Below are 1,048,445 nucleotides of genomic sequence, written 5' to 3'. Positions count from 1 at the left end.
CACCTGAGGTGGCAACGCCTCACGGTACCATGTAAGCCACATTGAGCCTGCAAAAAGGTGGGAAAATGTGGGGTATAAATGTAACAAATAAATAAATAAATACATACACACACACACACACACACACCGCAGGGGGTTACCGCCGGGGTAGCATGGGAGCCCTTACCGCCACCTCAGGCAGCAATAAGTGCTCCTCCCTTGCATGGCTAAGTGCAAGCTACCGCATGGCCATGTGTTTTTGTTTTTTTTTGGCTTTTTACCGCAGCTTCGTAAAAGGACCCCTTAGACTTACAAAGTTACATGGTAACCTATGGAATGTTGTAAGACTAAGTGCTTTTAAAATACACCTTTATGTAACTTTGTAAGTCTATGTGCTTTGAAAATGAGCACCAGTGACTACCAGAGTCTCATCAAAACTGCTGGCTTCTCTTACCCTCTAAGGAAGTTTAATTTTGTCTGTTTAAGAAAACAAACAAAGAACTTGGAAAAAAAAAGAAGTGGTGATTAAAGAAATATTTTAAACAAAGTGGCCAGCCCTAATAGAATTATAGGGCTTCTTTGCTAAGATATTAAAACAGCTCCAGGCTTGAAAGTTCTACTGCAGAGTGCAGGAGAGGCAAGACTACTAACACAACAGCAGTGCTTAAATCAGAAACAATGAGGCAGTAGAAAAGAACCCTCCAATAGGGCCTCACAAAAAAAGCACAACTTGGGGGAGATGTTGGAACATTATGGTTTACAGTTTGAGCATATGAACATGGAAGATTTCTTTCAATCTGTTAATATCTTTATGAACTACTGATGCTGTTGCTGGTATGCACCATCCTCTGGATTCTATAAATGGCACCAAACTTTGCATGCAATCCTGAAATCAGTGCACAAATAACTGCCACTGGCTTAACTAATTTATCAATGTTAATTGTCACTAATTTGGATTTGCATGCAGCAGATCTGGCTTTGCATGATTCTATACTGATCCGTCCCCAAATCCTCTCACCAGCAACCCAAAAGAAGGTGTGGCACAGGCGGGTTAAGAGTGTTCCAATTAATTAAATGCAGCATTATAGAATTTCTTTTTTTTTTTTTTTTGGGGGGGGGGGGGGGGGGGGGATGCATGCCCAAGTTGCGTGCCAATTTATACCAGGTTTCAGCTGGAGTAAGTCCTCGCACCCAACAGCATCCCCACTAGGTGCTATTCTGTAAAAAAGATGCTCATCCTGGAACGCACTATAGAATAATGCTTAAGCACTGATTTTTCAGTGCCATTTATTGAATCTGGCTCCAAGAGTCTGAAGTCCGTCTTTCATTTTATGTACTTATTTTTACTGAATGATTTTAGTACGTTCCTGCTATTTGAGTTATTTTGAGCTATCAAATCTCAAAATATGAATTTAACCAAATTGAGACATCTTAATATGAAAGAATTTGCTTAGAAGAGTAAAATGACTTTTAAAATACATGCAAGTTATGAGACTCCTTTCTAAAATAGGCATCCCGGCAAGCTGCTGCACACACAAATTTGCTCAGAGGCACAAGTTCTGTGAGCACATGTGTGCATGTATTTAATCCTGCCTCTGTTCTGCTTCTGGGAATGCCTACAGGTTTATCACAGAGAAGCAGGTGCTTTGTTTTCCAGTTTTATGTGTTTTATATAAGCACCTAAAGGAGCACATAGAACAGCCCATGTGTCATTCAGTTTTACTCACATATAAAGGAGACAATGAAGCTAGGAACAAAGTGCACATTTACCAGATGAGGATAAAACACATAGTGAAAGCAGTGCTGTAGACCTTGGGCTGCCCCCCTCCCCCAATGTGGGTTCGGGCCCCAAAGTCTGCTGCTTTGACTGGTGCAGGTCTCCAGGCCTTGCCAGCAGAAGCATTCCTGTGGCAATATTCACTGCCTGCCTGCCCCTCCTCTCCCTCACATGCATGCATGCCTGGTTTTAATGAAATGGAGCATGCGCGAGCTTCACACATGCTCAATTTTACTAAAACTGAGGTAAGCTAAGGCGGAAAAGCAGGGCAGGCAGACTGGCACTGAATATTGCCACATAAGGCTTCTGCTGGCGGGGCTTGGGGACCCCCGCTAGCCCAAGTATGTTGGGTTGTGGTGAGGGTGGAGAGCGGTGGGTAAGTGGGGCAAAATGTGCACCCCCCCCCCCCCCACACACACACACACACACTTTGGGTTCAGGCACCTCCCAAAATCAAGGTCTGGCTACGCATCTGAAAGCATAGAATATCATCACATACCTGCTCATCCCTAGCCATCTCACACTCTACCAAAGCTTTCTCCCGTCAATCCGGAACCTACCACTATGGTGTTTCGGAGTGGGTAAACTACAGGAAAATATGCACATCACGTCTCCCCAGTTGTAAGACATTATTGTATCAGTGGCATAGCTACGGGTAGGCACAGGCCCACCCAGCAGTGGAGCCTCACTCCCCCCCCTCCACTGGTGGCCTGGTAACTGCGCCTCTCTCTAAACTCTCTCCCTACCTTGAGATGTTCCTGGCGGCCACAGCGATTCATTTTTGCTGCCTGCGCTGATCCTGCAGACTTCCCTTTGTCATACGCTGTCTTTGCTGATATTACTTCCCGTTTCCTCAGTGGCTAGCTGGAGGGAAACCTGCGGGACTGGTGCAGGCAACAAAAATGAATTGCTGTGGCCCCCGGGGATGCTTCCGAGGTACACCAGGAAGCGGTTTGAGAGAGAGAGGGGCAGTTACCGGTCTGCGGGCCAACAAGGGAATTATAATGGATGCAGGTGGGCAGGGCTGAAGAGAAGGTTTAACCTCCTCCCCCCCAAACCCTGTATTTTATATATCTATGGTGGTGGTGGGGGGGCAACCAAGAGAACTCCGATACTATTGGTGTAGCCAGACCTGGTATTTTGGGAGGGCCCAGAGTTCTGTTATTTAAGGCATGGACTGTGATCCAGATGAGCATGCCAGTATTGGCTTAAACCTAGGATAAGACTAACAGTCAGTCACTGATGGCTAAAGGAGGCCTTACTGTCCCCTGTTGTGTCTCTCTGACTCTTTAATATAGGCTGTGTTGTAATTTTACAGACCGGACAATTAAAGGGATTAAAAAAGTAGAGAAGCTGCTACACTGCTATAAGCCTCTATGTACAAACCCCAAAAGGCAAAAAAGTTAGGAAGGCTTTCAAGTTAAACTGTACATTTGAATAAAGCAAATTTAAAGCCATTTTGGACAAAGAGCATACATTTAGCTGAAATTGTATAATATATGCATAGAAATGAGGCATGGGTGGCAAAGTACAAACTTCAGGATAACGATGGCATGAAGGTTCCAAAGAAAGGAACCAGCGGGGCTCACTTTTGCAGATTGTTCACCTGTCCATCCACCATTTTGCTTCAACTATCCAACCATACCACCTTTGGTAGGGCTCTAAGGGGAGTCTTTTACAAAGGCATGCTAGCAGTTTTAGAGTGCGATAAAAATGCTAGCGTGCCTTTGTAAAAGGCCCACTGAATTTGTTTTCTGAGGGACATGCAGGGAAATATATCACTCTATAGGACTAATTTAGGATTTGAGAAACTTCTCAAGCATGAATCAAGGAGACAAGTGGCAAGGAAAGAAATTTGCAGTACAAAATGTGGAACCAAGAAAAACCACCAATATCTGAAACATGCATGTTTAGACCTGCTCTTAGAATCTCCTTGCTTCTGGCATGTTTAAAATTTGTGGGGGGCTGTTTTGCTGCCCATTTTCCCCCTAGTACAGCTACCAGTTTTCTCTTCCTCTTCTCAGGAAAAGGATAGCACAGGTTGCCATAATTAAAGCAACTAGAAGAACTGGTTGGCTTAGTGAGCTGGATGGCGTATAAGGGCCAAGTCAGCATCATTCAAGTCTGAATTCACGCAAGCACAAAAAAATGATTTATAAAAATGTTTAAAAAGTTTTGTTTTCTGTTTTTACAAAGTTGAAAGTATTTAGAGTTTTCCTTTTTATTGAAAACAATATTAAAAATATTTGATGCAAACACTTGCATGCTTTCCACTGCAAGAGTGTGGACACCACACTGACAACATGGCTGAAAAAAAAACAGGGAAAAGAAAAAGTATTCCAGCATTTAACAATGCTATGCTGCAAATTAGAGATTTATACACATCTAAAAGGCCTTATTTTATTATAGGCACTGGATGGACAATGAGATCAGAGAAATGCATTACTTTTATGACTACATTAGATCAAGAAATACAGTAGAAAAGAAGCACTTGCTGAACAAATCTAACCTTTTAAAAAGAACTGATATAAATGGCTTTATTAATAAAATGCTTTCTGTATGCTTTTACAAAATTAAAAAAAAGTCATCTTGGCTGAAACCACACAAATATTTCAGCAAATAACAGGATGCTTCTTTTAAACTTCTTTCACATGAACATTTCTTTAAATAGCTGCAATAGTTACCAGAGCATGTGAATGCCATTACTGTTTTCTCATCCCTAATGACTGGTATCAAACTCCACATGTTCCAGTTCTATCTACAAACACCCAGAAGCAAATGTGGCAAAATGTTTGCTGTTCCACACTCTTGATTTAGGCATTGAAAAATGTTAAGAAACAAACAAAAACTGAGTATGTCACAAGTTGCTAAGCAGGGCTAGATGAAAGGTCCACCCAGCCCAGAATCCTGTCTGACAGTAAGGAGAGATTAAGAGGACACTGAGTTGTCCATCTGCTTGAAGCCTTCCCATTCCAGGGAGGCATTATTCAATTTAACAGTTAGAGGACACCTGGGTTTAGACCAATTGATCTGGCTACTATAATTGTTCTATTTGCCTCCACACCGTCCTGCAGCAACAAGTTTCACATGCTAAACTAATGCATACTGGGAAGTGATTCTTCTTCTTTGCTTTAAAACCTGCAGTCAGAGTATAATTTTTTTTGTACTAGAGCAAAACATTGCTAAAATGTGCCCCTCTGTATTTAAAAGTTGATATACATAAATTGATTTAAGTGCTTCCGGAGTGAAAGATTATTTCCTCCCTAACCTCGCTCTACTTCCTGTTTCCCATGATACCTTGCAGCATGTCTATAGGCAGAGGAAAGATAATGGTGGAGTTCTTTTCAGCAGCAATGGTGGTCAGCGTCTGGAGGTACCGCAATTGGAGTGCAGCAGGAGATTCTGTAATGACTATAGATGCCTCTTTAAGGGCTCTAGAGGCATTCATTTCACCTTCGGCAGCAATGACCTGGGAGGGAAGAAAAGATGTCAAGAACAGTTCTGTTCAACAGCTTCAAAATATGCAGATAAACACAATAGTGGAAACAGAGAGTCTAAAGAGTTTCCACTCTAAATCTCCCATAGTGTCCTAATCAAACCTCCTACACCAGTGTTTCCTGTCGGTCCTGGAGTACCCCCTTTACCAGCAAAGTTTTCAGGATATGCTTGAGATTCATTTGCATACACTGCCTCCCAGTGTATGCAAACCACTTTCATGCATATTCATTGTGGATATCCGAAAACCTGACTGGAAGGGGGTACTCCAGCATCGACTCGGGAAACACTGTCCTACACATTCAGTTCTTTCCCACATCCCTTCACTAAAATGTCTCCCAGCCATCTAAAGCACAACAATTTTAAATCCTTGCTTAAAACACTTCTGATCCACATAAAAAGTTTCAGACCTATATCCCAAGAGGTTTCTGAATTACGAAAGAGGGCATGCACCTGCATCACTGCTTATATGATCTCATAAACCCCTCATCCAGTAAAACAGAAGCTAAAAGGTAAGGCTTAGTGAGTATTAGCATGAGCAGTCCTCAAAAGAGGAAACCTGCACAGACGGACCATGCTTAAAGCCCAACATCCTTGGAAAATGAGGAGGCCAGATGTGTCTTTTGGGCTTTAGCTCACATCTTTCCAGTAGTAGTTCAAGACAAGTTACTTAAGAGTACACTAGGTATTTTCCTGTCCCTAGAGGACATACAATCTAAGTTTGTAGCTGAGGTAATTAAGGGTTAAGTGATTTATCCAAAGTTACAAGGAGCTGCAGTGAGATCTGAACCCTGGCTACTCTTTTGCTCCACTCAGGGTGCATTAATGTTTGTGGCTGTAGGATTACAGAACTTGATTTTAAGGGATCTGTGGAGGGAGAACAGAGTGAATGTTGGATAAAATGCTACTCTTAAAAGAATGAACAATGAAGACAACCTGGCCTACTAGAGGAGATAGTGAAGTCCAGCACATTTGATGTTTCATGTAGACTTTCCCAAGATTATTCACTTTTTATTTACATTCTATTCAGATTTTTCTCTGGTGTTCAACAGATAGTTGTTTATTAGTTTGTATTATTGTCTTATATTTTGTAACTGCTTTGGGACTAATTTGACGTGAATAGGAAACTTTGCATCTTTACTTTTAGTATGCAAAGGGCAGCAGAAGGGTTAAGAGATTAGGGAAAAAGACTTTGGAAGGAGAACCATTGTTTGTGTATATGATTTCATATGCTCCATCTACCCAGAGTGGAAGAACCTTAAGTGGGTACAGTGAACAGGCCATTTTGGTCTTTACCCACCATTATTTGTTAGGTTATGTTACTATGATTCGTTAGGTTTGTTGCAGCAGATAAAAATAGCTGAAACTGCTTAGCCATGGGAATCTTAACAACTCATTATCCTCCAATGCTGTAAAATTTCAGCTTGCTAATTGCAGGCTTGTTTCTGTGCCACTTTGGCTCCACATGGACTCACCACATACGTATGGCATTAACATTGTATATTCCAGCACACCATCTGAATGATGAGGTTTCTGCAGAGAAGGGTACCCTATCAGTTTATTGCAGCTGCTGGATTTATTGTCCAAGATGTGCTACAAGATGGAAAGATTTTGATATGCTTGTATAACCTGGTTGTTGATCAGGATACACATCAGCTGGCGAGGAGGACCAGTCAAGCACAACTGATTTAGTGATGGGAAAACAAAGCGAAGGCTGGGGGATCCAGTGCAGTCTGCAGTACTAGTCAGGCTCAGGGGCGTATCTGCATAGGGCCACAGGGTCCTGGGCCCCCGCAGATTTCGCCCTGGATCCCCTCCCGCCGTCGCCGTGGGCTACCTTTGCTGGCGGGGGACTGCCGCTGCCTTTAAAAATATTCCTTCAGCTGGTGGAGGACCCCAACCCCCGCCAGCCAAGCCGAGGTCTTTTAAGTTCTTCTTCGTCCTCCGTGCTGTTCAAAGCTGCTGAATCCAGTTTCGGAGTCTGACGTCGCTGCACGTTGTACGTGCAGGACATCAGACTCACAGACTCTGTTTCTGTGAGTCTGACGTCCTGCACGTACAACGAAGTCAGACTCTGAAACTGGATTCAGCAGCTTTGAACAGCATGGAGGACGAAGAAGAACTTAAAAGACCTTGGCTCGGCTGGCGGGGGATGGGGTCGCTGGCAGGGGTTGGGGTCCCCCGCCAGCTGAAGGAATATTTTTAAAGGCAGTGGCAGGAGGAAGCAGACCTCGGCTGGCGGGGGCTGGGGTTCCCCGCCAGCAAAGGTAGGTGACGGCGGCGGGGGGGGGGGGGGGGGGGGGGGGGGTCGGCAATGGCGGTGGGGGCTATAATGTGCCCCTCACTCTGGCTCTCCCTACCGCCAAAGTTCAGATACGCCTCTGGTCAGGCTGTGTAGATACTGACGTTTGTCAGCTGAACCATTTCAGCACAGGAAGGTGAAAACAAAAGCCATGAAAGATTAGCACAGCACAAGCGCAATCACTAAGACAGAAGGTGTCTACTCTAGAAATCCTCCTTCAAGGCTATGGTCACCTCTTCCCAATAGAAAGATTAGATGCTGAAATATATAGCAAGTAGTTCTTTAAGAAATGTGAACATGGGCATATACACTACACAGGATTGTTTGCTGCCTTCGATACCCTTGTCTTGAAGCAAAATAAAGTCACCCAAAAGCTGTTGTACATAAGCTTTGCTTGGGAAGGGGAGGGGGGACTTTTCAGTTATAGTCACAAGAGCTTATGTACCTTATTAAATGCTTCACCTTCTATAAAACTATTTTTACTTGCAGAATGATGGAAAGATACTCAAGTATAGCTACCAGTCGTTTGCCTTCAGGCGGTATGTAGGAAGCTGCCACATCCCCTCATTGCGCCCATTACAGTCCCTGGCAGTTTTTGCACCCAGGATTCGTGATTTTACCTTGGCTCTTGCCTCTCGAGAAGCCTCGGCTTCTGCAGCCATAGCTCTCTGCAGCTGTACGGGCAGTTTTACATCCTTGATCTCCACGCGCTCAACCTTTATGCCCCAATCATCCGTGGCTTCATCCAGTGTGGACTGCAGATTAAATGTTATTAAAATTTGTTATACTGCTTTACATAATGCAAGTATTAAAGCGGTTTACACACATGAAGTCAGCCAGATTCTGTTTATGGCGTCTAAAATGTAGGCACGCCGGAATAACGTGCTTAATGCTATTCTATAAATCACGTTTACAGTAAGATGCAGTTTATAGAATATCTTATAGGCCAGGGGATGGCGTGTACATTTACACCACTGAAAACCTGGTGTAAATGCCCGTGCCGAAATGTACGCGCATTCCCCTGAATTCTGTTAAAAACGCATGTAAACGTGATGGACACCCCCAACATGCCTACACTCCTCCCATGGTCACGCCCCCTTTTAGGTAAGTGTTTTGGAATTTACATGCGCCTTTTTATAGAATACGCCTAAAAGGAAGTGTGTGTAAATTCCAACTATTGCTAATTAGTGATAATTGGTTATTGGCCAATTATGACTAATTGGCTCATTACTCGATCAAGTAGTGTGTGTAAGTTGGCTGAGCACACAATTTAACACGTGCTACTTGCTGTGCCATACACAGAATCCAGCCATGTGCTTATTGCTACTGTAGTTTTTGCCTTTTTTCCTAGCAAAAAAATTTTTGCAATTTAAAAAAAGGACAATAAAAAATGTATTTGGAACAGTATAAATTTTATAACACCACGGGAGGAAGTTATCAAGGTGTGGTAATATGCGGGCTTCTAGTCGCCAACCTGTGGTATATCTTGGTACCACAGTTGATGATTCCCATGGTAAATGCATAACACAGATTGTGATTAACGTCCCATGCAGAGTTATGCCACAGTCTGGGAGCATGGGGGGGGGGGGGGGGGGGGGGGGGAGGGAGGGAGGAAGGAATCCCTTGGTAGCTTGGAAAGAAATCCCCGATGATGAATCTAATTCTAGTTTCACCTGAAGATCAAAAATGGGTAAAAGAAAACCGAGGTTAAGAAAAATTAATTGCTTTCTTCAAAAGTCCCTGTATTAACTCACATCATGAGTGCAACAAGGGCTGTGAGCTGGCAAAAATTAGGAAATGCTACTTTCTATAGACTAAAATGGCCATATTTTGCACTTGTGCAGAAAAACTGATGTTTTCTGCTCAGAACTCCCAACATATACAACTGCAGCCTCATTTTGTACATAAATAAAGAGGCAGGCACTGAGCTGTGTGTTTATGCCAGACATTTTCCTCTGGGCTTTTCTTTGAAAAACTTCCCCTCCCCACTCTCTAAGAGTTCACCACTTCCTTGTCAGAGAATCCTGGGTCCTCATTCAGTTGACGGTTACCATTCTTCTAGCTCAGATTGCAAAAAAACAGTTGACAAACCATCATCCTTCACATTTGTCAGAAAGAGGCTTTTGCAACAACATTCCACTGGCAGGAAACTAAAATGTGTTACTGCCCTTTTGAAGAAATTCACACAAGGCTGTGTATGGCAAGTATAACTGGACATAGATGTCCCGTTATGATATTATCACTAATAATGGGCTATATGAAAAGTCCATAAAAGGTGCCTATTTGTATGAAGACAACATAGGCGCTCATGCGCCTTTATAAAAGGTTGTACAAGGACCTTCATAAGCATAAATTCAGAACTGTATAAATGTGCAAATGCAGACACAGTATTTTTGTGCATATAAGCCACAAACTATAACCTGTACTCTAGTACGTGGACAGTAAGCAACAAACATGTGCGCGTGTCTGAACAAAACCAAAAGTGAAAGCACATATTTAGGTTTGACAAACCATTATAAAAGTAGAAGAGGGGGAAGGAGCATGTCTGGCATACGCAGGCAAAGGTTTTGCGGTAAGTGTGACTCGTGTACAAAACATACACGAGTCACACTTACTGCAAAACCTTTGTGTGCATATGCCAGACATGTTCCTCCCCCCACTTTTACTTTAATAATGCAGTTTAACCATGCATAAAATTTGCATATGATTGTTGCACTGCTGTTGCGTTGTGATAAAACTTCACTTTGCACGGTCCACTGCTCATTTACGTAACCAGGGCTGTGTATAAACCACATCCTTGTACCGCGATCCCTCTAGTCAAAATGTAAAAATGACTATTATTTGTTGCTTGTATATGTGAAAATACAGTATATAAAACTACAAGCAAACATTGGAACTCTACCCAAACAATGATCTCATGACTGCCTCCAGTTCCATCTATGCGAAGGATCTTACTTTGCAAGAGCAGAAGAATAGTTTGTATGCATTGCATTTTACCCATGTGTTTCTACTGAATGTGCCTCCCAGGCTGCAGTCCCAGTGGAACCTTCCGGTCATGTTTCATAAGAGCGGCACAATATGTTTAGCAGACAGGGGAACATTATAGGTACCTGCATGTTGTGAGCAATCTCTTCCCTGTCAGACAGAATCTGGGCAAGGTTCTTGGTCCCCAGCACATTCCTCAGTGTAGTCTGGGCCAGCAGCCGAGTTGCTGAGTCAGCATTTGTGATATTGGCCACTGCCAGAGTAGCATTTTGGACCCGGTAATACACAACTCCATCCACGCTGACTGTCACAGAATCCTTGGTAAGAACCTAGGCGTAAGAGCAATATATTTCAAGCTATTGGTGGTGAACTGGCAGCATTCAGTCACTTATCCACAAAGATGTACCTTTAAGACATCGCAGTGTGATTAAGGAAAGAGAAACGCAACTTCAAAGCACATAACAAGTGACCACAATCTTAAGTCTTCCTGAAAGCAGTTTCTGTTTGCACTTAAAACTAAAATCCAAACAAAAACAGAGCGTAACAGGGAAATTTCTTAAAACCTACAACGGCGCAAGTTCTACTTCTGCTTTTGAATGTGTTCCCCTACTTTTGTACCATCTGTAAGCAGCAGGTCCTGAGAAGTACTGACCCAGGATATTATCAATGTAAGAATCATGACAAATCTTCCTGTTAATCATAGTAGGCTGAGAGAGTTCTTTTCTCCTGTGAAAAATGGTATAAAACCATTACTTCTTAATAACATGCACCATCAATTTCAGCTGTGCTGAAGGGCTGTTTTGTGAGTGCCTGGCTGAGCTGTTTACAATAACCCTGGCCATATTTGAGAACAAAGAGGAAAAAAAAAAAAGGGACTTGCTTGCCAAGTTTCATCTTGCTATGCGGCTGGTTCCCTTCAGAGGGAAGGATCTCACACCACAGACAACAAGCCCCAGACTAGCAGACTATGAGAGCAGAAACTTATCAATTATCGTTCAAAGAAATCAGAATAAATGAAGACAAAATGCGTTTTTCTACTCTTTGTAAATTATGGGAGTCTTCAATATTTTCCCTTGTTAAAAAGGCTAAAAAGCTCCAGGACTCAGCCCTGAAAGGAATGGCACAGAATCCCCAGCAGGGCAAACTGCTCGAGATGAATCATGCCAGGTTTCTAAATCAATGGTAATTACATGTTATAATGTGTATTATTTTCTGAAAGTCATATGGTATTAGAAGCCTCAGCCCCTGAACACCTGGGATACATTTACAGAGTTTTAACAGCTTATGTTGGAAGCAGAGGGGTTTTCACTACCACTTTTAACCCCATATAAAGTGAAGCATTCCTGAGCGTCTACAATGTGGCAAGAGAGTCGGGCACAGTAACGGCTGCTCTTACCTCTTGTGGAGGTATATCAAACGAAATGGTTCTCATGTCCACTTTAATAAAGTTGTCCGTGCAGGGCAGGATGAAAAACAGACCTATAATATAAAGCATTGACAATAATGAAATCACCCCACCCTGAACTGTTCAGGAGCATCAAGTCTACAGTGCTGTCCTAGTACATTTCTTTTCCGGGCACTGTTACCAAACATCTCCAAGTATGCACAAACGGACCTCCGAGAGTGAAGAACCCTGATGGAAATAATGCCTGGAAGAATAACCCAACAGATATTGTACCTTGCAAGACCACTTACAATTGTTTATGTATTACAGGGCAAACAACTGGATAATAAAAAAAAAGGGGGGGGGGGGGGCGGTTAACAGTCATGGCAAATCTAAATACAAGAACGACTGTGATGGTTTTTTTGGCCAGAAGCAGGTGGCTGAAGCCAAGGGGCACAACCCTTCGTTCCATTTCCAGACTGACAGCCTGTACCGTGCATCTCAGGATAATTCACCATGCAGAGACCAGGATGGAGGCAGGAGAAGCAGCAGCAGCAGCTATTCAGTGAACACTAAACATGAGGCCCTGTTAAATATCATCCTCCTAGTTTATTAATTGTCCTTCACAGAGCCCCAGACTAATAACAAATTAGACTTTTCTCTGAAGCTCCAGCTCTGGGCAGACACACAATAGACTCTTAATGGACTGATAGGAAGCTATCAGTAGGTACAGACAACAGAGTGACATAGGTCTCTTAACCCTGTGGTGGTGCAGTTAGCAGAAATGGGAGTTACAGACTGAAAAGGAAAACACTGATGGACCCTCACTGGTGCTAATGCTTCCTGTTTGGTAACAAAAGGAAATTGGTTGGTTTGGGCAATTTGCAGTCAAACAAAAAGCTGAAACCGGTATCTAATGGCTTAAAAGGAAGAAGTCCAGCTGGCACCCATTTAATCTAAAAATCTCAGTCGTTTGTAAAGCTGGTATTTATCTTGCAAATTGCAGTTCACATGTGGATTAGTACAAGTTTAAAGCTGTGCTGCCGAGTTACACATTTCTGCCACTATCTTTCTGTTCACCAATAGATAAACATTCTGGAAGTAGTTCTGAGATTTACCTGTCATGGAAATTCAAAAGTTGCTCAAGACAGAATTAAAAATGTAATACCAGGATGAACTAACCTAGATGAGTCATGCGGGAAAAGGAAGTCATGCTTTAACCTGGGCAATTCCAAGTCCTCTGATTACTTCATTTATGGTTTCGTGTTTTGGATTACTACCATGAAGAGGCGCAACCGAGTGGGCAAGTTGAGACTGAATTGCTACTGTACATCGTCATTCTGATGTGTGGGCAAGCACAATTATGGGAATTTACCATGATAACAGTACTATGAAAATGACATCTTTTAATGCCCTGTACCGTCATTTGTTTTTATAGTTGTAAGCCACGTTTATAAACCACCTTTAGCAATTATCATTTTAAATTTGAGCAAACAAAAACATTATGGCTGCCGTGTTAAGTCTACTCGGATAGGTGAAAATAAGGGTCAAACAAGTTGTAGGCGAGACCTTATTGGACAAACTTAAAAGATCTGTGACTAGCTTTCAAAAGTTATCCTCTACATCACGTCAGTGAAAAAACACCCCAGAATAGTCACACTGGGTTTAAACAGTACAGACTCATGTCAGTCTGACTTTCTGCATGTTGTCATTAAAGCTGAGCAACCTGAAACAAACAATTATTTTTTTCTTTTTTTAATTGAAAATTTTTTGATAGAACAAGCAATCAATATTCTAACAAACTATAGAATAAACTAACAGTGGCATTGCTACCCTAATCCCTTCCCTCACTCACCCCCCCTCCTCACCCAAACACAAAACACAGACCAGAGGATGGCCCTCCCAAGTCTCTAAAGAGGTCTGCATTTCCATCTATAAAGTTAAACAGCAAGTGCGATCAGCCGCAGGGCATCGAGGTCCACTCCTAACTGGAGTCTCCAAGTGGTATAACTGTCCCATTGTTTGTGGAATCTCAAAATTTGACCAGTTCGTATGGCTGTTAATTTAGACACCTGGTAGAGGTGATCCATTTTAGGAACAACCTTCACCACCGGAGGTGGGAGGGGGCTCCTCCAAGCTGCTGCCAGTGCAATTTTTCCCACCACCAAGAAAGTGGAAGCTAGGCGGTGAACAACGGGTTGAACCCCCACAGGTCAAAAGTGTAGAAGACAGTTGTCCGCTGTAGCTGGATAGTCCACGGCCGTAAACTGTCAAAGTGTACGGAGCAATTCCGCCCAGTAATCATTTATTTTAGGGCAAGACAACCATATATGGAGTATATTCCCCACCTCTGTGCAACCCCTCCAACAATGGCCTGAGCCCTGGTTATACATTTTTGCTAGTCTATGGGGAGTATAATACCATCGATATAGTAATTTGTACCCATTATCCACCAGAGAGCTAGAGACAGATAACCTTAACAGATGCCCAAAAGCCCTCTCTCAACTTTTCAAATCATGGCCGACTCCCAAATCCCGTTCCCAAATAGGGGACTACTATAATAACAGTGTGACATACAAGCAGGAGATACAGCCCCTAGAATTCCCCCCTCAAAGTGCACATTCCAAAGCTGTGTCATCTAGGGCCAATTCCTCCCTAGCCCTGCGATAGATGTTGAAGCAAACACTCTTAACTAAACTCCAAACAGAATCACAAAGCAGAAGACAAGTCAGTACATATCACAGGACCCTATGGCTACCCACGTAGGAAAGATATTCAAAATAAAAGGGCTCAGACATGCCTCTGTATGAATGCAGTATATCATAGCTCAAAGCAAAAATTACCAAGCAAGGTGCTACATTGGTGAAGCAAGCCAAAAATGAAGGACACATTCCATAATATATTACAGAGAAAAACCTCTTGAAAAAATCATTCCCTCAAATGCCCTTACAATTAAGTACTTAAAGGGAAACCAGGAATACACCAGAAAATATTTCAAAGAAGAATGATCACAAGGACTGTGACAAAAACACACATTATCAGATACTAGCCATTAAGCCCGTTAAAACAGGCGAGATTTCCAGCAACCCTTCTCGCCGCCGCTCCCTCCCCCCTCCGTGCGGGGCCCCCTGCAAAGACCTGACAGCGCCTCTCACTTCTGTGTGAAAGTGCTGCAGGCAGCAGTAGATCGCTCTGCTGCTGCCTGCAGCGCTTCCACATGGAGGTGAGAGGCGCTGTCAGGTCAGTGCAGGGGGCCTGATACGGAGGGGGCGGGAGCGGCGGCAGGGATGGGGGGGGAGGGGGGAGGTTGGTGAGCACGATGTTCGTTTCCAGGCGGCAGCGTCCGACAGTCCGACTCCGTTTCCCTCTCTGTTCCGCCCTCTGTCATCACGTCTTGACGCGAGGGCGGGACAGAAAGGGAAGTCTCTACAACGCATTTGCAGGTGAGTTGGTCACTTGCCATTTATATGTTTGATAGGGTCTTTGAACTGTAAAGTATTACAATCTCATTGCCTCCATCTGTCCTCTGAGCTGTAAGGACACAGGCAAACAGCCTTAGACAGATGGTACCTGCAATTGGTACTGTTTAAATCCACTGTAAGTGCATTGTTTCTTCACTGACCTGATATGAAGAGGATAATGTTTCTGTGCCAAGCTTTCCAGAGTTAAGTTAATCCAATAAAAAGTCTCACCTACAACTTGTTTACAATACAGACCCTTATTTTCAACTGAAATTAAGATTGTCATTATTCCATGTCTGTGTCATAGGATCCCATTTTTTTGGAGCCTTGGCAATCTGAATAATCACTACCAAATTGATGTTTTCTGCTTAAACATGAATGTTACTTAAAAACTAACCCGGTCCTTTTGCACCTCCAGGCACGATGCGACCCAGTCTGAAGATGATGGCTCGTTCATACTCCTTTATTATCTGCAAAGAAAAGCTGGTCAGTTCATGCAGCGTCAGGAGCAGCGTTACTACTGATCTTTACAATAAAGATGGGATATTTACCAACATCTCTTCTCCAGGACTGAAATAAAAGGCAGAATTAAGTTTATTCCAACTCCCAGCTCAGTCGTTGTGAGGGAAAAACACTTTAGCTCTGCCTGGTTTGCCTTCTAGCCCAAGTCCGAACCTACCCAAACTATGCTCATAAAGGTGAGGTTGTAGAGAAGAGAACCAGTACTTTTGGGCTTTTACTTCTCTGGGGTTCCTCCCCCAAGATGTCTCAGCTTTCCTCCTCCCCCCCCCCCCCAATCATGGCTGCGACAGTCCTAGGTAAGAGGGCTACAGACCACAGTTCTTTTCACTGGGTGTGCCAACCTTCCAACTACTACTTGTAGATAAACCTTGTGTAATGGACTGGAATAAAATAGTTTTAATAAGAATAGATGAATAAGACAAACTATTTTTCTCAAAAGTGAAATTGCACCTAAACAATAAGGCCATTTTTAAAGCACATAGACTTACAAAGTTACACAGTAACCTATGTAACTTTGTAAGTCTATGTGCTTTGAAAATGAGCCTCAAAATATATGTCATTGGTGTCAGCCAAGGGATTAGCATGAATGCTGTGCACTGTCGTATGCAGAATCTACATTCAGTTCTTACGTCAAATTGTGTCTTCTGCTCCCTGGGCTTGCCATGGGGGTAGAATCTGTAGTCCCTGAGAGCCATGGGGGTAAAGGGAAGAGAGGGTAGATAGGTGTAGAGCGCCATTCTGTAATGCTGCCACCTAGTGGATTTAGAGCACAATTGCAGGGTTCCAGAAGCAGCCCTGGTTGTGTGGCCATATTCTAGGCGAGTCACTACAATTATTAAACTAAGAGTTGAGAAGGATACATGGTTGCGAATGAAGGTGTTGTATCCTCATTCTGACTGAGCTGGAAGACCAAAGGAGCAAGAGAAAAACTGCTCTACCTCCCTCCCCCCAACCCTTTCCCCAAAGACATTACCTTTATGCACATCCAGATTGAAATGGGAAATGTAATGATTGTAAAGAAAAATGATACAACCACCAAAATCCAGCCACATGCTCCAAGACCACCTCTGGAGTCATCTGAAACACAGAACACAGGAGGCTGAGTCAGAAGACGGAATGTCATCATCTAACATACTAAGGGGTAGATGCACTAAAACCATCGCTAAAGCCCTTCCCTTACCGATTCCTTAGCGAATCGGTAAGCAACGGGAATGCATTAAGGAAATCACATGCAAATGAGCTGATCGCTGCTAGCTCATTTATATGGGATTTCCTTCCAAGCCAGTCGGCCAGCTGAGCATACGCAGGGCAGCCAAGCGTTATGCTGGCTGCTCTGCGCATGCCAAGGACGTCCTTTAAGGACGTCCTTCACTGAGAGAAAAAAAAAAGTCGTCCCCATAATCGGGAGGGAGATGAAAGGGTTATGAGGAGGCTCCCGATGCTGTTGGCAGCTATCGGCAGTTTCTGCTTCGGCCGCCTTGCTCCTTTCTGTCTGCCCCGGGGTGTTAGCAGCACGTCCGATGCCCCTCCTCCAGGTCTCTCTCAGCCAATCGCAGTGCGTTTAGCTCTCAGATAAACGCGCTGTGATTGGCTGAGAGAGACCTGGAGGGGCATAATCGAAAGAGACGTCCAAATAGTTTTTTTGATTTGGACGTCCTCGGCACTAGGAGGACACCCATCACAAAAAAATCAGGGGGAAAAACGTCCAAGTGCTCGTCAGGGCCGTCCTTTATTTTTGTTTTGTTTTGTGAAGGACATCCATGTTAGGCACTTTTGAAGGATGGCCCTGACGAGCACTTGGACGTGGCTAGGCAGTGAAGGATGTCCATAAAGGCCGGCCCTGACGAGCACTTGGACGGTTTTTTTCCTAATTTTTTTTTTGTTAAAATTTATAGATGTTTTTAGAGGTGAATAAATCCCGTGCAGCCCCAATGAGAGGTACAGACCTCCCGTTAGATTTCCCACAGTTAGGCAATCGGAAACCGGTAGTGCATCTCATTACAATACAATTTATACACATTATAATACTAATTTGCTCATCTGCATTCCATTTTCGTTAGCTGCTACCGTGATAGGAAAATGCCCTTTTGTGCATGTCCTGGTTTACTACTTGCACGTTAAACTGGCTAGAACCAGTTTAAAACCCACGTTAATGGCTCGTTAAGTTTAGTGCATCTGGCCCTCAATGTGTCCCACTGTTCCACACAATACCAAGTTATCAAATGCAGGAATACATGAGACTGTGTATTGAGGTATGCATTCAATTTATAAATCATAAAGTTAGGGGGCTAATCTAAAACAAAATATCTTCTTCTCCTTCTTTTGCAAATCAGACTCCAAAACTAATAGCCAGAGTGGTTACACATGCTAAAACAATCTCTGCATCTTGTTTGAAAAGTTCTTGAGAAAAAGACTCAACAAATTGTTCAAAATAGTCACTGTGAATGCTCATAAGGGTTATGCGATTGTGGCAGGACTTTAAAAGATGCTATTTTTATGGTATCCTAGTAATCAGCTGTGCCATGACTTATTTTTTTGTTGTTGTGAGCTGCGCAAGCAAAAAACCAGCACAAAGGGCCTTTAAAAACAAAAGGGAACACAGTCTTTTCATATAAAAAACTTTTAATGGTGAACTTTGCTTGAAGAAAGACCCAACACGGGCCGTGTTTCAGTGCCACCGCACCTGCGTCAGGGGTCTGTGAAAAGGGGGAAAACGATGCCTCCGTCTGGTTTAGAAGATTCATGAATTCTATAACCTCAGCCACTTGATATATTTCTGCGTCACCAATGGCATCTCCAAATGTGTCTTCTGGAAAATTGATATCAGTGCGGTATAGGCCCCCCACTAGTTTGGTTTTTGTACTTAGTTCCCTCTCTTTGTTACATTATGTTGTTGTGAGCTGCAGCATTTTTATTAACCACCTTTTCGGCAATGAGTTATGGATTCTGTGTTACCACATCTAAAAAAAGGCAGCAGAATTAGTAAAAAAAACCCGAGTGAAGTGGAATGAATTGATTGTTTACACTTTCAAGAAGTACAAAGGCTAGGGGACATACCATGAAGTTACACAGTAAAATGTTTTCTCCTATTTGTTCACTCAAGGTACCAGTTACATAGTAACATAGTAAATGACGGCAGAAAAAGACCTGAACGGTCCATCCAGTCTGCCCAACCAGATAAACTCATTTTACATGGTATGTGATACTTTATATGTATACCAGATTTTGTTTTGTCCCTGCCTTTCTCAGGACACGGACCGTAAAAGTCTGCCCAGCACTGTTCATGTACTAAACGTTCTAAAGCTAACTGTCGAAGCCCCTTAAAATTTGCACTCCAGCCCATCCATATCTATTCAGCCACGATCAGGGCGCAGACTGTAGAAGTCCGCCCAGCATTGGTTTTACTCTCCAATTACCGGTGTCTGGAAATCATTGCCAGAAGGTATGGTAAAAGCAGCTGGGTTTAAAACAAGATTTGGACAAATTCCTGGGAAGAAGTCAATAAACCCTGACCACATCATTTAGGCAGACCTGGGAAAAGCCACTGTTTGGGATCCTGCAGGTACTTATGTCCTGGATTGGCCACTGTTGCAAACAGGATACCAGGCTAGATGGATCTTCAGTCTGACACATAAAAATTGTCTTACTGGATAAGTCCATACTTTCAGTATGTTAATTCACATCTTCTCTCTTTATAAAACGCACCTCCAACGTTCTAATGAAGCCTCACTTACCCAACGTTCTAAAAGTGAAGTGATCGAGATTGATTTTCCTCCATGAGTGTCTGCCCTGCCCATGCGTCAAACGTGATGACGTTGAGGGCGGAGCACTGACACTGAATGAATGGCATCGCTAACCCGTTGCTAGGAGGCTGAAGGAAAAAAGAAGTGGGGCACAGCCCGTTGCAGGCGCAGTATCCGCCCTTCGCCACGCCCCCCCAAAGTCAGCGCCCCTCACCCCTACACCCCAGCCCCAGGTTGCCAACGCTACCACCCTCCACCCCCCCCCCCCCAACGTCAACGCAGCCACTGCTCAATCAAAGAAGTGGGGCACAGCCTCTTCTTTCGCTTCAGTTTCGGCGGGACCACAGGAACAGCTGAAACACAAGCGAAAGAGAAAGCTGTGTGAAGCGGCGTCCCTGCGTGCAGGAGGTATAAACTTTTCAGCAACAGCCGGCTCTTACGAGGGGGAGGGCCAGAGAGGTGGGGAGGGGAGTCCTGAAACGACAGGGGAGGGAAGGGGGTCCTGGAACTGCAAAGGGAAGGGGGAGGGGAACAAGGAGGAGGGGGATCCTGCAACTCCGAGAGCGGGCGAGAGGTGGAGCGGGAAGGGGAGGGGGGGGGGGTCCTGCAAACTCGGTCTCATACACATACTCTCACACACAATGTATCTGTGTGAAACACGCTCTCTCTCTCTCACACACACTCTCTGACACACACACTCGCACCCAGTCTCATTCTCTCTCTGTCACACACACACACTCGCACAGTCACTCACACAGTCACTCTCACACACACACTCTCTCAAACATACACACTACGAGGAAAACCTTGCTAGCGCCCGTTTCATTTGAGTACGAAACGGGCCTTTTTTACTAGTATTCTGATAAAAAGGACAATATATGATTAAAAAGCAGTGTCAGTGTGACATTTCAGCTCTGCAGCCATTGAACTGTCTTCTTAGCAGCACAAAAATAACGTTGCTCCTTCCTCCGAGTAAACCGAAGGTAGGCATCATGCTAATAAGAATACTTAGGGAAATAAAGGGAAATAATTGTGTCCATGTTACTAAAAAAGTACCAGAACCAGGAAAAAATATTTTTTGGATAAATATAAAATATATATTTCTCAAAGATTACTACTCCAGAGAACAACTGTATGTTATTTTTTCACTAGAGTTAGGAGACACGAGCTGAGCCTAATCTATTTCTCTTCCCAACCTCCCTGCTCCCTCCAGTCACAAGCAGTTTCCCTGAAGACAAACCAGCTAAATTGAATTTTGAATCCTATGGTTTTAAGTAGAGTGAAGGTTGGAAACTGGTTCCCATTAATTCCCAGGCGCCCTATACTAGGGCAGCTCAGAGAAGAACCTGTAAAAATGCATAACAAGTCATGTGATCCTATGGACAACAAGAGTCTCTCTTGCCTCTGAGGCACATTCTAATGCTCAATGCATGAACACTCTCAAAAGGGGAAAAGAAAAAAAAAAAAAAAAAAAAAAAGAGAACTGCAAATTAAAAACAAGTTATTTTCCCAATTTCTCCTCCCTTCCCCCTCCCCTCCAGTACTAAACTGAATCAGAGGACATCTAAGAAGCCTTAGCTGTCTCACCATCTTCCTCTTAATTCTTGCAAATATATGTTCGAGTCACAAAAAAAGTGTGTTTTAGCAGTACAGACAGAACTTTAAGGGGCTGAAGCTATTGGGCATCAGTTGGGTGGGTAATTCTGAGAAACATAATGGGGATTTAAGGATGGGTAGTTTTGGCAGATGGAAAGGAAAACTCCCCTTTTAACAGCACACAGTTATTCACAGGAGGTGCAAGACCTCAATTTACTATCAAGCTAAGGGTGGGACCCCACCGTACACAGGTCAAAAAGATATCTAGGAAGAAATGAGAAAGATTCATTATCCAGTATGGTTTCAAACTACTTTAAGACTTGCTCAGTCTCTTAAAAATCACAGTTCTATAGTAAAGAAGATTTTTAGTTAAACTGATTTAGCGGTAGGGTCTGTGCTGAGCTGGTTCAACTCAACTGCTCTCAAGATCACGATTGCAGACCAGGACCCTGCTTTTCTTTTCAATTTCTCTGCTTGATTTTTGAAGCTAGCCAATGGCAAAAGCTTGCATTAAAGCCACACAGTAACACAGTAAATGATGGCAGATAAAGATCTGCGCGGTCCATCCAGTTTGCTCAACAAGGCTGCCAGAGCTGCATCTGCCACTCTGTGCAGGCCAATCATTCATCATTAAACACCGATTGGCAATTTGCCATCATGCCAGCCACATACAGCTAGTTAAATAAGAATGCAATCGTAGAATATATGATAAAACCAAAAGTATTGTTAACAGTATTCAACAGCAAGATTTCTTCTCTTCCCTTTTGAGATGAACAGCACCCTCACTTGTAGCATATGATAATAAAGTGCTATAACTATTTACTTCCTCTCCAGAAGTATCAACCCTACGTATGAATACAAAAATCAACTACCACACTCTAATAAGTGGTAATTTGCATCTTGAGAAATCCAAAGTGGAGGGGGAGCCAAGAAAAATAAATAAAAAAGACTGCACGCCTTACCCGTTTGACCTTTCCCATGAAAAGCACAACACACAAGACTATTACTATAGCTGCAGTAGGGATACAATTTAGGACAGTGCTGCTCTATGCCAGTTCCAACTCCATAGGAATGAAAAGCATGCTCATGTCCTTCTCTGTAATAAAAATAGACCGTTGCCAGCTTGCCATCCACATGCACACACTGGTGGCATACCAGCTCGGAGATTTAAGGGTGAATTAGCCCAGACAGTGAGATGATTCAGATGTGTCCAGAGTATCAGTCTAGGGAGATTTAAGTGTATTATTGTTGGCCAAAGAACAGAAATACTAAAGAAAAAGCAGACAGAGTAGAGGCAATGAGATGGTTTTCAAAGGAATTTGTTCAGTGGATGAAAGTTAAGTGCATAGGTTTCACTGCACAGGTACTTGTAACAGTAGAGGAAAGGGATGGGGAAGGGGGAGGTAAGTTACATAGGATGGTGCACATAGATTTATTTCCTCTTATTGGTTAGGCTATTTGGTTTCCTCTCACTGATGATCTGTGCAGTGGCAGAGAAAGGACTCAAAGGAGAGGGAGACTTCAAATGAGCGACACTCCTAACCCATGAAACTTGGCATCTGTGCAAGCTGCTTAAATCATAATCTCCAGCTCCTGGTATTAACTTCTTTCTTTGACGCTCTGGGTGCTTGTAACTGGGGCAACTTTTTAAAAATTGTGTGTAAAATGTTTGATGACCAAGTGTTTAAATATATTTTTCTGGATACTTTGCAGCTGCACCCTGTGTGACACGACCCTGGCACCCCTGCCCACTGCACGGCAGAGGAGATGAAGAACGGAGTGATTTTTGCATCTCTCCCTTGAGCTCTGTACGGCTACACCACCTGTCAGCCCTTGGGACAACCCTGATTAGGAATCCCATTTCTTTTAAAATTTCTCAGTTAAAAAAAAAAAATCACGTTTCAAATATATAAATTTCCATTAAGAAATTATATAGGAAAAAAGACCATATTAACAGAGATCAGTTATCCTAGTCCAAATATGTCAAAAGGAATAAGGATCTACACTGAAAACTAAACCTACTTCAACCGACCATAATATAAACTAAACCACTCCTAACTTCTCCTCTAAATATACTTCCTTATCTATAAGGAACATATTTGAGTTGGCTAGGATAGAAAAGTACATAGCAGACATCCCGAAACCTTTCAAGCACTTGCAAGGAAACTGGAACAAAAAACCCCCAAACATCAACAGGAAACCACACAACGAAACTCAAACAAGAACTGGACAACACTCAACCCTTCCTTGACTACCCAATGTACCCCATCACTTATTGATCCTTAATGCAAGTACCACTCTGTATTTCTCTTACCGGAATTGGCGATCGCCATCACGGTATCATGTAAGCCACATTGAGCCTGCAAATACGTGGGAAAATGTGGGATACAAATGCAACAAATAAAAAAAATAAAGTTATACTATGCTATACTAGATAGAGGCTTGTATCCCACCAAGTCCCTTGAAAAAGCAGGTAACAATCATATGCACCAATAACGAATAGTTGAGCTCTGGAGCTCTCTGCCAGAGGATGTGGTAACAGCAGTTGGCGTATCTGGGTTTAAAAAAAGGTTTGGATAAACTCCTGGAGGAAAAGTCCACACTCTGCTATTGAGACAGACATGGGAAGCAACTGCTTGCCCTGGGATTTGTAGTATGGAGTGTAGCCATGATTTGGGTTTCTGCCAGGTACTTGTGACCTGGCTTGGCCACTGTTTGGAAAACAGGATACTGGGCTAGATGGACCACTGGTCTGACCCAGTATGGTTACTCATGTTCTTATGTAAAGAAAAAGTATAACTATACAATTCCATCTCCTAAATTCGCAAAAAGGCAAGTTTTTAGCTTTCTCCAAAACAACAAATATGAGGAAGAAGAAGAACGAATATCCTGTAGAAGAAAGTTCCACATTCTTATGGCATGGAAAACTAAAGATCGACCATATAGCGATCTATATTTTACACCTTTCAAAGATGGTAGCTGCAAAATAAGATGATCCACACTTCGATCCTTAAAAGAAGTATCTGACAATGAAAATCATCTGGAGCACCACCATATGTTTTAAAAACTAAACAAAATTGAAAAACAATTCATGTTTCTATGGGAAGCCCATGAAGACCAGCAAATAAACCAGGTCACATGATCAAGGGACTCATTTTCGAAACAAAAAAAATGTCCAAATCACTATTTTTGAAATACATTTTAAAGATGTCTAAGTAGTTCGTCTGCAGTATGTCCAAATCACAAGGGGGTGTGTTGGGGGTGGATTTGGGCATTCCTAACACTTGGACATTTTTCTGCCATAATGGAACAAAACAAAATCACCCAGGGCTACCATTTACACATTTTGGTCTAGATCTGTTTTTATCACGACTAAGTGATAAAAGGTACCTCATGAAAGGCTACAGAGGAAATTGGAGGGCCATGGGATAGGAGGAAATGTCCTATTGTGGATTAAAAACTGGTTGAAGGATAGGAAACAGAGAGTAGGGTTAAATGAGCAGTATTCACAATGGAGAAGGGCAGTTAGTGGGGTTCCTCAGGGGTCTGTGCTAGGACCGCTGCTTTTTAATATATTTATAAATGATTTAGAGATGGGAGTAACTAGTGAGGTAATTAAATTTGCTGATGACACAAAGTTATTCAAAGTCGTTAACTCGCGACAGGATTGTGAAAAATTACAGAAGGACCTTACGAGACTGGGAGACTGGGCAGCTAAATGGCAGATGACGTTTAATGTGAGCAAGCGCAAGGTGATGCATGTGGGGAAAAAAGAACCCGAATAATAGCTACGTCAGGCAAGGTTCCACGTTAGGAGTTACGGACCAAGAAAGGGATCTGGGTGTCATCGTCGATAATACACTGAAACCTTCTGCGGCTCAGAAAGCGAATAGAATGTTGGATATTATTAGGAAAGGTATGGAAAACAGGTGTGAGGATGTTATAATACCGTTATATCGCTCCATGGTGCGACCGCACCTTGATTATTGTGTTCAATTCTAGTCGCCGTATCTCAAGAAAGATATAGTGGAATTGGAAAAGGTGCAGCGAAGGGTGACTAAAATGATAGCGGGAATGGGACGACTTCCCTATGAAGAAAGACTAAGGAGGCTAGGGCTTTTCAGCTTGGAGAAGAGACGGCTGAGGGGAGACATGATAGAGGTATATAAAATAATGAGTGGAGTGGAACAGGTGGATGTGAAGCGTCTGTTCACGCTTTCCAAAAATACTAGGACTAGGGGGCATGCGATGAAACTACATTTAAAACAAATCGGAGAAACTTTTTCTTCACCCAACGCGTAATTAAACTCTGGAATTCGTTGCCGGAGAACGTGGTGAAGGTGGTTAGCTTGGCAGAGTTTAAAAGGTGGTTAGACGGTTTCCTAAAGGACAAGTCCATAAACCAGTACTAAATGGACTTGGGAAAAATCCACAATTCCGGGAATAACATGTATGTTTGTACGTTTGGGAAGCTTGCCAGGTGCCCTGGCCTGGATTGGCCGCTGTCGTGGACAGGATGCTGGGCTTGATGGACCCTTGGTCTTTTCCCAGTGTGGCATTACTTATGTACTTAAGGCATAAACCCCGTTACTCCCACAGTGGTTACTGATACCCCCCTACCCCCCCCCAAAGGTGTGAAAGAAACGGTACATACCAGCCCCTTTGACAGCTTCAGATGTTATGGACAGTCCTATTAGGTCAGCAAGCAGGAGTAGCCTAGTGGTCAGTGCAGTGCACTATAGAGAAGGGAACCCATGTCCATATCCCACTCTAACTAGTACACTTGTGGTGGAACGTGTGAGCCCACAAAAACCTACTGTACCTACATAAAAGGTGACAGTTGTAGGCATAAGGGTTATTGCAGTGGTGTACAGTTGGGTACAGTAGGTTTTTGCTGCGTTGTGGAAGGTTCATCATACAATATAAGGGGGCAACAGTGAGATGTGGACCTGGGACCTTTTATGTGAAGCCCACTGCAGTGCCCTCTAGGGTGCCGCACAGCTCTGCTGGGATGTCTGTGTGGCCAGTCTACTAAGAATGCTGGTTCCTCCTACATCCCAATGGTGATTTTTGTTTTTCCACTTGGACTTTTTTTTTTCAAAACTGGTCCAAAAAGATAGATGCACTGAACACAGCATCTACCTTTTTCAGGTTTGAAAATGGCTTTGTTTGCTACAAAGTCAGATTTAGACATCATATCGAAAATACCCCTCCAAATCTACTTTTCCTAGAAATCAGCCTAGCAGCTGTGTTCTGAATCAGCCTTAGCTTCTTCAGTAACTTCTATGAAATAACAAAATAACAGCCTGAACCAATAATCTGAAATGTTGAGGAAAAATAAAAGTCAAATTAAATGTAATTGCTTCAATTTTAAACACAGATTTTTGTAACTACAGAATTGCTAAAGATGAGTCTAAAAGCACCTCCAAGACCCTGGACTTCTCATCCATTGAAAGACATCACCCCTGATCCAGTACAGAACTCTGATTAAAAGCAAATCACAGTAGTTATCAGTTGCAGCTATCCAGAAATTCCTTATGATGAGTTGCCCTTGCCACATTGGGAAAAATCAGAATGGAATGACCAAAAAAACAAAACAAAAACCCAACCCATTCATCTTTCTTAGAAAAGAAAGATAAGTATTTTAGTTTTTTTTCCCTATTCAGATAAGAGTAATCAAGAGAATGGTTGCAGAAGTAATGACATTTTGGGATGTTTCAAAAAAAAAAAAAAAAAAAAAAGGCAGTCAGATTCAAAGGGTCCCCGATACTTAAAGTGATTTAAACAGCCAGCAGAGGCTCCTGGCCATTTAAATGGCTTACCCAAGGAAATTCAGTGGCAATTAGCCAGTTAGTGCCACTGAACTTCCCCGGTAACTGATCAGTGAGGGGTGGGTGGAGGGTGGGATATAGGTAAGAGCATTAACTTACCCAGTTAGTGCCAATTTTCAGCCTGATAACTGGCTAAGTAATGAGAGATGAAAAGAGAGGGGGAGAGAGACCCTTAACTTTATGCAGTGAAGTTAACAGAGTGCTGGTCTGAATATTGGCTGGCAGCCAGCTAACTTCCGGGTGACCGCTAAGGGACAGTTCAGCCTGCAGCTCTGAGCATTCAGATGCCACTTTACTGCCATGGGCTGAAAGAATTAGGTTCATTGACAGCTACCTCTTGGCCTTCTTCATCTGCTCCAGCTTGAGGACTAACACAATTAGTAATATCAATTATAACAGCATTTTTGAAAAGCAATATTTCCTGCAAATATCTCTCTATATAAAACGCACCACCAACGTTCTGAAGCCTCACTTTTCCAACGTTCTAAATGTGAGGCGCCAGAGATCAATTTTTCATCCATGACTGTCTGCCCCGCCCACACGTCAAACGTGATGACCTCGTGGGCGGAGCAATGACACTCACAGACCGTGTAGCACGTCTGATTGGCTGAGTTGGGTGAAGCCAAGGATGACGTCGCCAGCACAGCTGCTCCACAAAAAAACAAGGAAAGGGGGAGGAGTAGGGAAAAACGCGTAGGTGTTTCCCTACTCCTCCCCCTGCCTAGGAATTCATGCAACTCAGCACCCCCCCTTCCGATACAAACACTAAACAAAACTCCCCCCCCCCAATGCATCGGCACCTTTTTTTGCCCGCCCCGCGTCCCCCCCCCCCGCGACACTCCGGCCGAGTCCTGCACTTTGTTTTTTTTTTTTTAACACTCACAACGCGCGAACGATGCAGCCGGCAGCGATTGAAAGAGGCTGTCTGGGCTGGCGTCTGCGTCGGAGCTTCCCTCACCCTCTGCGAGTCCCGCGAAACAGGAAGTTGTAACAACGAAGGCGGGACTCGCAGAGGGTGAGGGAAGCTCCGACGCAGACGCCAGCCCAGACAGCCTCTTTCAATCGCTGCTGGCTGCATCGTTCGCACGTTCTGAGTCTTAAAAAAAAAAACTACGTGCAGGACTCGCCCGGAGTGTCGCGGGGGGGGAGGGGGGAAGGATTGGGGAGAGAAAGAGGGAAACCAACAGAGGGAAGGAGGGAAACCAACAGAGGGAAGGATTGGGGCGAGAGAGGGAAACCAACAGAGGGAAGGATTGGGGCGAGAGAGGGAAACCAACAGATGGAAGGATTGGGGAGAGAGGGGAAAAACAGATGGAAGGATGGGGAGAGAGAGGGAAAAACACAGATGGAAGGATTAGGGAGAGAGGGAAAAACATGGAAGGATGGGGAGAGAGAGGGAAAACAGATGGAAGGATGGGGAGAGAGAGGGGGAAAAACAGATGGAAGGATGGGGAGAGAGAGGGGGAAAAACAGATGGAAGGATGGGGAGAGAGAGGGGGAAAAAACAGATGGAAGGATGGGGAGAGAGGGGGAAAAACAGATGGAAGGATGGGGAGAGAGAGAGAGGGAAAACGGAAGGATGGGGAGAGAAAGAGGGAAGACGCTGGATGGAAGAATGCAGAAAGAAATAGGGGAGACACTGGAAGGATGGAGAGAGAAAGCAGAGCTGCTGGAAGGAAAAGGGGAATAGAGAAAGACTGGAGAATAAGAGGAAGGGGCATGGGGAGAACAAGGGTGAGGAAAAGATGAAAAGCCATAGGTACATGAAGGAAATTAAAGAATGGATAGTAAGAATGAATTAAATCTGGGCAGAGAGAGAGCCTGAAAAATATTGAAGAAAGCAAAGAAAAACGAGACAAAAATGACAAATGGCACAGAAGAGTTAAGCGAAAACAAAGGAAAGCAGAATCACAGACTGGGACCAATATGCAAAGAAAAACAGTCACCAGACAACAAAGGTAGAAAAAAATCATTTTATTTTCATTTTAGTGTTTGTAATATGTCCAATTTGAGAATTTACATTGCCTATCTTATTTTGCACTGGGTATACTGGAGCTGTAAGAGCTTACAGAGATTATTTATCATGAAAAAAAAAACACGTTATTTTTTTCTCCTATAGTACTATAATATTTTCAATAATGTCTGTTTATATGCGCCATGGCTGGTATAGGGGGTGTGGTTAATGTGGGTGTGGCTATCATAGGGGTGGAGACATATGTGGTGACCCCGCCCATTATGAGTACCGGCACCTTTTTTTCTACAAAAAAAAGCACTGACTACAGGCAACGCGCAAACACGAAGATCAGCCTCCTTTCCTTTCCAGGGTCACAGTTCAAATTCCTCACCTCCACCCATGGATCTCATTTCTCATCTACAGGCAACACACGAGCACGAACATCCGCCTCCTTTCCATCCCAGTGTCAGAGTTCAAATTCCTACAGCTCACCCACAACCCCCCCCCCCTTCCGATACCACAACTACTACTTATTTCTATAGCGCTACTACACGTACGCAGCGCTGTACACTTGAAACCCCTCCCCCCCATGCATCTCACTTTACATCTACAGGCAACGCACGAGAACGAACATCCGCCTCCTTTAAGTTATGACAGCAAGGAATCACCCTGACAGCAACAAATCACCCACTCCTTTTCCTAGCAACCAGGAAGAGATTTTGCAACCAATCAACGATGGTCTTATTGTTGGTGCTCCTGCGCTTGGGGCTGACTACTACTCTGTGCTCTGAAGAATTGTTTTCGCGAGGCAGGGTTACAAATGACACAGCTTCCCCCTAGCAGATTGGGAAACACTTAACATGATCCCAAAAGAACCAACTCCTCCACCCCTCTTCCAACAGCAAGCAAACCAGCTGAGCAAGCTCGCTCCTGAAGTGTTAACGTTGATGTGGCAATAAAAGGGTTAAGGGCTGCAGTCGCTGACACGGTACCATTGTGCTTCTGAGGGGGAGACGGAACAGAAAACACAGATTTCTTTTACATTCAATGTGTATTTCCCATGTTAACATGAAAAATACTGAGGGTTTGGTTGGCTTTTTAGTTTTCCACTTTGCAATTCACTTTGCTGCGGTTCTGCTTCCTTGGGAAGTACTGTGCATGATAAAGCACTTTCAGCACTGCTTTTGCACTAAACCTGCAGTTCACAAAACAACATTTTTGAAAGCTTTCTTGCCTTTTACCTTATGCTTATAAACATTTAATTACTTGAAAGGAGTATTGACAATTCTTTTACCAGCATTTCATTCCTGAAATACCTCAGTCAGTAATCTCTTTTCTTCACACACACTCACTATCGGTCTCACACAGTCTGTGTCTCTGTCTTACACACACAAACACTCTGTCAAAAAGGACCGCACCTGTGGTCCTACACAGGGCCTCCTCCTTCCTCATTATACACCCTTCACTATTACTCCATCTCATTACAATACTTTAATGTTAAATATTTGGTTAACAAAAAACAACTAATCAATATAACCTTGCTAGCGCCCGTTTCATTTGTGTCAGAAACGGGCCTTTTTTACTAGTATTATTATATTTCTTTTTTTTTTTTTAATCATGTTTTTATTAAAGTTTTTGTCATACAGATAATTAAAGTTTTTGTCATCTATATTATATTTCTAGTGACAGTAGGTGGAAAAGTTTGAAAAGTAACGTTTTCAGTAGCTCTTCAGTTTTGGAAAAGAGATGGATGAGGGGAGATAAGACTGAGGCCTACAAAATCCTGAGTGGTGTAGAACAAGTCGAAGTGAATTGATTTTTTTATTCGCTCCAAAAGTACTAAGACTAGGGGACTCTCAAGGAAGTTACATGGAAATATTTTTTCACTCAATGAATAGTTATGCTCTGGAACTCTTGCTGCAGGGTGTAGTAACAGCAGTTAGCGTTATCTGGCTTGCCCTGGGATTGGTAGCATGGAATGTTACTACCAGTTGGTTTTCTGCCAGGTACTTGCAACCTGGCATGGCCACTGTTGGAAAATAGGATACTAACCCAGTATGGCTGTTCTTATGTTCTAACTCTAGTTTATGTATCACTAGACTCTTTAATAAAGGAAACCGATGTTTAGGGGTCCTTTTACTAAGCTGCAATAAAAAGCAGCCTAGCCTAGGCACAACCTTATGTGGCCCACCCCCCAGCCCCAAGCCATTTTCAGTGCAGCCAAAAAATGGCCGATTTTCTATTTTTCCTATTAATGGTCATGTGCTAGTGTTCCCATTAGCATGCAGCCACTAAAAACAATTATCGCATGAGCGCTTACCAACACCTATTTTGTATGTGGTATGGGCTCAAAGAGTAATCCGGAGCTAACCAGTTAGCACACGGTAATGCAAACATGCTGATTAGCACTGGAATGCCAATTTTCTGCCCCCAAGACATACTCCCTCCAACAAAAAATAAGAAATATTGCCAATTTCAAATTTACCACAGTATGCCCGAGCACTTTCCATAACTTAGTAAAAGGACCCCCTGGTTCCTAAAGCCTCACATTGAGACTGTCTGGATGAGTCCAATGACAAGATTTTTTCAGTATCTACAAAACATTGACATGATTGTACACTGATGTACACCACTTCCATACGTCATGTGGCAAAATTTGAGTTAGTTCAATATTTAAGTCTATAAAATTTGGATAAGCATTAGGACTACAGAAAACAGTTTCTCAAGAGGATGGCTTTGCACATGGAATGGAAGAGGAGGAGATACACCAATTTGGGAAGACCTTCCCACGATAAGAGGAGAAACTAAAAGAAGGATATGGGATGATCTCCTTCCCAGATACAAAGGAGATCTACTTCCAAACTAGGGGGAGGCACCATAGAAGTCAGATGTCTATTCATTGGGTCACTAACTTTAGGAGTGCTAGATGCATTCATTTTAGCTTTCCACTTTCCCCATTATCAAATAAACAAAAGTAACAGTACCTTAATGAGACTGTTAACAAGCAGAATCTCTGGCTTGTCTGGGGCTCCCAAGGGGCCTTGTGTGCCCTTAGGGCACATCCCTGCGACTGCAGTGTCAGCAGCACTCATTATGAGGTCTCCCGATGGCAGCAGAAGATGTCATTCGCTGCCGCTTGTTCCTCAGAGTCTCCCTGGTGGCAGCTTGCTCCAATAGGGTAACCCTAGCAAGATCTTACACTCCTCATTTTGATTTAGATTTACATTTTGTTGTTTCCCCCTTCCTTCACCAGGATACGGGCTGGATTGTTTAGGTTTTTGCTTATAGATTGTAAGCTCTGGCGAGCAGGGACTGTCTCTTCATGTTCAAGTGTACAGCACTGCTTACATCTAGTAGCGCTATAGAAATAATAAGTAGTAGTAGTAGTAGTAAGTAGTAGAGAGAGATTTAGGGTCCATATTTATATTTTCTGTTTGTATTTGCTTGATGTATAGTTTTGACAATTCAATTAATACCCCCCCCCCCCCCCCCCCCCCACCACCACCAAAAATACTTAATTATCTAGGCCTTGGACCAGTTTAAACTTTCTATTAGGAATACCATGGCTACCATTTGAAGTACCTTGTATGTGACACAAAACACGTCTAGGTGATTAAGTTTACATATTTTTAAAGAAAGCAATCTATATTTTCACAGAACTTCATAAATTCTTTTGCAAGTTTGCTGGACTACCAGCCAATGACCATCTTGCTTCCCAAAGTTTATGTTTATTCAGACTTTACTATACTGCTCTGACCAGTAGGACAGAGTGGTTTACAGATAGATACCAGAAACAGAAAAGGAACACCAAAGCTTTTGATTGGACAGAGTCCAGGCACTCACTGAAAGAAGAATGTTTTTTTTAATTTTACATACAAAAGAAAAAAAAACGGTAAGAGCAGAGATAAAACATCCCATCTCAGGATCCAGGCAGCTGGACACCAAATGCTAGTTCAAAATAAGTCTTCAGGCATTACATTTTGAGAAAGAGGGTTCAGCACATTAAGTATAGAGGCAGTGCATTCCACAGTCTTTTTCTTTCCAACCCCTAAACTAAGTGTTGCATAGATTCAAAGTAAACATGGCAGGGAGCTGGAATGACCAAACGATGTTCTTTAAGAGAATGAAGGACCCTCTCAGGAGTATACGGAACAGTATGTTTTTGGTGAGTTTTGGAGGGCTCACGTGTTCCACCACAAGTGTACTAGTTAGAGTAGGATATAGGCATGGGTCCCCTTTCCTACAGTGCACTGCACTGACCACTAGGCTACTCCAGGGACCTGTTTGCTGTTCTAATAGGACTGGCCATTACATCTGAAGCTGTCATAGAGGCTGATACTGTTTCTTTCACATCTTTGGGGGGTGAGAGGGGGTCATGCCTTAATCCATCCAGTGGTCAGCTGGTCATTTACATAAGAACATAGAACATAAGAGCAGCCATACTGGGTCAGACCAATGGTCCATCTAGCCCAGTATCCTGTTTTCCAAACAGTGGCCAAGCCAGGGTCACAAGTACCTGGCAGAAACCCAATTAGTAGCAACATTCCATGCTACCAATCCCGGGGCATTGCTTCCCCATGTCTATGTCAATAGAAGACTGGACTTTCCTCCAGGAATTTGTCCAAACCTTTTTTAAACCCAGATACGCTAATCGCTGTTACCACATCCTCCGGCAAAGGATTCCAGAGCTTAACTATTAGTTGAGTGAAAAAATATTTCCATGTAACTTCCTCGAGTGTCCCCTAGTCTTTGTTCTTTTGGAACGAGTGAAATTTTTTTTTACTTCTACTCGGTCTACACCACTCAGGATTTTATAGACTTCAATCATCTCCCCTCATCTGTCTCTTTTCCAAGCTGAAGAGCTCTAACCTCTTTAGCCTTTCCTTATATGAGAGGAGTTCCAACCCCTTATCATTTTGATTGCTCTTCCTCGAACCTTTCCTAATTCCGCTATATCTTTTTTGAGACACGGCAACCAGAACTGAATGCAATACTCAAGGTGCGGTTGCACCATGGAGCGATACAAAGGCATTATAGTATTTGCGGTCTTATTAGGAAAGAGATGGTGAATAATTCCTAGCATCCTGTTTGCTTTTTTGGCTACTGCCACACACTGAACAGAAGATTTCAGTGTATTATTTACATGGCACCTAGATCTTTTTCTCGAGTGCTGACCCCAAGGTGGACCCTAGCATCAGATAACTATGATTCGGATTATTCTTTCCAATGTTCATCACCTCGCATTTGTCCACATTAAATTTCATCTGCCATTTGGATACTCGAGTCTTCCAATTTCCTAAGGTTTTTCTGCAATATTTCATAGTCTGCACATTTTTTAACAACCTTGAATAGTTTTGTGTCATCTGCAAATTTAATCACCTCATTCGTCATTCCGATTTCCATACCATTTATAAATATGTTAAATAGCACCGGTCCCAATACAGATACCAGCGGCAATCCACTGTTCACCCTCCTCCATTGAGAGAAATGACCATTTAACTCTACCCTCTGTTTTCTGTCCAATAACCAATTCCTAATCCACATCAGAACCTTGCCTCCTATCCCATGACTCTAATTTCCATTCTTTGAAGGACAATTTTTTTTGGCTGTAATAGCCTCTTTTACTTCACCTTTTAACCACGCTGGCTGTCATTTTCTTTTCTTTCCACCTTTGCAAATACGTGGAATGCATTTGGACTGGGCTTCCAAGATGGTGCTTTTGAACAACATCACGCCTGATTTAGTGTCCTAACCTTAGCAATTGATCCTTTAGATTTCTTTTTAACCATTTTCCTCATTTTATTATAGTCACCCTTTCGAAACTTAAATGCAGCTACAGTAGATTTCCTTTGCGTGTTCATCCCAGATAGTAGCTCAAACTTGATCATGTTATGATCACTGTTTCCCAGGGAACCCAACACCTTCACCTCTCACACTATGCCCTGCACGCCACCAAGCACCAGATCCAAAATGGCTCCCCCTCTTGTCAGTTCCTGAACCAGCTGCTCCAAGAAGCAGTCATTTATTACATCTAGAAATTTTATCTCCCTGGCACTCCCTGATGTAACATTTATCCTGCCAATATTGGGGTAATTGACATCACCATTAAAGCGTTGCCGAATTTGCCAGCTTTCCTAATCTCTGTAAACATTTCTTCATCCGTCTGTTCGTTCTGTCCTGGCGGACAGTAGTACAGCCCTACAAGCATACGCCTTCCCTTCATACAAGGAATTTTGATCCATAATGATTCCACGCTGCTATGTTTCAAGTGGAATGTTTATTTTGACTCAATTCCCTCTAACATATAGCGCAAACCCCTCTCCCCTCCAATTTGATCCTATCATTGCGATACAATTTGTACCGTTAAACCAGTGTCCCACTTATTGGCCTCTTTCCACCAAGTCACTGAGATGCCTATTATATCTACCTCATCGTTTACTGCTATATACTCTTAACTCTCTCTTATTTTTTAGGCTTCTAGCATTTGTATAAAGGCACTTCAAATTGTGAATGGAATCATTTGCATCCTTTATCCTGCTCTCTCCTTAAGCCCGCCTGGCTTACTTTCAGCACTGCTGGAACCTCTCTGGGATTCCCTAAATGCCCTGTTTCAATACTATCCTTCAAGGATACTCCACACTGAACCATGCGCCCCTGGGTGACTGTTGGCTTTACCCCCCCCCCCCCCCCCATTCTAGTTTAAAAGCTGCTCTCCTTTTTGAAAGTTAGCGCCAGAAGTCTGGTTCCATCCTGGTTAAGGTGATGCCCATCCTTTTGGAACAGTCTCCCCCCCCTTTCCCAGAATGTCACCCAGTTCCTAACAAACCTAAATCCCTCATCCCTGCATGCACCATCATCTCAACCATGCATTGAGACTTCAGAGCTCTGCCTGCCTTTTGGGTCCTGCACGTGGACCGGGTACCTTTCTCTGACTTAGTCATGATAAAAAGAGGTCTAGATCAAAACGTCTAAAATTGTAGCCCTGGATGTTTTTGTTTTGTTCCATTATGGCAGAAAAACGTCCAAGTGTTAGGAACGCCCAAATCCCACCCCCAACATGCCTCCTTGTGAATTGGACATACTGCTGACAAACTACATAGAAAAACATCTTAAAAATGGGTTTCAAAAAATAGCAACTTGGACGTTTTGGCAAATAAAACATCCAAATGCCGCTTTTTAGACATTTTTATGTTTCAAAAATGAGCTACTTAATGTATCACCTGCAACGCAGTGGTTGACCCATTATTTCCTTAGTAAAGCATCTACATATTTCAATAGAGGAAATGAGAAGTGTCAAGAGTTTATAGTGTGTTTAGAGCTAAAGAGGCTGGATATTCCTCTATAGGCAGGGAGTGAAAGACACAGCACAATGTACAGTACACAATGGTACAAGGCTCTGCCATCACACACAACAGCAGGCTTCCTGTATCAAGCTAGCGAATCGGATTATTCTGATCTCTATCCATTAACTATCCCAGACAATGCACCGCCTCTAGTAATGGGGATTATTTTAATAAATTCCAGGTTTTCCAGCTGGGCTAGAGCTGTCCCATTTATGGGACAGATTCCATGCAGGGAAAGACCAAAAGGCTCACAAAGTCCAGCATTTTATTTCCAACCCTGGACAATCCACTATCAAGCTAGGTGACAGCAATATGCCTTTGTCTGTATGGCACTGGTTCCCAAACGTTTAATCAATACGACCTCAGATTTAAAAACAAAAAAAAAAACCCACTGCAAACTTCCCTGGCTCCTCTCTTCATTTATCCAAAGCATTAGGACATCTAAAATTGCCTAATTTCCAATTTAAAAAAAACAGACACACACAGTTTCTAAAAATGGTTTTTAAAATGTTAAGGGCTACAGAAGATTCTTCTAAAGCAAGTCACCTGTCTTTTCAGTTTAATATCTGAACTAACCCAACTTGGCCATGAGTGACATGCATGAAACAAAAGCTATAACCAGCTGAAACTGGCCTGCAATCAGTCATCCATCAATCCAACTGTCTCTAGTTCCAAACCAAACCTCTGTTGGATCTAAAACATATGATTTACTACTAGAAAACACTTTTTATTAAATGCAATATAAAAATTTACACTTTAGAACAATTTTACATAAAATCCCCCCCTCTCCCATTCCTCCCTTTTCCAAACTACAGCCACAAATCTCATTTCAATTGCTAACATTGGTAATATCAAGATGACATATATCCATTTAAGTTACCAAGCTATTAACATACTACAAAGCCTATGTGTTAATGAATCCAAGAACAGAGTCCAGAACTTGATAAGCTAGGCCAGTGTTTCCTATGTCCGGTCCTGGAGTACCCCCTGCCAGTCAGGTTTTCAGGATATCCACAATGACTATGCATGAACTTGATTTGCATACTCTGCCTCCATTATATACAAATCTCTTTTATGCATATAATGGTATGCCCTTCACACACAACTGGTCCAATGTATTTATCCCTTTATGCTCCCAATCCTAAAAGCCCCTACCCTGCAGGTCTGGAAAGTTGCCATTCTATAAAAATGGCAGGAAAGGAGAACTAAAGAATCTAAAGCACTTTATTTCCATGAGCAGCCCACAGATTATATGAGAGTATTATGCCACAAAATTAGGAGGCAAGGCCTCTTCACTAGTGTGAAGCACATTAGACAATGCATAAGGAGAGCATTTGTCACTCAAGCTCAATATTACAAAAACGAATGGTACCCTGAAGCCAGTCTTGAGTTTGTCACAGCAAGCAGATTATATTAATTCAATACAATTGGCACTTATATATGCCACATATATCAAAGTAAGATCAACGTGACTCACAAATCAAATAAAGAGGGTCAAACCCATGAATTACTAACTTAATACAATTAAGCTAACTACACTTAAATCAAAGATTTCTGAAAAAGCCAGGTTTATTCCTGAACAGCGAATAATTAGGTTCCCAACGAATCCTTGATGAGAGTAAATTCCACCATTTGGTTACTTGATAGTTAAAAGTCAATTCCAGTGAAGATTTACAAACCACCTTAGAAGGGGAAGAGAATTGGAACATCAAATAATGCCTCGATTCTGGGGCATAGTTTTTATTATGAACAGTGATTAATGGCATCATGTAGTAGGGAACAACACCATGCAGGATAGAATAGGCCAAGCAACAGAATTTGAAAATGGTTCGAGCCCCAATTGGCAACCAGTGTAATGTGTGCCAACAATGAAGTTGTGCTCACAAACTTAGATTCCCTGCAGCGGTGTTTTGCAGCATCTAACTTCAATGAATCATTGCACTGCAGCCAACATATATGACATTGCGATTACTGAATCTGTGCTCTGGGATGTTCATATAACAATTGGATCCATTGCAATGTAGTCCCAGTAAGTCAAAACTTAGATAAAAAGTTAATATTTCCCTCATAAATGGCAATGTGACTCTGTCAAATGCCTTTTCTATGTCCAGACTCACTAGGGCTTCATAAACCGCTGCAATTACACTTCTATTAGAGAATCCTGTTCTCGCTTACATGAATCCTACCTGTAATTGGCCTATGAGCTTTGGTAATACATTATTAATTCTATTTGCTATAATCTTAGCATACATTTTTATATCTGTATTAAGCAAGGATATAGGTCTATATGATTGCAAGCAGCCCAGTTCCTTCCCTGGCTTCAATATAGTGGTAATCAAAGCATTATTCATATTTGGCGAAAAGCTTCCCTTACTCAGGTAAACACATGATTTACTATTTACAAATCTTTCCATGCTCGGAAAGATCAGGGAAACTATCCCTTGCAACCAAAAATAGTTTTTGGTCCCATCCTTTGGCTGAACATGTAAAAGGTAGTGAAAATGTTACACAACAGTAAATAAATAACCCAGTTAGTATTTATATAATCTAAGCAGCACCTCCCAGTTTTCCTCTCATATGATTCAAATGTCAACATTTCCTGTTTTTCAATCAACCCACATACCCCCTCAATATTCCTGTAACATAGCAAGCATGAGAAATGCTCATCCTAGCCCTGACCACGATAAGTAATCTGCACTACAACATCCTGGAATTTCCAGATGCTGTAAGGGGGAATTCATTGGAGGACAGGCTTGCTGCTTTCTCTCCCTGACAAATAAGATCCCACAGCAAACCAACTGAATGCTAAACAGGATGTGAGGGGAAGCCATGGTCTGGCCAGGGGTTAAACTTCAATTTTTTGAATTCTTCATTTGACACTGACTCATGTAATCAGAAGAGGCTGTTGTACATTCATTATATCAGGACAAGATCTACATGGAGGGCTGCCAACTTTGGCTGAACCTATGCTCAGAGGCTTCACCACATTATGAACAGAAGGGAAAATTAAGGAGAGAGGACTTAACTACCATGAAAGCAAAAGAAACAAACAAGAAAAAAAAAATCAGCACTAGTTTTTCTGGGAGGTGTTTTGTATACACAATCACCTGGCACAAAACTACTGAAAACAAAAACAACCAAACCTACTAGGAATAGGCTTTCAAAAATGTTGCATGTTTAATCTAAATGCAACAAGGAGTAGAGGGTGACATATGACTCTGAAGATGGGAGTAGCAAAAGACAAGTCTTTATTAATGCACCAAAGTAAGACCTGACACGGGTCTGTGTTTCGGCGGACTGGCCGCCTGCTTCAGGGGTCACAAGACTGATTGTAGCAGTTGCAGTTCACATATAAGTTGTGGAGTAATATGCCATGGGGTATTGCTGCTTCCCTCTGAGCCTTCTTAATCTAGCTATGGACTTAGTTTATATACTTCCTGGACCACACCCTCCTGGATCCACCTCTCACCCTCTACTCCTTGTTGCATTTTGCTTCTTCGTAGAGGTTCCTGTTTTCCTTGTGGACTCGGATAAGATACCTACACTGACTTGGGGCATAAAAGTGAGACCTCTTAACAGTTGTTTTGGCATGATTCTAGTCTCCAGAAAATTCTTTAGAATAGTGTTCTTTAATGAAAGACCCCTGGTGACCTCCAAGGTGGCCCTCATCATCATCATTCTGGCTTGTTTTTTTCTGCTATGCTCTGCCTCTCTATCCAAACTCATGATAGAAAGGGGGAAGTGGATGGGAGGAACAGCCATATGCTTGAAGGACAAGGCATTTCTCAATAGTCAAAGAGAATGTATTTGGAAATGCCCATCTCCTAGAGGATACAAACAATAAAAAAAAGACTAAAGGCAGACTTGTGGGGTTGATGTCATCGACACACACTGGTCAGCAGTGTCAAGGCCTCACATAGTAAAGATATTCTGTGGCTCTCCTTCAGTTCATTTGGAACCAAAGTGGCCCCCTGCTTAATTAGTGAAAGCCACTGCTTTAGGACAATTTCTAGATTTACTCACCATGGGGTCCTATAGGTGGACTCTTAAAATTCCTAGCAGCTTCAGAACAATTCTGGAGGGTTGGAAACCTTTTGTTGTGATGTGAGGAAGAAGGAAGGGGGACTTTAATGGACTAGCCTCCACAAAACCAATGTCCTCTTAAATATCCTGGCATTTTAAGATTAAGACAGTACAGGAAAACCTGCTGCAGTTAAGCTGGCAGCCAATAGAGGGCAGCCTCATTCTTTGAGTAAAACGTTGCTAGGTGCCCAGGGAAGTAGGAAGGTGGCTCAGGAAAAATCCTTGTTACTTAGACCACTTGTGAGAGAACTGCCCATGAGGAGGGAGGGCTTTAAAACTCCAAGAACCTGGGAATTGGGGGTGAAGAGGGGAGGAGGCGCCCCACAGCCTAAGAAAAATTGCCCAAGGACAAAGGAGAAAAGCCAAGCTGGGAACTGGAAGGATTATTGCATTAATGCTGTGAAGAAGCCAGTTTCCCTAGAACCAAGGTAGTCATCTTGGAACTGATACAAAGTGGAAAGGGATATGGTTTTTCAAAGTTAAAAGCTGCACTGATGGGGGATGGCACTGTGTTTAATTTTTGTTTAAAAATGAAAGACTGAACCAAATAAACAGCCGGGGTGAGGAGGATAGGATGGAAGTCACTTTAAGAGTTGGTCCTACCTAGGATGAGGAGGCTGTTCATGCAATTGATCCAGTCTGGGGGGGGGGGGGGGGGGGGGTTGATAGTGATACAGCTCCTCCCCCCTCCATTTAAACTCAGCAGTTGGAGAGAACCTTAACAGCTGAGAGACTAACTTGCATTTACTTATCTCCTGCCTGAAAGAGAGGAGCTAATTTGAATACTGGACTGCATTTTGGGAAATGTTTTTGTCATTAGAAGCCGAGGATAAAGTTAATTCATGTCTAACTTACACACAGAGGAAGCCGGTGTGACTGGCTTTAAGGTACTATAGCAGTGAGAGATCCTGTAACTACTACTAAATGTATACTTTCTTATACAATTCTTATATATTTCTTAGATACTTCTTAATATGTTTGTTTGCTGAAACACTGTTATGTTTTGTCATTATCATACTACCCAAAATCCTGCAGTTATCACTACATGCATACTTTTTCATGTATTTCTGTTACTCATGATGTATTGTAAGCCACATTGAACCTGCAAAGAGATGGGAAAACGTGGGATACAAATGCAACAAAATAAAAAATTTGTTTTGTATTCACCCTAACTGAACAGGGGGCCAAGACAACACACACTTATAGCGTACTTCCTGGTTCAAGAAATTTCCACAATGGTAAAATGTGGCAGAGATCACTGGCTTCAGATTACACAGAGAAGCACTAGTTAGGACCTTTTCAGTGTTACCCATAGTTGCTGCCCATCACACCATACACATGGAGCCCTTGGTTTGCAGTATTTCACTGCACGCTGCAAAATCAGGACAAACAGGTTCCTGCCCCTCTCCAGTTCTAAGTGCTCACAGCCACCACTCCCACCTCTTCCTCAAGTATCTGACCACAGTGAAGCTGTTTCCCCTGGCTGTTACTAACATCATTCGTCATCCACTTTTACCATTGCCTATTCTGTAGCTCTTGGACATCGAATTACTGCAACTGCTGGTAGTCTCTTCCTCTGTCCACCGCCCCCCCCCCCCCCCCCACACACACACATATACACCTCCGTTCTTAGACATATCAGCTCTACAGCTGCTTGAGCAGACTTCTGTGTCGAGGTTAATATCATTAACAGGAACCAGCTTTTTAAAGCAACTATCATATTCCTGGAAATACTTTTCATGTTGCAGCATTCTAAATTTGAGTCAGGAGGTCCATGCCTTGTGGGGGGGGGGGGGGGGGGGGAGGAGAGAAAGAAGAATACTGCCAACGGATGCAGAAACTCCAGAATTAGGAACATGATGGATGTAGGGACGGGGGGGGGGGGGGGGGGAGAAAAAAAAAAGAAGGTATCACCTGGTCACAAGACAAAGGGAGGAACCGAGGAGAACACAAAAGGTGTGTTTGAGAAAGGGAAGTCAGGAGCAGGCAACAACAAGAGAAGAGAAAAGGTGATAACAGGAAAGGGAAATTAGAAGCAGCCAACAAGAAGAGAAGAGAAAAAGGTGATAAAAAGAATGGAAAGAGGGAGAAAGATACATAAAAAAAAATTTAGTATATCCACCTTTTTCTCTGTATAAATTATTTGCTTCCAGGTTCCAACACAGGATTGGCCCAGTCTGTGGAAGACATCATCTGTAAGCGATGGGCTAAACAAGCTATTAATCAACTCTACTGCTGCTTTGGGGAGCAGTCATTTAAGGTTAAGGTAGCAGAGCAGCATCCTGAGGGCAGCAGGATATGCTCCAGGCAGTGCCCAAAATCCCTTTTCTAAGCAAGCAGCTTACAAGCCACTTCTGTCCACAGTCGATTGTGACTGGTTTGGAGTCCAGAGCATATCTTATCCCATGTAAATGCCCCTATCAAACTTAAACTCGGAAAGAAACAATCCAGTGGAAAGATTTTTTTTTAAGCCAGAGTCCTCAAAATTAAGGGGCAACATTACTGGATATAACAAAAAAAATTTAAGTATCTCAAAATTTTAAACAATCCCAGCATGGTCATGTTTCTGTAAGAAATGCCCGCTTCAGGGAAGCCAGTTTAGAGCAAATGAAGGTCACATTTATGTAGACTAGACCTCTTTCAAAACATTATTTGTTTATTAGGATTTATTTACTGCCTATTTGAAGGAATTCACTCAAGGCAGTATATAGCAAGAATAAGTCAAAAACATAACCAACAGACAATTACAGCAGCAAAAATATTCAAACAATAATACAAAGTATGGCATATGATGCAACATTACAATGCCAAAATACACAATAAAACATTTTAATAGACAGAATAGGGTGCAAGTAAAGATGGAACATATAGATAAGGTAGAGTAAGAGTAAGAGGAGTAAAAAAAAAAAACCAAACAAGGTACTAATTTAAAGAAAGTTGGTGTGTGTGTGCCTGGTTGACGAGCACAACCCTCACCTGCTTCCTGAAGTAGAAATAGGCATTTATAATCCGCTTAATCATCAAGTTCAAAGTGGCACATTATAATCAGGCACTATCTCTGTCGCTAGAGGGCTCACAATCCCGGTCTCTGTACCTGAGGGAATGAGAGGGCCAAGTGACTTGCCCAGGGTCACAGGGAGTTGTAGTGCGAATCAAACCCAGGATGCCAGGATCAAAGCCCGCTGCCACTCCATTTCAAACTGTGGGTTTTTTCCTTGCATCTACAAGCTGCCCAGATGTAGAGGGGGGACAATTTGCATCTCCTACTCCTCCACCACCGCTGAAACCTCTCCATCGGGATTCCCCAAATGTCCACATTCAAAGGACACTCCACACCGAAACGTGCTCCTGAGTGACCGTAGGTCTTCTTCCCCTCCCCCATTTTAGTTTAAAAACTGTTCCATCTCCTTTCCAAATGCTAGTGCCAGCAGCCTGGTGCCACTAATAAATAGTTTGTGTACCATTCATATTATTATTAATGATGATAATAATACATTTGAAGCTGTGCTCCACAACCTGCTATCATGGGATGATAGAAAACCCTGAAAATGCCACAGCCACCACATTGCAACAGAAGCAAATGTGGGGCAGCATGACTATATTCCACAAACAGAAAACCCAAAGGTGAGACAAAAGCCACAAGCAAATATGAAAATGCAAATATGAGAGCTGGGTGTAGACCATAGCTGAAGCATCCGATCTACACAGGACCAGCTTGTAGTTCTACTGTGCTGCTCAATCCTTTTTCCAAAACACGGTTTGCTCAAGCACAGCTACGTTAGGATCTTTTTAAATATATTTCTAGTATTGTTCCAACTTTTTGGTATGTGTGTTTAATTAAAATGTTGTTTAGTATGGTTTTTATTACAGTTAGCTGGCCATTGAAATTAAAACTATCAGCTTATCAATTCAGGGACCTGGCAACCATGCATATAAAAAGGCAGAGAACCTATATTAACCACTGACAACTGGGAATGTGTCTCCCTGCACTGCGCCCTGCTCACCATCAGTAGAGTATTAGGTATTACAGGGCCAGATGCACAATACGTTCTGTGATTTTGACCAGCTCTAGCTGGTTTAGCTAACATGGAATTCAGCGAGAAATGGATCTGCATGCTGTTTACCATTCATGGTAAGAGACAATGGGAATCGTATGTAAATATATTAAAATGAGCTGATTATTATTCAAATGTGCATTCCAAGGGATGCACAGCCATTTCAGAGTGATGCACAGAATGCAGCCCCTAACTTTTACGAAGAAATTTTAACAGGAGGTCAGGAGCTGTCATAGCATAATTGTGGCTTCTCAGCGGAGCAGTCTGCTGTTAAGTATTTCCATTGGTATTTTGAAAGGCAGAGAATTATGACCTTCATGAACTCATCTAACACAAGTGATCTCTTTTTAAATGATGAGAGCAATGTGAACCACCCATTCTTGAAAATGAAAAAGTGAAAGTAACTGGTATAGCAAAAGCCAAAGCCAGGCAGCCACAATCAATATTCTCCCCCAAAGTTGTCTTTGGAATTAAAAAAACAAACAAATGTAGTTTTGAGGAAAAAAAAAAAAGCTACGCATGGCTTTCATACATGCACATTATTGCTCGTGTGTGTGCATGAAAGTCATGTGTAGCAGTGAAACGCGAAGGAAGCACCTTCATAGCACATACTACTGTTCTATGACTGACTGTCCTACGCATGCGCTGCTTAGTGGGTGGCTGTTCTACGTATGCGTTGGTGCTTTCCCTACCAAGATGCTTGTTGAAATTGCATGCAGCTCATCTGCATGTGATTTCCTTCCAGAAATCGCTCACTTTTTAGAGCTCGGTAACTTTTTCTGGGAATTGAAAATCCCACAGTTTTTTTTGCAAGGGCATTTGTGCATTTGGCCCACAGTGGTCTTCACTCCCAATCCTTGTGGGCCACAAACAGGTCAGGTTTTCAGGATATCCCTAACAAATAGACATGAAAAGTGATCTATACATAGTGGAGGTAGTATGCATGCAAACTCTCTCACAAGCCTATTCATTAGTTATATCCTCCGTTTGTGTCCCACAAGGACTGGGAGTGAGGATCGTGAGCAGCCGACCTCACAGGAGAGAATTTGAAAAAGAGCTGGACCATAACGCACACACATAGAGGCATATTTTTAAACTTTCTATGGAACTTTGGAAGGCTAAGTGCTTTGAAAATATGCCTCCTAGTATTCCAAGCATACAAAAGTTTTAAAATCCGACAAGTAATGGAGAACCGTGAGTAAGACCACCATGAAATGGACAGGTGAGAAAGAATGGATAGGGGAGGGGTGTATAGGGGGGATAATACAGCCATGTAAAAGCAGGGAATAGGGACCAGGTGCTCATTTTCAAAGTACATAGACTTACAAAATTAAATAATAGCCTATGTAATTTTGTAATTCTAAGTGCTTTGAAATTCAGTCAGATTTAATTCAAGTTCAGGCTTCATGGTTGGAGTTCTAATTCCAGTTATATATTGGGCTCTATGGGTGGAAAACCCTCAGCCGGAACTCCCAATATTTCTCCAAAATATCTTTTTAGCATTTCTATAGCAGGAATTAATGGCAATTTAGGAAAGTGTAGAAATCTCAAATTATTCCTCCTCTTGTGATTATCTAAATATTCAAGCTTCCTAGCTAGAATATCTCTCTCCTTAATGACTGTCATTGCAAAGCTCTGTAGTTTTTTAAAGTTCTCCTTCTAGTAATTCAGTTTTTTCCACTTGTGATTCAATTTTCCCAAAGTTTGCTGCGATTGTTTTAAATCAGAAACTTCTCCCCTAAAGGAGCTGGTTACCTGGAGAAGGAAAGAGTTCAATCCCTGTATAGCGTCCCACAGGGCATCCATAGTCATCACAGCAGGTTTTCTATTTCCCCCCCCCCCCCCCCCCCCCCGACACCAATGGAAGCAGCTCCCAGATAGAGGGAAAAAAGAGGGCTTACTTGCCCGCAGTCCCTTGTTGTTACCACTTCTGGGATCGAGGTGGCGGCGGGTCCTCCTCCAGCAGCTTGGGAGACCAACTCCACTTTGGGCATCTCACAACACTGTTCCCCAGCCAACACCAAGCTGCTTCCGGGTCGCGAGGGAGCTGTATTCGAGGGAGGGCTTAATGAAGCTCCCTCTATGCTGTGATCCGCCAACATCGCGGATCCAATTGCAGCAGGTGCCGGCACTTCGAGCGTCTGTTTGCCAAACCTTTCCAAAGTAGTCTGTGTCAGGGTAAGGTTTTCTCCAGGGTTAGAGGAGGACTGACCTCTGGTTTTCCCTTTCCTCTTCCCCATGAATGACACAGGGAAAAGCTCCAGTACGTCAGATGAATTCATAGAGGGTCAGGAGCTCAGAATCCTCAGAATTTCCTCACTTATAACCACGCCCCTTTCTGGCTGCATGCATTACAATTTAGGCCTTTGCATTACAGAGTTGTGTGTGTAAATTCTAATTATTACCAATTAGTGCTCATTATTGCTCGTTAAGTGCTGTTATCAATGCCGATTAACTTGCTAAGCCAATTAAGTTACGTGCATTGTTATAGAATATGCTTGGATTTCAGCACGGAAAACTAGGCACAACATATAGAATCTAGGGGTAAGTGTTTATTTCAGTAGGATTTAGCACAGTACTGCCCCAGATTATTCGTATTCGAATTTAAATCGCTATTCATCTGAATACAAATATTCAGTACAGACCTAACTTGTTAATCTGGTGTCAGAAAAGCAGCCCTGTCTTTGAAGGACCTTTGTGTTTTGCTTTACTCAGAACAAAACAGGTACTTTCTAATCTGTGTTTAAAGTAAGGCAGGTGAGCTGGACAGATTCACACATTCTGCGGGTTAACCCCTTACTGAAGTGTTCTAAAATGTTCTACCAAGAGTAAACTGCATGCATTGGTTTATGGCTCAGTAATATATTCAAAATGGAACCAAATTAAGTTTTTTGTCAAGGTGCACTAGTGAATTTAGCGCACACCAAATGATAACCCATAGGAATATAATGCACTTCTTAGCATTTAGCATAAGAATATAAGAATAGCCAAACTTGGTCAGACTAGTGGTCCATATAGCCCAGGATCCTGTTTCCAACAGTGGCCAAGTCAGGTCACAAGTACCTGGCAGAAAACCAAATAGTGGAAACATTCCATGCTACCAATCCCAGGGCAAGCAGTAGCTTCCACATGTCTGTCTCAATAGCAGGTTATGGACTTTTCCTCCAGGAACTTGTCCAAACCTTTTTTAAACCCAAATACACTAACCACTGTTACTACATCCTCCAGCAAAGAGTTCCAGAGCTTAACTATTCATTGAATAAAAAAATATTTCTTCTGTTTTAAAAAGAGTACCATGTAACTTCCTTGAGTGTCCCCTAGTCTTTGTAGTTTTGAAGTAAAAAAAAAAAAAAAAAAAAAAACCCAAAACAATTCACTTCTACTCATTCTACACCACTCAGGATTTTGTAGACAATCAATCATAACTCTCCTCACCCATCTCTTCTGTCTCTTTTCCAAGCTGGCCTTAGTAAAAGGAGCCTAAAACAATCATAATTTTCCAGGCCAATTGGTTAATTGCCCACTCGATGTTACAGGGAAATAAATGCACAATGATCAGATTTCTACAGTTATGAAGGTAATAAACAGAAATAAAACAAAATAAAAGGAGAATAAGGCAAGACCTTGTTTTGACGGGACTAACTTAGGAGTCCTTTAACTAAAGCTTAGCACATACCAATGGACATAAGACATGCAGCACATAGCAGTCATTAATTTCATACCCATAGGCCATGTGGCACCTACAGCAGCATATGCTAAGTTTTTGGACAAGCTTTTGATGGAAGTACCGTCTTCAGTACAGGTATGAATAAGCTATAAAGTGCCGATGTATAGAAGATTCAGATATCTTTTACAGCAGGATGTTGTGGCATGTTATTTCAGAAGAGTTTTACTGCTTACACAGAATGTCCAGTGTTCTCAGGTAGGGGTCTTCTTGGCACAGGTGGCACTCACGGTTAAGTGCCAGGGCTAGTTGCTCTTACTGTAGCTCTTAATGATTATGTTAAGTCTGGGTCCCAACTTGCTGGGGCAGTAACTGAGTACATAACAGATCAGAACCTTTGTCCCATCCCAGTCACACACACAAAAAAAAAAAACATAAAATTGAAAAAAAAAAAAAAAAACCACACTAAGGGTAGAATTCAGCAAAGTTAGGCACCTGGGTGATCCGTACTAAGCCAGTATTCTTTAAAATGGTGCTCCGCGCAGCGCGCTCTTCATTGAATACTAGCATAGCACAGATTTTGGTTCTAACTTGGAGTTTACGCCCAATTTACAGTATTCTGTAATATGCTTCTCTCATAGCCACACCCCTTTGGAGTTGTGTGTTATAAAACGTAGGCACAGATTGTTATAGAACAACACCTAGGGCAGATACACATGGAACATCAAATGTTGCCAATTAACATTACTGATTGTTAATGAGGCATCAATTACTTTGCCATAGGCACCCAAATTTGGGCAAACTATATAGAATCAGGAGGCTCCTGTCATAAGTACATAAGTATTGCCATACTGGGAAAGACCAAGGGTCTATCAAGCCCAGCATCCTCTTTCCAACAGTGGCCAATCCAGGTCACACATACCTGGCAAGATCCCCAAAAAGTACAAAAAACATTCTGTGCTGCTTATCCCAGAAATAGTGGATTTTCTCCCAAGTCCATTTAATAATGGTCTATGGACTTTTTCTTTAGGAAGCCATCCAAACCACCTCATAGCTCTTTCTGTCAAAATACATTCAAATGTTAAGTGTATTAATATTTATTTATTATCTCATTTGTACCCCACAGTTTCCCAACAATGTCAGGCTCAATGTGGCTTACAATGCACCACAGAGGCAAGTGCCAATGTAGCAAAATGAAACTAATACAGCAAATCTACAAGTGATAATGGGGAAGAATAGGAATGGATGGGGATAGAGGGCAAGCTGATAGGTAAGGGAATATGTCCAAATGTCTTTAGTTTGGTGTGCGTCCAGCAATGGAGTCACTGGGAGAGCCAGCAGGGTAGGCATTTCTGAATAACATGGCCTTCAGTGATTTCCGGAATGCTGGATGATCTGCAATGGTTCACTTTAATCAGTGGCACCATAAGAACTTGGTTCTGGGAGATTCTGTTGTCTCTCTCCCAATCCTTGAATCTACTCTCTCTGCTACAGATGGGCTGGTAGTAAACTGAACTATACATTCAGGAACTTTGATTGAAATAATCTTGTAAGAAACATTTTTTAGCATTGCAGTTCCTGGTCTATAGAACTCTTTACTGTTGGCCACTAGATTAAAATATTTTTGTTCCAAGTTTTCGTAAAAATGTTAAAACCTTGGCTTTTTTTTGTAAATACTTGAACTAGGTTGTTATCCCACTCTGTTCTTGCATCAAATAATATTTAAACTGTTTAATCTGTAATATTGGATCTGACTAGATTTTCACATTTTGAACTTTGTAAACTGTTCCGAGCCACCGGTTGTATAAAACCGTGTTATGTTATGCTTTGCTTGTGCCTGATCAAAGCCTCCCTTACCCCTGGGATCGAGGGTTTCATTTAGGTTTGCACATCATGTGCTCCTTAAAATACTTAAGTATCAGAGGCCCAAATATTAGACGCAGACGCTGCTCTGCCCATAATCTCCTCCTCAAAGCACTGCAAATTTGACCTACGTGTTGCTTCAGTGGTGTAGGCGAATAAAAAAAAAATCATTTGTGAGGTGAACCTTCCCTGAATCTGGTCCTCTTCAGATGGGACACTGAGGCATATTTTCAAAGCACTTAGCCTTCCAAAGTTCCATAGGTTTCTATGGAACTTTGGAAGACTAAGTGCTTTGAAAATATGCCTCAAACTGTGCTGAACCCTCAAAGCAGAAAAGCTTTCATCTAAAGATGTCGACATTCGTAGAATCACAGCAGTAGAGAAGGCACAAAATAATAGGACACCTGGGAAATCTGAGGGGTCCCTCCTGCTTAGTGAGATGTAGCTTTGGGACATTGTTATACATGTATTGTCATACCTATTCTATAGGGCCAGCCCTATGGACACCCCTCTCCATTTGGCAAGTGAAAGTAACCTTTCCTGCATTTGTTCTAAACACGTATATACGTGAAGAAACATTGCTCAGTAACGTGAAAATAGAGGTTTAATTTCACTAGAAAAAAACCCCAAAACAAACAAACAAAACACTTTCCATTACATGCCATACAGAATCAGTGCTACAGAATTTTGATCCAACACACTCAGTACCACGAGTCAAAAATAAGTATCCACTCCTGGTCACAGTGACCAGAAATGTCTGCTTATGATACATGAATCTTAGTTTTGGACAAAGCTGTCAGTTAGTCCCCTGAGGTCCCGTAGGCATCTGTTGTATGTCTAAAGTGGGCCAAAGAGGGCAGAGAAAAAGCTTGATGTCAACTAAGCATTAGTATTCTAGGAAGCATTCAATAGTTTACCCTAACATTTGAGCAGAAAAGCAAGAAAAGAGCATATTCAAAAGATGCTGCTTCAAGGACCCGTTCATTTTAAGCAGGCTGACAGGATCCATGCACAGGCATCTCCCATTAACTCTCACACAGGAATTCACCCAGGTAGGCAATTCCTGGAATTCACTACATACTCATATACAGAGAGGACCTGACCAGAATCTAAGGGCACCAAGAATTCTCTCATTGAAACCCATCAGCATTCCTAACCTTGGTACCATTCGCCATCGTAACAAGAAAAGTTAATCAGAGAACCCTAGCTGTAGAGCTAGATATGCCTTATTTTAGATAAATGAACTTGTTTTCGCATTCCCTGTAAGTATAATATTAAACAGCATAAGGGCCTGTCAAAAATGATAGGCTACAGGCCTACCCAGGTATGTCTTCACACCCCCGACCTTTGCCCACTTTTACAGTGACTGGAAGGTCGGACAGTACAAGCACTTTTCCCCAAGAGATGGATTTGTAAACACTGTGAGACAGCATGAACACCTCTCCTAGAGACAGAAGACTACATGTGCAGTTATGCAACATGCATTGGTTTTGTTGGGGGGGGGGGGGGGGGGACAGTGTTTCCAAGTGGGTCTTTTGTGCACACTATGGCAGCAACGAACCTCACTTCTAAGCCAGGGTATGTGGAGCCTGATCTCAGTCTCTCAAATTTACTGGTAATGCTTGCTGTGTACAGAAGCTGGGACTGTTCAAACAGTGTGTGTGTGTGTGTGTGTGTGATTTGCTGCACCCCCATGAGATTTGTATTTCATGTTCACTAAGATTAAAGGGACAATTTTATGGTTAATAAAATTTATATTCCACTTAAGCAGATCACACGTTATACATACACAGTCATAAAATACAATTATAAATAAAAACAACTAAAAATTTCACTTCAGGTAATATACATAATAAAAACATGCCTAAATCTCATCTTATGTTTTATCTAATAAACATCTGCTCAAAAACATCTGCCTCAGCCTTTACTCCACCTCTTCATGTGCCTTAATCAATGTATGTCTCTTACACATTTTTAAGCCTAGCAGTGATTGCTAATCTAAACTGCAGTGGAAGCTAATTGGTGGGATAAGGAGTGTAAATTCTAAACTTACATAATCAACATCTCAAAAGTCAGTGCAAACATGGTTTGGGGAGCATGACTGGAAGTAGCAAACATGCAGCAAGTTATACATGTACCCATTTAGAAAACTGTTTTAAAGACTAACCTTCTGAGTTTTAATTGCAGAGGACAGCAGGCAAGGAACATATCTATTTATTTGGGCAGAAAACATCCCCGCCTGCTTCAGCAATAAATTCCACTGATTTGGACCACATGATCTGTTTAATTTGACATCCTGTCTCCAACAGTGGCAAGGAACAGAAGCTGAGAGTAACAGTAGGGCATGTGTAGAGCTCCCCATTTCCTATCAAAACCTTCCAGTCTCAATTTAGAGATAAGAGATGTCACTTTGGATTCAAAGGCTATTAAGTTGCCTATAACTGCTTTAGCTTTCATGAAGTTTCTCTAGTTCTATAAGTCCAGTGATATTTGTTATTGCAGTGACCTATTGGTCCTCAGATTAATCATGGGTTGTGATGTCCTGTACATCTTCAAGTGACTTCTGGATTCTGCAGGCTCTCAATGAGCTTTGTGATTGTGATCTCTTGGCAAGATCTCTAAACCTGTCCATTTTGTCATGCCTGCTATCTCCTGCTGTACACTTACTACATGCCCTCTCCCAGCCACCTAGAATTTCTAAAAAGCTCTATCATTTGTAACACTTTTTGTGGTAGAGCAAGTGTGCCACCTGTCCCAACACTTTACTTGCAGCAATGCATCTTGCAGTACATCATTGAAAATCTAAGACGTTAACATTCGGTGAGGGTGTCCTGTTTATCATTGTGTTCAAATCTTCCTTCTGCTTTATTATTGGTTAGAATGACAATCTGAAATATGGAGCCCATCAGGGAATGGCAAGCCTGTCTTATAAGAAATTGTTCCCCAATGTATTTGCACTTTGGGAACGGACTATTAGTATACAAGCTAATCTTGCGTATATCTGTAACAATGCCCAGCCTGCATTAAAACCACATGAAAACAGAGCTTAAATTCCATGAACAAATCATAGGAGTACTGCAGACTAATCTATGGTTCAAATCCCCTGATGAAAATCCATTTTGATAGCCTAGAGGAGACACATTCATAATTGGTTGTTTTGTTTTGGTCATATTTGGAGGATACCTCTGCATTATCCTATTGGCACTTTGGTTTACTAAAAGATAGGACAACAAACTCCTATTTTATTAAAAGTGAATTTTTTTGCCCATACAACTGTGGAACACCAAGATAGCATGCCACTTGAGTAATCCTAACAGAGGTTACAAGGATGCAGCCCCAATGGCCATGGTATGGCTGGAATAATTTGCAAGCCCAGATCAGCAATGAACAAGAGGAAAGAGAAAGGATGCTTTTTGAACAACTGTGGAATAAAGCCTAGGACCACAATAATTAGAGGAAGATGGCAAAGCCTAGAATGGTCAAAGGAGGACAGCACTCATAACGGGATCTGGTCACACTTCGCTCAGGTATAGGAAGAAGTGTCAGGAATAGGGATGAGAGTCTGCACAATTCTGATGCAGGCTAGCCAGCTTGGAACAGGCCACAACTCATCAGAAAACAACAGACTACGCCAGTGGGTGCTGGTAGCCAGATATGGTCTGTTAAGGCTATGTGGTTGCCTAAGTCATAATATCTGGGCAACTATCTCACTTATTTCAATAGCCGCATGGATTGTTATAGGATTTGGGGGCAAGGTAGTAGGAGTAGGGGCTGATGAGCACTACCCAGAATAGTACAGACCCAGGGAAGATGACTAACGCTGGACTTCTTGGATAAAGCAGTGATGTCTTACAAGTCTGGCACATGTCACACTTTTCTTATTATCTGTTATTATGGCTCCTGTACACAGGATTACTGTACAATTGAAAGATTGTAACATCAGAAATTTATCCACCAGATCTACCCCACTCATTGCCACCTCCTTCCTTATTTTAGTCATCCAAGACACTGAACTCAGATTCAAGAAGAAAAAAAAAATCTAGCTCACAACTCCTGCAGCCACAATAGAATCAAAAACATTATTTATTCTAGCTGAGCAACAAGTGTGTATGTTGACTAAGTTATTTTCTGTATGAAGAAATAAATATGAGCAAACATGACAAACAAAGCATGCTCAGGGTGTGGCCTTGCTGCTAGGGAGGGGAAGGGAAAGGAAGAGAAAGATGGTTCAGGGGCTCTGGCATTGTCCAGACTGGCATCATGACACCAAGCAAATGACAGCAGATTCCACGAACGCCTCCTGCTAAATTCATTATCCTTGCACAAAAATCTCTTTATCACACCCCTGCCTAGGCAATACATTTCTATTGTATCCTGCTCCCAAGAATGCTTACCTCTTTCAAAGCCTGTAAAAAATATAAGGTGCGAGGCAGTGTTTGTGTCTCTGCATCAAACTGTCAAAATTCTGACACTAAACATTTCAGAACACATCACTAGATACCAGGGAGCAAACCACAATCCTGTCTAGTTTTCAGGAAATGCCTTGTGTATATGCAGGAGATGTTTGCATGCTTCAATGCTATGTAAATATAGCTCAAGCATATTAATGAAGAAAATTATGAAACAGGTTTGCAGGGAGGGATTTACATTCTAGGTTATATTTATAAGAAATGGACTGCACTAACATGGCAACCACGTTACTAAATTCAGAGTAATATTGTCAAGCATACCAGTAATCCCCCTCTGCTTCAACAAGAAAAGAAGTTAGAGAATATATTTAAAAAAAACTGACTCCCTTTATAACACTAGGTGAGTGATTGGGAATTAAGGAAAATTCAGTACATTGCCACAGTCTGCATTAGCATGGTTCCGAGAACAAGCTCTTTAGTGGCTTTAGAGATGTGCATCCCACAAGCTCTTCCTGGTGGCCATATGGTTTCTTAAAATACTCAGTTAACATTAGCCACCAGTAGCCCATAACATAGGGGCCAGCACTGTGGGTGCAGTGGATGCTGAGCTTGCCCAGCCAACTCCTCATTTTGTCCAAAGAGGCAAAAATTTGTGTTGTAATCAGCAGTCCCAATCATTTTAAAATGTTGGCACCTATGTGGCTACCTTTAAGAAATAATTGGCATACTCAAGAACAGGAGCAATGAGAGGGGGACTAAAGCCATTCCTTAATAATAACAATCCAGAGCATTCAGCAGATCTCAGCACTGCTGAGAGGAAATGTAAACTCAAACTGGGCGAAAGAAAGCGAATATAGTTTTTACAGCAACCTAAGGGAGAAGCCTCTAAGAGGTTTGGGAAGGAACTTGCTCTAAGGAAAGAACCTAAAGGAGAGAAAGAGAAGGTAAAAAATCCTTGATGGAACCACAGTGGAACTAAGAAAGGTCAGCTCTCAGAAAAGGAGTGGAGGAGTGGTCTAGTGGTTAGGGTGGTGGACTTTGGTCCTGAGGAACTGAGTTCGATTCCCACTTCAGGCACAGGCAGCTCCTTGTGACTCTGGGCAAGTCACTTAACCCTCCATTGCCCCATGTAAGCCGCATTGAGCCTGCCATGAGTGGGAAAGCGCGGGGTACAAATGTAACTAAAATAAAAAATAAAATAAAAGCTGTTGACACATGACATGCAAAGCAGATAGCCTCTCAGTCACATCCAGCCTGAGGGGCAAATAAAGAGGACTGGCCCTAGCTCAGAACCAGCAACCAATAGGAACAGGTTCACAAGGAGCCAATCAAAAGACACTGCATCTATAGACAAGGGGGAAGGGAATCCCCCACCAAACAGAGCTGTCCACACAAACAATATTCCCATTAAGTATATATAATGCCCTGCCCTCTACCCCCATAAATATGAGGGTGGCACATGGTCTGACAGGAGAGTGATTTCCCATTCCTCATAAAGACCTCATGACTTAAACCTTAAAGGAATGTAGGAATCCAATTCCTATCCCCGCAACTTTTTACTCTCTTCCCTGATCTCTGGTATTGAGATCATGACCTGCATTCCAGGGAAGCCCCAGACTCCTGAATACTAGGAGAAGCTCCCTGCCTCCTGCTGTTCTCCTCCCCAGTAGGAAGGTCCCTCCTCCACCCCCTAGAGAAAAGCCCCCTGCATTCTACAGCCCCACTACTTAAAGAGAAGTTCCTTGCCTCCTTATTTACCTTCTCTTTTCCTTTTCCCCCCACCTCACGTAGGGATATTACTATGCCAGACCTCCTCCTTTCTTACTTCTCTGTCTACTACTACTGCTGCTTATCATTTCTATACCGTAGCTCTACAGCCCCCCTCCTCCTACCCTTTGTTATGATCTACTACAGGACGACTTGACTATGGGGTTCTCTTGCTCCATCCTCTCCCTCTTTTTTTACCTTGCTCGGCGGTTCTCAGGCCCGACTCACGCCCCTGATGTTTATCAGCCATATCTGCCGCTTCCTCCAGACCCCGAGAATAAATCTCCCCGTGGCACGTCCTCCGAGAGTTATCTTCCAAAGCCCGCCCTGCAGCCTGTGCCCTACCCCTTTCACCTATACCCGTCAATAACGGACAACTCCCCGCCCCCAGCTCCATCACTGACTCTAACGCTAGCCAATAAGAACGCAGATCTTCAACTCTAGGCCAGGCCCCAGTCCTGGCATCAGCCAATAACAGCGCAGCTTCTGAACTGCTCGAGCTCTGTCCCGGATCACAAGCCCATCAGTAGCAGATAACTTACCGCCCTCAGCTCCGTCCCAGCTCTCACTCTTGGCACCAGCCAATACCAGCAGAGCTTATCGACTTCTCCAGCTCCGCCCCCGGCTGTCACACCAGTCAAGCAATAATGGACAATTTCCCACCCTCGGCTCTCACTCTAATAGTAACACCTTCTTTCAACCCCTGCTCCGCCTCAATTTATTTTAGCAGCCAATAGCAGTGAAATTTTGCAACATCCCTCTAGCTGTCCCTTTTACATCAGTCTATAACAGTGCCTGCTTACATTAGATTGGTATTTCTCCCTTCAGTTCCTTCCCAATCCCGCCCCGCTGTTGCAGCTGTGGAGCAAGGTTTCTCTCTGGCGACGAGGTGGGCGCGTTGCAGCTTTAGATGGTGTAGCTCCTGTAAGGGGGTGACTGAGCTCTGCACCGGCTGCCACTTATATTCCTACTGGTTTATGGAAGTCCTTTTTGGAGGTATTTTTCCCCGTACTTACCGGGTTTGTTTTCCTTCTGTATTGATTGTAGGATGCTTTTCACTTGGAGTTTATAGCTGGCACATGCTAGAATTTCATTTTGTCTAAATATTGATCCCCCCCCCCCCCCAAAAAAAAAAAAAAAAACCAAGATCAATTTTACAAAAAAAAAAAAAAAAAATCAGGACTAGAACTTCTCCCCTGCCCTCCATAGATGGTCTCTGAGTACAGGAGTTATTTAATCCTGAATTTCTAGCAAATGTATCCAGTTCTTTGGAATGATTATATTGATACAAATTTAAACCCAGATATTCATACAGTTACACTTTCAGAAAGAAATAAAGCTGTTCTAAGAGAAATTTACTTCTCTTTCAGTTCACAAAACAAATACTTGGAAATGGCAAAAACCTTCAGTCAGAAATCTATATTAATAAATCCCACCTTGAACGTTCTGAAGCTCACTCCAAGGCAGAGAAGCACAAAAATCCTGTAGCCTTCATAGGCTAGGACCAGTCATCCTCACTCATAGACCCGCCCTCAGCCACGCCCCATCTGTACATAAAACGCTACCTCAACATTCTGAAGACAACCTGCTGAAGCCATCTGCAAAATCCCTAAACAGTTCGTAAGTTCATGGTGGTGACGCCATCCAACTCACCATGTCTCCCTGCCCCGCCCCCGAGGGCGGAACACAGAGAGTAAAGGGATCCATAAAGGCACCCCTACCAACTGGCAACCCCTCCAACAAACAACGACCCAGGCAGGGAGAGTGTTTCCGTACTCCTCCCCCTGCCTAGGAATCGCTACAGACTGCTGGCAAACTCCCCAACCACACGACCACAAAAGCCACCCGCAACCCCCCCCACACACACACACACAAACACATACATACACATAAACAACACACATACATATACACACACACATATAAACACACACAAACACACACACACACACACAAACGCATACACACACATAAACACACATACATAAACACACACACACACAAACACACATAAACACACACACACACACAAACACACACACAAACACAGAAACACACATACAAACACATACACACACATAAACACACACACAAACACACACACAAATGCAAACACACACACACACAAACACACACACACATAAACACACACAAACACACACACACAAACATACACAAACGCAAACACACACACACACACACAAACACATAAACACACACACAAGCACACACACACACAAGCACACACACACACAAACATACACACACGCAAACACACAAACAAACAAACGCACACACACACATAAACACACACACAAACACACAAACAAATGCAAACACACACACAAATGCAAACACACACACACACACAAACACATACACACACAGAAACACAAACACACACAGAAACACACACACAAACACAAACAAACATACACACAAACAAACACACATACATACAAACACACACACACAAACACACACACACACAAACAGCCTCAACGGTGCACCTCTAAGTGCCCCCCCGCCGCATCACCACAACAACCCGTGCAACAGGGTATCAGAAAGCCCCTACCCCCCTTCCCTCCTCACCGCATCACCCAACCCCTCCCCCGCTGCTTCACCAAGCCCCTCCCCCCCACATCGACCGCCTCGCCACCCGCGACCGCTAATACAAACTCTGTCTGGCGGCTGCTGCTGCTTCTATTCAGCAGCAGTAGCCCGTACACAAAGAAAACAAACAAAAAACAACCTCCTAAAACGCACCTCCGTGGAGAACCATCTCACATTGGCTGACATCTCTGCAGCCACTCCTCCTCTCCCCTCAACGTCAGTGCCCCTGCCGGAAGACCCCGGAGAAACGCCGAGACGTCAGAGGGGAGAGGAGGAGCGCATGCTGAGACTTCAGCCAATGTGAGATGCTTCTCAACGGAGGTGCGTTTTAGGAGGATTTTTTTTGTTTGTTTTCTTTATGTACGGGCTGCTGCTGATGAATAGCAGAAGCAGCAGCCGCCGGACACAGTTTGTATTAGCAGTTGCGGATGGCGAGGGGGTTGATGAGGGGGGAGGGGCTTGGTGATGTGCCACGTTGGGGGGGGGTCGGGTGATGCGCTAAGGGGGGGGGGACAAAAGGCTTTCTTTAGGTGCTGAGCCGGCTGGGGGGGGGAAGTGGGGGTCTCGCTGGACATGGGTGGCTGGAAGGAAGCAGGGGGAGGGGAGGGAAGGGTCGCTGCACATGGGTGGCTGCAGGGGGGGCAGGGAACAGGGAGATAGGGATGGGGCTCCACGCACCACATGGGTGCCTGCAAGGGGGACAGGGGATACAGGACGGACACTGCAGGGCGGGCAGGGAGACAGAAGGGTTGGTGGTCATCAGGGGGGACAGGTGGGTCGATGGACATGGCTGGCCACAGGGGAGGAACAGGGAAAAAGGAGAGGAGTGTCCTCAGACATGGGTGGCTGCACAGGAGAGGAGGGTCGCTGGACATGGGTAGCTGCAGGGGGGGCAGGGGACAGAAGGGTTGTTGGACATGGCTGGCTGCAGGGGGGACAGGGGAGAGAGGAGGGACGCTGCACATGCGTGCCTGCAGGGGGACAGGAGGGATGCTGAGGGGGGGGGCCTGAGACCACATGGGTGGCTGCAGGGGGAGCAGGGGAGACAGGATGGACGCAGCAGGGGGAGAGGAGGGTTGATGGGCATGGGTGGCTGCAGGGGGATGCTGGACATGGGTGGCTGCAGGGGGAACACGTGGAGAGGAGGGTCGCTGCACATGCCTGGCTGCAAGGGGGCAGGGGAGAGGGAGGGGGTGAGGGGGTTTCTCACACCACAGACGCAGTCACTCATTCTCTGTCTGCCACATACACTCTCACACACTCACTGTCTTTGTCCCTCTCTCTCACACAGTGTCACACAGAAACACAAACACTGTCTCTCACACACTCTCTCGCACAAACATATACACTCTGTCTCTCTCTCTCTCACACATTCTCTCTCTGACACACACGCTCCATCTCTCACACACGCTCTTTCTGAAACATACGCTCCAAGGAAAACCTTGCTAGCGCCCGTTTCATTTCTAACAGAAACGGGCCTTTTTTACTAGTACTTCAATATTAGAATCTCAACATAAGACTACTACTAATCCATGTTTTGGTTCCAAGCGTAGGGCCCAAGAGACAGGCAGAGCTCTGGAGTCTCAATGAGTGGATGAGGTGACGGTGCAGGGAGAAGGGTTTTAGATTTGTAAGGAACTGGGCAACATTCAGGGGAAGGGGAAGCCTGTTCCAGAATGATGGGCTCCACCATAACCAGGGTAGGACCGGGCTGCTGGCATTTAAAAAGGAGATAGAGTTGCTTTTAAACTAGAAACTGGGGAAGGCCATCAGTTGTTCAAAACCAAAAGCACATGGTTTGGAACAAGTTACCTTTCAAAGATATCACCAAAACAGGGAACATAGTGAGGTTGCAATAGAGACCATAGTAGAACAGGTGTCTTCTTTTTAAATAAAAATCTTTAAATAAAAAGCAGACAGATTTTCAAGATTGTAAATTATCATTGTCAACTGCTGAGCAAGATGTAAATAGGAATAGCAAACATAGTTTCAAATGTCTATGTGCAAATGCCAGAAAGCCTAAGAAATAAAATGGTAGAGTTAGAATATATTGCACTAAATGAAAACTTAGATATACTAGTCATCTCTGAGACCAGATGGAAGGAAGATAACAGACACTGTCATACCAGGGTACAAATTATATTGTCATAGGGTGGATCGAATTGGAGGAGGGACAGCATTGTATGTTAAGGAGGGCCTTGAATCAAATAGACTAAACATTCTGCAGATTACAAAATACATCTTGGAATCCCAATGGATTGAAATTGCACGTGTAAAGGAGAAAAGGATAGTGATAGGAGTGTACTACCGTCCACCTGACCAGGATGAACAGACAGATGTAGAAATGTTATCAGAAATTAGGAAGGATAACAAACTGGGGAACACAATAATAATAATGGGTGATTTCAATTACCCCGATATTGACTAGATAAATGTAACATCAGGGCATGCTAGAGAGGTAAACTTCTTTGACAAAATCAAGGAATGCTTTATGGAGCAGCTGGTATGGGAACCAACAAGAGGAGGACAAATTCTAGACCTAGTCCTTAGTGATGCAGGAGGTAATGGTGCTGGGGCTGCTTGATAACAGTGATCATAATATGAACAGATTTGATATCAGTTCTGGAGTAAGTACACACAGGAAATCCAATATGTTACCATTTTAACTTTTAAAAAGGAGATTATGTTAAAATGAGAAGAACGGCGAAAAAAATAAACTTAGGAGGAACAGCTGCAAAGGTCAAAAAATTATCAGGCATGGAGCATAGGCCAGTTATATTCCATGTATTAAAAAAGGAGGAAGGAAGGCCAAACGACAGCCGGCATGATTAAAAGTGAGGTGAAGGAAGCTATTAGAGCTAAAAGAAAATCCTTCAGAAAATGGAAGAAGGATCCGACTGAAAATAATAAAAAGCAGCACAAGGAATGGCAAGTCAAATACAAAGCAATAAGGAAGGCACATTGTGTTGGAGGCAAAAACATATAGTAAAAACTTTTTTAGGTATATTAAAAGCATCAGTTGGACCGCTAGAAGACCGAGGGGTAAAAAGGGCACTCAGAGAAGACAAAGCCATAGTGGAGAGAGTAAATTAATTCTTTGCTTCAGTCTTCACTGAGGAAGATTTGGGAGTGATAATGGTGCCAGACAAGGTATTCAAAGCTGATGAGTCAAAGAAACTGAATGAAAATCTCTGTAAACCTGGAAAATGTGAGGGAGTCGCTGTAATGGAAAGAGCAGCATATTATAGACTTTCTCACATTGCCACTGAAGGTCTCGGCAGCCATCTTGGGATTGGAGACAATATAGGCAGGGGTGGGTCTGGAATGGAAAAAGGGAGGTTAGTGGTGGTGGTTTCTGTGGGGGTGGGGAGTGAGGGCGAAGAGAGGCTGTGTGTGTCTGAATTTTGGGTCGGTTTCGGTGCCAAAACCAAAGTTCAGTCGGCTTCTAATGACAAAAATGAATATAGTTGTCTGCGACTTTAGAGTAGTGTTTTCTGGGCCATAGGTGGCGTTTCATTTTACATGCATACTTCATAAAATACATGCAGGCACTTAAACCCGCTTCCGAGCAGGCATACACGTCTGTGGCTTTTCGTTAGAAACAATTTCTGCAGGATATTGCTCCTATTTTATAAGGATATATAAGGGGGCAATTTTCTAAAGGATGCCAAAATACAGTGCGTTGAGTGGGAATTCCATAATGTCATTGTCGCATTCTCGAGGGCCTTGGCATTCAGTCAGGTCCTCGAGGCAGGACTGGAGTTCGTGAGCCCTTGGGCCACTGCCGAGGAGCGGCAGGCAAGACCACCTCGGGACTGGAAACACAGAAGAGCAGTACTGGAACTCTGGACTGGAGTAGTACAAGGCAGGCAACTAGAACAGACGAAACAGGAACAGCTTCACCTGCACTTAGCCACCGTTCCTCCAGAGTTGAGCTCCGAAGTGCAGGTGGCTGGCTAAATTCTACAATGATTAAGGTATATACAATGATTAGTGATATAAACAATCATTACATCACTGGTCTCTACATCTAAGCAATGCTAAGAGTTCTTAGACCAGGAAAAGAAGCAAAAATACACTATACATACAATCGTCACTGGTCCTTACATCATCCAGGCTCTTATCATCAGCTGGGGGGGCCTGTTACAGCGAAAGCCAGGAGCTTTGTAGATCAGGAACAGATCCTCTGCGCAGTACGTACGTTACTCACAGATGAGCTCCCGATTTCACTGAAGGAAACTCCCCTTTTTATTAGGCTCAGAACTGATGTTCAGAGCTAGGGAAAATTACAGAATGCTTTTCTGTTTAGGTAAACAAGCCATACTGTGGGAATGTGGTCACATGTTTTCCCAAGTCCAGGTGGCCAGGCTGAACTTCCGAAAACAAGAGCCATCTTTCCCTTCACATAACAAATTAAATAGAGCTGTGTCTTATCTTCTGCATTCCAACTTATTTTCACACAATCAAAGTTAAACAATCATTTTTAAACAGAATTACTTCTAATCAATGATACAGACCCCGAGTGCACTGGTCGGTCAAGACAGAGTTGAAAAACAATCTTTAAAATTCACTTCCATTACAGATGGACATGGGGGAAGCCACTGCTTGCCTTGGGATTGGTAGCATGAAATATTGTTACTAATTAGGTTTCTGCCAAGTACTTGTAACCTGGATTGGCCACTGTTGGTAGCAGGATACTGGGCTAAATGGACCATTGGTTTTATCCAGTATGGCAATTCTTATGTTCTTATGCTGGCTGCCCTCAGATGCAAATAGCAGGGTTAAGTGAAGCGTTTGTTTGACACGCCCAAGCCTCTCCTCCAGTGAATACCCCCTTGCACTTACTTGCTAAGGACTAAATTCTATAAATGGTGCCGGAAAAAAAAACATTTAGCATTTATTCATATTTGGTCATGAATAATCTGGGACTCTATTGTGCTAAATCCTACTGTCTTAAACACTTGATTTCTGATTTCAAGTTGCTTCTTTTATTATTTGTTATGTTAAAGCTCGATGCCCATAATTTCTGTTCGGTATTCGGCCAAATAATAATTTTCTTTATTCATATTCGGCCTTATAGTAAAATATGCTATTTGGTACAGCTCTACTATTGTATAAATGGCGCTCAGTTAGACACTGTTTATAGAATAGCACCTACAGCTGGGATCCGCGAATACTTTTTGACGTGACCATTAACACCAACTCAACCCTGGTGTAAATCCACATGCCTAAATTAGACAGGGATCCCCCATATTCTCTGACAGGGTGCATAAATTGTGGGAATGTCCCCGATCCACTTGTGATCCTCCTATGGCTGCGCTCCCTGTTTAGAACCATGCTTAAAACTTACTCTTGTAAATCCAAATTAAAGCCAATTGTTGGCCCTAACTGGCTCATTATTCAGTGACATTATGCAAACAATTTATAGTGCTGTCACATCCGTCGCTCCCTCCGGCTGCTCCTCCGCTGGAAGCAGGAGCCGGTGTCCATTGCGGCGAGGGCCGGCCTTCTTGAGGCCGCGGCGGACAGCCGCCCAGTCTGGGGCCGTGGGCCGGCGATCGCGGCTGCCGGGCTCTCGATCGCCGGCTATGGGGTCTCCTTCACTTTCGGGCGCGGGAACCCGAAGCTCCGCTTCAGAGGAGTTAGATTGGGAGGCTGGTGCTGTAGTCCCGCCTGGGAGGTCGGACAGAGCCAATCAGAAGGATTCTGTCAGTAACCGGGTTCTGATTGGCCGGCCATATCGGCTGGGGCTGGGTGGTTGAATGCTGACAGTATTTAAGGAGCAGGCCTGAGATAGGACATTGCTTCAGGTTCTGTTTCCCAAGGCCAGTCTTCGTGAGTTCTTGTTCTCAGTTGGTTTCCTTGCTCTACTGGTTTTGACCCTTGGACTGTTTCTGGTTTACTCTGCAAGCTGGCTGCCTTGACCTTTTGCCTGTATCAGACTTCGCTGTGTGCTGCCTGCCCTGACCTGTTGCCGGTTTTGGACTCCTGTTTTTCACCTGTCCTCTTCGCTCCTGGTTCCAGCACTAGGTCAGTTCGTCAACCCCACGGTTCCGGAAGTCCTGTTGGCCGCCTGCAGCTGGGGGCTCAACCCTCGGTGAACGGCGGTCGCCGCGGGTGAAGACTTGGGGTTGCACGGCTGTCCTCTGAGGTCCTTCGGGGCCTTGTGGGACCTAAGGGCTCACCTCCTTTTCAGACAAGACAAGTGCCATGTGTACAATTTGGGGGTAAGTGACTTGTGCAGTCACATTATAGAGTACAGCCGTACACACACATAGCACGTGAATGTGGCATTCACATAAGTTCTAGTATTCCTTAATCTTAGTGAGTTAAGATTATAAAATTAAGAGAATAAGTGCCTAATTTTCTTTATTAGATATTCTACAAATAGGCAACTTCTTGCACTTTCAGTCTAGTCAACTTGTTACAAAATTATCCTGTAATTAGCTTTCCTATAAAGAGAGCAATATCCTATTGGAGAGAGAATGGTCTTGCAGAGAACCTCTCTCCTGAATGAAATGGCACATGCTGCAACTCATATAATTATTTTGCCTTAAGGAGCCTTAATCGATCATTGTTCAGATGTGAATATGATATGGGAAGTCTGTGGCTTTTATTGTGACATGCATTATGTTCCTCATACTCTGGTACTAAGCTCCTTGAGATTCAATCTGATTTTCATTTTTGTTTCCTCAGGCAGGGCAGTTTAATACCAAATACTTCCATTTCCAGCCCCCTGAATGATCACGACAAGACTGAAAAGAGCTTCATAAAGACAGATTGTGCGACATGTCACCAGAGAAGGTGAGACCTGCCTAACCTTTCCCACAGTTCATTAATGGTGACCTATTTAATGGAGAACTTTTCTCAGAAGTTTGAATCGCAGATATTGTTTTGCCACAACTTCCTTGCTGACCTTAGAAGGGGCCTTGTGATCCCCCCATGCAGAGTTCATTATAGCAATGTCACAAGTGATCCAGCTGAACTGAATGGTTTTGGAATATGATTATTTTGTTTGGGTCAGATGTTTCTTTCTATTTAAAAAGTCACCAGGTCTTTATATGATAGTTAATGAGTTTTGACAAGCGGAACACTAGTTATTATTAACTGTCTTTAATGATTTTGATAGAAAATTTGTGTATGTTAATTTATTCTTCCAGGGTCGGACTTTGTATCATTTTTGTCCCAGACAATAAACTTAGGGCCCTTTGTAAATTCTGTATTTCAATTTATTTAGCAGGATTGGATGTTAGAATTTTGAAATTTTAGGCCTTGTGGCTCTCTCTCCTTTCTGACTATCCATTAGATGGCAGTTACTTCCAGTTCCTCCTGCAGTCTGTGCTCTCTGAAGTGTGAAAGCTGTGTTTTGTCTATTCTCTGAACTGCAACTTAAAAGTAGCACCTGAGTGTGAAGACTCTTCCCTGGAGGACTGTGATAAATTTCTAGGTCTATGGAGCCTGGCAGGGTTTCAACCCAGTTTAATTGCTTCACAATGCATCAGGGCACCACAGTGTGCCTTCCTGTGCAGTGGCAGAAGGAACTTTCTGGGTCCCTGCTGTAGAAAAGTGTCAGTCAATCTGAGGAAGGAGTTGTTTATTCTGGAGGAAATTGTCCAATAGCAGTAGATCCTCAGAAATTGGAGGGAATTATAACTACAGGAGTATAGGGAAAGGCCTTGTTTTTCTTCCTCTAGAGGGGTCCAATATAGATGAAAATGTGAATAGGGGTAGGTTTTGTACCTTGGGGTCCATCAGGAACTTATTCTTCTATCTAAGAGACTAAGGAGAAGAAAAGGAGAGGGAAAGGTCAGGAGTGGATCCTGTTCCCATAAATAAAGACTGGAGAGAATTTAAGTCGAAAAACCAGCTGAACCCTGGGGCATAAGATGCCTTTTGTGACAGAACGCTGAACGCTGTTTTTTAAACCTGTAAAACTGCCTTTATTAATTCTTGAAGTGCATTTCTCTAGTTTGGCCAGCAGGTGGTGCACGTTATGTTATAAACTGTTACAAATAACGGACCTTTCTTTCTTTTAGGACTCCTTTTACTAAGGTAAGCCCAACGCTACACAGGAAGTACCGTCAAGCTACCGCAGCAGCCCAGCAGTACTTCCCACCCCTAGTGTGCCTTCATTTCTAGTGCTACAAAAATGTATTTATTTTTGTAGTGCCGGAGTGTACCAAGCGGTAATTGGGCAGTGCCATGCACTGCCCAGTTACCACCGGGTTAATGCAGGAGCCTGTACTGCCACCTCAGTGAATGGCGGTAAGGGCTCCCCCCCCCCAAATGGTCGCACGGCAAGTACTTTACTTGCCGCATGGCGATTTCCTGCAGGAAGGTGAGACTTCCCAGGCTTTTACCAGCTGCGGTAAAAGGGGGTCTCGGTGCACTGGCCACCTTTTGCTGCAGCTTGGTAAAACGGGCACTTAACACACAGATAAAGGAAATGCCTATAGTGATGTAACCAGCTTTCTTTTAAAAACATATAAGTACTGCCATACTGGGACAGCCTGAAAGTCCATCAAGCCCAGCGTTCTGTTTCTAACTCTGACCAATCCAGATCACAAGTACCTGCAAGATCCCAAAAAAGTACAATACATTTTATGCTGCTTATCCTAGAAATAAGTAGTGGATTTTCCCCAAGTCCATTTTAATAATGGTCTATGAACTTTTCCTTTAGGAAGTTATCTAAACCTTTTTTAAACCCCGCTAAGCTAACTGTTTTTACGACATTGTCTGGCAACGAGTTCCAGAGTTTAATTACACATTGAGCTTTTTTCATTTGGATTGTACTGGGGTTTTTTTTCTAGTTTCATCCTGGGAGAAGAGAGAGAGAAAGCTCTTTGCTGAAGCCCTGTAAAACTACTACTACTACTACTACTATTTAGCATTTCTATAGCGCTACAAGGCATATGCAGCGCTGCACAAACATAGAAGAAAGACAGTCCCTGCTCAAAGAGCTTACAATCTAATAGACAAAAAATAAATAAAGTAAGCAAATCAAATCAATTAATGTGAACGGGAAGGAAGAGAGGAGGGTAGGTGGAGGCGAGTGGTTGCAAGTGGTTACGAGTCAAAAGCAATGTTAAAGAGGTGGGCTTTCAGTCTAGATTTAAAGGTGGCCAAGGATGGGGCAAGACGTAGGGGCTCAGGAAGTTTATTCCAGGCGTAGGGTGCAGCGAGACAGAAGGCGCGAAGTCTGGAGTTGGCAGTAGTGGAGAAGGGAACAGATAAGAAGGATTTATCCATGGAGCGGAGTGCACGGGAAGGGGTGTAGGGAAGGACGAGTGTGGAGAGATACTGGGGAGCAGCAGAGTGAATACATTTATAGGTCAGTAGAAGAAGTTTGAACAGGATGCGAAAACGGATAGGGAGCCAGTGAAGGGTCTTGAGGAGAGAGGTAGTATGAGTAAAGCGACCCTGGCGGAAGATGAGACGGGCAGCAGAGTTTTGAACCGACTGGAGAGGGGAGAGGTGACTAAGTGGGAGGCCAGCAAGAAGCAGATTGCAGTAGTCTAAACGAGAGGTGACAAGGGTGTGGATGAGGGTTTTGGTAGAGTGCTCGGAAAGAAAGGGGTGGATTTTACGGATGTTGTAAAGAAAGAAACGACAGGTCTTGGCGGTCTGCTGGATATGAGCAGAGAAGGAGAGAGAAGAGTCAAAGATGACCCCAAGGTTTCGAGCTGAGGAGACAGGGAGAATGAGAGAGCCATCAACAGAAATAGAAAACGGGGGGAGCGGGGAGGTGGGTTTGGGGGGGAAAATGAGAAGCTTGGTTTTGGTCATATTTAATTTCAGGTGACGTTGAGACATCCAGGCAGCAATGTCAGACAAGCACGCTGAAACTTTGGTTTGGATGCAAGGTGAGATATCAGGGGTAGAAAGGTAGATTTGGGAGTCATCAGCATAGAGATGGTAGGAAAAGCCATGGGATGAGATTAATGAACCAAGGGAAGAAGTGTAGATAGAAAAGAGGAGGGGACCAAGAACAGAACCCTGAGGTACGCCGACAGGCAGAGGGATAGAAGTAGAAGAGGATCCACCAGAGTGAACACTAAAGGTGCGGAGGGAGAGGTAGGAAGAGAACCAGGAAAGGACAGAGCCCTGGAATCCAAGTGAGGACAGGGTATCGAGAAGTATGCTGTGATCGACAGTGTCAAAAGCAGCGGAAAGATCAAGAAGAATGAGGATGGAATATTGACCTCTGGATTTAGCCAGTAATAGGTCATTGGAGACTTTAGTAAGCGCAGTTTCGGTTGAGTGGAGAGGGCGAAAACCAGATTGTAATGGGTCAAGAATAGCATGTGAGGAGAGAAAATCAAGGCAGCAGCGGTGAACAGCACGCTCAAGTAATTTGGAGAGAAAAGGAAGGAGGGAGATGGGTCGGTAATTAGAGGGACAAGTAGGGTCAAGTGAAGGCTTCTTAAGGAGAGGTGTGACCACAGCATGTTTAAAGGCAGCAGGGACAGTCGCAGTGGAAAGTGAGAGGTTGAGAATGTGACAGATAAAAGGAATAAGAGTAGGAGAGATGGCATTAAGAAGGGGGGTGGGAATGGGATCAGAGGAACAGGTGGTACATTTTGAGGAAGAAAGGAGAAGTGTAGTTTCCTCAATAGTAACTTCAGGAAAGGAGGAAAGGGAATGAGGGGAAGGAGTTATATTTGATAACTGGTGAGCAGCTATATGTCCTGATCTCCCCAAGTACTATTTAGAAAAGTAAACAGATATAGTTAGTGTTATAATTGATCCATATTTCAGTTACCTGTTGTTTGCTGATTGCACATTTTTTTGTACACTCTTCAATTTTTAAAGACAATAAACAATTTAGTTTATTGCATCTTTGTCTGGACTGAAAGAATCCTGGTGGTTTGTGTGTTGGGGGTCTGTGAGTGCTTTCTGGGAACTGTGGGACCACTGGGAGTGTGTCCTCCAGTAACCTAGAAATCATTGGGGATAATTTGAGAGCGGGAGACTCGCCCAGCAGTGGTTGTGACCCAGTTGGTGGGAGGAAGGTGCTAGTGTAGAGCACGAGCAGCAGGTGCAGGAGGACCTGAGCTGTGCTTGGGATAGACCCTCTAAGTGGCCGCGGGGTAACCCCAGGTGGGTGGCTAGGTGTTTCATGACACCTTTTATAGAGGAGAAAGAAGGGGTCATCAGAGAGATCTGTCCTGTCCTCAAGAAGGACTAAGGGAAGTGAAGGGCTAGGATTGTTGATTTTTACATCTTGCTTCCCACTCTACAGCAAAGGTCAAGGATAAGCTATTGGAGTTTATTAGTAACTAAAATGGCTATCTGTGACTGTGAACATATGGTATTGGGTGATTTTAATATTCATTTTAAAGAATTCTTGCCAGCTGGGGGCCAAGGATTTCTCCAGTCTGTTTTAGAGTTGAATCCAAGAGTCTTTATACCCATTTATAGTAGAGAGCATACTTTTGGATCAAATTTTGTTCTTCAAAAATTTTAGAATTAGGAGTGATACTGTCTCATTGTACAATCATGTCTTATTTTGGAACCATTTACTCTGGAATTGTTCTATTTATAAATGCACATCCAAGAGTATTAATTGGAGAGACTGGAGAAATGTAACTGATGAGATGCTTAAAGAAGCTGTTAAATTACAAGTTGAGAATTTTCAGGGTCAGAATTTTACTTTAACAGTGGAATTATGGAATCAGCATTTTGGAAACAAAAGTTGATCAGGTGGCTGCTACTTGAACTGTAAAGAGTGAGGGCCCCTTTTACCAAGTTGCGGCAAAAGGGGGCCTGCGCTAGAGTCTGCGCGTGTTTTTGATGTGCACCGAGGCCCCATTTTACTGCAGCTGGTAAAAGTTTTTTTTTTCTGCAGGAAATGGCCATGCGGCACTTGCCGCACGACCATTTGGGGGGGGGGGGGGCGGCCTTACTGCCACTCATTGAGGTCACTGTCTCCCTCGCCTTTCTTGCCACCGGCACTTTTCAGTCACTGCTAGCAGTCAATGCAAGGCTTACCCAGCCCACCATCTCCAACTGCTTTGCCCAGTTCCTACTATATTACCTTCCAAGCCTTCCAGAACAACATGGCTTAGTTCTATGCCATAGACTTTTTCCCCTCAGTCATTAGCGTAATTGAATGCACACACGTCAGACTCAGACACTCCTGAGCACATGAGGAGACCTATAGGAGCAGAAAATCAAATTACTCCATGAACATGCAGGTCATGTGTGTTGCCCAGGGGGAGATTGTAGACTTGTGTGCTCACTACGCTGGGTCCACCTATGATGCATATATCATGCAGCATTCTAGAATATACCACAGGTTTGACTGAGGGGAGATCACCGGCTGCTGGCTCCCAGGTAAACCGTATTGGGATTCCTAACCCCCAGACCCACTTAAGACTTATAAACCTAAAAGCAAGTGAATTTTCAGATGAATTAGGCTACTAAAATCAGATGAAAATATCACTAAATGTGGGTGCCTAAAATTTAACCCTTGAACATTCTTAGAAAATTGATTCCATAGTATTCTAAGACTGCACTCCTGCAACTACACCATTAATATTATCAAATTAGTTTCCCTAGTTGTTTAGTTCTTCATAAGACTGACTGAAGTTAATGTTGGTGTTCATAGGAGCCAACTTTTCAAAATGATTGAGGGCACTAAACCTAATGGAAATTACCCCGCTGTTGACATAATTAAGGAATTTGTTCAATGTTGGGGGTGCTCAAGCACCCACAGAGCTGGCTTCTATGTTGGTATTATTATTAGCATTTGGATAGCGCTACCAGACGCACGCAGTGCTGAACACTTGATACAAAGAGACAGTCCCTGCTCAAAAGAGCTTACAATCTAAATAATACAGACAGACAAGACAGTTACGAGTGAGGGAATTAATGGGAGCTAAAAAGCAGCAGTAAAAAGGTGGGTTTTCAGCATAGATTTGAAAACAGGTAGAGATAGAGCTAGACGTATAGGTCCAGGAAGTCTATTCCAGGCATAAGGTGCCGCGAGAGAAAAGGAGCGAAGCCTGGAGTTAGCAGTGGAGGAGAAGGGGGACGACAAGAGAGATTTGTCCAGCGAGCGGAGTTTACGGGGAGGAATGTAGGGAGAGATGAGAGTGGAGAGGTAATGGAGGGGGGGCTGCAGAGTGAATGCATTTAAAGGTCAGTATGAGAAGTTTAAACTGAATGTGGAAGCGGACAGGGAGCCAGTGAAGTGACTTGAGGAGCAGGCTAGTGTGGGTATAACGATTCTGGCGGAAAATAAGTCGTGCCGCAGAATTGTGGACAGATTGGAGAGGAGAGAGATGGCTGAGTGGAAGACCAGTGAGAAGTAAATAGCAATAGTCCAAGCGAGAGGTGACAAGGGTGTGGATAAGGGTTCTGACAGCGCAGATTTTGACGATCTGTTGAATATGTGCAGAGAAGGAGAGAGAGGAATCAAAGATGACTCCAAGGTTATGAGCCGAGGAGACAGGGAGGATGTGAGAGCCATTAACAGAGATAGAGAAAGGGGGAAGAGGGGAGGTGGGTTTAGGGGGAAGAACGAGAAGTTCAGTTTTGGACATGTTGAGCTTTAGATGGCATTGAGACATCCAAGCAGCAATGTCGGACAAGCAGGCTGAGATTTTGTCCTGGATCAAGGTTGGTATTCATAGTAACCTCCATCATCATGTAGTATCTCAACCAGATTAAAACGGGTGTGGATTGTTCATTGAGGAGATCATGTACCTCAAACTATTTAACTCCTAAGTAAATTCTTGGAACCTTCTGATCTAGGAGGGTAACAGAATTTAAGCCTTTGGAAGTCAATGACATGGTATGTTATAAGATTTTCTTCAGAGGATTGATGTCCCCCTTTGTTGTGGGGAGAAGGAAACTTTATTCTAATCTCTGCTGGCAGGGGGAGGTGGGTGAAAGTTAATGCAATGAAGAAAATACCCTCCTGGAACCAAAATCAAGCATTTTTATCAAATTATATCCAGGAATTCCAGCAGGTGTGAAAAGACTTTGACATTCAGCTGATCTTGGGCTCTTTGCCTTTATGACTTAGAGAAGTACTTCCATATTATAATTACAGTGGTTTCTGGATCAGTCTGAGTAATTGTTGTCTCAACCAATAAAGTCACAAAGCTGAAGGAGGATAGAGGGAAAAGCTGTAAAATTAAAAACTTCTAGGTCTGTGTGGCCTAGTATAAACCACAAAAGTCTTCTTTTTGACTTTGTCCATACACCATTTAACGTTTTATATCACCTGCAGTAAACAGTGGGTTTGGTCACGTGGAGGGGTATAATCGAAAGGGACGTCCAAGTTTTGCTGAGGACGTCCTCACAAAACGTCTCGGTGGAGGGGCGGGGAAACCCATATTATTGAAACAAGATGGACTTCCATCTTTCGTTTCGATAATACGGTCGGGGACGCCCAAATCTTGACATTTAGGTCGTCCTTAGAGATGGTCGTCCCTAGACTTGGTTTCTGATTTTCAGCGATAATGGAAGCCCGTTGGTCATGGGAGGAGCCAGCATTCGTAGTGCACTGGTCCTCCTGACATGCCAGGACACCAACTGTGTACCCTAGGGGGCACTGCAGTGGACTTCAGAAATTGCTCCCAGGTACGTAGCTCCCTTACCTTGTGTGCTGAGCCCCCAAAACCCACTACCCACCACTGTACATCACTGCCATAGCCCTTACGGGTGAAGGGGGCACCTAGATGTGGGTACAGTGGGTTTGTGGTAGGTTTTGTAGGGCTCACATTTACCACCAGAAGTGTAACAGGTAGGGGGGGATGGGCCTGGGTCCACCCACTTGAAGTGCACTGCACCCACTAAAACTGCTCCAGGGACCTGCATACTGCTGTGATGGACCTGAGTATGACATTTAAGGCTGGCACAAAATATTTTTAAAGATGTTTTTTGAGGGTGGGAGGGGGTTAGTGACCACTGGGGAAGTAAGGGGAGGTGATCCCCAATTCTCTCCGGTAGTCATCTGGACAGTTCTGGAACCTTTTTGTGCCTTGGTCGTAAGAAAAACAGGACCAGGTAGTCGTCCAAGTGCTCGTCAGGGATGCCCTTTTTTTTCCATTATGGGTCGAGGATGCCCATGTGTTAGGCACGCCCAAGTCCCGCCTTCACTACGCCTCCAACACGCCCCTGTGAACTTTGGTCATCCCCGCGACAGAAAGCAGTTGGGGACGCCCAAAATCGGCTTTCGGTTATGCCGATTTGGGCGACCCTGTGAGAAGGACGCCCATCTTCCGATTTGTGTCGAAAAATGGGCATCCTTCTCCTTCAAAAATGAGCCTGATAGTAATCATCATTACTTATATTGAGCAGAACTATATTACTGTTGTCCACCAGAGGGACCCCTCTAACCATGACTAGGTTGACATTCAGTTGTAATGTCTGCACAGCCCTTCAGGCTTATTTTCCAGGAAGGTCTTGGCGCATCATTACTGCGGATGGTGAAAGGTGAACTGGCAGGAGAAACAGTTCCATCATTGGCATTTATTACACACTAGTTGGTTGTTCAGGCTGCTACTTACAATATTATCCCCATTGCACTCGGGGACTTGCAGCTTAAATTTCTTAAGAGGTACAGGACTGCAAGCACTTGTGTGTAGTGGGGAAAACCGGACTGGCTTAGCACCCTGCCATAAGGGGCATAATCTGTGTTCACTTTGCCTATAGGATATCTATAATCTGAGGAGATGCCAGAATATGCTGGGCTTCCCACACATGACAAGGAGGGGGGTCCTCTTATTGATCCACAGATTTTTCAGTCTGATTACAGTCCTGGTTTTCCATACTGCGCATGAGGGAGCTTGATGGCAGGAGAAAGCAAAGAGGAAGAGAGAATACTGTAAATGAAAACTGGTAGGGACTGTCTGTGATTTTGGAAATTACTTGTTTTTAATATGGTGTTTCACATAGTGGGACCCTTGTTTCACCAGACTCTGCTTCTCTCTCCCTCCCCCCCCCCCCCTCTCTGAAATGATTTTAACTTATCTTGCAAACCACAGTTACTTCTATAATGATAAATAAAAATAAAACAAAAATGATGCATTTTCTATTGGACTAACTTAATACATTTTTTGACTGGTTTTCAAAGACAGAACCTTCCTCTGCGCAGAAATGAGCAAAAGATTAACACAGCAACCAGACTGAGACATCAAGTGAACATTTTGAGTAAAATGTACTAAGGTGTGCTGACGGGAGTTCCAATGTAGGGAACGCCTCCTCTTGACTTCAGGGCCTTACCAAGGGCTAGGTGTCACACTCAAGGGTAAATGAGCCCTTAAGCCGCAGTCAGATTGGCACCGTCTACATAACCCTAAGGCTAGGCAGGCCTCAACTGGCGGCAGGCGAGTTAGCCCCAGCTGGGGTATGCTGAAACAGGATTCTGGAAGGGGTGCAAAAGCTGGAAGCAAAGCTGGGAGCTGAAGCTAGCCACAGGAACACTAGCTGACCTGTTGCAGAGACAAAGTGAAAGCGTTCCCTAGTTTTCAAAAAGGCCCTTGATGACACTCCAGGAAGTGCTGGCTCTAAAAACAGCAGACCCTGTTTGCACATACAGGAGTTCCTGGTCAGCAGGGGCTGAAGATTCTCCATCCAAGGTGGCTCTCCGAGTTCCAAGAATGGTGGTGCAAGTGAGTTTCTCCCCCCCCCCCCCCACACACACAGCTGAAGACGCAACCGGACAGCCTGGAGTCTGATGCCGAGGTGAGCTGTGTTGTGGAGGGGTATGACAGCGACCGTGACAGTACCTCCCCTCCCAAAGACAACCCCCACTGCTTCATCTGGGTTTGGGTCTATGGGGAAACATAAGATGATATCTCTTGATCAACAAGGGGGCATGGACATGGGTTGCCGGCTCCCAAGAGTTCTCTTCAGAGCCATAGCCATTCCAGGCAAAGAGGTATTCAAGTCTGCCGTACATCGTCTTTAGTCTAGAATATCCAGGCCATGATACAGAACTGGATGGCGCAACGCCCTAACATTTGTGATCCCTGTTTTCAACCACAGTAGTTTGGAAGCTATGGAGGTAGCCTTCCCTGGTTCTTCAAAGACTTTTCAGAATTGCTCAAGGAAGCTGTTAAGGCTATTGAGCACAGGATTGCTCCATTTCCAAAGTGGAGAGGTCCACACAAAGGCTTGACCAGTTAGCAGGGAGATAATGTAGGCCACCTGGGCCCTATCCAAAGGAAAGTCTCTGGCTTAGAGATCGAAAATTATTAGACATTTATTGATGATTCCCCTACAAGTCCTAGAATACCATCCTACCTAGGAGGAGGCACCAGGCAGATACCAGAGGAGGCTGAGATGCTTGTCGGACTAGTCAATTCTGGTGTGGAGGCATCTGCACCCTGAAGCAACGCAGGCCCTGTAACTGATCCATAAGGGTAGATTAGTCCTGGCTGGATTCAGATAATCGCTGCAGTTGGAGGGCCAGCTGTTGAAGCAACTGTAAGGCAGGAGACTCACCCAAGCTCATGGCCTCTGCAACCTGTCATATCCAAGGGTAAGTGAGCCCTTAAGCCGCAGTCAGATTGGCACCCCCTATCTAACCTTAAGGTCAAGCAGGCCCCGACAGGCAGCAGGTGAGTCAGCCCCAGCTGGAGTAAGCTGAAACAGAATTCTGGAAGGGGTGCAGAAGCTGGAAGCGAAGCAAGATATTGAAGTTGGAGCTGGAAGCTGAAGCTAGAAGCATAGCTGGTAGCTGAAGTTGGAGGCAGCGCTGGAAGCTGAAGCTGATGCTGCAGCTTGGTAGCTGAAGCTTAGCCACAGGAACACGTTGACTGTTGCAGATGCAAAGTGAAAGTGTTCTCCAGAGCTCTAAAAGGCCCCTGAACTCTGACGTCATCGAGGGATGTTCCAGGACGTGCTGGCTCCATGAATAGCAGGCCCCATGCATGCATGCGCCTAGGAGAGCCAGTGACAGCAGGCAGGGGCTGAAGATTCTCCATCCGCAGCAGCTCCCCATGTACCCAAAATGATGGGGTGAGTGAGCGCCCCTCCCCCCTGCTCCCTGCTGAGAGCACAGCCAGAGAGCCTGATGCCGAAATGAGCCGGGTTGCAGAGGGGCATGGCAGGAACCATGACACTATGTAAGTGATTCTGCTGCACAGGGTGCAATGGAAACAGGGGTGCCAAAATTGCTCCATGTCTATTGTCTTCTTTTCTGCAGTGAAGTGGGCAAGACAGGGGCTTGGGGAGGGGGGGTCACACATGGCACAATTGCTGCTCGGGAAGGTCCTGCCTGACTCCCTCTCCCCCTGTAACAGCACTTTTCCCCTGTGAAATCAGTGTAACGTTCTTGCAATCGTCACTTACACATTGTATTTTCTAGCATCAGTACTGCTGGCGTAATCACGCTCGTGATTATCTTGAGAGCAGGGAATCTCTCTTTTATACACACTGCCTCATTCATCTGTTGCTCTGGATCATTTTTTAAGATTAATCTTGTCTTATCTCATCATTGGAGCACTTTCAAAACAGGAAAATGGACCCGGGTTACCGGGACAAAACATATTTTTCTGAAATGCTCAATTCTTTTCTCACCATTTAGTCACAGATTCCACCATTTGACCTTGGGAGTGGGTCAATGGTCTGGAATAGAGATCCGGGATATTGGGAATCTAAAAGTCTCAGGGTGTCACTTTGCTCAGTCCTGGAACACTCTCCTCAGCTTGGAGAAAAGGCAGCTGAGGGGAGATATGATAGAGGTCTATAAGATGAGTGGAATGGAACGGGTCGATGTGGAGCGTCTGTTTACGCTTTCCAAAAATACTAGGACAAGGGGGCATGCGATGAAGCTGCAGTGTGGTAAATTTAAAATGAATCAGAGGAAAAGTTTCTTCACTCAACGCGTAGTTAAACTCTGGAATTCGCTGCCGGAAAAGGTGGTTAAGGCGGTTAACTTAGTGGACTTCAAAAAAGGGTTGGACTGCTTCCTGGAGAAAAAAGCCATAGAATGTTATTGAATGGACGAGGGAATACAGTATTTCTAGGATGGGCGGGACAAATTGCTTGTTCTTTTGGCCGCTGTCGGTGACAGGGTGCTGGGCTTGATGAACCCTTGGTCTGTCCCAGCATGGCGATGCTTATGTACTTATCACGCTGCACTCCCGAGTTTAATAGGATGAAGCACAACTTTAACTTCTGCAACTAGCAGACAAATATGTTGAATTTTTCTAATATATTCAGCTCCAGTCAAGATCATAGATGGTAGAAAACAAATTAAAAAAACAAACAAACAAACAAACCCTTAAATGGCTGCAGGGGGTGGATGTGTGAGTGGCACTTGGGACAACTACTCTGGCTCTGAAGAACTAAGGCCGGTGCCAGGTAGACTTTGTAGGTCTCTGTTTGTATATGGAAATACAGTTTAGGATGGGCTGGAAAGGGCTTTAATGGAGTGGAGGAGTGGCCTAGTGGTTAGGGTGGTGGACTTTGGTCCTGGGGAACTGAGAAACTGAGTTAGATTTCCACTTCAGGCACAGGCAGCTCCTTGTGACTCTGGGCAAGTCACTTAACCCTCCATTGCCCCAGGTACAAATAAGTACCTGTATACAATATGTAAGCCACATTTGAGCCTGCCATGAGTGGGAAAGCGCGGGGTACAAATGTAATAAAATAAAAAAAAATAAAAATAAAATAAACTTCAGTAGCTGGAACCGAGGACAATGCAGGGCAGACCTTTACGGTCTGGTACCCACAAATGACAAGATAGATTTGATAGGCTGGAGTGAAACATAAGGACAGAGCTGGGCGGACTTCTACAGTCTATGGGCTAGAAACGCCAAAGAAACACTTGTGATAAAGTATATAATATCACATTCATTGTTGATGTAATCATGAATTGATAACGAGTGTGACTGTTGGGCAGCCTGGATGGACCGCTCAGGTCTATCTGCTGTCATCACTTACAGTGTTACATAGCATATATGGAGGCATATTTTCAAAGCATTTAGGGGGGTCTTTTTACTAAGCTGGGGTAGTGTTTTTATCTTGCAGTAGAAATCAGCTGGCGGTAAACGCCGAGACATCCGTTATATTCCTATGGGCATCTCGGCGTTTACTGCCAGCTGATTTCTACTGTGAGCTAAAATTGCTACCACGGCTTAGTAAAAGACCCCCTTTGACTTACACAGTTACATTGTAACCTATGGAACTTTGTAAGTCTAAGTGTTTTGAAAACTAGCCCCCAAAGTGACATGACATAATCATTTAGTCTCAATAGAATTAAACACATTTTCTAAAAAGTACAGTCTTAGTTGTTTCCTGATATGCAAATAATCTGTCGTCATATCCAAACCTGTCTTACATTTTTCCAAAGTTTAGGAGCTTGGAAACCCAACAGTCTTTGAAAAAGATTTAAATCTTTTCACTCTCTTAGGGGATGGTAATGAAAATGGTTGATAGTTATGTAACCTTATATATCTACTACGAGTAGTAAAAACCAAATGCGCCAAGAGTTTTCTCGGACATTCTCCATTTAAAGTGTTATATAATAGGAAAATTTAAACAACACCCTGGCCTCAATAGGCAACCAGTGAAGCTCTTCATAATATTTTGAAATTATTGGTTAAATTTATGTAAAGAGAAAATTAACCTTACTGCAGTATTCTGAACAGATCGCAGCTTTCGAAAAGTTTGTTTAGAAGCTCCTAAAAATAGAAGATTACTGTAATCTAATTTGGGTAATAGTAATGATTGTACCAAAAATCTAAGTTAAACAGGTTAAAAAATTCTTCTGATTTTTCTTAAGATTCCTCTGCATCAAAAAAGAACTCTTAACACATTAATATAAGCATCCAAAGATAAAGACTGGTCAACCAAAAACTCCTATTTTTGATGACAGGAAGTAGTGGATATTCTGTTTATAACCTCTTCTGGAACTCTTTCAGGCATCCACCATCCTCTCAATAAAAAAATATTTTTTCTCATCTTTTTTTGTTTTCCACTTTTCAGTTTCATATGATGACCTTTTGTTCTTCTTTGTACCCTCTATGTAAAATGACTCCTTATCGAAACACACCAGCCAAATGTTACTGTATAAAAACAACAGTGAGGGTAGGGATATGAAGATATTCAGCAAGAGTCCAGTTAAGGGATATTTATTTGTCTATATTGAACACAAAAAATGTAGGGACAGGCTTATGAACCTCAACATGTATACAGTGGGAGAGAGGAGATATGATAGAGACATTTAAATATCTCAAGGGCATTAATGTACGGGAAGTGAGCCTTTTTGAACTGAAGAAAAACTCTGGAACGAGGGAGCATATGATGAAGATAAGAGGGAGTAGCTTAGGAGTATTTATTTCATGGAAAGGGTGATGGAAGCGTGGAATGGCTTCCCTGTAGAGGTTGTGGAGTCAAGAATTGTGTCAGAATTTAAGAAGGCACGGGATAAGCATGTGGGATTGCTTAGGAAAAGGAAGAGTTAGGGGTTACATTGGATGGGCCTTTTGGTCTTTATCTGCCATCATGTTTCTATGTTTCTGTTTAAATATTCAGTGAGAGATCTGAATGTTTCAGCTCTACCAAATGTAGCAGCTTAAAATGTCTGGATAAGTTTATCTGGATTTATCTGCAGCTGTGCTATCTTGCCAGCTTTAGCTGGATAGAGGCTGAATGTCTTGTTGTAAGATCAACATGTGGGGCTAGACAGATTACCCCGCCTCCATTAGTGGGCGGGGCAGTTGGGAACTAGAATTTTATTGTAATTTATGATTTAGCACTTTGGTACCAATCTTATGTTCCTTTATGGGACCAAGTCCACAGCCCAGTTACACTAACAAGTAACTGACACAAGGCCCAAATTTTATAAAAATATAAATATATTTCTCAGCAAGGTTGCTATTCCTGGAACTTCCTAGTCATGTAGGTTACTGTGGCCTTCACTGTCTGTCCACCGTCGCAATGTCTGGGTTAGCGGAGACAAAAAAAAGACACAAAAAATAAAATGCTGCCCCTCCCCATCCCCCGCCATGCCACACCTAGCCGTATAGTCACCTTGATTCCCCCCACCCAAGAGCAGGATGTCCCACTTTCCTTTTCCTCCCATCCATGAGCAGCATGTCCCCCTCTCCTCTCTATCCTCTTCTATCCATGTGCTGTATTTCCCCCTTTTCCTCCCCCCTCCACGTATGTCCCTATCATCGCCAATATTTTTTTCCAGCCCCCCTCCCTGCACCCACACTCCATCCACCTTTAAAACAGCCCCCTCCTTCCATCCATCCATCCACCCACCTGCCCTCCCGCTTTGAGTCAAGTTAGGGTGCCCTCCCTGAACTCACTGTAACGTGGTCTGGTGGTCTGTTCAGGGCCAAAAAGAACCCCACTCTTTTCTGCCACCGCTTCTTCAAAATGGCTGATAGGACATGCCAACCTGCAAGTGTTAAAACTATCTGCAATACAGGCACTAGAGATAGGCAGCTCCCACATTTATGTTTCATTTCATTTCCTGTTTGCAGCATTGTTTATTTTTGTTAGTCTTCATTTTTGTTTTGGAGGCAGTGTTGTTAAGAGTGTGCCTTCTTTGCAAACAGTCCTGCTTATAATCGAATGAGAAAAACGCCCAAGTTCCGACCTAAATCGGGAGATGGACGTTTATCTCACAAAAACGAATAAAGCGGTATAATGGAAAGCCGATATTTGGACGTTTTCAACTGCAATCCGTCGCGGATGCGGACAAAGTTGATGGGGGCGTGTCAGAGGTGTGGCGAAGGCGGAACTGGGGCGTGGTTATCTGCCGAACAGAGATGGGCGCATTTCACCGATAATGGGAAGAAAGTATGCGTTTTTAGCTAGAATTTAGGACACTTTTCCTGGACCCTGTTTTTTCACGAATAAGGCCCCAAAAAGTGCCCTAAATGACCAGATGACCACTGGAGGGAATCGGGGATGACCTCCCCTGACTCCCCCAGTGGTCACTAACCCCCTCCCACCACAAAAAATGAAGTTTCTCAACTTTTTATTTTCACCCTCAAATGTCATACCCAGCTCCCTGACAGCAGTATGCAGGTCACTAGAGGAGTTGTTAGGGGGTGCAGTGGACTTCAGGCAGGTGGACCCAGGCCCATCCCCCCTACCTGTTACAATTGTGCTGCTTAATGCTTATTAGTCGTCCAACCCCCCTAAACCCACTGTACCCACATGTAGGTGCCCCCCTTCACCCCTTAGGGCTATAGTAATGGTGTAGACTTGTGGGCAGTGGGTTTTGAGGGGGATTTGGGGGGCTCAACACACAAGGGAAGGATGCTATGCACCTGGGAGCTCTTTTACCTTTTTGTTTGGTTTTGTAAAAGTGCCCCCTAGGGTGCCCGGTTGGTGTCCTGGCATGTAAGGGGGACCAGTGCACTACGAATCCTGGCCCCTCCCACGAACAAATGCCTTGGATTTATTCGTTTTTGAGCTGGGCGCTTTCATTTTCCGTTATCGCTGAAAAACAAAAACGCCCAGCTCACACATTGTTGAATAAAACATGGGCGTCTATTTTTTCCCAAAATACGGTTCGGTCCGCCCCTTCACGGACCCGTTCTTGGAGATAAACGCCCATGGAGATAGGTGTTTTCGTTCAATTATGCCCCTCAGTGTGTACCATTTTCAGCAAATGAAAAAAAAACCCCACAACTGTCTTTTTTTCTGCTAATTTTTGTTTAACATGCTATATGCAATGTCGTTTACATTTTCTGTGTCATTGCAAATAACACACACACACAAAAAGAACAAGTCTCCACAGGAAATACAAGCAACACCAAACAGTGAAGGCAACCAATACAACAAAACCATATAAAGTAAAGAAAATATAATTAAAAAGCTCTTTTATTGGAATCAGTGAAGTCCTTCATATTAACTGAATAGCATTGGTTCCAATAAAGGCTCTTTTAATTACAATTTCTGTACTTTGTATGGTTTTGTTTTGTTGGTTGCAAATGATACCCCATCCCTAGCCTACGCTGCTCTTCTTAAATTTAAAAAGAAAACTTGTGCAGAATTCCCCCAGGAGCACAATTTGTAATATGCATGTGGTCACAGAATCCTGTTGTATCTGAACCTTGCAAGGCTTTTTAATTACGTACAAAAGTGGGTTCCTGTCAGTTGACCATGGAAAGTCTGGTTTGAAATGTAGTATTTATATTCTGCCAAGAAAAGATTCAAAGCGGATTATAAAAAAAACAAAAATATTGAGAAAACAAAATCTATTCTAGTAAATGTATCCTTAACAAATGTTGTAATTTAATTTGAAAAACAGAATGAGAAGATGTGGGATTTTTTTAAACTCATTTGGGGCTTCGTTTACAAAGCCAAGCTAGCAATTCCTGTTCAATTAAATGGGCTTCCTCTCATTTTCTTTGTAAAAGAAGCCCTGAACTGCTTGATTAGAGAGAGATTTATTCAGTAATCTCTTATACTGAACTCTTGAAAATGAAGGAAGGAAGAAAAAGTAATCGGGATATACCTGCATGAGAAATATTAGGATAACATGGAAGATAAATCAAACCTATCAAATACCGTGGACTAGTTCTATCAAAAAGTTTAAATATCAAGTAGGCTAACTTGAAAGTAATGCGGGCCTGAAGGGGCAGCCAATACAAGTAAATCAATGAAGGTTTTGCCATATTGAATTTTTGAGATAGAAAATCATTTTGGATGTGACATTAGGGTTTGAAGCTTAGAGAGTAATTGGGCAGAGAGGACAATACAAACCATTACAATAGTCTAAGGGTCCTTTTACTAAGGTGTGCTAAATGATAACATGCCAATAGGAATATAATGAACTTCTTATTTAGTGTGCACTAAATCCATTAGCACACCTTGGTAAAGGACCCCTAAATGTGACAAAATTAATGCCTGAACCAAAATTTAGAAATAACTTTTCTAAAAACAAAGGCGTATGCTCCAAAGCTGTCACAATTTTTTTTAAATTGTCCTAATTAATGCATTGAACTTGAGATTCCAAGGAAAGAGTCATGACTAAATAGATGACTAGAACCTTTGAAATTCACTTTGAGTGGATTTAAATTTTTTTTTTTTGGTGTAAAATGTGCAACTGAAGCAAAGTCCATCATTAAGTGTGATCAACCAATCGCTGAAGGCCTATTCAGATGGAGCTAGAACTCTGATACAAATATTGTGTGTCCATGCTGATGATTAGTATTGGGGATGGAGAGTGGTTTTGCCTTGGTCATTCAGAGGAGCATGTGTGAGTTATTATCAGTCATTAGTTCTGTAAAAAAAAATGTATTGAAAGAATTTCACAGTGTAAGCATTCTTTATTATAAAAATAGAGGGCACCCAACAGCCTTTTCTGTTTATCCTAAGTAGAGAGGTGGTAGCTGTGTTAGTCCACTCTTAAAGGTTATCAATAAAAATCAAACAAAATAAAACATGGAAAAGAAAATAAGACAGTGGCGTAGCAAGGGAGGGGCGGTCCACCCCGGGTGTCAGCTCGGGGGGGGGGGGGGGTGCTCCCTGCCAGCTCCCCCCCCCCTCGGCGAATCGACACCCCCCCACCTTTAAAAAGAATATTGGGAGTCGCGCCTGCTCTGCACGTACAAGAAATGTGGACCGTCGGCTCTTCCCTCGCTCTCTGTCCCGCCCTCCGCTGACGCAACTTCCTATTTCCGCAAGGGCGGGACAGATAGAGCGAGAAAAGGCCCGACGGTCCACATTTCTTGTATGTGCAGGGCAGGCGCGACTCCCAATATTCTTTTTAAAGGTAGGGTGCAGGAGCTGGTCGTCGGGGGGGGGGGGGGGAGTGTCATCGTGCTGCACCCGGGGGGGGGGGGGTGCAACGGCGAAACGGCCCGGGTGGCAGCCCCCCCTGCTACGCCACTGAAATAAGATGATACCTTTTTTATTGGACATAACTTAATACATTTCTTGATTAGCTTTCGAAGGTTGCCCTTCTTCGTCCTAGGAAGCTCTAGTATCCAGTCTGCACTGGAACACTTGGCCAGTTTGTCAAAAGCTGGTTTACTAGACACAAAGGAAATGGAGAAGAGGGCCAGAAATGGTATAAATTAGATGCTGACAGGAGCTTTCATAAACAGTTGCAGGCTTAATGATACCTTTTCAAATCTCTGTTCTTGAAGAGATTCTACATTTCTTCTGTATAATTGTGCTTTTCAGGCCTCTGTTGCTGTCAGATGGGTTCTGTTCTTTTCATTTGCCCTTTTTACATCTCCTCATTTTACCATACATCATGGCTCCGCTGTGGCAGGTACCTTGAAATAATTACTGTGTCCGGTATCTTGACATTTACCTTGAAGTTTTGTGGGAACAAACATTGCATTGGTTTGGCGGCTTTGGTTCTTTATATTTTACTTTAATCTCTATTTGAATACATTTGTGCAGGTGCAAAACAGTCCCTGGGGACAGACAAAGCTGACATTAGAAAAAGGCTGAGTTCATATGTTTGTTTGTTTTTTGCATGACTACTGGCAGGGTTAACACAGTGAATAGAAAAAAAGGCAGTAAAACAATCATAAAACTGTGTGGTAATGTCACCAATAAATTATTTAATTTATTAGTATCCAGAATTAGAGGTATCATAACTGACTTTGCTTCAATGGAATTTCAAATGAGTTAGCTGCATCAAGAGTATATATAATCCCTTTAATAATGCAATCAAAATGTGGTATTAAAAATTGCAAAAATTTACATTGGAAAATTGTGATAACTAATCTGTGCATTAAAGACAGCAGCTGTAAAAGGTATCAATGCTTAGAAAGGGAAAACTTCAAAGACTCAACCCCAGCTTTTAAATAGCTGTAGATAATTGGATTATATCTGCCCTTAGTGTTGTGTTTTCAGTTGTGGAGACATGTCTTGTTGTGAGATGGACATGTGGGGCTAGACAGATTACCCCGCCTCCATTAGTGGGCGGGGCAGTTCAGAACTAGAATTTTATTGTAATTTATGATTTAGCACTTTGGTACCAATCTTATGTACCTTTATGGGACCAAGTCCACAGCCCAGTTACACTAACAAGTAACTGACACAAGGCCCGAATTTTATAAAAATTTAAATATATTTCTCAGCAAGGTTGCTATTCCTGGAACTTCCTAGTCATGTAGGTTACTATGGCCTTCACTGTCTGTCCACCGTCGCAATGTCTGGGTTAGCAGAGACAAAAAAAAAAGACACAAAAAATAAAATGCTGCCCCACCCCCATCCCCCGCCATGCCACACCTAGCCGTACAGTCACCTTGATTCCCCCCACCCAAGAGCAGGATGTCCCCCTTTCCCTTTCCTCCCATCCATGAGCAGACTAACCAATCTTGGTGGATCTTCTGTTTTTGTGCAGTTTTATTTTCCCACTCATAGCAGATTTTAACTATTTTTGCAAGTAGAAACATACACAATTGCATGACCAAGGGGTATGTTTATTAAGGTGCGTTAGCGTTTTTAATGGGCCTTTAAAGTTAAGGCATGTTAAACGCTAATGCGACAATAAATTCCTATGGGCGCATTAGTGTTTAATGTGCGTCAAACATTAACGTGCATTAAAAGCACTAATGTGCCTATAACGCGCCTTAGTAAATATACTCCCCAAGTTTGACACATTCTAGTTTTTTTTTCCAGTGATTATATAAACTTTCTATTTATAGCTGCTAAGAGTTCTGTTGTTGGGAGAGCTAAGGTGCATTCTGTTGTTTCCAGAAGGGTAGCGTCGGCCTTTCTCACCATGCAGAGGCATATTGAATGCCCCACTTTTGCTATGAGGGGAAGGTTAGAGTGTTTTAGAGGTTTTTTTTTTTTGTTCATTTTTCCCTGTTAATAGAAATGTAAAACAAGTATTTTAAATAATAGATTATCATCAAAATATTGTATAGCTCCACTGGAAAGCTGCTTAAGCTGCAGAAATTGAATGCCGGAACTGCAATGTACAAATAAGCATGAATAATAAAAATACCTCAGATTCATAAGCGTTCATTTTATACCCTATTAAAGTAAAAATCTTCTTTGTGTTTTTCTTTTCTAGGTGTCATTTTGTAACTGATGCCCACCTCCAGGGCATACACTTCTAGACCCATTAGAATTAACCTAGCTCCACTCATGGCTTTTTTTGACAGGGATAGGGAGGGGTATGGAGATGTGGCTTCCTGTATGTTTCTACCTGCTACCTGGACAATTTCCCTTTTGAAAATTGCTGGTGTATACTGTTACACCTCTTATTTCTATAGATAGAGGAACAAGATTAATGATTTTCACGGTATCTGAATGTAACTCGCCTAGAGCTTCAACTGGAAAAAAAAGTTGTGAGCAAAATCCAAAATCCCTTCACTTTTCCCCTTAAAAGATTGTGTGCTATGAAAGCCAATACTGAGTTGCTGTGGGGAGAGCATGTTCTCATCCAGGAGAGTCTGGCCGGACAACTCTGGAGTTACCTGGCTAAGGGGCCCTTTTACTAAGCCACATAAGCGTCTACACGTGCCCAAAGTGCGCCAAAATGGAGTTACTGCACGACTACCATGTGGATCTTGCGGGAATTTCATTTTTGGCGCGTGCGTCCAATACGCACATCTGAAAAATATTTTTTATTTTTGGGCACGTGTAACAGATGTGCGCCAAGTGGAATTTGGTGCGCGTAGGTCATTATGGCCCAGATACTGCATGAGTCTTTACTGCTAGGTCAGTGGCTGGCAGTAAGGTATCAGACCCAAAATGGACACAAGGCCGCACATCCATTTTCGGCAAAAATTTTAAAAAGACTTTTTTTACAGGTGCGCTAAAAAAATGGATTGACGTGCGCCCAAAACCTGTGCCTACACTACTGCAAGCCATTTTTCAGCGTGCCTTTGTAAAAGGACCCCTAAATCCCCTGAATGTTATCCTCCCCGTGTGTGAGAAGAAATATTTGATAGTCATGTCTTTCTAGTGTATGGTTGGAATAGACGTGGGACTGCTGAAAGGATGAAGTAGAATGCTGTTAGTGAGATACATGGGTTTTGTGGTGGCAGGTTAGGCTTGTGGCACTGAATAATATATAATACAGTACATTTATTACTTTCCTCAATTTCTCATCACAAAGAAGCCAGATAATGGGAGATTTTGAAATAGATAACTCAAAAGGATAAAACTGAATTAGATTTCCAAAGTTTTATAGACCAAAAAAGTTAATTTCTTCCAAAATATATATAAAATATACATATCTTTATAGTTACAGAGCATTTCCAACAGAGCTACATCAGAAATTACATCCTAAGAACTCCCAAAAGGAATTTGTCTCTTTGGTACAATGCAAGTATTAACATGAGCAAGAGAAGTAAACTTTGAGAGACAGAGATCAGACCCAACATCACCCTGGAGTGATGTTCGTTACTGTCAAGCTATGTGCAGAGCAAACCCATTTGAACTGTTCCCAAGCGAAGCTCCCAAGAGAAGTTGAAAATAAGGCTGTGAACAAACAAAAGATTAATTAAAGGAAGGAAATGGACCAAAATGAGGAAAACCATCAGTGTCACTATGGGGCTCATTTTCAAAGCACTTAGCCTTCCAAAGTTCCATAGGTTTCAATGGAACTTTGGAAGGCTAAGTGCTTTGTGAAAGCCAAACGCAGTTCATGTAACAGTGAGTTAAATTTTTATTTTTGAATTGTGAACCACCATGATCACTTACAGATTTGGCGGTCTAGAAAATTTTTAATAAATGAAGATAATCTGCTTAACTGGGATTCAGATAAACTAAGATGTATAAGGGTCTGGTGGTCCCTTTCAGGTTGAGCTTCTATTAGAAACAGAAAGCACCATTAGGAAAGATGTCACACTGGAATATAAAGCCAGTATGATGGGTAGCACAGTAATCTTTTCCTGCAGTCAGGTTGAAAAGGAGATTGGAACACACACTGAAGCTTGGAAGAGGCTAGGACTCCTTATCTTCGATGCCCTTTCAGTCTTGCGGGGTAGAGGTGTAGTGAGTTGTGGCTGCAGCGGCAGCATGTTCTTTTGCTTTCTTCTTTCTGTCCTGTTTTAATTGCATTTATCTTGGTTATTCTTCTCTATACTATTTAATAGATGGTCCAGACTTCTTAGATGGTTTGTCTTTGAGCGGTATAACAAATAAAGAGAAACTTGGTATTCACTCCGTCCTTGAAGAAAGCCAGAGGGTCAAATTTTCAGGATATCCTAAATGCATATGTAGGAAGCAGACTTGCATGCATACTGGACCTAATTCTAGAACAGTGGTCCTAATATGTAGGTGCCTATTCTATAAAAGAAAGTAGAATACTAGTGTAATTGAGTATGTATGTATCTAAATGGTATGTTAGGTGCAAGCACTTAAACCATCAACCATAGAACAAGCTATTGGAGATGTGCGCATGCTTACAGAACAGTGTTTAGATGCCATACCAGTATATACATGCATATTTGCACACATATGCAAATCTGTGCTGGTATGCCAATCATTTATGTGCATATTTGGTATGTAAATTTTAGTGCTCATTTTAATGCATTACCCTGACTAGCTCCATTTTATGCAGATATCTTCTGTATATATTCATTGGAGATATTGTGAAAACTAACTGGTTGGTAGCCTTTGAAGTCTGAGAGTGAATTCCATTGGGCTGGGACATGGACCTTGGGGAGTTTTAGCTGCTAGGGAGTGACTAACAGGCAGATGATCAAAAGCAAATGCCGGCGCTAGAGGCTGTTAGCGCCATACTAGCGCCGGTGTTTGCTACTGCCCCATGATCAGAGCCCTCGAGCGGCTCTTAGTGGAAGTAGCATGCAAATGCATGCTAAATAGGGCTCTTAGCGCAAGTAGGTTGCAAATGCATGCTAATCAGCGCGTAACGCATTCATCCCCAATGATCAGCGTCCAGCGCACCAAAGATTGGGTCGCTGGCCGCAACAATCCCTATGTCAGCTCCGAGCTGGCATTAGGGTTTGCAGATCATTGAGGAGGAATGGTGAGCCCTGTCCAACATGCATTTGCATGCTGGCAGGCCCCCATTCCCCCTCTACAGCAAACCTGCCAGCAAGGGCAGTTGAGGGCGTCCAAAATTTGGACGTTTCTTTGACGGGGCAGTTGAGGACGTCCATCTTCTGATTTAAAGATGGGCATCCTTCTCTTCATTGGTCTCCAGCCCAGACAAGTCAAACAAGCGCATGCTCAGGCACAATCTTCCCGCACTTCTACCCCATGAGCAGAGATAATTGCGCTGCTTAAATTTGCATGCATTATCTCTGATCATAGGTCTAATAGGACCCAGCGCTGTTCCAGCGCTATTTTAGAGCGCTGTTTGGAACAGCGCGGGGCTTTTGATCTTCCTGTGAGGGAGGGCTGTAGGATTCTTTTCCTTGCAGGCAGAGTAACAGAATCAAGTGATATGTACATAGTCTTTGCAAATTCTGAACTGATTGTGCTAATTAAGTTAAAGACAAATAATCCTCAACTACATTAAATTGAAGAGCTTCCTGTTCTCTAAAGTGCATGGGAAGATGGTGGAATATCCCATATGTCAGATGAATTTTCAGCTGCTTGAGCTTGACCTAGCTCTGCAGATTGAGTATTAGACACCAAGGCAATTTGCACCAAACTTGTCTGTGACATTAATTCTGCAGAACTTGTGAGCTATGTAAATACCCTGTGTATTGGGAACTATAAAGCCTAATGCTTAATGATTCTGCAGGAAAGTCGGAGGTATACAGGAGGAATAATGAACTTTTTCTTTCAGAGATACGTTTCTGTCTGTATATACAGTTTTATAATTCTTACAATTTTTATTAATATGCCATCCTGTTTGCTGAGCAATACATATTAGAAATGCACATTCATTAGCACATGGTTCATCAGTACACCTTAAAAAATTTAATGTGTGCTAAGTTCATTTCGTGGTCCTTTATCTAAGCTGCATTAGGTGCTAACGCGTGCCTAATGCAGCTTAAATTGGTGTACCATGGGACACATTCGGTCATCCCGCAATAACTGCCAAATGTGCATGTGCTAAAAAATATATTTTTTTTGAGGAGGTATGTCAGAGGCAGAGAGTGGATGCTCTACACTAAACGGCACATCTACATTAGTGCACACTAACTGATTAGTATAGGAATTCTGTGCAAGCCCTTACTGCCTGCAAAATGAGTGCCATAAAAGCTCCCGTAGTAATTTTTTAATGGCCGCACGCTAATGGTAACAGCACAGGACCGTTAATACAAAAAATAGAAAATCGTCCATTTTTTGGCTGCAGTAAAAATGGCCTTAGTGAGCAGGAAAAACCCGCGTAAGGACACTTTTTTACTGCAGCTTAGTAGAGGGACCCCCCTTAATCATACTAACAACTCCATGCATGTTAAGTTGATGAGTGTTAGAAAGCTATAGTACAAGTCAAAAAGTTTCTATATGTGACACAAACCAAAAAAACTGCCAAACTGAAATTTTTGCCCATTGCAGATTCCAGATTTCCTGGCTATAAGGAAGAGGCTTGTTGGAAGGCAAACAAAACAACAAGAGGAGGAGAGGAACCTCACGAAACCGTGAAAAACAAAACAAACCAGTGAGGTAAGTCCAAGGAGGATAAAAGATGCTTTATTGTAAAAGGTAATGACGACCCGACATGGCTGTGTTTCGGCCCGAAGGCCTGCCTCAGGGGTCTTGATCAATCTTTGATGTTGTAAAGTAGGGCTTGATAACTGGATAAATTGTTGTGAGGATCTAGTACTGAAGTTCTTCAGAAATCTTCTATTATTCGGATGCGCTGCAAAAAATAGCCGTGTAGTCGGCCAATGTAAATAATGCAACTATGGCTGGTAGAGGAACTTAATTCTAACACTAAGTACATAAGTAATGCCATACTGGGAAAAGACCAAGGGTCCATCGAGCCCAGCATGCTGTCCACGACAGCGGCCAATCCAGGGCAAGGGCACCTGGCAAGCTTCCCAAACGTACAAACATTCTATACATGTTATTCCTGGAATTGTGGATTTTTCCCAAGTCCATTTAGTAGCGGTTTATGGACTTGTCCTTTAGGAAACCATCCAACCCCTTTTTAAACTCTGCTAACCGCCTTCACCACTTTCTCCGGCAACGAATTCCAGAGTTTAATTATACGTTGGGTGAAGAAACATTTTCTCCGATTTGTTTTAAATTTACTACACTGTAGTTTCATCGCATGTTCCCTAGTCCTAGTATTTTTGGAAAGCGTGAACAGACGCTTCACATCCACCTGTTCCACTCCACTCATTATTTTATATACCTCTATCATGTCTCCCCTCAGCCGTCTCTTCTCCAAGCTGAATAGCCCTAGCCTCCTTAATCTTTCTTCATAGGGAAGTCGTCCCATCCCCGCTATCATTTTAGTCGCCCTTCTCTGCACCTTTTCCAATTCTACTATATCTTTCTTGAGATGCGGCGACCAGAATTGAACACAATAATCAAGGTGCGGTCGCACCATGGAGCGATACAACGGCATTATAACATCCTCACACATGTTTTCCATACCTTTCCTAATAATACCCAACATTCTATTCGCTTTCCTAGCCGCAGCAGCACACTGAGCAGAAGGTTTCAGCGTATTATCGACAACGACACCCAGATCCCTTTCTTGGTCCATAACTCCTAACGTGGAACCTTGCATGACGTAGCTATTTGTTACATTAACCCTACATTTTTCACCAGGTCAACTTAATATCAGGTTTCTTTACAATTCTGTGCTTTAAAAAGGGTAAATATTCAAATTACCTCCATTGTTATAAATCCTGTCAGTAGACTTTATCTGTAGGGTCTGTACTAATAAAGGAAAACTGCATAGACCCTCAAAAAATGACTTGCAGAGATTTGAGACTGCTTTCACTGCAGGTAATTTTTCTAATAGAAATTGAATGTAATTTTGATTATACAAAATAGAGTATATTGTTTTCACCCCCAACAAGACTCTGCCTTTAGAAATGGCTCAAAACAATACATGTAAAACAGTACATGTACCGGCTCACCTTTATCGACAATCATGGACTTGGATTTATTCACTTTATACCACAGTAAAGCATTAAAGTGGTTGACAATAAAAATAGACAGTCACATTACAAACATAACCATAATATTAAAACTTACAAAAATAAAATAAATCATATTTACTTTCCTGCGCACTGGCACTTTTTCAGTTAGTGTGGATGCACTTAGGGCTTCTGTGTGTCTGTGAATACATTGTTAGCTCCAGTTATTAAATTAGTTGTGCAAAGCTGACCTAATTTTATAAAATTGGGCACTCAACATTTCGCTTACCATGCAAAGTTGGGCACCCACTTTACAGAATAAGGTCAGTTGTGTGCAACTTAATTTAATAATTGGCTGATAATTGGAGTTAACAGTATTGGCTTAAATTGGTGTTAATTGGCACCAATTGGCAGTTGTGTGTGTATAACTGACCTTAGTTGCTATTGTAGAAGCTATGCGTGCAATTTTTGTTGTACATGACTTCTAGGGGGTTTGGCTGTGTGAGGGGCATGGGTGGATCAGGGGCATGCCTACGAGTTACGTGCGCAGGTTATAGAATCCTACAGATTATGTACCTAATTGTCAACAGGCATGAACGCTTACACCAGTCTTTGCGGTCACAGTGGGGGCTGTTTTTCCCGTGTGCCAGGGCCATTTTTACTGCAGCAGTTAAGCCCTCCCCCCCCCCCCCCCCCCCCCAAAATGGCCATGCAGTAAGGTTACTCCTACTGTGTGGCCCTGCTGCAGGGAGCATGTGGCGCTGCCTGATTACCGCCAAGTTAGCATGCAGTAAAAATTCTAAAAATATTTTCTGACATGCCAGAACTACCGCCAGCAGCTGTGTTGGGTTGGCGGTATTTCTGGGTTGCCGCACAGCAACCTTTTCATAAAAGGGCCCCTTAGGTCCATTCAGAACTGCCTTTCTAGAATTCACACTCGGCTGCATCATCCTAGCACCTACATTTCAGTGCCATTTATTGAATTTACCCCTTAATATTCAGTAAAGAACATTTGATAGAGACGTTTAAATACCTTGGTGGCGTCAATATACAGGAGGCGAGCCTTTTTCAACTGAAGGAAAACTCTGGAATGAGGGGGCATACGATGAAGTTAAGAGGAAATAGACTTAGGAGGAATCTAAGAAAATACTCCTTCACAGAAAGGGTGGTGGATGCGTGGAATGGCCTGGGCGAGGTCATGGAGACAAGGAATGTGTCAAAATTTAAGAAAGCGTGGGACAGGCATGTGAGATCCCTTAGGAAAGGAAGAGTTAGGGTTACTGATGATGGGCAGACTGGATGGGCCATTTGGCCCTTATCTGCCGTCATGTTCTATGTTTTCTGTGTGGTAACTGCATAGGAATATGCTGTGAACACCCCTAGCAGTTAACGTACAGTAAGTGCAAATCCTGTGCTAACTTTTTGTATCTAATGCACGGTAAGTGCAACATTTTACCACATTTTAGTAGACAGATCCATTATATAGTGGAATTTGCCTTGAACCTTTTGGGATAAGCAGAATATAGAAGTTGAATTAATTTTAAATTTAAAGCACAAAATGAAAAAAATGGTTTCTCTAGGTGTACCCATTAGAGACTGCCTGACAAATTTTCACCTCCTGCTCCCAGTCTTTTTTTGCTGTTGTTGCTACCAGAAACCTTTTCAGAAGCAGGCTGCTCTTGTTAATTTTTAGGCTCAAGGGGTAAAAATAAATAAATAAATCTGCTGCCAGCATGGTATAAAGAGAAGAGGCAACTTTTTTTAAATGAGTGGCCATCTTCTGCTGGCCTCTTCCCAGCATTTGTGGTGTAGCACAATAGAACTGGCATTGACTACGTGGCCAAGGTTAGAGAGTTTTTCTGCTTTGCATATGCTTTCTGTATGCATCTCGGAACTGGAGCTGAGTAGCGTAGCAATGAATGGTCACTGTGTTCTCGGAACACTTTCCTGCAAGCTACCAGGTGTCCAGTGCACAATGCTCAAGGAAATGCAACAACAGAAGCCTTAGAAAGAGGTTGGTCAATATTTAAAAAGTACTTATATAGTTACTGGTGGCAACGCTGACCAAAAAGGAGCTTTATTTTTTTTTTTTTAAATTGGAGATGGTTATATGTATAACTTGGCCATTTAAACTGCTAAGCAGCCAAGGTTATGCATTTTAAAATAGGAGCATGCCTAGAGTTTTCCTGGGGCTGAGTGAAAATTTTTACATTCAAATGGTGACATTCAGCTGCTAAATAAGCTTAGTGTGCACTAGTGGACATTAGGATGCACTAGGTGGCATGTGGCCCATAGGTATACAGCTTATAGCACATGCTAATGTCCATTAGTGTGCACTATGCTTTAGTAAATGGGCCCCTAAAGAACTTATTTGTCCAAGAGGTGCTTTACAAATAGCAGATATAACTTCAAATGAATTTATTTATTTATTTGGAACACGATATAGTGCCCAATGGCCTACACATAGGCTTCTAAGCAGTTAACAATAAAAACAAAACAAAATGGAGCAAAACGAAAGGAAGAAAAAAAAGAGAAATAGGATATAGTAGAGGTTGAGAGTAGAGAGAAGTCAGGTGGTTGTGCTGGGGGAGTTACTGAAATTAAGAAAAGGCAGCTTGAACCCGTTGATTTTCAGGGATCTGACAGGAGAACATTCAGATTAAGAGAAAAAAAAAAGGCCACAGAAAGATCACTTGTATGGCTTCAGAGATGGGAGGTCATGGTTGATTGTTTGCCTTCAAAACTTTTTGACAGAGAGAGAATAAAGCCTGCAGAAAAAAGATACTGGAATCTATGCTAAGGAATATTTAACAAATGTTTTGCATGTGGCTTGGAAACTTTAATGTAAGTGGTACATATTGGCAATGTGTCACTGAGGGGGAAAAGGTACACCATCCATATTTTAGGGAATCAGGCAGATGTGGATTAACTAAAAATTTAGAATGTTTGTTGCTTTTTTTATGACCATGAAAACTGGAGAGAACATGCATGAAGTGAGTGAAGGGGTGTGCAAGTTCATATATATCTAGGTGAGTGAGAAACCCAAAACTAAATCAGGGCTTTCATCTGTGCATGGATGTACTGTGTTTGGGGCCCAGGTCTGCCACATTTACAAACCTACAAGGAAAGAAGTCTGTGTCAAGAGCATGGGAAGGGAACTTTTAATTTAAAAGTTCCAAAATTATTAGGGCTGTACATTGATTTTTTTTTAATTGTGTAATTAATGGCACGATCAAAATCACACCATGTCCTTCCATCTCCCTCCCCTGCATGGGCACACCATCTCCTTCCATCTCCCTCCCCTGCATGGGCACAATCTTCTCCCCTCCCTTCCCCTCCATCCATGATAATCATTTCCCTTCTCTTTCCTCCTCTCCCATCTCCCTTCTTTGATCCTTCCATCCCTTATTTCCAGCATCTGTCCCTTTAACACTCCCATCCCCGCATCTCTTTGTTTCCTCTTTCTCCTGACCCCCCTCCCCCGTGGTCTCCATCTTTCTTCCTTCTTTTTTTTCTGCCTCCTCTTTCTGCTGCAGCTCCCGCCCCTGCTGTGGTCCATAGCTTTCCCTCTTTTTTTTTTTTTCTGCTTCCTATTTCTCCCGTGCCCCCCCCCCCCCCCACAAGCTATGATCCATACCTTTCTCTCTCTGTCTTCCTTCTTTTTTTCTGTAAGCACCTTTCAGCCTCTCCCTGCATGGCACTCCATCTCCCCTCTCCTCTGCGACTCCTTCTCCCTGCTCCTCACCACTGCAGTGAATGGTGTTGCTTCCCACTGGCCCAAAACATCTCTGTAACAGGAAGTTCTGAAGCGGAACTTCCTGTTACAGAGAGTCACTTTGGGCTGAGTGAGAAGCAGCATTGTTTTCACTGTAGCGGTGAAGGGCAGGAAAGAAGGAGCATGCAGAGGAGAGTGGGGGGGGGGGGGGGGGGGCTGCTGGAGTGCCAGGAGAGGTAAGAAGAGGTGCTGGCTGGTGGGAGGGAGATGATGGCGTTAACGCATTAAAAGTTTTAATGCGAGTTAAAAATTAAGCGCCCTGTATACTAAGCCATGTTTTAGACACACTAGCATTTTTAGCGCTAGAGACACCCATTTATTCCTATGGGTGTCTCTAGCGTTAATGCATGCTAACAATGTTAGCGCACCTTAGTAAACAGGGCCCTTAACGTGTTAAATGTGCAGCCCTAAAAATTATATTTTCACTTTGAACAATATTGCAGCTGAAGAAAATGTCACATGCCAGCCTCTTTGACTTGTGTTCTTTCTTTCTTTTTTTTTTTTTTTTAACAGCATTGTTCGTCCTTGCCTCTCTTGCTAGCTAATGCTACAGTACTTTCTCCAGAGTAAGATGAAACTTCTTCAGGGGATCCAGTGGGATATTTGTTATGCCTATGGTTTTCCATACTCATAACAGCCTCTCTCCTCTGCTGCCATCTGTTTTCAGTAGTGGAAGTTGGCAGCATTGAGAGGATGGGACCTGTGTCAAATATTTCATTGAGGTTAATGTTACATCTTGTGGCAGTCTTGCATCCTTGGACTTGACTTGCATTACTAAAATTTCACTTTTTCACTTTGATTTTCTTTTTTGTGATATTCTTGTCTGCTGTTTGCCTACAGACACATTTACAGAAACATAACTGAGGACTGATGTCAGATGTGACTCTGCCCTATAGTATATAATATTGCAGCCAATTACTTTTGAACCTGATAGGGGCAGATTGGGGGTGGGGGAACTGTCTCTCCATGGATTTAATCTTACTATGATCCAGATCAGGGATGGTAGAGGGTTAAAATTTCATCTTCCATCTCCAGAAACCTTGCCAAGGCTAGCAAATGTTCACTAAATAGGTGTAAACTTTGATGCCATTAATGTTCATTACTAATACTTACTAATAGTTCTCAAAGCCTGAATTAGATTGTGGGGTAATGGTGAAAAAACAGATTAGATGTAGGTGACTTGACTTGACATGGCTAAGACAACCCTCCCCCCCCCCCCCCCCCAATTATTATAAGTAGAATAATTCAGGTTCTCTTAAATTCAGAAGTACATGTGTATTTCCAAATGTTGTTCCAAACCTGCCCACAGGAAAACCTCCCTCACAGTGGGTAAACCTATATGTGAAATGGCACTGCATGCTAAATTTTACTCATACTGGGTGGGCAATTTTCAAAAATCATATGTTTGCATGTAAAGCACCATTCTATCAGTGGAAATAGCTGAGTAATTTTCAAAGTGGAGAACTCTAAGGGCCCTGTTTGCTAAGGTGCACTAGCATTTTTAGCGCACGTAAACTGTAGAGACACTCAAAAGAATATATAGGTGTCTTTAGCATTAACACATTCTAAAAATGCTAGCGTGGATACAGTGTGGCTCAGCAAATGGGGCCCTAAGCCTGAAAACCAAACAAAATCAGAAAGTTTCCCTCTGGGCATAGGCATGTTAGACGTTGTTGGCAGATAAAGATTTGTCCAGTTTGACCTGTTGCCACTTCTCCTGTCCTTACCTCCATTGCTGTATCTGTTCATGGAGGTCTGCAGGGGGGAAATGGTGATTTTGTTTTTCATTTTCTTTCTTTTTTTCCAGCCATTTCATTTAAAATTTGTTTTCATTTTAACGAGCACCTTCTTGTCTGTATCTCTGTGATAGAAACAGAAGCATTCTCTCTTCCCATCAGTTTGTCCCCTGCCAGTGGAGCCTGTTTGGAGACTACCAAAGTACCACCATCCATTCACTCTCTCTTTCTCTTTTCACTGTGAGAGTTCTGGTTGTCTTTGCTCTTTGGCCACAGTTAGGATTCGATTTGCCAGGGGGCTGGACCATTTCCATGCCTTTCACAGCTTGTGGGATAGATTCTGCCAACAGAATAGGTGCCAACTTTCTGGGTGCTGTGGGTGCTTGAGTATCCCAGATACTGAGCAAATGCTTTTTGTGCAAGGAGGGCTTACTATTCGTAATTATTCTAACTACTACTTACCATTTCTATAGCGCTACTAGACGTACACAGCTCTGTGCATTAGAACCTGAAGAGACAGTCCCTGCTCGACAGAGCTTACAATCTAATGAGGACAGACAAACAGGACAAATGAGATAAGGGAATTACTAAGGTGGGAATGATAAAATATGGGTACTGAGCAAGAGAGTAAGGGTTAGGAGTTAAAAGCTGCATCAAAAAGGTGGGCTTTTAGCTTAGATTTGAAGATGGCCAGAGATGGAGCTTGACGTACCGGCTCAGGAAGTCTATTCCAGGCAGATGGTGCTACAAGATAAAAGGAACAGTCTGGAGTTAGCGATGGAAGAGAAGGGTGCAGATAAGAGAGATTTACCCAGTGAACAGAGTTTCCGGGGAGGAGTGTAGGGAGAGATGAGAGTGGAGAGTTACTGAGGAGCTGCAGAGTGAATGCACTTGTAAGTCAGTAAGAGGAGTTTGAAATGTATGCGGAAATGGATAGGGAGCCAGTGAAGTGACTTGAGAGGGCTAATATGAGCATAGCGATACTGGTGGAATATAAGTCGTGCAGCAGAATTTTGAACAGATTCTCTAAGTGGGAGACCTGTGAGAAACAAGTTGCAATAGTCTAAGCGAGAGGTGATAAGAGTGTGGATAAGGGTTCTGGTAGTGTGCTCAGAAAGATGCATTCTAAAAGGTTGGCTCCTATGGCTAGAAGTTTATGCCTCATCCCCTCCTCTTTGGCTGCTGTTGGCTAAGGACACCTCCTAAATGCAGAACAAAATTTAAAACAAACTTTCACTAACATTTCATTTTCAAATAAATCCAAATAAAATAACTTATTTCACTGGTGTTTTTATGTCCTTTGAAAATGAAAACGTATCCCTATTTGCTCAGATTCTGTTGCTGTTTTGGTTAGTTACTTCTGCTGGTGGATGATTCAGAGCCATCATTACCTGCTAAATAAAGTATTTCTCCTGAGCCTCCTTCCTCAGAACTCATGATGTTGTAGAAAATGTCAACTTCATGTACATTATTGAATTCTGCTAGATATTTGAACATTTCTGTCACTCACCTTCCCTCTTTTTTTTCTTAAGAGAAAATGCATCTTGAGTTTATTAAAAATCTCAGACCCAAGTCTTATATTCCAGGTTCTGGACCACTTTCGTAAACCCCCGTACTGCTTCCATCCTCTCACTGTCTCTACTACTTAGACCTACCTCTGGGTTCTCTCCTTGTTGACTACAAACCCAGCCATGGACTTAAAGAAGAGGCTGATTGGATCAGGAACGGGGGGGGGGGGGGGGGGGGTATGGTGTGGTGTAGACAAAACTCCACAGAGTTCCTTTCAGTAAGGTTGACAACTGGAGTTAGTACAAACATGTAGATCCCAGATTATAGGAAGAATTGGAGCCAATTGTAATAGTGTACCCATGCATACTGGAACTTGTAGTTCAAGTTTCTCAAGAAAACCAGGCCTGTGTCAATGTCTCTCTAATCTTGTGGGCACATGAGTACTGAAAATGTACATCAGTCTGCATGGTCTGGCCAGCTTGATTTGGCCTGTTATTGTGAAATAGACAGGAATACAAAGTGTGTATTCCCATTAGTTGTACACCGAATGGCTTTTTTAAGTAAACTAAACATAAGATCAAGAGAAACAGAATTTTGATTCTTCTCTGTATACTGGTTTCGAATATCAAATATAATCCAAATCCCTGTTGCTGTTTTCCTGCTGATGTTAGGTGATGGAAACACAGACACAACTTCCTCATGCATTCTTTTCTACTTTATAAAATTAGTTTATATAATGACTGAGTATGAGATGGCAGGAAAACAAACAATCAATTAATCTATCTATCCAGGCTTCCCAGTTATTCCTGTGTACATTGCTAAGGATGTATCTTAGCTGCCACATATATAGAATGACCGCTTGAAGGATATGGCTCCATATCTAGGATCATGTTTCTTCCCGGGCTTATAAGATTTCTCTGCTTCATTCACATCCAGCTCCCCTTCATGTCCATCTCTGTCCACAAAGTTTGTGATAATCTCAATAAATAACAGTACTAGCATGGGTCTCTGTGGCTTTTCCACTGACAACTAAAATTACTTTTTAAATTCCTTTTGAAGGCTTCTCCCCCTTGCTCAGGTGCTGCTGTGAGAGTCTTCTTCTGAATCCCATGCAGACAGTGCAAGGATATACACAAAGCACAGCAGCTGTTGAAACCACTGTTGTGCATGCAGAGCACCTTATGCAGGCATTAACATCCTTTGGCACACATTATGGGGTATTAGTGCTTCTGTGCTCTATTACTGCCAGGTATGTCCCCTTGTTCTCTAGATTGTTGTACAAGGTTCAAAACTGACATTGTTATCCTTGTAATAATACAGGAAGGAAAATCATTAATAACCCCTTGGCTCCTTTTGCTGGCAAGACACAAAATCAATGACTCCTGATATTATAGTCTTCTTGTTTTATTGAGTCATGTCCTGCCATTTTTTTCCCTCTTCCTTTTTTTTTCTTTTACTTTAATAACAGATTTGAATTCAAAATCCTTGCTCTGGGTTGCTCTGCATATATCTTGAAAGACGCTTTTTTAAACCATACCACAAATTTTGGATGTAGGAATAGAAAATACCTAGTAAACCTGAATGCAACACACCATGAGCTACTACTGAAAAAAATGTGAGCTAAATTCAAATGAATGAATAAAATGTAAGCTTCATTAACATCCCTGCTCAAGTGCGATTGGAGTCTTCTGCATGATTTTTTTGCAAGATGCTCTGGTTCTCTTCACTGGTAAACCACCAGCAAATCTAAGGGAGCCTTTTATTAAAGTATGGTAATTGCTAGGCCTCTGTATTAATATCTGGGGCAGTTCCCAGCATCTTCTAATACAGTTAATACAGAGAAAATTCCATTTATCCCCGGGTTCTATATAGTCCGACTTAAGTTGCTCTTGCAAATCCAGTCATATTCTGGAGTTGTATGCACAACCTAATTACTTAACAAGTCAATCAGTGCTGATAATTGCCACTTAAGCAATTGGCAATAATTGGCATTAATTAGAATTTACGCACAGAACTTTCTAAGTGTGTTCTATAATATGATGCACGTAAATTCTAAGTCACATAGTTGAAAAGAGAGCATGGCCATGGGCGTGGAATGGGTGGGTTGTGGGCATTCCTAAAATCTATGTGCGTTGTTATAGAATACACCCAGTCTGCATGTAATTTAGGCATCGGCATTTACGCCAAGTTGGCATTACTGACCTTGATTACATTTAGTCACACGGACAGGCATTCAGCACAATCTATAAACCGTTCAGAAATTTAGATTCATTCTATAAAGTACACCTACATTTAGGCATACTTAAATATGCCTAGGCGTATTTGGTTGCGGCACTGATTTTTTTAGGCGTGCTAGACAGAATCTAGTCCATAGTGCGTATGAATTGCATTGCAAATAATGGAGATGAATTTAGTAACCTATTGAGGCAGTGTTAAATGTTATAGATTATCTGCTGTGATAACATTTTAATATGCGGTAAGGTACCATGCATTAACTGAACACAGTACACATCCACTCCCCAACCCATTCCACACTATGGACTAGATTCTATATGTGGTGCCTGAAAATTTGGTGCCAAAGGTATATCCAACTAGGCTATTCTGTAAGTAGTGCCTAGGTTTAAGTGTGGTTTATACAATATGCCTAATGGGTTTATAGAATACGGTTAGCGGCCATGCCTGCACCTAACTCTAGGTGCGTCCATTTACGCCAAGCAGTGGCGATCCTAGGTCGGCTGCCACCCGAGGCGGATTGCCGCGGCGTCCGTCCCCCCAGGGTGCAGCACGACACCCCCCTCGGTGCAATGACCCCCCCCCCAGGTGCATTCTTGGCTGCTGCAGGGTGCAGAGAGCAGCCACGTGCCTGTCGGCTCCACTGGCTCCCTGCTCCCTCGGCCCCAGAACAGGAAGTAACCTGTTCCGGGGCAGAGGGAGCAGGGAACCAGCGGAGCCGACAGGCGCGCGGCTGCTCTCTGCATCCTCCAGCAGCATGCACCCGGGGCGGACTGCCCCCACCGCCTTGCCTTTTCTACGCCACTGGTAAAACGTGGCGTAAATACTGGCACGTAGGTGTGGAGCAGGTGTGTTCTATAACCCTGTGCATAGTTTTTCGGAATGCCTATAGCCCGTCCATGGCCACTCTCCCTTTCTGGCCGCACACGCTAGAATTCATGTGCACCACTTTACGGAATACATCTGGCAAGTTGTGTGCGTAAATTCTAATTCTGTGTCAATTGCTTGTTAAGTGGCAATTATTGGTACTGATAGACTTGTTAAGTAATTAAATTGCACACACAATTCCAGAATGCGACCAGATTTGTACACACAATTCCAGTTGCGCTATGTAGAAACCAGGGGTATGCGTGCTGTCAAGCTGCTATGTTAGTATGTGCTAATTACTATGTCAACTATTTAACAAACTTCAGTAAAAGCCCCTTAAGTTTTATAAATACAGAATTTTGTGGTACCGGATTCTTCAAAAGAAAATGTTTGAAGAAGCTGATATTCAAAAGATTGTGCAGGTATCTTCAGAAGTTATCGAGACAAAATTTTGCTGTTGAAAATACCTGCTTTTCTACCCCAGGTGACTGTGTATAAATTTTGACCAAGCACTTCAGATAGCCCTAAAAGGTCCCACATAACCGTCTACTTTGTCTTTCTAGAACTCCTTAAGGGACATTGGTCTAGATTCTAGGATTATACAAATTTAGGGGCTCTCTTACTAAGCCACGGTAGGGCTACCACATGCCAAATCGACCCTACTGCCGGGGTAGCATGGGTGCGCGGCAGTAGTTCCGAAGTTGGTGTACATAGTTTCCCATAGTAGAAAATAATTGCCGCATGCTGCCTGATTACCACACGAGTAGAGTGTGAGCCCTTTCTAAATAGGTGGCGGTAAGGGCTCAGGTAGTAAATAGCCGCACACTAATTTTAATATTGACATACAGTATGTCCATTTACTGCCCCATTTTTTTTAAAGGCCTTTTTCCTGCTGTGGTAAAAAATGGCCTAGCACATGCCAATTTCAAATGCCAAAACTAGTGCAGTATTTAATCTTATCTCAAACAGTCTTTCTTATTGTATTCACAGATAGTCAATGCTACCACCATTCTAACTAAGATATACATTATATGATGAACGGGGATCCTCAGATTTTTATTTGACAACATGCACCTTCTAGGAAACTTGTTCGAACATTTAGTGGTGTTGTTCACATCGTCATCGATCCACCCGTTTACTTTTTTTCTATAACGATCTATTTTTTTCAAGAATTTCTATTTCACTTTTTCATAAAGCTCTCTTCATAAATCAACATCTTCCAATAAGTCTTCCTCAAATCTTAACATCAAAATGCTCATAGCACTTAACTTTAGGCGGCTTTCAGCAGCGATTTTTCTCCCGAGTCAAACCCCTGCCAACATTTTTTTCTATATGCGGAAGCAAGCATTCAGATGCAAACCTCTTCCCTGATGAAGAATTCCGAAACCTGGCCATGTTGGCAGGGGTTTGACTCAGGAGAAAAATCACTGCTGAAAGCCGCCTAAAGTTAAGTGCTATGAACATTATGTATTTTGATGTTAAGATTTGAGGAAGACTTATTGGAAGATGTTGATTTATGAAGAGAGCTTTATGAAAAAGTGAAATAGAAATTCTTGAAAAAAATAGATCGTTATACAAAAAAAGTAAATGGGTGGATCGATGACGATGTGAACAACACCACTAAATGTTCGAACAAGTTTCCTAGAAGGTGCATGTTGTCAAATAAAAATCTGAGGATCCCCGTTCATCATATAATGTTGAACTATGAATGTATATCTTAGTTAGAATGGTGGTAGCATTGACTATCTGTGAATACAATAAGAAAGACTGTTTGAGATAAGATTAAAATATGGTATATGAATAATCTCCTCACTAGTTAAAACTAGTGCAGGCCACTTTTTTTTACCGTGGCTTAGTAAAAGGGCCCTTAGAGAAGCATAGACTGTGATGACATATGAGGGCCATACGGCCTGCCTAGTCTATTAAATTTACTTCTGGTTCAGTGTCGTAGATGATATTTGTTTGGATTGTACTTTCTTGCAACTAGGGATCTTCTGTGCTTATCCCTTCCAGAAAGAGACACGAAGGCAGTTGTGGGGGTAACACAGATCACACCTTGTATGGTGTAAACAGGAACATAATAACTCTTACTGTAAATTAATATAAGGTAGCACTCTGGTGTTTAGAAATATATAACTTTGGAAAATCAATAATATGTTCCTTTATCTCAGGATCCAAATCCAAACCCCAATTACCCTGATAAGGAATGGACACAGGGCTCAAATATTATTTTTAAAAAACGCTTGTTTATTTACTGTAATTAGCAGCAGGTGGAATAATACAAATGGGAGAGCAGTGCACAAATGTTACATCACCCAAAGAAAAGCAATGGGTACCTTTCAGATAATCAAAAAGAGAATGTACACCTTATATCCTGGACCCAGCACTTTTGGGTCACCTAACCTCCCTAGCACTACAGAAATAATGATGACTACAACCTGGCCAGTGGAGAACAGTCCTCTCTCGGATGCTGAAGTTGAACAGATGATGAAGACTGTCAGGGAGCTGTGCAGTGCTGTCTCTCGGGACTTGGAACCTTGTCTGAAGCAGGCCACAGGGGCAGGCAGGCTAGCACTCAGTGAAGGGTCCTCAGGGAAGAAGCTGGGCAGCTGTGATTTTACGAGCGTTGTCAGTCTTTGAGACACAGTAGCTTGGACCTAGAAGTTTAGTTGTTGTCTGGTCTCTGTATCAACAGATCTTCGGAGAGCCTCTCCAGATAAATATCAGTTCTTGGGGAAAGTGACCCTGAAGTGTTTATCATAACAATCTTTGTTTAAGATTTTTATGATTTGAGGAGTCACACCATTGTCCCTTTTTTCGTCATCCTGGATGGTCACGCTGGCCAAGAATCATTGTTTTGATAAACAATATGCAGATGCTGGCACAATTACCTAGATGTGCTGTCAGCCAGGTTGGCAGAGGACTTTTCTGCAAACCTTGACAGCCTTGCTGAGCCACTCTTGACTGCCTTCCAAGTCTGTAGCCTTTAGGGCAACAGCCCTTTGCAGGAAAGTTTTAACTTAGCCAGGTTCTGTCTTGTAGTGCCATATTTGTAACGTTCACATGTCATAGTGTGATGTAGGGCCTGTTGCTCCTACACAGTGACTTCGTCTCCATTTGATGAAGTTTGAGGACTGGAAGAGATTCATTCTCTAAGGCTGACTCTTCCTTACCCTGTCTTTTGCCAGCAGGTCTCACCCCTTGCTCTCTTTGTTAGCATCACCCCTGCAGTGCTGTCCTTATGCACAGCTGACCTGAATCCTTATTTTCAGTATAGGAAGATGGATTATTTATTAATTCATTCCATATTGATAGATCGCTCTTTATTCATATTTATCAAAGCATTTTTCAATCTCTGGGAAAGAGAACAGAAGACAACAGAATAACCACTAGTGATTATAGGCATAGTTGAGAAGTGCAAAAGAAAAGAAGAGAAATAAAGAAAAGCCACCTGCCGATGAAAGTTCGGACAAAGAGCCATGTCTTGAGGGAAGCTTTAAACCTTCCAAAGGAAGGTTCCTTATGAAGATCTAATGTTAGGGAGTTCATGAGAATGCTGCAACACAAGTGAAGGCTGTGTTTTGAGAAGATTTTAATTCAATCTTGACAGCAGAAAGAATAACCATAAGGTTGGCTTGGGAGGATGGAAGAGTATGGCCCTGATGATAAGGAATGAGAAAAGGGATTAAAAAATAGGAATTTTTGGAAAATAAATTATTATTATTATTTTTTTATTATTTATTACATTTGTACCCCGTGCTTTCCCACACAAAGCGGGTTCAATGCGACTTACATTGTAACTAGAATAACAATGTCTTATGAAGGGAAGACAGGAGGGAATCCAAGATGGCCGCCGAGCTAGACGTGTGAGCGTGAGCTCTGAAGTTCTTCAGGTTTGCGGCTGTTTGTCACGGAGTGCTCCCTGGGAGAAATGGGGAAGAGAAAAGGAAAAGTGGCGGCTCTTACCTCCTCGAGCGCTGCTGGTGGTCCCGCCATGACGCAGCCCACACTTGAGGCCTTTGGAGTCTGCCCACCGGGACCGAGGGATCCTGCTACTGGAATCTCTGAATTGACACGCACGGAGCACAGTGCAGAGGGCGCTAATTTGAGCCCGTTAGCAGGCTTGACCCCACCACAACCTGGAAGGAGTAGCGGATCAGAGGAAGCGCTGTTCGAACAGGCGTCCGAAGTGGGCGGACTATCGTCAGCGATAGGAGGTCCAGTTCTAGCTTCAACTCCAGGTACTGTTACAGCGGGAAGGGGATATTTGCCCCTAACCTTAACCCAAGAAATAGATTTTCTTGGATTAGGAGGTGGTATGGAAAAACCTGCAATAATCACTATGGATGTGATTTGGGAGGCCATTCAAGGGGTGAACGTGAACCTCCAGCGTATCTTTAATTCTTCACAGACTGAAATAAGACAATTAAAGGAGCAATCTAATCAGCTTACCACTATAGTTGAATTACATCAGGAAAAAATTCAGACTTTTGATTCTGATTTGAAATCTATGCAAACTACAGTGGTAGCTGTTATAAAAGATAACAAAATCCAGGCAAAGAAATTGGAATACATGGAAAATCAATCCAGAAGGAATAATCTCAGAGTACTTAATTTTCCGATATCATCGTTTATTCCTCCAGTTGAATTATTGAAAAAGTACTTTCTGGAAGTTCTGGATATTCCTCTTGAAAATCACCCTATGGTGTTTAAAATGCAATACATAAAGAAATCTACACCCATAGACTCAGAGCCTCCTCAAGATAATTTGACTGATTTTCTAGAACGTTCTGAGATTTCAGAACGAGCAACTTTACTTGTAATGTTTGCTCTGGAGTCAGATAAGAGTTTAATTCTACGTTCTTATTTCAGGAAAATGAATGTTAATTTTATGGGCGGGAAAATAAGTATCTTTCCAGATCTAGCTAGAGAAACCCAGGCCAGGAGAAGGGAGTTGTTGGCATTTAGACCAAGAATCCTTTCCCTGGGAGGAACTTTTACCCTTTAGATATCCATCTAGATGTATGATTTCTCTAAATGGGGTAAATTACCTTTTTCTCTGTCCTATTAAATTAAAAGACTTTGTCTTAGCTCAAGAGGTAAAACATGACCCGCCTGTGATGTCCGTTCCAACATAGCTGTACTGTCTAGGCTGCAGGATCCCAATGTCCTTCTAGTTCAGTTTAGTGACAAATGTCACATTGTGAGTTTTTTTATTTTTTTTATTTTTAGAATTTCCTAATATTGGATCCTCCTTTTGTGGACTAATATGATAAGATTTTGCTTGTAATATAAATACTTGTAGTTATGTTCCAAATCTATACATTTCAATGTATGAACATCGTTATGTAATGAAGTTGAAAATATAAATAAAAAAAAACAAAACAGTCTTATGAAGAGAAATAATACAAGCTGAATGAACATAATAGTAGTGAGATATTAAATAAATGAATTGGATATGGTACAAAGTCCAGGACCAGGATTTTTAGCTGTATCATGTGAATGGGTAACCAGTGTTTTAAGAGGAGCAGCATCACATGATCCGATCTTTTAGCATTGTAAATAAGCTTCATGGACCTAAGCACTAGGGTGAAGCCTTCATTATAGCTGTACCACCCTATACCTTGGAGCACTAAACATTTTGAAAATTTTGTAAATAGTTTTATGTCCAAAATTAATTTAAGAAAATGACATGCCTTGGTTTGATACAAGATTCCACACAACCATTTTTTTTAAAAACTATCTATGGATAGAGCTAGTATGAATTGTCCTTTCTGCAAAACTAGAAAAGAGAACTGAGCACAACATGCTCACTCATTTTCTCTCAGCATGAACTCTGCCCTCTCCTAAACAGCTGTTGATGATGCCATCCTTGCTCTTCATCCAGAGTCTAATCAATAATGGTGGGGAGGAGGAGTGGGTGAAGGGGGAATAAGGGCTATTCTTGAGTATCATGGAGGCCACTATTATGTGTTCTGTATCACCTGGGGTATGCATTGGTGTGGTTGCATCCATACTTTGGGGCAGGGGATGGGGAGCAAAGGGGTAAGGAAGTCAAATTGATAGTGGAGGGTGGGGGGGGGGGGGACCAATTTAGTATTAGTGCCTGCAATATATAAGAAAAGGCCCCATCCCACTGTGCCAATGGTGTTTGCCCTCCTTTTCAATTATATTTTCTTGTAAGAATTTCTCTCATACTGTTTTATCTCTCCAGCCTAAATGGTTTGAGATCCAGTGCCATGGACCTTCATTTACAGTACCTGGAGAGTTTTCCTCTATTTTCTAGTTCCCACGCTACCTTCCCCCCCCCCCCCCCCCCAAACACTCAGTTGGGTCATTGCAACAACTGTCCTGGACCAGAGGCCAGGCAACCTGGTTCACTCCAAAACCTTAGAACCATTGCCCCTGACTCATCTATCTAAGGATCACTCCTAAGCAATAATCGCATCCCTCTCCCCCTAAGAATAGTGAATATTGCTTTTGTAGCATCCCTAGCCCTGACTTGACTCAGAAATAGAAGTGGAGATCTTCCACATGGTAGAGCATACTGATCACTATTTGAGTCACTGGGCCAGCTCCTGCTCTTCCATGTTTGAAAGTCTGATGCCTGTGGATCATGTTAGCAGACCAGATGTTCATATAGCTGTCAATTCTCCTCTCATTTCCACTATCCATGATATATTGTAAGCTACATTGAGCCTGCAAAAAGGTGGGATAATGTGGGATACAAATGCAATAAATAAATAATAAAATATTTTCACAAAGCTTAGTGGTAAAACATTCGAATAGGGAGGCAGCAGTGTCATGAATTAAGTTTCAAAGTCTTTTTAGTAAGCTTGATATATTGTTCAAGGGAAGTATGTGAATATGTATGCGTATCTACCCAAGATAGTAGAGAAACAAATAAGAAAACTGAAATTGACAAAGATAAGTAAGAATATACCAGCTATCAAGCAACTGAGATCCATCCATAGCAGTGTGGACAGGAATAACTGGGCAGACTGGATTGGCCAAGTGGTCTTTATCTGCCATCATGTACTATGTTAGAAAAGTTAGAGTATCCAGACAAAAGCAAGCCAGGAGCCTTTAAGGGGAGTGCAGAGTAAAGATTGCAAATTATCCTCTTCAACTACTAAACAGCTCATAGATGCAAACAAAAGACACAAGTTATAATGTCTGTCTACAAGTGCTAGAAGCCTAAAAAATAAGATGGGAGAGTTAGAATATATAGCTCTAAATGAAGAGGTAGATGTAGTAGGCATATCAGAGACCAGGTGGAAGGATGACTACTAATGGGACACTTACCAGGGTACAAATTTTGTCACAATGATAGGGTGAATCAAATTGGAAGGGGGTGGCATTAGGGGGAATTGAGGCTAATAGAATACATTTTAGCAAAAAAAACAGCAATTGCGAATTTCTGTACCACAATTCAACTGAACAATTAATTTAATTGTTAATTTGTTCTTAATTGTGTAAAATGTCAATTTGAAACTTTACATGTAAGCCACATTGAACCTCAGCTTGCTTTGGGATAATGTAGGATAAAAATGTCATAATAAATCCATGTGTGAAGGGAAAGAGAATACTGGCAGGGCTGCTATTACTGTCCTTGAGCCTGAACAAACAGATTCTGAAATATTAACAAAAATTAGGGCAGCTAGCAAATTTGGCAACATTATAATAATGGATGATTTCAATTACTCCAATATTGACTGGATAAATAACACATCAGAAAAGGTAGGGAGGTAAAATTCTTAGATGAAATAATTGAATGCTTCATGGTGCAGCTGGTCCAGGAACTGACAAGGTGGAAGGGGAGGAGATTATTTTAGATCTGGTCCTTAGTTGAATGCTGAATTTTGTGTGAGGAAAAGATGTTGTATCTGCTGAGCCACAGTGATCATATGATCAAATTTGAGTTGTTAACTGGAATGATGACATTAAGGACATCTACTGTGATGACATATAACTTTCAGAAGGGTGAATATGATAAAGTAAGGAAAATGTTTAAAAAAACGCTAAAAGGAGTATTTTTTTGAAAGGTTAAAAGTTTAAATCGGACATTGATGCTGTTAAACTATACCATCTTGGAAACCCAGACCAAGTGTATTCAATGCATTAAAAAAAGGTGGAAAGAAGGGCAAACAGACACATGGTTAAAAGGTGAGGTAAAAGAGACTATTAGAACCAAAAGAACAGCTTTCAAAAAATGAAAAAAGGATCCAAATAAAGAAAACAGGAAGCAGCATAAGCACTAGCAAATTAGATGCAAAGCAGGATGGTTAAAAGGAAGGTTAAAAGAAAATTTGAAAACTAGCTTGCCATAGAGGCAAAAATTCATAGCAAAAGCTTTTACAGGTATATTAGAAGCAGAAAACCTAAGAGGAATTGGTGGGATTGTTAGATCATGAAGTGCTAACAGGGGCACTCAGGGAGGACAAGGCCATAGTGGATAGACTTATCCCCCCTGTTTACTAAGCTGCACTAGCGGCTGTCGTGTGCTAATACCAACACAGCCCAATAAACAAGTTAAAGAGTAGTAAATCTCCTGGACTGGATGGTATACACTCCAAGGTACTGAAAGAACTCAAAAATTAAATTGGTGATCTGTAACCTGTCATTGAAATTGTCTGTGGTACCTGAAGATTGGAAGGTATCCTATGTAATGCCAAATTTAAAAATGGTTCTAGTGGCGATCTGAGAAATTACAGATTAGTATGCTTAATATCAATGCCATACAAAATTATAGAAACTATTATAAAGCACAAAAATGACTGAACACACAAACATGGTTTAATGGGACAGAGTCAACATAGATTCAGCCAAGGGAAATCTTGTCTCACCAATTTGCTGCATTTATTTTTAAAGTTGTGGATAAAGGAGAACCAATTGATGTAGTGTATCTAGATTTTCAGAAAGCTTTTAATAAAGGCTGTCAGACCTCTGAGAACATTAAAAAGCCATCTGTTGTGGATTGGGAGCTGGTTCAAAGATAGAAAAAAAAAGAGTAGGGGTGGGCATATCTTTCAATGGAGGAAGGTGAACAGTGGAGTGCAACAGGGTTCTGGGACCAGTATTTTTTTAAACATATTTATAAATGATCGAATGAGTGAGGTAATTCAATTTTACAGATGCCACAAAACTATTCCATATGGACTGTGACAAATTGTAGGAAGACCTTAAGAGATAGGCCCAGTTTTCCAATCATGCCTTGTTTACCTTTTCCATGTTCAATTCACTTATTCTTAAAACCTTGCTATTACTATGTTTATTACTGTTTGTAATATTCTCCTTACAAAACTTTGTAATTCTATTTACTATGTAAGCGGCATTGAACCTGCTGTGTGTGGGAAAGCATGGGGTACAAATGTAATAAATAAATAAATGCAAAGTGATGCACATAGGAAAGAGCAATCCAAATCATAGCTACATGATGCTAGGTTTCACATTAGGAGTCACCACCCAAGAAAAAGATCTAGGTGTCATCATGGACAATACAGTGACATCTTCTGCTCAGTGTTCAGTGGTGGCCAAAAAAGGAAACAGAATATTAGGAAAGGAATAGAAAATGAAGTATGGTACAACTCATCCTGAGTAATGTGTGCAGTTCTGGTTGCTGCATCTCAAAAAAGATATAGCCAAATTAGAAAAGGTACAAAGAAGTGCAACCACAATGATTAGGGGAATGGAATATGAGGAAAGGCTTAAGCCAGTAGTTTCCATACCTGGTCCTGGAGGCACCCCAGCCAGTCAGATTTTCAGTATATCCACAATGAATATTGATGAGAGGTTTGCATCCAGTACCTTCACTGCATGCAAATTTATCATTAATATTCATTATGGATATCCTGAAAACCTGACTGGCCTGGGTACCTCCAGGACCAGGTTTGGGAACCACTTTAAGTGGTTAGGATTTTTTCTGTGTGGAGAAGAAACTGCTGAGGTGAGATGCAATAGAGATCTACAAAATTCTGAGTGGAGTAGAACAGGTAAAAATTAATTGATGTTTCTCTTTCAAAACATACAAAGACTATGCGACACTCCATGAAGTTACATGCTAATACTTTTAAAACAAATGAAAAAACATTTTTCACCCAAGAAATAGTTAAGCTCTGGAACTCATTGCTGGAGGATGTGGTGGAAAGCAGTTAGCATATCTGGGATTTAAAAAGGTTTTGGCAAGTTCCTGGTGTAAAAGCCCATAATCTGCTATTAAGATAGACATGGGGAAGGTCACTACTTATCCCTGGGATCAGTAGCGTGGAATCTGGCTACTTTGGGGGATTCTGCCAGGTACTTGTGACCTCTATTGAAAGCAGGAACATTGGGCTAGATGGACCTTCGGTCTAACCCAGTGTGGGAGTTCTTTTATGTTCTTAATTTTATACAAGCAAATTGATAATGGGAAATCAAGTTTCACAAGACAGATTAACCTGATTCAGTCTATGAAATAACCTCACCAGTTCCCTCTGCAAGCATGGATCTTAGCGATTTTAAAATGTTCAACTCTCCTCCTACATTCATTTTTTTAATGCAAAGCTTTCCTCATTAGTCCTAGTATACTGCATAAACTCCAGCTTCTGACTGAGAAAAAGGTTACTGCTACTTTAAATGTGATGCATGGAGTGAATGCTGGAGAGGGGCCCTGCCTGCATGCTGTAATAACCCAGTCATCTAGTCGGAAAAGCAGCCAGATGTAATAGGGAGGCAGGATCGCGGGCTCTTATGGATGCAGCACTAATACATAAATCAGGTGAATCAGCTTAGGCAACGGCTGTTTTTTGTGCCTTGGTTGCATGCAGAGTGTTTTCCTGAATGCTTTTATACGAGGGAATGGAACCCAATAACCTAGACCTGGAAAACTCCAACGGTAAGAAGTAGAAGCCATGCAGAAGAATGAGGAAAAACGTACTCCCCAAGTCAGTGATCCTACTGGATGTGTGTGTCTGTCTGTCTGTGCATGTGTCGATTACTGCTGGATTCTTCATGGATCGACAGGGTTGTATATGGAAGCATAACTCACTGGTCTTACAAACTGCCAGGAATGAATGGCTGAAACAAATCTTGCACAATGAGATGAAATTTCCAAGGTAACAAGAAAGCTGTTTTACTAGTGTGAGAGCTGGTTTTTAAGTGCCCATCTCCTGCACTGTATGCAGAAGGAATGAGAACCTGGGCTCGGGCCATAAAAGATATCTCCAGGTTTTGGTGGCAGCCAGAGAAAGTAACTTTTTGCCTGAAATGTCTTGTTCCTGATGTTAGATAGAGACGCAGCCTCTTCAGTTGCAGGGTCCATGCTAGGCAGTGCATAATATGGGATATTTCAGTGATGTGGAGAGAGGTATGCATGGATCTGAGTGGGTTGAACAGCTTTTTGGGCACACAGAAAAAACAGTGCAAAAAGAAAACTGTTACTCATAGCTGTCTGCAGCTAGCACAGACGAATAACCTTTCTTTTGGTAAATGTTGGAAATGAAAATGGCAGGAAAAATATTAACTGATTTAAGAATAAGTTCCATCCATGGGTACTGATTTGCTCCGTGGTGCTCCCCCGTTTCATTTTGTGATTCAGTTTACTAAAAAAAAAAAAAAACAGTTAAAAAGTATGTGACGAAAACTAATTAGGAGGACATGGGTTTTATGGCCTTTTGTTATTAAAATGCTGATAGTGTGATCCAAGCTATAGTCACTCCAGCCTTTATGGAAGGAATGTGATTATGAGAACAATGCAGTGCCCACAGTAGGTTGGAGTGCTGTAACATGGGAACAGACAGCCTGCCAGAGTTAGAGGGTAATGGGGTTATGTCCATAGAATGTAATGCAGCATTTTGAAATAACAGCTTCAAATAAAACTTCACTATTATGCATCTGGGCTATAATTCTATAAGTGTAAAGCAAAAAAAAAATTTATTAAAGACTGGTAATGATTGAGAGAGTTCTTGCTTAAATTTAAAGTTACTCCATTAATTCTGTATTCTATTTAGAGCTTCAACTGAGCTGATTCTTAAGCATCCTGGACTGAAATGTCTGCTGCTGAAGTACATAATGCTATATGCTTTTGGAAGGTCCTGATAGTTACCTCCCTGGTGATGTCATCTCTCTCCTTAACCAATCAGGAACATCGTTCGCCTGCAGCAGCTCTCTTATAGGTTAAATGGGATCCAACATGGGAGACTTCCAGTTGAAAGCCCCTAGCGTTACTCACCTAAGATGGTACAGCTCAGACTGAGTATCACAGGGCTGTCTCCTGTCTGTGATAAAATAGTACAACTAAATTGTAATTTATAAAGGCACAATGCAGCAGTTTTCCTCCAGTGGGGATCTAGTGTCATGATGCTTCATTCGCAACCACCTGGGGATTATCCCTTACCCTAGTTTCCCACCCTGGGGCTATGAATTCTGTCTTTGTAGCTTCCCAGCCCCACTTGATCCAGGAAGCAGAGATCCTGAGCCAGGACTCGTCAACGTGCAACTTTATCAATGAACCACTAGGTCAGCCCGACATGATTCTTCAGTTAGTTTATTTATTAGGACTTATGCCACCTTTTTGAAGAAATATACCTGAGGCAGTCTTTGTAAAACAATTTTTAGGGAGCATGGATTTGACAATGATACTAATTTTTAAAAAAAGTTTTAAAATAAACATCAAAGAGGCCTGCAAGTCAACCCCTGTGGGGTTTCTCTTTGAAAATCTGGCTCAGCATGGGTGTTTGGGTTTTCTGCATCCCTGCACAATGCATTTGCTTCAAAGTTCAAAGTAAGTACATATAGGAATTTCAAAATGAAATCCCCACATGCATTTTCTTTTCCTGATTTAACCTACCCCATATTTACTTGTATTAAAAGTTTTGAAAATTACCTCCTAAATCAGGGATGCATAATACTAGTCTTTGAAGGCCACATGCTGGTCAAGTTTGTAGGATGATCCCCAGGGCTTAACTGGTGGTCAAAATGGAATTTTAACTTTTGTTGCTGGGAGAGAGGGTGGGTGGTCAAGGTGTAGAAGCAACAGCAAAAGAGGGGCTGGTTAGGGAATGCTGTTCTCTGCCCTATTCCAGGCTTATTCCCTCTCCTTCTTCACCTGGTAGTCTTTCTGGAAGGGATGGGCTGGAGCAGAACACTTCTGCTACTTTGGAGTCTGAAAACACATGGTGGAACTGTGTAACAGGCTGTTCCCTAGAAATTAAGCCCTGGCAATACTAATGAATATACATGAGAGAGCTGAGCTTTACATACATTGAAGGCAGTGTATAAACATCTCTCTCATGTATATTTATTAGGATTATACAGGAAACCTGATTAGTTGGGTGACCTTCAGGATCTGGAGTTGCTCACTCCTGTCCTAAAAGCAGACTACTTCAGGATCTTATGTACTATGCACCTCTCAAACTGTAAGGATTTTTGTGTCTGGAGATATTGGAGTATATCTGAAAGGGGGGGGGGTGTGAAATAGACCCAAGCAGTTTACAATGATCTAGAAGTCACTATTCATCAATTGTACTCTAGATTTACCCAAAATATTTTTGGCCTTTGGAGAGGGAATAGTGACAATCATTATTGTCTTAAATATCAACTGCTATAAAAGGAGATATTAAAGAAATATTCAGAAAAATAAAAATTCATAACAGCCTAAATGAAGAGATATGCCACAATAGATGTTCTGTTTATACTCACTCCATTTGCAGACTTGCTCATCAATGCTGTTTAGCCACCATAGCGTACGTTTCCTTTTATTCACCTCAAGCAGTCCTTGGATTCTTAATATATTTACTCCACCACTAGCCTTGTATAGATCTGGGCCAGAGCACAGGCCTTGTTGCTTTGTGGGAGAGAAAATTTGACACAGTTGAATTATTGCTCTGATAAAGAAGAGAACAGGAAGAAACAATTTCATTGGATAACATCATCCCCTCTCCCCTCAAATGTTAAACAGTGTCACCCTATTTTAAAACTTTGGCTAAAATTTTACCATGCAAAAGCTGCTTTTAAAAGACATGTCATGGCCAGTTCCACTCACAAGACTACCATGGACCAGTGATGTGCTGTTTAATCTTTAACAGCCCCCTTTCCTTTTGGGCTGAGTGCTCCAGTCAAAGAGGTTTGATAATAGGAGACAGCATGAGACTATCTGGCCCATTATGTGGGCTGAAGCCAGTAGGCGGAGCTTGTCACCCTGTCAGTGTCATTGTTTTGGGTGTACTAAGATGGTGGCAGCTCCATTGGGGAGAATTAAAACTTCCTTGGATGGAGTGGGTGAAGAACGGCTTTAGCCTTGTGACATCATGCCATCTCCTGTTATCAAACCTCCTTGGTTCCAGTACTCAGAGGCTGCCAGAACTTAAGGCACAGGCCCTACATGCTCTCAGCACGGAGGATTAGATACCAGACAGCTGGGAGACTGAGAAGGCAGGAAAAGTTCTAGATGAGGAACCAGATCCAAAGCAGCAGGTAAATGTCTGGGAAGGTAGAACAGGTTCAATACTGAAGACTAACAGAAGTCGAACATCAAGAAGCAACAAAGAACAGGGCATTCAGAGACTCACAGGAGACATATCTGAGGACTGGGTGAGTTGGAAGTACCAGGGTTACATAGGCACAGGAGGCCAATCAGCAGCAAGGCATACTACAAGAACCACTTAGAATCGGGGATTCATAGGGGACCAATTGGGGCTCATCAGATCATCAGTGACAGCATAAAGGGCAGGAAAAGGCTGGGCTCATATCCTATATGGGCCCATCCTTCAGGGAAGTAAGTGCATGACAAGGCAAGTACTAACGTTTCTTGGAGAGAATCACAGTCCTTACCTTCCTGAAAATACTGCTTTCTCCTACCCTAATGTCTAAATGTTCATATTTATTTTAAAAAATGCATGCTATACTGACATTTCCATGTACTATGTCAAAGCAGTTTTCTTTTTTATGCTGTTTGAATTATGTAAAGAACTCCATAAAATATATAGGATAGAACACATTCATTCATAAGATGCAGAGAAAGAATGATGCAATTCACGCCAGTCGTCCAGGCAGCCAAATTTCCCTGTGCTGTCTGTGAGTGGACTGAATTAAAAACCAGTTCAAAAAATATGTCTGGGAATGATAATTCAGAACCAGATATAAGACAGAAGGGCATTCCACTGCTTTGGGTGAGAAAGAAAGAAAAATCTGCATGTTACCCATCTCTCGTGCTATTATTGAGTCTAGTTTTTATTTTACATTGGCAGTATTATTTTCTCTTCTGTTACATTTTGCACACCCTCGTTTTTTGTATGCCACACACACCTTACATATACTGCATGCCTGCAAAGGCTTTTCATCTAATAAAATGCATGGCACACATCCGTAGGACTTAGGATCCCTGGGACTGCAGGGACATAGAGTGCTGGCATTCTGTACTAGTACATTGTCAAGCAGGGCTGATTCATGCTGACTAATGATCTAGTTAGCACTAATATATATACAGTTATACTTCATACACAACACTTGGTGGTGATTATCATGGTCAGGTTTCTTTTGGTGATGTCCATGCATATTAAGATAATGCTCAGTATGAGGCAGGGACAGGCTGACAGTGGTCAGGGGCCCTCCTGTCTACTGCCAGCTGCGCCACCACCACCCTTTCTTGACCTACCTTGAAGGGACTGGTGGTCTAGTGGCTTCGGGGGCAGGAAAGAACCCCACTCTCTCCTGCCTGCTATTGCTACTGTGCCCTGTGGTGGCGGTACAGCTATGTTTTTCAAAATAGCTGCTAAGAGACTTAACACGGTAGTCTCGCAGGTCTCTGCAGTCTCAGCAGCCATTTTTAAAAGATGTCAGTGCCAGCGCTGCCATGCAGAGTAGTGGCAGCGGTCAGGAAAGAGTGGGATTCTTTCCTGCCCCGCAGAGGCCACTAGACCACCAGGCCGTTCATGGTAGGTCCAGGAAGGGCTGCAGTGTGATGCAGCGGCAGGCAACTGAGCAGAGCCTCTAGGTCTTCAGACACTGCCCAGTTGCCCAAATGGTCAGTCGGCCCCTGTATGAGGGTAATTTTTAGAATTGGATGTCTAGACTGTGGAAGTACATATGTTGTGCCTTTTTTTATAAAGATGATATATATTCAGAAATATTGGTCCATATTCCTTCTTGAACTTGTAAGTGATACTGTGAGTCAATTCTGTATTAAGGCATTTTTCTAATAGGGCCTCAGCGGTGACACTCGAGCCGACAATTTAATCAGATGAGTACTTTTAAAGTATAAAATTAAAAGGTATGATAAAGTTTAAAGAGATAATTGTGTGGAAGGACCAATGAAGATATGGGTATTCAAACCTTGGTGAAAGAGAAATGCACCTCACCAAGTGTCACCGCTGAGGCCCTATTTAATATGGAATTGTTTGACTCTAGGTATTGCTTACAAGTTCAGGAATGACTATGGACTGATATTTTTAATATATATTGTTGTGAGTTTTAGGTCCAGTTGTAATTTAAATTTGCCATAAAAACAGTTATTTTATAAAGACAATACATAGCTCCTTGGGGCATGTGCAAATGATTTGTGCAGATATGGACATATTTTATAAAAACACATAGGGTGGGGGGTAGTTATCTAACTGCATTAGGGCAATAACTCATATGGTTAGCCCTTTAACGTGACTTAAAGGGTTCTAATGCACGTTGCCTTGCCCTAACACCGTGATATTTAGGTCACTGCAGGCTACATGGTAATGAGATGCAAAACATGCAAATGCATGTAAAACAGTTCATTAATATGTAAAAGCCAGAACATGACCTGCAGTGGATATTGGGTGCAAGTTGGATTATGCCATAAAATGACAGTAAAATAACCCCAACTAAAAGCTGGGGTTATTTAACATGCTGGGAGCATTGGGCATCAAAGCTCTGATCTGGTGCTCCCAAGCTAGAGCTTAAATGGGCTGTGGTGCCCCATAATTCCATCCCCCCTCACACATACCCCCAAAAGATAATCATTTGGGGCCCATTGGCCCTTTACAACCTGATGAGTCCTCTGGTCCAAGGGCAGGAGTGATTCCCAGTTGCTCCTGCCTTGCCAGTGCCGTCTACAAAATGGTGCTACTGGCAGTAGTTTTGTGCTGTTTGTGCTGCTATCACTAGGAGTCATTGTGTCTGTATAAAGGGGGTGGGAGGATGGGATCATGGTGTGGGGGGGGGGGGGGGGGGGGACAGCACTTGCTCTGGCTGGGAATATCTTGCCTCAGCTGTGAGGCTTGATACTCCTGGGCTGTTGGAATTTTGCTTGCGAAGTGGCTGACAAGCAGTGCTATTCATTTACCATGGGAGTCGGCAACCTACGGTAAATCATAGTGTGGTAAAAGTAGGCCTTTTACTGCCCTTGATAACTTCCCCCCCCCCCCCCCCACGATGTCTTACAACTCTGCCCAAACTCCATCTCTAGCAACACTTATACTCATTCAGTGTAAAAGAACATGAACAATTTTATAGGTGCTCATTTCTATGGGTAAAATGCTGTTTTACTAACAGAAAGGCTTTCTAAGAGTACTGTATAGGAGTACTCAGCTACGATTCTGAAGAGAGAAAGTGACTATCTGGCTCTCAATCATAAGGAGATCAGTCCACCCTGGAGACTGGCTTCTATTTTAAAAGGTTCCCTATTGAGAAATTGTTAGACTGCTATCAAATGGAAAAAAACTGAACTAATTTTCAATTTCCTAATGATTAGTTGGATCCAGACACTAGTCTAATGCCCACTGATGGGACTACTCCTGACGGTTAGAGTAACTATCTTCATGCTGTTCCATCTTTGAGTTCTCTGACATATGACTTACAACTATTAGTAATGTACAGAAAAATTTAGGGTTATTTTCATGTCAGTTTTGTATTTTTTCCATGATTTTTGGACAGTTTTTTTTGTTTGTTTCACATATTCATTTTAATACAAAATTTTAATGTGCGTTAATAGACTTCACACTAATTTGTTGAGCCAGCATGTAATAAATTTTTATGGTGCATTAATGAACTGAATGTGCACTAAGGAATGAACCAGTTGTAATAGTGTTTTGTGTGAGATGGGTCTCCCTGATTTTCTGAGCTTAGCAACCTGCAGAAAGGGCACTGATGTAAGGTATTTTGACCTATGCAGAGCATTTGAATCACTCTTGAAGATGAAAGCCCCCTAGTACTACATTACTGAAGCATCCATCCTCCCCTGTTTAAACTCTTTCTATTGGTTGTAAAGTTTGCATCTTTTGGTCTATGGTTGAAACATTTGAGAAGGAAAGCCAGCAATTTGTTTATTAATAATGCAAACGTTTGGAGTTTCCTTCATAAATCCACATTCAACTACTTACATTTTTAGAGCAGGGGTTCTCAGTCCAGTCCTCGGGACATATTTAGCCAGTAAGACTTTCAGGATATTTGCAACGAATATGCATATAAAATATATCACAACAGCTATGATACTCTCCAAACACTTTATATACTCAAAAGAATAATGCTAAAAATTGTTCTCAAAACATTCAAACGCCTGCTAATGCTGTAAATATAGCAGAAAAGACATTACATATAGATACATCAGATTTAACAAATACTTCCTGACCCACAACTGTTTCACAAGAACCTATGTTCCTAAATAGTGTCCAACCCAGTCTCTATAGAACAAAATGTACTTATCTCAACAGTCTCACGGTAGTCTGTCCCCAACAGGAGGTCCTTGTTGTTCCAAATCGCTGCAGTTGTGTTGTAAATTTTTACAGATCAAAAAATGTACATCTTGTAGTGCCTTCCTCAGGTAAACAACTATCCAAAGGCGTAAAAAGTCCGAGGTTCTGTGCACAGTCAGGCACTAATGCACTATATTACACCATACAACTGTAAAATGAGAAATTAAAACTTGAATCTATGCCAAATACATTGCCGAACCCAACACGGTCCGTGTTTCACTCCAAATGGCATCATCAAGGTTTGGGATTCCTAAGTACAAAACAACAATTACCATAAAACCACATCCATGCCCCACATATACCTACCAAATACACAAAAGAAAATTATTTACAAAACCTACCTTATAATAATTCATGGACTAATGGATATGCGTGAGATAAATTTGCATGTTCTACCTCCATTGTATGCAAATATATCTAATGCATATTTATTATGGGTATCCTGAAAACCTGACTGGCTAGTTTTGTCATGAAGACTGAAGATCAAAAAAACCTACCTGGGACACCCATTTCATAGTCTCATTGGCCCTGATGCTCAGAAGCAAACGTGGGCACTATAGGCCATTAGCACTGGACTAGCACCTGCATTTGCTGGTGCACCATACTTAAAAGGCCCCCACCACGGGGAATAGCAATATAACACAAAAAACTTCTCCACCATAACCACACCATACTGTTCTCTTCCTGTCTCACAAAACTTGAAAATTCTTGGAGTCACCATTGATCGAAACCTCACTCTTGATGCCCACGTGAAAAACACGTGAAAAAGATGTTCTACTCCATGTGGAAACTAAAAAGAGTAAAACCTTTCTTCCCGAGATACATCTTCCGTACCTTGGTACAGTCAATGGTAATAAGTCATCTGGACTACTGCAATGCACTGTACGCTGGCTGCAAAGAACAGACTATTAAAAAACTCCAGACTGCCCAGAATATGGCTGGCAGACTCATATATGGAAAAACTAAATATGAAAGTGCAAAACCCTTAAGAGAGAAACTTCACTGGCTCCCACTTAAGGAATGCACGATTGTACACAAAATCATTCACGCAGACGCCCCAACCTACATGCTAAATCTCGTGGACCTACCTCCCAGAAACGCCACAAGATCATCTCGCAAATTTCTCAACCTACACTTCCCCAGCTGTAAAGGACTAAAATACAAGCTGATGCACGCCACCACCTTCTCTTACATGAGCACGCAGTTATGGAATGCATTACCCGCAGAACTGAAAACAATCGACGAAACAACTACCTTTCGCAAATCTGTGAAGACATATTTCTTCAACAAAGTCTACAATGAGAACCTACAGCCCCACTAATCCACTTCACCAACCCATTCAGTTATGAAAGCCCACCTTCTATAAATACCCTAATAAATCCCTTCCTTCTCTTTCTTCCCTTAATTAATCTCTACACAATACTAACAATACTTGATACACTGGAAAAACCATGTTGATAATACTATGTAAGCCACTTTGAGCCTGCAAATAGGTGGGATAAGGTGGGATACAAATGCAATAAATAAATAGCGAGCGTGCCAAGAGAGAGCGAAACAGGTATGCAAATGCATGCTGATGAACTAATTGCCTATTCCTCAGCAATACTCAGTGGCAAGCATGCCAAACAAGGGTGTTCTTGCCACTGAAAACCCCAAGCAGGCGTTAGGGTGTCTCAGGAAGGAGAAGCCATGCATCCAAACACACATAGGAAGGTCCTTTGAAACATGCCATCAAGGGGGCGCCTTGCACGCCATGTGCACACTATTAGATTGTAAGCTCTTTGAGCAGGGACTGTCTTTCTTCTATGTTTGTGCAGCGCTGCATATGCCTTGTAGCGCTATAGAAATGCTAAATAGTAGTAGTAGTAGTACCTTAACGTGAGAAGAGATTGCATGATAGCACCAGGGCCAGATCCTGTTGGATGTAAGAGAAAGGACAAGAGGTTGATATAGGTTAAGCACTGCAGTGCCCATGTAGAGTGGCTGCAGGGCTTCGGCCTGTCTGAAGGAGTTGATAGGGTAGCTTTTACTCCTCCTTCACTCCTCCCCTGGGAGGAGCTTAAGAGCTGTGATTGACACACAACTCTAGATTGCATGCGCCAGGCATCATCCTCCCCCTTCACTCTCCAAAAGCTCCCTCATGCTCAATGTTATTAGCACAGCTGAATTTGCATATCATTAGTGTTGAGCATGAGGGAGCTGCTCAGACAAGTTGATTGGGCAGTATTTTTCCTGCACACAGTTCTGAACAGCACCGGAATGTTGATATCTGCCCTACAGCGCACAAGCAACAAGCTGAAAGAAAATATCTACCGATAGCCAATACAGGATGAAAGCAAGTTATGATCAATTAAATATATATGTGTCACTGTCATTATCCCATACCATCCAGTGAGGCTGCAGTCTGCTTTTTCCTTCCTACTACTCTTTAAAATTCAGTACTCTTAATGGTCCTTGGTCTGCCTTTCTTTCATTAAAGAAGAAAAATGCTGGAACATAGAGAACTCCAAAAATGTGCTGATGCTTAAGCTATAACCCTAAATTGCCCATTTGAAAGATTTGGCATTTTGGAATGGCAGTTTCCTCTTGACAGATTTTCCTGATTAGCAGTTTGTGTTTACAGGAATGGATGGCGGCTTTGTAGCTGTCTGTAAAATGTGCTGAATGCTTTCAACGCAGCTTAACATCTGCAAGAACTTCTCTAAATGTTCATTCAACACAACTCCATCATTTGGAGGTGACAGAATAACTTTGGCCCGAAATGATAGCAGTAGATTAATGCTGGTTTTGTTTATCATTTTCCAGTTTATTTTTTCTGAATGTTGTCTGAAAAAAATTGCTGTCTTTTCATATCAGTTTTTTCAAATTTATCATGGTGATACTCTGAAATTCAATGTTTCTTTGTGTGCTTATAAGTTCAATAACAAAGCAATATTTTTATAGTACAGTACAATACAATTGATACATTGTACTTTGTTAGTAAATGGTCTTCATTGCCTTCCTGATATTAGTTTTGTCTGCTCTCTAGTGTGCTAGTGTGTGTGTGTGTGTGTGTGTGTGTGTGTGTGTGTGTGTGTGTGTGTGTGGCGGGAGGGGGGGTATTATACATTGTGATGAATTTGTTCCTTCGACTGACATGGCAGCACAGGTGAACAGCTCCAAGGTTTCCTGCTATTGATAAGCCTTCATGGACAAAATAGGCTGTATGCTGGAAAACTAATGCAATAAGAATCACTCTTTAGTTGTCAGCCAAAGTATGCCATTAGTGCTCTCATCCGTGTAAGTTTTCTGCTCCCTTTTGAGGGGAGCTAAGAACAAAAAATCCAGACCGCCCAAAATACAGCAGCCAGATTGATATTCAGCAAAACACGCTTCGACAGTGCCAAACCTCTCTGAGAAAAACTGCATTGGCTCCCAATTAAAGAACGGATCATCTTCAAAATTTGCACTCTGGTCCACAAAATCATATACGGTATAGTTCCAGGATACATGATAGACCTCATAAATCTACCAACAAGAAGCAGAGTCAGTTCTGCTAGATCATACCTAAACCTACACTACCCAAATTGCAAAGGCTTGAAATACAAAACAGCTTACACATCTGGCTTCTCCTACATAAGTGCACAACTATGGAATGGCCTCCCAAAAGCTGTGAAAACAATCCATGACCACCTTAACTTCCGGAAATCACTAAAGACCATTTTATTCCAAAAGGCTTACCCCACTGACCCAACTTAAATGCTTGAATCCAGCAACACAATGAAACCAAATCCCGTAATGAACACTATATAACTCTTCTTTTCAATGACTCTCCTAATGTATCTGTAACACATGAACCTCTTTGATAATAACATCACGTTGTATATGTTTTCCATTGAAGGCAACTAACACCTCACGGTATTATGTAAGCCACATTGAGCCTGCAAATAGGTGGGAAAATGTGGGGTACAAATGCAATAAATTAAATAAATAAAATAAAATAAACAAGGAAGTCATATTGGTAGTGAAGAGAAGGAACCAATCAGCATTAGCACCTGCAACATTTGGGGTGGGGTGCAATGTTGTCATCCCCCATGCACACCCCAAATTATGCCTATGATTGGTCTCCTGGTTCAGATAAGAGCAGGGCTGGATTTAGTTTGGTTTCATTCAAGATCCACTGTATCCATTAATTCTTGATCCATTTCAGAAACAAACTTTAATTTCTAAAGTCCAAACTGCTGCAGTCAAAGGTGCAGTTTCTTTTGGTTTTATGTTGAAATGCTATCCCTTCTTGTTTTAATAGGAAGGGTGGATCTGTATTCTCTCAAACTCATGCACTTCATTATTATTGGATAATTCTTGTATTGGCCTAGTATTATATGTTGCATTCTGGAAAGGGTAAAAGTTTGCAAAGAAATAATAAAAAACAAATTCTTGACATTATGGGCCCTTTTACTTAGCTGTGCTAGTAAATGGACTTAGCATGTCCTACCACGGGACTTTCTCATGTGCTAAGCCCATTTCTAGCACAGCACAAATTTGGCCTTTCAATTATTTCTTTTTTCCGGGCATATGCTGATGTTAGCATTAGTGCATGGCCACTGAGTGCTCCTGCGTTGTCAGTGTTATTCAGTTAGCACATGCTGTCAGCATGTGAACTGGATAGCGCTTCCATGCCCACTCAACAGGTGGCAGTAAGTGTTTCCCTCTCCCCTGCAATGGCCATATGGCAAGTGTGAACTTACTATATGGCCATTTTCATTTTTGGCTATTTTCACCCACTGCAGTCAAAGGGACCCTGGTGCATGGTAAAAACACTAGTGCAGGACCCCTTATTGATGTTTTATTAACTGTTGAAGTAAATGTAATATTGATATCACACATTCAAATACTGAACAAATTCTTGCAATTGAGCATCATCTATAAAGTGTTTCCACATTATGACCTTAGGGGAAAATACATTGATTTATAGATATATCGTTGTTCAAAATTTTCCATATTTAAGCTATAGTTGGAGCTACAATAGCTCCCATTGCAACCCCTTGGATCTACAAAAATACTTATTTTGGAAAACAAAAAATAATTTTTATAACTGACATATTTCAACAAACTCTCTAATTGAATTTTCTGTATAGGCCAATCAGATTTATGCAGATAAGTATTAGCTAAATAAACTGTTCTCCGTTGAGGTAGAGTAGTATACAAGGCAGTGATATCCAGAGTGACTAGACTAACATTGATGTGTGGTGCCAATTGAGGATCATCCAAAAATCGTACTGTATGCATTGAGTCCCTAACAAATGAATGTTTCTTCATAACAAATGGTTGAAAATAATAATCCAAATATTGTGAGAGAGGTTCAAATAACTCACAACCTGAAACTATGGGACGTCCTAGTGGTTGATGTATTGTTTTGTTACTCTTAGGAAAGAACTATATCACTGGCGTCACTGGATGTTTTTTTTAAATAAAGGTATTTATACTCTTTATTGGTAAACCCTTCCCGTTTAGCATGAGAAAATCTGCTTAATCTCTTGTTGGTATATACTTGTTGGATCTGTTAATAATTCTTAATAACATTGGGGATCTGTTCATTGTCTGTAAGCCTCAGTTAAATAATCACTCTCCTAATATCATCAGACTTCAATGATTTAAGAACTGATAGTTGATTTTTGCTGAAATTATTAATCCCAGTAGCAAATTTAGATTCTACTTCTTCTAAAATAATCTCTTTATTTTTGAAAAGTTGTTGTTACAAGGTCTGGAGGTATCCACAAACTTTTAAGTCAATGTGTAGAAAAAAAAATCCCTCATCATGACCTGTTTGCAAATCTTGAAAATGTAACTTCATCTTCAATTGTCTGAAAAATGTTTGCCAATAAGTTCTAACCAGAAAGGGATCATATTGAGTAGATGGTACAAAGGACATTCCCAACTGTAAAACAGATATTTCTGCTGATGTCAAAGATCTTGTAGATTAAACACATTTAAGCGTGTGATCGAGTCAGTTTCTTGGACTTATCTGGTTTGACAGTAGTTGTAACCCATACTGGATTTTTAGATTGTACTTGTAAAAAAAGTTAGGTAATAGGAGCAGATACCACTATATTATTCTCTGCTCTTGATGTGCCAGTTTCAGCTCCTGAAGAATCACAAGAAGACATGATGAGCCTGACCTTCTTACCATACTTTTTATTTTGTCTAGACCATGTGTTCTTATTCATCCATGGATAAACATATCTTTTATTATAATTTAATGTATCTCTATGATATTTACTCATTTTTTGTGCTGTAATCTCTTATTGGTAATTGTCCATTGCTTATGTATTTCAAATTAATTTTTATCCTCCTTATCCTTAAGAATACCCAGCTTGGCATTTAGTTTACATCTGTGGACAATATTATTAAATCTAAGGATCCAGGTGATCACTCCATTCCATTTTTGTACATATTCCAGATAGTCCAAAAGCCTGGGTTCTTTGTACAATCTCAAACCAGGTGGTATTCTTTGTACATGACAACATTCCATTAATGCTGCCGAATGTAATTCTGTTCTAATAAGTTTATTCAATGATTGTATCTCAGACCATTCAAGTGCAATTTTTTTTATTGCCATTACTAAACAATCGATTTCCAGACAATATAGCAGCAATTTGCTCTTCTGATAGACCAGATGTTTATTTTATTTCTATGCCTTTCAGCCTAGAATCAAAGCGGTTTACAATCAAATTAAAAATATAAAGAGAGAGAAACAGATGAAAAGGAACTACAATTCAATTGATAGGGCAGGTAGAAAATGATAGAGATAAAACAGAAATGAAAGTCAGAGAAGAGATCAAACTGTGGGACTGGACCATCAGATGACCAGATCCACCCACTTACCTCAGCCAAGGGCCTGCTTAGAAAGTTAAATCTTCTAAAGGGACTTAAAATGAGGGGGTGGGGGGTGGCAAGAGAATCTTGCTTTGATTTCTAAAGGGAGGGAGTTCAGAAGAATGGAACAGTGTGGAAAGAAATAGAGTAATGGGTTGATTCTAAATGAGAAAAGACTGGGGAAACAGATAATTGATATTCCAATGTGTAATGCAGGGCATGCATAGGTCTGTAGGGAGTAATAAGGGAAGAGAGGTATGGTAGATCACCTATATGATGGGATTTTTTGTGCTACTGTAAGGATCTTGTACTGTTTTACAAAAACTGCTTCAGGTATTTTTTTTTTTTCAAGAAGATGGCGAATAAATTCCTTGATTTAATGATGTAAATTTATAAATTAAAAAAATCTGGGCTATTAAGAAATGTAAAAGCTAAATGCAGATAAAACCAAGATCTTGTAGTTTAATAATTCCATTAATCTAATTCCATCTGTGATTCCATTGGAGCAGTCTCAATCAATTCCTGTAGTTCAGACATCATGAGTTTTGGGTATTCTTCTTGATTCTACTTTATCACTTGAGCCTCAAATATTGGTACTTTTAATGAAAAAGGTATTTTTAAAATTGCGACAGTTAAGATTGATTCAATCTTATTTTTATGATAAACATTATGCCCTTTTGATGCAATCTTTTATATTATCACAGCTGGATTACTGCAGTTGTTTATATTGGGTTACCAAAGAAACAAATGGATAGATTGTAGTTACTGCAAAGCACTAGTGCTAACATTATTTTTTTGTTGTAGTAAATTTGAAAGGTCTACCCCTTTATTGGTTAAGCTACACTGGCTGAGGGATCTTGGGGTGATAGTATCTGAGGATTTGAAGGCGACGAAACAGTGTGACAAGGCGGTGGCCGTAGCTAGAAGGTTGCTAGGCTGTATAGAGAGAGGTGTGACCAGCAGAAGAAAGGGGGTGTTGATGCCCCTGTATAAGTCATTGGTGAGGCCCCACCTAGAGTATTGTGTTCAGTTTTGGAGGCCGTATCTTGCTAAGGATGTAAAAAGAATTGAAGCGGTGCAAAGAAAAGCTACGAGAATGGTATGGGATTTGCGTTACAAGATGTATGAGGAGAGACTTGCTGAACTAAACATGTATACTCTGGAGGAAAGAGAAACAGGGGGTGATATGATACAGACGTTCAAATATTTGAAAGGTATTAATCCGCAAACGAACCTTTTCAGGAGATGCGAAGGCGGTAGAACGAGAGGACATGAAATGAGATTGAAGGGGGACAGACTCAAGAAAAATGTCAGGAAGTATTTTTTCACAGAGAGAGTGGTGGATGCTTGGAATGCCCTCCCGCGGGAGGTGATGGAGATGAAAATGAAAATGGTAACGGAATTCAAAAATGTGTGGGATAAACATAAAGGAATCCTGTTTGGAAGGAAGGGATCCTCAGAAACTTAGCGGAGATTGGGTGGCAGAACCGGGGGGGGGGGGGGGGGGGGGGGGAGGGGGGGATGGTGGTTGGGAGGTGGGCCTTGTTCTGGGCAGACTTCTACGGTCTGTGCCCTGAAAATGGCAGAAACAAATCAAGGTCAGGTATACCCATAAAGTAGCACATATGAGTTTAAATTGTTGGGCAGACTAGATGGACCGTGCAGGTCTTTTTCTGCCGTCATCTACTATGTTACTATGTTACTATATGATGGGATTTTTTTGTGCTACTGTAAGGATCTTGTACTGTTTTACAAAAACTGCTTCAGGGATTTTTTTTTTCAAGAAGATGGCAAATAAATTCAAGTAAATAATAATAACAACAAAATACATGTTGGGCTGACCCAGTGGTTCATTGGTAAAGTTGCACATTGACATGAAGAGAAATCTAAGTTAAATTCCTGGCTGAGGTTCTCTGCTTCCTGGATCAAATGGGGTTGGAAAGAATTCACAGCCCCAGGGTGGGAAAGTAGGGTGAGGGAAAATCCCTACATGACACCAGATCTCCACTGGAGGAAAATTGCTGAGTTGTGCCTTTATAAATGACAATTTAGCTGTAGTATATCACAAGCAGGAGAGAGCTCTAATCATCTAACATTTTTAGACTACTAAATTTCCACAAAGGGTCCAAAGTAGTTTACAATTTAAAAAAAGTATACAATACAATAAAGTATTATTGGTAACCAGTGTAAGTCCACCAACAGCGGGGTAACTATCATACTTACTGTGTCAAAAGATCATTTTAGCAGCTGTACTGTATCTAGTTGTTTTTTAGGACGACCAATGTACAGTGACTTGCAATAATCAAGCTGTGACAATATATAAGTTTGATACTCAAAACTCTGAGCTGTAACGCATGGGTATTCTACTGGAAGTCTCCAGGGAACCAATGATGTTGAACGAACAGGGGAGTGACATGGTCAGTTTGTGTATGAGAGTAAATGGATAGATGTGGTTATTTAAGTAGAATTTTTGGAAGGCTGGCATAGATGATATTGCAGTAATCCATCTTTGATGCCATGAGGTTCTAGAGTAGAGTGGCTAAGGCCACCTTGCTCCCAGTAAGGGCGGAGGGAACAGATGAGACATAGGGAAGCAAAGCATGATTTGGCATCATGTCTCTAAGTCTCATTTGTCTTTTAGGTGCATATTATGCACATCACATTTGAAAAGTAACGAAGGATATTTACTGCTTTACTTTGCATACTATCAAGGCTGGCATACCACTAGGCATACAAGGTAGCTGCTGAGGGTGTAGCTTCTGGGGGGCAGAATAGTTCTTCAGCATGTACCTTACCCACAGAGTGGGTGGGCAATTTTCAAATAGCCCATTTGCCCAGATAAATAGGCAATAACCAAGGTAAATGCCCTTTGAAAATCATTCCCATCTCTCTATATAAAAGGCACCACCAACGTTCTAAATGAAGCCTCCAGCCGGAAGTGTGAAGGGGGAGAGATATCCGGTTTCCCCATGAGTGTCTGCCCCGTCCTCGCTCTCTCTGTAACACAAACTGAAGGAAAACACAGCAAAGCACGAAATCAAATCGCTCTCTCTTAACAGTGAAGGACTCAGAGGGGGGAGAGGAGAGAGGGCAGAAGCCCTCACTATCTCTGTAACACAAACACAGCACAGCAGGAAACTTAACACTGAAGGACTCTACTCCCAGGGGGGGAGGGGACAGAGAGGACAGACAGCACAGGGGAAGGGAGAGAGGGCAGAGGGCATCAGAAACGGGGCTTTTTTTTTTACTAGTTATGTATATAAAACATGAAATAAAAAGATTAATATTTAAAAATATGATGTCCAATTATGTGTGTGTGTGTGTGTGTGGGGGGGGGGGGGTTCACAAGATTGTTCTGGTAGGGATGCTGTTGGGGAAAACATAATCCCCCCCCTCCCGATATTCAAAACCATTTAACTGGCCAGGAATGGCACCAGGTCAGTTAAATGGTACTTGGCCGGCTAAGTGCTAATATTCATCACGAGATAGCTGGCTATCTCGGCTGAATATTAGCGCTTAGCGGCTAGCTGGATGACCGGCTGTGTTGCATTAACATAGCTGGTCAGCACTGGTATTCAGCATTTGACAGCCTATGTTTGCCAGTCAATATGGCCACGTCAATAGGTGATATATCTTTGGCTGGTTCTAATTTAACCAGCCAGCACTATCTCGGCTTAATATTAGCGCTTAGCAGCTAGCCAGATGACCGGCTATGTTGTGTTTGGCCGGCAATGTTTGCTGGCCAAATATGGCCACGTCATTAGGTGGTATATCTTTGGCTGGTTCCAACTTAACTGGCCAGTGCTGAATATCAGCTTGACTGATTAAGTACAAGCCAACCAAAAATAAAGTGGAGTGTAAAAGATAATTGAGGGGATGTAGAAGGCTGAAGATTTGCCTAGGGTGCCTTGTACACTTGCATCAGCCCTGCATACTATTATGAAAACTTAGAATGTTTGATGGGATTAAGTAGTTATTCCACATTGACACATTCTAGGCCTGGAGAGGAATGTCCCTGTGGTCTACACTTCATTGTCATCTGTGATTTCCCTGCAGGTTGACACATTTACTCATGGATCAAGTAATGTTAAACAATCCTGTTATGAAAGTAAAATGTGTTCTGTAACATCCATCTTGTCCATCTACACTGTTGTCTGCTCAGTTTTGTACTGCATTTATAGGTGTTGTATGTTCTCACAGTAAACGTTTAGCGCCTAATGAAACCAAATATACTATTTATTCATCCAGTATTTGTTGTAAAAATGCCTGCATACACTAGAAGCTTATTTTTTTCCCTAAATTTTACTTTTTATTTTTGTACTTTTTACTTGACTGGTGGGATGATCACAGCCTTTGTTTTGAATGGAGTAGAAAAATCAGTATTCAGTAGCCACAAGGTGGAGGAGGGCCATTTGGTGCTTCTATTAATTTACTACACCACAGACTGGCCTTGCTGTCATCAATCAAGTCATTGTGAAGACAGATGAGTGCTGTCTGCCGTCCTGTCTGACATTCATTGATAATGAAAAGGTGTTTATCAGGGTGGAGACACAAGCTTTCATCAGAACCTTGGCAAATCAGGACATTTAAATGGTCTACACAGGGCTGGGCTAGTATATTCCTGACTGAGGAATACTGCTTTTCAGCTTCATGGTTGAAGGCAGCAAGGTGATAAGAAGAGAAGATGTACATCTGTTCTACCAAATTAGTATGATGGCAACCTCCTTTACATTCAAAATGTTCCCTTTTTTATATGCAGAAAGAATGCATTCAGGCAACCTTGTTGGATAGTTGGAAGGGGAGCTTTTAGCATGTACAAAAACACTCAGAAATTAAGGGGCCCTTTTACTAAGCCGTGTAAGCGTCTACACGTGCTCAACATGCACCAAAATGGAGTTACCACCTGGCTACCGCGTGGCTCTTGGCGGTAATTTCATTTTTGGCACGCATCTGATACGTGTTTTTTAAAAATAATTATTTTCAGACGTCATTTGATGCATGTAGGTCATTAGCGCCCGGTTACCATGTGAGACTTTACCGCTAGGTCAGTGGCTGGTGGTAAGGTCTCGGACCCAAAATGGAAGTGCACCAATTTTGATTTTGTCGCACATCCATTTTTGGCAAAAAATTTGAAAAGGCATTTTTTTGCAGGCGTGCTGAAGAATGGATCTGCGCACGCCCAAAACACGCGCCTACACTAGCATCTGGATCCAGTAGCCTGAGAACCAAGGAAGCCAGTTTCAAATCTCACTGCTGCTCCTTGTGATCATGTGCAAGTTACTTAACCCTCTGTTGCTTCAAGCACAAACTTAGACTGTAAGCCCTGTGAGGACATGACAGGAAAATACCTAATGTACCTGAATGGTTTGTGGCTTATTGAGATTTGGTATACCACCTTTTATTTATTTAGATTTTGCTCACACCTTTTTCAGTAGTAGCTCAAGGTGAGTTACATTCAGGTACTCTGGATATTTCTCTGTCCCAGGAGGGCTCACAATGTAAGTTTGTACTTGAGGCAATGGAGGGTTAAGTGACTTGCCCAAGATCACAAGGAGTAGCAGGGGGATTTCAACCGGCCACCTCTGGATTGCAAGACTGGTGCTCTAACCACTAGGCCACTCCTCCACTCCTTTGCTAGTGAACTTGAATGTAACTTGTCTACAGGTACAGCTGAAAAAAAATCATAAACTAAATTTAGATAAGCCAGGCATCCATATGTTCTGTCCCCACCCTCCTGTACACTTCAATAATCACACAACACAAGATCTGGCCTACAAGATCGCAGCTTTATTGGATGTAGACACAACGAGCAAAAACCTGTCCTGAGCCAGGTACAGTCCATAGTTCTCATACATGCACATAGCCCTTGGCCTATCCTCACCGGCCCATACCCTTTCCTGTTGTGCCTCCACCTGTGCCCTTGGACAGAGTTGTCCACCTGTCCCTGGTTGTACCATGTCCTCTGCAGTACAGCCCCTCAGGCATCTAGTTCACTGGCTTGGGAACCACCTCTGAGCTACAGTGCCAGCTTTCTTCCCAGCTCCTACATCATCATCCATGCCAGAAGGAGGATGGAAGCAAGAAATAGAAAAGAGGCTGAGCCAACTGGGTCATCCCCTTCTAACCCTCACCTGCACATCAGTCAGATTCCATGCTTGACCTTCCCCTCGATCCCAGACACTCAGTGGCGAGTGACTGCCACCCATTCCTGAGGAAGAGAAAGGAGGAAGTTCCCCCTCCTTTCCTCCTAGGGAAAGGCTACATGGTCGGGTAACCCTTTGCTTCCTAGAAGCTCCTGCCCTGAGGATTAATGTTCCTTCCTTTGATTCCCCTTTCCCTATTGAGCCCATCTCCATGTCATGTATAAAGTGCAAGGCTACAAGGGACAATTAGTAGCATTTCACCCTTCTCATGAATGGAGGTTTTTCTGTTTTTATAACTAATTTTATTGTGTACTAATATCATTTGCTTACTTCTGACCACTTAAGTACATGCCATATATTCATTTGATATATCTTTTGATGCATAGCAATAAAGCAGGGTAAACATGCAATCTTTCTTTAGCTGGCGTTATTTATTTGGCATTCCATTTCAGTTCATCTACCCACAGCACCCAGGCTTTGCATGATCTTCATGGGCAGACAACTAGTAGGTAAGGAGCACTTCTATGCATGATAACTAGGGGGGAGGGGGATGGAAGGGTTCTCTGTTTTCCCAAGATACAGCAAGGAGCAATGTCAGAAGGAAGGATAGTATAGATAAAGCCACACTAAAAGACACTGAGAACCTACAAAATCAGCAGTCTATTATTAGCTGGTTATATTCACTTGTAAAGCAGTACGGGAGACTAATGCTTTTTAATTCATTTCACATCTTCACCTTTCATCACAGGCCAATCTATTTCTATACACAGACTACAAAATTTTAAAGTCTGCTTGAAATGCATCTTTATGTCTTTTCACAATGGTAACTATTAAAAACTGGATGGGTTATTTATTTTTTTTTCAAGAATTCAGGAGACCACATTTAATGGCCTGAACAATAAACAAATTAGTGATATTTGAAGCAGTTCTGTATTCTGTCTTCTTCATTTTTATTGAAGAAGCTCCCCTAGTTATTTTAGCCTAGCTACAGAAACTAGGGGGGCTCCTTTTACTAAGTTGCGCTAATGGATTTAGCGTGCAAAGATTAGCACACGCTAAATGCTAAGAAGCTCATTTTATTTCTATGAGTTTTTTAGTGTGCGCTAAATGCTAAGACCATTATTGCACCTTTAGTAAAAGGAGCCCTAGATTTTGGGGTATGGCTTGTCACATTTTTTGTACATTAAGATATGCTGCTGGTTTATCGAAACATTAGGAATGGAGTTGGACATATATTACCCATTACAAAAAATGACCATGGGCCCAATTTATGGACATTTGGGACTTAGTTTGAGTTTTGTGAATAAGAATATGCAAATTCTCTAAAATGTGGCTCTGGGTGTTTGTGTAACACAGGTTGTTTCCCTGAGCTTCGTGGAAAATGTTAACAAGATCTTTCTTGATACCACCAGGGTAATTGTTCTTAAGCTGGTATTAATAAGGGTTTTTTGTTTTTTTATATGCTTATATGCAGAACAATTTTCAAAAATATTTACATGTATAAACAGGCTGCCTGAAAATTGTCCTCTTTTTGGATATGGCTAAACATCATTGTGGGGTTCTACAACTCATATCCTTTTCACCTGCATTTAGGGAAGATGTTCTTGGAGGCACATGTAGGTCAGAGGAGGAAAACAGAATATGTAAAACTTTGCACTTTCAAATCTATTTCCCATGAGAAAAAAATAATTACACAAAATGTAGGCATAAACATCCTTTGTATAGCGGCGAGTATCAAAGTTCAAATATGTGTGCACTTTTCTTTTTCTAAATTGGTGCTAAATCCTCAGGTTAGTAAAAGGACCCCTTGGACTTTGCCTCATTATGAACAGTTTCACTATTGCTTCCAGAATGCTTTAAATGGAATTGTGGAAATTCCGGGATGGATTGTGTCACATTTGTGGTAGTTACATCAGGACTGAATTCATAGGGAGTGTTATGTGACCAAACTTATAGGAAAGTACTGAGCCTCCTTAGACTTACAGTATGCAGTTGATATGGAGTTCAGAAGTGTTTTGGAGGGCTTTGCACATCTTTTCTTTTCCGGATTGTCCTGAATGTGACTGTTTCTAATTTTTTGTTTGTTTGTTTTAAATAGATGAGGTGTGAGGTTTTTAACCTTCAAATTCAAAGCATGAACCTAAATGCTAAACTTTTATTAAGCTTTCCTCCTCCAGTTCTTTTCCATTCTCTGAGGTATGAAAGTCAAATTCAGCTCACGGTAAAATAGTTTCATTTCTATATTGTAACTGACCAAGGATGGACGCTTTTCCTACATTAGAAATCAATTTTACAAGGAGGCAGAGATGAGTAATTAACTAGTGCCCTTGAAACTGCTGTTGGTTATTTTACGAGTTAGATAAGTTTAAGCAGATTAAGCAACAAGGACTGGAAAAAATCTAGCAAATATTTTCATGAACTCTGGTAATGTCACAGAAGAAGTCCTAACAAACTGGTGATGGATGGTATTTTTAAGATTTATGCTGAGAGAGAGAGAGTTATCACACACCTTATTTGAGACCTGTGCTATATGCAGCAACTTGCTTGGCATTGCCTTAGAAATAGACTTATTCAGAAAGGACTATTCCCCATCCTGGGGACAATTCCATAATTTAGGCACCTATTGTAAAGGAAAGTACAACGCTAGTTCCCTTTATTGTCTACCATCAAAGGTCTTTGTCAAGACCTCATTTATCTGGAAGTACTTCACATAAAAAAGTTTTTTTTTTTTTAAATTAAGACTCCTGAAGAAGGCCTTGTGGCCGAAACACAGCGTTGTGTTGAGTCTTTTATCAATAATTTTTTTCAATTTAAGATTGTCTCTCTTGTCTCTGAAATCCATGGTCCATCACCCACTTTTTCTTGCTGTTTGCTGTTTTACTTTAACCATAGTCACTGCTACTGCTGAATATTGACCCCATATAGACAAATGCCTAAAATCAAAGAACAAAAGTAGTTGCTTCAAATTGTCTGGCAAAAGGCATGCAGGTTGTTTACCTCATTTCAATAGATTGCTGTCATTTTCCTGATTAATTAGTCCAATGTAAACTTGTACATGTTAAAGGCAATTCTATAAACTAAGCACATGCAAGTGCACAGAAAAGCAGCACTTACACATGTAAAGGCACCACACACTATTCTATAAGGTAGTGTGTGTACACATAGGCGATGGGAGGGACATGAGTGTAAAATACTGTAAGTTGTGCACATTGCATGGTGCTCATAGGTATGTCTATTTATAAAGGGGAAATGGGACTTGATATACCGCCTTTCTGAGGTTTTTTTGCAACTACATTCAAAGCGGTTTACATATATTCAGGTACTTATTTTGTACCAGGGGCAATGGAGGGTTAGGTGACTTGCCCAGAGTCACAAGGAGCTACAGTGGGAATCAAACTCCATTCCCCACGCTCAAAGTCCACTGCACTAACCACTAGGCTACTCCTCAACTAGCAACATTCCATGTAGAAGCCTGCCCTTGCAGATCAGCAACGCGGCCGCGCAGGCTTCTGTTTCTGTGAGTCTGACGTCCTGCACGTACGTGCAGGACGTCAGACTCACAGAAACAGAAGCCTGCGCGGCCGCATTGCTGATCTGCAAGGGCAGGCTTCTACATGGAATGTTGCTAGTGGAATAGCAACATTCCATGTAGAATCTCAAATAGTAGCAACAGAATCTCAATAGTCAGGGCCGGTCTTAAGGGGAGGCGGCCGCATAGGGCCCCGCGCGGCGCGCCTCAGTCAGCCTCCTCCGCTCCCGATTCCCGGCGCTATTTAAATTTATCTTCCTTTTAAATTTACCTCTGTCTGGCAGCGCAGCGTCAGTGAAGGAGGCGGCGCTACCGAGTCCCGACGTCTCTAGCCTTCCCCCTTTCCTTCGCTCAGTGTTCCGCCTTCTTCTGACATCAAGGAAATGACATCAGAAGAAGGTGGGCCCCTGAGTGAAGGGAAGGCTAGAGACGTCGGGACTCGGTAGCGGCGCCTCCTTCACTGACGCTGTGCTGCCGGACAGAGGTAAATTTAAAAGAAACAAAAAAGGAAAGGGATCTAGGGGGGGAGAAGAGGGCAGGCGGGCAGTTGGGACATGGGAGCGGGAGGGCAGGGGAGAGAGGAGCATGGATGGGAGGGCAGGGTTCATGGAAGGGAGAGAGAGGAATTGCTGGATAGGGATGAATGGAGGGGGCAGGGGACAGATGGGCATGGATGGATGGGAGGGTAGGGCTCAGGGAGAGAGGGGCATTGCTGGATAGGGATGAATGGAGGGGGCAGGGGCCGGATGGGCATGGATGGATATGGATGGGACTGGGCAGGACTCAGGGAGAGAGGGAAATTGCTGGATAGGGATGAATGGAGGGGGCAGGGGACAGATGAGCATGGATGGATGGGAGGGTAGGACTCAGGGAGAGAGGGGCATTGCTGGATAGGGATGAATGGAGGGGGTCAGGGCCAGATGGGCATGGATGGATATGGATGGGACTGGGCAGGGCCCAGGGAGAGAGGATTAATTGCTGGATATGGAGGGGAGGGAGGAGAATTGCTGGATATGGACAGATGGAGGAGGAAAGGGGAGAGAGGAACAAGGATGGACATGGATGGGAGGGCAGGGCCCAGGGAGAGAGGATTTACAGATGGTAGACAGAACACATAAGGACACAGGAGGATGGTGGACATGGTGAGAGAAAAAATATCAAATGGAAAGAAGACACTGCATAAAACAGAAGACACTGGGACCAAAGCGAATAGAAAAACTAAATGATCAGACAACAAAGGTAGAAAAAAGTATTTTATTCAGAATTTATTAATTGGAATATGTCAGATTTTGGAAATGTGCATCTGTGGTATTTTGCATGTAAGTTTCAATTTTTCTAGTATTGCTGCATGCTGAGTCTGACTTCTTGAGGTAACTTTCCAGTTCAGTATTTTGCCTTCATATCTGTTGTGTCATGTGTTTTTCATGTGTGATCAAGGTGCAGTATCCTGCTAGTGTGTAGTATATTTGCAGCCCTTTTTGTTTTGCTTTTTTTCACGAGGTAGTATATTGTTATTTTAGAGCCTGGTGTAATTACAGTTCTGCCTTTCCACACATAAGGTTGTAGCTTGTCCTGTCCTTGGATTTAGTGCTGTTATGGTTTGGTAAGGTTATGAGTGTGTTTTTGCACAAGTTTGTGTATAGTGTTTTGCAGTGGAGAGATTGTGTGTCCGCACCTCTGACCCCCTGGGGTTATGAGAATTGGAACTACTAATTGTAGTGGACTTGAATTGAATAATTTCTGGTGAGGGGGGGGTTTCATGATAGCATTGTGCTTATTATTTCAATCAGTTTTTCTGTACAAATTTAGCTTCATTTGTCTTTATTTGAAATTTCATAAATAAAAAATGTTCTTAAAATGTAATAATCAACGGGGTGGAGCAGGGGTGGGGGCGGGGCTAGGATGGGGCCCCACCAAATTGGTCTGCATAGGGCCCCGCACTTGCTAAGACCGGCCCTGTCAATAGTAGCAACATTCCATCTAGAAGCTCCAATAGTAGCAACATTCCATCTAGAATCTCAAAAAGGGAAAGGGGACTTGATATACCGCCTTTCTGAGGTTTTTGCAACTACATTCAAAGCGGTTTACATATATTCAAGTACTTATTTTGTACCAGGGGCAATGGAGGGTTAAGTGACTTGCCCAAAGTCACAAGGAGCTGCAGTGGGAAACAAACTCAGTTCCCCGGTATCAAAGTCCACTGCACTAACCACTAGGCTACTCCTCCATAATAGCCATAGACCTGGTATAAAAAATGTAGGCACACCAATGTAGGTTTACACTAGTATTCTGTGATGGAACTGGGGTGTCCAGATGCTGTTACAAAAGAGGATCTCCCCACGCAACATTGGAGCATTTAATGGAGGTGCCCTGTTGCAGAATTGCCCCCATTATCTTAACGTTGCTGCAAATGGTCACTTTTTTTTCACGTTCTTGACCTGGCAGGATCTTAATGACACTTCTGTGCACATCCTAGAGACTGAAAATCCCATTAATTTCAGTTCCTACCTTTTGTCAACCTGGAATAAATTTAAGAAATGAACAGATCAAGTGTATGTGCTGAATGGAAAGAGGAAGTCCACCCTCTGGATGGGGTCTGGATATTCTGTCCTAGCTCTATTTTAATATATTTCTGGGCTTACTTCCCACTCTTACTTAAAGTTGAATCTTATATTTGAATTGACATCCAATTATTAATTGCACATGACTCCTGGGACCCATAGTTTCAGTCAAACTGTAACCAGTCCCTTAATATAATTGGTGACTAGATCAGGTCTGATAAAGTGCTGCTTAATCCAGTTAATTCAAAAGGAGTAGGATGACCTCTTCTTTTCAAACTCTTATAACTAGATCATTAAAAGAACAAAAAGACTCTGTGACCTCCTTGGGCCTGATATGTGATAATTTTCTCAACTTTGCACCCTATACTTCTTCCCTTATAAGAAAGTCTTTCTACTTCCTTAGGAAGATTAGATCCCTGAAACCCTTCTTTGACAAGGCCTTAAAGATGCTACTTCATGCACCAGTAATCAACAGACTGGATTACTGTAATTCGCTTCTGGCAGGTATACCCCTCTGTAGTTTAAAACGTATCCAGATGCTTCAAAACATAGTGGCATGACTTCTTTATAATGTAAAGCATTTTGACTATATCACATCACTATATGGAACAAAATTGGCTCCTTTTTCATGTAGGATCAAAATTAAAATATTCATATTAGCCCACCATATTCTTTACCCAGGTCTCCTTCTTTACTGTCTGCAATATGTTTTGCGCTCTTCTCAAACTAACCTGCTGGTTATTCTCACCCCTCACACACACATTGGAATTTAAGGCAGGCCTTTTCTTAAAGTGATGCTTTTTGTTTTCTAGTTCCCTCTTAAATTCTCTGCCAGTTGAAATTCATCTTGAAAGCTTCTATCAAAAGTGTTAAAAAGCTGCAAAGACCTGGACTTTCCCCTCAGTTTAAATGGTTTGCTGCAGAGGTTGGTCCACTTACCCCTATCCTAGTGTTGTTAGATTTGCTTCTCGTGTCTCTCCGGTTGAAATTGTTGTTCTAAGCATCCCCTTCCTTATATTTCTTCCCTTATAGTGTGGTTAGATTTGCTTCTCGTGTCTTTCTGGTTGAAATTGTTGTTCTAAGTATCCCCTTCCTTATATTTTGTATATGAAGAAAATTTCTCATTTGTTTATCGATCTTTGCTGACTACTTAACCTGTGCTGTGAAATACTTATGCTGTCTATGGTTTGCACGAATGATGGTGTACCAGTACCTCAAAAAAATTAAAGATTACAACCGTGTTATGGAGTTTTTCTATTTCTGATGTCATATTTTTTTTTCTTAATGCCTCATTTTTGGTAATTTTTTCAAAATAGTGTAAATTCAGTTGAAAGCTAGCACTTCTGTTTCCAAAGCAACCTCAAGCACAAGCCGGTCTTGTCATATTCCTGGGGACTCCTGGGAGTTGATCTTTCCCTCTAACTATCTTATGTTTCTTTTAGATTGTAAGATTTCTGAATCTGAAATATCTTAACAGATAAAATGAACTAGTCTTAAAGAACAAGGTAGCTCAGTACAGTTTTCACCTCACATCCCATTCCCCCATACAAAACTATATATCAGGGAGATGGTCGTTTTTATCATTGATGATAGCTTAGGATACTGTTAGGATGATCTGTGAAGCTTAAAAATGGGGAAGAACATTAGAGGCCGACCATATTTCAGCATTTTTGGCTAAAATTAAAATGTCCCCTCCCCTGAATGAAAGTGGACCCCATTCCTGAAACCCCTGAACAAAATCCCCCCTGTTGACTGGGTGATCCCTGAATATTTAGCAGCATAAGTAGCTAATGCTACTGAAACCCAGGGAGACTGCTGTGTGGCACTGTTTGGTTAGTGAAAGGGTGGTCTGTGGTGGAATTGGGAGTTACCTGGGCACTGCTGATATTCAGTGGTGGTACCTACATTAACTATTCAGTTAGGACAGCAAAAAGTTAACCAGTTAACTATTTGTGTACTATTGTTGAATATTGGGGTGTGAGACTGTGAGCGAGGTTTGAGGGTAGGTCTCCAATTAACAGTTGGAGAAGGTTGTGTTAATAAGGTAATACTTTCACAGAGTTAGGAACAAAAGGCAGCCCCTCTTCAGAGGGAAACGTCTTGACATGGGCTTATGGCTGATATGACCCCAAACAGTCCATGGCCTGTGATTGCCATGTCCCTAACACAGCATCTCTGGGCCAGCCAGGCCTCAGAACCAGGTTAACAAATATCCAAATGTTAAGGCTGGCTTACCCCAGCCAGGTCACAGTAGCTAGACATATGTAGTTGTCAGGCTTCTTCCCTGGAAGCACTGGGTTTGTGAGCCCTTGGACCACTACCGTGGAGCGGCAGTGGCAGGCAAGGTCACCTTCAAAGCAGAGACGAGGCAAGGCTGGACTGGAACCCCGGACTGGAGTTCTGCACTGGAACACACCGGACAGGTGCGCACTGGACTGGAACCCAGTGGACTGGTACACACTGGCGTGGAGCCCACTGGACTGGAACAGACGGGACCGGAACCCGCTGGACAGGAACACACTGGACCTAGGCTTCACCTATGCTTAGCCACTGTTCCCCGAGGGTTGAGCCCTCAGGTTCAGGCAGCCGCCAGGGCTTACAGGAAAACTGGAACCAGCAAGCAGGAACAACAGGAATCAGGATACAGAAGTGCCCCCAGGCACCTAGGTGAAAGCAAGGCAGACAGGCAGAGAATGTCCGGGTTCCGGCAATAGTCAGGTCTGGCCACAGGCAGAGAATAGTCAGATTCAGGCAATGGTCAGGACACGTAGCAAGACTAAGGCTGGAGCTCCAGTAGCAAGGAGTACTGGCAGCGGACAGGACTAGGGCTGAAGCTCCAGAAGCAAAGGAAAACACACACGGGAAACCAGAAAGCTAAACACAAGAAAACTAGTAAAGCTGTACACAAACTAACAAGAAAACTATGCCCAAGCTAACTAGTCACAAGCTAGAAACTCACACTAAGCAAAACACTGGAGAACTAGTAAAGCTGTACACAAGCTAACAAGCAAAGCTATGCCCAAGCTAACTAGAAACACGCTAGGAACTCACACAACACAACACACAGGAGAACTAGTAAAGCTGTACACAAGCCAACAAGAAAGGCTATGCTCGAGCTACTAGTAACAAGCTAGAAACTCACACTGAACTGGACAAGTAGCAGTGCACAGAGCACTCTAACATACCAGGGACTTTAGACGATGCAAAGGCTGCAGTCTCTAAGTGATTAATAAAGCCCTTCAACACCTGAGGAGCAGCTGCAGCCATCAGTAAGCAACTACGGAGGCTGTCCAGGCACAAACAAGAGAGACAAGTCCGGCAGCCTGGAAGAACTGGACCGGACTGGGCTAAAGTCTGGAACGGGTAGGAACAGCAAGACAAACTATGGCAGCCACTGGCTCTGGCCACCAGCGGGTGAGAGGAGCACAAACCAAGGAGCAGGCAGAGGGCACACAGAACATAGAAAGACTTAGAATACCTAGGTGCAGCACAGAGGAGCAAACAGAGCCAGGCTGGAGACGGAGGTAGAGCTAACTCAGGCAGCACCCCCAGGTGCAGTAGAGTGGAGTAATTAACTACTCCAGAAAGGATAGGCAGAAGCCAGCTTAGAAGCTGACCCCTAGAAATAAGGTAAGTCTGAGGGTGGTCACGGCCACAGACGTGACAGTAATGAAGGCATATGCTGGAGATCACTTCTACCCTGGGCCCTCTTAACCCCACCCTGGGCCCTCTTAACCCCACTCTGGGCTTGTCATTATAGTTCCTTGTTCTTATCCTTTTGGCACTACCCCTCCGGTCTCACTTCCTCTCTGGTCAGGACTAGGGGTTTTAAGGTGTTTTGAACTACCTGAGGGACTATTCTTAAGGATGAGGGGCAGTGTTCTCTATACCCCCTCACATGGTGGTGCCCAGGAACTTCTGTCAGGCTGCCAACTGCCTGGATATTCAGTGCTGATATCTGAATAGGTGTAAACATTGAATAGCCAGGCACAATTCAGCTGGCAGTAATTGCCACCAGTTTAATATTATCCCCAATGTAGCCAGCTGCAGATAAACAATTATGAGTACCTCGCTTAGTAGTGACTTATAAATGAAAAATAGCTGGACTATGAGCACATAAATCAAATCATAAATAAAGATTCTTGGATTTATAATAATGTTCAGAAAGGAAACATTGTGTTTTTCAAACAGCTATGTACAGTTGACATTAAGAAATATGATTGAAAGAATATAATGGCCTGACAAACAAGGGGTGCTACTGCACTTTATCACAGGTCGTATTAGTATTTACTTAGGCTATGGCATAATACGCAAGTGTCAGTACAGTTGGTAGGCAGTGTTCTTTGTGTGGATGGAGTTAGTCAGAAATCCGAGCAAATGAAGTCCTTGTAACCTGAGGATAGGTGTAGACTTCCAGAGACCTTCCCAGAATTGCATGTTATGTCAGCAAGGGAACAGTGAAATCCTAAGGCTTATTCTACGCTCAGTCACGGATTGTTCTCTTCCTGGACCAATGAGAGTATAATCCCTCATCTAGAACCAGAGAGATTTTTTTTTTTAATTAGACTGCTTCTCGTATCTTTCAGAGCCACTATAATTCTCCTGATAAACATCTTGCTCCAGTGCCACATGTTCAAGACTGCCCACACCTGACACCAAGATTAGTTATAAAGACCCATCCTGGTGCTGCAGCGTAAGAAACCTATGTCTTTGGTAGTGGCAATAGCACCTGTTGAAGAGGTGCACGAAAGTCATATGAAGGAGCACATTTCTCATTGCAGGTAATCATCCTTTTGAAAGGCAGGAGGACAAGAAAATGGAAACAATGACCCCAGAAGCTGATGTGAACAGGTAGGGCTGCACACCACTCCACAAAAGATCCTAATCAAGATCTTTAATTTACTGATAGCATTAGAATTTGGTACAGAGGCATGATACAATTGAAAGTTGGTGGGAGGGAGTTTAGTTCCTAAAATAGGAGCTTACCATAAGAACATTGAATAATTTGACCTTAATTCTAATCTTCAACCAGCAAGAAAATCTGAAGCATTTAACAGTTACAATGGAGAAGAGAGGAGGAGAAGATTAGTGGTAGAAGTGAAGAGCATAGAATTATACAAATTCTGTTTTTGTTATGATGTGAGATCGGCAAGAAAAGAAATACAATTGATGTATTGAGTAGATATGCCAGTGATAAGATGATCTTAAGGACTAGGAAAAATGATCAAACGTACAAGCTTTAAATCCAAGATAGTAGTAAAAATCATGTTGGAATACAGACATCCAAAGGCCACACACCTTCCCAGAGGTGAAGAAACAGCAGTCTGCTTTGAGGAGAGAGACCTGAGGGGTCATATCTGTACTCAAGGTAGAACTCAAGGGAGTCATCTCTGAACTCAAGCTAGAACTCAAGGTGAGTGAGGGTTGAGGGTAGGCCTCTAATTAACAGTTGGACAAGGTTGTGTTATAAGGTAATACTTTATTCACTAAACTTGAGCCCTGTTACTTCACAGGGTTAGGAACAATAGGCAGTCTGTTTAGTTCAGAGGGAAAAGTCTTGACATGGGCTTTTGGGTGATAGGACCCCAACCACAGTCCAAGGCCTGTGATTGCCACGCCCCAAACACAGCATCTCTGGTGCAGAGGATTAGAAGGCCTATGTGAACATTCACACCTTGCACCCTCCCCTCCCACATTCTCTGCCAATTATTTTTCATGTCCCTAGATCCCACCTGAGATTTTCATAGTTAAACTCAGCAATCATGATTATCCCAACATCAGGCATCCCAGTCTAATTATGTAAAAATGCATATCAACCTTAAACCTGAGTAGAATCATAAAATTATATGTAAAAAAAAATATACAGAAGTAAACTACTGTTATTTAGTCCACCATATTTAGGGGTCAAAGAAGAAAAATAATGAAAGGAATTCTTAGGTTGAAAGAAAATACATGTGTCTCCCAAAGCCAATACTCTTGGTCTTGTGACAAATCAGGACATATACGGATATTTGAACTCAAAATCTGCTCATTTAATTGTCAAAAATATAACTTCAAGACATAATCCCTATCATGTTCCAAGGCAAATGTCATTAGGAGAGTTGTTCTAGCTGTTATAGCCTCCAAGGAGCTTTCCAGAAAGGCTGTTAAGTCTAATTCTTCTGGTCTCTCACCCTTTGCACCAACAGGAGTAGAACTACCAGGTTTTCCTCTCATTACTCCTCTCATTACTAATGTAGGCATATTTTCAGATGGTGTTTGCATAACCTCTTGAAAGTATCTCCACACAACTTCCATAGGTGAAATAACCGGAGATCTAGGAAAATGTAAAAACCTCAAATTGTTTCCTTAATTGGTTTTCCATGTACTCTATTTTTCTTGCTATTAAGATTCTTTCCTTTATTAATGTTAGATCTAGTTGTTTCACTTCAGCCAATTGTTCTGCCTGGTTCTTCAATTGTTCTCCTGTGAGGTTAACAAATCTCCTTATTTTTCCACCCTGGAAGAGGTAGTCCCATAATCCAATTTAATCACAGACATTGCTTGTTTTAGGTTGGTTTCCATGGTTTTAATAGCCTGCCAAAGAGTATCCAAAGTCACTACGGATGGTTTCTTAATCTCCTCCAGCTCCACTTTGTTACCTCCTGAAGGATCCTCCTTCACTCCAACTTCTCACGGACCAGATCTCTCCACTGCCAAACAGGTTCTATCAGGGTCCAACTTGGCAATCCCTCATTGAGGAGCATTCCCTGAAACCGCTTGTGAAGGGGAACCTTCTCCCAAAGGTACTGCGAGCTCACTTTTGGATTGCGGGGGAGGGGGTTGGCCTCTGTTCTGGGCTCAATGATACCCAATCCAAGCTAAGGTCCGCTGAATCTCTTGGCAGTTGACCCGTAGCAGGAGTTGCTGTTTCAGCATGGCGCATCACTGTTCCTGACAAAGTATTCTAAATTAGATGCCGCGGAGCTACCGAGGCTGGAGGGAAAACCCTCGGCGCTCCTTTCCGCTTTCCTATACTGGAAATCAGCTGGGTCTGATGAAAGCTCCCACCAGTTTCAATGGTAAGGAAGGAGCAACGTGTTCATGTGTCTGCTTCCAACGCCATCTTGACCACCAAGTCCAAATTTTTACAATTTAAAATTTGTTTTGTATTTACATACCTAATGAAGCAGTTTTGAAAAGTAATTTACCTAGGTAAATGACTATGTACTTATCTATATAGTTACATTTACTTATCTACCTAACATCATCATATCTAGGTGGAGTACATTATAAAAAGAATTCATAACACAAGAAAATTAAATATAATAATAACTCGACCATTGATATGTTCTTCTATATTAATTCTTACTGAAAACCAGGTAAATGGGTTATTTGCAATTTACCAAACCCTCCCTACAGGTAAAAGTTCATGCTGATGGTTCTTTGAGTTGTCTGGCTATTAGGATCGATTGTTATGCTTTGATTGCAACTGCTCTTTATCACCCCCCCCCCCCCCCACAAGAAGCTTCCACCTTTGTGACCATCTAATCTACCTAATTGTTAATTTGGCCTTGTGGGTCAGCTTTGGCAAAAATGTTTGATGTAGCCTTAAAGTGGGGGGAAAAGTCTTAGTAATAGTGATATCCTTGGTTATATGTTACATGTACATTCTTGATTAGCATACACAGTGTAAGGGGGTTATGAAATCTGGATACTCTTGCTACAGGAACACAAACCATAAAACCCATAGGAACTTTATTTTGGGTCCTTACCTGCCCATTTTGGGCATTACCCTGACATGGTGCCCTTATGGGAGGAGAGAGAGAGAGCAAAATGTACATCAATACACCTAAAGTTAAATCAATACACCTAAATGTCGAGGACTATTTATTTCTACTAAATACATATGTTCTGCCACAGCCACATTTCCTAGTGATATTAACATTTCAAGTTAATTTATGCGACAAACAAATTGTTAAGTGAAAAATGAAAGCTATGCTGCAGGCATTGTTTAGAATTAAAGTAGAAGTGCATTTTGATGGCAGACATGGCTTACTAAATTTAGGTCAACAGATATTGACCGTTTTATTGTGAGAGCAGTGCATTGCTGTTGTCTGTAATTTTGTAGGAGATCTAAGTCCCTGATCCACAATATTACTGTAGCTGCTGTTGGTGATCTTGTATGGTTATAGGAGAAAATCCATTAAGAGAGACGTCAAGACCCTGTCAATGTATAATTTGAAATGCCTAACTTAGTATTTTGCATTATATGTATTCATTGTGGTTATTCTGAGAACCAGACTGATTGTGGGGTAACAGAAAGATCCAAAGAAGATGGAATTCAGATTTTAGAATGTCCATTGTTAAGCATTTGTTAGAGCTGAAACAACTCTAGGAGTTCAAATAATATGTATTTTTAAAAAATGGTGTTCAGGCTAGATTTTGGGAGACCATATGCAAATTTATTCTCAGACAAGATGTTAACCTGCATGACATGGATGCAGGACGGTAGACCTAACAGAAGGGCCCCAATAAAGATTTCTGATTGGTTACAGTAGCAAGCATTAATGTTTAGGAGTGATGGTTATTATCAGTCTCCATGGCAACATGTTTGTAGTGTTCAGAATTACTAAGGGCACTGCAGCAGTCATCTGTTTTTTGTTTATTTGTGTTTTAAATAAAAATGATGAGAAAGGAGTACTTTATGTACTGAGCAGCTTCTGCAATGAGCACCTGTAAAGGGACTGTGTTTAGTATGTGCTGCCTGTGTATCAACTCCATAAATTTTGAGGAGATTTAAGGTTGCAGCACACTTTGTTTCTCCCCAGTTTTCAGAGCCATTTAATTGTGTTGAAAATTGATGTATACTTGAAAGATACACCTGTGTTTTTTCAGTGTCCATGTTGCCAGTGACAATACTTGAATATATGAATTTGCATATACCCTTTGTAATTCCAGTTCATTGGAAGCCAGAGCATCATGGACTTTCATTTACAATTACATGGGGAATTTACCCCTTTTTTCAAATATTACCTCACACTTTACTTTTAAATCCAATCATTGCTGTGACGGGCCTTGACAAGGGAACATGCACCATGACTGCTGCTGGATGCCTGCTATCATAGGCCCTAAATCTAGCCACCAGGTGTCACCATTGCATGATAACTGTGACTCCCTCACCCACTTCTCTCCAGAGACTGTGAACACTGTCTCCACAACATCCACAGATTGTACCAATCCAGGGAGAAGACTGTCTGTGGGAACTATGCATATTATTCAACCACAAAATGGAAATAATGTGTACTTCTGACATGTCTACACATCACTATTTTAACCTTAATTGATTGTAAGTATATTTGCAATTTAAATTTGCAATTTAAACAGATGTTAAGGTAGACGTAAAGTTGACATGCTATTGGATACAATAGTCTAGCAAGAATTTTTTTGGGGAAGTCTTGCTTTTTAATGCAGCTGGCAAGTGGCTTCCTGTTCTGAGACAGGATATGTAATCAGCGGGCAAGAAAGCATTTGATTTAAATTATGGCAATGGTTCATGTCTAGGTCTAGTGCCTCCTGCTGGAGGAGCAGTTCTGTACTGTAGATATGGATTTTTGCAGGTTATTTTTTTGTTGGTGGGGTAATGCAAGAATAATCCAGAGATGATGTAGCCATGGGCTAACATCCAGGTCTTGTCGTCTAATGAGATGTGGTCTTGCATATGGCTAATTCTTATGATGGTCCAGGGGTGGACTGACCATACGGGCAACCAGGCAGTGCCTGAGGGTCCAGAGACTCTGGGGGGCCCAGTGCTGCTTTCTCCCTCCCCCTGCACACTACAGCCCTCACAAGCCTCAGTGGACCCCCCCCCTCCCGGGCCTACCTTGAAGGATCCTGGTGGTCTAGTGGCCTCTTTCAGGGGGCAGAAAAGAACCCCACGCTTTCTTGCCCACTGCTGCTACTCTTCCCATTGGCTAATGAGACCTGTGAGAATACTGCAGGAAGTCTCAGCAGCCATTAAGAAGCAGCGGCGGCATAGGATAGAGCAGTGGCAATGGGAAGGAAAGAGTAGGGTTCTTTCCTGCCCCCAAAGAGTCCACTACCATCAGGGCCCCTCAAGGTAGGACCGGAGAGGCTGTATTGTGCATGGGGGTGCTGGAAACAAAGGCAGGGCGATGGGGAGGAGCCGGGCAGCAGTAGAGGTGAGGGCGCCCAATTATCTTTATTGCCTGGGGGTCAAACCACTTTCAATCTGTCCCTGTGATGGTCCAATAAAAATTAGCCATGAAAGATTACAGTTCTCTCAAGCCACAAGACAATGTCCAGAACTTTACAAATGGGATTGATGTGAAGGGAAGCAATCTTGTAGTTTCTATTAGGCTTAGTGAAACTTAAGCAAAATAGCGATGACTTAATGCAAATCATATTCCCCCACTAAAATTAGAATATAGGAACATAAGAATTGCCATACTGGCTCAACCAAAGTTCATCTAGCACAGTATCCTGTTTCCAAAGGTTGCCAATCCAAGTCACAAGTACATTGCAGGATCCCAAAACGTAGCACTATTCCATACTTCTTACTCTCAGTAATAAGCAGTGACTTTCCCCAAGTCTACCTCAATAACAGTGTATGGACTCTTCCAGGAATTTGTCCAAACATTTTTTTAAACCCAGCTATGTTAATTGCTTTTACAACATCTTCTGGTAATGAGTTCCAGACCTTAACTAAGCACTGAGGAAAATATATATTTTCTCCAATTTAATATACTACAGAGTAACTTCATGGCATGTCCCCTAGTCTTTGTATTTTTTTTGCAACAGTAAAAATTGATTTGCGTTTACCCACTCCACTTATGTTTTTGTAGACCCCCCTATCATATCTGGCATCATGTAAACTAACTAGAGCTGATACGATGCTTGGAGAGAGCAGTTCCCAGTTTATGTGTAATGATTTGTATTAATTTTATTCAGCCAGTGATGGTAACAGCATAATGAGGTTTGATCCTTGTTGGTGATAGCTTCCCATTGTATTCTTTTGACATCTTTTTTGTGGCTGTCATTTCATTTGTCCAGGAGTGAGAAAGCAACAAGGCAAGTGGTTCACCAAATTCAACATGGAAGATAGGGCATCCCGATAGTGAGGTTGCAATAGAGAACATAGTAGACCATGGAGCTCATTTTCAAAAGAAAAAAAACGTCCAAAAAGTGGCATAAATATTCATTTGGACATTTTTTTTAAACAAAAACATCCAAATTGGTATTTTCAAAACCAATTTTTAGATGTTTTTCTATGAAGCCCGGCAGAAGTGTGTTCAAAACACAAGGAGACATATCAGGGTCATGTTAAGGGTGGGAGCTGGACGTTCCTAACACTTGGAGTTTTTCAGCCATAATGGAGCAAAACAAAACAGTCTAGGACTAAAACTAAGATGTTTTTGAGTTAGACCTGTTTTTATAACGAATAAGGAACAAAAAGGTCCTTAAATGACCAGATGACCACTAGAGGGAATGAAAGATTACCTCTCCTTTCTCCCCTAGTGGTTACTAACCCCCTCCCACCCCCACCCCCACCCCCAAAATGTGATTTAAAACATTACTTTCCAGCCTCTATGACAGCCTCAGATATTATACTCAGGTCCATTAGAACAGCGTGCAGGTCCCTGGAGTAGTCTAGTGGTGGGTGCAGTGCACTGCAGACAGGTGGACCCAGGCACATACCTTCCCCTACCTGTTACACTTGTGGAGGAAACTGAGCCCTCCAAAACTCCCCAGAAACCCACTGTACCCACATATAGGTGCCCCCTTCACCCATAAGGGCTATAGTAGTGGTGTACAGTTGGGGAAGTGGGCTTTTGGGGGCTCAGCAGACAAGATAAAGAAGCAATGGTGTACCTGGGAGCGTTTTATGAAGTCCACTGCAGGGCCCCTAGGGTACCCTATTGCTTTCCTGGGATGTCTGGGGGACCAGTCTAGTTAAAAATGCTGGCTCCTCCTACATCCCAGTGGCTTGATTTTGTGCATTTTGCACTTGGATTTCTTTTTTTTTTTTTTTTCCGGTTATCAATAGAAATCAAACCAAATAAAACATGGAAAAGAAAATAAGATGATACCTTTTTTATTGGACATAACTTAATACATTTCTTGATTAGCTTTCGAAGGTTGCCCTTCTTCGTCAGATCGGAAATAAGCAAATGTGTTAGTTGATATTATATATAAGTGAAGCATCAAAGCATTTCAATGACAGTCTAGCAAGGTGGGGGTGGGTAGGAGGTATGCATGGGTACATCAAAGCATTTCATTTCATTGATAGACTAACAGGATGGGTGTGGGTAAGTGAGAGGAGAGTGATAAACAGAGAAATACAACTTTATGGTTTATAATGGGCTAGAAAACCCAGGTCCGAAAATGGACCAAGAAACTAAACGTGCAAATCACAAAACCTTGCTCAAGACGGTATTTAAAAAAAAAAAGAAAGACATTTTTCTTTTTCGAAAAAAATGACCTTCTTTCCTATTCAGATTTTGCTTTCAAAGTTAGACTTAAGCCGTCATATCGAAAATGTCCCTCCAGGTGTCTTTAAATAAAAATCAGACAGATTTTCAAGATTGCACATTATCACTGTCAAATGCTGAGCAAGATGTAAATAGGAACAATAAACATAGTTTGAAATGTCTATAGGCGAATGCCAGAAGCCTAAGAAATAAAATGGGAGAGTTAGAATATATTGTAGTAAATGGAAAAATAGATATAATAGGCATTTCTGAAACCTGGTGGAAGGAGGATAACCAGTGGGATACTGTTATACCAGGATACAGATTATATTGCAGTGATAGGGTTGATTGAATTGGTGGAGAGGTAACATTTTATGTTAAGGAGGGCCTTGAATTGAATAGACTAAAAATTCTACAGAACATGAAACACATCTTGGAATCCGTATGGATTGAAATTGCATATGTAAAGGGGAAAAGGAGAGTGATAGGAGTGTACTACTGTCCACCTGGCCAGGATGAAGAGACAGATATAGAAATGTTATCAGAAATAAGGGAGGCTAACAAACTGGGGAACACGATAATCAGTGGCGTAGCAAGGGCGGGGGGGTGGGGGGGTCCGCCCCGGGTGCATGCCGCTGGGGGGGGGGTGTCAGCTCCGCTGGTTCCCTGCTCCCTCTCACCGGAACAGGTTACTTCCTGTTCCGGGGCAGAGGGAGCAGGGAACCAGTGGAACCGACACCCCCCCCTCCAGTGGCGTGCACACGGCAGGCAATAATGTACTCAGGGGGGGCTTGGGTGATGCACTGAGGGGGGGGTTGATGCTGCACCCGGGGGGGGGGTGCAGCGGCGAACTGCCCCGGGTGGCAGCCACCCTCGCTACGCCACTGACGATAATAATGGGTGATTTCAATTTCCCCGATATTGACTGGATAAATGTAACATCAGTGCATGCTAAAGAGGTGAAATTCCTTGTTGGAATCAAGGACTGCTTCATGGAGCAGCTGGTTCCGGAGCCAACAAGAGGAGGAAGAATTCTAGACCTAGTTCTTAGTGGAGCGCATGATCTGGCGCAGGAGGTAATAGTGCTGGAGCCACTTGACAACAGTGATCATAACATGATCAGATTTGATATAAGCTCTGGAGTAAGTTCATACAGGAAATCCAATACATTAGCATTTAACTTACAAAAAGGAGACTATAATAAAATGAGAACAATGATGAAATAAACTTAGAGGAGCAGCAGTGAAGGTTAAAAATTTTACATCAGGCGTGGATGCTGTTCAACAATACCATCCTGGAAGCGCAGGCCAAATATATTCCGTGTATTAAAAAAGAGGAAGAAACATGAAACGACAGCTGGCATGGTTAAAGGAAGACAAAGAGAGACTTTGAAAAGAAGATTTCATTGGAGGCAAAAACGCATAGTAAAAACTTTTTTAGGTATACTAAAAGCAAGAAGCTGGCAAAAGAATCGGTTAGACCACTAAATGACCAAGGGGGTAAAGGAGCACTCAGGGAAGACAAGGCCATAGTGGAGAGATTAAATTCATTCTTTGCTTCAGTCTTCACCAAGGAAGATGTGGGAGAGATACCCGTGCCAGAAATGGTATTCAATGCTGATGAGTCAGAGAAACTGAATCAAATCTCCGTAAACCTGGAAGATGTAATGGCACAATCTGATAAATTGAAGAGTAGCAAATCGCCAGGACCGAATTGTATACATGCCAGATTATAATAGAATTGAAAAATTAACTTGCAGACCTATTGTTAGTAATTTGTAATTTATCTTTAAAATCAAGCATGGTACGAGAAGATTAGAGGTTGGCCAATGTAACACTGATTTTTTTAAAAAGGGTTCCAGAGGTGATCCAGGAAATGGGCGCTCAGCGTATTTTATAAAGTATGCCTAAATTTCCTGCTGCCTCTGCTCACAGCTGAAAACAGAGATTTGTCCTGATCTTGTTTTCCTAGTGAATGACATCGTGGAAACAAACACAATGCTTATCTAATATCATTTCATTGGGCATACACAGAGCCAATCATGGAGGAGCAAGATTCTTTCTGATAATTGCCCTCCTGTCCTAATGCTTCACTCATATAATGTTTTAGAGTTAGATTGTAACTTCTTAGGGGCTGAGACCTATAAGCATGAGATCTCTTTTGAGAAGAACTCTACTACAGACTGAAAAAGTGCTTTACAACCAGGGCTGGGTGAAATTTTTAAATATCTAGTTTGCCAACCTGAACTCAGAAGCTGGACACATTTTGTTTAGTTTCTGTAAATTCATCCATAGGAACAAGGAGGTAAAAGATTGTAGGCTTGCTTGTAGACATGTGGTATGGGTAAACTCATTTGAGGTCATCCAATAAAAGAAATGCAGGAAAGTGTCATCTTGTGACATCAACTCAGGTAAGAATCACCCAAGGGATCTGAATCTTAAGCAGATCTTCAACCATGTGCCACCTGCATCTCCCCCCCCCCCCCCAGGTAACTGGCATCTTCCCTTCCCCTTTTATCTCCATAAATGGCCAGCATCTCCCCTTTCCTACCTCAGTTTTATATCCAGCATCTCTCCCTTCTTCCCTCCCCCCTGCTGCCACCCTACCTCTTCCTGGCTGAAGCTCCAAAAGGAATTTGCACTGACCCAGAGCCTTAAAGTAGGACACTGTTCAAGTCCTGCCCATGCCCTGAAGCAGGACTTTCTATTGGGGGAGACTAGGCTTGTGCCAGTTTCCATGCCAGTGTAGAATCCATTTTGGGCTTTGGACTGAGAAGAGGTAGGATGGTGGCAGGGGGGGAAATGCTGGATATGGAAGAAGAGATGAGATAGTGCTCTCCTGCTGTGCTGCTAGTCCCCAAATGCTGCTTCCCTAAGCACAGTGATTCCCAAACCTGGTTCTGGAGGCACCCCAGCCAGTCAGGTTTTCAGGATATCCAAAATGAATATTCAAGATATTCACATGTACTGCCTCCACTGTATGCAAATTTCTCTCATGAATATTCATTGTGGATATCCTGAAAACCTGACTGGCTGGGGTGCCTCCAGGACCAGGTTTGGGAACCAATGCCTAAGTGGATGACTAGTCTGCATAGTGGCAGGGCCGACCTTGGTCCTTAGCATTTTCACTGTGAATTAACTGAATGTGTTAAGAACAAAATATGTCAATTGAGTAGATGTGACCTGTATGAGAACTATGGAAGCTAGGGTTGAAATCCACTAACACTACTTGTGATTTTGAACAAGCTACTCATTGCCTCAAGTGCAAATTCCTATCTGGGACAAAAAAATCTCTACTGCACCTGAATGTAATACACCTTGAACTTCTGAGAAAGATGTGAGCTAAATCGAAATCCCTTTCCCTAAGTCAGTGAAGAACTACTCATAGACTGGGGACCGTTGTTTGTTTTTAAGTGATTTCCTCCCAATTCCCCTCAAATCTGTCCTATTAAAGGGGGTTCTGCCTGGGTGCTTTTTTCTCTACTAGGTAATCTTTGGGCAAAACATTTGCTTTAAATTAGGATCATCACTGCTAACCAATTTTTTTGGCATTTTGCAATGCAAAAAAAAAAAGGAGTGAAGCAGAATTGCAAGTTAAGATATGCACTTTATTCATTGTATTTTGTCTCTATTATGTTTTTATGGAAAGCAAAAAATGAAGAAAACAGTGTCGGCTTGCATCTGTTACAATGTTTTTAATGAAAACCACTTTAGTGTGAGAGGGTTTGATTATATATAGCAGGTCTTATGAATGTGCTTTGTCATTTGTTAGCTAATTTCTCTGGAAGACACTTGTGGATATTCAAGGACATGCGTTCCATCAGATACCTGTGGTCCTGATAGGCCTGATGTAATTTTGATTTCTCCTTTTTCTGGCTCTGAGGAAACTGTTTAGTGTATCTGGTACTTTTGTAATGAGGCAAAGCTCCCCTACCCCCCTCTAGTCTTGAAATAAAGTTATGTTGTAGAACTAAGGGCTATTTAAAACAGGATAAAGCAAGTTTGTATTGGTGTAGAGGAGGGATGTGTAGAGTTTCTCTTTCTCTGCCTCTGTAACCTTCCCTGGAGTAAGAATTCAGAGAATTTTAGCAATGTTTGGGAGGGTTGAGAGGTCTGTATTGTCTGGGAGGTTTTAAACATTCAGGAAGGCTGTTCCAGTGAGTAACTTGTCTTTTGTGTGGACTCTGCAGCTGTCCCTGCTAGCCCAGAATCTATAGTTCTACTAGAAAACTAGGGTGGTTGCCCTGTTCCAGTCATTTGAGTACCTGGAAACAAGTCAATGAACAATACAAGTTATAAAACGTCATATATTAAGCTATCCACAAAATGTATGATCTAACTGAAAGTTGTTTATTGTGCCGAAGGAAACCCTTAATTCCAGCAACCCACTGAGTACTTTTTGTCTCTTGTCTGGCTGTTTGCAGGGAACTCACGCTCTTTAAGAAACCTGGAACTATTTCTTCTACTATAAGAGAGATTTTCTCCAGTGAAACTTGATTTTTCATTACCTTGACTGGATAATAAAGGAAAAAAAAAAAACATCACGTGCCTGATATTCAGCCTGTGGTGATCAGCATTTTGCTGCCTGCTGCTGGCATTGTCCCCAGAAACTCAGTATAGAGCTGTGTCTGGGGCTCCAGCATTCAATTTCCAGGTATATGGGACCAATGAAAACATAGCCAGTTAAATATGATATTCAGCACTTAACTGGCTATGGTGAACCACATAAAGATAGGACTGACCTTTATGTGGTCCTATTTATGTGGCTACCTTGGCTATTCAGCACTTAACCATTTATTGACACTTAACTGGCCAAGTGTTGACTCTGCCTCCGAACCCCCTCCCCCAAATAGCCGGATTCAGGTTGGACACTAACCAGTCATTTTCAGCAGTACTATCCAGCTAAGCGCCACTGAATGTGCCTGGTTAGCTCCAGATTTAAATGGCCAGAAGCCTTCTTGGCTATTTAAATAGTTTTAAATAACAAGCTCTCTGTGTTTTGTTGTAACTAGTGGTTGTTAATGGATGGGACAACCTTTAGAATTGCATGCATGATTGCAAAGGACCGTGGGTACTTCTATATACCCACTGACCTTGCTAGAAGTATAAGCATACTTTCCTCTTTGAAAATTGCCCAGTGGAAAAGTCTCTACATAATGTTTGGCCCTGCATTTCCTCTATGTGCTTTTTTTTTTTGTCTGTGGTATTTACCCTGCTGTTTTCTCCCCTGCCCTTGAGCAGATCTCCTTTTGGCGCTAGCACTTTGTTGTTGTTGATCCCTGTGGCTTCTTTTACCAGAAAAAAGGGTGGCAGTTTTCATATAGCCAGTTTAGACAGGTAAAGGGTTTTTTTTTTAAATTACCTAATCTGTGTCTTGGTGTAAAATGAAGTATTGAATAACCTTTGCACATTCTTTTGCAGTAAATACAATTTTGGGGTGAGCCTAAATTTGCCCAGTTTTACAGCCTCTTTCCTAGTTTTGAAATTCCGTCAGTTTTTAATTCCTAAAAGCTTTGCAGATCTTCATTGTTTTGGCTTTCAGTTAAAGTTAGGATGCAGGAGTCAGATAAAATGTGTATTGTGGACACGCTCACTGTCACAAGCTGCTATTTTTTTTGCATTGTTAAACTGACTTGTGTCTGTCTGACTGCGGGTGGGGGGGGGGGGGGGAGTTAGGGGTTACACCTCTTCCTATGTTTATTCATGAACTGCAGTCATTCATCTTGTGCTGAAGCCTGGGAAGAGCGGGTCTCTGGAGTAGAAGGCAGGAATACCATCTGCTCAGCAGAGTTTGCAGCTCCCTGAATGAAGGCTGCATGCAAGGAGCTCCTTTTAAGAAGTCTCAAGCTCGCTCTTTTGGATTTGTGGTTTTCTGTGCCCTTTCTCCTGACTCTGAGAAGAAACTAGGCTGTTTCTCTCCTAAGAGCCACCGGAGCCGTTTTGCATTGGATTAACAAGTCTGTGTAAGAGGAGCAGGAAAAGCGAAAAGCCAAAAAAGAAACGCAATTCTCAAGCGGAGGAGCCATTGTAGATCCTTACAACTTGTTGATCTGGGTGTCTGCCATGACCATAGAGTCGTGCAGGTTTTGTAGGGCTTTAGTCCTTATGAATCCAAACTACTTTTAAAGGTAAGATGCAAGTTTTATCTACATATATTTTTTTTTTTTTTTTTTTAGCTCAGATGGGTAAGAAAGCTTTTTAAAGCAACTTCTTTCCGGTTTTTTTTAATAAGAAACTTCTTTGTGAGAAGCAAAACAGAGATCTGACTGTGCATTTATGTGTGTATATTTTAGAGCCACGTGTATCTGTATCGTTGCTAAGCTTACAGAGATGTTCAATGTGAATTAAATTTACTTAATTTTTGTAAGTGTTCAGTTTTTAATGGTTGCTGTTCAATTTCTATCAAGGGATCAGTTTCTTTCTAGAAATTTTGGATCTTTAGGGCTCCATATTTTTAAACAAAGAAAAATATTCCTTCACCAACATGCCTCCCTCTCTAATGAGAGATGAAGGTTTTTTTTTTTTTTTTTAATGGAGGTTACATCCACACAGGTGTGTAAAGTTTTATAGTAATCTCCCGTTCCCCCCAGGTGGGAGGAGACATACTGTAATCCCTCCCCTTGCTGTCTCAGACCTTCTCAGATTCTTAAGTGCTGGTTTTGTGGTGTGATTTGTGGTTATTGAAAGTCAGCTGAGTATACCACACTAGGGGGCGCTTTTTATTAAGCTGCGTAGGCGCCTACATGTGCCCCAATGTGAGCCAATTCAGAACTACCATGTGGCCTGGGCGGTAATTTCATTTTTTACGTGCGTCCAATACGTGCGCTGGAGAATACATTTTATTTTAGGGCACGCGGCACTAACCGGGTTGTAATCAACATTGTACGCGCACTGACTTTTACCGCCTGGTTAATGCTTGAGACCTTACTGCTAAGTGAATGGGTGGCGGTAAGGTCTCGGGCCCAAAATGGACAGGTGCCAATTTTCATTTTGCTGCATGTCCATTTTCGGTAAAAAAAAAAAAAAGGCCTCTTTGCAGGCGCTCTGAAAAATGGTCCTGCGTGTGTCCAATACATGCGTCTACAACAGCACAGGCCGTTTTTCGGCACACCTTAGTAAAAGGACTTCTAAGAAATCTATGCAGAAATCCATGTGATAGAGTTGTGGTTTCTATCAGTAAACTAGTAAGATGCAACTTCAAAGCGTGCAGAACTTTCACGTTAATTGGGAAACGTCTGCCAGACATGTGCAACACAGGTTCTGTGGTATGATTGGCTTCATTGTGCACATGTCTAAAGAAAACGAAGGTACCAACAAACATATACAGAATGATGTTCTGTGCATGTATAAATATTAGTGTAAAAAAATTTCTTGCACACAAAATTTTTGCAAGTCTAATATTTATGTGCAGAATAACATTTGGTTCATGCACATGAAGTGGAGGAGTAGCCTTTAAACTGGTTCTAGCCAGTTTAGCGCGCAAGGAGTAAACCAGGACATGCACAAAAGGGTTCTCCGAGCCATTTTCCTGTCACGGTAGCAGCTAATGAAAACGTAATGCAAATGAGCTAATTACTATTATAATGTGAATGCGATGCACTATCGTTTCCGACCCCATGCACCGTGGAAAACCTAACGGGAGGTCTGCACCTCTCGGGGCTGCTGTGAGCGGGACCCATTAATAGAAGGACGCCCATCGCAAAAATCGGAAGAAAAAAAAAACATCCAAGTGCTCGTCAGAGACGTCCTTTCAAGTCCAAGTGTTCAACACTTGGACATTTTTTTTCTTCAGATTTTGTGATGGGCGTCCTTTTTGGACGTGTTTTTCTTACATGCCCGAAATGACCACCGCCGGAGAGAATCGGGGATCGGGACGTGTGAGGAAACCCAAATCAAAACTATTTGGACGTCCCTTTCCATTATGCCCCTCCAGATCTCTCTCGGCCAATCACAGCGCGTTTAGCTGTCACTGGCTGTTGCCTCCTATTCTGTCCTTTAAAGTTGCAGATTCTTGCTATGGTCATAGAAAAAAAGATAACTCTGGCAGCAAATCCTAAAAACTGTTATTAAATCCTCTCGTCTAATCGTTCTATGCTGCCTTGGACCTGGTGGTGAATTTCTTGCATGTGCGTGCATTAAAATTCCCTGTTTACTTCTGTGTATTGCTGAGGAAGGCCAAATGGCCTTGTTATCGTTCACTTTAATATACTGTGTGCTCATATGCACCTTGTGAGTTAACTTCTGTGCTGAACACTTTTGTGATTGTGCATCCAGTAACACGCATGTACACCTCTCAGTAACCTTACGCTTCTGCTTGAGTGGCTTTCTGCATCAGCGCCTGATTTTAGTGAAGAATTCAATAGGGTAAGATTTCATCTCTGCCTAGGCTTTTTTAGAGAGAAAGTATGCTTTTGAGGAAGGGAGATTGGTAGAGTGAAAAAGTATAAAAGTGGTAGAGGTTGTTTTTTGGGGGGAGGAAGGGGGGACAGTCCTCCACCCAGGTTGCTGTCACTCTTCTTGCAGGAGGCAAAGTCTACCTCGGCTACTGTCTGGGGAAACTAGATGCAAAAGAAGCTACATTACCTCCACTTCCTGATTCCTATCAGTCAATTGAAGTAGCACAAAACTAAGGAGAAAGATCTAGGATGCCATGAAATCTTGCATCTTTAATCACAGTTCATTTGAAATTGAAGACCTTCTTTTCTTGACACTGTGTCCTGTTGATCTTCAGAGAACAAAATGTGACTAGGTTGTTGTGTTCCTCTCATGATTTTATTATAGCATTAAAATACTTTATGTGGCAGTAGAGCACTGTGAAGTTTAGCTTTTATAGGAGAAATCTTTTTTTTGTTTTTGTTTCTGCTAATAACACCTTGGCATAGATCAGGAGGTCCCTTTCTGGACCAGCTTAACCATTAGGCAAGACTAGGTGGTTGCCTAGGGTAGTAGCTTCTGTGGGGCAGCATAGAGTAGCTGCAAACAGAACAAAACAATGGGTCCTTACAATCATACACACTGTCATCAGCAGTACTTTTACCTACGGAAGGATGGGCAATTTTTAAGCAGCTCGTTTACTTGTCTAAATGACTTTTGGAAATATCCCTTGTTCTGATGTTTTTATAGGATTAAGTGGGATGATCATGATTGTTGGGTTTAATCACCTAAATCTTAGAGGGAGGTATGAGCTGTGGGCTGGAAATTAATTGAGGGGAGGGGGGTAGGGTTGAAGGTTTGCCTAGGCTTTCCTGTACTCTTGCTCCACCCTTGCTCTCTCCTTGCTAGCAGGCTGTTTGTCAGAGCGCCAGGTAGTCCAGCACAAGGAAGCAAATCTCTAATTGCAGAGAGAGTAACGGGTAATTTAAGTTTTCCTCTTTTCAAGAGTATATGCTGCTGAGCGCCTTTGGAAAGAATTTTGGCCAGGCTGAGCTGCCCAATCATCATTTGAATGCAAAGTGGCACTCAAAAGGGGCATAATTATCTGGCTAAATCAAGGGGGGTGGGGTGGAATTATATTTCTACCCTCTGTTTGTATTTTAGAAGGAAGGTGAAAGGTCTCCAACCGCCTGTGCGCTACCACCCAGAGCAGGACAGAGTGATTCACAAAACACATAATGCCTCATTTTTTGTTACATGAAAGCTTCAAATTTGGAGGTGGAGATCCACCTCCCTCCCTCCAACAGACCATACCAAATCTAATCAGAAAATCTTGTAAACTAAGTGGTATTTAGCATGCTGCCAGTCCTTCAGAGTCAAAAATCTTGGTAAAGTTCCAGAACCTGTGGTTGTGTTTTGTTTTTTTTCTTTTTGCTGTATATTTTGAATTATTTTAACTCTCTCTCTCACTCTCTCACACCCACACATATTATATGGGGGCAACAGGGATTTTGACCAGTGTTCATTCTACCTTGCCTAATATCAAGATGAACCATCCCTTTTCGTAACACCTGGGAATGCGAGAGTTTCGTCAAGTGTAGTCTGGCCATTGTAATATTAGGTGAGGCAAAGCTGCAAGTATTCAAATGAGATGATTTATAGTAGTGATTTACACGGCACGTTTCATACTCTTGATTGAGAACATATGTGCTCCGTGTGTACTTTCTTGTTTTATAGTCTACAGGGTCTTTGGTTTATTTGAAAAGAAATGGGGTGAAGTCTGGAGCCATAGAAAATAAACATCATAAATTTGGGCGTCTGAGCTGTGATGCATGTCATGGATGCAGTGGCATTTTAGAGCACATTTTTTTGCTTCTTGACAGTTTTTCTGTTTCTGCTACTTGTCTCCCCTACAGATTTTCTTCTTTGGCTCTCATCAGGAAGCCATTGTCATAAAATCTGGCAGGATCCGGTAAACCTAAATCATTCCACGGGGGGGGGGGGGGGGGGGGGGGGGAGGAGAATATTATTTTTAATTTTCTATTTGACAGTTTCCTTCTGCTGCTTTGGGCTTCAGCTCAGTTGGAACTAGGGTTGGGATCTGGTGCCATGAGCCTTCATTCGCCTTTCCCTGACAGTTTTCTCCCAGTTCTTTCTCCTCTCTAATCTTTGGTCATTACAGAAACAGTCCTTGGCTCTTACAGTCATGGATCCTATAATCAGCCATTAATTGTCACCATTGTAGAATGGCTATAACTCCTTTCCACCCAGGAGATATGAACGATGGGTCTCAGCAGTCCTACCTGACAGGAAGTGAAACACCTAACGCATGGTAGTCTGCAGCACTGCTACCAAACATTGGGTGGGCCCAGACAGTAGATTTTTCAGATCTAGAAGAGGTCAGCAGAAAAGGATCAGTTGGTTTATGTATCTGCACATTTGTATCTGTATACTTTGCCTGTGACAGGTCTTACTCAATTTGTGATCTTCTCTCTACCTCAGCCACTAAGGTCCTCATGCATACTCGAACTGTGCCATTGTTATGGCTTCTGCCACCTTTTTTGGCAGTCTGTTTCAGATGTCCACTATTCTTTTCAATGAAAATATCTTAATCTTTTTGAACTTTATTCAGCTTTATGCAGTGATCTGAGGCAATGTGCAGGAGTTGGCTCCTCTGTTTACACACTTATTTCAGGTTCTGGAAGAAACTGCATTGTGTGACTTAACTGGAGGATTGTTATTTGAGGGATTGAATGAGTGAAGTTTGTACCTGAGGGTTAGTGACTTGCCCAAGGTTGTTATAAGGACCATCAGTGGAATTTGAACCTTGACTTCTCTGGTTCTCAGCTCACTGCTCTACTAGGCTACTCTTCCACTCTACTTCCCAGATTACTAAAAGCATATAGGAGTTAGAAATGTTTTTATAGTGAGGGTATTTGACTACACCCTTGGTCTTCACGTCCAGTCCTCTAGGACTTTCAGTAGGCTAGGCTTTCAGGATATCCCTAATTTAGTAGGCATGAAAAAGATTTGTATTCACATCTCTTGTGTATATTCATTAGGGATATCTTGAAAACCAGACCTGTTGGTGGCCCGCAAGGCCTGGGAGTCAAGTTGAAGCTAGACTCTAAATCTGAGATTGTTACCCTATTCCCTTACCCTTGTTATTTGTGCACTCATGACATTGGCCTGCTAGGTATAATGAGAGAGTGGAAAGAAATAGTTGCCTTTAGGATGGAGAAGAGGCAGCAGTGTTTCCAGGAGGTTCCCTGAAAATAACTGGGGCAGTGAAGAGCTGCGGAACCATTTCCCAGTGAGACCTCATCTGGAGTACTGTGTGCAATTTCTAGAGACTGCAGCTTCATAAGGATATAAATTAGATGGTGTTAGCCCCAAGGTGGCTATTACTAGGGGTTATGGTGCTATCAACCTTTATTGTAACTACCTAGAGACAGGGTACAGTAGTGCTTTAAACTCTTCCCCCTTCAAAAATTTGTGATGTCTAGCTACTGTAGTGAGCAACCTCAAGCAAGGGTCACCATTCCCTCTGAAATTTACTGCATAATAGCAGAGTTGGTGCTGCAGCTGAACAGCTTGTAGGGAGTGCCCCACTTGTATTATCTCCATAGCACCTCCAATCTGGCAGACAAGAAAAAACAAAACAAAAAAAATCCTGGGGACTGGAATTCCAACCCAGATCTCTCTTATGGAAGGGAACAGCCCTTCCGCTGTGTTGTAGAGGTGGCCCCAGAAGATTACCGAGCAGCCCAGGCATACTTAATAGTGTAGAGCTTCTAATCTAACTTAAAACCCTGGCAGCACATATGATTTTTAGATTTTTCAAAGTACTCTATGTCCCCATTCTTTTTTTGATCAATAATATCCAGCCTCTTTGCTGTCTGTAATGGTCATGAATAAAGTGAAACATTTTGTCTACACCAGTCCCAATAAAAATTAATAGTTGCATCTCAATTCATGGTGATGCTTTTATCAGCTCTGGGTCACAGCCATCCACTATCTCTCTCTGTTTTTGAGCCAGAGATAATTTAGTCTTCATATTACTCTGTTCTGGGCTTCCAGGCCCAGTGATGAGATGTCTGATGCTGGCTGGAGAGTGATCTGAAGTAGCCAAATACAATTTCATTAAGACCATAGGTTGAACCTAATGCACTGGGCTTGGAATATGAAATAATTTACTTCAAGAAAGACATTTTCCATTTAGGGTCAGATGCCTTATAGAAATATTTCTAATTCTCTACATGTGGAAGATTTATTTATTTATTTATTTATTTATTCACCTTTGCTCAAGATAAATTAACTCTTCTGGTTCAGTTGGTATTTGCTGTTCCCAGAGGGCTTACATTAATTGACTTGTGTTAATTATATGCATATTAATTTAAGTCCAGGGCATACCCCCTCATTCTTTAACAGGTTGCTTAAAGGTAGGCCCCAGTTGTACACATAAGCTAGAGAATACTAGCCCTTATGCACATGACTGTTACAGTTGTACACAGAAGTTATAGTTGGGCACTTAGAGGCTCATTTTCAAAGCACTTAGCCTCCCAAAGTTCCATAGAAACCTATGGAACTTAGCCTCCCAAACTGCTTTGAAAATATGCCTCTTAGTGGTAATTATATAATTTTAGCATGTAAATGTAAGAGGGTACATGCACTTACACTTGTTATTGACATGGTGTAAGTGGGATCGCCTAAATGTTGGCACACAAATGCTGACTTAGGGCCAGTGCACAAAGGCATCTGTAAAATACTGCTGCCTCGGTAAAATTTAGCGAATCACAAAACAGCGAGCGATGCAGAAAGGGGATTGCATGCAAATGAGCTGCACAGATCCCCCTTTGTGCATCGCTTGGTTTGCACGGTGAGGGCTGTGGGGGGGATTCCAGCCCACTGGACCACCAGAGAAAATATATATTAAAAAAAAAGTTAGTGTGTGTGTGGGGGGGGGGGGGGTGTCAGGGTCCATTGGACCACCAGGGGAATTTAAAAAAATAATTAATTCTGGGGGGCTCGCCCAGGAGGGATCGCAGTGGGGCTCACTCAGGAAGATGCTGGGGGAGGGGTACTGGGAGGTGATAGGTAGGAAGCACAAGAAGGTAAACCTTTGTAGCTGTTTGCTTGTGTGCTTCCCTCCTCTCCAACAGCTCTGAAGCTGTGCATCCCCCGGAATGCTCATTAGAATACTATTGAGCTCATTGTAATACATTTGTATGGGGTTCTCGGTGGTTGCTAATGGCACACGTTAGAACCACGGAAAACCCCTTTGTGCATTACTAGCTAAATAATGTTTGCTTTAGACTGGGTAGAACCATTCTAAAGTAAAACGTTAACAGCACGGTAAGCATTGTGTATCTTGCCTTTAAACTAGTATTCTTAACCAAATTTGGGCACTTAACTCTCCATTGCCCCTGGTACAAAATAAGTACCTGAATGTATGTAAACTGCTTTGAATATAGTTGCAAAAACATCAGAAAGGCGGTATATCAAGTCCCATTTCCCTTGTAGAATTAGCACAAGGATCCTCAGGAGCTTAGCCGAGATTGGGTGGCAGAGCCGGTGGTTGGGAGGCGGGGATAGTGCTGGGCAGACTTATACAGTCTGTGCCAGAGCTGGTGGTGGGAGGCGGGGATAATGCTGGGCAGACTTGTACGGTCTGTGCCAGAGCCGGTGGTGGGAGGCGGGGCTAGTGTTGGGCAGACTTATACGGTCTGTGCCCTGGAGAGGACAGGTACAAGTCAGGATGGCACATGTGGGTTTGTCTTGTTGGGCAGACTGGATGGACTGTGCAGGTCTTTTTCTGCCGTCATCTACTGTGTTACTATAAATATGTTACCTTAGCAAGCTGCATCTTAGAGCCTAACTTTTGGCAATCTTTATAGAATTGCCCCCATAGTGATTTGCATTATGCAGTGTGTGTGCATTAAAGCTTAGTAAATGAGGGCCTAAGTTTTTACATCAGAGGCAATGGAGGATAAAGTGACTTGTCCAACTTCACAGGGAGCTTTAGTGGGATTTGAACCCTGGCTTTCCTGTCTCTTGGTACTCTAACCACTATACTACTCCTTCCCAGTCCTAATGAAATGCCCTTTTAATTCTGTGCATTTCTTATGCAGCTGTATCCCTGTGGCTGGAAATAGTGGCTGAAGTTTGCTGAAAAGTTCTATCTCTTGGTTAAAAGTACTGGGTATATTACATAGAACTCTGTTTTTGAATACAGCTTCCCACTGCTAAATTACTCATAATTACCTCAGCAATCATAGCACCGCAGCTTGCTGCTCTGAGGTCTGTTGCTGATGTTTTCTCGATTCGCATACACCCACTTACTTTGAGCAACTGTTCCCTACTGGGATTTGTTTTTCTTTTGCCTATCATACATTTCTTTTTGTTTCTGTACCATTTTTTGTAGAGAGTCTGAAGATTAAAGAATTATTATGCTTTGGTGTATGGCTAGAGCCAGAGGGGCTTTGATTTAAACTGATTTGCTTTTGTTATTGGACCTCAGTCACTACATAGTTCCAGCAGCTGCAGTAGACAGTATTCTTCATAAGCTGCTAGATTATAGTTGGAATCAACAGACGAATTATGTACTCTTTACCTATATGGGCTTTTGAGATTGTAGGGCACTGTGTCACATTTTCTTCTCATTGTTGAAACCTCCTCCATTGGATTCATTCATGCTGTGCATCAACTGGGCACCTCATGGCCATATCCAGAAATGGGTACCAATGAATATCACCAGGGTGGATAGACTGTCTACGCAAAAATACACCCTTCTCTGCCTCCAGTGCTGCCGAGCAGAGTGTTGCTCAAAGTCCTGAAACTTCTAGGTGAGCCAGGGGTTCTGAGTGTGTTGAGGTAGTAGAGTACGCCCAAGCTTTAGCATGGCCCTAACCTCATATGCACTTGATGGTTAATTTTATCAGGTTTGGAAAATGGTTATTAAAAGAAAGTAGCAGAATGTATCTTTATTTCGGTTTGAGGTTATGGGTTGAGAGGAAAAATAAATCCCCAGGCATGCAAAGATGTGAAAAAGTTGAAAGGAATGGCTAAACCAGTGGAACTGATCTGTAGAAGTGTCGCAGAGAGAGACATTTTCAGCATACAGATTTGCCCTAAAAATGCCAACTTCTCTAGCCTGTCCAGTGAAGTTTCTTTAGCTTGGAAATTTATCAGGTATTAGAGCCATGCACCTACTCATGCATGAACAGAGAGCTAGGTAGACACTGGGATACTCTTTTCCCTAGAAGATCCATCCAGTAGCTCATAAAGAAATATTTTCTCTATTCTGAAATTAGAGTCTGGATCTTTTATGGGGAGGAAACATCTCTGTTCAGTAATGATAGTTAATGGAATCAGAACTTTTTTTTTTTTTTTGCTGTTCTAAGAATCTTGGACACAATTCAATAAAGATAGTATAGATATATCAGAGGAGGACTAGGCCATGGTCACAGTAACTTGTGTGAATATGACAGTAAGGCTGCTCAGATTACAAAACTGACCCTTTTGTATCTCAGGAAAATAGAAAATGGTGAAAAGTACTCAATAGTGTTCCCCCTCGCCCCAAATCTGGAAAATGTGCAGTTCCACTGGTCTAATTCAGTATCATTTTGTGAATGGGAAAGACACTATAGGAAGATCATCCTACACAGTTTTAAACTGTGGTCTGCTTCTTATATATATTTATATAAAGATGTTTTAATAGGTTGCTTCAAATACTAAGGTACTTTCTATTTTTTTTTTTGTTTGTTTAGGAAAAGCAAATGAGTTTTTGAAAGTTTTTTTTGTTCATTGTTTCTAACCTCCACAATTTGTTTTCATTGCAAGACAAGACAGCTGACTTGTTTTCACTAATAATGGCATAATGAGAACCCCCCAGAGGGCTTTGGAGGATTTTGATGCATTCATTCTGTCACTCCTCTGGATTAAAATACCTGGGCCTGTTTGAAATATGGTTAATCTTTTACCCTTCTAGACCACTAATACTGGAGGCAAATAGTACAAATGTGTTAGAATATTTTTTTCTTTTTTACTAATAATTGCTGGGACCGCTGCTTTTTAGCATATTTATAAATGATCTAGAGATGGAAGTAACTAGTGAGGTAATTAAATTTGCTGACAACACAGTTATTCAAAGTTGTTAAATCGCAAGAGGATTGTGAAAAATTATGAAACTGGGAGACTGGGCATCCAAATGGCAGATGACATTTAATGTAAGTGCAAAGTGATGCATGTGGGAAAGAGGAACCCAAACTATAACTACGTAATACAAGGTTCTACATTAGGAGTCGCCAACCAAGAAAGGGATTTAGGCGTCATCGTTGATGATATGTTGAAACCCTCTGCTCAGTGTGCAGTGTCTAAGAAAGCAAATTGAATGTTAGGTACAATTAGGAAAGGAATGGAAAACAAAAATGAGGAGATTGTAATCCTTTGTATTGCTCCATGGTGCGACCGCACCTCAAATATAGTGTTCAATTCTGGTCACCACATCTCAAAAAAGATATAGTGGAATTAAAAAAGGTACAGAGAAGTGTGATGACAATTATAAAGCGGATGGGATGACTTCCCTATGAGGAAAGGCTAAAGTGGCTAGGGTTCTTCAGCTTGGAGAAAATACGGCTGAGGGGAGATATGATAGAGGTCTATAAAATAATGAGTAGAATGGGTAGATGTGAATTGCTTGTTTACTGTTTCCAAAAGCACTAAGACTAGGGGGCACATTGAAGCTACAAAGTAGTACATTTAAACGAATCATAGAAAATATTCACTCAACGTGTAATTAAATTCTGGAATTCGTTGCCAGAGAATGTAGTAAAAGGAGTTAGCGGGGTTTAAAAAGGTTTGGATGGCTTCCTAAAAGAAAAGTCCATAAGCCATTATTAAAATGGACTTGGGGAAAATACACTGCTTATTTCTAGGATAAGCAGCATAAAATGTATTGCACAGTTTTGGGATCTTGCCATGTACTTGTATCCTGGATTAGCCACTGTTGGAAACAGGATGCTGGTCTTGATGGACCTCCAGTATGGCAATATTTATGTACTTATCTATCTGATTGGTGCCAATAATTGGCAGGTAGGTGTGTAAACATGCAACTGAATGAGGGGCATTAATATGGGAGGAGAATAGGTGTATCATGAACATAAGAATAGTCATACTGGTCAGACCAAGAGGCCATCTCTAGCCTAGTATCCTACTTCCAACAGTGACCAATCCAGGTCCCAAGTATCTGGCAGAAACCCAAATACAACATTACATGCTACCAATCCCAGGGTAAGCCATGTTTCCCCCGTGTCTGTTTCAATAGCAGACTATGGGCTTTTCTTCCATGATCTTGTCCAAACATTTTTTTAAACCCAGGTACACTAACCGTTGTAACCACATCTTCTGGCAACAAGTTCTAGAGCTTAACTCTTCTTTGAGTGAGAAAATATTTCCTCCTATTAGTTTTAAACGTATTTCCTTGTAATTTAATTGTGTCTCGTGGTCTTTCTGCTTTTTGAAAGAGTGAAAAAGCGATTCACACTTACCCGTTCTACTCCACTCACAACTTATAGAATGCGCATGGCATGGCACACTTAGGTGTGCTCACTGACGCCTGCTATTGAATTGACATCAGTGACTGCACCTATATTTTGATGCAGCACTGCTACACTATGCCTGTATTCTATAATAGCTTAGGCATGCCTAAGTGCCATTATAGAAATTAGCGGTAGGCAGCACAATAAAGCTGCAATTAATTGATGGTGCCAATGTATAGAATTGCCATTTGGATTTTAAATCATCTTCATTTTATGCAGTGAAATGGCAGATTTTTCAAAAACTGCTGGCGTGTTCTATGAAAATCTGATGCAGAACCGTTGAATTAATACTGCTATACATGTGTAGAGGGGCATAAGGAGCGCATCTCATTTTATGAATAATTGGCAAAGGCAAGAGTGCCAGGCTTTCCTGTAGAGAAGTGTCTAAAATTTAGTTTTTTTCTATAGCAGTCGGCTTTTTGTTTGCTCTGCTGGATAAATAGCTGAATATCTGTAGTTATCCTACCCCACTGCACCCTTCCCCCAAGGGGTGGACTGACCATTTTGGCAACCGGGCACTGTCCGAGGGCCTAGACGCTCTGCCCGGTTGCTCACCACTGCACAGTACAACCCCCCCCCCCCCAGTTCTACCGTTGAAGAGCCCTGGTGGTCTGGTGGCCTCTAGGGGGGGGGGGGGCAGGAACGAACACCACTCCTTCTTGCCCACTACTGCTATTCTGCCAAATGCCAATGGAAAAAAATGGGTTTTGAGGAGAGCTTACTTTATGTCTCTGACGAATGAGAATCTGTCTTATAGTATTCATTATGGATATCCTGAAAACCATACTGGTTAGAATATGTCCCCTCCAGAGCAGGGTTGTAACTACTATGCTAACAGATGATATGGTCAGATGGTAAGATGGTTAATTAGCAAGACTGCAAATGCCAGTTCATGCTTTTACATGGATTTCCTGGAACCAGTTATATTAGCACTTACAGAGCCTAGGAAAGAACAGCTTTTCCTAGCTTTATGAACCAAAAGCTTTGCGTGCAACACATGGCTTAGTGATAACCACAGATGAAGTCAGAAAATTAGATGGTAGTGCCTTAGGGTTATGCTGTTCCTCAGCTTGATGGACTGATATTTCATGCTGACCCCCCCCCCCCCCCCCCCCAATAAGAAAACTTCATTGGTTACCAGTTAGGGAACATTGCTTTTTAAAAATGATGGTGCTAATATTTAAATTGTGTTATACTCAAAAACCAGTTTATGTTTTAGGAAGAATCCATCGTTATGAATCTTTCTGTGCCCTCAGGAAATTCCTTTCATGAAGCACAGTCACGTAAGTAGATGGAGAAATAGTTCTTAGTAGTTATTGTCGTTGGTTCTATCTATTGGAACAAACTACCGACATATTTGCGTGAGATGGGAACATTGTTATCTTTTAGAAAGGATTTAAAAGCCCTTTTTTTCCTCTGATGCTTAAGAGGTCGTTTGTATACAGGATGTTATCACTTAAAGGAATTTATTCCTTAGGAGGATACTGGATAAATAATACTACAAACCATACATTTTTCTGGCTCGCATTTCTTTATTTCTCTGGCTTTATTATTTTATTATGCTGTAAACCATTTTGAATAGATTCGTCCGCTTAGTTGCCCTTTTACAAAGCTGGGGCAAGCACTAACGTGCTTACTGCAGCAAAAAACTGATATACCACAGAGTTTGTTGAGGTGTCCCACAATAATTTTTCCATGTGTGCACGCTACCCATGTGCTGAAAAATAACAATTTATTATTTGGTGCATGTCTGGGGGGGGGGGGGGGGGTAGAGAATGGGTGTGTTCTGCGCTAATTGGTTATCACTTGCTTAGTACACGAATCCTTAATGTCTACATAATGGGTGGCGGAAAGGGCTCATGTGCTATTCAGTTTTAATGGCCATGCTCTAATGGCAAAATTAGCGCATGGCCATTAATACCAAAAATAGGAATTTGGGCCATTTTACCCCAGCAGTAAAAATGGCCTTAGTACGCGGGTCATGGGCACGCGAAGACCACTTTTTACTGCTGTTTGGTTAAAGGGCCCCTAAATAATTTAAAACTTAATGATGATGATATCAAAATCTGCAATTGGGTAGACACTCCTGATGGTGTGGATAACATGAGGAAGGACTTGGCAAAGCTAGAGGCATGGTCTGGAATTTGGCAGCTTAGATTTAATCTAACCTAATAAAAAAAAATCCAGTAATATACAAACACTTATTTATTTATTTATTATTATCTCAAATTACATGATTACAAACCAGGTGACATCCGTCATCTGACTACTCACATCCATCTACATTCATTCACCACTCGCCCTTTACCGCCTACTATTAAAAGGACAAAGGGGAGCCGGTTGATATTGTGTATCTGGATTTTCAAAAGGCGTTTGACAAGGTACCTCATGAAAGGCTACAGAGGAAATTGGAGGGTCATGGGATAGGAGGAAATGTCCTATTGTGGATTAAAAACTGGTTAAAGGATAGGAAACAGAGAGTGGGGTTAAATTGGCAGTATTCACAATGGAGAAGGGTAGTTAGTGGGGTTCCTCAGGGGTCTGTGCTAGGACCGCTGCTTTTTAATATATTTATAAATGATTTAGAGATGGGAGTAACTAGCGAGGTAATTAAATTTGCTGATGACACAAAGTTATTCAAAGTCGTTAACTCGCGACAGGATTGTGAAAAATTACAAGAGGACCTTACGAGACTGGGAGACTGGGCGGCTAAATGGCAGATGACGTTTAATGTGAGCAAGTGCAAGGTGATGCATGTGGGAAAAAAGAACCCGAATTATAGCTACGTCATGCAAGGTTCCACGTTAGGAGTTACGGACCAAGAAAGGGATCTGGGTGTCGTCGTCGATAACACACTGAAACCTTCTGCTCAGTGTGCTGCTGCGGCTAGGAAAGCGAATAGAATGCTGGGTATTATTAGGAAAGGTATGGAAAACAGGTGTGAGGATGTTATAATGCCTTTGTATCGCTCCATGGTGCGACCGCACCTTGAGTATTGTGTTCAATTCTGGTGCCACATCTCAAGAAAGATATAGTAGAATTGGAAAAGGTGCAGCGAAGGACGACTAAAATGATAGCGGGGATGGGACGACTTCCCTATGAAGAAAGACTAAGGAGGCTAGGGCTATTCAGCTTGGAGAAGAGACGGCTGAGGGAAGACATGATAGAGGTATATAAAATAATGAGTGGAGTGGAACAGGTGGATGTGAAGCGTCTGTTCACGCTTTCCAAAAATACTAGGACTAGGGGGCATGCGATTAAACTACAGTGTAGTAAATTTAAAACAAATCGTAGAAAATTTTTCTTCCCCCAATGTGTAATTAAACTCTGGAATTCATTGCCGGAAAATGTGGTGAAGGCGGTTAGCTTAGCAGAGTTTAAAAAGGGGTTGGACGGTTTCCTAAAGGACAAGTCCATAAACCGCTACTAAACGGACTTGGAAAAATCCAAAATTCCAGGAATAACATGTATAGAATGTTTGTACGTTTGGGAAGCTTGCCAGGTGCCCTTGGCCTGGATTGGCCGCTGTCGTGGACAAGATGCTGGGCTCGATGGACCCTTGGTCTTTTCCCAGTATGGCATTACTTATGTACTTATGTACTAAAACCTTAAATGTCAATAGCCATATGCCCACGAACATCATGAGCACAATGTAGCACATAATATATAACACACAGTACATTGCTATTGACTTTAAGACATGAGCTGTTGTCTTCCCGAGCGCTTCTGGGCTTCACACAAGCTTTTTTTTTTACTTCAGCTGTGTCTTCATTCACACAGCCAGCTTATCTTTTATATTGCTTGAGCTGACACAAAGTTCCCGCATTCACTGTGTGTACCAAAATCCATATGCTTGATGTAAACACGCCAGCGCGCTGTCTGGGTTTCTTTGATCCAATTAACAATAGGCCGGGCGAGGGGCTGCCACAAACACCATCACGGCAATGACATACTGCTGTTCAAATTCACAAGCGGTTCCCCGATGCCGGACCGCATTTCAGCTCTTCCTCAGGAGGAACCAGCGTATCATCTATAATATCATAATAACTCTATCACTCTTGATGTGAATCCAAGGCATAACATCTTAACACCATATAAATAAATAAACTACTCAACACTTACTGTCATTGCCATGATGGTGTTTGTGGCAGTCTCCTTCCTCTCCTGCCCCTTTTGGCACTGTTTTCTGTAAAAGGATGCAATGACCCCTAGTGGTAGTCTTGCAGTAGTACCATTAGGGGTCATCTGACAATAAAAAGGGCAATCACTCCATAAATACCCTACTGGGACAAAAGATGATGCAAAACCCAAAACAACACCAACCTGTGATGTCAACAATGAAGCAAACAACATATTAGTTAGGATTCAGATTTGGTGTTAGTATCATTATAAATACTAAGAGGGAGATATGCTACCATGTTGGTAAGTTAGGGTGAGTAGGAATATTGAGATATTCTAGTTGAAATAGTGATGCAGTTGATATGATACTGTTACTTTTTTGTCCTTGGTTTGTCTATTTTCCCATCTTCTTGTCTTTATTCTCTCCCACTGTTTTTCTTATTGGGAGGGGTCATTTACTATACGTTTATGCAGTGTGCCTTGTGGGAAATAGCATGTTTTAATGATGCTGGCATGCACCATTAGTAAATGACATCTTGAATACTTTCTTCCTTTTTTTTTTTTACCTAACGCATATAATGAAAGAAAATTTTGTTATGCTTTTTAAAAAAATCATTTAAAATTCTTTCCAACTTATTACTTTTTTTCTGTAGAAATGCAAGGTTTTGAGAATCTTATAGTAGAGCCAGCATGATTAGTGTGTCTTTTTTTTTCTTTCTACACTGATTATTCTCCCACAACCATGAAAACTGTGACAAGCGAGCAGCAGCCTGCTGAAAAATTGCACTGATTTACTGACTTCTGTGTATTGGCTCATAGCTGCTGTTCATGAGTGAGTGAGAGCTGAATTTTTGTCATATGAAAACTGAAGTTTAATCTGCTACGTGTATGATTTTTTTGTGCCAATAAATGATTTTGTTTTCATCAGCATAGCATTTTCCTTAGTAATTCCACTATTTTCTTTACCACTAAGATTAAGCTGGAGAGCAACTACTGGGATGTGAAAACCCTATATATAGTGATGTGGCGAGACTTTGGAGGAATTCCAGAGAGCTTTCACTATTCATTTCTAAAGCATTACCCTCAAAATATTTTGAGCTTTTTTTTTCCAGGTCTCATATGTGAGTCAAAAGAGGACACATTGATCCAGTCCAGGTTTTGCTTCTATTGAAAACAATGGAAGTAAAATCCAGACTGGCTCAATCTGTCCTCCTTTTTCTGGAGCCATATGGTAACCCTTAGGAGCCCTTTTAATAAAGGGTTGGTGTGCAGCAGTGGGCTTACTTTTTCACCAGTCCGGAACTACCACAGGGCCACCCAAGGGCACACCATTTCCAGTGCTACAGGAATTGTTTGTTTTGCTTTTTGTAGCACTGGAACTTAATTGGCGGTAATCGGGCAATGCCATGCACTGCTCGGTTAGCATGGGAGCCCCTACTGCCATTTCAAATGGGTGGCGGTAAGAGCTCCCCACCCACTGCGGTAAAAGGGGGCCTCAGTGAGTATCAAAAAAATGCACTGATACTAACACAAGCCCCTTTTTACTGCAACTTAGTAAAAGGGCTCCTTAGTGAGGTGGGTTACAAGTTTCAGTATAATTGTTTGTAAAGGACCTCTTTGGTTGTTCATGTTGACTTTGGATTATTTTGTTTTTCCTTTTTCTCTTTCTTTCTCAACCATGGAGGCCATGCAGTTATAATTTATTTGGTTTATATTATGATTTTTTTGGATTTCTTTTTGTTTTTTTATTTCTTTAATTGCCTGAAATTATTTTGTGCATTAAACATTCAGAATTAAGAAAACATAAAATTTCTAAAGTGTTTCGTTACTTGCTATTCTCCGAGGACAAGCAGGCTGCTTGTTCTCATGACTGGATGACGTCCGCGGCAGCCCCCACCAACCGGAAAAAGCTTCGCGGGCGGTCCGCACGCAGGGCGCGGCCGTCTTCCCGCCCGTGCGCGACCGTTCCCGCCAGTCCTTTCTTTTCCGCGCTTGGAGAGAGTCGTGCGACTGCCGCTCTCTCTTAGTCAGCCCCGGAAAACCGTCGCATTCTTCGCGAATTCGTTTATTTTTTATTTCTGTTGCCGCGCGCTCCAGTTTTCCTTTTTCTTTAAAAAAAAAAAAAGAGAGCACGCGCTTTATTTTCCCTCGTTTTCTAGCGAGGGCGTCGCATTGTGGCCTTGTGGACGCGCGGTCGATTATTTTTCGAGGAGTGATTTACCGCCACCATCGACGACTTTAACTTCGCCGACGCGATTTTTCCGTCGATGTCCTCGAAGGTCCCGAGTGGATTTAAGAAGTGTGGTCGGCGCGGCCAGCCGATCTCGCAGACCGACACCCACGCTTGGTGCCTCCAGTGCCTCGGGCCGGAGCACAATATCAAGTTGTGTTCCTTGTGTCTTGGTCTCCGGAAACGGACTCAGGTTGCGAGGCAAGTTCTGCGGGACCGTCTTTTTGGAACTTGCGCCGGCCCCTCGACGTCGACCTCGACGGCATCGGTATCGACGGCCGGTTCTTCAGTACCGGTATCGATGCCCGAGAAATCGGCACCGATGGCATCGACCCCAGGAGCACAGGTCCCGTCGGCCCGCCGGTCCTCCGGTGAGGGTAGGGGTGAGAGGCCGCGTGGGCAATCGGCCCCGGTCACTCCCTCGGCCCATGGCCCTCGGGACCGAACCCTGTCTGACCCGGTTCCTCGAGACCGAGGGGGATTGACCTCCTCCTCCTCCATTCCACCCGGCACCGATGACGGGCACCGCAAGAAATCTAAGAAGCACCGTCATCGGTCGCCTTCGATGCATCCAGCGCTCGGTACTGGTGAGGAGTCGACGCCGAAGCGTCCGCGTCGAGAGGAGAGATCCCCTTCGGTAGTGGAGGTACCGACGCATCAGGGTCCCAGCACTTCGGTGCAGTCTCCTGGACCCGAGCAGCTTCCGGCACCGACACCTCTACCGGCCCCCCGCCTTTCCCGGCAGCGGGCCTGGACGAGTGCCTTCGAGCCATCCTTCCGGGGATCCTGGAAGGGCTGTTGCGCCAGGCTGTGCCGGCGCCGGGGGTGCTTGCGCCCTCGGCGCCGTTGACTGTGGCGCCGGCGAGCTCTAGCCCGGTGCCGAGGCCATCGACACCGCCGCCGCTTGCGGCGCCGGTCTCGACCGCCACGCAGGTGGAGTCCCCATCGACGTCGATGGAGGGAGCTTCGTCCCTGCCGGCGCGGGAGTCCACCGCTCGACGACACCGAGGCCTCGGTGCCTCGACGTCGAGCCGGGCCCGGTTAAGGACTCAGCTACATGAGCTTATGTCCGATACCGAGGAAGAGGCCTCATGGGGGGAAGAGGAAGACCCCAGATATTTCTCCTCAGAGGAGTCTGCGGGTCTTCCCTCGGACCCCACGCCTTCACCAGAGAGGAAGCTCTCGCCTCCTGAGAGCCTCTCCTTTGCCTCCTTTGTAAGGGATATGTCTATTTGCATTCCCTTCCCCGTGGTCTCTGTGGATGAGCCGAGGGCTGAGATGCTCGAGGTCCTCGACTATCCATCACCACCTAGAGAGTCCTCCACGGTGCCGTTGCACAATGTCCTCAAAGAGACACTGCTTCAGAACTGGATGAGACCACTATCTAATCCCATCATTCCCAAGAAAGCAGAGTCCCAGTACAGAATCCACTCGGACCCAGAGTTAATGCGGCCCCAATTGCCCCATGACTCGGCGGTCGTGGATTCTGCTCTCAAGAGGGCACGGAGTTCAAGGGATACCGCCTCGGCGCCCCCGGGGCGGGAGTCTCGCACTCTGGACTCGTTTGGGAGGAAGGCATACCAATCATCCATGCTCGTGACCCGCATCCAGTCGTACCAGCTCTATACGAGCATCCACATGCGGAACAATGTGAAGCAACTGGCGGACCTGGTCGATAAGCTCCCGCCGGAGCAGTCCAGGCCTTATCAGGAGGTGGTCAGGCAGCTGAAGGCGTGCAGAAAGTTCCTGTCCAGGGGTATCTATGACACCTGTGACGTGGCATCTCGTGCTGCGGCTCAAGGTATAGTGATGCGCAGGCTCTCATGGCTGCGTGCCTCTGACCTGGACAACCACACCCAGCAGAGACTGGCCGACGTCCCTTGCCGGGGGGATAATATTTTTGGTGAGAAGGTCGAGCAGCTGGTGGACCAACTGCATCAGCGGGAAACCGCCCTCGACAAGCTCTCCCACCGTGCGCCTTCAGCATCCACCTCAGCAGGTGAACGTTTTTCCCGGGCCCGGCAGGCTGCGCCCTATGCCTATAATAAGCGTAGGTACACCCAGCCGGCCCGAAGGCCTCGTCAGGCACAGGGACAGCCCCAGCGCGCTCGTTCTCGTCAACAGCGTGCGCCTAAGTAGCCCCCTGTGCCTCCACAGCAAAAGCCGGGGATGGGCTTTTGACTGGATTCACGGGAACATAGCCGCCCTCAAAGTGTCCTTACCGGACGATCTGCCAGTCGGAGGGAGGTTAAAATTTTTTCACCAAAGGTGGCCTCTCATAACCTCCGACCAGTGGGTTCTCCAAATAGTGCAGTGCGGATACGCCCTGAATTTGGCCTCCCTGCCACCAAATTGTCCTCCGGGAGCTCAATCCTTCAGTTCCCATCACAAGCAGGTACTTGCAGAGGAACTCTACGCCCTTCTCAGCGCCAATGCAGTCGAGCCCGTACCACCCGGGCAAGAAGGGCAGGGATTCTATTCCAGATACTTCCTTGTGGAAAAGAAAACAGGGGGGATGCGTCCCATCCTAGACCTGAGAGGCCTGAACAAATTCCTGGTCAAAGAAAAGTTCAGGATGCTTTCCTTGGGCACCCTTCTGCCAATGATTCAGAAAAACGATTGGCTATGTTCCCTGGATTTAAAGGACGCATACACTCACATTCCGATACTGCCAGCTCACAGACAGTATCTCAGATTCCGCCTGGGCGCACGGCACTTTCAGTATTGTGTGCTGCCCTTTGGGCTCGCCTCTGCCCCACGAGTGTTTACAAAGTGTCTCGTGGTGGTAGCGGCGTACCTACGCAAGCTGGGAGTGCACGTGTTCCCATATCTCGACGATTGGCTGGTCAAGAGCACCTCGGAGGCAGGAGCCCTCCGGTCTATGCAGTGCACTATTCAACTTCTGGAGCTGCTGGGGTTTGTGATAAATTACCCAAAGTCCCATCTCCAGCCAACACAGTCTCTGGAATTCATAGGAGCTCTGCTGAATACCCAGACGGCTCGGGCCTTCCTTCCCGAAGCGAGGGCCAACAACCTCCTGTCCCTGGCTTCGCAGACCAGAGCGTCTCAGCAGGTCACAGCTCGGCAGATGTTGAGACTTCTGGGTCATATGGCCTCCACAGTTCATGTGACTCCCATGGCTCGTCTTCACATGAGATCTGCTCAATGGACCCTAGCTTCCCAGTGGTTTCAGGCCACCGGGAATCTAGAAGATGTCATCCGCCTCTCCACTAGCTGCCGCACTTCACTGCTCTGGTGGACCATCCGGACCAATTTGACCCTGGGACGTCCATTCCAAATTCCGCAGCCCACGAAAGTGCTGACGACGGATGCATCTCGCCTGGGGTGGGGAGCTCATGTCGATGGGCTTTACACCCAGGGTCTGTGGTCCCTCCAGGAAAAGGATCTGCAGATCAACCTCCTGGAGCTCCGAGCGATCTGGAACGCACTGAAGGCTTTCAGAGATCGGCTGTCCTGCCAAATTATTCAAATTCGGACAGACAATCAGGTTGCAATGTATTACACCAACAAGCAGGGGGGCACCGGATCTCGCCCCTTGTGTCAGGAAGCCATCGGCATGTGGCGTTGGGCTTGCCAGTTCGGCATGCTCCTCCAAGCCACATACCTGGCAGGTGTAAACAACAGTCTGGCCGACAGACTGAGCAGAGTCATGCAACCGCACGAGTGGTCGCTTCATTCCAGAGTGGTACGCAAAATCTTCCGAGAGTGGGGCACCCCCTCTGTGGACCTTTTCGCCTCTCAGACCAACCACAAGCTGCCTCTGTTCTGTTCCAGACTACGGGCACACGACAGGCTAGCGTCGGATGCCTTTCTCCTCCATTGGGGGACCGGCCTCCTGTATGCTTATCCTCCCATATCTTTGGTGGGGAAGACCTTACTGAAGCTCAAGCAAGACCACGGCACCATGATTCTGATAGCGCCCTTTTGGCCCCGTCAGATCTGGTTCCCTCTTCTTCTGGAGTTGTCCTCAGAAGAACCGTGGAGATTGGAGTGTTTTCTGACTCTCATCTCGCAGAACGACGGAGCGTTGCTGCACCCCAACCTTCAGTCCCTTGCTCTCACGGCCTGGATGTTGAGGGCGTAGACTTCACTGCGTTGGGTCTGTCTGAGGGTGTCTCCCGTGTCTTGCTTGCCTCTAGGAAGGATTCCACTAAAAAGAGTTACTTTTTCAAGTGGAGGAGGTTTGTCGTTTGGTGTGAGAGCAAGGCCCTAGAACCTCGTTCTTGCCCTGCACAGAACCTGCTTGAATACCTTCTGCACTTATCAGAGTCTGGCCTCAAGACCAACTCAGTAAGGAATCACCTTAGTGCGATTAGTGCTTACCATTATCGTGTGGAAGGTAAAGCCATCTCTGGAGAGCCTTTAGTCGTCTGATTCATGAGAGGCTTGCTTTTGTCAAAGCCCCCTATCAAGCCTCCTGCAGTGTCATGGGATCTCAACGTCGTCCTCACCCAGCTGATGAAACCTCCTTTTGAGCCACTGAATACCTGCCATCTGAAGTACTTGACCTGGAAGGTCATTTTCTTGGTGGCAGTTACTTCAGCTCGTAGGGTCAGTGAGCTTCAAGCCCTGGTAGCTCATGCTCCGTATACCAAATTTCATCACAACAGAGTAGTGCTCTGCACCCACCCAAAGTTCCTGCCGAAGGTGGTGTCTGAGTTCCATCTTAACCAGTCAATTGTCTTGCCAACATTCTTCCCCAGGCCGCATACCCGCCCTGCTGAACGTCAGTTGCACACATTGGACTTCAAGAGAGCATTGGCCTTCTACTTGGAGCGGACACAGCCCCACAGACAGTCCGCCCAATTGTTTGTTTCTTTCGACCCTAACAGGCTAGGGGTCGCTGTCGGGAAACGCACCATCTCCAATTGGCTAGCAGATTGCATTTCCTTCACTTACGCCCAGGCTGGGCTGGCTCTTGAGGGTCATGTCACGGCTCATAGTGTTAGAGCCATAGCAGCGTCAGTGGCCCACTTGAAGTCAGCCACTATTGAAGAGATCTGCAAGGCTGCGACGTGGTCATCTGTCCACACATTCACGTCACATTACTGCCTCCAGCAGGATACCCGACGCGACAGTCGGTTCGGGCAGTCGGTGCTGCACAATCTGTTTGGGGTGTAAATCCAACTCCACCCTCCAGGACCCGAATTTATTCTGGTCAGGCTGCACTCTCAGTTAGTTGTTCTTCGTAGGTCAATTTTCTGTTGTATCCTCGCCGTTGCGAGGTTCAATTGACCTGGGTTCTTGTTTTGAGTGAGCCTGAGAGCTAGGGATACCCCAGTCGTGAGAACAAGCAGCCTGCTTGTCCTCGGAGAAAGTGAATGATACATACCTGTAGCAGGTGTTCTCCGAGGACAGCAGGCTGATTGTTCTCACCTACCCTCCCTCCTCCCCTTTGGAGTTGCGTTTTCATCTTTTTGCTTGTCATTCAACTGGCGGGAACGGTCGCGCACGGGCGGGAAGACGGCCGCGCATGCGCGGTGGGCGTGCCCTGTGTGCGGACCGCCCGCGAAGCTTTTTCCGGTTGGTGGGGGCTGCCGCAGACGTCACCCAGTCGTGAGAACAATCAGCCTGCTGTCCTCGGAGAACACCTGCTACAGGTATGTATCATTCACTTTAAACACAATTTTTAAGTTGCATCAAAGTTTTTTTTTTTATTGTTTGCTTTTTGTAAGTCACCTTAGGATTCTTTGGAATTATAGGTGGTATATTGAGTCTAGTGATAACAATACTGAAAAGTATAAGAAACCCAATGTTGCACTTACCATGGCTTAGTTTGAACAATTGTTTTGTTTTCAGACCAGAACAGATATGTCAAACTCCTGACTAATGATGGGCTGCCATAGCAGCTGCACATTCATTAATGGGCCACATTAAAATATTCATCTATCCTATTCTTCCCATTACAATTACTTAGGAGCCAATTTTACATTATGGGGGACCTTTTACAAAGCCACGTTAGCATTTTTAGCTCTTCGTAAAAATCAGCTGGCGGTGAATTAAGATGCCCATTATATTTCTATGGGCATCGCAGCCATTTACTGCCAACTGATTTTTACTGCGAGCTAAAAACACTAGCGTGGCTTTGTAAAGGGCCCCCTATACAATTAACCAGATGTTAAATTTAGAATGCACATTAGATATTATGATGTGGGCGGCAAAGAACTTCCCTGCGGGCTACATGTTTGACACACCTGGACAACAAGATGCCACATAAAGCTGTTGCTCCACTTGAGAAATATAGCAACATTTAGAAGATATGTTGAAAGACCTCTGATAGATATATTTTTTGATTCTCTCTCACAGTGCTTGATATAGTTCTTCTCAGCCGAGATGTCATCTGTTGGTGAACTCTATCCTTCTGTGATAGGGAACGTTGACATCGAAGGGATAAAAAGCTGAATTACTGAGAAACTTCAGATAACGTTCAGAAAATGTGTTTGAGTATGTGTGCAACCATGTAGAATGGCTTTCTAGCTTTAAAGATGTCCATTGTGATCCAATTACTTTGGCTAATTTGGGTCTTAGGATGTTTGAAACATTTCTTTACCTTCTCTTTTTCTCCTTGTTCACCTAATTAGGCTGGGCTAGTTAGTCATCTTTTAACTAAAGCTGAGGGTGGGGCACCTCAGTCCGATATAGCAGGTCCAGAGGAACTGGTGATAACTGCTGCCCTACAGGTGCTACTCTCTTTAAAGATTCCTGGTCCAGACTGTAGTTGTTCAAAACCTCTCTAACTCATCACCCCTAAGGGCAGCAAAGCATTTTGCCACTTGATATTTCCTCCTTCCAAATTGGCAATTGTTTGTCATTTATTAAAAATTTCTAGACCTCCCTCTTATTTGCAATACAAGTCAAGGCAGTTTGCATTCTAAAATCAGAAAAAAAAAGAACTTCATTAATTAATTCCAGCAATCGGCTAGAGAGAGCCACATTCAATCACGAAGTCAATTCACAATCATCACAAGGGAAGAGAGAATTCGTCTGGTATCAAGATGAAATTCAATATCTGGATCCACCATCTAGGTCTTATCAGTTCCCCAGAAGTGATGCTAAATAATGTGTTTTTAATCTTGTCTAAATTTCTTGAGAATTCTAAGCTTAAGGATAAAGGAAGGTCATTCTAAAGCATCAGGGCTACAAAAAAAAAAAGTGCTGTGTCAGGTGAATTTCCATCGAGCATAGAAAGGGCCAGAGAGAACCAGCCTGTAACTGTTTAGGGATCATAGAAAGCATGAGGGAACATAGGGAATGGTAAAGGAGGCCAAATAGTTGGGGACACGATTGTGTATGGCCTTAAAAGCCAAGACTAGTCTTTTAAATTTGATCCTTTGTTTAAAGGGAAACCAGTGTTAAGTGGGAGAATAGGGGAACAATATGGTCCCATCTTTTAGCCCAAGGTAGGAGATGAGCAGCTGTATTTTGTAAAGACTGTAACCTTTTAAGATTCATTTGAGAGATGCCTGCATAGATAGCATTACAGTAATCATATTGAGAGCCCGTAAGAGCATGAAAGTGTATGTGTAGTGCATCATTGCCCAAGTAATTCCTGGATCTTAATTGACGAAGGACGAAGAGTCCAGTTTTCAGATCAGTGATCTGTTTAGTGAAAGTCCAAGATTATTATATCTAAAAGAATCAACCACAGGGACAGGTATTCCAAAGAGAACCTGCATTAGAGATGGAGAGGAGGTATGATCAGTGATCCAACATAAAGGGTTTTATCAGGATTAAGCACAAGATAGTGATCACTAAGTCAGATGGCAATATTTATACACTTTTCTAGGTGGCTGGCCTCTGGTACTGCACTTTTCAGAACCTAAGTAGCTTAATGGTTAGAGCAGCAAGCTGAAACCCAGGAAAGACGGGGTTCATATCCCACTTCTAATTCTTGTGATCTTGGCCAAGTCACTTGATCTTCTATTGCCTCAGGTAAAAACTTCTGGGTACAGGAAAATACCAGCTGTACTTGAATGTAATTCACCTTGAGCTACTGAAAAAGAAATGAGCTAAATTCAAATCCCCTTTACCCGTTCAGTGCACCCTGGAGGAGTAGCCTAATGGTTAGTGCAGTGGACTTTGATCCTGAGGAACTGAGTTCAATTCCCACTGCAGCTCCCTGTGATTCTGGGCAAGTCAGTTAATCCTCCATTTCCCCTGGTACAAAATAAGTACCTGAATATATGTAAACCGTTTTGAATGTAGTTGCAAAAACCTCAAAAAGGCGGTATATCAAGTCCCATTTCCCTTTCCCCTGTTTGCAGCAGCTAGGAAAATGCATTGGAGCTCTTTACTGGGCCCAGTCAGTATGTCCAAAAGAGCATTACCCCAGCCTATGGTTACCATACGTCCGGATTTACCCAGACATGTCCTCCTTTTGAGGACATGTCCGGACGGATTTGGCCAGCCTGCCCGTTTGTCCGGATTTCTGGACAAATAGGCTGGATGGTGGGGCGGGGGTGGGCAGGCGGGGGCGGGACTCTCCTCCCCTCCTCTCCCCTTACTCTACTATCCCTGGTGGTCTAGAGGGACCTCTTCGTCTTCGGGGCAGGAAAGAGCCCCCTCTTTCCTGCCGGAGCGCTGCTGCTAGCTGCCCTGCATCCTGTGAGTCCGGCTCTCGGCGTTTCAAAATGGCCGCCGAGAGTTGAAGCAGCCTCGTGAGACTTCAAATCTCGGCGGCCATTTTGAAACGCCGCGAGCCGGACTCACAGGATGCAGGGCAGCTGAGCTGGCAGCAGCGCTCCGGGCAGGAAAGAGGGGGCTCTTTCCTGCCCCGAAGAGGTACCTCTAGAGCACCAGGGATAGTAGAATAAGGGGAGGGGAGGTGACGGGGGGAGAGTGGAGATGACAGGGGAGGGGGTGACCGGGGGCGGGCAGGGCGTGAAAGGGGCGGGTCATGGGAATGTTATAGGGGCGGGGCAAGTGTCCTCTTTTTATGAGGACAAAAAATGGTAACCCTACCCCAGCCCTGAAATTTGAGTCCTTTGTATTGTTGCTGGAGAGAACCTAATGCACATTTCCTTATTTGTTTTTAAGATGAATCCCCTTAGTCACAGGGTTCTGTGCAGGAGCTGCTAGAATGCCCAAGATGCACACAAGGGCACACCAGCATTTGGGGTCCAGAAACACTAGCATTGCCGTCTAGGGAATGCACTGCTGGGGCAATTTGTATCTGAATTGCTTTTGTACCAGTCTACAGTTCCTTAGATCCCCAGGGACCCACTGCCAGGCACATTAGTTTCATTTTGCATCTTGGATGTTGTTTAAAGCTTTGGGACTCCAGACAAAAGTAGTTGCTGCTGCTTATTTTGCTTAAGGCTGGTAGGTAGTCAGAGCATGCCGCACTGTTTCTTCTTTTATAACAGTGTCGCTTTGTACCAGCACAATCTTTGTAGCATCGTTACTCCTGCAGTTGGTTCAGTTAGTTTCACTTCATTTCTTTTCAGAAGGTTTGGTTTCCTATTGACATTCCTTTTTCTTCTTTTCAAAGATTTATCCATAGTAACAAACAGCAGTTAAAGCAGGGCTTCTTTTACCAATGGCAAAGTTGCCCCTAGCTCAACTTAACAGAGTAAAGGTGTCTCTGAGCACAGGACTCACTCTTGACCACTTCTCCTTCCCCAGTGTAGCTGCTTCCCAGGGATAAAAAGCAGCATAAAAGGTGTGGAGCCCTCATCAGTCTATGTCACTGATGGGCCTGCCGGTCTCGCCCCTTCTGACATCACTTCTGTTTCTGAGGTATGGGACTGGCAAAGCCAACAGTGATGCAGACTGACGGCAGCTCCATGACTTTATGCTACCTTTTATCCCTGGGAAACAAGTAAGCTGGATTGGGTGGTAGTGGGAAGGTTTCCCATCCACAAAGTTGGCGTAGGGGTTGTTATTGCATCCTTAAGATAAAGACCAGCATGGTCCATCTAGTCTGCCCAGCAAGGTGGCTAGAGTCGTACTTACCATTCTGTATAGGTTACCTCCTCTATGCCTTTGTTTAGGATTGTACCTGCCTACATGTATGGTTATACCCCTCTGTCTGCTGCTTGGTTCTGTTCTTCTGAATATTTCTTCATTCCTTGATTCATTAATTATCCTTGAATTCAGCTAATAGCTGACCTAGGTAGAGTACATACACCAAAATAAGCCATAAAACCATATGCATTCTTAACCCTTTCACTTCTGGCTGTGTAGAATACAGTGTAGCCTTCACTATGGCTCTTAGGCATATGGACTGGAATTTTACAATGTTTAGGGTCCTGCTATAACCCAGATGTTGCTTGAAGAGGAAGCTAAAAGCCAAAAATATGCACTTAGTAGACATAGGGACTCATTTTCAAAGTACTTAGACTTAGATTTCCATAGATTACTATGGAAGGGCTCATTTTCAAAGCACTTAGACTTACAATGTTCCATAGGTTGCTATGGAACTTTGTAAGTCTAAGTGCTTTGAAAAATATACCTCCACATAAATGTATTATGTTTGTGCAGTTTGACAACATCCTTGGCTCATTTTGTATTTATGTATTTATTTTATTTAGATTTTGCTCACACCTTTTTCAGTATTAGCTCAAGGTGAGTTACGTTCAGGTACACTGGATATTTCTCTGTCCCAGGAGGGCTCACAATCTAATGCACAATCCGTTGACGAGAGCATAATATCTCTTGAAGGCTTGTCATGAAAATATCGTGGTTCAATTAAAGGACCATGTACAATCTGGTGATGCCTTTAGCACAGAGGTGGTCACAAAGAAGACATCCCACACAAACATTAACTAGAGTTTTGTTGTCAGTGGAATTGTTGAAGGATACAATAGTGGGACAAAACTTGGTGTTGGCAACTGTTTGAAAAGACAGAAGTATACAATGACAGACCGTTCTGGTAATAATTTGTGTTCATTCAGTAATCGTATTGAGTTTTGTTGGCAGTGAATTATATGAGAACCAGGACAGTAGAGGGAAAACACCAAATAAAAACAATGTGGTATGCAATTAAACAACTGAAACAATCCTTTATTAAAACAATGGAGGACTCGGATCTTAAGTATAAGAACACAGGACCCGACACGGGCCATTTGTGAACTAATGGCCTGCTTCAGGAGTCCAAAATATCTGTGTGCATTAAATGCAGGGAACCTTTTTTCCAATACACCTAGAAAGGAACATCTTTATGGCATTGCAATGCCAAGGATCCTCACTAAAAAGTAATGCAGGCAAACCTTGTCTTAAGAAGCTTTGCCTTTGGTACCGAGACGTGGTCTTTGCTGCTGGAACCAGTTCTAAGGCCAGACAACAAGACTTTCTCTCTAATGACATCAATCAAGTGGACAGTCAACCCATTGTAAAATTTTCTATGGGATGAACAGCAGTCTGTTGTAATAGAGTCATTTCTGTCCACCAAGAATTGCAACCAGCTTCCTGCTTCAAGTGATCAAACTCATCACTGTTCCATATGACTGGAGATCAGTAACCAGTTCAACAAACACAGGCAACTCCACTGTTCTTATAGGCTGTGTTCACTGAACAGCAAAATTTAAGATGAGATGATCCATTGTTTTCATGAGTAAGTTTGGAATAGCAAAATCCTGTTCCTGGGTTTTTTCATTTGGTTTACTGAGGAATCACCATTTGTTTTGTTTCTGCTTTTACTTTTTACTACAATTGTCAGATGTAACTGAGTAAAAGTAGTAAAAAAAATTAGCAAAATTATTACTTAAGCAAAATGTTTGTCACTTTTACTTGTAAAGAAGTACAGGACAATATTTGTTACTTTTACTGAAGTACAATAACCGGTTACGTTTAACATTTATTTATTCATGACACTTATACCCCACATTGGACTCGAGTACAATGTGGCTTACAAACAGACAATAAAGTGAATGAAAAATAATAATATACAGAATATAACACAAATTACAATAATTTCAGGTAGCAAATTAATACATGTGCAGTAAATAACTAGGGATTTAGACTATCTCAAGGACAAACAAGGGTGGATAGGTGAGAGCGTAATTAGGCAGGACTAGATGGGAAACGAGACTAAGAAAAGGGTGTGGGTAAAATTAAAATAGAGTTCTTTGTATTCATAAAGGCCAGACTGAAGAAATATGTTTTTAGAAGACTTCTAAAAGTTAAGTAATAATCTGTAAACTTGATTGATTTAGGAAGAGAATTCCAAATTTTGGTGCTTTGTTAGGAGAAATTAGAGTGAATTGTTTTATATATCACATTTTTACAGATAGGGAAATGTAAGACAAGATATTCTCTAGATGATGAAACAGCATTACGAGGGGCTAATTCAATAAGAGTTTTCATATATGATGGGGCTTAACCAAACAGGATTTGGTGAATGAAAACGCATAATTTGAAAGGTATTCTATCTCTTATTGGTAACCAATGTAGCTCATATAAAAGAAGAGTGGCTTTGGCAAAGCAAGGAGATCTACATATAAGATGAACAGCAGCATTTTGAGCGGTTTCTAATTTTTTGAGAAGACCACCTTTAAGTCCAGCATATTTGAATTTGGTGAGGACAAGGAATTGAACCAAAGTATGAAAAACAGATTTAGAGAAAAATGGCCTCAATCTCTTTAGCTTCCAAAGTGAGTGAAAGACACTCGAGGTCAACTTAGAGACTTGGTTTTCAAGGGTGAGGAAATGATCTACTGTGACTCCCAAGATTTCCATTGATTACTCAAGGGTATGGGTTTTGTTCTTAATAGTAAAGTTACTAAGATTCATAGAATGGTGAAGGTTATTTATTAGTTTTATCCATGTTAAGGTTTAGTTTGAAATTAGAAGCCCGTGATTCCGTAAGTTTTCTTTTTCTTTTTTATCCCTAAACTAATCGTGAGTTATGTCAAGTAATTCATTAGAGAATGGAATATAAATGGTGACATCATCAGCATATATGTATGTCAAAAGACCATGTGTTTCTAAAAGATGACCAAGAGGTATCATTATCATAATGTTAAACAAGATGGAGAAAAGAGGGGAACCCTGAGGGACCCCACAGCCAGGAGACCATGTGGAAGAAAATACACCTGCTTGTTTGACTTGATGTGACCTAGATCTTAAGAAGTCAGAAAACCGTTTTAGGACAAATCCACAGATTCTGTAATAGTCGAGAATATTTAAAAGAATATTATGATCAACAGTATCAAAGGCACTGGATAGATCAAATTGAAGTATGAATATTTTGTTGCCAAAACTTAATTCTCTCCTAAAATTAGCTAAGAGGGTGGTAAGCTCTATGAAAAATGGCATGAAGCTGGAGACACTCCATAAGTTGGAGCATGACAAGTCCTTTAATAAGAAGAGGAATTTAGGCTACTGGTCTATAGTTGGAAACTAAACTTGGGTATTTTCAGGTATAGGAGTCATAATAATATTGACATTGTGAGAGGGAAAGAAACCTTGAGACAATATCAAAGTAAGATTTGAGTGCAAATGTTGTAAGAATAAATCAGGAGCTGACTTGAGGAGATAAGTAGGGCATGTATCAAGCAGACAGTGTAAATTTGTGTATTTGTGTAATATGTGATTGACCTGATCAGTAGTGATTGGCTGAAAAATGGGCCAGATTCTATCTGCTTGAGAATGAGGCAGTAAAGGATCATGTAAATAGAGGAAATAATCTATAGGTGAAGGGGTATTGTTAAGTTCTAGTCTGGTTTTAGCTACTTCTGTTTAAAATAAGTAGCCAAGTGGTCGACAGTAGGTGTGGGATCAGTTGAATTAGTTATTAGTTGAGTGTCCAATAAACTACTAATGAATAAAGTTTCCTTGGGTTGACTACTGTATCACCAATGAATTTGGAATAGTAGGAGGTTTTCGCTTTCGAGACCATACCTTTGTAGATTTTCAAACGTTTTTTCCAATTGATCCATTGTTTAGCGGATTTGTCCTTAGCCCATCTCTTCCATTTGTGTTTCATTTGTAAAAGATCATCATTGAACCAAGGAGATAATCTTTTTGGACGCGATTTGATAATCACAGGTACAGTAACATCAAGGACTACTTTACAAGTATCATTCCATTGCTGAATGAAATTCAGGGAAGGGTTTGAGGTAAGTAATGCACTGAATGATTCATTGGACCAGAATTTTGAAAGGTCAATTTTACCACTAGTGTTAAAGGAATGTAACAAATTTTGGGATTTGGAATGACAATTTCCTTCCAGTGAAATAAAAAAAAAAAGAAAAAGAGGCTACTGTAATCTGACCAAGGTATTGGGGTCCTGTGAAAATCTGAGATGAAAAAATTAGTTGGGTCTGTAAATTTCATTGCTAATATATCTAATTGATGACCTTTAACATGAGAGGACATTTCGTTGAAAAGCAAGAATTGCCAAACGTTAAGGAATTCTAGGAAATTCTTGGTGTATTGGTTGGTAATGTTTTCAAGATGTAAATTAAAATCAGCCATTATTATATTATCATTATTAATACATGCATTGGAGATGAATTCGGTAAGATCAGCCTCAACTATGTTCCAACAATTAGGAGGCAGATAGGTTTAAATAAAGAATTGCAAGATATAGAACAAGTAGCAATTTCCCGATTAGGAGATTGGAATTCAGAGATCATTTTTTTTTACCTCAAATAAAGATCTGTAGATGATAGGTAAACCACCTCCACTTTTATTTTTTAGATCTAGGGAAATGAAGAAAGGAATAACTGGGTGGGCATACATCGAGAATAATAGGATCATCTTTTGCGTGTAGCTAAGTTTCAGAGATTATAGCAAAATCAAATTGAGCATCAGTTATCCAATCTTATAATTACATCTTTGTTAACAACCGATCGAGCACCGTGATAACCTACAGACAGAGGAAAACAAGAACAAGTAAAGTTGCTCGATAGTGGGACTTTAATCAAGTAGCATTTATTACAAAAGGTTTTGGAGCCTTTTTTTAGTATGATGTTTAGTAGAAGGCACAATGTTCAGATTGTTTCAATTCAAGTAGCTAGGAGCAAAACCAGAGGGATTCCTTTGGTGGTAAGTTGGTAACTAATAAGGATAATATATCACTGGGATAGCAAAATAGGAATCAAACCCATTAGTAGAATGAATTAAGTATCTAGATAGAATGAGAAAAGAAATTAAACAATATAGCAGGCTGTTAGCATTCTTTAAGGAATACTTTTAAACAAGCACCCAATGTCTGCGAAAGCAAATATGTGATAAACATAATGAAAACAAAATAAAAAAAAAGAGGCAGTTGTGATTTTATTATTCAGCTAGAATAATAACAGACCTAAAGGGTGAGAATATAGAGAAATAACAATACTGAGAGGCCTCCAAACACTGACAAAGCATCGCACAAAGGGACACACTAAGGGACGTGCCCCTTAGTCATTCCCCTTCAGTGCGACACCTGAGGCACGTTGGGGTGGGCAAGTTACTGTGGCCACCTCCTGCTGATGTCAGCAACCGCTTCTGCTATGGAAGCAGGAGTGACAGGAAAAAGCTGTGAGTTTAGTCATTGAAACTGCAGAGATTTTGAAACTGCAGCGATTTTAAAGCCCTAGAGATTGTGCAGGGAAGAAGCAAATTCTCAGTTCAAATTTCACAGCAGAGGGAGGATTCCTATGCCTCTGAGGTGGGCTGGTTATTATGGCCATCACCTGCTGACGTCAGCAACCGTCAGCAAATGCTTCAGCTATGGAAGCAGGAGTGACAGGAAACAATGTATATAGAGCTAGGGAAAGACAGAAGTAAATATAAGGAACACAACATAGTTTATTTGACTTTGCGTGCATTACCTATGTCTTGTGACTCAAGTGAAGACTGTGAGATGAGCCCAGTGCATTAGGAATCGAATAGGAGTTGAGGAGGACCTTGCGAAGAGAGTGCCTTTATATAGTAATTTGTTTGACATCTTGTTCCATTATAATAGCACAGTGGATTTACATTTCGCTTATTCAAGCTTTGTTTTTAATACATACAACGTGTTAGGCGAATATCTTCAATCGCATCGGAACTGCGCAATTGTGCTAAATTACTTTCCACTCAGAGATGCTCTTTTAATGCTGATATCATGCCTGACATATAGTGTGGTTTCCTTCAGTAAAAGCCCATTTAAATAGCAGTGTATTGCATACCATTCTTGCTTATGTTTCTTCTTTGGATATATACAATTGTGACAGATATGTACAATAGTCAAGCAATACAATGTTATTTTAATTCACTTGTTCTGAAGTGAGATATAATACCAGCAGTAACACCATTAGTGAGCAAAGTTGCGTTCTCAATGTTAAATAGGTTTAGTGGCCTTGGGGAATTTATAAATGGACCCCCTGAAATGTTGAGAAATATTCTGATTAACCCCTCTTTGCCCTGAGTCCCTGAGTTATTCTGCCTCGAGGTTCTCTCCCCAATTCCATACATTCTCCTATGCCTCTTCCGTCATGCTCCTCCACCCCAAACTTTTTTTTTTTTTTTTAGCTTTCTTAGCACTTCAGCTCTTACCCTCTTCTTATTACACATCTCCTCCTTTCATCACTTAACCCTTTCAGACTCCCAGTCTGCTTGCTTATCTATCTTAACCTATAACCTTCCTTTCCAGCTGTTATCTCCTCTTTCCAACCCCTCATTGCCATACCTATAAACTTTAGAATTACTCCGTCACGAGGGTTGGAGGTTTATACTTTGCATTTGTGTGTCTGATGAATATACTTCTGTGCTGCTACTTCCCTGTCAGGACTCCTCTGTGTGCAGCTGAGACTAAGGGAGAGGTGCTGACTCTTGTGGATCTGGGCTTGGGCTTCTTCCTCCTATCCACCCCAGAGGTCTGGGCTTCTCCCTGTATTCTGCATGGATTCCATGTGAAGATGTTGAAACTTTTGACAATTGGAAAGCAATTTCAGCATGCTTGCAAATTTCTCCTTTAATTAAATATTTTAATTTATCCATACAACCTTTACTAAGGAAACTAAAGAGTTACCTTTTGTGTGTCTGTGTGTGTGCTTGTAAGTTCTTAGCATAATAAGCATGTATTTCAGAGTACCAGTTACATTTCATTATTTAACTGAATTAAAGTGTTGTCTCGGAGGACAAGCAGGACAGTGCATTTTACATCTGGGTGATGTCATCCTTCGAAACCCAGTGTGGAAAGCTGCCCAGTATAATGTCTCTTTAAGAGGCTTTTGGCAGTATCGCATCTTGTGTGCCATGAGTTCCTTCTGGCCTGATGTTGGTTCACAGGACCATTAGTCTCTTATTTTCTATGGAGCGGAGAGACCACATTTGTTGCTGACTCCTCAGCACATCAGACTCTTTTTCATTTTAGTGCTTTCCCATGCAGGATTCTTTTGAGTTTATCATATTTTTCCTTCCCTTACCCATTTTATATATCCATATAGTTTTTGGCCTTTTTAATTTTCTCTGATTTTTCTTTTTTGGGGGGCCTGAGCTCTGGTAGGATTACATCAAGTGTTTTTTTTTTTCTCCCCTCACCATTGAGCCATTTGATTTAATGTTGTCAGTTTTTCTTTTCATGTCCCAGAAAATCCCCAGTGGTTTTCAACGCTGTTCCTGGTGCAACAGTCATCTGTAGGGCTGATCCCCAACTGTTGTGCTGGGGGCCAGACCATGATGCCTATAACTATGCTCTCTGTATAAGCAGAATTCCCCCCCCCCCCCAAAAAAAAAGACCAAAACACCTGTGAGCTCAGCATGAGAAACTTTTTGAAGCTAAGTCCGATCCATTGGCATAGGCATTGGAAGCATAAGTCCCCATGGCTGCTAGAGCTGTGTCTGACACTGGGAGTGCATTGGCATCGTGGAGGTCTCCATCTGCCTCGACATTGGGTGATGTAACAGGACCCCAGGACTGATTGACATTCGACCTGACACCAAGAAGGAATGTTTATTCAACTTCCTCTTCATTGGCATCGAGGGATCCCGATGCCCAGCATCAAGCCAAATCTAAGAATCATCAGCATTGGTCCCTCTCAAGCCATGGTGCCAGGAGTTCCAGGGCATCAACATCTCCAACACCCGAGAAGCGTTGGCACCGAGAGGACTGCTCCTCCTCTGTTGTTGCAGCATCAGTGTAGAAGACTCCATACAGCTGAGATTCCGCTTTGGATTTGGCACCAGCAGATTTGCAGACTGTCTCCGTCCTGGCTTAAGGAGACACTTGCTACAGTTGCAGAGTGTTCAGGCATTGAGAGTGCTTGCATGAGATTTAGCACTGCTCCAGCTTCAATTGGAGGCCTTTGGCCTGCCTGTCGAGAGGTCACTGACGCCTATGCCTATCAGGCCATCGGGGCCAGCACCAACTGATCTGGAGTATCAAGGCCTGGACATCAGACCAGCAAACTGAGGCAGGCACAGAGACCTCTCATGAGGAGTATTTTGCTGAGTCTGAAACGGACCATCCATGGTAGTCTAAAGTGGAGCATGAGCACTTCTTGTCAGAGAAGTCCTGTGATATACCTTCAGATCCCTCCGTACCACAGGAGAAAAGAGAGTCTCCATCTGAAGAACTCTCCTTCACTGGTTTTGCTCAGGAAATGGTGGAGTCAGTTCTGTTTAAGTTGGAGAGGGAGGATGTGCCCAGGGCAGCCTTCTTGACTGTTTTGGATTATGATTCCCCACATAGAGTTGCTGTGACAGTGCCCCTTTACAACATTCTCAGGGATGCACAGATGAAGAATTAGGAGATCCCCTCTCTCTATGCAGGTCGTTCCTAAGAAGGCAGACTTATTTATAAAATCAAGAGGGCTCCCAGATTTGAGCAGGCGTAATTGCCCCACCACATGGTGGTCAAATTATCTCTAAAAAGAGCCAGGAGTTTGAACACTCGTGCCTCAGCTCCCCCAGAAAAAGAGGTTCGTGTACTGGATTCTTTTGGGAGAAAGGTTTACCAGACTTTGAAGCTCATCTCCATCCAGACCTATCAGCTCTTCTTAGCATCTACTTGTTGTCCCTGGTACAAAGTGTGCTAGACTTTTCAGACACTGTCCCTTCATCAGTTAGCCAAGAAACAGAAGGAGTGCAGGAAATAGTTGGCTAGTGGCACTTGTGACACTTTTGATGTAGCATCCAGATTTTCTGCCTTAGGTGTGGGTATGTGCAGACTCTCATGGCTGTGAGTTTCTGACCTGAAACCTGAGGTTCAGGAGAGGCTAGTGGAAGTTCCATGCTGAGGGGGTAACCTTTTTGGGGACAAGTTGGATGAGGTCACTGACCTCATTAAAAAGCACACTGACACATTAAATCCCTATCTTGACTGTCTCCTTCTGCAAACTCCACTTCTCAGAGGTTGTCTGGGCCTAGAAAAGGATCCTACTACTCAAATGTGTAGGTTTCCTTCTTCCTGCCCATTGCAACAGCTCCAGTTCTCCCATCCCCGACAGCAGCACTTCCAGAAGGCCCAGCCTGCTCCCCAGTCAAAGCAAGGGACAAGCTTTTGACTGGTTCCATGAGAGCACAGCCACAGTGACAGTTCCAGTCCCAGATGACCTGGTAGAATTTTTACCAGGAAAGGTGGTCCTTTTAACCTCAGACTGGTGGGTTCTCCAAATAGTCTGGGTAGGTTACGTGCTCCATTGGCAAAAGACACCTCCAGATTTCCCACCAAGAGCATCTTATCTCAGCTCTCAGCATTCGGAAGTGTTTGCAGAAAAATTGTCTTCCCTTCTCAAGGCCAATGTGGTTGATCCCATTCCACCAGGGGAATAAGGGAGGGAATTCTAGTCCAGGTACTTCCTTGTTCCCAAAAGGATAGGGAGATTTTGTTAAATCCTAGACCTAAGGGACCTGAACAAATATCTGGTTAAAGATAAGTTCAGAATAGTTTCCCTGGGTATCCTTCTTCCCGTGATTCAGAAGAATGACTGGCTGTGCTGTAAAGATGCTTACACCCATATCCAGATACTTCCTGGCCTGGAAGTATCTTTGATTCCAAGTAGGAAAACACCTCTACCAGTACCATATTCTTCCATTTGACTTTGCATCCACTCCCAGAGTGTTCACAAAATGCATATGCGAAACTTGGGCATGTCGGCGGGGGTTCCCTGTTATTGTTAAGCTGCTGCCTTTTAAAGATAAGTTAATGTTTAGAAGCAATATATTTATTTACTCTTGCGAATTTGCACAGTTTTGGGATATAAAAGATGTAAGAATAAACAAAAAAGAAGTAAGGGGATTACATGAGGATTTGCACCACACCATTTCGCCTGTAGCGAGAGAACAAGATTGTTCGTATGGTTGTGAGAGGCAGTTAATCTGATTATCCCCATGCACCAGATGGTGCGTTGAAAAATCCTGCTTTCTACATAGATGTTTGGGACATTAATTATTTGTTTTGACTACTAGTCCCCACAGCGTGCTGGTTTGGTGGTACTTAATAAAGAGTAGCTGTAGTCGCAGCATCGCCGTGCAGACTGGGAGTTCATGTATTTCCCTGCCTAGACAATTGACAAATAAGAATCAATGCAGACAACGATTTGGGTTTTGGAGCTACTAGAGTTCATCATCAACTACTCAAAGTCCCATTTGCACCCAGTCCAACAATTGGAGTACATTGTATCATATCTAATAGGGCTCCAATCTTAAGCCTTCCTTCCTCAGGGCCAATCCAGATCACAAATACCTGGCAAGATCCCACAGCTCAATCAGCTCAAACGGGGAACCTATGGGATGTCATCATGGTCACCCCAGAGTTGTGATTCTGTCTGCTGTGATGGACAATTCAATACAAAATGATGAGACTACCATTTAAAATTCTTCCATCTCATAAGATACTGACCACGGATTCATCCTCTAGGGTGGGGAGCATATGAAGATGGGGTTCATTCAGGAGACCACACTTCAAATTGACCTCCTGGAGCTTCAGGCAATCTGGAAAGCTCTAAAGGATTTCAGAGATCGGCTACTGAACCAAATTGTGCTAATCCAGACAGACAATCAGTTTGCCAGGTATTATGTCAACAAGCGGTGGGGGGTACAGGATCTTATCTTTCATGTCGGGAGGCAGGAGAAGGATGATGCAACCACACGAGTGGTCCTCAAGATCTTCTGAGAGCGGGGCACTTCCTTGGTGGATCTCTTTGCTGTTCATCTCAACAACAAGGTTTCTCATTTCTGCTCTAGGCTCCTGCCACACAGCAGACTAGCATATCCTCCTACCTCTCTGGTAGGGAAGATTTTGCTGAAACTGAAGCAGGACTTGGGAACCATGATCCTCATTGCACCTTATAGGGTGAGACAGAAATGGTTCCTCTTCTGGAATTGGCCTCTGAAGAAGTGTGGAGGTCAGAGAACACATCACGCAGAATGAGGGGTCGCTTTTGTATCCCAATCTCCAGTTCTTGACCTCATGGCCTGAATGTTGAGAGCATAGAATTTACATCCCTTCAACTGCCCGAGGGTGGCTCAGGAATTCTGCTGGCTTCCAGAAAAGATCCCACCAAGAGGTGTTGCACTTTTAAGGGGAAGAGGTTTTGCCATCTGGTGTGCGGGCATGGTCCTAGATCCTCTGACTTTTTCACACACAAAAACTGCTTGAATACCTCCTGCACCTCTCTGAGTTGGTTTTGAAGACAAACTCTGTAAGGGTTCATCTTAGTTCAATTAATGCTTATCATGATATGGAAGGTGAACCCATCTCTGTACAGCCTCTAATTGTTCCATTTATGAGAGATTTGCTATAGGCAAAGCGCCCTACTAAACCTCTGAGTATGGCATGGGACGTCAGCGTTATCCTCACTCAGCTGATAAACTCCTTTTGAGCTACTAGACTCCTATCATCTGAAGTACCTGACCTATAAGGTTGTATTATTGGTGGTAGTCATTTCAACTCACAGGATCAGTGAGCTTCAGGCCCTATTAGCTGACCCACCTTATATAAGATTTCATCATAACAGAGTAGTTCTCTGCACAGATCCTAAGTTTCTTCCTAAGGTGATATTGGAGTTCCATCTTAGCCAGTCAATTGTCCTGCCAACATTTTTCCCAAATCTCATTCCCATCCTGGCAAAAACGTACTTCATACCTTGGACTACAAGCGAGCCTTGGCCTTCTACCTGAAGCAGACCAAAGCCCATAGACAGTCTACCAAGCTTGCCATCTGTTGGTAACTGCACCTTATTCAATTGGCTGGCAGATTGCATGATAGGGCCATATCACGGATCAGTGTCGGAGCCATGGTTGCATCAATAGCCCACTTGAGATCAGCCTCCATTGAAGAGATTTGCAGAGTTGCAATGTGGTCTTCAGTCCACACATTCACATTGCATTGCTGTAATGATGCAACAGCTGTTTGGTCAGACAGTCCTGCAGAATTTAAGTGTCTAGAATCCAGGTCTACCCTCTTAGGCCCATTTTTATTCTGTCCCAGGTTGCATCTCCACTATAGTCTGTATATGTGTTAAGGTGGTTTGGTTTCTGGTTGGTCTTGCCATTCTGAGACCTTATTATCCTATCTTTATTATCTACTATAATAATTTGCACTTCCAACATTCTGAAGCTGACTGCCAGGAAGTTGAAGCCCGGTTCGTAATGTCTGAAGCCTTCCAGTGATGTCACCATGTTGCCTGGGAAACCGCGATGCATCTCAAGCACGGGCGCTACGAGTTCGCAGTACTCAGAGTACATGCTGGGTCAACAGGCAGGCAGCAGGCACAAAGAGTAGTCAGAGAGCCAGGCAGAGTTCAGCAACGAGGAATCAAGCAGATAGAAAGCAAGTAACAGGGCAAAACAAACATCTACCGAGGTAGAAGCAGAGTGCAGGAGGAGAGATCCGTAGATAAAGTGCTGGCGTCTGACATCAGCAGGGGTCTTGCAAGAAAGGAAGAACAGCCATAGGGCGTGAGGAAGGAGAGGAAATCATCTGGGCCAATAGAAAAGGATCAGAGGGAGGCTATGAAGGAAAAGAGACACCAGCAGAGGGGAGGAGCTGCGAAGACAGGAGTGGCGAATTTGGATGCATCAGGGCTGGAGGGAGGAGACGAGGGAAAGGAGACACCAGATTGGCTGGAAGAGGGGAGGAGCCGCGATGACAGGAGCGGCAAATCCAGACGAGTCGGGCCTGAGCCAGTGTGAGGCGAGCTGTGACGTGGAGCGCCAAAGAAAATAGCAAAACAGCCCAACCTGCATGTGCCAGAGGTGTGCGCCGCGTGGCTACGGCGGCCCAGGCTCCATGTTCCCCAATGACGCCGCCTGGACAGGGGTAGGACGGAGGGAGGGAGGAGCCCTGGAACCTTGCTAGCGCCCGTTTCCTTTCTGTTGGAAATGGGCCTCTTTTTTACTAGTTTTCAATGACTCTTGTAATTAGGGATTCCCAGATTTATGATACTCTGTCCTGCTTGTCCTTGGAGAAAGTGAAATTACTAACCTGTAGCAGATGTTCTCCAAGGACAGCAGGACATGTATTCTTACATCCCTTTCTTTCTCCCATAGGAGTTGTATTCATTTAGCTATATCATTGTATTGATAGGCCCTCGAGCCAATGTGGTTGGGCGAGAAAGCACTTGCACATGTGTGGTATGATGCTTCGAAAAGGCTCTTAAAAGAGATTATGCTGAGTAGCATTCAGCATCAGACTCTGTCAGATGACGTAACCCAGATGTTAGAATACATGTCCTTGGAGAACACCTGCTGCAGGTGAGTTACCACTGTATATACATTATATATGTTATTCACACTTGTAGCCTTCGTGATTACATTAGTGATCTTCTACCATTTTGCTGCTGTGAAACAGTCAAACCGAAGTCTGCTGTTTTAGGACATTCACAGACCTGGTGGAGGAGGAGGATGGACTTTATCTCCATATAGAAACATGATGGCAAATAAAGAGTCAAATGGCCCATCCAGTCTGCTTATCCACGGTAACCACTCTCCTCCTTTCCCTAAGAGCTCCCACGCTTTCTTAAATTCAGACACAGACCTAGGCTCCACCACCTGCACATGTCCGCCACCCTTTCTATGAAAAGGTATTTCCTTAGATTACTCCTGAGCCTATAACTTCTTAACTTCTTCCTATACCCTCTCATTCCAGAGTTTTCCTTTGGCTGTCCAGTGGGGAAAATGCATCACAGTTGTCAGCTGACAAAACAAACTTCATATCAAGCATTGCCTTTCATGGATCTGTACTTGTATTAGTGGAAGCAGATAGCTGCAGTTCAGCACTGGAGGGAGAGGAGAGGAACTCAATAGTTATACTAGATTGCTCAGTCAATAATTTACATTATCTTAAGTTCTGGGATTGTACAGCTACTGATAGACATGACATGAGCAATGGTGGATTGGAATTCTTGTATGCAAAACAATGGTGTAATGCATTGTGTGTATATAGTGTTTACACTTAAAGCACAGCTTGTAAAAAAAAAAAAAAGTTCATCAGCAGCTTAATTGTTCGTTCTAGGGTAAATTAAGATGATTAGATCAGAAGAAACAATTTCAGCTATTCAGTAATGTCCCAGGTGTAAAGATGTTTGCAGGGAGATTTAATTTCCAAGGATAAGGATGTATGAATTATGCAAATGTCATTATGGGTGCTACAAATCTTATGGGAAATATGAGAAAATCAGTCGGCCTGCCAGAACTAGGTTGTCAGGCCATATTTTCATAATCAAAATTTGGATCCAGATAAAACAGCACAGTCCTTTAAAAATTTATGGATAATTACATGTTATATTGTCTCACAAGACAAGCAGAATGTTGTGCCAACAGGAAAACGAATTAGTATAGCAATTTTTTTATTTGTTCTAGAAAGAGTCAGAAAAGACATGACTCTCAGAAGGTGTTAGTGGCTTTGATTACAAGGTTGCATATCATGAGTTGCTTCATAGATGTACCCTAGTTCTCTCTTTCTGTATTGGGCCTTTGTTTTCATTATTTCTAGCACTCTCTCAGAGGACTGATTTGTACAAAAGGTTTTTAATAATAAATCATATTTTGTCTCTTAACGATCTGCTCTGATCATTTTCCGTCTTGGAGTTTGCAGATCGTCTGCTTTTCTGCTTTCTTGGACCCTACAAAATATTCCATGTAGGTGTTGTGACGTGCTACTGACTACTTATGAAGGGGCTGTCTACAGCTCTGTTTCACATTCTCTTTATTCATAAAATAATTTAACAAAGGATTCCTGAGTTCTCCTCCTACCCATCATGAAATCCCTACCCAGAAGCACTTAGGATTAGATACCTGCATGGGAATGGGGTTTGAGGGAATCCCGTTCCCACGGGTATGGAAGCAGTTCTGTGGGGTTCCCGCGGGGACGGAAACAGTTCCTGTGGGATTCTCGTGGAGATGGAAATAATTCCTACGGGGTTCCCGTGGAAGTGTAAGCTGCACCTGCGCCAGCTTCTCATCTTTGAGTTCTTTGAGTGCTGCCTCCTCCTCCTCCTTGCTTAAACAGCACAAATGTGGAAAGTCTTCCATTAAGGTGGTGACGGAATTCAAAAAGGCATGGGATGAACACAGAGGATCTCTAATTAGAAAATGGAAGTTATAAAAAACTTAACCTTAAATGGATGCGTGGGGCGACTCTGGCTGTGATGAACTAGGGCCGATACTGGACAGACTTGTATGGTCTATGTCTCATATATGGCAATCTGGTTTCGGATGGGCTAGAAAGGGCTTAGATAGCAACTTCAGTGGCTGGAACATGAGGACAGTGCTGGACTGACTTTTATGGTCTGTGTCCCACAAATGAGAAGGCAAATAGACTGGAGTGGGCTTCGACGGCAGCTCCAGAAATTGGAACATAAGGATAGGGCCGGATAGACTTCTATGGTGTATGCCCCAGAAACACCAAAGAAAGACCATAATCAAGTATATAATATCACACTCGTTGGTTTAATCATGAATTGATAATGAGTGTGACTATTTAGGTCTTTATTTGCCGTCACTTACTGTGTTACTATTAATCCTCTTTGCTCCCGGACTGATGTGTCGACCTCAGCTCTGACACAGGTATGCACATCAGATGTCACCTGACCTATTGGTGTGAGCATGTGGCGACTTCTCAACACACAGTGCCAGTGAATTAGAAACAAATCTCACATGTGCGCACCAGAGTGTTCCAAGTTCCATCTTCCATTCCTTCCTTGCCTGCAGTGCTGTGGCTCAAATCCAGAAACAGACTGAAAGAGCTGACCAGAATTTTCTTCTGTATACCATTAAATTCTTGTGAAGGGGTGACAAGGGTCAAGATGGCGTCTACAACAGTCGCATAACCGCGAGCTCCTGCGGTCTCAATAGCTAACCTGCGACTGCATTTCTGACCCTAATTATGGGGAAAAGAAAGGCGAAAATACAGCCTCCTACCTCCACGGTTCCAGTATCTACGCCAGGCAACCATCAGGGAACGCTTGAAGTCTATGGAATCGCGGTTATTGGTGAGCAGGTTCCCGCTTCGACGGGCTCGCCCTTGGGTGCGGAGCGCAGCGCTGAGGAGGCTACGTTGAGCCCCCCTTCCTTTACTGCTCCCCCGCAACCCGGAAATGTATTATTATCGGAAGGGCTGCAGCAAGAGGTGGAATTCCTTGGCGCTGTAGGAGGAGGACCTCCGATAACATCAACCCCGGTAGGAATAACAGCAAATCAGGGTCAACGGGATTCCGTTGCCCCTGTTTCCCGAGGCCCCATTTCCGAAGGTAGCGGTGGACTGATAAGACCTCAGCAAGTAACGATGAACTCACTTTGGGACGCGATCCATGAGGTAAATAAGACTCTTCTTCAGCTTAATTCAACTTTTAAGGGCGAAATAAAGGATCTGAGACAAAATAATGAGATTCTGAATCAAGGTTTCCAAGAACAGAAAGTGAAATTACAAACAATGGAAAATGAGATTAAGATCTTGCAAAATACCGTGGGGACCCTGATTAAAGACAAAGAAATTCATAATAGGAGACTAGAATTTCTGGATAACATAGGGCGAAAAAACAACCTGAGGATATTGAATTTCCCCAAATCTCCATTAATAACTGCTTTAGAGATGTTTAGAAAGTATTTGGGAGAGGTATTGGGGGTCCCTGTGGAAGGGTATCCCCCGATCACTAGGACCCAGTATATTTCGGGAATAAAGAAACTGGCTAGTGATCAACCTCAGGTGACCCCAAACTTGAATTTGACTGAGTTCTTGGAGAATTCCTTGGACCTGGTCACAGAAAGAACTATCATGATTATCACATTTGCCCTTGAAATGGACAGAAACAACATTCTGAAACTTCATTTTCGCCACTTAAATGATTTATTTATGGGGCAAAAGATAAGAATTTTTCCTGACTTGGCAAGGAACACTCAAAAAAGGAGAAAGGAATTTTTGTTGATTAAATCTAGAGTGTTAAAGATAGGTGCTACTTTCTTACTGAGGTTTCCTTGCAAGTGCTATGTTACTTTTCAAACAGTTAATTATATATTCTTTACCCCTGATAAATTGTTAGAATTTCTTAAAATGAAAGAGAGTGGTATTCCTCCTGAAGTACCGTCCTAATGATAGGAACGCTGTTACGTTGGCTGCGGTACTCTGCTCTACCCTTCTGTTAATAATAGTTTGAATTGCTATGTATATATGTATTTTTCTTTTTTTTTCCCTAGTATCTTGATCCACCTTTAACCTTTAATTTTAAAGTGGTGGTCAAATTTATTAGATTTTTTTTTTCTTAGCAGGGAAATATTCCTCACTGTGTATTTCTGAATTTCTTCATTTATGTCTTTGGATGTAAACTGAAAATGTTTAAATAAAGAATTAAATTCTTGTGAAGGATGGGTGGGGACAGGTTAAATTGTTGCGGGGACGGGTGGGGATGTTTTGGGATGGGTTAAATTCTTGTGGGGACGGGTAAGATTCCAGCAGGTATGGGCAGGGGTGGGTAAGATTTCTGTCCCCCTGCAACTCTCTACTTAGGATCTACCTGAAACAGCAGGAAAAGTGATTTGCCTAAGGCCGCTCTGATCTTGTTTCAACCCTATCACTTTCAGCACTTTCTACTCTGTCTCTCTTCAACCTTCCCTGTGAGCTAGGCTTGTCCCATTCAGGGCTCTTCTACCACATTTATTGGCATCTGGGCTAAAAGGGTGTCTGAGCCCTCAACTTCTGATCATTCTTTTGCCTTAGGACTGGAAAGCACTGCAGCAGCTTGTTTTCTTCATGTATACTGTTTGAAAGCCAGTGCACTAACCCCCCCCCCCCCAAAAAAAAAGTGTAAATACTGTGAGTAACCCCTATTTACTCAGGTTTTGTATACTATTCCTGAGGTGATATTAGAAATTTGTGAAACCTTTTCCTGCTTAGACCCTCCCAGCATAACGAGGCAAAGTAACTGTCAGTGCTGTTAACATAAGATAAGTATTGCCATACTGGGACGGACCAAAGGTCCATCAAGCCCAGAATCCTGTTTCCAACAGTGGCCAATCCATGTTACAAGTACCCGGCAAGATCCCAAAACAGTGCAATACATTTTATGTTGCTTATCCTAGAAATAAGCAGGGGATTTTCCCCAAGTCCATTTTAATAATGGCTTATGGACTTTTCTTTTAGGAAGCCACCCAAACCTTTTTTAAACCCCGCTAAGCTAACTGCTTTTACTGCATTCTCTGGCAACGAGTTCCAGAGCTTAATTACACGTTGAACGCAGAAATATTTTCTCCAAATTGTTTTAAATTTACTACTTTGTAGTTTCATTGCGTGCCCCCTAGTCCTAATATTTTTGGAAAGAGTAAAGAAGCTATTCACGTCTACCCATTCCACTCCACTCATTTTATAGATCTCTATCATATCTCCCCTCAGCCATCTTTTCTCCAAACTGAAGAGCCCTAGCCGCTTTAGCCTTTCCTCATAGGGAAGTCGTCCTTTATCATTTTCGTCACCCTTCTCTGTACCTTTTCTAATTCCACTATATCTTTTTTGAGATGCAGTGACCAGAATTGCACACAATATTCGAGGTGCGGTCGCACCATGGAGTGATTCAAAGGCACAATGTCCTCAATTCTATTTTCCATTCCTTTCCTAAGGAGGATGGAGGAGTGGCCTACTGGTTAGAGCACCAGTCTTGCAATCCGGAGGTGGCTAGTTCAAATCCCACTGCTGCTCCTTGTGATCTTGGGCAAGTCACTTAACTCTCCATTGCCTCAGGTACAAACTTAGATTGTAGCCCTCCTGGGACAGAGAAATATCCAGAGTACCTGAATGTAACTCACCTTGAGCTACTAGTAAAAAAAGGTGTGAGCAAAATATAAATAAATAAATAAATTCTATTTACTTTTTTTAGCCACCGCCATTAGGGCCCTTATTTCACACTGATATATACAAAGCATAAATATGTTGCAAACAGTGGAAGAGTCTCTGTTTTCTTATATTTAAAAAAATTGATACGCTGATCAAAAAGTACACTCCTTTTTATCATTTTTTAGAAGTGTGAAAAATAGATAAAATACCTTAAAGCAAAAGAGAAAGCGGAACAAAGGAAGTGACCAAAAGAATAAGCAATTCAAACAAACAAAACCCCCATGGTGTGCTGATTATTATGTGTCCAATGTAGTGCTGTTGCTTTAATCCCACAGGCAATATTACTTCAGACGGGGAATGATCTCAGTCTGGTTTATTGTACCACCTCTGTTGGGAGTAATTCTTTGATCCCAATAATCCAGTGCTACGAAGGTTATTGTTGGCTGTGGAACACTTACACCTTTGTCTGAATACCATTGTTTATTGTTTAACAGATAGTATGTTTAGTAACATTTATTGGTGACTGACTTATCAGTTCTGCAGGCATTTCTTTTTTATGAAACATTGGTGCTTAAGCTCTCATTCCTTATACATAGGGTGTTTGCTGGCAGACATGTTAAGTAGTAGTAGTAGTTAGTACACTCACTGGAGGAATTTGCCAAGAACCTCTGACCCAAGCAGGACATTAACTGTCTGCATAGGCTGTATCCCTGAGGGACAGGGTCTGGAAAAAGAAATTAAACAAGACCAAGACTGAGCTTCTTATCTTTCCCCCTAAACCAACCTCTCCTCCTCCCCCATTCTCTATTTCTGTGGATAACACTCTCATCCTTCCTGTCTCATCAGCTCGTAACCTTGGGGTCATCTTCGACTCCTCCCTCTCCTTCTCTGCACATATTCAGCAGACTACTAAAACCTGTCGTTTCTTTCTCTATAATATCACCAAAATTCGCTCTTTCCTTTCTGAGCACACTACCAGAACCCTCATCCACGCTCTTATCACCTCTTGCTTAGACTATTGCAACTTGCTTCTCACAGGTCTCCCACTTAGCCATCTCTCTCTTCTTCAATCTGTTCAAAATTCTGTTGCACGACTAATATTCCGCCAGTGTCGTTATGCTCATATTAGCCCTCTCTTCAAGTCACTTCACTGGCTTCCTATCCGTTTCCGCATACAGTTCAAACTCCTCTTATTGACCTATAAGTGCATTCACTCTGCAGCTCCTCAGTACCTCTCCACTCTCATCTCTCCCTACATTCCTCCCCGGGAATTCTGTTCACTGGGTAAATCTCTCTTGTCTGCACCTTTCTCCTCCGCTGCTAACTCCAGACTCTGTTCCTTTTATCTTGCTGCACCATATTCCTGGAATAGACTTCCTGAGCCGGTATGTCAAGTTCCATCTTTGGCCGTCTTCAAATCTAAGCTAAAAGCCCACCTTTTTGATGCTGCTTTTAACTCCTAACCCTTATTGACTTGTTCAGAACCCTTATATTATCATCCTCACTTTAATATTCCCTTATCTCTTGTTTGTCCTGTTTGTCTATCCTAATTAGATTGTAAGCTCTGTTGAACAGGGACTGTCTATTCATGTTCAAGTGTACAGCGCTGCGTACGTCTAGTAGCGCTTTAGAAATGATAAGTAGTAGTAGTAGTAAATTGTTTTGCAAAAATAGCAATGCAGCTTTGGTCAAACTTGGACACTCCCCTCTGTAGCACTGGAATCAAGTAATGTTATGTGATACACCTCCCGTGAAGCGATTCTGTGATGATAATTCACCATCAAGGGATCTGACATAACTGGTCCAAGGGGGCTTGTGGGCATTATCAACGCAGTCCACATATGGATTTGTTGTGAAAGAGGGCAAGACTTCTCTCTATTACCTTCAGGGTGACTCCAGTTAACATTTTCAACCCCCCCCCCCCCAATTTTTTTTGGGGGGGGTTCGGATTTATTCCTCTCTATTCTCTTAGGTTTTACGTCTCATAGGTCTAATTCTTATGGAAGCCACAACAGTGGCAGAATTCATATACATTTGGAATAGGGAGAATGAAAGGAGGCCTTAGTGGCCGAGGGAGGAAGAAGACCACAATTAGTGCCTTTTATCTTGTCACAGGTCTTCAGCAAATACATATAAGCAAATTGGGTGGACCAAATAGTCCTTGCCAGCGTCTTCAGTGGTCAATACAGAATGTGTTTGGCCCATTCCAGAAGGGGTGGGAGGATGTATTTTCTGGCAGTGTTTCCTTCTGTTTTGTACAGATTGTTCTTTTATGTAGCTTTTTATAAGCCTAGTTCAAATGTACTTTGGAAAGTATAATGCAAATATCTGGATTTCAAAAGTATTACATAAGTAATTGCTTTGATGAAAGTAATTCTGTATTAAGTTATTTGAGCTTATCATTTGTTTTAAATAATTAGAAAAACATCAACTGCTAAGATCAAGCAAATGTGACTAGTTTGGTTTCCCTGTGCTACTTTATAACACCTGGTTAAAATTTATTGCAATATTATATTTTCATATGTTCTGAGCAGCAGTATTGTAACCAGACAGCAAATTATGAGTGGGCACGAAATATCTTCTCCTCCCCTTCCTCTGCCCACAGTGGGTCCTCCCCCTCCAACTCACAATATAAGTACCTGAACTACCAGGGTACATCAAGCTCCACCAGCTGAGGACCTCTTCTAGTCCTCCAAAACTGTCCAGCGGCCCAGCTCACCATGTCACCAAGCTCAGCAGTTGGCTGATGTAGGGAGGTTCTCAACAGCTGTGTCACAAGTTAGCCCATCCCTTGATTAAAAGCTGTTTTGATGACTCCTTGAGTCACAGGAGAGGGGCATTGTCCAAGGTGCAGAAGGAAAGGCAGCAGAGTTTTGCTGCTGGGACAGCCATGCTGCCCTGTAATGGCAGAAGGAAGTAAGTCCACTTATGCTAAATAAAATAGGTTCCTATTTGTTACCTAGGAAGTATGGCCCATCAATGTAGATGGGACACCACAAACCAGGGTATCAGAAGTCAAGAAAGGACACAGGAAGATGTCAATATGCCAAAGAAAATATATAATGAAATGAAATAGTGAAAACAGTAAGTGATTATAAAGGAGAAATTCTCAGAGCAATAACTCACTCAAGCGGAAGGCCACCATGTGGTCAAAGGCTCCTCCTAAAAGGTGGATAAGTTTCTCAATCACTGAAAATCTCCTTATGTGAATGTAAGCACACCTTGTGCTCCCAATACCAACCACAAGTGCCAAACCAAGCACAATTTGCAAAACCACACAATAAAATCTCAGTGACAATACAAATTCAAACATATATAAGTTTTCACAAAATGAATCTACCTTGCCCATGTCCTTCCTTCTAAGAAAAGCACACATGCACCTATACACCCTCACTCATACATCATTACATAACTAAGGATCTAAAATCAGTTGTCTTCCCCTCATAACATATCATAAGATATAATTCTAGTAGTCAATATTATTCTTGCTCAATATTATTCATATCGCACTCTTCACAGAACCATAGTATCATTTATCACACATTTATCATTTAACACACATGTGACACCTTATAACTGCTCTATTGTTTTACAGATAACATGTGTGTCATGTAATACAATACAAAAGATACTACTAGATTAAATTAAAATGCTCCTCAGCTTGACCCAATGCTTGTACAAACGCTTCTTCAAATATCTATATATATAAAACTCACCCTCAACGTTCTATTGGCTTCTGACGTCACTGAAGCCAAGGTTCGTATGTTCGAAGCTCTGAAGCCTCGAAAATCACAGTCTCTGGACCCCGCCCTCGCATCAAACGTTATGACGTTGAGGGCAGAGGCGGAGCAATTCACCAACATCGACGACGGGTGGGGGGGGGGGGGCCACAGGAAAGCCTTGCTAGTGCCCATTTCATTGGCTCCAGAAACGGGCCTTTTTTTACTAGTTTCTAAATAAGGGTCACTTATGTTAAGGCTGTCGAGTGTATGCACTACACCCGGCAGCCATTGTATTCTTCACGCGGTGTTTCCTAAAATTCTCCATACACTGATCATCTAATGTCCAACACTGCAGAGTTTCGAAGGAATCTTCGTCAGGGACCCGGATTCAATCTGCCGCCATCCGCAACAAAAGTAACTGCGCCACTTAACATTTAAAAGACTATGTGGTTGGGCTGTCTTTGGAGGGGTAGACAAGTGCATGTTGTGGACCTACAGGAGTAGGCCACTGAAGAGAACTTGAGAATATAAGGAGTGACTTTACATGTCTATTTTCTTCTGACCTGTGAAGGGAACAAGCCAGCTATTCCTCTGCATGAAAATAAATGAGTTTGATTTACACTTAACCCTCTGTGAGGCTGTATTTAATAAAGGCCCAAGCCTGTTCGCTAGCCACACATGATAATTGATGTATTAGCAATTGGAGTCTGGTGCCCTGGAGATGTCCTCTGCATATTTATTTTTATACAAAGAGGCATTGAAGTCCTGACATTTCAACTCTCAGTTGCAATTCCTTGTTAGCTTGCTAACATATGATAACACGAGAGTACTTTTTGGAAGCCCATCATGCCTGACCCCCTCCCCCTCCAAGCTCGGAAATTTGTAGAAGTAATTGATGATCCAGATCATAAGCTGCTTGATGCATTTTGAGAAGACTGATCAACTCGTACGTTTGCAATTGCCGACAGGAATGAGAAGATTACAGTCTGCATTTCCTTCTCTTATCCCTGCAGTCTGTAGCAGGGAGAAGGAACAGCACTCACGCCAATAAATGTGTTGCTGTCAGCTTTGTTGTGCTTCCATGCTTTGGAACCTCAGAGATCATCCAGACTGTCATTAGGATTCGATTGCATTATAGCCAGTGAATGCGTCACCTAATATCACAAGCAAAACAAGATATTCATTCAGTGAAGCAGGAGTAATGTCCTGCTGCTTAGAACGTAATAGGAAATAGGGAACATGTCTGTCATTTTGACATCAGATATATGTTTATTGGCTGGGATGCCTCAAAATTGTGCATTGTCACAGGGCTGGAGGGATAGTTTGGCTGTGCAAAGCTATCTGTGAAGGCCTGTGCTATATAAACCCAAACTCCCCCGTGTTCTCCTGGTCTTTTTATCCTTCTGTTGCTGTAATACAAGCATCAGTTAGGGCTGGTTGTTAATGGCAAGATACTGCTCCCTAATCCTTATTTATTTATTACACTTGTATTCCACATTTCCCCACCTATTTGCAGGCTCAATGTGGCTTACATGGTACCATAAAGGCGTTCGCCAAGTCTGGTAGAGGAACAAATACAATTATCAGTTCCTATACCAGCCCTGGTTTTCATGGATAATGGTGGTAAGCAAACACTGTGTGAATTTGCAAGCCATCTCTGGTCCAGCAGATGGGTTCAGAGCTCATAATGAGACGTGCAGACAGGTTTCTGTTTATGCCACCCAGCAATGTTGGTGGCTCCTGTTTGCAAGAATCTTACAGGCATAGATTTTTAAGAACTAAACAATTTTTGCAGGCATTTGGGTTACAATTGTTGCTGCTTGGAGTATTGAGGCATACGGAATGGACTGTATAACAGGAGCATTCACACTCAAGAGTACTTTGACAATGAATTTTGGCGTATTTGTTAACCTTATGTCACACTGTATTTGATTAAACCCCCACTAAGTTTCACAATTTGCATTGCCTATATTCTTTCTTCCTTGTAATTTCTGTTCTTTTTTTTTTTCAGATTAAGCCCTTTATGACTTACATGGCAAATCCAATTTCATTTCTTGGATATCAACTCAAATTAGCATAATTAATTTATGTTCATTTTGTGTGAGATGATGATTATAGTGGGCAATTATAAAGTCATACTGAAATGATATGGTTCTTGGTTATATTACATTTAGTACTAATTGTAAGAGCATTAAAACATAGTTTAATTTTTTTTCAAACTTAGGTTTGTACCTTCCTTCTCCTCTGCCACATTGCCCCCATCCATAGGAACACAAATTATATACAGAAATGACACCATCCTCAGTAGAAGTCCACACCATACACATTGTGTAAAGGGGAAGAAAGTCTATTTTTTGGAATGGAGATCTGGTCCAGTAATCCTGGATAAAACCCAGATTTATGAGTTAGTGTAATCTTGAGTGATGAGATTTTGAGGCTCTGCTCTGTTCTTGATGTTGCATGGGGAGTTTTATATTTCTCTGCCTCAATTTATGTAACTATAATTAGGTAATATCTTTATTTGGCCTGAGAATATTGTTGACTTTCTATGAGTGAATAGGGGTCTCTGGCATCGCACCAGGAAGTAAATTGGGCAAAGTAGCTGGATCTCTATGGTCATTGTCTGAGAATACATGTTGCTTGGCCTTTTGGAAGCTCTTGCACGTTGAACAAAATTTGCTCTTTACCATAGCTCACTATTGCAATGTGCAAGACCAGAGTGCTGTTCATTTCCTGTGCAAAACTAGAAGGGCTGGGGTGCATGGCAGAGGTGATGGGAGAAGGGAGCTGCTAATGTTTCAGCAACCACTGATGGTGGAAAAAATAGTACTGAGAGGTTTAGACCTTCCCTTCAGCCCTTGGCTAATGGGAGTACATGAGTCACCCAGGTGTGGCATCTGGAGAAAAGGGTAGGATTTAAAAGAAAAACAAAACATTGAGATAAAACCAGGAAAGAACATATCTATGATATTCATGTTTTGGAAATAAGCCCCCATATATGTTAAAAGAATCCAATTCATATTTATCTAGGGGATGCTCTAAGATAGACAAGTGGGGGTGTTCATGGGAAAAAAAAACATTTTGTTTTGATTTATTTTTTTCTTTCATTTACTTTGTCATTTTAGCCTGTGCTAAATGGATTTAGTGCACACTAAAATGACATAAAACAATTTGCTTTTTGTGCCATTTCATATGGGAAATGAAAGAAAAAACAACAAATGTAATTTCCCTGGCCATTTTAGATAGCACATCATTGAGATGCGTACTTGAACATATACAGTGTGGGTGGCAGCCAGTCTTGGACCTCTTTATTGCTAGAGATTCAGTGATATGGTTGGGGTATGGAGGAGTGGAGGAGTGGCCTAGTGGTTAGGGTGGTGGACTTTGGTCCTGGGGAACTGAGTTTGATTCCCACTTCAGGCACAGGCAGCTCCTTGTGACTCTGGGCAAGTCGCTTAACCCTCCATTACCCCATGTAAGCCGCATTGAGCCTGCCATGAGTGGGAAAGCGCGGGGTACAAATGTAACAAAAATAAAATAGATACTATTGGAGATTCTACATGGAATGTTGCTATTCCACTAGCAACATTCCATGTAGAAGGCTGCGCAGGCTTCTACTTCTGTGAGTCTGACGTCCTGCACGTACGCGGCCACATTGGTGATCTGCAAGGGCCGACTTCTACATGGAATGTTGGAATAGCAACATTCCATGTAGAATCTCAAATAGTAGCAACAGTGGAGGAGTGGCCTAGTGGTTAGGGTGGTGGACTTTGGTCCTGGGGAACTGAGGAACAGTTCGATTCCCACTTCAGGCACAGGCAGCTCCTTGTGACTCTGGGCAAGTCACTTAACCCTCCATTGCCCCATGTAAGCCACATTGAGCCTGCCATGAGTGGGAAAGCACGGGGTACAAATGTAATTAAAAAAAAAAGATTGTCACATACACAGTTTCTTACACAAGTCTCAGACTAACCAGCCTATGGTTAATTCCAGTTATGTTACGACCAAATGACCCCCTCCTGTCTCTTGCAAGCCTTCAAAGCAACTACACTGTAACCTTGTTATGCAGACAATTGACTTCAATCATATTAATGCTGATCGCCTATTTTAAAGTTTCATCCCGCAAAGCCAGATAAACTCAGCATAGCATTTAGACACATTTTCAATTTTCCCTTTTTATTTCTAGCAATTAGCAATGAAAGCAAGAGACCATTGTGCACAAAGCTGGAGCAGTAAAGTGTGACTCAGCAGACAGTTAAGCCCTGGCGCAGAATTACTTTTGCAATTTATCACCTGTCGGTATAGCTTTTCCAGTAAATAAAACAAGTTTATTGGTGTTCAGCCAATAGTATTCTTAAGCCACATAATAGGTATAACCTCTCAAGAAGGAGAAGAACCTCTTCATGTAATTATTATTTTGTGAACAGCTTTTTAGAAAGCTATGTTTATGCTGTCTCTACAGCAAAGTCCTTAATGGATGTAATCCCTCTTCAGCAGGCTACTGCTTCCCTGTTGCTGGGAGAGATGAGATGAGGGATCCAGGAGAGGTTCTGTCTTGGGGTGTGGAGGCAAGAGGAGGGTAACAGTGCTAACTGAAGCATTTGCCCCTGGATTCTATATACGGTACGGCAAGTAGCGCACATTAAATTGTGCTCGTGGCCAATTTATGCATACTACTCAATTGAGTAATGAGTCAACTAGTCATGATAATTGGCTGATAACCAATTATCACTAATTGGCAATAATTGGAATTTATGCACACTTTTTAGGTATATTCTAAATGAAGGGTGCATAAATTCTAATGCCTGTAGCTGAAAAGGGGGCATGGCCATGGAAGGGAGTGTAGGTGTGTTGGGTGCGTCATTTGCATTCATGTGCATAGTTATGGAATTCAGGGGAATGTGCGTACATTTAGGCACAGGCATTTACACCAGGTTTTCAGTGGCGTAAATGGCTGCCCCCAAATGTTAGGCGCATTCCCCAACCTATGCACTATTCTATAAACCACATGTTACTGTAGATGCAGTTTTTGGAATCGGACTACGCACGTTATTCCAACACACCTACATTTAAGACATCTTATATAGAATCTGACCCTTAAGAGGGAATTCTATAAAGAAGGCGGTAACATTTACGCATCAAATATATATGAATGTGCTCATAACATATAGTGCCAAAAATCCAGCTAAATATATATGTATTTTACTGGTAGCATATTTTTTGGTGGAACTTAGGTCGGACTCATTTAACTTAGGTGCCCTTTTACTAAAGCTTAGCATGCATTAATGGACATTAGTACGAGCTAAATTTTGTGTTGTCCTATTTTATACTGGCCCTTAAGAGAGAATTCTATAAAGACGGCGGTAACATTTACGCATCAAATATATATGAATGTGCTCATAACATATAGTGCCAAAAATCCAGCTAAATATATATGTATTTTACTGGTAGCATATTTTTTGGTGGAACTTAGGTGGGACTCATTTAACTTAGGTGCCCTTTTACTAAAGCTTAGCATGCATTAATGGACATTAGTAAGAGCTAAATGTTGTGTTGTCCTATTTTATACTTATGGGCCATAAGGCATCATAATGTCCTCATTTTGGTTTTCCATTCCTTTCCTAATAATACCTAACATTCTATTTGCTTTCTTAGCCGCAGCAGCACACTGAGCAGAAGGTTTCAATGTATCATCAACGACGACACCTAGATCCCTTTCTTGGTTGGTGACTCCTAACGTGGAACCTCTTCATAACATATTAAACTGATCATCCTTGTGCTTGTGGGATAGGGTTTCCCCCAAATAAAAGTGAGCAATAGTTAGGCTGCTGGGAAAACTACAGCATGTATAACAGCAGTGTTCAAACTTGGAGTAAATTTTGGCATATTGGATAACCACCTGTCCCTCTCTATTTGCATAAACCAAACTGAGATTCTGTTCTGTTTCATATCAGAGGCATAGCCAGACATGGTATTTTTGGCGGCCCTGAGCCCAAAGTGGGTGGGCGCACGTCCCCCCCCCCCTCCCCACTGTGCTTTCTGCCCCCACACCTGCCCCTGCACCAGTGACTCCTAAGAAATGAAATACCTGTGCTGGTGGAGATCCCCAAGCCCTGCCTGCTGGAAGAGGCCCTCCAGCAGCCAGAACAGGTCATTTCCCTATTTGCTGCAGTTGGCAGTATACTGGGAAATACCTAGTATACCGGAATGTAACTGACCTTGAGCTACTACTGAAAAATGTGAGCGCCAAATGCAAATAATGAATGATCAGAAAGACCATTTCTGATAGGTGAAATGATTTGAACATCGGTGGTTTTTGTCATGGAACAGACGCATGTTCTTCAGAGTGGAATTAACCACTCCTGTATTGCTTTAATTAATAAGCATTTTGCATATAGATGCACTGTTCCTGCACCCAGAGGTGGTTTCCTAAGCTTTAATTAATTGTCTCAATTGTTCTGTTTTAAGGATTTTGTGGTTTATCAGGCTTGGCTGAGTTATTGGGCCAGATTTAGGCAGCCAAGCTTTATTGACTGCCTGGGAATAAATCTGCTGTGCTTTGTAAAGCATGGAGGAACATAATTTCTGTTTTAATCTTCTTAAATTGCTTTTGGAGTGCGCTTTGTTTAAAACCCTCTGGAAATTCATGAGGGCAGTTCTAACTTAGACCTTATCAACAAGGTCTGACCTAATCAAGACAATAAAAAGGGCCCTAAACTTAGCCTTTAGGAACTGCAGGTACCTTATGAGTGTCATAGCGAGGGATCTCCACTGAGTATTCATCTAGAATGATGATTCTTTCTGACACTACTTTAGTGTTGAATTAGAGAGACATCTTGCTGTCTCTCTATAAGCCTCATTTCATTGACCCTTCTCCCCTCTAGATGAATTATTAATGACTCTATTGGTGAGACTATAAGTAGCAAGTGACATTATAGTGCATTTGCCTGTAAAAGTCTTGATGGAAGGCTGGAAGTCATCCTGGAGTCAGTTGATAGTGTAAATCAGAGTTGTCCAACCTTGGTCCTCAAGGGCTGCAATCCAGTCAGGTTTTTAGGATTTCCCCAATGAGTGTACATGAGATCTGTTTGCATGCACTGCCTCCATAGTATGCAAATAGATCTCATTCATATTCGTTGGGGAAATTCCAAGAACTGGACCTGGTAAGGGTTGAGTTTGGACACCCCTGGTGTAAAGGGTCTTCCCAGGACTAGCAATCACAAGCACAATATACCTTCATACAGGTGTCAAGATGACTCATAAATACAGACCCTGAAGGGTAAAAGGGGGGTGGGGAAGCCAGTGGTGGTGAGCAATTTTTATTAGCCACTGCCAGCTTTATGCCCTGATATTCACTGCTGGGCCATGTCCAGGCACCGGTATTGAATATCAGGATATGTGTGGATAGCCGGCACTTACCCAGTCAATCCTTAAATGGATAGATGAAACTGGATAAAGATAAGACTGTGTTTTATGTGACCCAGTTTGTCCGGTTACCTTATCCAATTAAGTGCTTTCTATTGGCACTTAACTGCCTGAGTGCTGACTCCGCCCCCAGATCTCCCACAGCATGTCCGGTTTCGGCTTTGTGCCACTGGATATTCCCTCTAATTGCCTATCTGGTTAAGTGCTGCTGAATATCTCTGGATAGCCCTGGGCAGGAACCTCTCTTGCCCAGTTAAATTATCAACCCCTTAGATTTTATTTAAAGGACAGATACTTCTTCTCTTTACTAAGGTTGTGATTCGGCAGTTTGCTCTGGCCATGGGGTCTGGTGACATAAACCTTCACTTTATCTAGAAATTTCCCTCTTAAAGACTATGGCTTGTCTGTTTCAATTTATAATACCTCCTGCATGATCTATAAGAGAAAAAAACTTGCCTTGAGCTATGGAGAAGTTGTGTTCCAAACAAAACTTATCTTACTGCATTACAAAGAGTTCACATATTACATTTGCCTAAGTACATATTTTTGTTTCAGATTCTGCCATGAATCACCGCTATTGCATGTCATGATTGTTGGCATGTTATAATTTATCCTAGTACCCTATCCCTTAACTCCAGATCAAGTTTGGTTTTGAAGTTTCCATCTAATATCCCTGTCAGTTAAGTGAGACATTTCTCTTTAAACCTTTGAGGACAACATAACTTATGAAATTTGAAAAATAACCCTGGTGCAGTTGTTACACATCCGTATTTCTGTTAATAGTGAATTACATTCATGGGCTGGCTGACTTCCGAAATTTGAAAACAATAAAGCACCGAAGGCCAATTAGAAATTAAGTTAAAAAAAAATAATCAATTTTCTATAAACCAAAGTGTTTTAGAATAGAGAAAACTTCAAGGTTTTGATGAAATTGTCATTTTTAATAAAAGTACAGGCGAGCTTGCAAAATCCAATAACTGCAGGACTTACTGATGCATTCTGCAGTAATGTTAAAAGAAAGCTTGACAAAAATGTTCCCTATTTCAGTTTTCTTAATATTAGGTTCAATGCATCTTTTGTTTTTCATGAGATAGATAAAGCCAGGGCCAATTTAACCATTAGACTGGGCGGTTACCTAGTGCTGTAACTTCTTGGGGGTGGGAAGAGGGGGGAGCATGCAGTCAAAGCACAGCAGTAGGTTTTGACGGTTACAGAAGCTGAAAGAACCATCAGCACAGTTTGGAAATAGCCCATTTACCCAGGTAACAAGGCTTCTAGAAGTTAGGCTTTTGTATATACATACAATAAACAAAGTTTGCTATTTTTAAAAGTATGAGGTCCAATAACATGTTTTTACAGGGCTCTTTGAGAAGTAGAATTATTGGGATGATCAGGGTTGTTGAGTTTAAACTGTTTTTGCTCAGTGTTCCAAAACTGTTTTAGAAATCTAGGGTGAAAATAAAAAATTTTCAACAAAAAAATGGGTTAATCCTCAAAATTTCAGGGAGAGGGGGTGCTAGAGGCCTGATTATTTAGTGTATGTGTGTGTATATTGGGGTGGGGGAATATCGCAAGGGTTAAGTTGTACCTAGGGGATGCCCTGGCCTTGTATAAAGGAAGCACAACTCAGTGACATCATAGGTGTGGAGAAGCTGTGTGGGTACTAACAGGCTAAAGCTCCCCAGAAACCAAATATGTGAACTCCAAAAGGATGGTGGTAGTGGGGTCAGGTGAGCTGAAAACAAGAGGTGAAAGAAAACTCAAGTTGATGACACCATAGTCCATCAATAGCTGAATCTGAACTAAAATTTCCCTGAATCCAACTGGGTGGATGTTGGCAATGCCCAAGTTCTATACAGAATGTCCAGGGAACTTAGTTGCCCAGATATTAATGATGACCACCCTCAGTAGGAATGTGCATTTGTTTTGAAACAAAATGAAAAGCACAACACAAAAAGGTTAGCTTTGTGTCAAAAACAGTAAAGAGGTGTGGTAGTTGTTAGTCCACTTTTAAAGGTAATAAATAGAAATAAGTCAAAGCGTAGAAAAGAAAATAAGATGATACCTTTTTAATTGAACTTAGTACATCTTTTGATTAGCTTCTTCAGATCAGATATTAAACATTCCAGTGTCAACCAGGATGCCACCTCTGTGGGACAGCACTTCACAAAACCAGTACACTGCATCAGTGATCTTATGGTAAGAATACTAAAAGGAAATTTTAAGACAATCCAGGAATGTAAGACCTTTGAAGTCAAAATGATGAAATATTTTGACACCCACCAGACAGGACTCAACAAATATCTGGATTTCCTAGCCCTGTATAAACTAAAATTCTACTGCTTTGTCGCCCTTTTATCAACCATCCATCCCTCCCTGACTCTTATCCACCCAGCTCTCCCTGTTTCTCACTTAACCTACCCCTCCCTCTTCCTGTGAGACTGTCAATGGAATGCTTTTGTGTTTCACTTATATATTCTGATATTTGTCAACATTTGCTTATTTCCTATCTGAAGAAGAAGGGTTACCTTTGAAAGCTAATCAAGAACTGTATTAAGTTAGGCCAATAAAAGAGGTATCATCTTATTTTCTTTTCTATGTTTTGACTAATTTCTATTTATTACGTTTCAAAAAGAAAAATCCCAATGACATTTGTGTAAGGTGGATCCCTTGGTTATACCCAGATACTGATGGAAGCCCACATAAACAGTATTTATTTGCTTGGGACTAGGGCTGGGACTGATATCTACTGGGAGGGTCACAAGCAGCTTCTCACACAGTCCTTTTATCTAAGCTACAGTGACACAGGCTAAGCCATAATTATTCTGAACCAACTGTTTACTTAATTCAAATTGTTTTAGCAAACAAATAGAATGTGGCAGAGGGAGATACAAGGCAAAAGGTAACAAGGAGCAACAAAATGTATCTACATTATCTGGATGTGCAACTCCAAATTTCAGAGAAAGTTGAACTCTCCCTCTCAAGTCCTACTACTGTGAGTAGCAGGGCAATATAATCTCCACTTCCAGTTCCAGTTGCAACTGTGAATAGGCTCAAGGACCCTGAGTCTCTGAAGCAGTGTCTTTCCTTTCAGATTCAACTGGGACAGTTTACTCCTCAGAAACCTTGTGGATATATATGGCAACATTTCTTTTTTCAGCCCAATAGATGGACTTTTCCCATCTACTGGTGGTCCTTGAACAAGTCGCCCTGCTGGAAAAACACATGCAGCCCAATCCTCCTTTCTTCTTAGTATCCTCAGAAAGGATGTAAAAGGTTTGCTGTTCCCTCAAGCTCTCAACAGGGCAAATGTTTAAGTGGCTTCTATCTCTTATATACTGCTGAATTACTCCTTTACCTTGTAAGGAGGAGGTAGAGGGAAAGCAGAGAAGAGCTGACAGGGGCAGTAAGCCAAGAAAGGAAGAGCACTCTCTGCCGGGAAAAGGGGGTAGGAGACTTGCAAGAAAGGAAGAGAACTACAGAACCCAGCAGCACTTGCAAGAGAGGAGGGAACATGAGAAACAGCACTCCAACTCCCAGCAGGCAGAAAAGTCAGGAGGTGATTGGGAGATGGAAGATAATCAAGTGGAGGAGCAGCACCTGGGAGAGAGGGTGGGGGAAGGCTCCATGGAGTGGGAGGAGATTGAGCTAGAGGAGAACAGTGAAAATGTCATGAAGGAGGCTGAGCAGGAGCAAATGGAGTTCTTCTGCTCAGGACAAAGGTTAATTACCTGAAGAAGGTCAGTCTGGACATTTTTGTGGGAGGTTGTCAGAGTGTTGGTGTCTGACAAGCGAGGGTGGAGAAAATGCCTCTATCTCCTAGGTAGTAGGAGAAAGTGAGTAGAGGAATTGACTGATTCAAAGGTTTATTTCAAGTTGTTATTGAGTTACAAGACTGAACTGTTCTGAACTGTTGGGGATTGTGGGGTGTGGGAGAAGGGAAGCAAAGTGCACAGAGACCAGCAGCTGTAGTACAGCGGTCATACTATTTTCCCGCTGGTTGTGCTCTGGAATAAAGTACTCTGCAGAATAAATAGTACTGTGAATTACTTTTTGCAAGTGAGCAGGAACAGTTCCGCTTAGGAGATGGATTAGCCCCAATTGTGTGGGCGAAGAAGGACAGCTCGGAGAGGTGCTAAGTTGTGTGCAGACCACACGGAGAGGTGTTGAGCGGAGAGCGGACAGCACGGAGAGGTGTCACAACAAGAGCGGACAGCACGGAGGGGTGCTTGCTGACAACCTAGTATACCAGCTTGGGTAACACAGTATAGAGTCTGTTTGAACTTCTGAGTCTATATGACTAGAGCTTTAGACTTGAAGGGCTTTCCCCTTATGTTTATGGTCAAAGGCCAGAAAGGCTTGAGAGCCAGACAGTTCTGCAAATGTAGCCCCAGGGGTTTATACTCAAGAGGAGTTCCCTCCTAAAACAGTTCCTTCTCTCTGTTTGTAATATCTAGACATTAGATCCTTTTTCCTTCTGGAAGACGCTGGAAGGTATGGTGTCTGTGTAATGCTCTGCCTAAAATCTATACAGGCCCCAGGGGCGGACTGACCATTGGAACAATAGGGCATTGCCCGAGGGCCCACAGCAGTAGGGTGCTCACTCTCCCCTAGTTTCCATCAAAATCACTTTTGATAGTTGGTTAGGGCCCATGACGCTTATTGCCCAACGGCCCAGATCACTGTCAGTTCACCCTTGGCAGGCCCCATACCACAAGATTCTAACAGCTCAACAATTGTTTTTGTTTTAATTACATTTTTTTTAATCTCGGCATGTTGTAAACCAGAAAAATATGGAAAACATTTTCCTCCTTTTGTAGTACTGAATCATTATTCCAGCTCAGGTCTCCTTAACCCCCCCCCCCCCCCCAAAAAAAAAAAATAACATCCCTGGTGGCTCAAGTGGGCCCATGCACTTCCCTTCCATCCTAGAGTTAGAAGACAGGAGTGATGCTTGGTTGCCACTACCTCTGTTGCTGACGCACCACTAGGCATAAGATGTCACTGTTTTGGCAAATGGTGGCAAAATGAAGACATTGCTGGACATTTCTCCAGGACCAGGCAAGGTGAAGCAAACAGGTGCACAGGTGGTGGTCTCGTTGATCCTCCCTGTTGAGGGTAAAGGCCAAGGCATAGAAGCTTGCAACCTGGAGATGGGAAAAAGGGTCAATGTCTAGAAAGCAGTATATACTAATACCTGAAGTATGGGAAATAAGGTTTTAGATCTTGAGGCTGTTATGGAAGAGGCTGATTGTGATTTAGTAGCGATCAGAAACATGGTTCACAGTTTGTGTTATTTGTAATTTTGCTCTCTTTATATTTTGTTGTACTCCTGTGATTGTTATTACTCTAATCTGCTTTGAGTTTGCCATGGCTATAACCTGCTTTGAACTTGTAGGTTAAGCAGGCTATAAATACTATCATTAAATTAAATGTACATGTACAACTCTACCCATTCAAAATAATAGCGTTCATTTATATGCATTATTGGCATTGTGGATATACGTATACTTTGAAGAAATTAAAATTATGCGTGTTGATTCAGAATGTGCTTCAAAATAACCCTCTTTTCCCTGGGAACACCTACATATATTTTTCATGCAGTCAAATGTATAAGAGTTGCAGGCTTATGCATACAAGTTTAGGTGGCTGAAAATTCCATTAAGGGGTGTAGTTATCAATGTGGGCTGCCATTAAGACATGTTATTTTACCTCTAACCCATGCTATTTTACTACAGGTCCCATTCAGCAAGACCTAGTTACTAATAACAGAGAATGGCAGGAAAATAACACATCTTAACGGTAGCCCACCTTGATAAGTACAGGCCCAGTATTCAGCCGGTGTTAAACTTAAGAAATTCAATGGTGGACTGTGTCTGGGCACCGACATTGAATTTCAGGTTTCTGGAACCAGCTAACGCATAGCTGGCTAAGGGCCCTGTTTACTAAACTGCGCTAATGATAGAGACACCCATTCTATTCCTGTGGGTGTCTCTGTCGTTAATGCGTGCTAAAATGTTTGCACACCTACAGTACAGCTTAGTAAACAGGGACCTAAGTGCGATATTCAGCACATAACTGGATATGGCAGTGGACTCCAACCCTTGTCATGTAAAGGGCCACAGTGTAAATAATGAAAAGGTTCTGAGGGCATATACATACCTAGTACTCTTGTCTCATAGCAGGTGTAACTGTGTTTTGGGCAGGCTATTTTATATAGTGTCTAGGTGTCCTGCTTATAAAAGTCACCTCCCTAAGTCTAAAATTTTGCATTTTGAAAACAAGTAATTGCTGTCCTTGAGTAAAGAGAGTAAAGAACCTTCAGGCCTTTGGAGCTTCGCTAATCATTACTTACAGAGAGTAGAAAAATAGCAACCAACTTCACTAGCTATTTGCTAAATTGTTGGATGGCTTTTTCTCTGTAGCCTAGCCAAATATAATCTAAAGAAAGACATGCAGTCCGCTGTAGAGTCATGAGAATAATGGGTTTGCTGTCGCCACTTGAAGCCTGCCGATTATATTAGCCCATCTGGTGGCACTGGAGACAGAAAAGTTTAGTTACTTCACATGTGGTTCCAGTTTGTGGAGTAAGGGGAGGAAGGAAGATGAAATCACTTTGTAGCTCATTGGCAAGCTGGCCTTTTCCTTAGTCTGAGCGGGTAAAAAAGCATTTGTTACACACTGAATAGATTTCATGCTTGAACTCACCAGTTGTGGTAAGTAAATTTCTATCAGGCTGCTATATAGAGTTTTGAATAAGACACATTCCTGATCTCTGCTATTTTTTTTATATTCTTGTTACTAGAATGTGACATAATGGACTAGATTCTATATATCACGCCTGAACATTTGGCACTGAAATGAAATTCGCTTAGGCGTATTCTGTAAAGTACGCTTTAATTTATGTGTACTTTATAGAATAAGTCTAAATTTCCATGCGGTTTACAGAATACACCGCTGGTCCACATGACTAAATTTAGTCGCCATCAATTATTCCAAGTAAAACCTGGTATAAATCCTGATGCCTAAATTATGCACGGAGCGGGTGTATTCTATAACAACGCGAAAAGATTTTAGAAATGCCCACGACCCGCCCATCCCATGCCCACTTTTCAACTATGAAACTTATATCTACTCTCACCACATTACAAATACACTTAGCAAGTAGTGCGTGTAAATTCTAATTAATGCTGATAATTGATGACATCCAATTATCAGCACTTATTAGCTTGTAAACTAAGTTATACACATTGTTATGGTATACGTTTTGATTTCCGTGAGGAAATCTCTGTGCGATATATAGAATCCCAGGGAATGTGACTAGTTGAGCAACAGAATTGTTTTAAATTTTTTGGGTTCCACTGTCAATGTGCACACTGGCTCCCATGATTGAAGATGATTCTTCTGCTTTGTTTCTTTCTTCATCTTCCTAGAGTCCCATTTTGACTGTCGTCATCGTCTTTTCTTTCTTTTTATTTTTATAACCCTGTTGCTTAGTGTTGTGGAGATTAAAATTCTAGTTTTCTAAAACTTGTGCAATAAATCACAGCTTCACTGGGAATGATGCTTATAAAACTAGGATGAAGTATATGTTTACATTGGTCCCTCTACATAATTACTGGGCTGCCAAGTATATCAGAGGTATCTCTCGGCAGTGGTGGTTCTATGGGGTGGCAAAGTGGGTGCTTATAGTTCATCAAAACTATGTCACTAAAGGACCTTTTTGTAAGCTGCGGTAAAAGGGCCCTGCACTAGCGGCGGTGATCGTTTTTGCCGTCTTCTGAGGCCCTTTTTACCACAGCGGGTAAAAAGCCCCAAAAAAGAAATGGTAAGTGAGGTGGCAGTAAGGGCTCCCAAACTAACTCAGCAGTAACCAGGCAGAGCGCGGTGCGGCCCAGTTACTGCTGGGTAACCCCCTACAGTAATATTTTTCTGGAGTTTCCAGTAGCGCTGGAAATGCCACACGCTGGAGGTGGAACTACTGCCCGAAGCCACGTTACACCTGCAGTACTTCCGATTTGATGCGCGGCAACACTTTAGTAAAGGGCCCCTAAGGAACTTCAAGTAACTTTTTACCCAGAGCCTCAACTCTAAGACAGCCTTTATCCTTGAAATCCTATATTCAAGAGTTTCTAGTAAAAACAGTTATCAGTTCAGACCTCAGGACTATGGGTTGATCACCTATTTGTTTACTGTTTCTAAGTGCACCTTGAGAAGAATCCGATCTTTGGCGTCATCTTCTTCCTAGTACTCAGCTCCTTCAAATCTGTGTAACGGACAGAGAATGGACTATGTAGGAAGTATGTCATCATTACTAATAACAAGATGAAATATTTAAGAAACAAACAGACCATGGATTGATCAGTTTTTTTGATTTGTTTTAAAGTCAAAACCAGCATAAAATGCCCCAATGTTTTTTTTTGTACATTTTTGAATGTCTGTCTAGTCCATGTGGATAATGTAGCTTGTTCTGAATCTCTCTGGCGGATATTTCAGAGTGAGTTTTACAAAGCATTTTCCATGTGTAAAGCATATTTCACATGTGTAAAACGGCTGTTATAAAATTGTTCAGGGATGTGCACACACATAAAATAGGCACACTGAAAGAGAGCACCTAATTTTTATGTGATCTGCGAGTAGGCTTTTCTGGAGGTAGAGTGTATAGTTTGGATGGAACTGCAATGCATGCATATACGTATAAAATGCACACATAAAAGCAATTTATCAAGAGTGGTAAGAGAAAATGTGTTGTATTGATTCAAATTGTTAATCTGTCTTTGACTGAGAGGTGTGTTCCCTAATCGCTGAAAAGTGCTGTGTGTGGCCTTTATTAAAGAAAGATACATTGGACCCCAACTTGGTTGCAAACTATAGGCCCACACCCATTTTGCCTAGTGTGGGATGAGTGATTGAAAAACTTGTGTTGACTCAAATGGTGGATTTTGTAGATAGGTGTGCATTAAGTGATGACCATCAGTATGGATTCAGAAAGGCGCGTATCACAGAGACGTTATTTTCTTTGGATGAGATTCGGTTAGGGTTTAATTGTGAAGCAGTGCATGTTACTTTGGATATCTCTTCTGCTTTTGATACTGTGGATTACAAGATAATGTTGGATTGTTTGTATGCTGTTGGTTTAGGCATGTAGTGTATTTTTGGTTTGCTTCTTATTTTTTGGATTGGACAATGCAGGTGAAAGGTGTTGAGAATGTGTCTGATATTTATCCACTCTGGGCTACAGCTACTTTATTTTCCTCATTTTTGTCATTTAATCTTGGATTCCAATAATGTGGACTTGAGTGTTTGTTATATATAATGTTTACATATTACATTATTTAATGTTGTTTATATATATATTTTCACTTCTAGAACACTTTTCTGTACAAGTGTAAATCCTTGATTTAATGATGTAAATTTATAAATTAAAAAAATCTGGGCTATAAAGAAATGTAAAAGCTAAATGCAGATAAAACCAAGATCTTGTAGTTTAATAATTCCATTAATCTAATTTCATCTGTGATTCCATTGGAGCAGTCTCAATCAATTCCTGTAGTTCAGACATCATGAGTTTTGGGTATTCTTCTTGATTCTACTTTATCACTTGAGCCTCAAATATTGGTACTTTTAATGAAAAAGGTATTTTTAAAATTGTGACAGTTAAGATTGATTCAATCTTATTTTTATGATAAACATTATGCCCTTTTGATGCAATCTTTTATATTATCACAGCTGGATTACTGCAGTTGTTTATATTGGGTTACCAAAGAAACAAATGGATAGATTGTAGTTACTGCAAAGCACTAGTGCTAACATTATTTTTTTGTTGTAGTAAATTTGAAAGGTCTACCCCTTTATTGGTTACGCTACACTGGCTGAGGGATCTTGGGGTGATAGTATCTGAGGATTTGAAGGCGACGAAACAGTGTGACAAGGCGGTGGCCGTAGCTAGAAGGTTGCTAGGCTGTATAGAGAGAGGTGTGACCAGCAGAAGAAAGGGGGTGTTGATGCCCCTGTATAAGTCGTTGGTGAGGCCCCACCTAGAGTATTGTGTTCAGTTTTGGAGGCCGTATCTTGCTAAGGATGTAAAAAGAATTGAAGCGGTGCAAAGAAAAGCTACGAGAATGGTATGGGATTTGCGTTACAAGATGTATGAGGAGAGACTTGCTGAACTAAACATGTATACTCTGGAGGAAAGAGAAACAGGAGTGATATGATACAGACGTTCAAATATTTGAAAGGTATTAATCCGCAAACGAACCTTTTCAGGAGATGCGAAGGCGGTAGAATGAGAGGACATGAAATGACATTGAAGGGGGACAGACTCAGGAAAAATGTCAGGAAGTAGTTTTTCACAGAGAGTGGTGGATGCTTGGAATGCCCTCCCGCGGGAGGTGGTGGAGATGAAAATGGTAACGGAATTCAAAAATGCGTGGGATAAACATAAAGGAATCCTGTTTGGAAGGAAGGGATCCTCAGAAACTTAGCCGAGATTGGGTGGGAGAACCGGTGGGGGGGGGGGGGGGGGGGGGATGGTGGTTGGGAGGTGGGCCTTGTTCTGGGCAGACTTCTACGGTCTGTGCCCTGAAAATGGCAGAAACAAATCAAGGTCAGGTATACCCATAAAGTAGCACATATGAGTTTAAATTGTTGGGCAGACTAGATGGACCGTGCAGGCCTTTTTCTGCCGTCATCTACTGTGTTACTATGTTACCAGTGAAAGCCAGAATCGTTTATAAGGTTTCTTGTATGGTATTTAAATCATTACATGGTTTAACATCAGCCTCTTTGAATGATTTACTTTTTTGTTCTTCCTCTCAGTTAACATTCAAGTTTAAGTGTAATAATATTGAAAAGAAATTATGACTGATCGTATTCTTATTTTTCTGCCTATTACTGGAATTCTTTGCCACTGGATTTGAAACTTGAAAATTCCCATGTAATGTTCTGTAAACGTCTTTAGACTTTTTATTTATTTAAGGAATAGTTTCTTGTCTAAATATTTGCTGTTTAATCTTTTCTGTAAACCCTATTATTGGATGCATTTTTATTATGTATGTATACCTGTTTTGAATTATAACTGTGTTCACCGCTTTGGATATACAAGGGATTTGGTGGTTAACAAATACCAGATTAGAATAGATGTTTGTTCACGCCTTCAAAGAAATAAAGCAGATTGGTGAGGCAAGACTTCCCTTGGCTGAACCCATGCTGACTCTGTCCCATTAAACCATATTTGTGTATGTGTTCAGTAATTTTATTCTTTATAATAGTTTCTACATTTTTGCTCAGCACTGAGGTTAGTCTTACTGGTCTATGATTTCCCGGATCACCCATGGAACCCTTTTTAAAACAAAATCTGTGTTATATTGCCCACCCTTCAACTTTCGGGTATATTAGATGTCTAATATATATAAAACTACTGTTAATGAATTGCTACGTATGACAAATTAATAGTATTGTATTTGTGTATATGTACTTGTATATATGAAGTGAAGTCGGAGATCACCTGGGATCTATGACATTGCAAAGGAAAGCAAGCTGGGTAGTCATGCACTTGTCTGTCATTGCATTCTATAGGTCTAGGTTTTGTTCCTGTATATAATAAGAATAATTGCTATGGGCAGAAACCTCACACTGAGAAAAGTCCTAAGAATGAACTTGAAGGGTATTCAGTTACTATAGAAACTAAGTACAGAAAATATCTTGAGGTAACAGGGAATGTGAACAATTAGAGACCACAGCATCTTTGTATTTCTATACAGTCCCCAATTCTGCTGTCATCTAGTGGAAAACAGCAGTGTTGTATGCTAAAGCTCTCAATTTGTATGCATATTAGGAGTAAGATAATGAATTTGACAGTCATATGCCAAAATGCTCAGCAAACATGGGAACAACTGGTCATGCTGTGTAAGGATAGGAAATAAAAAATCTATTCCCAGCTCTTCACAGGTACTGACATGCTGAAGTTGGTCTTGCAGGAGGACAGTATAGGAACATCTTCCCCAAAGAATGATTTTTTTAAAATCAAATCTCACAGCTATGTTGTTGATTAAGAAACCAAAGCGTAAAGCACTCACCTAGGGCTGTTTTAGGTGCACAGGGCATTATATGCCTTAGAAGGGGGGAGGGAAAGAGGGTTATTGGGAGGCAAGAAGTAGATGTGCTTGTTGGAACAAGATGTATCTTCAAAGGATGACCCACCTCACACTCGAATGTCTGGGGGGTGAACAGGAGGTAAATCTGACTGTTGTCACCAAGGCTTACCTATGTAGCTATTTCCCTAGTGCTGTCCTTATTGCATTGCCAGAAAGCATTGTCAGGGGGAGCACACAGTGGTATGATTGATTAAAAAGAAAAAAGGATATAGCAGATAATATGAGGAAAGCGGGAAATAAAGACATTCTACCTTGGTTGTTTTTGGTCTGTGTGTTTAAAGCTGAAACCTTATGGTGAGTAATGGTCACTCAAATTGGTAGTAACCATTATTTATGTATTATTTTAATAATAGAAATAATAAAGCTAGATGTTAACAATTCTTCATGTTGGGCTATGCTTTAGAAAGTTATGCTAAGGTTTAGCACAACAGCCTTCTAATGTATGCATTAAGCAAATATTTTCACTCTTGATGCAGTAAACTAATGGCATACAAACTACTACTGCATTAAAAAGTGTGTGCTGTCATAGTAACATAGAGGGGCATAATCGAACATCGCTGGCCAAATAGATCGCTGGTGATCTATTTTGGTGGCGGCGCTACAGCTGGCTGGAACCGTATTATTGAAAAAGATGGCCGACCATCTTTTTTTTTCGATAATACGGTTTAGCCCGGCCAAATGGCAGAGTTCGCCGAGGTTGAGATGGCCGGGTTTGTTTTGCAGCGATAATGGAAAGTTATGTCGGCCATCTCAAACCCCGGCCAAATTCAAGGCATTTGGCCGTGGGAGGACCCAGCATTTTTAGTGCACTGGCCCCCCTGACATGCCAGGACACCAACCAACCAACCACCCTAGGGGTCACTGCGCTGGACTTCAGAAAAGCTCCCACGTGCATAGCTCCCTTACTTTGGGAGCTGAGCCCCCAAACCCACTACCCACAAATGTACTGCACCCACTAAAATTGTTCCAGGGACCTGCATACAGCCTCTAGGACTTATTGCTGCTGTATAACTTTGGCATACCAGTTCACACCTGAAGACTGATCTCTCTGAAAAAGTCCTTTCTTGAAATAAGCACGTTTCCTCACAGTTAACTGCAGATCAGAGGTTGTGCCCCACTGGCAAAGTGTCCCCTGGTACTAAGATTAGCAGTAGGTCAGAGCTGGCACAGTGGTGTACAATGCCCTCTTTCAGCACCATTCAAGGTAAGAGCTACGTTCTCTGACGTGGGTAACACAGGAAAGGGATCTAAAAGTGGCTTACAAAAATGGCCACTACCGCATGGACTACAACAGGAAACAAAACAGGGCACACTCTGACCCAGTTAGCAGAGGGGAAAAGCACCATGGGAGTAGAGCCCAGTACCCTACACCCACCACAATGCATTGCTAATGTGACTCTCTGCAGGGCACCTAACAGAAAAGGTGTCACACTCACCCGAGAGCCACATCGCAACCAGGGAAAGGCTGTCGGAGGATAGCACACATTCTGCTGTCATGGAGGTGGGTACAGCATTTGAGGCTGGAAAAAAGGTTTTTAGTTTTATTTTTTTAGTTTGGAAGGGGATTGGTGACCACTGGGGGAGTATGGGGAGGTCATCCCCCATTCCCTCCAGTGGTCATCTGGTCAGTTGGGGCACCTTTTTGAGGCTTGGTCGTGAAAATAAAAGGACCAAGTAAAGCCGGCGAAATACTGCTTAACGCCGCTTTTTTTTCCATTATCGGCGAAAGCTGGCCATCTGGTAGCCCCGCCCATGTCCCGCCTTCGCTAATCTACCGACACGCCCCCTTGAACTTTCGCCGGCGAAGCGACGGGAAAGCGGTGATGCAGTCAAAAATGCCGCTTTCGATTATACCGATTTCGCCGCTTTTAAAAAATCGCCGGCCATCTCCCGATTTGTGTCGGAAGATGGCCGGCGATCACTTTTGATTATAAGCTGGATAGTAGCATAGAAGATGACGGCAGAAAAAGACCTGCATGGTCCATCCAGTCTGCCCAACAAGATAAACTCATAAGTTCTACTTTTTGTGTATACCTTACCTTGATTTGTATCTGCCATTTTCAGGGCACAGACCGTAGAAGTCTGCCCAGCACTAGCCCCGCCTCCCGCCTCCCAACCACCAGCCCCGCCACCCAATCTTGGCTAAGCTTCTGAGGATCCCTTCCTTCCGAGCAGGATTCCTTTGTTTATCCCACGCATGTTTGAATTTAGTTACCATTTTCATCTCCACCACCTCCCGCGGGAGGGCATTCCAAGCATCCACCACTCTCTCCATGAAAAAATACTTCCTGACATTTTGCTTGAGTCTGCCCCCCTTCAATCTCATTTCATATCTTCTAGTTCTACCGCCTTCCCATCTCCAGAAAAGGTTCGTTTAAAACAGTGCATACCACCATGGCAATATGTAGGTATTTCCTGCATAGTGAGTAAAATGTTTACCTGGGGAAAATTTGCACAACTGTGCAGTTCAGAATTTGTGCAGAATTCTCCAGCTCTGTAGACTGTGCAAAATATTGCATTTCCCGTGCAGAATTCTGTGCAGTCTACTGTTGCAGTGCAGGATAGCACAGATCAGCTCAACTTCCTTTGCTACCTTCCAAGAGGAGGTGCTCAGTGGCACATCAAGCCACTTCCTTCTCCTCCTCAGCTACCTTGATACTCCCCTCTAAGCCACAGGGCTGTACAAAAGCCCACACATCTCAAAAACAGTTGGGCCCAGGACAGCAGAGAAGGAGAAAGCAGCCTGATATGGAACTGTACTGCTCCTCCTCCTGGCCAGCCATCAGGGAGGATGACAGTGATTCAAAAACACAGATGAGGTGGCAGAAAGCAGCTGAAGAAAGGTGAATGAGGTAGGTGTGTGTGCTGGAGGGGACCTGGAAAATGGTGGATGAAATGTATGTATGTGTGTTTGTGTGGGGTCTACAAATAAGTGGATGGAGTGTGTACAGGAGAGTTGAGAGAAAGTAGATGGAGTGGGTTGGGGGGGGGGGGGGGGACAGGAATGTAGATAGTAACGTAGTAGATGACAGCAGATAAGACCTGTATGGTCCAATCAGCCTGCTCAACAAGTTAGACTCATAGCATAAGGTACGATGCGATACTACATATACATACTTGGTCTTGATTTGTCTTCGCCATTTTCAGGGCACAGACCGTAGAAGTCTGCCTGGCACTGGCCTTTTTTTCTAAATACTGACGCTGTCATTGAAGCCCCACTCCAGCTTGCTGAAATCTGTCCAGCCACTATCAGGGTAGAGACCATAGAAGTCTGCCTGGCACTGGCTTTGCTTCCCAATTACTGGAGTTGCCATCTAATCACTGCTAAGTTTGTTTGCTTCCATTCTCTTTCCATAGAAGATTCCTTTCTGAATTCTGTTATCGTTTTCACCACCACCACCTCCTGCGGGAGGGCATTCCAGGTATCTACCACCCTCTCCATGAAGACGTATTTCCTGATGTTATTCCTGATTTGGTCTAGTGTATGCCATTTTTTTATTTGGGGGGGGGGGGGGGTCTGGAGCAAAGTGTATGGTGTGGGCTGTGCCATGAGGTAGGCAGGAGGAAAGAGGATGGTGTGGGGCTAGATAAAGGTGCATGGTGTGTGCGTGTATCTTTGGAGTAAGGCTAGAAAAAGGTGTATGGGGGATGTGTGCACCATGGGAGGAAGGGAGAGAGGGCTAGCAAAATGTGTATGGAGTGTGATGGGGCAGAGAAAATTAAGGTGGGGATTTGCCTGGCAGAGAAGGAAGAGACCTTGAGAGTGGATAGAAAAGGGGTATTTTGGGGAGTTAGGGGGAGAGTAATGAAGGCGAAAGAGTGGTGAGAGAAAACTTGAAGGCGCAGAGTCTGCTAGAGGGTAGAGAAAAGCTGTCTGATGAACAGAGAAGGTGGAGGAGGGGAGAAAATTTTGAGTTATTTACCCTGGAGAAGGGGCAGAGAAAGCCAGGGACTGAACTTACCAGGGGAAGAGATACAAGCTGAGAGAAATGGTGAAGGTGAGGAGGGAAACTGCTGTGGTGGTGGTGGGAGTATTTTATGTCTGGGTCAAGAAGCCAGACCTTTTCATGGGTGAATTCTGTACAAGAAAATTATAAATAGTGTGCAGATTTTTAAATTATTTTGTGCAAAATTCCCCCAGGAGTAAATGTTTCCCTTCCTGTCGGTGTGTGAGCAGGGATTGTCCTGTTCCTTGCCCCTCCCACACAAAAATAGGCTGGAGGCCAAAGCACACACACCAGATGTACCCCCAGAACCCCCATGCACATCAAACATTGGGCGGGAAGAATAATGCTCACTTGCTTCTGTGTGCCACCAACTTGAAAAATAGCACTTCCTGGTGCACCATAGTGAGTCTGGCACCACAGTGTTTCAAGGTGCGAGACAGGAGGTATAAGTGTATGTGTGTGTGGGGGGGGGGGAGGTTCTGGGTGGTGGTTGGCAGGCTATAGGTACACATCTGGCAGTGTGGAGGGAAGGCTGCTTGGGTATCCAGCCTATTTGTGAGGGAGGAGAAGGGAGGCCAAGGGGCCACAGGCCACCAGGAAAATCTTTGGGGTGAGGGGTCAGAAGTAAGGGAGCTAAAGGCTACCAGGAAGATTTGTGGGTTCAAGTTGGGAGGACAGGAGGGAAGTGTTAGTATGAGGGGAGTGGATTGGGGAGTTGAAGGTGCAATGGAGAATGCCAGCAATGGGAGGAGCAATCAAGATACACTGGACTACCAAGAATATCGGGCCATCTGAGGTGAAGTGTAGTTCACCTTAGATGACCCCTTTGTTCCTGCACTGCATCTTTACACCAGCCATGAGCTGATGTAAAGATGCACCATTAAGCAAGAGCAAAAGAAAAAAACATGCGTTGAATTCTAGTGCAGTTCTCTTTACATCGGTAGCAATTTCTTATTCTACTGTTTTGCATTCATTTTCTTGCCCTCTGCGCTGTCCTCTAGTGCATTGGTTTTACTTGAGATTTCTTTGTACTGGAAGTCTTTCTGTATCAGCAATAAGATTAGCATGAAGGAATCTCAAGTAAACCACTGCACTAAAGCATAGTGCAGGTTACTGTATCGACTTCTGAACTGATACAAACTTGAGAGCAGTAGTATTAATCAGGGTTTCAACCCTAGCCTAGCTACTGTCCATTTGTGAAGCCATTCATATGTATTCATGATTCAGTGCATGAATAATACAAAAAAAAAATCTAAAGTGAATATTCACTCATTTTCATGCTAAAGTTTCCTAATATGTAAATAGCACTGGGGGAATGGGTTTGTAAGGGGATATTTTCTAGAGGGGAGGGGAGGGGGTTAGGGGAGAGAATCCATGAAAAACATGTAAAGTAGCCTGAATACAACTTGTTTGTATCCAGCCATTTGTCATACTTTTCTTTTGAGGCTCAGCTTATTAATGAATTTCACCTTGTAAAGATATTTATTCTTTTTGTAAATAAGCAGCTGCCTGATGTTAATCTCACCTAGTCCTTATTGGGCTACTGAGGTGCTAAGTTGTTCAAGGTCACTCAGAGGCCTCCATAATGTATGGCTTTGTGATCTGAGCAATTGTCTAATTTCCAAAGAGACAAAAAATATTATATAAAGCTTCTGATTAAAAAAAAAAAAGAGGTCCATGTACAGAGAAAAACATCAGTGACCATTCAAATACACAGTTCTGTCACATTGCTAACTAATTTTGAACTAACTAAATAAAATGAATTAAAAATGTGGCTCCTTTCTAGAAGGTTGACGTCTGACAGCTACGGGTCATGATCATTTCAAAACAACCTTGACCATGCGTTGGCAAAATAACAGTTGGACAGAACTATTGCTGTTACTTTGGAGGTTTCCAAACCTATCTCCTCAAGATAAAGACAATGAATATGAAGGAGGTATGTTTATATACATTGGAGACCTAATATTGTCTAATTTGTCTCGTGTATTCATTATTCATATCCTGAAACATGACTGGCTATGAGGTTACTGGGAGCAAATCAGGACTTTTGGGCACTGCCATTTGGGTGCCATGGTATAGGTGCCGCTCTTTGGGCACCTATATATATTGGTGCTGGACTTTTGGGCACCTAAATGGGAGGATGTCTAAAAGTCCTCCTCCCTTCACCACACTACTGCCATCCGGGCCAACAGAGGCAGGGCTCTGGGTGGGGTCCTTGAAGCATAAGGTCGCACTGCCATAGGCAGTGCCTGTGAGAGAGGACGGAACAGCCAGCGTTCTCCCTTACAGGCACTGCCTGGAGCAGGTATGATCTCCTTTGCAGCAGTGGTCCTTAGAGCAGAAGGGCGATCATAGCTGCCCTAGGCAGTGCCTGTGATGGAGAATGCTGCCTGTTCTGGAGCAATTATGATTTCCCTTATGCTCCATGGGCTGCCTCACCAGCAGCACTGTGCCTTTGCTGGCCCAGATAGCCCCCCGCTCAGATTGTGGTCAGTATGGGGGAGGGGAAGGGAGAACTTTTAGATGCTGCCCGTTTAGCACTGGAGTTTTGGGCATCCAATAAGGCAGCACCCAAAAGTCACGGGTGCCAAAATGTCAGTGCCTGAACAGCACGTGTCACACTACCACTGGGACAGATTTCAGAAGTTCTTTGATATGATCTAAATAAAGCAGCTACAGTAGAGGTGTGTGAGTTATCAAAAATATCAGACCAATGTCAGAATGATCCCATAGACTTAAGAACTAGCATAGTATTTCATGCTTTATTCATGCCCAGTAACTTGTTTCCATGCCGGAAATTCAAATCCCATCTACTTGGATATGCTATTGTAATGCTCCATTTAAAATGCAAAGAACAGTATAAAAGTGCAAAGTTTTGTACAATATTATGCTGTGCTTAGCATTCTGAGGGGAGCACTGGAATCGCATAGTCGGGATTTGAGTTGTCGGGCATAGAAAGAAGTTACTAGGCATGAGTAAAGCGTGAAATATTATGCTAGTTATTAGACTCCGTGATCATCCTGCCACTGGTCTGATGTTTTTGATAGCCCACATACCTCTACTGTAGCTGCATTATTTTAAATATTGACAAAAGATTCTATGCTCTCTAGCGCAAAGAAAACCTTTTATATTGACCAAATTAAGCTATATTCCCAGAGGTACCACTGCAGCAGCATGAACATGGTAAATAAATGTAGTTTTAACATTTCCTTTAGTGTCAGCCACAGGAACATTGTGAACCTTGGCACAGAAGGAACAAGTGCTGCCTGATCTAAGAAACACCAAGCTATCTGGACATATCTTGACATGTTTTGCAGGTAGAGAAGGTGAAGGCTTTAGGGGATACACGGCTCAAATGCTCACCTTGAATTGTGTATCTCCACCCTGTTGAAATCTGACATTTATTTGAAGGGAATTGGGAGGTATTCACAATGGTTTTTATTTATTTACCTTTTTTTTTTAATGCACTTAGGTTGTTAAAGTATTTAAATTAGGAACTGGATCCCCAGGATTTTAGCAAGAGTGAAGGTGACAAATGACCACAGGCCCTCCAATGAATCCTGCTATAGTCAAACCATGGTTTACTTAAAAGTGCAAATTATTATTCTGGGCCAATGAACATCTATTCTTTACTGCTAACTTATATGTTAGTTTTAATGAACTAAACTTTCATCGATTCTAGGAGCACACAGAGCACTGAAATAGTGTACTGCCAAAGTGGAGGAACAGCCTAATGGTTAGAGCAGTGGGCTGAGAATCGGGGAAGTGTAGTTGAAATCCCACTTTGGTTCCTTATGATCTTGGATATGTACAAAATTAGATTGTAAACCCTCTGGGGACAGGAAAATCCCTACTGTACTCGAGCGTAACTCACTTTTGAACTACATGTGAAAAAAAGCTGTGAGCTAAATTAAAAATCCCTGCCCTGACCAATATTGCATTCATTTTGCTTATTTTTTCATGGGAATGCTAGTTTAGGTCCAAGAATAGTTACAAACCTGAAATGGTTCAAAGTTTTGCCAAGCTTATCCATTATTTGGTGCACATTCAGCTTGTTTCTGGTTCATTCAGTTTGACAAAGAGAATCTGTTTGACTTTTTTCATGCCTGTTCCTAGATCCACTCTCCAGCCTTTGAATTATGAGATTTAGAACTTGATTGTGGAACAAACAAAAATGAAACCACCTTGTTCAGTTGGTTTACCAGTAAATCCTGCCATTGGTGGAGTTTTGTGTATTCTATAAGGATGTTACCCTCGGCCACTTAGAGGGTCTATCTCCAAAGCTCAGGTCCGCCTGTACCTGCTACCTGTGCTCTACACTAGTACCCTCCTCCCACCGACTGGGTCACAACCTCCTCTGGGTGAGTCTCCCACTCTCAAATTATCCCCAGTGATTTCTAGGTTACTGAAGGCCACACTCCTAGTGGTCCCACAGTTCACAGAAAGCACAGACCCAACACACAAACCACTAGGATTTTTTATCAGTCCGGACAAAGAGACAATAGACTGAAAATTGTTTATTGTCTTAAAAATTGAACAGAGAACAAAAAAATGTGCAATCAGCAAACAATAACAGGTAACTGAAATATGGATCAATTATAACACTAACTAAACATTTGTTTACTTTCTAGAAAGTACCTGGTGAGATAAGGACATATAGCTGCTCACATTTTATCAAATATAATTGTTTTACAGGGCTCCAGCAAAGAGCTTTCTTTCTCTCTTCTCCAGGGCTGCGATTGGGGCAAAAGCCAGTACAATCCAAATGAAATGAGCTCCTGGGCCAATCAGAGCAGAGAACAATAAGTTTAAAAAATAGCTGGTTACATCACTATAGGCATTTCCTTTATCTGTGTGCTAACTAAAAGAAGAAACTGTCATTCCTCTGTAACAGTTTTTAAACTTAAACATGCACCACCTGCTGGCCAAACTAGAGAAATACACTTCAAGAAATATTCAGTACAATTTACAGGTTTAAAAACACGCTGTTCTGTCACATAGGACCTAATTCTATTAATGGCATCTAAAAAATTGGCGCAGATCGAAATGCCTAGCCTTATTCTATAAGCCATGCTTAAATTTAGGTGCAGTTTACAGAATACGCCTAAGCCCATCCACATGACTAAAATTTAGACGCAGCAAATTACGGCAATGAAAACCCGGTGTAAATGTGCACGCCTAACTTTAAGCATGGAGCAGGTTATTCTATAATACTGCATAAGTTTTAGGAATGCACTGACCCACCCATGCGCCTCCTATAGCCATGCCCCCTTTTGGGATCTGCATGGTAGAATTTACGCTGACTGCGTTATAGAATATGCTTAGTGAGTAGTGCACTTAAATTCTAATTAGTACCAATAATTGCTTGTTAACATCCAGTTATCAGCACCAATTGGCTTGTTAACCAATTGAGTTTCGCATGCAAATTAGAATATGCCCAGATTTGTGCGCGCAACTCTAGTCGTACTAGATAGAATCAGGGGGATAGTGCTTTACTAGAACAGAAAACTGTTCTAGTCTGCAGAAGCCGCAGCAACAAGGCCAATCACAAATCAAAACCAGATACTTCCTGAAAGAAGATTCAGCTTCGCAATCTGTATCTAGGTTAAGAGCTTTTCAGGTTTTTGCACTGTGATTAACCACACTTTATTTCAAATGAATCAGCAGAGCACATGCCATAAGAACTGAAGAAAGCCCTCAGCTTCCCAGTTCAATCACACTGCAATCTAGTGTAGCCCTTCTGCTTTTTTTTGTATCTCATGGCCTAGACATAGCTTGCTGTGGACCTAATTTTAGAAGCTTGAGGTGCCCTTTAAATGTGCAAAATCCTACTGCACTTATAAGTAGATGGGTGCTATTTTATTATACAAATACCAGCATGTGGAGAGTTAAGAGGTATGTTCAGGGCTTGGATTGGATGGCACTTCAAATATATTTGTATTCCATAGTAGACTTCATCAATGAATGTATGACAGAGAAAATTTCTTCGTCTACATTTACACTTGTTCCAAATAGCACATAATCCTTGTTTCACTTATTGTTTTGACCCGAGGGGTTTGGAGGAGTACTTGAGTGCAGGAATTGTTTCTCTTTGGTATTAAAAGCTACCTCCTTTAGCCTAAAGTTTGAATGTCAGAGCTTGGTGGTTAATCAGCTTGTCACAGACTTGCAGGTTTACAAAATCCACCACTTGAAATCACATCTTATATATATAGTAATATAGTAAGTAACGTCAGATAAAGACCTGTACGGTCCATCCAGTCTGCCCAGCAAGATAAACTCATTTTACTTGATATGCGATACTTTATACATATACCCGAGTTTGATTTGTCCTTGCCATGCTCAGGGCACAGACAGTATAAGTCTGCCCAGCACTCTTCTTATACTAAAAGTTCTGAAGCTAACATTGAAGCCCCTTAAAATTTACACTCAAGCCCCTTGGTTTGAATTATCCAATGTTTGGTGTTCACTTTGCATGTACATTAATTAGACTATAATTAGAGTACTTAGAGTGGAGGAGTGGCCTAGTGGTTAGAGCACTGGTCTTGAAATCCGGAGGTGGCCAGTTCAAATCCCACTGCTGCGCCTTGTGATCTTGGGCAAGTCACTTAACCCTCCATTGCCTCAGGTACAAACTTAGATTGTGAGCCCTCTTGGAACAGAGAAATATCCATGAGTAAAATCAAAATAAATAAATATAGCATTCCTACTCTGTGATACAGCATTCAGCCTCTTTATGCAGCACTGGCTGCATTCTCTGTTTCTAGAATCAATTCTGCAACTCCTATTACTGAAAGCCACTGTATTTTGCCATTTTGCCTCCAGGTAATGTGTGTCTTCCTCATTGTATATTCATGTCCATCTGTTGTTTATATATACAACTATCATAATATTAAGCCCATGCACAAAACTATTTTGCATATGTTGGGTACTGCTGGTTTATTCAACTCCTAACAATGTCAAGACCAGAGATAAATGTACTATTACAGCAATTCAACCTTTCCACCCCTCCCAAAAGAATAACACAGCAGCATCTGATATCACCACGAGATGAAAAGGGCAATCTTGGCAGGCTGGTCCATTAATTTATTTTTATTTATTTATTTGTTACATTTGTATCCCACATTTTCCCACCTATTTGTAGGCTCAATGTGGCTTACATAGTACTGGAGAGGCATTTGCAGTCTCCGGTGTAAACAAATACAAAGTGATATTGTGGTAAGATAAAGTTCAGGTGGCACAGCCACATTAGGGAATCATACAACGGAAGAGTTGTGTTATGTCCATTACGTACTTTAGTTTTGTTGTGTTGCAGAGATCAGGCATTTATGTTGGGTTGGTAGGGTATGCCTTTTTGAACAGGTTAGTTTTTAGTTTTTTCCAGAAGTTTAGGTGGTCGTACGTAGTTTTCAAGGCTTTTGGTAATGTGTTTCACAGTTGTAGTCTTATGTTGGAGAAACTGGATGCGTAAGTTGGTTTGTATTTGAGTCCTTTGCATCTTGGGTAGTGTAGATTTAGGTACGTTCGTGTTGGTTCGGATGTGTTTCTAGTTGGTAGGTCGATCAGGTCTGTCATGTATTTCGGGGCTTCACCGTGGATAATTTTGTGAACCAGGGTGCAGATTTTGAAAGCAATGCGTTCTTTGATTGGGAGGCAGTGTAGTTTTCCTCGGAGGGGTTTTGCGCTTTCAAATTGTGTTTTTCCAAAGATAAGTTTAGCTGCCATGTTTTGAGCGGTCTGAAGTTTCTTTAATGTTTGTTCTTTGCATCCCGCATAAATTCCATTGCAGTAGTCTAAATGGCTTAGTACCATTGATTATATGTGAAGACCGGTCTGCCTGTGCTCTTAGGCATATTGACCAGCAAGTGCTTTCCAGCCTGTTTGATCAGCTGCATCACTTTCTCATCCCATGTATTTGAATGCACAACACCAGGTCTTTTTGGTTTCCTTTTTCTCCTCCCACCTGTTCCTGTCTATTGCATTGTGATTTTGGGATGCTGATAATTATGCAGCCTTGGAAATGAGTCCAGCCAGCAGGATCTTTAACTCAGCTGCAGTATGGGAGAGTCTGCATGAGTCATGTGAAAATGACACAGATAAATGAAGAGTTTAATTCCAAAACTTGTTAAGTACATGTTTTTTTTTTTTCAAAAATGAGTTTATACAGGAAACAGATTGCCTTCACAGACAGCCACAGGACATGTGAAATTGGCACTAGAAGGCCTTTATTTGTAAGATACAATATTCAGTGGAAAACTTTTCTTATGTTGACTAAAGTGGTATGGTAGCTGTGTTAGTCCACTTTTAAACGTAATACATAGAAATAAAACAAAGCAGAGAAAAAAAAATAAGATAACTAATAAAAAAAATATATTTAGTCCAATTAAAACTGTTTTGAAGGGTTACCTTTGAAAGCTAATCAAAATGTATTAAGTTAGAAGGTATCATCTTTTCTTTTCTATGTTTTGTCTCTGTTTATTACCTTATATTAACTAGAATTCTTGAAAATAAAAACATTTATCATAAAAACATTCATTTATCTAGAAAACAGCTTTTCTCACGTAATATTTGATCTATTCTTACTGTACACCGCCTTGAGTGAATTCCTTCAAAAAGGCGGTAAATAAATCCTAATAAATAAACATTATTTGAAACTAAGCTCTTCAGTTGTTCCTTTCTTTAAGGCTGTGCTGGCATAACAAGAGTTTATTTTGACAGTTGCATACAATATGTTAGGACAGATAATACTTGAAATGTATATGAGCTTTTGTGGCATGTCAGTGAGAGATCCTGAATGGACAAGTTCCCCATATTACAAAGAACTTAGCATTGACTGTTCTAATTCGATTTGGCAATTAGTGGTTGGCTGATTAAAAATGTGAACTATTTAAGTGTTCAATGTCACCTTTATTGATATTTGTGTTACTTTGGGTGCAATGTAAATGTGATGAGATGGAGAAGTAGCCTATGGTTAGTGCAACGGGCTTTGATCCTGGCAACCTGGGTTTAATTTCCACTGTAGCTCCTTGTGACCTTGGGCAAATCACTTAACCCTCCATTGCCCCAGGTACAAAAACTTAGGGGTCCTTGCGGTAGTGTAGGTGTGGGTTTTGGGCATTGCCCAATCCATTTTTCAGTGCGCCGGTGAAAAAGGCCTCTTTTTTTTTTTTGCTGAAAATGGACGTGCGGCAAAATCAAAATTGCCACGTGTCCATTTTGGGTCTGAGACCTTACCGCCAGCAATCGACCTGTTGGTAAAGAATCTGGGCGGTAATGACCTACACGCGTCAAATGCCACTTGGCACGCGTCCGCTAAGCACGTCCGAAAATAAAAAATATTTTTCAGTCGCGCGTATTGGACGCGTGCCAAAAATGAAATTACCACAAGATCCACGTGGTGGTCGGGCAGTAACACCATTTTGGCGCACTTTGGGTGCATGTCGCTTACGCGGCTTAGTAAAAGGGCCCCTTAGATTGTGAGCCCTCTAGGGACAGAGAAATTACCTGTATATAATATGTACAGCATTGCGTACATCTAGTAGTGCTATAGAAATGATTAGTAGTAGTAGTAGTACTCTTATAAGAAGTGAGCTCCCTATAGCATGAGTAAGCAGAAGAGTTTTGCCTTGCAACATGGTTTTTTTTTTTGTTGCTAAATAGATCACGTGTTTTGTGGCACAGAGGCCTTCTAGGATGTGCTGCAAACTTGTAAGTGTGCCAGGTATGTGCTGGGAGAATGAACAGCAGGACATTTTCAGATTATAATTTATTTTCTTGGTGTGCGCATGTTTTACTGTTCCCTGAAAGACTTGTGCAACCATGCAAAACGTCCAAGAAATGTGAGTCCTCTGACTGTTAAGTACTGTAGAAAAACAGTGCAACTATATTCCTCTAGGGGGCACCAAAGCTATTTGCAGTGGCATGTCATAAAAAAAGAAAAGAAAAGACATTTACAGTTTAAAACTGACCTGATTACAATCTGTTCTACTTTTATCTGAAAGATGCAGTTTTGTGTATTTTTCTCTTTTTTCCCCTCTAAGCAACATTCAAATACAATATAGAAGAATGTTAAGAATTTATTGGATATAAATTAGTTTATGTAGAACTGGAGGTGGTTAAGAAAGACCTTTTCCATTTTAAAGGAGTCTTCCCACTCTTTCTACTACTACTACTACTACTATTTAGCATTTCTATAGCGCTACAAAGCATACACAGCGCTGCACAAACATAGAAGAAAGACAGTCCCTGCTCAAAGAGCTTACAATCTAATAGACAAAAAACAAATAAAGTAAGCAAATCAAATCAATTAATGTGAACGGGAAGGAAGAGAGGAAGGTAGGTGGAGGCGAGTGGTTACAAGTGGTTACGAGTCAAAAGCAATGTTAAAGAGGTGGGCTTTCAGTCTAGATTTAAAGGTGGCCAAGGATGGGGCAAGACGTAGGGGCTCAGGAAGTTTATTCCAGGCGTAGGGTGCAGCGAGACAAAAGGCGCGAAGTCTGGAGTTGGCAGTAGTGGAGAAGGGAACAGATAAGAAGGATTTATCCATGGAGCGGAGTGCACGGGAAGGGGTGTAGGGATGGACGAGTGTGGAGAGATACTGGGGAGCAGCAGAGTGAGTACATTTATAGGTTAGTAGAAGAAGTTTGAAAAGAATGCGAAAACGGATAGGGAGCCAGTGAAGGGTCTTGAGGAGAGGGGTAGTATGAGTAAAGCGACCCTGGCGGAAGATGAGACGGGCAGCAGAGTTTTGAACCGACTGGAGAGGGGAGAGGTGACTAAGTGGGAGGCCAGCAAGAAGCAGATTGCAGTAGTCTAAACGAGAGGTGACAAGGGTGTGTTCTTGAAAATATTGTAAAATAGGTGTTTAAAGGCTAGGTTTACAAACAGCAAAAGTGTGTTACTGTGTGCTGATGCGTGTTATTTACTGCAGGTCCCATATGCAGTGAGATTTACTTACTAATAACAATCACACTTTAGTACATTTAGCCCTAAAAGCCAGGACTGTCATAGTGCTTAACGGTATTGGAATTCAGTTTTGCTGTTTGTTTTTTCTTAGATTAGCCCCTATCTTTTTTTTGTAGTAGCTCAAGGTGAGTTATATTCAGGTACAGTAGGCATTTCCCAATCTCCAGAGAGCTTATAATCAAAGTTTGTGCCTGAGGCAGTGGACATTTAACTGACTTGCCCAAGACCAGAAGGCCCACAGTGGGATTTGAACTAGGCTTTCCTGGTTACTTGACCACTATTTTACATACAACATACAGGGGTCCTCTTACCAAGCTGTGGTAAAAAGGGCCCTGCACTAGCAGCAAGGGCTGTTGCTACACACTGAGGTCCTTTTTACCGCAGTGGGTAAAAAAAAAAGGCTGAAAATAGCCATGACAATGCTTGATGAATCCAAGTTTACTGTATCACTGTAAGGACTCGACTTGGCTGTGTTTCGGCCCACTGGCCTGCCTCAGAAGTCTAGCTTTCCTTTTCAGTGCATATGCTAAACCTGTTCAGTGACTGTTTAAATGTTTTTTTTGTCATGTGCAAAAATGATTTAGTGCGCCCTTTAATGTAAATGAGCTGGCCTTTCTTTTCATGTACTTCCCTCATGAGTGGCTCATGCCTTCACATGATCTGTGTGTCCAGGCACATGGTCTTAAGTTCCCCTCCCCCCCACCCCTCATGCATTCTTTAGTCCTGTATGTTTACTCAAATAATCATGCATGCCCAACTATTGTTTACGATTTGCTACTTTCATACAGGCATGTTTTCCTAGTATTAAAAGTAGTTTAAACTAATGGAAATCTGTTTTAATCATCCTTTAGCAGTATATAAAAGTAGTGGTCTTTTTACTAAGCTGCGGTAAGAATTCGCCTTAGTGTGCCCTTACGTGAGTCTTTCCCGCATTCTAAGGCCATTTTTACTGTGGACATAAAGCCTTTTTTCTATTTTCATTAAAGGCAGGATGCTAATGTTGCCATTAGTGTGTGGCCGTTTAAAAAAAAAACCAACAACTGTGGGCAGCGGTGTATCAAGGGGCGGGGTGGTGGGGGCGGTGTGCCCTGGGTGCACGCTGCTGAAGGGGTGCAGAGAGCAGCCGCGCGCCTGTTGGCTCCGCTGGTTCCCTGCTCTCTCTGCCCTAGAACAGGTTACTTCCTGTTCCGGGGCAGAGGGAGCCAGCGGAGCCGAGAGCCGCGCGGCTGCTCCCAGCAGCTAAGAATGCGTCGGGGGGGGGGGGGGGGTGCCGTGCTGCACCCGGGGGGGGGGGGGTGCGCATCGGCGATCGGCCCCAGGTGGCAGCTGGCCTAGTATCGTCACTGACTGTGGGAGCACGTGCTATTGAGAAAGCAGTAGAGGCTCTGACATTCACCGTGTGTTAACCAGTTTAGCACATGGTAATTTAGATGCACTGTTAGTGCAGGAACACCCACTTTCTGTCCCTGACACACTACCTCAAAAATAATTAGAAAACACTAATTACTGTGCGATTAGTGCGAGCATATGCCATGCTTTAGCGCATCCCATGTTAGGCTATTTTTGCTTCATTAGGAGGTCCTTTTACTAAGTGGCGGTAAGTCCACTGCGGACTTACAGCACGCCAATCTGGAGTTCCACCCTCAGCGCTGCGTATGCCTTGTAGCGCTATAGAAATGCTAAATAGTAGTAGTAGTAGTAGTAGTAGCACGCAGCATCTCCAGCACTAGCAGAAATATTTAAAAAAGAATTTTCCACAGGGTGTGAACCCAGCGGTAATTGGGCAGTGCCACGCGCTACCCGGTTACTACCGGGTTGGAACAGGAGCCCTTACTGCCACCTCAATGGATGGTGGTAAGTGCTCCCCCCCTCCTGCATGGCCATGCAGTAAGAGCAATCTTACTGCATGGCCATGGTTTTTTTTTTTCAACCTTTATACCTGCTGCAGTAGAAAGGGCCTTAGTGTGTGGCAAAAACTGCCCCCACTGCTAGCGCAGGGTACTTTTTTTACTACAGTTTAGTAAAAAGACCCCTAAGTTTGCATTATTCAGCTTAGTGAAAGGACCCCTTAACCAGTTAGTGCAAAACTAATTAACTGACACATGAATTGACTTATTCTGTCATGACAGCTAGAAATGTATGTGATCTTGGAAAATATTATAGCGGGTCTGGTGGGATCCAGTTTCCTTTAGGTATTCAAGATTTGTTTTTCACTTGCCTAGAAACTGTTGATATGCTAGGATTTCAAGATGTATTCAAGTTGTCTTCCCAGCACTTTATTAATTTTGGCTAGGTTTGTCAGTTAGAAACCTGAACTCTATTGACCCTGTAGGTTTCTACTCTGAGACAAGTTTTCAGAAAAGACTGAAAGCTGAATTTGAAGGGACTGGCAGTGTCTGACCTTTGGTCACCCCTGCTGGAGTTTGATACTGCTTTATTATTCTTGGGAAGACTGTCTGGAAGGGTAGGAAGAATGCTAAGCCTTGTTGTGGAAGCTGAAGTTAGCACATAAGTTTATCTGTGTGCTAAGAAGAATACAATGTCACAGTGTTGATTTCCCCCCTTCATAGAAGAAACTTGGGAGCCTCCAGGCAATTGCTTTATTTTAAGTCTCTGTAAAACAAAGTTCTAATACTGTCAAGACACCCTAAGGTTGTGAAAACAGAAGCCCATTTAAAATGCTAACTCATACAGTGGGCTTGTCCACGTCTGAAGGAAACAAAAGAAAAGGAAAATGGTCAGATATACAATGATTACAAGGTCTGGTCTGGTTCCTGCTTGGGGTTTGCATTCCCAAGCTCCTTTTGTTCACTTCCTGAGGGCCACCATTTTTCTCATTCTTCATTCCCTTCCCCACCCAACTTCAGGCAACTTGCCATCCTGACTCTGCATTGACCTGAGGCAAAGGGCACAGCCCTTGAGAGCTAATCACAAACAAGCTGCTTGCAACTTATTCTTTCTTTTTAATTCAATGTATGCAAATGTAATAAAATGGTATTATATAAGAAACAGTGGTATACTGCAGCATATGGGAACTACTGGATACTGTGCTATGTGGTATTGGATTTCTGTGGCACACTCTGTAGGAGAGACTGCACATTTCTTCTGGGAATTACAATACACAGATGGGCATTTTCTCATTTCAAAAGAAAGCATGAGAGTCCCCTTCTGTCAGGACAAAAGGGTTTTTCTCTAACAGGGGTCTCAAACTCTGGTCCTTGAGAGCGACAGACCAGCTGGGTTTTCAGCATATCCCAATAAATAATTTGAGATCATTTTATAAACGATGAAAGAAGTGTGCATACAACTGTATTTCATACATAGCTTTTATGGATATCCTTAAAATCCAGTTGGTTTCTGGCTCTAGAGGACTGGAGGTTGAGATTCCCCCCTCTTACACTATTTAACGTTTTTGTATTGGGGGAGGGGGAGGTAATAGTTGAAGAATAGCTACGGTTGGATGAATTACATTTAGTTCTTGGGCCTGAAAGAGTATTGGTGTGGGAACGTTCGTGTGAAGTCTATATAGCGCAAAGACCCTTTGTAGACCTAGGACACAAGTAAGCAAGAGTTTAATGTTTCCAGCTATTAATGTCATCAGCACAATGAAATAGGAAGAGAAAACTTTGGAGCTTTTCGTGGAATCTCTGTTAGTCATAAGAATGCTTAGCTTTAGTAATAATAATGAAGGATTTCCTATTTATCTTTTAGTAACCATCCCTTGCCAAAGACATAAATTGTTCTTGGATGATTAATTTTGGCTCTGGGATCAAAACTGAAGGAGTTGTTTTTGTGTGGCCTTCCAAAAAAGGGAGTCCCTGAATATTTATACTTTCTCATTACCTGATATTAATGTGAACCTTTGAATTTCTGTTGGGGTGGGGGGATCCTCTAGCCATTCTCTGATGTCTGTAAAGCTCGACAGAAACTGATAATGGAGCAATGGTTTAAGGGGTCATTTTCCAACCTGCGGCAAAAGGGGGCTTGCGCTGGTGTCAGCTCATGTTTTTGATGCACACTGAGGTCCCCTTTTACCGCAGTGGGTAAAAGACTGTTTGTTTAAAAAAAATGCGACAAGTGAAGCACTTGCCACGTGGCCATTTCGGGGAGGAGCACTTACCAGCACCCACTGTGGTGGCGGTAAGGGCTCCGGTGCTAACTCGGCGGTAACCAGGCAACGCGCAGCACTGCCCGATTACCGCCGGTTAAACACCGGTGCTACAAAAATTAAAATATTTTCATAGCGCTGGAAATGGCGCATGCTGGGGGTGGGAACTACCGTCGGGCCTGCTGCGTAGCCCGGCAATACTTCTGATTTAGCAAGCGGTAAGTCTGTGTTGGGCTTACTGCCACTTAGTAAAAGACCCCCTAATCACGCTAAAACTCAGGCCACCAGTACTGTCTTATAATGCGAGCAGTTGTACCAAACTGGGAGGGTGAGGGAAGGGCAGGGAGTTTCCTGTGTACTTCTGGGGAATAATTTTATAAAGGTTTTCCTGTATGTAAAGGCCTTTTATAAAATGACTCCATGGCATTTGTGTGTATAAGCATATGGCATGACAGGTTAGAATGTGCTTACACTTGTACCACATGTAAGTATTTCCAGGGGTGTAGTTTGGATGGAGGATTGGGGAATTGGGACTGAATGTTCTTAATATCTCTGCATTAGTAAACAGTTAAAATGACACATTAGCAGCTAGAGTTGATGTGTGCTACTGTGTGACTGTACATTTTCAAAGTTTGAATTTTCAAATGTATTATTTATACTACATATCAAAGCAGTGTCTATACAGCAGGTCCTAATAAGGTATGCTAATGCAGTAACGGTAGCTTTTTCGGTAGGTAAGGTAATAGTTAATCAGAAATGGTAGGGATGTATATTCATTAATGCACATTTCTGTCTCTCTCCCCTGTATAAATGCACCAAGCCGTGAAAGCATGATGGTTTCCATGGCAGTCTGTAAGGCCCCGACACTGAGAAGCAAATGCGGGTACTAGAGACCATTAGCGCCAGAACAGCGCAAATGGCATTCAGATATATGCAGATGAGGAAATGTCCTATTCCGTCCAATACACAATGAACCGCACAGCTAGAAAGGGTAAATTTACCGATGCAGAACCTACGCCAGCTCCGAGCTGGCGTTAAGTGTTTGCACAGGCTCACAGGGGAGTTTTGAGGTCCCTTTCCGCCTCTGGTTGCCCCTGCACAGCACTGCCCTCCCTCCCTGGCAGCTCGAGGCATGAACGGGGGGGGGGGGGGGGGGGGGATAAGATGCTCTCTGCTGCCTGATGTGTCAGACGATTGGAACAGGCAGGCACAATTTTTTTCATTTGTAAACTTATTGAGGCATCCTGCCTGCTTGGAATATTATAATGAAACCGCCATGCGATTTAGCGAAAGAATCCTCCTTCCCCCCCCCCCCCCCCCCCGATGCACAATATGAAGATTTCATTGACTTCCACATATTCTTGAGCAACTTTCCCTGCATGAAACTGCAAAGCTGGTGCCTCCTTCCTCTGGCCATGCAGGGCTCCCTCTTGTGCACATGTGCTGGGCGCATTCCCCCCTCCTTTCATCCCAATGCTCAATGCTAACAGCGCGCATACATTTTGCATGCCATTAGCATTGATCATTGGGGAGTTCTTTTCCGGCGTTGCAGCATTATTTTCAGGTGCTGTTTTGTACAGCACTGGCATCGGGCCCTCAGTCTAAGGCTATAGAAGGTTAATATACGTAAAAGGTATCTCCACAAAATGAAAATGTGAGAAATATCCAATAGTGTGACTTTAGAATATATTTAATTAGAGGAAAAAAGGCCTCACAGAGCTCCTAGACATGTCACGTCAAACAGAGCTGAAGCGGGTCATCAATAAATGGACCCTCTGTTCATCATCGGCCAAAAAACCTCATGGACTGTGTACAAACTATCAAGTCCTTACAACACTGTCCCAGTTGATGACTAAAAAGTCTATAACACACTTGTCTCAACAGATAAACACTGTGGATATTGTAAAGAACGTTTGAAAGGATACTTAGCTTTCAAACTCGGCACTCAGTTCACTGCTGCACTTCGCTGTATAGTTCCCTCGCCCCAAGCCAACGATGGCCAGCGTTTCGTATTAGCTGCGTCAGGATCTTGGTGGCGGGACTGCACTGCTTTGGCAACGGGGTCCAACAGTATCAGCTCGTGATGATGAACAGAGGGTCCGTTTATTGATGACCCGCTTCAGCTCTGTTTGACGTGATATGTCTAGGAGCTCTGTGAGGCCTTTTTTCCTCTAATTAAATATATTCTACAGTCACACTATTGGATATTTGTCACATTTTCATTTTGTGGAGATACCTTTTACTTATACTATCATCTCGCGATTATCTATTTCCACACCCAAGTTTTTCTGTATTTTGTAGAAGGTTAATGCCACAAGGAGCCGCCATGGGTTTTGATCTTGAGTCTAATGCACATTTGCTTTATGTTTCAACAATTTTATTGATGATTCACCATAATAAACAGCCAGCAATCACAATACACCTCAAATGAGAGCATCATGTTTTAACATTTCTACTCCCCAAACCAACCTCATCCCTCCCTCCACTAATTATAATCAACAGTAAGGTACTGGGAAGCCAACAACATTGCTACACCTTTAAATTAAAAAAAATTAAAGTAACAAAAAAAGGTGCAGCATCCCAGTTAACCTTTTCCAGTATAGTATCACCTCCCAAACTAACTTTCCCCAACCTTAGCGGAACCTATCCACTTGCAGCACAAAACCCCAGCTTCCCCTCCCCCCCAAGAACCCAAACTTAATGTCCCCCCCATCCTTCTCCTCCCCTAGTTACTGCACATTTGCTTTATTTGAAATTGTAGTGCATGCAGATCTACTGTATGCACATATGCTTATTAACATATGTACAGTCAATTTGCATATATAAAAAGTTGTAGCGCACTTATATGCATTAAAAACAAATGTGTGACATGAAATGAAAAAAAGTAGGGAAATTTTTTTTTTTTTTACCACGCACATCCCAAGTGGTCATACAGTCCAAAGACAATCTTTGATGGTAGCAACCCCGAGATGATGATACCGTGCCGAATAGCCTGCTCTTGTACGTATACATTTTTTAATGGTTTTATACTAATAATCTATGGACTGTTGAGAGACTTGCGTTAGAGGCATTTTTATGCAGTTGGTGGAAAGACTTGCACTCTTCAGAACTTATGATGTGTCTGTGCAGGCCAATACTGGCTCTTTTCCACGCCCAGGGCAGTAGGCTCACATTGCCAAGCAAAATTGATCATGTGCACTTTTTGTAGCATTGAGATTAATGCCATTTTTGTTTCCCAAACTAATGTAGCTGTAAAAATATCAACCCTTTCCCCCATGTCTCCTTATTGGCCAGGATTATATATCGCATCTTCTGGTTATAGCAGGGCTACTTTGGGGAGCCATATCTCCTATTTTTCATAATCTTGTAGTGTTATCAACTGCAAAGAAACATCTCTTAAGGGAAGAATATTAATCTTGTCTTTTAATCTTCTTTTTGTACATTTGTTGGTCATATCTGTCAGGTGTCTTGCAGGCAAAAACCTTTCGTGTGCAGGGTCTGTGCTGTATTGTGAATGCTAACTGCAAAATAAATAGATGTGAATATGTTGAATTCAGTCTTCCTTTTATTCTATATTTGAATACCTAACCAATGTAAAGAGTCCTCTGTTCTGGCAACTTAAAGTCAAACAGTAAGAGATCAGGACCCTCTTTTTCCCCAGCTTAGGCACAGAGCCCCTAGAAAGGATGAAAACCCGTCATGGCCCCGTGAGGGAAGGGAGTCCAGTCCTATGGTCACCTCCCAGAAGGCTAGGAGCCAATCAATCCTTGGGAGGTGGGCGAGGATGTAGATTTAGCTTAATATCCCTGGCTCACTAAACAATACAAGGCTGAAGAGAGGAGGGGCCAACTCAGCCTTACAAGGAGAACACTGAAATGGGAGGAAGAGTAACCCCAATGGAGTTTGTGGAGGATGGAGAGCTCCAGCCTGTGTCAGATACCCCTCCTTTTAGGAGAGGAAGAAATGGAAATTGCTACTGAGTGAAGCAGATCAGTGTAAACATTTGGGAGCTGCTATTAACCCACACAGCCCTGGCAGGGGGTACTGGGAGTTTGCGCCGGGGGGGGAGTGTGTGAGATTTGCCAAGTAATCTTTAAACTGGCAGTTTTATTCACCTATTTTTCCCACTGTTGCAGAGCTGTGCTTCGGGGAGGGAAAAGTTTAAACCCTTCCTGTGTTTTCTTTTCTGCTGAACCTTGAGCTTGAAAAGCTTTGCCAGAGGGGGGAAGGGGTGGTTCACACTCTCCCCAGTTTTCTTTTGAGGGTTTTGTGGACTGAGATATGGACAAGCTCTGTGGATTTTAAAAGAACTGCATATATCAGCGAATATAATTATGAGACTTCCCTTGTTTAAGGAGATTACAGCCAGAGGTGTGGAACTTTGATGCTGACTTTACATGGAACTTTATTTATTTATTTTTGCCCTTGGGGAAATATTCAGCTTGGAAACCAAGAAATCCTGACCTGGATTAGGATCTGGATCTTTGTGTTCCCCCCCCCCCCTGTTGTTGCCGTTTCCTGTACTGTACCCCAACTACCGGATGAAACCAGAGTGTCCTGATGAGGTTCCCAAATGGTGGCATACCTGAGCTGCTCATTACACCTGACAGTGTATTTTTGTTACATTTCAAAATACAATAAAAATTTGTCGTGTATCTCAACATCGCATCCATAACACAGCAAAGCATAATAATTTAAAACAGATGAACTGAAAAAGAAACCCACCTTTTTCTATAAAGATACAGTTTGTATAAAAAAATTGGAGCAGTCTCTCTTCTCCCCCCCCCCTCAAAAAAATCTGGTCTTCATTCAGTTCTCTATATACATAAGGATTTAAAAAGACATTTAAATAGTTATTTTTGTGGCTAGATAAATAAGACTGTAAGTCTGAATAAAGCAATTCATAGCAATTTGAGAAGGAATATAGGTTTGTGCAAGGGGCATCCATCCACTTCAGCAAAAACTAGACATTTGTAAGGATAGTCTATTGGTAACACACTTGAGTTGCAGTGAGAAAGGGGAGGTGGTTTACTGTTTCATCAGTGACCCCTGCTGATGCAAAACCAGCACTGTTATTAGCCTTGAAGGAGGCTGGTCCCGAGATCTTGGCCAGCCAGGAAATTTTCTGGTTTGGGCATGCCATCTGGGATGGGAAAGATGAAAAGAGAGTAGACAAAATGAATGGCAGTCTGCCTGTCAGTACGATGTAGCAGGACTAATAGTATGGTTTAGAAAGACTGGTAAATAAGTGGAATGTTAATAAAAGAACCACTGAAGCATAGTTTGGCAGCCGTAACCTTGCAGTAGTAAAAACCATGTGATTTCTTCTCAGCTTTCTTTTCTTTGACTTGAAATTCCTGGCTCCTAACGATTTTCCACTAGGGATTTGGCAAGGTTTGGAGATAAAATTTCATGCAGCTACTGAGATCTGCTGTGCTCAGTTAATCGTGTTTGGAAAAGACTTACAGGCCGATGTTGAAAACTTACTGTGCTAGCAACGTCTGATTTAAACTACGTTCTAGCCAATCTAGCGATTACATTATTCAGCGTCTAATACACAAAGGGGTTCTGCGTGTTTTTTACCATTCAGGATAGCACCTAATGATAACCCTATGCAAATGTATTACATAAGTACATAAGTATTGCCGTACTGGGACAGACCAAAGGTCCATCAGGCCTAGCATCCTGTTTCCAATAGTGGCCAATCCAAGTCACAAATACCTGGCAAGATCCCAAAAAAGTACAAAACATTTTATACTGCTTATCCCAGAAATAATGGATTTTCCCCAGGTCCGATTTAATAATGGTCTATGGACTTTTCCTTTAGGAAGCTGTCCAAACCAATCAAAGAACGCATCGCCTTCAAAATCTGTACTATGGTTCTAAAAATCATCTACTGCGAAGCAGAGGGATGTATGACAGACTTGATTGACCTACCAACCAGAAACACAACCACTTCAGCTCGCAAATACCTAAATCTCAACTTTCCAAGCTGCAAAGGTCTAAAATACAAATCTACCTACACATCCAATTTTTCCTACATCAGCACACAATTGTGGAACGCTCTACCGAAAGCCGTGAAAACCACGCACGATCACCTCCAATTAAGGAAAAGACTAAAAACTCACCTGTTTCAAAAGGCATATCCTCCCACCCAACATAAAAACATGTATTTTGCGACACCACAACATTACAGTTTGTTATGATCACATGAACCTTTTGTGGTTCCCACCACACAAACCTTTTCCTACCACTACTTAACCTTGTATTTGTAACTGTTTACTCCGGAGTCTACCAACACCTCTCCGCCAACATGTAAACCACATTGAGCCTGCAAATAGGTGGGAAAATGTGGGGTACAAATGTAACAAATAAATAATAAACTCTGCTAAGCTAACTGCCTTTACCACATTCTCTGGCAACGCATTCCAGAGTTTAATTACACTTTGAGTGAAGAAACATTTTCTCTGATTCGTTTTAAATTTACTACTTTGTAACTTCATCACATGCCCCCTAGTCCTAGTATTTTTGGAAAGCATAAACAGGCACTTCATGTCTACCCTTTCCACTCCACTCATTATTTTATAGACCTTTATCATATCTCCCCTCAGCCGCCTTTTCTCCAAGCTGAAGAGCCCTAGCCGCTTTAACCTTTCCTCATAGGGAAGTCATCCCATCCCCTTTATCATTTTCATCGCCCTTCTCTGCAAAGAGCTCATTAGTGTTAAAATGAGCATTCTAAGTGATGCACAGAAAGGACCGCCTACTTTTAATGTGCACAATTTTCCATCTGGTTTGGAGCTGTTGTTTTGTGAGGGAGACTTGTAGGAGACGCAGGTTGCTTGTATTTTTCAATAGCAAAACTTGTTGGAAAGCAGAGAACAGCTTTAGAGGGGCAGACAAACAGCTTTGGGGGGTGGGTTTTCAGCAAGGAGGAGATTTTTTTTTTCAATAGCAAGTAGTGAGAGAACAGCTTAAGAGGGACAGAGAAACAGCTGATGGGGGGGGGGGTGCTTTCAGCAAGGAGGAGATTCCCAAGCGAAATAATCATGGGAACAATGGAGCCAGCAAGTACTGCAGGGGAAAGGAAAGAGTACAAGCGCAGAACAAGGACACTTTCCCTACTTAGCATAGCCGCCGAGAGGGGGGGGCGGGGGGACAAAATTCCCCGGGCCTCCAAGGGGGACCTGGCGCCGCAGTCCCACCAGCCCTCCGTCGTCGACCGTCTGCACCCTGCATTGAAATCACAGTCTCACCTTCGTGAGGGTAGCGCTGCAGGCACCATAACACCTCCCTTTGGCCCTCCTTCCCTCCTTGTGTCCCGCCCTCGTATGACGTAACTTCCGCAAGGGCGGGACACAAGGAGGGCCGAAGGAAGACGTTCTGCTGCCTGCAGCGCTGCTTTCACGGAGGTGAGACTGCGATTTCAATGCAAGGGGCCCGGCCCGGTGGCGGACGGAGGGGGGAGCAGCGGCGGCGGCGACCTCGGGGGGGGGGAGGGGGGAGCAGTGGCTGAGGTGATCTCGGGGGGAGCGGTGGTGACCTTGGGGGGGTGGAGGGGGGAGCGGCAGTGGCAGAGACCTCGAGGGGAGGGCGGCAGGGGCGGGGCCCCAGGGACGGCCTTGTCCCGGGCCCGGCCCAGTCTCTTGGCGGCCCTGCTACCGAGACACTTGCTGATATTGCATGCAGCTCATTTGCATACTATTTCCTTTGAGCATTGCTTGCTATTTTCCAATCACTACGTTCTCCCGAGGATCTAAACGCATTCGGTTTGTAACAGAGACTTTTGTGCATTGGGCCCTTAGGCATCTTCTCTCCCCTCCCCGCCCCAATCATAGAGTGCATGGGGACCATTGAAAAGCAGTAAAATATACTGTGAAAGAGGCCAAAACAAGAAAATATGTCTGCAGTGTAGTGACTAATTACCTCATAAAAGACTTTCCATGACTTTCCTCTTTCATTTCCCCAGCTTCTCTATACATAGTTTCATGGAAGTAACACTACAGACAGTTTGTATCCTCTGTGAATTTTTAGAGCTATGCTAGACACAGATGCTTAGACATAATAGGTCTACTCTTTGAAGTGGATATGAATGACTCTTCCCTCCTTATGTACTCCCCCTTGCTATCATATTAGAAATTGTAGTTCTGCACCTACTACCCATTCTACTCATGTCTAGTCCTCCCTCCCCCTTCTTTATAGCCACCTCCCCCACCCCCTTCTTTATGGCCACCTAGCTGACTTTCTACAATTGGCGGGATAATAAATCTACATAAACTACTACTACTTATCATTTCTATAGCGCTACTAGATGTACGCAGCGCTGTACACTTGAACATGAAGAGACAGTCCCTGTTCGACAGAGCTTACAATCCTTGAAACCTTGATAGGGGAGCTTGTTATGAATTCCTGTGCTGCTCCTGGAGCCTCTCTATATGTTAGCTGGAACTGCTGAAGGCAATGGTATAGCCAAGGACAGGCCTGGGTGGGCCATTTAGTGCTCCCTTAGTGTGGCTGATGGGAATTCTCAAGTCCAGCCAGCCAAAGTCCTCCTCCCGGCGGAAACCAGGAAAGCCAGCAACAGTAACCCAGTGCCACCGCTACTGGCCCCTCACCCATGCTCAGTTTTGCGCATGCACACATGTGCAAAACTGAGCATTCGTGGGAGCTGGCAGTTGCTCGGGGACACTTTTGCTGTATTTCGGTCAGGAGGAGTTCTTTGGCTGGCAGGGCTCGGGGATTGCCATCAACTCAGGTATTTTCTATTTTTAGTTTTGGGGATGCTTGGGGGTGGAGGTGTAATTTTGGGCACACCCACTTTGGCTTACACCCTAAATCAGCTCTCTGGCTGTGCCACTAATTGAAGGTTGCTGAAATACTGGAAATCTGGACAAAATGTTGGGAGATTTGGAATATTGAAGGTGAGCGTACACACAGGCGGAGTGTGACAGTTACATAACTTAGAGGCCCTTTTACAAAGCCACGGGAGGGCTAACGTGCGGGTAGTGTGCGCCAAATTGTCACTACCGCTGGGGTAGCACGTTCTTCCAGTGGTAATTCCAAGTTTGGCACACGCCAAATTCCGCAGTAGAAAATATTTTTCCATTCTCTACTGTGGGGGCGTTCCCAGCATTAATCGGCAGTGCGGCCACGTTGGCGCATGTTACATGGTTACTGCGTGCACAGCATGTGAGCTCACTGCTAAGTCAGTGGCTGGTGGTAAGGGATCAGGCTATAAATAGGCATGTGCTAGTTTTAATTTTTGTGCGTGCCCGTTTCCCGGCCCATTGTAAAAAAGACCTTTTTACCAGCTGTGGTAAAAAGTGACCCAGCAGACGCCCAAGAGACAAGCCCACACTACCGCAGGCCACTTTTTACCACGGCTTTGTAAAAGGACCTCTTATAGAATGCTATAATTTACTTGCATTTTTTTTTTTAGCAGTTTAGGCACAAGTAGTTACTCCAGTTCTGTGGCTGATTAAATGGTAGTACCTGAAATATACATGTCTATTTCTCCTGCTATGCTAGTACTCTGTAAAGGAAAGTAGGCACCTATTTTCTTTTATAGAATAGGTTCCAATCAGGTGCTTTCTTCATGTCTAAAATTAGGCACTCTGTCATAGAATTACCCTCCACTCTGATGAAACCAGAGTGTACGCAGAGTAAATGTATTGGGAAAGTGGGGAAATTACAAGGGAAGAAGCTTGTAACAAATACTGATGGTGTTCTACTGCTTCTCTGTGGTAAAACCTTTAAATAATATCGTTTATAAGAAACAAGGATAGTAATACCCTGGAACAACTTGCGATAGGTCAATCATTTTTTCCCCAACTTTCCTTCTCTCTACATTGGAAGCGACCATTATACTTTTCTCGAAAAATTGCTCTGAGATTTCTGCTGATAATTCCTAAAATATTTTTAATCTTCAGCTGATAATAAAGGACCTTTCTCATGTTACACATTCCCTGAAGCTCAGCAGTAGCAAGGTTAGGGATAGAACGTCGAGACGTCACAAGGGATTGAGGGTGGTTCTTTGCTAATTTTTTTAGGAATAATGAGGTGTACCGCTGGAGCGCACACTTTTTTTTTCAATGTGTAGTCTGAACTGTTCGTGCTAATAGTGAGAAGGTGAGAGAATAAGCAATAACCAAGAACAGGGAAGAGAGCAAGGTGGTAGAATGGCTGCTGCAGAGCAAAATTCAGTGTCATATGTGCCTGTATGAATTTGGTTTTCATCACAGAGAACAGAATATGTTGACTGGGTATATTGTGACCCACAGATGCTATTTTTGGTAATACAGAGCACCAACTTCAAGAGGTTTCAGATGAGTAATTATTCCTTAATTTGGTTGCTAGGGCAATACTATCTCATTCTCCAAAGGGTTAATATCTTTTCCAGAAGACCAGCAAGTCAGTTTGCCCACAAGCTGTCCCACAAATCAAAAATATTCAATGCCTTTAGTCTCCAAATCATTTTTATTCTTTGTACTGCATTATAATGTATATGTCTATTAATTCCTTTGAAAGGTCATTTCAAGTTCAACTTGTACAACTCAATATGGCCTTTTCAGGGAAAGTTGAAGGTGATGAAAAATTCCATTCAGGAGAAAATCTCCATGGGGGAGAGAAAGATAAATACCCCTGCAATAGCCTAAGCATATATTTTTGGCATCATTAGAAAAATATATTCAATTGGCTGATTGTCTTGATAGTCAAAAATTTACATAGTTCAGGAAATAAAATTTAGTTTGGCATTAGCAAAAAGTAGAAGATTATTTTATAGTGGATTTCCTTTGATTCAGGCTTGATTTGCTTAAAATTACTCCAAAAGATATTTGTTGAGTTTGGCAAATAAGGATAATTACATGCTTCATTAATGCAAGTCTCAAAGGCCCCCATGTATCTCAGAACAAATTTATCATCTTTACACACAGTTTTAGGCTAAATCCCACATGTATGTATGTATTTGCCTTATAGATTGTTCCTCCAAAAAAGGTTCTTAAGATGGTTTACAACAGTAGAGCAAACATAAAAACATAAGAAAACATGCTTTTTAAAAAAAATAAAATATCAATCAAGCAGAGAAAATTAACCATGATATACTAAGTTTACAGAAAGAAAGCAATCACTTGATATAATCTCCAAAAGAAGATGGTTCCAAACAATAGGTGAGAGCACGCTCTCAGGTCGCTGTTAGCCACATTGTAGAAGGTACTGTTAAAGAAGCTTTCTGTGCAGAGCCAAGATCTGCCAGGAACATACCATGATATTAAATCTACAAAGTAATGTGGAGCTCACTCCTGAAGGATCTTATAAATCCAGGCTAAAATCTTAAATTGTACCCTTTGTTGGACAGGCATCCAGTATAAGATATTTATGACTAGATTCTATATATGATGCCTGAAAAATTGGTAGAGAAAATATTTCCGCCTAGGCGTATTTTGTAACCCGCACCTAGATTTAGGCGTGGTTTGTAAAACATTCTAGTCGGTTTGTAGAATACACCTAGCAGCCATGCCTGCACCTAGTAAAACTTGGTGTGAATACTGGCATCTAAGTTAGGTGTAGAGCAGGTATACTCTATAACCATGCTCATAGACTTTTGGAATGCCCATGGTCCACCCATTCCACACCCATGGCCAGTCCCCTTTTTGGCAGCGTGCATTAGAATTTATGCGCACAACTTTACAGAATATGACTAGCGAGTTGTGTGCGTAAATTCTAATTAATGCCAATTAGTGTCAATAATTGCTTAAGTGGCAATTATTGGCAATGATTGGCTTGTTAATTGTGCGTACAATTTCAGTCACACTTTATAGCATCCTGGGGTTAACACTTGCCAAATATGACCACACATAGGTTTGTTTGTTAAAATAATCTCCATCTATATGTTGCACTATTTGTAATTGCACCTGCATGGTGTTGCAGTAGTTCAATTTGAGGTTACAGAGAAATGGACCACTTTAGCCAAATCTATAGGCTCCAAATATGACCATAAATGAACTGATATTCCACAACTGGAAGAAACCTGATGTCACAACATCATCTACTTATTTGAACATATTAAGTGATGTATCCAGCCATTATTTCTATTTGACTTAAGCACCTCTTTTCAAGCTTGATATCAGGACAAGAAAAAGATTATAGATCGTCAAACCCAAATCGTATCAGTTTTTAAATGGTTCAGTTTGTTTATGAATGGCTAGCTATACTTCATGAGGGCCCAGGCAGCAATTCATTTGGGTAATATACATGGATTCAAGCAGTAAATTATCAATATCTTTAGAATATGTTTGAATATTTGTTGCCTCTTTTCAGATCAGCAATGTTCTTGTGATGCCACCAATGTTCTGAGTTGGGTGGAACAAGTGTATTGAGTATGCCCCCACCAGAACTGCCTTGGGCAACCACAGTCCTCAAAGGCAACTACCCAGTTGGATTTTCTAGATTTCCACATTAAATATGCATGAGATCTATTTGCATACAATGGAAGTAATATATGCAAATCAACCTCACACATTTCATTGTGAAGATCTTGAAATCCTGACTGGGTTGTGGCCCTCGAGGTCCATGGTTGCCCATCCCTCGTCTAAGGGATGGGCAACCACACATGTTTGAAACGGTAATGGAATTCAATCATGCGTGGGATAAACACAAAGGAATCCTGTTTAGAAGGAATTGGTCCGTGGAATCTTAGTGACGCCGGTAATTGGAAACAAAACGGGAGCTGGGCAGACTTCTAGGGTCTACGCCCTGATCGTGACTGAATAGATAGGGATGGGCTGGAGTGTACATTTTAAGGGGCTTTGATATTAGCTTCAGAACTTAGTACAAGAACAGTACTGGGCAGACTTCTACGGTCTGTGCCCTGAGAAAGGCAAGGACAAATCAAACTCGGGTATACATATAAAGTGTCGCATACCATGTAAAATGAGTTTATCTTGTTGGGCAGACTGGATGGACTGTACAGGTCTTTATCTGTCGTCATGTACTATGTTACTATGGAATTCCATTTATCAGGAGCTGCAAACAGATTTGGCGTACACACTACTCAAATTGTGCAACTGAATCTTGTTCTTAGATCAAATATATGTGAATTAAGCTCATGAATATTCGTTGTGGATATCCCAAAAAAACCAGACCTATTTTTGTAGCCGTTGAGGACTGGAACCATGCACTTCTGCCTGAGAGCAAGTCCTATTTACTGGTCATACTAAGGAGAATAACTTGGAGCAGGGATGATGTATGTCAAATGGACATTGTTCAGAGGTGCCACCTTATTTTGACAGAACTTGGATATGATCAGGTGCTTGGATTTAGTAGAACCATTTATTTTTGGGGGGAGTTGGGAGGAGGGAGAGACACAGTGCTTTTTTTGTGCCGGTACGCAACGGTACGGCGTACCGGCACTTTTTTTTTTTGCTCCCCCCGCCCCGTGACGGACGCAGTGCCAGCCCCCATTTCCGGCCGCTGCTGCTTCTCCTGTTGAGCAGCAGCGGCCGCTACACAAAGAAAAAGATTTTTAAAAACTTCAAACCTGGCTGAAACGCGGCACCCCGGCACTGTAGACAGCCATTAGGCATTGGCTGTTGTCCCGCAGCTGCTCCTCCTCTTGCCTCTACGTCACTGCGCTCCTCCGGGGTCTTCCTCCAGGGGCAGTGACGTAGAGGCAAGAGGAGGAGCGGCTGTGGGGCAACAGCCAATGTCTAATGGCTGTCTACAGTGCCGGGGTGCCGCGTTTCAGCCAGGTTTCAATTTTTTTTTTAATCTTCTTTTCTTTGTGTAGCGGCCGCTGCTGCTCAACAGGAGAAGCAGCAGCGGCCGGAAATAGGGGCTGGTGCCGCGTGCGTCGCGACTTCGCGCCGTTCGCGGGAAACTTGGCAGGGAGAGGGAAACCAACAGAGGGAAGGATTGGGGAGAGAGAGAAAGAGGGAAAACAACAGAGGGAAGGATTGGGGAGAGAGAGAAAGAGGGAAAACAACAGAGGGAAGGATTGGGGAGAGAGAGAAAGAGGGAAACCAACACAGGGAAGGATTGGGGGGGGGGAGAGAGAAAGAGGGAAACCAACAGAGGAAGGATTGGGGGGAGAGAGAGAGAGGGAAACCAACACAGGGAAGGATTTGGGGGGGGGGGGGAGAGAAAGAGGGAAACCAACAGAGGAAGGATTGGGGGAGAGAGAAAGAGGGAAAACAACAGAGGGAAGGATTGGGGAGAGAGAGAAAGAGGGAAACCAACAGAGGGAAGGATTGGGGAGAGAGAGAAAGAGGGAAACCAACAGAGGGAAGGATTGGGGAGAGAGAGAAAGAGGGAAACCAACAGAGGGAAGGATTGGGGAGAGAGAGAAAGAGGGAAACCAACAGAGGGAAGGATTGGAGAGAGGGAAAACAACAGAGGGAAGGATTGGGGAGAGAGAGAGAGGGAAAATAACAGAGGGAAGGATTGGGGAGAGAGAGAAAGAGGGAAAACAACAGAGGGAAGGATTGGGGAGAGAGAGAGAGAGGGAAACCAACACAGGGAAGGATTGGGGGGGGGGAGAGAGAAAGAGGGAAACCAACAGAGGAAGGATTGGGGGGAGAGAGAGAAAGAGGGAAACCAACAGAGGAAGGATTGGGGGGAGAGAGAGAAAGAGGGAAACCAACAGAGGGAAGGATTGGGGAGAGAGAGAAAGAGGGAAACCAACAGAGGGAAGGATTGGGGAGAGAGAGAAAGAGGGAAAAAACAGAGGGAAGGATTGGGGAGAGAGAGGGGAAAACAGATGGAAGGATTGGGGAAAGAGAGGGAAAACAGATGGAAGGATGGGGAGAGAGAGGGGGAAAACAGATGGAAGGATGGGGAGAGAGAGAGAGGGAAAAACGGAAGGATGGGGAGAGAGAGAGGGAAAACGGAAGGATAGGGAGAAAAAGAGGGAAGACGCTGGATGGAAGAATGTAGAAAGAAATAGGGGAGACACTGGAAGGATGGGGAGAGAAAGCAGAGCTGCTGGATGGAAAAGGGGAATAGAGAAAGATTGGAGAATAAGAGGAAGGGGCATGGGGAGAACAAGGGTGAGGAAAAGATGAAAAGCCACGGGTAGATGAAGGAAATTAAAGAATGGATAGTAAGAATGAATTAAATCTGGACAGAGAGAGAGCCTGAAAAATATTGAAGAAAGCAAAGAAAAAGGAGACAAAAAATGACAAATGGCACAGAAGAGTTAAGCGAAAACAAAGGAAAGGAGAATCACAGACTGGGACCAATATGGAAAGAAAAACAGTCACCAGACAACAAAGGTAGAAAAAAATCATTTTATTTTCATTTTAGTGTTTGTAATATGTCCAATTTGAGAATTTACATTGGCTGTCTTATTTACTGCTACTACTTAGCAAATCACGTTATTTTTTTCTCCTATAGTACTGTAATATTTTCAATGATGTCTGTTTATATGTGCCATGGCTGGTATAGGGGGTGTGGTTAATGTGGGTGTGGCTATCATAGGGGTGGAGCCATATGTGGTGACCCCGCCCATAATGAGTACCGGCACCTTTTTTTCTACAAAAAAAGCACTGGAGAGACATGTCAAAAAGCAGCAGTACTGTGAGTGGAGGAGTGGCCTACTGGTTAGAGCATCGGTCTTGCAATCCAGAGGTGGCCGGTTCAAAGCCCACTGCTGCTCCTTGTGATCTTGGGCAAGTCACTTAACCTCCATTGCCTCAGCTACAAACTTAGATTGTGAGCCCTCCTGGGACAGAGAAATATCCAGTATACTTGAATGTAACTCACCTTGAGCTACCACTGAAAAAGGTGTGAGCAAAATATAAATAAATAAATAGTGATATTCTTGCTGTTTTAAGTATGTCCCATAAAATTCTAAGACTCATTCTGAGACAGAACTGCATGACCCTAACCCTTGAGGGCTACAAAAAGGTCTAGTTTTCAGGATATCCATAATAATTATTCATGAGCTTGATTTGCATACACTCACATAATTGACTATTATGAAGCACTTGATGATTGGAGCTGGACAACCTCTGAGGGTTCAAAGCTGTAAAATTTGGTAATTTACATAAGATCATGCCAATGATATTTGGGGGGGGGGGGGGGGGAATGGATGAACTGTAGTAGTGAATATAAAAGTTTTCACACCAAGTTCTCAGATAGGGTCAGAGTTGTGTTTTGGCAGTCTTACTTGTTTTTGAGTTCAGCAGCCAACAGAAAACATTCTGTTTCCCTGTCCAAAACAAGCCAGGGACACATTAATGTTACCAAACCGAAGCTTTATTTCTTGGATCTACCACTGGTTTATGCGGGGTTAAATTCTTTGTCTATTGTCCTGCTGGGAACCCCTCAGGAAGTGTCCCTGTTACCAACTCTCTAACAAGTTCACTTCCAGCCTCATTTATTGCGCTTTTCAGGAAACTGATACATTTTGTCGTCTAGGCACCCTGTCGCTCTTCTGGGTTAAGTTGAACCTGACAGAGAAGGAAGAAAACAGAAGGAAAAAAGATATCCCAGGGGGTTTCTATTTGGCTGATGCAAAGCATGGCAATTTCCTTTCTGCTGAATAACTTGTTTGTTCAAAAATTATGTCCACCTACTGTGTTCTGGGATTTTTCCTTTTTTTAGCACATCTCTGTTGGTGCTCTGAGTATGTAAAGTAAGTCTGCTGAGGAGGGAAAGAACAACCAATAGTCCAGACTCACCCTGCTAATTAAAAACAGTATACTAGCTTGCTATTCACAGCTCCTTTGCAAGAAATAAATTCGGCTATTTATTTTTGGATGGAGGTTCTTATTCAGAGCAGTAGCTGCAAGTGTTGGCATATTTGAGACAGAGAGAGAAGCTTTTTAGAGGATATCAAAATGCCTAGATCCTTGTGTAGCATCCTTCTAAATGACTGACAATGAAGAAGCACTCTAGGCCTTGTTTATAGTTCATTTTGCATCCATAGGGGCCCTTTTACTAAAAGCTTGCCATGTGGTAACCTGGATCTACTGCCAACCCACCGCAGGTGCCGGTGGTAGTTCCACCCCCAGCGTGCCATTTTTGGTGCTAGCGGAAATATTGAAAAATATTTCCACAGGGGGTTACTGCCAGGCTAGCACAGGAGCTCTTACCGCCACCTCAATCGGTGGCAGTAAGTGCCCCTCCCCCCAAATGGCCACAGAGCCATTTCATTTTTGGCTGTTTTCTCCTGCTGCGTGGCCCTGGCATGTGACAAAAACGGCTACTGCCGCTAGCGCAGGGCCCATTTTACTGAGGGGGGGGTGGAAGGGGGAGCTGAGACACCGTCGGCAGCTCCCCCTTCCACCCGGTATTCATTTCATGGCCACTGCTGCTTCTCCTGTTCAGCAGCAGTGGCTGCGACCCAAAAAAAACTTTTTTAAAGCATGTGCGGGGCCGCAGCAGCCTTCAGGCATGGGCTGTCAGCTCTGCAGCCACTCGTCTCTCTGCCTGTTTGGTTGACCTGAGGTGGGCTGTCAACCTAGGCCTGGTGCATTGAGAGTTTGAGCATGGAATCAGAGGAAATTTAGAGGTCCCTTTACCAAAGAGTTGCCGCATGGCAACGCGGAACTTCCGTGCCTGTGGTAGTTCCACCCTCAGCGCATGCCATTTCTGGTACTAGCGGAAATATTGAAAAAATATTTCTGCAGGGGGTTGACTGGTGGTAATCCGGTTACCAAGAAGAAAAGGGGGCACTCCTTCCACAAAAACGCAAGCAAAATAGACACAAGGGTGGAAGAAAACCAAGTCCAAGTGACCAGCCCAAACTTCAGTAAGAGCTCCAAACAAAGTTTATTGGGTCCCAATAAACTTTGTTTGGAGCTCTTACTGCTGTGGTTGGGCTGGTCACTTGGACTTGGTTTTCTTCCACCCTTCTGTCGGTAATCCGGTTACCACCAGGTTAGCACGGAAGCCGTTACTGCCACCTCCATGGGTGGCGGTAAGTGCTTCCCCCCACCCCCGAAATGGCTGCTTAGCAAGTGCAAACTTAATGCACGGCCATTTCATATTGGCTATTTTCAGTGGCCTGTGGTGTAAGGGGCCCTGGCACGTTGCAAAAATATCCATCGTCACTAGCACAGGGTCCATTTTACCGCATAGAGGGGGTCTTTTACTAAGGTGCACTAGCATTTTTAGCGTACCCCTATTTTTAGCGTGCGCTAAAAAATGCTAGTGCGCCTTAGTACAAGGGCCCCTTAGGTTGTACTATGACTCATTCTGTGATACTTTCAGTAGACCCCTTCAGTCATGCTGTTTAGAAATTTCTTCAGTTTTGTTTATTTATTTAACACATTTATACCCCACATTTTCCCACTCAGTTGCAGGCTCAATGTGGCTGCAATGGAAGCTCTTACCTGTTTGAGCTTTGTAAATCTTTAAGAAGTGTGACCATAATTTGCACTGTCACGATCACCAATCCTCTCCCTATAGGCGGGTAAATAAGATGCAGCTCCCTTGCATACTTATTGAGGGACGATTGATAGAGCATGCCAATCAGAACATTTTTTTCTATAGTTATTACATCAAATGTTACTGGTACCATAAAGTGTGATGTCTCAGAGCCCCTCCTCCTTCCCTCATGTTCTTGAATATATCATTTGCCACTGAACAGCAGCCACAGGGATCTGTCTAATGACTTCAGTCTGAATCTGAGTCACTGGAGGCAAAAAAATGTATTTTTACAAGAAGTAACAAAATAAAAATGGCAAAACAAAATTTCTTCTGTTTCAGGCTATGGTAAATCAGATTTCAATATGAAAATAAGAGTAGTGCCAACATGCAATTGAGGAAAATTGGAAAAGAGAATGAGGAGATGAGTTCGTCCCATTATATAAGCCTAGGGTTAAAGTACTGGATGCAAATACCTGGAGAAAGTATAATCTTTAATTCACCTGGAGTCAATCCCTTAGACTTTGTTAGGGTCAGGAAGAGCTTTCATTCCACAAAATGCCATCACTTCATGTGTTCATGTTCCAGATTTTTTCCAAATATGGAAACAAAAAATTTCTGCTTGTTTTAAATGAATCGGGTTCTTAATTGTGTCTTTTACTGTAACTTAAGACATTTATGAACCAGACCTGGATGAGTTAATGATCTAGACACATTCTAATGTCAGCAGGCATCCCTGATATTTGATTTTTGCAGGCCGCTGAGTGTTTGTAGTGTAAGATGGATGCCAAAGTTACCACGTGCCAATCCAGAAAACTACCACAGGATCCTGGCAGTAGTTCCCACCCCTAGCATGCATCATTTCTGATGCAACAAAAAGTTTCTATTTTTGTAGTGCCAGTGCTTACCCGGTGGCAATCGGGCAGCACTGCAGCGCTGCCTGGTTACTGCTGGGTAAGTGCAGGAGCCCTTACCGCCACCTAAGTGCTTCCCCCCCCCCTGAAATGGCTGCGCATCAAGTAGATCACTTACCACATGACCATTTTTTGTCCTCAGGAAAAGATGGCCTTTTACCTGCTGCAGTAAAAGGGGGGCCTCAGCATGTATCAGCACATGCTGATGCTAGCGCAGCCCCCCTTTTTCCACTGCTTAATAAAAGGACCTCTTAGTCAAGTGTTCAGAATGTTCTTTGGTTTAGTTACTGGAACCCCAGGGCTATCACTGCAAAACTGGTGGCTTTGGGGAATGTTTGATGAGCACATCTCCAGGAAAATATTTCCAGATGGATTTGCGTTGCGCATTCCATGACAGCTCTACTCATCAAAAGTCAAGGTATGCTGAGTAGTATCTCACTCAGTCTCTTAGATTTACTGCTAATGCTCTTCTTAATATTTACAATGTTCCAGAAAGAGCCTCTTTCTGGAATTCTTAGGGTGTAATGCAAGCAACTTATCAAGGTGCACTTGGAAGTTCCTTTTAATCATCCAGCCATGTAAATCTGCCGTGGTACTTAGAATGACTTTCATGTCATTTCCCACTGAGTACATACAAGGTAGGCATGCAGAATCTATGATGCTGGTCCCTGATGCAGTAATTCAGAAGCTGTACTTTATGGGATCCAAACCTCACTGAAAGTGAAATATTGACAAGTATACTGATGTTGTAGGCACTTTTGTTTGGGTTTTTATTGAGAGCAGCTGTTTTAGAATCTAATTCAGTAACATGGATAGTGTACCCAGCACTGCACAAAACGTATAACCTTAAGCAGAGATTTAGTTGGTCCTTAATTCAAGATGTACAGTTACAGTAGGTAAGGAGGTGTTCCCTGTCCAAATAGTGTTAGTTCTAATGCAGTTAAATTTGTGGACATGGAGATAGCAGATTTAGGGGTTCTGGTGGCTTTTGTTCTTATAACTAGCCTCTGTTGGGCTTTGATGCCTTGAACCTTCATTCACAACTCCAGGTGGAATTATTTCTCCTCCATTTTTATGTCTTCTTCAGATTCACTCCAGTCCAGTCTTTGTAGTGACTCCATCATCAAGCAAGTAATTTTGAAAGGAGATCTTGTTAGCTGAGAGTCCGAACTGTCTATAACATGGCTAACTCAATGATGACACTGTGAATCTCTCATGACTTTTAAAGATCTAATTTCTCTGAAAGGTCCAGTATTTCACAAAATGTGTGCAGCTAGTAGCAAATCACAACTTTTTCTAAATTAAAACTTTAGCTCCCAGTTTGTCATTTTGGAGCTTGTTCTTCAAGATAGTACCCTGCAGGTGCCTCAAGGACCTGTGCTGCACAGATTATTTGCTGTCTGTGATATCTTTTGCAGAACTGGCATAAGATTTATCTAGAGATAAGCATTAATGTGGAAGCCGTATCCATTGATGCTAGTGCTCGGTAGGTTGTGCTGGTCCAACCTCTTTGCGTACTCCTGACCATTGGAACTGACCACATAGGCCATCTGAAGAAGGGTGTCACCTGACTTCGAGAGTGTACTGCAGTGATATCTTTAAGCTAATTGTTACATCTGATCAGTGAAAGATAGTGCAGTCGCCAAAGAATCTAGTTGCCCCTGGGTCAGTATCCAGCTTATTTTCGAAAGAGAAAGACGCCCATATTTTGACCCAAATCGGGAGATGGGCATCTTTCTCCCGTGGGCGCCCAAATCGGTATAATCGAAAGCCGATTTTGGGCGTCTCCAACTGCAGTCTGTCGTGGGAACGGACAAAGTTGTCGGGGGGGGTGTCGGAGGCATGGTGAAGGCAGGACTGGGGCGTGTTTATCGGCCGAGGAGAGATGGGCACGCTCGGCCGATAATCGAAAAAAGAAGGGCACCAGAAGGAAGAATTTGGGTCACTTTTTCTGGACCCTTTTTTCTCACGAACAAGTCCCCCAAAAGTGCCCCAACTGCCCAGATGACCACCGGAGGGAATCGGGGATGACCTCTCCTGACTCCCCCAGTGGTCACTAACCCCCTCCCACCCAAAAAAAACAACTTTAAAAACTTTTTTTTCCAGCCTGTATGCCAGCCTCAAATGTCATACCCAGCTCCATCACAGTAGTATGCAGGTCCCTAGAGCAGCAGTTAGTGGGTGCAGTGGACTTCAGGCAGGTGGACCCAGGCCCATCCCCCCCCCCCCCGCCTGTTACACTTGTGCTGGTAAATGGGAGCGCTCCAAACCGCCCCCACAACCCACTGTACTCACATCTAGGTGCCCCTCTTCAGCCACAAGTGCTATGGTAATGGTGTAGAGTTGTGGGCAGTGGGGGGGGGAGTTGGGGGGGATTTGGGGGGCTCAGCACTCAAGGTAAGGGAGCTATGGACTTGGGAGGTATTTTAATTTTTTTTTTTAATTGTTACAAGTGCCCCCTAGGGTGCCCGGTTGGTGTCCTGGCATGTGAGGGGGACCAGTGCACTACGAATCCTGGCCCCTCCTACGACCAAATGCCTTGGATTTGTTAGTTTTTGAGCTGGGCACCTTCGATTTCCATTATCGCTGAAAAACAAAACTGGCCAGCTCAAATCCGCCCAAATCCAATGCATTTGCTCGGCACAAACCGTATTATCGAAAAAAAGATGGACGCCCATTTTTTCTGAAAATACGGTTTGTCCTGCCCCTTCACGTACCCGTCTTCGGAGATAGACGCCCATGGAGATGGGCATTCCCGTTCGATTATGCCCCTCCATATCTACTAGATGTGTACAGCAACAACTGCAAAGCTTAGCACAGTTGGCTGTATTTAGACTTTTCTTTGCATCCTTCCTTTTGCAGAGTTTAAGTAACCAAGCCAACAGAGAAAAGACCACAGAGATTCATATGCTAGATTAATGATGAAGCTATATTGGTCTCACATTTAGCACTTGCTAGATAACTGGCCTTCTGCCTCTTATCATGTCTCCAGTGAGTAATTGCAGGGCAATAATAGCATGCCTTGTTGTGCTTTTCTGCTGTACTATTATGCATTTATTATGCACAGTTATTATTATTACTGTGCATATTGTGGGTACACAATCCCAGGGATCTTCTTCAAAAACAATTGGAGCATTCCTGCCTCTGCCGTGTTTTTCCCTAAACAGAGTACTGTGGCTATACTATGTAATTAGTGCCAGCACCGTTACCGTCTTCTGTTTTGCAACAACGCCTCAAACAATAACAGGAATATAGATGATGAAGTCATGTAGCTCCTTCCCCTCTCCTTCAGTTCTTGCTAATTACAAACTGTATATACAGTCCAGTCAGGTGTTGCTGCCTATGGGAGATGATCCCTAAGGACACACATTGAATTTCAAACCAAATATCAATGTCAAGGAAATGGAGCTTCATTTTCAGGGTTGGGTTGTGACTCCAGTGTGACTGATTATACCTTTGTATAGTTGGAGGTACTCAATTTCTGTCCAGGGGCAGATTGTGACCAATTGGCCTGAGCCTGAGGAAGCTGTTGCGGACTCCTTCTCTCCCTCCTCTTCCTCCTCACCTAATTTTATTGCTGCAGCCTGTGTTGCTCCAGCTGGTATGGCTGCAAGCCCCAACCTTAACTGATGTAAACAAATTCCAACAGCAGTATGTCCCCTCTGAGACTGCCTTCTTAAAGACACAAGAGCTCATGATCTGGCTCCTATTCCTATATTGCTTGCCTGAAAATCCTTGCAACTTTAAGAAGACAAAGAGGGGATTTAAAGATCTTTATAATACAGCAACTTAACCTCATGGCTGGGGCTACTCAGAGTACCCAGTGCCCATGATTTGTCAGACTTGTGAAGTTGTTCTCTGTTTTATTTACTTATTTCTAAAACTTGGACATACTTCACCAAATAGTCTGCAGCATGTTACAAGTCAATACAACATGCATTATAACCAAGAAGGTTAGATTGAGAGAGAAGATGACATGAGCCTATGTAACCTATTATGTGGGCTGAATGCAGTAGGCTGCGCTTGGTGGCATTTTAGTTAATCCAAAACGATAGCAAAAGATTATTAAGAATAACGGACTGCCTATGCATGGTCCGTTTGTCAGAAGGCTAAAGCTGTTCCAGTTGGTTAGGTAGTGCCTTAAAAGAAGATAAAATATATATACATTTTTTAATTTGACAGCTTTTTTATTTTTTGAAAGCTTCCCTTATATATCCAGCTATCTATCCTATATAATAATTCTCACCTTCAATGTTCTGAGGCTGCCTGGGACCGTGGCTTCTGCTGGAGGTGGTCTGCTTCATGGAGTAGATCAAAGTGACGTCAGTAGCAAACAGCGACCCAGGCAGGGGGAGGAGTAGGCAGCAGCAAACAGCGACCCAGGCAGGGGAAGGAGTAGGGAAACACGCTCCCTACTCCTCCCCCTGCCTAGGAATCGCATCAGACTGGCTTCCAACCTCCCGAACCACACGCACACACTAACTACCGTCAAAAAACCACCACCGCCCTCCCTCTCCAAGTCCGGATTCGGACTGTTGGAGAGGAGGAAGAGGGAGGGCGGCGAGACAGCAAGCGAGAGGCTGTGCCGACTGTCCAATGTGGAAGAGGCGGGTGAGGGATCAGAGCGGGGATCGGGGTCCACTCGGAAGAGGGGAGAGGGAAAGACCAGTGGGTCCAACTCCAGCGCATCCATCATCCCAGTTCACTCACAACAAAGCAAGCAAACCTATGAGATGCTGCAGGACGTTTAATAGACAGTAGTGGAAGAGAGCACAGCAAGTCTACGGTAAGCAAGGAAGCCCATTGGTTAATCTCTGTTTCCACTCCCCTACGAAGCCCTCATTGGCATACACTCAAAAACAAGCAAACCTAGGAGCTGCTGCAGCACATTGTTGTTTTAATATTGTTGATAGACAGTGCCTTAAAACATCAAGGACAAAAGGAGGGGGGAGACAGACAGACCCTGCAACTGGAAGGGAAGGGGCAGGGGGAGAAACAGGGAGGACCCTGCAATGGGGAAACAGGAAGGGAGGGAGGGACGGGGGGGGGGGGGGGGACCCTGCAACTGGGAGACAGACCGGAGGGGGGGGATGATGACCCTGGAACTGGGAGAGAGGGTGGACCCTGGCACATACTCTTTCTTACACACACACTCGCACCCAGTCTCACTCTCTCTCTGTCGCACACACACACACACACACATTCGCACATTCACTCTCTCTCGCACATTCACTGTCTCTCACACAGTCACTCTCACACACACTCACTCAAACATACACACTCCCAGGAAAACCTTGCTAGCGCCTGTTTCCTTTAAAACAGAAACGGGCCTTTTTTACTAGTATATTTATAATATCATGAAATAAAATTGAATATCACTAAAACAGCTTAAAAACTTATTGTAGGTAGTAGAAACAGCAGTAATAAACTCTGCATTTTGTGCTCATTTTTCTACACTGTTTTTGCAGCTGCCTGCTTGTGCTTTCCTGCTCTCTGACAGCTCCAGAGCAGCCAAAAATTGTGTTTGTTAAATTACAGCTGCTCTGGAGCTGTGCACCTCCCTAGAATACACATTAGAATACTAATAAGCTAATTAGAATACTAATGACCTCATAATACATTTGCGTGGGGTTCTCTGTGGCTGCTAACAGCACGCGTTAGAGCCACGGAAAACCCCTTTGTGCGTTACTAGCTACTTAAACGTTTGCTTTAGACTGGCTAGAACCAATCTGGGGTTTTTTTTTTAAGTTTTGTTTGTGTTTCACAAACAGTATGTGGATTTATGAAAAATCATTAATGGACCAGCCTGCCAAGATTGCCCTTTTCATCTCGTGGTGATATCAGATGCTGATGTGTTATTCTTTTGGGAGGGGTAGAAAGGTTGAATTGCTGTAATAGTGCATTTATCTCTGGTCTTGACATTGTTAGGAGTTGAATAAACCAGCAGTACCCAACATATGCAAAATAGCTTTGTGCATGGGCTTAATATTATGATAGTTGTATATATAAACAACAGATGGACATGAATATACAATGAGGAGGACACACATTACCTGGAGGCAAAATGGCAAAATACAGTGGCTTTCAGTAATAGGAGTTGTAGAATTGATTCTAGAAACAGAGAATGCAGCCAGTGCTGCATAAAGAGGCTGAATGCTGTATCACAGAGTGGGAATGCTATATTTATTTATTTTGATTTTACTCATGGATATTTCTCTGTTCCAAGAGGGCTCACAATCTAAGTTTGTACCTGAGGCAATGGAGGGTTAAGTGACTTGCCCAAGATCACAAGGCGCAGCAGTGGGATTTGAACCGGCCACCTCCGGATTTCAAGACCAGTGCTCTAACCACTAGGCCACTCCTCCACTCTAAGTACTCTAATTATAGTCTAATTAATGTACGTGCAATATGAACACCAAACATTGGATAATTCAAACCAAGGGGCTTGAGTGTAAATTTTAAAGGGCTTCAATGTTAGCTTCAGAACTTTTATTATAAGAAGAGTGCTGGGCAGACTTATACTGTCTGTGCCCTGAGCATGGCAAGGACAAATCAAACTCGGGTATATGTATAAAGTATCGCGTATCAAGTAAAATGAGTTTATCTTGCTGGGCAGACTGGATGGACCGTACAGGTCTTTATCTGCCGTCACTTACTATATTACTATATGTTACTATGTTCTTTGGGATGAAAACACTGGGTCTCACATCATTGACTGAGTTGCCTTTCTTGGTGTGACTGTGCCAGTGTGTCTGTGAAATCTGCCTTTTGCTTTGTCTCTTGCACCCTTTTTCAGATTTCTTTTTTTTTTGGCAAATATTCACTAGCATGTTCAGCCAATAGTCAGGATTTTGGTGAATTGTTTGTTAGACAATAAAGGAATGGAAATAGGGAAACTAGACCGATTTCTCCGTTTTCTGTTCTCTTTGTTTGCTCTCATTCTTTTTTTTTCTCCATCAGCTTGTTATTGTCTTTACTGCAACCTCATGCTGAATGTCCTACTCCCAACTCCTCCTGTTGACTTTTTTATATTCCAAAGTGAATTCACATATCAGAAGTTTACTATAATCATAAATGATATTATCCAAAATAACATACCACATAATCAGATCAAAACAAAACACATCACACGTAATAAAAACAAAATATGAAACAACCAATTCAACTTGTTCAAGTAAGCAGAAAATTCATAAATTTTCCTTACAGCACATAAGTTTGAACAAAGAGACATGTTTTCAAAAGCTTTCTTGAAAGTCAAATAATTGCTGACTTCCCTCATTTCTTAGAACATTCCACTGCTGTGCTTGATAACTCAACTGTGGAGAACCTAGGGGGTAGATATTTAAATCGCTTAACCGGGGCTCAGCAGTCAGCACTTAACCAGACATTGCTGCAGAATATTCCCGCTATCTGGTCATCCCCTAACTGGCGAGGTTAGGGGCACGACAGGGGCAAAGTTAGAGTGGAGCAACAACCTAGCTGGTTTATTGATTTACAACTTTATCCTTTCTTGTATGCGTTGTTATTGTAAAATGGCAGCACATCCCTAAAACTGATCAGTGAGTGAGTGTGATGTTGGGGACACTGGAATTACACAGTGTAATCTCGCCTGTGATGTTCAGCTCTGGTATCCAACTCTCACTTTGGCTGGTAACCTGAATCTGCCCTTCTGATACCTTGATTGCTTCTCTTCCTGAAGTGTCGGAAAGTCAGTGCAGAAGCTGTTTGCCTATGCTAAAACCTGGCATGGATTCGTGTAAAAATAATGCCAACTGGTTATAATGGGCAACCTGTGCCTCTTTTTCTAACTTATTAATGACTAGGTGCAAGAAATTCTAATCTTTAATTTTGATGCTATTTAAAATTTAGTTATAGGGTTTCATTTTTGTTAGAGGGCTGATGGCCCCCAAATACCACAAATTCTTGCATATCAGTCGACTTTGTTTATAAGTTGTATCCTATTTGTTGTATCCCCATTTGTTGACTTGCATATAAATTGTGTGGCCAGCATCTATCTCCCCTTCCCTTCCAAGGAGTCCAGCATTTCATCTCCTGTGATCTCCCCCAATCCCAAGGGCAGCATCCTCTGCCCCTTTTTCTCCATAAGGCGGCTTTCCTCCATACCTCTTCCTGCGTTCCAGAGCTGTTTCAGCTCTGGTGTAGATCTTTCCTGTACAGGTCTACAGTCAAGCATGCTGCCTTGTCCCCTCCTCTGCCTGCCAGGAAAAGCATCACGGAATTGGTGTGGCTGAGTAGGGAAAGGAAATGCTGGACCTGTTAGACTTGTTAATAGGACCCCCCCCTCGATTTTTTACTTTAAAATTTTCCACAAATTTTGTGACCTATATGTGAGTATATACAGTAGCTTTTGATTCACAGATTAAATATTGTATCTAATCCAATTTTATGTTTTTTTCTGCATTTTCTTTTAAATTCCAGAAGAGTTACTGTTCTAGCCTCCCTGCCTTTCTGATTTCTAGTCACACATTACATTATCCCCCTTTTTAGCTTTGGTTGGATTTGATTTCTCACCTTTTGAAACCAGAGTTCAAGGTGAATTATATTTTGGGTACAAGAGCTAGGTCCCTGTCCTAGAGAGCTTATTGTCTGTTAGTCTCCAAAACAACTCCTATATGAAAAAAGGTTAAACAGGTTTGTCTCTTCAGTTTGGAGAAGAGACAGCTGTGAAAAGATAGGATAGAGGTCTACAGAATTATGAGTGGGCTGGAACCAGTGAACAGGGAACAGTTTTTTTACCATTTCAAACTATACTAAGACTAGGGGACACCTTTAAAACAAATACAAGAAGGTAGTATTTTCTTTTTTCATTCAACATACAGTTACGGTAAGCTGTGAAATATGTTCCAAGACAGTGGTGAACATAGTTGTTGTAGGTGAATTTAAAGAGGGTCTAGACATGTTTAAGGAGGAAAAGATCATAAACAATTATTAGCCATGTAAGCTTGGGAAAGCCACTGATAATCTCTGCTTTAAGTACCACTACACAGTGTTACTTGAATTCAACCTCCCCCCCCCCCCCCAAGTTGCTAGAGATCACCCATTCTGGAGGTGACCAATATTGTACAATGTAAAAGTTGTGTTAGTCTCTACTCCTCCCTTTCCCTAACCTGCAATATGCTTCTCTGGATAGCTCATATCTACTTTCCTCCCAACGTTTCTGTATGTGCTGCTCAATCAGCCTCCCGGTAGTATGAGACCATTGATTAATTGAATCTTGGAGCTGCTGTTTGTCTGACCCAGTTTCCTGTATTATAATTGGAAATGCTATTACAAGTAGATGGGAAGCTTGTGCGTGTCACTTCTCTGCTTGTAGGCATCATTGCGGAGATGGGATTAGAAGGGGAATGTATGGTCTCCTTTGGTATAGGTCTGCTAAATAATGATGGTAGAGGAGGCTGCCTGCTTCCATTATACATAAGTCCCAAATAGGTTTTCATGCAGCCATTATAAAAATTGTTCCAGTTCCCCTTAGTATACGTTTTTGGCATTGCTGAGTCTCTCATTTATGTAACCTTGGTCGTCTTGACCGAGCATCAGTACGGGGTTCAGTCCATAAAATTGCAGTCTGTTTTTCTCTCAAGAAGCCACAAAGGTTTTGGCTATTTTTGTTGTTGTCATGGTAGCCATTCAGCCCACTTTTCATGCTTAACTTTCATGCAAATGTCTAAAACTGCTAAGTCAAAATGCTGCCTGCTCCCATGTTGAAGAACCTGGGTTTGATTTGCAGTTCAGGTCTTCTTGCTTCCTGGGTCATCAGATTTTCTTACATTCAAGGGTGGTGCTGCATTCTTGTAATTTGTTGTTAGGGACAAACAGAACCCTTGGGAGCCAGGAGAAACTTCTTGCCCCACATGATTGAAATTGTGAGATTTAAGCACCATTCCTGACAGTAAGAACACGTGTGGTAGACTCCTGCGCAGCTTAGAGGGAATGTGAGGGGACACCTAGTGGCTTGATATATTGTCCACAATTGCAGGATTCCAAAAGGAACGTGGCCCCTGGTGGAGGACTGTAGCTGCAGGTTCTGGATTAAAATAAAATGAGAGGGGTGTTAAAACCCTTAGATAGCCGCAAAAGAAGGCTTCTGGTGCCATAGCCCAACAGAAACTGATTCTGACTGAGGGGAGAAGTTATCAAGCTATGGTAAAATTTGGACTTTTACTGTACGTTTGCTTTACCCAAAGGAGTCACAAACCTGTGATATCTCAGTAGCAAAGGTTGCTGACACCTGTGTGAAATAAATATCACTGTTTGTGAGCCACATCACAAGCAATGTCGTGTCATTGTCCTGGGAGATCAGAAACCTTAAAAAAATAAAAAGCTGGTCCCAGAGGGCCTGCCCCAAGCACAAACCCCCTCATGCAGCCACCCCCAAATCAAGTCCCCCAATAGAGCACCCCAGCCAGAAGCCTAGCCAAACTGTGAAGGCCCCCTCCCTGAGTGTTGAACCCCCCCATCAGGAAGTTTATGGAAGCATGACCCCTACTGGTAGTACTCCAAGGCTTTCGCTAAAGGTCACCAATGCTCTTTTGGATCCCAGTGCTGGCAAGGGCTGGAGTAACTGGAGATTGCTCCTTCCTGGTCTACAAGGATTTTCAAGGGTAGGCACTTAGTGGGGGGGGGGGGGGCTTGTGGGATTTAAGACTTGGGGGGGGGGGTCAACACTTGGAGACCCTTCAGATTAGGGGGCACTGTTTGTGGGGTGGCCACATGAAAGGATTTGTGTTAGGGGCATATTTTGGCCTTTAAAAAAAAAAGGTTTCTGACCCTTTTAAAACGCAGCATGGGAGCATCGGGCTATGGTTTGGTGGTCTGATGCTCCCAGACAGTAAAATAATCCCAACTTTTTGATGGGGTTATTTTACTAGCAATACCACAGCTTGCAGTGTTCACTGAAAGCCATATTATAGAATTTAATGAGCTGCTTTATATGCATTTGCATGCTTTGCACCTCATTACTGTGTACCACATGGTAAACCTAATTAACACTAGAATAGGCCACTGTAACCAGCATTAGAGCCCTATAACGTGTGTTAAGAGGCAAATAATCAGGTTAGTGTCCAAACACAGCTTGATAATTACATCTGATGAAATAAATTAAAAATGTAAACATGTATCCCCGGATTCTATATAAGGCCACCGAAATTGTGCATGCAAATCCAGTTGTATTCTGGATTAGTGCATGCAATTTAATTACTTGACAAGCATATCAATGCTGATAATTGCCACTTAACAAGCAATTGACACTGGCATTAATTAGAAATTGCACATGCAACTTGCTAAGTGTATTCTGTAAAGTGGTGGACATAAATTCTAATGTTTGCTGCCAAAAAGGGGGCGTGGCCGTGAGCATGGAATGGACGTTCTGAAAATTTATGTGCAGGGTTATAGAATGGATGTGCCTAGAGTTAGGCGCAGGCATGGCCGCTAGGTGTATTCTATAAACTTTGCCTAAATCATAAGAACATAAGAGTAGCCATACTGGGTCAGACCAATGGTCCATGTAGCCCACTATCCTGTTTTCCAAACAGTGGCCAAGCCAGATCACAAGTACCTGGCAGAAATCCAAATTGTGACAACGTTCCATACTAAAACTCCCAGGGCAAGCAGTTGCTTCCCCATGTCTGACTCAATAGCAGACTATGGACTTTTCCTCCAGGAATATGTCAAAATCCTTTTTGAACCCAGATACGCTAACTGCTCTTACCACATCCTGTGGCAAAAAGTTCCAGAGCTTAACTGTTCATTGAGTGAAAAAATATTTCCTCCTATTTATTTTAAAAGTATTTCCATGTAACTTCCTCGAGTGTCCCTAGTCTTTGTATTTTGATTTACTTCTACTCGTTCTACACCACTCAGAATTTTGTAGACCTCAATCATATCTCCCCTCATCCATCTCTTTTCCAAGCTGAAGAGCCCAAACCTATTTAGCTTTTCCTCATACAAGAGGAGTTCCATCCCCTTTATCATTTTGGTCGCTCTTGTTTGAACCTTTTCTAATTCCGCTATATCTTTTTTGAGATATGGCGGCCAGAACTAAACACAGTACTCAAGGCGTGGATGCACCATGGAGCGATACAAAGGCATTATAGTATTTTCGGTCTTATTCACCATCCCTTTCCTAATAATTCCTAGCATCCTGTTTGCTTTTTTGGCCACCGCCGCACACTGGGCAGTAGATTTTAGCGTATCATCTACAACAACACCTAGATCTTTTTCTTGAGTGCTGACCCCCCCCTCCCTCCCCAAGGTGGACCCTAGCATCATGTAACTATGATTCGGATTATTCTTTCCAATGTGCATCACCTTACATTTGCCCACATTAACTTTCATCTGCCATTTGAATCTAGGCACGGTTTATAAAATACATCTGTGCAGAAATTTTTTGGCACTGATTTTAGAGGCACCATATATAGAATCTAGTTCTAAATCCATAAAACTAATAGACTAAAGCCAAAAACCCATTGCAATACTGAATAGATCTTTGTGTGTTATTTGAGTGAGTCTTTCTTTTACTAAGCTGCGGTAGCATTTTAGCTCACGCTAATGATTAACACAAGTAGACGCTAGAGATTCCCACTACCACAGCTTAGTAAAATGCACCCTTAGAGTAATGGAATGGGATCTGATTTTTATTTGAACATTAGGGAAGGAATTTTGGATTTAGCTCATACCTTTTTGCAATTATAGCTCAAGGTGAGTAACTTTCAGAAGGCTGACAACCTAAGTCTGATTCTGAGGTTATGTAGGGTTAAGTGATTTGCCCAAGATCACAAGAAGCCACAGTGGGCTTTGAACTTGGTTTTCCTGGTTCTCACTCTGCTGCTCTTAACTATTAGCTACTACTTCACTCCACATTAAAAAGAAAGAAAAACCCCACCCTGTAGCTTTAGATGTTTTTCCCTTGTCAGGTTCTAATTAAACTCCTTCTCACGTTTCAAGGGAAATGGGAAAGGTTGAAAAACAATTTTGAATCCTATAAGCCACCGCTTATGTCACATGTTCATTGGATTTATACAGATTTTTCACATTAATTTAGTTGGTTAAGTCTGTGAGATGTAACATGAAAAATACTTTCCTGGTAGAGTAAACTTCTGATCCTCCTTTTTTTTTTTTTTTTTAGTTTTGTTTTTGCTGTTACAAGCTTTGTAACTCTCTTCACTGGCAACATTCTACCGGTACTGTTACCTCATTTCAGAGAATCCAGTCCAGGATTTCTGAGAGACCAGTTTCTGGTCTTGTATTGCAAAGAGTTGCCAACTACAACAAGTTTGTCTCCTGCAAGACAATAGTCACCAGTTTATTTGGGACTCCAGCAGGAGTTTGTCTCAGCTCAGGGTCTTGAACTTTTGAATGGGAAATCATGTCACCTTTTTAAAAATTCTAATTACTATAAAGAAAAGCAACAGCCACTCTGGATCCAGAGAGTCTTTGGGTAAGAGCTGCTTTGCTGGAGAAACAGAGGAAATCAGAGGAAAAGATGTCGGTAAACAGCAGGAAAAGTTTGAGGAAACCATCCTATTACTACAGGCTGCTTGGAAAGTCACGGCTGAAGAGACAGAGGAGTCGTTCCAGGAGTCGCAATAGACCAGCCAGCTGGGGTAACAAGTTTTTAAAAAGCTGTAATTTAGTTTTCTTAGAATTTAAATCAGAAGAACTTTTTATCTTGTTTTTAGCAAATGTGTTTTCACCTGCTGTATTTATTATGGACTGTTTTTGTACTGACACAAGAAATGCTGAAAAGAAGGCAAAGAAAATATACTTCAGGGCTTCAGCGACCAGCCTCTTGCTGCACTGTTTTCCTGGTCCAAGTGTATAATTTTGGACTTTGACAAATTCTGTCTTAAAGCCCCCTCATGGGTTTTGGCACTGCTGCCCTATGGTCTGATTGACACAGATAAGTTTTTTTTTCTATGCCCCTGAGCCAAGACTTTTCAAAGACACTGGCTTTTCTGTGTCGGCATTCAGGGAAGCATAGCCTAAATGTTATGCTTGTTCAAGGAAATGTGATATTTGTGTAAATAAACTGATACGGTTTATGAGACAATTAATCTACTTCGGTTTTTACATATAGTGAGACTTGTGACATTTTATGATGGTGGTTTTGTGTGGCTTGGCAAACAGACCATAGAAGTCTGCCCAGCACTAGCCTTATTGTCCAACTACTGAAACTGACATCGAAGCCCACACCAGTCCATCCAAATCTTTCCAGTCACAATCGGGGCACAGACTATAGAAGTCCGCTTGGCACTGGCCTATCTGTCCAGCAGGGCACAGACCATAGAAGTCTGCCCAGCACTGGCTTTGTTTCTCAATTACTGGTGTTTGCCATCTAATCACCACTAAGCTTGTTTGGGTCCACGCCTTCCATACAGGATTCTTTGTGTTTATCCTGTGCGTTTTTGAATTCTGTTACTGTTTTCATCTCCGCTACCTCCTGTGGGAGAGCATTCTAGGCATTTACCAGCTTTTCCATGAAAAAGTTCTTTCTGACATTATTCCTGAGTCGGCTCTCCTGCAATCTAAATTCATGTCCTTTAGTTCTACCACCTTCCTGTCTCTGGAAATGGTTTGTTTGTATATTAATACCTTTCAAATATTGGAATGTCTTTATCATAACACCCTCATCCAGAGTGTACATCTTCAGGTCATCTAGACTCTCTTTATACGTCTTGTGGTGCAAAACCCATACCATTTTCTTTGCTTTTCTCTAAACTACTTAAAGTCTTTTTACGTCCTTGGCAAGGATACACCTCCAAAACCAAACACAATACTCCAAGTGGGGCCTCGCCAATGATTTGTACAGGAGCATCAACACCTCCTTCCTTCTGCTGGTTATACTCCTCTTTGTGCAGCCTAGGATCCTTTTGGCCGTGGCCACCGCCTTGTCGCATTGCTTTGTCACCTTGAGATCCTCAGATACCATCACCCCAAGGTTCCTCTCCTAAGCTGTGCTTATCAATCTCTCTCCTCCTATCTTGTACATCTCCTTTGGATTTCTGTTCCCCAAGTGAAACACTCTGTATTTCTAGGCATTAAATGTTGCCTATCACTAAATAAATAAATAGGGTGACTCTTACGTTCGTTTTCTTAAATTGAATACAATCACTCTTGTTTTAGAACCCAAATAAGCATGAAAACTATTACTAAGATTTTTATCATGCCTTCAATGTTCTGTTAATATTCTTTTAATAATAATAATAGAGCTCAGATAAGTGCATTATACCAAACATGGTATTTTTTACCTGCCAGACTTTGACCATTCTAGTTTTTGGAGATCTCTTCCCATGGTTTCTACTCCCTCTTGGGTATCCACTGTATTAGTTGTCTTTGTGTCATCAGCAAAACTCAAAGTCAAACTTTTCCTTCAGCAATGTCTCTCACAAATATATTAATTAATTTATTCATACTTGTATACCACAATTATCCAAAAACAAAGTTTTGGTTCAATGTGGCTTACATTTAACAGTTGTTAGAGATTACATTGATTCAATTACATTTACAAGGTTGTATGATGCTGGTTATGATTTCTGCTTTTAGTTTGTTGTCGAGGGTCTACCTGTGTTCTACATGTATGAGAGAAACCAGGTATTCTGCTAACATCTAATAGATTTGGAAGAAAGACTTGTTCTAGGAAAGAGGAGAGGAGGGTTCCCCTAGAGCTGCGCAGAAGACCATAGAAGTCTGCACAGCACTAGCCTTATTGTCCCAACTGCTGAAACTGACATTGAAGCCCACTCCAGCCCATCTGCTGGCTGAATATCTACCCCGTCGTCTCTGCTTTAAACTGTATTGGAAGAAGCTGAATATGTTCCAAGTAGTTGACATAGAGGCTTGACAGTTACTATGTGTTAATTTTTGGAATTGATGTGTAGTATTTGGGAATTTTTGTACACTTTAGTCCTCAGGGTACATCCAACCAGTCAGGTTTTCAGGATATCCATGATGAATATGCACGAGGTAGATTTGCATGCAGTGCCTCTTTGGTATGCAAATCTCTCATGCATACTCATTGTGTGTATCCTGAAAACCCGACTGACTAGTTGTCTCCAAGGACTGAGTTGAGAACCTCCGCTATAGAGCAATCAGATGAATGGGTGTTGTAGAATTTAGAGTGATAAAAAGGTTAACTGGTTCATGCATACTGTATGTTGAGATTGTGTAATTTTTTGTTTTTTACATTTATGTTTTTCATTTACTCTGTATTGCAAGCAAAAAAAAAAAAGGGTCTGATATTTAAAACAATTGCACTCTTCATGGAACAGCCTCTTGCTCCTTTCCACCCCCCTACACCAGCTGCAGTTTGGCTTCTCCCCCTTTTCTCAACCCCCTTCCCCGAGTCTACCATCTTTTTTTTTTTTTTCTTTTTTCCAAATGTTGTCATTGACAGCAATTCCCATACACTGCCTGTACTGCTATGGATTTACAGCCTGACACAGACTACTCAATAATTACCGTGGATTCTTTTGGATTCGTATTAGATAAATGAAACCTTTACTAGAGGTGCTAAATTCTACAGTGATTAAGGTATATACAATGATTAGCTATATAAACACAATGATTAGCTGTATAAACAATCATTACATCACTGGTCTCTACATCTAAGCAATGCTAAGAGTTCTTAGACCAGGAAAAGAAGCAATAATATACTATACATACAATCATCACTGGTCCTTACATCATCCAGGCTCTTATCAGCTGTGGGGGCCCGTTACAGCGAAAGCCAGGAGCTTTTTAGACCAGGAACAAGTCCTCTGCGCAGTACGTATGTTACTCACAGATGAGCTCCCGATTTCACTGAAAGAAACTCCCCTTTTTATTAGGCTCAGAACTCATGTTCAGAGCTAAGGAAAATTACAGAATGCTTTTCTGTTTAGGTAAACAAGCCATACTGTGGGAACGTGGTCACATGCTTTCCAAGTCCAGGTGGCCAAGCTGAACTTCCAAAAACAAGAACCATCCTCCCCTTTGCATACCAAATTAATTCTTATCTTCCAACTTGTTTTTGTATTTACAAGGAAAGTTACTTTCGGTCAAAGACAGAAGATTTCAGAGTTCATTATCGATCAAAGCAGGGTTGAAAAGCAATCCTTTACATCTTCCCTTACACTGCCCTGCCACTGGCACCGGCTTCTTCTCTCTAATGCAGTCCACCTCAGAGGAAACAGGAAATGGGTCAGTATTCAGCATGGTATTTAGGAGAAGTTCCTGCCTGCTTAAACCACACCGAGAGAGCCGATAGAGAGCTTGTATGAGCAGCAGTGCGCTGTTAGCAAGGAGTAGGTGAGATGTTAGGGAATGATTCAGAAATAAGTTTGGTATAGAAGTTAAGTTTGTGTGGTGGAAGTCAGCACACAGTATGTTAAAATAAATGTAAAACACACTGTTATGTAATGTATTATTTATAGTCCACTAACTCCCAACAAGGTCCAAAGCAGATTACAGTGAGTTAAAGTACAGTCATAAAGGAGAACTACAATAAATGTATTCTAAACGGATATGTTTTCAGTTCCAGGCAAAAAGAAAAGCAGGAGTTGATAGACCTCAGCTCCATTGGTAAAGAACACCAAAGAAGCACAGCATGATAGCACCCTATTCCACCCTGAAGCAGAGAAGTATTTAAGGGAATATAATGCAAGAAAATTACCACTAGGTCTGAGGCACTGTAGAAGGTTGACTTATCTTTTCCATTAGGGCAGAGAAGCTAATAAACGCCCCTTCCCACCCTCCTCGATCCCCAGGATGGGAGATATTTCTCAGTGAACTGTGGATTACTGTTGTGATTTTAGCATAGCAGTAATTAGTGTGCTCATTGTTTACTGCATCCCGTGGGTAATTTCTTGCGGGAACCTCATGTTAGAAGCCATGTGGTCAGCGGCTCTTTGTGGCTATCTGCATTGTCCCCTGAGTAGGCCAGCTACTGATATTCAGTAGCAGTTAACTGGGCAGTGCTGCTGAATATCGGCTCTGACAGTCATGGCACAATTCAGGCAGTGCTGGGGTGGTCCCTGGACAGAGTTGGGGAGGACCCAGCAGTTATACAAGCACTGGTTTGTTTGTAAAATTTCTTATATGCAGTCATCCACACAGAGGCAGCAGCTCAGATAAAATATGCCACAGCAGTGGCGTAGCCATGGGTGGCCTTGGGGGCCTGGGCCCCCCAGTTTGGGTCCAGGGCCTCCAAGGTCTGCTGGTTTGGCTAGTGGGGGTCCCCAAGCCCCACCAACAGAAGCTTTCCTGCAGCGATATTTGCAGCTGTGCTGGATGACCCGTGTGCATGCTCATTTTTAGTGAAATTGAGCACGGGTGAGCTTCGCACATGCTCATTTTCACTAAAAATGAGCATGCACGTTGGGGCGGCAAAGCAGGGCAGGCAAGGTGGCGGCGAATATCACCACAGGAAAGCTTCTGCAGGCAGGCTTGGAGACCCCTGCCAGTCCAGGTATGTGGGGTTGCGGTGGGGGTCGAAAGCGGCAGAGAGGCAGGGCAAAATGTGCCCCTCCACTTTGGGCTCATGCCCCCTCCCAAATCGAGATCTGGCTATGCCTCTGGTTCACAGAGATTATGACTGGGAAGATTTTAGGATCCTATTTTGATAAAACATCAATGATTACGCAGGTTATTTAAAAAAAAAGTTTTCCAAGTCTAGGTGGCATTCAAAATACATACATAATAAAATCAAGTTACCACAAAACCAAAAAGAAACATTATAAAATAATAATTAATATACAACTAAAACAAAAATTAAAATTTAACTACAGAATATATTGCAAGTTTATATTTCAATTTGTTTATTAATTTTCATTTTTAACAAGAATACACTTGTTTTGAAATACAGCAATAATTGGTTAATCAAAGTATAATAACTCTTCATATAAACAATAAAGCAAGAGACAGTATTAACATACTTTTCAAAATCTTATCAAACAGAATATTCATGCTTCCTTAGACCTCATTTAAATCATGAGGCAATCAGAGTTAGGGAAGAATTTTTCATTTCTATATACAAAAGAAACTTGGTGGCATAATACTCCCATTTACTTAAACTGTTTACAATTGCTTAGAATCTAGAAATGATTTAAGACTTTCTGGTGAATAAAAGGTATATTTAACCTGACCCATGCAAGTTTATTTCTAGGCCTGGATTTTGACATAGTTGCCTGCCCATGTTGCTTAATTTTGAAGGTGCCAAATAACCAGACTAGAGAGGAGCCTGCTCCTGCTTTGTTTAGGGCCATGTGCATGTGCTGCCTCATAGGCCAATGATCAGAAGCAAATGCAGGCGCTAGAAGCTGTTAGCGCCATACTAGTGTCTGCGTTTGCTACCGCCCCGTGATCAGAGCCCTTGAGCATGCGAAACAGTGTGCTCATGGACTGTGAACACAACTAGCATGCAAATGCATGCAAAACATGGCTCTTGGTGCATGCTAAATGTATTCCTCCCCAATAATCTGGGAGCTAAACATTGGTGCGCTGTCCACGGCAAACTCTACACCAGCTCGGAGCTGGCATTAGGCCCCCATTCCCTCCAATGCAGCAGTGCCCCCCTTCAGGAACAGGTACCCCAATTCCCCCCCCTCCAGCAATGGGGGCTGGAGGTCCAGAGGATTTCCAGTCCCCCGACCCTCCCCCGAACACAAGTTCAGGGTGGGCTGGAGTTCAGGATGCACTGGGCAGTGGCAATGGAAGAGGAAGGAGGCCACCTCCCTCCTCCAACAAACGTAGGGGATGGGGAAGAGGGCCACGACCACCAGATCGGGGGGGGGGGGTAGGGGTTGACTCGCATCCCACTTGGCCACCAGGGCTATTTGATTGAGCTAGGGTGGCTGGAGACCCACCGGGTCTCCAGCCCCCCCCTAAACTTGTGTTGAGGGGACTGGAGGTCCGCTGGACCTCTAGCCCTCATGTCGCTTGGCTCGGGGTGGGGGTACTAGGCCACCAGGGCCATGCTGTTTGGGGTCTGGTGGTCCCATGGACCTCCAGCCCCTGTGTTTGACAGGTCTGGGCTTTTGACAGCCCAGACCTGTCAAACAAGTGTGAAAGGATGCACTCAGGCAGGATCCTCCAGCACCTTACCCTATGATCAGAGATAGTGTGCTGTTTGGAACAGCGTGGGGCTTTCGATCATCTGCCCATGGGAGAGGTGTTACTGTGGCATAGCGGCGGTTTCTAGTTTTTGGGATCTGTAACATCCTCCCCCCTACCTCTCACTCTCTGGGATCTGCTGTCTGGTCTTGCCTACAGACAACACATCTTAAACTTGTTTTAAGAGAAACCTTCACTAGATACAGTGGAACTTCCACTAAGATACAGTCTAAAACCCCAGGAAATACAGCGGAATGCCCAGTAACGCTAAATAGCAAAAGATCAGAGAAACCCAGTGAAATCCAGAATAGTGAAATGCCCTATGGCAAAAAGACTAATAACGTTTCCTTCCCCTTCCTTTTGAACTGAAATGCATTGAAAAAAAGGAAGCAGGATAGTGAAGCAGTCATCCAGAACATCCAGTCCTGGCCCCTGACATTACTATGCAGTGAAGGGCATACAGGGAAGGGCAGGTCATGAAGCTGAGTGAAATGTGATATCTCTGGCACTGAAGACACAAAGTCAGGCAGAATGCAGGTGGGGAGCCTTAGCTTTCCCACCATAAACACACCAGCCAAGGATGAAAGGCCACTGATCTCTTAGTACACTCCAAAAAGAAAGGAAGGGCAGAAGGAAAGAGAGGGGAAGGAAGGAACTTAGGCTGCAGAAGAAATGGTTTTGTACAGTAAAAATGATGTCTGCGCTCTTTCTTTTGACAAATCATGATGACACTAGTTTTACATGGAAAGTCTAAAGTGGCCCGACTCTGACTGATCTAAGATTTCTGGGAAGAAGTTTTACACTGTTTCAGATCTATTCCTCTAAATGCATATAACTTGTCTGACTGTCTAGAATTGCGTCAGAGCAATGCTATCAATCTTTTTGTGACAGTGACCTCATCGCAGCCAGGTCCAACTTTGCTATCCCCTGGAGGTGCAGAATAATGATGCATTCACGGAGAAGCCCACTCAGGTCAAGGCCTCAAATGCAGGTTTTGTGACCTCATTTGGGATCCCGACCCCCAGTTTGGGAAGCTCTGCCCTAAGAGTATCTGTGAGTCTCAGATCTCAGGTTTTTTCTTGGGTTACTCCAGAGGCGGGTACATAATCAATTTGTATTTCTTCCCTCTTAACTTCATCTCATTGCATACAAACTGTAAATATCCCCCCCCCCCCCCCCCCCAAGTGAATTTACACCTTTATGGTCAGAATATTAACAATAGGCTCAAGAAGGAAATGGGCAAAAATTACTGGCAGCCGAAGTTGTCTTTTAAAAATTCCCTTTAACGGACACTCCAGTCATGAATTATGTTCCAATGTAGAATAATGAAAATGGAAAGAAAAAGGCAGATTGAGAACCACTGCTTTACAGTGATTTTGTGGACAATCAGTCCTTAGGATACACCCAGCCAGTCATGTTTTCAGAATGCCGATATGGAATGTGCATGAGATAAATAAAGGCTGTTGCACAAAAACCTGATAATTTCAGCTTGTCTCTAAAGTAGCCTTTTCTTACTTTATTATCTACTTAGTATTTTTGCTAGAAGACATGTCAGCAAAAATTGCAAAATGTTGTTATGTCTTTGGCTTTGTGTAAAATCCTGTTAAATTCACAAGTAGTCCCATTGGACAAGAAATTTAAAAAAAAAAGGGACTATTTTCCTAATATATTAATCACTTAGCATGCACACTATATTTGTATGTGCTAACTACTGCTATAATTGATTTTAAAGAGCTAATTTATGTCAATTTAATTAATTTGTAGTATAGTTTTTCATAATATTACATGTGTGGGCCCATGGGACAGGCATGTGGGATCTCTTAGTGAAAGGAGGGAGATAGCGGTTACTGAGGATGTTCAGATTGGACGGGCCATTTGGCCCTTATCTGCTATCATGTTTCTATGTGCGCACTAGCCTAGCTGATCATTCAGCGCTGCGAGGCAACGCAACGCAATCCTCTGTTTCTGAGCATGGCATCCATAAGTAAAACTGTAGAATTGTTCTGCCAAAATACTAAAATCAAAAGCATGATGACTGCAACTAGAAATGAACTGTAGCAAAAATTAGACGTGCGAAGGTGCAGTTTGTGAATTGGGAAGGACAGTCAATACCGCAGCGGTCTACTGGCTCTGATTGTGGTTTCAAGCTCTGCTCTATGGATGGTTTAAATGACCAAAGTAAGGAAGAAATTCTTTCATCGTTCAATAGAATTGGAGATTTATGCTGCCTGGAATCTGTATTTGCAAGGAATGGTTACAAAATTAGATGTCAAACGGCGTCGACTCCAAAATAAAAATGGGAAACTAAGAAGCCGCAGCTGGTGTTTAAGGTGAGCGGACTTAACAGTTTCTTGCACAAAGGAGTTGTCGAGTACTACTTTTGTGATGTTCAAGAAACATGACATGAATATGACATTTTAAAAATTTTTATATAGTGTGATGCTTTCATGCTTCAAACAAAGGAAAATAGCCATCGAATCCACCAACTTCCCTGTGTTCTGAATCTGTTCCACTAAAGGTGAAACATGTCCAGTGTTTATTCGAGAAATACATTCCTGAAGATCACAGAGACTTCTACCACCAGATTGTAGCTAAAGACAGTTCAGCAGATGAAGTGGGTGAAGACTGTGAATGAATTTAGTCTATAAACTGTGCTTCTTTTATTAGCATAACCATTGCATTATTAATTGGACATTAATATTTAGACAAAAATATGTTAAGCTTTAGACTAGTAGTCACAAAGTTTTTGTTATTCTGACATTGATTTGACAACATATTACAAAGTTATGAACAATAATATAACTTGTGAATGATGGCTTTCACAAGAAAAAAATCTAAGTACAAGAACTGGCCATATTCAGGCTCTGGCATTGAATTTCCGGGTTTATGCAGTTGGCAAAACCATAGCCGGTTAAGTGCTGACTGACTATGGTGAACTACATAAAGACAGAGACTTTTATGTGGTCCTTGGCTGGTTAGGTGCTGAATATTGGCACTTAATTGGCCAAGTGCTGACTCCACCCCTCCTGAATACCCCCAATATAGCTGGTGTTGAGTTGGACACAAACTGGACATTTTCAGCTGCATTAACCAATTAAGTGCTGCTGAAAATGAGCGGTTGGCCCTAAACAAGCCATTTAACCAGTCAGGAGCCTTTTCTGGCCAGTTAAATCACTTTGAATATCGACCCTGGAGTGTCGGAAGGTATCTAAATAAATGTGGTGGAATGATCAGAAGCTACTGTTGGGACAATCAGTATATACAGGAAGAAAAATAGAGGATCAAGTGGTGAGATTTAAAAAAAAAACCCAATATCCCTGGGTAGTTGACTTTGGGGCTCATTTTCAAAAGAGAAAAACACCCAAAAAGTGTCATAAAGCAGCATTTGGACAAATTTCTTCTCGGAACATCCGGTATTTTCAAAACCTATTTTGCAAACGTTTTATCTATGCAATTCATCTGCAGTGCATCCAAATCACAGGGGTGCGTTTCGGGGTGGTTTGAGGAGTAGGCTTAGGGTGTTCTTAACACTTAGACACTTTACAGCCATAATGGAATAAAATTAAAACGTCTAGGGCTGAAACTTCCAACATTTTGGTCTAGATACGTTTTTAGAATGATTAAGGCACAAAAAAGTGCTCTAAATGACCAGATGACCATGAGGGAATTGGAGATGACCCCCCTTACTCCTCCAATAGTCACAGACCCCCTCCCACCCCCCAAAGATGTGATTAAAAATATAACTTACCAGCCTCTATGACAGCTTCAGATGTTACAGCCAGGTCTATTAAAGTAGCAAGCAGGTCCCTGGAGTAGTATACTGGTCAGTTGAGTGCACTTTAGGGAGGAGGACCCAAGCCCGTATTCCACTCTACCTTACACTTGTGGTGGAAAGTGTGAGCCCTCCCACACTCTCTCAAATCCTACCCCCTACCATACCCACAAATAGGTGACCCCCTTCAGCCATAAGGGCTATTGTAGTGGTGTACAGTTGGATACAGTAGGTTTCTGGTGGGTTTTGGAGGGCTTAGCATACAGTATAAAGGGGTAATGGTGAGATGTGTACCTGGGAGCTTTTATACGAAGTCCACTGCAGTGCTCCCTAGGGTGCTCCATTGCTCCTCTGGGATGTGTCTGTGGCTAGTCTACTAAGAATGCTGGCTCCTCCTACATCCCATTGGCTTGATTTTCTGTTTTTCACTTGGATGTTCATTTTTGAAAATGGTCCAAAAAGATAAATGTACAGAGTACGAAAACATCTAGCATTTGGCCATTAAAAAAAAAAAGATGTTTTGCTGTTTTGAAAATGGCCATATTTCCTATTCGGTTATGGGATGTTTAGCGCAAAACATCCGAAGTCTGACTTGGGCGTCATATCAAAAATGCCCCTCATAAACTAGTATCACTATTTTGTGCATTATCTGGAATTCTATAGGTAACCAATGCTCTACTTTTAGGAATGGGGTGACATGATCAAATTTATTTACACCAGCGATGTTTAACCATGCTATTTTGCATCAACTGTATGCACCTAATCTCCCTTGCACAATGGCTCAGAAATGAGTGTTATCCATAAGTATAATGAACAAGGCATGCATAAGAATTCTTAATGCATTTGTATCTAGTAATTTTTTAATAAATCAAATGTGTCACAATTTAAAAAATCATTGTTCAAGCTCAAATGTAATGGGGCCATTTTTCTGAATACACCTCCTAGATTTGATTGGCACCTTCTCTGGAGCAGGGACCCAGAATGATCCTCCTGTAGCTGCACAGGAAAATACATTTGGCGCTTCCTCACCCAGCTAACACTGTGTTGGTTTACATGCAGTTGGAAATAGAATATTCCTCTTAGCCTTTTTTTTTAATTGTTCGGAGCTAATGTAATTGTGATTAAACTGTTAATGGTCATTTGTAAATAATGATCTTCCTGAGCTGTGGAAAGAATAGTTCTTGAGCTTCTTTACATTCAGTGACTTGGAATGTAAAGACAGTTTTAAGTTAACACTGGGGACTATGAGCTAAAGTTCCCATAACAAGTTAAGTGTATTGTAGGGAGCTCAGTAGTCATCGTTCCATGGCAACATTTCTTACTGGAAGGCTTAGTTAAAGGAAATTTTTTATTTTTTTTTTAAATACATAGTAATCAAGCCGTTAGTTCCTCTTGTGCAAAAATGATGAAGCTGTCCGAGTTGTGAACATATTTTTAAAAGGGGTTCAAAGTTAAACAAAAAAAAAAAGCAAACTTTGGGGCTCTTTAACTAAGGCGTGCCGGTTAGTTTTTACCACATCCTGGAAAAAGGGCCTTTTTAAGGGGCCGGAAAATGGACATGCGGCAAAATAAAAACCAACATGCGTCCATTTTTGGAGTGAGGCCTTACCGCCACACATTGACTTAGCGGTAAGGTCTCATGCACTACCCGGGAGGTGGGCATGCATCATGCGCTGTCAGCAGGTCCCCCTTCCGCTCTTTGGCCCAGGTCAACCCTGCTTAGCAGATATGCTTCAATGCTGATCTTTCTCCCTCGCAGCACTGGTTAATTCCAGTTCTCTGCCCCTTCAGCCACAGCTTCCTCGAGTGACTGCTCCTTTAGCTTGCCATTTAATGATAGCCCCCACAAACGGACAGAAACTCCCGCAGTCTTATAATAAAGGGGCTCACTTTTATTTACATCAGTTCAGTTGTAGTGACTTCAGCAACACAATACAACGATCTCACTTTAAAGTATTTGACAAGTTTAACGTTCAGAATGCCAGACAGAGATTTCCTGTTAATTTGCTGAGCATAGTCCAATGACCTCTAACACCATCTTCTTCTTCTTCTTCTTCTCAGTTAGTCACTAATTATCAGGTTAAATATCAGTCCCTTACAACACACAGTATTTAACTTCTCGTACCCTTAACCTTCTTAATCACTTGCTGCTAGAGGTTTCTTCCCAGCTGCATCAATTCTTTCTTCCTCCTTCCAGACAGTTGAGGAAATACCGTAGCCAAGAAACTCCTCACCTTAGCACCAGCAGTCTGTGCAAATGCAGCCACCTCCATACTCTCCTCCTCATTCTCCTCCCTTTTATCCCATTCCATCTCTTCTACCTCCTCACAGGGCTCCCTCAGCTGCTCTTCATCACCCTGATTAGAGTCCATCTCCCAATCCTGCTCCTCCCCCTCCACTTCCTGTGAGTCGTGTATTGGGTCAGGTGCATTGTGGGAATTGTGGTTCCTAGGCTTATCCCTTATTTTAATCGGTCTCTTGACCACCAGAGGGCGCGTTCCTCGTCTATAAGGGATTTGCAAATGTCTTTTAATCTCTCTCCGGGGCTGCTCTCGCTTTCCTTGAGGCCGTCTTCTCAGTAACCCCTTACAGCGCCCACTGCCATCTACTAAGCGCCAAATTTTCTACTGCGTGTTTTCAGCATGCACCAGATTCAGAATTACTGCACGGGGCACGCGGTAGCTGGGTGATAATGCCGATTTGGTGTGCGCTGGACACACCTTTGTAAAAGGGCCCCTTTATGCATTGCCATATGTTAAGGTTAAAAACACAATTTTACCACACTTAAGTTCACCAATATCTGTTGTTAATTTTTGCATGTTTTTCTATTTGCCATATTGTCATTGCTGCTGTCACAAGATGTTAGAATAATGTCAATCATGAAATATAGTCCAAATAGCAAAAAAGCCACCAAGAGCCTTCAAAATCGTGACAAAGTTCCTTTAATCACATAACTTGGACATCAATCTTCCAAAATTGACTTGACACAGGCCGGCGCACAGCACCAGCATCAGGGGTCATAAGAGCTGTAGTGTCTGATCGACTCAGTGTGCAGTAGCGAAGCTTGCTCCTTTGCACATGTATTTGAATCAAAAGTAGTCCCTTTATGCTTGTCAAGTTATGTGATTAAAGGAACCTTGTCCTGATTTTGAAGGCTCTTGGTGCTTTTTTTGCTATTTCGACTTTGTTCTGTACTTTGAACCCTCTCTACGCTGTGCTGTGGACAATCATGAAACATAACCATGATTATTACTGCTGTGCAATGCTCTAGATGCAGTACAGTCCTTAATTCTGGTTTCAGACAATATTGAATGCCAGTGGTGTACCAAGGGGGGAGCGGTGGGGGCGTTCCGCCCCGGGTGCACGCTGCTGGGGGGGTGCCGCGTGCCTGTCGGCTCTTCGTTTTCATGCTCCCTTTGCCCTGGAACAGGTTACTTCCTGTTCCGGGGCAGAGGGAGCATGAAAACGAAGAGCCAGCAGGCGCGCGGCACCCCCCCCCCCCCAGCGGCGTACACCCGGGGGGTGGTTCTTTCGCCGGGGGGGGGGGGGGCGTCGCGCTATTCCGGGGGGGGGGGGGGGGAGCGGGGCACATCGGCAATCCGCCCCGGGTGTCAGCCCAACTAGGAACGCCACTGTTGAATGCATTTCAAAATGGGTAAATGCAATACATTTTGCAGTTTTACCAAACAAGTCTGGATCTAAACTGAGTAAAATGAGGATGTCATGGTGGTCTCGAGCAAGCTTAGATGATTTACAGCATTCTTTCTCAACCACTGATTTGCACTGATCTGAGCCTGCACCTGTTGTACCTCTTTTGAGGATATGCAGGACTTTGATTTCTAGTGCTGTCAGTATGACATCTTTCATAGACAAATCAGTATGACATCTTTCACCAAAAATTACCTCTTTTCCTTGCCGTCAGTTAACTTTACAGGATAGTAGTTGCATTCTGCATGCTGCCTTGTTTCTGGATATTATGTTTGTTTTAAAATTTGCTATACTGCTCTCTCTGAATGGGTCAGAACGGTTTATAAACTAAAAAGTTGCAGACAGAAAAGAACTTCAAAATTAGTACAGGACAAAAAAACATCCACCAGACAGGGAGAACATAGTAACATAGTAGATGACGGCAGAAAAAGACCTGCACGGTCCACCCAGTCTGCCCAACAAGATAAACTAACATGTGCCATTTTTTGTGTATACCTTACCTTGATTTGTACCTGTCTTTTTCAGGGCACAGACCGTATAAGTCTGCCCAGCACTATCCCCGCCTCCCAACCACCAGCCCCGCCTCCCACCACCGGCTCTGGCACAGACCGTATAAGTCTGCCCAGCACTATCCCCACCTCCCAACCACCAGCCCTGCCTCCCACCACCAGCTAAGCTTCTGGGGATCCCTTCCTTCGCAGACAGCCGCGCGCCGGGGCACGAGGCCCGGCCCCGCGCTCGGTTCCCGAGAAGGTATCAAACATGGTAAATAAGAAGAGCAAAAGAATAAAATAAGGAGAAAACAATTCAACTCAAAACAACTGGGTACCAAGTACCGGTTCAAAAAAAAAGAAAGCCAGCCTTAAACTTAGTCATGGAAGTCTCTGAACATAATTTAAGAGGCATTTCATTTCCAAATCTCTAGGTGCCAAAAAAATAAAAATACTGAATGTCAAGTGGTTTGAAAATGAGCCCTATAGGGAGAGGCAAAACTATCCAGTGATCATTGAAGGACCTTTGTATTCTTCCAGTGACATAGGGAATAAGCACGGAGGACATGTAATGAGGAAGACCCTGTGTCAAAACCAGTACCTTAAACTGAATCTGAAAAGGCATGGGCAGCTAGTGCAGTTTAATATATAATGAAACAGTTTGATCGTATTTACGTGCCTGACATAAAAGGGCTCTATCTTAACCAAGATGTTTTCCCTATGTAGAGCTTAACCTTAGACCTCAGCAATGTAGCTCACCAATAATATACATTTTTCTTTTTAGCAAGTCTTATGACTTAAAAGGCCTGCAGCGTTATGAAGAGATGGTAACTTCAAGGTAGCACTGAGTAACACCAGTGTATGCAGTGTTACAGTAATCCATCCTGGAAATTACTATAGCATGCATTAAGGTATGCAAAAAGGGAAATTCATGCTATCTTCAGAAAGAATGAAACTGACACAATGCAAAGAATTCCTTCTGGATAGTAGAGAGAGTTAAGAATCAACTAATTACGCCTAGGTATTTCAAGTGATCTACCAGTTCCAACTGTGCATCAGAGTGGGAGCTGTCAATGGACATATAGATCATGTGGTGATCCAACATACACTAGTTTTGTCTTGATTTAGGGCCAGATGCACAAAGCTTACTTTGCTATTAACGTTTGCTTTAGACTGGTTCTAAAGCAAATGTTTAGGTAGCTAAGAATGCACAAAGGGGGTTTTCCATGGCTCTAATGTGTGCTGTTAGCAGCCACCAAGAACCCCAGTCAAATGTATTACAATTAGCTCATTAGTATTATAATGAGCTCATTCGTAATCAAATGTGTATTCCACGGGATGCACAGCTCCAGAGCAGCCCTAATTTAATGTGCAAATTTTATGGCTGCTATGGAGCTGTCAAAGAGGAGAGAAGCAGAAGGTGGAAGCTATAAAATCTGCCCGCTTGAGCTTCCTACCTCTCACCTCCCGGCGACCCCCCCCCCCCCCCTTGAATTAAAAAAAAAAAATTTCCCTGGTGGTCCATGACCCTGGAACCTTTTTAAAAAAAAATTTTCTTGGTGGTCCAGTGGACCAAACCCCTCCCTCCTGCACCCGACCCACACCCTGCCCCTCCCTGTACCTTACAAGAAGGTTGAGGCAGGAGGACAGGAGCAATGGCTCCTGCCTCGGGCCTGCCTGGAACAAAATGGAGCATCTGTAGTTTGTGTTTAGTTATAGAATATTTTGAAAAGATAGGTTTTCAAGTCTTTCCTGAACTGGAGATAGTGATACTTCTATGGCTTTGGGTATTGAGTTCCAACGTATTGAGCCCTGGTAGCTGAATCCAGCCGTGTGAATGGTTTTATAGATTATATTTTTGCAGCTGGGTAGGTGGAGAAGTAGGTAACCTCTAGTTTCTGGGCTTGCATTTCTTGAGGATAGTTCAATTAGGTCTAGCATATATTCAGGAGACATACCAAATAGTATTTTGTAGATGAGGGTACTTATTTTGAAGAATAGTCTTGCCTTGATTGGCAACCAGTGTAGCATTTCAAGTAGTGGGGTTGCTTTCTCTTATTTATTTATTTTTTAAATATCAGCCTTTCTGCCGTATTTTGGATCGTTTGCAACAATTTTATTGTGCGTTCTTTGCATCCTGCATATGCTGCATTGCAGTAGTCTAGTTTGATAATATTATCGATTGTACTGTTAGCCGGAATGATTGTCTAGGATAGTAGTCCCTGATCCTTCTCAGTTAAAAAGGGTCCTTACCTGATGGAAAACAGACTTAAATGAGCAGGTGGGTCTATAATCTCAGAAAGGGGAGATCGGCATAGATGTCATATATAAAAGGGTCTGTAACAGTAACAACTGGCATAATAGTACAGAACTGTAATGCGTACAAAAGCGTTGCAAAGAGCATGACCTACTCCTTGGATGGATGCCTTTGACATGCGCCACCACACTATTTAAAAATGTATAGGTCATGTTGGCTTGACGCTTACATCTGGTTACATGACCAGTGGGACACAGGGACAACTTGGGCACCAGAAATCCTGGGTGTGAGAATGGCTGAGTCTGGTCATGTGACGGGTGGAAAGCAGGGACAGCTTGGGCATACGAAATCCTGGTTAGGAGAATGGATGAGTCTCTTGAAGTAAAACACAATACAGTTCCAGCACTCTGAGCACAGCAAAGATAGATATACTTTTTGCCTTTAGAAACAGTCATTTACTCTTCTGCTGGCAGAAATGGCCTCTGTGGCATAAAGCCACTTGTTACCAGACAATTCTGCATGTATAAGGAAAACTCCTGGGCATGCTGCACATTCAGCATATTTCCAGCCCTTAGAGAATGCAGCGAGATGAAGAGAAGGGGAGAGCTGTGGTTTGTAAGCATGGCGAAAAGACGAAAGTTAAGACTTATGCACGCTTGATAAACAGCCTCGTTTAAACTATTAAATCTGAATTTAAGCATAGCATTAGCACTCTGCAAAAATAAAAACAGATTGTGGATTGTGTAAGAAGATAAGATAGTAACATTTCTCCTTCAAAGCAGTCTTAATTTAATAAGGAGGTTGGTTGGTTTATTTCTAATTTATAACTCACCCTTCTGACTGTGCTCATGACAGTGAGAAAACAGCAGAATTTAGATAAATTGTTCACTAGAGATGTTAGCAGGACAGGCAATCATGTCTTTAATACACAGGTTCGATTACACAGTTGCAGCCTGCTTTTTAAATTTTTGGTGAGGTGGAAAAGAGACTACGTTGATAAAAGAATTTCTCCATTGTACAGCCCCATTTGGGTCTGGAGATGAGTTCATTCTTCATGGCATATGTCACTCAGGGAGTCTGCAATGTATTTTTCAGAAAATAAAGGGGTTAATATTCAACCTCTGGCATTAAGGTGCATTTGTCCACTTACATCTGCGGACTAAGTTAACCCTGGATATTCAGTGCTGGGGCATGTCCAGCCTGCGGCATTGAATATTTATTTATTTTTGGTACATTTATACCCCACATTATCCCACAAGAGTGGGCTCAATGTGGCTTACAACATTACAGAAGGTTACAATTCAGGGTGGGTACAGCTTCAAGAAATCAAAGGGAGGGGTAGGAACATGAGGGTAAGACAAGGGTGCATGACGAGGTTGGTGCAATCGGTGGACAGGTGGGCTGGCGGGTTCAGTCGATATGAGGAAGGTTAAGACTAAGTATTGGCAGTGGGGTAAGCTTTCTGGAATAAAAAGGTCTTTAAGGATTTCTTGAAGAGCTGGTGGTCAACAGTTTCTTTCAGCTGCCGTGGTAGAACATTCCAGGATTTCGGACTGACGTAGGAGAAGATCGATGCAAAGACCAATTTATATTTAACATTCTTGCAACTTGGATAATGTGAATTGAGGAAGGATCAAGCAGACACTGAAGCATTTTGGGATGGTAGATGAATCAAATCTAGCATATAGTCAGAGGCTTCCCCATATATTATCTTGTGTGTCAATGAACAGATTTTGAAGGTAAGACGGTCTTTAATGGGAAGCCAGTGTAGAATATAGCGAAGAGGGTGAGCATGGTCAAAGCGTGATTTGCCCAATGTTAGCCATGCCGCAATATTTTGTGCAGTCTGGAGTTTTTTTTAGGATGAATTCACGGCAACCTGCATAAATTTTACTGCAATAGTCAATATGCGAGAGAACCAACCAATGAATAAGGGTACGAAATAGCTCTTTCGCGAGGAATTGCCTGATATGCTTCAACCTCCACATTGCGTTAGTATCTGGGTTAGTGCAGCAATCTGGAAGTTAACCAGAAGATACTGAGCCCTAACTTTATCCTCTCACTTAACCAGTTAGTGGACTAATTGTTGCTGGTAACTGATTAAGGACTGGCTCCGCCCATGCACCAGCCCAAACTGCCCCTAACCTAGCCAGTTGGGGGGGAGGGGAATCTATAAATGGCAGTCAAAGTTAGGTGCCGAGAAACATTGGCACTAAGCACTATTCTGTAAAGGGTGCTCCAGGCTGAACACACTTTATATAATAGCACTTCGTGCTGATTCCCGCACCCAACTTTGGGCGTGAGGACTTAACACCTGCTGAAATCTGGTGGGAATCCTGGCACCCAAATGATCGCAGTTGGGTGTGTAAATGACCCTATTCTATAACACTGTTCTTAAATTTTGGGGACACCCCTGACCCACCCATGCCCCTTTTGAGTTGTGCACAAGAAATTTAGTGTTAATGTACAGGTAGGTCCATGTTCAAATCCTAATTAGTGCCAATTAATGTCAGTAATTAATTGTTGATGACTCCATATCTAATAGTTTGTGTGCGGATCTGGGATCCGCGTACAAATTTGGGCAACCTGTATAGAATCTGGGGGTTAGTGCTTTGGCGGTCATAGGGGATATATCCAGTGGCATTAAGCAATTAAGTGCTGTTGAATATCTAAGCATAACCATGCGATGAAGCTACAAAGTAGTAAATTTAATACAAATCAGAGAAAAGTTTTCTTTACTGAATTTGTAATTAAACTCTTATTTTCTTTTCCATGTTTTATTTTGTTTGATTTCTATTGATAACCTTAAGAGTGGACTAACACGGCTACCACACTCCTCTACTTAATTAAACTCTGAAATTCGTTGCCAGAGAATGTGGTAAAGGCGATTAGTTTAGTGGGGTTTAAAAAAAGGTCTGGACGGCTTCCTAAAGGAAAAGTCCATTGACCATAATTAAATTGACTTGGGGAAAATCCACTGCTTATTTCTGGGATAAGCAACATAAAATGTATTGAACTTTTTCGGGATCTTGCCAGGTATTTGTGACCTGGATTGACCACTGTTGGAAACAGGATGCTAGGCTTGATAGACTTTTGGTCTGTCTCAGTATGGCAATACTTACGTACTTATAACCAGCTCAGTGGGGGTAAAACTGGAAAGGAGCCTTTTCTGCCCGGTTAAATCCTTTTGAATATTGACTCCAAAATTACTGTGCCTAGTGTTCTCTAGTTCTGTTTTAAATCATTTGTTCCAGTTGCACATTCCTTTGAGGACAAGAAACCATGTGCTTGCAACTTTGGCTACTAACAGGTGATCAGCTTGCTGAGATGATAAAGAAGCACCTGCCTTGCTTCCAGCATCTTAGATTCAGGTTACCTATTATCTTTTTTTTTTTTTTATCCTTAATTAGGGGCATTACAGAGAAGCAGCTGCAAAACTTACTATCGTCCTGTTGTGCTGCAGGTTTGAAAATAGAGAGCTGTGTGGTCTGAAATGGTTAGAACTTGCAGAGAAGAATTCAGCACCATGCAATATTATCAACAAACATTTGTATGACAGGAAAACTGATACCCTCATTAATGCTAGCTCCCAGCGGAGCTCATGAAACAGCATACAGAGCAAAGTGGGCTGCTTATTCATGCTTATGTACATGGCAAAGACCCCAAAAGATGGCTTTTAATCAAAAGACTTCATTTATTGTGTGAGGGATGTGGGGTGGGGGATCAAGAAATCAGGTCTTTATCGTTTAGCTGTAATGAAAAGTCGTAATTTCATGTCTACCTACATAACTTGCTAAACTGAAACACCTTCGTGTAATGTGTATGATTGCTGGGTCCCATATATTTTTGGCAGGTACACTCCCTATGAATAGATTCCTTAAACAGCAACTTCAAACAGCCTGGTGGAGCTCTTTTGTCACTTCAAACAATAACACTCCACAGAAAAGACGAACAACTTCTATTATCAAATACAGTGAGTCATAACACCTTGTGCTAAAAACACCAAATACTTATATTATATGGAGGAAAAGACCTCAAAAAGCCAGTGGTACTGTATGATTACTCATAGAAGACTTAGTACCCAACAGACATAAATGTCATCATTGGCCAAAAGTCTCCATAGCATAATTTTCAAATCTATACATGTCTCATTTACAATCTTGCTTTTCACCGAATTCAAAACCCATATGGTGAGAACATCAATCTTCAGTTTACAATTTTCTTATTCAGTTTTCAAGTAGACAAAAATAGGCACACTTATCTTTTAACTCCCAATGGGGTCCTGTTTCACCCGAGGCTTTTTCAAGAGAATAAATGCGTTCTCTTGCCATTTAGTACTTTCAGAATTTGGAAGCAGAAATTCTGCAAATACTGAATGGCAAGAGAGTGCATTTATTCCCTTGAAAAAGCCTCAGGTGAAATGAAACCCTGTTGGGAGTTAAAAGATAAGTGTGCCTATTTTTGTCTACATGAAAACTGAATAAGAAAATTGTAAACTGAAGATTGATGTTCTCACCATATGGCTTTTGAATTCCTGGCCATCTCTAGTAAGCAGCAGTAATGGGGCAGATTGGGGGAAAAAAGTAAAAGTTTGAGGCACAAATATAACATTGCTCTTCAGTTTAAAAAAAAACAACGCACTTTTCTAATGGTTTTGCTAGCATATTATTAGCAACATTCCTGTTCTTTCTTTCTCATTTTCTGAGTCTGCTTCTCACTTGAAATGTTTTGGTGACTTCTTAAGGGGGCACTATTGTACAACAATGGATGGAAATTTAAAAGTGAATTAATTATTCCCCTCTTAGACAGAAAAGTCTCTTCTCTTTTATTCCAAAAGAAGACTAGGAAAAAGACTGTAGCGTCAACAGCATTATTTCCTGGTTGAGAGTGATTCATCTGTTCTCATATCCTCCGTAGCTCCTTTCCACTACGTACCTTGGAAATGAGAACTTTGATAAAGATGGCATATTATAAATAGAACTGTTTGAGGTTTGAAGTCATTGGATGTAAGCAAAAAAGGATAAAAAATAAGCTTGCTGAATGTATCATAAGAAATCCAAACATGGAATGAGCAAGACTGTGCAATATCTAGAGGTAGGAAGAACTACTTTGAAAAGTAATAAGACTTCCCACATTTATGTCAGTGACCACCTGTTGGCAGAATACTGTGGATGTTAAGCCATTGCCTTCTGCAGCCCACAGCACCTGACCTTCTCTGTTCCCCTATCCAGTTACAAGCCAGACCTGACCCTTCAGCTCAGTGTGGCTTGTGAGCCACAAAACATTTATGGAGAAGTGACCACATTCATCCTTCTCCAGGCCTTGGGGACCACTCCCAATTAAAAAAAAGCATTAAAAAGGTCAGAATTGCCAGAATTTCCCTAAGTTCCTTCACTACCGTCAGATATATTTAATGTCCACCACCACCAACAACAACTACACTTGCTGCACAAGTGGGAAGGTTTATTTATTTATTTGTTGCATTTGTACCCCACATTTTTCCACCTATTTGCAGGCTCAATGTGGCTTACATAGTATTGTTAAAGGCATTTGCCCAGTCGGTTGATAACAAATACAAGGTTGTATAGTGATCGTATGAGGTATATGTGGAGGGTCGGAAGGGAAGAAGATTGCATGTTGTCCAGTACGATCATAATCATGCTTTGTTGCTGGGTGAAGAGGTTTACGTTGGGTCGTTGGGGTAGGCCTTTTTGAACAGGTAGGTTTTTAGTGATTTCCTGAAGTTCAGGTGGTCGTGGATTGTTTTCACAGCTTTTGGGAGGCCATTCCATAGTTGTGTGCTTATGTAGGAGAAGCCGGATGTGTAAGTTGTTTTGTATTTCAGTCTTTTGCAATTTGGGTAGTGTAGGTTTAAGTAAGATCTTGGCGATCTGACTTTGTTTCTTATTGGTAGATCTATAAGGTCTATCGTGTATCCTGGGACTACGCTATATATGATTTTGTGGACTAAGTGCAGATTTTGAAGATGATCCGTTCTTTGATTGGGAGCCAAAGCAACTTTTCTCGAAGGGGTTTGGCACTTTGGAAGCGTGTTTTGCTGAATATCAGCCTGGCTGCTGTATTGGGCGGTCTGGAGTTTTTTTAATGAGTTCTTTGCAACCCGCGTAGATTTTGTTGCAATAATGTGCATGGCTTAGGACCATTGATTGTATTAGGTTTTGAAAGGTAGCTCTTGGGAAGAAAGGTTTTAATCGTTTGAGCTTCCACATTGAATAGAACATTTTCTTTGTTACAGAGTTTACTTGGCTCTTGAGAGTAAGGTTGCGGTCGAGTGTGGGTTGGAGGTTGCATTCTTCTGTCCTCCAAGTTTGAATTGATTGTATTCATTTATAATCCATTTATCTTTTACAGTAGGTGAAGTCTAATAAATATAAAAACATCAAAAATGTACAAGGCATACATAAAAACAACACAATCACATTGGCACATATTTTACTCACTGTAAAGCAGCATTCTTTTTTTTTTTTTTTGTCCAAATAGATACATATAAGAACAATAACAATTATATGAACAGAAGCGAGGAATAACGTACGTAAATGACGGATTGATATTATGTTTTCCAGGCATTATATACCAGAAACCATAAAAGAAGAAATATATTACAGAACAATCATTATACAATTACTGTTAAGGTTATAATGTAAACAGGTCAAATCACCATGTATTACAGAATGGACGATATATCCATAGACTCTTGATGGGGAAACTTATTTCTTAATATAGGACCATATCTGAAGTTTTGAATGATAGTTGTGGTTATTCGATACGTTAGTTTCATATTTGTATATAAGGAGAACTGAGTTCCACCAAAAGTGGACGTTAACCTTATGCAGATTTTTGAGGTTCATCATAGTGTAATGAATAACAGTAGCTGTAAATATATGTAAAAGATGTATGGTGCTGTCTTCCATGTAAGAAATAACAGGGTAAGTGTTGAATATAGCAGTGCAGTAAGAAAGAGGCTTATTGGTTTCAAAGATTTAATTGATATAGGTCCAAATACCAGTCCAATATTGTTGTACATAAGTATTGCCAAACTGGGACAGGCCGAAGTTCCATCAAGCCCAGCATCCTGTTTCCAACAGTGGCCAATCCAGGTCACAAGTACCTGGCAAGACCCCAAAAAGTACCTGGCATTCATAACAAATGTTAAAAGTACCAGGCTGTAGTTGACACATCCAGCATTTAGTAGAAGTACAGGGATCTAGTCTTTGCAATCTTACCGGTGTCCATATTGTACTGTGGCCAATGAAGTATAGAGGCGAACTGTGTATATCACACCCTTCATGTCTAGAAATACAACCATAAGTCAGCAGATATGTCTGTTCTGATGATCAAATCTCAAGAAGACTCGCAAGGCCATTATAACTTGGTTTGCCATGTAAGATTAGAGGCCTCATGTCTCAATAAAGTTACTCGTGAACAAAGAGAGTAAAGTGTGGGTATTTCATCCTTCATATTCTTCACAAGAACAACATATTTAAGAGTGTGTCTTAACTGCGACCATTTGTAATGAGCTGCAAATGTGAGTCCATATTTCACCCATGATTCAGTGAAGGATAAAAGTTGGCCATCAGTCATTGCATCTTTAACACAGTAAATTCCTTTCTGGATCCAGTCTTCTCATATTATAGGAGAGTTATTAAGCCGAGTAATGAAATTGTTCAATAAGGGTGTGTATATAGTACTATTAATTGGAAGTGAGGCTGAATGATCAATAGCTGAGAGAACTTTCCATGTGGATAGCATAATAGGATTAGCTTGTAATGATTTTCTTAGTTTAGTGGAAATGCAGGAGGTATGAGGAAGGGTGATCCAAGATCTCATTCAAGTATAAGTCAAGGAGGTATCTGGGTGTTCATATGGGTAGTACACCACAGCATCCCTTGATGTAATATAAATACTTTATGATATTCATAAAAATTAGGTAGGTTCACACCTCCCTTATCTTTGACAGTCTGCAGTTTATGTAGGGTAATTCTAGGAGGTTTATTTTGCAACAGGAATTTGGAGAGGTAGGTGTTCAAAGCTTTATAGAAAGTCTTTTAAAACAATATAGAAATCATGCACATATTATAAAATACAACTGGGGTCATTTTGATGGTAGCAACTCTGCCCCACCATGATATGTGCTTAGGCGGCCATCTATTATACAAGTTGTCTACAGTCTTCATAATCCTTGTTTCATGTAAGTCATAATGCAAATAAATAAGTATTAAAGGCCTAATGGAATCCATTGGAATGCAAATTCGCTGTAAGACCCCTCTGGATATGTACATTAAGGGGCAATATTTCAGATTTTGACCAGTTAATCTTATATCCAGAAAAAATACTGAACTGATCTATTAATTTTAACAGTGCAGTAAGAGAAGTTTCCAGATCTGTGATATATAGAAGTATGTCATCAGCATATATTCAGGATCTTTGCCATCTAATGCCCCGATAGCATTATGTTGTCAAATTGCAACTAGTAAAGGCTCGAGCAATATCAAATATCAGAGGTGATAATGGGCAGCCCTGCCTCGTACACCTTATAATACAAATGATGGAGACAATGTACCAATTTCAAATAGTCACACCATTGGAGCAACATGCAAAGTCTGTATCATATGAACAAATTGATCTCCAAAACCAAACCACTCTAAAGAAGTGAATATATAGTTCCGGTCTACTCTTATCAAACACCTTTTCGGCATCCAATTCTTTAGGAATTGAATGGGCTTTCTTTCATTTGCCACACCGGGAATTGCTAGCGCGGCTTAGTAAATGAGGCCCTAAGAGATTTAGCAAGGTGTATTAAGTGCAAACCGAGTCTAGTGTTATGTGATGAATGGTGGTTGGTAATAAAACCGGTCTGGTTCATGTAAATTGTGTGATCCCATGTCCAATGATAGACGCAAGGCAAAATACATTTTCACATCAATGTTAATTAATGACGGGGGTCTATAATTAGACATTTCTGTGTCATCGCAACCAGGTTTTGGGAGGACAATCATGATGGCTTCAGCTGATGTTCCTTTCATGGATCCCTCTGATATGGCTGCTTTAAACACTCCTAGTAATTTAGGTTCTACAAATGGTTGGAAGGTCTTAAAGAACGCTACCATAAAAATCATCTCCACCTGGAGTTTTATTGCTGAGTGATTTAATAGCTTTAACCACTTCTTTTTCTAAAGATCTCTTATTTTCCTCACTAATTTTTAGACCCTGAAAATTTTGAAGGAAGGCATTTATTACTGAGGGATCTGTCACTGCCTCAGAGGCATACGACTTATCATAAAATTCTATAAATTGATTTGCTGTGTCATTTGTGTAAACGCTACTCTGATTGTCTTTAAAGCTGAAATTCTATTTCTGTTTCTCTTACCCCTAAGGTAAGTGGTTAGGACTTTACCTGACTTATTAATGGCTACATAGTAATGGGCCTGTTGCATGAATATATCTCGTCTTGCCTTATGAGTAAGTAATTGGTTGTAGGAGCTTATTCTCTTTGGCGTTATTCCATGAATCAATGAGTTCTGCCTCTAGACTTTTAATTATTCCATGAATCAATGAGTTCTGCCTCTAGTCTTTTAATGTCAGATTCATACGTTTTTACTTCCTGATTTTGAATTTTATGCATTCTTTTTAAAATATTCTATAATATGACCTCTTATAGTGGCCTTGAAGGCGTCCCATTTAGTGTGCCAAGCAAGCCTAGGAGTGTCATTAAAGTCATAATATTCAATCTTAGCTTAAAAACAAGAGTGAATTCTTTGTCTAATAGTAATCAATTATTAAACCTCCATGGCTTTAACTCAGGAGGTTGGAGTTGAACTTTAAGCTGTAGGTATATACCTGCATGATCTGATATGATAGGTTCTATCAGGGCATCAGTCACAGAATCAGTAAGGGCTTCTTTTACAAAGCTGCACTAGTGATTCCTGTGCGACAAGTGAGAGGTAGCCCCAGGGGCGTATCTGGATTCTGGCGGTAGGGGGGGCCAGAGCCAGAGGGAGGGAGCACGTTTTAGCCCCCCCCCGGCGCCACCGATCCCCCCCCCCCCGCCATTTCCGGACCCCCCCCCCTTGCCACCAATGACACTCTCCACCCCCTCCCGCCGCCGCCAACCCTCCCCCGCTGCTGTCACTTACCTTTGCTGGCGGGGGACCCCAACCCCCCACCAGCCGAGGTCCTCTCTTCCATGCAGGCTGCGCCGCTGCAAGTTGCAATGCTTTCTGTTCTTCTGAGTCTGACGTCCTGCACGTACAACGCGCAGGACGTCAGACTGAATTCCAAATTCTGAGTCTGACGTTCTGCACGTTGTACGTGCAGGACGTCAGACTCAGAAGAACAGGAAGCGTTGCAACTTGCATCCTGCACGGGAGAGAGGACTTCGGCTGGCGGGGGCTTGGGGTCCCCCGCCAGCAAAGATCGGCGACGGGTTGGTGGCGGGCGGGCTGGAGGGAGGGAGGGGGAGGTGGAGAGGGTCTGTGGTAGGGGGGTCCAGGGCGAAATCTGCGGGGGCCCAGGCCCCTGTGGCCCCACGCAGATACGCCCCTGGGTAGCCCATTGAATTCCTATGGGCTTCATCTCATTTACCACACAGGAATCACTAGTGCGACTTTGTAAAAGAACAGTTGGCACATCTGCATTCTCTAGAATCAATGTTTGTAAAGCTGCATAGAAATCTTTATCTCCAGAAGATGGAGCATAGATATTAATGATATATGAGTACCATTAATTTTAACATTGATTTATAATATTCTACTAGCATTATCTGAGTAGTATGTGAATATCTAAGTTAGGTATTTCTCTGAATAAAATGGAGATCACCTCTTTTTTACATAAGTACGTAAGTATTGACATACTGGGACAGACTGCAGTCCATCAAGCCCAGCATCCTGTTTCCAACAGTGGCCAATCCAGGTCACAAGTACCTGGCAAGATCCTAAAGGGCCATTTGCAAAGGCACGCTGAAAAATGGCCTGCAGTAGTGTAGACGCGTGTTCTGGGTGTGCACAGAATAATTTTTCAGCGCACCTGTAAAAATTGCCTTTTTAAACATTTTTGCCAAAAATAGACGTGCGGCAAAATGAAAATAGCTGCGTGTCCATTTTGGTTCTGAGACCTTACTGCCAGCCATTGACCTAGCGGTAAGGTCTCATGCGGTAACCAGGCGGTAAAGGGGATGAGAAGACTTTCCTATGAGGAAAGGTTAAAGTGGCTAGGGCTCTTCAGCTTGGAGAAAAGGTGGCTGAGAGGAGATATGGTAGAGGTCTATAAAATAATGAGTGGAGTTGAGTGGGTAGATATGAAGCGTCTGTTTACGCTTTCCAAAAATACTAGGACTAGGGGGCATGCGATGAAGCTACAATGTAGTAAATTTAAAACAAATCAGAGAAAATATTTCTTCACTCAACATGTAAACTCTGGAATTCGTTGCCAGAGAATGTGGTAAAAGCGGTTAGCTTAGCGGAGTTTAAAAAAGGTTTGGACAGCTTCCTAAAGGAAAAGTCCATAGACTATTTCTGGGATAAGCGGTATAAAATATTTTGTACTTTTTTGGGATCTTGCCAGGTATTTGTGACCTGGATTGGCCCCTGTTGAAAACAGGATGCTGGGCTTGATGGACCTTTGGTCTTTCCCAGTATGGCAATACTTATGTACGTGTGTAAAATGCCGATTACCTCCTGCGCACCAGAAAATAAAAATGTTTTCTGGCGCCTAGTGGACACGCATCAAAAATGAAATTACTGCAAGGAACACATGGTAGCTGGGCGGTAACTCAAAATTGAAGTGTTTTGGGCGCACATAGGCACCTACACGGCTTAGTAAAAAGGCCCCTAAAACAGTAGAATACATTTTATGCTGCGTATCCTAGAAATAAGCAGTAATTTTCCCCAAGTCCATTTTAATAATGGCTTATGGACTTTTCTTTTAGGAAACTAGCCAAACCTTTTTAAACCCCACTAAACTAACTGTTTTACCACATTCTCTGGCAATTAATTCCAGAGCTTAATTACACATTGAGTGAAGAAATATTTTCTCTGATTCATTTTAAATTTACTACTTTGTAGCTTCATTGCATGCCCCCTAGTCCTAGTATTTTTGGAAAGAATAAACAAGTGATTCACATCTACCCATTCCAATCCACTCATCACCTCACTTTTCAACCATGCCGGCTGTCGTTTCGTCTTCCTTCCTCCTTTTTTAATACACGGAATATATTTGGCCTGGGCTTCCAGGATAGTATTTTGATGGCTGGAGAAAAGAGAGAATGTTTAGCCATTCAGCAGAGAATCTTTTAGTGTCCTCTTTCTTTAAGTACTAGTAAAAAAAGCCCCGTTTCTGATGCAAATGAAACGGGGGCTAGCAAGGTTTTCTTCTGTGTGCATGTGGGAGTGTGTGTGTCCCTGCCCTCTCTCCCTTCCCCTGTGCTGTCTGTCCCCTCTGCTCTCTGTCCCCTCCCCCCTTGGAGTCGAGTCCTTCAGTGTTTCCTGCTGTGCTGTGTTTGTGTTACAGAGATAGTGAGGGCTTCTGCCCTCTCTCCCCTCCCCCCTCTGAGTCCTTCACTGTTACAGAGAGAGCGATTTGATTTCGTGCTTTGCTGTGTTTTCCTTCACTGTTTTTGTTACAGAGAGAGCGAGGGCGGGGCAGACACTCATGGGGAAACCAGATATCTCTCCCCCTTCACACTTCCGGCTGGAGGCTTCATTTAGAACGTTGGTGGTGCCTTTTATATATAGAGATGTCTCCTGCAATAATAATACATCCGCAGCTTTTTCTTGAGATGTTGTTGTATCTTTCTGCACTTTACTGGGTGATTTAACCTGTTTACATATAGAGAATAAAGCAGTACCATGTCGGAAAGATATAAATATTAATGTGGTATTCATTAGACTAATTACTGTAATATAGATGGATTCTCTGGAAAATAACATATCAGGAGAACATTGCTGTCAAACAACATCATTAATACAATAATGCAAAGTATCCACATTTTCAGAACAAATGACAAAAACTCCGGTGAACACTAGGTGCAAGAACATGGTGCAAGTCAAAACTGCTCACTCCACGTGCATATATAAAAAGACAGAATATTAGACTGCATGAGATAAAGTAAAACTCTACAGTTATCGTATGACACCTTCTATCATAGCCTTAACATGCTTGTTATGGAAACCTATGCAAGTCAGATAAATGATCAGGCATCTAAAAATCAGCAATATAATGCAAAGAGTACTTTGGCAGGTTTGTAAATTTATACATTTGATTCTGGATTGTTATTTTTAGAACAGCTGGGTAAAATAAGCCATAGCGCGCTCTGAGCTTTTTTCATTGCTGCCGGAAAGATAAGCATTTGTTTCCACTTGCGCACCATTTCTTTTGCTAAGTTGGGCAAGATAAGAATTTCACATCCATTCCAAATCAGATTTATTGTTCGTTTAACTTTGGACAGTATCTCCAGGAGCTGCTGATATCTGAGGATCTTAATGATGAAGGGGCGAGGCCCTCTCTGATTTTGGGGGGTATGGGGAGTAATCACTGGGACTCCATGGGCCCTTTCTAATTCAAATGGCATTTTGAAACTGAGCTGTAGTAGTTTAGATAAGACCTTCTATAAACGTGACCAGGTTGGGGCCCTCCATACCTTCGGGTATACCAAGGATTCTGAGGTGGTTACGTTGGGAGCGGTTGCTTGAGTCCTCCAACTCAGCCCACAATTTTCCTATAATCCGGACTGTATCATTGCATTTCGTCCTCAACATCTGATATGCGAGTTTCCAGGTTGGCGGTGCGATCCGAGCATGATTGCAATTTACAATGCAGTTTGGCTATCTCTAATTTAGCTAGGGGCATTGTCCTGTAGTATACTTTTAATGGCAGTAAACAACATCACTGGGTCCAGGAAGTCATGCTATTCCTGGCCCATTTTGAGCAGGTTAGGATAACAATCCTATTTGGGATCAAAGCATATTAAGCCTCTGTTTTGTTATTTTTGCCAGTAGCCAAGTATGAGGGTGCCACCATCCCTGGCCTTCCCTGCCGCGGTGCCACCAGCACTGGTCTCTTCACTGTACTGCATGTCCCGCCTCTGAGGAAACAGGAAGTTATGTCAAGAGGTGGGCCGCAGTATGGAGAAGAGGCAGGTGCCGGCAGCAGGGCAGCCTATGGGAATCACTGCCACCTTTTGGAAATGAAAAAAATAAGATAAACATGGGGAAGAGCGTTGAGGAAGGAAGGGGATAGTGCCACTAGAGGTTCCCACCTTAAGTGGCCTAATGGTAGGGCCGCCACTGTCTCAGGCCATTACACTAACCATTAGGTTACTCCTCCACTCCAAACAGCTGAAGTGGAATTTGAACCTGGGGCCACTGAGTCTCTTAACCCACTGCTCCAACCATTAGGCTACCCCTCTATTCTCTAATCTTCCCATAACGGCATTTGGCGGACTTTTCAAGTTAGGGACAAAGCATGAATTTTTTAAAAAACAAATCTGAGATTTATAGTCTTTTTTTTAACGAAAGTGTCTTTGATCATAAAGACAAGACATGCTTCTTGGTGTTCAGCAAATTTTAGGAAGAGTTCTTAATTTAAATTAACCTGAACACCTTGTTTATTTCCTAAGACTGTCTTCTTAATGCTTATTTTCACCATTAAAATAATTGATCGTTTTTGACACTACACCCTCTCATTCTTTTTCTACAAGAAAATGTGTGCGTGGCAATTGAAATAAATAAATGAAAATGGGTTTGAGGGAGAAGCAGAGGACAAGATATTTGCAGTAGATTTGAGTTTAAACTTAAGAGGGCGAGGAGGGTTCCATACATGCAACATTTCATAAGATAAATTGTGTCACTTGTAGAATATTAGAAAGTTTCTAGGAATAAAATCAAAATAAATGAGTAAAAATAATATATATTGCCATTTGCAGGCTAATTATGATTGATGCCTAAGATAGAATCTAGGTTCCGAGATATACTATGTACAGGAAATGCTTACTGGAATGGCCATTATTTTTAGAGGTAGTGGCCTGAGTCATGCCATGTCTGTTCAATATTTAATTACATAATGAAATGTGGATAATAAAAGTTGTTGTGGTAGATAATTCTCTTCCTGGTTGTGTAAATATAGAAAGAATGACTGAAGGAACCCCCTATGGCTTTTTTGGAAGAGCCAACTTGTAAGAGTATAACTAGAGGGCCAAAATGATCTCGATTAGAAACAATAGGCTTTTATCCTGATGCCAGAATTTATTATGTTTTGATCATATTAATGTGTGTGGGATAAATCGTGGAGCTAGGACAGTCTAATTCCTGTTTCTGTTTGTGAAATGTCACACTGGTGTTCTCTTCCAGTAATAATTGTATCACATTGTTGTGATGTTAGTAATATTTATATTTGTCTTATTGTTCCAGCAGACTCCAAAGAGGTTGCTTATTTTACAAAATACGAGATTGAAGATCAGGAAAGAGATAAAAATTGTTTGACATATTGAGGTATAAAATATGTTTCAATTATGACTTGGCATGTGGTATAATTAGGTACCTGCTGAGAAATATGTGTGTGTGTATGTATGTGTATATATATTTATATATATATATATATATATATATATATATATATATATATATATATATATATAATTTTTTTTTTTTTTGCTTTCAGCTTAGGTTATATATTAGAACTAGAGAAACTGAGTAAGCAGGATTTTTTTTTTTTAATGTGAAAAAGACGGTGGTGTATGGGAGCTTATGCAAAAATGCCTGTTTAATATTTTCAATATTAAAATATTACAAGCATTTAACATGGTTGAAAGCAAGGCATGTGGGAGGAGATTCTATATATGGTGCTGAAATCAGTGCCAACTAAGCATATTCTATAGTCTGTGCCTAGGCGCCGATTATAGAATTCACTTAGTTGATATTTCAGCACCTAATTCTAAAGGTACCCAAGAAATAAATGCACCAGAAATTGCAATGATTGGACAAATCTTATGGGACAAAAACTATGGAAACACTTAATATCAGAAACATTAAAAAGGATGTATAAAATGATCATGTTTAAAAAAAAACCCAGGTGGGTTGGATATTAGTGTACGTAAACTCATTCAGACACTTTACAAGGTGTGTAAAAAAAAAAAAAAAAAACCTAAAAAGCTAAGGGCTCCTTTTACAGAGCAGCATTACTGATTAGCTGTGCACGCAGAATGCAAAGAAGCTTCTTTGCATTCAGTACACGCTAATCGGTAGCACCACTTTGTAAAAGTAGTCCTAAAGAAAATATCATAGAGCTATATTAGTTGGTAATTCTGCTTCCTCATTGCATAGTTTTCCTGTCACTTTCTCTCTCTCTCTCTCTCTCTCTCTCTCTATATATATATATATATATTAATACACACATTTTTTTTCTTTCATTGTTTGGAGACTTAACAGTTTGTCACATTCTGAGTGAAGTTGATCTTAGCTGCGTTTTCTTTCTGTCAGCTGCATTTTACTTAGAAGTATGGATATAGCTTGTTTTACTATGTTTTTTTTTTGTTGTTGTTGTACAAGTTACTGCTTAGATATTTTTCACTACAAAAGGTTTGTCTAGTCTGTCCCTTTGGTGTTTTTGTCCTTGTTGCAATATGTAGCTTTGCATACAATGCTTTAATTCTTTGGATACATTGAGCTCTTGGACATTTCATAGATTTGTATTACATTTTTCATTTTATAGTCTGTTTTGTTGCCGTTATACATTTTTATTTTTCAGCAGCACACAATATTTATTTGCCTTACCAAGGTCACTGGTATGTTTTCTTATGTTACGTTGGTTAATACTCACATGCTGTATTATACATTTGGTCTTATGTGCAGTTTATATTTCATTGATCTTTATTTTATTGATTTTCATACATGTGTTTATGTTTTCAGATACATATCTTCACACACTTAGTTGTCAATTCAACTTCAATTTTGATTGAAGGCTAACATGTTATATTATGTTCACCGCACCTTTATTTCATATATTCATCAGTACTCATTTCTTCATATTACTTTCACATCTTTTTTATATACATCAGGTTTTCCACAGTTGCATTTTCATTTTGCACTCTGCAAGTATGTGCATTTTTTTACATTGGTTCTTATTCTAACATGTTTGTCATACCATCACAATTTTATGATGATCTTTGTAGGGTTTTCTGCACTTTATAGCTCAATTCATGGTTTCAAGCTAAATGCAGACAAAACCAAGTTACTTTGGCTTGCTCATAAAGGTACTTTTATCCCTGATTCTTTTCCAGTGTTCAGTAATCTATCTTTAAAAAATTGATGTTTCTTCAAAGATTCTTGGAATCATACTTGATACATCTATCTCATTTGAGCCACATATACATCATTTAACTCGAACTATTTTGGGGTTGTTGTTTTTTTTTTTTAAATAACATCAACTGCATCGTATCAGTCGGATTTTTGATAGGGTTCATTTCTCTATTTTGGTACAGTCTTGCATTTTTAGCCATTTAGACTATTTTAATGCTCTCTGTTCATTTATTTCTTTGAAATTATGTCTTAAATTACAACTATTACAGAATACTGTTACTAAACTTATTTTGGATCATAAAAGGTTTGATAGTTCCACTTTAGCCCTTGTTTCTTTGCAGTGGCCTCCTATTCATCTTAGTTTGATTAAGCTGGCCTGCTTGATTATTAAGATGTTTGATGGCACAGCTCCAGAATATTTTTGTAATTTGATCTTTTTTGGATTTCACTTCCATATGAATTGTGTAGTTTTTCTAGTTATTTTCAATTTTGTAAGAATTTAAAGACTTATTTATTTAGGGCCCTGTTTACTAAGGCGCGTTAGCATTTTTAACGCGCCTTCAGGTAGTGCACGCACTAGCTGTGTAGGCGCATTTAGGGATATTGTAGGTGCATACATGGTTAAAGCATGTACATGGTTTACATGTGTTAAAAATGCTAACGCCTGTAACGTGGCTTAGTAAACAGGGCCCTTAAATTGTTATTTATCATAATATTTTCATTTTTATGTTTCAGGTTTCTTGCTTTTTCTTTCATTTATTTTTCTTTTCTTTGTTAACCGCTTTGAAGTACTGGGTTAGTGGGAGTTAGCAGGATACAAGAAAAACGTGACATGACAACACGCTTCACACTTTGTACTTTGCTTTCATGGAAATGTGCATATATGTGTTTTTGTATACTGTTTATATTCATGTACTTTACTGTATGGTGTTAATATTATTTTATTGTTTTTCTAGCCAGTTGTTTAGATGTTTTGCTGTACTAATATAGCTCTGTGATATTTTCTTCTTTTATTAGTATTTTTCATATGCCTTGTAAAGTTTATGTATGAGTTTGTGTACACTGATAACCATACCCATCTGGATTGGTATGTGTTTTCCTTTTTTTTTAACCTGATCATATCCTTTTTAATGTTTGTGATATTAAGTTTTACCATCATTTATTCATATTCAATATGATTTGCGTTTGAGTCCAGCTAATAAAATTGCTTTTTACTCTTGAGTTGGAGTTGTAGTGGTCCTCCCCTACTTTCATTTTTGCTCTGTGCCTTGATTTGTAAGGGTTTTCTCTTTTTTCCCTTTTTTGTTTTAGTCTATTACACTTATATCCAGCCTTATTTCATAAGGGTGACCTGAAGCAGTTTACATCAACTTAAAAAAATTCATAACAATACATTTTCATTTAATACATTTGAAAATAATACATATAAAATACTTGAATATATTTAATTATAATACATTTCTTAAAACAGAATATAAACTGAACAAAAGAAGGTCAATATTCAGAAGTAATAGCACATGCATAAATGCTGCTGACTGAGACATTCAGCAACTCTGAATATCCTTCCAGACCACCTTTATGCTATGCGAATAATGCTGGGGTAGAGCATGAGTGGATCCAGGGTGGTCCCATAACTTATCCAAGATATACTACAAGGTTGTTCAGCCTTGGTCCTTGAGGGCCGCAATCCAGTCAAGTTTTCAGGATTTCCTCAATGAATATGCACGAGATCTATTTTGTAACCAGGTCCCCCTTCCAGGTGGGAGCCGGGGTTGACCTTGCTTAGCTTTCACTGGCTTCCGTCTGCTTTCCTAGCCAGCCACCGCACTTTTGCTCGCTCTCTCTCTCCACCATGCCAGCTGCTGAGAAAATCAGTCCCACTCCCGCAGTAAGAGCAATCCAAGTTCTTTATTGTTACAGATGTTAGCCTTGTCTAAACACCTCCAACTATCAGCAAACTTTAATCCATTTTCCATTACAGGCTTTTGTTTTAAATTCTCCCTCCCAAACCTCCAGCCACACTATCTTCACCGCAGATAGTTTTGGAGATTTAGCTGGAACCACCTCCTCTCTCACCTCCTACAGTTTTAAGTTCCCCAAAATGCGCATGCCTTTCTGACTTCAAACCCTTCCCCCCTTCCACAGCACTACCTCTTGGGAACAGCCAATATGGTAGCAAGTTGTGCTTTCCAGTTGCTCCCCCACTGCTTTGCTCCCAGCTTCCCCCAACTCCACAACCGGGGCAATGCTGAGGCCACAAAAGCTCTCACCCTGTCTGCACGGGTTAGAGCCAAACCACCCACCTCCATACATTCCCCTTTACCTTCTCCTTCTACCTCTTCTTTATTCCACTCCATCTCCTCCTCCTCCCCAAGCTCCACCAGCTGTTCCCCATCTCCAGGATCAGACCTCATCTCCCAATCAGTCATTCCACCCTCCCCCTCCTGATAGTTCAGCTGACCCTGCACTGGCTTCTGGGGAGTGTAGTTTTTCTCCTGCATTACAGCTTTCCCTGGCAGCTTGATCCCTAGAGGGCGCCCTGCTCTCCTAGCTGGGCTGAATGACCGGGGATGATGCCGGCTCAAAGAACCACTATCCCCTTTCCCTCGTACCAGCCCTCCAGAGTGCTCACAATTTGCATGCATTGCCTCCATTGTATGCAAATATATCTGATGCATAGTCACTGGGGAAATCCTGAAAACCCAATCTAACAAGGGTTGAGGTTAGACACTGCTGATTTACGATACTTCTGTATAGTGTGCCAAAAGTTAGGCACTCAAATGGAAGTTACAATATTTAAGTGCCAAAGCAAGGGAAAAGCCAAAGTGCACGTAGGTGCTATTCTTTAACTGGGCTCTTAAGTATTCTAGTGCATAACTGCAAAAGGGGCAGTCAGATGGGAAGGGCACGAGAGGGTCATGGGTGTTCTATTTCATTACACACATTATTGCATACTGTCACGTGCCTAAGTGCTGCATTTAGGTGCTCACATTTATACTTGCCATAGCACAGGCATAGGTTCTGGAGCCTACACAAATTTGTCGTTATAGAATACTAGCTTAGCACCTAACTTTTAGCACTCTTTATAGAATTGCCCCCATAGTGACAGTATGATATCCAGTACCTGGATAAGTTAATACTGCCACTGTCTGGATACGTTCAGTGCTAACTGCTCTATCCAGATATTTAAAGTGGAACACTCAGGAGAGAGAGGTGCTGAATATCTAGAGATTTAATGACCACAGCCAATGTCGGGGGAAAAAAATAAAAAAACACAACAACAACAATTGAATGCAGTGGTTGAATATTGAACCAAATAGTAGTATGTCATCCAGTTGGAACTTGCACCCTATTCTCACTATTGAAAAACCTTATGATTCCATGTTATGTGGAGACCAGCTGAGCCTGCCCTGGTTTTCTAGAGGTAACTCTAAACATGCTACATGTCCTCCCTGATACTGTAGCCATCATATCCAAATAAAATGGAAAATGCAAGTGGAGCCCTTTGAGGAATGCAGATTACAGCATCCTTTGTAGGCTGCCTAGTGTGTATCTATTTATTTATTTATTTTAGCAGTTGTCTCATGTGCTTTCCACATGATTTATTCAAGCGGAGTGTAAAGCTCTGCTTGTTTTCTTTCCCTTTCTCCTCTGGTACTCTTTGAGGATTTCCTTTGCTTCTGCTCTGTTGACACCAGTTGTTGAGTTAAAAGGGAGAAGCTTGGAAGCTAGCTGCTGGAAGACATCCAAGTCCATTGTTCAGTGCTGATGCTAGATAAGGGACCAAAAACAAAAAAACAAACCCAAACAAACCCAGAGCCACGAGTGCCACACCTTAAGCATGCTAGCCTCTTATTTATGTAAGAAGGGCTTATGTACCAATTATAGCCAGTAGGGTGCATTTTAATACCAGAGCTGTTAGATAAGCTGCTCTTGACCCATAGAATATGTTCAGGTATCCTATGTCAATGGAGACTCTATCATCCCATCCTTTTCTATTGTTCATGATTGTTGGGGGGGGGGGGGGGGTTTACCCCTGGATCACGTTCATCTATTTAACAATTCCTCCTTGGTTGTGTTGCCTAAACAACCCATGTGTTCAAGGTTTCTGAGGATGACCTGATGACCAAGAACTCTTTTGGACTGGCTATAGAGTCTCGCATCTGTAGTAGGTAGTCTTTTTGCAATAAGAGATGTGTTAGCCTACACAGAGTCCACTAGCAGGTGGAATGAAGTGTCTAGGTCAGGGGTGAGCAACCTTTATACACAGAGGGTCATGTGAATGTCAGTACTACCCCTAGAGGGCTGCATCATTACATATTGTCGGAATCAGAATTGCATGGAGCTCTATAGACCTGTGATAAAGAAATAAAAATGTAACTAAAAATGATAAAAACAAACTGCTAGAGTGGCTGTTCTAAAAATATTTGTAAAATACAATATTTTAAATTGCCAAAACTCAGGTTAATGATTTTTGTGTACACCTCCCATGGTCTCAGAGGTCGCATAAAATCAGTGGCATACTGAGGGTGGGGGCAGTCTGCCCCGGGTGCACGCTGCAGGAGGGGTGCAGGGAGCAGTCGTGCAGCTGTTGGCTCTGCCAGTTCCCTGTTCCCTCTGCTGTTACTTCCTCTTCCTGGGCATAGGGAGCAGGGAACTGGCAGAGCTGACAGCAACGCGGCTGCTCCCAGCACCCCAGCAGCTAAGAATGCACCCGGGGGGGGGGGGGGGGGGGGTCGTGCTGCTCCCAGGGGGGCAGACGGCACTGCAGCAGAGGTAGGGGGGTGCACAGCAGTGCACTGCCCCAGGTGGCAGCCAACCAGGGAATGCCACTGCATAAAATTCAGTGGTGGGCCGCATTCGGCCCACTGGCTGCATGTTGCCCACCCTTGCTGTAGGTTCTTGTTTGTGTTGGAAGCAGATGAAGGGACATTAGCTAGTGTATGACAATATGTTGTAAGAAAACCATATCATCAGTGCAGTTGTGGTGTTTAACAAAGATGTTTGAGGATCATTTTTGTCATCAACATAAGACATGTTATACTTCGTAATTTTTCTTTTTTTTTATAGGAGTGGTCGACACTTTTCTTGATCTGAGATATTCAAATTCAGTGCTAATAAACTGACTGCAGTACAATTTGATGCCTGGTTTGAAATTACAGGATGCTCCCATGGCCTCCAAGTTGCTATAGCAACAAGGAACTGCCATCCTTCTTGGCAATGTAGTGTCCATGGTAACTGAACTTTTAGCATTCAAAAGAAACTTGTGTTTGGCGGGTTTCTAGCAACAGAAGGTCAAACTCTTATTTGCTTATGGTATTGGAGGTAACCTACAGCTCCAAACTGTTCTCAATATGTTTTCTTCAGTGTACAATATCTGATCCTTGGTTTGAAATATTAGCAAACAAGCAGTGTGATGAACACAAATATTTTACTTGGCAAGGAAATATCAAGTTATTGTGTGCATTTAAAATAGCCAGGTTTCCTTTAAAATCTGCTCTAAATATCCCAGTTAATAAAGAAAAAAATAGCTTTTTAATACCTTTTATCAAGTATATCAGTTCCATATTACTACATATAGAAGGTAAAGGGGGAGGGGATATTTAGGGTTGCTACCTCACTCCAGGTCAGCTAAACAGGATACTCCAATCCTGGGTTTTCCCCATTTCTTAAAGTTGATTTATGATTTTCTTAGGAAGATCAATGGGAAGATCAGAATTGCAAATCCATGCATGCCAAAGAGCAAGATAAGAACTAATTCAGCCACTTTGGTTGACCTGGGTTGAACAGGGTGTTTCAAGCCTCTCTTGGAGAACCCCACAACTGGTCAGGCTTTCAGGATATTTATAGTAAAAACATACATGAGAAATCTGTATGCATGTGCACGTTTATCTCACAGATACACATTGTGGATGAACTGTAAACCTGACTGGCTGAGGTGTCCCATGCACAAATTTGGAAACCTTGTGTTAGAAGCATTCAGATAGTTGGCAGAGTTCCAATTATTTCAAAGCATGAGTTGGATATTTTATAGTAACATAGTAGATGACAGCAGATGAAGACCTGTACTGTCCATCCAGTCTGGCCAACAAGATAAACTGATTACAAATGGTATGATGGGATACTTCATATGTATACCTGATCTTGATTTGTCCTTGCCTTTTTCAGGGCACAGACCATAGAAGTCTGCCTGGCACCATCCTTTTTCTAAATTTCTGAATTTGTTGAAGCCCCTGAAAAGCCCCAATGCAGCCCATTCAAATCTATTCAACCATGATCAGGTCACAGACTGTAGAAGTTTTGCCCAGCTACCTAATCTCCGCTAAGCTTCTTTGGATCCATTCCTTCCAAACAGGATTCCTTTGTGTTTATCCCACATATTTTTATGGACTCCATTACCATTTGCATCTCCAACAGCTCCTACAGGACATCGCAAGAACCTACCACTCTCTCAGTGAAAAAATACTTCCTGACATTATTCCTGAGTTGGCCCCCCTTTCTATGCTCTTCCACCTTGTTGACAAGCCCCACTGTTTTTGGAGTGAAAAGAACACAACTGCAGATCATGAATGGAAAGGAAGGAAAGCCAGGGAAAAAAGTATGACATTTGCAGTTATTGGCCTTTGCAAGCTGCTTGCTCGGATACATTATTCTTTTGATGTCATACTGTTGCTAAGTGCAAAATTCTTTTTTTTTATTTATTTACTATTAAAAAAGGCTCATTTCCGTAACAAATGAAATGGGCGCTAGCAAGGTTTTCCTCGGAGTGTGTATGTTTGAGAGAGTGTGTGTGAGAGTGACTGTGTGTGAGAGAGAGAGAGAGACAGACAGAGTGTGTGTGACATAGAGTGAGGCTGGCTGTGTGAGAGTGTGTGTGAGATTGAGCTTTTGTGTGTGAGAAAGAATGAGAGTGTGCGGCAGGGGCCCCCCTCCGTCTCCCACCCTCCTTCCCCTCCCCCTTTCCCCTCCCCCTTCCCTTTTTCCTCCCCTCCCCCTCCCAGCTTCAGGGTTGTGGTCCCCCCTCCCTCCGCCTTTCAGGGTCGTGGCCCCCCTCCCTCCCACTCCCACGTTCAGGCTGGCTGGCTGGCTCCCTCCCTCTGACGTTGAGGCTGCCTGCCTGTCTCCCTCCGTCCTTCCCTCGCACGTTCAGGCTGGCTTGGGGCGATGGAAGTCCTCCCTTCTTTCTTGTAGGTCGTTCGCATAGGTTCACGATGCGTCTGATGTCACGTTTCGTCGCATAGCAACGGGTGGGCGATGCGATCTGTTGAGTGTCATTGCTCCGCCCTCGACGTCGTCACGTTGTGACGCGAGGGTGGGGCTGACACTCATGGAGGAACAGCGATCTACACAACTAGAAATTTAGAACGTTTGGAGACTTGAGGCTTCATTAGAACGTTGGAGGTGTGTTTTATATAGAGAGATTTGTTGCATTTGTATCCCACATTTTCCCACCTATTTGCAGGCGCAATGTGGCTTATATTGTTCCGTCATGGTGATCGCCATTTCCGGAGTGAGAGATACAAGTGGTATTACATTAGAGATCATGATTGGCATAGTAGATTAAACAGTCAAGTATAAAAAGTTCATATTCGGGATTAGAGATAGAGTGGTGTTGTGTTAAAGTTCATTCATTTTCTGTTTTCAAGGCTAAGTTGACACACTTTCTCTGTAAATATTGATTTGTATGTAAATTAATAAATGTAACCGCATTTAGTTCCCCTGAGGACCAACTATAGAACTTGTTTGGAACTAGAAATCATATATGATGGATTGCCCTCTTAAACTTTGGGTGGTTATCTTCTGCACAGAACTTTTCCGTGGTCTGTACAATGCTTCACCAACTCATTACATCTAGTATAAAACCACAGGAAAATATGCATTTAAATTCTAATTGCTTAAGTATTACTTAGTCTCTCAATGCCTACTGTTTTTATTTTTCAAAAGATGAAAATGACAGACCTAGAACCCTCACCTCCCTCTCTCTCTCTCTCATTTTGACGAGGTAATTTCTTGTAGCTCCTTTGAGTCTTCATCTCAATTAGATCCGGCCTCTGTTGAGCAATATTTACCACTTTTTACACCCCTCCCCTTCACCTCAGCAGTCATCACAGAGATGGACCTTGGATGGAAGCCACAAACCGTGGCTCCTTCTGGAACCTGGCTAACGTGGCCCTTAAATCATAGTCACTAGGTGTTGCTCTTGCATGTTATCTGGGATTCTATTCTGTCCCCGAGGCTGGTAAATGCTGCCTCTGCAGCATCCAACCGCACCTGGGGGTCCAGAGTTCCCAACCAAGGAATGGAAGCCAGGTCCTTCATATGGCCATGCACAGGATTGATGCTTCCACCAGGCTAGTCCCACATGAGTTCCTGTTAGCTTTTTTCTGAGCTATGTAAGAAAAGGGAATCCACAGTTCCATGTCATTCAGATACTAGGAAACTCTGTATATGGCGCCTAACATTATGCGCTGTTTCTGCACTGACTTTTCAGCACAGAAAAGCCTGATAATGGAAGCAAGGCACAAAAACGGGCCAAAAATGGCAGATCCACACAGAATTACACTTGAATGCCCAGTTATAGAATAGCGCCTGTGGATATGAAAAGTGGGTGTAACGATGGGAGGGGCATGGGCAGATCAGGGGTATTCCATTAAAATGTGCATAGTATTATAGAATTAGGGGGATGTGCGCCCAATTTATACGCTGGGAATTTACAACTGCTTTCAGTTGGTGTAAATTCTTATGCCCAAAGTTGGGCGCAGATTCTGGCACTATGTGCTACTATCCTTAGGCACCCCTTATAGATTTCTTTTTCATCATATACTAAATCTAGTCCGTAATAGTTACTCGGTTTTTATTTTTGTGCAGTTGGGATGTGTGGATACACCTTCATGGTTCATATTTTGTCATGTGACAGTGCTTTGCACTTTTGCTTGGATGATGGAATGCTGTGTGTGGGGAGATAATGCATAATGTTTGCTAAGTGAAACATTAGAGGCTGGGCATGGAAACATGAAATAAACTGTTCTGGGTCCTTCAGTAATAGCAATAGATATGTCTGATTTATAAATGTGCTTAATACATATTGCAGAAGAGACTTGAAGGAGATAATTTTATAGAGGACTCTTTCGTAGGAAAACCAAAAATGTAGGTCTAATTTATAAAGACAGCATAGGTGCCTAACACTGGCCAAGTTATGGGTCAATATATCGGTGCTGCCCCCTTTTTGCTGAGTTCTGCTGCCTTTTTTTTTTTTTTTTTTAATTTCATTCATAATTTTCCCACTCCTTGCTCCCCTTCTAAATATCCTGCCTTTTCCAGTGCCAAATTGGCCTGGGGATAATAAATACAGGTGGTTGTTCAAGTTTGATACCAAGCACATGTCCTTTGAAGTGGTGATTTGACATGACAATAAACTCCCAAGCAGCAAGTGATCCAGAGCAGGGAGAGTTCATCCATAGTCTGGCATTTCATATTTATGGCAGCCATGCTTGTACACACAGCGAAACTGCAGCAGGAGAGCTGCTTTGAATCTGTAGACGTTGAGCATGATGGATGAATCTAATTTAAAACTCCCCAGAGCTGACTACTTGTTCTTCTAACTATGCTAGGACTAAATCTAAAGTCAGTTTATGAGAAGGATTATAGTTTATTTTACATTGTAATCCCCTCTATTTCTCCAAGGGTAGAAATATTTCTGTACATTAACATCCCTAAACAAGGCATGATTTTGGCCAAATCAAATGCATTATTGTAAAGTTGGCATGTTAACATTTCAGCTTTAAATATGTGTGTGTGTGGGGGGGGGTGGGTCGCAATTTAGTAATGTACTGATAGTGAAATGGGAATTTATTCTCTAGGGGGTCCTTTTACTAAGGTGCGGCGAAAAATGGCCTGTGCTGTTGTAGGCGCGAGTATTGGACATGCGCAGGTCCATTTTTCAGTGCGTCTGCAAAAAAAAAAGCCCTTTTTTTGTAGCCGTAAATGGACTTATGGCAAAATAAAAAATTTGCGTCCATTTTGGGCCTCAGACCTTACTGCCACCCATTGACTTATCAGTAAGGTCTTGCGCTTTAACTGTCATTGCACGTACACTGCTGATTACTGCCCGGTTAGTGCCACGCAGTAGAAAATAAAAAATATTTTCAGACGTTACTGCCCAGGGCTCGCGGTAGCGGGTGGTAGTTCCAATCTGACGAGTGTTGGATGCTCATAGGCGCCTATGAGCCTTAGTAAAAGGCAGTTTTGTCTGAACACAATAAATATCATAAACATTTAAGCTATCACTTTTATGATTTGAAATAAAATATTTTGCAATAAGTTATCATAAGTGTTGGTTTTCTTGATTAGTGCTGCTCACCCAGGCTGCAGTAGTACCAAAGTGATTAAATCCTGGTTATTTAAAAGTGATGTGTGTTCTCATCAGAGATGAAGACACTAATGAGTTTGGTAAAGAAGTGAATGGGTCTTCAGAGTTGTGGAGGAAATAGAATGACATTTATCCATTTCTGCAATCCATTGGGAGCACATTCTGCTAAGCAGGATCTTTGTCTTTTACTGGAGCTTTCCACGTTCTCTGATTTGGCGCTCCTCTGAGTTTCGCTCTCTCATCTCTTGTCTCCCTTGTTCACCAAGCAGTGTTTTCTGTGACCACAGTGGCTGCCTTTGTTGGTAAACTCCATGAATTAGGAAACATGTATCGTAAGTTATTATTACCTCTGCAGGGAAGCAGAGCCAGCATGGAAGGAAAACATTAAGATAAGGAAGGGAACTCTATAAATCTAGAGCTGTCTGAGCCTACCTTTTGGCCATGGAAGTTTATTGTGCAATCCATTATCTCACATGGAAGGAAGCATAATCTCTCAAAGCTAGGCGATAAGGCCTTTAACTCCCTTAATGAGAGTAGGGTATGTGATTGGTTGTATTACAGATTTCTAATTAGTACTGTTTTGTTATTGCGTTATTGATGTATTTAACTTATTATTTTGTATAGAAACTGCTTTAGATTCTTTCTGGGGGGAGTAAAGCACTTTCTAATGCTAGACTAGAATTGAAAAGATTGATGAATTGTGTATTGGGAGTTTGTTTGCTTTTAGATGTCATTTACTGGAGGTGTAATGTGAATATACCAGGAAAGCAATATATGGAAACAGTAAACAAATATAAGAGAAGCAAAATCTGATACGAGGAAATATTGTGTGAACTAAGTGAAGCCTGTTGCTTACCTTATGTTCAGTGACTTCTCTTGGTGTCAAATCATAGTTTGTAGTAACCCCCTCCTAATACTGTAGAATCAGTTTGCTGGTAGTGAAATTTGCTATCTGACAGTATTTTACAAAACATGTACATTATGTAATGGTCTCCAACCAGTTCCTAATGAGCCCTCAGTCAGCCTGGTTTTCAGGACATCCACAATGACTATGCATGAGATAATTGGTGATGCATGCAAATCTATGCCATCTGTTGCACATGCATTAAATTCTATAGTAGGTCCTTTTGATTTTATTTCAAATCAGGTCACATGAAAATACTGAGGATTAATCATTTCTGTTTTTCCTATAAAATCAAAAGTATGATGGGCATGGAATGAATTCTACTTGTCCAATATTTACACCAATATAAAAACTTACCTTGTATTTCAGGTTCCTGGTATTCATTAAGCTAAGCTTTCAAACTGGCCAGTTTATCAACCAGAGATGAACATCAAAGCACTAATCCATTCTCTCTCTCTCTCTCTCTCTCTCTCTCTCTCTCTCTCTAAACCTGATTATTTGGAAAGTTCAGTTCTTTAAAAATGTGCAGCTGTTCAAAAATGCATCATCAATTAATGCAGTAAAAAAGACAAATGTCAAAGATTAATATCCATTTCTTGTAAATGAACAGAGCAAGGGAAGATGGCTTCTGAGGGAAAAGCTATTAATTTAACAAGATGCAGAAGGAAATGTGCAACTGAAGAAATGGTTAAAAATTTATTATAATGTATGACGAGACAGTATGAAAAAGTGCTACTGTTTAAGTAATAATGGTTGATTTAGAGGGTGCTTATTAGTCAGAAATAAAACTAAAATGGTTTTGCATATGACTAATGGTGCAGTACAGAAAGCAGTGGTGCCATTATAATCCTTCCAATGTATTTTTAATTAAAATAATAATACCCAATAAGCCCCTGTAAAATAGTTAACAAGAACTTTGAACAGTATCCTGCATTATAAGATTTCTTTTGGTGGTACAGTGCCCCCTGGTGCACAGATCATAAGGTAATATTGGTCTTTTTGCTTTCCATATTAACAGGAAATTAATTACTGAAAACTAGGAAGAAAAGATGCCTTCCAGAAGGCTTAGCAGTGTTTAAAGATCTGAGCTTTGGGGTCTACTAAGGTACCGTAGTTGAGCAATGGAATCTCACAGGTTCTGAAAGCTTGCTTCTCCATCCATTGCCTTAAAAAAAAAAAAGAAAAGAAAAGAAAGATTACAGCTCTTTCAATTTGCTTTGAGTATTTTTAAGGTCATTTTTGTTTTTTGGTGGGCCTAGTGTGGTACTCTTAAAACGACTGCACCTGGTATGGGTGCTCACAATATTGGGTTTTATTTTCACATCTACTACTGTATTGAGAATAGACAGTGGGCATTTGCTGTGGAAAAGATACTTCCACTTTACTGTTCCCTTTCCTAATTGTTTGGTATCAATTTTATTTTTCAGATTGATTCTGAAGTTACTTGCTAAAGCTGCTGTCACCATAGTAAAATTAACCATGTTCAATTCTACCCCCTAGACCAATGCTCACCAATCTTTCTGTGACCGTGACATCCATGTTGTGTAGACTAGTGAAGCCCTATGGAGTGCCTGCCAAGCTTGTGACCATACATGGAAAACTCGCACTTCAAAAATGGGGAGGAAATGCTGTTCAAGACCCTTGGTCTTCACTCTCATCTTGAAGGCTTGAGTTTTCAGGATGGCTCTAATGAATATGCATGAGAGAGATTTGCATACAGTGGAGGTAATAGCATGCAAATATTTCTCATTCATATTCATTAGGACTATCCTGAAAACCTGACCTGTTGGCAGTACTTCAGAACTGGAATTGAATATGATTGCCTTAGACTGAATCTTCCAATAAAGGAAACTAGTTTCAAACCTTTTCCTAGGGCAGTTTTTGTATGTGGATAGAAGTGCTCTTGGGCTTTGTACCTATATACGTACTTTTAAAATTATCAACTAGTAATGGTATTTCCTACTGGGTATCTAAAACAAAATTTTCAAATTAACAACAGACAATTTTAGCTGGAAAAAGCATCTATGGAAAAAGAGGTACAAGTGTCTACAGGTTTTCCTTCAGGATTTTTCAAAGTATTTTCACTTTGAAAATTAGCTTAACTTTCAGGAAAAAGTACCCCTATGCAAGCTATGCAATATGAAAAGTGCCCCTGAGAACAAAAACAGGCCAAATCTACTTTTGTTACAGTGGGAGATATTGGCCATCTAAGTTGTGATGAGATATATATTTCAGTCAAAAGAACAAACAGTGTCTGAATTGGCTTTACTTTATGTATGTAGATATAAACATGGCCTGATTTTTCTTCAAAAAGGCCATAGAGACTATGAATCTATTCATAACTTAAATGGTCCACTTTTGCTTTTAAGAGCTCAATTTTAATTGGAGAATACCAGTCCGTTGCTTAATTGAAATTCATGTCATTCAGGAAATATCTCACTTCAGAGACATGGATTCTAATCTTAGCTTCCTGTAGTATTTAAGGTTTGGTTTGTACTCCCTATTAACATTTTTTCATACTGAGGATTGTGTAATTGTTAGTTCTTCCCCCTTTAGAGAGGCTATTTCTTGCCAGTCTAAAATATAGTTATTTCGATTTAGCTCATATGTTTTCATTGTAGCTCAAGGTGAGTTACATTCAGGTGCACTAGGTACTTCCCTGTCCCCAAAGAGCATACAGTCTAGGGTTGTACTTTAGGCAATGGTCTTGGCTAAGAGCATAAGGAGCAGCAGCAGGATTTGAGGCCTGACTGCCCTGGTTGTCAGCCTGGTGTTCTAACCACTATCCTGTTCCTCACTGGTGTGATCCTTAAAGTCCTCTTTGACTAGTACATTATAAAGGGAGATCAACATGTATTTTTCCCTTCTACTACAAATTGATGTCTTAGGAGTGTCTTTTTGTATATAGGCCTCTGCTGTGGCAATAGAACAGTTGTTTAGGGGTTCCAGTAGCCCAGTATTCATTGAGTCTTGTTGGGTTCCCACTGCATTCTCATCCAGTAAATAAAATAAAGTAGACAACAAGTGTATAAGTGGTCTCAAAATAATCTTTCATTAACAATAAATTATAATAACTCATTTGAAGCTTAGTCTCATTGTCCAAGAAAATCTCATAAGCCTGAGGCTTATATTAACAAGGTTGCTGAATTCTAATGAGATGCAGTGTTAAAACTTGAGCCTTGAACGTTAATCTAGCAAACACGTTGCTATGTGTAGTTTTTTTTTTTTTTTTTCGATAAAAGTCTGTGATGCCCATGAATACACAGCAGGAGTAGTAAGTTGTCAAGTACAGTGTGATGGGAGCAGAAGGTTTTACTAGCTTGGGAAGGCTAGAATTTATTATTATACCTTCATGCTTGGCATATCACAGCCAATGTTGACTGATTTTTAACACCATTAATTTGGGTCCTGCTATGGACCTGGGAATCGTAGCAATATTGGCATAAAATGTATGCTGTTCCAGGTAGGGTAGTAAGAATAATATTTCTTCATTCTTTATCACCTATGTCACCTTTCTGTCATCAGATTAACTGGTTTTATCTAAAAGTTCTAATGTTTGAGAACTTTTAAATATTCACAGAAGAGGAAAAACTCACACTGCAAAAGTGGAGGGGGAGGGGGTTTGAAGTAGGGCTGCATTTTGCTTAAAATGGTCTTGAGAGCAAACACCACCACATATGCAGGAACACTTTAAATCCTGGTGGGAAAGAAAGTCCTGCTGGATAAACACCAAACAGTAAGAGTGGACTGTGTGGTAACGTTATAGGACCAGAGCTGGCAGATGTGAGACATTAAACCAGTCCAAAATATTTCAACCTGTGGACAGGCCCAAAACATATGGCCCAGTATGGCTTCTGGAAAGTGACATTTCAGGCAGTGACCCGTAGTTTTGGAGCAAACTTATATAGTGTTTCCTTGTGAAGCATGTTCTCTGCTCTTTTAGGTATTGCCAATATTTAAGTCTGTAGCTGAGTAGACATAAGAAGATAGTTGCAGATCCTGGGACTATTTAGTAGCTATTGTGACGTAATTCACCTCTTCCATGGTACCCTGAAGAAATTTGTGTTGAAATGCCAAGGGAACATGCTGTGGAAAACCCAGGGTAAGTGCCTCATTCAAGGTGTCCTGCATGCCCTCCATTAAATCCGTCCAAACCAATGAGGCAATATACATTATAGCATTTATATCCTGCACACCTTAATAAAAGTTCAATGTAGCTAACAACTAAGAAGCTAGGAATGCCTAGGAATTAGACATGATATTGCCCATTTCTGTTACAACTCAAGACTTATAAAGTATGAACTTCTGAAACAGGAATGTCTTTAACAACTCGCAAAGCTCATTGTAATGATACTTTCCTCTTAAGTTCCTGAGTAGTAAATTCCACCATTTTAGCTGCTTAATATAGGAATGATGAAGTAAGCATAAGTATGTACAATTCTCTTTTCAGATTTGGGTAGTGAAGTTCTAGACAATGCCTGGAGGTAGCAATTAGATTTCTATCAGGAAGATCCGTTAGATTTAACATGTAACAAGAAGCTTGGCCAGATATCAAGGAACATCTTGAAAAGAACCCAAGCTTCTATTGGAAGCCAATGTAATTTAATAAACAAAGATCTGAAGTGCATAGTCCAGAGACTTTGGGATAGTCCAAAGGCATACATGGCAGAATATTTATTTATTTATTTGTTTGTTGCATTTGTATCCCACATTTGCCCACCTTTTTGCAGGCTCAATGTGGCTTACATTATCGCCATTTCTGGAATGAGAAATACAAGTGGTTTTGTATTAAAGTTCATAAATGATAGAGTAAGTTAGATAATCAGTTCATTTCGGCGTGAGAAATAAGGTGGTAGTGCATTAACGTTCATTAGTGACAGAGTGATCATTAGTGACAGAGTGATTGAAGCAGTCAGGTATAGAGAATTTGGTTTTGTCTGGTTCTGGTAGAGTTTCGTTGTCTGGTATTTAGGATGGATCATTGTGGTATGTCTTTTTGAACAGGTTGGGCTTTAGTAATTTTCGGAAGGTTCTTAGGTCGTGCATTGTTTTTATGACATTTGGTAGTGCATTCCATAGTTGCATGCTGATGTAGGAGAAGCTGGATGCATATAATGATTTATATTTAAGTCCTTTGCATCTGGTGTAGTGGAGAATATGAACTTCTTAGGCATGCTGATGAGGGGCTGAACAGATCTTTATTTTTAGGGTTCTGGGACATAACTGTCTCTAGAATAAGATTCAGACCCAGAATCAATATCCAGCCAACCACCCAGATGGTTAGAGCAATAGGCTAAGAACCAGGGAAGCCATGTTCAAATCTCACTGCTGCTCCTTGTCACTTAATCTTTTTGTTGCCTCAAGTACAAACTTAGATTGCGAGTTTTCCAGGAATAGGAAATTACCTACTGTAAAATAGCAAGGACAGATCAAGTTTGCATATGTAGTATCACATCATACCTTATGCTATAAGTTTATTGGGCAGACTAGATGGACCATATGGGTCTTTATCTGCTGTCAAATACTATGTTACTATCAGGCTCATTTTCGAAAGAGATGGGCGTTCTTCTCACAGGGTCACCCAAATCGGTATAATTGAAAGCCGATTTTGGGTGTCCCCAACTGCTTTCCGTCGCGGGGACGACCAAAGCTCACGGGCGCGTGTCGGAGGCGTAGCGAAGGCGGGGCTTGGGCGTCCTCGACCCATAATGGGGAAAAAAAGGGTGTCCCTGATGAACACTTGGATGACTTTACCTGGTCCTGTTTTTCTTACAACCAAGGCACAAAAAGGCGCCCGAACTGACCAGATGACCACCGGAGAGAATCGGGGATCACCTCCCCTTACTTCCCCAGTGGTCACTAACCCCCTCCCACCCTCAAAAAACATCTTTAAAAATATTTTGTGCCAGCCTCTATGCCAGCCTCAAATGTCATACTCAGGTCCATCACAGCAGTATGCAGGTCCCTTGAGCAGTTTTAGTGGGCGCAGTGCACTTCAGGCAGGCGGACCCAGACCCATTCCCCCTACCTGTTACACTTGTAGTGGTAAATGTGAGCCCTCCAAAACCCACCAGAAACCCACTGTACCCACATCTAAGTGCCCCCCTTCACCCCTTAGGGCTATGGTAGTGGTGTACAGTTGTGGGTAGTGGGTTTGGGGAGGGGTTTGGGGGGCTCAGCACACCTGGGAGCAATTTCTGAAGTCCACTGCAGTGCCCCCTAGGGTGCCTGGTTGGTGTCCTAGCATGTCAGGGGGACCAGTGCACTATGAATGCTGGCTCCTCCCACGACCAAAGGGCTTGCATTTGGTCGTTTCTGAGATGGGCATCCTTGATTTCCATTATTGCCGAAATTCAGAAATGACCAAGTCTAGGGACGACCATCTCTAAGGACGACCTAAATGTCAAGATTTGGGCATCCCCGACTGTATTATCAAAACGAAAGATGGACATCCATCTTTTTTCGATAATATGGGTTTCCCCTCCCCTCCACCGGGACGTTTTGCGAGGATGTCCTCAGCAAAACTTGGGCGTCCCTTTCGATTATGCCCCTCCACTATGTATGTTACCCGAATGTAACTTGCCTTGAGCTACTACAGAGAAAGCTAAGACCCTTTCCTCTCTTCTCCCTATGGAGGGGGGGGTGGGAGGGGGTGCTGCATGTCCTCTGAGGTAAAAACCATCTAATGTCACCCAAAGAGATGTGCATGAACATATCTCTTTGTGTTAAAGATGTATTTTTCCTTGTAGTAATGAGCACCTGTATGAATAATCTATTTTATTCATTAACTTCCATTTTTGCCACCTTCTTAAATCATGTTATTTCAGCCCCAATGCTTGCAGCTTTTTCTGTCAACTTTCTTGACTGACTGCACTGCATCCTGCAGTGACACTTCCCACGCCGTCTGTCTCGTTAGCTCTGCTGGTATTGCAGTCACCTCTCCTTCCTTCCCACTTGGGTGCAATTGGATCACGTTCAAGTAAAGTATCATCCTGCTTTGTGAAGGTTCTGAGTTTCACGGATTGTAGGAAGCTGACAGCTTCAATTTTCCTTTGTTAACATCCATACTTATATTGCTCTGCAATCTCTGACAGCATTAGAATTCTGTAGCCTTTTGCTTGTTGAGAAAACATTAGCCCAGTTTTATTTCAGATGAGGATGTTAAAGTTGCTATGTAGTATAAAGGGTCATGGATTTGATATGTCATCTTTCTGTGTTGCAACCAAAGTGGTTTACGTTTATTACGTGCAGGTACTTTTCCTGTCTCTAGTGGGCTCACGATCTAAGTTTTTGTACCTGGAGCAATGGAGGGTAAAGTGACTTGCCCAAGATCGCAAGCAGCTACAGTGGAAATTGAACCCAGTTCCCTAGGTTCTTAGCCCATTGCACTAGTCACTAGGTTATTCCTGTAATCTTTTAATATAGGCTGTAGTTAAGTATAGGGTTATTAGTTAAAAATGCCAGCTTCCTTGTCATCAAGCAGATGAAGACATTACGTATGGGTTGTGTCCATCAACCATCAGGGGGAGATAGAGAGCACTCAACTTTTCACTGTGCCTCATGGCCAGCCAGCTCCACTGCCTCTTCAGTATTCTCTATCTCCCCAAGCAGGGTGGCTGCAGCTTCTTCGAGCGCCATCAAAAATCTGCCTGGGGGTGGCTCCTGGCTTGCCAGTTGTTAGCCGGGGTGTTAGAGGCTATAGCAGCTTCACTTTGAAGGCACATAGGTTAGCCCTTTCCCTGCTTTACCCATGCCCCCGTGAATGTGGACATATTAGCTTGCTTTTCCCTGTCCTTTCCCACTCAGTGGATGCAGGCACATTGGTTCGCCTTTCCCTGCCTTTCCCACTCATCTGAGCCTCCGGAGTTCTTATTACCTCCGCTTTCCTCACAGCGTTAAAAAAAAAAAAATGGAACAGAGGTTTTCCTTTGATTCTTCTATGGGACCGGAGCTGTGATACTCAGTCCGGTGAGGTAAGAGTGTTTTCAAACTCCACCGGGGTGGGCCCGCGATCGGGGCGTTTTTGGCGCGAAACCGCCATTATGAATTTTCCCGCCATTTTCGGCGATGGCTGCAGAGAATGTAAAGCGCTGTTCCCGGTGTGGCAAGTGCAAATCAGCAGCGGGGCTCTGTAAATCGTGCTGTACAGGTGTAAGAGCCGGCCCGAGCATGGCGAGCAATGATTCTTCCCGCTCAGAGCTGGCAGCGGACGCCATTTTGAATTCTCCGCATGGCGCGGCCTCCATAGAGACGGAGAGCCCCGAGCCCAGGGGGGACCTCGAATTGAGGCTATTCGGGGAGCGGCTAGCCCTGGACGGGATCTGGGTGCCCAGGGCGAGTTTTTCTCCCCTGATTTTGTGTTGTATTGCATAAAGCATACATGCTGAAAAGAGCTCTCCCTCAAGGGTCATCTGAGGCCCCTTCTATTGTTCCCCCCCCCCCCCCCCCCAGTGGATTCTGGCCTGGGACTGCCCGCTGAGGCTATTTTCCCTGATAATTGGCATTGTGGTGCACCTCCTTTTTGCCCCCCGTGGTCGGGCTGTGAGGATTCGGAGAGTTCTGGCAGGCCTTCGTGGTCTGAGGAGCCAGAGTCAGGTGCAGAATTACCACAGGATCTGGATGATCCCTCCGCAGTGAGGATTTTCCACCGTGATGAGCTGCCAGAGCTTATTTCAGATGCCCTACAGGTCCTTTCTATTGAAGAGCCTGACAGTGGCATGGCCTCCTCTGTGAATCCTAGGATGGCTAGTACCAAAAAGCCTGCTCGAGCCTTTCCTTTGCATGACTCCATCCAAGAGCTTATTTCTGCTCAGTGGGCTGACCCCGAGGGACCTTTGAAAGTTTCCAGGGCTATGGGGCAATTATACCCTCTGCGTGAGGAGCATTTGGCTCGCTTTGCAATGCCTAAAGTAGATGCCCTAGTCACTGCGGTGTCAGAGCTTCGGCTAAACAAATGGCAGTAGCAGTGGCGGCTCGCCGTCTTATTTGGCTACAACATTGGGCAGCGGACATGGCCTCTAAGCAAAGGTTGGTGAAGTTGCCCTTTCAAGGCCTTCTCCTATTTGGTGAGGAGTTGGAAAAAAGAATTTGTTAAAGGCCTGGGAGATCCTAAACCCCAGCGCTTGCCCGAAGATAGGCCGAGGCCTTCCTTCAAGGACCAAGCGGTCCACTCCTCTTATCGACCTCGCTTCCGTGATGCTAGAAGGTACCGCCCCGGGGCGTTCTGCTCGGTCCACTTCTCGTGCCCGTTTTTCAGCAGAGGAACTCCTTTCGCTTGGACAAGCATTCCGCAGCCACCGGCTCTAGGCCTAGAGTTCAGGGGCGACCCTCTCAATGATGGTGTGCCGGCCCCCTCCTCGCTTCCTGTCATCGGAGGACGTCTTTCTCTCTTTGCCGAGGAGTGGGCCAATATTTTCTCAGATCAGTGGGTTGTGGACCTGATCAGAGATGGCTACAGAATAGAATTCAACGCCCCAGTAAGAGACGTGTTTGTGGAGTCTCAGTGCGGTTCTGCCGCGGTCTGATTCAGTTAGGGGACGTGTCCCCAGTACCGCCCGCCGAACACGGCTACAGCCGATACTCCATCTACTTTGTGGTGCCGCGAAAAGGTGGTAGTAGCTGCTTTGCTCAGGTGAGAAGGTATCAGGGTTCACCCGTACCTAGACGACTGGCTCATCAGAGCAGACTCTGTAACAGAGAGCTATCAAGCTACAGCCAGAGTGGTCTCAGTACTTCAATCTCTTAGCTGGGTTGTCAATATGGCCAAATGTCACCTGACCCCCTCGTAATCTCTAGAATATTTGGGGGCCAGGTTCGACACAGACTTGGACTATGTATACCTACCCGAGCTAAGGCGGTGCAAGCTTCAGAATCAGGTCCGTCTGCTCCTGAGGATGCCATGCCCGCGAGCTTGGGACATTATCCAGCTGCTGGGATCAATGACAGCCACATTGGAAGTGGTGCCCTAGGCGAGAGCGCACCTGAGACCTCTACAGTATTCCCTACTTCAAAGATGGTCTCCAGTTTCTCAGGATTATCAATGCAGACTTTCTTGGCTCCCTGCGGCCCGACTCAGCATGGAGTGGTGGCTCTCAGACAGCATGCTGCGGCGAGGAATGCCGCTGGCCCTCCCCGATTGGTGTCTAGTAGTGACAGATGCCAGCCTGAAGGGCTGGGGCACACATTGCAAGGGGGAGCATGCCCAGGGTCTATGGACACCTGAGGAGTCAGAGTGGTCCATCAACCGCCTGGAGTTGAAAGCGGTGTTTCAGGCGCTACTGGCCTTTCAAGTGACCCTGGAAGGATTGGCTGTCAGAGTGATGTCGGACAACACGACAGCAGTGGCCTACATAAATCGACAAGGCGGCACTCAGTGCAGAGCACTGGCCGCGCAGGCCGAACAGATTTGCCACTGGGCCGAGCTGCATCTTCAGTTTCTGTCGGCAGCTGACATTGCAGGTCAGAGCAACGTGCAAGCCGATTATCTAAGCAGGCATCAGATCGATCCAGCAGAATGGGAACTAGCAGACAAAGTATTCCTGCAGATATGTGCCAAATGGGGCAAGCCCGTGATGGATCTTATGGCGACAAGTTCAAATGCCAAAGTCCCGTGCTTCTTCAGCAGATGGAGAGATCCTCACTCGCAGGGTTGGATGCCTTGACTCAGCCCTGGCCTCCGGGCCTACTATATGTGTTCCCTCCTTGGCCCTTGATAGGGCGCATGCTCCTGCGGATTTGGCTGCACCCAGGAGAAGTGGTCCTCATCGCCCCAGATTGGCCCAGGAGGCCTTGGTATGCGGACCTCCGACAGATGCTAGTGGAGGCTCCCCTTCCTTTACCTCTGGTACCGAACCTGTTGTCACAGGGCCCGGTAGCCATGGAGGACGCCTGCCGCTTTGGTCTTATGGCATGGCGATTGAGAGGGCGCAATTGAGGGACAAAGGCTATTCAAACACAGTCATTTCCACTCTCCTGCAGGCCCGCAAGCGTTCCACTTCCGTGGCTTATGCCAGGATTTGGCTCCAGTTTGAGTCTTGGTGTGCTTCAAAAGGCATCACACCTATGCGGGCTCCTGTCTCGCCGATTCTGGACTTTTTGCAGGATGGTGTACAAATAGGCTTGACCTATAATTCCCTGCGGGTGCAAGTGGCAGCGTTGGCCTCCCTTCGTGGTAAGTTGAAGGCGTGTCTTTAGCTGCTCATCCAGATGTGGCACGGTTTCTTAGTGGGGTGCTTCGGCTCCGGCCTTCCGTGCAAGCACCCTGTCCAGCTTGGAACCTGGGGCTAGTTTTGAAGGCCCTGCAGGCTTCTCCTTTTGAGCCGCTTTGGCGAGCATCGGAGAAAGATGTGACACTAAAGGCCGTTTTTCTTGTGGCCATTACTTCGGTGAGACAGGTGTCAGAGCTCCAGGTGCTGTCCTGTAGAGACCCATTTCTGCAATTCTCAGAGTCCGGGGTCACGGTTCGGACCGTGCCTTTCTTCATGCCTAAGGTGGTTTCAGCGTTTCACCTAAACCAGCCTATTTTCTTGCCCTCCTTTGATAAGGAGGAGTTTCCAGAATCTTTTGGGCAGTTGCACCTGTTCGTTGTGCGCAGGACTCTGCTGCAGTATCTGCTAGTTACTATCTCTTTCAGGATCTATGATCATCTGTTTGTTTTGCTATCAGGTCCTCACAGAGGGTCTCCAGGGTCTAAAGCCACTATTGCCCGCTGGCTCAAAGAAACTATCTTTTCAGCTTATCTGCTTGCCGGCTGGTCTCCGCCTGTAGCCTTTAAGGCGCATTCTACCAGAGCGATTTCTTCCTCTTGGGATGAAACTGGAGCACTCTCTCGTCAAGAGAAATGCAGTGCAGCAACATGGGCTTCTAAGCTCTCTTTTGCACGACATTACAGGCTGGATGTGGCTGCTAGGAGGGATGCGCGTTTTGGAGCACAAGTGCTAGCGCGTGGTGTGACCTGTTCCCACCCTATATAGGGATTGCTTTGTTACATCCCATACGTAATGGCTTCATCTGCTTGATGACAAGGAAGGGAAAATTAGGTTCTTACCTTGGTAATTTTCTTTCCTTTAGTCATAGCAGATGAAGCCATGAGCCCTCCCTGTATGATTGTCTGTATGCTGTGAATCTGTTTCAGATTCTTCTTACCTACAAATGCACTCAGTCTGCTGCCCCTCACTACCTTTCTACCCTCATCTCCCCTTACGTTCCCGCCCGTAACCTCCGGTCACAGGACAAATCCCGCCTCTCTGTACCCTTCTCCACCACCGCCAACTCCAGGCTCCGCTCATTCTGCCTCGCCTCACCCTATGCTTGGAACAACCTTCCTGAGCCCTTACGCCAAGCCCCCTCCCTGCCCATCTTCAAGTCTTTGCTTAAAACCCACCTCTTCAATGCTGCATTCAGCACCTAACTCTTACCGTTCAGTAAATCCAGACTGCCCCAATTTGAATGCCCCTATCGGACTGACCGTTCACTCGTCTCTTAGATTGTAAGCTCTTTGAGCAGGGACCGTCCCTCTATGTTAAATTGTACAGCACTGCGTAACCCTAGTAGCGCTTTAGAAATGTTAAGTAGTAGTAGTAGGTTCTGTTCTTGTTTCCTGAAGTTCCTTCCTTGGGAGAAAGTTGGAAAACAGTCTTCAGGATTCATGTTCACTTATAGGAGGATGAGTCCATTCCCTCCAGGAGGTTGCGTGTATCCCCTCCAGTTATACAGTAAGGAGGACGAGTTTATTCCCTCCAGGAGGATGTGTTCATTCCCTCATTTTGAGTTCATGCCCTTGTTAAGGGGCCATCGTTCGCTGTGAGAAACGTTCATGTTATTCCCATTGCGGTTTGCCATACTGCTTTGGAAGCTTCAAATACTGAAGAGGCAGTGGAGCTGGCTGGCCATGAGACACTGTGAAAAGTTGAGTGCTCTCTATCTCCTCCTGCTGGTTGATGGACACAACCCATACGTAATGGCTTCATCTGCTATGACTAAAGGAAAGAAAATTACCAAGGTAAGAACCTAATTTTCCCATCTTTGGTACATACTAAACACATCAACATATATACAAGGCAGTGGTCCTCAAACCAGTCCCTCCAGCACCCACAACAGCTCTGATTTTCAGGATTGACATAATGGTCCTGATATTCAAACAAATCTGAACTCCTAAATTTATGCTCCTGAGAGAGGCACTTCAATTTGTACCCTATTTTTTAGCCATACTTTAAAGCATACATTTTCAGTTGAAAATTCTTCTTAATGTAGGAGCTTAAAAATTATGCTTATAAAATTAAGCCTGCTATTTGTTTGCCTAGATTTATATTAATCTATATGAGCATATACAATCAATGGTGCTAAGTCACCTAGAGGGGAATAATCGAACGGCGCAGGCGAAATACATGGCCGGCGATGTATTTTGGTGGTGCTGCAAACAGCTGGCCAGACCCGTATTTTCGAAAAAGATGGCTTAAAATCGAGCGTGGTACCGGAAGATTGGAGAGTGGCTAATGTAACGCCGATTTTAAAAAAAGGTTCCACGGGAGATCCGGAAAATTATAGACCGGTGAGTCTGACGTCGGTGCCGGGGAAAATGGTAGAGACTATTATCAAAAACAAAATTACAGAGCACATCCAAGGACATGGATTACTGAGACCAAGTCAGCACGGCTTTTGTGTGGGGAAATCTTGCCTGACCAATTTACTTCAATTCTTTGAAGGAGTAAACAAACATGTGGACAAAGGGGAGCCGGTTGATATTGTGTATCTGGATTTTCAAAAGGCGTTTGACAAGGTACCTCCTGAAAGGCTACAGAGGAAATTGGAGGGTCATGGGATAGGAGGAAATGTCCTATTGTGGATTAAAAACTGGTTGAAGGATAGGAAACAGAGAGTGGGGTTAAATGGGCAGTATTCACAAGGGAGAAGGGTAGTTAGTGGGGTTCCTCAGGGGTCTGTGCTAGGACCGCTGCTTTTTAATATATTTATAAATGATTTAGAGATGGGAGTAACTAGCGAGGATGACACGAAGTTATTCAAAGTCGTTAACTCGCGATAGGATTGTGAAAAATTACAGAAGGACCTTACGAGACTGGGAGACTGGGCGGCTAAATGGCAGATGACGTTTAATGTGAGCAAGTGCAAGGTGATGCATGTGGGGAAAAAAGAACCTGAATTATAGCTACGTCATGCAAGGTTCCACATTAGGAGTGTGCTGCTGTGGCTAGGAAAGTGAATAGAATGTTGGGTATTAGGAAAGGTATGGAAAACAGGTGTGAGGATGTTATAATGCTGTTGTATCGCTCCATGGTGCGACCGCACCTTGAGTACTGTGTTCAATTCTGGTCGCCGCATCTCAAGAAGATATGGTAGAATTGGAAAAGGTGCAGCGAAGGGCGACTAAAATGATAGCAGGGATGGGATGACTTCCCTATAAAGAAATACTAAGGAGGCTAGGGCTTTTCAGCTTGGAGAAGAGATGGCTGAGGGGAGATATGATAGAGGTATATAAAATAATGAGTGGAGTGGAACAGGTGGATGTAAAGCGTCTGTTCACGCTTTCCAAAAATACAAGGACTAAGGGGCATGCAATAAAACTACAGTGTAGTAAATTTAAAACAAATCGGAGAAAGTTTTCTTCACCCAATGCATAATTAAACTCTGGAATTCGTTGCAGTCTATATTTGGATAATTGAAGTCACCCATTATTATCACATTGCCCACCGCAGCCAGACTCATATTTGGAAAAACGAGATACGAAAGCGCCAAACCCCTACATGAAAAACTTCATTGGCTCCCAATCAAAGAACGAATTGTGTTCAAAATCTGCACCCTGGTTCACAAAATTATTCACGGCGCGTCCCCGATCTGCATGGCAGACCTCATAGACTTACAAAATAGAAACACAAACAGGTCAGCAAGCACATTCCTAAATCTCCACTACCCAAGCTGCAAAGGTCTAAAATATCAATCAACATATGCATCCAGCTTCTCCTATATAAGCACACAAATATGGAATGCACTACCAAACGTCACGAAAACAATGCATGACCTAACAATCTTTCGGAAATTATTAAAGAAAAATCTGTTCAAGAAGGCTTACCATAACGATCCAACCTAAACACCCGAACCCTGCAACACAACAAAACTTGTACCAAAACAGGACACTTAATTCTTCCTCCTTAACTACCTAAGACACTCTGTTACTCATGAACTTTAATGCAATTACCACTATGTATTTCTCATACCGGAATTGGCGTTCGCCATCACGGTACTATGTAAGCCAGATTGAGCCTGCAAATAGGTGGGAAAATGTGGGATACAAATGCAACAAATAAATAAATAGTGCTGAAAATTTGCATTAAACTTCTTAATTTTTTCCCTAAATCTGCCCCTGTTGCCACATATTTGTTCGGCTCCTAAATTTAAGGGTTTAGTTAAATTTTGAGTGCAAATCTAGGAGCGTAAATGCTTTGAATATTGGACCCAATGAGTAGTCACAGCTTATGTTTGCATTCACTACCCTTACTCTCAAACCCTGTAAAGGTATCTATAGAACGCTGCCCTGCCACTTAAGAATACTCCCTCATAGAGTCAGGAGTACCTTAAGCCCCATAGACCTGCCAAAAGAGGAAGTGGCATGGGATGGTGGAGCCAGGAAGACAGCTGCTAGGAAGTATAAAAGGCAGGGCCAGAGTTGTTTTAAGGAGGCCCAGGGAAGGGAGAAGTGGGCCTCCAGCATATGCCTTCACTACCTATGTGTAGCTACCATAACCTGACTCAGATAGGCTAAACCTTACCTAGAATCATTGTGAGAATCCTGTTCTTGAGGTCTGGCTGGAGCCAGACCAGCATTGGTGCAACATGAGAGACAGAATATGTAAGCTATCTTGGAGCCTTTCAGCTGCAGGCCTAAGTAAAGATTTTCTCTGAATTGCAAGAAGTGTCTGTGCCTGTGAAGTAACAAGCCTCAGCTTTAGAGTTAATAAAGAGTTTGCTTTACTTTTGTAACCTTGTCTGGCTGGATAATCAGAAGGCCCACCCTCAACCTTGTCTCATGTTATCACACACCCCTTGTATGCAAATATGTTGCATACATTGAAGGCCCCATCAGGATCGTTGCTTAGTTTGGCCTGGTAGACTGAATATTCTATGTAGGGTATGCTAGATGAATGTACTGTTTTTGCTGCAGCTCCTCCAATGGATGTTACTATAATGGTTTATTTCTGCCTTCATGTTAGTGAACAACACCTAGTATCTGTTTAATTTTGAGTGGAATTTTGAGAGTGAGTAGGAGTGTTTCCCTCCTTTTTCTTTGTATTTGGTTTGCAGGCCTAGAATTTTGGAGAGTGACCTGTTTTTTGTTTGGTAGGATGTTAACTTCTAATTTATACCAAATAGCTAGTGAGCTCTTTCTCTCGTTTGTGATTTTGTTATGGAAGTTTTTGTCATGCCTTCCTTTCAACAGTAAGAGGACAGAGATGGCTAAAAACCTTGCAGAAGGCCTTAGAAGACACAAGGCCCTAGAGGAACTAAGAAAAGTACTGATAGTATTTTCTTTTCAGAAGTAAAGAGTTTTATGTTTGTGACTGGATGTTAAGTTTTTGGAAACCTTTCAGTCACCCCTGTGTCTCACAACTTGATGGGAAGTTGCTGACAGGTAGAGGGGGAGTGGATACCCCTTGGCCTCATACAAATGAATGCATAAATAATAATTTGTAAAACAAACTATGAGCAGCCAAGAGACACAGTCATTGCTTCAGTCTCTATATAAAGGGACTCTACTATGATTAGAGTCCCCTTATTAGACACAAGAATAGTTCATATAATCATTACTTAACCTCTTCAATCAACTAACAGCAACCCTAATATGTGTCTCTAAGTCTACTGTAATAGCCACAATAAAAACAATACATTTGAGATAACCCAGTGGCGTAGCCAGACTGCCAATTTTGGGTGGGCCTGAACCCAAAGTGGGTGGGCACAAAATTTTCTCTCTACCCCCCTCCCCCAGCAAAATTTAGTCACACTTTTCAGTGAGCTTTCAGAGGCCAAAACCTCCTGCCTCAGGTCAGTATAATGCTGTTAAGGTATCCTCTCCTGACCTAAGCAAGGAAATATTGGTCTCTGAAACTTTATTAACACAGGTACCATATTACTTTATCCTAAATTAAAAATAAAATTATTTCTTTACCTTTGTTGTATGGCCATTTACTTTTTCTCATTGTGTTGCTCCCAGTCTCTAGATTCCGCTTTCCTTCGTCTTTCTCTTGCCAGGGTTTCCTGTCCATTCATCACCTATGGCTTTTCATCTTTTCCTCACCCTTGTTCGCCACATGCCCCTTCCTCTTATTCTCCAGTCTTTCCCTACTCTGTCCTCTCCCTCTTTCCATCCAGCAGCTCCCCTCTTTCTTTTGCATTCAGCGTCTCCTTTTTCTCCCTACCCTTCCATCCAGTGTCTTCCCTCTTTCTCTCCTTATCCTTCCACTCTACCCTCTCTCCTGATCCTTCCATCTAGTGTCTCTATCTCCCCTCTCCTTCTATCCAGTGCCTATCTCTCTACCCTTTTCTGTTCAGTCTCCTCCCTCTCTCCACATCCTTCTAGTTTCTCCCCTTTCTCTCTGCATCCTTTCATCCAACTCCCCTCTTTCTCTCCCTATCCTCCCATGTCCAGCAGCTCTCTTCCCTCTAGTCCCTTCTTCCTCTTCCTTCCTTGTCCAGCAGCTCTCCAGCCCCTTCCTCCTCTCCCTCCCATGTCCAGCAGCCCTCTCCCTTCCATCCAATCCCCTCCTCCTCTCCATCCCATGTCCAGCAGCTCTCTCCCTTCCCTCTAGTCCCTTCTTCCTCCCTTGTCCAGCAGCTCTCCAGTCCCTTCCTCCTCTCCCTCCCATGTCCAGTAGCTCTCTCCCTTCCCGCCAGTCCCTCCCATGTCCCAGCAGCTCTCCCTTCCCGTCAGTCCCTTCTTTCTCTTCCTCCCATGTCCCAGACGCTCTCTCCCTTCCCTCCAGTCCATTCATCCTCTCCCTCCCATGTCCCAGCAGCTTCTCCCTTCCTTCCAGTCCCTTCTTCCTCTCCCTCCCATGTCCCAGCAGCTTCTCCCTTCCCTCCAGTCCCTTCTTCCTCTCCCTCCCATGTCCCAGCAGCTTCTCCCTTCCCTCCAGTCCCTTCTTCCTCTCCCTCCCATGTCCCAGCAGCTCTCTCTTCCTTCCCTTAAGTCCGTTCCTCCTCTCCCTCCTATGTCCCAGCAGCTCAGCCACTTCCCCCCCCCCAGGCCAGCGAATCCACATCCTTCCCGCGCTGTCGCTGCCCTTTTGTCCTGCGGATGCAGCATTCAGCGTTTCCTTCCTGCCCTGTCTTCTCCCCAGGCTCCGCTGCATCGTCCCTGCAAGTGGAATCCTTTTCCTTTTCGGCCGTCGTGCTGCGCTGCCATACACATAGGCAGCTTCGCTCCTCCCCCGCCGCATCCATTCTGGCCCTCTCTGATGCACTTCCTGTTAGGGCCGGATGATCGCGGTGGGGGAGGAGCGAAGCTGCCTGTGTGTATGGCAGCGCAGCGCGACGGCCGAAAAGGATTCCACTGGGACGATGCAGCGGAGCCTGGGGAGAACACAGTACAGGAAGTAAACGCTGAACGCTGCCACCGCCAGACAAAAGGGCAGCGACAGCGTACGAAGGATGGGTGGACCTGGAGGGAAAATGGGTTGGCCTGGGCCCGTCCAGGCCCACCTGTGGCTACGCCCCTGAGATAACCTGAACTGTACTAGGTGAAACTTTTGTATTTGGAACTTGTGCATAAACATTCAAGACAAAATAATCATAAATAACCCCCCCCCCCCCCCAAAAAAAATAAAAAAACATGAAAAGTGATTGACAGAAGGAGAGAAGCTGTTGACCTGATACCTGCCTAGTGGAGAGGTGGATGAGGTATCTACAAGATATAAAAGGAGAATGAATCTCAAGTATTGATCAGAATCCTTGTTAGCTGGGAGGAACCCTTCAAATTTGTTCAGAGGTGGTATCAAAGCCCAACAAGGAACAGCAGGGGACCACAGTAAACAGATGCAGAGAACACAGATTCATTAGCTTACTGTTTCAAGATGCATTATGGGTGCTGCAAAGCAATGCCACATTGATATATGCTGAACAAATGTATGACGTTTAGACTGGTTATTGGCATTCAGAACTCTTTTGTCAGTGCTATGGACCCTAATTGTCAATCCTTCCCCTTCCTCCCAACAGGGAACCCACATCTGGTCTTTGGGAGAGTGAAACCACCAACAAATTGCAATGAACAAACACATTTTTAAATTTCTAAATACAAAATCTCACCCCAGATTTTTTAAAGAGGTATTTTGTTTTTTTTTTAAATAGATATATCTTTTTCTCTTAAAAATGCAATGTCCAAAAAACACACACAAAAGTTATAATCAGCTATCTGCTTAATTAACTTTTGTGAAACATTTCAAGAGGTTTGCCAGTGTGCACAATAGAAGAGTCCAAAGTAACAAAGTCTCGTTGCCGGTATTTCAGCAGCATTTGCCTGTGTCAAGGAATCTCCTCAGAATTCTTCCATCAGATAATTTTAATACTTAAGAACCAAACAAAATCAAAATTTTAAACCAATGAAAAAGAAAAATGTATAACGTTCAAATATCAACAAACATCAGATATATGGGCCTCCACCAAAAATAGCTGAACTGCTACTGAATGCTGGCGCATGCTAGCCAGTGAGAATGCACCCTAAAATAATCATCAAAAAAAAAAAAAGGTCCACTCTATCTTGGTATTCAAACCCAAAGGGTGCAATGGTATATAAACAGGAAAACACTTTTGTTCAGTTCGCAGAAGGGATGCATTCAAATATCCAGCCTTAGTTGACAACCAAAGGCAATCTAAAACAGTGAACTGCAATTCTTTATCTATATCTTTATAAAAAATGTCTCTGTCACTTATACAGTTAACAAATACCCGTTCAAAGTGGTTTACAAAAAGAATACATTCATTATTTAAAATGTTTTACAATAAAACATATGTTACATATACATCATTAAATCCAACTCTCATTCATAAAATCATTCAACCCTGAAAAATAACAGGTTTTTAGCTTCTTTTAAATTTTTGTACATTAGTTTCCATCCTCAGATCTTTTGGGTGAGCATTACACAGAATAGATGCCATAATGGAGAACATCTTTTCTTTTAAATGTGTTCCTTTTATTTTTCAGTAAGAACTTCTAACAGGTTATTCACAGTGAGTAATCGTGGGATCCTCCTGGGTTCGCATATGGCTCAGTTCAAAGAAAAGAAACCATAAAAAGAGAAAAAATCTTGCCCAACCCTGGGCAGTAATTAACTATATACTTAAACTACTTTTCAGTAGCTAATACACAAATTTTGACTACTCAAAAATGATTGGTAGTTGCCCAGTAGTTAAAGTAGTTAACAACAAAACATCTTGGTTATGTTTTAAGTTCTTCTCTACTGTCCGGCTTACTGACTTATTAACACCCCAGCTAGTGCAGTTCATAGTAACATAGTAGATGATGGCAGAAAAAGACCTGCACGGTCCATCCAGTCTGCCCAACAATTCAAACTCATATGTGCTACTTTATGTGTATACCTGACCTTGATTTGTTTGCCATTTTCAGGGTACAGACCGTAGAAGGCTGCCCAGAACAAGGCCCACCTCCCCCCACCGGCTCTGCCACCCAATCTCAGCTAAGCTTCTGAGGATCCATTCCTTCCGAACAGGATTCCTTTATGTTTATCCCACGCATTTTTGAATTCCGTTACCGTTTTCATCTCCACCACCTCCCGTGGGAGGGCATTCCAAGTATCCACCGCTCTCTCCGTGAAAAAATACTTCCTGACAACTTTCTTGAGTCTGCCCCCCTTCAATCTCATTTCATGTCCTCTCATTTTACCGCCTTCCCATCTCCGGAAAAGGTTCGTTTGCGGATTTATACCTTTCAAATATCATATCACCCCTGTTTCTCCTCTCTTCCAGGGTATACAAGTTCTCTTGCGATGTAATATCTTTGGTTCTGGAGCAAGTGATTGGATAAAATGAGAAACTGCATTGTGATTGGATAAATGAGAAACTGTACTGTGATAGATGGATAGGAAGGAAGTACTGGTCTGTGATTGGGTAAAATGAGAAACTGCATTGGGGACATTTCTTTTGTTTTATGGTATAGCTAGTGTTTGTTGTTGGTTTAGGAATCAGTTACTGTTTAAATAAGCCAGAATGAATAGTTTAGTTGTGAGGGAATTTTATGAGAAATTGAGATTGAAAAGTGATAAACCACATGAGGGAAATTTTATAGTGAACTGTAAATTCTGTATGCAGTATGAAATCAGTGGCAATATCACTTCAAGCATGAACTTCATCAAGCATGTCAAGGTGAGTATTGCAGGCTACTGATGCACTGATTTGTCTGCTTGTTAGTGGCCATGCAGTCAACAATGGCAAGAAACAGATTGCTGAAGGAGGTGATCTATCAAAGCAACCAGAGCCACCAGTGAAAACATTTATCCAAGTTCCACTCGATAGCTCTCTGTCCAGACAAGGAACTATTTCACAGAAACAATTTGTTCATGAAATCTTGTTGATGATTGCAGAAGATATGATGCCATTTGTAGAAGTTGAACGAAGTGGCTTCAGAAGGTTTTGCCACTGTTAAATGCCTGCTGTCCAACTTCAAGTAGACGCAATCTAACATGAAACTTAAATGAACTGTATGACAATTCAAGAACTTGCTTATTATAGAATTCCAACAGATGGAATATGTTTCTGTAACAGCAGAACTTTGAAGCAGTCACAAGCGCAGTTTTCTTGGCATGACCGTTCATTACATAAACAAGGAGATGCTATTGCGCCATTCCCATGCTTTGACCGCTCAAAAGTTTAAACATTCTCATACTGGGGAAAAGATAGCTCAAGTGATAACTGAACGGTTTGTGTAATTCCACATAACTGAGATAGTCTGCTGTGTTACAATGCAGTAAATATTACAAAAGCCTTGTGTCTTCTGAACATTTATGTTGGTGGCAATGAAGAGAATAGCAGTTCATGCTCAACAGAGTCCAATAGCCAGTCACGTTCCGAGTCAGAGGTGGTTGAAGCTACTGAGGTCGGATCTCTGTTTGATGTAGTTGAAGATGAACCATTCACTTATAACATTGACTCCAACTGGTTTCACAAGAGCAAGAGATGTGCCAATCACACACACACAATCTTGAAGCAGCTTTTGAAAGCTGTGAAGCACAAAAAGATTTGCGCTACAAGCAAACGCTTTACAGGGCCATGGGGAAAGTACAGGTTCTTAGCAATATAGTGAATCAGAGTACCAAGCATGCAGATTTGTTGAAGAGGTGGCTGGTTTTATATTCCTCAATCCAACCTGAACAAGGTGGTTTTCAGATTACTTAACTATCAGTCGACTGGTTACAGTCAGGGTGGAGAACACACAAGGATGTCAACAAAAATAAGACTAGAACTGATGACTGATACTGAGATGGTGTTCTTGAGGAACTACGTCAGCATCATGAAGCCACTGTTAGCTGTAATTGATATTCTGCAATATGAAAATGACTGCTATATTGGACATGTAATCCCCACAAAATAGGAATTCAGTCAAAATTACAGGGATTGGCTGATGATATCACGTTGGATAAAACAATGCAGCCACTAATCACAACTGTGACAAAAGACATTGTTGCAGCCAGCCAGCCAGCCAGCCACAACATGAATGAGCAACTGTGTCTTCTCATACTGTTTCTGTTCTGGCAGATATCTCAATTTGAACTTCGGAACAAGCATCTTTGCAATATGGACCAAATCTTGAAGCAAAGACTGAAATCAGAGCTAGTGGCATAGTTCTGCTTTCATTTGCGCAGGCGTTAGCCTCCAAGGGAAAAGACTGCTACTGGAGGTGATGACTTAATTTTCTGCCCACTGCAAAGAACAACCTTCCCGCAGCTGAATCTGGAATAAAGGAAGAGGTTGAGCATTGCCTGGAATGTTCAGACACTTCTACAAACAGCATGCTTGCATTTCCAAAAGTGGCAACAGCTTTTATCAAGTTCAATGCTGCACTTTGCAGCAGTGCTGCAATAGAATGGTTATTTAGTTGCTCTGGACAAATTTTAGTGCCACAGCAATGCTCATAGTGACCATAACTTAAGAAACTTTTTTCTGCAGTATAAAGTGAAGTGACATATTGAGAATTCTGAGTAATCATAAAGTATTTAACATTAGTTAATTAGGGGTCCCTTTACCAAGCTGCCGGAAAAAGGGCCCTTTTTAGTGCAGTGGGTAAGAAAGCTCCTAGACACACATGGTCATGTGGTAAGAGAACTCTTACCGCATGGACATGCAGTGGGGAACCCTTATGGTGGCGATAAGAGTTCCTGCGCTAACCCAGTGGAAACCAGGCAGTGTGCGGCGATCCCCGATTACCACTGGGTTATCGTCGCACAAGCCACTTCCGGGGGTTTTCTTTCCCTCCAGAAATGGCACGTGCTCAGAGTGGAACTACCCCCGGCGTCTGCGTTGAGCCAGCGGTAGTCCCGGAAGAGTGAACAGTAAGCCCGTGTCGGGCTTACCACCGCTCTGTAAAAGGGCCCCTTAATGATTTGCTGAGAATTTGTCAACTCTGTTTTTATGTTCCAACATTTTATTGAGAATTCAACATAATAAAATTTTTAAAACACACAGGCAGTATCGAATAATTGCTTTGACTAAACAACAATAAACCTGTTGTAACGATAAAATATTTTCTCCCACCCCCCTTACCCCCTGTAAGAGACTCTCTCTTACCCTATTCAGGAAAACAAATTATCCTCCCACCCTCCCCCCTCCCATTGCCATTCACTGACCGTTTAGCATATTCAAAATAAGGCTTCTGCCTCTAGGTGGGGGTTCCACAACTTCAAAAAGCCTCATCTTCGTTGATCAACTCTGTTTTTAATCATTAACCCCGGGATTCTATATATTGTACACTCATTTCCGCGTAGAAATCGAAGCACATTGTATAACATTGTGCGTAACTTAATTGGTTAACTAGTTAATCAACGTCAATTGGATGTTAACAAGCAATTAGCACTAATTGGCATTAAGATTTATGCACACAACTCACTAAGTGTATTCTGTAATGTGGTGCGCCATGGGCAGGGCATGGTAATTTCTAAAATTTATGAGCGTTGTTATAGAATACACCCGCTCTGTGCCTAATTTAGGCATCGGGGTTTATGCCAAGTAAAACTTAGCGTAAATGGCTGCAACTACATTTGATCGTGCAGAGAAATGCTCAGCATATTGTATATATTGCGTGGAAATTTAAGCTTATTATATAAAATATAGGTGTGCTTTAGAGAATACGTCTAGTGGTATTTTTTTTTTGGCGTGGAATTTTCAGGTGCAATATATAGAATCTAGCCCTAAACACATTTCTTCCTAAGTGCAATGGTTCTACAATTGATTTTAAGGCAAATTAAAAAGTTATTGAAGTAGTTAACTACTAGTTAACTAATTTTGCAGTAGGTTTCTCATATAGTTATCAGGTGGTTAAGCTATTTTTTTTAGTAAAGTAACTATAATTAAAGTTAAACTACATTTTAAGTAGTTGGTGCCCAGCACTTGTCTTTCCAATGTAGCAAAGTGAACAAGGGCATTGTATGATCTAAATAATGCTTTGGGTGTCACAAATACTTGTAAAATGAAACATGCCCTCTTATCCTTTTGGTGAATAAAAAATGTTGTAAATAATAGGCAGACTTATTTACCTAATCTAAATATGGCTGACCAATGTTAAGGAATTAAAGACCGGACAGTCACCAAGCAGGAAGCTTCACTGAACGGTAACCTCACATGCCTGAAGCAGTGTCGCAAACAGGCATGTGAGGTTACCGTTAAGCTCCTTCCCTTGACAAAGCGACGACGAAACGGATGTCCGTTGGGAACGGTGGAGCTGGAGATAAGTAATACATAGCTTTAGCTTTCAAAGTCCTGCTAATTATTTGCACAGTTTTTCATTTTGTTAAAACTCGCATTATGTGCACAGCATAAGGATTTGGAAGGTGGAGGTTTTTGGTCAGTGATTATATGCATCACCAAAAGTCTTAGAGTGCTCCTCAAATCAAATTAATGGAGAGTTGACTTGGTGATTGATGAGACCTTTTCCTCCATGTCATCCTCATGCTATAATTTTCACTAAATTTTTTGGTTCAATAATTTCAGTGAAGCTTCCTGCTTGGTGACTGTCTGGTCTTTAATTTATTGAATAAAAAATGTTCCCAGAAAATGATTGAGGTCAAACAGAACACTGGGAGAGTGAGCCAGGAACTCTGCCTGGGTACTGAATATTAGACCTTTACCCTTGGGAAGGGCACAAAGTGGGATTACACATACCGTCAATACATATGTCCTGAAAATCAGACCTGCTTTAGGCTTGTAGCTTTTCTGATGGCTTTTGTTTAAATAGGCTTTGCTGCTTTCATGTTGGTCTGTAGGAGATGCTGTATATGACAGAAAATGCAGGTACTCTTTTCATCATAACACTGGTGCTAAGAAATACTGTTGAGGGTTTTTTTTTTTTTTGCTTTGCAAAATTTGTGTTTTGGTTTTTGCATTTTTGCCTTCGCAAAGCAAAACAAAATGTTATTTTGAATGGGATATAACATAAAATGAAACAACAAATGTTGACGTTTTCTGTGTTCTAAAAGATTGCCAATCCCTATTGGTGCTTAGTACTCCTTTTAGGATTACAACGGTTATCACCCTTGTATTAGGTACAAGATTTTCCTGATTCATGTTAAAGGGACCATAATACATTCATGAGTACCTAGTCATTCTTCAGGAGACCTGTTTTTCTACTGTTATGTTAATTTCTGTTGCTGTTTTTTGTTTTGTTTTTTTTAACTTAGTGGGGTCTGATAAGTAGGGCCCAGTGCCTATAGAAAAAGGTGCAGATCTCATCTTTGCTTTTCTCATTTTAAATCATAATCAAGTTCTCGCTTTAACTTTTTCAGTTACTTGGCCCTGGTCATTTAATTGAAAATGCTGCACTTTACCAATCAATAATAATAAATAAAAGTTGTATAGTGATCGTATGAGGTATAAGTGGAGGGTCAGAATGGATGAAGATTGCATGATGGCCTGTTTGATCATAGTCATGCTATGTTGGTAGGTGAAGAGGGTTATGTGGGGTCATTGGGGTAGGCCTTTTTGAAGAGGTAGGTTTTTAGTGATTTCCTGAAGTTCCAGTGGTCGTGGATTGTTTTCACAGCTTTTGGGAGCCCATTCCATAGTCGTGCGCTTATGTAGGAGAAGCCGGCTGCGTAAGTTGTTTTGTATTTCAGTCCTTTGCAATTTGGGTAGTATAGGTTTAGGTAGGATCTTGACGATCTGACTTTGTTTCTTATTGGTAAGTCTATAAGGTCTGTCATGTATCCTGGGACTACGCCGTACATGATTTTGTGGACTAAGGTGCAGATTTTGAAGATGATCCGTTCTTTGATTAGGAGCCAATTCAACTTTTCTCAGAGGGTTTTGGCACTTTGGAAGCATGTTTTGCTGAATATCAGCCTGGCTGCTGTATTTTGGGTTGTCTGGAGTTTTTTTAATGAGTTGTTCTTTGCAGCCCGCGTAGATTCCATTGCAATAATCTGCATGGCTTAGGACCATTGATTGTATTAGGTATCGAAAAGTTGCTCTTGGGAGGAAAGGTTTTAATCGTTTGAGCTTCCACATTGAATAGAACATTTTCTTTGTTACAGAGTTTACTTGGCTCTCGAGGGTAAGGTTGCGATCGAGTGTGACACCGAGTATTTTCAAACTGTCCGAGGTAGGGAGGGTATGTTCTGGAGTATTTATGGTTGTGGGTTTGTATTTGTTATATGGAAAGGAGAGGATGAGGCAATGTGTTTTTTCGGTGTTCAGTTTCAGTTGGAATGAGTTTGCCCAGGCGTCCATGATGTTCAGACTATCCTTGATTTTGTTGGTTATTTCTGTCAGATCATGTCTGAAGAGGATGTATATTGTAATATCATCTGCGTAAATGAATGGTTAAGGCCTCGGTTGGATAAGGGACTGTTTGAAAAGGAGTCATTTTACAATGTATTTTAATAATGTATGCTATTTTAGGTTGGGATACATGTACTTCCCCTGGAATTCGGAGTGCTTACAGACTTAGGTGTGAGCAAAATCTAAATAAATAATAAATTGTGTTTCATTATTAATAATTCCTATTCTGGGAGTGCATTGTAGATGGACATAATTTGAAAAACACAAATGCAGAGGACTGCAGTGCAGCAGAAAGGGAATGTATGTGGTATTTTTTCTTTAACATGTTGTATTTTATCTGTAAATAACTTTCTCTTTTTTTTTTCTTTATGACCTCTTGTGATCATTGTATGTCTCCATGGCTGGACATTCTAGTCCAACCATCACAGTCTGAGATATTTCTGTTTTTAAAGTTGCTTTCTTGTTTTAATTTCTGCTTTTATTCATCTGCCATCTGCTTTCCGGAACAGATAAATAGGGGCTCTTCTTTTACCCAGTGTTTCATCTCTTCCTCCATCATGAGGGAACTTTGCTGACAGGGTCTTTTGCTGTAGCAAACATCTGTGCTACGAAGCAGCAAAACACAAATGTCACTTTACCAAGCTTCAAACTCATCTTTTATTTAAAGTCACTGAAAACTTTGAGGCGTGATTAACGAAAATCTCACTGGAGAACACATCCAGAAAAACATGCTGAGGAAAAGCAAGCAGTTTGGCCCTGAACTGTGCTATGTGGAACTTTGTGCCATGCCTGGTACACACACACATACACTCTGCAGTAAAATCAAGGGGTGTTGTTTTTCAAACAAGCAAAGCTTAAGGCAGTGAGCCAAATGGGCAACAGATTAGGTACTCTTTTTTTTTTTTTTTTTTTTTTTTGCCAAGTGTGCATTTTTTTTTTAATTCATAACATTGCATAAATTAGAAAAAAAATGTTTGTGAAGTTGCTTGAGAACTGTGCAGCTTAATCAAGTGTTTCAATAATTGCTTTGCACTGTAGAAGTTAGAAAGTCTTTCTCCACCAAACATCATTGGATAGCGATATACTAGGGCCTCACTTACTAAGGTGTGGTAATGTTTGTAGTTACTGTGAGATAGTCACAATTAATGCCTGAGAGGTTGTAAAATTTTGTTTTAACTTCTAGGGACATCCCCAGCTTTTAGTCATGCAAGTTAACAAACACAGAGAGAATTCTGCTACAAAATACCATGACAACAGTGCTGAGGAATTACTTCCTTATGCTCAAAGCTAAGAGTATGCAATGATATGCACACTATTAGCGTTGAGCATTAGTAAGTAATTCTTTGGCACTATTATGGCAGCGGGAGGATAGCGCCTGATAGCTCTTAAGCGTATGCATCTCCGCCAGATGGGGAGGAGGGATGGTGGAGGAACAGCTGCCGTTTGGGTCAGTCTTCAACAAGGTGCTTTGTAGTGGCCCCAGGAAATTTTTTGACAGTTCTGGTGGAAAGGGAGGGCAGCACAGAAAGGAGTCACATCCACAGATGACTCTTCTTTACTTCTCATTGCAGCGCGTATTCAGGGGGCTTTTTCACCAGACACTTTCAGGGAGCTTTTAACTCATTCGTACAGTGACATAGCGTTAGTGTCCGCAGCCTGCTAGGAGGTTAAGTTAGCCTATGCACCTTAAAAACGAGGGAGTATTTCTCAGAATTGAACTGTTGTGAGAGCCAGTGTAGACACCTAACTCCAGCTCGGAGCTGGTGTAGGTTTTGCAGCAGGAAGGTGGCCCTTACGAGCGTGCTGTTCATTGGCATTGGAGGGATAGGAAATTACCTCATCTGCATATATTTGAATGTCATTTGTGCTGTTCCTCAGCACATGTGTTATTTGCCTCTGTGCATGGTGCGCTTGCAAATGCGGGTGCTAGTGAGGCACTAGTGGCCTCTAGTTGCCCGTATTTGCTTCTGAGTGTCGGACCCTAACTGCGCAGCAGATAATGTGATGCAGTTACTACTACTACTTAACATTTCTAGAGCACTACTAGGGTTACGCAGCGCTGTACAGATCAACAAAGAAGGACGGTCCCTGCTCAGAGGAGCTTACAATCTAAAGGACGAAATGTCAAGTTGAGTGCAGTCTAGATTTCTTGAGTAGAGGTGTGGTGGTTAGGTGCCGAAGGCGACATTGAAGAGGTGGGCTTTGAGCATGATTTGAAGATGGGCAGGAGGGGGCTACACCTCTTCATGAATTGTAAGTTGCAGTTCCCTCCCATTCCACGCCTCCTGTCCCATAGGTGTTTAATTGGGGAAATTATTACATTTTACCTGTTAACACACAGAAGTTCTTGCATTAAACAGCTATTGCAGCTTAGTAAATATGCCCCTGGACTCCAAAGCAGGGTTCTGCAGTACAGTGAGCCCAACATAATTCATTTAATCTAGATTAATTTTATTTATTAGGACTTATTTACTGCCTTTATGAAGGAATGCACTCAAGGTGGTTACAGCGAATAAGTCAAACATAAGTGTCACGTCTGTGGCCGTGACCACCCTCAGCCTTACGTCTTCTTGGGGTCAGCAGCTCTGCTGGCTTCTGTCTGTGTTGTGTTAGTCTTGTCTCTGTCCTGGTGTGCTGGCTGCTTCCCAGCATGAACCTGATTGCTTCACTAGACCTCACCTGTGTGGCTATGCCTCTCTAGGGAGCCAGCATCTAAGATGGCTGCCTCCGGCTCTGTGCCAGCTTCCAAGATGGCTCCTGCTTGTCTTTCCTGTGGGCTCACTTCCTATGTATGTCAAGCCTCTCTTTGGGGTCAAGATACTTCCTGCTTCTGTCCTGCTGCTGGTGACCTCATCTGTGAGAGCCTTCATAAGGAAGTGCTGTGCTGGCATTCTGGGCCTTTGCATGAAGTGTTATGCTCTTAGGCCAGGTCAGGTTAGTAAGTGTCTGCTGCACTACTGCTTAGCCTATCTCTGGGTTCCAGCCCAGCTTCGCTCTGTGTCTGTGTCTCTGTTGTCCTTCCGTGGGGGGTCTTCCCTGCCTCTGTCTGTGGTCTGCGGGTCCTTCCTGGCTTACCCTGTGTTTGGGGTGAAGCCTCTGTTCCTGGCTTACCCTGTGTTTGGGGTGAAGCCTTTGTCCCGGTTTACTCTGTCTGTTCTCCTGTCTGCCCCAAAGACCCTTGGCCTGTTATTCCTGGTTACTCTGTTTGCTCTGCTGCCAGCCCAAGACCCCTGGCCTGTTCTCCCTGGTTTGCTCTCTTTACCCTGAACCCTGCCTTACCTAGCCTGTGTGCCTACCCTGCTTGTATATCCTGAGGGTATATCCTGAATCCTGTATCTGTCTGGCTAGTGTGTTTTCCTGAGTGATTATTCCTGTCTGTCTCCACCTAGCTAGAGGGTTTACCCTGTGGGTATTCCCGGATCCCCGTTCTGCCTAGTGTGTTGCTGCCCTAGTCCTTGCTCCTGCTAGCTTCTGTTCGCCTTGTGTTCCTTGGTCTGTCTTCTGGGTCTTGCTAGTGGCTGTGCAGCAGCACACTGTCTGAGTCTAGTTCCATGCCCTCGTGTATCCCAGACCCAGGGTGGGTCCTCTGGATCTTCAGTTCCTGCCTTATCCTGCAAGTCCTGCCGGCCGCCTGCACTTCGGAGCTCAACTCCGGAGGAACGGTGGCTAGGTGCAGGTGAAGCTGTTCCTGTCTCATCTGTTCTAGTTGCCTGCCTTGTACTACTCCAGTCCAGAGTTCCAGTACTGCTCTTCTGTGTTTCCAGTCCCGAGGTGGTCTTGCCTGCCGCTGCCGCTCCTCGGCAGTGGCCCAAGGGCTCACGAACTCAAGTCCTGCCTCGAGGGCCTGACAGAATGCCAAGGCCCTCGAGAATGCAACAATAAGCAATAGACAATTACAGCAGTAAAAATATTCAAACAGTACAAAGTACGGCATAGTATGCTACGTTAGTGTCAACACAATAAGCAATAAAACATTTTTAATAGACAGCATAGTGTGTAAGCAAGGATGGAACATATAGATAGATAAAATAGAGTAACAGGAGTAAGAAAATAAGGTACTGATTTAAAGAAAGTTGCAAGTGAGGTAAAAAAAAAGATGCTTAAATATTATTTTAGCTAGGGTAGGTGTTGATAAACATATCCTGCTTTAGTATGTGCAGCCAGTGTCATTCCGTCTGTGTGTGTGACTAGCACAGGATTTATAGGGACAGGCAGAGAAAGTAAAATCATTAAGATCCCCTAAAGACAGTGTCTCATGTCTTAAACAGTTCCAACTCCTAACCTGTTCCCTACCCCATCCCATCCCTTAACCCTCCCCAACATTGTACTGTATAGTAATCATGGATGATGAAACATAAGGAATCACAACCAGCACAAACACAGTACAATATATAAAAGAGACAAATTTACATGATAAACAAAATGAGACTTGTCCGTCATCCTTTATATTTATAAAGGCCACCCCCTTACCCATCCTTCCTCTCCCCCTGCCAAAAAAAAAAAAAAAATCAACAGAGAAATGGGCGGCTATTGTATAAGTGGGCCTCCTTGTAGACACCATGTTGCCCGCAGAGAGCACCAATTTATAACAGCATCTGGATACCCAGATTCTTTTATAGAATACACTAGCGTAAACATGCCTTACATTTTGATACTCTTTGGCTAGGGTGCATTTTGTTGTAACATCTGAAAGAACAATTTCTATAATGGGTCCATATTTGTGGGAAAGTTGCCAAGACTGATTTGGTTATCATCATCCACATCTGATTTTAGGAAAAAATTGAAAACTCCTTTATTTGTTCAAGCTATCTGTGATATAATGATGCAGCGATGTTGAAGTTAGGGTGTTAACAGGTATCATGGATGTCTGTATATTCTTATGTATGTTTGCTTAGGTGATAAGCGGGTTATAAATGTAATAAATAAATGAACTACCTGCAGTTACATGAGTCTTAGAGCAGGCATAACTGACGATCCTAAATGCAGTAAGGGGATGTGTAACTTTTATAGTGTTCTGTAAGTTACAAGTATAACTGGGAGACACACCTGTGTCCTTCCCATGCTTTTTCCACATGTACACCCCCTTTGTATTTGCATGCTATAGCAATTACACGCACCCTTGCAGAATAGCCCTGTGATAGTGGGGGAAAGGGAAATGGAACTTGATATACCGCCTTGCTGAGGTTTTTGCAACTACATTCAAAGCGGTTTACATATATTCAGCTACCTATTTTGTACCAGGGGCAATGGAGGGTTAAGTGACTTGCCCAGAGTCACAAGAAGCTGCAGTGGGAATCGAACTCCGTTCCCCAGGATCAAACTCCATTGCACTAACCACTAGGCTACTCCTCCACTCCACAGTTGACGGCCTGGGAGCCCTCACAAACAGAAGAATGTAGTGTAAGTCAAGGAAAAAGCTTTATTGGTCCCGTTACAGACTTGTTTCAATATGGGCAGCAAACCACATTAACATTTACTTCCTTCTCTCTTAACAGTTCTGTCCAGGCCTTCAGGACCTGGATCTTCACAAACAATAAAGGCACTCTTTTACCTTTGCGGCCGTTTTTTCATGCAATCCCTGGGCATCTACTTCTTAACACAAGGTGCAAACCTCTAAGCTAGGGCCACTCCTCATTTCCCTAGGACTCCCCCACAGGTACTGCAGCCCGACCATCATTTTAGGAGGATTCCACTTGGAGCCTCTCTCCAGGAGATCTCTGCATTTGGGATCTCTCTCCTGGAGACCTCTAGCCTCAGGACCACCTTCCTGGAGATCTCTTACCTCAGGCCTCCTTGATCCACTCTGCTTTAACCACCTCCCAGCCTGAGCCTCACCTCTCTGACTCGGCCTCTGACATAGCAGGTTAGCGCCACCTGTCATAAGGTGGCTAAACTGCATCCTCAGTGACGGAGTGTTCTTAGGGACACCTGCCACTATAGCACTCACTCCCTCACAGCCTTTAAGTCCCTTATGTGCGAAATGGTACTTTTTTGGTGCATATACCTATGTAAAAGGGATCCTAAACTCAGATGTCTAAGTTAAAGAATTGCCCTTTGGAGTGGATTCTGCCTGATGATTCTTATTAGGCACTACACTGATGTTAAATAGAAGAATAGCCTAATGATTAGAGCAGTAGGGCTGAGAACCAGCAAACCCTGGTTGAAATCCCACTGCAGCTCCTTGTGGATTTTAGGCAAGTCACGTAACCCTCCATTGTCTCCAGTACAAAACTCAAATTATGAGCCCTCCAGGGACAGAAAAATACCAGAATATACACTACTTTGATAGCTTTCAGGCTTGCAGGTGGTATAAGAAAAAAAAAATTGAACTGAATTGACTAAACAGAGCAGAGTTAACTATTTTTATTTAACCAAAAAGTGTTGAAAACATAAGAACGAAGATATTAGTACAAAACAGAAAGAAGACCATCCTCTACCCCCTCCTCCCCCTCAATAAAATGAAGCAATAGCTGCAAGAAACAGGAAATGTAAAACAAAGTAAATAAAAAAAAAATTGTGGACTCAATGACCTTGCTCTTGTTGTCATACTGGTTTGTTCTTTCCTCACCCTCTTTTCTTTGTGGTTTAATATTGGTGTCTATTGACTTTTGCAGAATCTCCAACTGAGAAACCTGGCAGGAGGCGAAGCATGCCAGGTACTGCCTTGGACAAAAATAGCACCATGGAACCCGCCGCTGCTGCCCCATTTCGTGTCACGGTAATGTCCTTTTTGAACATCTCAGCTTGAACATTTATTTTTATGGGGTGTAGTAGAGAAAGGTCTCCAGCCTGCACACTGGGGTAGAGCTGAAGCTTGCTTTTCCTTAGTTAATGGCACTGCTGAATCAGTTTGTGTCTCTGAAGTATTACCTCGTATAGTCTTTATGAGGTTTAAAAGCAAAAAGTCAGTTTTTCTTTAATCCTCACATTAAATTAGAAAACTGTGGAGTTCTTCTTTGGCATATGGGAAGGGCCATTTGCAAAGTTATTTTGCACAGGTAAAAAGAATTTCACCTGCATTAGTTGGCTGTCTGAAAACTGCCCTGCTTCATTGTGTTCTCAGGGATGTGTTTTTCGGTCAGGGAAGGGGAATAACGGCTGGCCGAATGCAGTAAGCAGGGTATGCATGGCAGGAGGTGCCAACATTTGGGGGCACTAGAAGCGGTGCACGCTGGGCTGGCATATTTTGCCCTTCTCTCTACCCCTGTCCAGCGTCTCCCTTACCTGCTTGGTCTAACTTAATTTTTTTTTTTTCTAAACAGAGGGTTTACAGCGTTGGAGCGATTCAAACATGCTGCTTTCAGCCTCCTTGGCATTCTCCCTCTGCTATCGCAGTCTGCCCAGGTGGAAACAGGAAGTTGCATCAGAGCTGGGGTGGACTGCGGCAGAGAGAGAGAGTGACGAGGAGGCCGGAGGTTGCATGTTGAATTGCTCCTCAGCGACAGAAACCTTCTGCTTAAAAAAAAAAAAACATTTTTAAAGTTAGACTGGGAAGGTGAGAAAGATGCTGGACTGGGGGGGGGGAGGGGGAGGTAAGGGTTCAAAGAGACGAGATGTCAGAATGAGGGTGGGTGGGGAGGTGAAATGGAAGAATTAATCGGCTTGGAAAAAGTGGGTGAATGGGGGAAGGGAGAAGAGAGAAAGGAGATACTGGGAACCGTCTGATAGTTTGCAGGGGGGCACCAGAGTCCCTAGCATCGACCCTGGGAAATAAAACACGTTGATACATTTCTAACTGTACACTGCTTCCATAAAACAAGAGCTTAAGAAAATGCAGCTGTGAAGGTCTCTGGGGATTTTGCTCCAAAAGTAAGTTTCCAAGACATACATTCATCTTGAAAAGGGGTAAAAAGTACCCTTTGGATTTTGTCCCAATGGTAGAGAGATCGAAAATTACCTGTATATTATATACAGAATGGCTTCTGTGAATATATATGAATGATTTTATGAAACCAAACTGCGTATTTGGGGAAAAGTTCCATTATTATATTTTATTCTTATGGTGAATGATAGTGATGGGTGATATGCAGAATTAACCCTGCTTTTCTGTTGACAAGCTTACATTTTGTTTGGAGAATTTGGACTCTGCGCTACTGCTGCACACATGAACATTTTGAAATATGTGGAAAGGCATTTTAGAAAGGACATCCAACTCAGAATATGGACGTCTAAATCAGGAAGTCACAAATGGACGTCCACCTCACATGAATTTTAGAACAGGATACAGCCTGTTCCAATATACACTTGAGATGGATGTCCATGTGCTGGAAATGTCCAGCATGAACATCCATTTTACAAACCAAAACATCCAAATTATGAACATGGAAAACAAGGGACACAGATGTCTGTGTAGCAGCATAGGAATGTGGTGGTTATCATAACATTGTCAAACAGATATCCATGTAGTGCAGGTGGGTAGCTTAATGATTAGAGCAATGGGTTGAGAATCAAGTGACCCAGGTTCAAATTCCACTTCAGGTATTTGAGATTTTTTTTTATTGTGAGCCTTTCAGGAACAGAAAAATACCTACTGTACCTAAATGTACACCAATTCAATTGCCTTCAGGCTTGCACGTGTGACATATATTCAGATACAGTAGGTATTTTTTTGTACTTGGAGGATGCTTAAAATAAATAAATAAAAAGAGAGTTGAACCACTAACCATGTTGTTCTGTGAAGAATATCCCTAGTACCTGAAGCTGTTAGTACCTAACATCTGTTAGAGCCTGGTATCCCTTGCCAGTTTCACATTCAGGGAAGAGGAAGGGGGACAGCAACCAGTGGGGGATTAAGGAGATGTCATGTCTTATTCCCTCTAGTGGATAGCTGCTCAAACAGAGCACCTTTCTGTACCCTGGATGTGCCAAGTACCAGGTATAAATAACAACTTCCATCTTTTTACACATGGACGTCCCTTCCCCCATATTTTGGTCCTTCCCTAATCCCACCCAAAACATGTGCATACCATGACCCCCTTGCCAGATGGATGTACTGTGTTACAATTAATGTTACAGTTCTAATATGATATTTAAGAATAGGGGAAATTACTCAGAGCATGTGGTCGCAGCATGTGCTGTATTTATAAGATTTAAGATATATATATTGTGATGAACACAGTGGTTGCCCTACCCTGAGGAGGCTGCTAGGGGGCGCTCTCCTACAAGAAATAGAGAAAATGCCCTGTTCTGGTCCCTAGGGGGAGCTCCAGCCATGGACTGTACGTGGGGACCAGGGAGTATGTAGTAGAGGTTCCCTGTTAAGAGAAGGGCACCCAGAAGGCTCTGGACTCTTCCAGAACTGGGAGGAGGGGCCCAGAAAGGGTGTGGTGGGCTATTAGCAGCCCTATATAAACCATATCTCCTGGAAAGGAGAAAAGGAGAGCAGATGGGGACCTAGGACCAGTTACCTGAATCCAGTGAAGCCAGAAGCCTGATGCCCAGTAGAGGAGATGCCTTGGAAGCAGGGGGAGAAGGATCCCTCAAAGACCAAGAAGGTACTTACTGGACTAAGGACATAGAATGGATGGAACTGTGTACTAGTGTTATGGACAATTGCTAATGAGAATGGACTAGCAGCCGTGGGGATAGGACGATAAAGTTGTGAAGAGTGTTCTATCCAGGGGTGGAGGCTGTTAGACACTGAGACCCAGGTTCCCCACAGTAGATGGGCTCAGTGAGAGAACTGGTGCTAGATGACTAACGGCTGGAAAGAAGTGGGTTCCACAAGACTGCAGTATAGTCTAATAAATTGAATTTGCATTTTGATTGTCTCATTTGCATATATGCGAAGGCTGGAGAATCCTAGTTGAAGGTCCAGGAGTGTGCGAGGGGTCACGGCCCGTGGATCAGAGGGGTGACCGGGGCACCCTGGACTGGACAGGAGAGGATTTCCAGCCGAAGGAAGGCATGCCTGAGCAGTCACCCTGAGTAGGTCAGGAGCCCCAGATATAGAGGTGGGTGCTTGCAAGTGACTTGGACAAAACCAGCCGGAGTCCTGCTCAGGAGCCTGGGGCCAATGAGGCCGGGTAGAGAGCAAGAAGGGCACGTGTCTTTACAGACTGTCCTGAAGCCAAGTGACTGGCAGCCTCAAGAGGGCTTAGTTCAAGAATACCCTGAGGAGGGGAAGATAAAGGAAACCCCTTTTGTTTTGAACTGTTTGTTTCTGTGCTGGTTTTGCTGGAGTTACCCAGGATTTACCACAAGTTGTTTTGAACTGCTTTGGTTGGAACTGTCTGTGGCTGAGCAGTTTGCCTGGCCAATTGCAATACATAACTTGGCTTGGGAGCCAAGGGAACTTCGAGGAGACTGGCAAGTGAGACCCCGGCCAGCAGAGGGCTGCATTTCTGAATCACCCAGCGGCCGGGAGCTTCACAATATATATATATATAGAATTTATTCTCCACCAATTACCTATAAGGTAATAAGATTTACAATTGCAAGAATAAAGGGGAATTAAATATTATCTCTGTTGAATTACATTAACCTGCACTGCAAGATTTAAAAGCATGTGCTCAGAACAGAAAAGTCCATATATTTAGCTTCAAAAAGGGTTTATTTACAATACAGGCAATGTAATTATGTTACAAGCGAGAGGTAGTTTTAGAAGGATCTTGGTACAGGAGAAATTTGCTACAAGATAACAGATCTGAATCATAAATCATAAGTTAACTTACAAAATCTTTGTTGCAGAAGGTCACAGGTCAGGAATTCTTACAGCAGCCATTGGTGGAGGAGGAGAAGAGAAGAGCAGGGCAGAGCGAAGTACAGCGTCTAGAGGAGCATACTCCTGGCTTTTTATAATATCTCTTGCAGCACTGAGTCCTGAGTGATTTGCAAAGGATCATGGTCCTGGGGGGGCACTGAATCCTGGGTAATGTAGTTTGCAGAGAAGCTTGGTCACATGCTGTAAGCCTTTTGTCTTGTACATGTGCTGGTGTCTTGTCTAATAGTTGATGGGGGGGCAGATACACATCTGATAAGATTTGTCTGAGGTAGCTAGCTGCATTTCTATAGGTAAGTTAGTGTCTTTTGTTTTAGCCCCAGCCTGAACCATTGTCTGTGAATAGCTAGATGGGCTTTCAGTCTGAGTCATAGGTGGAGTCTTTGTTTAGAAGCAGTCTCTGTGGCGCTGTCCATCCTGGAGTTCTTATTATGCTGATGTACAGATATTCGCATCCATAAGGCATCTGACAGGATTACAAGAGTCTGTGTCTGTGAAGTAGGTGGGCTTCTTTTGTCAGATAGATGGTTTTTTTTCAGTCAGAATTTGTTTGAGAATAGTCTTTTGTTAAGGGTAGTAAATGTGTTGATGGCTTTAGGTAACCACCCAACTAGTTTCTGTTCTCAGTAGTTTTCCAGGGGGGAGGAAATGGGAAAGTAAAATCTTTGCAGCAGTACCTTTTATGTGATTCAGATCTGATCCAGCAAAATCAATAATTCTGACAATTAAACTCATATCAAGCTACAACTGCAGTGTTAGAAGTCCATATCCTGGCTTTATATAATTGGGATTTGGATGTCCATGCAATATGGATGTCCAAATGCCAGTTTTCAGATATCCAAAACAAGAATAGACTTTAAATAACCACCATAGTAGGCTACCAAAGAAAGAACTATTTACTAGCATTAAGAGCAATAATATTGTTGCATTTGTAGTGCAAAGTTCAGATCCTTTTGTTCACAAACAACTGACAGTCACGTGCAAAAATATTCTGTGAATGTCTGTAGTGGCTGTAGTGTCAACAACTGTGAGTCAACATTGGACAGAACCTGGATATTGCCCTAGTGACTAGAGTAGCCATTCCTAATGCAACACCCTCCTCCAGGCATCCCTGTGTTAGGATTTCCGATCTTCCTCTAACAAAGTCAGACATGCGTGACATCAAAAATTCTGAGAGAATAGAACAATTTAGAACTTATGAAGCTTAAGAAAAGCCATGGTGAGTCGGAGCAAGGTCCATCAAATCTAGCATCCTGTCTTCAACAGTAGACAGTCTAGGGCACCCATCCCCACAAATCTGAAAAAGTAGATTTTTCTCATAGCTTATTTACATAACATATCAAAATTGTTCTTTATTCAATATTTCAGATTACATAAAAAAAATGTCTTTTCTATTAACCATGCACTCCTCTCACACTCACTCCTAAAAAGGCATTTAATATGCCACAATCTTAACCCTCTATCCCCAGAGTTTATCCAGATGATCTACTAGGTGAACATATATTTGTAATTTCCTTTTAGAAAATCACAGTCTGGTCATTTAGATGATGATAATGCTTCAAAGATCCACCTTCTGAAATAATGATTATTAGAATTGTTCCTTTAATATGTTCATTCACTGTAACTTTGTAAACTCCAGGTGATTAAGGCATATTTTCTTACACCTGATGAGTTGTCCTTGGGCCAACCAAGTCACCTCCAAATTTTAAGTTTCTCACCACAACTTTCAAACTGCACCAACTTTGGAGATTTGTTTTATAGTCCCTCTAATCTTCATGAAACCAGACACAGTAATTGCATTTCACAAAGTGTTGTCAGGGGTTCAACTATAAAGTGCAGAGTAATATCATAAATATCTTATACACTCTTAGTACCCTATCCTATTTTTATCATCACATTTAACATACCTGAAATCAATTATATTCCTTGTATGAACTGCTCCCTCAGGGTAAACCTCCATTGGTATCAGGAGAAAATGGCGTCTGCTTACTAAAAATGTCTATACATATGCAGTGTTTCTTTCCCCTTTTATACTCTGGTAGACACTGTCACGTGAGATATCTCAACTATTCAACTTCTTTATTTAGTCCTAGCGGAACCACCTTCCTCCACTCATATATCAATCATTTCTCTTTATTAAACATACTTTGTAGAATATCACCGCCTGCATTTTCACTAAATTGAACCAAAATTACAAACTTTAGATCACTTATCAAATGCTTAGCCTCCATCCAATGGGCTACCAGTGGTGTTTCCATTTTTTGTAGTCTGATATCACTTACATTTTGGGCTAATCGATGCTTTACCTTTTTTTACAGTTCCCCAGTATAGCAAAGGTCACACGAGCATGTAATCGCATAAATTACAAATGTTGAATCACAATTTGTTTTAGATTTCAAATAAAACATTTTTTCTTTTGTTTGATTTGCTGTTAAAATCCTTGTTGTTTCTATTGCATATTGACAATATACACATGTTTCAGACTTGGAATAGCAACCCATCCCCCTATTATAATGTTTCTTCAGTTTTGCTCCCTAATTTACTCCCCTAGTATATGCAAACCTAAGCTTCACCTGAAACCTATTATGCAGCCCTAACATAGCCCAAACTATGGATGGCTTCACATTTGCACTTCTACCCCATGATCAGAGAGAATTGCGTGCTTAAATTTGCATGCAATTATCTCTGATCATAGGTCCGGCAAAGCTCCGTGCTGTTCCAGCGCTATTTGTAGAGCACTGTTTGCAACAGCGCGGGGCTTTTGATCATCTGTCTATCAGTGGGAGACTCTAGCCATCTCCTGCATGCCTACCAAAGTGGATAAGTTTCCTGCTGAGCCTTCCCAGCCATAACCCAAACTCCACCCCCCCCCCCAATCTCTTGTGGCCACCATTGCCTTTTTAGTGCTGCAGCAGCAGTAGTGGAAAAATCAGCATAAAAGAGTCAAGTGCGGGACCATTTCCCTGTATGCACTGCTTCTAGATCTCAGTCCCATCTTCTCTGACACAGGAAATTTACATCAGAGGGAGTGGGACTGCTAAACTTAGCTGGAATGCATGCAGGAAAATGATCCCTTACCTTCCTCTTTTATGCTGCTTTTGTCAAAGCTGACTACTGAAGGCTGCAAGAGTGTAAAGTGGGAGGGAGGAGGAATAGAGAGAAAAGGGGGAATGCTGGAGTAGAAGGGCAGGGGAGAGATGGAGAAAGACAAACCATGCTAGATGGAGGAAAAAACTGAAAAATAAGGCAATGCTGAATAAATGGGGGGGGGGGGGGAAGCGGGGAGAGAGATGGAGGGATGGTGGATGGGAAGGAAGAGAGATTGGGTGATGCTTGATGGGGGAAGAGACAGCGAGGGGATGATGCTGGATAGGGGAAAAGAGAGTGATACAGAATTGGAGAAGAGAGATGGAGGGAGACGAGTTGATGGTGGATGGGGACAAGGGAGAGCAATGAGGCGATGGTGGATGAGGGGGAGAAAGATGGAATGATAGTCTATGGGAGGGGGAGAAAGAAAGATGGAGTGATGGTGGATGGGGGGATAGAGAAAGACGGGGTGATGGTGGATGGGGGAGAGAGAGACGGTGATGTGGATTGGGGGAGAGACGGGGTGATGTTGGCTGGAGAGAAAGAGAGAGACGAGATGAAGGTGGATGGGGGGAGAGAAACAGGGAGATGCAGGTTGGTAGGGGAGAGAGAGAGGAGATGCTGGATAGCTGGGGGAACAGATGGAAGGAGAATTGGAGTGCTAATATGAGGGATCAGAGAGAAAGCTGTAGGCAGACAGTGAAAAAGGATATTGAAAACCTGATCAAATGAATGAAATCTGAATAGACAGGCAGAAAAAAATAGCTGAAATAAAAAGATCAGTGTTGGAGATGGTTGTAGTGAAAGATGTGACAGACAGAAAGGGAGAGAAAAATGACAAATGGACAGGAGACCAAGAAAAGAGATGACAGGAAAGCAGTAACCAGAGACTGAAACCTGTACAATTAGAAAAATTAAATGACGTGACAAAGGTAAAAAAAAAATTTAGGGGTTGATATTCAGCCGGTGACAGGGGTAGAGTTTTTTTTAGCCACTGGTGGCATTAATCCTGGATATTCAATGCTGGGCCATGTCTAGGCACTGGCATTAAATATCTGGATTTATATGGCTGGCTATTTCTTTTGCGGTTAAGTGCAGTATTCCACACTTAACTGCATAAATGACACCGCATAAAGATAGAACTTATTCTTTGGCTGCTAAACTAGCAGTTAAGTGCTGAACATCGGCAGTATTCTATAAGTGTGGAATACTGCACGTATGCAGTTAAGTGCTGAACATCGGCACTTAACTGCATAAGTGCCCACTCTGCACCTGCACCACTCACAAAATAGCCAGATTTGAGTTTAGCAATCTGTGGTGAGATTCAGCAGCCCTAACCGGTTAAATGCTGATATCAGCAGATAGTCCTGAACAAGCGATTTAATTGGTCATAGGCGCCCGGTATAAGAGGCTTGGAGAGGCTAAGCCCCCCCCCTGCTGCAGCAGAATGGATCAGCTGTGGAGTCCAGCTGCTCTGAGGGGATTAAATTGTTGATTTACCTCCATCCTCACAGCAGGAGCTGCAGTGAAAGCCCTCTAGCAGTTGTAGAAATTGGTTTATGGTTTGTTTACCTTACTGCTGGGAAAGCAGGGGGGGGGGGGTTTGGCTGGAGGTGTCCTGGGTTGCCAGGGAGATATTTAAGGAGGATGACTTCCTGACCTGCACTGAGGACAGATAGCAGTAGAACGGATACTGGGCCAGCATGATCAGAAAAAGTCACCAGACAACAAAGGTAGAAAAGATCATTTTATTTTAATTATAGTGTTTGGAATATGTCCACTTTGAGAATCAGGTGCTCAACATTAAAAGTTTATATTTATTTACTTATTTATGGCATTTTATCCCACATTAAACATGAATTAGGGTGTTTTGTGGCTCTACATGAGAATTGTGATATTATGATCCCTTGTTTCATATTGTTGATGGTCTGCATTTTCCGTATGGGTGGTATATTGGTGTATTAGGTTCTGCCCAGTGTAATATTTATGGTACAGTAAGCTTCTGAGTGTGTTTTTGGACAAAGTTGTGCATAGTGTTTTGCAGTTGAGCGATTGTGGTTAGAATATGCTTTGAGCAACCACTTTATTCTTTGACATATGATACATATCTAATATCTAAATTTAATAAAAGGTATTAATTGTGACTTTTATTTTTATTTATTTATTTTTTCTGCGTGTTATCAGACAATTATGGATTTAAGCTCCACCCCTGGCCCCACCCCTAACCCCGCCCCCTGTAGCCTCCCCAAACAGTTGGGCCACCGACCGCCTATGTAACTGGTCATGAGCCATTTCTGGCAGGTTAAATTGCTTTGCATATTGCTCCCTTATTTTCAATTTTGTATTGGAATGTCAAATTTTGTGAAGTATATTTGCTGTCTTTATGGAACATAAGTACATAAGTAATGCCACACTGGGAAAAGACCAAGGGTCCATCGAGCCCAGCATCCTGTCCACGACAGCGGCCAATCCAGGCCAAGGAAACCTGGCGAGCTTCCCAAACGTACAAACATTCTATAAGTTATTCCTGGAATTGTGGATTTTTCTCAAGTCCATTTAGTAGTGGTTTATGGACTTGTTCTTTAGGAAACCGTCTAACCCCTTTTTAAACTCTACTAAGCTAACCACCTTCACCACATTCTCTGGCAACGAATTCCAGAGTTTAATTATGCGTTGGGTGAAGAAACTTTTTTCTGATTTGTTTTAAATGTACTACACTGTAGTTTCATCGCATGCCCCCTAGTCCTAGTATTTTTGGAAAGCGTGAACAGACGCTTCACATCCACCTGTTCCACTCCACTCATTATTTTATATACCTCTATCATGTCTCCCCTCAGCCATCTCTTCTCCAAGCTGAAAAGCCCTAGCCTTCTTAGTCTTTCTTCATAGGGAAATCGTCCCATCCCCGCTATCATTTTAGTCGCCCTTCGCTGCACCTTTTCCAATTCTACTATATCTTTCTTGAGATGTGGCGACCAGAATTGAACACAATACTCAAGGTGCAGTCGCACCATGGAGTGATACAACGGCATTATAACATCCTTCACCTGTTTTCCATACCTTTCTTAATAATACCCAACATTCTATTCGCTTTCCTTTCCTGGTGTTGTATATTATGCAAGAGTCTGGATACTAGGTAATATTTTGGGGTTGCTGAGCCCCTTTTGTTGTCTTTGTTATAGCAGAAAGTTATGTTGTGGCAGCAAAGCCCTTCAGTTTTTTTTAAATTACACTAAATGGAAACTGATGTTCCTTTTCCAGGTTTAGGAGAGCCTTAAGGACAACCAAGTTGAGTGGTGGGACTTGTATGGAGTAGGTGGGGCTAGGGGGCATGTAATAAACTCTCCCTCTCAAACATTGGACCCCCTTGGCAGCCTTGATACAGATAGTAATATATGGCAGGGCCAACTCTAGGCAGCTGCAAAGCAAGCACATCCTTGGGGGAAGCGCATTTATGGGTGTGATGTTTCAGCCAATGTTTTGACAAGTAAAGATGAGAAATATGCATTCATTGGCATGTATTTGATCCATTAACACATCTTAAATGTTTTAGTGCATGCCAAATTGATTTTATGCATGTTAACCTACAAATTAACACATTTAAAGTTGATGTCCATGTGTTAAGTTCTATTACATTAAAAAAAACTTTCAAATTCCAGGTAGGTGTAAAAAATTATAACTGCTGTTCGATCAAAAATGTTATTGCCTGATTAAAATTTTTGATTGCAGTTGATCCCATTTTTAATTGCAGTCCTGGATAGCACAATAAAATAGTTTAACTCAATATTAGTGATATTCAGTCCACTAACTGGTTAGCTAACTGAATAGTGGACTGAATATTTGGAGGGGTTAGCTTTGCTGATTTCCCACTGACCCCCCCCCCCCACCCAGAGCATTCCTTCTCCTGAACAGCCACCCCCCCCCAAAAAAAAAAAAAACCTCCCCCTTTGAAGACCCCCTGGAGCATTTACACCCTCCAAAAGCCCACCCCCAAGGGTATTCCCCCTCATGAAGAGCCCCGCTGCAATAGCATCCAGTCCACTCCTGAAGGACTCCTTGCAAGCGGATATGATGTGGTGGCAACATTAGTGTTTGTAAGGGTGCCAGGTCATTTAATATTTGAGCTATTGAGGCAGTGTTTTTCAGTGCAAGGCCTGGGGGCCAATGGTAGCCCCCAGAGAGCTCTAGGCTGACCCTGTCATTATTCTGCCTTTTTTTCTGTACTTTGCCTTTCTTCCCAAGCTCACAACAGAATGGGGGAAGTGGAGGGGAGGGGAGGGGGGGGGGGACCGCATGCTTGAGGGACAGGGCATTTCTCAATAGTAGAAGAGAAAGCATTTGGAAACGTCTAGCTCCTTGAGGATACCCCCAGGGAAACAGGGAAATGTTTGAAGGTGGACTGGTGGGGATGGATGTCATTGACGCACACTGGTCAGTAGTGTTGTGACCTCACATGGGAAGCTATTTGGCAGCTCTTCAACTCATTTGGATCCAAAGTGTCCCCAACTTAAAAAATTAGTGAAGATCACTGTATTGAGGAATTCCATAATTCTACCTGCTCAGTGTCAGGAACTTGCAAAGCAAAGATATCTTTCTCTTGCTATTTTTCTGCAGTGCACTTAGAATCAACAACAGGATAAGAAGCACAAACAACAGAATCTTTCACTCTAGGAAATAGGAAACTAACAATGTTAAGAGTATGGTCAAGCCATGATAATACCTCACTCACCAAATCAAAGCAGATCCATAAACCATCACTTAAAAATACTGATCCAATCTATGACTCGCCACATGAGTGTTAGAGTGAACTGTTGATACAATATGTATGTCCGATATGGCAGACAAAAGTAACTCTAGCAACTGAGACTTGGCATCTAAGGTTGAAATTGCCAAATAAAACAAAAGATGGAGTCTGAAGCAATGCTTTAGGAACACGCTCAATCAAAACCATTTGGTCAGTTGAGGGTGCCTACGGCAGGCAATAAACCAGAAACAGAGCATGTGCCACACACTAAGACAATGGAATTTGCAAATAAATAAATACAAACCAAATGAAAGAAAAAAAGCTTACTTTGTTGATCCGTCATGAATCAGAAGCCTGGCATGTTTAGTACCTGAAGAGTTGCACATTAGCTCTCTTAGTTAGACCCCAGAGTGTGCTTCAGCCTGCATAAAATGTACTAGAAGAAACCAAAACTGCAATGAATTGGATATTCAAAGCAAGCTAAACAAACGCCCAAGGCCTTGACCATGTTGTGTACTTAAATAAGCAATTTGTGAACTAATAATTTCCCAAATGCACAATCTAACTGGTGTATGTCCCTGTCTGAATTGAGAAATTGCACTCTTATCAGAAAAAGTGCATGGGCTTATCTTGATGGCTCAGTGGCATCATTGTCCACTGCAGAGTGAAGGGGACCTGGTTTGATTCCTGGCTCAGCTGGGCTGGAGATGCTTCAAAGGCAGCAGTTACAGCACCTAGAAGCAGGATTAGGACCTATGATACACACTCTCTATTTGTAATGATCAAACTAAGCACAAAAGGAAGAAGGTCTGTTAAAATGTGAGGCCAACAATCCAGGTTGTTGTGAATGAAGGCCCAGGGTCCCAGTATTGGCTGTGACTGAGCTGGAAGAGGAAGAAAGGTGTATGTATTGGGCCAGAAATAAATGTACAGCAGAAGGCAATAGGTACCTATCTGAACCAGTAACTCAAAATATTTTTCATTACTTATGCTTGAGATAGTTAAAATATAAAATTACTTCCAAGGGTAAAACGTACATACTTACTTCCCTCCGCAATTGCACACGTTTACATCTACTAATTTGTGTGGATGCTTCTTGGTGAAAACAGATATGTACTTTTAAAAAAATTTAATTTGAAACCTATTTTCGACCCCATACCCAGGAACACCTTCCGCTACAGCAGGAAAAATTCATGCAAAATGGCACAATGTGTATACTTTTACTCACTTATAGGGGGAGCAGTTTTATAAAAGCCCATTTCTACAGGCAAAACACTTTTTTAAAAACTTAGAAACATAGATAGAAGAATGCAGATAAAGACCATATGGCCTATCCAGTCTGCCCAGGAGCTGACTCTGTGGGTGCTGTGGGTTCTTGAGCACCCCCAATATTGAGAAAATTCCTTGTATGTGTCCATGGAGGGGTTATTTCCATTGGGCTTAGCACCCCCAATAATTTTGAAAAGTTGGCTCCTATGCTTAGAGATCCTATGCACGCCAAGCTTTCCTGAATTCATTTACAATTTTTGTCTCCACCACCTCTATTGGGATGCTCCATGTATTCACCACCCTTTCCATGAGGAGGTATTTCCTTAGATTACTCCCGAGTCTGTCCCCTTTTACCTTCATCCTATGCCCCCTCATTCCAGAGCTTCCTTTCAATTGAAAGAGACTCACCTCTTATACATTTACGCCACAGAGGTATTCAAATGTCTCTTATATCTCCCCTCTCCTGCGTTTCTTCCACATATTGAGATCTTAGTCTGTCCCCCTATGCTTTATGACAAAGATCACTGACCATTTTAGTAGCCATCCTCTGGACTGACTCCATCCTGTTTATATCTTTTTGAAGGTGTGCGCTCCAGAATTACTACTGTACCTACATTACTACTACTACTACTACTATTTAGCATTTCTATAGCGCTACAAGGCGTACGCAGCGCTGCACAAACATAGAAGAAAGACAGTCCCTGCTCAAAGAGCTTACAATCTAATAGACAAAAAATAAATAAAGTAAGCAAATCAAATCAATTAATGTGAACGGGAAGGAAGAGAGGTGGGTAGGTGGAGGCGAGTGGTTACAAGTGGTTACGAGTCAAAAGCAATGTTAAAGAGGTGGGCTTTCAGTCTAGATTTAAAGGTGGCCAAGGATGGGGCAAGACGTAGGGGCTCAGGAAGCTTATTCCAGGCGTAGGGTGCAGCGAGACAGAAGGCGCGAAGTCTGGAGTTGGCAGTAGTGGAGAAGGGAACAGATAAGAAGGATTTATCCATGGAGCGGAGTGCACGGGAAGGGGTGTAGGGAAGGACGAGTGTGGAGAGATACTGGGGAGCAGCAGAGTGAGTACATTTATAGGTTAGTAGAAGAAGTTTGAACAGGATGCGAAAACGGATAGGGAGCCAGTGAAGGGTCTTGAGGAGAGGGGTAGTATGAGTAAAGCGACCCTGGCGGAAGATGAGACGGGCAGCAGAGTTTTGAACCGACTGGAGTGGGGAGAGGTGACTAAGTGGGAGGCCAGCAAGAAGCAGATTGCAGTAGTCTAAACGAGAGGTGACAAGGGTGTGGATGAGGGTTTTGGTAGAGTGCTCGGAAAGAAAGGGCGGATTTTACAGATGTTGTAAAGAAAGAAACGACAGGTCTTGGCAATCTGCTGGATATGAGCAGAGAAGGAGAGAGAAGAGTCAAAGATGACCCCAAGGTTTCGAGCTGAGGAGACAGGGAGAATGAGAGAGCCATCAACAGAAATAGAAAACGGGGGGAGTGGGGAGGTGGGTTTGGGGGGGAAAATGAGAAGCTCGGTTTTGGTCATATTTAATTTCAGGTGGCGTTTTGGTCATATTTAATTTTAGGTGGCGTACATATAGGTGACACCTGCAGGCATAAAGGCTATAGTGGTGTACAGTTGGATTTTGGAGGGCTCCCCATATAATATAAAGGGACCTTTTATGTGAAGCCTACAGCAGTGTCCCCTAGGGTGCCTCACTGCTCTGCTGGGATGTCTGTGTGGCCAGTCTACTAAGAATGCTGGCCCCTCATACATACCAATGGCTTGTTTTTATGCGTTTTTCCCTTGGACTATTTTTTTTTTTTTTAAATAGTCCTAAAAGATAGACACACTGAGCACAAAATCATCTAGCAAATGACCATTTTCAAAACAAAACGTTTGATGTTTTTCTGTTTTGAAAATGGCCATGTTTGCTACTGGCTTTTATGTGAAGCCTACAGCAGTGCCCCCTAGACATCATATTGAAAATGCTCCTCCACGTGTCTAGGTTTGCCTACCTACTCATTAAAGGCCTTGTGCCTCATTCAGAATGTGATGGCCCACCTTTTAGCTGGAGCCATTCTGCACATTCGCTTTTCTCCTTTACTGGGTCCTGTGCAAAATTTAAAGCAATTTGGATAGGATTTAAAACTAATTGATTAGATGCACCATTAAATTTGAAATTCACTTTGACCCTTTTTATCCAACCTGGATGCAGTGTGCTTAAAATCAAGGTCTTCTATTGATTCCATCTTAAACATGGTCATATAATTCTTAGACAAGAATTAGGGCAAAAATTTGGAAGTTCACTGCTAGTAAACTTTTGGAGATTGATAAATCTGTTTGATTTTTAGGAAGAAAAAGAAGGCATTCCTTTTGAACTCTTAAAAAGCATAGACTAAGCACTGATTTTGAACTAGGCCGTGACATATGCTAGAAATATCTGTATATCTGTTTGTTATATATTCTTTGGAGTATGGTTTGTCAGTATGTGAGCTGCTTGTCTGGTTGGTTGTATGTTTATTGAAATCTGCTGAGGACTTCAAATTAAATCAAGTCAAGTCTTTTATATTCTGCTCAACCAATCAGTTCAGAGGAGATTACAGAAAAAAGTATTCATATACAGAAAAATAATTAATGCACACAAGTGTAACATAAAACCAAGAAATCAGAATAATCAAACAAAACAAAAAGCAAAATAAAACAGCTGTTATAAATCATAACATTCCATAGAATGGGGAATTAGTGATTAAGTAGGGTTGATCAAACATTTGTTAAACCACCAAATTAGTGGGCTATAAATGATTTCAAATAAATTCTTGTACACTAGAGCATGCAAGTTCATTCCTTGAGGGTTGTGTAAACTGGTCTCGTGCATGTTAGGGGTATTCAGAATACCCCTAATATGCATGAGATGTAATTGCATGCCTGTTACCTTTTTTCTGTACAGATCTATCTCATGCATATTCATTAGGGGTATTCTGAAAACCCAAGTGATTGCAGCCCTCAAGGATGGAATTTGTGTATCCATGTTGTAGACTGATTTTTAGTTTGTTTTTGGTTCATTAACATTCTGTCAAAGCTGATTGCAGTTGGATGTACATAGCATGAGTATCTTTGAACTAGGCATGGCCAAGATAATAAGAAATACAATGCTTTCTAGACTATAACCAAATGATTGTGCTAACAGACTATATAATTATACACAACATCAGCCACAATGTTAATGTAGAAGAACCATCATACATAGCAAGGAACAGTATAATTGCTAAATCTTCCAAGCAATATAATAATTAGTCCATAACAAAATTGTGACCCATTCGGTGGAAAATCAAAAAGAATACCTATCTTCAATAAAATTACATTGAGCTCCGTGTACACATGAGTTGTGCACTATGGCAGGCCCAGCCACTCTGTATTCTGTGCTGTTTGGTTTCTCCTGTTGCTGGCCCTTCTGATCCTTTTTCTGATTCTCCCGATGCCCATACCAGTTCTATAGTAGTAGTAGTAGTACTATAGAGCTCACGCTCCTACTTTCCACCATTCTGCCCAGGTTTGACATGTTTCCTACAACAACTTAATGGCTTCCTCTTTTGCAAATGCATTTCCCCTCCAACTATCCTTATTCACAATTCTTTCCCTAGGAGAACAGGCAAAATCTTGGACTAATGCACTACAGTCAATCAATGACATGCTGGCTCCCCTACGACCACTAACTACTAATCACTCTACATCCCGTTGAGTTACAGAGCCATGGTTTGATATGTCTCTCCACCTGCATTGCTGCCAGTGTTGAGAATTAGAACATCTCTGGCAGAGAAGCAGGCTCAGTGACTATCTTCACCATTACAAAGTTGTAGTCTCACAATATAAACTAGCAGTTAATTTTAAAAAAATCACATTTTGCTCTAATTTTTCAGGCTCCAACATCGAGCAAATTCTATCACATACTTTGTTCTATTATGTCAATGCACTTAGTATCTCTAGGGGATGGTTCTGTGCCTTCTGCAAATGCCTTGGCCTCTCACTTCTCTTCTAATCTTGTGGCTGCTCAAATGTCCTCTACTTCTTTCCCTGCTGCCCCATTACCAGCCACCTCAGATAGTAATCTTCTACCTGAAGTTCTTTCTTCCACCACAGTTCTCTCAGCCTTCATGCCTCCATCTCTATCACAACTGACAGAGATTCTTACAGCTGTTTGTTCCACTGCAGCTCCTCATGACCCAATTTCCTCTATATTCATCGAACGATTCTCAGTCACTCTACTCCATTTTGAAATTTGCTCATTACAAGCTCCCTAACTCTGGGTAATATACCTCAGATCTGGAAACATGCTCTTATCATGCCAAAGCAAAAAGATAAGGCCTTAGGCCCTACGATTGTCCCAGGCAATTCAGTCTAGTTGGTAATGCACAAATATCATCAATGCAAGGACACCAATTAATAATTCCAAGTACAAAGGTAAAAAGGTAAAACTATGGCACCATCAAGAGAACCACAGTACAGCACTACTGTGGTGCCATAGTTGTACCTTTGAGCTTGGAATTATTGATTGGCATTCTTGCATTGATGATATTGGTGCATTATCAACTAGATTGAATTGCCTGTTATTCCTGAAGTAGTTGCTCCTTGCACCAAAACATAGGACTGCGTCAAGTTGAAGTCTAGAGATTTACTGTGAATAAGGAAGTTGATTGATATACTTCCAATAAGGAAGACTACTACTACTACTTATCATTTCTATAGCATACTAGATGTACGCAGTGCTGTATACTTGAACATGAAGAGACAGACAGTCCCTGCTCTACAGAGCTTACAATCTAATTAGGACAAACAGGACAAATAAGAGATAAGGGAATATTATAGAGAAAGAAACGATAGGTTTTAGCAGTCTGCTGAATATGTGCAGAGAAGGAGAGGGAGGAGTCGAAGATGACCCCAAGGTTATGAGCTGATGAGACAGGAAGGATGAGAGTGTTATCCACAGACATTATAACTTTATTGCACAGTTTCAATTGTTTGGTTATTATTAAATTATTTATCCTTGTGTTGGAATTCGTTTGGTCGTCACCCTTTTTTTCATTTTTTCTTTTTTCCTGTTGGTGTGCATGGGGGGTATCTTCTTCTTTTTGTCACAGGGGCTGTTAAAAGTTTCCATGACCAATTTATTATGGTGCTCAGCCAGATGCAAATGAATCTTCCTTTTAGTGTGACCACATAAAATAATTTACATGGACAGATAGATCTAAACCAAATACTGTGACTCAGAGGTGGCAAAAGATGAGGTCACAGATGTATGTCCTGTAATTAGATGTGTTCAGTTAATTCTGTTCAAACATGTACTACACATGGAGCAGTGACCACAGGAGAAATGTCCTCTTATCTCGATTGGATCACTAGGAATAAAGTAGCATGAGTTACCATTTCTTTGTTATTTGTATACCTATATAAGCAATCACCAGTGGCTCAAGAAAAAAATGTGTGCAATGTAAAACTGGCCAATGAGAAGAAATAGTGTGCCATAGAAGCAGAAAGATCTGAAAAAGAAATAACACTGGTCAAAATGTCTTCTGAGCCTTGATCTTTATCTTGTAGTAACCACTCAAGATGTACTTTTTTCGTAGCATGTAAAACCCTCAAAAGATGTGTCTGTTGTTGAAAATACCATGTAAGTTAAATTGCTTCTGTCTCAAAATCTTCAATATTAATGCAAAATCTTCTCAACTGCAACTGTTTGACTTATTGGAAGCCTATTGCACATGGATCTTGGATGGAATCTATTATGTCATAAAAAAGATGATTACAGTCCACTTCCCTTCAAAATAAGTCACCAAACCCCCAGCTTGCTTAAAATTAGAGATCCAAAAAGTCTATCTGTATATGACTGACTGCCATCTTAAACTCTGTTGAGTCAAACTGTGTGACCACTGTACAAAAGTTTCCAACCATGTTTTTGGTGCTGTCCAGGTAAAATCCACGTCAAGGAAATACTTCCACATTAATATATGATTATGTTGCCACCAATCCAAAAGATGCAAGAAGTTCTCCTCTAAATCAGCCACATACAAAGTTGCTAGCAATGGTGCCATTGAGGCACCCATCAACACCCCATGAACTTGCAGTAAAAATTGATGTTAAACCACAAATAATTCTGTTTAAGAACCAATATCAACAGTGACTGGTGACATTGCAGACTGTATAGATACTCTATAACTATTCAATCTTGTGTAGGTATATATCCCAAATCATTTCCAAAGCTGCTTCTTGTAGGACCCTTGTATACAATGATACTATTCTAGGATAAGAAGCCACATATCTTCTGTGATAATCTCTTGTATTTCTCTCAATGTCGTTAACATATTGCCAGTATTTTTTAAATATCACTTTACCTGAGTATCTTTGTTTCGGGAATTTATCTACAGAAATTACTAAAGGTTCTAACACCGATCCAATTGGTTGTTCTAGAGGATTACTTAAAGTTTTATGCACCTTAGGTAACAAATAGAAAACAGGTATTTGAGGATATTTCACTGTAAGGCAGTGGCGTAGGTGGGGCGGAGGGGGCGGTCCGCCCCGGGTGTCAGCGGGTGGGGGGGGGGGGGGGTGCTCCGGACAGCCCTCGTCTCCTGCCCCCTTCGTTTTTTTAAAATCTATTGCAGCGACGCAGGCAGCGCTTCGCGTCTGCCCTGCGTTTGCTGTGAAGATAGAAAATCACCTCGTTAGCGTCGGGCCGTCCCCCGTTGTGTCCTGCCCTCGAGGAAATAGGAAGTTACCTCAGAAGAGGGCGGGACACAACGGGGGAAGGCCCGACGCTAACGAGGTGATTTTCTATCTTCACAGCACACGCAGGGCAGACGCGAAGCGCTGCCTGCGTCGCTGCAATGGATTAAAAAAAAAACGAAGGGTGATGGCAGGAGACAGGGCTCTAGCTCTCCACGAGGGGGGACGGGACCGGGTCGGGGGGGGGGGTCAGATGGGAGAGGGGGAGCTCAGAGGGGAGAAGGGGAGTGCTCAGATGGGAGAAGGGGTGGGGGAGCTCAGATGGGAGAAGGGGTGGGGGTGGTCAGAGGGGAGAAGGGGATTGGGAAGGGGTGGGGGAGCCCAGAGGGGTGTTCAGAGGGGAGAAGTTGATTGGGGAGGGTGGGGGAGCCCAGAGGGGAGAAGGGGATTGGGGAGGGTGGGGGTGCTCAGATGGGAAGAAGGGGATTGGGGAGGGGTAGGGGTGCTCAGAGGGGAGTGCTCAGATGGGAGAAGGGGTCTGAAGCTGGAACTGGGGTCTGACAAAGGGGCAGGAGGGAAAATGGGTCCATGCTTGGGGCAGGTGGGAGAATGGGTCTGGGGCTGAAAAGGGGGGATGCAAGGCATGTGGTGGATGAAGGGGGCTGGAACTGGGGGGCTGAAAAGGGGACAGGGAGAAGTGACTGGGGGCTGAAGCTCGGGACTAATGGAAGAAAAGGGCTGGGGACTGGTGGGATAGTGGGGCTGAAAAGGGGGGCAGGTGGGAGATGTGGGCTGGGGCTGGAACCAGGGGCAGGTGGAATAAGGGGGCTGAAAAGAGGGGGCAGAGAGAGAGGGGACATACCCTGGATGGAAGGGGGGAGTGTGAGGGAGGGCAGACCCTGGATGGATGGATGGGAGAGGGAGGGAGGGCAGACGGATTGAAGGGGCAGAGAGAAAGGGCAGATTGTGGGTGGAAGGGGGAGAGAGAAAGAGGGCAGACTGGGGCAAATGGTGGATGGAAGGGGCAGAGATAGAAGGCAGATGTGGATGGAAGGGAAAGAGAGAGATGGCAGACTGGGGCAGATGGTGGATGGAAGGGGCAGAAATAGAGGGCAGATGTGGATGGAAGGGAGAGAGAGAGATGGCAGACTGGGGCAGATGGTGGATGGAAGGGGCAGAAATAGAGGACAGATGTGGATGGAAGGAAGAGAGAGGGCAGACAGTGGATGGAAGGGGCAGAGAGAGAGGGCAGACACTGGATGGCAGAGAGAGAGAGCGCGAAGACAGATGCTGGATGGAAGGAAGACTGAAAAGAAGATGAGGAAAGCAGAAACCAGAGACAACAAACTGTAAATAAAATACATATTTTTATTTTTTGCTTTAACATGTAAATAAGGTAATCTTTTTATTGGACTAATTTTAATACATTTTGACTTAACTTTCAGAGAACAAAACCCCCTTCCTCAGGTCAAGATAGAATACTGTAACAGCACTATACTGTATTGACCTGAGGATGGAGATTTTGGCCCCTGGAAGCTAAATGTATTAGTCCAATAAAATGGTATTTTATTTTCTGTATTTGTTTTATTTCTATTTGTGAATTTATAAAGTAATGATTGGTATTTGTTAGTTTTTTCAAATTTACATCTGCTGTCTTTATATTTTGCACAGTACTAGGGGACATTTTCTGTTTCTTTGGTGTTGCATTGTATACAGATTCTGGCATCGGGGGTTCAGTTTAATTTTTGTCTAAATAGAAAGTTTATTATTACTTATTCTATAGTGGATTAGGGTGTATCTGTGTTTGTGAAAAAGACATGGCTTTCGGTTGACATTGACTGTGCAGGATTGACGATCTGTACTATTCTGTCTGTTTTCGTTTTACAATAGGTGAATTGATGTTCTAGTGTTCACTGTGGTGTTTAAGATGCTTTCCTTTTCCTTGTGTGACTCGTACAAATTACTGCTTATGGTATGGTATAATTGCTCTATATATAGGTCCTGAGTGTTTTGTATTCTCGGTATGCCTTGTACTGGATTTGGGGGGGGGGGGGTGTTAAAAAAGGACCGGCCCCGGGTGTCAACTACCCTAGCTACGCCACTGCTGTGAGGGAGTCTATAGGATGCTGTCCCTCTCCCTCAATAGCACTCCTTCATATCAGAGCCACCTTAAAAACCATAGTCCCCACCCAGTGGGGAAGTGACATGGGAGGGGTGGAGTCATAGGGAAGCAGCAACACCCCATGGCATACTCTTCTACCACCTATGTGTGAACTACAAATGCCACAGTCAGGTAGGCCAAGTTCCACTTGGAACCTTGCAGATTTTGCATTTTTGCCCCAAGTAACTATGTGTGAACTGCAAATGCTACAGTCAGGTAGGCAGTAATTGCTAGAGACTACACTGGTAACTTTGGGGAATCGGGCCAGGGACAAATAAAGTGTGTTGCTATACTGAGAGACAGGTACACAGTGGCTGTGCAGGAGCAGGCCACATGAGGACATTGTTATACAGTATTTATGGACTAGTTTTATGTTGCCTTTTTTCTCCTACCTGTGGATAGCACAGGACCCATGACCTAACACCTTTCATAAATGTTATTTTCATTCACCTGAAACTGTTGTGTGGATCTGTCTTACCCGGCCTTGGGGCCCACCCTTGTCCATGCTACCAAATTCACCATAAAAGAAATTCAGCTTCCAATTAAGATTGAACCAGCATTTCAATTTGGAAGGATAATATAGAAGTTCGGTCACAATCCAATTTCTTATGAAAATGCTCATCTGAAAGTTGATGCATAACGTTTGACACTGGACAAGGGTCTGACTTTAGTACTTTAGTGTCCATCAGAAGGCCAGGATGTCATAATTTGTTGTTCTGTAATGTAATTTCATTACAGTGAACAAAATAAAAGGTGGAATTTCTTCTGCAGACTTTTTTGTTTTTACTGCCCAGAGCCAGATTCCAGTAGGGAAGCTTCTACGGCAGGGGCGTAGCCAGACAGCAGATTTTGGGTGGGCCTAGGCAAGAGGTGGGTGGGCACCAAATGTTCTCTCCCCTACCCCCACATCAAAAATATATCTCAGCTGGTGGGAAAATGCTTCTCTCCAGTCTCCATCTTGGTAGTCTGCAGCAGGCATGCACTGAAAACTGAGCATGCAAAGGTGCCAGTATTGTGGAGAGCAGCATTTTCATTACCATGTGCTACTGTTGGATGGGCCTGAGCCCTAAGTGGGTGGGCCCTGGCCCACCCAGGCCCACCTGTGGCTACGCCACTGTTCTACGGTAAAGAAGACTATGAAAGTCAAGTGCAATAGACAGACAGACAGACACACACAGACACACACACACACACATGTCATTTCTGGAGCAAAGTGTTTAAAATCTTTAGAATGTTTCTTCTTCTTTGGTGTTCTCACCATAATGGATCTGACTGACGTGAAATGCTTTTAAGCTGACATTCGTCTCTGGTAACATTACCACAGTGCATCCAGAGTATGAATACAGTGGAAGCAGGCATAGATAAAATAAGTTAAGAGTGCACACACAGTTCCAGATAGGAAACTACTTGTTTGAAAAGATGTGAACTTTCAGGACTTTTAAAGTTGTATTTTCAAGCAAGTTGTACTTACTTAAATTATAGAAATTCAAAATGGAACAAAATCCTATGAATGCACTAGGTGTAACTGCTGGTCTGTCCTCTGACTGAACACAGGGGTTCTTCATCATAGAGCTCAGGGGCCATCTGATAACCCTTGCTCCCAGGCCCTGGCCTGGCAAGAGGGAACAATGGTATTTTCACAGCCTAAGGCTTGTGGAAGTCTGCTACTATATCTTCGTAAAAAAAACAACAACAAAACACCCCTACCCACACCCATGCAATCACTCTGATTAGGGTTGTTCCAAAATTAACCAGTTCAGATGGATATTTGATGAAGATAACTTATTTGACAACCAATACAGCTAATCTGTATTAGGGAGATGATGGCTGCCACGTAGTGGGACGGGGAACCGTCAGCTCCGGGAGTCCTCGGGTATTCAACCGGCAATCGGTCGCGATTTGGCTCGTTTTTGCTGGATCTGTGCTTATCTGGCTCCAAGGTGCCGAGGGGAACCTGTTGGGCTGTCGACTGGCTAGTCGGATCTGTTTGTCGCTGATGTGCTGCGGACCAACTGCTGACCAACCGCGGTCTGACCTGTTAGTGTTGCCTTTAATCCAGGCAACCTACTATCCCGCCCGCTTTGAGAACCTAGTAGGACAGATACTCGGTCTTGAATTGGCCTGTCTTTGCTTGATCTTTAACTGACCAAGGTGATCCGAAGTGCAAATCATTGAAAATCAGCCGGATTTGCTCGTCTTTGACGTTTCCACGCCCTAACCGCCATCCAACTACGGCGGATTGGCCCTAATTCAGCCTGCCTCACGGACCTCCCAATTTGTCCGTTCGCCGGACAGTTAACTCCCCTTGTGCAGTGGACCAGCAGCCAAAGAGCTCTCTCATACTGGCAGGCTTGTTGGCTGCTAACAAGTGGACAGATAAAGGAACGGATTTCAACTCCATTTCCATCATGCAAGGTCATCTTTGTGTGTCCGGTCCATTTACATCTCTTCCAGCCGAAAGAGGTTCAGCCTTCTCCAAGGATTCACTATATAACCTGAAGTCCTTCCTAACAACATATCTACGGACCATTTTAAACTCTCTTATCCTTTCCCTATTTTCTTCTTTCCCTGTTTCTTCTATTTTATCTAATTTAATTGTAACCGTATCACCACTGATCTGGCGATAGCCTATCAGTACATTGCAAGCCACTTTGAGCCTGCAAAACTGTGGGGAAAATGTGGGGTATAAATGTGCAAAATAAATAAATAAATCTCACTCAAGACATACAGAAAACCAGATGTCAATGCAGTTCACAAAGTAGTAACTAGAATCTGGACCAGCCTGGGTTTTATCCAGATTAGTAACTATAGAGGTTGATGCAGACTTTTTTTTTTTTTTAAGAGAATTATTGAAATTCTTTGAACCCAGTGTAGATGAGCTCAATGGCGTTCCTAGGGGGGTGTGGTCCACCCCGGGTGCACGCCACTGGGGGGGTGCCACGTGCCTGTCCGCTACGTTCGTTCTGTACTCCCTCTGCCCCGGAACAGGTTACTTCCTGTTCCGGGGCAGAGGGAGCATGGAAACGAACGAAGTGGACAGGCGCGGCACCCCCCCCCCCCCCAGCGACATGCACCCGGAGGGGGGGTTCCTTCGCTGGGCGGGTGTCCTTTCACCGGGGGGGGGGGGGGTCACGCTGCACCCGGGGAGGGGAGCGATCCTCCCCGGGTGTCAGCCCCCCCTAGGAACGCCACTGGATGAGCTCCCTCCATTAGACTCAGCACACTCCTGGGACAAGAATCCAGAGGAGGAACAAGAAAACAAGAACCAAAGTAGGATCATTGGTTATACTGAAGCTCACTTCTTTGAAAGAAACCACTACTGGGGAAACCCAGGCCAAAGTATCGGCCTGCTTATCCGACATTGCTCCCTGGATGTCCAACCGCCACCTGAAACTGAACATGGCCAAGACCGAACTTATTGTCTTCCCACCCAAACCCACTTCTCCTCTCCCTCCACTCTCTATCTCAGTTGATAACACCCTCATCATCCCCGTCTCATCTGCCCGCAACCTCGGTGTCATCTTCAACTCCTCCCTCTCTTTCTCTGCGCTTATCCAGCAGAAAGCAAAGACCTTCCTCTATAACATTAGCAAAATTCGCCCTTTCCTCTCTGAGCACACCACCCGAACTCTCATCCACTCTCTCATTATCTCTCGCTTTGACTACTGCAATCTACTCCTCACTGGCCTCCCACTTAGCCATCTATCTCCCCTTCAGTCCGTTCAGAACTCTGCTGCACGTCTTATCTTCCGGCTGGACTGATATACTCATATCACCCCTCTCCTCAAGTCACTTCACTGGCTTCCGATCAGGTACCGCATACAGTTCAAGCTTCTCCTACTAACCTACAAATGCACTCGATCTGCAGCCCCTCCGTACCTCTCTACCCTCATCTTCCCTTACGTTCCTACCCGTAACCTCCTCTCCCAAAACAAATCCCTCTTTCAGTACCCTTCTCCACCACTGCCAACTTCAGGCTCCGCCCTTTCTGCCTCACCTCACCCCATGCCCATCTTCAAGTCCTTGCTCAAAGCTCACCTCTTCAATGTCGCTTTCGGCACCTAACCACTTACCTCTATTCAGGAAATTTAGACTGCCCCAATTTGACATTTTGTCCTTTAGATTGTAAGCTCCTTTGAGCAGGGACCGTCCTTCTTTGTTAATTTGTACAGCGCTGCATAATCCTAGTAGCGCTCTAGAAATGTTAAGTAGTAGTAGTAGGATTGATTGTCTGATGTTCTTTAACTTCACCATTCAGTATCACTAGGGTCACTGTTGTAAATAGTAAGGGCCACATTTGTGACATCATGACATGGGTGTCGTATAGCCCAAGATTCTTGCATGTAGCTTGCTGAAATCTGGTTTTGGTAAATGTAGTAACAGTGTGGAAAGTTGAGAGTCTTGGCGAGATATAGCCAGAGAACCTATATTTGTATTTTTGCATTTTCTAGCCCTAATCCGCCTGACTAGTGCTGATTGCTGAAGTCTGATGCCAGAGGCTTGGGGAACACAACAACCAGATGATTTCTCTTACTCTTTTGCTTTCCTCCTAATTATGTAATTCTTTTCAATCCTGTGTGATTTCATTGTAATGTGCTTTGCCTCAGTGGTTTTCCTTAAGCAGACAATCAAATAAACTGAACCTTGAACTTTGAATATGGCAAGAAGTTAGGTTTAGTGCTACAAATGTTCTGAAGCACATTTTTGGAGGAAAGCGAAGAGTAGTGACAGGGCGAGTGACACTCATAGTTCTGGCACAGAATAGGAATAGTTTACCCACTGGTGGTTTTTGTACCAGTGGCCTCGACGCAGGATTTGCTTCTTTATTGTTACCCCTGATGCAGCTCCGGCGAAATGGGGGACTCCCTGTTGGGTTCACAGGAAGAGTGGATACGCTGGTAGCTGTCGTGTGAAGACTATGAAGATTGCAAGATGAGTATTCTCTTCTCGGCAATGTTAAGCCTTAACCAGCTTTATGTGTAATTCCTGTTGGACAGTTGCTTTCCTGTGTTACTTTCCCTGCTCTAGTGACTTGACACTGACACGTTGAACTTTTCTCTGCACAGTTGATAGTGTAGTTTTTTTTTCCTGTGATGGTGAGCTGGGTGGCATAACTGAGGTTTTTTCTCCATTTTATGCGAGTTAGTTGTGGTGTCAGTTAGTCCAATGTAGGGTGTTATTGTGGGTATTGTTGAGTGTTTGAGTTACAAAATAGGAAGGCCATGTATCAGAAGAAATACTAGGCAGTGATACCGAAACAGCAGTTGACTCATATACTCAGTAAATTGTGTAACATTAAGATTGTGGTATGTTTCTCATACATTGAATTCAGGGTCCCCAAGGACCCCACCTGGTCACTACTGTAGGCAAAATGTGTCGGATGAGGGCTAGGATTGTGCCTCTTAATACATCTGGAACTCAATTCAGTATGTGTAAGTGACAGACTGAGTCCCTAAACCAGCTAAATTCCATGCTAGAAATGAAATACTGTAGCACATAAGGTGCTCAATGACATTTCCACCAGTGATTAGCAATAACCATTTGTTACTCTCAAAGCTTTCTCTTTGATTTTATGCTGTTTTTCGCCTTTGGAAAAAGCTATTAAGCTTGAGTAATTATATTAATAAGTAATTATACATTGATTTAATTAACAAGTCATTATATTTTACATTAATAAATCTAAAAGCTTTCCAAGTACTTTTTCTTCGTTCCATAAATGTAAAGAATATGTTATCAGTTGCTTTGGCATTCTGTTACGTTAATACAGCATTACATATTATAGGTTATAGATGTCATATTTTTAGCATAGCTAATTGATGTTCACTTATGCAAGGCCATAAAAAAATCATATGACCTTCAATTGTTTGCTTTGTGGGTTACCTTACTATGCACACGGTCCTTACGCATTCTCATTGGTGGGGGAACAGCCTGGAATGCAGTTCTACCACATCTTTTCAGACTCCAGTCCCTTCCAGGCAGCCTGCAGGGAAGCGGAGGGGGGAGGTAGTAAGCCTGGAGTAGAGCAGAGAACAGTCACTGCTCCCCTAATGCAGCCCCTCTTCTGATGCTCCTGGCCCACCCAAACCTCTCTCAGCTCCACATTTCCACTTCTTTTATATCTACAGATTAAGCCCTGGTCTAGACCGAGCTTTTCACTCCAGTCCTTGGGGCAAACCCAGCCAGTCAGGTTTTCAGGATACTCACAACGAATATACATGGCATAAATTTGCATGCACTGCTTCCTTGGTATGCAACTCTATCTCATGCATATTCATTTTGAGTATCTGAAAGCCTGATTGGCTGGGTGTGCCCCGAGGTGTAGGCGACAGTTCTGTGGGTTCCTGGGCACCCCTAATATTGGACTGTTGCAATGTGGTTTATGCAGGATTAGTACAGATAAGTATTAAACATTTCTGGATCTTGCAAAATACTGCTCTGAGGTTCTTGAGGAATGTGTATAAATATGATCCTATTACCCTTTGGGGAAGGTGTATAAATATGATCATATTTCCCTTGAGGAAGGCATATAAATAAGATCATATTATCCCTCTTTTTAGAACTTTTCATTGGTTACTGGTGCATTTCTGTGTTTTAAGATTTTGACTTTAGTTCATAGAGATTATTATGAGCTGACCACCCCCCTCCCAATATCTTAGTAAGTTAGTTCCTTTCACTCTTGAGAGGATCCTTAGGTCCTTGCAGGATTTTAGGTTAGTGTTGCCACACTCTCTAGGGTTGGTGGGAGGCTTTGGAATAACCTGCCAAAAAGTATTCATGCTGAAATAAAATTTAAGGCTTTAAGGATTGTTAGAGATGCATTTTTGTGTGATAGCTTTTAATATTGTACCAGAGGGGTAGGGAAAAATATACTGATCTAGGATGGGAAACACATTATAATATGTTTTCTTGTCTTTGTTTTTCTGTTAGATTGGTTGTATTTTAGTTTTGTCTTTTGGAGGTTATGGAGTGTCTTTTGTTGGAATGGGTATGTTTTTAGGTCTGTCCTATCAATTTTATGGAGTTCCTTTTTTATTTTTATGGTGTTTTTTTGCTTTTATTGTAAACTACCTTGATCTGGCAAAGTATTGGTGGTATATCAAGTTTTAATAAACTCTTAACTTTGTTACATTTGAAACTGAAATCTCTATACTACAGGGCAGCAGAGAAAGCCAGGAAGGAAGTCTTCTGTATCCCAATTACTGCTTCCGCTTCCCCCTGTAGCGTATAGACTGGAATATCTGACCAATGAGCTAAAGTAGGAAGAGAGAGAGAGAGAGACAGACAGATTGGTTTTGTAGCCTATTGGCTGGCTGTGTCTTAACTGATGGACTCAAGGGGGGAGGGGTGGAGAGGGAGCAGATATAACCAAGGGTAGAAGCAGTTCTGCTGGCAGCTGCCAATGGGGAGGTGAAGAGCAACAGATATGTGACTCAGGGGCTCATTTTCAAAGCACTTAGACTTACAAAGTTCCATAGTAACCTATGGAACTTTGTAAGTCTAACTGCTTTGAAAATATGCCTCTATGTCTTCTTTCTGTATCCTAACTTTATTGGCATGACAGTTTTGTGTCGCTACAGTAATATACTTAGCAATTAAGGTAAAAATGGACAGAGAAGTACTGGAAAAAGAATAAAGGGGTGAAGGGGATTTGAAAGGGGTTATTGTCTGGAAGATGGAATGCAGATTTGAAGAGCTGGAGGTGGAAAAAATCAGCTGTAAGGGGAAGAGAAACTTGGTAATGGGAATATTCAGAAACTACAAAGACCAGGGGACACTGAATGAAATTGCATAGAAGTACTTTTAAATAAATAGGAGGAAATATTTTTTCACTCAAAGAATAGTTAAGCTCTGGAACTCATTGCTGGAGGATATGGTAACGGCAGTTAGCCTATCTGGCTTTAAAAAAGGTTTGGACAAGTTCTGGAGGAAATGTTCATAGTCTTTTATTGAAATGGACATGGGGGAAGCCACTGCTTGCCCTGGGATTGGTAACATGGAGTTTATTTATTTATTTATATATTTATTAGGATTTATTTACCGCCTTTTTGAAGGAATTCACTCAAGGCGGTGTAAAGTAAGAATAGATCAAACATGAGCAATAGGCAATTACAGCAGTAAAAATATTCAAAAACAATATAAACTATGGCATGGTATACTACTTACAATGTCAACACAATAAGTAATAGAACGTTATAATTGATAGTGAAGGGTAAAGCAAAGATGGAACATATGGATAGGTAAGAAAGTTGTAAGAGTTAGAGAGTAAGGTGACTGATTTAAAGAAAGTTGCATATGAGGTCAGAGAGATGGTTAAATATTATCTCAGCTAGGGTAGGAGTGGATAAACATGTTCTGCTGCAGTATGTGCAGCCCAAGTCACTCCTTGTATGTGTAAGTGAGACTAACAAGTTAGTTACTTCTTTCATTAAAGGCTTGGTTGAAGAGCCAAGCTTTCACCTGCTTCCTGAAGTAGAGATAGTCTTGTGTTAAGCGGATCCTTTCAGACAGTGCATTCCAGAGTGTGGGGGCTACTCCGGAGAAGGCTCGCCTTCGGGTATCACATCATGTAATGTCTTTTGGAGAGGGTGTGGTTAGTGAAAGTCCTTGGGAGGACCTTAGTGTCCTTGGCGGTGTATGGAGGCTTATCCTATTTTTCAGGTACTCAGGGCCATTTCCTTTCAGGTCCTTGATCAGACATAGAGTTTTAAATTTAGCCCTGTATTGTACTGGTAGCCAATGAAGTTTTTGCAAAAATGGTGTGATGTGGTCACGTTGCCTGCAACCTTCTATGAGTCTTGCTGGTGCAGGCCCTTTGTAGTCAGACCATTGTATAGTGCATTGTATAATGCTACTAATTGTGACCTGGATTGGCCACTGCTGGAAGCAGGATACTGGGCTAGATGGACCATTGGTCTGACCCAATATAGCTATTCTTAGGTTCTAATGTTAATGACAATTTCATAAATAAAAATCATGCGTAGATTGTGAAATGTTGCAGGAGAACTTCATACATGTCTGGAACACTATATGCTGAGATCTTTTAAATGAAATAGCTCCTGCAAAAGCAAAGATTAGACCTGCTAAAAAAAAACTGTCTCCATTGTTCAATGATGAACTATTAGAGACAAAAAAATCATGCAGGCATCTAGAAAGAATATGGTCCAGAGCAAAAACAGACAACTGAAACAACTGGCAAAAATGACTAAAAGAATACAAATATAAAATTAAAAAAGCCAAAACCTAATTATGCTAAATATGTAGGTGAGTTCACATTAAATATCAGAAAGCTCTATGCTGTGGTTAATAATTTACTTAACACTCAATCCTTGACCGTAACCAATGAGTCTACTCCCTCTGCAGACCAACTAGCAAATTATTTTGAGAAAATTAACAAAACTAGACAAGAAATGAAAGGCTTCATCACCAATATTGACAAATATTGTCTTTCATCTGTCAATTCTGCTGTATACCACCCAGCAGACAAAACATGGTCTGACTTCTCCCCTCCCACATTGGATCAGGTAAATGTTTTTTTAAATCCAAGTACGCAATGTTACAATGTATTTTAGATACATGTCCCATCTATCTTCTAAGGTCAGCTCTTGACCTATTTATCAATTGCGTACATACTTGTCCTTCATGTTATCGAATGGACTGTTCCCTGAAAATGATGGCAAAATAATTCTAACATCTATCCCAAAGAATCCCAATGCCAGTAGAAGTGACGTATCTAATTATAGACATGTAGCCTCTATTCCTTTATTAGTAAAAGTGATGGAAGGTTTAGTAGCTAGTCAGCTCATGGAGTTCTTACAGGCCTTTTCCATCCTTCATAGTACACAATCAGGATTCCGTCCATCCTTTAGCACTGAGACAGTGCTCACCACCCTTATTGCAAATTTCAGAAAAGAGTTGAGGATGAGTAGAAAAATCATAATTTTACAATTTGATATGGCCAGTGCCTTTGACACGGTTGGCCATAATATATTGTTATACTTATTAGACCACTTTGGTATTAGTGAAACTGTCTTAAAGTGGTTCCACGGTTTCCTAATGTCAAGATCCTACCAAGTAAAACAATCAGATCATATGTCCTCACCATGGGACACTCTATATTTGGGGTTCCACAAGTTCTCCTTTACCACCCATATTATTCTCTATCATGATGGCACCATGGGTTACTTGCTGGAGGGCCACAGATTTAATTCTTTCATCTATGCTAATGATGTCACCATATATATCCCCTTCAAAAGGGAATTACTAGAAATTATACATGAGATTAAAATCAGTTTAGATCTGATGGAATCTTGGGCATCCATTTCAAATTCAAATTAAATCAGGAAAAGACTAAATTCCTCATACTTACCAACTCCTATCAACCCATTTCAGTAAAAAAAACTTCATTACTGACAATACATCATATGCCTTAGATCAATCAGTGAAAACCTGGCCATCACCATTGACCAGCATTTGTCATTCAAATCTCAGGTGTCAAAGGTGGTCTTGAATGTCTTCCATAAACTGTGGAAGTTAAAAAGGTTGAATCCTTTCTTCCCAAGCTCCACACCATACTATCATCACACAGTGGTACTATCGAGATTTGATTAGTGTCATAAAACAGCATTTGAAAGTATTTCTTCTCAAAACGTCCAAATTCGTGTTTTAGAAACCTATTTTGCAGATGTTTATCTATGCAATTCTCTTGCAGTGTGTCCAAACCACAAGGGTGCATTTTGGGGGTGGAATAAGGACAGTTTTAGGACGATCCTAATGCTTGGACGTTTTATAACCTTAATGGAACAAACTTCAGCGTTTTGATCTAGACCTGTTTTTAGAGTAAATAAGGCACAAAAAACTGTTCTAAATGACCAGGGGGTTTACTATGTAACTTTGTTAGTCTAAGTGCTTTGAAAATACGCCTCCAGATGACCACTGGAGGGAATCATGGATGACCCCCCCTTACTCCCCCAGTGGTCACTGATCCCCTACCACCCCCCAAACATATGAATAAAAATAGTACTTACCAGCTTCTATGACAGCTTCAAATGTTCTAGCCAGTTCTATTAGAGCAGCAAGAGATCCCTGGAGTAGTGTAGTGATCGGTTCAGTTGTCTGTAGAGAAGGGGACCCAGGCCCCTATCTCATTCTTCCTGTCACACTTGTGGTGGAAAGTGTGAGCCCTCCAAAACCCACCAAAAACCTATTGTATCCATATATAGGTGATCCCTTCACCCATGAGGGCTATTGTAGTGGTGTACATTTTGGGGTGGTGGGTTTTGGTTGGGTTATGGAAGGCTCAGCAGACAAGATAAAGGAGCAAAGATGAGATGTGTACCTAGGAGCTTTTATATGAATTCCACAGCAGTGCCCCATTGCTCTGCTGGGATGTCTGTGTAGCCAGTCTACTACATCCCAATGGCTTGATTTTGTGCATTATGCACTTGTTTTTTCCCCCCCGAAATTGGTTCAAAAAGATAAATGCAGAGAGCACAAAAACATCTAGCATGTGGCCATTTTTGGAAAAAAAAACAGGAAGGCTTTTACTGTTTTGAAAATGGCTCTTCGGATTTGGGGCGTTTAGTGCAAAATGTCCAAAGTCCGACTTAGACATCATATCGAAAATGCCCTTCCACTTAACTTTGTAAGTCTGTGTACTTTGAAAATGAGCACCAAAGGGATCTGCTGAGTTTTTCAAATTTTAGATTAGTCTTTCACTTTGACTATTGTAACAGTTTGTTAGTTGGACTCTGCAGTGGCCCTTTGAAAGGACTCCAAATAGCACAGAATGTTTGAGATTCGTGTGTTTTTTGGATTTCCAAAACCATCGTCATATTACCCCAATTTTACAGAAGCTGCATTGGCTTCCTATCAAACAAAAGAATAATTTTTAAAATTTTACTTCTTGTTTTCAAAGTTTTAAATGGTTGGTTTCCCCTTTGTTTGGGTCCTCTTTGCATATTTATCAGCCATTGAGAATCTTGATATCTGATGCTAGCTTGTTAGAAGTTCCTTCTTTTAGAGTTATTAGATTAGATGCATATTGGTCCAGAGTTCTTAAAGTGATTGGTCCTAAGCTTTGGAACGATTTTCCATTGAGCCTGCGGGCAGTGAAAAATGTTGATCTGTTCAAAGGAGAATTAAAAACTTTGTTATTTCGACAGGCATTTGATACTCGAATAGTATGATGTTATGCTAAGGCTGTACAGATTATCATTTAGTTGGAATTTGATGGTTGTATATTGTTCTGTTTCTGTCCTTGTCAAGTTTGTTTTGTTATTATTGTGAATGCATTTTTTGTGAACCGCTGAGCACTTTTGTATCGTGTACTGTATAAATATTTAAAATAAGTTTATTTGAACTTACTATATCTCCTTATCTGTCGAGCAGGTCAAAGTAGGCTGTCTACAGACTAAATAGAAAAGAGAAAGGAACTCGAAAGATAGGAAATGTCAAAATAGTTGCACTAAAATAAACTCAGGGAAAGCAGAGCACACAATCTTACAGCAATAGTAAGTCATACGAAATATCAACACTGCGAGTAGACCCAACCAAATAGAACAAACAAAATACAGAAAAGGATTCCAGAGTATGTCTGCAACACAGCTCTTCAGATGCCTGTTGGAAAGAAAAGCCTTTACCGCTGTTTTGAACTTCCTGAATGACAGTTTGGCATGAATAAAAAGAGGGAGGCTATTACATGTGGCCTGTGTCAAAAAGAAAAAAAGCACTTTGACCTTATGCTGGTCTAGGGAGAACCAGCCAAGATAGCTGAGAAGGGATAGGATAGCTGTTCATAAAAACATGAATACAAAAAAACACAGGTTGATTACATATTCTTTCAAATAGTTCTAAAGGGGAAGGGGAAAGTACACACTATGAAAAATTTAAAACTCATAGGGCCCTGTTTACAATGGTGTTCTAGCATCCAAACCAAAGTTTCAGCGTGCTTGTCTGACATTGCTGTCTGGATGTCTCAACGCCATCTGAAATTAAATATGACCAAAACCGAGCTTCTCATCTTCCCCCCCAAACCCACCTTCCCGCTCCCCCCATTTTCAATTTCTGTTGATGGCTCTCTCATTCTCCCTGTCTCCTCAGCTCGAAACCTTGGGGTCATTTTTGACTCTTCTCTCTCCTTCTCTGCTCATATCCAGCAGATTGCCAAGACCTGTCGTTTCTTTCTTTACAACATCCGTAAAATCCGCCCCTTTCTTTCCGAGCACTCTACCAAAACCCTCATCCACACCCTTGTCACCTCTTGTTTAGACTACTGCAATCTGCTTCTTGCTGGCCTCCCACTTAGTCACCTCTCCCCTCTCCAGTCGGTTCAAAACTCTGCTGCCCGTCTCGTCTTCTGCCAGGGTCGCTTTACTCATACTACCTCTCTCCTCAAGACCCTTCACTGGCTCCCTATCCGTTTTCGCATCCTGTTCAAACTTCTTCTACTAACCTATAAATGTACTCACTCTGCTGCTCCCCAGTATCTCTCCACACTCGTCCTTCCCTACACCCCTTCCCATGCACTCCGCTCCATGGATAAATCCTTCTTATCTGTTCCCTTCTCCACTACTGCCAACTCCAGACTTCGCGCCTTCTGTCTCGCTGCACCCTACGCCTGGAATAAACTTCCTGAGCCCCTACATCTTGCCCCATCCTTGGCCACCTTTAAATCTAGACTGAAAGCCCACCTCTTTAACATTGCCTTTGACTCGTAACCACTTGTAACCACTCGCCTCCACCTACCCTCCTCTCTTCCTTCCCGTTCACATTAATTGATTTGATTTGCTTACTTTATTTATTTATTTATTTGTCTATTAGATTGTAAACTCTTTGAGCAGGGACTGTCTTTCTTCTATGTTTGTGCAGCGCTGCGTACGCCTTGTAGCGCTATAGAAATGCTAAATAGTAGTAGTAGTAGTTTAGCGCATGCTAAAGATTAATGTGCGCTAACCGTGTAGATGGCCACAATATTCCTATGGGCGTCTACATGGTTAGCACACACTAAAATTGCTATTATGCCTATGTAAGCAGGGCCCATAGAAAGGTATTATTTTCACTCATCATATAATTACGCTGTGGAATTTGTTGCAGGAAAATGTGGTTGAGGCATTTTGCATAGCTGGATTTAAAAAAGGTTTAGACAAGTTGCTGTAGGAAAAGACCATAAAATATTAATCTAGCAAACTTGGTGAAGCCACTGCTTATCTCTGGGAGTGCGCAACAAGGAAAGAATCTAGTTTCTGGGATTCTGTCTAGTACTTTTGACCCGGATTGGCCACTGTTAATTTATGGACATTTGATCTGACCCAGTATGGCACATCTTATGTAGGTTTACAATGGTGAGAGAGTGGCAGAGCATGTTGTATTGATATGCTTGCCCCTGGAGTACATCACAATGGTTTCTAAATAGTGAGCAGTATGATCCCTAAAAGGGTAAAGCAGCACTAGTTCTTTTTTAAAAGCAACTTTTGCATGGAGTCTTTAGCTACTGGTGAAAAATAGGGGAAGGTTGTTTAATTTTATTTTAGAGATGCTATCCACTTATCTAATGTTTAAAGTTCCATCAGCCTCCTTGTCTATGTTAAACACAGGATTACCTACTAAGCCGCGTAAGCGTCTACGCGCGCCCAATGTGCGCCAAAATGAAGTTACCACCCGGCGACTGCGTGGCTCTTGCGGTAAATTCATATTTGGCGCTCATCTGAAAAATAATTTTTACTTTCGGATGCGCGTATCAGACGCGTGCCAAGTGGCATTTGACGCGCATAGGTCATTACCGCCTGATTACCACGTGAGACTTTACCGCTAGTTCAATGGCTGGCGGTAAGGTCTCCGACCCAAAATGGACGCGCGGCAATTTTAATTTTGCTGCACGTCCATTTTTTGGCAAAAATTTAAATAAGGCATTTTTTTTTTACAAGTGTGCTGAAAAATTATTCAGCGCGCACACAAAACACGCGACTACACTACAGCAGCCATTTTTCAGCGCTTTTCGTAAAAGGGTCCCTCTATTTGTTATTCTTTTGCATACCATGTCAGTACTATAAAAGCAGTCTACAATTTTATCAACTGTTATATGTTGTCTAAACAAGCAAAACTGGCAGTAAAGTTGCGTGAAATTACTATTGAGATACTTTTGTTATTAGATTTCTGCATATTGTATTCTTGTCTATTGTTGCTTATATATTTGGGCTTCAGCATGTGATCTTTTCACTGTATTAGATGTTTTTTCTGGGGGTTTTTTTTGTGCATTGCTCTGATAAAGGGAACAAATAATCTCACCTACAACCTGTTTGTTAACCCTTTTATTTACAATAGAAATAAGAATTTGTCAGCTCGAAGTGCTAAAATGAGTAATCTCTGTCTTTACTTGAAGTGCAAGTAGAGCTTCAAGATGATCATTTCCATTAATATGAAAGACTGTGTTGCATACCAGATTTGAGCAGATGTCGGATAGGAAGATATATGCTCCACATCACCTTCAGTCATTAAGCAAAAGAGTGGTATTAATAGTCAGTCCGCTTCTCCCGCCAGGAATAGTAATTAGTGCCTTTGCTTAGTAATAATTGTATTATTACTTTCCAGCATCAATAAAATTATACATCAAGCATAATAATTTATTTATTTTCTTTTTGCTACTGTTGTGTATTTTTTTAAATTGTCCTCTTTTTATAGTCTATCTGGGAAGAGATGAATGAATGCGGGAAGAACTGGATTCCCTGTGGATCGTTTGCCTTTTTCCTTCTCTTTCTACTCAGCTGGCTCTGAAGGAATAGCTGTATAATTTTTTCCTCTGCCTCCAATGTCTTTCTGTTTAGTAACCTTGAACTGGTGCCTTAATGCAGTAGAATGATGAGCTATTGGAAAGGGTGATGCACTTGGCCTTGTAGAATTCCCTTCCTCCTGCCTTCCACGCCTCTCGAAAGAATGCTTTGTGATATCGTAAAGAGCAAGGCAAACTGGACAGCCCATATCAGTTGGTGGCTAGTATTGGGCAGGATTCTGTTCCTGGCTTAGATTCATATTCGCCTTGGCGTTGACGTCAGAGGGCGGATCAGTGAGAGGGAAGGGAAGCCAGCACCAGCCATCCACAGAACGTTGGAGGTCAGTAGAGAATCACCCCTCCCTCCCCCGCGTCCTCTCTCTGAGTTCCAGACTCCCCTCTCCCCCTTCCCCCTCTCCTCCGAGTTCCAGCCCCCTCCCCTCTGAGTTCCATGCTCCCCTACCTCCCTCCCTCTCCTCCCCTCCGAGTTACAAGCTCCCCTCCCTCTTTTCCTCCCCTCCCCTCCGAGTTCCACACCCCTGTGCCTCCCTCCCTCTCTCTCTCTCTCTCCCTCCCCTCTCAGTGCAAGCATGACCTGTCCTCCGGCAGCCCCTTGCCTTCCTGCATGCCGGCTGTAAATATTCTTACCTTGCGGTCCGGCATCAGCAGTGAAGACGAGCAGCGCTTCAGACTGCCTTCCCATCTGTCTACTCTGCCTCTGGTCCCGCCCTTCCGGAAACAGGAAATGAGGGCGGGACCAGAGGCAGAGCTGAGACAGATGGGAAGGCAGTCTGAAGCGCCGCTCGCCTTCACTGCTGACGCCGGACCCCGAGGTAAGAAATTTTAAATTACAGCCGGCACGCAGGGGAGAGAGAGAGGGAGGGAGGGAGGCGCGGGGGTCTGGAACTCGGAGGAGAGGGGGCGTGGAACTCAGAGGGGAGGGAGGGGGTCCTGGAACTCGAAGGGGAGGGGCAGTCCTGGAACTCAAAGGGGAGGGGGCAGGGGGTCCTGGAACTCGAAGGGGAGGGGTGCCTGGAACTCGGAGGAGAGGGAGGTAGGGGGGCATGGAACTCAGAGGGGAGGGGGGCTGGAACTCGGACGAGAGAGAGGGAGGGAGGGAGGGGGGGCGTGGAACCTTGCTAGCGCCCGTTTCATTTCTGTTGGAAATGGGCCTCTTTTACTAGTAATAATAAAATGCATTACTGCTATTCTAGTGAAATGTTCTCTCCTCCCTGCTTAATATCATAACTGTAATATTAGTGCAGAACTATTGTATACAAGTAGTAAACATTTTCAAAATTATTGAAAGTATAACCAGGGGGAAGGTGTTGGGAATCTCCAGGATCAGTTTGTTGTAAAAGTAAAAATTGCTTTAAAAATGTTAACTCTTCTTGTAAAATAAAATCCAATTATTAATAATAATAATAATAATAATTTATTCATAGACTCTTTGCTGACCCCAGAAGCGGTTAGATTTCTGGGATATCCACCATGACTATGCATTAGATAGAATTGTATGTACTGGGTGTCCAGTGAATGCAAATTGAGCTTATGCATGGTTAGAGTGGATGTCCTGAAAACCCAACTGGTTGTGGGGTCACCATGATAGGTTTCGAAAGTCCTGTATTTTAAACCATTCCTTACAGATTTTGCATATTCCTTATTATTATGATTTAAAACTTTATAGCCCGCTATATCCGTTGATCATAGCAGATTACTACAACAACAATAATAACAACAAAGCAAAAATAAATACATTGATATAACGAACTCTGTGGTTAATGCAGGAAGCTGCACTTGTGGCTGCATGCTGATGGCTGAGCACACATTTTCCAACGCAAAAGTTCACTGCCTAGATGTAATCAATAAGCATGCAAATTACTGCCATATTAAAAAAAAAAAAGTGTGCTGTTAGAAAAAATAGTGTACACAGTGACAGTAATCTGCAGCTCATTGCTAAAATATCCCCTGTAATAAGGAAGGATCTGGAGCAATAATGAGTGGTTTGGGCATGAAGGCAACAACGGGAAAACCCCACAAGAGACCTTCCCAAATTTCGAGAAATTCCCATTGGATGACCAGAAAAAGAGAGGAAGCTTATGATTCTCGGGAAGTAGTGGGTCATACTGTCGTAATCCATGTAGAAGTCCTGTTTTAACCATTGAAACTGCTGGAATTAACTGGAAACCTCACATAGTGTAGGGAGCTGTTAAAGAATGTTTTCCCTTTAAGAGATGGGGGAGCGGAACCCCCCCCCCCCCAACCACCACCACCCAGTGTTGCCAGGTGGGCGGTTTTCCGCGACCCGCCGCGGGAAATTTTTGCCCGCGGCGGGTTGCGGTTTTTTGGGCTGCTTTTTGGGCTTCAGGACGGTTTTTTGGGCTGTTTTTTCGGCCGCGGGGGGCGGGGTTAGTGACGTTTTTGGGCGGGGTTAGTGACGTAGGAGGTGGGGCCGATGACGTGGGAGGCGGGGCCAATGACGGGGAGGCGGGGCCGGTGACGGGGGAGGCGGGGCCAGTGACGGCAGGGGCGGGGTTGATGACGCGGGGGTGGGGTGTCAGGGGCGGGGTTTGAGTTTGGGCGGGTTTTGGGCGGTTTTTGTGCTGGATTGGGTGGGAAAAAATTTTTCCACCTGGCAACACTGCCACCACCACACACACACCAGGATCCTCTTGCTTTAGAAGTTGAAGTCTTTACACTGCCTACAGTTGCCAATATACCAATCAGGGCCAAGAGAAGGGGCGGTCACAGTTTCCCAGAGTATAATATAAGATCCTTCCTAGGGGATAGTAAAGGGAGAAAGGGGGGGGGGGGTGTCTCCCTCACTTAGGACAAGCTCATTGTTAAGGAAGGAATGCTTAGACTTTGGGACAAGCACATTGTTAAGGAAGGAATGCTTAGACTTTGGGACAGTTATAGGCGCTGTCAGATTGAATAAGAATGAAACTAAGCAGAAGGAGCTGAAACCCTGACAATGTTCTCAGTAGAGACTAAAACCTGAAAGAGAACCAGGTGATTTTTTTGTGTGCCTGTGATGCAGCCATGGGGAGAAGGATAGTAAATGGTTATGCAATCCTTTTGACTCTCTTGAGGGTTGGGACTATTCAGTGCTGAGCTGCAATGCTTGAATGTCATCCAGTCCTGTAGCCACTGAAAGTTATTTTTTGAGTTAATTGAAGAGACCGCATCATGCTACATGATTGAACTTGGGCTGTTTGTTTTAAAATGTAGTTAAAGTAACTCAGTAAGAAAGAGAGTGTTATAAAGAGGAATTGTGTTTGAAGAATCTAGTACAAAGAACTGCCCAACTAATTTGCATAAGAGTCCTCACTTAATAAGCTTCCCTGTTCCTGAGTGCTAATTTCAGGAAAGAATTGCACAGGATATTTGAAGGCCTAATAAGGAACTTTGTGCGTTTTGTTTAATGATGCTCACTCTCTCACCCTGAATGTACTAGTGACTGAGAATAAAGATCCCTGCAAGTTGCATTCTTGGTGGATGCTTCTGATTGTTTTGATTAGAGGTGATGCCTTAATCTCTTAGCCTGGGTGGGCCTTGCATGGTCCGATGAATTCCCTGAATCATCGAATCTCTTTTTTTTTTCCCCTCAAAATGACCCATGATCCCCTTGTCCCTCCCTCCAGCCAATAACCCCAGTGTCTAGTGGATGCCCCATCACCAGTCCTCCCCAAAAATAGCCATGGTGTCTAGTGGTACCCCCAAACCCCTGCAACTCCCTGGGCCCTCCAGAACTCCTCTCCTGGTGTACCTTTAAGAAGAGGCAGGAGAAATGTCCACTTGCTCCTGGCTCTGTGCTTCCATCTTCAAAAATATTGGTGCATGACCTCATGCACTGTATCCTGGGATGCACAACACAGGCTCAGTCTGCCAAATAAGGGAATGTTTTACCCAGACTACCAAATAAGGGGAACATTCCCTTAATTGGCAGATTGACCCTGTGTGGTGAGTCCCAGGATGCACTGCATAGCTTGTGCACCACCATTTTTAAAAATGGCCTGCAGACACAGGAATGGGTGGGCATTGTTCCTGTCACCTCTTCAAGGTATACTGGGGGTAGGGGGGTTGCAGGGTTTTGGGGGTGCTAGTAGACACCATGGATAATGTTTCAGTTTGGGTTGGGAGGGATTGGAGGATCTACAGGCTCTCTGGGGGGAGGGGATTGTGTATCTGGGGGGGGGGGGGGGGCTATTAGATTTTATGTCCCAATACAACTGCAGCAGAAGAGCGAGCTAACCCTTCTATGCCTCCTTACACTTGGCATTCAGGTTCCTGTGTTGTGCTGGCTTTTGTCTTCTGCAGCAGTTCTCTGCATTGGGGTAGAATAGCTAAATGCCTCGATTAGCATTCATTTTAATATGCTGTGTGCTGATGTCTGCCCTGTGCATTAACTGCTGCTTTGAACCCATTTCTGCATCATACACTCAGCAGTGCGCCTGGGGCATAGCCAGACTTTGGAGGGAGGGGGGGCAGAGCCCAAGGTGAGGGGGCACATCCCCCCCGCCAACGACATCTATGACCCCTCCCCCGGCATCGCCAACTCTCCCCCATTGCCGTTGCCATTGCCGTCGAGTACCTGTGCTGGCCCAGAGATGGGCTGAAGACACTGAACTTCGGCTGGTGGGGATTGGGGACCCCTGCCAGCACAGGTACTCGATGGCGACGGGGGATGGGTCCAGGGCCAAATCTGAAGGGGCCCGGGCCCCCCAGGCCCCACGTAGCTACGCCTGAGTGCGCACATAGACTTCCTGATAGCTATATGCTTCTGCTCATTGTAGCTTTCTGCATCAGCCCTCTTTCTTTATGTTGCTAGAAGAAATGGGGAAAAGTGTAGTGCATGGGTGCAGGTGTAAGAACTGCTGAGATATATAGGTACAACAAAATCAATTAAATACCATATGTAAAGTAGTAGTTAATACCAAATAATGTCATTTATTTTAATTCAGAATGTTTTTAGAAATTCATATATGACTTGATTGTGTTTGCTTTGCAGTGATGTGTATTGCTACTTAATATTCTATGGCCATTTTCGACTTGGTACCATTACAGCTTATAAATATTCTACATTTCTGCCAACTGGCTTCCAATTAAATAATAAATACAAGAGACTGGCAACTTTTTATTTTATTTTAATGACTCAGAAGAGAACGGCACTTGTGGATTCTTTCATAGGAATGCAAGCAAAATCGTACTCACTGAATCCGGAGGAGAGAAATTATCTTGCCTCTTGACAGGTGTGGTGCTGGCGTTTGAATTAGGGGTCAGTTTGTATAAAGGGGGTATCATTGCCAGTTCTGCAAGATGCTTGTGCATGTCTCTCACTGTAATAGCTGGCTTATAACCTAATGGTTGATTAAATATTTAATTAGCAGCTCATGCTACTGTTACCTTGCTGTGTCAGACTGGGAGAGGGAGAATAAAAGCATCTATCCATAACCATTTTAAACAGCCTATTAAAGAGTTGCAGTTCAAAGGCCCAGTGGCCCAGTATCAGACTATAGAATGGGAAACTGTCGCTGTGAAAGATTTTTACTGCTGGTATGAAATGAAATTAGTGCTCCTGGGAGGAGCTTTTGTAGGGTTTGTTTTATTATTGCTATATGAGAGGTTCAGACAAGTTCTGGGTGAAAAAAACTCCAGCTATTATTATTTATTTTGTATACTTTTATTTTTTTTATCTATCCTCTGACTTTAACACTTTAACCCTCCTATCCATCACCAACAGCCCTCTGAGGAGTGTATATTTTCTCCCTTTGCTGATAACAACTTATATTCCTAGTGGCAGTGTCACCCTATTCCTAGTGGGAGTGGAGGAGTGGCCTAGTGGTTAGAGCACTGGTCTTGCAATCCAGAGGTGGCCAGTTCAAATCCCACTGCTGCTCCTTGTGATCTTGGGCAAGTCACTTAACCCTCCATTGCCTCAGGTACAAACTTAGATTGTGAGCCCTCCTGCAACAGAGAAATACCTAAATGTAACTCACCTTGCGCTACTACTGAAAAAGGTGTGAGCAAAATCTAAATAAATAAATAAATCTTTCCTAGATCTTCTGAAACTGCAGCTTGCTTCTTCTGGGCTGATTATTTGCAACTATTCGAGAATCATATGTGAAAGAATTAACAGCGACAGCAAAAAGGGAAATGAACAAAATGTGGTTTTAGATCCCATATGCCATCCAAAGCATGCTGATTGTAGTTTCTCATGCCTTTAGGCGCATTTCTGTAAATTCTTTTTTTTTTTTTTTAACAGCTTCGTTTCCTTCAGATCTGTTTTCTCATTTTACTGTGAGAATGTTCCCGTATTTCCTGAGCATTTAACGCCCTCTCTTTAATTGAAACATAATTGTGTACTGAACAATTCAAACTAAAAAGGTAAATTACTATCATTAGCCCTAGTACTGTATATATTAGGGAACTTTCTCACCTCCCCTCCCCCTTGCAAATTGGTTTTGAACCAGGGATTGAATTTAAGTAATGTTGGAGCACATCACAGATGATATATATAAACAGAAAGCTATTATAACTAAATTATCAGCTGTGATAGAATTAGATAATGAACAAAATTAGGTAGAAATAACTCGGAGGATGTTTCTTTGAATTCAGACAAAGGCCCTGATATTTTTTTCCCGTGTTAAGTACAGATTTTAGCATGGCACTTGGAGTTTAGCACACATTTCATGCAAGTGCTTGTGTAACCTTTTCTTGCCTAGTGAGGGTGGGTTTATGTATTTATTTTATTTATTAGGATTTATTTACCGCTTTTTGAAGGAATTCACTCAAGATGGTGTACAGTAAGAATAGATCAAACATGAGCAGTAGGCAATTACAGCAATAAAATATTCAAGTAACAATACAAAATATGGCATGGTATACTACTTGCAACGACAACACAATAAGTAATAGAACATTATAATTGGTAGTAAAGGGTAAGGCAAAGTTGTAACATATAGATGAGTAAGAAAGTTGGAAGAATTTGAAAGTAAGGTGACTGATTTGTAGAAAGTTGCACATGAGGTCAGAGAGATGGTTAAATATGATCTCAGTTAGGCTAGGAGTGGATAAACGTGTCCTGCTGCAGTATGTGCAGCCCGAGTCAATTCTTGTGTGTGTAAGTGAGACTAACAAGTTAGTTACTTCTTTCATTAAAGGCTTGGTTGAAGAGCCAAGCTTTCACCTGCTTCCTGAAGTAGAGATAGTCTTGTGTTAAGCGGAGCCTTTCAGGCAATGCATTCCACAGTGTTGGGGCTACTCCGGAGAAGGCTTGCTTGCGGGTATCACATCGTGTAATGTCTTTTGAAGAGGGTGTAGTTAGTGAAAGTCCTTGGGAGGATCTTAGTGACCTTGGCGGTGTGTGGAGGATCATCCTGTTCTACAGGGTCTTGAAGATCAGACGTAGAGTTTTAAATTTAGCCCTGTATTGTACTGGTAGCCAATGACGTTTTTGCAAAAACGGTGTGATGTGATCACATCGCTTGCAACCTTCTATGAGTCTTGCTGCTGCATTCTGAATCAACTGGAGCTGGTGCAGGCCCTTTGTAGTCAGACCATTGTATAGGGCATTGCAGTAATCCAGTCTTGATGTTACCATGGCATGCACAACTGGGATAAGATTTACCTTCTCGATGTAAGGAGAGAGGCAGCGTAGCTGTTGCAAATAGTAGAAGCAACTCTTGAAGGTTGCTTGGATTTGGGGAATTAGAGTAAGTGTTGAATCTAACTGTATTCCAAGGTTCCTGACTTGTGATTTGAGGGGGAGTTCATACTTCCCAAAAGGGATTTTGATGTCAGGTATGTATCCATTTGTGTTAGGGACCCAGAGAAGCTCCGTTTTACTTGGGTTCAGGCAAAGTTTGTTGTGTTTAGCTCATTCTTGAATTGATGTTAGACAAGTAATCAGTTTATTCAAGGCTGTAGGTAAGTCAGGTTCAGTGGGTATGAGTAGCTGCACATCATCCGCATAGATGTAGAACTGAGTGTCCATTGACCGAATCAGCTCAGCTAGTGGCTTGAGGTAGATATTGAACAAAATAGGTGACAGTATCAATCCTTGTGGTACTCCGCAGGCCAGTGTCGATGGTGGTGATGAGTTGCTGCCAAACATTATGGATTGTTGCCTGTCTGATAGATAGGATCTGAACCAGGCAAGTACTGTACCATTGATACCTGTTTCTGTCAGTTGTGCTAGCAAGATATCATGATCCACAGTGTCAAAATCTGCTGAGAAATCTAGCAGTACTAACATCGAGGCGAATCCCTTGTCTTGATTTCTGTGAAGATCATCTAGCAGGGATATGAGGACCATTTCTGTTCCATAACCAGGTCTGAATCCAGATTGACATGGATCTAGCCAGTTACTCTTTTCTATCCATTCATTAAGTTGAACACAGACTGCTTGTTCTATGAGTTTCCCTAGAAACGGGATGTTGGATACTGGCCTGTAACTTTCAAGTTTATCCTGGTCAAGGTTGTTTTTCTTCAGCAGAGGGCGAACCACTGCCCTTTTTAATGCGGTTGGTAGTTGTCCATTAGAAAGAGAGGTGTTCACAATTTTTGTTATTTTATTTGAGGTCAGGGCCAGGACCTGCCAGAGTTGGGAGGTCAAGGGACACAGTAAATCACTTGACAAAGCACTCCCATTTTATCCAATGTCAGTCCACAAGGAGGTTTAATAGACAGGAGATGAAGTGACGTGACGTCAAAATGCTGAAACCAATTAGGTTAGTCTGAGTTTTCCCTTACCCATGGTACTGTCATCCCCGTATACTCAAAACAAAGCAAGCAAATCTAGGAGCTGATGCATCTATGTTGTCGTTCTTTATCGTTGGCAGCAGTTTTGTTTACTCTCACTTATATTTTCAAACATGCCAGCTTGTGCAGCATACGGATGTACACAGAGGAAGCATAAAAACGGGATAACTTTTCATAGGTAGAGTAATTTGTTATAAATCTTAATCAGTAGTCAGTTGGAGCGGCTGGTTGCAGGGACACCCTATCATGTGTTATATTCGTGCAGAGATTTTTTTTCTCCTGGTAATAGGCCACTAAAACAGACATCATGTTATGAGAATCAGGTGCCTAACATTCAGAGTTTATATTTATTTATTTATGACAGTCATATCCCACATTTAACATGTATTAGGTTGAAACCTGGGAGCATTTCAAAGCTTTTTTTTTTTGTTTTAACCTGTGTCTAGATGGTTTGAGGGAACTTGCTCCGTCTGTTTTGAAGAATGCAGTAGTATATTATAAAAATGCATCTAATATGGTTTATTACTATTATTTACTACTGGTTGATATACAGGAGAAGTTAACCAAGTCAACTTCATGCTTTGTTATATAATTTTTAATAGCATTTTTCTCAGTCATTACCCAAATACAACTAAAATTATAATATTAATTATACAACCTTGTCTGCCTCTTATGGTAGCTTTTGTTAATTAAAGCTGTGTCAGAAAAATATTTGCAAGTGCAATTTTATTATGCAGGCAAATAATACACCGCCAAAATACAAAATAGCAAGCAGCACAGTATTAGTCGCCAAGTTTATACAAAGTTGATTATTTTCAGTGGAAATTGGTTGCCTGCTATGTAAATATTCCATCACTGTTTAATTATTGCTACCAAGTATTACATATTTAGGGCATATGCCTTAAACATAGATTGTTTACATTTGTTTATCTAGAACTTACATGCACATGGTATTGCTTATTAAACCCAAAGGCAAAACCAAAGTGTGGTTAAACAATTTGGTATAAATCGTGTTTATGGATTTACTTGTTATAAAATGCTTTGAGTCCTACTGATCTGTATATCTGTTGTGCTATTTTGGTGGGTGGAAACAGGTGGGTTTAGGGAGGGGAAGGGTTCTTGGGGTAAAAGTAAAAGTTTTTATTGTTCCATGTTGGATGGTTTACTGTTTTTTTTTTCTCTTGATCTGTATGAAGGTTATCAACCAACATGTTTTGCTTTTAATAAAGATGATTAAACATAAAAAAATAAGTTTTGGATGTTACTGAATTCTATTATTCTGTCTCACTGTATTTCCAGTTTTGGCACAGTATGAGCCATCACAAGAACAAAATATAAGAAAACCAATGGGCTGCATTAGGGGCTTATAGCCCATTTAGTTATGTTTCCACAAATGAGATCTGTTTGACAGAAAATATTTTTAATTTTTTGACTTATAAACCACTTGTCCCTGAAACATGCTCAAACAGAATAATCCATTTGTGTATCTAAATGTTAAAGTTCTACAAAACAGATAAAATGTGATTACATGTGCCTCAATGAAAGGAGAGTTTAATTCAACTTCCATTTATTTTTATTTTTTATTTATAAATTATATACATTTACATTTATGTAATATAAAATAAATCCAGATAACAAAGAAAATATATCAAGTAGGAAATAAGTAATCAGGAAAATTTCCAATTATTTAGTCCACAATAATAGATCCAAGATCTAGGTAATATTTATACTCAGTATAAAGAAAGAAAACATGAGCTGAAGGAGCTGTTGAAATCACAGCCGGGTATAAGCACTTGCACTCCTAAACTATTGCAGCATTATTCTTTAGAGGTAATAAATTCAGTTAATTTCCCTGGATCAAAGAAAATATAATTCGTGGAATTAAAAGAAACATAACATTTACAAGGAAATCTTAACATGAAAGTCCCTCCAACTCGAAGAACTCTCTCTTTTAACAAAAGAAAGTTTTTTCTTCTTCTTTGAGTGTCTCTAGAAAGATCTGGAAAAATCTGCACTTTTGATCCGAGGAAAGGAGAATTCATGTGGCGGAAGTAAAGCTTGAATATATTATTGCGGTCAAGTTGCAGAGCGAATGTGACCAACAGTGTTGTTCTCTCTGTAATAACCTCCATGGAGTTCTCTAAAAAGTCAGTTAGATTTAAAGCAACTTGTGGTTCATTTGGTAGTTCTCTCCCCCCGGTACCAGAGATATATTGTAACGTTGGTAATAGGTGGGAAACCCTCAACAGGGACTCCCAATATTTCTCTAACATATTTTTTTAACATCTCTAGAGCTGGAATGAGAGGAGATTTGGGAAAATTTTGAAAACGCAGATTATTACCTCTAATCTGGTTCTCTAAATATTCTATCTTGCGCTGTTGGAGGTTACTATCTTTAATTAACATTAAGGTTGAGGAATTAACTGATTTCAAGTCCTTATCAAAAACTTCCATCTTGTTTGTTTGCTCTGCAAGTTTGTTTGTCACCCCTATTTGGGCCTGTTTTAGTTCAGCCACTTCTCCCCTTAAAGTACCTGAGATTTGCTGCAAGGTGTTGTTCACAGCTTGAATTGCTTCCCATACTGTTTCCAGTGTAACAGACGTTGGTTTTCTCAAAACCTCAAAACTTAAGGAAGGCACGCCTGAGCTTCTCTCCGACAGAAAACCTGCCTGGCTTGGTGTTCCCTCTGGCGTCGACGAGGCTGCGGGGTCTCCACATTCAGCCGCAGGGGTCCGACTTCCGGGTTCTGCGCGCTGCTCACTCGCTGCCGGTCTATCCATTCCTGGTCTTGGGGGCGCTGTTAATGAAGGAGGGCTCAACGAAACTCCTTCGGTGCTTTGGTCAGAAAGATCTTCCGGACCACCCGAAGTGACCACTCCAGTTCCCCGCGTTTGCAGTCCCGATTCCTCGAGTGTCGTCTGGCGCATGGGAGTGGGATTCACCCTGCCTGTGGAGGTAGACGAATTGGGTTTCCCTTTCCTCTTCCCCATTACGGGTCCGTGGAACTCAAATGTGCAGCGTTTCACCGGGGAAAGGAGCCTGCTTCACGCACATCAGCTCAAGACGCCATCTTGGATCTCCTTTTCTCAACTTCCATTTATGTCGATATATTCCATCATCTTTATAACACCAGGCTTCCCAAGGCAAATTACAACATTTAAGATGAACCCATCAGGAAACAGGATATACTCACTGAAATTTGGCCATCGGTATTGTATACAGTGTATTTATTTATTTTTTAGTGTAGAAAAATGAGCACAAAATACAGAGTTTAAAATTGCTTTTTCTAGCAGCTATAATAATTTTTAAGCTGTTTTAGTGATATTCAATTGTTATTTCATGATATTTATATCTACATATGGGAAGCTTTCAAATAAATTAAAAAGCTGTCCAATAAGTAAAAAAAAAATAATAATAATTTGACTTTTGGCCTCCACCTTTTAAGGCACTGCTTATCCAATTGAAACAGCTTTAGACTTGTTACAGATGGACCAACAATAAAAAAGAAAAAAAAAAAGACAATGTGGATGCAGCAGCTCATAGGTTTGCTTGTTTTGTTTTGAGTAAACAGGGATGACAGCTGCGCTGGGCAGGGGAAACTCAGACTGTCCTAATTGGCTTCCTTGCTTACAATTGACTAGATAGGCACACTTCCACTCCTGTTTATTAAAACTCCTTGGTCAGTCCAGGCCAAAAGTTGCAAGTTCTAACCAAAAGGTTTACTTAAATTTGGATGTTATAGAAAAAACATTGGACAACATTTCAGCGTTATATGCAATCAGTAGTAGAATGAAGTAATACATTTCCTTATAAATTGTATGTCTTTGTAAAAGTTCTGGAAAAATGTTCTTTGCAGCTCTACTTTCTCTGGACTCCTCCAGATGAGAGTTGCTACTTTTTCTCTGTGTTAGAATTCTTTGAGCTTGCAGGTACACAGTACTTGTAATGGCTCCCTTCCCCAATGGACATACAGGTACTGAAGTTCTCTGTCCTGTTTCTCCTCCTGGGACTCTCTTGTTCCCGCTTGTTTGTCAGGCTTAATCTTGTTACTCTTCCTCCGTCTCCTGTAGCAGGACTGTTGTAGAGGGCTGGCTATTCTAGCTCTCTTCTGAGGCTGCAGTGATTCACTCCGGTGCTTGCATCTCTCACTTCCCTTTCTCCAGGTACCAAGGCTGTACTAAAAGACTCCCTTCTGTTAATTAGATAGATTTTCAGTAGGGAAAATAAATCCAAGCCTAGTCCCAGGGCCGGTCTTAGCAAGTGCGGGGCCCTATGCAGATCAATTTGGTGGGGCCCCATCCTAGCCCCACCCCACTATAGCCCTGCCCCACCGTAGCCCCGCCCCCACCCTAGCTCCACCCCATTGATAAAATTATTCCATTTTTAGAACATTTTTTTATTTATGAAATTTCAAATAAAGACAAATGAAGCTAAACTTGTACAAAAAACTGATTGAAATAATAAGCACAATGCTATCATGAAACCTCCCCTCCCCAGAAATTATTCAGTTCAAGTCCACTACAATTAGTAGTTCCAATTCTCATAACAAAGGAGAATAAAGGAAAAATATTAAGAAAAGATTTAGTACTTTCAAATTCCCCTATTACTCTGTAACTCATATATTCAATAAAATAAAAATGAAATGAAAAGATATACAATAAAATAAAGTGATATGTAAAATATAATGTACAATATAAAAACATATAGACCACCAAGGTATTAAAATTGTTTTAAAATATGTACCACAACTCTCTGACTCAAGAAGACTCTGACTCTGTCATCCATAATTGTCTGACAACACACAGAAAAAAAATAAGTAAAAAAAAAAAAAAAGTCACAATTAATACCTTATACACCAATATACCAGCCATACGGAAAATGCAGATTATCAACAATATGAAGCTAGCAAGGGATCATAATATCACAATTCTCATGTAGAGCCACAAAACACCCTTTTAGAGATAGTGTGTCATGATTTAGGCTCTACACCCTTTCCGATGTTTGGTGCCACCTTAGTAAGGCCGACACACAATCTCTCCACTGCAAAACACTATACACAAACGTTTGCAAAAACACACTCATAACCTTAACAAACCATAAACAGCACTAATTCCAAGGACAGGACGAGCTACAACCTTATGCGTGGCGTGGAAAGGCAACTGTAATTACACCGGGCTCTAAAACACCAGTGCACAACCTAGTGAAAAAAAACAAACAAAAAGGGCTGCAAACTATACGCTAGCAGAATACTGCACCTTCCTTGATCACACCTGAAAAACACATGAATGCAAAATACTGAACTGGAAAGTTACCTCAAGAAGTCAGACTCAGTATGTAGCAATACTACAAAAATTAAAACTTACATGAAAAATATCACAGATGCACATTTCCAAAAACTAACATATTCCAATTAATAAATCCTGAATAAAATAGTTTTTTCTACCTTTGTTGTCTGGTGACTTTGTTTTTCTGATCATGCTGGCTCAGTATCCGATTGTGCTGCTATCTGTCCTCTTAACTCCGTTTCCAGGGCTTCCTTTCCATTTATTTCTTTACTTTCCGCCTTTCTTCTTCATTTCTTGCCCTACATCCGTAAGTAAAAGCTGGGTCCTCCGCAGACTTGACTGTCCAGTGGATCCAGCTTCTGCCTATTTTCCTTATCCATGTGCACTTTTTCTCCTCTCTTCCTTTTCCCTCACCTCATCTCCTTCCTCACTCTTCCCTCGCCTCCATCCATGTCCAGCATTTCTTCTCTCTCCTCCATCCACCCATGTCCAGCGACCCTCCTGTCCCCCCTGCCATCCATCTATGTCCAGCAACCCCCCCTGTCCCCTCTGTCCTCCCCTGCCATCCACCTATGTCCAGAGACCCCTCCCCTCCATCAACCCATGTCCAGCAACCCTCCTGTCCTCCCTGCCCGCCCCTGCCATCCACCTATGTCCAGAAACCCCCTCCCTTGCCATCCACCCATGTCCAGTGACCCTCCTGTCCCCCCTGCCATCCATGTCCAGCAACCCCCCCTGTCCCCTATGCCCTCCCCTGCCATCCACCCATGTCCAGCGACCCTCCTGTGCCCCCTGCCCTCCCCTGCCATCCACCTATGTGCAGAAACCCCCCTCCCCTGCCACCCACCCATGTCCAGCACCCCTCCTGTCCTCCCTGCCCGCCCCTGCCATCCACCTGTCCAGAAACCCCCTCCCCTGCCATCCACCCATGTCCAGCGACCCTCCTGCCCCCCCTGCCATCCATGTCCAGCAACCCCCCCTTGTCCCCTATGCTCTCCCCTGCCATCCACCCATGTCCAGCGACTCTCCTGTGCCCCCTGCCCTCCACCTATGTCCAGAAACCCCCTCCCCTGCCATCCACCCATGTCCAGCGACCCTCCTGTGCCCCCTGCCCTCCACCTATGTCCAGAACCCCCTCCCCTGCCATCCACCCATGTCCAGCGACCCTCCTGTCGCCCCTGCCATCCATTTCCAGCAACCCCCCTGTCCCCTATGCCCTCCCCTGCCATCCACCCATGTCCAGTGACCCTCCTGTGCCCCCTGCCCTCCCCTGCCATCCCCCTATGTCCAGAAGCCTTCCTCCCCTCCATCCACCCCATGTCCAGTGACCCTCCTGCCCCCCTTGCCAACTGCCATCCACCTATGTCCAGTAACCCCCCCGTCCCCCCTGCCCTCCACCCATGTCCCGCGACGCGAGTCTCCTCGTTCCCCTGCTGCTCCCCCTCCCTCCAGCCACCTGAGACATCTCCCGTCTGACCCCCCTCCCCTCCCCTCCCCGCCAAACGACCCTCTTCTGTCGCCCGCACCTCACCTGACCCGACCCAGCATTTAAAAAAAAAAACCTTCAAGCGGCGGTGCCGGTGCCTCACGTCTGAGGGCAGAAAACTCGCTTCGTCGTTGGTCGGCCTTCCCTCAAGTCCCGCCCTCTGATGTAACTTCCGCAAGGGCGGGACTTGAGGGAAGGCCGGCCAACGACAAAGCGAGTTTTCTGCCCTCAGACGCGAGGCACCGGCACCGCCGCTTGAAGGTTTTTTTTTAAAAATGCTGGGTCGGGTCAGGTGAGGTGCGGGCGACAGAAGAGGGTCGTTTGGCGGGTCGGAGAGGGGGGGTCAGACGGGAGATGTCTCAGGTGGCTGGAGGGAGGGGGAGCAGCAGGGGAACGAGGAGACTCGCGTCGCGGGACATGGGTGGAGGGCAGACGAGCGTGGTCGGTGAGGCACGCCGCGTGGGGCCCTATGCGGCCGCCTCGGTCGCCTCTGCCTAAGACCGGCCCTGCCTAGTCCCCTTGTATTAGTGGTACAGTGACTGGGGATTTGGGACCAAATACTAGGCTACTCCTACTGGGCCTGTTATTTTGATACCAACACAGTTTACCTTCAAAGGGTGTCTCCTCCTACCATTGTCAGTCACAGACAAGATAGCCAGCCCCTATTCTGGAAACTGAGAATTTTCCAAGTCAAAAGTTCACCAGGTACTATTACTGGTAGTCACTAGAGGTCTCTGCTGTGCCAATTGGAAAACAGAAGCTTAGTTCCCTGGGAAGAGACCTGCATAGCGAACTGTGCTAAACTTATAACCTTCTTTCTTCACCTCTTGCCAATTGTAGAGGTGAATAATGTTTTTAACTTTCATTTAAACTAAATCCTGAGACCAGGGTTCCCTATGTATGGAAGCCCAGGGGACAGAATCCTAAGTCTCCTAAGGAACCCAGAGTCTCAAGAAAACTAAGCGTGGTACCACTGAGCCAGGGCCACTGAACTTGGAACTTCTGGAAAGGCCTGAAATCCTTGGAGGCCCAGTGGCCTACTAATGTCCTCCCTCAACCAAATCCTGTGAAGAAGGCCTTCCTAGAGAAGGTTTTTTTTTTTTTTTACTATGTGCTTATAAAAGAAAAAAAAAGAGGAAATGGAATATGGAATTCACCAGGAGTTGGAAGCCCCTTTTGTTTCTTGTTAGAAGCAACAGGCAGACCTCAGCCTGCATAACAGAGTGAAGTTGAATGGGCACTGCCTGGACTCCTCTCACTGCAAGAGCAGAACTGCTGCTGTTGGCCAGTTTTAAAGGAGTCTTAAGATTTTCAGCTTAGAGAAACAGTCAGTAGCTGGTGAGACAGTTGTTGAAGGGTATGCAAGCCTGAGAGAGAGTCCGGGTGAAGAAGAGGGGCAGCTTCAGTAACTCACACAGGACTTAACAGGACTACTAAAGCCCAAAGGAAAACATGAGAGATTCCGAGCCATTCCTACAGGAAACACACAACCACCTGATCTTCAACTGCAGTGTCCTTCACTGGCAGAGAAAGAAAGCAAGCAGAGACTGTTGTGGTGAAACAGCCAGTGTCTTGGAGAAAGATAGAAGCTTATTAATAATATTAAACTGGGTAACTTTGAGGAACAACTAGCAGCACAGGAATACTTACACCCCAGAGGGGATCTGCATGGGAACAAACTGCTCTGTACTAAACACAGAAGGGACAAGTGGTTCCAATTCCATTAAACACTGAGAGGGTTATCTTGTCTTTTAGGAACTTATCTGAAAGCATTCAGAGCTCCAACTGGGCCCCAGTATACTTTTATAAGAAAACTGAACAGTACTTTACCTTAGTAATACATTTTTGTCAGACCTTGCAGCCTGGCAAGTAACTGACTGAAATTTCAGGTTTCTGAAGTAACCTTTGCTGTTTATAAGTACTGTTTTTACATTTACATGCTTGCTTTCTTTCATTTGTTTAAGTGCCTTATAGGTACAAACTTAGATTGTGAGCCCTCCTGGGACAGAAAAATATCCAGAGTACCTGAATGTAACTCACCTTGAGCTACTAATGAAAAAGGTGGGAGCAAAATCTAAATAAATGAATAAATAAATTATTGCCTTTTAACTGTTCTTTCAGTTAAACCCAATAATACCCCCCAAGTAAAGTTATTTATTGTGGATTATATCGCTGCCTCTCTGATTGTTTTTGTTTGAGACTTGAGGGGAGTGCTCTGGGCATCCTGTTATACCAGTCGGTTTTGCTTTAGTGGATCAGTGTCACAGAACCCTGATTTTCCAGTAAAGGAAGGAATTGCAGTGTTCTCTGATATACTAAGAAGAGTTATTTTTCCACTGGCTTAGACTATGACCCAGAAGAGTCAGGAGTGAGAACCATCTGAGCTGCTGGACGGTTCAAGAGTGTCAGGTACACAGGGGCCCTAACCTCCATCACTGTGGGAGAAATAGGAAAGTAGCCACAGCAGAGAGATAATTACAGAATCCAGCTGAAGTAAAAAGGTACGCTTTTACACTGGAGCCTGACAGAAGGAAAATTAGGAAGAAGAATATACAGGCATTGTATATTTACATCTCCTAGAATATTAAAGTCTAGTAGTTATATTCAGGTTTGAAGTAAATTCTTCACAGTTTGAAGCAAACCTAACTGTGTGGACTGTTTCTAAGAAGCTTGTTGAGAGTGGATTATGTGCCAGCCCACCTCTTAGCTTTGCTAGTCCCAATTCTGCCATTAAACAGTCAATACAAATATCTTTGGTAGCACATCTGATGCTCACCCAAACTAAGAGTTACATATTTTAATGCCCAGTGCATTAGAATATAATTAGCTTACTGCATTAGACATAAGGCATTTTTAAATACATGAATTAATGAAAACCTACTCTAAAAATGTAGCACGGTTTGAACTCATGTTTATTTACATCAGTCTTTGAGATGTACTGCTTGGGTCTTAGTATTTTTTGACAGGAATTTGTGGTAGCCAATAGTAAATCCTAGTCTGAATATAATATTAAAAATAGGTTCCATGAAAGTTAGCTTTTCCCCTTCTTTTAATTTCATTCATGTGTTTATGTAATTGTTTTGCCTCAACCACTAAGAAAATGTAACAAAGAAATACAAACATAAAACATAGCCAATATTTGTTTTGGAGATTAAGCTGAAGATGTTGTCCGTACTCTCATTACTAGGAAAGATGTAATTGTTTAGAATTTCCAACCTGAATTATTCACATTAACCCCCAAAATGTTTTCTGGTCAAAGTACTTCTAGAAGAAAATGTTCAGCCCCCTCTGCTTGATAATAGATCACTTTCCTCTTAGACTTGTTTACTGTGCCTGCCCTTTTATGACCATTTGGAGTCTCATAAATGTTCCCCCAGTTTAGGGCTTTAGAATGTCATAATCCAGCCCTTCTGAATACCCTAAAAGCCATGCAAGATGCTCCCTTTTTCTGTTACTGGCAGTTTTATATTTCTCAGTGTCAGATTTTAAGGAACTGGCAGGAGCCCCCAAGTTAGCTGCAATATTGTGAGAATGATTACCATACACTAAAGGTTATGGGCTGCATCTGCATAGCATTTAGCGCAATCTGATTATTAACACACACTAAATCTGTTAGCATGCCTTAATAAATGGACCCCACAGAAAACAGTTGAATTTGCATAAGCCAGTCATCAAGACCTTTTAACCTAACTTTCATCAGCTGTGTGAAAGTTAAGTCTAAATAATAATAATAAAAAATCCAGATGGAAATTTGCTATTAATAAGGTGATGGACATCAAAGGGGAGAACTATAACAAACAGGTATCAAAATGCTGTTGAAATAGAAAAGGAATTTGGCACTTCCCTTCTGCATTTGGATGGCAGGTATTTTAGAAAGTAAAATTATCTAGGAAAAAAATCATTAAAAAAATTGATATCCTATATAATAAAATGCACCTCAAACATTCTGAAGCTGACTGCCTGGACGTAAGCCTTGAGGCATTCGTGCTTCTGTATCCATCTCCTGAAATGATGACGTCTCCCACTTCCGGGTGCGTCAGCAGCAACTGTGCCAAATCACAACATAGCAGCGTGAGACAACTCTGTCGCGTACCTGTGCTGAAGGGGGACCCCAACCCCTCGACAGCCGAAGTCCTGTTCTCGGCTGACGCGGTGTTGCTTGCTGAATGATCTGATCAAGTTTCTGTGTGTGCGTCTGACATCAGACGCACGCACAAAAACTTGATCAGACCATTCAGCAAACAACGCCGGCGCAGACAAGAAGAGGACTTCGGCTGTCGGGGGTTGGGGTCCCCCGTCAGCACAGGTACGTGATGGCGGCAGGGGAGGGTTTTCAGTGGAAAGGGGGGGTCGAGAGGGTCGCGGCAGGGGGGTCCCAGGGGTCAGTAACATAGTAACGTAGTAGATGACGGCAGAAAAAGACCTGCACGGTCCATCCAGTCTGCCCAACAAGATAAACTCATATGTGTATACCTTACCTTGATTTGTACCTGTCTTTTTCATGGCACAGACCGTATAAGTCTGCCCAGCACTATCCCCTCCTCCCAACCACCAGCCCCGCCTCCCACCACCGGCTCTGGCACAGACCGTATAAGTCTGTCCAGCACTATTCCCCGCCTCCCAACCACCAGTCCTGCCTCCCACAACTGGCTCTGGCACAGACTGTATAAGTCTGCCCACCACTATCCTCGACTCCCAACCACCAAACCCCTCTTCCCCCTCTTCCCCCCACCGGCTCCGCGGAGGGGGGGTGTTGAAATCAGAGGGAGGGGGGAGTCTGTAACTCGGTGGGAGGGGTGTGAGGGGGCCTTGAACTGGAAGGGAGGGAGGGGGTCTGGAACTCGGAAGGAAGGGAGGGAGGCGTGGGTCTCGGAGGGGACAGAGCGAGATAGCGAGGGAGGGATTACCTTGCTAGCGCCCGTTTCATTGCCTACCGAAACGGGCCTTTTTTACTAGTTTTAATTATAAAACACAGCTTAAAGAATTTTTTTAGTTTAATTTTTACTATTACAAGTTCCTAGCTGTTAATAAAGATGTACACTCTACACTTAAAAAATGGCAAATTTTTGTATCCGTTCTGTTTAGTGTGTAGCTTCTCCTTGAAAACTTGCTAATGCTTATGTTAGTAAAAAAGAAAAAACTCCTTCGGACTTTGCTCCTACTATTTCTGTGAGCTCAGAAACGGAGGTGGGGAGGGGAAGAGGAAAGGGAAACCACTTGTGTGTGTTTGAAATTCTATTACATGCATGTCATTTATTTGCCCGCCCCAACCCATACACCTCTAAGCCCATCCAGGAATGCCTCTTTAATGCTGTAAAAAAGTGCATGCACTGTGAAATAAAAGTTTAATTAAATATTGTATTTCATGATACATGACAAAGCAGTTTACAGAATTGCATAAAACCAACCTCAAAGGAAAAGAGGAAGACAAGACATATTAAATGTGTTTTTTGGTGGTCCAACCAAGGAAAAAAAAATTCTAGACATTAGGTAGAGAGAATTTTCAGCTCTACAGATCTAAGCCAGTGAACTCCAAAGACAGCTAGCCAAATCCTTCTGAAAACTGCTCTCTACCGGGTCCTTTTACAGCACCACGGTAATGTGCCAATCTGGCACTAGCACTGGCCTACCGCCCCTACCACCGGCATGACCAGGAATATTTTTTTTTTTTACAGCCAGGGGCTTACCCAGCAGTAATCAAGCAGTGCCATGCACTGCCCTAAATAGGAGGCAGTAAGGGCTCCCCCAGAAATGGCTGCATGACAAGTTTGTACTTACAGCCATTTCCTTTAAAACAAAACAAACCTGCTGTTGTAAAAGGGACCTTGGCACATGGCAAATCCACATGTCGATGCCAAGGCAGAGCCCCTTTTATTGCAACTTGGTAAAAGGGCCCCTAAATTTCCAGAATTTGTGAACTGCTTGGCACTATTCAAAATAGTGGACTGGGTAAGTGCAGAAGGTTCTAGAAATGTCCATCTTCCTGGAACACTCCAAATCACAAAGTGCAGGAGCAAGTTCACTTTAGCTATTAAAAAAAAAAAGTAGCACGTCATTTAGAGCCAGATGCACTAACTCCACGAAAAGAGTCCTTCCCTTACCGATCCCTTGGCGAATCGGTAAAAAACGGGCATGCTTGAAGGAAATCGCATGCAAATGAGCAGCTCGCTGTTAGCTCATTTGCACACAATTTCCTTTCTAAGGAGGGGAAGCCAGTCGGCCAGCTGAGCATGCGCAGAGCAGCCAAGCATTATGCTGGCTGCTCTGCGCATGCCAAAGATGGCTTCATACACGCAGACAAGCTGCGTGTATAATAGCCGTCAATAAATTTCCGGGCATTTTGTGCAGCAGAGGGAGAGAGCGGGACTCTAGAAAGAGAGAATGGGGCTTGGGGCGTGCAAGGATGCCCAAATCAGAACTATTTGGTCGTCCCTTTTGATTATGCCCCTCCAGGTCTCTCTCAGCCAATTACAGCTTGTTTAGCTGACACCAGTGACAGCTAAACACGCTGTGATTGGTTGAGAGAGACCTGGATGGGGCATAATCGAAAGGGACGTCCAAATAGTTTTGATTTGGACATCCTCAAACGTCCCGATCCCCGATGCTCTCTGGCGGTGGTCAATTCGGGCACCTTAGTCATAAGAGAAACACGTCCAAGAGAAGGACGCCCATCACAAAATCTGAAGAAAAAAACGTCCAAGTGCTCATCAGGGACATCCTTTTTTTTTTTTTTTTTTTTAGTGAAGGACGTCTAAGTGTTAGGCACTTGAAAGGACGTCCCTGACGAGCACTTGAACTTTTTTTTCTTCCGATTTTTGTGATGGGCGCCTCCTCTGCATGGGTCCCGCTCACAGCATTCCCAACGAGAGGTGCAGACCTCCCGTTAGGTTTTCCACGCTGCATGAGGTCGGAAAACGGCTGTGCATCTGCCTTGCATGCGCATTATAATACTAATTAGCTCATTATAATAACCTGTAGATCATCTGCATTCCATTTTCGTTAGCTGCTACTGTGACAGGAAAATGGCTCGGAGAAACCTTTTGTGCATGTTTTACTACTTGCTCGCTAGACTGGCTAGAACTGGTTTAAAAATCAAGTTGCTGGCTGGTTAAGTTTAGTGCATCTGGCCTATAGTGTCTCTTATCCTGTCACTGCTGTCTCCTGTTTGAGGGAGTTAATAAAGGTACTGTGGACTCAGCAGCTTCATCTGCTTTCTACCCTTTGCAGCTCATGCTGCTAGATCTTTTAATGGAAATGTGTATTCATTCAAATAGCATTTAATGATAAACAAAACCAAATTGGCTTCACAGTGAAGCTATGTCTGGAGGTAGAAAGGATATAAGGTGAGAATACTGATGACCAAGATCAATACCTGTAATTGCTGATTGAATTGTGTCTTTATAGGTCCCCTCAGGCAGAAGTACTAGCAGGAATCTCTTCAAAGTCTTAGCTTGCTTGCTTCTGGGCTCCAGCATTTCTCCTTTGGGTTTTAGTTGCACATCTTCTTTCTTTTTTTTTTTTTAATATATTAAGTTTTCATATCTTGTAATTTGCAGTTTTCTAACATAAGAATGTATGTAGCTCATTAAGACTACTCCTGTGCTTTCAAAAATGGCGGCAAATATCCTATGTTAAAAGCTTAGCACAGGATGAGGCAGGGACCGGGTAGAGTATGGGTGGAGATTGGGTGTGGTCTCCACCCATACTCTACCTTGCTCCAGGCCCCGTCCCACCGGCAGAGCACAGAGCCACCAGCTGGTTCTGGGACCCACTCTCCACAGAACAGCAAACAGGCCTAGCTTCTGGACCTCCCCCCACCCTCCCAGCAGCATACCTCTTCCTGGCCGCTTGAGTTTCGAAATGTTATTTTTCAATCACTAGGGGCAGGCAGGTTTTCTGCAGTCCTGCACAGCTTGCCTATCCCTCACTATTGAAAATGTGATAGAGAAACAGTACCTTCCCCCACAGACAGGACTGTAGGTAGAGGACTTCTGCTCAGCTTACAGAGAACAGTGCTCTAGGTCCACCCTCGTTCACACAACTTAAGAAATTAAAAACATGTTACACAGTGCACAATACAAGAAGGGAACTAAGGAAAAAAAATCCTTAATCCAGGTAAAGATAGGAAATCATCGCCCCAGTACCAAATCAGTTAGCCTTCATCATGAGGTGCTACAGGTACCTCTAACCTCTTAGCATCTAACAAAAATGCGTTCAAGGTAAAAGAAATTGTTTCTTATTGAGGAATTAACAACTACATATTTACAAGGAAAACATAGCAGGAATTTAGCCCTCTGCCCCACAACGAGGGACAACATCTGCCTCAAAACCAAACCAAACTTTTCCTATGTTCTTGTATAGACCTAACCAAGTTGGGAAACATTCAAACTTTATGACCCCAAACTAAAGCAAATCTATGACAGAACAATAACGTCTCAATCCTGTGGAAAAACAAACACCGCTATCCAGGTGGCACACCAGAATCAGAGTCTTGCAGATAATCCTGTAAGATCCCGAGTGATCTCCGGAACCAGGAGGGAATATATCCTTCTGTGTAATTGCACAATGCTTAGGTCTCCCTGAGGATTTCGTAGGTATGTAGTATAATTTGGAAAAGGGGGCAAAGCAGCCCTAGGAATTTGTAAAAATTCTTCCATATACTTCTTAAATGAATCTCCTGGGGACAACACAGGATGCTTTGGAAAATTAAAGAGCCGTAAATTCAAGAATCAAATTGAGTTCTCCATATTTTTCAATCTTCTGTGCACCAATTCTTATCTTTCACTAATACCAGCTGTACCATTTATTTTATTTATTTATTTATTGCATTTGTATCTCACTTTTCCCACCTATTTGCAGGCTCAATGTGGCTTACAGAGTTTTGTTATGACATTGTCATTCCAGGATATCGGATACAATTAGTAGTGTACAGAGATTAAGTAAGGGAAGTGTTAGGCGGGTAAGTATAGAAGGTGGCCTTTCATAACTGGGGTGGGTTGGCGAGGTAGTTTAGTAAGGTTATGGGTTCTCTTTATAGGCCTTGTTGAAGAGATATGTCTTCAGAGATTTGCGTTAGTTATTTCGTCGATAATTTTCAGGGCTGTAGGTAATGCATTCCACAACTGCGTGCTCATGTAAGAGAAGTTAGTGGCATGTATCAGCTTGTATTTTAGTCCTTTACAGCTGGGGAAGTGCAGATTGAGAAATTTGCGGGATGATCTTATGGCGTTTCTGGGAGGCAGGTCCACGAGGTTTAGCTTGTAGGTTGGGGCGTCTGCGTGATTGATTTTGTGAACAATCGTGCAGATCTTGAACGCGATGTGTTCCTTAAGTGGGAGCCAGTGAAGTTTCTCTCTTAGGGGTTTTGCACATTCATATTTAGTTTTTCCAAATATGAGTCTGGCAGCGGTATTTTGGGCTGTTTGGAGTTCTTTGATAGTCTGTTCTTTGCAGCCAGCGTACAGTGCGTTGCAGTAATCCAGATGACTTATTACCATTGACTGTACCAGGATACAGAAGATGTATCTCAGGAAGAAAGGTTTTACTCTTTTGAGTTTCCACATGGAGTTCAGATGTTTCGCCTTAACTTTCTTCAGCCTCTCTTGAGTCTGAATTCTGCAGGAGAATTCAGAACGGTCTGATAAATCATGGCAACCACATTTGTCAGTGTAGTAATTGAGGTTTAGCAGAATATTTTACTTTGTCTGTTGCTTTTAATATGGTAGAGACCAATGCATGAAAATCTCAACTAGCTTTGCAATATTGCCATCTTATTTCTAGGTAATTGTTATTTTTTATTTCCTTAATATACTTTACTACTTATATTTTCATGCATTGTGGACCAGAAGACATGTTCTTGTACAGTACAGCTAGTTCTCCTTGATTTTAAAGTTGACCTTGCTTATGTCTGTGCTTCATCTGTCCTCATTATAGGCATATGATCAAGTCTGTGTGGGTTCAGAGAAAAGTGACCTAGTTTTCCCAGATGATTAGTGATTGATGTGGCTTCTTAAGAGGTTTTCAAAAACTGAATGCCAATATCTGCTTCAGTACAAAAGAAAACAGTGACAAAAAATTGTGGATCTTAATAATGTCACTGTCCCAATTAGAAAAAAAGTATTTCGTTACTACTACCTCTTCTAGGAGCACCAGTTCACATCTGCTTAATAAGAATCATCCTTCCTTATAGTCTGTCTCTGCCCCATGGAATTCAGTTCTGCTTAGTTCTTAAGGTGGTGTAATAATTTTGCCGAACAGCGTTCATAGTCATTACAGTACATTGTTACCCCTTTCACTTTTGTAAGCTGTGAGCTTCTGATTGGCGAACGCTTTCATCACTGTCTCCAATACATTCTCTCTGGTTTAGTATAGTAACCTCGATATATTTTGCTTATAGCAAAAGGGCTTTTTTAAGAACAGACTTCCTAATGATCATTCAAGTACAAGTATATTTTGATGTTTTTGCAATTCAAACCAATCTCAGAAGACTCCTGAGGCAGGCCCTGTAGCTGAAACACAGTACTGTGTCAGGTTTCCGATCAATAAAACCAACTTTGCGTCCCTGTCTCTTGAGTTCATGGTCGATTTCCCACTGTCCTGTCTCCTTGGGTACATTTCGTGGGAATTCAACGTTCTTCCACCTGGTGGATTTTCTTCCTTCTGTTTTATTACAGGGAACACCTAAACATGTTATAAACTTTCTGATCAAGATTTTTTTTCATTGACTGAAACACAAACCCAGGCATCAAAAAGTCCTCCCACTTCATTACTCTGTTTTCCTCACCTGTATCTCCCCTTCAGTATCTTTTCTCTTCAGGTTTATACTTGATAGCTTCCTCCCTCATTCCCTCTTTATTAGTTCCCGGATTCTATAAAGGGCGCCCATGTATCTGTGCCTGACTTTGAGCGTGATCCCAAGATGCATACACAGCCTAATTGATTAATGAGCCAATTAACATCAATAATTAGATGCTAACAATTGACGTTAATTGGCATCAATTAGGGGTTGCCCACATGTGGCTGTGTGCTATTCTGTAATCCTTGGTGTCCAAATCTCATAGCTTGCATCTCAAAAGCGGGCATGACCACAGGAGGGGCATGGGTTGGTCAGGGTTGTTCTTAAGATATGCATAGTGTTATAGAATTCCAGGGATGTGCGCCAGGATTCACATCAGGTCTTAGTTTGCATAAGTCCTTTCATCCAAAGTTTGACATGGGAATTTTAGCTAGGCGATATTTTGTAAAGGGTGCTCATCCCAGAGTACCCTTTATAGAATAGCACTGAGCACTGATTTTCCCCTGTGCCATTGACTGAATCCACCCTATGTGTGTAACTCATTCTTTTCCTCTTCTCTCCTATTGCCACTATAGGGTTTGAATAATATGACCTTGCTGCTCATACACCAAATTCTTTTTGCCAGTTATTCTGTTCTCTTACTTTTGACCATCCAGTTTCTCTTTTGTGTGTCTCTCTTCATATCACTTTTTTAATCTCTTCAATCCACTTTTCCCCCTTTCTTCTTTGTTGCTACATGTACATTTTTATCTACAGCTTTGTTTGCTTTTTAATAATGTCTGGGTATCTTGCTCTGCACCTCCCCTCTCTTCCCAAAGTTGGTTTGTCCAGTCTCCTGCTCATTGTATATATTACAGTACCAGGATTTTAGCCTGTGAAGCCACTGTTTATGAAAAAGCTGAGTCAGACTCCTCCTACCTCCCTCCGAAGGAAGAATGTCTAATGAAAGCCCAGTGAAATAAGACTCAAGGTCCTTCATATGTTTACCACAGGAGAAAGATTAAGGAGTTAATTTTCAAAGCCCTTACACTTACAAAGTTACCTAGGTTACTATCAGGCTCATTTTCGAAAGAGGACGACGTCCATCTTTCGACACAAATCGGAAGATGGACATCCTTCTCACAGAAACATCCAAATGGGTATAATCAAAAGCTGATTTTGGACGTCCCCCAACTGAACTCCATCGCAGGGATGGCCAAAGTTCACGGGGGCGTGTCGGAGGTGTAGTGAAGGCGGGACTTGGGCGTGCCTAACACTTGGACGTCCTTGACCCATAATGGAAAAAAAGAAGGATGTCCCTGATGAGCACTTGGACGTTTTCACCTGGACCTGTTCTTCTTATGACTAAGGCACAAAAAGGTGCCCAAAATGACCAGATGACCACCGGAGAGAATCGGGGATGACCTCCCATTACTCCCCCAGTGGTCACTAACCCCCTCTCACCCTCAAAAAATATCTGTAAAAATATTTTGTGCCAGCCTCAGATGTCATACTCAGGCCCGTGACAGCAGTATGCAGGTCTCTGGAGCAGTTTTAGTGGGTGCAGTATACTTCAGACAGGTGGACCCATCCCCACCCCCACCTGTTACGTTTGTAGAGGAAACAGCGAACCCACCACAAACCCACTGTACCCACATCTAGGTGCCCCTTCACCCGTAAGGGCTATGGTAGTGGTGTATAGTTCTGGGTAGTGGGTTTTGGGGGGCTCAGCACACAAGGTAAGGGAGCTATGTACCTGGGAGCAATTTATGAAGTCCACTGTAGTGCCTCCTAGGGTGCCCGGTTGGTGTCCTGGCATGTCAGGGGGACCAGTGCACTACAAATGCTGGCTCCTCCCATGACCAAATGGCTTGCATTTGGTCGCTTCTGAGATGGACGTCCTTGGTTTCGATTATCGCCGAAAATCAGAAACATCCATGTCTAGGGACGACCAAATTTAAATATTTGGACGTCCCTGACAGTATTTTCGAAACGAAAGATGGACATCCATCTTGTTTTGAAAATACAAGTTTCCCCGCCCCTGGATCAGGACGTTTTGCGAGGACGTCCAAATCAAAACTTGGATGTCCCTTTCGAAAATGCCCCTCCACTTAACTTTTTAAGTCTAAATGCTTTGAAAATATACCTCTAAATATATTATTCATTCAAATTCTTCAGGCATAAACAATGAATATATTTTTAGTGGAAAGGGGAATAAAGAGATTATCATATAAGGCTCCAAGGACCTAGGCTGAGGAGCAACATTATAAAATGTTTCTTCCTAGAAAAGGTGGTGGAAAAAAAAGTAACAGTATTCAAGAAAGTACTGAGTAAGCTCAGAAACTTTTACATAGAAACAATAAAAGAATGGCCAGAGATATCTGAGATCTGTGCACTGCAAGAGAAAATTGTTAAACATTTTTCTTTTCTCTCACTCCATGTCCTTATCTTTCTAATCTAGTGTCATAATGTTTGTTTCTATGGCATCCCTTATATCCTTGATCTTCGCTCCCAGTCTTCAAAGTTCACCAATGAATCAGTTTTTGCTGTCTATTCCTAATGTACAAAAGATTTCCATACCTACTACCTCTATTGTATGCAAATCACTATCATGCCCGCTCATTAGTGCTTGGGGCACACTTAGACACTCAGTGTTTTCAGGATATCCCCACTGAGACTATTTTTGCATCTGTTCTTGGCAAAGATCATTCCCACCTAGATAAGGGTCATATCACACTTAGTCTCTCTTGATCTCACCACAAAGTTGGACCATATTGACCATTCATTCTGACTTGGCTTTAAACCTTAGGTCTGATTGATACTATGCTAGTCTAGCTTCACTCTTTCCTAACAGATTGGACATGTCGAGCCATTACTCCTTTAGTTGAATCTGATACTAAGCGATTCTCTTATGGCGATTTCCAAGGGTAGATTCTCTCTCCCTTTACATTCAATTTTTTTTCAGTCCCTTAGCAACAGTCATTTAAGATTCTACTATTTCTTTTCATATTTATGCAGATGATATTTTATTTCTCCACAATACAGATCCAGATGACTTGGATATTGCTACCTTCAATGCAGCCTTGATTCTATTGATCAGTGGCTAGCCAATCATTATTTAGTTTTAAATCCCAAAAAACAGGGTCATTCTTGATTCTCATTTTTCATTTGACTCTCTTATGTCTCTTAACTGTTTAAAACAGACTTTTTTTTTTTTTAATCCTGCATCAGTTACGTTTGATACTTCACTTCTTTGATCAGGATTAATTCCATTTCCTGCTACTGGCTCTTCTAATGGCTAGAATTGATTACTGTAATATTGTTTATTCTGTTGCCTCTAAGACTATTTTCAAGAAATTACAAGAATTACAAAACATAACTGAATATTGAATGAAACTTACAATTTTACTTCTTGTTTTTAAGGCATTCCGTATAGTTGTTCTGTCATATCTTTCTACTCTGACAACCCCTTACACCTTAACTTGTGTTCTTAGATCACTGAATAACTATTGTCTTGTCTTGCCTGGACCATGAGCTAAACAGTTAGAAACTACTAGGCACAATGCTATTTACTTCACTGCCCCAGCACTTTGGAATGCTTTGTCATTAGCAATTTGAAGTGAGTTATCTTAATCAACAATTAAGACTTTTTCACCCCCCCCCCCTTTTGACTGGGGTAAAACCTGGTTATTCCGAATACCACTCTGAAACATTTGTACCTGATTTTTAGTCTTTAGTATCTGTTTTGTTGTCTTGTACATAAGTATTGCCATAATGGGACAGGCCAAAGGTTAGTCAAGCCCAGCATCCTGTTGCCAACAGTGACCAGTCCAGGTTCCAAGTACCCGTCAAGATCCCAAAACAGTACAATATATTTTATGCAGCTTAAAGCAGTGGATTTTCCCCCAAGTCCATTTTAATAATGGCTTATGGACTTTTAGGAAGCTTTCCAAACCTTTTTTAAAACCCTGCTAAGCTAACTGCTTTTACTACATTCTCTGGCAACAAATTCCAGAGTTTAATTACATGTTGAGTGAAGAAATATTTTCTCTGATTTGTTTTAAATTTACTACTTTGTAGCCTCATTGCATTCCCCCTAGTCCTAGTAGTTTTGGAAAGAATAAACAAGCGATTCACATCTACCCATTCCACTTCACGCATTATTTTATATACCTCTATCATATCTCCCCTCAGCCGTCTTTTCTCCAAGCTGAAGAGCCCTTGCTGCTTTAATCTTTCCTCATAGGGAAGTCGTCCTATCCCCTTTATCCCTTTTGTCACCCTTCTCTGTACCTTTTCTAATTCTAGTATATCAAAAGATGTGGTGACCAGAATTGCACACAATATTCAAGGTGCACCATGGAGCAGTACAAAGGCATTATAACATCCTCATTTTTGTTTTCCATTCCTTTCCTAATAATACCTAACATTATATTTGCTTTCTTAGCCGCCGTCGCGTCTTGATATGTCAAAGGGTGAACGAGTACCTTTCCTATTTTTTAAGATACAGTTCTTTTTTTTTGCATGTCTTAGTCTGTACAACGCTTTATCCTATGTGTCAATTAAAGCAGTATAGTAGTCCTGAATAAATAAATTTTAAACTAATTGTCCTAAATAATCTGTTCACCACAGTCCTGCTTTTCATGTTCCTCTTTATATTTGTTTAAAGCATTTGAAAATTGAAAACACTTCATGACAACATATCTAACGTATATTATTTATTACCTCTTATAGTCTTATCCCAACCCTTACCAGTAGGGGGCATTGTAGGATATGGTACGTTTTCTAGAGGAGGCTAGACAGTGGAAATGAGCACAAACTCCAGAAACAGCACCTTTGTTTAGAAATCTAATTAGGTAAGTCTAATTATGTACAGTTGCCTTCTCCATTAAAAAAAAATTAAAATCAGCCTTCAGCAATAAATTTATAAACAATTGTGGCAAACTACAGGTGGGTAAGCTGATTCTGATTTGATATGATCCAAAGGTCAGAGCTGGGTTGCAGAGAATTTGTTCAGAGCAATATATTACAATATGATTTTTTTTTTTTGGGATGAGGATGAGGAATTTTCATTTTTTTCAACTGTGTTCATAACTGATTTTAATTCTTTGGTAAACTGAAGACAGTGAGAGATGGACTGATACCCCTTAATTCTATATATAGCACTCAAAATTGCATGTGCAAATGTTGGGTGCATGCCCAAATTGTGTGCACAATTTAATTGGTTGTTGAGACAGCATCGATAACTGGGTGCTAACAATCATTGGTGCTCGTTGGCAATAATTGGAGTTTATGCGTGAATCTTTATAGCAGTGCGTTTTTTCTAGCAAAAAAGGTGCCAGTACTCAAATGACAGGCCACCTTTCAGGGGTGGGGTGATCACTGAGGGACCCACCCCACAATAGCCAGGCCCCCTGCAACCAGTCACAGAATCTATGATAAGGCAGAATTGGTGTGTAGAGCCTGAGCTCTTTCATTAAAACTTGGAGACCATGGGTCAATTTTAGTAGGCAATGGAAAAGGTGCCAGTACTCAGTACCCCCAAGTACCCCCTCAAAAAAAGCCCTGCTTTATAGTCACTATTTTAAAGTTACTTTTATAGAGATCTGTGCGTAAATTTATCCATGTGGATCCGAAAAGGGGGTGTGGCCTTGGGAGGAGCATGGGGTGGTTCTAGGATTGAAGCACAGCGTTATAGAATTTGGGGAACTGGTGTAAGGATTTACACCAGGGGGGTTCAGTTGGTATAAATCCTTACACCCAAAATTGGGTGCAGATCCTGGTTCTAAGCGCTATTCTATAAAAGGTACCATTTGGAGCGCCGTTTATAGAATAGTGCTTAGCGTGCATTTTTTTGGCATCCAAATGTGGGCGCTATGTACAGAATTGAGTCCATAGAGGGTAATTTTATAACAGGACTTCAAGGGTCTCTTTTACAAAGCTGCGCTAGCGATTCCTGTGCGTTAAATAAGAGGAAGCCCATTCAATTCCTGTGGGCTTTCTATCATTTGCCACACTGGAATCGCTAACGCAGCTTTGTAAAAGAGGCCCCTAGTTAGTGACAGATACTAGTGAATTTTAAAAAATTACTAAAAACACACTTATTCTGTTTAGCATTCTAGAACCGAGAATTATTGGTACTTTTTTGTTTTTAGCAATCTCTGGAGGCTAATTTATTTTGGAGAAGATGGAATGTTTTTTAATTGTCTTTAATGTATGTGTGTTTTTGTATTATTTTGCTTGGGATTATGTATGTTTCCTTGTTATTCGCATAGTTATATGTGGAATATAAATGAATAAACTAAACTAAACTAAACCTATGTTTAGCCTCTTTTATAAAGTCAAGCTGACACCGACTTCTCTTTATAAAATACTTGTGTAAGTGGTAGTCTTGGATATTTACACCAGCCCTAGAGCCAATATTTGTCAGGTGGGCACATAAATGTATAGTACTTTATAATCTATGGGCAAACTTGCACACTCTTCATAAACTCTACCTCTGTGCACACCTACCAGCAAAATATATACCATCATTTCAAAATGTGTACTTTTGTGCCAGTTGGGGCACCCCAACATAATAGCCCTGACAAAATAGCCCAGACAAAACAGCCTTGTAACAAAATAGCCCTTGAAAAATGGTCTCTCCCACAAAATAGCCCCCTAGAAAAAAAATGCAGTGCCACATTCTGGGCAGCCTGATCAGGCCCTTTTGTCAAGGAGCTAATTTGACAAGGGCTATATTGTGGGCAGGCTGTTTTATCAGGGGCTATTATGTCAGGAGCTTTTATTGTTTAGGGCCATTTTGTCGGGGCTATTTTGACCGGGTACCGCCGGTTGGTATTTTAGAAGAGATGTGTATGTGGCCATAGCCACTAAAATACCAGGTGCTGTCCCAAGGGCTGTTCAGGGCACAAGGGGAGATGGGGATGCAAAATCGCTCCCTGTTCATTGCATCCCCTGCAGTGACCACAGCACAATGGGTGAGGCGGGGGCATGTTGCTCAGGGAGTAATTCTGGCTTGGGATGCTCTGAAAATACCCCAAAGTGGATGCTTACTTTACAGCTTAAGACTCACCACTTTATAAACCTACCCTCAGTGTCAGCGTTGTGCTAAAGGGAAATTTTCTTATACTCAGAATTGAAGAAGATCATTTCCTGTTTCATATGAGGAGATAAGCTTGGCCTGCCTAGAAGCACTGGCAGTTAACCATTGAAAGGAATCTTTAACCTTGGTGCAGATCTGTACTGATCTCTCATCAAGGATGAATTCAATAAAACATAGTAACCCACACTACCGTTACTGTGGAATATTGCTTGTTTTCTTTTTTAGTGAATCTTCCCATTGAAAAGAATGGGACTGGCAACAATTGATGTGTTGCGATGATAGTGCTGGGATACTGTGCTTTACTGAATCAGCTTCTAAAGCATGAATTATTTGCTTATTTTTCAAAATTTCTTTTCCATCAACCTAAATGAGTTGTGTATAATCATTCACGGGATGCAATTTAACTATTATATATTCAGGGCCAGCCCAGGGGTATTTGACACCCTAGGAGAACATTCAGCAGTGTGTCTCAACCAATTCCCCAATGCAGATAAGAAATAAATTTTTCATAGAGGTAGAAGGAAGAAAAACAAACTAGTGCAAGAAATAGTACTGATATTCACTGTTTCCCCGCTTCTTTGCTGCCCTGGCATAGTGTCCCAGAGCCAAAATGACTCTGCCTACCATGAGTCCTTTACATTACTTTCAGGAAAGGAACTCACACCCTATTCAACCACGTGTCATCCCCTCTGCCCTGATATCTGTGTGTGATGTTGTTTTCTTTTCTTTTTTTTTAATTACATTTCAAAATGATACATTCACAATAATAAATGTATGGCAATCAGGAAATACATCCAAGGAATTGAAAAAACACCATCCATTACATTCTCATGGATTTTCAGAAAATGTCTTACATTCTTACACCACAAATAAATCAATCAAGATACAAGGTACTTCCTTGTGCAAAAGAAAACAGGGGGATGCGTTCCAACTTAGATCTAAGGGCCCTGAACAAATTTCTAGTCCGTGAAAAGTTCAGGATGGTTTCCCTGGGCACCCTTCTTCCCATGATTCAAGAAAACAATTGTAAATGCTCTCTGGACTTAAAGGATGCTTATACACACATCTCTATACTCCCAGCTCATAGGAAGTATCTTCGATTTCAGCTGGGAACTCAGCACTTTCAGTACTGTGTACTGCCCTTTCGTCTGGCGTCTGCGCCCAGAGTGTTCACAAAGTGCCTAGCAGTAGTCGCAGCGTCGCTACACAGACTGAGAGTGCATGTGTTCCCTTATCTCGACGATTGGCTGGTGAAGAGCACCTCGGAGGCAGGCGGTCTACAGTCCATGTGAATGACTATTCAGGTGTTAGAACTACTAGGGTTCGTAATCAATTACTCCAAGTCCCATCTCGCCCTAGTTTAAAAGTTGGAATTCATTGGGGCTCTGGTGAACACAAAGACAGCTCGAGCTTATCTTCCCGAGACAAGGGCAGATAACCTCTTGTCCCTGGTGCCCATAGTTTGAGCGTCTCAACAGATCACAGCTCGGCAAATGTTGAGACTTCTGGGACATATGGTCTCCACAGTTCATGTGACTCCTATGGCATGCCTACATGTGAGATCAGCTCAATGGACCTAGATTCCCAGTCATATCATGCTGCGGGGAGTTTGGAGGATGTAATCCAACTGTCCACCGACTTCCAGAATTCTCTGCAGTCAGGGCCGGTCTTAAGGGGAGGCGACCGAGGCGGCCGCATAGGGCCCCGCGCTTAAGGGGGCCCCGTGCGGTGCACCTCAGTCAGCCTCCTCCGCTCCCGATTCCCAGCGCTATTTAAATTGACCTTCCTTTTAAATTTACCTCTGTCCGGCAGCACAGCGTCAGTGAAGGAGGCGGCGCTACCGAGTCCCGACGTCTCTAGCCTTCCCCCTTCCCTTCGCTCAGTGTTCTGCCTTCTTCTGACGTCAAGGAAATGATGTCAGAAGAAGGCGGGCCCTAGAATGAAGGGAAGGCTAGAGACGTCGGGACTCGGAAGCACCACCTCCTTCACTGACGCTATGCTGCCGGATGGAGGTAAATTTAAAAGAAACAAAAAAGGAAAGGGATCTAGGGGGGGGAGAAGAGGGCGGGCGGGCAGTTGGGACATGGGAGCGGGAGGGCAGGGGAGAGAGGAGCATGGATGGGAGGGCAGGGTTTATGGAAGGGAGAGAGAGAAATTGCTGGATAGGGATGAATGGAGGGGGCAGGGGACAGATGGGCATGGATGGATGGGAGGGTAGGGCTCAGGGAGAGAGGGGCATTGCTGGATAGGGATGAAAGAAGGGGGCAGGGGCCAGATGGGCATGGATGGATATGGATGGGACTGTGCAGGGCTCAGGGAGAGAGGGAAATTGCTGGATAGGGATGAATGGAGGGGGCAGGGGACAGATGAGCATGGATGGATGGGAGGGTAGGACTCAGGGAGAGAGAGGCATTGCTGGATAGGGATGAATGGAGGGGGTCGGGGCCAGATGGGCATGGATGGATATAGATGGGACTGGGCAGGGCCCAGGGAGAGAGGATTAATTGCTGGATATGGAGGGGAGGGAGGAGAATTGCTGGATATGGACAGATGGAGGAGGGAAGGGGAAAGAGGAACAAGGGTGGACATGGATGGGAGGGCAGGGCCCAGGGAGAGAGGATTTACAGATGGTAGACAGAACACATAAGGACACAGGAGGATGGTGGACATGGTGAGAGAAAAAATATCAAATGGAAAGAAGACACCGGGACCAAAGCGAATAGAAAAACTAAATGATCAGACAACAAAGGTAGAAAAAAGTATTTTATTCAGAATTTATTAATTGGAATATGTCAGATTTTGGAAATGTGCATCTGTGGTATTTTGCATGTAAGTTTCAATTTTTCTAGTATTGCTGCATGCTGAGTCTGACTTCTTGAGGTAACTTTCCAGTTCAGTATTTTGCCTTCATATCTGTTGTGTCATGTGTTTTTCATGTGTGATCAAGGTGCAGTATCCTGCTAGTGTGTAGTATTTGCAGCCCTTTTTGTTTTGCTTTTTTTCACGAGGTAGTATATTGGTATTTTAGAGCCTGGTGTAATTACAGTTCTGCCTTTCCACGCATAAGGTTGTAGCTTGTCCTGTCCTTGGATTTAGTGCTGTTATGGTTTGGTAAGGTTATGAGTGTGTTTTTGCACAAGTTTGTGTATAGTGTTTTGCAGTGGAGAGATTGTGTGTCCGCACCTCTGACCCCCCGGGGTTATGAGAATTGGAACTACTAATTGTAGTGGACTTGAACTGAATAATTTCTGGTGAGGGGGGTTTTCATGATAGCATTGTGCTTATTATTTCAATCAGTTTTTCTGTACAAATTTAGCTTCATTTGTCTTTATTTGAAATTTCATAAATAAAAAATGTTCTAAAAATTTAATAATCAATGGGGTGGGGCGGGGTGGGGGCGGGGCTAAGATGGGGCCCCACCAAATTGGTCTGCATAGGGCCCCGCACTTGCTAAGACCGGCCCTGTCTGCAGTGGTGGACGATTCGATGCAATTTGACCTTGGGACGTCCATTCCAAATTCCTCAGCCACGAAAAGTGCTGATGACGGATGCATCTCTCCTGGGGTGGGGAGCTCATGTAGATGGGCTTCACACTCAAGGAGCCTGGTCCTTTCAGGAAAAAGGTCTTCAGATCAATCTCCAGAGACCGGCTGTCCAACCAAATCATATTGATTCAGACAGACAATCAGGTTGCCATGTATTACACCAACAAGCAGGGGGGCACCGGATCTCGCCCTTTGTGTCGGGAAGCTGTCCAGATGTGGCTTTGGGCACGCCGTCAGGGCATGTTTCTCCAAGCCACTTATCTGGCAGGCGTAAACAACCGTCTGGCTGACAGGCTGAGCAGGATAATGCAAACTCATGAGTGGTCACTGGACATGAATGTCGCCCGCAGGATCTTCCGAGCGTGGGGAACCCCCTCGGTGGATCTTTTTGCCACTCAGGTCAATCACAATGTCCCTCAGTTCTGTTCCAGGCTTCAGGCCCACGACAGACTAGCGTCAGATGCCTTTCTCCTTCATTGGGGAACAGGCATCCTGTATGTGTATCCTTCCATACCTCTAGTAGGGAAGACTTTGCTGAAACTCAAGCAAGACTGCGGAACCATGATTCTGATTGCTCCCTTCTGGCCGCATCAGATTTGGTTCCCTCTTCTTCTGGAGTTGTCCTCCGAAGAACCGTGGAGATTGGAGTGTTTTCCAACCCTCATTACCCAGAACGAGGGGTCGCTTCTGCATCCCAACCTCCAGTCTCTGGCTCTCACGGCCTAGATGTTGAGAGCTTAGAGTTCGCCTCCTTGGGTCTTTCAGAGGGTGTCTCTCGAGTCTTGCTTGCTTCCAGGAAAGATTCCACGAAGAGGTGTTACTCTTTCAAATGGAGGAGGTTTGCCGTCTGGTGTGACAGCAAGGCTCTAGATCCTCTTTCTTGTCCTACATAGACCCTGCTTGAATACCTTCTACACTTGTCAGAGTCTGGTCTCAAGACCAACTCCATAAGGGTTCACCTCAGTGCAATTAGTGCTTATCATCGGTGTGTAGAGGGTAAGCCTATCTCTGGACAGCCTTTAGTTGTTTGCTTCATGAGAGGTTTGCTTTTGTCAAAGCCCCCGGCCAAACCTCCACCAGTGTCATGGGATCTCAATGTCATTCTCACCCAGCTGATGAAAGCTCCTTTTGAGCCACTGAATTCCTGCCATCTGAAGTTCTTGACCTGGAAGGTCGTTTTTTTTGGTGGCTGTTACTTTAGCTCGTAGAGTCAGTGAGTTTCAGGCCCTTGTAGTGCATGCACCTTATATCAAGTTCCATTACAACAGAGTAGTCCTCAGCATGCACCTTAAGTTCCTGCCGAAGGTGGTGTCAGCGTTCCATCTGAACCAGTCAATCGTCTTGCCAGCATTCCTTCCCCGTCTTCATACCCACCCTGGCGAAAGCAGTTTGCATACCTTGGATTGCAAGAGAGCATTGGCCTTTTACGTGGTGCAGACAAAGTCCTTCAGACAGTCCACCCAGTTTTGTTTCTTTCGATCCCAACAGGAGGGGAGTTGCCATTGGAAAATGCACAATCTCTAATTGGCGAGCGGATTGCATTTCCTTCACTTTTGCCCAAGCTGGGCTGACTCAAGAGGTCCATGTCACGGCTCATAATGTTAGAGCCATGGCTGTGTCAGTGGCTCCTTAAAGTCAGCCTCCATTGAAGAGATTTGCAAGGCTGCAACGTGGTAATCAGCCCACACATTCACATCGCACTACTGCCTTCAGCAGGATACCCGACGCAACAGTCGGTTTGGGCAGTCAGTGCTGCAGAATCACCCCCCTAGACCCATTTTTGTTCTGTTCCAGGCTTCACTCCCAGTTAGTTGTTTATGGTTTCAGGTCAATCTATGTTATATCCTCGCCGATGTGAGGCCCAATTGACCAATGATGATTGTTTTGAGTGAGCCTGGTTGCAAGGGATACCCCACATGTGAGAACAAGCAGCCTGCTTGTCCTCGGAGAAAGAGAAGATACTTACCTGTAGCAGGTATTTTCCGAGGACAGCAGGCTGATTGTTCTCACAAACCTGCCCACCTCCCCTTTGGAGTTGTTGATGTTTATTTGTTTTTATGCTTTTTGATTAAACTGAGGAGGCACGCTCACGCAACGGACGGGAAGTTGTCCGCGCATGTGCGGTGCGCGCTGCATGCACGCCAGAAGACTCTGGCAAAACTTTGTTTTTATTTTGTTTGCAAAATGCCGATTCCTGGGCCGAAGTGGACGTCGACCCATATGTCAGAACAATCAGCCTGCTGTCCTCTGAGAATACCTTTTACAGGTAAGTATCTTCGCTTTATCAGTTCTCATTAGCTTGTTAAGTTACACACATTGTTATAGAATCTGCTTGGATTTCAGCGCGGATCTCTAGGCGCGCCATATAGAATCTGGGGGATAATGCCACTCTCCCTCCATTTCTTCCTACATGTCTTTTCTGAACAGGTTATAGCCTGGTGTAATTATATCCCAATCATGGTTCTATGTGATCACCACTAAATCCAAATTCACCTCTTCCATCACAGTCTCAAGGTGTAAAACCTTATTTCCCATACTTCAGGCATGGAGGAGACAGTGCAATGAGCTAAAACTTTCCGTTTATAGATTCAAAATTATTTTTGAAGCATATGGGGCTATTGTAACCAAATCTGAATAGTCCAAAACCGATAAACGAATCAAATTAATTGCAAAGGCCCAAAAAAAACCAACTATACCACTGTAAGAGACCTGTTTAGATATTGTCAGTTCTGAATCAATCTGTACTCCTAAACTAGTAACTAGAGCTTCAGGCACTAAGCTGATTCCCTCCAGCTTAGGTAAAAAGTCGAATGACCTCTTTCAGCTCAATAACCAGAAGGCCTCAGACTTCCCAGCATTTAGCTTTAGCCTATGATCAATGAACCAAATTTAAACTGCTGCCAGACAGTAATCCAATTTTGCAATCTGCTCTGCTGGGTCAGTTCCCATGAAAACCACAGACTGCAAATCGTCCACATAATTAAAACAATCAGATCCAAAACATTTGATCAGTACAACTAAAGGCAGCAGAAATAAATAAAACTGGAGACTATAGAGCCTCGAGGGACACCAGATTCCAACTGCCATTCATTAGCTAGCTGCCCAGTTCAATACACACTCTGAAACCTGTCCTGCAAAGAAGAATTAAAATCATTAGAACCATGATAAAACTGATCTATTGAAACCTGTTTTCTGTAACTGATCAAACAACATTTATTTACTTCCTTTAAAAAAAAATTTACTCAGTGGTGTTTGGTGAGAATAAGCCAACATAAGCAGTAGATAATTACAGCAGTAAAAATATTCAAATAACAATACACATTATGGTATGGTGGCAGGACAATTGGGAATGGACAATTTGGTGCTAGGGCAATTGGGAGTAGGGCAGTCGGGAGCGGACAGTTTGGCATAAACATTTCAGAGCATGTAATTGGTGCCAGAGAGCTGAGGTGCTAGGGCAGGTGGAAGCAAACTGTTTTCCTGTTGGCTGTTTCTTCAGGTAGAAGGGTTTCTGAGCTCCAGGCATTGTCTTGTAGGGACCCTTTTCTATAGTTTTTGCAGACGGGCATGTTCCTGTGCATAGTTCCGTCCTTTCTTTCAAAAGTGGTTTAATCTTTTCACCTCAATCAGACGATTTTCCTCCCGTCCTGTCGGAGGGAGGATTATGGTGAGGACTATGCCTCCCTGCATCTTCTGGATTTGAAACAGTAACTGGTAAATTCTCGCTGGGCAATTTGGCATGGACAATTTGTCATAGGATAATTTGGAATGGCTATGTTGATGGAAAATAACGGCTAATTCAGCACAGGACAATTAGTAGCTTTTGATGTCTCATTAAGCACTCTACTAAGATGTGAAATCATGTCTTTTGAATATGCTGTAGAAGTCTTTAAGGTCAGTTACAGGCATCAATGAAGGCATTTACTGAAATCTTTAATCCGCAAATTCATAGATGTCATTTTCATTTCAGACAATGCATTTGGCATCAGGTGCAGGAATATGGCTATGCCGGACATTACAACACGGATCCAGATTTCACTATGCACATCCGGATGCTTGTTCCTCGTGAATACGTGCTGATTCCTGAGAAAGTTTGTGCTTATGAAGAACTTATAGAACTTGAATCATTTCCTAAAGTCGATGACCTTCTGAACTACTTCAAGACACTTTAATTGGAAGACGACAATGATGAAGAGATGGTGCCCTTTTCCCTTTCAGCATTAGTTTGTTACCAGGCTGTTTGTGACAACACACCATGAACAAATAATGCAGTTTGAAGGATGGAATAACGCATTTGCATGGTCTGTGCAAATTGTCCAACAACACTGAGGCTAGTGCTGAAACTATCACAAGGAACAGAACATGATTCACCTGCATGTCGAATTTCTCACTGCGGAAGAACAGCCTTCCTTGCAGAAGAAGAAATTCCGGGATCGTGATCATTGACTTTGAACGATTGTCATGGATTAAGCTAATCATTCAACTATGGATTATTTGCGTGGATGCAGCCACAACATTAACTTGATTGATTAAAAGAGTGACAAATCTATTTGGACATAGGTTTCGTTAAATGATTCTACATTGGTGCATCCTTTACACATCTTTTTTGAAAATAAATTTACTTTAATTGATTCTCTTGAATTAGTCCATCCTAGAGAACACTAACATTGGCTTTTTAAAAAAATATTTGCTTATCAGCTATCGATTTGCAAGATTAATTGACACTTTTTATTGTGTCTCTTCTTAATAAAGCCTTTACAAAGTTTCATTTAATCACTGTTTATCTTACTATTTGCGCTGAAATGTCTGTGCCAATTTGTCCGGCACCAATTGTCCGCTACAAAATGTCTGCACCAAATTGTTCACTCCCAATTGCCCTAGAACCTTATGTTATAGTGTGTTTCTTACAATGTAAACATAATACACATTAAAAGATTGTGTTTACATTGTAAGTAGCACACTTGATAGAAAGTGTAAGGGGTAAGCAGATGTCAAATAACAGGGGTTAGATACAAAATAAGGTTGACTAACAAGGAAAAAATTGCACATAAAGTTAGAAAAGGAGCAAAAAATGATCTCGGATTCCCTTTTGGTAGCCATGAGCACCCACAAATCAGGAACCTTGGGGTACAGCTGGACTCAACAGTTAATGCTGATCCTACAAATCCAAGCATGCTCAGTTTCACTTAAAGGAGCGTGCACAGGACGTCAGGAGGAACAAAGCAAAGGGCAGCAAACATGGCGTGCCGGAGACCGGTGCTGAAGAAAGCTTTGACTGGCGGGGGTTGGGGACCCCACCAGCAAAGGTATTTGCTGCTATGGGGTGCTGTGGGGGGAGGCGAGGAGACCGGTGCAGAAGAAGACTTCGGCTGGCGGGGTTTGGGGACTCCCACCAGCAAAGGTATTTGCTACTGTGGGGTGCGGTGAGGCGGCGGAGTGGCAGACTAAAATGTGCCCCCCCCCCCACCTCAGGCTCTGGCCCCCTCCCACCATGAGGTCTGGCTACACCCCTGGTGTATGAAAATCCCTTAGCAGTACCCAAGAGGAGAAAGATAGCTGACTGGATAACAGAGTAAGTTAACAATTTCAGTTTCAGTTAAATTGACTGGTCTATAAGGGGTCAGTATTCCAAAGTAGTTTAACTAGGCAGGCAAGAACTAAATTGCCTGTGCAGGGCTATCTGAGGATATTCAGTGGCACTTAACTAGACAGGTAGTCAGACAGGATATTGAATGGTAATAAGTCAAAACCCAGGGGCAGAGTTAGCACTTATGCATTTAAGCACATATATTTAGTACTTAACCAGATAAGGCAACCAGACAAGCTGAAGAAGAAATTTTCAAATTTTCCATTAAATATTTTTGAAGAAATCAATAGGAGTCATACCCGAAGCTCTAGGAAAATTCAATAATCTTAACGTTAACCGTCTATTATAATTCTCCATTTGTTCAATTTTCCGGTGAATTAAGAATTTGTCTCTTACCAGAGCATCCGTTGTCGATTTTATAGTCTTAACCTCTTCCTGTATCTGTTGAACTTTGTTTGAAGTTCGTTTTAACATTCTCAAAGGATTCAGTTAAGCTATCCATTTTACTCACAAGTAAAGTTGTATCCTGAGCAGACTTAGTTACTGCCACCATTAGATCCTGAAGCGCATTCTAGATGGAACGCAATGTAACCTCCACAGGAGACAAGAAGAGACCTTCACTACTTTAATCAATGGTGAGAGGGTTAGTGCACCATAGAAATTCTAAAATAGATATTCTAGTTTCTGATTGTTGCATCCGTTGATTACAAACTTTCAACTGTAGTGACATATTTGTAATTTCAGATTACATAGAGGAGATGACTTGTGCATTATCTTGTAGAATAGATTTAATTACATCCTGTTTAGGTCTTTTATTACTGCCATTGTTACGTGCAGTAGAGTTATTTATGTTTACTTTCGATGCACCTTACAAATTACGAACCATCAATTCTTGCAAGCCATAAAGCCATACTGAAAATTTTTTCAGTAAAAAAAAGCTGAAAATTGGAAAACAAATTGGAAATATCTATACAAATCTGTTGATTGCATTTAGAATCTCTAGCCAACACAGAAGCCAGTTTTGAAACCTCTGTGACACTTCCAAAGGTAACAGATTAGAGCTTGCCTTTTAGCCTCTCAAGTACCATCAGAATTTGTAAGTCTTCCCCCATTCCAAGAATTCTGAAACCACAATGGTCATTAAGGCAGCAAAAGGTCAAGTTGTGAAATGTCATTATCTAAAACGTCAAACCTGTTGGAGAATGTTTGGTGACAAATTTCCTTTTCTAAGTGTAGGCAGCAAAATAGATTGTGCAACTGGGCAATAGTCCAACCGATATTTTGCCCAACACAGCATCAGCAACTAGAGAGCATGGGGGCGGGACTAAAGAGTATTTTTTGCCTCCACCCCCCAACCAAAAATGTTCTGCTGAGCCTGTTCATAGCTGTTCCCAATCAGTGAAAATACCCCTTTATTGAACAATGTTTAATGGTTCCTTTTTAAATCTGAATTTAACTTGTACCTTTTCATTTAAAGGTCAAGTTATTAACATTTGGGAACAGTTGGTATTTCCCTGTTTCTTAAAGGCATACAATCTAAAAAGACAATTCTATAGGTATGTGTTTAGTTACACGCACCAGATGCATGTAAGTGCCGATAATCTCAGCACTATGCATTATTCTATAAAATAGCATGTAAGTGCATTTTTTGCCTCCACCAGCCAACCAAAAATGTTCTGCTGAGCCTGTTCATAGCTGTTCCCAATCAGTGAAAATACCCCTTTATTGAACAATAAGTTTAATGGTTCCTTTTTAAATCTGAATTTAACTTGTACCTTTTCATTTAAAGGTCAAGTTATTAACATTTGGGAACAGTTGGTATTTCCCTGTTTCTTAAAGGCTTACAATCTAAAAAGACAATTCTATAGGTATGTGTTTAGTTACATGCACCAGATGCATGTAAGTGCCGATAATCTCAGCACTATGCATTATTCTATAAAATAGCATGTAAGTGCATTGTGTGTTACTACAAGGGTGGCGTACACATGGGTGTGTCTCTTACATACATACATAACTTACAAACTACCGTAAGTTACGTTGCTTATTCTTAAAGCATATGGACATCTCAAAAGGCCAAAATAGACATCCATGTGGTTGAAACGTCCACGTACCGATTTTGCCAAGGCAGAAAAAAGAAGTCCAACACTGCAGTATGTCCAACTAGCATGGGGGCATGTTGTGGGTGGGACTAGGAAGGGCCTGAAATCTGGCCATCCAAGAACAATTACCATACTACTACTACTACTAATCTTGTCCATGTCTAAGAAGGCTGTCCTTATTCAGACCTTTTTCAAGCATGTCCAGGGTACAAAAAGGTGCCCCCCCCCCCCCCCCCCGATTTGAGCAGCTGCCCACTGGAGAGATTAAGGTATGACAATGCCTCCTTAATCCTACAGTGGCAACTGTCCCTCACCCCTGAAAGTGAAACTAAAAGGGGATAGCAGGCTCTATGGCAGTTTCATGTATTATGGGCATTCTTAAAAAAGCAAGAAGCTAGTCTGAGGAGTAGTGTAATGGTTAGTGTAGGGGAACATAAACCAAGGGACCCAGGTCAAATCCTACTTCAGCTCTTTTATTTTATTTTTGGTTTTGCAATTGTAAGCCCTCCAGAAACAGAAAAATATCTACTGTTCCTAAATATATAAGCTACCTGCAAGCCTAAAGGCTGCAGAAGTGGTGAACATTCAGGTACAAGTAGGTATGTTGCTGTTCCTGGAGGATGCACTATTACAAAATAAGAGTTAAAGTGGGAATTTGAACCTGAATCCCTTGGTTAGTCCACTGCACTAACCACTAGGCTGCCCCTCTGCTCTGTATGAAAGTCTATGTAGCCATTTTGAATGAATGCAGCCATACAGATGTCCCTTGTTTTCCCCGTTCATAATTTGGACATTTCAGTTTGTAAAATGGATGTTCATGCTGGAGTTTCCCAGCATATGGACATCCACCTCATATATTTTCAAACAGGAAATCTTGATGCATTTCCTGTTTGAACATACATATGAGATGGATGTCTGTTTGGGACATTCCAACTTGGACGTCCCTATTCTGACTTGGACGTCCACATGTGTGATCTCTAGTGCTTAGGCGCACTAACGTATACCTGTTATTGACCAAGAATAAGTGAATGCACCCTAACATTGTGTGCATATTTTTGTGCTCAAGACAAGTATTCTATAATAGTATCTGTGCGCATAGGTGCCATTATAGAATTGCTGCTCAGCACTGTCCATCGTGTCGCCTGACACATGACGCTTAGTTGTAGAAATGCTCTCTAAGTATGCACCTGAAGCACTAGAGGGTTAAGTGACTTGCTCAGTCACAAGGAGCAGCAGCAAGATTTGAACTCTGGTTTCCTTGGTTTTCAGCCTGCTGCTCTAACCACTAGTACACAGATGCACAAAACTTAACGATCCAGCAATGTGATTTTTACTCTGGTTCTAGCTGGTTTAGCGTTCAAGGAGTTCAATGAGATGTGCACAAAAGGGTTCTGCAAGCTCTTTTCCTGTCATGGTAGTAGATAACGAAAATTGTATATTATAATGGACAGATGTTTTCTGAGTGATGCACAGAAACGGCCTTTACCTACCTTTACTGTGGAAAATTTAGCAGTAGGTCTAGAGCTGTCAGTCCTGACAGTTCTTCATTGTTGTAAGTACGCCACAGCTGCTCCAGGGTCCTCTGCCACTCTGCAATAAGAGAAAGACGCCAGGGAGAGATAAGATGCGCCGGAGCAGGGAGATCATTGACTGTGGCAGTGAAGTGAGGAATTGGAGGTGGTTGCCACTTGAAATTTCCTCACACCCTTTCCCAGGCAGTGGGAAGGCAGGGAAGATGCGAGCCCCCAACATGACAGTCCGCCCATCAGCCACTGCTCCAGCCTTAGAAGCACACCCCTGAGCAAACCTCACAGCAGTTTTAAGAAAAAAAAGCTACACCGGCGTTCATACACGCAGTTTCCATGCGTGTATGAAAGCCGTATGCTAGCGCCGCTCTGAGCATCAAGAGCAGCCATGCTTAGCGATTGGCTGTTCTGCGCATGCTCAGCTTGACCAACTGGCTTCCCTCCTGTCGAGCTGCTTTGTGAGCAGCTCATTGCATGTGATTTGCTTTGGGAATCACTTGTATGTACAAATCGATAATTTTTACTGAGGTGGAAATACCGGTGGTTCTTTCCGGAGACCTTTGTGCATCTTGTCCCTAAGTTACTTCTTGCTTAATATCGCTGGAAGCAGCCATTTTGTGATGAAATAAGCAGAGCAGTGATATCATTCTTACCTCACTGTGGGAAGGTGGTGGGAAGGGGAGGCTGGAAAGATAATTCCAGAAGCAACTGGAGCATTAAAAGGCGAGTAGCTAACAGGATATTATGGTAGACTTTTATGATTGACATTTTACCCTGATGTTAGCTGTGCAGAATATAATTAGCTAAATCTCCAGGAAAGAAATGCTCTTTTTGTTGCTTGCTCATGTCAATCAAAACTGTTTGGTTCCCTAATGTTATGTTTGTTTTCTAACATCCTCTATCCCCAGCATTAATTGTGATTTGCTTAGTTGAACTTGCCATGCTTGACAAGAAAGCACCATGGAATGACTCTTTGTAAAATATATAGAACCATTATTGAATTTGTCACTGGTAGTGTTTATTCTCACATGGCCAACAAACATAAGAGTGGTTGTCATAGAAGCCATGCTTTTCGGCTTTTCTTTTGTTCAGCATTTTGCAGCAAATTTGAGATTCAGAAAGCAATGCTGCAATGAAAATGACTAGGAAATGTATTAAGGAAAACTACCCTGTTTTTTGCTTGCACTTTTAATGCTAGATCTATAAAATATTTATTTCAAAAAGTTAAATGCTGCTTCTCTGATACAAGCCATTCAAAGCAATTTATGAAACAATTTAAATATAGTCATAGCATAAAAGAAACAAATAGGAATACATGAATATTGCGAGCAAGTACCATAATGGGCTGCTGTTTTGAACAATGCAGCAGTCCAAGTATGAATAAGCATCTGCAGTACAGCAATGTAATGTAAGAAATCTAAAAGATATACTTGAAGGATGTAAATAAATGCATTACAGTGTGCACTGCTCAGCATTTTAAAATCTAACATCCTCAAGGGAACATGCAGTGACAATCACAATTTCGGAAATTCAGATATACCAAAATCTGTGGAATTGGAAAGAAGTAGAGAGAGCATGGATGCCTTTCAAAGTGCTCTGCTCAGGGACCACTAGGGAAGGAGTGACTCTGGATCTGGTGGTTACAAATGGGGAAAGTGTGTCTAATGGCAGAGTGGGTGCCCACTTGGGCAATAGTGATGATTAAACTATGGTTTAATATAACAGCTAGAGCAGGGGCGGAGGGGGGAAGCAATTCAAAACTCAAAGTCTAGGATTTCAAACATGCTAACTTTAGTAAAATGGAGGTGTACCTGAAGAAAGAGCTGATGGGATGGGACAGACAGTGGCCCAGGCTGAAAGGAGCTATTAAAATGACCAGTGACCTTTACGCGAGGATAGTAAATAAAAGCAAGAAAAAAAGTTAACTGATATGGTTCTCCAAGCAAGTGGCTGACAAATAAGGGCGAAAGAGCTGTTCATGAAATACAGATAATCTCAAGAAGAGGAACACAGAAAAGAATACCGGATGAAACTGAAAGAAGCCAAGAGGGAGATATGTCTGGCAAAAGCACAGGTGGAAGAACAAATGGCTAGAAATGTAAGAAAGGGAGACAAGAATTTTTTCAGGTATGTTAATGAAAGGAGAAAGACTAAAAATGGAATTGTGAGACTGAAAGATGCTGTGGACAGCTATGTGAAGAGAGATAAGGGAAAAGAAAACATGCTAAACAAATACTTCTGTTCTGTGTTCATGGAAGAAAATACGGAAGAAGGACCGCGATCGACTGGCAAAGGTACATATGAGAATGGAGTGGATATCACCGTTCACGGAAGATTCTGTTTATGAACAGCTTGAAAAATTGAAGGAGGACAAAGCTATGGGACCGGACGGGATCCATCCCAGGATATCGAGGGAGCTCAGAGAGGTTCTGTTGGGTCTTCTTAAAGATTTGATCCTTGGAGATGGGAGAGGTTCCACAGGATTGGAGAAGAGCGGATGTGGTCCCTCTTCACAAAAGTGGTGACAAAGAAGTGGGAAACTACAGGAAGGTAAGCCTGGAAAAGTAATGGAAGCATTGCTGAAGGAAAGGATATTGAATTTCCTGGAATCCAATGAGTTACAAGATCCAAGGCAACATGATTTTATCAAATGTAAATTGTGCCAAATGAATTTGATTAATTGAATTCTTCGACTGGGCGACCAGAGAATTGGATCAAGGATGTGCGCTAAATGTAATCTACTTGGATTTCAGCAAAGCCTTTGACACGGTTCCTCGTAGGAGGCTCTTAAATAAACTTGACAGGTTGAAGTTGGGACCCAAAGTGGTGAACTGGATTAGAAACTGGTTGATGGACAGACGCCAGAGGGTGGTGGTCAATGGAATTCACTCGGAGGAAGGAAAGGTGAGTAGCGAAGTGTCTCAAGGATCAGTGCTAGGGCCAATTCTGTTCAAGACATTGCCGAAAGTTAAAAGGGTAAGGTTTGCCTTTTTGCAGATGATACCAAGATTTGTAATAGAGTGGACACCCCAGAGGGAATGGAAAACATGGAAAGGAATCTGTGAAAGTTAGAAGAATGGTCTAATGTTTGGCAGTTAAAATTTAATGCGAAGAAGTGCAAAGTGATGCATTTGGGAAGTAGAAATCCAAGGGAGCCACATTTCCTAGGAGGTGAGAGACTGATTTGCACAGACAGGGAGAAGGGCCTTGGGGTGATGGTGTCCGAGGGTCTTAAATTGAGAAAACAGTGTGACAAGGCTGTGGTCGTAGCCAGAAGGATGCTAGGTTACATCGAGAGAGGCGTAACCAGCAGGAGGTGTTGATGCCCCTGTACAAATCGCTGGTGAGGTCTCACCTGAAGTATTGTGTTCAGTTTTGGAGGCCGTATCTTTCTAAGGATGTAAAAACACTAGCAGCAGTGCAGAGAAAGGTGACAAAAATGTATTAGAAGAGACTGGAAGACCTGAATATGTATACCCTAGAGGAAAGAAGGGACAGGGGACATGTGATGCAGACATTTAAATACTTGAAAGGTATTAATGTAGAAACAAATATTTCCAGAGAAGGGGAAATGGTAAAACTAGAGGACATGAGCTCAGGTTCTGGGGTGGTAGACTTAGAAGTAATGTCAGGAAATTTCTTTTTCACGGAGTGGGTGGTCAGTGCCTGGAATGCCCTCCTGAGAGAGGTGGTAGAGACCAAAACAGTGACAGAATTCAAAAAGGCATAAGATGAACACAGGATCTCTATTTAGAAAATGGATGGTATTAAAAAAAACCTTAATTGGCTGCATGTGCATGGATGTGTGAGTGACGCTTAGATGGTTACTCTGGCTGTGATGAACGAAGGCTGGTGCTAGGCAGACTTTGTAGGTCTGTGTTCTGGCAATCCAGTTAAGGATGGGCTAGAAAGGGCTTCAATGGCAATTTCAGTAGCTGAAGACAGTGCTGGGCAGACTTTTACGGTCTGGGTCCCGCAAATGTCAAGATGGATTCAGATAGGCTGGAATGGGCTTTGATGGCAACTCCAGTAGTTGGAACATAAAGACAGAGACAGGCAGATTTCTATGGTTTATCTCCCAGAAACGCCAAAGAAAGACCATGATTAAGTTATATAATATCTCATTTGTTGCTGATTTAATAATGAATTGATAATGTGTGACTGTAGGCGATAATGGATGGACCATTCAGGTCTTTATCTGCCATCACTTACTATGTTACTAACCAGCTAAATAAGCAGATAGTTAGGACAGCAAAACAGCTGTCCTAATGTTATCCACCAAGTTAAAGGGCACTGGCCTGATTATCAGCCAGTGCCCAGTTAACGTCCGGGTTGCCGACACTACCCAGAAGCTGTGCATTGAATATTCATGGTTCAGCATTTAGTATCGAGTGGTATGAAACATGATTGTCACTTAGGAGAGAAGTTATCAATGTGGGCTACTGTTAAGATGTGTTGTTATATATTAAATGTAGTGCAAGTAGTGCGCTAAATGCGCACAAGTTAGTGATAAAATAACACATCTTAAAGGTAGTCCACATTGCTTACTATGCCTCTTAGACTTGTTAGATCAGCTGGGGACTCAGGGGTTGTGAGACTCCAATATTGTGCTTAGGTAACTTGATCTGGTGGGAAGTGCAATGATCCAGTAGGCTTGTAACTGTAAGCAGTGGTGTTCCTAGGTTGGCTCCCCCCCCCCCCCCCCCCCCCCCCCCGTGCATCGCTCTTACCTCCAGGGCCAGGGAGTGCAGAAAGCAGTCGCGTGGCTGTTGGCTCCACTAGTTCCCTGCCCAGGAACAGGAAGTAACGTCAGAGGGAGCAGGGAACTGGCGGAGCCGACAGATGCGTGGCTGCTCCCTGTACCCCCTTGCAGCGTGCTCCCTGGGCGGACTGCCCCACTATTGGTACACCACTGACTGTAAGTGGTTTTTGTTTCCTTAACCTCGAGAGCTGTTCCATTCATCTGTATATATGGTAGGTGGTCCTGTTCAACCTGTAGGAAATATACACTATGTCCAACTATTCCTTAGCTCTAAGAATGGGTACAACAGGTTCCACATTCCCACTGGTCCCCTTCAGAACACAGAACTTAAGTAGGTACAGTTATTGCAAGTGCTCTTAGATTTTCCCTTGCAGACTGTCCTGACTAAGGTATCCAGGAATTTTCTTCTATAATTGCTTAGGCTTAGATGGCTATGGTCTTTGGGCTGAACTCACATGTTGGTCATTTGGTTGGGGAGGCAAAAAGCCAAAGACAAGAGTTTGAATGCTATACAGAGATTTACATGTATATTGCTGGGCAATTTCTCCAAAATCAGTCTCCTTCCCTGATTATAATACTGGACACAGGGGTAACTCCTATTCTCTAGAAACTGGAAGTGTATTTGGTCAAAAGTGTTCTGCTTTACTTGTTTCCCAGCAACTAGTAAGATCATAGTCAAGCAAAGCATATCAATTCAGCAGATTGTCTAGGTCTATAAGCAAATGAGAGGGGGGAAAACCCCAAATTATAGTGACTCTAGTGACATTACCAATATACAGATAAAACTCAGAAGGCAACGAGATAAGCCTTCCAAGTGGCCACATGGAGAGAAATAAAACTAATAACTCACACATGCACAGTGAGTATGAAAAAGAAAGATTTTCGGAGCTTTGTTTAGTAGTACAAATGCAGACTCCTTTTCTTTAAACCAATCACTCATGTGGGAGAGGCCCACAACCAAAGCTGCATCCTCTGGTTCCCAAAGCAATGATAACAGGTTCCTCCTGGCACTTACCAGTGGTGGAGTCTGCATTCATGGGTGGGGGTTTCTGATACATACTAATAGGGGTTCATGTCTCTACTTGATTGGTTTAAAGAAAGGAATTTTCAGTCATGTGCCACTATGAAAGTCTTAACTAAAAGGCTGCTCCATGAATCTTTATAAACTTTTCTGAATTCTGAACTGATTGTCTTTCACTGCTAATACCCATAAGCAGTGCCCTGCTGTACATTTGTGACTGAAGTAATGGAGATAGTGGGCACCAAGTCAGTCCTGCTATCTTTTAGATGAACAAGAGTAAGGTAACCCCCCCCCCCCCCCCCACACACACACGCAAATGCACACGCATGACTGAAGGGAGATATGATAGAGGTCTATAAAATAATGAGTGGAGTGGAACAGGTAGATGTGAATTGCTTGTTTACTGTTTCTAAAAATACTAGGACTAGAGGGTATGCAATGAAGCTACAAAGTAGTAAATATGAATCGGAGAAAATGTTGCTTCACTTAATGTGTAATTAAACTCTGGAATTTGTTGCCAGGAGATGTGGTAAGGCGGTTAGCTTAGCACGGTTTGGCTTCCTAAAGGAAAAGTCCATAGCCCATTATTAAATTGACTTGGGGAAAATCCACTGCTATTTCTGGGATAAGCAGCATAAAATGTATTGAACTTTTTCGGGATCTTGCCAGGTATTTGTGACCTGGATTGGCCACTGTTGGAAACAGGATTCTGGGCTTGATGGACCTTTGATTTGTCCCAGTGTGGCAATACTTGTGTACTCTTGTACAACCATCTTTCTTACTCTTGAGACTTCATAGAGTACAACTCCCAAATCTCTACCCTCCTGAATCTCCCCTCTGGCACATACTGGGGGTTTCTCTTGTGTTTAGTGGCAGACCATCACTAGTCATTTCTGCTTGTTGAGCACCTGGGTGCAAAATGGTGCTTGTCAATCCCTAACAGTACGGATCAGGCTGCTTGATCTCTAGCGGTATTCTGCAAGATTACTGCTAGAGGTTGACACCAGTGCCATTTTCAAGCCAGGAGCTGATGGGACGGGAAAGACTGAGGATTAGTCCTGTTTCCACCACTAGACACCAGGGAGATCCCTTCTGTGTGCCAGGAGGAGGTCAGGGTTGTATGGAGGGGAGAGGAGGGCAGTTCTACTAATGTGATTGTTTGGGGGAGGGGGTGCAAGTGATACTGCAACAGTGAGGTGAGGTGGTTCATTCATTCCAGTATTAGCCCCTTTAAACAGTACTGAGCCTGAGTTAGTACCTGTGATTTTTGCTTTACTCAAGCCAGGAATGAGGAATGTTCTCAGCTGCAGCCAGTTACTAATTTGTGGTACTAAAATACTGTGGTCTAGGGACTCTTGTAGGAAATATCACTGTAGTAAAATGCAAAATCTTACTGCAGTTTGGTAACTTATAGAAGAAGGGTGTCAGGTTGTTGGGTTAAGTATTGGTCTTGTAGATTCAAACCTGAAGATGTCAAACCCTGTAATAGCTGACATCTCCTTCACTGGTAAGCCATCACTGTAACAAGAGTTTAGGCATATTTGGGACAGATATGGAAGGTAGTTGTAAAAGTAAGGTTTTGAAGTCGACTTAGACATGAGAGAGGGGAGTATGCGTACGGAAATTTGTAGATTCATCAACCCAAAGTTGTCAGATATCATCTAGACAGTCTGGATGACCTTTGTTGTCATTTACTATACAGTTTCCCATGGAAATGCATTCAAAGATAAGGGTTTTGAGATGAAAGTTAAAAAAAAGTTTTGTTTTTGTGTTTTTTTTTTTTTTAACAAATAGAAACTTTCTTACTCAAGGAGAATTATCCATCATTCTCCTTATTTATAGAGCAAATTAAACAGAAGAGATATCACCCAGTAGCAAAAACATTAGACATCTGGGCCTTTTGTGTCTTTCCTGCTTCAATCTAGCTATTGATGAGAGCTTTGTGTGCAGTTTAAGAGACTGCTGGGTTCAACTCAGATGCAGGGTCTAAGTACTGATAATGTTCCTGTGTGAAGCATGTTTTAAACCCTCTGAATGTTTGAGCCATTCTTTTCCCACCTTTATTGATTGTCTTCCCTTTAAGTAAATAACAATGCTTTTCAAGGTCACAGAGTTGTGCATGTACATTTGTTGTCTTTCCGTGGCATCATTCATTCCTGATTGCCCAATTACCCGTCTTCTGCCTTCCTCTAGAATATTTATCTGCTGTAGTCTGATATGAAAGCTTGACAGGATGATGGTAATTGTCAAACGGAGTGAACTAATAATACAAGGGATTTTTTTCTGCAAAGGTACACAGGAGGACAAACTAAAGGCAGAAATAAGCTGAATATCAAAAATGTAATGGGTGTAGACTAATATTTGTAAAAAAAAAAAAAAAAATTTCCAGAAACGGGGGGAAAAAGAAAAACTTTTTTTAAATCTTCAGGATAATTCTGTAACCCAGATGTTGCAATTTATTTGCATAATTGCACACCTGCGTTTATAAGTGCTATTTTGCAAATACCTTCTTAACTTACACAGCTCAAATTTGCAAGGGGGCATACAAAGGGGCAGAGCATGGTTGAAACATGTGTGAGGCTATATGCGTAACTTACATAATACTGTAAGTTACACAGATTGCTGCCAAATTCGGGTGCTTTCAGTCAAGCCAGGGCTATGGCTGACATAAGTCATTGGGTCTAAAAATGTTAGGCCTGTAAAATATTTGATTATGCTAGTATTCTGTAAAGGAATGTAGGTGTCTATATTCCTTTAACAAATAAGCTTCTAATGCTTGTCCTTCAGGCATCTAAATCTAGACCCTTGTTAGAGAATTACCCCCTCCCCCCAATGTCTAAAGCAGAGAACTGAGTGTCAAAATTCTTGGGTTCCATTTCCACCACGGACCGCAGTGTTGCCCTTATGTAGATGAACTTAAACAGTGGGATAAGAACAGAGAACATCTTCCCTTTCCTTTAGCTGTAGAAAAGTGAAACAACCATTGATTCGTATGGAGCGAGGCTGTAAAACCTCTGTAGCCATTATGTCATCTTCATTTTTCATTTCTGCAAACTGGGAGGGGGGGGGGGGGGGATTTGGTAGTGTCAGAAAAGAGCTCAGTCTGCCACCTCTAATAAATGCTTTATACTGGAGTCATGCAGATGGCAAGTTTTAACCGTATAGAGTTACACAACCCAAAGCAGGTTTGACAATGACTTACTGAGACTTTTACCAGTCTGTATCACTGCTTCAGAAAAATATAAAAAATCATTTAGAGCAGCTCTTTGGCCTGCTCTGCTCTCTGCTTGATGTTTCTACCAGAACGTAAATAGCCCTCTCTTCCACTAGCCCTTTAGAAAGGCTACATTGCTATTCATAAAATCAGACAGCATAGACCCAGATGTAAGCTTGTGATCACTGTGGCTTTTTCCCCTCTTCTGATATTAAGGATTTGAAGAGTTATGTATTCCCAGTGAGGGTGGCAATTTTTTCCACTTTGTGTCTTTGTTTATACTAGTCAAATGCATTGTTGCTAGGCAACCCTCAGCAATGTACATCCTTTATGCATCATGGCTACCATATCTTTGGAATACATAGAGTATATATTTTCTTTTGTGTGTTTTGCTGTGTTCGTTACTACTAGAAAATGGGAGTTTCCTGAAAACTGTCTTTTGAACATGTACATGATAGTGTGTACATGTCCTCTGGATGAGCAGTCTTTATTCTCTGTTAATTGCATATCAGTAATTCATTGATATATTTTGCATCTATGCTTGTAGATTTTCAGAGACTGTCCTCTGGTCCCCTCCCATTCCTTATGGCTTGACCTTTTAGCAGTTTTTCTTTGTCTCCTTGAAAGGACATGGTATTGGGCTGGTTCCCTATTCCAGTTACCACCTGTGGCAGTGCAGAGCTGTATATGCTCTGTTACTGCTCCCTATTCCCTCACCCTCCAGATGCAGTGGCTGTTATAACCAGAAAAAGACCTGCACGGTCCATCCAGTCTGCCCAACAAGATAAACTCATATGTGCTACTTTTTGTGTATACCTTATCTTGATTTGTATGTGCCATTTTCAGGGCACAAACCATAGAAGTCTGCCCAGCACTAGCCCCGCCTCCCAACACCGGCTCTGCCACCCAATCTCGGTTAAGCTTCTAAGGATCCATTCCTTCTGAACAGGATTCAGAATATGTGCGAGATAATTTATCTCCTTAACTTTATGTCAGAAATTCAGTGGCCCTATACATTTAAGTAGGAGAACTGAATATGTGATGCTTAATCTTAACTATGGGGCCCTTTTACCAAGTGGCACTAAAAAGGTGGCCCGTGGTGGTGTCGGCGCATGGGATTGCCGCGTACCGAGGACACCTTTTTTCCGCAGTGAGTAAACGGGTTGTTTTTCAAAAGAGGCAGTAAATGACCATGCACGACTTAGAAAATCGGTGTGTGGCTATTTACTGCAGGAGCCCTTAGGAGGCGGTAAGTGTTCTAGCGGTAGCACGCTACTGCCTGATTACCATCAGCCATGCCTACTCCCTGCCCACCAGCGCTAGAAAATAAAACCTATCTTCTAGCACTGGAAACGGCGTGCAGCAGACCCGAAACTACTGCCGGGCTCCTGGGCAAGCCCGGCGGGAGGGCCGATTCGCAGTGTGCTACACCAGCAGTAGCCCTATCACTGATTAGTAAAAGGGTCCCTAAGATAGTCATAGGGTCCTATTTAAGTGAAAATTGTCACTATCCATTGAAGTTAAATCCCTGTTCCCAGAGTGCCTCTGATCCTTCTCACTTCTAAATTGGTAACTTTTGACCAAAGGTTATCCATTACCGAGCCTCAAATGTTAAAAAAAAATTAATAATAAAAAGGATTTATATGGCTAACTCTAAAGTTAGATGTATAAATCATGTTAAATATCAATTCCTTTTATTGATCAAGGCCCAATGTGTGACATCAGATTTTCTCAAGATTACTTTGAAATGTTGAAATTCAAAGTTATGATAAACTTCATTGGACATGTGTTTTATTGTTACCCTCCATGGTAGCTGCTGCCAGGTCCCTTAAATTAGAGAAGATATTCAGCATGTTTTCACATACAGGCCAACTAAAACCTTTCCCAATCCCTCTCTAGCCTTCAAAAGCACAGTGAGATTTTGTTTTTAATGGGTAGAGAGCCCTTTGAAATAGCAAAATAGTTTTTTTTCTCCTTTCTGAGGTTAACTTGCAGACGATCATCAGGTGCCATCATCCAGGTATCCTCTTTTCTGGAATAGAATCTCCACAGTTCAGGAAGAAGATCGGCAGTTCTTCATGGTCATTTTTGAAAAGCAGCTTAACTATCTTTTATTTCTGTTCTTCTATGGTGAGGCAATCATCCTTGACACAGAGAACTTTGAATCTGTTCAAAAAAGAAAGACAAATTGGTTATATTTATTAGACTTTGATATTATAAAGCACTTTCAAAAAGAACTTTCAGTGATCCGAACAGTAGGATTATTAGAGTATGCACCATACCCTTATCCACTATCTTACCTATTTGTTATACTCTGCCTTCAGCTGTCTCCAGCCACTGACTAGGTATAATTTGTCTTAATGCCTTCCAAGTTTGTGTTGCAGTGTTGTCAGGGGGTTTGCCAGTACAACCATAGAGGTCTTTGGTGTTGTCACAGCCTGGCCTGAAGTGATGTTAGTAACCATGATGAATGCCTGACTTTGAGACAACTCGTCATTTAGACGAGGTGATGAATCCTTAGCATAGACATCTCTCTGATAAGAGATGTGAGCGGCTGTGTAGATGATTTATAGAATTGTGTATCTGGGACAGAGATTCTTTTGATGTGATCTGTAGGTCTAGAGCAGCTGGTAGTTGCTGATTCTATGCTCTTTAGCCTTTATTCCGATCTGATTCGCATGAGCAAAGCTGATCCTCGGAAATTGGGGTTCCAGGGCAGTTACACCAATTCATCTATCCCTCCAAGGACAGCCTTGCTGGTGAACTTGGAGCTCTGTTTACTAGCCGTGCTGTAGGCGCTCTAACTTTTTAGCGCAACCTTAATGATAGAGACACCTGCTATATTCCTATGGGTGTCTCTAGCATTAGCGCTCGCTAAATTTTAGCACGTGCTAAAAAGTTTGCGTGCCTACAGTGCGACTTAGTAAACAGGTTAGATTTGCACATCTGTGATGCTTCAATTGTAAAGCATTGTGCAAACGTTCTTGGGGGTTGGGTTTATTTTTATTTTTTGCTATACTTGTTTAGGAGAAAGAAATCATAATCATAGCAAACTCATTGTGTAGAACATTTGCATCCAGTAAACTGCACATTGCAAATTAAAACTGTAAATACAATTGTATATATATATATATATGTGTGTAAATCTTCTCTATAGGTGTAGTATTATCTACCCCAGGGGTTTCAATCCAGTCCTCAGGGCGCACCCAGCCAGTCAGGGTTTTCAGGAAGTTCCTATTGAATTCAATAGGGATATCCTGAAAACCCCAACTGGCTGGGTGTGCCTCAAGGACTAGATTGAAATCCTCTGATTATTCTACTCATTCATATCAGGGTATGTTGTGAAGTGTATGTGTACTGGTTCTATAAAATTCAAAAAAGCAAACTCAGAATATTTTACCTCTCTGAGAGTTGAAATATGCTAGCCTTGTCTCTCAGACAGTAGTTTTATGTGAGCGGGTGGTTGCCATGGTAACTGAGGCTTTGGGGAGTCTCACGTCGACGTAGCTTGCTGGCCTCTCAGAGCACTGGGAGCAGATGTTGGATGGAATCCTTGTAGCTGGGCTGACAACAATGAACTGCGCTCCCAGCAGTTGTAGATGAAGGAAACTCAAGAACCAATCCACAGAGTTGCATTTGTGCAAGGAGACCAGTTTCCTTCGTTTTAATTTAGTATTCTTGTCTCACCCCGCAGGGGTTCCTCAGCCGCCGGCTTAAAGGCTCCATCAAAAGGACAAAGAGCCAACCCAAGCTTGACAGGAACAGCAGCTTCCGGCATATTTTACCTGGCTTCAAGAGCATAGACGATGAAAGGTAAGCTATGGTTCTGCATGTGTATTAATATATAGGGTCTTTGTGTGTGTGTGTGTGTGTGTGTGTGTATGTATATATATATATATATATATATATATATACATATATATAGTTATATCTGAGAAGCAGAGCATACAGTTGCCTCAGCTTGCCAACGTAATAGTCTGATTCATAAATAAAACCAAAGTATCCAAGAGGGCTTGGGAATTTGCAGAAAAACCCTAAGACCTATTTCAAGTCCTTTTGAACAAACATGATGCTCATTGCTGTAAATGAGCATTTGTTTGAAATCATGGGACGGCTTTTGAAAGGAAGCACATTCTTTCATTCCATTGTATGGGAAGAAATGTGTGCATCCAGCATCTGACATTTGTAGGTCGTCAGTTGTAGGATCAAGAAACGGAGATAACGGATAAATAAATAGTATTGCTTTGTTTTGTTTAAGGTGAAAGCTAGATATGTTTTCCTAGGGCATGAAATCTTGTTATGCTAAGCACGAGTGGTCTGTGTATGCCTAAAGGTCTGTATAAATATCAGGAAACCCTGCTTTACCAGGATTGGAGATGTAATATGAAAAAGTAATACAGTAATTATAAAATGTTGTTGCTGTGAATTCATAAATGTCACACACATCTTGAGAATTTCAATTAAAAAATTGCATCCATAGAATAAGGTCAGGTGTTGGTTCTGTATACCTCAGGTAGAAACCAGGAAAATGAACCAGAGCTTTGTTTCTCAAAAATAAAAAAATCAAGACTTACCTAGTAAGATTTCTCAGTTCAGGAGTGACAAGTCAGCCATAATAAATGATGAAGAAAATGGTACAAACTATCTGATCTCATACACGGTGGATGAGCAGGTGTGTTAACCCTCTAGACAAAATGTAACAGCAGTGAGTGTCAGAGATTGTCGTTCTGTTTGATGTTCATTAAATGGTGCCTATATCCTTTATATAGCTTTCAGTCTAAAGATACCTGTTTGTTGGGGGGGGGGGGGGGGGGGGGGTGGGAGGGGAGGGGCAAGTGCATTCTGTTTCCTCCATTCATTTCTGGATATAGGTTAGTTCCCTAACTTGTTTGTATGTACAGGTCCTGTGACTATGAATTTACTACATTCAAATTGGTTTTGTCCTAAATACGCACGGGGTTTTAAAAGTGCTGCTGTTGTATGTAGGGTTATGAATTGGAGGATTGCTTAGAAATGAGCAAGTTTGAACTGGAACCTTAATATGGAGACATGGAAGTATATTTTTTTTTGTCTTGGGGTAAAAGGTGAATCTGAACATCTTGCTCACTTTTTGCATAACCCATCATTTTGCTGGTCTTTCATCTGTCTGCCAATTTTACGACAGGTCTGAATTGCAGACAGTGTACTAAGCTATTCTGGACAGAAGCCACCTTCCTCTGGCGTTTGTCATTTGGATTACCCGGTTGCTGTGACCTGTAGTAGTCCATCTACACTTGCCATGTACAGCACTGGGGACACTGCCACTAAAATAATGTGACTAATAATACCAGCTAATGAACAATACAAGAAATACATTTTTATGCAGGTGCAACTAATATGAAAATTTGTTTCTCTCTTCTCCCTATCGACAAGAAGGGATAGCAATCCAGACGTTACTTGAGCAAGTACATTCGTGCCCAGCTATGTTCTCAACCTGACATGACTGGTGCTATTTCAGTTCTGAGCTTTCTGTAGATCTGTCAGTGCTTTATTTGGGGGCTGTCATACAGAGTGGTGGTAAGCCAAACGGCTTACCGCATGCTAATCTGGAACTACCGCCGGCCGAACATGGTTGCTGGCGGTAGTTCCAGCCCTGTCATATGCCATTTGCTGCGCTACGGAAAATAGCTAGATATTTTCCAGCGCGGCGCTAACCCATCAGTAATCGGTTAGCGTGGGAGCCCTTAATTCCACCTCAGTGGGTGGCGTTAAGTTCTTCCACCCCCCCCCCATATGACCAGGTGGTAAGTGAAATCTTACTGCATGGCCATGTCATTTTTTGGTCTTTTAACCCGCTGCGGTGAAAAGGGCCGCGGTGTGTGGCAAATAGGGCCCCTGCCGCTAGCGCTGGGCCCTTTTTACCGCAGCTTGGTAGAAGGACTCCTTAGCGATCTATCTCTGCTTCATGTTTTCATACTTCTGCAGTCATTTGCAATTTCATGGAGCAAAGCAGAGAAGATCAAAAATGCCTCTTACATGTTGTTTTGGTGTACACAGTGCAGAGATATGCTGCTGATTGCTTTAAAGTCTTGGTACTGCTGTATAACACAGAGTATTCAGTAGCAACCCTGAGAATGGAGCGTTACTGGTTTAACACCACATGCCCTAGTCTTGAGAGCACATGACCCCTTACCGTGGAAGCAATAACACAAAATCCTCCTTAACCCCCCAAAAAGTATCATCTGTTGGAAATGACATGAATCGTATAAAAAAATGGAAAAGGCCTCTGAGCCTGTTCTATTTATGGAAGAATTGAGCCATGGACTCTTTTTTTTAGGTCAGTGTACTACGTTGAGCTCAACCTAATGTTTAGTGGTAAAGTGAAAAAAAAAAAGTACATTTGAGCTAGTCATTCACCCTCCTCCTTTCCCAGTCACACCCCCTTTGTTCACATCCTGACATTTAAGTGACTCCCTCCTCCTGAATATGAATACATGTTAAAAGAGGATTTTAGAGAGCATGCTGGCCAGGAATATTTCAAGCAGATGTGGCTCATTTTTCTTCCTGCTGCTTCAGTTTTAAAGCAGCCCGACACATCCGTTACAAACCAAACAATACTGGAGCATAATAAGAATCATTTGATTTTTTTCAGCTTATTCCTGGTGTCTTTGCATTTCAAGCCTTGTTCTCGCCACTCTTTTGGTACAGGCTGGCATGTCTGAGCATGTACTGCATAGTACGTTATTCGTAGGGGGTAGAATGAACAGATGCTGCAGCATAACCACAGAAAATATTCTGCTAAACTGGTTCATGGTGTCGGTTATCAGTGTAATTCTGCCAATATGTGAAGCAGTTTTATTTAAAAAAAAAAAAGCCTGTAGTTGATTCTCTCTCTCACTCCTCTATCAGTGAGAGAATGAAAGACAGAAAAGCAGGACCAGGTCCAGCGTTAGCCTGGAGTCCTGGGCAGAAACTAAGGACCGGGCCCAGTCCTTATACCAGGTACACTGAAGCTCTGTCAAAGGGACATTTCAGCTTGGTTAACGGAGCCTCTTCTGGCATTGGAGTACCAGGCAGTTGTCCTCTTTACCCACCCTCCTGTTCCCCAAAAGTGCACCTGACCGCAAGGATTATACCAACCTAACTCCCAATATGAAATATTCTTAAATTTGTCATTGTTACAATTCTGCTGACTCAGAAGGGTAAGAAGCAGAAATCTCAGCATGACTGGAGAGGAGTGGGGGGAGGTTCAAATTTAAAGAATAATCTGGTCCTTTAATCTTTTTTCTTTATTGTCCTATAGCAAGGCATTCATGCAGGAAACTGTAAAGCTATGTAAAGCATTGAGCTTCTAATAGGAAGAATAGTGTTCTGCAGAAATCTCATGCATGGCTAAACATATGTTACAGGTATGAAGTACTTGCTCAGATAATACTTTTGCTTGCTATGCATGCAAATTGCCAGTTTAAAAAAAAAAAAGTTTTGGCAATGGACAGGGAGGAAAGCTCTTAAATTGGGGAAATTGCAGAATACTGAGTAGGCAGTGGTACAGTCTAGTGTTCTCAATTTTATGTAAACAAAATCTGGCAGGTGATACTTTTTTGGCTTAAACATGGAGCACAGATTTCCAGTAGTCTTCATAGGCATGTTACAGCAAAGCTCTGCTACTGTGACTGTAGAAGGTGCATTCTTTACGTGGGTGTTGTTTTCAGGGCATAGAATGACTGGGCTTGTCATTGTCAAACACTCTTTAGAAGTGGTCCTTGTAGAATGCAGTCGCATCAATTTTAATCCAAGTTGGACCAAAACCTAGTTTTGTTTTGACAGGAGTAGACCATGGTATAGGAAGGGACTGGGTTGTTTTTGCTAACAAATTATAAAATGACATATTTTGTTTATTTTTATGACAGAATGTGTTGCATTAGGAACAACTGGGTTTGGTTCCAAATGTAAAGCAAATCTCAACATAATTTAATCATTCCTTTCAGCCTCCACATGTTTGTGTTGCATTTACCAAGAAGATCCAAGCTTCCGGATTACCCCCTTTAGCATGATATTGTATCTGGCTTGAGTTTACTATGGTTTTATGCTTTGTTCTTATAGCTTATTTATTTGAGTTGGCATTTGGCCGCAAATTATTAGGGCCCAGTTGAACCTGCTTTTCACTCTACTTACAGTGATAGGAATTGATTGTTATTGTTTTTAATCCTAATGCTTATGTTTGTTTTAGTTGTAGCTTTGGTGGTGGTGGTTGCTGTGTGAATAATTATTCTGTTCTGATTTTGGCATTCTTTTCTGATTTTGTTTTTGACTTTAGAATTGTAAACCACCTAGATCCATCTTTTGGAATTTTTATGGGTTATCAAGTTCTTAATTAAGGTAAACATAATATTACGGAATTCAAACATGCGTGGGATAAAACATAAAGGAATCCTGTAAAGAAGAAAGGGATCCTCAGGAGCTTAGCCTAGAATGGGTGGCAGAGCTGGTGGTTGGGAGGCGGGGTTAGTGTGGGCAGACATATATGGTCTGAGCTGGTGGTTGGGAGGCGGGACTAGTGCTGGGCAGACTTATACGGTCTGTGCCGGGGCTGGTGGTTGGGCGGCGGGGATAGTGCTGGGCAGACTTATACGGTCTGTGCCAGAGCCGGTGGTGGGTGGCAGGGATAGTGCTGGGCAGACTTATACGATCTGTGCCAGAGCTGGTGGTTGGGAGGCGGGGTTGGTGGTTGGGAGGCGGGGATAGGGCTGGCCAGACTTATACGGTCTGTGCACTGAAGAGGACAGTACAAATAAAAAAAGTAGCACATATGAATTTATCTTCTTGGGCAGACTGGAAGGACCCTGCAGGTCTTTTTCTGCCGTCATCTACTATGTTACTATGTTACTATATTACGGGCAGGTCCATAATGCATTGTGTGTTGATTGAGTCACTATATGGTAAAAGTGTTGCATTAGATCCTGTAGAACCTTTAATAAAGGTGACTGCCAGTTAGGTGCTTCCAGTTCCATTTATGTATCTACCATTGCACCTACCATTTAAATTATATTATTTATTATTTAATTAATGGTATTTATATGCCATCTTTCAAGGTGGTGTTTCAAATGCACATTATGAAGTTACTGCAGTTCACCTGCTCGTAACCCATGGTCCTCCATTTTAAGCTGCGTTAGATGTGCATTATTGCCTAATGCAGATTAGTAAAGCGAGGTGCATTATTGCCTAATGCAGATTAGTAAAGCGAGATGGCAAATTCCACAAACGTGAGCTAGCCACTGAACTGTTCTTGCAAGTCTCACTTGATCTCATGCTCTTCAAAGAAGGTGTCTCCAAATGATTCTTCTCTTGTGAACTCAGTGAGCAACCTGGGATATAGGTTTTTGATCTGGCTTCCAAGTACTTTGGTTCATACAGTGTCCTATTTTTGTAAGACATTGTCGGCTCTTTAAAAACAATCCTAGATTCAATTATTAGCCAGTTCAGACTGTTCAAAATCAGAGAGTGATTTTCTCTCTACCTGTGGCCAGTAAGCAAGCAGATCGCTGAATTTTGAAAAACGTGCAATTTTTTTCACAAACATCTTTGACATCATTAGATGTAAAACATTACAATAATTGGGCTGAGGTTAATTATGCATGAAAATAACAACCTCTCTCTATCAGATATTTTATTTATTTGTTACATTTGTATCTCACATTTAACCACCTATTTGCAGGCTTAATGTGGCTTGACATAGATACCGGAGAGGTGTTCACCAGACTCCGGTTGTGTGAACAAATACAAAGTGATGTTGTGATAGGATAAAGTTCATGTGGAAGAGTCAGTGGAAGAGTTGTTTTATGTCCTTTACGTACTTTTACTTTTGTTGTGTTGCAGAGATCAGGCATTTAAGTTGGATCTGCGGGGTGTGCCTTTTTAAACAGGTTAGTCTTTAGTGATTTCCGGATGTTTAGGTGGTCATACGTTGTTTTCAAGGCTTTTGGTAATGTGTTCCACAGTTGTGGGGATGGGACGACTTTCCTACGAAGAGAGGCTGAGAAGGCTAGGGCTTTTCAGCTTGGAGAAGAGACGGCTGAGGGGAGATATGATAGAAGTGTATAAAATAATGAGTGGAATGGATCGGGTGGATGTGAAGCGACTGTTCACGCTATCCAAAAATACTAGGACTAGAGGGCATGAGTTGAAGCTACAGTGTGGTAAATTTAAAACGAATCGGAGAAAATTTTTCTTCACCCAACGTGTAATTAGACTCTGGAATTCGTTGCCGGAGAACGTGGTACGGGCGGTTAGCTTGACGGAGTTTAAAAAGGGGTTAGATAGATTCCTAAAGGACAAGTCCATAGACCGCTATTAAATGGACTTGGAAAAATTCCGCATTTTTAGGTATAACTTGTCTGGAATGTTTTTACGTTTGGGGAGCGTGCCAGGTGCCCTTGACCTGGATTGGCCACTGTCGGTGACAGGATGCTGGGCTAGATGGACCTTTGGTCTTTCCCAGTATGGCACTACTTATGTACTTATGTATGTAGGAAAAACTGGATGCGTAAGTTGATTTGTATTTAAGTCTTTTGCAGCTTGGGTAGTGCAGATTTAGATATGTTCATGTTGATTTGGATGTGTTTCTGTTGGTATGTTCAATGAGGTCTGTCATGTATCTCGGGGCTTCACCGTAGATAATTTTGTGAACCAAGGTACAGATTTTGAAGGCAATGCAATTCTTTGATTGGGAGCCAGGTAGTTTTTCATGGAGGGGTTTTGCGCTTTCAAATCAAATTTTTCTGAATATAGCCTGGCTGCCGTGTTTTTGGGCGGTCTGAAGTTTCTTTAAGGTTGTTCTTTGCATCCCACATAAATTTCATTGCAGTAGTACGCGGGCTTAGTACCATTGATTGTATCAAGTTGCGAAATGTTTCCCTTGGGAAGAATGGTTTCACGCATTTGAGTTTCCACGTTGAGTGGAACATTTTTTTTTGTTGTGGATTTCACTTGGCTCTCTAGTGTTAAGTTACAGTACATTGTAACGCCTAGGATTTTCAGGCTGTCTGAGATAGGGAGGGTGTAATCTGGGTTGTTGATACTTGTGGGGTTGTCCGTGCTGTATTGGGATGAGAGGATGAGACAGTGTGTTTTTTCTTTATTGAGTTTTAGTTGAAATACATTTGCCCATGAGTCCACGATGTTCAAGTGTTTATAAGGAATGTATATTGTGACATCGTCTGCATAGATGAAAGGGTTGAAGCCTTGGTTGGATAATGACTTGGCTAGTGGGGTCATCATTAGGTTGAAGAGGATCGGTGATAGCGGTGATCCTTGAGGTACTCCGCAGTCTGCTTTCCATGGTGATGATATGTTTGAGTTTGTTTTCACTTGATATGTTCTTGTGGTTAGGAGACCCTTTATCCAGCTAAGTATTTTTCCACCAATCCCAAAGTAATCTAGTAGTCTTAGTAGTATATTATGGTTTACCATGTCGAATGCACTAGACATGTCGAATTGGAGAGAAGGATGCTTTGCCTGTTGCTATTTCCGCTTGAATTTGGCTAGGAGAGTAATTAGTACGTTTCAGTGTGTGCAGTGGGTGGAATCCTGATGTGATTCATGTAATATTGAATTTGTTTATATAATCAGTACATTGTTTGGTTACCATGCTTTCCATCGGTTTGATTACCAGCGGAATAGATGCTACTGGACGGTAGTTAGTGATTTCATTGTTTTGTTTTCTTGGTATCTTTTGGTATTGGGGTGAGTAGGATAGTGCTATTTTTCCTTAGGGAAGAGGCTTTGCTGAAGCATGTAATTTAGATGGGATGTTGAGGTCTGCTATGAATCGGTTAGGAGCGGATTTTATTAGGTAGCTGGAGAGGTATCTAGTTTACAGTGAGTTGTTGGGAACCTTCTAATCGCTGGGTAACTGTGTCGACAGTGAGGAAGCGAAGTTTGACCATGTTCGATCAGCTGGGTATTCTCCAAAGGTTGGGTCCAACTCATGTAGGAAGTTTTTGTTATCGGTGTTGTCCTGAGGTAGTGTGTTGTGTAGGTTTACAATTTTTCATTGAAGTACTTAGCAAGTTTGTCTGCGGATGGGATGTCTGTATTTGTTTGAGGGACCAAGGTGGTGTACTAGTTTGTTCACACGAGTTGGTATAATTTCTTCGATTCTTTGAATCTGTCCCTATTTTAGGTGTTTATAGTATGATCTTTTGGTCAGTCTTACTGCATATTTGCAACAAATATGTTGCAGCCAAAGTTGTCTCAAATTGAAAGTAGGCATGCCATGCCCAAACTATTTTTGACTAGGTTTGATCATTGAAAATCATATCATCATATATGGCTGTTGGCAAGATCCTGGCAGTCCAGGTCTTCAAGTCCTTAGCTTTTTTGCTATCTTGTCATTGATAAACTATTTCTTTTACTTTTCTGAAAATTTCTTAACATAATTTTTAAAAAATCACAAAAGAGATGAGCACTTGTAATTAGCACCCTGCACTCAAGATGCAAATAAAATCTCTGCAGGCGCAAGACTGTGTCAAGGGTAATGGCACCTATGCTTACGCACTAATTATGCCCTATCAGAGTTGCCAAACTTGCAGGCATTGTGCAAGTGCACCAGGCCTAATTCTGTAAGGTTGCGCCTAAGTGCTGTAGCATATAACTAGCAGGGGTGGCATAGTATATGGGTGGTTCCTGGCGTGAGTCCAACTTTACACATTACTTAAGAATACTATAGGTTACATTCTTTGTATGGTGCATTTAGGTGCACCCATTTATGCCTACCTTGGAGATGGTGTAACATGGTTGATCACCTCAGTTCAGGCACAACCAATTTGGGTTTATGTTAGTATTCTATAATTTATTTTATTTATTTATTGGGATTTATTAGCGCCTTTATGAAGTATTCACCCAATGCAGTATGCACAGGTACATTTTATTTAAAACTTACCATTTTGTTAGAGTATAACAGTAGTAAAAATGATCAAATATAAACATAAATGCAATAAATTAGGTAAACTTGAGAACAGCAAATTAAAACCTAATAATAGGACTAACATGAAACAGTATCAAAAATATACACATTTAACAGTACTGAAATTCAAACAACACAGAGATAATGCAATGTCAGCATAATACTAATGAAACATCTAATAAGCATGCATTAGAACATTAAAATAACATAGATATGATGCTAATTCTTTTCTACAATATAGCTTACCATATAACCGAGGGGCCAAGTGCACATATATAGCTGGGGACAAGATGAGAGGTACAGAATCAGTTAGGATAAATAGATGGGTGGCTAAGCTCAAGGCAAGTTCTTTGTACAGTTAAACAAGATATAAGGAACTGGTCTAAGTTAGCGTGTGTAGCAAGCTGGTTTAGGTGCAGAGTGGTGTACAGTTAGTCATCCTCTGCCGGATTCTATATATCGAGCCTAGCGTTCCACGTCTAAATCTAAGTGTATATTCCATAACATGTGCCTAACTTAATTGGCTTAACAAACCAGTCACAGTTGTTAAAAAGCACATAAACCCATCAGTCCAATCCTGGGTAGTCCAGAGGGACTAAAGGAAAGCAAATTAGCAGGTAAGGTCTAATTTCTCCTTTACAAACAATAATGAGCACTAATTGGCAATAATTAGAATTTACGTGCATAATTCACTAAGCATATGCTGTAACTTACTGCGCCTAAATTCTAATGCACACATCTTAAAAGGGGCATGTTTATAGGTGGGGAAATGGGCATTTCGTGGGCATTCCCAAAGTTACTACACTTGATCTTAACCAAAAGGCCGAGAAACAGCTCCTTGTGACCTTGGGCAAGTCACTTAACCTTCCATTGCCCCAACTTAGATTGTGAGCCCTCTAGGGACAAAGAAAGTACCTGTGTATAATGTGTACAGCGCTGTGTATAATGTGTACATAGAATATGGCCCAATCCGCGTAAATCTATGCACAGGGATTTATGCTACACTTTCATTGGTGTAAATGAATACACATAGTTTTAGGCGCTGGGATATGAACTAAGCGTATTCTATATATTGTGCCTAAATCTTATAGAATACACTTAGGCAAAAATGATTTTTGCGTAGATTTTCCAGGTATCATTTATAGAACCTGCCTCCCCCCTCTTATGTATTAAAGGCTTGGCAGAAGAGCCAGGCTTTCAATGCCATTATAGAAGTGGTACTTACTTTGCAGTATCTGTGCACCTAAGTGGAAGCGCCAAGGTCTAGAATGCCACATTCTGTGGGAAGAATTACTTTCCACTATTGATGGAAGTCATGTTTAGAATTTATGCCATATAATCCTTTTATACTTCTTAGGAAAATGTTGATGTTTGTGGTACTGGACTTGTGCATTCAGGGGTTCTTTTACGAAGCTGTGGCAAAAGGGGGCCTGTGCTGGCATTGGCGCATGTTTTTGGCATACACTGAGGCTCCCTTTTACCGCAGCAGGTAAAAGGCAGGTTTTTTTTTTTTTTAACGAAATGGACATGTGGCAAGTGAAGCACCTGCGTGCCCATTTCGGTTGGGAGCACTTACCACCACCCACTGAGGTGGTGGTAAGTGCTCTTGTACTACCCCGGTGGTAACTGGGCAGTGCGCGGTACTGCTCGATTACCGCAAGTGTAATAAAAGTGAATTTAAAGATTGTTTTTCAACTCTGTCTTGACTGACCAGTGCACTCGGGGTCTGTACTGTTGATTAGAAGTAATTCTGTTTAAAAATGATTGTTTAACTTTGATTGTTTGAAAATAAGTTGGAATGCAGAAGATAAGACACAGCTCTAATTAATTTGGTATGTGAAGAGGAGGATGGTGCTTGTTTTCGGAGTTCAGCCTGGCCTCCTGGACTTGGAAAACATGTGACCACGTTCCCACAGTATGGCTTGTTTACCTAAACAGAGAGGCATTCTGTAATTTTCCTTAGCTCTGAACAAGAGTTCTAAGCTTAACAAAAGGGGGACTTTTTGCAGCAGAACTTTGAGGCTCATCTGTGGATAGACGTATCGCGCAGACGACTTGCTCCTGGTCATAAGGAGACATCGGGCTTTCACTGCAATGGGCCTCCCAGCTGATGAGAAGGGCCTGAAATTCCTGACCAGTGATGATGTCTGTATTATATGTATATATCTGTCTTATAGCTTTCTTTTAGTTAGATGATTTAATCGTATATATATCTTAATCATTGTAGATTTTGGCACCTCTAATAAAGGTCTCATTTACCTAATACGAATCCAAAAGAATCCATGGTAATTGAGTAGTCTGTGTCAGTGAAGCAGGCTGTAAATCCATAGCAGTACACGCCAGGTACACACCGGCGCTACAAAAATAAAAAAAATTTGTAGCGCCGGAAATGGCATGCGCAGATGGGAACTACTGCCAGGCTGCTGCGGTAGCTTGGCGGTACTTACTTTTTAGCAAGCGGTAAGCCCTTATTGGGCTTACTGCCGCTTTGTAAAAGGGCCCCTCGGTGAATTCAGGCTGCTAGTATAGCTATCTGGAAATGGAGACCCAAAGAGATTTGTAACAGCTCCTGAGGCAACTGAATTCACACATTAGTGCTTGCACACTGTGTGTCTTTGTAATAATTTGTAGTAAAAATGGGATAATTGCCCATCTGTTGGTGCACAGGCCTTGTGCCTTCTGTATAGAACAAGCTATTCATCAGTTCTCTGCCAGTCATAACAAAACTCTCAGTTTTATCTTGGTAAAATAATGTGAAACCATGTGTCATAATCAGCAGGATTTCAGGACTGGAGTTTATTCTACAGGAAAGGATCATTTATCTGCTCATCTGTGTTGCTTAAATTAAGCAGAAACACAATGCTATAGTTGTTTCTCAGGCTGGATTTAGTAGTGGGAAGCTTTGTCTCTCTTCATTTTCTTAACAGGGTGCAAATCTGTTAACAGATTTGGAATTCTATGGAAGAGTACACAGGTCAATTTTGTGCTTGACTTCCTGGTGGTTAGAATTTAACATTTATTTTAACTCCTGCTGTGCCCTAAGCTTGATCTCTGTCTTTGACATCCATTGAGAATTACTATTACAACATTGGAGCAATGTTCTGAGACAGTGTGATGCTCTAGAACAGAGGTATCTAACCTTTTTGATTCTGTGAGCCCCTTACTAACCTCTAAACAGTGAAGGGACCCCCCCCCCCCCCACTCGGTTCATCCCCACCACTGTTCTTGGACCCACTCCCCTCAGTGCCAAGGTTCTCTCCATTGGCCCTCTTTATTTCCCTCCTTCCTGTCTCCACCTCTTTCTTCCTCCCCGCCAGTCTTCCTTTCTCTCTCTTCTCCTTCTGCCTGTTCCCACCGGGCTCTCTCTCTTTTCCCCCTAGCTGGTCCCCACCAGTTTCTTTCATTCTCTCTCTTGCTTCCCTCAGCCAGTTCCCAGCATTCTCTTTTACTTCTTCCCCAACTAGTCCCCCACCATTAGGATCTCTCCCAGTCCTCACAAACTGTGCTGCACTGCTGTTCTCTGGCCTTGCAGGCTGATACTAGTTCTGGGCTCCTGCTTCAGGCCTCCATGGCTACTTCTGATTACACCCCCATCACTGTTTTCAACTGTGACAGCCACCTCCAATCCCACTCCACAGCTGCTGCTGCTGCTGCTTCCATCTCCTTTCTACAGCAGCCTCTGTAGTATGCTCAGATGGATTATGTTTCAACAATTTTTTATTGATGAGGTCACATGGTATACAATTCCATCTCAGTCAATATAAATCGTATAACAGCGAAGTCTAGTACATATTACTAAACCTAAAATGTCCATCATCAATGTTTTCCAAACTTTTCTCCCCTATCCCTTCCTTCTTGTCTTCTCCTATATCTATAATGTGTACATGTATAATTACTGAGCAGTTGCATAACTATTAACAATAAACTTTTATATGAAACTCCAATATTTTGCTCAGATGGATTATTACAGCATGAAAAGACTTGTTTTCTCTTCTCTGGATCCTTAAGATCAGTTCCCTCCTCTCCCCTCCATGGTCGGTCTGTGGACTGCAATTTAGGAAGTACTGCTCTAGAATTTTGGAGGTAAATGCAATAATCAGAATGGCCACTGGTGATTACAAGGGTGACCGAAGCAAAAAAAAAAAAAAAAAAAGAAATGTCTACAGTACTGGAATAATAGAATTGTCTAAATCGGAGATTCTCCTTGGGACACACCCAGTCAATTAGATTTTCAGGATATGCACAACAAATATTCAGGAGACAGATTTTGCATGCAATATAGATAGTCATGCAAATCTCTCTCATACATATTTATTATGCATAACCTAAAGTTCTTAAACCTGGTTTGAGAACCCATAGTCTAAATACCATGTGCATTTTCTGTATTAGGAATATTTCATTTCATAGGTACCTTTTTGCATTCTTCTGAACTTCATGCAAGGTATGCCACAATTCTCAAGAAGACTCTGCTTGGAGTCACTGGAATATAATCAGTCCCAGAGCATTTGTAATCATTTTTATTTTTTATTAATTATTTATTTCAATCATAATACATAAGCATCCACTTGTTACATGAAACTTAGGGAAGATACATCCAGAAAAAGTTATTACTATAAAGAAAAAAAGAAAACAAATGTAATGTTTTTATCTCTTCCTTAGACCACCAAATTCTGGAGAGTGGTTAATAGGACAAGGAGATCAATTAAGTAATCATTAAAATTAAAAAGTAAGGCCCAAGCCTAAATATTAACCACAGCTATATAATCTTAAACAACCGTTTAAGCAGATATTATATTACTAGTCACCCTCTTCAGGTCTAGAAAGGATCTAAGCTGTAACCAGTTTTAATGTGCCATTGTGTGCAGTGATTGTCAATGATTCAAGTCTAATTCAACCTTTGCTTGGCATTGTGCAGGGGGAACATATGTGTGATTATTAAATTAGCCTCAGCCTAAAGATGGGACGAAGGGGTACATTCATTATCAGGCATTCACTCACAACTTGGAAAGATTCTTAACAAACATTTGTATATAAAACATAAAAAAAAAACATATATATATATATATATATATATATATATATATAATTTATAAAATAAATTGTTTGGTTTTATAATTAAATTGCTTGACAGAAAAGAAGTGGTTCTTTGTTTGCAACCTAACTGAGAAAATAATAGCAGAAAGGATATTCGGACCTGTCTGCTAGTGGCAGTGACACAGACTCTTGCTGACTTGTCTTTCCTTCTCTTTCCTAACTCTTTTTTTGAGAGGGGGGGGGGGGGGAAGAGTAGTTGTTTTGCAATGCTCAGAGCTGGAAGAAAACTGTCAGTACCTTATCTACCTGTGGTTCTCCAGATGGTTGAGCACTTTAGAGAGAGAGAGGTCCAGACATGAAACGGAAGTTATTCTGCTGAAGTCCTATGACCTTTTTGTTATAAATCGCTAATGCCCTAAAATTTATGTATGAAGAATTCATTTTTATAAAGTTCATAGATAGAAAAACAATTAAGCATACTGCTATTCCCATATTCTATTGTTGTGGTTTTGTGTATTGTTAATTTTCTCCTCTTCCTCCTTTTTAGAATATGAAGTCTTAGCATTTTGTGCTTTAGGTCATAAAAATTTAAGATGAGCCTTCTGAGTCAAACTAAGGTCCACTGTCCTCCAGTGAAGCATTCTGGGTTGCAAGTACCTGGTGATACCAAAGATATGCTATGTTAATGTTAATATGGTCTTATCACAATTTCTCTACACTAAGGGTTCAGTGCAATGTACAATAGAATAAGAAAGACAGTCTAAGTATCATCTCAACTTAAGTGCCTAAAAACAAGATTAAATTAATACAGTGTTCAAAGAAATATATCTTTAAACATCGTGCGAAAATTTAAGTAATTTCTCTCAGTTCTAAGATACCATGGAAGAGAATTCCATAAAGGAACAGCAATGAGACAGCAAAATAACCTTTGGAATCGTATCTTCAGGGCCGGTCAAACCCGGTAAGCAGGGAAGCACTGCAGGGGGCACCTGCCTTCAAGGTCGCCGCTGCAGCGCTGCGCCACAATACCGCACCGCCCTTGGGGTGCTTTAAAATCTTTAATTTACCTCCGTCCCAGCACCCACGCCATTTGAAAGCCCTGCCCCATCTCTAAGCCTTCCCTCCCTTCGTGAGTTCGTTGCACAGAGTCCCCGCCTTCTGACGTCATTTCCTCGAGGGCGGGACTCTGAGGGAACGAACTCACGAAGGGAGGGAAGGCTAGAGACGGGCAGGGCTTTGAAATGACGCGAACCCGCTGGAATGGAGGTAAATTAAAAAAGACAAACCACGCAGGGTGGGAAGAAGAAAAAAGGGGGGATGTTGGGTGAGAAGAGGGGCGGGCAGGTGGGCCATAATGGGAGGGGGATGGGGCGAAGGAGAATCGCTGGACAGGGCAGGGTGGGAGAAGAGAGAAAGGAGATTGGGGGGGGGGGCGCGCCAACTCATAGTCTGGCAGGGGGCACCAGAGACCCTAGAAACTGGCCCTGCGTATCTTACAAAGAGATACAGGACAAAGAATCAAGTGATTAAACAGTCTTAAAGAAGAACCGAATAAAGAATTTGAAACTGTGCTTATCAAGACAGGAAGTAATGCTATAAGAATTTGATACAGTATATATACACTTGGAAAAAAACATGCTCTTGTACTGGTAACAATCATGTAGCTTGAAACACTAGTATACCTGTTTATTTTGAAAATTAATCACGCAGAGGTATTTTGAATAAGTCGTAATTTATGTAGATATTTGGAACATAGCCCCAGCTCCAATACATTACAATAACTCATAACTGATTTCCAGTTATCCTGCTGCTTAAGTAAGTAGCATGGTCATGAGGATGTGCGGAAGTCACCCTTGGAAAGGGAATGCTGTAACCAGTGATCAGGTTAACATTGTCAGCGATGACCTGCTCATTCTAAGACATACTAAGAAGCTTGACATCATCTTAGTGCCGTCAATAAAAGGGGCCTTCATTGTGAGCTACAGCAGGCAATACAAATCCTAGCACTGTGACGACGTAGTGGAAATGAGGGAGTTTTGGAGAGATTATTTTCATACTACGTGGCAAACAAGACTCTCCTGTGTCAGTAAATGAGTCATATTGATTGAAGGACAATGATATTAGATCCCCTACTGTACCTGCATTTATTACCCGGATTCATGAAGTGTATGTATCTCAGTTTCTCAAGAAGCCTTAATGCTCTCTTGAAACAGAATATTAATTTTTATGATTTATGAAAGACTGGTTGAAAGACTGGTTGTTTTTAAAAGCAATAGAAATAGGGTTCTTTTATAGCAGAAGTAAGATAACATTTAATTACCTTTGGTATAATTTATAAAATGCTGTTCTTTTTGCTAGTTATATTCATATCCATTATTTATTGATTATAATTCCTTTTACATATTTGTCCTGCTATTTTATTGTTGTGTGAGCTAGCATTTGGGAGGAGTGGCCTAGTGGTTAGGGTGGTGGACTTTGGTCCTGGGGAACTGAGGAACAGAGTTCGATTCCCACTTCAGACACAGGCAGTTCCTTGTGACTCTGGGCAAGTCACTTAACCCTCCATTGCCCCATGTAAGCCGCATTGAGCCTGCCATGAGTGGGAAAGCGTGGGGTACAAATGTAATAAAAATAAAATAACAAGGTTGTGCACATTTTAGATTTTGTCATGCTCAGGGTGCTGCACAGGTGCGGTATAAAGCCGGAAAGGCAGAAGGGGGTACTCAAACTTCCTATTTCACAGCACGGCAATCAGCAGATGCTTTAACTCTGCAGTACTCCAGGAAGAAACAGGAAGCAGCCAGATCATCTATGAAGAATCCCTCTATCCAAGAAACTTAATTGTTCCAAGCATACAGGGTCATGCTCCAGACAAACATAGGAATGAGCCCAAAATCCATACAAACTCAAAGCAACAGAAAATATCGAAAACAAAACCCTGGGTCAAGAAAAAAAAACCTCCTTTTATACTCTTCCAAAAGTTATCCCAATCTCAGTTGCCCCTGAACTCCAAATGTCCTCACAAGTCCACTAATTTCAGTACTACTTACAGTGTATCGGACCAAGCAGGAGCCGGGTGTTCTTTCTGCTCTGTTCCAAAAAACAAAATTCACAATCAAAACTCAATGTAATTTAGCAGTTCAGTAAATTCCCTGTTCAGACCCCAAACCCGGTCTCAGCAGTTTGAAAGTCAGGCCCGGGTACAAGTTCAAACATTCCAGCCTTAGGGACCAGCCCCCCCACCCCACCCCCCCCCACCCCCCCCCACCCCCACCCCCCCCAACCCCCACCCCCACCCCACCATGGAGCACAGCATGTTGTTAACTGGGCTTGTGGCAGCAAACAATCCTTCCCCCTTTCCCAACCTAACGGATCTCTCACGTTGGCCCAGCTGCAAAAATACTCACTGGGAATCCACCCCAGGGAGTGTGCAGAGTCCTACAAATCCAGCCAGAATCACAGAGTAGTAACACAAACAGACTACCTGGTTAAGTGGTGTCCATGTCTTCTCCAAGGCTGTTTTCTGGAGCTTAGGGTTCTGCTTAGCCATGTCCCATCATGGGTTCCTCGCTTCCTTCTCTGATTTTAGGCAGGCTTCTAAAAGAGAGCTGTCCAGAAGCTGGAAACACTCTGAAGCCCTGGGGCAGAATGTTTAATGATCATGTTCCCAGGGATACTGACTGGCTCTTTCCTTCCCTGGGTGATCTAGTGATCCACACCAGCTTTTTGGTTCAGCTTGCTTAGGAGCTGGCTTCCTCTTCCCCTCCCCTTCCCTAACAGTGTGAGCATGGTTTTTAGGAAGGCTCAGTAAAATGAAGGGAAAGAGACTGCTAAGACTTCTACTGCTGGTAAGTAGGAGATTTAGAGAGGTCCCCTAATGGTTTTTAGGAGTCCTACCTGTTTCCTTGTCACAGTCTGTGAGACTGATACTCAGTAGCTCTGGTTGTCAGAATGATGCACATTGTCATTTTTTAAGTCATGCTGTACTTGCTTTGTTTCATAGAAAGTATAGTTCCAAAGACCAGTTCCATTGTTGGCTCTACAGCTTTTGTTCATGATATGAGTACTCATACTATTTGAGGGGTGGAGAGGAGGGGAAGGCTAATGGTTTAAATAGGAGAGGATTGTGGGTGATACTGTCCCACAATGTACTTGCAAAGCTGTTAGATCTGTTTTGTCTTCAGGATAGCATTCCTGAAGTTTGCTTTGCTGTTTTTTTAACCTGTTCCCTGTTTGTTTGTTTGTTTATTCTAATAACATTTATACCCCACAATATTCCAGCTTACATTGTTCAATGTAGCTTACATGAGAGACAGGGATATTAGCGGGCCATATAGAACATATACAGCATAGGATAGTGAATGAGATTAATGGCAATTTCCAATGGGACAAGGGTGTAATAGATCAAATGGCAATATATACAAGAGGGCACTGAGAATGTCGATTGATCTAGGTTATCATGAGATTACGTGTGCGCCCTAATTGATTTTTTTTAAATAAAAGGCTTTTGAGGTGTTTGTGAAAGCTGAGGTATTGACATATGCACTTAGGTTTTGGGAACGGCGTTCCATAGGTTTGTGTATTGGTATGAGAAGCCTGCTGGTGTTTGGACTTGTAAATTCATTTCTGCATTCTGGGTTACGTTGATTTAGGTAGGTACAAGCTGCAGCTTTTACATTCCTAAGTGAGAGTCAATTGGCGCCATGCAAAAAATTTTTGGTGGACGCGGGTGCATATTTGAATAAGATGTATTCCTTTAAAGTTCTTGTAGTAATGGTCCTGATTTATTGTAACTTGATTTTTTAATTATTAATCTTTCAGCTGTGTTCTGTGCAGTTAAAGTTTTTCAGGATTTCTTCTTTGCAGCCGGCATATATTCCATTACAGTAGTCCATGTATTCCATCTGTGAAGAAGATGAGGTTGAAAGCTGTTTTGCTTTCCAGGATTTGAGAATTTTGAATATTTTCCCCGTGTTTATGCAGTTAATACCTGCCAGTAGACTTTTTCATAAAACACTAAAATTTTATCTATTCTCATTGTAATATTTCTTTAGTGAATGAAATATTTAACGTTAATTGTATATCATATTTTGATAAGATATTATTCTTGTTCTGAAGTGCTTTGAAATTTAAATGCTGTATACAAGATGTGGAATAGAATAGAATGTGTGCTAGGACCATCAACTCTACTAGCATGCAAAATATGTTGCTGGGAAAGCAATTCCTTATCCTTATTCTTCTCAGCTTCCAAAGAATTTGGAACATTCTAGTTGTCACAATTGATGCCTGATCTTCAAAGATGAGCTTCTGATCTAACGTGACCCCTAGGATCTTTAGAATGCTTAGGATTGATTAGTAGTTGGTTCCATCAATCTCGATACTAGAATAGGTGTCTTTGCAGTATGGGGAGGTAAGCACTAGAAGCTGTACCTTTTCCTTGTTCAGTTGTAGTTTTAAGGCGATTGCCTAGGCTTCCAGCAGTTTGATCCCTTGGCTAATCGTTTGACTCAGATGGTTAGCAAAGATGGTAAAGGTTGAAGCTAGGAAACTTGGGCAAAGATTTATGTGACCAATGAAATATCAAGAGATACTTCACTTTTGGATCAAGGTACAATGAAAATGTTTAAGGAAGTTTTATAGCACTCATCCATTTATGCATACACCAGTTCTAATGAGTACTGTTCCTTCATCACCTTTATTTGCGTAAAAAGTCAGACATCTATATAAATAATTCTCACCTGCAACATTCTGAAGCTCACTCTCTGGGAGGGAAACACTGAAGGCTAGGCTGTCAGCAACACTCACTCACACTCATGCACCACTCACTCTCACTCATAGTCCCACCTTCAGCACCGCCCCTTCCGGACATAATTCGCAACCCCAACGTTCTAAATGAAGCCTCCAACCGGAAGTTGAGGCGTCGAGACCACTTTTTGCCCATTACTGTGTGCCCCGCCCTCGCGTCACAACGTGATGACGAGGGCAGAGCACTCACACTCCCTCTCCGATTGGCTATGATTGCCTCCTGCCGCTCCCTGGACCACCCTCCCTCTCTCCCCTCCAACTTCCAGCCCTGCCCTTGGACCCGCAGCACGCTCTCTCCCTCCCCCTGGGCCCCCTCCTCTCTCAAGTCGCCAGCGCCACTGCACATCACCCCGCCCTCAGCCCTCCCTCACTCACCCTCCTCCCCGATGTTCACTGCCCGCAAGCTCTGGCCGCAGCAACCTGGCTACAGGACCGACCTCCAACCACTCGAAGGTGCCGCAAGTGCCACCGCCTGAGTTCGCGCGTCAACCCTCCCAGCCATGGAGCTTAGTAAACCCTTCTTCCTCCTGCTAGCCCTTCCCCTTTCTTTCCGACCTCCTCCATCAGGGTTGCGAAGGAGGTGCAGCAGCGGCTTTTGCGGAAAGCCGAGGGAAATAAAGGCGGCCAATCACGAGCGCCGAATGGGAGGTGTGTGTGCGAGCCGACACCATCAGCTGGGAGCGTCATTTCCGGTACCTGCGCTGACACAAACAAGGACGTGTGAGTCAGCAACTGCTGCAGCCACAGCTGTTGTCCTTGCTCCACGAGGCATAGCACCACTTACCTCTTCGCCAGGCAGTGGCTATTCCCCGCTCCCGCACGACGTAAGGCTGCTCTCAACTTTTTCAGTCAGAGGGAGGGCAGAAAGTTGCGTGCAGCGTGAACACATCTAACAAACAAGCCTTACAGTTCGCCAGATTGCACGTGTCGGGACTCGCTGTCACCCTTTCTCTCAGCGACGCTTCGCTGTGGTACGGTTGCATGTTTCCAAATTTGCCACAAACTTTGCAGGATGCCAATTGTGGGGGGAGAAAGGGGGAGGGGGTGAAAGGGAGGAACAGGACGGGGGGCAAACGGGAACACTAGGGGTGGGGGAAGGGAGAACAGCGGGAAAACACACTCTCTCACACTCGCTGTGCCTCACATACCCACTCGCGCACACTCATTCTTAAACACACACACTCACTCACAGATACACAAGCACCAACTCTCAATCTCTCTCTGACACACAATCCCACAGTCACACTCTCTCTCTCACACAGTCACTATCACACACACACTCACTCAAACATACACACTACAAGGAAAACCTGGCTAGCGCCCGTTTCATTTGTTTCAGAAACGGGCCTTTTTTACTAGTTTTAAAATAATATGCAACAGAATCAAATGATGATTTTTTGGGCAATTGATTTATGTTTTAATTGAATTAAATTATGCCTCCCTATTCATAGGCAGCTAAATTGCTCACTATTTTGATAAATGCTGTTTTTCCTAAGAGAGGTACTTGCTGAGGATTTATCAACTGGCAACATACCACATGATTCTGACCATGAATAAGGTTATTAGCAATCAAATAATCTCATGGCTACTGCAAGAAATCATTCATGCCAATTATAACTTGAGTACTTTCCCAGTCTAGAAATCTGGTTTATATCAAAGGAATATTAATAGGATGGAGTTGATCCAGGGAGCAGCTATTAATATGGCAAATGGTCTTTGCCATAAAGCACATGGGAACAGTCATAAAAGTCTAAACATAAAGGAGGAGAAATGGGATAGAGAGAATTGATAGACATTTAACAACTTCCAAGCTATAAATGCATAGGAGACCGGCCTCTCTCTCCGTGGAAAGGGGTCTCTGGAGTGGGGGTTCATAGGAAGCAGGTGAGAAGGGACTAACGGGAGTAATCTACAGATATGTTACTTTACAACAAGGTAGGCAAATGCATGGAACAATCTTCCCATGAAAGTGTCGGAGACAAAGACAATATCTGAATTTAAGAAGGCATGTGATAAGCACCGAAGATCTCTTAGGGAAAGGAAGGAATAGGGGAGCTGAACAGTTGATGTGTGGGCAGATTGGATAAGCTACACAGCCCATTTCTGCCATCATCTACTATATTTCTTTGTTTAGAATCGATGAGATGATGGATGATAGTAGAAGCATACTTGGGTAGAAACATAGAAAAATGTAGGCAGATAAAGACCATATGGCCTATCCAGTCTGCCTATCCATGCCATCTACTCTCCCTATTATTATTTATTTAGATTTTGCTCACACCTTTTTCAGTAGTAGCTCAAGGTGAGTTACATTCAGGTACACTGGATATTTCTCTGTCCCAGAAGGGCTCACAATCTAATTTTGTACCCAAGGCAATAGAGGGTTAAGTGACTTGCCCAAGATCACAAGGAGCAGCAGTGGGATTTGAACCGGCCACCTCTGGATTGCAAGACCAGTGCTCTAACCACTAGGCCACTCCTCCACTCCCTTAGAGATCCTATGTACTTCTCCCAAGCTCTCTTGAATTCAGATACTATTTTAATCTCTACCACTTCCATAAGGAGGTTGTTCAATCAATTCACACCCTTTCCGTGAAGAAGTATTTCCTCAGGTTACTTCTGAGTCTATCCCTGTTCACCTTCATCCTATGCCTCCTCATTCCAGAGCTTTCTTCCAATTGAAAGAGACTCGCCTCCTGTGCATTTATGTTGTGCAGATATTTAAATCTCTTTATTATATCTCCCCTCCCCCACCTTTCTTCCAAAGATATGTAAGTCTGTCCCTATATGCTTTATGATGACCACTGACCATTTTAGTAGCCTCCCTCTGAATTGACTCTATCCTGTGTATATCTTTTTAAAGGTGCGGTCTCCAGAATTGCACACAATATTCTGAATGAGGTCTCACCAGAGTCTTATATAGGGGCATCATTATCTCCTTTTTCCTACTGGCCATTCCTCTCCTTATGCATCCAAGCATCTAGCTTTTGCTGTTGCCTTTTCTACCTGTTTGGCCACCTTAAGATCATCACATATCACACCTAAATCCTGATCAGCTTTCGTGCACAAAAGTTCTTCACTCCCTACATTCCTTTGGGTTTTTGCAGCCCAAATGCATGACCCTGCATTTTTTAGCATAAAATCATAGCTGCCAAATTCCAGACCATTCATCTAGCATTGCTCAGTCTTTCCTCTGTTATCCACATCAACAGGGGTGTGTACCCTATTGTAGATTTTGGTATCATCCACAAAGATTCAAACCTTACCAGGCAGCCCTTCAGCAATATCACTTACAACTCTAACTCCAGGCTCCACCCTTTCTGCCTCGCCTCACCCCATGCCTGGAATAATCTCCATGAGCCCATACGCCAGGCCCCCTCCCTGCCCATCTTCAAAGCCTTGCTCAAAGCCCACCTCTTCAATGTCGCCTTCGGCACCTAACTATCATACCTCTATTCAGGAAACCTGGACTGCCCCTACTTGACATTTCGCCCTTTAGATTGTAAGCTCCTTGGAGCAGGGACTGTCCTTTATGTCAATTTATGTTAATCTGTACAGCGCTGCGTAACCCTAGTAGCACTCTAGAAATGTTAAGTAGTAGTAATAGGCAGCCCTTCAGCAATATCACTTACAAAAAATGTTAAAGAACCAGCCCAAGAACCGAACCTTGCAGCTCTCCACTGGTAACATAATTGTCCTCAGAATGAGCTCCATTTACCACTACCCTTTGTTGCCTTCCACTCAACCAGCTTCTAACCCTGTCAGTCACTTTAGGGTCCATACCGACGGCACTCAGTTTATTTATTAGTCTTCTATATGGAACTGTTTCAAAGGCTTTGCTAAAATCTAAATACACCAAATCTGGTGCTCTCCCTTGATCCAACTCTGTAGTCACTTGATGAAATTAATCAGATATGTCGGAAACCATGTTGCCTCGGGTCCTGTAATCCATTGGGTTCCAAAACCTTTACCATTCTCTGTTTTAAGTGTTTCCATTAATTTACTTACCACAGAAGTCAGACTTACCAGCCTGTAGTTCCCAACCTCTTCCTTCCTTCCACTTTTGTGGAGGACTACATTGCTGTTCTCCAGTCCTTCGGGACCACTCCCAACTCTACAGAAGCATTGAAAGATCAGCCAGCGGAGCTGCTAGAACTTCCTTAAGTTCCTTTGGTACTCTTGGATGTATAACAAACAATTACAAAACTGCATAGAGGAAATCCAATTAGAAACTTGAATCATATATAATTGCTCCAAATTTTAGAGATTTAAATGAGCATTTGAACACATAATTTATCATTAATAATAAGTAGCCTCATAAGCCCAGGGTACCTTTTTATTAGGACACCTCTGACTAGCTCTCATCATAGGCTACCCCACCTACCCGACACCACAGAGAAAAACTCTCTTATTAATATTTCTTACTGAGAGAAAAGTCTATGGGTAAACAATCCTAATTTTATGGGTTGATAGTTTAAATGCTCAACAAATCCTCAAAACTTTATATGACCAATGAAACTCTACATTTGGTCTATAGAGATAAGAAGACAAAAAATGTACTTCAAAATCACATCAATGGCATCCAGGTTGAAAAATATATATATGTACTTAGCTTCACCATCAAGGGTCTCTAAACTCCGTAACTATATATTCTTTCTCAGATCAATCCTTGGTTGTCATCGACTGAAATAGGACTCCCACTGTTTCGCTGCTTCCTCAGGAGAAAAAATAAGAAGGAATAGACAAATTTCCTCTTCTTATCAGTGCGAATATAAAATACAAAATGGCGATTGTTTTTATAGGACGCCTTGAGGTAGACTCCTCCTTAAACTGACATCACTCGTCATCTATAACCCAATCAAATCAGATCAGTAAAATGCCGCCCACTCCATAGGCCCATTCAGCCCTTTCTGGTTAACAGTTTGCAATCGATAGATCCACCTCTGCTCTTTTTGATGTAAAATTCTTGACATATCACCACGTCTCCCCTTGCTGATTACCTGCTCAATAACCATACATCTTAGTTGGTCAAAAGTATGTCTCATCTCAGTGCAGTGTTTAGCCAGAGACAGATGCAGCTTTTCAGATTGAATACTATGTTTATGTTCACTCAATCGGGTTTTAAACATAAGTTTTGTCTGTCTTATATATCTAAGCCCGCAGGGACATGTAATCATGCAAATAACCGCTTTAGAGGTACAATCCGTGTGGCTCTTTAAAAGAATCTATTGATTTTTAATCGGATCCCAAAATCGATTCACTTCCTCCATGATATCACACATAATGCATTTATTGCATTTAAAATGACCAATATGTGATGGATTTCTATTAGTCCAGATGTCTGAATGGCACAATATATCAGCTAGATTCGCCCGATCTAGAATAAGACACCATACATTTCTGTTCTGCAAATATACTATGTGTTGTCAAAATATTCCAATGCTTATAAATAATATTTGCAATTTTGGAAGATAAAGACGTATATTGCATGATACAAGGAGTATTCTGTTCTGCTGATCTTTGTTGTTTCGGTTCCAATAGGAACTCCCTGTGATTATAAAGGGCTCTCTTGTAAGCATGTTTAACAATATGTTTCGGGTATCCTCTCTCATGTAATTGAGTAGCCGATTTTTTATATTTTTCTGAAGCGTCACAAATGCGTCTGTAGCGCAAAAACTGAGCAAACAGGAAATTGTTCCGAATATGGATCGGATGCATGCTGTCATATTTCAAAAGAGAATTCCGATCCATAGGTTTAGTAAATATATCAGATTCCAATTTACCCTCCACATTAGTGATCTTCACATCTAGGAAATGAATTTCAGATGTATGCGCGCTGTGTGCTGAAACTTGATGGTCGGATGACACCTATTCAATTCCTGAATAAATTTTTCCAACGACACATCATCAGCTTCCCCAATCATAAATACATAATCTATAAAGCGCCACCAACAGGAAGCATATTTGAACAATGGTAATTTGCATATAAAATGTTTCTCCAAATTATTCATAAAAATATTGGCCACTGCCGGGGCAAATGCTGCACCCATTACGATACCCGTAAGTTGTAAATACAGTTCACCGTTAAATATAAAATGGTTATTAAGCACAGCAAGTTCAAATAACTGCATTAAAAATTTAGAGGGAACTGTAACCGGTCTAGGTCTATTATCCATGGCCAATTCAATAACTTCTATAGCCTCTTGTTGTGGTATTGCTGTATATAGAGACTGCACATCCAGCGTTACAAGTGTACCTGAAACCCTTTTCTTTGAAAGCTCTTCCATTTTATTTAGAAAATGAGTAGTATCCTTAATGTGGGAGGCAATATTTGGAACTAACGGAGATAGAAATATTTACAAACCCTTTCTAAAAGGGAATCTCGTGCTGACACTGTAGGTCTCCCCGGCGTTTGTATAAGTGATTTGTGCACTTTGGGAAGCAGATAAAAAATAGGAATTTTGGCATTAACATGATACAGATAAGTCTTTTAATTTTTAGACTGTAACCCTTCATCCGTAATAGTCCTAATGTATGCCATCCAGTCCCATCACTTTATCCACCTTTAGTTCAACCAGCTCCTCACAAGCAGTCCGCTGAAAGTCGTTCAGGGACTACCACCCCTCCATTCCTATTTGTGTTTGTGTTCTGTGGTCCTACCCTCGGCCCTTTAGCTGTGAGCACAGAATAGAAATGTTTGTTAAGCAATTCTGCCTTATCTTTATCAGCTTCTACATATTCCTGTCCTTCATCTTGGAGTCTCACAATGCCACTTTTGCACTTCCTCCTATTACTAACATATCTAAAAAAAAAATGTTGTGCCCCCCCCCCCCCCCTCCATTTCATCATATTGGCTATTTTTTCTTTCATTTACATCTTTGCTTTCCTGACTACCAGTTTCTCTTAGCTTTTCCAGATACTGCCGCCTGTCTTCCTTTTGTAGTTTATAGAGGCTAACCTCTATTTTCCTTACCTTTTCAGCTACTTCTTTTGAGAACCAAAGCGGCTTCCTTTTCCTCTTACTTTTATGTACTTCCCTTACTAAGAGGCTCGCCCTTACAACACCTTCTTTGTTTTGCCCACTGCTTTCCAACATCTTTCAGATGTTCCCATCCAGAGAGTAATTCCTTGAGATAATCCCCATCTGAACAAAGTTAGCTTTTTTGAAGTTTAGAACCTTAACTTTTGAATGAAACCTCTCCACACCTATCTTAATATTAAACCATACCCATCTGGTGATCACTGGATGCCAGATGATCACCTGCTACAACATCAGAAACACTTTCCCCATTAATAAGCACTTAGTCCAGTTTGGCACCATCCCACATAGGTTCTGTTACTAGCTGCTAGAATAGTTCCCCCTGTAGAGAATCCAGGATCTCCCTGCTTCTAAAAGACCCCGCAGTAGGGATACCCCAATCAACATCTGGCATGTAAAATCACCTATTAGTAGTACTTCCGCTTTCACAGCTATATTTTGAATGTTTTCAATTAAATCTCGGTCCAACTCTTCTGTCTGTGAAGGAGGCCTGCATATCACACCAGTGTAAATACATTTGCCATTTCCTCTTTCCAGATTGGCCAACAGTGCCTCTCCCTTACCCTGTAGGTCCTGCAATTGTGTGGCTTCAATATTGTCTTTAACATATCGTTTATTCATTTTACTATACCGTCTTCCTTTTCTTCCTACTCTATCCTTCTTGAACAGATTGGAGGCTGATATAACTATATCCCAGTCACGATTCTCTGTGAACCATGTCTCTGTGATTGCCATTAAATCTAAATCAGCCTCTTCCATCACAGCCTTGAGATCTACAACCTTATTTCCCATACTTCGGGCATTAGTATTTATTGCTTTCCAGACGTGCCCCTTTTTGACATTTGTATAGAGGTATTTAATGCTTCACTTATCTGAGGGCTTTGATCACCTTGCCCCTGATTCTAGTTTAAAGCCCTCATCAGCCAGTCTGCTGCTTAAGATACTTCTTCCCTTCTTTGATAGATGAACACCATCTCTGCTCAATGGCTCTTGGAAAAGCATCCCATGTTCGAGGATTCCAAAATGCTCTTGATGACACTATCTTTGCAACCACATATTCATCTCCTGGATACGAACTGCTCTTGACCTTTACCCTCAACATGGAGGATTGATGAGAACACCAAATGTGCATATGTCTGCTTCACCCTCTCTCCTAGAACCATGAAGTCACTGATATGTTTGGAGGGGTACCTAGCAGTATCCTTTCTGCCATCATGATTGAGCAGCATTGGATAATAGTCATTAGGCTTGATGAGGCTTGGCAGGGTCTCTGTAACATCTTGAATGTTGGCACCTGGCAGACAGAACACCTCCCAGGGCATCATTTCTGCACTGCCATATGGATGCCTCTGTACCCCTCAGAATAGAATTGCCAGCCACCACTGCCTTTTTCCTCTTAGTGGTCACTGATCCAGCAACTTTGAGGATTTCAAGCTCCAATTCCTCCTCTCTCTGGGATGCTCTCACCTCCTCCAGTTCCAGAGCTACATATTGGTTCTTCAGTTCGAGGGCAGGTGGAGTCATGGTATTGATCCTGCATAGTCTCATGATCTGAATCTAGTTGTCCTCTTTCAGCACATCTTCTTTTTCCCCACTGTTGGAAATCTTTGATGCTTCCTGAAGCATTTCCTTGATGTAATTCTGATTTTCATGGATGTTTCTCACCCTTGCCACCTCCCCTCTCAGTTCTTTCACGAGGAATTCAAGTTGAAGACATCTTGCACGTGGAACCAGCCACTCTCGTGGGATCACTTTTTGTGTCTGCATAGAGGTCAGAAGCTGTAACTAGGGCAACGTCTTTGGTGACACAATGTTTCCCTGCCATACTGCAGTTACAGAAGTATTTGCATCTGTAGAAAGAAAACCGAAAAAAAAATCCTGCCAAAGTCTCTAAGGTTTCCTCAGCTGTCTTGGAGGGTAAAAGTAGCAGCTGTCTTCTTTTGTGTAAGGTCTAACCCTCAGAAGTGCAGGAACTTCAAAAGACATTATTTAGGTTACCTCTCCTTTTGAAATGGAGGTAAAAAAAAAAAAAAAAAGAAATTCTGGAGCAAGCAAGCAAAGAAAATTAACCTAAGTTGTCTCTACTAAGATAGAAAAAATTAAGCAACAGTTTTTTTTACCAGCAATATAAAATAAAAATTCAGATAAACCATTACTTTCCTAAAATAAATCAGGCACAATATTTGTTGTAAAAAAAAAAAAGCTAAAAGAAAAATCTACTTTGATCTACAATGTCTTCCTCCTAATTGGCTGGAGAGACTATAAATCAAAGATCATCCTTGGGGTAGGTGGGAGGGAAGGAATTAAACACTAAACAGAAGCTCAACTGGTATCTATGCTCTAAACTGATGTTATGCCAATGTTATGATTGGGTCTGAACCCCTCTCAAACTTACCTCTTTCCTGGGGGTCAGCTTCTAGCTGGCTTCTGTTTCTTTTGTCTGTCCTTTCTGAGCTGGCTCTGTCTCTCTGTGCTGTCAGCTTCCAGCAGCATGGGGCTAATTGTTTCACTTTACTACAGCTGTGTGTGTGGACGGAGTTAGCTCTAACTCTCTTTGGGTGTACTGGCTTCAAGTGCTTCACAGTGTTGCATTGGTGTGGGTTGGGCCTCTATGGGTTTCAGTGTGCTCTCTGGGTCAGTGTGCTTTTGCCTAGGTCTAGGGAGTGTGACATCATCAGGGAGGGCCTTGATAAGGAAGTGGTGTTGTTTCCTTCAGAGCCTTTGCAGGGTAGTATTAGTGCAGTGTGCACTGGTGACTATGTGTTTAGCTTTTCTGCTTTTCCCTTATGGTTCCCCTGCTTTTCCCTCTTGGTTTTGGAAGCATTGCTATGTGTAGGGCTTTGGAAGCTCTGTTGCTGATAGAAGTACTTCAGGGTTTGGTGTTGTTAGGAACACTGCAGAGTTTGCTGTTAGAAGTACTTCTGGTGTTTGTGCTATTGGGAGCATTGCAGTCTTTGCTGTTGGTGTTTGGTGATTTAGAATCACTTTTGGCTTATGTGTTAGCTTCCCTGCTTTTTCCTTGTGGCTCCCCTTGTCTTCTGCCCACCCATGTTGGCCCAGGCCCACCTAAAATTGGGTGTCTGCTACGCCCCTGGTATGGGTCGGCTCTACTGTTTATTGTGCAGTAAAACCAATGTTAGCTTCTTAACACAGCTTAGTAAAAGAACCTCTGTTAGTGTTCACTTAATATGGGCCCTTAGCTTACTATCCTCCATGTGCAGGTTAGACTGGGTCCTGTGAACAGGCACCTAATATTATGTTACAATGAATTGCATTATAAATGGGCACTAAATTTGTAGCGATATTGTACGAGAGAAACATGAAATTAACATTTGCAGTTTAGAGTTCACAATATTTTACTCTTGTTGTGAAATAATTCTCACTCTGTTTTTCCTTGCTCCTTCCCCAGGCTAAGATATATAAGCAGAAAGGTGAAAGAGGTTTTGCAGGTATCACACCTTACAAAAACTTTCTCTGCTGTCGTCGCTGCCACATTTAGTAATTTTGGTGGAATGCAAGATAATTGAAATGTAGAGCAGTACTTGTCTCCCAAAGGAGTACTAGCCTTCAAAATTAGAATACAGAATGTGCCGCCTCTTTTCACAGTGACTATTCTCAGCAAACAGCTTTGAAATTGACTGTGAGACAGCATCTCACATTTTATGTTTCACGTCATTTGACACCCCGATTTAAAAGTTTACACCTTGAATACTGGACAGTGTTTGAATCTGCAGAAGACAAGTCGTAACACTCACCTTGTGTGAGTTAAAGTCTTTACTATTAGAGTGAGTCATTTCATATTGAAATTCCTTAGGCATCTCCACCTAAAAGCCTCAGAATTTCTAGGAGGCAGCCTGTTATATACTATTATAGATCACCTCACACCCATTGGATCTAGTTGGAATAGATGTCCTTCTTTGGGATGTAGCATGGGCTGGGCATGGTTATTCACAGGTGAAATTGCAGAGATACAGCCAGAAGTCAACTGGTGACTGTGTCATTGCATCAGGATGGAAATTAGTCAGATTAGATAGACTTGCATCATCCTTATCTGCTCTCATAATCTATGAATGTCAGAGCTAATGACTTGGAAATTAATTAGGGCAATATTAATCAGCATTTTTATAAATGTTGACTGCCGCTGGCCCTCTCCGGTACTATGTAAGCCACATTGAGCCTACAAATAGGTGGGGAAATGTGGGATACAAATGTAACAAATAAAAATAAAATAAAAAAATAATTTAAGTGAGATATTCAGTGCCAGGCCATTTCTGGACACCAGCCCTGAATAGCCAGATCAGCAGCAATACCCGGAAGTTATGTAGGTTCAGTCAATATTCAATACTGTACCCACATAGTTAAGCAGGCAAAGATAGGACTACTATTTAGTTGCTGTCAAAGCCCACTCCACTCTATCCAAATCCGTCTTATCAATTTCCATCAAAGCCTTCTGCAACCCATTCTGAACTGAATATTGCTGGTATTTGCATAACTCCTGGGTCCACCCAGATGCCACCTGGACCACTCCAGCACTGCCCGGACAGTGCCTCAGCAGCCAGAGAGGATGTTCAACAGCCCTGTCCAGTTAATAGCCACCTAATATTCCCTCCTCACCCACTCTGTGTGATTTAATCAGGCTCCTGCCTTGTTAAATCATTTTGAACAGGGGTTCTCTCACACCTAGCCAGTCAGGTTTTCAGGATACTCACAATGATATTCATGATATAAATTTGCATGCCCTACCTCCATTGTATGCAAATTTCTCATGCATATTCATTACCTTACCAAACACGTAACTACATATAATATATATAATAGTTTCAACTTTATAACAAAACACGTTGTTATAAAATAAAGCTAGAGGAGGTATAGGTAAATTGATCATTTGGAATACTTTAAAAAATTATTTTATTATAAATAAAGCTGAAGTTGAAATTATAATACATATGATATGTAGTTATGTGTTTGGTAAGGTATTGATATGTGTAACTAGATTGCAATTTATTTACTCGTTAAAGTAATTATTTTTATGGCTAGGTGTGTCCCAAGGACTGGGTTGAGAACCCCTGATTTTGAACATTGGTCCGAATATTTTTAAATGATACAAAATGGTAATTGTTGCTGGCTTTGTGAATGTTTGAAACTGGACACAGCATACCAAGGGCATTGCTGGAGGTGCAATATTTTTAAACCTGATTGTGAGGAGTTTCTGTAAGGTCTTAGTGCCTTTCACTATTAGTGACCCTTTACTAGGTTCATTTATCTATACCCATGTCTTGTTTTTCCAGTCACTCACTAATCACATTTCTGAGAATTGCATTCCAGTATAGATTTTTGTCCTGTTTGGTGGTTACTGGTTAGGCACCGTTGAAAATAACCGGTTATCGCTGAATTCAAAACTGGTTATTTGGGGACATTCCCGGGGCAAAGTCAGCACTTGCCAGTGAAGTGCTGATATTCAGAACTTAACTGGCCAGGTTAACCACATAAGGAGGACTTGCCGATTAAGTGGTGAATGTTGTACTTATCCAACTATATATTATCGAACTTGAAAGTATAGCACATGGATTTCCTTGATAAAGCCTAAAGTTTTGGATGGGCGAAACGGGATCCCGTCGATTGCAGAAGATAGATGCTATCTGTTTTTATGAATTAAAAATGAAAAATTACAAAATTGAAATATAACTAATCAAGAGGAAAATAAAGAAATATAAGCATTGGAGGTTTTTTTTTAGCCGATGAAGAATGGAGGTTCTGTGAGTCATGAAGCAAAACTAGTCTTGGACCGCAGACATACGGAGGCTTTTTCCTCTGAAGCATTCTACTTTCTCGTTTAGTATATTGACAGCTACATGTATGAAGATGTAGTTTCTTGATCACCACAGTTTGTTGAAACCATATTTATGTTTACAAATTAGTAAGTTAACCAAACGTATTGCTAATAGTATTTTTAACATATATTGTCCAAAGTCTGCATCATATTCACCTTTCTGTAGGTGGTTGGCATGATGACAAATTGCCAACTACTATTTCAACATGAATGATTATAACCTACATGGATTGACTGATGCAGCTCTGTCCGGCTTGGGCAGACTGGATGGACTGTTCAGGTCTTCATCTTCCATCATTTACTGTGTTTACAGTGTATAAATATGCATGAGAGAAAGATACATTCTCTTGCATTGAGGTGAGCTTCTTTTGCTTTGTTTATGTATCTAGATATATCTGGATGAAGGGAAAAGCTTTGACATAAAGGGCCCTGTTTACTAAGCTGGTTATAGGTGCGTTAGCATCTTTAATGCGCATTAAACATGTATGCATGTTAACCGTGTAGGCCTACAATATCCCTATAGGCGTCTACATGGTTAACGCGCGTGCTAATTGTAGGTGCATTAAAGATGCAAACATGCCTTAGTAAACAGGGCCCAAAGTAGAGATTCTCAACTGTTCTCTTCCAGGTCTTAAAAATCAGTCTGATTTTTAGGGTGAACTAAAGTAACCTAGTTGTTATGCCAAACATTATCTGGGGAATGTTCGTCATGGGTCTGTTGGAGGCCTTTCAGAACTGCAGGTTCAACTCCAGTCTGCATCATGTTTCCCTGCTTGTTCACCTTAATATGAATTTCTTAGCATTCTGACAAACATTATGGCCTCATGTGTAATGCAAACAGTCTGACTTGACTGTGAGGCTTTCAGCAAATTTATAAAATCATTCTTACTTTGCCATATGCAGCACCACTGTGATAATTGGCTTCATGCATCTTACAATTAGCTCAAAAAAATATGGCTTGCATTCCTGACCTTTTCTACATAGTCAAGGCCATTGTTTCAGCATCCTACTTAATTACAAAATATAGTGTTGTCTAAAGATCTAGCTGACATCCTGGTAGTGCTGGCTCTAATTTGAAGAGACATCATAATGGGCAGTTTTCATACCGAGGGCACTGAATTGTTGCACTGTGAAGCTCTATCTTCCATGTCCATTGAATAAGGGGTAGTTAATTTCATGCTCTATCTTTCTGACATATGTAATCCAAAGCATTGGTGTGCATTCTGCAGAACCGAAGCCTTTGTAGAATGTTTATTAAATAAATGCAATTAAGATGTATTGTTTCCATAGTGGGGAAAAATAGACTGTATAATTTGCTGGTAGATTGTTAATAGCTGATTACCATTAGAAAAACAGAATGTCTTAAGTATGAAATTAATATACTGTATAACTTCATATAAATCTGAGGCCTAGGCACGTTCTGTGGTAGGATTCGAACATCACATTGTGGTACTGACCTTTTTCTTTTAAGGCTTTCTTTTGCAATTCAGTAGAAACAGAATCTTATTAGTTGTTTTACTGGACAATGATAAGCGTTATCCATAAAGGATGTTGCCCATAACAGCTGGCGATCACCTAGGTCGCTTTTCTGAGCTATCTGCTTGTGGGAATATTGTAATATTAGATTATGCCTCGCGTTATAGGCTTGGAAGATGAGCAAACAGATCTGAGGAAATCTCATACAGTGCTGGGGATTACGCTTGGTTATTGTTTAAACTATCGACCCTGTCATCTCTGTTTCTTTTTTTAACTTTCTTATATATTGAACAGTTTCCAAGTGGAGGCTGTGAGGACAGAATTAGATGCAGAAGATGGAAAAGAGGAGAGTTAGAATCTCCACTGAGAAAATAGAGGTTGAGTTGGGACCATCTATTAGTTGAAGTGGCGGCAACCTACGCAGTGACAATGCAGGTGTGCCTGGGGCTAATATTAAAGGAAGCAGTAAAAGCAAGGGAAGGAGATGCCATCAAAAAGTGGGGTTTATAGTTAGAGTTAACTGAGCAAGCAGGTTGGGTTGATGAAAGGTCCTTACAAATTGTGTTTTAAGAAGAGCCAGTGTTTAGATTCTTCGGCTCTTTAAACCTCTCCTTTTAATTGTAACATCAAGATAGTTGGGATTTGCTGTGTTTTTTAATGTTGTCTTGGTGAGTAGAGAGCCTGAAGGCACTATGGGTGGAAATTTTTTTTTATGTAAGTTCTGATTAAAAATTGATAATGACCTTTTCTCTCAACCTATGGAGGATAATTTTGTAACAGGGCAAGAAAAGCAAAAATAGGCACTATTTTAACATAGATACCTATTTGTCTTTGTAAAATACTAACACAATCCTGCAGAAATTGCACCTAGGTGACGGCATGAACATTATTCCCCTAATTCTATAAATTAGACGACAATTCGCAATTAAGTTACCAAAAAAATGCTAAGCGTGAGTCTATAAAGGGCCATGGCACCTAATTTTCATGGCATTACTTGACAATCACAGGCAGTTTAATGCGCTGAAAAAAGAGGCAGAGAGTGGGCTTCCTTGAATTTCTGCACGGAAAACATATTCTGCAAATGTATCAGATGCCGATGACACCAAAGATCCATGACAAGTTTTGCACCTGCTATAAATAGTGCTGAAATGCATCTGCATTTGTCTTTTGGGACTCAGAGTATGTGTTATTGTGTTCTACTATGTTTCTGGTGATATTTTGTGATATTGGTGTAGGCCTTGACCCTTTCTTTAAACCCTACTCGCATTCTGTCCTTCCTCTTCCTACTTCCTCCTTCCTACTCTGGGCCCGAAGCACAAAGCCTACTGGACCAGCAACATGCTTTTTAAACTGGTTCCAGCCAGTTTAGCAAGCACTCTATTCAGCAGGAGTTGTACAATGGGGTTCTGTGGGCTTTTACCATGTAGGGGAGCAGACAATGGGAATTCTATGCTAATTAATTTAAATGAGCTATTAAGCATTCAAATGTGTTTTCAAAGTGATGCACAGCTGTTTTCTGAATGATACACAGAAGCAGCCCCTACCTTACCATGGAAAATTTAACGGGAGGTCTGATGTAGTCGGTTCTGACAGTTCTTCATTGTTGCAAGTACTCCATAGCCACTCCGGGGTCCTCTGCCACTCCTGCAGGAGGAGAAGGACCCAGGGAGAGACAAGATGTGCCAGAGCAGAGAGATCACTGACCGCAGCAGTGAACTATGGGATTGGAGGCGGGTGCTACTTTTTTCTCACACCGGAGTCCCAACATGACAGTCCGCTCGTCAGCCACTGCTGCAGTCCTGGAAGCATACCCCACAGCAATTTTGAGAAGAAAAAAAAAACCCTACACCGGCGACTTTCATACACACAGCTTCTGTGTGTGTATGTAACCCATATAAAAGTGCTGCTCTGAGCATGCGCAGAACATCCACACTTAGCTGACCAACTGGCTTCCCTCCTATCGAGCTGCTCACTGCTTTTGCAAGCTGCTTATTTGCATGCAACTTGCTTTGAGAATCACTCTGTATTTCCAAATTGGTAATTTTGTTGAGGTGGAAATACCAGGTGGTTCTTTCCGGGAACCTTTGTGCATCTCCCTGTCTGTCTTTTCCCACTCATCTGCTGTCCACTTACTCCCACCCCTGCTTCCCTCCCTGACCCTCTATACCATCCCTCTTTGCAAGTAGGTTTGGGTGTGGTGTGTGTGTGTATATATATATATATATAATATATATATAATATATATATATATATATATATAATATATATATATATATATATATATTATATATATATATATATATATATATGCAGCCATTGTTTTGTCTTGGGGGTGGAGGTGTGTGTGTGGCTGTAGGGGGAAGCATAAGTGCTGTGCATTTCATTGCTGCTGCATTTCTGGCTCAGCAGAGACCAGAGGGGAGAGGAGAGGTGTGGTGCAGCAGGTATATAGGCCTAGGACACAGTTCACAGACCTCGTAGATAGGCAATGTATATGCAGATACCGCTTTGATAGGGAGACCATCATGTACCTCTGTGAGCAGCTGCAGGAAGCTATGGAGCACATTACTTGGAGGGAACATCCATGCGAGTGCAAAGTGATCGCAGCCCTGGCTTTCCTGGCCACAGGAACCTTTCAGACCCCTGTGGGAGTTGCTGTAGGCATCAGCCACCTGGCCACCTCACGTTACATTGCACAGTTCCTGGACTGTTTTCTGAGGAGGAACACAGTACATTTCATTCCCCATGCGTGAGGCAGAACAACAGAGGATCATGATGGCCTTCTGTGAGGTGGCAAGCTTCCCATCAGTCCTGGGATCCATCGATGGTACCCACATTGCCCTCAGAACACTGTCAGGCAGTGAGACAGCATATAGGAACAGGAAGTCAGAACCATTCCTTAAATGTGCAAGTGATGCATCCCTTAGAATTACAGATGTCTGTGCAAATTACCCTTGTTCCTGCCATATTGCATATGTCCTTAGCCAATGAAGCATCCATGAGGCATTTCAGAGTGGAGAGATCACTGGGGGATGGCTAGTAGATGAAACCCACAGTACAACCTACAACTTTCAAAGCATTTATCAGTTCTCTCTGTTTCCTCATACAGGTATATGGCCACCTATGCCCCTGAGGTCTGGAAGATGCTAACAGCACTCTGTGGATATGCTTACGCACACAATAGAGGTGTGTGCAATTTCTCTAATATCTTCTCTCCTCGTTTTCATGCAGGTGATCATGGCTATCCACTCAAACCATGGCTGATGATGTCCATAGAGCGCCTGCAGGGACCAGCAGAGGAGAGGTACAATGATGCCCACCATCAGACCTGGGCCCTTATAGAGTGGACATTTGGACTACTGAGGACAAGGTTCCGGTGTTTGGATCGGTCTGTGGGGGAGCTGATGTACCGGCCCTCAAAAGTATGACATTTTTACAACATGCTGTATAACCTAGCACTGAGCTGCTGCATGCCAGAGCCATTGGAAGGTGCCAGAGAAGACAGAGATGATGGAGATGAGTTATCTCAGGATCAGCAGCCCTCCCAGGCCCAAGAGAGAGGACGGGATGTTAGAAATCACCTGATGGATACACATTTTCTCTGATAAGGTTAGCAATTTATTGTATGGGTGATAACAAAAGTGAAAACCCAAACCATCAACCCTACCCCACCACTACCCTCCTACCCATTGTGAACAACAGTGTATGGTGTACATAATGTGGTCAAAAGGCCTCCCTCCTCCCTGCTTCCTCCCTCCTCCACAGAAAATACAATGTCCTGTATGGGGATGCAGTGTAACAGATAATGGCCAATACCAAAGTCACTATCTAGCATCCGCATCTGCCATTGCCCAACTGGGAGGTGGAAGATCCCAAAGAAAGGCAATGGGAGCGATCTGCTTAGCAAAACCCAAAAAAGGTCTCATAAAGAGGCAGAGTCCCTGGTAGCACCATGTCCTTGTGGCCAATAGGAGAGGGAGGTATGCGGCACAGATGACCCTCAACTCTTTCTCCTCCTACAATCATGTGCTCATCCCCAGCCACCTCTGCCATGGCTGCTAGTGGAGGGTTAGCTGGTGCCACCTCTGCTGCTGCAGCTGCTGGTGGAGGGCTGGCTGGTGCCACCTCTACCACAGCTGCTGGTGGAAGGCTGGCTGGTGGGGCCCCACTAGCCCCTGTGGTGGTTGTCCTTTTAGTGAACAAGGGTCTGATCGATGGTGGAAGTATTAGTATGGGTGAGGGCGGATGAGTGATTGGAGCCCTGAGAGAACCGTGGATGAGGTGCTGGAAGGGCTCTGTTGTCTCACTAGCTGGAGGAGAAGGGAGACAAGGGTGGTGTGGATGCCCTCCATGCTGATACATAGGGAGGCGAGGTGGGTCAGTCATTGGTCGTCAAATGACCTCCTCACTGACCTCCCCATTGAGGGCATCCAGACTCCTTTTCAGTCCAGCGACCTCTTCCCAGGATCTGTTCGCGATTGATATTCTGTCCAATGTTCACCAAGATGTTTTCTTTCTCCTACTCAGGGCAGCCTGGATCTTCCCTCTTTCCTACTGCTGATCCTCCAGCTTCATCCAGTTCCTCTGCAGCTGCTGCTCCCTGGCCCTCCAACAAATCCTGCTGCTGCTCTTGCTCCTGCTCATTTTCCTCCCCCCTTGGGGCCTCTGGAGCCCAGCCTTAGGCAGCTTGAGCATCTGCATAAAGATACAACATGAGACATTAGCATCGCCAGTCAAGTGAAAACCATTGGTATGTGGCCACATAGTAGGACCCTGGAACAGTGAGGACTGAAATGAACACACTGGACTTGCTGAATCGATATGGCAACACAGCTTATTGCCAAGTATGAGAACTGAGGCCTTTGACATAGCATCTATGGCTGCCTGGCATATAAACTGTTGATTTTCGGACCTGTTGCTGTACATATTTGTGTCACAGATCACTGAACCTAGCTGTTAGTATGCACAACTGTGACTAATAGTGCTGTTACCATGGGTCAAGCTGGGATCATTATCGCAGTGTGTACTAAGTAAGAGGGAGGGGGATGCAGTAAGGGCATCCCAATGCCGCAGGTCAGCTGGTTCATGTGGCTGTCCACCACCAAATAGGTTATACAGGAGTGACCATAGGGAAGAGGGATGAACAGCCAGTGGAACATGAGGGTGTGGGCAGAGCCATTTACCAGATATGTAATATACAGAGCCATTTTTTCTGCTGGATTAGAGTACTAGCACCCTTTTCTGGCTTGCAAAAAATGTCCTCTTCACCTCATGATGGATTTTTACCCAAGAAAGCAATCACAAGTTTTGTTTTCCCCTGGTGCCCAACCCATCCTTAAACCTGTGACTCCTGTTTCAGAAGCAGCCATCTTCCAGGAAGAGCTATTCTGTTCATACTGCACTGTTGAGAAATAGCCCTGATTACTCCACCCACTAAGATTTTCTCTGCATGAGCCCAGGCACCTTTTCTCCTAGAAGAAAGCAATGGTTATGTGGGATGTATAGTGCACAGTCTTACCTCTGCACCTGCATGCTGTCTCACTCTCTGACACCAGCTGCCAGAGTTGATGGGTCTACTGTGCCCAGCACCTCCCTCTCCGTGGCGGTCAGAGTTACGTTGCTGCCAGTTCCTTCTGCCTCTCTCCTCTTGTATTTTTTTCTGCCCCTATTACACAGATCCCACCACTTCTTTTTAAATCTTCCACTCCATGGTATCGGTGGTATATGGCATTCAGGCGCTGGCAGATGTGGCACCAGATAACAAGTCTGGCATTGGCTGTTATAGTTTTAGCTGCATTTCCATACAGAACATTTGCTTTTACATCCCTCACTAGGAGCTGCAGCTCTGCAAGCAAGAAATTGCCTCTTTCTTTTTTCCTGACATGTTGCACAACCTTGCCTAACAGTTCCGTGTGGAATTAGGGGTTTTTATAATATGGTGCATTTCCTCTGGCATACCATCATCGCTATCTGCAGGACACAACAGAGGATTTTGGCTACATCAACCTGGCTGCAATGTGGTTGAGGGAGCACACGCTCAAAGTCACCTCAGCTCAGGTACAAAACTGCGTACTGGGGAGTCAACGTCAGTTTGGAATGTCTCCTCTGGGAATTACAGTATAAATGTTGTGTGTTGCGACTCTATATTTCACAGCATCAGGCTTTTAAAGCTTCTTTTTGCTCATTTGAGGCTTTCTTAAAGTGTTAAGCTGACTTGGCCACTATGAGCCATATGTTTTGGACATGTCCACGAGTTCACCTTTGGACACAGATGTTCCAATCTAACTTGGTTCAGAGGTCACGTAGACTTTCTGTCAGCCCACTTATTCTTTTTGATATGTTCTTGATTCCAATTCCTGTGCCGGCGGGCATGCGGACCTTTTTTCACCAAGTGGCGAGAGCCCACTGCCCCTACTATGATCTCCCTGCTGGTGTGTATGGACATTGAGGATATGGACTCTGTGCGGGGCCAAAAATTTCAGCACACCTGTGAGCATTTCTGGGCAACTTTGCAGCTGGCAGCACGTAGCAGGATTCTTAATCATTGATGTTTCTCTCTGATGCTTGCTTACCTTGATATACGTCCCCAGCAGTGTTGGGTATTGTAGGGGGTGTGGTTTTGGTTTTCTTAAAATGTAGGTTTATTGTTATTGCATTGCACATTGCTGAAGAATCTGGTGGTCTTGTGCACTTTCTTATTTCAATAAAGATGATTTTAAACATATAATATGGTGCTTAATTGAGCCATGAAACTATCAGCCAATCACATGCTTAGATTTTTGGCATGAAAGTTTCTAGAATAGGGTGTGCATTTCCATGCCCAGCTACCTTTGGTGCCAATAATTTGGAGCAGATCAAGATTCAGCGTTATTTGTGACACACACCCTTTTTTCCCCATTGCATTCTACAGGCATAGGTGCTTTTACCATAATCTCTGCTTCTTTAGAATATTTCACCCATTCTTTGAGGACCTTTAACTACAGCTGTTCCCTGCAATCAGAGTTAATTTCCTGACTCACCTGTTCTAGCATTTTCAATTAAGCTAGAAGGTTAAAGGGTGGAGCATCCCAAGGTTGTCTGTATGATTGATGTGCATCCCCCAGTGATCTCTACTCTGAAATGCCTCATGGATGCTTGATTGACTCAGTGGTGTAGCCAGACCCAGTATTTTGGATGGGTCCAGAGCTAACTTAGAGGGCCCTTCCACAGTACAGCACAGCATGGCACTCCACAGCTGCCCCACCCCACCCCAGAGCTATTAAAAAAATTATAGATTTTTTTCACTTACCCCACATCAACATCTCTCCTCGCGGCGTCCCGGCAGCTGCCCGCCCATCGCTGAACCCCGTCCCTCCTTGGTGTACCTTACAGGTGTCCCCATCGCCTGCAGTGATTCAATTGCTACTACCTGTACCGGCCCTGCAGGCTTCCATCAGCCAGGTCCCACCCTCACTTTCATCATTTCCTGTCTGGTGGATTGACTGAGGACATTTGGATCATGGCAGGAACCAGGTTATTTTGCATAGATATCTGTTATTTTCTGGGATGCATCACACACCACTTGTATATTGAAGGAATAGTATGACTTCTGTTTCTATACGCTGCCTCATTGCCTGAAGGTGGTCTGTGTGCAATATGGGCACCATCTATGGCTCCCAGCACCAATTTAAGACCTACCACCTCATAGAAGGCAGTCATGGTCCTCTATTGTCCTGCCTCACGCAAGGAGAGTGTACTTTTCTGAGTGTCCCTCCTCAGAAAACAGTCCAGGAACTGCACATTGCAAGGTGAGGTGGCTGGCTGATGCCTGCAGCATCTTCCTCAAAAGTATGAAAGTTCCTGTGGCCAGGAAAGCCAGGGATACAGTCGTCACCTTGATATGCACTGGCAGGGCATGTCTCCTCCAAGTACAGTACTGGACTCCATATCCTCCTGTAGTTGCTCATAGAGCTACATGATGGTTTCCCTATTATATCTGTCATGTCCATGAACTGTGTTCTATGCCTATAGCCCCCCTGCACCACCCCTACCCCCCCTCTCTGTCTCCCCTTCCTTTCTATTTGCAGTTGCAGAACTTTGGTTGCAAGATAGTTCTGGATGTTGTACTCTGTCCTGTATTCACAGCAACAAAGCTACTTAGCAAGGTTGCCTGAAGTTTCCATAAATTTGTTTGTTGTGCCACAGATGTTCAGAGTTTTGGACAAAAACCTAACAGTTGTAGGCATGTAGTAAACGTCAGGATCCAATCATGGCCAGAACTGTATTCTGTAAGTGAGGGATCAGACTGATTGCACAACAAGATATGCTAGTTTGGGGCAATGACAGAGCTTCCATGTTACCCTGTTCCAGGAGGGAGGTGGGTGGCCAGTCCCTGGATTTCTGCCAAACTCATTCTGATGCATTATAGAAATCTGCAGTGGGTAAAACAGGCACTACAAATCCCACACTGCTTTGGGATACAATTACTAACAATCATGGTGATGAGAGGTCATAGTTTTAAAAATCTGCTGGAGCCTGTATTGCACTTCACATCCCATACCAGGGGCGGTTTTTGGTTAGCCACAGATGTTGCATATTTAACCTATGTATTGCTCAGGGTCCCTTGTAATATTGGTTTGAGTTAAGGCTGCTGGAACAATGTGGTTGGGGCAACTGCCTGGGAGCCGGGGCAACTGGGTTCAGTTCCCACCTCAGCAACTGGTAACTCCCCTTACCTACCCCTGTATTGTTAAAGCTTTCATAAAGCTAAGATTGAGTCCACCAGGGACAGAGAAGGTGCCTGTATAAATGAATGCCTGCAATTTGTACCTTGTTCCATAGAACAGTTCCATTGAGAGTGTGTGTTTTGGGAAAACCAGACATTTAGACCTGTCTTCTGATAGAGGACCAATCTGTGCTAAGCATCATTGTTCTCAAGCTGGATTCTGTATTAGTGTACCAGTTGGGTTGTATTGTTATCTGCCTTATACTGTTGGCTGAGCTCCACTGGCTCTCTTGTCTTGTATCAGTGCATGTTCTGTTCACAGTTATTATGGAAGGACAATAAAGGGGTATCTACCTCTTACAAAGGTTTCCACTCTGTCATTTTGTGGGAATATACTATGTATATATATTTTTTTTGTTACATTTGTACCCCACGCTTTCCCACTCATGGCAGGCTCAATGCGGCTTACATGGGGCAATGGAGGGTTAAGTGACTTGCCCAGAGTCACAAGGAGCTGCCTGTGCCTGAAGTGGGAATCGAACTCAGTTCCTCAGTTCCCCAGGACCAAAGTCCACCACCCTAACCACTAGGCCACTCCTCCACTCCAGGAAGGCGAGGACCCATTGTGACCAGGTATTGTGGTTCATAGGTGACATGGGTTCACAGCAGCCCTCAGAGTAACAGGTGTTGCAAAGAGATACCCAACTGATACCTTTGCAGGTGACACATTCATCAGACAGGGCATTACAACATTATTCCTTATCCTTCCCTTCCATCCTTCACAGTGGGCAGTAAATCTGAGTAGTAACCTCAGAGCTACGATCAGGGCGACATAAGGGGTCGTTTTACAAAGACAAGTAAGTGCTTTTAGTGTGCGCTAAAAATAAGCACACGCTAAATGTTAGAGACGCCCATATATTTCTGTGGATGTCTCTAACGTTTAGCGCATGCTAAACATTAGTGCGCACTAAAACTGGTAGCACGCTTTTGTAAAAGGACCCCAAAGTGCATTGAAAGACAAGCACAGGACACCCATATTAACAAAAATCTCTTTTATCAAAAATAAATCTAGATTACAATGTGAACTATATATAATTTAAAAAAAAGTATAAGAAACAATAAAATATAATTTAAAAATGATCAATATAAAAATAAAAGGCCTAAAATAATTGTAAATATCTGGTGTCAAATATAAAATATATAACTATGTACAAAAAACAAAAAGGGTTAAGGAAGAGGGATGGATCACTGTGGGCAGAGAGAGGGGAGGGGTGGGGAGAGAGGCCACCTGAAGAGCTGCAGGTGCTGCCTGAGGATGTGGGACAGACTAAGGGTCCTAGATGGCGTCAGGTCGCAGGATCCGGCATTTTCTAGGCCAGTAAGATGCAGCTTAGAGCATGTTGGATCCTGACCTGACCAGCTTCCAGGGTACTAGTCACTGCTCCATGGCCTCAAGTTTTGATCCCATCCCCTCAGATACAGACTCAGGACTGGGGCAGGTGCAGGGCAAAGTATTGCTACACCTGCACCTGCCTCTGGGACTGGCAGAGCCTTAGCTCTCTGAGTCGGGGAAGGATGGGGACAGTAGCAGGATGAGTGAGAATTAAAGAGCGAGTCAATGGTGTGTGCATTTGACATTCACCTGTTTGTGCCTGGCGCTGCTGTCTCCCCCCGCCCCCCCCCCCCCCCCCCCCCCCCCCCCCCAGAGATAGCACCACTTGTACTGCCACAGGTACCAACTTGGTTTCCTCAAATGCTCAGTCCGTATGGAGAGAGAGGGAGGGTTGAGTGGCAGGTACAATGGCAGATGTTTCATAATGCTACCTAGCTATTCACAGTGGGGATTGACATTACCATGTTAGGATACGCCTCCTGGTCTATCTCCACTTGCCACAGTGTAGATTGCCATGCTGATGTCTGTATATTTGCCTCATGACATGGAGGAAGAGGCTGTTTGGTGACTTCAGTGTTCTTATTTCTAGGTCACATGACATATATAGCAATGGCAATCTTACACTCTGACCATGCCTGCCCTCCAAATTGGGCGTACAGATAGCTGTGTAAGAGGGGTAGCCTTGTGGTTAGAACAGTTGCCCTGACACTCAGGGGTAGCCAGTTCAAATCCACCAGTGGTAGCTATCAGCCTGAACTGTTCACTTCATTCCCTGAGGCTATGCTATGTGATGAACATGCAATCAGTGCATTGTTGTGCTGGGGAGGGGAGGGGGTGGTCACAGCTGAGGATAGCTTGCTTACATTTTGCACTGACTACCCTAGGGAAGCAGGCCTGCTCATTATGTGAGAAAGTGTTGTAGAGTGGAGGAGGCAGCCTAGTGGTTAGAACAGTTGCCCTGACACTCAGGAGTAGCCAGTTCAAATCCAACCAGTGGTAGCTTCACCCTGAGTTGTTCACTTCACTCGCTGTGCAGACAGAGTGCTCAATATAGCCTGCAAGCATTTTGCACTTACCTCCCTAGGGAGGGAAGCATACTCATTATAGCATGCAGTCCAACCTCTGCCGTGCACTCTGTAGGAGTTGTAGCATCTCTTTCTACGCCCTGTCCGTTATAAAATAATATTTTTCATTGGCCATAAACAAGGTGGCCAGGAGGAGAGTATCCTGTTTCCTGAAGTTTGGTTGCCTCTTGCCAGTTGCCGTGTTTCCTCAGTCCCCGTGTGGATGACATCATTTGCATTTCGTGCTGACATCAACGCCCAATGTTAGCACAGAGTATTGCGCTTAAAATCAGCGTGGATCTGTAAGTGGGGGCTGATAAGTGCAGCATTTAGGTGCAGCGCTTGAGATCAATGCAGATATTTGCAACTCTATCCGGTAATGGATGTGGAATAAACAACATCTTATATTGAATCGCACATAAATTTGTGTGCCCATCTAATTGTTTTTAGGTGCTATTTATAGAATTCAGTCTTATACATGTCCAAGAGCAGGTGTAAATGTATATACATACAATAGGTGTGACCATGCATATTTAAAAAAAAATACTTGTGCAGATTGTGACTTTGTCCTTGCTCCACCCGTGCGCATGCATATTACACAAGGATGTGCTGGCTTCCACTATAATGTATGTTTAGGCATGCTCTAATTTTCTAGGAGCCCATTATGTTGCAATAAGTCAACCTTCGTTGTGCAAAAATGCTTTATAAAATTAGTTTCTTAGGAATCCTTTTACTAAGGAGTGCTAACAGATTTAGCACATGCTAAACGTGAAGAAGTCCATAGTTAAAAGGAGTCCTTAGGGCCCTTTTACTAAGCTGCGCAAGTGTCTATGCGTGCCCAACGTGCGCCAGTTTGGAGTTACCGCCCGGCTACCGCGTGATTCTTGTAATTTTCTATTTTGGTGCACATCCGTAATGCGCGTCTGAAAAATAAGTTTTATTTTCTGGCGCACGTCCACTACGCGTGTCAAGTGGCATTTGGTGCAAATAGGTCATTACCCGCCCGGGTTAAACGCATGAGACGTTACTACTAAGTCAATGGCTGGCGGTAAGGTCCGAGACCCAAAATGGACATGCACCAATTTTTAGTTTGCCGCATGTCCATTTCCGCAAAAATTTCAAAAAAAGGCATTTTTTTGTATGTGCGCTGAATATGGATCTGCCATGTGCCTACACTACCTCAGGCCATTTTTCAGTGCACCTTAGTAAAAGGACCCCTTAGTGTCTTAGTTCATACACCCAGGGAAATGTTCTAAGGATCTTTATGGTTTTAATTATGCATGGTTTTTATGTGATTTGCCTAGGATATTGGCAGAATACAAATATCTATAAATAACTGAGTTGAAAAAAAAGTACATTATGGAAAGCAGGATTCATAGTTCTTTGTATATAAATAATTTATCATTTTATTATTGTTGTCTTACAGTATATATCTCACTCTATGTCAAAAGATCACAGCATCTTGTGATTTTGGAATTTTATGGCGTTTCCAGAATATGTTCATAGTGTCACTTGTGCCTGAAAAGCAAAGACTGAGATTTACAACACTGTCCAATGGTTGTGGATACTTAGGACTCAATATTCAAAGGATTTATGGTCCTGACTTTGAAGCACTTTTACTAAAGCTTAGCACGCGCTAACAGACATTACTGTATGCTAAGTGCCATGTGGCCTATAGGTATAAAATAGGACATGTAGTTTTTAGGGGCCCTTTTAAAATCCCGCAGTAGAGTGCTCCAATCCGGCACTACTTAGATTGTGAGCCCTCCTGGGACAGAGAAATATCCAGTGTACCTGAATGTAAATCACCTTCAGCTACTACTGAAAAATCAAAATAAATAAATAAATAAATACTGCCAACCCACCATGGGAGCCGGCGGTAGTGCTGTCTCCACTGCTTGCCATTTGTGGCGCGATCAAAAATATTTTTTATTTTTACTGCCGGGTTAGTTCAGGAGCCCTTACTGCCTTCCCCACGAAATAGCTGCATGGCAAGTTTGTACCTAATGCATAGCCATTTTCAAAACAACAACAAAAGAAAAGCCCACTGCAATAAAAGGGGCCTTGGCATGCGGCAAATTCATGCACCAACGTCACCACAGGGCCCCACAGCTTGGAAAAAAGGCTCCTTAGTGCATACTAATGTCTGTTAGCACATGCAGGGCTCTTTAGTATAAGGGCCGCTTTGAAAGTTATGCTCATAAAATGGCCTCTTTGAAAATTTACTAAGGCTGAATGCATGACTCAAAATTTCACAAAATTCTTAAATTCAGCAGCCTAAAAATTGGCAACAGAGGCAGATTTAAGGCAGGGAAAAATTTAGGGGCCCTTTTACAAAGCTGTGGTAAAAGGGGCCTGTACTAGCGGCAATGGCCATTTATTCTGTGCACTTACCGCAGGTAGTAAAAAGGCCAAAAAAAGAAATGGCCATGTGTTAAGATTGAGGTGGCGGTAAGGGCTCCCATGGTAACCCGGCCGTAAAAAATAGGGACCTATTTTCCCTAGCGCTGGAAATGCCACATGCTGGGGTTGGAACTACCGCCAGCGCCCGCATTGGGCCGGTGGTCGTTCCTAATTGCCACACAGTAAGCCCGCTGCTTAGTAAAAGGGCCCCTTAGGAGCTTAGCACTGATTTTCAGCACTAGGCTCATAATTTAGATTCATGAATATAGGTAAACAAATGGCAGGCCTAAATTTATAAGCATATTAAGCTCCTAAATTAAGATGAATTTTCAGTTTAAAACTTATGCTCCTACATTTGACTGAAAATAGGTCGAAACTAAGGGGTCCTTTTGCAAAATAAAGCTAGAATCTGGCGTTAGTGCTTTTTTACGTGGGACTTTCCTACCTAAGACCAGATTCAGCATGGCTTAATTGCAGGCTTTTTTAAATATATATATATTTTTCCAGTTGCATGCTAATATTCACATTAGTGCATAATACTGATAGGAGGTGGTAAGTGCTCCGGCATCAACTCTGCGTTCTAAGTCAATGGGTGCTGGTAAGTCTCGGGCCCAAAATGGATGCGCGCTGATTTTTATTTTGGTGCATGTCCATTTTCGGCAAAAAAAGGGCCTTTTTTGCAGGTGTGCTGAAAAGTGGACCTGCGCGCATCCAATACACACATCTACACCAGCACAGGCCATTTTTTAGCGCACCTTAGTAAAAGGACCCCTAAGACAGTCAATAAAACCTACAACATAAGTAAAAAAACAAACAAAAGTTAATCAACACCATGTGCAAAACACAGCTTGGAAAGTAACATAACGGTAAAATCTAGAGATCAGTTAATCCCTCAAAGCAGAACTAAATAATGAAGTTCTGACTAAACATTTGAACATCAATTAGTTGGATATACTCACTAAGAAAGGAAGTACCATAAGTGAATGGAGCTTAAATGCATCCAGCTCTTCTGTTAAAAAAAATTCCATTCCACTGATTTTTAATTAACGTGTCCTCTCAACTGTCATCATTTCCATTTCCATTTATTATTTGATAATACCCCAGTTCTCCAGTAACATTTCTGCCATGGGATCTCTAGCAACCACACATGTTAACATGTAGACATTAATTTATGCTATGTGTTGATATCCTGTCTCCTTAATCAAAGTTTAAAAGTGTGTGCCTATTCCAGAAACACTATGCTTTATTTAGCTTTGTGCACTTTACTGATATTTCCACAGATACATAAATGCCTGACAACTCTTTTGTGAAAAGGGACCTTAGAATTAATTAAAGCTGATTGTTGAAATTACTGTGTGTAGTGAGGGAGAGTGTTAATGAGATAATTGCACCTGGATATGAAAGAATATAGGGTCAGATTCTATATAAGGTGCCTATAAAAAATCCGCATGGTAAACATTTCCGACTAAGCGTTTCTATAAGTGGTGCCTAGATTTAGACGCAGTATATAGAATACGCTCACTTGATATCACAGCTCCTAAAACTATGCCCTGTATTTGCACCAACGAAAATGTGGCATAATCCCTGCACATAGATTTACGAACACTGGGCCATATGATGCTATGCATGTAAATTTTGGAACTCCCACAACACCCCCATTTCCCCGCTGAAAACCATGCCTCTTTTGAACTGTGTGCATTAGAATTTAGGCGCAGTTCATTATAAAATATGCTTAGCAAGTTGTTTGCGTAAATTCTAATTATTGCCAATTAGTGCTTATTATTAAGTACTGTTATCAATGTTGATTAGCTTGTTAAGCCAATTAAGTTACATGCATTGTTATAGAATACGCTTAGATTCATCGTGGAACGCTAGTTGCGAGATATAGAATCCGGGGGATAATGTACACTCTTGAATTAATTCTGTGTGACCTTGGGCGACTCTCTTTACTTCCCTGTGCCTAGGTCTGCCTGTCTTTATTTGTAATAATAATATTCTTCCTCTGCTGTCTATCAGGGAAACAATTTAAAAATGCAGATTAAGCATTTTGTCTTTCCTCTGTATTAGCACCTCACTGATCCTGAGATCCTATTTGGAAGGAAGGTGATTCTCAGAACCAAATTGTTCTTGGTGGTGTAAGATACTATTGCCTATATTTACTAAGCTGTGTTATGGATTTTGCACTTAAAGTGCATGAACCGCAATGCCTCTGATGTTAATGTAGGGGAAGTGGCTGGTACTTGAGGGATGCCTCCCATGTTGTTAATGAAGGGGACATTCAGTTAACTTGCATGTTTTGGCAAGTAAAGAGGATGTAATTAATTTACCTTAGGCAGTGCTTTGAGGCAGGAGCACCTTTGTGTATGTATGTACTGGTAGAAATAGGGGCATATCTTTGTGTTTTACAAAGTTCAATAAATAGTGTGTGGGTTAGAGCAGTGGGCTGAGAACCAGGGGAACCCAGCAAATCCTACTACAGCTCCTTATAATCTTGGGCAAGTCATCTAGGAGCTCTTTTACCAGTGGCGTAGCTACGTGGGGCCACGGGGGCCTGGGCCCCCGTAGATTTGGCCCTGGAACCCCTCTGCCGACGGCCCTCTTGACCTCCCGCCGCCAACCCGCAGTCGCTGCCATCCGCTACCTTTGCTGGCGGGGGACCCCAATTCCCGCCAGCCGAGGTCCTCTTCTTCTGGTGCCAAGGCTTCGTTCTGTTTCGGAGAGTCTGATGTCCTGCACGATGTCAGACTCGCAGAAACAGAATGAAGCCTTGCGCCGGAAGAAGAGAACCTCGGCTGGCGGGGGTTGAGGTCCCCCGCCATCAAAGGTAGGCAATGGCGGGGAGGGTTGGCGGCGGGAGGGGGGGTCGAGAGGGTCGTCGGCAGGGGGGGTTAAAGTTGGTGGTGGTGGCGGCTGCGCCGGGGGGGGGGGGGGCTAAATGTGCCCCTCACCTCGGGCTCTGGAACCCCCTCCCGCCAAAGTCTGGCTACGCCCCTGCCTTTTACAGAGCGGTTGTAAACCCAATGCTGGCATACCGCTTGCTCTTTCAGGACTACTGCTGGCCCAATGCGGCCGCTGGCGGTAGTCCTGCCCCAAGTGCGTGCCATGTCCGGGAGAAAAAGAAAATCGGGTTGGGGGGAAGCCCTTATTGCCACCTCAATGGGTGCCGGTAAGAGTTCTGTTACCGCATGGCCATGTGTGCCCTGGGGTCTTTTTACCTGCTGCGGAGGGCCCTTTTTCCCGTAGTTTGGTAAAAGGGGCCCCTAAACTCTCCATTGCCTCAGGTACAGACCTAGGGATTTTTTTTTTACAAAGCTGTGGTAAAATTGGCTTTACTGTGCCCTTAGGTGGATCTTTCCTGTGCGCTAAAGCCACTTCTACTGCAGCCATAAAAACATCAATTTTAATGTCGGTATTAGTATGCACTATTTAAAAAAAATTACTGAAGGAGCACTTACCACCACCTATTTTGTAGGCCGTAAGGGCTCCCATGTTATTCATGTGCTAACCAGTTATTACAGTTAATGTAGGTGCGCTAAATGATTAGTGCAGTAATGCCCACTCTCTGCCCATGATATGTCCCCTGCTCAAAAGAAATTAGCATATGGTTAGCACGCACCACATCCCAAAATGAAATGCGGAACGCATTAGTCCTGTCCCCGGTTAGGCTTTTTTCTTGTTTTTTGTTTTGCAGAGTTAGGCTCTTGTTAGCACCTAATGCAGCTTTATAAAAGGACCCCCTCAGATTTTGAGCCCTCCAGGGATAGAAAATACCTACTGTACCTCAGTATGCACCATGGAGCCTGTGTTGAGTCCCACAGGGCTCCCTTCCGTCACCTACATTGTTTAATGTTTTTCTTCATTCTTTGGGAACTGAACTTTCAAGTTTGGGTTTTGTCAATTTCAGTTATGCAGATGAGATTACAGTTTTGATTCCTTTTTATTCATCGTTAATGCAAGTATCATCTGATGTTCATAAGTGTTTGGAGCTAATAAATGCCTGGATGTGAAAATATAAACTAAAATTGAATGCCAAGAAAACTACATTTTTGTTACTGGATTATAATCTACATCCTTTGGCAGGATCATATTTTAGTAGGGCAAACAGAATATCCGCTACTTCCTGTCATCAAGATATTAGGTGTACATGTTGAACAGTCTTTATCTTTGGATGCTTATATTAATGCATTGATTAACGGTCCTGTTTGCTAAGGTGCACTAGCGTTTTTAGTGCACGCTAATATTAGAGACACCCATAGGCAGTGGCATAGCAAGGGCGGCTGCCACCCGTGGTGATCCACCGCTGTGCACCCCCCCAAGCATACCCCCCCCCCTTGGCGAATCACCCAAGCCCCCCCCCAAGTGCATTCTTGCCTGCCGTGTGCACGCCGGCGGGGGGGGGGGGGTTGTCGGTTCCGCTGGTTCCCTGCTCCCTCTGCCCCAGAACAGGGGCCCCCACTACCCGCCCTTGCTACGCCACTGTCCATAGGAATATAAATTAGGTGTTATGTGGCCCTAGGGGCTATTTTTATTCACTAAGAGCCTCTTTACCAAGCTCCAGTAAAAGGGGCTTGCGGTAGCATCAGTTTGGTTTTTTTGAGTGTTGAAGCCCCCCTTTTACCGCAGCAGGTAAAAGGATGTTTGTTTGTTTTTTTAAAGGAAATGGCTGTATGCTAATTACAGGGATTGGCGCATGGCCATTTCTTGAGGGAGCTCTTATGTCACCTATTGGTAAGGACTCCTTTGCTATCCTGGCGGTACCGGGCAGCACATGGAGTGCCTGATTACAGCTGGGTAAGCCCTGGTTCTAAAAAAAAATGAAATATTTTTGCAGAGCAATGGAAATGGCGCACACTGGAGTTGGGAACTACCGGCAGGACTCCTGCTGTAGCCCAGCGGTAGTCCTGATTTGGTGCACGGCAAAGCAGGAGCAGCTCTACCGCCGCTTTGTAAAGTGGCCCCTAAGACTCCTGGGCAATCTGATAAGAACTTACTTGAGTGAGTAGAACAGCAACCTTATGCACTCAAGTTGGATGCTTATTTTTGTCATTCAGGGTGGGAAATGATAGAAAATAAGCATCAAATGTTATGTCCTTATTGTTTTAAAAGAACAGTGCATCTCCACTGAAGGGATATTTTTTCAAGATGGTCTCTTTTTGGCTGTTCTGTGTGGCTAACGGCCATTGCTTTAATGACAGTCACTTCCCTTTTCCTCCTCCCCAGGACTGAGCATTCTATTTCCATGATAAGCATCAGATAATGTCACAGAAGGAGATTTTGCATCCCTGACATTTCTACTTTGTCATAATTAGTTGGTGGTTATGATTTCTAAAAGTAATTATTCAGCAACTTAGACTCTCCTTTGCTGTATAGAGAATACAGTGTTAGATCAGCAGCGTTTTCTGCAGTTGTTGAGTGAGTCATACAGAAGCAATAAATTATGTGGCATTCAGACTTTCAGGGAGAACAAGTTGCCAGAATTAAAACATCTTTTGTAAGTTGGAAGTAATCAGAATCCGCATTTAGAAATAAGTAGCCTTTAACTATTACACTTAATACTTTAGTCCTTTGCTTCAAAAGCAAAATTAGGAACAGTTATTCTCATACAAGAAAAGTCTGTGTACATCTGGAGGTTTATTGTGTTTTGTACTCTGGTGAAGAAATTCACTCGCACAAACTTTTTTTCTCAAATGTACAGTTATGTGGAAAATACCAGGACTCGCTTTAATCCCTTATCATAGATAATTGAGAAATTTTCCTTTGGTTTCAACTTTTTTGCTGTCTGAAAATGGTAAATAGCTTTTTGTTGAAAACACCTAATCTATTCCTTAGTCAGTCTTGCTGCCATGTTTTGGACAGTTTGCAACGATTTTAGTGTGCTTTCTATACACCCTACATATGCTGCTTTACAATAGTCTAGTTGTGACAAAATACCAGCGATTGAGAAGGATTAGAGACTAGTTTCCTAGACATTCATTCCGGCTAATAGTGCAGTTTCCATAGTGTTCTGAAGCAATTTGAGGTGACTGCTGATACTTGACTGTCCAGTGATAGATGTTTATCAAGAATGATTCCCAATATTTTTAGTTGTGTTTCGATTTGGTGTGATTGATTATGAATTTTTGATGAGATGTGGGGTTGTGCGGACTAGATAGACCCAGGGATTTGGTTTTTTTTTCTCTGTTTAACTTAACTTTAACTGATAACACCTGAAGGTTGTATAAGCAGTATAGAAACTACATGATGGATCTTACTTCAAATAGTGAGGCTGTCATGACTATGGCAAGAAAATCAACAAAGGTCAGTGCAGAATAAGCTAGGGATGGTAGTATTCCAGTATAGAAGTAAATTCCATTCTAGCACGTACTCTTACTGAAAAGTGAAAAATAGTAGAAAAAAAATCTCCACTAGCTCAAAAATGTATAACACAATGTAATAGAGGATCAAAAATGCCAAACAAAAATATATATATTTATTTTTCATTTTTGATTTTACCATTTTCATAAGCAACTAGTCAAATAATAAAGAAGAAAGAGACCTCAGGGAGTCAGCTGCAACTGGACAAAGGACTAATATTGCAAGTAATTAGACTCCCAATTGTAATCACTGGTCAAAAAATGTATATGTGTGTGTGATTCACAATACCAAAATCCCCAATATGTCCATATATCATAGTCTATATTTTGTAACTCCAGTGCTTTGTTATACAAAACATGGCTCATGCAAATATTTCTGATTGACGTGACATGCCGTTCAAAAAAAACAAAGAACAGTCCAACTCAAATGAATGAGCGTCTCAGATCAGCAATTTTATGTTCCTTTAAGCTTGAAATCAGGAACAGCACTTATCATTTCTCCCGACGGGGACTTCTGTTTCACCTCATTTTCTTCAGGGGATGAACAAGTGCTAATCATGTGCTTAATAGCATTACAGCTGCTGATTAATCTCACAATGCCAACCTTCAGTGTTGCATGCAATGGAGGGTTAAGTGACTTGCCCAAGATCACAAGGAGTTGCAGCAAAATTAAAACTTTATGATTAATTGAAAGGATCTAATGAGATCTAGCATCTTTCTGAGAAAACTGGTGGTAGGTTGCTGGTGCTTCATTTGATCCGCTTTCTGCTTCTTTCTGGCTTCTAGCCAAATGTTTATGAGCGGAGAGATCTAATCTAAGGAGTGCTTATGGCAGAAGTGTCTCCAATAAGGGGAAAGCATATACAATAAAGTAGGTCATTTCCATTAAACTGTCATGAAGGGCTTTTCTTGAGAAATTGGTTTGTATTACTTTTTCATTTGAGACCTTGTGAACACCTGAAAAACAGGCTTTCAGTTTATTGGATGCTCTTTGTATATTTTATAAGTTTCAAATGTTATTTGAAAGATTGAGGCATGAGGCAGATTTATATATTGTCTAATGGGTTTGGAAATTCCTAAGGTTAGTGGAAATATTTTATTTTCACATACAATTCTATGCATTTGTCTTTGAGTTCATAGCCTTTTCTCATTATACGGAATGCAGTAATATTGCCTTTCCTTTTCCACTCTGTATTTATTTGTTAAGCTATATATATATATACCACGCTTTTGAAGAAATTCATCCAAGACGGTATACAGTAAGAAATAGTCAAATGTAGGCATTAGATAATTACAGCAGTAAATATTTTCAAATAACAATACATATAATGGCATAGTATGACAATATCAACACAACACACATGAAAACAACTTAATAAACAATATAGGATGTAAGCCGAGGAGGAACATATAGACGGATAAGATAGAGATATATGTATTTTCTTACTTGTTGACCATTTTTACATATTATAGACAAGAATGTTCATATTTATTAATAATCAGCATAGAGTTTATATATTTTTGCCAATATATTTATACTACCCTTTGTGGATGCATCAAAACGGTGTACAAAAATAATACATCCATAAGGAAGTAAAATAGAACAAAAGAGAATTGGAAGATACAGAGAAAAGGAGCAAACTACAAGTCTGCCAGCATCAACCACCACATCAGTCCCCAAATACTTGACTGAAAACTTTAGCTTTGAGATCTGACTTGAAGCTAGGCAGAGAAGCTTCAATTTGAAGATATTATGGAATGTAATTCCCTAATAAAGCAACCAAAATACAGAAAGCAAAGGAGAGGGCTCCTCTAAGCTAGGTTTATAGAGAGGAGGGAAGGGATACAAAGAAGGTTGTCACTTTGGGGCCGTAAAAGGCGATCATTTATATGTTGTGACAAGCCAGGGCTTGTCCTAAGAGTGGGAGAAAAGCCTACTACATGTCCCAGAAGGCATTGAGAGCACCAGCTCTCAATGAGTGGTGCTGCCTTAATGGAAGAGGAGTCTTCCCTTCCAAAGACTTCCTCTAGAAGGCAGTGATCCGGTGGAATGGCCCTTAGGAATAAGACTCCCACCAAGAAGAAGGAGGTGGTGGGGGAATATTCCTATCTTGGTAGCCAGGGAGTGTCTTAGGGACCTATGCTAGTTCCCCTAGGGGGAAAACTATATTGGAGGCCTCCTCACTGAAGAGGGTGGGGTGTGGCCATTCCCAGCCATCTGAAAGTGTGCTGAGCTGAGCAACAGGGAAGAGAAGGGCCCCAGTCCAATAGAGGGGCAGAAATAGAAAGGGGAGGGTTTTGAGTCCATGGACTGGGAGCAGACACCTTTGAAACCTGATGAAAGCTCAGTAGAGATTGGAGACTGAAGGGGCAGGATTCCTCAATCCCACTAAAACCATAAAATTAAGTTTGTGAACTTGTCTTGCTATTTTTATTGTTATAAAGAAAACCGGGCTGGAAGATTTCAATTAGAAAGGGTCAACAGCAGCTATGGGCAGGACCAATGTGATTTCAAACACTGGGAGGGAGGAGGGCTGCATAGCCTTGGCAAAAATCAGAAAGCCAAAGCTGTATTTTTGTTGAACCCTGTGTTTTTACAGTTTGGGTTTTGAACAAAAGCGATATGAGAAAGTCATTGGATTTTCAGTGTCTCCATTAAAACACTCCTAAGGAAGTGGCATGAAGAAAGTGAGATAGGGTGGATGTTGAAAGGGGACACCCTATTGGTGAAATAATGGAACTGAATACTGTATGAATAAATAGCAACTGCAGATAAATCAGGGTTTTGTGAAATTTTGTTTTTCTTTTTCTTGGTGTTTTTGAATGAACTGTGTCATTGGGGGTAGTTCTGGTAACTGCAGTGGTGACCTCGGGAGCGTGTGCAAGAGCGGGAAAAGAGCAATCGGAGTATTGAACTGGGAGTTTCAAAGCTTATATTACAGATACCCCATGAAAATATGGACTCATCACATCCTATATAATAATCCTATATAATAATTTGCACCTGTCTGGATGCCTGGGTTCGTAACACACTTCCCATTGGTCCACCCTGGTGATGACATCAGAGGTCGGACCAATGGAAAGGGAAGCCAGCACCAGCCAGCCACACAACGTTCAAGGTGAGTACACAATCACCCCCCGCCCTTCCCCCATCCTCCCTCCCTCCCTCTCCTCCCCTCCGAGTTGCAGGGCCCCCCTCCCTTCAAGTTGCAGGACCCCCCTCCCCTTCGAGTTGCAGCCCTCCCTCCCTCCGAGTTCCATGCCCCCCTCTGCTCTGAGATCCATGCCCCCGCGCCTCCCTCTCTCTGTCTCCCCTCCGACTGCAAACACGACACTGTCCTGCGGCAGCCCCTCACCTTCCTGCATGCCGGCTGTAATTTTAAAATTCTTACCTCAGGGTCCAGCGTCCGCAGTGAAGGCGAGCGGTGCTTCAGCTTGCCTTACCATCTGTTTCAGCTCTGCCTCTGGTCCCACCCTTCCGGAAACAGGAAATGAGGGTGGGACCAGAGGCAGAACTGAGACAGATGGTAAGGCAGGCTGAAGCACCACTTGTCTTCACTGCGGACGCCGGACCCCGAGGTAACAATTTTTAAATTACAGCCGGCACGCTGGAAGGCGAGGGGCTGCCAGAGGACAGGTTGTTCTTGCCCTCGGAGGGGAGACAGAGAGAGGGAGGGAGGCGCGGGGGCGTGGAACATGGAGGGGAGGGGGGCGTCCTGGAAACTGAAGGGGAGGGGCAGTCCTGCATCTCAAGGGGGAAGGAGGTGGTCATGGAACTCAAAGGGGAGGGGGTGGGGGGTCCTGGAACTCAGAGGAGATGGAGGGATGGATGAAGGGGGGCTTGGAACTCTGAGGGGAGGGGGGGCTGGAACTTGGAGGAGAAAGAGGGAGGTAGGGAGGGGGGCGTGGAAACTTGCTAGCGCCCGTTTCATTTCTCTATGAAATGGGCCTCCTTTACTAGTTGAAACATGATACAGGCTTGGTTTACCAGACATATATGTATAATTTAGCTGCTCTCATGTGCTAGATTCATGAAGCTTCAGCACACCAACGGAGATACTCTTAGATAGCTGCTCAGCAACATCCTCCTTTCTTAATTTCACACACGGAATGGGGGATGGAGGAGCATCCCTTTTCTACAACCTTTCAGAAATGCTTGGAAGTGGTAGAGAAATAGCAAATCTAGACCTGCTTGTATGCCCCCCTCTTTAACCGTTGCAAAACAACCCAACATTCCAAACAGGGATGGGCAGAACCCTGTTCATGCTCTGGCAGTCAAATGGGACAAACACTCTGGGAGCACTTTTGCCACTCAGTACTTACAATACATGCAATTACACCAGTCTTATAACACCCTGACTGCCCAGTATGGGGCAGAATGAGATTATGGTCCACTCAGTAACATATTCAATAGTACACCAGCACAATTCAAAAAAACTTATGCTTAGGTACAAGATGGGAAGGGATTTACAAGAAGATATACACCTAAAAGCACTAGCACCTGCATGGTCCAAAGGTCTAGCACTAGACATATCAGTAAAGGATGTACAGAATCTATTCCAGTGCCATTACGAAAGGGTCAAAGATGCCAATTTGCGGGAAACTTGGTTTAAACTATTGCATAGAACTTATTGACAAGGTAGAGAGGGGTCCAGATGGGACTTTGGGAAGCAGGCACTTATATCAAATGCCACTCTTCTAAGGGCAGATTGCTATACTCTTTTGTAGAATGCCCTAGCCTGACAATGTGGAGCAGAGCTTTCTTAGTACATGGAAGCACATTGTATTCATGTTATATACATCACTGGACTGGAATGCAGTTATCAGGCGAGAGCTGTTAGGAGAGAACAGATTTTTGCTGATCAATGTAACGCCGATTTTTAAAAAAGGTTCCAGGGGAGATCCGGGAAATTATAGATCGTTGAGTCTGACGTCGGTGCCGGGGAAAATGGTAGAAGCTATTATCAAAAACAAAATTACAGAGCACATCCAAGGACATGGATTACTGAGACCAAGTCAGCACGGCTTTTGTATGGGGAAATCTTGCCTGACCAATTTACTTCAATTCTTTGAAGGAATAAACAAACATGTGGACAAAGGGGAGCCGGTTGACATCGTGTATCTGGATTTTCAAAAGGCGTTTGACAAGGTACCTTATGAAAGGCTACAGAGGAAATTGGAGGGTCATGGGATAGGAGGAAATGTCCTATTGTGGATTAAAAACTGGTTGAAGGATAGGAAACAGAGAGTGGGGTTAAATGGGCAGTATTCACAATGGAGAAGGGTAGTTAGTGGGGTTCCTCAGGGGTCTGTGCTAGGATCGCTGCTTTTTAATATATTTATAAATGATTTAGAGATGGGAGTAACTAGCAAGGTAATTAAATTTGCTGATGACACAAAGTTATTCAAAGTCGTTAACTCGCAACAGGATTGTGAAAAATTACAGAAGGACCTTACGAGACTGGGAGACTGGGTGGCTAAATGGCAGATGATGTTTAATGTGAGCAAGTGCAAGGTGATGCATGTGGGGAAAAAAGAACCCGAATTATAGCTATGTCATGCAAGGTTCCACGTTAGGAGTTACAGACCAAGAAAGGGATCTGGGTGTCGTCGTCGATAATACACTGATACCTTCTGCTCAGTGTGCTGCTGCGGCTAGGAAAGCGAATAGAATGTTGGGTATTATTAGGAAAGGTATGGAAAACAGGTGTGAGGATGCTATAATGCCATTGTATCACTCCATGGTGCGACCGCACCTTGAGTATTGTGTTCAATTCTGGTCGCCACATCTCAAGAAAGATGTAGTAGAATTGGAAAAGGTGCAGTGAAGGGCGACTAAATTGATAGCGGGGATGGGACGACTTCCCTATGAAGAAAGACTAAGGAGGCTAGGGCTTTTCAGCTTGGAGAAGAGACGGCTGAGGGGAGACATGATAGAGGTATATACGGTAAAATAATGAGTGGAGTGGAACAGGTGAATGTGAAGCGCCTGTTCACGCTTTCCAAAAATACTAGGACTAGGGGGCATGCGATGAAACTACAGTGTAGTAAATTTAAAACAAATTGGAGAAAATTTTTCTTCACCCAACGCGTAATTAAACTCTGGAATTCGTTGCCGGAGAACGTGGTGAAGGCGGTTAGCTTAGCAGTTTTAAAAAGGGTTAGACGGTTTCCTAAAGGACAAGTCCATAAACCACTACTAAATGGACTTGGGAAAAATCCACGATTGCAGGAATAACATGTATAGAATGTTTGTACGTTTGGGAAGCTTGCCAGGTGCCCTTGGCCTGGATTGGCCGCTGTCGTGGACAGGATGCTGGGCTCGATGGACCCTTGGTCTTTTCCCAGTGTGGCATTACTTATATACTTATGTAACAGTAAGCATAGACTCACCGGTAACTGGTTAAAAACATAATAAACAGTGGATATTCATGCATCATGGAATCCAGAGGATGACCTGCAACAGCTACTGCTAGTGTCACTTGAGTAAACACATAGGGTTAATTAAAGGAGCCATACACAGACTCTGAAACATTCATGCTTGCAAACTAGGACTGGCTCAAAGGACTGTGGTGCCCTAAACCAACTTTTGCACAAATGCCCCCCACCCTCCCGCCCACAATCCAGTATCTCTTCTCCTCTCTCAAACTCCCTCACCCCACGTATACCATCACCCTCTAGAAGGCGCTGGCAGCAGCAATCCACAAACGCCGCCCACACCCAGCACAGAGACTCCACTCCACCCTGTCCTGTCGTGCTGGGAGCAGGAAGTTACATCAGAGGGGGCAGGAAGAGGCAGAGGGGAGGCTCCATGCTGGGCCCAGGCAGTGCGTGCGGATCGCCCTCGCTGCCACCACCTTCTAGAGCAGTGGTTCCCAAACCTGGCCCCAGAGGCAACCCAGCCAGCCACCCCAGGATACCCAAAACAAACACTCATGAGAGAGATTTGCATGCACTGCCTCCACTGCATGCAAATCTATCTCATGAACACAGTATTACAATTCTGAGTCTCTCAGGATGACCTACCATTCCAAGCATGGTTATCTAGGATACATAATACAGCCTCCTTTGAACTGCAAACATATCACTCCAAGATAGCTCCTGAATGGGTGAGCTACAAAAATCTACGGAATTGTATTTTGCTGTCCAATCTGAATATATAACATCTTGTCTGGACATACACCATACAACACTATCTATCAGAAGATATTGTTTCTATAGGACAAAAATTAGCATTGTATGATTACATAACCGAGTTGCATAATTGAACAAATTGTTTTCAGAGCATTATTGTTTCAGGGGTTCTAAAAGAAAATTGTCGTATCTTGCAGCATTCAACTGAATTACTCGCAGGATCAAGGACTTCTACCTCATGTTCTCTTGCTTTTGTATGAGTTCTTACAGATTGCAGATCCTTGGTACTGTTTACCTCTGTTTGTAATGCTTGATAAGGCGTAAATAAAAATGAAGATAAAAAAAAAAGAAAAGTGATACAGGCAGTGCAGTACACATAGCCTTAAACGTGATAACAAGTACTTTTAAGTTTCACTCTGTAGGACACAGATAGCCAATAGAACTCCCTCAAAAGCGGAAGACCAATCATATCCAGTGTTTTAGACTAGCTGAAGACGCCTAAGAGCAACTTGCTGAATCCCATTATAAAGGGCATTGCATTGATCAAGGTGATTGATTATTAGTGTATCAATAAGAACAGCAATTGCATCCCTGTCCAAAAAAAGCTCTGATGGCTCTGCTATGACAGAGAGCAAAGAAAAAAAACTTGGCTACTGACTGAATTTGGGATTCAGATGTTAGAGGTAACACTAACACCAAAAACAGGGGGGGGGGAAAAGAGGTCAGGGTGATGACTAGCCTTACATTTCTGAAGAGTTAAGTTTGAGATAATTAGTGTTCAACCACTCAGCTACACATGCTAAGCTGCTGTTCTGAGGAGTTAAATCAGGGAAAATGGGAGCCACTTAATATACAAGCTGCATATTATCAGCAAACAGAAGACTCCTGATTGAATGAGAGTAGTGAGGGGGACTGAGAAACAAACTGAACAACACAGCTGCCTACATGGAACCTTGTAGAATTCCAGTTGTCAGTGGATATATAACAGATAAGGTAGCCTTTCCCCAACAAATATGAAGTTGTGTAATTCGTTGCTGAAGGATGATGCGGTCAAGGACTAAAATGGATAGCAAAGGTTAGGCACGTTTCTAGAGGACAATTTTGTTAACAGTTATTTTCCAGGTAGGCTTGTGTAGCACAGTCTCTTAATTCAGGATTTCCCCGTAGGATACTGTTGTGTGCTCCTTTCTAGCAAGCTAGACAGGCCATTTTGCAGAAGGAAAGCTGGGCTCAGTGGACACACTGTTGAAGGTTGGAAGCTGGGCTCAACTAGTCTAACTCAGTATGGCATTTCTTATGTTTGTATCTAATTGAACTGGCTTTGTCTAGTTATAGCGACAACATTTATGAGGACATGCATTCTCTCTATATGTCCTGTCATCTTCTGTACTAAAACATAAAATGAATTAAAGATGCTACAGGCTTATTGTGCTTTCTTGCAGCAGTGAGTTCAAAATAGGTGGTGGGGGGGGGGGGGGGGGGGGAGGTTCTTAACAAATGCTGAATAAACTTGAAACTTTCAAGTTTATTTAAGCATTTGTTATCCTGTCCTTTGAGGGGCTATCTGAGTAGTTTACAAAATTCTGTTCTAAAGATTTGAGGGGGAGCCATAGAGTAACACAGCAATCGTTATTGTTAAAATGAAGTAAAGAAGCTGAGTAAGAGGAACTACAATCTCATAGGAAAGTGATAGCAAAGCACAGAGTGAAAGAAGGCGCTGTGGATTGCAATCTTAGGCCTGGAATCGCCTGGGACAAGGCTGCCAAATGCAGGTCATCCAGTACATGTGAATGGAACAGGGGATATCAAGAATTTTCAATTATTCTGCAATCTTTAAACTATAGAGACAGAAGAAACCAAGACAGCTTCAGAGTAAGAGACAAAGGAAAATAATGTTGAACAATGAGTGAAGGTTGAGTTCACGTTTAAAATAAGTGATGCTAGGGTGAGGCTGCCTGTACAGACAATGTAGAATAGCTAAAGTTGTAAAAGGCCAATTACTTTCAGACAGCTTGATCACCTAAACTGAACTGTACTACCCACTTCCTGCCAGCAGTGTGACTGACTAAAATTTATTTATTAACCACCTTTTGAAGAGATTCATCCAAGGCAGTGAACAGCAGGTAGAGTTTAACATAAAACTTACCATTTTGTTAACAGCATAATAAAAGTAAAATGACTAAATAGAAACAAATACAATAAATGAGGTAAAATTGGAAACACAAATAGAAACCTAATAATAGGAAGAACATGAAAGCATCAGAAATATACAGATTTAACAGCTCTGTAGAGCAATCATATAACAGTTGAATCCTAATGATACTGTAATAGATAGCATGGAAAGAACATTCAAATAACAAAGATATAATACGATAGCATACTAGCAATGGAACATCTTAATAAGCACACATTAGAACATTCAAATAACATTAGATATGTTACTAATGTTTTTTCTACAGTACAATGAGACATCTTACTATGTAGCCAGGACTAAGACAGGGACAAGATGGGTAGTGCAAAGTCAGTTGGGATAAATAGATGGGTGGCTAAACTCAAAACAAGTTCTATGTACAGTTAAACAAGATATGAGGAACTAGTTTAAGTTACAGGGAGCGCAACAAGCTATTCTAGGTGCAGAGGGAGTGTATAGTCAGTCACCACATGTATTAAAGGTTTGGGAGAAGAGCCAGGCTTTTACCTGCTTTCTGAAGTAGAGGAAGTCTTGAGTTATACTTAGTCCCTCTGGGAGTAAATTCCAGAGTGTGGGAGCTACTCCTGAGAAGGCTCGCTGGCATGTATAACATCGTACAATTTCTTTTAATGAGGGGACAGATAGTGATACTTCTTGAGAGGACCTTAGAAGTCTCAAAGGTGTGTAAAGGGCTAACTTATTCTTTAAGTACTCTGGCCCATTTTGTCTGAAGGCCTTGAAAAAGTTTTAAACATAGTCCCATAAGGCATTAGTAGCCAGTGTAGTTTTTGCAGGAAGGCTGTGATGTGTTCGTGCCGCTTGCATCCTTCTATCAGTTGTGCTGCAGCATTCTGAGTTAGTTAAAGCTGGTGCAGACTTTTTTTTTTTTGTTTGACCAGTGTACAGGGCATTTACAGTGGTCCAGTCTTGATGTTATCTTGGTATGGACCACTGTGGTCAGACTCATCTTTTCAACCACACCTTCACCATCTCTTCTGCCTCTGAGCTAGTCTTTCAACTCTCTGACCCCCTTTCTGTCTTTTCATTTGCTCAGCTCAGCGGTTCATCATTCACAAAATATTTCATGCCCTCTTCTGTTGGATTCTGAAAAAAAAAACAGGCTTAAAAATTCCTCTCATTTGACCTCTATCATAGTGTTTATGAGTCCAGAGCAGCACATGCTGTTCCCATCCTCCTCAGCTTGCTCTGTACAAGCGTTGCACTGTAAGTAAGTCACATATACAACCTGGACAGTTGAAGAGTGGATTTCTTCATCCGTGGCCTTCAGTGGAGTCCCAAGTCAGCATTGCCAAATATAAATAAATCATGGATAAAACTTTTGGCCTGGCCATCTCCGTGACCAGATAATGCCAATCAAACCCGGTCTTTTACCATACAGTAAATTATGGCACAGAAGGCCATCGTGAGCTCCAGGATAATTTGCAGTATGTAGGGCCATTGCTACAGACAAGACAGGTGTCATCCTGGGGGAGGTGGGGGGGGGGGGGATGTTAGGAAGATGAAGGAAAGCACATGAGTTCTACAGGTCCCTTCCTTGTCCCTGGATAATGGCGTGTGCTCTCTGGGTTGGTCAAGAGCAACTCAGCCTGCTCTAATCTGGGGCAGTCACTATACTGTCAGCCATGGAAACTGGTTTTGCCACAGGACACCTTTTCCCCTAGCAATAGTCCTGGCTTTATGTAGCGCTGAATATTGGGCTCAGTGTTTCTCTATCTCAGCCTCTGTTAAATGCATGGGTTGCCAAGTGTGTATATTTTTCATTCCTTTAAATTAAAGAAATATGAAATCCCACAGAAGAATGACGAACCAAACAGTGGAAGTAATGGATGTGGCAGTGTGAGTCACCCTTGCAGAGAATATGCAGATTATTAGCATGTCTTTAAAAAAAAAAAAGGTTAAAAGTTGCCTCACTAGAACTAATCCGTGAAGACATTTCTTAGCCTTGCAGAATCCTTCACTGAAACACAATATAAAAGACGGAGAAAAAAATGCATCATAAAAGAACACTCCATCTTTTTGTAAGTAATCCTTTGTCACTATTAAAGCAGTGTTACATGTTAGCAACCAAAGTATGGTGCAGACATAGGAGAGCAGATGGCCCTGAATGTTTATATTCATTAGCCAAACAATGCTCAGGGTTGCATACAGCTGCCCAGCCTGAAAGCATGTGCAGTCTCTTATTCTTCCCATCAAGGCCATGCTCTGAATTCTGTAATACACTCTGTACTACCGCACAATACAAGGCAGTTTGGTTTCATCTTCTCTCCATCTTGTTCTGTCTGTGTCTGTTTATAAATTAGCATGTATAAATTTGTCTATATATATGGGATGTTTGTATAAAATAATGGTGTGCAGTGAAAATGGTTTGCTTTGTTTTTATTTTTGTGTATTTATTTATCAACAATCGCTTCTATCGCAAAATACTTGAAGCAGTGAAAACCAGAATAGAACAAAATATACAAGTGCATCAGATAATTAAAAAACTTACTAATACAGGCAAACCATGCTCAATATACCATCAAGTCAAATCAATCAGGGCCAGTCTTAGGCAGAGGCAACCGAGGCGGCCGCATAGGGCCCCGCGCGGTGTGCCTCGCCTCTCCGACCACGCTCGCCTGCCCTCCACCCATGTCCCGCGACGCGAGTCTCCTCGTTCCCCTGCTGCTCCCCCTCCCTCCAGCCACCTGAGAGCCCTCCCGTTTGAGCCCCCCCTCCCCGACCCGCCAAACGACCCTCTTCTGCCACCCGACCCGCCCGCACCTCACCTGACCCGACCCAGCATTTAAAAAAACCCTCCAAGCGGCGGTGCCGGTGCCTCGCGTCTGAGAGAAGAAAACTCGCTTCGTCGTTGGCCGGCCTTCCCTCAAGTCCCGCCCTCTGATGTAACTTCCGCAAGGGCGGGACTTGAGGGAAGGCCGACCAACGACGAAGCGAGTTTTCTTCTCTCAGATGCGAGGCTCCGGCACCGCCGCTTGGAGGTTTTTTAAAAATGCTGGGTCGGGTCAGGTGAGGTGCGGGCGGCAGAAGAGGGTCGTTTGTCGGGGAGGGGGGGGGCTCAGACGGGAGGGGTCTCAGGTGGCTGGAGGGAGGGGGAGCAGCAGGGGAACGAGGAGACTCGCGTTGCGGGACATGGGTGGAGGGCAGGGGGGACGGGGGGGTTACTGGACATAGGTGGATGGCAGTTGGCGGGGGGACAGGAGGGTCGCTGGACATGGGGTGGATGGCAGGGGAGGGGGCTTCTGGACATAGGTGGATGGCAGGGGCGGGCAGGGAGGACAGGAGGGTCGCTGGACATGGGTGGATGGCAGGGGAGGGGGGTTTCTGGACATAGGTGGATGGCAGGGGAGGGCAGGGGGCACAGGAGGGTCGCTGGACATGGGTGGATGGCAGGGGAGGGGGGTTTCTGGACATAGATGGATGGCAGGGGCGGGCAGGGAGGACAGGAGGGGCGCTGGACATGGGTGGATGGCAGGGGAGGGGGGTTTCTGGACATAGGTGGATGGCAGGGGAGGGCAGGGGGCACAGGAGGGTCGCTGGACATGGGTGGATGGCAGGGGAGGGCATAGGGGACAGGGGGGTTGCTGGACATGGATGGCAGGAGGGACAGGAGGGTCACTGGATATGGATGATGGCAGGGGAGGGGAGGGGGGTTTCTGGACATAGATGGATGGCAGGGGCAGGCAGGGAGGACAGGAGGGGCGCTGGACATGGGTGGATGGCAGGGGAGGGCATAGGGGACAGGGGGGTTGCTGGACATGGATGGCAGGGGAGACAGGAGGGTCACTGGACATGGGTGGATGGCAGGGGAGGGGGTTTCTGGACATAGGTGGATGGCAGGGGAGGGCAGGGGGCACAGGAGGGTAGCTGGACATGGGTGGATGGCAGGGGAGGGGGGTTTCTGGACATAGATGGATGGCAGGGGCGGGCAGGGAGGACAGGAGGGGCGCTGGACATGGGTGGATGGCAGGGGAGGGCATAGGGGACAGGGGGGTTGCTGGACATGGATGGCAGGGGAGACAGGAGGGTCACTGGACATGGGTGGATGGCAGGGGAGGGGGTTTCTGGACATAGGTGGAGGGCAGGGGGCACAGGAGGGTCGCTGGACATGGGTGGATGACAGGGGAGGGGATTTCTGGACATAGGTGGATGGCAGAGGAGGGCAGGGGACACAGGAGGGTCGCTGGACATGGGTGGATGGAGGGGAGGGGGTCTCTGGACATAGGTGGATGGCAGGGGATGGCAGAGGGGACAGGGGGGTTGCTGGACATAGATGGATGGCAGGGGGGACAGGAGGGTCGCTGGACATGGGTGGATGGAGGAGAGAGAAGAAATGCTGGACATGGATGGAGGCGAGGGAAGAGTGAGGAAGGAGATGAGGTGAGGGAAAAGGAAGAGAGGAGAAAAAGTGCACATGGATATAGAAAATAGGCAGAAGCTGGATCCACTGGACAGTCAAGTCTGCGGAGGACCCAGCTTTTACTTACGGATGTAGGGCAAGAAATGAAGAAGAAAGGCGGAAAGTAAAGAAATAAATGGAAAGGAAGCCCTGGAAACGGAGTTAAGAGGACAGATAGCAGCACAATTGGATACTGAGCCAGCATGATCAGAAAAACAAAGTCACCAGACAACAAAGGTAGAAAAAACTATTTTATTCAGGATTTATTGGAATATGTTAGTTTTTGGAAATGTGCGTCTGTGATATTTTTCATGTAAGTTTTAATTTTTGTAGTATTGCTACATGCTGAGTCTGACTTCTTGAGGTAACTTTCCAGTTCAGTATTTTGCATTCATGTGTTTTTCAGGTGTGATCAAGGAAGGTGCAGTATTCTGCTAGCGTATAGTTTGCAGCCCTTTTTGTTTGTTTTTTTTCACTAGGTTGTGCACTGGTGTTTTAGAGCCCGGTGTAATTACAGTTGCCTTTCCACGCCATGCATAAGGTTGTAGCTCGTCCTGTCCTTGGAATTAGTGCTGTTTATGGTTTGTTAAGGTTATGAGTGTGTTTTTGCACACGTTTGTGTATAGTGTTTTGCAGTGGAGAGATTGTGTGTTGGCCTTACTAAGGTGGCACCAAACATCGGAAAGGGTGTAGAGCCTAAATCATGACACACTATCTCTAAAAGGGTGTTTTGTGGCTCTACATGAGAATTGTGATATTATGATCCCTTGCTAGCTTCATATTGTTGATAATCTGCATTTTCAGTATGGCTGGTATATTGGTGTATAAGGTATTAATTGTGACTTTTTTTTTACTTATTTTTTTTCTGTGTGTTGTCAGACAATTATGGATGACAGAGTCGGAGTCTTCTTGAGTCAGAGAGTTGTGGTATATATTTTAAAACAATTTTAATACCTTGGTGGTCTATATGTTTCATATTGTACATTATATTTTACATATCACTTTATTTTATTGTATATCTTTTCATTTCATTTTTATTTTATTGCATATATGGGTTACAGAGTAATAGGGGAATTTGAAAGTACTGAATCTTTTCTTAATATTTTTCCTTTATTCTCCTTTGTTATGAGAATTGGAACTACTAATTGTAGTGGACTTGAACTGAATAATTTCTGGGGAGGGGAGGTTTCATGATAGCATTGTGCTTATTATTTCAATCAGTTTTTTGTACAAGTTTAGCTTCATTTGTCTTTATTTGAAATTTTATAAATAAAAAAAATGGAATAATCTTATCAATGGGGTGGAGCTAGGGTGGGGGCGGGGCTACAGTGGGGTAGGGGTGGGGTGGGGCTAGGATGGGGCCCCACCAAATTGGTCTGCATAGGGCCCCGCACTTGCTAAGACCGGCCCTGAAATCAATCATAAGTCTGCCGCCATAACCACACTTCAAAACCCTTATGAAAATACAACACATCAGGAAGTATATGCCGTAAAAATGGCGCAGTCATAGAAAAAGTTGGAGTGCTTGCAATGTGTGAATGAACCATCCTAAGAGTTGGCCACTGTTAGCAGATCACCAGCAGAGGAGCAAAGAGTACTTCCCAGTGTATAGGATAACACCAACTCTGTAAGACAGAGTTTCATAAATCTTGGGCGTCAGGTCACTATGGCGCACAGAAATTGCATCTTGGTACCTGTAATTTCATGCCCTCAAATGCTGGTTTTTGCAGATCTGCCTCACAAACTACATCTCCTACATTTGCACTGCAATTCAGGTCTCCATAAGCTTGAACCATGCGTCACAAGACGCTCGAGAAGTCTCAGTTTCAATTCTCACAGGAAACGGCGAGCAAGCTGTTCTAACATAAACTGCTCAGCTCTGTGGATAGCAGTTATATTTCGCTGCTCTCCATACAATGACAACAGCAGTCCTCACTCTATAGTTTATTAAGGGGTCCTTTTACTAAGCTGTGGTAGTGTAAGTGCTTGTATTAGGCGCGCGCCGGGCCAGTTTTTACCGCATCTACAAAAAATGCTATTTTTTAATAGGATGGGAAAAGGGCCTGTGGTAAAAATGAATCCAGCACGCATCCAAAACTGGCCAGAGCCCTTAACGTCACCCACTGATGTAGCGGTAAAGGCCCACGTGCTACATGTGCTGTGACTGGTCGACATGCACCAAGTGCCGATTACCAATGGAACCAGCGCATGTAGGAGGAAATAAATCATCTGTGCGTTATGGGCGTGCTCCAAATCTGAAATTACTGCCAGGAGGTCACACTGGCCTGGCAGTAGTCTCATTTGGACATATTCTGCATGCGCGTAGAGCCTACTGCTTAGTAAAAGGTCCCCTAAAATACTTGATATACCACTACTACAACAGAGTTGGTCAAAGCGATTTACAACATAAAATTAAAAGGAATGCGTATAAAAAATAGGACCATAATCATTCATTCAATGGGAAAGTGATGGGGGTAGAGAGTATGAGGTGACGGCTTCAGCAAGGACAGGTCGTGACTCTACAGCAATCGCTATGTATGTGTTCAGTGCCATCAAATATATGTGAAGTATTTGACTGCGGGGTTTATGTATTGACTCGATAGTTTGTGTAGTTATAAACCTCATATGCTGCCTGACCATGAATTAACAGAATTTAACACAAAACTGCTGATGATGTAATTTGTGGGATATCTGCCAAATGTATGCGTAATTTAAAACAGGCTTGTCGAAGTTCAGTCCTTGAGAGCTGCAAACAAGCAGGACATTCCTAATGAATATGCAAGAGAATGATTTGCATGCCTACCACATCCATTGTATGCAGATCTCCTCTCATGCATATTCATAAGAACATAGAAACATAAGAACATAAGCATTGCTATACTGGAACAGACAGTGACCAATCCAGGTCACAAGTACCTGGCAAGATCACAGAAAAGCAAAACAGATTTTCTTCTGTTTATTTCAGAATATGCAGTGGATTTTCCCAAGTCCATCTTAATAAAGGCTTATGGACTTTTCTTTTAGGAAATTATCTAAACCATTTTTAAACCCTGCTAAGCTAACTGCTTTTACCACATTATCTGGCAACGAATCCCAGAGTTTAATTACTCATTGAATGAAGAAATATTTTCTCCAATTCATTTTAAATTTAGTAGCTTCTTTGTGTGCCCCCCCCCCCCAAGTCCTAGTATTTTTGGAAAGAGTAAACAAGCGATTCACATCTACCTGCTCCACTTCACTCAGTATTTTATAAACCTCTATCATATCTCCCCTCAGCCATTTCTTTTCCAAGCTGAGGATCCCTAGCTGTTTTAGCCTTTCCTCATAGAGCAGTCATCCCATCCCCTTTATCATTTTCGTCGCCCTTCTCTGTACCTTTTCTAATTCCCCTATATCTTTTTTTGAGATGCGGTGACCAGAACTGCACACAGTATTCAAGGTGCAGTCACACCATGGAGCAATTCAAAGGCATTATAACATTCTCAATTTTGTTTTCCATTCCTTTCCTAATAATTCCAAATATTCTATTTGCTTTCTTAGCGCCGCTGCGCATTGGAACTTGTTCAAACCTATATTAAACCCAGATATTTTAACCGCCATTACCGGTAGCATACCAAAGGTGGGGTGGTGGGTGCAGTTCGCCCTGGGTGCAGGCAGCAAGGGTGTGCGTGGAGCAGGCATGTGGTCTCTAGGAGACTACTTATTTTAAAACAGGCTTGTCGAAGTTCAGTCCTTGAGAGCTGCAAACAGACCAAGATTTCAGGCACCGGGAAGCTCCTGCCCGCTTGGATTGCTTTGAATATCGGCATCTATGTTTACACATCCTTAGCTGAGCATAAAAATCCCTGTTCTACTTATTCAAGTCAATTATATATGTGGTAATGGCCAGTGGCATTCCTAGCTTGTTCGCCACCCAGGGCAGGTCACCGCTGCGCCCTCTGGTGCATCACCTCACCAGCGCGTTATCCTCCCAAAGCACATTACTTTCCCCCAAAGTGCATCACCAGATCTTTTCTCCCAGCAAGGGGGTGTGCAGCTGTCGACTCTGCCGGTCCCCTGCCCCTTCTAATGTTATTTCCTGTTCTGGGGCAGGGGACCGGCATCTATGTGTAAACATAGATGCCGATATTCAAAGCAATCCAAGCGGGCAGGAGCTTCCCGGTGCCTGAAATCTTGGTCTGTTTGCAGCTCTCAAGGACTGAACTTCGACAAGCCTGTTTTAAAATAAGTAGTCTCCTAGAGAGCAGCAGCTAAACGTTCATAAAAAAATAATGTGCCAAGATTTTGCCATTCTGCCTCCATTTCTAAGGGATTTTGTGTCATGATCTGATAACCTCCTTCTTACTACCCAACTTCCATCCTGCAGGAAAATCCTTATGTTTAACTTCTGCATTGCAGTTGCTACTTTTAATTGTAAGTTTTCACCCGTCTATCTCTTGCAACCATTATTGTATCCAACATTACCAATGACACCAGATTATTACACTGGTAATCTGCCAGCCACATAGTCCATATAACTATAATTCACCTTTTATATTTGTCTGTAAGATTTAAAACTAGAAGTTAAAACCCGGGCTCCAGATAGTTCAATGCCTGTTGCCTAGACTTTGAGACACTGGTATAAAAACAGGCTGTATTGTGAATCAACAGCTGCAGAAACTGTTTTTTACTGTACTGTTCCACCTGGATATCGGGTTGTTTTATACCCTCAGCTGTTATCTTGAAACCGTTGCTGATTGACTATAAAAATACTATTAACATTTGGCATCTTAAGCGTTTTCTGGAGATTTTGTTTTCCTTACTGTAATGGCACTCAGTGTGTCAGTTTATGGTGTTAATTTAATATTTAATATGCAACAAAACTCTCACACTAAACTAATTTTGTGTAGGTCTCCAAAAATATTGAATGATTATGTGAAAAAGTGGCTTAATGAACAATAAGATTTAAAGACAAATTTTGTTTATGACATCTAGGTTGAAAAATGAACATTTAGGTCCATGAATGCAAAACTGAGATGATATGTTATGTAAAAGGCTCACTGAATGCGGAACCTTTTATAAAATATATGTTCAGCGGCATTTTCAATATGACATCCAAATCTGATTTTGGACGTTTGGCTAAAAAACATCAAAAACTCCAGTGCCACACAGTGTCATTTTTGAACAGAAAAACATCTGTCTTTTTGTTTTGAAAATCACCCTATTTTAGACATTTTTGTGCTCAGTGCTTCTTTCTTTAAGGGCCATTTTCAAACAAATAATGTCCAAGGGAAAAACGCACAAACACAGTCCATTGAGATGTCTGGGGGCAAGCAGTCTTTTTAGACTGACCACACAGACACCCCAGCAGATCAGTGGGGCAGCCTAGGGGGCACTGCAATGAGCTTCACATAAAAGGTCCCAGGTATACATCATATCATAACTCCCTTTAACAAAAAAAATGTACTGTACCCAACTGTACACCATTACAATAGTCCTTATGCCTGCAGGTGTCATCTATATGTGGGTTCAGTAGGTATTTTGTGGTTTTTGGGGCACTCATACTTTCCACCACAAGTGTACCAGTTAGATTGGGATATGGGCGTAGTTCTCGTCTACAGTCCATTGCACTGACCACTAGGCTACTCCAGGGACCTGCGTGCTGCTATAAGAGGAATGGCCGTTATATCTGCAGTTATCATAAAGCCTACTAGATACTATCACTTTCACCTTTTAGGGGGATGGAAGTGGGTCAGTGACCACTGGGGATTAAGGGGGGTCATTATGGTATACTTGAACGATATTGAAACTATATAAATAAAATGAGCGTTAGAGAGCCATATAATAGAAACTCAATATAGGAATAAAGGCTCTCATATATATTTCATATAGGTAAAGTGTCCACCTCGCTTAATGTAATTTAATAATTGAAACCTCAGATATCTAAGTGACTTTTAGAAACTGGTCTCACTTTTAATGGATTTCACATCACAGGTTCTCCTACCATCCTCCGAAAACAACCACAGCATAAAAAAACTCCTGTAAGGAGAAAAATTGTTGTGGCTAAAAAACGGAGGGTATATCATAAGACGTGGGCGTCTACCTATAGAAACTACAATTCAACCTGGGACGTTTCTATTTGATAATGAATGAGTTTTTCGGTCGACACTGATGATATAAGAAAATACTTTTTCCCCTTAAGCAGGATCGAAACAGGGAGGGGTTATTGAAAAGGAGTGGTCATGAATGAGGACTACAATTAAGGATTAATGAACCATATTGGACTAAGAGAGTGTATCCTGTGGTTCCAAGTCTGAAGCTAAATTGTTGTTTTGTCCTCATCTATTTGGTCGTGCTCATTCATTATCAAATAGAAAGGTCCCAGGTTGAATTGTAGTTTCTCTAGGTAGACGTTGTCCACGTCTTAAGATATACCCTCCATTTTTTAGCCACAGCAATTTTTCTCCTTACAGGAGTTTTTTACGCTGTGGTTGTTTTCGGAGGATGGTAGAGAACCTGTGATGTGAATTCCATTAAAAGTGAGACCAGTTTCTAAAGGTCACTTGGATATCTGAGGTTTCAATTATTAAATTACATTAAATTGAGGTGGACACTTTACCTATATGAAATATATATGAGAGCCTTTATTCCTATACTTGAACGATAGGAATAAATCTATCTGAAGAAGGGGCATGTGCAGTCTCGAGAGCCCATGGTCCATGTACTACAAAATCATTTTTTTGTTGAGCCAATAAAAAGGTGCTGCAGCCTACCGAGATTCCAGTGTTTCCCAATACACAATTTGTTGTGATAAAAGCTACATTTTCTTCCACAACTGAAAAGAAATGTAGGTTTCTGTCTAAATATGTGTTAGCTCAAGAAAAAAACTATTCCTAGGCTTGCTTATTTGACTGGCAGTTTATTGAGTCATTGTCTGTAAAATAAATCTAGGAGGCGCAGATTGAGATTAATAGAAGAAAGTAAGTGTGCAATTGATAAATGACTAGATATCTCCGTAAGACGCGAGGGGTTTCACGTGTGAGACTGCTGGGGCAGCTAAAGGCTTGCAGGGATTCCTTAATGTACCAAGGCTGTGGCATTCGACTAGGGCTGAAAGATCATGGTCTTGGATCCCAGTCAAAGTCTTATCCTGTAATCCTCATAGTTACAACAGGAGTCTTGTCTGTGCATCTTGATGAGATTGTAAATTCCTTGGATCAGGGACTCTCTTATTTGTATCTGGACAGTGCTTCGTATGTCTAAGAGCACTACAGAAATGATGATTAGGAAAAAGTTGGGGTTTGGATCACGACCAAATGCTAGATTAAAACAAGCCCTTATAGTTGGGGGACTGAATATAATATTAGTTTTATCTTTATCACTTGTTTTATTATTATTATAAAGCTATTCATGTCCCCCTCTTATTGCATCGGTTTAATCCAAGATTGCATTGTGATCTAAGAAATCCACTTGATTTAAATGTATGCAATGTATATAGAATTTTGTTTATCTAATTTCTCTATTTATTATATATTAAAGGAAATTACACAGAGCATTCTTGGGATTTGAATGATATTCTAGTTAAATTTGTGTTTTTCCAAAGACAAAATAGGATTGAAGGGACAAGTTGACTGACTAATAGGCAGTCATGCTCTCTTTATCATGTTTGTGCCTAGCCAGATATAGTCAATGGCAAGACAGCTTTAACCATGAGTGTGGGCTTGAGTGTTCCATGGCTCTACCACTTTGGAATGAGGGCCACTCAGTCAATAGCAAGTATCATGGGCCTGTGAGAGGAGAACCAGAAGTGTTGTCAACATCCATGCTACCTGTTGCCCCGCCCTTTTAACTTCAGGCCCTATTAAAAAAAAAAGAAATCAATCCTGCCTACAACACTGGCTTTAACATTGCTTTCAGACATCACATTGTGAAATGTTGAAATATGACTTAGATTCTCCTGTTTTACACCAAAGCATTAATCAATCTTCAGGCAAATTTAAGATTCTTGAGATAATGATTGTTTTAATTTTCTAAATAATTACAGCTTAACCTTGTTATAATGTGGTGCTTGGGGTTCAAAAATCACATCATTTTAGAAGCAGATTCACGTTGTGACAGATCGCGTTATAAAGGGGTCATTGGAGCTTGTTACACTAAGGGCTACCGCACAATGCAGTTACAAGTATAGTTATCGTCTTTTCAGAAATCAAAGGATAATATCAACATGTTTTCAGAAGAAATCCACATTTTAAAATGTTTATTGACTAAAAGCAGTTCAGCTAATGAAAATTGGGAGCCAAGCTTGCATTACGTTATAAGCTGATTCGTATTGTAACGGATCGCGTTATAAAGGGGTTGAGCTGTACTACTTTAAAAAAATGTTCTTGAAACTAAAACATGTCTCTTTAGAAGACTACATACCTCTGAAGAGTCTGCATCTTTGTTGAACATTTATCCCCCTGTTTACTAAGCTATGCTAGTGGCAACACAGCTCATTCACTTTGAATGGGCTGTGTCGGCATTGCTGCACGGCTAAATAAGCAGAGGGGTTAGTTTCATTGGGAAGCTGTTTCTGTCATTTCCAGATTAAAATGGTAAATCAACTAATTACACATATTTTTTTCTGAAGAAGCCATAGATGCATGATGTATTCTCTAGGTCAGTGGTTCCCAAACCTGGTCCTGGAGGCACCCCAGCCAGTCCAGGTTTTCAGGATATTCACAATGAATATTCACGAGATAAATTTGCATGCAGTGGAGGCAGTGCATGCAAAGCTTTCTCATGAATATTCATTGTGGATATCCTGAAAACCTGACTGGCTGGGATGCCTCCAGGACCAGGTTTGGGAACCACTGCTCTAGGTTAAGGAAATTGATTTTATATATAGTCATTTAATTGTTTATAGCCTGTAATTTGGAGAACATATCTTTATTTGCAGAATTTTCACTATTAGTATATAATAGCCTTCTCCATTTGAAAAGCATACAAGAGATGCTGGAATCCTGCATACACCCTTTCTTTCCTTCAGCATAGCAGGCCTGGGACATATAGCGGGTCAGAGAACACCCATGCAATAGAGAACTGTGTCTGAAATCTTTTCTCATCAATTTGGGCTGCAAAACTAGAAATCATCCAGGATTTATTTCACAAAGGCAACTAGCTTTGTTTTCACTTTATCCACATTTGCAGAAAAGTTTTTCACATGCTTGTGCATGCTTGGGATGGATGTAGAGGGTAGTAGGATAAGGAGGATTGACAGGTAGGCTAAGAACATGAATGGGAGTAGAAACTGGCAAGAGTATTGTTTTAATGTTTGCATAACTACCCAATGGTAGGCACCAAAGATTTATTACTTATTTATTAGGATTTACTTACCACCTTTTGAAGAATTCTCCCAAGGGAGTGTACAACAAGAATAAGCTGGACATAGGCAATAGATAATTACAGCAATTCAAATATTAAAATAACAGCACATATTGTGGCATAATATGCTACTTACATTGTCAACACATCTAGTCATAAATAAAGACGGAATCAATGAGTGGAAATAATCATGATCTAATAAGGGTCAAACAGAAAGTATTTGTCGCAGAACATAAAAATTATAGTCTTATAAAGTGAGGAGATTTGTGGCCCAAAGGAAAGCCAGGAATCTAGGTTAACTCCTAAATAAGTATCTACATGGGTGATACAGGTATCAAACAAAGATAAGGGAGTTATTTCTGAATGATAGGTGACCAACCAGCCAGTAAACTATGGTTTTATCACTGGAGTTTCACTGATCGGCCATGAGGGCAGTAGTCGAACACTCAACCATCCTTACACATAGAAAGGTCCACCTCTCTCTTACTCATAAATGAAGGGTTAAATGCATAATTGTAACAATAAAACATCCTTGTATAATGTTTTATACAGGGAATTATTTAGGTTTGAAATTGGATTTTAGATTTAATTACTTACCTTTCCAAATCTGAGTTCAAGGTGAGTTACAATTGGGTAAATGTGGGTTTTTTTCCCTGTCCAAGTGGACTTAAATCTACTGTAAATTGTATCTGAGGCAATGATTCTCAACATGCCACTTTAACCACTAGGCCACTGGTTCCCAAACATGATCCTGGAGGCACCCCAGTCAGTCAGGTTTTCAGGATATCCACAATGAATATTCATGAGATAGATTTGCTTGTAATCAGGTTTGGGAACCACTGTACTAGGCTCTTCCCCACTTCTAAGTTCCCTGATCTTTTGCTCTCTCCATAAAACATCAGCATCTCAAAATAGAGGAATTTATGAAAAACAAATGAGATCCTGAAGTATTTAGGACAATAGAAGCTCTGTTCTTGTTTGGACATGTGAAAACCAGCATTTAGACATCCAGATTGCATGGATATCCAAATTCCAATTTTATAAAACCAAGATATGGACATCTAAAACGGTAGTATGCCCATACAGCAAGTGGTCTTGGCATGTTTTGGGCAGAACTAGAGAAGGGACCAAACTATGGATGTCCAACTCTAATTTCAGAAGGGGAAGACACCCATGTCCAAAAAGATGGATGTCTGTATTTAGACCTATTACTTGGTACATCCAGGTTACACAAAGGTGCTCTGATGGATCAGTTCTCCAGTGGAGGGAGTAAGAGAAGTCACAGTAGGTATTTTTTGTGTCCCAAAAGGGCTCACAATTTAAAAAAGAAAAAAAAAACATTACAAAGGATTGCAGCAGGATTTGAACCAACATCCTCTGGTTCTGTGGCCTGATTCTCAGCCCACTGCTCTAATCATTAGGCTACTTGTCCACATGGACATCTATGTGGTCATTTTATAGTATGAACATTCCTGTGCTGCCACAAAGATGTCCATGTCACTTGTTTTGCCCCGTTCATAGTTTAAACTAGGGGTGTCCAATCTCAGTCCTCAAAGGCCGCAACCCAGTTGGGTTTTCAGGATTGCTCCAATAAATATGTATGAGATCTGTTTGAATGCACAGCCTTCATTGCATTCAAATAGATCTCATGCATATTCATTGGGGAAATCCTGAAAACCCAACTGGGCGAGGGTGGAGGTTGGCCACCCCTGGTTTAGGCATTTCATTTTGTAAAATGAATGTTCATGCTGGACATAGCCAGCACTTGGATGGCCATTTCTTATGTATTTTAGAACAGGTTGTGTGTCAGCAGATCCTGTTCTAAAATATTTGAGAAATGGATGTTTATGAATGACGTACTACTTGGAAGTCTTTTATTTTGATTTGGATGTCCTTTTTAAAATCTGCCTTTATGAATGCAGGAATACAGCTGTGAAAAAAATAGATGAGGGAATTTGCACAAACCTGAAAAGAACAATTAATGTAAAAGAGAAATGAGAAACGCAATCCAAGACTAGTTAGACAGCAAATTCTCTTAACCCTTCACAGGAGGAACCAGTTATGAGCCCACAATTCCAGTAAATCTCATAGGGGCCCTTTTTGCTAAAGGGTTGCCACATGGCAACCTGAAACTACTGCCGGCCCAATGTGGGTGCCAGTGGTAGTTCCACCCCTAGCGTAGAATATTGAGAAAATATTTCTGCAGGGGGTTATCCGGCGGTAATCGTGCAGCATCGCACACTACCCAGTTACCGCCGGATTAGTGCGGGAGCCCTACCGCCATCTCAATGGTGGCAGTAAGTGCTCCCCCTCAAAATAACTGTGGGAAACAGTGCACGCCAACTTCAAAACTACCATAGGGCGCCCATGCTACTCCTGCTGTAGTGCCAATTTGGTGCACGCTACCCATTCATTAGCCCTGCCGCTGCTTAGTAATCTATGATACACATACATTTAGCACTATGCTATAACTGTACACCTAACTTCGTGTGCCATGTACAGAATTTGGGTAGCAGCTGGGGAATGACTTGTCTGCATTACTACTAACATGGCAATAATTTCTACACTCATTGATTATAGCATATGTATGTATGAATGTTACCATTGTGTTTTTTTTTTTTTGCGGTAATTTGCAGCAGAGCTGCAGCTCTACCACCAGCCTAATCACTTCCTCTTTCTTCCCTACTTAATCTCTGTACACTACTGTCTGTGCCTCAGCAGTGATTGGCTCAGGCACTGACAGGAAGGATGACATTTTTAAAAAAAAGCTGCAGGCAAGCATGCCACAACATTTTCCCTATCCTAACCCCTGAAAAGCGTCTAGTGGCACCTCCCCCCAACTATCCCTAGTGTCTAGGGTACCCCCACCATTACTCCTCCATCCCGTGACACAATAAAACCTCAAACTTCCCTAGTGTCCATTGGCATGCTTCCCTCCCACCCCTGCCCTTGTCCCCGCCCCACTCTTTCTGCAGGTTTGGAAAAAAAAAGTTCCTGGTATCTAGAGTCACCCATTCCCCCCAACCTGACCCTTACCCAACAGGAGTGATGCCCATTCACTCCTGCCTCCATTGCAGTCATTCTCACAGTGGTGGCTCCTGCCCTTCAAGGTGCATCATGGGAATGTGCCAGGTAGGGCTAGTTTGCCATATAAGGAAGAAATTCCCTTACATGGCAGACTGGCCCCATCCAGTTCATCTCAGAATGCACCAGGTGAGCAGGGTGCCGCCATTTTGAGAATGACAGTTTCAGAGGCAGGAGCGAATGGACATCACTCCTGCCTTATTAAGAGATAAGGAGTCTGGGGGCCTGTGTGTGGGTCAGAAAGTAAGGTGGGTTCCACTGGACACTAGGGACTTCTGTTTTTTGAAATTCTGATTAGGTGGCTGAGGGTGAAGGAAGGGTGTCACTACTACTACTCTACTACTATTCATCATTTCTATAGCGCTACTAGACGTACGCAGCGCTGTACACCTGAACATGGTCACTAGACACCAGTGTAGTAATTTTATCGGGAGGAAGGGAGGGGAGCTGGTCTTGTCAGGGGGAGAGTGGGAAGAAGGGAGAAAGGCTGACTTGTCCTGGTCCCGTTGGGGGATGGAAGGGCCACTAGATACAAGGGAAACAGTTTTGTCAAGAGGGATGATGGTCATGTTGGGAGGGGGTGCCACAGGGGAATTTGTTTTTAAATGTCTTGGGGAAGGGGGGGTATAGGAGGGAACCAAGTTCCACAAGTTCATTTTTCAATTCTATCAGTACTCTGGGGTGAATACCATCTGGTCCAGGAGATTTGCTATTCTTCAGTTTGTCAAATTGCGCCATTACATCCTCCAGGTTTATAGAGATTTCATTCAGTTTCTCTATGCACTGATGTGTACTGCAGAAGTGCAGAAACTCTTTTAGCATACGGCAGTCATTAATGAGCAGGTAAACTGCTCGTTAGGGGTGCACTGTAGACTGCAGTAGATGTCTGCATTGGCCTCTTAGAATTGTAGATGATGTAAGTCATAAATCCTTCTAAATAAAGAGGTGTTTACTAAAGATTAAGACATATCTGCAGCATGGCCCATAGGAATAAAATGGGTCCTGTGTTGTATAGTATGAACTAATCTTTAGTAAAAGACTCCCTAAATTAATAAAAGAAGCTCTCTAGTATTGACTCACAGGAAAAAGCGATCCAAGGAGATCTAGTTAAAAAAAAAAACAGGTTGTGAGGAAGCTGGAATAGGACTTCTGTCTAATCCAGGTTATAGGAGGAGAAGGATAATTGTTGATCAGCTGAGGAAATATTTACCGAGGATATATGATGAAATGATAAAAAGCTGTACACCATCTCACACACACACAAAAAAAACCCCTTTCATTTGCTGAACAGCTCCAAGCACATATGCCTTAAGTGTGGAAAAAATCCCTTATAGCAAGTGCTACAGAGATGGGCCTCAGGCCAAGAGAATTTTTGATGAATAAGGCCTTACTTCCTTTGTGGCAGAGAGATGGTGCTACCGTCTTCTGCGCATATGGTTCCCAGAAGAATGAGGTTGTTGGAGTAAATTGAAAACAGATGAGCTGAGGGCCATAGAGCTTTGTGTTGTCTACACAGGCAGGAGAAAATAGAGCAAAAACTTGTGTTAAAGTTTGACTATCAGTAGGAAGCATTTTGGTGCCTCTGATGTGGTCTTGGATTAAAATGAGAAAAATAAAGTAGAAAGGCTATAAGAGAGGATGGTGCGTTCTCTGACGAGAATCCCAATGTTTCCCGTGCCTGGTCTCCTTCGCAACCAATGTGACAGTTGTGAACTTTAGACCTGTTTTCTGGAATGATTCAAAGCATGCCTGTGAGATTGTATTGTCTTCCTTCTTTCAGAAGAGATTCTTTGATGTCTGCTCTTCATAACCTGCCTGCCAAAATGCTCCCACTTATTGGCATATATACAGACACCACAGCAAACCTGTGCAGTGGTTATACACGTAGTGTGTGAGTTAGTTTACCACCAGTACTCTACAGGGCCAAATTTAAAACTTTCTCTACTCTTCAAGTTTTATTTACATTTCATATACCATGTATTGTGGTACATCTACGTATTTTACAATTTTATTAAAACAAAAGAAATAGAAAAGTAGGGGAACATGACTTTATATAAAAGCTAAGATAAGAAAATTAGTTCAAGCTGTCTCAAGTTCACAGGTCCAGGGCCTCTTACTAAGGTGCACTAGCGTTTTTAGCTAGGTCGCTTTGACCTCATGTGCAACTTTCTTTAAATTAGTTGTCTTAGGGGCCCTTTTACTAAGCCATGTAGGCGCTTACGTGTGCCAATTCAGAGTTACCACCCAGCTACTGCGTGGCCTATGCAGTAATTTCATTTTTTACATGCGCCTGCTACGTGCTCCATAAAATATATTTTATTTTCTGGCGCACAGTGAAAATCGGGCGGTAACTCCAAGTTGACGCATGCAGGCGATTACCGCATAGTTAACCCAAGAGACATTAGCACTACGTCAATGGCTGCCGGTAAGGTCTCAGACCCGAAATGGACGCGTGGCAATTTTTATTTTGCTGCACGTCCATTTTCAGTAGAAATTTTTAAAAGGCATTTTTTTTGCAGGCGCACCAAAAAATTGATCTGCGCGCCCCCAAAACCCACACCTACACTACCGCAGACCATTTTTCAGTGCACCTTAGTAAAAGGACCTCTAACACATCTTACTCTTTTACCTATCTATATGTTCCATCTTTGCTTATACCCTTCACTATCAATTAAAATATTCTATTACATGTTGTGTTGACATTGTAAGTAGTATACTGTGCCGTACTTTGTATTGTTATTTGAATATTTTTACTGCTATAATTGCCTATTGCTTATGATTCATTTATTCTTACTGTACACCGCCCTGAGTGAATTCCTTCAAAAAGGCGGTAAATAAATCCTAATAAATAAAAAATAAATAATATAGTGTAAGTTGTTTATATCAAGCTATACCTGTTATACACCACCTTGGTTGAATCTCTTCATTAAGGCAGTTAATAAATCCTATTGAAGAAATAAAATAAATTAGTACCCAGTGGTAACATTAAGGGTCCTGTTTACTAAGGTGCATTAGTGTTTTTAGCTCACCTACACTTAACATGCACACTAACCATGTAGGCGCCTAAAGGGATACTGTAGGCATGTACATGGTTAATGCGTGTTAAAAAACGTTAACGCGCCTATAACGCTGCTTAGTAAACAGGGCCCTAAATGCACTTTGGTGAGCCATAGAGAATTTGCATAAGGTTTGTTCCTCCACGAATAAACTACAGGAGTTAGATTCTAAACTAAACTTTCAAATTTCCAGAGTTGACGGTTTAGAAAAATCAACAGCTGATTTAAAATCCACCTTAAAGTACTGTTTTTGAGGACAAAAGAAAACTGGAGAATTTGGAAAATTACAATCAGAATCTTCATTTGAGGCTTCTTAGAAGATATTAAAGGATAGATCTGCATTACTGGTTTCTTTTGTATTTCTTCAGGACAAAGAAGCAATTTTGAGACTTTACTATCATGCAGAGATACTAATTTTTATGGGGCAAAAGTTCAAGTCTTTTTTTTTTTAATTGAATTGAATTTGTTTTACAAAATAATACAAGAAAATACCATAAGAACAGTTAAATTAAAATACATTAAACCACATAATTAAGTATCAAGTCACGTCCGGCACACTCCTTTTAGTGAAACCGAGCATGCTCAATTTCACGAAAAGGAGTGTCCCCAACGTAAGGGGAAGAGAAAGCAAGGTAGGCAATGCGGCGCCGCCACCGCAGACCAGCACTGGACAAAGTCGTCAGCTGGCGGGGGTTGGGGACCCCTGCCAGCCAACCAGGGACCCAGAGCAAATTTGGGGGGCCCAGGCCCCTGTGGCCCCACCTAGCTACCCCACTGGCAATGACTGTGCGAATTGTGAGCATGAACAGTTAGCACAAATTGCAAGGGTGAAAGGGCTGGATATGGAAGAAACCAGTTCAGGTTTGAGGTGAGCTCATAGTTTGGTTATAATTTAAAGATGGTCTTGTATATAGGTTTTAGCTGCTGGAGTATCCGTTCTCTGCTGTCCTTGTTGCAGGCCTAACAGAAATGCACTGGACTCAGGCATGTCAGTCACCCCCACAGAGCCCTGTCCATCCTCCTCCTGCTGGCACCAGTGCTCATTTTTATTGTCTAATTGCTTCCCTTTGCAACTGCTTTTGGCAGCAAACTGTTGTATTACTAGGGATTAAGTATATTTAAAAAATCAAGAAGCAGATAGAAATGTTGAGATGCTCTGGATTTATGTATTTGGCAGCGTAGAACTAAACTGTGTGTCAGTTACATAAACAGAATGTATGCATCTGGTTTTAGTGGATGAATATTGCCACACCAGTACATAATTTCAGTTCTGACTAGTGACACCAGTCAGCAGAATAAGTGTTTATCTTTTATTACTTATTAACTCGTTTCTAAACAATATTCCCCATGTTTTCTGCTGCTTCAAGCACAGTCCTTTCCAAATGTGCTGTGCAGGGCTCCAATAACAGGATTTGTCCTGCTGGAAGCATGTGTTTTGCTGGATGTTACACTTAAAAAAAAATTATTTATAAGAATGTCATATGTACAATCCAAGAAAAACTCATGTAACAGAAATAGCAAGGCTTTACCATCAATTAGAAAAATACAGGAAATTAAATATTAAGAAAATGTATCCTAAATGCACCACTCTCAGTCCACCATATGGAAGGAAGTCAAAACCCAATACAAAGAAAGTAACCAGGAGTATCAACTGTACACCTTCAACATAAGGAAACAGAAAGAAATTACCAGGCCATATAAATCGTGGTGTGGAAATAGATGCAGAAGTTAACTTTGCCAAAGGTGCTGCAGAATGTATAGACTTTTACAAAGGCGCACTGAAAATGGCTTGCGCTAGTGTAGGCGCGGATTTGGGTGCACGCTGATCCATTTTTCAGCATGCCTGTAAAAAGATCTTTTTTAAATTGTTGCATAAAATGGACATGTGGCAAAATCAAAACTGCCGCACGTCCATTTTGGGTCTGAGACCTTACTGTCAGCCATTGACTTATGGGTAAAATCTCATGTGGTAACCGGGCGGTAATGACCTACACGAGTCAAATGCCACTTGGCGCGCGGCTGATACGTGTTGCTGAAAAGAAAAAATATTTTTTAGACGCGTGTATTGGACACGTGCCAAAAATAAAATTACCGCAAGAGCCACGTGGTAGCTGGGTAGTAACTCCATTTTGGCACGCATAGACATGCGGCTTAGTAAAAGGACCCCTTAGATTTCAAAAAGACTAGCAGATGCTATGAATTATAATACACATGTTTAACAGAATTCAAATTAATTACACATTTGCTTGGAAAATTAAGCCAAAATAGTCCTCCAATCTGAAGAACCTGTGATCTTTAACTTTAGGAATTGCTGTCTCCTTTTTTGAGTATGTCTATCCACGTTTGGATAAATTCTTTTTTTTATTTTTATTTCTTAAATCATATTACAAGTAAACACACTTGTACAGAAAAGTAAAGTCAGTTTACATCCATAATTTTACAAAAATATTATGAAGAAAATAGTAAATATTAGCTTTACATAAGTCCACTATGTGGATCCAAGATGCCTAATTTAGTGGAGAATTTAAGAAAAGAGAAGAAAGAACATCTTTAATCTCAATTTAGGAAATCCGAACGTATATAGGATTTATATTTATTATAAAGAGTCAATACTTGGTGTTATTTCTTCCACTACTTGTCTGGCAGAAATAAAAGATATCAAAAACGTATTTCTGTGATTGGTATCTGATCAAACACTTGCAAGGATATTTAAGGAAAAAGGTTGCCCCTGTCTGAAGTGTTTGTGTTTTCAATTGAAGAAATTGCTGACGTCGTTTTTGAGTGTCTCTAGAAACATCCGGATATATTCGGACTTTTAATCCTTTAAACAACTTCTCTTTATTTTGAAAAAATAGTCTCAAAATCAAAATTTTATCTCGAGTTAATCCCTCCTCTCAGTACCCTTCTCCACCACCGCCAACTCCAGGCTCCGCCCATTCTGCCTCGCCTTACCCTATGCGTGGAATCAACTTCCTGAGCCCCTACGCCTAGCCCCTTCCCTACCCATCTTCAAATCCTTGCTCAAAGCCCACCTCTTCAATGTTGCCTTTGGCACCTAACCTTTATACCTTTCAGGAAATCTAGACTGCCCCAATTTGACTGACTGTACATTTGTCCATTAGATTGTAAGCTCTTTGAGCAGGGACTGTCCTTCTATGTTAACTTGTACAGTGCTGCGTAACCCTAGTAGCGCTTTAGAAATGTTAAATAGTAGTAATAGTAGTAGTGATCATCGGAAATGACCCGGCATAGAATATCCAGGTTCAATGCTGGCAGCGGACAGCAAAAGTGCTGCCCGCTATTGGCTGAATATCGAGCCCAAAGTGTCCAATGAAACATCTAAACCAGGTGCCAATGGTTGACCAGAATCTTTCTTAACATATGAAGGCACATAATATATTCGAGGAATTGGAGGAAAAGATTGTTCTTGTTTTTTTTAAATCTCCAAAAGGTATCGTTTGAAAGTAAATATAGGTGCTACTTCTGGTACTTTCAGGAGATTTATTAAACGGAGAGTTTTTCTCCTTAACCTATTCAAATTTTACACTTTATCGTGTAAAGCAAGTTGTTTATCATTATCCTTCTTAATATGTGCTTCTACCACTTCCACACGTTTTTTCCAAAAATATTTTCTGTTTCAACCCAGACATCTGAATATTAGATGCTTGCATTTGAGTAGATAGGGTCACAAAGTTTTGAGTAAAAGAGGGCTCTAATTTTACTATAGTGTACCAAATTGATTCCAAAATAATAGTAGCCGGTTTTGAAGAAAAAGCAAACAATTCCTGTATCAAGTCCGGTGGAGGAATTGTCTGTAGTCAAAAAACAGTACCTTGAGCAATGCCTTCCAAACCAACTGTAATTCCCACCACTGCTGGCAAAGTGGCAGAAATCAGTGTCTCCTTGGCTGTTGTGAGACCTACTTCGGATCTCTCAACTTTCTCCTTGGAGGAAGAGAGATCCTCTTCCACACAGCTCCCAAGTACCAGCATTGAAGGGAGGAATCCTCATCTCTGGGCTCAGAGTGGTCTCACTCTCCACCTCAGGTGATGGTGGGGGGGGGGGGGGGGTGGAGGGTGATTGCCCTCTCATCACTCCTGACTGTAGCAAGGCTTCTTGCCCAGATCTGCCTGGAATGGCGTAGCAGTCCATCAGGTCAATAACAGAGGCACTGGACTTTGTGGGGAAGAGTTGCTGCTTGCCCCTTGTTTACGGCATAACAAAGAAGAAATCCAGATAATTATTATAGGAAAAATGAGATTTGGCACATGAGATGCCACTCAGCACTTCTGCTCCAATGCCATTTGGATGTCAAAATTTTTAGGATCAGCATAACAGGAAGTTTTGGACAGGAGCTTTATAAAGGAAATGTGTGTTTGTTAGTACATATAAATTTATTTAAGGCACTCTAAATTCAATGCATGTAACTTACAAATTAATATATGCTAAGTTAATTGCTGCATGTTAAGCTCTGATGTGTGTCGATTTGTTATTAACTGAAAAAAAAAATTCAAAAATTATGAACCTACACAGTCAAACTAAAATTGAACAGAAAATGTTTGCCCTACGCACATCTTTACTTTCCAAACCTTATTAAAAAAAAAAAGAGAGATTATGCATTAATCCAATGTTTCTCAAACCTAATACTAACACTGTTTGCTTTTGTCTCACCTAGAATGTAAACTGCAGTGAACCCTGGAAAGGGGATATTAGCGGTATACAAGAATTGAGTTGAATTGAATTGAATTATGAGGTCTGGAAAGATTCTCCATGATATCTTTCTTTGAGATTCATTCTAAAAGGCATTACAGGCTTCACAGGCTCACAATATTTCAGAAACTGATTAAAGCATCTAATGAAAGGCTCTTTTCTCCTCTCTCTTTGCTCAAATGTTTCTCCATAAATGGATTGCCAGCCAAAAACTAAATGAAATGAGGCTAAGGACTTAAATATGTATACTTCAGAGGAGGAGACAGATTGGGAGCTATCAGAGATTTTCAAATACTTGTAAGTATAAATGCACAAGAAGCAAACTGTTTTCAGAGGAAAGAACACTGTAGAACCAGGGGTGTCTAACCTCACTCCTTAAGGGCCGCAGTCCAGTTAGGTTTTCAGGATTTCCCCAATGAATATGCATTAGATCTATTTGCATGCACTGTCTCCATTGTATGCAAATAGATATGATAGACGTCTATAGATATGATAGAAGTCTATAAAATAATGAGTGGGGTGGAATGGGTAGATGTGAATCGTTTGTTTACTGCTTCCAAAAATACTAGGACTAGGGGGGCATGTGATGAAGCTACAAAGTAGTAAATTTAATACGAATTGGAGAACATTTTTCTTCACTCAATGAGTAATTAAACTCTGGAATTCATTGCCAGAGAATGTGGTAAAGGCAGTTAGCTTAGCAGGGTTTAAAAAGGGTCTGGACGGCTTCCTAAAGGAAAAGTCCATAGATCATTATTAAATTTACTTGGGAAAATCCATTGCTTATTTCTGTGATGAGCATCATAAAATGTATTGAGCTTTTCTGGGATCTTGCCAGGTATTTATGACCTGGATTGGCCACTGTTGGAAACAGGATACTGGGCTTGATGGACCTTTGGTCTGTCCCAGTGTGGCAATACTTATATACTTATGTACATTATGGAAATCCTAAAAATCTGACCAGGCGAGGGTCGAGGTTGGACACACCTGCTCTAGAACAAGGTGTTACACTAGAAGATTCCAATGGAGTAACCAGGACAAACATTGGAAGGTGTTCAGTGTATGAAACATACTCCCAGAGGAGGAAGTGGAGCATAGTGCTTAACCTGCCACAATGCAAATCTATTCCCCCAGGAATCTCCCACCCTAGTTAATAAATCTTCGGTAGAGACTAACATCCCCTCAGTAGTCAGCAAATGTTCCAATTTAGTTATATCTTGGTTTGCCCATTGGTTAAAGACTCGGTTGATAAGGCCTGGTTGAAATGATGGGTTGCCCCCTAGAGTGAGCTGATCAGTAACACCAGGGTTCCCCCCCCCCCCCAGGTTCTGCACAATCAACCTCCATGTTGCCCTTAAGGGGTTGAGTAACACACTCCCTCGGAACTCCGGGGGGGGGGGGGGGGGTTGTGTCTACTTGTGGTGTAAAAGTGAGAATAACTGGTAGGGAGTGAAGAAAGCTCTCTCAAGCCCCAGAGGGGTGTATGTCTGCGTCTGAAGGCACCAGTCCCCCAGATGCCGTAATTGACATGTCTGATTGTAGAGTTTTATATTTGGTAAGCCCACTCCTCCTTGCCTCCAACCCCTCCCCCCCCCCACCAGATATGAAAGTGGTACTCTAGCTCTCCTTGAGGCCCAACAAAACCAGGTAATTAATCTGTATAAAGCCTTAATATCTCTCTGATAGAGCCAAAGAGGCAATGTCTGTAGGTAGTAAAACCACTTTGGGAACACTACCATCTTGATCAAGCTCACCCTACCCATCAAAGATAAGGGCAAATTCTGCCAACCCTCCAAGGTCTTTTTGGTATCCTCCAACAGTGTGGAGACATTCAGTTGATGCAACTGTGTCACGTCCATAGGTAGGAGAATGCCCAGGTATCGAAAGGACTTCTCTGCTCAGCGCAAGAGGAAGGCCGCCCCCCATTCCGTCACCAATCGGGCCGAAGATGCCAGAGCCTCTGATTTACCTAAGTTTAAACGCAAGCCGGCATAGTCCCCATATTCGTTAAAGATTTCCAGTAGGGCAGTCAGTGAGTCCCGCGGCTCGGTCAAGTGCACCAAGATGTGTTCTGCAAATGCCGCTACTTTAAAGATTTGAGTACCCACCGAGATCCCTTGCACCACTGGATTATCCACTATGTCCCTCAGCAACGGATCTAAGGTTAGGACAAATAAAAGAGGGGAGAGAGGGCACCCCTGCCTCGTACCTCTTAAAATTTTAAAATCGCAGGACTCCACCCCATTAACAGAGACACGCGCCCTAGGGTTTGAGTATAAGGTTTTCATCACCGCTAGAAACCTCCCTGTAAATCTGTACTTGACCATTGTGTCAAATAAAAAAATTCTAATGAACCCGTTCGAATTCTTTTTCTGCGTCGAAGCTAACGGGTAGTGATTGCCAGTTCTTCCTATGCCCATGCTTTAAAGAGGCCAAAAGTTTCTGAAGATTTTTTTGCCACTGTGCAACCTCGCACGAAAGCCACTTGGGATTCTTGCACAACGCGCAGGAGTATACGTGCTAATCAATTCGCTAGTATTTTAGCAAGAAGCTTGACCTATAATTCAACAGTGATATGGGGCGGTAAGATTCCACCAACGCGGGGTCCTTCCCTGGTTTTGGTAGTACTGTGATTCTCGCTGTATTCAACTGCTCAGGCAGAGTTTCTGCATCCACTAAAGCATTAAACATATCTGTTAAGGGGATCACAATCTCCTCCTCCAGTAATTTATATAATTCCGCCCGAAACCCATCTATACCAGGGGCCTTCCCCAGAGGACTCTGCCGAATCCCTAGGTGAACCTCCTCTGCTAGTATTGGCGTATTAAGCATCTCAGTATCTGCCTGACTCACCGATGACAAGGGCGTATGGGCCCAACCGCTGCAGAATAATCCTAAAAACATAATATTTGTTTCTTTTCATACTGTAACTCCTGGCCGCTTCTCAGAGCTTGCAAAATAGCTGTTTTATGTGCAAAATTAAGGAGGCAGCAAATCACCACTCTCGGTCTTGATTGAGACGGTTGGCGGGGACCCACGTGATGAGCTCTTTCCACACAGAGATCCCCACGATAGGGTTGCAGCTTTAATTGCTGTGGCAGCCATGTTTCTAGAAATCCCCACAGGTCTCCCTCTCTCAGTGCCTCTGGTAAGCCCACAAATCTCAGGTTGTTCCTTCAGGATCTGTTCTCTAGATCTTCTATTTTCTCTTCATATTTCTCAGATGGGCATAGTCCTCCTCCATTGTGGTTACACAGTCCTCTAAGATCCCATGTCGCTGCTGGTATGCTGCCAAGTCCTTACTGAACTGCCCCATATGGTCTTTTAATTGTTCTAACTTAAGTTTGATTGGGCTCAGTCGCTTATCAAAGAGTACCTCTATGGCTCCTGTTACTTCGGCCGCCACCTGTGCTACCCATGCCGATCCGATTGTGGATGCGGCCGGGCTCGCCGGGGCTGCCATTTTGTTCTCTTGCGCTCTGATTTTCTCTTTCTCCTTGTGCACTCCCTTCGCAGCCATGGCGCTTGTAAAAGCTTTCCAAACAGCACCGGGATCTGCAGGCAAAGGTCTCGAACGCGTTTGTGAGTCTTGTCGGTGAAAAAAAGTGATACTGACGGAGGGTTCAGCGGTGGGATGGCAGGAGTGGTGGTGTTCAACACCTGCTCCCGATCATGGCGTCACGTGACTCTTATTCTTATGTTCTTATTAGCAGCCAGAGAGCTAGATAATTGATCACAATGAAAAAAACATACTTAACAGACCTATATGTAAAAAGAACAGAGCTCTTTTTACAGGTTTCATCAGTAAGTCTGCATTATTGGGTCTCCCTCAAATAGGTGGGAAAATGTGGGGTACAAATGTAACAAATAAATAGTGTCCAAAAATAAGTCATCCTTATGTTTAAAGAAAAGCTGTAGAACCAGGTCGCTATCGATTTTTAAAGCAAAAGTCACCATCAGCATTATAAGTTCTTTCAAATCTATATCAAATGGTTCCACAATCTGCAAAACATTTAAAGCTACTGCTCCCATATCAGACTGTACTTCATTTACTGGTTTCCTCTTAGATGGTGGCAAGTAATATACTTGCACCATAGGTGGTAAAGACTTTCAGTAACTTCATCAAAATCTCAGTTAAATATCTAATGAAAACTTCTCATGGTGATCTTAAGGGCACCTTTGGAAAATTAATTACTTGTAAATCCAGCACCTTAGCCGGATTTTCTAAAGCTTCAACTTTAAACCTTAAGTTGGTATTGTCTTTTATCAGTGCATTTTATACCTCCTTGATAGAATATATCTGCATCTTGGAGCCTTAAATTTCTGCTTCAAAAGCTTTTCCTTCCAATTCTTCATTACTTTTCTCCTGCTACTGAAGCTCTGTTGTCAAATGAAAAGTCATCTAAGAATAAGAAAAATAAAGAGGAAGAATAAGGAGAGGAAACAGTAACAACAGTTACAAACTTTATGTGCCCAAGATATGGTGTGGTATGCTGTGCTGTGGGTGGGTTTGTGTGGCAGGGGACATTTCTTTCTTGCAATTTAGATGTTATTGACAGAAAGATGTTCTGGAGTGCAACCAAGTCTTGATTTAATCAAACACAACAATGGAAAGAGAGACAAAATATCAAAGATAAATAAAATACTAATCTCGCTGCTGGCATTACAAAAGGAGTGGCCTAGTGGTTAGGGTGGTGGACTTTGGTCCTGGGGAACTGAGTTCGATTCCCACTTCAGGCACAGGCAGCTCCTTGTGTCTCTGGGCAAGTCACTTAACCCTCCGTTGCCCCATGTAAGCTGCATTGAGCCTGCCATGAGTGGGAAAGTGCGGGGTACAAATGTAACAAAAAAAAAGGCATTCATTGGTATTGAAAAGAGTCTGACCCAGTTGTATAATCACATCCCTTATTGTTTCCAATGAAAACTGTTGAGGCGAAACTCATATTGAAAGGAAATAAGACTGACCTGGTTCTACCCCGTGGCTTAACATTTGATGGCTCTTCCCAAATCAGCAAACATATAGCAAGGAGAACTCTCAGTGTTTCCTCCTCCATCATTGGCACATTCTCCTGTGCAATGAGGCCTTGAAGCTCTTCTCCTTGGTCCTGAGCAACTGCCAGCTCTTTGGACCACGTCCAGTCGAGTCTCACACTTTCTCCAGGAGAGATACCTGATTGCTGTAGAGGCCTTCACTGGGCTGGGCTGAGAGAGAGATTTCAGCAGCCAAAGCATGCATGGGGGTCCTCTCCTCCAGTGGAACACCGAGCGGCATAGTATCCTCAGGCCTTTCACCTTGGGGAACTCCATGAATTAAAATCTTGTCCATCAGTCCTGGAGGGAGAGATCCCAAGGGCTCTGTGTGAAACATCCTCATCTTCCTCTTCCTCTTGCCCTTAAAGACCAGACTGTTTCACCAAGCATTTGACTCCTTTTAAGAACATTCTCCATTTTGCCACCATCATTCCTACCACTTAGCTTTAATATTTATGCCTTGTCTCTGTTTCCCTTTTCCCATTCCTCAGCTTTTTAAATGCTTGACTGAGTCTGGCTGTGTGTCATTTTTCTTTCCTATTTGGATTTGACGTTCCCTTTCTATCATTTTCTCTGTTCTTTTAGATTGTAAATTGCTATGATCTGCTATTTAGTTAATGGTGGTATTGCAAATTTTAATAAACTATAGAAAACAAGAGTAGGAAAAGAGACACAGAGAGCAGCAGCACTCAAGTTGCCACCCTCTTGGCTCCACCCCTTTATTCCTGTGCTAGTATTCTATGAAGAAAAGATGTCGCCTAATTTTCTTGATAGAATAGGCTTGAAATAGACACCTATTTACCCTCTTTTCTTAGGTGCCCTGTTATAGAACTACCCTCACATCTTACAAGGGATTACTCATCAGTGTCATTTTAATGTATAAAACACACTCTCTCTTTCTCTCTCTCTCTCTCCACCTGGTGCGTTGTAGATGTAAATGCTACATTTCACTTAATAAGAAGCAGGATCCTAAAATTGCAGCTAAGAAGCAGTTTTTGTGAAATCTGTCTGGAAGCCAAAACCTTCTATGTGCTCAGTTTTATATACTTTGGAAATATATCACAGCCAGGATCCCAATGTTCGAAAGAAAGAAAAAAGATTCTGGAAAGTGTGCTGTGGTTTTAGTGGATAGAGAGGGGTTGGAAAATGTTTAGACATTTCTTTTAGCTAAACTCCACTCCTAAACCTTTATAAAGAAATGAAACATAATCCTTCAGCTGAGGAAAAGCAAGATATGGAAATAGAATGGAATATTTGTGTTTGAAAGAGACAAGGGATGAGAAGTAAAGTGAGGAGGTCTGGAGGAGCAGGGACCCTCAAGGAGCCAGTGACAAAACAGTAGCAGTCTTAGCAGATATTCTTACACATCAGCTTCTGTTCAAGAATTCTCTGAGGATTACAGAGCGCCTGTTGGAAAGGAAGGGGTTTCTTGAGAAGCTTCTGTTTAATGCTTTCCAAGTGGAGATGTCATGAGCACCGTTGCCAAGCCTGCTGTTTAGTGGTTGCCAATATGGCTCCCAGTGCTACCACACGACGTGATTTAATTTGAAAAATGCAGTAACAAACACTGGTCCTCTGAACTTATGGCAGAAATATTCAATGGGCTCCTTCATTACCAGATTTAAACATTGCCACACAGAAAATAGCAGAGACTGGATCATCTCCAGCGTCACTCAGATCCGGAAAATGTTCCCTGTTTCACACACTGGACTAAAGAGACAGGCAGAACTCAGAAATCTCAACGCGTGGTTGAGACGATGGTCTGGGATAAGGGATTTAGATTTGTTAGAAACTGGGCAACATTCTAGGAAAGGAGGAGCCTTAACCGGAATGGAAACAGGCTGCTGGCACTAATGTTTAAAAAGGAGATGCATTTCCCCCATTTTACTTTAAAAGCTGCTCTAACAGTGGCCCAGGAGCCACCCATGGTTCGTTGTGGAGTATCCTTGAAGGATATTATTAATACAGGACATTTAGGAAATCCTAATACAGAGGTTTCAACAATGGTGATTGCAAGTCAGGAGCCTTTAAGGGGAGAGCAGAGTAAAGGATGCAAATTATGCCTGTCAACTACTAAGCAGCTTGTAGATGCAAGGGAAAAACACAATTGAAGTGTCTGTATGCAAATGCTAGAAGCCTAAAAAATAAGATGGGAGAGTTGGAGTATATAACACTAAATGAAGAGGTAGATATAATAGGCATTTCGGAGAAAGTAGATGCCTATTATATCTCAGAGAAGGAGAACAATCAGTGGGACATGTTAACAGGATACAAATTATATCAAAATGATAGAGTGGATCAAATGGGAGGGGTGGATTGCACTATATGTTAGAGAGAATTGAGTCAAACAAGAAACATTCTACATGAAACAGATAATCCTTATGGATAGAAATTCTATGTGTCAAGGGAAGGAGAATACTGGTAGGGTTGTACTACCATTCGCCAGGACAGAACGAACAGGCGATGAATTTCCTATAGAAATTAGGAAAGCTTGCAAATTGGGCAACAGTATAATAACGGGTGATTTCAATTACCCGATATTGACTGGATAAATGTTACATCAGGCAGCACCTAGGAGGTAAAATTTCTAAACAGAACAAATGATTGCTTCTTGGAGCAACTGGTCCAGGAGCTGTCAAGAGAGGGAGCTATTTTAGATCTAGTCCTTAGTGGAATGCAGGGCGTAGTATGAGAGGTAATGGTATTTGGTCCACTGGGGAACAGTGATCAGAAAGGAAATCTTCTGTAGCAGCATTTAATTTTTGAAAGGGCAACTATGGTAAAATGAAGAACATTGTTAAAAATGAGCTAAAAGGATCATCTGCAAAGGTTAAATCAGACATGGGTGTTGTATTCTTAAACATGTTACATCTTGGAAGACCAGACCAGATGTATTTCACATGATTACAAAGGTGGAAAGAAGAGCAAATGACAGCCAACATGGTTAAAAGGTGAAGTGAAAGAGGCTATTAGCGTGAAAAGAATATCCTTCAAAGAATAGAAAAAGGATCCAAATGAAAAAAACAAGAAACAACAAGCAGTGGCAAGTTAGATTCAAAGCATTGATAAAGAAGGCTAAAAGAGAATATGAAGGGAAACTTGCCACAAAGGCAAAAACTTGGAGTAACAACTTTTTAAGGTACATCAGAGGCAGAAAGCCTGTGAGGGAATCTGTGGGGTTATTAGATCATGAACAAGTAAAAGGAGCAGACAGGGAGGATAAGGCCATAGTGGAGAGACAATTAATTCTTTGCTTTGGTCTTTACAGAAGAAGATGTATGAGATCTACCTATCTTTTCAAGGGTGACACTGTGGAAGAACTGAAAGAAATCTCAGTGAATGTGGAAGGCGTACTGAGCTAAATCGACAAATTAAAGCGTATTAAATCACCTGGACTGGATGGGATGCACCCTAGGGTACTGAAAGAACTCAAGCATGAAATTGCTGATCTGCAACCTGTTGTTAAAATTGTCCATACTACCTGAAGATTGAAAGGTGGATAATATAACACCGTTTTTTTAAAAGGGTTCCAGGGGTGATCTGGGAAATTACAGACCGATAAGCCTGACTTTAGTGCCGGGCAAAATAGTGGAAACTATTATAAAGAAAGTTATGACATAAACAGACATGGTTTAATGGGACAGAATCAGCGTGGATTCAGCCAAGGGAAAGTGTGGGGTATAAGTGTTACAAATAAATAATAGTTACCTGATGCTGGGGTCCACCTTGGGAGTCAGTACCCAAGAAAAGGTCTAGGAGTCATTGTAGACAATACACTGACATCTTTTGCCCGGTCTGCGACAGTGGTCAAAAAAACAAACAGGATATTAGGAATTATTAGGAAAGGGATGCAAAGTAAGACCAAGAGTATTATAATGCCTCTGTTTTGCTCCATGGTGTGACCTCACCTTGAGTACTGCGTACAGTTCTGGTCGCCGTATCTCAAAAAAAGGTATAGTGGAATTAGAAAAGGCTCAAAGAAGAGTGACCAAAATGATAAGGGGATGAAACTCCTATCATATGAGAAAAGGCTAAAGAGGTTAGGGCGCTTCAGCTTGGAAAAGAGGTGGCTTTGAGGGGAGATATCATTGAAGTCTACAAAATCCTGAGTGCTGTAGAACCTGAATAAAAAAAAACCTGATCAAGCAACACAACACTTTTATTAAAGGTTTTGTACTGGTTGCCTACCTTCTCTTGTTCAATTGTTATCCATTCCTTCTTTTCAGTTTTCATCATGTTTTTATTCTACACTTAGACTAGGCTTCCCTACTGTTAGCGATATTTTTCTTAAGCATTTCCATGATAATTCATTTAGTTATCAATCCAGTAGGATTTGGAATTTGATACCTATACCAATACGGACTGTATTTAACTGTTTACCATTCAGAAAATGATTGAAGATGTATCTTTTTAGCAGATATTTTGGCACTGATTTATAAATAGTTTTTTCAATTAGTGCCTTAAATGTGAAGTTAGGGAGTTCTTAATCTTTGTGTCATATGACCTGCTTTGATTCTCTAATAGATATAGAGGGGATTATAGAAACAGGAATGGAGTGGGTAAAAGTGATTAAATGTTTTACTTTTTCAAAAAGTACAAAGTTTAGGGAACACTCAATGAAGTTACATAGAAATACTTTTAAAACAAATAGGACATAATATTGTTTTCATTCAATGACTAATTAAGCTCTGTAACTCATTGCCAGAGGATGCAGTAATAGTGGTTATAATATCTGTGTTTTAAAAAAAAAAGGTTTTGACAAATTCCTGGAGGAAACGTACATAGTCTGCTATTGAGATAGATGTGGGGAAGCCACTGCTTGCCCTGGGAGTGGTAGCATAGACTGCTGCTACTTTTTGGGTTTCTGCCAGGACCTGGATTGGCCATTATTGGAAACAGGATACTGGACTAGATGGACCATTGGTCTTGACCCAGTATGGTTATTCTTATGTTCTTATGATACCCCTGGCTCAGGTGATTGTGAGCATGCAGGGAGCCAGTTGTTGCCATATTGAGTACAATATTTCTGGATACTTTACTGTAAATGAACACACCCGTAATTCTATAAAATTGCATGTGCAGTTTATAGGGGCAGGGTCACTTACTCACATAATAAGCTAATGAACTGCTAATTAATGGCACCTTTTCAGCACTGCAGATCGTTTTATACATGTAACACATGGGGTAATTTTATAAAAGAGCTTTATATGTGAAAAATCCTCTATACGATTGTCCCATAAAGACTTTTCTAAGCAGACCACAACATTGACATGCATAATAAACTAAACATGCAAAAAAAAAACTTATAAAAACGTTAAGCAAAGTATAACAAAATTAGCCTAATTAGCTGAATGCTTGAGTAAAAAATGGCTTGAAGCTGCTACCTAAATTGGAAGTAATCAATCAGAAGTCAAAGAGTAATAGGGCAATTTAGGAAACCATCTATTCAGGGAGTCACAAGAGATTGGAGGGAGAGCAAAGTAAACAGAGACCAGAGGGGAGGAAAATAGAAGTTTGGGGATTGGTGTTCTGCTATTAGAAATTCATTTTCAAGTCAGCTATAAAATTGTTGATGGGAATATATATACAGTTCCAAGGCAGAGGTTTAGTAATTTGGTGACATTTTTAGTTAGGGGATGGAATATCTCTTAGGTATCCCCGGGCTTCTGTTTCCAATTTTTTACTCATTGCCCTGTTCATTGACTAGCTCTATGATGCTCCAGCTGTTCTTTACCATCTGGCCATTTTACTGTCATTTGTCAACAGTACTTTTTTAAATTCTTTATTTATACTTTTAAATACAATATTCAAGGATTACCTTGTACAGAAATGCAGGAAGAAATAAGATAATATCCAAACATTCACATATAATTCAAGGCATTATAATAAAGGAAAAAAATATATATATACTTAGAATGTTTGGGTTTTTTTTTTTTTTTTTTACAAACAATATAAATGAAAACCTTTCTTAGACCCCAATTTGAGTGAGGGGGGAAAAGAGTAAGAGAAGTATATACAAACTTATATTCAAGTTAAGGTAAAGGCTGCATTTTCTCCAAAAACAATTTCATTTCACTTGTTTCAATTCTACAAACGACTTAAGTTGTTCCGGTGAAAAGAAGGTGTATTTAGTTCGACCCAATTTAACTACACACTTACACGGGTATGCAAGAAAAAAGGAAGCACCGATATCTAATGTCTTTTGTTTTAAAGCAAGAAATAATTTCCTTTTTTGTTGAGTAACAGTACTTTTTATACACACTCATGGCTATCATATGTATATATATTTTTTCTTTTTCATTAGCTTGTATTCATCATCATTAGCGTTGTCTGCTTTAATTTTTTTTTGTTTCCTTTAAAAAATGTATTTCCTTTTTTTTCATTTTTGCTTTCTTTTTGTTTTTCTTTGGGTCATGAAGATTGCATTGTTTAACCCTTTAGTGTCCAATGTTCCCGTGAACAGATTGATGGGAACATTGGACACTAATTAAGTCTCATTTTGTATTCATCACATCTCTCTACTTTTGTACACACACACACACACACACATATATATATATATATAAAATTATTATTATTATTATTTTTTGTTTTCTTTATTTTTTCATTGTTTCTTTGGCAAGCATAATCATATTACTATGTTCTTACTGATCAGTGATTTGCCTGATGCTGTATTAGTGAATGTATTTTTTGCCATACAAGTCTGTATTCACCAACTTTGACTGGTTATGTTTTTCTGATTCATTATTTTTATTTCTATGGACAATTATGAGCCCCTTTTACAAAGTGGCGATAAGGCCAATGCAGGCTTACTGCTCGCTAAAAAGGAAGTACCACTGGCCTACCGCAGACGCCCAGTAGTACTTTCCACCCTCAGCGTGCCATCATATTTATTTTTGTAGCACCGGTGTATACTCAGCAGTAATCACTGCCCAGTTACCGTCAGGTTAGCACAGGAGCCCTTACCGCCACCTCAATGGGTGTCGATAGGGGATCCCCCCCTGAAACAACCAGGCAGTAAGTGCTTTACTTGCTGCACAGCTATTTCACGCATAAAAACAAGACCTACCTTTTACCTGCTGCGGTAAAGGGGGGCCTCAGGGCATTTAAAACATGCTCCAATGCCAGCACAGGCCCCCTTTTGCTGCAGCTTGGTAAAAGGGGCCCTATGTTATTATCCGTTCATTTCAATATATGTCTTTCAACTTTTTGCTGGTATGTGGATGTGTTTACAAGCAATTATTTCATTTGTTTAGATTTTGAGTGTTAATGTTTGTATATAATTTTATTTATTAGTGAATTGTACATTATTGTGTGTCCTATTTCATATTTTATATGTGAGATTGATCACAGTTATGTATGTAATTGGAGGTTTCTACATTTTCATGTTCTAAACACTTTCTAAGTTATATTCTGTTCTTATCAAGTTCTATATTTTTATATTTTTGTAATTTTATTATTGTTTTGCTTGATATATCTATTTTCTATTTGTATTTACAATTTTTTTAAATGTTGTAGCTTACCTATTAATGTTCTATTTTGTAATTGAGGTTTTAGTGTTATTCATTGTATTTATACTTTTGTTGTTGCTTTATAGAGATTGTATATTTGACTCCTGAGGCAGGCAGGTGCTTGTGGTGCCGAAATGCAGTCTGCGTTATCATTTTTAGCCAATAAACCACTTGTTTTGGGACTACATTGGTCTCCCCCCTTTTAAAAAATTTTTGTTGGTGTTTGTGTTTTGTTGTTAAATGGGAATAGTTCTGCTGTTTCTTTTTATATTTTACTGTCATCTCTCTGCTTTGCTTGTACCATCACTCAGTTGTATAACTAAGGCAGGGCAAGCAGAACAGTTGCCCAAGGTGCCAAATGGAGCACAGAATTAAATCTAGGAAGCTATTTATTTTTGGTAAATTTTTCATAGATAATTACATTAATAACACTAAACAGTAGTAAAGAGTTTTCAGGCGTTTATTCCATGTTTGCTATTTATATAATGTAGAATTCCTAAGCAAAACTCAATGAATACCAAACAGCCAGGTACAGAATCTGCATGGAGGGGTCGAGGGGGGGGGGGGGGGGGGGGAGGCACAGTTTGTGAAATTTACCCAGGTACCAAAAGATTTAGTTGCATCATTGCCAGCACCCTCTGAAGTGCAATTGAATTCTTGTGCTCTCTTGGAAGGCTATTTCAAGTATTTAGTACTCTTTCTTAGTGATGAAGCATTTCCTCTGTCTCTTCTGACTTTATTTTATGACTCTTCTTGATTTTTCTTTCTGTGGAAAAGGTCACCACCTTGTATTTTATGAAAGGCTGTCAGATATTTATTTATTTTATTTATTTCCAAAACTTTCTATACCACTCTAAGGGGCCCTATTACTAAGCCACGTAAGCGTATATGTGCGGCCTATATGCACCAAAATGGAGTTACCGCCCGACTACCACGTGGCTCTTGCAGTGATTTCATTTTTGGCGCACGTCCGATATGCATGTCTGAAAAATATTTTTTGATTTTTGCCTCGTGTCTATTTTCGGAAAAAAAAGGCCTTTTTTTACAGGCGCACTAAAAATGCATTGGCGTGCGCCCAAAACCCACACCTATATTACCGCAAGCCATTTTTCAGCGCGCCTTTGTAAATGGACCCCTAACTGAGTAGCAGAGCAGAGCGGTGTGCAGGCTAAAACAAAGAATAGGAAAGAAACTCCATTAAAAATAATAAAGTATAACATCCATACCAAAAATAATTAACAGAGAGGTAAAATCAGGATAAGGAAGAAAAGTAAGAGTACAAAAATAAAATAGGTGGGATATTTATTTATTTATTGGGATTTCTTGACCGCCTTTATGAAGAGATTCACCCACGGTGGTGTACAGCAGGTACAGTTTAACGTAAAACTTACAATTTTGTTAACAGCGTAACAATAGTAAAATTACCAAGCATAAACATAATTACAATAAATGAGGTAAACTTGAAAGCAGCATACCGAAACCTAATAATAAGACTACCATGAAACAGTATCAAAAATATACACCTTTAACAGCACTGGATTCAAATAACAGAGATATAAACCATTGCACCGAATTTCTGGGAATGCCCCGGACCAGCCCACACCCCTCCCGTGGCCACACCCCTTTTGAGTTGCACGGTATAAAATTTATGTGTGCATTTTAGAGAATAGGGCATAGGGCAGATCCACATGTAAACCCAAATAAGTGCAGTTAACACCGACTATTGATTGTTAATGGCTGGGACCGCTTGGATTGTTTATCCTCCTTTCCCCTTCATTTTTTACTAGTTAAAAAGGTCACCTTCTTGTATTTTATGAATGACTGTTGGATATTGGATTGTTTGTGTCACGTCCTCCTTTCCCTTTCATTATTCTTTTTACTAGTTAGTACATTTCAAGTTTCTTAAGCCAGGTTGTTGTTTTTTTTAGGGGGGGGGGAGAAATTCTATACATGGCACAGAAAAAAATCGGTGTGGAGTGCTATTCTATAAACGACACTCTGAGTTGTTTTTTTTAATTTTGAAGAATTTTTCAACTTTTTCAAGGTTACACTCTTGATTCAGAAAGTGTTATAACAATTTAGAATTTCTAGGTAAATAAAGTAATATAGGTAGTTTATAACACTCAAGTCCAAGATAATATGGATACAAGTTACATTATACAGGAAATATAAAGGGAAAAGTTTAGAGGTTTAGTCAGCACCTAGATAGGACAAAATAAATTAGAAACTTAAACTCCTTCCGTTCTTTTAGAAGATATGAAAGATGTCAATTGAGAAGGATCCAGGAAGATTTATAACGAATAACACATACAAGGAAACCTTAGGTAAAATACACCTCCCAGTTGGAGAATAGCAGGTTTCAGCAACAGAAATTGTCTTTGTCTTTTACGACGCTCTGAGTTAAGCACCAGTTATACAACACCGCTCTGTGCAGATTCCCGTACCCAAAGTTGGGCGTTGGAATTTACAGCAGCAACCAGGACAAAAAAATAACCCTACAAAGAAGTATAGAACCGCTGAAGAAATAGGGAAGGGATGTTGACCAACTGGTGCAGTGGTTGTGTATTCTACAGCTTTGTGAGCGAACGCATGTTTTGCATTGACCCGTTTTATGACGTTGTGTTTTATAGACTTTCAAAGCAGATACTTGACTACTGAGACAGGCAGTTCTGTTGCCGAAACACAGTCCATGTCGAGTCCACTATATCTGTTTTTTTTAACAAATTGTACTAAAATCGACCTCTGGAGATTTTTTTCTGTGTTTAGTTGGTCTACATCCCTTCCCTACTTCCTCATTGGTTCTGCACTGGTATTTATGCCAGCTGTAACCTGATGTAAATGCTAGCGTCCAACTCCTGGCATTTTGTTTTTACAGATATGGGTTATTCTATAACCCTGCGTGCAACTTTTTGTAACGCAAACACTCCTGCCCCTCCCCTGGCCACATCCCATTTTGAGTTGTGTGCTAGGGTATTTGTGTGCATGGGGTTATAAAATAGCATGCAGGCAGATGTGCACAAAAATTCCAATTGTTGACAATTAACTGCATTAATTGTTACCATCAATTAAATTGCTAGGTAATGACTTGTTAACTAATTAAGATGCCCCATATACAGAATCGAGGGGACTGTATATAAAAATTAAGGTTATGTATATAACTTCAAAATTATAGTTCGTTGATATTATTGTTGGCATCAGGCTACCTAATTTCGTGGCCCTTTTACAAAGGCGTGGGAGGGCTAACGCGTGGGTTGCATATGCCATAACAGCACTACTGCTGGTCTAGCACATGTGCCTGGTGGTAATTCAGAGTTTGGTGCACGATAAATCCCGTGGTAGAAAATAATTTTCTACCACGTTGGGGGGAGGGCATTCCTGGTGGTAATCAGCAGTTTGGTGTGCACTGCACGGTTACTATGCGGGGTAGTGCATGAGCTCTTACCACTAAGTCAGTGGGTGGCGTTAAGGGCTCAGGCCATAAATAGGTGCACGTTAATTTTAATTTTGCCGCACATCCATTTCCCAGTCCGTAAACCCTCCCTTTTTTTCAGACACGATAAAGAAATGGCCCAGCATGTGTCCAAAAACACGCGCCCACACTATCGCAAGGCCACTTTTTACCGTACCTTTGTAAAAGGACCCCTTAGACAGAGAAAGCAGCCTAGGGTGACATCAAAAAATGGTAAAGATCTGCAAACATGAGTGAAACGGAAAAGCTGAGGACAGACAGAACTGGTGCACTAGAATTTGCTGACCCTTCGAGTCAAAGAAAGTGCCCAACAATGGAGATCTTTGTACTGGTGAGCTCTTTCTGTATTTCCTTGGATTTGGTTTTTGGAAATGCCTACGGATCATGGGGGGGGGGGGCAATTCTATAACTTGGTGTCACAGTTTAGGCACCTACTTAGGCTGTAAGCCCATTCTGTGATGGCACTTAAACGTATAAATGCCATTAGGGAATACTAGTATAAATCAGCACCAATACACTTATATTTATGCACAAATATTTTTGCTAGGTCTATGGCTGGCGTAAATGTTAGCACCTAAATGCAACTTGTATTGTGTAAATTTATAGCATTGTATAAGTTAATGGGGTCTTTTACAAAGGCGCGTTAGCATTTGTACTGCACGCTAATTATTATCGTGTGCTAAACGCTAGAGACGTCCATAGGAAAATGTAGGTGCCTCTAGCATTTAGCACATGCATATTTAATGCACACACTAAAAATGCTAAATGGCAATGCACATAGACTCTTTTAGCATGCATATATTGTTTAGCTTAGAAAATTACTGCCTATTATTCAAAGTGATTTAAGTAGGCAGGAGAGCCTTCTGCCTGTTTAAATTGCCTGTGCCTGCTGAGCCATTGATTTTCAATGACACTTAACTAGTGCAATTGAATATCGGCATCGAGTGGCCAAGAATTGTTTACCTACCAAGCTGCAAGATGACGGAAATCATTATTTACCTACCAAGCTGCAAGATGACGGAAATCTCTACCAAAGACAAGCAACAAAAGGAAAACAAACCTTCCATGAAAATTGGATTGTCAGGTGAAAGGAATGGAAGGGTCCATAGAAAAGATCTGGAGTCCAATAGGTAAAAAAAAGGTTAATTTATTTATAACATCCAAACAGCATGTGCAGATAACAAATATTTCAAGTTCAATGTACAGTATGCGCATTACACTGAAACCCAACAAAGGCTGTGTTTCGGCAAAAATATGCCTTCAGGGGTCCTCTGCATGGCACAACGGGACACCTGCTGGCTGTCAGATTGTAGCGCTGAGCGATGACATGCTTGCTGACCATAAAATCTACGCAGTACACAGTTTGTGTTCAATATGCAACACTCAGCAAAGCACTTGGAACAGAGATTCTTAATCTTGCTTGACCGTGCACAGGACCCCTGATGAAAGGCATATTTTTGCCAAAACACGGCCTGTTTTGGGTATCAGTGTAATGCACATCCTGTATACTGAACTTGAAGTTTTTTTAAAATCTGTAAATACTGTTTTGATTTTATAAATAAATTGACCTTTTTTTTACCTATTGGAATTCTCTACCATCCACTAGCAGATTACAAGCAGTTTTGTAAGTCCCGGAAGACTTTTATTATTTCAAAAATTCATTCTTGGTAACAGATGAGATTTACGCTGAACTTTGGGACTGTTTTAATTAAATTTTTTGAAATTGAGCTGAGGCTGCTCAGTTGCTTTGTCGTAAGCTGCTATGAATTCTGGAGGTAACGATAAGTTATAAAAGTCACATGTACTATAATGTAAAGTATATTATGAGGGGCCGGCTGAGTATAAGCTGGGACCCTCATAAACTCCGACAGCCTGCACAAGTCTGATCAGACACTGATATTTAATACTGTTGCCTAGACATGGTCCAGCATTGAGTATCAGAGCCAAACACAGACCACCACAGACTGAATATTGACTGATTAGCATCCATGTGTTTTTCACCTACTATGTGGGTGAGCCACTGAGTGTGTGATGGTAAAATAGCATGTTAACACTTGAGAATAGAATGTACAGTATAGGAACTTTTATTCCTCCCCTGACCCAAATGTGCCTATAGGAATGCTTCTGTACATGTGCCATGCATATCTAAGCAGAGGAGAGCAGTTTTCAGATACGTCAGTTTACCTGGGGAGATTGCTCTTCACCCTGGTAAATGGCTTTGAGAATTGGCCATCCCACTACTACTACTTAACATTTCCATAGCGCTACTTTCTGCACACAGCGCTGTACACTCACAAGTGAGACCTGTCTAAGGATGAAAGAAAATGGAAGCTTCAGGGTATAAATAGATGTAGGCGGCCAATCAGAGGAGATGCTTTCTTAAGAATCTGTCAAGCCAGAGTGCATTCTCAGTGGGCCAATCGGGACAACTCACTAGGTTGTGACCAGGAGCAGTATACAAGACAACAGATGACCACAGCTCACTTCTTATGCACTTTTTTGGGGGGTAAGAACTTGAGAATGATTTACTACAGATGTCTAAGGGTGAACAAATTCAGCTTGGTTTCCATTCTAGGCTCTGAAAGGCAATATGCATTTATGTAAACAAGTGCAAAGGTTTCTCAGTAGGAATAAGCAAGTAGCCACCTATTCCTACTCCAAAATATGTCAGATCAGTTTGGTTACCCAGATATCCATGCAACATTTGTGAATCAGTTCCTCAATCCCACAATAAACACAACTACAAAATCACCGGGTTTTGTGTAGATGAGTCTGCCTTCCCAAAAAGGAGGATCATTGAGAGGCATCTCATCCTCCTTGAGCCTTTTTTGCCCAGTTAACTTCTAGGTGACCACCTAGACCCAAATATTCAGTGTCTGAGCCCGATCATGGCCCAGGATAAAATATCTAGGCTTAATTCATCCCATAGCTGTTAGTGGTTTAAAAACTACTGATCACCTCAGGCTGAATATTGGGCCCAATTTCGTTTTCTTTTTTCAATAAAACAAAACAAATGGTGAAACCCAGAAACAAAATGAAATGAAAATGTTTTGCCTGTACACTATTTTGTATGTGGTGTCTAAAGGAGATGTGCCCTAAATACAGTTACCTCTAAGCTGAGTGGGAGTCCACCTACAGGCCTACCAGTAGGGAATGCTATTTCACTATAACATTTTCAAGAGTGAGGGACAGGGTTTCAGGGAATCTGCCTGTCTCTAGTGACTCAAAACACAATTTTGAGGCACTGCCCCCCCCCCCCCCCCACTGACATCAATGCAGTTTGAGGACTCTTGCTCAGCTTAGAGGGAACAATGGCCCTAAGAGTAGTATAGCGGCCCTTTTACTAAAGAGTTGCCACGTAGCAATCCACAACTGCTGCTGGCGGTTGTTCTACCTCATGCACGTGCCATTTCCAGTGCTATAGAAAAGAATTCCGTAATTTTCTAGTGTGGAGCTAATCCGGCCGTAGTGGCACTGCCTGGTTACCATGGGAGCCCTTACCACCACCTCAATGGGTGATGGGCCATGGTGCACAGCAAAAAACGGTTCCTGCTGCTACTGCAGGGTTCTTTTTACTGCAACTTGGTAAAAGGACCCCACAGAGCAGTAGCCTCCGGTGGGAGGAGCTAGGTGTCTTTTTGAAGCTCCAACTTAGTAATAGGGATCCAGACCCAAGGGAATTGACTGGACCCAACAGTAAGGGGGATGTTGGTCCTCGTTGAGCTAACATTGGAGCACAGGTCTGCATCTTCCTTCAGTAGCTTATGTGGCTAGTACTGATGACAAAGGATCCTGCAAACAAAAGTGGTTCCCCTGCAGGACTGTTGGAGAAAGGGATGATTAGTATCTCCACAAAAGCAGGAAAGAGGAATACCAGAGGAACAGGTAGGAAGAAGGAGAAAGCAAGCTGGCTGTCACAAGTCACTGAAGAAAGAGAAAAGGGAGAAATCTTCAGGGTTTTAAGAGAAGATTTTGTGTAGAACCACAACTACCCTTGTCTTTTTGGCCTTTTACCTGAAGACTACACTTCAGTAAACTTCTTTCTTATTCAGAGATTGGCCTGGACACCTGACTTTGTGGAGTGCCTACCAGGTGAGAGGACTGGCACACCACAGGAGGACTACTGCTCCCACAGAGGTAGGGCCCTTCTGCCCAAAATGGCCACAGGAGTCAAGAGTCTGGAGTGTTGCCCATGCCCCACACTGTACACCTGATAAGTGAAGGCCCCCAACTACCCGGGCTGTTACTCATGTACTGAGATAGGTCTCAAACAAATAGGCTCAGCTTGCATGCAGACTGACAGTCACCAGAATGGGAGCAACAAAAAATCAAAGACACAGCAGTCACCAGAATGGGAGCAACAAAGAATCAAATTTAGTTAGTCTGTCTTGTGGTGGCTGCCTAGAACCTTTTTTTTTTACTCCTCATCCTGGAGGTGAGGTGTGCGTGCCTGAGAGTAGAGCTCTCCAAATCTGGTCCTTGAGGGTTGTAAACCAGGCTGATTTTTGGGCTTTTATATATATTATACATACGATTTATTTGTATTGCAAATATACTGTATCTCAGGCTATATTTTATTATGGAAACATCTGTTATGCAGCCCTCAAAGACTGGATTTGAGGGAACTCCTGCTATAAGGTTCTCATACCTTCTAGCAAGCTCATACCAAAGAGGCAAAGGTCACTCACGGGTGTATGGAACAAAGTGATACTTCAATTATATATATTTAATCAGTGACCACAAAATTCTTTTATTAGCACACTGTAGTCTTCTGAGTAGCCTCGGCCTCCAGTTTTCCTCAGTTCTGTGGATTTTAGTTACACAATGATTTACATAAGTCTTAAAGAAAAAATAGTTGCCATGGAAACTATGGTAGCATATGGTATAATGTTAATAAAAAGCAACTGTGATCAAGTGAGGTTATCAAGGCTGGCTGGTTTGTTTCTCAGAATGTCCCAAATGAATATGCATCAAATTCATTTGGATATGCTGAATCCACCGCATGCAAAGATATCTTATGCATATTCTTTAGGGATATCCTAAAACCTGATTGGTTTGCAGCCCTTGAGAAATGCAGTTTGACATCTTGGATTTTTAAAAAAAGGCATGTTGGGGTTTTATTTTTGCATGACCTCATAATAACATGATAGTAATATCCCTGGTTTATACTGCAATCAGATAACACCTTCATTGATATTTAGTTTCATAGTAAATGACGGCAGATAAAAACCTGTAGGGTCCATCCAGTCTCCCAACAAGATAACTACTACTACTTATCATTTCTATAGCGCTACTAGATGTACGCAGCACTGTACACTTGAATATGAAGAGACAGTCCCTGCTCGACAGAGCTTACAATCTAATCTTACATGGTATGTGATATTTAGTATGTGATATTTACAGAAATTACCTTGGGTAGACTGAGAGAGGCTACCATAACGTGTCTCACTCTATATGAATACAGCTATCATTTTAACCTTTAGTGCGTATTAAGAACCTACAAGCCTAATGCAATGAATATATACTCATTAATAGGCATAGAATAGTCTGGTCTTTGTGTTACATGGAGGGGCATAATCGAACGGGGCACCCAAGTTTTTCTGAGGACGTCCTCGCAGGATGTCCCGCAAAGGGGCGGGGAAACCCGTATTATCGAAATAAGATGGGCGGCCAGCTTTCGTTTCGATAATACGGTCGGGGACGCCAAAATCTCAACATTTAGGTCGACCTTTAGAGATGGTCGTCCCCGATTTTCGGCGATAATGGAAACCGAGGATGCCCATCTCAGAAATGACCAAATCCAAGCCCTTTGGTCATGGGAGGAGCCAGCATTTGTAGTGCACTGGTCCCCCTGACATGCCAGGACACCAACTGGGCACCCTAGGGGGCACTGCAGTAGACTTCAGAAATTGCTCCCAGGTGCATAGCTCCCTTACCTTGGGGGCTGAGCCCCCCCCCCAAACCCACTACCCACAACTGTACACCACTACCATATTCCTTAGGGATGAAGGGGGGCACCTAGATGTGGGTACAGTGGGTTTGTGGTGGGTTTTGGAGGGCTCTCATTTACCACTACAAGTATAACAGGTAGGGGGGATGGGCCTGGGTCCGCCTGCCTGAAGTGCACTGCAGTACCCACTAAAACTGCTCCAGGGACTTGCATGCTGCTGTCATGGAGCTGGGTATGATATTTGAGGCTGGCATAGAGGCTGGAAAAAATATTTCAAAAACATTTTTTTAGGGTGGGAGGAGGTTAGTGACCACTGGGGGAGTAAGGGGAGGTCATCCCCGATTCCCTCAGGTGGTCATCTGCTCATTTAAGGCACATTTTTGTGGCTTGATCGTAAAAAAGAAAGGACCAAGTAAATTCGGCCAAGTGTTCATCAGGGACGCCCTTCTTTTTTCCATTATTGGCCGAGGACACCTATGTGTTAAGCACGCCCCAGTCCCACCTTCGTTATGCTTCCGACACACCCCCATGAACTTTGGTCATCCCTGCGACGGAAAGCTGTTGAGGACTTCCAAAATCGGCTTTCAATTATGCCGATTTGGGCAACTCTGGGAGAAGGACGCCCATCTCCCGATTTGTTTCAAAAGATGGGCGCCCTTCTCTTTCGAAAATAAGCCTGAAAGTCTCCCTATGTACACCACTTTCTCATATGTTAGACTTAAGTCCCTTTTGGGAGTTTTGTTCATGAAAGTTGAATCATCCAGTCTTCATTGATAATATCAATGTTTTCTGTTATACATGAGGTTTTTGTAAACCTAGCCAAATGCCTTCAAGGTTCATAAGGAATGATAGTTGCCAGATAGTGCTTAGGAGGTCGTATTTACTGTACACCATGGAAAACTTCAGGTGTTTGTGTTCTGTGGTTTTCTAGGCCGTGCATTCAGTAATGAGCACACTGTTCTCCAGTACCGCTGAAAGGTAAAAGGGCCAGGAAAGAAGTGTGGTCATTCCTTTCTGCTGTGCCCAATGCTTACAGCCCACAGCTACCATTACATGAAAGAACCTGTCATAGACAGCTGTCTCTGATCAGAGAGGGAGGAGCCTTTCGGAAGGAAGCAGTGCTTTTGTGTTCCTCTGTTCACAAGTGCTGTTGTATGAAACAGCTTGACAGATCTACTAGGGAATGTAAACACTTAAATCAATACAAAGCACAATCAATAACCTGGAAAGCAACAACAGAGAGAAGGAGGAAGGCAAGATGAAAAGTTTATAACAGCCTGGAAGAACAGGGCAGAAGAACCAAACTCCGAAAGAGAGGGCAAGCAAGGAAATTTGGCAGAGATTGGTTTGAGATAGCAGAAAATTGAGGGGAAATACTACATCAGATCTTTGGGGGGGGGGGGGGGGGTCCAGTTTCCCTGCCAAGATTGATCCATGCTGAAATGCACCTGGAATTTTTAACCTCAAATTATTTGCATATCTCTAGATATAAACTCAAATTTAGGCAATTCTTTTGTAGACAGCTTTTTTCCCCCACTCTTTTCTGGATTCTTTCATGTGCCAATTAAAAAAGGAAGCTGCTGTAGTGGATCTTCTTGTAGGGTGGCAATCCAGACATGTGTCGAATGCCGGTTTTGCCTTTGTGAGTGGATGGAATTGTAGATCTCAGTTTTCTTAGAGAAACTGAACAATTACTCTGTGCATGCATTTCTGCAAGACTAGGACTCCCTGAAGTCTTTTCTGACTGACCCTACTGTTGAGGTTGTTATAGAAATAATAATATATACAATTAGTGGTTAATACTCAAGCTCATCTTATAATTCAAGGTAAAGTGAAATGAGCATTGGGGAAAACATTGCTTTCATGAGATGAAATTACGAATGGAACCTGTTTAGCTTGGTGGTAAAGACTGCAGATTTTTCATTGTTTCCTGAAAAGAACTAGTTAAATTTCAGTTTAAGAAAATATCAGTCTGATGGCCCTAACCAGGGGGGAAATCAAAGATAACTTTGTTTAGTCTCTTGCAGTCAAAGGAGAATTTGCAAAGGCCCTATGATTTAATACAAGTGTGTTGAGTTTTGAAACTTATTGTAAAGACTGCTGTTCTAGGTATGGAATGAATGATGCTTTTCTGAATATTGGTGCTACAGCTCAAGAGAAATGTGTATTTTACTTGGAGTGTTGCTAATAGACTTTTTTCCATTATGACAGCTGCATAAAATTCTGACCTTTTTCTTAGCTACAGCAATCTGGTTTAAATTTAATTGCATTAAGATTTCCTTAAATAAGTACAATGATCACCCATTACAGGAACTGAATCGGGGTTTAATGTTTGCACTAGTGAGGCTGTTTAAAATGGCAAAACTAAACATTGTACAATAAATTCATGTGGACGTAGGAGTAAGACTTGAGAATGTTATAATCAGACATTTGTCATAAGAGGAATTGTTACCAATACCGGAGAAGTTGTATTTGTTTTGCTATCATAATATTAGTTCAATAAAGGGATGATTATGTTAAGTAGGGGTTCTTAAACCAGTCCTCAGGACCTGCCTGACTGGTGTGGTTTCAGGATATTTGATGCATGCACAGAGGTAATATTTCATACATTTTCATTGTGGATATCCTGAAACCTGATCAGATGGGCAGTCTCCAAGAACCAGAGTGGAATAGAGCAGGGTTTCTTAGAGTCACACAAATCCAAATAAAATAAAAGTTAATATTTAAAAGTAGGGGGGGGGGGTGTCAATATTCAAACTACAGTTGTATGTTTTACTCTGTGATTTTATTTAATCTGTTTAATTTTTTATGTATTGCCTGAAAGCTACTTTTTCCCCTCATTATCAAGAGCCTTATAAATCAGGGCTAATTCTATAAGGTGAGCATTACCATTTAGATACTAATGCATGTAAATGATTAGAATAATGTCCAATCAACCAAAAAATGGGCTTCAAAGTACAATATATGCTGGGTTTGTACAAAATAAATTCCCTTCAGATATCCAATGAATCTTATAGATATCAACAAAATCCAGCCAAAAGATAAAGGTAAATGTGTTGGACAATGAACGTCAGCGGTACCACACTGCGCCCTCAGACTCTTGCGCAGAGACTTACATACTCAGATCGTCATTGGTTCAATGGCCACCACCTTCCTATATTGTTGTTTTAACATCCAAACTCCTAAGTTTAATCCAGTAACTAACTAATTTATTTATTTTACTTAATACTCATTTTATAATGAGAGCTCTTGGTCTAGTCGGCTTAGGGGCAGTCTTCTCCGATCCGGCACGTGTTTTGCTAAATGCTTTTTCAAGGAAGTCCCCTAACTGTTATCATCAGTCAGTCTGCTGACATGCTGCCAAACGTGGTCAAAAAGATGAGTATTAAGTAAAATAAATAAATATAAGTTAGTTACTGGATTAAATTTAGGAGTTTGGATGTTAAAACAACAATATAGGAAGATGGCGGCCATTGAACTGATGATGATCTGAGTATGTAAGTCTCTGCGCAAGAGTCTGTGGGCGCAGTGTGGTACTGCCGAAGTTCATTGTCCAACACTTCTTTATCTTTTGGCTGGATTTTGTTGATATCTACAAGATTCATTGGCGCCGACTCCGTGGGTGCTTTGGGTGCTCGAGCACCCCCAATATTTTCCCCGCCAGAGCTGGAGGTTCCCCAGGAGCTAGCCCGCTCCCCGACCTCTTCTCCCACTCCCACAACAGTCCTTCGCCTGCCCCTCATCTTCCTGTATTCCCCCCATAACTTAAAAGTCATCTTACCGGGGTCCCGGCGGCAGCAGTAGTGAAAGGCGAGCAAGAGCAGGCTCGGCGAGTCGGCACTTCAGCCTGCCTTCCCTTTTCATTGCTCTCAGCTCTGCCGCTGGTCCTGCCCTTGCGGAAACAGAAAATGAGGGTGGGACCAGAGGCAAAGCTGAGAGCAACGAGAAAGGAAGGCAGGCTGAACTTAGCGCCGACTCACCGACTCTAGATTCATTGGATATCTGAAGGAAATGATTAGAATAATGACATATATATGCATGAATGTGTGCACATCAAACATATAAACGGCGAGTGACCGTACTCACTCGCAAATGCGCAGTAGAGACTTCCCTCTCTGCCCCGCCCCCACTTTAATACGGGCGGGACAGAGAGGGAAGTCTCTACTGGCATGCTGCAGACGTCGGAACCGCTCCCTCTCCCCCCTACCTCGGAGTCGCCGCCGCCCCTCCACCCGGCCCGAGCAGCACTGTAAACTTACATCAGCACGCAGCAGCAGGCACACGAGAGTTTGACACAGGCAGAGAAGGAAGCCCACCCCGACGGCTTTGCTGATGTGCCTGCTGCTGTGTGCTGATGTAAGTTTACAGTGCTGCTCGGGCCTGGTGGAGGGGCGGCGGCAGCGACTCCGGGGGGGGGGCTCAGAACCCCACCCCCATTCCAAAAGTAGCCCGTCAACGGCTAGTATGTGCATAAATGCCAAAGTTCCACCTAAGTACTCTTCTATAGGCATACATTGGATGGAGCATGGGCAGGATGCACACATTCAGAACTTACAGTATACTGTAATTTATTACATATGTATGTCATTTAAGCACAAGTGGTTATTCCTGGGGAAACTGCTCAAAACATTTGAAAAAACTTCTGCACTGTTTATTTGTAGTGTTTTTGCATATCATTTCCCCAACCTAAGGCCTGAAATTTCCTTCTCTTTCCCTCTTCAAGCTCCAGCTTCCTGAATGCCACACTCACCTTTCTCTGCCCCCTCCCATCATCCCCAATGACACATTCAAATTTCTCTCCCTCCCCCTTCATTGTAGTCCTGCAGCTGGATCCAGAAAGGTTTGGACAAGTTCCTGGAGGATAAGGTTTTTGCCAGGTGCTTGTGATCTGGATTGGCCACTGTTGGAAGCCCAGGATACTGGGCTAGATGGATCATTGTCTGACCCAGTATAGCTGTTCTTATGTTCTTATCTCTTCTTCTCCCACAGAGATCACACAGCAAGAGGAGAAAGTGAACCCCAATAGTTCACATGAACAGTCTGGTCTAAGCTGGCAGAGGAGGAGGAGGATGTGACCCAATGTGTTGCAGTTTACTTCCTCCTCCTCCTGCTGCATGATATCTGTGGGGAGAGGGTAGAGAGACCCGATGCCGGTACTGAGCAGAATTCTGCGCATTCTGCGGGGCAGGGGATATCTGCGTAACTTCTGTGCTGTGCACAATTCCTTCGGGAGTAATGTGTCAGCCCTATGGCTAGCATAAGTCTTTGTACCTAAATTATAGGCATGCATTTCACCTGTTAACACTAGTAATCTAGAAAGGAAGTAGGTGCTTAATTTTCCTTTATATAATAGGTGCCATTATAGAATTACCCCCCCCCCCCCCCACACACACACACAGTACTGTATGAATACATCCATTATATGTATAGTTCTATATGTAGATCAAAAGGGGCAGGGTGATGGCATTCTAACAAAGTGGATGCAAATACATATGAATGATAGAGGCGCCAATATTCAGCTCTGTACTTATAGATTATATATTTGACTCAGACATAGGAAAACCAGGTATAACTTGGACCATCTGTGCCAATCATATAATTAATACATATAGCACCAGTATTTTACATATGTCTTATGCATAGAGGTTCCCATGTTCAGATATTCTAGATACACATATGCGTATATTTATTCTTACACATAGCTAGCGCCACTGAATGTGAAACTAATTTGAAATGTCTAGATGAAATATTTCCAGTTATTAAGACATTTTACTGAAATTTCACTGGAGAATGTCTAATTATGTGGGTTTTTCAACAATTTTGTTCAGGCATTGGATGATCAGAATCTCAGTGGGTGGGGGGGAAGACATCTAGGGGCTTGAAAGTTTATTAAGGAGGGTACTAGGCTGAAGGTTTGCTTAACGTACCTACCTAATATCCTTGCATGGACTGAGAAGAAGATGGAGAACCAGTAGGTTAGAGCACAGAAATGGACACCTGGAGATACCAGTTTTCCTACCCTCCTTGGACTTGAACATATTACAATTTACAGATATTTAGGGTTGTTTTGAAGATATACAACATTGGTATTTTCATTCCACTGGTAATAATGCTGGTACCTTTTCCAGTTGAATCCAGGATTTATGTTTGTGTCACTTGTCAGCACAGAAAAGGCACAAAAACTGAATGAGGATACAAGACAAGCCAGTAGAAAGATGTGAGAAGCCTAGGGGAAGTGGTGTTTCTTTAGTGTTTGATGAACATTTTTATTTTTTATTGGGAGTGTTTTATCGGTAATTATTGGTTAAAATCTAAACCTATAATCTCTGTTGAGTTCTGTTCTCTAAATTTGATGGACTGATTGCTTGGATGTCTATCTGTTGTCTATCTGTGCCTTGAGTAACTGACTGCTTTCCTTTAATATTATTCCTTTCCTATATTCAAATTTTATATTTATTGTAAACCGTTTTGATTTGTTTCGATGAGAAACGGTATATTAAACCAAATAAACGATAAGCATAAATTATATATTCTTCAAGTTGGTAACATTGAGGGGCATTTTCGAAAAAAAAAAGTCCAAGTGCAAAACACACAAAATCAAACCATTGAGATGTAGGAGGAGCCAGCATTTTTAGTAGACTGGCTACACAGACATCCCCGGAGAGCAATGGGGCACTGCAGTGGACTTCATAAAATGCTCCCAGGTACACATCTCACCACTGCTCCCCTATCTTGTCTGCTAAGCCCCCAACAACCCACCAAAACCCCCCTACACCCAACTGTACACCACTACCATAGCCCTTATTGGGTGAAGGGGTCACCTATATGTGGATACAGTGGGTTTCTGGTGAGTTTTAGAGGGCTCACAGTTTCCTCCACAAGTGAAACAGGTAGGGTGAGGTATGGGCCTGGGTCCACCTGTCTGCAGTGCAGTGCACCAACCACTATACTACTCCAGTGACCTACATGCCACTCTAATGGACCTCAGTATTACATGTGAGGTTGGCATAGAGGCTGGCAAGTAATGTTTTAAATCACATTTTTGGGGGGTGGGAGGGGATTAGTGACCACTGGGGGAGTAAGGAGAGGTCATCCCTGATTCCCTACAGTGGTCATCTGGTCATTTAGGGCACCTTTTTGTACTTCATTCGTTAGCTCAAAACGTCTTAGTTTTAGTCCATTGTGACTGAAAAACGTCCAAGTGTTATGAACGCCCAGATCCTGCCCTCAACACACCCCATGGCATGCCCCTTTCTAATTTTAACGCACTTCTGATGGACTTCATAGAAAAGCATCTGAAAATTGTTTTTGAAAATATCTACTTGGATGCTTTTGTGAGAAAAACATCAAAATGCAGATTTATGCCACTTTTTCTGGACGTTTTTCTCTTTTGAAAATGAGGTCCATTGTCACGTAGAAGGAACTTCTATAAATAGCACTCAAAGTTAGATGCTGGGAAGATCCCGCAAAACTAGTATTCAGCCAAGGGTGTTTTGCATGGAGTGCCAGTTACAAAATAATGGTGTGACTCTCCCCAGCACCTAACTTTGGGGGCAGTACTTATATGCCTGGTGTAAATGCTGGTGCACAACTAATGGGAGTGGAAATTAGCCCATTCTATAACATCATGCCTAATTTCTGAGAACGCCCCTGACCAACCCATGTCCCTCCCGTGGCCATGCCTGTTTTTGAGTTGCAAGCTATAAAATTTAGGCGCACATTTTTTAGAATAGGGTACAGGGCTGATCCACGCGTAAAACCATATGAATGTCAATTAGCACCAATTAATGATCCTTAGTGGCACATTAACGAGTCCTTATGTATGTGTAAATCTTGTATGCACATCTGTGTGTATATCTACATACATGGTGTAAAATTGTTGATCAACTTACATGATTTTAAGTGCTTGATGAGACCTCTGGCAGTACAGAACCTGAGAAACACATCTGCAACAGCTAGTTTAAGCAAGTCTAGGACACAATGCTCCCAACCCTCTGTAGAAACACACATATTTACTTTGGCTTTCAGGTTTCCCACAATAAATATACATGAGAGAGATTTGCATACTGAGGAGATCAAGTGTGTTTTTAGATCCGTGTCATGCGTATTTATTAAAAATATCCTGAAAACCAGCACAGTTAGACATGGGCTGGGAAATGCTGCTTTCAAATGTGCACTGTTAGTTCTTATTCCTTGTAGGATTTACTGCGTTTACTTGTGCTTATATAATGCTCTGTGAGAAAAAGCTGACAGAACTAAGTTGTTACTGCAGATGTTAGCGTAGGAAGAGTATTGACTTCTCATTGTCAGACTTTGGCCCAAATGCTACCGGGGAGAGAGACACATGACCAATTTTTTTTTTTTTTTTTTTTTGCATCTAATCAACTTAGGAGGGAAGATCTGCAGTGCATAAACTGAATATGAGAGCAAACCAAATCTGAGTATGGTAGCTGTGTATTTGATAAATCCGATTAGTGGACTCCAGGCTTTCCTGTTTGCAGGGGATTCAGAACATCAATCTTGCACTAGCCTCTGTCTGTGGGGGATATATTTATTGGATATTCACTGCATTACAGCCAACTGCCTCCTTACAGTTCCCATAATAATAACTCTGTTAACTGGTTACAAGTTGCTCTGCTGGATTCTTTCCAGTTTGTAATACATTTTGCTGGACTGGTGTAAGAAAGAGATCGTGTGATATTGAAAGCTTATGTACTGCCTCCTAGGGGCACCTCAGAGATTATGCAGTGAGTACTAATCTTTAACATACTGAGATGTCATTGATTCAGCAACTATATACCTTTGTTGGAATCTTTCATTATGTGACAGAAAATTGACTGAGCTGAATGTTACCATTAGCAGACTTGACACTGTGTTTCTGTTTGTATCATAGAACAAGAGTCAAGACCTAGATAACTTTCTCAATTGGGGATAGGTTAATATCCCCTAATTCTATTCAGGTTAAATAAATGTGGCTTACTTAAAAAAAAGGAGAGGGGGAGAAAGGAAAGAAATTGACATTAATGGAAATGTTTTTCAGAATTCACTTATTTCTTAAAAAGTACATTTTGTTTATTTTCCTACCATTACCTATTGTTCTTTGACCAAAAGTGAAACACACTTTAGGATTAATTGTATGAAATTGAAGACTACAATACATTTTAGAGCAGAAGTAACATAGTAGGGGCATTTTTGATAAGATGTCTAAATCTGACTCTAGACGTTTTGCTGAAAACATCCAAAAATCAAGTAGTGAAAATGACTATTTTCAAACCAGAAAACGTCTTATCTTTTTTATTTGAAAATGACCATTTCCCAGATGATGTTGTGCTTAGTATATTTATCTTTTTGCACCATTTCCCCCTTCCCCCCAAAAAAAATCCAAGTAAAAAATGCACAAATTCAAGCCATTAGGACTTAGGAGGAGCAAGTTTTCCAAATAGATTGGCCACACAGACATCCCAGCAGAGCAGTGGGGCACCCTAGGGGGCACTGCAGTGGACTTCAAGTAAAAAGTCCCAGGTACACATCTCACCATTACCCCCTTATAATCACTACAGTAGGACTGGCCATAACATCTGAAACTGTCATAGAGGCTAGTATGTACTTTTCATTTACATCTTTGCAGGGTGAGAAGGGGGTCAGTGACCACTGAACGAGTAAGGGGGTGTCATTCTTTTATTCCTGCAGTGGTCATGTGGTCATTTAGGGCAATTTTGAGGCTTGTTTGTTAATAAAAGTTCTAGACCAAAACGTCCAAGTTATAGCCCAGGATGTTTTTGTTTTGTTCCATTATGGCAGAAAAATGTCCAAGTGTTAGGAACACCCAGATTCCGCCCTTAACACACCCCTGACACACCCTCTTGTGATTTGAATGCACTTCTGGCGGACTTCATATACAAACTTCTACAAATTGGTTTTTAGAATTCCAGTTTGGATGTTTTTGTGCGAAAAATGTCCAAGTGCAGATTTATGCCACTTTTTGGACATTTTTCTCTTTTGAAAATAAGTCCCCTAATTTGCTTAGTAAGGTAGCTAGAGTTGCACCTCCCTCTTCCTACAGGTTACACTTTTCCCTGTGTGTCTTTGTTTAAATTTTTTTTTTTTAGCAGTATATCAAATTTTAATAAATTTGGAAACTTAGTGGTACCTGCCTCTCCATGCAGGATACACCCCTGCATGCCTTTGTTTAGGGTTGTACCTGCTGTAGATAGAGGACAGATTTTGGATTAGCCTACAGAGAAAGTGAGTGGGTACCAAATATTCTTTTTCTCTGCCACCATCCCCACTCCACCCCCAAGTTTAAAAAACATAAATACTTGAACTGATAAGGGTCCAGCTCAGTAGTTGGTGGCAGCTCTCTGAACTGTCAAAGCAGGCACCCACATGTGCTTAGTTTATGCACACATGCACTGAAAAATGCACACACAAAAACTGAGCATGTATGGGTTCCAGCATCAGCAGCTCAGAGAGCTGCTGCCGATTGCCGAGCTGGACAGTAGCATTCTGAGTGCTGTCAAGAAAGGTATTTATCTGGTTAAGAGGATATATTAGCTGAATATATGATGCTATTATTTAAATACTAATATACACACCATGTAGAGCAGGGGTGCAGGCTATCCCTACCTATGGCATATGAATGAGCTAGATTTGCATACAATTGAGGCAGCATGCACCCAGATCTCTCATGCATATTCTTTAGGGACATCTTGAAAATCTAACACTTGCAGCCCTCGAGGACTGAACCTATGCATCCCTGATATAGAGGAAGAGAGAAATTCCTCTAATCTTTTGGGTGGTCTTGTGAGCTATTGGCTCCTGGAGCATAGCCGCCGAGAGGGGGGCAGGGGGGTCCAGCGCGGGGTCTCTCTCTCTCTCTCCTGCTCTTGACAGGACCCAAGTAATCGCGTCCCAACTGGAGCAGGAGAGAGAGAAAACTCTGGCGCTGGGCCCCCTTTGCATTGCCTGCCGAGCAGCTGCTGGGCCCTCAGGCCACGCATGCTCAGTTTTGAGACTGAGCATGTGCAACCTGAGGAAAGCAGCCGCAGGGGCAGGCAATGCTGGGCAGAGGACGGAGCCGCGGGGCCAGCCAAGGTACTTTGGGCAGGAGGGAGGAGGGGTGGCGGCGATGATGATTTGTTTTTTGGGGGGGGAGCGGCGGCAGTGATGACGATTCTCCTGGGCCCGGCTCAGTCTCTCGGTGGCCCTGTCCTGGAGAAAGGGAAAGAAGAAGGGGATGGGATTTGATATACCGCCTTCCTGTGGTTATAATTAAAGTGGTTTACATGTTACATACAGATGCTTATTTTGTATCTGGGGCAATGGAGGATTAAGTGACTTGCCCAGAGTCACAAGGAACCGCAGTGGGAATTGAATCCAGTTCCCCTGTTTCAGAGGCCACTGCACTAACCACCTGGCTGCTCCTCCACTCCCCATTGTCAGCTCTAACACAGTACTTAGGAAACTACCACTGAAACGCATCACTGAAAAATTTACAGATGTAGTAACTGTATTTAAACAGAGAACTTTAGTGTGGAGAGGACCTTGTGTCATTCTAATTTAAAGGCAATGTGACCAGCTATTCCATTCAAACATCTGTGTGGTTGGCTGTCTGGCCTGGGCAGCTTGGACTGCATTGTGGAACTGACTGACTTGATATGACATTTGTTATACTGTGATAAACTTTGTTAATTTATGTTTTATGTGATTTTAGATTATTGTGAGCTTATGTTAAATTTTCAGTTTGTGTCAATCTATTTTATGGTATAATGATTCTTTTTATTAATTTATTTTATTATTTTTGTGAACTGCATAGTTACTCAAATGATACATGGTATATGACATAAATTGCAGCTTGAAACACTTTATAGGTATTCTTTGAGCCGAGTTGTTTTTATTTTTATGGCAGTGATAAAGTTTCAAATAAAGTCTCACTTCCTCCAACTACAGCAGCAAACTTGTCTTGGCATTAAAAGACTAGCTTTAAATGCCAGAGGGAACATGCAAGCTGCATTCATTTAAATTCAATTATTTTGCAAGAAGATAAAAAAAGAAGAAAAAAAAACAAACCCAGAATTGGGTTACACTTTCAGTGCAGTTATTTATGGGTGACAGGCCCATGCTAGTTACCTTTTGGGTATATACTGTAGCTGACTATCAATTAATTGCATCCCGGTGTCAAGTCTCCCATAGCATTGTGGATAAACATGGTTTGCACAAAAGGAAAGGACTGGTTTCTATTGCTGGAGGACTATAATCTATCTTTGTCTTTGTCAGTACTATCCATTTCTGATGGCAAACTTCTAATGCCTCAGCCTGGGTCTTAATGGAAATTTAAACATTGGCTTTACATAATTGCAGAACCTTTTAGGCATTGCCCTAACATGCTTTTTTTCTGTATCAGCATATTGTAAAACATGATGATTATTCATGTTGGAGTTACTTATTAGCCAGTGACAGAAAAAATATCCTTCAAGGAGAATTTGTACCTTTTTTAAACTGAATTCTTTGCTGGTTGTAATACTTTACTATCGGAGCAGAGTAGGAATATTCCAATTTAATTATATGCATGCACATTGGAGCTACATAGAACCCTATCTTGAGATGGACCATCTTCAGAGGGATTTAGGTGGTCATGAGAGCTAATATATGATATAATCTTTTAGATAATTTATATGTTATAACCAATAAAACTTAATGTAATTTATGAAGAATCTCAGTTTTTCCAGGACCAACATGGCTATTAGAATTCTATGGGAAAGAAACAGAAGAACAGCAACGCTCGCAGTCACGTAAACAAGCCAAACACAGAGGGGGTGGCAAATGATTGAACAGTAGACGATGGTCAATATATTGTTGCTTTATTGTAACATCCAAGACTCCAACACGAGTTCTGTTTCAGCCAAAAATGGCCTTTCTCAGGCATAGGAGCCAACTTTTCAAAATGATTAGGGGTGCTGAATTTCTTTTTTTTTGTTACAGGTGGTGCATTCCGCCTCCCCCTCATCCCCCTCCCTCTCCCCCCATGCCTCCTCCCTCCCCCTTCCCCCCTCCCCCTCCCTCATCCCCGCTCCACCTCCCTCCGAGTTCCAGTTCCAGTCCCCCTCCCTCCCTCCCAGTTCCAGTCCCTCCCTCCCAACCTCCCAGTTCCAGTCCCTCCCAGTTCCAGGCCCCTTCCCTCCCCTCTCTCTTTCCTTTCCCTCCCCCTCCCTCCGAGTTCCAGGGTCCCTCCGAGTTCCAGGGTCATCATCCCTCCCTTCCTCCCTCCCTCCCTTCGAGTTCCAGGCCCCCTCCCTCCCAGTTTTAAAAGTCATCTTGACTTACCTTGTCGGGGTTACGGCGGCTGGCAGCAGCGGTAAAAAGCGTGCAGGCTCAGCAGCGCTTACTTCAGTTTTCCCTTCTCTCTCTCTCTTAGCTCTGGTTCCACCCTTGCAGAAACAGGAGGGCAGGACCAGAGCTGAGAGAGAGAGAAGGGAAAACTGAAGTAAGTGCCGAGCCTGCATGCTTTGTTCCGCTGCTGTTACGTCCCTCACCTGTTCGACGCTCCTCCCGGCGAAGTCATTCTGCAGCTCCATCCAAAGGGACAAGGTTCAGTCTTTAGGGTCTGTTTCAGTTTCCTAAGTCTGGCAGCCGTCATCCGGCTTGGAGCAAGAGCAGCAGCCATCTTGGCTAGCTCAGGAGGGGGCAGCCATCTTGTCTAAACGAGAACAGGAAGGAACTCCATATCTGGTCTTGGGAGGATCTCCTATGGGGGCTGCCATGTTGGATTCACCTGAGTTTGGTTTGCTCTGATTGCTTCACAATTTAAAGCACTGCCTCCAGGCCTTCTTTGCTTCAGCCTCAGTTGTTCTGAGGAGCAGGGCCGTGCCGACACGGTAAGCGAGGTAAGCATGGCAGGACCCACCACACCATGCTTACCTCGCCCTCTTCTCCCCAGATCCTTGTACTTTTTTTTTGTTTAAATTTACCTCTCCGGCGCGTGGCAGCGTAGCGTTAGTGAGGAGGCGGCGCTCCCCCGCCCCGACGTGTCAGTCTCTTCCCTTCACTCGGTTTCGCCTTCTTCTGATGTCAGAAATGATGTCAGAAGAAGGCGGGACACTGAGCGAAGGGAAGAAGACGCGGGGGAGCGCTGCCTCCTCACTAACGCTACACTGCCGCGCGCCGGAGAGGTAAATTTAAACAAAAAGGAAAAGGATCTGGGGAGAAGAGGGCGGGTAGTGTAGTGATCATTTTCGGGGGGGGGGGGCGCACGCCGGCAGGGCCAACTGCAGGGGGGCGCCGGCGGGGCCAATGCAGGGGGCGCCGGAGACCCTAGGCACGGCCCTGCTGAGGAGTTGCTGTCGGAGTGCTGTTCGCCAGCTATCTTCTGTTCCTGATTTCCTGTGTACCAGACTTTGGCTAGTTTCTTGGATTTCGCTTGTTTGCTGCTTGCCTTGACCCTGGACTGATTTTTGACTACTCTTGCCTATTCGGAGTTCTGGTGCTGGACTGTGTCTGTTTCCTGCCATCCTGGTCAGCGACTGTGCAACCCTGTTGGTTCCAGAAGTCCTGGTGGCCACCTGCAGCTGAAAGCTCAACTCTCGGTGAACGGTGGTCGCTTCCCAGGTGGAGCTAGGAGTTGTCTGGCTGCCTGACCGAGTACGGCTTCACTCCATCTCAGCCGTGCTCAGTCGGGGCACAGGGGCTCACTACTACCGGGTCATAACAGCTGCTACCTGCCACCGTAACCCCGATGAGGTAAGTCAAGATGTCTTTTAAAATTCGGAGGAAGGGGGCCTGGAACTTGAAGGGAGGGACGACAACCCTGGAACTCGGAGGGAGGGGACGACCCTTGAACTCAGAGGGAGGGAGGGAACAAACTTCCGGTGGGTGAAATATTGGGGGTGGTCAAGCACCCACAGCACCCACGGAGTCGGCGCCTATGTTCTCAGGAGTCTTCTATTGGATGTATGGAAATCCTAACTAGCTTCTTTTAAATATATATGTTGTCTTATGCCTTGTGGCTCACACCTCATAAAGCAATCGTAGATGCTGAAACTCTCATTTACCTGCTGGCCATTCTTCTCCCTTTACACCGAAGCATCCTTCTAGCTTTCACCATCGCCTTTACCACCTGTTTGGCCATCTTGAGATTATCACATCCAATTATGTACACATGTACTTCCCCTCCCCCCTTGGGTTTTTGCAGCCCAAAGGTGTGACCCTGCATTTTTTAGCATTAAATCTTAGCTTTCAATATGTGGACCAATCTTCAAGCTTCACTAGATCCTTCCTCATGTTATCAACACCATCAGGTGTGTCTACCCTATTGCAGATTTTGGTATTGTTCACAAACAGGCAAATCTTACTGGACAGCCTTTCAGCAATATCACTTACAAAAATGTTAAAGAACTGACCCAAGACCCAAATCTTGTGGCACGTCACTAGCAACTTACTGTTCCTCAGAATGAGCTCCATTTATCACTACCCTCTGTCTCCTTCCACTCAACCAGTTCCTAACTCTGTCAATCACTTTAGGGCTTTTACTGAGGGCACTCAATCTATTTATATATTGTCTATGCAGAACTGTGTCAAAGACTTTGCTAAAATGTAAATGCAGCACATCTAGCACTTTCAATCCAACTCTCAGGTCTCTTAAAGAAATTAATCATATTTGTCTGACAAGATCTGCCTTTAGTAAAACTATGCTGCCTCAGGTCCTGCAATCCATTGGATTCCAGAAACCTCACTATTCTCTATTTAGAAGTATTTGCATTAATTTAGTTGCCACAGAGGACAGCCTAGCCAGTCTGGAGTTCCTAACTTCCTCCTTTCTTCTGCTTTTGTGGAGAGGGACATTGCCCTTCTCCATTCCTCCAGGACCACTCTAGACTCTAGAGAAGTATTGAAAAGGTCAAACTGTGGAGCCGCTAGAACTTCCTTCAGTATCTTCAGATGTATCCCATCTGGCCCCATCACTTTGTCCTCCTTTAGTGTAGCTAACCCCTTATAAACACAGTTATTTAGGGTCTACCATACTTGCATTCGTTGATCTTCTGAAGGCCTACGCCTGACTCTATTATTTCTTCCATTTGCATCATTGCTTTCCTGACTACTTTACCAGCTTCTCTTAGCTTTTCCAAATATTGTCACCTGTCTTCCTCTTTCTGCAGTCTCTTATAGTGTATGAAGGCTAACTTCTTTTTTCCTTACTCTCCATACAGTATGGAGGAAATTCTATAAATGGCACTCAAAATTGTGCCAGCAAATAAACATGTATGTTGCCAGATTGGCACTTGTGTGAAAAGCCTCATGTGAGGCCAGCTTTGTTTTAAGGTGTTCCTGTGTAAAACTGTGCTCCCACTGGTGTCATAAGCATTGTACAAATGGCTTCATGTTCAGCAGAGCTTGTTGTACAATTCTGAAGGCTCAGATGTTTGCACAAACTTTTGTTAATAATTAAGGACTGATGTTGGTTTTTTTTTTTTTTTCATTGTACTTGTAGTATTTTATGCTATATCTTGTCTAAAGTGCTTGAAGAATAGTGTGTTATTTGTAAAGATTGTGTATGTATTTAGGAAACTGCCTAGAACTGTAAGATAATGCAGTCTATACATTTTTTAAATACATAAATAAAAAATGGGAAACTGAATGTCCCGACCTGGGCATTCCAAATCGTATCTTGACTTCCTATGTCAAATTGGCTATATTGTCTACTTTCTATTTTTAATGTCAGAAGAAGCTTTCAGACATAGAGTCCCGTTTATAACATGACTTCTTTTGTTCCTTCTTATTTTTCGTTTGTTTTGGAGTGTTACCTTTTGCTTTTTCTCTTTTATTCTTTTTTGTTGGTTTCCTTTGAGTGACACCAAGACTGCTGGAAGCATAACTTCAATTAACATAAAAGTGGAGTTCTCTTACAGCCAATAAGACTTCCAGAAAATAGTGGATAGGAACTCTTGATGTCTCTGAAACTGAGATTTATTATTTTGACCTCCTAGAAAGGAGACTCAAGAGGTAGTTTTAAAAGGATTTTCCATGGGTAAAATAGTGTTTTGGTTGTACAAATGGCCTTTTTCTAATATTGTATATAGTACATGCGCTTAAATTTAATCACATGGAAGGTCATTTTACAGCAGGTCACCTAGGTGAGGATACCTATTTTGAGGTTATTTTATAAAGACATACTAACTAGTTGGTAATAATTTATATGAAAATACAAAGCTATTGACTTGTCTGGAAGTAGTATAGGACTCTGAGGAATTTCAGGACATTCAAATCCTTAGACAGTGGAAGGACCTCAGAATTTCAAGAAGTGTTTCCAATGGAGTAACTAGAAATGTTTCCAATATGATAACTGAATGATGAATAATTGCTGGTGTTGTGTGAAGGACTGTGGTGACATTGATCCTATCCTGGTAGGCTCAACAGGACATGCTTAGAAAAGAAAGGCGTTGACTTTGCCATCAGTTACCATCCAGCTGATAGTAACTGATGGCAAGGTGGCTACTAGTACTGAGTTCTGGATGCACACGTTGCCATCAAGTCAACTCAAGTCAGTTGGCCTCAGTGGATTGATGTGTGTTTTCAGAATTATCCTGATAGCATGTTGCAATCAGCTAAAATGGAAAGATTCACGTTTAATATAGTCACACATTGAAAACATCTTTCTTATTAATGATTTATAATAAGCCATTATTTTTTAGCTCTATTGAACCTATTCAGTTCTATAAATGATACCCAAAGTTAGGCACCAGGAAGATCCATGCTAAACTGGTATCCTGCAAAGGCCACTCTCCGCAGAACGCCCTTTATAGAATACTAGTAAAATAGGCCCGTTTCTGACACAAATGAAACGGGAGCTAGCAAGGTTTTCCTCAGTGTGTATGTTTGAGAGAGAGAGAGAGAGAGAGAGAGTGTGTGTGTGTGTGAGACAGAAAGTGTGTGTGAGAGAGAGAATGAGTGAGAGAGAATCAGAGTGTGTGTGTGTTTGTGTCAGAGAGAGAGTGTGTGAGAGACAGAGTGTGTGTGTGTGAGAGAGAGATAGTGTGTGAGAGAGAGTGTATGTGAGAGACAGAGAGTGAGTGAGTGTGTGTGTGTGTGTGGGACTCTGAGTTCCATGACCCCCTCCCTCCCTCTCCTCCCCTCCGAGTTCCAGGCCCCCCTTCCGTCCGAGGTGCAGGCCCCCCTCCCTCTCCTCTCCTCTCCCCTCCTCTCCTCTCCCTCTCTCTCCTCCCCTCCCCTCCGAGTTCCATGCCCCCCTCCCTCTCCTCCCCAGCGTGTTCCATACCCCCCTTTCCTCGGAGTGTGTATGTTTGAGAGAGAGTGTGTGGGTGAGAGATGAAGTGTGTATGTGAGAGAGAATGAGTGAGAGAGAGAGAGACACACACAGAGTGTGTGTGTGTGTGTTTGTGTCAGAGAGAGAGAGTGTGAGAGACAGAGTGTATGTGAGTCTGTGTGTGAGAGAGTGTGTGTGAGTCTGTGTGTGAGAGAGAGTGTATGTGAGAGACAGAGAGTGAGTGTGTGTGTGTCAGAAAGTGAAGCCTTCAAGCCTTGAAGCATTCGTGTGCTCTGTAAGGCTCCATCTCCTCAATTGACGACACATAGTTCCAGAACGTTGCAGGAATGCGTCAAGGCTTGAAGGCTTCACTTTCTCGGCTTCAGAATGTTGGAGGTGCGTTTTATTATATAGGATTAGTTAAGCGTGGCTCTCGCACCTAACTTTAGGCACCATATTTACACCTATTGAAACTTGGTGTAAATGTGGCAGTTCAGCACATAAAATGACCCTTCTCTATACCATTGTGCCTAGTTTCTGGGAATGCCCCTGAACCACCCATGCCTCTCCCATGGCCAGTGCCCCCTTTTGGGTTGCATGCTATAAAATGTAGGCACACAGGGCCAGATATTCAGTGTGAGTTAACCGGCTGAGAATAGCTGCTGACTGGTTAACTCACTTCTTGGTGGCCAATTTCTCATTCATAATAGATTTTCTAAATGTTAAACATCCATAGCTATCCCAGTATGTTTATGATACTGTATTGTAAAATTGGATTCTTACAAGAAATTACTTTCTTATGCATTATTCTTTGTTATGCATCCAATACTGTTTATTATAAGCTGCATTGTACTCAAACTTGTTTGGGATAATGTGGGATATAAATATCATTAATAATAATAACCAGTCATTCACCACTGAAAATGCCCGATAGCACCGAAAATAAAGGTGGCAATGTTGGGAGTGTATCTGGTTAACTCCTGGTATTTCGGAACTTAACTGGCCAAGCTTAGCAGCCAAATAGGCTAGCTTTTCATGTGGTCTTTGCCTACTAAGCCATGTCCGGTTAAGTCTAAATATCGACGTAACCGTTCATGCGCTAGCCGGTGTTGAAAAACCTGGATATTCAATGCTGTTTGCCAGAAACGGCCCGGCATTCAATATCCAAGTTGAACACCAGCAGCAGCAGGCAGTCAAAGCGCTGCCCACTGCCGAGTGAATATTAGGGTAACAATTTATAAAATAGAGCACAGGGCAGATCTGCTTGTAAATCCAAATGAGTGCCAGTTAGCACCAATTACTAATAGCTTGTTAACTAATTCGTTTGCGCATGAATCTGGGATCTATGCCCAAATTTGGGCTCCCATATTTTGGCAATGTATATAGAATCCAGGGGTAAGTGGGTATGTGAGAGAGTGTGAAATAAAGTAACAAGCCCCAGGTCCCAAGAAACAGGATTTGAGCCCTGGTTTTCCTGGGTTCTGCTTTTAATTAAGATGGATTTGGGAGAGCAAAATCTCAAAACTTCACAACTGAAGTTGAGGATGTGAAGTGAAAGACTGCTTCTTGTTATTAACATTATTCATGCAAAGAGACAGCATTAAAGAGAGCTTGTGTTTTTTTGATGAAAGTCCCAGAGAATAAATGATATAAAAGCGCTTCTAAAAACAGTAATATAAACTCTTACATGATCATATTGCATCCTGATCAAATAAAATGTTAGTATGTTTATAAACACCCAGCACATCAAAACATTTCACACAATACCATTCTTACATCCCTTTGGTTCACCTAGAAACTATTATGTGAGATGCAGTGCACCTGGGTCAAATAATTATTATGTATACAGACTGCTCATGTTTCCCGCAGACTTTCCTGTTCCTTGGACCTGAAGGAAACTGTTACTTCCTTCTCAGTAATAGATGCCAGATTGGCTGTTCTACAGCAAGAAAACGTAACCATTGCCCCATTTAAAGAAGTGTTTTACAACTCTCTGAATTCTCTGCATTAGTTAGCAGACCAGCTGAAGTCTGCATGTAACCAGAGTGACTCATAGGACAACACAGCATGTGCTCTAATATGGTGACTTCCAGAAAGTACTTTTCTCATGTGAAGTTTGGGGCCCTTTTACTCAAATGTGTTACAATATGCGGTTAATTTAGCTTAAAGCGGGATTTTATTGCGCATTAACTGCGTATCTAATATGGCACTTTTTAACATTTTTATTTCATTTTTATTGTGCAGGTCATGCACAAAATAACGCATGGTCGTGAATGCAGGAGCATGTACCACCTCCTATTTAGGAGGTGCTAAGTGCTCCTGCATTAACTCTGTGTTAGCCAGTCAGCATGCAGTAAATATAACACACTAGCTGGTAACGCATCCACACCCACACCTACTCTCCCACCCATACCACACCCCCTCCCAAAATATTTTCAACAATTCATTAACGTGGGAATAATCAAATTCTGCAAAATGCTTTAATGCGTTTGTGCTGTAGCCTGTTTTCATGCAATAAGTGTGCATTAATGGAGAATGTTATATATGGTGCTGAATGTTAGATGCTACTTCTGTGCTGAATTTTTGGCATGGAAAAGTGTTCTAATGGACGTAAGGCACCAAAGGGCCCTTTTACTAAGCTACGTAGGTGCCTATGCGTGCCCATTCGGAACTACCGCCCAGCTACTGCGAGGCACGGGCAGTAATTCCATTTTTTACACACATCCGCTACGTGCGCTGGAAACTTTTCAAGTGCGTGGCGCTCGCTGGGTGGTAATCGGTATTGTACGCATGCAGATGATTACCGCTCTGTTAACGCTTGAGACCTTACCGCTAAGTCAATGGGTAGCGGTAAGGTCTCAGGCCCAAAATGGACGCGTGCCAATTTTTATGTTGCCGCACGTCCATTTTCGGCCAAAAAAAAGGCCTTTTTTGCAGGCACAGTCCAATACATGCATCTACAACAGCACAGGCCATTTTTCGGTGCACCTTAGTAAAAGGACCCCCAAAACAGGGCAGAAACAGCAGATCTATGCAAAAATACACCCATTTATAAAATAACACTTAAGTGTTTCCACGCGGATCTGCAAAGAGAGTACAATAATGGGAGGGACATGGATGTGTCAGAAGCATTCCCATAAGATGCGCGCAGTGTTATGGAATAGTGCACATCCGTGCCCAACTTGTGCGCTGGAATTTACACCTTCTTTTAGTTGGGGAAATCCTCCCACCCAAAGTTGAGCGTGGATCTCAGCACTACACGCTGTTCTATAAAGGGCACCCATCGCGGAATGTTCTTTATAGAATACTGTTTTGTGCCAAATTGTTTTGGGTGCTCAATTTTGAGTGCCATTTACTGAGTCAGCCCAGAGATAGTCGTAAATTGTATTTAAATGTAGTCAAATGTATGTTAATGAGCTCATTTGCTATGCCTTCCCTATGCTTAGAGAACAAACAGTGCACAAACAAACCCTTCGCGTACCACTGGAAAAATAACGCCATTTCAGAGCTGGTGATGGGGGGTTTGAAGAGGGGATTTCCTTTTTGATTTCCAGTTTAAAAGTTGCCAGATTTGATTTCTTTTGGAAGCAGCCCATACAAGCCTGTAGGCGTCGGTACGGAGAAAGAAATGTGTGTGAGTCCGAACAAACCCGAAAGCACACATTGTGTGCAATATACATTTTTGAATAAAATAAAAAATAAATGCCTAAATCCAGATCAGTGCCAATTAATGCCAGTAATTGATTATTAGCACTTGATTAATTGTGTGTGCATGGGCTCTGTGCCAACTTTGGGTGACCTATATAGAATCCAGGAGTAAGTGTGTACATGGCCATGGTTTTCATTTTGATTCAGAGGTCGTTTCATAAATAGCATGAGCTATTTGCAAACACAATGAAACAAAAGAAATTCTTTTGTTTTCAACATTCTTTTGACAAAGCAATGCCATTTCATTGCAAGAAGAGATAAGGGGGCATTTTCGATATGACATCTAAATCCGATTTGGGATATTTTGCGGAAAGCGTCCAAAAATCTGGTAGCGAACATAGCCATGTTCAAACCAGAAAGACGTCCAAATTTTTGTTTCAGAAATGGCCATTTCCTAGATGTTTTGTACTCAGAGTGTCTATCTTTTTGGACCATTTTTGAAAAAGAAAAAAAAACAGTTCAAGGGAAAAACGCACAAAACAAGCCATTGGGATGTATGGGAGGGCCATCATTCTTAGTAGACTGGCCACACAGACATCGCAGCAGAGCAGTGGGGCACCCTAGGGTGGCACTGCAGTGGACTTCATATAAAAGGTTACATGTACACATCTCAATGTTACTACCTTATATTGTATGGTGAGCCCTTCAAAGCCCACCAAAAACCTACCATACCTACATATAAGTTACACATGGGCTATTATAGTGGTGTACAGTTGGATACGGTAGGTTTTTGGTGGATTTTGGATGCCTCACACTTTCCACCACAAGAGTACCAGTTAGAGTGGGATATGGGCCTGAGTCTCCTCTACCGTGCATTGCACCGACCACTAGGCTACTTCAGGGATCTGCTTGCTGTTCTAATAGGACTGGCCAGAACATCTGAAGCTGTCATAGAGGTTGGTATATACTTTTTCTTTCACATCTTTGGGGGGTGGGAGGGGCTCAGTGCCCACTAGGAGAGTAAGGGGAGATCATGCTTTAATCCCTCCTGTGGTCTTCTGGTCATTCAGGGCACCTTTTTGTGGCTTAGTCATGATTGAAACAGGTCAAGACCAAAACATCTAACTTTTAGTCCCCCCAGACGTTTTTGCTTTGTTCCATTATGTCAGAAAAACATCCAAGTTTTAGGAACACCCCCAATAATGCCCCCTTGCGATTTGGATGTAATGCACAGAAAAAGTCTCAAATCCAAGTTTTGAAAATCACAATTTGGATGTTTTTTTGCAGAAAATTCGCCAAATGCCACTGTATGCCATTTTTGAGACGTTTTTCTTTTTTGAAAATGAGCTCTACAGTATGTTAGAAATGACAATATTATAAAAAGCTAGACCAGTGCTACGAAATTACAACTTTAAATAAGTGGTGTCACAAGTATGTAACCAATAAATTGAATCTTACCCTAAATATATAGAGCAGGGGTTCCCAAACTTTTTCAGTTCGTGGCACTCCCCTCCCCCGGTCACATGGGTCTCCACACCCCCCTTCAGCCACATGGGTCACCCCCTTCCCCCCGGCCACATCTGCCTTCCCCAAATCCACCATCGCTGGCTACCTTCCTTCCTGCAGGTCCAAGATCGCTGCTGCTTCCTTCTCTTTCTCCCACCGCCAATGTAGTGCTTGTAGCTCACATTTTCCATGAGACATTTAGATAAAATATAATTTGATAATATATGATCTGTACATAATGTACCAACGGAAGAAGTAAATGACACCGCTGCACATATTATAGCAGGGCATGTTTATCCACTCCTACCCTAGCCAAGATAATGTTCAAGCACCTTTCTGACTTTATTTGCAACTCTCTTTAACTAGTCCCTTATTTTCTTTATCCTGTTTCTCTGTCTTACCTAGCTATATGTTCCATCTTTGCTTACACCCTATGCTGTCTATTAAAATGTTTTATAGTGTATTGTAAATAGTATACTATCTGCCTTATTTTCGAAAGAGAAAGACGCCCATATTTCGACCCAAATCGGGAGATGGGCATCTTTCTCCCGTGGGCGGCCAAATCGGTATAATCGAAAGCCGATTTTGGGCGTCTTCAACTGCAATCTGTCCCGGAAACGGCCAAAGTTGATGGGGCGTGTCGGAGGCAAGGTGAAGACGGGACTGGGGCGTGTTTATTGGCCGAGCAGAGATGGGCGTCCTCGGCCGATAATCGAAAAAAGAAAGGTGTTTTTAGCGCGAATTTGGGTCACTTTTTTGGACCCTATTTTGCACGAACAAGTCCCAAAAAAGTGTCCTAAATGACCAGATGACCACCCCTGACTCCCCCAGTGGTCACTAACCCCCTCCCACCCAAACAAAACAACTTTAAAAACTTTTTTTTCCAGCCTGTATGCCAGCCTCAAATGTCATACCCAGCTCCATCACAGCAGTATGCAGGTCCCTGGAGCAGTTGTTAGTGGGTGCAGTGGACTTCAGGCAGGTGGACCCAGGCCCATCCCCCCCACCTGTCACACTTGTGGTGGTAAATGGGAGTGCTCCAAACCGCCCTCAAAACCCACTGTACCCACATCTAGGTGCCCCTCTTCAGCCATAAGTGCTATGGTAATGGTGTAGAGTTGTGGGCAGTGGGTTTTGGGGGGGGATTTCGGGGGCTCAGCACCCAAGGGAAGGGAGTTATGGACTTCAGAGGTAGTTTGCTTTGTTTTTTTAATTGTTACAAGTGCCCCCTAGGGTGCCCGGTTGGTGTCCTGGCATGTGAGGGGGACCAGTGCACTACGAATCCTGGCCCCTCCCACAACCCAATGCCTTGGATTTAGTCGTTTTTGAGCTGGGCGCCTTCGGTTTCCATTATCACTGAAAAACGATACCGCCCAGCTCAAATCCGCACAAATCCGATGCATTTGGCTGGCACAAACTGTATTATCGGAAAAAAAGATGGATGCCCCTTCACGTACCCGTTCTCGGAGATAGACGCCCATGGAGATGGGCGTTCGCGTTCGATTATGCCCCTCCACGTCATACTTTGTATTTCTTTTTGAATATTTTACTACTGTAATTGTCTATTGCTTATGTTTGACTTATTCCTGCTGTACACCAGCTTGAGTGAATTCCTTCAAAAAGGCAGTAAATAAATCCTAATAAATAAATACATAAATATTGTTATGTTTTACAGGACAGCCATACTGTTCTATTTTCAATTTTAAAAAAATTATTTTGATACTATAAATAAAATATTTAAAATGTGTTTGATTCAGAAGAGAGAAGAAAATCAATGTCTTTTGCCATGTAAAAAGCTTTAATAGCTTGGGTTATTTTCCATACATATGAACCTGTGGTAGCTGATTGTGCAGATGTGGCCAAGGACACACACACACACACACACACACATGCATAGACATGCGCATACACACACACAGTCAGTCTCTGCCTTCCTCGCATAGGCGGGGGAAAGCACTGGGAGCTCAGGACTCGCCTACCCCCCCCCCCCCCCCCTTGTTCCCTAATCCATAAGACTGTAAGGCATGAAGCAGGCTTGAATTACTTAAGAATTAAAGGCATCAGGGTTTTATTTCTTTTAATAGAGGGCAGCAGTCAGTCTGCTTGTAATAGTCCTGCGATCAGCTGCAGAGGAAGTGGGACAGTCTGGAAGTCTGAAAGCAGGAATGTGCTGGGGGAATCGGCTGAAGTACAGAGACGAAATAGCGCAAACAATCTAGTCTGAACAGAGCCAAGGAGAAGGGACGCTGGTGAGGGAAAATGAAACCCCTGTGGTATTAAACAGCCAGATCGCTTTGGGATTATTTATTTTCTTCCAACCTGATTGAGAGAAAGAAAGAAAGAAAAGGCAGGCAGGCTGAAAAGATCCGGTAAGTCCTCTCTATGTTTCCTGGTTTGATTACTTTGTGGGAGTGGACTGTTTGGTTTGCATGAAGTTTAATGGATGTAGCCTCTGAGCTTTTCAACAGAGACCTTCAAACGTGTATGAATAGTTAATTTTTAAGTAGTTCTTGTCCTTGAATCAGAGGGCATACTACTGCCAGTTACAGAACCCCCTTAATTTGTAAGGGAAGCAGTAGATTGAAAAGAATGTACATTTCAGAATTGAGTTTGCTCAGAGTGACTAATCCAAGCTGCTCAGTGACTTCACTTGCAGCTGCACCGTCGACCGCTTTACATATTGCACAGATGTTTTCTACAAGAGTTTTGGGTATAATTTGCCTGGAACTGCAGTTTAGTTACATCTCTTTAGTTTGAGGTGAGTGGAAAAATCATATCCGAAGATGTGGTTTACCTCTTTTTTTTTTTTTTTTTTTTTTTGTCCAAAGAGATCTAGAGAAATTTATAAGCATTTGTTCAGTTGGCTGATTTTGAAGCTTTCTGCTAGGACTGAGTCAGAATGAAATCAGAGGAAAAGGAAATAGCCCAGTCCAGAGCACACACACACAGCAGTATCAGAAGGGTGCTAAGCATCCCATGTTGACTCCTTTTTGTTGTATTTCTCATTGGTGGGAATGTGTAGAGCTGTTCAAATCCTGAGGGGTGCTAATAATACTGCTTTCTAAATACCATGATTTAGCAATAACTGAATCTATAAGGTAACCTTGTACATGAATGCCATGCCATCAGAAATTTCCAAACTCCCTTGCTGACATATTCTGACCCCTACCAGCAGCCATAGTGCTTATATGTAGTAGTATGTATTGCATTAGCGGGAACACAGGTGTATGGTTGAAAGAAGGCAAGGTTATGAGATAAGTGAATATCTGGGTGCCTGTTATGTGGGCTGTACTGGGACTTATTCCATTATTTTTTCTCTTTCATCAGATCTTTTTAGTTATAAACTTGACACAACAGAGAAATCTGTTAACATTTGGAAAGTGTATCACAACCTGTGATTTAACCTCTTAGTAAAGAAAAGTGATTATTTCAATTAGGGGTACCAGATATTCCAGATTATGGGGACAGACTGACCCAGTCCCTCGTTGTATATATGCTCAAAGCAGCAAAAAAAAAAAAAACCAAAAAACCCCCCCAAAAAACAGAGGAGTGGGAAATAGACCAGGCAATCCAGAGACATACGAGGAGACTTCAGTCAATATTGAACACTTTATTGGTGAAGACTCGACACATTACCATATTTCGGCTGGTAGCCTGCATCAGGAGTCCTGAAATAAAATGAAACACCATCAAAAGATCAATGACTGTAGGTTCAAAAAAGAAGAAAAATGTGCTGTTTAAAAAGACCTTTAAGTCAAATGTGTGTGAGTCATAATCATAGCTTGACCAAGGACTCACACACATTTGACTTAAAGACCACATTGTGCTTCTTTTTTGAACCTACGGTCATTGACCTTTTGATGGTGTTTCATGTTATTTCAAGACTCCTGATGCAGGCTTCCAGCCGAAACACGGTACTGTGTTGAGTCTTCACCGATAAAGTGTTCAATATTGACTGAAGTCTCGTGTATCTCTGGATTGCCTAGTCTATTTCTCATCCCTCTGTTTTTTTGCTATTGTTTCCCTGTGGGATATTGGTGTTCCTCCGCCCCGGCGGACTTTCACCATCACTATGCTCAAAGTAGAGCATGAAAATGACTGGAAAAAATAAAATGAAGCATAAAACCCCAAAGTTTACCAAAATGGATGAACACCAGTATCGGGAGAACTATTTTGAGAAAGACAAAATACATTTATAACATTAAGTAAACACTGGTTGGTAATTGTTTACAGGCTAAAGCTATGGCCATATGTATGGGTTGTTCTTGGCCATCAATTGTGGCCACAGAGCACATTTGGCTTTTTAGAACTTATATTCCTCTTTATGTTTCTTGCTTCCTTAAACCCTGTGCCCCTGTCAGGACTGTCTGATCCTCAGAGGCAAATAATCTAGTAAATACTTGCTCTCAAAGAGAAGGGTGCAAAAACGAGTACAGGTCAGTGAGAAGAAATGATGGTAGTGTAGAAACCCTTGAAAATCACAGTAAATGCCTCTGTCAAACAAGTATTGTTTAGACAATATGGGCCCCAGCAATAGGGGCGCGTGTTTTTCATGCACGTCAAGACCTCCTTTTACTGCAGCGGGTAAAAGGGAAGTCTCTCTTTCCTACAGGAAATGGCCATGCAGCAAGTAAAGTATTTGCCGGGCAGTCATTTCGGGAGGGAGCCCTTACTGCCACCCATTGAGGTGGCGGTAGGGGCTTCCACAGTAACCGGGCAGCACTCTAGGGGTCGGAAGTACCTGTTTAGCGAGAGGTAAACCCGTGTTGGGCTTACCGCTTAGTAAAAGGGGGCCTATATTTCTGTGGAGTAAAAAATAGTATAGAAGGGAAAAAGCTTCAGGACCAGCACCTCCACCCAACAAACGTTTACTGGGTAGAAAGAACTTTAACAGGATCAAATCTTTTCATCGGCATAAAAAACCCTTTCATACAAAATATTGTTAAAACTCCACAGGATGTTCAATTTAAATGGCTCCACCCAAAAAAGTGCCAAATAAATGAAAAAAGCAAACACATCTTTTAACTTAGCTGAAGATTCAAACGTGTATATAATGTCAATCACACTGACTATGGCCAGAATTTTGCTATAGTCAGCTGTCTCAAGGCATGAACAACCAATGTACAAAAAATAAAAATAAATATAAAAATAAAAGTGTATAAGTATAACAACCTCAAGTGAGCAAATATATATATATACTAGAAAAAAATGCCCGTTTCTGAAGGGAAGGAAACGGGCGCTAGCAACGCCATCCCCCACCCTCCCTCGCTGTTCCAAACTCCGCCCTCCCTCCATTTTCACCCCCCACACCGCATTATGGACCCCTGTACCCCCCTTCTGTGACCCTGTCGACCCCCCTTCTCGGCGAAAACCATCCCCCGCCGCCGTGGAGTACCTGTGCTGACGGGGGACCCCAACCCCCGTCAGCCGAAGTCCTGTGCTGGCCTTCGCAGTGTTGCTTCCTCAATGATCTGTTGAAGTTTCTCTGTGTGCGTCTGACGTCAGACGCACGCAGAGGAGCTTGAACAGAAGATAATTGAAGAAGGAACGCCGCGAAGGCCAGCACAGGACTTCGGCTGACGGAGGTTGTGGTCTCCCATCAGCAGAGGTACTGGATGGCGGCGGGGGATGGTTTTCGGTGGGAAGGGGGGGTTGACAGGGTCACGGAAGGGGGGGTACAGGGGGCCGTAATGCAGGGGGGGGGGGTTGAAATCGGAGGGAGGGCGGAGTGTGGAATTCGGTGGGAGGTGCGTGAGGGGACCCGGGGTGTTGATGCTCGTCGGGTGGGGGGGCGGGTTGGTGATGCGGAGAGGGGGGGGGTTCTGTGTTGCCCCGCTCCCTGCCACTTGCTCCGAAGTGGCAGGGAGTGACGCACTGACAGCTGATTCCCATGCAGGTGGAGGAGTAGGGAATACTCCTCCCCTTGCTTTGGAATCATCTGTCACTGATGTCAGTGCGTGCCTGCCTAGCAGACCACCTCTGAGGGAGGCACGGTCCCAGGCACATTAGAACATTGGAGGTGAGAATTATTATATAGGATAATATATGTGAAAACCAAAAGATCCAAAAATAAACAATTAATAACAATATAATTAGAAAATGCAAAAGTACTTGCCAGTTTTTTTTTAGCACAAACTGTCTTCATGCCAATGGGATCCTTCAAACGTGGCCACAGAATAATTTCCTTAAAAACTTCAAACATGACGTCACTCAAGATATCACTTCCAATCTTCAGAAAAGAAAATTAAACTTACTAAAAAAAATATGAAAAAAAACCCGAAATATTTTGACTGGAAAACAAAATACCAAATTGAAAAAAGAACCCTCAGATTTTCTAACATACAAAGTGACATCCCGGACTTTTTTCAAAAAACGTTTTTCCAATCTATTCTAAGATTCAGCCCAGGTGGTTCTTCAGTTTTTAAAGAAAAGATCCAATATTGCTCCTTTTGTAGTAACAACTTTAATCGATCATGAAATCCCTCTGGAACATGATCAATAACACAAACCTGCAATGATGAAACGGCATGTCCATTTTCTAAACAATGTTCTACAATAAGGGCCTCTCTTTTTTGTCTTTTAAGGCAGATCTTGTGTTCTATCAAACGTACACGTAAAGATTGTGTAATCTAACCTACATAGATCTTCGAACAGGGACAAATAATCAAATAGATAAAATAGTTTGAGAAACAAGTAGTATTGTATTTGAAAAAATACTTCTTCCCAGTAACAGGATGTATAAAACTAGTGTCCAGTTCAAGTGTGTTGGAACAAAGCTGACATTGAGAACACTATAGATGTCATCCTTTAAAATAATTTCTGCCTCATTCTCAAAATATCTGACGGACTAACCAGTTCTTTCAAATTGGATTTCTACTGAAATCAAACCTAAGTCGCATATCAGCAAAAGCTGGCATATTAGAAAGAATACTCCAATGTTTTTTAATAATCCTTAAAATTTTTCCAATACCAGGTGTGCATTTCGAAACACAAGTCATACAATTCTCAGAATCTTGTCTGCAATTCTTCTCAGAGAGCAAATTGCGATTAAGAAATCTTGCACGTGTATATGCCTTATGTATCGCTTGGGATATCGGGGGTTGCTGTGGGCTTCACCCTAGCCCCCTCAGTAGCTAATTTGTTTATGCAAGACTTTGAAAACAAATGGATTCAACTTAACAATTTTGAGGGATTTATAAAGATTTGGGTTCATTATATAGAAAATATTTTTATGTTGTGGACGGGTACAGAAGAAGATCTATTGATGTTCCATTCTTGGTTGAATACTAGTCATCCCAAGATAAAATTTACTTTGAATTACCACTCAGCACAGATGTCTTTTCTGGATATTTTGGTCTGTAAACAGGAAGAGAGATTCGTTACTGCTGTTTATAAAAAAGACACTGACCAGAATACGTTTCTGCATTTTTCTAGTGACCACCTGCTTTGAAAAGAAGCTTTCTCTTTTCCAATTTTTGAGATTTTGTAGGATCTGTACAGAGACAATAGATTTTAAGAATCACTCAAATGTTTTACAATCTCGCTTTGGACATAGAAGTTATTTATATTGTTATTAACTGTTTATTTTTGAGTCTTTTGGTTTTCACGTGTGTGTGTGTGTGTGTATATATATACTGTATATATATATATATATATATATATTTGCTCAGTTGAGGTTGTTACATTTTTATATTTATTTTTATTTTTGTAGATTGGTTGTTTACGCCTTGAGACAAATGATTATACCGAAACTCTGGCCATAGTTGGTGTGATTGACTTTATATACACTTTTGAATCTTCAGCTCAGTGTTTGCTTTTTTTTTGCCATGTTTTTGAGTGGATCCATTTAAATTGAACGTTCTGTAGAGTTATTACAATATATTGTATGAAAGGGTTTTTTTATGCCAATGAAAAGATTTGACCCTGTTAAAGTCCTTTCTACCCAGTGTTTGTTGGGTGGAGGTATGGGTGCTGAGGATTTTTCCCTTTCATACTGTTCTGTACTCCACAGGAATATAGTTTCTAAATAGTACTTTGCACATTGTTTGAGAGAGGTATTTACTGTGATTTTCATATATATGTACTCATTCATCCTCTTTATTACTGTACAAATGTAGAAACCCTTCTCATGTTACTTTTTGTACCAAATAGTTCTATACTGATCACTTGAAACAGTGAGCTAGATGGAAGATGGTAAAAATATGCTGATAATCATTCATTAGTTTCCAGAATAATTTTAGCCATTTTATGCTAATTTATCATGAAAATAAAATAGACTGGTTCTTGTTTCTTTTGCATGACATCACAGATGTTGGTGGGCATAAGTCTGTTCCAATGTGGTAACAACAAAGACAGGGAGAAAGAGAGGGAGATAATCCACAAACCCTTGCTCTTGAGGCCTTCATTTTGCCAACTATGCCAGCTTGCTGTATATACACATACCAAGATGTCTTTCGATTTTCTGGGAAGCATTTTAAGGCTCAATTCTTCAGTCACAGCTTACTAGTTAATCTCAAGATCAATGTGAATTATAAAAACAACACACTGGGGATTTCAGAAACCACTGTGAACTGGAGAGAGAGACAGAACTTCTCTAAGGAAACACCTAACAAATACTGCTAAATCTGAAATGTTTCCAAAAGTCTGAAATACTAACAAAGATATTTTTGTAATGAGTTTGGTCAAGGCTAGCTTCCAAGTGCTATAGTGTATCTATATGATCTTGAATGCGTTCCCTGAGGAATGTATTAGGGTAATGTGGTATGAGTAAATAGCTTCCTGATTCACTCCACATGGGCTTGGTAGGGATGCAGGGCCGTGCCAAGGGTCTCTGGTGCCCCCCTGCAGACTATCAGTTGGTCCCCCCCCCCCCCCCCCATCTCGCTTCTTCATTAGATGTTTCTCCATTGCTACCTGTCTTTCCTTTAGACTGAAAACTACAGGCCCAGCCAGACCTGACAAAAGGGTCTACCACACCCTTCAATGTCAAGCATATACTAGAAAACTGTAAATTAGCTTACACAGGAAAGCAGTTTAAAAAAATAAACACAATTCCTGCTGTTTCTTAACACTGCTCTCCAGAGAAAGCTCTGCCTTTATAAAGAGGCTTTTCAGTGGGACTTAGCCTATTAAAAACTATTAGCATAATTAGGAATGGCCAGCCCTTGTAACTGCAGAGACCTAAGCTTTGATTATGCATGTTCCTGTCTTTGTTACAGTGGGGGGGGGGGGGGTCTCTTCATCTCATTTACACAGTCTGACCTCCCTGGCTCACTGGGAGCCCAGTCTCTTGGACACTGCTATACATTGCAAAATAAGATAGCACATGTAAATTCTCAAAGTGGACATATTCCAAACACTAAAATGAAAATAAAATGATTTTTTTCTACCTTTGTTGGCTGGTGACTTTCTTTTTCTGATCATGCTGGCCCAGTATCTAATTCTGTTGCTGGTATCTGTCCTCTTAACTCTGTTTCCAGGGCTTCCTTTCCACTGTATGTATCCCTCATTGATAAGTCTCTGACTCTAAAGTTTAGCAATTTCATTAAAGCAAAATGAATTTTCAAATATCACAAACTCTCCCTATCCAAGCAGAATGTTTTATATAAAAACAAACACACAAAAAAAGCAATCAGATTTTTACTTACCAGCTATTCTACACTATACGTCAGCTAAACTTCCTCTTTAAACCTCAGCCAATTAAATGGATTTTAGCTGTAGCTATGATAATTATGTACACATCATTGCAGTCATGCCTTCCTCTCAGTGTACATGCTCAAAAAACAAAAACTTTGAACCACTTACAGATAACAATTACACTATTTATTTTTTATTTCTCCCCAGTCTCACTTGCACACCTGCCTCCAAACCTGTTCTCTTTAATTTGAATGTTGTTCCAGCTCACCCTGAATGAAAGTTGTTCACACACCAAAGCCATAAATAGCTGCTGGTTGTACTTTTTGAAGCAGCTTTAGCAGAGCAGCGTGTCTGTCTCAGCACTGCTGGGCAGTGTTGCCATATAAAAAAAAAATTCCCACCCAAAACCCGCCCAAAAACCGCACGCACCCCACCCCCGACGTCATCACCCCCGCCCCTTCCGTCATCACCCCCACCCCGCCGTCATCAGCCACACCCCTGCCATCATCAGCCACGCCCCCACCGTCATCGCCCCGCCCAATATGTCACCTCACCCCGCCTCTGTCACCGTTAGCCCCACCCCCCGCCGGCCGAAAAACCGCCCAAAACCCGCATGAAAAAAAAAAACCAAGCCCAAAAAAACACAACCCGCCGCAGGCAAAAGTTTCCCGCGGTGGGTTGCGGAAAACCACCCAATTGGGCGGGAAAACCGCCCATCTGGCAACCCTGCTGCTGGGCTACTTTCACTTCCTGATGCGGGAAGGGCAGGGGAGAGAGGAGAATCACAACTTCAGGTAAAAGATTTTGCAAGTGAGCGGCGCCCTCTAGAGGTCGGCGCCCCCCTGCGTTGCTTACCTCGTTTACCGTGTTAGCACAGCCCTGTAGGGATGTGTACAAGACAATAATTTTCAGTTCACTTTCATTTGGCTCCCCCCCCCCCCCTCCAATTTCAGGTGTTTTAGGTTTTTTTTTGTTTATTTGATAAATTCATAAACTTTTTTTTTTAAACACACACCATAGCTTTTTAATTTGAATTAACTGACAATAACGAGAGTAAATACCTAGATCTTGTAGCTCCTTCGGGATGGAGTATGTTCTCCAAAGTCAAAATGCTGTTTGCTTGTTTTTTCAACTACATATTCCTCCTTTGATACCTGTCTGTTTTCAAAAATGTAAAGATACTAAGGGGTCCTTTTACTAAGGTGTGCTGAAAAATGGCTTACGGTAGTGTAGGCGTGGGTTTTGGGCATGCGCCAATCCATTCTTCAGCGCGCCTGTAGAAAAGGCCTTTTTAAAAGTTTTGCCGAAATCAAAATTGCCGCAAGTCCATTTTGGGTCCGCAACCTTACTGCCAGCCATTGTCCTAGCGGTAAAGTCTCATGCGGTTACCAGCCAGTAATGGCCTACATGCGCCAAATGCCACTTGGCATGTGTCCGATACATGTGTCCGAAAATAAAAATTATTTTTTGGCTGTGCGTATCGGTTGTGCGGCAAAAATGAAATTACTGCAAGAGCCACATGGTAGCTCTGTGGTAACTTCATTTTGGTACGTGTTGGGCACGCGTAGATGCTTACGCAGCTTAGTAAAAGGGCCCCTAAAAGTGTCAAGCATTTCTTGATAACATCAGCGTCTTTTCTTGTAGTGAATTCACTTCAGCTTGATCCCCCCCTCCCCTTTGTTACCTACCACAAACACTCAAAAATCCAGATGTTGTTTAAATTGAAGGGTTTATTTATTTATTACATTTGTACCCCGCGCTTTCCCACTCAAAGCAGGTTCAATGCGACTTACATAGTAATTGGGAATACAAAGTATTGGTGGAGAGAAATAAGTTGAGTATTATAGGAGTAATAAAAGAAATAAGAATGTAGAAATGCAGGGATGAGGGGAGTAGGACAAGTATGAGCAAGGGTAAGTGAGCGATTGGAGGGTAGATGAGGCGGAGGAGAATGGATAAGAGTGAAGGGAGTAGGAGAGGTGTGAGTAAGGGTAGGTGAGCGTTGGGGGAGGGGTCGATGAGGCGAAAGGGGATAGAACAGGGGATAAGCAGGGGAAAATTAGGTGGGAGATGTAGTCTAGGTCATTGTCATTGTCTCCTGGATATGTGATGAATAGATGGGTTTGTGGGAATTAATCGGGATCGTTTGGGTAGGCTTGCCTGAACAGATGGGTTTTTAGTGATTTCCGAAAGGGCAGGTGGTCACTGAGTGATCGGATTGGTCTGGGGAGGGCATTCCAGAGTTGGCTGCCTAAGAAGGAGAAGTTGGATCCATAATAGGTTTTGTACTTCCAAAACCTGCTCAGTCCATATTAGTTGCATTGGAATTAGTGGGTTTTGGAAATAAGCCCTTCATTTATAGATTGAATAATCGTCTCTTTCTCAGTGCATCTTTTCAGAAAACAGTGCTTTAGCTTAAGTTTCCAAATGTTTGTTTTTGCAACTGCTGGCTCTCACCTAAATTTGCATTTCTCATATCCTTGTAGTAATAAGTTTTGCTTCGTGCTTTGCCACCTAGGCTGCAAGGCCAAATTGTTAATCAGCTGAACTGCCAAAGTACCAGTCTAATTGGATTCTAATATATTCTGCGTTGGTCACAGCACTAAATATTTATACTGTAGTGAGAAATTAAACCATTCTACTGTTTAGATAATAGTAAGTATTGATCGCTATTGAGTCCTGCAGCAGAAAAAATAGCACTGCCCTTTCCCAAGGGAAAGCAGTAGTTACTTATTTTGATCTCGGAGGTTATGTGGGAGTATTAGTGAAGTGCAGAAAGTTTGTTCCTGAGCCAGGAAAAATCAAGGATGGATCTAGTTTGATTGAATGTTTGGATTTTCCACATATGCTACACTTGGGCCTTTCCCATAATTTGAGAGAAGATGTAGAAGGAACACCACAAAGCTGCAAGGCAACATTTTAATGAGAGATTTGGTTAGAACTAGGCTCTTCAGTTATCTATGGGGAATAGACCAGGCATGTTACATAAATCCAGCAGGTACAGGGCCGTGCCTAGGGTCTCTGGCGCCCCCCCTGCAGACTATCAGTTGGCGCCCCCCCCCCCCCCCCCCCCCCGGTGAAAATGATCAAGGCCCCCCCCCCCCCCCCCGGTGAAAATGATCGCTCACCACTTGCCACACTGACAGGAACTGTCAGCAATATTCTTAGAAACAAATTGCTATACATTGGAATATGTCCACTTTGAGAATTTACATCTGCTATCTTATTTTGCAAACGCTAAAATGAAAATAAAATGATTTTTTTTTACCTTTGTTGTCTGGTGACTTTCTTTTTTCCGATCATGCTGGCCCAGTATCTGAGTCTGCTGCTATCTGTCCTCTTAACTCCATTTCCAGGGCTTCCTTTCCATTTATTTCTTTACTTTCCTCCTTTCTTCTTCATTTCTTGCTCTATATCCATTTCCAGCAATTTCTTCTCTCTCCCTGGGTCCTGCCCTCCCATCCATGTCCATTCTTGTCCCTCTCTGCCCTTCCCTCCTCCATCCATAGCCAGCAATCCTCCTCTCTCCCCTCCATTTCCAGCAATTTGTCCTCTCCCTGGGCCCCCATGTCCATCCTTGTCCCTCTCTGCGCTTCCCTCCTCCTCCATCCATAGCCAGCAATCCTCCTCTCTCCCCTCCCCTCCATTTCCAGCAATTTGTCCTCTCCCTGGGCCCCCATGTCCATCCTTGTCCCTCTCTGCCCTTCCCTCCTCCATCCATAGCCAGCAATCCTCCTCTCTCCCCTCCCCTCCATTTCCAGCAATTTGTCCTCTCCCTGGGCCCCCATGTCCATCCTTGTCCCTCTCTGCGCTTCCCTCCTCCTCCATCCATAGCCAGCAATCCTCCTCCCCTCCATTTCCAGCAATTTGTCCTCTCCCTGGGCCCCCATGTCCATCCTTGTCCCTCTCTGCCCTTCCCTCCTCCATCCATAGCCAGCAATCCTCCTCTCTCCCCTCCCCTCCATTTCCAGGAAACTGTACTCTCCCTGGGCCCCATGTCCATCCTTGTCCCTCTCTGCCCTTCCCTCCTCCATCCATAGCCAGCAATCCTCCTCTCTCCCCTCCCCTCCATTTCCAGGAAATTGTACTCTCCCTGGGCCCCATGTCCATCCTTGTCCCTCTCTGCCCTTCCCTCCTCCATCCATAGCCAGCAATCCTCCTCTCTCCCCTCCCCTCCATTTCCAGCAATTTGTCCTCTCCCTGGGCCCCCATGTCCATCCTTGTCCCTCTCTGCGCTTTCCTCCTCCTCCATCCATAGCCAGCAATCCTCCTCCCCTCCATTTCCAGCAATTTGTCCTCTCCCTGGGCCCCCATGTCCCTCTCTGCCCTTCCCTCCTCCATCCATAGCCAGCAATCTTCCTCTCTCCCCTCCCCTCCATTTCCAGCAAATTTTACTCTCCCTGGGCCCCATGTCCATTCTTGTCCCTCTCTGCCCTTCCCTGCTGCATCCATAGCTAGCAATCCTCCTCTCTCCCCTCCCCTCCATTTCCAGCAAATTGTCCTCTCCCTGGGCCCCCATGTCCATACTTGTCCCTCTCTGCCCTTCCCTCCTCCATCCATAGCCAGCAATCCTCCTCCCCTCCATTTCCAGCAATTTGTCCTCTCCCTGGGCCCCCATGTCCATCCTTGTCCCTCTCTGCGCTTCCCTCCTCCTCCATCCATAGCCAGCAATCCTCCTCCCCTCCATTTCCAGCAATTTGTCCTCTCCCTGGGCCCCCATGTCCATCCTTGTCCCTCTCTGCCCTTCCCTCCTCCATCCATAGCCAGCAATCCTCCTCTCTCCCCTCCCCTCCATTTCCAGCAATTTGTCCTCTCCCTGGGCCCCCATGTCCATCCTTGTCCCTCTCTGCCCTTCCCTCCTCCTCCATCCATAGCCAGCAATCCTCCTCCCCTCCATTTCCAGCAATTTGTCCTCTCCCTGGGCCCCCATGTCCATCCTTGTCCCTCTCTGCCCTTCCCTCCTCCATCCATAGCCAGCAATCCTCCTCTCTCCCCTCCCCTCCATTTCCAGCAAATTGTCCTCTCCCTGGGCCCCCATGTCCATACTTGTCCCTCTCTGCCCTTCCCTCCTCCATCCATAGCCAGCAATCCTCCTCTCTCCCCTCCCCTTCCAGCAATTTGTCCTCTCCCTGGGCCCTGCTGCTGCCCTCCCATCCATGCCCTCCCATCCATGCCTGTCAGCAATTCTCTCCCCTGCTCTGCCCTCTCCCCTCCTGTCCAATGATTTCTTCTCTCTCCCTGCCCTGCATCCATACATCGCCAACAATTCTCCTCTCCCCTACATGTGGCAGGCTGCAGCGTTTTTGCGAGGCAGCTCTGGCTCTCCCTCCTTCCTTCCTTGGTTCCCGCTCTGGCTCCCCGATCAGCAGCCCCCCCCCCCCCGCGTGTTTTAACCTTTACGCGATGTCAATCAATGAAGAACGCACACCAGACACGTTTCCAGCTTCTCTCTTCACACAGTGTCCCGCCCTCGCGGGAACAGGAAATGCATCATCGCTGACGCTGAAGGCGGGACACTGTGTGAAGAGAGAAGCTGGAAACGAGTCTGGTGTGCGTTCTTCATTGATTGACATCGCGTAAAGGTTAAAACACGCGGGGGGGGGGGGCTGCTGATCGGGGAGCCAGAGCGGGAACTAAGGAAGGAAGGAGGGAGAGCCCGAGCTGCCTCGCAAAAGCGCTACGCTTGTGAGGGCAGCAGGGACGTCCGAAGTCCACGATTGGGCTGGGGCGCCGGGGCGAGGGTAAGCACCGCGGCGGCGCCCTCCAGAGGTGGGCGCCCCCCTGCGGCGCTTACCTCGCTTACCGCATCGGCACGGCCCTGAGCAGGTATAGGAAATAAGAATCTGATGTAAGTGAGATTCTTGATATACCTGACATATACTGTCTGTAGGACACAAGTAGACAGTTCTACAGTATATTGCTGAGTTGAGCTTTCTGTAATTAAAGTAATTTTTACAAATTCTCTATTTAATACCTCATGCAAAAGAAAATTACTGTGGAATAGGAAATGAGAAACAGAAGGGGGAAAATAGGGACAAATCCCTTCCACTCACTTCCCCTCCAAAAGAAAACTTTTACCGGGTTCTTTTTTTTTTTAAACAACAGTAGTCATCCTATTTTAGCAGCTGTGCCCCACAAAACATGCAGGCCTAAGGATATGAAAAGAAAATAAACTTCTGCACGGCAGCTGATAACCTGCTTGGTTTTGCGGCAGCATCTTTCAAGCAGTTTAGACTAAGGTACCTTACCTCACTGGATCCTGTTCGACCATCACTATGACCTTTGCACGGGCCTCAGCTCCGTTAAGTTCAGAGCTCTGCAAAAGGCCATGAAGAGGAATGAATGTTCTTCAAACTGAAGCCATTAGTTTGAAGCATAAGAGAAAAAAAATGACATTAGACGCATGTATCTAGATCAGGGCAGACTTTATTTAAATCACTAGCCAGGAAGCTGGATGAGTTTGATTTACATCAAATCCATTGAAATCATATTTTAACACATCAGTCAGGAAATTCAGTACTGATAAAACATATGATTTTGAATCTAATGTTGTAAATCACTGAGAGAAGGCATGCCTGGATGAGTGCTATATTAAATTCTTCACGAATAAGTAAAACTGTAAAAGGAATATGTGCTGGGTCTGTTTTAACTACATTAAAAATGATGGTGCTGTAAAGTAACAACTGTGTGTTTTTTTTCAATCGCAAGAATTCTAGTACTAACATCAGAAGCCCACCCAAAAGCTATGCAAGGAAGACAAGTAATCCTTATGAAAAAGGTAGCATGGCATAAGCATATTTAGGCTACCTTTTACCAAGCTGCGGTAAAAGGGGGCCGGGGCGTGTGTTTTACACTCTCGCCGCAGCTGGTAAAAGGGAAGGTCTTGCTTTCCTGCAGAAAATGGCCAGGCGGCAAGTAAAGCACTTCCTGTGTGGCCATTTTGGGGGGGGGGGGGGAGCCCTTACCGCCACCCATTAAGGTGGTGGTAAGGGGTCCCTCTTTAGCGGTAACCTGCCGCTGGGTACAGTCCGGTGCTACAAAAATTTAAAAAATTTTGTAGCGCTGGAAATAATGGTGTGGTAGGGGTGGGAAGTACCGCTGGGCTGCTGCGGTAGCCTAGCGGTACTTCCATTATAGCAAGCAGTAATCCAGCCTTGGGCTTACTGCCACTTAGTAAAAGGAGCCATTACTCACCTAGAAGTGCCATTTCTTCAGACACTCCCTACACTGTCTCTGAGGCAAGAGCAATTCTCAGGATGCTGTTTCATTCTGGCAATCAGACCGTGCATTTCCTTCTAGCATGGTTTACATTTTGCATATATTATTATTTTATTTATTTATTTAGATTTTGCTCACACCTTTTTCAGTAGTAGCTCAAGGTGAGTTACATTCAGGTCCCAGGAGGGCTCACAATCTAAGTTTGTACTTGAGGCAATGGAGGGTTGTGACTTGCCCAAGATCAAAAGGAGTAGCAGTGGGATTTGAACCGGCCACCTCTGGATGGCAAGACTGGTGCTCTAACCACTAGGCCACTCCTCCACTCCTAGCTTACCCATAAGAACAGGAATGTCATTAAAATATTCTTGCTGTCATGATCTCAAAAATCACGGACTGCAAGAATATGGCATGCTGCTCACTTTTCACTTCCTATTCTTTTCCCATGTTTACTGCTTTTATGTATATATTTGTCTCTTTGCCCAGAATTACTCCATCTCTCTTTGTCCTTGTAACTTTAGGGAGAAAGGTGAACATTGTATGCACGCATGCACACAGTCTGTAAAGACTGATCAGGTCTGTTATCTGTGATCTCCATATATTGCAGTTAACATGCATACTCATATTATGAGAAGTTATGATCAAAGTTCAAGATGATATCTTTGGGTGGTGGTCATTTTTTTTCTTACTAAACGTTTTGTGAAAATCCAATTTACGTAAAAAGAAATTGGATATCAATGCAAGAAATCACTGATTTATCCATTCTTATCTACATAGACATCTATGCTACAAAGTTCCTAAGATACAATTTGTAGAATAAATAAGATGTTTAGCCCATCTTTTCAAGCTCAAGGTGGTTTATAATGTTGTTGTTATTTAAGTATTACACGTCAGTGCCCCCAAAAGTTTAGTTTAGTGCAGTGGTTCTCAAACTTGACCTAAGGGACCTCCAGCCAGTCATCCTTTCAGGATATCCTCAAGGAATATGCGAAATAGAATTGCATTCACTACTTCCGCTGCATACAAATTTAGCGCATGAATATTCATTGTGGATATCCTGGAACCCTGACTGGATGGTGAACTAACTACTAGGCCTCTCCCCCTCTTAGCTTTTGTATGGCATTATTTTTGCATTCTTTCTTTGTTTTATGGAACACTTGGAATTTTTCACCTTTGTAGCACTGCCTGGCTTTAGAATGATGGACACTTCATAGATAAGCAATAAATAAAATCCAGGAAACAAGCTAAGATGAATATTAGTAAAGGAGTTATGTTTAGTGACTTTATTTTAATTTTCACAATGACAATCTCATTTGCAGACACAAACTTTTGATGAATTTTTTCAGGATGTTTCTCTGTCAGACAACTTTAGCCCCTCTGCATATTTCTACAGCACATACTATGTAACAGTCCCAGTATCAAAGCTTTTTAAGCTGCTACAGACACAACTATGTGATATGTGGGCTCTGTTTTCCGTGTTAAGGGCGTAACATCGATCCCTTAAAATTTAAAGTCTGCTTAATAAATAATGGACAGCAGGAGCCAGATGGCACATGCAACTCCATTTCTCCTTTTCCGTAAACTTCCTAAACTAGACCACCAGAATTGCCATAGCTTGTATGCCAGGTCACGTTCGTGCTGTAATGACATCAGTAAAAATTAGAATTTACGAGCCCTGTCCTGTGCATTGAGTAGGCCTACTTCTAGGAAATTAATCATTGTTTGATGTGCCAAGTTCGTTTTAATTTCACTGGCTGTACAAATGCCATAGTATTCAGGAAGAGGCTGATAAAGGGACCTTTGAGCCTTTCCTGCTTGTTCACCTACTGTTATCTGTTAGCAGAACAAGAGAGATCACTAGCTTGGGAGGAGACCATTTGCTTTACATTCTTCTTACAATCCAGGAAATGGAGTCCCACATTAGCATTATTCTTTGCATGGCTACCTTGTTTATTGCTGTTCATTAACTGTCTCAAATGAAGGCAGAAGCTAGCATTTATTTTAGGTAAACATTATAGACTCTGCTGCCCTGGCAGCCAGATGATCAAAGGTAAATGCAGGGCACTAGAGGCCACTAGCGTCACACTAGCGCCCATATTTACCTGTGCACAATGATCAGAGGGTTCTAGTGTGCAAACAATGAGCACACCAGGGAATACCAGGGTATTCCCCCCTCATGATCAGAGAACTGCTCTCTGATCTTTCCATCTTAACCGTACGCCAGCTCTGAGCTGGTGTTAGGGTTAAGGGGAGAGCTTCCTCCCACTCTGGTAAGGTAGTCCGGGCTGTCAGTATCAGCCCCGGAGGTCCACTGGACCCCCACCCCCACCCACCCATCGGTAAGGCCCCAGAGGTCCACAACTTTTGAACGCATGCGCCATCCATCCGCTTTGCTCCCTCGTGACGGAAACTAATAGCGCTCATATCATTTGCATGCTATTAGCTTCGATCATGAGGGAGTTAAGTCAGGGCGCTACTGTGGTGGTAAACTGTGGCACTGTTCCATGCAGCAACGGAGTTTTGATCGTCAGGCCCTGGGTGTTTAGCAGTTATCTAGCACTGTCCTACATCCTTTTTGGGGGATGGACAGTCGAAGAATACACTTAAAATGTGCATACAACCTTGTCATTATGGTGCTATTAGATGCACTTATGCAGATTGGTCAATATATCAGCCTGCTAATGAAAATTTCCCCCCCACCCACCCCCCACCCCCGCTTGAGTAACAATTTGTAGTGAACCATAGTGGCCAGAAATAAGCTCGCTAAGATACATAGGTGGAAAAAGAATTTCCTCCTGACCTCAAGAAGGCAATCTGTATGAAACCCGCAATGAATCAGATTTCCTATCGCTACCATTAACCTTTGAAACTCATCCAACTTTGTTTGGAAAATAGTGAGCACCAGAACAGTCTTGGCCAGCAGCACAGTCAGCATGAAGGCAGTTGTCCATGGAAAGACTTTAAACTCTTCCTTTCTGGTTTTTTATATGGCTTTCTTATGCTGTCCCTAATGGCAGAGGGCAGCTGTCTGTGTTCAAGGAACCCTGCATCTCATTTTCAGTCACTAACTTAAGGTAGTTCTTTCCAACTGCATTTTATTTATCTTATGTTTTTAATGCTTCCTTTTGAAAGTAGAGCCCCTGATGCCTAAGGCTAATCATATGATTCAGACACTGAGAGGGTTTTTTTTTATTACCTTGGATATTTATCAGTATCTTTTTAATTTTATGTATAGGTTTGTTTTCAGTTTCTATTATGTATTATGATTGATATACTTTGGGCTAGCATAACTAACGTGTACTACCATGCTAGTGCATGCTGACACTGTTAATGTGTATTATTAATAAATAGGTCCAATTGCACAAAATGGGACCTGCAATAAATAACACACATTAATGTGTGTGGGCACATGGTAATGCAGTAACACACTTTAGTAAATCTAGACTGTGTTTTGTTATGCATCTGTTTTATATTGTATTTTATCATTCTTGTTATATATATAGCCTGTTGAGATAGTTGGTTAACAAATTCGTGAAATATGTATGAATAACTCATTTTCCCAGTTGATCTGGGCCATGTTGCCAAGGATATATCCCAGCTGAGAGAGACAGAAGCTTGACCATTTGAAGGGTATTGCTGGACACCAGGGGAAAATATAGTTGTGGCCTTCTGGATATCCTAGATGTATATTTATCCAATATGAGGGTAATATTACAGAGGTTTTCTTGTGTGTGTGTGTGTGTGTGTGTATATATATATATATATATATATATATATATATATATATATATATATATATATATATATATATATATATATATATATAATTTTATTCATATAAAAGGCCTGTCATAAATTTAGCCCCCACATACAAGTTAACACAATGAAAAGCAGGCACATACTTCTATATGACCTGAGTGTATCAGCTGAGGTAAATGTACTTGGACATTATACCATTAGAGCCACAATTTGGATTTTGTGCTGTTATTTAGAAGGGAATTCATCAAGCAGTGTTAGGGCTTTAAGTCATGTTATTTGCCCCTTAACACAACTTAAAGAGCCCTAATGCCACCTGACTTAAATTACTGTGGCAATATTTAAGTCACTGTGGGTTAAGAGCTACCTTTATAATAGTGGTGGTCCAGGGGAAGTCTTCAAGCAGGAGCGATGCCCAGTTACCCCTGCCCAGTCCAGCACCAGCTACAAAATGGCACCCCTCAATAGTTTTACAGGACTATCACTAGGGGTCATATTTCCATATAAGGAAACATGACCCCTAGCAGTAGATGCACTAATTTTGCAGCTGGTGCTGGACTGGGCAGAAGCGACTAAGCATCGCTCCTGCCTGAAGAACCCCCTCCCCCCAGACCACCACTGTTCTAAAGGTAGCCCTTAGAAAGGCAAGGGCTACCCTAGGAGAGGTGCTGGTGGAGCTTGGACTTTGAGGGGGTGGGGGTGGGTGAGACTTGGCCCATGGGGGAGAGCTTCAGCTGGGGGGACTATGCTCTTGCCGACCATTTGCGAGATGGCTGGCAAGCAGCATAATTTCTTTTAAACAGGATTTAGCAACCTGCAAGACTGAGATTTATTTATTGGGATTTATTGTTCAGGTTGCTGAATCCCTCAGAAAATCAAGGTGCGGTAAAAGCTGATCTTTTACTGCACTTTGATGAATTTCCCCTTAATAAAAATACATAGAGGCCTATGTGTCTTAATAAATTTTATTTATTTATTTATTTTTTTGTTACATTTATATCCCACATTTTCCCACCTATTTGTAGGCTCAATGTGGCTTACATAGTACCGGAGAGGCATTACAGACTCCAGTGTAAACAAATACAAAGTGATGTTGTGGTGTTCATGTGGCACAGCCACACTAAGGAATCGTACAGCGGAAGAGTTGTGTTATGTCCATTACGTTCTTTAGTTTTGCTTTGTTGCAAAGATCAGGCATTTATGTTGGATTGGTAGGGTGTGCCTTTTTAAACAGGTTAGTTTTTAGTGTTTTCCGGAAGTTTAGGTGGTCGCTCTTAGTTTTCAAGGCTTTTGGTAATGCGTTCCACAGTTGTGTGCTTATGTAGGAAAAACTAGACGCGTAAGTTGATTTGTATTTGAGTCCTTTGCAGCTTGGGTAGTGCAGATTTAGGTACGTTCGTGTTGATTCGGATGTGTTTCTAGTTGGTAGGTCGATCAATTCTGTCATGTATCCCGGAGCTTCACCGTAGATAATTTTGTGAACCAGAGTGCAGATTTTGAAAGCAATGCGTTCTTTGATTGGGAGCCAGTGTAGTTTTTCGCGAAGCGGTTTTGTACTTCAGGCTTACAGTAGGCGCGCACTTGGCTGCTTGATCTAGGCAAGCTGGTATAAAATTGCCTTCCACATTTGCATGCATTTGTGCCAGTAAACAAGTTTAATTAATACACATTGGTAATCCCAGAAAGAGACCTTTGTGGGGCCCTTGAGGACCATTACTGAAAGCCTGGTATAGATGACAATTTTTTAACAATTTGTATTATTAATTTTGTCATTTTGAGCTGATAGCTTTAAAAAAAAGTATTTTGGAAACTATTTTGAGGTTAATATAAAAATTAGAGTTGAATATAACATATTTCCACTTTTAAAGGGAAATGTGGTTAGAGTATGCCATTAAACAGCGGATAGTTTTCCACTGGAGCTGCTTGCATTTTTCCTACGTTATCATCTCTTTGGTTTGTTAATAAGTTTTTATTTTTGTCAGAGTAGCTTGTTCAGATTCCACTCAGCTGGGAGGAGGGAGAAGTGCTTTGGAACCTTTTCAGCCGGAGACTGAGCTTGATTTTGTACAACATGTCCCTTTAAAACCACCCCATTGGTCTAGTGTAAGGTTTTGTTTAAACCATAATGATCGCTCCCAGTGGACTGAACAGGACTGATTCACTGCGGCCAGAAGGGACTCAGGGCTTCAGGCCAAGAGTAAACTTCCAGATCTTACTGTAACTGTTCAGACCATAGAAGGAGGAAACTGTGCTAGTGAGGAGACGTTTTTGTTGTCTGCATTTTCCATGGAAATTATAGCTGCTTCTCCTGCAAGGGCCTCAAAACTCACGGTGAACAAATCCAAGCAATGGGTAGGTTTTAAAAAATTTTGGCTCCTGTTTTTCTGTAGGTTAGGTATGGAAAAGAACATAAATACAGGGTGTGGTACAATCTGAGGGTGAGGAAACAGCAGTCGGACAAACTTTTGCTTTCTATTCCAGGTTTATATTTCATTGCCTGTAATTATCCTGTGTTTTCTGTTATGAACCCCCCTTTGAACCAGCATGTGATAAATATCAAAGGGTGAGAATTCAAGTTCTTCCTGAAATAAATGAACTGAATCACAAAAGGAACTGGATATTCTGAAATTGCTGTCGTTTATCAAGAAATAGTAAAATTTCTTTTATTTTTATGTCATCAGATGGGAGAGTAATTTGCAATTAGCAGAATGGTATGTAATAGGTTTTACTATCTTGCTCTAATTGGCATTATATTTTTATGACTTCTAACTCTTAGCCAGTATAAGTTATTCCTCCCAAGATATGGGGTGTGTTAACGTGTGCCATATAAGCTCAGTGCTATAACTTTTAGAGGGGAGGGAGTTACCAATGTTGTGTTGAGGATAACACTCAATTTTTGCCCTTTAATGTGTGGTAAACAGCAAAATTGTGCATTATTTTACCATAACCAGTGCATTGTTTCTAGCGAAAAAGGTGTCAGTGCTCAAATGCCAGGCCACCCTTCAGGGGTGGGGTGACCACTGAGGGACCCACCCTACAATAGCCAGGCCCCCTGCAACCAGTCACAGAATCTATGACAAGGTAGAATTATTGTATGGAACCTGAGCTCTTTTGTTAAAACTTGGGTACCATGGTTCAATTTTAGCAGACAATGGAAAAGGTGCTGGTACTCAGTACCTCCAAATACCCCCTCAAAAAAAGCCCTGACCATAACACACATTAGTTTAAGGTACCATGAAATGCAAAGCACTAAATTAAATAACGCAGCTTTCATTGAACTCAGAAAGCTGAGTTGATTGCAAGTTGCATTATTTTTTTTTTTTACCGTGGGAGTCACTAACCTGTGGTTAGTGATTCCCACAGTAAACTGTGATAAAATGCCATGTTTTACCACATCTTAGTAACTTCGACCCTTAGTTATCTTAATGGCTGCCACACAGCAGTTTGGACAAGTGAGCACATTTGTGCTCATAAAAGATCCTATGTGCTTCAATACCTTTGTAAAATAGCCTACTAAAAAGCATCAACACAAAATTACCCTGCTCTGAGGCAGGTGTAAATTTATTTATTTATTTGTTGCATTTGTATCCACATTTTCCCACCTATTTGCAGGCTCAATGTGGCTTACAATGTTTCCGTCATGACGTATGCCATTTCAGAGTACAGATACAATTGGTAATATATATAGAACATGGATGATATAATGAACAGTCAGGTAAAAAAGGGAAAATATACAATTGCTATCACAAATTGATATTGTCAGCAGCTGTCCTTCCACAGGAGGGGCCTCTCATTGGCCAAGGGAGATAGGATTGTCCTGAGCTTCCTTGCTGCATTTTCCTTACTGGATACTTCAGCAGGACTTCACAGACTGCTAAACAATAGCTTTATTTAACATGGAGACATATGAAAAAAAAATTCTAATAATATCAATTCTCCCCTCATAGCTTTAGGGGTTTCACTTCTTAATTCTTAAAGTTAAAATAAAATAGTCACAATTAATACCTTTTATTAAATTTAGATATTAGATATGTATCATATGTCAAAGAATAAAGTGGCTGCTCAAAACATATATACTAACCACAATCGCTCAACTGCAAAACACTATGGCACAATTTTATGCAAAAACACACTCAGAACCTTACTGTACCATAAATATTACACTGGGCAGACTCTAATACACCAATATATCACCCATACGGAAAATGCAGACCGTCAACAATTTGAAACAAGGGATCATAATATCACAATTCTCATGTAGAACCACAAAACACCCTTTTAGGGTGGATAGTGTTCACAATGAGCTCCTTTTATTAACGACCATATGTAGATCCTTCAAGAGGTAGTGTGTCATGATTTAGGCTCTACACCCTTTCTGATGTTTTGGTGCCACCTCAGTAAGGCCAACACACAATCTCTCCACTGCAAAACACTATACACAAACTTGTGCAAAAACACACTCATAACCTTACCAAACCATAACAGCACTAATTCCAAGGACAGGACGAGCTACAACCTTATGCGTGGAAAGGCAGCACTATAATTACACCAGTACACAACCTAGTGAAACAAAAAAAAAAACAACAAAAAGGGTTGCAAATACTACACGCTAGCAGAATACTGCATCTTGATCACACATGAAAAACACATGACACAACAGATATGAAGGCAAAATACTGAACTGGAAAGTTACCTCAAGAAGTCAGACTCCGCATGCAGCAATACTAGAAAAATTGAAACTTGCATGCAAAATATCACAGATGCACATTTCCAAAAGCTGACATATTCCAATTAATAAATTCTGAATAAAATACTTTTTTCTACCTTTGTTGTCTGATCATTTAGTTTTTCTATTCGCTTTGGTCCCAGTGTCTTCTGTTTTATGCAGCACTCTTTCCATTTGATATTTTTTCTCTCACCATGTCCACCATCCTCCTGTGTCCGTATGCGCCCTGTCTACCATCTGTAGCCCTGTCCCTATCCTTTCTCCAGTTTCAACATCTGCCCTCAAAGTGTTCCAATCCAGCCCTTAAATTCAGCAATTTTCCCTCCATCCATATCCAGCATTTCTCCTCACTCCCCTCACCTCCATCCATATGCATCTACTTCCTCTGTCTTTCCTCCCCTCCATCCATGACCAGCATTTTTCCTCTCTCCCTTCCACTCCATCCATGTGCATCTTCTTCCTGACTTCCCTCTCCTCCATCCATGTCCAACAACTTTCCATTCTCTCCTGCCCTCTTCTCCATCCATCCATATCCAGCAAATGTCCTCTCTCCCCTGCCCCCTCCATCCATTCATGTCCAACAATTCTCCTCTCTCCCCTGCCCTCCCCTCTATCCATGTCCAGGAACTCTCCATTCTCCCCCACCCTCTCCTCCATCCACCCATATCCAGCAAATTTCCTCTCCCCTACCCCCATTCATCCATCCATGTCCAACAATTCCCCCTGCCCTCCTCTCCATCCATGTCCAGCAATTCTCCTCTCTCCCCTGCCCCCCTCCATCCATCCATGTCCAGCGATCTCTTCTCTCCCCCTGCCCTCCCATTCTCTCTATGTCCAGCGATCTGTTCCCGCCCCCTGCCCTCCCCTCTCCAACGATCTGTTCTCTCCCCCTGCCCTCCCCTCCTCTCCAGCAATCTGTTCTCTCCCCCTGCCCTCCTCTCCATGTCCAGCGATCTCTTCGATCCCCCTGCCCTCCCCTCCTCATGTGGATTAAATGCAGGAAGCAACTTCCATGGCAGGACGACAGGGCTCTGCAATGATGTCCTTACTACAGTGGGTTAATTATTATTAGTTAATCAGGTAGAAACCTAGATTGTTCAGCAATACCTATCATTCACCTTGAACTGCCCTTGCAAAGGTGTGAGCTAAATCCACATAAAAATTATATACATTTGAAAGAAACAGGACACAGGCTGGGCTGCCTTCTGCTCTTGTTACTTCCACAACAGCGTTTTCTCTCTGAATTGGAAACAGAGGTTCACTTCCTGACATTTAGGTTTTCCCCGATAAACCCAAGCTTTTTGGGAAGAAAGTTAAGATTATTGGATTTAGTTTAGCAAAAGTCAATTGAAGAAAACAGAAGAGCTTATTGCAGTGAGTCAAACCATTCAGTGTCTCTTCCAGTTTGGTTTCAGCTGCATCGAAAGTTGTTCTGATTTACTAACCTGTTGGGCTCACATGGACCACTTGGCTGAGCTCATAAGGGGGGCAGCTTTGAGAGTATCCACTAGGTGTGGAGCCACTGTCATATCGCTCCCCTCCATGTCCAGCGATTCCCCCCCCCCCCCATTTAACTCTACTGTCCTTGGAAGCGACGTCAGTAAAGTAGGCAATGCAGGTTTGCCTCCAGCTTCTCCCTTCCCTCTTCACACAGTGTCCCGCCCTTGCGGAAACTACTACTACTACTTAACATTTCTAAAGCGCTACTAGGGTTACGCAGCGCTATACAATTTAACATGGAAGGACAGTCCCTGCTCAAGGAGCTTACAATCTAAAAGACAGGTGTACAATCTAAAGCTTACAATCTAGAAGACAGGTGTACAGTCTAAAGACAATCTAACAATCTAAAGACAAGTGTACAGTCAAAAGACAAGTGTAGAGTCCATCTGATAGGGCATACTATATTTCACGAAAGGTTAGGTGCCGAAAGCAGCCTTGAAGAGGTGAGTTTTAAGCAGAGATTTGAAGATGGGTAGGGAGGGGGCTTGGCATAGGGGTTGAGGAAGATTGTTCCAAGCATAGGGTGAGGCAAGGCAGAATGAGCGGAGCCTGGAGTTGGCAGTGGTGGAGAAGGGAACTGAAAGGAGGGATTTGTCCTGTGAGCGGAGGTTACGGGCGGGAACATAGGGGGAGATGAGGGTAGAGAGGTAGTGAGGAGCCGCAGACCGGGTGCATTTGTAGGTAAGGAGGAGAATCTTGAATTGTATGCGGTATCTGATCAGAAGTGTTTAAATCCCCCCCCTTGTAGACCTCCTTCTGACTCTTTCCCACGGGGGGCTAAAGGTACTTATTTCATATAACAGGTTCTGTATAGTTTCTCTGACCTCCATTGTCACCCAATCACAAGGGGGTCTGTTCTGGGGTGACATTAGGAGCCGTAATTGAAAACTAATTCCCATAACTACTGCTTTCTGTCCAAAACTGAGTGTCACTTGTATGGGATCTACCTTGTAGGCTAAATGTAAGGTAAAGAGAAGATAGAATCAATAAAAATAGAGACAGAGATAGGTTTAAATAGATAGGTACATTTTATTCCTTACCCAAAGACAAGTCTTCAAGTTGATACAAATACAGACATCAGACAGATTCTGGGTTCATCTGCACAGCGCCCTGCCGTCTGAGAGAAGCGTTGGGGAGGACTCCGACACTAAGGCAAAATCTCCCCTCTTTTATACACAAACCTCTCCATAGAAGTAAATGGTGAGATACCTTGCTCTCAATTTCTGAGATGATACTTTCCCACGCGGTCTTATCAGCATGTTTTGGGAACAAGTTCTTTTTCTCATCTCACGGTCGAGATGCCAGTTTCACATCTCCCAATACTTTTCACACCATCTTATGAACTCTGTATGTCCTCTGTATTATTTTATACAAAAATTATAAGCTCCATTTTATTCATCTGATCCATCATTCTTTCATTACAAGTGCTGTATTTGATTTAAAAATTGTACCAATTTGTGGCAGGACTCATTGTTCAGACCTGCTTTTTTCAGATTCTCAAATATTAAATCATTTACTTGTTGTTTGGCCTAGTCAGTACTTTTTCAGTTGTTTTAGGCTGCATAGCTTTGGCCATCACTATTCCAGTGGTAGCCTTAAAGCCAGGCCATATATTAACAGAAGCCAGTGAAGTGACTTGAGGAGAGGGGTGATATGAGTATATCGGTTCTGGCAGAATATAAGACATGCGTTAGCGTTCTGAACGGATTGAAGGGGGGATAGATGGCTAAGTGGGAGGCCGGTGAGGAGTAAGTTGCAGTAGTCAAGGCGAGAGGTAATGAGAGCGTGGACGAGAGTTCGTGTGGTGTGCTCAGATAGGAAAGGGCGAATTTTGCTGATGTTGAAGAGGAAGAAGCGACAGGTCTTGGCAGTCTGTTGGATATGCGCAGAGAAGGAGAGGGAGGAATCGAAGATGACTCCGAGGTTGCGGGCAGATGGGACGGGATGGATGAGGGTGTTATCAACTGAGATAGAGAGTGGAGGAAGAGGAGAAGTGGGTTTAGGTGGAAAGACGAGGAGCTCGGTTTTGGACATGTTCAGCTTCAGGTGGCGGTTGGACATCCAGGCAGCAATGTCGGATAAGCAGGCCGATACCTTGGCCCCTGGGTCTCCGCGGTGATGTCTGGTGTGGAGAGATATAGCTGGGTGTCATCAGCATAAAGATGATACTGAAAACCATGAGATGAGATCAGTGAGCCTAGGGAGGAGGTGTAGATTGAGAAGAGAAGGGGTCCAAGGACAGATCCCTGGGGAACTCCAACAGATAGTGGGATGGGAGTGGAGGAAGATCCATGAGAGTGTACTCTGAAGGTGCGGTGGGAGAGATAAGAGGAGAACCAGGAAAGGACAGAGCCTTGGAACCCAAAAGAGGACAGTGTGGCAAGAAGTAAATCATGATTGACAGTGTCAAACGCAGCGGATAGATCGAGGAGGATGAGGATGGAATAGTGGCCTCTGGATTTGGCGAGGAGCAGGTCATTGCAGACTTTAGAGAGTGCTGTTTCTGTCGAGTGTAGAGGGCGAAAACCAGATTGAAGTGGATCTAGGATGGCATGAGAGGAGAGAAAATCAAGGCAGTGACTGTGAATGGCGCGCTCAAGTATTTTGGAGAGGAAGGGGAGGGGAGAGATGGGGCGGTAGTTGGAGGGGCAGGTAGGGTCAAGTGATGGTTTTTTTAGGAGAGGTGTGACTACGGCGTGCTTGAAGGTGTCAGGGACAGTTGCAGTGGAGAGAGAAAGGTTAAGGATGCGTCAGATGGAGGGGGTGACAGTATGGGAGATGGTGTTAAGTAGGTTGGTGGGGATGGGATCGGAGGAACAGGTGGTGCATTTTGAGGAGGAAAGAAAGCGGGAGGTTTCATCCTCGGTGATCTCAGGAAAGGAGGAGAAAGAGGCCATGGTTGGTTGGTTATTGGATAGGGCTACAGGCTGAAGAGGAGGTGGTGACTTGGTAGTGAACTCAAACAGGAAACAGGAAATGCATCATCGCAGAAGGCGGGACACTGTGTGAAGAGGGAAGGGTGAAGCTGGAGCCTGAGACAAGCCTGCAGTGCCTTCTTCCTCATTGACGTCACTGGCACGGAAAGTAAAACACACAAGGGGGGGGGAGCTGCCGGTTGGGGAGCTGAGTCAGGAGGGAAGGAGGGCACAGGGGAAGTTCATGGTTGTGCTGGGGAGGCTTAGCACAACTATGGAACGCACTGCCAAAAATATTAAAAACAATGTATGACCACCTAAATTTCCGGAAAGGACTAAAAACAAACCTGTTCAGAAAGGCATATCCAACCGACCCAACATAAAAGCTTAAACACCTGCAACACAACTAAACCAAAGATCTCAATGGATACACCCAACTTCCCTCGTACTCTCTAAATACCCCATCATACCTACCTTACATGAACCTTATTCCACCACAATAACACCTTGTATTTGTTCATAATGGAAATGACGAACACCACTACGGTAAAATGTAAGCCACATTGAGCCTGCAAATAAGTGGGAAAATGTGGGATACAAATGTAACAAATAAAAATAAAATAAATAGAATAGGCGATAGGGTGGATGTGCACCTAACTCCTAATTGCTGCCAATTAGGAACTAGTTAACAAAACAATTGATTTACTCATGGATCTGGAACCCGCACCCAAATGTGAGTGACCTATACAGAATCTGGGGGAATGTGGATAGTGCTTGAGTACAACCAGGGTGTTCTGCCCAACTATACAGATAGTGATATTGGGTGATCTAAACTTGCATTTGGAAGATTACAAAGACCCTTCCATGAAATAGATTAGGCAATTCCTAATATCACTGGATTTAACTTTGGATTCAGATTTTCTTACCCAAAATAAAGGCCTTAAATTAGATTTTGTGGCTTATTCTGCAATATCTAATGCTATTTCATTGGACCATCTTTCTTGGAAACCTTTAATTAGGTCTGATCATTTTTTTCTTTCATTTTAATAATCATCTTAAGAATCACACGTTAGCTAAATTAACACAAAAGAGATTGAGTGTTGCATAATTTTGGCAAAATGTGGTCTCTAATTTGGAAATTGATTCTTGTGATATATCTCTTTACAAGTGGGATATTACTATTTGCTCATTACTAGAGGAAATGGCACCGTTTAGGAAAAATATTTCATAACTGTGGTGATGTTTGGTATATTGAGCAATAAGCAATTAAAAAAAGAGTTTGTAGTAATTTAGAAAGAAGGTGGAGGAAAAATAAGGATTGTAAATTATCTCTAATCTCATTTCTCAAAATTTTATATATCATGAGTTAAAGATTTTTATGATCAAGAAATTCAAAGATCAGATAATAGTAGCAAAACTCCTTTTAAAATTTTTGAGAATATGACTGGTATGACTAGGTTATTCATTATTCCAGATTCTATATATCCAAGTGTAGAAGACCAAGCTAGATTCTTTGAGGACAAAGTAAATAGGATAAAACAATCCTTCAAGGATGTGAAGGTGGAAAAGACTTTAATTCCTATTTCTAATAGATTTAATGATATTCCAACAGACAGAAATTGGGATAGGTTTGAAATGGTTACTTTCAAATTGATTTAAAAAACTGTGGTTAGATTATGAAAAAAATCATGTAGTTTGGATAAATGTCCTTCCTACTTGTTACGGGAAGCTCTGGATGAAATCATTAGGTGGCTGACCATTTTTGTAAACAATTTTCTTGGATTAGGGTGTTATCCAAAAGATTTTTCAGGAATTGTATTGACTCCCAAAATCTATAGGGCAGATCTGACACCGATTGAATATTTCCATCCAGTAGCGAGTATTCCATGGATGTTGAATTCTTAGTATATGAGCAGTTACAAAGGTTTATTGAGACATACAATGTTTTGGATAAAACTCAACACAGGTTTAGATCAAGGCAGTATGGAGACCTTACTCCTGGTTCTTACTTCTGAAGTGCTATAAATCACACTGTATTGCTTCTCAGATTAAGGACCGTGTTTACTAAGGTGCGTTAGTGTTTTTAGCGTGCCTACATTTAGCGCACGCACTAACCATTTAGGGATAATGTAGGCATGCACATGGTTAACGCGCATTCAAAATGTTAACACGCCTATAACGCTGCTTAGTAAACAGGGCCCTAAGTGAGCAGGGTGTAACAGGTACATGTTAACCTTGTTTGAACAGTTTTTGACCTTAAGATTATATGTAGTAAAGGGGAAGGAGAGAAACTTTTGTAGCTGGAACCCGGGTTATGGGCTACTACTTATTTTTTGAAATTAAATAAGCAAAAAAAATCAAACTTGTTTGGGGATTTTGATTTGCTTTGAGAAAAGAAAGTTGTATTGGTTTCTGGAGAAAGTTTGATGATAGAAGATCACTCAAAAGTGTTGGGCATTATTCTTGATTCAAAATTATTGTATGAAAGGCAAGTCAGTGCTCTTAGTAAAAGAGGTTTTTTTTTTGATTGAGACAGCTGAGAGCAATCAGATCTTCATTAACACAAAGTAATTCTAGGTCAAAAGTCCAGGCAGTGATACTTCCACAGCGCTGGACTATTGCAATTCTTTTTATTATGGTATCTTAACTGAATTGCAGAGACGTTTGCAGTTTTTGCAAAATATGACAGTTAAACTTATCTATGGATTGAATAAGTTTGATAGAATCTCTTCAGTCTTAAATGAGTTGCATTGGTTGACAGTTAAAACACCATATACAGTTTAAGATTATTAATATGATTTACAAAACTGTGTATGGATTAAATTCTGAGGGGGTAGTTGATCTACTAGTTGACTCATTGCAAGGCCGTCAGATGTTTTTCAAGAACATTATGTCTAGGATTTTCACTTACTAAGAACATATGTTATAAAACTATACATGATAAGTTATTTTCAGTCCAAGGAACTAGACTCTGGAATTTATTACCAATAAGTTTGAAAAAGTGCAGTCACCTTTACAATGTCAGAAACTTTTGAAAAGTTTCCTTTTGAGTCTTCTTAGTTAAGATTTTTGAGTTTTAAACATTTCTGGAAATGCTATTTTATGATGTGTTGATATAAATTTGTTTTGTTCTATCTTAAGGAGAATAGCTTTTATTATTGTGAACTACCTAGAATTCCTTTTTTTTGGATAATTTGTGTGGTATATAACACAGAATAGCTTAGCATAGCATAGTAGATGATGGCAGATAAAGACCTGTATGGTTCATCCAGTCTGCCCAACAAGATAAACTCATTACATATGGTATGATGTTATACATCATATGTATACCTGATCTTGATTTGTCCTTGCCATTTTTAGGGCATAGACCGTAGAAGTCTGCCCAGCACTGGCCTTGTTCTTAAAATTTCTAAAGTTATTGTCAAAGCCCCTGAAAAGCTCCACTCCGCACATCCAAATCTATTCTGCCTCGATCAGGGTACAGACCATAGAAGTCTGCCCAGCACTGGCTTTCCAACCTAATCTCTGCTAAGCTTCTTTGGATTCGATCCTTCTAAACAGGATTCCTTGGTATTTCTCCCATGCATTTTTGAATTCCGTTACCGTTTGCATCTTTACCATCTCCCGCAGGAGGGTTTTCCAGGTTTCTACCACCCTCTCGGTGACACAATACTTCTTGACATTATTCCTGAGTCGGCCCCCTTTCAACCTCAGACATCTGCAATATTGAGCTGCTATATGTACACATAAGCACTTTAATTTAGGACAGCAAAAAGGCTAAATTAAATCACTAAGCCGAGTAAGTGTCTACGCGTTGTGATAAGGTCACATGTATGTGATAAAGTCACATCCAGGATAGTTGGGTTAAGGCAGTTTCAGTCTGAAATACAAGTCCCAGAATGCATTGCAGACAAGGAGCCAGAGGGTGAGATGAATAACCCGGACTCCTAGCTGCAATCAGGGAAGACATGGGTGTAAGCTGGCAGGTTGGGTAGAGTGGCTGCCACTAGGCGGAAAGAGAGTTAGGAAACCCTGTGTGCAGGAGCTCATCATTGGTCTCATTAGTCTAATGCTCAACTCAGCTGGTTTGGGTGTGAGGAAGCTAATGGAAGGAGAAGGATTGGTGGTGGTAGCTGAAGCCAGGGATTGATTAGTCAGGTGGGAAGGAGTCCCAGGAGTTCAGTTCAGGAGAGAGAAGCAGAAGGAGAGAAGCAGTTGCAGGCTGAAAACCCTTGGGCAGGGAGGTCCCTTAAGTATTTGCAGGCTGAAAACCCTTGGGCAGGGAGGTCCCTAAAGTATTGAAGCAGGATGAAATTCCTTGGGTAAGAGGAAGACCCAAAAGTATTGAATTCACTGTGAAGCTGATGCAGGGGAAAACCCTTGGGTACAAAGAGTCCCTAAAATATTGAACTCTCCTGAAGGTAAAGAAGGTAGAAGGTAGAAACTGCTGCTTGGTGACTGAACTGTGATGATGAACTGAAAGAACTGTTTGTCTTGGGAATTGAATTACTGTTTATTGTGCACTGGATAAAGAGCCCAGACTGGAGCCTGTAAGCCTGTATTCAATCCTGGTATGTGCTATGCTGCTGTTGGAACTGTGTACTAGAAACCTGCATGGAATAAAAGTCCTTAAGATTGAAGTTACTGGTGGACATCTATTTCTTCATTGTGCTGGGAGCCTGTGGCTGGAGGAGATTGTTCTATCCTTGGCTGCACAAGAGAGGTACCTGGTTACAGCGTACCCAACGCATACCAAAATGGAGTTACCGCCTGACTATCATGTGGCTCTTGCAGTAATTTCATTTTTGGTGCACGTCTGATACGTGCATCTGAAAATATTTTTTATTTTCAGACATGCAGAATGGACATGCGCCAAGTGGCATTTGACTCATGTAGGTCATTACCGCCCAGATTTTTTACTGCTAGGTCAATGGCTAGCAGTAAACTCTCAGACCCAAAATGGACACACGCCAATTTTGATTTTGTCGCACGTCCATTTTCGGTCAACCAAAAAAGGCCTTTTTCACAGGCACGCTGAAAAATGGATTGGCGTGCGCCTAAAATCCACGCCTACACTACCGCAAGCCATTTTTCATAGTGCCTTTGTAAAAAGGACCCCTTAGCTCTATGTATAGTACTGAATATTTAGCGGCAGTCAGGGCTGTTGAATATACATGCCTGGCATTAAAAAAAAAAAAAAAACTTACTGGCCACTGTAGCTGAATGTTGACCTGCTCAGTTTTCAGTTGCAATGTGACTGTGTGCTATCTGCACAGTAATAACTTCTAAAATGGCTTTTAAACTGTGACATACTTAAAGAGCCATCTCACGATGAAATGCTCTTTAACAAAGTTGTTTCAAGGGCAAAGTTATGATCTGAAAAAGAATGTTTTTGTGTGCATATATATCCTCAAACTAGAAAAAAGCCTCCTTGCTAGAAGAAAACTCTGGATTCTTAGAGATAAATTGAAGCATGACACAAGATAAGTAGTTGTGAGCTGTTTCATAAAAAGCTAATTTATAATTTGCCAGAATATAATCCTGTTTGATCACTGTTAGTCACTACCTCTTTCCTTTAAAATTCACTGCACTTAACTGTTATACCAAGGTTTATGAATGTTTAAAAATTGCTTTGTGGTCTCCAAAGTAATTTGACAAGTCTGACAGCTATTGATTAAAAATCTGAACTCATTCAGGCTGCAGGATGACTTGAGGGATTAGATGGAAAGGAGGGATATTTTTTTCCCCAGATTTTAAAAGGGAAATAAGACATTGGAAAGCAAATATGTTCTTGAATATTTCGAAAATTCCATTACAACTATGAAATTAAATTTAAATGAGATACTTGGTAAAGGATGAGGAAATTAAGTGCTAGCCTTGCTATTTTCTATCCATTGCAGTTGAATTACTTCGGTAGGCTGTAATGGAGTCTTAGATGACACCTTGAAAAGTACTATGAAAGATCAATGATATGAAGTATTTTTCAAAAGTGTGAATGCAATATTCATTTAGAAGTGTGTTGATTATCTACTTGAGAAATCTAATCTCTGTGTGATATGACTGGAAATTAAGAGCTTTGTTTGTAATGGATCACTGGGCTAATCTTTAATTTTGGAAGCCTGTATCTAGACTATTGACACATAAGGGGTAAGACTGACAGATCTGCAATTCAGGTACTTCCTTGCCTGATATAAGCATTACCTGATGTGCTCCAGCTTGTGTGGTTCTATAACAAATTCCATTCTTTACATTGGGCTGCACTCCCAGACTATGATAGTGGCCTGAGGCTCAAAGGGATGCCAAAGAAGTGATCTGCCACTGAAAGAAGACCAAGAAGCATGTTATGTAGTGTAATTACTGAGTTTTCTGTCAACTTGATCTAAGGTGGTGTTTTGAGGATACAGCATAAAACTAGTGTTGTAACATGACCGATGGACAGGCATGGAAACCTCGCTGGCAGAGTTCTGTATAAAATCAAAGGAAAATGTTATTGGTGGAAAATAAAGCAAAGACAGACTGTTATTTGGGGGGGGGGGGGGGTTGGAGGGCTCAACATTAACCACCACAAGTGGAACAGGTAGGGGAGGGGATGGGCCTGGGTCCACCTGCCTGTAGTGCACTGCACCCACTAAATACTGTTCCATGGACCTGCATACTGCTGTCAGGGAGCTGGGCATGACATTTCAGGCTGGCATAAAACTTTTTTTGGGGGTGGGAGGGGGTTGGTGACCACTGGGGGAGTGAGGGGAGGTCATCCCTGTTTCCCTCCAGTGGTTATCTGGTCAATTGGGGCACTTTTTTGTGACTTGGACCTAAAAAGAAATGGACCAAGTGCAGCCGGCGAAATGCTCGTCTGAGCCGGCCATCTTTTTTTCCATTATGGGGTGAAGCCGGCTATCTCGTAACCACACCCCCCGTCCCGCCCCCATCCCACCTTCTGTACCCTCTCTTGAAGGTTGGCCGGCTCCACGACAAAAAGCAGTTGGGGCTGGATAAAATTGGCTTTCGATTATAACGATTTGGCCGGGATCAGATCGCCGGCCATCTCCTGATTTGTGTCAGAAGATGTCCGGCGATCTCTTTTGAAAATAAGCTCAGTGTTCTTCCAAGTACAGATTTATAGCATATTTTTTATAACAGTGATAAACAGAGAACTTTGATGCTTTTATGCACTGTTCAAAAGTAGGCATAGTGCAGACTAATTTGAATTTTGGTGCCTGTGAGTTGGAGGCATTCTTAATGGTAGAGATGTGCTGACGTTTCTGACTAACAAATTCACCTTCCTTTCACTATTTTGCATGCATGTTAATAAAATTTGTTGCATAACCGTGTAAGTGGCATTACATATACACCTATATCCCCACGGTATATAAAATTGGCACCTATATGTGGAAATGGTGCTACATATATGGATATGTTTCAGATCTAGAAACGCAGAATATTTGGGTGGGTTTCTTTATAAAATCACAGGAGCCGTGCAGTCATTATCTGTTCACTGAACCTTTTCTAAAATATTTGCCTACTTTCTTGCAACCCAATTGAGGCATCTCTCATTGTTTCCAAGGCTCCTTTGTGTTTTTGTGTTAGATCTCCTTTATTTCTTGGCTATTAAGTGTACTGTAAAGGGAATATCATGGTATTTTTCCATATATTTTCAAATATTTTGTATTAAAAATATAATATTTAACCAAACTCTGGTTATATTGACATGCTGAAGACATAGCTGGGCAAAGTAGAAATGAGGGTCAACAAACAAGTCTAGGCAATCCCCTATTCTTAGATGTGTAGTAGGTTTATAGCTAATTTTTGAGAATTATACTAATTTCAGCTTATGGAAGCCTATTCATAAGGAAAGAATCCGCCAAGAGTGGAGAACTCGAAACTCCCCACGGGAAAACACGAAGTTTAGAAAAAAGTGGGAGGTTGACCACGGATACCAAAGACTGGAGAAATATGTACTTCACTGAATAGTGTGTGTGTTATCAATCAAGGGTCTTTTTAAAGACTATTTTCTCAACACATTCCAACAAAAGATTGGACAATTATATACAAACAGATAATCCTGCACCTTATAACATCCACATATCATATGGTTTCTGTTCATACAGACTCCTGATGCAGGCCTAGCAGGCAAAACATAACGTTTGTGTCGAGTCTTTTTAACAAATAAATATTTGATTTAAAGTACATATTTCTCCAGTCTTTGGTATCCGTGGTCAACCTCCCACCTTTTTCTAAACAGCCTATTCATAGATTCATGACATAGTCCAATATAAACATATCACCTGGAGCTGTGTTTCCCAAGTTTGATCCTGGAGTACCCCATTCCAGTCAAGTTTTTAGGATATCCAAAATGAATATGCATGAAAGAGATTTGCATATAATTGAGACAGTGTATGCAAATCAAGCTCATGCATATTCATTGTGGATATACTGAAAACCTGACTGGCAAGGGGTACACAAGGACTGGACTTGGGAAAGACTGACCTAGAGCTGTTTCTGTTGATCAGTGCATCTATGTTTTAAGTGGCCTAATCATACTACTTTATTCAGGATGGGTTCACTGAAATCCAAAGAGACAAAAATGAGTTGCGTGCATGAATGCAAGGCGAGGCTGTTGTTTTGGGGTATTTTCTTTATTCCTTTTTTTTTTTACCACTACCCAAATGAATCCTCAATACCCTAGAAAATCATGAAAGCACTTCATCCCCAATTTGCTTGTCGATGTTCAAAGTCATATTACACTGCCGACACTTGCCTTGCATCCTAGCCTAAGTGTTTTAAGGTAGTCATTTTCTAATTTTGTTTTGTCCTGATCTAAAGAAGCTTTCCCTGAATCCTTAATTGGTTTTTCTTTTATAAATACTGGTTAGACATGAATATGATCTGAAAGAAAAATGGACAGTGCTCCAGGGTGAATCTTCCATTTGCTCTCATTCAGTCACAAAGGATGTTCCAATGTTTTTACTCTCTTGTATAAATGCAAATATTTTCCTAAGATACATATGGCAGAACTGTTACCATTTTATTAAATAATTTAATTACATAAGAAAATAAGAATGGTCAGACAAGGGTCCAACAGTGGCCAAGCCACGTCACAAGTACCTGGCAGAAACCCAAATCGTGGCAACATTCCATGCTATTCTAATGGAACAGTATTACAGTAATTTAAATATCTGTTGCCAGCTACAGTGTATAAATACTTATATTTCTTTTTAAATTATATGAATTTGATATATTTGTAAAAGGTATATGGGTCAATAGCCCAGTGGTTATCTCCACCCAGCACTGTGCACCTAATTCTTATATTATTGCTCCCACATTAATTGTGCTAATGTGAACATTAGCGCACAACCTGCCAAAAAAAACAAACAAACCTACAAAATATGCCACAGTAAATCTGGGCTTAGCATGTGGGAATGTCCCATATTAGAATATGCTGATTTCAGCACATCTTTCCTATTATGTCTGCTCAGAAATATTGTTATAACGAGACTGTTGCTAATCTGATCTCCTGTGATCAGGGTACTAGTGCTAGAAAAATTAGTTTAAGGGCTCGCCCACTTAAAAAATCAAGGTTGGCCCTCTTTCTTTTATCACTGTAAGGGAGCAAGTAATACAGAACACTGGGCTGCTAGAATAAATTCTCGGTTATGAAAACCACATTATCAGTTTCTTCCTGCCACAAAGGATCAGTTTCCAGCAGGAAGAGATGGGTCTCAAGTACAGATGTAGATTGTAAGCCCTCTGGGGACTGGGAAATAAGTACTGTATCGGAATAAACCTCTCCTTGAGCTACTGCTGAAAAGTTATGGGCTAAATCCAAATCCTTTAGTAAGGTCAGAGGACTGCTATGCTCGTAACTTAAGCTAACCTGAGAGCATTTTCCATCTCACAGGCTGCAGAGAAAACCTTCTCCTGCTTTAGACTTAGCCTGGCCTCAGAATGACATCCTATAGTATATCTCCTATCAAACTGAGCTCTCTTTTTCATCAAGCACTGCCATTTCCTCCCCTCCCCCTCCCCACTGACAGTTTGAACTTCGTGGGTGTGGCTTAGATCTCTTTCAGGGAGAGAAAAATAAACAACTTATAGCCAGCGTTGCCAGATGGGCAGTTTTCCCGCCCAATTGGGCGGTTTTCCGCAACCCGCCGCGGGAAACTTTTGCCCGCGGCGGGTTGCGGTTTTTTGGGCTGGTTTTGTTTTTTTTGTGCGGGTTTTGGGGCGGTTTTTCGGCCGGCGGGGGGTGGGGCTAATGGCGACAGAGGCGGGGTTTGTGACATTTTGGGCAGGGCGATGATGGTGGGGGCGGGGCTGATGACAGCGGGGGCGGGGTGATGACAGAAGGGGTGATGTTAGAAGGGGTGGGGCTGATGACAGCGGGGGCAGGGTGATGACGGAAGGGGCGAGGTTGATGATGGAAGGGGCGGGGTGATGACGTCAGGGGTGGGGTGTGTGCGGTTTTTGGGCTGTTTTGTGTGGGAATTTTTTTTTTTTTATATGGCAACCCTGCTTATAGCAGCAGCAGCAGCAGCTTCAGAGAGCATTTTCCATCTCACAGATAGGCTGCAGAGAATACCTTCTCCTGCTTTAGACTTAGTCCCACCCACCCCACCCCTCTACCCACCCACCCCTAGAGTGACATGTCTTATATAACCTCCCTATCAACCCACTCATTACTTTTACCTCACCCATTTCTATTCTTCTATCACCTTCTCCCACTACTCCAACCAGAGTTACACCTAATCACACTGACCACCCTTCAACATCTTCAGTCCTTCTGTGACTATTCTCTTGTGCTTGACTGCTTAAATATTAAATGCTTTACTTTTTGTCTATTTAGATTGTAAGCTCTTTGAGCAGGGACTGTCTTTCTTCTGTGTTTGTACAGTGCTGCGTACACTTTGTAGCGCTCTAGAAATGTTAAATAGTAGTAGTAATAACCAGCATGAATCTGTTCAGCTTAATGGATGCTTTTCCTATCAGATTTGTCCTCTAGAAAATCATGAAATGTGAAAGGAAACATCAAAAGAAAATAAGAGTGTGCCTTAATGACCCAGCAGCACCCACCACCAGGCTAGCATTAGAGACAGTGAGGCACAGGAAAGCAACTGTTTCACGGTAGTTCTATTAGGTTTCAATTTTCCTGTTTTCAAGTTTACCTCATTTATTGTATTTATATTCTTGGTTACTCCAGTGCTGTTAAATGTGTATATTTTTGATACTGTTTCACGGTAGTTCTATTAAGTTTCAGTTTATTGTTTTTGAGTTTACCTCATGTTTATTCTTGGTTATTTTACTATTGTGCTGTTAACAAAATTGTAAGGTTTATGTTAAACTGTATCTGCTGTACACCGCCTTGGGTGAATCTCTTCATAAAGGTGGTTAAAAAAATCCCAATAAAATAAAAATAAATAAATAACTGGGTCCCAAGTGCTACTTTAATAACCACATCCAGCTTCATTAAGAACAACCCCTGTGATGCTGGTGCCCTGGATAATTGCTCTGCTTGGTGCCATCTCTCCATTGCAGACCAGCTCTGCTCACCCTCCTACGCTTTTTTACTTCCTAACACAAAAGTGAATTTCAGCCATGGAAAGATTGAAAGCCAACAGGGTCATCAGAGGTTCCCTCAGCTGGTTGAAATGGACATATAGACCTTCTGCAGCAATGAGGAGTCTACATATTTTCTTTAACAGAAGATATGCTATCCATTGGGATCATACTGAGTTATAGTTGCACCCTTTGCAGCCACAGTGCTCGCATAGACCTTGTAATAGCACTGACATCTATCTTCATTCAGTATACTTTGCAACAGACTGAACCATCTCACTGAAACATACAATGCTACAGCAGATTAAAAATGTATGGTCAAAATTATGTCTTTTGATACTGCCATACATCAAGGTTGATCTTTGGGTTCCTCCTCACTTCTTCACTAATAGGGAACCTCTGTGCTTACTTCAGAATTTCTTGAATTATGTTACTAGACAGTTGTTCCATGCATCATTGTGGTAGCGTCAGCGAGAGTGGGCCATGGAGCCAAGTAAAACAAGTGTCACACACTTGGCAAGTTATGGTGAAAACAAATATTTATTAAAGTGCTTCTGTTCACTTCACAAGAAGAAAAGAAGTATCGCACAAAGCTATTTCTGTAAACATAAGAGTCCCTGGGTGGCCTGCTTTTGTAGGGCCACAGCACACATGAATGTCTCTTGGCTCAGTAGCAATTCTTACTGGTTTCTGGCTTGGTCCCTGGGTCCAGAGTTATCAGTACAGTCTCTAGCAGGTACACAAGGTTGGCCTGTAGTTGGCCAGGTCGAAACACAAACTCTTCAAGGTTTCAAGTTGAGCTTCACCTACCTGAATATAGTGGTTGCAGTTTCTCAGCTTTGGGGTGCAGGCATGTGTGGTGGGCATTGCTGCTTGTCACTGGGCTTTCTTAACTTATCTCTGGCCTGGTATTTTATACTTCCTGGACCATGCCGTCCTGGCTCCACCCCTCCCTATGCCACTTCCCCTTGGATGGGACTTGGATTTTAAGGTTGTGTCTACCACATGATGATGTATTACAGGGTTTTTGGGGTATTCTTCTAATTTATAGGCCTCTAGGCAACTGGTCCTTAATTCAGACTCAGTTTTTAGATTTTATTTCTCAATATTCAACTACTTTTACAAACGTATTATTACTGGGAGATTTAAATTTACATTTACAGTGGGGGAAATAAGTATTTGATCCCTTGCTGATTTTGTAAGTTTGCCCACTGACAAAGACATGAGCAGCCCATAATTGAAGGGTAGGTTATTGGTAACAGTGAGAGATAGCACATCACAAATTAAATCCGGAAAATCACATTGTGGAAAGTATATGAATTTATTTGCATTCTGCAGAGGGAAATAAGTATTTGATCCCCCACCAACCAGTAAGAGATCTGGCCCCTACAGACCAGGTAGATGCTCCAAATCAACTCGTTACCTGCATGACAGACAGCTGTCGGCAATGGTCACCTGTATGAAAGACACCTGTCCACAGACTCAGTGAATCAGTCAGACTCTAACCTCTACAAAATGGCCAAGAGCAAGGAGCTGTCTAAGGATGTCAGGGACAAGATCATACACCTGCACAAGGCTGGAATGGGCTACAAAACCATCAGTAAGATGCTGGGCGAGAAGGAGACAACTGTTGGTGCCATAGTAAGAAAATGGAAGAAGTACAAAATGACTGTCAATCGACAAAGATCTGGGGCTCCACGCAAAATCTCACCTCGTGGGGTATCCTTGATCATGAGGAAGGTTAGAAATCAGCCTACAACTACAAGGGGGGAACTTGTCAATGATCTCAAGGCAGCTGGGACCACTGTCACCACGAAAACCATTGGTAACACATTACGACATAACGGATTGCAATCCTGCAGTGCCCGCAAGGTCCCCCTGCTCCGGAAGGCACATGTGACGGCCCGTCTGAAGTTTGCCAGTGAACACCTGGATGATGCCGAGAGTGATTGGGAGAAGGTGCTGTGGTCAGATGAGACAAAAATTGAGCTCTTTGGCATGAACTCAACTCGCCGTGTTTGGAGGAAGAGAAATGCTGCCTATGACCCAAAGAACACCGTCCCCACTGTCAAGCATGGAGGTGGAAATGTTATGTTTTGGGGGTGTTTCTCTGCTAAGGGCACAGGACTACTTCACCGCATCAATGGGAGAATGGATGGGGCCATGTACCGTACAATTCTGAGTGACAACCTCCTTCCCTCCGCCAGGGCCTTAAAAATGGGTCGTGGCTGGGTCTTCCAGCAGGACAATGACCCAAAACATACAGCCAAGGCAACAAAGGAGTGGCTCAGGACGAAGCACATTAGGGTCATGGAGTGGCCTAGCCAGTCACCAGACCTTAATCCCATTGAAAACTTATGGAGGGAGCTGAAGCTGCGAGTTGCCAAGCGACAGCCCAGAACTCTTAATGATTTAGAGATGATCTGCAAAGAGGAGTGGACCAAAATTCCTCCTGACATGTGTGCAAACCTCATCATCAACTACAGAAGACGTCTGACCGCTGTGCTTGCCAACAAGGGTTTTGCCACCAAGTATTAGGTCTTGTTTGCCAGAGGGATTAAATACTTATTTCCCTCTGCAGAATGCAAATAAATTCATATACTTTCCACAATGTGATTTTCCGGATTTAATTTGTGATGTGCTATCTCTCACTGTTACCAATAACCTACCCTTCAATTATGGGCTGCTCATGTCTTTGTCAGTGGGCAAACTTACAAAATCAGCAAGGGATCAAATACTTATTTCCCCCACTGTAGATGACAATTCTGACTTAATAGCTAGAAATATGTTTTGTTATTTGGAATCTATGCACTTTCAGGTTAGTAAGATAGAACCAAAACATGAAAAGGGATATGCGCTTGACTTTATTGCTTCATTTACTAAACAAGATATTTTTCAAATGATATCTAAAATTACTTGGTCACCAGTGCCTTGGTAGGACCACTGTTTAGTGCTATCAACAGAGAAAGATCACTGAAAAATTGCAGGTTAATCAGATGAGGAGAACAGTTGCTGTTAACCAGTTTTGAACACAAGTAGAATCACAGTTGGATAGGTCTAATTCTGATGATGTGTTGTGTGATTGGAGTTATCAAATATCAGATGCATTAGTGCAACATTCATCTGAAAAACCTAAGAAATGTGTAAAAGAAACCTCTGCTTGATGGTTTTTGAAAGAGCTCCAGTCATTTAAAAGATAATGCCACCAGTTTGAAAGGACCTGGATAAAACAAAAGATCCAAGTTAAAATTTATAAAGCTGCTGTATCAGAAGCTTAAAAAGCATATTTTGGGAAATTGATTGGTCACCATTGTTGAGAAATTTACATTGGTTGCTGATTCGTGCATGAGTAGAATTTAAGGTTGCTTTTTCAGTGTTTATAAATCTTGCATGGTTATTGCCCCTATTTGCATACCCATAGGCAGTCGGTGGCCCAACTGTTTGGGGAGGTTAAAGGGGGCGGGGTTAGGGGTTGGGCCAAGGGTGGAGCTTAAATCCATAATTGTCTGATAACACACAGAAAAAATAAATAAAAATAAAAGTCACAATACCTTTTATTAAATTTAGATATTAGATATGTATCATATGTCAAAGAATAAAGTGGTTGCTCAAAGCCTATTCTAAGCACAATCGCTCAACTGTAAAACACTATGCACAACTTTGTGCAAAAACACACTCAGAAGCTTACTGTACCATAAATATTACACTGTCAGAACCTAATACACCAATATACCACCCATACGGAAAATGCAGACCGTCAACAATATGAAACAAGGGATCATATCATCACAATTCTCATGTAGAGCCACAAAACACCCTAATTCATGTTTAATGTGGGATAAAATGCCATAAATAAGTAAATAAATATAAACTTTTAATGTTGAGCACCTGATTCTCAAAGTGGACATATTCCAAACACTATAATGAAAATAAAACGATCTTTTCTACCTATGTTGTCTGGTGACTTTTTCTGATCATGCTGGCCCGGGATCCGATTCTGTTGCTATCTCGCCTCAGTGCAGGTCAGGAAGTCATCCTCATTAAATATCTCCCTGGCAACACAGGACACCTCCAGCCACCCCCTCCCCCCCCCCCCCCCCCCCCCCCGCTCTCCCTTACAAAAGGCTAGAGGGCTTTCACTGCAGCTCCTGCTGTGAGGATGGAGGTAAATCAACAATTTAAACCCCTTAGAGCACAGCAGGAGAGGCTTAGCCTGTCCAAGCCTCTTATACCGGGCGCCTATGTGCATATCCAATTAATAACTTTCCAGTTTTTTGGAGAAATTCTCATTTTCATTCTACATTGTTACTTGCATTTCCAACGATTAAGAAGATTCAATATATAAGAGTCTTAAGGTAGTTCATTCATGTATCTATCTAGTAAAATTTGGAACTCTATTCCTGAACAAATTCATACTCTTCCAGAGTATCTCTCATTTTGTAAAGCTCTGAATACATGTTTTTTGATATACATTTTAATATGGGATTTGATAATTTACCAAATTAACTTTGCATTTCAGATCTTATTGTAACCTGCTTGGATTCCTTGTTGACATAAGCAGGATATAAATACATAGAATTGAATATACAGAGGTTGCCTCACACCAAGCAACAGATTTGTAGACAAAGTTCAAACTGGTCGTGAGCCACTTCAAACCATGCCTCTTAATCCCCCCCCCCCATCTACTGCAAATATTCATCACCAAACTTTATTGGGGTAAAGAGGATGGCTTGGCCTTGGCTTGCTGACTTGAATTTTACATTTGCCAGGACAGATGGCAAAAATACACTTATATGGTAGAGGGAGGGTAATTTTCAGTAGGCCACATTAAGGTACATAGAAACTTCAGTCTCTCAACTACTATGTATGTTACAAAATATGAAGCCATTTTCAGATGGTAGCTATACAAGTAGCTTCCTTTCGAAAACTGTCTACAAGACAAGAGGGACATATCTGTAATAATTATAAATTTTATAATAGGCATTGAAATCTAGTCCTTCTCCAAGTTAACTTCCTTACCGATTGAGTCCTTGCTTTATAAGATTGTATCGGCCCACCTAAAGAACCTATCATTTTCCATCAGAAGCTTGTGAAATACTTGGTGTTGTGACTGTATGGTTCTGCTACAGTGCCGGATTAGAGGGCAGCTAGATTGGAGCAGTAGGTGTTCAGAAAACGGAGACAGGGTGGGGTGTCCTTTGATGCTTGAAAGGCATTTTCCATTTTTGATCAGCAGAATGAGGATGGAGTATCCACCTTGCCTTTGCCGGCTCATTAGGAGAGACGCTTGCCATCTGTGTTGCATCCAGTGCTAACAAGCTTCTTTTACTAAAACAGAGAAGTGAGCCACGGTCCCTCTCTGACATTATTACACCAGTGTGCCATGGCGCTGTCAATTGTCTCATTTTATGGGTACTAAAAATTACAAATCTCCCTGCTTACCACAGCTGACTGCATACTGATATACTGACATGACTGTTACAGATAACAATAGAATTATATAAGATTATCACACTTTTTATTATTGTCGTAATTAAACTTCTAAATTTTTCTAATGGCTGGTATGGAAAGAGAGTCAAAGAAGGGGGGGGGGGGGGCTTAGTCTTCCATCCTGGTTCTCTTTTATTTTTTATTTTTCTGGAGTTATTTTTTTTTCAGTTACTTATTCTGAGGCTCTTTCAAGAATTAGACATGTGGGGGGATACACCATAATCTTTTCTAGTAGAGGAGAGAGGTTGTTATTGGAATCAGAGAGCCAATATAGCTAGATCTTTCAAAATAATATGATAAAATCAGTTTCATTGTAATATGTCACTTTGAGGGGCTTCTGAATCTAATTAGAGATAGGTAATGGGTTAAATAAATGGAGAAGCACTGGGAGGCATTCCTACAACTGTACATTTTTAACAGTGAACTTTTATACTTTACTATGAAAAGTCATAGATGTTGGGATATGAGGTATACATGTAGGAGACAATTTTCAAAGCAAATTTACACTGACAAATGGGGGGGGGGGGGGGGTTTCTTTGCAAAGTAAGCCCTTAGAAAATTGCCCTCCCCTAGCCATGGGGAGCGTGGCAGCACTGTGGATCTGGGCAGGCTGCTGAAAGTACATGGAGGAATTTCATTGAAAACCCAGGCCTGCTTGATGCTTAATTTCTTCACATAGTCTCCATCTGCAAAATATGTGGGAAAGATTCCCTGCAGTACCAGTTGCTAGGCAGATTCTGTAGGGGAAAACTCCCTGTGGAGTACCTCAGGGCCTGCTGTAAACTACACACGAAAGCCAAGTATTTCCCATACTTGCTAAAGATATTGTGTAAGAATTTGTACTGGCCATTATGTTTAGCTATTTCTTTAAATAGTGTTTAGTAATTCAATTCTAGGATACTGGCTTCTAAACTGCCAGAGACAAAATATGATAAGGAAACCAGTCTTCTGAGAAGATCTTTACAACTTGTTGACCTCTCTGTTCTACATTGCCTTGTATAAATATCAAAAGTACTATAACTAGTAAGCTCTGAGTACTTCATGGAGGAATTCTTCCCAAATATAGACAACAGTTTTTATAAAGAATATATTTAGGATCTCGTATATATAGAAACACATTGTAAGAGCCTATCCAGCTTATAATCGAACGAGAAAAACGCCCAAGTTCCGACCTAAATCGGGAGATGGGCGTTTATCTCACAAAAACGAATAACGCGGTATAATCAAAAGCCGAATTTGGGACGCTTTCAACTGCACTCCGTCGCGGATGCGGACAAAGTGGACGGGGGCGTGTCGAAGGCGTGTCAAAGGCGGAACTGGGGCGTGGTTATCACCCGAACAGAGATGGGCGCCCTTCGCCGATAATGGATGCGTTTGTAGCTAGAATTTAGGGCACTTTTCCTGGACCCTGTTTTTTCACGAATAAGGCCCCAAAAAGTGCCCTAAATGACCAGATTACCCCCAGAGGGAATCGGGGATGACCTCCCCTGACTCCCCCAGTGGTCACTAACCCCCTCCCACCACAAAAAAATGATGTTTCACAACTTTTTATTTTCACCCTCAAATGTCATACCCTCCTCCCAGGCAGCAGTATGCAGGTCCCTGGAGCAGTTGTTAGGGGGTGCAGTGGACGTCAGGCAGGTGGACCCAGGCCCATCCCCCCTACCTGTTACAATTGTGCTGCTTAATGCTTATTAGTCGTCCAACCCCCCCAAACCCACTGTACCCACATGTAGGTGTCCCTCTTCACCCCTTAGGGCTATAGTAATGGTGTAGACTTGTGGGCAGTGGGTTTTGAGGGGGATTTGGGGGGCTCAACACACAATGGAAGGGTGCTATGCACCTGGGAGCTCTTTTACCTGTTTTTTTGTTTTTGTAAAAGTGCCCCCTAGGGTGCCCGGTTGGTGTCCTGGCATGTGAGGGGGACCAGTGCACTACGAATCCTGGCCCCTCCCACGAACAAATGCCTTGGATTTATTCGTTTTTGAGCTGGGCACTTTCCTTTTCCATTATCGCTGAAAAGCAAAAACGCCCAGCTCACACATTGGCGAATAAAACATGGGCGTCTATTTTTTATCGATAATACGGTTCGGTCCGCCCCTTCACGGACCCGTTTTCGGAGATTAACGCCCATGGAGATAGGCGTTTCTGTTCCATTATGCCCCTCTATATTTGCTGGAACTTTCTGTGGAAAAATAACCCTGAAGCAAAGATCTGAGCTCAAAACATGATATCATGTCAGCTGGCAGGATGTTAACTACGTATGTTGTGAGATAAAGATAAAGGTATTTAGATAAGTTCTATTTATGTATATTTTTGAAGATAATTTTCACAGAATGATTCAGTGTATGTCATAACTATTAGGACTGGATGGGCTCTTTCTAAGTCGGACTGATGAATACATCTCTCTGAGACAAAGTTATAGTTATGTTTTCAAGTCCAGTCCTGGAGTACCCCTTACCAGTCAGGTTTTTAGGATATCCACAATGAATATAAATAAACTTGATTTGCATACACTGCCTTCATTATATGCAAATCTCTTTCATGTATATTCATTGTGGATATCCTGAAAACCTGGCTGGCAAGGGGGTACTCCAGGACTGGACTTGGAAAACACTGCCTTATATTGTGCTTATATATGAAGATTGTAATATTTTTTCAGAAAATAGTCCTTGATTTTTGGGGAGATTGCCTCTATGAAATAATGAGCGTTTAGTATGTTTGATATTTATGATCTCATTTTTTTACTCAGGAATTTAAGTTTAGTGTACCCTGTGATACACCATGGTCGAGTGACTCAAGAAGAAGGCATGGTTCTCAGTGAGAGCAGTGACTTTGAATCCAGGGTAAATAAACTCTGTTCTACCCCAGCAACCCTGTCTCACCAAGCATCAGGATGAGTCTGCAATAAACCTGAAGAGCTGTGCTTGCTGAGATGAAATTTATTCACTGTTAACAAATTGCCACGTGTCTAGAAGTGCTGTAGTGAGCCTTTTCCAGAAGCCTGCAGCTAATCAGACGTAGCATTTATAGCACCAAAAGTGGCACCCAGGATGGTCAATTTTTCTGGAAAGCAAGCTCACAGAGTGTTAGCTATTCTAGGTGAACTTATGAGAAAATGGTTTGTTTATGCTATACTTCTATTTCTGCCTTTTTGAAATGCATTTTTTTCAGTTTCATGTTTAGGATAGATTTTTCCCTTCTGTAGCTGTATTTGTTGCTATGGCATTACATCCCTCTTGCAGTAAGATTACATGAAATACAATTCTGAACTTACCTAATTTAGTTCAAATGTTTTTGACCCAGCAGTTCCCCCCTGACCATATAGGAATCACTCTTGTCGGGCCTGGCCCAGCCACTAGGTGGGTTAGATGTGTGTCTACAGCATTTCATCTGTCCCCTATAAAAGATCTGTAAAATCCTGAATGTGATGGAATGGGTAAATATGAATCGATTTTACTCTTTCAAACAATATGGACACTCCATGAAGTTGCATAGTAGCACATTTAAATCTAATAAGAGAAAATATTTTTTCAATCGATGTATAGTAAAACTCTGAAACTCATTGCCAGAGCAAGGGGCAAAAGCAGGTCATGTAGCTAGGTTTAAAAAATGTTTGGACAAATTCCTAAAGTCATAAACCATTTTTAAGGTAAACCTGGGGAAAGCTGCTGCTTATCCTTGGAATTAAGTAACATGGAATCTTGCCACTTTTTTGAGTCTGTACCAGGCACTTGTCACCAGGACTCTAGGCACTGTTACAGGATACTGGGTTAGATGAACCCTTGGTTTGACCCAGTAGGGCAACTCATTTTTTTCTTATGTTCTCTTTTTCCTTTCTCATGCTGTTGCTGCTCTACCTCTTTCCAGGCAGAAGGAACAAGCAGATTCTATGGCAACACAGGGTCTTTAACTTCAGGCCTATACTCGAGCGCTGCTGTATCTCCCCCCCCCCCCCCCCCCCCCCCACCGCTCCTTCAGTAGGAAATACTGTATCAGAAGGGGAGTGGGACGCAGCAGCACTCTAGCACAGGCCTGTAACTAAAGACTATACACCCATGCTGAATCTGCTTGTCCCTTCATTTCTGGAAGTGGGAGGGCTGCAGCAGCAGTGCAGATCCAGCAGGGGGAAGGTGTGAAAGGAGAACCTGGAGGACTGGAAAGGGGAAGGGAGATGCTAGATTATGGGGGGGGAGGGGTAGGGAAGGGGAGATTCAGGAGTAGAGGTGGAAGGGTAAGGCCTTGCACTGCCCTGGGGTGGTAGGGCACAGCTAAAGGTTTGCCTATGGCATCAGATACCCTTGGGCTGACCCTAACTCTCATGCAATGACTGCAGTTTCTTCCCTTCCCTTGCCCCAACCCAGAGACTTTGAACACTGCGTTCACAGCATCCACAGTACCAACCTGGGAATCAAACCGAGCATCTTCTGCAGAGCATTGAACAGTGCTTGGGGTAATTTTTATAAAGGCCTATGTGTGCTTAAAGGCCTTTTATAAAATAACCCTTTTTATGTGTGTGGGGTTATGTGTATAAAAGTGTGTAAGGTGACAAGAAGGCATATACTTGTAAACAGTGCGCGTGTAGACATGTTCAGGCAGGGGTGGACTGAACATTCGGGCAACCGTGCAGTGCTCGAAGGCCCAGAGGATCTGCCTGGTTGTCCGCCACTGCACATTACAGCCCTCCCCCATCCTATCTTGAATGGCCCTGGTGGTCTAGTGGCCTCTGCGGGGGCAGGAAAGAATCCCACTCTTTCCTGCCCGCTGCCGCTACTCTGCCTGGCGTCACCGCTGTGTTTTAAAAAATGGCTGCAACAAATATTAGGAGCTTGACGTGTGCAAACTAAGGGTCATGTTTAGAAAGCTGCTTTCAGGTGAAACAAGCACACTTCAGGACATTTGCCAATGTATATAGATTTCTTAGGAACACAGGGGCTTAGATTCGCTATTGCTAGGAGCCCTTTTACTAAGCAGTGGTGAGCCCAACTTGGGAGCCATTGAAAATACATCTGAGAGGATTCCTCCTAAGCATTTGAGCCCTAGTTGCGTTCCTAGTTTGCGTATGCCTTAAACCTGCCTTGCACTCCCTTTTCACCGATGGTACAGGCTTTCATTACACATAGCTCAAAATTAGTTTTCTACAGCCCTGGTTAATAATTGTTGCAATTTCCCTGCACCGCATATGTCAACAGAAGAAAATTACTATTTTCTATTGGGAGTTTTTCAAGGTATTTTTTTTCTTCTCTGTTCAATTTACATGATGATTATAGATCTGAGAAAGTGTGGTGGGTCTGTGAACTTCCTCTGGGTGAGGTGAGGAAACTTAAAAAGAAATGGAAGATGCTCACAAATGATGAAAAGATGAATATAGCTTATACAGGGACAAGAAAACATTTTAACAAGCGGCAAAGAATCTAGAAACAGGCAAGGCAGTAGATCGATAAAACCAGATAGCTCTTGCTGCAGTTTGGTGGAATAACACTGAGGAAAGAGATCAACTTTAAGGTCCTTTGCTATTTGAGCTTGAATGGTCTGCCCTGTGTCAAGGTCGTTTGCAATTTGAGCTTGCATTGTCTTTGTCCTGTTTCAAGGTCATTTACTATTTAAGCTTGGCATTGACTTTGTCCTGATCCATTCTCATTAGCCATCTCCGACTCTCTATAGTGCTTCCTTCTTAATGCATCTGAGCAACAGACTTGTCAGCCAGTTTAGGGCTCGATGTTCCAATCAAGTGTGACCCAATATGTACAACAATTAAACTGCATTTTGCTTTGTATTCCATTAGTCAATTGCAGCAGGCAGCACATTTTTCTTCTGAGCCCTGGGCATGTATGTCAGGGGCTCTGCAAGGTGAGACCATTAACCACTAAGTGAGGAGATCAAACAGGCCTTCAAACCTTATATCCGATTTTAATAGATTGTGATAATAAGTCTGGTTTAATTAGAGGAGCCAAGCTGATGATGACTGGGTGTGATTGCTGCTGGCTAGATTGTGCTGGTGGTGAATTGCTTTTTCTGCTAACTTTCATCAGCCTTCCTTTACTTTAAACAAACACTAGTGCTAAGATGGAAATGAGATTTTTTTTTTTTATCCAAAGCACATCACTGGACTACAGACTTCATTTCTGTCCAATTCAATAGTGGATTTCATCTTTCCATCCCAAATCTTTCCCCCAATGTGTGTGTGTGTATGTATATATATACATGTATGTATATATATATATATATATATATATATATATATATATATATATACACATCCTCCATTGCCTCAGGCACAAACTTAGATTGTGAGCCCTCCTGGGACAGTGAAATATCCAGTGTACCTGAATGTAACTTACCTTGAGCTACTACTGAAAAAGGTGAGAGCAAAAATCTAAAAAAAAAAAAAAATATATATATATATACGCAAGGGTCTGGGACCAAAGAAATACATGCAGTTAACGGAGTGTGCACTTAACCGTTGTGACCCAAAGAAGCTTGACATCTGATAAACATATGTACAGTACTGTTTATTATATGTATAGTATACAGTGTTAACTGACGTTATACAGTCTCCATTAACTGATGTTAGGCTTAACTTGAAGTAATCAGTCATAGTCCTCTGTACACTCTTGTGTCTGTGAGTTCCATAGACTACGTCTGCCAGACGGTAAAAACTGTCATAGCACTGACATTCAGTGGCCTCCAGATAGGCCCGCACGGTGTTGAGACTCTCCAGCGCTCTTGCAAAAGTGACAGGAGGTTGTTAAATTTCGTCAGCATGTGCCTCGCTGCTCATTTTATCATCTGTTTCATCATCAGCCGTTGCCTGCGTGTAGGCGCATATCTGGACATCAGTGCTGTCATCTGTTTGTAGATAGTAATCAACAGCTACGTAGTGATGAAACTCCTCTTTAGTAACACCGGCTTGGATGGCAATAGCCTGTTCATCTGACGCGTTTGCAACAGCTGCATCTGTTTCGTCCCTCTCCACATCCCTAACAAAGCTTGCCCACTTGTAGCAGTTCACAATGGTTGCCTGTGTAACATGATTCCAGGCTTCTTTCTGCATATGTAGGGAATCCAACAGTGATAGATAACGAGCCAATTCAACAGCACGTTTATCTTTGCCAGTCTGGTCATCCATAACGCTCATCAGACGACGTAGCACAAGAGCTCGATAATGTTGTTTGAAATTGGCTATTATGCCCTGATCCAGAGGTTGGATCAGAGAGGTAGTGTTTGGTGGCAGGAAGACCACCTTGATGTTAGACAGCCGGACATCATCACTGTGTGCAGCACAATTATCACAAAGTAACAAAGTCTGACGCTTTTGTGCCCACATTCCACTGCTTCCAAATTTCCCCAGTCATCCATGAATTTGCGTTAGCCTCGTATGACACAGGAAGTCGCTTAACATTCTTGAAGCAACGGGGCTGTTTGCTCTTTCTAATGATGAGTGGTTCCAACTTCTCACTCCCATCCATTTTGCAGCAAAGGAGGATCGTCGGTCGGTCCTTCAACGTTTTACTTCCTGTAGTTTCGGCTTGTTTGAATGTAAGTGTTTCATCAGGAATCGCTCGCCAGTAGAGACCGTTTTCGTCAGCATTGAAAATATCACGAGGTGCAAACTCGTTCAAGATGGTAGGAAGAACTGAAACAACCCAATTTTCAGCACCAAAGTCATCAGTGTCTTGTTTTTCACCATGCTGTTTCTTGAATTTTATGTTGTTCCTCTCCTTCCATCTTTCCAACCATCCAACAGTGGCTTTGAATTCAGTTAGTCCAAGACTTTCAGCTAGCTGATTAGCTTTCTCCATAAGAAGTGGACCACTGACAGGAAACTGTCTGCTCCTGACTTGAGAAAACCACCGAAGAAGAGCATCTTCTACATCCTCAGCTTTTCCCGCCTGTTTTTGTTTCCGGTGTGGATTTATATTGTTTTGTCAGTCTTCCAGAAGCTGGTCTTTTTGCTTCAAGATATGTGAAATTTGACTGGTATTGACACCATATTCTTTAGCAACATATGCTTGACTTTGTTTTCTAATTTTTTAAGGACTTCTATTCGTTCAGTCAGTGTTAAAGTCTTACAGTTGCGCGACAATGACAACGACAACTCCAGTGTATACTCTAACAACATTCTTTTGCTTCTTCTGCCAGTGGCAGTTAACCAACAAGATTCAAATTTACCGCCCCTTTGTCACACTCCAATCAGCTTCCATATTCCGTGCGTGCGCTTATGCGGAGTCTTTCCTGCAGAGGAGTGGTCTTAACCATGCATATAAGCGAATCTTGCACTTATCAGTGGTGCGCTAAACCGAAGTTTGTCCCCATAGAAATTGATGGCGCCAAAAACGGGACCGAAGTATGGCATGCAGTTAAACAGAGCATGCGCTTATCCGACGTGCACTTAAATGGAGTGCACTGTATATATATTGTGAGAGGGTAGGTGAAAGGGGATCCAGGAAGGCACGCAGAAGGGGGGTGCAGGCAGCCGGGTAACCCCAACGGGGCAGACTTCATGTGCACAACACCCACATTCAGAAAGCTGCGCTACCGGAGGCAGAGAGGTTGGCCGGGTTAAGGAAGAAGAGGAGGAACTACCAGTCCCAGAATCCCTCTCTTCCCCTCCCAGCTGTGCAAGAGTTAGGGGAGGAGATAGAAGATTGGGAAATGGTCTCTGAGGAAGGTGATGAGGGCCAGCTGGAGAGGTTGGGGGCGGGGGAAGTTGACTAGGAGGATAAAATGGAGGTTACTGAAGGACTAGAGGAGGAACAGATGGAGACTGGAGCTCCGGCTCAAACCCGAAAAGCTGCTGTAAGAGGGTGGCTAGCTGTGCCTTGGAGAGGCTGGTGGAAGACCAGAGGAGAGAGACTGAGGCGATGGGGGAGATCTCTACTAAAGAGGATACAGGTGCAGCCCCTGGGAGAGAAAGAGGGCTGGGCACAATTGAAACCCCAGTCTGAACCAGGTGGGACCAAAGCTGTGTAGCTGTGCTGTAAGAAAGACTGTGTAAACTGTTTCATACTGAAAAGGTCTGGGCCTGCAACCTAGCAAGCTATTGTGTTTTCTTTCTGATAATGTACTGTTCCCTAAAAGAAGTAATTTTGGCTAAAGTGAAGGTATATGGACTGTTTAAACCCTGAAAGAGACTTTGGCAGCAAACCTTAACAACCTGGGAGTAAGGTGTTTTCCTTTTGTGTCTATGCTGAATGGAAGCAAGAAAATAAAGTTTTTTTTTATAAACGTTTTGCCTTGATTGAGCCTCTATGGAAGGAGAGAGGAGGAAGTCCTGCAAGCTCTCAGGGGGTTTGCCGCTGAGTTCCCAGAACAGGACAAAGTGGTGTGGAGTGAGGCAACAGTCGGGTGAAGAAGGAAGCTAAGCAGGGTCGATATATATTGTAAACAATGCTCCTATTGGCTAAGTCCGTGAAGCCTCCTCACCCTCAGCACCGAGCTCTCTGTTTTCCTCTTTGTGTGTTTCTTCTTCTTTCTAGGGCCTGTCTTTGGGATTGGCAACCCAAGCCCCTTTTCTTCAACAGCTCCTCGGCTGGTTTAAACCCAGTACAATTACAGCCAGGCTTCTCTCAGCACAGTTCAATGGAGCTAGGCTGTTTCAAACACAGTCCAAGTACAGCCAGGCTTCTCTCAGCACAGTTCAATGGAGCTAGGCTGTTTCAAACACAGTCCCAGTACAGCCAGGCTTCTCTCAGCCCAGCTCAATAAAGTCGGGCTGTTTCTAACACAGTCCCAGTACAGCCAGGCTTCTCTCAGCCCAGCTCAATAAAGTCGGGCTGTTTCTAACACAGTCCAATTTCAGCCAGGCTTCTCTCAGCACAGTTCAAGGGAGCTAGGCTGTTTCAAACACAGTCCAAGTACAGCCAGGCTTCTCTCAGCACAGTTCAATGGAGCTAGGCTGTTTCAAACACAGTCCCAGTACAGCCAGGCTTCTCTCAGCCCAGCTCAATAAAGTCAGGCTGTTTCTAACACAGTCCAATTACAGCCAGGCTTCTCTCAGCACAGTTCAATGGAGCTAGGCTGTTCCAAACACAGTCCAAGTACAGCCAGGCTTCTCTCAGCACAGCTCAATAAAGTCAGGCTGTTTCTAACACAGTCCAATTACAGCCAGGCTTCTCTCAGCACAGTTCAATGGAGCTAGGCTGTTTCAAACACAGTCCCAGTACAGCCAGGCTTCTCTCAGCACAGTTCAATGGAGCTAGGCTGTTTCAAACACAGTCCCAGTACAGCCAGGCTTCTCTTAGCCCAGCTCAATAAAGTCAGGCTGTTTCTAACACAGTCCAATGGAGCTATGCTGTTTCAAACACAGTCCAAGTACAGCCAGGCTTCTCTCAGCCCAGTTCAATAAAGTCCGGCTGTTTCTAACACAGTTCAATTACAGCCTGGCTTCTCTCAGCACAGTTCAATGGAGCTAGGCTGTTTCAAACACAGTCCAAGTACAGCCAGGCTTCTCTCAGCACAGCTCAATAAAGTCAGGCTGTTTCTAACACAGTTCAATTACAGCCAGGCTTCTCTCAGCACAGTTCAATGGAGCTAGACTTTGCGCGGGCTCAAAGCCTTGGGTCCCACCCTCTAGGTCAGTCTCTATTCTCCTGACCTCCTCCCGCTTTGACCCAGGCCTCTCCCCTATACCTTCAGTGCTGGCTGAGCCATAGCCAAGAGCTCCATGGGTTCCTCTAAGACCAGCTCAGCCTCCTCTTGCTCCATCGCCTCCGGTTCATTCTCCTCCTCTCCTTCAGTAGTCCAGTCCATTTTCTCCTCCCCCCACCCCTTTTCCAGCTGATTACACTTTTCTTCATTAACTCTGCTAGGCTGCTTTTCCTTCTCCTGCCACCGGTTCCACCACCTCCTCCACCAGGTGGGAGAATCCGCTTTTCCTTTTCCCTGGCGGCCCTCTTCTGGAGCTCCTTGGTACTGCACCCTACTTCTCCTCCCCCGGAGCTCTCCTGTGGCCTTCTGGGAGTTGTAGTTTCCCATCTTTATGGCCCTTTTGGGCAAACCTTGAGCATCCCTAGGGTCTTCCCTCCTACCCTCCGGCTCTCTTTTCTCCGGTGGGTAGCTGGGGTTCCTCTTCCTTTCGGCATATTCCTTACATACCCCCTCCCTTAAGCTTTTACTCCCCAATTCTTCCCCCTTTTCTTCCTTCTCCTCGTCTACCCGGGATAGGGCATCCACATTTCCCAAACATCTCCCCGGACGATGCTCCACTGTGTATTGGAAGGGTTGTAGTGCTAAATACCACCGCATTAGCCTTCCATTGTTATTTTTCATTAAATTTAGCCACTTCAGTGGGGCATGGTCCGTTACTAGCTTAAATTGCCTCCCTTCGAGATAGACCGTACACTCTTGTATTGCCCACCTAATAGCTAAACACTCCTTCTCTATGGTGGAGTAATGGTTCTCATGAGGTAGGAGTTTACGGCTTAGATACAGCACGGGATGTTTTGCCCCTTCATGTTCCTGAGACAGCACTGCCCCTAGCCCCCTCCCCGACGCATCCGTTTGTAGGATAAAGGGTTTTTCGAAATCCACGGCCTTCAACACCGGTTCATGGCACAGGGCCTGCTGCATCTGCTCTAACGCTCGCAACTCCGCCTCCCCCCACCTCAGCTGGTCCGGGCTCTTACCCCTCAACATGTCCGTTAAGGGAGTAGCCATTACAGAAAAGTGCGGGATGAATCTCCGGTAATACCCCACCATACCCAGGAACCTACGCAATTGTTTTTTCCGATGGGGTCAGGGAAAGTCTTGGATGCTTTTAACTTTATTCAGTAAGGGTCGCACCTCCCCCCGGCCTACATTATACCCCAAATACTTCACCCTATACTGGGCAAAGTAACATTTCTTCGGGTTAAGGGTAAGGCCAGCCTCCCTAAACGATTGCAGCACTGCCCCTACCTGTTTCAAATGATTGTTCCAGTCCTCACTGTGTACTACCACATCATCCATATAGGCCACGGCATATGTCTGATGTGGTCTGAGGACTTGGTCAAGCAATCGTTGGCAGCTCGCCGCCGCCGAATTTAGGCCAAAGGGCAGCCTTTTGAATTGGTACAAGCCTATCGGGGTACTAAAAGCGGTCTTTGCTTGGGCTCCGGGGGAAAGGGGAATCTGCCAGTACCCTTTTGTTAAATCTAAAGTGGTAAGATACTGGGCTGACCCCAACCTGTCTACCAACTCTTCAATATAAGGCATAGGATAGGCATCAGCTTGAGAGATAGTATTAAGCTGCCGGAAATCAATACAAAATCTCCACTCCCCTTCAGGTTTTGGTACCAACACCACCGGACTGGACCAGGGACTATGGGATTCCTCAATTACCCCAAAGTCCAACATTTCCTGCACTTGTTTAATGACTTCCCTCCTTTTCATTGGTGAGAGTCTATAGGGCCTTTGCCTTACTATCTTACCCCGTTCCGTTACAATGTCATGCTCTACTAGGTGGGTACTCCCCGGGCATGCTGTCAAAACATCTTTAAAGCGCTCTAAGAGCCTTCCTATCTCTTTTTGTTGCCCCTGGGGTAACCGGGGGTTAACTCCGGGCTCGCAGGGTTTGAAAATCTCTCTTATTTGAGGCCCTAATTCCTCTCCTTCCTTTTCTTCCCCCCGCGTTTGAAACCCTACCCTAGCTACCCAAGGTTTCATAAGATTAACGTGAAACGTCTGGACCCGACCCCTCTCATTAGCCACCTCATACGTGAGGGGACCGAGTCTCTTCTTCACCACCCAGGGTCCTTTCCATCTAGAGGCGAACCTATGGGGATCTTCCGAGATTAAGATGAGGACCCTATCCCCGGCGGCAAACTCCCTGTCCCGCGTCCCTCTATCGTAATATCCCTTTTGTTGTTCTTGGCTCTGTTCTAGACGGTCCTGGGCATACTCCTGCATCCTACCCAATCTGCCCCTTAGATCCTGCAAATATTCGCCCACGGACTGCTCGCTGGTTTCCGGAGGTACCCAGTGTTCCTGTACGATATCTAATATACCCCTGGGTCTTCTGCCAAACATTAACTCATACGGTGAAACTCCTAAGGAGTCTTGCACCTTCTCCCGGTATGCATAGAGCACAAAGGGTAAAAGTTGGTCCCACCCGGTCCTATCCTCCCCCAAGGCTTTTTTTAGCATCCCCTTTAAGGTCCTGTTAAAGCGTTCCACCATCCCATTGGTTTGGGGATGGTAAGCTGCCGTACGTACATGATTTATCCCAAAGGCCTCCCATACTTGTCTTAAGGTATGGGACATAAAGTTGGAACCCCGGTCTGTCAAAACTTCTTGGGGAAAACCTACCTCACAAAAATTTTTTATGAGTTCCCAGGCAATACCCTTGGCCGAAGTGTTCCTTAAGGGCAGGGCCCATGGATACCTGGTGGCCATGTCCATAACTACTAACACATAGAGATACCCTCTCTGTGACCTTGTTACTGGCCCCACAATATCCATGGCTATTCTCCTCACCGGTTGTTCTACCCGTGGCAGCGGCTTTAATGGGGCTTTAGGAGGGAATCTGTCTGATACCTTCTGACATCTGGGGCAAGACTTGCAGTATTTTTCCACCTCCCCATATATGCCCGGCCAATAAAACCTTGCCAATATTTGGGTCAGGGTGGCCTGGGAGCCCTTATGTCCGCTCAGACGATGGTCGTGGGCCAGCCTTACCACCAGCGGACGAAAAGCTCGGGGTACCACCAGCTGTTTCCCTCCGCCCGCGTGCTCCCAATTTGGCACCCTTCTATATAGGATGTTCCCTTCTATCAGGAACCCCGGAGCTACCTGGCCTTCTCCCTGGCGCGCCCTTTCCCAGGCATACTCTAAGGTAGGGTCCGTGGCCTGCTCCCTATGAAATTGGGGAAACTGCTCCCTCAATTCTTCCGGGGCCACCGGCAGGTAACTCTCCCTCTGAGCCCGCTGAAGAGCCTCCCTTCTACCCTTCTGCTCCTTTTTTTTCACGGCTTTCCTTTTTTTTTTCCGGCCCGGTTCGCCCAATACCTCTCCCTGAAAAGGAAAAATCCCCCCTATTCTCTCTGTTTCTTCGTCTACCTCGCGGTGAGCCTGGGCCCGGGTAGTGACCAACACTTTTCTCTCCCCCATACACTCTATAAATGATGGCCAATCCCTCCCTAAAATCATCTCATGCGGCAATCTGGGTAGAACGGCCATGGCCAGCTCTAGCTCTCCGGTGGGCCCCTGTAAGTTGACCCGCTGGAGTGCATAACGGGTCCTGGCCCCATGAATACATTGGATAGACACCCCTCCATCATAGGTCTCCCTGCCCGGGGCCCTCCTCTTTCTTATCTGTTGCCACAGCCTCCGGGAGATCATGGATTGGTCGGCCCCAGAGTCTAACATGGCGGTGATGGGTACTCCCTCCACCTTAACTTGAGTTAGGTACCTGGGCCTAACTCCTTTTTCTACCTGAGAGATCCACCCCTCCCGCCACTGGCAATCCTTTTTGAAATGGCCTACCTTACCACACTTAAAACACCCCTTGCTCCCAAAAGGAATAGCCTTTCTACTCGGGCCGGCTTCTACCTCGGTCTTTTTACTCCCCGCGGGGGTCTCCGGCTTAATTAGGGAAACTTTCGGGCCCCCTTTTTCTAACGCCCGAGTCCTGCCTCCCTCCCGCTCTGGTCCCCCCCCACTGCTGGGCTTCCAGGTAACATTCCAAACCCGATGTCACCCCCTCTACCGTCTTACATCCCCTCTTTATTAATTCGGCCCCAATTTCGTCGGGCAGACCCTGGAGGAATTGCTCCACTACTAATTCTTGCAGTACCTCGTGCAGGTTGTGTCGCTCGGGCTCCAACCATTTTTTCACTAAATCCATTAGCTTATTTGCTACCGCTTTAGGGGGGGTCCCTTTTTCCCATTTGGTGGCTCTAAACTTACGTCTGTAAGCTTGTGTACTGAGTCCATATCTGTCTTTGATAGCTTCTTTCAACCTTCCATAGTTGGCAGCCTCTTCCGGAGACAAATCCCTAAAGGCTGCCAAAGCCTCCCCGGATAGAGAAGGCACCAATCTCATGGCCCACTGCTCTTGTGGCCACCCAGCTGCCCCAGCCACCCTCTCAAATGCTGTCAAAAAATCATCCACATTATCTTGCTTGGACAACTTCCCCCAGTTAAGTGAATTCATGGAGACATGTCCTACCGCACCGCTTCCTCCGGGCCCGTGTCCATTTGCTCTGGTTTCCCCCTCACGGGGAACATTAGCCCCTCTCTGGAAAAAGTCTTGTAGCATGTTGAGTACTGGTTGCTGCTGATCCCGGGCCGCCATCAGAGAGTCCTCGACTATCTTGGCCGTCAGCTCCTGCTGTTTTTGGAACTGGAGAGTCATCCACCCGAAGATCTCCTTGGGGTCCATCACGGCACTGGCGCTGCCACCTGGGGGGAGGGACAAAACAACAGAGAGCCACCTCCAAGTGCGATTACCTCACTTAAGTTGGACTCTTTCTCTGATCCCTCTAACACCTCCCCCCCTCCCCCAGTTGGGCCCGCTTACCGGAACCCAAGATGGGTCTGCGCTTTTCTCAGCGTTGGCCCTCTCGTGGGGCTTCTCGTCCAGTCGGGTCACAGCCTCCTCTAGCGACAGGTCCTGCAGCAAGATCCCACTCCTGACACCACTTGTAAACAATGCTCCGATTGGCTAAGTCCGTGAAGCCTCCTCACCCTCAGCACCGAGCTCTCTGTTTTCCTCTTTGTGTGTTTCTTCTTCTTTCTAGGGCCTGTCTTTGGGATTGGCAACCCAAGCCCCTTTTCTTCAACAGCTCCTCGGCTGGTTTAAACCCAGTACAATTACAGCCAGGCTTCTCTCAGCACAGTTCAATGGAGCTAGGCTGTTTCAAACACAGTCCAAGTACAGCCAGGCTTCTCTCAGCACAGCTCAATAAAGGCAGGCTGTTTCTAACACAGTCCAATTTCAGCCAGGCTTCTCTCAGCACAGTTCAATGGAGCTAGGCTGTTTCAAACACAGTCCAAGTACAGCCAGGCTTCTCTCAGCACAGTTCAATGGAGCTAGGCTGTTTCAAACACAGTCCCAGTACAGCCAGGCTTCTCTCAGCCCAGCTCAATAAACTCGGGCTGTTTCTAACACAGTCCAATTTCAGCCAGGCTTCTCTCAGCACAGTTCAAGGGAGCCAGGCTGTTTCAAACACAGTCCAAGTACAGCCAGGCTTCTCTCAGCACAGTTCAATGGAGCTAGGCTGTTTCAAACACAGTCCCAGTACAGAAAGGCTTCTCTCAGCCCAGCTCAATAAAGTCAGGCTGTTTCTAACACAGTCCAATTACAGCCAGGCTTCTCTCAGCACAGTTCAATGGAGCTAGGCTGTTCCAAACACAGTCCAAGTACAGCCAGGCTTCTCTCAGCACAGCTCAATAAAGTCAGGCTGTTTCTAACACAGTCCAATTACAGCCAGGCTTCTCTCAGCACAGTTCAATGGAGCTAGGCTGTTTCAAACACAGTCCCAGTACAGCCAGGCTTCTCTCAGCCCAGCTCAATAAAGTCAGGCTGTTTCTAACACAGTCCAATGGAGCTATGCTGTTTCAAACACAGTCCAAGTACAGCCAGGCTTCTCTCAGCCCAGTTCAATAAAGTCCGGCTGTTTCTAACACAGTTCAATTACAGCCTGGCTTCTCTCAGCACAGTTCAATGGAGCTAGGCTGTTTCAAACACAGTCCAAGTACAGCCAGGCTTCTCTCAGCACAGCTCAATAAAGTCAGGCTGTTTCTAACACAGTTCAATTACAGCCAGGCTTCTCTCAGCACAGTTCAATGGAGCTAGACTTTGCGCAGGCTCAAAGCCTTGGGTCCCACCCTCTAGGTCAGTCTCTATTCTCCTGACCTCCTCCCGCTTTGACCCAGGCCTCTCCCCTATACCTTCAGTGCTGGCTGAGCCATAGCCAAGAGCTCCATGGGTTCCTCTAAGACCAGCTCAGCCTCCTCTTGCTCCATCGCCTCCGGTTCATTCTCCTCCTCTCCTTCAGTAGTCCAGTCCATTTTCTCCTCCCCCCACCCCTTTTCCAGCTGATTACACTTTTCTTCATTAACTCTGCTAGGCTGCTTTTCCTTCTCCTGCCACCGGTTCCACCACCTCCTCCACCAGGTGGGAGAATCCGCTTTTCCTTTTCCCTGGCGGCCCTCTTCTGGAGCTCCTTGGTACTGCACCCTACTTCTCCTCCCCCGGAGCTCTCCTGTGGCCTTCTGGGAGTTGTAGTTTCCCATCTTTATGGCCCTTTTGGGCAAACCTTGAGCATCCCTAGGGTCTTCCCTCCTACCCTCCGGCTCTCTTTTCTCCGGTGGGTAGCTGGGGTTCCTCTTCCTTTTGGCATATTCCTTACAATATATATATATATATATATATATATATATATATATATATGTGTGTGTGTGTGTGTGTGTGTGTGTGTGTGTGTGTTGAACAAGATGTAAAAGTTGGCATGCCTTGTAAACATCAGACTCAATAACAGAGCTGGATATAGAGAGGCCACTGTCTGGTTAAACCCTGCTGAGCTGACCATCTGGCAATCTTTAGCGACACTTAAGTGGTTAATGCCACTGAATATTGCCTCTGACCACCATGGCACTGTCCTGCTAGTGCCAGGGTCATCTGGGGGCGGAACCTGAGCAGAGCCCTAACTTTGTCTGCTGAGCTCACTGGTACCAGTCTGAATACCCAGATATTCAGTACCGGAGCCCAGATATAGCCTGGGATTGAATATCCGGGGTTAATTCAGCCTGCAGCTATAAACAGCTTAAAAACTACTACTACTACTACTTAACCTGTATCATGAGCTAAATATCTACCTCTGAGAAATTAGCAACCAGTAATAGCTATGATAATACAAAATATGACAGTAAATAAGAATGTAGGGCCCATATAATCTGCCCAGTTTATTTCCTGTTTTCCTACTGTTGATCTCATTCTTTCCTTCCCTTAATGGATAGAGAACTTCCATTTTTATCCCATCCTTTCTTATATTGTGCAATTAATTATACCTCCACTGCTTCCTCTGGAAGGCTGTTCCTTGAATTGTCACATTCTGTGAAATAATATCTCCTGACAGAATGAAAATGGGGATAGAGCTGCTGACGTCTGCCTTCCCATGAGCATACATTGAAGGGGTAGACGTTCTTTTTCTTTTTTTTCATGGTTACATCTTTTTTCATTGCATTCTGATTGTTCATTTTTACATTTCTCCTTTGTTGACTACATTGTATGATTTTTGATCTTCAATTTGGGGCTCCTGGCGACACCTGAGATTCTCTGTAGTGCTCTTCTGTTTGTGGATTTTGGTTTAATACTTGAAGTCAAGAACCATATCCCACTTTGAATGCACTTGCTGAATTTTGTTTAAACATTATTTATGTGGCATAACATCATTCCTCATACTCTGCTGTATTCTCAGCACGATGATGAAGGCAATGCACCATCTGAAAGTATTAAGTTGTCAATAATATTCATTTTTCACTTCATCTTATTTATACCTGGGTATCAGAAATTTACTGGGCATTATATATATTAACATACACAATATGCAAAACAAAGCATAACAAGGTCAATATTCTCTCCTCTGCACTGGACACTGTTGCCCCTTCCAAGCCCTGTCCTACTAGGTGTACCAAACCCCAGCCTTGGCTGACCTCTAAAATCTGCTACTTTCATTCCTGTGCCCGCTCTGCTGAACGTTCTTGGCTTAAATCCCGCACCCTTGCCAACTTCATTCATTTCAAATTCATGCTTAACTCATTCCAGTCTGCCCTTTCACTTGCCAAACAGGATTACTTCACCCAATTGACAAATTCCCTTGGCTCCAACCCTCGACTCCTCTTTGCCACACTGAACTCTCTTCTCAAGGCACCTCCGTCCCCAATTCCCCCATCTCTTTCTCCTCAGACCCTAGCTGAGCACTTCCACGATAAAATATGTAAGATTAACCTTGAATTTTCATCCAAACCCTCCCTACCTCTCTCTCCCTTAGTTCTCACCCCCTACTCTCCTTCTTCTTCCTCCTTCTCAGAAGTTTCTACTGAGGAAACTGCCCTTCTTCTTTCCTCCTCTAAATGTACTACCTGTTCCTCTGATCCCATCCCCACTTATCTACTTAACACTATCCTACTATCATCCTAGTCATCTGTCACATCCTTAATCTTTCACTCTCCACTGCAACTGTTCCTATGGCCTTCAAACATGCTGTTGTCACTCCACTCCTTAAAAAGCCCTCACTTGACCCTACCTGTCCCTCCAACTATCGCCCCATCTCCCTTCTCCCTTTCCTCTCCAAATTACTTGAACATGTCGTTCACCGCCGTTGTCTTGACTTTCTTTCTACACAACCTATTCTTGACCCACTCCAATCTGGTTTTCACCCCCAACTCCCCCTTCATTATCTCCTCAGACCCTTGCTGAATTCTTTCACGACAAGGTTCAAAAGATAAACCTTGAATTCTCTACCTCGCCACCTCTCCCTCCGCTAGTCCGTTCCCCTGTCTCTCCTTCCCCTCATTCTTTTTCCTCCTTTCCTGAAGTTACTATAGAGGAAACTACACTTCTCCTTTCTTCCTCAAAATGTACCACCTGTTCCTCTGATCCCATTCCCACCCACCTTCTTAATGCCATCTCACCTGCTCTTATTCCTTTTATCTGTCACATTCTCAACCTTTCACGTTCCACTTCAACTGTCCCTACTGCCTTTAAACATGCTGTGGTCACACCTCTCCTTAAGAAGCCTTCACTTGACCCTACTTGTCCCTCTAATTACCGACCCAATCTCCCTCCTCCCTTTTCTCTCCAAATTACTTGAGCGTGCTGTTCACCGCCGCTGCCTTGATTTTCTCTCCTCACATGCTATTCTTGACCCACTACAATCTGGTTTTCGCCCTCTCCACTCAACCGAAACTGCTCTTACTAAAGTCTCCAATGACCTATTACTGGCTAAATCCAGAGGTCTCTATTCCATCCTCATTCTTCTTGATCTTTCCGCTGCTTTTGACACTGTCGATCACAGCATACTCCTTGATATCCTGTCCTCACTTGGATTCCAGGGCTCTGTCCTTTCCTGGTTCTCTTCCTACCTCTCCCTCCGCACCTTCAGTGTTCACTCTGGTGGATCCTCTTCTACTTCTATCCCTCTGCCTGTCGGCGTACCTCAGGGTTCTGTTCTTGGTCCTTTCCTCTTTTCTATCTACACTTCTTCCCTTGGTTCATTAATCTCATCCCATGGCTTTTCCTACCATCTCTATGCTGATGACTCCCAAATCTACCTTTCTACCCCTGATATCTCACCTTGCATCCAAACCAAAGTTTCAGCGTGCTTGTCTGACATTGCTGTCTGGATGTCTCAACGCCACCTGAAATTAAACATGACCAAAACCGAGCTTCTCATTTTTCCCCCCAAACCCACCTCCCCACTCCCCCCGTTTTCTATTTCTGTTGATGGCTCTCTCATTTTCCCTGTCTCCTCGGCTCAAAACCTTGGGGTCATCTTTGACTCTTCTCTCTCCTTCTCTGCTCATATCCAGCAGATCGCCAAGACCTGTCATTTCTTTCTTTACAACATCCATAAAATCCGCCCCTTTCTTTCCGAGCACTCTACCAAAACCCTCATCCACACCCTTGTCACCTCTCATTTAGACTACTGCAATCTGCTTCTTGCTGGCCTCTTACTTAGTCACCTCTCCCCTCTCCAATCGGTTCAAAACTCTGCTGCCTGTCTCGTCTTCCGCCAGGGTCGCTTTACTCATACTACCCCTCTCCTCAAGTCGCTTCACTGGCTCCCTATCCGTTTTCGCATCCTGTTCAAACTTCTTCTACTAACCTATAAATGTACTCACTCTGCTGCTCCCCAGTATCTCTCCACACTCGTCCTTCCTTACACTCCTTCCCGTGCACTCCGCTCCATGGATAAATCCTTCTTATCTGTTCCCTTCTCCACTACTGCCAACTCCAGACTTCGCGCCTTCTGTCTCGCTGCACCCTACGCCTGGAATAAACTTCCTGAGCCCCTACGTCTTGCCCCTTCCTTGGCCACCTTTAAATCTAGACTGAAAGCCCACCTCTTTAACATTGCTTTTGACTCGTAACCACTTGCCTCCTCCTTCCTGTACACATTAATTGATTTGATTTGCTTACTTTATTTTTTGTCTATTAGATTGTAAGTTCTTTGAGCAGGGACTGTCTTTCTTCTATATTTGTGCAGCGCTGCGTATGCCTTGTAGCGCTATAGAAATGCTAAATAGTAGTAGTAGTACTCTTCACTCTACTGAAACTGCACTTACCAAAAGTCTCTAATGACCTGCTACTGGCTAAATCCAAAGGTCTCTATTCTATCCTTATCCTTCTTGACCTATCTGCTGCTTTCGACACTGTTGACCACACCATACTTCTGGATACGCTGTCCTCGCTTGGATTCCAGGGCCCTGTTCTTTCCTGGTTCTCCTCTTACCTCTCACTTCATTCTTTCAGTGTTCACTCTAGTGGATCCTCTTCAACTTCCATCCCGCTTTCTGTTGGTGTGCCTCAGGGTTCTGTCCTTGGACCCCTCCTTTTCTTCATCTGTACCTCTTCCCTTGGTACCCTGATTTCATCCCATGGCTTTCAATACCATCTTTACGCTGATGACTCTCAGATCTACATCTCCACCCCTGAAATCTCAACCTCGATCCAGGACAAAATCTCAGCCTGCTTGTCCGACATTGCTGCTTGGATGTCTCAACGCCATCGAAAGCTCAACATGTCCAAAACTGAACTTCTCGTTTTTCCCCCTATACCCACCTCCCCTCTTCCCCCTTTCTCTATCTCTGTTAATGGTTCTCACATCCCCCCTGTCTCCTCGGCTCATAACCTTGGAGTCATCTTTGATTCCTCTCTCTCCTTCTCTGCACATATTCAACAGAAAGCCAAAACCTGTCATTTCTTTATCTACAATATTAGCAAAATTCGCCCCTTCCTTTCTGAATCCGCTGCCAGAACCCTTATCCACACCCTTGTTGCCTCTCGCTTGGACTATTGCAATTTACTTCTCACTGGTCTTCCGCTCAGCCATCTCTCTCCTCTCCAATCTGTCCAAAATTCTGCGGCACGACTTATTTTCTGCCAGAATCGTTATACCCACACTAGCCCACTCCTCAAGTCACTTCACTGGCTCCCTGTCCACTTCCGCATTCAGTTTAAACTTCTCGTACTGACCTTTAAATGCATCCACTCTGCAGCCCCCCATTACCTCTCCACTCTCATCTCTCCCTACATTCCTCCCTGTGAACTCCGTTCACTAGGCAGATCTCTCTTGTCGTCCCCCTTCTCCTCCACTGCTAACTCCAGGCTTCGCTCCTTTTCTCTTGCGGCACCTTATGCCTGGAATAGATTTCCTGGACCTATACGTCTAGCTCCATCTCTACCTGTTTTCAAATCTATGCTGAAAACCCACCTTTTTACTGCTGCTTTTTAGCTCCTATCCACTACTCAATTGCCCTCCCCTTGTCCCTTCCTTCCTTCTCACCCATTACTTCCCTCACCCGTAACTGTCTTGTCTGTCTGTATTATTTAGATTGTAAGCTCTTGAGCAGGGACTGTATCTTTTTATCAGGTGTTCAGCGCTGCGTGCGTCTGGTAGCGCTATACAAATGCTAATAATAATAATATTCAAAGGGGCCCTTTTACTAAGTCACGTAAGGGCCTATGCGTGCCCAGCGTGCGCCAAAATGGAGTTACCAGCCAACTACCACGTGGCTTTTGCCGTAATTTCATTTTTTGTGTGCGTTCGATACAAGTGCCTGAAAAATATTTTTCAGATACAGAGGGGGTCGAGGAGAGGGAAGGTTATAAAGAGTCCATTACGAGCTTTGATTTTTCTGTGTTGCAGAGTGTGGGTATTTATGTTGGATCGGTGGCATATGCCTTTTTGAACAGATAGGTTTTCAGTGATTTCCTGCATTTCAGTTTGAAATCTGACTGTGACTTTTGCATTTATATTTTGTTTAGACTTTGTCAGTATTTGTTTTTGAGATAGCTCTGTATCTTGTATGAGCACATATGAAAATAAATATTAAAAAAAAATAACTACAATAATAAAAACAGCACATCAATAAAAATGGCATCTAAATTGTTTTATTTAGACTTCATTCTCCCCAAAATGTTTTCATGTGTGAGTCGTTATTAAAAAACAAATTATCCCCAAAACGTCTTGAGTGCTCACAGCTGATACGTCTAAAATGCCCTATAAAAATGTGCATCTCAGGATTTTCAATCCTCCACAGCTCACACTTGCATTGGCATCAAAAAGAAGGCCCCTAGCAAAAAGCTCAATTTCAGCCATGCTGAGATAGAGCTCCTAGTGAAGGAGGTAGTGGTACGCCATGCCCATCTGTTTGTTCCTAAGGGCAAACTCTCTGTGCTTACGAAGCAGAAAGAATGGATGACAATAGCCCACAAGCGTAATACGGTCCACCATGCAAATCAAGATATAGAGGAGGTCAAAAGGAAATGGAGGCAGCTGAAGAGGTTTGCTAAGCAGAAGGCTGAAGCCAACCACCTGATGAGGACTCCATGAACCTCACCCCTATGGAGCGCATGGTGTACAGGCTCCTTCCCAAGGACAGCATCCATTGCCTAGGATCCGAGGACACCTCTTGCACAGGCTGGGGAATCAGATAAGGTGTGGGGAATAAAAACGTTCTGGCTGTTCTCTCTATTTCACCCTCTCTCCAGCAAGCTTGGACAGTCCAGGGGGCTGATAGGAAACCTATCTTTTCTACAGGTTCTTAAAGAGGTGGGGGGGGGGGGGGGGAAGAAGGCACACCAGGCTACAGGCAGAAAGGCCGGTGATCAGGGGCCATATCCTAACAAATCAGCATGGAGTAGTGGTTAGTGGCTAGGTCTGGGAGCACTCAACTCACCAGTTTGAGACCTGTTATATCTGTCATTTTTTGGGGACTTTTAACCCCTCCTTCCCCTTTAGTCTATCTCCAACCAATGGCTATTCCTGCTTTCAAGGCATCTGTAGCCCTCTCACGGTGCTCTCCAGACCACTCCCATTATCCTTTCTCCTTTACCCATCTGGCTGTGTGGCTGTCTAGCATCATGGTTTCTGAGGTCCACAGGGCACCATACCCCTTGTCTCTTGCCATATGGGATATGGAGGCATACGTTGTGTGGTAGCATGGCAATGGTATTCATCATTACCTGAGGTATATGAGTGCACATGGAGTGTGAGGGAGGGAGTGAATGGTATAGTGGCAGGTGGCCCTAGGAGCACTCCCTCACTGAGGGTGCAGTTTAGCCACCTTACGGCAGGTGGCGCTAATGTGGCATATCAAACTGAATCAGAGGGGTGGGGCTCAGGCAGAGAGGTGATTAAATGCCTTGGAGTAGAGTGGATCAAGGAGGCCCTGACATAGCAGTCTTCAGGAGAGAGGGAGAGGGAGGCTTCGATATAGAGGCTTCAGGAGAGAGAAGGGAGGCCCAAGGCAGGATGTCTCCAGAAAAGAGAACCTGAGGGAAGAGGTCTCCACTCTAAGGTGAATGCATAGTGCCTGAGCTGAGGATCAGGACATGGTGTGTCTCAAGCTTAAGGCTTCAGAACTGGTGTGGGAAAGAGACCTTGAATTACAGTCAAAAAGTATTGCTTTTGATGTATGTCCAGAGGAACCCAGGAAGGTGTAAATAGACACTGTGTTGGGCTAGGCTGAAAGCTAGCCCTCAAGAGAGTGTGCTGACAGTGATATGTGAAGAACCAGAGAGAAATAAAGGGGCTGTACTTATGCTGCACAAATGCCTGTGAGGTAACAATAAAGTCTGCTTGCAACCCTGTGTGTATGATTTGAGTCTGTGCCTGATGCAAGCCACACACTTGATCACACTATCGCATGGAGTGATACGTTTGGGAAGGCTAAAACAAACTGATAGGTTAGCTAGTGCAGTAGACATTTTTTACTTTTTCTATGCAGGAGAGGACTCTGAGGCAGAGGCTGGAACCAGCAGGCAGTGCAGGCACCTCAGACAGAGGGGGAGTCTGTGGCAGCAGAGGAGTCACAGGAGGGCACACTGCCAGCAGAAGAGTCTGCGAAAGACACCAGCCAGGAGCCGCCTGCTTGTGTGGTCCCTGGTCAGCTATATGGGCAAAGGGGAGAGGGGGTCATCATGTTCTGCCTGCTGCTGCTATGTATCCTCTGGCAGGGGCTGTCTTTGTTGCAGTGTGAAGTTATGCAGCAGGCCATTTATATCTTGGCAACCTTTTCTGGGCTGTAGATGAGGTCCTCTCTGGAAAGGTCCATACACCTGAATCTGTTTTTCAGGTGGCGATGGTGATGGTGCGGGTGTTCTTGTGGCTCTTGTTATGTTCCTCCTCCACCTCATTTTTGGGAGTGGAGAGTCATTAACCAGGTTCATTGGGGGTAGACTCTGTCACCTGTGAGGGGAGCAGGATTCAAATCAATATCAAAACACAGTATGAGCTGTTAATACAAAAAAGGTAATCTAATACTGCACAAATTGATCAACAGCCAATCACAATCCTAAAGGGTTGTGCTAAATAAGTTAATAACAAATGTGAAAGCAAAAAAAACCCTCAGAAAGGTGTTTTCTGAGGGTTTTTTTGCTTTCACATTTGTTATTAACTTATTTAGCACAACCCTTTAGGGGAGCAGGATTCACAGACATGGGTGTATGTATTTGTACGTGGACCTTGTAGCCTGTGCGGGTCATGGGTGTGGGTTCTGGGGGCATCTTGAGGGAGTTAGGGTGGTGATGTAAGGGGAATAGTGGGTATAGTGGGTTAGTAATCCCAGAACTGTTTATCTAGGAGCCAGCCAGTGATCTCCCCTCAGTCAAATGTGTGGTAGATTCCAGAATGCTCCAGGATGTATGCATGATGGGTGGACCCCAGGTACCGAGCACACACATTCACAATCTCTCCCTGGGCATCACACTCGACTTGTATGTTCATGGAGTGATATGATATAGGTCTCCGGGGGGAGGGGGGGTTCTGAGTGTGATATGCATGCAGTCAATGACGCCAGTGACTGAGGGGAAGCGGTGTATGGCGTAGAACTGTGCCATGTTGTTCTGGAGGGCCTGGGTGGTAGTGGGGAAGGTAATATAGTGTGAGATGTGGGTGAGGAAGGCATCAAGGAATTGGGTGAGACAGTTGAAGATGGCGGGCTGGGTGAGGCCTGCCTTGACTGCTAGCACTGACTAAAAAGTGCCAGTGGCAAGAAAGGTGAGGGAGACGGTGACCTTAAGGATTGTTCCTGCATGTCCTTGCCTTGAGGACAGGTTGTAGCTGGTCACAGAGGGGCTGTATGGCAGCACTATGAAAGTGATACCTAGTAAGGCATTGCTGGTCAGTGAAGTCCAAGAAGCAGGTCCTGGGCCTAAATATGCTGGAATTGGGGTATCTCTTCCTGGGCCTCCCCTCCAAATTCTCATCCACATCCAGCAATGAGTCAGACACAATAGCATTCAGCGCTCCCATGATTGACGTACGGGTGTCCCACCATCACAGATGCAACCCACTAAGCCTAGTAACACCACTGTGCATTCCTCCACCGTAAACAGCCCTCTCACAAACAGCAGCAACATAGCACAGTGACAACAGAAGTACAATAAGAGACAGAAGACAAGCAGGTAGGGGGGTTGAATAGGGAGGTGTGGGGTTTTGAGGACAGTGAGGGTTTGGTAGGGGAAGGGGAGCGAGATACAGAACAAGGGATGGATGTGGCTGGGGAGCTGGCTGGTGTGGGCAAAGACTTTAGGAGGTGAGACACAGATGCAAGGCGAGAAATGTGAGGGTCAAAAGGTTCAGATAGGAGCAAACAAACAAAGGTAACAGACCACTCAGCAACTCTCCACTCTTTTTCACAAACTAACAATTCCACCTTTTCACTCTCTAACTCAGCAAAATCACAAATGTGTCCAAAGACAAGTTGAGCCTTCAGCTGGTCGCTTTTAAAGCAGGTATAATTCACAACGTTTTTGTTTCTGGCACAAGGAAATCATTTTACTATCTGTTATGGCAAAAAAAAGTACATCACGTAACACCACCCATCTTACGCCCATGACCCCCCCCCCCCAAAATGCCCACTCTCAAAATGTTTTTCTCTGGGCAAATATCAGACTTATACCTTTTTTTTATTTGTTTGTTTATTTGATTGTTTGGTAATACACATTTCTGTGTAAGAAACACATCCATCTGCCCTTTGAAAATGAGCCCCTCAGTGTCCTGAATTAAGATGATGCACTGTTGATGAGAACTTCACACTATAACCACAGCAAATCTGGTGAGCCCAATTCTCATCACCTGCTCGAAATTTCTTAAATGTTGCACTTTATTATTTATTAACAAGGTGGAAGACAACAGAAATAATGTCCTTGTTCATTCTGAGAGATCAAAGCTGTTTATTCTTCCAGTACAATATTTTGCTTTGTGTTTCAGTCCCAGCGTACCAAGGTACTGTAATTAACTTGGTGTTTGAATAGTACTAGCTTTGACCTCGTTCCACTGCATGAACTTTCGAGTGGTGCAGTGTTTCATGACTTGTTTCCAAAATTCAAATCTGCTGCTGCATGTAGACAACGTTGTTTGAAAAAAAAAAAAACTATGAAAATACATTGTTTTATATCTCATGGGGAAATGAAGGCAAATGAAATGCTAGGTTTTGAAATAAAAGGTAGTTTGTTTTTGATGAAGTGAAAAGCCTGCTAAAACACCTGTTCTGGAAGGCAAAAAAACATGATTAATTGAACAAATAAAACTAGTGAGATTTCCCTCTTGTTCTGATTTTTAATTATTGATTTAAAATCGTTTCTAATCCACCCATCAAATGTTCTACGTGGAGTATAAAAAAACACCAAGCATAATAAAACAATACATTTAGACAAAACTGCAAATAAGAGACTTGGGACAACTTGTAATCTCCAAGCAAACGTAAAATCACTTTAAACTGCATATAAAGGACACACTTGACCTTCTTTTGAAAAGTTAAAAGATCAGTCTCCAATTTGCAATTCACCTAGCAAGCCATTCCATAATAATGGACCAGAGGTTGCAAATGTTTCTGCCACGGAGCTATTATCACCATTATGAATTATAGTAAATTGGTCAACTCCTGTTCTCTGCCTATCACTATATATATATATACACTAGGAAAAAAGGCCCGTTTCTGAAACCAATGAAACGGGCGCTAGCAAGGTATTGGCTTCCTGCAATTAATGTTTTGAAAGGGGTTGTTAGGAGAAATGTGTTGTCATGCTAATGAATAATTTACATTGTTGTATTATGTGTAATATCTTTTTTGTTGTTTTTCTGTTTTTTTTTTCTTTGTGTTGGTTGTGGGTGTGAGTGAGTGATGCTGATTCTGCATGTTAGAGCTTGTGTATTTATTGTGGGGTGGGGGGGGGGAGTGGGTGGGTGTGAGTGAGAGACAGAGATCTTGATTCACCATGGCAGAGTTTGTGTATGATGTGGTGGTGGTGGTTGGGGGGAATGTGTGTGTGTGTGTTAGAGAGAAAGATTTTGATTTTCCATTTTAGAGTTTGTGTATTAAGGGGGGGTGGGAGAGGAGTGTGTGGGTGTGAGTGAGAGAGAGATGCTGTTTCTCCATGGCACAGTGTGTGTATGATATGGGGGGGGGGGGGTGGAAGGAATGTGTGTCTGTGTCAGACAGAAAGATGGTGATTGTCCCTTGGAGAGTTTGTGTATGATGTTCGAGTTGCAGGACCCCCCTCACACCCCTCCTATTTGAGTTCCAGGACCCCCCTCCCCTTGCAGTTCCAGGACCCGCCCCTCCCCTTCCAGGACTGGCCCTCCCCTTCCAGTGGAGTTCCAGGACCCCCCTCCCCCCCTCTGTCGTTTCAGGACCCCCCTCCCCCGTGTGTTGTTGTTGGAAATGCCATGTTCGGCGCATGCGGCAATCACAGCGTGCGGCGTGGAGCTCGTGGGCTCCAGGGAAGGAGGCCAGAGGCAGCAGTAGGCTGGACAGCGAACATTTCAGTACCCCCGCCCCCGCTGCAACATTTCACTACATTCGCCTTAGCTCTTCCACCCCGTATTTTCATCTTCGCCAGCCACTTCGCTCCTCCCTTTGCCCTTCGTGTGTTTTTGAACTGCAATTTGCTGTTGGCATCTGCGTGCTAAGAGCGTGGTTCCTTGCGAACAGGTTTTCCCTCGCCATCACTTCCTTCTCCTGACCTGCGCTCGTACTTTGCTTGCTGTGGCTTCGGCTTGTGTTTCCATCAGTCAGTGCCCGAGCTGTGCGTGAGCCGGTAGAACAGCTGCATCAGCTGTTTTGTGTGCCTCCTTCTAAGCCACACTGTTCCGCCCTCTGTCATCACGTTTTGACGCGAGGGCGGGGCACAGAGAGATGTGACAGACTTATGAATGTTACGAACCCTTCACTGAAGCCACGGAGTCAGCTTCAGAACGTTGGAGGTGCGTTTTATCATAGTAGATATATATTTATAATAGCTTAAGGGTGGCCTGAGTGAAAGAGGTATGTTAAAAATCTGAGCTAAAGTAAGAATAACAGACTGGAGTGTTTGCGCGTCCCAAATGTGTGTCAGAAAAGAAAAATTATTTTTCAGCTATGCGTATCGGGCATGTGGCAAAAATGAAATTACTGCAAGAGCCACATGGTAGCCATGCGGTAACTCCATTTTGGCACGCATTGGGCGCACGGAGACGCTTACACGGCTTAGTAAAAGGGCCCCTTAGCTAATGCTGATACATCCTACCATAGCTTATAGGGACTGATAATCAAGATAAGTTGCCCAAGGAAATGTTGGGAGTTAAACAAATTGTTGACTCTAAACACAAGAAATTTCAGCTCACTGAGCAAAGGACCTGCATCATTCCATTGAGTCACTAATGGTGCTGTTGTGATATTACAGCTCATACAACTGTGATGCTCAATGATACGTGTTTTAACCATCCTTCTGGTTTTACCTATATAGATGAGAGGACAGGGGCCTTGAATAATGTAACATGTGTTGTGTTACAAGCAGATATATGATGTAACTTGAAAATTCTCTGTGTAAGGGGCTCTTTAAATGTGGAAGTGACTGAAGTATGCTGGCAGACGCTACATCTTCCACACTGTATATGTCCTTTGAATATCTCATAACTAGATAATGATTCTGGTTTCAATACCAGTAATGCTGTACTAATTTCTCTTTAAGATTCTTCTGCCTGGAATATGCAAGCACAAGATTTTTTCTATTTCTGAAACAGTAACGATCCTTTAAAATGTGCCAGTGTTTGCGAATCGTCTGCTGTATATTGATTGCAAGATGAGAGAAGCACAATGTGTATACAGGCCTATTGGTCTGAACTGTTAGTATTTCTTCTCTATTCTTAGAGCTGGCTCTGTAAAGGCCTTCTTCAATCTACTTCTCGGGATATCCTCTACTTTGAAATCCTTGGGCCATAGTAGCTGATTGTCTATTGAATTCACTAAAATCAGTACATAACCTCCTTAATTTGAGAAATTGACAATATGGTAAATTTTTCTTAAGGGTCTTTGGATGGAAACTGGTATAATATAAACATGCATTCCTATTATGTTTTTTTTTTTTATAAAGCATAGCAAAAAAATAAGTGCCTTTTGTAATAAGAATATCCAAGTAATTAATTTTCTGAAAGTAATATTGCATTTTGAAGAAAAATTTTCATCTTTTGTGTTAAGCCATGCATGAAAAGCTCTGAAGCCCTCCAAATCACCTCACCAAAGAATGAAGATATTATCAATGTACCTCTTAGAAAAGCAAATATTGTCCTTAAATGGGTGATCTCATAAGTATGTGTCCTTAAAGAATGCCACATATAGGTTGGCAATTTCAGGGGCCACATGGTTGCCCCCTATGGCTGTTCCCTTAATTTGTTGATTAAAAAAAAAAAACTATGGGAATCTGAAATAGTTTTTGGTATAGGAAATACTGGTCAAAGTCAAAATTAAGTGGATGGGGATTGTACAATTTTATGTGCAGCCTGAGTGTTTTTTCGATGACTAACAAGGCCTCTGTCTGTGATATATTAGTATATAAGGAATTTATATCCAATATAACTAATATAATCTCAGACAGATCACCATTAGATTTGTCCAAAAGGTTGATCATATGAGAGAAATCTCTAACATAGGAACTAATCAATGGCACAAATGGTCTTAGAAAGAAATCTACAAAAATAAGTGGTTCAAGAACTGATCCATTGCCAGATATGGAGGGGCATAATCGAACGCGAACGCCCATCTCCATAGGCATCTATGTCCGAGAACGGGTATGTAAAGGGGTGGGACAGACCATATTTTCGAAAAAAATGGGCGTCCATCTTCCGTTTCGAAAATACGGTTTGTACTGACCAAAATGCCATGGATTTAGTTGTTTCCGAGCTGGGCGTTTGTTTGTTTTAGCGATAATGGAAACTAAAAACGCCCAGCTCAAAAACGTCCCAATCCAAACCATTTGGTCATGGGAGGGGCCAGGATTCGTAGTACACTCGCCCCCCTGACATGCCAGGACACCAACTGGACACCCTGGAGGTCAGTGCGGTGGACTTCAGACAACGCTCCCACATGCATAGGTCCCTTACCATGGGTGCTGAGCCCCCACCCTCCCTCTCCCAAAACCCACTACCCACAAATGTACAGCACTACTATAGCTCTTAGGGGTGAAGGGGGCACCTACATGTGGGTATAGTGGGTTTTGGAGGCCTCCCATTTACCAGCACAAGTGTTACAGGTAGGGAGCATGGGCCTGGGTCCACCTGCCTGAAGTGCACTGTGGTACCCACTAAAAGTGCTCCAGGGACCTGCATACAAGCAGGCCTCTAGGACTTGCTGCTGCTGTATAACCTTGGCACACCAGTTGACACCTGAAGACTAATGTCTCCGAAAACGTCCTTTATTGGAATAAGCACGTTTACTCACAGTTAACTGCAGATCAGAGGTTGTGCCCCACTGGCAAAGAGTCTCCCTGGTACTGAGATTAGCAGTAGGTCCGAGCTGGCAGAATGGTGTACAATGCCTCTTTCAGCAATATTCAGGGTAAGAACTAAGTTCTGTAACGTGGCTAACACATGAAAGGGATCTAAAACTGGCTTACAAAAATGGCCACTACCTCATGGACTACCGGAAACAAAACAGGGCACACTCTGACCCAGTAAGCAGAGGGAAAATCACCATGGGAGTAGAGCCTACCAACTACCAACATCGTGAGTATGTAACACAAGCTAGTGGAATCATGGAGCCCAATAACCTACACCCACCACAATGCATTGCTGATGTGACTCTGCAGTGCGCATAACAGAAAAGGTGTCACACTCACCCGAGAGCCACATCAGAACCAGGGAAAGGCTGTCAGAGGATAGAACACATTCTGCTGTCATGGAGGTGGGTACGGCATTTGAGGCTGGCATAGAGGCTGGAAAAAAAGTTTGTAAAGTGGGTTTTTTTTGGTGGGAGGGGGTTAGTGACCACTTGGGGAGTCAGGGGAGGTGATCCCCGATTCCCTCTGGTGGTCTTCTGGTCATTTGGGGCACTTTTTTGGGGCTTGGACCTGAAAAAAGGGTCCAAATAACGCGGACCAAATTCTCGTCAAAAACGCCCTTCTTGTTTCGATTATCAGCTAAAGATGCCCATCTCTCCTCGGCCGATAACCACGCCCCATCCCGCCCTCACCACGCCTCCGACATGCCCCCGTCAACTTTGTCCATTCCTGCGACGGAGTGCAGTTGAAGACGACCAAAATCGGCTTTCGATTATACCGATTTGTTTGCCCACGGGAGAAAGACGCCCATCTCCCGATTTGGGTCGAAATATGTGTGTCTTTCTCTTTTGAAAATAAGCTGGATAGTGGATCTGCCTAGGGGGGAGGGATCATTCATGAATTTGTGAATCTTCGGCAACATATATATATAGTTGGAATTACTGGATTTTTTTCAATCAAAAAATCACTTTCTGTAGAAGTTAAAAAAACAGCTTTAGAGGCTATGGGCCCTGTTTACTAAGCCGCATTATAGGTGCATTAGCGTCTTTAACGCGCATTAACCATGTATGTGTGTTAACTGTGTAAGCACCTACAATATCCCTATACGTGCCTACATAGATAGCGTGCGTGCTAACTGTAGGCGCATTAAAAACGCTAATGCGCCTTAGTAAATGGCCTTATGTTAGCTACTTTAACAATCTCTTTTTGTAGTTATGGAGTTGGGCCTGAATCCAAAGGGATGTAATATTCCCTATTGTTGAGTTGTCTTTCTACCTCATTGATGTAAGTGGTCCTGTTTAGAATAACTATGCCTCCTCCATTGTCTGCAGGCTTGATAACAATGTTAGGATTCTTAGCTAGTGAGTTAACTGCTATATATTCAGCTTTAGTGAAATTATAAAACCGTTGTTTTTTGTTTTGTTCCGTTTGTAATATCATACTATACACACTGGTCAAATGCCTTTATCAATGGTTTGGTAGGCCCAGGGAGTATCCATTTTGAAGGTCTTTTCACAACTGAACTATTAATGAGTAGATTCATTCTTGGAGAAAGCATGAATAATTTGTAATTTACATGAAAAGCGAAAAAGTCCACTCTCATTGGGAATGCATTGATGGAACAAATGACCGACCTTTTTGTAGAAAATTAGATTGTGAGTTTAGTGTCCAATAAATTAAAGACAGGTATGTCTATATCCAACTGTCTATGTGGACTGGTGCCCTGCCTTTTCCTCAGAAGGGCCCGATTGTGCCTCTGCTCCTCCTCCTGATGTATTCTGTTTTCTGAAATGGACATGATTCTGGAATTGGTCTAAAAAATACTTTGAGGGGTCTTGCAGGGGTAATAGGACTACTGAATGGGGAGATATAGGAATCTCCAGAGTCACTGCATACTCTCTTCCTTGTATGTTCTTCCTGTGTAACATTCGTTCTAGGTATAATTGTCTGTGTACTTGTCTTCGTCCTAACACTAGGGTCTCTCTGGGTTTTTTTTTATATAGTTTAGATTTGGCAAAAGCATAGATAGAACCCTTATTGTAATCTGCCTCATCTCTTTTAAATTTTTAAATTTTTGTTTTCTTCAATTTTATTTCACTACGAGTATAATAGTTTAATATGTCAGCTACCATAGTTTGATATTTATATATTCAATTGTATTTATATATTTTGCTTATTTTTTTATGTGTATGCTTGATTTATATGTAGATTGTATGACTCCTGAGGCAGGCGTGTATATGCCAAAACACGGTTCTGTGTTTAATCCAATACCAATAATATACCTTTTCCAGGGTTCAGTGCGGTTTACATTCTAGGTGAGACAAAAGCAAATAGTGTTAGTGTGAGGTTTGAGAAACATTAGAGACTATTGGATTAATGCATGAGACTAAAAACATTAAGGAAAGGATAATGAATGATACTAGAAGGCAGAAGTCATGATGGATTGTTATGAAGCAGTCTTTGGGAAGAAAAAGGTTTTTAGCCTCTTCCTGAAGTTGAGGTATCTGTTTTCTGTTGAGTCCTTTGGTTCTTCAACAAATATTGAGTCCTCTACAATTGGTGCTTCAATAAATATATTTATATTTGCCTTTGAGAGCCTCGCTTTGGATCTTATTGGAAGGCTACTTGTCCATCTCTACTTTTTTGTTCCTAAAGATAACTGCATAACAGACCTAAGATATCTGAATATCCTTAACCTGTAATATTCAACAGTGCCGACATAATCAGATGTCTGACTGAAAGTGCCTTAAAAATAACCAGATGAATCATTGGTTAAGCAGATTTATCTCTTTGTGCTAAAGGTAGAAAAGAAATAACAGTTCTTTGGGGTAGCAATAAAGCCAAACATTTGAAACAAGAATAAGATTTCTTATCCTGGCTACTTAGAAATTGTAAAACATTTGTTTTCCAGGCAGATCTTTCTACAAACATTTATATTTAGCAAGGGTGTAATGTTTGAGAATGCCCCAAGGGTAGGCACAATTCCAGCTAATTCCTGAGCATTTCTTTGCCTTAATAGCAAGTGGTATTAACTCGGATGCATCCTTATTCTTGAGGCTATGATGTGAAATGAAGCAAAGGGTTCTGAACACAACTAATATTTTCTGGTGGCCTTTGCTGAATTGAGGGTGATGAAGCATTTTGACAGTTGTTGGTATAAATTTTACTCTACATCTGATTCAGGAGCATGTCAGAAGCAAGGAAATGGCTTCATTTTATATGGTTCCTGAATGTATCTGATTCTGAGGTAGAGACAGACATCAGCCTTTCCTTTGACTCCTGTGTGCAGAGACATTACAATTCTGTCCCTTCTCAGACTGCAGTGAGAGTGTAGCTGAGGTACTTCTCTTTCGGGTTCTTTTACCAAACTGTGGTAAAAGGAGCCTTGCGCTAGCAGCGGGGGCTGTTTTTGAATCACGCTGAGGCCCTTTTTACTGCAGCGGGTAAAATGGACAAAAAAAAGAAATGGCCATGCAGTAAGATTTCACTTACTGCATGGCCATGTGGGGGGGGGGGGGGGGGGGGAACATTTACCGGTAAGGGCTCCTGTGCTAACCCAGCAGTAACTGGGTAGCATTGCCCGATTACAGCCAGGTTAGCACATGCAGAAATATTTTTCATATATTTCCGCTAGTGCCGGAAATGCCGCATACTGGGGGTGGAACTAACCACTGGCATCCTGTAGTGGGCTTACTGCTGCTTTGTGAAAGGGCCCTTAATGAGACCCTTTTGGTAGGAACAGAGAAGGAAATGGAGGAAAATAGGAATGATGGCAGGAAAAATCTAATTTAACAAATCACCTGGGCCGGCTGGTACTCATCCCAGAATATTGAGAGAATTGAAAATGAACTTGCAGAACTATTGTTAGTAATATGTAATTTATCTTTAAAATCAAGCAAGGTACCAGAAGATTGGAGGGTGGGCAATATATCGCTGTTTTTTTATAAAGGTTCCAGAGGTGATCCGGGAAATTATAGACCTGATGTCAGTGCCGGGCAAAATGGTAGAGACTAAGAACTAAATTACAGAGCATATTCAAAAGCATGGATTAATGAGACAAAGCCAGCATGGATTTAGTGAAGGGAAATCTTACCTCACCAATCTACTACATTTCTTTGAAGGGTGAACAAACGTGGACAAAAGGTGAGCCAGTTGATATTGTGTATATGGATTTTCAAAAGGCATATGACAAAGTACCTCAGAAAAATTCCAGAGGAAATTGGAGAGTTATGGGATAGGAGGTAGTGTTCTATTGTGGATTAAAAACTGGTTACAAAATAGAAAACAGAGAGTAGGGTTAAATGGTCAGTATTCTCAATGGAGAAGGGTAGTTAGTGGGGTTCCCCAGGGGTCTGTGCTGGGACCGCTGCTTTTTAACATATTTATAAATGACCTAGAGATGGGAGTAACTAGTGAGGTAATTAAATTTGCTGATGACACAAAGTTATTCAAAGTTGTTTAATCGCAAGAGGATTGTGAAAAAAACCTCTGTTCACGCTTTCCAAAAATACTAGGACTAGGGGGCATGCGATGAAACTACAGTGTAGTAAATTTAAAACAAATCGGAGAAAATATTTCTTCACCCAACATGTAATCAAACTCTGGAATTCGTTGCCGGAGAAAGTGGTGAAGGCGGTTAGCTTAGCAGAGTTTAAAAAGGGGTTGGACGGTTTCCTAAAGGACAAGTCCATAAACCGCTACTAAACGGACTGGAAAAATCCAAAATTCCAGGAATAACATGTATAGAATGTTTGTACGTTTGGGAAGCTTGCCAGGTGCCCTTGGCCTGGATTGGCCGCTGTCGTGGACAGGATGCTGGGCTCGATGGACCCTTGGTCTTTTCCCAGTATGGCATTACTTATGTACTTATGTACAAGAGCTCCTTACGAGACAGGTAGACTGGGCATCCAAATGGCAGATGACGTTTAATGTGAGCAAGTGCAAAGTGATGCATGTGGGAAAGAGGAACCCAAATATAGTTACATGACGCAAAGTTCCACATTAGGAGTCACCAACCAGGAAATGGGATCTAGGTGTCATCATTGATGATACATTGAAACCCTCTGCTCAGTGTGCTGCAGCGGCTAAGAAAGCAAATAGAATGTTAGGTATTAGGAAAGGAATGGAAAACAAAAATGAGTAGAGTGGAATGGTAGACGTGAATCACTTGTTTACTCTTTCCAAAAATACTAGGAATAGGGAGCACACAATGAAGCTACAAAGCAGAAAATTTAAAACAAATCGGATAAAATATTTTTTCACTCAACGTGTAATTAAACTCTGGAATTTATTGCCAGAGAATTTAGTAAAAGCAGTTAGCTTGTGGGGTTTTAAAAACGTTTTGGATAGCTTCCTAAAAGAAAAGTCCATAAGCAATTTTTAAGATGGACTTGGTGGAAATCCACATCTTATTTCTAGGATAAGCAACATAAAATGTATTGTACTGTTTTGGGATCTTGCCAGTTACTTGTAACCTGGATTGGCCACTGTTGGAAACATAATGCTGAGCTTGATGGACCTTCGGTCTGTCCCAGTATGGCAACACCTATGTTCTTATGTAATTGTGATTAAAAAAAAGGTAGAGGGAGGTAATATAAGTACAGAGATCACATTTTCCTAGGGATAAAGCAATGTGGTTGCCATATTAATTACTAATATTGTTATTAGACTTGATAAACCACCTATAAAAGCAAAGGATTGCAATGCAGTTTACAACAAAAAAGTATGCAAAATGAAACATACCCACAAAGACAAACAAAATAAAAACATAAAAATATATAAGATGATAGCATTTTATTCTAATTTAATATTTCTTGAGTCGCTTTATAGAACTAACAGCCCCTTCCTTAGCTCAGAAAAGAATGAGCAAAGGTTGACCTTACCAGAAAATATAAGTGAATCATGAAATGCATTCTAGTAATAGTCTGAAGGGTGCTGTTTGCCAGAGCATATTGTAAAAGTAGTTAATGTAGCTGGGATTTTAAAAAATTTGGACAAATTCCTGGAGGAAAAGTCCATAAACTATTATTAAGCAGACCTGGGGAAAAACCACTGCTTATCCTTGGGATTAAGTAGCATGAAATCTTGCCACATTTGAGACTCTGCCAGGTACTTGCAATTTGGACTGGCCCCTGTAGGAAAAGAATACTGGGCTACATGGATCCTTGGTCTGATCCAGTAGGGGCCCTTTAGCTAAGCTATGTTAGGCACTAACCCGTGCCTAACACAGCAAAAATGGCCCAATCAGGAACGAGCTAAAGCGTTCTGCATTAGTTTTTGCCATCCGTACATGCTAACCATGTGGTAATTTCTTTGTTTTGGTGGGGATGTGTCAGGGTGGAGAATAGGCGTAGATGTGCTATCAGCTAGTGTGTGCACATTACTGCTATGCTAATTGGTTAGCGCATCCATAATGTAGTAGCCCTTAATGCCACCTAACTAGAAGGGGGTAAGTGCTTCCGTGGTCATTTTTTAAAATGGCTGTGTGCTAATGCTAAAATATGTTTGACAGCTATGCTTGAAATGGGCTTAGTGCACAGGAAAGGCCCACATATGGATGCACTAAACCCATTTCTTAGTATAGCTTAGTAAAAGGACCCCTTAGTAAGCTCTTTGAGCAGGGACTGTCCTTTATGTTAAATTGTACAGCGCTGCGTAACCATAGTAGCGCTTTAGAAATGTTAAATAGTAGTAGTACACAATGAGACACTATGGTGTGCATTAAAAATCCCAATTAAAACAGTGTAAAACTAACTGAAAATAAATAAAAAAAATCAAAAATTTAGGAAAAAATTAAAAGTGATTTTTATTTTTTAGTCTGCACACATCCCTATGCAAAACTGCTAGTTACCTAATGGTCTGCAGGAGTGGCTCAAGGCAACCTGCCACCTAGGGCAGGGATGAGATCCTGTCCCCGCCCGGTCTGGCATCTCCCCCTTCCCTCCTCAACCCTCTTCCTCGTGTTTACCTTATTTTTTAATTTTCCAAAAGGTGGCAGCAGCAGCGATTCCCATAGGCTGTCCTGCATTGGTGCCAGCCTCGTCACTCTACTGTGTCCCAACTCTGAGGAATCAAATACACAAAAAAAGGGGAGGTAAAAACCCTCACGATACCGTGAGATGTGAAACAGAAAAAAGTGAGGAAAAAAGCAAATGAGGATACCAAAATCACTTTATTGTATAAAAAACGACCCGGCATGGCTGTGTTTCGGCCCTAAGGCCTGCCTCAGGGGTCTTCAGCAACCTAAACAAAACATAATGAATAATATATTGTATATTATGAGATGACACATAAACATCAAAACTTAAATGTTTGTTAAAAATGAATTAAAAATGATTAAAAATAATTAGAAACATTGCTAGTAAGAACAAACATACCAAAATATTGTACAAAAATAATGCTTAATTAGGTTAAATATTAGAACACATGGTGTAAAATCTGCATGATACATAAAATATTTTGAAATCTAACAATGTTATTCATGTATATAAATTGAGATGAACGCAATCGTAATTATTGTTATTACATCTAGCATTTGTATGAAAATATTAAACATGAATATAAATTAATTAATGTGTATATAAATTTTTCCTTTGCTACTTTTTCTTCGTATTAATCAAGCAATATTCATTTAAACACATCCATAGTCTTCTTTTTTATTTCTCTCCTTTTTGATCTCCGTTTTTACGAAGCAGCACTTGACACAATATTTTTGAGGAATTGTATTGGACAAAACGTCTTTAAATGAGGATAGATATTCATTGTGTTTTGTTTAGGTTGCTCAAGACCCCTGAGGCAGGCCTTAGGGCCGAAACACGGCCGTGTCGGGTCGTTTTTTATATAATAAAGTGTTTTTGGTATCCTCATTTTTTTTTGTTACATTTGTACCCACGCTTTCCCACTCATGGCAGGCTCCAATGCGGCTTACATATTATACAGGTACTTATTTGTACCTGGGGCAATGGAGGGTTAAGTGACTTGCCCAGAGTCACAAGGAGCTGCCTGTGCCTGAAGTGGGAATCGAACTCAGTCCTCAGTTCCCCAGGACCAGAGTCCACCAACTCTGAGGAAACAAGAAGTTGTGTTAAGAGGCAAGCCGGCCAGTAGGGAGAAGAGGCTGGTGCCGGCGGCAGGTCAGCCTATGGGAATCGCTGCCGCCTTTTTTGAAAATAAAAAAATAAGTTAAATGTGGGGAAGAGGGTTGAGGAGCGTAGGGGAGAGTGCCGCCTGAGGCCCCCGCCTCAGTTGCCCTAATGGTAGCGCCACCACTGATTGTCTGCCATATTTGCTTTAAGTTTCTGTTAAGCAGAGATTTAAATAAAAGCTTGTTTAGAGCTCTGAATCTGAGTGTAGGTAATGCCTACAGGGCTCCCAACTTTGTACCTGGTATTTGCTCTGTATATTCTCCTCTTTGCTTGCAATTTTCCAAGAACTGGAAAAGGTTCTCAGGTTTCTCAATAGTTATTCTTCAAACTTATAGCCACTGTGACTCACGATAATGTTTTTACCTCTGAGCTGCTTTTCATGGTGTTTCCTTCCTGGAGTTCTTGTGGTATTTGTAGACCATTTGTAATTCATGACACCCAAAGCAGAAGGTGAAATGAAAGCATGAAACATTCTAAATAGGTTTGTTTGAAATTTACTTTTGAGGTATTTTTATTTGCAAAGACTTACAACTGGTGACTTTTCCCAGGCTAGTCCTCTACCATGGTGTGAGAAGAATCCTGTTATGTAGACTGGCCTGATGATGTAATGCTAGGGCTGACCAACCACAAAGTGGGCTAGGTATCCACCTAGAACCAGCACAGTTTAGGGTGTAGGCACTGAGGTGACCCTTAGCCTGACCCATCACAGCTGGCGCTTGGCCTTGAGCATATGAATATACTCAAGGCCTGCGGGTCCTGCTACCTCTAAAGTTCCTGTTTCGAGGGGATGAGATCTAGTATCCTCGAGAACCTGTGCTGTCCATGATGAGGCTTCTTTAAACAAGCTGATGTTAGCCTGTTTGGTGTCCCAAAGAGGATAAGGAAGGAGAGATACTGGACACCTTGTTGGGGGGGGGGGGGGGAGGTAGGGAAGATACTGCATTCCTCAGCGGGGAGGTAGGTAACATATTGGACTCTTCAGGGAGGGGAGATAGGGAAGGGGAGATGCTGAACATGGGAGAAGGGAGGGCCTTGATCCACCCCTTGGTGGTGGGGGGTGCACAGCTGAAGGTTTGCTTAGTGTCAGGTACTATACAGAGCAGTGGCTTAGCCATGGGTGGGCAGGGGTCCATCCAAAATTGAAAAACCCTTCCTGGGGTTGGCAGAATCCCAAGCCACACAGCTGAAGACCTCCTCCAAGTGCAGTCACAACATTTTCCAAGCTCGACAGCTGGTGGCAGGGTCCCAAGCCATTGCCAGCCCTGTTAGAGGAGGTCTTCAGCTGGTGCAGCTTTGGGATCCCTGCCAGCTCAGGTATTTATATTTTAAATTTGGGGTGGGAGGGGGATCTGGGGAGGAGGCAGCAGATGTGAAAAAATTTCATGCCTACCCACTTGTAGCTCAAGCCCACCCTAAAATTACCTGTCTGGCAATGCCACTGATACAGAGGGTTCCCGGTTCAATCCTAGAGTGCTCTTCCAGCATAGGAGCCATCTTTGCAAAACAATTGAGGTGTTCAGTTCAGCATATTACAATGTCTGTAAAATGGAAAACAAATCATAAACATAAACAAACCAGGCTGTATTTAAAGAGCATAGCAGGTAGTACACACAATCTCTTCCCTATCCAAACACTTTGTCTTGTTCTAGACCATCCTCTCTTCTTTCTCACCCCCTTTTTTAAAATCTCTTCTTCCTCCTCTTGTCTATTTTCCCATCACTCTTTAAACCTCCTGCATAGTGTCATTTTTGCTTAGAGACAGGATTCTTAATGCTTTCTGTATCTGCTCTACTCCCCCATCTTGAACTTCTAAGTTCCCTACCTCCTTTTGACCTGGCCTGACAAGTCAAATTTGTCTGCCCTACCACCTACAAATTTCTATCTCGTTAGGTTTCCCCTCACCCTTCTTTCCTCAGCAGATTCATCTCACTTCTCAATGTATATCCCCTTCTTCAAAAGCAGGGATCACCTTCCAACCCCCACTTCCCAGAGCCACAGAGCATCTCTATTCTACAACATAGTTCTTGTCTTCCCACCCCCTGCAGCACTTCTCCAGAACTCACAGATTGGAAGACAGCAGCAGTTTTATATCCAGAATGTCCCTACTATCTGCTCCACCACCTGCATGTCTAAGCCTTGGAAGCTCAGTAATGAGCACCTCCATAGTACCAGGGCCACAGCAGCACATGGTGCTTCCTTCCCTCAGCCTGAAAAACTCCAGAGATAATTTTCTGAGCTGGAGATTCTTGGACAGAAAGGTATGCATTCATATCAAGCCACTGTGTGCCAGCTCATCTGCTAAAGCCCTAGTGGTTACAGATAAGTGGGTGGCCTAGGAATCGGCTCTAGGTTAACCAGTGCCCTCTGCACAATGGAAATGGGCACACCTTTTGGTAATAAAAAAAAAAGAACAAGGGAGTATTACAACTGAGCAGCCAAGACTAAATGGCACCTATATTCTTTCATTAATTACTACATTTGCTCCACAAAGAGAAATTATTTTAATTTTTTATTGATATATAGAACACTCGGGCTAGGACAGAAGCATCATAAAACTGTTACACCGGCTATGAGATCTCCTGTGACGCACAGCCATTCCAGATCTGCAGCACTTTTGAGTTTCTTAATCATCTGCCTCTGACACTAATCTTCATTATTTTATACAAAAAAAAAAAAACTTATTATGCTTGCTTAAAAACAACTTCTACCAACAGCGACCCCAGTACTTAACTGACATAGAAAGTCACAGCGCTGAAAATAGTTGAACCTCCAGACGCCCACTGCTACCAAAAACCTGGCGTTTCGGTTCCACAGAACCTTTTTCCGGGGTAGGTAAAGATTAGATCACCATATAAACACAACAGCCGCATCTCACTAGCGGCATCCCTTCAAAGGCGCTACAGCTTACAGCCAGAAAATAATTTCTCTTTGTGGAGCAAATGTAGTAATTAATGACGGATAATGGGTGCCATTAGTCTTGGCTGCTCAGTTGTAATACACCCTTGTTTTGTTTTTATTTTGGTTGATATTGTGGAGTATTTCTATTTCCCTTACATTCTTTTGGACACCTTTTGGTAATGGCAGCTTTGGCACAGCACCTCCAACTTTAGTACTAGTGACCTCGAGCACAACATCCCTCTCTCTGTCAGGGCTGCCAAGATGGGGGGCGGGGGAGGAAATTCCCCGGGCCTGGCGCCAGCCGGTGGTAGCATGGCTCTCCTGCTCCTGTGTGCCACAAAGCAGAGTTATCGCGTTAACTCTGCTCTGCTGGCCACAGGTCCTTCTTCCTGTCATGTCCCGCCTCCTGTGTAAAGTACTTCCTGTTTGGATGCGGCAGGAAGAAGGACCTGTGCAGCAGATTGGAGCTAGCAGGAGAGAAGACAAGCAAGTAAGGGCCCCGGGGGGGGGGGGGGGGGGGGCAGAGGGGGGGCAGTGCGCAGGCCCTGGGGATGTTTGCCCTGAGCCCAGCTGTGTCTTTCGGCGGCCCTGCTCTCTCTCTCTCTTTTTTTTTTTTTTTTTTTTTTACTAAACATCCCTTCATTCCCCATTTTCTGCTCAGCACCATTATCCTTTCTCCCTGTTCACAAGATGTAGATATGGAGATGGGGCATCATTCTATCAGTACCTTCTTTAGTTTATGGTGCCCTATCACACACCCCAAAAGCTAGCTCTCAGCTGAGTCAGGAGTTGAGCAGCAATGCTGTGCTGGAAGTGGGAAGGGAAGCTAGGGCTCAGTAGCATACCCAAGAGGGAAACCATACCAAGAAACACACATAGTTTGGGGATAATGTATTTCTCGCTCCCTATCAGGCTCCACCAATCTCTTCAGTCACCTTTTTCTGCTATTGCCATGCTATTTCTTTAAACTAATGAAGCATAATAAGTAGTGGCGTTCCTAGGGTGGCTGACACCCGGGGCGGATCGCCGATGCGCCCCCCCCCCAGGTGCAGCGCGACCCCCCCCACCCCCGGCGAAAAGGACACCCCCCCCCCCCCCCGGGTGCATTTTTACCTGCTGGGGGGGTGCCGCGCGCCTGTCTACTTCACTTGTTCCATGCTCCCTCTGCCCCGGAACAGGATGTAACCTGTTCCGGGGCAGAGGGAGCACGGAACAAGCGGAGCAGACAGGTGCGCGGCACCTCCCCAGCGGCGTGCACCCAGGGCGGACCGCCCCCCTTGGTACGCCACTGATAATAAGCCCACTTGGTTCATGGGAGGTTTAATAAAGGGAATGCTTGTTTTATTTTTCTGAAAAGGGCAGGTGATGTTTCTCTTCATCCCCACTTTAATTTGAGACTTGTCTATAAGTCCTCTCCATTACAAAGCTGCCAAAGAGGAACAATTTTTAAGAAACTTTCAGGCCATGGCATCACATACTGTCACAACTCCCTCCTGCTCCCCGTGCCCCTCCAGTAAAATAATTTCATAGGGCTAGAAAAGAAAGTCAAAATGCCAGCTACTCTCTTCTCTTGACCCAGCCCAACTATCCAAGAAACTACTAAACTTAATTTTCCAACTTTTGTGTCTATAGTTTGTCTTCTGTCCTGTGCTGCTTTTACCACATTCTCTGGCAATGAATTCCAGAGTTTAATTACATGTTGAGTGGAGAAATATTTTCTCTGGTTTGTTTTAAATTTACTACTTAGTAGCTTCATAGCGTGCCCCCTAAGAGTAAACAAGGATTCACATCTACCCGTTCTACTCCACTCAGTATTTTATAGACCTCTATCATATCTTCTGTCAGCCGTCTCTTCTCCAAGTGAAGAGTCCTATTGATTTTATCTTTTCCTCATAGGGAAGTTGTCCCATTCTCTTTATCATTTTTGTTGCCCTTCTCTGTACCTTCTCTCATTTCTTTTATTTCTCTTTCCTCCTTGTGCTTGTCTTTCCATAGCCTCTTCATCTCTTCTAGTCTGTCCCCCCCCCCCCCCCCCCCCCCCCCATGCCACATTCTCACCCTTTTCTCGCCTTCATGTCTGCTCTTTCCATCAGGAACTTTCTTTCCTCGGTCCTATACAGCTGCCCTCCATCTCTTTCAGCTCCCCTTCGGTCTGAGACTTGTGCTCCCTCTGCTGCTCTTCTTCCTCTCACCCAGCTCATGTCTCCTTCTCTCAGCTCCCTGCCCCCATGGCAGCTCATGCCACCTCTGAGTTCCTCTCACCTTCCTAGACTGTTTCTACTCCCTTCACACAGCTCTACTCCCAGTCCCAATCCCTGTCACCCAGCCTCTCTTCCCCTGACAGTTCCTTCCTGCATTCTCCACACCTTCACAGCAGCAGCATTCTCTCTCCAAGGAAATAGCTTTTCAATTCCTTTCACCCCTTGCTAGCTTCTCTATGTCTCTCATTAACTACTACATATATTACTTTGGCAACAAATGCAAAATTGTCATGCGGCATGCCAATAAAGTTATCTGAATTTGTTTCCTCTCTTTCCTCCGTGTCTATCTGCTGCTTATGTACTCCTCAATGGCAGATGAAGGCAGAAACTAAAGTGTGTCTACCCTAGACTACAGCCGCTCCCTGCTCCCTCTTGCAGCTCATGAGGTAGGAGCAGTAGCTTCATTACAGAAACCTTCTTTCTTGCCTTCCCTTGCAGCCTTGAAGTATGGCAGTTTCTACCCCAAACCTACAGACATACAGGAGAAAATATTGGGGGGGGGGGGGGGGTACCAGGATCCCTTTCTGATTTTTAATTTTAGTTATTTATTTGCACTTAGAGCACATTCCAGGAAGAGCAGACTGAACTCTGCTCCCAACACATTAAATATCCCTAAGTCAATGACAGCTGCATTTCTTCATCCTTTCTTGGCTCTGGGCCTCTCTTCCTCATTTGACATTTCATGTACTTCGAGCATCGTGTATTGTGCAGCCAAAGAAGCAGCACCCTCACAGACTACAAAAAAAACAGAATACAATAGGAAATGAATTTAAAAGAATTTCTTTTTTTTTTTTTTTTTTTACCATTTATTTTATTATTTTCATGTATAAACATATCAAAACAGAGAATAACTTTAATACAACCATATTGCTTGATACATTGCCTGGACTGTTTCCCATTTCTAGTTCCATTCATTCAATTCTCAGAACCCCTCCCACCCTTTCCCTCCCTCTCATCCCCCTCCCTCCCCCCCCCCCCCCCCCGCTCAATCTACTCATTCGTGCCTAATATTTACTGTCTCTTAGTGTCTCGGGAGGACAACCACTGTTCATAAAGCTTCCAAGTCTTTTGATGTTGTATTAAATGTCCATTCCGTAATGCTGTGAGTTTGGACATAAGGCAAATGTAGTCTAATTTTTGCAGGACTTTTTGAAGGCCCGGCAATGATGGTTGTTTCCAAGCCGCTGCTAATACCAGCTTGCCTGCCACAAACAGTTGTCCAGCAAACTGGTGTATGGGTTTGGAACTCCTTTGGGTTTGAAATGTAGCAAACAGTAATCCATCTTCATTGGGTAAGGTTATCCCAGTGACCTCAGTCAAAAATTTCAAAAGCATGGTCCAGTATGTCTGAGCGTGTGTGCAGGCCCACCAGATGTGGAACATGTCCCTATTCCATCACACTGTCGCCAGCCATGTAGCTGAACATCCTCTAAACATCTTTGCAATGCGATGTGGGGTATAGTACCAACAGTATAAGATCTTATGTCCATTCTCAATCATAGAGCTAGAAATCGAGACCTTAAACAGAGATTTAAATGCTAATTTCCATTGTTGGAAAGTGTATGTTTCCTTCAAGGCTTCATTCCATATAGCTAAATAATGTTCTACGGGGTTGGAGTACAAAAGCAGTGCTTCATAGAGTCTTGATATGCTCCCCTTACCTCCCCCTCTCATCATACACATTTCTATCTTAGTTTCTGATACGTTAAGCTCATCTCTTGCCCTTCGCTTTATAAAGTCCTGTACTTGGTAATATTGGAAAGCCTGTAAGGAGGATAAACCATGTTCCCTGCAGAGCTCTTCAAACGCTATTGTCGTATTCTCCTCCCACATTTGGCCCAACGTACACAGACCCATATCTTCCCAGCCGCAGTAGGCTGTGGTATGCCTTCCTGGTGTAAAGTGCGGAGCAATCTAAGGTACATGTGCCGAAAAAAATTACGTCCTGGAAAAAACTGTTCTCGCACCCCACCCCAGGTGTGCAAGGGCCACTGCATCAGCGGCGGGCATCCCCTTGATGAGTTCATCCAACTCTGTTTAGCCAGCCATGGAATAGCCCTAAGCGGGAAAGGCCCACCCAGCCCTGCTCCATCCTGACACTTAACTTTTCTGTGTCTGTGAACCAGGCCGCTATTGTTCTAAGATGTGCCGCCTGGTAATATAGGGTGATAGAGGGGACCCCCATCCCTCCCTGCTGTCTTGGTTGGTACATAACTTCTCTTCTAACTCGCGGTGGTCTTTTTTCCAGATAAATGAGAAGATGTCCCTCTGGAGGCCTCGTAAGAAGCTATCTGGGATGGAAATTGGTTAAAGCCATAAAACAGATACAATATCCTTGGAGTACTACCATTTTACTGCACTTATCCTCCCAACCCAGGACAACTGTAGACCCCCTCATCTTTGCAAGTCTTGCAGCAAACGCTTCGCTATCTCGGGGTAATTAACCTGGTATAACTCCTTGATGTCTCTGGGAATATTAACCCCAGGTATCGAATGTGTCGCGATGCCCATCGGAACGGAGTTGCCTGCTGTAGACGGGCTTTTTGTTCAATGGGAATATTTATGTCAAGCACTTCAGATTTGTCTAGATTAATCTTAAACCCCGAGACTTTCCCGTATGCAGTTAGCATCTCTAATATTTTCGGAAAGGAGGTCTCAGGATCTTTTAGCATCAGCAGGACGTCATCTGCAAAGAGAAGCGTCCGCGTTTCGATTCTACCCAATCGTGGCCCCTTTACTTCTGGATGTGCCCGAAGCCTAACCGCCAACGGCTCCATTACAATGGCAAAAAGCAGGGGGGACATTGCACATCCCTGCCTTGTTCCTCTATATAAATTGAAGGGCTCTGTCAGTCTGCCATTTATTCTAATGGAGGCCTCAGGAGTTTTATAGATTAGACGAAGCCAGTGGAGGAAACGCCCGGTGAATCCCATTTTATCTAGCACTCCAAACAAGAAGGACCAGCTCACTCTATCAAATGCCTTTTCGGCATCTAGTGACAGAATGCATAATGGAAACCGCGTGTCCTGTGCATGGTATACCAAATGTAGTGCTCTACGTATATTATCGAATGTCTGTCTCCCATGCACGAAGCCTGCCTGATCCTCATGAACTAGAAAGGGTAAATGTTTTTTGCAGTCGTGTTGCCAAAATCTTTGTGAAGATCTTATAGTCTATCCCTAACAGTGAGATAGGGCTATAAGATCCACAGAGCTGTGGGTCCTTCCCTGGCTTATGGATGACCGTAATATTAGCCAGATTCCAGGTTGGGGGGAGCCCCGGACTGACCTCCAGGGAATTAAACACTTGCAATAACAATGGGGCCACAAGCTTCCCAAATGTTTTATAGAATTTGCCAGTGAAGCCATCGGGTCCCGGAGCCTTACCTGCCGGGAGCTCCTTAATAGCATGAATAACCTCTTCCATTTCAATGGGGTGCGCTAGCATCTGAGTGGCACTAGGTGTCAGTCTTGGAAGCTCTAACCCCTCTAGGTAATCGTTATCTCTTTGTGATCTGTCTCCTCGCCTCTGGTGTATAACTTCTCATAAAAGTCTTTGAATGCTAACTCTATATAATCAGAGTCTGTGTGAGTGTCCCCTCCCTCATCCCTTAGGCTCGCAATTATGTTGCGGTTCGCTTGCTGTTTTAATCTATAGGCCAGAAGACGGCTAGCCTTATTGCCAAATTCGTAGTGAGTCTGTTGAGCCTTCTGAAGACTCTCGGAAATATCCGCCAGCTCCAAATCACAGATTTGATCCCGCAGCCGGCGAACTCTATCCAAGCTCGCCTGCTTATGTTCCGATCTACCACTATGAAGCCTGGCTTCTTCCTGTTCTAATTGTTTCCGGAGAGTCGCCTCTTTTGACATTCGCTGTTTCCTAGTGTGTGCCTTCAGCGCTATGAGGTGACCCCGCATGACTGCTTTAAATCCCTCCCAGACTATTATCGGTGAAACTGTCCCATTATCATTGAATTGGATATATTCTTTAATATTGGTTTCAATGCTAACTAGATTAGCTGGATCTTGCAAAAGAGCATCATCCAGACGCCAGCTTTTCTGTCTCCCTCGCGTATTGGGTAATGTTAACTGCATCAGAACCGGAGAGTGGTCTGACCAGGTTCTAGGTAGAATCTGCTGTGTCCCCGTCAGTCCTGCTATCGCTGCTTCTCCTAGCCAGTAATCAGTCCTGGAGGATGACTTGTGTACTGCAGAGTAGTAGGTATAGCTACGCTCTCTTGGGTGTACTTGCCGCCACAGATCTATTAAGTGCCAATGATTCACAAATTCGTGCAGTCTGCTCTGTCTTTTCGGCCATATTGTATGCTCCTCGAGGAGTTGTCTAGATGGGCCTGCATGGTAAGGTTAAATCCCCCCCCCACCAATAGGGAGCCCTCTACATGTTTCTGGAGCAGTTGGTCTAACTCTGTGAAAAACCTTCTTGCTGTGCGTTCGGCCCATAAACGTTACTATAGTAAAGATCTGTCCTAATAGCGACAACACCACCAGGAGGTATCTTCCCCCCTTGTCTCTGGTCACTTTAAGTATGTTCCAGGGTTTATCACCCACAAATGCCATCATTACCCCTTTACTCTTTGTGTTGTCGCTATTGGACGCAAAATATATATGGGGATATTTCTTATGGTGGCATAAATATTCATGTCTGGCTAGTAAGTGAGTCTCCTGCACTAGGACCACATCTGCTCGCAAACGGAGCATTTCTCTAAACAGGAGTTGTCGCTTTCTCGGGATATTCAACCCTCTGGCATTAATCAATAATAGATTAATATCTGTCATGAGATATCATAATAAGTTGCTCTGTTGCCTGCTACTCTCTGAGTCCTTATGCTTCTTTGCCTATTTCCTATTGGTTTCCTCTGATGAGCCCTCCCCTTAGCTCCCTGATAGGCCTCTTTCTTGTCCCTATCCCAGGGTTTCCCTCCCTCCCCCCTCCCTCCTCCCCTCATTAGAAAGCTGCCCCTGTATATCACTAAGGGCATTCTAGAAGGAAGTGTAGGCTGTTCAGTCCATATTTCCGCGGAGGCTCTTACATCTTTGAATAAAGCCCTGTCTCTTTGCAATTTTAACCTTTCTATAAAATTAAGTGACAACAGAACAACATAACAGGTGTTTGCATAGTATTAACAAAACAAAATACATCACCCAATCACTTCCTAAGGTCCAACTTTTTTTGCATCCTTGCCACTGAGCGCACGTTCAATCAACTTCTGTCTTTTTTTTGCCGATTCAACAGTTGCTCATTAACCGAGGCTTCCCAATGAAGTGCTTCTCCTTCAGGTCACTTTTGTTGCCGACTGTTGGCGTTTTAGACGTCGCTGACCATTGCTTACTCGTTGCCATTTAGGCGGTAGCACCCGGGTTGGGCCTCTCTTTGCTGCTGTCGTCGGGGTTGATGTCTCCATCTCGACTTCCTCTGGTAACACTTCTTTCGCCTCTGCAAGTGTTCTTATGTGCTGCATTTTACCCTCTTTATAAAAAACTAGCGCAAATGGATGCCTCCATTTGTACCGGATCCCCAGTTCTTGAAGTCTTCTAGTGACTGGTTTGAGTTCCGCTCTGCGCTTCAATGTAGTGGCTGCCAGATCTTGATACACTTCAACTGTATATGTATCCCACTTGAAATTTGGGGTCTGTCGTGCCGCTTTTGCCACCTGCTCCTTCATCTTAAGTCTCTAAAGCACACTATTATGTCCTTAGGCAGATTTGCTCGTGGAGAGCTGAATGCCCGATGAGCTCTTTCAATGAGGATCGCGGTTGGTTCTATTGCGGTACCTCCAGCTGTTAGCAGATCACTCGCCAGCCTTTGTATAGTATCCTCACAGTCAGTATAAGCAGGGGACTCCGGCAGGCCACGAAACCTCAAATTACATCTGCGGCTACGGTTCTCCAGATCCTCTAACTTGTCAAGGACCTGTTGATGGGCTAGCTGGCTTTCCGTGGTTCGCTGATCTAAGGTCTCGAGGGCGTCTGACTGGGCATCAAGCCGATTTTCTGCCTCCTCCAGGCGAGAGCCTAGCTCTCTTATTTCACCTTTGAGATCTGCCCCCATATTCACCAGCTCATTTCGCATTGCTTTCAGGTCTGTCCGAATCTCCTGTAGCCATTTCTGCCACTCCGGCCCCATTTCTTCCTCGGGCTTCTCCTGGTCTTTATTGCGTGTGTTTCCACTGAGGGTGTTGATTCTGCAAGCTCCGCTGCCGCGATCGCCCGTTCCGGGCGGTTCAATGTTGCGGCCGCCATTTTGTTTTCTCCGCGCGCCAGCGATGTAAATGCGAAGCGGGAGAAGTTCACTCTCTCCGCCTCCGTCTGCATCGGGAGTTTAATCCCGCTGTGTTACGCTCTCCTCTGCTCGCGTTTTGCGATACTTTCGCCGCTTGAAACAGGCTTTTTAGCTTGTAGATCTCCGCGGGTTATACGGAGCTCAGCTAGCATGCAGCCATGCCGTATCGTGACGTCACTTCCTCTTAAAAAAAGAATTCTTAATATGAAACCTGCAGCCAACATGGAGCCAAGTTAACAAAGTTAACAGTTTATTCCAGAGGCACAGTGTTACAATTCTGTGATAATACAGTAATGTAAATCAAAGTATATATTTGATGCATGGCTCTGTACTTGCTTTAATAGTCAAGAAAATCAGAGGTGACCTCTTGTTTGGTGGGGATTTCATTTCCCAAAGAGATTTGTTCTCTGTAAGGCAGGAATTTTAAATTTGGTTATGAGAGAAACAGTTTCACTTTTTACCAAATAAAAAATAAAGCAACATGGAGTGGTTGGAGCAGAATGGCTTTCTTATTTTGAAACTGCAAAATGATGGGTGAGAAGGAAAACAAATGAATACATGCTTTGGAATCTTTCTGTTCTAGTGGCAGATTTTGGTGCCGTTTGGATTTTTCCTTGGGTGGGTTTCTCTGCGTGGAAGGCAGTCATAGCCCAGCAAATTAATTCACTGGTTTATGGGGGAACAGAACAAATCTTTTATTGTTTGCTGTATTAATTTTATATTCTGTCTGTCAGAATATATACCAAATTAGATTAGACATGAAATTATTTTAACATTTTATTGTAGTTTATATTATCACATCATCTTATTTATTTAGAAGAGATATTTGAAGGGTAATCTATAACAGGGCGTCTTCTATACATAGGCATTAGTTATATTTACACCCATAATTGGCCACTTCTGCATGTAAATGTTTAGAATTCTGCCATTTAAGGGTCTTCCTGCTGCCCAATTCTAGGCAGCTTCTTATAGAATTACCCTCTAGATGAATTAGGGGTGTGAATGCCATGCAGTATGAGGTCAGACATTGTCACTGAATGGTCTCAATTAGGACAATACCCTTGGTTATTTGTGTGGTGGCTCTGCCCATGTCCACAGCACTGTGCAAGATAAATTCCACAGCTTTCGTATTCAAATTCCAACGGCATTAGAGGGTAGTTTTATAAAGGCTTTCTTGTGTGTATTTGCCAGTATTATATTCATGTAAAATGCTGCTTCTAAAATGACCCTATGCATGCAAGGACGCACAATGACAAGAAACTGCGTACTGTACACGACTCTGGCTGGTTAAATGTACGTGGCTTCATGATTTCTGCAGCTGTTATGAGGCACTTTTCTGAAGACACGTAAGTGTCTATCGGGCTCATTTTCAAAGCACTTAGCCTCCCAAAGTTCCATAGAAACCTATGGAACTTAGCCTCCCAAAGTGCTTTGAAAATATGCCTCTATGTGTCTTTGTACTTTGGCACCTTCTTGATCTCCCAACCTAGGCGAGCTCTCCAAGTACTTCATACCTCTTTTAGACATATTTATTTGCAGGCAGCAATTAAAATCCTGGGCTATTTCTGAGTTGGATGATGAAAAGTGGCAGTAAATTAGGTTGCCAGTGTGCAGAGACGGCTTTGCACAGGTCTTTGAGGTCTGTTTTCATTCACCCTGCTCCTTGATAGAGTCACACTATCATAACACCTTGTCTTTTGGAAGGGAAACACTGAAGGTCACAGGAGGCTTGAGAGTTAGCCAGGGAAATTGCAATTTCTTGCTGGTGATTTCAGCAGGTGCCTGACTACCTTCTCCTCCTTTCCCTCTCAGAATTGCAGATGCTTTTCCACAATACATTATTGTCCTTGTGTCCTGCCACTCACAGACCCATTACTTCGTGAAGGGCAGCAAGTGATGTGAAAGCAATATACTGCCATACCCAGCTTCCTTCATTTTACACAGCTAATTAAAATCTGGCTGTCCCCTCAACAGGGAACAGCAGTGCAGGCAAGGGAAGAGGAAGAAAACACATTTAAAAGAGAATGAACTAGAATCATTTTATAACACCTTCGTTGAAATAATGAGATACATTTCTTTTTAATTTTTACTTTTCCTTTTCACTGATTTTTTTCAGAGATCACAACAAAACATTAAAGTGCAAAGTAGTGCAGCCAATGGACATTGTCCCACCCTGTCTAATATGTCCATAATATCCAAACAGTCCCAGTGAAATTCCAGTTTTGATGTTCCCCACTACCCCAGCAGGGACAGCCCTGCCACAACATGGACTTGGCATCTACCTAGGGCAGCAGAACTAAGGACAGCGGGAAGCTCCCATGTGGCAGGAGAGCAGCACTTCTGTCTACTTACGGTGTGACGTGGGACCTTTAAGCACAGGCCAACACTCAAGTGCTGCTGTTTCGCACACCCCTGCCCCCCCCCTTCCCACCACCAGTGCCTTCAATAGGAGGTCTGCATTGACTTGATGATGGGCCTGTGCTCTAGGTTCCATGCTGCACTGACTTTCTGTAGTTACAGCCTGGTCAGCAGGCTAGCCACCTGGGGGGGGGAGGGATATGCTGGCCACCTGGGGGGTAGGATACGAAGGAGAAAGGGCTATGTTGGCCACCTGGGTGTGGGAAAGGGAAAGGGAAGATGTGCCCCTTCCACCCCTCCAGAGATGTTGGACTATGGGGGGGGGGGGGTGAGCATGGCTAAGGTTCCCCTAGGGCAGCGTGTACCCTATACCCACAGAACTCTCATGTCAGAATATAATCTAACTTTGCAAACCGAACCACCAACTCTGGCCCCACAGACACCTTGTCTTCTGCTTCTTTCCACGTTGTGGAGGTCTCCTCACTCACTTGGCATCTCAAGGTCTTACCTATTTTATACTTAGGCTTTAGATGTCTCCCCTTACTCCAGCCTTCCCCAAAATCTATTTATTCAGTGGTCTCCCTCTCAGTTCTGCTGTACGCTTTTCCATCTTATATATTTCAAGGACTCTGTCCAGCCTAGTTTGTGCTAAGTGCCCAGAGTTTTTCCCTGCAGCCTATCTAGTTTATTTTGCTATCTCAGAACCCCTTGATATGGTGCAATTCAGACAGTTATATCCAGAGCATGTCTACCATTAATGAACGTGTAATGATGCTAGCAACTTGCCTCCAAAATGTCACAGTGATTGGGCAGCCCTTCCACATGCAGCATTGACCCAATCTCTCCACATTCCTGGCAAAGCCTGAATGATGTGCTCTCATATATTTTAGGCTGGCACTCCAGAAGTCATATAACATTTAAACAGAAACTAATATCCATTTTCCAGTATTTATGTGCAAAGTTTAAAGACATAACAGGGATGTCGGGGGTAGTTTTCTTCAGATCTGGTGGAGGATTTCATCCGTAGAAAACAGTCTCCTAAAATCAATACATTGCAGTTTCAGTTTTGTTGAAGGTCTGAAAAGTATTTCTATTACCAGATTGTGAACAGCAACAGATTTTATTTTTGCTATGGTATAACCAGTCACAACAGGCCTTGTAAGGGTCCACATGGCAGATGCTTATAATGGATAGCCTCTCCCTGCCAACTGAATTACAGAATAGTCAGTGGAATTGCTGGTCCTGGAAGTGATTTGAGAAAAAAGTCCAATAAAAAAAGGTATCATCTTATTTTCTTTTCTATGTTTTATTTCTACTGATTACATTTAAAAGTGGACTAACACAACTACCACAGGCTATTTCTGGTGACTGGCATTGAATATCCAGGGTTTTTTGGCCGCTATAAACTTAACCAGCTAAGTTAATATTCCTCACTGGCCTGTTAAGTTTATAGCAGCCAAAGATAGGCTGCTATTTCAGTGACCCAATTTGGCCGCTTAACTTGACCGTCAAAGTGCTGAATATTTGTGGATAGCTGGTTATACTGCGCTGACTGCGAATATTCAATGATAGCACTTAACCAGCTGTGAATATTCAGCGGGAGACAGCTAGTTATCTATTTTACTGGCCAAGAGCCATTCCTGGACAGTTAAATAGCACTGAATATGGGCCGGAGTAAAGTTTTTTTTGATGTATTAAACAGAGTTTGTTATTTTCTGCTGATGCAGTAAGGGTTTCTGGATAGTATACTTACTGCACAGTTTTGTTATAGAATGATGCCAACCAATTAAGCAAAAGTGTTTACTGGTAAATTGTGTACACAGTCTGGAAATAAATATATAGCATTACTATTGGACCTTCCCATGGGACAGTTCATACTGTAACTTGTTTAGTACTGAAAGAAAACGCACAAAGCATTTACATGAGATAAAAAAACCTCAACAAAGTCTTCTGAAACATTTTAAGAAACATAGCAAAATCACAAAGTGAGGAAGGGTGGGAGAACAGGAGGGAAAGAGAGAGAGCAGGTGGTGAGATCTGAGGTATCCACTAAAACAAAGAAAAATTGAGAAAAGGTGCCTAAATCTTTGTATCTTGCTGTCTTTAGCTAGTTGTTGACTGAGATTTGTGCGTTAAATGCAGGGAATTCAGAAGAGAGAAAATCAAGGCATTAAATTCAGGCGATGATCTGCTTCTCTTAGGTAGTAATAGTTGATCCACCTCTTCCCTTTCTCGCCCTTACCAGTGTGTCCTTTGCCCCCAGTACACTTGAATTCTCTTGTGGCTTTGGATACTGCCAACTCTGCTGGTAAGTGGTATCAGATGTCAGCTGCTCTCTGACAACTCCTGGACCCGACAGATTCTGCAGTTATTTTTAAACTTGTTTAAAGTACCATATTGGTGTGTGTGAGGGCCACACTAGGCTACCAACATACTCTAAAGTAGAAATATATGACAGTTCTAGTCCTGTGGGGAACAGGGGTTTGTTTGTATATTACTCACAGAAACCTGGAACCTTTTAGCACCATAAACCAACTCATTGTGCAGAAAGCCAAACTACTTTTGCTTGTATAATTCATAGCATTCAGAAAGCACATTATTTTAATCTGTTTTTATGCCTGTTCCCTTTCTGTGCAGTGTATGTGCTGTATACATCCTGTACATCCTGTTCGGACCCTCTCGTTGGTACCCAGGGAATTATAGAGAGATCAAAGTGGAGCGTGTTACAAGAGCATCCTCCCTTTCAAAAATTGTTTCTTTCTAGGGGAGGGCAGCATTCCCACTGCTAGCAGATGTCAACAGAAAAAGTCTAGCAATCTTTGATTTCTTCAAGAAAACTGTGAGACATGGGAACATAAATACAATACAGCACACTCCCTTGACTTGATTTTTTGAAGACAAAACAGACAAAATTGTACTGCAGTCTTGTCTGGGGCTTTCTTTTTTCAGGTAGTTGGAAAGTGGATATCATACATTTGTGTGGTTGTTAGTGACATTTCACTTCAAGAAAGGGATGAAAATTATTGTGGAAAGTTAAATTGAGAGAAGAGGTTCTGTGTAGATATTATTTTGGTACTGATTGTCCTTGTTTGATGTTAGTCCTTCTTTTTCCTGTAGTGCTCTGTTGGTATTGGAGAATACAGCATTCTTTGCCAGTTATAAGGTCTTTCTGGGGTCAACGTGAGGATAATGTGGGGTATAAGTGTCTAAATAATAACACCTCTTCCTCTTTTCTATTCTATACAACTATGTAATCTTTGCTATACCTCTGTACCCATACGTTGTAAGCCGCACTGAACCTGCTATTGAGTGGGAAAGAGCGGGGTATAAATGCTACAAATAAATAAATAAATAATTCTGTGGCACTTACCCAGTTGGTGCTGCTGAGTATCCTTTCTAACCGCTAAAGCCAAAACCAACTATTGTGTGGGCAGTCTGGGAGCAGAGTTGGCACTTAACCTGTGAAGGGCTTAAACAGGAAAATACGACCAAATATATGGCAGTCCTATCTTTGTCTGGTTAACTTGTCCGTTAAGGGCTGAATATTGGCATTTTTTCAGTTAAGTGCCATCAGTCTGCACATATCCGAATATTTAATACCAGTACACAGACATGGCCTGACATTGAATATCCAGGCAAAATGTCAGTGTTGACGGTCAGCTTTTAAAAAAAGAACCACTGACTAGGTTTGTTTTTTTTTTTGTTACATTTGTACCCCGCGCTTTCCCACTCATGGCAGGCTCAATGCGGCTTACATGGGGCAATGGAGGGTTAAGTGACTTGCCCAGAGTCACAAGGAGCTGCCTGTGCCGGGAATCAAACTCAGTTCCTCAGTTCCCCAGGGCCAAAGTCCACCACCCTAACCACTAGGCCATTATTACCCCCATTATTTCATTGTGTTTTTGAGTCTCTCTTTATTTTGCTTTTCTTATTTTAATGCATGAGAAGTCGTGTTAGCAATACACTAAAAACATTTACCCCTGAATTCTATATATGGCACTAAAAATTGTGCACAGATATTTGGGTGTGCATCCAAATTCTGCGCATAATGTATTTATTTAACGAGCCAATCAGCCAACCAATTATTGACACTAATTGGCAGCATTTTACAATTACATGCGCAACTTGCTACACATTATTTTTTAAAGGTGTGCGCATTAAGGGCCCTGGTTACTAAGCCGCACTGTAGGCGTGCTAACTTTTTAGCACATGCTATTGATAGAGACACCCATGGGAATATAATGGGTGTTTCTGTTGTTAGCGTGTACTAAAAAGTTAGCGCACCTATAGCGTGGCTTAGTAAACAGGGCCCTCACTTTTTTGTGTGCAACAGAAAAGGGGACGTGGCTATGGGAGGATCACGGTTGGGTCAGGGGCTTTCATGAAAGATACTTGCAGTGTTATAGAATTTGGAAGCATCCGCACCAAAGTTTGGCACAAAGATTTACACCAGGCATGAGCTGATGTAACTCTTCATGCCTTAAATGAGCGTGGATCCCCCTATCTATAAACGGCCTATCTATAAATGGTGCAGCATATAGAGTGGTGTTTGGCACAGATTTTGCAGCCGCTATAAACGGTGCTCAGATCTGTTTATGTATGTTATTTGGGAGGTAGTGTTTTGTCCAGGGCCGCCAAGAGGGGGGGGGGGGGGCAAAATTCCCCAGGGCCCAGCATCCAAGGGGGGCCCACCCGGCGTTAGCATTACTGTCCTGTTACTGTGCACAGCAGCGCTGCAGAGCAGAGTACTTCCTTCCTGCCGCATCCAAACAGCCTCTTTGGACGTAGCAGGAAGGAAGGAAGGACTCTGCTCTGTGGTACTACCGTGCACAGGAACAGGAGAGCAATGCTAGCGCCGGGCCCTGGGGAAGTTTGCTGTGCACAGTGACAGCCTGGAGCAGGAGTGCAGGACAAGTAGGCGGGGCGAGTGGTGGGCCCACCCGCAGAGGGGGGGGGGGGTGGGCCAGGAAGGGGGCGGGCCCAGGGGGTGTTTGCCCCGGGCCTGGCTTTGTCTCTCGGCGGCCCTGGTTTTGTCATGCTATACAGTGGGATCCTGTTCCTGGAGACAGCACCTCTTTGGTGCCTCACAGAGATGTGTCCTACCTAATTATTCAGTGCTTGTGTCTTCTTTCAATGAAAAGCTTGGAGTTCAGCTTGCTGCTGTAGCCTAGTAGTTAGCACAGCAGCTTCAGAAGCTATAGAACCGGCTTGAAGCCCCACTGTAGCAGCTGTACCAACTTCTATCAGTATCTATTTTTCTTAGTATCGCAGACCCATCTATTGGAGCTGTTCTGTCAGATGCCTCTGGGACAACCTTTTGTAGCATAGTGTGGCATATAGGTCCTGAGTAGATTATTCTGAGATTGTTGTCTGTGTGCTCAGACATTAATAGAGAATCTGTGTATGTGGGCCTAGTAGGGTGTGCCCTTTAGCCTACCTGCTGGGTCCAGTCCAGGTACAAGACATGGTTTTTCAAGTAGTTTGAATTTTCAACATGATAGGGGTTCACACCATGCCTGGATCCAGCATGTGATGCTAATGTGAGAATTCTTGTTAAACTGTGCAGGTGACACATGTATCAGACAGGGCATAGTGGCAGTACTCCTTTTCCCTCCCTCCCTCTCTTCTGCTCTTCACTGTGAGCATGAAACCTGTGTAGTTGCCTTAAAACCTTGATATTAGAGCAACCATGGGCATTGAAATGAAAACACAGGACACCCATATCAACAAAGAACTCTTCTATAATTAAAAAAATATATGTGATAAAAAATAAGATAAGACAAATTAATAAAATTATAACAAAATGTACATAAATTTGTAAAATACTTGTAAAAAATAATATATACAACTATGTACAAAGAACAAAAAGGGTTAGGGAAAGGGAACGGATCACTGAGGGCAGAGGGATGGGATGGAGGCCCACCCCAAGAGCAGCAGGAGCTGCACAGGAAATGGGGCAGACTAAGGATCCTGAGAGGGGTCAGGTCACAGGATCCCCAGCATGTTGTAGGCTACATGAGATGCGCCCTAGAGCATGCTCGAGCCTGGCCTGACCGGCTTCCAGGGCCTTTTGTCGCCGTTCAATGGCTTCAAACTTTAACCTCAACCTCTCCAGCATAGCTTCAGTTCTAGTTGCAGGTGCAGGGCTACATACATCTATACCTGCAGCTGTAGCTGCCCCTGGAATTATTAGAGCCTCAGCTGTCTGTGTTTGGGAGGATGAGGAAAGGTGCAAGAAACTATTGTCCTTTTCTTCAGAGATTACAACCCCCTCCTGATGCTGGTCTAGCTGCTCCTGGGGTGGCATAAGGGGTCGGGGGGGGGAGTGGTTGGTGTTGTGGGGGCTGCTGCTGTGTGAAGCCCATCGTCTTCCTCATCTCCATCTCCTCCTTCTTGTTCCTCTCCCTCTTCCTCCTCCGCTGGCAGCAGATCTGGGAGGTGCTGCAGCTGGTGGATTTTAATTTAATTTAATTTGGGAATTTATAATCCGCTTAGCCATTAAGTTCTAGGTGGAGTACAATCAACTGAGAATCAATAGTAACCAATCATTTTACAGAGAGATAAAATCTTGCACAATATATGGTTACGTGATTAGAGTCATACACAATAAATGGTTACATGATTGGATAGTTAGATAAAACAGGTAGTGTCAATTGTGTAAAAATTAAAATTTAACAAGTAGTATAAGACATATTAAGAGGTAGCCTTAAGAAGTACAGTCATACTGAGGGTTAAGGGCTGTTTAGGAATCCTAGGGAAAGAGTCTTAAGATTAAGTAATGTCTAGTGATAGGGTGGAAAGTTTGGCTCCCAAATATTTTTGGAAGAGCCAGGATTTGAGTTACCTTCAAGCTCATATATTCTGAGATCTGTCTAATTTTTTGTGGAAGAAAATTCCAAAGCTCCGCTTCTTTACCCCCTATTGTCATGTTGACCTGCAGATTTGGTGGTATTAGTCTGATATCCTGAATGGATCTAGGTGATGATCTTGGTAGATGTGATGGTGTTAGACCATAGAGGCTTTTGAAGATTGTGATGAGGATTTTAAATTCTATTCTTGCCTTAAGGGGGAGCCAGCATAGTTTTATTAAGAAAGAGGTGGCGTGATTGGTCCAGCGACCATTGTCTATTAGTTTTGCAGCTGCATTTATGACTATATGTAGTTTTTGTATTGCTTTCTCTGGTAAACCCAAATATATTGTGTTGCAGTAATCAAGGCCCGAGAGAACCATGGCTTGAACCACGATCTGAACGTGTGTGGGGTTAAGGAGGTATTTTATGTGCCTGAGCAGTTTCAGTTTGTAGAAACCTTTTTTTTATTACATTGTTTATCTGCGTATACATAGTTAGATATGAGTCTAACCAGATTACCAGGATCTTAATTTCCCTTTTTAGTGGTATGGCCAAGCTTACTAAGTCTAAGAGGGTACTTGGAGGTTCAAGAGGGCAGTTCCCCAGCCATAGGATATTAGTTTTGTCTGGATTGATTTTGAGGTTGAAGTTGAGGGAGTAGAACTGTGTGTCGCTGGGCTGGAGGTCCGCAAGATGGGCATCCTTCTCACAGGGTCACCCAAATGGAAAGCATCCTCAACTGCTTTCCGTCGCGGGGATGACCAAGTTCATGGGGGTGTGTTGGAGGCGTAGCAAAGACGGGACTGGGGCGTGCCTAACACATGGGCGTCCTTGATCAATAATGGAAACGAGAAGGGCGTTCCTGACGAACACTTGGGCGACTTTACCTGGTCCTTTTTTTCTTACGACCAAGCCACAAAAATGTGCCCTAAATGACCAGATGACCACTGGAGGGAATCGGGGATGACCTCCCCTTACTCCCCAGTGGTCGCTAACCCCCTCCCACCCTCAAAAAAATGTTTTTAAAATATTTTTTCCAGCCTTTATGCCAGCCTCAAATATCATATCCAGCTCCATGACAGCAGTATGCATGTCCCTGGAGCAGTTTTAGTGGGTGCAGTGCACTTCAAGCAAGCGGACCCAGGCCCATCCCCCTCTACCTGTTACACTTGTGGTAGTAAATGTGAGCCCTTCAAAACCCACCACAAACCCACTGTACCCACATGTAGGTGCCCCCTTCACCCATAAGAGCTATGGTAGTGGTGTACATTTGTGGAGAGTGGGTTTTGGGGGGCTCAGCACGCAAGGTAAGGGAGCTATGCACCTGGGAGCAATTTCTGAAGTCCACTGCAGTGCCCCCTAGAGTGCCCAGTTGGTGTCTTGGCATGTCGGGGGACCAGTGCACTACGAATGCTGGCTCCTCCCATAACCAAAGGGCTTGCATTTGGTCGTTTCTGAGATAGGCATCCTTAGTTTCCATTATCGCCGAAAATCGGGAACGACCATCTCTAATTCCATGATTTGGGCGTCCCCGACCGTATTATCGAAATGAAAGATGGACACCCATCTTGTTTCGATAATATGGGTTTCCACACCTCTCTCAGGAAAACGTGGGCGCCTCTTTCAATTATGCCCCTCTATGTGCCTAAGACATAATCTTTAATGCATGCCTTACTGCTTTTTTAAAAATACCATTTTAAGATGTTAAGACTCCAATTTCATTTTAATAAGCCATATTATAATTACAATGGTTCAGTCAATTTATATATTTAGCAAGTTGTGGAATTGGAATGACTATGGGAGCCAGGCACCAGTTTGGAATGATTGTACCATATGGCATAAGAGATTTGTGACTTCTGCTTCACTAATAATGTCTGAGTCTGTGAAGCAGTCATATTTAGTGAATTGCTCCTGGTTGATATAAAATAACATATACATTCAGATTGAAGGATTCTGTACAGAATTCTGCATTATAAAATTCATTGTATTGTATTATTGCATATTACATTGTAAAGAGCAACATATTCTCTTTCGTAGCGATTGAGTTACGAGAGAAAGCAGATGAACAGTAGAATAGGCAATACACAGATACCATGAACAGCTCGAGATACAATATGGTAATGAAATAATGAATTCTTTACTTAAGGTCAATACAATTCCCTTAGATTTTCTAGCTCTGCACTAAGAGAGAGTATTTCACATTTTTGAATACCGAACAGAGATTTTCTACAATAATTCATTTTCCCCCATGTTAATATTTATTCATGTTTATTCTTACAATTGCCTGGATACCTTGTTTTCTTGTAAATACATTTCCATGAAACAATTATAAAGGGTTGGAGGGGATTAGACATTAAACTGATAAGTGTATACTATAACTCACTTTTAGTGAACACCCCTCCTTCTCAGGCAGTGTGTCTCCTGCACAGCTATTTTGATAAATTTGCTAAACTAACCAGATCCGCCAAAGCTTCAGCTTTGCCATTCATAGGTAGACAGCAGATGCAAAAGGCTGGTGTGGTAGTCAGCTAGTTACAGGATGTTCAGCTTATTACTATGCTAAATACTTACAGGCAGATGATCAAAAGCAAACGCCGGCGCTAGAGGCTGTTAGCGCCATACTAGCGCCGGCATTTGCTACCGCCCCATGATCAGAGCCCTTGAGCGTGTGAAACAACGCGCTCGAGGGCTCTTAGCACAAGTAGTATGCAAATGCCTGCTAAACAGGGCTCTTAGCGCAAGTAGCTTGCAAATGCATGCTAATCAGCGCTTAACGCATTCATCCCCAATGATCAGTGTCCAGCGTGCCAAAGATTGGGTCGCTGGCTGCGACAAACCCTATGCCAGCTCTGAGCTGGCGTTAGGGTTTGCAGATCATTGGGGAGGAATGGTGAGCCCTGTCCAGCATGCATTTGCATGCTGGCAGGCCCCCATTCCCCCCCTACAGCAAACCTGCCAGCGAGAGCAGTGTGTACAATGAGAATAGTAGAGGCAGAGTTGGCAGATGCTGGGAAGATGGGATGGACCATGCAGGTCTTCATGTGCTGTCATTTTTCGTGTAGACGGGAGCTTTTCTCCTGACTTGCAGGAGGGGGAGTACATGCTACTCTCGGTACAACTGATTTTCCACTCAAAATTAGTGATTGTTCCTTCACCAGAATGAGTATAAACCTGTGGGGGAAACATTTGCTGAAGGGTTGAAAGAATTAGCAACACATTGCTGGACAGTTGTGATTTTTCTTAATTTGACTGTGCTAACGTGAGCAGTAATACATAATATTACTTAAAAACTCTCCTTAATGGGAAAGAAGTGTAAATAGTCTAGCCAATCATTCCTTAATGAAGGAAACTCTTGAAGATGAAGGGTCAGGATAGGAGAGTATATGTCATATTAGAAAGGGAATTGTCATAGTATCACTCTTTGATGTAACAATCCAGAATCTGTGTTTGATGCTGGATAAAAACAACACTCTTTGTAAGATATAATTTCTTGGTTGGACCAACAAGAGGAATTCCTAAATAAAGATGTTTGAAATGACTGCTACTACTTTCTTTGGGTTTTATGATACCATGTTGTAGTACAAAAGCTGAACAAGGAGAACATATGAAATTTTCTAACAGACAAAATCAATTTCCTCTTAAATACATGCCTTTGCTGAAAACATCCTTGACCAGTTATATAATGATGATTATTATTATTTCTGTTTTATAACACCTAGAGTGAAGTAAACTTCTTCTTAACCATTTTAAAGAAACAGAACAAGAGTCCCCAGACTTAGTTACTTTCAGTTAAATACTGATGTGATAGTTGATAAAAGAATCACTTTGAATGGTGGCTCTTATTCCAGTTCTCAAGACACCCATTTGGGTTTCAAGGGTATCCACTATGAATATACATGAGACACATTTGTGTATAGTGCCTCCATTGTATGCAGATTTCTTTCATTCCTCTTCCTTGTGGATATTTTGAGAACCACTAATTCAAAATAACTGATAAGAACAGTTACCTAGTGAAACACTATAATAATGTGACCTTTATCATCTTTCCTCAGATCACATCTAATGCCGAGATTGAAAGAATCGAGATCCCACGAATCTTTGCTCAGTCCCAGTAGTGCTGTTGAGGCTCTGGATCTCAGTATGGAGGAAGAGGTCGTCATCAAACCTGTTCACAGTAGCATTCTAGGCCAGGATTATTGCTTTGAGGTAAGATTTCAAATTTGACTGGTTTAAGCAACTTGGATTGTGGTGTCTGATTGGAGGTAGGAAATGGGAGGGGTGCCTAAAAAAAGAGGTGTGTATGCTCATGGAGTTTAGAACGCATTATAATTCTATTCATTACGTTTGCAAAGATTGGCTGATTTAAGTTGGGCTGGCACTGTGTATTCTTGGTTATTGTTATTTACGTTGGCCAGAACTCAGTGGAACATCCTGGCAGGAGAAAAATGTATGGCTTGCCACAGGATTTTGGTAGTATCACCATTACTCGAACTTACACGTGAGTCCTTTGTTGAAGTTATGTTGTTGACATGGGATGTCATGTCATTTGTTTGCAGGTTACATCCAGTTATAGTGAAAATTGGTGAGAATTAATCTACAAGTACTATCCAGGGTAATGAATGAAGTCTGTTGGTTTAACTTGGCACAATTAAAACTCAAACCTGCAGAAGCTGCCGCAAGTTGTTGGCATTACCATCTATTGATGGCATTCCACTGAATTGTAAAGGGATGGTTAGGAACCTAGGTGTATTGATAGCCAGTGACTTGTCTTTGGTGAACCAATTTTCCCCAATGGTGAAAGTGTCTTTTGTAGTTCGTCTATTGTGATGGATTCAGTTTTCACTTATAGAAAAGATTTGACTATATTGGTCCATGTGTTTGTTTTATCTCGGCCGCTTTATTGTAATACCTTCCAAAGTATCAGTTACAATGACTTCAACTGGTCCACAATACTGCAGTTTGGTTATTAATGAATTTTAAAGCATATGAACCTATTCTGTCATCCCTCCATTAGTTGCCCATTGAATAATGGATTCTGTTTAGATTTAGATTTATTACTTATAATCCGCCCTTATCTAGGGCAGAGTACAATAAAAACACACATAATAAACACATAAACAGTTTGCATAAAACAACTAATACAATTCAGTTCTCAAAAAAGACAAACTAGGCAAAGATCCAGCAAGGTCCTTATTCAGTAGGTGCATAATAGGCCAGACATAACAAGTGGTCCTTTAACAGACGTTTTTAAATACAACCAAATCAGACTCTTTCTTTATCCTAAGTGACAATTTGTTCCAGTCAATCAGTCCAGTGACAGAGAATGTTCCCTTTCTTGTCACTTCCATCTGCAAACCTTACAAAGGAGGTACAATAAGATCACAAGCTGTTGCTGACTGCAGTGTCTGCGATGGTACATACCACTGTACAGCATTTCGTAAATAAAAAGAACAGGCCTGATAAAGCACACAGTGAGCCATCATAAACAGCTTAAATTTCACATGGTAAACAGACAGCCATTGGAGTCCCTTCAGATACATCTTAATGTGCTCAGACCTTGGCAGGCTAAATAATAATCACACTGGCAAGTTCTGAACAATTTGGAGCAACTGAATACAAGAAACAGGCAGCCCCAAATAAATGATGACAGAATAATCCAACCCATTCAATACGATTGCCTGCAAAAATGTAGCAAAATCTGATCTGGGCAAGAAAAGCCTCACTCAGCATTCACAGTTTAAAATAGGACTTGCATATCAATGACTGAACTTGGGATCTAAAAAGAAAGCAGTTTAAAATCCTTTGTCTGGTATTTCAAGACCTGTTCTGTGATGGACCATCACATTTATGATCTTTAATTCAGGTTTATCAGCCTTTGCAGGATCTTAATTCATCTTGGCAATTTTTCCTCCAGGTGCCAGCAGACCAGATACTATATGCCTTTTTGGTGTGTGGTCCTGAACTGTGGGATGCTTTACCAGTGGACTTAGATCTTGACAGGTTTCATCCCCCTGTTAAGAGGAAGTTTAAAAACCTAGTTTTATTCCAAGGCTTCTAGTTAATCAGGAGATTTAATTGCTGCAGGTGAGGGAGCATTTTGTATTTTATGATACTTGTTTCATTGGGTTGTGGAGGTGATGAGGGAGGTTTCATAGAATTTTTTGTTCCATGTGTCAGACTCTTTTGGTGAAGCGTGTTATCAAATGACATAAAAGTAAAAAGTACGTGTGGGGGAGGACAGTTTGTAGAAGATTTTGGGGGTTGGGAAGAGAGTTTCATTCATTCATTTCCCAATAGTGATAACTACTGGCCAGATTCAGAGAGATTTCTTTTCTGTAGACATAAGCATACAGATGGCCAGAATTACACTGCTTTAAATTATATTCCATTCAATAGAGAAAATGAATTTGGCGTAGCAGAGCTGCATGACATACGCACACACTGAATAACAGCTGTTTACTGAAGCTTCTTTAAAAATCTAACAAAATGAAAAACTGGTGGGAAAAATACCATGGTCCGTTCAGGCAAACAGAGGCTCAGATCATTTAATACTGTTTTCCTTTTGCTTCCAAAGGAGAACTTTTGGGCAAGAACCTTCAATACTATCAGAATACAGTTTTCTGAGTAACTTGTTTTAAATGTAATTCTGGACATGAGCAACGTATTCCAGACTTTGCCTGAAGAATTTCTGCAGATGCAAAACTGAACAGCATTTCAGAGAGCAAAAAAAAATTAGTTAAAAATTTTTTTTTTTACCTACAATGAACACATTTCTGGCACCAGAATTTTTTCAAAGTAAAAATTGTTTCATGCAATGATGTAGCCATGGGGGGCCTTAGGGTCCTGGGTCCCCCCACAATTTGGATTGGGGCCTCCCCAAAGTCTGCTGGTTTGGCTGACAGGAGTCTCCTTCCTCCAGCGATGTTCACCGCCTCATTGCCTACCCTGCTTCTCCCCTCCCCCATGCATATGCTTGGTTTTAGTGAAATTGAGCATGTGCGAGGCTTTGTTCATGCTCAATTTCATTAAAATCGAGCATGCGTGTGGGGGGAGCAGGACAGACAGCACAGTGGCGAAATTGCTGGAGGAAGGCTTCTGCTGGCAGGGTGGAGAGCAGCAGGGAAATTGGGCAAAGTTTGCCCCCCCCCATCCCACACTTTGGGCTCAGCCCCCCCCCCCAAAAAAAAATTGAGGTCTGGCTATGTGCCTGATTTCATGTAATACATGTTAATAATTTGCATATATCCACTTGATAAATTAGAAAACTAGGAAAATATACCATTTAGACTGTAGTATTAAATATTTCATAGAAATTATATTTCCTGTACATAATCTGATTTTTCATTTATCATGGTATATTTAGACTCCAGAAGAAAATATCAAAACATCATTTTCAAAGCACATGAACGTCTCAAAATGGCAAAAAAACAGTCGATCTGCCAAAAACATCCAAATTCAAATTTTGGAACGACAGAATTTGGATGTTCTATACTGCAGTTCATCAAAATAACAAAGGGACATATTTTGGGCAGGACTAGAGAGGGCCCAAAATTAGGATGTCCAGCAGCAATAATCGAATGGGAAGAATCGAAAAGCAATAATTGAAACACCCATGTCTAAAAAGGACATTTTTATTTAGACCTTAAACATGAACATTATCATTAACAATACACTTATATTCCGCTATATACCTTTCGGTTCAATGCAGATTACATGTGCTAAAGAGGCAGGACATTTCCTGGAAATACAATTCTTATGAATAAAACAAAGAGAACAGATTAATCTTACTGGTTATTATCGTTCAAAACAAACTTTCTAAATTACCCCCCACATGTCTAAGATAAATGGGAGGAGGGAACTAATGGTTATGATAAAATCACTTTTTTTTTTTCATTTTACTTTATTTTTTATTTAAACTTTTAACATTTTTTTTCAGACATGCGTTACACAGTTGTTGCATTTACACAAAGAATTCATTTCCAGCCAAGTAAAATCACATTTAATTTTATGGTACAGATCAATGAATTCAGGGAAAAAATAAAGACAAGTGGTATTTTTTAAGAAGGGAAGGGATAGTGGATTTAACTCACACCATAGCTTCAAAGGGTGAATTGCTCCGATTTTTGGACGTGAGACATAACCATCTTCTACTACTCTCTTATGTTCTGTATTGATTCTTTAGATCTTTTTATTGAAATCACCTCAAGAGCAATCACATACAAGGGAAATTTCACAAAAAAAGACAAGGACACTTGAGGGATATTCACCCTGCTTATTAAAATGTCATGCTTAATTAGCAATTGTGATGATATAAATCTACTCCTCCTATTGCAAATATTGGCCTGCAGTGCGTAAACCTTCAGATGAGAAAAGATATTTTGCTGGAAACTAATACTCTGTCTTGTCTTCAGGCACTCAACATTTCTGGCAATCTTCACTCCCAAAGGGCATTAACAGTTAGGAGACACCCAATCCATTGATCAGTAATGCTGTTATAAATTGCTAAGTTATATTTGCAAAGGGAGTCCGAGGTATAAGCCTGGAGACTATAGGGGAGGAGTGCTCATATAAAGAATTTATTGGTTTGGGACCAGGGACTGGATTGACAAAACCAGGAGGCTGTAAGAGTTAGTCCACACAGGCTGCTCACTTCACACAGGGCTTCTTTTACAAAACCACGCGGCAAATAAGAGGAAACCCATAGAAACTGAATGGGCTTCCTCTCGTTTGCCGCACCGAGAATCGGTAGAGCAGCTTTGTAAAAGAGGCCCTCAGTCAGTAAGTTAGCCCAGTCCGGTACTGGTGTCCTGAACCAATGAGCTTACCTATAACAATAGCAGAGGCAGAAATCAAGTGGCTGCTGTCACTTTACAGGCTTCCTGGTTTCTCCTTATAGATTGTCCTGGCTAGGGCAGGCAGGTGTCTTTATTTCTTATGGGGTCCTTTTACTAGGCTGCGGTAAAAAGTGGCCTTAGCTTGCCTTTGTGTGGGTTTTTCCCGGCGCTAAAACTGTTTTTATTGCAGCAGTAAAATGGCTCATTTTCCTGTTTGTGGAAAACGGTAACGGAATTCAAACATGCGTGGGATAAACATAAAGGAATCCTCCTCAGAAGGAAGGGATCCCTAGAAGCTTAGCCGGTGGTGGGAGGCAGGGCTGGTGGTTGGGAGGTGGGGATAGTGCTGGGCAGACTTATACGGTCTGTGCCAGAGCCGGTGGTGGGTGGCAGGGCGGGTGGTTGGGAGGTGGGGGGTAGTGCTGGGCAGACTTATACAGTCTGTGCCCTGAAAAAGACAGGTACAAATCAAGGTAAGGTATACACAAAAAGTGGCATGTGAGTTTATCTTGTTGGGCAGACTGGGTGGACCGTGCAGGTCTTTTTCTGCCGTCATCTACTATGTTACTGTGTGTATTAAATTTTTTAAAATTAGCATGTGTGCACTTACCGACACCTATTTTGTAGGCAATAAGGGCTTATGCGCCAATCCTGCACTAACCAGTTAGGGCCCTTTTACAAAGCGTTGTTAAGCCCAACGCAGGCTTACCGCACACTATCCCGGAACTACCTGCCGGCCCAACGCAGCTACCGGTGGTAGCTCCAGCTCGAGCACTCACCATTTCTGGCACACTGTGAAATATTTATAAATTTATTAGCGTGTTAGTAATCGGGCATTGCCACGCACTGCTTGGTTACCTCAGGAGACCTTACCGTCACCTCAGTGGATGGCAGTAAGTGCTTTCCCCCTCCCATGGGCACATGGTAAGAGTATTCTTACCGCTTGGCCATTTTTTTAGGGGCTTTTCACCCGCTGCGTTAGAAAAGGCCCTGGCGCGTGTGAAAAGCAACTACTGCAGGGCCATTTTTTTCCGCAGTTTAGTAAAAGGACTCCTTAGTGCATAGTAAAGTAGCTGCACTAACTTGAGTAGCCCAGGAATGCCTACTTTCTGCCCCCCAGAAATGCCCCCTCCAACAAAAATTAAAACTTACTACAGGATGCCTGAGCGTGTCCAGTGATAAGTCATGTTAAGCTTACAACAGCTTGGTAAAGGGTTCCTGTGTTTGCTTGGGCTTAGAAGGCTGGGTGCTTTGGGTTCTCCCCTCATATGGAGATAAGCAGCAGAGGAGTTCAGGAACCAAAGATATAAATTTGGATCGACGTTTCCTTCTAAACTAATCTTCTCCCATCATCATAATACTACTCACAGTGACCACTTCTCTATCCAGTGATATCATGGTAAAATAAATTATACTAGTAGAGCCTCTAGGTGTCATTTTGATCACCTTTAAAGCAGGACGCCAGGATCTCTACATACTTATAGGCGAAAAATCTAACAGATTTCTGCGGTTTTTCTTTTTAATCAGAGAAATACGGGGTTTCCTGTCCATTACTGTCCTGTTTCTTGATGTGTTCAGTCATCAGAATATGTGAGTTAATATTGTTTTTACAGTAGTTTATGGAGTGCAGTGATGTGCAATGCTGTGGATGGATGGCTTTGACTGAGGAAGAACTACATAAAATATTTTAAATAGAGGAATGTGTTTCTATCCCAGAATTCAGTTCATGCTCCTAGATTACAGGCCAGATTGGTATTTTTTGCTTATAGATTTTTTTTGTACTTAGTTTGTATCACTTTATTTATTTGGTTGGTGGGTTTATATGGGTTTTTTTTTCCTTGCTCTTGTATTTATTTATATACACTGCTTTGGGCAGCCTGTTTAATACCAGAAAGACATTTGCAAATAGTTCCTGTTATTATTGAGCCTACAAATATGTGGGAAAATATGGGATACAAATGTAACAAATAAAATAAATAAATTGTATGACAATAATAGGGTATCTACTTCATTCTTTGCCAAAAAGGGACAGAGGCTTTGCCAGTCCTGGTTTCTACCTGTATGGATATCTGGGCAAACCCCCCCCCCCCCCCCCCCCCCCCCCCCCACCACACACATACACACATTTTGCTTGTATTTATGGGGTAAAATCAGGGCTGCTTCAGCTGGAGCTGTATAGACACCCTATACACAATTTTCCTTTGAAAATTCATGAGAACTATGCTGCCTGCTGGGATTGTCTTGTGGACTCTAATCTAGCATGAAGGCAGCAGCAGTCTTGGCACCTGGAGAGGAGGAGGAGAAATGGAAAAGGCCCTTACAGATTTCTTTGGGCATGTTCTGTTTATCAGAATTTTTCCTGTAACAAGAGCCCGGGGAGATGGGCTCCAGCTGATTCCATGAAGAATGTTGTTGACTTCAACTGAGCAAAATAAGGATAGACTTTTGTGTGTGTATGTGTGTGTGTGTGTGTGTGTGTGCTTCCATCAGTCAAGTGGTATTGTGCTCACATAGAGACAAGAAACTCATCTATTGAAAAACAGCATAAATGAAAAAAGCCTGCCCTAGTGACTCAAAGGAAAGAACAACATGTGATAATAAAAGAAATCTAGTTTGAAAGGACTTGGAATGGTAAACATGCATTATAGAAAGCATTCATTTCTAATCACTGGCCATCAAATGTAAAACAATTAAGATCCTACTTTTTACTTGCATTCAGCAATTCTGTTCACGTCTGGTGCTTCTGGAAATGCTTTCTAGTTTGCCACCTCCACCATTATAAATTTGGGTAAAAGTGAAGCAGGTGCTGTCGGGCAGAACACCATGTACTCTGATACATCTCAGGCATGGATTTAGCAGAGCTGAAAGCAGGATCAGAGATTGATGAATTATCTTTTTTTTAAACAATAGGGTGAAAATGTGTGTGTGGTGGTTGGGGGAGGTGTAATTATTATAAAATGCCTCTCAGTGTGTGAAACCTGCTTCACATATGCAAACGACCTTTATGGCAGCGAACACACAGCAACACGGTGAAGCTATAAGATACCTGTCATGAAGTAACTGCCTTTTCTTTTCATGCAGGTGGCTACTTCATCGGGTAGTAAGTGCTTTTCTTGTCGTTCTGCAGCAGAACGAGATAAATGGATGGAAAACCTAAGGCGTGCTGTACACCCAAATAAGGTAAAGGATTTGAAATATTACCTCAGTAATAGTCTTTTTCCTCATTACTACGTTTTATAACCCTCTGCACAGTAGCAGCAGGGGACATATTGTTATAATTGTGGCTTCTGCAATATATATTTACAAGAAACATCCTGGCTCCTATCCTCTGCAGAACTGTGCTGTGTCCCCCCCCCCCCCCCCCCCACCCCGCCCCAGATCATTGCTCATTTTACTAGCTGAGAGAAATCAGACTTAACACAGGAGTATCAAAAGTGTCATGCTGAGTTAGACCAAATGTCCACTGAAGTCAGCATTCTGTCTCAGACAATAGCTATGTCAGGTTATCTTGCAGTCACCAGGAGATCTCAGTGGGAAGATGTCTGCCTGCTTGCATAAACATTTTAATGGACCTGTATGCCACAAACTTGTCCAAATCTTTTAAAATCCTGTTATACTATTAACCTTGACTAGATTCTCTGGCAATTCATTTCACAGATTAAGGGACCCTTTTACTAAAGGGTTTGCCGCGTGGCAACCCAGAACTGCCCGCAGTAGTTCCGCCCCCAGCGCGCATTTCCGGCACTGTCACAATTTTTAAAAAATTTATACCACAGGAAGGGGGGGTTACCGCCAGGTTAGTGTGGGGGCTCTTACTAACACTTCAATGTGTGGCGGTAAGTGCTCCCCCCAAAATGGCCGTGTGAATTTACCGCACGGCCATTTCTTTTTTTGCTCCTTTTTACCCACTGTGGTAAAAGGGGACTCTGAGCACGGCAAAAACTTGTGCTGCCGCTAGCGCAGGGCCACTTTTACCGCAGCTTAGTAAAAGGGGCCCTAAATTGGATGTTGATTGTAAAATAAAAAAATAAAAATTTCTTAAATAGTTTCATACATTGAAGATCTGCTTTGCTATTAGCTTCATGGAGTGTCTTCTAGTTCTAGTACAATTTATACACTCGCTCATGATTTTATAAACCTCTATCATATATCCCTTCTTCAAGCTGAAAAATTAAGAATTTTAAATTTAAATGTCAGTACCTTCTTTAGTCTTTCATCATTTCAGCTCTCCGGAGACTCTAGTAAGATCTTGTCATTCCACTCAACAGGGCCACCGAGAGGGGGGCAGGGGGGCCAGAATTCCCCGGGCCTGGGTCTCCAAGGGGGGCCTGGCGCCACAGTCCCATCCGCCCTCCGTTGTCGACCGTCTGCCACTGGGCCGTGCCCCCTGCGTTGAAATCACAGCGCCTCACCTCCGTGTTAAAGCGCTGCAGGCAGCAGCAGATCACCTCCCTTTGGGCCTCCTTCCCTCCCTGTGTCCCGTCCTCGTCTGATGTAACTTCCGTGAGGGCGACACACGGGGAGGGAAGGAGGCCCGAAGGGAGGTGATCTGCTGCTGCCTGCAACGCTTTCACATGGAGGTGAGAGGCGCTGTGATTTCAATGCAGGGGGCCCGGCCCGGTGGCGGACGGAGGGGGGCGGGTGAAGGGGCGGGGCCCCGGGGGCAGCCTTGCCCCAGGCCTGGCCCAGTCTCTCAGCGGCCCTGCCACTCAACATTTATGATACCATTAACTCTGCCTCTGGACACATTCCAAGATCAGATTGTTGATTTGGACATCAATGATAAGGCAAAATGGAGGTACTGTAAGATCATCTCAACTAAAGCTAAGAGATTACGTTGATACAACCAAAATCTGGCTGACGTTGAGGAGTTGGTGTCCATTTTGCATTATATATTGGATGCAGCAAAGGCAATGATTTGTTTTTATTTTCTCCAAAATAGCTTTATTAAGGGAAATATTCCCAGAGTTGTGAAGGAATGGGAATAGCTGCTGCCAGGTCCATATCCATTCAGTGGAAGAAGTAACTAACTTCTTAGTCTCTCTCACACACACAAGGAGTGACACAGGCTGCACATACTGCAGGTGGACATGTATATCCACTCTTACCCTAGCTGAGATAATGTTTAATCATCTCTCTGACCTCATGTTCAACTTTCTTTAAATTAGTCACCTTATTTTGTAACTCCTCTTTTAGGCCCTGTTTACTAAGGCATGTTGGTATTTTTAATATGCCTACAATTAGCGCGTGCGCTAACCGTGTAGGTGCCTAAAGGGATGTTGTAGGCACATACACAGTTAATGCGCATTAAAAATGTTAACCCGGCTTAGTAAGCAGGACCCCTAATCACCTTATTTTCTAGCTTCTCTTACTCTGTTACCTATCTATATGTTCCATCTTTCCTTATACCTTATGATGTCTATTAAAATGTTCTATTACATATTGTTGACATTGTAAGTAGTATACTATGCCATACTTTGTGATGTTATTTGAATATTTTTACAGCTGTAATTGTCTATTGCTGTTCACCGCCTTGAGTGAATTCTTTCAAAAAGGCGGTAAATAAATCCTAATAAGTAAAATAAATAAATAAAAATGTCTTTCTTAAAAGTAAAGAAGGAGGTGGTGATTACATTCTCTCTCCTACCAGCTGTATTCCTCCAAGGTTCATGCTTATCGAGTGTTTGATTCAACTACAGTCTTTTGGATTTTCAAAGGGCAGATGTTGACAAAAATATAAAAACAGCAACCATCATAAATGCAAATCTTTGAAAAAGGCCTTGACAAATTTTCCTTTCAATCTAAGGATCAATCCAAAAATTTGGCAGCCAGCTTCTGAGACATCTCTCAGCCCCTCCATTGCTCTCACCAAGTTCAGGAATGGGGTGGGAGAAGCATCCCCTGCTTCTTAAGGATTTCTCATTCCCCCACCCTGGAGGAGTAGCCTAGTGGTTCGATTCCCACTGCAGCTCCTTGTGACTCTGGGCAAGTCACTTATCCCTCCATTGCCTCAGGTACAAATAAGTAAACCACTTTGAATGTAGTTGCAAAAAAACACAGAAAGGCAGTATATCAAGTCCCATTTCCCCACTTTCCCCCATCCTGTTTCCATAGAAAAAGAAAGCTTAGTAAATTCGCATTTAGTGCTGGACTGGTGACACCAGCTGCTCCACTTCTCCAAGTGTGCTGTTACCAGCATGCGAATGCTCCCCAGTAACTGCGCCAGAAATTATTGCCGCTTTGGTTCAGTTTCCAGCTGATATTAATTGGCCCTATTTGCCTTAAATTTGCACACATGCACGTAACTGTAGTAAACTACCATTCTATAAAGTTAACAGCTAAATTCTACAGTGCACAGCTGCAAGTGGGCATACATGTGGGTGAGGTTTGGGCAGGTCATGGGTGTGCCTAACAGGTGTGTTGGTTATACATCCAAGCATCAACATTTAGTCACTATTTATCTTTCAAAGCCCAATATACATTAATCCTTGCTCTTGTGACATCTCAAATTGATTATCGTAATGTTGTTTTTGCAGGAATTACTCAAGCGAATATAAGACATTTGCTATCGTTACAGAACGAGGCTGTGCGATTACTTTACCACAGGGGGAGATACCATTGTGTTATCTCCGCTTTTTCAGTGTTTACACTGGCTACTAGCTTTTTGAATCAAGTTCAAAATTGTATTATTGACTCATAAAGCATTACACACTGGTCTCCCTAATTATTTAGCCTCATATATTATACCTTATGTCCCAGTGCGCTGTCTACGATCCATCAATGAGCGTAGACTGGTCCTCCTTGGGCCCTCGAGGGCGAAATGGGAAAGTACAAGAAATGTAGCTCTTTCATTTTTAGCCCCCTCTCCTTAGAATAATCTCCCTCGAACTCTCCTCTCGGAACATAATCTGGCACACTTTAAAGATTGCTTCGAAAATATACTTTTTTAACCTTGTTTTCGGAAACTCGTTGGGATTCCAGGCAGGAGAGAGATTTGACTGACATGGTTTCGAAGTCTAATTAACACCCTACTCAGACAGCTATATTTTATTTTATTTGTTGGATGTATGATTCTTGGAATGATTGTGTCCTTCCTATATTTAACTGGAGTTCTTTTCCTTTATATTACTTATTTAGATTTTTTTGTGCGTTTAAACTGCCTAGGCTTGTTTTTCAAATTAGGCAGTATATAAATTACATAATAAACAATAAACAGCACACTTACACCTGTCATAGATCAGGCATAAGTGGTTGCACCTAAATATTGCTATGTAAATGCTGACTTCGCTAGAATACTATAACAGTATCTGGTCGCACAGATGCCATTGTAGAATACTGCTTATCGCCCAACATTTTGTGTGCATTTTGGTGCCTGAATGTGAGCATCTCTAGGAAAAGGTGACTAAAGTCACCAGAAACAAATTGTTAGAGCAAACAATTTGTATTACAACACTCCAACCCACATCCTTTTATGTGAGGGGAAAAAAACGTTACAGAGGTTCAAACATGTAACTTTTTCAGACTGCTTATGGACTCATGACATTCTCAACATTTTGGATCTGCTACTGTAGTCATCTTTTCCCAGAGACAGTCACAAATGCTGTCACCCTATACAGAATTGCCCCCAAGGTACCTAACACTGATTTTACAGTGCAAGTCATCCAGCTTAGGGGCTTAAATACAGTTGAATAAAAATTTAGGAGCTTCAAGTTAGGAAGCAAGCACTGGCGTGGCGAATTTCCTTAACTCTGGATGTTTGGAAATGAGGCACATAGATCAAGCACCCAGCTCTTTGAATGTAAACCGCGTCCTGTGCAGTACAAACTACAGTTTCCCTAATAGGTTTATAACACTCAAGATTAATTCAGGTGTACATAGCTGGCAGTTGCTTTTCCTATCAAACTACTTGTTCTGTAGCCATACATTGGGAAGTAAATAACGAGGAGAATATTTTGTAAAACATATATATGCAAAATACATTTTATTCTTATTAAAACATGGATCTACGTGTAAGATAGCAACAATTAAAAAAAAAAAAAGGAAAGTTTTTCCTTCTCGGGGTTTTCTAATTCAGTGATTTGTTTTTAGCACAGATAAAACAAAATTATTTGGGCAAAGGTTTCTTTTATCCATCAGCAGAAACACAGGGGGAAGGGAAAGGATAGGATTACGGTCAATGGGTTTGTTCAAGAAAATGTAGAAATGAGAGGCCGAGATGTTCTCAACTGACAGAGAAAAAAAAAAGCTTCAAGAGTGTTTTTCTCTTTTATTCTCAAACCTGTAGCCCTTGTTCTTTTGTTATTTTGTATTTCAAAAACCTGTTAGCATAAAATAAGCTAGCTGAAGGGCCACATGACTCACCCATAGTTTGAGGAACATTCTTCTTAAGACACTTAATTAAGGGCCAGATGCAGAGAGAGAGAGATGGGGCTGATAGAGGGCATTTTACATGCACTCAGGCTCTGCATCTGTAAATGAAAAGTACAATGGCAGCAGTTCTGTTAATGAGTGCCTCATTTTAAGTGCTGCAAATGAGCACGTTTATAACTTAAATGCATGACTAAATATTAGCACACAGCTGCATTGGAGCACCTACCCATGACAGGTCAGTGGCTGGTGCAAGAGGAGGCTCCTAAGGGCACCATGCAATGCATGCAACCAATAGTATTCTATAAGTTGTTTTTTTTTTTTGTTACATTTGTACCCCGCGCTTTCCCACTCATAGCAGGTTCAATGCGGTTTACATATTATATACAGGTACTTATTTGTACCTGGGGCAATGGAGGGTTAAGTGACTTGCCCAGAGTCACAAGGAGCTGCCTGTGCCTACAGTGGGAATCGAGCCCAGTTCTCCAGGACCAAAGTCCACCACGCTAACCACTAGGCCACTCCTCCACATTGGGGCCCTTTTACTAAAGGGTTGCCACATGGCAACCTGGAACTACTGCTGGCCCAACATGGCTGTCAGTGGTAGTTCGCCTCGAGTGCACACCATTTCCGGCACTACGGAAAATAATTCCATAATTTCTAGAGCAACACTAACCCAGCAGTAATCGGGCAGTGCCATGTGCTGCTCAGTTACCATGGGAGCCCTTGTCCCCACCTCAATGGGTGGCGGTAAGGACCCCCCCCCCCCCCCCCAACAAACACACACACTGCATAGCCACGTGGTAAGAATAATCTTACTGCTTTTCCATGTCTTTTTTAGGGGCTTTTTACCTGCTGCAGTAAAAAGGGCCCTGGCATGCAGCAAAAACAGCCTCCGCCACTATCGTAAGACCCCTTTTTTACCACAGCTTGGAAAAAGGACCCCATCGCTTGGCAGCACACCTATGTATGCACCCTCCGACAGTTGCCCGCTAAGCATTTTAAGTGCACTGTTTATAGAATAGCGCCTAGCACTTATTTGCATGACTGCCGACACTTTAGTGTGAACCACTGAGAGAAGTTTGTCTTGATGCTTGGTATATAAAATTATTCATACATAAACAAACATGTGTGGCGGAACACATCATGACTATCAGGCAGCATTTTTCAACCAGTGTGCCATGGCACATTGGTGTGCTGCGGCTGGTCCATAGGTGTGCCGCGGGAGTTGAGGGTCATTTATTAGTAGGGCCAGCTTAATTTGTGCTGGAATGGAGTGTACCTTTTAAAAGTTTCCTTGTCTGTAGCGGTTAGTTTCCAGCGAGCAGCGATTCATACAGCCTGCATGCGCCAACCCTGGAGCCTTCTCTCTGATGTTACTTCCTGCTTCCACATTAAGTAGGAAGTTACATCAGAGAGAAGGTTCCGGGGTTGGCATGAACAGCCTGCATGAATCACTGGCGCTGACAGCTGGAGACAAGAAAACTTTTAAAAGGTGTGGGGGGGGGGGGGGGGGAGTGTCAGAGATAAAGGAAGATGTCTGGGTTTCAAGACTAAAGCTTAATCTGGATCTAGATGAGTAAAAATAGGTTACTATACATGGGTTGAATGATTGAATGGGCTACAGGGATTTTCATGTGGTTATTAATGTGCTCCTATTTTCACAACAGTCACATTTCTAGCTGCAGGAAAGAGGTTCCCGAGGGAGAAAACTATACACGTGGATTACAGTTTTAAAACTGTATATCTGTAGTCAATGTATGTACTTCATGCTTACATCTGAGATTATTTAAAGAACACATGTACTGTTCATTCACTTAAGCATGATCTTCAAACACACAGATTACTAAAGTTCAGACACACAGTACTGCTTTTCCAGTATATTGCCTTTAAAGCTTAAAGAAACAGAGGACTGTGGTACCTTTTAATAATATTTCAAAATATGGGTCTTTTGGTTCACCTTGCACGGTGATTATACTAAGTTAAATGCCAGCCATGGTATTTTATTTATTCCATGTATTCAGCATCACTATGGGGAAATTTCTAGAAATGGTGCTCAAAATTTGGCACTGAAAAAAAAAATCAGCACTGAACAGTATTCTATAATGGGCGTTTCAGGATAGACACCCTTTACGGAATGGAGCGTAGCACCGCAATTCACATTCAACTTTGGGCGCGAGGAGCCACAGCAGCCGAAACCAGGTGTAAAACTTTGGCGCACGAGTTCGGCGTGAGTCCCTCAACTTCTGTAACACTGTGTGCATTTTAAGAAAATGCCCCTTCCATGGTCACACCCCTTTGCAGATCTATATGGAAACACATGCTATCTGTAAATGGGCGTGTAACTGTGTGTTTGCGCAGATCTGCCAATTTTGCCCTATTGTGGTGCCTAATGTTTGGCTCCACATATAGAATTTCCCCTATATGTCATTTATTTAGATTTTACTCACACCTTTTTTCAGTAGTAGCTCAAGGTGAGTTGCATTCAGGTACACTGGGGGGCTCACAATCTTAAGTTTGTACCTGAGGCAGTGGAGGGTTAAGTGATTTGTCCAAGATCACAAGGAGCAGCAGTGGGATTTGAACCGGCCACCTCTGGATGTCAAGACCAGTGCTCTAACCACTAGGCCACTCCTCCACATGCAATGCGGTCACTGCACCAGCACTAAACATTTAATTTAGGCCTAGCATACAGCATGCCTACGTGAAACAAAACTGATCTGGATTGAATATTGTTGTTATCTGAATAATTACATGGTCTACCTGGGCTCTACCCTCCCGCCACCTCTTTTTCTATATGGATAGGTCTGGGCCATTCAGAGGAAATCTTATGTTCAGTGGCCCCAAGTCTATATATAGCTTCTTTCGAATATCATTTCAATCTTTGTTTGCACAAATTGGGCAATAAAATAGTTTATATATTGGATGATTTTATTTCATGACTTTTGAGGAAGATTCGTTGTTCAGCTAGGGGGATTTATCTTGGGTTTTATTGTGTTTTATTTTATTTTTAATATTTTATGGTGTTTGTTAAATATTCTAAAATGCTCTAAACCATTTTACATAGTAACATAGTAGATGATAGCAGAAAAAGACCTGCACGGTCCATCCAGTCTGCCCAACAAGATAAACTCATATGTGCTACTTTTTGAGTATACCTTGATTTCTACCTGCCCTCTTGTCCAGATTTTGGTTTGCAAAGTGTGAGCTATTTATTCTTTAAATTAAATGCGACATAACCAATAGGCTCCAAGCTTTACAGGTGTATTTTGCTTTAAGATCAGGTGGATTTATGCAGGCTGAAAGGTACTCGCCTCTGTGAGGCACCTTATTAAACATTTACCCATCAATGATTTCCTTACTTCCACATGAGGCCTTCTTAAAATAGTGTCATTGATTCCTAAGGAATTTTCTTTTGTATGGCAAAAACCACTAAGCTGGTCAAGCTCTCCAGTCAGTTTGTTTTATACAAATGTGTAAAATACCACACACGATGAACATCATCTCATTCTATTAAGCTATTATTCATTAAGCCCCGTTATAATTACACAGGTCAATAGAGAAAAACATGTATCTATAGAGCAGCTGCCACTATGACGGAAATTGTATAAGTGGGCACTCCCTTTTAGGCTCCTGAATGGCAGGCGGCGAGAGCCTATTCTGTAATGGCATCTCTGCACCCAGATTCTGTTAGAGATTAGTAACATAGTAACATAGTAAATGACGGCAGAAAAAGACCTGCACGGTCCATCCAGTCTGCCCAACAAGATAAACTCACATGTGCCATTTTTTGTGTATACCTTACCTTGATTTGTACCTGTCTTTTTCAGGGCACAGACCCTATAAGTCTGCCCAGCACTATCCCCGCCCCTCCCAACCACCTGCCCTGCCTCCCACCAACGGCTCTGGCACAGACCGTATAAGTTTGCCCAGCACTATTCCCGCCTCCCAACAACTAGCCCCGCCTCCCACCACCGGCTGTGGCACAGACCGTATAAGTCTGCCCAGCACTATCCCTGCCTCCCAACCACCAGCCCTAGTACAATCAGGTATCAGGCTGCCTAAAATCTAGGCACCGCAATTATGCCAGCCATAAACCTGACGTTAACTGTGTAAATGTGGGATGAGTGCACGTAACTTACAGTGTTCTGTCCATGGCACCACTGCTCATGCCCATTGCAATTTATATGCTATGCCACTTATGTGCACCCTTAGAGAATAGTGCTTAGTTGCTTTGCTGCTACTTGCCCGTAAAAGTGCCGCTATTCTGCATATTCACGCATGCAACTGGCGTTTAGATGTGGGTGCTCTGTTATAGAATTGCTCTTTATCTTCCTAGTTCTGTAGTCTGGTGTCCAACTGCATTTTGCAATTATGCGCAGTGAATGCAGTTATTCACCTGATCATACCTATACTTGAATTATGAAAATTGGACTTAGCACAAACGAGAAACTTCAAATATAATTAACTAGCTGAGAAATCAAATAATGCAAACTCCAGATAGAAAAATTGATCCCCCTCTATCGTCTGCTTTCCAGACCATCAGAAGCACAGCTCTAACATACACTTGATAATGTTAAAGACTGAAGTGCTAAAATCTTCATAGGTCCAATGTTTATAATATCTTCTTTCTTGTTAAATTTCTTCCATATATCAGTGTTTCAACTGTACTTTCCAATCTATATATCAAATCAACAATTTAATATAAAGTGCTCATCTCAGAAAACCAGTCTTCATGCTAAACTCTCTTAAGAATATTGCTTTCTGAGATGAGTACTTTATATTAAATTGTTGATTTGATATATAGATTGGAAAGTACAGTTGAAACATTGATATATGGAAGAAATTTACTGAGAAATAAGATATTATAAACATTAGACCTATAGTAGTTTTGGTGCTGCAGTCATTAACATAATCAAGTATATGTCAGAGCTGCGCTTCCGATGGTCCCGCAAGCAGACAATAGATTACTGTGAGAGAGGGATCCATATCTTCATTACATGCCTAATTGCACCTAGGTACTATTCTAAGTGCATAATTGCACGTAAGTGCAAGGGGGCGTGCACATGGGTGGGCCATGGGCAGGTTGCACACTCGCATGCGAAGCTTATAGAATATTGTTAAGTTGTACACATAGGTGCCAACATTTAGACATTCACATTTACCCTTGCTGTAGACCAGGCGTAAAAGGTTAATGAAGACTTACACTAGTGTTCTGTAACTGAATCTGGCAACGCAGATGCTGGTATAAAATAGCATTTACTCCCAGATTCTATATAGCACGCCTAGAGATCCCCACCAAAATCCAGGCGTATTCTGTAATCAGGGAAGCCGAGAGGCAAGGCCGCCCTACCTTCGACCCCCTCCCCCCCGCTGCTGCCGCCCCTGTCGCTCCCCTGTTGTTGCCGCCCCCTTCGCTCCCCCCGCTGCTGCCGCCCCCTTCGCTCCCCCCGCTGCTGCAGTCCGCAGTCTCACCTGCCTGCCTCCATGGCTCTGGGCCCCCTACATTCAAAGCGGCAGTCGCAGATCGCCTCTCTTCTGGCCTTTCCTCCGTGTCCCGCCCTCGTCTGATGTAACTTCCGGTTTTCACGAGGGCGGGACACAGGGAGGGAAGGCCAGAAGAGAGGCGATCTGCGACTGCCGCTTTGAATGCAGGGGGCCCAGAGCCGAGGAGGCAGGCAGGTGAGACTAGGGACTGCAGCGCCGGCAGCCTGACCCCGACGCCAGGCCCCCTTTGGAGACCCGGGCCCGGGGAATTACGTTTACTGGTGATTACCGCCTGGTTAATGCGTGAGACCTTACCGCTAAGTCAGTGGGTGGCAATAAGGTCTCAGGCTCAAAATGGCCGTGCACCAATTTAAATTTTGCCGCACGTCCATTTTCGCAGTGGCGTTCCTAGAGGGGCTGACACCCGGGGCAGATCGCCGATGCGCCCCGCCCCCCCGGGTGTAGCGCGACCCCCCCTCGGCGAAAGGATACCCCCCCACCCCAGCGAAAGAACCCCCCCCCCGGGTGCACGCCGTTGGGGGGGGGGGTGCTGCGTGCTGGTCAGTGTCGTTCGTTTCCATGCTCCCTCTGCCCCGGAACAGGTTACTTCCTGTTCCGGGGCAGAGGGAGCATGGAAACGAACGACGCTGACCGGTGCGCAGTACCCCCCCCAGCGGCGTGCACCTGGGGCGGACCGACCCCCATTGGTATGCCACTGCATTTTCGGCCAAAAATAAAAGGCCTTTTTTGCAGGTGCACTGAAAAATGGACCTGCGCATGTTCAGTACACACACACACCTACAACAGCGCAGGCCATTTTTCAGCGCACCTTAGTAAAAGGACCCCATAGTTACATGAACATCTGGCATTTCTGAAAACCTCTGATGCAGGGTTTGAATATTAACCCAACAGTTTTATATACAGGTTCAGGAATTCACATTATTCAAAAAGAGAATGGCAAGCAGCATTAATTTTCTACAGCTTCAGTGGTCCCAAAATATTTATGATTGGATTAAATAGGCTTTAATTTCTATTTTCATTTCAGGACAACAGCAGAAGGGTAGAGAACACATTAAAATTGTGGATTATTGAAGCAAAGGACCTGCCAGCCAAGAAAAAGTACTTGTGTGAATTATGTCTAGATGATGTACTTTATGCAAGAACTACCTGTAAATTGAAAACGGACAATGTCTTTTGGGGGGAGCACTTTGAATTTAACAACCTCCCATCACTTAAAAACATTATGGTGCACTTATACAAAGAAACGGACAAGAAAAAGAAGAAAGATAAAAACAATTACCTAGGGCTGGTAAACATCCCCGTTGTGTCCGTCATGGGGCGGCAGCTTGTGGAGAAATGGTATCCAGTGGTCACTCCTAACCCCAGCAAGGGCAAGTCCTCGGGTCCAATGATTCGCATCAAATCACGGTACCAAAGCATGAGCATACTTCCCATGGAGATGTACAAGGAATTTGCGGAATATATCACCAACAATTACATGGTTCTCTGCTCGGCACTGGAGCCCGTGCTTAGTGTGAAGAACAAGGAGGAGATGGCTTCCGCATTGGTGCATATACTACAGAGCACTGGAAAAGCCAAGGTAAGACTACTGTCGTGAATTTTTAGAGATGCAAAGGTGGATTTGTTTTCATTCCAAGCTTCATTTTATTTCTCATTTGGAGCTTCAGATGTTGTTGGTTTCATTTCAGGAAATTTGTACAGTTGAATCTATATCCTTCTCATGAAATGTCAAATTTTTTACAGCTCGGTTCAATCTTCCTTTTCTGCCATAACAGCCATGCATAGTATGTTTTGGAAATTTTGGAGGTAAAAATGTTGAAAAGGAATTCAAAGACCTCTTCCATTAATTTATAAGTACAGAATAGGGCTGCACACTTAACACGTTAAATGGTTAACGTGCGTTAAAAATTTTAACGCACGTTAACAACAGGTCTCGCTCCCTCACCCACAGCAATCTAGCATTGATAACATACTGTTAAATGTAAACCACTTAGAACTTGTCAGTAACGCGGGATATAAATGCCAAATTACATGAAAATTGCTTCCTTTCACGGGCTCATTTGGACTGCAGAGACTGGCTGCTAGGTCCTGGGTCCGGGTCGGCCCTGCTGCTGTGCTCCCGAGGCTGCTAAGCAGAGTAGGGAAAGTGGAGCAATGTATAGATGACCGGAAGTAACCGCAGAGGTAAGAGTCCATGGTACTTTGGTTCTAGGGCAAGGCAGAAGAGGCAGCTCATTGAAGTGAAAGGGCTGTTCTCTCTCTCTCCTATCTGCCCCTCTCTGACCCTCCCAGTTTGCCTGAAGTGCTGCAGGCATGCTGCTTCTTTTAGCCGCTGGGAGCCTCTCTCTGTAGCGTCTTGCCTCTTCTGACAACTTCCTGTTTCGGGGGGGGGGGGGGGGTGGAATGCTATAGAGAGAGGCTCTTGGTGGCTGAAAGAAGCAGCATGTCTGTGGTGCTGCAGTTCTAAAAGCAAAGTCAGAGGGCTGACGAGAGGCAAGTATAAGGAGAGACAGAGAACATGGACCTGGGTTGTGGGGCCACTGTTCAGGAGTACAGGAAGATTAGAGAGAGAAGGGGTCCAGAGGGGGGGGGGGGGAGAGGGTTGAGAGTTCAGGCATGCAGAAAGATTTGGGGGAGACAGAGAGAATAGGGACCATGGTGGGAGTGGGGGGTGGTGGTGAGGGTTGACTGTTTAGGAACATCGGAAGATTTGCTGGGAAAGAGCAGAGGAAGAGAGAGAGATGTGTTTGAGAGGGACAGATGCTGGAAATGGATGTTAAAAACAAAGGAGATAGTGATCATGGAGGGGATGGATGAGTTGGTGCCCATGGAGGAAAGGGAAGGGGAGAGAAGAGAGATGGGAGGAAATGGTGCCCGTGAATGGAGGGGAAAGGAAGAAATGGAAACCAGACAGATTTGAAAAAGAGGGAAAAAATGGATTGAAGTTGAATGTGAAAGATGGATATAGGGTAGGAGAAAAAAAATGAGTGAATATACAGGAGGTCCTGGAAGCAGAGTTCAGAGCACAGGGAAGCAGAACCAGAGACAGGGAATGAGATGATTGGAAAGATAAAATCACCAGACAACAAAGGTACCATAAATGATTTTATTTTTTAGTTTAGTAATTGAAATATGTCAGTTTACATCTGCTTTCTACATATTGCACTTACAGGAGGAAATGTGAGGGGGATGTTTTATGTGATTAATCGCGCAATTAAAATGTTTAAGCGGTGTACAGCCCTAATATATATATATATATATATATATATATGCTGACATGCCAATTCAAATATAGGGGCCCTTTTAAGATGTTCTAAGAAATAGACTATATGTGTGTACTAACGTGGGACTTTCCTGCATGCTAAGTGCATCCCTGAATTTGCAGGTCCTGTGCTAATTTTATCTATTAGTGCATGGTACTTGCAAAAAAACAATGTAGGAGCAGTTACCACCTTCCACAAAAAGCTTTAATGCATTTTGCAGGAGCCCGTTTTGCATGTGTCAGGGCTTAACACCCTGTAGTAAAAGAGTCCCATAATTTCTTATGTTGCAACCTTCACATTCTGTTCTAGTTTCTCTTACACTCTTGTTTTAAGCAAATAACTAGAAAAGGTGAGATAATTAATGAGGCGTTCTCTAGAGAGAACTCTGAAGTCTCCATTACCATTCCCAATATGCTTAATGCAGTGCCCATCCTTTGTCTTTTCACAGACTGACCTTGTGAAAAATTTAGTTAGACATGTCCTGCTGTTTTTGTGTAACACTCAAGGCCTTATTAGTACATGGTTTTCTCTCATTCTGTGCATATTGGGAAGGTAGGTGAAAAATCAGGCCATTAAGCATTCGCTTCAGACTAAGATAATTTAATCTTACCTTAAATCTGCAAAGGTATAGAGCTCTCAGGAGCACAGAACATAGAGAAACATAGATATGGCAAGGACATGGACCGTGATACTCATCTGGATCACCCAGTTTCATGCCTGGTAAAATGCCATAGATCCCAGTGAAGGAGTTCTTAACCTTTGTTTGGTTCCCACCCCCTTTAACTGTTCAATGAAAACCTTGCATCCCTTTCCTAACCCATATCCCACTAATGGCTACTGTCAGCTGCCTATGTCGCTGTTACCCACTAACAGTACTAATTGATAATGTTGGTAAAATTACAGTAGCATACAATTATTCTACCAATAACTGTCCTAATAACTGCTTTCACTCTGTCTAGAAAGTTTCAATAAATTGCCTCAGATTTCAAGATCCTTTTCCACATCCTGTTTGACCTCTTCCCTCTGCCCTAGTGGATCTCCGACTTCTTCTGTACTTCCTAACTACTAGTCTGTACTATGGTTATCTCTTCTTGAATATCATTAGTGTTAAACGTATATTAACATATGTAGACTATTCTCAGAATAATCTTTTAGTGAAGGCAAAAAAAAGGCATATTTGGATTGTGAATTTCAACTGATATGCAACCCTGCCAGGGTTTTACAGTTCATCCAAGAATATTTTCTTGATTGAAATATGTTTTGAATATAGTCGGTATTTGCCTTCATAAACATTTGCTGACATATTTGGCAGTTTTTATGCATTTCTTTACTAGTTGTTTTTGGCAGGTTTTCCCCTCTTGTTTTCCAGCTTGTTCACAGAACTGAATCTTGAGATATCAGAGCACTAGGAAGGTACTGCCAGCTCACACCATGGGAGCAAGTCTTTGCATATGTAGAAATGTATTTGCTTTTTATCAAATAAAATTACAGGACAGAGAGGAAATTGAAAACATTGATTGTGTATTTAACTTTATTTACCTTTCTATGCTTAGGGTAATCAGTGTGTTAGGGTTTGATTCCTTATCAGAAATTGGTCCCAACACCTATCGTACAAGGAAGCATAAAGAGCTAAAGGATGATCTCACTGGATACTACCAGACAGACTGCATAAGAAGTGGCACATCCCTTTGACAAAGAGCCAAGACTAAGACTAGCAGAGGGAGAAACTTGACTTGGGTGCCACAATGGGTACATTGTAAGAAGTAAAGCCTGTTTGTTTGGGAACACCCATCTTCTGCTATATTACAATCTGAAAACATCTGCTGGGATTCTGAGTGCCAACATGACAGAACTGGAGCTGGCATTTATGTAGAAACGGGCATACTACTGACAGGAATAGTCTGGAGATGGGGTCTGTCTGGCCGACTTAATTTCAGATTTGCCGCCAGTCAGGAAGCAGTCTAGAGCCTCAATACATAGAATAGCCAAGGAAATTTTAGAGTAAACAGAGTTGGAAATTTGGTTTCCCGAATGGCATTTCCATGCCACAATCTACCGACATGTTTTTGGTATTTAGTAAAGGATTTAAGGGCCCTTTTACTAAGCTGCTTAAGCGTCTACACACGCCTAACGTGTGCCAAAATGGAGTTACCACCCAGCTGTCGCATGGCTCTTTCGGTAATTTCATTTTTGGCGCGAGTCTGATATGCGCATCTGAAAAATATTTTTTATTTTCGGCTGTGCACCAAGTGGCATTCGACGCACGTAGGTCATTACCGCCTAGACTCTTTACTGCTAGGTCAATGGCTGTTGGTAAGGTCTCAGACCCAAAATTGACATGCAACAATTTTGATTTTGCCGCACATCCATTTTCAGGAAAAAAAAAAAAGGCCTTTTATACAGTTGCGCAAAAAAATGGATCGGTGCGTGCCCAAAACCCGCACCTATACTACCGCAAGCCATTTTTCAGCGCGCCTTTGTAAAAGGATCCCTTAGAGAGTTATCAGCGAGGCAGGAGCTGTTGGGGCCATGAGTGTTAAGTGACATGCCAGTTTGCTGTAAAAGCCAGAGAAGTGCAGCAGCAAGGAAAACAGCCACTTTCTGAACACAAATCTCAGTAAAACACAGCTTATTTATTTATTTATTAGGATTTATTTACCGCTTTTTTGAAGGAATTCACGCAAGCTGGTGTACAGTAAGAATAGATCAAACATGAGGTATAGGCAATTACAGCAGTAAAAATATTCAAATATATACTACTTACAATGTCAACACAATACTTAATACATTTTAATTGATAGTGAAGAGTAAAGCAAAGTTGTAACATATAGATAGGTAAGAGAGTAAGAAAAGTTAGAAAGTAAGGTGACTGATTTAAAGAAAGTTGCACATGCTTAACTCCAGAGCCTTGGAGAGAGCAATACACTCTGCCCAAAAGTATTTCTTAAGAGCTTTAAACTATACCAGGGCACTGACTGGAAAATTCATGCTTAGGGGGCAGTTCTATAAGAGGGCACCTCCTGTTAGATGCCCTAATTCTGCACACTGACAGGGGGATGATCAGAAGCAAACGCCGGCGCTAGAGGCTGTTAGCACCGGAGTTTGCTACCGCCCCATGATCAGAGCCCTCGAGTGCGTGAAACAACGTGCTCGAGGGCTCTGAACTCAAGTAGCATGCAAATGCATGCTAAACAGGGCAGGTATTCCTCCCCAATGATCAGCAGCCAGCGCGCCAAAGATTGGGTCGCTGGCCGCGGCAAACCCTACACTGTTGCTCGGGGCAGGGGTAGTCGGGGCCTGGTGGTCCCATGGACCTCCACCCCTGTGTTTCACAGGTTTGGGCTTTTGACAGCCCAGACCTGTCAAACAAGTGTGGGAGGATAATTTGCCCGCACTTCTACCCCATGATCAGCGATAATTGCATGCTTAAATTTGCATGCAATTATCTCTGATCATTGGTGCGGTAAAGTCCCGCGCTGTTCCAGCACTATTTTAGAACGCAGTTTGGAATAGCGCGGGGCTTTTGATCATCTGTCTGTGAGAGCCTCTTCTACAACAAAAGCTGGGTGCCCAGATTCCATTCGAGAATACTTGCGTGACCTGGCTTTAGCACTCCCTACATTTATGTCCCTCCAATTACACCAGCTTTAGACTTGGCATAACTGAGGGCACTGAAATGCGGCAACGGTAAACATAACTTACTCTGTAAGTTGCACCTGTAAGTGGCAACACTGTCCTGCCCCTCCCATGCTCTGCCCATGTGACCCCCCCTTGTATTTACACAGTATAGGGGAAATTCTATATATGGCGCCTAAAAAAAATAGGCGCTGAAATCAATGGCGACTAAGTGTTTTCTGTACGATTTAGACACGGTATATAGAATACGCTCAGTTAATATATCAGCACCTAAAACTGTGCGCATTCATTTACACCAGTGAAGCTTGGCATGGATCCCGGTGCATAGATTTATGCGCACCAGGCCATATTCTATAATTGTGCACATAAATTTCGAAACGCCCATTTCCCTGCCTATAAACACGCCCTTTTTTGCCTGCACACGTTAGAAGTTAGGCACACTGCATTACACAATGTGCTTAGTGAGTTGTGTGCCTAAATTCTAACTAGTGCCTATTAGTTCACGTTGGGCCTCTTTCACAAAGTGGCAGTAAGCCCAATGCAGGCTTACTGCTCACTAAAAAGGAAATACCACTGGGCTACCACAGCAGCCCAGCGGTACTTCCCACCCCCAGCGTGCCATCATATTCAGCACAACAAAAGTATATTTAGTTTTGTAGCGCCAGTGTGTACTTGGCAGTAATCTCCCTAGTTAGCGCCAGAGCCTTTACCGCCACATCAATAGGTAGTGGTAAGGGCTCCCTCCCGAAATGGCTGCATGGCAAGTGCTTTACGTGCCACATGGCCATTTTCTGAAGAAAAGCAAGACCTACCTTTTACCCGCTGTGGTAAAAGGGGTCTCAGTGCGCGTCAAAAACACACACCTATGCCAGCGCAGGCTCCCTTTTACCGCAGCTTGGTCAAAGTGGCCTATTATTGCTTGTTAAGAGCTGTTATCACCGCTGATTAGCTTGTTATGCCAAGTAAGTTATGCACGTTGTTATAGAATATACTTAGTGCTGATTTTTGTAGGCACCATATATAGAATCTCCCCCTATGCCACTTATGTGTGCCCTTGGTCACTTTGCTGCCGCTAACGTGTAAGTTTAAGCTTACTCGAGAGAGTAACAGTGTGCAAGTGGTGTTTAAATGCAGGTGCCCTTCCCATTAAAAAGCCACTTTTAATGCATGTCTGAAAATATCTGAAGAATTGACAACAAACCCCAATTAAATAGTAGGTTGAACACAGTGTCAGTACTAAGCTATCCAGTAATCATGGGGGTGTTGTATTCTACTAAAGGGCAAGAAGCTCGAGCTGCTTCCAAGCACCTTTGAGTTATTGAGCTTTTCACCAGTCAAATTACTGATGTGAAGGCATATTACCATGGTGTAGCCATGGAGGGGAGGGGAACACCTCCTCTCCATGCTATAGTGGACCAAGACAATAATTATGCAAAGATAAGGTAGATGAGTTTGAGGCCAGGTGTCAAATTACTACTACTACTACTACTATTTAGCATTTTTATTACCTGAACAAGAGACCTGTGTGATCTCAAAAGCTTCTGATGCACCAGTAAATAGGTATCATAAACTGCAAGGATTCCAGCATGAACCATTGTGAACTGTTCAAGCAGAATGACCACTTATCACTCCACAGAGCTGTCATTTAGGTGTCCTAGAAATATCGTGGCAAAACCTCAGTGAATGGGAATCTAACTTGAACTGCTCAGTCAAATTTGCCTCTTCAAGTCAGGCCCAGTTTCTGCTTGGTGTCCATGGGTTTATCATTGGGGACCTGAAAGGTTTTGTAAACCTTTTTTCAAGATGCATTCCTTCTGCTTTCTAGCCTTGTAATGAATAGGTACTAATTAATTTTGCCGATAAAGCCTTTGATATGTTGCTGTGGGATAATGTATGACAGTAATTTAGTCCAGAATGTATGCTAAGTGTCCTGCAGCTTATCGCACATCTACAAAAAGTGGTTAGCTTCTAATTGCTGCTTTTCATGCACAGCGCTGGATCCATGTTGGTTGAATGCTGTAAATATAGCTTAATCCTTTAATTAGTAAGAAGGCTGGCTGGCAAGAACAAATGCCTCTTCAGTGCATCATCTTTTGGCTCCAGTCTACTGTATGTGCAAATTGTCAAGAAAAAGGACTGAGCCCAAGGATGAAGATTTAAAAGGGGGGAAAAAATGGAAACTAGATCATTACCCAGTAACTGTGTGTGGCAAGATTTATTACAGTTTTCTTTTTGTAAGTGATTAGAATTTGTCTTGTCACAGCCTGCAGTATGGAAATTCTTCCGACCAAAGGTCACAACACTACTAATTAGATAAGGGCCTGTCTTTGGATTCAAATATTTTATTAATGTCTATACTGCCCTGCGACGGCAGAAGGAAGTGATCCATTTATGGTCAGAAATAAATGCCTATCTGTAATCTTGCAAGTATGGTCCGTCATAATGTAAACTGGACTTCCGCATAGTTCCTTCAGGATCCCCAAGATTTCAGTGGCAAAACGTAGTAAGTTCACTGCAGAGAAACCAAGCAAAATGGTTGTTTTTTTTCCCATTTTCCCCACAAATCAACCAGAATTGACTTCCTTTAAAGCAGCAGTGCCAGCTAGCGTGCATTAAAAAAAAAAAAAAAAAACCTACTCTTGCCAAACCTGCTGTTTTGCAATTTTCCTTTGCTGAATCCACTTTTATGGCATTTGTGCTTCAGCAAGTCTTGCTTTGCGTCTAGAAAGCATCACATCTAGGTAGAGAGTCATAACATAAGGACACTTATTTTTAAGCCTTGCACCCTGTTTGGTTATGTGCATATTTATTAATAAGATATATAGTCCACACAACCTATTAATTCTAGGCAGATTACAATGCATCCATACATTACACATGACATTAAAATAACACAACAAATATAAAAGAATTTCCTTCAATCATGTTATCAGAGACTCAAAAAGTAGATCTCACTTCATCTTATAACATTAACTGTTATAGGCTTGTTAGAACAGCCATGTTTTTATTTCTGTTTTAAATGTCACCATATTTTGTACCACTCTCAAACTTAATGGCAGAGAATTCCAGAGTTTTGAGCTGATGATACTCAAAACAGAGGAACAGTATTCCTCCAATCTTACCATTCGATTTGAGGGGACCTCCAACAATGCTGTCTCCGCTGATCTCAATGCCCTGGGCAGCAGAGATTTGTAAAGAAAGGAAAAGGGGCCCTTTTTACCGCAGCGAGTAAAAAGCCCCCAGACAGACATGGCCATGTGGTAAGAGAACTCTTACCATATGGCTTGCGATGGGGAGCCCTTACCACCACCTATTGATAGGGATATCTATACTGTCAATCATGAAATCCTTTGCTGGATATCCAGATAGAATCAATATTTGAGTTTGACATATTGAGTTTTAGATGATTTGCTCGTATCCATTGTTTGTTTGTAAACATAGAGCACATTACACACTGCTGTTATACAACATAATGTAAATTTTAATTTTTTTTGTAGCTGAACAGTGTTAATAATTCGGGAGGGAAGGTATCACAATGGGTTTCCATTAAGATAGGTTATGTTACTACAAGTCATGCTGTTTTATCATGGGGTCCAATTTTATGCAACGAGACCCTCTACTAAAATAGCACTACTTGTGGTAAAATAACCTGTCTTAACAGTAGCCCACATTAATAACTTCCCTTCTCAATACCACTCATGTAGTTAAGGTACTAATGCTTCAGGAACTTGGGTGTCTATTTTGCTCTAGTCTACTGACAGCTTATCAGGAGGTGTTTGTACTGGAACCCTGCCCCCCTTATAACATCTGATAAGTCAGAGTGTGTGTGTTTTAAACTTTTAAGCTTATATTACATTGCCATATTTTGCATAGTTTTTTTTTCATTTGTGTAAAAAAATACAACTTCCATATTCCTTAGCAAGTGGAATGCTTGCCAAGGGGCCCTTGTACAAGCCCTAATGCGCTTTTAACACATTAAAAAAAAGCTTATAGCAAAATGTGTTAAAACGTTTTGCGGTTATTTTGCCTGTTAACATGTGCTACACCGAGTTAGATATTAGAGTGGAGGTGTAGCCTAACGGTTAGTGCAGCAGGCTTTGATCCTGGCAACCTCAGTCAGTGGCGTACCTAGGGTAGTTGACACCCGGGGCCGGTCATTTTTTAACACCCCCCCCTCCAAAATCTAGTACTAGGCATGCCGAGAATACAAAACACTCAGGACCTATAGAGCAATTCTAGCATACCATAAGCAGTAATTTCTACAAGTCACACAAGGAAAAGGAAAGCATCTTAAACACTACAGTGAGCACTAGAACATCAATTCACCTACTGTAAAACGAAACCAGGCAGAATAACACAGATCGTCCATCTTGCACAGTCAATGCCAACCGAAAGCCATGTCTTTTTCACAAACACAGATACACCCTAATCCACTATAGAATAAGCAATAATAACCTTTCTATTTAGACAAAAATTAAACTGAACCCCCAAGATGCCAGACTCTGCATACAATGCAACACCACAGAAACAGAAAATGTCCCCTAGTACTGTGCAAAACATAAAGACAGCAGATGTAAATTTGAAAAAACTAACAAGTACCAATCACCACTTTACAAATTAACAAATAGAAATAAATCAAATATAGAAAATAAAATAATACCATTTTATTGAACTAATACATTTAGCTTTCAGAGGCCAAAACATCCTTCCTCAGGTCAATACAGTATAGTGCTGTTACAATATCCTATCCGGACCTGAGGAAGGGGGTTTTGTTCTCCGGAAGTTAGCCAAAATGTATTAAAATTAGTCCAATAAAGAGATTATCTTGTTTACATGTTCTATTATAAACATTAACCAGCTACAATACTACTTTATCCTAAAGGAAATATATATATATATATATATATATATATATATATATATATATATATATATATATATATATATATATATATATATTTTATTTACAGTTTGTTGTCTCTGGTTTCTGCTTTCCTCATCTTCTTTTCACTGTTTTCCTTCCATCCAGCATCTGTCTTTGTTCTCTCTCTGCCATCCAGTGTCTGCCCTCTCTGCTGTCCCCTCCATCCAATGTCTGCCCTCTCTCCCTTCTCCTTCCATCTACATCTGCCCTCTATCTCTGCCCCTTCCATCCACCATCTGCCCCTGTCTGCCCTCTCTCTCTCCCCCTTCCATTCACTGTCTGCCCTTTCTATTCCTTCCATCCACTGTCTGCCCTTTCTCTCTGCCCCTTCAATCCATCATTTGCCCTCCCTCTCCCATCCTTCCAGGGTCTGCCCTCCCTCTCCTCCCCCATCCATCCAGGATCTGTCCCCTCTCTGTCCCTTTTTTTCAGCCCCCAGTTCCAGCCCCACTATCCCACCAGTACCCAGTTTCAGCCCCAGTCCTTTTCTCCCACCAGTCCCGAGCTTTAGCCCCCAGCCACTTCTCCCTGTCCCCTTTTTAGCCCCCAATTTCAACCCCAGCCCTTTTCTCTCACCAGTCCTGAGCTTCAGCCCCAGCCACTTCTCCCTGTCTCCTTTTCAGCCCCCAGTCCCCACAATTTCAACCCCTGCCGCCTTTCAGCCCCCAGTCCCAGTACTAGCCCCCTTATCCCACCTACCCTCCTTTCAGCCCCAAGTTTCAGCCCCCTTCATCCACATGCCTTGCCCCCTTTTTCAGCCCGACCCATTCTCCCACCTGACCCAGGCATGCCCCATTTTCCGTCATGACCCCTTCTCAGACCCCAGTTCTAGCCCCCTTCTCCCATTTGAGAGCCCCCTCCTCCCATCTGAGAACCCCCACCCCACCTGAGAACCCCTCCCCTCCCCATCTGAGAACCCCCACCCCAGTAAATCTCTTCGCTTCGTCTTCGTCGGGCCTCACTATGTCCCACTCTCACGGAAATTACCTCAGAGGAGGGCGGGACATAGTGAGGCCCTACGCCGACGAAGCGACGAGATTTACTTCTTTTACAACAAGCAGGACAGACGCGAGACGCTGCCTGCAACGACGCTTCAAAAAAATTTTTTTTAAGGTAAAGTGGGAGCAGCGGGAGCGAAGCGGATCACCCCCCTCACCCACTGACACCCGGGGCGGACCGCCCCCCCCCCCCTTGGTACGCCACTGACCTCAGTTCAATTCCCTCTGCAGCTTCTTGCGACCTTGGGCAAGTCACTCAATCCTCCATTGCCCCAGGTACAAAAAACTTAGATTGTGAGCCCCCTAGGGACAGAGAAAGTACCTGTATATAATGTGTACAGCGCTGCATACGTCTAGTAGCACTATAGAAATGATTATTTTCAAAATATTTTTGGGAGGGACATGTCATGTTCTTAGAATATATGTGGAAGCGTTAAACAGCTAGTGTGTTCCAATTACTGCGCTAATTGGATAATGCAGGGCTAACAAAAGAGCCCTTAGGACCTCCTAAATAGAAAGCAGTAAGTGCTTCTGCACTGTTTTTTGTGGGTACTGCATACTAATGCAAACATTCATGTACAACCTGTGGGGGGGGAAAAAAAAGAAAAAGCCCAGAAAATATTTCATGGTAAATCTGAGCTTAGCGTGTTGGGAAAGTTCTGCATTAGAATACACAACCCAGATTTTAATGCCCTTTAGTAAAAGGGCCCCTAAACTTATTACAGATCTGAGCATTCTTATAAAGAGAATATGTTCATGGTACAGTAATTAGTGATGGGAAAAGAGAAACTGAAACTGTAGAAAGATGATGTCCCTGGAGGCAGAAAGTACTCAGAAGAAAAGTTTGGGATTATGCACTAATCAACAAACAACCTTCGTTACTTATACTTTTTAAATATTTGGAACCTTTTACTAAGCCGCATGGAGGGGGATAATCAAACGGAGGCGCCCATCTCTAAAGGTGGCCCCGTAAAGGGGCAGGGCAACCCATATTATCGAAACAAGATGGACATCCATCTTTCGTTTCGATAATACGGTCGGAGACGCCCAAATCATGAAATTTAGGTCGACCTTAGAGATGGTCAACCCCGGTTTTCGGCGATAATGAAAAGTGAGGACGCCCATCTCAGAAACAACCAAATCCAAGCCATTTGGTCGTGGGAGGAGCCAGCATTCGTAGTGCACTGGTCCCACTAACTGAATGGAAAAAGCTCTTCCCTTACAGGTCCGGAAAGGAACGGGCATGCCTGAAGGAAATTGCATGCAAATGAGCTGCTCGCTGTTAGCTCATTTGCACACGATTTCCTTCCTAAGGAGGGGAGGCGACGGCAGTTGAGGACGTCCAAAATGTGGATGTTTCTGTGAGAAGGATGTCTATGCCTTTGCTATGCCTCCGACACCCTCTTTATTTATTTGGATTTTCGATCACAAGTAGCAGCAGTGGGACTTGAAACAGCCACCTCTAGATTGCAAGACCAGTGCTCTAACCACTAGGCCACTCTGCCATTCCTCCACTCCACTCCCTTGAAATTTGGCCATCCCTGTGGGGGGCAGTTGAGGACGTCCAAAATGAAAGAAGGACGTCCACGCCTTTGTTATGCCTCCGCTGACACACACATACCCCCCCCCCCCCAGGGACCTGCATACTGCCCCCCCCCCCACAGGAATGGCCAAATTTCAAGGGAGTGGAGTGGTTAGAGCTCTGGTCTTGCAATCCAGAGGTGGCCGGTTCAAATCCCACTGCTGCTACTTGTGATCCAAAATCCAAAAAAATAAATAAAGAGGGTGTCGGAGGCATAGCAAAGGCATGGATGTCCTTTTCACAGAAACATCCACATTTTGGACGTCCTCAACTGCCGTCACAGGGACGGAAGCATAGCGAAGGACATACTCTAAAAAAAAAAAAAAAAAAAAAAAAAGACAAAAGTTTTTGAAGTTTTATTTTTGGGTGGGAGGTGGTTAGTGACCACTGGGGAAGTCAGGGGAGGTCATCCCCGATTCCCTCCGGTGGTCATCTAGTCAGTTCAGGCACCTTTTTGATGCTTAGTCGTGAAAAAAAATGGACCATGTAAAGTCGGCCAAATGCTTGTCAGGGATGCCCTTCTTTTTTCCATTATCAGCCGAGGACGGCCATATGTTAACCACGCCCCCGTCCCGCCTTCTGTACACTGCCGACACGCCCCCCTTGAACTGTGGTCGTCCCTGCGACGGAAAGCAGTTGAAGATGCCCAAAATCGTCTTTCGATTATGCCGATTTGGGCAACCTTAGTAGAAGGACGCCCATCTCCTGATTTGTGTCGGAAGATGGGCGCCCTTCTCCTTCGAAAATAAGCAGGATAGGCGCCTACACGCTCCCAACACGCGTCTGAAAAATAATTTTTATTTTCTGGTGCACATCAGCTACGCACGTCAAGTGGCATTTTACACGTGTAGGTCATTACCGCCCAGTTAATGCAAAAGACCTACCGCTAAGTCAATGGCTGGCGGCAAGGTCTCAGACCCAAAATGGACTCGGACCAATTTTTATTTTGCCACACGTCCATTTTCAGCAAAAAGTTTAAAAAGGCATTTTCTACAGGTGTGCTGAAAAATGGATCTGTGCTCACCCCAAACCCCGTGCCTACACTACTGCAGGCCATTTTTCAGCACACCTTAGTAAAAGGACCCCCATAGTTTCTCTGAGGAATCTATGAACATCTCACAAAATCTGAAAAAGAATTTATTTTATTTTATTTAACACATTTATACCCCACATTTTCCCACTTAGTTGCAGGCTCAGGAATGATTTCAAATCTCAGATTAGCTACATATATTTGAATGCATCTCAAATACAAGTTTGAGACAGTCTGATGGTTAGTGTAGTGGCCTGAGAACCAGGGGAACCGGGCTTAATTCCCACTGCAGCTCCTTGTGACTGTGGGCAAGACGCTTAACCCTCTATTGCCTCAGGCACAAAATAAGTACCTGTGTATAATATGTAAACTGCTTTGATTGTAACCGCAGAAAAGCACTATATCAATTCCCATCCCCTTTCCCTTTCAACTTTTTCAGTAAATCTTTGAAGAATCCAAAGTACATTTCTTCAGCTTGCTGGAGATCAGCTGTGGTTCTCCCCAGGTCCACAGGGAAAACTCCAACAGAATTTCCCAACAAATCTAGGGAAATATATTGCTATTCTCCATGAACCAGGCTGAAATGCATTTGGTTTAGATTTGACCTTGAATTCTTTGTCTGTCTGTAATGACCAGAATTAACCTCCTCAGTTTTGCAGAAACCACTAGATTTGTTGGAGTCTACTTTCCATTTCTTTTGGGTTTTATTTTTCAAGGGATCCTTTGGAAATTGGGGTCCGCCATTTGACAAATGTATGTTGCACATATTCAGGAGTCCATGAAATGCACTGTTTGGGTTATTGCCAAGTGCTTTTTTTCCTACCCTATTTATAGAACACTTTCTATTCTGTTCTGTTCTCATCTTTGGCATCAGAAATGATTCCTTTCAAATGAGCTGGAATAGACAGTGGATAAGGTTTTACACTTAATAATCCATAGTGGTCATCAACGCTTTGAGTGTTATTGGAGTAGAGGTGAATATTGCTTTCTATAGGAAAAGGAGCCTTAACATTTTACTGAATTTTTCAAACGTGCTCTGTAAATCTGTGGTAGGGGAAGGTAATTGCTAGACATGTGCTACAAATAAATTAATATTCATACCTTCAAGTGCCATCCTGATTCCTCTTAAAAGTCTTTTGTTTTCTGCTTATGAAATAAAACTGCCTTCTCTTTATTTGTATTTCGGCTTGTCATTTTCCACGCAGCAGCACTGTCCATGGCAACGGGCCTGAAACGCAATGCAGTAGGAAGGACAAATATTATTTTTTTAACAGCTGCATTAAAAAAACAGTAACATTTTCACAGGTTCAGAAGAAGGAGGTTTGTGCAGTTTTCTCAAAATAAATGGAGACAATTTTTCTATCGGTAATTGGAAAACAGTGCTGTGAACCAATCAGAAAGAAGGTCTTATGGTCTGCAACTCATTAAAAGGATGCTGGAATGTTTGTATTGCTGCTGGACGAGACAAAAATAACCCGGCCACTTTGTTTGTAACTTTAGAGCATTCTCAGGAGTGCCTGCCCTCAGGGGCCCTTTTACTAAGCTGCGGTAAAAAGTGGCCTGCACTAGTTTGGATGCGTGAAATTGGCGCACGCTGAGCCATTTATTAGACGGGTAAAAAGGCCTTTTTTAAATAGGGCAGTAAATGGTCATGCACAAACATTAAAAGTAGCGCGTGGCTATTTACTGCCTGAGCCGTTACCACCACCTATTAACTTGGCAGTAAGGGCTCACAAGGTACTCAAAATATGACGGCAAGAATCATCTTCAGAAAAACACGTTTTGAAAGCACAACACCCCTTCGCGGAAAACTACATTGGCACCCAATTAAAGAATGCATCGCCTTCAAAATCTGCACTATGGTTCACAAGATCATCCATGGTGAAGCACCGGGATATATGACGAACCTAATCGACCTACCAACCAGAAACACATCCGCATCAACACGACAATACCTAAACCTTAACTACCCAAGCTGCAAAGGACTAAAATACAAATCAACCTACGCATCCAGTTTTTCCTACATCAGTACACAGCTATGGAACACACTACCAAAAACCATGAAAACCACCTATGACCACCTCCAATTCAGAAAAAAATCTAAAAACCCACCTGTTCCAAAAGGCTTACCACCCCAACTTAAATGCCTGAAATCAGTGACACTACACTACCACAGTTCATATTGATCACCAAACAATCTCATCTGTTCTTGCTATCCTCTATACGGCCCCACCACATGTTCCTTCATGTGGTCCCTACCCTTCCTACCCCAAATTAACCATTATCTGTATTTGCTTTACTCCGGAGTCTATTAACACCTCTCCGGTATCATGTAAGCCACATTGAGCCTGCAAATCGGTGGGAAAATGTGGGGTACAAATGTAACAAATAAATAATAGTCAGTGCGTGGCAATGTAGCCGTGCTGCCGATTACCACTGGGAACGCCCCCTGCGGTAGAAAAGTATTTTCTACCATGGGAAACAGCATGCACCAACTTTAGAATTATCGTTTATTATACCGTGACTTATTGCATCAGCAAATTAGAACGGTTTACATTATAAAATATACATTTAAAACACAAGAAATAAAGACTAAGAAATCCAATTTTTTTGATAGGAAAGCACAAAACAAAAAAACATCCATACTTAAGAAATAACTAAACAGATATGATACCATTCATACTAGAACCAAAATTACCACTCAGCACCTGTGCTACCATGGCGGTAGTGTCGTTTTAGCACATGCTACCTACGTTTTAGCCTTACTGAGGCTTAGTAAAAGGCTTGATGACACAAATGGGGGACGTTTTGTGAGAAATCCACAAAGCACCCATTATAAGCCTAAGGGTTGATATTCAAAAGGGTTTAACCAGGCAGGAGAGGCTCCTGCCCAGCTAAACTCTGCTGAACAAGCACTTAACTAGGTGGTGCTGCTGAATATCACTGCTAACAGGCTATTCCCTAATCAGTTAGGTTAGGGGCAGGCCGGAGGTGGAGTTAGAAGGAAGCAGCAGCTTAGCCAATTCAGTCTGCTAACTGGCTAAGTAAGCACATAAAATTTGGGCAACTAAACAACTGTCCTAACTTTACGTGCTGAGGGGCCCTTTTCCAAAGCGGTGGTAAGCCCAATGTGGGCTTACTGCTCGCTAAAAGGGAAGTACCGCCGGACTACTGTAGCAGCCTGAAATGGGCGCACGGCCAGGGCTTCACTTGTCGCACATCTATTTCTTTTTTTATTAAAAACCCTGCCTTTTACTCGCTGCGGGAAAAGGGGGGCCTCGGCGTTTGACTCGCGCTGAGGCCCCCTTTTACCAAAGCTTCGTAAAAGGACCCCTGAGTTAACCGGGCACCAATCTGAATATGCCCCCTAGTGCCTGGTTAACTTCTGGGTCAGTGAAAATACCCAGATGTTCATTGCTGGGAGTTGCGCATGCCCCAGCATTGAATGTCCGGAGTAAGTTCAGCCCACAAGCCACTTACCGCTGCGGGCTGAATATCGATCCCCTATTTTAAAAGAAAGGAAAGGAGCTTATTTGTTATTATCTTATAGGCTGTCAGAACCAGCCCCAACAGTACACACATGCCTGTTCACAAATTTACACCTGCTCCAGCTCTACCCGTGTACCCAAGTAGTTTGTAAATATGAATGTATATTGTAATTTTGCTTCTCCTCTGTCCAAATTATACCCCCTAGTATTTGATTCTAAAAAAGGTTTGGCCAAATTTCTGGCAGATATAAATATGGAATAAGCAGTCTGAATTTGCCAGATATGTCCATTGACTCAGATTGTCCACTTTCAGCCTGACCTGGCATGGCACTTCTTAATTTCAAGAACTTTATCGTCACACTAAGAAGGCCTTCACAAGACACCTTAGAGGTCTGTTGATATGTGTTTAGCTTGCTTTCTGACCCCTTGTAGTTCTACCAAGACCAGCTGGAATATGGTGAAGTCTCTAAGAGGGTCTTTTACTAAAGCTTAGCTCGAGCTATCCGCAGCAGGGCCCATTTTATTCCTATAAGCCCTGCTGCAGGTAACTCGAGCTAAGCTTTAGTAATAGACTCCCTATTAAGTACAAATATTATATTTTAGTGTTACATACTAACATGGAAGGCATACCAGATTGACTGTTGAGTTAGCTACATTGATGTGTATCTTTATTTATCCAAGTAACAATCAAGACAAACTCATGAATAATCAATACAGCAATAGAAATGATGTCAACAACAACAAAACCCCTCATATAATCAAGGAAACTATATAGCATGATATATTAACAAAAGACCACTAAAAGGGAGAGGGGGGGCAAAGGCTAAAGAATAAATGTAGATTATATTTCAATTGCTGGAAATACAGGATATAAGGGCAGCAAGGAAGCAGTATGCCAACGTACAAGATTTCCATTAGCAACTCCATCAGTAGTCCAAACCCACTCAGCACATTTTTCAGTTGAGAGGGATCATAGAAAAATATTAACCATGAACACACATGGAAGACAGATCAAACAGTTTGCTCCTAAAGAAATAGCCCTTTGTCTCAACCCAAAAATATTGATCTTTCTCTTTTAAATAGAAATTTCACAAATCTCACTTATGGTTGTGGCAACAAGTATATCTGGATTGGATGTAGAACTAAAGCATAGTTTCCCAAACCTGGGATGTAAGACTGTCAAATATGTCTGTTTTTCACGCTGTCCAAATAAATATTCGTATTCACATACGGTAGATTTGATATAAGACAGCTTATTGGGTTTTTAGGAGATGTACTGAGATTTTATGGGTCAGTACAAAGGTGGTTCTTAATGGAATTATCCTTTCTTTAAAAATTAAATGGCTTTGGATTCAGCAATAAATATGGAAGAACATATTTTTTGTAGCAAACAATGCATTTTTAAATATTTGTTTGGTGTGTCAATTTAGGATTGTCAAATGCAGAATTACAAATTATACTGCATTCCCTTGTACTGACACTCTTAACTGCAATTCTCTTTATTCTGGTGCACCTGCAAAGAGTTTGCGTTAATGGGATGAGTGGTCTTAAGTTGTAAGTTTAGACATTGAATAAGCCCAATTCCTAAGGTTTTGCACTTGCTGCCTATAGGTTGCCAGGTGCAATTTAAGATATTGGGTTTAACTTTTAAAGTATCAGACTGCTCTGGGTCCATGTACCTTGGGGAGGGCACGCTAAAACAACTACCAGTACAAAACTTGAAATCTGTAAAGGAAGTGCTTCTATGTATTTGCCTGTATTGGATCCCGGATTCAGGAAGATTTATCTCCTGCATAATCATTGTGGCTATCTAGAAATCCAAGTGGCCATAGGATTATCAGGATAAGTTTGGAAAGTCCTGGCCTATAAACTGGGGTGGGGGAGTTATCAAGGTGCAATAAGTCAGACTTTTAACTACACCTTGATTTACCGAGGGAGGCAGCAGCTGACTGTAGCTCAGTACTGCAGGTTACTGACTCCCATGGTATATGAACAACACTGCTTGTGAGCCACCTCGCAAGCTGTGTTATTCTACTGCCCCAGGAGCATTGGGCTGCAAGACCAGAGCCCGATGTTCTCTGGCAATTCTTAAAGGGGCTGGCCAATGAGCCCTTCCCCACTCTGATATTGCCCTGGTCTGGATGGTACCTTCCATCAAGCCTCCCTGACCAAGGTGGCATCCCCAAATTAAGCCCCCATTACCTATAAGGCCTCTTACCTTCAAGGCTCCTCAACCCAGAAGGTCTCCTCCCCATTGGAGCCCTTTGACCCATCCCCCCTCCCAAATCATCTAAGACCCTCACACCTCTGGGTGGCCCCACCCAGGCCTACCTTGAAGATCCCTGGTGTTTATATTGAGGTAGACTCACGGTACTACTGCTGGAGTTCAGGTTTCTGTATAAGGGCAAAAGCACAGCAAGCTGCATTATAGGCATTACATAGTAATGAGGTATTTTGCATGCATTTGCATTTCATTACTATGTACCTCAGCAGTGCTGTGTTTATGGTAGCGAAACTTGTGTTAAAGGCCAAATGAATCATGCTGTTGCTATAATGCAGCTTGATAACTACCCTCCTAAGTCAGCTGCACAATTTAGTTACCCTGAAGAGCAGACCTAGTGTAGGGTCCAGGAATGTGGCTCAGGACACCCCTGTACAAGAAAATATAGTCTTAGCAATGCTGAAAACATCTGAACAAATGTCAGCTGCATTAATACTTTAAGAACATATTTTATTTGGTTCAACAGTTTATCAGTATTGATAATATTGTTTCACTCTTCAAAACTTAATTACAACCTACTGGGTGTTGAAGCCTTAGTCGAAATGCAGGGCAACTGCAGTCAAGGCACTAATAAAAGGTTTGAATTACCACATATTGTGGAAATTAAAAGCTGTGAATAAAATTATTAGTGCACATGGAATTATCTGCCAAACAAATGGTTCAGATTACCTGCATGTGAGCTATTTCTAGCTAAAATTTTATTAACAGAGTAGAACCTCCCAGGCAGAGGAAGGAAAAGAAGGAACAGAAGTTTGTCCATTGTTGGCAATAAAGATAAAGCTTCCTTCCCTAGTTCTTTGATACGATGTGCAAGAGACTTGACTTTAGACTTCCATTGCTAAGCTGAATTTTAAAGCAATAATCACATGAGGAGGAATTCTATAACCTAGATGCTAACATTTTTGCGCCCATTCTTCATGTAATTGTTTAGAATACTAGCATTTATGCTCACATGTGGACACATAGTATGCCACCTAAGTCTTGCACATGGGTGGCGCATGGGCAGGACTCCCACTTATAAAGGTAACTTACAGAATACTGTAAGTTACGTGTGTCCCTGCTGAAAAGCTTCATTGGCTCCCTGTTAGAGAACGAATAAATTTCAAGGCCCACAGACTGATTCACAAGATCATCCATGGAGAAACTCTGAGCTACATGACCAACTTGATCGACCTACCCACCAGAAACACTTTGAAATCCTCTCGAAATTATCTCAACCTACACTACCCTAACTGTAAAGGACTCAAGTATAAATCTTCGTTTGATTCCAACATCTCCTTTAAAGGCAGTCTACTCTGGAACACCTTACCCAGATCCATTTGTTCTATTAAAGAATATCTATCCTTCAGAAAATCGCTCAAAACCCATCTATTCAAGGAAGCTTATCCAAACGCCATGACCTAACTCTATGAACCACCTATTCATCACCTGATCCTCCGACAACGGCAATAACTCAGACCACGCCTCCTCTAACTTTTCCCTATGCTTCCCATGACCCTATCCCCTGATTATCTCAATCTAGCCTAATACTAGCACCTCCTCCTTTCTCCTCTACCCCCTCTCCCTTATAATATTGCCTATCTATACATCCCCATTACTCTGTTAAGCATAGCCTGCTTTCTCTACACTATACGTTGTAATCCTACTACTATGTAAGATGCATTGAATTTGCTATAAGTGGGAAAGTGCAGGGTACAAATGTAACAAATAAATAAATTTAACCACCTGTACTTACTTCAGATCTAAGTGCGGATGCCTAAATGTTAGGTGCATTGATACCAGCTTATGCTAGTATTCTATAATGGAACCTAGATGCCTAAGTTCCGTTACAGAATAGGCTACATCAAGGTGCCTAGTTATAGACCTGCACCCACAGTCTTCAGTTGGTTACATATAGCAATGCTAGGAATTTCAGTTCTTCACATATTTTGATAACACATTTGTATACTTCACCCTCATTTCACAGACGACCACTCTTACTGGAAGGCAATTACCAGCTGTATTATTTATTTCCACAGATTTTAGTGGCATCCCTGTCTTCAGTGTTTTTTTCCATAATCGGCAGCATAAAAAATTCATTAATCATACGCTTTTAAAATGTCTTGCTCTACAAAACGTCAGTAACTTTGGCATCTTGAATTTCAGAAAATTACAAAAATTTCACTTAGGGGCCCTTTTACAAAGGTGTGTGAGGGCCTACGCACATGCAACCTGCATCAAATCGGCATTACCGCCCAGCTAGCATGTGCGCCTGGCTTTAATTCTGAGTTTGGCGTGAGCCAAAAACACGGGGTGTTCCCAGTGGTAATTGGCAGTTGGCACGTGCTGGACGGTTACCGCATGGGTAATGCTTGAGCTCTTATCACTAACTGAATGGGTGGCATTAAGGGCTCAGGCCGTAAATAGATGCACTGATTTTCATTTTACTGCATGTCCATTTCCCAGCCCCAACCCCCCCCCCTTTTTCCAGATGCGCTGGAGAAATGGTCCATTGCGCATGCAATACACACACCCAAACTACCGCAGACCACTTTTTAGCGCACCTTTGTAAAAGGGCCCCTTACAGGCTTATTTTCGAAAGAGAAGGACACCCATCTTTCGACACAAATCGGAAGATGGGCGTCCTTCTCACAGGGTCGCCCAAATCGGTATAATCGAAAGCCAATTTTGGGCATCCCCAACTGCATTCCGTTGCGGGGACAACCAAAGTTCCTGGGCAGTGGCGTACCAAGGGGGGGGGGCGGTCTGCCCCGGGTGCACGTCGCTGGGGGGTGCCGCACGCCTGTTGGCCGAGTCTGCTCGTTCCCTCCCCGCTGCTCACTCTGCGCGGAACAGGTTACTTCCTGTTCCGGGGCAGAGGGAGCAGCAGGGAACGAGCGGACTCAGAGCCGACAGGCGCGCGGCACCCCCCCCCCCCCCAGCAGGTAAAAATGCACCCGGGGGGGGTCGCGCTGCACCCGGGGGGGGGGTAATTTCGCCGAGGGGGGTTGCGCTAACCCGGGGGGGTGTAATTTCGCCGGGGGGGGGGGGGGTGCATCAACGATCTGCCTCGGGTGTCAGCCAGCCTAGGAACGCCACTGTTCCTGGGAGTGTGTCGCAGGCGTATCAAAGGTGGGACTTAGGCATGCCTAACACATGGACATCCTCGACCCATAATGGGAAAAAAAGGGCGTCCCTGACAAGCATTTGGATGACCTTACCTGGTCGTGTTTTTCTTACGACCAAGGCACAAAAAGGTGCCCGAACTGACCAGATTGACCACCTGAGAGAATCGGGGATGACCACCCCTTACTCCCCCCAGTGGTCACTAACCCCCTCCCCACCCTCAAAAAATATCTTTTAAAATATTTTATGCCAGCCTCAAATGTCATACTCAGGTCCATCACAGCAGTATGCAGGTTCCTGGAGCAGATTTAGTGGGTGCAGTGCACTTCAGGCAGGCGGACCCAGGCCCATCCCCCCTACCTGTTACTTTTGTGGTGATAAATGTGAGCCCTTCAAAACCCACCAGAAACCCACTGTACCCACATATAGGTGCCCCGCTTTACCCCTTAGGGCTATGGTAGTAGTGTATAGTTGTTGGGAGTGTGTTTTCGGGGGTTTTGGGGGGCTCAGCACACAAGGTAAGGGAGCTATGTACCTGGGAGAAATTTCTGAAGTCCACTGCAGTGACCCCTAGGGTGCCCGGTTGGTGTCCTGGCATGTCAGGGGGACCAGTGCACTACGAATGCTGGCTCCTCCCATGACCAAATGACTTGGATTTGGTTGTTTCTGAGATGGGCGTCCTCGGTTTCCATTATCGCTGAAAATCGGGGACAGCCATCTCTAAGGTCGACCTAAATGTTGAGATTTGGGCATCCCCAAACGTATTATCGAAACGAAAGATGGACGCCCATCTTGTTTCGATAATACGGGTTTCCCCGCCCCTTCGCCGAGACGTCCTGCAAGGACGTCCTCAGGAAAACCTGGGCGCCCCTTTTTATTATGCCCCTCTTAGTGAATTGAGTAGGTTGGGTGACCTAAATAGCAGAGTTCTCAAATTTTGATAGCTAATTCTATTGAACCTGGATCATGTTCTCTGTCCATGCATGTAGTCTTGTAAACCTTTACTGTAGAAACTTGAAAGGCTAAAGCTTCTGGTTATCACTGTTTGGACTAGGTACAGTGTTGCAATGGCTCAGTGTCAATAAGAATGTATGACAGAGGTTCATCTTTCGGCATTGATTAGTTAGCAGGGACACAAGCTATTAACGACAGAATTAGCTGTAGAAACCAAACACCAAGAATGTAGGCGTGTTGGTGTAACCCGCCTAGTGCCATTCTACAAACTGTGTCTGCAGTAAGACATGGTTTATAGAATAGTACATAGGTCAGGGGAACGCACGTACATTTAGGTGTGGCCATTCACGCCACTGAACACTTGATGTAAATGCCTGTGCCTAAATGTACACGCATTCCCCCGAATTCTATAACAATGCATGTAAATGTGATTGACACCCCTGACATGCCCACACTCCTCCCATGGCTGCACCCCCTCTTCAGCTACACATGTAGGAATTTACGTACACCTCTTTTTAGAATACGCCTAAAAAAAGCATGCATAAATTCCAATTATTAGCAAACAAAAATCAAAAAGGCACAAAAACTGCTTACTGGATAATACCAACAAACAAAAAAGCTTTTTTGTTTGTTGGTAAATTCCAATTATTGCCAATTAGTGATCATAATTGGTTGTTATCAGCCAGTTATTACTAATTGGTTCATTACCCAATTGAGCAGTGTGTATAAATTGGCCATGTGCGCCTTATATAGAATTCGGGGGAATGTGGCTAAATATGCATGCATAAGTATGCACACTGACAGGACTGTACCTAGGCATTCCCAGGAAGAGTCAGAGTTGAAATGCATATGTGTACGTTATAAAATATATTTGTGTAGAGAACATGCACAAATTTGCATCTCCTCCTGAGCAGGCATAAATCTGTGCAAAAGGAAATATCCACTATTAGGGCTGATTCTGGGATGCCTTTTTTTTTTTTAAGGCACATAGATGCCTATGTTTCCTTTATAAAACATCCTGTAACGTCACGAACAACTCCCCACCAATATTCTAATTATTTCTAAGTGGATCACCTACATCTCTCAAGGAGTTATGGAAACTAATTTGCTTAAGCAAGATTTTTAATTTAAATTTTATTATTTAAATTCTAGAGCTATGAGTTATAAGCCACATGCTGTTTTTGGAAATTTAAGATTAAGTTAAAAATAGATCTATGAAGAATTTGGTGCTGTGCTAATTATGAAGTGCCTTTACTGAGCTCACTGTCTGAAGATCTGCTTAGAAATAATTAGAATATTGGTGGGGTGTTCTCTTTTGTTATAGGCTTTTAACCCCCTTCCCCCCCCCCCCCCCCCCCCACACACACACAAAAAGTATTTTTTAGATACAATATCCAGTACAGTAACAGCCTTTATAAAATAGCCAACCACAGTATTCAGACATTGAGAGATCTGTCATAGATACATCAAATAACTTCCCCATTATTAGAAAAATAATAATTTCTAGCCTCAAGTCCCTTTTTGCTTGTGGCAAGTAGTGTCTTCCAGGAAAGGGATTTCAAGTCTTCTTCATGTTTGAGGAACTAAAGTGTAAGACTGTGATTTCAGAGGTATGGTGTTATATATCCCATTCAGCAACAGTACAGGAAGACCTTATAAACTTCAAATTCTCAGGCTTAGTATAATTCAATAACAAAACTTTACTTGGTTGTACTTGTTGAAACTGAACTGCATATATATATATATATATATATATATATATATACACACACACACACAACAATCTGGAATTAACTAAAATAAAAGATACAGTGATATACAGTGATACATCACATTGAATATATTCAGATATTCTCTTTGAGTTAGTAAACCAGGCAGCTCAGGGCTGACTAAGTGGATGATACCTTTAATTATCAAAGTGTACATTGATATTTTACAAGCAAGTTCATACTGTGTTACATTAGCTTCAATAATAATATGGCATGTAAATTTGACTGAACATTCTTGAAGTCAGAGCTTAACCAAGGTGTATGAAAGAAATGTTTAAAAGTAATATTTGTCTCTTAGAGGTATTTAGACAAAAAGCAGAAGTTTGTCGGTTCTGTGAAGAGCAGGTTCCAGATTCGATTAAATAGTGCATAAATGAGGTGTGCTTGACATCAGAGGTTTGTATGGCTCTTGGATGTCTTCTTGAATTTTAATCTACATATTAGAAAGGTGGTTCAGAGTTCTTTTTTTAAGCTTAAGATGTTAAGCAGGTTAAAGAGCTGTATTCCGGTGGAAGATTTTAGGTTGACTGTCCAGAGCTTGGTGATGAATGGTCTAGACTACTGTAATGTGCTATACTAGGGTTTAGCAAAGTCCAGTATCAGGGCATTGCAGGTTGTCCAGAATACAATGACTAGGTTGATATCAGGTCAGTCATGTTTTCAATATATTTCCCCCAATTTTGAGGGATTCCCACTGGTTACCAGTGGAAACGAGAATTCATTTTAAAGTATTATTGTTAATTCATAAGGCATTGAATTTGGAATCGGATTACTATCTGAGAACAGTTCTCAAGATTTGTCAACTAGCCAGCTCTTTGAGATCGACAGATGCTGGTCGTCTATTCCAGCATTGCAAAAAATTCATTTTGAAAATCAAGGCAAAAAACTTTTTCTGTTGCTGGTCCACGGTTCTGGAACTCTTTGCCAGAGCAAATTAGGTTGGCAACAGATACTAAACAGTTAAAAAAATTACTTAAAACACATTTATTTTATTCAGCATTTCAGAATTTGGAATTGTGGGTATGTTTGTTAGCAGTCTGTGAGATTAACTTTCTTTGCAGAAGATGGAAGGTATTTACCCTGAGATTCTATATTTATTTATTTATTTATCACATTTGTATCCCACCTTTTCCCACTGATTGCAGACTCAAGGTGGCTTACAATAATATTGTAGTAAGTTACAATGCAAGAAGAACAATTTTTTACAAGTTGAGCATAATAGAAATAACAGTTGAACAGCGATGGGTATTGAAGTAGGATATAATTAACAATTAATCAGTAGTAAATATGAAGATAAGGTGTAATTAAATATATATATATTATATATTGCGTCTCTCAAAGCATATTCCATAACAACGTGCATAACTTAGGGGTCCTTTTACCAAGCTATAGTAAAAGAGGGCCTGGGTTTTTGACGCATTCTGATTGGCACACGGCAGGCCTGTTGCCGTGTGCCAGCCCTTTAGTAAAAGGATCCCTTAATTAGTTAACAAGCTAATCAGCATTGATAATTGGATGTTAAGCAATTAGCACTAACTGGCATTAATTAGAATTTATTCGCACTACTTGCTAAGCATATTCTGTAACATGGTACACGTAAATTCTAAGTCACATAGTTCAAAAGTGGGTGTAGTTATGGGCAGGTCGTGAGTGTTTCTAAAATCTATGCGTGTTTTTATATAATACACCCGCTCCGTGCCTAATTTAGGCATCGTGTTTTAGTTGGCATAATTGATTGTGACTAAACTTAGTCATGCAGAGCAGCACTCAGTGTATTCTATAATGTAAGCCAAAATTAAAGTGTACTTTATAGAATATGCTTTGATTTCTGTGCAGAAATCGACGCACGGTATATAGAATCTAGACCTTACTGTTTGAATTGCGACTTGTATGTTTGTGTATTAATTTGTTTGGGATTTTACAAGCTTCCCAGTTACCTGTATAATTTTATGCGGAATATAAATGAATACAGCGGTGTAGCGAGGGCAGGGCGGTGGTGGCGGTCCGCCCTGGGTGCATGCTGCAGGGGGGTGCAGGGAGCAGCCGTGTGGCTGTCGGCTCTGCCTTTCTCTGCTCCCTCTGATGTTACTTCCTGTTCCGGGGCAGAGGGAGCAGGGAACCAGCAGAGCCGATAGCCGCACGGCCGTTCCCAGCACCCTAGGAGGTAAAAGCAATGGGGGGGGGGGGGGGGGGGGTTGGAGGTGATGCACCAGAGGGGGGGGGGACAACGCTGCATCAGGGGGGAACGCTGCACCCGGGGGGGTGCGCAGCAGTGATCCATCCAGGCTGAATGAATAAGCAAACTAAACTTAATGTGTAGTCTGTTACCTTGGGGGCACCAGGTGAATGCAAACCAGGCAAGTTCTTTCCAGAAGTCCTGTTTTGCTGTAATCTTGAAATATTAAACCTATGCTGTTTGCTTGTAGGTTGTCCACAGACTACAGACCAGAATCTGTTTCTGGAGATTTGAATTCTGTGAAAACTCAGCCTTTGAAGAATTTACTCCTGGAACTCTGGAGCTTTAAAAGCCACAAGCTTTTCTTTGCTTACTTTCTGAAATCAGCTCCCAATTCCTTTTTGTTCCAACTCCTCTGGGTTCCAGCAGTTCTCTGGGCTCTTGCAACTGCTCCTTGGTTCCTTCCAACAGAACCTTTCTTTTTGTACTGTAATTCCCTGAAGTTCAAAATTAGCCAATAATAGGTAGCAGTGACAGTCATGAGGGAGAGGCTGAGTCAGTCCTTTCTCTTCTTTTGTACTTCCTGGTTCATAGCATTCTTTTTTAATACAGTCTCTTTGGGGTCCCTTTACTAAGGTGCGCTGAAAAATGGCTTGTGGTAGTGTAGGCGCGGGTTTTAAGTGCACGCAGAATCATTTTTCAGCGCACCTGTAAAAAATGCCTTTTTTAAAATGTTTGACGAAAATGGACGTGCGGCAAAATGAAAATTGCCGTGCGTCCATTGCAATGACTTTAAGTCCAGAACCACCCCCCCCCCCAAAAAAAAAAAAAACAGGTAATAGAGTGATTTTAACCACTCAGATAGATGCTGACAGATTTGCTGATGAAAATTACATTGCATATTAAATATCCATCAAACATTTGCAGCAACAAGAGGATGTAGGAAATGAGTCTCTTAATACTTTATAATTCCACATAATGGGTATAGATTTAAGGAGAACAATCTTGGTGCTGAAAGCCAAGAATACCATGAGATCAAGACTGTAAAGCACTTTATGCAGTTTGCAGTTGCACTGGCTGCACAGCTATGCATCTAGCGGTTAGCTTAGCAGAGTTTAAAAAGGGGTTAGACGGTTTCCTAAAGGACAAGTCCATAAACCACTACTAAATGGACTTGGGAAAAATCCACAATTCCAGGAATAACATGTATAGAATGTTTATACGTTTGGGAAGCTTACCAGGTGCCCTTGGCCTGGATTGGCCGCTGTCGTGGACAGGATGCTGGGCTCGATGGACCCTTGGTCTTTTCCCAGTGTGGCATTACTTATGTACTTATGTTATAGGACCAGAGCAGCACAAAAACGTTTTTGTTCAGTGGTGAAATAAAGCTGCTGAACATGTAGCACGTAGAGGGTAATTTTTGAACACGATGCCTAAAAATTGGAACAAGGCAGCTATCTGGACAGGCCTAGGGCGGTCCATAGGTGGAGCATGGGCAGAGCTGGAGGTTATCCGGTTAGCAAAAAGGCTGTCGTAACTTTGGGGGTCTTTTACTAAGCAGTGGTAAGCCCAACGCTGGCTTACCGCTTGCTAGTCTGGAACTACCACTGGGTCACCGCAGCAGGCCAGCAGCAGTAGTTCCCAACCTCAGTGTACATAATTTGCGGCGCTACAAAAGTATGTACCCTACCAGTGCGGGAGCTCTTACTGCCACCTCAATGGGTGGCGGTAAGTGCTCTCCCCCTGAAATGGCCATGCAGTAAGTGGTTCGCTTACAGCATGGCCATTTCTAAAAAAAAAAAAAAAAAGACAGCCTTTTACAAGCTGCGGTAAAAGGGGGCCCTCGGCGTGCATCTAAAACACATGCTCAGCACTAGCACTGAATATTTGGTTTCATTTTAATCATGGCAGTTTGAGTGTTACTTAACTGCTGATTGCCACAGTCAGGGCTACCGAGAGGGGGGGCAAAATTCCCCAGGCCCAGGCTTCCAAGGGGGGCCCGGAGCCGGGGTCAGGCTGCCGGCGCTGCAGTCCCCGGTCTCACCTGCCTGCCTCCACGACTCTGGGCCCCCTTCATTCAAAGCGGCAGGGCAGTCGCAGATCACCTCTCTTCTGGCCTTCCCTCCCTGTGTCTCGCCCTCACTGAAACCGGAAGTTACATCAGACGAGGGCGGGACACAGGGAGGAAAGGACAGAAGCAACGCGATCTGCGACTGCCGCTTTGAATGAAGGGGGCCCGGAGCCATGGAGGCAGGCAGATGAGACTGTGGTCTGCAGCGGTGGGGGGAGCAACGGAGGGGGGGGGGGCGAGGCGGGGCGGCCTTGCCCCAGGCAGGGCCTAGTCTCTCAGCGGCCCTGGCCACAGTTAAATATCGGGGCCTAAGTTTGACTGTCAGGAAATATTTGTCAGATGTCAGTAAAATTTAAAAACAAAAATGATGACTGGGCTACCCTAGTTTGCCATTCTGAAATTTATCAGGTTACTTTTGAGCCTTGGCAGTCAGCACTTTTTTTTTTTTTTTTTAATATGCCAGGGCCTAGATGTTAGATCCTGATGTTGAATTTCATTTTATGTTACTGGATGGTTTCTCTCTCCTCTTGAGATGACTGTGATTTGACTTAAGGGGTCTTTTACAAAGCGTTGGTAAGCCCAACGCGGGCTTACCAAATGCTAAATCAGGACTACCACCAGCCGAAAGCGGCCATCAGTGGTGGTTCTGCCCCGAGTGTGCACCATTTCCGAGGGAAAAAGAAAACCCTTGGAAATGGCTTGTGCGACAGCAACCCAGCAGTAATCAAGCATTGCTGCTCGCTGGTCAGTTACTGCTGGATTACCGCGGTAGCTTTTATCACCATCTCAGTGGGTGGTGGTAAAGGCTCCCTCCCACATGGTCACATGGTAAGAGTTAGTATCACGTGGCCATGTTTGTCTGGGGGGTTTTACCAGCTGTGATAAAAGGACCCTGGCGTGTGGGGAAAAACGGCCCCGCCACTAACGCAGGGCCCTTTTTCCCTCAGCTTGATAAAAAGACCCCTTAGTGACTTAGGGATACAGTTATCAGTGTGGGGTACCATTAAGAAGTGTTATTTTACTATCCACGCATGCTATTTTAGCACAGGTCCCATTTTACGCAGTGAGACCTACTTCTTAATAACTGGGGTTAACAGTAAAATAACTTGTCTTAATGGGAGCCCACATTAAGAAGTGTTATTTTAGTTAACCCCAATTATTTATAACTAGGTCTCACTGCATAAAATGGGACCTGTGCTAAAATAGGACAAGTTAGTGGTAAAATAGCGCCTTAATGGTAGCCCATGCTGATAATTTCTCCCCTGAATATTGAATATTTTTGACCAACTGTTGCTTTCCTATTAATATAGATTTTTTCCCCTTTTTTCTGATTTTTGAATGTAAACCACCTGGACCTGTATTGCAAATAAGGTGGTCTAGGAAATTTTAATTAATGAGTTTATTTCCAATAGAATTTTTGAAGTGTAACTTGTGGGCCAAATATACATTGTGTGGATTCATTTCTATAGAGGATGTGTCTGTAGTGTCTACACTCTCCTAACAAGGGTTAGGGACCCTAGTCCTTGAGGACTGAAAACCAGTTGAGCTTTCAGAAGACCTTAATGAATATTTATTAGATTTGCATGCAGTTGAGGCAGCATACATGGAGATCTGTCCCCTGCATATTCATCAGAGATATTCTGAAAACTAAACCAGTTTGTGGTGCTCAAGAATCATGAAGTACCCCAGCCTAGATCTAGATATGCATTTAAGTTTGATTTACCACATGGCTAGTTACTTCAAAGAAAGAGGTGCTAGTAAGCACATACCATAAGAGTATAGAATGATGTGCAAAGTTTTTCCATCTGTTGGCAAATTTCCTGACAGTTAAAATGAAAAGGTGTACTTGCACTAGGGGGCCCTTTTACTAAGCCACGTAAGCATCTACACGCGTCCAGCGCGTGCCAAAATGGAGTTAGCGCCTGGCTACCATGTGGCTCTTGCGGTAATTTCATTTTTGGCGCACATCTGAAAAATATTTTTTACTTTTGGATGCATGTATCGGACGCACGCCAAGTGGCATTTGACACGTGTAGGTCGTTACCCGCCCGGTTACCTTGTGAGTCTTTACCGCTAGATCAATGGCTGGCGGTAAGGTCTCAGACCCAAAATGGACGCGAGGCAATTTTCATTTTGACGCACGTCCACTTCCCGCCTATGGGGCGGGACCAGAGCTTGAGAGACAGAAGGGAAGGCCGAAGGCGCGCCGAGCGAAGAACACGCGCTTCGCTGCCGACGCACGCCGCCTTAACCCCGAGGACGGTACGCTTTTTAAATTTCAGATGAGGAGGGGGGTTCCTGGTGCTGGGAGGGAGGACGGGCGGGCGGCCTGATGCTTCTTTGGTTGGTTGGTTGGTTGGAGGGAGGGCGGGAGGCAGGCCTGGTGCTGGGTGGGTGGGAGGCTTCGTGCTGGATGGTGCTGGGTGGGTGCATGGGAGGGAGGCCTGATGCTGGGTGCTGCTGCTGCGTGCTGGGTGGGAGGGAGGCCTGCTACTGGATGTTGCTGGGTGCTGGGAGGGAGGGAGCCCTGATGTTGGGTGCTGGGTGGGGGCCCTGATGTTGGGTGCTGGGTGGGAGCAAGGGAGGCCTGATGTTGGGTGCTGGGAGGGAGCCCTGATGTTGGGTGCTGGGAGGGAGCCCTGAGGTTGGGTGCTGGGTGGGAGCCCTGAGGTTGGGTGCTGGGTGGGAGGGAGGGAGCCCTGATGTTGGGTGCGAGCCCTGATGTTGGGTGCTGGGTGGGAGCGAGGGAGGCCTGATGCTGGATGCTGGGAAGGCCTGATGCTGGGTGCTGGGAGGGAAGGCTGCCTGGTGCTGGGAGGAAGGGCAGGGGGAGAGGAGGGTGGCTGGACATAGGTGGTTGGAGGGGAGGGTGGCTGGACATGGGTGGCTGGAGGGGAGAGGAGGGTGGCTGGACATTTGTGGCTGGAGGGGAGAGGAGGGTTGTTGGACATGGATGGAGGGCAAGAAATGAAGAAGAAAGGAGGAAAGTAAAGAAATAAATGGAAAGGAAGCCCTGGAAACGGAGTTAAGAGGACAGATAGCAGCAGAATCGGATACTGGGCCAGCATGATCAGAAAAACAAAGTCACCAGACAACAAAGGTAGAAAAAAATCATTTTGTTTTCATTTTAGTGTTTGGAATATGTCCAATTTGAGAATTTACATCCGCTGTCTTATTTTGCACTGGGTATACAGGAGCTGTAACAGCTTACAGAAATGATTTATAATGAAAGAAAATCATGTTATTTTTTTCTCCTATACTAGTATAATATTTTCAATGATGTCTGTTTATGTGCACCATGGCTGGTGTAAGGGGTGTGGCTATCATAGGGGTGGAGTCATATGTGGTGACCCCGCCCATAATGAGTACCGGCACTTTGCGATAAATAATTCGATTTTGGGTTGCTGTTTGGGCACTCGGTCTCTGAAAGGTTCGCCATCACTGGCCTATGGTATCTCTCAGTCAGTTGCACAGTGTGGGGATCGGATCGCCTCTTTTACACTCCAGCAACGTCTGTCTCCTACTACCGCTTTTCAACATCCAATCCCCTTCTTTATTTATTTATTTAGATTTTATTCATATATTTTTCAGTAGTAGCTCAAGGTGAGTTATATTCAGGTACTCTGGATGTTTCTCTGTCCCAGGAGGGCTCACAATCTAAGTTTGTACCTGAGGCAATGGAGGGTTAAGTGACTTGCCCAAGATCACAAGGAGCAGCAGTGGGATTTGAACCGGCCATCTCTGGATTGCAACACCGGTGCTCTAACCACTAGGCCACTCCTGCACTCCTTTACACATTTTCCACTTGCTTTGTCTCTTTTTTGGCTTTTACATTCTGCTTGTGACCATACATGATAGCCAACCTCAAAACAAAGGAAATTCAGATGGAAAGAAAAGGGATCTTGTAGCCCGAAGCATAATACAGTATATCCTCTCATTAAGGGGTCCTTTTACTAAGGTGCGCTGAAAAATGACCTGCGCTAGTGTAGGAGTGTGTTTTGGACGTGCGCAGATCCATTCTTCAGAGCACCTGTAAAAATGCCTTTTTTTAAAAAAATATTTTGACCGAAAATGGACGTGCGGCAAAATGAAAATTGGTGCGAGCGTTCATTTTGGATCTGAGACCTTACCGCCACCCATTGACTTAGTGGTAAGGTCTAACGCGTTAACTGGGCGGTAATGGTCAATGCACTTAGAATGCCTTTTTCCGCCTGGTATCGCAGCCTGCCAGAAAATGAAAAGTATTAAGGGCCCCTAAGCCACTGAAATGGGATCATGAACACAGATAGACCTGTATGACCTGCTCATCACTAGGATTTAATTTTTTTTTTTTAACTTTGGTACTTTTTTAATAAAGCTTCATGCGTGCTAATGGAATTAGTACACACTAAATGCTAAGTAACCGTAAAAATTTCCACCTAGGCGTATTCTATAAACCACACTAACTTTACACGCGCTTTATAGAATATGCCTAAAGCCCTTACATATGCCTAAACTTAGTCACGGGAATTTATGCCAAGTAAAACCTGGTGTAAATACCGGCGCCTAACTTAGGCGGGGATATTCTATAACTATGTGCATAATTTTTTACAGTGTTCACGATACACTCATTCCACGCCCCATGGCCACACACCCCTTTTGGCTGCACCTTATAGAATACACCTAGCAAGTTATGTGCAAAAATTCTAATTAAAGCCAATTAGTGTCAATTTGCTGTTAAGTGGCAATTATCAGTGCTGATTGACATGTTAACAAATTAAATTGTGCATACAAATACAGATATGCCTGGATTTGCACATGCAATCTCGATCGCACTATATAGAATCCGGGGGTTAGCCCACGTGAATTCCATTAGCGCATGATAAGCTTTAGCAAAAAGGCCCCTTTGTAAGTAACTTTGTACTAGAACACATAAAAATGATGTATGTAAAACTAATTGTACATCAGGAAAAATGTAGGGCCTTGCCCCCAGTGCTATAGCCTCAGAGTCATTAAGGGATGCAGTGCTGGGAAGTTCGGAACTATATCACAGAGTACAATCAATGGTACTCAGCCACTTAGATTACTGCAACGGAATTTACGTGGGATGCAAGGAACAGACATTAAAGAAGCTTCAGACCACTCAGAACACGGTAGCTAGGCTTATATTTGGAAAAATGCGATATGAAAGCGCAAAACCACTCTGCAAAATACTACACTGGCTCCCAATTAAAGAACGCATTACCTTCAAAATCTGCACCATAGTTCACAAAATAATCTACGGAGAAGCCCCTGGATATATGACAGACCTAATCGACTTACAAACTAGAAACACCTCAAAATCAACACGAACATATCTAAATCTGCACTACCCAAGCTGCAAAGGCCTCAAATACAAATCAACTTACGCATCCAGCTTTTCCTACATAAGCACACAACTCTGGAATGCATTACCAAAAGCCTTGAAAACAATGCATAACCACCTAAACTTCCGGAAATCACTAAAAACTAACCTATTCAAAAAGGCATACCCTGCCGATCCAACCTAAATGCCTGATCTCTGCGACACAACAAAATTAAAGTACGAAATGGACATAACTCAATTCCTCCGCTGCACACTTCCCTAAATGTGACTTTACCACAGGAACTCTATCCTCCCACAATATCACTTTGTAATGTTCTCACCGGAGCCGCCAAACGCCTTCCGGTACTATGTAAGCCACATTGAGCCTACAAATATGCGGGAAAATGTGGGATACAAATGCAACAAATAAATAAAGGGTGAATCTCAGCACTGTAGAAGTAATTTAATACATTTTAGGCACTAGGGCCTGTCATATGTGGTACCCACAAATTATACACAACTGGATCCCCTAGGGTCTGTGCTGGGAGCCCTGCTTTTTAATATATTTATAAATGATTTAGAGATGGGAATAACTAGTGTGGTAATTAAATTTGCTGATGATACAAAGTTATTCAAGGTTATTAAATCACAAGAGGACTGTGTACAATTTTAAGAGGACCTTATGAGACTGGGAGACTGGATGGCAGATGACGTTTAATGTGGCAGATTACATTTAATATGAGCAAGTGCAAAGTGATGCATGTGGGAAAGAGGAGCCCAAATTATAGCTATGTATTGCAAAGTTCCACATTAGGAGTCACCACCCAGGAAAAGGATCTAGGTGTCACCGTTGATGATATGTTGAAACCCTCTGTTCAGTGTGCAGCGATGTCTAAGAAAGCAAATAGAATATTAGGAATTATTAGGAAAGAAAAGGAAAACAAAAATGAGAATGTTATTATGCCTTACACCATGTGCAATTCTGGTCACCGAATCTCAAAAAAGATAACGGTGGAATCAGAAAAGGCACAGAGAAGGGCGACAAAAATGATAAAGGGGATGAGATGACTTCCCTTTGAGGAAAGGCAAAAGATGCTAGGGCTCTTCAGCTTAGAAAAGAGATGGCAATTGTTATTGAGATGTCCTACTGTTAGAGAGATTCTCTATAAGCGTATATTTAGGTCTGTTTCTTTTCAGACCATTTATGTTTGGAATGCCATACCTAGTTCCATTAGGATGATTCCAAACCATGGGCTTCTTTTACAAAGCCACGCTAGCGATTCCCACATGGCAAATGAGAAGAAGTCTAGAGGAATTGAATAGGGTTTCTTTCATTTGCCACACCGAGAATCAGTAGTGCAGCTTTGTAAAAGAAGCCACATATGCTTTTATATAAGTGACTAAAAATATTTTTATTTGATTAATTTTAACAATATAATCTTATTTGTTGTTATATTCTGGTTTTCCCCGTTATTGTTTGGGTGGTTCTTCTTTGTAAGTCATATAGGACCTATATAGGGATTTTTGTGACTAATTAAGGGGCCCTTTAACTAAAGGGTTGCTGCGTGGCAACCCAGAAATACCGCTGGCCCAATGCAACTGCCAACAGTAGTTCCGCCTCAAGCATGTGCTATTTTCTGCGTTATGGGAAATAATTCCATAATTTCTAGTGCGGCGCTAACCTGGTGGCAATCAGGCAGTGCCACACGCTGCCCAGTTACTGCAGGAGCTCTTACTGCCACCTCATTAGGTAGCAGTAAGTGCTCCCCCTCACATGGCCACACGGTAAGAATAATCTTACCACATGGCCATGACTTTTTTAGGGGCTTTTTACACACTGTGGTAAAAAGGGCCCTGGTGCACAGCAAAAATGGCCCCTACCACTAACGCAGGGCCCTTTTTACCACAGCTTGGTAAAAGGACCCCTAAAATTGTTAAATTAGATTAGAAAATGCTAAGGGAAGTGGAATGAGTAGACATGAATCGCTTGTTTACCCATTCCAAAAATACTGGGACTAGGGGGCATGCAATGAAACTACTAAGTAGTAGTTACTACTAAGTAGTACATTTAAAATATTTCTGGAATTCATTTCCAGAGAATGTGGTAAAAGCAGTTGGCTTAGCAGGGTTTAAAACATATTTGGATAATTCCCTAAAAGAAAAGTCCATACGCTATTATTAAGATGGACTTGGGAAAATCCACTGGTTATTTCTAGGATAAGCAGCATGAAATCTGTTTTACTCTGTTGGAATCTTGCCAGGATAGTGGGCTTGATGGACCTTCAGTCTTTCCCAGTATAGCAACGTTTACATTCTTATGGTGATTTAATAAAAGGCGTAACTTACATAGGGCAACATGTAGAGTTTTCTGTGTTTGGAAAGGTGCTATGTTCTGGGCATTCCTTTGAAATGTACATGCAATTAACATATTATAACAGTGATGCAAGTATATGTCAACATTTTTACCCACTGGTTTCCTCTAAATTGTGCATAACCCCTCAGGTAATTTGTCTTTTGAGACCTGGACTTTGATGGTAGAGATTTGCTGATCCCTCTGACTTGTTAATTCAACTACTCTGTGACAGTTTGTCTTTCTGAAGAAGACTCCCTTCTTCCCCACTACTCTGCATACATAGTTTCAAAATTAACCTTGTACATGCATAAGTGATGCTATATATTTATATATCTACCCCTGCAGTTCATAAAATTGTGGTATATCTCTATATTGACACCTATCAGGCTTATTTTCGAAAGAGAAGGGCGCCCATCTTTCGACACAAATCGTAAGGTGGGCATCCTCAACTGCTTTCCGTCATGGGGACGACCAAAGTTCACGGGAGCATGTCGGAGGCATAGCGAAGGCGGGACTGGGGCGTGCCTAACACATGGGCGTCCTCGATCGATAATGGAAAAAAGAAGGGCGTCCCTGACGAATACTTGCCACAAAAATGTGCCCTAAATCACTAGATGACCACTGGAGGGAATCAGGGATGACCTCCCCTTACTCCCCCAGTGGTCACTAACCCCCTCCCACCCTCAAAAAAAATTTTTTAAATATTTTTTCCAGCCTGTATGCCAGCCTCAAATATCATACCCAGCTCCATGACAGCTGTATGCAGGTCCCTGGAGCAGTTTTTAGTGGGTGCAGCGCACTTCAGGCAGGCGGACCCAGGCCCACCCCCCTTCCTGTTACACTTGTGGTGGTAAATGTGAGCCCTCCAAAACCCACCAGAAACCCACTGTACCCACATGTAGGTGCCCCCCTTCACCCCTTAAAGCTATGGTAGTGGTGTACAGTTGTGGGGAGTGGGTTTTGGAGGGCTCAGCACACAAGGTAAGGGAGCTATGCATCTGGGAGCAATTTCTGAAGTCCACTGCAGTGCCCCCTGGGGTGCCCGGTTGGTGTCTTGGCATGTCAGGGGGACCAGTGCACTACGAATGCTGGCTCCTCCCACGACCAAATGGCTTGGATTTGGTCGTTTCTGAGTTGGGCGTCCTTGGTTTCCATTATCGCTGAAAATCAGGGACGACCATCTCTAAGGACGACCTAAATTTTTTGATTTGGGCGTTCCCGACAGTAATATTGAAACGAAAGATGGACGCCCATCTTGTTTCGATAGTACAGGTTTCCCCGCCCCTTCGCTGGGACGTCCTACGAGGACATCCTCAGAAAAACTTGGCCGCCCCTTTCGATTATGCCCCTCTATGTCTCCCATGTGAAATGGCTCATTATTTGTGCTTGCACATCTATAGGATGGCCCTGTCTCTTGTTCATAAGCCTTATTTTATAAAAGGCTCAGTGCTTGCTACACCTTCTATAAAATATTTGCCTCTCTAGACTTAGGTACCCTTTTTGACACTCAGCCTTCTTTTATAAAATTAGCCCCAGTAAGTCCAGCTGTGCATAAAATAGCAACTGTAAAACATGTCTAAATTAAAAACGTTGAGCCCCTTTTATCAAGTAGCAGTAAAAAGTGGCCTTAACTTGCCCTTAGACAGGTCATTCCCATGTGCTAAGGCTAGTTTTACCGCTGGATTAAAATGTCCAGTTTTCTGAATTTTTCAGTAATAGCCACATGCTGATGTTTACTTGTGTTGTAGGCAGTGGGGACTCACTTGCTAACCCTGTGCTAATTGGTTAGCAGGTGGCAATGAAGCTGCACTAGTGCAGAACATGCCCACTCTCAACCTCCAGACAGACCCACTATACAAAAAAAATTTAAAATGTTTTAGTGCCTGGGTAATGCATACACATGGATGCCTCAGCGTGCCTCACAGATCACCATTTTTTGCTGGGGTAAGCACACGTTAATGCTTACTGCAGCTTTGTAAAAGGGCTCCTTTGTCAGGAAAAATGTGTCAGGCTGTCAGTTAAAACAAACACACATGCACACATATTTTCATGAGTGGACAATTCTATTTGTATACTAGGATCAGTGTGGCAGCTATCCCAGTAGTGGCGATATTCATGCATTGCTATCCAGATAACTATCAGGATAATTGCCAATTGCCCGAACTCCATCTGTGGACTGTGTTATGATTGGGTTCAGAACCCCTCTCAAACTTACCTCTTTCCTGGGGGTCAGCTTCTTAGCTGGCTTCTGTTTCTTTTGTCTGTCCTTCCTGAGCTGGCTCTGTCTCTCTGTGCTGGCAGCTTCCAGCTGCATGGGGCTAATTGTCTCACTTCACTGCAGCTGTGGGTATAGTCTGAGTTGCTCTAACTCTCTCTGGGTGTACTGGCTTCAAGAGCTTCTCTGTGTTGCATTGGTGTGGGTTGGGCCTCTATGGGTTTCAGTGTGCTCTCTGGGTCAGTGTGCTGTTGCCTGGGTCTAGGGAGTGTGACATCATCAGGGAGGGCCTTGATAAGGAAGTGGTGTTCTTTCCTTCAGGGCCTTCGCAACGTTTGCTTCTGGCTACTTGCTTTAGGTCCAGGTTAGTTTAGTGCAGTGTGCACTTGTGACTTGTGTGTTTGTCTTCCCTGTTTTTCCCTTTTGTTACGGTGAATAGCACTGCTGTTGGTGCAGTGCTGGAGTTTGGTGCTGGGAGCACCCTTGTTAGTAAATGCTTAGGAAGCACCTTTTGTTGTTTGGGTATTTGGCTTTCCTGCCTGTTTCCTTGTGTCTTCCCCGCTTTTCCTCGTGACCTGTGTTTAGCTGCTGTAGCTTGGTGCTTAGGTAGCACCGGGGTGAGAACCCGTGTTTAGCTGCTGCAGCTTGGTGCTTAGGAAGCACCAGTGTTAGGTCTGGCATTTGTCTTCCCTTCCTTTTCCCTTGTGGCTTCCCTGCACTTCTGTTAGTGTAGGGCGTAGGGGCACCCCTGTTAGTTTCAGTTAGGAGCACTGCTGTTAGTGGAGGGCTTAGGAGCTTTTCTGTTGGTGCTGGGCTTAGGAGCACTTTTGGTCACTTTAGGAGTTAGGTGCACTTCAGTTACAGCTTGTTCTAGTCCTGGTCCCTGTGTCGTCCAGTAAGTCCTGCCGGCTACTCGAACCCAGGAGCTCAACTCCTGGGGGGGCTTAGTAGCTAAGTGCAGGTGAAGCTGTGTGGACCAGTCCGGTGTGCTCCAGTCCAGTGTTCCAGTCCGGGGGATTCCAGTCCAGTATTCCAGTCTGGGGGATTCCCGTCCAGTTTTCCGGTCCGGGGTTCCAGTCCTGTGTCCTCCAGTCGGGGAATTCCAGTCCAGTGTTCCAGTCCGTGTGTTCCGGCTCGCTGGGTGGTGCCTACAGTCCCTGCCGGTGTCGGTGTGCTTGCCCAGCGTTGGTTGGTGGGTTTTGCCTGCTGCTGTCGCTCCTCGTCAGCAGCCCAAGGGCTCACGTTTGCTCCAGAGCCCGTCCCCGTGGGCTCTGAACCTCTGACATACTGCCCCAGCCCTATCTGGATAATGCAGAGGCAGTCTGTAATGATATTCAGTGGCACCATCTTCTGAGTATCAGGACAAATATTTCAAGATATATATTTTGAGGTGAAATGCAAAATGCATGTATTTCCTGAATGTTACAATAGCTAAATTTGTCCTTATTTCTTAATGGTTTCTGATATGTGAAAGCAATTATACTGAGGGACAATTTGGAGAAAATAAAGACATACCTTAAACTCTCTTTGAAATGAGCGGATTAGACTTGAAGGTTTCATAAAATAAATTCAAAAGAAAGAGATCATTTATCTTACCCTAAACAAGGGACTGCTTTTGCTGTCAAATCCTAATTAAGTAAAAGGTTCATTGTAGACCACCTTCTTCACCTCCTCTTCAAAACTAATATCAGATGAAATAAACAATTTGATTTCTCCTCATTGCTGGAGGCCTAGACTCAAACATCTGTCCTAGGGAATAATCTTGAAAATTCTTGGCTTTATTGGTTTTACTTATTGCATTTGATTCGGTCTCTGACAGGTTAGGCTTCAGGAAGAGGGTATGATACCTGTACCTGATGCAGACTTGCATTAGAGAGATTGTCTTCTTGAGAAATCAGATATGGACATCAGGAATTCTCAAGTTCAGCTATTTTTCCATCAAAGAATGCAAACAGAGAGAAAACAAGAGTATACTGAACGGAAGTTTTTTTTTTTTTTTTTGCTTGCTATCTCTGAGGTTGCCATGGTCTGACATACCAACATCGACTGCTGCCACTCTCTTTTTCCAATCTAATCAATGAAGTTTGATGTACATGAGGGCTGCAACATTTCCAGATATAGCATCTGTTTATAAGGTATTTTTTGACCAGTGTAGCTAAGCAATACTGTTGGCATTATATCAACAAAAGGGCACCAGACTGCTAAGAGTAGCTGTTGGATTCGCCTAATTATTTACCAGCTATGTAGGACCACTCATTCACAAAGACCAGATGTGGCACTGCAGCTGTAAGTGCCAGGTTCCATTTCACAGTATTTCCATTAGGGCTGTGTGAATCAGTTGTTCATTAGTGCCGGTCTGAGGGATTTTGTTCAACCAAAAAATCAAACAAACAAACTGACATGTACAGCAGTTTTTGTTAAGCCTTAATGACTTGCACTAAAAGATGGGATTCTTTGACCTAAGGGTTAGGAACACATTCTTTCTCATTTGCCTTGATGTCATACTGAGGGGCCTAAGCAAAAAACATGGATGTAAAATTGCTATATGGTGCATGCTAACAAATGGAACATATAGGTGCTCATTTTCAGAACACAAAGATCCACAAAGTTACTTGGAGGGGCATTTTCAATATGACATCTAAGTCCAGCTTCGGATGTTTTGCACAAAATGTCCAAAATCCAAATAGGAAATAAGGTCATTTTTGAAAAAAGAAAAACATTTACCTTTCTTTTTGGGGTTACTTTTTTTAAATACTGTTTTGAACAAGGTTTTGTGCTTTGGACATTTCGTTTTTGGTCCATTTTCGAAAAAAAAAAAAAAAACCTGAATAAGTGCAGAACGTAGAGATTCATGCCATTGGGATATAGGAGGAGCCAGCATTTTTAGTAGACTGGTCCCCCAGACATCCCAGGAGAGCAATGGGGCACCCTAGAAGGCACTTCTGCACACTTCATGAAAATGCTCCCAGGTACACATCTCACCTGTGATCCTTTATCTTGTCTCCTGAGCCCTCCCAAACCTACCTAAAGCACACTGTCCCCCACTGTACACCACTACCGTAGCCCTTATGGGTGAAGGGGGCACTTATATGTGGGAAGAGTAGGGTTTTGGTGACTTTGGGAGGGGTCACAGTTTCCACCAGAAGTGTGACAGGTTGAGGGAGAGAGGGACCTAAGTCCCCCCCCCCCCACTCCATAGTGCACTGCACCGACCACTACACTACTTCAGGGACCCTGCATGCTGCTCTAGTAGACATGACTTTAACATCTGAGGCTGTCAAAGAGGCTGGACACCTTTAGGGGGTAGGAGGGGGGGTCAGTGACCACTGGGGGAGTATTGGGGGGGTCACCCCAGATTCCCTCTTGTGGTCATCTGGTCATTTAGGGCACCTTTTGTACCTTATTCATTCTGAAACCAGGTCTAGACCAAAACATCTTAGTTTTCGTCCTTAACATTTTTGTTTTGTTCCATTATGGCTGTAAAGCATCCATGTGTTAGGTAAGTCCTAATCTCACCTTCAAAACACCCCCAACACACCCCCTTGTGATTTAGGTGCACTGCAGATGAATTGCATACATACACATCTGCAAAATATATTTCAAAAATACCGATTTAGATGTTTTGAGAAGAAAAATATCCAAATGGTGCTTTATGACTCTCTTTGGATGTTTTTCTCTTTCGAAAATGAGCTCCATAGTAACCTGTGGAACTTTGTAAGTCTATGTGCTTTGAACATGAGCCTCAATATGTATTATGCTTACTATTATGCTAGCTCAAAGAATGGCTGTTTCTGTGCACAGGTAGTGTCATTTTACGTTGTTACAAAAAGATCATATATTGGCTAAAATATTAACATGCACATTCATCGTTTCATTGTGGTTCAGTCCCCTTGCTATAAACTTGTAGAAAAGTAACCTGACATATGTTGCTGTTTGCAATGCTAAGGGCAGAAGCTGGAAAGCATTTGGATTCCAGGAGAGGAGGTAAAAAAAAAAAAAGAGCAGAAATAGAGAAATATGATAGCAGAAAAAAGGCCAAATGAACCATCCAGTCTGCCCATCCTCAGTAACCCTTAATTCCTCCTTTTCCTAAGGGATCCTACATGCTTGTATCATGCCTTCCAGGTGAGGAAAAGCTAGACCAAAAACATGTGCCTTAGATTTCTGACAGAAAAAAAAAAGATTCACCTCAAAAGGAGCCTCTGCTAACTATAGCAATCCATCCCATTGACAACAGGGAGAAAAATCTCCCAGCCCTGAGTCAGATCATCCCCTCTCCATTAGCATCCTGTAGTGTCAGAGCAGCACATGGGTGACTGTTTAAACAGAATGCCTGCAATTGTCTTTGGAAACACTAACCACAGCAAAGATGGTAAATGCTATTGCCAAAAGCAGCTTCAGGCAACTGACAACTCTACTGTGTGCTCCATCTTCCCAAGCTACTGTCCAGGGGCGTAGCCAGACCTCACGGTGGGAGGGGGCCAGAGCCCGAGGTTGGGGGCACATTTTGAGTGCTGCCCTGCCCGCCCCCCCACCGCCACGCCTCGCCTCCTTGCCGCTTCCCCTCACAAACAAATACCTTTGCTGGCAGGGGTCCCCAACCCCTGCCTGCCGAAGCCTTCTTCAGCGCCGGTCTCCGGCAGCCACATTCGCTGCCTGCCCCCTGCTCTTCTTTCTTCTTGCTCCTCCTGTGCACACCGACGCTCAGCAAGCGCAACTGCGCTGGAGACCGGCACTGAAAAAGGCTTCAGCTGGCGGGGGTTGGTGACCCCCGCCAGCCAAACCAGGGGCCCGGATGAAATTTGTGGGGGCCCAGGCCCCCATGGCCCCCTGTAGCTACGCTCCTGCTACTGTCTCTTCTGTGGTATCCATTCCCTCCATCCAATAGATCAGCAGTAGAAAAACTGGAGAGAGAGGTGTCCAACGCTGCGTGGAAATATGATGCATCCTAAATGTCACTCAGTACCTTCTTTCTGAGTAATATCTTCAGATGGGTTAATTTTGTGCATACCATGACAAAAATGAACCGCACCCTCTATGCCAGGATCTGTTAGAGACTGTATCGATTTCTCAGATTCACTGCTAGTGCTGGTTTCAACACTTGCATTGTGCCAAAGAGACTCTCCTTCTGAAGTGTCTTGCATGATGGACTATTTCCAGTCTGGCACCTGTCTGGTAGACTGTTGATGCTATCTGAGACTATGCAGGATGTATAACACATGCAACAAAACATTCCAGCATAGTCATGGTGTTTGATTAGATCTTTATTTGCAAGGGTTACAACCTTGTTCCCTATACTGTACGCTATCAGGCTCATTTTCGAAAGAGAAAAATGTCCAAAAAGTGACACAAGTCTGCATTAGAACAGCATGCAAGTCCCTGGAGTAGTCTAGTGTTGGGTGCGGTGCAGTGCATTGCATTGCAGACAGGTAGACCCAGGCTCCTACCTCCCCTACCTTTTACACTTTGTGGAGGAAACTGTGAGCCCTCCAAAACTCACCAGAAACCCACTGTACCCACATATAGGTGCCCCCTTCACCTGTAAGGGTTATGGTAGTGCTGTACAGTTGAGGGTAGTGGGTTTTGGGGGGCTCAGCACACAAGGTAAGAGAGCAGTGGTGAGATGTGTACCTGGCAGCAGTTTATGAAGTCCACTGCAGTGCCCCCTAGGGTGCCCTATTGCTGTCCTGGGATATCAGGGGGACCAGACTAGTAAAAATGCTGGCTCCTCCTATATCCCAATGGCTTGATTTTGTGAGTTTTGCAGTTGGATGTTTTTTTTTTGGGGGGGGGGGGGGTCCGAAAATGGACTTCTACCCCCCCCCCCCAAAAAAAAAAAAAGTCCAAATCACAAAACGTCCACAGTATTTTTGAAAAAAAAGATGTTTTTCTTTTTCAAAAATGACCTTCTTTCCTATTCGGATTTTGGACACTTTTTGCAAAACATCCAAAGTCGGACTTAGATGTCATATTGAAAATGCCCCTCCACGTAGAACACAACAGTGTTTTTAAAGTTTTCACTGCTGAATCTTGATTTAAAAATAGAATTTTGGCCAGATATAAACTTTCAGTGTGCTCAAGTGTGTGTTGGTGTCTTCTCTCTTTTTTTCTTACTGTTGTCCGTCTGTCACCTCTCATCTACACACCTCCCACATCTCCTCCATCAGTAATTCCCAAAGCATCCTGTTAGTTCATGAAGCACCATGCTACCCAAAAAGTTAAGACCTAGGCCTAGACAAGTGTAACATGCATGCTTAAAAGGGTGCATAGTTCCCTCTAAGGATCAAGCTGCTGTATGCAAAAATGTTCATATACATTTCCCTGTGAGTACTATGCAATATGGAAAGTTATTGAAGAATACATCGGAACATGTATTTATTGAAATGGCATGTTCATTCTAACTCTTCCTTCTTGTTATTACAAGAGAACCACACACACACACACACAGATTGTATCTCTGTTCGGTACTGTAATAAAATAAGGGGTCCTTTTACTAAGCCGTGTAAGCGTCTACGCATGCCAAACGCGCGCCAATATGGAGTTACCGCCTGGCTACTGCATGACTCATGCGGTAATTTCTTTTTTGGCACGCATCCGATAAGTGCGTCTGAAAAATATTTGTTATTTTCAACCATGCGTATCGGCCGTGCGCCAAGTGGCATTTGACGCACTTAGGTCATTACTACCCTATTATTGCATGAGACCTTACCGCAAGGTCAATGGCTGGCGGTAAGGTCTCAGACACAAAATGGACGCGTGGCAATTTTGATTTCGCCGCACGTCGATTTTCAGCAAAAATTTTAAAAAGGACTTTTTTACAGGCATGCTGACAAATGGATCGGCATGTACCCAAAACCCGCGCCTAGCCATTTTTCAGCACACCTTTGTAAAAGGACCCCTAAGTGTCCTATAAATGGCAAAACCCATCAATATGGCATCATAATTTCCAGTCCCCTCTCCCTCCTTTCCCTGTAAAGTGGGACTGTGGTGCTAGCCACCAGCTCTTAATCTGGCAGTGATTCTGCCAACTTTCTACAACCTCACAGCCCATTCTGGGACAAGGGGAGACAGTGAGTTCGATCCTGGGGAAGGAAGAGGATAGGAGAAAGGAGGAAAGTACCTAGAATGCATAGGGTAAAGCTGCTCTCTTATAAGTAGCTTCCTCAGCTTGTAGAGCATATGCCCAGTGTTAAGGTAGCGCTGCCATGTCTCCTGGATGATCACTGCAGTCTTGTTGGGCTGCAGGGCTCTGAGCTGGGGCAGGATGTGAGCTTTCCACCACAGGCATTGCTTTCTGTGCCACAGACATACACATACACAGCTTAGAGGAAACATAATGTGCATTCTATTTTTGTATGCATGAAACAGCACTAATGTACATAGTATTTTAGTTTGTCAAATGTGTGTTATTTAAGCCTTAGTTCAGTGAAATGAAATTTAAACTCCCAGCATGCCACATGATAATATAACTTATTTAAAGCATATCTTATTTAATGCACTTATCTTAAATATATTCGGACTTGGGGGCTCAAATGCGTCCGACATGCATGTTTCGCCCCCTGGCTGTCTCAAGGACCTCCCCTAAAAAAACATTAAAATAAGATATATTATGGATAAGAAGCCGATGAAGAGTTGAGTGCGGTCTACAATTGCCATAAATTATAGTTGCAATTGCGCACCACTGAGGCAAGAATGAAATGGTTTTGAACTGTCTTGAAAATAATGAAGTGAATTGAAGTGTGAAGAGTTTGTGGTGGGAAAAAATAACAACTGGGACTTATGAAATTGAAGTGAGTTCAGACGCAAAGGTCCCAATAAGAGATTTTTTAATAATACTGCCCTTATCTGACATGATAATATAAGGCATGCTATGCTGGATCAGAGTCAACAAGGTCCATCAAACCCAGCATCTTGTCTGAAATTGGTCGGTCCTGATCGTAATGTGGTACCGGGTAAATCTCAGAATAGATTTTCCTTGTTGTTCATTCCCAGAAATAGGTGGTGGCTTTCACTAAGTAAAAATACATCTGTCTGATTGTATATTTTCACACAATCTGATATAACAGAATTTCTGTATTGGTCGAGTAAGAAGAACTCAATAAAGAAAGTTTAAAATTTTGTTTCACAAGGTTTAACTTGAATTGGTTGTTTGTCTGTCTTATTTATTTATTGGGATTTATTAACCGCTTTTGTGAAGAGATTCACTCTTAGAATATTTAAATCTCAAAAACTGTTTTCCAGTAGGAATAAGTGTGGAATTAAAGGTCTATTAAAAATAATAGGGTCAATATTCAAAGCGATTTAACCCTAGAAAACTCAGTGGGGTCAAAAATGACCCCATGCGGTATTTATATTGATGTATGATGAATTATGTACATTTTGAAGCTCTTGCTTTTTGTGAATTTTTTCATGACTTTGTGCCAGTTACTCTGAGCAATTCCATTTTTCATATTTATTCACTAGATGGCACCCTTCACTTACTTCATCACTGAGTCCCATTGGGGTCAAAAGTGACCCCAATTAATTAAGTAGCATTATCTACTCCAGGAGGAGTTCTGTGGGAAAAAAATTGAAAATGAGGCATGTGGGGGCTGGAAAAAGGTGGCTGGTGTGTGTGCAGGGATGGGGGCTGGAATAAAGATGGATGGAGTGAAGGTGGCTGGCAAAGGTGGATGGATAAGGTAGATGAGGTATGTGTATGTGCCATAGGAATGGGGTGAAGGTCTTTAGGAAGGTGCATGGGAATGGGAGACTGCTGTGGTAGTGGGGTGGTGGTAGGGGGAGGTATTTCATGCCTACGGGGATATGTCAGCCTTTATAATGGGGGAATTCTGCATGTGGAGATCACTCACTGCAAAGGCATGTAAACGCTGCATCTAGTAACTAATCAGTTTTAAACATCTTATACAATCATTTTTTCTAGAGGTATGGACGCAGTTTTTACAGTGTTCTAATATATGTAAGCCCTGCTATTGGACATTTTTACAGTTTACAGTAATGAATTTGAATTCACAAATTGTAATTAAGTATTTCCAAGTGCATAATTCAACATTCTTTTGATTCAGTTAATACAAATAAGCACAGCATTAGCTTGGGCTCACTTTTGACCCCACTGGTGCTCAGCATATGACAAATTTCTTGGGCGTTTGAGGGTTAAGCAGGCAGGAGAGGCTCCTCAGTCCTGCTTTTTCACTCTCCTGTGGGTCCAGCATGTTTCCCTCTGTCTTCCCTTCCTCTTAGCTCCTTTCCCAGGGGTCCAGCATGTGTGCCTCTCCCCTCTCTCCTGTCCCTCTTCAGATCCCAGCATTTCTTCCCCTCCCTCCAGTGGTCTTGAGTCTCCTCCTCCCAGGTGGTCCTTTAATTTTGCCTTTGCAGCCTGCAGCTACAGAGCTAAATGCATGCAAGAGAGGAAGAGACAATGGGTAGAAATCGCTTTTAAAAAACACAGCTGGATTAAGGCATCACACTTGGCCCTCTGAACCTTTCAGGCTTTAGGTATATGCCTAGTTTGCTTATGCTTTAATCTGACCTGAGTGTAAGTCTCCATATATGCACCAACAGTTAGGGCATGACCACTTATGCCTGGTCTGTGGCAGGCATAAATATGTGCGCCTATATATTGGCACTTGAACATTGGCATAAATATTCATCGTCCATGCCCTGCCAAAATGCATGCCCCCTTGCAGTTAATGCTCTATAGCACTTAGGTGCTACTTTAAAGAATAGCACCTAAGTACATTTATTTTATTGATTTATTTATTTTTAGAACTTACACCCCACCCTAAAAACTAAGGGCCCTGTTTACTAAGCCGCGCTGTAGGCGTGCTAACATTTTTAGCGCATATCGGTGTCTCTAGCGTTAGCACGTGCTAATTTAAAAACGCTAGCACACCTTAGTAAACAGGGCCCTTATTCTATAAAGGTTATGCTCCTAAATTACGGCTTAATCTATTTTGGAGTATAGATTATGCTCGTAATTTATGAGTTTAAATTTAGCAGTATAACCTTTATAGAGTAAGGCCCTAAGTGGCTTACAATTAAAACATTCATAAATAAAAACAATACACATAAAACAAAGACAAATCAAAGAAAGTCTACTAAGAAATCATAAACCTGCTCATTCAAAAACCCGTAAAAATAAACATGTCTTCAACACTTTTTTAAATTGTTGGAAAGTCGTACAAAAGCAGACATGCCCTGGCAACATATTCCATAATAACAAACCCATAATGGAAAATGCAGATACAGATATCTCTACATAATGTATCTTGTTCAAATTTGGCACAGACACTCTTTTCTCAGTTGCAGACTGTAAACTTCATGATGGCTTATACCATTATATCATTTGTAACATTAGGTGATGTAAACTTTGATAAATCAATATTAAAGTCTTATACTGAATCTGATTCTGCACTGGCAACCAATGTAGCTGCTTCAACATTAGGGTCGAATGTGAATACCTGCTATCAACTATCAATCGGACATTATTCCCCCGGATTCTATATAGTGCAATCAGAATTGCGTGTGCAAATCAGGTCGTATTCTGATTAGTGCACACAACTTAATTATCTTAACAAGCCAATCAGTGCTGATAATCGATAACATTAATTGGCATTGATTAGAATTTACACGCTGAACTTGCGAAGCATTTTCTGTAAAGTTCTGCGCATAAATTCTAAGACGCAGAACCAGAAAGGGGACATGGCCATGGGTGTGGAATGAGCGGGTCATGGGTATTTTTAAAATCTATGCATACTGATATAGAACACACCCGCTCCATGCCTAACTTAGTCGCCAGAATTTACACTGAGTTTTACTTGGTGTAAATACCTGCAACCAAATTTAGTCGTGTGGATGGGCGCTAGGTGTAGTTTATAGAATACTCCTAGGTGTATTTTTTGGTGTGATATTTGCATTGCCATATATAGAATCTAGTCCCGTATGCGTAACCGCGAATACAGGCACTGTGCAATGCATAACTGCATCCATTGCACCTATTTGCATGCCAGCTGGGTGTGCAATTTTGCACGTCAGATTATAGGATTAGGGGAATAGTGCACAGAAGGAGGGCAGTTTTCAAATAGCCCATTTCCAGCATTAATGGCGGCATCACACCCTGCGAGTGAATGCCTCCCCCCTTTATCTATGGAAATGGCTTTAAAAATTGGCACCATAATTAAGAGTATCCTTCCGCTTCTATATGACTTTGCTTTTGTCAAAGAAACATTTATTCCTTTATTTAAAGAATCTTATATACCACCAAATCTGACCATAGTTATTCATGGTGGCTTGCAACCAAAGAACATCCAACAGAAGGTATTTTAAAAGCAGCTTCCACCTTCTCTTCTGGGCTTCCAACTTGTTCAGAACCAGGGATGAATCAGAACTAGCTCTATAAACCTTCATTTGCAGCTACCTGGGGATTTTATTTTTTGTCTACCTGTTCCACATCCTCTCTCAACTGTTTTTTTTTTTTTATACATTTGATATACCTAATCTGGCCAAAGCACATCAAGGTAGTTAACAAAGCAAATAGCAAAATTACAGTGGAAAGGAACTCCAAAATAAAATAGGACTGATATAAATCACACAACTGTAAAACTATATATAAAAAATAGCTAAATAGGCTGTGAAATGCACAAATTGCTCAAGGCCTGCCGGCCAAATACCTGGGTGAAGAAATTAGTTTTTAGCTTGCTTATAAATTTTGTAAAGGCCAATTCGCTACAGATAAAAGGGGGGGGGGAGATTGTTCCTTAGGTTCGAGGCAATGAAACAGAAAGTCCACTCACGGCAAAAATGCCCTATCTAGCCTGTATCTGAAAGCTTACTCTTTTCAAAATGTCTACAAGACATTGCACACAATTCTGAATTATATTTTGACCAACGTTTTAGAGGGGAAGTTATCAACATAGGCTACCATTAAGATGTGTTATTTTCTGGTTACCCCACTTGTAGTAACTAGATCTCACTGCATAAAATGGGACCTGTGCTAAAATAGCATGAACTAGTGATAAAATGACCCATCTTAACGGTAGCCCATGTCGATAACTTCCCCCCTTAGTGTGAAGAGTTTCAGTCTCTGGTAATCAGAGCTGATACTGTGATATCATAATGCCTCATTCCTCAAAAGCCTAAGGCCCAACCTCATCAGTGATATCACAGTGGCTTGACTGCTCTATATTTGGCTCACTTTTATTTCATATAACTGTGATTTTGATTTCTAGAGAGTTGTCTTTTCTGTTTAATTAAGGGAGGAAGTTATCAATGTGGGTTACAATTAAAACATATTATTTTATTTTTAACCCCAGTGATTAGTAACAAAGAGGGGCATAATCGAATGGGGGCGCCCATCTTTAAGGGCACCCATCTCTAACGATGGCCCCATAAAGCGGCATACCCCACTGTATTATCGAAACAAGATGGGCGGCCATCTTTCGTTTTGATAATACGGTCAGCGCCAGCCAAATCTTAACATTTGGGGCGCCCTTAGAGATGGCCGACATTGGTTTTCGCCAATAATAGAAACTAATGGCGGCCATCTCAAAACCAGCCAAATCCAAGCCATTTGGTTGTGGGAGGAGCCAGCATTTGTAGTGTACTGGTCCCCCTGACATGCCAGGACACCAGCCGGGCACCCTAGGGAGCACTGCAGTGGACTTCACAAATTGGGAGTAACTAGTGAGGTAATTAAATTCGCAGATGACACAAAGTTATCCAGGGTCGTCTCGTTGCGGGAGGAGTGTGAAAGATTACAAGAGGACCTCGTGAGACTGGGAGATTGGGCGTCCAAATGGCAGATGAAGTTCAACGTTGACAAGTGCAAAGTGATGCACGTGGGAAGCAGGAACCCGAATTACGTCTGTGTCATGCAAGGTTCCGCTTTAGGAGTTACAGACCGAGAAAGGGATCTGGGAGTCATTGTGGATAGGACGTTGAAATCTTCCGCTCAATGTGCTGCGGCGGCTAAGAAGGCGAACAGAATGTTGAGTATTATTAGAAAAGGGATGGAAAACAAGCATGAGGATGTTATAATGCCGTTATATCGCTCCATGGTGCGACCGCACCTGGAGTATTGTGTTCAGTTTTGGTCACTTCATCTCAAAAAAGATATTTAGGAATTGGAGAAGGTGCAGAGAAGGGCGACGAAAATGATAAAAGGGATGGGATGACTACCTTATGAGAAGAGGTTAAGAAGGCTAGGACTCTTTAGCCTGGAGAAAAGGCGGCTGAGGGGTGATATGATAGAGGTGTACAAAATAATGAGTGGGGTAGAGCGGACAGATGTGAAGCGTTTGTTTACGCTTTCTAACAATAATAGAACCAGGGGACACAAGATGAAATTAGAATGTGGTAGGTTTAAAACAAATTGGAGAAAGGTTTTCTTTACTCAGCGCATGTTTAGACTCCGGAACTCATTGCCGGAGAAGGTAATGATGGCAGCTGGCTTTGCTGAGTTTAAAGGGGGTCTGGACAGATTCCTGAAGGAAAAGTCCATTGATCGTTATTAAATTTTGGGGGGTTTTGCCAGGTTCTTGGGGCTTGGATTGGCCGCTGTCGGAGACGGAGTGCTGGGCTTGATGGACCTTTGGTCTTTTCCCAGCATGGCAGTGCTTATGTACTTATGCTCCCAGGTGCATAGCTCCCTTACCTTGGGTGCTGAGCCCCCCAAAACCCACTACCCACAAATGTACACCACTACCATAGCCCTTAAAGGGTAACGGGGGGCACCTAGATATAGGTACAGTGGGTTTCGGGTGGGTTTTGGAGGGCTCCCATTTACCACCACAAGTGTAACAGGTAGGGGGGGTGGTCCTGGGTCCGCCTGCCTGAAGTGCACTGCAGTTCCCACTAAAAACTGCTCCAGGGACCTGCATAGTGCTGTGATGGAGCTGGGTATGACATTTGAGGCTGGCATAGAGGCTGGCAAAAAAATGTTTTTAAATTTATTTTTTTTGGGTGGGAGGGGGTTGGTGACCACTGGGGGAGTAAGGGGAGGTCATCCCCGATTCCCTCCGGTTGTCATCTGGTCAGTTTGGGCACCTTTTCAAGGCTTGGTCGTGAACAAAAAGGGACGAAGTAAAGTCGGCCAAATACTCATCAGGGCCGGTCTTCTTTTTTCCATTATCGTCCGAGGATGGCCATCTCTTAACCACGCCCCCGTCCTGCCTTCGGTACACTGCTGACATGCCCCCTTGAACTTTGGCCGGCCCTGCGACGGAAAGCAGTTGAAGACGGCCAAAATCGGCTTTCGATTATACCGATTTGGCCGGCCATCTCCTGATTTGTGTCGGAAGATGGCCGCCCTTCTCCTTCGAAAATAAGCAGGAAAGTCACATAGCATAAAATGGAATCTGTGCTCAAATGGCATGAGTTAGTTGTAAAATAACATGGCTTAACTGTAGGCCATGTTGATAATAATATCCCTTAATGTGCCTGCAGTTTCTGAAATTACAAATAAATCACCAACATCTCCCTTCATCTCCATGAAACCAAAAGCTAAGAATAAGCAACAGTCCAACAGTATTTTTTTTTTTTTTTTTTTTGCCCAGGTGACTGCTTGTACATATTTTTGTATTGGACTTCTTTTCCCTTCTTAAAATAGTAGGAAATTAAAACTTAATAAAAATTTCACAGCTTGCAGCAGTCAGCTGACTTGCAGGCTATTTACTCATTTTTTGGCTCTGTTTTTTCAGTCTTTATACTTACTGATCATGATCAATTTCTGTGGTATCGCTCATAACTATTCAAAAGTTTGTGGTCCTAAAAATGATATAATTAGAATGTATGAAATAGCGCTTAATCGCACCAGACGCACCCAGTTACCTGATCGAAGCACTGTTGGGAGAGGCTCCGGATCCCCACAGACAATGGGGAAAAGGAGAGGGAAGGTGCTGGAGAATCCCTCAGCCTCCACCAAGACCCAACTCCACCACCAGACGACCTTGGATCAGTTCGGGTTAGCGCCTGGACCCAGGCAAGCCTCTTCTCCTGCCAGCAGTGTCGACGGGGTCTCCTTGAGCCCCATCCAACGTGCGGCTCCCCTCAGCCAGGAAGGGGCAGCGTGGAGTCAAGTCTGGCAGCTCAGGCTCCGAATGTAGGGGACTTGACATTTAACATTCAATCTTCTTTACAAGTGTTGATAACTAAAAGCACTAGTGCAATTAAGGTATTGTCTGAAGCAGCCATTATCCAGGCACAGGTAACTCAACAATCCTCCGAATTGAAACTTTTAGATGAGAAAATTCAAAAATTAGAATCTGTGGGACAAGTCTCAATTAAAGAAAGAAACTTTACTTTTCGTCATTTGGAATACTTAGAAAATCAATCTAGGAGGCTTATCTTGAGGCTGATAAATTTTTTAATTACACCTATAGAGTTTCCTTTGCCCTGGAGATGGATCAAGATGCAGTACTGAGACTTTCCTTTCGTCATTTGGATTCTCTATTCTTGGTGTCTAAAATAAGAATTTGTCTAGATTTTGTCTAGAGAAACACAGAAAAGGTGTAAAGCCTTTTTGGTTTTGCACCCAAGGACTTTGGCATTAGGTGCAAATTTTGTACTTAAATTTCCTTGTATATGCCGTATATTATTTCAGTCTAAACAATTTCAATTCTTTGATCTCAAGCAATTAGAAGATTTTTTGTTGTCTAAAGAAGAGGTTAATGTTATTGTCTAGACACAGATGTACACTGTAAGATGGCTTGGAGTAGGCTACCTGGGTAGCATTAATTTAGTATTGCTTTTTAGATACAATGTTACGTAATCTTTTTCCTTTCTTGGATCTGATTTACCTAATGTATAGTGGACGAAAGTGGTGAAGATATTTCAGTTATGGATAACTTTGAATATTTTGTTATGAGGTATTTCCAATTTCTTGTATTATTGCTCTATGAGTTGTATAATATATATAATATATATAATTTAATAAAAATAATGAACATAAAGAATGTATGAAATAGATTATGAGGCTTATTTTCAAAGCACTTAGCCTCCCAAAGTTCCATAGAAACATATGGAACTTAGCCTCCCAAAGTGCTTTGAAAATATGCCTCCAGGTCTTCTACATCTCAGATCAACGGGAGCTGAGGAGCTACGTTTAACTTTAAAGGTGAAAAATGGTGGTTAGATTTATAATCCCTCATCTAGTAATCTGGAAAGAGCCTTGGTACATGGCTTCCACCCAGCTTCATGGCTGTTTTGTCCAGGCTGGTAGTAGTGGAAAGTTGTGATTTTTACATAAAGAAAGAACTGCATTGAGCTATAGCAACTGTCCACTTGTAAGATGCAAACTTATCCTGTCAAATAGAAACCACATGATTAAGAGAAGCTATAAAACTCAGTGTTCCTGTAATAATTAGTTTGTTTGGAAAATGACAGAACTGAAGTCGTCAAGTCAAGGTCAGGAGCTAATAACCTGGCAAGGTACCAAAAAGTGTCAGCTTTGCATGTTGGAATTGGAAAGTACAGTAGGAGAAGTAAGGACGATAGACTTGTTAAAGTGACTTTTCAAAGTATAGTATATCAAATTCAAATAAATAAAATAGCTGCTTGGGTTTCTGCTTGAAAGTTTAAACTTATATACCAGCTTTACAAAGAAGTGTTTTGTTTTTCCAGCTTTTGAATGTCAAAGAATTGTGGCTCACTTGTTCAGATTTTTTTTCTTTCTTTTTAAACATCTTTTTAATGATGTTGTCAGACATAACAATTACCACAAGGTTCACAAAGCATCTTCCTCATGCAAGTTCTATGGACAGTCACCTACCAAGCTTGTCTGAGTTGTAAAGAAATCTTCTTCACATTTATTTATTTATTTGGATTTATTAACCACCTTTATGAACAGATTCAGCCAAGGTGGTATGCAGCACGTCTAGTTTAACATCAAAGTTACAATTATTATTAACGACATAACAATAGTAAAATGACCAAATATACACATAAATACAATAAATGAGGTAAACTATAAAATATGATGTCAGAACAATACAAACAGTACCATAATAGCATGGAAGAATATTCAAATAACATAGATATAATATGATGTGTCAGCATAATACCAATGAAACACCTAATAAGCAACGCAATAGAACATTCAAATAGCATACATATGATGCTAATGCTTTTCTATGTAGCTGAGGAGCCAAGTGCAGCTATATAGATGAGGACAAGATAGGTAGTAGAGTCAATTGGGATAAATAGATGGATAACTAAACTCAAGGCAAAATCTTTGTACAGTTAAACAAGATATGAGGAACTGGCCTAAGTTACAGGGTGTGCAGTAAGCTAGTCCAAGTGTGGAGTGAGTGTATAGTTAGTCAAAGTGTACAACCTCGTATAGAGCATGCACCGAAAGTTGTACCTACCTCTGAATAGGTGGAACTCCATTCTAGAGAATTTATTATTTATTTATTTATTTAGATTTTGCTGACACCTTTTTCAGTAGTTGCTCAAGGTGAGTTACATTCAGGTACGGTGGATATTTCTCTGTCCCAGAAGGGCTCACAATCTAAGTTTGTACCTGAGACAATGGAGGGTTAAGTGACTTGCCCAAGATCACAAGGAGCAGCAGCAGGATTTGAACCGGCCACTTCTGGATTTCAAGACCGGTTTTCTAACCGCTAGGCCACTCCTCTACTCATTCTACTGGGTATGATTTTAGGAGCCTATTTATTTTTAAAGGCGCATACATATCTATGTTGCTTTTTATAAAATAAGCATAATACAGGTGCTTTATGATGTTTAAAAAAATTAGATGTCCTTTTATAAAATTGTCCACTGTAGGCTAGATTCAATAAGTGGTGCTCAAAGTTAGGCACCGGGATGATCTGGGCTAAGGTAGTATTCTGTAAAGGGCGCTCTAAGCAGAGTGTTCTTTATAGAATACTAGCTTAGTGAGCATTTTCCCCAGGATTCTATATAGCACAACTTTTGCGTGCACAAATCCAGTCATATTCTGGATTTGCACATGCAACTTAATTAGTTAACAAGCCAATCAGTGCTGATAATTGCACTTAAGCAATTATTGACACTGGCATTAATTAGAATTTATATGCAAACTGCCTAAGCGTATGCTATAACATGATGGGTAAATTCTAAGTCTCATAGTTGAAAAGGGGGTGTGGTCATGGGTGTGGAATGTGTGGGTCTTGGGCATTTGTAAAATCTGTGCACCTGATTAATTTAGTTGTGCATATTCTATAAACCGCACAGAAATTTAGACTTATTCTATAAAGTACACCTAAATGTAGGCGTACTTTATAGAATATGTCTAGGTGTATTTCGTTTTGGTGATGATTTTTTTAGGCATGATATATAGAATCTAGTCCTTTGTGCCTAACTTTGGGCAGGAGCACTTAAGCCTGCCAAAGGCTGTTGTAAATGTTGGCGCCCAACTAATGGTAGTTAGGCACATAAAACCAGGTATTCTTTAACATTGCACCTAAATAGTGATAATGCCCCTGACCAACCCGTGCGCCTCCCAAGGCCATACCCCATTTGGAGTTGTGTGCTATGAAATTTAGGCGTGAATGTTATAGAATAGAGTGTAGGGCAGATCCATGCCTAACTCCTAATTATCTATAATAATTGACTGTTTATGTGTGGGTCTGGGCGTCCTATACAGAATCCAGGGTCATATGTCCATAGGAGAAGGGTTAAGGTTTAGTTTGTTGCTATAGACACACTGTTTCCTATATTTACTAGTTCTGCAAGAAGGTTGCAGTTATTTTTCCAATTAGGGCTAAATAAAGAATGATAGATAACCTATGTCATTTAAGTTTTAACTACCATCACTATAAACCAGCTTGCACATTTTATTTATTTGGACTTAATTTACTCCTTTTTAGTTCAAGGTAAGCTACATTCAGGTGCTGTAGGTATTTTCCTCTCCCTAGAGGGCTTAAAGTCTAAGGGGTTGATATTCAAAGGGCTTTGACCAGGCAGGAGAGGCTCCTGCCCGGCTAAACCCCACTGAGCTGGCTAACTACTGATATTCAGCCATTCCCTAACCATTAAGGTTAGGGGTGGTCCAGGGTGGAGTCAGTGGCGGCCCTATCATTAGGTCACCTGAGGCGGGGGCCTCAGGTGGCACTCGTTTCAGCATCCATCCCCATACCCTTCCTTTCCCGCAGTAACCTTCTTTTCTTGCTTTTCAAAAGTCAAGGCAGCAGCAGTTCCCATATGCTACCCTGCTGCCGATCCCTTCTCTCTTACGGCCCACCTTTCTGATGTACTTCCTGTTTCCTTGGAGGCGGGGCGGCCCACAGTAGAGAGAAAGGGCCAACGTCAGGGCAGTGTATGGGAACCGCTGCCGCCCCAACTTTTGGAAAGCCAGAAAAGAAGGTAAATTCAAGGAAGCAAGAAAGGGGGAGATACCAGACTGGGGTGGAGCAGTGCAGAGCTGAAGTGACAGACCATCCCCTTGCCTCGGGCGGCAGACTGTCTTGGGCCGCCCTGGGTGGAGTATTGGCAGAGCTGCTAGTTAGCGGCAATATTTGGTCTGCTAATCAGCTAAGCGCATGAAGTTAGGACAGCAAATAGGCTGTCCTAACTTTGGGGGTCTTTTACTAAAGCCTAGCTTGAGTTATCTGCAGCAGGGCCCATTTTATTCCTATGGGCCCAACTACAGATAACTCGAACTAAGCTTTAGTAAAAGACCCCCTTTATGCTCTGAGTTAACCTGGCACTGGTCTGAATATCAGCCAATGCCCGGTTAACTTCTGGGTCAGTACACATACCTGGATATTAAATACCAAGAGCCATGCATGCCCCAGCATTAGTTCAGTCCAGAGCTGTGAGTGGCTCACAAGTTGCTGATCACAGTGGGCTGAATATTGCCCCCTAAGTTTGTACTTAGTTGCAAGGAGTGGCAGTGAGATTTCAACCCTGGCCTCACAGATTCTCAGCCTTAACCATTAGGCTACTCTTGTGATCTATTTGTCATCATAAAATGACATTGAGGGGCATAATCAAACGCGAACGCCCATGTGTAAAAACGTCCATCTCCGGAGACGGCTCCACGAAGAGGTGGAGCAAACCGTAAAATCAAAACGAGATGGCCGTCCATCTTCGGTTTCGATTATACGGTTCGGCCCGCTGAAATCCCATCATTTGTGTCGACTCTAGAGATCGACGACACAAATGGTGAGATCGCTGGACCTAGAGATGGCCGTCCGTGGTTTTCAGCGAAAATCGAAACCGCTGCCAGCCATCCCAAAAACGGACCTAATCCAAGCCATTTGGTCATGGGAGGGGCCAGCATTCGTAGTGCACTGGTCCCCCTGAGATGCCTCTATGCCAGCCTCAAATATCATACCTAGCTCCATGACAGCAGTATGCAGGTCCCCGAAGCAATTTTAGTTTAGTTGGTGCTGCGCGGGACCCATGCAGAGAGCAAAAATCGGAAGAAAAAAAACATGCAAGTGAAGTCAGGGACGTCCAAAAAACAAACAAACATACAAGTGCAGTCAGGGACGTCCAAATTAAAACAGTAGTAATAGTGGGATTTGAACCAGCCACCTTCTGATTACATGACCTGTGCTCTAACCACTGCACCACTTATTCAGCTGCCTAAGCCTCCTTCCCTTTCCATTAAGTCCCTCTAAGTTTCTGTCAGCTAATCACAGCTCATTTACCTGACATGGGTGTCAGCTAAACAAGCTGTGATTGGCTGACAGAAACTTGGAGGGACTTAATGGAAAGGGAAGGAATGTCTAAGCAACTGAATAAGTGGTGCAGTGGTTAGAGCACAAGTCTTGTAATCAGAAAGTGGCTGGTTTGAATCCCCCTATTACTATTGTTTTAATTTGGACGTCCCTGACTGCACTTGCATGTTTTTTTTGGACGTCCCTGACTGCACTTGCATGTTTTTTTTCTTCCTATTTTTGCTCTCTGCATGGGTCCCGCGCAACACCAACTAAACTAAAATTGCTCGGGGGACCTGCATACTGCTGTCATGGAGCTAGGTGTGGTATTTGAGGCTGACATAGAGGCTGGAAAAATATTTAAACAGTTTGTTTTTTAGGGTGGGAGGGGGTTAGTGACCACTGGGGGAGACAAGGGAGATCATCCCCGATTCCCTCCGGTGGTCACCTGGTCAGTTTGGGCACTTTTTGGAAGCTTGGTCGTGAAAAAAACTGGCCCAACTTTGTGTGGACTAAATGCTCATCGGGGACGTCTTGCTTCTTTCCATTATCAGGCGCGGAGGTCCATCTGTTAACCACGCCCCGGAACGCCCCTGTCCCGCCTTTGCTACTGTTCGGCCACGCCCCCGAGAATTTCGCCCGTCCCTGTGATGGAAAGCAGTTGGGGCCTTCCAAATTCAGCTTTCGATTATACCTGTTTTTGAGACGGACGTCCATCTCCCGATTTGTGTCGGAAGATGGGCGTCCATCTCTTTTGAAAATAAGCTGGATTGTGAACTAATTTATTTTTCATTCAGAAGATTTGAATTTATTTTTAATTGTCTAATAAAGTCACTTTGCATTTTAGACCAACAATAATTTCATAGCGATTCCAGTTGAGTGAAGTTTTCTTTTAGTGGAGCAGTAGCCTAATGGTTAGTGCAGCAGACTCTGATCCTATGGAACTGGGTTCGATTCCCACTGCAGCTTCGTGTGACTCTGGGCAAGTCACTTAACCCTCCATTGTCCCAGGTATAAATAAGTACCTGTATATAATATGTAAACCGCTTTGAATGTAGTTGGAAAAACCACAGAAAGGCGGTATATAAGTCCCATTCCCTTTCCCTTCCCTTCCCTTTTATCCTTCGCATGATCAGTACATCAACATTAGCTCCTGTTCATAAAAGCAGCACTTCTCAACTCCTTCCTGGAGGTATACCTAACCAGTCAGATTTTCAGGATTACCACAGTTAATATGCATGAGAGACATTTGCATATATCGGAAAACCACCATATAGAAATCTCTCTCATGCATATTAATTGTGGTAATCCTGAAAACTTGAATGGCTAGCTATACCTTCAGGAAAGGGTTGAGAAGCCGTGCATTAAAGCGTCTTTATTAAGCTGTCATAATTTATTTTCAAAAAAATTCCTCCTAAAAATTATCTATGGAAAGTAAAGTAAATCTTTCATTCACTTGTCTTGTGCTTGGATGAATCAGAAGAGCTGCTTATGCTGGCCCTGAGTTTCATAAGGACTGCCATTAGGAAACTGAAACATTAAAAAGGAAAAGAGGCTGGAGGAGAAGGTAATTTTTAAAAACAGAATTAAAAGATGACTTGACCTGGGAGTGGAACCCTGCCCAGCTCTCCCTAACAGTATATGCAAAGTATATGGTTACAACATGGCAATTATTGGCAGTTACTTCTACCCGAACCACACTGAAACAGATTACTTTCTAGGAAGGGTATCCAAAATTTTGGCACATTCCATATGTATATATTTGTTATTTTCAATCTGTTAAAATAAGTAGATACTAATTTTGAATTAAAAATTGCAGAAAGATGTGTTTAACTTTGTACCACTTAGAGAGGTTGTACCAACTTCTGTTTACTCAGGGATTCGTTAAAACATACATGTTGATTTAGGGTGCCTAAACCAAAGCTCTCCAAACTCTGGATCGGGACCCCAAATGAGTACACAAAACCTGTATTTGGGGTTGTGATCTGGGTGGGCGCTCTATAGGCGAATCATTATTCTGTACCTCCAGGGAGTCGCACAATTTTATTTCGCCATGATCATAGGGTCACGGTCAATAAAAGATTGATAAGCACTTTGCGTATAACTGTATATTCAGCTGAGTCTGGCCAATCTTATTCCACTTACTGCACTGTCATCTGAAAGTACATCTGTGAAGAGAATATGGACAGGATACATTAACAGCTGCTTTCCTATGGCTTGAGTAGCTGCTTGCACCAAGTATTCTAATGTACCAGGGGACTGGAACAATTAGTCTGTTGAATTCATTAAATTCTCTGAAAATTTATTAGCTGAAACTGAATAGGTGTGCATATTGCCTTGGCTTGAAGTGCAGAAAACTTGACCTATGACAAATACTAAAGTTAAAATGGCACTAAAATAGGTAAACTCATAAAACTGCTTTAACAAGAAACTAAAAGGAAGTCTTATATCTGAGAAAAATATTATGCAAAAACTTTAGATTGATTTTTTCCCAAGCAGTATGAAAAGTGCTGGAGTTCTGCAGCCATTGCAGAGCTTTTGTTTTCTCATTTCAGCGTGGAGATCTAATTAAATGCAGACGCATTAGGGAGTGCAGCATGTCAGAACATCTTGCCCTTCTACCAGTCTGTAAAGCCTGGGCACTTCATTTAAATCAATATATATCATGTTATTTATGATTTTATAGGAAAGAGAACTACTTAAGTTCACAAACTCAAAAATGTGAGCAAGACTTGATTCTTCTAATTCTTCATAATTGGTTGACTTGAGCTATGGAGGAGAAGCATTTACAGACACTATAAAACCCTGAAGAATTTAAACAGTGGCAAAGATTGATTGTCCAGAATGAAACATATACCTATAGGTAACCTGTCTAAAAAGGTATTTGTCTGTTATAAGCACCTATTTGATGTGCTGAATGCTGTATGTGCAAATTCTATGTAAGAAGACCAGCAATTTATGGCTCCCAAGTGTGGTATCAACTGAGACATTTAATTGCATGTTGTCTAATAGTTTGTCTCCATCCAAAGTGCAGGTCAGTACTTTAATATGTAATTTAAAGTAGCAATCCATCCCTGATGCTCACTGCAAACAGCCAGAGCAGAGGCCATAATGGATATGGTCAACTTAACTCTTCCTCTTTCCATGCCATTCAAAGAAATTTGCCAGTAACAAAGTCATTAAAATCTGATAGCAAGATTTACTTCATTCTAGTTTTCACAGGACAGATGAAAACATTTCATAGGTGAGAAATGGGCATCCTAGTTGGCAGTGTCTACAGAGTGGATGGATGTGACACTTGAATACCCTAGCAGGTTTTCAAGTTCGTCCTTCCATGTGTTAAATGTGTGAAAATCCACCAAAGTGGAGCAACACTGAAATCCCACGAAGGATGCAAAGCAGTAAGAACAGTGGGAAGTAGGCTCTCCGGGGACAATCACAAAGACTTCAAATACTTAATGGCACAAATTTTATTGATAGAAGACTTAACACAGCACTGTGTTTCTGCCAAAAGGCCTACCTCGAAGTCTTTCTATATTAACTCAGCAAAAAGAGACCATTCAATGGTAAGTGTGCCAATCTGCATAGAAAACAAGTGGTCTTAAAAAAAATACTGTAGAACGAGCATCAATAAAGAATAATCACTCTCACAAAGTGAGACAGGCCTTTTGGCTGAAACACAATGCTGTGTTGAGTCTGTTATCAATAAAATTTGTTGCACTAAGCAGGGCCGTGCCTAGGGTCTCTGGCGCCCCCCTGCAGACTATCAGTTGGCGGCGGCGGCAGCCCTCCCCCCCACCCCCCCGTGAAAATGATCGCTCACCACTTGCCACACTGACAGAAATTGTCAGCAATATTCTTAGAAACAAATTGCTATACATTGCAAAATAAGATAGCAGATGTTAATTCTCAAAGTGTATTCCAAACACTAAAATGAAAATAAAATGATTTTTTTCTACCTTTGTTGTCTGGTGACTTTCTTTTTCTGATCATGCTGGCCCAGTATCCGATTCTGCTGCTATCCAGGGCTTCCTTTCCATTTATTTCTTTCCTTTCCTCCTTTCTTCTTCATTTCTGGTCCTCAGCTTCTGCCTATTTTCTTCATCCATGTGCAGTTTTTCTCCTCTCTTCCTTTTCCCTCATTTCATCTCCTTCATCTCTCTTCCCTACCCTCTATGTCCAGCAATTTCTCCTCTCTCCCTGAGCCCTGCCCTCCCATCCATGCTGCTCTGTCCCCTGCCCCCTCCATTCATCCCTATCCAGTAATTCCCCTCTCTCCCTGAGCCCTGCCCTGCAATCCATATCCATCCGTACCCATGTGTCCCCTCCATTCATCCCAATCCAGCAATTCCCCTCTCTCCCTGAGCCCTGCCCTGCAATCCATATCCATCCATGCCCATCTGTCCCCTCCATTCATCCCTATCCAGCAATTCCCCTCTCTCCCTGAGCCCTGCCCTTCCAATCCATGCCCATCCATGCTCCTGTGTCCCCTGCCCCCTCCATTCATCCCTTTCCAGCAATTCCCCTCTCTCCCTGAGCCCTGCCCTCCCAATCCATGCCCATCCATGCTCCTCTGTCACCTGCCCCCTCCATTAATCCCTATCCAGCAATTCCCCTCTCTCCCTGAGCCCTGCAATCCATATCCATCCATGCCCATCTGTCCCCTCCATTCATCCCTATCCAGCAATTCCCCTCTCTCCCTGAGCCCTGCCCTCCCAATCCATGCCCATCCATACTCCTCTGTCACCTGCCCCCTCCATTAATCCCTATCCAGCAATTCCCCTCTTCTCCCTGAGCCCTGCAATCCATATCCATCCATGCCCATCTGTCCCCTCCATTCATCCCTATCCAGCAATTCCCCTCTCTCCCTGAGCCCTGCCCTCCCAATCCATGCCCATCCATACTCCTCTGTCCCCTGCCCCCTCCATTCATCCCTTTCCAGCAATTCCCCTCTCTCCCTGAGCCCTGCCCTCCCAATCCATGCCCATCCATGCTCCTCTGTCCCCTGCCCCCTCCATTCATCCTTTTCCAGCAATTCCCCTCGCTCCCTGAGCCCTGCCCCTCCCATCCATGCTCCTCTGTCACCCTCCATTAATCCCTATCCAGCAATTCCCCTCTCTCCCTTCCATGACCCCCCCCCTCGCATCCATGCTCCTCTCTCTCCTCTCGCTCCCATGTCCCATCATGTCCCAGTTGGCCTGGCCTGGCCTGGCCCGCCCTCTTCTCCCCTCCCCCTTTGCATCCATGCTCTCATCTCTCCCCTGCCCTCCCGCTCCCATTGTTCAACTGGGAAATGACGTCAGAAGAAGGCGGAACACAGCGAAGGGAAGGCTAGAGACGTCGGGAGCGCCGCCTCCTTCACTGACGCTGCGCTGCTGGACCGCCACGGAGTTAAATTTAAAAAGAAAAAAAAAAGAAAAGGGATGTTGGGGGGGGGGGGGGGAGAAGAGGGCGGGAAGTTGAACAATGGGAGCGGGAGGGCGAGCGAGGTGAGCATGGTGCGGTGGCACCCCCCAGAGGGAAGCGTCCCCCTGCCATGCTTACCTCGCTTACCATGTTGGCACGGCCCTGGCACTAAGAATTTAAAGTCTTTGTGATTTGTCCCAGGAGAGAGTAGTCCTCTTCCCACTGTTCTTAAATATTAATGGAGCAACTTAAAGAAAGCTGTGCATCTGTAGTTTTTCGGACCCCACCCTCCCCCCCCCCCCCCACACACCCACCCTCCCCCCCAACACACACACCCTCCTCTGGAATGTTCACTTTCCAGTGTTTGCAATGTGTAATCTTGTGCCAACAACAAAATTATTAAAATGCAAATTGGAAAAAATGGCCCTAAAGCTAGTTGGTTTCCTTCTAAAGCAGCTTCTTTGCTGGTGGTATGTGGTCACCACCAAAGCTGCTATATATTTTTTATAGCTTATTCAGACAGTGGCTAAATTTCACCACTATTTGGATAATTTTGCAGCACCATCCTCTTTCCACCTCTTGACTATACATAGGTTAGACAGATTTTCAGCCCAATACTATCCATATAGCAGCTACCAGTGAACTTGTAGCATCTTTTGAATACCACTACGTATTGCTACTAGACATATGCAATACTGTATACAAATAAATGAGACAGTCCCTGCTTGACAGAGCGTACAATTTATTCAAGACAATCAAATAGGACAAATAAGGGATTAGGGAATTGTCATTTATTATGGGAACAATTAGAACAACATGGGTATTGAACAGGTGAATAAGGGATTAAGACTTAAAAGCCGCTTTAAAAAGGTGAGCTTGTAGCCTGGATTTGAATAGGGCCAGAGATGGGAGCATGACATATCGACTGAGGAAGTCTATTCCAGGCATATGGCACAGCAAGATGAGGGGAATGGAGTTTGGAGTAAGTGGTAAGGGAAAGGGACTTAATATACCACCTTTCTGTGGTTTTTTCCAACTACATTCAAAGCGATTTACATAATATATACAGGTAATTTGTACCTGGGACCATGGAGGGTTAAGTGACTTGCCCAGGGTCACATGGAGCTGCAGTGGGAATTGAATCCAGTTCCCCAGGATCAAAGTCCGCTGCACTAACCACTAGGCTACTCTGAAGGAGAAGAGTATAGTTAAGAGTGACTTGACTGATGAACAGAGTTCCCAGGGAGGGATATAGGGAGAGATAAGACTAGAGGAGAGACTCTGAGGAGCTGCAGAAAGAATGCACTTTTAAATAAGTAAGAGAAGTTAAACTGTAAATGGAAATGGATAGGGAGCCAATTAAGTGACTTGAGGATAGAGGAGGTTATGTGAGTGTAGCAAGACTTGCACAAAATAAGTTGTGCAGCAGAATTTTGAACAGATTGAAGGGGAAAGAGATGGTATAATGGGAGACCTATGATAAGTAAGTTGCAGTAACCTAAGCAGAGGTGATGTGAGCATGGACAAGGATTTTGGTAGTACATTCAGAAAGGATAGGCCACATTTTGGTGATGATATAAAGAAAAGTGAATGTTTTAGCAGTCTGTTGGATATATGTAGAAAAGAGTCCAAAAGGACCCCAGGGTTATGAGCTGAGGAGGCAGGGAAAATGAGAGAGAAGAGGAGAGGTAGGTTTAAGGGAAAAGCTCAATCTTGGTTATGTTGAGTTTCAGATGGCAGTGGTACATCGAGGCAGCAATGTCAGACAAGCAGTCTGAGTAATGGGCCTGGATTCCTGGTGATACTTCTGGTGCTGAAAGGTAGATCTGGGAGGAGTCATTGTAATGTAAGAAGAGAAAAGGTACCAAGACATAGCCTGATAATGGGATATCAGTGGGGGAAGATCCACTAGAGCATTCACATACAGTGCAGTGGGAGAAATAAGAAGAAAACCAAGACAAATAGAGTCCTGAAATCTAAGTGAGGATAGTGTATCCAAAGAGTAGGTGATGATCAAGAGTGTCAAAAGCAGCAGATATTTCAAGAAGAATTAGGATTGCGTAAAAACCTTGGATTTTGCCAGGAAGAGGTCTCTAGAGACTTTAACAAAGGCTTTTTCTGTAGAATGTAGAGGACAAATGGCAGATTGTACTGGATCAAGAATAGCTTCAGAATAAAGAAAGTCAGGATAATAGCAGTGAACAATGTTCAAGTAGCTTAGATAAGAAAGAAAGGGAGGAGGAAGATGGGATGATAGTTGGAAGAGCAGGTAGCTTGCTAATATAGATGAAAAAACATTTAAATTACATCTTACAAATGCAACACTATACAGGTCGTAATAAAGATGTCTTCATTCATCACACTGTATCCTATTTTGTTTTCTAGGTAATGGAAATAAAATGCTGCTTCTCTCTATAGCAGTGTTTCCCAGGTCCTGTCCTGGAGTACCCCTTGCCAGTTAGGCTGTCAGGATATCAACGATGAATATGCATGAACTTGATTTGCATGCACTGCCTCCATTTTAAGCAAGTCTCTTTCATGCATATTCATCATGGATATCCTGAAAACCAGACTGGTTAAGGGGGTACTCCAGGACCGGAGTTGGGAAACACTGCTCTGGTGAAACTATGGTGTCTAATTACTAAACTGCATTAAAGTTTTGTCCTTAATTTGTTTTAAGTGTGAAAGTTAACTTGCAGTAACTCCAAAACTTTGTGGTAACTATTTTGGGCATTATCAGCATATTGGGGAAGGCAGCTATGCTGATAGCAAAGGGCAATGATCACTATCCTGCATTAACAGCACATCAGCCAGTGGCATCCTTTTTACCGGGTTGTCTCAGGAAGCTTTTATTATACAACCTCTAATACAGGCCATTTGCCGAAACAAGAACTATGTCAGGTTTTCTAATAAATCTTTGCTTCCTCTGGCTGTGAGTCTCCAGCATTTCCTTTGTTCTCATCTAGGCCCATATCACTTATTTCTCCTGCTGAGCATCAGGATAATAACCAGTTTCTAAGGTTGCAAAGATAACCGGTTATGTCCTGGCTTTGAAACTGTTGATATTATATATGCTTATTTTCTAAGATGTGTATACTGCACACGTCTGATGCATAAATCCTATTTCTCCTGTATTTTAGAACAGGCTCGGTATTCAGTAGATTAGTAAATGCATGGGATAAACATAAAGTAATGTGGAGGGGCATAATCGAACTGGGGCACCCATCTGTAAGGGCGGCCATCTCTAATGACGGCCCCGTAAAGCGGCGTACCTGACCGTATTATTGAAACAAGATGGGCGGCCATCTTTCGTTTCGATAATACGGTCGGGGCTGGCCAAATCTCAACATTTGGGCCGCCCTTAGAGATGGCCGCCATTGGTTTTCGCCGATAATGGAAACTAATGGCGGCCATCTCAAAACCGGCCAAATCCAAGCCATTTGGTTGTGGGAGGAGCCAGCATTTGTAGTGCACTGGTTCCCCTCACATGCCAGGACACCAACCAGGCACCCTAGGGAGCACTGCGGTGGACTTCACAAATTGATCCCAGGTGCATAGCTCCCTTATCTTGTGTGCTGAGCCCCCCAAAAACCATGACCCACGACTGTACAACACTACCATAGCCCTTAAAGGGTAATGGGGGCACTTAGATGTGGGTACAGTGGGTCTCGGGTGGGTTTTAGAGGGCTCCCATTTACCACCACAAGTGTAACAGGTGGGGGGGCCTGGGTCCGCCTGCCTGAAGTGCACTGCAGTACCCACTAAAAACTGCTCCAGGGACCTGCATAGTGCTGTGATGGAGCTGGGTATGACATTTGAGGCTGGCAAAAAAATGTTTTTTAATTTTTTATTTTTGGGGGTGGGAGGGTGTTGGTGACCACTGGGGGCGTAAGGGGAGGTGATCCCCGATTCCCTCTGATGGTTGTCTGGTCAGTTTGGGCACCTTTTCAAGGCTTGGTCGTGAACAAAAAGGAACCAAGTAAAGTCGGCCAAATGCTCGTCAGGGCCGGCCTTCTTTTTTCTATTATCAGCCGAGGATGGCCATCTCTTAACCACGCTGCCGTCCCACCTTTGGTACACTGCCGAGACGCCCCCTTGAACTTTGGCCGGCCCTGCGACGGAAAGCAGTTGAAGCCGGCCAAAATTAGCTTTCGATTATACTGATTAGGCCGGCCTTAGGAGAAGGCCGGCCATCTCCTGATTTGTGTCAGAAGATGGCCGCCCTTCTCCTTCGAAAATAAGCAGGATAGTAACATAGTAGATGACAGCAGAGAAAGACCTGCACCGTCCATCCAGTCTGCCCAACAAGATAAACTCATATGTGCTACCTTTTGTGTATACCTGACCTTGATTTGTATCTGTCATCCTCATGGCACAGACCGTAGAAGTCTGCCCAGCACTAGCCCCGCCTCCCAACTACCAGCCCCCCCCCCCCCCCCCCCCCCACCGGCTCTGCCACCCAATCTCCGCTAAGCTTCTGAGGATCCCTTCCTTCTGAACAGGATTCCTTTATGTTTATCCCACGCATTTTTTAATTCCGTTACCGTTTTCATCTCCACCACCTCCCGCGGGAGGGCATTCCAAGCATCCACCACTCACTCCATGAAAAAGTACTTCCTGACATTTTTTTGAGTCTGCCCCCCTTCAATCTCATTTCATGTCCTCTAGTTCTACCGCCTTCCCATCTCCGGAAAAGGTTCGTTTGCGGATTAATACCTTTCAAATATTTGAACGTCTGTATCATATCACCCCTGTTTCCCCTTTCCTCCAAAGGATTCCTATATGACAAGAGAATGGAATTAAAACAAAACTTAGAGGTGCTTAGACAGTAACTGGGAAATAAGGCCAGTGCTGGGCAGACTTCTATGGTCTGTTCCTTGAAAATGGCAAGGACAGATCAAAATCAAGGGTATGTTATATTGTATTATATATTATGAATGTATCTTATAGGGCAGACTGGATTGACCATGCAGGTCTTTATCTGCCACCATCTGCTACATTACTATGGTTCTACAATACTGACCAAACTTGAGATGCACTGACCTACATGGCTTAATTCTTGCTTGTATGACCTGTCTAGAATGGGGCTACGTGCATGGCATGGTAACTTAATGTGGGGTTGCATTAATTGTTAATGTGCATTAAAACCAATATTATCAAACAAATTAACCTCTTTTTTAGAAACTGCAAAGTACTTTAACAGTACTAAAATCTTGTGAAGTGCCAAGACATCTGATAGTGAGAAAGGGAAAAAGCCTCTGCGCCCACACCTCCACCCAATATATAACTTAATAGGGTAAGAAGGAAAATCTGTGGGTCACTTTTCTTCATCGGCATAAAAAACCCTTATCTCAATTCTCAATAGACTTTAGGCTAAAACTTCACAAGATAAACATTAGTGGATCCAAAAAATGTAAGTTAGAAGTAAACAAACTTAGACCTAACTTAAACTTCCAAAGAACAGTTTTGTGCCATCTGGCAATTTAATGACCTCAACTCTTCATCCCAATTTCCAGATCATTTATAAGTATGTTAAATAGCACCAGTCCAAATACAGATCCCTGTGGCACTCCACTATTTACCTTCCTCCATTGATAAAAATGGCCATTTAACCGTACTCTCTGTGAGACAGGTTTGCCAAGCATATAATTTGCTCTAGATTATTGCTCTTCACTGCCAGTCCTGGAGGGTTGTCAACAGGTCAGGTTTTCAGGATATCCCTAATAAATATACATGGGAGAGATTTGTATGTCTACTGTCTTCATGTATGCACATCTTTCTTCCGAATGGTGGTCCTCCAAGACTGGGAATGAAGACAACTTAGATTGTTGAGTGTTTGGTTAAAATAAGATGATGCTCTCAACTACTGTTTTGGGTCAAAGATATTCTCAAACTTTGTACCTACTGTATATCAACAATTTCTGTATGTGGAAAAGTAATGTTTCCTTTTGCTTTTTCTTTTCAGGACTTCTTGACAGATTTGATGATGTCTGAGGTAGATCGTTGTGGTGAAAATGAACATCTTATTTTTCGAGAGAACACGTTAGCTACAAAAGCAATTGAAGAGTACCTGAAATTGGTGGGACAGAAGTATTTGCAGGATGCCTTAGGTAGGTAGTGAACATATCAAATGTCTGTATTAGTTGCAAAATTTGTAAAGAATATTTTTTCCAAATATATAAAATGAGAGATGCCTTCCCTTTCTTGTGATTAGAACATTCAAACTGCAATGTAGGGATCAAATCCAGGAAACATTATTAACACAACTGATGATCTTCTCAATTTGATCCCTAACAGCAGTTAATTCTAATCACCAAGCCAGTTGGCAAATGGCCAGAACTGAACACATACAGTAGGAATGTAGGTAATTGGCCATAAAACCCACAGTTCTATGCTGCCAATATCTTTGTTGTCTGCATCATATTGCAAAGGTGGAGGGGTTTGTAGATTAGTTTATTTAGCTCATTGATTGACCACCTTTTATGTAATATATGAAACAGTTTACAGCAAATGAAGAGCTGAGAAAAGTGGCAGAAAGGAAATTGAAAGATACAAAAGTTATACTTTCTTGGAAGAACTAAACAAAAGGCTAGTTAGTAAAAAAGTTATTGATGAGTTAGGTTTCTCTCATATGACCATACTACTGTAGGTGGCTGTCTGCTTGAAGACTGATTTAAATGAGGAGTAGGTATGTTTGTTTATTTAGGATATATACTATATCAGCTTAGCTGACGCGCAGAACAAAGCAGTGTACAGACTACAGGGTGAAAAAGAAAGGAACTACAATTCTTAGGAATAGGAAAGAAAACACACAGAGAAGCAACAATCTCTTTATGTAAAGGAGGGAGGGGAGAGAAAGCGATCATGGACAAATCAGGATCCCTTAAGTACATAGGTCTGCTGGAAAAGCCATGTTTTAACAGCTGCTTTAAAGTGTTTGAACGAAAGTTCACTATGAATACTTAACAGAAGATTATGTCAGGTGAAAGTGGCTGTAAAACAAAGGCAGTACTATGTCTAGTAGATTGAAGCTGAGCAGCCCACAGTTCTGGCAAGAAGAACTGGTGATCGCTCAAGAAACGGAGAATACAAGTGGATATATAAGGAACAGTGAGATCTGCTAAATATGATGGGATGCCCATCTGGAATGCCCTAAAGGCAAGCACTAAGGAATCGATATTCAGAATGATTTAAACAGCCAGGGGAAGCTCCCGACCATTTAAATTGCTTGTCTGGTGTCAAACCTTGACCCCTAATAACCTCTCTCCCAGCCACCTCAAAAAGGGAGCAGGGGGAATGTGGTATGCCGTGCACTGGCTCCCCCGCTCGATAAGGCTAACTTCTGCCTCTTCGCAGGCAGTGCAAAAGCCAACAAACTGCTTCCCAATCTCGTTGGAACTATTCTATCTTCTGGACTCAAAGACACACACTCCGCACTAAGGCCCAATTCATTGAATGTCAGGTCCCCCAGAGGCACTGTAGCGGATCCATGGGTTGTGATGCCAGCAACCTATAAGAAGTTCTGAATCAGCTCAAGAACAGAACTTTGCATCCGCAGGTAGGTAAATATCTGTCCTCTCTTCTTCCCCATTGTAGCCAGCACAAACGGGGAGAAAATGGCTTAAAACAGACACCAACACAGGCGCTGACTCACAACGTTTCTGCTTCAAACACCAACTTGACTCCCGCAAGTTTGGGACACTCTTTGGTTTCTCTTCAGAGGCCTGTCTGATATGGGTGAACCTACAGCATAGCCCTCTGAAGCACTGAAACACACAAGCCCCTCCACCACTACAAGGTGGTGTCCCTTTGGAGGGGTCACTGGAACACACTAGCCCCTCCACTCCATAGTGCCACCCTCGGTGGATTACAGTAACCAGCAGTAGTCAACTGTGATGCCATATGGGATGCCATCAAGATGCTGGATCTGTCCCGATAGCAAATTGTGAAGATATCTTCAGAGAAGTCTGAAGTTATCCAGGCAAAAGTGGAAATACAAGGTGTTTAGATCTACTCTGTTAGTAACCTTTTGCCCTGGAACTGGACAGAAATTTGGTGTTATATAATTACCTCAGATATATGTATGAACAATTTCTGGGAGGGTGATTTGACTGTGATGGAAATTCCCTTTGGTTAGCATGTAATTCGGCTGTCACTATATAGGATTCATCTGCCTTGTTGTTAGGGTTTTATTTCTTTTTCTATATTTGTATTACCTGCTTGACTTCATTAATATTGTGGACTAATGGATGATGCTTATTTCCTCTATTAAGTGGGTTTTCCATAACTCTGGGTGTTTTTTCCTGATTTCTTTTTCAAGTGTATTCTTGAATGTTATATTGAAATTCTAAAATAAAAATTAAAAAACAATTACTTGTCTGGGGCTAACTGGGTATATTCAGCAGCAGTTAACCAGATAGTGCCACTAAATATACCCAGTTAGTGCCTAAGCTGAAACCAGCTGTTTTGTGGGCAGTCCAGTGGTGGAGTCAGCACTTACCTGGTTAAGTGCCGATATTCAGCACTTAACTAGGTAAGTTAACCAGATAAATAGGACAGCATAAATCACAGTCCTAACATATCTGGTCAAGTTCTGAATATCACACTTCTGGATAAGTGTTATCCAGCTTTATATTATCGGATATTCATTACTGGTGCCCAGACATGACCTGCCATTAAATATCTGAGGTTACTGCCGGTAGTTGTCCAAAAAAACACTGACCACCACCAGTTGAATATTGACCCGTAAGATTCTGAACTTAGTTCGGTATTTGAGTGGGAGCCAATGATGTGTTTTAAGCAAAAGCAAGAGTCAATCAGACTTGTGAGCATGACAAAGCAAATGAATGGCAGTATTCTGGAGGGTTTGTAGTTTCTTTAGGTTAGCTTGGGAGGATCCAGTTTAAACAATACTGAAGTAATCAAGTGTGGAGATGAGGAGAGAGAGTAGAAGAGCATGAAATGAATCGTGATTGAAGAATTCTCTAACAGACCAAAGTTGACACAATATAAAATAGCCCCTCTTAAGAACAGCTAACACTTGAGGAGCAAAGGACAGCTGAAAATCCAAAGTAATGCCTAAGTAGCAGTAAGATCTGATGTCAAGTAAAGGGGGAATCAAATTCTAGAAGAAAGGGACAACACAGACAAAAGCTATATGGTGAGCAGATTCGAGCTAAATTCTCGATAGTGGACAGATTACCAAAAGAAATAGTTAGGATTACCTAACTCCCCTGCCCAACAGTATTTAACCCCCTCTTTAAGTTATGAGAGAGAGAATAATGGGCGAGGAGATAAGCCAGATATTAAGGGAGATACAGTAAGAAGGGCTCTAAAAGCCAGCATTTAGTATTTTGAATTTAAATTCTATGAGCAACTGGAAACAGTAGTGCTTTGCTAACAGCAAGGTTACATATTTGGACTGTGAAGATATCTGCTATCATATCAGGAATAATCCTGCATGTTTCTTTTCTATGGCAGTTTTCTTCAATGAAGGGGAAAGGGAAATGAGACTTGATATACCGCCTTTCTGTGGTATTTTGCAACTACATTCAAAGCGGTTTACATATATACAGGTACTTATTTTGTACCTGGGGCAATGGAGGGTTAAGTGATGCCCACGGTCACGAGGAGCTGCAGTGGGAATCGAACCCAGTTCCCCAGGATCAAAGTCTGCTACACTAACCACTAGGCTAGTCCTCCACCTTTTATATGAAAAATAAGTGAGTAACAATATTAACAATTACTTTAGATTTCATTAGTGATGTATAGGCAGGCGGGATCTCTGAGCTCTTGTTGAGGAGCAGGTAGGGTGGTAGATTAAATACAGAAACGTGTATGCTCATTTCCCTGAGATGGTACCGAAACAGTAAGGAAGACAACAAACCCAAGCTTGGGTAGGGTATAATTATGCTACAAGTAGTCATATGGCCAGCAGAAGCTGGCACATATCTTTAGTAGCAGCTATAGAAAAGGAAGGGGGTGTGGAATAAACCAGTACAACAAACCAAATCAAAAAATGTAATCCACAGGTATAGTTATGAAATCACACAAAATAAAAAATAAAAAAACTTTTTTTGGAAGGAAAAGCCTCAAAGTCACTCAAACCTAGTTAGGTAATACAGAGCAATATTGATTTAAAATGTTCTCGACGTCATCATTGGCAAAAACCTCCCAGCACTATTGAATTAAGTGCACTACAAACCCCCAAAATTCAAGTGCTCAAAAGAATAAGGTATCAAAGGTCAACTTATCTAGAAAGTATCCGACTTAAACAGCCTGAAAACAACTTCAAATGGGTCAATCGTGATGATAACTTGCCCCCGGGCCAACGATGGCCAGTGTTTCGTGGAAACTGCGTCAGGGTCCAGTTGGCAAGTATGTTTGACATCAAGATATCCACAAGGTCGTGCATTTGAAGTCATTGTCAGGCTGTTTAAGCCGGCTACTTTCTAGATAAGTTGATCTTTGATATCTTATTCTTTTGAGCACTTGAAGTTTTGGGTTTTATAGTGCACTTAATTCAACAGTGCTGGGAGGTTTTTGCCGATGATGAAGTTGAGAGATTTTTAGATCAATATCATCACTCTGTATTACCTAACTAGGTTTGAGTGACTTTGAGGCTTTTCCTTCCAAAAATCTTTTTTATTTTTTAATTTGTGTGATTTCATAGCTATACCTGTGCACATTTCTTTAGTAGTACAGGCCATAATAGCTATTTCCACTGTATGAGCCAGTTATCACTATCTGCCATCATTTACTTATACAGTTGTTTAAGGTTTTAGCTTTCATAATATGATTAGTATTACTACTTAAATACAGTTAGACATAGAAGAGTAGCAAGACTTGCTCAGATCCACCTATAAAGAGCCACTGGCAGGAGGGACATTTTAACACTTGTTCTGACCTTTGGTTTAGATCATCTGTCTCTCAGCTGTGAGCTAAAGTAAATGGGGAAGCCCCGAGAGTAAGGAAGAATATATGGCTCTCACTTTTAGAGGTACTAAAATCTACCAAGTATAACCAATTACATTAAACAAGATTAAGATTCCCACTGTTCCTTGGAGCTTTCCTGTAGAAATAAAAAGCAGCTTTTTCTGCACCTGCAGTAGATCCTTTGAAATTATGCAACCCTTCCTCTCAAAACTCCATACTTATGATATCAAATATTAGGTTTTTCCCCACTCTACAGTTATCTATTGCAATAGCTAACCATCATCATCCTTCTCCTCCTGTCTCTCTCTCCCCTTCTCTTTTCCCAGCAGGTACAGATCTTTAACTCAAAGACTCCCTTTCCTTTTATGGTTGCTCCAATACAGCATCCCACTCTCTTTCCTTTGCATCCCTGCCCATCTCCCTTTCACCCCATCCAGCATCCACATGTCTTTCCATGCACTTTCCAGTGGCATCCCTTCTAATTCTCCTGCCCAGCAGTATTCATCCCCTCTTTCAGTCTTTCACCCATCAGCATCCTCCTCTTTCTCTTCCCAGCAGCATCCATTCCCTTTTTGTCTCCCCAGTCTCTGCTCAGCATCTCCATTTCCTTTTTCCTATTGCAGAATCAGCATCTACCCAAGAGCCAGATTTAGTGTTTTGATTCCCAAAGGCACTAGGGAGGGCAGGAAAAGGGTGGCAAGACAGGTCCCATGCTGCTGTCCACCCCAACACTTCTGCCCACATCTCCCCTTTTTCTCACCTCTATCTGCTGTGCCTTAACCACCTGCATAGAACTCAGAGCAGGGCTTCAGAGCTGGCACATGGTCATAGGCTCTATGTAGCCCCAATCTTTTGCATGGGCTTCCATGGTAACAGGAAGCCTTTCCAGGATAGGGGCGAGCATCCCAAGACCTTTCACTGCACACCAACTCTTAGGCCCTACATTGAGTTGTCTGCACATACGTCTACAGTGTTTCTACCTGTCACCAGTGGATAAAGTTGCTAACTGAATCCAAGTTCTCCTGACAGGGTTGATCCAGTACTAGATTTAGTCCTTTGCATGCATGGACTTGTAGCTCTGATTTCTCCACTGCACTCTCTAAGAAAAGCAAGATTACAAGTCGCTGCATGCAATGGGGTAAACCCAGTACTCGATCAACCCTGTGAGGTGAATCTGGATCCAGTTGGCAACTTTATCCACTGGTGACAGGTAGAAACACTGTAGACATATGTGCAGACAACTCAATGTAGGGCCTAAGAGTTGGTGTGCAGTGAAAGGTCTTGGGATGCTCGCCCCTATCCTGGAAAGGCTTCCTGTTACCATGGAAGCCCATGCAAAAGATTGGGGCTACATAGAGCCTATGACCATGTGCCAGCTCTGAAGCCCTGCTCTGAGTTCTATGCAGGCCACCCTACCAGTGGCCTAAGAAACCCAACAGAGGCAGACCCAAATGGCAGCACGACAGTAGTGGCAGGCAGTGCACTGATGCCTGTGTTGCCTATACTTAAATCTAGGCCTCTCTACCGCCTTCTCCCTACTACTTACAAGAGGTGATTTTAGGCTATGGCCCTCCTCCCTTCTTCAGCAGAAACTATGTCCAATCTGGCTCCTGAATTCTGCAGCTGCATGATGCTGTTCTGCCCATTTTAGTGCTATACTTAGGACATGCACCCCATTCACTGTTCCGTCCTGGTGCTACTCACATGAACTCAATCTGCAGAGCAATACCCAACAGCTTCTTGTATTAAATTTTATCCCCCATTCTCCTTTTTTTGTTTGGCACTTTGAAAGCACACCGATATCTTCTGAATCTCTCTCAGCTATTCACACATGATTAGCTATCTGTAATTATCAGTGAATTATCTGGCCCACTGGGCCTGACTTTGAAATCTTCATTTCTTTATGGAATCCTTTGTGTTTAAGAGCAAGGATTTTATACGATTTGTTACAAAAGTGAATCTCCTCAGGGTGGAGGGGGGGGGGGGGGGAATCCCTTTCATTCTCCAAGGACAAGCAGGCTGCTTGTTCTCACATGTGGGTCGACATCTGCGTCAGCCCAGGAATCAGCATTTTGCAGGCAAAATATAAACAAAGTTTTGCCAGAGTCTTCTGGTGCGCATGCAGCACGCACCGCGCATGCGCAGACTTCTTCCCGCCCGACACGTGAGCGTGTCTCCTCTGTTCTTTTTTTTATCCGTGATGAGGTAACAGGAATTTTCGTGTTCTCCTCGTTTTGGCCCAGGAACAGTCTTGATGACTTTTTTTGCTTTATCATTCCTATTTTAGCGTCATTTCTAAAAAAAAAACAAAAAAAAACGAAACTATCCCTATAGTTCTCTTTTAGTTTTTTTCCCCTTTTCTAAGTTTTCTTTCTTTTTAACGCGGCCGGTTTTAGGCTGCGCGGTCAGGGTTTTTCCCCTTTTTGTTTTGTGCCCTTTTTTCTTTAACAGACACAATCGCGTCTTTTGATTTCGCCGAAGCCGTTTTTCCTTCCATATCATCGAAGACACCCAGCAGCTTCAAACGTTGTACTCGGTGCAACCAGACCATCTCAGGGACCGATACCCATGCCTGGTGTATCCAGTGCCTTGGGCCCGACTATAGCCCAGCCGCTTGCAGTCTGTATCTTCGTAAGAAGCCCAACGAAAGAAGCTTTTTGGGGCTCGGTCTGGTCCTTCGACGTCGACACCAAGGTCATTGACATTGAAAGGAGCATTGACGTCAGGAAGAGAGGTAATGGCTGCTGAGAGACCAACTCGCGCTGGGAGCAGTGAGGCGTCGAGCGGGTCTCCACCTGTCTGGAGGCTTCCTGTTATGCAGGCCCCCCCCCCCCCCGGGACCGACCTTCGTCGGACCCAGCCCCGAGGAGACGTGAGGATTCCACATCCTACTAGTCGGTACCGAGGAGTCTCGATGACAGGCGTCGAGCGAAGGCAAAGAAGCACCGTCATCGTTCTCCTTCGACACACGGTACCGGGAACTCCGGGGCGTCGAGAGAGTCGGCACCTAAGAAGTGTCGGCGCCGAGAGGATCGCTCCCTCTCGATACAGGAGGTGCCAATGCATTGGTCTCCTAGCAGCCCGATGCCTGCTCCCGAGCCTCCACGGATTCTGACACCACCTGTTCCATCGACCCTGCAGCCTTCTCCGATGGCGGCTATCGAGTGCATCCCGGCTTTGTTCCCAGAACTTCTGGAAGGATTGCTGCGCCAGTCAGCTTTGGTGTCGGGAGTGCTTGCGCCTTCTGTACCGTCTGCTACAGTGGTGTCTGGCCCTTCATCTGCAGTGAGGTCCCCGACTGCGGTGCTGCCTGTGGCATCGGCGTCGGCTGCCACCCAGGTCGACTCCCCTTCGACGTCGGTGGAGGGAGCTTCGCCGCAGTCAGACCGGGCATCGGCCTCTCGACATCGCCATAGAGGACATCGTTCCTCGGCGTCGAGGCAGGTTCAGTGTCGAAGCACCTTAACACAGGCTTTATCTGATACTGAGCAAGAGCACTCGTGGGAGTCAGAGGAAGATCCCAGGTACTTTTATTCTGATGAGTCCTTTGGGATTACCTCTGATCTTTCCCCTCCACCAGAAAGGAGACTATCTCCACCGGAGAGTCTGTCCTTTTCCTCTTTTGTCCGGGAAATGGCTACGGCTATTTCCTTCCCTGTGGAGGTTGAGGATGAGCCCAGGGCTGAGATGCTTGAGGTCCTGGATTAATCTTCTCCAACTAAAGAGGCTGTGACAGTTCCTCTGCATAAGATACTGAAGGAAGTCCTTATGCAAAACTGGTCGGCCCCTCTGTCTGGCCCTGTGATCCCGAAGAAAGCTGAATCCCAGTATCGGATCCACAGTGAACCTGGATTGATGAGGCCCCAGTTACCCCACAATTCCATGGTGGTGGACTCCGCCCTCAAGAGAGCCAGCAGTACTAGAGACTTTGCTTCGGCGCCCCCAGGCAGAGAAGCTAGAACTCTTGATTCTTTTGGGAGGAAGACGTATCAGGCTGCTATGCTCGCTGCCATAATTCAGTCTCACCAGCTTTTCACGAACGTACACTTGCGGGACTCGATACGGCAACTGTCGAGCTTGGTTGATGCACTCCCTACGGAGCTGGCCGAGCCTTTTTGCCAGGTGGTCAAGCAGCAGAAGCTGTGTCGAAAGTTCCTGGCCAGGGGTACGTTTGACACTTTTGATGTAATATCCAGGATTGCTGCTTAGGGTATAGTGATGCGCAGACTCTCATGGCTGCGTGTCTCTGACCTGGATCATTTGGTCCAGCAACGAATGGCAGATGTTCCTTGCCGGGGTGACAACCTTTTTGGTAAAAAAGTAGAGGTATTTTGGGGGGAAGAGGAGTGCTTCCTATTCCTATCCTAGGCGTAGGTACACTTCTGCTTCTCGGCAGCCTGCCCAGGCTCAGCCCCAGCGTGCTCGTTCTCATCAACAGCGTGCGTCTAAGGCCCATACTGCTCCCCAGAAAAAGCAAGGGATGAGCTTTTGACTGGCTCCAGTTAAGCATAGCCTCAATAAAGTGTCCGTACCAGACGACATAACGATTGGAGGGAGGTTGATATTTTTTCACCAAAGGTGGCCTCTTATAACCTCCGACCGGTGGGTTCTTCAAATAGTCTGGTTAGGATACACCCTCAATCTGAAAGCCAAACCTCCAAATTGCCCACCGGGAGCTCATTCTTACAGCTCCCAGCACAAGCAGGTATTTGCAGAGGAACTCTCCACCCTTTTAAAGGCCAGTGCGGTCGAACCCGTTCCACCAGGGGAAGAAGGGCTGAGATTCTATTCCAGGTACTTCCTTGTGCAAAAGAAAACAGGGGGGATGCGTCCCATCCTAGACCTAAGGGCCCTGAACAAATTTCTAGTCCGAGAAAAGTTCAGGATGGTTTCCCTGGGCACCCTTCTTCCCATGATTCAAGAAAACGATTGGCTATGCTCTCTGGACTTAAAGGATGCTTATACACACATCTCAATACTCCCAGCTCACAGGAAGTATCTTCAATTTCAGCTGGGAACTCAGCACTTTCAGTACCATGTACTGCCCTTTGGTCTGGCGTCTGTGCCCAGAGTGTTCACAAAGTACCTAGCGGTAGTCGCAGCATCGCTACTCAGACTGGGAGTGCATGTATTCCCTTAACTCGACGATTGGCTGGTGAAGAGCACCTCGGAAGCAGGCGCTCTACAGTCCATGCGAATGACTATTCAGGTGTTAGAACTACTGGGGTTCGTAATCAATTACTCCAAGTCCCATCTCACCCCAGTTCAAAAGTTGGAATTCATTGGGGCTCTGTTGAACACAAAGACAGCTTGAGCTTATCTTCCCGAGACAAGGGCAGACAACCTCCTGTCCCTGGTGTCCATAGTTCGAGCGTCTCAACAGATTACGGCTTGGCAGATGTTGAGACTTCTGGGGCACATGGCCTCCACAGTTCATGTGGCTCCTATGGCACGCCTACACATGACCCTAGCTTCCCAGTGGTATCAAGCTGCAGGGAGTCTAGAGGATGTAATCCAACTGTCCACTGACTTCCGGAATTCTCTGCAGTGGTGGACAATTCGATCCAATTTGACCTTGGGACGTCCATTCCAAATTCCTCAGCCACAAAAAGTGCTGACAACAGATGCATCTCTCCTGGGGTGGGGAGCTCATATAGATGGGCTTCACACTCAAGGAGCCTGGTCCTTTCAGGAAAAAGGTCTTCAGTCTCCTGGAATTGCGAGCGATCTGGAACCCTCTAAAGGCTTTCAGAGACCGGCTGTCCAACCAAATCATATTGATTCAGACAGACAATCAGGTTGTCATGTATTACACCAACAAGCAGGGGGGGCACCGGATCTCGCACTCTGTGTCAGAAAGCCCCGTCCAGATGTGGCACGCCATCACAGCATGTTTCTCCAAGCCACTTATCTGGCAGGAGTAAACAACAGTCTGGCTGACAGGCTGAGCAGGATAATGCAACCTCACGAGTGGTCACTAAATGTTGCCCGTAAGATCTTCCGAGCGTGGGGCACCCCTTCGGTGGATCTTTTTCCCACTCAGGTCAATCACAAGGTCCCTCAGTTCTGTTCCAGGCTTCAGGCCCACGACAGGCTAGCGTCAGATGCCTTTCTCCTGCATTGGGGAACAGGCATCCTGTATGCGTATCCTCCCATACCTCTAGTAGGGAAGACTTTGCTGAAACTCAAGCAAGACTGCGGAACCATGATTCTGATTGCTCCCTTCTGGCCGCGTCAGATTTGGTTCCCTCTTCTTCTGGAGTTGTCCTCCGAGGAACCGTGGAGATTGGAGTGTTTTCCAACCTACCTATTATGCAACGTGTTTGAGGGACACTCTAATAAAAATACAAAAAAGTGGAGAAAAAAGACCTCAGGTCATTCGGCTGTTCCTCGTTCTTAAAGGACAAGCCTTTTGTATAATGAGAAGGCCTTATCAATCATGGGTCTTAAAAAAACTCCACTCACTACTAAATTTCTCATAAATTTCAAGTCCCAACAAGCAGATGCATAAGAGACACTATTTTCATATACATTAAAGCTTGGCAAGAGTACTTATCTCAATATGTAAATGCTTAGAAAGTCCAGCCTTGTTCAATATGCTCTTGACATTCGAAAAGTCCCGACAGGGAAGCCCTGTTTCGCTAAATAATATAGCTGCTTCAGGGGAATCTTTCACAATGATCGCAATCCCAAGCCTGTAAAATATCTCCGTCTCCTATCTCACTGGAACAGAAAATGGCGGACAGCTTCTCTATACCCGTTGAAAGTTTATATACTCAGCGTCTGACGTCATCTCACTTTCATCCAATCAAACGGAATACTGTTCAAAGAAATGCTTTCCACTCGATTGCAACATTTAAACCTTTGGAAATGACAGTCTGTAGATCAAATATCCAACGTTGTTCTCTTTGTCTTAAAATTCGTCTGATGTCTCCCTTCCTTTCTGTTATTCTTATTTGTTCTAGTACGATACATTTTAAGTCTGAAAATTGATGTTGATATTTCAAGCAATGTGATACCATGGGCTCATGAATTTTACCCGTATGAATGCAATGTCGGTGTTCTATTAACCGTGTTCTTAAATTCCGTGATGTTTGTCCCACGTAGCATAAACCACACGGGCATGTGATGACGTATATTACATGCGATGAAGCACAATTTGTTTTAACATATAGCGTATACGCTTTCTTTGAATGAGGATCCGTAAATATACTAGACTCCATCATGATGTTACATACAGAACAATGTCCACAAGGACTATGACCACCTTCTTCTCTTCTTCCGACGGTGTCTCGATTCCAAACATCCGCGGGACATAACACGTCATTAAGATTACTATTTCGTTGAAAGGCAAAAATCACACGTAAATCTTGAAAACAAGGGTGGACTTGTAACAAAGATAGATGGCGTTTAACAATTTTAATCATTTTATTTGAATGAGCATTAAAACGTGTAACAAATGTCAATATTTCTTCTGGCTCCTGAACTTTTTGTGGAGGGTGTAGCAACCAATCTCTATGATTATTTCCAGCTCTTTTCTTAGCTTTGGCCACCAATTTTTTAGGATAGCCTCTATCTATTAACCTGGATTCTAGTTGGGTGGCTTGTTGTACATAACCATCTCGAGATGAACAAATCCTTCTATATCGAAGAAATTGCGCGAAAGGAATATTGGTCCTGCAATGATGCGGATGCATACTATTGTATTGTAAAGTCGTATTCCTATCTGTAGGTTTAATATGCACGGAAGTGTTCAAATGGTGTTGTTCTAAATTTACATTCACATCCAAAAAGGCTATCGATGAAACACTATGTTTAGCTTCAAATCTAATCGTATTATGACATGTGTTTAATTCTTGTACAAATAAATTCAACTGTTCCAATGTCCCTCTCCAAGCCATGAAGACATCAGCGAAACCAACATATGGCATGGACAAATAACTCAGAAGTGTAAATCCATCGATTCTCAAAATATTCCATGAAAAGATTAGCGATAGTAGGAGAACAAGCTGCTCCCATAGAGACTCCTGTTTTCTGAAAATAGAATCTCTGGTTCCATGTGAAATAATTTCTGGATAAAGTGATACGAATTAATTCAATAATAAATTCAGTAGGAATTAACTGGGGACGTGGTCTAGATTCTAGAATCTGTTCCAAGACTAGAATGGCCTCTTCCTGAGGTATTGATGTGTATAAAGCACATACAGTGGGGGAAATAAGTATTTGATCCCTTGCTGATTTTGTAAGTTTGCCCACTGACAAAGACATGAGCAGCCCATAATTGAAGGGTAGGTTATTGGTAACAGTGAGAGATAGCACATCACAAATTAAATCCGGAAAATCACATTGTGGAAAGTATATGAATTTATTTGCATTCTGCAGAGGGAAATAAGTATTTGATCCCCCACCAACCAGTAAGAGATCTGGCCCCTACAGACCAGGTAGATGCTCCAAATCAACTCGTTACCTGCATGACAGACAGCTGTCGGCAATGGTCACCTGTATGAAAGACACCTGTCCACAGACTCAGTGAATCAGTCAGACTCTAACCTCTACAAAATGGCCAAGAGCAAGGAGCTGTCTAAGGATGTCAGGGACAAGATCATACACCTGCACAAGGCTGGAATGGGCTACAAAACCATCAGTAAGACGCTGGGCGAGAAGGAGACAACTGTTGGTGCCATAGTAAGAAAATGGAAGAAGTACAAAATGACTGTCAATCGACAAAGATCTGGGGCTCCACGCAAAATCTCACCTCGTGGGGTATCCTTGATCATGAGGAAGGTTAGAAATCAGCCTACAACTACAAGGGGGGAACTTGTCAATGATCTCAAGGCAGCTGGGACCACTGTCACCACAAAAACCATTGGTAACACATTACGACATAACGGATTGCAATCCTGCAGTGCCCGCAAGGTCCCCCTGCTCCGGAAGGCACATGTGACGGCCCGTCTGAAGTTTGCCAGTGAACACCTGGATGATGCCGAGAGTGATTGGGAGAAGGTGCTGTGGTCAGATGAGACAAAAATTGAGCTCTTTGGCATGAACTCAACTCGCCGTGTTTGGAGGAAGAGAAATGCTGCCTATGACCCAAAGAACACCGTCCCCACTGTCAAGCATGGAGGTGGAAATGTTATGTTTTGGGGGTGTTTCTCTGCTAAGGGCACAGGACTACTTCACCGCATCAATGGGAGAATGGATGGGGCCATGTACCGTACAATTCTGAGTGACAACCTCCTTCCCTCCGCCAGGGCCTTAAAATGGGTCGTGGCTGGGTCTTCCAGCATGACAATGACCCAAAACATACAGCCAAGGCAACAAAGGAGTGGCTCAGGAAGAAGCACATTAGGGTCATGGAGTGGCCTAGCCAGTCACCAGACCTTAATCCCATTGAAAACTTATGGAGGGAGCTGAAGCTGCGAGTTGCCAAGCGACAGCCCAGAACTCTTAATGATTTAGAGATGATCTGCAAAGAGGAGTGGACCAAAATTCCTCCTGACATGTGTGCAAACCTCATCATCAACTACAGAAGACGTCTGACCGCTGTGCTTGCCAACAAGGGTTTTGCCACCAAGTATTAGGTCTTGTTTGCCAGAGGGATTAAATACTTATTTCCCTCTGCAGAATGCAAATAAATTCATATACTTTCCACAATGTGATTTTCCGGATTTAATTTGTGATGTGCTATCTCTCACTGTTACCAATAACCTACCCTTCAATTATGGGCTGCTCATGTCTTTGTCAGTGGGCAAACTTACAAAATCAGCAAGGGATCAAATACTTATTTCCCCCACTGTACATCCAGGGTGACTAGCAGAACTTCTGATTCTTCTTGTATTCGTAAAGATTCTAACAGCATCAAAAAATGAGTGCTATCCCGTACATATGAGCGTATTGTCAACATATGTGGTTGCAAGATCTTATCTATATATTGTGCAGCACGTTCCAGTAAAGATCCCTTGGCCGACACAATAGGTCGACCAGGGGGATGTTCCAAATTTTTATGAATCTTAGGCAAAGTATAAAAAATAGGGACTTTAAAGAAACGAAAATTCAAAAAAGTATATTCTTTCTGGGTAAGAAACCCAGCGTTTTTACCTCCCCTAGTCACTTCCTCTATCAAATCTTGTACCTCTTCAGAAGGATCCCCATCAACTTCAACATATGTGTCTCCATCCGATAATTGGCGTATTATTTCTTCCATATAGGCGGTAGTGTTTTGTATCACCACCGCCCCTCCTTTATCCGCTTTCCGAATAATTATCCTAGGATCTGTTTTTAAAGTCTGCAAAGCTGCACGTTCTTCTTTATCCAAATTCAGTTTGCATCTAGGCAAGTGCGCTTCTACTTCTTCTAAATCCTTTAAAATGCACATTCTAAAGGTCGCTAATACCGCTTCTAAATTGCCCATGGGGCACCATTTGGAAGGTTCACTCACCAAAGATCTATCCATACCAATAGGAGATTCTTCAGAGGAAAAAAATAACTTTAAATTCAACTTACGTATGAATTTTTCCAAGTCCATACGAAAAAGAAAAGGGTCATGAAATCCGGTGGGTATAAACGACAAACCCCTGCCCAACACTTTCATCTCTATAGGAGATAATACTCGATCTGAGATATTTACCACTGTTCGTTTCATCTCTGAGATCTTGTCTGGGGCCTCTGATTGGGAAACCGGTTCCCTTTGCCCCGTATTCTCCAATGTTTGTTGCGCCCCGGGCCATCTTTTCTCAGCTCCCCAGGTGGATCATTCGCCTCCTCATTACTGCTTGAAGTGTCTGATGAGAATTGGAATCTGGTTTGTTTTTTACTACCAGTGTCTGCTGAATCCTTCCTCATCCATGGATACACGTACCCTTCTTTGTAATCTCTTTCATCACGCTGATACTTTTTGATTTTTTGTGAACGTAATTCTTTCTGAAACTTGTCTAATTTGAATTTAAATTCTTTAATTTCACTTTCATAGTTAACCGACTCCTCCTGTGCCTTTAATAACTCTTCGCTACGTTTTTTCTCAATCGTGATTTGTTCTTGTATTCTTTTAACCAACAATACCATCAAGTCCAGTGAACATCTATTTAAAATCATGTTCCATTGTGTTACAAAATTCTCATCCTCTTGAAACATTTTAGGACCCCGTGACATTCTTAACCCTCTAGGGATTACTTCATGTTTACAATAGTCCGCCATAGAAGCACTATGTAGTTCTAATCGAATCATGGTCTTATGTGCATTCAAAATCTCCAACCAACTATCATACCCTTGAGCTACACCATTATTTGTCATCAACCCTGGTATGTTCAAAATTTCATCTCTCTGATCTTGTAAGAAGCCTAGTCCTGGATTGGTTGCTACACCCTCCACAAAAAGTTCAGGAGCCAGAAGAAATATTGACATTTGTTACACGTTTTAATGCTCATTCAAATAAAATGATTAAAATTGTTAAACGCCATCTATCTTTGTTACAAGTCCACCCTTGTTTTCAAGATTTACGTGTGATTTTTGCCTTTCAACGAAATAGTAATCTTAATGACGTGTTATGTCCCGCGGATGTTTGGAATCGAGACACCGTCGGAAGAAGAGAAGAAGGTGGTCATAGTCCTTGTGGACATTGTTCTGTATGTAACATCATGATGGAGTCTAGTATATTTACGGATCCTCATTCAAAGAAAGCGTATACGCTATATGTTAAAACAAATTGTGCTTCATCGCATGTAATATACGTCATCACATGCCCGTGTGGTTTATGCTACGTGGGACAAACATCACGGAATTTAAGAACACGGTTAATAGAACACCGACATTGCATTCATACGGGTAAAATTCATGAGCCCATGGTATCACATTGCTTGAAATATCAACATCAATTTTCAGACTTAAAATGTATCGTACTAGAACAAATAAGAATAACAGAAAGGAAGGGAGACATCAGACGAATTTTAAGACAAAGAGAACAACGTTGGATATTTGATCTACAGACTGTCATTCCCAAAGGTTTAAATGTTGCAATCGAGTGGAAAGCATTTCTTTGAACAGTATTCCGTTTGATTGGATGAAAGTGAGATGACGTCAGACGCTGAGTATATAAACTTTCAACGGGTATAGAGAAGCTGTCCGCCATTTTCTGTTCCAGTGAGATTGGAGACGGAGATATTTTACAGGCTTGGGATTGCGATCATTGTGAAAGATTCCCCTGAAGCAGCTATATTATTTAGCGAAACAGGGCTTCCCTGTCGGGACCTTTCGAATGTCAAGAGCATATTGAACAAGGCTGGACTTTCTAAGCATTTACATATTGAGATAAGTACTCTTGCCAAGCTTTAATGTATATGAAAATAGTGTCTCTTATGCATCTGCTTGTTGGGACTTGAAATTTATGAGAAATTTAGTAGTGAGTGGAGTTTTTTTAAGACCCATGATTGATAAGGCCTCCTCATTATACAAAAGGCTTGTCCTTTAAGAACGAGGAACAGCCGAATGACCTGAGGTCTTTTTTCTCCACTTTTTTGTATTTTTATTAGAGTGTCCCTCAAACACGTTGCATAATAGGTAGGATAGTGACAATATTATTGAAAATAGATCCTACTTATTCCGAATTACTACAGTGTTTTCCAACCCTCATCACCCAGAACGAGGGGTCACTTCTGCATTACAACCTCCTGTCTCTGGCTCTCACTGCCTGGATGTTGAGAGCTTAGAATTTGCCTCCTTCTTTGTCTTCTTCATGTTCAATTGTAAAGCGCTGCGTACGACTAGTAGTGCTACAGAAGTGATTTGTAGTAGTAGTAGTAGTAGTTCTTTGGGTCTTTCAGAGGGTTTCTCTCGAGTTTTGCTTGCTTCTTGGAAAGATTCCATGAAGAGGTGTTACTCTTTCAAATGGAGGAGGTTTGCCGTCTGGTGTGACAGCAAGGCCCTAGATCCTCTTTCTTGTCCTACACAGACCCTGCTTGAATACCTTCTACACTTGTCAGAGTCTGGTCTCAAGACCAACTCCGTAAGGGTTCACCTCAGTGCAATTAATGCTTATCATCGGCGTGTAAAGGGTAAGTCTATCTCTGGACAGCCTTTAGTTGTTCGCTTCATGAGAGGTTTGCTTTTGTCAAAGCCCCCAGTCAAACTTCCACCAGTGTCATGGGATCTCAATTTCGTTCTCACCCAGCTGATGAAAGCTCCTTTTGAGCCACTGAATTCCTGCCATCTGAAGTACTTGACCTGGAAGGTCGTTTTTTTGGTAGCTGTTACTTCATCTCATAGAGGCAGTGAACTTCAGGCCCTGGCAGTGCATGCACCTTATATCAAGTTCCATCACAACAGAGTAGTCCTCCGCAAGCACCCTGAGTTCCATCTGAACCAGTCAATCGCCTTGCAACATTCTTTCCCCGTCCTCCTACCCACCCTTGCGAAAGCAGTTTGCATACCTTGGACTGCAAGAGAGCATTGGCCTTTTACGTGGAGCGGACAAAGCCCTTCAGACAGTCCACCCAGTTGTTTGTTTCTTTCGATCCCAACAGGAGGGGAGTCACCATCGGAAAACGCACAATCTCCAATTGGCTAGCAGATTGCATTTCCTTCACTTATACCCAAGCTGGGCTGACTCTAGAGGGCCATGTCACGGCTCATAATGTTAGAGCCATGGCTGCGTCAGTGGCTCACTTAAAGTCAGCCTCCATTGAAGAGATTCACATCTCGCTACTGCCTTCAGCAGGATACCCGACGCGACAGTCAGTTTGGGCAGTCAGTGCTGCAGAATCTGTTCGGGGTTTAGAATCCAACTCCACCCCCCTAGACCCATTTTTGTTCTGTTCCAGGCTGCACTCCCAGCTAGTTGTTTATGGTTTCAGGTCAATCTATGTTATGTCCTCACCGTTGCGAGGTCCAGTTGACCAATGTTCATTGTTTTGAGTGAGCCTGGTTGCAAGGGATACCCCACATGTGAGAACAAGCAGCCTGCTTGTCCTCGGAGAAAGCGAAGATACTTAACCTGTAGCAGGTATTCTCCGAAGACAGCAGGCTGATCCACCCACCACCCACCTCCCCTCTGGCAAAACTTTGTTTATATTTTGCTTGCAAAATGCCGATTCCTGGGCCAACATGGACGTCGACCCACATGTGAGGACAATCAGCCTGCTGTCCTCGGAGAATACCTGCTACAGGTAAGTATCTTCGCTTTACTATTCATTGTCCCTGGATGATGGGAAAACTCATCTATTACAGATGTAAATGCTGCATACTTATAGTATGAAAGTTCATTATTTATGCTACAATTAAAATTAGAAAAACAAACCCTATTAGAAAATATGTATGTAATAGTTTGTGGCAGAGTAACAGAAGTACATAGTCCATCAGTTTTCTCTAGCCACTGGGCAGTTATTAGTATGATTGAATTTGAGTATGTTTGTTTGTTTTTTTCCTAACCAACATGTTCAGTAATATTATTTAGAAGGCCATGGCGCACAGTTAGGTTTTCGGCAAGAATAGCTAACACAAATAGCCCAGTTTTGAAATGGTATGGTGTTTGCACAAAGATTTAATTTTCTGCAACGTCAATAAGGAGAGGGAAAATATTCACAAAAAAGTTCTGCAAAATTTGCTGCATGGCTTTGGCCTGAAAGTGCTACATATAAGAAGTGAGTAAGGCTCTATGGCACTATTTGGCATTATTTTTTTATTTGCTTAATTTTTGGCTTGCACATTCCCCCCCCCACCCCCCCCCCCCCCAGCATAATGTACAGAAGTCAAATTCTTGGCCAACAGTTTAACATTAAAACTGTGCGAAGAAAGGGACATCCCAAAAGTGAAGGGTATTTATGCCTGATATATTACTTAATAACATATTCCTAAAGGGATAACAATATCTACTCATCTGGAATTTTTCAGTTCTTCTAACCTAATTATATTAGGTTGGATATAGGCATTCTAAATACCTGCCTAGGGTGCTACATTTTGAAGGTAGCAAATACCTAGGTCAAAGAAGATCCTGCTTCTGCTTGCTTTTAGGATCATGTGTAGGTGCTCCTTCAAAGGGACACCTGCATGGCCCTGAGTCCTTACTCTCATCCCAACATAATATAGTCCCTGGATCCCTTCCTCCTCCCCAGCTCCTGTATGAATGCCCAAATCCAAAACCTAGCTCTGCTGGTGTCCTCACTCTTTTGATTGGGATGAAAGCAAAACTAAAGAATAAAAAACAGGAAAACCAGAGAGTATTTGCCCAAGGCAGTACAAGTGACCAGTGAAAGAAGTAATTTAAAGGAACAAAGGAGTCATTACCAGGCATCCATGATGTTCCTGGTGATTACAACAATTTCCTATTGAACTAAACTGCCAAGCTCTAGCAACACAGAGGAACAAAATAGCAGGAGAAAGCAATCAAACAAATACCAGAAAGAGACAGGAATATTTGTTGCTCGTTAATGGGTAGTGCTAAAGGCAAAATAATTAAATATTACCTTTAAAAACAGAAAACAATGGGCCCAAGATAAACAGAAAGATGTAATGTGCTAATGTATACCTTCCAGCCAGGTAATATGCAGATCTTTGTAGAGGACAGGGAAAAATGAGATAGTTACAGGGTATTTCAGGAAGGGTAATAATTCATATGTTTTATTAGAAAACCATTAATCTTAATGTCATAATGTAATAACAGGTTTTGGTGAGCTGTGGCCTGAAAGGCCGAAGGGCTGAAAAACAGCAGGTAGCCTCCGGAACTCAAGTACATGTTTTTCTTCTATAATCAAATAGTCTTGATAAGACATCACATATTAAACAAACATCAATGGATAACTGAAAGAAAAATGAAATGAAAACATTTAAAATGGGTAGAATGTGAGTAACAGGAAACAGAAACTACAGTCTCGCTTTGCTTTGGAATGGACATAAATGATTGATCTTATGTGAGCAAGGTTTCCCAGAAGTGTGTTTGCTGGTAGTTAAAACCCTGATGGGCCCGGAAAATAATAGGGCTAACTGTCTAGAGGGATTAGTATTATAAGCCAAAGAGTTTTAGGGTTTTTAAACCTATGACACGTGGTGCATTTATTTCCATAGGCGAATTCATCAAGGCTTTGTATGAATCAGATGAAAACTGTGAAGTGGATCCAAGTAAATGTTCAACCTCTGACCTTCTGGAACATCAGAGTAATCTGAAAATGTGCTGTGAACTGGCCTTTTGTAAAATCATCAACTCTTACTGGTCAGTATACATATTTATTTATTTATTTACTTATTTATTGGGATTTATTATCCACCCTTCTGAAGAAATTCACCCGGTGGTGGTGTACAGCAGGTACAGTTTAACATAAAACTTACAATTTTGTTAACAGCATATGAATAGTAAAATGACCAAGTATGAACATAAATACAATAAATGAGGTACACTTGACAACAGCAAATTAAAACCCATGAAACAGGATGAAAAAATATACGCATTTAACAGCACTGAAATTCAAATAACGGAGATATAATACGATGAAACATCTAATAAGCATAAGTACATAAGTAATGGCACACTGGGAAAAGACCAAGGGTCCATCGAGCCCAGCATCCTGTCCACGACAGCGGCCAATCCAGGCCAAGGGCACCTGGCAAGCTTCCCAAACATACAAACATTCTATACATGTTATTCCTGGAATTGTGGATTTTTCCCAAGTCCATTTAGTAGTGGTTTATGGACTTGTCCTTTAGGAAACAGTCTAACCCCATCTAACATGCATTAGAATATTCAAATAACATAGATATATTCTAATACTTTTCTGCAATATAGCTTACCATGTAGCCAAGGGGCCAAGTGCAGAAATAGAGATGGGGACAAGATAGGTAGTACAGAGTCATTTGGGATAAATAGATGGGTGGCCAAACTCAAGGCAAATTCTTTGTACAACTAAACAAGGTATAAGGAATTGGTCTAAGTTATATTGTGTATAGTAAGCTAGTTCAGGTAGAGAGTGGTGTATAGTTAGTCTCCATATGTGTATGAACTCTTCCCCTCTACTCTGCCCACTGTGGTAATATGGGACTGCAGAAAATACACCCCATAATTTCTATCATTTGCCCTTAATGTCACTGGATTGTACTACAGTCTAAAGATTTATGACTCTTTAACAAATATTTGGTTTTATTATTAGCTGTGTAAGTTATTTTTTCTGTTAAATCTTTGGGAGCTTTGTTTCTGACAGTGGTATCTCATGTGTAAGTGTGATGGAGCAATCACACATTCAAAAAATGGCTCTAGAGAAAGGAATACCAAATCTGATCTCTCCAGTACAGCCATGAATATACTGTCCAGGAGGGTTCACCAAGATATTTCTTTTGTGATGTGGGAAAAATGAGTGATTGGTCACTGACAAACAGTGTCATCCCTAGAGGCAACCTCCTTGGTTGCTCAAATATAAAAATCCAGGCTGACAGAGTTGAGTCAACCACCTACTTTTTCACCCATTACTACTAGCTTCAGACAGTTGGAAACTAAGAACAGATTTAATCATATTTTTTTCCGATTCATTTTAGATTTTCCCAGCAATTTGAAGTTGTCTAAAATCCATCTTAACTCGATTTTGAACTGTTCAGAGATCTCTGTTAGATTATTTTGTTATGCTATATTTTTATACTGCCTTCCTTGAAACAACTTCAACCCAGACCAGTTTAGATCACGTAAATAAAATAATCAAATGCATCCTAACACATCAATAAAATATGTAATAATAAAACAATAAAAGTGAAGGCATCAATTTAAAAATAATTATATGGAACCATGCCTTAATTTATCCCCTGACTAGAAAGAAAAAAAAGTCAAGGTTGCTCTAAATATTGTACATAATTAATGTACTTAAAAACCTACTATAACAAAAGCCTAACTCACCCAAGATTCCACATTTAACTACAAGAGTTTCACACTCACTGGTCCCCTTAGGTTTGCCCCTTTGAAGGTGACTCACCTGAGGACAACTCGTCCTCACAGCAGAATTCATCTAAAATCCCCAAAATGGCACCAATAGGAGTGTGGCCAAAGGAGGAGCTAATACAGATTTAGTTCTACTATAAATACTTCCTAACGTATAAGATTTATGTAATACTAAAATTGTGTTGCACATAGGTGCTAATTTTCAAAACACATAAACTTACAAAGTTACATAGAGGTGTATTTTCAAAGCACTTAGACTTACAAACTTACATGGAGGGGCATTTTCGAAAGAAATTTCTAAGTTGGAATTTGGATGTCTTTGTAGAACATCCAGATTCGGAGGCGGGGAAAAGGTCATTTTCGAAAAAAGATGGATGTCCATCTTTGTGTTTGAAAATACCTTGGATGTCCTTGGATTTGGAAGTCTTTGATTTTCGGCCATTTTCAAAACCAAAGACGTCCAAGTCTAAAACGTCCAAATTCAAGCCATTTGAACGTGGGAGGAGTCAGCATTTTTAGTACACTGGTCTCCCTGACATGGCAGGACAGCAATCGGGCACCCTAGGGGGCACTGCAGTGGACTTCATAAACTGCTCCCAGGTACACAGCTCCCTTACCTTGTGTGTTGAGCCCCCCCAAAACCCACTACCCCCAACTGTACAACACTACCATAGCCCTTACGGGTGAAGGGGGCAACTATATGTGGGTACAGAGGGTTTCTGGTGGGTTTTGGAGTGTTCGCTGTTTCCTCCACAAATGTAACAGGTGGGGGGGGGGGGGGGGTGGACCTGGGTCCACCTGTCTGAAGTGCACTGTACCTACTACTAAACTACTCCAGGGACCTGCATACGCTGTCATGGACCTGAGTATGACATCTGAGGCTGGCAAGTAATATTTTTAATCATGTTTTTTGAGGGTGGGAGGGGGTTAGTGACCACTGGAGAAGTAACAGGAGGTCATCCCTGATTCCCTCCAGTGGTCATCAGGTCATTTCGGGCACCTTCTTGTGCCTTATTTGTAATAAAAACAGGTCTGGGTGAAAATATCTAAGTTTTAGTCCTAGATGTCTTTCCTTTTTTCCATTATGGCTCAAAGACGTCCAAGTCTTAGGAACGCCCAAGTCCCACCTCAACCACGCCTCTGATACACCCCCTTGAGATTTGGACGTCCTTGCAATGGACTTCTGAGAAAGACGTCCAATATCGGGTTTCGATTATACCAATTTAGACGTCTCTGTGAGATGGATGCCCAGACCTAGAGTTAAATGTATTTGTAGTCATGACATCATGTGATCACGACTCTACTCAGATATTGAAAAGTCTGATTCAGAACACCATCAGAAGGAACAAACAATTGAGAAATGAGTTATAAGTTAATCCTCCTATATAATAAAACGCATCTCCAACATTCTGAAGCTGACTGCATGGCTGAGGCATTCCTGCTCTCTGTATCCATCTCCTGAATTGACATCACGTACTTCCAGGTTCGTCACAAGCAGAAGTGACCAACCACACAAGGTTTCTCGGCTTCAGAATGTTGGAGGTGCATTCTATTAAATAGGATTGTTCAGTTCCTTGAAGCACAGCCAGAGCTCAGTGACCTGCACAGTAATGCTCAGACACCAGAGAGGGGGGGCTGACACCAGAGAGAGGGAGGGAGGGGGGCCTGACACCAGAGAGGGGGGGGGTGAGGTATCCCTGTCACACACACAATCTCTCTCTCATACTCTCTCTCTCTCTCTCACACACTGTCTCTCACACTCTATGTCTCACACTGTATCACATTCACTCTCTATGTGTCACACAGTCACTCACACACTCTCTTGGTCTCATACACTCAGTCTCACAGAGAGTCTGTGTCTCACACACACACTCTCTCTCTCTCGCACACACTGTATCTGTGTGAAACACACTCTGTCTCTCTCTCTCACACTGTGTCTCACATACGCACTTGCACACACTCTCATTCTCATAGACACACTCGCACCCAGACTCACTCTCTCTCTCTCTCACACACTCGCACATTCACTTTCTCTCACACACACAGTCACTCTCACATACACTCTCTCAAACATACACACTCCGAGGAAAACCTTGCTAGCACCCGTTTCATTTGTGTCAGAAACGGGCCTTTTTTACTAGTAGGTAATAAACAGTAGTGTCCATAGTTACTGAGTCCTCCTGGTGATTAATGGATGCCAGTTACTAGGTTACTATCAATTACGCATTATCTTGTAAAAAAAAGCCTGTCAAAATGCTAATATGGTTTTACAGTTCGAGTTGCCACCGTGCTGGGTTTTCTTTGGCCCCCCTTAAAATAACCTTTAAGTACTTACCCAATAGCACAGAAATATTACTGTAACTGAAATCGTTATGAGATAATTTGGATATCTGGAAAGTTACAGCAAAACTGGAACTGAAATGCATGAAAGCTCATTGTAGGAGTTATATACCTCATTGTACAATTAATCCTTTATTATCTAATATACTTCTAGTCTGCTATAGTGAAGTGCTGTGCATAACCATGTGTTATACTATCTCATAAATTCAGAGCGTGCTGTTTGAAGCAACTACACATCTAGTCCTGACTGTATTCCAGTTTAAAGGGAAAATATCTTTTACTTAGATTTCTAACTGTGGATATTTCAGGAATCAATAGTAAGTTAGTTCTGCAATCCAACTCAGGTTAATTTTCCACTTTTCACTGTACAATAGATTTTATTATACAATCCAGTTGACATTGATTGATTGAGCCATTTTGCTTAATGGTGGTACTGTTGAAGGCAGAGATTATGGTTAAATTCATTATGCTGTTAAAGGCTCATCAAAGTACTGAAGCTGTTTTACATTTATTCATTGCTTTTTTTGTAGAAAAAAAGGTGCTGGTACTCATTACGGGCGAGTCACCACATATGGCCCCGCCCTATGATAGCCACACCCGCATTAGCCACACCCCTTATACCAGCCATGGTGCATATAAACAGACATCATTGAAAATATTATACTAGTATAATAGAAAAAAATAACTTGTGATTTTTTTCATTATAAATAATTTCTGTAAGCTGTTACAGCTCCAGTATACCCAGTGCAAAATAAGACAGCAGATGTAAATTCTCAAATTGGACATATTCCAAACACTAAAATGAAAATAAAGTGATTTTTCTACCTTTGTTGTCTGGTGACTTTGTTTTTCTATCATATTGGTCCCAGTCTCTGATTCTGCTGCTCTCTATCTGTTCTCTTAACTCTGTTTCCAGGGCTTCCTTTCCATTTATTTCTTTACTTTCCTCCTTTCTTTTTCATTTTTTGCCCTACATCCATAAGTAAAAGCTGGGCTGTGGAATTGACTGGAGGAGGTATAATGTGGATCCAGCTTTTGCCTATTTTTTCCATCCATGTGCAGTTTTTTCTCCTCTTCCCTTTCCCTCGTCTCCATCCATGTGCATCTTCTTTTTTCTTTCCTCCCCTCCATCCAGGTCCAGCACTTCTCCTCTCTCCTTCCCTCCATCCATGTCCACCATTTCTCCTCTCTCTTCCCTCCCCTGTATCCATATAAAGCAATAATTCTTTCTCCCCTCTCCTCCATCCAAGTCCAGCATTTCTCCTCTCTCCCCACCAACCCCTCCATCCATCCATGTCCAGCAATTCTCCTCTATCTCCTGCTCTCCTCTCCATCCATTTCCAGCATTTCTCCTCTCTCCCCTGCCCTCCCCTCCCATCCATGTGCATTTCCTTCCTGTCTTCCCTCCCCTCCATCCATGTCCAGCATGTCTCCTCTCTCCCCTGCCCTCCCCTCCCATGTCCAGCGATTCTCCTCTATCCCCTGTCCTCCCCTGCCATCATGTCCAGCGATTCTCCTCTCTCCCCTTCCCTCCCCTCTCATCCATGTCCAACAATTCTCTTCTCTCCCCTGCCCTCCCCTTCCATCCATGTCCAGCGAATCTCTCTTCGCTGTCCTCCCCTCCCATCCAGGGCCGGTCTTAGCAAGTGCGGGGCCCTGTGCAGACCAATTTGGTGGGGCCCCATCCTAGCCCCTCCCTACCCTAGCCCCACCCCCACCCTAGCCCCGCCCCACCCTAGCTCCACCCCATTGATAAGATTATTCCATTTTAGAAAACTTTTTATTTATGAAATTTCAAATAAAGACAAATGAAGCTAAACTTGTACAGAAAAACTGATTGAAATAATAAGCACAATGCTATCATTAACCCCCCCCCCCCCCAGAAATTCAGTTCAAGTCCACTACAATTAGTAGTTCTAATTCTCATAACAAAGGAGAATAAAGGAAAAATACTAAGAAAAGATCCAGTACTTTCAAATTCCCCTATTTTTTAATTTAAAAAGGTTCCTTGGAAATGGATTTTATATGTGCTCTTTTCCTCTCCTAAGCTGAACATGCTTAGAGAAATGCCCCTCTTTCTTGAAGCTACAATGCTATTTGCTTTGGAAACTCAAATTCTTCTAAATACACATGATCTGGCCAGCGTAGCAAGATAAGTACCTTTAGATGGACAATTTTTAGTCTGCCCACTTGGGATTCTTTAGGTTTTCAATAACTTTGGGCAAATTAACAGTAAAGTCTGACACTACTAGCCCTCTCCACTTGCCCCTGTCCCCACCCCTCACATACATGCACCACTTTAGCTAACCTCTTGATCTTTTCCTGTCACTGCCCTTCATAAAACACTGAATTTTGACTTAATCACTGATGGGAGAATAATAGACTACTGCAATAGTATTTACCTTTAAAATGGCACAAAAGGGGTTTGAAACTTCCTTCTTCCTTATAAGAAAAGCTATCATCATACCTGGCTTGCCTTTGAATGGCAGTGGCACAAACTTGCTCCAGCTCGAGCTCCACTTGACTGCCTTTATTTTTAAGTCGCACTCACTCGCACACCGGCTCACCTCCAACCAGGCTCCAGGCAGCTTTCCCGCTCAGTGACTCCCGCCCGCCAAACAGAAAATACCTCATCAGAAGGCGGGACATTGAGCGGGAAGTGAAACACTGGGGTGAGCCATCAGCAACTCTCTGTTGGGAACCGGGGCCATCACGCTGGTGCTGCAACTGTCTGTCGGTGCAACTGTCGGGGTCCAGGGAGGCTGTTGACGGCGGGCTCAGCGGGGGGTGGGCACCATGCCGCAACGTGGCGGGAACGGAGCATCATGATGCGGTCGTCCGAGCGGGGGTCGGTCGGAGTGAGGCAGAGTTCAGGTGCGCCACGCGGGGCCCTATGCGGCCGACTTGGCCGCCTCTGCCTAAGACTGGCCCTGCTCCCATCCATGTCCAGTATGTCTCCTCTCTCCCCTGCCCTCCCCTCCCATCCATGTCCAGCATGTCTCCTCTCTCCCCTGCCCTCCCCTCCCATCCATGTCCAGCATGTCGCCCCTCTCCCCTGCCCTCCCCTCCTATCCATGTCCAGCAATTCTCTCTTCCCTGCCTTCCATTACCATCTATGTCCAGCAATTCTCCTCTCTCCCCTGCCCTCCCATCCCATCCAATCCATGTCCAGAATGATTCTCCTCTCTCCCCTGTCCTCCCATCCAATCCATGTCCAGAATGATTCTCCTCTCCCCTCCCCTCCACTCCATGTCCAGCGATTCCCCTCCCTTCCTTCCCCTCCCCTCCCAGCGATTCCCCTCCCCTCCATGTCCACTAACTCTCCCCAGCCTCCACTTGCCCCCAAGATCATTCAAACCCCAGCCCCACCTGCCCGCCCTCACCTGCCCACTCCCTTCCATTCGTGCACCTGGCTGTGCTCCCTATGTCGCTAAACTTTTATCGAAGTTGCAGCGAACTGGCAGAGAAAGCAGCAGCAATCAGGCAGGCTCGCCTCCTCATCGCTTGCTTCGGTTCCCTTTCCTCTCAGCGCGTCCCACCCTTGTGGAGAGGAAATTACATCAGATGAGGGCAGGATGCGCTGAGAGGGAAGTGAAGCGAGTGACGAGGAGGCGAGCCTGCCTGCTGCTTTCACTGCCGGTTCGCCGCGACTTTGGGTAAACAAAAATTTTGCAACGCAGGGAGCACGGCCGGGTGCACGAACGGAAGGGAGCAGGCAGGTGAGCCGGACTGCACAAAAAAAGCAATGCATTTATTACTCCTCCTGTACTCATTTGTAGCATCCTGAAACTTAGGTTTAGGACAGCATTCATTCCATATGAGCAACTGAGAAATAAAAAAAAATAGGTGAAATGCCGTTCCACTGCATACAAGATTTCGATGCTGTGGGGAATGGACAGGATGCCATAAGGAATATAAGTTAATGTAATAAATTAATATAATGACATCTAATTACGTCATAGTAACCCTATTTGAAAATTCCATGAGGTGTCTGATCAACCATTGTTACCAGTGCATAGTTTTCCTTAGCAGATAGACCATTGATCTGACCCAGCTCAGCACTTTTATGTTCAAACGCTGTCCTCTTTAGTTAGGTCATATCTTACTCTTCTCCATATTCAAACTTTGCCTGAAGGAACATAACTTCAGAGAACAAAATGGCCCGATAATACCTTAATTTGATAAGCGGAGGAGTGGCCTAGTGGTTAGGGTGGTGGACTTTGGTCCTGGGGATCTGAGGAACTGAGTTCAGTTCCACTTCAGGCACAGGCAGCTCCTTGTGACTCTGGGCAAGTCACTTAACCCTTCATTGCCCCATGTAAGCCGCATTGAGCCTGCCATGAGTGGGAAAGCGCGGGGTACAAATGTAACAAAAAAAATTAAAAAATCTATCATAATGACATACTCCCCTGAATTCTATAAAAACTACTAAAAATTCCACATGCAAATTGGGGGAAGGCGCCCAATTTGCACACACAATTTAATTGAATAATGAGCCAAATAGCACCAATAATTGAGATCTGAACAAGCAATTATCAGTGCATTGCTAATTGGATTTAATTAAAATTTACAGGAATAAATTTTATGTGCAGGTTCAAAAAAGAGATGTGGCAATGGGCAGATCAGGGCATTCCTTTAATTTACATGCATTCATAGGAGCCAACTTTTCAAAATGATTGGGGGTGCTGAAATTTTTTTTTACAGGTGGTGCATTCCCCGCCCTCCTCCCCCTGCGTTCCAGCCCCCTCTCTCCCTCCCTCAGAGTTCCAGTCCCTCCCGCCTGCCCTCCCTCTCTCTCTCTCTCTCCTTTCCCTCCCCCCTCTCTCTCTCCTTTCGAGTTCCAGGGCCCCCCTCCCTCCGAGTTCCAAGGCCTGCCTCCCTCCCTCCGTCCGTCCGAGTTCCAAGGCCCCCTCCCTCCGTCCGTCCGAATTTTAAAAGCCCTCTTCTTACCTCGCGTCAGTGAAAAGCGTGCACTGCAGGCTCGTCGGCGCTTCAGCCTTCCCTTGCGGAAACAGGAAATGAGGGCGGGACCAGAGCCAAGAGACAGAAGGGAAAGCTGAAGCACCGAAGAGACTGCAGTGCATGCTTTTCACTGACGTGAGGTAAGAAGAGGGCTTTTAAAATTCGGACGGATGGAGGGAGGGGGGTGGCCTTGGAACTCGGAGGGTAGTAGTAGGTTTAAAATTCTGGCTGGGCTGGAAGGGAACTTCCGGTCCATAAAATATTGGGGGTGCTCGAGCACCCACAGCACCCACGGAGTCGGCGCCTATGCATGCATTGTTATAGAATAAAGGGGATCTGCACCTAATTTAAGCATGGGGATTTACACCAAGGTTTCTTTGGTGTAAATGGTCGTGCCTAAATCTAATTGTGGTTCCTTGCACTAAGCACTATTCTATAAACAGTGCCCTATTTTAAGTGTCATTTATAGAATAGCACTTATCACTGTTTTTTTTCAGCTCTGATTTTTTAGGTGCCATTTATAGAATTCAGTTCACTGTACCTAACACTTTAGAACAGGGAGTGACTGCTGACTGGTCATAAAGCAAAAATATTTTGAAAAATAAAATTCTTTTTGCACTATTAATTTTTCATATGATGCAGCCATTTTTAAAAACATTATCAGTCCATTGGTTTCCCTAAGTCCCCCAGTCCTTTTGTGCTGCTTCTGCTTCTATTAAATATTAGTGTAGTACTACATGATGTAGTGCACGTAAAAGAGGCACTTTCTGCCCATGACAGCTTACTATAAAATGTCATCCTTGCAGCTGATGCTTATCTTCATTTCACCTTTTTCTCCCACCTTAATAGAAGCTCTTGGTGGCAGATCATACCTGCATCTAGTGCATCTGCATGATGGGTGCCTAAACAGTACTTACCTGGTACGACAGTAGTAGTGGAATATAAATCCATGAGTGCAGGCTGAGAGCCAGATGCACAAAGGTCCCGTTAAGGATCCGTCTGCGTTTCCAAATCAGTAAAAATTGACCGATTTAGAAGCACAGAGGGATTCACAAAGAAAATCGCATGCAAATGAGCTTCTCGTTGCTTTTGTGACCCAGCTCATTTGCATGCGATATGGGGGAATCAAGTCAGTGAGCTGAGCATGCGCAGAACAGTCAATCGCTATGCGTGGCTGCTCTGTGCATGCTACAGACAGCTGTCATACACGCAGACAAGCTGTGTGTATGATAGCAATAGATTTACCCTTTTTTTTTTTGGATGGGCATACCTGTATTGCAGCTCCCTGCCTCCCGCTGCTGGGAAAAAGTGAGAAAAAACCTCTCTGATGCTCTCCGCTCTTCTGTGAAGAATCAGCAGCATCAGGGCATGGTTCCACCCCCAGCTGTTCCTGCTGCTTCCTTCTATTGGCTGGCTGACATCCTAGAACGCCCATCTCCCTGAAGATGGACTCTCATTGGCTGGCTGCTGTCCCAACCCCTCCTCCCTGTAGGAATTCCCTGATGATATCCCTTTAGAGCTGTGAACTGATTGGATCCGAACTTCCTGGTGTCCCCCTCCAGTAATGAGTGGGCGGGACATCTCAGGCTGATGCTGTCCAATTGGTTTAGCCCCTCTCTGTGGAAGGGGACACCAGGAAGTTCGGATCCAATCAGTTCACAGCTCTAAAGTGATGTCATCAGGAAAGCCCTGCAGGGAGGAGTTCAGACAGCAGCCAGCCAATGAGAGTCCATCTCCAGGGAGATAGGCTTTTTAGGATGTCAGCCGGCCAATGGAAGGAAGCAGCAGGAACAGGTGGGGGTGGAACCAAACGCTTTGATGACCCTTGTCTTCCTTGCATTTTTGGTAAGCCACCATTACTTTTATGTGTTACATTTCGGTACTGCCCCCCCCCCCCCCAATTTCTTGCCAGTAAAATGTCATTTGAAAAAGAAACATATGGCACGACTTTCATCCATGCAAAGAAGCTGCGTATAAGCTGGTATACTTTTTTTTGTGCTCCATCTTCCCTGCCTCGTTTCTCCCTTTCTCCTACTTGCGATAATAAGAACCGGCAGGTCCACACCTCCCGTTAAAATTTCCACAGTAAAGGTAGGGACTGCTTTTGTGCATGGGGTCGGAAACAGTAGTGCATCACATTCACATTATAATAGTAATTAGCTCATTTGCATTCCGTTTTCATTAGCTGCTACTGTAACAGAAAAATGGCTCGGAGAACCCTTTTATGCATGTCCCGGTTTACTACTTGCACACTAAACTGGCTAGAACCAGTTTAAAAACCACGTTGCTGGCTCGTTAAGTTTAGTGCATCTGGCCCTGAGTAAAGGGAATTCTCCTTTAAGAGATTACATTCCTATTGGTAAAGTGTCATGAGATAACAGCACCCCCCCCCCCCCCCACACACACACCTACTTGGTGCAGACTAAGCAAAAGCTGGCCAGGGGAGGGGGTTATTCAACCAATATGTGCTTGTTAGAATAATTTATAATGTTTATCAGAGAATTTTGAAAGTATTCTAGACTTCTGTTTGCGTCTGTGTATGTGTCCCTAGAATCCCGCAATGTAATTCAATATACAAACAAATCAATAATGAAAATTTTTTTACAATGGAAAAATGCCTAATACAGTGGAATCCAGAGATCATTCAGTAAAGGAAAAAAGAATGTTTTATATCAATACAATGATTAAACTGGTTGAAGCCATTAGTGGAACATTTCCACCCAACCAAAATATATTTGTATAGATAAATAGACAGATATAGCAAATCAAGCAAAACAAAAAACTAGGAAAGGATCTGAGTAGTTCAACAGCCCATTAAATATTTATGTACTAAGAGAAGTCGGCTAGTAACACCTTGAAATGTATTCAAGAAAACTAACCTGATGGTTGGGTATATGAAATCAATGTTAGATGTAACAAATACATTATGGTGCAACATTTTGGAACTTTCTTGGTCAAAAGACTGCATCTTAATTTACAAACCATTTGTTTTGCAGTGTCTTCCCCCGGGAGCTAAAAGAGGTTTTTGCCTCTTGGAGACAAGAATGCAGCAACCGAGGGCGTCCAGATATAAGTGAAAGATTGATCAGTGCCTCTTTATTTCTCCGTTTCCTCTGTCCAGCCATCATGTCCCCTTCTCTCTTTAATCTTCTTCAAGAGTACCCGGATGACCGAACTGCACGCACTTTGACTCTTATTGCCAAGGTCACACAAAACCTAGCTAACTTTGCCAAGTAAGTGTCCTTTCGAAGACTTTCAGGAGAAACTAAGGAAACCAGTTTAGAAAGCTTGCATACCATTTACCTGTAAATGCCTAAGCATTGTTATAGTGATTTTAGAAAGCTAGTACTTGCATGTGTAGAGCGGCAGCATACTTCTACGGTCTGTACACTGAGAATGGCAAGGACAAATCAAACTCAGTATACATATAAAATATCACATACCATGTAAAATGAGTTTATCTTGTTGGGCAGACTGGATGGACCGTACAGGTCTTTATCTGCCGTCATTTACTATGTTATGCACAGTTTTGAAGAGTTATGTAAGGGCAAAATACACATAAATTGCAAATTCTAGACGTTGACTGAGAGTCATGTGGTTCAGGTAACTTCTTGTTTGGATTTTTTGCAGGGGTGATTGAGGGGGCAATTGTGCTTAACGCTGGTGTTTAAAACCACATTTAAAATCCGATATTCAGAGTTTTGTAGCTTGGCTTCTTAATTGGCTCCCCTCGGCCATCTAGCTTTGCAAAATCTTGCTTTCACACATGTAGCACTAGCACTCATGCCACTGTATGTGCTGCAAACTAAAAATGTATTTCCAGTGTTTTTATACATATTTTACAAAAGGCTCCACATTCAAGGAGCCTTTTATTTGGAAATTGTGCATGTTCAGACTTAGAGAATCCATTCTTGTCTAGGTACTCTGTACAAAATTTGGATATAATGACCTAGATTAGTTAAACTCTATACCCGTGGTTTTTCTATTGCTCATCTAAAATAAGTATTTACTTGGAAATTATCACTAGTTAAAGCTGACCTTTAATTCTCTTTTCCAAATATCCTTTCATTGCCAAGATTTTGAAAGGCAAAGGCTACAGAGCGTTAAGCAAAACCCTAGATCAGGGGTACACAACTCTGATTCTTCAATGCTGCAAGATGGTCCACATTTCAGGGTATCTACAATAAATATGAATGAGATCCTTTTGCATTCAAAAGGGGCAGGGCATACTTTGATTTGGTTTATATACTTTATACACTGCTTAATAAAAACAAGGTTTTAAAGTGGTTTACAATTTTAAAAAAGCAGGTAAAAATACGAACAGTATACAATCTATATGTAACCCTGGTCTCACCAAAACTTCGGGGCACCATCTAGCTATTCAGGTCTGCACCCGAACCAGGGACACTACAAAAGATGTAATTTCTTACTGAGTTGGGCGCAGGCCAGGGCAAGACTTACTCCAGTAGGCCATAGGGTTTTAAACTACACTTTCTTTATTTTCTTTGTCAGTCTGGGAGCAAATGAACTCTCACTCCAAAGAAATTCCTCCACACCAGGTTTTATGAAACAAACATGAACCTTACTTGAATGCTGCATTGGGCAGTTTACCTAAATTTCATATTTCTGGTAACAAACACTTCACTCCAGCCATATCAAACAGTTCAAGTTGTATCCACAATGGTTGAGGTTTAAGTGCTAGATTAAGACTCTTGGTGTAACTTAGCAGTCAATTTCTAAATTCTTTGGTATTTACGTATTTACAGCTCCTCCGGTCCGATACCCATCCTTTTGCGCAGAATAATCCAAGGCTGTGCTCGCAGTGCTTATGCAGCAAGCTGTCTCCACTAGGACAGACCTCCCTGCCTGTCCTTCTCTCCCAAGGAGCACTTCTCTGAGCTGCTACCTCTGATACCGAACAGGCTCTTTCCTGTTCTGCTCCTGGGCTGGGTTAACCCTTCTACCCACCCAGAGCACTCCTCACATGTACAGTTAATGTTTTTATTGGCAAAAATCTCCTCTTAATTCAGCTTGTCCAAGACACCCTTTCTCCTCACAGGTCCTGGCAGGAGTAGAGGCAATCAAAGACCATGTGCTCTGCACAACAACAACTTTTATAACTTCTTAACTCCACCCCTATGTGACATCTCCTATCTATCTAAACCCATAAACATTTTCCTCAGCAGCTTCCCATAAACACTCTCCTTTATCTCACCCCACTCCCTCCCTCCAGTAACTCTGAAGGAGGAGTGTCTCATTAGTTTTATTAATCCCCAATATATGGGGGGATTACACACGTAACAATACAAAATAGTATAATAATAGAAAATAGAACATTGTAAAAAAAATGTAACTTAGCAAACAACTAAATCACATGCATATTTAATGGGGGCATCTTGAAACAGGAGAACTGACTTGCTTACTGTGATTGAGACCCAAAGAGTCTTATGTAGAATGTATTTGTAGATGCTAGAGACATTTTTTGCCGTTTTCATAATGACTCTACTTGATCAATTAATAAAACCTTGCAAACCTTAGGTTTCTGCTTGCATTTATTTCAAACTTACTGCCTAATACAGGGGTAGGCAACTCCGGTCCTCGAGAGCCGCAGGCAGGTCAGGTTTTCAGGATATACACAATGAATATGCAGGAGATAGATTTGCAAGCACTGCCTCCATGGTATGCAAATCTATTTCCTGCATATTCATTGTGGATATCCTGAAAACCTGAACCTGCCTGCGGCTCTCGAGGACCGGAGTTGCCTACCCCTGACATTTCTCTTTATTAATCAATAATGGGCATTTGGGAGGTTCAAAGGCACAAAAAGTCTCTTAAGGATGTTGCTTGTGGTCTGTCTTGTCAGTCATCGTGCCTTTGGATGTCTGTAGGCTGTATGGCATGGCCTTCTTGACCTTTTTCTGTGCTTTACAGCAAGTGTATTCAGATGTCTGTAGGTTGTATGGCATGACCTTCCTGGCTTTTCTGTGCTCCAGACCCACAAACAGAACTGGCTTTCAGGATAATCAAAATATGCAAATTAATATGATTCCAAGCCCAAATGTGGGGCAGCTATATCCAAAGCATATGCTGGTGTGAGGATCCTGAAACCCAGTCCTATTTGGTACCCTCAGGGATTGGAGTTGAAAGGACCCTGGTTTGGTACTTTTCCTGTTTGGATACATAAGTATTGCCAAACTGGGACAGACCAAAGGGTCCATTAAGCCTAGCATCCTGTTTCCAACAGTGGCCAATCCAGGTCACAAATACCTGGCAAGATCCTGAATAAACAGTGGATTTTCCCAAGTCAATTTAATAGTGGTCTACGGACTTTTCCGTTAGGAAGCATTCCAGACGTTTTTTAACCCACTAAGCTAACCGCCTTACCACATTCTCTGGCAATGAATTCCAGAGTGTATTTAAAATGTTGAGTGAAGAAACATTTTCTCTGATTCATTTTAAATGTACTATTTTTAGCTTCATTGCATGCCGCTATTCCTGGTATTTTTGGAAAGATGTAAACGAACGATTCACGTCTACCCGTTCCACTCCAATCATTATTTTATAGACCTCTACCATATCTCCCCTTAGCCTTCTTTTCTCCAAGCTGAAGAGCCCTAGTCGCTTCAGCCTTTCCTCTCTTGTTGTCTGTCTGTCAGCACAACCTCTCTCTACATTTAGAAGATGTCACAGAGACCTTTGAAAGGAGCATTGCCCAGGTTTTCTATTAAACAAGTGATGATGTGAATCCAAAGTGTCTCAATAGAGTTCTAAAAGAATCATCATGGCTGTGCCAACTGTCTTGGCAGCCACAAGGGACTGCAGCATATGACTTTAATGTCTTCCTGTTCTGCTGTAGAAGAGAACGGGATGTATAACTAATATTTTATTTTACTTATCTAGCCAAACACAGAAAAACAACTGCTTATTGGCACAGTGCCTTGGAAATATCTAGGTTTCACTTCAGATAGTCAAGTAATGTCTGTGTTTATCAAGTCCTGCTGTAAGGATAGATGACTCAGTAAATTATATCCTAACTAGTCTGTAGGAAGATATAAATCTGTCATTAAAAGGACACGTCATTGTAGTTTAATTGATGATCAGAGAGGACATCTTAACATATTTTTGCCATGGAGAATGTGTAATAATGTTAGTCCTTGTCTACCTGGAGAGAAAAACAGTCTAGCCGTTATGCTTTCCTGCAGAAAATATGCATAGCTACTACAATTAATAGTGACGTTTGTTTCAGCAATGCTTTTTCACTTTACCTATAGGTTTGGCAGTAAGAAAGAGTACATGTCTTTATGAACCAGTTCCTGGCGGCATGAGTGGACAAACATGCAGCGTTTCCTACTTGAGATTTTCCAATCCTGAAACTCTGTCTAACACTGCTGGATTTGAAGGTTACATCGATCTAGGCCGAGAACTGTCCACACTGCACTCTCTGCTCTGGGAAGGTCATCTCACAGTTTGATTCAGGTATAGGGTGACACTGGGAAGGGCTGATTGAACAGATGGCATTAGCTAAACCTATGGCCCTTCAAATTTGTCACATCAGTGCGGTAGTGATACACTGTGATGTATGATATAATATATCCTGCAGTAGAATCCCGTATTTACTCAGTAGAACTTACTGCAGTGATATAGGGTCATGTTGGCAATCTGAAAGTGTCATGCCCAAGAGAGTTTTCAAGAACTTCAATCTATACTGAATGACAGTGCAAGAAAAAGTAGAATTGCAGGATCGGTGCCTGCAGTGAGGTAGCAGTTATCTAGGCACAAAAGAAGTGTGAAGGCCTTTGTGTTTAGATTTTACAAAGCTAAGGGGCTCTTTACAAAGGACATGCTGAAAAATGGCCAGCAGTATTAGCAGACGGGTGTTTTTGGGCATGCGCAAAATCCTTTTTTCAGCACACCTGTAAAAAAAATGCCTTTTTAAGTTATATGCCGGAAAACTGGACGGTGCCCAAAATGAAAGTTGCCACCACTGCTGTTTTGGGTCTGAGACCTTACCGCCAGCCATTAACATAGCGGTAAAGTCTCATGCAGTAACCGGGCAGTAATGAACTACGTGCGCCAAATGCCACTTGGCACACATCCGATATGCGCGGCAGAAAAAATAAAAATTATTTTTCGGACTTGCTTATCAGACGCGCACCAAAAATGAAATTACTGCAACAGCCACGCGGTAGCTCGTTGCCGGAAACCTCCATTTTGGTGTGTGTTGGGCTTGCATAGACGGTTACGTGGCTTAGTAAAAGGGCCCCTAAAACTCTTATTATGTGGGTTAACACTGAAGAGAGTCAAAAGCTCCAGAAATAATGCAGGGATGTTGAAGTAGCCGAACAATATATAAACATGACTGATAAATAGAAGCAGACTGTGTTATATAGGTATGAATTTTGGTTCAGTTGGTCCACTATATAATACTCAAATTGAAGCAGAATCAATTGGAATAGGAGTTTAACAAAATCTAGAACCAATTGAACAGGATCAGAATCTCCACTTCTCTAATGTTAGAGTCCTTTCACACCACAGGATCTCATATTCCAAATAATTTGGCTTCATCTTGGATAACGCTGGTCTCACAGCATGAATAAATAATATTTGTGATGTAGCATGGGACTGGCAATATGGTGGCATGTTTGTATAGGTGTCTACTGGATATCTAAGTTTCAAGTTTAATTTGGTACAACAACCAATGGAAAACCTGCTGGGCAGTTTAAATGCTAAAAATTTCCAAACCAAAAGGCAAAGAGAACACCATTTCTTTGATAGAACAGAGAAAGGAAAGAGGAGATGAGAGTGGAAGAGGAAGTGGGAAATGTCCTAGATAGTTATGAGTCAATTTCTATGAGTAAACACTATAGGCAGAAAAAGGGGCCTAACGTATCTAGTATAATTTTCCTTCGTACATTAAACATTTTGCCTGTATTTCTACAGGGTACTGTAGCTAAACTTGGACCTCTCCACCGCATAATGAAGGATGTGAACACAGGCACTGACTACATCCAGCAAGGTGCAGGTCTCGGTCCACAGCTGATCACAGTGCTTCAGTATCACATACTAGCAACAGCTATTTCTGCCGGGCTGCAGAAGATGTGATAGAGAATGACTTATCTGGGTAAGAGAAACAGAAATTCAGTCTAAACTACGTACTATAATTCCAAAATTCTGTGAATCTGTTTTACCTCTAGGGCTATAAACTACACCTTCAGATTTTGTGCCTAGAGTACTTGCAACTTCTTTAAACAAATAATCATAAAGGCCCCATGGTTAAATTTCCCTCGCTGTTCTGAACAGCACTGAAAAATTAGTACCAGAACAGCGCGGGGAATTAAAGCCCTGATGATCAAACTTAATAGCATACCAATAGCACAATCCTCACGCAGGAGCTGTTTGACAGGTCCGGACTGTCAAAAAAAAAAAAAGACCGGAGCTGTCAAACATAGCGGCTGGAGGCCCCTACCAACAGAAATCCCCACATCTCCCAGCTCCCCGGTGGTCTGGCACCTCCTAAACCTTCCCTGTACTTCAAAGAGACAGAGGAGGGAGTAGCACGGTCCTCCTTCCAGCGCCACCTCCAAAATGGCGTGCCCTGCCCAAATACAGCTTGGGATGTGCTAGGCGTGGCTTCCCTACCATATAGGGAGTTTTCCCTTATATGGTAAGGAAGCCGCATCCAGCGCATCCCAGGATGCACAGGGCAGGGCGCAGCCATTTTGGATGCAGCGCTGGAAGGAGGACATTGCTACTTCATGGCCTGGGGTAGGATGGGGAGGGATGGGGAGTCCTGATAGTATGCAAATGCATGCTGGACAGGGCTCCACATTCCTACCCAATGGGGGAGTGCCCTTGTTTGACACGCTGCCCGCTGAGCATTGGAGAGGAATATGTAATGCCCTGTTTAGCATGTATTTGCATGCTACTTGCGGTCAGAGCTGGTGGAGCTCTTTGTTTCACACGCTTGCCAGCTCTGATCATGGGGCTGGGGCAAACGCGGGCACTAGTATGGTGGTAATAACCTCTAGCTCCCACGTTTGCTTCTGATCACCGGGGTCAGAGAACCTTATTTCTTTAGAAAATGCTTTGGTTTCCTTGAAAGAGCTGAACTGTTCCTCTAAAAATTATGTTTTTTTGTTTGACATTGAATGTAATTAAATAGATCAGAAGAACAATACGAAGAAGCACTATGGATTTACATTTTATTTAACAAATCAGTTAGGAAAAGGAGGCAGGAGGTCTGCCCCTGTAATCAGAGATTTATCTCTAACACTGCTCAGCATGTGGTAAAACAATTTGAAAATCTATTCACATTTCATGTAGGAAAAGTATTTGTAAAAGCAAAGTCGAGAACAGCTCGTGATGGCTTGTAGTTATATCATCTTTTAGATAGCCCTAGTGGTTCTATCATTTAAAGCCCATATTTAAGCTAATCTAAATGAATACTGTATAAATTCCATGACACCGGATACGTATTTTCCGACGTTAAGCTGTTTGGATAATTTTCCTGCTTTTGCTCAACACTAAACGTTGTTAAACTGGTAAGACAACAACTAGATCATCAAGTAATCAGTTTTCTACCATAGGTTTTATTTAGTTTATTGTCAAACTTGATTTTTTTTTTTGCCTCAGATCCAGATAATATAATTATAAAATAATAAAATAATATCATAACAATAAATCATTAAAATCTTTTGTTTTTAGTTTAAACCATGTAACATTAATACAACTGAGGAAATAACCAGGTCTTTGGCTTTTTGTGAAAGTTATAATAAAAGAAGCACTGATTGATTGTCCACTAGGATGCAAGAAAATGCCATCTGTTGAGATCCCTCACGTATAAACACCAAAAGATTTTTAAATATTTTTGCAATGGTTCTTTTCTTAAACAACAACAAAAAAAAAAACTGATACAGGTATATCCCTCTATATAAAGTGTATATATAAAACCAGTTTCAATCATTATTAAATACAATTATTTTATTATTATAATGGCTGACTGTGACGAGCTTGCTTATTATTTTTTTTCAATAATTTGCTGTAGTCTTTAAAGCTGGTTTCCCTTTTTATTATTTATTTCCCATAAGTCTGATAGATTTCACAAGGTTACCATCACCAACCCCTGAAAACAAGGACTTGTTTTTGTCACAAGGTCCACTGGGGTTCAGCCCTCTCCTGCCGAAGTTCCAGCTACTCAGAAGCCAATGAAACCGGAGGTGCAAATAGCCAATGGTAGCAAAAGTCTATCCATGGTGGACCTGCAGGACAATCGAATTTTGGACAGTGGAGCTAATGCTTCTGGCACTGGGGACTCTCTAAACGACAGCCAGTCCTCCATTGGACAATTACAAGGAATATGGACTACACGAACTTTACAAAACAATTTACCAACCATGGCAACTGTTCGGAGAGCTGGGCAAACACCGACGACACCAAACACTGACGGTACTCCTGGTAGGCCTCAACTCTTGGCACCTTTATCCTTCCAGAACCAGTGTACCAGATGGCAGCAGCACTGCCAGTGTCACCCGTGGTTTGGGGGACTCAGGTTCAGAATGCCACAGCTCTCTCAGTTCTCACAGCAATAGTGAGGACTTAACAGGTAGTAGGCATGGCTTTGTTAATCCTGGAAGTAACGAGGAGTTCACAAGACGCTCTGGGGATCTGGCCCGCAGACAACTATCTTTAACAGAAAAAACAGGCCAGCCCACAATGCCACGTCAGAACAGTGCAGGTCCCCAGAGGCGTATAGACCAGCCACCACCACCTATGACAAGGGGTAGGACACCTCCCACTTTATTAAACACGATGCAGTATCCTAGACCATCCAGTGGCAGTATGATGTCAGCCTCCCCAGACTGGCCAGGTACTGGTGTCCGATTAAGACAGCAATCCTCCTCCTCAAAGGGTGATAGTCCAGAAATGAAACAACGACCAATGCACAAACAGGTTGGTTTTATTTCTATAATCCTAAAGAAATTATATCACAGCATCTTTATAACTGCACTGTACATTCACTGCAAAGCTTGTATGAGTATTGTGTCTGTCTACACAAGTACAGAGAAAGAAATATACACCACTGTCTCTAGACGCAGAAAGAATTTGTTGTGAGAGTATCAGATTATTTGGATGGAAGGTATTTTGAACTGGTACTTTCTGAAGTACTGTAGAAAAGTGGATCTCAGAAAACTTGCAGGTGGATCAGGGGATAAAATATCATTGTAGGCTATCAAATTTCAGTTGGTGCAAATGGTTGTGCCTAAAGTTAGGTGTGATTCCCTCGTGTAAGCGCTTTTGTATAAACTGCGCCTAACTTTAAGCGCGGTTTATAGAATAGCATTTTTTTCAGTGCCATATATAGAATCTAGTCCATTTGGGGGTGAATTCTATAAATCACGCCTAAAAAGTCAGTGCTGAAAAAAAAAACTTGCTTAAGCATTATAAGTTGGGCACAGTTTATAGAATAGCACTTACGTCCTGGGGTTCATGTGTAATTTTAGGCGTATCCATTTGCACCTACAAAAATGTGGTGAAAATGTCTCCGCCTAAATTTACACGCAGAACCCCCTTATTCTTATGGTGTGTGTACATACCCCATATTTTTTTTACTTGTGTAAATTTAGGTGCATAGGTTCCTATTAAGTCTCTAATTAGTGCTGATAATTGCTTGATAAATCCAGTTATTGGTGTTAATTAGTTCATCACTCAATTCAATTAAACTTGCAAATGGGGCACGTGCCCAAATTTGCACATGCAAATTTTTGGTGACATAGAATTAGAGAATTAGAAATGCCTTGCAGGTGCCATTTTTCAAGCATGGAACTTTGGAAGGCTAAGTGCTTTGAAAATATGCCTTTTAGTGTATCTATTTAGTATTGTAATTATTTGCACCTGCAAGGAGCCATTCAACCTTATCTACCTTTGCTCAGCTAATGATAAAATGCTGCTTCAATGAAAGAAAAGATATATTTATATGCATTATGTCCAGTAAACAGAGTTCTACTAGCAGTACTTTCACTTAAAGGCTGATTTGACACACAGATCTGGTATCTTTACTCACTTCTATTGACTTGTGAGTTAGACTGTTATTGGTGAAATGAGTAAATATGCCACAACCATGATCTGTACATCAAGAAATGGATCTGTATTCATTATAAGAAAATATTTTGCACAGTGTCTAGCTATGTTTAGTATATATTTAAGAGGATCAGAGACAAAACTGCTCATTTTTGTTGTACTCTTTTATTTAAAGGATTGGAAGAGTAGCCTAATGGTTAGAGCAGCGGGCTAAGAGCCAGGGAAACCAGGGTTCAAAACTCGTTGTGGCTCCTTGTGAGCTTGGTCAAGTCACATAACCCTCCATTGCCTCAGGTACAAACTTAGAGGCATGTTTAATAAAGTGCAGTAAGATTTCGCACTTATTGAGTGTTAAGTGCAAAATCTGATTCACAGTAAATGCAAGCCGTGCAGTAAATGCAGGGGACATGGTCAGCATCTGCTCTTCATCTGTCATGCACCATTCGGCACTGTACTACATGTAGAGGAAGATTGCACAGGAGCACCCACACAAAATACTACTGCATGTAATGCAGAGGCGACCCAGTACATAAATATGAAAACTGCAATGGCACATTTCTCCACCCGACAGTTTGATTACTCCCCAACAATGTAGCAACCCCTCAACAATCTGATCACTCCCCCATCAATGAAGCAATCCCTGTGACAGTCCATTCAACTCTGACAATAAAGCAACCCCCCAACAAATCCAATCCCCAGCACTCAATTACTCCCCAGCAGTCAGACCCTGCCCCCTTTCTCCCCACCACACGTAACCCTCCTGGCGTCAGCAGCTCTCTTGGGTACATAAGTAATGCCATACTGGGAAAAGACCAAAGGCCCATCAAACCCAGCATCCTGTCCCCTGACAGCGGCCAATCCAGGTCAAGGGCACCTGGCAGCTTCCCAAACATACAAACATTCTATACATGCTATTCCCGAAATTGTGGATTTTTCCAAGTCCATTTAGTAGCGGTCTATGGACTTGTCCTTTAGGAAACCGTTCAAACCCTTTTAAACTCTGCCAAGCTAACCGCCTTCACCACATTCTCTGGCAACGAATTCCAGAGTTTAATTACGCGTTCGGTGAAGAAAAAGTTTCTCCTGTTTGTTTTAAACGTACTACACTGTAGTTTTCATCGCATGCCCCCTAGTCCTACTATTTTTGGAAAGCGTGAACAGACACTTCACATCCACCTGTTCCACTCCACTCATTATTTTATATACCTCTATCATGTCTCCCCTCAGCCGTCTCTTCTCCAAGCTGAAAAGCCCTAGCCTCCTTAGTCTTTCTTCTTAGGGAAGTCGTCCCATCCCCGCTATCATTTTCGTTGCCTTTTCACTGCACCTTTTGCAATTCCACTATATCTTTCTTGAGATGTGGCGACCAGAATTGGACACAATACTCAAGGTGCGGTCGCGGTCGCACCATGGAACGATACAACAGCATTATAACATCCTCACACCTGTTTTCTATACCTTTCCTAATAATACCCAACATTCTATTCGCTTTTCTAGCCGCAGCAGCACACTGAGCAGAAGGTTTCAGTGTATTATCAACGACGACACCCAGATCCCTTTCTTGGTTCATAACTCCTAACGTGGAACCTTGCATGACGTAGCTATAATTTGGGTTCTTTTTTCCCACATGCATCACCTTATATTTGCAGCCATATCCTTCCACTGCTGTCTGGTCTGTGCCTACTTCCAAAATGGCACCTCTGTCCCTTAGCAGTAGTCTTGTAATGCCAAGCAATACTACCATCAGAGTACCTCTAGGGGGAAGAGGCACCATTTGAATGTAGGCATCAACCAGATGGCAGCAGAAGGGAATCACTGCTGCCCATGATAGCTGAACCGACCACTTCAGACACTGGGTAGGTTTGAGGAGAGTGGTGTCAGGAGATAGGGGTGGGGTGTGTGTGTAGGAAGTTGGGGTCTGATTGTTGGGGAGGATGATTGAGTGTTTGGGGTCTATTTGTTGGGGGACAGGATCAGAATTGTCAGGCATTTGCTTCACTGGGGGTGGGGGTGATTGGACTGTTCAAGGAGATTACTTCATTGATGGGGTGATCAGTCAGGGGGGTTTACTTCATTGTCAGGTAGGGTGATTGGTCCATGGGGGTTTGGTTGCTTCATATATGGAGGAGGTGGTCATACTGTTAGGGTTTCTTTTATTGATGGGGGTGATTGCCTTATCTGGCAGACAGATCAAAGAGATTATACAGGTTAAAAGGAAAGACAAGAACGGAACTCCATAACAATAGAAAAAGTCCTGCGAGACAAGCACATTCAAACTCAATGCACAGAGGTTATGCAACCTAACTTCTTCAATGATTGTGCTCAGGAAGAAATCAAATTACCAGAAATCCCAAAGGTTTTGTTACGTCTGTGCTCACCTCGCCCTCTGGTGGCCAGAACTGGTGGCTGCTATGGACTATCACTCGTTCCAGACTTTAGCCCACTCCAGTCCGGATCTTCCAGGCTGCCAAATTTGTCTGGCTTGTTTGACCCTGCCACAGCTCCCATAGCGGCCTGGTGATTGCTGCAGCTGAGTCTCAGTGCTGCTGGGCTTATTAGCCATTTGGAAAATCTCTGCCTTTGCCTTTGCATCGTCTAAGGTCCCTTCTGCCTAGTCTGGTTTCTTGTTTTAGTTTCTGCCTGATTCTGCTGTTTGCCCAGACCCGGCTTATTTCCTGGATTTCTCTACTGCCTGCTGCCTGCCCTGACCCAGCTAGTATCCTGGTTTTCTCTTCTGTCTGCTGCCTGCCCCGACGTGGCTTGTTCCTTGGTTATTCTACTGTTCTGTGCAGGGCTTTTTTGAGGGGGTACTTGGGGGTACGAGTACTGGCACCTTTTCCATTGTCTGCTAAAATTGACCAATGGAACACAAGTTTTAATGAAGAGCTCAGGCTCTACACACCAATTCTGGCTTGTCATAGATTCTATGACTGATTGCAGGGGGCCTGGCTATTGTGGGGTGGATCCCTCAGTGATCACCCCACCCCTGAAGGGTGGCCTAGCATTTTGAGTACCGGCACCTTTTTGCTAGAAAGAACGCACTGGTTCTGTGTCTAGTTCTTGGTTCTCTGTGTGTTTTGTTTCAGTGGCTGCCCTGGCAGCTTTCAGTCCTATTTCTTATCTGTTTGTGTTCTTGTTAGTGGCTGCACTGGCGCTTTTAGTCTGTTGTATGTTGCCAGTTGGTATCCTGCCCTGTCCTGCAAAGCCCCTGCCGGCCCGCCTGCACCCAGGGGCTCAACTCCTGGGGAAAAACGGCTAAGCGCAGGTGAAGACTAGGGTTCCTGCTCTGCCTGTTCCAGCTTGTTTGCCTCTGCTGCAACCCCAGTCCGGGGTTCCAGTCCTGTTCTGCCCTGTCCCTGGTTTGAGGGTGGTTTTGCCTGCCGCTGCCGCTCCTCGGCAGTGGCCCAAGGGCTCACAAACCCAGTTTCCAGCTTTGAAAACGTGACAGGTTTGCAGAAAAAGCAACACTTTTAGAGTGGACTTTTAAAACTTTGAAGGATAGTTCAGTTCACATATGTAGTGGAATACAATTCCAAGTTGCTGGGGCTACAAAGGAAAATAGTGCCTAGTGGACTCCAACTGACCAATTGCAGGGCTGGGTGGAACCAAATTGATGGTCCTTCAGAAAATCTGGGTAGGGATATAAAGAATAGTAAGGGTAGACAGGGAAGGTGGAACACCTGTCTGCAAAGCCTTGAGTATTGATGATGACATTTTGAACTTAATTTAATATTTAAGTAAAAGCTAATGGAGTTGCCTGAAAAGAGGACTCATATGGTCATATCTCCATGCATGGCATAGTGAGCAGTACCTGCAACAAATTAACATGGGCATGACTTTTATTTGTGTGTAGGGGGGGGAGAGAAACAAATATACAGAAACCACTAAAAATACTTTAGAGTGAGTACAAAGGACATGAAGCAGTCTGAGGAACCTTCATGTACAGGTGGGATTCTCTCTGTCCTAAGCATTCTTATTAAATCCATGAATCAAATTTGAGATGGCCAGCTGAGCCCCGAGTAAAATAATGTTCACTTACCCAGAGAGATGGATGCTAAGTCTTGGCAAATGCAGAACCTTTTATAAAATAAGTAGAGCACCAAAGGAGGATGCATGTTTAGCACCATGAACAACATCACTAAGGGGTTTCTACATATAGGGCTTGAGTGCCTATGCACCTTTACAAGACAGGCTCTAGATCCAGCTCCAATAGCACACGTTTGCTGAGGTATAACATTGCAGCCCTGCTGCCCAAACTACACCAAGAGAGCTGTATGTGGTCACAGAGTTTTTATAAAGCTGTTTTCTATATGGAAAAAAAGTGTTAGAAAATTATCCTCACTATTCTATGTGCCAGTAAGGCTTGTAAAGCTACTGCTAGAGAGTCAATATTCAAATGCACTTATGCTATAGGCAGCAGGTTCCAACTACATAACTACTGTACTTTAAATTTGCCAAGCCATTAAGGTGCAATTCTTAAATTATACATGTAAATGCATAGAATAATGATATATATGCAGGTATGTGTGCACATACACACACACATAAATGCCAAATATTCTACCTAAGCCATTTGCAAGGGGGATGTACACAGCGGCAAAACATGGGCAGGACATAGGCAGAGCTCCCACTTACATGCATAACATACAAAATAGTGTAAGTTACACGCATCCCTGCCACGTTCGGCTGCCAGTATGTATGCCAGCTCTGTGGCTGGCAGGTATGGGTGACTAGATGTTAGGTTAGTATTCTATAATGGGTGCCCAGGTTCCTTTATAGAATGGGGCTCCTACTGCACACCTTCAGGGGGCTTAAATAGAGGTACCCAGTTTTAGAATGCGCCCCTTGGAAATACTTAACTTGTGGCTGCAGAAGTTGCTGTATGGCCCAGAATCATGCAGTTGAAATCACAGAGGGCAGTCCAGGATTGAACTAAACGTTATATGTAGAGCAACATGGAACATTTTGGAAATAATCTTGGAAAGCTTACACAACATGTAGATATAGTAATGGTGGCATCTGCATGTGTAAATGTCCTGTGCATGTATATAACACTTTTAGACAGCCGCTATGACAACGAGCGTGCATGGCACTGAAAACATGACAGGGTGCCAGGCAATGTGAGACCAGCATGGGACAAACGTTTTAGCTGGTGGGGGTTGGAGACCCCTGCCAGCTAAGGTACCTTCCAGCGGCAGTGGGAGGGGAGCAGCAGCAGTGGCAGGGGGGGCAGAAGTGGCGGCGGGAGGGCAGTAGCGGGGAGGCGGGCCAAACATGCCTCCACCACCTTGGGCTCTAGCCTCCCCTCCCGTCGAGGTCTGGCTACACCCCTGCTCCAAAGCAGACTCAAGTGACATCTACCAGTTTGTACCAGTGATTGAAGGGGCATGTATGCTCATCTCTCTTGTTTTTAAAATCACCTCGGAGATTTATAATCAACATGTTCTTCCTGGACATCCAATTTGGTAAAATCCAACGGTAAACTTTACAGGTGTAGATTGTAAAATCAGCACTTGCACGTTCAGAACTCCCAGTGATCCCTCTCTTTTTAAACATGTTTCTTTGTAAAATGGCTGTTCCTGCTGTATGTTCTGCAATCTACATGTGAATTTCCCGTGTCCTGATGTGTATTTTGCAAAGGGTGTGTGTTCAACAAGTTTAGATGTCCCTTTTCCTACCTAGATACCCTACGCAAAATTGGGTTTCACCTGTTCTAATATGACGCAGCATAAAATGAACATAGAATTTCATAGACATTGCCTATGGATATGCTAAATATTATTTTAGATAACATTTAACCTTTATTGAGCATTCTGTGGCCCAGTGAGAACCCAGGACCAATCATCTCCTCAGGGCCACCAATGAGCATTCAAATTAATCTTCACTTTATGTGAACAGAAGTTCGAAGATGGTTTCAAAATACATCTGTGATTTGGTGTTTTTGTTCAAAGAGAAGAATTTTTCCTGAATGCAGAACTCTGGTATACGCTTTCTTTTATTTATACTAAACTGGTAGTGATATAAATAAGCTTTAAAATATTGATATCAAAATCAATAATGTGTGGTAAATAAAAGAGGCTACTGTACCGAAGCAGAGTTTATGATCATTAATCTTCTATGCCAGGAATTATAATGGGAATTGTTCAACTCTGCGGTCTTGTTTCCAAATTCCATTTACTTGAAATAGTGAATGTAAAGCAGCAATTATTGAAGAAATGTTTCCAAATGGTCCATCCTTCCTCCCCCACCTGCCCCCACTCCCCATTTCTTGCCCCTTTCTTCTAGAACATTTTTTTTTTAGTAAAAGAAAACTATTTCATTAGTACTCAACATTTACATTATATCTTGATCTGAATTCCTTATTTCTACAGGTTGGTCCAATAAGAAATAATTTCCACTAGGGTTACCAGATGGCACTGCTCATGTGGGACAGGATGTGGTACAACCTATTAGCCTATCACCGATGACCTGAAGTCAACTGGTTAACCCTAAGCAATGGATTCCCAAATCAGTCCTGTGGACCTTACAGCCAGTTTGGTTTGTCAGGACCTCCACAATGAATAGGCAGGATATAGATTTGCATGCACTGCCTCCAGTTTAGCAAACCTATGTCAGGCATATTTATTGTGGAGATCCTGAAAACCCAACTACCTGAGTGGCTCCTTAGTACTGGGTTGAGAACTGCTGCTGTAACAGATGATGCTCAAATTATATGATAAGTAAAAACACAAACCGGCTGACATTCAGCTGGCGGCAGTCAGCATTTTATGCCGTCTGCCGACTATATTCCCGAGTATTCAGTGCCAGGCCATGTCAAGGCACTGGCATTGATTATCTGGTTTTAGGTTGGCCGTTAAAGCTTATGCGGTTAAGTGCAATATTCAGCCTGTGTCCGCATAAGCTGAACTGCTTAAAGATAGGACGGCTATTTATGTGGCCCTATTTAAGCAGTTATCTTATGTGGTCAAGGGCTGAATATCAGCACTTAACCTCATAAGTGCCAGCTCCGCCCCCAGAAGGCCTACAAGTTAGCCAGCTTCAGCAAAGGCGCCAACTGGATAAGTGCCGCTGAGTATCGGTGGTTAGCTACAGATAAGCGATTTAAGTGGGCAGGAGCCTTTCCTGCCTGTTTTAATCATTTTGAATATTGGCCAGAAAGATTTCATTTCTGGAAATAGGTATTCATTCCTTAAATATGAGAAGCTTTACGTTGACCCAGTGAAGCTTGCTTTCCGGAACTTATACTTTCACAGGCGCATGTGGGTCCCAATAAAATTTCCCCTGTCAGAATCCTCATGCATAAATAACAAAAGGTTATTGCTGTTGGGATGGGGGAGAGGGGTGAAGGAGGACAGACACACATACACATTAGTGTTTTTCTCCTGAGAAAGTAAGGTAGGAAATTCATGCTGACAGCTTGTTCATATCCAAGCATGTATAACCTTGTTAAAGCAAGGTTTACAGATAATCAGCTGGAATTTTTATCAAATACAGAAACCATAGACTTACAAACTTAGGAGCCCTTTACAAAGTAATGCATGCTAACTGAAGTAGCATGCTTTAAATGCTAAGAAGCCCATTTTGTGCATACTAAGCATTAGTAGAAGTGCCCCATAGATCTGTATTTACTAAATACAGATCTATGTGGTGTGATTTTACAGTTACCACATGGTAATTGCCAAACTTAATGTGCAGTAACTGAAATAAAGTCTGAGTTTACTGGTGGGAGCATTCCCAGCATTGTTACGAAGGAAAATTGCTACTGCTTGTTAACCGGATAAGAGGTAATGCAGTTAGCTACTCTTGAGGTAATGTTAACTGCTGTGGGTTACTGTGTGTTAACTGTGAATACAGCAGGTAACATTCTCAGCATTCCCTTCCACATTTAACAGTTTAACATGGTGATTACTGCATACTAAAAATTAAGGTATATACAAAAAGAAGAAGAAGAAACCCCCAAGCAAACCAACAGAGGGAAACGTGGGGGACAACCAATCAAATTCCAACTCGAGGGTAACTTATTTGAAAAGAAAAAAATAATGATAAACATACAAATGGGCAACAAAGTTAAATTTAAGGTGCCACATGAACTTTTAACATGTGGTAATTCCCACACTAAGGGCCCTGTTTACTAAGCCGCGCTGTAGGCGCCCTATCGTTTTTAACATGTGGGACTATATGGGTGTCTCTAGAGTTAGCGTGCTCTAAATGTTAGTGTGTTCTAAAAACGCTAGCGCGTCTTAGTAAACAGGACCCCTAAGCATCTTATTCCACTTCGTTTTGTATAAAAATGCCACCTTTGTTGCAATATGCCCTGTCACCTAGGCAGAAAAGTCAGCCAAGGTGATAGGATTCAAATTAGACTTCTACCAATCATTGACACAATGTTGGCATTTTAAAGAAGGGTATGGTTGACAGACTACAACTGCCAGATATTTTGCCATGAACTGCAAGAAATTAGATTTATTATGAACAAAAGGACTAAGATTTGCCAGGTTGGTTTGTATATATTTAATTTAAAAAATGTATATACCCACGATACATGAATATTCATTCAGTGCACAAAACAATAAGAGAATTAATCACTGTGACCTCCACAGTGACCATGTTTTTAAAAAATGGAAACTTTTAACACCAATTATCGGTTTGCCAATCTTATGTTGCCTCATACTCCGCATTGTAAAGCTGTATCTACACTGGAAAAAGAAAAGCTTTTAACCTCTTATGAAATATCAGGAGATTAAGTTTATTACTTAATTTGGTCAGGAATTTGTTCTGTGTTATCAAGATCTCCAGCAGGCACACCTGTGATCATTTTATGATCTCCAACAAGCAACCTTGAATTGATCTTAAAGGTCTTGATGTTTGATACCAACATAGTCTCTCTCTATGATGGAAGGGACAATCTGTCCTTAGAACCTTAAAGGTCACTGCTAACAGCCAGAATAAAGCTGACTCTTGAATAGGAAGCCAGTGGAATTGAACCAGTACTGTATAAGCAATTTCCTTTTTCCACAGCCTATGATCAGGGCTGGCATTACCAATTGTAGGACCCTGTTTGGGAGTCCCCCCCACCAGAGGTCTTGTATGTCCCCCTGTCTCCGACCCCCCCCCCCCCCCCACACACACCTTAAAATGTGCCGCCAACCCATGAGCCTGCTCTCTGATGTGCCCTACCCTTGAGGAAGCAGGACATTACATCAAAAGGGGGCAGGATGCAGCAGAGCAGGTTCTGGGGTGGGTAGCAGACTGTCTATGCAAATTGCTACAGCTGCCCTGGCCCTGTACTGAGAAATGCTATTTTAAAGTAGAGTAGGAGGGGGGGGGGTTTAGAGATAGAAAGATGAGGTGGTGGGGTGGGGCGAGGTCGTAGGAGTGTGGGGCCCTATGTGGCCACCCTACACTCCTGCTTAAGGCCAGCCCTGCCTATGATAACTCAAGCCGCCACTAAACTTTTGTACTGTTTTTGCAGAGCATTTATTTGGACCTGCCAAATCAGATCACTACAAACTAAACTGCTATTTTCAGAACAGAATTAGTTACAACAAAACTTTGTTGAATACGAATTGCTTTTTTAAGGTGTTTCCTTGGCACTTGGGGTTTCTTGAGAGTTTTGAGATTGTTGCTGCTTTTCTTTGGATACAAAGTTTTGTGGTATACAACATATGATAAATGCTCATTTGTGAATGAGTTGTGTTTGGGGTAGGGGATATTAGCCTTTCAGAGTTCTGTAAGCTGGCAATGAATGTGATATATGGCATTAGTAAGAAGTTTATCTCTAAAATGTATCTTTAATAGCATATGGAAAGGGCCTAGAATTTTTAATTATTTACTGGTATCTTGCTCAAATCTGGCATTTTGCTAAGTGGAATTTTTTTCTGCTTTCATAGTATATTTTGTTTCCAGGGTGTAGAATTCTATAAAATTGTGACGGTAAGTGCAAAACCATTTCAGTGCTGAAAAATCTAGCAAACGTTGCCCTGTACTGAACATTTGACTCGAAGGAACGAGTTATCCCATACATTGCCACCTTCCATAAAACCAAACATCCTTTTCTTTAAGATCAAATCATCCATCTGCTTTCATATATGGCAGGAACATCGTCAGGCTGTGGTTCACAGTTGTGTATCTACGTGTGTGATGGAACCCAGGACCTCTGCAAATAGGGTTCCTCTTATCAATACATACCAAAGACAGCATCATGTTCATTTTTTTTGTTACAGCTTTTTGTTGGGTTTTCTATTTCATTCTCTCCACTCTTTTTTTTTTTTTTTTGTTATGGTTGTATGTTTCATTTTAGGCCCCCTCTCCTGTGAACCCCAATGCCCTGGATCGTACTGCTGCTTGGCTTTTGAATATGAACCTGCAGTTTATAGAAGATGAAAGCCCTGAGCCAGAGTTCAAGCACAGGGATAAACTCAGGAATAAGGAAGAGCTCAGCCAAATAGAAAAGGTAAAATTGGATTGGATGAAATACATATTGAACAGGGTAGGATCTTCATGGTCCGATACAACAGTGGGTGGTGGATTCCTGTATATAACAAGCCTGCAAATCTCGATCCTGTTGGAAGATATATTATTATATTAAGGGCCCAGGTAACGTTTATTTATTTATTTATTTATTTATTAGGATTTATTTACCGCCTTTTTGAAGGAATTAATTCAAGGCGGTGTACAGTAAGAATAGATCAGACATGAGCAATAGACAATTACAGCAGTAAAAATATTCAAAAACAATAAAAGTATGGCATGGTATACTATTTACAAAGTCAACACAACACGTGATAGAACATTATAGGTGATAGTGAAGGGTAAAGCAAAGATGTAACATATAGAAGGGTAAGAAAGTAGGAAGAGTTAGAAAGTAAGGTTACATTAAGGTTTCTCAAACCAGTCATGATCATCCCTCAAGTAGTCTGGTTTTGACAATATCTGCATACATTGGAGATCCAGTAAATGCTAATTTATCTCATGCATATTTATTATGGATATCCTGAGACCCTGACCAGCTGTGGGGCCACCAGGATAATTTGGTAAGCCCTGTTGTCAGTGGTATATTGTCACAGTCATATTTGATTGCCTGCTGTGCTATGGATAAAGAATTAGGGTGCAGGACTTTGACTATTCCAACTGAATGGTCTGGTTTGGCCATGATGTTGGCATTAGGCAACATAATATAACTATTTTTAGGCAACAGAATATAACTATTTTCCTGTTTGAGATGGCTCTGCATCAAGGCAATTCACAGAGTCACATGAAGGTGTTATTTTTTTCATCTTAAGTTAACATTTCCATTTTATATTTCATGGAGTTTGAAACGTTCTGGAACACAGAAGGCTTACAATGTTGTCGGGTGGGGGGGGGGTATGAAGGAAGACTTATAGAAGTTATGGCAGAGTCATGTGTAGTTTCTGAATGTCAGGTTTTCTTTTGGAAGAATGAGGATGCCTTCAGGCTTCATCTGTTCTCCCCCCAAGATGACATGGGACTAGCTTCTATATATCACACCTAAAAAAATCCGTCCAAAAAAGAAATATGCTGAATGCCCGTCCACAAGTCTAAATTTAGTCGTGGTTAGTTACACCAAGTAAAACGTGGGTGTACATGCCGATGCCTAAATTAGGTGCAGACCAGGTGTATTCTATAACAACGCACATGGATTTGAGAAGAGTCGCCCATAACCCCTATTCCATGCCCATGCCCCTTTTCAACTAGGCGACTTAGAATTTATGCGCATCATGTTATAGAATACGCTTAGACAGTTCCGCATGTAAATTCTAATTAATGCCAATTAGTATCAATAATTGCCTGTTAAATGGCAATTGTTAGCGCTGATTAGCTTGTTAAGTAATTATGTTACACATGCAAATCCAGAATACGACTGGCTTTGCATGAGCAACTTAAGTCACACCATATAGAATACAGGGGCATGTTTTTTAATTTTAAGGGGCTCTTTTACTAAAGTCTAGTATGGTTTTGCACTTTTCATGTGTTTAGTAGTAAATACTAGTGCAAGGAAAGTGCAAAGGTGGTGCAATAAATGCAGGGAACTTGCCCTGCTTTTACCACACAAGAGACGCATTTATTGTATAGCAGCACATTATCTGCTGTGCCAGATAGTACAGGTGCTATGTGCCACTGCAGGTAGCACAGTGCAAGCCCCTGCACAATAAATCAGCATTACCTCCCTGCCTCACACACCTTGATCATATTTCCTAACCACCACTCTCCCACCCCACCCAACAGATCTAATCCCTGAACCCCCTGTGGATCCAGTCCCCGAGAAGCCCCCTTCCAATCTAAGCCCCATCCTTCATATGTCAAAGCAAATCCTTCCCTCAGCTCTGGACCATACCTGGGGGTGATCCCTGGTAGTCCAGTGGATAGGGGCAGGCGCAGCCCCCTACCAGTCCAGTTCTATCTGATTCCATGCAGCAAAATGGCTGCCATGATTCCTAACAGTAGTCTCCTGGTACTATCGCTAGGGGGCATCCTTCCATATAAGGAGAAAAATCTCCTGTTATAAAAGGATGCCCCCTAGCATTAGTACCACAAGATTACAACTAGGGGTTATGGCAGCCATTTTGATGCATGGAGCCATACAGACAGGAGTGGAGGGGGACCACTTCTGCCCCTGTCCACTGGACTACCAGGGATCACTTCTGGGTACGTTTCAGTGGTGGAAGGGGGAGGGGTCCAGGTGAATTGGATGGTTTGCATGCACACATGTGAACAGGGCTTAGATTAAGGTGAGGGGCTTCGCAGGGCCTGGATTTGGGGATCTGATCAGGATTGACAGAGGGGTTCAGGAAAAGGGATCCAGGCTGTCAGGGGGTTTGGGGAAGCGATTGGAGCTGTATGGTGGGAACTGATGGGAGGGGGTGAAGATGTGCACCAATGTGACTGTGCTGCCAGTGGTAGCACAGCTGCACTTAGCACTTCATCTTCAGGTGGAAGTAAGTGCAGCCATGCTATTGATAGTTCTGAGAGCTTGCATGTGATACCGACCTGTACTCTAGCTGTCACAACTGGCCACTCCTCCGATGCACCAAAGGCACACCTAGTTCCTGCCCCTACCCATGTTAAGCAGCTAGTGTGGGTTATTTTTACTGCACTGCTGGTTTTAATGCATGATAGAGCAAGGCTCTGCGATGATGTCTACCGCATCTTAGTGAAAGAGCCCCTAAATGTTGTGGTTTTGTGTGTGTGTCTCACACATGAGTGGTAAGGGCAAATTTCCAGAAGCTATTTTCCCAATTACGTGTTTTTTTTTCTTTTGGAAAATTGTCCACTTTACCTGGAAGTAAAAATACACATTGATGGTACTCTTGAGTTTTTGTGGCTGTCAGAATCTAATGTTTTACTTTGACTGCTGCTGCTCTTTGCTGCCCTAGGCAAACATTGGGTATTGCATAATGATTGGGCTGGGTCTTGCCATACATACTAACCTGTTTTCCCAGTGGAAACTAAGGGTCTGATTTTGTGTCCTGGAGAAACGACCCCCTTCTTAATAAAGCGTGCAGCGAGATAAAGCCTTCTGTACAGGTTAGCACATAACAGGGATAAACCCATCATAATGATTTTGCATACACTAAGGGGCCCTTATACTAAAGCTAGCATATGCTAACAGATATTAGCGTGCATGCTAGTTGTTAGTGCGCACTAAGTCCAACACGCCCCCCCTTTGTGATTTGCATGCACTGCAGAGAAAAACATCTCAAATCTGAGTTTTGAAAATCACGATGACTTTATGCCATTGTTGACACATTTTTCTCTTTTGCAAATGAGCAACTAAAAAGAGCAGCTGAAAGAGCAGATCCCTATGAAATACTGGATTCCCAAGGGGTCCAAGAAGAAACATCCTGTTTTGTTCTTACTTGAGAAGAGCAATCCGTTAAAGAAAAAGAAAACAAATAGTTAAACTACCCCACAGTGTTTCCCAAGTCCATTCCTGGAGTACCCCCCCCCCCCCTTGCCAGTCAGGTTTTCAATATATCCACAATGAATATGCAGGAACTTGATTTGCATACACTGCCTCCATTATATGCAAATCTGCTTCATGCATATTCATTGTGGATATATTGAAAACCTGACTGGCAAGGGGTACTCCGGGATTGGACATGGGAAACACTGCTCTACCAGACAGACCAAAGCTCTGTAATCTCGCAAGCAAAATTTTATGCTTGACTGTGTCAAAAGCCATCAACATGTCACTCTATATTTGGTTTCTCCTTGTGTTGTCTGTTTCCAGATGTTGACCAGTTATGTCCTTGTACTCCTTCCTCAGACTTCTCTCTGCTTTCTTTGCTTTCCTTTGCTCTCTTTTCTGTTTCCTAGTACAAAAATCAGCCAATATGAATGGATATTTGAGCTTTTACAGAGTTGCTCTTTTTATTTAATTTCCTGCTTGCATTACAGATTTTACAGTAATCTAGGAAAGCAAGAGGGTGAATTGGGTTTTGTAAGATTCCTCTTTCATCCCATCACATTAAGTATATTTTACATATGGGTGTGTGGTTGCTAACACAGTGCTGATCAGTTTTTGTTTTAGTTAGCCCTAGAGCATGCCAGCTAGCATATTTTGTTTTCTAATTTTCAGTTGCATACTGAGTTTCCATCTGTTATCTGTAGCAAGCTCTGCTTTTAGGACTGTTTCCATATTTAGGTAATCCAACAATATATTCTGAAGTCTCCACTGGGAGTCCTTTAAGAAGGAATTGCGGCATCAGAACATTATATACGTCCTCCCTTTAGCTGTGTGTCACATGTTTAGAAAGGGCTTGATGTGGTTTGAAAAGCTCATGTACTATCCAGAACATTTTTAAAAATATTGGTCCAGTGAAGAAGGCAAATTTCAAGGAATTTGTATGAATAACTAGACTGTTACCTGGGTAAGTTTCCAAAACAGAAAACTGGCTCCCTGTAAGAGGTGAAATGTACACATCGTATTATTTTCTGACGTGCAGGAAAAGGACAAGGGTGGAGAAGGTGTTAAGAAAGGGGCCAGAACTTATTCTGTGGGATTTCTCTTGAGTATAGTACTACACCCAACCAAGCTTGCATTACAACACTGAAAAGTAACTTTATGGCAGGTGGAATGCTTGTAATTTAAAATGACATTAAAAAGGCAAGGAAATGTGTTGTTTCATCCAATTATTAAAAAATGAAATGAAAAAATAAACACACACCCTAAATAGGGCACTTTGGTATCTTTGATATATATATAGCTGTTCCGTGAAAATAAAGATGAAGCTGCCATTATCACTTTATTAGTTTATAGACCGATGATGAGGTTGGTGAATCATAGGGCATGTGCTCCTATATGAAACGAGTTATCACCTCATTTGCATGTGGGGGTAATCTTATAACAGGGTACCTCTGTCAAAATTCCAAAAAAAGACACCTATTATAAGCCTATTTTTTTTTTTAAAGCAGAGGGGTTGAGACCCCAGATGGGGTTATAGGACCTGCATTTGAGGTCATGACTTGGATGGGTCTCCATAGTACATCATTATTCTGTATCTGAAATTATGGGATCATGACCTCTAAAAGATTGATAAGCACTGTTAGAAAGGCAACACAGGTATGTACATGCCTTTATAAAATGAACATTCAGAACCAGCCCCAATAGCAGAAGTTCACACCTGCTCCAAGGCTGATGTAAATATGTACAGGTATTCTATGCTTGTGCCTTTGCTTTATAAACTCTGCACATCACAAGTGCACCCTTTTTCTGCCCCCTGGAAAGTCAACATGCAATATTCCATCATGCCAGGGCACACAGTTATACCTAGATTGGATCACCCAATTTTATAAGAGCAGTTACTACTACTACTCATCATTTCTAAAGCGCTACTAGACGTGCGCAGTGCTGTACACTTGAACATGAAGAGACAGTCCCTGCTCGACAGAGCTTACAATCTAATTAGGACAGAGAAACAAGAGATACGGGAATATTAAAGTGAGGATGATAAAATAAGGGTTCTGAACAAGTGAATAAGAGTTAGGAGTTAAAAGCAGCATCAAAAAGGTGGGCTTTTAGCTTAGATTTGAAGACGGCCAGAGATGGAGCTTGACGTACCAGCTTAGGAAGTCTATTCCAGGCATATGGTGCAGCAAGATAAAAGGAATGGAGTCTGGAGTTAGCAGTGGAGGAGAAGGGTGCAGATAAGAGAGATTTACCCAGTGAATGGAGTTCCCGGGGAGGAATGTAGGGAGAGATGAGAGTGGAGAGGTACTGAGGAGCTGCAGAGTGAATGTCCTCACGTACAGTACACTTTACACATGGAAAATGCTTTTAAAAAGTTACCCCCATAATGCCTCAGGAGATGTTAATGTTGAGGTTGGTTGAATTTTTTGCTTACTTGTAAAATGTATTCATGTGGCACATTTAAACAAAGCAGGTATCTGCATCCTCAGAACATTTGCAGACCTCCCAGCCAGAGGGTCTGTGCCTGAAGGAAGGCAATAAATATGGGATGTGTATTTATTTCCTAAAACCATACTGGAATCTGAATATTGAAAAACAAAGAGGGAGCAGGTTTCATCCTTCAGATGGTTTTATACTGACCTTACTTTTCAGAAACAGAGCGCTCCTGCCATCCTGCATTAGGGAAATAACCTGGAAACTTATTTTAAAAAATCCCTTTCTCTCCCTGCCTGTTGCAGTACCAGCAGGAGATCGGGGTGCTTCAGGACAAGCTGCGCATCTCCAACAAGAAGCTGGAAGAATACGAGAATCGGTGCAAAGATCAAGAGGAGCAGACACAGAAACTGCTCTTGGAGTACCAAGCCCGACTGGAGGAAGGCGAGGAACGGCTCCGAAGGCAGCAGGAGGATAAGGAGCTTCAGATGAAGGGAATTATTAGCAGGTACAGAGAGGTTACTGCCACTTGCCCACCTTTTAAACCTTCCAGCAGTCTGTGGTCCTTCTATAGATTTAAGCTCCCTGTCTCAAATAGCTTTAGGCTTCATCACTTTCAATGGAGAAGTTTGCAAACCTCTGAAAGAATGTCACAGACTGCAGGAAGGTTTAAGGGATCAGCATATAGATATTTCAATGTAATGGGATTTAATTTCAAGAGGATGGCATCAGAGCACACGGTGGAGTACTTGTTAGTAATGCAAGAACATGGTCCCTATGCTATAGAGCTGACTTATCAGAAGGTGAAATTCCTTTGCAATGCGATAGCCTAGTCATCCTCCATTAAACTCGATAGTCAAAGTGATTTAACTAGCCAGAAATGGCTCCTGGCTGGTTAAATCATTTGTTTGAAGCTAACTGGCCATTTTCAGCAGTGCTTAAGCAGTTAGTTCCACTGAAAATGAGAGGGAAGTGCCTAAAGCAAAACCGGCTATTTTGGAGGTGTTCTGGAGGTGGAGTCCGGCACTTGGCTAGTGATATTCAGCAATTAACCAGCCAAGGTCACTGCATAAACAGGACTGCATAAGAGTCTGTCATATCTTTATACGGTGCCCCACAGCCGTTTAAGTGCTGAATATTACACTTAACCAGCTATGGTTCACTTGGTTTTGGAAACCTGGCAATACAATACTGGAGCCCAGACATGGCCTGGCATTGAATTCTGGGCATAACGCCTGCAGCTCTCAGCAAAACACTGAGTGCTGTGGCTTAATATCGACCCCTCAGTTATCCCCAATACAGCACAGTGAGTTCTCCAGTGTCTGAGAAGTTCAGTGGAACTAAATGAGAAAGAGCTCTCTCCTACAAAATATTTTATAAATAAATCAAATGCACTGTAGTAGCATAAATACTGCCAACAAACCTTTACCTCTTGGAAAAAACAGGAGAATTTCCAAGTCCAAATTGTACAGAATTATGTTTTTCTATGTAGTCAGAAGTATCATCGTATCTTGCACAGCTAAGTATAAATGATAACCTTCCTTTGGCAGAGTATCAACTACTACTACTACTTAACATTTCTAGAGCGCTACTAGGGTTACGCAGCGCTGTACAAATCAATAAGAAATTGATTGAACCCAGAAACCTACCTTGTACCAGGTGACAGGTTTAATTTGCATGCTACCTGATATGGGTAAGATTATACTTACACCAACACCCAAAGGCAATAATAATATTGATTTGTCTGTACCTTCTAATTATCGACCCATTGCCAGTATACCTATTTTCACTAAGTTATAGAAACATGTCAGTCAGTTGTTTAAGGAATATATTGATAAATTTTCTTGTTTGCATTTTTCTGAATTTGGGTTTAGAGTTGCACTGAAACTCATCTTTTGGTATTAACTACCTATGTGAAAGAGTAGCTTAGTGTTGGAAGGCAGATTGTTTTAGTAAGTTCAACATCTCTGCAGCATTTCATGCCATGGATCATATCCCATTACTTATGAAGCTGGCTGACATAGAGGGGCATAATCGAACGGAGCCAGCCATCTTCGGGGCTGGCTCTGTGAGGGGGCGGAGCCAATCATATTTTCGAAATACGCTTGGCGCCGGCCAAATTGCTCACTGGGTTTAGAGCAGGATCACCAGGTTTGCATGAGATGGCCGGCTTCATTTTCCAGCCACAATGGAAACCAGGCCCAGCCATCTCAAACCCGGCAAAATGCAAGGCATTTGGTCGTGGGAGGAGCCTGCATTTCTAGTGCACCAGTCCCCCTGACATGCCAGGACACCAACCGGGCACCCTAGGGGGCACTTCTAAATATTAAAAAAAAAACAAAAATAGGTGCCAGGAGTATATCTCCCTTACCTTGTGTGCTAAGCCCCCCAAAACCCACTCTCCACAACTTTACACCACTACCATAGCCCTAAGGGGTGAAGGGGGCACCTACATGTGGGTACAGTGGGTTTTGGGAGGGCTCAATATTTATCACCACAAGTGTTAACAGGTAGGGGGGGATGGGCCTGGGTCCACCTGCCTGAAGTGCACTGCACCCACTAAATACTACTCCAGGAACCTGCATACTGCTGTCAGGGAGCTGGGTATGACATTACAGGCTGGCACAAAAATGTTTTTTTAATTTTTTTTTTTTGCTGGGAGGGGGTTGGTGACCACTGGGAGAGTAAGGGGAGGTGATCCCCGCTTCCCTCCGGTGGTCACCTGGTTAATTGGGGCACTTTTTTGAGACTTGGTCCTAAAAATAAATGGACCAAGTCCAGCCGGCCATTTTTTTTTCCATTATAAGGTGAAGCCGGCCATCTCGAAACCACACCCCCCGTCCCGCCTTCACTACCCTACCAACATGCCCCCTTGAAGGTTGGCCGGCGCCACGACGAAAAAGCAGTTGGGGCCAACCAAAGTCGGCTTTTGATAATACCGATTTGGCCAGGATCAGGAGATCGTCGGCGATCTCCCGATTTGTGTCAGAAGATCGCCGGCAATCTCTTTCGAAAATGAGCTGGATAGGTATTGGAGGATCTGTGTATGAATTGGTTTAAAGAATTCTTAGAAAACCGTACTTATAGTGTAAGTTTCAATAAAACGTTTTCTAGCTTCTGGTCATCTGGTTGTGGAGTCCCTCAAGACTCGTCACTGTCTCCAGTTTTATTCAGTTTTTTATGTCATCTTTAGGACAACTTAGATTAAATGCGGGTGAGATGTTATTGTCATATGCAGATGATATTTTATTACTCTTACTAGTCCCTTACTTAATTTCTGAATTACTGGATGTAATTGTCATCAGAATAAACAGAATTCAAGAATAAATTGAAACTAAACCCTAACAAGACCAAGATCTTATGGTTTAAAATACCAGAAGAAACAGTACCTTCTACTATAAAAATAGCAGAGAATAATATTCTAATGGTTGAAACGGAATCTCGAGTTCTAGGAGTCTTTCTTGATTCTTCATTGTCTTACCGCTCACAAATTAACCATCTATGGAAGAAAATGTTTTTCAAATTCACACCGTGAAGGTTTTTTTTCACCATAGAAACATTTGCTTGTGTGGTTCAAATGATATTACCCCACCTTGACTAGTGTAATGTTTTGTACCTAACGCTTAACATGAAATATCTTAAGAAACTCCAGCTTATGCAGAGAACCGCTGTGAGATTAATTTTCAGATTAAACAGATTCACTAGGGTCTCTAATTATATGAAGGCATTACATTGGCTACTAGTTGCTGAACGCATCCTATTCAAAGCTTTTTTTCATATTAAACAATTCATGGATTAGCACCTTGTTTATTGATTAATATGATTTCTACATCCCTCTTTGGTTCCTTTTCTAGACTGATTAAGTAGCTAATTCTTTGTCCTGTGTTTCATAGTAAGATACGGTTTCTCAGAATATTTAATACTATTTTTGCAGTAGTACTAATACCACTTTGGAATTCTCTTCCATTACTTATCAGAGTGGAAGCAAATTATTTAAATTTTCGAAAGCAAATGAAAGCATCTTTATTTGGAAGATGTTATTAATTATTCTGTTTATTACATAAATATTTTTGTTATTAGGACTTTATCTGTACATCGTATTGAACCCTTATTTCAGGGGAAACAGCGATTAATAACAGTAACCTTATTCAACTTAATGATGATACCCTTGGCCAAACTACTATCAAACCAAAACCTTAATCCATACATATACACAGATGACGTAACTATCTACATCCCATTCAAACAAGGTTTAAAGGAAATCGCCAATGATATCAACCAAAGCCTACATATTATGCATTCATGGGCGGATGCATTCCAGTTGAAACTCAATGCAGAAAAACCCAATGCCTAATATTCAAGTCTCAACATAATACGAACAAATTCACTACCATCAACACACCAAAACTGAATCTTCCAATTTCGGATACCTTAAAAATTCTAGGAGTCACCATTGACCAGCATGTAACACTTGAAAATCACGCGAAAAACACAACCAAGAAGATGTTCCACTCAATGTGGAAATTAAAAAGAGTAAGACCTTCCTTCCCAAGATCCGTCTTCCGAAACCTGGTACAATCAATGGTACTTAGTCATCTAGACTACTGCAATGCACTATATGCTGGCTGCAAAGAGCAAATAATCAAGAAAATTTAGACAGCCCAGAACACTGCAGCTAGATTCATATTCGGCAAAACAAAATTTGAAAGTGCTAAACCCCTCCGAGAAAGGTTACACTGGCTCCCACTTAAAGAACGCATCACGTTCAAAATATGCACCCTAGTTCACAAAATCATTCACGGAGATGCCTCAGCCTACATGTCAGACCTGATAGACTTACCACCCAGGAATGCCAAAAAAACATCCCGTACACTCCTTAATCTTCACTTCCCCAACTGTAAAGGTCTAAAATATAAACTAATGCATGCGTCAACCTTTTCCTACCTGAGCACACAATTCTGGAATGCACTGCCACAAAACTTGAAAACGATTTATGAACTGACTAACTTCCGCAGACTACTGAAGACCCATCTCTTTAACAAGGCGTACCATGAAGATCAACAAATATGAAATCCTTCGCACTTATCCAGAATTGTCTTATAATATTTGCTGTTATACTATTATCATGCTTTACCACTATCATGTTACCCAAGATCCTTCTGTTATACTAAATGTCTAATTCCTTTTGTATTTCCACTATTCATAATGTATTGTAAGCCACATTGAGGCTGCAAAGAGGTGGGAAAATGTGGGATACAAATGCAATAAATAAATAAATAACATTGATACTGACCGATAGCTTAAATCATTTGAAGCAGAAATGTTATCCTTGCTTAAAAAGCAGTAGACCAAGAATATTCTTAAATTGAGACTTTTGGTGATTATGCTTTTATGTTTTGTTTTACTTCTTGATTTCAAATTGCTAGTATAGAGCAGCAGGGTTACAGAGCTAGCTCTTTCTTGTGTTTACTTGAAAATGCTAATATTAAAGTTTTGAAAGCTCCACCTCCACATCCATATATTAGTGCCATGTGTACCCAGCTACTCCATTGATTTTCTTTAAACTTTAATTTATTACCTTCTTTCAACCTACAGTACTAGATATGTGAAACAGGGGCGTAGCTAGGTGGGGGCATGGGTCCCTCGCAGATTTAGCCCTGACCCCCTCTACTTTTGACCCCCTCTGTCACAGAAACAGATCAGTGAACGTGCCGGAGGCCGGCACTGAAGAAGATGTTGGCTGGCGGGGGTTAGGGACCCCCGCCAGCAAAGGTACCTGGCGACGGGGAGGGTCGGCAGTGGGAGGGGGCGTCGAAAATGGTGGTGGTGGGGGGTCGGCAGTGGGCTAAATTGTGCCCCCCCCCACCTCGGGCTCTGGATCCCCCTCCTGCCGAAGTCTGGCTACGCCCCTGATGTGAAACATAGAAAATGACAGCAGATAAAGACCATACGGCCTATTCGGTCTGCCCATCTACACCAACTACTGAACTCTACAATTCTATCCTCTCACAATGCTTGTCCAGTTCTTTCTTAAATTCAGATATGATTCTTGCCACCATTGCTTGCACAGGGGGGAATGTTCCACACATCCCTCCATCCTCTCCATAAAGAGGATGGAGGAAAATATTTAGCTTCCCGAGACACATCTGGTGTTTGTGGTTTTTATATTCATATATTTGCCCCAACATTTTCTTTTACTCTAAGCCTTAGAAATGTAAATATCTGTTTTGCTTTGTTTAATGCCTATGACTTACTGAGTAAACATCTATACTTAGAAAGTGAGGAGGGTACTTAAACTGTTGTGAGACTGATGGTGGCTACTGGAGTTTAGCCAGCATTGTAAATCCTGCCCTGTCACACAGTTCAAACAGTATAAACATGTACTGTAACTGAATCTTGGCACATGATAGAAATTTAAATTTTCTTAAGCTTCCTGAAAGAAGTCATCATGAAAACTGACTTTGTAGGACTGTGTGAGAATGTTTCAGACTGGGCTATGGATTGGGCTGCAAAAACCCGAGGGAGCAATATAGTATGGGTGTGAAGTATTTCTGTGTCCAAAATAAGAGCAGGACTTGGGGAGATTACATCTAATGATCTTAAAAGTGGCCAAACAGATATAAAAGGTGACAGCAAAAGCCAGAAGGATGCTTGGGTGCATAGGGAGAGGAATAGTCAGCAGGATGAAGGTGGTGATAGTACCTTTGTATAAATCTATGGTGAGACCCCATTTAGAGTACTGTATGCAATTCTGGAAAACACATCTTCATGTTACTGCACTATTTTCACTGTCAAGGCTGGAAAATTCTCTTACTTCAGTGAGCAACTGACATCTCCCTCTATTTCCCAGTGAGTCTCAGCCTTACCAGCTTAAAAATGTTGACCTTTGTGCTTATAAATTTTGGAGTATTAAATTGTTAAGCTAGATGTGAAGGAAGAAATCTGTTTTAGAGGAAGTAGGAGGAACGTCTCATCCATAGAAGAAAGTCAATAAACCATCTAATACATGCTCAGTTTCCTAGCCACTTACATAATTGTTACACTGCGTGATACATGGAGACCACACTCCCCATATACCCAGTCCACTGATCTTATTCATTTAACACCATGCTTTCCGCTTGATTAATATGATCACATAGTCCTTTGGCACTGGGTATTTGATCACTAATATCAATAAGTCCGCGCTTCCACCAAGCGCCCTTATGAGTCTATATACAGGTGCTGTGTGTTTGGAGAGTAATCCATTAATCCATCAAAGTTGTCTCATATTCATGCCGGTTCCCCGATGCTGGACCGCATTTCAAAACATCTTCCTCAGGAGAAACCACCACCGCACTTTTAATGATCTAGACAGCTGCACGCCAGGTGGAGCTCCCTCGGGAGGGCCACAGATCGCCGCACAGAGATTTGCTATTCCTCCTAGCAACTATGACCTTGCTGTTGGATTAATCATAAGTACACATTGCAGACATTTGAAAGTGAAGTGATATATTTATTGATATTTCTCTTTAAGCTTCATTTATAAGCTGAACAGTAGTCGAGTTGAAATATTGAGCTGGAAAAATATAGGGAGGGAGTAAGTTGCAAAATGTTTCTGTTTCAAAGATATTGAACCATCTTCAAATACAGTGGCTTGGCTAACTCTTTGAACATAAGTTTCTATGATTAGAATAGCAGATTATATGATCTGGAATAAATTTAATAGGGAAGTACCATCATTTTAAAATGAATGTTGATGTTATTAGAAATAGGAAATCACAGCAATACTTGTTTCTGTCTTCCCCTCCAAAATGACCAATGAAATGTTGCTTTGCTTCTGCATTTTAGTGTGCACAAAATGATTTCAGGGTAGATTCCAGAAAGAGCACCAAAAATTAGATGCAAAAAAATTGACTGCTAGGCAAGTATTCTATATTGGCAAAGTTGGGCGCTAAAGCCATTATTGAATGCGTAAGTTGGTATTCAGTGCCGAACTAGGCGTGAGCATATACGCCACATGAGAGGCTGGTGTAAATACTTGCAACTAAATATTGTCAGTTGTGCATGTAACTGACAGTATTCTATAACCTTAGCATGTAAGTACACTGACCCACCCATGCCTTATTTTATGTCAACGCCCCCTTTGTAGTTATGTAGTATATAGAATAGTGCGTAAATGTAGGTATGCACGTAACTGCAAACTGATGCCAGTTAACTCCATTTAAGGGTCGTCATTGGCAGTTAAAGCCAATTAGTAGCCAATTAGTGCGCATTTAAACAATCAAGGAGGTCTTTTACTAAAGATTAGCGCATAGGTCATTTCCACCCGGTTACCGCTTGAGACTTTACCGCTAGGTCAATGGCTGGCGGTAAGGTCGCAGACCCAAAATGAACACGTGGCAATTTTCATTTTGACGCATGTTCCATTTTCGGCAAAAAATTTTAAAAAGGCATTTTTTGCAGGTACACTGAAGAATGATTCTGTGTGCGCCCAAAACACGCACCTACACTGCCTCAGGCCATTTTTCAGCGCACCTTAGTAAAAGGACCCCTATATTCTTGGCGTATTGTCTCACCTATTTAGCTTTTCTTATTATCTATTTAAGATATTTCCTTTGTTTAAGTGAAGGGCCTCATTTCCTTAATTCTGTAGACTTTAGTGTTTCAATCCTTGGGCCCAGGATGCCTGGTATTTTTTCCTTTTTTAAAATTTTCCCTTTTTACCATGATGTATGGGTTTAATCACTTTTGTGTACATGCAGCATAGGTTTGGTGAATTTATGCATAATAGCAATAAAAAAAATCATACATGTCAGATATCAGTGTTAATGATTTTTTTTTCCAAGTCTTATTTTGGATGTTTTGAAGAAATGTTTATTGATTTACTTTTAGATTCATTTGGAGCAACAGTAAGATTTTTTAGGCAGAAGAGGGTAATTATTAAAAAACATGAGTCTTCTGATAAGTATCTTTCAAGACGGGCTGCACTTACAAATTGTACAATTTTTCACTATTCAAATTGGTTTCTGTATAATTCTATAAAAGTTGCCAAAAATTGTACACATAAATTTGGGCAAGATCCCAATTTGCGCATGCAATTTAATTGAATGAGCTAATTAGCTCCGCTAATTGGCGTTTTAACAAGCAATTATTGGCACTAATTAAATTGGCATTTATGTGCGATCTGAAAAAGGGGGAGCAGAAATGGGATGGTAATGGAAGCGTTCCTAAAATTAACATGTGGTGTTATAAAATAACAGGGATACAATGTAGGCATGTACGTTTTCACCATCTTTCAGTTGTTGCAAAGTTGGGCGCGATTCCCGGGCATAAGCGCTATTCTGTAACCGCATCTAACTTTAAGCATGGCTTATAGAATAGCGCTTTTTTGGCACCATATGTAGAATCTAGCCCTATATGTAGGTAGTTATTTTGTACCTGGGGCAATGGACAGTTAGGTGACTTGCCCAGAGGCACAAGAACTGCAGTTGGAATCGAACCCAGTTCCCCTGGCTCTCAGGCCACTGCACTAAACATTAGGTTACTCCTCCACTCCACTCCACTGGAGCACAATATGGTTTACTTTTAATACTTACATATTTCAGAATATATGTGATTATGTTTTCTCTTGTCAGATTGATGTCAGTAGAGGAAGAATTAAAGAAGGACCATGCTGAAATGCAAGCTGCAGTAGATTCTAAACAGAAGATTATTGATGCACAGGTAAAAATATGCAAAAAAAATACATTTGTGTTTTTACAAGCACTTATGAGAACTTCATACTGTTTATCATTATTTTCATCAAAGGATTTAGTAGTAAGCTGCTGAAAAACAGCAACGACTGGTAAAATCTTACAAAATTAATGCAAAATTCCCAATGGCAAAGTATTGTGCATTTCTGGAAAATAAGAGAAAAATTCATCCATGGAGACTTTTAAATGGTTTTTTTCATAGACAAAAAGTGAAATTTGGCAAAATAAAAACAAGTCTTTTTGTGATTCTTCTTGGCATTAGATTTTTACTTGAAGTAATGACGAATGCTATGTTAAATTAAATCCCAGCATGAAGCATTCACTTTCTGCTATATCTTGCAGATTTACTTTATAGAAAAACAAACCGTGTGCATCAGAAAGTGGGAGATTTTAATAACTCAGAAATGTATAATCGGGGGAGGTTAGAAGAGGAGCAGTTTTTAGGAATGGCTTGGTTATTCAGCTGCTTGTGTGTAATTGCAAACTTTGTTAGAAGAATTCAGATAGCAGCTTGCTTTTAACTGGAGCCTCAGATTCTGCAGCTTTTTTTCTGTACTTTGCACTTCTATCAGATTCTTAGCAGAGAAGTCTCTACATAACACAGGTCACCATCATGATGCACCTTGCCTGATAATCTTCACAGGATCAGTGGGAGAATGAAAAGAGGGCTTACCCAGCGTTGAAATACAGTAGTGAGGCAGACTGGAAAACTCCTGCGCTGTTCAGTGGTGTACCAAGGGCAGGGCGGTCCGCCCTGGATGCACGCTACTTCCTGTTCCAGGGCAGAGCCAACAGCCACGCGGCTGCTCCCTGCACCCGCAGGAGGTGATGCGCCAGGGGGTGGAGCCACCTGGAGGTGATGCACGGGGGCAATCCGCCCTGGGTGGCTATCAACCTAGGAATGCCACTGGCGCTGTTGCAGCCCCTGCTGTTCTAGTTCAGTTTCTATCCAAGCTCTGTACCAAGTGCTTGCTCTTCTATTAAAGTGCGGTAAGATTTTACACTTACCATGCGTTAGTTACAGCAACTAGTGCACAGTAAGTGCAAAGTCTCTGTGGTAAACATAGGGACTGTGCCCAGCATCTGCCCTCCATTTACTGTAAAGGGCAGAAACTTACTAGACAACATTGCATGTAATGCGGGGGGGGGGGGGGGGGGGAGCACATATAAATGAACTGTGGCTTTAGAGGTGCAACCCTAGCCCTCCTTGTCCAATCTCCTCTCGAAGCTCCAATCCCCCACAAACCTCCAGTGCCACTCTTGTGTATAAACCCTGCCTTCTCGCTCCCAAAGATGTCCCTCCCTCAATCCCGGGGTGTCTGTGGTAGTTGGACCGGGCTCGGTGGTAAGTGCAGCTAGCATGCAGAAACAACCCATGTGCCAGCTGTCACAGGTGGCCACTGCCCCACCCGCTCCTGTTGCACCTGGTTTTTGATATACTACCTTTCTGTGGGTACAACCAAAGTGCCCCTACATGCGTTAAGCAGCTAGGTTGGTTATTTTGTACCACACTGCTCATTATAACATACAGTATAGAAAACGACCTATCAAGGAACAATTCAGTGTTGAACAGACTCTATAACTGCTTGGGTCACACTTTTGCATATATGGCTCTACACAGTCAACTAACCAACTGGTCAATAATTTGTAACAAAAATATTATAAATTTCACTACAAATAGTAATCCCACACCCATACACACATGAAAATATTCAGTTTCCTAGAACATCATTACCCAAGGTAATGGTTTACTGGTTTAAATTCATAAAACCTGCCACTTTGAATGCACCATACTCTTCAGTATTCTTTACAGCATCTTAACCTTCATGCTTTACTTCAGACTGCAGGAGGGAAGAGGCAGATTACAGGCAACAATTAAGAGCAGTGGAGTAAGTCCTTTTCGGTCAGGTTTAAAGTAACTTTTGGGCTTTCTGAATGATGCCATGACTTGTGTGTGCAAGGGGGAAAAAAAGACAAGAAACTGATAGATTTTTTTGTTGGTTTGATGGACCATCTTCCTTCTTGCTGAGAGACAAGGTGAATGCATTGTCCTTTCCTGTATGTACTATGATCTTTGTACATTAGTTATGGGGGAAGCAAAGTCTAGAGTAGGAGGGGAAAAGGCTACAGAACAAATATTTCAGTGTTTATATACCTACATTAGTTCTCTTTCAACAACAATTGTGTTTCCACCCCATACACTCTGCATCTGCTGACCAAACATTTTGTAATATTTATCCACCAGCAGTGATTATAAATCACGCCACATCCTGTGGGTGTGTTTCCTTTCTGGGAGGAAAAATAAACACTGCATATTTTAAGCAATATTATGTTTAAGGAGTAAACCCACTAAATTTATTAGTACTAATAGCTTGGATTGCTAATCTTAAAGGTTAAACTGTAACACAAGGCAAAAAAAAGTAAGAGAATATAAATTCAAGATGGTGGCTGCTTTGTAGCTGGGGAAAGCAACAACACGGAAACACCTCTGCAAAAATCCAAAGCACACAAGAAAAGTAGAGAATGCAACACAAGTAACAGCTCCGGGAGCAATTAACAGAAGATCCCACATGCACGAAAATCCAGGAAAACACCTTTATTGACACCAACAGAGACCCAACACGGGGCTGTGTTTTAGCGGGACAACATCGCCTGCTTCAGGGGTCAAAAGGACACTTGATGGAAGAAAAAGATGCAGATATATAATCCTGGTGCAATAACATACATATGCAATCACAACAAATTGTAGCAAAACAACAAAACCAGCAGTTAACACAGTAAAATATAAAAGCGCCACAAGATGCCACAATTAATTGACACTGCGGCGTCTTGTGGCACTTTTATATCTATTTCACTGTTCTTCTGTTAATTACTCCTGGAGATGTTACATGTGTTGCATTCTCTATTTTTCCTGTCTGCTTTGTAGCTGGATCATGACCTCTCCACTTCAGTCAATCCTCTTTTTATTTATCTCTGCTTTGCTTTTTCCTCAATGGATAAAAGTAAGATTCCTTGTCATCAAGCAGATGAAGCCATTACGTATGGGTTGTGTCCATCAACCAGCAGGGGGAGATAGAGAGCACTCAACTTTTCTCAGTGCCTCATGGCCAGCTAGCTCCACTGCCTCTTCAGTATTCTCTATCTCCCTAAGCAGGGTGGCTGCAGCTTCTTCGAGCTCCATCAAAATCTGCCTGGGGGTGGCTCCTGGCTTGCCAGTTGTTAGCCGGGGTGTTAGAGGCTATAGCAGCTTCACTTTGAAGGCACATAGGTCAGCCCTTTCCCTGCCTTACCCATGCCCCCGTGGATGTGGACATATTAGCTTGCTTATCCCTGTCCTTTCCCACTCAGTGGATGCAGGCACATTGGTTCGCCTTTCCCTGCCTTTCCCACTTATCTGAGCCTCCGGAGTGTTTTTATTTACCTCTTTTGCCTCTGCTTTTCTCACAGCATTAAAAAATAAATAAATAATTAATTAAAGTTGCGTCGCACTTTAGCGCAGCGATCTTGGAAAAGAGTTTTTTTTCTTGAGATTCTTCTGCAGGACCGGAGCTGTGATACTCAGTCCAGTGAGGTAAGAGTGTTTTCTGACTTCTCCGGGGTGGGCCCGCGATTGGGACGTTTTTGGCGCGAACCGCCATTTTTGAATTTTACCGCCGTTTTCGGCGATGGCTGCGGAGACTGAAAAGCGCTGTTCTAAATGTGGCAAGCGCAAATCAGCAGCGGGGTTCTGTAATTCGTGCTGTACAGATGGTAGAGCCGGCCCGAGCATGGCGAGCGGTGATCTTTTGCGTTCTGAGCTGGCAGCGGACGCCATTTTGGATTTTCCACATGGCGCGGCCTCCGTTGCGACGGAGAGCCCTGAATCCGGGGGGGGGGGGGGGTCCTCTGAATGAGGCTAATAATAGAGCTGATAGCCCTGGGCAGGATCCGGTCAGTCAGGGAGCGGTTTTCTCCCCTGATTTTGTTTTACTGCTGCATAGGGCATACATGCTTAAAAGAGCTCTTCCACAGGGTTCTTCGGACCCTCTGCCTGCCCCCCCGGTGGATCCTGGCCTTTTGGAGTTGGCTTTGCCTGTTTCTTATCCTCCTGATAAACGCAGAAGGGCTATTTCCCCTTCTGAGTGTGGAGCCCCCCCCCCTTTCCCCCCCCCCCCCCCCCCCCCCCCCCCACCCCGTAGTCGGGCTATGAGGATTCTGAGGGGTCTGGCAGAACTTCTTGGGCTGAAGAGCCAGAGTCGGGTGCAGAATTGCCACAGGAGCTTGATGATCCATCTGCGGTGAGGATTTTCCACCGCGAGGAGCTGCCAGCGCTTATTTCAGATGCCTTACAAGCCCTCTCGATTGAAGATCCTGGGAGTGGCACAGCCTCCTCAGTTAATCCAAGGATGGCTAGTACCAGAAAGTCTGCTCGAGCCTTTCCTTTGCATGACTCAATCCAAGAGCTTATTTCGGCTCAATGGGCTGACCCCGAGGGACCTTTGAAGGTTGCCAGGGCTATGGGGCAATTATACCCTCTGAGTGAGGAACATTTGGCTCGCTTTGCAATGCCTAAAGTGGATGCCCTGGCCACGGCTGTGACAAAGAGAACTACCCTCCCTGTTGAAGGAGGTGTTGCCTTGAAGGATATTCAAGACCGCAGACTTGATTCAACTCTGAAGCGGTCCTTTGATTTGGCAGGTCTCACTGTTCGGGCGTCTGCATGCAGTTGTTATGTTTCTAGAGCCTGCCTGGCTTGGTTACAGCAGGCAGTGGAACAGCCGGGTGATGGAGCGGAGACCTTATCTGAAGTGGCTCCGCGGATGGAGTTGGCCTTGTCCTCTTTGGCTGACGCCCTTTATGATATGGTCAGAGCTTCGTCTAAGCAAATGGCTATAGCAGTGGTGGCTCGCCGCACTCTTTGGCTACGACATTGGGCGGTGGACATGGCCTCTAAGCAAAGGTTGGTGAAGTTGCCCTTTCAAGGCCTTCTCCTGTTTGGTGAGGAGCTGGAAAACATTGTTAAAGGCCTGGGGGATTCCAAACCTCAGCGCTTGCCCGAAGATAGGCCGAAGCCTTCCTCTAAGGGTCAGGCAGTCCGCTCCTCTTACAGACCTCGCTTCCGTGAAGCTAGAAGGTACCGCCTGGGGCGTGCTGCTGGGTTCACTTCGCGTGCCCGCTTTTAGCAGAGAAACCCCTTTCGCTCGGACAAACGTTCCGTAGCTGCCGGTTCAAGGCCTGGAGTTCAGGGGCGACCCTCTCAATGATGATGCGCTGGCCCTCTCCTCGTTTCCTGTCATCGGAGGAAGACTTTCCCTCTTTTTCGAGGAATGGGCCAACATCTCCGCAGATCAGTGGGTCTTGGACCTGATCAGAGACGGATACCGAATAGAATTCGATGCCCCGGTGAGAGACGTGTTTGTGGAGTCCCGATGCGGTTCTGCCGCCAAACGGACGGTGGTAGAGGAGACTCTGCACAGTCTGTGCCAGATAGGGGTTGTGACCCCGGTGCCTCCCGCCGAACAAGGTCTAGGCCGCTACTCCATTTACTTTGTGGTGCCACGAAAAGGCGGGTCTTTTCACCCAATCCTGGACTTAAAAGAGCTAAACAAGTCCTTAAGAGAGTGGCATTTTCACATGGAAACCCTGCGCTCCGTCATTGTGGCAGTACAGCCAGGAGAGTTTCTCACGTCTCTGGACCTGAAAGAAGCTTACTTGCACATACCAATTTGGCCCCCGCACCAGAAGTTTCTGCGGTTTGCGGTGTTGGGAAAACATTTCCAGTTTCGGGCCTTGCCTTTTGGCCTCGCCACAGCTCCCCGAACCTTCTCCAAGGTAATGATGGTAGTAGCTGCCTTTCTCAGGCGAGAGGGTATCCGGGTTCACCCGTACCTAGACGACTAGCTCATCAGAGCAGACTCAGAAAAAGAGAGTCATCTAGCTACAGCCAGAGTGATTTCAGTCCTTCAATCTCTGGACTGGGTCGTCAATATGGCCAAAAGTTACCTGACCCCCTCGTAATCTCTAGAATATTTGGGGGCCAGGTTCGACACAGCCTCGGGCTATGTGTTTCTTCCTGAACAAAGGCGGTGCAAGCGTCAGAATCAGGTCCGTCTGCTCCTGAGGATGCCCCGCCCGCGAGCTTGGGACATTGTCCAGCTGTTGGGATCGATCACGGCCACCTTGGAAGTGGTGCCATGGGCGAGAGCACACATGAGATCTCTACAGTATTCTCTACTTCAACGATGGTCTCCAGTATCTCAGGATTATCAGTGCAGACTTTCTTGGCTCCCTGCGGCCCGCCTCAGTATGGAGTGTTGGCTCTCAGACAGCATGTTGCGGCGGGGAATGCCGCTGGCCCGTAAGCGCTCCACTTCCATGGCTTATGCCAGGATTTGGCGCCAGTTTGAAGTCTGGTGTGTTTCAAGAGCGCTTTCTCCGTTGCGGGCTTCTGTCTCGTCGAATCTGGACTTTTTGCAGGATGGTGTACACAAAGGCTTGGCCTATAATTCCCTGCAGGTGCAAGTTGCAGCATTGGCCTCCCTGCGTGGCAAGGTTGAAGGCGTGTCCTTAGCGGCTGATCCAGATGTGGCACGGTTTCGTAGAGGGGTGCTTTGGCTCCATCCTCCTGTGCGGGCACCTTGTCCAGCTTGGAACCTGGGGTTAGTATTGAAGGCCCTTCAGGGGGCTCCCTTTGAACCACTTCGGCGTGCTTCAGAGAAAGATTTGACACTGAAGGCCGTCTTTTTAGTGGCCATTACCTCGGCGAGACGGGTGTCAGAGCTCCAGGCGCTATCCTGTAGAGACCCTTTTCTGCAATTCTCAGAGTCAGGGGTCACGGTTCGGACCGTGCCTTCCTTCATGCCTAAGGTGGTTTCAGCGTTTCACCTAAACCAGCCTGTTTTTCTTCCCTCCTTTGTTGAGGAGGAGTTTCCAGGTTCATTTGGGCAGTTGCACCTTTTGGATGTGCGCAGGACTCTGTTGCAGTATCTGCGAATTACAAATTCTTTCAGGATCTCTGATCATCTTTTTGTGCTGTTTGCAGGTCCTCGCAGAGGGTCTTCAGCGTCTAAAGCCACTATTGCCCATTGGCTCAAAGAAGCTATCTTTTCAGCATATCTGCTGTCTGGCCGTGTTCCGCCTGAAGCCTTTAAGGCACATTCCACAAGAGCGATTTCCTCTTCCTGGGCGGAAACTGGAGCACTATTTCTTCATGAGATCTGCAGTGCTGCAATATGGGCTTCTAAGCTCTCTTTCGCCCGACATTACAGGCTGGATGTGGCTGCCAGGAGGGATGCGCGTTTTGGAGCACAGGTGCTAGTGCGTGGTGTGGCTTGTTCCCACCCTATTTAGGGATTGCTTTGTTACATCCCATACGTAATGGCTTCATCTGCTTGATGACAAGGAAGGGAAAATTAGGTTCTTACCGTGATAATTTTCTTTCCTTTAGTCATAGCAGATGAAGCCATGAGCCCTCCCTGTATGATTGTCTGTATTGCAGTGATTCTGATTTTAGGTGCTGTTCTTGTTTCCTGAAGTTATATTCCTTCCTTGGGGAGTTGGAAAACAGTCTTCAGGATTCTTGTTACAGTTATAGGAGGATGAGTTCATTCCCTCCAGGAGGATGCAAGTATTCCCTCCGTTTATACAAAGTGGAGGACGAGTTTATTCCCTCCAGGAGGATGAGTTCATTCCCTCCTTTTTTGAGTTCATGCCCTTGTTAAGGGGCCATCGTTCGCTGTGAGGAAAGTTCATGTTATTCCCATTGCGGTTTGCCATACTGCTTTGGAAGCTTCAAATACTGAAGAGGCAGTGGAGCTAGCTGGCCAGGAGGCACTGAGAAAAGTTGAGTGCTCTCTATCTCCCCCTGCTGGTTGATGGACACAACCCATACGTAATGGATTCATCTGCTATGACTAAAGGAAAGAAAATTATCATGGTAAGAACCTAATTTTCCCGTAAGATGCATACTACCTGTGATGCAATCTACCTGTCAAGTCAGCAGACCGATGGATTGGTTTTTCCTCAGTGGAGCAATGCAAGAGTCAAAGCAATTTATATTTTTTTATTATATGCAGGTTCTTTCTCCATCTATAATAGGCTCAGAATCTAAGTTTTTGTACTTGGGGCAATGGAGGATTAAGTGACTTGCCCACAAGTTCCCCAGGTTCTCAGTAGTCCACTGCACTAACCATTAGGCTACTCCTACCATTACACTGAAGTTCCACTGTGAAAAATTATAGAACAAGGTGAGCATTACTCCCCACTTGAGAGTGAAGTGACCCTGAATCAGGAGAGTCACCGACAGATCCTGCAAGACAGGCTGATGATGCATGAGCGGGTTTTTTGTTGTTCGATACCCTTGGTGCCCCTCCTGGAGCAGGACTTATTTATCTAGAAAACTTCAGGTGGAAGCAGTGGCATGCATGTAGTTGACTGTCAGTGAGACAGAGAAGGTAATTGACAGGTGTGCTTCTTTGCTAGAACTTGAAGAGCAGGGGGTTCAGAAAGAGCTGAGTAAACCTCCTTTTCATTCTTAAACCTCCTTTTCTGCTGAAATTCAGAGGTCACCGGGGAATACTAAGTTCGCACAAAGTGTCACATTTTGAAGTCCAGGTTAATGAAATAACACAAACAGTGAGTCAAGCTGCCACAATGAAGGATAACATGTTAATCCATAAGCTTGGAGAATAGAGGGCAGCACTATGTATTTTACCAGTTTTCTTTGAAATTTAACAAGTGCTCCTCATGTTATTTTCTAGAAGTTTTGAAAATTCCTGAACAATCTTGCCTTTCTATATTTAGGGCTCATTACCTACCACCATTTGGTAAGAAGATTACCTATCGGCCTTTGGGCTCTGGGACATATCTCTCTCTATATCTGTATTGACTTTATCTTTTTACAAAGTTTAGGACAAAGAGGAAACAATGGTACTTGCAACCTTTAATAGTTGGCTGCAGGGCTCTTTTACTAAAGCACACTGTTTTTGCATATACCCCCGGATCCTACAAACGTAGGCGCCTAACTTTTACTCTTAGTGCAGAAAGTTGCATGCACAAGTTATAGAATAAGGTCAGTTGCCTACATAAATTAATTGAATAATGAGATGATAATTGTTAATCAGCAATAAAAAGCTACAATTGGCCTTAACTGTCAATGACTAATTAGCAGCTACATGTGCAACTGCTCTTAGTCATTATTCTATAACATGTGCGCACAAATTCTATCATGTGCGTGTACTAGGGGTGTGGCCATGGGCAGGTCAGGGGCGTGCCTAGCAGTTATGTGCACACATTATAGAATACTAGCATTTACACGCCTAACTGCCTACAGTTAGGTACAAGCATAAGTGAATTTATACTAGTATTCTATAAACGGCAATTGCGTGTGCAGTTGCCATTATAGAATCCATTCATAGAGCACTGTATCTCATAACCTATCTTTAGGTGCCTTTTCTTGAATCTACCCCTTAGTGTGCCTTAACAGGAAAACTTACAGTGCAATAATTGCAAAGGGAGATGCTAATTGTTGGCAACTTGCTGGGTCAGACCAGTTGTTCATCTAGCACAGTATCCTGTTTCCAACAGTGGCCAATCCAGGTCACAAGTACCTGGCAGAAGCCAAAATAAATAGTGGCAACATTCCATGCTACAAATCCCAGGGCAAGCAGTGGCTTCCCCATGTCTATGTCAATAGCAGACTATGGACTTTTCCTCCAGGAACCTTTTTTACACCCAGATACGCTGACCACTGTTACTAAATCCTCCAGCAAAGAATTCAAGAGCTTAACTATTCGTTGAGTGAAAAAATGTGTCGTCCTATTTGTTTTAAAAATATTTCCATGTAACTTCATTGAGTGTCCCCTAGTCTTTGGACTTTTGGAATGAGTAAACATTGATTCACTTCACTCATTCTACACCACTCAGGATTTCATAGACTGTAATCATATCCCCCCTCAGCCGTCTCTTTTCCAAGCTGAAGTGCCCTAACCTCTCTAGCCTTTCCTCATATGAGAGGAGTTCCATCCCCTTTATCATTTTGGTCACTCTTCTTCAAACCTTTTCTAATTCCGCTATATCGTTTTTGAGATACGGTGACCAGAACTGAATGTAGTACTCAAGGTGAGGTCACACTGTGGACCAATATAGAGGTATTATTGTATTATTTACCATCCCTTTCCTAATAATTTCTGGCATCCTGTTTGCTTTTTTGGTCACTGCCACATACTGGGCAGAAGATTTCAGCTTCTTATCTACAATGACACCTAGATCTTTTTCTTGGGTACTGACCCCCAAGATTGACCTTAGCATCAGGTAGCTACGATTCAGATTATTCTTTCCAATATGCATCACTTTGCATTTGTCCTCAGCAATTACCGCCCTGAAAAATTTATTAGCACATGTAAACTTTGTCTCAATTAGCACAAAAGCATTTAGCATATCCTATTGAGGCACTAAATAGATCCATGCTAACAATGAAAGTGACAGCGTGCAATATGTACCGTGTGCTAACTATTAAGCAGTCCCCACCCATTCTCCACCTCAGTGCCGTAGCGAGGGTGGTTGACACCCGGGGCGGTTTGCCGCTGCACCCCCCCCCCCCGGGTGCAGCTCAGCGCACCCCCCTCGGCACATGCAGGCACCCCCCCTCGGCGCGCACGCACACCCCCCCCCCCCCCGGAGTGCATTCTTGCCAAAGGGGGCGGGCGGGAGGGCCACTTCACCCCGAGTGCAAGTCGCTGGGAGCTGCATCGGCTCCGCTGGTTCCCTGCTCTCTCTGCCTTGGAGCAGGAAGTAACCTGTTCCGGGGCAGAGAGAGCAGTGAACCAGCGGAGCCGACACCCCCCCAGCGGCGTGCACCCAGGGCGGACCGCCCCACTGCCCCCCCTTCCTACGCCACTGCTCCACCTACTTCCCACCCCTAAGATAACATGCAGTTGATGCGCAAATTTGCATACGCTAACTGGCATAACACTAAACTTAGTAATTGCCGCACTTCTGCAATAGTGGTTAGTGCACAAAAATTTACTTATTAACAGCTTTATGCTCCTTAGTAATTGGATTATTTGATTGTTTTCCCAGAATCGAGATGACCCTGTTTCTGAATTGCAAGGTTATGATAATTCCATATATAGCCAGAACTACACAGAAGGCCTGCATTTGAAACTGTGTGTATAACAGGGGGTCTTCTTTGGTTAATTCTCCCCTGTAAATGTGTGGTTAAGTTAAATTCTGAGAAGAAAATTTTTTTTATGAGCCAGCTTATCTCTCAACTTCAGACCAGTGGGGAGTACACCCCCATGTTGAATCTTTTGGTGACATCTAGTCCATGACTTAACATAGTAAATCACCACACAGGGGAGAAAAAACAAACCCTATGGACCAAGTGAAAAACAGCCCGGGGGAAGGCCAACCAAAAAAAGGAAGGAAAATAACCAAAGGTTGATTGCAGTAAGTTTACTGAATGACACAATACATGTAGATTCGACACGAACCATGTTTCGGCAACTATATTGCTTGCATCAGGAGTCAATGTATCTACAATATACAAAACAAAAAACATACAGGAAATACATAAAAAATATCTAAATTAATAAAAACATAAATACTTATCTATATACAAATAAAAATGCATAAAAGTATAAATAAGCAAATATATGAATATATATGACTTATTATTTGTTACATTGGTATCCCACATTTTCCCACCTATTTGCAGGCTCAATGTGGCTTACATAGTACCATAGAGGCGATCGCCAATACTGGTATGAACAAATACAGAGTGAGGTTGTGGTAGAATAAAGTTCATGTGTGATAGACACATTGGGGAATTATAAGGAGGAAGAGTTAAGCTATGTCCAATACGAATTTTGGTTTTGTTATGTTGCAGAGTTAAGGCATTTAAGTTAGATCATTAGGGTATGCCTTTTTGAACAGGTTGGTTTTTAGTAGTTTCCGGAAGTTAAGGTGCTCATATGTTGTTTTCACGGCGCTTGGTAATGCATTCCATAGTTGCATGCTTATGTAGGAGAGGCTGGATGAGTAGGTTGATTTGTATTTGAGTCCTTTGCAGCTTGGGTGGTGGAGATTTAGGTATGTTCGTGATGATCTTGATGTGTTTCTGGTTGGTAGGTCTATGAGGTCTGTCATGTATCCCGGGGCTTCAACGTAGATGATTTTATGAACCAGGGTGCAGATTTTGAACGCAATACGTTCTTTGATTGGGAGCCAGTGTAGTTTTTCTCGTAGAGGTTTTATGCTTTCAAATCTCGTTTTTCCAAATATGAGCCTGGCTGCTGTGTTTTCAGCAGTTTGGAGTTTCTTTATGGTTTGTTCTTTGCATCCCGCATAGATTCCATTGCAGTAGTCAAGATGACTTAGTACCGTAGATTGAACCAAGTTGCGAAATATTTCCCTTGGGGAAAAAAGGTTTCACTCGTTTGAGCTTCCACATTGAGTGGAACATTTTTTTTGTTGTAGCTTTCGCTTGGCTCTCTAGTGTGAGGTTTCAGCCAATTGTGACTCCGAGAATTTTCAGGCTGGCTGATATAGGGAGGGTGCAATTTGGGTTATGTTGGTTATGTGTTATATTGGGATGAGAGGATGAGACAATGTGTTTTTTCTGTGTTTTTTTAGTTGAAATGCATTCGCCCATGAGTTCATGATGTTTAAGCTGAGTTTGATTTCTTTAGTGATTTCTGTTAGATCATGTTTATATGGGATGTATATTGTGACATCGTCTGCATATATGAATGGGTTAAGGCCTTGATTGGATAAGGACTTGGCTACTGGGGTCATCATTAGGTTAAAAAGGAGCGGTGGAAGTGGACAGCGTGAGGGCTCAGAGACTGGTGGGGAGAAACATGGACAGCAGCTGTGCAGTTGTCCCTCTTTCATTCTCTAATACCCTCTTCCATAACAATTTCAGTACAAGGGGGGTTCAGAGACTGCTGGGAACAGGATAGAGAGAAAGTGTTGGGGTCAGGCTGGGGAAGTGTGTGTGTGCGCATGAATTCACTACCCTGTTAGGTGAATGCTCCTTGAAAAGGGTGGGGAACTGAATTTCAATATGCCCTTGAAAAGAAGGCTGTGTGAAGGAAAACAGTGAAAGCTAAATTGCAGGCACTTGCTAGATTGAAAGAAACAACTAATCAAGAAAATCAATCTAAACAAATTAATCAGAAAAGTTAGTGCTAGGTAGGGATCCAGTTTCCACATTTTCTGATTTAAGGGAGTATTAAACTCAATGTCAATGTCACCCTTTCTCACACACCCCTCAGTGAAACACCCCAGTGACACTGAGCCATTATCACACACCCTCACTCACCCATTCTAATATAGCACTCGGCAAAACACCCCACTCATCCATTCTCACACACCCCAGAATAGCACCCCCCCCCCACTCAACTCATCCCTCAGCACCACACCCCCATTGACACTCACCCGTTCTCACCCCCCCCCCCCCACACTCACCCCTCAGCATACTTATACAGTGTTATTACACACAAATAAACCAAACCTTGCTTTTCTCAGTTACAAAGTACTAACCTATTGCTGAGCAATGCCAGCCGGGACAGCTAGTAATGAATAAATCATAACCAAAATGACCTGTATCCAATATCCACAAAAGTCAACTGCAGCAAAAGATGTACAAAGTACATGAAATGTGCATTAAAAGGTAAAAAATAAACATATGAAGTTCTCCATGTGTAAAAGGGAGAGAAGTGAAACAAAAAAAAGTGAGGAAAAACCAAATGAGGATACCAAAAACACTTTATTGTATAAAAAACGACCCGACACGGCCGTGTTCGGCCCTAAGGCCTGCCTCAGGGGTCTTGAGCAACCTTAGGGCCGAAACACGGCCTTGTCGGGTCGTTTTTTATACAATAAAGTGTTTTTGGTATACTCATTTGGTTTTTCCTCACTTTTTTTGTTTCACATCTCTCGGTATCGTGAGGGTTTTTACGTCCCCTTTTTTTTGTGTAAAAGGGAGAGAATGCACAAAATGAGCATGGAAATCAAAAACAGTAATGCAAAAAGAAAAACACAAAATAGACAGGGCCACAAGATTTAAACATACAACTAAAAAACAGGAGGAAGCAAAAAAGCTCCTAATGGAAAAAAGTGGATAGTATGCTCTTAAATGAAATATTTAAAAAATGTTTTAATGTGCCAGTGGGAAGTGCAGAGCCAAGAAACAAAGGTGTGTTTATGAAAAACCTGTATGGAGCTCTGCAGATGCTAAAAAATAAACTCGTTGCAATCAACCTCTGGTTATTTCCTTTTTTTTTTTTTTTTTTTTTGTTGACCTTCCCCCCTTCCCTATTTTTCGTGAGCTGTTTTTAGCATAGTAAATGACAGCAGATAAAGACTCACATTGTCCATCTAGTCTGCCCAACACAGTGGCTATAGCCACACCCGCCACGCTGTGTGGGCCCCACTCACCCATACTTAAATGCTGGCTGTCAAGTCTCCACCTTGCCAACCATATAGGCAGCCAAACATGATGGAGATGATAAGTGGTTATAACGAACAAGTATTGCTGACAGTATTCAATTTATCAGTCAGAATGTTTTCCCCTCTCCTCTGAGCTGCACAACACCCTCACTCACAATATCCTATATAATAAAACTCACCCTCAACGTTCTGAAGACACTGACGTCAGTGACGCCAAGCCACTGATGTCACTTCCTTCAAGACGGGTTCGGAGGGTTTGTGGTGGTGAAGCCACCGAAATTGCCAAGTCTCGGGGCCCCGCCCTCGCGTCAAACGTGATGATGTCGAGGGCGGAGCAATGGCGTCACATACCGAGGGCGGAGCAATGGCGTCAGAACGACGAAGGAGTCGGCAGGCAGGTAGGTAGGTAGGTAGGGAGGGAGAAGAGGGGGGTGTTGGGGAGGAAAACCTTGCTAGCGCCTGTTTCATTTGCTCCAGAAACGGGCCTCTTTTACTAGTGTAGCAATAAAATGATCTACAACACTGGAGTTTCTGAAGCTTCACCTGTTTTTTGCCATGTGAAGAACACAGATGTTAAAAGTCTGTCTGCCATTGGTACTGGCCTCAGTTCCCCCAGTGCTGGAGCTGCCAAATCTTCTTTCAGTCTGTTGCCATTTACAAGATACAGACCATAGAAGTCTGTCCAGCATCAGCTTCAGTTACCACAGCTCTTGCCCAAGATAACACCTCAACAGCCATGTTGTGTTTCCATTCTCTTTCTACTTAGGTACCCCCTGTGTCTATCTCACGTATTTTTGAATTTGATTACCATTTTTTACTCTACCACTTCTTCTGGAAGGGCATTCCAGGTGTCCACTACCCTCTCTTTGAAAAAGTATTTTCTGGTGTTATTTCTAAGTCTATCTCCCTGCAACCTCCATTTATGTTTTCTAGTTCTACCACCACTACGTTTCTGGAAGAGGTTTGTTTGAATATTAATACCTTTCAAGTACTTAAATGTCTGTATCATATCATATCACCTCTCTCTCCTTTTCTCTAGTGTATAAATATTAATATCCTACAGTCTTTTCTCATACATCTTACGGGACAAACACTGTACTATTTTGTTGCCTTCCTCTGAACTGCCTCAAGTATTTTTATGTCCTTTAAGAGATTCAGCCTCTAAAATTGGACATAGTACTCCAAGTGGGGCCTCATGAATGACTTGTACAGGAGCATCAACACCTCCTTTCTTCTGCTGGTTACACCTCTCTCTATACAACCTAGCATTGTTCGGGCAACAGCCCCTTCCTTGTCACATTGTTTCACCATCTTGAGAGCCTCAGACACTGTCACCCCAAGGTCTCTCTCATGATGGGTGCATGTCAGTCTCTCATCCCCTAGCACATACTGCTCCTTTGGATTTCTACACCCCAAGTGCATTACTTTGCTCTTCTTCGCATTAAATAAGTACATAAGTAATGCCATACTGGGAAAAGACCAAAGGTCCATCGAGCCCAGCATCCTGTCCCCAACAGCAGCCAATCCAGGTCAAGGGCACCGTGCAAGCTATCCAAATGTACAAACATTTTATACTTGTTATTGCCAGATGGTTCCTTCTTCCATTTTCTGAAGGCGTTCCTTTTAGCCCTAATAGCTTCCTTCACCTCACTTTTCAACCACGCTGGCTGTCTTTTGGACTTCCGTCTTTCTTTTGTAATTCATGGAATATATTTGGCCTGGACCTCTAGGATGGTACTTTTGAACAGCATCCACGCCTGTTGTACAGTTTTTACCCTCTCAGTTGCCCCTCTAAGTTTTTTTTTTACCGTTCTTCCCATTCTATCATAGTCTCCATTTTTAAAGTTAAACACTAACGTATTCGACTTCCTATGTATAGTTACTTCAAGGTTGATATCAAAAGTGATCATATTATGATCACTGTTATCAAGCGGCCCCAGTACCATAACGTCCCTCACTAGATCATGTGCTCCACTAAGGACCAAGTGTAGAATTTTTCCTTCTCTCGTCGGCTCCTGCACCAGCTGCTCCATAAAGCTGTCCTTGATTTCATCAAGGAATTGTACCTCTCTAGTGTGTCCCAATGTTACATTTACCCAGTCTATATTTGGGTAATTGAAGTCACCCATTATTATCGCATTGCCCATTTTGTTTGCGTCTCTGATTTCTTTTATCATTTTTGCGTCTACCTGCTCATCCTGGCGAGGTGGACGGTAGTACACTCCTATCACCATCCTTTTCCCTTTTATAGATGGAATTTCAACCAACAATGATTCAAAGGTGTGATTTCTGTCCTGCTGAATTTGTAATCTATCTGAGTCAAGGCTCTCGTTAATATATAATGCTACCACTCCACCAGTCCAGTCCAGCCTATCACTACGATATACTTTGTACCCCGGTATGACAGTGTCCCACTGGTTATCCTCCTTCCACCAGGTCTCAGTAATGCCTATTATGTCCAATTTTTCATTTAGTGCAATATATTCCAACGCTCCCGTCTTATTTCTTAGACTACTAGCATTTGCCAAACATTCAACCATTCTTCTAATTGTTGTAGAACCCTTCTCATATTGTCCACTCTGCTGCAAATCTTGGTGTCATTCGCAAAAAAGGATAACTGTTCCTTCTAACCCTTCAGCAGTGTCACTCACAAGTATGTTGAATAAAATCAGACCTGGTACCGATCCCTGAGGCACTCAACTACTTACACTTCTATCCTCTGAGAAGACTCCATTTACCACCACCCTCTGTCATCTGTCAGTCAACCAGTTCCCAATTCAGTTCACCACTTTATGTCCCAACTTTAAACTGCTGAGTTTATTTATGAGCCTCCTATGAGGCACAATTTTCCTTTGGTGAAACCATGTTGCCTTGGATCTCGTAACCTGTTGGATTCCAGGAAACTCACTATCCTTTCCTTGAGCAGCACCTCCATTATCTTTCCAACCACTGAAGTAAGGCTTAATGGCCTATAGTTTTTCACTTCTTCTCTGAATCCACTTTGTGAAAAGGGACCACATCTCCAAGGATTTATTAAACAAATCTTTTTAAGAGGACGTTCCAGAACCTCTCTGAAGTCTCTCAAGATTCTCGGATGGACCTCCTCTGGCCCCATGGCTTTATCCACTTTCAGTTTTTCAAGTTGTTCATAAACACTTATATCAACTTCATTTTCATGTGTACCTTTATCAATCAACCAAGGTCCTACTCCAGGATTTTCTTCCATCAGAACAGAAGTATTGGTTAGGCACATCTACGTTTTCCTCATCACTCTCCACATAGCAGTTTATAGCAATGAGATGGTAGATTCCTAGATATGTATTTTTATACTTCATTCTTGGAGTTAATTATGTATTTAGTTTTTATTATTTATTTATTTGTCTGTAATATTTTAGACCCCTGATGCAGGCCGGTAGGACCGAAACACAAGTCGTGTCGGGTCCCCTTTGTTTTTATTGAAGGCTGATGTTAATAAAGATCTTTTCTGGACACCATCTGCGAGAGGTTCTGCTTTTTTCTACTGTTTGATGCCTGGTATATGATGAGTGTACTAGGGGATGCAAAGTATGATCATCAAGAGCCATAGAGGCAGGTCAGGTTTTTCAGGTTCACAAAGCCAATAGAGTCTCCCAAGTTAGCCGCTAAATCAGAAAGCAAAGGCATCTACATTTTTTCTGAATGTAAATGATTAATTTTAATTTTACCTGCCTTACACTGTGGTGTCTAAAATGAGGCCTACAGTTAGCTCTCCTAAGTTATAGGTGCTAAGCACTGAAAATCAGCATTGGGCGTCTAATTAAGAGGCTGGCTTACAAGTAAAGAGTTACAGTAATTGAGTCAAGTGAGAATAAGGGCATGGAGGAGTCTGTAAAGCCTTTTCATCTAAAAATTGTTTGAGATCTAATCATCTGCAGCAGCCCAAAATGACCTTTTCAATGTCCTTGAGATATGAGTGCTAGAAGATAGTGAGTGATCGAATTGTGAATCTTCTCTTTCTGGCCAAACTGACTGTTAGGAATTAAAAGCAGTGACCTTGTCATCTAGAGGAAGAGAAGAAAAAGGGATAGAACTGAGGCAGTGAGTAGAAAAAAAAAAAGATCTCTATCTAGTGAGTAGAACCTATGAAAGAGTACAGGAGAAAAAGTAGATGAGTGATAGCCTAGAGTAACCAAACAGTGATTGATCTAAGGCAGTGAAACTTTTAAGAATGACCCAGGATAGAAAGAGAGATCCTTAGTTGCAAGAAGGTTTAAGTAGTAACCTGTGCAGTGAGTAAGAGCTGTAAAAAGGAATCTAAATTGTAGGAAATCCAGTTCTCAGCTTTCCAAAACGCACTCAGCTGTCCTCCTTTACTTGGGGGGGGGGGGGGGCAGTAAAGGCTTTAAATTTATGCAAGGGAGAGCAGTGCTAGTTACACAGCCATGCAAAGTGTGGGCAAGATTCACACTATTTTTAAAGGCCAGTACAAGTGTACATAGAAAATAAAAACATTTAGCACAATGAAAAGGTGACCGTTTGTCAATACATGATGAAGTGATTCTGGTGGCAAATTAGCTAGTTTGCTATAGGAGGAAAAAAAAAAGAGACTGAGAAAAGCAGAGCATAATCTGGGGCTACATTAGAAACAAACAGCCAAGCTCTGGCAGAATGGGCAAAACAGAGGAAAGGTGTACACAACATATTAAAGAGGGCACACAAGGCTGAAATCATTAATTTACGGAGAGTGTACAATGGCTAATTCAGTCCAATGTAAGAAGACAAAACAGAGGGGTAACATTAAAATGATAGTACATCACAAGGGAATGCAATATTAACATTGTCTTCAGTTTCTCTTGTGGCAGACTGCGTTCCTTTCTGTCATAATTCAGTACAATGTACATATCAGCACAATGGATTGTCCCCACACCAGAATCTTGCGTGTGTAGCAATAAATTCAGACTGCAGTTAAGATATGAGGCTGTATTTGATGATTTGTGGTTAGGCCTATTTTAACACATTCTGGGTGTCTGCTTTGCCTGCGAAAAAGCAGGAGGTAAGCAACATTGCATTTCTTTCAGTAATGGTGCAGCTGGGCACCACAATGTTTTTCTGTCTTTCCTTTGACATCTTTTATGCCAAATCAATTTGTGCTTCTCTGAGTGATGTGCAGCATTTAAAAACAAATAAAATCAACCAATTTCAAGACATACAGAGAATCAAAATATTGCCATGTTTCACCTTTCAATCACAGAGTTCTTTCAGGGGCAAACAAGCCATTCTGTCTTAAAATATGGTTGATTTCCTTTCAAACAGCAATGCAAGAATACAGTCCATTCAGTGCTGCCTTCTCTATTTATCAATATTAAAGTTACAGCCTGACAATCTCAAAGTTCACCCTTCAATCGCATCTGTCCGTGACATGACAGACTGTTTTCATTACTGATGTTTTATACCACACTGGAAGTACTACGTAAAAATTGCAGTTGCTAAATTAAAAAACAGGACTTATATGTGGTGGAGGATATGTAATCATTATCCACACTCAAGTATTGTCATATACTACAAACCGCATATTAATTTGTGGACATCGCTAGATGTGTCTTGTGGCTTATGGAAGGTAAATGGGGAAAGAATTCCCCACACCTGAAATAAGGTGCAAACCCTCAAGCTTTATCTATTGTAGTGGACAGATATATGGTCTCATACACAATAAAAATCCTGTTATTGTCTCTTTGCAGGAGAAGCGCATTGCCTCACTGGATGCTGCCAATGCACGACTAATGAGTGCCCTTACTCAGCTGAAAGAGAGGTACAGCACGCAGGCACGTAATGGAATCTCCCCCACAAACCCAACAAAATTGCAAATTACAGAGAATGGAGAATTCAGAAACAGCAGTAATTGTTAACAAATGGAAACAGCAGAAAAAAAAGGAGCCCTCGAGTACTGACGTTTCAGTCAGAAACAGCAGCACTTCAAAGAAAAGGCCTCGTCCGCCTCTCCTTCTCCTCCTACCCCCAAGAAAGTCGGCCTGTTACTAGAGACCGCACACTTGACTTATGTGTTGTGGGAGAGAGTACCGCCAGAAGCTAAAACCAATGTTCTATGGGGGTTGTGGCCCAAGACCAAGCTGTATGAAAATAAGTGGAATCAGATCCTGTATTTGTATTGAAAGTTTTTGTCTTTGCTGGTGGATTTTTCAGCTTTTATTAATGTTTAAACAAATAACTTTTTACTTCTCAGACTGTTCCAGAGCTTTTTTTTTTTAATTCTCACAAGAAGTTATAACAATCGTTAAAAATCCTAATTAGTAAAAATAAAGCGTGAACAGAAACAAAGCACTAGGCAGAGTATCGCGAAACTGACAAATAAGTATGTTATAAAGCATTAATTACTTTAAAATGTGCAGATAAAAATGAGTTTGGGATGAAAAGGAATCAGAGATAATCATCCAATTTGTAAGTCGTGAGTGGAAACCTGTGGCTGTTAAAATTTCCCCTCTTAACTGCTTCCCTGAGGCCTGTAGAACACCCACTTTTTGGTGGGAAAATCCTTTAAAGTTTTTCTGTGCTAGGAACTTTCTATCATTAAGAAAAGCTTTCTTTCAGGCACTATCAAAGGGCAACAATGAGTCAGTAGAGCAGAGTTCAGACAGAAGAATAAATATTCATTGCAGATGTGCTGCCATTTTTTTTAAGTATGAAAATACTACCAATAGCTTTCTCTTTCATTTTCTATCCAAAATGACAGAGAACTAAAAAATTAACCATATCGTGTGTTTTAGCCCACATTAAAGTGTAACAAATGAAAGATACAACAAATCTGCCAAAATGATATAATAGCAAGGAAGATTTTGTCCCATGCACACGCGTAACATTCCTTGAAATAAAAATTATAGGAGACAGTGGGTCTGGAACAGAAACTTAAGTGTTTCCTCTGTTGTGCTGCATTGTAATAACCAGATTAGGACTTCACAGAAACAAAAGCTCTAGTGTCATTTATATGTCTAATCAATATAGAATTTTGCTTATTCTAAAGAAATATTTTCTATACGATGTATTTATTTATTAGGACACGTTTATATGCATCACCTAAAGGCATGCACTCTCTTATTCCATAGACTGTAGATCAGTATCTAACATTGCATTTGGCACTCTTTATTTCCAATATTATAAAACTTTCATCAGAGTTTCTTGACAATCTGTGAATCAGAAACTGGTGGTCTGCTTTGGCAAGACCTGTTGACTGCTTTAATGGAACAGTAGTTGTAGCGCTGACCAAAGTAACTTAAAGGCGGATTTTTTTAAAAAGTTTTATTAAGGAAAAATCATTTTTTAAATAACTACAGGTTTTGCATAAGGTGGACAGGTTGCACACAGGAGCATATGTGTTTATTAGATGCCTTCTGCATTATTGCACAGCAAAAGAAAAAAAAAAGATTTTCAAAGCACAGCCTGGCTGCAGCATCCTTATGGTTTTCAGCCCAGTCCTGAAGGCCAGTCCTGAAGGCACACCCAGCCAGTCAGGGATATCCTGAAAAATCCTGACTGGCTTGGGTGTGTCCCGAGGACCGGGTTGAAAATCCCTCATTTAGATTTTCTCTTTATCAACAAAGTGGTAGAACATCCATCAAAACTCCAGTTCAGAGGCAGATTGAAGTTAGTATCTGGTTGGTGAGGAGTCAGTATACGAGAACCTTTTTGTGAGGAAATTACTGGTGATCAGTAACTGGCTAAATGTAAAGACAAGATTTTTTTTTTTTTAACTGGAATTTAATATTGTCTTCCTGAGCAGTGTGGTGCTCTGAAACATGCCCTGTGCTGGCTTTGCTTTCTTTTGTGTCAAAACCATGCCAAGCTCTTTTAGAATGAGTTACAGCGCTTATCTCTAGGTGACAGAGCGTCCAGAGATATTCATGTCCGAGTCTGCTTCAAAGTGATTCATGGCAGCAGCCATTATATAGAGCACTAGAAACTGATAACATTCTACTTCCTGTGCTTTATTAGTTAGAACTGTCCCATTAAAAAAAAACCTGCTGTCATGAGTGCTCTGAGATAGACTTTGACATAATTATCTTTGGAATTCCTATACCCCCTTCCCTTTTTTGTTGCAATTTGAAATGTTTATGGGTTTTCAGACCAGTGTTCCTCTCCTGTTTTACTATATTTTTCCCCAACCCCATTGCTCTCTTATTTCTTTTTCCTTTCAATCAGATCATGTAGAATTAAAATGCCAAAGCCATCAATCTAGGTAACATATGGAGTCCCTGGTGCATTCCTGGAATTTGTTCAAATAAGCACCCCAGCTATGATCAAAGGTGTCTTATTTTATGTCTGACAAAGGTGTATTCTGTGTACAAAGATTTAACTGCTAAACATTCAAAAAAGGAAAAATAAAACCCAAAGATCAGTAATTCTATTTCTTTTCTTTCACAGTATGCATTAGAAAAAAAAAACAGCTCATTTTCTGGGATTCTGCCCTCTTTAAATTTGGGATGCACACTGCATTGGAGTTAAAGGCTATGAAGAATATAAACTCTGATCAGTAAAACGAGTATCCAACAGCAGGAACAGCAACCATCGAAAAATTCCCTTGTACAGGCATAAGCCAGGATTATTCTTTTCTGTCTGGTTGCACCAGGTCAGCATGTTCAGATTGGTATTGCTCAGCTGAAGGGGCCATGCTGCCTCTTTCTACTACTTGCCTTTGGGTTTTTAAGGTAGTTTTCCCGGGATGAATGTTCAGGCTTGGCAGGCTCAGGCCAAGAGTGGACTAAAAAAAAAAAAAAAATTTGTATTGTGTATTCCAGGGCAGGCTTGTTGGGCCCAAAAGACTTTTTCAGTTTTTAATTGTCTTGTGGACATTCGTTCACATTGGACATAAACGTCTGCCAGTTCCTCAAAATGAATTCAGAGATGTGTGAGATGAACAGAGCATTCATCTTACTCAACAGTAGCTCACAGGATTTGTGTGTAAAATATGTCAAAATGATTGGAATACTGACTTCTGGTTAGTGCAAGCACTGTCCATCCTCAAATCTATTGAAGATTCTATCAATAAATGAGAATACTGTCAATGATGTATTGACCTGCCTATCAACCATATGCTCCTTCCTACAAGCATAAACCTAACAGAAAGGATAATTGAGTCATCATTGTTTGCTTGTAGCTTTTGTTTGTAAATTTCTAGTTTTGCCACTAATTCTTACTTTTGACCCCATTTACAGTGATGTTAGCAAGTCTTCCTTCCAATGAAACGCATTCAAATCATTTAACAGAAAGTGAAAGTGTGGGGGTGAAAGCAGAAACCCATGGATCATGTAGCGGTCAGGTAGTAGCTGACACCATGGAAAAGGTGGAATTATTTTCTAGAATTCTTTGGTAAATTTTATGGACCTGATTTCTGACAACAATTAGCAAATTCTCTCGTCTTTTCCTTCATAACTTGAAGAGACTAAATCAGTGGGAATGCACAAAGTACTGGGAAGCAGGATTTTATTTTAGAGGTTTATTTCAAGGAAACTGGAATAGCTTTTTTGTTAATTGAGCTCTCTTAATTTTGTTTTTGTTTTCATAATATAAAGGGAAGCTAAAAAGGCAGGAAGACTTTCCAATTATGCAGGTCACTATTGGTACTATTTTAGTGAAGTTTTCGGAACACCACTTCTGGTCTCAACATCTCAAAAATATTTTTGCTTCCATATGAGATCAACCAATATTTTACCCATATTTTGGAAGCACTTAGGGGCCCTTTTACAAAGGTATGCTAAAAACTGGCCTGCGCTACTTTTAGCGGGTAATTTCCCGTACACTATAGGCCACGTCATAATGTGTCTGCCAAAAAGCCAAATTTCTATTTTTGGCAATAATGGCCACGCGCCAAGTCCAAAATTAGCGCCTGGCCGTTTACCTTGACTGTAAGGACTCATGTGCTTAACCCTGTGGTGATTGGACAGCCCGCAGCAAAGTGGCCATGCTGCCGATTACTGCTGGGAACACCCCGCACGGTAGAAAATAATTTTCTACCACAGGAAACTGCAGGTGCCAACATCAGTACTACCACTTTACCCAGGCGGTAGGGCCGATTTGGTGCATGTTACCCATGTGGTAGCCCTACCGCGCCTTTGTTAAACAGGCTCCTTAATTTCTGATTTTAAAATAATGTTTTTTTATTTTTGTAGTCCATGTTCAAAAGACACATCTAAGTGTAGCAAGGCCAAAGTACCAACAAAGAAATTCTTAAGATTATCATGCACAAAATAGAGCAATGCACTCCTCAGCTACCTGTACCCAGAAGAAAGCTACAATATTTTTGCTATAAACATTCACATGAAATATCCACAAAGGAGAAATTAGGTCTTACCTGATAATTTTCTTTCCATTAGTTCTTCACACTATTCCAGGACAAGTGGGTAGTTATGTCCATCAACCAGCAGGTGGAGATAGAGAATACAGAACTGAGCACCACTACAGCTCAGTTCCTCAGTATCCGTCCTCAAGCAAGGAAGAAAACACTCAAATCAGGAGCATGGTCAGCAATCAACATATCCATCCCTAAGAACCACTCAAAGATAAGGCCTCTGGAAAACAGGATACAAAGACAGTACATAGAGCCACCAACAAAGGCGTTGAATCACAGGAGGGCTCCTGGAATAGTGTGAAGAACTAATGGAAAGAAAATTATCAGGTAAGACCTAATTTCTCATTCCATTATGTTCATTCCCACTATTCCTGGACAAGTGGGATGTTCAAAAGCAATCCCTACGAGGGTGGGAAGCCAAATCTGCCATACGCAGAACTGACGCCCCAAATGTAGCTGCCTGAGCGGCACCAGCCATTCTACCATACTTACTGAAGGTATACAGCAAAGCAAACGCTGCTGACCCACAGATAGCCATCAGAGATGACAACGAAGCCTCCACCCAAGACATAGCCACACATCCAGGAGAGAGAGAGAGCCTTCAAACTGAGAGGCACCTCCAAGGCTACAGGCTGAGACCACAGCCACCTTCACCCACTAGGCAAAGAAAGCCTTGAGCATCATGAGACCCCCCTGCTGTTTACCAAACAACCCAATAGGACCAAACGAATGGCAAAAAACATCGGGAACCGTGAAATGCAAGAACGCCCTGCTAAGACCAGAAGTTTCCAAAAAACAGACCGCTGGCTACGGAAAAAGAAAGACCAACAAACACTAAGGCAAGAAGCATGGTACTGCCCCAAGTGAGACACCTGCCTCCGAAAAACGTATAAAGAGACCTTCCAAAAGAGAAAGAGACTGAAGTTGCGAAAAGCAACAGGTTGACAGAAACACCTCAAAGAACACTGTGGACAAAGAGAACTAGACAGGTGCTTTAGCCAACTAAACCATGGTGTCATAGAACGAGGACCACCTCTCAACAGGCTCAAACGGGGAGTGCTGAAGCACCCGAAGGACCAGAAAAAGAACTCAGTCTAGAAACAGCAGCTAAAGAAGATTCCTGCAAGCAGCCCTGAAAGCAAGCCAGGACCCCCACTGGACCTACAGCACTAGCCCCATGAATTTCCCTCATGCCAAAAAGTGGCCCAGAGAGGACGAAATGGCGACCCAAAACCTCACAGCACACCAGACTTAGAAACACACTCTGGCAGATGCCAATGAGGAAAAGCGCTGCCCGGCCCGAAGCAGGGAAGCCACCACTGAAAGCGAATAACCTTTCTTCCTCAGCCAAGCCTTCTCCAGGGCTAGGCCGCAGGACCAAAGGAAAGGGGGGAGGGAACCTCCATGGCCACTAGGCCCTGACAGAAGGAACCCCTTCCATGGCTGCTGCCATAGATCTAAGGACCTGCACGAAATACCAGGCCCATGGCTGGTGACAAAGCAGGAGCAAGAAACTTGGAAGCTAACTTAAAGCGCTGTCCCTCTGACGAAGCACTCAAGCTTATCGGGAATAAAAGTTGGCGCGCTGGCACCAACCTGCTCCTGTTGAAATTAAACACCAAAACCAGACTAAAAACTGGGGGTGAACCAGCGCTGAAGGGGTCTCTACTCAGGCTAGGCAAGAAGAGACCCGGAGTCATCCAGGTACAGGAGAACACAAAAACCTGTGTCTCCGCAGAAAGACCGCCAGTATAAGCATGACCTCAAAAAGGGTCCGACGGAACCAACTGGCAGGGTGAAGAACAGGAATGAACGGCCAAGACAGCCTGTAGCAGGAAAGAGAAGTATGCCTCCCTGAGATCGAGAGCGGAGAGAAACTTTCTCTCCCAAACGGAGGCGATCAGAGACCTCAGGGCCGCCAACCGAAAGTGGATACCTGTGGATCCCTTGAGATCCAGAATGTGTTGCACTGTTCCCGTCTTCCTGGGAACCCCCAAAAAGGATGGAGTACTGACCCAAACAGCGCTCGGCAGGAAGGACAGGAACAATGGCCCAAAAGGATAGCAGCATCTCCACTGCTCTTCTGCTCTGAGAAGACAGAGGCCCCCTCTGACAAGGAGACTGGAAGAAGAGAAGGGCTACCAGAGGGGAGAACGCCAGCCGGCCCCCGAACCCCCCCCCCCCCCGAAAATCCAGCACCTAAGCTGAGGAGAAGGTAGCCCACACATCCCAAAATGCCCGAAAGCAGCTCCATGTCGGCCCAGATGGGCCAGCCAGCCAGGCCACCCAAGGATGGCCGGGACACAGAAGCCACTCACCCTGAGTGCCCTGCTGGTTCCTGGTTCCCCGTCCCCCGGAAGGGAGAATGCAAGGCTCAAAACCGAGCCCTCTGGACAAAATTCTGAGGACCATACCTACCCTTACTGGTGACACGAAACCGGGCACTTGCCGAGCCCACAGGGCGGTCCAAGAACGAGGAACGTCCCCTGGCAAACGCTGGAGCCCGACTCACAGAGCTCCTGAACCAAATCGCTGAGGGTGTACCCAAAGAGAAAGGTGCCCCAAAGTGGAAACCTGACCACGCAGGCCTTTGAGGTGGCAACCACCGCCTATGGCTGCAGGCAGAACTGACAGCTTGTGGTGAATGCCAAAGACATACCCTAGGCCAAAGCCCAAAGAATGTCACACACAGCGTCCACCAGACAGGCAAAACGTGCCTCCAACCAGGCAGCCCAGGGACTGCCCTGGGAAACAGACTGCTGCTGCCACTGCAAACAGGCCCATGCCGCAGCCCTCGACCCAAGACAGCCCGCAGCAGGAAAGACAAAGGGCTACCAATAGAAGCCTGCAGCTCCTAATGCAAACACCTCCAAGACGGGCTACAAGGTCTGATTCAGCTTCCCATCTAGCAGATTCCGCGAGGCAATGCCACCAGCAACCAGGAAGGGAAAATTAAAGTGACTGCAGACACTGAGTCCAAAGTAGGGAATAGAGCTTCTCCGTCTCCCTGCACTAGAGAAAAGAATTGGGCCATGGTTCTCCCAACCTGCAGGCCTGAGTCAAGTGCACTGTACATTGAGGTAAACAGGCCCCAAATCACCATTACATGGGAACACCTTGGACAAGCCCCTGAGGCCCTACGCAAGGCTAGCCACCCAACTCTCCTCCAGGAACCCCAAGGGTTTTGCTATGGGAAGCGCTGCTAGCGCCACCGAAAACAGGAACCCGAACTCCCCCCGCTGAAACAGGCCGCGCACCCGAGGGTCATCCCCCTCCCCCAGAGGGAGCTCACTCTCCACCAAGGGCTCTGACAGAGGAGACCCCATAGAGCAGCCCAACTGCAGCAAAACAAAACGAAGACTCCATGTGTTATCCGCTGCGAACTCCTGGGAGCCGGCGGGGAAAACCCCATCCCCTGTTCCCCAGGAGAAGCTATGGCCGCTGGAGAAGGGATTACTTGCACCAACCCAGAGTCTGGCAGAGCAAGTGAACAAGCCCAGAAGGGCAGGCTCTGACTCAGGGCCCCCCCCCCCCCCCCGAAGAGATCCCCACTGCTACTGCTTTCTGCACAGGCCCTCGCGCCGGCAGAGAACAAAATGGCTGCCATTCCCACCTCCCTCTGAGGCGAAGCGCCAAGATGCTGCACTGGGGACTAGAGCTGCAAGAAACGCATTGCTGCGACTGAGGGTGCTCTGTGTGCGTGAGCCCCGACTCAACCCCTCCACTCGGGAACCGGACTGCACACCGTGCAGCAGCCCGAGGAGGAACCCCGCCCGCTGCGAGACAGCCAGCTCCTCACACTCCCAGCGTGTGCCATGAACGAAGATTGTTGCAGCGCGGGAAAGCATATGGCACACCGCGCTACACACTCGCTTGCCTTTCGTGCGCTCTCTCTTTTTTTTTTTAAACCGGAACGCAGCACAACTCAACCATAAAGCTCTTTTTTTTTTGTGAGCACAGACACAAATCGCTCCCAAGGATGTCCTGAGGCCCGAAGCACCGCAGAGAACACCCTACCCTGGGTCCATGCTCCCAGGCGACACAGCCACCCACATCACGGCACGGCACAGCACCACCGGCCCGCCAAACTCACTGCGCTGCCTGCACTGTTCCTTATCTTCTGAAGCAGACTGATTGCTGAGCAGGCTCCCATAAGAACACAGAACAGGGGGGAAAGCATGACAGGGACCCAGCACCACCAGGTATGTCTGCCCACTATGCTCAACTGGAAACCAGTTGACCAACTAGACCAGGTGCAAGGCCTCAGAACCAGAGACAGAGGAAGTCTGTCCATCCACCTACTGGAGATAGAAGATACTGAGGAGCTGAGCTGCTAGCAGGGAGCTATGTAGTGGTGCTCAGTTCTGTATTCTCTATCTGCACCTGCTGGTCGATGGACATAACTACCCACTTGTCCTGGAATAGTAGGAATGAACGTAATGGAATATCTATTTATATTCTGCAGTAAACCAGTGACCCATATCTCGCAATATTCTTTCACAGGAGATACCTGGAATTGTCTCATTTAATTTTTTAAAAATTAGTAAAAGTAAAATTTCCCATGAATTTTTTAATAGAAGTGCATTAAGCACATAACACATGAAGTAGCATGCAGTGTCATCACAGTAGCTTGGCACCACACATTAATTCACATCTAAAATGTATAGCACGGAAAGGGGCAAGAAATGTGTGTGGACTGTGTCTAGCAGTTACCTCAACAGATAATGCAGATCATGTGATCCCACCTCAGTAGATGGTGTTAACTGCATTTCAGATAATACAAATGCACTTAACAGAGACAAACCCCTGTCCTCTATAGATGGTGCCCAAATTTCTGTGCCCACTGTCAAGATGAGTGTGCAAATTAATTGGCTAACAAGCTCTTAAACATCAATAATTGGATGCCAACAACCAATTATTGATAATAATGGGCAAGTATTAAAATCTGCGCGCACACACATCTGGTTATGCGCTATTCTATAAGGCAGGGTGCTTAACTCCTATAGTGCATATCTCAAAAAGAAGGCATGGACGTGTCAGGGGTGTTTTGAAAAGTTACGCACATAGCTACAGAATACTGGGTAAGTGTGCCTAACTTGTGCACCAGCATTTACACCAGGTTTCAACGGGTGTAAGTCAAGTGCCTAAAGTTAGGTGTGGGAATCCGCACTAAGGGGCCCTTTTACTAAAGGGTTGCTGTGCGGAACCCGGGACTAACGCTGGCCCTACTCCGGTGCCGGCGGTACTTCCACCCCCAGCGTGTGCCATTTCTGGCGCTAGCGGAAATATTTAAAAATATTTCCACAGGGGGTTACCTGGTGGTAATCTGGCAGGTTAGCATGGGAGCCCTTATTGCCTCCTCAGTGAATGCGGTTCTTCCCCCCCCCCCCCCCCCCCCCCAGAAATGGCCACGTAGTAAGTGCAAACTTCATGGCAATTTCTTTTATCAGCCTCTTTACCCACTGTGGAAAAAGGAGTTCTGGCATGTGGCAACAGTGGTCGCTGCCACTAGCACAGGACCCCTTTTTTTTACCACAGCTTAGTAAAAGGTCCCCTAAGCATGATTTTATAAAGGGCATGCACACTTTATAAAGTCACTCTTAGTGCTGTTTTTTTCTGGTGCTGAATTTTGAGCGCTACTTACAGAATTCCATCGAAAATGCTTGATGTGTTTTAATTTTATGGGAAAATGCTGAGCATGCACCTAAGAGTTACCACAGAGGCTCTTCAGTTACACATGTTAATTTTTGCATCTAATGGGCAGTAACTCCAATTTTTTTACCCCACTTTGGGGCCCTTTTACAACGGCGCGCTGAAAAATGGCCTGCGGTAATGTAGACGCGTGTTTTGGTTGCGCATAGAATCATTTTTCAGTGCATTTGTAAAAAAATTTTTTTTTTTTTTGTCAAAAATGGATGTGTGGCAAAATGAAAATTGCCGTGTGTTCATTTTTGATCTGAGACCTTACCACTAGCCATTAACCTAGTGGTAAGATATCTGGGTGGTAATGGTCTACGCACGTATATTGCCGATTACCGCCCGTGCGCTAGAAAATAAAAATATTTTCCAGCGCGCTTAGTGGACGCATGTCAAAAAACGGTAGCTGGGTGGTAACTCAAAATCGATGTGCGTAGGTGCCTACACGGCTTAGTAAAAGAGCCCCTTTATAACTAAGGGGCTCTTTAAGTAAAACTATTTTGTTTATAAACAAGATTGTTCCTCTGTACTCCTCCTAACCCAAACCTTAGCAGTGAAATAACTTAAATTATCTGCCCTAACTATGAAATGACAGAGCACATTGCCCAACATACATTCTTCAGTTTCTTCCATCAGTAAAGCAAAATTTAGTTACATATAATTCTATAGTTTATAATGGCTCTGCTTTTAATTTCTGTTCTAGCCTGCGTGGCACATAAGAGTTGAACAGTTTAGGTAGCCAGGGTGAGAGAACAATCACAAAAGTTATACAAGAATGGTTATGCGCTTCTATCCTTTTAAGGGCCCACATATTGCAACAAAATACGTGCTTATTTTACAAAGCCGCACTACTGATTCTCAGCACGGCAAATGAGAGGAAGCCCATTCAATTCTTATGGGTTTCCTCTCATTTGCTGCACAGGAATCACTAGCAAGGCTTTGCAAAAGAAGCCCGAAATTAATTAATTAAAAACACCCTGTAAAAATGTACAAAAATGTTGACATTTTTATTTTAATTTGTCTTAAAATTATTTGTAAAATGTGCTTGGTGTTTGAATCTACAGTAACTATTTCTCCTATTATATATGAAAGTTGACTTCCGATACTGCTTGTTTTAGCAAAATTGTTGGATTGCATCTTTTACTGCCATTAAAAAAATACCTATATTTATTATTATTGGGAATAAGTTCAGATTTTAGAATAAACTAGTAATCTTCAATATGACATTGTACAGAGAGCGCAGCCGCCTGCTAATTTTAGCTGCGGGAGGTATCTTTTCTGTGCTTGGGGCTCTAGGTTTTTAGCCCAGGACCACCACCACCACCACGCTAAATGGAGTTCTAAGTGATTTTTTTTGGGGGGAGGGGGTGCTTCAAATGATGCAGATGCACAAGTCTACTTCTGCCACTGTAATGAGGGCTGCATCATGGCTCACTGGCATCTTCAGCTCCACTGACCTGGTGCCCATTTCACCCACCCCTTCTGACAGCCCTGAGCTAATAACTGACATAGTTTTGACATAAAAAGGCAATGCATACCTTTACAGTAATGTTAATAGTTGCAGGATTGAGATGACTTTCAAATAAAAGCAAAATTCCATCTTACTGCTGTGATTTCTATCTTCCAAGGAATATTTGTATTTAAGACATCCATGAAAATATGATGGATTTTAAAGGTTTCCTTCCCCCGCCTCCTAACTACCATAAACTATGACATAGGGTACACAGAGCAATTAAGGAACTTAACTTGAGCAAAAAATTGGCCAAATGTCATAGGACATTATTTCATTATGATGGGGAACTCTTTAAATCAGTACTTGATAATGTAAATAGAAGAGGACTAGACAGGGAAACTGTTCATTACTGCTTAAGGGAACATGTCTTACTCTGTAAGGTTTTCTCTCATCTGGCTGAAATCTTAATTTATATAGCTCTACCTTCATGTAAACAATTATATATTGTAGTATCAAATATCTATCTCATGAACACATAGGATCCTTGAGCAGAACCATAACGAAGGCCTCCGCATGGGGCAGTGCAGCTTGTTCTTTCATCTGTTCCTCACATCTGTCCACAGCTAGCTAACACTCTGTGTAAAATAATTTCTAAAAATTCATAAACTTGAATAATTTCACCCCTATGACAAAACCTTTGCTGGTACTGAAATTCTTTAAGCAACTCCACTGCAGTCTCCTGTGACTAGCCATATTCACAACAGTGTCAGGAATTGTGTCACACACACTAGTAAGGGTGTTGTCGTTTGTGACATCATAACCAAGCTGGACCTATCAGATCCAATGTACACAATGTCATCAGTGCTGTTTCTGAGGTGAATGTAAGCATCTTAAAGAGTTTCAGAATTAATTAACCTTTTATAAAGTATGTCAACTTCTGACTTAGAAATGGCAGCATGGCAGCTACCTTTGCCAGCGATAGAAAAGCTGCTTTTGGAATGAAATGATCTTGGCTGCTGGATAGCCAAATTCCTTGCCTTTGTCACAATGAGAGCCAGACTCTCTGTGGCATGGCATTGCACATGTTCAAAAGCACTGAAAGAAGGCACCTGTTTCAAAGGCATTCTTACCAGTAACCAGTGCCAATTAAAAGTACAGATTTATTATTTGCCAGCATTTTGCTGACGATTTCAATGAAATCCTTGATAAACTAGCCGTGATGACGAGAGAGTCGCAAGTTACCTCACACTCACTGGTCCCCACTGGCACAGGCATCACAAGTGACATACATATAAGCATGAGCCCATGTGCAGTCATTTGTGATGCAGTTCTCAACATTACTCTCAAGGATTTAGGGAAAAAAAAGTTTCATATTATGATTTTTAAAAAATTGATCCAAACACTAAATGCAGGGTGCACTTTGAAAATGTTTCAGACTACCTAGAGGGTATAGCCTTATTTTAGCATTGGTGTCAATTCTTTGGGCTGCAGTGCCTCCCTTGCTTACTATAGAATAAATAGCAGTCAGATACTTAAGGTGGGGGTGGAGGGCATAGTCCTTTTCCCCTATATTACTGAGATAAAAGTGTGCACTGTTTAGAATTGATGCATTCATGATATAGCTGTAACTTTTTGAAACTAGTCACATGTATTTAATTGTACAATGTTTTTTTTGGGTGGGGGAAGGGTTTGGGGGGGGGAGGTTTGACAGATCTGTTAACATGCTGTGCATGACCTTCATAACCAAATACGAAATGGAAAAAATTAAACAATGTGGACAAGTTTTGTGTTTTGCAAATGCAAAAAAAAAAAAGAGGGAGAGGGAGAAGGTGTCAGTTTTTTAAAACTTATGTTTACAATTTAATGTGAGTGGTAAAATGGCAAAAATTTAACATGTAAATTATGTGTGCAACAGCGATCGGCACCCAGAGTGAAGCGTGCACGGTCACATTGTTCCCTTCATGTACATCATTGTTTTAAGATATACCTCTCTATATATTCATGTATATCTGCTGAGTCTAACACTTGTTCCCGAAGAGCAGTGACTATGTTTTGTATCCTCTTATAGAAAAAGAAAACAATTTTTTGTAAGTATGTTAAAAATGCAAAAAGAAAAAAAAAACCTTAAGTATTTGCTGACCTTCCATCAGCCTACTTTTAAAGTATGTAATAATGTACAGAGAAAGTTGTCGGTGTGAAAATAAATGTGACTGTGCAATTTATGTACATTTGCAATTAGAAATATTAAAGATTTATTTAGCTAATTCATTTCAATGTCTCTGGGAAATTGAGTGAATGAGTAGAGCCCCATGAAAATAGTTATGCCGTAAACAATCCTAAAAAATTATGTACTTGCATTTCTCTTTTATCATCCAGATTTCTCAACTGGCAAACTATGCCTTTCTCACCCCTGGACTAGAGGTGTGTATTATTGGATTACTCCCTAAGATATATATTACCTTCAAGCATCTGTCTGAACTGGAGTGACCTCATAGCTAAACTGATCAGTATGAGTCACAGATACAGTTATTAGAACACGAGAATACTAATAAAGGCTTGACAAAAGTTAATCATCATTACAGGAATGTCAGCAATGCAACTACCGTAAAGGACCAAGCCATCTGCAGGGTGATGTGATGGCATTAGTGGCATTTGCATCTCCCCACAGAAATTTTCAATAAGGAAACATCAAAACCTATTAACAGTTCCCACATTTTCATTGTCAGGAACTGTTTTGACATGTGAGTTTTCCAAGCCCTGTTTGCCTCGTCCTGTCAACCTTTCCTTGATATTATTAGCTCAGTGAAAAAGCACAGGCACTTGTTATCTGTACAACAGACACATGCCCACTGCACTCCCTGCATTTTAGTTTGATCACTCATATGCAGGTTCATTTTGGTTATCGTATTTTAGTTATATGGTCTGCGCCATATAATTAGGGCTTCTGTTTTTTGGGGGGATGTTAGCCAATATCCCTCACCCTCATGCAAAAACAGAATAAAATTACAACAGTGGCTCTAGTGTTCTCGCTCATCTCTCTGCATGCTTCGGATCTTTAAATCTGTTTTTATGAAAGAGTGGTGGGGAAGTGCAGGTGCTAGGTTGAAGGGCATGTGCTGGTTACAGAGGGAAATGTCAGTATAGTTTTGTTATGGCAGTGGTTCCCAAACCTGGTCCTGGAGGTACCCCAAGCCAGTCAGGTTTTCAGGATATCCACAATGAATATTCACGAGAGAGATTTGCATGCACTGCTTCCACTGCAAGCAAATCTCTCATGAATATTAATTGTGCATATCCTGAAAACCTGACTGGCTGGGGTGCATCCAGGCCCAGATTTGGGAACCACTGTGTTATGGTATTTCTTTTAAGGAAATATACAGGGGAGGGGGTTATTTTATACAGTGGTGGAAATAAGTATTTGATCCCTTGCTGATTTTGTAAGTTTGCCCACTGACAAAGACATGAGCAGCCCATAATTGAAGGGTAGGTTATTGGTAACAGTGAGAGATAGCACATCACAAATTAAATCCGGAAAATCACATTGTGGAAAGTATATGAATTTATTTGCATTCTGCAGAGGGAAATAAGTATTTGATCCCCCACCAACCAGTAAGAGATCTGGCCCCTACAGACCAGGTAGATGCTCCAAATCAACTCGTTACCTGCATGACAGACAGCTGTCGGCAATGGTCACCTGTATGAAAGACACCTGTCCACAGACTCAGTGAATCAGTCAGACTCTAACCTCTACAAAATGGCCAAGAGCAAGGAGCTGTCTAAGGATGTCAGGGACAAGATCATACACCTGCACAAGGCTGGAATGGGCTACAAAACCATCAGTAAGACGCTGGGCGAGAAGGAGACAACTGTTGGTGCCATAGTAAGAAAATGGAAGAAGTACAAAATGATTGTCAATCGACAAAGATCTGGGGCTCCACGCAAAATCTCACCTCGTGGGGTATCCTTGATCATGAGGAAGGTTAGAAATCAGCCTACAACTACAAGGGGGGAACTTGTCAATGATCTCAAGGCAGCTGGGACCACTGTCACCACGAAAACCATTGGTAACACATTACGACATAACGGATTGCAATCCTGCAGTGCCCGCAAGGTCCCCCTGCTCCGGAAGGCACATGTGACGGCCCGTCTGAAGTTTGCCAGTGAACACCTGGATGATGCCGAGAGTGATTGGGAGAAGGTGCTGTGGTCAGATGAGACAAAAATTGAGCTCTTTGGCATGAACTCAACTCGCCGTGTTTGGAGGAAGAGAAATGCTGCCTATGACCCAAAGAACACCGTCCCCACTGTCAAGCATGGAGGTGGAAATGTTATGTTTTGGGGGTGTTTCTCTGCTAAGGGCACAGGACTACTTCACCGCATCAATGGGAGAATGGATGGGGCCATGTACCGTACAATTCTGAGTGACAACCTCCTTCCCTCCGCCAGGGCCTTAAAAATGGGTCGTGGCTGGGTCTTCCAGCACGACAATGACCCAAAACATACAGCCAAGGCAACAAAGGAGTGGCTCAGGAAGAAGCACATTAGGGTCATGGAGTGGCCTAGCCAGTCACCAGACCTTAATCCCATTGAAAACTTATGGAGGGAGCTGAAGCTGCGAGTTGCCAAGCGACAGCCCAGAACTCTTAATGATTTAGAGATGATCTGCAAAGAGGAGTGGACCAAAATTCCTCCTGACATGTGTGCAAACCTCATCATCAACTACAGAAGACGTCTGACCGCTGTGCTTGCCAACAAGGGTTTTGCCACCAAGTATTAGGTCTTGTTTGCCAGAGGGATTAAATACTTATTTCCCTCTGCAGAATGCAAATAAATTCATATACTTTCCACAATGTGATTTTCCGGATTTAATTTGTGATGTGCTATCTCTCACTGTTACCAATAACCTACCCTTCAATTATGGGCTGCTCATGTCTTTGTCAGTGGGCAAACTTACAAAATCAGCAAGGGATCAAATACTTATTTCCACCACTGTATTTATAAATTTATTTATAAATCTACCAAAATATTCAAGAATAGTTTAAAAGAGAAACGAAACATACTGCCACTTTCAAGTAAAATAGCACATGGAAAAATAAGCAAAAAAGGTATATATTCAACATATCCCCCCAAATAAAGTCAACGAAATAAAAGCAGAAAGCTCTGGAAAACAGGAAGAGCAAATAACAGCAAATGAGCTAATTCACGTAGCAATTTAAAATATCAGACTAGTTTAAATGGGAAGAATGAAGACAACCACTACACCTGTGTCCTGCCACCAAGAAAGTTTTGTAACTAAACAGGATTGTAAAAGATTTCCCTCAAATTGCAAACATTCATAAGGGAATTGGAGGAAAAAATGAGTCTCCCAAGTCTAAAATCTGCATATGTTTTGCTAATTATGCAAATATGTCATTGTGGCAGCCCTCTTCTGAACTACCCTCCAAACTTTCCCATCCTTTCAATGTCCTTTTAAAGGTATGAGCTCTAGAACCGAGGATCCCTTTTACTAAGCCACGTAGGCGCCTATGCATGCCCAACGCATGTTCATTTGGAATTACCACCTGGTTAACGCATGGCCCGAGTGGTAATTTAATTTTTTATGCACGTCCACTATGCATGAGACCTTAGCACTATGTCAATGGGTGGCGGTAAGGTCTCAAACTCAAAATGGACGTGTGCCAATTTTCATTTTGCCACACGTCCATTTTCGGCCAACATTTTTAAAAGGTATTTTTTACAGGTGCACTGAAAAATGGATCTGCGTGCGTCTACACGCCTATACTAGCGCTGGCCATTTTTCAGTGCACTTTAGTAAAAGGAGCTCTGAATGCACTATTCAAAATGGAGCTTCGCTAGTTACATATAATAGGGTGTCTCAAACCTATTTGGGAGAGTTCAGGAAGTCACCCTTAGCAAAAAGCATGGCAGCAATGAGGAAGATAATAGAAAAATCCATCTTAACAACTCACTTAGAAGCAACAAAGTAGAAGGGCAGAACAAGCAAAAAACCATACAAAAGATGCAAGTCAATAAAATATAGCTGGAAATCAAAGGGCACAAACTAGTAAACAACAAAGTTCAGGATCTGCAAGCCCTGAAAGCCCTGGTGATAGAGACACACTTGGATATTGTTGCTATCACAGAGACATGGTTCAATGACTCCCTTGAAAGGGACACAGCCATACTAAAAGAAGAGAGGGAACCAAAAGTGCAGTGGACAAAGCACAGTAGAGAGAAATGCGGAGAAGCGGAATAAGCTTGTGGCACTCAGTACTCTACTGGCTTGCTTTGATGTATGTACATTTTCAAGGTTACAGAATCAACATTGTTTTCTATTCACTGAATTGAATGAGCAATTAATTTATATACATGTGAACATCTATTGAAACAACCCCTGAAGCAGGCAAATTGCCGAAACATGGTCCATGTCAGGTCGTTCAATAAAATTGCTCTTCTATACCAATTCTTGAGTTCTTGAGGCTCATTATGCTTTCCTTTGCTGTGCTAGGGACACAAGGTCACAGCCATACCAGAATACAAACTTTTTAGGAAGGATATGGATGGCCAAAAAGGTGGAGGAATAGTTCTGTTTGTAAAGAAAACAATATTAAAGTGACTAAAATGCAGGGGTCCTAGGAACAGGAGGAAGCATTATGGATCTTCCTGAAAAGAGAAGATGGAACCTCTGTTCACATAGGTGTCATTCACAGACCTCCAACACAAACATAGGAGCTGGACCAAGATCTGGTTGTAGATATCCAAAAGCTGGTAATGAAAGGGGGAAGTGCTTTTGATGGGAGATTTTAACTTGCCAGATGTGGATTGGAATTTATTTAACCTGGACATTTCTTATCTGCTTTACCAAGTCAGTTCATGGTGGATCAAATAATAATTCAAATCTAGTCTCAATAAGCATCTCATCTGCAGAATCAGAAAGAAGTAGGAGATTGTGGATGCCTTGCAAAGTGCTCTGCTCAAATAAATGGTGACTGGACCCACATGAAAGAGGTGATGCTGGACTTAGTGCTCACAAATGAAGAAATTATGTAACATCTGGATGAGTGCTGCCCACCTAGGAAGTAGTGATCATCATATGGTTTGACATACAAAACTCAAAGTCCTAGATTTCAAATCTGCTGACTTTAGTAAAATGAGGGAATACCTGAAGAAAGGACAGGATGAGGACATAACAGAAATGGAAAGACAGAAGTCCGAGCTGAAAGTAGATACAAAAAAATGCAACAGATCTAGTAAAGTAAACAAAAACACAGTGTTATGCTAGAGCTTGGGTGAACAATACTATACAATAAAGATAGGACAAGGAATTCTGAATTGAAGTCTCTGTACTAGGCCTTAGAAGAAATATTAAATGAACAAACAGAAATGTTCCAGCCATCTCTGCAATAAACAGCTAATGTCACGTGTCAGGAGGAGATACCTGATAAGATGCACTCTGCACATTCATGTAGTGGACCATTCATAAAGAGACTGCAAGGCACTGCATCTACTTTCACCGGTCCACAGCTAATGACAGGCAGAGACAGTACTGCCTATGGACACAAACTTTATATAATAAGGGGCAGTGCCGTAGCCTGACCTGATATTTTGGCTGGGCCCAGAGCTAATATGGGTGGGCACTATATATATATATATAGTGCCCACCCATATTACCCAAGGCAATGAGGAGCCCATCCCCACCCAGAAATTCCCCAGCAATTAATTTTATTAGTGACCACCAGCCCCCAGGCAGGCAGCAGGCCCCAGCTAGCTCAATTTAAAAAAAAATTACACAGCACATGTCACACAATGTTAAAAATTATTATTAAAAAAAGTACTTAAATTTTTATTACCGGCTCCTATTGCTGCTGGGCTCGCCTCGAAATAATGTCGAATCATGAAGAAGAACCTTCCAGGGCCAGACTCGTGCTCCTCACCTCCGCTCCGCAACCCTCCTGTAAACCGTGCACTGCATGGCGTGCACATGATGGTGGTGGGCTGGACTGGAGTCCTGGACTGGCAGCTGAGCGGGTGCCCTTCCCTCTTTCTCTCCTACCCTTCCATCCAGTGTCATCCCTCTTTCTCTCTCCATCCTTCCACCCATTACCCTCTCCCAATCCTTCCATCCATTGTCTCCCTCTCCTTACATCCATTGTCTCCCTCTATCTCCCCTTCCTTCTAGACAGTTATCTCTCTACTCTTTTCCATTCAGCATGCCCTCTCTTCCCCCCCCCCTCCTACCAGTGGCTTTCCTCTTTCTCTTCCTACCCTTCCATCCAGCGTCTTCCCTCTTTCTGCTCCCTCCTTCCAGCATTTTCCCTCTTTCTCCCTCCTTTCATCCAGCATTTCTCCATTTGACCAGCTAAGGTCTTCCCCAGTTTCTCTCCAGCAGCTTCTCTCTCTTTCTCCTGCCATTTTCCATGTCCCCTCCTTCTCTCCCCCATCTTGCTACTCATCTGTCTCTCTCTCTGTACCCCTCTTCCATCTAGCATCTTCCCTCTTTCTGCCCCTTCTTCTAGCATTTTTCCACTTTCACCCTCCTTTTATTCAGCATTTCTCCTCTTTGTCTCTCCATCTGACCAGTCAGGGTATCCCCTTTGTTCCCCTTCCTTCTCCCCAGCAGCCTGTCTCTCCCCTGCTCTTTTCCATGTCCCCTCTTTCTCTCCCTATCTCTCTTTGGCTCTCCCCTGCTCTTTTCCACGTTCCCTCTTTCTCTGGCTCTCCCCTGTTGTTTCCATGTCCCTTCTCTCCCCATCTCTCTCTGGCTCTCCCCTCTTTCTCTCCCCTGCTCTTTTTCATGTCCCCTCTCTCCCCATCTTTCTCTGTACTCTCCAGCATCATCTTCTTTTTTTCTCTCCCCTCTGCTCTCTCGGACACCCTTCCCCTACCAACCACGTTTCCTCTCTCACTCTCTGGCCCTCTGAAACAGGAGCAGCAGCAGCGTCATCAACACAAGAAAAACAAGCGCGGGGCTGCCCGCAGCAGCCTTCAGTCATGCGCTGTTGGCTCTCCCATCCTCTGCCCCTGCTGACGTCAATTTCCCGTTCTGGGGGCAGAGGACAGGCAGAGCCAACAGCGCATGCCTGCAGCGGCACGGCCCCGCGCTTGTTTTTCTTCTTATGCCGGCTGAAGCTGAAGTGGCGGCTCGGTGAAGTGCCTGTTTTTGTTCCTGCCGCAGCTCAGGAGTGGCGCGACTATGACCAGCGTCGTCGAGCGAGGCGAACTGAGCGCAGCGCTGCTTCAAATTTCAGCGCTCCAGAACGAAGGTGGAGATGTGGGATCACGGATGGGTGGGCCTGGAGGAAAAATGGCTGGCTACGCCCCTGATAAGGGGTTTCCTGGACACCAGCCAATGGAAGAAGGAGATTGCCAACTTCCAGCTGAGAAACCAGAAAGATGTGCCATGGAGAAAAAGACCTCGGCCAAGAGGCAGAGCAGAGAGGATCTCATTCTAGGCTATGGTGAGAGGCTTCCATTTAGAAAGAGTAAGGAGAGAGACATCTTTATTAGGAATAGATAAGTATACACGTTATTTATTTATTTATTGCATTTGTATCCCACATTTTCCTACCTATTTGCGGGTTCAGTGTGGCTTACAATACATTGTAAATGATGGAAATACAATTTGTTACAACTCGGTTATGGATTACATTGTGAGGAGTTATGCGAAGACAAAGTCAGAGTATCGTTGAGGGAAAAGAACAATGGAAAGAGACAACTGGAAACTGATAGGGCAACAAAACAATAGTAGGAGATCATTCGGTATAACATTTTTCTGTAAGTAAAGCTATAAATGTGGTAATATTAAAGGGGGATGAAAATTCCAAGAGAGTGTATTGATGCATTACTGACAGTGTGTGTGGACTTTGTGTGTTTTGATCCTTTCAATAAATTTTATCAAAGAGATGAGTCTTCAATAATTTGCGGAAGTTGGTCAGTTCGTAGATCGTTTTCAGGTTGCGTGGTAGTGTATTCCAGAATTGCGTGCTCATATAAGAGAAGGTTGATGCGTGCAGCGCTTTGTATTTTATGCCTTTGCAATTAGGGAAGTGGAGGTTGAGGAAAGTTCGGGATGATCTTTTAGCGTTTCTGGGTGGTAGGTCTATTAAGTCAGACATGTAGGCTGGGGCTTCACCGTGAATGATTTTGTGGACTAGTGTGCATACTTTAAAAGTAATGCGTTCCTTGAGTGGGAGCCAGTGTAGCTTCTCTCGTAAGGGTTTTGCACTTTCGTATTTTGGTTTTCCGAAGATGAGTCTGGCTGCTGTGTTCTGGGCTGTTTGAAGTTTCCTCAGTATTTGCTCTTTACAACCTGCGTATAGTGAGTTACAGTAATCCAGATGGCTGAGTACGAGGGATTGCACTAGGCTGCGGAAGACGGATCTTGGGAAGAATGGTCTTATTCTTTTCAGTTTCCACATGCAGTAGAACATCTTTTTGGTTGTGTTGTTTGCATGAGTTTCGAGTGTTAGGTGGCGGTCAATAGTGACTCCAAGGATTTTTAAAGTTTCTGAGATTGGAAGGTTTATTTTTGGTGTGTTTATAGCGGTAAATTCATTCGTGTTGTATTGGGAGGTGAGTATCAGGCATTGAGTTTTTTCTGCGTTAGTTTCAATCGAAATGCATCTGCCCAGGTGTTCATGATGTGTAGACTTTGGTTGATTTCACTGAAGATTTCCTTAATGTCTTGTTTGAAAGGGATGTATATTGTTACATCATCAGCGTATATGTATGGGTTAAGATTATGGTTTGATAGGAGTTTTGCCAAGGGGATCATCATTAGGTTGAAAATAGTTGGTGAGAGGGGTGATCCTTGCGGTACTCCACATTCAGGTGTCCATGTAGCAGACGTAGTTGAATTTGATGTGACTTGATATGAGCGCAGGGTTAGGAACCCCTTGAATCAGTTTAGTAAATGTGGGATATACTGATATTGTGTTTGCTGTGAAAGAGTTCTGTCACTATCAGGCTTATTTTTGAAAGAGATGTGCGCCCATCTTTCGACACAAATCGGGAGATGGGCGTCCTCCCAGGGTCGCCCAAATTGGCATAATCGAAAGTCAATTTTGGGCATCCTCAACTGCTTTCCGTCACGGGGACGACCAAAGTTCACGGGAGCATGTCGGAAGCAAAGCAAAGGGGGGACTGTGGCGTGCTTATCACATGGGCGTCCTCGGCCGATAATGGGGAAAAAAAGGGCGTCCCTGACGAACACTTGGCCAACTTTACTTGGTCCTTTTTTTTTTTTACAACCAAGCCACAAAAATGTGCCTTAAATGACCAGATGACCACCGGAGGGAATTTGGGGATGACCTCCCCCTACTCCCCCAGTGATCATGTCCCTGGAGCAGTTTTAGTGGGTACTGCAGTGCACTTCAGGCAGGCGGACCCAGGCCCATCCTCCCCCTACCTGTTAAACTTGTGGTGGTAAATGTGAGCCCTCCAAAACCCACCACAAACCCACTGTACCCACATCTAGGTGCCCCCCTTCACCCCTTAGTACTATGGTAGTGGTGTACAGTTGTGGGGAGTGGGTTTTGGGGGGATTGAGGGGCTCAGCACACAAGGTAGGGAGCTATGCACCTGGGAGCTTTTTCTGAAGTCCACTGCAGTGCCCCCTAGGGTGCCCGGTTGGTGTCCTCGCATGTGACGGGGACCAGTGCACTACGAATGCTGGCTCCTCCCACGACAAAATGGCTTGGATTTGGTCATTTCTGAGATGGGCGTCCTCAGTTTCCATTATCGCCGAAAATCGGGGACGACCATCTCTAAGGTCAACCTAAATGTTGAGATTTGGGCGTCCCCGACCGTATTATGGAAACAAACGATGGCTGCCCTTCTTGTTTCGATAATACAGGTTCCCCGCCCCTTCGCGGGGACGTCCTGCGAGGACTCCCTCAGGAAAACTTGGGTGTCCCGTTCGATTATGTCCCTCCACGTAAGCCATACATTCATGTATGTGTGATACAGCACTGGATATTATTACTAGTGTTATTATTAGAACTGTGAAATAAAGAAAGATTTATAAACTTTACCCACATAGGAAGTATGATTCACTTAATGCTATGACACAGTAATTTAGTCCTAACAAAAGAAAAAGAAAAATGATAATGCTTCTCAAAACAAGTGGCTGCAAAATAAAGGCAAAAGCGGCAGTGTTCATAAAATACAGAACAATGCAAGAAGAGGAACACAGGAAAGAATACTGGATATTACTCAAATGATGAGAGGAATATAGGGGCCCTTTTACTAAGCTGCATAAGCGTCTACACACGCTAAAATGGGGTTACCGCCTGACTACCACATGGCTCTTTTGGTAATTTCATTTTTTGCACGCATCTGATATGCGCAGCCAAAAAAATAATTTTTCCTTTCGGACATGTGCCAAGTGGCATTTGATGCTCATAGGTCAAATAGTGGAGGAGTGGCCTAGTGGTTAGGGTGGTGGACTTTGGTCCTGAGGAACTGAGTTCAATTCCTGGCACAGGCAGCTCCTTGTGACTCTGGGCAAGTCACTTAACTCTCTATTGCCTGCCTCGTTGAGCCTGCCATGAGTGGGAAAGTGCGGAGTACAAAAAAAAAAAAAATTACTGCCCGGTTACCGCATAAGACTTTACTGCTAGGTCAATGGCTGGCGGTAAGGTCGCAGTCCCAAAATGGACACGTGGCAATTTTCGGGAAAATTTTAAAAAGGCCTTTTTTACAGGTACGCTGAAAAATGGATTGGCGCGATCCCAAAACCCGTACCTACACTACTGCAAGCCATTTTTCAGTGCACCTTAGTAAAAGGACCCCTTAGCTAGCAAAAGCACAAATGGAAGCAGAAATGGCTAAAGATGTAAAGATAGGTGACAAATATTTTTTTTCAGGCATGTTGCTGAAAGGAGTAAGGAGGAGTGGCCTAGTGGTTAGGGTGGTGGACTTTGGTCTTGAGGAACTGAGTTCGATTCCCGGCACAGGCAGCTCCTTGTGACTCTGGGCAAGTCACTTAACCCTCCATTGCCTGCCGCATTGAGCCTGCCATGAGTGGGAAAGCACGGGATACAAATGTAACAAACAAAAAAAATGGACTTGTAAGACTGAAAAATGCTAGGAACTGTTATGTGAAGAGTGATGAGGAAAAAGCAGACATGCTAAACAAATACTTCTATGCTTGGAAGGAGACTGCAGTTGCCTGATGAAGGAATACAAGGGAATGAAGTAGATAGTAAACCATTCATAGTAGAATTTGTTAATGAACAACTTGAAAAACTAAAGGTGGACAAAGCCATGGGGCCAGATAAGATACAAGTAAGGATACTGAGGGAGCTGACAGAGATCCTGGCGGGTCTTTTTAAAGACTTGTTTAATAAATCCTTGCAGGCAACAGATGTCTCCAGGCCTGTGGAACAAGCGGATGACAGAAAACAGGTAGGAAACTACAGGTCAAAACGCCTCACTTCATTGGTTGGAAAAGTAATAAAGATACTGTTGAATGAAAAAATAACAATGAACTTCCTAGAATACAACAATTTGCGAGATCCCAGCCAATATTTACCAAAGGAAAATCATGCCAAACAAATCTGATTTCTCTGACTGGGTGACCGGAGAACTGGATAGAAGACACCTGCTGAAATCCATATAGACCACATTTAGCTTCCTCACAGATAGCTCATGAATACACTGTGCGGGCTGAGGGATAGGAGCCATAGTAGTGAACTGGATTGGAAACAGTTGACTGACAGATGACACAGGTTGGTGGTAAATGGAATTCATTCAGAGGAAAGACGAGTAGTAGAGTACCTCAGGGTTTGGCACTGGGGCCGATTCTAGTCACTATATTTTCTGAGTAACACAGCTGAAGGGTAAGAAGGAAAGTCTTCCTTTTTTGCAGATGATGTGAAGATCTGCAACATCCTGGAGGGAGTGGGCCATGTAAGAAGTGATCTACAACAACTGAATAAATGGTCCAATGGTTGACGGTTAAAATGTAACCACCTTTATGGGCAGACTGGATGGACCAAGCAGGTCTTTAATTGCTGTCATTTACTGTGTTACTGTGTATTAAAGAACATAATTTGAAAATAGTTTGTGGTAATACTGGTAACCAATGTAACCTTAAAATCAAGGGAGTAACTTTCTTTAATTTGGAGGCCCTACATAATCAACCATGCCGCTGTATTGTGCAGTGTTTGAAGTCTCCTTAAAACTGACTCTTTGCACCCTATATAGACAATGCTACAATAATCTATGTGAACCAGGACAAAGGTTTGAACAATGAATCTAAATGTTTCAAAATTAAAATTTGCTATTATAGGTCTAAGTTTCCATAATAATTCAAAGACCCTTGTGGGGATTACCTGTATTTTTTGGATTCAAACATTAAACAATTCTCCAGGATCACCCCAAGGATTCTTAGATTGAATTCCAAATCACACAGTATATGCTTAATTTCTATAGATGTTACACTCTTTTGAAATTCACTTTGGATTGGTTATGTGCTGGGAAAAGCAGAATGGAAATCATAAATTAGAATGATAATCGTTATTCCTTAATTCATTTCATATTTGGCATTTGCTAGCTGATTCCCTCATAATTGATGAAGAGCTAATGGGGTCTTGTGATCCAAATTTATGACCTAATACTATTATGTCAAGAGCTTGCAAGCTGAGCTTTAAAGAAAATTTGCAGTTATTTTCAAATTACCTTTTAAAAAAATAATTTTCTCCATGCTTCCCTGTGGGGTTACTTTGTTACAAAGCTCTCTGCCATCTTTGAGCATGCTTTTCCTGAGCTACCCTTCAAGACATTGAAAGACACAAGTCTTGGCAACAAAGCCCCGGAGACACACTTTTGCACTCATTTTCAAACGAGAAAAACATCTCAAAAGTGGCACGAATTGCCAGATGGATGTTTTTCTTGTCAAAATGTCTAAATTGCAATTTTCAAAAAGGCAGAATTGAATCATTTTTCACTGAGGGTGTCCAAATAGCAAGGGGGCGTGTTTCAGGCGTAACTTGGGTGGGTTTACAAAATGGACATTTTTCTGCAATAATGGAACAGAAAAAAGGCCCAGGACACAAAAGTAGTATGTTTTTATCCAGACCTGTTCTCAGTCACAACTAAGTCAGAAAAAGGTGCCCTAACTGACCAGGTGATCACTAAAGGGATGGAAGGCATGACCCCTCCTTAATTCCCCAGTGGTCACTGACCCCCTCCCACCCCTCAAAGATATGACAGTGGATACCAGGCTTAATGACTGCTCCAGTTAGTATGGCCATTCCTAAGAAAGCAGCAAGTGGATGGAGTAGCGTAGTGGTCAGTGCAGTGGTCAGTTAACAACGGGGCCCAGGTTCAATTCTCACTTTAGCTCTTTCATTTCAGTACAAATATGTGAGTCTTCCTGGCACATAGAAATACTTCCTATACCTAAATATATAAGCGACCTGCTAGCCTTAAGGCTATTGTAGAGGTGAACCTTTAGGTACAAGTAGGTTTTGTCTGCTCCTGGAGCGATCAACATACAATATGAAGGTGTGGGATTTGTACCTGGGTTCCTTTAGGTGAAGTACACTGTACTGACCACTAGGCTGCCCCTCTGCACTGCTGGGATATCTGTGTGGCCAGTTCACTCGGAATGCTGCCAGACAGATGTCCCTTTGGCTTGTTTTCTACATTTTTTCCTAGGATTTTTTTTTTATCGTACTTACAGATGGACATGTTCAGCCTGAAAATATCTAGTTCTAAGCCATAATCAGCCCAGAAATTTAGACTTTTTCTGGTTCGATTATGGCTATGTGGTAGAAGTTGGATTTAGACATTTTTGGCAAAATGTCTCAATTTGGTTCTAGATGTCATATCGAAAATGCCCCTCTTTGCCTTCATCAGCCTGAGCCCCACTGATTACCTGCTCCTCCTCCAATTATAAGCTATCTATCCTACTAACATGACAATCAATTTCTTTATGTGTCTTTCATGTGCAGTAGAGTTAAAGGCCTTGCAAAAGGCCAGAGAGGCCATATCCCACTGCATCTTTGTGGTCCTCTACTTTGGTCAACTTAACTAAAGGTTTGCCTAGATCTCCCTCTTGTGAACCATGTTGTATAGTATCTTGTCCTCTACTACCATTAGACAAAGTCTGTAGTTTCCAGCATCTGGGACTGCTGTAGCCCCTTAGAACCAATTACAATAAGGGTATATATATAACTGCTCAGAATAGCACCACATACAAGTCCATATGTGCAGTATACCCCATTCTATAAGAGACGTGCCAGAGTGCATAGCTGCAAGGGGGGGGGACACGTATGGGCAGAGCATGGGAGGGGTATGGGTGCATCTCCAACATACATGCACAACTTATAGAATTCTATAAGTTAGATACATTGGATAAGATTATATATATCACGCCTAAATAAGTGGCACCAAAATGAAATACACCTAGGCATATTTCAATGGTACCCAAACCTGAGGCACCCCCAACCAGTCAGGCTTTCAGGATATCCACAATAAATATTCATACTCTTAATTGGACTACTACAGAATTCAAATTTTTTATATCACAATACTATTCTACTACTCATACTCCCTCTCTTAATCATATATACTCACTAACCCACATATCCAATAGACCAAAAAACTTCCTATACAAATTACAAGACTAACAATGAACATGAATAACTCACTTATCTCAAAGTCCACTCTATGCAATACGCATCATAGTAACATAGTAACATAGTAGATGACGGCAGAAAAAGACCTGCACGGTCCATCCAGTCTGCCCAAGAAGATAAATTCATATGTGCTACTTTTTTTATTTGTACTGTCCTCTTCAGTGCACAGACCGTATAAGTCTGGCCAGCCCTATCCCCGCCTCCCAACCACCAGCTCTGGCACAGACCGTATAAGTCTGCCCAGCACTATCCCCGCCGCCCAACCACCAGCCCCGGCACAGACCGTATAAGTCTGCCCAGCACTAGTCCCCCCTCCCAACCACCAGCCCCAGCACAGACCGTATATGTCTGCCCACACTAGCTCCACCGCCCAACCACCAGCTCTGCCACCCATTCTAGGCTAAGCTCCTGAGGATCCCTTTCTTCTGCACAGGATTCCTTTATGTTTATCCCACGCATGTTTGAATTCCGTTACCGTTTTCATCTCCACCACCTCCCGCGGGAGGGCATTCCAAGCATCCACCACCCTCTCCGTGAAAAAATACTTCCTGACATTCTTCTTGAGTCTGCCCCCCTTCAATCTCATTTCATGCCCTCTCGTTCTACCGCCTTCCCATCTCCGGAAAAGGTTCGTTTGCGAATCAATACCTTTCAAATATTTGAACGTCTGTATCATATCACCCCTGTTCCTCCTTTCCTCCAGGGTATACATGTTCAGGTCCGCAAGTCTCTCCTCGTACGTCTTGTAACGCAAACCCCATACCATCCTCGTAGCTTTTCTTTGCACCGCTTCAATTCTTTTACATCCTTAGCAAGATACGGCCTCCAAAACTGAACACAATACTCCAGGTGGGGCCTCACCAATGACTTGTACAGGGGCATCAATACCTCTTTTCTTCTGCTGGTCACACCTCTCTCTATACAGCCTAGTAACCTTCTAGCTACGACCACCGCCTTGTCACACTGTTTCATCACCTTCAGATCCTCAGATACTATCACCCCAAGATCCCTCTCCCCATCCGTACCTAGCAGACTCTCACCGCCTAACACATACGCCTCTCTTGGATTTCTACTCCCTAAGTGCATCACTTTGCATTTCTTCGCATTGAATTTTAATTGCCAAACCTTAGACCATTCTTCTAGCTTTTTCAGATCCTTTTTCACGTTTTCCACTCCCTCCGGGGTGTCCACTGTCTCTATTTGCATCATGATTTGCTTTATGATGCATCATGATGAAACGTCCACACAGTGTGTCCCACAAAGTCATGACCAGAAAGTTCATTCCTTCTTTTGCAATTCCAACTCAATCAAATGGTGAAAGATAGGCACAACCGTTGACAAACGTCCCTTCTTTCTTTCATCAGATTAAAAATATCCAACCTCTTCTTGTAAACAAAATTCCAGTCTCTTCACCATGGGTTATTGGATACCCTGAAGACATACCTCTTCAACAAAGCCTACAACGAGAACCGATAACCTCACTAATCCACCTCACCAACCTACTCAGTTATGAAACCCACCTTCTATAACTACCCTAAATCACTCCCTTCCTCTTCTCTCTTCCCTACTTAATCTCGGCACAATACTAACCGTATCTGATACCCTAGAATGACATTGTTAATAAAACTATGTAAGCCACATTGAGCCTGGAAAATGTGGGATACAAATGCAATAAATAAATAAATAAAAATACTGTCTTGTCTTTTGTTGGTGAGCCCTTAGGCCCCGCAAGGCCCGAAGGACCTCAGAGGACAGCCGTACAACCCCGACTCTTCACCCGCGGCGGCCGCCGTTCACCAAGGGTTGAGCCCCCAGCTGCAGGCGGCCAGCAAGACTGCTGGAACCACGGGGTTGTCGGACTGACCTGGCTAGCAATCAACAAGCTCAGTCTTAGGATAGCGGCTAGCAAGGGCGGCTAGCAATCCTGTAGCTAATATCAGCACAGTCTCGGATAGCGGCTAGCAAGGACGGCCAGCAATCCTGGAGATAGTCTCAGCACAGTCTTTGGATAGCGGCTAGCAAGGCGGCTAGCAATCCTGGAGAATCTCAGCACAGTCTTTGAATAGCGGCTAGCAAGGCGGCTAGCAATCCTGGAGAATCTCAGCACAGTCTTTGGATAGCGGCTAGCAAGGCGGCTAGCAATCCTGGAGAGTCTCAGCACAGTCTTTGGATAGCGGCTACGGAACAGAACCAGAAGCGAAGTGTCAGCTTAGCTTCCTTCTTTAAATATTGAGCCTTATTAGCCGCCCCGCCCTCGTGGAAGCAGACCACCAATCCGGCCCCGGGAGTCGGCAGAGCCCCCTGGATTGGTGCTGCCCGACCTCCCAGGCGGAGCCACTGCCTCGGCCCTCCAATCCAGTGCCTGGTGGGCGGAGCTCCGGCTCGGGAGCGCGGAAGACCCCGGTGCCCGCATACCAGCGCCGCCATCTTGAGCGGCGCGAAGCTCGCCTCCACACCCGGCGATAGCGGGGCCGGCGGCCGCCGTCGCCGACCGCCGGTCTCGGGCCGACCTGCCACCCCCGCCACAACGCCCACCTCCACCCCGGAGCCCCCGGAACGCCACTCCGCCCCGCGGAGGCCGTTGACTCCCGCCCCTCACGGCGGGAGAGCAGGTAGGAGCGCGGCGGGACGCGACAGTATCCCCCCCGGATGCCCCCTTTCTCCTGGGACCCGGTTTGAGAGGAAAACGTGCATGGAAGGTTCTTACCAAGTCCGTGGCATGAACGTTGGTAGCTGGTTCCCAGGAGTTGTCCTCGGAACCGAAATGCTTCCAAGATAGCAGGTAGTACAGCCTTCCCCGCCGCCTCTTGGAGTCCAGAATGTCCTCAACTTCATACTCCGGATCGGGGTCCGCCTCCGGAACGACTGTCTCTTGATTCTGTAGATGCCACTTGGACCCCCGGAAACTTTTCAACAGCGACACATGGAAGGCGTTATGCACTCGTAAAGTCCTCGGGAGCCACAACCGGTAAGTCACTGCTCCAATCCGAGATTGGATTGTAAACGGCCCAATGTACCGTGGCCCTAGTCTCCGAGAGGGGACCAGCAATCTTAGGTATTTCGTACTTAACCACACCTTTTGTCCTGGCTGTAGCACCGGTGCAAGGCGTCGGTGGCGATCCTCGAAGGCCTTATACTTGGCGGCCACTCGTTGTAGTTGTACCCGGGCTATCTCCCAGACCTTCTGCAGATCGGCTAAGGTTTGAGAAACCATGGGTGTAGCGGTGCCCGTGGGAAAAGGTGCTGGAAGCCGTGGATGTTGTCCATACACCAAGAAGAAAGGAGAGTGCCCAGAGGCCGAATGGTCACTGTGGTTGTAGGCAAACTCAGCCCATGGAAGCAGGGATGCCCAGTTATCTTGACGCTTATTGACAAAAGCCCGCAAGAACCCTTTCAATGTTTGGTTAATCCGTTCGACCATCCCGTTGGTCTGGGGATGGTAGGCTGACGAGAAGTGGGTCGCAACCCCCAGAGCCGCACACAAGGCTCTCCAGAATCGTGAGGTAAATTGGGGTCCACGATCACTGATGATTCTGGCGGGCAGCCCATGAAGCCGGAAAATGTGTTGAATGAACTGTTGGGCTAAGGATGCCACCGATGGAAGCCCCGGCAGGGGAACGAAATGGGCCATCCGGGAGAAACGGTCAACCACGACCCAGATCACGGTGTGTCCTTGGGAGCTGGGAAGATCGGTGATGAAGTCCATTGACAACTCCCTCCAGGGAGCTGTCGGCACAGGCAGCGGTTGCAGGTCTCCCACGGGATGCCCGATTACTGACTTCGTCCGGGCACAGACAGGGCAAGTCGTGACAAACTGAAGGATATCTCGCCTCATCTGAGGCCACCGGTAATGTCGAGAAATTAAGCGGAGGGTCTTTTGGTACCCAAAATGTCCGGCCCAGACAGAGGAATGTCCCCACTGCATGACACTTCTTCGGTCGGAGGGCGGTACCAGTTCTTTCGCTGGAGCGACCCCCCCTACGGCAGCACTGAGACAGTTAGGGTCCAACATGGGATGAATTTCCTCCGTCTCCTCCGGAACCTCAAATGCTCTGGAGAGGGAGTCCGCAGGGGTATTCTGGGCGGCAGCCCGAAAAACCAGTTGAAAGTGAAACCTGGCAAAAAATAAGGACCAACGAGCCTGTCGAGGGTTCAGCCGCTTGGCCTCTTGGAGATACAACAGATTCTTGTGGTCAGTGATTACCGTAAACCGATGCTCGGCTCCCTCCAACAAATGTCTCCACTCTTGTAAGGCCAATTTCAATGCCAAGAGTTCTCTATCCCCCACCGTATAATTACGTTCCGCTGGGGAGAATTTACGAGAGAAGAAGGAGCAAGGTTGGCGCCGGCCTTTGGTATTGACTTGGGAGAGGACCGCCCCTGCGCCCAAGGCGGATGCGTCCACCTCCACAATAAACGGTTTCTCTGGATCCAGGGCCAACAGGATGGAGGCCAAGTCGAAAGCCTCCTTTACCTGCCGGAATGCGGCTTGCGCCTCTGGTGGCCAGTCCCGTACATTCGCATGTTTCTTAGTGAGCGCTGTCAATGGCGCTGTCAGTTGCGAATACTGAGGGATAAACTGCTGATAGTAGTTCGCGAATCCCAAGAACCATTGTAGCGCTTTCAATCCCAGCGGTTGAAGCCACTCCCGAATGGCGCGGAGCTTGTCAGGATCCATCCGCAAGCCTCCGGGTAACAGAATGTGTCCCAAGAAGGGCAGAGACCGCTGATGAAATGAGCACTTACTGAGTTTGGCAAACAATTGGTATTGCCGTAAACGCTGTAGCATGGCACGAACATGACTCACATGCTCTGCGGGATTCCGGGAAAAAATTAAGATGTCATCCAAGTAGACAATCACCGTGGAGTTCAACAAATCCTCGAGCACAAAATTGATGAATCTTTGGAACACTGCCGGGGCATTGCATAGGCCAAACGGCATCACTCGATATTCAAAATGCCCCTCATGAGTATTAAATGCAGTTTTCCATTCGTCCCCCTGCCGGATACGGACCAAGTTGTAGGCCCCCCGCAAGTCCAACTTGGTAAAGATCTGGGCTCCTTGCAACCGGTCAAAGAGTTCAGAGATGAGCGGTAAGGGGAATCGATCCTTCACCGTGATGGCATTTAACCCCCGATAATCAATACAGGGCCTCAAGGAGCCATCCTTCTTGGTCACAAAAAAGAACCCGGCCCTGGCAGGGGACGTAGAAGGGCGGATGAACCCTTTCTGAAGGTTCTCCCGGATATAGCCTTGCATCACCTTGGATTCTTCCCGGGACAAGGCATAAAGCCGGCCCCGGGGTGGCATGGTATCCGCCATTAACCTAATAGCACAATCAAAGGACCGATGAGGCGGTAGGACCTCCACCTCCACGGGATTAAATACATCCGCAAAGTCCCGATAGTCCACCGGCAGTGTGGCCGGACCTGCCAGCGCCGGCCCGGGGACAACTGCCATCGCGGGACAACTGAAATTCCGGCCCTTCAAACAGGTTCCCAGACAGGCGCTACCCCAAGACCGGATCTTCCCCTCGGTCCAGTCAATAACGGGGGTATGGCGCCGTAGCCAAGGCAACCCCAGCACCACCGGATGAATGGCCCGAGAGAGTACCAGAAATCGACCCTCCTCCCGGTGATCCTCCCCGACCTGAAGTTCCAAAAAAGGTGTGATCTCCGTGATCGGCTGCGGTAAGGTAGTCCCTTGAATGGATGTTACTTGCAGCGCTGGTCGATGGGGAAGCATGGGCCACCCCATCTGTTGCAGAAGTTTGTGGCAAATAAAGTTCCCCCCCGACCCGGAGTCCACCAGGGCCCGGGTCCGGATCATAGTCTCGTGCCATCGCAGAGTTACTGGCAGTGTTATCTGAGGATCCGGTAGGGGAGCGGAATGCCCCAAGACCCCTCCCCTCAGGGTGCCTTGGGGGAAGCGTTTCCCGCTCGTGCGGGGCAAGAACGGACAAAATGCCCGGCCTCACCACAATACAGGCACAGTCCGCCCCACAAGTGCTTCTTCCTGTCCGAAGGGGCCAATCGTTGACGGCTGATCACCATCGGCTCCTCACCAGTCTCCTTAGGGTCCCGGGTACTACGGCGGGGGGACGGTCCCTTGCCTGTCCGGGACGCACCCCTTCCCCACTTCTGCCGTTCTGCCCGGGCTCTCGCTCTCTCTTGGAACCGGGTATCCACTCGAATACAGAGCGAAATCAGGGCGTCCAATTGTCCCGGGACCTCCCGCCCTGCCAATTCGTCCTTGATTCGCTCTTGCAATCCTTCCAAAAAGATTGCCGCGAGGGACTCCTGGTTCCAACGTAGTTCGGTGGCGAGGGACCGGAAACGAATGGCATAATCAGCCACCATCCCCTCCCCCGTTGAATTCGCAGCAATTCCGACGCCACGGAGGACGGCCTGCCAGGGAGGGTCGAACACCATGCGGAAACGGCGCTGGAATTCAGCATAATCGTCCAGGATGGGGTCCTGCTGTTCGCTTAGCGGGGACGCCCATGCCAGGGCCTTCCCCTCGCATAGGCCAAGCACATATCCCACCTTAATCTGGTCTGATGAAAATGCCTCCGGTTGCATCCGGAAGGCTAAGTTGCACTGATTGAGGAAACCCCGGCAACCTCCGGGGGCCCCATCATATCGTGCAGGTTCAGGGAACCGGGGAGCCGCTGGACCGCAGAGGCCTGGTTCTGTACCTGAAGTGACGACAGCTGAGAGCACTCGTTCTGGAGTGCCCCCGACAGGGCGTTCAGCTGTTCCTGCTGCTGCTGAAGTACCTTAGCCAGGTCCCGTAGATCGGGCTGCGTAGGCGAGCTCATGGCTTCCGGTTCCTGTCTTGTCTTTTGTTGGTGAGCCCTTAGGCCCCGCAAGGCCCGAAGGACCTCAGAGGACAGCCGTACAACCCCGACTCTTCACCCGCGGCGGCTGCCGTTCACCAAGGGTTGAGCCCCCAGCTGCAGGTGGCCAGCAGGACTGCTGGAACCACGGGGTTGTCGGACTGACCTGGCTAGCAATCAACAAGCTCAGTCTTAGGATAGCGGCTAGCAAGGGCGGCTAGCAATCCTGTAGCTAATATCAGCACAGTCTCGGATAGCGGCTAGCAAGGACGGCCAGCAATCCTGGAGATAGTCTCAGCACAGTCTTTGGATAGCGGCTAGCAAGGCGGCTAGCAATCCTGGAGAATCTCAGCACAGTCTTTGAATAGCGGCTAGCAAGGCGGCTAGCAATCCTGGAGAATCTCAGCACAGTCTTTGGATAGCGGCTAGCAATCCTGGAGAGTCTCAGCACAGTCTTTGGATAGCGGCTAGCAAGGCGGCTAGCAATCCTGGAGAGTCTCAGCACAGTCTTTGGATAGCGGCTAGCAAGGCGGCTAGCAATCCTGGAGAGTCTCAGCACAGTCTTTGGATAGCGGCTAGCAATGCGGCTAGCAATCCTGGAGAGTCTCAGTACAGTCTTTGGATAGCGGTTACGGAACAGAACCGGAAGTGAAGTGTCAGCTTAGCTTCCTTCTTTAAATATTGAGCCTTATTAGCCGCCCCGCCCTCGTGGAAGCAGACCACCAATCCGGCCCCGGGAGTTGGCAGAGCCCCCTGGATTGGTGCTGCCCGACCTCCCAGGTGGAGCCACTGCCTCGGCCCTCCAATCCGGTGCCTGGTGGGCGGAGCTCCGGCTCGGGAGCGCGGAAGACCCCGGTGCCCACATACCAGCGCCGCCATCTTGAGCGGCACGAAGCTCGCCTCCACACCCGGTGATAGCGGGACCGGCGGTCGCCGTCGCCGACCGCCGGTCTCGGGCCGACCCGCCACCCCCGCCACAATGCCCACCTCCACCCCGGAGCCCCCGGAACGCCACTCCGCCCCGCAGAGGCCGTTGACTCCCGCCCCTCACGGCGGGAGAGCAGGTAGGAGCGCGGCGGGACGCGACAAATACCTACACTGTGTGAGAGGTTACACCGACTACAGAGCGTTCTCTTGGTGTTCCGAACTATGTTATGAGGCTGTTGAAGCAGGTCTCCTGAAGAAGATGAATGAAACACGGCCAGTGTTGAGACCGGATTTGTGTTTGTAAAGAGACCAGATTTGTGTTAGTAAAGAGAGTGTGGGTATCCAATAACCCGTGGTGAAAAGAGACTGGAATTTTGTTTACAAGAAGAGGTTGGATATTTTTAATCTGATGAAAGAAAGAAGGGACGTTTGTCAACGTTTGTGCCTATCTTTTTTTGTTGTTGTTACATTTGTACCCTGCGCTTTCCCACTCATGGCAGGCTCAATGCGGCTTACATGGGGCAATGGAGGGTTAAGTGACTTGCCCAGAGTCACAAGGAGCTGTCTGTGCCTGAAATGGGAATCGAACTCAGTTCCTCAGGACCAAAGTCCACCACCCTAACCACTAGGCCACTCCCATTTGATTGAGTTGGAATTGCAAAAGAAGGAATGAACTTTCTGGACATGACTTTGTGGGACACACTGTGTGGACATTTCATCATGATGCGTATCGCATAGGGTGGACTTTGAGATAAGTGAATTATTCATGTTCATTGTTAGTCTTGTAATTTGTAAAGGAAGTTTTTTGGTCTATTGGATAATATGTATGTGGGTTAGTGAGTATATATGATTAAGAGAGGGAGTGTGAGTAGTAATAAAGAATTGTGATATAAAAAATTGAATTCTGTAGTAGTCCAATTAAGAGTAGATAATACATACTTGACTACTGATATTTGTATGTAACCCTTGAAGTGATTACAATAAATATTCAAGAGATAGATTTGCATGTAGTGAAGGAAGTGCATGCAAAACTATACATTGTGGATATCCTAAAAATCTGACTGGTTGGGGTGCCTCCAGGACTAGATGTGGGAGCCACTGGCGTATGCCTAAATTTAGAATAAGCCTATATTTCCACATGGTTTATAGAATACGCTGAGTGACTAACTTTAATCGCAGGCAGTTATGCCAAGTCAAACTTAAATTAGGCATGGTCTGGGTGTATTCTATAACAACACACATAGGTTTAAGAAACGCCCATGACTTGCCCATTCTACGCCCTCTTTTCAACTCTGTGACTTAGAATTTATGTGCATCACATTATAGAATATGCTTAGACAGTTCTGCACGTAAATTCTAATTAATGTCAATTAATGTCAATTGCTTGTTAATTGGCAATTATTGGCGCTGATTAGCTTGTTAACTAAGTTGTGTCCACAAATCCAGAATACAACTGAATCTGCGTATGCAACTTAAAGTCACAATATATATATAGTATCTGGAGGATTGCGTGGTACACTTAGGCGCACCCATTTACACCTGCCATTGACATAGCATAAATGGTCATGCCTAAATTTAGGCCCACCAAAATCAGGTCTTCACTAGTATTCTAGAACAGTATCATGGCGCACAGATGCCATTATAGAATTGGCGCTCAGCGTGCAGCTACCTGAAGGCGCCAACTTATAGAATTTCCTCCAATGTGACAAAAGAGTTATGAGGGGGCAGGCAGCATTTCCTTCAGCTCTCTCAGGATTTAAGGGTGGTGCGAAAGCTGAAATTGTTCACAGGTCTCATTTTGGTTTTGCTTTTCACCTCATTTAAAGTTATATTGCATACTATTTAAATATAATAAAATAAAAAAGAAAATGAGGGTTTTTTTTGTCTCATGTCATTCTTAGAACGGAAAAGAGAAATATTGTTTCAAAAGACTCCACAATTTACTATATATATATATATATATATATATATATATATATATATATATATATATAGAGAGAGAGAGAGAGAGAGAGAGAGAGAGAGAGAGAGAGAGAGAGAGAGAGAGAGAGAGAGATGTTAAGGAAACGAAGAACAATAGGCACTGGAATAGCACTGAATTAACCATTATACAAAATAAGCATGTGCTTGGGGCACCAAGAAGAAGGAAGGCACCACAGAATTTTTCCCCTATCATGCCCTTAACTCTTTCACTACTGTCTGCTACCTCCGCTATCCAACACAAATGTCAGTGTTTTTTCTAATCATTATAAATATATATGATGTTTTGTTTCATACAATAATGATATTTCTAAGCAGCACTACAGCATCAAGCAAGAAGTTATGATGCATGACCTTCTGAGACTGGGAAATAGCCAGCGTACCTGAATGTAACTCACCTTTTGTTACTACTGAGAAAGGTGTGAGCAAAATCCAAATAAATATATGGGTTTGCTTTTCAGCTGTGACCAGAAGCTTGTCAGCAAATTTCAGCTCGGGACCCTCTGCTAAGGCTCCAGGCCTTCTTTTTTGGAAATGTATCTACAAAACAACTGTGAGTATTACATTGTCTTCTGTTGTCTCTGTCATTACCGACTTCTAGGGAGATTTCAGCACAGGCTTTCATCACTGTCTTTCAACTACATGGCAAGTAGAGCATTCTGTTGACCCACTTGGCTACATACCTTGCCTTTGTGAACCACTTTCTCTCATGCTAGAAGCTGCACTCATCTTTCAACGTGCTTTTGATCCTTCCTTTCTCCACTTATCTGAACTTTTATTACATGTACACAAACATTGCCACCCTTTCTTTGTGTGTCTTATCTGCAATTTCTAGACCAAGTAACACATGCCCTCCATCACTATATATACTAGGGGCCATTTAAAAAGAGTCCCATTGCCTGCATATCCAAGCCCTCTATACACACAAGCAAGTTTTGAAAGGGAAACTTTCCACAACATTTACTGTTAGTAAAATTCAGGGGTGCAGGGTATACTTCTGTACCTCAGGACACGTGCAAGGTTGTTGGCAGAAAGCAGGCGTGGGGATTTCACAGTGACCTACCTATGCTTTGCTGACCAGGTGTGTTCTCCTCATCCCTGTTCCTTTGCAGCATGGGTAATTTTATTCACAGAAGGAGATTTTACACAGGTAATGTCACTTGAAAACTATCTCTATAACTTGGAGATAGAAAGAAGATGAACAGTAACAAGGATTTTTAACTAATCACTAACCAATGCTAATCTTGACCACTGATAATGTCTTCTGCCTTTCTGTTTAGAAGCCCTCATGCATTAGTGAAAGGCAAAACCAGCAAAGAGGAGGAAGTAAGCCTCACTTGGAGTAGGTATCTTGCTAAGGACATAAACAGGCTGGAGTTGGTACAGAGAAAAGCAAAACAAAATAGTAAGAGGTCTCCATCAGAAGACATATGAGATAGGACAGAAGATCCTAAATATGTGTACTCTAGAGGAGAAGTGGGCCAGAGGAGACTTAAATACTTCAAAGTTACTACAGAACAAACAAGCCTTTATCAAATGAAGGGAAGCACTAGATGATACGAGTCTAAAAGGAGGTAGAATCAAAAAGCACCTCAGAAAATATTTCTTCATGGAAAGAAAGGTGAAAGCCTGAGATGCCCTCCCAAAGGAAGTGGTGGAGGCAATACAGCTGCTGTAATTCAAAAAGGAGTAAGGATAAACACAGTGGATCCCTAAGAACAAAAGAATATCCATACTGGCTCAGACCAATAGTTCCATCCAGCCCAGTATCCTGCTTCCAACAGTGGCCAATCCAGGTTACAAGTACCTGGCAGAAACCCAATTAGTAGCAACATTCCATGCTACCAAGCCCAGAGTAAGTAGTGGCTTCGCCCATGTCCATCTCTAACAGACTACGGACTTTTCCTCCAGGAACTTGCCCAAACCTTTTTTAAACCCAGATACGCTAACCGTCATTACCACATTCTCTGGCACAAGGATGGAAATCACAAACTCAGCATGTTGACACACATCCACATCCTAACTTCACAATATTTAATGAACACAGCCCAAAACACTCAGGGGTAGATTCATGAAAGGGCACCAAAAGTTAGATGAAAACTTGAGTGCTATGCAAGTATTCTATATTGGCACAGCGGAGACTGAAGCCGTTAACTAGTGTAAGTAGGTATTTGAGTGCCAAACTTTAGGTGCATCAACTAAATGGTCAAAAATTCCTTTAAAAAATAGTGGGGATACTCAAAATATCTACAACTTCCCAGCTACTCGAACGACTCAATCCACTTATAATGCACAAACAGTTTTTCCTTTTTCTTCATAAATTATGTAAACACTAGTAAAAAAAAGGCCCGTTTCTGACACAAATGAAACGGGTGCTAGCAAGGTTTTCCTTGGAGTGTGTATGTTTGAGATAGTGTGTGTGAGAGTGACTGTGTGAGAGCGAGAGCGAGACAGTGTGAATGTGCGAGTGTGTATGTGTGACAGAGAGAGAGTGAGACTGGGTGCGAGTGTGTCTATGAGAGAGAGAGTGTATCTGAGAATGAGAGTGTGTGTGAGAATGGGAGTGTGTGCCAGGGCCCCCCTTCCCCCCTCCCTTCCTTCCCCCCCCTCCCAGTTCCAGGGTCGTCCCCCACCTCCCTCCGACTTTCAGGGTCATCCCCTCCGACTTTCAGGGTCGTCCCCTCCCTCCCTCCCTTTTTCAGGGTCCCTCCCTCCCTCCCGAGGAGTCGTGGCGGCTGCCCACACACCCTTCCATGGGGCCCAGAGGGGCAGCTGCGGCCATCGCCTGCTTTCCTCCTCTGCAGCACCACTCCGACTCCTGAGGTCCCCTCCTCCCCTGCGCCCAGCAGAGGAATGCGTGAGCTTACCCACGCGCAGGCTCGGCACAGCAGCACGCTCTCCATGGCTCTGCCCCCTCCGCTCACGCCCAAGGAGGACTCTGACCTTTCTTTTCCTGCCATTGGTCGTGACACTCTCGGCTACTCCGCCCCTCAATGCTTCTGTTTCTCTTTCAAGCTCCACCTCCACCCCTGTGCCCTGCCCCTTTCACCCCTCCTCCTCCGGCTCTGGCGTTCTACGTGACATCAGCCTGATCTACGGAGCCTAGCAGACCAACTACGACGAAAGCCACGGACACAGGCAGCAAGACGCATAGAACATTGGAGGTGAGAATTATTATATAGGAAACGTGTCCATAGCAAATGGTAAAAGATCAGTCTCATTCGTTTCCTGCACAGAGAAAGATCATTCCATAAGAAAATAAGCATATATAGCTTAACTTGACTTGAAAGTTAATATATAAATATATGAAGATACATCTTCACTCTTGAAAAAATATATGGCATTTATCTTTGCTGTTAAATGAATTTTTTGGCACTTATCTTTTCAAAATGCAACTAGACACAGACGCCACCACCTACATGCAGCATGTTTCCCAATTGCTGCTTCAGAGCGTGGTCCGACATAACTTAGCATTCTTGCACTGCATGTATTGCACTTTAGGTACAAGTATTTTCACCATGTCAAAGGCTGGTGTAAATGCTCACATGTAAATACTGTCAAGTACAAAATGACAGTATTCTGTAAGCTTAGAGTGTAAGGGCTTGACATGCCCCTGACCCACTTATGCCCCTCACTTGTTAATGCACCCTGTACACTTACACACTATAAAACTTAAGCACTAGGCGGCAGGGGCGTAGCCAGACCGGTGGGAGGGGGGCCAGAGCCCGAGTTGAGGGGGAACATTTTAGCCCCCCCCCGGCGCCGCGAACCCCATGCCACCTTTGACCCCCCCCCCCCCCGTTGCCCCTCCCCTTTCAACTCCCCCTTCTCACCGCCGCTTCCAACCCTCCCCCCAGTCCCCTGCCGCCGCCGCTACCGTCAGGTACCTGTGTTGGTGGGGGTCCCCAACCCCCGTCAGCCAAAGTCCTCCTCAGCTGGTCTCCGGGCCAGAGCGTTGCTGCAGTTGATGTGGAAGCCTAGGATTCTGTTTCTTCTGTGTGAATCGTCAGGGTGACACACACAGAAACAGAATCCTAGGCTTCCACATCAGCTGCAGCAACACGCCGGCCCAGAGACCTGCTGAAGAGGACTTCGGCTGGTGGGGGTTGGGGACCCCGCCAGCACAGGGACCCAATGGCAGCGGTGGGATGAGGGGGGGGGGTCGAGGCCCCTGTAGCTACGCCCCTGCTAGGAGATAAATTTATTTAGACTTTGCTCCCTTTTTCAGTAGTAGCTGAAGGTGAGTAACCTTCATGTACACTGGGTATTTCTCTGTCCCTGGAGGGCTCACAATCTAATTTTGTACCTGAATCAATGGAGGGTTAAGTGACTTGCCCAAGATCCCAAGGAGCAGCAGTGGGATTTGAACCAGCCACTTCTGGATGTCAAGACTGATGCTGTAACCACTAGGCCACTCTTCCACTCCAATATTCAATGTGATTTAACTGGCCAGAAATGGCTCCTGCCTCGTTAAGTCGCCTGTTTGGAACTAAATGGTCATTTTCAGAGGCACTTAACCAGTTTGCGCCAAACTCTAAACTAGTTATTTGGGGGGCATTCCAGGGGTGGAGTCAGCACTTGGCTGATTAAGTGCTGACATTCAGAACTTAACCAGCCAGGTGAACTGCATAAATGTCAGTCATATCTTTATGCATTAACTCATAGCTGGTTAAGTGCTGAATATTGCAGTTAACCGGCAATGTGTTAGCTGGCTCTGTAAATCCAGAAATTCAATGCCGGTGCCTGGACATGGCCCGGCACTGAAGTGCCAGATTTAATGCTGGTGGTAGCCTGCAAAATGCTTATTGCCACCGGCAGATTATTGGGCCCTAGGTTTACAGAATAGTGTCTAAACGCAGGTACTTGAATAACTGCAAACTGGTGCCAATTAACGCCACTTAAGGGCCATTATCGGTAGTTAAAGCCAATTGGCACCCACTTAAACAATTAAGTTAGGTGATATTCTATCACTTCTGTGTGCAATTTTGCACATTAGTCATAAAATTGTGCACCCAAGTTTATAGAACTAAGAGGTTATTGTACTTCAAAAAATGTAGTTTAGTTTGGCTACAGCATAACATAAGGCTTAGAACACATTCCAACACTGAGAATAAGGTAACCTAAATATTACTAACAGGACTATCCTTGGGAGAGATACACAGTACCTCAACTACAACTTAGTATAACTGATGCATCCTTGATCGAGGGTGGCAACCTTAGAATTTGCCACCCACTTTATTGCAAAACATGTTTCTGTCAGGTTCTCAGGTTCAGAGCCCGCAGGGCCGGGCTCTGGAGCAAACGTGAGCCCTTGGGCTGCTGCCGAGGAGAGACAGCAGCAGGCAAAACCCACCAACCAACAGTGGGCAAGCACACTGGCAGGGACTGCAGGCACTGCCCAGCAAACCGGAACACATGGACTGGAATCCCCTGGACTGGAGGACACAGGACTGGAACACTGGACTGCAATTCCCCGGACCGGAGGACACAGGACTGGAACACCGGACTGGAGCACACCGGACTGGTCCACACAGCTTCACCTGCACTTAGCTACTAAGCCCCCCAGGAGTTGAGCTCCTAGATTCGAGTAGCCGGCAGGACTTACTGGATACCGGATGACACAGGGACCAGGACTGGAAACAGAAGTACTCCTAAACCTAAACTGATCTACGTGCTCCCAAGCCCTAAACCAGCAGGAGTGTTCCTAACAGTAAACTGACAAAAGGACTTCCTAAGCCCTATACTAAACAGGAGCTCCTAAGCCCTGCTCAAGAAAGGGACTTCCTAAGCCCTAAACTAACAGAGCAGGGAACTAAACACAAAGCTAACACAGGTGCTACTAAGCACCAAGCTACAAGCAGAGCTCTACACTAACAAGCTAAACACTACTACTACTACTTAACATTTCTAGAGCGCTACTAGGGTTACGCAGCGCTGTACAAATTAACAAATAAGGACAGTCCCTGCTCAGAAGAGCTTACAATCTAAAGGACGAAATGTCAAGTTGGGGTAGTTTAGATTTCCTGAGAAAACTAACAAGCTACCTAAGCACTGCTCTAGCAAGCTAGATACAAAACTAACAAGGTGCTTCCTAAGCACTACTCTGGCAAGCAACCAGAAGAGCTCCTAGCACTAAAAGGGAAGACAGGGGAGCCACAAGGAAAAAGCAGGGAAGCTAACACATAAGCCAAAAGTGATTCTAAATCACCAACCAACAGCAAAGACTGCAATGCTCCCAATAGCACAAACACCAGAAGTACTTCTAACAGCAAACTCTGCAGTGTTCCTAACAACACCAAACCCTGAAGTACTTCTATCAGCAACAGAGCTTCCAAAGCCCTACACATAGCAATGCTTCCAAAACCAAGAGGGAAAAGCAGGGGAACCATAAGGGAAAAGCAGGAAAGCTAAACACACAGTCACCAGTGCACACTGCACTAACACTAACCTGGACCTTAGCAAAAGCAAGCAGGGAAACTAGACACAAAGTCAGAAGTGCACACTGCACCACCCTACCTAAAGCAAACACCACCGTTGCAAAGGCTCTGAAGGAAACAACACCACTTCCTTATCAAGGCCCTCCCTGATGATGTCACACTCCCTAGACCTAGGCAAAAGCACACTGACCCAGAGAGGCCCAACCCACACCAATGCAACACTGTGAAGCACTTGAAGCCAGTACACCCAAAGAGAGGTAGAGCTAACTCAGTCCACCCACACAGCTGTAGTAAAGTGAAACAATTAACCCCATGCTGCTGGAAGCTGCCAGCACAGAGAGACAGAGCCAGCTCAGAAAGGACAGACAAAAGAAACAGAAGCCAGCTAAGAAGCTGACCCCCCCCCCCCCCCCCCCCAGGAAAGAGGTAAGTTTGAGAGGGGTTCTGACCCCAATCATAACAGTTTCTTCACAACAAAGGGTGAGCTGCTGTCAAAGCACTATGGCCTCTTACTCATTATACAGTATTAACAATCACAATGAAAATTCGGTCCATCCCGTTGAAGTCCGAGTCACCTCCGTTCCATTATCAAAGGTATATCATGGTCGCAAACTGTAGAAGCTATTGATACCGCCTGTGTTATTTTTATAATGGCAAGATCAACTGTAAGGATACACCATACTTTCCACTAGCTCCCCTAGATGATTCCTGCCACAGTCCATGGCATCAAAATCTCGTAGAAATTATAACGGCTTTGCTGTTGTGCCTGTTTCTGTTAGATACTCCCAGTCTATTCTGTGTTACTATTACACCTCCCTACATGATAGGTATTTAACTTCCGATCCAGAGGATCTCTCGCTAAAGGATTGGTGGGCAGATACTGTAATTGCCCAGCAAATACAGCTAAGACCCCTATCCCCCACCCTCGTTCCCATAATCACAATCACTATTATTCCTATACCCTGGCCATCCTTCTTAACTCCTTTATGTTCCTCTCCCCCCCCCCCACAGGTGCTCCTCATCTGACTTAAGCTTTTCTTACCCCCCCCCCCAATACCACCTCTCTTCCCCCATGCTGCCAAAGAAAAAAAAATGATGTCACTAACTCAGCTGGTTTGTGGGCCATCCGGCCTAATCAAAGTGGCCTTTTTCTTTAGAATAGAACACCTCAGCTCAAAAAAAAAAAGCTGAAAAGGACTTTTTTGCTTACCCTATTAAGCCATGAGGAATGTAAACTGCACTACATAGCAGGTATAACCCCTTTCTTCTCCCCCCCCAACCAAATAAACTGGCATAGGGAATGCAATCTGCATTGTATAGCAGGTACTGCCCTGGCAATTCTATTGGGAAGACTGAAAGGACCACATCAATCTTTTATCTGCCATCATCCACTCTGTTACCATGTAACCGAGTATTAAATATGTATTGCTAGACCACCTCTCTTAGAATATACTGAGCATATATTTATAATGTATTCTCTAATCATGTAAAATGTATTGGCATCTTGTTTGGACAAGAGGTACGGCATAAATCCAACTTACTGCCTAATTATCTTTCCCTATGACTTAGAGGTCTTTGAAGAAATAATGTAGTTTCCATTTTTGGAACAAAAGTGATAGGCACTTTAGAAGCTCAGAAATGCATAACTGTGTGACAAGAATATGCTATCAACAATTCTTTCTTGGCTGTAAGGGGACAACATACGGCAAAGCTTATTAAGTAAATATACATGATATGAAATGAAACAAACAATAGAAGCAGAGATGAAAGTTTAGGTGTGTGGAATCAACAGATATGGATTGACAGCTATGGTCAATATAACCAGAATATGCGATTTAGTTGATAAATATTTTCATTTGTAAAAAAAAAAAAACCTGTTTAGGGTGTTCTCTCGGATTCATTTCTGCAATGTGCTGTATCTGGGTATTGCTAAATCCAGTTACAGGAATTGCAGACGATCCAGAATGCTGCAGCTCGATTGTTGAGTGGTAAGTCTTGTGCTGCGTGTCTTTTGCCTGTACTTCGTTCATTGCATTGGTTAACTATTCGATTTAGAGTATTATATAAGATTGCATCTTTGATCCATCAGGCATTGTATTCAGACTGTGCTCCATGATATCTTAAAGAAGTTATTTTAGTGTATCGGCCTTTAAGGGCCCCGTGGTCAGAAAATATGATGTTGCTGGCAACTGGGGACTTGTCTTTTGTGAATGATGCTTGTACTCGAAATGCAGCATTTTCCACTGCTGGTCCACAGGTTTGGAATGCTTTACCTGGGGTTTTAAGACTGTGCAGCACTATGACATCTTTTTGCAAACTACTGAAGACACATTTGTTTGTGAAAGCATGGGGCTGATGTTTCTGTTTTGGATTGATGTAAGATGAGTTTCATTTGTGTAAGTTTTTATTGTGTATGTTTTATTGTGATCCGCTTAGTTGTAGGCAGAAGAGAAATGTTTAAATAAATAAATAAATACCTCATCACTTAGGGATTTTGATTGTAGGTTTTAACTGGTGAACACTGGTAAAACATCCTGATGCAAAAAAAAAAAAAATCAAAATTAAATAAGTGTTTACTGGATTAACACTGGAAAAACTCCTCTTCCCCTCCCCTGAATTATCTTATTATTTATTTATTAGGATTTATTTACCGCCTTTTTGAAGGAATTCACTCAAGGCGGTGTACAGTAAGAATAGATCAAACATGAGCAGTAGGCAATTAGTGCAGTAAAAATATTCGAGCAACAATACAAAGTATGGCATCATAGGCGCCCCATATAAGAGGCTTGGGGAGGCTTATCGTCGACTTCCGCTTGTGGTGCAGCCCACCCTCCCGCCCCGCGTATTTTCATCTTTTATTTCCGTGGCAGCGACGTCAATGAAGAAAAAGACTACAGGCTCGCCGCCAGCTTCTCCCTTCTCTCTGCTCTCGCGGAAACAGGAAATGCATCACGGGATACTGTGTGCAGAGAGAAGGGAGAAGCTGGCGGCGAGCCTGTAGTCTTTTTCTTCATTGACGTCGCTGCCACGGAGCGTATGGAGGTAAGCTCCGCCCCCTTTAGCCTCCCCAAACAGTTGGGCTACCGACCGTCTATGTATGGCATGGTATACTACTTGCAATGACAACACAATATATACTAGAACATTATAATTGGTAGCGAGGGGTAAGGCAAAGTTGTAACATATAGATGAGTAAGAAAGTAGGAAGAATTAGAAAGTAAGGTGATTGATTTGAAGAAAGTTGCACGTGAGGTCAGAGAGATAGTTAAATATCTCAGCTAGGATAGGAGTGGATAAACATGTCCCGCTGCAGTATGTGCAGCCCGAGTCAATCCTTGTGTGTGTGAGTGAAACTAACAAGTTAATTACTTCTTTCATTAAAGGCTTGGTTGAAGAGCCAAGCTTTCACCTGCTTCCTGAAGTAGAGGTAGTCTTGTGTTAAGCGGAGCCTTTCAGGCAGTGCATTCCAGAGTGTGGGGGCTACTCCGGAGAAGGCTCGCTACTATATTCCCCATTCATACCCTCATGATCAAAAGCCCCGCGCTGTTCCAAACAGCGCTCTAAAATAGCGCTGGAATAGTGTGGGGCTTTACTGCACCGATGATCAGAGATAATGAATGCAAATTTAAGCAGTGCAATTATCTCTGATCATGGGGTAGAAGTGCGGGCGAATTGTGCCGAGCATGCGCTCAGCACAGTCTTCCCTCACTTGTTTGACAGGTCTGAGCTGTCAAAATCCCAAACCTGTCAAACACAGGGGCTGGAGGTCCATGGGACCACCAGGCACTGATTACCCCTGCCCCGAGCAACGTTCCAGGTCTCCAGCCCCCCCAAACCCTCAGAAAAAGACTCCCTGGTGGTATGGTGTCTCGTGGCGGCCGCCGTCGGTCAAACCCCCCCCCCCCAGCAAGCAACAGGAGTAGGCAGACCTCCAGCCTACCCCAACTCCCAAAGTTGTCTGCCACCGAATCCCTGGTAAAAATAACCCCAAACCCCCCTCCCGGCCCCCCTACCTTAGTTGGAGGAGGGATGCAGCCTGCCTCCCTCCTCTTCCTTTGACGCCGAAAAATGGCGGTGCCCAGCCCTGCCCTATTGCATCCTGGGATGCGCTGGGCAGGGCTACACACCATATGCACTGGGTGGGGACAACTAAGGTAGGGGGGACGGGAGGGGGTTCGGGGTTATTTTTACCAGGGATTCAGCGGCAGACAACTCTGGAAGTTGGGGAGTTGGGATGGGCTGAGTTGGGGAGTTGGGGTGGGCTGGAGGTCCGCCCACCCCTGTCGTTCGCTGGGAGGGAGGGAAGGAGGGGGTTGACCGGCGGCCACTGGACCACCAGGGAGTCTTTTTCTGAGGGGGGGATCGTCAGGGGGGGACCGGAGGTCCGCCGGACCTCCAGTCCCCTGTCGTTGGAGGGGTGCTTTGCGTCATTGGGAGGAATGGGGGCCTGCCAGCATGCAAATGCTGGACAGGGCTCACCATTCCTCTCCAATGATCTGCAAACCCTAACACCAGCTCGGAGCTGGCGTAGGGTTTGTCGCGGCCAGCGACCCAATCTTTGGTGCGCTGGTCGCTGATCATTGGGGATGAATGCGTTAAGCCCCTTTTAGCATGCATTTGCATGCTACTTGCGCTAAGAGCCCTCAAGCGGGTTGTTTCACGCACTCGAGGGCTCTGATCATGGGGCGATAGCAAACGCCGGCGCTAGTACGGTGCTAACAGCCTCTAGCGCCGGCGTTTGCTTTAGATCATCTGCCTGTCAGTTTTTGTGCCTTTTCTGCACCAACTCTCTATGGGGTCCTTTTACCAAACTGCAGTAAGCACTGGCATGTGCTTATGCGGGAAATGCTGAAGTGACCTGTGCTAAGTTCCCAATCGGTATGCACTACCTGCGCGCTTAAAAATATTTTTTATTTTATCACAGAGGAGGGGGTGTCAGGGGGACTGAGAATGGGAATTTTGTGCTAATCAGCGAATCCACACTACCATGCACTGATTAGCACAGGATTACCACGGAAGCCCTTACCATCTACAAAATAAGTGTCGGTAACTGCTCCCACAGTTATTTTTTTAAAGTGGTAGTCTGCTAATGACAACATTAGCACATGGTCATTAATGGAACAAATTGAATTTCAGCCATTTTCCAGTTGCAGTACAAATGACCTTGGCACAGGGGGAAACACCCCAATAAGGGTGTGTTAAGGCCGACTTTCACCACAGCTTGGTTAAAGGACCCCTAATTATAGTGACACAAATGTACATATTTGATTTTTCACCTGGAAAGATATACAGCATTAATATCTATGGTGAAAAACCACCAACAAAACAAGGATTTTTGTACCCTCAAAGAACGTTTAATTAGATGGAAAATAAACAACTAAATTGCCAATTTATAAATAATTGAAAGTTTATTTGGCTGCTGTGCTTATTCGAGTTTACTCTATACTTTGATAGCAAGCTAATTTTGATTTTACTCAATATACTACTAACTGCATTAGTTTAGTTATAGAGAAGGAGGAAAAGACCTCAGAAGCTCAGCCTGTGAAGTTTATAGTATACCACAGTAGCTGAGTGAACCTCCTCATAGGTCTAAAATCCTCCTACTGGTTTGGAAAATTTATTTCAATCCTTTTTTTTTAATCCTTGTGTTTTTCTTAAGGATATTTTGTATATAACTTGTCTCCTATGGTCCTATGGTCTAATCTATTAAGATAGGAACATAAGGTCCATCAAGCCCAGTATTCTCTTTCCAACACTACGCTAAGAGTTTTTCAAATCAAAGTTAGCAAAACAAGGGTCAGTGATTCTGTACTATGTCTACTTCTGAAATTAAACTGAGAATTATCAAAACAAGAATGATGCGCAATAGAAGCGGAGGAGTGGCCTAGTGGTTAGGGTGGTGGACTTTGGTCCTGAGGAACTGAGTTCGATTCTCACTTCAGGCACAGGCAGCTCCTTGTGACTCTGGGCAAGTCACTTAACCCTCCATTGTCCCCATGTAAGCCGCATTGAGCCTGCCATGAGTGGGAAAGTGAGGGGTATAAATGTGAAAAAAAATATATATATATATATATTGAGAAAGCTTTAACCCCACAAGTGAGTCCATCAAATTAGTAAGGACTGGTATACTATGGATGGGCCTAAAAATGGATGGAAGAAAAAGATTCAGCCCTTTGGACTTTGGGATTGGAGTTAGCAAAATATGACCTACAGACTGTAGGTAAACACCAGTTTCTAAAATAATGTTATTCAGTATAATGATCCAATAAATAATCTGAACTGGAGGATCTTTCAAAAAGTGTGCTAGACAGCTATCGAGTACTGATGAAGATGTTACTTTTTGCAGATATGACTTCACCAAAGAACAAGAAACATTATCAAATTTAGACCAAAACCTATCTGCTGGAATGGTATCAGATAAGTTGGCCTGCATAATATCTTGAGAGATAGATCTACTACCTGTTGATGAAAACTCAGATCTAATGTTCTCAAATGTTGGTGAAAAAAAAAAGTAATCAGCAAGCACCTGAGCTGAAGTTAAATGTTAATGTATTGGATTTCTTATGTGTATTTATCCCAGAGATTATATCAAATCTGATCATGTTATGATCGCTTTTATGCGTTCATTTATTCTTGTACCCCACAATTATCCAAAAACAAGTTTTGGTTCATGTGTCTTACAATATCAAAAACATATATTAGAAAAAAGATAGGATATCACACCAATAACACAAGGGGTAGGGGAAGAAGGGACAGGCAGCATAAAAAGTGAAGAGAGATAGACTGCAGAATATCATCCTTATAGGCCTGGTAAAAAAGCCAAGTTTTTAGTTCACCTGTAAATTTCTGAAAAGAAAAATTACTATGAAGGGATAAAAGCAGCACATTCCAAACAAAAGCTGAGAGAAAAAAGAAACCACCCTGTCGGAGTTTTCAAGCATGTGATCTGTATTAATCTTTTCATGTAGTGCATTTCTCTTGTTTGGCCAGCAGGTGGTGCTTGTTTTCTGTTTTAAAGCTGTTGCAGAAAAGACTAGGGGGCCCTTTTACTAAGCCGCGTAGGCACCTACGCGCGTCCAACTGTGCCAATTTGGAACTACCGCCTGGCTACTGCATAGCCTGGTCGGTAATTCCATTTTTTAGATGCATCCGATATGCGCATCAGAAAATATTTTTTATTTTCCAATGCATGGCGCTAACTGGGCAGTAATCAGCAGTGTACGTGTGCTGACAATTACTGGCCAATTAAAGTGTGAGACTCATTGGGTGGCGGTAAGGTCTCAGACCCGAAATGGATGCACGCCAATTTTTATTTTGCTGCACATCCATTTTCAGCTTTAAAAAAGGCCTTATTTACAGGCATGCTGAAAAATGGACCTGTGCGTGTTCAAAACACACACCTACACTAGCACAGGCCATTTTTCGGCGCACCTTAGTAAAAGGACCCGGGGGGGGGGGGGGGGGGTTCAGTTTTAGCCCTGTGGAAAGGCAACCTGCAGGGGTGTGCTCCATTCCATTCTTTAAAAAAGAATGTGTGGACTTATTATCATCAACTTGAAACTTGCTCCAAAAAATACTTTACAGTTTTTACAAACTCTAGAAATCAGTTTGTGTCTATTAACTTGAACGGATAAGCTTGAATTCTCTAAGATGGTGAAGGAAAATGAATATGCAAGACTAACATGGTAACTTGTGACACACTTTTTCCAATTTCCCCAAAAATAAGAGAATCACAGGGTCATTTCCTGCAGCTGTGCAGATCCTCCTAACAACGTATCGAAGAGGTCTCAGCGATTCCTTTAACAAGGCGATACAGAGCAGCAGAATTTTCAAAATACACTTCTAAGTTCATTTTCATAAGGGTTTAAAAAAAAAAAAACCTCCACTGCAGCAAGGTCAAAGTCCTCCTGCTGTGTCCTTGTAATTTGCTCATGGCATCGATTCATTTTTCTGCTAGGACTCTCAAGTTTCTTCTTTGCAGATTTCATTAGAACACTGCATATCCAACTCCAGGCTTTTAAACTCACTTGAGTCTCTTCTGAAGGCTTCTGGAATCCCCAATGAACATATACAGTTGTGTATTTCCATCCGTTAGCCCCCCCAGGGAGGGAAAACACAGATAAGAAAAAGAACTTAGACTCCATTAGGCACAGCCAGTAAATTACCTTTATTATCACAGAGCCAAAAAAAAAATGCAAACAATAGTTCTCTCCCTGAAGCAGGTTGTCAGTTAGCAAATGCACATCCTGAAAGACAAGGACTGCTCAGCTAACACCTCCCGGACATCACATATATACTGTTGCAAATTCCATTTCTCATAAATCATGTGATTTCCCATAAATTAGCACCATTAGGTTGCCTTATACCATATATGGATTGGTCATGTATTCTATCAGTCTCTCCTGATGTGTTTGCACGTGAACGGTCTGTGGCCATTGGTTAGTTAGTTATCAGTATAGCGTGCAGCTAGTCACAGAGCAAAAGAATTACATAGAACAATACCCTTGTGTCCTCTCTCTGTCTATCTCCCTTAGCCCTCACACTGTGTCCTCAGCCTGTCAGCAACTGCCAAGGTTACCTTATATGAAAGGCAGGGCCGCCGAGAGGGGGGGACAGGGGGGACAAAATTCCCCGAGCCTGGGCCTCCGGGGAGGGGGCTTGGCAGCGCCGCAGTCCGGCCCGCCCGCCCTCCATTGCTCCCTGGCATTGAACTTAAGCGCCTCACCTTTGAAAGTGCAGCAAGCAGCAGCAGACCACTCCTACTCCTTCCTTCCGTGTCCCACCCTCACCTGACGTATCTTCCATGAGGGCGGGACACAGAAGGAAGGAGTGGTCTGCCGCTGCTTGTTGCTGCGCTTTCGAAGGTGAGGCACTTAAGGTCAGTGCAGAGGGCCCAGTGGCGGGGGGCCCCGGGGGCAGCCTTGTCCCGGGCCTGGCCCAGTCTCTCGGCGGCCCTGATGAAAGGCATGATCTCAGCTCCTGAGAAAAGCACTGTATGTTGCAAAGATAACTTGTTAGGCCATCTTGTGAGAACCAAACGGACAGTACAGGCCTTAGGCCTAGCCCTTAGTAACAGGCCTAAAAAGAGGAAAGAATATACACCTTAATCTCCCCGCTAAGGGCATTAGCTGGCTGCTGCATCTCTCATCTGCTGCTTGTATATTTTAGTGCTTTATCAGCATCACTTGTATCCGCATTAGTCATGTATCTAGCTACTGCATACTGTCTCCTATATTACCACTAATGCAACATTTTTCAACTTGTCATCACATTATGAGTTTGGCAATAATGTCGGCTGGATTTCCTGCCATTGGGAATTTTCAGTTTTTAACTGATAGATTTAAAGAAAAAAAAACCCCAGCAGAAACAGATATCGCCTGAAATAAATTCTACAGTTTACTGAATTAGTTCATTTTATACTATGATAGCATGGCTAAATGGTTTCATTTCCAATAGACTAGTATTGCATGCTAAATTAATGAACTATTTATACTTCAATTACTTGTAAGAGGACTGCAGAAAGGCAGATGTAGTTCCATCTTTATATATATTAAAAAAGTGGGATTAGGGATGGAGCTAATCCATCTGACTTGAAGGGGGAAAGGGACATGGAACCACAGACACGCACAAAAAGTATCTGAAGATTTTGCAAGTACCACCTTGATGTACCAGGAGGAATGCAGGGGAAATGGGGTGCAAGATAACAGATGTGTGAATTTTAAAACAAACATAAATCTGCAAGAAATCAAAAATTAACAAAAGAAAGGAGACCTTGGAACATTATGAAATGGGGTACAGAGACAAAAACAGAGAAGCCAACATTAGGCAAGGAATACACCATAAAAGAATCACAAATGTACAATATCACTGCGTTTTCAATCACCAATTATGCTGTTCCTTTCTTATAAGTACATAAGTATTGCCTGCTGGGACAGACCAAAGGTCCATCAAGCCCAGCATCCTGTTTCCAACAGTGGCCAATCCAGGTCACAAATTCCTGGCAAGGTCCCAAGAAAGCACAAAACATTTTATGTTGCTTATCCCAGAAATAGTGGATTTCCCCCAAGTCCAATTTAATAATAGTCTATGGACTTTTCTTCTATTTGGAACCAATGAAATTCTTAGGGGTACTTTTACAAATGTGCAGAAGAAAAGTTGCCTTATTGCACCCTTATGCAAGTCTTTCCCATGTGCTAAGGCCATGTTTTCCCACAGCTGGAAAATGACTGATTTCCCATTTCTAGCATTAATGGTCACCCGTGGCCCTTAAAAAAAGATTAATGTGTGAGCCCTTACCACCACCTATTTTGTAGGTGGAAAGGGCTCACATGCTAATCAGTTAGCACCCACTCTCCACCCAGACACCCCCCCAGGTGAATTCACACCAAATTTATCAACCTGTATAAATTGTAGAAACTCAGCTGCAGTTCCCCATGCTCATTTTAGAGGTAAAAGCATCCAAAGCTGCCCTGACAAGCAGGATAGGCTGTGTGGGGTATGGGACCAATGTCACTGGGGAATGCAAGCCTACCACTATGTGCCACAGTTTGAAAGCCTTGGGCTCTCCCCAAATTTTACAAACTCTTGGAGTAAAGAGAATAGATGTACTTCACATGAAGCCCTTCACTTTCAAAGTATGGCTTCCAGATTTAAACCACATGACACTTCTGGACATGTCAGAAATAAAACCAAACCCTACAAATAATCCTTCCCCTTTTCTATTACAATATGCACCTACCTATGGGCAATATGTGTCTTTGGGATCCGAGGTAAGAGTGGCAGCATCATCTATTGATCATGATGCCTTTTTTGAATTGGACCCCCCCCCCCTCTTGTCACATGGTATCACCTTTGCGGGGATCCCCACCCCATGCCAGTACCTATGGATATGCCAGAGCTAAATCTGGCCCTACTTTTTTTTTTTTAACTGATGATGAGCCCATCCTATGTGCACACAACTTTTATTTCAATCTGGTTTTAGGACAGATGCAGAATATGTGCTTTAATGAACAATGCTTCAAAACATGTATTTACTTATTTTCCATGTTTATTTATTAATGGTCACAGGAGTCAAACATAATAATAAGTATGGTTACAAAATATACTTTAAACACAAAATAACTCATGAACCCATCATAATAACCTGCAACTTACAATGAGTAAATTCTCATAACTCCCCGACCCTACCCCACCCTTCTACCCCCAACACCCCCCCTTCCACCAATGCAACACCTATTCAGGCATAAAATTATTAACCATTCAAAATTCTGCTATGAGCAAGCGGAGTTAAAGTATACCAAAAAGGGGACCAATCATAGGCGGTCGGTGGCCCAACTGTTTGGGGAGGCTAAAGGGGGCGGGGTTTACATCCATAATTATCTGACAACACAGAAAAAAAAAAGTAAAAATAAAATAATCACAATTAATACCTTTTATTAAATTTAGATATTAGATATGTATCATATGTCAAAGAATCAACTGCAAAACACTATGCACAACTTTGTGCAAAAATACACTCAGAACCTTACTGTACCCATAAATATTACAATGGGTAGACCCTAATATACCAATATACCACCCATATGGAAAATGCAGACCGTCTTCCATAGAGCACCAGCAATGCAGCGATACACCATGGCCACCTGAGGTCTGCTCAAGAGCGTGTCCTCCAACATGTCCCTCCCATGCCTCAACAGGAAGTTGAAGTGAGTTAGAGGGCGCTCTCCGGAGCAGACCTCAGGCAGACTTGGTGTACCACTGCACTGCTGGTGCTCTGTGAAAGAATTGAAGGTATGTGGAGGGGGGTCAATTTAGGGAGAGGTTGATTGTACAGGTTCAAATAGACTGGAGTTACAGCCAACTGCTTGGACTGGCCAAAAATATTCCAGAGATGAAACACAATTTATTTTTTTATATTGCCCTCCTCTTTGTAAGAGTTAGTCTAAAATTCTGGGTAGAAAGGGACCCACCCCCACAGTGCTGGGTGCAAATTTAAAATGAAGCCATAATAGATGCTGTATAAAGCAAAGTGATTCAGCTTTATGAAGGCTAATTCCATTGATCTGAGCAGGCACTACCCCTGGTGAGAAAGCTAACGTTTGGCAAAAGGCTCAAAGTGTGAGTGTGAGAGGAACTGTGATAGAAATGGAAAATGGACATGACCGTGTGGCTATAAAGTGTGTGCATGTGGGAATTAAAGGGGGGAGGGGGTTCAAGGGGCATATAATGGAAAGCAACGTTAAGGGGGTTGGTTTAAGCTTGGGGACCTTTTTCAATTACTCTCCTCTTTGTTCAATATTAAATTTTAGTGTCTGATACTGATAATTATCTTGTATCTTGTGTTATGTAAAGGCAACTCCTCTCCCTCCAGCCCACCTCCAGTCCAAGCCAATAAATAGGGAAAATTGTTACCAAAAAAAGTCAAATTTCAGTTCCTACTCACGCCAATGTGATTCAGATTGCTCATCGCTGCCGGTAGCGGCACGCCAACATTGTATTACAGCTTGCTTCGGGGCTTCGGCCTCACTGCATGACGTGCCCACCTCCTCTGACCAAAACTTCCTGCTTCCGCGAGGGCTGGACGAATCATAAGGAAGGCTGGTCAAAGGAGGCGGGGCACGTCATGCGTCAGGCCGAAGCCCCGAAGCAAGCTGTAATACGATGTTGGTTGGCGTGCCGCTACCGGCAGCGATGAGCAATCTGAATCATATTGGAGGGAGTGCGAGAGATAAACGGTGCATCGGGGGGGGGGGGGGGGGATGAGAGACTGAGAGAGAGAGAGAGACGCTTGGGGCTTGCGGCTGGGGAGGCTTAGCCTCCCCAAGCCTCTTATATCGGTCGCCTATGGGGACCAACATTGAAGAAAGCAATTTCCCCTCCATGAAGACAGATTTTGGATATCCTTACGTTCCAATGCACTTAACATGATCATAGATGACCGCCAGTGCTGTATCGAGGGGTAGTCTAGCTGTAGTCAGGCACCAAGAATGGTCTTTTGCCCCATGATCACTGCCCATCTTAAAAAAATCCTTCAAACCCGTTCTGGTTGGTCCCCCCAAAAATGGAAGGAATCAAACAACAATACGGGTGTAGGCCGCCATGTGATACAAAGCATTTGCTTCTGGAATAAAAATAAGCAGTGTGGTAGTTTAGTAAGATCATTTTTCTTTACAGAAGGGCCTTTTGCGGTAACAGCTTGCCTTAGCGTGTGCTCACGCTTGTCATTCCCATGCGTTAGGGTCATTTTTACTGTGTGGGTAAACCCCTGGATTCTATATAGAGCGCCTAGAGATCCATACCGATTTCTATAACAACGCACGTTAACTTAACAAGCTAATGAGCAATAATTGGCACTGATTAAAATTTACGCTCAAAACTCGCTAAGAGTATTCTGTAATGAAATACGCTGAACTTCTAATGTGCGCAGGCAAAAAGGAGCATGTTATGGGCGGGGAAATGGGCATTTTGTGGGTGTTATGAAATTTGTGTGTGTAGTTAAAGAATATGACCCAGTGCGTGTAAATCTACATGCCAGGATTTACGCCACATTTTTGTTGATGTAAATGGATTTGCATAATTTTAGATGCTGAGATATCAACTAAGCTAATTCTATAATCGTAGAATATGATTAGTCGGCACTGATTTTTTTTTTTAGGTGCCATATATAGAATCTCCCCCAAAATAGCCAATTTTGCTAGTTCCAGCATTAATGGCCACAAGCTAAATTTCCCGTTAGCACATGGTCATTAGTGTGTGAGCACTTACCAACACCTATTTTGTAGGTGGTAAGGGATCACGTGCTAATTGGTTAGTGAGTGGCTATATTAATGCAGAGCACACCTACTCTTCACCTCGACCTTCCCCAGTGATAAAAATGCATTTTTTTTTAGCACATGGTTAGATTGCACATATGCAGAAATGGCTACAGTAAGCCCTTTTGTGCTGTAAGCATGCATTAGTGCTTACCATAGCTTAATAAACAGACCCCAGAACCAGTTTGATTTTATATATTTTCTGTTCCTCCTCCTACTAATCATTTCTATAGCGCTACTAGATGTACGCAGCGCTGTACACATTATATATAGGTACTATTCTCTGTCCCTAGGGGGCTCACAATCTAAGTTTTTTTGTACCTGGGGCAATGGAGGGTCAAGTGACTTGCCCAAGGTCACAAGGAGCTGCAGTGGGAATTGAACCCAGGTTGCCAGGATCAAAGCTCGCTGCACTAGGCTATTCCTCCACTTCCTGGTGTTTGCGGACTGAGTCCTTTCACTAAGCTGCATTAGGTGCTAATGCGCACCTAAGACAGTTAAAAATGGATGACTGCAGGATGCACTCAGGCATCCTGTAACAACTGCAAAATATGCACATGCTAACCGTGCACTATTTATTTTTTTTTGAGGGGTGTGTCAGGGTCAGAGAGTGGGCATTCTTGTGCTAACTAGTTAGCCATCTATATTACCGCATGCAAAGTGGTTAGTGTGGGGATAATGTGCAAGTCTTTAATGCCTACAAAATGGGTGGTGTAAGTGTTCATACAATAATTTTTAAAAATGGCTGCATGCCAATGACATTAGCGCATGCATTAATACAATAAAATAGAAAACAGGCCATTTTATGGCTGCAGTGAAAATGGCCTCAGTGTGGGAAAAACCTGCATGAGGGCACACCAAGGCCACTTTTTGTCACAGCTTAGTAAAAGGACACCCAAGTTTGAGAATGCCATCTCACAAATTTATTTTCTGTTAATTTACTTTGTGACACTGATTGTCCTCATTGAGAGATAAAGGGAAAAAAAAATTAACAATAGCATCTCATCCCATAAACGCTGAGACACAGATGGAACTGACTGAAAATTTATGCAGCAGTGGGAAAACAATTTATTTGATCAGATTTATGAACATCTTCGACCCGTCTAAGCTCCTAGCAGCAGAATGAGTGTTTACTTTTCTTTATTTGCAGAGATGATTTTTTTTTTTATTTAGAACAAGCTGGTTGATTTCAGAGCAGTGGATGTATAGCTATAGAGTGAGTTGGTGACAGGAATGATAATGCTGCACTATCATGGGAATTGACTTTCTTCCATTAATCTGCACGGGCGTGATCCATCTAGTGCTCCAGAAACAGCTTGAGTTTTCTCCCCGTCTATGCCTGAAAAACAACCAAGAACGTCCACCCAGGACTAAAGGATGCTACTTTCTAGGATGCATGCATGCATGTTTCTGGGGGAAAAAAGGGCAAAGTTCTCATAATTCCCACCGACTTTTTCTACAAATATCAGGGTTAACTCTATAATTGCACACACTGGTGAAAAGTGCATGGACTCTGCAGGATTTTCAAAGCAAAGGCACATCTATTTTCACTTAAAAAATATTATCCTTGGAAATCTACCTGCACACATTTCCACCTGCTAATATGAGTGGAGGAGTGGCCTAGTGGTTAGAGCACTGGTCTTGCAATCCAGAGGTGGCTGGTTCAAATCCCAGTGCTGCTCCTTGTGATCTTGGGCAAGTCACTTAACCCTCCATTGCCTCAGGTACAAACTTAGATTGTGCAGAGAAATATCCAGAGTACCTGAATATAACTCACCTTCAGCTACTACTGAAAAAGGTGTGAGCAAAATCTAAATAAATAAATGTGGATACTTTTCCATGACTAAAACTGCATGCTTGCTTTTCAAAATTCAAAAGATATCATAGATGAGAGCTCTGTGAGTGGTTAAACACCCCAACACTGAGCAGATGCCTTCACTGTGCCCAGAGAGGGCTAATTTGTGTTGCATTCAGCACTTTCAATAGTTCTGAAAAGTTGACTTCTCTGAAAAAATACACGTTCAGTTTCAAAACCTAAAACTTGTCACCTAGGAATGTCTCCCCTTACAGGGGTGTGGGGAAATAAAAACACGTGCACTACCCCCATATAGGGTAGGCAATTTTATGGCTTTTTTGAAAGTTGCCTTCTTAATGTAGTCAAAATTAGAAAAGTTTTTTATAGCGGAATTAGAAAAGGTTCAAAGAAGAGCATTCAAAATGATAAAGGGGATGAAACTCCTCTCGTATGAGGAAAGGCTAAAAAGCTTAGGGCTCCCCAGCTTGGAAAAGGAGATGGATGAGGGGAGATATGATTGACGTCTACAAAATCCTGAGTGGTGTAGAACGAGTAGAAGTAAATCAATTTTTTACTCATTCCAAAAGTACAAAGACTAGGGGACACTCAAAGAAGTTACATGGAAATACTTTAAAAACAAATATGACAGCATATTTTTTCACTTAATGAATAGTTAAGCTCTGGAACTTTTTGCTGGAGGATGTGGTAACAACAGTTACCGTATCTAGGTTTAAAAAAGGTTTGGACAAGTTCCTGGAGGAAAAGTCCATAGTCTGCTATTGCGACAGACATAGGGAAGCAACTGCTTGCCCTGGGATTTGTAGCATGTAATGTTGCCATGATTTGGATTTCTGCCAGGTACTTGTGACCTGGCTTGGCCACTGTTGGAAACAGGATACTGGGCTAGATAGACCATTGGTCTGAGCCAGTATAGCTACTCTTATGTTCTTATATGGGTACATAGGAATCTCATAAGTCTTCTTTCCCTCTGGAAAGTAGGTTACAAATCCGTGATGACATTAAATGTTCTTTAAAACAATAGTTATGGGGGGTGAGGTTATGAAGGGATACACCCAGTATCATTCCTTCCTCTTTACCATGAGGACATAAAACTAGCAGGAAAATGTAAGAAAATATGCTAGTCCAGGTATCAGGTTCAAAAACAAGGAGCGGCGGCCGGATCCCGCACTGCTGCCTCTTATTCACTGTCAGCATTTCAAACCTGCTATTTATAAGTGCAGATCAGTGAGGCATATAAAATATTTTTTTAAATCTCCTAAACAAGCCATAACCATCCTAAGTAAATATATTATAAGGGGATTATTTAGTGATGAGCTGATTTGAATAAAAAGCTCTTTGGAAGGAAGGCTACCATACAGCTTCATTAGACCACGCTGAATTCTCAGCTGAAAATAACCAGGGCATTTTGCTTATGCATTTGACAGATTTCAACATCGAGGCTACATCATCTCACTGAAGTGTTTCCCAGCAGGTTAATAACATGAACTACACTTGTCGTCAGGAGGCAAAGTTAGAGAAAATGAGATTCTGAATTGCAAATTGTTGAGATGGAACAACACAAAGAGGCTTTTTTTTTCTTGTCTAGAGAGTAGCTCTAGCCCAGAATACATCAGTGCTAATAATGTTGGAGTAATTATACCCTTACAAGGATTTGTATTAAATTTAGTATGCAAAGAGAATGAATCACCAAAATATTTTTCCTATATTAAGAACTTAAAAAAATGAACAGTATATTTTGGAAAACACCAAGTTAATCTATGCTAGCATTCTCTTAGGGGCCCTTTTACTAAGCTGTGGTAAAAATGGCTCCCACTACTAGCACATGGCCCTTTTTACCACAAGCTAAGGCCCTTATTACCGCGGCAGGTAAAAAGGCCGAAAAGAGTGATGGCCATGCAGTAAGGGGGGGAGAGAGCCCTTACCGCCACTCACTGAGGGATCCCGCTCTAACCCGGCAGTAACTAGGTAGCACATGGCACTGCCCGATTACTGCTGAGTAACCCCCTGAGGAAATATATCTTGAATATTTACACTAATGCCAGTAATGCAGTGCACTGGGGGTGGAATTACCACTGGTGCCCACATTGGGCTGGCGGTAGCTCCAGATTGGCAGCAGGGGGCTTACCACCACTTAGTAAAAGGGCCCCTTAATGTTAGTTTATAACCCAATATGCATTACATAAAAAAAAAAAATAATTATTCATAATAATACAATAAGGGAATAATTTTATAAATGACTTGAGCATGTATAAATCTAGATGCTGAGAAAATAGCTCTGACTTCTATGCGATATATGCATAGGCAATCTTGGGGGCAGCCAACAGGGGGCAGTGTCAGCACTTATATATATATTTTATAAAACATATTGCACCAGTTTCCACTAGGATATACACCTGTTTTGGAGCAGGTGTAGCTGTGTGGAAGCTTTTGGGTAGGTATTTTATAAAGCAACATTAGGTGCATATGTTGGGGCAGTTTCATAAAGACAACATATAAGTTTATATATCACCCTTACCAATGTTCCCAGTCTGAGAATGTGTTATATGTGGTAGAATAGCAAACTGATGAAAACAATGCTGATGTTTTCATTTTATCAAGCAATCAAGAATTTCCAAATAACTTTTAAAAACCTGATTATTTCCATGTAGCATATTTGAGAGATTACTGGATGTCTGCACCCCACCTCAAGCCAGCTGGAGGTGGGGGTGGAGTTTAAAGAGGGTCAATATTGCAGTCTGTTAGGGAAAATTAATTTACTGTTTAGTGTTAGGTTACTTTGGGCTCCATTTGCTGTTTTTTTATAAGTAGGGCAATACATGGTCTAATATTTCTGGAAGGGGTTGGTAGTGCGTGGGGAGAGGTAGAGCCGGTGGTGGGAGGTGGGGCTGGTGGTTGGGAGGCGGGGCTAGTGCTGGGCAAGACTTCTATGGTCTGTGCCCTGAAAATGGCAGATACAAATCAAGGAAAGGTATACACAAAAAGTAGCACATATGAGTTTATCTTGTTGGGCAGACTGGATGGACCGTGCAGGTCTTTTTCTGCCGTCATCTACTATGTTACTATGTAGAGCAGAGCGATTATAAATGTACACTGCTTCAATAGTTTTTGATTACTTGAAAGAAGTATATGCAAATGTAAAATAAACATATGTAGTGACTTTTTAAATGGATGACATGGTACTAAAATGGCAGTTTTCAATGGGTTTCACATGGACAAGCTCTTATTTACCTGCATGAATAGGCCTTTGCAATGTAGGCCAACCTGTACACCTTTCCCAGGCTTGCCTAGTTTTGTGCATTTATCAGGAGACTTCTGCTTTCATGTCATAATCCACACTCTGCTAGGGCAGCCCAACCTCAAACTTAGATTGTAAGCTCTTATAAGTTCAGTGTACAGCGCTGTGTACGTCTAGTAGTGCTATAGAAATGATAAGTAGTAGTAGTAAGCAAGTACTTAGGTTAGCATATTTTATCATTTACAAACGCCTCCGATGCTCTATCACTGAATAAGTACACACCATCAGGTTAAAGTGCATACTTTTAGGCCTTTTGGAATTTTAAAAGAGGCTGTTTATGCATGAAAATGACTTTATAAAAAGACTGCAGCTAGAAGACTAACTGGTTCTTTTCAGTACAAACCTGAAGCTCGGGTAAGGAGGGAGGGGGCTGGGGAGTGAGAGTATGTGGAGCTCAGGTAAGGGTACTGGCAAGAGGTGAGAAATGCAGTGATTTCCAAACCTTAGTCCTGGAGGCACCCCAGACAGTCAGGTTTTCAGGATACCTACAGTGAATATTCATGAGAAAGATTTGCATGCACTGCCTCCACTGCATGCAAATCTCTCTCATGAATATTCATTGTGGGTATCCTGAAAACCAGACTGGCTGGGGTGCCTCCAGGACCAGGTTTGGGAACCACTGGAGAAATGGACGTTTTAAGGCAGTGTTTCCCCAAATCCGGTCCTGGAGTACCCCTTGCCAGTTAGGTTTTCAGGATATCCACAGTGAATATGCATGAAGGAGATTTGTATATAATAGAGGCAGTGTATGCAAATCAAGTTCATAATTATTCATTGTGGATATCCTGCAAACCTGACAGGCAAGGGGTGCTCCAGGACTGGACTTGAGAAACACTGTTTTAGGCAAGGGAAGAAAGAAATTGATGCTGAACAGGGGTCTACAAGTAGAGGGAAGAAAGAAACCAAGGATGCTGGGCAGAGGGCTTTCATAAAAGGGGAAAGAGAAGTGTAAATTGGTTGCGGCATTAACTAGGGTGGGGGGAAGGAAATATAAATGGATGCTGGACAGGAGTCTTTAAATGGTGAGAGAGAGAATGCTGAAATACTGGGCAAGGACCTTTAACCAGGAGGGTGGGGGAATACAGGTGTGCATTACTTGTAGGAGGTATGAGAGAGGAGGTGTGTGAGACTCAGGTGGGGTCTATCAGTTACTCTGAGGAGGGCTATGTGTGTCTGAGTTGCAGTTGGGGAGATGGAGGGAGGGAGGTATATCACTTTCTCCTAATGCGACTTCAACCCTCCACTGTCTTGGGTGCAAACTTAAGTCATAAGTCCTCTGGGGCACGGATCTATCAACTGCATCTGAATTTGTAATTTTCAGACTGTATTTTGAATCAAGGTTATGATTTAAAAGCATCTTTTTGTTAAAAAAAAAATGGGTTTCAGACTGGATCTGAAAAAGGCCAGAGAGGAATCATGAAGTTCCAGCTCAGGAAGTCTGTTCCAAATGTACGGTGTGGCAAGATGGACCATGCAGAATCGGAAATTGGCAGTAAGCAAGGAAGGGGAAAAGGGTGCTTAAAATCTCTCTTGTAACAATTGCTGCCCTTGGCAGCTCTGTTTTTTTCTGTGTGTGAAAAGGTTTGGGCAAGGATCTCACTTTGAAATCCTTGTTTCAAAGCAGGCACAAGAGGACTCCTGGTCCTACTGGCTACAAATTTTCAAAGGCAAACTCTGTGGGGAGATTTCCTTCAAAACTGAGCTAGCAGGTCTGCAAAAGTATAAAGTACCTCCAGATTTCAAATTCCCCAGTTCTTAAAAAGTGCTGCCACAAACAAGTCTGATGCAAAAACAAAGCAAAACACAAAATCTACTACAAAAAAAAATGCTCTCCAGGAGTAATCTCTGTGACTGATCTAAAAAGTTGTAAAAGGAAAGAGTGTTCTTACATAATAAGAGATTGCATCCATCAGAGTACATGCAAAAAGACCTGTAAAGGAGCATGAAGGTGACCGCTTTGGTCTCTCACAGAGCTATAAAACTAGAGCAACAGTGGCAAGATTTTCTGTTTCATGCATTTGTCACTTTTCATTCTCACTTGGCCTCCCAGACAAGTCCACCATTTCCAGAGATACATACTATAGGTCAGTGATAAGAGGCTTTTGAGAGTCCATGGTTCAATTAGAGAAAGAGAAAGGGGACGAGATTTGATATACTGCCTTTCTGTGGTTAAAAATTAAAGTGGTTTACATATTATACAGGTACTCATTTTGTACCTGGGCCAGTGGAGTATTAAATGACTTGCCCAGAGTCACAAGGAGCTGCAGTGGGAATCGAACTTGGTTCCCCAGGTTCTCAGGCTGCTGCACTAACCATTGGGTTACTCCTCCACCACTATTTTATTTTATGACAACAATGTGCATCTGACTGGTGATTGGAAAATTGGCAAAAGTCGAGCAGAAAGAAAGTTTCGTTTTGGGCTGGTCTGATGGGTCAGTGGTAATGCTGTGTACTACTCTACTGAAGGTCCTTGGTTTGATCCCCAAATCTGATTTTCCAGCTCCGAATGACTGGGTCTGCAGAGATGGCATTCATTCACAGCCCTCATGTGGGATAGGGGAAGGAAGCCACAATCATTGCTTAAGGGCAAACCAAATTCAGGGCCCATGGTTACAGGGTTCTGGAAGGAGCCCTGATGCATGGTCTCTGGCCCAGGACATTTATTGCAATGAGTAGATTAAATATGTTAAGAGGTAGAAAATAGAGGAATACTCTCTCCCCCCCCCCAACATACACATAGATGCAGAAGGCGGCAGATGGCCCAAGATCCCATGAGACTGTTTCTGACTAAGCTGAATTTAAAAACAAAGATAGAAATGGCAGCTTCATAAGTACATAAGTAATACCATTCTGGGAAAAAGACCAAAGGTCCATCGAGCCCAGCATCCTGTCCCCGACAGCAGCCAATCCAGGTCAAGGGCACCTGGCAAGCTACCCAAACGTACAAACATTTTATACAAGTTATTCCCGAAATTGTGGGTTTTCCCTAAGTCCATTTAGTAGCAGTCTATGGACTTGTCCTTTAGGAAACTGTCCAACCCCTTTTTAAGCTTTGCCAAGCTAACCGCCTTCACTACGTTCTCCGGCAATGAATTCCAGAGTTTAATAATGCGTTGGGTGAAGAAACGTTTTCTCCTATTTGTTTTAAATTTACTACACTGTAGTTTCATTGCATGCCCCCTAGTCCTAGTATATTTGGAAAGCGAGAACAGATGCTTCACATCCACCTGTTCCACTCCACTCATTATTTTATATACCTCTATCATGTCTCCCCTCAGCCGTCTCTTCTCCAAGCTGAAAAGCCCTAGCCTCCTTAGTCTTTCTTCATAGGGAAGTCGTCCCATCCCCGCTATCATTTTTGTTGCCCTTCGCTGCACCTTTTCCAGTTCTACTATATATCTTTCTTGAGATGCGGCGACCAGAATTGAACACAATACTCAAGGTGCAGTCGCACCATGGAGCGATATAATGGCATTATAACATCCTCACACCTGTTCTCCATACCTTTTGTTCTCATCCTCGAATCCAAAATACCTAGGTGTTCTTTTGCTAAGCAGAACAAGAGTTAGCACATGCTTACCGCAGCTTAAAAGGGCTGTGGGACATGCTGAGGCATCCTGTGGTAAGTCCTAATCTGCACATGCTTCCCAAGTGCTAAAAATATATATTTTTTACATTTTTGTTTTGCAGAGGGGACATGTGTGGGGGTGGAGAGTGGGTGTTTCTGAACTAATCAGCACATCTACATTGCTGCTACACTGATTACTGCAGGATTAGCGTGCGAGTCTTTACCACCTACAAAATGGGTGGAGGTAAGCGCTCCCATGCTAATTTCTATTAATGGCCGCACGCTAATGGCAACATTAGCGCATGTATATATATATAAACAGATTTTAAGAGTTCTTTTATGGTCTGACTTACTAAACCAGTAGTTACTACAGGAGGAAAAAGCCTCACGAGGCTCAAGGTTGCAGTGAGCAACAAGAGCAGGACTGCTTCATCATTGGCTTGAAAATTGGCATAAATAACCTCCTGATAGACTTATTTATCAAATATGTAAACTGCACAACTGTAATCTTCAACACTGTGGGAAAGTACTTGGCTTCAAAACTACAAAATTATATTCCACAACAGTAAAAGAAGAAGTACTTAGCTTCAAACTGGTCTTCCTTGCACTCCTCTTACTCAAACTGAGGGACCGTGACCTACGCTATTGCCTGCTTCAGGGATCAACGGTCAAGATTTCTGTCAAAAAAGAAAAAACACAGAGTGAGCACTCAGAGAATCCCTTTAGGTGTGCATTTCCAGATTTCAGACATCCTACATACATCGAGAGAGCATCGCGCATCTCTTCTCAAAAAGGAAGACAGCAAGCAGGAAAAAATGGTGTCCCTATATAGGGCTGACGTCAGACGCTCTGAAGAGCAGCAACCAATCACTCCACCGTCTTTTGAAGCTAAGTACTTTCCCACAGTGTTGAGGATTACAGTTGTGCAGTTTACATATTTGATAAATAAGTCTATCAGGAGGTTTTTTATGCCAGTTTTCAAGCCAATGATGAAGCAGTCCTGCTCTTGTTGCTCAGTGCAACTTTGAGCTTCATGAGGCTTTTCCCTCCTGTAGTAACTACTGGTTTAGTAAGTCAGACCATAAGAGAATTCTTATGGTGCAATGTGTGTATATATATATATATATATATATATACACACACACACACATTACACCTTGATGAGGGTTCCACCCTATTTTTTGGTTAACATTAGCGCATGGCCATTAGTTCCAAAAATAGAAAACTGTAAAAATGGCCATAGCACGCGGAAAAGATCCGTGTAAGTAAGATCCGCAGCTTAGTAAAAGGACCCCCTAGTATATTTAATTCCGAAAATTTGTCATACTGAAATTGCTGAGTTTTAATTACATTACACAGAGGTTGGAAGGTGGAGATGATGTTGGATTCCATTTTTAAGAACCTGGCATATAGGTGTTTGTGTACAACATCTGTTGTGTGCCATAAAAGGAAATACAAATAACAGATGTTCAGCTGATAAATGCTGAACTTGGTGATCTTTGTATTTTCTAATATAAAAGCAGCTTTCACTAGTTAGTAAAAAGAAATACAACAGTGTCTCAAGCTTTGTACCAAAGGATGCTAAAGCAATCAGCTTCTGGATATATTTCATACTGGGCAAGGAGAGCAACACGTTATTTAATAATTTCACAGGTCTGTGTGTTTATGATGCTTCCCACAGAGATCTTGCTTTGTGCTGTATAGTCATTTTATCAACAATCTGGGAGAAGCAAGATACTGTGAACCAAACAATGTAGGAAATACTCTTTTTACTGTAAGACTACCATAATCACAGATCAAACCAAACGCTTTATTGCAGTGGAAGAGTTGAGTGACATTCCATTGGCTAAAATGACACTGTAATACGAAGGTAAGACAATTTGCCAAAATTAGATGTGCCATCTTACTCAGAAGCAATTTACGAAAAACTTTCTGTTTATTATCCTTATCTCTTCATCTTGCACTTATATTGTAGCCATCGTTCCTGGCCTCTGATTTGTCATATTTAATGCATACATTCTAGTTTATATACAGGTCATGCTTTGCAAAAAAACACAGATGTCTAGCTCCCTCATCTTTTTGGTCTCTAAGAGTATGAAGCAAGTTCTCCAGAACTATTCTTTATAGAGAAGAAATATGTTTCTGAGCTCTAACAATGGAGACAAGTCTATAACACTCCTGTTCTACAAAAACCAATCCACATATAAGGTTTAAAGTTCTCGAAGTATATCTTTGTCATCAATCTCAAAACAGAAAATAAGAATCTTCAAACAAAGCCAATGTCTCAGATATAAATTAAGAAAGACAATCTTCATAACCTGTTACTACTTACAAATGGCTCAGGGTTGAAATTCATTCCTACACAACAATCTAAAAGTATTCTGACCATATAAAGAAAGCCACTTGAGCACTCCAAAACATATAACCCAAGGGACTTCGGGCGGCAAGGAAAGCATGGAGATGGTTATGTCATCATTTTGGATTTTCGGCATCAGTGACCCCATTCCTCTCCATTACAGGAAACCCAGCATTTCCACCAGCAATGTATGGGGGGACCTTTTCCACTTGGGTGAAGAAAAGGAGGTACCTGTTTAATGTGGTGAGGGATGAGGGGAAAATTAAAACCTTCAATGAACTGCAAGGGGAACATGCTCTGCATCAAACTCATTATTTTGCCTATATACAATTACAACACTATGTAAACTCTCTCCTACGGACTGATCTCACAGAAGATGTACAGGAGGTCCTTTCTGAGGCACTCACCTTGGGAGGAACTCAGGGAGTACCTTTATTGTACCACCACAGATTTTTACAAGACAATACACCAGACATTCATTCTAGAGAATTGGCATCTGCTTGGTCACATGATCTGGGAACCGAGGTAACTTGCACCAAGTTACAAAATTCCATTAGATCAATACATCAGCAAGTGATTTTGATTCAACACAAAGAGACGATGTACAAGTTTATCATGAGACTGTTTATTTCACCAAACCAGGCGAGACAAGCTGGGTTTGGGAGGGGAGGAAACTGTCCAAAATGTGGGAAAGAACGAGCGTGCATTGGGCACATCTTTTGGCATTGCAAGTCCGTTTTGATCTTCTGGGACTCCTTAATAAAAATGATATCGAGGTGGTGGAACCAAAAAATGGAGGTCACCCCAGTGTTGCTATTCAGGCACTGGGAGGAGGGGGGATCCATTAGTGGAGGACTTCGTTCTTTTCTAAGATACTGAGTGACATTTGGCCTTAAGTCCATACTATGTGTTTGGCTCCAGTCCTCCCCTCCCAGCTTGCAGCGTTGGAAAATGTACATGATGGAACAGTTGAGGATGGACAGACTGGGCATATCTGATTTAGATAGCATAAAAGGCCGCAGGCTTATAACAACATGGGAGCAATTTTGGTTGACATTAACTCACCAGGCACCAGGGCCGTGCCAACACGGTAAGCGTGGTAAGCATGGCAGGGGGGCGCCCCCCTCTGGCGGAACACAGCGAAGGGAAGGCTAGAGATGTCGGGAGCACCGCCTCCTTCACTGACGCTGCGCTGCTGGACCGCCACGGAGGTAAATTTAAAAAGAAAAAAAAGAAAAGGGATGTTGGGGGGAGAGAAGAGGGCGGGCAGTTGAACAATGGGAGCAGGATGGCAGGGGAGAGACGAGCATGGATGCGAAGGGGGAGGGGAGAAGAGGGCGGGCCAGGCCAACTGGGACATGGGAGCGGGAGGACAGGTGAGAGAGGAGCATGGATGCGAGGGGGGTCATGGAAGGGAGAGAGGGGAATTGCTGGATAGGGATTAATGGAGGGTGACAGAGGAGCATGGATGGGAGGGGCAGGGCTCAGGGAGAGAGGGGAATTGCTGGATAGGGAATTAGGGATGAATGGAGGGGACAGAGGAGCATGGATGGGAGGGCAGGGCTCAGGGAGAGAGGGGAATTGCTGAATAGGGATGAATGGAGGGGACAGATGAGCATGGATGGGAGGGCAGGGCTCAGGGAGAGAGGGGAATTGCTGGATAGGGAATTAGGGATGAATGGAGGGGACAGAGGAGCATGGATTGGAGGGCAGGGCTCAGGGAGAGAGGGGAATTGCTGGATAGGGATTAATGGAGGGGGACAGAGGAGCATGGATGGGAGGGCAGGGCTCAGGGAGAGAGGGGAATTGCTAGATAGGAATGAATGGAGGGGGCAGGGGACGGAGGAGCATGGATGGGAGGGCAGGGCTCAGGGAGAGAGGAGAAATTGCTGGACATAGAGGGGAGGGAATAGAGATGAAGGAGATGAAATGAGGGAAAAGGAAGAGAGGAGAAAAACTGCACATGGATGAAGAAAATAGGCAGAAGCTGAGGACCAGAAATGAAGAAGAAAGGAGGAAAGGAAAGAAATAAATGGAAAGGAAGCCCTGGAAACGGAGTTAAGAGGACAGATAGCAGCAGAATCAGATACTGGGCCAGCATGATCAGAAAAAGAAAGTCACCAGACAACAAAGGTAGAAAAAAATCATTTTCATTTTAGTGTTTGGAATATGTCCACTTTGAGAATTTACATCTGCTATCTTATTTTGCAATGTATAGCAATTTGTTTCTAAGAATATTGCTGACAATTCCTGTCAGTATGGCAAGTGGTGAGCGATCATTTTCACGGGGGGGGGGGGGGGGGGGGGAAGAGGGCGGCACCGCCACCGCCGCCAACTGATAATATGCAGGGGGGGGGGCGCCAGAGACCCCAGGCACGGCCCTCCAGGCACGCAGACCACTGTTAAATTAAGAATTGTTTATAGTTAATACAAGAAATGTTTTCACATCCCCCTCCAAAGCAGTTACAGAGAAGTGATCACTACCACAATACAAATCGTTAATATGCCTCATATCGCATGCCACAGTCAAACAGTGAATGCCAGTAACCCAATACCCACCATGGGCTTTGGACTTCTGTAAAACCTCCAGCGAAACCTGGAGGCATTTCCCTTTCCACAGAAAGAACTTTAACAGCCAGTGGAGAAGTCGCTTATCGCTATTTTGCAAGTACAGAGGCAATTACTGAAAAACATATAGCCATCAAGGAGCAAAAAGATGGATACGAACCCATAGAGACAAAAGGTAGGTAATCTAAATCTGCAACTTGTGAGAAGTGTACAACAGCAGTTGAATATTTTGTTGGTACATAGGAAGATAGATCCCAAGATATTTCAACATTTGATGCTCCCAAGGAAAAGATCCTTTCCAAGATGTCCACACATTAGGTGATAGCAGTAAACCCTTTGGTTTGGAAAGGTTTAAAGTGAAGCCTGAAAGCCTCCCAAAGACTGCAATTACTGATAACAAGCGCTTCAAAGAGGTCTTGGGATTCATTAAGAGAACAAAACGTTCATCGGCAAAAACAAATGCCTTTAACTCCTGAGTGGAAACAATTATCCCCATGATCAAGGGATCCCTATGAATTCTATGGAGTAGAGAGAGGCTCCAGGCGGAGCATGAACAATAAAGAGGAGAGGGGACAACCTTGATGGGTGCTTCACTGGATAGGAAAAGAAAAAGTTTGCTTCCCATTAACTAAAAGTTGAGTCACAGATTACTATATAATGCTAAAACTGCATCTTAATACCAACCACTCATACCTGCCCGTGACAGAACAGCAAATAGATGATCCTAACTGACCTTGTGAAAGGCCTTCGTGTCTAAGCTCACCACCAACGCAGGTAAGTCCTTGGCGAGCAAGGTTTTATGGACATTGTAGACAGACTGATAGGAGAGATGAAGATTGGCTTTGTCCGCTCCAGGCAAATTTGATAAATGTATGACCAGCCAATTCATAAGTACATAAAATGTTTTGGGATCTTGCCAGGTACTTGTAACCTGGATTGGCCACTGATGGAAACAGGATTCTGGGCTTGATGGACATTTGGTCTGTCTCAGAAGTTTGGAGGAGGAAGAAAATGTGCAGTTTCCTCTTCAGTGATTTCAGAAAAGAAAGAAAAGGAGGCAGGGGTTGAGAGAATGGACTAAGGGAAGGAGAGGTGGAGGTCACTTGGTTGAGAATTTAAGTTTAATCTTGTGAACCATGAAAGTACTCAGCCAGAGTCTGGGGAGAAAGTGAAGAGGGAGTTGGAGGTAAAGGCTCTTTAAGGAGAGAGTTTAGTGTGGCAAAGAGACATCAAAGGTTTGAGCCAAGAGAATTTGTCAACTGAATGCAGTAGTCCTCTTTGGCAAGTGAAAGAGCAGACTGGAAGGTCATCAGCAAGAATTTGAAATGTATGAAGTCAGCATGATCACAGGATTTCAGCCAAAGCATTTGGCAGAGTGGGCACAGGAACGTTGGTAGCAGATTCTAGAGGTCAGCCAAGACTGGGGTTTGGTACACCTTACAGAACCGGGAGTGGGAGAAGCAAGAGTATCCAGAGCAGAGGAGAGAGTACTGTTATAGAAAGAGATGGCCTCATTGACAGACTTGGATAATATAGTGATTGAGAAGAGATTTGAAACACTGGAGGACAGAGTAGAAGGGTAAATAGCCTGAAGATTCCTAAATGTATTGGCTGAGATTGGACGGGACTGGGGGAGGGTGTTCAAGTGTGCAAATTATCAGATGATGATCAGAGAGGGGAAGAGCTGAGGCACATAAATTAGACAGTGAGTAGTTGGAGAAGAAAATAAGATCAAGACAGTGGCCATTCTGGTGAGTAGGGGTAGTGGACCACAGTTGAAGATTGAAACAGGATGTTAAAGCGAGAAACTGAGAAGCATAACAGTCAGAGGGACCATTAGCATGAATGTTAAAATCCCCAAGAATGAGAGAAGGAGATGAAGGTTCAAGAAAGAAGGAAAGCATCAAAGTCAATGAGAAAAGAAGAAAGGAACTTATCAGGGGTCGATAAATGATTGCTACTCGGAGAGGCAGAGGAGTGAATGGACGGATGGAGTGGACTTCGAAGGAAGAAAAGCAGCGAGACTGAGGTGGAAGAAGAAATTTACAAGAGGGTGAAAGTAGTAGCCCAACATCACCTCCGTGGCTAACTGGGCTACGAGTACGGTAAAAAAGGTAACCTCCATGACACAGGGCCATGGCTGAAGCAGAGTCTTCAGGGCAAAGCTAAGTCTCAGGGCAAGCAGATGGATAGTATGAGAGATAAAGAGGTTGTGGATGTAGGAAAGTTTGTTGCAGACAGAGCAAGCATTCCACAGAGTACATGAGAAAGGCAGGAAAGAAGGGGGAAAGAGAGGAACAGAAATTAGATTGGAGACATCATGGTGTGACCTGCACGAATAGGAAGAGAGATGTGGAGGGCCAGGATTGGGATTGATATTCCCAGCGGAGAGCAGGAGAAGGAGCAAGAGAGTATGGAGAAGAGTAGGAAAGGCAAGACGACAGCGACAAAGATGAGATAGAATGGAGATGGATGAATGGAAGGAAGGAAATGTTGAAGGTTGAGAGCTGAGAAAAAGGGATGGTGAGATGATGAAAGCAGAAGATGGGCAATGTGTTCCTGCAGTATACAGTGGTTTCAGATGGAGAAAGAGATTGGGAAGTGACAGTCCCAAGGACAGAAAGTGTACTAGAGCATAAGAAGTAACTGGGAGAAAATACAGAGTGTATAGAGAAAATGCTTTGAGGGCGCGCAGTACCTGGAGCGAAGGCCCTGGGAGGATAGAGGTGGACTTGGGAGTCACTCCAGAAAAGACTGTGAGGATCTGCAGAAGGGCTGCAAGTCCTCCACAGCACCTGGAAGGCAGCTGGTAGGAGCGCTGGGCATCTCCACCACACACCTAGGCTGGTGGGAGTGCTGGCAACCATGCACCACGCTTACCAGGGATTAGGCCGAAGTCAGCATTTCTCCCCCTGAGAGTCACCTGATCTTAGCCAAAAGACACCTCGAAGCCCTGTGTACTTGGAGTGAAGGTCCTGGGAGGATCAGGTTGGACCCGGGAGTCACCCTGGAGAAGGCTGTGAGGGGTGGAGCTATAGAAGCTCCGGCGGTTTTGCTTCTCCCTCCCTTAACAAGCGTTGCTCTCTCTTCAATGGGTTTTGACAGCAGCAGCAATTCCCAAATGCTGTCTGCCACTAACCTGTAAGCATCCCCTCTGCCGTGTCCTGCCTCCTATGTCGCAACTTCCTGTTTCTGCCTAGGCAAGACATGGCAGAAGGGAGGCTTCCAGGTTGTCTAAATATTTTTTATTCGAATTTGTGATCCCTTGTTCTCTATTTGGTGAGGGTCTGTTGCAGTGTAGCCAGACACCCAATTTTGGGTGAGCCTGGACCCAAGATAGGTGGGCAGAAGAACTCCACCCTGTCCCTCATGTGATTTGGTCTCTCCCTCTTTCGCTTGCATGCCGTATGGTCTCTCAAACATCTCCTCTTCCCTGCATACCTTTTAAATAGCAGATTTTCACATATAACAAACAGCAACTAATACACACTGCTCATGTTGGCCCCTCAGCCTTCCCTCTGATGCAACTTCCTGTTTCCATATAGGCGGGAATACATCAGAGGGAAGGTTGTGGGGCCGGTGGGAACAGTATCAGTCGCTGCTCGCTGCAGGCGAAGATCTTCTATTTACAAGGTATGAAGGAAGGACAGTTGTTGGAGTTTTCATCTGGTGGGACTTCGGAATTCCTGCCAGCCACATCATAGGTGTGCTGCTACTGGGTGGGCCTGAACCCAAAGTGGGTGGGCCTGGGCCCACCCAGGCCCACCCTTGGCTACGCCACTGGTCTGTTGGTATGATAGTAATGGAAGGTAAGAAAATCAAAGAGGAGGCAGGAAGAAGAGGGGATCGAGGAGGGGGCCCTCCTTTATTTTCTGACCTGGACCTTAGCATGTCTAATACCAGCCCTGACCCTTACTGTATAGCTGGTGGGGATCCCCAAGCATCCCCAGCTCAGGACCTCCTCAAAAGGTGGCCAGAACTACCAAGCTCTGCAGTTGGCGACAGCATCTTTGAGCAACCAACAACTAAGCATGCGTGAGAGTGCCAGCATTGGTGGCTTAAGAACGTTGCACTGCTGCCTGCCAAGTTTGATAAAATGGAGTTCTGTTCATCTTTGGAAGAACTCTTCAGCTGACAGAGCTTAAGGATTGTCATTAGCTAAAGCAGTGGGGGTAGGGCATGGCAGAGAAAATTTTGTGCCAACTCACTTTGGGCTCAGGCTCACCCAAAATTGGCTGCCTGGCTATGCCACTGCATTAAAATGAAATTAATAATAAAACATATCAATTGTAAAATGAAACATGAACATTAAATTAATGGTTTCTACATGCAAACCCATTATTGCCCAGGTATCCCCTAGTCCCACTGATGGCCATAAGCTGGGAGCCACATCTCCCACAGGGTAGAACAAAATATTAAGCAATCAAGATGGCCAACCTACACATACAAAGAAATAGTGGCTGTATTCCTCAGTATTCTGTGGAATGATGCAAAGCTGAAGTTGGATATTATTTCATTCAAACCCCTGCTCCATTTGGTCTTTCACTTCTTTCCATAAAGCTGTGGTCAGAAAATAGTTTTCAGGAACTCAAAGAGAAATATCGCTAATCATATCTTTCTGTTCCTGTCAGCCCTGCACCACCTTCTAAATTCTTATTTCCTAAATATAATGGGACCACAAGGAATGCCTGTTTCAGTAATAAACCGGCAGACCATTCCTGTGAAACATTTGAAAGAGCCTTTCAGTAGCAATTGAAGACCTGTTACTTACCCATTTCTACAGATGTTAAGGTTTCATTAATTCTAATTTTATTTTCTATTTCAGTGGGTTTGAGATCGAATTAAAGCAGCTGCTGCAGTCAGCCATGGCCTCCATCTGATGTGCCCGGAAAATCTCATCATTTTATATACCATGACAGCTGTAGACATTCCCTAAAACTAATAGCCCTTATCAGGTCTACAAATTACTTTCCAGATCATCGCCAATACAACTTGGGTTAGCTTAGAATGTGCCCTTTCATAGTAATTATTAGAGGTCCCATGTTCTCTTTCAAAGCCCTACATATTGCTATGGAACCATATAGCTTAGTCTCTTTTTCCCCAATGGCACCTTCTGAACCCAGTAACCCACAAACAAAAAAAGCAACACTGGGCTTTCAAGACTGGGACAAATAAAGAACTTCATTTGTCCCAGTCTTTAAGGCCCAGTGTTGCTTTTTTTGTTTGTATACTTTCTGTATATGCTGTATTACCCTCTCTATTTGTGTTACCTTCTGAACCCACAAATACATAATTCCTTTTCCCCCTTTCAATGCAGTGTACAATAGCTCCATGTTTTATAGAATCCTCTCTAGAACTCTCTCTCCCCTCTGCAAACCAAGCTCCTTCTTGTTCCATCTTCAAACCAGTGGATGTCCAGGAGGGAAATTCTCTATATAAAAAACTTGGCTTATGACTTCCTCTCCAATCTTCAGTGCTACAAACAGAATAACGTATTCCCAGATTTCATTCCTACCCTCGTCCCCATGGATCGCTCAGTGCTAACATGCTTCTCCTAGACTGGTCTGGGAAATAGGAATGTTTTGTTTTCTATGAGTTACTGATTTAATTTTCCATCTATTGAAAAACCAATATCTAGGTAGACTACAATTACAATCCAATTCATAGCACATTTGTTTACATTTGAAGTGAACTAGAAACTTTCAGTGAAATTTCCCATGTTATTTTTAAACCAAAAATGAAACATACACACAAAAAAACTTTGTCCATTTTTAATTTCATTTCAATTTCGTAGAAAAGTAGCCGCCAACACCACACCCTACAGCACATTCAAAATCTGTCGGGCCTATCCCCTCACTCTATCCTCAGATGCACTTTTACCTCATCAGTAGGATCTCCAAAGTCCAAATGGGAAAAGCAGCAATCCCCAATCATGCCTGCCATACCCAGTTGGGCCTGCACCATATTGGAAAATAAATCATACAAGAAAAATGTGCCAGTGTCAGGGTTGGCAAAAAACATTTTGAAATGCCAACCTGATGAGGCAGAACCAACTGGGGATTGCTCCTACCACATTTGAATTATAAAGACGTCACTGATGGGATAAAATGCATCCAGGGGGAGAGGAGAGTGCCTAGGGATGCAGAATTTTTAAAATTTAGCTGTGTTGGATTTTTTTTAGCATTTTTTTTGTTACATTTGTACCCCATGCTTTCCCACTCATGGCAGGCTTAATGCGGCTTACATAGGGCAATGGAGGGTTAAGTGACTTGCCCAGAGTCACAAGGAGCTGCCTGTGCCTGAAGTGGGAATTGAACTCAGTTCCTCAGGATCAAAGTCCACCACCCTAACCACTAGGCCACTCCTCCACTCCAGCATTGGGAACGAGGGTCATTTTTCATTTAATTATTCAAAGGAAAGAAAAAAATCCTTCAAGTTAAATGTCCACCAGTACTAGGAAAGGGACATTTCTTTAGAGTAGGTACTTTTTTGAGGGGCAGAGACCTGCTACCATGTCTACCATTTTACTCTGTATACTGTTCCTATAACTGAATGGTCTTGTCTGCCTCTTCTTTTCTTTTGCACAGCAATATGTACCTTGGAGATGTCTTACAAATCCAGCAATTATTTTATAACTGGGTACACATGTAAAAAAGTACACCTATAGTTTTCCCTGTCTGCACTGGATTTTCACAGTGAAAAGTATGGGCCCACATCTACTTTGAAAATTACTCCAGAGAAATTATTTGACCACTAATATTGAAAGTCCATTTCGGTAGGCAATGAAACGTGCGCTAGCAAGGTTTTCACGATAGTGTGTTTGTGAGCGAGTGAGACAGAGGGATTTGAAGAGTGTGTCTGTGTGTGTCTGCAGGGCCGGTCTTAGCAAGTGCGGGGCCCTATGCAGACCAATTTGACGGGGCCCCACCCTAGCCCCACCCCACCCTAACCCCGCCCTACCCTAACTCCGCCCACCCTGGCTCCGCCCCCACCCTAGCTCCACCCCCACCCTAGCTCCAGAGCCGGCCACCCCTCCCTCCGAGCTCCAAGGCCCCCAGCTCCAGGGCTTGTCGATCCTGCACAGTTAATGCCAACTGAAAACCATGTCTTTTTCACAAACACAGATACACCCTAATCCACTATAGAATAAGTAGTAATATTTAAACTTTCTATTTAGACAAAAATTAAACTGAACCCCCAAGATGCCAGACTCTGCATACAATACAACACCACAGAAACAGAAAATGTCCCCTAGTACTGTGCAAAATATAAAGACAACCAATCACCACTTTACAAATTAACAAATAGAAATAAAACAAATATAGAAAATAAAATAATACCATTTTATTGGACTAATACATTTAGCTTTCAGAGGCCAAAACCTCCGTCCTCAGGTCAATACAGTATAGAGCTGTTACAGTATCCTGTCCTGACCTGAGGAAGGGGGCTTTGTTCTCCGAAAGTTTGTCAAAATGTATTCAAATTAGTCCAATAAAAAGATTACCTTATTTACATGTTCTATTATAAACATTTATTAACACAGCTACAATACTATATCCTAAAGCAAAAAAATAAAAATATATATTTTATTTACAGTTTGTCGTCTCTGGTTTCTGCTTTCCTCATCTTCTTTTCACTGTCTTCCTTCCATCCAGCATCTGTCTTCGCTCTCTCTCTGCCATCCAGTGTCTGCCCTCTCGGCTGTCCCCTCCATCCAATGTCTGCCCTCTCTCCCTGCCCCTTTCGTGCACATCTGCCCTCTATCTCTGCCCCTTCCATTCACTGTCTGCCCTTTCTATCCCTTCCATCCACTGTCTGCCCTTTCTCTCTGCCCCTTCAATCCACCATTTGCCCTCCCTCTCCCATCCATCCGGGTCTGCCCTCCCTCTCGCTCCCCCTTCCATCCAGGATCTGCCCCTCTCTCTGCCCCTTTTTTTCAGCCCCCAGTTCCAGCCCCACTATCCCACCAGTCCCCCATTTCAGCCCCAGCCCTTTTCTCCCACCAGTCCCGAGCTTCAGCCCCCAGCCACTCCTCCCTGTCCCCTTTTCAGCCCCCAGTTTCAACCCCTGTCCCCAGCCCTTTTTTCTCACCAGCCCCAAGCTTCAGCCCCAGCCACTTCTCCCTATCTCCTTTTCAGCCCCCAGTACCCACAGTTTCAGCCCCTGCCCCTTTTCAGCCTCCATTCCCAGTACTAGCCCCCTTATCCCACCTACCCTCCTTTTCAGCCCCCAGTTCCAGCCCCCTTCATCCACATGCCTTGTATTAGAGCCCCCCCGTTTCAGCCCCAGAACCATTCTCCCACCTGACCCACGCATGCCCTATTTTCCCACCAGCCCCATGCATGGCCCCCATTTCCCATATGGCCCCTTCTCAAACCCCAGTTCCAGCCCCCTTCTCCCATCTGAGAACCCCCATCCCACACCCTTCTCCCATCTGAGTCCCCCTTACCCCCTCCCCCCATCTGAGAACCCCACCCTGCAACCTTCTCCCATCTGAGTCCCCCTTACCCCCTTCCCCCAACTGAGAACCCCCATCCCACACCCTTCTCCCATCTGAGTCCCCCTTACCCCCTCCCCCAACTGAGAACCCCCATCCCACACCCTTCTCCCATCTGAGTCCCCCCCCCGACCCGACCCACCTACCAACTCCTGCTGCACCCACTAACTTAAAAAAAAAAAAGAGAATCGCTGAGTAGCAGGCAGCGCCTCGCGTCTGCCCTGCTAGTAAAAATCTCCTGCACGTTGTCGGGCCGGCCTTCCCGCATTAAGTCCCGCCCTCCTCTGAGGTAATAGGCTCTTCCCACATTAAGTCCCACCCTCCTCTGAGGTAATAGCCTATTACCTCAGAGGAGGGCGGGACTTAATGCGGGAAGAGCCTATTACCTCAGAGGAGGGCGGGACTTAATGCGGGAAGGCCAGCCCGACGACGTGCAGGAGATTTTTACTAGCAAGGCAGATGCGAGGCGCTGCCTGCTACTCGGCGCTTCTCAAATTTTTTTCAGAACAGTGACCCCAGGCACGCCGTGCGGGGCCCCCTTGAGCGCGGGGCCCTATGCGGCCACCTCGGTCGCCTCGCCCTAAGACCGGCCCTGTGTGTCTGAGAGATACAGAGAGTGTGTGTGGTGAAGTGATTTCCATGACTCTCTCCTTCCCTTGCTCAGTCCGTATGTCTGTGTTGCTGGTCCCGCCCCCGATTTCCATGAACCTCTCCCTCCCTTGCTCTCCGTATGCTAAGACAGTTTACCTGCAGTTCCACATCTTTTTCAACCACTGCCGTACACGTGCCTGAAACCTGAAACACGGCTCCGTAGACAGCCTGCTGGCTTTGGCTGTTGTCTCTGCAGCTGCTCCTCCTCTCCCCTGTGACGTCGCTGCACTCCTCCAGGGTTTTCCTGCAGGGGCAGTGACGTGCAGGGGAGAGGAGGAGCGGCTGCAGAGACAACAGCCAATGCCAGCTGGCTGTCTACGGAGCTTTTTTTCTGGTTGTATAATTTTATTTAGTTTTTTCATTTTTGTACAGGCCGCTGCTGCTCAACAGGAGAAGCAGCAGCGGCCATTCAGCGTTGGTGGCTGCGGGTGGCTAGGGGTTTGATGTGGCCGAGGGTGTGGGGGGGTAGGGGCTTGGGTGTTGCGCCGTGTAGAGGGGCTTGGTTGGTGCGCCGGGGGGAGGGGCTTCTATGATGCGCCTGCACAGAGGGGCTTTGCTGTTGGGGGGGCTCTGTGAGGTGATGCGCTGGGGGAGGGGCTTTGTTGTTGCGTGGGGGGGGGGGCTCTGTGAGGTGATTTGTAGGCAGGGAGAGGAGTAGGGAAACACGCGGACTCCTCCCCCTGCCTGGCTTGTAGTGTTGTAGATGCCCCGCCTTCGCGTCGAATGTGATGACGTCATGGGCAGAGCGATGTGATTGGTTGAGTGCCTTTGCTCCGCCCTCTACGTCATGGCGTTTGATGCGGGGGTGGAGCTAACACTCGGGCGAATTCCAGGTTTCACCACCATGCATTTAGAACGTTGGGTGTTGTGGAGGCTTCATAGAACCTTGGAGGTGCGTTTTATATAGAGAGATATTTACATATGCTCTTTGGCATACACTAAGGGGATATTGATTAATGTGTACTAAGCCCTAATGCACATTATTTGCCCCTTAACACATGTTAAAGGGCAATAATATTTTATATTACCATAACGGACATTCAAATAAGTTACCATGGGATACATAGTAACAAGAAGCAAAGCATGCAAAACTAGTCAAAGTTGTATGTGCTTTAACAACTTTGACTAGTTTTGTGTTATCTGCAAATGTAATCATCTCACTCATTGTTTCAGATAAGAAGCACTATCCCATCTGGATCCTCTGAAAATGAACCCTGCTGCTATATTTTGCAAAACTTCCGAATGGAAAATCTGCCATAAAGATAACCCTAAGAAGGTTATAATACAGTAATCCATGTGGGGAGTGACAACGGCTGTTACTATATTCTTACAATGGTCAAATGAAAAATAGTCTCTTCCCCAGCCTCATCTTGGGAATATGTGCACATGATCTGGATAAGCTTACAGTGACTAGACAGTTTACCTGTACATTGAGCATGCTATTTTCTAAAAGCCCATTTCCACAGGGAATGAATTATTTTATCCATGGAAATCTTTTTGAAAAATATCCTACATTGATAACAAACAGGGATAGATTTTGGTTTATTTTCTGAAGCAAGAAGAGAGTCTTAGGTTTCTAGTCTTCCTTGCAGATTTCAACCTTTCCTGCTATTGCCAGTAAATAGTTTGTGGAAAGGGAGGAGGCAGTAGCCTCAAAGAAAATAAGTCAAAGAAACTCAAAACTAAATGCTGTCCTATCAGCCCTGGTCCTTCAAAGAGGTTAATGCATGAACCTGGAAGCCAGGCATGATAACTGTGAGTGACAGATCCATAGGCCCCATGGAACTTTTAGCTACCATGATTTAGTTCTCTTAAATCCATTAGCAAGTAATAACTTATAAAAAGACACATCAAACTGCATTTTATTTTTTAAAAGAGTTCTTCAACATGAAATGTGCTCTTATGGTCATCTTTGATAGGAAATCATGAGCAGTGACAACTGCTTCTTTTTGTCATTTTCAGCCACCTTCAGCCTTCACCTCATTCTCCTCACCACTTTCAGCTCAGCAGTAAATTACTGAGAACACAGCAATCTCTCTCTTATTCAGGAACAGAGGCTGCTAAAATGCTCTACTGATTGGACTGGCTTCAGGAAATGTTTTACACTGCAAGCAATTAGAAAGCCCAGAATGCATTGACTATACTACATGACAATAAAATGAGGACTATGCGTTTTTAAGCTGATGTCTGTGCAATATTTATGAAGTTAAGGAAAATTCCATCCAATAATACAATACTCTTTGCTCAACATAAAAAAAAAATAAAAAAAATCAACCACAACAAAACCCTGTGACCAAGTTTTACAAATAAGAGGACAATAGAGACCATTATATTTAGTGTAAGGGCTCCCATGGTAGTGTCTTTGGACCATATGAACATTCTGGGCTAACGCCTTCAAGATGAAACTGAACAAAGAAAAAACTCAATGCTTAATCCTCTCATCACAACACTCCACTCTGCTCCCTACTACCCTGATCACCCCTGACGTTACAATCCCAATATCCGACAATCTAAAAATCCTAGAAGTAACGCTAGACAACCACCTAACTTTAGAAACTCATGCAAAAGCCATGACGAAGAAGATGTTCAACATGATGTGGGTACTGAAAAGAATCAAACCTTTCCTCCCCCAAAAAAACTTTCCGCAAGCTGGTACAATCCACAGTACTCACCCAAGCCGACTACTGCAACAGTATCTTCATTAGTTGCAAAGCCCAAATCCTGAAAAAACTCCAAACCGCTCAAAACACAGCAGCCAGACTCATTTTTGGCAAATCGCGATTTGAAAGTGCAACACCACTCCGTGAAAAACTCCACTGGCTCCCTATCAAAGAACGAATAAATTTCAAAGTCCACACATTAATTCACAAGATCCTCCATGGAGAAGCTCCAAGTTACATGACAAGTTTGATCGATCTCCCAGCCAGGAATGGGTCCAAATCTTCTCGAACATATCTCAATCTTCACCTCCCCAATTGCAAAGGTCTCAAATACAAAACCTACTATGCATCCAACTTCTCCGTTATAGGCAGCCAACTCTGGAACGCCATACCAAGACACATCCGAACAACCAAAGAACACCTACCCTTCCGAAAGCTGCTGAAAACTTACCTCTTCAAACAAGCCCATCCAAATGACCCAACTTAATTTCACAAACCCAATCCACACCACTAACACTACCCTTACCTCACTCCCCCCCCCCCCCACATCTCTTCCTGTGTCCTACCCTATACAATTGTATTATCTCTGTGATACTTGGTACCATACATTGTAAGCCGCACTGAACCTGCTATCGAGCGGGAATGAGCGGGGTATAAATGCTACAAATAAATAAATAAAATAAGTGACATAAAAGATAAGTCATATTAATATATACACGTAAATGTAAAAATATATAAATATATAGCCTATTTCCAAAGAACATTCACCAATAAACCATACAAAAATATAAATACAGAATACATATAAGATAATATCACTGGTTGCAAATAAAGTGGAGGTGTATATGGCCAGCAGGAAAAAGGAGGTAATAGTACCTCTGTATAAGACTCTGGTAAGACCCCATTTAGAGTACTGTGTACAATTTTGGAAACTGCACCTTCAAAAAGATATAAACAGGATGGAGTCGGTTCAGTGGGTAGCTGCTAAAAAGGTCAGTGATCTTCATCGTAAAGTATATAGAGACAGACTCGTAGACCTCAATATTTATACTTTGGAAGAAAGATGAGAAAGAGTGGTTATGATTGAGACATTTAAATATCTCCGCAGTATAAATCCACAGGAGGCGGGTCTCATTCAGCTGAAAGGAAGCTCTAGAATGAGAGGACATAAGATGAAGTTTAATAGGGGATAGACTCAGAAGTAATCTAAGGAAATACTTTATGGAAAGGGTGGTGGATGTGTGGAACAATCTACTGGTGGAGGTGGTAGGGACAAACACTGTATCTGAGCTCAAGAAAGCGTGAGCAGGCATGTGGGATCTCTTATGGGAAGGAAAAGATAATGGATGATATGGATGGGCAGCTGGATGGGCCATATGGCCTTTATCCAGTGGTGTACCAAGGGCGGGGCAGTCCGCCCTGGGTGCACGCCGCTGGAGGGGTGCAGAGAGCAGCCGTGCGCCTGTCAGCTCCGCTGGTTCCCTGCTCCCTCTGCCCCAGAACAGGTTACTTCCTGTTCCGGGACAGAGGGAGCAGGGAGCCAGCGGAGCCAAGAGCCGCGCAGCTGCTCTCAGCAGCCAAGAATGCACCCGGGAGGGGGGGTGCGCATCGGCGATCCAACCCAGGTGGCGGCAGCCGACCTAGGATCATCACTGCCTTTATCTGCTGTCGTTTTCTATGTTTCTATGCATGACCCTCACGGACATTTTGGTCTGACACAGTATAGCAATTTTTTTGAGCTAAATGTAAACATGTTCTGTATCCACAAAACCTGTATTCCCCTTATCTGTTGTCATCTGATTAATAGCAATATAAATCTCTCCACATTGTTAAATACAAAAATCTGAAAACAAAATCCTAACATACATGTAGCGAATCTATCATAAAAAGTGGCACTAATTCCTATGATTCAAACAACTTGAACCCCACCTTTGAATAGGAAGCACTATATTACATGGGCCCTAGAACATCCATACACCTACTACTGGTAAAACAGAACATGCAAACCTCAGTCACAGGCAAAACACAGAAAGACCCTCACCAAATATAGAACAAGGAATCACAAATGAGAAATAGAAAAACACAAAATTTGAACAGCGAACCTCAGTATGTCGAACTAGGCTTACGCCACAACATGGGAGAAATAAAAAACAGAAATGTCTTTGTATTTTGTTCAGTAAAAAGGAAATGCATCTGTGATACACATTCTGAAAACTAATATACAGTGGAGCACCGATAGTATGTGGTAGATGGGAGGCAAAGACCTTGGAACTGCATACTATTGGTGTGCATATAAGTGAATCTGCCTCCGGAGCTGTCTTACAAACATCGTCAAAGCAGCACTCACTCCGGAAGCAGGCAGGAGGCCACTGAAAAAACTCATTGTGTGCGTGCTTTTTTTTGGTGACTTTTGTAAGACAACTCCGGAGGCAGGTGGGAGACCACCAATTTAAAAAACAAAAAGAAAAGAAAACTAGGCATCGAGGACTATAGTACTGCCTTCTACTGCGTGCAAACAAGTACTGTGTACCAACCTGGCATAATTGGGAAGCATGTTATCATTGTGCATAATCTGGATCTGTGCAATAATGGTGTGCGTACAAGCACTGTTTCACTTACATTCAAAATAAAGCACTTTTTTCTACCTTTGCTGTCCTGTCATTTTATTTTTCCAAATGTGGTGGTCTCAGTTTCTCTTTTCTGCTTTCCTGTCTTCTCTTTTCCACTGTGTGCTGTCCATTTGTATTTTCTCCAATTTCCACCTGTCTTCTTCCATTCTCTCACTTCCCCTTCACCCTTATGGTCCAGCATTTTCCTGTCCCTCCTTCTCCCTTCCCCTCCACCTCTATTATCCAGCATCAACCTGTCTCTCCTACACCCCTATGACCTATCAGCTTTTTGTCCCCTCTTTCCCTCTCCTTCCCTATAGTCCAGCAGCTGTGCGTCATCTCTCCCACCCACCACTACCCCTATAGTCCAGCAGCTCCGTCCCTTATACCTTATGGTGCAGCAGCGCTGTCCCCTCTCCCCTCTAACCCATGATCCAGTAGTTCAGTGTCCCCTCTCTTCCCCCACACCTATAGTCCAGCAACTCCATGTCCCCTCCCCCACCCTACCCTTATGGTTCAGCAATTCCCTGTCCCCTGTCCCTTAAGATTCCACAGATTCATGTCCCCCTCTACCTCCCTCCCCTCCCACCCTTTTAGTTCATCAGCTCCATGGCCCCTCTCCCTTCACTACTCCCACAGTCCAGCAGCTCCGTGTCCCCTTTCTTTCTACCTATAGTCCAGCAGCTCTCTATTCCCTATACCTTATAGTGCAGCAGGTCTGTGTCCCCTCTCCCCTGCAACACATGATCCAGAAGTTCCATGCCCCCTCATCCCCTCCCACTAAATGCCAGCAACTCCCTGTCCTCTCCTTTAAGGTCCTACAGCTTCCTGTCCCCATCTACCTCCCTCTCTCCCCTCATGCCCCTATAGTCCAGCAGCTCCATGTCCCTTCTCCTCTAGCACCCCTTTAATCTAGTAGCTTCATGTCCCCCCCTCCTTCACCACCACCACCACTATATGCCAGCAACTCCCTGTCCTCTCTCCCTTAAGGTCCTACAGCTTCATGTCCCCCCTCTACCCCCCTCCCTTCCCTCACACCCCTATAGTTCAGCAACTCCCTGTCCCCCTCCTCCACACCTATAGTCCAGCAACTCCCTGTCCTCTCCATTCCCCCACCCCTTTATGGTCCAGCAACTCCCCTTCCCCCTTATGATCCAGCAACTCTGTGTCTCCTCTCTCCCAAACTGATATAGTTCAGCAGTTCCAAGTCTCCCTCCCCCCTCCACCTCTATAATCCAGCAACTCCCTGTCCTCTCTCCCCTCCCCTCCACCATTATGATCCACTAATTCTGTGTCTCCTCTCCCCCAAACCAAGCCTGTGTCCCCTCTCCCCTCCAACACATGATCCAGCAGCTTTTTGTCCCCTCTGTTCCCCCACCCCTTTAGTCCAGCAGTTCCATGTCCCCTCTGCCCTCTCCATAGTCCAGCAGCTCCGTGTGATCCCCCCCCCCCCCCCCCCCACACACACACAAAGTGCCTCAGCTCTCAGGGCAGTGGCTGGGAGAGGAGAGCACTGTACAGGCATCAGGAAACAGACCAGCAGAGGAGACATGGCTACACTAATCCTAGCGCTGCGGCTTCTTCCCGGACTATACAGTCATCAAATGCACTTATGGTTTTCAGTTCCAGTGGAAGTAAAAGCTTGTGTGTTTGGCACCTGCACTGCCCTGGAAGGAGCTGTGGTGCTAGTACTATTGTAGCCACATCTCCTGCTGCCTGTATTCTCCTCTCCCAGCAACTGTTGTTTTTGCTGGCTGGCTGGCCCCATGACACACCACCAGTTGTGAACCGCTGTCTTACAACCTGGTTGACAGTGTGACTTGGGAAGTCAGGGCCAAATGGTGCCCAGTGTGGAATATTGAAATTGAAACAGTGGGGATTTAAGGAAGAGACAAGGTGATTGGGTTGCCTGGTGGAGGGGCGACCAGACATGTGCCATGGGCCTAGAGGAGCAGGCCATGGGAGAGAGAGAGTTTATGAGTATAAGAAGCGACATTGTATGTCTAGTATCCCTGACCTGTGGAGAGAACACGTTACACATTTCTCTGCATGTAACTAAATACTTTTTTCACCTTTAACCCCTGTGTGGCTGTGTTATTAAGGGCATAGGTCTGTCCATGGAATCATGCTACCACACCCTGATAATGCAAACAGCTTCTCTGTAACTGAGGTTTATTTTGACCAAATACTTCCATCTTCTGAATTACGTATTCCTTTTAAGAAATTGTGGAAACTTTTTTTTTTCAATTTTACTAAGAGAACACACAACAAAAAAACTTCACAATAGATCCATTGCGTCTTGCTGTTAACTTACACATCAGGTGGATATAGTCCAATTTGCGAAGAATCATCTGAGGACCAGGGAGTGTCAGCTGCTTCCATGCCGCAGCAAGGTTACGCTTGCTGGCCACCAAAATGTTAGTAACCAACCGGTGGACAGGCTCCTTCACTGCCGCTGGTTTAAAATGAAGACAATGATCCATTTGCATAGGATAAGACACCTTAGTCACACTGTAAATAAGCTTCAAAACCATGAGGGCAAGTCCACCAGATATGAAACATATCCCCAATCTGACCACATTGGCGCCAGCACTGAGCCCATCCCAATTGAAACATCTCGACCAGACGCTGGGGTGTATAATACCAGCAGTAAAGAATTTTATACCCATTTCAACCAACCCACTAGATATAGATACTTTAAGCAAAGACAAACACCCTCTCCCACCTAGCATAATCATAAGAGACACCCAATGCCCTCTCCCATTTCAAAAGATAATACTGGATAGGCTGAGTACGTGAAAGAAGGGCCCTATATATGCAAGAGACACTTCCTTTCCCCCCTCCACTAGCCATTGGACACACTCCAAAGAAGTCTCCACAAGGCTCAACTCCCCCTTTGCTCTACGCAAAATAAAATCATGTAATTGACCATATTGAAAGACATTGGGAGCCGGAAGACCATACTCATCACTGAGCTCACTAAAAGATAGCAGTTCCCCTTCCTCCCATATCTGACCAAGCGTGCAAAGGCCCAGACCCTCCCAGGAGCGATAACAAGAATCCAACTGACCCGGTGTAAAATGTGGAGCAAACCGAATAAACATACGCAAGAAATATAAGCATTCCGGAAAAAATTGACCTCGGCCCTTGCTTCAGAGATGGAGAGGCCAGTGCAACAAAGGAGGCGCATTCTTAACAAAATCTTTCAAAAGGCGGCCAGGTAACCACGAGATAGCCCTCAGAGGGTAGGGATCCAGCCACGACTCCTCCAAGGACTTCCAGATCTTAGAAGGGCCTTGTTGCCAATCAGCCAAGATGCGAAACTGCGCTGCTTGATAATAAAGAAAAAAACATGGGACTCCCATTCCCCCCTGTGCAGCATGCAATTGATACATAACCGCACGGCATACCCATGGTGGTCTCTGCCTCCAGATGAAAGAAAAAAACCACCTCTGCAGAACCCGGAAGAACTTATCTGGCAGGGAAATAGGGAGGGCCAGAAACAGATAAAGTTGTTTGGGGAGCAAAATCATTTTAACCGCACTGATACGCCCAAGCCAGGAAAGAGTCAATCCCTCTCACCTATCCAATTCTAGAAACAATTCACGCACTTTGACTGGAAAATTAGCTTCATAGAGACCCTACAAGCGCCGAGTCAGATGGACCCCTAAATATCGTATAGAGTGTGCTGCACAACGAAACACACAGCTCGACCGTAAATGAGCCACCTGAGACGTGGGGAGATTAACACTGAGAGCCTCCGACCCTCATATTTATTTTAAAACCCGAGACCGCACCATATTTCAGTAGAACTGACAAGTTCTGGGAACGAGACAATCGGATCCACCAAGGTAAGAAGTACATCATCAGCAAAAAGTAAAAGCTTAGTCTCAATCCCATCATATGTAGGCCCCACAATGCTCGGGTGTGCACAGATAACACAAGCCAAAGGTTCAAGTTCAATGGCCAATGCAAATAATAAAGGGGACAGAGAACAGCCCTGCCTTGTACCTCGCAAGAGAGCAAAAGGAGATGAGCACTGGCCATTGACTCAAACTGCAGCCCTAGGTGTTGCATAATTGAGTTGAAGCCAATGCAAAAACCGAACAGACACACCAAACCTTTCCAAAACTGCAAATAAGAAAGGCCAATGCACCTGATGAAATGCCTTTTCTGCATCCAATGACAATAAACACAGTGAAGAGCCCTCAGCTTGAGATTGATAAATAATGTGAAGGGCTCTGTGAATATTATCGAAGGTCTGGTGCCCCTGCACAAATCCCTCCTGATCTTCCAGTATCAAACATGGTAAATGCTGTTGTAAGTGGGATGCCAAAATCTTAGTAAAGATCTTATAATCAACTCCCAGCAAAGAAATAGGCCTATAAGAGCTACACATTTGCGGGTTCTTACCCGGTTTAAGCAAGACTGTTATATGCGCTAAATTCCAGGTCTCCGGAACAGACTGGCCCGCATTAAAAGAATTAAACACACACAATAACAATGGGGCTAGTCATTTACCAAATACTTTATAGAATTTATTAGTGAAGCCATCAGGCTCCGGAGCTTTGTTAGGGGCTAATGCCCAAATCGCACTATGGATTTCAACTAAGGTTATAGGTTGAGACAACATCCCCTGAGCTCCCTCAGATAGTTTGGGCATAGTTATATGGTTTAGATAAGATTCAATTAAGGACCCGGAGGGATCCACATCAGGTTTATACAACTGCTCATAATATTGTCTAAAGATAGACTGCAACTGATCTGGATCTGCATGTAGCTCTCCATTATCATCTTTAAGACTCACCACGTGTCCGACTCCTACGTTGGTTAAGTCTATGGGCCAAAAGCCTACTGGATTTATTGTCAAACTCAAAATATTGTTGACGTACCCTCTGAAGCTGTTCAGAAATATCAGCCAACTGTAGTTCATTAAGTTGCACACAAAATTTGTGTGCTTGATCTAAAAGCTGGGATTGCAGGGGGGGCCCTTTGACAGCAGAGTTGTCGCTCTACCTCGGCTAGTCATGTATGAAGTTCCTTCTCTTTCCTAAGCCACGCCCTATGTATATGATCCTTCAACGCTATAAAGTGGCTGTACCTTATGGGACAACCTTAAAACCATCCCATAAGGTACCCGGCAATACCTCCCCATTATCATTGAAAGAAATATAATCCTTAATTTGGCTGTCAATCTGTGAAACATATGCCAAATCAGATAGCAAAGTGTCATCCAGACGCCACTGTGGGGAAGTCCGTGGGGTCCCCGAAAGACGCAACACCAAGAAAACCGGGGAATGATCGGACCAGGTACATGATTCAATTCGATGGGCTGAAACCAACGGGAGGAACAAAGACTCTCCCAGCCAAAAATCAATGCGGGAGTAAGAATTGTGCACTGAAGAAAAATAAGTGTAGTCCCTTAAGGTAGGATTAGAATGATGCCACAAGTCTACCAACTGCCACTGAGTAGCAAAAGCCTGCAATCGCAACCTATCTCGCTGAGCATAATGAACAGCCGCAGCAGAATTATCTAGTAGAGGATTAAATGTAACATTAAAGTCACCTCCCACCAAAAGAGTACCTGCACTATGATGTATAAGAGTTTGATCTAAACAGTTGAAGGATTCCTCATGATTCACATTGACTAGAGTATATTTATGAGTAACTTTCAAATGTGTCTCCTGTACCAGGGCAATGTCTACTTTCAAGCGAAATAACTTCTGAAAGAGTAACTCTCTCTTCTTAGGAGTATTCAGTCCCCTGACATTGAGGAGCATTAGAGATAATAGTGACATTTATGCAGACTTAAAATCTATTAAGCTTCCCCCTGACCCCAGGCCTCCCCGCTCTGTCCACAGGATCCACATCATCACACATAACCACCAGTCCCCTTAATATATCCCTCTCAGCCATTACACATAATCCCCCAAACCTCTTACCCTCCCCAACCAACCCAAACAAATCCAAGACACCCCATCCATATCAGAAAAGGTGCCCAATAGAAGGAATGTGACCCTTACACCCACAACAGATTATATAGCAAACTTTCATAGAAAAAATGTATCAAACCCCCATATAGCAACAAATTGCAAAATTATGAAACATCCATATATCCCCCAGCACCATATAACCAACAACCCCAAGTATCAGGTATAACCGCCAACCCTAGTATCAAAAACAGATCCAGTGATACGTGGGCGGCGAGCCCAAAAGGGGTCCACTAGTTCCAGCATGGTAAATAGGCCTCAGTAGGTAGTCCGACCCAAACCTCAAGTGAGGTGGCTAGCCGATTGCTGGCACTGCAGACGCTTGTGCCCCACTCACTGCCACTTAGGATGGGATTTCAAGGTGGAGGCAGGCCAAGCTATGCCAGAGTTTGATAGTGCCATCATCAGATCTCCTTCAGGGATTTAACCTGAGAGATTTAACCTGATGCATGCATCCATCTTTGTAGAAAACAAGTGCAAATGGGTGTCTCCATCTGTATCGAATGCCCATCTTACGGAACCTGGCAATAACTGGCTTCAAGTCAGCCCAACGCTTCAATGTAGCTGATGCTAAATCCTGATAGGTCTCCACAGAGTAAGAGTCCCATTTAAAATCATTAGCTTGTCGTGCTACCTTAAGAACTTGTTCTTTCAACTTGAAATCTTGAAAACAGGCAATAAATATCCTTAGAAAGGTTGTTCCATGCAGGCCCTAGGGCTCTATGGGACCTCTCCAATATTACATTGTCCAGAGCAATAGGCAATCCAGTCTCAGACAGCAGCAAGCTAACCACCCGCTGAACGACCGACTCACAATCCTGATATGTTGGGATCTCTGGGAGGCCATGGAACCGCAGATTGTTGCGCCGGCTACGATTCTCTAAATCCTCCAATTTATCGGCCATTTGCTGCTGTCCAATATGGACATCTGATATTTGCCTATCCAGGGTCCCCATTGCCTCTGCATGTTCTTCAATCCGGCCCTCAGCCTCCTACACACGGTGTCCCAGGTCTAGGATCTCACCTCTCAAGTCAGCCCCCAAAGTGGCCAAGTCAGAGCGGACCGCCTAAGGTCCGACCGGATCTCTTGTAACCAAGTGCGTGCATAGCTCTGGAAATGCTCCTTCTTCGGGTCCTGCCTGATCTTGTGGTGGAAACAAATCTCCAGTTGACAGGTCCCCAATCATCGCCTGCTCGCGCAAGGCCTCCTGCTCCTAATCCGCCATGTGCTTTGTACTCGCGCCACCCATGAACGCAAACTGGGACAAATCCACTGCATCTGCCCGTGCCTGCATCGCCACACCAGACCGCTAACATATAAGACAGGCAAAGGTATATTGCCGGGGGAATGCGAAAAAATGCTGCAAGTGAGCGGGAGCTCAGGGTTTAGGCAGCCATGCTACCCCGTGATGTCACTCGTGGAAACTCTTTTTATAGTTTGAAACATACTGATATTTTTCTAGTAAAGCAAAAATGATGATAAAACAAAGATTCAAGGTCACATTACATGCTTCATATCCTGTTGTTCTATGTGTATGACTCTGGTCATTACAATCAAATCTTTCTTTATTAATCTCTTCGTTTCATATCACAGAATTTTTATGTACCTGTCAAGACTTGCTTTTTCAATTTCTGCCATTGATTTGTCAAAGATATTAGTGTATGGTATTTCTATTTGGAAGAGATGCCTTGGTTTAGTTATTTAGATATTCTTATGCTCCTGTGATTGAGGCCTTGAGTTATCCTTACACCAATAATACCAGCTACATGACCTTTACCAAGATTGGATTTCCTTGAAATTAGAATGAGCTATTATTGAACCAACTCCATCATCTGATTTTGTGCCACTTTTTAGTGAAATGAAATGAATATCAGAGGTCCCCAGCCTCTTGACTTTGATTTATTGTACTGACAAGTCTTCCACCTAGAATCTATAACCTATATTATGAAAGAATCATTCACAAGGAATAGTAATTTAATAGACTTTTATTGTAGAGAGACAAAGAAAACATCAGCCTTGGACCTGAAATTAATAACAAAATACAATGCTTGCAATACATACAGTTCCTACATCAGATCAGCTGTTATTCTGATTCTTTGAAAAAGTTTATTATAATGGATTTAGAACTGAGGGGTGACATGAGGCAGAAAAACATAAGCATTTTTCTCTGTAATACAAAATTGGTGAATCACTTTGGGCACATTCACTTCGTGTTTCCATTTGTAAGAAATATCGAATGGGCTTAAGACATATATTACAAAAGTTGCATTCCTGGAATGAAACCCCTGGACATTCAAGGAGTCGTAACAGTCAAACAGGCATTGTACAGAACAGTCTTCTATGATAGGAAAGAAAAACAAATTGACAGCACAGTAAAAGTATGGAAGAGATGAGCTATGAGGGTGTTGGTAATAAAGGTAGATATTATTCACATGCATATGTAGCATCCATTACACATTTTCCAGTGCCTGGGAAAGTTTGAGGTTCTTGATAAAAGTTTGTTTTTATTTCATAAAGAAATCACATCCAAGGTAGGGCTCTTGCAATTCATGGCTTTTAGAGCAGAAATATTTTGTTTTCTGGATTAAACACCTAATGACAACAAATATCTTCTCGTATGGAGAGACACAAGATCTTCTAGTACCAAGAAATGCAGTTGGAGACTAAGACCATATGGCAGAAAGATAAATAAATATTTCCTGTTGTATTGGGTGCCACAGGCCGGATTATAAGTAATTTTCAAAACACCAGGATACGTTGTTGATACACGCAAAATTTTAGGAGCTCCAGAAAGAGGCAGTCTTTGGGACAATGCAAGTACTACAGGGAGTATTAACAGTACACTTGAGAGACTAAAACCATGTTCTACATAATCTGGTTTAGGAGTGAGGTTTATTGTTACATAAGTACATAAGTACTGCCATACTGGGAAAGACCAAAGGTCCATCAAGCCCAGCATCCTGTTTCCAACAGTGGCCAATCCAGGTCACAAATACCTGGCAAGATCCTAAAGAAGTACAAAACATTCTATACTGCTTATCCCTGAAATAATGGATTTCCCCCAAGTCCGTTTAATAATGGTCTATGGACTTTTCCTTTAGGAAGCCGTCCAAACCTTTTTTAAACTCTGCTAAGCTAATCGCCTTTACCACATTCTCTGGCAACAAATTCCAGAATTTAATTACACGTTGAGTGAAGAAAACTTTTCTCCGATTTGTTTTAAATTTACTACATTGTAGCTTCATCACATGCCTCCTTGTCCTAGTATTTTTGGAAAGCGTAAACAGACGCTTCACATCTACCCTTTCAACTCCACTCATTATTTTATAGACCTCTATCATATCTCCTCTCAGCTGCCTTTTTTCCAGGCTGAAGAGCCCTAGCTGCTTTATCCTTTCCTCATAGGGAAGTCGTCCAATCCCCTTTATCATTTTTGTCGCCCTTCTCTGCACCTTTTCTAATTCCACTATATCTTTTTTGAGATGTGGTGACCAGAATTGAACACAATATTCGAGGTGTGGTCGCACCATGGGGCGATACAAGGGGCATAATAACATCCTCATTTTTCATTCCTTTCCTAATAATAACTAACATTCTATTTGCTTTCTTAGCTGCAGCAGCACACTGAGCAGAAGGTTTCAACATATCATCGATGACACCTAGATCCCTTTCTTGGTCTGTGACTCCTAACGTGGAACCTTGCATGATGTACCTATAATTCGGGTTCCTCTTTCCCACATGCATCACTTTGCACTTGCTCACATTAAACGTCATCTGCCATTTAGACACCCAGTCTCCCAGTCTCGTAAGGTCCTCTTGTAAGTTTTCACAATCCTCCTGCGATTTAACGACTCTGAATAATTTTGTGTCATCAGCAAATTTAAGTACCTCACTAGTTACTTCCATCTCTAGGTCATTTATAAATATGTTAAAAAGCAGCGGTCCCAGCACAGACCCCTGGGGAACCCCACTAACTACCCTTCTCCATTGAGAATACTGACCATTTAACCCTACTCTGTGTTTTCTATCTTTTAATCAGTTTTTAATCCACAATAGAACACTACCTCCTATCCCATGGCTCTCCAATTTCCTCTGGAGTTTTTCATGAGGTACTTTGTCAAACGCCTTCTGAAAATCCAAATACACAATATCACCTTTATCCACAAGTTTGTTCACCCCTTCAAAGAAATGTAGTAGCAGGGCCGTGCCTAGGGTCTCTGGTGCCCCCCTGCAGACTATCAGTTGGTGCCCCCCCCCCCCCCCCCCCCCCGTCTAGCATAAAATACCATAAATACCAAAATGCCATACTGTGCAAAATATAAAGACAGCAGATGTAAATTTGAAAAAACTAACAAGTACCAATCACCACGTTACAAATTAGCAAACAGAAATAAAACAAATATAGAAAATAAAATAATACCATTTTATTAGACTAATATATTTAGCTTTCAGAGGCCAAAACATCCTTCCTCAGGTCAATACAGTATAGTGCTGTTACGGTATCCTATCCTGACCTGAGGAAGGGGGTTTTGTTCTCCGAAAGTTAACCAAAAATATTACCTTGTTTACATGTTCTATTATAAACATTTATTAACACAGCTACAATACTACTTTATCCTAAAGCAAAAAAATAAAAATATATATTTTATTTACAGTTTGTTGTCTCTGGTTTCTGCTTTCCTCATCTTCTTTTCACTGTCTTCCTTCCATCCAACATCTCTTTGTTCTCGCTCTGCCATCCAGTGTCTGCCCTCTCTGCTGTCCCCTCCATCCAATGTCTGCCCTCTCTCCCTGCTCCTTCCATCTACATCTGCCCTCTATCTCTGCGCCTTCCATCCACCATCTGCCCTCTCTCTCTCCCCCTTCCATTCACTCTCTGCCCTTTCTATCCCTTCCATCCACTGTCTGCCCTTTTTCTCTGCCCCTTCAATCCACCATTTGCCCTCCCTCTCCCATCCATCCATCCAGGATCTGTCTCTTTTCTCAGCCCCCAGTTCCAGCCCCACTATCCCACCAGTCCCCAGTTTCAGCCCCTGCCCCTTTTCAGCCCCCAGTCCCAGTACTAGCCCCCTTATCCCACCTACCCTCCTTTTCAGCCCCTAGTTCCAGCCCCCTTCATCCACATGCCTTGCATTAGGGCCCCCCCTTTTCAGCCCAACCCATTCTCCCACCTGACCCAGGTATGCCCCATTTTCCCTCATGACCCCTTCTCAGATCCCAGTTCCAGCCCCCTTCTCCCATCTGAGAACCCCCACCCCTTCTCCCATCTGAAAACCCCCTCCCCATCTGAGAACCCCCACAACACCCCTCTCCCATCTGAAAATCCCCCCCTTCTCCCATCTGAGCATTCTATTTTTCTAGTTGGTCTGGTCCCAGTCTCCTTTCCACTTTCCATGTACCAATATTCTCCTAAATTCTTTTCCAGGTTGACTTTTCCATTTCTTAGCCCTTCTCTTGTCTTCTCACTAACCTTCTCTGCATCTGTCTGGCACTGATCTTTCATTTTACATCCCCCCTCCACACCCACCCACCCACACACTTTTCTCTCACTCTTTAGTCCTTAGTATCCATCTACCTACTGGCTTTGACCATCTTCTGCTCCTTCCCTCTGCTCACCATCCTTCCCAGTCCCATCCATCTCCTGCTCCTTCCCTCTGCTCACCATCCCTCCCAGTCCCATCCATCTCCTGCTCCTTCCCTCTGCTCCCCACCCCTCCCAGTCCCATCCATCTTCCCTCTGTTGCCCCCCGCCCCCGCAAGGTCCAGGATCGGGCAAGCCCCCCCAAACGGCGATCGCAACTCTGTCTACCCCCTCTCTTCCTCCCTCCCTCCGGTGCAGCAGCCTTTCTGTGCTCCTGGCAGGCAGCGGTAGCGACGTATACATGCTGCCTTCGGTCTGCCCCGGAAGCCTTCTCTTCAAGTTCCTGTTCCCACCTATGCGGGAACAGGAACTTGAATAGAAGGCTTCCGGGGCAGAGCCGAAGGCAGCGTGTATACGTCGCTACCGCTGCCAGGAGCACAAGGCTGCTGCGCTGGAGGGAGGAAGAGAGGGGGTAGACAGAGTCGCAGCACCCATGGAGTCGGCGCCAATGGTGAGAGGCACAGCAGCGGGAGCGGTATAGCGGGGCAGCACTGCAGCAGCGCCCTTGAAGGCAGGCGCCCCCCCCCCCCCCTGCGGTGCTTACCCCGCTTACCGTGTTGGCACGGCCCTGTGTAGTAGATTGGTGAGGCAAGATTTCCCTTCACTAAATCCATGTTGACTTTGTCTCATTAATCCATGCTTTTGAATATGCTCTGTAATTTTGTTCTTTAGAATAGTCTCTACCATTTTGCCTGGCACTGATGTCAGACTCACCGGTCTATAATTTTCCAGATCTCCTCTGGAACCTTTTTTAAAAATCGGCGTTACATTGACCACCCTCCAATCTTCTGGTACCATGCTTGATTTTAAGGATAAATTACATGTTACTAACAATAGCTCCGCAAGCTCATTTTTCAGTTCTATCAGTACTCTAGGATGAATACCATCCGGTCCAGGGAATTTGCTACTCTTCAGTTTGTAGAGCTGCCCCATTACATCCTCCAGGTTTACAGAGAATTCATTAGAATTGAAGCGGTGCAAAGAAAAGCTACGAGGATGGTATGGGATTTGCGTTACAAGACGTATGAGGAGAGACTTGCGGACCTGAACATGTATACCCTGGAGGAAAGGAGAAACAGGGGTGATGTGATACAGACGTTCAAATATTTGAAAGGTATTAATCCGCAAACAAACCTTTTCCAGAGATGGGAAGGCGGTAGAAAGAGAGGGCATGAAATGAGATTGAAGGGGGGCCGACTCAAGAAGAATGTCAGGAAGTATTTTTTCATGGAGAGGGTGGTGGATATTTGGTATGCCCTCCCGCGGGAGGTGGTTTCTTCTTTTTCATTTGATCCAGACAGTTTCTCTCACTGCCTTTTGGAGGACCTCGGTGTTGGGACTATCACAGACACTCCATAAAGCTGGAGTTACCGACACTTCCAGGGACCATGGCCACTTTGCCTGAAGAGAAAAGGTCTGTTGGGGCCCCTGGGATCCAATGCCTGGAATGGTTCCTTACTGGGGCTATGAAAATGTTTGCCTAAGACACTCACAGAGAAGGGCCAAAAACTGGGGCCCAAACAAGGCCAATGGCTCCCAAGGGCTCCCTCGGATCCAACTACAACAGATATCTCACAATGATTCTGCCAAGAAAATTAAACAATAAAGTACGTTTTTAAACCTTCTAGGATCTAGGTAGCAAAAATCCAGAAATCCCAATCTTATTTAGATCCTAATAGCAGAATTTCATGATTTAAGATGTAAACAGCTGCTGATAAATGCAACTGAGCTAATATGGTTTGCTTCCCCTTAGCCAAATTGGGTTCTAATATCAAACAGCATAGTAGCCAATAAGGTTTCAGTGATTAAATAGCTTCTGAACCCAGAGTGAGCAGGACGATAGCCATTATAGTGGTAGTATTCACTTCTGGTTTCAGCATACCCCAAGTGAATATGCATGAGAACTCTGTGCTCATACTGCCTCAATTGTATGCAGATCTATCTCAAGCATATTCATTATGGATATCCTGAAAAACCACCCTGTCTGCTAGCCTCAAGGACTATCAGTGAATATCACTGTATTAATAGGCTGATCAAAAGGTTTACAGCATCGTCTAGAGCAGGGTCCTCAAAGCCAGTCCACGAGGTCCACAACCCAGCCTGGTTTTCAGGATTTCCACAATGAATATATATACAAGATCTATTTGCATTCACTGTTCTCATTGCATGCAAGTAGATCTCATACATATTCATTGCATAAACCCTGTAAATAAGGCTGGGATGTGGACCTCAAGGACTGGATTCGAGGTCACCTGGTCTAGAGTAAGCTAACTGCAGGAGAGCCTTGAAAATATGGTGGAAAAAAAAATAAAAGTTCCAATTTAAAAAGCTATTTCCTTTTTATACTGAGGGAAATGTTTAATTTTGCAGCGTACTATATATTGTTAGCCACAGGCTTGTCAAGGAAAAATCTATTCTATCATATCTTTGTGCTAGAGGACAGTTGCAATAATCACTCCTGTTGAAATGAAACTCTTTATTTAATTGAAATGCTTGCTTTGCTAAAACAGAGAGCACAGAGGATTTGAGATTGATAACAGCTGAGCTGGGGCTGACTCTTGAGGCTCTGTTTTTGCCAGTGATGCCTGTAGCAGAATAATGCACATGCTGATGGAGGATTGGCAGAACTGTCTCAGTGGAGAGGCAGCTTTAACCTAAAGGCATCTGCAAGCTGAAGAAATCTTTAGCTTCTCATTGTCATGATTTCAGTGCAGAGGTGCTAAAGCAGAGCTACTGCCACAGTATGCAGAAAGGTAAAGATGGATGTTTTTATGTATATTTTAACTGTACCCCACCTACATTTGTGGATAGTGCAAGTACATTATAACAGTCCAAGCGTGACATCAAAAGGAGATAAAGAACAGTCTTCTGAAAAGAAATATCAAGCAAGGAGCAGACAATTCTAAATTGCTAGAGACACAGAAAGCATTAGCTAAAGATGAGATGTGTTGGTTGAATGATAATTCTTGGTCAAGAATATTTGAAGTGTGTGACCAAACTGACAGGGGGTAAAGGGCTAAGTAACGGTGGACTGAAGTTGCTGAGGCACTTTTTTTTTTTTTGGGGGGGGGGGGGGGGGAGGATCCCATAATTAATATGGTAGTAAATGAATTCATATGGAAGAAAGAAAGGTGGGTAGAGGAGCACATCAGGGATTAGTCCTGAGGCCAAATTGGTTCATTTCGTTGTGAGCAATATTGCTGAAGGGTTAGAAAGGAAAGTCTGGCTTTCTGTGGATGATACAAATATCTGCAACAGAATGAACATCTCTGCAAGAGCAGTGAACATGAGAAAGGATCTACAAAAGTTGGAATATAGGTAAAATGTTTTGCAGTCATGCTTTAATGTGAAGTACAGAGCGATGCATTTGGTGTTCAAAAATCCAAAAGGTGCTATATGTGATAGGAAGGGGGAAGGCTGGTGTGCACAGACCAGAATGACAGGATGATTATGTCTGACAATCTCAAAGTAACAAAACAATGTGATAAGGCAGTCCAGAAGAAAGTAAGGATAAGTACATAAGTAGTGCCATACTGGGTCCTCCAGCCACCCAGCTATCTACATTCCTAATAATCGAACCACCAACAGCAGCTGTCCTAACCCTTCCCTCCTGAGCAGTAGCTCCTGGAGACACATCCTTAGTGTGAGAGGATATTGCATCCCCTGATGTGCTGGTCCTGGCTACAGGATTACATCTAGCTGCACCAGGGTGATGCTCTCCTTTTAGAACACCTCCCTCCTCCAAGGCAGCACAGAGGCTGCCAGATTGGAGGTGGGTCTTCTCTACAATGCCCCTGTAGGCCTCTTCTATGTACCTCTCTGTCTCCCTCAGCTCCTCCAAGTCTGCTACTCTAGCCTCAAGAGAACAGACTTGTTCTTGAGAACTAGGAGCTGTTTGCATCAAGCACACATACATAACCCCTCACCAACTGCAAGATAGTCATACATGTGACACTCAATGCAAAAGAGTGGATAGCACCCCTCTTGCTGCTAGACTGCTGTTTGCATCTTAGTATTATACAGTTTTAAACAACTAATTAAATGTAATTAAAACTCTAATGAAAACTCCCCTCTTGTTCTCCTAATTAGAATTGACTACAAATGAAGAGTTGAACTAGGGTTGGGTGGGAATGAGGACCGAACTAGGGCCTACTGTGCCTTCTAGAGACTGTTAATGCTGTAGCTGAAAATTCAAGTTTTAAAACTATGGTGACTAGCTAATAAAGTTTTCTTTCTTTCTTTTTTTTTAATTCTAACCGTGTTTATCAATATCCCACAATTCCTATTTTAAACCCAATCTTTAAGTTACCAAGCACAGAGTAAAATAATATCACTTACCCACAGAAATGTCCTCTTCTCTCAGAACGTCTCAGAAAGTTAAATAGGTCCTTTCCTCTCTATATAGTTTGGATTCTAAGGAGACTTTTCAAACAAACTCTTTGAAGCTAGACCAGTAATCAGTAACCTTTACAAATAGTGGTGTGCTGGTAAATGTTTAACAACAGGCTCTCTCCCCGGTCCACCTCTGCGCCCCCCCCCCCCCCCCCCCCAATTGCAGAGCTGGCTATAACCGGGGAGAAAGCCTAGGGGGGGGGGGCAATGCATTACTCCAGGAAAATTAAATGATCCCAGGTTCCAATCTAATTCATGTTTAATGTGGGCTAAAATGCCGTAAATAAATATAAACTTTTAATGTTGAGCACCTGATTCTCAAAGTGGACATATTCCAAACACTATAATGAAAATAAAATGATTTGTTTCTTCCTTTGTTGTCTGGTGATTTTGTTTTTCTGATCATGCTGGCCCAGTATCCGATTCTGCTGCTATCTGTCCTCTTAACTCCGTTTCCATACCCAGCGATTCTCTTCTCTCCCCTGCCCCCCTCTATTCATCCATACCCAGCGATTCTCTTCTCTGCCCCCCTCCAACCATCCATACCCAGCGATTCTCTTCTCTTCTCTTCTCTGCCCCCCTCCAACCATCTATACCCAGCAATTCTCTTCTCTCCCCTGCCCCCCTCCAGCCATCCATACCCCAGCGATTCTCCTCTCTCCCCTGATTACCTCCGTCGAAGTGGCTGCATCATTGAAAGCCATGACCGTTTGTAGCCTTCCCTTCGAGTTCGTTCCCTCAGAGTCCTGCCATCACGGAAAGAGGAAATGACTTCAGAAGGCGGGACTCTGAGGGAACAAACTCATGAAGGGAAGGCTAGAGACGGGCAGGGCTTTCAATGACGTGGCCGCTTCGACGGAGGTAATAAAAACTATTTAAACCCCCCCCCCCCAGGGCGGCGCAGGCAAATGAGGGCAGTGGTGGGAGGTGAGGTAAACAGGGTAAGCATGGCTTGTGGCACCCTCCTGCCATGCTTACCCCGTTTACCGGAGCCAGCTCGCCATGCTGAACAACCGGCTCGCAAGATCTTTAAAAAATTAACAACCGGCTCTTGCGAGCCGGCTCCAGCACACCACTGTTTACAAATATTCTACTCCCTCACACCTTAATTAACCTAATTCAGGTCAGTAGCAGTGCTACCTCTCCAGCAGGCAAGAACAGAAAATAACTTTCTTTTTGGACAGTTTAAGCCTTGCTGCTGTCCTTTTTATACTATTGGCTGTTAAGTTTCTACCTCTAGAGAACGTTTCAGTTTAAAACTATGGGGGGAAAGGTTGTACACTAAGGAAACTAGTTAATAATGCTAGCTTCTCTCTCTTTTATTTATTTTTTTAAGACTGGATCTGTGCCAAAAGACATATTAGATGTGACTCGAGGGCTTAAAAATATATGCTTTCTAAAAAAAAAAACGAGGAGAGACAGGAGAGATATGATACAGATGTTTACATAATTGAAAAGTATTAATGCACAAATGAACCTTTTCCAAATGAGGTGAAACTGTAGGATTAGGGGGCATGATAAAAACTGCTAGGAAGTAGTTTCAGGAGCACTGTCACAGAATGTTTTATCAGAAAGGATGCTGAATGCCTGGAATGTCCTCCAGGAAGTGAAGGTGCAAAGAAAAATGCTATGGAAATTCAAAAAGAAGTGGGATATACATAGAGGATCCCTAAACAGCAAAAGGATGGAAACCAAGCATTGAGCTCATCTGTTCAAAACAGCAGTGAAATGACTTAACACTTCTAAAAAGAGATAAGTGATAAATCTGCACGAAGCATCAGTTACAATGCTTGCTACCTTACTGTGCAGCATAGTTGGGCATTTCCATCTTTATCTGCAGTCATCTACTATGTTACTATGATTATCCTGCATGTACTTGTGAATTTTCAAGAATACACTGGTAAACTTTAAAAGCAGAATTTTAATGAAAGCTGTCTTACATTTATGCATACTCATGACAAATTCAAAGTTAATTTAATGTAATTCTGGCATTTCTATTCCACTTCAAGGCCGCCGAGAGACTGGGCCGGGCCCAGGGCCCTGCCCCCGCCGCTGCCCCCCCCCACCCGCCCCCCTCCATCCACCACCGGGCCAGGCCCCCCTGAATTCAAATCATAGCGCCTCACCTCGACCTTGCTCCGTGTGAAAGAAACGCAGCAGCGGCAGTCTGCAGATCGCCTCCCTTCGGGCCTTCCCTCCCTGTGTCCCCTCCTCGCGCAAGTTACGTCAGATGAGGGCGGGACACAGGGAGGGAAGGCCCGAAGGGAGGTGATCTGCAGACTGCCGCTACTGCGCTTCTTTCACATGGAGCGAGGTCAAGGTGAGGAGCTATGATTTAAATTCAGGGGGGCCTGGCCCGGTAGTGGACGGAGGGGGGCAGGTGGAGGAGACTGCGGAGCCGGGCCCCGGGGAACTTTGTCCCCCCTGCCCCCCCTCTCGGCGGCCCTGTTCCATTTAACCATCAAGTTCAAGACAGCAAACAATCACACAGTGTGAGCCCTCTTGGGACAGAGAGAGTACCTGCTCATAATCTTTGTTTTTGTACATGACGCAATGGAGGATTAAGTGATTTACCCAAGGTCACAAGGAGCTGCAATGGGAATTGAACCCAGGATGCTGGGATCAAAGCCTGCTACACTAACCATTAGGCTGCTCGTCCACTTCTGAACATGAACATGGCAACAGTTGGCATATTTGTCTTTAAGATGAAAATGAATTTTAAACTCTCTTAATCTTCTGATCTGCTTTTCTGCTGCAGACACCTCTCTTTTCCCATCTAGCCTCTCTCATTCATTTAAAAGGTTGGGTGTTACACTGCCTTGTTAGCCAAATAATTATGGGTCGGAAAAAGTTAATCCCATGATTCTCTATTCTGGTTCTTGTGGCTTCCAAACAGGACTGACTTTCAAGATTTGAAGAGTAAGAATATTGATCATTTTTAAAAAGTGCATACAAATATATTGAGCAGGAATACAATTATCAGTAGATAATGTCCTTTTGGTCCACTCAGTGTCTCCATTTTCCTCTTTTTACTATGTCACTGCTCATCCTGATTTCTCATCATCTCCCTTTCTCGTCCTTACTACACTTCTTATGTCAATTTTATCATCCTGGCTCTTAGTCAAGCAATCTGAGATTACAATCCAAAATCCCCACTTACAAGTGAAGTCCCACACTGAGGGTGAAAGTATGCAGTCAGTGTCTTGGGTTAAGATTATTTTATCTAAGTAAAATACACAAGCAAGATGGCAGAGAGCAGGAATCATATGCTCAACAGAAAGGTATCTGTCACATTAACAATGAATGGATGAGTTAGCTGAGAACCCTTGCACTATAACCAACTGACCTGGATTTCTAAATGTTATCAGTGTACGACAGTTGGGAATCCTATTGTCTTGTCTGTGAATCTGATTCAGTTTTCATATTGTTTTAAATGCCATTGAGGTTCACAAGGTTCTTTTAAGTCCATCATGCTGTATTGATTCACCAACTCCAAATTAACATGCAAGGTTAGCAACAGGCAAGGCATTTTATTTGCTGAACACAGGAGTGCATCCACTTTATTGCCTCTCAAGTTTATGATCTATTTTACATAAGAGGCTGTTTCACTCAAGGAGGGACTTAAATGGTTGTTGCCAAGTGAGAATACCAAGGTAATAATATCATGAGGGAAGTTACTAAGCTAATAGCAGGCAAAGGCCGCTTACAGTGTGGCATATCATCTGCCAAATATAGCTATCCTCAGATAGTCAACAAATGCAAGGTGTAAGGGGTGTGAAAAACTGGTCTTTGCTCAGCAGACTGGAACACCAAAATGTCCTATGGACATTCTCCTGTGCTGTGTTTTTCTTAGAGAAGTCCTTCACTATAATACCAATATATAGACATGTTTCTTTTGGTTAGTCACAAAATGCAGAAACTTCCGAGAGCTATATCTTTAGAGGTGCTAAGTAAAAGGAGTGGAAAGAATTTAATTTCAAATCTGTTCACACTATGTGCATTGCTTTCTACCATCAAGTCAGTAAAAAGTGGCCTTTTGAAAACATTTTCACAGCAGCAAAGCAAGAAACCAATTTAAAACAAACATATTTAACTCACCAGTTCACTGCATTCCTGCCAGGGTACAGCAAAAGTCCATAGGATCCTGGAGGTTATATTTCCAATGTACAACAGCGAAGATGACTGGAAAATAGATGATGCTTCAGACGGTCTAAAGGTTTATTGTAAAACAAACGAGACTCGACACAGCTGTGTTTCGGCCAAGAAGGCCTGCCTCGGGAGTCTCTTGGATTGTACAGAATCGCACTACACACCAAAACAGTCATTAGCTCACATGAACTTCTAAACTTTGAACAATAGCTCGTTGTTTGAAAACAACGAGCTGTTGTTCAGAGTTTAGAAGTTTGTGTAAGCAAGTGACTGTTTTGGTGTGTAGTGCGCTTTGTTTGTTTCTTCTTCATATTGGCTCTAGACACTATTTCAAGTGGACGATTCAGTACAAATCCAAGAGACTCCCGAGGCAGGCCTTGTTGGCTGAAATCACAGCTGTGTCGAATCTCGTTTGTTTTACAATAAACCTTTAGACCATCTGAAGCAGCATCTATTTTCGAGTCATCTTCGCTATTGTACTGTACATTGGAGGTTTCATATGAAGAACTTGTTAAATGTTATCTATCTTTGAACAAGGTTCAGGAGAGTGATCAAAAGTCCATAGGACCCTGACTAACTTATGAAGTTGATGAAAAGATTCTGGCTGAGTTACTGTATAAACACCACTCAGAAGGATGTTATTTCTGAATGTCTCCAATCTATTCTGGTGGACCCCACAGCGGCTCAACAAGGAACATACATTAAATAAATTTGTTTATGAATTGGAGAGCCAGCTTATACAAACATACTCTGATACAATGTAGATATTCTGAAAACCTGAATGACTGTGGGTCATTAGAACTGGTCTGATTGTAGATATTCTGAAAACCTGACTGACTGTGGGCCACTACAACAGGTTTGAGAGTCCAGGAAGATATTATGGGCTAGATTTAATAAATGGCACCCAAAATTAGGTGCTGGGATGATCCACACTAAACTAGTATTCTGTATAGGGTGCTCTGCATGGAGTGTTTTTTTTATTAATTAGCTTAGCCTGCATTTTGCATCTAACTTTGGGTGTGACCATTTACACTTGCCAAAAGCTGGTGTAAATGCTGACACCCAACTGATGGCAGTTAGGCATCCAAATACAGGTATTCTATAACATTGCACCTAATTTCTGGGAACACCCCTGACCTGCCCCATACCCTTCCCATGGCCATGTACCCTTTGGAATTGCATGCTATGGAATTTAGGCATGCATGTTAAAGATTGTAGGGCAAATCTGCGTGTAACTCCTAATTACTGCCAATTAAGTGCTTGTTAACTCCAACTGATTGCACCTAATTAATTAATTAATGCATCAGTCTGATATCTTCGCCCAAAGTTGGGAAACCTATGCAGAATCCAGAGGCATTAGTAAAAATAACTCCTGAATAGTGATTTATACAGATGATAGTATCAAAAGATTTTACACAGGCAAACATAATGCACAATACAGTTCTTGCGATTCATATTTCTTCTGTACTGTTGCCAAACAGAATTCATTTATAGCTGATATACAGCCATCTCTGGGAAGATCTCTTACTCTTGGACCTGCGTAATAGCATTTCAAAGTGGAAAAAAAATAAACACAGTGCTCCCATCATTCCTGTTGCTATGCAGTGACTATAGTAGGAAACATGGGGGGGGGGGGGAGAGAGAGAGTGTTTTGGCAAGTTTAAAGGGCTGTGCATTCATTTGAAATGACACAGGAAATGTGAAAGACAATGCTCAAGTCATTTTATATCATGAAACAATAGGAAAACCACAAATGTAAATTTTGTTTGTGCGTTGTTAATAGTGTACATTCTTCCAAAAGGGTGTGCCCTCTTTCGGAAGAGTGAACTCTTTTTCCAAAAGACCAAATGCTCTTTCGATAGTGCACATTTATGCACACTGTCAGAAAAGTAGGTGTACTACCAATGATATTATTCCCATGAAGAAAAAAAATTGAAAAATACACAACAAATGGTAAATGGCATGAAATTTGAAATTATTATTTCTACACGTACTCACTATTTGCTCATATACACATTTTTTAAATAAAACTTTTATTTAATTATATTCAGAGGATATACCGAACCTACACATGTACCACAAAGCAACCCCAGTATTCCTTCACAACTAGACCCCCATTGCTCACAATCACAATCACACAAGTCATCCATATACTATTCGTTTTAACCCCCTATTTTTACAAAACATATGTCTCAATACATTAGTACATAATGTACCATATAATCTCAACACATGAACATATAGAGGGGCATAATTGAACGGGCGTTTATCTCCGAGAACGGGTCCGTGAAGGGGCGGACCGAACCGTATTTTCGAAAAAAAATAGACGTCCATATTTTATTCAACAATTTGTGAGCTGGGCGTTTTTGTTTTTCAGTGATAATGGAAAATGACAGCGCCCAGCTCAAAAACGAATAAATGCAAGGCATTTGTTCATGGGAGGGGCCAGGAGTCGTAGTGCACTGGTCCCCCTCACATGCCAGGACACCAAACGGGCACCCTAGGGGGCACTTTTACAAAAACAAAAAAAAAGGTAAAAGAGCTCCCAGGTGCATAGCACCCTTCCCTTGTGTGTTGAGCCCCCCAAATCCCCCTCAAAACCCACTGCCCACAAGTCTACACCATTACTATAGCCCTAAGGGGTGAAGGGAGGCACCTACATGTGGGTACAGTGGGTTTGGGGGGGGGTTGGACGACTAAGCATTAAGCAGCACAATTGTAACAGGTACAGGGGGGATGGGCCTGGGTCCACCTGCCTGAAGTCCACTGCACCCCCTAACAACTGCTCCAGGGACCTGCATACTGCTGCCAGGGAGGTGGGTATGACATTTGAGGGTGAAAATAAAAAGTTGTGAAACATTTTTTGTGGTGGGAGGGGGTTAGTGACCACTGGGGGAGTCAGGGGAGGTCATCCCCGATTCCCTCTGGTGGTAATCTGGTCATTTAGGGCACTTTTTGGGGCCTTATTCGTGAAAAAACAGGGTCCAGGAAAAGTGCCCTAAATTCTAGCTACAAACGCATACTTTTTTTCCATTATTGGCGAAAGGCGCCCATCTCTGTTCGGGTGATAACCACGCCCCAGTCCCGCCTTCACCACGCCTCCGACACGCCCCCGTCAACTTTGTACGCTTCCGCGATGGAGTGCAGTTGAAAACGTCCAAGTTTGGCTTTCGATTATACCGCGTTATTCGTTTTTGGGAGATAAACGCCTACCTCCCGATTTAGGTCGCAATATAGGCATTTTTGTCTTTCGATTATAAGCTGGATAATGAACCACTTGTGTGTCAAAGTCCAACTCCTTCCGAGTTTGCTTATGATCGCTTTAACAACCAATGATAGATCAATTGACTAACGCCAAGTCCATCGTTAAAGCCCTTTCTTTCTCTGCCACATTAACGTCTCTTCCAGATGACTTCAAGATTGTGACGAGGGGCTAGAGATAGGCTGCTGGGGATGCCAAAACTGCGTCAATTTAAATGCTCTTAACACATCCAGGTTCTCTATGCGAGACCGCATTTCGTCAACATCTTCCTCAGAAGAACCAAAACTCGCAATCTGTAAATACATATACACACCCCTGTTGTGAACATATCCCACTGATCTCCTACATATATCTAACTAATGCTTCATATATTATATATATCACTGTGCCCAAAATCCTTAGCCACCTACCCGTGGGACTGCTTTCCAAGCCTGGAATACCGGAAATGACGCTCAACCATTCACACAGCTGAGATTACTCTCTTTAAATACTTTCCTATCTGGCCCCACACCGCACCACGTACACACCTTACAGCCATTCAACTTCAAGATTTAATCCGCCCGGGGTGACTGTGTCCCATTGAAATATATAACGTTGTTCTATATTAAATAACACACTGCTGACATCCTCACCCCGGGACGGTGCTGGGACCTGCACCAAAACCAAACACTGGAGATCCTCCACACTGTGCTTGTGTTCTACCCAATGGGAAACCAAAGGGGCTTCCATTCTCTGATTTCTCAGGTTGCTGATATGCTCAGCCAACCTGATTTTTAATTTCCTCTTGGTATGTGCTATATAATATTTACTGCAGGGACACATAATACAATAAATAATCCGTTCGCTATTACAATTGGTAATTGCTTGCAGATAAAAATATTTATTAGTGCCCGGGATTTTCACTGCATTTGTAATCAAAGCATATCTGCAGTAAACACAAGCCCCACATGGAGAATGTTGACCCCCGTGGGTATGAGTGCTCGGTCTTTTCAGCAATTCACCTAAATTAGATTTACAGTGATAAGCCATCTTGGGGTGTTCTTTAAATACCGGGTGTACCCCCAGTTCATGCCAGTATTTATGAATAGCCCGGCCGATCACAGGAGCCTGATGGGAGAACGGTAAGACACATGCTATTGGTCTAACCATTGACGTCTGCTTGGGAGATACAGTGCTCTATTGGCATAGCGTGCTCTCTTGTATGCACGCTTTAAGATATGCATAAGATAACCACGCTGCCTAAACCTCTCTGTCATCTTATAAGCCTGAATTTTAAATTCCTCAATAGATGAACATAACCTCCTCAATCTTAAAAATTGTCCAACAGGAACACCCTGCCTTAATGCTACATGATGATGACTTGAATAATGCAGCAGGGTGTTCCTGTCAGTGGGCTTCATAAAGATTGAAGTGGCGATACCACCAGTGGCGGATCTAAAGATCTTTATATCTAAAAACTCAATCTCCACTTTAGATACACGAGAGGTAAACTAGACACATGGATCTGCTGCATTCAGTGTGGTAACAAATTCATCTAACTCATTTTCTGATCCACGCCAAAACAATATCACGTCATCTATATACCTCCGCCATAGTGGTACTTTACTGTACCATGGGGAGGTATATACATGCTTAATTTCGAAGTCTGTCATGTAGAACTTGTTTTCAAATTGAAAATAATTGCATCTGATAACCCAAGTCAACAACTGCTGAATAATCAACTTTTTGGCATAAGGAATAGCGACCCCATCAAGATATGTCCCCGCTACCGCAATAACACCTTCTTGAGACAAACTAGTATACAGAGCTACGACGTCGAGGCCCACCATCAGGATTTCCTCGAAATCAGTAAACTGAAAACTACCTTGATCCAGGGACTGTATAAAATCAGTGGAATCACGGACATACGAGTCCGCTCTACTGACCCATGGCCTGAGAATATTGTCACTAAATTTCGATAAAGGCTTCAGAACTAAATCTCGGGTACACACAATAGGGCGCCCTGGTGGGTCCACCGTGGACTTATGGACTTTAGGTATAAAATAAATATACGGTATTTTGGGTTTCGGATGGCATAAAAATTTACGTTCCCTCTCCATTAAGGTGCCATCCAACATGTCACGCTGCACTCCTTTATAAGCTCACACAGAGAACCAACAGCAAAGCAGACATTCAAACTCATTTTCTGGGCGGTCCTTAGCAACAACCACTAGATTATGCCTAAACTTGGATAATCATAGACACTATTTTCAAAGCTGGTGAGAACACTATTACAGTTATTGGCAATAATCATAGATTCTTGGAGACAGGGAAGCTTCCACATGATTGGAGAAGAGCGGATTTGGTTTCTCTCCACAAAAATGGTGACAGAGTAGAATTAGGAAACTATAGGCCAGTAAGCATCACTTTGGTGGTTGGAAAAATAACAGAGGCACTGCTGAAGGAAAGGACAATAAACTTGAGTCCAATGGGTTACAAGACCCAAGGCAGCAAGATTTCACCACAAGAAAGTTGTGTCAAATGTCAACGCTGACATGGTAATTTTGGATCATGAAGATCTAGGCAAAAGTCTACCTTCTTTATTCCTCATGGCTAGAATAGAGAGTACAGGTTGGCAAGATGGCACATTGCTGACTGCCCAGAAACTGGCACAGGAGGAATAGGGTGGCTGAGAACAGGTGAGCAACAACCCAGGAGCATAATAGGGATGGTAATGTTTAAGAAACAAACCCAGACTAACATGCGGGGGGGGGGGGGGGGGGAATGGCAAGTTAGAATATAGACAGCAATGGGTAAATGGGTAGTTGTGGGGGGAGCAGGGCAAAAAGGAGTGGATCAGGGAACAGAGAGAAAGAGATAGTTGACTCTAATAGGGTAAGGCTGATAATGGGCGGGCATTAGGGAAAGGCTTAACAGTGAGCGTGTAGATATGGTGCTGCCTCTTTTGCTTGCTCTGTTTGGCAGTGCACCCACCCAAGTGGTATGTAGTTTAGCAGACCATGTTGCAGCATATGGTTATGGGGCTAACCCAAGTAGAGTACCCGGTGATAAAGCCAAAATGAATGAAATGTTACTATGATTTAGAAGCAAGCTTTGGATGGTTATACATTTGCTTTTACAGCAATCCCTAAAGCTGACTAGAGGTACAGATTGTACCGGGACTTTTACGGTCCATAAGTAGACAGAAAATAGTGGAGGTGTCTGTGAAAAAGATACTGGCTTGGCAGCTGTGTGTCTCTAGAGCTGGCCAAAACCTGCAGAGTTCGTGAGTTGTCAATTTGGAAAATGTAAATGTTAATGTTTGTGCACACTGATGTATTGTTAAGATGTTTCCAATGCTGTGGCCATAATAAATCCACTTTTTTTGGCATAGGGTCTGGAGTCTGATTATCATCTTCTAACAAAAACAAAGGACAGGAAAAGTATGAATAAGAAAGGAGCAGAAGAGAGAGGGGGAGGGGGGAATGAATAAAGATAGGTAACTGGTGCCACCTGCCTCAGTCAGTGTTTAATCAAGAAGTGTAACCTGCACACTTCTTGGGCAGTCTACCTTGTTGGACAGACTGGATGGGCTGCGAATGTCTTTATCTGCCGAAACTTACTGTTACTATAACACTTAGCCAATCTCCATTAAATAAGCTAATAAATAAACAAAATTACTTGACCAAGGATGCATATAGCCACTAGCAGAGTCAAAGCTAGTATCTTATATAGGGAGTTCTAGTTTACTTAAAGTACAAAAACATTTAACAAGGCAATTCTATATAGAGCGCCTAACTTTGGCAGTAAAATGGGAGTTAAGTGCCAAAATGGGAGTAAACAGCAGTTAGATGCCAAACTTAGGTGCTATTCTATAAAGTAGTGCCTAAGTGCTTTAGTGCATAACTGTAAAGGGGGGGGGGTGAGCACATGGACAGGGAATGAGTGGGTCACACACTTAGGTGCTAAACTTAAAGAATTCTGTAAGTCGTGTTCTTACATTAGGTGCCAACGTTTATATCTGCCTCTTGCATGCTGTAAGTTTGGACACCTAAATGCTGGCACCCAAATACCAACTTAGGCTTTATTCTATAACAGAATCTGGGCCTCCGGATGCAATTATAGAATAAGCTCCAGCAGACAAATTTGGGGCACCTAACTTTTCACACTCTTTACAGAATTTACCCCCTATGAAACTGGGAAATTTGACGTTCATTAAGAGTCCCATTTTCAAAATGTGTAGACTTATAAAGTTACATAGAGGCGTATTTTCAAAGCACTTAGACTTGCACAGTTACATAGTAACCTATGGTACTTTGTAAGTCTAAGGGGCCCTTTTACTAAAGAGTGGCTGCACAGCAACCCGGAACTTCGGCCAGCTCAACGCAGCTGCTAGCGGTAGTTCCACCCCCAGCGTGCTAGTGGAAATACTGAAAAAAATATTTCCATAGTAGGTTAGCTGGTGGTAATCAGGCCGTATAGCAAGTGCGAACTTACTGCAAGGCCATTTCATTTTTGGTTATTTTCACCTGCTGCAGTAAAAGAAGTCCTGGTGTGTGGCAAAAACAGCTGCTGCTGCCGCTAGCTCAGGGCCCTTTTTACCGCAGCTTAGTACAAGGGCCCCTAAGTGCTTTGAAAATACACCTCTATGTAACTTTGTATGTCTATGTATTTTGAAAATGAGCACCTTAATCTTCTTGTCTTCCTCTTATTTGCTTCACAACTGAGAGCAGTTTTATATTACTTAAGCCTCAATTTTGTAACTACACTCAAAATATTAGTATAAGCCTTTTTGAATTTACCAGTTAAAAAACTGGAATAAAATCAGTTCAGACAATGAACATCGTACTGAGTTCATTTTAATTCCCATATATTTCCAGCTTATCTGCAAGAGGAATCTTTCCATACTGGAAAAAAAATACACTCAAATTCAGGAAGCAATGAATTGTATAAATGAATTTCTAATCTACCTCCCCTAGAGCTAAATAGTACAGTGCAGTATTGTTCTGATACATATGCACATAATTTTTATGGAGATTAGCACTTCATGTGCTCTCCTGTGCTAGTTTTATTAGTTGGGTATTTTATATCCATGCTAAAAATACTTTTAACCCCTTTGCTTCTAGGAGTAGTGCTCTAATTATCTTACGACCATGAAAGGAGTGTCATCATTTTGGGTGCCAAGGTAAAGCATTAGAGCATGAATGGAATTATGCACTTCACGAAAAATTGATGATCAAAGAAATAGCATGCCAGCCAACCTCCAACATCATCCTGTAACTTCAAGTGGATAATTAAGAGACTTATTTAATTATGTTCAGTCTCATTACAGAAACTAATTAAAATAAATCAGACCACAATGTAAGTGCCAGGTCATCAGATTCTATCTTCATGGCCCAATATCGTGCATAAGTTAAAAAAACTTTTTCAGGTCATCAGATACTAACTTTAAGTAACACATGCGAATGCAAGGACTTCCTCCAATTATGGCAGCTCCACTGGCCAAACATGCAACCCACCCACAACAACAAAGGACACAACACTAGATATCATTACCCACAAATTTTCATCAGAACTAAATCTAACACTAATAGATACAAAATGGACAGCTACACCATGGTCTGACCACTTCAGAGCAAACCTCTCCCTTCACTGGCGAATAAAAAAAGACACAACAAAAACAAGAACAACAAACCTACACTACGAGAGGCAAAATAGACCCACTAACATTCTGGCAACAATTCTATATCGACGAATGGAATACACCTACAGACTCACCCCAATTTCTCCAAGAATGGGATAACAGATGTAGAACCGTACTAGACAACATAGCACCACTTCAAACCCGAACCTCACATAGAAAAAACTCAATACCATGGTTTAATGAAGAATTGAAAGAACTAAAAACACAAGTCAGAAGATTAGAAAGAGCATGGAGCAAGAAAAAAGACGAAACCACACTCAAAGACTGGAAACAACTTCAAAGAAAATACAAATACACCATCAGACAAACTAAAAGAACATATTATAAGACCAAATTAGGACCAAACTACAAGGACTCACACAAACTCTTCTTACTCGTGAACAAACTGTTAGATACTACACCAGCTACTTCTAACAACATAGACACCCCAACTGCAACCAACCTTGCGAACTACTTTAAGGAAAAAATTATAAAGCTCCGACTCAAGATACCCAACAACAAAACTGATTACACAGACCTCCTTGAATGTTTAGACCCAATTTCGGAGGAATACCCACCAGTAGTAGTAGTAGTAGCAGATCAATCTTGGACCAGCTTTGACACGCTCTCGATCGATGACATCTCACAATCGCTCGGAAGATACGCCAAGTCGCAATGCAAATTGGACATCTGCCCTAATAACCTAATTAGATCTGCCCCTAAACAATTCAAAACAGACCTTACGGAATATTTAAATTACATACATCAAAATGGCTCTTCCCCACAGATAAAGGAAACATCTTACTTACTCCTCTACCTAAAGATGCTAAGAAAAGCACAATGGACCTAACTTATTATCGCCCAGTAGCATCTATCCCACTCATAACAAAACTTATGGAGGGCATAGGTACAAAACAACTCACTGAATACCTAAATAAATACTCAATTCTGTACGAGTCTCAATCAGGATTTCGGTCGAATCACAGCACTGAAACTGTCCTAGTGTCTGCAATGAACTCATTCAAACAAGCAATTGTAACTGGCAACAACATACTCCTTCTACAATTCGACATGTCCAGTGCCATTGACATGGTTAATCATGGATTACTACTACATATACTAGAATACTTTGGAGTAGGAGGTACAGTTCTCAAATGGTTCAGAAGATTCCTGTACTCACTGTTATTAAATAACAGTGAGCAGTACGTAGCAAAGTGGAACTCCGTTATAACTAGATGCTCATTAGACCTAATGTTAATAACAATTGATGTCTTACATGAGGAGATAGCTAAAATACAACAGGAATTGAACAATAAAATTGAGAGTATTAAACAAGCTTATGATAAATCGGTATTTGAAAAACAATGGGAGGAACATATTTCCAGTATAGACCAATATCGTATCCAACAGCGAGAATTAAAAATCTCAAAATTTAAACGTGATGAATATGACTATACAAAAGGTTTCGTATATGGATGGATGGATAAAAGGAGTAAAAATCGTAGAGGCCGTGGGTCCAGCAGAAAAGTCCAATTTAAGTTATCATCAAGTGACTCTTCGGGTGAAGAGGATAAGTTTAAAAAGGGTAAAGAACAGAAAGGGGAAGGAATACCTGAGATAACAAATATGAGCACTCTTTTACCAGAGACTTTTTTACGGTTACTTCCGCAAGTTCAGGAAACGACCCTAGGGGGCAAATCGGCAACAAACAAGAGAGCAGTGAGAGGGGGCAAAAACAAGAAGTAAGTACAGTTATTAATTTATCTAAATTTCACCTTTCCCAACAGCAAATAGAAGTATTAAATAAAGGATTATCGTTCGTTCCTTATACAAGGTATGATGCGTTTGCTACTAGACAAGGGTTATATAAGTTCTTTAGAGAATTAAAATTAAGGTTATTCTTTGGTACCCCTCAGTTGGAGAATGAGGAGAATAAGGTTCTACCTCGGACAGGTGTTAAATCCCGATGGTCCCCTCCAGGAGTTCCTGACCCTTCAATAGTGGCTTTTCAAAAACTGGTGTTAAATGAATTAGAACGCATGGAAACAATTGAGATGCCTCATAGAACTAATTTTACTCAGGCTCAACAACGCTGTATTCACCAACTAGCAAATAATGATCAAATAGTAATAGTACGTGCCGATAAAGGAGGCTCCACGGTAGTGTTAGATAAACAGAAATATATTGATGAAGGCTTACGCCAATTACAGCAAGGGGAGTTCTATGAAAGCTTGAGCTGTGACCCTACAGAATATTTAAAGGATTTGATAGCGACGTATGTGGGGAAGGGTACAATGGATGGGATTTTCTCAGTGCAAGAACAACGGTTTCTTTGCCACCCTAATCCAAAAATTCCTTATATATATTTTGTCCCGAAGGTTCACAAATCAACGGTGGACCCCCCTGGTCGTCCTATAGTATGTACTAGGGATTCAATATTGGAACCACTTTCTAAACTGGTGGATGGTTATCTCCAGCCGTGGGTCAGTTTAGCGGATTCATATGTTAGAGACTCCACGGACTTTATGGGGGTGTTAGATGCGATTAAAGATCAAGGTTTAATAGACGAGTCCACCTTATTGGTGGGCTTGGATGTGGTAGCCCTATACACTAACCTTCCACAGGAAGGAGTCATGGAAGTAGCTTGGTCTGTTCTGGAACGATGTAATATTTCTAAAGAAAAGAAACTTGCTCTGCACCAACTTTTAATGTGGGTGATTAAGTTCAATTATTTTTGCTTTGAAAAACAGTTTTATCTCCAGAAAAGGGGTATCGCCATGGGGGCGTCAGTTGCCCCCTCATTGGCGTGCCTCTACATGACACACTTTGAGGAGAAATTTGTTAATTCTTCATTGTGGCACAATCATATAGTGCTATGGCGACGTTATATTGATGACGTCATATTGCTGTGGAGGGGATCAGAGGAGGATTTGACTATGTTTATACAAGAATTAAATGAGGCTGATCCATGTGTTAAATTTACAGCTCGGATTTCTAGAGAGACATTGGAATTTTTGGACATTAAAATTTATAAAACAGACTCTAACAACTTATCCACCTCAATCTATAGGAAAAGTACTGACAGGAATACCCTGTTACATTACTCGAGTTTCCATCATACAGCTTTAAAGAGGGGGGTCCCTGTGGGTCAGTACTTAAGATTACGGAGGCTATGCTCCTCCTTGGAGGAATTTAAAATTCAAGCCTATGATATGACGGAGAGATTCCTCCAACGTGGTTACCCCTTGTCAGTGTTGAAACGGGCATACAAACGAGCCCGATACGTTCAAAGAGATTGGTTGTTTATTCCAAAATCTAAGAGGGCTTTGAGGCCCCTAGCATGTGTTTTACCTTTTTCCCAAAGGGCACCTATGATCGGTCATATCATTCATAAATTTTGGCATGTGCTGGGTATTCACCCAGTTTTTAAGGAGCATCCCAAAATGGCATATAGCCGCCATTCTAATTTAGGGGAACTTTTAAAACGCCCCAGAACAACTAAATATGGGGGGCACCACTCCCCCTGCGGTAATTGTGTATATTGTCAATATGCTTTAACCACGAATAAAGTGAAAATACCAGGTTCTCAAAAATATTATTATCTTCACTCTGTAACGAATTGTAATAGTGAACAGGTTGTGTATTGTATAATGTGCCCATGTAATAAATATTACATAGGTCACACTAAGAGGAAATTAAAAATCAGAATAGCTGAACATGTTAGTAATATTCGAAACCTGAGGAGTGATGCCCCCCTGGTTGCCCACTGGGAAGAACATAAACATGCGATAGAGGACATTAGATGTATAGCATTAGTACAGATCCCTGTTTTGGATCGTGGTGGCAATGTAAGTGAAATTCTGTTTAATATTGAACAACGTTTTATTTTTCAGTGGAGTACAGTTACACCTCTAGGGTTAAACCTGGAAGTGGAATGGATTTGAATTATACGTAATAAAGAGGAGTGGCTAGACAACAGTATATATATCCGGGTTAGCTAGTTAAAATGTCGTCATATCCTGTCAGCCCAGATGCGGAAATTAACCCGAGGGGTAAGTTGCCGAAGAAATTCATATGATAAAAAACAATTTAAAAGAGGATTAAAGGTGTGTAATTTTATATATACAATAATTGAAGGTATAATATGTAGGAGTGACATAGAAAGTTATATGTATTTTATGTAGGATGAAGGGTGCGGTTCTCCTGAAGAAGCTACGTGCGAAATGCGGTCTCGCATAGAGAACCGTGATATTTAAAGAACTGACGGGGAGAATAAGTGGGCTTGGAAGGAGCCATTTTAGCCTGAGATTGCTGGGACTTCTTATTGGAGGAAGATTACGTCTAAAGGTTTTTTGAAGACGCTATCAGTGCTTTTGTCGTTATTGTGCTGAACAACTGACTTACTGGGATTATGTAGACCTGCTATAACATTCAAGGACAAGAATTTATTTATTTAATGGAAGGACTTTTGATACAGAAGAAGCCAATATTGAACAAATGCTGAGCAAGTCATTATTAAGGTTCTAGGTGGTCTATATGAGCAGGATTTGTCACTCATAAGAAGTTTCAACAACGTTAGTAATATTGGATTATAATATATGTATGTGATATGGGGGATTTAAGTGTTTTTGTATAAAGTGTTATAGAGTAAGATGAATAAAATGTAAAATTATTTAATAACAGTGAGTACAGGTTGTTATGGAATGTTTAAAAAAACGTACTTTGTTTTAAATACAATAATTTCCCGATTTGGTAGTAGTTCAGAAGATTCCTGACCACAAGATCTTACCAAGTTACAGCGAACGCGGACATATCAGCTCCATGGATACCTAAATGTGGAGTCCCCCAAGGATCCCCCCTCTCACCAACTCTTTTTAACCTAATGATGATACCTCTAGCCAAATTACTAGCCAATCAAAACCTTAACCCTTTCATATACGCAGATGATGTTACGATCTACATCCCGTTTAAACATGATCTAAATGAAATAACCAACGAGATCAACCAAAGCCTCCAAATCATGCACTCATGGGCGGACGCATTCCAATTAAAACCTAATGCAGAAAAAACACAATGGCTGGTACTCACCTCACAACATAACACAAATGACTTCATCTCCATAACCACACCATACTGTTCTCTTCCCATCTCACAAAATCTGAAAATTCTTGGAGTTACCATTGATCGAAACCTCACACTCGATACCCATGTGAAGAATACGACGAAAAAGATGTTCCACTCCATGTGGAAACTCAAAAGAGTAAAACCTTTCTTCCTGAGATACATCTTCCATACCTTGGTACAATCAATGGTACTAAGTCACCTGGACTACTGCAATGCACTGTACGCAGGATGCAAAGAACAAACTATCAAAAAACTCCAAACAGCCCAGAATACCGCCGCCAGACTCATATTTGGAAAAACTAAATATGAAACTGCAAAATCCCTAAGAGAGAAACTTCACTGGCTCCCACTTAAGGAATGCATCACGTTCAAAATCTTCACGATTCTACACAAAATCATCCACACAGATGCCCCAACCTATATGCTAAACCTCGTAGATCTGCCTCCCAGAAATGCCAAACGATCATCCCGCAAATTTCTTAATCTACACTTCCCCAGCTGTAAAAGGACTAAAATACAAGCTGATACATGCAACTACCTTTTCGTACATGAGCACACAGTTGTGGAATGCTCTACCTACTGCCTTGAAAACAATTGACGAAATAACCAACTTTCGCAAATCTCTGAAGACATATCTATTCAACAAGGCCTACAAAGAGAACCCATAGCCCAATTAATCACTTCGCCAACCCACCCCCGTAGGAAGGTCTTCCATCTATCCTCATCCACCCCAATCTTTTCTTTCCCCATACTTAACCTTTCTATATCACCAATTGTATCTGATATCCTGGAATGACAATACCATAACAGGATTCTGTAAGCCACATTGAGCCTGCAAATAGGTGGGAAAATGTGGGATACAAATGCAATAAATAAATAAATAAACTACCCAATGCTTCATCATTGGATCTCTGGCATTGATAACTTCTCCTACAAATGCATTTCATACTTACACAGTATCAAATTCTGTACATAGCACTTCACAAGATCATTCACAAGCAATGACTGTCTAAAAACCTCACAATAAAAAGAATGAATAAGAAAGCCTGTTCAGGACCACACAATGAATCATGAATGCAGGCTTTCATGTTCACATCTGTGTGTTCTTACCCTCTGCTATACTGCCAGACTATTGTTTTTAACTGTATTCATTTTTGAGTCTTGGACTGCAAAGCAAACCCACTCATCCACCTGATATAACTTATTTCATAGTGTCTGCTCTGTACTTCTAATCCTATATTCTTTTCTCTTTACAAATGTTTGTAATATAATGAGAAATGTGTGATGATTATTTGCTTAAATTAAAGTGTATGCTCTAGAAGACATAACATGGCAAGTATTATTATTATTATTAGCATTTGTATAGCGCTACCAGATGCACGCAGCGCTGAACACCTGACACAAAGAGACAGTCCCTGCTCAATAGAGCTTACAATCTAAGTAATACAGACAGACAAGACAGTTGCGGGTGAGGGACGTACTGCGTGAGAAGGAGGGAAGGAACAAGGGGAGGGCAAATGAGTAGTGGCTAGGAGCCAAAAGCAGCAGTGAAAAGATGGGTTTTCAGCATAGATTTGAAAATAGGTAGAGATAGGGCTAGACGTATAGTAGATCTTCACACTGGACAATCCAATCAGCAAACTAAAAATCAATAAATCCAGATATCTCAAATGGGTTCTCTGCAGAATCTTCTTAGATACTTAACATAGGACCTCGGCAGTATCATGATGTGGTTTCAAAACGTTTCCACAGCGACTTACATACCAATATCGTCATCGGTCCATACCTCCCTCCACCCTAAATATTAGACTTTCTTCTTAATTCATACAGCACTAACTCTTGAACAAAAACAAATTTGTACTCATCTTAGAAATTGGCTCTCCAATGAAATGTCGGCACAAGGGAACTTATCATCTGACATGACACATGTTTTGCTAAAAAGCTTTTTCAAGGATGTCCCCTAAAATAAAGAGTACAATTAATAAAATCTCAAATCTCTAGATTTATACAACAATCTACAAACGCTCTTACCTAATAGTAGCCACTGCTCATCTTGCTAACTCAAACTAATACAGCCAAGATGGCGGCCGCATTTTCTATATGTTAATTCATATCATCAGATGATGTCCTGTGATTGGTGGGAAGGCTGATATTTCATTGATGAGCCAATTTCTAAGATGAGTACAAGTTAGTTTTTATTCAAGAATTATCCTATATAAATTACTTAAGGTCTAATATTTAGGATGGAAGTATGGACCGATGATATTGGTATGTAAATTGCTGTGGAAAAGCTTTGAATCCACATTGTGATATTGCCGAGGTCCCTACATTAAGTATATAAGAAAATTCTACAGAGAATTCATTGTTGTATCTGGGTTTATTGATTTTATTTTACATTATAATGTCAGCTGCCATAGGACAATGGAGAACTTTAATAACTTTTTTTTGTATTTGTCCACAGTATACAGGTTCATCCTTTCTACCTTTAGTCTTGTTTAGTAGGGATGTGTATTACTGGGCTTTCTACCACTACCAAACATATTACCATAAACAGAGCATTTCCAAAGACCTGTGGCTGTCTGCTACATATTGTAGACTGCCATTAAACAAAAGATCACATTGCAACATAACCATCAGTGGTGTGCCTCTATAGAAGAAAGAAAGGAAAGGGGAAATATGATAAACATGCAAATATTTAGCAAGCTTCAACAAGCAAATGGAAAACATTTTTCTGTCAAAAGAAAAGCTCAAGAGCAGCAGCCTTCATATAAAACTGAAGGGGAGGAAACGAGACTGGGGACTGAGCATCCAAATTGCAGATGACGTTTAATGAGAGCAAGTGCAAAGTGATGCATGTGAGAAAGAGGTACTCAAACTATAGCTATGTGATGCAAGGTTCCACATTAGGGGATGGGATTTCATATACTGCCTTTCTGTAGTTACAATCAAAGCAGTTTACATATTATATACAGGTACTTTACAGGTACTTATTTTGTACCTGGGGCAAAGGAGAGTTAAGTGACTTGCCCAGACTCACAAGGAACTGCAATGGGAATCAAACCCAGTTCTCCTGGTTCTAAGACCACTGCACTAACCATTAGGCTACTCTTCCTCTCCATTAGGAATCAACGCCCAGGAAAAGGATCTAGCTGTCATCGTTGATGATATGTTGAAACCCTCTACTCGATGTGCAGAGGCAGCTATGAAAGCAAAGACAATGTCAGGAATTATGAAATGAATGGAAAACAAAAACGAGAACATTATGATGCCTTTGTACTGCTCCATGGTGCGACAGCACCTTGAATACTGTGTGTAATTCTGGTCATCGCATCTCAAAAAAGATATAGCGGAATTAGAAAAGGTACAGAGAAGGGCAATGAAAATAATAAAGATGGGATGACTTCCCTATGAGGAAAGGCTAAAGCAGATAAGGCTCTTCAGCATGAAGAACTACTACTACTACTACTACTATTTAGCATTTCTATAGCGCTACAAGGCATACGCAGCGTTGCACAAACATAGAAGAAAGACAGTCCCTGCTCAAAGAGCTTCCAATCTAATAGAAAGAACAGCTGAGGGGAGATATAAAATACTGCATGGAGTGGAACAGGTAGACATTAATTGCTTGTTTGCTCTTTCCAAAAATACCAGGACTAGGGGGCATGCAATGAAGTTGCTAAGTAGAAAATTTACAACAAACTAGAGAAAATATTTCTTCATTCAACATGTAATTAAACTCTGGAGTTCGTTGCCAGAGAACATAGTAAAAGCAGTTAGCTTAGCAGGGTTTAAAAATGTTTGGATAATTTCCTAAAAGAAAGGTCCATTAGCTATTAAGATGGACCTGGGAAAATGCACTGCTTATGTCTAGGATAAACAGCATAAAATCTGTTTTACTGTAAGGGGATCTTGCCAGGTATTTGTGACCTGGATTGGCCACTGTTGGAAACAAGATACGGGCCTTCATGGACTTTTGGTCTGTTCCAGTAAGGCAATGCTTATGTTCTTATTTTTATAACATATGAGACATTAATGGGGAAAATCCAAATTAATATATTTAATATGCTTTTGTGGATTATTCAGAATTTTAACTGAGAAGTTGGTCTCTAATCACACTCAGAGAGGTCATTAATTACTAGAAATCTTGAAAGAAAAGTTCAGGCAGCTCCATTAGGTCCATGCCTACCCTGTGTTTTGAAGTATTCTAGGAAATGAAAGACCTACTGTGGATTATCGATGAAGCACACTGTGAAGCTAATACTTCCACAATTCAGTGCTTGCAACTAAAATTCTTGCATGCAAAAACAATTATCTACCAGTAACTAATGACCATATAAAAGCAGTAGCAAATTATCTCGTTTCCTAGCAATGGCTGTTAACAGAAAAGGTACCCAAACAAGATTTTCTATTGATAGCACCGACTAAAATGGCACAAATATGGTACTAGACCCTCCACCCAAGAAATAAAAAAATGCTCATCACCATACATTTTTGAAAATTTAGACATATTCTTTGGAGATCTTACAGTCACCAGTACTTTATAATTACATTTCTTCCTTGTTTAATCTCCGCTTCACAGCTAAATAAATTCTACTCAAGAAGTAAAGAATATATAGAACTGATAGTAATACAAATCAAAAATATTTGTCATTAAAAGTTCATTGTCTAAGCTGATTATGCTTTTTTCAGTTATAATTGCTGAACAGATGCTGGCTTGGACAAAAGCCATTATGAAAAGCAGACAATATATACATTTTAAATTGAATCCTTGAGCTGTAGTGATGTTGTATAAGCAACACAATGGGATTTATGGGATCACATCTGGCACCTGAAAGGTTTATAGTTCACACTTGACGGTTATGTTTATTAACTGTACAGTATGTGTCATGAAGATGCATTTTCACTTGTAGAAAAGTATGAGACAGGGAAAATGGGGGATACAACCATTTAAAAATAATTATTAAACATTGCATTGAGGGGCCCTTTTACTAAGCCACGTAAGGTGCCTACGTGTGCCCAATGCGTATTAATTTTGAGTTACCATCCGGCTGCCGTGTGGCCCTTGCGGTAATTTCATTTTTGATGTGCATCCGCTAGCACACTGGAAAATAATTTTTATTTTCAGGTGCGCGGCAGAAACTGGGCGGTAATCGTCATTCTGCATGCGTAGATGATTACCGCACAGTTACAGTGTGAGGCCTTACTGTTAAGTCAATGGAAGGCAGTAAGGTCTCAGACTCAAAATGGACGCGTGCCAATTTTTATTTTGCTGCATGTCCATTTTCAGCAAAACTTTGAAAAAGGCCTTTTCTTACAGGTGCGCTGAAAAATGGATCTGCGTGCACCCAAAACATGCGCCTACACTACCGCAGCCATTTTTGTGGCGCACCTTAGTAAAAGGGCCCCTGAGTCTTTCTGCTTTCATATATCTAAGTGAACAGGATAAGAGAGTGTCATCATTATATGAGTACGTGGGTTGTTCAGTTTGTACAGAGTTATGCAGTAACTGGGATAGTATAGATGGGGAGAGAGGTGGGTTGGTAGGTGTGTTGGAAGGATGCATAAAGAATTTATTTTTGACCTCCTAGAATAGCAATTAATCAAAATGTGAATAATAAATAAAATAAATCTTTACTAATGCTAAATGCAACATTGGCTTCATTTGAAACATGGGACTGTGTTGGGGTGTTTGAAATTAGTTAATCGGATAGTTATCCAGGTACTAGCGCCGAACATTGCCACCTCTTGGATAATGGCAGCAGACACATCTCCCCCTGTATTTTCGATACCTGCATCTGGCTAGTGTCCAGCACTAAAAATTTGGGCTTAGGTTTAAATACTGCAGCCGGGGTTCTGTAGAATTTTAAAACAATGTCACCATTGTATTAATGTGGTGGTTGCTTCCATAATATTCTAAGACAAATAGTCAAACTGGAACCATTGTACAGCCCTTAGTGAACCCGTTTAGTTAGTCTGTTAAATTGCAAAAGAATTACAGAACAGCAGGTGTACTGAAAGGCTGCAGGCATCCTAAAGGATCTTTGCATCTTTGTATCTGCTCGGATAGGAATAATGTGAGGAATTTCTTCAAGATGTCACTTACCTTGTAGCCACCATTTGGCAACACTGTGCAGTCTTATTCAAAGCTTACTCTCTCTCCCCCACTCCACTGCAATAACAAAAATAGATGAATGTAAAACAGGTCCTTCAGTGATTCTAGGTCCTTAGAGGTATTTGTCTCTGTCCCATGTACATGTTGTAGAATACATTGGTGCTACTCACTGTTTTATCTGTCCAGTTTGAGAGTCTCTGTGGACATCTCAAAATAAATATATTCCTGGCCCATTTTTCTACTTAAAGACGGTGATTTGAATTTCAAGCAGAAGCTGTTGTTCAGCACATATCCAGTTAGAGAAATGCAATAGAATTTTAAATGCAATTTTTGTTATAGATGAGAGAGCCGACCATGGTTTATCATTCTCATAACTCAAAAGTTATTTTTCAAATTCTGTATACCTGCGAGTTGCAGTGCTACCGAATATGTATTCTGCTTTACAGTCAATGCAACTTAAGGTGTGCTAGAAGCTACTGCTGGTGGTCACTGTTCTAAGTTCTAGAGTTCTGGCAGTGGGGGGGTGGGGGGGTGCTATTTCATTATCACATTTTCAATAGTGAAGAACAGGCAAGCTCTGCAGGACTCCAGGGAACCTGCTTATCCCTAGCAGTGGAATAGCTATGGGAGGCCACGGGGGCCTGGGCCCCAACCTCCGCCAGCTGAAGCATTTATCTGTCCCACTCTGGTCTCGCACTTGCCTCCTGTTTCCAGTCGCACTGTGCATGCTCTTGTTTTAATGAAAAAGAGAACTTAGCTGTGACTCCAAGAGGAAGGAGGCTGTGTCTTACTCTCCCCAACATGGTACTTTGTAATGATTATCTACTCTCAGCGAGCATGATATCCTATTAAACCTGAGATTAAACAGCTATTTGGGTCTTTAAATGTGCCTTTTTTAGTGGTGCTGGTGACCTGTAGAATTTTGTTAATTTGGGCCGGTGGGGGTCAATGCTCAAAATTAACACCAGCACTATATAGTAGTTAGACCCTACCCAGTGCATCCCAGGATGCACTACATGGGGTGGGGTGCTACCATTCTCAAGATGGCAGCTTGAACAAGGAGCAAATGGCTATCACTCCTGCTTCCAGCTAAAGGTGGTGGGGTGGGCCTCCGCTAGACCACCAGGCTGAGCTGCAACTTGGGGGAGGGTTTCTGGGCCTGGGCTGACTCAGCTTGACTTGGCCTAGCTGGGGGTGCTGCTGGACCAGCAGGCATGTAAGGGGAGGGGCCACTGGTCTACCAGGGCATTTTGGGTTGGGGTAAGAGATGCCATGGCATACTCCCCCCCCCCCCCAAATATCAACATTCCTGTCAGTGCCTGAGTCAATCACCACTCAGGCACCGGCAGGAAACTTAGTGTAGAATGCTGAGCAGCAAATTATTGCTGAAATTTTAACATTAATTTTCAGGCTCATTACTCTGAGCATGTTACAGTGATTTTTCTGCGCTAGGTTCGCAGTACAGTGAAACTCTACTGCAAACCTTTGAGCATCGGCCTCCAGATCTGTTAACAAATAAGAAAAGATTTGTAATCCAGCCAGGATCTGTGCCAAAACTTGCTACTTCCATGCTTAATGTGCTGATGGGTTTCAAGTTAAAGTAGGTGAAAACTTGAAGAATTAATCCAAGGCTACAACTGATTTGTTTTCACCTAGATGAGCCTAAGGGGATAAATAAGGAGACCGTGAGGAAATGACTTTAATAGATTTTTCTACTAAGCGAGAAGCAGGGATTAGCTACCAATTTCTAGCGAGAGGCACACAGCATTTCTGTGTCACCTTGGTTTCATAAAGAAATTTAAGAAGAGGTTTGTGGGGGCCTCTAAGGGCCATTTCCACTACATCTTTGATTAACAGGCGCTAAGATGCATGATGTATCCATTGGGAAAGGAGAATTTTAAAGGCAAATTGGTTCTGCCTCAGAAAGGGATGTAATAGTATAGCACTTATTTTTACAGGCTGCTGGCTGGGTATACATTATACTGTACAATTGTGGTAAGTACTCAGTAAGTCCCTGCTTCCAAAGAGTTTACAAACTAAGGATCACTTTTACAGAGCAACAGTAAGCCCAATGTTGGCTTGCCGCTGGCGCTAGTCCCGCCCCGAGTGCGCGTCATTTCTAGGGGGAAAAGAAAACCCCCGGAAATAGCTTGCATGGTGGTAACCCGGCAGTAATTGGCTATCGCGGGTTAGCACAGGAGCCCTTATCACCACCTCAATGGGTGGCAGTAAGGGCCCCCCGTCGCATGCCATGCAGTAAGAGTTCTCATACCGTATGGCCATATGTGTCTGGGGGCTTTTTACCTGATGTGGTAAAAAGGGCTCCGGCGCACAGGAAAAACAGCCCACAGCTTGGTAAAAGGACCCCCAAGTGCTAAATTTACTAATGTGATTTCATGCAAAGTCCCTTATTATCCCAGGGGGCTATTTACTAAGTAAGCAGTGCCACAGAACGTCCGCCCCAGGTCAAGCCACCTTCTTATGGCAAGGTGTGGCCAGCACTTCTGGTGTATAGGCTTGGATGTTCCTGGACTGTATTTTTAGTAGAAAAATAAACTGTCTTTGGAATAAGAAGTAATGCTTTTATTTTTCTTCATTTTGCTCTACAACAAAAGGCAGGACAGAGTCGTTTTCTTTCTAAGCAAAGCATTGCAGCAACATAATTCTGAAACATAATATATTCATCTTTTTACCACAGTCCTTTTCTTTTCCCAAACTGCCTTTTGGAAGCTCAGCACCTTTCTGGGATTTTGCCACTTCACATGGAGTTTCTTTTCCTCCATTTACCTAGTACCCTTAAGGAATTTCATGCTGGCTTTGAATCATCAGGATTTTAATCCCCTCCCCCAACAGCCTTGCAAGGGCATTAACCAAAACATCTAGAAAACTGTTAAACTTCTGCTCTGAATGCCACTTCTAGTAGCCTTTTCTTATTGCTTGCACATGAAAGACCAACCAGAATATAACAGCTGATAATGTAAAAAGCCCACCTATAGTTCATCCCTGGTCAGTGTGCAGCTTCCAGTGTTTCTCAAGTTTCCCATTCCCAACTCTCAGGGCTTGGAAAAAGGCTGTGACTCTCCATGATTAATTTCTGAAGCTGAAAGAGGAGTGTGGTAGCCGTGTTAGTCCACTCTTAAGGTTATCAATAGAAATCAAACAAAATAAAACATGGAAAAGAAATAAGATGATACCTTTTTTATTGGACATAACTTAATACATTTCTTGATTAGCTTTCGAAGGTTGCCCTTCTTCCTCAGATCGGAAATAAGCAAATGTGCTAGCTGACAGTGTTTATAAGTGAAAACATTCAAGCATTACTGTGACAGTCTGACAGGGTGGGAGGAGGGGGGTGGGTAGGAAGTATGCATGGGGACATCAAAGCATATCATTGATGTCCCACCCCTCCTCCCACCCTGTCAGACTGTCACAGTAATGCTTGAATGTTTTCACTTATAAACACTGTCAGCTAGCACATTTGCTTATTTCCGATCTGAGGAAGAAGGGCAACCTTCGAAAGCTAATCAAGAAATGTATTCAGTTATGTCCAATAAAAAAGGTATCATCTTATTTTCTTTTCCATGTTTTATTTTGTTTGATTTCTATTGATAACCTGCAGGCTGAAACAAACTTTGCCTCCTGATTGGCTTCCAGACAGCCTTCCCCAGGCTTGCACACTTTTCAGTTCACCTTGCTGAGGTCCTGCTCCACCCCCTTAAAGTCTCATGGGAATTGTAGTTCCTTTGGAAGCCATCTTTCCTCAGCATCATTATGGGGATCTTTTACTAAAGGTTTGCTCGAGTTATCTGCAGCAGGCCCCATTTTATTCCAATGGGCCCTGCTGTAGATAAGTCCAGCTAATCTTTAGCAAAAAAAACCCCTATATTTAAAAGGGAACTTGGCTTTCTAGGACTGTCTGTTTCTTAAGGTGGGGGTTTCCTCAACAGTTTCTTCACTTCTCCCTGGATTTTGAGTGACATGTGCTAGTTGCTCATCACAGCACATAACTCAGATTAGCATGTTTTAATAAATCAGGATCTTAGTTTACACCTCAGGTAACTGCAAAGGACCAAATTCTATAAATAGTGCTGAAAATTCCCCACGTTATGCACTATTCTATAAATGGTGCTGAAAGTTAGGCGTTGTTTATAGAATAGAGCTTAATGCCAGGATCAGCACCTAACTTTAGACACGAGAATTTACACCAAGTAGGGTTACCATATGGCTCCAGAAAAAGGAGGACGGATTGAGCCAGCCGGGTTTTACTTCCATTGGTTTCCATTGAAAGCAATGGAAGTAAAACCCGGCTGGCGCAATTGCTTTCCATTGAAAGCAATGGAAGTAAAACCCGGCTGGCTCAATCCGTCCTCCTTTTTCTGGAGCCATATGGTAACCCTAACACCAAGTAAACCCTGGTGTAAAGCCTTGCGCCTAAATTAGATGCAGATTCCCCTTATTCTATAACAGTGCACATAAAGTGTAGGAATGATATTGTGTATCTGGATTTTCAGAAGGCGTTTGACAAAGTACCTCATGAAAGACACCAGAGGAAATTCGAGAGTCATGGGATAGGAGGTAGTGTTCTATTGTGGATTAAAAACTGGTTAAAAAATAGAAAACAGAGAGTAGGGTTAAATGGTCAGTATTCTCAATGGAGAAGGGTAGTTAGTGGGGTTCCCCAAGGGTCTGTGCTGGGACCGCTGCTTTTTAACATATTTATAAATGACCTAGAGATGGGAGTAACTAGGTAATTAAATTTGCTGACGATACAAAGTTATTCAAAGTTGTTAAAGCGCGCGAGGATTGTTAAAAATTACAAGAGGACCTTATGAGACTGGGAGACTGGGCATCTAAATGGCAGATGACGTTTAATGTGAGCAAGTGCAAAGTGATGCATGTGGGAAAGAGGAACCCGAATTATAGCTACGTCATGCAAGGTTCCACGTTAGGAGTCACGGACCAAGAAAGAGATCTAGGTGTCGTCGTTGATGATACGATGAAACCTTCTGCTCAGTGTGCTGCTGCGGCTAAGAAAGCAAATAGAATGTTAGGTATTATTAGGAAAGGAATGGAAAACAAAAATGAGGATGTTATAATGCCTTTGTATTGCTACATGGTGCCACCACACCTCGAATATTGTGTTCAATTTTGGTCGCCGCATCTCAAAAAAGATATAGTGGAATTAGAAAAGGTGCAGAAAAGGGTGACAAAAATGATAAAGGGGATGGGACGACTTCCCTATGAGGAAAGGCTAAAGGGGCTAGGGCTCTTCAGCTTGGAGAAAAGGCGGCTGAGGGCATAGGCGGTCGGTGGCCCAACTGTTTGGGGAGGCTACAGGGGGCGTGGTTAGGGGGTGGAGCTAGGAGCGGAGCTTATATACATAATTGTCTGATAACACAGAGAAAAAATAAATAAAAATAAAATAATCACAATTAATACCTTTTATTAAATTTAGATATTAGATATGTATCATATGTCAAAGAATAAAGTGGTTGCTCAAAGCATATTCTAAACACAATCGCTCAACTGCAAAACACTATGCACAACTTTGTGCAAAAACACACTCAGAACCTTACTGTACCATAAATATTACACTGGGCAGAACCTAATACACCAATATACCACCCATACGGAAAATGCAGACCATCAACAATATGAAACAAGGGATCATATCATCACAATTCTCATGTAGAGCCACAAAACACCCTAATTCATGTTAATGTGGGATAAAATGCCATAAATAAGTAAATAAATGTAAACTTTTAAAGTTGAGCACCTGATTCTCAAAGTGGACATATTCCAAACACTATAATGAAAATAAATGATCTTTTCTACCTTTTTGTCTGGTGAGTTTTTCTGATCATGCTGGCCCAGTATGATTCTGCTGCTATCAGTCCTCAGTGCAGGTCAGGAAGTCATCCTCGTTAAATATCTCCCTGGCAACCCAGGACACCTCCAGCCACCCCCCCACCTCTCCCAGCAGTAAGGTAAACAAACCATAAACCAATTTCTACAACTGGTTACACAAGGCTAGAGGGCTTTCACTGCAGCTCCTGCTGTGAGGATGGAGGTAAATCAACAATTTAAACCCCTCAGAGCACAGCAGGGGAGGCTTAGCCTCTCCAAGCCTCTTATACCGGGCGCCTATGGCTCAGTGGAGATATGATAGACGTCTATAAAATAATGAGTAGAGTTGAACGGGTAGACATGAAGTGTCTGTTTAAACTTTCAAAAAATACTAGGACTAGGAGGCATGTGATGAAGCTACAATATAGTAAATTTAAAACGAATTGGAGAAAATTTTTCTTCACTCAACATGTAATTAAATTCTGGAATTCGTTGCCAGAGAATGTGGTAAAGGCGGTTAACTTAGTGGTGTTTAAAAAAAGGTTTGGACGGATTCCTAAAGGAAAAGTCCATAGACCATTATTAAACAGACTTGGAGAAAATCCACTATTTCTGGGATAAGCAGTATAAAATGTTTTGTACTTTTTGGAGATCTTGCCAGGTATTTGTGACCTGGATTGGCCACTGTTGTAAACAGGATGCTGGGCTCAATGGACCTTTGGTCTTTCCCCAGTATGGCAATACTTATGCCCCAATCTGCCCGACACTCCCATGGCCGTACCCCCTTTATGGAGCCACATGTACAATTTACGCACGGATCCTTGCGACTAACAATGTACTTGTATATTTTAATTAATGCCAATTCAATTAAATTGCATGTGCAAATTGGGCACATGTAATTCTGAGCACCATATATAGAATTTTGAAGAAAATATCTTGCCCAATGCTTTAACAGGAGAGGCAGGATTTGAACCTTGGTTTCATTGGTTATCATTTCATTCCTCTAACACTAGGCCATGCCCCCTCCCAACTTGGTTATCCAACACAATAATAAATCTTATTTAACTGGTATCAGTTTAAGGATAAGCATATCATCCAAAGTGTTCATAAACTGGGTCTCTTATTTGCATTGGAGGCACAGTACATGTCTCATCCGGCAGTGGTACAACAAAAAAAGTGGGAGAGCGACCAAGGATACCAAAGACTGGAAGATGTATATTAATAAGAAAGTGGGCTATTTCTTTTCATATGCATACCGGGGGCGGGGTGGTGGGGGCAGTCCACCCCAGATGCATGCTGCAGGAGGGGTGCAGGAAGCAGCCACACGGCTGTCGGCTCCACTTGCCAGTACGTCTGCTTAACCAAGGGTCTTTTTCAAGACCATCATTTCAACTCGCTTTACCAAAGGATTGAATAATCTCTATATACAAACGGTATAATCTTATACTGTATACCATCATCTTCTCAGAAGTTTCTGTTCATATAGACTCCTGATGCAGGCCTAGCGGCCGAAACACAACGTTGTGTCAAGTCTCTTCTATCTAATAAACATTTAAGTATACACCTCTCCAGTCTTTGGTATCTGTGGTCAACCTCCCACTTTTTTCCTACCTCTGTGTTCTCCCATGGGGCGTTTTGAGTTCTCCGTTTTTGGCGGAATGTCCTCTACAAATGTAACAGGTGGGGGGGGGGGGGGGGGGGGATGGTGCTGGGTCTGCCTTTCTGAAGTGCACTCACCCACTAAAACTGCTCCAGGGACCTGCATATTGCTGTCTTGGACCTGAGTATGACACCTGAGGCTAGTACAAAATATTTTTACAGATGTTTTTTGAGGGTGGGAGGGGGTTAGTGACCACTGGGGGAGTAACGGGAGGTCATCCCCGATTCTCTCCAGTGGTCATCTGGTCATTTCGGGCAACTTTTTGTGCCTGAGTCATAATAAAACACGTCCGGGTGAAAACGTCCAAGTGCTCATCAGGGACTTCCTTCTTTTTTTCGATTATGGGTCAAGGACGTCCAAGTGTTAGGCACGCCCAAGTCCTACCTTCGCTACACCTCCGACACGCCCCCTTCAACTTTGGCCGTCCCTACGACGGAGTGCAGTTGGGGACGTCCAAAATCGGCTTTCGATTATACCGATTTGGACGTTTCTGTGAGAAGGACGTCCATCTTCCAATTTATGTCGAAAGATGGGCGTCCTTCTCTTTCGAAAATAAGCCCAATAGTCAAGCTGTGCCTATATATAGTATCTCACGGAAGAATCCTTTCAGATGTCTCAAAAACATTTGTAGTAATCTAAAAGCTACCATCAATGCAAATTCATTACAGAAACCTGTTTAACATGTTACACAGAAACATATAAAATGCCAGCTTATAAAGAACATACAGTATCCCATCTGTCCATCCGTACCACCTAAGCATCTCTACTATTCTCTACACTTGTTTCATTCTTTCTAGAATTCAGATACAGACCTCATTTCTGAGGCTGTTCCACACAACTACCAACATTTCCAACAGAGAGACCTTCCAGTTCAAAAAGGCGTAACTCCCATTTTCCAAAATTATAAATGGCTTGTTTTAGAAATGTTACTAAGCAGAAGATGTTTTCAAACTTGATCTCATTACTGTGTTGAAAACCATTCACTGCCCAATTTAAGTAGAGGACACTGCATATCTCTATGTGTAGCATGGATTTGCTTTTTTTTTTTTTTTAATTTACAATATTGCTGTCAGTGTTTTGCACTTCTTCATGAAACAATACATGTCATGAATTACCAGAGTACCAGTTTGTAACAGCAAGGTCAGTCAGAGGTTAACTACAACCTTAGCATAATGGTTTTAACAAGTGGGATCATAGTGGCAGCACACTGCACAGTGTCATATGGAAGGTCTGTATTCACTGGCTTATGCTCCTCAGTCCAGTAAGGTATATTTGGGAGTCTCAATCATTGTGGAAAAGGAACACCCTGTCGCCAGGTCCACATACATTGGATGCTGGGGACAGCCATAATCTGTGGTCCCTTGCCAAGGACTGGCACTGAAATGGGCCATGCTGAATAAGTGGAAGAAGATTAAAAGGAGGTGGGGGGGGGGGGTGGAATCCATGGATAGTTGAAAACAAAGGCTCATGGCACTTGCATTTCCAAAGCAACAGAAAGGAAAATAACACCTATATACATTTATAACACATTGAGAAGAAAACATGCTTTGTAATCAACACAGTAGAGAAAAGTTTAACTTTAGAGCAGCACTTTCTGTAAGAATTAGTTAGAAGCCCTATCACAAGGGGAAAAATGTTTTGCTGTGATTAGTGATTCTGGAAAGTGATAGAAAGAATGCAGATAAAGTTCACAAAATGTGACCAAGGGGGGGGGGGGGGGGGGGGAGTTCAAGTTGTGGTAAAATTTTCTATCTTTATAGTAGTCCACATTGATAAATTCCCTCTACGAGACATCCATTCTCCCTCTCATCAAAGAAGCAAACAGGATCAAGTCACAGATTAGTTTGGATGTCTCAAGTATGATTATATTATATATATTCCCATTTAGCTTTTCAATGAAACTGGTCAGAGCTTTTCATCACCAATGTTCCAGTACCTGGTAAGTGTCAGAGTTATATGACAGTTCCTATGCCTAATTGTTCAGTTGATTACCTAGGACTGCTTGGCCAAAAGCCACCAACAGAGCTATTGCTGGGCCAAACAGTATCCAAAGTGGTCAATAGGGGAAGGGGCTTTCCCTTTGTTGTTACAAGAGGCTGATGAGGGGATATCCCATCTGATGATGCAGCCAGATAGGAGGGTCCCACTCTGATAATGTGGTGCATGAGGGACTTCCCTCATCATTATAGTGACTGATGGAAGCAAGGCATCCTCCTGGTTTGGCGCCCTAGGCACCTCCTGATCTCACCTGTCCCTTTTTAATGTCGCCAATTCCTAAAGATGTGCTGAAGCCTTAAAATAATATAGAAACACTAGCCTTATTTCTCATTTCAATATAATTCCGTTTGTTGTCATTTGTGTGCTCCTTTCACAAAAGCACATACATGACAATAAATAGCATGTTATAAAATACAAAACAACTAAAATGTTATACTTTCCAAAACGTAAAGCTTTTTCTTTTTATGCACGGCCCTCATGATTGCTGTACCACACATGGTAGAACTGTAGAAGAGATAATATATATGACAGTTTACAGATCGTATGGTTTATCCCTTCATTTATTACATGCAGGTTATATATCTTTACAAACTATGTTTCAGCAAGATAATGTCTGAATTCACAGGACAAAGTCACTGGACTAGAAAGTGTCAGCTGAGGATGTGCCACCTAAGCTTTAAATTCAGTAATGAGCAGAATGAATAGTGGCAGTTTCATGCAGCCACAACCACTTGAGAATTCAGGGCGAGTTTACTAGCAAGTTTCCTTCCACACTATGCCTCCATTTTCAACACATTTTGTCATTTCATGAATTATACATAAGCATTAGAGACAGGATTAAAAAAAAAGTTAAAAATGTGTTTTTGCCAAAATACAGAAAGGTTTTCAGCTACAATTTGGCCAACATTTATAAACTGCAAGATATTCAACCAGAAAGCTTGTAAAACAGAGATCCCTCTCATTGGGGTGACTGGGGGAACAGCATGTTTACAGACATATGGCTGATGTTTTACTTATTTGTATATTGTAATTGGTAATATTTTTAGTGTGGCTGGTTTGATTATTTCTTCTCTCCCTGGTTGTTGTGCAGATCTTCCATAAAAATATTTTTTACCATAGTAGATGATGGCAGATAAAGACCTGTTCGGTCCATCCAGTCTGCCCAACAAGATAAACTCATTTTGTATGGTATGTGATACTTTATATGTATACCCGAGTTTGATTTGTCCTTGCCTTTCTCAGGGCACAGACCGTAGAAGTCTGCCCAGCACTCTTCTTGTACTAAAAGTTCTGAAGCTAATGTCGAAGCCCCTTAAAATTTATACTCAAGCCCATCCATATCTATTCAGTCATGATCAGGGCATAGACCGTAGAAGTCTGCCCAGCACCAGTTTTGCTTCCCAATTACCGGTGTTACCACCCAATCTCTGCTAAGATTCCATAGATCAATTCTTATAAACAAGATTCCTTTGTGTTTATCCTATGCATGTTTGAATTCCATTACTGTTTTCATCTCCACCACCTCCTGCGGGAGGGCATCCCGTGTATCCACCACCCTCTCTGTGAAAAAATACTTCCTGACATTACTCCTGAGTCTGTCCCCCTTCAACCTCAATTCATGTCCTCAATTCATATTTTTAAAAATAGAGATCCTTTAAAATGCTATTTATAGATTGTTATTCTCTTACTAGCCTTTTCTAGTCCACTCTCCATTTGGAAGTTATGCGTTTTACAGTCCAATCACCTCCTAACCTACCATCATATTGTGCAGTCAAAGACCAAAAAAGGCTCATCCTCAGACCATAACTGATCTTAGCCAAAAAGCAACAAAACATACTGTAAGTCTTATTAGGCATCCTTCTTTGACGTAGCTGTGTCATGAAGCTTAATCTACCTACTTTGGCAATGACTGAAGCATCACTGTGCCCCTAATATGTTTGAATGTCTGTGCATATACTTCTTTTCCACTAAGTCTGTACTATATAGGGTCTCAATCTCAGCCAAAAGTCCACGCACGAACAGATCATGCTCAGTTTATTGTCAGACTCTTAGATATAAAGAGGCTGCACAGTGATCAAATATACTTTCATATATCATGCTCATTTCCCAAGGACAGTATTATGCAAAATGTGCAATATTTCAGCTTCCTTTTTCAACCCCATTAAGATTCCAGTACTTCAGTATTACAAGCGTTCGATTTGCTTATGTAACACTTTTGCACAGTAACACTATTACGCACTGAGCTGCTTATTAATAACCACCATATACTTCTTGTCTAAACTCTTAGCACATCTTCCAGGGATGTGCAGTAATTAAGACTTTTTTCCTGACATCCCTATGAAGAATGACCCAATATGTAAATCTTTCCCTGCAGGCACATATGTGTTTTATGAATCTGAATTTATTATTTATAATGCAAAAGAAATATAATTATGAATATTAAACAGAACTTTCAAAAAGTGCAACTACTTAGAATCATTAAGGAAACTTCAAATTATTTCACAATTTCAGTATAAAAATGGTGAAATGTCTAAAACTGAAGCAATATTAATGTATAAGCTATCTAAAAAAATAAATTTGATCTAAGAGAGTATTCATGGGTCAGGACCACAAGGGCAGTTTAATTTGTAATTGTGCATGATGAGGTATAAATACATCCCTGGAAAGGAAGCAGTACAAAAAAATGCATTTTGGTGATGTCTACGAGTCCAGTTCATTAAGGGCCCTGTTTAACTTTTTAGTGCGCGCTAACACTAGAGACACTCGTAGGAATATAATGGGTGTTTCTATCGTTAGTACATGCTAATTTTTAGCACATGCTAAAATGTTAGCGCACCTACAGCGCAGCTTAGTAAACAGAGCCCTAAAATTTTTCTCTGTTCCTGGGAAAAGACCTTGACGATCACATCCTAATCAGGTGCTAGAAATGGAAAAGGCTGCAATGTTGTGCAAGCCAGCAAGACAACAGTCCGGCTATTGTCTTAGGACCTACCAAATAAATAGCAGTAGAGGAGTTTTAGATGTTCAGATACTGAGAAGCTGGTCACTTAAAGGTATCACAACAGAGGGATTTCTATTTTCTCCATGATCCATATGGCTGCTAGAATTGTTGGTACATCGAATAAATAGTCTAATGATGAGAAAGCAGAATTGTTTACCTCTAATAAGGCTTCACCCATGGACAGTAGGAGAATGGAGCCACATCCATGGTACTGTGCATCTCCTTCCTCCTTCTGTCTCTGGAGAATCCCCATATAGGTAGGACATAGTGGAGCCACATCCTTGGGTGATTCCAAAACTAAGAGTTGCCAGCTCTTGTTCTATGGCAACCCGGCATTGAGTGAAGGTTGAAGTTACTATCTATACAGGTTTAAGGCATAATGTTTAACAGAAGTATGAATGGAAGGGCATGTTGCTGCTTTACATATGTCCACTACTACTTGTAACTTACGTATGGAGATTCATCTTGGAAGAGGTTCTCCAGTCTGCTGGTAACAGAAGTTTATACAATCCATTATCCAGCTCAAAAGGCTATGTCCTACACTCTTGTGGATATTTCAGAATTTTCTGTTTGTTAGCTTGATTTGCTGTCCTATAACAATTATTGTTCTTTTCCTTCTTTTACATTTTATAGGAAATCGCTTCAACCTGTTGTATGTAGTAGTATATGTATTTATTTATTTATTTATGCATTTTTGTATCCCTCTATTATCAAAAAATAAGTTTCAGTTCAAAGTGGCTTACAATTTACATTTTGGTGAAATTAAAATAGCATTTTACAGTTAGGACGTGGAGAGGACATTGATAGCTTATGTAGTTAGCTATAAAATTGTTATCGAGTTGTAATAATCTATAAACTATGAAGACTTGTCTCTGCTGGTTGGGAATGTGGCTTTGGATAAATGTTTGCTAAGACAACTGGTGGCCGTGGAATTCTGTTACTAATTAACCAAGTCTTAAGAGGCTTGACAGACATGATACAGGCATTCAAATATTTGAAAGGTGTATATACGCAAACAAACCTTTTTCAGAGACGGGAAGGCAGCAGAACTAGAGGAGTGAATTGAGGTTGAAGGGGGACAGACTCATGAGTAATGTCAGGAAGTATTTTTTCACAGAGAGGGTGGTGGATATGTGGAATGCCCTCCTGCGAGAGGTGCTGGAGATGAAAACGGTAATGGAATTCAAACATGCATGGGATAAACACAAACGAATCCTGTTCAGAAGAAATGGATCCATGGAATCTTAGCGGAGATTAGGTGGTGACGCTGGTAATTGGAAACCAAAGCCGGTGCTGGGCAGACTTCTACGGTCTACGCCCTGATCGTGACTGAATAGATATGGATAAGCTGGAGTGTAAATTTTAAGGGGTTTCGACGTTAGCATCAGAACTCAAACTCAAAAACGTCGACACCATGGAAACCTGAATACGGAGTACCACAAGGATCACCACTCTCACCAACCCTTTTTAACTTAATGATGACACCTTTAGCCAAATCGCTATCCAACCAAGGACTTAACCTGTACATCTATGCAGACGATGTCACGATATACATCCCGTTCAAACAAGGTAGAACCAAAATCACAAATGAAATTGAACACAGCCTCCAAATAATGAACTCATGGGCGGACGCATTCCAACTAAAGCTAAACGCAGAAAAGACACAATGACTCATCTTATCCTCACAATATAACACAAACAAACCCAATACCATAACACCCAGACTACACCCTTCCGGTCTCAGACAGCCTGAAAATTCTGGGAGTCACAATTGACCGAAATCTTACACTTGAAGACCATGCGAAAAATACAGCAAAGAAAATGTTCTACTCAGTGTGGAAACTTAAAAGGATCAAACCTTTCTTCCCAAGGGAAGTATTCTGCAGCCTAGTACAATCAATGGTACTAAGCCATCTAGATTACTGTAATGCTGTTTATGCTGGATGCAAAGAATAAATCATTAAGAAGCTTCAAACCGCTCAAAACACAGCAGCCAGACTCATATTCGGGAAAGCAAAATACGAAAGCGCCAAACCCCTAAGAGAAAAACTGCACTGGCTCCCATTAAAAGAACGAATTGCGTTCAAAGTTTGCACCCTGGTCCACAAAATCGTTCACGGGGAAGCACCGGCCTATATGTCAGATCTTATAGACTTGCCTACTAGGAACGCAAAAAGATCAGCACGCTCATTCCTCAATCTCCACTACCCCAACTGTAAAGGACTAAAATATAAATCCACATAAGCAACCAGTTTCTCCTACATTTGCACGCAACTATGGAACGCACTACCGAAGGCCATAAAAACAACGCAAGACTTAACTATCTTCCGAAGGCTACTGAAAATTGATCTGTTCAAGAAGGCATACCAATAACATCCATCCTCAATACTAAATAATAAAACTGCACGTGAACTAGAAAAATCGAACTCCTATCACTTGACTGAATAACCTCTTTGCTATTAATGATCAAGCACTACCACTTTAATCCTTATGTCGAATATGGTCTCTCTATAGTCGATGACCAAATGTATGTTACAACCCAATCTATCACTCAGGAACCAATATGCACTACTATAATGTATTCTTCTTTACCATGTATGTATGCACCTTAATGCAATGCCTTTTGTATTCTGTTATCCGGAAATGGCAACCGCCATTACGGCAAATGTAAGCCACATTGAGCCTGCAAATCAGTGGGAAAATGTGGGATACAAATGCTACAAATAAATAAATAAATAAACTTAGTACAAGAACATTGCTGGGCAGACTTCTACGGTCTGTGCCCTGTGAATGGCAAGGACAAATCAAACTTGGGTATAAAGTATCACATACCATGTAAAATGAGTTTATCTTGTTGGGCAGACTGGATGGACCATACATCTGCCATAATTTACTATGTTACTATGTTACTGTAGAGAAGGAAACTGAAGCCTCTATCCAACTCTAACAGTTACACTTGTGGTGGGAAATGTGAGCCCTCCAATGGTTACACTTGTGCTAGGAAGTGTGAGCTCTCCAAACCCACCAAAAATCCTTCTGTACCCACATATAGGTAACAGCTGGTGTCATAAGGGCTATTGTAGTGATGTACAGTTGGGTACAGTAGATTTTTGGTGGATTTTGAAGGGCTCACCATATAATATAAGGGGGGTAACGGTGAGATGTATACATGGGATTATTTATGTGATGTTCACTGCAATGCCTGCTAGGTTGCTCCACTGCTCTGCTGGGATGTGTGTGTGGCCAGTCTGCTAAGAATGCTCCCCCCACCCCGCCCCATACATCCCAATGGCTTGTTTTAGTGCGTTTTTCTCTTGGATAAGCATCAAGTTTTAAGATTATCTTTATTTATTTATTGTATCCCGCATTATTCCACCTCTTGGTAGGTTCAATGTGGCTTACATGGAACAAAAGGCGGCTACTAGGTACTGAGCAGGTTAACAATATGATAGAACAGTGTGAGTCTGTCTCACTGAGAGTATAGAGCTATGTGCTTTCTTGCCACAAATACACAGAATAGTCAATAGCTCATTAAAACCACATCATCAATACTCATTTCTGCCTACTTTTCAAATATAATAAGGGTTATGAAATCGCTGGAAATGTTTGGAAACACTTACACACACATCCATACAACATTTGTGTTTACTGTCCTATTCATTCCAAATTTTCAGAATATGTCAGGGGTCGAAGAGGATCCTGACAGGGATATTGTTCTTTCTGTTGTTGGGGGTGGGGGGGGGAGAGAAATTGGCATATACTCATGGGTCAGTATGTGTCCTAGAAAGAAGACTCTGTTAGTTCTAAATAGTGGTTCTTCACCCAGGACAGTCTGGCTTTTCAGGATATCCACAATGAATATGTATGAGATAGAGTTCCATGCAATGGAGGCAGGCCATGTAAATCTACTTCATGTATATTCACTGTGGATATGCTTTAAAACCAGACTGAGTTGAAAAGCACTGCTATAGCCTGAACGTTTTGGACCTAGGATCTGTGTAGAAAGTTTATGTGGCCCAATCTAAATAGGTTATGTTACGTTTCTTTACTATCTTCCTCGGACACAGTCCAACTCAAATGTGGTTTATAAAATACAGAAATTGCTACAGATGACATAAATAATAAAATCATGAACAGAAATACATCAAAACTCAGTTCATCCAATCTTGATAGGCTGATTTAGTGAACATGGGGGAAGGTATATCTAAGGGAGTCGTGAAATTTTGTGTTATGACCTCGATAAAGTGTTTATCTTTTGGCTCTTAGCTCACTTTCAAAGGTGACCTTGTGTGGAGAGCCAATTTATATCCTTCACCCTCAAACTGGTAAACATTGTCTAAATCTCTGGTAAATAGATTTCTTATCCTCTTCACCTCCACAGTAATTCCAAATATCATCATATCTGCAAATGCATATTCCCTGAAATAAAATGATTTTGGAAGGCTATTTGAAATCAACATTAGAGGCCCTGTTTACTAAGCCACTCTTGAGCCGCAATGGCGTTTTTACCGAGCAGTAACCATGTAGATGCCCATAAAATTCCTATGGACATCTACACAGCACGTGCTAAAATCGCTAGCACACCTTAGTGAACAGGGCCCTAGAACTATTGAGATAAAATCAAGAACAAGAAAGTGGATAACGTGTCAAGATTTGTGGCTTAACCGCATAAAAAGGTCTGCACTATCAGACAACTAGGGTTCAGACCCTAGAGCATTTAAGGGGGCAGTGATCACACACAGAATACTATTACAAAAAGGCAGAAAGTCATATTTATATTTCATTACAGTTTGCAGTGATGTGCTGCATATAGAATATGCCAACCAACTACCTCTCTAATATAAGTAGTGAATCCCTGTATGTGAGACTACAATGTCTTCAACAATAGTTAATTGAGTCCTCAGTAATCAGCAAGATGAAGGCACAACAGTTCCTCAGCTGCTATATGAGCATTATAGAGCTCAGATCAAGACGATGCAACGTGCGTTTAATTGGCTCTAGCACTTATAAATAGCTGCTCTGCTGTAATATCCTCAGACCCAAATGTAGAAACAAGTAACCTAACAGTGTACTAAAGTGGAAGTGAAAATCCCCCAAATGATGAAAATTTATAAGAATCTATAAAGAAACTTAACTGAATCCATGGCAGCTCAAAACTCCATAGAACAAGGCGCCCCATTTCGTACCTTCATCAGGAGCTTCAGTCTCACATTATCTGCCTGATCACAATCAATCTTTACTGAGCACGGCTGGGCATATTAAAAGGGCAATTCTATAAACTGGGCACTAATATTCATGTGCCCATTGTACCTGTAAATGTTTAGAAAATTAGCACTTATGCATGTATGTGTGCAAATATCAGTATACATACTGCCCAACTGCTATTCCGTAGATTTGCTTAACTTATATTATGCATGCCCTGCCGCATTAGGGCTGGCGTAATTGTGGGTGCTTAAAAATGAAGGGGTTCTTTTACCAAGATGCAGTAAAAAGGGCCCTGCGGAGCAATGGGTAAAAAAGGCTAATAGGCATGGCCATGCGGTAGGATTGCTCTTACTGCATGGCCATGTGGGGGGAGCACTTACCGCCACCCATTGAGGTGGCGCTAAGGGCTCCTGAGCTGACCCAGCGATAACTGGGTAGCACACAGCGCTGCCTGATTACCGCCGGATAACTGCCGTGCAAAAAAAAAAAAAAAGCCTATTTTCCCCAGCATGGGAAATGGTGCACGCTGGTGCTGGAACTACCACTGGTGTACGCTTTGGGCCGACAGTAACTCCAAATTGATGTACGGTCCCTATGTGTGCCGATACTGGGTTATGCTAGCAGTCTATAATAGAATCTAGTTGCCTAGATTCCATTATAGAATAGGCTTCTACCACATGGCGGCCATTTTGAATCTCGCCGAGACCATCAGGCAGGGTACAGGAGAACGGAGGAGGACGGAGAGCAGCGCGCTGGGCAGGAAAGAGGGGGCTCTTTCCTGCCCCGACGTCGCTAGACCACCAGGGAACATCGCTGATGTGAGTAGGGGAGGGCGATTCGGGGGGGAGGGCGATTCGGGGGGGGAGGGCGATCCGGAATCGCTACCTTCGGACTATAAGACGCACCCCCCATTTTCCTCCCAAATTTTGGGGGAAAAAAGTGCGTCTTATAGTCCGAAAAATACGGTACCTCCTAAGTACTGGAAAAGTTTGAGAATTTTATGACTAGGGAAAATCCTATGGAGATTCCATTTTGAAGCAAACTACTTCTTCCCATACACATTGGGAACTTTGTCCAGACGAGACTATCAAAACAGTGAATACACCATGAGGTCTGAATTGTATTATCAAATTACCTGTAAGGTTCTCAATTAAATCCTTCAAAACATAAGCACTTCACAGTTCATTTTATCTACTGTTTACACAATGTAGAACATTTGACCATGTAGCCTCAAACAAAATTCAAACGGAATATGATTTTACATAGAGGCTCCGTATGGGAAATAAGTCATCTCTGTCGGGATGTTCAAATATTTTACAAAAGGCTCTGCTGAATGGGGAGCTTCTGTAAAATATGCATATGGAGATCACAAAATACAAATGTATTTCCCAGCATGTATAGCAGAGGCCGCAATCTCAAAAATCTATACACAGACAATAAGGGCAGCAGCCTACACATATAAGTGCTGCCAATCATACATGTGGAAGGGTATAATCAAAAGGGACACCCAAGTATGGTTGAGGACGTCCTCGCAAAATGTCCCAATGGAGGGGCAGGGAAACCCGTATTATCGAAACAAGATGGACGTCCATCTTTCGTTTCGATAATATGGTCGGGGCCGCCCAAATCTTGAAATTTTGGTCATCCTTAGAGCATAGGAGCCAACTTTTCAGAATTATTGGGGGTGCTAAGCTCAGTGGAAATAACCCCTTCCTGGACATATAGAAGGAATTTTCTCAATAATAGGGGTGCTCAAGCACCAACAGCACCCCCAGAGTCGGCTCCTATGCCTTAGAGATGGAGATCCCTAGACTTGGTCATTTCTGATTTTCGGTGATAATGAAAACCAAGGACGCCCATCTCAGAAACGACCAAATGCAAGCCCTTTGGTCATGGGAGGAGCCAGCATTTGTAGTGAACTGGTCCCCCTGACATGCCAGAACACCAACCGGGCACCCTAGGGGCACTTCAGTGGACTTCATAAAATGCTCCCAGGAACATAGCTCCCTTACCTTGTCTGCTGAGCCCCTCAACCCACTACTCCCAACTGTACACCACTACCATAGCCCTTAGGGGTGAAGGGGAGCACCTAGATGTGGGTACAGTGGGTTTCTGGTGGGTTTTGGAGGGCTCGCTGTTTCCTCCACAAACATAACAGGTAGGGAGGGGGATGGGCCTGGGTCCGCCTGCCTGAAGTGCACTGCACCCACTAAAACTGCTCCAGGGACCAGCATACTGCTGTCATGGACCCAAGCATGACATCTGAGGCTGGCAAAAAATATTTTGAAACATATTTTTTTGAGGATGTGAGGGGGTTAGTGACCACTGGGGGAGTAACGGGAGGTCATCACCGATTCTCTCTGGTGGTCATCTGGTCATTTCGGGCACCTTTTTGTGCCTTGGTCGTAAGAAAAACACGACCAGGTAAAGTTGTCCAAGTGCTCATCAGGGACGCCCTCTTTTTTTCCATTATGTGTTAGGCACGCCCAAGTCCCACCTTCACTACGCCTCCGATACACCCCCTTGAACTTTGGCTGTCCCTGCAACAGAAAGCAATTAGGGTCGTCCAAAATTGGCTTTCGATTATACCGATTTGGACGGTTTGTGTCGATTTGTGTCCGATTTGTGTCGGAAGATGGGTGTCCTTCTCTTTCGAAAATGAGCCCAACAGTGACCCCATTTCAGAACACTATAAATGATGCTAATTATGCAGTACAGCTGCTATATTTTTTAACCTTTTAAAAGGCAAAAATACAAAAGGGGGATTAAGGATGTAACCTCTTCAGTCCCTTATGTTAAGCTCTGGACTACATAAGCATTTTTATTAGTTGTACTCGCTTTAAGAAGAGATGCAAAAGCCAATGGAGAAATGTTATTATTATTATTTGAAACTTATAGCCCACTATATCCATCGATCATAGCAGGTTACAACAACAACATGATTATCAGCCCCATTTCATGGTTTATTTATATTCATAGAAATCAGAATTGATATGCCCAGGTCAGGGTGTGTACAATTTCGGTATTATTTTAGAAAAGGATATGCCAGCCTTCAGCTTTTTCTAAAATACATGCAGGAGTACAAGTGTATTTGCCCCCATAGTAGCAGGAGCAGCCATTTTACAAAGATACACATTGAAAACTTGAATGGAGAAACCACAGCTATTTGCAAGTGTTAAGTGCTAAAATTTATACGCAGAAGTGGGTTTGTAAATATTAGCATTTGTTTTTGTATTCACGTACAATAGGTATTTTTCTGTCCCCCTATATGACAGGCTGACCCCTATGCAGTAGCATCTCAAACTACCTCTAGGGGTTGCATTATTTTGAGCCCAACATCAGAATTAGCAGGAGCAACTGGGGATCACTCCTGCCCCTTCCCTATACACTCCCCAGAATTTGCTAGTAGACCCAGGGGGGTCTCCAGTGGGGGAGAGGGGAGAGGAAGTATAGTGACCTGGGAACATCAGGTGGACTAGCTTTTTGCTGTTGTCCATTGCAAGCCGCATTATTCGATTTACATAATATTGAACTGTTTTTGAATGCATTTTCATACTTTGCATCTCATTACTATGTATCTCATGGTACCCAGGGCCGCCGAGAGAATGAACGGCATGGTGCAGGGCCGCCACCCCCCCCCTCCCAGGGTCACTGCCTCACCTCTAAATACCTTGGCTGGTGGGGACCCTGAGGCCCCGCCAGCAGAAGAAGTCTTCCTCCAGCACTGCAGTGCTCTTCACTCCGTCGCCTCATTGCCTGCCTTGCCCCTGCAGCTGCTTTTTCTCTCACTTCGCGCATGCTCGGTTTCAAAAAAGAGCATGCGCGGCCTGAGGGGAAAGGTGGCAGGCAATGTGGCAGAGAGTGAAAAGTGCTGGAAGAAGACCTCTTCTGCTGGCAGGGCCTGGGGGGATCCCCACCAGCCAAATCAGAGGCTCTGGTTCAAAGCTCTGCTTCTGCTGTGTCTCTTCAGCCTCCAAGGGGGGCCCGGCGCTGGAGTTTTCTCTCTCCTGATGCTGTCAGGACATGATCACCCGGGTCCCGTCAGGAGCAGGAGAGAGAGAGAGAGAAACCCCGGAGCTGGCCCCCTTGGAGGCCGGGCCTAGGGAATTTTGTTCGCCCCCCAGCAGCCTTGATGGTATCTAATGTTTTGGTATATAACACACATTACTGTCCCTTACCATGCATTCAGGGACAAATAACACTTTAGCGCCATAATGCACTTTAATAACTACCCTCCTTAGAGTCTAGGTTGTCCGGGTATCAGAGAGATCTGCAGTTTGTTGCTGTAGGCCAAGGATGGAAATGATAATTAGGCTGAGTTTGGAGGGGGGGGGATATATAAACAGAGGAAATACCTTCAGGTAGCTATAAATTAAGGATGAACAACTGTATGAAATACAAGAGGAAATGTATTAACGTTCCATTTGAAATGGCAAAAGTAAACAAAATTTTATTTGGCTTTGCACTTCATTCCTCCCAGTAGCTGATCACGCATTGCTCTACCCCAGCTTCCACACATCTCCCCTCTCCCATCCCCCTCCCACAAGCCCTGTAACTCTACATGTGGAGGTAGTATGTCTTACGCTCTTCTCTCTCCTGCACTAGTAGTTGTCATCATCATGGAACGGCTGCCAATGCTCCTCCTCCCCCTTTTGAACTAAATGTAATATAAACACAATGAATGAAAATGACAAAAGAAAACAGACATGAAATTAAAAAGTTTCCCATGCACACTCCTAGTTCCAACCCCATGTTAGCTAAGCTGAGGTGGGAATGGGTCAGTTAGAAGCAGGTGGTGGCATTTTCTTCTTTTAAACAAAAGATTCTTAGGGGCTCTTTTACTAAAGTGTGCTAGAATCTGGGCTTAACACGCTCTAAATTGGGACTTTCCCATATACTAAACCCAGATTATATGCAGAACTTTTTTAGGGCTATTTCCTTTCTTTCCAGGTCGCTAATATTCCCATTGCTGCACACTACCTGCCAAAAGTTTAAACAGGAGCACTTAGTACCTCCTGTGTTAAACTCTGCATTAACCAGTTAGCATACTTCCATGCCCATTTTAGACTAGATTCTATATATCATGCCTAAAAATTCAGCGCTGAAATGAAATATGCCTAAGCGTATTCTATAAAAGCCTAAATTTCACATGGTTTGTAGAATACGCTAAGCGCCTGTCCGTGTGACTAAATTTAGTTGCGGGGAGTTACGCCAAGTAAAACTTGGTGTAAATCCTAATGCCCAAATTAGGTGTGGACCAGGTGCATTCCATGACCACATGCACAGATTTTACAAATGACCATGACCCGCCAATTGCACACCCATGGCCACACCTCATTTTGAATGATGTGACTTAGAATTTATGCACATCACATTATAGAAAACACGTAGATGGTTGTGTGCGTAAATTCTAATTAATACCAATTAAATCAATAATTGTTTAATTGGCAATTATCAGTGTTGACTGTATTGTTAGCTAATTAAGTTATGTGCGCAAATACAGAATACGACTGGATTTGTGTGCGCAACTTAAGTCACGCTATATTGAATCCGGGGGTTTCTGTCTATGCCATGTCCCCTCAGAAAAAAATAGAGAAAATACCAGAAAATGCTTTAATGCATTTATGCAGTAGTTTGTTCTCATGCGCTAATGGTGTATTAAGGGCATAACACTCTTTAGTAAAAGGGACCCTTATTTTTTTTTTTTAAATCAAAGAAATTTGGAAGGTTTCCTAGGGAAGAAGTAACTGACAGAAATAAATTGTAGAATGGCTAACAAAATAGGTAAGAAAAAGGTAGTTTTCTGGTTATTATTTTACAAAGTTACCCCCTGTTTACAAAGCCACATTAGCAGCTGCTAGTGCATTAATGCTGACATAACCCATTCACTTTGAATGGGCTGTGTCGGCATTGCCACGCTGCTTTGTAAATGGGGGGGGGGGGGGGGGTTAATGTATTCCACCTACATCTGTCTGTAACTCTGCTGTAAGATGGAGAAAATAGATCTTTCAAGCAAGGATTTCACCATTTGAAAGATCTAAGGAAGGGTACAGAAATTCATAACATTTCAAGCCAAATTCTCATATAAGACTTTGTATATATAGGGCATCAATCATAAGATGAAAGAATCTGTAAGCTATTTTCTGGGAATATGCTGCCAATCACAAGACAAATGTCAGATGTCACAGAACAAGAAGTACCCATTTTTCAACTTGTGAATGTCTTCAAATGTATTACAATGAAAGTGTGAAAAAACAGCCCTTTCAGCTTCATCAGTTTTGACAGATGACAAAATCCAAGGACTAGCGTTTTATCTTCATATTCCAATCATCTTTATGAAACTTAAACAAGGCTGAGGAGTGTGACATCAGCCTGAATTACACTATCAACTGCACATACGTACTGTATTTGAACTCATACAGCAATCCAGGGGAAAAGCATCTTTGACAGAATAAGGGAACTAGAACAGAGATCCTACATATGATACCAACAAACTAGCCGGTTAAGGGAAAAAACTTCAAGACTAGAGAATCCCCAAGTTTATGAAGGATTTCCTGAATTGTGTAGTATTCTTCACACATGGAACTATTGTACGTGTCTATAAAAAAACAAACAGCATCATTGCTACGCATCGCAGATTGAATCTAGGGTTGTTTTTAACTATTAAAAATGCAACCTTCAGGGCCCATACATCAACCAGAAACCTCAATAAAATATGAGATGACTTTGGAGCTCAATAGGAAATTCCCTTCTGGGGTCTAGTTTGTCTTCTGGTCTATGGTTTGTAAGTTATTATGTTTATCCTCCTGGGTAAGTTACATAATATATGCTTTTTGCTTATTCTTCAAGTCAGTTGAGTTGATACTGAGAATGATTTTTTTGTGCCTGTTTTTTGTATTGCTCTCTGCTAAATTTACAAATAAAACATATTTTATAAAAGTTCCAATCTCCAAGTCCAGCTTCTGTTCATGCCACCAGCTGAGGCTGGGATGCTGCAAAGGTGGCACTTGGCATTCCTAGCCAATTTATAACAGTAGCACCTAATAGATTCCACTCATAAAAGGTTATTATTATTTGTTGCATTTGTATCCCACATGTTTGCAGGCTCAGTGTGGCTTACATATGCCAGTTCCGGTATGAGAAATACAGAGTGGTAATTGCGTTAAATCATGGTGAATTAGGTGGTTAAGGAGGAAGAATTAAGTGTCCTGTTCTGATACAAGTTTTGTTGTGTTGCAGGGTCCGGGTGTTTATGTTGGATCGTTATGGTATGCCTTCTTGAACAAATTGGTCTTTAATGATTTCCGAAAGATTGTTAGTTCTTGCATTGTTTTCAAGACGTTTGGTAGTGCATTCCATAGTTGTGTGCTTATGTAGGAGAAGCTGGATGCATATGTTGATTTATATTTTAGTCCTTTGCAGCTTGGGTAGTGGAGATTTAGGTATGTGCTTGCTGAACTTTTTGTGTTTCTGGTTGGTAAATCTATTAGGTCTGCCATGTAGATCGGGGCCTCGCCGTGAATAATTTTGTGAACCAGAGTGCAGATTGTGAATGCAATTTGTTCTTTGATTGGGAGCCAATGCAGTTTTTCACGTAGGAGTCTGGCACTTTCATATCTCGTTTTTCCAAATATGAGTCTGGCTGCGGTGTTTTGGGCTGTTTGAAGTTTCTTCATAATTTGTACTTTGCATCCGGCGTAGATTGCGTTGGTTACGGAAGGGACCCAGGTTTGAGAACACAGGGCTGAAGTCTGTCACTGCAATAGCTAGGATAGGCAAGAAGGAAGAGAGGGTTTAAAAATGAAGGAATTCCCTAATCATTTCTGAATGAAGACTTCTGGTGTTTTTGTACACTAGAAACCAGTTCCAAGTAGGCTGCATGCCTAAGAGTAGGGAGAAAAGCTGCTTGGCTAAAAACAAGAAAACTAACGGGGCAATTCTATAAACTGGATACGTCACTTAGGCACATCAAGGTGCCATAAATTGACAGGTGCCTAGATGCTCATCCTCCAATGTGGTATACATCATTCAATGTAAAATGTGAGAAGAAGGATGCTATATTTGATAAACAAACCAAATGCTAAAGACACAGCTCAATTTACACAGACAATATTAAACACTCCAATGCCAATGAAGATGCCACCTCTGTGGGACAGAACTTTACAAAAACAATAAAAGGAAATTTTAATACAAACCAGGAACGTAAGTCCTTTGAAGTCAAAATGAAATATTTTGACACCCACCAGAAAAGACTTAAGAAAGATCTAGGCTTTCTATCCCACTATAAAGCATAAAATTCTACTGTTTTGTCACACTCTTATCTGCCATATATCTCTCTGTCTCTCATCCACCCAGCTCTCCCTGTTTCTCACCTAACCTACCCTCCCTTGTCCTGTGAGACCGTCATTGGAATGTCTCCGTTTCACTTTATATTCTTATATTTGTCAACATTTATTTCCGATCTGAAGGGTTACTTTCAAAAGCTAATCAAAAGATGTATTGTTAATCCAATAAAAAGGTATCATCTTATTTTCTTTTCTATGTTTTGATATATTTCTACTTATTAACATCTGTAGTCATCAAACCTGTGGATAAAGGAGATAGAGAGGCCATCTGGGACTGACATGAGTACGAAACTGAAGTGAGGAAACAGTTTTATTTACCTTCATCTAATGCTCCAATTCTCAGATTCAATTTGAAATGTGTGGAACTTTGGATCAAGCGTATAAATAATAACTTTACTATAGAAAAAGAGAGAAATTATTTATATGAGCCATACACCTATTTTTATTTTTATCTACAAAAGATTTGGTAAACTGAGACTTATTTATGACATTTTATACCCCATATTTTCCTGTACAATTTCAAGTTCAATGTGGCTAACAAGCTAAAAAGAAGTAATTACAAAATATGAAACAAAATACATAAACCCACATATATCAATAAGGAAAGAATTGTAAATATATAAAGAATTCAATAATAAAACATAATGGGAATGGGAGGGGGAGATTAGGTACCAGGATCAATTGATAGAAATTTTTTGAAAAGGAAGATTTCGAAAACTTATGAAAAACCAAATAATCATGTTTGGATCTTATATTTTTCAGCAAGGAATTCCACCATTGAGTACCTTGGTATGAAAAAGTAGCTGAATACATTTGGTCGTTCCTGAGATGGGCGTCCTTGGTTTCCATTATTGCCAAAAATCAGAAACGACCAAGTCTAGGGATGACCATCTCTAAGGACGACCTAAATTTCAGGATTTGGGCATCCCCGACCCTATTATCGAAGCGAAAAATGGACGTCCATCTTGTTTTGATAATACGGATTTCCCTGCCCCTTCGCTGGGACATTTTGTGAGGACGTCCTCAGCAAAATGTGGGCGTCCCTTTCGATTATGCCCCTCCATGTGTGTTAGTCAAGTGCAATTTTTTTTGTTATTTTTTCTGGATGGGGCAAGTCATGAGCAGGGAATGGGCATGGAAGCATTATCCAACTAGTGCATTTACATTAGCATGTGCGAACTGGTTAACACAGACTTAACATGGGAGGACTTAGTGCCTCCTAAATAGGAGGTGGTAAGTGCTCCTGCATTAATATTTTTGCAGTTCTTGTGTACTAATGGAAAAATTAGTGCAGGACCTGAAAAATAAAACAGCCTTATTTCTGGACTGCATTATAAATGATCTTAGCACGTGGGAAAGTTCTGCATTAAAATGCACATAGGGCCAGATTCAGTAAATAGAACCAAAAAGTAGGCACCGGAAAAAAATTCGTACTCAGCGTTATACTATAAAGGGTGCTCCACACTGAGTGCTCTTTATAGAATAGCACTTTGGTATGACTTGGGGGTGAGCCCTTGGGCTCAGTGGCATAGCTATATAGGGCCACGGGGGCCTGGGCCCCCATAGATTTGGCCCTGGACCTCCCTGCTGATGACCCTCTCGACCCCCCCCCCTCCTGCCAACCCGCCATCGCTGGCGGGGACCCTAACCCCCGCCAGCCGAGGTCCTCTTCTTCCTTTGTTCTGTTTCTGAGTCTGACGTCCTGCATGTTGTATGTGCAGAACGTCAGACTCACAGAAACAGAATGAAGGAAGAAGAGGACCTTGGCTGACGAGGGTTGGGGTCCCCTGCCATCAAAGGTAGGCGATGGCGGCAACGTGGGAGGGTTGGCGGCGGGAGGGGGGTCAAGAGGGTCATCGGCAGGGGGGGGGGGGTCAAAGTTGGTAGTGGCGGCAGCGGGGGGGGGGGGGTCTAAAATGTGCCCCTCACCTTGGGCTCTGGATCCCCCTCCCGCCGAAGTCTGGTTATGCCCCTGCTTGGGCTGCAGCTGAGTTGACGCTACCTAGCCAACTCGAGGGCTGGCTAGGCCCCACTGGCAGCGGGAATAAAGACAAGGCTAGAGCCTGAAGACAGGACTGGAACTGGAAGACAAGGCTGGAGCTTAGAGTCAGGGCTGGAGCTGAAAGACGGGGATGAAGCAAGGCAGAGGAGTAGGGAAGGAACAAGGCAGTGATGACATCAGTCACTGCCCTCTTACAGAGCTATAAAGGAAGTGCTGGGTTTCCAGGAAGTAAACAGATCCTTTTTGGCATGGAATGCTGCTGGAAACCATAGAGAACAGGTGAGAGACGTGACATACTTTCCCCCAGATTCTATATAGCACACCTCTAGAGATCCGTGCTGAAATCGGTGTGGATTCTATAACAATGCACGTAACTTAACAAGTTTAAAAGCTAATGAGCACTGATAACAGCACCTAACAAGCAATAATGAGCACTACTTAGCACTGATTAGAATTTAGGTGCTGATTTCATCGCCAATTTTTTAGATGTCATATATAGAATTCCCCCCTTAGTGCATATTCCAGTACCCAACTTTCGGTGTGAGGACTTATACCAACTGAAACCTGGTTTAAATCCTGGTGCACAACTTGGGTGCACAGCCCACAAATTCTATAACACTGCGTGTAATTCTTTGGAATGCCCCTGACCCACCCATGCCCTATAGCTCTCTTTTAGGTTGTGTGTGAAAGAATTTGGGTGCAGATTTTTGTAGAATTGTACATAGCTAGATCCATGTCCAAATCTAAATTACAGCTAATTAACATCAATAATGAACAGCCAATTATTTTTAACAGCATGGTAAACTAATTTATTTGCACGTAGATGACGCAATTGCATGCAAATTTGGGTGCCATTTATAGAATCTGAGGGTAAGCCCATGTCTTAATACATTTTGGTAAAAGGGAGCCATTATTAAGAAATATTGTCCTTGTTCCATTATATAATTGGAAAAACAACCTGGAAGATCAAAACTCTAATAATCAAACATTGTTCTGCTATTTGTACCAATAAAACAGCAGCATGACTGATATCCTTATTGGTAGAAGTCAAAGCACAGTGTATCAGATTAATGGAGGGGGGGGGGGGAGTTGTTATAGAACAAATAATGAAAACAGGTTATCTATTCAAAATTCTTCATTCAGAATGAATAGCAATATATTTTAAATGGCATAATCTCTCTCTCCCGAAGGTTTAAATACAGAAATGAAATGGCAAGTTTTTCTTAATTATATAATCATTTGCACATCTGCATCTACAGCATTTAAGTTGAGCTACTGAAAGTGCTTGCACTAGCATTTTTCTGATGAACTCCAGGCTTTGCAGTACATAGCTTTGCAGTGACTGTTTCTTAATAAACCACAAACCATAATAGACATGTTTTTATACTAATAGAAATGTATAAAATACTTTGCCTCTTGGATTTTAATTTTGTTTCAGTGTGATAGTTTCCACTGCAAGACTCAGCTAATATCCGAAGACTTGCTCCTTGAAAAAGCCTATAAAGTGAAACTACCGGCCAGGTTCAGGCAGATTTATGGAGCATATCTTCTGTGTTGTGTTTTGATGCAGATGATTGTGAAGTGGAATTGTTCACTTATAAGGGGATTTAAGCCATGTAAGTTCATTTTTAACTCTTCACTTTTGTTTTTAAGCAAAATGAGTCAAATGAGTTCACTTAGCATTTAGGGGTAGATTCAACAGTACCCAAAGTTAGGCACCAGGATGATCCGCGTTAGGCTAGTATTCTGTAAAGGGTGTTCTGCACGAAATGACCTTTACAAAATATTAGCTTAGCATGCATTTCAATCCTAACTTTTGCAGCAAGCATTTACGCATGCCAAAGGCTGGTGTAAATGCTTGTACACAACTATTGGCAGTCAGGTACGCAATGCAGGTATTCTATAATATTACATCTAATTTCTGGGAACACCACTGACCCGCTCATGCCCTTCCTATGGCCATGCCCTCTTTGGAGTTGCATGCTATCAAATTTAGGCACACATGTTATAGAATAGGGGGTAGGGCAAATCCACATGCAATTCCTAATTACTGCCAATTAAGTGCTTGCTAACACCAATAACAACCTAATTAGCTAATTAGTTTTAGCACGGATGAGTGATGCGCGCCCAAAATTGTGCCTTCAACTTTAGTCAACCTATACAGAATCTGATGGTTATTATTTTGTGGAGCATAAATTTATATATTACTACTAATAATAATCATTTCTATAGCGCTACTAACATAAGCAGTGCTGTACACATTAGATGCAGGTACTTTCTCTGACCCTAGAGAGCTCACAATCTAAGTTTTTGTACCTGGGGTAATGGAAGGTTAGGTGACTTGCCTAAGGTCACAAGCAGCTGCAGTGGGAATTGAACCGAGGTCACTAGGATCAAAGCCTGCTGCACTAACCAATAGGCTACTCCTCCACTCCAAAGGAACAATGAGACAATGATGAATTCTCACCATTATAATTGTAGATTCAAGTGGAGTTGTGGGTAATATAATATATAGCCCTTTGTCTTCTCTTAATATGAGGGAAATCATTTATTTTTGTCAAAATCGTTACAATAAGAATATAGGGGCCATTTTGATAAGCTGCATTAGAATATGGGTTTAGTGAATTTTAACATGGGATTTTCCCTGCACACTCACCCCTGGATTCTATATAGTACGACTTATGTTGCATGCGCAAATCCAGTCATACTCTGGACTTGCATGTGCAACTTAATTACTTAACAAGCCAATCAGTGCTGACAACCACTACTTAACAAGCAATTATTGACCCTAATTGACTAATTAGAATTTACACAGTAGAACTAAGTGTATTCTACAACATGATGCATGTAAATTCTAAGTCGCATAGTTGAAAAAGGGGCACGGCCATGGGCAGGTTGTGGACATTTCTAAAATCTCTGCCCGTTGTTCTAGAATATGCCCGGTCCACATGTAATTTAAGTGTCAACGTTTACACAAAGTTTTACTTTGCCTAACTGCTCATAACTAAATTAGTCATGTGGCATATTCTATGAACTGCATGGGAATATAGGCTTATTCTATAAAGTACAGCTATTTAGTTTCGGTGCCAATTTATTTAGGCATGATATATAGAATCTAATCCTAAGCCCATTTCTAATGCAGCAGCATTTTAGGCATTTTTCACTTAGCTTTTTTTTTCAGGTTGTATGACTTGGAGGGGCAAAATCGAACAGGGACGACCATCTCTAAGGGCGCCCATCTCTAAGGACGGTGCTGCGAAGGGGCGGGGAAACCAGTATTATCGAAACAAGATGGGCGTCCATCTTTCATTTTGATAATACGGTCGGGGACGCCCAAATCTCAACATTTAGGTCGACCTTAGAGATGGTCGACCTAAATGTTGAGATCGCTGATCTTAGAGATGGGCGACTTCGCTTTTCGGCGATAATGGAAACCGAGGACGCCCATCTCAAAAATGACCAAATCCAAGGCATTTGGTCATGGGAGGAGCCAGCATTCGTACTGCACTGGTCCCCCTGACATGCCAGGACACCAACCAGGTACCTACCCTAGGGGGCACTGCAGTGGACTTCCTAAATTGCTCCCAAGTCCATAGCTCCCTTCCCTTGTGTGCTGAGCCCCCCCCCCAAAAAAAACCCCACAAAACCCACTCCCCACAACTGTACACCACTACCATAGCCCTTAAGGGTGAAGGGGGGCACCTACATGTGGGTACAGTGGGTTTTGGAGGGCTCAACATTTACCACCACAAGTGTAAGAGATAGGGTGGGATGGGCCTGAAGTGCACTGCACCCACTAAAAACTGCTCCAGGGACCTGCATACTGTGATGGAGCTGGGTATGACATTTGAGGCTGGCAAAAAATGTTTAAAAAATTTTTTTTGGGGTGGGAGGGGGGTTGGTGACCACTGGGGGAGTAAGGGGAGGTCATCCCCGATTCCCTCCGGTGGTCATCTGATCAGTTCGGGCACCTTTACGAGGCTTGGTCGTGAAAAAAAATAGACCAAGTAAAGTCGGCCAAATGCTCGTCAGGGACGCCCTTCTTTTTTTCCATTATTGGCCGAGGACGCCCATCTCTTAACCACGCCCCAGTCCCGCCTTCAGTATGCTGCCGACACGCCCCTGGGAACTTTGGTCGTCCCCGCAACGAAATGCAGTTGAGGGCGCCCAAAATCGGCTTTCGATTATGCTGATTTGGGTGACCCTGAGAATACGCTCATCTCCTGATTTGTGTCGAAAGATGGGCGCCCTTGTCTTTCGATTAAGCACACTGAGAATAAATTCCCTTTATTGTAAAAGTAGTTTCAATAATTATAATACCTACCTTGCATTCATGCATGTTACCTGAAAAAAATTTACATGGAAGCTCTTACTGCCTCCTATTTAAGAGGTACTAAGTGCTCTCTCATTAACTCTGTGTTAACCAGTTAGTGCGCACTAATGCAAATGCACTAGCTGTTTAAGGCTTCCATGTCTATTCTGCACCCATGACAAGCCCTTAGCATAAAATATATATATTTTAAAATAGCTAATATGCAAATTTATGCAAGCTGACAGGCAAACTTATGCAAAACTAATGCTTTAACACATTTTGGGGTCCTTTTACTAAGGTGCACTAACTAATTTAGCCAGTGCTAAATAAGATACCCATTCTATTCCTATGTCCACACCTTAGTAAAAGGACCCTTTGTGGTAAGACTTTTTTTCCTGTGTTAAGCATGCTGTAGCATTTTAAGTGGAATAGTAAAAAGCCTCCATCATAAAGAATCAGAAATTTTACAGAATACACTTGCTAATATGGAAATAACTCCTGTTTACCACTGTTCGGTGTTGTATAGGCCTTCACCAAGACCCCAACCATGGCTATACCCAGCTCTTGTATGACAGATTAGTTCAAGATATCAAATAACTGGAGTTATGTACGGATTCATACACGTATACCAGCTGACATTTCTTCTGTATCTGATGCCCCACTTACTTCAACCAAGTATCATCTACAAAGGCAATCACCTTTGCAAATACTTTAACACAGGGTTGTCAAACCTCGGTCCTCGAGGGCCACAATCCAGTCAGGTGTTCATGATTTCCCCAATGAATAAGCATGAGATCTATTTGCATGCACTGCTTCCATTGAATGCAAATAGTTTTTATGCATATTCATTGGGAGAATCCTGAACACCCAACTGAGGTTGGACACTCCTACTTTAGCATAAACAAAGGAGCCCACAAGAAGGCTCAGTGATTTCTCCAGTCTTTCAGTCTCTTCATTGATAATTTTAAATCATGTATCTGTGCCAGGTTTCAAAACACTTGATTTGGTAACCAATTTACTGTATGGGACAGTATCAAATACTTCTCTGAAATCCAGAGAAAATCAGTGCTATCCATTGGAACCCTTAATTTCCAGTTTAGCAGGGCTTGCAAAGGACTTAAACCCATTTGTCAGGCATGTTTTTCCTTAAGTGTTCCTATGCCTCCCATTCTTTACTGAAGCACAGAATTTATTTCCAAACATTTTCATGCTATCTTAGACATGTTACAGTATATAATATTCTTCACACTTTTGAGTTCATATTTGCAGATGTTGTGTCTCTTCTGCTCATACCTGTACCTTGACAGCAAGCTGGATCCTTATCATTCAGATACCCACAAATCATTCTCACAATTACAGCAGCAAGAGCATACCACCTCTTTCACTTCAGAAAAGAAAAACTGAACTTAAGTGCTAGGATCTATAGTGTTATTCTTTCAATAAACTTAGAGATTGCTGCATAGCACTTATTAGATTTTTGTGAGACCTGCAGTGAAAATTTAGGCATTGCTGTGTATTAGCTCATACTTGCGTTCTGTACTTCGCTACCAATTAATGCTTATTCCTTTCCAATTTAAGAAGCTGGATTCAAACCCCTATAAAATATCAAGTTTGTGACATATATTTGCTTACAGCCCCCCCCTCCCCAAATTGTATGGTGTGGTCAGTGTCCTGCCTCAAAATTACCTCAAGTGCGGCTTAGCTCGAATGCAGCAGTTACAGATTACTGGTGCAGCACTACCAAGGGAGAACAACAACTGTTTCTTTCTCAAGTGCCATTAATCACTTCTGCATAAGCAAGTTAATTTAAAAATAATAATAATAAAAAAACAATGTACAAAACTAAGCACTCAGAAATACTGTGCCACCTTAGGCTTACTCTGCTAGGTAAAGAACAGCTTCTGCAAAAAGTCCCAAGAGTTTTTAAGGAGCAACATGGGCCACCTATCTGATCAACTCAGGCAATGGAGTTAACTAAACTACAAAAACGAAAGCTGAGGGAAGAATATTCTAGTGGATACAAACAAATCTTTATTGTAGAACTTCAAACCAATACCATGCCTGACACAGGCTGTGTTTCGCCCATAAAGGGGCTGTGTCAGGGACTATGTGGTGTATAGAAAGTTCTTCACCACCAAAAAAATTAATACCCATTTGGATAAGACATCATAGCAGATTAAAAAAAAAACTAGCACAATTGTCAAAACTTCATTTTGTCCAATAAGTTTACATTCATTCTGACATATTACCTTTCAAGTAGCAAGTCCACAGCTCTGGAAAGCATTGCCTCCTTCTCCTCCACTGCCAACTCCAGGCTCTGTTCTTTTTATCTGGCCGCAGCCTGTGTCAGGCATGGTATTGGTTTGAAGTTCTACAATAAAGATTTGTCTGTATCCACTATTGATCTGCTTTGTCTGTTTCCACATTGGATTTTGTGGATTGGTTGCCCTGTTGTTTCTTGGAAGAATAATCTAGACAGCAATCAATCATTAAAACATATGAAAATTATTGTTAAGACCACTTCAAAAGTAAAGGCTATGACAGTGTCAGCATAATTCTGTTCTTATCACTGGTCATAAAAAAACCTTCTTAATACATTTATATTCATTCATATGCACAGAATCATTCAAGTCTTCAAAACATCTTCAAAAATTATAAGAATGGAGTCTCACAGATGCTGACTATGAGACACTGAAGGTGTCATAGCCTTGACGTCTGAGGTCTTTTTCCTTCTTAACTATAATTTTCATAGGTTTTATTGATTGATTCACTGCTTTCTAGAATATTCTTCCTTCATTTTTGTTTTTTGTGGGTTTTATTTTTTACATGTATTTGATTGCTGAAGTGTTCCCCTTTTTCTAATATGGAGTTAACTAAGCCAGGCCTAGTAACAAATGAAACAATAACAAATGAAACAAGTGCATGAGTAAGGTGAACACTATCTTTGATCACCTTACAGCCACTTGTCTCTCTACTTGAAGCCATTTCTTAATTACAGAACATGATATCATGTACAGAGCTGCACAGCAGAAACCTGGCCAAAGTCCAATTTAAACTAATAAGTGCATCTTAATAGACATGAAAACTCTACACCAACCAAGGTACTGCTTTGGACAATCAAAAGGTGGAGTTTAATATGATTGGGAAAAAAGAAGAGCACACATTTCTTATTTATTCCTGCTCAGCTCCAATGACTTTTGATGCAAAATGTGAATGATTATTTCAGTTTAACATAAGTAGAAATGTCATGTCCTTCAGTGTTCTGATTGCAAGAGATCTTTCAGTGGAAATGTTTTTTTGAGAGAAAAAAATGAAGAATTTGAAAAGTGGACAAAGATATATACCTATTTGGTAAAGCAATACTTAAATAAGGTTAAGTAATGAGATTTTTGTAATTAAAACAATGAGGGCAGAAAAAAAATTAATTTGTTTTAAAATGAGACATTGAAAAGAATTTTAAAGATAGACTTTATTCAGGATTTAAGTACATATTGTGAAAATGATTATTTTAAAATACAGAACTTAGGTTTACCTGATAATGAAATTCATCTACTTGTACTAATTGATCAAGAGTTATTATGTATATATGAAATTTATTCAATGAGATCACTGTGTCTGAAAAGGTTATCTGCACCAAAATTATGGAGTCTTAACTGGCAGGTCCTCCTGGATAGAATGGTAATGTACTATTCAAGAACTCCAACACAGCAACTATTACATCTTTCATCACCATTACATTCTGTCCCCAGGCTACTGCCGCAATAATCAGCTCAATAGATTACTGCCAACATATATAGACTCAGCATAAGATAAAAGACCAAAACAATCAACAGGGTTTTATTAACTTTTTGGGGATCCAATCACTGATGAAATGTATTTAAAATAAGTAGATACTTCTACAGAATTTTCAAGCAGTGCATCAGTTTTCAAGAGATAAGATGCAAAAGCATTTATTAAAGTTGCTGTTCCCAAAAAAGCATTTTCATTCCTGACCTATTTAAAATAAATAAAACATGTAACAGGACCCAATCTACATTGGAATTTCTAACAACATACCAGCTACCTGGAAATACTTTCCACAATGGCCACAATGATAAAAGAAACTGCATCTTCCCTATTTTTAAAAACTTCATAGTGGTCAAAAAATAAATGATGGTCCTCTATTCTCACTCAGTCTGGATCAATTTTCCCACTCCAAACATGCAGTTCCCTTCAAATGCCATATTTTTCCTAAAGAATTTAATGCATGTCTTATATTCCCATTTTACAATATTGTTCTAGACTAATCACTAGGTACGCAACACATCACATGATTATCCCAATGAAGTCCTGCTAGCGTTTTAATAACTAAAGCACACTGAGAATAAATTCCCTTTATTGTAAAAGTAGTTTCAATAATTATAATACCTACCTTGCAGTCAGCTCCTTTTACAGTGCTACAGTAGCTATCTGGCAGTAGCTTATTATTGAAGTAAGATGATCAGGAAGAGCACAGCTAAATATTTTGCCAGTGTGATGACATTAATTGCATTAAAACAGCCATTATGTAACAGGAACTAGACCATGCTGAAAGGTACTGTACTGGAGAAGATCTATTTCTGTACTTGTAAAATCTGAATAAACAAAAAAAATGAGACTAACACAAATAACCTACAAGTAACTATTGCCTTTAATTCTAGCTGCTATTTTTCAGAGTTTGATATAGCAATTTAGAATTACATTGCACTTATATCTGCAAGAAACATCATTAAGTTTGATACTTAAAAACATTGCTAGACTTCCTAAAGTTATGCATATTTATGGAACCTAATGGTTATCTATGGAAGAATATTCACTTTCTGTCGAAAATACAACTGTAGCGCTTCCCAACAAAAGTGTGTTCAAGCAATAATTCACTATGATCAGACATGCACTGGAAATTGTCTGGAAGCACTGAACATAAGCAATGATGCCCATACCCTGTAATCTACATAGAACATTAACTGATAATATATTTAAGGAGATTATTAATAAGTTAATAATTGTGGTATAAGGTTTTGTGTGGTTTTTAATCAGTTCCATCCTACAAAAAGCCTGAACATTTCAAATCATGAAGCCAATTAGTATGGGACTTAAGGATTAATATCCATCATTCCAGTCAATGTCATTTAGACCGGGCCCAAGCCGATTATTCTCTCTGCTATAAAGTAACCTGGAATTACTACACCCATGCTGTTG

The 1,048,445-nt window shown here is 42.8% G+C and overlaps 2 protein-coding genes across 2 annotated transcripts; one reads left to right on the top strand and one right to left on the bottom strand.

Annotated features, from left to right (window-relative positions):
- Positions 1–1,096: 1,096 nt before the first annotated feature.
- On the bottom strand, positions 1,097–56,548 carry STOM (stomatin). The gene is made up of 7 exons (XM_030207559.1): positions 56,412–56,548; positions 16,879–16,982; positions 15,781–15,853; positions 11,935–12,017; positions 10,664–10,867; positions 8,174–8,308; positions 1,097–5,225 (listed from the first exon to the last, which is right to left on the bottom strand). Exons 1-7 carry the CDS (start codon positions 56,461–56,463, stop codon positions 5,031–5,033), a joined length of 846 nt encoding a protein of 281 aa, XP_030063419.1. The 5' UTR covers positions 56,464–56,548; the 3' UTR covers positions 1,097–5,030.
- Positions 56,549–360,782: 304,234 nt separating this feature from the next.
- Positions 360,783–888,752, top strand: DAB2IP (DAB2 interacting protein). The gene is given in 21 exon segments (XM_030207557.1): positions 360,783–360,886; positions 457,488–457,606; positions 702,764–702,917; positions 710,627–710,725; positions 722,445–722,999; positions 794,602–794,746; positions 815,622–815,766; positions 827,772–828,008; positions 832,047–832,134; positions 832,136–832,229; positions 833,610–833,629; positions 833,716–833,778; positions 833,781–833,896; positions 835,863–835,912; positions 835,915–836,262; positions 836,265–836,303; positions 836,306–836,724; positions 848,153–848,305; positions 854,521–854,723; positions 863,830–863,917; positions 884,097–888,752. Coding segments are annotated over 21 exon segments (3,372 nt in total). The 5' UTR covers positions 360,783–360,817; the 3' UTR covers positions 884,265–888,752.
- Positions 888,753–1,048,445: the final 159,693 nt, after the last annotated feature.

The sequence above is a fragment of the Microcaecilia unicolor genome, chromosome 6 (assembly GCF_901765095.1).
Source record: "Microcaecilia unicolor chromosome 6, aMicUni1.1, whole genome shotgun sequence".
Taxonomy (NCBI): Eukaryota; Metazoa; Chordata; class Amphibia; order Gymnophiona; family Siphonopidae; genus Microcaecilia; species Microcaecilia unicolor.
This window is presented reverse-complemented; position numbering and strand designations above follow the sequence as displayed.

Excerpts from the sequence above, each read along its gene's own strand:
- STOM (XM_030207559.1), bottom strand. The coding sequence starts at position 56,463 with ATGGCTGATAAACATCAGGGGCGTGAGTCGGGCCTGAGAACCGCCGAG. Across the intron at positions 12,018-15,780 it reads TGGAGGTGCAAAAGGACCGG|GTCTGTTTTTCATCCTGCCC; the intron begins GTTAGTTTTTAA and ends TTTATATTATAG. Across the intron at positions 5,226-8,173 it reads CTCGAGAGGCAAGAGCCAAG|GTCATTGCTGCCGAAGGTGA; the intron begins GTAAAATCACGA and ends CTTCCCTCCCAG.